This window comes from Heteronotia binoei, chromosome 6 (genome assembly GCF_032191835.1).
Source record: "Heteronotia binoei isolate CCM8104 ecotype False Entrance Well chromosome 6, APGP_CSIRO_Hbin_v1, whole genome shotgun sequence".
Taxonomy (NCBI): Eukaryota; Metazoa; Chordata; class Lepidosauria; order Squamata; family Gekkonidae; genus Heteronotia; species Heteronotia binoei.
In genome coordinates this window covers 42,039,855-43,173,630 of record NC_083228.1, presented here as the reverse complement: position 1 = coordinate 43,173,630, position 1,133,776 = coordinate 42,039,855, and the positions used below count along the sequence as shown (strand labels likewise).

Below are 1,133,776 nucleotides of genomic sequence, written 5' to 3'. Positions count from 1 at the left end.
CCTTGGGAAGGAAAAACCACTCTCGGTGCGCCCAGATGTCTTCGGGCAACGTCACCTGTCGATGGCTTTGAACTCCCCCCCCCCCTTTTCTCTTTCTCTCTCCCCCAAATTGGATATCCTGCTGGAAGTCGGATGGAGGCGGGGAGTGACGCTGGAGAAGCTGCTTCTTCGTCTTTTTTTTTTTTCCTTCAAAATTTTTCCCCTCCCGCGGTAATTTTTTGGCGCTTCTGGGCAGAGTTCCCCTTCCTTCCCGCGAAATTGACTCAGCGCTGGAGTCCCGGACTCGGACCAGATGCACTGATAACCTCGCAGCCACCTGCCAGCCGCGCGCTCTGATTGGGCCACTTCTCGGCCGAGGCCTCCGCCATTGGCCAATCGACTGGCATTCCGGTCTTCCCGCTTTGCATCCACGTCACAACGGGAGGAGGAGGAGGGGCGGAGGAGGGGGGGGTAGAAAGAGCAACACTAAATGAGGGTTCTATTATAAAGTCAAGGTACTTTAAACGGCTGTAAATTTACCCACTGATTTATCTTTCAAAGGACTAAATAAATCCCGTGGAATGGGAGTTTAGTTAGGCTTAAGCTTTTTTTAAGGGAAAAAAAATATAATAGTATATATTTTATGGCATCGGAATCATGCAGATCAGCAAGGAACCTTTTTTTTTTTTGAGAAATCAGCCAAAGCAATTCCATGCCTTGATGTCGCACCAAATTAAAAACATTGAACAAAAGCCGAACTTGAAATACTCCAGACTGAAGGGGATGCATCCTCTCCGCCTTGTTCTGTATTAATTGGCCCCTTAGTGCATTGCTACGTCTCCCCCCCCTCCAGTGTATCTGATCTGCCCCCCCCCCCCGCGCTCGATTGTACGTTCCGGATGCTGGAGAATTGCTTGCTACTCAACGGGTGCCGTTCCAGTCTTTTAGCTCTATTATGTCTGAGATGTCGATGATTATCTCTCTGGCTCTTGGGCGTCTTTATTGCCCGGACTCGCTTCTGATATGTCTCCGTCTTATCTCGCCAAAGACCTTAAAAACAGACCAAGCAGACCTTTGTCCCTATTGATCACCTCGAGGAGGGCTCTTGTCGCCAAGCCGGCCCGCTCTCCCCCCTCCCTCCCTCCCCCCGACTTCACTCCAGAGGGTCGCAAGGTGGTTGGTGGGATGCGATTCGGACCAACAAACAATCGGCTCTCCCTGCCGCCCGGAGTCTTTGGTTTTCCAGCTTTCAACGTCTTCTCTACCTCTTTCTGCCCATTTGTTTTCAGTTTGGGAAGGTAACAGCGGAAATGCTTATAGGAACGGATCTATTCGTGATAGCAGCCATGAATAAGAGGCCCCAAACAAGTTAGAAAGAGAACTTTTCTTGTCTTAAAATTAAAGTATTTGGGGACAGAGAGGGGTGGGGGGGATGCTTCGGTTTGAAACAGAAAAAGAAACAGTTCTTCAACCCCAGGAAGTCCGTTCTTCGTGGACGCTCAGAATTTCCTCCGCACTAACCCTGATAAATTCAGCCCACTGTTTTACAATAGTTAAGAAGTCCCCCTTTTAAGGGGGAGAAAAGTCTGGCCGAAGTGATCGACGCACAAAAGAAAAGAATTTAGGACTGGAGCCTGAAGTGCGAACAATCACGGCTGGACATGGTGTTAGCGAGAACTTTGGGCGAGATTGGTCCGCGGGTCTTCGCGTCCAAATTATGACGGATTCTTGACTTTTTATTCTTACACGTTACAATTCATCCAGGGAACCCAAGTGTTATTTTTAGTGACCAGGTACCCCCACCTCCACACACCCCCACCCCCCAAAAAGAAAGGGGCTGAATGAGGCCACAGTGAAGAATGGGTTGTGGAGAAAGGGGGAAGGCAGGGAAACTTTATTTATTGTCCAGACGACCAAGAAGCGTCTTCAAGGACTTCCCTTCTCGGTATGAATCCCACCCAGGAATCGCTTCGACCGCAGTCCTGCACAAACAGGGTCTGCCCGATCCTAAACAGACTCGCTGGGGAGTGATCCCCGTGGGCCTGAATTCCAGTTCGGGAGATCCCCCAAATCAGAACAATACCAATTTTATATTCGGGCCAACCAAATGCCATACTTTCTCCCAATCTGAGGCAATGGGGGCATGCTCAGTGGCGATTCCTGTTCGGGTTAAACGTCCATCTTCGCGTTTCCTCGTGGGAGAAAAACCACAGCCGACCCTAAAGGCGTGCTTAGGATTTAGATACCTGCAAGTTATTTTCAAACAAGGTGCTCAGGATCGGGGTACATGATCTACTACTACCAGTTAGGAGTTTCGAAATCTAATCCATTTGAGACAGAAGTAAGTTGTGTTTAGGGCTGCCGCTCTCCAGAAACGTTTCTTTTGAAGGGAATAATGCTCGACTTTGCGAGAAAGAGAGAGAGCGCGCCGTTCTCTCTGAGCCTAAAAGTAGTCTGCTAGGCCTCCTTGGGGATTAAGGTTATGAATCCGGGGGGCCTCGTTTGAAGAACCGATTCCCGATTTCCAGAGCAGTTCGCTTGATCCTGGCCCGCATTCCCCGGCCGGCTTTCCAAGGGTCCTTCCTTCCTCCGCTCCGAAGCGCTGCCGCTTTTGCCCCCCTTCCCCTGCTGCTGCCCCGCCGCCTCCTTCGCCGTCGAGCGGACCGGCTCTGAGCTGAACTGGACCTCTCGAACTTCTTCGGAATCGCCTTCCTTGCCTTTCGTTTCCGATGCAGTTTGGGGCCGAGGCGCTCTCTGGTGCGTCGCTCCCTGAAGTCCAAGGATTTGGAGCGCAGCTGCCCGCAGGTTGGCGAAGGATCCCCTTAGGGCTGGGAGCGGGATCCCTTCGATTTCCAAGGCACTTCTTGGGCGATCCCTCGATTCCCAAAGGAAGGGCAGCCCTTCCAAGCGACGGGAAGAATCTCGCTCTCCTTGACGTCAATGCGATGCAGATGATGGATGAAGGAATAATGCCGCCGTCTCGGGAGCCCGTCTGGCATCTGCTTCTCGGGTCTCAGATCCAAACGTGCAGCCGGCTTTAAACTCCCCTTAGTCGGAAGCAAGAAAATTTTCGCGGGGGGGGGGGAGGGGGAGCTGTAGATCAAAAGACTGCTGTTCCAACGGGCGCTGTTTTTTGGTAGGTCCTCTGTGAATCTTCTTCACTTAGGATGGGTGCCACCAATACTCCCCCTAAACTGTGGCGTCTTGTGAGCAAAAATTCTACTTGTGAGCTACTGGCATTCAAGTTGTGAGCTACTGCATAAATTAGTTCGCTTTGGGGCCATTTTTCCTGAGCTAAGACACAAATGTGTGAGCCGGAGGCTAAAAATCTGTGAGTTAGCTCACGCTAATTTCAGTTAGAGGGAACTCTGGGTGCCACAATCCTGAATGCGATCCTAAGGAAGAAGGCACCCTCCTAACTCCAGGATCGAGCAGGCCAAATGCTTAGGGCACTTCGGAAATAATAAGAAGTAAGAAGAATACCCACGAATAATATTTTTTTAAAGAAACTATTTAATGGCTTAGGGGAAATAACGGAGAAGGGAACAAGAAAGAAAAATCTTGAAAACAAACAAGAAAAGCTTAATTTTCAAGCCCCCCGCCCCCTCCCGAGATCCAAAACTTTGGCTTTGCGGGTTCTTGTGGTCCCTCCTCCTTTCCCCACTAAGATGTGTCAAAGGGGGTGTGTGTGTCTTTTTTTAAAATGTGGAACTTGGGGGTCCACTCTCGCAGAGTTTCGCTCCTTGCCTTCGAATTCTCTCCTGTTTCTCCTGATGCCACTCATGTTGAGTCGCCGATGGCCCTCGATGAAATGGGAGGCTTTTCTCTCACTCTCAGTCAAGAGACTGTGTGCGCCAGGGTCTTTCTCACCAGCCGAGGTCTGGAGAGGGAGCCGAATTTCCAGCCCCTGCCTGTCCCACCGGTAGAAACAGTCTCTAAAGAGATGGCCAACTAGGAAGCCCAGCGATCCCTCAGCTGGTGTTTTCAGGCGAAAGAGGCTGGGGAGGACGCCTGGTGATGGGGGGGGTGGGATCCGTTTAGGATCCAACTGTGGAGGTGGTGACTTCCACCAGCGCTTATAGGAAACGGGGGGCTTCGGTGCTCGGACCGCCGGGTTTCTGCAGTGATTAGCAATCCGGGAGGATTCTCCCGCCGTCACTGTAAGGAATGGGGCTCCCTCCCGGTCCGCCTTTCCCTTGACCGGTGCCCCCTTGAGCCCGGCTCTGCCCTCTCGGCTGGGAGAAGGAACGCGGAGCAGAAGCCAGCCTGCCTTTTTTCTTCCAGGGCGGAAAAGGGGGTCGATCAAACCAGGATTCCCGCTCTGGGGCGAAGGAGGGGTGGTCTGGCCGCCCCCCCTCCCCCGGGTGGGAGGTGGGTCCCTGGGAGTAAGGATGAGGAGCTACAGGAGGAGCCAAAGTCTTTTGGGATTACTCAGCCGGGACAGAAGGAAAGCGAATGCCGGGTTTATCCATGAAGTGTAGAGAAGCCCCCCCCCCGGCCTTTCGTCAAGCCCAGCTGGGTGGGTTTTCACCCCTCCCCTCGGATACCCAACTGTTTCGGGTCTCTTCTGGCTCTTCTAGCCGGTACAGCCCAGCCGGGCAAACTTGGCGGCCCTGGGTAGTAGGTAGGTGCCCGCGGCTTGCCCCTCTGGGCCTGTTCTTGCTTCTCCCTCAGCGGGTCCCCCCAGACAGGCAGCTCTCCTTCTGCACAGCCTCCCCTCAGCACGTTTCTTCTGGAAAAGATTTCTTTTCTTCTCCAGCTTGCAAGGAAGGACCATGAAACAAAATCGAAGCATCCCGCATTGCGAGGAGGTTAGCGGTTACGCCGATCGACACGAGGGGCGGAGGAATACTAAAGCACAAAGAATGAAATATAAATGGACATAAACAATGGAGTGATTTTCTGTTCTTTTTCTTTTTGCCTTCTTGGGGGGGGGCGGGGGAATCCTTGCAGTTCCTCTTCAGTCTAAAGATGATCAGGCTAAGGGGGCTGAGTTCTCCCAGCATTTTTCACTCCTCTTGGCCACCAAAAAGGCTCTGCTGGGCTTCATGGGAGGAGGCAGGCGGACCAAAGTCTTGCAGCCTTGGTGCCTGCAGTGGGGAGGCACAGAGGGAGGGGAAAACAGCTGCAGCAACTATTGTTGTGGTGGCCAGAGTGCTGGTATGGGATCTGGGAGACCCAGATTCCAGTCCTCAGGCTGCTATGGAAGCATGCTCTCTGCCTAACCTAACTCAAAAGGTTGTTGTGGGGCTAAAACGGACAGAAGAACAATTTGGAGTCCTCTGCTGAGAAAGACAGAGTAGAAATGAAGTAACTAATAACAAGCAACAATGTGTTTGAACGTCCCAGTTGTTTGTTTATTTGGGATGTTCCTGCCACCACTCCAGAGACCCCTAAAGGCATAGGAAACAGATTTTTATATTTCACAGCTAAGAAGCCAGAGTGTCATTCCCTGGCCCTGAGATAACAGCACATGCTCTTATGACACACAAGAAGCAGCCTAACATGATATCCATCTTTCTAGAAATGGACCATGAATACAGCTTTTATAAAGCAGAATGTTTCAGAGAGATGATGATGATGATGATGATGTTGATTAATAATAATATTTAATTAATATCCCTCCCTCCCCGCCAAAGCAGGCTCAGGGCATCTTACATAACATAATATAAAATGTAAACATTACAATAATACAATAATAAAAGTACACTGGTTACATAATAATAACCGGTATATATTACAGTTCAATTATATGTATTATTACATTAAAACCATCTAATTAAAACCATCAAATTTTAAAAACTAACAAATTAGTTTGGTGCTACAGTCTTGACTCATCTTACAATTTTATGTGACGACAGTACAATAGGTTCCACATTAAGAAAAAGCCAGCTGAAAAAGGTTAATCTTACAGACCCTGCGGAACTGGGTAAGGCTCCGCAAGGACCGCACCTCTTCTGGACTGGTTCCACCAGTGGGGAGCTGTGATCGAAAAGGCCCTTTCTCTTGTAGCTTTCAGTTTGGCCTCCTTCGGCCCAGGGACTGCCGATAGATTTTGCTAACCAGATCTCAGTACCCTCTGGGGAACATATGGGGAGAGACGATCCCTAAGGTAGGCAGGTCCTCGGCCATATAGGGCTTTAAAGGTAATAACCAGCACCTTGTAATGAATCCAGTACACAATTGGCAGCCAATGCAGTTCCCGCAGCCTCAGTTGTATGTGCTCCCACTTAGGGAGTCCCAATAACAGTCTGGCTGCTGCGTTCTGCACTAGCTGCAGTTTCCGGGTTCTGCACAGGGGCAGCCCCATGTAGAGGGCATTACAGTAGTCTAACCTAGAGGTGACCGTTGCATGGATCGTTATTGCCAAGTCGTCGCACTCCAGAAAGGGGGCCAAATGCCTCACCCACCTAAGATGCAAAAAGGCGGATTTAGCAGTGGCTGCTATCTGGGCCTCCATTGACAAGGAAGGCTCCAGTAGCACCCCCAAGTTCTTGACCTTGCACGCCATTTCCAATGATGCACCATCAAAAACTGGTAGGGGGATTTCCCTTCCCAGGCCACCATGGCTCAGGGGAAGGACCTCTGTCTTCACTGGATTCAACTTCAACCTACTCAGCCTGAGCCTTCCTGCCACGGCTTGCAATGCTAGGTCCAGATTTTCTGGGATGCCGCCAGGCCAGCAGTCTATCAGTAGGTAGAGCTGGGCGTCTTCAGCATACTGCTGACAACCCAGCCCATACCTCCGGCCAATCTGGGCAAGGGGGCACATGTAGATGTTAAACAACATCGGGGAGAGGACCGCCCCCTGAGGCACCCCACAATTAAGTGGATGCCTCTGGGACAGTTCTCCCCCAATCACCATCCTCTGTTCCTGACCATCAAGGAAAGAGGAAAGCCATTACAAGGCCAGCCCCTAAATCCCCGCGTCGGTGAGGCAGCGGGTCAGTAACTGATGGTCGACTGTATCGAACGCAGCCAATAGGTCTAACAACATCAGCACCGCCGAACCGCCTCGATCCAGATGCCGCTGGAGATCATCCACCAGGGTGACCAACATTGTCTCCGTCCCAGAAAACTCTGCAACTGTAACGCTACTGCCCTCTCAATAATTTTGCCCCAAAAGGGCAAATTTGAGACTGACTGGGAATATGCCAATTCGGTCAGAACTGATGTAACCTTTTTCAGGAGAAGGCGCTGGAAAAAGTTCCTCCGAGAGGGGACCCTGGTAAACATTTCTCCATCTATCATTCTTTGAACCGAAGGCCTGAGGGATGTCAGGTGAGAATGACACTGAGCCAAAGGGAATAGAAGAGACTAAGGGAGATCAGCCAGATCTGCCAAGGAAATTGTAGCTTCAAGCAGGAGGCAAGAGACAGTCAAATATCACTGCTTGAGAGCTTCATGGTTAGTGTTTCTCAGCTGAGAAGTCAGAGTATAGTTCTCTGGCCACCTTGTGAGATACCAGCAGGCAAACTTGTTATAGGGCTTTTGCTGTAAGAGCAATGGTGCTGTAATGCCAAGCAGCCAAGTGAATGGCGTTCATACACCACTGGAACAATGCTATTAGAATCTCCTTCCCAGTCTCCCAGTGTGTTTCTGAATGCCCCAATGCAATTCACAACTTGAGACAGGGAAGATAAGAGCCCAAGCAACCCATGTGCAAAGCCCCACTAAGGTCTCAGAATGACCATTGGGCCAGTCACTGTCTCCTGGATTTATCTATTTTACAAGGTTAGAGAGCCAGCCTGGGGCTGTGGTTAGACAGACTAGGATCTGAGAGTCCTAGGTTGGATTGGACTCTCAAATTCTAGTCTGTCTAACCACTGCTCCAGGCTGGCTCTCTAGCCTTGTAAAATAGATAAATCCAGTGACTGGCTCAATAGTCATTCTGAGACCTTAGTGGGGCTTTGCCATGGAAGCTCACTGGTTAACCAGAGGCCAGTTGCACATTCTCAGCCTAACTTACCTCACAGCCAGCATGGTATAGTGGTTAAGAGTGATGGACTCTAACCTGAGGAACCAGGTTCGATTCCACACTCCACATGAAGTCAGCTGGGTGACCTTGGGCCAGTCACTGCTGTTTCAAAGCTCTTTCAGCCACCTTCCCCCCATATAAATCTAGCTCACAATCTAGTGGTGCATAATGCTAGAATTCTGATGTTTAGGCTGCCAGACAATCCTAGGATCTCTTAGCTATACTATACACAGTGACATACAATAATGATGATAGTTATTATTACCTCATAGTACTGTTGAGGATAAAATGGAGGCCCCATTGGGGAGAAAGGTGGAGTAGAAATGAAGTAAATAAATAAATGCAAAAAAAAAAAGTTGATGTGAGAACCAGATAGGGTCTATGTGTGAGACCCAGGTACATTGCCCTGGTTTTCTCAGAACAGCCTTCCCTTCCCACATCAATGCACATATCACTTCATTGCCACGTAAGCATCTGTGGAACTATTCCATTATGGGAGCAGGAGGAAGAGAGTTCTGTGTAGAGTTAATGCTAGTAAAGAACTGAGAAAATGGCACTGCCATCCAGGGGGGAAGGTTTTGACACAATAAGAGCCAAGGATGATTCATTCCCACTGAAAAAAGTGGAACTAACATCTGTTTAAGGCCAGGAAACTTCAACTTCATTGAGTTATAAAGGCTGGGGCTTCAGTTCTGCAGAAGAATAACTTTGTCTTTTAACCATTTCTGTAAGACTATGCTCTAATACTGCCCTTTAAAGTCATACCAATTATTATTATTATCTTATTAAAAAGCAGAAGTCATAGTTGTAGTAGGTCTGTCAACCAATTTAAATTTTTCAATAGGTTTTCTTTGAGCTGATTAATCAATTAACCAGTGACATTTAAATTAATTCACACATTGCCCACTTCAGATGAAGGTGCCTTTTGGAGGATCCTGAGAGAAGGTGATGGTATGAGAGAAATTACAGCTTAGTAAACAGAAGCTACAACTCTGAGCTAGAAGGAAGGACAGCTTGCCTCTAAAAGAGTCTCCTCATCATATTTTGGAACATACAATATTCCTGATACATTAAAACCAGAAGAATCCATATGGAATGTTTTTGCTATTTCTCTGTGTGACCCCTTTATGTGTGACCTCTGTAAAGGCACCTCTGTGTACTGTTTCTGAGGTGACATGTGTTATGCTGCCTCCTTGCTTTCCTTATTTTCACTGTCACCAAAGGGTCTTGCCTTCACATTCTTAGCTGGGCCCAAAAGAATGGGATGTCTCAGTTGTACATAGTAGATTGACAGAATGGTCAGCTCATGGGGGTTGTTCTGAGGTTAAAAAAAAAGATCCTTTACTTTAAAACAAACAGTCATTTTCTTTAACATAGAGTTTATTTGTAAATATAACTGTGTAATGGTTTCTGTATGGCTAATAAGCATAATGGTTCCTTAAATAGACCTAGTCACACAGACTCATTTTCTCACTTTCCACTGAGGATAATACATTCCATACAGCTTCACTTCCCAGCTTGTCACACAAACTAATAACTTCCCGACAGAACACAGATTTCTCTCACACTTGACTCTACAAAAACTCACTCAAGCTCCTTCCTCCACACACACGCTGCTCACCACTAACTCTCACAGCAAGCTTCTCTCTGAACAAAACAATTCCATCCTCACTCACCCATCCAGCTCCCCTCTTTTTCACTCTACAGGCCTATATTTTAGACCAGGGTTGTAAAACGTGTTGTCTGCAGGATGGATCAGGTCCCTGGAGGGCTCCTATCAGGTCTACAAGCAACTCTCTGTCATCTGCTTCCTTCTCTCTCTCTTGCTTCCTTTTGTGTCTCAGCTTGATTACCCAGGCTTGCTTAATTGCATAGGAGCTACAGAGCAAAGCCTCTGTTTTCTCCATTGGCTGAGCATGGGCGGCTGCCTAGGGCACCATCTGGCCTGGGGGGCACCACCAGGCGCCCCCTCTCCCCACGCACAGCATGTGTGCTCCTTGTAGCCTGCCTTCCCCAATTGAAAGCAGGCTCCATGAAGCGCAGACACTGCGCAGCTGGATTTGCATTCCTCAGGTCTGTTACAGGCTTGAGAAACGCGAAAGCAGACAGCGCCTGCGCAGTGCACTCCTTGGAGCCTGGCAGGGATCAATTAACCATTTGTAAAAGCTGGAGAAGAGCCAATTACAGTTTCTAAAAATTAACTTCAGTTGAAGTTGTATGCTACCACTCATCCTTCCACCATCCTAAGGTAAGCCATAGCTCAGTGGTGGAACATCTTTCTCACATGCACAAGGTCTTGTAACTGGCACATCCAGCTAAAAGGATCAAGTAGTATTCTCATAATTTTTATTGCTTAACCTGACTTTTTAAAAAAATATATACTAAAATCTGAAATAAAAAACTGTAAATTAAAAAAGTAAAAAGTTTAAAGTTTCTTCATTTCTCCTACAATTCTCTTGGTTTTTTTTTTTTAATTTTTCAGGGGGGGGGAGCGCTAGTGGGCAGCTCACCTAGGGCACTAAAAACCCTAGCACCTCTCTCTTGGGATGGAAGGGAGAGCTTGTTTTGCCAGGCTCTCTCAATCGCACAGCAGAGCTACTGAGCCAAACCTCTCTTTCTTCAACATTAGGAAGAACTTCCTCACCATTACAGCGGTTCCCCAGTGGAACAGGCTTCCTTGGGAGGTGGTGGGCTCTCCTTCCTTGGAGGTTTTTAAACAGAGGCTAGATAGCCATCCGACAGCACTGAAGATCCTGAGAATTTAGGGGGAGGTATTTGTGAGTTTCTGCATTGTGCAGGGGGTTGGACTAGATGACCCTGGAGGTCCTTTCCAACTCTATGATTCTATTATTCTGTTGGCTAAGGCTCCTTCCCCTCTTCATTGTTTGGGGAAAAAGGGAAAGAGCCAGAGTTTCCTTTGCCCAGTTCCTTTGATCCCACGGGAGAGACAGAGGGGCAGGTTCAGGAGATGAGGATGTTGTATGTCACGTTCTCAGGGTGCAGCAGGCAGGAGTCCAAAGCCAGTCCAAGGTCAAAGTCCAGGAAGTCAAGCAGGAGCCAAGTCACCAATTCAGAATCACAAACCGGAATCAGAAGTCAATGTTCAAAAGCCAAAAGGTCAGGGTGCCAAGGAAATCAAGCAGGTCAGGATCAGGAATCAGGAAGGAGCATGCATGCAAGCCAGAGAATAGACTTGTTGCTTCCTCAAGGTTACCAGGTCCTGGGTGGGAGCTATATGGGAGTCTCAATCAGCCTGCTCCCTGGGTGGGAGTGACTCTGCTAGAACTCAGGGCTGAGAGATCTGAAGCATCGGCGTGTCTCATGTCTTCGCTCTGAAAGTTCTTTCTGGAGCCTGCTTTGAACTCTTGAGATGGGAGGAGGAGAGCTTGGAGGAGATTGATCGTCAACAGCTGACACTAGTGCCTGGAGAGTGATTTATGGGTCAGCTGCTGTTTGTTCAGCTGAGGAACTGGCTGGCAACTCTTCCAGGTCTGTTAACCCTTTCAGCTCCTCCTCGTCAGGGCTCATGACATTGTACTTGGCAGGGATGACTGCCCATGCATCCAGCCTCAGATTGTCTTGCCTTACCATAGATGACCTGCTCATAGCTAGAGGACAGGGCATGGGCTAAGCCAGTGGGTGTTGGGGAACCCATACTATGGTGTCCATATTCTACATAACATCTCATGGAAAATACATTGAAATATTGGATTTGGATTTGAATTTTTTTATTTAGAGCAATGGGTTGGGTTGGATCCAGTCTATTCATTCTCCCTCAATTCTCCTTATAGCAGCCCCTGTCTCACATAACTTTTGTCCATGTAGCCCCCACAATCTCCAGCATAGTTTTCTTGAGTGGTCCTCCCTTTTTCACCAGGGGAAACCTGGTTGGATCCCACCCAATTGTGAAACAGCTTTTCTTGTAACTGTAAGTGCCATGGCCCGTAGTCCAATACACCTTCGGTGATGAAGTATTTTAGTGCTGAAGTTACTAGCAGAGTAGATGGCTTCTGTTTGAGCAGGTGGGTGCAAACATACCCTGAATTTCTCAAAAGATGTGCTGGGGCTGAAGCCTGACTGGAAACTGCATTGCTTGACTTGGAAAATGTGGAATAATTAATTGGAATTACAGAGTAGTAGGCAAATGGCTTAAATGCACACTTTTATTATGATGCTTCAGGACTTAGTAATGGCACTGAAAATAAGTGTTGAAGTTCATGATGAAGAGGACCTAAAAGTTGCACTTGGGACTGAAAATAGACATAAACAAGCTAGGAACCCACAAGATTCATGGAAGACAGAAATCCCATCCCTTGTGCTAATCCCCACTGACCCTGTTTGCCATCCCTTCGCCCCACCAGGGCCAGCCCTTTCACTAGGCAAACTAAGTAATTGCCTAAGGTCCCAGCCTTCAGAGGGTGCCAAACTGGGCACCCCTCACATGACTTGGGGACATTATCAGTGCAAGGGGGGGGGGGGTGTCAGAAGTTAGCCTTGCCAGGCAGTCTAGGGGCAGCCCTGCTCCCCTCCTCAGCCTGCTTTCTGCTTTCTCCTGCCATCATTGCTACTTTTTGTCCTCTTTTCCTCCCAGGCTGGTGGCCACTTTTTCTCCCTCCCCGACTCTTCTATAACTGGTTCGTACTCCTCTTCCTTGCTTATTTATTTCTCCCAACTACCCAGCTTCTGTATCGCTGAACATTTGAGCTGCGGAAGCAGGAAGGCAGCCAGGTTTGAAGTAGGGTTAGGTGTTCCAAGTCTCTTGCCACTACCATCAGCCAACTGGTGGTACGTGTGTTTGGAATATGTTTTCCCCTCTATCTTCTTTCCTCATCAGTCAGCTGACAGTAATGTGAAGGAACTTGGAGAAAGCCATGAGGGGAGGAAATCCCAGCACCCTGGGTGCCTGCTGCCTCCTGCTACTTCTTTCTGCCACTCTCACACAGCTTTTCTCTCTCCTTCATGCACCTCCCACTTCCTCCTGTTGTCTTTGCTACCTTGATGACATAGCCTTGCTTTCCCCTCATCACTGCTTCTTCTCTTCTCCTATAAGTTTGGGTTTGGGGGATTTTATGAAGTCCCCTCACCTTTTTATTTTTGTTTTTTTTTACTAACCTAGGGGCTATAAGCAAGGTTTTCTACCTGAGGTGGTAAAAAAGATCCACTTATCTGAACATGGCCCCACTGTGCTGATTTTTTGATCCTTACTTTAAGGCCTAATGCTAGCAATTCAGTTCTATTTTCCTTTCTTTTGAATCCTAATAAATATTTTTGAACTGTCAGTGGTAGTCTCATGAAGCTCAATGAAGCTCATTCCAAACCCACCAGAGATGAATAGATGACTTCTGATGGGGTCACAGACCATCCTGGAGGAGAAGGCTTGAAGCTTGGGAGCACTCCTGGATCTGGTATTCCTTGATACTCAAACCATAGTCATAATCACACCGTGCTACTATGTCAGGGGTGGCCAACGGTAGCTCTCCAGATGTTTTTTGCCTACAACTCTCATCAGCCCCAGCCATCAGCCATGTTGGCTGGGGCAGATGGGAGTTGTAGGCAAAAAACATCTGGAGAGCTACCGTTGGCCACCCCATACTATATAATTGTGACCTTCCCTGGATGACCTTGCCTGTACCATACAACCCACCCTCAATCCTCTATAGAGAAGACTGTTTTCACATGTACTACATGCCTTTGAAGGCAGTCAGGAAACTTCAGCTACTCTAGAATGTAATGTCTGGGTTATTATTCCACTAGTCCCAAAGGAGTTGCAGTGTTTGTCATTTAGCTCCTGCACAGACATTGGGGTTGTCATGAAACCTTCTGTGACCTGGCTCCTGGGTATCAGAAGGAAGGTCATCTCTTATATCTTCCTTTCAAGGCATTAAGATCACTGGCAGAGGTTACCACCTCGTATATGAGGGAAGGGGCTGTGGCTCAGTGGTCAAGCATCTGCCTTGCATGCAGAAGGTCTCATGTTCTCTCCCAGGTGTTCCTGGTTAAAAGGATCAGGTAGTAGCTCATGCAGAAGAGCTCTACCTTAGACTCCGAAGAGTTGCTGCCAGTTGGAGAGGACAATATTGACTTTGAAAGACCAATGGCCTGACTTAGTACAAGGCACCTCCATGTGTTCATGATTGGCAGTGACTTGGATCAGGACTTTTGTGTTCACTATGTATCTCTGGAAGTCCCTGTTCAGAAGCAGTTGCCTTAAATGCCAGACTCTTGGATGATGGTGAAGGCTGTTTTATTCCACGGGACATTTTGTCTTCCCAATATGTCTTGATACAGTGCCAAGTTAAGGCATTACCTTTCTTTCTGTGGTTGAAAAATCCTTTTCCTCCTTCCAGGATACATGCACAGATGTGTATACAGGCAGCAAAGGAGACCCCTGGAAGGAAGAGCAGGTCTTCTGCATGTGTCTCCCAGGTTCCTATCTGTTCTTTCCTCTGCTTGATCAAATTATGAGAGCTCCCAAGGAGACTTTGAGCTCAAAGGAAATATTCTTCACCATGTAGCTATTCCAGTCAGTTAGATAGAGATTTGTATACAGAATCCCTCCCCTTCACCCAAGTCATGGCAGATTTTCTGAGAACGAGACCTCATCTGGTTTGATCCAAAAAGTCCATCCATTGGGAGTGCTACAGACGCTTAGGCTGTTTCTATGTTTTAAATTTCTCAAGGAAGGTGGTATCAAACATAAAAGTAATCAGGGCTTTTTTTTTTAGCAGGAACACAGTTCTGGCTGGCTTGGCATCAGGGCGTGTGAAAAAAAGCCCAGAAAGTAATACAAAATACTTCACCAAAAGGATGGCTGAATCATAATAAAAGAACAGCATCCAGACAGGGCTGGTTCTTCCATGAGGCCAACTGAGATGATCAGCTCAAATGGTAGATTAAGGGGATGGCAGCAACCTCCCATCTTGCCAATCCTATGCCAGCCTCCTATATTCTTTGCCTGTCTTCTTTTCTTCCTTATCCCCTTGGCCCCCCACCTTTCCACCTTGCCCTCCCATGTGCCTCCCCCAACTCTCACGAGATTACTTTCTCTTGTGAGAGTTTGGTAAATTATACTAGTCCGGCCGTTCTGTGGTTGTTTAGGTAAGCAAAATGACGGATAAACTCCGGCGGACTTGGGTATATGTGGCTTGCCATGCCAGTGAAGGGCTGGCTGTGGTGGTTCCTGGGTGTAGGGTGTGGAGGTGGAGGGATGACACAACAATGGAGGCCATAGTGAGCAGCCTCTGTTGGCAACATGCAATGATGGCACTCTGACACACCCGTTTGCATTTTGCTCAAAATAAAACACAATTGCTATTTTGGGAGGTGGTGATGGTGGTTGGGGAACCTTGAATCTGGTACTCATCATGACAATGGATGAGAAACTTCACCAATTATCTCTCCCCTGACCCCAGTCTTGCAACTGGGATAATTTAAAAATAACAGCCTCCCTCTCAACCTAGCCAGTGAAAACTCTAACGGGGCGCCTCTGTCATCAACCACACTTGTTAATCATTAATGGGCCGTTTGTCTTGTTTATTTATGTTTACTTTGTTTACATTATAGTCTCCATTTCTCACAGGGACTCAAGGTGGATTATACATGGCGAGCTTGTACAATCAATAAAATGAGACATTCAACGACCAATGCATTAGGATTTTAGAAGTCTGGAACCACCAGAAAGAACTGAAGTCATGGCAGATTGTCTGAGAATGAGCATAAATATTAACATGAGACATTAAGCAGTACAAAAATGACATAATAAGATATTACTTGCAATAAACTGTATGCAGCAGTGTAGACCACAGCCCGAATCTATACAAGTCTGCAAAACTATTTTATACAATACAACCCTATTATTACCTGAACAGAAAAGCCCTCTTGAATAGTTCAGTTTTGCAGCTTTGCACAGTTTGGAGAACAGAAGCTTTCCTGACCTCCTCGGGCAACTGTTTCACAAAAGCCGGAGATGCAATGGAGAAAGCCCATGCATGGGCAGTTGCTGATTTTGCCTATTTTCTGATTGACCCCTGCAGAAGCCCCTGTTGACATGCTGGGCAACGTTGTCATGGTGGAGCAGGGTGGGGGTAGGGGATGCAGTCACACAACACTAAATAATGCATTTTGCAAGTGGATTTTTGTTAATCTTATACAGTAAAAATCCAGTTGCTAAACACATTATTTAGCGTCATATGAACACACCCAAGGAGAGACTTGCTTGACTTCCTTTCAATTTAACATCCCTGGGGCTTTTTTTGCGTGGGTAAGGGCGGGAGAATCACAGATCTCTTTTCTTTGTGACTCTCCTGGTGTGATCAAAACAACTTGACCAGTTTCCTGCTTTTTTAGTTCTTTTCTCATGAGCTGGAGAAAGGAGAACCAGGCTTCTTGAATAAAAGCTTGCTGACATTTCACGGGAGAATTCAAAAACCTCTTACAGTCCATTCTTATGCACATACACACAGAAATAAGTCTCCACAGGGCTTCTTCGCAAGGCTGTGTGCATATGAGTGCAACCTGAAAGAGTTGCCACAGGGATTATATGGCTATGGATGTATGCTGAGTTGAAACGAGGTCCTGTGGAACTCAGAGGAATTCACTTAAACCAGACTGAAAACAGCACCCAAACTCTCATTTTGTTCTGGCTGTAGCTCAGAAGAGATGGATTGACACAGTCAAGGAAGTCAAAGCACTCAGTTTGCTAGACCTGAGCAAGGCTGTTCATGATAGGACATGTTGGAGGTTATTAATTTGTAGGGTCACCATAAGTTGGAAGCAACTTGACAGCACTCAACACACAAAATTTAGTGGTTATTGGAAGCCCCTCGTATGTATTATTACAGAGAAGGTGGGATAGAAATATTTCAAATACATACATTTCACCTCAGTTCTTCTGTTTGTTACTTCATAGGCTTTGTGGGAACAAGCGAGAGAGACCATGGTGGGGGAAGTCCAGGGGTCATTTTGTAGAAAAAGAGATGCCAGAGCTCATTAGCACAACTCATTTGCATATGCCACACTCCCCTGACATCACTGGAAGGTGTACTAAATTATATCAGCTCAGCATCTACCTTGAAATGCTCCTTGAATTATAATTGTCATAATAAAACTTTACTCCCATCATACTTTTAAAATTACTTTCTCCTATGTGGCCACAGTGGCATGATGATTTCCATCTGTTTGTTTTATCTTTTTTGGTTATTTTCTCATTTTTTTGTGGGGAAAATATTAGAAAGTTTATCAAATCTAAGATTTCAGCAAAATTCTCACGGTGGGGGGGGGGGTTTGAACAATGGAGCCCCAAATCAAGTATTTGGGTGGGGGGGAGAAAGAAAGAGCACAATAAAATTTAGAAGTTCTGGAACTCCTGCCCAAAACGAGGCCTGGGGAAGTCAGTTCATACAGTGACCAATATAGCAATGCTACTCAGGATTCAACATATAAGAGGAAGTTGAGCTAAGCAAATATTCCAGAGATTAATGCTTGTCATGGATGAGCTGTATGACTGATGAGGTCCTGCCATTCAGTGCTGCTTGAGAAACCTACAGAGGAACATTCTGTATTATATGCCTATAATATTGTAGTTTGCCATTTGATTATAGTTTCATATATAAGACATTCTAAAACTGACAAAGACCAATTTTCCACTCAGCTTACCCCGTGGTCACATTCCTCTTCTCTGCATAGCGTCCGCTGGATTTCCCACTATCTGCGCTGGAGTTACAGGACGTGTTGCAGCTTTTGCACAGCAAACAGAAACCGCTAAAAACTAGTTTCCGTTCACTGCATGACACTGGACACTGCGCAGAAAAAGGAACATGACTGTGGAGTAAGCTGAGTCCAAAATCGGTCAGAATTATTGGCTATCTACAGAACTTTTTGGTGTTCTTGAAATACTTCACAGCTGTGCCATAACCCCCTCCATTTGTATCCCAAAGGAATTGTTGGAGGGCATATGATATAGCCGTCATATGAAGCTACACAGGGTCTGTTGTCTAGATAGGCATACCTGATTGCCATAGGGAAACCAGGGAAGTTTCCAGGGGGGCACAGCCTTGGAGGTTCACTGGTAGCCAGGAAGAGCAGAGCCCAACCCTGGCAGCTCTGCCAATGCCCATCTGTTGCCTTCTCTTGGCCCATTGCCACTTGCCCATTACCAGCACTGCTGCGTGGTCTGGACTGAGTGGCCCCAGAGGTACCGTGGGACCATCCGACTTATTTATTTATTTATTTATTTATTCGTGATTTATATCCCGCCCTTCCCACGAGTGGCTCAGGGCGGCTTCCAGAAATTGGTCAAACATAAAAATTAAACAATTTAAGTATATAAACAATTAAATATTTAAAACAGTTAAAACCTTAAAAACCAGTTAACATTTTGATTACATATAAACAGACGTCTGGCCAAGTTACATCGAGTTTTTATCCTAGCTAGGTGTAAGCTAGCCGGAAGAGGGTCGTCTTACAGGCCCTGCGGAACTGAACCAGGTCCCGCAGGGCCCTCACCTCCTCCGGCAGCTGATTCCACCATGTGGGGGCCATAACTGAGAAAGCCCTTTCTCTGGTGGATTTCAAGCGGGCTTCTTTTGGCCCGGGGATAGTGAGGAGATTTTGTGTTCCTGACCTCAGTGCTCTCTGGGGAACATGTGGGGAGAGACGGTCCTTCAGGTAGGCAGGTCCCAGGCCATATAGGGCTTTAAAGGTAATAACCAGCACCTTGTACCGGACTCGGTATATTACTGGAAGCCAGTGCAGAGTCCGAAGACCCGGCCGAATGTGTCCCCACTTTGGGAGACCCAATAACAGCCGGGCCGTGGCATTCTGCACCAGCTGCAATTTCCGAGTCCGGGACAGGGGCAGCCCCATGTAGAGGGCATTGCAGTAGTCCAACCTCGAGGTGACCGTAGCATGGATCACTGTTGCTAGATCGTCGCGCTCCAGAAAGGGGGCCAGCTGCCTTGCCCGCCTAAGATGAAAAAATGCGGACTTGGCAGCGGCTGCTATCTGAGCCTCCATTTTCAAGGAAGGCTCCAACGACTTGGTTTGCCTCTGAACTATCTTCTCTTCCCAATCTGCTCCTGCTGTTTACCCAGGATTTCTAGTGATTATTGTTATTTTTCATGTTATTTTAATCAGGGCTTTTTTTTGTAGCAGGAACTCCTTTGCATTTTAGGCCACACATCCCTGATGTAGCCAATCCTCCTGAAAATTACAGGGCTCTTAGTACAGGGCCTACTGTAAGCTCCAGGAGGATTGGCTACATCAGGGGTGTGTGGTCTAATATGCAAAGGAGTTCCTGCTACAAAAAAGTCCTGATTTTAATAAAATAAAGCTTTAGTCCATTGGCACCTTTAAGACCAACAAAGTTTTATTCAACGTTTTATTTCGTGTGCACACACACTTCTTCAGATTCAGATATAATAATATTGTATCTGAGGAAGTGTGTATGCACACAAAAGCTCATCCCTTCATTGGTCTTAAAGGCACCCACTGGACACAAGCTGTATTCTATTACTTCAGACCAACATGGCTACCCACCTGGATATTATTTTAACATGAGATTTATTTTTTTTTAAAAGTCTGTAAACAGGACTGAGTCTCTGCCCAAATGACCCAAGCATCAACGGGGGGCTGAACTGTCAGAGCTCAGTTTGCTTCCAGAAACAGGTGGAATGGAAGGAACTGAGGGCATGGGAGTGGCTGATGCGCATTTCCTTGACAACCCTTGCCGCCATCCAAAGGGTCTGAGGCAAACTCCTAAGGTGGTGGCAGCAGAACTTTTTTTGTAGCAGGAACTCCTTTGCATATTAGGCCACACACCCCTGATGTAGTCAATCCTTCTGGAGCTTACAGGGCTCTTACTACAGGGCCTTCTGTAAGCACCAGGAGGACTGGCTACATCAGGAGGGTGTGGCCTAATATGCAAAGGAATTCCTGCTACAAAAAAAAGCCCTGGGTGGCATCATTACTGGGGTCAGGCATTTGCCCAGCCAGTGCCCATGTGAGAGAGGGCAATGAGCATGGCTTATGCCCTCCCCGCCTGGAGGCAAAAAAATTAATGGATAGATGATAAAATATATAACATTTCTGAAGATTTATTGACATTCATTTATTTTATATATCTCTACTTCAGGATTAGGATTGCTAGCAGTATTGGAGGAAAATGTCCTGTCCCTTCAACAGAGGTCATTAAGACAGTTGAAACTGTTTATGGCTTGTAGGTAAATAACATAATATCACCTGGTAAATAATATCTCATTAAGCCTCTGTTAAAGGGATAAGGCATTTTTCTCTCTGGACGGTTGGCAACCCTTTTTAGTATTCAGTTTTGCTTTTTTATAGTAAAGATCTTGTTTCTCAGTTGTAAGTTTCAGTCTTTTGAGTTATTCTGATATTTTTGAGATTGTTGCTCATGGACTTCTGGAAATGGAGAACTCATTCCCAGTTACAGCCCTTCAAGCCTTCAAAATATAGCCTCTAGTGAATGTAAGAAGCCTTTAAGAAATTGTTTTTATATTGAAGAAATGGCCATCAATTAAAAAAAAACACAATTTAAAGTAGAAGCTTAGATACTTACATAGCCTTTTTATAGCAAGGTTTCTTTGAAGCCACTGGACTTTGCAAATCTGTGGATTTATTTCCCTCCCCCACTCTTAAAACTGTTGAGTTCCAGCAATTATATGGCCTCTTGAACTTTTAAGAGTAAATATAATATACAATCAATAAAACACAGCAAGCGATGCCCTCTTGTGGATACCTAGATTAACTGCAGAGACATCTTGAACTGGATAAATGTTTTGCTTTTAGCGTGGAATATTTTGCTAAATTGTTTGCTGTGTTTGTGGGGAAGTGCTTATGGTTACCTTGCAGAAAGCACAGCTCAAGGCTTTTAGTCTATGGAGGGATGTTTGGTCCCACTGATATTGCTGCAACTTTTACTGCCTGGTGTATTGCTATCAGAGTTAGGAATGAGGGCAGGGCTCTTAACCACTGAAGGTATCAGTAGTGAAAGCAGTAAATCAACAGGCCATCACACAGACTTATGACAGAAAAATCCCCCCAGGGTATCATGCAGCTGTAAGGCGCATGAACTGCTTTTAGCAAAGATATTTAAATACAATATAGTGGTCCTTGTGACTCTTGGAGGGCATTTTATTTATTTATTTGATTTAGAAATTCATATTCTGCTTTTCTCCTTGATGGGGACCTAAAGCAGCTTTTCCATTTTATCATAACAACAACAACAACCTTGTGAGGTAGGCTAAGCTAAGCAACAGTTACTCATCCAGGGTCCTCCAGCAAGCTCCAGCAGCAGGTGAGGATTCAATTCAGGCTGCCCCACATTGTAGTCTGACAAGCAAACCATGACACCATGTTGGAGGTGGTTCCTATTAAACCAGAGCTGTAATGGGAAGCCATTCTGAATCCTCCCATTGTTCTTTTAAAGGGAAGGGGATAGTTTAGTTTCAGCACATTCACTCTGCACTCCCAGAGAGTAGTGTGAGTAGATGAAGCTTAACCTGATATTAAAGTTGGCCTATTGCTTTCTGGTTAGGAAATAAATACATTTTGTTATTCAGAAACCAGTACTGAGGGGCTTCAGATGCATCAGTTAGCTAATTTCTCTACTTATTTACCATTCAGGACCTGTGCTGCTTGAGTCAATGATGCTTACTAAAATGCAAGTCCCATTGAATTCGAATGAGTTTACTCACAAAAAATGCATAGGATTGTGGATCTAAGTGACTTGTTCCTTGTGCTAGAACGGGTGTGAAGGTGGTATAGCTTGCTTGCTTTTTTCTTGATGTCCCCAAATACACAACTCCTAAACTCGCCTCTCCATCAGTTCATGGTCTGGTTTTTGAATGAGCTTCATTTTTTCAAGGCAGGCTTGGTTTTATGGGCATTCTGTTTGGGGTCTTTCTGGCCCCTCTGTCACTACTTCACTAAAGCCAAGTCTGACACATAAAAAATAACTGCCGAGTACCAAGTTTTGTTATTCCATTGCCAGAGCTTTCAGCCTCCTTGGCTTCTCCTTGTTTCCCCCCTTCAATAAGAATTCACCTTCTCTTCCCTGTTCTCACTTCACTCAAGGTTGAGCCCATGGGATCCTTTGTTCTGACAAAGGCTCCAAATGCAACTGTGAAGAAGAAAGAAAGGATCTTCATTTCCTTTGGGATGGATGAAAGAATATATTGAGTTGTGGGAGCAGCAGTAATTTGAATCACCTCTCTATTCAACAAGGAAGTTACCTTTTAACCAAAATGGTCTAGAGGGTCCAAAACTTAAAAGTGATGTAACTGACAATAAAATACCTAATTCTTGCCTACCTTCTAATAATTTTAAAGTAAGTTTTATATTCTACCATTCTGTTTTAAAATGGCTTTTAAAAAGTGTAGCTCTTCCTGTATGCTTGAGCTGAAAAAGTATCAACTGCTTCTTCCTGAAAGCCATATTCATTTTGCAAGTTCATGGTGCTGCAAAGCTGCTGTGAAATGTGCAATAAGATGCAACATAATGGTTCTCTTAATTTGAGAAAGGGATCTACAAAAAGTCAGCAATGCCAAGCAGATCTATTCAGACTGCTAGTTAAGTCTGTTCAGTATGACTTATTCCCAGGAAAATAGCGTTAGGATGACACCATTACTTTCATAATGCTCCTCCCACATGCATTTTTGGAGGGGAGCCCAGTCATAAAATGTTACAGATTAGGAACAGCGACTGCTGCTTTTAGACAGCAGATAGCCAAGCAAGTTTTTAGAGAATGATAGACATCTATTATTTTGTCCTTTTCATTGCTTGTATAACTTCAGTATTTATGGGATTTTTGCCTGTCAAGTACTTTCTATTTGTGGGGTAGAGCTTCTTCTGAAGGAAAAATGGCCTTCTATTGCTGTGTGTATGAAAAAAGGGCTTCCATACATCAAGAGAGGGTGAATTTATTCTTTTCCTCCATGACATTAGTTCAAACTCAAAAAAGTGCTATTTTCAATTGAGTCTACACACTGAACTGGAATGAAATCTAGCTAATGATTGAGTTCTGAATGATGAGGATTTTCTATATACCATCACCACCCCTGTGTGATGGTAGCTCCTTTTTAGTCCTGGATTCATTAATCTGATCCTGGTTCTCTTTCTGTAAAATGGGAATGACAGTGGACAGGGTTGTTGTTCAGCTGAGGTTGTAACCCATTTTGAGGCATGAGGGAATGATGCATCTTGAGCTTTTAACTTGGAGAATACAGTTAACTGCTGAGAAGTGAGTCAGGTAGGGAGCGCCTTGTTGGCAAAGGCAATGTCTGGTGTACAAAGAAAAAATAGATAAATACAACAAAGGGAGCAGCAAGAAAATAATTAGGTAGCATAGAGAGATCAGCATCTTCTCTCCTTTTAAGTGTCATTCCTTGTCTGTCTCCCAATTGCTAGTCAGGTCAATTTCCTCCTTCTTCTCAGAAGTTCCACACTTAGTTTCTCTCTCTTTCAGCTAGAGATGCAGTTAGAACTGTCTCTCTCTCTCCTCTTTACTATCAAGTATGTTAGTTGCTAAATAAACCTTTATGTACTCTTTAATCAGGTTTGCACTTACTGCATTAATTATCACACCCTTCCAAATAGAAAGTTTTGTATCAGGCATATTGAATCAACATGACTGATAACTATATATGAGGAACTGTGGCTCAGTGGTAGATCATCTGTTTGGCATACAGAAGGTCCCAGGATCAATCCTTAGGATCTCTGGTAGGGATAGGCATGGACCAAAAAAGATGGTTCAGTTTGGTTTGGGGTCTGTGGTGATCCACAGACCGAACCCTGAACTGAACAGGTCTTGCAAGTTAGAGATGTGGCAGAATGAGGGGGGATCTCCCAGGAAGGGGCTTCCCTTCCCCCTTTCTACTGGCCATGGATTGCCACAGCCAGGAGAAAGGGGTGTGTGTGTGTGCCTAGGAAGCTACATCTGGGAGAAAAAAGGGAGATCATCAAGGGAGGGGCTTCATTTAACCCTCTGGTTTTGCTCCAGCCCTTCAAAACAATGGTGAACAAAACCAAAGGTTTTGCTTCCCCCTGCTTTGAAGGGGGGAGGTGGAGCATAATCAGAGGGTTAAATATGGTGGTGAAGTACCTCTGAGAGGACATTTCACTTGCTCCTTTCTCCTGGCCCAGCTGTCTTGGGCTTCCTGGCACAGCCTGTTTAAAGGAATGTTATGAGGGAACCCAAGACAGCTGAAGCCACACAAAGAGACCAAACAGCCCCAAGTGCTGAACCAAATAGGTCGAAGTTTAGTAAATGTTCAGGGAGCATGTCTTCCATGAACATTGCTTCCTGAGCCCCAAGCCAACCCAAGATTAGCTTGAATTCTGGCTTATAAACAGTTCATGCCTATCTCTAATCTCTAGTTAGAGAATCTGGCAGGAGGTGATATGAATGACCTCTGCCTAAGATCCTACAGAGTTGGTGCTAATCTGAGCAGATAATGTTGATTTTGATGGACCAAGGGTTTGATTCAGTATAAGGCAGCTTCATTTGTGTGTGTGTGTTCACAGTATCTATGTGGATCTCTCTGCTTATAACTGATACTCTAAATGGTACTGATGCCTAGCAGGATTAGTGGAAGTTAAAGCCAGAGTAGTTAGTCTTAGAAGCACCCTCCGTCTCCTGTTTAGAACTACCATTGATTGGGGGAAAGTACCTCTTGCACTTAGTATTATAGTCCTTCGGGAAGTGCACATTCTCTTTAAAGGCTACGATCCAAGGCTGGTGCTAAAATGGATCACATAACCTGGTTCCCCTAGCGACAAATCAAGATGGGTAGCCATGGTAGTTTGTTTGCAGCAGTAGAAAGAATTAGCAGTTACTCATGAAAGCTCATACCCAGCCACAAATTTTATTAGTCTTTAAGGTGCTACTGGACTATGAGGCTGGTTTCACACTGTGAAATTGACATGATTGTATCCCGTTCAGAAAAAAATCCGCTAAAGTTTGAACCATTTCTGGGCAATAGACAGCTGCTGCTGAAATGGCAGGATCCCGACAGCGGTCAGTGGTTGCCCATTCACACTGCTAGTTCGGCTCAACCACGGACCCACTGCGGAAAGGGTTGTCTCCTTAAAAAAGGCCCCGTGCGTGCACACAATTGGAGAAGCGGAGAAGTGCGCCTCATAGAGGAAACCCCCCCCCCCAACCTTGTCAGAAATGGCTTGACACAATCCCACAGCTCTTCCGCTTATGAGTCGTCCCAGGGCATTCAGACAGCAGCTGATTATGCGACCTACATCCGATTCAGGGGATGCTACCGGGAAAATCCAGGTAGCTTTTAAATGCAGATAGGAGGCATCTGGAGATGGGGTGAGAATGGGTGCAGCTTGGAGGGCAGATGTGCTCGTATGATCGTACACTTTTAATTCAAATGGGAAGCAGGCCTAGGTCGGGGCAAATCTCCTGTGTGAAACCATCCTCACTTTTTAATACTGGTTCCCTTACTATGTGATGCTCCATTTGGGTTCTAACAGATCACATTTATAATATAGTGGGTCCAATCCACTGAAGAGGCAAGGTGGTAGTGATAACCAGCTCTTTATTAGATACAGCATGGTAGAAAACTTCACTAAAGAAAGGCTGAGGAACAGGGCCAAGGAGGTCAACTATATACATCCCTGGGTTCCCGTGCAAGCACATTATTGGATCATTCAAACCAGCAGGGGGCTCGTGGTTGGAGCAGGGATTCTGCTGCCCATTGTCCCCAAGTCCCCAAGCTCAGTCCTTCTGGCTCCAATGAGCCTGGCAGGAACACTCGTAACAGTCTACACTTTGGTCTGCATACATAACAACATTATTGCTTGTTTGGGTGAAAAAAGGCTAATAGTTTCTAGCCAACCTAGCTGGACTCATCCCATCAACCACCTCTGGTGACCCACCAGGGCCTTGATCATCTTTTTGCTTTCATTGCCCCAGATGGGATTGAAGAATGTTTTTATTGTTTTCTGGTATCTGGAAGACAGCTTAACAGGTCTCATGTTGTGTGGACATCATTTAAGACAAGTGTTCACCTAGGTCAAATCAGGACAAATGAGTATGTGTTCCAAATCTCTCTTGCTCTCTCTCTTCTAATGAGAGAAAGTGACATGACAAAAAAAAAAAAGCAACCCCAAAACAAACCTTTTAAAATGCATCTCAGAGTTCGTTTTGTAATCCAGATGAAGAAATAGTTTGTCCTCATTTTAATTAGACTGATGTGCTTTGCAGCAGGTCATTAGTACTTTAAAGAGGTTTCTTTCTCGCTGATAAACTATAGCAGGGGCTTTGGGAACAAATTGCCAATAAATAGAGAGCTTGCTTATAGGATCTATTGATTCTCACTTGCTGAACCACAGCGAGGTGCTTTGTTAGTCTTCCTGAATGTGCAAGCAAAGTAAAAAGAACCATAATTAATGAGCCTTCTTCCGAAAAGGATACTTGAGGTCGCACGTCTGCCAAGAGTGTGCTCCACTGGGAACTCCTAAACCAAGCTGCATTAACGGTGGTGCGTGAGAAGGTCTGAATGGATTGCATTGCAGTACAGAGCAGAAACCATGTGGAGCACTGAGTACTACCGCTCTATGGTATGCTTCTTAATATTGTACTTCTTACCTCTCACTGTTTTCCATGTTGATCTCACACTAATGTGATAACGGGAAGGTTTCTCCAGCTGATGAGAACTTCTGGTAAATTCAAAAGTAGATCTTTGTGTCATTTAGTTGATCCTAAGTAGAGGTACTACATGCATTTAGTTCTTGTTTGACCTGGAAAGGCAGTGTAGTCTAAAGGTTAGAGGGTCAGAATCTCATGAGACCAAGGCTCAAGTCACTAGATGATTCCAAAGAGTTACCATCCCACCACCCCATGTGCCTGAAAGGATTGTTGTGAAGGTAAAACAGGATCGCCTCATTGTGCTTTATCCTCTGATGGAAAGATTTCGTTGTTCAGTCGCACAGTCGAGTCTGACTCTTTGCGACCCCATGGACAAAGTCATGCCAGGCCCTCCTGTCTTCCACCATCCTCCAAAGTCTGCTCAAATTCATGCTTGTTACATCAGTAACACTGTCCAGCCATCTCATCTTTTGCCGTCCCCTTCTTCTTTTGCCTTCTGTCTTTCCCAGCATCAGGATCTTCTCCAGTGAGTGCTCCCTTCTCATTTGGTGGCCAAAGTATTTGAGCTTCAGCTTCTACATCTGACCTTCCAGGGAACAGTCTGGTTGATTTTCCTTAGGACTGATTTGATCTTCTTGCAGTCCAAGGGACTCTCAAGATTCTTCTCCAGCACCACAGCTCAAAAGATGGAAAGATACATTGATCCTTTTCTTAGTTATCAGTGGTCTGTCATCAAATCTTGAGATAACTTGGCAGTCCTTTAAAAAAAATAGCTGCGTGAAATGGCAGATAATGCTAATAAATGAGAAAAGTGGGAACAGACACAAAGAGATAGAAAAACAGAGTTCTTTGTGAGATTACCTTAGCCAGTGGTTGTAGAAGTCCATGTTTGTACATGATACAACATTTTACATTAATCATTTTGAATTTTCACTTTCTTTTTCTCATGTAATTCTCCAAAAGCTTAATGCCAAGAGCATTCTGCTCCCAGAATCTTGCAAGAATCGCTAGTAGGATCAGATCGACTAGACTCCTGTCAACTACAGTGTCCCATGCCATCCTGACAAGTAAGAATTAGCAAGAATTAGCTTTGCGCCACAAGAGGGCTCCATAGTACAATAGCTGTAGGTCATAGTCAGAACAGGAAAAGAAGCTTATAGTGTGCACAGCTGTTCTCTGATTGACAAAGAGAAGGTCAGATCCTGCTCATCACTACTGTAGTAAGCAGAACCATTTTCTCTAGTGATCCAGGCAAGGGGAAAAGGATTGCTTTCAGAAGCAATGCTAAGAACTCTTATTTATTTATTTTGTGCTTTTGAATGGGACAAATGTACTGTAACTGTCATTTCTAATTCAAATAGCAGTCTCCAGAAATGTGGTTATAATCTATCAGGCATTCCTTTATGACCAGGCCCCTTCTTCTGACACACCACAAGTGTTAGGGCCAAACTAGACATTATTATAGCAGCCACAGGTCTTGCTTCCCATTTTAGGGACAAATTCAGTCATTTAAAATTCCATGAAGTGAAGTTGGGTGCAGCATGAACTGGAGATCTTGTTCCCTTCTGCACCTTTTCAAGTGCCAAAACACCCCCCCCCCGGGCTGTTTTCACACTTAGAAAGGTGTGTGGGGACAAAATTCCCTCTTCTTGCTTCACCATAGGCTCAGTTAGGATCAGATCCTTGCAGCTTTTTTAAATGGCTGAATTTGTATTTATAAAGCACAGGACTAGTGGCCACTGTAAGCTAGGTTGGCTGTTGCTCTAGGAGGAAAAAAAATGGCCATCATCAAACACAACTGTGTACTTCTTTCAAAATCAATAGATCTGGTTTGACTTACAGTTGTGAGATAACCAGAGGGTTGCCTGCTCAGAGCTGGGAAATACCTGGAGATTTTGGGGTTAGAGCCTGAAGACCAGGTTTGGGGAAGGAAAGGATTTCAATGGAGTATAATGCCATAGAGACCACTTTCCAAAGCAACCATTTTCTCCAGACAAACTGATCTGTTGCCTGGAGAGCAGCTGTAATTCCAGGAGATCTCCAGCCACCACCTGGAGGTTGACAACCCTAATTTTTACCCACAACGCAACCCAGCATCCAAGCTTTCCTCCTGAGATTGTGGGCTTGTGTGTGCTCTGATCCAGAGGCCTGCAAGACAGCTGTGCTGTACCCATAGAAACCTCTCCAATCCTATCTCCAATGGGTGATCAGCACTGCTGGCACTGAATCGGTCCAAACCACAGTTCACTTCATGCCCTGCTATTTAGCAGTGCATTTCAATAAAGGAGCAATATCATTTAGTTGGTGTTGACATGGATATCCTCTTCCATAGTCTGCTTTAAAATTTTAATTATTACCCACAACATTATTAAATCAAAAACTTTAACATATCAAGGCAAAAATTTACCAATATACATCAAAGAAAAATTTACATATCATTCATCCAAGAAATCACATTTTTCCAGATCCTCTCTAATGTGCAAACATCTTGAAGCCTTTGAAGAGGTGTAAATTTAAACAACCTTAAACAAACTTTAACTTTCTCTAATCATTCTTCTTTCTTCACAATAACTTTCTTCTTCCAGATCTTTGCAAAAACTAAATCTGGCAGCTGGTATCATGTATAAAACAGTTACTTGTTTGTCATGTGGTACACAGATTACATAAGTAAGGAGGAAAAGCCATGAGGCACATGGACCTGGCTGATCTATACTTGATGATAATATTTTAATTTCCATGTATCTAAATATTTTAGCATAAGGTGTTCCTTTTGCATCTTTGCTGGGAAGTAGGACTGCCCTTGGCTTCTGGTAGAAATGCTTCAAAACAACTTTGCCCTTAGAGCTATTGATATATTACCAAGCATATCAGACATGTATTCTTCTGTACATATATAAAGGGCTTTCTTTTTGGTAGTTGGAACTCCTTTGCATATTAAGCCACATCCCCCTGATGTATTCAATCCTCCTGGAGCTTACAGTAGGCCCTGTACTAAGAACCCTGTAAGCTCCTGGAGGATTGGATACATCAGGGGTGTGTGGCCTAATATGCAAAGGAGTTCCTGGTACAAAAAAAGCTCTGCATGTATAATATATACAAGTGGGGACCCATACAAATCATAAGTGAAACACCACCTACCTTCTATAGCAGCTCCCTACACTTCATGTGAGAGGGACGGTGGATCCTACTCCATCATTGGCCCCCGGCTCCGCTAGCTCAGTGGTGATATGGGACAGCAGGGACTTCTGCTCCTCCTTCCACCTGCCTCCAGCACCACTGCAACCTCAGTGGCTGAGGATGATAGGGGAGTAGGCTGAGCATCCAGCACCTCCTCCTCTGCTTGCCTCCAGTGCCACCACAACTGGGACAGGAGGAGTGGCTTTTGCTCCTCTTCAGCCATCTTCTTCCAGCCTCACATCCTCAGTGGCTGATGGGAACAAGGCAGAGACTTCCACTCCTTCTTGCCTGGTTCCTCCTCCTCACATACTCACTGTCTGCATTACGAGAACAGTTGTCTGTGACTGCAGGATCCATTGTTCTCTGTTTTTTTCCCCCTTTGGTAACCCCCATTTTTAGTTTTAGGGCTTTTTCCAAACATGGATGTCTCTCCCAGGTTTGTAGAAATGTATTTTGTGTCTTGATGGCCCAATTCATGGATTTAAGTATCTGCAGATGGGACCATGTTGATGACCAGATATATTGATATGGAGCAGCCTTACACGGATTCAGTCCAATGGTCTGTGTAGCTCACTATTGTATTCTCTGACCAGCAGGGTCTCAGGCAAAGAAAGGTCCTTCCCAAACCAGCTACTTGAGATCCTTTAACTGAAAATGCCAGAGACCAAATTGGGGATCTTCTGCATGTGTATCTGTCTTTTCAATTATATATAGTCCATTAAAAAATAGGTGTTTGTGGTATTTCACTTAATGACATCAGTATTTTAGAACATGAAATGCTGCCAAGCCTGCATATAACTATTACTTTGAAAACACCTGAATTTAGCCTATGGTGTGTTCACACTACACTAAATAATGTGTTTTACATCTGGATTTTTTACTGTGTAAGAATAGCAAAAATCCAGATGTAAAACATTATTTAGTGAAGTGCGGATGCACCACTAGTGTCTAATCACATGGTACACTCATGACTTACTTTTGTATTATGCAAAACTTGGTTCCAAAGTGCATGTGGGTATTTCAGTGACAAAACAGAGACCAATTTCACACTCAGCTTACCCCACTGTCAAGTTCCTCTTCTCTGAGCATCTTTCGGATTTTCCACTATCTGCTCTGGCACTTAAGGAAACATCCCTGTGGGTTTTGTGCAGCAAAGAAACCACTAAAAACCAGTTTCCATTTGCCCCGCAAAAACTGTGATGTTTCCTGCAGCTCCGGAGCAGATAGTGGGAAATTTGAAGGACGCTGCACGGAGAAGAGGAACGTGACAGCGGGGTACGCTGAGTGTGAAATCGGTCAGAGAGTTTTGGGCACAGATCTGTATACACTCTCCTTGTGCATTAATGCAGATTTCAAAAACATACATGGTGTCCAGGTGTTAAATCTTTATTGGCCAAAGGAAACAAGGCCTTGGCTTAACATTCCACATGTCTGTTTGTGATGCAAGCTCATTTGAATACTGAGAATAAAATTTTGGTACACATATTCAAAACAATATTTCCAATTTCAAGTTGAAACCACAGGTTGACCAATTTTCACGATGGCCAGCCCAAGAAGCATATAAAACATATTGCAATTTGCCTTGAAATCAAAGACACTAGATGAAAGAAAGCAGAATCAAAGGCCGATTCCCCGCATCTGTTGGATTATCTGAAAACCAGATTTTGAAGCTGCAGAGAGAACCTGGGAAAGAGGTGGGACAAGTGACAGCTCTGAGGCAGCGTGTACAAAATTGGGCAGAAACACCACAGGAAAAAGGAGTGCAAAACCAGGGCAAGGCTAGTGGGGAATCAACCAAAGACAGCAGAATCAAAGTAGGTATGCTTATTCAGGATAATAGTAAATGTTTCAAGGCTGAAAACCAGCTTTATTTTATTTTATTGGATTTCTATCCCCCCCCCCTCCGCATTTTCAGGCGGAGCAATAAAAACATGAGAACGTAGTTAGAGGAGGCAGGGAACAGTGAAAGCTTACCATGCAGTCCTTTGCACTGTTAGTGTGTGTGTGTACACACACGTTCTGCCATACATACCAAAGTACTTCTTTGTTTTGCCATCAAGTCACAGCTGATTTATGGCAACCCCATAGAAGTTTCAAGGCAAGAGGCTTTCAGAGGTGTTTGCCATTGCCTGGCTTCGTGTAGCAACCCTGGACCTCCTTGGTGGTCCCTCATCCAAATATGAACCAGGACCAACCCTGCTTAGTTTCTGAGATATGGCAAGATTGGGCAAGCCTGGGCCATCCACATCAGGGCATTCCCAGGTCCTGCTGAGACATTGTCATATCTGTGGTTCAGTACAGCTGTTTGTTCCATCCTTCTGTGAAGCAAAAAACAAAAAGCTCACAAGAGGCGGCTGGGGAATCCTCAAAGCATGCAGGAAGCCAGTCAGATTCATTTTATTTTGAGGGGACGGACAGCCAAACAGCTCTGTGGAAGTCATGAGGAATCTGCAAAGAGACATAGACATGGCCTTTTATATAGATCCAAGAGGGCAGCCATGTTGGTTTGAAGCAATTGAACAAAGCAGGTGTCAAGTTACACCTTTAAGACCAACGAGGGGATCAGGTATTGTGGGTCCCCTCATCTGATGAAGTGTGCTTAGAGAGCACACAAAAGCTTACATTCTGAATAGAACTTGGTTGATCTTAAAGGTACAGCTTGACTCCTGCGTTGTTCAATGACCCTTATATGACAAAGTTATCACAGAAGGGCTGTCAACCAGATCACTAGGCTAAGACCCAACAAGGAGTACCAGATTAAGCATATGTCTCACTTTTCACTTTCATATGGCAATTTATGGCATAGCTCTTTAAAGAAGTGGACCTACACAAGGTTTATTCCTGCTATCATTCATTTAATAACTCAGCAGATTTATCACTGAAATCTGAATCTCCTGTTTGAAATATCCCTCATAAATTTAATGGGAGTGGAAAGCACAGGGAGGCACAAAGCTGCATGTTCCCTGGGTCTGTTTCAAGCAAAAAGAAACCCCACAGAAGAAATGAAGGCTCTGTAGAATGCACCACCAGCATGAAGAATTTGTTCGCCTCTGTAATTAACTGGAATCACAAATTGTCTTAAGAATTTCTAATAAAGCCTCACAAAACAATTTAATTAATATAATTAATCCCAGCCAAATGTTAATCACACTGAACATAAAGCATTAGACTTTTTCTCTGCAGTGACATAAAACATGACTGCTATGTAATACCTAGCTGTAATGTAGAATTCATCAGGAAATCAGTTAAGAAAAATGAAAGCCAGGAACTGTTGTTCTCTGCTTTTGTGAAGTTCTCTAGAAGGGATATTTATATTGTCAACATTCAATGCATGTTCTTTCAAAATTGTATATATATAAAAAGTACACTTATTTTTCTCTTGTTCCTCTTTTTATGAGGGTACTAGTCAGAGTGTGTGGTCAGGGGCGTAGACTTTTCAATTTCCCGGAGGGGGCTGGGGCCCAGCCAGAGACATTTGATCCAGTGACATCATAGGGAGGAGCCTCCATTATCACTACCTATGAATTTATGGAGAGGCTCCCTCTCCATAAATTTAGGGAGCACCCCCCAACAATGCCCATGGACCGGGCCAAACCCAGAAAAAAGTGGGAGTTGGCCAGTGGTTATAGTGGTATCTCAGAGGTTTCTTGCTGTGTCCTGTTTTTGAAATTCACTTTTAGAATAGTCACTTTAAGATCTGCAAATATACATATCATGTGCATAGGACAAACTAATGGTCACAAATTTGACAGTGAAAGGCAATACAGAAAAGCTTTAGGGGAACATTTCCCTTCCCCCTGCTGTTTTCTGATGACCCTGAAGCACAATCTCCTTTACCTTCGCCCCCCCTCTCAACAGACACCCTGTGAGGTAGGTTGGGATAAGAGAGCTCTTACAGCAACTGCCCTTTCAAGGACAACTCCTACAAAAGTGATGATTGACCTAAGGTCATTGCAGCAGCTGCAAGTGGAGGAGTGGGGAATCAAACCTGATTCTCCAAGATAAGAGTCTGCGCACTTTACTGCATCAAACTGGCTGTTACCAACTATATGTTGGGTTCAGTATATGCTAGTTTATAGCTGCTGCTGATACTGGGGCTTGACACCTAAATCATTCAGTTTTCACTTAGAAATCAAACTTTCATTTCATTTCATGTATTCAACATATTCTGCCCTCACCACAAAAATGGGCTCAGGATGGCTCACATCATAAAACCAACAGCAGCAAAACAATAAATATCAATGATTAATAGCAAAAAAAAAGGCTCATGTCAGATAAAATAAGTGTGTGTGCAATCTAAATGAAACAGTGTACATGCACACAAAAGCTGATGCCCGGATTAAAACTTGGTTGGTTCTTAAAGGCGCCACTGGCCTCAAATTTTGTTCTTAAAGGCCTCTAATCTTCATGGCCACACTCAATCTCACTTTCCCCCAAAATGTAAATTGGAACCAAGCAAGTATTTTGAATCCAGCACCAAAGAGAGCCTGCAGCCCTACTGTTGGTGCATTAAAAGTTTAGGGAGAAGGAGTGTCACTATTATCTTGACAATTGCTGCCCTATCCAAGGCTGATTGGTTCATCATCTTTTCCACTTCATGAGTCTTTCAAGGCAAGAGACAAGCAGAAGTGGTTTGCCACTGTCTTCCTCTGCACAGCAGCCTCAGCTAATTTGGGATATGAGGGCTGTGACTTCTTTTTGTATTGAAGGACGTCTGTAGCTGAAGATTGACAGGAAACTCAATGAGCATTTCTAAGGAGCTAAGCTTGGGTTGCAAAGTCATTAAGTCATTCATAAAGTCATTCACTGACTTTGAAACTCAGAGGGAAAATCACACACAGCCTTTGAAGCCCCAAGTCCTGAGTTGATTGCCTGGCGGGGGCTTAGCCCCGGGTGTGAAAATCCCAGGGGGGCTAGAGCCCCCCAGCCCCTGCGGGTTTTATGCCTATGTGTGTGGTTGTCAACTTGCCAGGTCTGTGTTGGAAAATACCTGGAGACTTTGGGGGTGGATCCAGGAGAGGGCAGGGTTTAAAGAGGGAAGAGGCCTCAGGATGGTACAATGCCATAGAACAAAGCAGCCATTTCCTCCAGGGGAGCTGATCTCTGCCAGCTGGAGATCAGATGCAAATGCAGGAGATCTCCAGGCCCCACCTGGAGGCTGGCAGTCCTGTCAGAGTGTGGCGAGTCTGCTGAGAGTATTCAGCAGGATGAAGCTGGGAAGATAATCTCAGCCAGTCTAAACAGCTAATTCAAGTATAGTTTGAAGGAATAATAATTATTTGTTAACTTTTTAAATAACTCAAAACTATATCATCAATACAGGTTATGCAGCCCTTCCACCCTTTTTAAGGAAAGAGATTTGTGCCTTTAGTTTGCATATCTAGTACTGAGGCTTTTTTTGAGCAGGAATGCACAGAAAAACAGTTTCGGCTGGCTTGGCGTCAGGGGATGAGGCCTAATATACAAATGAATTCCTGCTGGGCCTTTTCTATTAAAAAGCCCTATGTGAAACAATGGTGACATCGAGTATGGTCTAATACTTTTTATGGTCTAATACTTTTTTTTTCTACAAAAAAAGCCCTGTCTAGTACATAAACTTGTTTCTTTGTTAATGAGTTCTTGCTGGGCCTTTTCTATTAAAAGCCCTACGCGAAACAATGGTGACATCAAGGAGTGTGGCCTAATCTGCAAATGAGTTCCTGCTGGTCTTTTTCTACAAAAAAAGCCCTGTCTAGTACATAAACTTGTTTCTTTGTTAATTTGTTGTTCAGTTGCACAGTTGAGTCCGACTCTTTGCGACCCCATGGACAAAGTCACGCCAGGCCCTCCTGTCTTCCACCAATCTCCGAAGTCTGCTCAAATTCATGTTACATCAGTAATGCTGTCCAACCATTTCATCTTTTGCCGTCCCCTCCTTCTTTTGCCTTCTGTCTTTCCCAGCATCAGGATCTTCTCCAGTGAGTGCTCCCTTCTCATTTGGTGGCCAAAGTATTTGATCTTCAGCTTCAACATCTGACCTTCCAGGGAACAGTCTGGGTTGATTTCCCTTAGGACTGACTGATTTGATCTTCTTGCAGTCCAAGGTTCCCTGTGCAAGCACCAGTTGTTTCCAACTCTGGGGTGACGTTGCTTTCACAACGTTTTCATGGCAGACTTTTTTTTTATGAGGTGGTTTGCCATTGCCTTCCCCGGTCATCTACACTTCCCCCCCCAGCAAGCTGGGTACTCATTTTACCGACCTCGGAATGATGGAAGGCTGAGTCAACCTCGAGCCGGCTACCTGAAAACCCAGCTTCCACTGGGGATCGAACTCAGGTCGTGAGCAAAGCTAAGGACTGCAGTACTGCAGCTTTAACACTCTGCGCCATGGGGCTCGTCTCTTTGTTAAAAGCAATGATTAATATGTAGGAATAAAACAGGAAGATTTCATTCTTACAAAATAGTCACTTGTCCAGAAATACAATGTTGGGATGAAGCTTCCTTACCATCATTTATAGTGAGAATACAGTCAGAGCGCAGATCTACTCCCCTGAATATTATTGCTAATTGGTGACACATTAAAACAGTTTTCATCCATCTCTCTCCAAGGGATGTGATGAACTGGCAAAGAAGCAATGGCCTTTGCACATCTGCATCATTCTTCTAAAATATCTTCTGATACGAGTGTTGAATCTCCCTCTCAAGTAATAGGAAACAGGTGTTCTGGGTGCCAGATTTCAGAGGGATCCACATTTCTCTGTGTCCCAGTCAACCCCACCCTCTGTCTGTCATTAAATGTTTCTAGTATGAAAATGTCCAAGGCTATCTCCAGATCTTGCTTCCTGAAACCTGGATTCCACTAAACAAAATAGTACTTAATGGGACTTGAAAAGAGTAAGAATAAGTAACTGCACTCAGTTGGAATTTAGATCATTTCTGATTGGACCTAAGAAGATTCAGGGCCAAAGCAAACACTTTGCATCTTGATGGGTTGCCCATGTTGTATCACAGGAAGATTTGGTATCACTTACTCCATGGGTGAACATCTTAATGTGACCAAGGTCCATTTTTTGTAAGGTCAGTTTTCTGAAAGTTACTGTTAAATAAATGGAGTGCTCTGTTTGACTTACACCACTGAGTAAGGCCAGGGTCCAAAAAATGTTTGGTATTGGTTCTTGTATATGGAGACAATACATACTTTAAACCCGTATTTTTGTAAATGGACATTTATTTTTATATTGGGTTTAGGTACTTATATGCTAAACCTGTTGTTTTTAATTATAGAACTGTTGTTTTTAATTATATGTTAGCACTTCTGGATATGTTATTAAATTATATACCAGTCTTTTGTACATTCATACTATGTACATAGTTATATTTTACTTTCTTTTTCTTTGTTCCAATAAAACTGGACAACAAGGAATAAAGTTAAGGTTATCTAAAACAGAAACAGCAGCAGATATTAATTAAAACAGCTCAGCACTATAAAGCAGGCAAGAAACTATGTTAAATCACCTTCCAGCCAGCTCCAGGTAAAAACCATACCTACAAGAATTGCAAGTTATTTTCACTCTAATCTCTCTAACTATGTTGCCAGAAACTGCTGTGTTAAATGTCCTTTCTGGACTATGCCACTTCAGTCTGCAGAGGAGCAATGATATATTTGAACATTCCCCACATGGGGGGGGGGGACTTCCTGTGGAAAACTTCCATCTTAAAAAGGAGTCTTCTTGCCAAAGAGTCAGGTTTTTTATTTCATAGAATCATAGAGTTGGAAGGGTCCTCCAGGGTCATCTAGTCTAACCCCCTAAACAATGTAGGAACTTCACCAATACCTCCCACACAAACATATATTGCCAGTGATCCCTGCTCCATGCCCAGAAGATGGCAAACATCTCCAGGATCCCTTGCCAAACTGGTCTGGAGGAAAATTGCTGACTGACCCCAAAGTGTCTTTCAGCATTTCCCTGGACTTGTAGAAAAGGGCCACGAGAACTAAGTGATGATGCAACCCTTCCTGACATCCTTCTCGTGATGTGCCTAATTCACAGAATCAGCATTGTGGTCAGATGGCCATCTAGCCTCTGTTTAAAAACCTCCAAGGAAGAAGAGCCCACCACCTCCCAAGGAAGCCCGTTCCACCAAGGAACCTCTCCAACTGTCAGGAAGTTCTTCCTAATGTTGAGCCGGAAACTCTTCTGATTTAATTTCAATCTGCTAGTTCTGGTCCAACCTTCTGGGGCAACAGAAAACAATTCTGCGCTGTCCTCTATATATCACAACCCTTCAAGTACTTGAAGGTGGTGATCATATCACCTCTCAGTCATTTCCTCTCCAAGCTAAATATACCCAACTCCTTCAACCTTTCCTCATAGGACTTGGTCACCAGACCCCTCACCATCTTCATTGCCCTCCTCTGGACACATTCCAGCTTGTCTGTATCCTTCTAAAATTATGGTGCCCAAAACTGAACACAATACTCTGGGTGGGGTCCAACCAGAGCAGAGTAAAGGGATACCATCACTTCACATGATCTGGACACTATACTTCTGTTGATACAGCCCAGAATTGCATTTGCCCAGGGCCAGCCTTAGACTATCTGGGGCCCTAGGCAAGGCTAACTTCTGGCACCCCCCCAACCCACATTTTACCAACTTGTCAACAAGAATAGTATGTGGAATGTTATCAAAAGCCTTACTGAAATCCAGTTAAACTATTCAAGGAGTAAAAAGAATATATAGTGAAGCCTACAGACATGTGATCCCTCCCATAACATGAGAAGGGAGAAAGCAGTGATTATCTCCAACCATCCTTTTGTAATCAAGGCCTATTGGCAGCATTATTCAACATGCACCACTGGCTAGCATCCTGATTGATTTGAAGATGGTCAGGATTTTCCTCATTATCTTGTTCCAGCTTTGTGTGTATATATGCATGCCAGGTCTTGCACAAATAATAATCCAATAAAATAAGGCAAGTGGAAAGTGTCCCTTTCACATGATTACCCTGACAAAATAACTCTATAATTAGGATCTTAAGATGCTACCCCAAACAAGAATTGTAAAAGACATAACACCATTAAAGAAAACCCTGGCATTTAAAAAGTGTGTTTGTCTGTACAATTGTAACAACATAGAAGTATATGAGTTACTCTCCTTCCAATATTTGTGTCCTACAATTGGTGTTTTAAGAGCCCCATGGCGCAGAGTGGTAAAACTGCAGTACTGCAGTTGGAGCCCTCTGCTCACGACCTGAGTTCGATCCCAGCAGAAGCTGGTTCAGGTAGCCGGCTGCAGGTTGAATCAGCCTTCCATCCTTCCAAGGTCGGTAAAATGAGTACCCAGCTTGCTGGGGGGAAAGTGAAGATGACTGGGGAAGGCAATGGCAAACCACCCCGTAAAAAGTCTGCTGTGAAAACGTTGCGAAAGCAACATCACCCCAGAATCGAAAACGACTGGTGCTTGCACAGGAGACTACCTTTGCCTTTTTACTATTGGTGTTGGTTCGAGTGGCAGCCAGTGAAGTAGTTCATTAGTTAAAACTGCAAGTCTTGGCAATCACTGGGAGGAGGTGAAGGAATGGTGGGGGGAACCTCAGTCAGTACTACATGACTGCTGATTGGCTAGCCATACTGGTACTAATTAATTAAGTATTGTATGGCATTGTCTGTAGTATAGCCAGGAGATCCTAAGATTATCTGTCAGCCAGAAGTTCTAGCTCTTTAAGCATTATGCACCACTAGGCAGGAGACATTTCAGAGGTGGTTTGCTATTTTCTGCCTCTGTGATCTCAGATATACTCATCGGTTAAAAGACTCATCTGGGCCTGATGTTTCACACCTATAAGTCAATGCTCAAAGTGGCTGTTGCTGAGCAATGAACATGCATGTGTGAACTTCAAGGAGTGGAGTGTGGTTGAGGCTTGTGGATACCTTTTTGCTAATGCATGTACTAGTCTTCTGTCTTGTGGCACATCAAGGATGTTGGAAGTGAAGGGCTTTGCACTGTCTCTTAGCTTCTTAGATCATCAAACCACTGTGCCTTACATGTCTCAACAAAATAGCATGGCAGAGATGAAGAATCAAAGTCTACTGGACATGGTAAGATGCATGTTGGATGATGCAAATCTTCCAGACAAGTTCTGGGGATAGTGCATCATGACAGCCAAATATCTAGCAAACAAGGTACTCACAAATTCTTTGTAATGATATGATATGAACTTTGGTATGGCCACAAGCCTAGCATGCAACATCTTAGAATGTTAAGAAGCAAGATGTCTGCATACATTCCCAAAAAGAAAAGGCCCAGGTTAGATGGCAAACCATAGAGGGCATTATAGTAGGTTACTTGGCAAAAGAAAGGTTGCAGAATTATAAATCTACACACCAACAATGTCAGCACCAGCAGAGTAGTTTACTTTGATGAAAGTGAAAGAGCCTATGCTGAAGTTAACAGCTAGATAATGCATCTTGATGTGAACTGCTTGAAAGAAGAGAAAACAGATCCTGACACAACCCTGATCAATAGAACAACATTCAGTACTTCACCACAGATGCTAACCAAGAGGGAGAAACCACAGGAAGTGAGACAAGGCTATCAACATACTCAAGCCAAAGGCATTCCAGCCAAGAGATTGCCCTGCATTGCAAGAATGGTGGAATTAACAGAACTTTCATCATGGAATGAAATATCCCAACTATCTCCAGAGGAAGCAGAGAAATGGAAACAAGCTGCACAACAGAAACTTGAAGCCAAACACAAGGACTCTTACAGAGCTGCCTCTGCAGAGACAAGCTGGAGGATGCAAATAGGTCTTCAAAATAAAATACAATGCAGAACATGGGAATCCATGCTACAAAGCCATACTAGCAGTCAAAGAATACTCACAGAAGTATGGAGAGGACTTTGATGAGACTTTTGTGCTGGTAGTCAACCATATAACAGTGAGAACTCTCCTAAGAGTTGCAGCAAACAAGGCAAAATACATTGAGCACCTAGATGTCAAAACTTCATTCTTACATGGAGAACTAGAGGAGGAAATTTATATGCAATGACCTTCTGGACTCAGAAACCAAGACAAAGAAGGACTTGTATGCAAACCTTAGAAAAGCAGACTGCTAGAGCTTGAAGCATGAAACTAAATGAGATGCTCATTCAAGCAAACTTCAAGAAATGTGAATCTAATCCTTGTCTATAAACTAAGTTCAAAGAAGGCAAATGGGCTTAATTCTAGCGTACATAAATATTCTGATTCTAGTATATGATAACCCAGATGGCAGCAAAGAAATGCTGCATCATCTGAATCAACAAGTGGAAATAAAACAACTAGGCAACATAATACACTGCCTAGGAATCCAAACACAGAGAGAAGACAGAAGTTTTCTCATCAATTAAGAGCAAAAAATCAAAGAACTGATGAAGTACCTGAATTGGAAGGTGCCTATCCAGGACCAACTCCAGTGGAAATAAGCTATGCAAAGCCACAAGAGGACACCGAGGCACTAGATGTGCACAACAGATACCAAGAAGCACTAGGTAAGCTCCTATACATCAGTATATTAATTGGGCTTGATACTAGTGCAACAGTAGGATTACTGGGTAGAAAGACTTCATCACTGACAAAGACTGGAAAGGAATTAAGAGACCTGTGAGATATCTAAAGGGAACTGTACACTATAAGCATTGCGGCCCCTTCCTGCCTGCGCCGATTACAACAGCATTAGGGTGGGGGCCGTCGTTGCCTCCCCGGACGGAGTCGAGGCAAACATCCCTCACTCCATCCAGGGAACTCAGGGGGCATGGTCTGGGGCTTTTTAAGCCCGGATGCGCCTCCTGTGGTGCAGATTGTCCGGGCTTTCGGCAGAGAAGGAGCGTTTTTTCGGCGCTCCTTGGGGCTTCTGCGTCATTGGCGCTGGGGCCTTCCCTGAGCTCGGCCGTTCTCTGGTCTCTCCTGCTCTCCGTCGCTGTTGCTCGGCTCGTCATGAGGCACTCCTGAGCTACCGGCTGTATTAATTTAGCGCGGTTCGGATATCAGGGGGTTGGCTGGGCCCACTAGGGGTAGTGCGTCGCCCTCCCCTCCCCCCCACCTTCCTCGGTCGGGTGGTGTGAAGCCCATCGGGGGGGGGGCCCGGCTCTGCTGCTTTCAGCGCTGAGTGGCTTGGGTTACTTGTCTCATCAGACCTTGGTGCCGGGCAGGGTCAGCCTTTGTTGGTGCGGGGTGGCCGGCAAGAAAAATCAGAAGCAGGCAACGACGTCCACCTCTGAATATCTCTGTGACTGTTGGGGAGTGCGGGCCTGATTCAGTAAAAGGCAACTTCATATTTTCCTCTTGCTTTCAGCCTTTCTTTCTTGCCCTTAGGGTTTTTCCCACACCTTCCCCCCCCCATTCGTTGGGAGTGGGGGTGCTTGGATTTATTAGTACCTGTCCAGGTGAGGGCTATGGCTCCTATAAAGGGAAAGGGTGGTCCTAAGGGGAAGCAGCCTCTCAAAAAGGGTGTGGGTAAGAAGCGCACACCAACTTCACGCCCTGGTGAAGAAGACAAGGTGCACACGAGGCTTGCCATAATAGAGTATTTGGGGGTGTTGGAGAAACAGTACGGTTTGGACCCTGCTTCATTGGGTTTAACCAAGGGATGCAAGGCGGCTAGGTCCTTTACTAGGGTGTTTAAACAGGAAGTTCTGGCTCGTCTCTCTTCCTTGTAGGATATGGCCAACAGGACCCCTGAGGATAATGATTCTGAGTCAGAAGGGGAGGGCATTGCCCCCGATGGGGCAGGCCCCTCTTTGCCAGGTGGGGTTCCAGCTCCAGTGGTGCTTGCGGTTAACGTCGAGGACTTGGACGGTAAACGTGGCAATCAAGGTAATAGTGGTTTGGTTCACCCGGGCATGTTGGGTCCTTCTTCCTCCACGGCTATGTTAGGTCCGGGGGGCAAGGTCGGATCTCCCAGTTTCCCTGGCGGTCCAGGAGCTTGGGCTCATACCTCCCAGGGTCAGGTTTTTCCATGGGCCTCTGCTCAGGGCTCTGCATTGGCTGCTACGCCTTCTACTTTGCAGGGGGCTGCAGCGCAGCTGGCAATGGGTGGGATCTTTACCGTGGGGTCAGCAGTTGTACAACACCTGGCCTGTTGGTTGGCCAGCTGCTCAATGGGATGGTTGGGGTTTGGCCTTGACGCCTTATGGCTCTTTGCCATTTCACTCCCGCCCTTTTGGTGACACTGCCATGCCACTTGGTGACCATCTGACGGTTGCCACCCATGAAAAAATTTTGCGTGGCGAGTATGTTGACATCTTTAGCCTTCTTTATAGGGAGCTTGAGAAGAAGGATAAGGATGAGTTGGATGAAAAGGACAAGGAAAAACTCAAGCGCAGGAAGGTGGACAGGAATTAAGCCAATTGGTTGCCTGGTGTTTTGATATATGCAGGTGTTATAGCGCGGGCTCAGCCTTCACGGGCCGCCCCGCTGTTTCAATATTGCGACATCATATACAAGGCCTACACGGATTACTCAGGCGCTGCGTGGTTGCAGTATGACGAGGAATTCCGCATGAGAACTGCACTAAATCCAGCAATGCCGTGGGACCAGATTAACCAGCAGCTTTGGAGAGCCAGTTTGGTGTAGGAGAGCCAGTTTGGTGTAGTGGTTAAGTGTGCGGACTCTTATCTGGGAGAACCGGGTTTGATTCCCCACTCCTCCACTTGCACCTGCTAGCATGGCCTTGGTTGTCCCTGAAAGGGCAGCTGCTGTGAGAGCCCTCTCCAGCCCCACCCACCTCACAGGGTGTCTGTTGTGGGGGAGGAAGGTAAAGGAGATTGTGAGCCGCTCTGAGACTCTTCGGAGTGGAGGGCGGGATATAAATCCAATATCTTCTTCTTCTTCTTCTCCGGCTAAGCCCAACAATGAGGACAGGTCTGACAGTGGCCATCTGGTGAGCAAACAGGCAACTGCGAGTGGTTCCCGCCCAGTGGCGGGGCAGCCGGTTCAACCCCGGTTGCTGTGTTGGGAGTACACGTCACAGGGGGTCTGTAACAGAAAAACGTGCAAGTACAAGCACGAGTGCCCGCTGTGTGGAGGGTCCCATGCTTTGTCGGCTTGCAGTAAATCCAAGCCCAAGTCGGGGGGGGGGGGGTAAGCGGCCTGCCGGGGGCGGTGGAACCCACCCGGCTAACAAAGGGACCCACCTCCATCAGACTGAGGGTACCTAACGAGCTTTTGGCTCATTATCCCAAGGTTGCTGATAAAGAGTATCTTGCGGATGGTTTTCGTTGTGGGTTTCATATTCCATTTCAAAGCCCTCGGGTTCCTTTTATGGCTAGGAATTTACGTTCTATTGTTGGAATGGAGCACGTGGTTCAGGACAAGATAGGCAAGGAATGTGCCGAGGGCCGAGTGTTGGGCCCTTTCAACAGGCCATCAGTACCTAATTTACGGGTATCCCCTTTGGGGGTGGTGCTGAAGAAGGTGCCGGGTGAGTTTCGGCTCATTCACCATTTGTCTTTTCCAAAAGGGGGGTCTGTGAACGATGCCATTCCTGACTATCTATGTTCTGTATGCTATACCTCCTTTGACCACGTGGTCAAAGTGGTCCGAAGCTGTGGTGTGGGTGCTGAAATGGCGAAATGCGACATTAAGTCTGCATTTCGTCTTCTTCCAGTACACCCTGATGACTTTGAGCTCCTGGGGTTTATGTTCGAGGTATTATATGTTCGAGTATTATATGGATAGGGCTTTACCCATGGGTTGCTCTATCTCCTGTTCTGCCTTCGAGCGTTTTAGCTCCTTTTTGGAGTGGGCCCTGCGTAAGCGGGCGGGTCCACCAATTCAGTTCATTATCTGGATGATTTTTTGTTTGTGGGCCCCGGAGGGTCTGGGCATTGTGCCCAGATGCTCCATTCCTTTTTGCAGCTGGCGGCGGAACTTGGGGTCCCCCTTGTGCATGAGAAGACCGAGGGTCCTGCACGGGTGTTGACATTTTTGGGGATAGAGTTGGACACCGTGAGGCAAGCTTCACAGCTCCCGTCAGAGAAGGTGCCAAGCGTAAGGTCTCCTTGGTTGAGCTCCAGCAGATTGTGAGGCACCTCAACTTTGCATGCAAGGCTGTGGCACCCAGCAGAGCCTTTCTCCGGTGGCTTTATGACGCCATGGTCGGGTTGCGCCTACCTCATCACAGGATCAGGATTAACAGAGGCATACGCCAAGATTTGGAAGTATGGGACCAGTTTTTATCCTCATTTAACGGTGTTTCTTTTTGGCGCGGGGATATGAGGATTGAGGCGGAGTTGCAGATTATGTCTGACGCCACCAGTTCCATTGGGTTCAGGGTTTACTTTCGCGGACACTGGTGCGCGGAAAGTTGGCCTAGCGAGTGGCTGGATAGCGGACTCTGCCACAATCTGACTTTTTTGGAGTTTTTCCCAATAGTTGTGGCAGTGTGGCTATGGGGACCTGAGTTGGCCAACCAAGTGGTGCATTTTTGGTGCGACAACTTGGCAGTGGTCCACGTCATTAATAGTTTGACTTCTAAATCCATTCATGTAATGGGCCTGGTTAGGGCTTTTACGTGTAGTTGTTTGCGTCTGAACATTTTGTTTCTTGCCAAGCATGTGCCAGGTGTGTGTAATGGAGTGGCAGACGCTCTGTCTCGCCGACAGATGGAGCTATTCAGACAGCTTGCACCGGAAGCCGACCAGCGGCTGGCGCGGATGCCTCCGGAAATGTGGCAGCTTGGCGAGTTGAGGCCGACCGGGCAATGCAGTTAGCCCTGGCACCCAGCACCAGAAAGGCCTATAATCGCTCTATCAAGCAGTTCCAAGTTTTTAGGGAACAGGTAGGGTTGAGTTTGAGATGGCCTATTCCTGTTTCGCATCTCATGCAGTTCTGCATTCATTTAAAAGGTAAGGAGCTTGTGGTCAAATCCATACGAGCAAAGCTGGCCACACTGGCATTCGACAGCAAGATAAAAGGTTTTGCTGATACCACGGGTGATTTTCGGCTTTGCAAGATGATTCCAGGCAACCCGTTTCTCCTTCCATCTTAAGGGGCCTACATAGGGTTTGGATGGCAGTCTGTAATTCTAAGTCCTTTTAGACATAAGTGGAGAATCCCAGTTACCCTCCTCTCACTCTATCTTCTTAAAGCTGATTCCCCCAACTAATTAGGAGATTGCCTATTTGGGTAACATATGAAGATGCTGACTGGGGAGGGGATATGAAAAGAAAGAAATCCACCACTGGACACATATTTTTCTAAGGAGAAGGAAGAATTCCTGCCCAGTACCTGCAGGGTCCTCAAACCTTTCCCATACCAGTTATTGTTTTTCAGGCATAGCGTCACCCATCTGAGGGTCAGTTTTACCCTACGCCTGGAGCACCCTGCTTCCCAGCAGTGTGTATGTCTTGGATCCTCCAAGCAAGAAGCAGGACATAGTTTCATAGTTTCATTATCTACCGCTGAATATGTATCAGTTGCCCAAGACTGTCAAAATATACGGTGGCTATGTCAACTACTAAAAGATCTAGGAACAGATGTGCCACAATGCATACAAATCCAATAAGATAACTACAGCTGCATTCAGCTTTCTCAAACAGAAGATGTGAATGTACATACCAAACATACTGACAAGGTATCACCTGGGGAGAAAGCTGCAGAGACAAGAAGTAGCCAAGCTGACTTATTGCCCTTCAGAAGAAATGACTGCAAATGGTTTCACCAAACCACTCCAGAGCCAGTTTGATGTAGTGGTTAAGTGTGTGGACTCTTTTCTGGGAGAACCGGGTTTGATTCCCCACTCCTCCACTTGCACCTGCTGGAATGGCCTTGGGTTAGCCATAGCTATCTCAGAGGTTGTCCTTGAATGGGCAGCTGCTGTGAGAGCCTCTCAGTCCTACCCATCTCACAGGGTGTCTGTTGTGGGGGGAGAAGATAAAGGAGATTGTAAGCTGCTCTGAGTCTCTGATTCAGAGAGAAGGGCAGGGTATAAATCTGCAATTCTTCTTCTTCTTCCATAGAGTTCAATTTGAAGCTCTACAAAATAAGGTGAATCTCGTGAGCTGAGCCATAAAAAGGAGGTGTTGGAAGTGAAGGACTTTGCTCTGTCCCTTAGCCTCAGGCTCCAGAGAAGGACTATAGAGAATCAGAGTGATGCATCTTTTCCCTTCTACTGCTCTGATGCTATCCCTTTGATGTGTAGATTGCCACTCTTAGGGAATCTTCTTTTCTTTTGGCTACCCCTTACCCTCTCTCTCCATCTTGCAACCATGAGAGCAGGACATGCTTTCCTGCATCTCTATACATCCTAATTTAGCTGGTTCATTCAGAAATCTGTCTCTATCCTGTTTAATGGAAGATTCAGGTGGGTAGCCATGTTGGTCTGAAGCAGCAGAACAATGTTTGAATCCAGTGGCACCTTTAAAATCAAAAAAGTTTTATTCAAAGTTTAATTCTGCACACAAAAGCTTATACCTTGAATGAGCCTTGCTGATCTTAAAGGTGCCACTGGACTCAAACTTTGTTCTGATGTTTAGAAGTTTCTGATAACAAAGGACTCTTATCAGATTGGTAAAGTGCAAAAGATTTTGTTTGAACTTTATTTCCACCAGAAGTAGTTTAATACAAGTTGTGCTGTGCAGATATGCCTCAAGCACTCTACTAATCCTCTTTCAAAGGCAGAGTTGACAAGCAACTGCTTTATGGAGCCATCCCCATATGCAAAACAATAACAATTACAAAATCAGTTCATCTAAGAATTTTCTGATCGACTATTTTAGGACATTAATGGTAATGTCTGAAGCATTTCTGCTTCAGTCAGAGCTTTGTAAGAAAGAGGTTGCAATTGGAGATACTTAGAACTCACCTGCAATTATTCTGTTTGTTACCAAAGAAACACCAGTAGTATAAAATACAAAGGGCAATGTATGAATTGTGATGCTCAGTCACTGTTTTGTCCTATGGTTGTGTATTCCTGCTAAGTTCTTGTCACAGCCAGACCTTCTGTATCTGGGGGAGTTTATATTCCTTTTTCCCTTGAATATAGCCTAACATGCAAGCATTTCATAAAACATGAAATAGCAGGATTCAGAGGAATATTTTTAGTCTTCCCAGGTTCTTCTTTTCTATCTGTATAAGGTCTTTGGAAAGGAGCAATACACTGAGAACATTTTGTTCAAGATTTCTCTTAACTTTCCAAACATTTTCTGCACATCAACATATGTTGCAAAGTTGATTGTATATATGAAAATGAATGCAGTGTCAATAACTAGGCATGCCATTTATATATCAAATTTAGGGCATGCTTCTGGCTTCCAGTGTCTGTTGCCTGATAGCGTGATGTTAGCTGTCTGTGTCAATATAGATAAGGGGGAAAATGACTTTTTAAAACAGAAAAATAATAATAAAAGCTCTAGCAGAGAAATTGCAAAAAAGTAAAGTCCTGGCAAACCAAACATGCCATCAAAGACAGACATCAAATCCTTAAGTCAGTGATCCGATGAAGGCCCTGCAAAGATATGAATGCTACTTCAGAGCATGGAGCTCTGCACAATCAGAGTGCTGATCAGAAAATGAGGAGGCAATTAATAAATGGGGACAAGGTTAGCTTTGTGACAAAGCACCAAAAATGTTTGATACGCAGGAAATTTGTCATCTCTCATAAGTAATTCAATTACACCTAACTAATAGTTTCTCTAACACAAAATCACTAAACTGAGATGAGGGAACAGGCCTTATTCCTGGTTGAGAAATTGTGGGCCTCCTGTTGGATGGCGAGCATGTCCTTCATGCTTCTCTGAACTTGTAAAAGGCCAACTGACAAAAGAGGAACCTACCTTAGACCATTGGGGAAGTGGGAGGGAGGGTTCACTAGTGAAGTTATGTGGGGAAAGAAAAGCTAAAATACCTCTTGCTTCCACAACTTTGGTTAAAACTGGGGCTTTGTATTTCTGAGTCTGGAATACTAATAATGATGATCTCTGCCACATTTAATGTTTTGCAAACTCATCTCCATGCCCAGAACTCTGAGAGTGATCTTGGAATACAGAAAAAAATTATCAGTGAGGCAGCTGAAGGACACAATGTTGAAGTCATCCATTTTTACCTCTGCCCCTCTCATTGATAGGGAAATGAACATTCAGACTGACTAATGGTCAACATTTCTAGACTGGTTCAATGACTGTGCTTGGTCATGAAACTCATAGGAGAAGCATGACCAAACATGAATTCTGCAAAGATATCATATTGAGATTTTGGCACTACAAATTTTAGCATTGTATGCAGTTTATAACATTGTAGGGTTGCCAGCCTCCAGGTGGGGCCTGGAGATCGTCTGCTTTTACAACTGATCTCCAGCTAGCAGAGATCAGCTCTCCTGGAGAAAATGGCTGCTTTGAAGAGTGGACTCTATAGTATTGTACCATCCTCTCTTCCCCACACCCTGCCCTCTCCCAAATCCACCCTCAAAGTCTCCAGGTATTTTCCAACTCAGACCTGGCAACCCTACAACTTATATACAAATCTCTAAATAGTTTTGACCTTGAGCCTAGTCTCATATAAATGTCCCACGGTAAATCATCACAAAAGTTGTATGCCACTAAGTATACCCTGGTTTGTACTCATAGCCATGATTACTTATGCTTAGTGTGTACATACTACCTTTTTCTTCCATAATCTTGACTTTTTCTTCCATAATCTTGACTAGGACTTTAATGAAGTCCTAGTTTCTTGCAGTCTTCAGTCCAAACACCAGCTGTTTCGGAACTGTGCTAAATCCTCATTGAACAGCCCTATGCATCCTGATTCAGATTAGGTTCTTACCTTTCCTTGATTACAGTAACAGAATATTCTATTTTTTAAAAAGCTTAAATTTTGACAAGGCTGGCAGCAACTAATTAGCAGCTTCCAACTTTCTTGTGCCATTTCGCAAGCCATATGTAAAACTGACTAATGCTTTTTTTCCTCCTTAAATCTCATCTTGGAGCTGTTGGACTTTTTAGTGTCTTGCAATTAGCCCTGTACTCTCTCAAGGGACTAATTATTTTAAAGTGCAGTCCTAAGCAGAGTTATACCCTTCTAAATTTATTCACGTCAATTAGCTTAGGAGGGTGTAACTCTGTTTAGGATGGCACTGTTAACGTGCCATTTATTACAAGTTTGATTTTTGTCTGTTTCCCCAATTTTTGTAGCAGTCACCGAAAACTCATGCTGTGGCAGGCATGAAGCATCTTCCACTCTTCTTGAACTAACTAGAAATCTACAGTGCCCTACATTTCATGGAGTGACACCCAAGGCTCTGCCTGAATAGGCCGTTTCAGAAGCCATTATGATGGGGATACATTTTTGCCTCTCCTGTCCTTTTTTCCTTTAGCATTTAATCACAAAATGTTGGAAGTGATGTGTGTTTGTGGCCCTCTTTATGTAAAGAGCAGTGCAAATGAATCTTGAATTAGGCTGATGAAAGGAAGTGTTAATTGACAATATTGGGCCTTTTGAAATGAGCATTAATCGTGTGCTAAACAAACACACAGCACTTACTTATTTCTCAAGGAGCAGCATGATGTCTGTCCTCCAGGTTATGCTTCTGTTGCAAGGAAATTACATCCTCCTCAAAGGAAAATAAATACTTTTGTTTCTGACAAAATAAGCCTTCTCCAACTCCAACAAGTACAATAACTGTGAGTGTTATTGTGGTATGGAGAATGGTTGCAATAGTGTCTATTGGCTAGCTCCTGTGATGTTATTATCTTTCTTTTGGAGGCTGTGCATTCTTTCTGCTTTTCATTGCTGAAATACACATTTACCAGAATATAAAACCAGCAATAATAAACCTGCTTATCCCTTCCTTGCCATGGTGAAGAAAGCAGAACTCTTTCTCTTTGGCAGCAAGGTTACTGCCCCCCATTCCTTCTACTACTGTATACAAATGTCATACAGAGCTATTGGAGCTGGATGAAGCTTGAAGAAGTCAAACATTAGTGGGAAAGGTATTTTAATTCACTAAAACTTCCCAGCACAGAGATGGGAAGTCAGTACAGTAGTCAGAGATTATCAGTCAGTACTGTTCATTCAGATCCCTTTTGTCTGAACAGATCAGCTCTGCAAGTACCTACTGAATACCTGTTAGAAGGTAAGCAAGCAGTTACAGTACCCAGCAGTTTGGCAGAGTGAACCATACATTTATTTTCTCCACACAAGCCATTCCAGCTGTCCTCAGGTAGTAATTTCCCATGGACAAATCAATCCAAGAATGAAGGCTATGGCTATGGTCACCCGGAATTCCTATAATCACAGGAGCTGGAAAGGGTACAGTCACAATCCTGGGAATTGCTGCTGCTGCTGCTGTTGTCTGTAGCCCTCTGTGCTCATGAAAAGGCAGACACAGGAAGGCTCATGTGCAGAACAATAAAGGCCAGCTGTGGAACTGTGGCATTAGGAGCGCACCTAAGCTCATAACCTCACAACTTTTTTTTTAAGGAGGTAAAAAGCTGTTTCCAAAGGGAAGGGGTGGATTACAGAAGGGAAGTGGTGGAGAGGTGTCTCCTCCAAATTGCCTGCTCCAAATTGTCCATTGTCCATTCAACCTGATTCTGCTACCCTCTAGGGGAAGCTACACACACATTTTCAGAGGCCGGCTCTTGTCTGTCTGGAGACAGAGATTAATTCCACTGGGGTAGCCTGTTAGTCTGTTGTAGGAAACTTAAAACAAACTTAAAACTTAAGTGGCATCTTAAAGACTAACATTTATACCAGTATAAGCCTTCATGAGACAGAGATTACTTCCTCAGATGTACAGAGTGTCCATCCAAAGCAACTTAATACTAGAGTTTGAGCAACAGAAAGGGGGAAGATGGTTGAAAGTAGACATCTCCCCACTTCTCTTGTTTGGTCTGACTCTTTGTCAGGGCTAAGAGCCCTGTAAGCTCTTGGAGGATTGGCTACATCAGGGTGTGTGGCCTAATATACAAAGGAGTTCCTCCTACAGAAAGCTTTGTTTTTTGTTAGTCTTTAAAGTGCAACTCCTGCTTAATTCCAGAGCAAAAGAGTTATTCCTATGTAAATTTAAACTTGCTTTATCTTTCAGTTTTTCACTAGTTCTGAATTTTGCTTTTTTTTTTCCCATCACAAAGGCAGTGGTAGCAATTAAAGCTTTTAATTTGTGACCTCTGTTGTTCCCTTGCTGATAAGGTTAATTTGCAAGGAAGCATGAGGACTGAGGACCGGTATGGTGACACATAAAAAGTACCTTATCAGATCATTTGTTTAGAAGATTTGGCTTATTATTGGGGGTGGGAGGAGGACAAATGTCTATGTAAACATTACAAGAACATTTTCTTTTTATAAAGAACTGGTTCTTTTTAACCAGCTGAAATCTATAGTTTGCAGATATGTAACTGTAGCAGCAGTAGTTTATTGGTCATAATGCTGAGCAGATTTTGCATCCTCACACTCCTCCAGCAGAACCTGAGTTTTCCCAGGTGCAGCATTCTAGGAAACCTGAGGTTTAGGACTATAAAGTAGCTGTGCTGGTCTGGATCAGACTGGTGGTTCATCTAGTCCAGCATCCTGTTTCATGCAGTGGCCAACCATGCAAACTGAGCATCTGTGGCTTACAAGCTGGGTTCCAGCCTGCATATGAACTAGTCTTCACCAATGTTCCCTCTAAACTGTGGAGTCTTGTGAGCAAAAATTCTGCTTCATAAGCTACTGGCATTAAAGTTGTGAGCAAGCAATTTGGCTACTGCATAAATTAGTTTGCTTTGGGGCCATCCTTCTTGAGCTAAGACAAAAATGTGTGAGCCAGAGGCTAAAAAACTGTAAGCTAGTTCACATTAACTCAGCTCAGAGGGAACACTGGTCCTCACCCCTACCCTTTTACAACTCTGTCAGCCACCATTTAAGGTCTTTGTAGCCATTGCTTTGGACAGATCCTTCTGTTAGCCAAGAGTGTATTTTTCCAGCAAAATCTCAGTCATTCTCCATAGTGGATCCAGATCAATAGAATTGCCTACCTTGAAGAGGAAGTACTTTTGTTACCCAAAGAGTGATTAGCATGTGGAATTCATTGCCACAGAGGAAATGGCAGCACCTACAAGTACAGACAGCTTCAAGAGGGGATTAGATAAACACATGGAACAGAGAGCCATTAGTGTCTATTAGCTCTAAAGTATAGATGGAATACTATGTCTGTGGCAGTAATGCTCTGTATTCTTGCTTCTTGAGGGGCAACAGTGGGAGGGTTTCTGGAGTCTGGCCCCATTGGTGGACCTCCTTATGGCATCTGGTTTTTGGCCACTGTGTGACACAGAGTTTTGGACTGGATGGGCCATTGGCTTGATCCAACATGACTTCTCTTATGTTCTTATGTTCTAGGTCTACAAACCACTGTATCGTATGATCTTTAAGGAAAAGTGCAAGGTAATTTTAAAAAAGGAAGCTATTTGAAGGTTGAGAGAGATCTATTATGAAGGTAATGTTTCCAATTCTGAATGGCAAAACAAATACCTGTTTCATGAATATTGGTATTGCTATATTAACTTCTCTTTTAGTATTCTATAATATTGTATGTTCACTACTGTGTTACTTAAGCTGCTTTTACTGTGTGCAGTGAAGGGGAATAGATTTTAAAAATAAGTAAACATGTGCCATGCAGACAGAAACATTTCTGGACCATGGCACCTATCAAGGCCTGTAGATCTGTGAGCAAGAACAGACCACCAACCTACATGCTTTAACCAACACAATGTATGGTTAAGATTTTGCCTCATATCTTTCCAAGTCTTAAAAAGAGGAAGGAGGATGTTCTGTCACACCTCCGAACTCCAAAGAAAATTTATGCAAATAATCCTCTTTGAAATAAGAAATTCTGAGGAGCAGGTGATACTTGCTTTCTTTACAGTGATTTACTTTTTTCCAACAAATATTATTTATGTGGATTTAAGTTTTGATACTGAGTTTTAATGCTGGATTTAAATTGTGAATTTTTAACAGTTTTCTCATTTTATTTTATAAGCCACCTTGAGGAGGTTTTTTTCTGGAGAGGCAGCATAGACATTTTCTAAATACATCCATACAGTGGGGTTTCACAGTATTAAATGACCTTGTTTTGTTTACCTGCAACAGAAATTTTGCTCCTTTCCCTACCTCATCATGGGCTAGAGCATCCCTAACACTTTAATGTAGTGTTCAGTATCTAGATTAGATGATGATAGGATATTTTTGTACTAATGATACCTGAATGCCTCTAAGATTCGCAGCTTCTTAAATTTCAGAAGTGCGATATTTTTCCAGCTGTATCAAAATCAGAATATTTGAATATCCATATAATTATTTGAAGGTTTGTAAATATTGTGGAAACCTGGCTACTGGATATTTTCTTTTTTACAGTTATACGTAGGTGTTTTTATAAAGTATTTATGTTCTTATACCTTCAAAGAACATACTTTTTCAGTCTATGGTGAGGAGTATGTTATATGCCATCAAAGGTTAATGGATTTTCTGCTTAATCTCATCACCTTTCTCAAATTTTTCCCACAGGATTTAATTTTAGCCGCTTTAAATGAAATTAATGACATTCTTGCATTACGGCTGCTATAATTTTTAAAAGACCTCATGTGACACGTATTAGCTCTTAATTAAGTACTGTGGTCAGCAGGTTTTTATGCTAATGAGAGGTTTTCATGATTCTCAACCAAAAGTGATGGCATTAGAACTTGGCCTCTGTTCCATTGTCACAATACATCTGAAAATCTATTCCTAAAGAAGGGGGGTGGGTGGGTGGGATGTTTGGGCATTATTCTTCACCAGGCACTAACTGGAATCAGTGAAGGACACAGTGGTGGCCTTTTCCCCTTACCTTACCATCAAGCTATTTCAGTGTAGATTTGAGTCCAGTTTGGAAAGTGAACCAGATTCACACTGACGCATGTCTAAGATACACACATTTCCTGATTACATACAGTTACAATCTGTTTGATTTAATTTATCTTGACTTTATATATCACCAGGCAGACAACAAATAAGACTTGAGAATTTACTTGAGAATACATGTGATCGGATTCAGTGGGAGTCTTGTAAGTTGGTAGAGACCCTGTGCCTTTAAAGCGGTATATGATAAACACAAATTCAACAATGACAAGTTTCTTATTGCATTTCGGTGTCATGAATGCAATACCTGTTGAATATATGTCTGTCATGTAGCTGGAGCATCTGTTAAAAGAAAAAGGTGTGTGTGTGGCAATAAGTAACAACCTGAGTAAATACTGAATAGTAAAATCTAGAGTAGACACTGAGTAGCAACCACTAGAACAAACTGTGACAGATTTTGCACTAGGGCTTGTTCCGGGTAGAAAGCCCTTTTGCCCTCGGGGTTTCTCTCTGTTTTCACACAAGGCGACCTGGAGCTGCAAGTTGGTGCACCGCTTTTCCGCAGCAAGCAGAAACCACTTGTCAGAGGATCTTGATTGCTGCGGAATAGTGGCACGCCAACTCGCAGTTCCAGGGCAACTTGTGCGAAGATGGAGAGAAGCCCTGGGAGCAAAAGGGCTCTCCACCTAGAACAAGCCTAGTGTGAAATCGGTCTGTCTCATGTTTAAAATGGGTCAGTTCCACTTGGAAGTTTTAGTAGTTCCCCTGTTTGCAAAGACTCATTATCGTAGCTGGGGAACCCTGCAGTAAGGAGGAGCATCAGTGCTATTCAGGTTTTTTCAGAGACTTCTTAGTCTGTGCCACTGCATCCCAGCAATCCTCCAGGTCCAATTCAAGAAATATCTGGGGACTTCGGGGGTGGAGCCAGGAGACTTTGAGGGTGGAGCCAGGAGCAAAGTTGTGACAAGCATAATTGAACTCCAAAGGGCGTTCTGGCCATCACATCACCTTCTAAATGCCTTCCCTCCATTGGAAATAATGAAGGATAGGGATGCCTTCTTTTGGGGCTCATAGAATTGGATCCCCTAGTCCAATATTTTTGAAACTTGGAGGGTATTTTGAGGAGAGGCACCAGATGCTTTTTGTGTCTCTGTATCAAAAGACAGTCCACCCAAGAGTCCTAGATATTCACAGATCAATTATCCATTATACCCTATGGGAATCATCAGTCTCCATTGGGAATAATGGAGTGCCCAGCAGACATTTCCCTCCCCTCCCTGCTTTCTGATGACCCTCCAAGTGGGGGGAGAGCCTCCAAACCAGGGAATTACTTGCCCCCACCTGGGGATTAAGTAAAGAACAAAGCAAACCATGTAGCACTATATATGAGGTAATATTAACATATAGAACATACAGAAATTCACAACAATGTTGAAGGAAAAAATCCCGTTCACTGTAAATCAATTAGTACTCAGTTTCCAAATAAGCCTTCCTCTTAAGGTGCCATTACAATTAATAGTCCAAGCAGAAATGATTGGCAAACAAGCCTTCTTCGTAAAATAAGTTGTATGTCCAAAGAAGGAAAAAGTGGGACCGGTTTCAGTTTATCCAACCTTTATCAACCAAAGATTAATAATCTCAGCATCTCATGGCTTCCTGCCCAGCTCTTATACAAAGTAACATATTAATGGAAGCACCAGTCTTATCCTGTTTTGGAACTAACGTTCCCTCATTTTATTGCTAGTACTATGCTTCTCCAAACCTCAGTGTTGTAACCCACCTGGGGATTGGCAACCCTACCTCCCCTGGACCCTTTCCTTTAGCTGTATGGTACATGTCATAAAAACCCACAGCATATTAAGTCTGCAGATGCATAAAAGAAACAAATAATCATTTCTTGTTCTCACAGTAAAAAACAAAATGCTGGACAATTGAGTGGCTTTTGGAATCCGAAGTATTCAGTCTTATTGCAGAGGAAGTTAAGACCATCATTCATCTTGCTGTCAAGTTAAATAAAAATATGTGATCCTCCTCTAAGCTATGCCACTCAGCAAGCAGGTCAGATTGCTAATAAGCTGTGAACACAAGCTAACCACAAACTTGGGGTTTTTTTTTAAAAAAAACAAAACACTGATCAATAAATGACAGCTCAGAAGTGGTGGGTTTTGCCTCTCCATCCACCTCCCCTGACCCAGAAATTTTGACCTCAAAGCCACCAGACAGCATCCAAAACTAAGCTGAGGAAAACAACAGTTTTTTGGGTTTTTTAAAAATACTATATCTATATGAGCTGGGGAAAGGCACTAGTACATTGCCAATCATGTACTCATAAAAATGAAATGGCCCAGTTGGCAGGGGAAAATGCAAGGAAATATTGCAGAAAAGGCACCTAAATGATCCAGGTTTGAATCCCTGCCTTATATTACTTACTGGAGGTGTAGGGGGCATGGCTTGATGTCACTGGCTTCTCCAAAACATGTCAGCCACAGTTTTGTTTTGTTTTTTAAGATCTCAGCTCTTTTCAGACATTCTTCAAGGGTAGCATATGTGTACAATTCAGCCATTTTCTCCAGGGGAACTGATTTTGGTGGTCTAGAGATCAATTGCAACATCCAGGGGCCTCACCTGGATGTTGGCAACCTGAATTATACTCTAAAGCAGCATACATCATCCCCCCTGTCCTCCATTTCATCCTCACTACAACCCTGAGACATAAACTAAATTGAGAGTGTGTTACTTGCCCAAGCTCACCCAGCAAGCTTCCATGGCAGAGCACAGAGAGTTATCCGAGTCTCCCAGATCCTAGACGGCAGTTCCTGAATTTTTCTGGCTATACTGGCAGGGGGAGACTATGGTAGTCCTCTTCTCTACTGCAGCATTTTCTGTATTTTCCTGGAAAGTGGACAGAGTGGCATTAGGCCTCTACAAACCGTGTTCTTCCTACCCCATTTCTGAAAAGAGCTGAAGTCTTCAGAGAATCTGTCCTTCATGCCTTGGAGAACCCAGTGGCATTAGGCCATTCCCCTTCCAATCCGGTAAATGATATAAGTAAGGCAGGCAGGGAAGACCCCATTTGTGACATCATGAAGGTCACAGCAGGGTCACTTAAGGACCTCTTGGTCTCAGGACATCACTAGCACTAACCAGACATTTTCCTTTAGATTTATTGTCTATCAGGCATCAGAGTGCAGTCTCAAATAAATACTCACTGTCTGTGAAAAAATCAGATAGTCTGGAATTTGTTGGTATCTCGAAATTGTAGAAAACATTTGGAATGACTGGGGAAGACCTGGTTCCTCAGAGGCAAAATCTTCCTCAGATAACTTTTTGCCTTCAGAAACTGATGTCAGTGAGATTACTAAAGTATAAAATAACGGCTGTGTTGAAAGAAAAAGAGTGGAATCTGGCCCTCTGAGTGCTCTCTTGATGATAACCATTTGAAGGTAGGAAAGGGGGTAATTTGTTCAAAATAAAATGTTCAAAACCATTTTGCTACAGTGAATTTCTGGAAAGTAATGACCACAAAAATAAATAAATAAACCCACAAAACAGACTGCCACAATCCAATATAGCCCTGTTTTGAACACCCAGGCAGTAGTTATTTCAACAATCTGTGGCTATTTTGTACCTTTCCAGTAACGGTTATGATCCTTGGTGCTGATGCCTCCTTTTATACCTGCCCAGGTGTTCATCGCATTTCTAAAGCTGTCAGGTCAGGTCAGCCCTCTCTCCATCAGAGCTAACAGAAAGGAGCCCCTGCTCTGTTCTGCTTGCAGCACTGAGAAGCACGAGGAAGGCATCTGTCCTGCTTACTTATTCCAAATGAAAGGACAGTTCTTTCTTGCTAATTCTGGAAAGCAGGCAGGGATTCCTGCCTGAGCTTCCTCTCTAGATAGAGCCCAGGGCTGTTTCTACAATGCATCGTTCTGCTGCTGAAGAATCTTCAGAAGAAGCCCTGTTGCTTCCTTTCCTTTTGCTGGTGTGGATATAGTAGGAGCTGCAAAGAGAGAAGAGAAAGGAGACAAGATAGTTTTCCAGATACTCCCCTGCCTGGACTTTCCTACTGTGACTGCCAAATAACTTTCTTCTCAGAACTTTTATTTTGCCTGTTTTATTTCACACACAGGAGTGTGGAGGTGTTTTTTTCCCCCTATAGCTGTGAAATTCTGTTTGAAGGCAGAAAAACACAGCGTTGATGAGATGAGCTAAACCTTTTTTGATACAGGCGGCTTTTCTGTTGTGAGGTTCAGAAATGGATGGACTGATGGCGAGAGAATCTGAAAACGAGTCCTCAATTCTGGGTCCTTCAGCAAGTCCCTTCCCCCTGGACCCATTCCTGCACCCCATGGACTTCATCCAGCCATGGAATTTCCACCTTCTTTCTGCTTTGATGTTCTTGGTGACCACCCTGTCTCTCTCTGAAAATTTTACTGTCATCCTGGTGACTGCGAAATTCAAACAGTTGAGGCAGCCAGTCAACTATGTCATAGTGAACTTGTCTGTGGCTGATTTCCTGGTCTCTCTGATTGGAGGCACCATCAGTTTTTTAACCAATATGAAGGGTTATTTTTATATGGGCCGCTGGGCATGTGTACTGGAAGGATTTGCAGTGACTTTCTTTGGTAAGCTGAATGTTTTTTCTATACATATGCAACTCCTTGTTCAGTGTGAGTGTGTGAAGTGCTATCAAGTTGCAACCAGCCTATGGTGACACTGATGCCATAGAGTTTTCAAGGCAAGAGACAAGCAGAGGTGGCATACCATTGCCTGCTTCTGCCTAGCAACCCTGGACTTCCTTGGTGGTCTCCCATCCAAGCACTAATCAAGGCTGACCCTGCTTAGCTTCTGAGATATGATGAGATCAGCCTTGCCTGGGCCATCCAGCTCAGGGTGCTTGTTCATTAGTAACCCTGAAAATGGCCCCTGCCAATTGCATTCATGTTTTGTACGTTTAAAACTAAGGAGAAAAAGCACTTTTTGGAAGGAGCCATGGCTCAGCATCTGCTTGACATGCAGAAGGTCCCAGGCTCAATCTTTGGCATCTCCAGTTAAAGAACCAGGGCGTAGAGGATGTGAAAGACTGTTCTCAGCCTGAGACTCTGGAGAGCTGCCGCCACTCTGAGTAGGCAATAGTGACATAGATGAAACAAGGGTCTGATTCAGTATAAGGCAACTTCATGTGTTCATGACTTCTCGGTGTACATACTATAACTTGACCACACCACTGGTACACACCCACTGTCACTGACTTTGCCCTGTTAGTTATACACAGTGACACTGGTGAGTAGCATGCTGTATGTGGGGCAACAAATGAAAATGCATGCATCAGCCAGCAGCTGTGATGCAGGTTTGTTTATAGAGATTTATCTCCTTTAAAATACTGGAAGGGTAAACAATGTGTTACAGAATGCATGTTGCTTGGAAAGAACAAGGTATGTTTTGTAGTAAATCTTTTATGTCTTGTAGCCTTATTGTTGAAAACTGAAAAATAACGATGCTGTAACAGGGCTATTGACCAATGCAAGTGTCCCTAGTTCATTAACTGCAGCTCTTTATCCAGGTAATTGGTCAATTACTTTGCATCTAAGTTCACCCCAAAGCAGCTCCTTCTGCAGTCCACTTGATCTCAGTAATCTTCATTTTATCCAAGCACACTTGCGCCTAAATTTTCTAGCTACAAGAACTTATTCCTAAATGAAAAATAGTAGCAAATGGCTCTTCCTCTGTACTATTCATGCAGCTGGAGTGCTATTATGCGACTCCTGGCTATCTATGCTTTGTTCCTGTGCTATTTGTATGCTTGACATGTCTAACATTTTGCCTAGGAAGACTGGGGTTAACCTTTAGGTTGTCCCATGTGAATGATAATTCCTATTTTATTCTCTCGGCATATGAATTTGCCTTCTTTTATATCAGGCAATTGATTTAGCCAGCCAATATTTTCTCAGGCAGAGAAATCTTTCCACTACCTTGGATCCTACCTGGACTGAACCTAGGATTTGGGAGATCAATGAGCTGTAAGGGTAGACAGAAAACAATGAAGGGTCTGTTTATGTTCTGGATCTGCTTTACATTTGGGGAGGGACGGTGGCTCAGTGGTAGAGCATCTGCTTGGGAAGCAGAAGGTCCCAGGTTCAATCCCTGGCATCTCCAAAAAAGGGTCCAGGCAAATAGGTGTGAAAAACCTCAACTTGAGACCCTGGAGAGCCGCTGCCAGTCTGAGAAGACAATACTGACTCTGATGGACCGAGGGTCTGATTCAGTATAAGGCAGCTTCATATGTTCATATGTGAGATAATGGGGAGCTTGTCTCCGTATAACATCAGGGGTGATACACAAAAGTGTTTATTTGGGAATGAGTATGTGTGAAGGGGGGAGGGAAATCAACGTGGTATACCCCACTTTTGTTAGACCTTAAAAGCAGGGTCACTACTTGGATGGGAGATGACCAAGAAAGATTCTGCAGAGGAGGGCAATGACAAACCACCTCTACTTCTCATTGCCTTGAAAGATCTTTCCTGGGGTCACCATAAGTTGGTTCCCAGTTGATGGCACTTACATAAATACATGGGAAGGAAAGAAGTTTTGGCATAACTAAAACTCAATTCATTTGAAACCAAACTGTGGATTAGATAAACTGATAAAATCAGGAAGATCAGGATTTGAAAAATTAACTCTTGTATGAAAAGCGTATTTCAAACTTTTGTACTAAATTAAGTAAATGAATATATTTAGCAAATAATTACCTAATAATCCTCAACATCCACTGGAGTGACTTTGTGACCAACACTGAAGTCCTCAAGCGGGCGGAGGTTACAAGCATCGAGGCACTGCTGTTGAATGCGCAGCTGCGCTGGGCAGGGCATATTTCTAGGATGGAAAACCATCGCCTTCCCAAGATTGCTCTGTATGGCGAACTTTCCACCGGCCATCGAAATAGAGGGGCACCAAAGAAGAGGTACAAGGACTCCTTGAAGAAATCCCTTGGCACCTGTTGCATCAACCATCACCAGTGGTCTGACCTAGCCTCAGATCGCAAAGCATGGAGACACACCATCCACCAGGCTGTCTCTTCCTTTGAGAACGCACGCATAGCTGGTCTTGAGGACAAAAGGAGATTGAGGAAGAATCGCACTGCTACAGCACCAACCCCAAATCAGACTTTTCCCTGCAGCCACTGTGGCCGGATCTGCTTGTCCCGCATTGGTCTTGTCAGCCACCAGCAAGCCTGCAGCAGACGTAGACTACTGCACCCTTCTTAAATCTTCGTTCGCGAAGTCAAGCCGAGAGAGAGACCTAATAATAGCATCATTACAGAACCACTATTAGGCATTTGTTACAAATAGTAAAACAGCCTAAAATACTACATAGCCAGTTAGCACAAATAAAAACATCAGATAGCACACTGATAAATGTTCATAAACTTAAAAGTAAAATAGAGATAAAATCATTCACGATAATTTATCACCAACCCATGGATCCTCATAGTAACTAGGAAATACCTAGCAACTTGATTGATAATGTGTTCCAGTCAGATAAAAGGTATAAAACCAACAACTCATCTGGGAACTCTGACATTTGTGTAACATGGGAATAATTAAGGGATTTCTCAACTCAGTATAAAAGCTACAGTATCATAAGACATGAAGTAAAAATAGAGGGACCATGGCTCTATGCAGACACTATCTCTCCTGATGAGAAATTCTCAAAAATCAACAATAAAGGCTTACTGAAGGCATAATGTTAAACCAAGTGAGCATAAAAGCTCTGCAGACTTTATTTAAGATGGAATACTCAGCTTGCTGGGGGGAAAGTGTAGATGACTGGGGAAGGCAATGGCAAACCACCCTGTAAAAAGTCTGCCATGAAAATGTCGTGATGCGACATCATCCCAGAGTTGGAAACGACTAGTGCTTGCACAGGGGACTACCTTTACCTTTTATTTAAATAGTAAGCAGGAGCCCCACAGACTGGCACTACATGTTTGTAAAAGAGTAAAATGTTCTACTTGCTAGAGAATGCAAAACTTGTCTCTTGATATCCCACAGTCTCTGACCCAGCAATCTAAAGCCTGTTGTTTCTTTAACATAAGGAGCGAGTTGAGTGGAACCCCAACTGAATTAATTTTCTGCAGAAATGTGCACGACCACTTACTTAAGTAGGAATCTGATAACATGAACGAAAAAGAAATCTATCCCAGCAGACATACTGCAATTGGCCAAGTTAAGTTGAGTCAACCAGCTGTTATTATACTAAAAATTTACTCCCAGACATCTGAACTACTTGTTTTTTTCATGGCATTACCCCCTGACTCTCCCACTAAGACAACAACATAAATTAGCATTTCAATGGGCCACAAAAGCAGACAATAAGCACTCGAGGCCCAATTGTTTTATGGAAAATATCACTGCATCACTGGCATAAAGAAGCAGTGGAATACGATAGAGACCGACTTTTGGAATGTGGCCATCAAACAGCCACAGGATGGGTGTCAGATTATTAATAAATAAATTTAAAAGATAGGGAGCCAGAATAGATCACTGTTTAAACCCAGAATAGATCCCCCCCTTTGCAGAGATCTCACTGGCTAATTCATCCTGTAAACCTCAGCTAGTTTAAGAGTATAATTTACAAATAAGAAAAAGTAATCTCTTATCCATCAAGTGCTTATCAAGTTTATCCCACATGTGGGTCCTGGGGATAGAATGAAAAGCCCCCTTCAGGTAAAAATGGCAAAAACAATTTATTCTTACCTGAAGCACTATATTTCTCTGTCAAATGGTCGAGGAAATGCTATGATCTAGCGTAGAATTCACTGAACAGAAGCCAATCTATTCCAAGCCTAGAATTTCTGGGGCATTCATCCAACAAGAAAACTTATTCAATAAGTGCCTCACGTAAAGCTTACCCACAATTGACAAGAGGCTTATTGGTTGATAATCTCCAAATATTTTTAAAGGAACAATTATAACCCTAATCCAGATTTCAGGCACCCCCCACCCCCCAGATGTGATAGTGTCAGGCCTTATATTTTTCATAGTAAAGGTATTTTTTCACTCTTTGCCTGCAGAATTGCTCTGAGTGAAATCCACCCACCATGGGTACAAATAATTAAGGACTGCACTTAAGTGCCAGGTTATATACTTTTTTAAAGCATCAAGGATCTGAAAATCTAATTAGAGATAGGTGGCATGTTGGGTTGAGATACTAAGGCTGTTGCTATGACCTGACCATGTTGTTCTTTTGGCTGGTGCAAGTTCCAGTTACATTGGGTTAGCCATTTCCTTTATCACAATTGCATTGAACCCATTCATCAGGGAGCTCAGGATGAAGTACTTGTATCCTCGTTTTATCCATATAACACTGTGGGGAAATTAGGGTGGAGAGATGAGTAGCCCATGATAACTCAAAGATCTTCACAACTGGATAAGGATTTGAACTTAGATCTTGCTGGTTAAGTTCGACACTCTATGTGCTACACTATATTCTTTCTCTAATATTGCTTGCATTCCTTACAGGGATTGTTGCTCTCTGGTCACTTGCTCTGCTTGCCTTTGAGCGCTACTTTGTGATTTGTCGCCCCTTGGGAAATATGCGCCTCCGAGGGAAGCATGCAGCTCTGGGCATAGCCTTTGTGTGGGTATTCTCCTTTATCTGGACTATCCCCCCTACAATGGGGTGGAGCAGCTATACAACTAGCAAGATCGGAACAACTTGTGAACCCAACTGGTAAGGCAATTCTGGATCATGATCTTTCTTTGGATCAGTTTTAATCAAAGCTTAACATTCTATGTTATTTTTTTTTAAAATAGGTATTCTGGAGACTACAATGACCACACTTTCATTATTACATTCTTCACCACCTGTTTCATGTTACCATTGCTGGTGATTTTGGTCTCCTATGGAAAATTAATGCGGAAGCTTAAGAAGGTAGGTGCCAACCATCGGAAGAATCATGAAATCACAGTGACTCTTCATGCTAAAAAGCCTTTGGCTAAAGAGATATGTTTTAGACATATCATTATGCCAGACTTAGCTCTTGTGATTAGCTAAACAAACCTGCATTTTCTGTTCTTCAGTTCTACAGTTCTGATGATGGGTCACATACAGTGTTCCCTCTAAGCTGAGTTAATGTTAGCTAGCTCACAATTTTTTAGCCTCTGGCTCACACATTTTTGTCTTACTCATAACAATGGCCCCAGAGCAAACTAATGTATGCAGTAGTTCACAACTTTAATGCTAGTAGCTCACAACTTTAATGCTAGTATCTCACAAAGTAGAATTTCTGTTCACAAGACTCCACAGCTTAGAGGGAACATTGGTCACATAGTACATCACTTCTCTTTAAACAAGCACTTTCTGTTGTGAAATGTTTCATCCCCTCCAGAACGTTGACACACATATATACACACGTATATACACTCTCTCTCTCTCGGCTTGGCTTCGCGAACGAAGATTTAAGAAGGGTGCAATAGTCCACGTTTGCTGCAGGCTCGCTGGTGGCTGACAAGACCAATGTGGGACAGGCAGGTCCGGCCACAGCGGCTGCAGGGAAAAGTCTGATTTAGGGTTGGTCACATACACATATACACACATACACACTGTGGCTAATAGCCACTGATGGACCCCTGCTCCATATTTTTATCTAACCCCCTCTTGAAGGTGGCTATGCTTGTGGCCGCCGCCACCTCCTGTGGCAGTGAATTCCACATGTTAATCACCCTTTGGATGAAGAAGTACTTCCTTTAATCTGTTTTAACCTGTCTGCTCAGCAATTTCATCGAATGCCCACGAGGTCTTGTATTGTGAGAAAGGGAGAAAAGTACTTCTTTCTCTACTTTCTCCATCCCATGCATTATCTCGTAAACCTCTATCATGTCACCCCGCAGTCGACGTTTCTCCAAGCTAAAGAGCCCCAAGCGTTTCAACCTTTCTTCATAGGGAAAGTGTTCCAGCCCTTTAATCATTCTAGTTACCTTTTCTGGACTTTCTCCAATGCTATAATATCCTTTTTGAGGTGCGGCGACCAGAACTGCACACAGTACTCCAAATGAGACCGCACCATCAATTTATACAGGTAGGTGGGGCTGAGAGAGCTCCTACAGCAGCTGCCCTTTCAAGGACAACTCCTATGAGAGCTATGGCTGACCCAAGGCCATTCCAGCAGCTGCAAGTGGAGGAGTGTGGAATCAAACCCAAATAAGAGTCAATGCACTTAACCACTACACCTAACTGGCTCTCCAACACCAAGATGGGGATCAACTTCAGGGCAGTTGAGGGAGGCTTCCTCAAGGTCAGTGTAGAGGTAGCAGGTGACAAGAAATCTACAAAGCAAACAGAAATGTGGAGAATATAGTTTTGTGGCTCACATGGTAAGGGACAAAAAGTTTTGCTTTTGGATGACTACCATGATTACAAAGACAGTGAAGTTTACGATCGACAGCTCCTAAAGAACATGATATGGAGATGGAAATGAAGCTGCATCCAGGAAACCAAGCCTTCTGATTGTCAATATTCAGTCACAATCTTGAATTAGCAGTCATTGCCCTTTGTTTGAATCTATTGTTGTTGGTTTATAGTATTATTTGTATACCTGAAGACTGCTTCGTGGGTATGACAGAAGAGTGGCATATAAGTATGTTTAGTAAATAAAAGTCTGCTAGCCTATGAATGCTGGGTATCAGATTGCACATTCCAAGTCTATGCACACACAGTATGAATATGCACAGTCTCTATCTGCACAGAATCAACGGAAGAATGGAGGATTGGAATAGAGCCAGAAGATAAGACCCTCATTTCCTTTTCTCTTTGCATTGCGTCTACATACTTATATAACATTTCAGTAGGGCTTGGCTTCAGGTGAAGAGGACAGCAACGTTCCTATCCAAGACCGTTTCAAAGAAAATGTCTTTGAAATGTCCCAGCAAACATTTTATTCATAATCAATGACTGAGTGTAATATAATTCTGAAAATCCAGAAAGCTCTGTACGAAGGTGAGTTTCTCTAGTTGCTCTGATAGAAGAGAGAGGTGGTGTGACTCATCTCATAGTAGACTCAGTGCAGAAATAGCAATTTCCCGTTTTCTGGTCAATACCACTGAATGACATGTAAATACTTACATTCCATGGCACTCTGATGCAGCAAGAAGCCTTTGGCACTGAGTGAGTGAGTCTGTCTGTCTCTTTCTCTCTCTCACATACAGCTATCGCCTTAAGCAGAAATTAGAATAAGGGGGAAAAAAAGACTACTTAGTATTATTTCCCTGGTATGGAGCACTGACTCAATAGCTAAAACTTCTACTAAAGTTGTAGTTGCTGATGGGTGAAGATCTCAGCAAAGTCATTGGTCTTCAAGGAGTGATTTTGCAGATGGATGCCGAGTAGACATCATCATTACATTGCTTGTGGTCTTGATCAGCAGTCATTTTGTAAAAAAAATAGGTGGTGGAGCTCATCCAGGGATTGTTATGCAGCTGCAATACTATTCAATGGGCAAGGAGGTGGAACTCTCAGAAAGGTTCAGGAGCTGTGCTCCTGTGAGCTCCCACTGACTGAGGTCTGGTCTTGAGATCTTTTTTCTCCCCTCCCTTCTCCAGGTTTCAGACACTCAAGGCAGATTAGGTTCCACAAGAAAGCCAGAAAGACAAGTCACTCGAATGGTTGTCATCATGATCCTTGCATTTCTAATCTGCTGGTCTCCGTATGCAGCTTTCTCCATTCTGGTCACTTCCTGTCCTTCTATTGAGCTGGATGCCCGTCTTGCTGCCATCCCAGCTTTCTTTTCCAAGACAGCTACGGTGTATAATCCAATTATCTATGTCTTTATGAACAATCAGGTAGTGTATAGCATCTTCTTTGGGTATTTAAATTGAATCACTTTTGTTTGGGGATTTCCCATTTTAATTACTTGTTTTTATCTAATAATGGCCCTGTAATTAATTTGCAATGTCTTCAGTTTCATTTGTCGTTTTAATAATAGATTCGGGGTGTAATCCCAAATCGTATTTACTCCCGAGCAGACTGATTAAAGTCAGTTTCAGAGCTTTTGACAAAATGGGCCAGAGACTGCAATCTACATTGGCAGAAACACACACACACACACACAAATGTTATTTAGGCACCATGTAGGAGGTTTAACAGCCGAAAGGGCTTAGCCAATGAGAAGGGTCAGCAGTCTGAAATTTCCATTTACAGGCCAAGGTACATACATTGGCCTCTATGAAGAGGCCACTGAATTGGTTCATTTGTGAAACCACCTTAACATGATGGCTGCATTCCAAAGCTCTGCTTACCATGTGTAACAACATCTCCTTTGCATGAAGAGCCTTTGTGTCTGTAGCAGGAAAATCTCATGGAAATGTTTTTCTGCTGCCTCCTCCTTCCTCCAAAGATGCAATAATAAGTACAGCTCTTTGGCGCAATGATTTTAACCAACAACGTTGCAATGGGCCTATAATGTGAAAAAGGAAGCACTTTCATAACGTTGCCCAATAAAAGCTCTGACCTGTAACCTACTACTCTGCTAAGCAATGTTTGAGCCCTTCCTCCAGTCTAAGGAGTCTTTCTCTAACTTAAATGGTTCTTCATCCAGCAGAACAGACAATCAAGCTACAGAAGAAGGCTCCTCCGGGAAGAAGGCTACAGGCTTTGTTGAGCAGAGTAGTAGAAAACAGGGGTTTGTGTTCTGGACCAAACAAGAAGTTATGACATATCCAAATCTCCATAGGAACTCACAGCCATATTGCAGCTACGAGTTCCCATGAGAACTCTATAAAGATCCGATTCAGATTGGGACACTGGCATGGGGTGAGGAGGGGCTTGTGCCTTCCCCCTGTGTATATTCTGGAATCAGTCTGCTTATTCCTGAACCAATTTGCTTTGTTGTGGGAGAGGGGGGCGAGGAGGACTCCACATGCACTGAATGCTTGGAAAGTCTTAAAGCTGTATGGCTAGCCTAAGCTTTGCAGTATGCAAATAATTTTCCAAGACATCTCAAGTTACAGCAGAAATACTGTACTTGAGAGACAAGATTCAAGAAACACCTAATGGATTATGAACACTACTTTGTTTTGAAAATGTAAAGTTCCCAGCCTGCTAAGGGAAGCAAATACACCCTTTGCTTTGGAACACTCTAACCTCCTGATGTATAGACAAGGGAAGTTCACACACAAACTCCATTTACTTCTTTGAAATGGGGAATATGATCTAGACATACTCAAAGACTCTCTTTTATTCATTCTCATGTTCTAGGGCTGAATAATAGGTTCTGTAGGACTGAAATTACTTTCTTCTAGTTGAACCCTTCATATTATGATATTTGGAAGGAAATTGTATCAAGTCAGTAGTCTTTTTTAGCCAGTCTTCAAAATAACCAGGATATTCTGTCTGGGTTGCAATGCATTTTAATGGAGTGGAGCTCAGTTTCAGTTTCCAGCAGTTGTCTGGCCAGTTAGAAGCTATTCCTTGCTGGTGTTGTGTGACCTTGCAAATAAAGGGTTGATGCTTTGAGCCAGCTTGTCTCTGCTGAATGGATATGAGAACTGGTGCCTAGTGAGTACTCTAACCTGGAAACCCACAACCAAAGGGCGATATTACACTAAAGAGTCATTGCCAATCTGAGTAGACCTGTGGGCAGGGGGAGAAGCTTGCAATGCTCAGTCATTTCATGTTTTCCTAAGCTCAGAGCATTTTATATTTTGGGTTTATATTTTTAGTTTCTGCTGTAATCCTCGTGCTTTTTCTTGATGTTTTATTTTAAGAACTAGGTTGCCAAATCCCACTATTCCCTCATTTTGAATAAAATATTGCAGGAATGTTAAGCATGTTTGTATTTTAAGTTAAAATGATATCTCTACTTGTCTGTATCCTTTATAAAGTTTATATCTCTGCTACCTGGCATTACAGTTTATGACATGTATGGCCTGGCCCCACAAGGTCCCCACCAAGGCCTGGCCCCACAAAGCCATATCTGGCCCTTGTAACAAATGAGTTCAACACCCATGCTAAGGTTTTCAAGGCAAGAGATGTTCAGAGGTGGTTTGCCATTGCCTGCCTCTGCGTAGCAATCCGGGACTTCCTTGGTGGTCTCCCATCCAAATGCCAACCAGAGCTAGCCCTGCTTGGTTTCTGAGAGCTGATGAGACTGGGCTAGCCTGCGCCATCTAGATGAGGGAAACAGTAGTTCCCCCTTTAATATTAAATTATGAATATATTTTTATATGTATAGATATTAGAGTTGCCACAAGTTGCCAAGGCAATAGTGTCAGATATGAGATATTGAACTATTGAAATATACGTTCTTTGGAATTGTATTAATTACATTTACTTTTCCCCTTGTAGTTCCGGAGATGTCTAATCCAGCTGTTCCGATGCAGCGATCAAGACGTTACCCTTTCCAAGGTGAATCCAGCTTCAGATAGGGAGACGCTGACCAACAACAAAAATTGTGGAGAGATGCCCACTTTAGCAGCACAAATTACCGTTTATGACCAGAGAAGTGAAGATGAACACAGCAGCTGCCGTTTTTTTGCACAGCTGGCCATTTCAGAAAACAAAGTCTGTCCAGTGTGAATACAACAAGGCTTCAAGTGATAGAACACCAAAACTTTAAACCATTACAGTGTTAGAATTCATTTGTGCAAAATGGTTGCCAGCAAAAACACCAAGGGCAAAGACAGATAATGTTCTGTCTTTACCCAATTACACCTTTTATCCTTGCTTGCTTAGTGGTTTTGCTCTAGAGTTTTTTAATGAGCATGTGCTGGCATTAATTTTACACAACCTAGCATTTTGAAGTTGCCTGCAGTATAGCACAACTTGAGAAGATACAATGTGTGAGTAGAAAGTCCAAAGTGTTATAACCGCTATTGATTATCACTTTTGGATTCCCTATTTGGCTGAAATTGAGCTAGGAAGAATGATCTGGAAGGCAAGTACTGATACTTTAAAACAAAAGAATGCTGGAAAGCATCTACCATGTTGCCCATTTATTTCAAGGTAGATGGCTTTAGTACAGTCCATGTTATAGCAAGTTATGTTATACCTCAGGAGGGTTCTTTTGACTTTCAGGCAGTTGTTCTACATTCTGTGCATGAGTTTGGGGCAAATAAATAAGTCCTGCTGAGGGTTTTTGATATCATCTGGCTTTGGCTTGCCTGTCCTGTCTTCTGTCATAGGAGAAAACCAAAGGAAGAATGAATTCCAGTTCGGTTGCTGACTTGGCAAAATGAGTCACTTAGAAACTCGCCTCATCTTCTTGTGTGAGGAGAGATAAGAAAAGAAGGCCCGTGTTCGTATCTCACTTGTGACCTGAAAGGACCAGACTTTCCATTCTTCAGTCATACTTTACTGGATGGGAAGGAAGAAGGGACTATTCAGAGATGGGACTGAACTGTTTGTGTTCTGCTTTGCCTCAGAATATTCTGCATCTATTAGAAATCTGAGTGTCTTCATTCAGGTTCCCTGTTATCCATTTTAATAAAGTGATTCTCTCTTCTGCATAAAAGGAACTATCTTTGATTCATGTATACAAAATGAATTAGGCAGGAGGAAAAACATAGAAACATAGAGCTGGAAGATACCTCAAGGGTCATGTAGTCTAACCACTAGAAAATGCAGGAAAGTTACAACTACCTCCCCTCATTCCCTCAGTGACCCCTGTTCTATGCCGAGAGAGAGGCAAAACCACCAGGATCTCTGGCCAATCTGGCCTGGAGGAAAATTCTGTCCTGATCCCAAAGTAGTAATCGGCTTTACCCTGGGCATGGAAGAAAAGGCCATGAGAACTGAGCACGGGCTCATTCCTTCCTGCCCTCCCCTCTCATCATGATATGCCTAAATTCACAGAATGAGCTATCTGTCAGATGGCCTTCTAGTCTCTGCTTAAAAACATCTACAGAAGGAAAGCCCACCACCTCCTGAGGAAGCTTGTGCCACTGAGGAACTCCTGTGTCAGGAAGTTCTTCCTGATATTTAGCTGAATTTCTTTTGATTTAATTCTAATCCATTTGTTCTTTTTGGGGGCAACTGGGTGTCATAGATGGCATATTATGGATGCCTTGTGCAACTTGATGGTTCTACATGGTGGCCATAATGTGTGAGAATCTTTCTCTCCATGGATCTTCCTTCCCATTGAGTACTTCCATTCCTCTTTCATGATAGTGATTTATTTTGGAGTAGAAACTCTTTCCACAATATAGGTAGCTCATTTGTTGAATGGCTCCTAATGTATTATGGCTGCTTTTATGGAGCTGCTTTCATGAATAGTATGTTTCCAGCAACTTCTGTGTGGAAGTTTATGTAAGAATAACAGAAGAGACACAATTAAGATTGGAGCCACACTGCTTTGAATACAAAAGTGTAAGAGTACAGCCAGCTGAACTATATATCCTCAGATTCCAGTTTAGTGCATCATTACAAATATTTTGCAAACATTGCTTCTAAAAGTCCCTTAAAGCAGAATCTGGACTCTGGTGGGATGCTCAGAGAACCTCTTCACCAGCTGTGCATTCAGACCAGGCTGATCTTTAATTATCCAAAGTCACCACTGACTGGATGTAATTCCCCAAAGAGGGGGATCGTCAGTTCATGACTCACAGACAGTGCCTATTGTGCCTTTGGCTTTTCTAGCTCAAGAACAACCAAGGAGTTATTTAACAACTCCAGTTCCTCCTGTAGTGCTGTCATTGCTCATCCTTCGGTAGCATTATTAAACAATTGTTTCTCTGTAATAAAAACAGGACCCCTTAAAAAAACATGGGGGTGTCTAGGCAGCTATTTGCATGTTCCTCTAGCCTTTATTCTGCTTGAAAGTCATAATTTCATCAGATTAGGTGGCACAGCCAGCTGCCCCATAACTCAGCAGGTTGCTGTCAGCAGTTATCAAAAACAAGGACATCGTCTGGCGATTCTGTGGTGTGTACTCTGGTACCATGATGATGTGGTATAAATACAGGGTCTGCAAACAACAGGACAGGAGAGCACATTTCTCTTTCAGTCTTTGACCATATCCCTGTAACAGGTTTCTTTTTCACTCTAGAACAATTTCTTCAACTGTATAAAACTGAACAGTGTGCACAAAGACAAATCTAGCTTAATAAAACCATCTGTCATTTCAGTTGCATGCAGCATTCCAAAAATATTCTTTGTCCTCTTTGAAAGATGGTTTAATTCTCTCTTTTTTTCTTTCTATGAATTCAAGGCTAAATGGAAAGCCAAAAATGTTAATCGTGTTAAGACCAATGTTCCCTCTAAGTTGCAGTCTTGTGAGCAAAAATTCTACTTTGTGAGTTACTGGTATTAAAGTTGTGAGCTACTGGCATTAAAGTTGTGAGCTACTGCATAAATTATTGTGCTCTGGGACCATTTTTTCCTAAGACAAAAATGTGTGAGCTGGAGGTTAAAAATATGTGAGCTAGCTCACGCTAACTCAGCTTAGAGGGAACACTGGTTAAGACTGAACTGGGCAGAGTGGCAAAAGCCACATCACTGACAAAGGTTACAGGCTCCAGAGTTATTTGAGAGTAGATCCAAAGAGGCTCTGAAGAACCTGCTTTCCTACTTTGTTTCTTAGCATTAGGGGGAAAAAAAGGCAGTTAACAGCTACAGATTAGAGATGGGAAAGAAGGGGACAGAGGCTGCTACTCATTAAGGTGAGGATTTGGCCTGGTGTACAAGTTGTACTTCTTGTCAGATGTCCAGACAAATCACAAAAAAAGGAAGGTAATTGAGTCTGTTGGTATGTATGAAACTGTTTTGTAAAACATTTGCATTTTGATGAAAGTATATTTTGCCCCTCAATTTCCACTTCCTCCCCCTGGGATATGCAACATAGAGCTGCCAGTCATTGACTGGCAACCACCAGGAGCACTGAGGGTTAAGGATTGCAGAAATTGGTCTCATACAATTGTATTTCCAAAATCTCCTAGAGTGTCACATGGTGCCATAACATGACTTCCAGGTATGTACCTAGAAATGACATCACAGCAATGCATGATGATTGTCTCCTCTTAACCTCCCTCCCCCACACTGTTTTCCTCCTGTTGCTCCATCAAGCAACCTGCCCCCCATGCCACATTAAATAATAGAACTGCTGCACAATTTTAAATGAATACTTTGCAACTCCTGAAGAGCAAAGGTGGAGGTTATCGACAATATCACTGAAGTTCAGTTGCAACTTCATATGAAACTATAAGATAAAATGAGATTTTCTTATAGTTTGAAATTTAGCAAGAGCAGCAGGAACCAACACAACAAAAAGTTTCAATTCAATCAACAAGAAGGTGTGGGAGCCCTCTTGTGGTTAACTAAACACATAACAGTACAAGGGCTCACTGATGTTACCTACTTTGCCAATTTATGAGGTCAACTATTAGAGAATCCCCACTACTTTTTCTTTCTTTTGGAAAAATAAAATATCCAAACCATTTCACACAATCTGTCAAACAACTTTAAGCTCCTCATATTTTATAGCCCTTAAGATATATGAATTATATTCTCCTTTCTGGCTCAGTTTCCTTTTGTCACTGCAAAACCCAAATTCAGTTCAATAATGAAACACAGAAGCCGGTTTGAATAGCTTGAAATGAAATTCCTGATCAAAATCCTAATACAATAGCATCAGATTTTAATGATTTAATAATCAATTAGTCACAGAAATGCAGCTTGCCCAACTGAGCCACCAAATAAGGGAATGGAAATGTACACATGTGAATTGCAAAAGACATGCTAGTTTTATTGAGAATAACTGACAAAAATATCAACAAACAAAACTGCTAATGAAGTTCTCCAGGACCTTTTCTTAAGCAGTGAGTGAGGAGGAAGAAATCTGGCTAAAAAGCACCCATCTGATGGTCCTAGAACATCAAGTGGAAAATACACCTAATGGAGAAATACAAATGCCTGCTAGCCTAAAACCTATACTGGTGACCTCTGCAGGTGGAGAGGTCAACATCCTGGATCTTCCCCTAGTGACAGCAAGTTAACCTATCAGTTTGGAAAAAGGGGTTAATAGATTCCAGTTAGATTACTTTCTATTACAAGAGCCTCTTCCTCTATCTTGTAGAGACTTCCTGTATTTATCTTTTTCAAGACAACGAATGTTAATTACTATTAACTTCCTATAGAAAACATATTTGCTTAATGTGGAAACACCTTCACTTGTTAACAATGTGCTTCTGGACCTGGTTCAAGGTAAGGTGCTGATCATCACTTTTATAGTCCTAAATGACTTGAGTCTGGTGTACATGAAGAACTGCCTGGTCCTGTATGGGCATCCCATCAATTATGTTCATCATCTAAAGTTACTCTCCCGTTTTGTTAGTGTAGTGACCACATTTTCCTCAGCTCCAATGACTGCTTTGGGACAGTAGAATGGGAAAGAATGGATACCTTCGTTATTGGCCTCAGGGATGTGACATATGGAGAAGAAACAGGAAATCCTCCATGCTGGCTGGACACACCCTCCCCCCAGATTAGAGAGCAGCCAAAGGCTCTCTCAGGGTATTAATAAATTGCTGTGGCAGCATCAGTCCATAATGATACAACGTACTTTGGTTCCTATAAATTAGCATGGGAATTTTTGGACTTTTAAAGGTTAACAGATATTTTACAAATAGCTTTCCATCTGGAAGGGTCTCAATTTCAGTTAGATCAATCTGGTTTATTGACATTTTTAGGAGACAGCTTAAATGCTGGATTCTTTGGGGCTACCTTGCCCCAATAGGGAGAATTGCCTTTGTATGGAAAAATTGACAAGAGTAGCTTAGATGACTGCAAAATTGTACTTACATGTGCAGCAATGGTAGGATACTCTGTAGCCCAGAGGCACTGCCTAATGTGTGGGAGCACTCCGAAATGCTGGGGTCACCAATGTTGACCTGAGCCAGAAATTACAGAAAGATAGGTCAAGGGAGAATCAATTTTTCTTTGCCTGCATCATGAAGCTTGCCAAGGCTTCAAACAAAGGATTTCTGGCTAAGGTTACAGGGGGAATCCTTAAGGGCTATTTCCTGTTGCTTCTCCCCAACATACCATAGAAGGAACAGAGATAAAAGAGTCTTTCAGGTAGAGTATCTGCAGTTCCTACAACTATCTAGCCGCAACTGGTTGATTGCCTCCTGACCTTCTCCTGATTCCTATGTTAATACCCACATCTTTTGAGCATCAATCTATCTGTCCTGTCTCCCTCAGAATGCCAAAATAAGTTATTCTAAACATCAAGCTGTTACAACATTTCCTGACAGCCATCAGGAAAACCTTTCACACCTTTTGGGTAGACCTGGGAACTTATTCAAACAGCACTAGAAGACCCATCCATGGTTGTTATCAGTCATTGCATTCTGAGAGGGGAGACCATCCCCTCAAAATAATAAAAACATTAGATGAAAACCATGTGCACTCTGAAGGCCTCCTACACAAGAGTACACCCTCAGGACACTAGTTATGAGCCTCCTTGATGTGACATGCTGGCCATGCATGTCTCTCTCTTCATCTTCTTCAAAACAGACTTCTGCACACCTGGAAAGGTAATATAATCCCATAAAAATTCTAAAAAATCTCTATTTCTCACTCCTATTTTCCTATAATACTTGAATAAGTGTATTCTGATTGCTTTAGTGTGATTGTAAACCAAAATATTTTCCAGTAAAATCCTTTAAACTCATTTAAGATCTGGAGTCTTCATGCTAAGCCTGGCCTCTGTAAACAGCCTCCGTAGACACCTCCCCGCCCAGCGCCCTTCTAGTCCCTCCCTGGTCTCTAGCTAATATTCCCAACATTGAGATGGGATCATTTTAGGTAACAACTCTGCCTGAGATGGTTTCTATGTCACAATGAGGCTACCTTCAGAAAATGGGTCACTGGGTGTGTGTGGGGGAAGCATTTTGTGAATGTCCTGCCTTGTGCAGGGGGTTGGACCAGATGACCCTGCCTCTGATTGCTATTTTCTGTGCCACAGTCCTAAGATTCAGATAGCTGTGCTACCAGTTTGTATTCATGATAACTATGTTCTAATTTATGTAAGCCAGCCCTGATTTCTACAAAAGAATTTTAAAAGGGAGCTCAGCTTTTTAATGAATGTGCTTAAGTGATTCCTATTCAGATGCAAAACTTGGGGGAGCAAAACATTATGTGTGCCTGTAACCATTTATGCAGAATAGTCTTACCTAAGTAGTATTATATGAGTTACTGAATGAAAACACATAGGGCGTTTTTGCACTGACCTTCTAGTGGCGCGACCACCCTCTTCACACCGGAGGATCTGCCCGGATTTCGCACAAGAAGCGCCGGCGCACCCAAAAGAGCCGGCGACTTCCGTCGCGAAACCCGCTCAAACGGAAACCGCCAAGAAGCAGGAAAACGTTTGAGCGGGTTTCGCGACGGAAGTCGCCGGCTCTTTTGGGTGCGCCGGCGCTTCTTGTGCGAAATCCGGGCAGATCCTCCGGTGTGAAGAGGGTGGTCGCGCCACTAGAAGGTCAGTGCGAAAACGCCCATAGAGTTTTACTTGCTGAAGACTGTGTTATGTGGAAAAAGAGCTCATATTTAGAGATTAGTCTTCATAGTGACAATGGCATCTATCCAGCTATTTGTGGACATTACTGAGCAGGAGTCACCTGCTACTCTCTCCTGGTAGAGCCCCCTGAAATTTTGTTCCTGGGGTTCACCAGGTCCACATAGGGGACAAAGAGAAAATTTGCTATGTGTGTGTTTGTGTGTGTGTGTGGAATTGTCCGAAATTGCCACCCTCTCTTCCACTAAGGGAAATGTCCTTCCATAAGAGGAACTATAATGTGGATAAATACCTGCTGATAGTAGTAATAGTCCCAAACAATGTCTCATTATTAAGTGGTTTCAATGAAAGAGGTTTGCCACGTGGTAGAACTGGTAATCAGAAATCTCATGGATTTGCAAAGAAACATTTTTGACATTATGTACATTTGCTAAATTAGCATCCTAGAACTACAACCTCTTTTTGTTTCTCAGTTGGTTATTTCATTTTAATGATGCAGCCTAGACAAACCAACTGACCTTCTTATAAATCTTCCCTGACATTAGAGGATAATTACTTTGTGTTTTCCTTTAAAGAACATGTCAGTAGTAATCCATCACATTGCATGTTTACAAGGAAAACAGTACTCTTATTTTGTTGGAACCAAGCATAATTGTTATTAGTGCTACACCACACTTCATGTTTGTGCCAGGCTTTTCAGATATTCTGTTTTGGGGGAGTTGTCTGGAACTCAAGCTGGTAATGGAGAAGCATTACTGTCTTATGCTTCCTCTCCGAATGCTTATATGTCTCATCTGAAAAGTCTCTGAAAGTCCTTCCATACATACAATCAAATGGGCCAATATCTAGTTAGTGCCCTTTCCTTCTGGAAAAAATTCATGGTGACATGGGGAAAGTACATCTGCATGAGCCTCATCCATGGCATTTTGGAGAAAATATTTCAAAGTATCTAGAGGTGGAAGAAATGGGGAAGATATCCCTCACTTCTCAGAGGGCTTGATGTTAATCCAAACAAAGTGCTTTATTGTTTTACTTTTATGGAGAAATGGTCAGGTAGGCATCAAGTTTAGAACATGGCAGATGAACAGACAATAGGAATGAGGTAACTTCATATAATTATAAACAATGTATTGTTTGTCACAATATTGTAACTATTTTGTTCCACATATAGGCATTTTTTTATGAGTCCAGATAGATCTTTTACTGAGGAGAGAGATTCTTGACAGTTACTGCTTAAATAAACAGGCACAGGCATTTTTGTCTCAAAATACTAAAGTCTGTGAAGCCAGGAATATTTTTACAGTTTCCAGTTTTCCTTCTTAAACATTTGATAAGGATTACCCACCCACCCACCCTTACTTGGAACTATTTTCCTCATGGAAAGGCTACTGGTCTCACTTGCCTAATTCAGGATCCTCCTCAATCCTCTCAACTCATCTTAACTAAACTTATTGGACTAACTGCCACTCTCAACGGCCACTCTTAACTGCCATTCTCAGCTGTAGGTTCTCAATCAAGGTTCTCAGACAAGGCTAACACATTAACAATTCACTGTCTGTTATAGTCACTATGCATTCATGTTATTGTTTTTAGACTGCAAGTAAAATTTAAAATATGCGGGAAGAAGAGAAGAGATTGGATTTATATCCCACCCTTCACTTGAAGTTGCAGAGTGGTTTACAATTTCCTTTCCTTCCCCTCCGCACAACAGACACCCTGTGAGGTAGGTGGGGCTGAGGAAGTTTTGAGAGAACTGCTCTTGAGAGAACAGCTCTGAGAGAACTGTGACTGACCCAAGGTTACTCAGCAGGTGCATATGGAAGAGTGGAAAAACAAACCCAGTTCTCCCAGATTAGAGTCTGAACACTTAACCACTACACCAAGCTGGCTCTCAAGTGTGTCCTACTCTTCTGTTTAACAGCATTTCTCAGCTGTCAAAAAATAAGGCCTCCTTCAGACTGTGTAATGCCAGGGCTGCTTGTTCTGGTTTGATACTGTTCGGTCTCTCTACAAAATGGACACTGAAGCCTCAAGCTAGTCGCAAAGAGTTAACACCTACAAGATTATTTCAGGGCTCCTTAGTAATTTGGCACATCAGTTTCCTACCAGTTATTATGAAACTGCATCAAGATATTAATGTAGTCATCTCTCTTTAGTCTCAATGAATTGCAATAAAAATGTCAAACAGTTAGATTATATATGCCATTGCAGCCTTATTTGATTGAGTAGAGCTGCAGGCCACATCCCTTGAATCATCCTGATGAATCGGAAAGGCATGTACAACTCCATTGGTAATTTATTTCAGTAGATGATGCCATTTACATTCCCACTGCCAGTAATACTGCTCTATTTAAAAAAAAAAAAGAGGGAGGGAATATATTTTACAGATCTATTCAGCCCACGTAAGAGTTGATGTCCTTCAGTACAAACAAAGCAGATTAACATACAAGGGCAAAATCCTTCCATTTATACCGTATTTGCCGGCGTATAAGACGACTTTTTTGCCCTGAAAAACATGCCTCCAAGTGGGGGGGTGGTCTTATACGCTGGGTGCACTTCAGTTGGGATAGACATAGCTGCCCATAGTGGCCTTCCAATGCTCGCCCGGTGCCCATAGTGGCCTCCCGATGCCCGCCCACCTCATTCTACATACCGTCCAGTATCGCGCGGTATCCAGTGTGGCTGTGGCGGGTCATCAGCGTGGCTGCGGCGAGCATCAGCAGCGAGACAGGGGTGCCAGCCTTTTCGGCGTGACCAGCCCGTTCTGCTCGGTGGGAAGCAGCGGTGCTCCAGCCTGCCCCTTGTATACGCAGAGCTCGCACATGCGCCAGTCACAGGGAGATGCAGGGGCGGGCCGGAGGTGCTGCAGTTGTGCTGCGGCCGTACAATGGTGACAATGACAGGTACTGTAATGGCACTAATACTAATGGCACTCATGTAATACCGGTAACAATAATAGCACACAGGGGTACACTTTTATACATTTTGCAACTCTCTCCTCCCCCCCTCCCCCCTTCTTATGCATACCTTGATAAATACTCCCTATCCAAATCTCTTATCAGGTCATAATATACAGTATGTCACTTGGTATTAATATATGGTACGGTACTATAATACTGGTACTATCCATAATGTTGGGGGGTCGTCTTATACGCCCAGTCGTCTTATACGCCGGCAAATACGGTAGTTTCTATTTACTCAGACCTTAGAACTCAGCTTGTAGGCCAGCTGCAGGGTAGCCCAATCTCACCAGATCTCAGAAGCTAAGCAGGGCCATCTCTAGTTAGCACTTGGATGAGAGATCATCAAGGAAGTCCAGAGTTGCTGTGCAAAGGAAGGCAATGGCAAACCACCTCTGTTCATCTCTTGCTTTGAAAACCCTACAGGGCTGCCATAAGTTGGCTGCAACTTGATGGTATTTTTCACCACCAGTAGGTGCTTCTGGGTAATAACCAAATTATCAAATCATTCCATATAGATCCTCCCACTCTGGCATCTGAAACAGGCTGTGGGAGTGATGCTAGAGAAGGGGTTTTAAACTTTAAACCTGTTCTCTGGGGCCACACCACAGTGGCGGGCTGATCTCTCCATTCTGTCCTGTGGGTTCACTGATGAGAAGTAGGAGGAGTAGGAAAGTCTCACAGATGGAGCAGGGCATGTAGGAGAGAATGGGGAGGATTCAGTAGGCAACTGGATCAAGGCCAATGCCTTAAAAACTCCTGGTGCATTTTTGGGACAAAAAGATTTATATTCTTGTTGCTTATTTTAGCCAATTATTTGAAAATGTAAGCACTATAACAAATAACATTAAAGATGACTGGAGGGGGAAGAATGGTATTCTTGATTTTTTTTAAAGGGAATGTATTTCTGCAGTCGGCCAGTGATCTCATGTCTGGTTTCACCTTGCAGTTCTGTGCCTCTGCTACAACCATGCACTTGGATGAAGCATTATATAGAATACATAGAAAGAATAAATCATTTTAATAATTCAGCAATAAAGAACTTGCTTTTGGAATGTTTTAGTTATTAACTGGCAGCAAGTTGGAAATCTGTCTTAGAGGAGGGGATTGTTCACTTCACAGAAAATCGGGCAAAGTGCTGACTAGAATGACCAATGTGAACCTCCCTGTGTCATTTCTAAGGGAAATCCTCCTCTTGAGGGTGAGGGGAGCAGATGCTGTCAGAAAACTGCAAGTCTGAGGAAGCTGGTTGGTAGTGATCATCTAGATGAACATATGGAATTGCCTTAGACCAGGGGTCCCCAACCCCTGGGCTGTGGACCAGTACCGGTCCATGGCCTGTGAGTTGTATAATTATTTCATTATATATTACAATATAATAATAGAAATAAAGTGCACAATTGTATCATTCCAGAACCATCTCCCCACCGACCCACCAGTCCATGGAAAAACTGTCTTCCACAAAATCGATCCCTGATGCCAAAACGGTTGGGGACCACTGCCTTAAACTGTCTAGCTCCATATTGTCTGCTCTGGCAGGAATGCAGGGGAAAAAGCTATTCCCCAACCCTTGCTAGCTGAAATCCTTTAAAGAGATGCCTGGGACTGAACCTGGGACATTCTGCATGCAAAACCAAGGTCTTACCGTTGAATTATTGCCCTTCCCCAGGTGCATACTGCACTATTTGACTTTACACACATATCAGTCTACAATGGAGAGTGTTCTAAAGATTTATAAGAAGTGGGGTGCAAGCTGCACTTCTTGTCCCTCGCTTGATTTTATAATGCAATTTTTAAAGATTTAGACAAACTGTAGCCCTGCTCCTCTTATGAAGTTAAAAGAAACATTGACTTTGAAGCTTGGAGGTTGTATTTAAAGACTTCCTGTGAAAAACTGCATCCAGAACTCTAAAGTAAACACAGCCAGATTGCCATATTATGAATGCCACAGTGGTGGTATGACACAGTGGATAGAATTTTGGACTAGGATCCTGGGAGACTCAGGTTTGAATTCCTGCTTCTACTATGAATACCCACTGGGTGACCTTGGTCCTGTCATATACTCTCAGCTTGACCTACCTCACAAGGTTGTTGTTGTGATAAAATGATGGAGGAGAATGGCATTCTAAGCAGGGCTTTTTACAACCCAGTTTGCATTGGGATTGGGCAACACTGCCCATGCATGAAGATGCTGTTGATTCAGCAGCCATTACATTTGCTAAGGACTAATTAGATAAACATTGAATGGTAGAATTTTACTCAAATGCAGCACTTATTTATGACTGATTTATATGATTTGTCTATTTAATTGCTTATTTAAACAAATTGCCTGCTGACCAGAGCGAGTTATGCAGGAAAGATAGGAGCAGATTATAACTCATGAGATTATAACTGCATGAGAAGGCGCATGAGCAAAAAAGCCAATTGTGCTCTATTGCATGGCTAGGAAGGAAAATAGTGAAGCAATCTCCTGAATAGCCACTCAGAAGTCGATGAACAGACGGACCAATCATTGGACAACTGGCTTCCTGTTCACCACCAACAAACAAGACATGGACCAATCAGTGTTTGAGCATCCCTAGATCTAAGGGCTGGTTCTTTAAACTCTTTTTTCCCCTCCTCTACAGCATATGTAGAGCATCATGGTTTTCTTGGAAAAGTACCCTTCACACAAAACCTGCTCTTAACCTTTAATATTACTAATAACATTCAATCATATCCCCTTCACTTTTAAAAAAGGTTACATAAGTTTAAATGCAGCAATTTTTCCTTCTTCTGAAATATATTATGAAATGCCATTACTGTTGTAAAAGCTAATTGATAATATGATTTGTTATGTTGCTGAAACATAATTCAGAAAGTTATTTTAACGCCTTTGATATGTGAACAGCACTAACTGTTTCATATTTCTAGTGCGAGCAGACAAAGCATCAGGTAAAAAATGCCGAACTGCATGAATGAAATATTTCTAGAAGCTTTTATTCTTGTTGTTTGGGCTTGTGCCAACAGCAAGTAGAAAGCTCATATTTCTGCTAGATTGCATTCTTTGATATGTAGTAATTTTTAAAGAATAAGGTGCACGTATATTTGAAAATATTAAGATCCAATAGCCAATTACAATATAGTAGTTCATCTTTAGAAACAAGTTTCATATTCTTAAAGTCAAGATTAATTTTCCACATTTCTGAAATATACATTGCAAGCTGCATTTCTGACTAGTTTATAAGTCTTAAACATGCTTAATTTTCTTTCTGTATCTGAGGCATTTTTTCCAAGTAAGATGATTATTGAAAATCTTTGCACACAGCTTTATTCATTGGAAATAACAAGTTAATTATTTCTGTGCCTATATTTTGAAGCACTCTGACTTAGATTTTCATTTTTTGCAGCTTTACGATAATCTGGTGGTTTGAATTAGAAGAGTTATTTGAGGAGTTTCTACACTAACAAACCCTACCCAGTAATGACCACAATGTTAAAAGCGTTTACTAATTAATACATTGTAGCTCAAGGGCATTTAATAAATCAGGAGACTCAGGACTAAACATTAGTGGACTTATCAAATGGGACACAGCAGCAAAAAATTGTTTCAATGGTAAACTCAATTTGTGCTATATATATGAAAAGGAACTTTGACACCTTGGCATAGACACATCAAGTCCAACTAATTTAATCAGTGTCCAGTTATTGCCGGCAAAGATTCATCATACGTGCTTCCTGAGAAACACTAAAATTTGCAGATTTTTCAAGTGTTCATTGTTGGATATGCACAAGACTGCCACCATGTGGAGAAAATACAATGTGAATTAACAGTACATTGCTACAAGGAGAATTTTGAAATGACAACAGCATTTTCTGGCCCAAAGGCTCTTGGACCAAGTGACAAAGACTATGAAAATTAACATGGTGCTTCCTCCATTATGAATGAGCAGCTGCCCTGTCAGAAAAGGGCCGTAAGATTGTCCTTTGGCACACACAGGAAGACAGTAGAAAGGGTTTAGGATAGGGATATTATTGAATTTCATGACAATTGTTTCAGTTTGAATGGTGAGGCTGGCAAACCTATCTCCTTCCCTTTATTTGCCCCTCTGACTTCTGGCTTTCCCTCACCTCCCCCTCCCGGCAGCCTCTACATAAGAAAAGGACAGTCTTTCTCCACAGTGGCAGGGGGGGGGGGATCAAAGACACTTATATCAATCTCCTCTCCCCCCTTTGATTTGAACAACAACCCTGTGAGCTAGGTGAAACTGGCAATGTGTGACTGGTCTGAAATCACCCAGTTAGCTTCCACAGCAGAAACCTGTGACTGGCAGCCCCCTCTCTGAAGCTCTAACTCCTATGCCATCCTCCACCGCAGAATCTCCAGGGATTTCCCACCAACCTGGAATTGGCAGCCTTAGTCAGGATTGGCCCCAATGAGTTCTCCCTCAGAGACCTCTAGTGATACCTTTCAGATTAACACTCACTCTCTGATAACATTGTTAGTCTTAAACACAAGACTTCAATCTGTCTCTCATTTTCCCTTCCTGTCTTTCTGTATCTGGCCTACTGCGACAGGACACCATGCCCCGCCCCCAATCACTGGGTGTTTCCTTCCCAAAGAAGGATAGGGAGGAGTCCTCAGCCAATTGACAGAAAGGCTTCAAGGGAGTCCTCAGCGAATTGAGAGAAAGTCTTCCCTCCTCCTTCTTCTGGCAATCGTTGGAAGGCTTTCTCTATGGCTCTTTTCTCCTCCTTCAGCCAGTTAAGGGAAGGCTTTCTTTTTCTCCCCCACAAAGCAGAGCGACAGGCAGCTTAGCCAATGGGAGAGTAGAGAGAGGCAGCAACTGCCAGAACCAAGGTTGGTTGCCTTTTACTGACAGAATCAGTTTGGTTGGCTAGCAACAGCCACTCAGCTGGGAGAGAGGAGCGGCGTCAACCAATGAGTTCTTCCTCAAAGGCCAAAATAGGACTTGAAATGGCCTCCCCCACAGCTTCTCCTGTGAGAACCAAGCTTGGTTGTTTTTTACTGAGAAAAGCAAGATTAGTTGCCTAGCAACAGCCACTGCCTAGCAATTCCCCCAGAGGACCAATTCTTGTCTGTCCTAGGGCCACAGGTAAGTGGGGGAGACCAGAGTCAGCCAATGCAATATAAGAGCAGTTGATTGGTGGTTGATCAGCCAAAGGTTGATGCACCACAGTCCCATCCAGTCCCAACCAATGAGGGAGCTTGGATTTGCCAAAAGGAGAATTATATATAAAAGATGAATGTGTTTTGTTATTGTTCACCACACTAAGAAGGGCAGTTTAAAAGTCCAATTTATAAAAAATAAAGAGTATAACAACCTACTCTTCTTCCTCTCTATTCCACAAAGTGGATAGTTCATCTCCCAAGACTGACATTATAAAATGTTGTAAAAATGGCATATAATATAAAATGATATCAATGAAACAAGAAGAAAATTGCCCCATAGTTAAAATGAAAAGTCTTCCTGACCACGCACATACACACAAATGTTTAAACCCCGCCCCATCAAAATGTATATTTGTACATCGCCATTTTGATACAAGCCAAGGAGTAACTTTAGTCCGTTCTATGAATTTGGCAAACATTGTGGCACTGTGCATGGCTAGGTATGATTTCAGTCCTTTTTCTAACTTTCATTTTATCATTTTAACCTGTGAATAGTCCAGCCATGGAACACCTGATGTCAGCTGCATTATCTATTAGACAATTTCATTATAATTTACCTGATTTATTAGGTGTACTCTCTACCCTAACAATTCTGGATGAATAGAAATACCATGTATTTCTGAGATTTCTCCCACTTTGTTACCAATAAACCTTTCCAGGATTTTGTACTCAAGAAGTCAAGTACCCAAGGCTGCAGCTTCCTGGATCTGGACATTACTCTTTATCAGTACTTTATGATAAAGTAGGGCTGTCAGACCATAAAGAAATTTTTGGTCTTACTCATCCATCTTTTTGACAGAGGATGCTGACGTAGTCGCTAAGGCCAAAACATCTATTATACAGAGGAACATTTTGGGAAGAAAACACTTTGGAAGATTAAATATTTTGCATTAGTTGCATAAAGAAAATGAACATTTGTAAACAACACATGAGCTCATGCTTCCTTGATATTACTGAGGCAGAGATGGCCAACCATTCTTATTGACTGCAGCACCTATGTTGGAAAAAATATGAACAGCCAATACACGGTTATGAGTGTTCTGTGTCACTTACCACCAAAATTACATATTTTCACCCCAAATATAGTTTTTGCTCAGAACAGAGACTCTCAATCCACGCATTGGTGTGCTGTTAGTAGAGTGCAAACATGAATAGAACAATTAACCATTGTTGTATTTTAAAGGGTTTAAAAGTATTTAAACCAAACCGCCCAGCTAATTTAGCTACCAAGAAATCTACCAGTCTATGCTTTTCAGAGCCAAGAGATTCTGGGAGCAATCCTAAGCATGTCTGCCCAAAAGTGAATCCCATTTTATTAACTGGAGCTTATGCTGTGTTACCCAAGTAAGCAGGGGTAGAGTTCTAGCAGGAGCTCCTTTGCATATTAGGCCACACACCCCTGATGTAACCAATTCTCCAAGAGCTTACAAGGCTCTTTTTTGTAAGCTCTTGGAGGATTGGCTACATCAGGGGTGTGTGGCCTAATATGCAAAGGAGTTCCTGCTAGAATTCTATCCCTGCAAGTAAATCCTTGAACCTGTCACATCAGAACAACCTACACACAGGGCTTTTTTGAGCAGGAACGCAGCTCCAGTTGGCGTGGCATCCGAGATGTGTGGCCTAATATGTAAATGAGTTCCTGCTGGGCTTTCTCTACACAAAAAGGCCTGTATGAAACAATGGTGACATCAGGGGGTGTGGTCTAATAGGCAAATGAGTTCCTGCTGGGTTTTTCCTACAAAAAATGCCCTGCCTACACATGTACAGACTGTGCAAAAGTACTGGGGCCTAATCGGAATACCAATGTATACTGACCCAGTGATAGAAAGTACTGAAAGAAATGTAAAGAAGACAAAGTGGCTCTGGGACAATAAAATGAAAGCTCCCAAACAGAGAAACCTGAAAGGTCCTAATTACAAACTGTTTTTACATTCCAAAGCTTATATCTTATATCTGTAAGAGCACTGGCAAAGCTAGGAATGGTAGCATCTTTTGGAAATAGGTATTTTATCAGATAGAAAGGAAAATTAATTGCAGTGAGTTGTGAATCAGGATTTGTACTCTTGATATTTATATGCAGAAAGCAAATCGTGCAAAGGAATACAAACACAAAGATTGCTCCGGGCTATGGTGCAGGTGATTGGGACACAGGGACAATTATGTAATTAATCAGTTCAAAAGCCAGAATTTAAATAAAGGGATGCAAATGATCAGATGTCCTACTGAAGAGAGGTGTGTGTGCTGTGTCAGTGCAAAGGAGATGCGACCTAGCTTTAACAAGCAACATGGTACAAGTCAACCCACTAGAGCTGATACACAGTGATGTTTGTGAACCAATGAAAGCCAAACCCCTAGTGGGAATAAATATGTGCTAACTTTTATTTATGACTACTCAAGATACACTGTGACCTACCTAATTAAAGACAAAATATACGCCCCAGAGGTCGTTGCGATCGGCTATGCAAAACCTCCTGACCACTCCTGGCACTAAGGACATCCAACTCGCCTCAACCAGGGCCAGGGCCTGCCTGTGAAGATCCGGGCCCTACCTGAACTACTACCATTTTGTAGGGCCTGCAAGACGGAGCTGTTCCGCCGGGTTGAGGCAGAGGGCATCCTATTATCCATCATTTGGCTTCCCTTGTGGGGACATTGTGCCCTTGTGGTGACACTGTAGCTTACCGCAGTGCTATATTATCTTATTTTATTGCTATTGCCATCTTTTAAATGTGGGCCTATAACTGGTTACTTGATATGCTGTGCCCTTTTTGCCGGTGGTGCATTTTATTTATTGCTTTATTGTTTTTACTGTTTAATTTTAATGCGGTGCTTTAACTTTGTTCTGTAGGTTTTTATTGTTGTGATCTGCCTTGAGCCCGGTTACGGGAAAAGGCGGAATATAAGCCTACAAAACAAATAAATAATAAAAGTCTAGTGCTGGAAAATTTTAAAGTATATGTGGCAACAGTCAGTAACAGGTTTCAAAGAAAGCCACTAGCAATCTGTACTGCTAATGGAAGGGAATACATGGGGCCCTCCCCAGCAAAGCCAAAGCTCAGGGCAGTGCGCAATATATCGTATAAAACATCAGTTAAAACAGACTAAATTCAAAAAAGCAGAAATGGAACTAAAAGATGGTGCTATACCATCCAATTGTGCCTGTGTCTTATAAGAGGAAGAAATGGAATGGGGGTGTCAACTGTTGCTGCCCTCAATTAAACACCTGGTGGAACATCTCTGCCTTACAAGCCTTGCAGAACTGTAACACATCCCACAGGTCATGGATGTTATTCAGCAGAGAGTTTCAGCAGGTTGGAGGCAGATGGATATCTTTTGGGCTGGGGACCACCAATAGGTTTTGATCAGCAGAGAACAGTGTTCTCCAGGGGGCATACCAGGAGAGGCAGTTCCAAAGGTACGTAGGTCCCTGACAGTTAAGGTCAACACCAGAACCTTGAAGTGGATCCATTACTCCACCAGAAGCCAATGCAGTTCATACAGCACAGGTTGGATATGTGCTGTGCGCAGTCTCCATAAGACTCACACTGCTGCACTTTGTGCCAATTGGAATTTCCTGGTCAGCCTCAAAAGTAGGTCCATGTAGAGCAAGTTACAGTAATCCAGTCTGAGGTGACTGTTGCATGGATTACAGTGGCTAGGTCAGGGCAAGACATGTAAGGTGACAGTTGCCTGACTTGAGACATGAGAAAAAGAATTATTTGACAGAACGAGGAATAGTGCATCAGCTTACCATCCCATACACTCCAGGGCAGAATGGTGTAGCAGAAAGGAAAAATCACTCTCACTGAAATGTGCAGATGTATGCTTCTTGAGGCAGCAGCTACACTGCTACCTACCTGCAAAACAGATTACCTACTATAGGTGCAAGTAGTACACCATTTGAACTGCGGTACGGGAACAAACCCAGTCTGAAGAAGTCTGAAGTGTTTGTCGTTCTGTTCTGGGGGCTGTCATTCCAGTCCAGAGCAGTGTACATCAGATCAGAGATCTTCAATTAAAATCCATTCTGCATTTTCATTCAGCTTTTGCCTGCTGTAATATTTCAATGGAACAATACAAGGACATTGGCATTCCTGCTCCCATTATATCCAATGGGCATGCCAGCTTCTTCCACTGTTCCCAGTGGGCAATCCTGTCATTCATTTTAGTTCATCCCCTTGTATGTAAGGGAAGGATGGCACAAACTGAGATGCAGAAAACAGCAGCAAATAGTCCTGTGCTTCCTTCCAGGTGTGCAGGATCAAACACTGTGCATAGACAGCAGACTGAAAGGAGAAAGTGAAGGAGAGGGGAAGGTGGGGGCAGGGAGGGTAAGAAGAGGGGAGCTGGGAAGGAGGCAACCCCTTCCCTGCCTGTAGCTATCTACTCTCTCTCTGATTTGCTGAAACTGCCACTGTGAGTGGGTCAGCAGCCAGATTTTACTGGTTGGAGAGTGACCACCAAGGCCTACTGATGACGCCAGCCCTGATCACTCATACCTGAATAGTGTTGTAACAGTCACCTAAGGAAACGACATGAGCCAATGGGGTGCAACAGACTTCATAATAAACATGTAACACATAAAGTGTAGAAAAGTATTAGGATTTGGGGGCACACAGTTCTGAGGTACCACAAAATCCCATTGGTAGAACAGACTTAAATTACTCCCCAAACTGCCTTAAGGGAGTTTAAACATCAGTTTCAGAGTTGTGCAGCAGATTTTTTTTAAAACAGGAAACACTGCAGGCAATCTTATGGATCACAGAGACAAATGTTCTCTGGGGAACCAATTTCATACAGACATTGCTCAAAACTCTACAAATTTAGCAAACCATCAAATTCTTGTAAATTCAATTAACTCAAATATGAAAATGAAATGGAAATAGAGAAGCTTTCAAGCTAAACTATTCGAAGGCGGAAAGCCAGTTTGACATGCTTATCTGATAAGCTGTGCTTGTGAAGAAAAAGAACATTTAGTTATGAACCCGAATGAACCAAAACCCTCAAAAAACTCGACACTATGGATGTCCTGATTTTATAATGTATTGGTATAAAACTTTATATTTCTATCAGCTTCTAATTAACTTTAGCCTAGCAGGGGACCAAGAATAGTGTTTTTCAGTGGCATATTAATGCCTTTAAAAGGAAGACAAATAATTTATCTCAGGGAACAGGCATGTCTGGTTTGTGAGACATCTTTTAAAATTTGGGGTGTGTGCGTGTGCAATAATCATTGGATCTTTCCATTTTTACTGGATATTTCTATTAACTCCAATAAACAGAGGATAAAATGAAATGTAGGATACTACACCTACAGTCAAGTGCATCAGAGATATGTGTTCACGTGAAGTTACATATTGGAAAGGTACATATTTTAGGTAAGGAAATTCTTATAGAAAGTAGTTTGCCTGTTAAGGTAGTTCACCTGTTACCCAAAAGGCAGCAGGGGAGGGGGGGAAGACAGTAAGGGTGGAGGGTGAGTGAATGTCACAGGTGCGGAGAGTAGTGAGTGCCAAGGGTGCAGGGGTAGTTGAGAGTAAGAGGTGGTTTGGGGGTGGATGGGAAGTTGGGAGGTGGATGGGTGGGAAGACACCAAGGATGGAAATAGTGAATGCCTTCACTTGGGTAGGTGGGAAGACAGCAAGACTTGCCCAGAGCCTCTTTTAGGGCCTGTTGTATTTCCCCCCACAACAGGCCTTATTCCTAGTCTTTAATAATTTGGTATTGCCTGTAAACGTGGCCACTTCTCTGCTCAGTCTGAATGCTAGATAATTTATGAATAAAATAAATAGTACTGGTCTCAACACCAATCCCTGTGGAACCCCTTTGTTAACTTCTCTCCATTTCAAGAACTGTCCATTTAGTCCTACTCTCTACCCCCTGCTGTTCTATCAATTTTGCATTCTTAAGGGAACGTGTCCTCTTATTCCATGACTGGGATAAGCAAACTACAGTTTCATAAATCTGGTTTCTTGTGATGTCTGAATGAAGCCATTGCCTTGGCCGCATGGTGGCTAAATAAGTGTACCTGCTTCTCTACTACGCAAAGAAGATTGTCAGCTGGGTGGATAAATTGGCTCCCACACAAACCATTTTCTGAATCTGTTTTTGAAGTATTGTTTCTACAAGGGAAATGTTGAGACCATACAAGGGGATAGCGAAACATGCATTTTAATTTGGTCTTTAATTTTATAAGCACAAGAACCCCCACTCCTTCCTAATAAAATTAGGCAAAATCTAGAGTAAAATCTAGAGTAAAAGAGTAAAAGAAATAGCAAAGCACAGCAAAATCTAGAGTAAAAGAAATAGCAAAGCACAGCAAAAAACAAAACCAACAAAACATGCCCTTTTGAGAGATCTGGCTGAATGGCAGTGTTTAGACTCAAATGAACTATTGACAAAAGATCAAAATTTTGTGAGCTTTTATTTTTAACAACTTCCAACAGAAATATTTCTACACTTCACTCTAACTATTTCTTATTATCTATAAAACAATTTGTGATTACATAAATATCATGTTAGGCAGTCCATATAAAACAGTATTAAACTTTGAATGCTCTATCACCGGACAGCTTAGCCGATCAGGGCTTTTCACTTCAATCTGTTCTTCTTTCTTGTCTTCAGGAGTCTCCTCTACAAAAGCAATGCAGAGCAAATAGTTAAAACATGCCAAGCGCAAGATCTAGTTAAGTTTTAAGTGCTTAGAAGTTGCATTGCAGGCAATATAAATAAAAACAAATCATACCAATGAAACAATAATAATGTGAATAAAACAGCCAATAAAAGCAAGCCAGGGCATTAAAGGACATAAAACTGAGCAGCCTAAAATGATATTGGGTAAAATCCCAAGTTAGTTAACTGATTAAAAGACTAGATAAAGAGAAATGTGTTGGTTTGACATCTAAAGGAAAAGAACGTAGCATCAGGTTAGCCTCAAGGTGGAGAGCATTCCAAAGGTGAGGTGCCACCAAATAAAAAGCCCTGTCTCTGGTTGCCATCTGCCTTACTTCTGAAGGCAAGAGCACAGAGATAAGGATTGAGATAAAGGTCTGATTAGATGAGACATTAAACACAATGTGAAGTTTAGTCCTCAGATCAGGAGATCTCCCACTTGCTCCAGCAGGGATCACTCCTCCTGATTCCTTTTTGGCCACTCCACTTTAGGCCTCCAAAATATTTATACAATTGTCATTCCCATACAATCCACACCCCACACTTGTTATATCCCACAACTTGCCACCTCTGTTATTCTAGATTTCTTCACAGCTCTCCTCTACCTTCTTTTCAGGCCCTTTAAAACTCCCAGCTGCTTGCCCTCCCAGGAGCATCAGAACGCCACTTCCTGTCTGTGTTTCCTTCTGCTCAGGCTGCTCAAGTTCTGTGGGGTCAGGCCTCTGGCTACATACAACTTGGGTGTGGGAGTCTCAACCCAACTAGAGTTTTATTTGTGACCTGTCACTCATCTTAAAAACAGTGTGAGACAGTTGTATCCAGTACCGGCCCTAGGGTGTGTGGCACCCCAGACAGGCTCCCCTGCCTGCTGCCCCCTACTGCTACCACCCACCCTCTGCAGCACTGCAATGCGGTGCCGTGTTCCGTCCCCCTCAGTGCAATCAGAAGAGTGCCGCAACAAGGCTCAGCTCTGCCCACTTTGACAGGGCCTGGGTTTCTTCTAAATTCTTTGAAGAGTGCGCTAGAGGAGGCTTCTCCCCCCTCACTTCTGGAACTGGGCACGAGGGGAGCCCAATTTGTGTCAGTTCCTGAGCACAGGGTGGGGACAGGTGGGGCTTCATCACTTAATTCCTTCCAACCAACATGCTTTTATTAGCAGAGAAGAGCCATGGAGGGTGGGCTGTTTGCCCAGCTGCCAATTGCACTTGTCTGTCCAAGAGACACATGGAACCAGCAGTAAGACATTTCAGGAGGTGAATTTTACTAACAATAATGTCTTTCCTGTACTAATTGTCTCATTGCATTAAATAGATTGCATGAGCTGTTCTCTCTCCCCCCCCCCCCGCCACTTCCTACAACCCCAACCCAACTGCATTATTTTGTCTTCCTAGGAATCTTTGCTGTTAGATTCAAATTCTGCCATATCTTGTAATTTGCTCATGGATGGGTTGATGTCATAAAATTTTGTAATCTGCTTAGTGATTGACTGAACATTTTTATCATACTTGGGTCTCAATGAGAAAGGCAGATCAAGGACAATTTAAACCTTATGTGTGGAAATGTCCTTAGAGTCATCCAGTCATGCCAGCATATGATACAATTTCAGTTTAACAAAAAAAAGCAAATGGTGAGATAAAAACCATGTCAGATTTTGCTCTGTGGACCCTGGTAAAAACACCAATATCACCTTTCAGTGAGTCTTCAGTGGTGGTCTTGCTCCTTTGAAGAACACGAATAGTCTGTCCAGTTGTTTTGCCTATTTTTAACAAATCTAGAAAAAAAATAGTATCATTTATTTTTTTTTAAAAGGAAGCAAAACAGGGACACAACACACAGTTTCTCCAAATTTGTGAGTGGCATCCTGATCTTATCAAGTTAGGCATGCCTAAATCCAAGGAAATCAATGTTCTTAGGCAATGTTCTTTGTGTATGTTACTGTGGACTGTTAAGCTCTTATAGCCTGATCTAATTTAAAAAGTTAATTGGCTTTTAAAGAGATAATGTCTTTATGGGGTCCACAGTTGTCTAGGACAGAGCTTTTCAAAGCTTTTTCTGGGAAACCCTGGGGTTCCTCAGTGATAACACTGGTATTAGTAGACAAGTTTTCCTGAAAGAAAGTAGTTTACCGGTAACAATAGCAACAAGTGCCTTTCCAATGCAGATTTATAAAATCCTTAAAAGAGGGGAGCACCCAAAGCTGGGATATAAAATTCTACGTTTGAGGGAAAATATGAAAGTTAAGGAACGTATATAAGAGATTAACACCCCTCCCCAGAAATCAGTAAGGTATGTGCATGTGCAGACACTGCAACATCCCACCCTCATATGTGAAAATGCAAAAAAGGGGAAGAACCTGTACAAGCATAATTAGACAGAGCAAGTGGTGAGGAAATGTGGGTCAACAGGGAAGGAATGAGAAGCCACCAAATATGCAAGGATCCCGTTTGTCATCCTCTAAAATGCACAACCATGAAAAAGCACTGGGTACACTCAAGGGTCTACTCTCAGTTTGCATAAGGTTGTGGTGAAACCCAACAGGCCTGCCCAGTGTACTGCATAAAAAAAGTACAAGCCCTAGTATACTTTTCAGAATCCTCTACAATGTCAAAGTATTTCCAGACAGAGATCTTCAGCAAACAAAATCAATGGAGGAGAATTCTCTGAAGGGAGAGACTTTGAAAACTACTGCTCTGGGACCTTTATGAGTCTAGAAGTTTCACTTTATCCCATCTAAAAACATAGGTTAATTGTAATATTTAGAAGAAGGCATGAAGCACTAACAGCAGCTGTTTTAGAAAACAATTAGTATTAAGTACATACTCTCATACAGTGTTTCTAGTCTTGCTGCATTCTCTCCCATGGAAGTATACCATTGATTGGCTATGATGGCACGCACTCCAATAAGGCTCAGAATGATGGCTGTCTCAGTTGGCATCTCCAGAGACAGGCGCAAAGAACTATGGAAGGCAATGAGGAAGTCAAAATATAATCAACAAAAAGGACTAGCATGCCCAAATATTCTGAATACAAAGAGAAAATATAGGTTTATTCACATGTTTCCTGTTGGTTTCTCATCAGCGTGTCTTGCATGATGCGAAGAATTTGTAAACTATGAACTTGCACAATGTATTTTAGTTGCCACTTCAGTCTCCCAAAGTTAAGAGTGCAATCCTAAACAGAGTTTCTCTTCGCTAATCCCACTGAAGTCCCTGGATTTAGAAGCACATTCCTGAACTCACCTGAGGCCTCATTTGAAGGACCATGGGTGGGGCAGCAAGGTGAGATCTGCAGCCTCTGAGTTTGGTGGCACGGTCAAAAATGGCTGTGCAGACCTCTGGGTGTTCTCCCTCCCTGGCTTGCCAATCAGCCCTGACTCTGGGTGGCTAGGGAAGGAAGGGGTTAAGGCTGGCAGACAGTAGTGAGGGAATTTTCTCTCAGGTCCACATGCTCAGGATTTTAAAAGCCTGTGATGTGCCACCAAGGTCTCATGGCATCATCCCACCCTTTATCACATTGTTAGAGTATCTGGCTTTGTTCATTCCCCCCCTCTTTTTTTTTCTTGCCACAATTTGTTGGTGGTGTAATCCATTTTGGAGGGAAATTCAGCGTGCATGTCCTTTTCCTCCATCCTTGGGATTTTGGATGAGGACTGACATGCCCAGCTTGGGGGCTGTCAGGTCACCCTCACTATAACTGGCACAGGGAGCCATGCAATGGCCTATAGCCATGTGGTCTCCTGCATACTGCCATCTCATGGTACTTCCCCAGCTGGGAGTAGGTGGTCTGTTTATTGATCGGCAAGCAGGTTGACTGATGCTTGGCTCCATTGCCTCCATGCTGCACCTACGCCCTGTCAGCTGTAACCAATAAAGTTGTGGCCATTTCATTCCAGCAATCTGTCTGTGGTTTGTTGCTTGGTGAGTTGCCTCACTGTCCTCCCACTCCCTTGAACCACAAAGGTGCAGTTGTTCTTTGGATTGCACCATTAACATGTCATCTGTGGTGTTAAAATGTAGCTTATATAACCAGGGTTTTTTTGGCAGGAACTCATTTGCATATTAGGCTACACCCTCCAATGTAGCCAATCCTCCAAGAGCTTATAAGGCTCTTCTTACAGGAACTACTGTAAGATCTTGGAGGATTGGCTACCAGGGGGGTGAAGCCTAATATGCAAAGGAGTTCCTGTTACAAAAAAAGCCTTGTATGTAACTATATAGCTCATTTCATTTCACATTTTCATTCTCAGTGTGAACATATTGCCCAGCTTACAATTTTAGCACACAGCATGATACAATTTTAAAAACATTCTGCATACATATTATTCAAAGAGAGAAGAATTTAACTGTTGAAAAGCCCCAACAGTTACGCAGTCAAATTGTAAAATGCTTTAAAATGATTAGCTTTAGCCCAGGTTTTACTACTGAGAAACTAATACAAAAGGATTTTTTTTTACCTTTTATCTTCATAAAGATTTGATACCCGTGCACTGCTTTCTTTTGTATACACAAGATCTAAAAGTATCATGATCTGACATTCTGGAGAGGGGGGGAAAAACCCAATTTTGATGTTACTTTCAGCAGCACTTATGTCAAGAAACGAAAATGGGCATAAATAGTCCCAATACAGTTTTCCATACAAAGCTATCTATTGATTATTTTATTTATTTATTTTTCAAATTTATATTCCACCTTCCCCACTAGTGTGCTCATGGTGGATCACAACAAATAATGAGTCATTCGGCAACATAATTAATGCATTAGTATAAAGTTAAAACAATTATACTAATCTGTAACTGGTGGCACTGAAACTCCAACATTTGCTTGACCTGGGCCATGCAGCTAGTGATTTCAGGTGGTGATTTCAGCTGGGGAAGCTGTCTTTTTCATTGGATGCCTGCTGCTTCAACCAAAGGCATTTATTGCCAGCTTCATCTTGCAAACATACTGCCACTAAGCCTCACATTATTCAATCCTACATTTCCGTACAAAATGAACATAATTTTTTTAACATTCTGTAAAGGGGACAAGTTTGGTTTCATTAAATCACCTGGGATGTTCATAGCAGTCAGTCTGTCCAAAAATATGTGAGCGAACAATCTTTCCATTCCAGAGAACAGAAACGCACTGCAGTTACTCAATAAGTATTCCCATTCAGCTTGACTGAAAAACAGTTCCAAACTTTATTTTAACAATATGCTTGTGACTATGTATCATTTAAAGTATATTTAACCAAATTGGATTTGCATGTGAATATAAAGCTGTGTTACTTTGAGAAGTACCTGCTCAGTTATAGAAAAATGCATTTATTTATTTAATTCATTTATACCCACATCTCTCTGCAGTGGGGGCCCAAAGCAACTTACATCATGCTCTCCTCCTCCATTTTATTCTCATATCGACCTTATGACTGAGGCAGCTTAGGCTGAAACAGTGTGACTGGCCCAAGGTCGCCTAGTAAGCTTACACGGCAGAGCAGGGATTTGAACCTGGGTCTTCCAGATCCTAGTCTGATGCTCTAATCACCATAACACAATGTCTTTTTAATCATTAACCACCAATTTTTAAATCACCAGTTATGTTTTTTGTTTCTATCCTACCAATGACAGGAATACTTGTAAAATGTATATGGGGGAAGAAGCCAAATTTTAGCATCTTTCATATCAGCAAGGGATGCTTCATCATATACTTATGGAAAACAAAGGGTCTTGAAAGTGTTTTAACTTTGGCTGAAAGGTATCTTTCATCTTAACTCTTCCTTAACAATTTAAACACAAAGTTTTAGACATCTGTTTAGCTCTTAAATTAATTGGACAAATTAATTCAAAATCAACAAACTTGCGTACCTTGGAACATGTGTAATACCAAGAACTCCATCCCAGCGTAATGTAAATTGTTCATATCTGTCTTGGACTGACTTAAACACTTGAATAGGACTTTCTGGATCTGAGATATAATTTTATAAAATTATTATGTGCTTTGTGTTTTCCAGCACTAATGTAAACCCATCAGTTTCATAATTTGAAACAACTGCAGCTTTAAAAATGGATAAACTTTTTATTGATCTTATTATGTGTATCATACACTAACTTGCTAAAACATTCTTTTTTATTCCATAAAGATACACTTTTAAAAGTGACTACATTTCTTTAATTTATGCAAAATTGGCATTTTTAGCCTATGTATTAGCTGTACTACATTTGAAAATGATTTCAGTGGTGTTGCAAAAACAATATCCAGTTAATTTCTCACAGCTAATGGAATGACAAGAGAATAACAAGGTATATTCAAGGACTCGAGTAAACTAAGGCAAAGGGTTACCTGTTTCTTCTGCATCATTATATGGATCAACAATATCTAACATATGCAGTTAAGGGCAGGAACCTAAGAGTTGTCAAACCCTTCCCCAACTTTCTTCAAAGTTCACTGTCCACAATTTGACCTTCCATAAACCTGTCACACATTACAACTCGGCTGGGAACCATCCTTCTTGGCCTAAATATCTCATTTTCCTTTAACCCACAACCACATGCTTCTCCGCGGACTGCAAGTGTTGGCAAACTGCAGACGACACACTCTCCACAGTCCTTGGCATAGGTACTGTTGAAAGGGGGAAAAGTTATGACAAGTTACAATAAATAGATAGGTGAATCCTCTACTCTACTAAAGGGCATAACTTCCCAGCCCTGAAGGTGATTCCATTAATGTGGCGTGTAGCAGGAATGGTTTGGGGCCATACTGGAGCCTCTCAGGCTAAGTTTTTGACAGCCTTAATACAAACAAGAAAACACAGCTCTAGGTGTCTGATATGATGAACAGTAATTTTTGAAAGGATACATTTAACATTATGTATATCCACTGAAATGCAGTTGGGTGGAAGAACACGATTAATTGTAAATTGCTGTTAAGTAAAACACAATTATACCTTAGCATGAAAACAACAACCATACAGCTATAGCTTAACTTAGAATGAAAACCCAGTAAATTCAGTAGGATTTATTATTTCTTTGTAAGCGCGTTTAGGATTGGAGCACCAGTGGAGCCATCTATCTACTACTTAATCTTATGAAAATAAGTATAGAGCTTCCTCCTATGAAAGTGTTCTAAAGTTTGGACCCTAAGTAATCATATATGAGATTTTTTTTTTCAAAATAAACAGAAGAAATGCTACTTGGTTTATTTTTTTTCTGGAGGATTTTGGTTGCTACTCAAGTTTAGGCCTAGTGAACAGGCCACAACTATGATGAACCTTTGCAGAATTACTTCACACTAGGAATAAGGCCTGTTGTGAAGAAAAATACAATGGACTCTAGAAAGATGCTCTGGGTGAGTGCCCCCCCCCCATCCTTGCTGTCTTCCCACCTACCCAAGTGAAGGCATTCACTCCTTCCCACCTCAAGAGGAGCTGATCTCTGCCATCTGGAGAGAGGTTGTAATTCTGAGTGATCTCTAGCCCTCACCTGGAGATTGACAACAATGGTTCCCCAGGAGAAAATGTCTAGTTTGGAGGGTGCAGTGTATGGTATTGTACCTGTCTGAGGTCCCATCCCTCCTCAAACCCCACTGTCTCCAAGCTCCACCTCTTAAATCTCCAGGAATTTCCTAACCTGGAGTTGGCAATCCTTTCTCCTTCCCTTTATCTGCCCCTCTGTCTTCAGCTTTCCATCACCTTCCCTTTCCCTGCAGCCTCTACATAGGAAAAGGACAGTCTTTCTCCACAGTGGTGGGGGAACAAAGAAGCTTACATCAATTTCCTCTCCCCCCTTTGAACTGCACCACAATCCTGCAAGATAGGTGAGGCTGGCAGTGTGTGGCTGGTCTGAAATCACTCAGTCAGCTTCTACAGCAAGAACCTGGGACTGGCAGACCCCACTCTGAAGCCTTAACTCCTATGCCTTCCTTAAACTCCACCACAAAATTTCCAAGGATTTCCCACCAACCTGGAACTGGCAGCCCTTGTCAGGACTGGCCCCAATGAGTTCTCCCACAGAGGCCTTTAGTGATACCTTTCAGACCAACACTCCCTCTCTGATAACATTGTTGGTCTTAAGCACAGGACTTCAACCTGTCTCTGTCTCTTGCTTTCCCATCCCATCTGTCTCAAGCCTACTGTGACAGGACACCATCTCCCCCCCTGAAACTGGATGTTTCCTTCCCAGAGTAGGATAGGGATGAGTCCTCTTTCCCGCCTTCTCTGTCCCTCAGTCAGTCAAGGGAAGGCTTTCTTTCTCTCCTCTGCAAAGCAGTGCAGCAGACAGTTTAGCCGATGGGAGAGTAGGGAGAGGCAGCAGCTGTCAGAGCCTAGGTTGGTTGCCCTTTACTGATAGAATAAGCTTGGCTGGCTAGCAACAGCCACACATCTGGGAGAGAGGAACAGAGTCAACCAATGAGTTCTTCCTCAAAAGCCAACATAGAACTTGAAAGGGCCTCCCCCACAGCTTCTCCTGAGATAACCAAACTTGGTTGCTTTTTACTGAGAAAAACACGATTTGTTGCCTAGCAGCAGCCACTGCCTAGCAGTTTCCCCAGAGGACCAATCCTCATCTGTGCTGGGGCCACCAGTGGGTGGGAGAGAACAGGGTCAGCCAATGCGACACAAGAGCAGTTGATTGATGGTTTGATGGGACAAAGGTTGATGCACCACAGTCCCATCCAGTCCCAACCAATGAGGGCGCTTGGATTTGCCAAAACAAAAGGGGAATTATATAGAAAAGATACACATATAAGCACATCAATTTCCTGTATTTCCATCCACAAGGCCAATTCAAGTTATTGCAATGAACTAGGTGAAAAGTAATTTTGTTTCTCCCTGAGAGCCTGTTGTATGATTGGGGAGCAAGGAGAAGTCACATTGATGACTTTTCCTCAATTACAGACCCATTCATTTATTTGATTTTTATCCCATTCTTTCCCCAAGATGCTCAGGATGTTCTCTCCTCCATTTATCCTCTTAATAATCCTTTAGGGTAATATGTTGCCAAAGGCTGTAAGGTAAGTTAGGCTGACCCAAGGTTTCCTGGGGAACTCTACAGCAGAATAGAAATTTGAACTCTTGTTATCCCAGTCCTCATCCCACACTTTCTCTAACCCCATGCAGTTGAATGGAGCAAGGAGAAGTGGCAACACTCAAATAAACAGTGTACGAGTCCAACCCAGAATCTTAGGACTGTAGGAATAAAGGAAGACCAGTATGTGATAACATTGGCAAAAAGTTCTGCCCCTTTGTGTCAGTCACTGATCTCCTGTATTCCTGTTTGGTGCATGTGCACAGCAGGTAACAGCCAATCAGGGCCTATGGATAGCAACGAAAGAGAAAAACCTGTTATATTGTCAGCTCTTGTCCAATAGGGTCTGAGCCTTCAGAGAATGAGACTGCAGGGATTTTGTCTCAGAGCCTGGTTTAAGAATAAGCAGGCTAAGACATTGAATGTGTTCAGATAGGATTTGTTCCTCCAGAGAAGGCAGCAAAAAGAGATCCTTCCTTAGGAGATTTTGTATGTCTCCAACCCTGGATTCTGATGTAAAGCAGGTGAATTTAAGTAAACACTTCAAAAAGGAGTAGGGTTGCCAGCTCCAAATTGGGAAATACCTGGAGATTTTAGGGGTGGAGCCTGAGGAGGGAGGGGAGGGCTTCAGTGGGGTATAATGCCATAGAGTCCACCTATGGCCATTTTCTCCAGATGAATTCACCGCCTGTCACCTGGAGATCAGTTGTAATCCCAGGAGTTCTCCAGCCATCACCCTTGTTGGCAATCCTGATGAGGAGACTGTGCTGTCTCAGAGTCTGGGTTTCAGATACTGGAGTTTGCATAGGGAGTTTGCATAGGGAGTGCGCATATACAGAGTGAAATTCCTAAGACTGAGGTATGGCAAAAAGCTTGCCTGATAACCAGTGCTTCCTCTAAAGCAATGGAGTCTTGTGAGCAAAAATTCTGCTTTGTGAGCTACCGCCATTAAAGTCGTGAGTGACAGAAAGTAGTTTACTCTGGGGCCATCGTTCCTGAGCTACGACAAAAATGCATGAACCAGAGGTTAAAACCTGCTAGCTAGCTCACACTAACTCAGCTTAGAGGGAACACTACTGATAACTACTCTCTGCACCCCTACCTTGTTAACTGATATGCTATAACTTTGTGAGCCCAGCACAGGTTGTGTGTTATAATCAGGGCTTTTGTGTGTGTGTGTGGTGATACTGGAATCTTTTTTTGGGAGGGGCGGGGGAGGTTCTACCAAATCCTGAGGAGTGAATTCCTAGAAATTAGTGCAACCTTACATATGAATCCAGTCACTTTTATACTTGGATATAGTTTCAGCTAATAAAGTTATGGTCCCCCTACCCTGTTTATTCTTCATCTGGGAATTACTGCTTTCTGAAGTCACTTAGAACCTGTTGGTCAGGTGGAGCTTGGGGAAGACACCATATTGATCAAACAACACAACATGCTACCTCTTTTTAAATGGCATTTAAAACCCCAGCTGTCACATTGTATTCTCCCCTCAAGGGATTCATCATCGACAATTCCTTTTCAAATTTATTTATTAAGTTTATATTCTGCCTCCCCATTAGCATGCAAAAGGCACCCAACAAAATCAGCACTGCATGAAACAGCTACATTAAATCAATAAAAATGACAAGAACACAAATAAGATTAATTTGATGAGATGTCATATGCATTTGATGGACCATTGAAGGTCCCACTGTTTTCTTGTCACATGCAACTTTCAATAGACATTGACTACAACCACATTAGCCATTTTGTCTGCAAATCTGATCTCATTCATATTTGGGACACAGAGAACCTACACAGCATCATTATCAAACTGAGCTGTCACTCCTCCTTTTTGCAAAACCACTTTGTGGTAATATTTTTTATTCTGAACAAACTGCAGTCCTAGCTCTGGTGTGGACTGGCAAAGAACACTTAACTGAAAGCTGTTAGCATTGGCACTATGTTTTGTTATTGTGGTTGTTATTTTCAATTTATATCCTGCTCCCCCTCACTAATGTGGGGCTCAGAGAGCATCCAACATATAATAAATGCCCCACCATTTCTGAGTTCCATTGGTATTGTACAGTATCCTGCAATAGAGTCCTTTCTCTCATTATTTCTAAGGAGCCTGAGGCTGAAAAGAGGGAACAAGATCAGGGAATGTTTGTCTGAAAGACTGATTACACTCTGTGAGATTGTGTATGTGTGAGAGAGCTTGACATTTTTCTTTTTGCTTGCGAGCATGAATATTTTATTGATGTGCAACAGGGAAGTTGCATGAATGACACATCAATGAAAAAAAATAAACAGCAAATGGGATTGCAAAGAAGAAACGAAAATATGAAGTCTTAAAGGGCCAATTACATTAACAATTGAGACAGTAGGAAGCAAAGCTTAAATTGCTTGGGGGATTTCAATTGTGTGATTTTTTAAAAAAATCATTGTATACAACAATGAAATTGCACTACAGAGAGAAACATTTTACAAACACACACCAAATTATGTACCTCATTTACATTATTCTGGAACTCACAGATAAGAAGAAAGATCAGAAAGTATTAAAGAGGCAATTATAATCTAGGTGACAAAGTAAAATGGGGTGTTTATGAAACCCCAGGACTTCATCTTCCTAGGGAGGTGCCACCTTCTTTCCACACAGCCAAAGGCTAGTCAACAACACAAATATAACAATTGCTCTTTAATTGCCCAGCTTCTTTACAAGGCCAATTCCAGTGGTTAACTGCCATCCTGTAGCAGGGCCAGTTCATGTCTCATCACCTCCACCTACTCACACTGAGGTTTTTTTTGTAACAAGAACTCCTGTGCATATTAGGCCACACACCCCTAATGTAGCCAATCCTCCAAGAGCTTACAGGGCTCTTAGTACAGGGCCTACTGTAAGCTCCAGGAGGACTGGCTACATCAGAGGGTATAGCCCAATATGCAAATGAATTCCTGCTACAAAAAAAAGCCCTGATGCCCACTAACTGTTCTCAGCTGACAGCCATCTGCCTCCCTCACTTCCTTAAGATGTGGCCTTTGAGGTCCTCTTCTCTTGGTTTCTGCTTCCATTCTCCTACTTCTGAACAGACCCTTTCTCACAAGTAGGAACTGGTACTTGTTGGCCTTCCTCCTCTCTTCTCTTCCAGCACTCTTATCAGCCCCAAAGGCTTTTTCCTCATATCTGCAACTGAGCTGTTGTCTTTGTTGGGACTATGTCCCAGCTCTACCTCTTCTCTCCCTTGGGTAGGGTGCCCTAGACTGTGACAGCAACATAAGGACGTGAATGGAGGGATTCACAGAAGTAGAGAGAGCTTTGCAAAAGTTCATGAAATTAACCAGAATGTCAGAAGAAGGGCAAAGCTGCTCAAAGGTGAATAGAGTGAAGAGTGGAGCAAATGAGGGGAGCACACAAAGAACCTAGGCTTATTTGGGCTGGGTTTCAGGTGACTAATTTGAGAGATCAGCAATGCAGTGCTCTCCTTTGTCTTTGCTGCGTCAGTGGACACAGCAAGACTATAATGGCAATATGACTGGGGAATGTAGTCAGTAGTGAGTGGAAGTGTAGTGGTGGTTGAAAGAGCAATGCAACAGCACCCTGCATGTGGAAAGAACCACACTGTCACTCCACTCAGTTGTATGAAGTAAGGAGGAAAGGGTTTGAAATGAGGGGTATCAGAAGTAAAGAATCTCAGTTGCCCCCAAGCCTTAGACTCACTTGTCCCAAATGTCTGGAGTAGCAAATTCTATTCTTCCTTAAGGGATTTCCAGATTAACTTCTGGGCAGTGACCCCTAGTATTTTGCTGCTCCACTTTATTGCATGTTGGACTGGGCAGCAAATGAGCTCAGTCCTTTACTTGGCTGTCTCCCCTCCCCTTCCGGAATGCCAAGGGAAACTCATATTTTTCTACATAGTTAGGTTTTCCCTTAGCACCTGTCACATCAACCATCACCAGTGGTCTGACCTAGCCTCAGATCGCAAAGCATGGAGGCACACCATCCACCAGGCTGTCTCTTCCTTTGAGAACACACGCATAGCTGGTCTTGAGGACAAAAGGAGATTGAGGAAGAATCGCACTGCTACAGGACCAACCCTAAATCAGACTTTTCCCTGCAGCCGCTGTGGCCGGACCTGCCTGTCCCACATTGGTCTTGTCAGCCACCAGCGAGCCTGCAGCAAACGTGGACTATTGCACCCTTCTTAAATCTTCGTTCGCGAAGCCAAGCCGAGAGAGAGAGGTTTTCCTGGGATATAAAGAAGCCTCCTTCATTTTAGTAGGTAGGACCAATGTCCTTGCTGTAGTGAATGACATGGGCCACCAATTTCAGTACAAGAAAGAAGAGAGAATTATGATATCTTGGTTAGGGCTTTCAGGTATAGCTCAGTATCACTCTGAAAAATCACAGAAATGCACACTTACCAGCTTGCCCCTCTTAGAATCACCTTTTTGTTTTGGCTCTTTTGCACCCTTTGCATCCTTCTTCGTTTCATTTTCTGTTTTAAAAAAGCACAATCAGCCTAAATGACTGAGCATTTTAAAAGTTAGTACTTGAACCAGAACAAATCTGGAGATTTAAATTTAAATATCCTTTCCTTGGATTTAACAGCCTAAGGCCATGCATCAGTAAAACAAATTCAGTTTGTCAGATGTATGGACATTATATAGCAAAATAGAGCAAAATCCACCATGCAATTTTTTTGTTTGCAGGAAAATATGAATTTCAATTTCTGAATATTGGGAATGCTTGCCAAGTGTCCTATCCAGATAGGAATATATTTATCATAGGAATGTTTAAAATGGCAACAGTATAAAGAAGTATAAAATACGTAATCCAATAGGTAAGAACAAAAAACATACCTGTGGTTTTCTGGAGGAATATTTTAAAATTGTCCCATCATTTCAGCTGAGTTAAAAGCATTATATTGCCCTAACATACATGCTCATCTAAATTGTGCCAAATACTTGCTCCAAGTTGGGGGATTAAACATCCAAGTCTTAAACTCTACGCCACTACCTGGTGCAAGAACTTCCTGGTTTAGTGTATGTTTAGATTCATCTGCAGTGCTATCTTAAGCAAAGTTAACCCTTTGGGCCTATTGACTCAGTTCAGGACGGCATGATAAATATTCTATCAATTTTATAGTAGATACGTAGTATTTGTAAGAGTTTGTGATGTTAATTATGAAATGAGAGGAAAATCCCCTCCTCCCCAATGTGCAGTTTGCATGCGATCATGATAAGTTGTTAATAACACTGAAAATCAATGATAGTCCGCCAAAGAGCCTTACTGGAAGCAAATCCCAGGGCTTACAAAAAGAGGTATTCCTTCACACAGGAAGCAAAAAGTTGTATCACAAAGGATTAGATGAAAGGCCTAGCAGATCAGTCCTTCATGAATATTTACCGTAATGGTTGAGTGGAAACTCTGTGTTTATTCCTGGTGCTTGGAAGTATACTATTTCTTCTGGACATAGAGGCTCCAACCAGGGCCGGCCCTAGACTGTCTGGCACTCTAGGCAAAGCTAACTTCTGGCATCCCCCACCCCGCAGTGATAACAACACCAAGTCACATGGGGAACCCATTTTGGTGCACGCAGAAGGCTGGCACCCTAGGCAATCACCTAGTTTGCCTAGTGGCAGGGCCAACCCTGGTTCCAACTAACTGTCATTTCTAATAGCCTGTATGGATGCATCTAATCCATGTACATGTGTGCATAAAACAGGGAATGGCTATTTCCTTCATGCTTTCCTCATGAGTACAGGTTGGCTACAGCTAGAAATAGAATTCTGGATGTGAAGCTTAATCCTGTGTGCCTTTTATGCAAATGGAACTTCAGAACACTGTGATGGATGGAGTAAGGGCTCTTGCTTTCTCCCTAAGTTGTTTTCCATGCCAAAACAGTGCTGGGGGACAGTTATTTCCCCATTTTTGCTGCTTTACATGACAGAATACTGCTGCCTTATATGCCCCTCAGTGCAGTTTCTGTGCTGGAAAATGGACTTCCTCCCCTCACAACAGTATTCTGAGCCCATCTGCATTCTCCTTTAAAAAAAGAGAAAGGGAAAAAAGAAAGCAATTCCCTGCAGCTGCTGTGTGGCTGTGAGGAACCAACTCTTTAAAAACACTAACACGTAGCTGGTCCCTGAAGAGGAACTCAGAGAGCAAGCCTAAGCAGATCTGCTAATAATCCTACTCTGGTCTACTCAGTAGGACTTCTGCCTACTAAAGTGTTCTGAGGATTGCGTTGTGACTGACATTACCTGAGCTAAACAGGTATTTCAGGATGAACAATCCATCAGTTGCAGTTCATCATTTGGAACATACATTTTGTCCACAATTTGGTCATTGCTTTTTCTTTGGTTATCTCAAAGGGATTGTTCTGCATTCTGTGCCAAGGTAAGTGCTAAAGATGCTATCGTCTTTCTTTTCTGCTTTCTCATGAAAGCAGATATCTGCTATCTCATGCTCCTCTGAAAACTCTTCCTGGCCTAATGAAAATAAAGCCATTTATTCTGAAACATGCTACTATTTGTATTTGGGAGCTCAGTTCTGGCTGATATTAAAGGCACTTCAGAGATTTTAGATTAGTTCCTGCCCAATGAAACAAATCTTTAAATTAGTGATCCCCAATAGGATACCTGAAGGTGCCATGGTGCCATCAGCCCCCTCATATATTTGATCCCTGGTAGCCATATACTTTTGACTCTTAGAGATAAGATCCAAAGACTCTTGAATGGAACAGAAACAGGGGGCTTTGGGTACTTGCTGATCCGGCTGTAAAGTGTTGAACCAATCTGGGTAAGTGTCTTATAGCTGTGCACTCTCATTTTGACCATATAAATAGGCATTCTTACATCCTTGGGCTTAGAAACCTTGCCCTATGGTTGTGCAGGGAGAAAAACTGCCCTTTCCCCTAGAACAGGGTTGCCAATCCCCAGTTGAGGGCAGGGGTTCCCCTGGTTGGAGGCCCTCCCCCCACTTCAGGGTGATCAATGTGTGTGTGGGGGTTCAATGTCTGTTTTGCACTCCATTAAACCCAATAGAGACTGGTTCTCATAGGCTATAATAATCGATCTGTGGGGCTCTGTGGGGGGGAAGGTGTTTGGTTTTTTAGAGGTAGAGGCACCAAATTTTCAGCATAGCATCTGGTGTCTCTCTTCAAACCTCCCCTCACCCAAATTTCAAAAAGATTGGACCAGGGGGTCCAATTCTATGAGCCCCAAAAGAATTATTTCCAAATGGAGGGAGGGTGTTTAAAGGCAGCACGGCCCCTTTAAATGTGATGGCCAGAACTTCCTTCAGAGTACAATCATGCTTGTCACAACCTTGCTCCTGTTTCCACCCCTAAAGTCTTTTTTGGGGCATGACTGGCATAACTGATGTCTACATGAAACAGAAGAGGAATAGAAAATCCTGAACAACTTTGAAGGCAGACTTCCCTCTCTCCTGCCCAATCCCTTCCAGTGATCTAGTGAGTGGTCTAAAACAGCCCTGTGCTGAGGAATTATATATTAGAAAGTTTCTATATGTACAAGGATTTTGCATGAAAAAAAAATTAGGCAAGGCTTTGTTCATCTCTTTGGCTTCATAGTTTATTGCCCATGTTTTCTTGGCATCTGTAGACTTCTAAGGGTGGATTAGCAGACCTAAGTACAAGGACTGGCCACACGGAGTTATCTTGACAGACATTTTACACTATATATCTAAAAACAATTGTGTGTATGTGTGTGAAAAAACATCACCAAATTTGTCCACAACAGTCTCAGCTTAGCTTTGTTACTAATAATGAGGCTGGTCCTCTAAGTAAACTTTAAAATATCCTCTCATAATACAAATTTGGCTGGACAAGAGATGACATAAATGTTCAAGAATGTTCAGAGTCTTCTCGCTATTATAACTTGTTCAACAAAGTCTTCTATTATTTGAAGTCTTCTAAAGTATTTGAAATACTTTACATTTGGAAAAAAAGGAAGTTAGCATTGTTATACCTGATTCTTCTTTATGTATGCGGTTATACAAAAACTGGAGAGAAAAATCTCTGGACACGGAACTTATTGCATCCTCTTGAAAAATACTCAATGATTCTAAAGGTAGCTCCATAAGATACTTGTCTGCCAGTAGTATCACACACTCTCCCATATCTGGAGCACCAGCTGAATACAACAAAGATGAATAGTAAATAAAATTAATTAATAGTTTTTATCCATTCATTTATTTATACCCTGCCTTTCTCTCCAGTGCAAACCCAAAGCAGCATACACCTTTCTCGTCTCATCCATTTTAATCCTCACAACAACTCCATGAGGTAAATTGGATTGAGAGTGTGTGACAGGCCCAAGGTCACCCAGTGAACTTCCATGGCACAATGGTGATTTGAACCTAGATCTCCCAGATCTGACACTTTAGCCATTACACCACACTGGCTATCATGCTCACATCCTCTTCCAGTTTCCTCACACTACTCAAATGCAAACCACTGTTTCAACGTTATCGGATGAAGTATGCATGCACGTAAAAGCCTATACCCAGAATTAAACCGTGTTGGTTTTAAAGGTGCCACCAGACTCAGATTTTGTTTCAATGACATAAGGAATTAGCCATGAATGGACATCTGTTGTTTCCTCTCCGGATATAATTGTTAGCAGTGACTTCAGTCCTACAGAGAGCATGCCTATCAATGGCACGAATAACTTAAGCAAACCTGAGTATACAATCATTTTGTTTTGTGATAAGCTGCTCAGCAAGTAGGTATCTTTTGTGATAATTTCTCAGTGGCAATATACTTTGAAAGTTAAGACACACCTTGAGTTGTAATGTTTTTCTCCTTATTTTTGGTTTTTTGTTTCCCTGACTCATTTCCTTTATTTTTTCCTGAGTCACCTTTTGGACTTTTTCCTTTTTTGGACTTTCCTGAGTCAGCAGTTTTGGATTTTACTGATTCAGTCGGAGAAACTGCTGGACTTGGCTGCCTGAAGAAATAAAAATAAGATCTTAAAAATACCACACAAGATGGGATGATTAAAGGACACTAATGAAATGAGTTACTTGTATAATGCTACCTGTGGTACAAAAAAAAGTATGCAAAGAATTCATGCTTGACTGTACCATGGACAAGGAAACCCAGGAACTCAATAGTTTCATATAAGGCTAATACAGGCTTGCATAGACTGTTGCCTCACTGATTTAGTTTGGTATTAAAGGAGTGCTGGCCTCAAGCATAGACAAAGAGTGCTACCTGAGGCTAAGATGAGCAAGCAAATCTCATAAAGTTATATGTCTCTCCCCATTTGCCCCCACCCTCCCATAAGCACAGTACCACTAGTGGTACTAGAAGCACAGGGCCCAAGGATGGAAATGAAATAATCAGATATGAGTGCTAAGTTAGTGCCAGCGTCCCAGACAATGCAGACTCTCATGGCTGTCTGATCAGCATGTTCTGAGTGTAGCCCTGGTGAGCAGTGGTGGGATTCAAATACATTAACAACAGGTTCTATGTCCTAAGGACCATTTTAACTATACCAAAAGATATACCGAAAGGTAGTTTAATAATTCACGCATTAAATACTGCAATAAGAACAGTAAAAGAGGTAAAGACAACTTGTTCGATGTTTGAATCAAATTCAAAGCTTTCCACAGCTGCAGTAGAGGAAAAAAATTACATTGGGGCATACTCCACATATCTCTCACATTAAATGGATAGATTAAAATGTGTAAGATTGATTAAAATTTCTTTAATTGGGTGACAGCCCTAATTATGTCCTGTGTTAAATGGAAATCAGATTGCTTACTTAAATTACCGGTATACGTACAAAAATGCTTGGGAATGATGGACCTGCTCAATCAAGTGGATATCAAAATTACCACATCAGGCTATTTTCCTACCAGCTGGAAAGCTGGAATTTGATACAGGCTTAATTCAAGATACACCAATGACTAGAAAAGTCTGCAAACTGGAGGCTCCCCTTGAACTGGGAGACATGAAGAGTATCCCCAAAATGGTCAAGGATCTTACACAACCAACTGATGAATAGAGGTGATTTGCCACTGGGTAATCTTGTGCCAAGTCACTATCTCTCAGCCTAATCTACCTCACAAAGTTGTCCTGAGTGTGAAATGGACTAGGGGAGAACCATATGTGGTTACCCTGATCAATCCTTGCATTTATACACTTTAAAATGCCTGTTTTATTTGTTTACTTCATTTATATCCCACTCCCTGCCCTGCCCTGGATAACCCAGGATAGCCCCATCTCGTCAGATTTTGGAAGCTAAGCAGGGCTGGCCTTGGTTAGTATTTGGAAGGGCGACCTCCAAGGAATACCAGGGGCATGACGCAGAGGCAGCAACTGCAAACTGCTTCTGAAATGTCTCTTGCCTTTAAAAAAGTCTAGCTCACTACCTAGTGGTGCATAATGCTACAAGAGCTAGAATTTTGACTGCCAGACAATCTTAGGATCTGGTAATATTACCACACTGCCAGATGATGATGATGCATTGTGTGTAGTATAGCCAGGAAATCCTAAGATTGTCTGGCAGCCAAAAGTTCTAGCTCTTTTAGCATTATGCACCACTAGGTGACAAGATAGACTTGTTTTTTAGTCAAGAGATGTTTCAGAGGCAGTTTGCCACTCCCTCTGCATCAGGACCCTGGCATTCCTTGGAGGTCACCCTTCCAAATACTAGCCAAGGTCAGCCCTACTTAGCTTCTGATTTTGGACTTCAGATCTTTGGTCTGGACCATCTTTCTACTTTTGTCAGCACCTGCTAATTTGCAGCTGAATGTGTAAACAGATTTCAAGTACTGGTGTTGTAAGTAACAGAACTGATATTCCCCTACTCTCCCCTGCAAATTTTAGAGTTGACTCCCCGCCCCACCTTTCAGTGGAATTTACTTCCAAGGAAGCATGCACTTTTAGATCCAGGTGGGCAGCTGTGTTGGTCTGAAGCTGTAGAACAAAGTAGGAGTCAAGTATCACCTTTAAGACCAACAAAGTTATAGTCAGAAATGTAAGCTTACATTCTGAATAAAACTTTGTTGGTCTTAAAGATGCTGCTTGACTCCTACTATGCATTGTTAGGTTATCCTATGCATGTTTTCTGGGAAGCAAATTACAGCAGTGAGGCATGCAAACATTTAATTGGGTAAATGGCGGCTAACGTTTCACAGAACGTTGTACAAGAAAGGCAAAGCTATGTAAAATGGGGGAGGGGCCGGAGTGGAAAAATTCCGACTAAGCTAAAGTGAAGTCCCCTTTGGGCAAGAAACTCCGTGCACGCTTATTTCTCATCCTTTTCCTACTGATAGCATTGCCTGGTTGCATGCGCCAATATACTACACCTTTTCCGGTTAGGGATTGCAAAAATGCAAAACAATTCCAAACCTCAGGTCTTTAATAAAACTTCCAAGACCTCATATGCATGGGGCCAACGCACACAATGCTTTTTAAAAAGCATTTTCTAAACAAGCAACCAAAAAAACTTCCCGCAGTTTTTGGAGGACTCCTTTTGCGTCTTAAGTTTGCAATTAATCTAACAAAAAAGGGGACGTCTAACTACACAATATTCGCCATCTGAAATAACAAGTTACACAAAAGTCCCTTTTGTTTGGGGACCAAATTGCTACAATGCTTGAGCTAGCTGCTATTGATGATGATGACACTAATAAGGAAAGACGAGGGAAATTAATAGAGAATCGAGGAATCGGTGATGCAATGGCTTGCTGATGTGCCCAGGAAAGAAAGAATGAGAAAATTGAAGGACATCGAGGAGGGAAAAAATGACCAAAAGTCCTGAGTGTTGATTTATTGCACAAGCCGCTGGTCATTTCCATATATTGAAATGCGCCCAAGTGTCCAGCCAGGCAATTTCCTTTGAAAAGCGACTGCCGTTGTCCCTGGCCGGGCTGTTCCCACGTGACATCCCCCTCCCCCTCCAGAGTCTTTACACCTCGGCAGGGGAGGGGAGTTGGTGCTCAACGTAATATGTGATTTAAGAAGTAAGACAGGAGTACGATCTTTGCCAGGAGGAGAAGGAGGATTGAGTGGCAGGGACAGGTGGGCTGGGGTGAAAGCAATTTCCAAACTATCATTCCACCTTCCTTTCTTGCCCCCCCCATCCCCGCGCTGCGTGTTTGCTTTTTTGTGTCTTCTATGCGGCTGCAGAATCAGCCAGGGAGGTTTGGGAGCAGTCCGGGCTTACTCGGGAGTAAACATTGCTGAATGCAGAGTTCGGAGCAAACCTCAATGGGATTTCTTAGCAACAGCATAGGATTGTAGCTGTTCAGTGCGCGCTTAGGCTGCAAACCGGTGCGCTTTTACTCCAGTAAGCCCTACGGAACTCACTGGGACCTAGCCCGGCGCGCCTAGCGGCTAGATTGCACAGCTGTGCCGCTAGTCGCGTTTACTTGAAAGTAACTCCCCTTGAATCCCGTGTGGCTTACTTTCGAGTAAGCATGTGGAAGGTCAGACTGCCGTTTGCCGGATCCTCTGGGGGTGTATCTGGGTCCTTCTGAGCCTTAGCTGCTCCTCCGAGATGGGCTCAGAAGGACCAGAGTCGCCACGCTCCTTGGCGCAGTTTCCCCCCCCTTCCCCCGGCCAACAAACGGTTCTGCCGAACCGATACCACATTAGGTATCGGTTCTGCAGAACTGGTGCGAACCGGCTGAATCCCACCACTGCTGGTGAGGGATCTTCAGGTATGACTGTTTAGATGCATTCCCGCATACATACAGGAAATTTTTTCATCAGGGTATGAGGTTTTTTGGTATTCCGCAAAGCCAAACTATATGTGACATAAGAAATCTGTGGTGAAGACCTCCATTTCAAAAAAAAAAAAATGCTAAAAGTAACTATTGTTCATTTTTGTTGATTGATTAATATCTAATGAGAGTATAGGGAAAGATTTTTTACCTTTCCTTCTTAGGACTGACCCCAGTTCTCTTCCCGGGAGTCTTCAGTGTGCATACTTTGCATGTGCACTACAATGACATCACCCAGAAGTTGTCATTGCACCAGGTATGTCATGCAGGGGACACTCTATCATTTGCGGGGAAACCTCTATGGTCAACACAAAAGTTTTTACGCAAATGCTACAGCATCCCTCACGTGATGATGTCATCTCCAGGTAATGTCATTGTGCCAGAGCTCTTTGGGGCAGGGCTCCCCCCACCGGCCAGCTCTGTGGCAGCAGATTGGAGGCTCTGGAAGCAGGGGAAACCCTGCCCACATTGAGGGGGATGGCAATCCTATTCCTCCTGCAACACATTCCTGATTCCATTTTTTTTTTTTACCATATTGCTTCCCTGTTCTGTAGACAAACAGCAGGTCCAGGAGAGAGCTTAAATCAGGAAAATGGGCAGAGAGGGAGTGCTAAAGCCCCTGGCCTCAATCCAGATTCGACTCCCCTTCTTGGGCCAATTCTAGCATTTTTTAAAAATGAGAGGCGCTTAAAATGAACATATGAACATATGAAGCTGCCTTATACTGAATCAGACCCTTGGTCCATCAAAGTCAGTATTGTCTTCTCAGACTGGCAGAGGCTCTCCAGGGTCTCAAGCTGAGGTTTTTCACACCTATTTGCCTGGACCCTTTTTTGGAGATGCCAGGGATTGAACCTGGGACCTTCTGCTTCCCAAGCAGATGCTCTACCACTGAGCCACTGTCCCTAATTAATTAATTTGGGACAATTAATTTGGTCCTCAGAGAAACCTGAGGATGGAAAATCTCTCCTGAGTCACTTTGATTATCCCATCAGAATGGTCACTGAGACTCTGGGTAGCATGCACATCTGAGAGCTATATACGGCATATAATTTTGTACTTAGGAATTTATATTTATTTATTTAATTTATATCCCGCCCTCTCAGCCAAGGCAGGCTCAATTTAATAATACTGGCAAACTGAGGTTACATGGTCAATTTTCTAATTACATTATTGTACAATCAACATGAAATTATTTTGTTACTCTCTTCTGTCCATTAAAGGTCACTTCTAAAAACATCTTATAATACTTTATGTACACACATTCAAAATAGAAGTTGTTTCTTCATTCCAAGCACTCCTGCTTAAATCATAACTAGCACCACCAAAAAAACAGCTGTGAAATGTAACTAACAAAATTCTCAAGTCAATATATAATTGTTATTAGAAATTGTTATCATAAATTGAAGTAACACACAACATCAATATATAATATACCAGAAATGTCCTGTAAATATTCTCAAAAGTTCATAAAGTGCATCAGTTATTCTATTCCAAGGTAAACAGGTCTTCCTATCCACTTCTAAATCCTTCTTAGAAAGTGCTTGTGCAGTCCCTATAATTAAATGAAGATCCTTGTCTCATCAGTTGCATGCATCAATAATTCCAATGATGGTATGGACCCAGAACAAATAAGCCTCCGACGGAATTGTCAGCTTAATATCTGTTTCTCCTTACGGCTTTTTAAAGAGGTATAATCCAAAGTTCATCTCATTCGAAATAGGATGCTTGAGTCCCAAGCACCATGTGTGGAGAAAATTTGATACATGATATACTGATGTATGTTACTTCAATTTATGATAACAATTTATAATAACAATTATATATTTTATTAGAATTTTATTAGTTACATTTCATGGCTGGTTTTTTTTGGCTGTGCTCTACTCCTGTGATTCTCTCTTGGTTGATAAATCATAACTAATTCATCCAATGAAATCTGGCTGAATTGTGAACTGGGCATAATCACTCATGTGACCCATTTCTCCATAGGGGAAACTAGAGCCCATTGGACTCTAATATGTGAGCTGGTAACATGAACTGACCTTGAATATTAAACTTTCAAGAATAAGCATATAATAATTGATACACGTAACAGCTCAATGAGAAGAAAGAAAGAATTACCTCAGATCAGAGAAATTAAACTGTGACAATACAGGGTTAAGATATTCTTCCATATCTTTTAATATAGCCTGGAATTCTGATGTACAAATTTCATTTTCTTCTTCTATAATCTATAAAAAAATGAAAACTTAGTTATACAAAAAGGCCTAAGACTCACAAGGACACAAAAATTATATAATGATCAAATACAACAGGAAAATGCATGCAAAATCAGTTATATATAGGAATAGCCCCAAATATAAAATGAGCTATCATGTTTAATCAATGTTGTGTTCTATGATTATATTAAAAGTTATGTAAAGGAAATATTAGTGCAATAATTATAATTGTAATAATTATAAAATCATTCCCTAGAGAGAGTTTTTTGCTGTCTTAATGCAACTATTCTGGACTATATTTTAACAGATACACACAAGCCATTGTTACAAGCCATTTCAAGCTATCTGATTACATCATTTATAAAAACACCAACATAATTGACTGCCATTTTCTAATAAGTTCTCTTACCATTTCTAATTTGATCTGTGGCTCGTGCCCTTGTTGTAACTCATTTTTGTCTTCCTCAAGCTTTTCTGCTATTTTCTTCCGAAGTTTCTTCATCTTCTGTTTGAAAAGCTTTACCCTCTCCAACAAACTAAAGAATGCTTCAGAATCCACAGGGGACCGGGCAATTTTAGCCTGTACTAATATAAAAAACACAAGCCTACTAAATACATTTTAATTTCAAATATATATTGCCTTCGTTGATTTATATTTCATATATTCATACTGTAATGGATGAGTGTGTAAAGGGTCTAGTTTCAAAAGCAAACAAAGGACTGTAGTTGTGAATTATTCTGTAAACTAGGTGACAGCTTTATAAATAATATGGTATTTACATGCAAAGATAGTTATACTACTCAGTCTTTGAAAAAAGGGAACTGAATATCGTTTTGCTTTGCTGTGAAATGCAAGCCCTGTGGAAACATTCAAACAGGATCAGGTCACTAGTATCCAACAAGTACATCAATGATTGATGTCAATGATTCCCTGACTGGATAGAAACACTTCCTTGCAAGAAAATGCCATTAAAAATGGTAATGAAGTTGTAAAACAAATTGGATGTGAAAAAAGGAGGAGGGGCTTTGGGAGGCATTCTGATCTCTCAAAAGCAGTTTAAAAGGTAAAGGTAGCCCCCTGTGCAAGCACCAGCTGTTTCCGACTCTGGGGTGACGTTGTTTTCACAACGTTTTCACGACAGACTTTTAATGGGGTGGTTTGCCATTGCCTTCCCCAGTCATCTACACTTTCCCCCCAGCAAGCTAGGTACTCATTTTACCGACCTCAGAAGGATGGAAGGCTGAGTCAACCTGAGCCGGCTACCTGAAACCAGCTTCCACCGGGATTGAACTCTGCGCCATGGGACTCTTCAAAAGCAGTTTCTCTGTGCTAAAAATATTGAGTGCAAACATTTGGCACTGCTCTGCTAAGAACAATACAGTTCTACCTGTACTCCTTAGAAACACTTACATGTAGGTTGAGCAGGTTTTCCTTTCTGTTGCCCTCCCTTTTCCTTCTGCTTCCCACTCTTTTCCTTCTGCTGCCCCCCCTTTTCCTTCTGTTCTCGCAGATCCTTCGGATTGGTTGATTTTACTTTCTCAACAACTGCCCCATACAGGAGAGATCTGTAGAAGGACAGAAAAAAATCCTATTTATACAGTTTGAATTGTTAAGTCAATACATGTATTACACACAAGCATCCTAATCTCTTATTGGTCTCTAACATGATCTATTAAAGTATTTCTTGAGAAAGGGTGTAAATAGCCCAAATCACTGTTTGGGAAGGTCTTTTCTATCACATTCTTGAAAATCTTGGCTCTTCTTTTCCCTGCTTTCCTTTTTTGTAGGGGCTGGAGCAGGATGGTGCTTTCTTAGGATAAAGGGCCAGGGAGAAAAAAGAGGGGGACAACAGAATGGACTGGTACTGAGAGGGAGTGCTAAAGTGCTGGGAAGTATGATTAATATTGTATTGTTTCTGCTCTGAATCTAGCCTTGTTAAAGCAGATGACCTATTCAGGATTGTGTCTACACTGGGGTTGGGCCAATGACCTATCAAACAGACACTACAAAAAAAGAGACGCAATGGAAAACTCTATCCATACCTGTCTTCTGAGTGCTGTAGAATGATTACATGAAACTGTGGTGGCAATTCATTCATTATATTAAAGTGCTGTGCAGAAATGCAAAGGTTTCCCCATGCCTACACAAACAAGTCAAATAACAGATTACATTTTCAGAATGTTTTAAAATGAAATTTCAGTATTTTCATGGTGGATAATACTGTTTCCTATACTAAAAAGTTACATACAAAACTGGAAGCAGAACAGACATCACCTGCTATTGTTTTAATTCATTTGTCGGTGGTTCACTTGTTCAATGATATATTTGCACAGCAACAAGCACTTGAGGGATTCAGCAGCAATTATATAAACTTTTTTTGGGAAAAGGCTAGCAGAGTAACCCCCTGCTCTAAACCAATTAAAATCAGTGCACTTAGACTGGAATAATTCTGCAGAAGCTGAACTATGAATTACCATATGCTCCCCCCAGAAAAAGTGTTCTGATCCTACTTGGATTTCCCTCCCTAACTGAACAGGGAATTACAATTTTTAATTGATCCAATTACCTTTGAGACAGCAGCTAACCTCTGCTCCACATTTTTTAGGAGACTGCTTGTTGTATTTCCTCTTTGTTGGAGATAGTGCTGCAGATGCAACATTGCCGACAACTGTGAACTGCTAGTATTCCAGCTAGCTGACATCAGGATATTTTTTATCATCACCGATGCCAAACAGCTCTGTAATATTTTAATATTAGTTTAGTTTGACAAATGTTTTAAAGCAGACAGTTAATAAAAATCCTATCAGTGAACATGAAACAAAGTAGCACATATACTACTATTATTTACTGCCACAGTAAAGTGAAAAGACTCTGAAAATAAAATACGATGAACAGATTTTCCCAACTACCGTTCCTTTCAGGGAATGATCTTGCCATCAATCTTGTTCACTGAAACATTCTTCTGCGCCTAATGAATGAAAACTTACATTTCTTAACCAAGAATGCTATCCTAAGCAGAGTTTCACCACTGCTGGTGGTTGGCTGATCCACCCTGATATTAATCATGGTGGTGGGGGGGGGGGAGAATTGGAGTCTGGGGGTGGGCAGGAATCAGGCAAAGAGAAAAAGGCTGCTGTTACTGACTGAACTGCTTTGAGAGGCTGGACAAAGTGAACAGCTGAGGAAAGACAGGACCTATGGAGGAAATCTAACACGTAAAATGGCAGTGCAGGCATAATACTGTACAACTTTTCATGCTAAGTAGGAACAGGGTGAGGTTTGTGTCATTATGATCATTGGAGAGGAGAAGCAGCTGAGCTCACGGCATGCACCACCTAATCATTGGTAGGATATTGCTGGTGTTACATCCACACCAGACTTTGGGCCAATCTAGACTTCACAGTTTTTAGTGAGTTGGGTCTGGATTCCCCCAACCCAACTCGTTTCCTCGCAGCCACACAGCAGCTGCAGGGAATGTCATTTTTAGGACCAGAGGGTGCATTTTCCAGCTGGAAACTGCAGTGTGGGAGGAAGAGGGACTCCTGTTGGGTCCAGGGGTAGGGAAAGGAGTCCATGATTCCTGTGGATTTTCTCCTTGAGATTTCAGCATCACACTCTGTATTCCATGAAGGCACCCCCCCACACACAAAAAAGAAAACCCTCCCAAGAACAGCTTTTGCATGATGTGGGACTCTTCAGAAAAGAGAGATAAGTAAGTTTCATCCAGAATGTTTTGGGTTCTACTCATGTTATCAGAAACAGACAAAACAATCTTTCATTAAAAATAGGAAGTAAAACTTTGAGGTCAGCTGTCTTTATGAAATACATTCTAGTAACCATCTGTAATCTATCACCATTGTTTTGTCTCAGCAATAGTAATTTTTCCCTTACTAAAAGTGAAAGGTAAAGGCAGTCCCCTGTGCAAGCACCAGTCGTTTTCGACTCTGGGGTGACGTTGCTTTCACGTTTTCACAGCAGACTTTTTTATGGGGTGGTTTAACATTGCCTTCTCCAGTCTTCTACACTCCCCCCCCCCCCCAGCAAGCTGGGTACTCATTTTTCCGACCTCGGAAGGATGGAAGGCTGAGTCAACCTGGAGCCGGCTACTTGAAACAGCTTCTGCTGGGATCGAACTCAGGTCGTGATTCGTGAGCAGAGGGCTCCGACTGCAGTACTGCAGCTTACTGTTGCCCACCAAATGAAACATATTAAAAGTATTATTATGTTGCATTACTATAGTACCAATCAGACAAAACATTTCATTTAATTCATTGGTGGGATGGTGCACATGTATTTTTAAAATATTTAAAACTTCATTTAGTATCCATTTCATTCATGATTTTACTATACAGGTTGTCAAAGCAGATATTGCCATACCTGATAAAGGGCCAAAAACTGAGTTGCTGAAACTGGGTCAAATTTTCCTAAGCACTCCACCATTTCCAAACTAGCAGCAGCCACGACGTTAAGAAGGTTATTATTGATTGCAACATTAATGCACTGTAGCAAAACTTCACTTGACTGACAAAGGTATTTCTGTGTGCAAGCCTGTCTGTTCTATATAATAAAAATAAAAATCATTTGCATGTGATAACTGTTAAAACTGCATTAATATATCACCAACATATGATTATCACCAGGGTTTTTTTTGTAGCAGGAACTCTTTTGCATATTAGGCCCCCCTGCACCTCCCCCCGATGTATCTAGTCCTCCTGGAGCTTACAGTAGGTCCTCTACTAAAAGCTCTGTAAGCTCTCGGAGGATTGGGTACATCATGGGTGTGTGGCCTAATATGCAAGAGTTCCTGCTACAAAAAAAGCCCTGGTTATCACTGTGATGAGGTGAATTCTGTTTTTTTAAAAAGGATACTTCTAAGTGAAGTATTAAATTCATCTTTATCTAGTCTTCATTATGATAGCAACAAATGTTTGGGCCACGTTAGTTACGGATACCCCAATGCAAATGGATTTGTGAAGTGTCAGTTCATGGAACACATTTTCCCACTGGAGTCCAGGTTCAGGATAGACCACTAGGAACCAATTTGTCTATGTCAATATTCCCTAAAGTTCAAATAGCTGAGCAGTTTGTTCCTTAAACTGCTGCATGAGACACAATTTTGGTCCTTCTGACTGGAAGGAAGCAAGACCAGAACAGTGATTCATGCAAAGACGCGATGGGAGGCCTCCTTTGAAGACCAGTTAATTTTGCCAAGACTTTGCTTGGGAAATGATGACTATATGGTTCTACAGAGATGCAACAGAATTATCACTCCTAGCAAAGAAGATAAGGCAAGAACATGAATCATGCGTGCACACACACATTACCATTACCTTCCTCTGCAGTCATCCTTAGAGATTTCCTATCCAAGTACTAACTAGGGCTGACCTTGCTTAGCTTCTGAGATCAGGCTGTACCATGCTACATTCCCTCCCAAGCAGCTGTACTCAGGTCTATTTAAAGGGTTTACTCCCAGGAGAGTATTACACTGTTCTACACCCATTTACTTTAATAGAGGGCTATAACTTTGTTTAGGATCATACTACTAGTCTGGAAGATTCCTTCCTAGAGTTCTCAAGTATTACCTAAACATACCCTTAATTCAATGCCTTTTCTTTTGTACTCATCAAGCTGTTTTTTAGTAAGTGAACAAATACTAGCCACCAGGTTACTATCATCAACTGGCTCTGCTTCTGGATTTGCTTCTGCTGTGGCAGATTTCAGAGAGTTACGTTTAGCTTCTTCCTGTATGTTATTTAAAAACAAAAACAACATGTCAGACAACAAACACACAGATAAGTTCATCCATTGCACAACAGAGCACAATTGTGCAGTAATCAGCCTTTAGGTGGCATTTGAAAATGCATGCCTGAGGGAGGAGTCTACTGGTTTCAGTTAGTTCACCAGGATAGCACCCACAAGACCATTTGGTCATGCTAAGGAACTCTGGTACAATCTTGGTCATTGGTGTTAATAGTCCTCCGCCCCAATCTCGGGGTAAGGCAATGAAGGGCATGAGCATAGTTTGTTGGCATGTTTGTATGTTCCCTCCAACCTCCTTCCTCCACTCCTGCACACTCTTCCTTCTCTAGCACACAGACAAAAGATTCACTGTCAGTTCCTGGACTGCTGTTCTAAGCAACAAGGAGTAAATAGCTATAGAACACGGTTGGCCAAAGTTGCTTGAAGTAAGAGCCACAAAGAATAAAAATCAGATGTCTGAGAGCCACAAGACGAGGGAGGAAAGGAGGCAAATAGATGGGGAGGAGGGAGGGAGAAGTGGAAAGAAAGCAACTTTCACTTTAAGTGCATTCTCCAAGCCCCTGGCTGGTTTGGCTTGGAAAAGTGATTTAAAGAAAGATTTAAAGATGGGATGGTGGGGGCTTCCAGAGCCACACAATATGTGTGAAAGAGTCTGGCCACCCCTGCTATAGAAGATAAAGAAGCAGTGCAAGGAATGCAACTGCTGTTTAAAACAAAGTGATGGGGGAAAGAGGACAAGACACCCAACATCTAAAAAGCCTTTGGCAGCAATACCTTTTAAGGCCAGAGGTGTAGCAAAACATTCCCTTCTTCCTTCACCTTACCAAACTATACTCCACTGCATGAAGCACTTGGTTCTCAGCCCAGTAGGAAAGTACTTGAAGCAGTGAGGTAGAGTGAGGTAAGGCAGGGGATAAGGAAGGGCATAGTTTTCCACCCACCCTTACTTTCTTTCAAAACCAGTTCCTCCTTCTACCCTACTTAATACATGAATGGGGCAGATGCTCCTGTTGCCTCTAATCTGGCACTCATTTCAGTGTCAGGTTACAAGATTTCATACTGTCTCTTCCGCTCAGTTTAAAGCTTAATAACAATCATAACAAATAAGACAAAGAACACTCCTTTTGGTGTTGTCTGAAATAGTCATATTCTGTCCACTAAAAAATGCCCAAGGCAAAGTCTGTTCCAAACCAATTCAATCCAACATCCAAAACAAGCAATGCCATCACTCAAAAATCACGTAATAGGAAATCATAAAGTAACAACAGAGGGGTGGAAACCAGCAATAGAAAGTGGCAAACAGCTTCTTGAAACCATTTATCCTGCAGAGGCTTGATTAGTAAAAGTATGTCCATACCACAGCATTTTCACACCAGAAAATATCTGAAGAGAAGGGATGAGTTCGGTCAGCAAGTAAACGCTGAAACTTCCCACTGAGATGGAGGTATTTAGCTTTGATATCAAGACAGCCCATATACAGACTCTGCAGACTTGTTAGTTGAGCCTGGATATTATGTTTAATGGTATGGCCTAAGGTTAGCCATGCCTGTTAGAGCCAAGAAAAATAAGTTCAAATCAGTGCTTTCAAATATGCTGGACACTTACAACATTGCATGTGAGAAAATACTTTTAGGATTAGAAACTGCAATTGCATTAGAAATCTTTAAATTGTTCTCTTCAGTTTTGCAATATCTGCATTCCGCCCGTAACAGTTGAATGGTGTAGATGAGGGGTGTCAAACATGCCCCCTGACGGCTCCTATCAGGCCCCCGAGTGACTGGCTGTCATCTGCTTCTTTCTCCCTTCCTCTTGCTTCCTTCTGTATCTCAGTTTGCTTTGCCAGGCTTGCTCAATCACACAGGAGCTACAGAGCAAAACCTCACTTTTCTCCATTGCCTGAGGCTTCTCCCCCTCCTGGTCCCGTGGGGAGGGAAAGAACCAGAGCTTCCTTTGCCCAGTTCCCTGGATCCCATGGGAGAAATACAAAGAAAACACTTTCCAGACCAATGAGTGCTAATGTTTTAAGCATGTTTTATTTTAAGTTTAAAAAAAACAAACAAAAAACTTTAGTCATGTTTGTCTGTGTCCTTTAAAAAGTTTATATCTCCGCCACTTAATCTTAAGTAGGAACACACATGGCCCGGCCCAACAAAGTCTCAGATCCGGCCCTCATAACAAATGAGTTCAACTCCTCTGGTGTAGAGGAAAGCTTTGCGGAAAAGTATTTGTCTGCTCTAAGGACTTCCCTCTATCTTTCAGGGTACTTCTGTCAGCCAAATAATCAATGGGCATCACATCTGGGAAGTATCCTTAAGGAAATGAATACAAAGTAAAGGGTATGTTTATGTGTGTGTCTGGGGAAGGGGGGGGGAGAGACTGCAAAAGTTACAACATTTCTCCAGTTTGTATTATTTACAAATGTAATACAGATGTTGAAACAAATAAAAGCCAATGCTTCACCTCAGATTTCTGCAAGATTAATAAAATAAGCATAGAATTATTATTTTTCTTTGGTTCTGGGAAAATTTCCAGTTGAGTAGGGAATAAATGTCAAATAAGTCATAACAGAACACAAAAACATATTGTGCAAGAATATTGCTAACAATAAGCAGCAAATATTAAAAATTAAAAGTACAATTCATCCCTATATGGGAAAGGTTTTCACTAAAACTACTAGAATCCTTTTTCATCTGCATTCTTGACCAGCCCAGGGGCTTTTCCACATTCATGATTTACTTGATTTTTTCTCCTGTTCTGACTGCATGTTATTCTGTTTCCTCTAGTGGACAATTCCATATCACACAGATTAATTTCCAGCATATCTCCCTCTATATTTAAAGTTTTTATTCTGGACCTGTCACGCCCCACCTGGTCTGGGGGCCCCAGCCCTTCGGCAGCTGTTGCTTCGCAGCCCCCTGGGCCCCACCCTGGGGTGGCCGGGAGGTCTCAGAAACAGGTGGCAGGTCAGATTGCTTCACTGGCTGGCTGTCTTGGCTGGGCTCTTTCTTCTCTCTCTCTGGCTTGGTTTGCCGCAGCTCTAGCTCCACCTCACAATCCTCATGGCCCCCTCATTGGCCATTCCTTCCTCCTTTTATTCCCCTCTCTGATTCCTGGCCACCCTCCCACTGGCTGCTGTCCTAAGCCCCTCCCCCTTTTTATTGGAAGACGCCCAGCAGCCCCCACCCCTGGGGCTTGCTGGGCCTGCTGCTGTTGGCTGCTGTCTTCAGGACACCCCGCTCCCAATTCTGCAGCCCGGAATGCTTTCATCTTCTGGTTTCTGCCTCTTGTGGTGGGGCCTGGGTGGTGCTTTGCCCGTGCTTGAGGTCGTGCCCACCTGCCAGCATCTTCACGGGGGCTCGCCTCCTTCCCACTGCTCCCAACAGTCGCCTCTGCAGAAGGTGTCAGCCTCCCTGCCTCCCGGGTAAGCAGGGGTGGCTGGGGCTCACTGTGTCCTGGCTTGGGGGGGGCTGCATGGGTCCGGGAGCCGCATTGGCAGGTCAGAGGGGTCAGGCTGGTCTGGGGGGGGGTGGTTGTTGGCAGCGGCAGTCCTGGCTGGGAGCGGGCGGGACAAGACCTAAATCTGTGTGATATCAAATCATCCACTGGACAGAGAAAAAATCATGCAGAACAGGGTGGAGGGGGGGAATACCCAAAGTAACAGGATACCAGTGAGTAAAATGAGAATGCAGAAAAAACCCTCGTTCTTGCCATTAGACAGATTAATCGTCTTTTTATTTTTTATTTTTAAAAAATGGAAATGTATTTTTATTTTAAAAGAACTTTTAATAACAATAACAGTACCATAACAATAATAACAAATAGCAGTACCATACTTAAAGTTTCTATGACAGAAAAGAGGAAAGTATTACCTGCTCCACAGTACCAGGTTCCGGTGTGAATCTTACAAAGTCCTCAATGATTTGCTCAATTTGTCCTTCTCTTGCTTCTTTCTTTTTCTTCTCAATGTTCATAAGAACTAGAATGTCCAACATGATCTCTAAAAGGCTCAACTTCATAGTAGCAATGCTTCTCATTAATGGAGTATTAATATTTCTAGTCTGAAAATTTAAAACAAAATTAAAATGGAAGACAAATGAAACAAACTAGATTCAAAGTTCCATGATAAACTTTGGATGAGCACAAACTGAACCAGAATGCAAAATTCATTAAAATTTTTGCCATGTTCACTGCTCACAAATTTTTAAACCAGTTTGTAGTGGTTCATGGATGGAGCAGAAAGCAGGGATTTGAGTCCCTTTAAACCCCTGTTTTCTCTTTCCCACAAAAGTCACAAAAACAGCTGAACAGTGGGGAGGGCCTGTCTCAGACTGTTTTGTGCCATTCAGTTGTTTCAGGCTGTCTTTCTGGTTCCTGCCCATTCCTAATGATAACAGTGAAACCAAAGGTTATAACTACCTATGCTTATCCAAAGAAAAAGCTAACAAGAATTTTATGTAGGATATAGCAGCGGTCTTAAGACCAGGTCATGAAACATCTCTTTCATGACCTGGACAATTGGTTGTAACAACCATTTTGCAGCTGGTTCCGCCTCTTGAGGCAAACATTTTGTCACAATCATTTTTTGCCTGCACCCACCACACTGTGTCAAAACTCCAAACATGGCTGCAGGCTCAAAAAAGTTGGGGACACCTTGTCTAAACTATAGGTATAACAATTCCAAGACAGCTGTAATATAATCTACTGACATGCATTGCCCTAGTTTTTTCTATATTGAGGTTTAACTGATTTGTGCATTTCCTGATTGCCCTGAAGCAGGCCCATAGCTACAAGGGGGCCTGTGGGGGCATAGCCCCCCCCAACTTCTGGGTGAGGCCCCCTGACTGGACGCCCCAACCAGTTCCCGGGGCCTCTGCCATAGCTCCAGAGGCTGCCGCTGGCCCCACCAGCAATTTGGCAGGCCGGGGGCAGAAGCAGTCTCAGCCTCCCCCTAGAGTTAAAGGGCCAGCAGATCAGCTCTTTTGCGGACCCTTTAACTCCAGGGGGGAGCTGGGGGTTGCCTCAAGAGGCGGAACCAGCTGCAAAATGGTTGTTACAACCAATTGTCCAGTGACCAATCAGAGGGTTTGCAGGGCAGAAGTCCGACCTGGTCACACCTACTTCCTAAAAGTACTTGGCAGGTGCCAGGAAAGGTGTTGGTATGCACCCTGGAACCCATGGGCACCATGCTGGGGACCCCTGGTTTAGACTGTAGGAGTAGACAGAGTGTTACCAACTCCACACAGTGGGAAAGCTGCAGCTTTGGTTCAGGTTCAGTAACCATTGGCTCAGATCCCACAAACCACCAATGGAAAAGTACTGATGATCTGAGATCATTTCTGCCCTTCCCTCCCCCCCCCCCAGACCATTTCCAATCCTGGGATAGTCTGTTCTGGCGGTACTAATAGCTGTCCCAAGCAGGCAGCTGTAGAAGGAAAGAGGAAGGAAATAAGATCCACTCATGGAAGATAATTAAATAAATAAATAAAACAAAGAAAAAAGCATTTTCACCACCTTCTCCTTCCCTACTGAAGCTCCCCATCCTACATGGTTATTAGTATGCATGTGTCTCTTGACCCCAGGAATAAATTGGAAGGAGGAGTTACAGTAATGAATTCAATCACTCTTGGATATATGTTCACATTCATTTCTCTTCCTGCATTATCAGATATTTACCACCTTGGCAAGGGACTGTCAATGTTTCCTTTTGGTTAGCAATAACCTTCACATTTTGGAAATTTATTAACACTAATTACCCTACTTACCTCATTAACTGGAAATAAGTTACTAATGTACCGAAAAAGCTCTTCCATTTGGGATACTGCTTCCTCAGCTGATCTGTATGCATCTAGGTAATGACTCTGCTTGTCTATAGTGTATGATGCATGTTTACCAAGCACCCTGTAAGAAAGGCAATACAGAAATATTAAATATGATGTGAGGGTCAAGGGAAAAAAACCTGACACTGAACTCCCTCCCCAATTTTCTACTGCTATAAATATTTGTTTAAAAGTTTAAAATATTCTATGAAATAAATTGCTCTTGTAATGGATAGCAAAACAAGGCTAATGTTGAAAATAATGTTACTGCTTTCCTTTCTACCCTTTTTAGCATATACATTCATCTTGGGTAATAAGTAAAACTGACTTTATTGGAAATCATTCCAAATACAGAAATAGGCATGCAAAATAAAGAAACAAGTAGTTGAGAACAAGATTAATTTGTTTTAATTTTGTGCAAAGTTCTTGGCTTTCTCATGTACATGCAGAAAACTGTAGAAGTTCAGAGAACTAAATTCTGCAGCCAGAGTTTAGGTGAGATGCTGGTCTTTTCACCATTGTATTAATTTATAGTACAGTTAGCTCTGTTCATGGTTGCATTAATAATGCTTTGCATTCAAGTGTTCAAGATACTTTGTGTATATTACTTTGTAAGTCATACACTAACCACATAAAGTAAGTTAGTGTTATCTCTGTTTTGAAGGTGTCAAGAGATTGGCTTGCCAAAGACCACCTTGTGAGTTAATAGCAGAAGCAAGATTCCAACTGGGAGCGACTATGCTATGCCAGCTGTCTATATTAGTTATCACTTTTGTTCATATTCTAGTAAAGCATCAATAAGTACACACTGGAATAAATTACTTTGCCTGCTGCTGCCATACATGATTTTTAAAAATCTGACTATTTCTACTGTTTAAAAATATATATTTTCTTTATGAAAGGGGGATGATGGTGGGTTGCCTAAGAAGAAAAAGTTGTTTTTGGTATCTTCGCATTTTCAGAAGTTGGCACTCAGGGTTAATATTATTTCCAGTTGGCATTCAGGGTTAATATTTTCATTTATTTAGTATTTCTCTGTGCTACATATTATAGCAACTTCATATGATGGAGCAATAAGATGAGTGCTGTAGAGCTTCCACAGTGATGGCTATTGGATGTTGTAGAATCTCTGACTACCAAAAGTGGCAGTGAGGAGGCCACATGTAGGGTTGCCAGACAATGGCTGGCACCTGGTGGAAGACTGGTGGGCAGAGAGTTGTTTCAATGATGTTATGATAGAAACAAATTCTATGAGTGTTAAGAATCAAAGGGGAAGTTGATTAGGCTTTCCCCCTGAAACCTGAACCATTTCAGCTCAAGGTTCATTTGTTGAGCCTCAGGGGTTATCTAAAGAGAGAAAAAGACCAGAGACTCAAAGTTCTTGGGAATGATGCTGCAGCTTTTATTGATTAAAAAATAACCCTAACACACACACTTTCAATAGCTGGCCAAATCTGGTGTTGACAATGATGGGCCAGGAGAAATCTGTCAAGGGAGATTTTTGTCTTATCTCTGAGCAACTTTTGATTGTATAAAGGAGAAGTCTACTCATTTAAAATGGCTGGCTAAACCTGTGGTATTGATGCCAACTGGTCAGGAGAGAAAATCTCTGAAGACGTTCTCTGCTCCACCTCAAGTGTCTTGAGATTTTATAATCCGTTATTCCTTCATTCCACCTTTGCCCTCCTGACAGCGGAGTCTTGTCATGTAGGTCCTGTGATTGTGTGGTTGTGGTCTTGACTCACAGCCTGGAGAGCTGTCGGGGGTGATCTTGAATCACAGACCTTCTGGATCCTTTTACTGCTTTATGACTTTTCTCAAGTGAAGTCACTTCTTTATGTTCCTGACAGAAACTGAGGGTGGCACTTTCCAGTTACCATGGCAAAGGTCATATGGTGGCTTTTGAGCTAGTGGTCTTTTTCACTGCTGCCATCCAAGATCATTTTCTAGCTGTCGGGGGTGATCTTGAATCACAGACCTTCTGGATCCTTTTACTGCTTTATGACTTTTCTCAAGTGAAGTCACTTCTTTATGTTCCTGACAGAAACTGAGGGTGGCACTTTCCAGTTACCATGGCAAAGGTCATATGGTGGCTTTTGAGCTAGTGGTCTTTTTCACTGCTACCATCCAAGATCATTTTCTAGCCCTGGTTTTCAGCCCATACTCATACATTTACACATTCTTTCATTGACTTGGCTCTTGCCCACATCTGGACAGGTTGCATAGATATAAGTCTACAGAGAGCCTATAGATTATACTGTCTGCTACATGAGTTCATTCACAAGCTGCCAGCTTCACACTTTTATTGTTGTTAAATGTCATGTATCCTCAAGAGGAAGTAATGCAAATGGCAAATTTTACTGCCTGCTACATGACACAAGATTGCTTTGATGTGCTCTGTGGCTGTTGGCCTGTAAAACACTTCCAAGCTTTAACATTTGTTAGTTGACATAAAATGCCATTGGTCCATGAATTTATATCTGACAGTGATGTCATTTCAGAACCGATGCCCCACTGTCAATGCACCACACTAGAAACTCTCTGGCTCACTCTGGAAATGATGTCACACTGGTAACTAATGGCAATTATAGAGTTCCATTTGGGGGGCTGTCCCTGGGAAGTCTCCCACTACAGCCATCTGGTTTTGTATATCCATCTTTTAAATTCCACTTCCAGAAAAACAGCAAGCCTACCTGTGAATATCTGCACGTGCCATCAAGGTCTTTGCACTGCAGTCTTTATATCCATAATAAAGGAAGTCCTTCTCAATGCATATCAATTTATCATAGGGTTCCAGTAGCATTCCTGTCAACCCAGCAGACTTAGGACTGGTATTGATTAAATCCTGGATAAAATCTATCTGAATATATACTTTCCTGTATAGAAAAGTAGGTTGATAGTAATGGTGGAAAACTCTGAAAAATGCATTACATATTTGGTCAACTATGCAACATTTCTGTCATTTTTCCTCTGCACTGTTTTAATTTTTTTTAAAGAAGAAAGCTCAATGTGTCAAAAGACAGTAAAGAAGATTTGAAATGACTACAGTGAACATTAAAGCAGAAAGCTCCAAAGCAGGATTATAGCTAAACGTCAGGGAGACAAAAGTAATTACTGGGAAATTACACAACTTTAAGCCTGACAATGATGAAGAAATGGAAATTGTTAAAGATTTTTTATTCCTTGGCTCCATCATCAACCAAAAAGTAGACTGTACCCAAGAAATCAGAAGGTGATTGAGACTGGGAAGGATAGCTGTGAAGATTCTGAGGTGTAAGGATTAGGGATGGGCACTAACTGGCTCATGAACTAAAGTGTGTGACTAATTTTGGCCAGTTCATGGTACATGAAGTGACGTTTGTGGCAGATCAAGCAGTATGAACTTTCCAGCTGTTTGTGGAGGTTTGTGCTGGTTCATGAACAGATTAGTTTCCAAGATAGACTGTCTGCTCAATCTAAATGTCTATGCAGCTTCAAAGTAACGGGGGGTGGAACTTGGAGAGCATGTAGAGGAGCATCTGGGGTAGGTTCTCTGCAAATTTGATGTCACTAGCTTGCACAGGATCCATTCTATACACTTCTGAACCTCTTGATGTGGTCATTTTCACAGGCAAAGGTTCAGTAATGTATAGAACGGATCTTGTGCAACTTAGAGGTACCAAACTCTCAGAGGATATCTGGTTGACTCTCCTCTACCAGCTTTCCAAGTTGGTGAGGATTGGATTTACAGGGTCTATGTTATGGTTCCCAAAAGAAAGTACCACTGGAAAGTGCTTTCTGGGGATGTGACAAGAATAATTTCCCCAGAAAATATTTTCCTGTGGGCACCTTCTTTCGGAGGCTGTCACTTGGTCCCCATAAATACAATCCTCACCAAACTTGGAGGACAGATAGACAAGAGTCAGTCAGAGATCCCTGTGAGTATGGTATCTCTAGCTTACACAGGATCTGGAGTCACAAACCTTACAAACTAGTCTGGTTTGTTTAGACCCTAGAATTTCAAGATAGTTTGTGGTTCGTGAACTGAGAAACTCATGAACCACAAACGGAGCTGCATCTTCCCAGTTTGTGCTCATCCCTAGTAAGAATGTGTTGCTGGCAACCAAGATCAAGACAATTCATGCCACAATATTCTCCTTTACTATATATGGGTATGAAAGCTGCACAATGAAGAATGCTGACAGAAAGTTGATTTGAAACGTGCTGTTGGAGGCAAGTTTTATGGACACTGTGGACTGCCAAGAAGACAAATAAGTGGGCTCTAGACTAGGGTGGTGCATTCGGTTCGGCCAAACCGAACAGATCGCTGAATACCCCCTGATTCGGAAATATATGGTGCTGTATACTTCCAAATCCAGCTTGCATACATTATATGGGAGCCGTATACGGCTCCCCGTATACTTCCGAATCAATATTTGGAAGTATCAATATTCGGAAGTATATGGAACTCAATGTAAAAGGCGGGAAAGGAGCTTCTGCAGCCTCAGGGAAGTTGCTTGCCTCCTTTCCCGCCTTTGGAAGCCTTTTCCCGCCTCTCCCATAGCCTCCCTGGGATCAGGGAGGGAGGGGGAGGGAGAGAGGAGCCCCAGCAGCCAATCCAAAGCATGCATTTGCAAAATGCATTGCAAATGCATGCTATGCAGGGCTGTTGTGTAGCTGATGGCTGGGGGATTAGCCCAGCCATCAGCAACATTGTTGTTCTGTTGTTTACTTGGGTGTCCAAGTAAACACTGTTTTCTGTCCAATCATAGAACAGTGGTATTTTTTGAAACTGCTCTGTGTAGGGCCAGAGAACCTTTTTAAGGAGTCTGCCTGGCTGGACTCCATTCCATTGCTGCTGTGTTGGTGTGAGAGATTGTGTTGCGCTGGCCCATGGCCTCAGCTGCTGCTGCTCTCTCTCAGCCTTGCCTGACCTGCCTGCAGAGGACATCTAAGGTAAGACAGTCTTGGAGTTCTTGTTTTCATTTTAGTTAGGATAAAAATAAAAGGACTTTTTAAGATCCAGAGTCCCTTTACTTAACCAGATTTGGGTGAGTGGGTAGCTTATTTTGGGTTAGGGTTAGGGGGTTCTGTTGGGGTGGGGGCCTGGGGTGGGAGGGCTGCCAATTTGCCTATATCTAACTTTAGTGAGAGGACTTTTAAAAGTGCAGTGTCCTTTTACTTTTCCTGATTTGGGCGGCTTGGATTTCTTGGGGTTATGGAGAAGGTTTTTTTGGGGGGAGGGGTTGGTTAAGTTCCTGTATTGTTAAAAGTCAAGTTTTTTACTGTTTTAAAAGGATTCTGTGTTTGATTTGTTGCTGCTGTGTTGTGCTGTTCCTTTTCTCTTCTGGCTCTGGTTCTTGGGGAGGGGGGGGGGGCTGTTTGGCCTAATTTTTATTGTTAAAAAGTTAAGTTTTTTAACAGTTGAGTTTGTTGGCCTTTTCTCAGTTGGATTTGTTTGGATCTGTTGTTGTTGGTTTTGCATCCTGTCCTGTTGTCCCTTTTCCTGATTCTGTTTTTTTTTGGGGGGGGGGGCGGTTTAAAAGTTAAGTTTCTTTCTGTCACATTTTGGGGTTTTTTTAATTATCTCTGGTTGCTGTGAGGGGGTTGGTGTGTGGGCTGTGTGGGGTGGGTCACTTTCATGTTTTTATACAGCTATTTTTGGAGACTGAGGGTGCTTTTGGTTTGCCTAGGGCCACTAAATAGGCTGCCCCACTAATAAGGGTGTTTTTAGAGATTGTGTTTTTTGAAATTTAAAAAAAAAGATTAATCCAGTTTAGGGCTTTATGAACATATGAAGCTGCCTTATACTGAATCAGACCCTCGGTCCATCAAAGTCAGTATTGTCTTCTCAGACTGGCAGCGGCTCTCCAGGGTCTCAAGCTGAGGTTTTTCACACCTATTTGCCTGGACCCTTTTTTGGAGATGCCGGGGATTGAACCTGGGACCTTCTGCTTCCCAAGCAGATGCTCTACCACTGAGCCACCGTCCCTCCCCTTTATCTTCTTTCAAAATTCAACTAGGCCAGATAGGGGCAATTTAAAAAGATTTTAGGTTTCTCATAAAAGGCAGCGTGACTACTAGGTCACATCAGGCTCCCTTTTAAAGAGACTAGGGTTGCAGTGCATCTTGCTTTCAGCCACTGAAAGCCAGTGCATCCTTAGATTTCCATAGGGTAAACCACAGCTTCTCTCTAGTTATAGGGGATACCTGATTTCTAGTTTGCAAAGAAATCTGGTTTGTCCCAGGATCTAGTTAGGAGAAGATTAACTAGGAGGATATAACAAGGATTGCCTTCATCTCAAGGTAGCCTTTTAAAAACTGTAGCCAGGTAGAGGCAGGATCACCTAGTCTCCTAAAGTTTACTAGACTACTACCACAACCCAAAGAAGGACAGGTTAGGGACCAAAAAAACAAACAAGTTTTGGTGGGAGGGTTTTTAAAAACAAATCAGGGCATCTGTTGGTTCAGGGTACAGTGCAGTGAGTTAGGTTTGTAAAAAACCCTACTCTCAGTTCAGGTTGTGTGAGACTGGCCAAGGGTGACACAAGTGACAGGCAGCAGAAGAAGGGTCCTGGGGGCAAGGCCAAGGAGAATACTAGAGGGGTGGAGGGGAGGGGGAGGACCCAGTCCCCCCCCCACACCTGTGCATAGGGCCACTCCACAGCTGCCTTCCAGCACTCCGACCTCTGGCTGGGGTGTGATGAAAAAGGCCCACCTTGGGCCCTTCATCGAGACTGCTGCTGGGGCGCTCCCAGCAGAGGTGCCATTAGATGCTGGCACTGAGCAGGGGTCTGCTGCTTGGGCAGTCTCTCCTCCAGCTGATGTCGCTCAGTCTCAGCAGCCGGAGGAGGAGCAGCAAGAGTAGTTGGGGACAGTTTTCTGTCCAAAACCATCACCCCAAGGAGGGTGCAGAGTGTCATGTAGGAGCTGGAGGAGAAGCTGGTTGAGGAGGATCAGCCTCCTTCTTCGGTTCCTTCAGGCACCAGCAATCCTTTAGGGGATGGCCAGGAGAGAAGGCCACACGGGGTGGAGGGGGAAGAAATGGAGACACACAAGGTGCCTCCATCTCTACCCACTTTCCCCCGGTGGCCAGCCCCTCCTGCCATCCTGAGACATGATGAGTGTGTCCCGAGCACCTCACAGGAGGTGGCTCCGAGCACCCAAGCTGCTGGTCAGCTTGGGCATCCGTACACCTCCAAAGTCTGGAAGCATTTCTGACTTACAGAGGATCCACACTATGTGCAGTGCCAGCTGTGCAGGGCCCAGATCAGTCATGGGTGGGAACCTGCCCACCTGACTCCGAGGGGGATGCGGAACCACCTGCGGAAGCACCACCAAGCGGTGCTTCTTAAGGGTGAGAAGCAGGCTGGTGCTGGGGTGCCCAAGTGGCCAACACCACCCAGCCAGGAGGTCCGTCCCACCGCGACTACCTCCAGAGCTCTCTAGGAGAGTTCTGCGACAGGGCAGGGATGCGGGCATCTCTGCCTAAGATGTTTGGTGGGGGTGGCACCTATGTGCCAAGAGGGGGAATCAGGTATGGCAGGAGGGTGATCGCCTGGAACCTTGCCAGGTCAGTAGCCCATGGGCTTCCATTTCAGTGGTTGAGAATCCTGGGATGCTAGGGTTGCTCGAGTACCTTGCGCCCTGGTACAAAGTTCCTGCTAGAACCATCATTAGCAGGACCATTGCGCCATCTGTTTTCAGGGCAACCAAATCTGTGGTGAAGGAGCATTTGTCCCTTGCTGCTGGAGGGACTGTTGATTTCACCTCAGATATCTGGAGCTCCCAACATGTGTTTAAGGGGTATCTCTCTCTGACTGCGCATTGGTGGCAACCCAGTGAGCTGCAGGGTGGGGGGGGGGGAATTAGCAGCAGGTAGGGTCAGGGCCACTAGGCTGGCTATTGCTGGGCCTTGCTGCACGTCGAAGCAGTCAACACGTGGTGACTGATGGTGGCTCCAACATCAAGGCGGCTGTCCAGCGTCAGGGCCTAAAATGCCTTCCTTGCGTGGCCCACCTTCTCTACCTCATGGTTAAGGATGCATTGGGCCAGATGAAAAGCCAGGATCATCGGTATCTAGCCATGACCCATGAGTACCAACTTCTGCTCCAGAAGTGTCGGCAGATCACAGGTCACTTCTCACGCAGCAATATGGATTCGTATCTGCTGTGTGAGAAACAGACACTGACAGGCATGCCAGGGCACCACCTGATTGGAGATGTCAGCACACGCTGGAACTCCACCTGGCCATGCTGGAGCGCATGGTGGAACAGAGAACAGCCCTGGATGCCTTTGTCTCTGAGAAGAGGGTCTTTCGGGATGAGAACCGTCTCACCCAAGAGGATTGGGTGGTCATTTCTCAAGACCCACACAGAAATGCTCTCGTTTGATACTATGAGCATCGCACTGGTCGTCCCCATGATCCACATGGCCTGTGAGGACCTGGCCTAGTTTCTAGTGCCAGCTCAAGGCCGTGCAGACATTCTTCCAGTGGTGTGCACCCTGGTTGTTAGGCTGCAGAAAGGGCTTGAGGCCCAATTTCAGACTTTCACCCAGGATAAGGTCTACATGATGGCGACCATGTTAGACCCGCACGTTAAGGGCACGATCGCTGAGCGGGCCAACGAGCTCGATCGCTGGCGAGACGAGCTCTCCCAGAAGGTTGAGCGCTGCAGAGTCAGGGCTGGCCCAGTGCCGGTAGCTGAGGAGGAGGGGGGTGGAAGCAGCTCATCTGCCACTTCCACTGCTGTTCATCTCCAACCTCCCTGGCTAGGCAGCGTTTCCCACCAGACTCACGCCAAGAAGAGTGCAGAGATGACACACATCGGGCGGTTCGTTGGCCCCTCTGGGAGTGGTAGGCCCCTGAGAGCGGAGATGGGTGCTGCGATGGTGAGGGACTATCTTTCAGAGCCAAATGAGTCGCAGGAAATGTCTCCTTTGGACTACTGGGTCCCGAAAGAGGCGGTCTGGCCAGCCCTCTCCACCGTGGCCAAGGCGTTCCTCTCATGCCCACCAACGAGAGTGCAGAGCGAGTGCGTCTTTTCGCATATAGGCGACATTGTCTGCCCACATTGCAATCGCCTGCAACCCTGGACAGCTGGTCTTCCTGAAAGTCAACTTGCCTCTGTTCGGCTCCCCGAACGGAGACTTTGAGAGTGAATGAAGTGAGCACCTACTTGTGCCTGCATCCTCTCTTGGTCCGCGCTTGGAAGGTGGTTGTAAAACGCTCTCTCACTAAACACAGACTAGAGTCCAAAGACATCCCAAAAACTCACTCACAAATTGATTGGCAGTGCACCCCCCCACCCCTCATCCATCCCCAAACCAAAAGTGAATGCGGATTTAAAATCTGCAAAGCAATCCAAATTTCCCCAGTCCCCATCCACACATGCCTAATAATACTGAAAGGGCCATTGCAGCCCCCAATTGTAACCGACAGCACCCACAGGCCCAGCCAGGATAACCCAGATTTTTTTTCAGGGGCAGAAGGAAGAAAGAGGGAGGTGCCAGTGATGATGACAGGCAGCCAGCAGCCATACCAATGTAGAGGTCCCTTTAATGGGACAGTGATAGCTGGTGTGTTGCTGCTGAGCTGAGAGAGAAGGAATGGTTCCCTTCCTCTCACACAATCTGAGGCCCTCCCAGTGATCTTCCTCATTTGGGGTGCAACTCTGGCTCGCCTCCTCGTGATGCACCCTGGGTAATGCAAAAGAGCCGGGACCATCCAACCATCCATCACTCAAGGTAAGTCTAAATGCTTCTTGCTTTGTGTCAGATACAGAATTATATGGAGCTAGCTGTGGTCCACCGCTTCCCTTGTTTGAGAGTTGTGTTGTTTGGGGTAGGGCCGAAGAGCTGGCATCTGTAGATTGCGCATTCTGTGGTAGGGAAGCTGGCATCTTGGTGAGAGACCCAGAACCACCATGCCTGTTGTGTTTGGTCAGCTCTCCCCACGTTGTTTGGGGCAGGGCTGGAGAGCTGGCATCTGGGTTTGCTACAGATTGTGTTTTGTGTGGCAGTGACGTTGGCAACTGGGTTTATATTGGTTCCAGGCCAGCAGGGTTCATAGAGTAGATAGATGAATGTAGTGCATTTGGGTCCTATAGAGATTCTCTGGTATGAAGTTAGGTTTGGCTTTAGATGCCCCAGGAATTGGACCCCCTGGTCCAATTTTTTTTTTGGCCTTGTGGGTTTTGTGTGGGACAGTGCCCTGAAGGTGCACAGCAGTTTGGGGGAGCTCTCTTCAAACCCCCCTGCTCCCCAGAGCCACTTTTCCCACCATAATTACAGTGGGGGAAGTGGCTCTAATTGGTTTTTTCTCACCATTGGTAATAGTGTTCCTTTTGGGGTGCCCACAGATGGGTGCAGTCTTCTTGGACCAAGGGGATTGCATGTGGGGATTCCCCTGAAGCTGCCCTGCAGTTTTGGGGCCTCTCCCTCAAACCCCCCTCTGGCCAGAGCCATTTCTTCCACAACAATTATAGTGGAGGAAGTGGCTAATTGGGCTTTCCCCAGCATTGATGGCAATAGGCCTTTTGGGGAGCCCAAAGACAGGGACACCCTGGCCCAATCTCTTTGGGACTTGGGGATTTTGTAGGGGAGAGTCCCCTGTGGGTTCCATGCAGTTTTGGGGGCTCTCCCTCAAACCCCCTGCCCCCCAGTAGCCTCTGATTATGACCTATGTTGCCATTTTCAATGGCCCATAGGGTATAATGGTGGGATAGGTGCACCCTCTTTGGGTGCCCCTGGAATGGGAACCCCTGGCCCACTCTTTTTGGGACTTGGGGGGTTCGTAGGGGAGAGTCTCCTGTAGGTCCCCTGCAAATTTGGGGGCTCTCCCTCAAACCCCCTCCCCTCCAGGCAGCTTCCAATATACCCTATTTTGCCTTTGATTTCAGTGGAAAGCTTTATATCTCTGGTATATACGGCTATTCTGAATACCAGTATTCCGAATATTTTGGCCCCATATAGTGATATGATGTTTTATAGCGTCACCATAAGGAAGCAACTTTGCAGCACTTAACACACACAGTGAGATAGTTCACAGAATTAGTTAACAGATGATATAATTCAGACACATTACAAGTTGCTCATGGCAAAAAGTCCTTTGAGAGATTAAGTGGGTTAGAAATACTTTAAATAAATATGCCTAATTATTCTTGGGAGCAACTTTCACTTTGCACAAGTAGATAGTGAGGAGGAATTTTATTACTTCTGCTGACACAAGCCTGCTGCACATACAGAAGTCTTACATGGAATCCAAAACCATACATGCAAATCCACTATTGAAGATTCCCTGTTTCATTAAGTCTTTGATTTAACTATAGTTTATTGTAATGTCCAAATTTGGGTACTTGAACAAATTGGGGTTTACCCATAAACTGGAATTCTAAGTCAGGATTGAACTTGATTGAAAGTGAGAATAAATGAAGTGTATTCTCACTATTAACATACGGATACAAACACAATAATCATTTTAATACATAATTGATTACCTGGCTTCTAGATGTGCAATTATTATACCTACAATAGATGCTCTGTTAGGTCTCTCCACTAATAATGGTCTCATGACATTTACAGTTTTTTGCAAAAGTTGGCAAGATTGCATCTTTGGAAAAAATATAAAATTAAAAAAAGTGCTTTAATGTCATTTCAGAACAAACAGACATAATGAAAACATGAGATTTCATTAAAGGCTTCCTCAATGTAGAAATGGGTGTGCCTTAATTAAACATAGCTGAAAAAGGAGGATCCTGTGAACCTTAAAAATGCATATCAGAACAATATCAAAAAACAAAATTGTAAGCAATGAATCTTTTTTCCTGATACAACAACAAGCCAGAAAAACTGCACAAGTGTGATGTTGAATAAATCTTATTTTCATAATCTTCTTGAATGAATCAGTTTTCATAATCTAAAAACAGTGTCACTGTTGTTTCCATAAACCCAGTATTCAAAACACTGTTTTAAGCTGGACCTTATCTTATGAAAAAACACTGGACACATTGGATATAGTTTTGTAAATAATATGTGTTGTAGGTGGGAAAACTATACATACTAGCCTAGATGAAAAATATGAATCCCATACTGCTGCAGACTATACAATCTACATATACTTCATCATCTCTATATGCTTCAATGAGGCAAATATAATGAGTACTACTTTACCATTTTCTCTTTTCTTTCCTTATCTTCCCCTAAAATTGCATCCGTGAAACACAAGGTGCTATTGTACCAGAAATGCTCATTTCCTCCTATCATCTGTGCCTTCTCAAGCAGTGCTTTTGATTGCCCATGGTTCTTCTCCAAGTTAGCTAACATAGCTAGAAGATAAAGGCACCGTGATATAGCACATGGGTTATTCATTTCCTAGGTGGGGGAAAGATAATTTAAAACAAAGTCAGAAGCCTAGCTCTTACATTCATGCACTTACTTTTAAATTCAGTCTAGCATTATTGTATGGCTACAGACATCAAAATATTGCATAATGAGACAAATGCCATTAAGGATATATATCAAGAAAATGGTAATATGCATATTGTGGGGTTCAGAAAGGGGTAGAGGGGAAGGTGCTGGAAGGAATTAAACACACACACAATCTGTTTTTTGGAAAATGTGGCCACAGCTTATTTATTAACACAAACAGAGGAGCAATAGTGCAGCACAGAGACAGATCCAAGCATCAGGCAACTCGATTACTGCCTGATGGACCTCTTCCCCCAGCCTGCTTGTTGGGAGATCTCCCATGGAGTGACAGGATACCAGGACACATGTGAGTGCAGGCCTCCATCTGGTCCCCCTGCCACCTGAAGGTGAAAGCTAGCCAGCAGCCCCCACCTGTGCAGACAGTGAGCTGAAAACAAAGAAACTGGAGCCCAGTACAAGCTTTTTCATATAGCTGCCATGGGCCCGTCCCCTGCCCCCATGCTGCAACTCTCAGCCTGGCAAAGTGGGCAGTAGAGAACCACCCCACCCCTGCCCCACTGTCCCGCCCAGCCCGGGCGAGGACTACGCAAGGGGGACCCCCCGGCGCCTGCCAGCCACTCCCGGCCCCCGCTGCCGCCCCGAGAGCCTCCCACACCTTCCCAAGCCCCCGCGGCGGCCCCACCCCTCACCTGGGCTGACGGAGTGCCAACAGCCGCCTGAACAGCGCCTCTCAGCCACCGCGCCCGTCTCCGGGTCCGAGGAGCCTGGCCAGAGCGAGACGTCGGGGAGCAGGAGGGAGAAGCTGAGCCCAGCGCTGGGCAGAGAGGAGGAGAGCCGCCTGACCCGTGGTCGCGAGAGACGCCACACCCCAGCACGCTGCAGAAGTCCGAGACGCCCGAGGCACGCCCAGGCAGCCCAGCCCCTGCTCGCCTCTCCCGGGCGTCTGGGGCTTTGAAGGGGGGGAGGAGCCAGAGAGGGGCAGAACCCAGGAGGGGGGAGGACTGAGACGGGGGGATAAAGGGAGGGAAGGAGGAGGTCGGGGAGGAAGCTGGCCGGTGCTTATTGAGGCTGCCTCGCGAGAGAGAGGGACAGGAGCTGCAGCACAGCCAGGAGGGGAATGGGGGCCTGCGGTGAAGTAACCTGGCTCCCACCCCTGTTTTTGAGACCTCCGGGGAACGCCCCAGAGTGCCCAGGAGGGGCGACGGCAGCGCCGGGAGACCGGGAGAGGTACCCAGAGCGTGACACCCACTCTGCCGGAAGGTACAACATCGCTGGACCTGCCTCCATCCGACCTCCCCCACCTTCTGCACTGCAATCCCGGTGAAGGTAAGCCTTGGCTGAGCCTCTGGCCCATGCTAGCCATCACTCTTGCAATTTACCAAATGAACATCTACAAAATATTTCCTAACCTGGGCAACGTGTACAGCAAATTGAAGAATCTTTAAGGTAATGCACCTATCATTATCACTCAGCACAAAAGATGCTCACCCCTGTATTCTCTCAAAGGAAAGGGCTGATAGTTCTAGTTTTCATACATTGGACAATACAAAACATGGTGTTGGTCTTCACCACACAAGCAAGTTTTTTTAGAGCAGGAAGCATTATTAAAGCATCCCCAATTCACCATAAATACCACAATCCAGCAGCAGAGTGAAGTAAATGCTTGCTTTAAGCCAAGTGAGTTTAGTGTCCACACATAATCTGCTTGTCAGACACGATAACTGATTTTTCACTAGCAGTTGCTCCACCCCCACGCTTCTGCTTTTCCCAGCTCAAGTGATCAATTCCCCATCAGTTGCCAAATGGGCACATTTTGATCTGCAGTTCCCTCCAATTTCCCTCATGGTTTCTTGCTCTTTTTTTTTGAAGAGCAAGAAACCACGAGGGAAGAGATTGGATTTATATTCCATCCTTCAATTGGAATTTCAGCGTCTCAGAGCAGCTTACTGTCCCCTTCCTTTCCTCTCCCCACAACAGACACCCTGTGAGGTAGATTGAGCTGAAAGAGCTCTCAGAGAATTGCTCTTGAGAGGACAGCTCTGAAAAAACTGGGACTGACCCAAGGTCACCCAGCTGGCTGCATGTGAAGGAGCAGTGGGGACTCAAACCCGATTCTCCCAGTTTAGAGTCCGTGTACTTAACGACTACATCAAACTGGCTCAAACAAACTCTTTCCTGAAACATTTGAGTTACCTGGATTGCTTGGTGTGCTTCTGAAAGCAAAAGTCTTGCTGGCTGATATAAACACAGTTGGATTAGGACTTCAGCTTTGTCCATCCACAAGTATGGAAAGGAAAGGCCACTTATGCCTTTGCCAGTCACACTATTTACTTCCAAGATCTGTAAAAGAATTCATCTCAAGAACTACTCTTAGCTTTTTCTTTAAAAAAGAAAGAAATTCAAGCGTTGCACAGGTCATTAATTAGAATTTTAAGGTTATGATTAAATACCAACTATTATAGGTCATCAGTTCAGTACCAAGAAGAAGATGGGAGTCACACATAATTTGCCAAGCATAATTGGCATCATTAACCTTGTTCCTTAAAAGCCATCAAGATTTAGAGACTGAAAATTGTTTAAAATTTTCACTACTGTGGATATGGCAGATAGAAGCAAATTACCTGCTCTTTTGCAGTAACTATTTTTTTACATTGACCCATATCACCTGGCTGTGCGCAGTCAAATAATTTATTTTCTGCCTGCTTAGTCTGCATTTCTTTCTCCTTTTTCAGTGCGATTTCATGCCTGAACCTGAAGTCAGGGGAAAAAAGGAAAAAATGGATCAGCACATTTTATAGAAACTATCATTGAAGGAATGAATGAACATGCTAAACAGCTTTATGCTTGTGTTCTGGTAATGTGCATGAACATCTCTTGGATGCAGTTATGTTAGCAGGCAGTAGAACAAACAGCAGTTATATGGAAATAGGTTCTGCATGTACAATTTTCCTTTCTGATCCAAAAGAGGGCTTTTGTCATGGATTTCTTTCAGAAAGGTTTATCCAATTTTGGTTCCAGTGATGGGTGAGCAGAAAGGGAGATGCAATTAGTGCAGTCTCACTTGTGCAAACAGTAGTACAATGGCTGCATCAGCACACAAGGCTTCAATATAATTTTTCACAAAATAACAATGTGCATATGGAGCAACAGAATGTACAACAAATGATTTGCATGATTTAATTTAATTAGTTTTTGGAACTGTATGACAAGGACTTGCAGAGGACACCTCATTTCCCCGCCCCCATTATTCTTTTCCCTTCCATAAAAGCCACTATAGCCTCTCCCATTTCCCTGCTTCCTTCTCTCCTTTCCAGCCACTGATAAATCTATCATTACCTGCCCTCCTGTCTTCAGGTTTACCTCTTTCCTTCCAACTGAAAGCCTCTACCCAGGAAAGCAACGGCCCAGTTGTGCAGTGAGGAACCTGCAAGGACTTGTGGAGGTGTACATTATTTCCCCAACTATTGCCTCTTTCTCTCCTCTTGGAAACCACTATACTCTCACCTTTCCTTGCTTCCTTCTCTTCTTCCCATCCACCAACCAACCTACTTTTTATTGCCCTTATATTCGGCTATATTGTTTATTTTCTTCAACCGTTTTCGCACACAGCTTACCTCGTAGTCACAATCCTGTTCCCTCCGCAGCGTCTATTGGATTTCCCACCATCTGCACCGGAGTTACAGGAAGTGCCGCGGCTTTTGCATAGCCGCGGCAAAAGCTGCAGCACTTCCTGTAACTTCGGCGCAGATGGTGGGAAATCCAACCAGACGCTGCGGAGGGAACAGGATTGTGGCTGCGAGGTGAGCTGTGTGCGAAAATGGTCTTCATTATACTCCACCTATCTCCATAACAAGTACCCAAAGCAGCTTATATCATTCATCTTTTCTCCATTTTATCCTCACAATAACCCTGTGAGATAAATAAGACTGAGAATGTGTAACTGGCCCAATGACCTTTCATAGCAGAGTAAGGATTTGAACATGGGTCTCTATTGGTTTTGCTGGCTTTCATGAAACAGCTGCTGTTGAACAGTAGCAACCAACTTGGTCTGACTAAGTTATGCCGTTTCTAATATGGGGGCTGGGATCTGAACCTCCTATTTATTTTTCCCAAGATTTCAGGGTTTTGTGCAAACCTGGGGCATTTTTCAAGTTTGTAGAAAGATCTGTGTTGCCTCTTCATGGCTTCATTCTCTGGATTTAGTTATCCACAGATTTAGCCACATGAGAGTAAGATATATTGATGATACCTTAAGGCAAGGGTGGCCAAACTTGCCTAATGCAAGTGCTGCATAGAATAAACATCAGATGCTTGAGAACAGGCAGGCAGGAAGGAAAATAAATGCAGAGGGGGAGGTAGAAAGAAAGTAACTTTGACTTTAAAGGCATTCTCCAAGTCACCAGCTGATTTGGCTTGGAGAAGTGATTTAAAGAGAGAAATGCCTTCTCCAAGCCAGCCAATGGGACAGTGGGGGCTTTTGAGAGCTACACAATATATGTGAAAGGGCCACATGTGGCTCTAGAGTCACAGTCTGGCCACCACTGCCTTATGCTATGCCTTGCACACCATAGAAAATGTTGTGGGGATACAATTGCTTTCACTTTGCATGAAGAGACAGAGAGGAATAATTTTAGTATTTCTGCTTGTGCATGGACTGCTGCACATATAAAAATCTTATATGAGATCCAACCTGTAGACTTTTCTTGCTCCACCTTCCTAGCCAAAAAGCTAACTAGTAAGAGTTTTGGAAAGAGTGTTGCACCTGCAGCCCTTGTGCAGCCTGCTTTGGACACACAATGTGTAAATAGTTTATGGAATAATTATTTTGCTATAAAACAGCATACCTTCCTTGTTCTACTTCACTGATGAATACTTCACCTACTGCCTTCTCATGATAAGTTGATGCTTGACACAATTTTAATTCTGAACATACAATAGCAATTCTGGGGAAAGAAAAGACATAATTCTTCACTGCTGTAGAAAATGCAAGCACTGTCTAAAATTGTTACATGGGAATAATATAAATTTTGGGGTGCTCTTGAGCCCAGGCCTACTGCTTTGGGTTGCCAAGCCCCCATTCTGGGCAGGGGTTTCCCCACTCGAGAGGTTCCCAACTCATCGGCCCACATCGCACTGGCGGGGGGAACCTCCCCCACGTCACCAGTGTGATGTCACTCGGAAGTGACATCATCATGCCAGCGATGCCGCATGCAGCTGCTCTAGGCATTTCCGGGAAAGACGCTCTAGCCATTTGGGAGGGAAACCTATAGAATTTCTCCCTCCCAAATGGCTAGAGCGTCCAGGAAAACCATAGAGTTTACCCGGAAATGCCTAGAGTGGCCGCGCACAACATCGCTGGTGTGATGACATTACTTCTGGGTGAAGTTATCACATTGCACGTGCATGTAAGTCCCCCACTCTGGGATGCAGGGAACTTGGCAACCCTATTACCGCTGGATTAGCTGGTGGCAACTGTAGCCAAAAGTGCCTTTTATCAGCCACAGCTGGTTAGTGAGCTTCAGCCTTCCCTGGGTAGAAAAGATCTGGCTACTAAACTACATACCCTGGTTATGTGTAGATTAGATTACCAAAATATATTCTATGTGGGACTACTCTTAAAAAGTGGTCAGAAACTTAAATTGGTGCAAAATGTTACAGCAAGGATGTTAACCGGAGTGTGTCATCTACACCGGCTCCTAACCTATATCTAGGTACCCTGGTTATGTGTAGATTAGATTACCAAAATATATTCTATGTGGGACTACCCTTAAAAAGTGGTCAGAAACTTAAATTGGTGCAAAATGTTACAGCAAGGATGTTATCCGGAGTGTGTCATCTACACCGGCTCCTAACCTATTTCTAGGCACAATTCAAGGTGCCAGCACTGACTATCAAAATCCTATATGGTTTGGGACCAGAATACCTGAAGGACCATCTACTCCCCTACAAACCTAATGGGCCACTATGGCCACCTTTTGAAACCCTGCTTCTGAGATTAGACAGGAAGAAGCCTGGAAGAGGGCCTTCCTGGTCATGACACTTAACTCTGGAATTCTTTCCCCAGGTGGGGTATAAATTTGGTAAACAAATTAAACAAACAAATATGTAGATCTATTAATGACAAACATATCAGTACAGTTAGAATCAACATAATATCCACACTATATTCATCCATACCTTGTACGTGAACACCTATTTATACATTCTTCTTACGTGTAATTTTTGGCATGGGAAAGAATATAAGTATATTCTGCTGATGTAAAATCTATGGAAGTTGTTTAAACACTAACTAAAGCATATAAGGGTACCAGTTCAAAGATAAGTTTATGGAACGTAAGAAAAGAAAGTAAATAGATGTCTCATAGTAACTCCAAAGCAATGGATACAAACCGAAGATGGTAGAGATCTGATAGACTTTTGCATTCTATGACATCATGAGCAATCACCTCAGCCAGATGGAGAACCGGAAGGGTTAAGTGAATACACAAAATTGTCTGTAGCTCCTTAAATAACAGGTCTAGGTAATATAAGGAACGTGTCTAAAATGTAAAAGAAGAATAGCAGTCAATTTTTCTTTCTCAGTTTGTCAGTTTTCAGCTTTTTGTTAAAAGGACTTTGAAAGTGTTCTCAACAATGCTGAACCAACAAACTTCTTGAATTTTTAATTTAAGGGCCAAGCTACACATTCCATTCAAACACATGTAACAAATTCTCACTAGTTGCTTTGTGTAGGTAATTCAGGAGAAAGTAATTTAACATGGAGAAGTGGAAGGGAGAGGACACAACTTAACCAAATGTCATGCCTGTTACTTCTCAGCTCCAATTTACCATCCACATTGTTTTCTATCCCATGGACAACCAATCATATTTTTGCGAAGCTAAGTATCTGGGGTGGGGGGGGGGGACTATCCAGGGTATGCATGATGTGGAAAAGAGAAATAGTAGAAATGAGAAGGGTTAAGCAGTTATTTCTTCTAACAATTCTAATTTACTCTCTCCTGAAGTTCTTTTAACCTATATCAAGTTCCCACTGGGAATTGTTGTTGTTATTTTCATTGAATTTATGAATTGCCCGATCCCTGCTATTATTGTGTTTCTAATATGTAGTTTGGCTGCAGTGCTCCATATTTTGAATATCTTTGTTGCAACCCAGATACTGGATAAGAAGAGAATTAAATATAATCCTCTATGACAACCTAAAATTCAACAAGACGTGAAGTTTTCAACATGTATATTGGGGGAGGGAGATGACATTATCATAGAGCCTCTACTCCTGTGCAGTTTTTCTTCTTTTTAAAAAGTGATAGTGTTTTTAAATATGCCAATGAACAAACATTAATTGAAGGAACATACTTGCTACATTCCAAAAAAAAGATGAATAGTCCTCACACAGGTTAGATGAAAGGACATGATAGGTACATTTACCGACATATGAATAACTGATTAATGTTTTTTATATTATGAAGATAAGAGGAAACTGGGTTCACTCCAGAATGGAAAACAGTGGTATAAGCCTGTAGTTCCTGTTTCCAGTTATGTTTGTACTCAGTTGTAGTGTCACTCCCCCAAAGGACAAGGAGGTGACTGATATGTGAGCCAACATAATGGTGATCCTCCTGTGACAAGCTTATCAAGAGACATAAAGGATCCATGACTTTCTGCTTCCTCCCACCAGAAATCCCTTGAAATTATATAAACTGATACCCAAATTGCACTTCACAATGTATTCGAGTCTGCCATGAGGACTCACAGCCATATTGCAAGGTGAGTTTTCAATAGAAACTCTATTTAAAAGCATTGTGTAGGCCTGATTCAGATGGGTGCTGCAGCTCAGGGAGAGGAGGGGCTCCACTGTGAACTTGCAGCTGAGGTATGGCTGAGAATCTCTGTTGTGGACTTGCATGCGTTGTAGCATCTAGTTAGCCCTGAGAAGGCTTGATGAAAATGCTAGTTTTAACCTTTAAAAGTATCATTTTGAAAATTTTACCTACAGGAGCTACAATGTTGCAGATGCTCAGAGCAAAGATACTTGAGTCCTGTTTAAAAGAATCCCTGATTTCATCCGGACAGTCATAGCTAGCCCATTCCTCCACACTTGCTGGTAAGGCTTCTATTGGTCCTTTCCGTTTAGGCTTCTCTTTTGCAACTGATTGTGCCTACAAATAAAACAATTTATAATGAATATAAGAACATAAGACGAGCCCTACTAGATCAGACCATATAGTTCAGCATCTTGTTTCACACAGCAAAATAGCTGCCTTGAGGGGCCAATGAACAGGACAGAGAGGCTTTCCCCTGATTATGCCTCCTAGTGCTCTTATTCAGAATACTGTTGTGTTCATATACGAAGACTCCCTTTGGCCACCATAGATGAGTCACTGATAAGTCTATGATCTGTCTAACTCCCTTTTAAATCATCAGTGCTCATGGCCATCTCTATGTCCACCAGCAGTGAATTCCACAATTAATTACTCATTGAGTAAAGATTTCTTTTTGCCTATTCCTTGAGCTTTCCACTACAACCCCAAGCTCTCTTTCAATCTCAATCTCAATCAGTTCAGACCCTGTCAGCATATATTTAAAGTTATGATTTTTTTTGTTCCAGTGTGCATCACCTTACACATGCCAATAATAAACTTCACTTTGCCATGTTGTTGCCCATTCACCCAATTTAGAGAAATCCTCCTGCAGCTCTTTGGCTGCTGCAAACTTGGCTACTACATTGCTTATCTCTAAATTTAAGTCATTTATGAACAAATAAAATAGCACTGGTCTCAACACCAATCCACCTTGGGGAACCTATTTAAGTGGTAAGGTGGCATAGTAATGTTTTAAATAAATTCATAATGTGATCCTGAGACCCTACTGCTCACTTCTTTCCATGTCCATTTACTCCTACTCTCCATTTCCAGTCCTCCTATCAATTTTTAATCCACAAAACTCGTCCTCTTATCCTGTGACTGCTAAACTTATGCTTTGTTGAAGTACCTTGTCGAAAAGCTTTTTGGAAGTTCAAGTATATAATGTCCACTGGCTCCAAAGGAAGTCTGTTGAATTTTTATGAAAAATAACAACTTAAAACACTATATCGGAACCCCCCCCCCCCCCCCACACACAAATGTACCTGTTTGGCATCTTTAGAGAGTTTCTCTTTTCTAGGAGGGCTTGTTGATGAATTCTTTTAGGAAAAAAACCCAAAAAGGTTTATTAAAAAAGAAAAACATTGGTACATTTTTGTCCATTGAAATGTTGCTATAAATACAGTATTTTAACACAGAGATGCCTCTATGTTTGAAATTCCACATCTACTATGTGATTTAACTAAAACTCCAGAGACATATGGCCTTGCTCACTTTGGCCATTTAAAATCTCTCTTCTTCTAAGCCAACAGCTGGTCAGTTGCCAAGGAGGCATCTGGCACAGGGGTCGGTCACATAATGCAGCAAATACTCCCATCCACTTTTCACAAGTTTGAAAATCTCAAAGCCTGCTCTTACCCAGATGTATCTGAATGACATTCTACAGTTTCCAGCAGGGCATTTTCCCAAGTAACTAAGCACACAGGATGACTACCTTCAGCTGTTGCAACTTGCCATCACTTCCCAAAATGGAGATGAAAGAATGCTACTTTATTTTACTGTCCGACAGTTCCTTGTACTTTTACTTCCTCCTTCTCTTGCTACAAATTCCATTCAGTGGGCAAAGCAGACAGGAGCAAATAACACCATAGAAGCCAAGCTGAAAAACTGAGTTGTATTCCTCAACCCCAACCATCCGTTATTATTAGACAAATGTTATCAATGAAACAACTTTCAAGACAGCAGGGGACTGACAGCACTGATGGGAATGGGAACACAGTAGGTGCTTTTGATGGTGCAATCCGAAGGAGAATTACTGTGAGTCTGGGACCCACTTTCCCAACGTCAGCTTTTTGTGCTGCTGATTATCAGTTTCCAAAATACGGAAATCTTTTACAGCATTGGGATACATAATTGTAATAGGGATTAAAAGAGAAGCGTTACAGAGATTAATCAAAGCCTCACACTTTCATATCTCATTACCAGAGTAAACGACCATATGAAACACAGAATTGAAAGAATCTTTACAAGTTCTTATATATGTTTCTGAGCACAATTAAAAGTCATAGTTTTGACCTATCAAAGCCTATGTGGCTTGTTTTTCTGGGTGATCTGAAAGATCATCTACTCCTGTATCTACTTATCTAATCTCATCTTTAAAGCTGCATTTTCTCTAAAAAGTTCAAGGGAGAGCACATGGTTCTCCCCTTGGTCCTTTATTTCTGCAACACAATGAGTTAGGTTACGCTGAGCTGCCCATAATGACTACCCCAAGGTCATTTAACGAGCTTCATGCTGATTAGAAGTTTTAATTTTGAATTTGCCAATTTTAGTCCGACATTTCACAAAACTGCTTCTCATGATTTTCACTTATGTCCAAAGAGCTAGCTACTTAAAACATTGTCTAATCCCATGTAAAGTAACCCAACCTTTAAGATAGTCTTCAGATGCTCTTTTCTGTGTACCCCTGCCTTCCCAAAGAAATCAGGTGGACAGGCACCAAAGAAAGGCCCTTTCTGTGGTGGGACCCAGCTATGGAATACTCTCTTGAGAGAGATTCAGATGGGCTCTTCTCTACTGAGTTTTATTTGCCCAGAGTATTAATTAAGTCTCTCATAACATATGCCCATGGTTGTTCAATTTTCTCCTTGATTTTGCTGTTTCACTTGTTTAATTATAATAGGTTTTGTGATTTTACTTTTTTTAAAAAAAAAAGTTGAAAACCATCTTGAGAAAAAGAATTAAAGGTGGCAAAGAAATGATTTAACTGACGACTAAGAATATCTGGATGCACTGCTCTGGGAGTGAGTGAAGACCAGAGACAGGATCTTTCTGTGGTGATTCTGTAGAGTCTATTACAAGGATGGTTGCTTAAATTGTTCATTAGCTGCCAAAAAAATAATAATAAGCACATGAAGCAGGTAACTGAAGAAGTGTGTGAGCACACAAAAGCTTATACCCTCAATTAAATGTTGTTGGTCTTAATGGTGCTTCTGGTCCCAAACTTTGTTCTGCTGCTTCAGACCAACTTTATTTATTTATTTAAACTTACGGGTTGCCCATTCCCTGCTACTGCAGGGCTCTGGGCGATATAGAGCATTAAAAAAAAATTAAAAAATTAAAATAAAATGCATAAGCAGTACAAAGAAAAGTGAGATATGAAGGGCTTCAATAAACAAAAAAAGTAAGCTTTGGATATTGAGCATCTTACTCGTTTTGTATCCTTTTTTCCTTGTTTTTTGGGAGTCACTGCTTGTGGTGGGGAGGCTTTGCCTGATGCCTTCAAAACAGACCCTGCTGAAGACAATACAACCTAAACAACAACAACAAAATATATTTATAGACCACTCTCCCCTGTGTACAGGGCTCAGGGTGGTGAACAGCATCTCAATAAAGCATTCTGATAAAAGCTACACAATCAGTTTGATAAAACCACAATTATTATCCTATTTCAGATTGCATTTTAAATTGGTTATTATCATACTCCATTGGTGAGGAAAGAAGGACGAGGCCAGGCTATTAGATCCCACAGTGCTCAGATATCATTTGGCAGAGAGTTCCACCAGGCCAGTTCCAGAACCAAAAAGGCCGTGGTTTGGACAGTCAGACATCTTTTGGGCCAGGAATCACCAGAAGATTTTTCTCCCCAGGAGAGGCAGTCCCACAGATATGCTAGTCCCAGACTGATTAGGGCCTTAAAGATTAATACCAAACCTTTAAACCTGATCTGGCACTCAACCTGGAGCCAGTGCAAGTAGCAAAGCACTGGTTGGATAGGCACCATCTGTGGGGTCAGTTAGAGCCTACGGCACTGCATTCTAGACCAGTTGTAATTTCTGGGTCAGTCTCAAGGGTAGCCTTACATAGAGCAAGTTGCAGTAGTCTAACCTGGAAGTGACCGTTGCATGGATTACTGTGGCAAGGTTGGTACAAGACAGGAGAGGGGCCAGTTGCCTGACCTGGCACAGTTGGAGAATGCCAGTCTGAGTTGTGATCTGGGCCTCCATAGATAAGGAAGTATCCAGAAGCACACCCAGGCTCCTGACAGTTGGCACTGGTGTTACAGGAGCATCATTGAGAGCTGGGAGTTGGCTGTCCTGAGTCCCCACCGACCCAGTCATAAAACCTCCATCTTGGATGGTTTCAGTCTCAGCCGATTCTGTTTCATTATTTATTTATTTTAACCAACCACAGTTTCTGGGGCAGTATCCTGCTGGTCATCCATCAACAGATACAGCCGGGTGTCATCTGCATACTGATGACAACTCAGCCTGAAACTCCACAGCAGCTGGGTTAAGGTGTGCATATAGATATTAAGCAACATCGGAGAGAGGATTGCCCCCTCATGGACCCTGCACACCAGGGGGCATGAAAACTGATTGTAGAAACAAAATACACAAAACATACCGTAATCCTTAAATCATATACTTCAGCAGCTCAAGTATCACAGTTAAAATCAGAAAATAAGATAACACTAGTAAAGAGAACCAACCCAAGCTTCAGAGATTTGTAAATGGTAAGATCCATCTGAGTTTAAAAAAACTGAATTTACATTCAAATGGGTGTGTCAATCTGTATCACTTCAAGTAATTGCAATTGTATTCTGAGCCAGGTGAATTCCTTAATTTTTCTCTGCCCTCTCCAACCTGCCCTATTGTCTATTCCCACCTAAGCAGACCAGTTTGTCTGGTTCCCCCCATCCCTTGGTCTATTATCACCTCACCTGCCATATGCGAACCACGAAAGTGTATGCCATCAAACAGTGCTGCTCATGAGAAGGCGAATCATGGCCAGAAATGACAGCCTTTAATGTATGAGCTCTAAGTAAAGCTTCTAACTGTTTTATGTTTTTAAAATCTCCAACTGTAATTTCGTTGCTTGTATCTAGGGAAAAAATGATAATACATGGGGAAGGGAGGTTGTTAAGTATTCGTTCCCCATTTAAAAAGCGACAACAGTGCAATAGCATTCTGACATCTGTCTCAAAAGATTCCATAATTTAATATCAAAATATTTTTTCAAATGAAAATGAGAAGAAAATACCGCTCAGGAGAGGACTAACAAGCAGAAAACCAATTCAAGACAGTAGTGGCACCATGCCAAAAAAGCCGCAGTCACCTTAAATAGACATCTGCATAATTCTTACTGCAAAAGTCATAAAAATAACAGAAGATAATAGATAGAAACCCAACTATGAAATCATTAACTTTTGGGGGGTTATTTCAACACATACCTTCATCATCAAGTGTCTTTGTGACAGGTTTCAGATGCAGCAAAATACTTATTGCCCAATCCACACACTTAATGGCTTCATTAAGAGGAAACTGGTTACAGTACAGCCATTCTGCAAATTCTAGTAAATTATCAACTTTCTTTAATTCAAATTCTTTTTTCTATAAAAATGATAGTGAATGCATTATTAGACAAGTTGCTATTAACCACTTTAGACACTACAGTGAACCATGGTTTGTCTCTACATGAATGAGCATGTGGAATACTTAGTATTGTGCTCTCCTTTCCTTGCACATGGCTTTCAAATGAAAGACTTCCATTTTTGAAGCAAGCCATATTTTGTCACTAAGGCATTAAACCATGAGCCAAAATTCAGCATGAACTTGGACTGATTTGGAAGTGTGTTCAACCAACATTAACTTTAAAATGAGGACAGATACGAACCTGTAAAACTTCAATTGCGTTTTGGTAACAGGACAACTGTTCTGCAAGGTCTGATGATACTAGTGCCAAACGACGCCACATATAGGATAAGTAGTCCTCACTTTCATCCTTGAATTTCTGAATTTCCATTATATAGTTACGTCCAAGTCTGGCCTTCACCAATAACATATGTTTAAAAATTGGACTAGAGGAAAAAAAAAGAGTTATATGACGTTTACAAGTCATTTAACATGAATTCATATAAAGATACGCTGGAAACAGAACTCAATACATCTAAGCTATAGAAACGTTTTGGAATCAGAAGTCATTGTCTCTGTGCTATAGACATGACAGTAATCAAATCTGTATCAAACTTCAAACGTAAATGAGTAAGGCAAATCAATGGGTTGATCCTATGGTAATGAAAAGAGTTGGTGGCGTGGATCTTCTTTGCCATTCTCTTCTTCCAGCATACCACTGGCAACCCAAAAAATCTTCAGCTGAGGAGTGGGGAGTAATTGTAAACAGAACCCACCATAAGAAAATAAGAGAAGCCATGTTGGATAAGGTCAATGGCCCATCCAGTCCAACAGTGGTGCCATCAGGAGGTCCACCAGAGGGGCCAGGACACTATTTATTTATTTATTTCATTAGATTTGTATCCCGCCCTTCCCTTACAGGCTCAGGGCAGCTAACAACATTTTAAAATCAACAATTCAACTTAAAAACAAGACAATATAATAAAACAATAATATATCAATTTACAGAACTATAGGCTAGTCATCCAGGATTCGTTTACCATCACTTCTATTGTTGCATTGGCACTCACATGTTGCTGACATTATTACTGCTATTATGTTGCCACTCAGATGTTGTTATCATAGTGCTGGTCAGGCTCTCAGAGCTATGGTATGGATATTATAATGTAGCGGTTGCCTTCCTCAGGTGTTAAATGCAAGCCGAAAGAGTTCAGTCTTGCAGGCCCTGCAGAACTGTACAAGGTCCTGAAGGGCTCTAATTTCTTCCAGAAGGGCATTCCACCATGTGGGGGCCAACACAAAAAAAGCCCTGGCCCTGGTGGTGACTAACCGTGCTTCTTTTGGCCCAAGGATCGTTAAAAGATTTTGAGAGCCTGAGTGTGGTGCCCGCTGGGGTACATATGGGGAAAGGCGGCCTCGAAGGTAAGCACGCACCAGGCTATATAGGATTTTAAAGGTTAAAACCAGCACCATGAAGTGAATCCGGAATGTCATAGGTATCCATTGCAGTGTTTGCAGCGCAGGTTGAATGTGCACCCAAACAGGCAGCTCCAATAACAACTTGGCCGCTACTTTCTGCACTAGTTGAAGCTTCCAGATTTGAGTCAAGGGCAGCCCCATGTAGAAGGCGTTACAGTCTCATTACCGTTTGCCTCTCATACTGCAATGCATCTTGTCTACAGGGACTCCCTAACTTTGAATGGAGGATTTTCAGAGAGTTGAAGGGGCTCCTTAGAGGAGAACATGGGGAATACCAATTCATTTCATGAGCTCTCTCTTCCCTTCAAGAATCAATGTATTATATAGGTCTTCTGACATTTAAGATGGAGATGGACTCAAACCTGGAGTTGGTTATCCCCAGGCTGATTGTTCTGGGAAGCTTCAACATCCACGTTCAGTCTACCTTGTCTGATCATGCTCAGGACACTCCGGGCTGCACTGGGTTCTATGCGTGAAAAGGGCATGTGTTGAATTTACTGTTCTACACTGAACAGGAGAATGGTGATCTGCTGATAGGTCTGGAATTTGACATTTGTTGCGGACAGATAACTATCTATTGATGACCTGGGTTAGATTGCTTTGTCTCGAGCATCCTGGGATTTATGGCCTCTATGGGATTTTGGGATTCTTAACACCAACTCTATTGAGTCCTTAGTGAAAGCCTGGAATGGCAGGCTGCTGCAGCTATAGGCAGGATTGCTTCCCAGTGCCCTCTTCCCATTCACTGAACAACATCAGCTCTGTGGTAAAAACAGAGTTTGCAGATTTGAAACAGGTTGAGAGACAGCTTGAGTGATGGTAATGAAAGACCTGAAGCAAATTTGAAAAGACATTGCACAGAGCCCATTTCCAGGCCTACAAAATTGAATCCATAAAAGACAGAGTGATGTTGGGAAGGAAAGCAGGTGTACTGGGGAGTGTCAGATTTGCTGATTCTGGGTAGAATTAAGTTGACTTTATCAGGTTGTTTGAAAGATTTTGAAGTGCTAGTGGAGTCTGCTTTGCTCTTTGAACAGCAGATTGATGTGTAGCCAAAGTCACCTTTTATTAATTGCAACTAATTAGAAAACTTGATACCATCCTTGATTCTGCTGGCCACACCAACCCATGCTTTCATAATCTCCAGATTGGAGGTTATGAACACAATTTAACAGGCAATTCAATATCTCAGGGTAAAAAAATAATAATGAAAAGAACCACCAGGGACCTGGATGGCACAATGGGTAAGCCAACAGCCTTGGAATTTGAGAGTGCAGAGTTCAAATCTCTGTTCAGTGTACACTTGCTCTTGGGCAGTTGCCATAGCTCCGTGGTAAATCATGTGCTTGTTTTAAAAAGGTTTAGGTTTAATACCTGTAATACCTGCAATATTCATTTCAATTGTCTCAGGTAATACTGGTTAAGATAACAAAGTTGGAGTCCAGTAGCACCTGTAAGACCAACAACGTTTTATTGAGAATGTAAGATTTCATGTGCATGCACACTTCATCAGACAAAGTGTGCATGCACACAAAAGCTTACATTCTCAACAACACTTTGTTGGTCTTAAAGGTGCTACTGGACTCCAACTTTGTTCTATTGCTTTTGTTCTAACACAGCTGCCCACCTGGATCTATCTACTGGTCAAGATATACAGTGTGATGATTTAAGGCAGTTTCCTATATTTGTAGCTTATCCACAAAGCCAAAAAGATATGGAAAGCTTTTAATTTATCCCTTTAAAATCCCACTACACTCACACTGCAGTTCTTTCCTGTGTAGCTCTAGATTCAAGGTACACTGTGTAGAACACTGGGATTTCTCTCCTTCCAATGGAAACATAACCAATAGAGAAGCAGGTACATAAAACAGTTCTCTCTCTGAAAGGGTGAAGCAGGCCTCTAAATACAGCAATTTTTTTAATCATTCCTGTGGAGTCTAAGGGTACAATACTATGTACACTTAACCAACTGTAAGCACAATTCAGCATCATGAGAATTATTCCTGAATAAACATAGATACAATTGCACTGCATGACAAGCTCAGCCACTGTGTATAAAAAACCAAAAGCAATCCAAACCACTTACAGTCTGTGTTTACTTCGAGGGATAATCTGAACGGCTTCATCTAACACTTTAAGGCCTGCTTCCCAATCATTTTTATCAGCATACACTTGGAATAATAATATATACAAAAATGTTCTCAGTGTCAAATCCTCATCTGCACCTGGAAAATACAATAAAACAATATTTAATGTTATGAAATCAATACAGTCAGTTTGCTAAAAAATTGTCATTATCAAAATGACATACCTGGATAAAAATGCCCATCGGACAAACTGCTGCTTTGAAATTCAGCTGTAGGCCACTGATGTAAATATACCAAACGTTCCCTTCCCTAAATAAAGGGTGGAGATGAAAAAAAGGTTCATGACTTTTAATAGGAAAAAGTGATTAGCTAGAAATGACACCTTTCAGTGAACCCAAACATAGGAGAAGTTCAACCCTACTAATAGAAGACAAGGGAGGTTTGAAGGACTGCAGGCCAAGGAATTGAGATATGGAAGGGCAGAATTGCATTATTTATATTTTAAGGAAAATAAATCCCACCCTAGAAACAAATTCAGACCCTCTTAGCAGATTTCATATATTAATATGATTAACTAGCTAATACCTGGTCTTTAGGTTTCTATTTCAAGTTCAAATGATTGTTTGCATGCTGTAGGAACAAACAAGCCTAGCTATTAGATGTGGTTATTTATTACCTGCTTGTTTTTGGCTTCTGCTGCTTTAATGATGTTTTTGAGAATGATTTCAGTGGGATTTTTAAGCTGTTGTCTGTCTATTGGAGAGCCAATGAAAGGTAAACATGCATTCCAGAAATGTCTACTTGCTATCATTGCAAGAGCAAGATTCCCTACTGCTGCTGCATAACTTGGAAAGAGAAAAAAAAAACCCACAATAAACATATGCTTGTTGCATATAGTAGATGTTTGCTATTATTACAGTGAAACAAATCTACTATTCTCTCTGTGCATCCTCACTAAAATAGGTATCACATTTCCTGGGGGTTTGACCTTTTTTTCTTTAGATAAAAATATATATGTGTTTCTGTTCCATCCATCCATCCATCCATCCATCCATCCATCCATCCATCCATCCATCCATCCATCCATATAGAAAAATGTTGCAATTGGGAAGGGACTCAATGTTATCAAAACCCCTGGGGATTTTTTCTAAAACAATTCCCTATAGTAATAATTACAGATAATATAGTAATAAAGCAATAATTAATATAGTAATAATTAAAGATAATCTGTGCATACATATATGAAATTTCCTTTACTATAATACAGATTGCCGACATACATTAGTAGGTTAATAGTTGTTGCAATATGTTCTATATTAATCCAATAATTAGCAATTGTCACTTTAAATCAAAAATGAAGATGGGAATCTTCAGGTTTTCAGTAAAATTCCCCTAAATAAAAGGCTTTTTAAAAAAAATGTAGAAACATACAATATCTCTGCAACTCTGGACAACATAACAGAAGCCCCCCACCCCTCCTCGCAAGTATATAGTAGTAGTAACCTGGCCAGAAGCACTTCAGAGCAAAAGGTATTTTACGGCCCTTTCTGCTCCTAGCTCCCCCAGTCAGCAGGGAAAAGCAGTTCAGCTGTTGAGGAGGAGCTTGGGGAGGAATGCATGTAAGAGCAGCTTTCTGCTACAGTTGCCAACCTCCAGACAGGCCTGGAGATCTCAGAGAATTACAAAAGCTCTCCAGATGACAGAGACTAGTTCCCCTGAAGAAAATGGCTGATTTGGAGGGTAGACTTTATTGCATCATACCATGGTAATGTGCCTCCCCTCCCCAAACCCTGCCCTCTCCAGACTCCTAAATTTCCAGGAATTTCCTAGCCTAGAGTTGGCAACCCTACTTTCCACTCCAAGCCTCCTTCACCCAACCACTGTCAGCCAGCTGAACAGATGGGGCTGTAGAACCCAAGTGTGCAAGTAAAATATCTGAATTAACTATTTTTGCACTGATTTCTTATACTCTACCATATATTCTCCAAGGTCATGATAGTCTGTCTGTAGCAGTAGAAAAGAGTAAGAGTCCAGTAGCACCTTAAATACTAACAAAATTTTAGTAGAGGATGAGCTTTCGTGAGTCACTGTTCACTTCTTCAGATACAGCTATCATACAGAAATGCTGCTTAGTGAGGGTTATGAAGCAGTATGTGCAGTGTTGCCACTTACATTGATACAGTTCATTTTCAGCAATGAAATGAGTCCTTACTAAGGCACAACCCTTACTAAATTCAACAGTTACTGAGATATTTACATTGTTCCATGGCTGGAATATAATCTCATTATATTCCAATGTTATTATTTGCATCTTCTAAAGGTTCTACTAGTATTTCAAAAGTTTTATAATGAGTTCAAGCCATTTGGGCCTTTTGCTTCTCTTTAATCTGCTAATTACTTTCAATGCCACTTCTTTATTTATAAAGGTTTACCTAGAACATTTTTAAGCATCTTAGTAAATTAAGTCATTTCAATTAAAAATTATTATTTTTTATTTGGTTGCTCAGATCTACACAAAGTGCCAGTATATCTTTCAGTGAACCAATGTTTCAGAATTCTCAAAGGCACATATTCATTCCATGGTCTTATGGGATAAATGAATTATGGTTTTTGTGTGTCTGCCATTTGTAAACTAGCATTTTGGCTTTTTTTTATTAGCTCTGACCAAAATTGTCTTGCTTCACAAAATGTATGTTTTTATAAGCTGAACAGATATCTTTCAAATCTAGCATCTGCTTCAAATTTTCAATTTCCTGTTTCATTTATGTTCCAATGTACTATTTAGTATTCTATTATCTCCTGTCTCTCTCCATCTCCTCTAAAATGCAGGAATAAAAACAATCTGACTCCTTCTGTATTTGCTTTGCTAGCTTCCCAAACTATGGCTTTAAAAACTTCTGATGTGTTCTTGTCTCTAAAGAAGATCCACATGTCTTGTTCACATTTTCATTTAATATAGTAGTATTAAATTGTTTATTCCCTAAAATTTCTGTCTAGTAACTATTATGTTTCTGTTATAAAGATAATCTATGCTCCGCATATGTTATGGGCTTCTTAAATGAACTTTTAATTTTTTTCAGCTATACCAGCGAAAAATAAAACCAATTGAATACATTATTAATATTTTGTGTGGTAAAGAAAACTTTGTATCTCCAGATGTATCATGGATGTTAAGATTCTGGGAATTTTTTTTACTTACTTTCATTAAATCTATTCACGTTTAGAGTTCTTGTTATATAAAGTGTTTATAACTCTGTTGGAGACCCATTAACACTTTAAAGACTTTCTTACAAAAAACCCCACAACTTTGACTGACAGTTGGTGCATACACCATACCAGTTGCAAAAATCCACTGCATCCAATTTTAAAGATACTAGTCAATTTCTTATTGTAATATAGAATAACTCGAATCTTTATCATTATATGCTAAAAATAACTATCATTAAACTCCACATCATTTATAAGAACTGGAAAATTTAAGCGGTAGAATCTGATGCAGAGGAGAGGGGGTATGACTTGAAATTAAATTAACTTGAAATTAAAATCTGTTCATGAAATGAACTAGAACAAGATCTTTGGGGATTGTTTATGCACAACTGCAATATATATTGTGAATTCTCTTAAGCTCACTGGTCCCACACAAGCAACAGCTTCATCTTTTCTTGCCAACTCTCATAGAGCAGATGCTGGTTTCAGTCAGGTAGTTTAACATATGAATGGGGCCCAATATTTAGTTAGTACAGTCTATTAAGCTATCTTGCTCCTTGTTTATTAGTGGCTGATGATAAAGAACACATCAAAACTAAAACGCTAGCCCAAATTCTCTATGGTATCCCTATATGGATCTCAGCAATTACCAGGAAAGTGGAGGGCATTCAAGCCTCATTCTTTAGACAAATTCTTGGTATGCCAAAATGTGTGTCCTCTCTGCTCTGAAGTGGGTCAGTCTTTGATGGAGACAAAAGCCTGGATTGCAGTGTTTAAATTCTGGCTCAAAATTCACTTTAGAACAGATCCTAACAGCCTTCTTGATTGTCTGAAAAGAGACCCATATATCTCATCCTGGTCAGCAGTTCTTATGTCCAGACTTAACCAGTTGGGGATAGAGGTTGATGTTTTTTTTACATCTGATGAGTCATATATCTTCAGATGTATTAAATTGAGATAGTTGGAGGAAACGAAACTACGCCCAACAGACCCTTATATTTGCTCTCCAGCCTCCTTAGGTCTTTATGCTTTCTGTGGCAAAATGCCCTGTTATCTATTAGACTTAACAATTCCAAGTCATCGCAGGGCATTTATGTTGCCTAGACTAAATGTGTTTCCCTCCAAAGTTCTACAAGGGAGATATCATTGAGTCCCTTTAGGCGACAGACTCTGTTCCTGTGGAGCGAATATTCCTGACTCAATTCAGCATATATTGCTTGATTGTTTCATTTATCATAATCTCCGTAAAGATTTATTTTGCAAACTTTCTCCTCAGATTTGTCTATTCTGCCACCCTGTTATTATTTATTGAATGATACTGAGTGGGAGGTTAGCGAGGCTGTGGCAAAATTTTTGGCTGACATCCTTAAATTTAAATCTGATCACGTATGAATGCATCTGTAATCTCGGTTTCGTTTTGATTTTATCTCCATTGTTTAAATTTTATATTCTCCCTAAGAGGCGGAGGACATCTAGGGTGTTTCCCACCGTCCAATCAGGGAGGCAGGAATCTTAAAAAACTTCCCCTTCCTGTGGCTGTGGGAACCACCCTCCTTCCAGTTTATTTCCTGCCTCGACAGGGAGTAGCAGCGTTTAGGCTAGGTTCCTATCCTTTTCATTACTTTCCTATCTCTTTAAAAAAAAAGAAAAGAAAGAAAGATATTTTTCTTCCTCTTCCCTATCCTACCCTTTTGTTTTGCCTTCTAAAACTAACTCCTCCAGCCTCCTTTCTGTCCTTTCCATCCTTCCTTCAGACTCCCTCAGACTCCTCTGCCTTCTTCCCCCCCCCCGCTTTCCACCAACGCTTCAAGGAGCGGCGCGGTTGCGACGCGAAGCTAAACTCAAGCCGTGGCAGCAGAGGAGAGGGAGAATGACGCGTCAGCCAAGAGACGCCTTCATGGACGACGGCCCGGTTCCTGCCGCCTGGCTCCGAACCGAGAGACCTGCCTCCGGAGCTGGCATGACCTCTAGGCTTGCCTCGGCTACCGGCAACGTGCCCTGTAGGGGCAGGACTTTAAAGGACGAACGCAGGCGGCGCCGGTCTTCCCCAGCTACGGAGGAGGCTTCCTCGTCAGGGCTCTTCCCCAGCGCCGGCGGCCATCATGGGGAGCGCAAAAAGGCGCAAAATGGGGACAGACAGCAGCCCTGCAGCTTCCAGATGCAGGAACGTCCCGATGCCAACCTCCAGGCGGGAGACTTCATTGTGGATGATGCCCAGCCTGCACTGGAAGCCACACAGACCTGCCAGCCCCAGACGGGCTTGGGTAACGTACCCTTTATGGGACCCTCTTTTCTTTCTGAATTTTTTGAGTCCATAAGGCAGACGGTGGGGGCAGCAGTCAGGGCATCTGGCCGTAGGAGGCCTGGGTCCCCCAGGTCCAGCTCCTCCTCCAGGTCCCCTTCTCCAAAGAGGCCCAGAGGTAGTTCCAGCCACCTTAGGGCTTCAAAGAAACAACTGATCTGTGACCAGATGGAGAGCGAAAGATCCCTTTCTGAGGCTCACTCTGAGGATTCCTATGGAGGAGATCGGGAGGAGGGCGAGTTCTTATCTGATGAGGAGATAGAGGACGTTACAGTTCCGGAACCCTCATCACGCTTCTTCAAGGCAGAAGAGTTCCAACCTCTCTTGGCCAAAGTGCTGTCTGCCCTAGACCTCCAAGTATCCCCCGAGGAGCAGGAGCCTTCCTACCCACTAGCCAACCCCAAAAACAAACCCAAGGGGAACACGGAGTTCTTTCCCAGATTCAGATCCTCTGACAAGGTTTTCCCCTTTCCGGAGTTCTTCAAGCGCCAGTTAAAGTCTGAATGGGCCGAACCTAGTGCCAACAGGCAGGTGCCCAATTCTATCAAGAAGCTCTATGAGTTACCTTCCTTTGCTAACGATATGCTACAGGTACCGTTGGTGGATGCCCCAATCACGGCCTTGCAGTCACACGGCCTGTTAGCTGAGGACGGCCACGGCTCGGTGCGAGACAACTGGGACAAAAAGATAGACCTGGCTTTGAAGAGGAGCCATGAAGCTACGGCTCTGGCCATCAAGGCAGCTGCGGCCAACTCTATAGTCTCCAGAGCAGCGATCGTCTGGATAAGATGGCTAACTCAGCTATTGCCAGACGCGGATAAAAGGGTCCTGGAAGGTACCAACAGACTCCTTAGGGCTTCCGAATTCTCAGCGGACGCCTCGCTGGATGCCCTTACATTCTCCGCTAGAGCAATGGCATCAAACATTGTAGCGAGGAGGGGTCTATGGCTCCGGGCCTGGCCGGCAGACATTCATTCGAAGTCTATTGTTTCAGCCTACACTTTTCAAGGAGAAAAACTATTTGGAGACTCCCTGGATAAGATCCTGGTGGAGACAAGGGATAAGAAAAAGGCCATGCCCAAGTATCTGAGACGCTCCGACAAAAGAGGCTTCGGGTCTAGTTCCTTTCGTGCCTCCGCCAGCTTCTCCAAACCAAAATAGGACTTTAGAAGATCAACCTGGGGACAGCCCAAACAGAGTTTCCGAAAGGGTTTCTCCAACTCCCGGTTCCAGAGGAATCAGCCCGATAGGTCCGACAAATTCGAGAAGGGACCCAAGCCCAACAAAGCATGACTGGGACTCTATCCCAGTGGGGGGCCGTCTGCTAGACTTCCAGCAGACGTGGGCGGCCTCGAGGGTCAATGCTTGGAATTTGGAAATTGTTTCGTGGGGTTACCCCATAGAGTTCAAAAGAACACCTCGAGATCGTTTCATTGTGTCTCCTCTTCGCTCAAACCCAGAACGAAGAGACATCACCCTCAAAGCAATTCACCACTTACTGGAAATTGCAGCAATAGAGCCAGTCCCTCCATTGCAGAGATGTCAAGGTGTCTATTCCATCTTCTTTACAGTGCCCAAGAAAAACGGGGACTGGAGAGCAATTCTAGACCTGAAATTCCTGAACAGACATATCAAGCTCCGTCACTTCAGGATGGAGTCCATCAAATCAATAACGGAAGCCCTGCACCATCAGGACTACATGTCATCTCTGGACCTAACAGAGGCCTATCTCCACATTCCAATCCTCCCTGCACATCGCAAGTTTCTTCGCTTCTGTGTGAACGGGTCCCACTACCAATTCAGGGCCCTACCATTTGGCCTTGCAACGGCACCACGGGTGTTCACCAAGGTGTTGGTGAACCTGATAGCAATCCTCAGGCAGAGAGGGATACATGTACACCCTTATCTCGACGACCTGCTGATAAGATCTTTGTCAAGGAAGAGTGCGGAGCAGGACATTCTATACACCATATCCTGCCTTCAGCAACACGGGTTCATAATCAACGTACCCAAGAGTCATTTACGCCCATCCCAGAGGCTACAACACCTGGGCATGGTCATCAACACGAACCTGAACTCTGTTTTTCTCCCAGGAGACAAGATACTGAGGACCAAGACGTTGGTGCGTCAGATAGTGCGGGAGCCATTGTCGTCTCTCCAGACCCTGGCAAGACTTATGGGTCTTCTGATTTCAAATCTAGAGGCGCTTCAGTGGGGTCGTTTTCACACCAGACAGCTCCAGATGTTTTTACGTCCTTTTCAGACCCAGATCATGGAGAAGCGCCCCATGTCTCTGACAGTCCCCAAGACGGTCAAGGAGAGTCTCCTGTGGTGGATGAAAGACCACAACCTGCGTCAAGGGAGAACATACTTCGTAGAGAAGGAAATACAGCTGTTCTCGGATGCCAGCCTATCAGGATGGGGGGCGACCCTCAACGAGATCCCTACCCAGGGCCAGTGGACGACCAAGGAGGCGAGCCTTCCGATCAACCTTCTGGAACTCCGGGCCATTCGCTTGGCTCTTCTATATTTTCAGGACCAGGTGACCGGGAAGCATGTCCTGGTTCGAATGGACAATATCGCAGCCAAGGCTTACTTAAACAATCAAGGGGGGTCCAGGTCGAGTTCCCTTCACAAGGAGGCCGGGAAGCTGTTCGAATGGGCAGAGACGCATTTGAAGTCTATAAGAGCAGAACATATCAAAGGGACTTGCAATGTCAAGGCGGACTGGCTCAGCTGAGAGAGCATTCAATCGGGAGAGTGGTCTCTCAACAAGAGGCTTTTCCTAACGATAGTGGAGCGCTTCGGTCCGCCGGTGTTGAATCTCTTTGCGTCCTTTCAGAAGCACCAGCTTCCTCTATTCTACACGAGGTACTACCACTATCAAGCGGAGGCCACGGACGCGTTAACATCTCCCTGGCCGCAAGGTCTTCTATATGCCTTTTCTCCAATCCCGATCATTCCGAGGTTACTCAGAAGGATCAGGCTGCTAAAGGCCAAGGTCATCCTGGTTGCTCCCTGGTGGCCTCGACGTCACTGGTTCTCATCAATCCAACAGATGTCAATAGTGGAGCCACTTCACCTGCCAATCTGCCCGGACATGCTGTTACAGGGTCCGGTGTGGCATCCTCATCCAGACTGGCTGAGACTGACCGTTTGGAGGTTGAGCGGCGCTCTCTATTAGATCTTGGTTATGCAAGTGACGTGACGAATACCATCCTAGCATCCAGAAAGAGCTCCACAACGCGGATCTACGATATGTCTTGGAAAGCCTTCCACAGGTGGTGTCGGAGAAAAACCGTGGATCCGTTACATCCTTCTGTCCCCAAGATTCTTCAGTTTCTTCAGGACGGTCTTCGTTCTGGGTTGAAGCCAGCTACCCTCAAATGTCAGGTGGCGGCCTTGTCCTCGGTACTCCATCAGGTGGACGGCGTGAACCTCTCATCTCACCCTCATATTCGTCGTTTCCTTAGAGGAGCCTCCATGAGTTCTCCACCGCAAGTGCATCGATTCCCTACCTGGAGATTGAACCTGGTACTCTCGGCCTTAACAGGCCCACCATTCGAGCCGTTAATATCTGTGCCTCTAAAGATGATGCGCATGAAGACCATCTTTCTGGTGGCAATAACATCGGCCAGAAGAGTGTCAGAGATTGGGGCCTTGTCAGTTAAACGGGAACTATGTGTGTTCCACAAGGACAAGGTAGTTCTCTATCCGGACCCTACCTTCCAACCGAAGGTTTTGTCTAGATTTCACCAAAGTCAAGAAATCAATCTGCCATCTTTCTGTCCGGATCCCAAGCATCCCAAGGAGCGCACATGGCATACCTTAGACGTGCGAAGAGCAATTAAAGTCTACCTTATCAGAACTGAATCTATTCGCAAGTCAGACTCCATGTTCATTAATATAGCAGTATCCAGACTGGGGCAGAAGATGTCCAAGTCAGCAATTAGCTACGCCATCAAGCAGTGTATATCGGAGGCGTATAAGGCGTTACACCTTCAGGTACCGCCAGGGATCACCGCGCACTCGACCAGGAGTGCGGCTACCAATGCAGCCTTTAGCAGGAACGCCTCCATCGAGGAGGTGTGCAAAGCAGCTACGTGGTCATCTATCTCCACTTTTATCCGCCACTATAAGTTGAACGCATATGCGTCGGCGGATGCAGCCTTTGGCAGGCGAATCCTGCAACATGTGCTGCCTGTGTAGGACGATCCCACCCTGAATAACATACTGCTATGGGAGCACCCAAGATGTCCTCCGCCTCTTAGGGAGAATGACCCTTGGCACTTACCGTGAGGGGTCCTTCTCCTAAGAGGACAGGAGGACATCTTGCCCACCCTTTCTATCGCCCTATCTTGGGCAGCATCTATCTGTATCTGTATCTGTGTCTAGTTTTTTCTCCTGTAGCCTTCGTCTACAGCTGTTTTTACCCTCTGATATAGGCTACCTGTAGTTTACCTGTTCTTGTTTTCTATACGAGTTTATTTTAGTCGGTCTGGGAGGCTGAAGCCAAGTTTTTTCCCGACCACCAGTTAGGTTACTTTTTCATAGCAGCGATAGCTGCAAGAGTTTTTTACTGCTTCTCGAAGTCACCCGAACTGGAAGGAGGGTGGTTCCCACAGCCACAGGAAGGGGAAGTTTTTTAAGATTCCTGCCTCCCTGATTGGACGGTGGGAAACACCCAAGATGTCCTCCTGTCCTCTTAGGAGAAGGACCCCTCACGGTAAGTGCCAAGGGTCGTTCTGTGTATTTTTATTCACAACTGTTATGCCATTAAAGGTATGGTATGGTATGGTACGGTATGGTATGGATAAAGAACACATTGAGCTACCTCTTTCTTCCAGTGATTCTTAAGCTGTATTGTATCAAATAGTAACGTTTCCTATGGCTCCAGGAATAAGAAAGATGCATTTTTTTTGAAAGAAAGAAAGAAAGAAAGGAAGGAAGGAAGGAAGGAAGGAAGGAAGGAAGGAAGGAAGGAAGGAAGAGAGGAAGGAAGAAAGAAAGAAAGAAAGAAAGAAAGAAAGAAAGAAAGAAAGAAAGAAAGAAAGAAAGAAAGCTGCAGCAACATAATATCTGCAGTAGCGTAATATCTAGACTGATTCCCCACTTGCCTTGTTCCTGTCTCGTTGCTCCTTTTCCCGCAGTGCTTCTGCTGGATTTTACACAAGCTGCTCCAGGGCAGCGAGTTGCCTCGCCTCTTTTCAAGTTCCCTCCGCAGCAGGCAGGATCCTCTGAAAACCAGTTTCTGCCTGCCATGGAGGGAACTTGAAAAGAGGCGAGGCAACTTGCCGCCCCAAGGCGGCTTGTGCGAAATCCAGCAGAAGCACCGCAGGAAAAGGAGCAATGAGACCAGAACAAGGTGAGTGGGTAATCGGTCCTGTTGTTAGGACTAACTAATCCCTTTCAAACATTTGTATTCTAAAGGCATTCAGTTACATTTTTACATATCCATGAATATACTTTGTGGTAACTAATTCCTACAGATTCTTGTTAATAACATTCAGTATGCAAACTTTCATATATTATTTGGATGTATGCATTTGCTATTTTATAAGAGTTAAACTTTCTCTAAAATACTTTACATTGTTTCAATTTATACATACCTTGTGCTTTTAACAAAGGATTTTGATGCTACTAAACGTAATTGCTTTTTTCCTGCCAAGTTCTCCATTATACTCTTCCCTTGAGTACAAGCAGCAATACTTAGCATTTCTTGTCTCACTATGTAATCATTCCTGTACAGAAAACCCAAAATCATTTCAAGTTGAACATCTAGTTTTATAAACCCAAACCACAGATTTCAAAGCACAGCATTCCAGATTATTCACATCCTGAGTTGAGTTTTCACCAGTGGGAAGTTGTGAAAATCAGATTATTTGAACCCATCAGTGAAGTCTGAGCATTTAATTTTTAAAAATAATGCCGCACTTAGATAAGAAACTTTAAATAACAACTGACAAAATAAATCACCACATACCTTTCTAAATACATAACGAGCTGACTTTCATTCTACATACTATTTGCCATCATATTTGCAACTTTGCCTTCACATTCAACTTGAGTCTGAAAAGACTAGTTCTGGGTCTTAGTTTGATAAGCAGGAAATTTTATTTCTCATCCAGCAACGAAGTCATTTGAGATCTAAGATGGTACTTATGGCTTGGATTGTTTAGGGTTCTCACTTTTTCCCTCTCACACACATTAGAACCTCCCTCACTCCCTTTGGTCATCATCTAGGGTTAGGGTCCTGCAGGTGCCTGGCCCCAGGATGGCTTGGTTAGCTCTCACTAGGAGAAGGGCCTTCTCAGTTGTGAGCCCCTACACTGAGAAATGCACTCTTGGATGACACCCAGGACACGTCAGATTTGTTTAGTTTCTGCAGGGCATGCAAAGCTGCATTGCTTAGTCCTTTGGAGGGTAACCGCATGTTTGGGCTGTTTTAATAGTTGTATGGTGACAGAGACATATTTTAATAGTTTAATGTTAATATTTTATATATTTTAATGTTGCTTTACCTTATTGGTTTTCATGTTGTAAATTATCCTAAGAGCCTCTGGATTAGCGGGGCCTTAAAAAACCAATAAATAAAGAAATTCTCAAGTATCATGAGAAGAGGGAGGACAATTAGCACACAGGAACACTACCTCTCATGTTATTTCCCCTCAGGCAAGCTGTCTACTGGCAATTGTGTTTTGAAGATGCCCAGGGTGGGGGATAAAGAGAGAAGAAAGTGGGGATGAGAGCAGACATGATCCAGGCTTGAAGAGTGCACCACAGGGCACCCCACCCTAAGATGAGGGAGGAGAGACAAAGAGGAAGGAAGGGAAGCTTTACCCTAAAAAAATCTGGTCTAAGAGTTCCAGTAGTAGTGATGCTGGAACCCTGCTACCTGTTTCCCAGAGAGAGCTAGTTTGGTTAGCTTGGGGGAATCTCCTCCCTTTGGTGTCTTTCAGCTTAAGGTCCCTGGCTATAACCAGGAAGCGCTTTCCTACCAGAGAAGATCTGCTTCCACGAGTACCTTGAATTCACACCTCACAGGTCTAAGTCTCATTTTAAATTAGGGTTTGCCCTCATTTTAAATTAGGATTTGAAGTGGGGTTACAAATCCTAATTACAGAGCAATCCTCTCTAGCATTACCCATTGTTTACTTATTTTATTATTTAAACATACCCTGTTTCTTGCCTCCTTTCCTTGGGGGCAATAATGCATATACAATAGTATACCATTGTTAAATCATGAAAAGGCAAGATAATTCATACTGGAGAGCAGAAGAGAGGAGGATGACCCAGCAGAATGCTCTCTGTTTCCTAACCACCTGCACTGGTCACTACTTCATAAGGACAGAAAGTAGCACACTTCCTCCATGACTGCTCTAATATCCCCTTTTCCCAAAACTGCCATAGTAAAATGTATTTTGAACCTTCACCATGATATTCATGGGGTCTTTGTTCATATTCAGAAGAAACATTGAGGCTATTCAGGACTCACTCTCTTACACATTAAAATACAAGAGGTTATTTTTAATCATTCTGACTGCTAACTTGGCTAATTCTGTTGTGTTTGTGGAGGAATCTGGAGCATCTGAATTCACACTGAAATTTCCTGTCCATTTATATAAATGTCAATGGTAGGTTTTCTGGCTGAAACAACACATGGCCATTCTGGACACCATCTGCAAAAGCCTAAAGTACCAGCCTGAAGTGCCAGCAGATTTATGCTTAGCAGCCTTTCTGTCCTAGCCTGAGTGTTTTCATTTTCAAGATGTACTACACTACAGCTTGGGAGGCTGGCTTTTGTTATAGCCATGAGGGTCAGGTGCCACAGCTTTCATCCATATTTTGCATCATGAGAATCCTTGCATCATGAAGAAAAGACTCGTCTTCAAAATGAATGCCTTCCTTGAAATAATTTTTATGTCTATAGTCCCTCCGGTCTAAGTATTGTTTTGAGTTAATTTTCATTTTTTCATCTCACTGTATAGAGAATGCCAATGGAATCAAGGATAAAAGTATCTTCCTCAACAGGATATCACCCACCATTTGCAAAGAGATCTGAATATGCACCATCTGCCTACAATCTAGAATAGCTGTAGAAGCTGCAATGCAATTACATATCAATAAAATTATATATACTACTATGCCATCATAATTTGAAAATCTCTTTGGCATGCAGTCTGTGCTTTTTCAAAACATTTAAATTTTTACTTCAATCTTTGCCACTTGAATGTGCTCTAAACAGTTTAGCAAACATCGACTATAAACCTATTTGGAATAGTTGCATGCTTCATCTCCTAGTGAAAGGGTTATGTTCTATAAACAGATTTTTTCCCCCAAGTATTGGGATTTTTATAAATATACAGAGAAACGGAGTAGAAAAAGAATACCACTTCCATATAATAATTATCTGGATGGCAAAAGAAAAATCCAGATCAATAACTGCAGCGCTGGTAAATGTGAGTGTTACTCAGGCCACAGTACCCAAGAAGAATCATGGTGTGTTGAAATTGTACAAATGTAAAAAACATAGCAGTGAAAGTATATACCCAGTTAGTTTTAAGGCATATCTACTTCCATCTTGCTCCTTATTAAACTGCTTCCTTGTTTCTCATAAAGTTGCAACTCTTACATTTGGTTCTTGCTTCTCTCTCTTGCTTCTTGTCAGCAATGTAGCTAGAAACCATAACCTTCTCTCTCTATGCTTGCCACATCTACTGCTACAGCATAAGACCTCCTGCTGCAAGATGCTGACTCCCAACACCACTCAGGAGACTGGTGGGAGTAAAGATAACTTTTTTTAAAAAATCACAATTGCAATGACAACAGGATATCATATACAGGTTGAACCTCGAAATGACATCATGCTACTCTAAGATTCAGCAGAAATTATGGTAAAACAACAGAGTTTCCACTGAATCCTAGAGTAGTGTGCATCATGTCGGCATTCAGCACAGAAATGACATCATTATACCACCACAGTGGCACACTCCTATGTCACTGCCTACCAACATCCTAATGGCTGCTAGCCATCAACCATTTGTTGGCATCCAAAATTTAGTAATGTGACTTCCCAAGGGGGGTGGGGAAGGTTCTTATGTTCTCTGCAACTGTGAAACACCTTCGGCACATTTTAATGAACAAAGAAAAACGTCAACTTTGCCAACAGACTGTATACACTACATTAAAATAAACAGAAACCTGAGAGGACTGCCTGTTGAGTTGCACTGCTGCACAGCCCCCATATAAGGAAAAATCTGGCCAATCAGTAAACAAAAATAATACATATACAAATTACCCATATTTGAAAAATGGAGGATTCCATATTAGCAACTCCGTTCCCTCCCCAAAATCATTTTCCTGTAAGATGGAATGATAAGGCAGATGTGTGAAATAAAAAGAAAAATACATCCATTTTTAATCCACCAACAGATTTGCTGAAGGCCAAATTACATGAGATGCACACTTCCCCATTATTCCCCTCCCCCAAAAATTACACATTGGGAGGGGGGATCTAATTGGATAAAGATGAAGCATCTTCTCTCCCTATTAGTCTTCACCATCTAGCAGAACTATATATTTTGATCTTGAGCCTCCTTCTGTGCTTTACTATAATCAATACAACGCAATAATCATCGTGTACTTTAGAGGGCACTAAAGTTCTTTGTTTAGATAGAAATTCTACAAGAATAATTTCCAATTTTTGTAATAGTGAACTTTCAATACAAAGATTCATAATGAACTATAATTATAAATAGCATGAAGAATTCTTGCATTGAAACAGTGAAATCCAAAGCAGAGTGACTAAGGCCAACAGAGTCAACAGAATTAGAAGAGTATAGCTCTGTTTAGAATTACACTTCATCATTAAATTTGACGTTGCAAATCCTGCAGAATATTTCACACACTAAACAATATTCTAGAATGAGAAAGCTTATATACAGATATTTAGTGGGTAAAGAACAATGGGTTCATAGAATCATAGAGTTGGAAAGGACATCTAGGGTCATCTAGTCCAACCCCCTGCACAACGCAGGAAACTCACAAACACCTCCCCCTAAATTCACAGGATCTTCATTGCTGTCAGATGGCCATCTAGCCTCTGTTTAAAAACTTCCAAGGAAGGAGAGCCCACCACCTCCCAAGGAAGCCTGTTTCACTGAGGAATCGCTCTAACAGTCAACTTTCTAAAGTTGAGCCGGAACCTCTTTTGATTTAATTTCAACCCATTGGTTCTGGTCCTACCTTCCGGGGCCATAGAAAATAATTCCACACCATCCTCTATATGACAGCCCTTCAAGTACATGAAGATGGTGATCATATCACCTCTCAGCTGCCTCTTCTCCAGGCTAAACATCCCCAGCTCCTTCAGTCTTTCCTCACAGAACTTGGTCTCCAGACCCCTCACCATCTTCGTCGCCCTCCTCTAGACCCGTTCTAGCTTGTCTATATCATTCTTAAAATGTGGTGCCCAAAACTGAACACAATACTCCAGATGAGGTCTTACCAGAGCAGAGTAAAGTGATACCACCACATCACGTGATCTGGACACTATACTTCTGTTGATACAGCCCAAAATTGCATTTGCCTTTTTAGCCACCGCATCACACTGTTGACTCATGTTCAGCGTAAGATCCACTAAGACCCCTAGATCCTTTTCGCACATCCTACTGCTAAGACAAGTCTCCCCCATCCTATAACCATGCATTGGATTTTTCTTACCTAAATGCAGAACTTTACATTTATCCCCGTTAAAATTCATTTTATTGGTTTTAGTCCAGTTTTCCAGCCTGTCAAGGTCAGCCGGTATCCTGTTTCTGTCGTCTTCTGTGTTTGCAACCCCTCCCAATTTAGTTTCATCTGCAAATTTAAGAAGCATTCCCTCTATTCCTTCATCCAAATCATTGATAAAGATGTTGAACAAAACAGGTCCCAGGACCGATCCTTGAGGCACTCCATTTGTTACTCCTCTCCAAGAAGATGAGGAACCATTCACAAGCACTCTTTGGGTGCAATCTGTCAACCAGTTACAGATCCACCTAATGGTAACAGGATCCAAACAACATTTTATCAACTTGTCAACAAGGATAGTATGTGGAACCTTATCAAAAGCCTTACTGAAATCAAGATAAACGATGTCTACAGCATTCCCCCGATGCAGCAAGATAGTCACTTTCTCAAAAAAAGAGATCAGGTTAGTCTGACATGACTTGTTCTTGACAAAACCATGCTGGCTCTTAGTAATCACATCCATTCTTTCTAAATGTTCCAAGACCGACTGTTTGGTTCTAAAACTTTTCCAGGTATAGATGTCAAGCTGACGGGTCAGTAGTTACCTGGATCCTCTTTTTTCCCCTTCTTGAAAATGGGGACAACATTCGCCCGCTTCCAATCTTCTGGCACCTATCCTGTTCTCCAAGAATTCTCAAAAACAATAGTCAGAGGCTCAGAAATTACATCCACAAGCTCTTTTAGAACCCTTGGATGCAATTCATCTGGCCCTGAGGACTTCGTTTCATTTAAAGAAACTAGGTGTTTACGTACTACCCCTACACTGATCCTAGTTGGAACTTCATACCCTCCTTATATGTTCTGTTTTTTCCATGTTGAGCACTGTTCCCTTCAGAAGAGAAGACTGAGGAAAAGTAGGAATTGAGCCATTCCATCCTCTCTTCATTACCTGTTATTTCACTTTTTTGCCCTCGCAATGGGCCTACTATGTCCTTGCTCTGAACATAAGAAAAGAACCCTTTTTTGTTGTTTTTAGCATCTTTGGCCAGCCTAAGCTCATACTGAGCTTTAGCTTTCCTAACTTTTTCTCTACAAGCACTGGTGATTTGTTTATATTCATCCTTGGTTATAAGGCCCTCCTTCCAATTCCTAAAGAAGTCTTTTTTATTTCTCAAGTCTTTAGAGAGCTGTTTATGGAGCCACTTCGGCTTCTTTAGGCTTTTTCCATTTTTTCTTCTCATAGTAATTGTCTGCGATTGCTCTTTCAGTATTTCGCTTTTAAGGAACTCCCACCCCTCCTGAACCCCCTTCCTTCTAAGTATTTCTGACCATGGGATTTTACCTAGCATAGTTCTAAGTTTATCAAAGTTTTCCTTTCTGAAGTCCAACCTATAAGTCAGATTACGTATAGCTTTTCCCTTTCCTAAGACTGTAAATTCCGAAATCACATGGTTACTACTGCCAAGGGTGCCCACTATCTCCACTTCTTCAACCAATTCTTCCTTGTTGGTGAGAATCAAATCCTAGATAGCAGATTTCCTTGTTTCCGTCTTCACTTTCTGGAAAAGGAAGTTGTCAGCAAGAGAAGTCAGGAATCTATTTGACTTTTCATTTTTAGCAGAGTTGGACTTCCAACAGATGTCTGGGTAATTGAAATCTCCCATGATCACTGTATCCCTTCTCTTGGAGAACTTTGCAATCTGCTGTAAAAGTATCTCATCCAAGTCCTCTGCCTGACTTGGTGGTCTATAGCAGACCCCCACAATAATATCACTGCTGTTTCTTACTCCTTTTATTTTTACCCATAGACGCTCAACTGAGCTGCCGTGCTCCGATTCACATATTTCCTCACAAGTATATACCTCCTTCATATATACTGCTAGAGCCACAGGCCAAGAGCCCTTCGGCTTGTGCCAAAGGCTCGTGCCTCTGGCAAGGATGAGCCTTGCAAATTAAAGGCTCAAGCCCCCACCCACCTCTGACTCAACAGCCAGAGCAACAGCAGAGGGTGGGGCCAGCAATTACCCCCAGCCAAACAAGCTTTCCTCACTCAGCAAGAGCTACACAAAAGACACACAAAAGCAATCAGAAACCCCTCTCCAGCAGGCACCAAGCACACACACAGTTATCTCCCACAGCAACCCTAGGCAATGCTCCCTAGCAGTTTTAGAAAAGCAAATCAAGTCTCACTCACCATACCAGCAGCTCTGTTCTAGATCCAAGCACCTTCTCCTACTGCAGCTGAGACACTTCTGCCTCTGGCAAGGATGAGCCTTGCAAATTAAAGGCTCAAGCCCCCACCCACCTCTGACTCAACAGCCAGAGCAACCGCAGAGGGTGGGGCCAGCAATTACCTCCAGCCAAACAAGCTCTCCTCACTCAGCAACAGCTACACAAAAGATACACAAAAGCAACCAGAAACCCCTCTCCAGCAGGCACCAAGCACACATACAGTTACCTCCCACAGCAACCCTAGGTAATGCTCCCCAGCAGTTTTAGAAAAGCAAATCAAGTCTCTCTCATCTTACCAGCAGCTCTGTTCTAGATCCAAGCACCTTCTTCTACTGCAGCTGAGACACTTCAAAACAAAATAAATTTAGCCAACTACAATTCAATAGCAAATACTACAGGGACTGAAAAGAAAAAGAATGGTTGTCCGTTATTGGTGTGTGTATATTTGCATGTGTATGTGTATGTTTGTTTGTATATGTACATCTGCATATATGTGTTGCATGTGCAAATTCTCCCTCCTATGTTTAGCTGCTGTCAAGAAGAACTAGGTTCTCTTAACAGCAGCTTCCAACCTAGGTCAAGAACCACAGGATCTAGTCACCTTAGTTAATTAATGTCAGTGCCTGCATCTCGCTCAATTGCAGTGAAAATGGAATTGTGGGGGCAAAGAATTTGCTCTCTGGAAGGGCCGCATAACCCTTCTGGTTAATCTTGATCTCTTTATTTTGGTTAAAAGATGATTTGTTAAATCTGGGCCAGCAGATGTTTAATTATGCCTGATTTTTAAAAAATAGTATTTACAAGTTAGCCGTCTACTTACATTCCTTGTTTATTAACTTCTGTGTTGTACAGTGATTCATCACCTAATTCCAAAATCTTCTGAGAACATGTCATCACTAATTCATGGTCATGGACAGTGAGTGCAAAATGTGCAAGTCTGGTCAGCGTCTGAAGTTCCACAAGGGGATCTGGCCAATTGCATTCTAAAGTCATTTTGAACAACTGCAAAAGATAACAGGATAAGACTCTTTACCCGGATCCATATTAACATCAAGCACATACAGTCTTATACAGATGAAGGAATAAGATAAGGTGGACTGTTGTAAAGATCTAAGGAAAAACTAACCTCTCTCTATATCTTTGCTATTTCATCTGAAATTCTAAATGCATCGTACCTTCTCTGTGCCTAGTTTTGAGACCCCATAAAGTCTCAAGAGGGCTCAGAATGTGGACAAGATGAGATATAGCGGAATACAAGAAGGAAATGTGGGGTAGAAAAAGCTGTTTTGCAAGACGTCAGATTTTTAAAATTCCTTTCCAAGGTTCTTTTGGTCACCCAGCAAAAAGAGTGAGAGTTACCATGGATAAAGGACTACAAACACATGTAGCAGGGCCCTGAACAAAACCAGTGGGAGTCTTGGAGCAGCCGCCACAGTTGACCACCCCCACTTCCTCGAATGGAATCATGAGGGGTGGGATGAGCCTCTTCAGACTCAGCATGAGAGATCTAGCCAGTCCAGGGGTGGCTGGCCAGTCAGGTAAAGTAGCAGCCGCCATCTCCTGACCAGTGTGATCCAGAGTGACCTGGCCCTGAGGCAGAGTGGGTTTGCCCTGTTAGAAAGCTTGCTTTGCAAGCTTAATGCAACCCGTGCTTTATGATGCATGTAATGGTGCAGATAAGCTTAAGTGTAAATATAGTCTCAGTGTAACCCATAACTTGTTTAGTATTTCATTCAAGGGCAGGGCCGGCCCTAGACTTTCTGGCACCTTAGGCAAGGCTAACTTCTGGCACTCCCTCTTTCACTGATAAGGTCACCAAGTCACATGGGAGGGATGTCCAATTTGGTGCCCCCAGAAGGCCGGCATCCTAGGCAATCACCTAGTTTGCCTAGTGGCAGGGCCGGCCTTTTGAGGAGTGGCTGGACAAACAAAGATAGGATAGGCATTTTACTGTGCAACTCTACCGAAGTGCCTCTAATATTTTCAGTGTTGCAATTAGGGATATGTGCTCAGATATATCCAGTCCAAAAATATACCCCAAAAGCACATCATAGGTATTTTTCAGATGCATTCCAGATCTGGATACACATTAGAGAATCCCAGTAAATATTGGTACCTTAATCTTGAATATTCCTGGAAATAGACTCGATGTGGATTTTTTGTTTTTGTTTGCTGCTTTTTTGCAAGTTTTTCAGGCAACAGGAGGAAGGGGAGGTAGACAGCTCTCAAAGGCAAATGGAATCTCAGGGGAGCTTGCCAGGTTACTTCTGCTGGGATTCTCTTGTTTAATATTGGTTCTGTTGGGCTTGTACTTCTTTTAAAAGTAGCTTAGGTAAGTGAAGCAAGTTCTCTTGTTTTCCTGTGATTTGAATTCAACTGCTTCTCCACCTGAAATTGCCACTTTGCCCTGGGTTCTCTTTTGCTTTTGTGGTTTGACACTGATTCTATTGGGCTGAACTCCCTTCCCTTGGTTCAGTTTGTTTGTCTTGGATTCTCTGGTTTGACATTAGAGGTTTTATGGTTGCCAACTGATCTGTGGACCTGCTGGGATTCTCTGGTTTGATGTTGGCTCTCAGGCTTGTTTGTTCTGTTTCCATCAGGAAGCATTTTGCCAGTGATTGCTTATTTTCCCCCATAAGAAACAATAGAGCATGGCTGGGGGCACCTTGTTTAGGAAGTCCAATTCACTTTAAACTTGAAGATTCTTTAGTGGCCAGGCGGCATCAGCTGCAGTACAATTTTGGTGTCATTTGGTCAAAAAAACTGCTTCTCCAGCCTCTCAGAAATATTTCCCATAGAGAATAATGGACCCAAATAATTTTGGAATCATGAAAAACTTGAATCCAAATACTGAACCAATATTGGAGACCTGAGTAATATTGATAATTATGCCCTCTGAAATCTGTATTTGGAAAATATCATTTTTTGGTGCACATAACTGCAATTCTGTGGGTTCTATTCTATTCTATTAGACTCCCCCTCACCTGCTTCTTTTCAGTGCTCACCTTATGGGAGGAAAGGTAGGAGCATTAATAGCAGGATCCCATATAATTTATATAGCCTTCTCATCAATCTTCTTTTAAAAGTAGCTTAGGTAAGTGAAGCAAGTTCTCTTGTTTTCCTGTGATTTGAATTCAACTGCTTCTCCACCTGAAATTGCTCCTCTGCTTTTGCTTTATGAGTGCTTGGCAGTGACGTGCCTGAAGACATAAGGCTGCTGCTACTGCATGCAGATCCATCAACAGCTATTGCAAGACATGGCCAGCATGTTTTTAAATTCTACTGAAGTCATCTACTGGCACTACCAGGTTGTTAAATACTTGATTCTTCCTGACATGGCAAATATGTACGGTATAAATGCAAGACAAGAACTCTGATATTCCCTTGAGACACAACATGAAAGGCTCTAAAAAGGAGTTGTTTGAATGTCAGCAAGAGAAGATAAGATGAAATTTATAGATAAATCACCCAAGTGCTTTCTGTTGTTAAGTACTATCTTCAGGGGTTCCAGATTCAGATCAGGGCTGTGGTAAGGGGGCACCATTTTCTCAGACTCAAATGTTCCCTGTAGCTATAATGCAGGAGATGGACTGTCTTTATGTTTCTCTCAGAGGAGTAAATATGGATAGGTAGCATTTGAGATAAGTAAAATAGTTTTGGGGGGCAGATTAGACTTAACTTCCACTTTGTCACAGTACTGGCAATTTACCAAATCCTTAATATAAATAAAGAGGTGCATTAGTCATGTATGAATCATAGAATGTTCAAGAAGTAAACCTATATGCCTTTAATTCATAACTTCATCAATGAAAACTTGCCCTCATTGATTAAAATTGGGCCCCACTGATCAATATAATAATTAATAATAATAATAATAATAATAACATTTTATTTATATCCTGCCCTCCCCACCTAGGCAGGCTCAGGGCGGCTAACAACATTTCATAAACATACATATAATGAATATAAAACTTTAAAATTAACATTATTTAAAAACCAGTCAATATAATTAAAATTTATAACTTAATCTGACAGTGACGATGGCATTTTCGACGCTAGTTTCTGTCAGTTTACATAATTTACATAATGACACAGGTCCTTAGACAGGACCGTATTGGCGAATCCTTTGTTAACAACCGTATTCAGCAGTTCGTATATGCTAGCTTGAAGAGGGTGGTCTTGCAGGCCCTGCGGAACTGATCAAGGTTGACATTTATTTGATTAATAGCCACCCTGAGCCCGCTTTGGTGGGGTAGGGCGGGATATAAATCGAATGAAATAAAATAAAATAAAAAATAATATTTTGCACACATATATGGGTGAAGCCATATTTAGTATTACTGCTGCTGCTCTTGGAAAATATGGCAATATTTTCATAATTATTTTCAAATCAGACCAATGCTATGTCTGTTTTCTTTTGATAATAATTTTAAATTAAATTTAATGACATTACTTGATTAATCAGCTAATCAGCAGTTGAAGAATCAGCTAAAAAAATCTTTAAACAGTTGGCAGCCCTGTTAGTAAATTGGACAAGAAAGTGAACTATCTATATAAACCTGTTTTGAATGGCAGATTCTATTAACAGATTTAATGTATGAATACATTTAAATATATATATATGTATATCTACCTGAGGCAAATTGGGAAGTGTAAACTCCATGAGACCCAAACCACTGCATGAGTACATTTCCAGACCAATAAAAACTTTTGTCATGGAACTTGTCCCTTCATCATTAGTCTGAATGGGAAGAAATATTAAAATTCATGAACTCTTTTTGCATATAATCAACAAAGCAGATTTACAGCTGAAGACAAAGGGCACAGGATGGTGGAGCTTTGCTTAGAAATGGCTTGAAGTGTAAACTGAATGAAGACATATTCAATACACAATTTTAGAATCTACTCTAATTTGGATTAATTATTTGCAGTGCACATTTAAACATCATGAGTTCCAATCAATGGGATAAATACCAATAAGAATTAATTTTGTACCTAGCACCAAATTATAATTATAATAAGTAAATATTCAACTTATTGAACATTCATCTGTGTCCTAATTTGTATAATGTGCTTACGCCATCCACACTGTTTTATCTAATTATTTTTATTGTTTAATTGTTCTACTGTTGGATTTTAATAATTTTACTATGCTGTAATCCGCCCAGAGCCTGCTATGAGAAAGGGTGGACTATAAATTCTCAAATAAAATAAAATAAAAAAATAAAACTGCACGCCAATCAAATATTGTTTTTTCTTTTAAAAAAACACAACAGCCAATTTAGAGTGGTGTAGGATGGCGCAGTGGTAAAGCTGCAGTACTACAGTGCTAAGCTCTGCTCACGACCTGAGTTCGATTCCGGCGGAAGCTGGATTCAGGTAGCCAGCTCGAGGTTGACTCAGTCTTTCATCCTTCCGAGGTCAGTAAAATGAGTACCCAGCTTGCTGGGGGGAAAGTGTAGATGAATGGGGAAGGCAATGGCAAACCACCACATAAAAACGCCGTGAAAATGTTGTGAAAGCAACGTCACCCCAGAGTTGGAAACGAATGGTGCTTGCACATGGGACTACCTTTACCTTTACTAGGATGCCTAATAGTTCTACATAAAGTTTCAAATTACTGGGCTGATTCCAGTCCATCACCTCTTTGCTGTGTATATAGCAACTTTGCAAACCATTCACTTTAAATTAAATTCAGCAGCTAGATACAGAAAAACCAAGTTGCAATTCACTAGTTGCAGTAAAAATCGTCCTGAAGTGTGCAGAACATTCTGAAATAAATTATGAGACTAATCAAGTTGAAAGTTTGTAAGAAAAAGCCCCCTACTTTTCATACACATGGACATCGTGATCACCAGTATGGTTGCCAGGGTGCCTGGAGTTTTGACTCGCACACATCTACTCTAAGAAGTGGACTTTGCCCACGGTTTCTAAAGCTTATGTGGATACTATAAGCCTCAGCTTTGCAGCAGCAGTCTACATCTCTGGATAGGTGTTAGCCAGAACTACAGACGAGCTTCCAGTTGCTCCTTGTGTGCCCAGTCTTGGGCGCTGCAGTGGAAGAAGCCATGCCACCATGAACTGTACAGGCAAACAGTTTCCAGCCTGTTTCCATGAACCAAAGGCTATCACCACCAGAATCCATATTGTTTTCCTGACTCCATATCCAACAGCTGCTTCAACTTCTGCATAAGGCAATTAAGCTTATCTTAGGCGTGGATCCTGCCAGACCGCCTAAGCCTTTGTCTAACGGAACTCAAGACAAAGACTGGTGCCAAGAAGAAGACTGAACAAGAGGAAGACCATCTTCAGCCAGAGCCAAGTTCCTTTGTGTAAACCGAGTGTTACCTTAGGTAGCAGTTTGGCCATCTATTGTCACCTTTTTAGATAAGTTTGGTAAACTCAAGCACATCTCCACCCAGTAATTTCCCCCATTCTTTCCCCCATTTTTGAGCCTCACCCCGGTCCATTGCAACCTGAAAGTCCAACCAGGTACCCCTGGACCAAGCTTGTTCATTGGTCAGTCATGGGCACCCAATTAGGTGCCACCAATTAACTTGCTATTGGCTACTGCATAAGTCCAGCCCTTATGGTCACTGCAGAGCCTCCCCTTTTCTGAGGTCATGTACCAGCTGACCACCTGTCATCCACCCCTGTGCCTCCCATCCCCTAAGGGCTCAAGGTAGTCTATATAACCTGTAACACAGCTCCCCACATGTGTGCATCTAGCAGTACCCTAGTTCCACTGTCTAGATCCACCCCCGATTCCTGATCAGTTTTGGGTCCATTTCCCCCATCCTCTATCGTCGCCATTGGAGCCTTCTTGAAGACTACGATCAGTAATTATCACCCTGTTTGTCTATCCATGTGTTGTCTCTATATCTCTCTCTATATTTCCTAGGATTGTATGAATGATTTTATGAGTACTTTATCTTGTATGCAAGCCTATATTTTTCTGGAATAAATTGTAATTGTTTTACTTAATTAGAGTCCCTAATATTTTTAAGCATTAATTTCTGGACGTGGAATCCTGTATACACAGGTAAAAGATCCTGATTAAGCCAGGTGCCCACCTGACAATTCCCCAACCTCGTTTTGAGGGCATTTTGGCTTACAAGTTATCACAGATATATATAATGCTAAATTATATCATTTTAATACATTTTTTCCTATATGTATGGTTTGCGAAATTCGTGTGCCTTGTAATTGATACACTAAAAGAGGGAGGAAATCACTACTTCTCCTAGGCCTTTTCTTCTGGTTGCTATCAGTAGAAGGATAAACCAAGGAGCATACAGGGGCCTGAATAACAGCCCACAGCTGAACCATCTAATGTGAATGCTAGGAGGACCTTGGTTTAAAGTAAAGTACCTACAGAGTCACAGCATACTTTGCTTGGGAGGAGCACTGAGGGTGTGAAGGAGAAATGGCAGATGATGGGAGGTTAAATTGGAGCTTTATGAAAAGCCACGCTGCACTGAGCACTATTTACTCAGGAGGCAAGACTGCAGTCTCCTTCTACAATGAAACTGGTATTTATAATGAAGAGTCTAATGGTGTTATTGTTCAGACAGATAGGTTCTCCTATACATTAGCCAGAAACAGAATTGATACCTCATCTTCTGCTCCATGCCGACTTCCAATCTGATGGTGAAGTAACTGTTTCACTTTCACCCAGGTAGCAATAACCTGTTGACGTGCAGCAATGGGCACCAGCTCATCATTTCCACTTGGCAAATTCATAGCAAATTCACACACCTAGAGAGGAATATTTTACAAATATTGAACTACTAACGGCAAATCAGAGTTGTTATTACACACTTACCTATTGTATATGGTACGCTTTTCCTAGAAATGCATGGAAGTGCTTATGATATTAATAAATTGTTCTCTGGCCTTTGGCTAGGCAACAATCATACAAATAAACAAATAGCTATAAACTGAACAAAACATTGCAGGGACAAATAAGGTAAAGGGTCTGCCTTTGATATCAAAACGATTTGTTATTAGAGAACAGTGGATTACATGCACCCTGAAGGAATTTTTTTTAAAACCGATGTTCTTCTCTGCCACTATAAATTTTGAAATGATAGCCAAGTGGAAGCCTATGGACAGTATCCTTAAATTGTTTCTTACAGCCTCTAAGATTCCTGGAGGACAGTTCATTGTTGTATTGGGCTCCCTAGCACTGTGCCATTCTCTGTAATTCCCACCACCTTTTGCTTATATGTGAGCCATATGTCAATACTGAAGATGCCATTCTACAGAGGGAACGGGCTCCTTCCATCAGCCTGCCTGGCCAACTGTCACTTCCTTTCTTGGACTACATTAGTGGATGATTACGCTGGAGAAGAATGAAGGACCTGGCACCTTCCTTTGGCCAGAATTTACCCATTTATATTTGTATTCTTAATTGCCTTGAGTTTTTCTTTGAATAAAAAGTATATCTGATAAATAGATGTATACACTGGGATTTCCCAACACAGGCAGCTTACAGTTGACCATCAAGCGGAGACCTGCAGACCTTTCTCCTCATCCATTGGGTCTTGACTGGCCATTGGGAGAGGAGCCCAGTATAGACTATAAGCCGACTGAAACAGAATGTCAGCTCACAAAGCAAGAAAAGGCGGGAAACCTACAGTCCACAGCTTTTTACTAGTTGACTATGCAAAGATGCTGCATCTGGCTAGCAGTGATAAGACTTTCCATTCAGTATGTCCACTACTTTACAAGGAGGCATCTTGTGTTACTTGTTCCTTTCCTACCTCTGCACTCTTGACATAGTTAAACATTTTATCTACTTCCCAGGAAGAGGTGCCAGGAAAAGCAGAAGGATCTCAAAAGGTCTCTTAGATACAGTTTATGGGATTCTGCTGCCCTTTCTCCTCGCATTCCTTTTTTAAAAAAAATCTTGTTCTCCTACTAAGCTCCTGAAGATGGACAAATTATTCTTTTTTAAAAGTTACATATTTATTTTCAATTTTCAGTTTATTAACAATGTCAGCAAAAAATGTAATTTTTATTTTCTCCCAAAACATATGCTGTTAGCTATTATTAGTCTGAAGAATCATTTTTTAACTGCATACTATAACTTTTAATGGGAGTCAAATCATACTGCCTTCAGTAAGCAGTCACCCCTGTTCTATACAATCCAATTCTTCGTTCAGAAGACCTGTATGATGGAAAAGATGTACCTCTAAGGCTGCTTTAAGGTCAGGGAAGCCCGATGAATCCACAGACAAAGATGACGTGGTAAATGATTTTTCATGTACTTTTGACAGTTTTTTACGTTTTGGAGGTCCTTCTTCCGTAACTTTGTTTTCATCGGTTTTGAAAACTGGTTTTGGAATCCAAGGAAGAATTAGGCCTCGAGCCAGAGCATTACATAAGGTCACTAATAGAGTTGTGTTCCTGAACAAAATATCCCCCAACAACGACAACAACAAAGACACAAAAGAAAGAATTCATATGAGTGTAATTACTGGTTACCTGCAACTACTGTTTTTCAGTATTTTAATGGTCACATTCAACTTCAAGTTGCTACTGCTTTTAATGTTTTCAAATGGAGACTTACATTTCCCCCTTTCTTTAACCTAGATGACTAAGATACATACAATTGGACACTGACTCCACCCAGCATCACCTAAGCAGACCAGAGCCCTTGACATCACACCCTCCAATATCTTTTGCTTCTCTGTCCTTTTTGTTTTTGAACATTCAGCCTGATGGCAAATTCTGGAGAACTCAAAAACTTTGCATGGTATCTTGCGGCATCCAACTTAGTTCTAGTAATGAGCATTTGATGGCTTTTCTTTCAGGATTTTTCTTGGGACCAACACAGAAAATGAATTTTCTGTTATATTAACAGTTAAACAACGTGTTAAATATGAAAGACAGACAAAACGTAGAAGGCAGTTTAATCCTAAACAGATGAACTTAGAATCCTTATCCAATGGGGCTTATCCTCAGGAAAGCATTCTTATGATTGCAGTGATAGTCATTTAAATTTTACATATGATTAGAATAAAGTTCAGTGTTAAGCTTGTTTTTCAGCAAGGTATTTACATAAATTATTAAGGTAACAAATGAAAAGAATGTGAATATGCTAAGTAGATAATATTTAAATATGAATTCTATCTTGTCTTTGAAAGAAGCAGTTTAGTGACCAAGCTGAAATAAGCCTCATGCATCCCAAGTCTCTTTATTAAAAGAATTAAAACTGACCTTGATGACTTCTTCTCATTTTATGTGAAACCTGAACAGACTGACTTACCTAACAATTGTGTACTCTACAGTTCATGTCTTAAGCAGGGTAAGGCCCCCATGACTTCAAGTCCAACTGCTTAGGATCATTCTTTCTCACCCTATCTCATGACCTTTCAAAAAATGGGAGGATATAACATTAGCACAGTCCTAGCCAGCCAGCTTGTGACATGGTTATCCTCCACACATAGTAAAAATAGGAAAGGAGATAACCCTATCCCTTGTGGGGGATGTACATTGTAATCCTAGTAAGTGGAAGTATACTGAATCCTAAGAAAATGAGGTCTGGCTTAGCAGCCCCTGATAACTACCTGTGGGGTATGTTGAATAACTTTTGCAACCCGCACCATGGAGGCGCCAATTGTGTATATGTAGATAAGATCTATTCATGTGGCTGCAACAATTTCTGTTACGACTTGAAATTGGAAAATGGCTGCAATGGGCTCACAAACAGGGATGGGCATGAACCATATTTTTGAAGTTCAGTTCATGGTTCTGTAGCTCTCCCGCTACAGAACCACAACTGAACCACAAAACAAAGCAGGAGGTTGGTTCATGAACTGGCCCAGTTTGTATTGGTTCATGAGCCATTTAAAGTTTAAACCCCTGCTTTCTGCTCCCCGCTGCTTTACACAGGGAACAACTGAGTGGCAGGAAGCCATTTAAACCCCTGCTTTCTGCTCCTTATTTTTCACAGGGAGCAGAAAGCAATGGTCTAATGGCTCCCAGTCATTTAAACCGAACAGCTGAGTTTTTTCTGAAGAGCAGAAAGCAGGGGTTTAAACCCTTGCCTTTTGCTCTTCACAAACTATCATGAACCACATCATAATCTGTGAAAGTTCACAGCGGTTCTTCAGTTTGCAAACATTGCTTTGCAAAACAATGAACCAGCCAAAATTCATGGCAAACTTTAGTTCATCAGCCAGTTTGTGCCCTTCCCTGCTCACAAACTGTGATGGTTGTCTGTATAAATCCTCTCTGGAAACTCTTAATACAGCCAGAATTTCCAAGTGATCCCTGCTGGATTTTGATCCCAGAGGCATGTTCTGGCCAGGACAGCTTTCAAAAATTTCAAATAACCCTTTTCTACAAAGAGTTCTACAACGACTTGATGGTGGACCCAAAATTGAAAACTGGAAATGTGGAATTTATGCCAAACGAAATGCAAAAATGTTAATTAATGGAATATTAACAGATGGATTTCAAATTGAAAAGGGAACAAGACAAGGTTGTCTGTTATCACCATTATTACTTATCTTTGCAATGGAAATCTTGGCAGGTAAAATAAGATCTCCAAATTGAAAGATTGAAAGTAGATGGAAAGGAATTTAAATTGAAATGTTATGCTGATGATGCTGTTATGACAATTTCTAATCCACACATGACACTTCGACATGTTATAGAACAAATAATAGAATTTGGCTTCTTCTCTGGATTTAAAATAAACAGGAAAAAAATAAAAAAAATCATTTCTAAATTTTTAATAAAGCAACAAGAAGAAAATACTAAGGAAATTACAAGATGTGATTTAACTACAAATCCAGTTAAATATTTTGGTATAAATATAACTTGACAGAGTGAAACATTATTCATAGATAATTATGACATGGTCTGAAAAAAGAATACAAAAAGATTTGGAAATATGGTCAAAATTAAAATGATCTTGGTTGGGAAGAATTCCTGCAACTAAAATAAATGTACTACCAAAAATAAACTTCCTATTCCAAATGATACCAATCAATACACAGGAGAAATTTTTGAAAGTCTGGCAAAAACAAACAAATAATTCATATGGAAAGGTAAGAAACCAAGAATCAAATTGAAAGTGTTGCAAGATGAAAAAAAAAAAGAGAGGAGGCTTAGTAGTACCCAGCTATACCATCAAGCAGTGTGCCTGGTCTGTGTGCAGACTGGATTATAAATCAAATGATAGACTCATAAAACTAGAAAGTGCAGATGAGACAGAAGAGCTGCACACTCTTCTTTGGGTAAAGAAAATGACACGAATCCAAAAGACATCTCATGCTATTAGAGACAGCTTACTTAAAGTCTGGGATTTTCTGAAAATAAGAATTAGTCCACTGACTTCACTAATTATGTCACTGATAGATGTATTCTATGATAAATATGAGAGAAAAAATAATGATTTTATACCTATCAATACATACTGAATCCACACAAGGAGAGATTAAAACATGGTAAACAGTAAAAGAAGAAGGAAAAAAATACAATGGCTGGTACATCTTCAACTAACTTCAAGACTGAAAAAAGCTGTTCATGCTTATAAAGGACAGATAAGAGATTTAATTGATTTCGAGAAAATGAAAGAATCATCTACTACAGTGAATTTACAAACTTTTACTTAAATATGATACTGAAACTGAACAAGTCAAAACGTGTATGCTGAAAAGGACTCAAAATCTTGGGTGAGAAATAACATTTCAACATAAGAACATAAGAGAAGCCATGTTGGATCAGGCCAATGGCCCATCCAGTCCAACATTCTGCGTTATACAGTGGCCAAAAAATCCAAGTGCCATCAAGAGGTCCACCAATGGGGCTAGAAGCCCTTCCACTGTGCCCCCCCCCAAAGCACAAGAATATAGAGCATCACTGCCCCAGACACTGATGGACCATGAACAATGGGAAAACCTATGGATGAGAGCTGTAAAATTTACTGTGAGTCAAATACTGAGAAAAAATAAGATGTTATTTCAACGGCATATAACTCCTAAATATACTAAAAATATGAACAAGGACTATATTGGGTGTTGCTGGAAGTGTAAAGAGGCAGAAGGCATTTTTTAACCATATGCGGTAGACTTACAAAAAGGCAAGAAAATTTTGGAAAGATATATATCCATAGATTCAGAAAGTTTTAAAAATTAATTTTGAAATGAAACCAGAGACTATGCTACTGGGAATTTTACCAGATAAAACTGAAAGAATACTTCATGAATTGTTCAGATACATACTGAGAGCTGCCAGAATAATATGGGCAACCAAATGGAAAGTTGAGGAGTGTCCAAACAATGAAAACTGAAAAGATAAAATGGCAGAATATGCCATTATGGCCAAACTAACCAACTACATAAATAGAAGACTGGTCAAATAATCTGAAAAAAAAATGGGGAAATTATCACGCTTACTGTAAGGACAAAAGTGAATGATTTGTATTAGCTACTGAAATGCTTTCTATTATTTCAAATTATTAGTATAAAATTAGCACAAGCATTAATATAGCTGTATTAATATAATTTAGGCTTACAGATAATATTACATGGCATAAATTTAGATATTTTCTGAAACAATTTTATACTTTATGAAATAATAATGCATAAGATTGCAAAAAGTTATTGATGTACATATGAACCTACTTTATCGTAATCTTTTTACATTGTTAGACATGCTTTTAAAATATGTTTAGATTTAAATTTGACTATGATAATTGTGATAGTACTAAGATGTGTTAGTATATAAAGATTTCACTTTAACCAAAGAAACCTGTTGCTGCAAGAAATAATGAATGTTAACAATAGTAATAGTAACAATGATAATAAATGTTAGGTTTTAGTAACAAGCATAATATGTAGAAATTACTGTATATTAGGTATTTTAAATTTCTATACTTATTCTGTCCTTATGATGAGCAACTAATTCCACATCTTAATTTATAATAATAAAAAAAATCAGGAAAAAATTTCAAATTACCAATTCAATCAATCAACATTTCAAAAAGAAAATGAAATATGATCACAAATCAGTTAATCTTTCATAATCGCTTATATGGTGGTGAAATATACAGTTGATTTTTATTACTAAACATCAATAGTGAATGATATGCATGATATTAATTTGCACCCAACAAGATCTGACTAAAGCCTGAAACATTCTGTACCTAACAAATGGTGGATCCATAATATAATTTCTTTATCAAATACAACAGAATTTCATGACTAGCTAGCCTACTGTCATTTATAAAAGCTTTGCTTAGTCTTTTTTGAAGCTTATCAGATGTGGATAGATTAAAAGTAAACAGAAGCAGAGAGAAGGTTTATTCTGTCAGCTGAAACACACTCCTAATTAAGACAATAAAATGCTTACAAAGTCCTTTAGTGATACTGAGGAAAAGGACAATAAAAATGGCAGCACTATCAAAAGAACTTAAATTGGCATTTTCTCTTTCAAAAAAAGAAAAATAAGGAAGTACCCATCCAAACCCTTTCAGAACTTACCCACAGTGCCCAGTATTCTTAATTGTGCTAAAAAGAATCTGCAGGGAGTCCACAATTTCTCTTTGTCTTCTTGAAGCAATCAAATGCTCATTGTGATTTAAAACATATACCACAGCATTGTGAACAATCCATGCTTCATTTAATTCTTCTCCAATTTTGGCAGCCCGCAGAAAGTTTTCCATAGTATATTGAGACAAACCATTGATCCAAGTGCTAAGAAATTAACAAGAAATTTGAAATTATCAAGCGGGGGGAGGGACATCCTAAAATATATGTACTAAAAGGTTTGCCTGTTAAGAAGCATCATATGGGTTTCTGAAAGACTATCATTTTCAAACATTCCTCCATAGTCTAATCCTTAGGCCCTTATCTTCGCTTTGCTGTCATTCAAAGTTCAGACCTTTATTGGCATAAGAGCAATAATGATTCACAATCAAAAGTAGGTACAAAGGCCTGAAATATAGTAAGAACAATACATAAACAATCAATTAAAATAGCAGCCAATAATACTACTCAAGAGTAGACACCCAGCAATTAAAATACTGTAGTATGCCTTGATTTAATTAGAAGATGTTAATCCCCATATTACTACATGTGTTGTGAACTTCTTAAAAGAAGCCTATAAAATTAAATCTAGGCATACTACTGTATTTTAATTGCTGGGTGTCTACTCTTGAATATCCTACCGAGTTCGGTACAAGGTGCGGGTTATTACCTTTAAAGCCCTATATGGTCTAGGACCTGCCTACCTAAGGGACCGTCTCTCCCCGCATGTTCCCCAGAGAGCACTGCGATCGGGATCTCAAAATCTTTTGGTCGTCCCCGGGCCAAAGGAGGCCCGCTTGAAGATCACAAGGGACCGGGCCTTCTCTGTAATGGCTCCATTTTGGTGGAACCAGTTGCCGGAGGAGGTAAGGGCCCTGCGGGATCTTACTCAATTCCGCAGGGCCTGTAAGACAACCCTCTTCCGGCTGGCCCACAACTAACCGGCCTTGTATCCTTGTATACCTTGTATACCTGTATACCGACTACTGAATATCGAATATGGAACATGGAAATGTTGAAGACGGTATACCGAATCAGTATTTGAATTTGAATAGAGTGTAGCTTTACGACCGCTGTCTGATTTTAACGACATGTACATTTATAACAAACGTTGGATTTTAATTATTTAATGAAATGTTAATTTTATAGTGTAACTTATTTTTATGTTAGTTTTACATATGTTGTAGGCCGCCCTGAGCCACTTGATGGGAAGGGCGGGATATAAATCCCAGATAAATAAATAAAAAAATAAAATAGTATTACTGGCTGCTATTTTAATTGATTGTTTATGTTTTGTTATTACTATATTTCTATGATATGATATATCTCCCATAAAAGCAGTCTAGAGTCAGAATGCACAAGCCACAAACCTATAACCTGCCTTCCGTACTGCTTGCTATCAAGGTAACACTGAAAACTTCTGCTTTAGTGCTATAATACTACAGTATTACAGATAACAGAACAAGTCAGTGGTAGGGGGACTCCATGCAACAATGCACTTGCACTCCAAATGTATCCCTTGCTTCCAAACTGTCAATAGGAAGACAAAGTTGCTCCACTTTCTTCCAGGTATATATCTGTTATCAACATAATTGATTGAAATTGGATCTGCAGATTCAAGGGCGCATAAATTAATCTTGTAGAATAACACATATTTCAAAAGGAGCTTCCATAAATATGGAATTAAATAAAAGAAAATTCTATATCCCACTCACATCTGTAAAAGGTGCTAATATTACAGCTGTTCACAAATTACTGAGATCACACACACAGTTCATGCAAAGTATACACTGGATTTTTTAATGCGTTCATTGGGTCATTCTCATGTTATGTTCAGCACATGTACACCTCACCATGAGATTTAAACTGCATTTCTCTAAGTACTGGTCCCAAGTTTCATTTGTAAAGTGAATACACATTATCCTTTCTTACAAACAGATGTATACACATAGATTAAGGGTGTAACTGTGTTCACTGTAACATGTGAAATTAAAAACAGATATAAAGATGATTTTTTTTTTTACTATACTCTTTCCATGCAACATTTTGTTAAACTGAACATAGATTTCTAATTATTTTAATGTAGGACTGCAGCTTTTTGGGTTCTGCAGGATTCTGCCTAATTTATCTACAATGACAGGGTCCCTCCAGGACATGAAAGATCAGTGAACCACTCTGCTCTTCCTTGCTAGAAAGATGAAACATTCAGCCACATAGCTCCAAGCAGCATTTCCAATGGCAGAGGTTCATATTGGCATGCCCATGCATCTTATGCCACTGTTATTTAGTAAGGGAATGTCTCCAAACTGGTCTGAAATCTTTGCTTCTTTTTCATTGCAAGCAAGAAATCTATTTCAAGTAACGAGTGGGCAATATTAAAAAAACAATTTATGCTAATTGCTTAATATTATTCAGGCTGCAGTCCTAAGAACAATTTCCTGGGAGTAAGCTGTATTGAATAAAATTGGATTTACTTTGAGTAGACCTGCTTAGGATTGCTTCCTTAGAGAGTATGGTATGTGAGATACAATCAGAGTGAGGAGATTAAGGTCTCGTTCCAAGTGGATTCACATTATTTTTTTCTCTCATTACAAAGTAGATTTTAATGACCTTACAGTGAAATTACAAGGAATGGATTTATGAGAAGAGTTGGTTGTACCAATATGCATTAATTTTGCTAGTAAAGGTTGACAAAGTAATTATAGTTTCTGATCCTAAATCTTACTGAATCCTTTACACACTCGTAATTCCTGGAGACTTTTTTTTAAAAAACTAGAAAAAATATCTCACAAAATCATGAGTCAATTTTATAGTTATATAATAAAGATCAGTTATATAGTCAATAAACATAAGATCAGGGGTGTCAAATGTCCAACCCGTGGGTCAGAATCATACCACCCAAGGTTTTAATCAGGTCCACAGGGCTCTTTTCTCTCTTCTCCCCGTCCTGTCTTCACCCTTTGATGCTCTGAGGCTGCTGAAGTTCCCAGCTCCTTCTTCCTTGTCTTTGCAGGCAGAAGTGGGAAGTAATTCTGCGCTAGCAAAGAAAATGTAGAATGGACTTTCCATTATGGCCTCTGTACCCAGATAGACTACTTTGGGAGTAGTCTATCTGGGCACAGAGACCTTAATGGAAAATCCATTCCGTGTCTTCCTTGCAGCTTTGTCTGTGGTGCAATGTATTTTAATGGAGTGGAGCTCAGTTTCATTTTTCAGCGTTTATATGGTCAGTTAGAAGCTGTTCCTTGCTGGAGTTGTGTCACTTTGTAAATAAAGGGTTGATGCTTTGAGCCAGCATGTCTCTGCTGAATGGACCTTAGAACTGGTGCCTAGTGCCTAACCTGGGAACCACAAAGGGGGATATTACACTGAAGAGCCATTGCCAGTCTGAGTAGACCTAGGGGCAGGAGGAGAAGCTTGCAATGCCCAGCCATTTCATGTTTTCCTAAGCTCAGAATGTTTTATAGTTTTGGTTTATATTTTTAGTTTCTGCTGGGATCCTTGTGCTTTTTCTTGATTTTTTATTTTTAAAATTGTATTGCCAAATGACACTATTCCCCCACCTTTCAATTTTAACAAAATATCACAAGAGTTTTAAGCATGTTTGTATTTTAAGTAAAAAATAATATCTTTAATTGCGTTTCTCTGTATCCTTTATAAAGTTTACACCTCCACTACCTGGCACTACATTTTATGATACATGTGGCCTGGCCCCAAAGTTGTTATTAATTTCAGATCTGACCCTCGTAACAAATGAGTTCGACACCACTGCCTAAAATAATCTGAGAACAAGCCTTCATGATCCAGGGATGTAGCTGGCATGTAGAAAGGAACAACTGAATAAGAGAAAATGCTTTTCTTGTGTTGACTAAATATCCAATTCTCATCGATTACTTGAAGTGTAACCCAGATCCTATTCAGTTTTCTAATTCACAAAAGCAACATAGAAGAGAAAGCTGACAATCAAGACAAGAACTGAATTTGAGTGTTAAAGCTACAGTACTGCAGTCCTAAGCTCTGCTCACGACCTGAGTTCGATCGCCGGCGGAAGCTGGGTTTTCAGGTAGCTGGCTTGTGGTTGACTCAGCCATCCATCCTTCTGATGTTGGTAAAATGAGTACCCAGCTTGCTGGGGGGAAAGTGTAGATGACTGGGGAAGGCAATGGCAAGCCACCTCGTAAAAAGTCTGCTGTGAAAACGTGAAAGCAACGTCTCCTCAGAGTTGGAAACGACTGGTGCTTGCACAGGGGACCTTTCCTTTCCCTTTCCTAATATATACGTGCATAACATTTTGGATTCCTCTGTAAAATATCTGGAGTACTTATAAGTGGAGACCCACAAAAAAACTTGCAGCCCTTCCCTTTGTTTCCTTCTCTCTCCCCCCTTCTTTCTCACCTCTTCCCCTTTTGTCAATTTCCCCCCCACTTCTCTGACAAGCTTTCTCCTTCTCTATTTGTTCCCCTTTCCTTCTTTGACAATTTCCCCTTCCCCCCCTCCCTTTATCTGTCAACCTTCACAGCTCTATTGCTTCCTCCCTTCTCTGTGGATCTATCCCTCTCTTCTGCCAACCTACCCAAATTCTCTTTTGCCCCCACCCCTTCTCTGTCAATCTCATCATCCCCTTTTCTCTCAACCAACCCCCTCTCTGTTTCTCCCTCTCCCCTTCTCTGATAATCTTTCCTCTTTTTCCGCCTCCTCTTGTCAATATTCCTATCCATTTCTCTTTCTTCCCCTCCCTTAATGTCCATAGCAACTGCAGTGTCTGCTCTAGGCCTTGAGAGGTTTCCCTGTCACTGAGCCAATTGTGGTTCCAGGCTTCTGGTAGTGGCCATGGTAATGTTTGGATTCACTCTGGGCCCAGAGCAGCTCCTGGACTCTGACACCATTGCAGCCAGGCTTGGAGCAACTGCTTGCATCTGCTGCTGCCATGGCTGGGCCCAAAGCAGCTCCTGGCATCCGCTGCTGCCACAGCTGGGCCCTGAGCAGCTACCAGCATCTGCCAGTGCAAGCTCCAAAGCAGGTAAGTGTTATTTGGGGAAAATCTATGCCCCCAATGTTTTTGTTTTAACATTTCAGAATTTTCTACAAACCTAGGGGGTCCCCAAGTTTGAAGGAAAATCTGTTTAGCATCAATGCGGCTCCAATCTTCAGATTTATCTATCTCCAGATGGGGGACACACATGAAAAATAGATATATAGACATACTATATTTTTTTAAATACTCAAAAAGTAATTTTGTAAAGCTCCTCTGCATTTTATGGTGGGTTGGAAGCACCAACATGTTGCAATTATACAATTAATAATACCTGATTTCAGGGGCGACCCAACACCCCATGGCGCCCTAGACCAACTCGTTGCCTGGTGCCCCCCCACTCCAGGGCACCCCCTCCCCCTACGCGTCCTCCTCCTCCCTCCCTTCCCCACAGCATGTTAATTTCAAAGCCAAAACAAGCTCTAGTGCCGCGTTCCGGCTATCTAAAGCCCCCTCCCACCTCCTTCTCCTCCCTCCCTTCCCCACTGCATGTTAATGTCAAAGCCCCCCCCCCCAGCAATTGGAAAAACTGCACCACGGGGCTGCGCTCACAGTCTGTCAGGAGCAGTGTCCTGAAAGAGTGGTCACACAGCTGCTGAGCTGACTCCTCTCGATCCAGGAAGTGGAGAGGGGAGGAATCAGCAGCCGTGGGACCGCCTTTTCAGGATGCTGCTCCTGACAGACTGGAAGTGTGGCCCCGCGGCGCGGTTTTTCCCATCTCTGGGGTGGGCTTTGAAATTAACATGCAGTGGGGAAGGGAGGGAGGAGAAGGAGGCAGAAAAAGGCTTTAGGTAGCCGGGACGCGGCACTAGAGCCCATTCTGGCTTTGAAATTAACATGCTGTGGGGAAGGGAGGGAGGAGGAGGCGCGGGGGGGGCAAACTAGGCAGTTGCGGGGGGGAGGCTAATTTTGCTGTCCCTGCCCTGCCAGTGCCCTAGGCATCCGCCTAGTTTGCCTAGCGAGGGAGCTGGCCCTGCCTGATTTAAAAAACTGTTTGAAAGGTGTCTTTACCCAGAAACCTATTGAGTATGTCCAAGATATAAATATGTAATAAGGTATATGTGCTTGGAATATTCTGATTTCTTATTTTGTTGCATGAAACATTAGTTTTACAAACTGGGTGTTAGCTGTGCTTCATGCATCTTGATTCAGTTGTCACCTTCACAAGAAAGTGCTGTGTTAGTTTGTGGGGTGGGAGGTTTGCCCTCTAAAAGTACAAGAATTACAAACACTTTATTCAAAGATAAATTACAGACTGGTGAAATTTTCAGGATTGATTAGGTCATTTTTTTCACATTCCACCTGAATGCCTCTGATCAATTATACATATATTTGGTCTTATAGACTGAACAAGTACAAAAAAATTAAGATGTTGCCTCAACACAGAGAAAGTTGGGATTAGAAATATACATAGTCTCAGACACTTCTTGTTAAAACAAAGTTTTAACAAGAACTCGTGGGCATTCGATGAAATTGCTGAGCAGACAGGTTAAAACGGATAAAAGGAAGTACTTCTTCACCCAAAGGGTGATTAACATGTGGAATTCACTGCCACAGGAGGTGGTGGCGGCCACAAGTATAGCCACCTTCAAGAGGGGTTTAGATAAAAATATGGAGCACAGGTCCATCAGTGGCTATTAGCCACAGTGTGTGTGTATATATAAAATTTTTTGCCACTGTGTGACACAGAGTGTTGGACTGGATGGGCCGTTGGCCTGATCCAACATGGCTTCTCTTATGTTCTTATGTTCTTAAAGTTTCTTCCTCACAGCTCCAGCCATGGACTAAATTATTACAACAGCATGAACCTGAGCACAGAGGCAAGCACAGAGAGTATACAAAGAAATGGTATGAGGGATTTCTACTCCCACCTCAAATTGGGTGAGATGGAATGCGCAAAGTAAAGGCTGTATAGTTAGGAAGTTACAGGAATTTAAATAGGTAGAATCCTGATCATACTATGCCCTTTCCACTTCAACAGGCAGAAAGTAAGTTTTATACTCAAATAGTGCCAGAATGGGAAGATCCACACTCAGCCATGAAATTCACTGAGTGATCTTAGGCCACTCATTCCTTCTCAGCTTAATTTACCTCACAAGACTGTTGTTGTAAGGATAAAACTGAACCTGGAAGAGCCTGCCATATAGGTTGTACTGAGCTCATCAAGGGAAGAGTGGGATAAAACCAGAAACTATAGCTGCAAGTAACGATTGCTGTTACATTTCTTTCTGCTGGTAGCAAGTACTCTGAAAAATGTAAAGAAATCATTGACTAACTGAAATGACATTACACACCACAGCATTCTTAATTATTGAAATTCAGAATTTCTTCATCACGAAAATACTTACAGGAAACTTTCAAATGCAAATATTGACACCCAGGGCTTTTTTTTTTTTAGTAGAAAAAATCCAGCAAAAACTCCTTTGCATATTAGGCCACACCCCCTGATGCCAAGCCAGAACTGTGTTCTTGTGCACTCCTACTCAAAAAAAGCCCTGCTGACACCCCAAATCAAATCCAAAACCATTTTACTTATCTAACTGGCTTTAATTTTAAGGGCTAATTGCCCTGAAAGCATAGTAAACCAAAATGGATATGCAATTTTTTAAAGAAAACCACCTGTAGGTATTCCATTCTGAGTCACGTTCAAGATGCACAGAATGTCCTGTTGATTGCTGACTTGCATCTCCAGGGTGGACAGCACGATTGTTAAGTTGGATGCCTTCCGTTCTTAGCAAATGAACAGTAGCCTGAAAGCACACATGCAGAGAAAAGGTGACAGGAATTGACCCTTTATCTACTAATAAATAAATAACTGATATTATATAACTGTGTTAGAATTACATTATAGCCTTGGTATCAAAGAATCTTCTGAAGCACAGCTAGAATCTCTGGGGCCAGCTGTATTTTTATGCTCCTTGTCCTTCCAAGACAGAGAAACAATCCCATAGAGGACAATGAACAGTAACAGACATGACATGAGTTCTCTCCTTATTACTTACCTCAGCTGCAGTCTCCTGAATATGAGCCAAGACATTAGCATATGGTGGTGAAAAACAAAAATGCCTTTAAAGAGGAGCTTTGCTAACATTTGCTTCTGTTGCTTCTCATACTGTGGGTCAACAAAGACATTTCCTCTGTGTGCACTGGAATGGGCTTGGGCTGAGCAGGGCTTTTTTTGTAGCAGGAACTCCTTTGCATATTAGGCCACACACCCCTGATGTAGCCAGTACTTCAGGAGCATACAGCAGGCCCCTTAAAAAGAGCCCTGTAAGCTCTTGGAGGACTGGCTGCATCAGGGGTATGTGGCCTAATATGCAAAGGAGTTTCTGCTACAAAAAAAAAAGGCCTAGGGTTGAGCATAGTTCAAAACATGGGCCCTGTTGAAAACCAGCTTTCAACAGAGTTCTGAAGTCAAGGAACAACCTTCCTTCCTTGAATAACTGTAACATTTCATCTAAACATCTGTAGGCACAAACACTACAATACACAATGCCTCAACTCCCCAAAATGCCCAACTAGTATTTATAGCACAGTCTTCATCCCTGCAACGTGAAAAAGTAGCTGTTTGAACATAGTCATTTAGACTAGATCTTGGATTATGAAAAATAATTCTGTCCAACAGGTATATATCCTTTAAAAAAACCTGAATATGTTACTGAAAGGTCTCTTGAACGCATAACAAAGCTGTCTTACAGGAATCCTAAACCCAGGATGCCGATGCTTGTGTGCCTAGTTGTGATTCTATGCTCTTTCTGCTTGTGAAACAAATGTCAAAAAAGATCCAGCTCCAAGGAGATGAGAGCACAGGATCTGTACTGTACTGAAGTCCATAACTACCATAGCTACGTTCTCTAATCACAGAGAAACAGGCTGACAATGCCTCCCTATCACTACATATACAGAAGCAGCCAACCAACACACGTCAGTTCTGGCAAACCTCCATGATATCACCTTTAAATAAAGAAAATATGGTCTTCACATATTGTTGGAGTACTTATCTTTAAAGAACTAAAGGTGTCAAAATCCTGGATACTACTTGAGATATAATAATAATAATAGTAATAACAGTAGTAGCAGTAGTAGTAGTAATATACAATCTAATCAACGATAAACCATAACAATAACATTAATGAAGTGTCTATATCAAATTGATATAGTGTTATTTTTTCTTCCTGTACCAAATAATTTAAAAGATAATTGCCATCTGAACTGAATTACTTTGATCAGTGTAATGGAATCCTAAACAGAATTGCGCCATTCTAAGGCTATTAACATCAATGGACTTAGGGTATAACTATGCTAGGGACTGATTGATTATTTAAGTTCATGTCTCTTTCAGCACAAGCCAATGACTTTTGTGCCAAATGGTTCAATTTTTTCCATGGTATATGTAGCTATCTGAGGTAAACTAGTATGCAGATACGATGCCCTTATGAGTGTTACATACTAATGAAGAGATTAAACAGTTTAAAGAGTGGTCCTAAACAGGTCTACTCAGAATTCTACTCAGGCTTCTTCGGTGAGGCGGACTCCCAGGTAAGTGATTTTAGAACTACGTTGCTGAAGTACTGACCTCTGCATTAATGAATCTTATTTCTGCTAGTGTTCTGAGTAAATCTTTTTCCAAAGAGAATACTTTACAGGGTGAGAGTGATTCTGCTTGTACATTCTCTTCTGGCTCATTTTCTACTGCACTTTTCTTCTTGGTTGCTAAAAGAAAAATGAAATTGCAATATTAACAAGGTGTGTATATGCATTTTTAGAATAATGAAGCAATAGCCCCCGGCTTCAACAATGAAATATTTTTATATAATGCTGCAACCCGAAGTTTAAATTCTTGTTGTTGTTTTAAGGGCCAGCTTACATTGTCATTATATTACATCTAGCATCCACATAAAACAAACTATAAATTCAAAATATAATGTCCAGTTTTTGAAGCAAACAATCTTGCATACGAGCAGGATCTGAGAACAGAGCCTCCATCTTCAGTGAAAGAGTCCAGAACAGAGCTGGAAAGGGGGCAGAAACAAAGCCAAGAGGTTCTGTAGTAAATCTAGAATGCCAAGAAATACAGGTCTGCTAATTTGATTACAGAAACGGTGCTCCATCAAGCTCCCATGAACTCCATGGGGATGGCAGCAATTACTGTACTTCCCCTCCCACCCCTATATTTGCATGAATATTTATTTACATGAAGCCTTATTGTCTGTTCATTAAGAAAAAAAATCATGATTGGCTTTTTACACCACATAAATAAAAATATTATAATATGATTACCTCTTTTGCGCTTTGACTCCTTTTTCATTTGGCTGTCATCGTATAAGACACAGAATCTACATGCAGCTCGACACACATCCCATACACTTTGTTTCCGTGCTGTTTTTGCTATTTCTGACCAGAGTCTGATTCTATACCAATACAAAAAGTTCAAGAATTCTTTAACTCCAAGGAGGAAAAAAGATGGAACAAATATTGCACAAACACACATTGTTTTAAAATCATCATCCTGCCCATTGTTGTTGTTAGCTGCATATATAGTTTGTTTTTCTCACAGAGACTTAAAGTGGATTATACAGAGTTAATCGATAGCAGTCCATACAAAGAAACATCTAGTAAGTATAACAATGTAGATTGATACAATCGGTTATTTATTTATTGGACCTTCATCCTGCTTTCCCTGTGCTGCAGGGTTCTGGGTGAGTAACAACAAAAATAAATCAATTAAAGCATCATCCAGTATTAAAACAGTAATTACAAGTACACCAGATGGCAATCCAACACAGTTGGAGAGTGTGCCCCAAATTTTTGCATGCAGATACACTCACAAAGGACCAATTTCTGGGCAGTGGGCAAAGGTCATCAATACACAGATGGAAATGGTGTGGACCATGGAGCAGGACAGAGCAGAGCAGTGGAAGCAGATGTAATTTAGACTCCTGCTGGCTCAACCAAAGGTCTGGTGGAACATCTCAGTTTTACAGATCCTGTGGAATTGAAGCAGATCATATGTGAGAGTGTTCCACCAAGCCAGAGTCAGACCCAAAAAGGAGGAGACACTGAATGAGGAAACACTGACTAAGAGGAGACATTGAATAAACAATGTACTAGCACTAAGCAGGGCTTTTTTTTCTGAGCAGGGATGCACTGGTACGCATCAGCTTGGCATCAGGGAATGTGGCCTAACATGCAAATGAGTCCCTGCTGGGCTTTTTCTAAAAAAAAAAAGCCCTGGCACTAAGATTATTGAAATCTGAGTGAGCACATTATATTAGGCATGATACAGAGAGTGGATAAAAACAGTATTACATCAGTAGAAAATAATGAAATGATGACTGGGTGATATGTACAGGAAACTAATATGTTTTATATATGGCATCATCCATACACATTTTCACTTGATAAAGCACTTTTTTGAACTACTTAGTTATTGTATGGCCCTATTACATATATAGAAATGCTGTTCTGAACAACTCTATTTTACACTGTTTGTGGTGTGACAGGAGTAGGGTAGCCAAGTCCAATTCAAGAAATATCTGGGGACTTTGGGGGTGGAGCCAGGAGACTTTGGGGGTGTGGCCAGGAGACACTGGGGGTGAAGCCATGAGCAAGGTTGAAACAAGTACAATTGAACTCCAAAGGGAGTTCTGGTCATCACATTGAAAGGGACTGCACACCTTTTCAATGCCTTCCCTCCATTAGAAATAATGAAGGATAGGGGCACCTTCTTTGGGGGCTCACAGAATTGCCCCCCTGGTCCAATCCTCTTGAAACTTGGAGGGTGTTTTGAGGAAAGGCATCAGATGCTATGCTGCAAATTTGATGCCTCTAACTCAAAGAACACCCTCTGCAGAGCCCCAGACACCCGTGGGCCAATTCCCCATTATTCCCTATGGGAATCATTCTCCATAGGGAATAATAGAGTGCCCAGTACACATTTCCCTCTGATCCCCCCAGTTTCTAAAGTGGGGGAGGGTTTCCAAACTGGGGAATCCCCTGCCCCCTCCCTCTCTCTCTCTCACACACACACTTACTGTGTCTGGTTCCTCCACAACGACATCTGAAAAGTACAGGGGTTACAAGCTGCTCTCTTTTACACACTTACTTGCTGTGAAAATAAAAAACAAACAAACGGAAAGGCTATGCTCTGACGAAGCTGCTGCTGACCCTTCCCCATGAAGTGCTTCCTGTTTCCTGCTTCCTGCTCAGCTTTAAAGGCACACCAACACAGAAACACACACACACACATTTTAAATTGGGACCTGTTTGCAGGTTTCTAAACTCCAGAAACCTGGAGCTCTAAAGGTACCTGGTGCCTGTGGGGGCGGGGCTTCCTCCTGTCCGCCAGCTGGCTGGGGGCAGAGGGAAGCCTGTAAAACCGGGGGATCCCTCACTGGGACCTGGGGATTGGGAAGCCTAGACAGGAGCATGGGAGCCTCCACAAACAGGCTATTCCACAGGGTAGAGTCACACCAGAAAAAAACACCCATATGAATGGTTGTTGAGCTTGTCTGCTTGCAGAGTGACACCTTCAGAAGGGCCTGAACAGATGATAAAAAGCTGTTGTGGTGGAACATAGCAGGAGAGGTGGTCTTGAAGATATGAGGGTCCAATGCCATGCAGAGCTTTGTATGTGATAGTGCCATGAACTGAACATGATAACTGATGGGCAGCCAATGGAGTGACAGCAGAATGGAAGTAATGTGCATAACCCATCTAGCTCCAGATAATAACCAAGTTGCAGCATTTTATATTAACTGGAATCTCTGGATTGGCTTCAAGAGCAGACCCATGTAGAATACATTGCAGTAGTCTAGTCTTGATATCGCTTTGAGACTCTTCGGAGTGGAGGGCGGGATATAAATCCAATATCATCTTCTTCTTCTTCTTAGAATGGATAAAAAGAGGTACTTCTTCATCCATGGAATTTACTGCCACAGGAGGTGGTAGCAGCTACAGGCATGGACAGCTTCAAGAGGAGATTGGATGGGCATTTGGAGCAGAGGTCCATCAGTGGCTATTAGCCACAAGGTATACATGGAACTGTCTGTAAAGGGAAGTGATGCTCCGTATTCTTGGTGCTAGAAGGACAACTTCCTGATGACACCTGGTTTTTTGGCCACTGTGTGACAAAGTGTTGTACTGGATGGGCCATTCGTCTGATCCAACATGGTTTTCTCTTATGTTCTTAAGTCAGCAAGGATTAGCTGAACTGCATCAAAGGTGGAAAGTATGATGTCATTCAAGGCTTCAAATTTCCCAACCAGCATCACTTCTGTTTATCACTTCTAGATTTGTTCTCTGTTAGCCATTTAACCACAGCGGTCAGGCACAGGTTCAAGAATTCTACTAAAGCACCAAGATATTTGGATAGAGACAGATAGAGCTGGGTTTCATCAGCACACTGATGACATCCAGTTTCAAAGCTATAAATGAGACTGAGAAACCTGTAAGAGAACACTCCAGCCTTCCAGGACATTCAATGAGTGACCTCAAAGTTGCTGTTTCATTACAGTGGAACTTCAGGAACGGACTAAAAAGTGAAATTGCTGAGTTACAAGTTATTACAACATTAACAATGGAACCCCCATGACTGAACAGGGATATTGCTTTCTTATCTCACTACATATGCTAATGTCATTCAATTCTTACATCTGTATTCTCATGAATCCTCCACAAAATAATCCTCTTTATTTTTCCTTTAAAACTTTGATCACCATCAACCCAATATTAATAGTACCATCCTAAACAGTGTTATATCCTTCAGAGCCCACTGACTTTAAAACTTTGATCACCATCAACCCAATATTAACAGTACCACCCTAAACAGAGTTATATCCTTCAGAGCCCATTGACTTTAACAGAATGATTTGACTCTGTTTAGGATGGCATTCTAAGTAGTAGAAAGTCCTACTGACTTCTCAGGGACAGATAGCAAAGTACATCAACAACTGAATCATGAGATCACACATTTCTTTACATGCAAGAGCTCCCAGATGATATGATATGGAACACGATTGTGATCACTCAAATACATTCAGTCAGATCAATTTAAGTTCATTATTCAGTTTTACTGCAGTGTGGCAGGCAAAGTTCAATCATTAGATCTGTGTGCAAGGGGTGTAAGGATGCAGGTAAGTAGGTCCCAAGAAAATAGATCCAGGTGGGCAGCCATGTTGGTCTGAAGCAATAGAACAAAGTAGGAGTCCAGAAGCACCTTTAGGACCAGTAAAGTTTTATTCAGAATGTAAGCTTTTGTGTGCATGCACATTTCTTCAGACGAGGTCCCAAGAAAGGCATTCTGAGAAGGAAAGAGACTCGGGTAGGTGAAAGTAATGTTAATTCATGAGATGAACAGTACTGGGAGACTTATGTTTATGTATGCCACTGACTTCTGGATAAAAAAAAATACACCTTCGCAAGACCTAGATGTTTTACAGTAGCAAGATCCTCTCTTTCACAATAATTCGCCCTTGAAAAGTACCAAAAACGTATATTTTACCAACTGCCTACAATAATTACCTTTCTTTGTCATTCTCATTTTGTATTCGCTTCAGGTGTCCTTCTGCTTTCTGCACACTTCTGCTATGATGATCAGCTTTTGCACAGAGGTAACTGATTTGACCCTTACTTTTACTTGAGGCCACTGAATAAAAAAGATGACACATATATATTTTTACACTTTGGCAATTTCACAGTGAGTGAATAATTGTGGAATAAAAGTTCTACAGATCCTGTGGAAGCACGGTGGCTAATTGGTTAGAGTGTTTGAACAGAAGAGAGGTGACCTGGTTTAAAACCTTCATCCACCCATGAAGTTCACTGGGTCGGTATGGGCCAGTCACTGTTCCTCAATTAACCAACATCACAGTACTGTTGTGAGGTTAAAATGCTGGAGGGGATAACACGATACTACTGTAGCAGGAATAAAAATGCAATAACTAATTCAAAAGCAAGAAATAACTTCAAAGTGGTCAGATCAAGTATTCATATTCTATCTCACTCTGTGTAATGTTTATGAAAATAGCACTAAATTCCAATAGGGATGAGTATGAACAAAATCCTGAACTGTGGTTCGAGCATGAACTGGGCCAGTTCGTGGTTCTCGAACCAGGGGTTTGGGAGAACATGAATCCTATGAACCCTCCCCAAACCTCATGAACCTCCATGGGAGCTTTATGAAGCTTGGGGAAGGCTTGTGCAGGCTCTGAATGCATTTAAATACCTTTGGAGCCCAACTGGAAGTAAGCGCCAAAATTCAAATGCTTTTGGAGTCCACTACCCTCCCTCCCAAGTGAGTTCCAAAGGCATTTAAATGCCTTCAGAGCTCACTAGGGATGGGACAAACCATGAACTGGATGAACCACAAACTGTTTTGTCCAATGGAAGAGTTCATTGGAGGATTGTGGTTTGTGAAAACCCTGATCCTCCAACAAACCTCTATTTTCCTAGTTCATGCCCATCCCTAGCTTCCTGCCATTTTGCTCCAGGTGAAAAACAGGAGCAAGCACATAGATATGGGGTAGGTGCACCCAGTGAACTTCTGCCTGCAGGATCCTGTGTTGGAGCTCATAGCCTAATTTCCTTTAGCAAGCTGAATGGTTATGGGCCAGGCTAAAGAGGTGTGGCCAAGGGAAATGGAGGTGAGACTGCTTCTCTCTGGCCTGTGCTGGTGAATATAAAGGCACTGGTCTGGGGAACATTTTACAGGGCTATGCAGGGGTGGGCTGTCTGTATGGCCCTAAAAAGGAGTTACCTTAAGAAGCTCTGGGGGGTTAGGTATACAGCAGCCACCTTCATAGCTAGCACATCAACCATGCCCCCAAGAGGTTGGTGCACAGGAGCTGCAGCTTCCATTGCTTATCTCCTTAATAAAAGGTAAAAAAGGAAGTCCACTGTGCAAGCACCAGTTGTTTCCGACTCTGGGGTGACGTTGCTTTCACAATGCTTTCATGGCAGTTTTTTTACGGGGTGGTTTGCCATTGCCTTCCCCAGTCATCTACACTTTCCCCCAGCAAGCTGGGTACTCATTTTACTGACCTTGGAAGGATGGAAGGCTAGGTCAACCTGAGCCAGCTACCTGAAACCAGCTTCTGCTGGGATTGAACTCAGGTCATGAGCAGAGAGTTTAGACTGTAGTACTGCAGCTTTACCATTCTGCGCCACGGGGCTATCTCCTTAATACCAGCTCTCTTTCTTTGTTTATCCTGAACAGATGTGTTGAGAAGCTCACTGACATAGTTGGGCTCTCAGCAGCAACCACTGTATCACAACCATGCCTCAATGAACTGCTCCCATGCGAAGACTTGTGGAATCTGTAATCAATAAAGCTGGGACCCAATTTTCCTCATTCTGGCATAGTCCTTTTCTCCCTTGCCTTCTTATTTGTCCCCATTCTGGGCACAACACTGTCCTTCCAAAGATACTAATACTAGAATTTGTTAGCTGTAAAGCTACTGAAAGAGAGAAAGAGGGAGGGAGAAAGGAAGATGTGAGGAAGGAAATGAATTATTTACCAGTCTAATGACATGTGATACAGAAAAGAACTTATACTGACAGAGACAAGATACAACAGGAGACTGAGCTGAGCCCTCAGGTGGAAAATGACTCTTGCAATTCAGACATGTCAAACATGGATTATTTCAGCAGTGTAATGACACCACAGTAATGCTTTCTATAAGAATACTAGATGTGGCTTTCCAACAAATCTGATGAGGCAGGACACTGAATAGCTTTCAGTTATAGTCCTTGACATTATGATGACTGAATAAGTTTTAATTTGATCCTCAAGCAACTTGCCAAGCAATGACAGTACAGAATATAAACAGTTTTAACTTTAAAAATAGATGGAATTTTAGCACGGCATCACGGACCTGTTAGTCAGCTTCTAGAAACTGCTGTATTTTGTGAAATGTGCCCTTCCTGCCTGTGATGCACCTTATTTTGTTTTATTGCTTTGTTTTTTACTGTATTGTTTTAAATTTAAATTGTAGGTTTTTTATTGTTCAATTTATGTTGTGATCTGCCCTGAGCCCATTATGGGAAAGGGAGGAATATAAGCCTACTAAATAAATAAACAAAATAAAATAGTCAGCCAGCTATCTCCTAAACGTATGAGGAATAATAGTTTTATTTGAAAATGCCTGTTGATGGGCAATATTTGGTGGGTACATTGCTCTTCCTGGATAGGTCTACCCAAACATTCCCACAAAAAATTGGAGTTCCAAAGGGTCATTAAAAACTATGTCTTTCAGCTTTCCCCATAATACAGTCTGAAAATATCTATTTATCTTGCAATCAAGGTTTGCCACAGGAGTATACCATTTGGCTTGCACACTCTATCTAGTAAGAAGGACAAGCTGGCTTCTCCAGAATGGAGAGAGGAAGACAGATTAAACACCACACCTCCACAGATCAGTTTGTAGTTGTATGTTAAAATAATTTTCACACTTGATATAACCATCTGCTCCAAGTTGCAAGTAGCAAAATCAAAGAAAATCTCACATGTGAACAGGATTGGACTCAGCAGTTAAGAGTTTCTTTACATGCTTTCCCTCTATCCTCTCACAGGAAAGATAAAGAACATGTGCTGATTTGGGCAATTAATGAATACTACGCAGGCCTGCTTCCTCCACCAACCCAGCGCTGTTCATGTAGTTGCTTGCTCTCTCAATTGTATTTGGCTCGTAGAATATACAGCCCATTTATTATTTCATTTCTTGTTGATTAAACTATGAAACTAAATTTAAGAATTCACAGGGGATTTTCACAAAATACATATCCTTGAATTTTTAATTGACTTTCAAGGGAAATAATTCTTCAGGTGAGCAAAAAATGGTTACAATATGGTCAGTGACCACGGTGTTATCCAAAGGCGTGATCTCAACAGTAATTCATGCTGATCAAACAGGCTTCATCCCTGGCAGGAAGATGGGCCAGAATATAAGATATTTACTTAACATCTTGGAATACTATCGTCAACACCCAGACAAACAGTTTGCAGGCATCATGTTAGATGCCGAAAAAGCCTTTGATAAGGTTAACTGGTCCTTCATATTCAAATCATTAAAGGCCATCGGATGTGGCGGAAAATTCATTAGCGTAAAAATCAATGGACATCTAACAGAAGCGATTGAAATCCAACAAGGTACAAGACAGGGGTGTCCATTATCACCACTTCTCTTTATCCTGACTCTCGAACCATTGATTAACAGCATACGTGATGACGAGGAAATTAAAGGGCTCAAAATTAAGGACAATAGCTATAAGATCCAAGCTTTTGCCGACGATGTTTTATTTGCAGTCGAAGATCCCTTACAGTCCATAGCCCAGCTCAAAAAGAGACTTCAACACTACAGTGTTGTATCTGGTTTTAAGGTAAATGCCACGAAAACGAAATTTATATCCCAAAATATGACAAAGGACCAAATAACCTATTTAGAAAAAGAATCTGGATTCCAGCACGAGAAGAAAGTTAAATATCTCGGCATATACGTTACTAACGATTTGAGATCTTTACAAAACGATAATTACGGCAAAGTTCTAAAAGAAATTCAAGAAGACCTGGCTAGGTGGAAAGACCTACAAATTTACCTATTAGGAAGAGTGGCCTCCATTAAAATGAATGTCTTACCTAGATTACTTTTCTTATTCCAAATGATCCCGATTTCATTACCTTCAAATTTTTTTCAGCAACTTAACAAGATCATCTCTATATTTATTTGGCAAAACAAAAAGCCTAGAATTAGACTTAAAACCTTACAAGATAGTAAGTTGAGAGGTGGCCTAGCCCTACCCGATTGGAGACTGTATTACCGCGCCTGCTGTTTAGTTTGGGTTAAGGAATGGTTCCTGCTTGAAAAGAAAAGACTTCTATCGTTGGAAGGCGATGACCTAACTCGAGGATGGCACTCATATTTGTGGTACCAGGCCCCCACAGGAAGTAATATATTTTTAAGACACGTGATAAGGAAGCCTATCTTTAAAGTATGGAATGAAGTAAAAAAAATATACTATACCAGCATACCTCATTGGGTATCCCCAGTTGAAGCCTCCGTATATCCTAATGTCTACAATTGGGATTTAAACTATAATTATGGAGTACTATTGGACAACACCCACAAACTTAAATTAGAGGATGAGAATCTCAAACTTGACTGGTGGACTAAAATGCAAGTTAATTCCAAATTTCAGGCTGATAAATTAGTGGGGTTTTACAGTAAACCTAATGAGTTAGATATGATCTTATTAGATGAAGGGAAACTTATCTCTAAGGTCTACAGTTGGCTTCTAAAGGAAAAAAATGCAGGACAATGTGGTTAAAGAGTGTTGGATTAATTGGCTTAAGGATTTTGGGTTCAATATCGAATTGAAGGAATGGGAGCAAATCTGGCGGCAAAATATTCAATTAACTAAATCAGCGATCTTCAAAGAAAACCTTTATAAAATGGCTTACCGTTGGTACCTGACTCCAGCTAGATTGGCAAAAATCTATACCAACTGTCCTAAGAAATGCTGGAAATGCAGCAGCACAAAAGGCACTCTCTTTCACATCTGGTGGCAATGCAAGTTTGCGAAAAAATTTTGGGCTCAAATCCATGATTGGTCTCAGAAAATTCTTAATTTAAGATTTGTTCATACACCCGAGCTCTATCTATTAAGTATAGTGAAAGAGAAAATATCAAAATCTTCCAAAAATTATTATTATATGTTATAACGGCGGCTAGGATACTATATGCCAAGTATTGGAAATCCCCCAAAATACCCGATAAGAATGAATTCCTATTTAAACTCTTAGAAGCTGCCGAATTGGATGTATTAACAACAAGACTAAGAGGGGGTGACCTACAGATGTGTAAAAAACCTTGGGATCCACTTTACTCATGGCTTAACGGAACGGGTTTCGATATGAGGAATTTGAAATTTAGTTATGATTAGGCCCCTCCGGCTCAGGGTGGTGGTGGTGTGGGGTTAGTGTTCTGTATATATGTATGTATTTGTACTTATTTTCGATTTTCTTTATCTGATGAGTATAAGATATAATGTTTGTTTTATTGTATGTACGTTCTACTTCGTTTGTTTAATAAATTTTTTGTATACGTGTAAAAAAACCAAAAACAATATGGTCAGTGACGTGTCATTATAATTAATAGACTTTGCCATTTCCCCCAGTTTTTCCTTCTTGGTACATTCTTGAGCACAGCGTGATCCTAGTCAGCCAAAAGACTGAGGTGTTTCTAGGTTTAAAAATGTCAAGAAAAAGAACTTATGGAATAGATTCACTGGCTTCAATTACATTAATTCAGCTAAACAGTTTTAGAATATTGCCATATTGATATGCTATTGATTTGAAACTACTAAGCAGTGATTCTGTACCTTGAAGAGCACACAAACAGAACACATTTTTTAAAAAAGGAATTCAAGCAGGTCAAAATAGATTAGTGACCAAGCCAAACAGTTGGTTCAATATAGTGGTTCATAACTGTGTCATTTAAAAGCAGCTAATTATTTCACAAGGCAATGAGTGTTTTGCTAGGTGAAGTGAAAATTTACATTTAAAGCAACTTTATTTTCAGTTTTAAGAATCCTCATTTTAGTAGCAACTAGTACTCATCTCTAATTCATACACAAAGTCTATTAAACATTAACTGAAAAGCTTTTGATTTCCCAAGTGGTGGTTAATTCAGGGATCAAACTTTGCCCTGGAATGAGCTTAAACTAATTTAAGTGCAAAATTTGAAAACCTTCACGCAACACTTGAGAGTGACAGGTGCCAGTCTTAGGGTATTATCATATCTGAACAGAAAAGCCAAACTGTGTCTTCCCCTTCCCAATTTGAACTAGAACTAGTTGTATTCTAATGACACACAGAGGAGGAAACTGGAAACAAAAACAGAACCCTTTTCTAGAATCTGCCACATTAAGTGGACTGCTTCATGTTGTTTCATAATAAAATAATGAAAAATGTTACGAAGATCACTATACTTGTATCACTGGGGTCTTTCCTCCAAGGGGCTCTGTTCAAAGCACATGGTCCTTTTCCTACTTTATCCTCACAATAAACTTAAGGCTAGGCTAAGAGACAGCTGGGTTAACCCAGAATCACCATGACACAGAAAGACCCTGAGTATTTGTACTCCATGCCTAATATTCTATCCCATACACATATGAACACATGAAGCTGCCTTATAGTGAATCATACCTTTGAACCATCAAAGTCAGTATGGTCTACTCAGACTGACAGTGGTTCTCAGGCTGAGGTCTTGCACATCACCTCCTACCTGATCCTTTTAACTGGAGTAGCTGGAGATTGAACCTGGGACCTTCTGCATGCTTGGCAGATGCTCTGCCACTGAGCCACAGCCCTTCCACACTTACTCATACCAGTGAAGATATTAATTTAGAAAATGTATATGCTACTTCTCAAAAGAACCTGCTCAAGGTGATGAATAATGTTCATATTATTCATGTTTCCATAATGCTTAGATTCTTTATTGCTTTTTTTCTGCTTTTTCTGACTAACTACAAGGATAAAGGAATTATTTAATTCATTCACAGCAGAGGCTGCCATTTTGAACTCACAGCAGTGAGAGTTGTCTAAAAGGTAAAGGTAGCCCCCCTGTGCAAGCACCAATCATTTCTGACTCTAGGGTGACACTGCATCACGACGTTTTCATGGCACTTTTTATGGGTGGTTTGCCATTGCTTTCCCCAGTCATCTATACTTTCTCCCCAGCAAGCTGCGTACTCATTTTACCGACCTTGGAAGGATGAGTCAATCTTGAGCCGGCTACCTGAACCCAGTTTCTGCCGGGATCGAACTCGGGTAATGAGCAGAGATCTCAGATTGCAGTACTGCAGCTTTACCACTCTGTGCCATGGTGCTCTTGAGAGTTGACTAGTAACATGCAACATTATAGCTTCTACTCATGAAGTTATATCCAGTACAAAAGTTCACAATAAAGTTGGCAGAGCAGATCTCTCTCCACCTTCCCCCAGTATTCTGCCTCTTGCCCTCCAAAATCACCCCTCAGTGACAAGGGACCCTTGTAAACAAATGTATGTGGGCTACAGTGAGGAGGATGATCACCTCCTTCCTCCATCTGTTGGCAGCTTGTAGGGATGGGAGAGAAAAGCAATTTTAACCAGTTGCCCTCTCTTCACTGCAGTCCCATATACTGTGGTACATTTGGTTTTATGAGGATCCCCAGAACCCTAGTGGGGACTTGTTTGGGGGGGCAGGGGTGAATGGGAACCAGGAGGCTGCTCAGAGTGGGAATGTGAAGATCTGTCTACCATGACCTTTCCTGAGCTTTTCTGCTGAATCCAACCAATGAAAAGCAAGTTAGATAACCTTTTTGCCACAAACAAGAAGTTGCCATGTGTGCCACAATAAAATACATGCTATGGTGGAGGATTCATAAGTAAGGGCCTCCTGCCATATACAATATTTATTCACATATATTCTACTCTTCCAAGTGCTGTAGCTGACTACTGAAATCAAACATTTTTAGGCTCAGCAAAACAAGTCAAGAAGCTCAGTTTCGCGGCCACTATTACCTTTAGCTTCGTTTTCACTATCCAGGACAATCTGAAATGATTCAGGAGCCAGTGCAAGGCCTGCATTCACTAACAAAGACCTTTTCTTCCTCACACTGTCTTTTGACGTTCCTTTCTTTGCCTATTCAAATGGACAAACAAACAATTATATGGTTGGCAGTTTAAGGGCCATTAGAAACCCTTTCTACAAGATCCTAAAGGTGGATAACAACAAGATTAAAATGTTAAAAATTAACTTTATTGGAAACAATTCAAACAGTTCATATGAGCCAATTGTAATCAAGTTATAGTAGATTTTATATAAAAGACTATTGTTATGTCTAAGAATTCCCTAAAATATGCGGTGGCTTTGGCTCATTTTATTAAACTTGCTATTCTCCAATAACATCTCTGGATGTTACCTGTTCAACCATCAACCATGCTTGGTCTTCTATGCGTTCTGGTGACTTGTACAAAATGGTATTTAAATTAAGTCGATGGAATGCCATTTTAAGGTATTCACTATACTGTCCATTGTTATCAAGATAAATGGCTTTCTGCAAATGTTCCAAGGCAGCCTCAATTATGTCTCCGTTTTCTTCTATGCGAGCAATTTCCATATGAACTTGACAGCGTAACAGAACTAGCGTGCTAGGAAACACAACCATAACCATTTTCAATTTAAATTATTTAAAACTTCTACACCTAGCTTTATATTTATGCAAGTTATAATACAATTATGATTTCTCCATACTAGAATTAGTTGAGTTTAAATACTAGAACTATTTCTCAAAGAGTTTTAGTAGTATGCATTTTACTATGACAAACCACAATTAAACTGAGATTTGCTGCAATGGACAGATTTGTTTGCTTTTCCTCACTTTTCCTGATAAAGGTTTCCTGATTTAAGAAACCTGCAAACAACTTCTAGTTCCTGGTAATATCTCAGCATAGGCATTGAGTCAAACTGGTATGTGTGTGTGTGGGGGGGGGGCAAAACAGCATCACCACACTGGCATGACACCTCTAGGATTCACTGAAACTCTATGGTAAAACCATAAACCATGGTGATGTGACATGATATCACTTCTGGGTATTTGCTGGAAGTGATGTGCCATTGATATGATGCCACTTTTCCAGGATTTCTCCCCACCCCCCATAGCTGCCCCACCAAGTGGCAGTACAAAGAGAATAGGGAGGCAGGGAGGTCTCGCTAAATTGGAATTTGTTTGCTCTCCCAGCCCTGCCTCCCAATTGTAGGAGCTTTCATTTGGATATTATGGTTTGTGGAAAACCAGAATCCTTAACTGCATGAAGGGAAAAGGAGGGAAGGTGAGGAGAGGAAAGGGGTGTGCAGGGGCACAATAAACTGTGTTTGTGCCTGTTGTATAAAATCTTAGTTTATTTACAGCTTGCCATGACACCTGAATGCAGCCATAATTTTCAAAGGATCCATGAAAATAACACAATGCATAATATCCAATTTCAGATGAATCTTTCAAGTCACACAGACAATCTATCAGAGACAGGCTATACTCTAGCAGTAAAGTCATGTTTTGCTTGTACATGGTCCAGGCTAAATTTCCGATATTTCAAGTTCAAAGAATTCCATGTAACCAGACTGACAAAAAAAATCTGCCTAACACACTAAAGGAGCTGTAGCCAATCACAAAATAGGAGTCAATTGCGCCTTTAAGACCAACTTAAAGGTACAATTGACTCCTATTTTGCTCTACTACTTCAGACCAACACGGTTGCCTATTTGGATCTTTATTCACAAGTTTATACACAGGTTACCTGGGCCTGTAAAACAACACATTAGAGTGCATACCTGTCAATCTCTTCTAGGATCTCAGCAATAGCAAGCAATGATTTTCGTACATGTTGTTGCAAGTTGTGTTGCAGCAACGGTAAGCAGAGATTCCACTGGGTAGCACAGACTGCCTGAATAACATTCCCGTTTTTCAGACGAATCGCACGAATTAAAATTAGATCCAGTTTCTGTATTACTTTTAGTTGAGCCTACAAGAATGAACAGGCCACTGTAACAATGCACAGTCAAAAGTATTAGATTCATATCATGCAGGGTAGCCTTTCGATCATCAAAAATCCTACTACATTGAGTTAGAAAAGATAACCATTTGTGCAACATCGAAGAATGTGGCTTAGAATGGGTAGGGTTCAGTATACTATCAGAGAGTTTATCAAGAACAAAATAGTCTCACACCTTGCTGAGTGGAAAGGGGTTCCTTCGACTTCCATTTTGATGCTATTTTGCTGCTGTGGAGATTAACTCTTGTCTTAAGCTAGGTATATTATGGTTGTCCCATAGATTTAAAACAATAATTTGGGGTATTAGAGGAACTCGATACCCTGTTAATAATTCTACATTAGCTAAAACTTCACGCCAAAACTCTTACCAGAGAACATTCTTTTTATGACTAGTGTAAAATATATTTTACAGTAATATGGCTATTAAGATTTTTTTGTAAGTTTTTCTTTAGATCTCTATAGTGTTTATATTATTTTGAATTGTTCAATAAACTTATTATTATTATTTTTGAAGTTCTCTCAACTCAATTCACAAGGTACCACATAACTGGGATAACATGTTCAGATGGACTGTCAAAAGAACCATGACAGCTCACTACAAGGCATAATTCCTGGTCTCTAGAAGCTGCCTTTGGAAACTCCACCCTCCTACCTGCCCCCTGGTAGCTAGACCCCAAATTCCAGCTAGAACATTTTTCTAGTTAGCCTATAGCCATGTTTGATACTTTAGAAAAAGGGATGAAGGAGGCTAACTCCTTTATGAAGCCTTACCAATTAAAGGAATACGAATTAAAGAACAACCATACCTCAACAACACTTTTAGAATAAGTTGCAATTTTATCTCCAAGCTTTTGGACTTCATAGTCACATTCCAAACATTCTAATTCAATTTGTTTTCCTTGGTCCTAATAACAGAAATAGAATCATATTAATCAGTGCAAATGATCACAGTTCAGTTCTGATGCTCTCAAATGTTTTCATTACTGAGTGCTTCATTTGTCATTCTAGGAACAAGGGGGCCACATGCACTCTCACAAGTTTTATTCCACACATCAGCAAAAGTATAAACAATATGAAAAATAGTATAAGCATTATGAAAAATAGCTGGGTAAGCATATGAGGTCAGCATTTCCATATTGCACAAGCACTCTAACCTAAAGCTGCATCACCACAATCTTGATGACCATCTGATGCATGTGAAGATTGCCCATTAACAGCTATTTGGGTAGGAGGCCTGCTGCCTTCACTTCGTAACTCTGCTGTAACTTAATATGTGTTTTAATATCAACACACTAAGGAGGTAGGGCAAGTAGTTCAAAGATGGGTACAGTCACCGTCTGTACCTCTTGCATTCCCACGCCAGCCACCGATCAGCACACCGGGCTTTGTGAAATGACAGGGGTATGTGGAATCATGACTGAATATAATATACCATGTTGTGGAAGAGATGTTATTTTCTTTGAAATAATAAACATTTTTATGGCCTGTTCACTAACCCAGCTCAAGATGCATGTCACAATTAGTTCCTGTGTGCAGTTCTGCACAGCATGAGCACAGCATGACCACAATTTTCCCATCTTTAAAACTATGAATGCCTCATTTAGGATTAAATTTTGATATATTCAAAGATGCATTCCCCTTACTTAGTAGTTGCAAATAATGTTTCTGGGGAGCAGTGCCTCCCATGGTCTCCGATAATAATTAACATGAGATAGCTCTGGTTGGTCAATATATTGTTTTCACTTTGGTACATGTTATTTCATGTACAAAAGGAAGTAAATGTACTACAGTAAGAACAACTTCCTAAAAAATACGGCAGTGAAGAAAGAACTAAAACTCACTTTAATCTTAAATTTCCTTAGGTCAGATAGGCATGAAAATGCAACAGGTACACAGCCTAATCTCAAAGAAAGGCGAGCCAATTCCATCAGCAAAGAAAATCTGCAAAAAGAGAAAGAAAAATAGAAACAATTAGAATAAAATTGCTAATGAATTTTATACACAAAACATATCAGAACTAGTGTGACATAGTGCTTAGAGTGATGGACTATGATCTAGAAAACCCTGGTTCATGTCCCCAGTCTTTCTGGTAACCACTGGTTTATCTCACACTCTGAATTTACCTTACAGGGTGGTTGTACAAAGTGAAATAGTGAATACGAAATAAAATCTGGTATGCGTGTTGTTGGGATTAGTGTTCCTTCTAAACTGAGTATGCCTTCCAAGCTGGAGATTTGGCACAAAGACAACGCATGAAAAACAACAACAGATTCCACATACAGAAATTAATGCTTAAAAATATTAGGGACTCTAATTATGTAAAACAATTAAAATTTATTCCAGAAAAATATAGGCTTCCATACAAGATAAAATACTCATAAAATCATACATACAGTCCTAAGAAAAGTAGAGAGAGAGATAGGGAAACACATGGGTAGACGAACAGGGTGATATTTACCGATCGTAGTCCTCAAGACGGCTCCAATGGTGATGATAGAGGACGGGGGAAATGGGACCCTCAACTGGCCAAGAATCGGGGATGGATCTAGACAGCGGAGATAGGGTACTGCTAGATTCACACCTGAGTGGAGTTGGGTCAGAGGTTAAATAGACTACCTTGGACCCTCAGGGGATGGGAGGTACTGTCACGGCTGGGGCCGGGTCAGGCAAAGTCCAGAGGCAGTCCGAGGTCTGTAGCCAGCAAGCAGGAGTGTCCGAGGTGCCAAATCCAAATCGCTGTGCAAGTATCGCAGGTCCGAGGTCCAGAAGCCGAGGTCAGGGAATCCAGAAGTCAAAAGCCAAAGTCAGGAATTCAGGAACCAAAGTCAAGCCGGAGTGGATGCTAGAACGTCAGGAAGATGACTAGTTGCTTCCACAAAGCCTCCTCCCAAAGCCCACAGCTATATAGCCCTCTGCTGGCTGTTGCCCATTTGGGCTAATTGCTGGCTCTGGGAGGCAGCCAGGATCCTGTTACAACTCAAGCATCCTTGCTCTTAGGAGGGTCAGAATCCTCTCAAAACTCAGGACTCAGGGAGCGTCTTGCTTGTGAGCGTGCCGCCCTCCTCCGATCCCTGAGGTCCTGACGGAGGCGGTCACGCACACGAGCCACCCGAGAGGGCGAGGCAGGGGGGCTGGGATCTTCTTCAGCAGGAGGCAGGGGTACTGGTGCAGGTGGCAGGGGTACAGTTTCCTTGGCAGACTCGTCTTCCTCTGCAGGGTCCCCAGCACCCATGACACTATCCCCCCCCCCAGGGCCCCCCTCCGTCGAGGGACCTGGGAGGTCGGGGTGGTCGTTGTGGAACTGTTGCACCAAGTCCGGGGCATGAAGATTGTCCACGGGCTCCCAAGACCGGTCTTCTGGGCCGTATCCCTCCCAGTCCACAAGGTACTGGAGGCCTCCGCGATGGTACCGGGAGTCCAGGATCTGGCGCACCTCGTATTCTTCCTCGTCATCCACCAACACCGGTGGTGGCGGCGGTGGGCAAGGAGGCCGAGCTGGGTCAGGGGGTGCAGCTGGAACAAGGAGGGAGCGATGGAACACAGGGTGAATGCGGAGGTGAGGTGGCAACTGGAGCCTGAAAGCGACGGGGTTTATTTGGTCCATGACGGGGTAGGGTCCGATGAACCGCGCATCCAGCTTGTGAGACCGACCAGGCCGGCGCAGGTAGCGTGTCGAGAGCCACACCTGATCCCCCGGCTGGACTGGGGGGCCTTCCTGCCTCTTCCGGTCCGCAGCCAGTTTATAGGCTTCCTTGGCCCGCTGTAGCTGCTCTCGGAGCAAGTCTTGGCTGGCGCGGAGTTCTTGCAGGTAGGCCTCGACGGCGGGGACATTCGTGGGTGGCAGGATCGCCGGGAAGAACCGAGGGTGGTAGCCGTAGGTTGCAGCAAACGGGGTCATTTGGGTAGACGAGTGGACCGCGTTGTTGTATGCAAACTCCGCTAGAGGCAACAGAGTGGTCCAGTCGTCCTGCTGGTAGCAGGTGTAGCAGCGGAGATATTGCTCTAGCGTGGCATTGGTGCGCTCTGTCTGACCATCTGTCTGCGGGTGGTAGGCTGAGGACAGGTGCACTCGAGTACCCAGGCTGGAATGGAGGGCTTGCCAGAACCGAGAGGAGAACTGGGGCCCCCGGTCTGAGATCAGGTGGGCTGGGAGTCCGTGCAGACGAAAGATGTGTTGCAGGTAGAGCTGAGCTGTCTCCTGAGCTGTGGGAAGTTTCGGGCACGGAATGAAGTGGGCCATCTTGGTAAATAGGTCGACGACCACCAAGATGCAAGTCTGACCTTTGGATCGTGGGAGTTCCGTGATGAAGTCCATCGAGATGGTATCCCAGGGTCCTGAGGGTGCGGGCAAGGGCTGTAACAACCCCGAGGGTTTGGCCGGGACGTCTTTGGCCCGCCGACAGACGTCACAGGAGCTGACATAACGGGCAACATCGGAGCGAACTCGTGGCCACCAGAATTCTCGCGTCAGCAAGTGGGTGGTCTTATGCTGTCCGAAGTGCCCGGCGGGCAACGAGTCGTGGGTCAGGCGTAGCACTTCTGCCCGTAAGGGCCCGGGTGGCACATAGAGGCGTTCGCGGTGTAGCAAGAGACCGCCTCGAGTCGTGAACTCGCCTGCCGAGTCATCTTGGAGGGCCTGGAGGTGTTGCTGGACCCAGGGATCGTTGGCCTGGCTAGCACGAATGTCCTCCACGAGTGTGGGTGTAGTGGAGGTGGCTGCAAACACTGAGGGCGGCAGGATGGGAGCAGCGGGCGCGGCCTCAGTTGAAGCAGGGGCGTATTCCGGTTTCCGGGAGAGTGCATCTGCTTTCCGGTTCTGGGTATGGGGGATGTAGGAGATCTGGAAGTCAAAGCGAGAGAAGAATAGGGACCACCGGATCTGGCGCTGGTTGAGACGGCGGGTGGTCTGGAGGTGCTCTAAGTTCCGGTGGTCGGTGAGCACTTGAACAGGGTGGCGAGCCCCTTCGAGGTAATGCCTCCAAACCTCAAAAGCCGCCTTGATTGCGAGCAGCTCTCTCTCCCAGATGGTGTAGTTCTTCTCCGCAGCGGTGAGCTGGCGCGAGTAATAGGCGCAGGGCTGGAGTGGCTGAGACGGCTTCTCGCGCTGGGACAGCACTGCTCCCAGGGCCACGTTGGAGGCATCAGCTTCCACCGTAAAGGGAAGCTGGGGGTCAGGGTATCTCAGGAGTGGCCCGGTGGCAAAACGGGTCTTCAGAGTGGAGAAGGCGTTATCGGCCTCTGGGGACCAGTGGAAAGGTTCTTTGGGGCGGAGTAGTTGAGTCAGGGGCGTGGTCAGAGATGCATAGGCCGGGATGAATTGCCGATAATAGTTGGCGAAACCAAGGAACCGCTGCAGGTCTTTGCGATTCTGAGGGGCCTGCCAGGTCAGGACCGCTTCCACTTTTTTCGGGTCCATGAGGATTCCCTGTGGTGACACAATGTGACCAAGGAACTCGACGGAGCGCAGGTCAAAGTCGCACTTCTCCAGCTTGGCGTAGAGGCCATGGGCTCGTAGGCGCTGCAGGACCTGGCGGACGTGCTCGGCGTGCTGGGCAGGATTGCGGGAGTAGATTAGGATGTCATCCAGGTATATGATCGCGAAGCGGTCGAGCAGGTCCCGGAATACATCATTCATGAACCTCTGGAAGACAGCGGGGGCGTTGGTCAATCCGAAGGGCATCACCAGGTGCTCGTACTGCCCGTATCGGGTCCCAAACGCGGTCTTCCATTCGTCTCCGGGCCGTATGCGCACCAAATTGTACGCTCCGCGGAGGTCCAGCTTGGTGTAGATTTGGGCCCCCTTTAAACGATCCAAGAGTTCAGGGATCAGTGGTAGAGGGTACCGGTCGCGGATGGTGATCTTGTTCAGGGCCCGGTAGTCATTGCACAGCCGGAGCTCCCCACTTTTCTTCTTCACGAAGAGGACTGGAGCAGACAGGGGAGAAGTTGAGGGTCGGATGAATCCGCGTTTCAGGTTCTTGTCCAGGTAGTCTCGCAAAGCTGCCAACTCAGGCTCCGACATTGGGTACAGACGCCCCACCGGGAGTGGTGCTCCAGGTACCAAATCAATGGCACAGTCATAGGGTCGGTGAGGGGGAAGCTGATCTGCTCCTGTCTCCTCAAAGACATCGGCGAAATCCGCATACTTCTGAGGGAGCTGAGGACCACCACTCGGGATGCCGGCTGCTAGAGTGGTGGGAGGAGTCAGATGGGGGCATGGGTCTCGGAAGCGTAGTTCCTGCTGGGCCCAGTCCACGAGGGGGTTGTGCAGCTTCAGCCAGGAAAGGCCTAGAATCAGCGGGAAGCGAGGCATGCGGGCGACATCAAACTGTAGCTGTTCTTGGTGCTGCTGGACGTGGAAGGTGATGGGACAGGTCTCCTGGGTGACGGGGCCAGAACGGAGGAGGCGCCCGTCAATAGCCTCCACCAGCGTTGGAGTCTCTTTTGGCTGCACTGGAATCTGGTGCTGCTTTACAAAGGCGGCATCTACGAAACAGTGGGCTGCTCCCGAGTCCAGCATGGCATACACGAACAGCCAGCGTCCATCGGGCAGACGGAGTTTGACTGGTAGCAGGAACGGGCCCGGGGTATCAGCCTGTTGTTCGGAGGACCCAGCTAGTCGCCCCAGGCTGGAGGGTCCACTTACGCCTGGGGCTGGCCTTTTGGCGGCGGTGGCAATGTAGGTCCGGGTATCCGATGTTTAGCAGGGCAGCCAGAGGCATAGTGGCCTGCCGTGCCGCAGTAGAGGCACAGGTTCTGCGTGCGGCGTCTGGCCTTTTCTTCTGGAGTCAGGCGGGGTCGAGCAGCTCCAAGCTGCATAGGCTCACCCTCGTCTCTGGTACTAGCTGGGGATGGGAGAGGAGCCAAGTGGCATGGCGCAGGGAGCTGGCGCCCTCGGGTCTTGGCTTGGCGGCGACTTTCCAGGCGGCCATCGATGCGGAGGCAGAGGGTGATAAGTTCCTGGAGCGTGGGGGGCCGCTCCACCCTGGCCAGTTCGTCCAGGACTTCCTCTGCCAACCCCTCGGTAAACTGGTCCATCTGAGCAGCCTCATTCCACGCCAAGTCTTGGGCCAGGAGCTTGAATTCGGTGGCATACTGAGCCACCGAGGACTGGCCTTGTTTCAGGGCCCTGATTTTCCGGTTGGCTGTGGCTGCTTGGACTGGGTTGGAGAAGGCAGCAGACAGGTGGGCCTCAAACCCCTGGTAATCAGTCAGTAGGGGAGAGGACCCAACCAGTAGGGGTGTGGCCCACTTGGCCGCCTGCCCCTTTAACAGACTAATGATAAAACACACCTTCGTCTTGTCATTGGAGAAGTCCCATGCTCTTAGTTCAAAGTACAGCTGACACTGTGCCAGGAAAGCAGGAAATTCTTCCACGGCACCCCCAAATCTGTCAGGTGGGGGAACTGGGCACTTGGCTGGAGCACTGGCCACAGGTTGTTGCTGCAAGTGCACTACTGCCTGTGTTAGCTGCTGTACCTGGGCTTGGAGCGCAGCCAGTAGTTCAGTGGTTTCACTTGCTTCAGCCTCCATCCTGTGGAGTGGGTGTTTGTCGGGTGGAAGCAATCTGTCACGGCTGGGGCCGGGTCAGGCAAAGTCCAGAGGCAGTCCGAGGTCTGTAGCCAGCAAGCAGGAGTGTCCGAGGTGCCAAATCCAAATCGCTGTGCAAGTATCGCAGGTCCGAGGTCCAGAAGCCGAGGTCAGGGAATCCAGAAGTCAAAAGCCAAAGTCAGGAATTCAGGAACCAAAGTCAAGCCGGAGTGGATGCTAGAACGTCAGGAAGATGACTAGTTGCTTCCACAAAGCCTCCTCCCAAAGCCCACAGCTATATAGCCCTCTGCTGGCTGTTGCCCATTTGGGCTAATTGCTGGCTCTGGGAGGCAGCCAGGATCCTGTTACAACTCAAGCATCCTTGCTCTTAGGAGGGTCAGAATCCTCTCAAAACTCAGGACTCAGGGAGCGTCTTGCTTGTGAGCGTGCCGCCCTCCTCCGATCCCTGAGGTCCTGACGGAGGCGGTCACGCACACGAGCCACCCGAGAGGGCGAGGCAGGGGGGCTGGGATCTTCTTCAGCAGGAGGCAGGGGTACTGGTGCAGGTGGCAGGGGTACAGTTTCCTTGGCAGACTCGTCTTCCTCTGCAGGGTCCCCAGCACCCATGACAGGTACGCGGGAGGAGAAAGGGGAGGCTCTGCAGTGACCATAAGGGCTGGACTTCTGCAGTAGCAAGTTAATTGGTGGCACCTAATTGGGTGCCCATATTTGACCAATGAACAAGCTTCGTCCAGGGGTACCTGGTTGAACTTTCAGGTTGCAATGGACCAGGGTGAGGCTCCAAAATGACAGCTGGGGAGAAGAATGGGAGAGATTACTGGGTGGGGAGATGCTTAAGACTATTTAACTTATCTAAAAGGGTGACAATAGAGAATCAAATCATTGCCTAGGTAACACCCGGTTTACACAAAGGAACTTGGCTCTGGCTGAAGATGGTCTTCCTCTTCTTTAGTCTTCTTCTTGGCACCAGTCTTTGTCCTGGGTTTCGTTGGACAAAGGCTTGGGTGGTCAGGCAGGATCCATGCCTGGATAAGCTTGATGGTTCCGTGAGTGGCTCACATTTGTTGCGTACGTGTGCCTTCCGCTGTCCTGAAATGGAGTCTTGGTACTGCTGGAAAATAGCTGGTGTTAGCCTCCCAAAGTGGATTCTATGGTCAAGGCTGAAAACCGTTTGGTCTGGATAGCTCCTAACGGTGCGCTTTTCTTCCGCTCCAAGATAGAGATGGCGTTAGCTCGAAGCGACTGGAAACCATCCGCTTTCCTTGCTGGCGCTCTTCCAGGAACAAGGGGCGCTGCTTTAGCGTTGTGGCTGTTAGTAGTCATAAGTCCTTTCCATTTTGGTAGGCAAACCCACGTCCTTCTGTCAGATCTGTGAGAGCTCTGTCTCCAGGCACTCTAGCACCCAGACGGCTGACTACAATGTTCTGGAAATTAGGGGCATTACTTACAACTACCAGTAACATGTACAATATATGTACATGGTAATTACAAATATATATATATTTATTTCACAAAAGTTTTAATTGTACCTTTTCCCACTTACGTATTTTTTTTAAAAAAATATTTATTTCTTACAAAAATTAAAAGATAGCCTTATAGTTGTGGGTGGGACCCCTATGTCTCCTGGCAACCAATATTTTTAGACCCAGTCCACCACTGAGCACATGTTAGGAAGTCACTCCACATCAGGACATGCTGCCACTGACCCTAATACAAGACATTTTGAGTTCCTCTCCATTTCTGCAGATCTCTATGAGCATATACTTACAAGGTATTCTGTATGAAGGAACAAAAGTCTCTGTAGTGCTGTATTTTTTTTACTAGATTGAAAAGGTTATATTAGGTAAGAGAATGAAGTACAACAATTTGCAGAAGTTGTTTGGCAGACAATTTGGTTCACTGTGATTGCCAGGCATTTAGAATTTTTGTGGACTGTCCACATTTGGGGATTTCATTCCATAGAATGTAGGACATTTATTTTTCTAAAGGCATAATTATGTGTCTTCACAAATTTCAGCCAGTTCTGCTGTCATTTTCAAAAATATAAATTTAAAAGAAAGGGGCTTCTAGAGCAAAAAAACCCCTCCAAAATGACACTGAAAAAGGTACATTGTTTTGTCTGCTATGCAGACTTTGAGAATTGAAACTGATATGGAAAATAATTTTGTTTAGTTTATTTTAAAAATGTCTATGCTGCCTCTCCAGAGAACCTGCTTGATGCTATAGTAACCATTAGACAGTAGCAGCTTGTTTTATAACTTTATTGAAATAATGCACCTAAGACTACACATGTTACAATACATCCCTTGAAGTCCTAAACCTCTGTCCTCACTGAGCAGCTGGACTCTCCATTATCTGCCAGATTAGATAGATGAAACCCCTACCCAGAGTAGTGAGCCTGAAAGGACACTAGCAGAAAGTTAGCAAAAGCAAAGGGCAAAAACTAAGGCATTAGGCGGATTTAGCTGTAACTCTAACTGTAGCATAAAATAAAATTTGAATTAAAAAACTGACAGATAATCACAGCTAGGGATGGCAGTCTCCAGGTGGGAGCTGAGGAGAGGTCAATACCCTGGCAAAAATGGATGTTTTCGAGAGTGATCTCTATGGCATTGTAACCCACCAAGGCTCCTGTTCCCCCAGACTCCATCCCCAACTCTCCAGGAGTTTTCTAAGCTGAAACTGGAAACTACAACAAGGTTCAATCACAGAGTCCATTAACAAAAGTGATCCCTAAATCACTCTTTCTCATTCCAAAGTAGTGCTGAAAGGAAACTCATAGACCAATTTCACACTAGGCTTGTTCTGGGATGGAGAACCCTTTTGCTACCGGAGCTTCGCTCTATTTTCACACAAGTTGCCCCAGAGCTGTCATCTGGTGCGCCGCTATTCCGCAGCAAGCGGAAACTGCTTCTCAGAGTATTCTGCGTGCTGCAGAATAGAGTTGAGCCAACTTGCAGCTCCAGGGCAACTTGTGAAACAGGAAAACGGAGTGAAGCCCCAGTGGCAAAAAAGCTACCCACCCTGGAACAAGCATAGTGCAAAATCGGTCATACTGTAGGTTGGATCCAGATTAAACAAAGAGTTTCTACTGATTCCTCCTTCCCACTAAAGACACCCCCCAAGTCATTCTTCAGAGTCTCCTATCCTTCATGAGCAGCATTTGGTGGAGATCAGTAGGCCGCAGTGAGAAGAAGGAACGAGGAGAGTTGTATCCACTGATGGAAAATTTAGTCTGAATCCAACCCATTGATTAGAAAATGTATAAGATTTTTTAAAAATAAACATTCACAAATGACATATCCTGTAGTAAAAAATGTTGTTAGCAACACTTCTGTGCAATGCTATTGGGATCAATATTTTTAAAACTGATTTTACTTTAGCTAAAACTAAAGCAGCATAGTAATAATCCTGCTGCATTGATCAAAATGGGCTCAATAAAGCATATATACAGCATTCATTGCTCAGAAACATTGCTTCCTGTCACTTTATCATTAGCCTGCTTTTTTTCACTGAAACTCAAGGTGGATCACGCAGTAGTAAGCAAAACAATCAGGTAACAAAAAACTTCCAATAAACAATGCAACAGGACTAGGATTGTAAAAATAAGGGGGGAATGCAGAAAGAAAAAAGTATCAGATACAATAAATTAAAAATAGTGCAGAAAATGGAATTACAAAAAGAGACAGAATTATAACTTTTCAGTTCAGCCTTCCCTCTTCAATGCAGGATCTGAGTTTAAAGCTTTCTAGGTCCTGGGTTGGCCAGTAGAATGAGTTATGTAGCATGGTGACAGAGAGCCAGTGTGATGTAATGTAGTAGTAACTCTGTTGGACTGGGAGCTGAGAGATCCAGGTTCATATTCCCACCCTGCCATGGAAATTTGCTGGGTGACCTTGGGTCTGTCACACACTCTCAGTCTATCCTACCTCATAGGCGTCTTGTGAGGACAAAATGAAGGACAGGAAAATTATGTAAACTGCTTTGGACCCCATTGGGGAAAAAAGGGTCTAAATGAAGTATATAAGGGAAGATGGGTGGAGAAAGAGGAAGCATGAAAATGCTGAATTCCAGGTACTCACAAAGAAGAAGGAGGAGCCCCTTTTAAGCACCAGGAAGGATTGTGCCCAATAGGCAAATGATAACTGATGGTTTGGTCCTGGCCACAATACATAACAATCATCAATATTGATCTTTTTATGTCCTCCTGACCTTGATAGCCCAGGAAAGCCTGATCTTATCAAATCTCAGAAGTTAAGCAAAGCTGATCTCTGGTAAGTACTTGGATGAGAGCCCTTCTTGGAATACCAGTAGATGAGAGGCAGGGGCAGGCTTCATTCAGTCTCTCTGAATATCCTCCATGCCCCCAGTAGGGATCAGTCATTAGACGTCACCATGAATTACAGGTGCACACGCGTGTACCCACACACACCAGTAGCCCCCCAATATTGATGTTTTTAAAACATGTAAACAGAGCTACCATAACTTTAACACATCACACTTACTTTTCAGTAGCACTTAGTTTCCTTCTATGCTCCTTCATATATTCATATATATGAGTCAACTCTGTACCAGCTGCTTCTGGAATCCCATTTGCATCGAACTCTCTGTAAGTTCATGGTATATGTAGATGATGATAATAATAATAATAATAATATTTTATTTATATCCCACCCTCCCCGCCGAAGCAGGCTCAGGGCGGCTAACAGCATTTCAATAGATGGTTAACAAATTAAGAAAAAAGTATTAACTGTTGAATGTGAATTCTGCACATTTCTCCTCCATTAAGGTGATCTATGAGCAGAATATTATTCATAACAAAAATAATTCAAATAATTATATTTTTCTTCCTCTAGTCAATGGGTCTACAAGCTTACTGAGCCCAAGGACACTTTCAGAATTCTGAGAATAGATAGTGAGCACCACTGTAAAATGGCTGCCACAGATGGCAATCACAAAATGGGTGCCACAGGGTGCTGAGCCAATTACTAATTGTTGGGAGGTTCCAAGTCAAGAATCCTCCTATGATGATGGGGTGCTCCTTCAGACACAGAGGGAATGCCTCCTAAGTTTTTCAGAAGTACCTCCTGCTCCAATGAGATGGAGGAAAGCCAGAAATGTCTTTTTACTTTGGGGAACAGATACTTTGCTGAAGAAGCAAATGGGTGAGAGCAAGTTGTTTATACATCTGGCCTTGCCTTAATGAAGCAATACAACTCAGATAAGAAAAAAAGGCTTTCATAAGTGGTGCCAAGTGAAGCTTAATAATAATAATAATAATACATTTTATTTATATCCCGCCCTCCCCGCTAGGGTTGCCAAGTCCAATTAAAGAAAATCTGGAAACTTTGGGGGTGGAGCCAGGAGACATTGGGGGTGGAGCCAGGAACAAGGGTGTGACAAGCATCATTGAACTCCAAGGGAGTTCTGGCCATCACATTTAAAGGGACAGCACGCCTTTTTAAATGCCTTTCTTCCATAGGAAATAATTAAGGATAGGGGCACCATCTTTTGGGGCTCATAGAATTGGACCCTCTGGTCCAATATTTTTGAAACTTGGGGGGTATTTTGGGGAGAGGCACTAGCTGCTATACTAAAAATCTGGTGCCTCTACCTCAAAAAATAGCCCCCCCAGAGCCCCCAATACCCACGGATCAATTCCCTATTATTCCCTATGGGAATCATTCTCCATAGGGAATAATAGAGTGCCTAGTAGACATTTCCCTCCCCCCCACGCTTTCTAAAGGGGGGGAGCGCCTCCATACCAGGGAATCCCCCCTCCCTGCCCCCTCCCGCTCTCTCTCTCACACACACAAACACTTACCGTACTTGGTCTTCTTCCAGCAGAATGTGCTTGCTGGGAAAACAAAAGCAAGGCTCCACAGGAAAAGAAAGGGAGGGGCCGTTCCTGTTTCCTGTGCAGCCTTAAAGGGCCGTTCCTGTTTCCTGTGCAGCCTTAAAAACGGACCCCAAGCTGTAAAACAACATGATGCCTACAGGTATGTTCTCTCTTCCCCTGCCCCCAGATTTTTTAAGAGCGGGGTAGGACGCTGAAAATTCGGGGGTCCCCCGCCAGGGCGGGAGGGTTGGGAAGCCAACTCCCTGCCGAGGCAGGCTTAGGGCGGCTAACAACATAGTCGATATAACAGATTATACAATGATTTAAACAGTAGCTAATAATTAATTAAAATTCTAAAAACAATAAAACAATAAAATTAACATCTTGGTGCTATTCCAGCAGATAACAAGAATCATTTAAGCAGTCTCTCAATTTTTTAGTCGGTGAAAGCTTCATCAAAGAGAAGATATATAATTCTCACTACAGGTACATCAGTCTGTCTTGTTTAAAGTAAAACTACAGTAAGCCATTACCTATATGTCATTATCAAGACTGCAGTAAGTCATCAGGAAGTGTAGGAATTGCCACCCAAGACAGCAACCGAGTGCAAAACTATCTAAAGTCATGCATGTAACTTCCCAGCCACTACTGCTGGAGAGAAAAATGGCTCAGTGCTGCATGGCAGTTCTTCCCTCTGTCTCTGAGTGTAGCCTGCACTTGTAGTATTTTTTTTTTCTTTCACACTTGGCCCTTCAGATCCCAACCTACAGAGATACTCAAGATATTCAGGTATGATACTTACGCTTTGATTTTCTGGATTTTATAAATGGTTTTCAAATTAACAGAGTCTTCAATATCATCTTCTAGCTCTACAGGGTCTACTAGTCTGTGACGCACCTACAGATAAAGGCAATAGCTGTATCACTGCTTTGAGCATAGGGACATATCAGCTCAGAGCAAGATGACAAAGCTCAAAATCTTTTAAAAATGTTCCCTAGAGTTTTTTTAATATGTGGAGGCTGATGTTGTATGCCATTGCCTGACTTTCTGTAGGTTACGTACAGGTGAACCTTTAAAATAGGAGATTTAAACATTAGGCAAACAAGGCTCAGTAGTTACACCCATATAAATACAGGGGAGTCCAAACACACACAGAACACCATTGCTTTCATAGGTTTTTGAATAAGGACTAGCCCCCTTTAATGTGCCAAACAGGCAAATTACTGCAAACATCAACATTTTGTCAAACAATGTACTATGTTAAACTGCTATATATTCTCTTCCAGAATAGAAATGTAACAATTTAAATATTCAACTTCTTTGTCTATCCCCAAATGAAATTTTAACAGAGACCGATTTCTCACTCACCTTACGCCGCTCTCATGTTTGTCTTCTTAGCACAACTTTCTTCTGATTTCCCACTATCTGCCCCAGAGCTGCAGGAAGGATCGCCATTTTTGCGCAGCAAACAGAAACTGCTAAAAACCAGTTTCCATTTGCTGCGCGAAAATGGCAATCCTTTCTGCAGCCCTGGGGCAGATAGTGGGAAATCGGAAGGATGCTGTGCTGAGAAGACAAACGTGAGAGCGGCGTAAGGTGAGTGCGAAATCAGTCAGAGATATCCCATCATACACGGAATTTCCATTTTACTTATCTATCTCCCAGTTTCATAGTCACATGATCTGCAGGAGTACTGGAGTACTCTATTAAATCTGTAGTTCTTATCTTTTTGGACCCCACTTCTAAGTTTTCAGGACCCACTTGCAAGGTAAAATCATACTACTTTCCCCCTCCCCAACATATAGTGCAGGCCTCTCACATCAGATAGCACTGAACAAGTTTATTAATATATCTAAGTTCTCAACATGGCCCCACCTATGGATACTTACAGGGCTCTTTTTCTAGCAGGAGCTCCTCTGCATATTAGGCCATGCCCCTTGATGTAGCCAATCCTCTTGGAGCTTACAGTAGGCCCTGTACGAAGAGCTCTCTAAGCTCTTGGAGGATTGGCTACATCAGGGGGGCATGGCCTAATATGCAGAGGAGCTCCTGCTAGAAAAAGAACCCTGGATACTTAAATCTGGAGACTAGGCCATGGACAGACAAGACAGAACTTTCTACAAACCTGAGAACAATCTGCAATCGTAGAAAAAGAAAAGAAACCACTGAGGAGTTATACCATGCCCCAATGATAACAGGATCACCTATAGCTTTAAGAAATGAATGTCTTCAGTGGCCATTGCTAGGCAACCACAGCAGTATTGCCAGGTGATTCCAGCCTTGGTTTCTTCCAGTAAAAGGCAGGATAGAGGAACAGGGTCATTTCCAGGTTTGTTTTGGCTTTTAAGAGAGGGCTCACTGGGGCCAAGCCCAGCAGCAACCACCAGGCAACTTGCTACCTTCCAACTTAAAAAACCCACCCAAGCCTGGCTGCTGGCTACTATTTACAAACAGCTATCTCAGAAAGCCAGTGTGGCATAGCAGTTAGGATCTAAGAGAGTCAGGTTGCCATGAAAGCTATTGGGAGACCTTAGGCCAGTCATACACTCTCAGCCTAACCTACCTCATAGGGTGCTTGTGAGGATAAAATGGAGGAGAGGAAAATTATGTGTGTGCCAAAGGCAAGATAGAGATTAAGTAGATAAATAATAAATATAGCTGAAGACAGGTGGCTGGTGGGTGGAAAGGAGAGATGGAAGCGGGAAAATGAGGATATTAGCACTGCCAGCAGAAAGCTGCATGGGAAGGGAAACATTGCCTGGGTACAGAAGGGCAGCTCCATGTGGGGGGAGGAAGAAATGAGATGCCTCCCACAAGAAAACTTGTAAGCCCCCTTTCCTTGTAATTTATATTGAATGTTTAGTATTTATGAATATGTAGCATTAAGGAGCAACAGGACGTATTTCTAAGTACCAATTTGCAACTAACTCTTCTCTCAGCTCACCCCATTCCTCCGTCTGACTCCTGGCCTTGCAACCTATCTGAGAGAATGTCATGACTCGTTTTGGGATCCTAACCCATTGTTTGAAAACCACTGTATTAGGTGATTGTTAATGAAATGATTAGTGGAACATATTAGACACACAGCTCCACAGCAATTTTTAAACTGGTATCATGTGAGGCAGCTTTTCTCAAGGTATTTTTGAGCAGCATGTAATACATGTCCCAGTTTTATTTCCTCTTACAGCTTTATTAATATTACAGCTTGGGAAGCCCAGTGCATTTTTCATTATGTGATGTTATGCAAGATATATTCCCCATTATTCTAGGAAGGGTCATGTGGAGGAAAGCAAAATAAGAAAATGTTATATAATAGGAGAGCTATCATGTAAATGGAAAAGTACAAGAACCTGTAGTACATGTAACCATTTGATATTTCTGCAATACTCTCATTTATGACTGCATTACACAGGGTTTATTTCTGAGAATTAAAATCTGTTTTTCCTAGGGGCTTGAAACAAAGCAGCATTTAGTTGGTTGTACCCATTACCTTCATGTCATAGATGTAATAAGCAATATATGTACAAAACAGACTATAATAGAATTTTACAGTGCGTGCTGGTTTACTTTTATCTGTGTAGTTCTATAAAGCTTTATAGAAAGGCAGATAATCCAAGCTGCTTGGTACAGCCTCTTGAGTTTTAAAATGGTATTTTGGTAAAAGACAAATAGAATTTTGAATTAGTACTGCAGGAGGAAAAATGGCTTAAAATGTTACAATTATTAAATTAATGAGGCTTTTAGGAATTCTGTCTTGTTCATCAAGACAGTTGGCAACAGCTATTTTATTCTAAGAAATGGTGGTCTCTTACCATCTGTCGTCTCCTATCATCTGTGTGTAGAAGGCACAGTTGTCCTATGCCCCTCCCCTAACACCTGCAACTCTCTCTAGCTCTTGGAAAGATCTGTTCAGTATACCCTGGTCAGCACACTTCTGTCTCAGAAAGCATAACATCACCACAGTATTGCTACAACATAGTGCTGGTGGAAACCTCCCAATAAGTGGAGAAAACACAGACTACAAACACATTCCTGGGCAACTCCAAGCCATTCTATCTATTGCTACTGCTAGCTAAACCATCACAGCCCTTCTTGCATTGCAGGATATGAGCCTCCTCAGGCAGTCAAAAATAATAATAATAATAATACAGAGTCCCAAGGCAACAGTGACTGCAGTATGTCCACCAACAGGTGAATCTTTCTTTGTGGGAACCCACAATGGAAGAAATAAACATACAAAAACCAGAACAGTATGTTAGTGGTGCCAGTTTTCTGATCATACACAGAATGCTTCAATTAACTTGTGATTGTTCTTATTACTATTATTTCATTTCATTTAGTTTATATCACGCCCTTCCCACCAAAGCGGCTAAGGGCGGCTCACAACACAGAAGTTCTAACATAGGATTAAGTTTTAAAATACATCAGTTTACAACATTTAAACAATAAACCAGTAAAAACAGTAAAACAAAGCCATTTACCAAAGTACCATACTACAGCCTTCTATTCAAAATTTTCAAGTACGTGTCTCTTTTGGTTCTTTCTAGGCAACCCTCTAACAAAAGTAGAGAATAGGATACATCCCATTCACAGTGTACTGCCAGCTTACAGTATAATCAACAGTGTGCATCTAGCAGCTTTGCTGTGGGCTTCCAGCTCTCACATTTTAGCCTGGCTCAGAGGTGGCCAAACTGTGGCTTGGGAGCCACATGTGGCTCTTTCGCAGATATTGTGTGGCTCTTGAAGCCCCACTGCCCCGTTGGCCAGCTTGGAGAAGGCATTTGTCTCTTTATCACTTGGGAGCTTAGAGAATGCATTTAAAGTTGCTTTCTTTCCATCTTTTTCTCCCTCCTCCCACTCCTCCATTTTCCTTCCTTCCTTCCTTCCTTTATCTGATGTTTGTATATTGTGACTTTCAAACATCTGATGTTCATGTCTTGCAGCTTTCAAACATCTGACATTTCTTCTATATGGCTCTTATGTTAAGCAAATTTGGCCACCCCTACTCCTGCACCATTGCAGGCAGTTATTTGAACAGCATGGCTATATCTATTATCAGCACTGCACTGCAATTATAGGTACAGCTCTGTTTTCTGTCAGGACAACTTCCAAAGGCATAGAAGCCTTGCTAGATCAAGAGTGCTCATAACCCCATTTATCTGACCCATATTCATCTTTCATTCATCTGATCTGTATTCTCCTGCTATTAATGTCTTGTTTCATCTGGAATATCTTCGAAAGTGATTACTGGACCTCCTCACTGGTTCTGATGCTACATGTATATGTGTTGTTATTGAATTATTTTATTTGTAAATGTTCTTGGTTGAAACATTTTAATGTCCTCATGTTTGCAACCTTTGGAGCTGTTATACCTAAATATTCTAAATACTTTTTTAAAAAAAACTAAGAATTCAGCACTCTATTCTTAATGTTGTTAATTAATATTTAAATAGCTTTAGAACTATGTCTGTTTTAATGATAAGAAGATAGCAATGAATCTCTATCCCCTGCTCATTATTAACTTGGACTGTCTTCAGCATGGGACTCACATTGTGATCAAGCTGGAAGTGTTCTCCAACGACTGCACAGTTGTGTTCTAGCAAGGGGAAAGGGTAGGCTCCTCTGGACTCAAAATCCCTGGGTCACTGCTGGTGTAAAGCAACCACAGAGTCGAAATGATGATGAAGGAACATGAAGAACAAGGGTTGTTGCAATGCATAGCCATGGATCACAATCATTAGTCTCATGCAGCAGAGAGATGGCGATATGGGAAAGAGTTAAGCAACATGACTGGAGGCGGGGCCAACCACTATGAGCAGCTCATTCATTTTAGCTAGGCTTGGGACTCCTTCCAACGAGTGCAGCTCCAGTCCAGCAAGAGACAGAAAGGGTGAGCTAATTCCTCTTTCCGTCCCCACTACAGCCATTCATCCAGCACTGCTATTAGTGAACATGAGTTCCTCCATCCAGGCAGTAAATTTCTCATGGTGGGAAAGAACTCCAGAGGGGAGGGGAAGGTGGGGTGGGGAAGATCCTGGACAGTCAGCTCTTTCCACTGGCGTTTCACAGAATCCAACCCATGATATTTCAATGCTCTTTAGCATCACATAACACAATATACTATTCAGATCACCTTGGTATATCTTTGGTTTTATTTCATGTCTTATGGGTGTATTATAATTCTTTTTTTTTTACTTTCCTTGCAGCAGCTTACCATTTTATTGTGAAATATAAATCACCTCTATTGATCAGAAATGGTTTAAGGTGAGATCGGTGCTGCAAACAACACTAGACTACAATAAACATGATTTCCAATCAAGCTCCCTATAAACCAATGGGCTTAGAAGGGAGTCACTCTGCTTAGACTTGCAATATAAAATGTTTTCAGCATCAAGGTGAAGATTTAATTCCTAAATTGTTTTTATATAGTATTCAAAAGTTACCATTAGTGAAAGTATTGTTTTGTATCTCTCTGGAACATTTTGTTTAATGAATTGTTTTGCAGTAGGCAAAAATATCATGGCATCCTCTAATCTGGAAGCATCCAGGAAACATTCAAGCAACTCTCTGTAAGATAAACAAAAACAGCATTTTGCAAGATTGCTCTAGATTACAAATACTATTAAACCATTATATACTCCATTCAAAAACCACACAAACTTATTTTATTAAAATGCTTTTATCAAAGCTGTACACAGAACCAGAGGGTTGGATTTTGTTTGAGTTTTTTGCTTAACTATTAAAAATAGGGTTGCTAGCTGGTGGCTGGAATCCAGCAGGAGATTGGAGAGGTAGAGTCATGGCAGGCAGCATTTAACAACCCTATGAGGTCACTTCTGGGGCAAACCTAGAAGTGACATCATCACATCATGGTGACACTCTAGAATACAGTGGAAACTCTATGGTTTTACTACAGAGTTTCCAAGGAATCCTAGAGTGTCATGGTGATACAATGATGTCACTTTAGGGCTCCCCCAGGAAGTGCCATCACTGCATTGCCAACCACTAATTTTTCACACTGCTCCCCCCCTCACCATCAACATATCAAATGATGGTGGGGGCAAGGGCTGTCAGCAAAGACCTTCTGCTTGGCAGTCTTAGATGTAACCCAATTAAAGAAAGTTCAGGCTGCAATCCTACACAATTTAAACAGAAGCAAATTCCCTTGGTTCTCATTGGATTTGTTGGGAAGTATTTGAGCTGCTAGTAAATGTTTTAAAAAACTGAGCAACAACTGAACAATGGCCAACTTGTATAAACATCCCTATAGGGCAAAGCGTTCTAGCAGGTGGAGGTTTTGCAATTCCAAACTTATTTCAAGGAAACAGATTATCTAGACAATTTCAATTGGCTTTAAATCTGGCTTTCAGAACTCTGGCTGCCCTACTGAATGATGGATGACCTTTGCTGGGACAGAAGCAGAGTAAGTGTGATCCTGTTGACAATAAAAAGAATGGAAGCAAGAAAGGAGCAAAAAGCTCAGGAAGAAATGGTAGAACAGAAAGGATGAGAATGAAGCAAGCAGGAGCATCTTCAGGCCTCATCCTGGCCAATTTTCAAACTATCATCAGTTATATCTCATTCAGAACTGAGTTGATTCTGTTCTTGCAGGATGACAGTATTGTTTCAATTAAGCATACACGAACCAGCTCTATGGATTTTTTCATAGAAGCATGGATTACATATAATTGATGTAATCACATGCCAAGTTTCTGAGAAAATAAAATGAACGCACCAATCTCCTTTCATAGTTTTGTACTCAGATATACATTTCAGATCATTCCAAAACAACAACATCATTGTTGTTGTTGTTGTTGAATGCAGAACTGTCAGGAGGCTGCTGATCAAATGGGCAGGGGGAGTAGCCTTGATGCACTTGCAAATTCACTCATTAATTCACATTGCTCTCTGATGCAGTCTCTTGAAGTTATTTCAGTATAACACAGTGTCAGTAATCAGTAATTTCTGTTTCCCCAATTTTGTTGACAGTGACAGTAGAGATAAGAAAGAGCTGTACAGCTTCTTCTGTTGAAGCCAATAATGTTGGACTATTCCCTACAAAACTCCACCAGGAGTTTTAGTCCTCTGACCCATGCCCTGAGCAATCAAACTCCTGGTGGATGTTGGAGACAGCACTCCCCTCACAAAGGTGAGACGGGAAATAAAAGGCTGTACTTCAGGCATACACCATGGATGAGCAGTAAAGTAAAACAGCCAAGTGGCAATCACTGAAGAAGAGGCAAGGAAACTTTTAGTTCTGCAGTACAAATTCTTCAGTTTAAAAGGGATAATACAGACAATATCAACCAATGTTTTTTCAAAGCAATCTAAGTGTGCTTATATATGAAAATTGATTGGAGAATTACTTGTTCAAGGCTCTTAATTATGTAACAAAATATGGGAAGGTTTTGAATCTGATAATTACATATGGATTCTTCAAACGATTGAGGAGAAAGTAACTTCCTTCTTTAACAACAGGCCACTGAGAGCAAAGGGTCAAACAAATAAGAAAGAAGCAACAAACAACCTCTATAGAAGTGTTAAAAGAATTGGTTGTCAAAGAATTTAAAGATTCTGAGGAAAGACTAACTCAAAAGTTGCTGTACAGGTGAAAGGTGTTTGAAGAAAGATTGAATGAGAGAGATAAAATACAGATTCTGGAGGACTTACACCTTAAATCATTGCAAAATAATATTTAAATTCCTTATAGGGAAAAAAGAGTGAATTAAGAAAATCAAATATATTTGGAATATTCCTTTTAGATAAATATTTAGGTCCAAATTGGGTTATTATAAAAATATTAGTAAAAGCACAAGAATTATTGGGAGGGGGGAATCAGATAAGTAGCAACTTTGTCTGGTACTGGCTAAAGCTAAAAATAGTACTTTGAACTATATCTTATACTGTTAAGGAGCCAAATTCAGAAATATATAGGCAAAAATGTGCACAATTATGAAATAAACAATGAAATATTTTTTCTAAGAAATCCACATTAGGGATTCTGGAAAATTATATTGGTTCTAATGACAGAGAGCTGCAGCAAGAATGCCTATTGCATATCCACAGAAAACAAAAGCTATGATATGAATGGATCAGTACACATGCCTTTAGGATATATATGGGCAGAACAATCCTGTGTTGCACTTGTGCTGTGGTGGCCCTAAGGGGACAGCAGTGCTAGGTGCTCTGTTTGTGTTGTGCCTGTCACCAGGGTACATGTGCACTCGCTCTACATGGCAGGGAGCTATCAGACAGCTTTCCATGCCACATGCCCTACCTCTGGAACTCTGGGGCAGCCTCCTGGAACTATTTGTAGAGCAAGGGTTGGCATGATTGGGTCCTAAGGATGTGTGCAGACACAGCAGGAAAGTGTGCTGGTTGGGTGAGCACTAAGTCAGTATCCTGATTTGCTTGGGGTCCTATAGGCATGGCCATGGCTGTATGTGGGAGAAGGAAATAAATTTACCATGGCTGCCAATAGGCTATGACACTATTTTTGATGGAGCAACTTTGCCGGGGTGGTGGTGGTTCCCACGCTGAAAACACTTTGGAAGCTACCTAACTGCTGCCATGTCTCCTGAAGCATCCACATCTATGCCTGCAGTGGAGTTTGTGCTATTGTTCTGCCAGCATATGGCTGTGGCACTCCTATGCAGGACTCAGTGACACATTGCTGCTATGCCGAGTCAGTGTAAACTGCCCTTACTCCAGCATGACTCCAAGCTTTGCCAGCATAGGGGCCAGTCAGCTCCCTATTCCAATTCCTTCCCTCCCCTGTTAGTCTAGGAAGAGCTACAATCAACATTAGAGAAAAAACCTGACATCATCTTGATTTTTCCATCAACACCATGGCCTCTAGCAGCTTCATTTGAAATAGAGAGTAATCTGACTGGCAACAAAAGAGCAACATGTCTGATCTGTTTAGGTCAATGAAAGAAAAAATATCCAGGGTGAAACTGGCATCTCTACCAGAGCACAGCAGGTGTAGGTCAAAGGGGAAAGAAACAAGGATAAACAAGTTGCTACAGACTACTTAGGAGTACGGGAAAACAGGAAAAGCAGCCAGAAATCAGTTTGCAGTTAAATTATGTACAGTGTATATCTACAATATAGAAAACTCATTTAATTGCCAGTACAATCAGTCAAACTGTCAATGCGATCCACATTTACACCAATTTAATCCCATTTATTTCAATCGTTTTACTGGTGTCATTCTGCATAGCGCTGCATTGATAAAGAAATAAGTAACTGGCATGAGGGAGATAACAGCAGTGCTGTTATTTAGCCTGAGATGAACTGCTTCTGGATTAGTAACTCAAAAGCAAAAATAGCTCCAGCAGTTTGTTGTCCCTTAGCAAAGAATAAGTGCATACGTGATTTAGGAAGCATGCCTAAACAGTTCTATGCAAAACGAAATCCCATTTCATTCAATGAGGCTTATTCCCAGGCAAGCATTTGGGGGGGGGGGGGGGGGAGGGAGAAGAAGAAGAGGAAGAAGAGCACACAGCATTTTGGCAAAGTGCTTTGAATATTCTTGTAAATGTTCTTTCTGAAGAAGAACTGGAGTTCCATCAATCATTACTTCATAATATTCATTACTGAGCTAGTCATTGTATTTGCTACTTAGCTAGGATGATTCTCACTTGTAAATCACTGAAAAATAATCTCCAAGTCCAATTATATCATTTTATGTTTAATTATTTCATGAAAGTGAAAAAAGAATGAATGGAGTTGTCAAAGCAATAGCAACCAAATGATAACTGATTGCCACAGAACAATTGCCACAGAACAATCTGATTGCTACTGGATTTGTTACTTTTCCGTAGGGCCTGTAAATTGGAGCTGTTCCGCCAGGCGTTTGGTGAGGCAGGCGAGCGTCCTTTTCCTTATTGCCTTTACCATCAACTATCCTCTCCTACAGTGATCTGTCATCTGAACTACTATATCTGAGCCACTGATTATATTCCAACCGCACTATGAGCCCGCCCGCCTTTGTTATACAGTACTGTGTCATGTTGCTGTTTTAATTGTATTTTATTGGTTTTATTGTATTTGACTGGTTTTATCTGGATGTAATCTGCCCTGAGCCCATCTGGGAAAGGGCGGAATATAAATTTACCAAAATAAACAAACAAACAATGCTTCCCTAAAATAGCATAAGAACATAAAAGATGCCCTGCTGCATCAGACCAGTGGTCCTTCTAGTCCAGCATCCTGTTTAACAGAGTGGCCAACCAATTGTCTTAGAGAGTCAACAAACAGGGCAACTAAACTTACATCATGAGTTCTGCTGTCCAATCCTTGTCTTGCTCATCAGCATGATGCAATGCAGACACAATTCGAGACAGGCTTGGAATCAGAAAATGCCGGAAACCAGGTTTACAAAATGGCCTGATAATCCTCCAGTAGATAATTGAAGCATTATATATCAAAAAATAGTACCTGCAAAAAAAGCACACATTAAGATATTACCATCTTCTAAAACAGTAGGAGGAAGGGAATGGCCTCAGGACTTTAATATTCAGTCTCTCTCCCTGAACTACACAGCACAGTCCCTCATGCATGGGTGCCATAAGATGCACAGGGAAAGTAATTTATGACTTATTGTGATGGACTGCACTTTTAAAAGCTTTGAATTGCTGTACAAACAGCTGAAGGACTGTGAAGGGTTATTTCTTCACAGAAAAGATCCTTGAATGACAGGCTGCTCCAAACCTGATTGGTTAGCATCGGTTACACAGAGAAAGACTTGAGACCTGCATGCTGAGGAGACAGAGTCAGATTTCTGTCTTGACTGGATTGAGTCTGATTTCAGCCTTAGCTGAGAGCAGTGTAACACAGAGGACTGGGGGGAAGTTGGCAAGGAAGTTTTGGAAGTAAGCAAAGACTCCCATTTGGGCCGAGGAAATGGGATAGATCTTCTAGTGAGAGAATTTCCCTACCCAGTCAAACAGGGAGTTAGCTTTGATCTAGTGGGGTTAGAACTTGCTTGTAGAAGCCTTAAGAGTCAGTTAAAAACTCAACACTAATACTGGTGTTTCAAATGAAGGGGTCTGGGTGTACCAGCCTTCTGGAAACTAAATGAGTCAGTGAAGATTCAAGTGTACTGGACTGTTTGGGAAACACTAGGAAAAAAACCTCTCAGCATAAAGATTTAAGTAACTGAATAGCTTAAGAAATTTTCATTCGCTTGAAACATAAGACGACGACCGCGGATTTATACCCCACCCTTCTCTCTGAATCAAAGTCTCAGAGCGGCTTACAGTTTCTTTTATCTTCTTCCCCCACAACAGAAACCTGTGAGGTAGGTGGGGCTGAGAGAGCTCTCACAGAAGCTGCCCTTTCAAGGACAACTCTTGCAAGAGCTGTGGCTGACCCAAGGTGATTCCAGCAGCTGCAAGTGGAGTAGTGGGAAATCAAACCTGGTTCTCCCAAATAAGAGTCCGTACATTTAACCACTACAACAAACTGGCTCTCTAGTAATAACTAAAGTATGTGCATGTACTGGTTTTACCTCAGAGTTATCTTATTAAGTTACCACAGAAATTGTAATTCCTGACAACCCCTCTATGTTGAATAAAATATTTTGCTATTTGTAAATTTCAAAACATTTCAAGTGCCATTTTCAGTAGTTTAAATTAAAGGGCAATCCTAACCCTTTCCTCAGATTCCTGGGCTCAGCCAACAGCCAAAATATCATACTGTGACAGGGTGGGACAGCCAGAATTCTTCAGTAAAGAAGAAAACACATCACTATGGTGGCTCAGTCAGAAAAGGGAAAGAAACAGAGGAAAAATCTTTCCTCTGAGGGAGGGAAGTGGACTGGCCATCATACTTACCTGGAAAGGAAGAATTTGGCTATGTAAAAAGTCAGGCCTCCTCTCCAGTCAGCACTTCCTACACTGCACCACTGCTTTCCCTCAATAGAAAAGAAGCAAACCCATGCCAATACACAGGGCTACATGTACATTAGAATGGCATTCTCTCCTACTCAGGACTCAACTTGCCAAAATGGCTGGCCATCAGTGGTCTACTAACAATGCCATCCTACGCAGAATTCAGCCTTCTAAGCCCAATTGACTTTAACAGAAAGGTGGAATTCTACTTATGAAGGCACTGTTAGTTTCCCCATCTAGCAGAACTATTCACAGCCTATCTTCAAGTAAAGAATATGGAACATCCCCCCCCCCCCCCCAATATTTTCCCATTCCAGACAAGGGAAACTCTACAACTTACTATTTATTAATTTCCTTTAGGCATGGGCAAGTTTTCATAAATGAAAACACAAATATTCAATTAGCACAAAAACTAACAAATATATTGTGGTCTGAGTTTTGGAGGGTAGACTACACTTAGTCAAATAAGTATTTTTTGTTTTGCTGCAATAGAGTAACACATCTGGTGGTGGTGAAAAGTATCATCAAATTGTAGCTGAGTCATGCAGGCAACATAGGGTTTTCAAGGCAAGAGGTAAACAGAGGTGGTTTGCCATTCCTCTGCACAGAAGAGGACTTCTGTAGTAGTCTCCCATCCAAATACTAACCAGGCCTCATTCTGTTTAGCTTCTGAAATTGGGCTAGCCTGGGCCATCCAGGTCAGGATCTAACACAAGGTTGGCCAAACTTGTTTAGCGTAGGAGCCACATAGAAAAAATGTCAGATGTTTAAGAGTCACAAGACATAGGTCATCAGGTATTTGGAGTCAGAAGAAGGAATGCAGGAAGGAAGGCTTGACTTGGAGAAGTGATTTAAAGAGACAAATGCCTTCTTCAAACCAGCCAACAGGGTGGTGGGGGCTTCTAGAGCCACACAATATGTGTGAAAGAGTCACATGTGGCTCCTGAGTCGCAGTTTGGCCACCCCTGCTGTAACACGTTGACTTAGTATTAAATAAAGCCATACTGACATCAACTTTGGCTGAATACATGGAAATTCTGGCAAAATAACCGTGCATATCCATAATGTTATACATTTTTATTTGTCTAATCAAATTTAAGAAACCGTCCCCACCCCCCCAGAATACTGTGGCATTTGATGTTATTCAAAAGAATGGTCAAAACGGAAATCAATTATCAAAGCCTCACCTTCCATCATCTAATGCAAAGTCTACTGATTTCACCAGGCTCGTAACGAATTTTTTAAATTGTTCCTAAAACAGTATAAAAAAAAAATTCACCTTAGAGTGAGAAAAAGCTTTCTATTACAACCACTCACCCCAGTCAATTAATCTATTACAAATGCTGGAGTTCTTACAAACACATAGAATAGCCGGCCATGAAAAGATTCACTACCCTTTTGAACAGAAGGTGCAGATCTGTCTACACTTTTATATGCACAAATTGTGTGTACACGATACATAGATCAATACATGTGTTTTACAACATTTAAACAAGAATCTTCCAAAATGGGTTTTGTGGGGAGGAGAGACATCAAAAGTTAACATCATTTAAATGGCCTAACCTTTTGGCAAAACTACTTGGTAAACATGTGTTTTGAGGTTATTGGGATGGAGGTACACTTCTGTCGTAGAAAATCATCTGACAAGAACTTATCCTTTGCCCTGCATCCCCTTCACCTCTGGGTTCACCATTTTTCACCCGGCCAAGCTTATTTTCAGCCTCATAATTCATCTGAAATATGATGGGGGAGGGGACTCACAGGAAGCAGTTTGGGGACAGATTTACTAGGTAGGAGGAAGGTTAAACAGTCCCCCTGCCAATTGCATTGCCCTGGCATTAGCATTTTGTAACAAACAAAGGTTTAGGTACCCTATGTTTATCATGTAACAAAGAGCCTTGCTTTTAACTGTATCATTAATTCACAAATACTAAAAGAAACCATTTAAGTTAACAATATCAAAATTCATAGCAGGTGCTTACCACATTATCAGTAGACACAGGGGTATATAATTGGCTCTGACACAAGTATGCTCTACCCAAAAACTGGTTAACTGGAGGTCTTTCTTTAAAATACATTTGTAGACATTCACTGCTCATTTCCAGAAACCCCATCTAGAGTTAAACATATTTCACTGTTTAATTAGAATGAACAAGAATCCAACAAGGAAAATGTTATTCACCAATCTAACAAGCGCACTGTTACCTGAAGTGCTTGTTCTGCACATAAAACATACAAGTCAGAGCAGAAACTCTCTGAGGAATCAAGGGCTGATTTTCCTTCATTAGCAGATTTAATCAGCTTATAAGTATCTTGTAAAGCTTCTGTGTCTTAAAAAGAAGAACATTTAAATTAGGTGAAATAACATTTCACTTCAGTCCATATGAAAACAGACTCATTTTGACTAATGACTACAGTGTAAATGAAACAGGGTTTGAGTCCAGTGGCACCTTTATGACCAACACAGTTTTAATCAAGGTATGAGCTTCCATGTGCATCCACTCTTCCTCAGATACAGTGAAACAAAACTCCTTCAACCATGCACCAGAAGTGATGTCATCATGCAGCAACAAAGATCCCCCCTTCCATTTCACCAGCCTGCTTCCCCCTGCTGACCAGATGAGGGTTGGCAGTCGTCAACAGCAACGATTACCAGGAGTTTGCCACCATTACCAAGCATCTGGTAAGCCAAAGACTAGATGACTTACTACAAGGCATGTTGACAAGGTAAGACTGATTAGGTGTGCCTTTGTGCAAGATATTTATTATTCTCTTGCCAGCAGACTGCTTATTATTAGACTCCATACCACATGTTCATTCAATCCATAACACTTGGTCCCACGTAAAAAAATAAGCATGATTTTTGGTCCTCAGTGCATCCTGAAGAACAGCCAGCACCTTGTAATTTAGAGACCATTCTATGGAGTCAAAACTTGTCCACTGGCCTTCACAAAATATGTGAGATTTCCTGACTCCAGAATAAAGGCACCCAGTGTCAACTGGTTCAGTATATTTCAAACCAGCTTCTTCACACACATGGATACCTCAAAGCTCACAAAGAAATATGTGCTCTATTCAGAACAATGGACTTACATAGGGCTAAACAGTGAGCCTAAAGCGAGGTGTGGATCTAAACAAGCAGCAGTGCCATCCAAAAAAATGGCTTTTCCTTCTAAGCTTCTGTAGTTTGACTTCAATGGACTTAGATGGGAGCACTCTGCTTGGGATGGCACTGTAAGACCTTTAGCTAACTGTGTGTGTGTGTTTCTTATTTAAACAGAAAGAATCCTAATAACATGTGTGGCAGAAATATAAAAAGCCTGGGGCATTTCAGTATGGCAGTATGAATTAGCCTGGGCCTCTATTCTATCAGGTCTTTGGCTTAGCATTCAATAAGGCTCTATAGTCTACCTAAGTGTTGTATTCTTCCGAACAAGAGTGCACTCTGTCCTAAAAATAATGGTTTATATTGCCAGAGTCCAAGGTAACAGTCTAAAAATCTAAGATATGGAGATATGTGTCACCATGACTCCTCCTCAATACACAGAGGGGTTACCCAGAGTAATTCTGAACCACTGATAATATACAAGTTGTCATTTGAAGAGATGCCAGGATAGTCGGGGCTTCTTGTCCTCACAGAAATTGTTTTAACTATAGGCAAAATTACTTACTGTAACTTACTGTAACCCCTTACTGTATGAAAGGGTTGGGTTTTGTCAAATATGTCAGATGCTCATCACAGACCTGACTGACAGTTACATTAGCTCCAATGGATGGGGAAAAAAGATACTTAATATCGGGGTTTATTGTTGTTCCTTGTTGTTCTGGACAACTATCCTCTTATCTAGGTTTTGATGAGAGCATCCAAAAATATCCTTTATAGAATTACTGTGCACAGTATTTAAGGGCAGCTGCTGTGAGAGCCCTCTCCAGCCCCACCCACCTCACAGGGTGTTTGTTGTGGGGGAGGAAGGTAAAGGAGATTGTGAGCCGCTCTGAGACTCTTCGGAGTAGAGGGCGGGATATAAATCCAATATCTTCTATCTTCAATATCTAAGTATTGAAATTTAAATTAATGGTGCATGCTGCATACTAAATTGTTATATATTTGAGAGGTTTTTGCATTATGGTTTTAATTTATAATAAATGGTTTTGACATTGGTACAGCTTTCTCTCTCTCCGGAATTATACGGTCACCACCAATCATCCCTCTCCCCAGGGGTCGTTTTGTAGAAAAATAGGTGGTGGAGCTCCTTAGCATAACTCATTAGCATATGCCACCTCCATCCCCACCAGCCAAAAGCAACCTGACGCAAGAAAGGAGAGCCCTGGGTGAGTGAGGTCTGTTCGGGCTGGCTAAAGATCCAGCCAGCCCAAGCAGGCCTTGCTCACCTGGGGCTCTCCTTGGCTGCCCCCCTCACAGTCAAAATGCCAGCAAGACACCCACCACCCAAAATCACATAAGAAGTGGAAAAAGGGTGGTGTGGGCTTCTCCAAGAGTTAATGAGGGCTGCTGGGGATGTAGCAAAGCTCCTGGTGGCTGGCTGCCTGCGCACTGTCCTAAACCAGGGATTGTTCTGCAGCTGCACCTACTATTCAATAGACAAGGTAGGTGAACATAAGAACATAATAGAAGCCATGTTGGATCAGGCCAATGGCCCATCCAGTCTAACACTCTGTATCACACGGTGGCCAAAAATTTATACATATATATATCTATATATATATCTATATCTATACACACACTGTGGCTAATAGCCACTGATAGACCTCTGCTCCATATTTTTATCTAACCCCCTTTTGAAGCTGGCTATGCTTGTAGCTGCCACCACCTCCTGTGGCAGTGAAATCCACATGTTAATCACCCTTTGGGTGAAGAAGTACCTCCTTTTATCCATTTTAACCCGACTGCTCAGCAATTTCATTGAATGCCCACGAGTTCTTGCATTGTGAGAAAGGGAGAAAAGTACTTCTTTCTCTACCTTCTCCATCCCATGCATTATCTTGTAAACTTCTATCATGTCACCCCGCAGTCGACATTTCTCCAAGCTAAAGAGCCCCAAGCGTTTTAACCTTTCTTCATAGGGAAAGTGTTCCAAACCTGTAATCATTCTAGTTGCCCTTTTCTGCACTTTTTCCAATGCTATAATATCCTTTTTGAGGTGCGGTGACCAGAATTGCACACAGTATTCCAAATGAGACCGCACCATCGATTTATACAGGGTGGGGAAGAGGGGGTGCTGTCAGAAAGGTTCAGGAACTGTGCTCTGGAGAGCTCCTGCTGAATTCAAGGCCTGCCCCTCCCTTACCTAACCTGGTAGGCATGGGAGTCCTAGGTACCCCTAGGTGCCCTGTACTCCTAAATTCCCTAACACATGACAAAAGGCAAATGCAATTTTGGGCTGTATCAACAGAAGTATAGTGTCCAAATCATGTGATGTGATGGTATCACTTTACTCTGCTCTGGTAAGACCTCACCTGGAGTATTGTGTACAGTTTTGGGCACCACATTTTAAGGATATAGACAAGCTGGAACGGGTCCAGAAGCGGGCGACAAAGATGGTGAGGGGTCTGGAGACCAAGTCCTATGAGGAAAGGTTGAAGGAGCTGGGGATGTTTAGCCTGGAGAGGAAGCGGCTGAGAGGTGATATGATCACCATCTTCAAGTACTTGAAGGGCTGTCGTATAGAGGATGGTGTGGAATCATTTTCTGCGGCCCCGGAAGGTAGGACCAGAACCAATGGGTTGAAATTAAATCAAAAGAGTTTCCGGTTCAACATTAGGAAGAACTTCCTGACTGTTAGAGTGATTCCTCAGTGGAACAGGCTTCCTTGGGATGTGGTGGGCTCTTCTTCATTGGAGGTTTTTAAACAGAGGCTAGATGGCCATCTGACAGCAATGACGATCCTGCGAATTTAGGGGGACGTGTTTGTGAGTTTCCTGCATTGAGCAGGGGGTTGGACTAGATGAACCTAGAGGTCCCTTCCAACTCTATGATTCTATGACATTTTATTTCATGTGTGTTAGGGAAAACTAGTATCTAACCCATCTGCATTTACAGAGTAAACATATCAGCTAGCATCATATATAAAGGTAAAGGTAAAGGCAGTCCCCTGTGCAAGCACCAGTTGTTTTCGACTCTGGGGTGACCTTGCTTTCACGTTTTCACGGCAGACTTTTTATGGGGTGGTTTGACATTGCCTTCGCCAGTCATCTACACTTTCCCCCCTGCAATTTTACCGACCTCAGAAGGATGGAAGGCTGAGTCGACCTGAAGCTGGCTACCTGAACCAACTTCCACTGGGATTGAACTCAGGTCGTGAGCAGAGGGCTCCGACTGCAGTACTGCAGCTTTACCACTCTGCGCCATGGGGCTCTTAGTATCATATATACAAACCAATAAATATCTAATAATCTGTAATTATCTACCTTGGTAATTCTCAGCATCAGACAGCTTCTGCCTAATCAGCAACTCCATGTCTTCTTTGCTGAATAATTTTTGCTGAAATCTGTTGACAAGAAGGTTATCAATGCAATTCTCTTATAAGTTATTTTAAAATAAAATGAAATTTATTGAGAAACACTTTGCAAAGCTTTGTATTTTGGTTCCCTGTTTCACAATATTGTGGCACTCAGTCACAACTGTTTTAAAACTCCCCACTCTCTAGACATAATCTAGCCACAAAAGCCATATTAAAAACACCCAAAATTACATCCCTTCCCCCCAAAAACCTCCCCACTCTATATAAACCTATTCATAATCTATCCATAAAAGCCGCATTATGGCCGGGTCCAAGTCCCATTCTACTTGGCTACCGAAGACCACACAAAAATAGATGAGTCTGAGCAAAGACCCACAGATTCTTTGCTGAATGAACATACAGGCAACAATACATACAAACACACACTGCTTGGTTCCTATCTGCTCCACGAGTTTTTAGCAACAGGTCTGAAAACCGAGCAAAAGATTACTTGAAGCACGCTCGAGCTTTCTTCCACTCTATGTAACGGTGCTAACATCTCTCACTCCCATTCCCCCCTGCCCATGCACTTGACTGCCATTCCTGCCCCACTGATTGCCTTGAGTGATCCCGGTGTCAAAGGCAAGGGGGTCCTTCACACCACTTTCCAGAATCCCCGGAACGTGCTGGACCTTCAAGCCCACCGCTCTTCCGCGTCTCTCGGTCTCCTAGCAACGCAGTACTAGCAATGCACTCACACGCGTTGCTCTCCCCGCCCCACTGCAGTATGGGGCCCTGCTCAGGACACAATTCCTTTCCAAGCTTTCTCTCCACTGGCTGGAGCGTTGGCTGCTGCAGGGGTTAGTGCGCGTTCCGCTTCAAGCTTCTCATGCAAATCATACAGCTTGTCGCCTTCCGTCCTCCTCTTCATGCTTCACTAAAGAATCACTTATTTAGAAATCATAAACGGGAAAGTTGCTATTCATTGCCTAATTTGCCTGTTTATGATTAATGTACATGTTTTGCTGCTGCCCAGATGGATGGCATTGAAATACTGGGACGTTTACTAAATAAAGACAGCTCCAACCAACCATCTATGCCCTAGTTTATGTTTGCTCTTTCACATTAGAATAATGAGGCAAATGGGGGCTCTGCTGTCACTGATGATGCGTCTTCTGTCCGTATGCTAGCACTGCAGGAAATAGTGTTTTTACAAATAGCAGAACTATGGTCGCTAATCCTCATGTTTCACTAGCATGTTCAGTATTTTGTGTGAGGTATTTTGTTGACTAAATAATCTGTGCCAGAAAGTTTTGAACGTTTGTTTCATTCAGTGTTCTGACTATTATCTCCTGGGAGGCCTCATTCACTCATCCACCATTCACGTCATCCACCAAAACCTGTCAAGCTGCTTCCCAAACTTCCTGAAAACTGTCATAGTTCTCCCCGCCCCCCCCTTGGCCACTCAGAACCTGGCCCTGTTTGTGTGCACACTACACAGATAAGGCATTTTCACATCAGCTACTACAACACATCCAAATCAGAAACACATAATTAAAATTAGGCTTACTTTCAACATTGTGTAGAATCTCAGCCTGCATGCTGCTAGTAATACTATATAAATTATTTGCTGTTAAAGACAAATGTCTGATTTGGAAGTTGCTTGCTATTAGATAATCTGACTTTCTGACATCCAAAAAAGGTTGCCAGCTCTGGGTTGAGAAATTCCTAGAGATTTGGGGTGTGTATGTGTGTGGGGGGGCAATTCTGAATCACTTTAGTGGGATATAATGCCATGGAATTCACCTGCCAAAGCTACCATTTTCTCCAGAGGAACTGATCCCTGTAGTCTGGAGATCAGTTGTAATTCCAAAAGTTCTCCTGGCCCCACACGAAGGTTGTTAAACCTAACTCATGCTGCAGTCTCAAGCCCCTACTCATTAGAAAAAGAGCATCCTCTCATCCAACCTGGATAGCCCAGGCAAGCCCGTTCTTATCAGATCTTGGAAGTTTAAGCAGGGTCAATTGTGGGTTAGTACTTGGATGGTGGATGTATTTATGTGCCTTTGGCCCTTTCATTTAAAAAAAATGATTTGACATGAAAGCATCACCACCAGTCACTATCACTTTGGGCTGAGATCATTTATAATCACAAAGGGCATCTGGATCATATTTGCTAATAGCCACTGAGCCTGAAAGGTGGGCTTCTGAGCCTGAAAGGTGGGCTTTTGAGACATAAAACTTTGTTGCATCTGGACTCCTTTCATAGGGTATCAACCAAGCATGTTTCATGGAAGCATGGTACTGAACAAAAGTACTGTCAGAGGTGGATTGGATAGCATAAAATTCTTCTGATCCTAATGACATCAATTCAGAAGGGACATTTGGGCCATATTAAAGGCATAACTTGTTAGAGTGTATAATAATGAGTTAACCATGCAAACAATGTCTAAACAAGGTGTGGGGGGTTGAACATATTAATTTTTGAAACAGACATTCAGAGATTATGGGAATTCTGCAAAGGTAGTACAATAAAACAGCATTTGTAGGGGTAGCGTTTGTATTATATAGAAATCAACAAACACTGCATTACAGAATTTCAAAAGAAAAAGAAAAAAGAAAAAAAAGATATTCTACTCCACTTCAGTTTGACTTTTGACAGTGGGGGATGAAGACTGAGGAAACAAGAAGAAAAGGGTAGGCGAGATGGATGTGAGTAAATGCAATTAGTCATAGTTGGTGTTAAAGGTGAAGAGTTAAGCTGAAAGCTTCAGAATAAAGACTAGCATTGAAGAAGGAGCTAAAGAAGAGAGAGACAAGACAAACCTGCTTGGGAAATGAATTACAGACACAAGGGGAAGCAATAGACTGTGGGCCGGAAGACCTTTGGGCAGTTGAGGAAGGTGAAGCTGCGCAAGTGAAGGTTGCAGAATTACTTATTTTTCATTGGTATCCAGATGAATATATTATATTGTATTTATAGGAATGACTTTTATTTATGCATTTATCCCATTGATACTCTACCTTTATTGGGGACTGAAAGCAGTTTACATCCTCCTCTAATTAGGGATGCCATCCTCCAGGTGGGACCTACGAAAAATCCCTTAGGATTATAGTTGATCTCCAGACTACACAGATCTGTTCCCTTGGAGAAAATGGATGCTTTGGCGGGTGCATTCTATGGCGCTGTATCTCACTGAGGTATCTATCCTCCCCAAGACTCCTTCCCCAAATCTCCAGGAGTTTCCCAACTTGTATCTGGCAACCCTACCTCCCCACTAGTGACCAGGAGAACCTAGCAACCCCACTGCTGTTCCATTTTATCCTCACAACAACCCTCACCCTGTGGGTTAGATTAGCCTGAGAGTGTATGTTAGCAGTCAAACACCTCCTCCCACGGAGAGGCAGTTTAACAGAGAGAAAGGCATAAACACCCTTCATACAATATCACTTTAAAAATCATAAATGTACACTGCCTGACACAAAATTGATGCCAGCCAGAGACAAACCTGAGAAAAAATATTTTTGAAAGTGAGTCAGAAGCAGCTAACAACCCTCTCCACAGCCTTAGGAGGTGCATAATTCGGAACAATAGGTTTCCCAAGAAACTATTACTTTGGACTAATCCCATCACATGCCCAGCCTCACTTCCCCCCTGCCCACTTACCCTCATTATGGAACCCTTAACACTATTCACAAAACCTGGTAGTTTTCTTGTCAGGTGCTCAGAGGGTCATCATGAAACATTAGCATCTATATTTCAGCCCCCAGCAATCTCATCAAGCTTCTCCCAAATCATTGTTCATCTCCAAACAAACCATCAAGTTACTGCTTGAGGGGCAGAGCCATCAGCAAAGCCCCAGGGAGCATTTTTGCCCTATATCAAGAGCACCTAGCCACCAGTGTGTGTGTTCCTGGAACCAACAGCATGCATCCCCACTTTGTTGGTTTCTTCTTTTCTCTTCTCCCAGTGAGATGCTAGCCATTTTACTGCTGCTTCTCTGGACCTCTACAAGACCTGATAATTATAGCCCTTTCCCCCTTAGCTATTCCCACTCTTCCCTGTTTTTCTCTTAACTAGCTTGTACGTGTGTGAGTGTTTTTGTGTGTGTTGCCCTTTTATTTCTCTTTTAATAAAAAGCCTTTCTGATTGACTATCTCCCTGGTTTATTTGAGAGTTCTCTTAAGGGAAAAATCTGCATAAACATTTGTGGAGAATCTGAGTTACCTCGGTCACTGTCTCTTTAAAGCTAATTCCCACTATTAGATAGAAGACTGCCTCTTTGGGTAACATGTATGGTGGTCTCCAGGATACCCAGTGAATTGCTATGGCAAAACAGGGATTTGAAGCTGGGTCCCCCAGATTCTAATTCAACACTCTAGCCACTACCCCATATTAGCTCTCTGTTTCCATTTCCCTTTTCAACACAGCAGCAGAGATATAGATCTGAAGTTGGATTCTCTGTTGGATAAATTGTTGTTCTAGTATGTCCTCCATTCTGTTCTTCCAACTGCTATAGCAGGTAGTGGAAGATATCTGACTTCCTGGTTTAGCAAAGCTCCTTGGATTACTTTCTAGACTACCTTTAGGCACCCTGATATGTTTCCTTTCTCCTAAAAGGAAAAATGGTTTGCTGTATGGGTCAAACCCCAGCCTTAATGGAAACAGAAGACAGTGATATTAAATGGTATGCTGTAGAAAAGAAGCATTCATGTTACTGTGTCACATTTTTTCGATAGGCGCTTCTATTTAAATAGAAGATATGCCTAAAGGTTAATACTGCCAGTCACAAACTATCAAGGAATCTAGTAGCTTAGTCATTGTTTGGCTGACCTTTTGCATCACTATAATTTTGCTATGAAGAGAAATAAATGATCCCGGGGGGGCGGGGTTAAAATATAAGCCTGAAGAAGAAACATCAGGCAGTATAATGTCAGATTTGTTAAGATCTGATGGTGGTAGTTGAGAACCACAAATTCATCCCAGGCAGTTTTTTTTAATGGGTGAAATGCAGGCCTTGACATCAACAGGAGCTCACAGGAGCACAGCTCCTGAACATTTTGAGGGTTCCCCCTTCTCCTCTCCACCTACCTTGTCTATTGAATAGTAGGTGCAGCTGCATAACAATCCCTGGATTAGGAGAGCGGGCAGCCAGCCAGCCACCAGGGGCTTTGCCACAGTCCCAGCAGCCCTCATTAACTCCTGGAGAAGCCCATGCAACCCTTTTTCCACTTCTTATGTGATTTTGGGCGGCAGGTAGCTTGCTGGCCTTTTGACTGTGAGGGAGGCAGCAAAGGAGAGCCCCAGGTAGGTCTCATTCACCCAGGGTTCTCCTTTCTTGCGTCGGGTCACTGTTGGCTGGGGAGGGTGGCATATGCTAATGAGTTATGCTAATGAGCTCCACCACCTATTTTTCTACAAAACGACCTGGTGAAATGAAAAAGCTGAGTAGATACTTATGCAAATATAACTGGAATCTGATGGTCTGTAGTGTTGGAAAAGGTAATGTCTGGTGTACAAAGAAGAAGAGAGGAAGACCCTGGAAGGGGGCAGCAAGAAGACAATTAGATGAGGATAGTGAAATCAGCACCTCTCCTGTATGTGTCATGCCTTGTCTTTCTCCAGATTGCTACTCTTAAACTGCAATCACACACACTAAATAATGCACTTTCAGCCCACTTTCAATGCATTTTCCAATTGGATTTTACTTTGTGTTCAGCGAAATCCAGCTGGAAAGTGGATTGAAAGTGGATTGAAAGTACATTATTTAGTGTGTGTGGTCTCAGCCTTGGTGCAACATCCTGCTTCTTCTCAGAAGTTCCACACTTAGTCTTATGGTGCATTCACACTACACTAAATAATGCATTTAGGGAATTTTTGCTATTCTTACATAGCAAAAATCCAGATGTAAAATGCATTGTTCAGCATATACCGTTTTTGCACACAGCTTACCTTGCAGTCACAATCCTGTTCCTTCCGCAGCGTCTGTCGGATTTCCCACCATGTGTGCCGGAGTTACAGGAAGTGCCGTGGCTTTTGCGTAGCAAACGTAAACTGGGTTTTAGCGGTTAACATTTGCTACACAAAAGCTGCGGCACTTCCTGTAACTTCGGCACAGATGGTGAGAAATCCAACCGGACGCTGCGGAGGGAACAGGATTGTGGCTGCGAGGTAAGCTGTGTGCGAAAACGGTCATAGTGTGAGCACACCATTAGTTTTACTTTCTTCCTCTCAGGTAAAGATGTAGTCAGGGCTTTTTTTTAGAAAAATCCCAGCAGGAGCTCATTTGCATATTAAGCCACACCCCATAACATCACCATTGTTCCTCACAGGACTTTTTTGTAGAAAAATCCCAGCAGGAACTCGTTTGCATAGTAGGTCACACCCCCTGACACCAAGCCAGCTGGAACTGCGTTCCTGCTAAAAAAAAACAAAAACAAAACCCTGAATGTAGTTGGGAACCCAACTTTGTCTCTCATCCTTACTATCTAGTATGTTCCTAAATAAACCTTTATCTACAGTTCAATCAGGTTGTGCACCGTTGCTATGTTAATTACTCTGCCAACATGTACTCTATCATTCAACACCACTGTAGAGTGCTTGTGGACAGCACATCTCTATCCTTTTTATTTTATTTTACTATTTTACAAGATTAACACCCTGCCTTTCTGTCCTCATAAGGGCCATCAAGATAACTAACAAATTAAGGCACACATAATTTAATCACTTGTTAAAGACCATTAAAACAATTAACACCAAAATGAAAACATATACAGAAAACATAAAAACAATGATTAAAACTTTGTCTCCACTGGCAACCACTAAAGAAGAGCACTGGTTTCATTTCTAAATCACTAAAATGGCTGCAGTGGAGTTTAATATGTTTTGAACTGCAGTTCTGATGTCTCCCGTTCACAGCGGGAGCTTGTCAGGTCAAAGCGAAGAAAGAAAGAAAAAACACATACTGAGTTGTTTATGTTTATTTGCACATTTTGAATGTTGTATTTCAATACTTGAAATATTATATTTGTAATTTTACAAACTGTTGTTTGCCAGTAATTCATAGTTGTGAGCCTTCGGGTTTCCTCGCATGCAGCAAGGTAAGGCAGGGGCAGATAAGCTTCATGTTCTGCCATTGTCCCCTTGCCTGTGTGCTCCATTTTCAATAACAAGCAGAGGAAGGCTGCCACATATGCCATCCTGAATGGCAGGACATAAAAAATGGTTCCTTACATATGATCCTGTTTTCCCATCTGCTTTTTACATTCTTATCAAAGCAGCTTGGGATACAGCCAAGGAAAACAGCAACCATACTGCTCCCAAAAAGTAAAGATGCCTTTATGGCTGGGATGACTTTGACCCATGGTTGTCACAGCACTTATTTTTACTTCTTTCCCATTAACTATCATTATCTGTCCTCATCTCTCTACTACTAACCAGGGTTCTTTCCTTTTTTCATAAAGCCATTCTGCCCAAAGATGTTATGGACCTGTGCATGCTTAATAAAATGTTTTTATATAAATGTGGCTGGAGGCTTAAGAATACTTTCCTGGGAATAAGCACCAGTGAATATGACCCATTTTATGTTTGAGCAGATCTGCTTTGGATTCTTCTCTATTTGTGGGACGTCAACTAGGGCTTCCTAAGTCAAGACCATCACCAGAATGATGGATGGAAGGGAGCAGGAAGGCAAGGATGATACTGATAGAAAATTCGTTGGAGGTTGAAATCCTGTGTTATTGTGAATAAGCATCAATATTTTCAGCTTGGAAGTTAGAATGAATATTGATAGGTTCATGCTGCATGTTTGGTTAGGTCAAATATAATGCTGCAATTCTAAAAGTGTCATTGCTGAAGATGCTGTAGAAATATGGTGGATCAGGCTAGGAATTGTCTGATGCCTCCAAGCAGTTCTGCTATATTTGCACAGGATTTTCATTCATTTCCCAGAATATTAAAGGTTTAGTTCTTGTTATTTCTTTAACTTCCTTATGTGTTGTCTTTAAAATTATTGCATACAAACTCTGTTTTATGTTCCTTCATTATTAGTTGAAACACTGAATGATTTGCTCCCCCTCCCCTTTCTTCTATTGCCCATGGCTGACTGCACATCAAAAATGGAAATAAGAGATTACAGTGAAGCTGTTTGCTTCATGTGTCTAGAGCAATGACTATCCAGGGAAGCATATTACAATATAGTTTCATATAGTCACAATAGAGTTGAGATACAGACATTAGTTTTATAGCTGCATAGCTATATACATAAATAATCTTTAGGAGTGAAGTCACACTAGAAAACAGACATCAGAAGAAGAATTTAGCATTCATACCCTGAGGTGGGGGAATAGAAAACTAGAATTTTTTTTCTTGGGTTAGATTAATGGGAATTCACATGGTTAAATTTGCAGAGAAGCCGGGGGTGAGAAAGAAGTTTAAACTAGATAGACAGCCACAATATTACTGTGAACATTTGCGTGTAATGATTTTTAAATGGTTTTGAACATAGTTTGATTGTTGTTGACTGCTTTGGGTATTTTAAAGCAGTAAAGGTAATCCACATCACCATTAGCTAGTTCTCATAATTTTATATAAGCCTGTCTCCAAGAAGTTTAGGTGTGTGTACATTCCCCCATACATTCTGTTCTCACTGTGTTCATCTGAGTTAATTTAGGACAGACTGAGAGATTGGCTAGAAGTCACCCAGAAAACTTCATGGCTCAATGGAGATTTGAATTGTGGCTGTTTGCAACAGAAAAACATGGCAAAAGAAATGTGCACTGGGATGCCAAAATGTGAATGGCAAAAATCAATTTTAAATTAATCTAAAGAGTCCCTTCATGTGTTCTCTTGTCTTGTTAAGAAAACAATTTATTATTTAAAAAATAACTCTGCCATATGACAAATGGGATCTGATGGATCAATTAGAATATACAAATGCTACAATTGGGATGCTATTTTGTGCTCTAGATTTTGTACATTGAACAAGTAAAGCTGTTCCTTTAATGGTCATCAATGGCTAAAGCAGGGGCCTCCAATATGGTGCTGTGGGTAACTGCCATGCTGACACCTTTCCTGGTGCCCACTGAATGTTTTAGAAAGTGGGCAGGGCCAGGTGGGGCTTTCACCTATCAGGGCTTCTGACTGTCTGTGCAGATTATTTAAGAAGTTGCCTCAGCGAACAGTGTCACCGCAGCATAAGGATACTCACTATGTTACTGTGTGCAAATTGAATTTTTTTAAAAAACAAAACCCAGAGCTGTTCCCACACCCTGTGTCATAATGCCAAGGGTGCCCACAAGGTTGAAAGATGTGAGGACATCTGGGCTAGAAGATGTTTGTTCAATGGCCACTAGCCATAGATACACCTTATATGCCTGAGTGGGGGCTAGACTCAAGAAAAAGCAGTTTGGCAGCCATGCCAAGGAGAGAGAAGACTGAAAATGGTCTCTTTACACGTTACAGAGAGCGCAGATTGGATCTAGCCCCCTTCCACTGTCCTCTGTAATTACCACTCATATCTTGCAGATTGTCCTCAGTTCCCATGAATGTGGTGCCCAATTTGCATCATGCCTGTGGCACACAAGAAGGGGCTTCATCCTTCCACCGTACACCATTTTACTGCTCTGAAATGATCCTGAGAATGCAATTTGGCTTGGGTTGCCAGGACTGTGTTGGAAAATACCTGAAGACTTCAGAGGTAGATCTGGGAGAGGGAGAGATTTGGGGAGGGGAGGGGCTTCAGCATGGTACAATGCCATAGAGCCCACATTCAAGGCAGCCATTTTCTCCAGGGGAGCTGATCTCTGCCATCTTGAGATCATTTGTAAAAATGGGAGATTTCCAGGCCCCACCTGGAGGCTGGCAACCCTATTTGGGCCATTTGCAAAATCCATGAGTATACACATAGTTTCCCCCTATGATCCAACTAATTTATCCATGCAACCACTTCAGGTTGAGAAAATGGCACTGGTGTGTGTGTGTGAGCTGATGCCTTTTCTCCAATCTTGCCAGTCTCAGAACTCTAAGCATTTGCTTTTTCTGTACTTATTTGTAAATAAGCAAGTACACCCCCATAACTCACTACTACTCTCTGTTCCTAAGGTAGCTGATCCTGTTTTTTTCAAAAAACAAAACTAGGCAGGATCCCATGTAAACTGTGGGGAGCCATGAACCAACTGCTTCCCCAAGATTAAGAACCTCTTGTTTGAAAGTTTTAAGACTCTGTAATTATTTATTGGAAGGAAAGGATGTGCAGTTCAAGCACCGCTACCTCCATATTTCAGAAGTGTTTTGGAAAGACGTTTAAATATTCAGAGCTGTTAATTTGGTCCTGATCTTTGTTTATGCCATAATTGTTCTAGCAATGAAAGAATCTTAATTATATATTTATAGATCTTGGCCATCAGAAGAAGGTTGGCAGAACAAGATTTCAGTAATTTTATCTTGGCAATTCTGCAGTTTTAACTGGCAAGAATTATAGACATAAAATGTTAATTGCTGTTGTTAAATATAAATACAAGACCTTGTGTTCATGAAATGGCTTAGAGAGACAGTGTGTACAAAGACATATATGAATCAACAGCCTTGTCAATCACACTTGTTGACAGTGATTTAAAAGCAAAATGTTACTTTAGGCTTCTTGGGTACTGTTCTACTGTTGGGGGGGGGGTGTTGTATGTGTTTCTTCATCTTTTTAAAGGTGCTGTACATGGGATCAGTTCAAGTCCTTGATGTGGCTTTTTACCATCTTTATGCTGAAGACTTACATCTATACTATTCTGTGCCTGTACTCATGTTTCTTCTGCTTTCTTACATCTAAGCAAAATGCACCCTCTATTCCTACTTACCTTTTCTTCATAGGCTCCTCTTGTAGCAGTTGCGTTCCCAGTTAAACCAACGGCTATCACACCTCTGTTCCCTGGCTGCATCGCTTTCCCTGCATTGATCCTACCACTGAAACACCATCCTAACCCTGGACTCTTTTCATCCATTGCAACATTGAAGTACTTTTTAAAGACACAGAGGTTCACATTTTTCTGACTAAATAGGTTCATATGGGGGGGAAGAGGCAGGAAAAGCCTCCCTCACTGTGGAAGCAGAAGCAACTGCAATAGAAGTGCACAGGGACAAAATCCATAAGTCCCATCCCTGAACTGCTCCCTGCTTCACATTCTTCCTCCTTGTTGTGTCAGCACAGAAGCATCAATTGAATAAGAATATTGCTGGATCTTCCAATAGCCCAGCAATCCCCCCTTCCCTACCAACTAAGCCAAGGCTGAAACTTGTTTTTTTTTATAGCCCTGTTATAAGACTAACAGAGTAGGGAGAAATGATGGAGTGCAGCACCACCATTTTGAAAGTGGTTCAGTGGCTCCACCCCCTTTCTGTAGATTGGCTGCAGACCAAGCTTTCACATGGAAGCTCTGACCACAGCTATTGCTTTGTTTCCCCTTCAAGTGAGAACAGAGGAGGGTTTTCTTTCTCAAGCTTAAAAACTGAAGCTCCATGAGTTCCACCATCATGCTCAGAAACAGCACCATGTTGGTCAAAAACTCTCCAATAGATCAGGGCCATGTCATGTAACAGTAGGGCAAATCCTCACATGGAAGCAGAGCTTGTATGCTTTTTTCCCCTTTCTACACTAAGATTATAAGGCTGGGTTCACTTTTTTGTACAGATTTAGGCAATTTACAAATTATTGTTGCTACTGTGATAACATGATTGCTTGCTATTTGTTTTAATCAGATCCTGAACTCAAAATATTCCCTGCTTGCCATATTTTATTCATGAAAATCCTGACACACGGCTATAAACAATGTATTTAGGCCACATTTTATAATGGATTGTACAATTGTCCTGTTCAGCAGAACAGTAGTTCCACCCAGCTAAAGACACAAATGTGTTTTACCTGAAACTAACAAGAGTCAAGTCAGTTTCATCTCCTGTGTGAGTTTTCTGTTTGCAGACTGGGCTATGGCTGTGACCTGGATTAATATCTACCAGAGCAGACACAAACATTATTCAGTAGTAGCGACCCTTGAAGAACACTCAGAAGTCCTCTTTCTAAATAAGGCTCCACGTCACAATACTTGGGCAGGAGGAATAACTACATCTTTTTCAATGGGCCACTTGCACATTAAGAAGAAACTTCCTGAAGGTGTCAGATGGTAACCATAGCTTAAAACACATCAGCAACACATGTAAAAGCCAATCAGCCTGTGGTTCCAATCGACAGAAGCCAGGACAAACAAGGCATTGCTATGTTGTTAAATAATACCTTGGCTTGAAAAGTCTCCTAGAAAAGGGATTTCCACAGCAATAGTATCTTAATCACAGTTGTTCTTCCAATCTGAACCTGTTATACAGATATACACCCCTGACCGCTTCATATTGAGTATCTAGCAGCACAATCCCAGGCATGTTTAGTTGGAAGTCCTATTGACTTCAGTGGAGCCTGGTCTCAAGTCAATATGCATAGGATAGATGTCTTAGCCTAGTTTGTACAGTCAAGTTCTTTCTCTGTCCATGCTCAGCCCAAATCTAGGATAAGGGGTTGTGTGAAAACTGGATGGTATATATGTTTAGTTATGCAGATGATTGCATGCATTCAGGTACTTAGCTGTATTTTAAGAATGACTTATGGGTCAGGCTATGGAGACAACCACTGATGGTTCTGCAGTCGTGGCTGACCTTTTCTCAGCCAAGCTGATCATTACAAAAAGTGAAGCTCTTTCCATGAGTTACCCTCTTCACACTAGTATGTCTTCCCATGGTTGTCTATTCACATGCATAATTATAAGAAGGAGGGAAATGGTGCACGTGAACTGCTTCACAAACTCAGCCCTTCTGATGATCACAACAGCTGAAAAATTAATCCATACATAGAAACTACCATTTGATGTATCTGTTAGTTCCTATTTCTCAGTACACTCACAGTGTGGTGTAGTGGTTGAGTGGTGGCTCTGATCTGGAGAACTGGATTTGACTCCCTACTCCTCTTCCACATGAAGCCAGATGGGTGAGCTTGGGCCAGTCACAGTTCTCTTAGAATTTCCTCAGCCCCACCTATCAAACACGATGCTTGTTGTGGGGGGAGGAAGGAAAGGCAGTTCCAAGTCTGAGACTTCTTAAGGTAGAGAAAAGCAGGCTATGAAAACCAACTTTTTTTCTATTTCCCAGAACATTCTCAGGCAGACAAGCTGGGTCATAGCTGCCAAGGTGTAGGAGAAAGAGAGTGACTCATAGTGATGAGACATAAGGAAAAAGGACAGAATTTAGCACAAAATCCCTGAATTGTACTTAGAATGTGATAACAGGCCAGTGTAATCACTGGAGAACCCATGTATTGTGCTCCTGGCATCTTTCTGCTTCTATGATAAAGCTTTTCCAAGTGATAAATATTTGCTTGATCAGAAGCCCAAGGCATGGAAACAGACTTCCAATTGCTTTCTTTCTCCTCTATAGTCATATTACTGCTTGTATGCATACTTCAAAATCAGTTAAATAAATGCTTTCTGCTTAGATTAGTTGAATACAATTTCTTGTTCTCCCTTTGAAAGCCATAGCTTTCAACAAATGTAGGAATACACAGTGCTCTCCAAAACCTCATCACTTGCAACCAGTAATCTCAAGGCCAGACTATTGTAATATACTCTACATGGATCTGCCCTTGAAGACAATCTTGAAATTCCAGTTTGTGCAGAACGCCACAGCTCAATTACTCTCAGGAGCTAGGCAAAGTATACATATTATGCCAGTTCTGCAATCACTCCATAGGTTACCATTACCAATTAGGTTTTGAAGTGCTTCAATTCAATTCAGAGGATTGATGATCTCCTACCAAGCCCTGCATGGTCCAGGACCCTCACAGGCTTCAGTGAAATAGCCATGTTCATCTGACTAGGTCTGCTGAAGATGCTACCTTACAAAGTGGTAATATTATCACCATCAGTTATTCAAGACTTCTCTGTTATAGCTCACACTTTGGCCTGAGAAGGTCAGGAAGGCTCCTGCTATCTTTCTGCTGGATATGTAAAACGGAATTGTGTAGGAGAGTTTTTTTAAAAGAATTAAAGAATAGGACTATAGTAATATGGAGTTGTTCAAGAAGATACTTTTATAAAACAACACTATTTGGCATTATCTGGATCTTACTGTGCTGTTTTCTAATTCCTGTAACCCAGTTTTTGCATTGTCCTGATATGTCAGATTTTATTCTGTTTTTATTGCATTCCTTCCAGAATTAGTGATCCAAACTTATTACATGATTTATTGTATCCCTTAATGATCCCTGTTGGATTGTATTTAAATTTTGTAATCACCTTTGCGTATAAAGGGTAATCAAGTCCTTGGAATGTTCTCCCCTTCATCTGCCTTCTTGTTGAGTGACCTGATCCTATGTTGTGTTTTGCCACTATATTAAACGTTGCTTCAGTGAGGCTGATGAGCCTGCTTTGCAATAAATTCAAGGCTGTGAATGAGAAAAAAATATGAGTGCACACACACACACACACACACACACACACGAGGACACATCTTTTAAGATACTATAGCCTAGATAGTTCCTTAAAGACGTAGCTGCTGACTACTGAAATAATGCTTCAAAGGCAACTAATAATGTAGACTGAACCGTATATAAGAGAAACTGGGTATTTCAAATATGAACAATCACATTGGAACATAAATCTCATTAAGTACTAGTGGCTTGTCCATTCCAGTGTAATTTGCCATAATTTGAAAGGAGTGTCTATATCCTTTTCTGCAATACTCTAAAAATTCTATGTCTTTTCAGTGAGGTTTTCTTCCTAAAGTTTATGGGGTGCTACATAGATCTCGTTCCCCACCCCCCATTTTGAAATCTTCATGAATCCATCAGATATAGAAATCTAGGCAAGTTAACACCAATATGCTAATTACATTCAACTCTATTTCTCCTTTTCATTTAATCCTGAGAAGCAGCGCCTGTTTTCGATATTATTTATACTGTACATTTATTTTATTTATATGCTGCCTTTCTCCCTCAATGGGGATTCCAAGAGGTTTACATTGTTATGCTTTCTTCCATTTTATCCACACAACTGCCCTGTGAGGTAGTTTAGTCTGAGAGTATATGATTCATCCAGCAAGTCTCCAAGGCAGAAGAGGGATTGAACCTGAATCTTCAAGTTTCTAGTCTGACAGTCTTACTACTATTCCACACTAGGGTTGCCAAGTCCAATCCAAGAAATATCTGGGGACTTTGAGGGTGGAGCCAGGAGACTTTGGGGGTGGAGCCAGGAGACTTTGGGGGCGGAGCCAGGAGCCAGGCTGTGACAAGCATAATTGAACTCCAAGGGAGTTCTGGCCATCACATTTAAAGGGACAGCACACCTTTTAGAATGCCTTCCTTCCATAGAAAATAATGAAGGATAGGGGCACCTTCTTTTGGGGCTCATAGAATTGGACCCCTTGGTCCAATCCTTTTGAAACTTGGGAGGTATTTTGGGTAGAGGCACTAGATGCTATACAGAAAATTTGGCACCTCTACCTCAAAAAACAGCCCCCCCCCCAGAGCCCCTGACACTCGCGGATCAATTCTCCATCATTCCCTATGGGAATCGTTCCTGGAGGTGCATAATGGCTGTGGGGGTGGAGCTTCCCCCGCTGGCCAGCTGGCTGGGGGAGGGGGGAAGCCTGTAAAACCAGGGGATCCCCCGCTGGGACCTGGGGATTGGGAAGCCTATTCCACACTGGTCCCTGGAGCGGGCCTGTAGCTACAGTGGGGCCCCCAGGGTCCTAGCCCCACCTATTTACCTTCAATTAAAAGTTCCTGCCCCCACCAAACACACTTTCACTTACCATCAATCTGACCTGGGCCTTCTCAGAGGCCTGCCCGACACCCTGGCTTTTGCTGCGCATGGCTGTGCTAGCCACCACAAACATGGCCACTTGTTCCTCTTTCCCAGGGTTGATGAGGAGCCTCATTTGGAGAAGAGCTACCTTAGCTGAGTGCATCTCTTACAGCCCTGAAGTCTGTTTCTTGTGCTCCTCTCCTTGTCCTTTGCACTGGCTTTGTAGTCTCTGGTTGCACTCTCCTCAGGTGGCCTCCTGCTGCCCCACCCCCCAAATAGAAATCCTATGTTCCCCACCAAACTTAAAATCCTTACTATGGCCCTGCCCTTGAGCTAATAATGGGTAGATAGTGATAAAGAGGTGATTACAGAGGCAATATCTATCCTGTTTCTTAAAGACCATGTTCACAAACTGGAAGTGCTGTTAGACCCAGCTTTGCTTAAAGATGCTCACAGTGTAAGTATGATAAAGTGCCTTGTTCGGTTGGCATCCTAGTGGTGTCTCCTTTCCCCTTTTTAATCCTCACAACAATTCTGTAAAGTGAGTTAGGCTGAGATAATGTCAATGGCCTTAGAAGCAGGGGGCGTTTTGTAGAAAAATAGGTGGTGGAGCTCATCCAGGGATTGTTATGCAGCTGCACCTACTATTAAATGGACAAGGTGGGAAGGAGGAGTTGGAACTGTCAGAAAGGTTCAGGAGCTGTGCTCCTGTGAGTTCCCACTGAATCCAAGGCCTGCTTAGAAGGGTGTCAATCTATTCAGGATTGCACTATTCAAAATCATCATTGGGTCCCAGTGTTTCTAGTTACATTACAAAGTGCTGGTCATGACATCTAAATAAGGACCACCTTCACTTATTTCAACCTGCCGGGTTGCCGACATCATAACCTGAGACTTTGTGTGCCCCCTTCTGCTAAAATTAGGCAAGTAGTTACCCAGCAAAGGGCTTTCTCTGTGGCACCATTGAACATGTAACTCCCTCAGGAAGAAGATACCCATAGTACCTTCATTACCATCTCTTCTGTAGCAAAGACTGTCCTGGTCTCCTGGACAGTCCTCCCCTCCCTGGGAAGGGGCAGGACCCTGACGGAGGAAGCAATGAGCAGACAGTGCAGAGCTAATGGTTACAACAAGGGCGGGGGTCATCAAAAGAAGAGCCATGCTGGGTCAGGCCAACAGTCCATCTAGTCCAGCATCCTGTCTCACACAGTGGCCAACTAGTTCTTCTGGACAGCCCACAACAGGAAAATTCCCGATGTTGCCTTCTGGCTCTGGGATTCAGAGAATTAATACCTCTGAAGGTCGAGGTTCCCCTCAGTCACCATGGCTAGTAGCCACTGGCCTATCCCCCATTATTCTATCTAACCCCTTTTAAATCTGTTTCTTCCTGTGACCATCACTACATCCTCTGGCAATAAAATCCACAGTGCCATCACTAGTATTTACTTTCATCTGTCCCGAACCTACTGCCTATCAGCTTCACTGGATGCCCTCAAATTCTGTTTTTGGAGAAGGCGAGAAAGTTCTCTTGGTCAACTCTTTTCGCTCCACTCACAACTTTATAAACCTCTATCACGTGCCCCCTTAGTCGTCTCTTTTCTCAACTGAAAATTCCCATGTTGAAGGACTGCCTTTTCCCATATTGTCTGGCCTGCCAGTTCAGATCTGCCTCACAAGCCCTGCTCTCTGTGTCCGTGCCTTCAGAAGTGAGGCAGGTAGTGACAAGAGGCAGGCTTTTTTCCTTGGTGGCACCTCATTTGTGGAATGCACTTCCTCTTGAGGCTACTTTGGCATTTACAGTTCTTTCTTTTAGGTGCCAAACAGAAAGATTCATGTTCACCCAGGCTTTTAATTAAAGAACTGGTGTTTGAATTGTACTTTAGTATGGCAACTGTCATTTTAAGCAGTCAATGATTTTATTCTGGGCAATTTTTCTAATGCTGGATTTCAATGAACTTTTTAATTTTATCATTTATCATTTTTATTTTGTAAGCTGCCTCAGGCCATTTAATGGAGAGGCAGCATACAGATGTTCCAGATAAATAATGAATGTTTTCAATATTTAATTGGTTGTGCTACCAGTTGTTGCTTTTACACACAAGCATAAAGGTATAGAAAAACATTCAAAGCAGTTAAACTTTTTCTCTGCCTTTACACAAGGGTACACATGGAAAATGATTTTAAACATTTTGAATCTGAATTGCTTTTACTTCTTTTTTCCCTATTTCACCATGCTGTCTGAGTTAGATTTATTTTAACACATATGCAATAGCTTTTCTCTTTGTAAACCACTTTGAAATCATTTTGTATACAAACCCTCTGCATTTTTGTGTAGAAGCATGGTATGGAAGTATTTTAAGCAAGGTTTAAAAATAAAAACAGACACCAAAACTGGTGGTGATGATAATATTTATTTTTAAAAAAAGACAAGACACAGCTTACTTATCCCGATTGTTTCTTATTTTAATAAGAAGTTAATGCATTATATAAGGATAAGTCTATTTTGCTTTGTCTTTTGTTTCTTCCTCTGTGCAATCAAGGTAATAGCCCTTCCCTAACTGCATTTGGAGGGCTCCTACGGTTCCCAGTGCATAGGTATTTTATACTGTGTGTGCTCTTCACATCTGAATGCACCAGGACTGATTAACAGGAGTTCCGAACAGCCTTAATGTACTCAACTGTAAAATCACACTATTCTCACTAGAAAGCACATTGCACATACTAAGCAGACAGCCAAGTCAGAATGGGATGGACAGTGAGCAAAGCAAGCAAATGAGCGAGGTAGCAAATAGGAGAGGCAAGCAGGTAAGCTAGAAACAAGTAAAGAGAGCAAGAAAATGGAGCAAATGAGCAAGGTAAGGAGGAAAGTGAATGGAAGGATACAGTGAGAATAAAGTCAGTAAATGGAGACAGAATATGAAATTTAAGAAGCAACTATGAGTAAACAATTCAGGAAAGTGAGTGAAAGTATGCTTGTGATTAAACAACCTATTTATTTACTTCATTTATATCCTATTCCCCCCTCCCAAGTGACTTACAACATTCTCCTACTCTCCATTTTATCCTCAGTACTGCCCTCTGAGTTTAGCCAGGCTGAGACAGTATGACTTGCCCAAGGTCGCTTTGATGGCAGAACAGGTATGCAAAACTGGTTCTTCCAGATCCTAGCCTGATGGACACTCCAACCACTACCTCACACTTGGACCCTTTCTGCATTCAGGTTTGATCCAGATTTCGCAAGCACTCAGCCTGCCTGCTACAGATCCACATCACCTAAATTGATTCTGCATTTAAAAATTTGCTTCGCACCTTTCCAAATGAAAGTGTTATCTGCAGATTTTTACTTCTGTAGTTGCACTAATGCACTTCTGGGCTATATTTTTCTTTAGAAACTAGCATTTGGTGGTTCTATAAGTTGTGCGCTAGATAGTGGTGCCTCTGCAATATTACCCTTAAGCTCGATACATTTAACACAACTAACTGCCGTAGGTTAAAAGTGACAATTGTTTTCACTCATTGAAAACCTCTACAGATTCTTTTATCATGTTGAAGACAGGGCCATGACATGACTGAACTGCGATCCCCATACAAATTAAAATTAGAAGCTAGATGGCCATGGAACACACACTGAGATGTAAATTAACACATTTTTACATTTAAATGCAAACTATGGAGGCTTGGGGAAACCCAAAGGAAAAGTTCTACAATTAAAATTTAGATCTGAATCTAGAGACAGCTCCAAGTAAAAACAAGTTTTGAGAACTGCGGGTAAATGCAGAGTGAAAGTGCTGTCGGCATACATTTGCACAAAACAAACATAGACGCTGGAAGAAACTGCGAGGCAAGGCAGAACTGAAGGCAGTATGTCATGTAGAAGGTAGCTTTGAAATGTGCACAAAGAAAGGATCAAATGGCTAGTGTAGAAAGGGCCTAGCTCTCTGACCAAGTGCCTCCTCCTCAACTCAATCACCTTTTGCTCATTCCTGACTTCTGCTGTCTTCAGTACACAGCTTATGCCAGGAACGGGGCTGAAGGGCTTGTCTGGGGTGGGGACAGAGTTATGCATTTGTAAGAGAGAGAGGAAGGGTCTCAAGCTTACATGCTTCCCCCACACAACGGTTGGTGTCTGCGAAGTCAACAACTTGCTTGGGAGGGGTCAGGCAGGAATGGCTGAGGTGAAAAGGCTGCTGGAGTGAATGGAAGACGGCATTGGTCACCATGAGCCCCTGGCTGTGTTGGGGAGATGAAGTGGGCAATCAGCTTGAGACCCACCATGGCCATGACCCAAACCTTTACCAACAGGGAGAGCCTGAAAACAGCATAGAACACTGAGCAGTTTAAAATGAACCTCGAAACAATTCTCAGAGCAGAAGCAGAGAATAAAAAATTATAGTCAAAGATCAGCCTCTTAACTGCAAAACCTTAGTTTAAAAATGTTGCCCTAGGCAGCTGGTACTTAAAAGAAAGGAACACAGGTGCCAGGAAAGCCTCAAGAGAGATGGTATTCACCAGCAAGGTGCCAGCGCTGGAAAAAGCCCATCTCTGGTCACTCCCCACCTCACTTCTGAAGTGCGGGAACACAGTAAGGCTTGCGAGGCACATCTTAACTGGCAAGCTGGATAGTCTGCAAGGAGATGGCCCTTAAGGTACCTCAACTCCAAGCCATTTAGGATCTAAAAGGTAAGAACCACCACATAGAATAATGCCTGCAAACAGCCATTGTAGACCTTTCAGCACAGGAAGCGATGTGGATCCACGTGTCCTGACCCTGAAAGTAGCCTAGTTGGTGCATCCTGAACCAACAGAGCATTTCAGACAGGTTTCAAAGGCAGCTCTGTGTAGTCTAACCCAGATGTGATCAGAGCATTAGTCATCATAGCCAGATCACACTTTATGAGGAACAGCTGTAGCAGCTGGCACATCAGCTGAAGCTGATGAAAGGTGCAATAGCCCACAGAAGAGAACTGAGCCTCCAACTGTAAGCCAGGGTGCAGCTGCACCTCTAAGCGATGACCCTCCAGGGGAAGAGCAACTCCTTCCAGAACAGGCTGACTGTTCTGCCCTAGTGTGGTTACCTGAGTGAGCTACAGGTATGAGAATGCTGTGGCTGGAGTGGTCAAGTTCTCTTCCCCATACGTCCACTTGATCAAAGGTAAGTCAGTTGCAGATGAGCATTCAGTCTCACATCTGAGGAGTTCTCTGGATATGTTAACCCCAGGGTTTCCAGTCATGCCATTGTGCTCCTTTTGGGGGTGGGGCTGTGTTTCCTTTGCTTCCTCAAACGATATATTTCATGTATAAGTGGCTGCTTCCTGACATTGGGGGCCATACCCCAATGGGCTGGTGTCAGTTGGCTGCATCACTGTGTGCCACTCATGGGGGAGTCAGCAGCACTCTGTTCTGTGATTGGTGGATGTCAGTAGTATGCTTTGGACTCTGGCGCTTGTATCTGGGGCATCTATATCACTGATTTGCCTCTGCAGAACAGCCATAGGATGCCAGCAAGTGCTGCCACCACCAAGCTGTTGTTGGCTCCCTGCAGTGTTAGGATCTTAGGATGGGGCTACAAGCAAAGGGAGTAATAACAAGACATTGGCTTGGATCCAGTGATGCGCAAGCAAAATCATAAATGCATTATGTACAGTTCTGCATGTGCAAGATCTTTCATCCCTATATATTATAGTGCCCTTTTAGCTGCTCAGATATGGGCTGAGAGGCTGCACTTTGAGACCAATGGCATCTCTATCTTGCATCAGAATTCCTTCACTGGTTCTCGCTCCCAGCTGTCGCAACATAAAAGAACTGGAACGTACAAAGTGGAAGAGGAGCAACATGTTTTACACCTAACCATTTTAAGGGGACCAAAGGAAACCACGGTTCCCAGTGCTCTGTCACAATAATGTTGTTGTTAATGTCAAATTGCCAATCATTAGTTTCTTTTAGTGCTTTGCTTTTGTTTTGTTGTCAGACTTTCGTTAACTTCCAGGAGAAACTATAGGCAAGCAACTTAATCCACAGGTACAAGTGGGTCTGTTCAGGAATGCCCATTGGTATTGGCCTAGGCTCATCAAAAGTCTTATTTGTTCTAGCTTAAGGAAAGTCGTATGGCAAACAGCTTTGCTCTTTCTTTTGCTACCAGCTGTTATGATGAGCCCAATAATAAACAGCCATTTTCCCCAGTGGATGACGGGCCTGTCTTTTTTTTTTTTTGTCTTACTTGACAAAAGACATGGGATGCTAAGAGACAAAATGCCTGAGCTGCAAAAACCAGGATTGACCTCCATTGCCCAGAAACTGTGTAGGGGGCATTGCTCTGTTTATAATTGGATTGAGAGGTGGCAGCTGCTGCATGTATTGAGATTTTACATTACTTTCTTCTGCCCTCAGATGCAGCAATGAAAACTCTAGGCCTGGGGTGGCCAAACTGTGGCTCAGGAGCCACATATTGTTTGAGGTAATTCGAGACCTGACTACTCTGCCCCAGGGCAGACCAAATTCTAGTGAACTGGAAATAGGCTGTGAGGCTTTTGCGAACTACTTTGCGGACAAGATCGCATCACTCCGTCTCGACCTCCCCGTCAACTTTGAGACAGTTAACACAACCGAGGCCCCGAGCATGTCTTCGGATTACACCCTGGACTGTTTCAGCCCCCTCAGCCTGGAGGAAGTCGACAGGATCCTCTCATCTGCCCGCCCAACAACTTGTAAATTGGACCCATGCCCTTCCTGGCTTATTAAATCTTGCCAGGGGGATCTCAGATATCCTATACGGGATATCATAAACAGATCCCTAACGGAAGGGCTTTTTCCAGCGCCACTTAAAGAGGCTGTGGTCCGTCCCCTCCTAAAAAAACCATCCCTAGACCCGGCCCAATTGGCACACTATAGGCCGGTCTCAAACCTGCCCTTTTTGGGCAAACTTATTGAGAGGGCAGTGGCGAGGCAGTTGCAGACTTTCCTGGAGGACGCTTCCATCCTTGACCCACTTCAGTCCGGCTTCCGCCCGGGTCATGGGACGGAGACCGTGTTGGTTGCCCTGGTGGATGACCTTCATAGGCATCTGGATCGGGGTGGCTCGGCGGTACTGATGTTGTTGGACCTATCGGCGGCGTTCGATACGGTCGACCATCGGTTGCTGACTTGCCGCCTCGCCGACGCGGGGATTCAGGGGCTAGCCTTGCAGTGGCTTTCCTCTTTCCTTGAAGGTCGGGGACAAAGGGTCGCGGTTGGGGGGGAGCTGTCCCAGAGGCGCTCACTTAATTGTGGGGTGCCCCAGGGAGCGGTTCTCTCCCCGATGTTATTTAACATCTACATGCGACCACTTGCCCAGATTGCCCGGAGGTATGGGCTGGGGTGCCACCAGTATGCTGATGACACCCAGCTCTATCTACTTATGGACGGCCGACCGGTCTGCGCCCCAGAGAACCTAGATCAGGCATTACAGGCCGTGGCTGAGTGGCTCAGACTGAGTGGACTGACACTGAATCCGGCGAAGACTGAGGTCCTTTGTTTGGGCCGTCGGGGCCCGGAGGGGGAAATCCCCCTGCCAACTTTTGGCGGTGTACCGCTGAGGCCGGCGGACAGGGTCAAAAGTCTGGGGGTGCTATTGGAGCCGTCCTTAAAGATGGAGGCTCAGATAGCGGCCACTGCCAAGTCCGCGTTTTTTCACCTTAGGCGGGCAAGGCAGTTGGCCCCCTTCCTGGACCCCGACGACCTAGCAACAGTGATCCATGCTACGGTCACCTCGAGGTTGGATTACTGCAATGCCCTCTACATGGGGCTGCCCCTGTGCCGGACCCGGAAATTGCAGCTGGTGCAGAATGCCGCGGCCCGGCTGTTATTGGGCCTCCCAAGATGGGGGCACATTCGGCCGGGTCTTCGGGCTCTGCACTGGCTTCCAATAACATACCGGGTCCGGTACAAGGTGCTGGTCATTACCTTTAAAGCCCTATATGGCCTGGGACCTGCCTACCTGAGGGACCGTCTCTCCCCACATGTCCCCCAGAGAGTACTGAGGTCTGGGACCCAAAATCTCCTTAACATCCCCGGGCCCAAGGAAGTGCATCTCAAGACAACTCGAGACAGGGCCTTTTCTACAATGGCCCCTATGTGGTGGAACCAGCTACCGGAGGAGGTGAGGGCCCTGCGGGATCTTACTCAGTTCCGCAGGGCCTGTAAGACGACCCTCTTCCGGTTAGCCTACGCCTGACTGGACAAATGTAGCTCTCTAGATATCTGTGATACTGTATAGTTAATATTAATTTTAGGTTTTTAGGTTTTTAAATGTCGATTTTAAATGTAACTAATTTATTCCGATTTTACTGTTTTATTGTTTGTTGTAAGCCGCCCTGAGCCACCCGTGGGAAGGGCGGGATATAAATCCCGGAATAAATAAATAAATAAATAAATAAATAAACATATGGCTCTTTCACACATATTGTGTGGCTCTTGAAGCCTCCAGCACCTCGTTGGTCAGCTTGGAGACGACATTTGTTTCTTTAAATCATTTTGCCAAGCCAGCCAGTGGCTTGGAGAATGCATTTAAAGTTGTTTTCTTTCCACCTCTCTCCTCCCCATCTATTTACTTCCCTGCCTGCCTACTCGCAAACATCTGATGTTCATGTCTTGTGGCTCTTGCACATCTGGCGTTTATTCTATGTGGCTCTCATGTCAAGTAAGTTTGGCCACCCCTGCTCTAAGCGATAAGAGCAAATACCATGCGAGCAACGATAACTGGAAGCATCACTTGAGCTGTAGGCACGGGAACACAACAGGCATGGTGCAACTCCATGCTGTGACGCCAGGCTCCTGTGGCTCATAAAACACAGAAAAGAAACAACAGCTTTGGCAATGGGTTTAAAAGGGTGCAATTCTGTTTAGCACTGTACTTAGTCTGTGGCAGTAGAAATATAAAGGCATCTTGTAGAACCTTAGACACAATGCATCTGTTTGTTTTCAAGGGCACATGAAGCTGCCATAAAAAAAATGAACGGGGATCAATGCAGTTTACATTACAACATCGTTCTGTTCTTCATCGTCATCTTCCTCAAACCACAACCCTGTGAGGCAGGTGAAGCTGAGATGAGAATGAGTGACTGGCCCAAGGAATCCAGCACTCCGTCAAGGGCCCCGCTTTGCCCTTTAGGTTGTTGAGATGGCAGCGACTGAGTCAGGGGGACCTCTTGCGAGGAAGCGCCAGGTCACATCTTCGGCCACGGCCTCTCCCCAAGGGGCCGCAAGAGTTTTTCCGTTGCTTTCCTGTTCTTGTTGGTTTCTTTGCAGGCACTTCTCTATCAGCGCATGGTTCAAATTAGGCACTTCTGTATCAGCACATGGATCCCTGGGAATCTCGCCTTCTCTGAACTCTCTCCGTCCAGCGCCGTTTCCCGTCGACCCTCCCCTCTGGTTCAGGTCGTTGGCTCCTCCTCTCCTCTCCCCTGCCCAGCAGGCGCTGGAGGGCTCTAGGGCGGCAACGAGGAAGCCGCAGGCGCTCGCCTTCCCATGACCTCCCACGCACCCAGCTTGGCGTGATTCCGCCGGGAACCAGGCCAATGGCGCGACCTTTCCACTCCCCTCACACTTTGGCCCCGAGTTCGTGCTCCGATGTTGCGGTCTGCCCAAGGGCCCGGCCCCCTCTTCTCGGCAGCAACTGCTGGGCTCGACGGAACAAATGGCCGTCGTGCCCGTCGACTCGGACCCCCCTCCCACGCGCCCTTTGCCGCTCGCGTTCCCTACCGCTGGCGCTCCTCCACTAGGCGCTGGCGCAAGCCGCGCTCCCCCGCGCAGAGGTGCGCGCGCTCCGGAGGCATCGAGCGCACTCTTGTTGTTCCGCTACAAGGCGCAGTTGTGGGTGAGATTGGTGCTAGTGGAGTTCCCCTCCGTGGCAGAGAAGAGTCAACTATGTGACACAGCGGGCATTGCAGTTTTAGAGGTGAGTTGGTGTCCGCTCCTTCACCCCACCTGCATGCAATCCTTGCCCCCATCTCTTTTGCAATGGGGCTGAGCGCCGATACCGGAGTTTCTTGTGCTGATGCAAGTTAGAAGTGGTTTTTATTTCTCCTAACGGTGGGAAATAGCCTTACATTTGCAATCCTTTTAATGTTTGGCTTCTCCTTGTGGTGGCGATGGGGAGAAAGACGTTGCTACAGAATAGTGATAGTTTCATATTTATTGCAGTGTGAGAATTTGGAGGATAAATATTTTTAACGGAACAAGTAGGAACCCTAATCTCTGCATTCTTTCTTCCAAATTGCCTGCATAAATGCTTTTTAAAAAATCTCAGCCAGGAATGAACCCTGTTGCAACAACAGTATGGAAGAGTTATAGAACATATATGGAAAGTATAAAATGAGTATTAAGGTAGATGAATTGGCATAAAGAGATGTAGGACATGAATGCCTGAAAGCGGTGAAAAGGCATGTCGATAAATTCTAGATTTAAAGTGTACTTAAAATTATTTCTTATATTGCAGACTTGTCAATGTAAATTCTTGACAAGTTAGTAAACCGGAATTCACAGCAGTAGTAATTTTGCAATTGATTTTGGTTTAACTGTGACTTACGCTGAAATGCTAATATTCACACTGGCATTCTATATCTCCCACCCACTGCAATAAAACTAATCCTGTTTAAAAGACCCAATGTAGCATTTTATATTGCAGGGAAATAACATACTTTCAAGGTAGGTGCTTCAAGTATCACTCTGGTGACATTTTCATATGTAGACATATACAACTTTTACTACTAGAGGTGTTTTTCTGTCTTTACTGGAACTATTTGTGTCAGCCAGGAACGCAGAACTTCCCTTTAATTCAAAAGTTCTCTTATATCATGCTAAAGCAGCATATCTCTTGTATAATAAAAAGTATGTTGAAGAGTGTGCCACACCTCTAGTGTGCATTAACTTTACTAATTAATGCATTAACTGTACTAATAACTATCCACACTTAGTGCCAGTGAGAGACAATGTTGTGAAATAGTTAGAGTACTGGTCTAGAGCTGCAATCACGCTTTCTCAGCCTAATCTTCACAGCAGGGCTGTTTCAGTTTAACATTCTGAGTTCCTTTGGGGGAAAGGTAGGGTCAACATGTAATAGAATTGTACAGATCATAAGTTGGGCAGAACCATTCTGCTGTGTCTTACTGGGCACATAAATCCCCCGCTGCAGAGAAACAAAGGTAGAATTTTGCTCTCCAGTCCAGGCTTCCGAAGAACTCACAAGAAGCCTGCGAGCAATACTGAATATTCTCTGTGCCAATAATAATAAAATAAATCCATCCCATCATAAACTCAAGATTTTTCAGTCCGCTTATATTATGCAGATGATCATTTCATTTTGTAAATAATCACTTAATTTTGTATCATTTATTCTGCTTACATTTATTTGTTGCTGTACTGTGTTTACACCAGCCTCCTCGCTTGCATTTTGCCTTCACAACAATGCTATGAGGTAGATTAGACTGAGATAACGGTGTGTAGCTGGTCCAGGGTCACCATGAAGCTTCCATGACAGAGTAAGGATTCAACCCTGGATCTCACAGATCCTAGTCGGACACTCTAATTATCGGGCCGCACTGGTTTCTACTGGCTATGAGGAAGATCAAACAGTTCTTTAGATGATTCAGTTCTTATCCCCCTCTCCGCAGCTATAGATACCCTACTTGACTCTGTCTTCTTCTCCCACCTTTCACAGCTTTTTGAAATTATGTCAGACATGATTTATAGAATTTTGGTTGATTGCTAACATTCCCATGATGCTGATTCTACTTGTTGATGCAGTTGCATGGTTCTGTGCTTCTGCCCACCACTGGCTATCTCTTATGTCCAAGGTCCTACATCCTTCTTGCATAGTAGAGTTGTTTATTATTTATTTATTTATTTATTACGTTAGATTTATGTCCTGCCAATTCTACAAAGACTCAAGGTGGCTAACAACATAAAATAAACAGAGGCAACATTAATAAACAGTATTAAAACCATAACAATAAAACAATCAAAATCGCAATGGTGCTACTATTACAGGGAAAAGGAAGCAGAGCTCCTGCACCTTTATTCATCATCATGTTTGCATTCTACCTTTCTTCTGCTCAGGATAGCATACCAGAGGTTAACTCATTTTGCCTTCACAACCGTGTTCCAAAGTAGGCTATGATCATCCAAGGCCACACCAAAATCTTCATGGAACGGCAGGGGAATTCAATCCAGGTGCTTCCAAATCTGACACTCTTCGTTTTATACCACACAGGCTTTCTTATTGGGGCACTCCGATTCTTCCTTCCCCTAGCTTTTCTAGTAGATAGACCCAACATTTACATGTAGCTATGATGTGACAGAAGATACATTCAGACTAGCAGTATGTTCTCCTGCACTCAGCACTGCAAGGAATCTTGTTCCAGCATGGTGTAGTGGTTAGCAGCTGCGGACTCTCAGAACTCTCTCAGTCTCACCTTCCTCATAATGTGACTGTTGTAGGGAGAGGGAAGGAAGGAGATTGCAAGCCACTTTGTGACTCCTTAGGCTAGAGAAAAGTGGGGTATAAAAACCAACTCTTCTTCTGTTCTGATATGTTCACCATCTTCAAGTACTTGAAGGGCTGTGATATAGATGGTGTGGAATTGTTTTCTCTGGACCCAGAAGGTTGGATCAGAACCAATGGGTTGAAATTAAATCAGAAGAGTTTCTGGCTCAACATTAGGAAGAACTGCTTGACCGTTAGAGCGATTCCTCAGTGGAACAGGCTTCCTCGGGAGGTGGTGGGCTCTCCTTCCTTGGAAGTTTTTAAACAGAGGCTAGATGGCCACCTGACAGCGATGAAGATCCTGTGAATTTAGGGGGAGGTGTTTATGAGTTTCCTGCATTGTGTAGGGGGTTGGACTAGATGACCCTGGAGGTCCCTTACAACTCTATGATTTTATGTTCCTCTCCGTCTCCCCATCTCTTGTCAAAATGCCTGATCACTTCAAATGTCCCTTGAGGTGCATCTGTCCACCTGTCAATAGGAACCCTCTCCCACTTGGTCAGCAACATGTGCTCAGTTCTATCAGAAGTGCATCAAGTGGAATACTAAAAAAAATGAGCAAACAGATTATTTACCCATGCTCACTCATCTGCATAGTGGAATATCTAGCATCCAGTGGTGGAACAGTATGGCAGACGACACAAGGCCAGTTGATTCTTGCCTGAAGCTTGCAATCTTTAGCCTTGTTGTTTCTTTCAGTTAGCCTCAAAGAATGCAGGTTGGATTCAGGAGTCAGAACCCTGACAAATGTTATCTGGCTCCTTGGAGGAGATTGATTTTCCACTGTGATTTCCAGGAAGTTTGAAAGGTGAATGTATTGAGGCTTGATAGTGGAGGAACTGGAGTGAAGCCTGCCCTAAATGTTCACATTCCCTCATCATACCTCTTGTCTTTCAAGAGAGGAGGCTGCATCACCAAAAGTCAGTATATGATAGGTTTGATGTTTTGTGGATGTCACCACATAAACTATGAGCAATATATTTGATTCAGAAAGACTTTAAGTGGAGTCATACCACAGTACAATCCGCCACAGGAATAGGGTTGCCAGGTCCCTTCATGCTACTGGTGGGGGGATTTAGGAGGTGTTCCAGGAATGGGTGGGGTCATCATGTGATGCACTAATGTCACCCAGAAGTGACGTCAGTGTATCAGCGATGTTGAGGGCATGCTCTATGGTAGAATTGGCCTCAAACCATAGGAATTTGCACAGAAAGCAGTGTTGTCCCCTGATGTTACCGACGTGCTGAGGTTACTTCCAGGTGATGTCAGTGCATTCTGTGTGGCATCATTGTTTTGGGAGGGGAGAAATTTCCTCCCACTGGCCAGCAGGCAGTGTTGGGAGTGAAGGCACTGTCCCCTGTATCAGCCTGCGGACATCGTGGCAACAGAGTAGATAGCTAGATAGTCACATTGACCCTTCCTTCCTACATGTATATTCTTCTTCTTCTATACTCCTTTGAAGTATAGATTGTTTTTGTCAGGGAACTTCCTTACATCTGCCCTCTCTCACACAATGCTTCTGACCTTCTACCTGCACACACAAGGAGAGACAACAAGCCATCTGCTCCTGGAACTATGAGGGAGATGGCCCTCTTGCCATCTGCTTCCTTCCTTAGTAAGTTAGTCATCTGTCTGTCTCTACTGTTTCCTATCCAAAGTGTACTTCTCTAACAGAGATAGGAATATTTTTTTCCTTTTAAACTTGCAACATGGTTCTGTGTAGCTCTGTAAACTGAGTAACTTGGTTAAGTGACACTCCTACGTTTGTAGCTTTATTTAAGCACTCTGCTAACCAGTGGGAACTGGCCTAACGATACCAGTTAATCCCAACAGGCAGGAACCCACAAAAGCGGGGGATCCCCCACTCCCTCCTGGGGAATGGTATCTCTAGGAATGCTAGCCTTTGACCAGGAGGACCTTGGTTCGAATCTGCACCTCACCCATAAAAACATACCTGATGGCCTTTAGCAGCAGAAAAGAGCATGAGTCCAATAGTACAACATTTGTGGCAGGGTATGAGCTTTTGGGAGACCCTGCTTCCATTCTTCAGCAGTGACTCATGAAAGCTCAAACCCTGCCGTAAACTGTGCTAGTCTTTAAGGTGCTCCTGAACTCTTGCTCTTTTGTGCTGCTGTAGACAGACTAACATGGCTACCCATGTTTTTCTATCTGAAAGGCCTTTGGCAAGTCATGTTCTCTAAACAACAGTCCCCTGTTTTCAGCTTCGGGCTCTCCAACATATGTTTCGGAGATATGCTGATTAATGGAGCACTCCTCTGGCTGTCAGCATACATCAGAAGAAGTCAGGGTCTAACCATATATTAAAACTTGCACACAAGGTTTTCTTAAAATTCTTGATTTAGAATGTAAGATTTAATTAATAAATACAAGCTGTTTTCACATGCAAGGCCTTTTCGACAGTTCACTCTCTCCTATTACAGATGCTTCTCTGGTGATTTTAGTTTCCTAAATAATGACCAGAGATTAACATAAAAAGTAGAAAAAGAGATTGAGGGGTAAGAGGCTCAAGAGTGAATAAATCCTTAATACATTTATTGCTGATTCAGGATGCTAAAAGTTTAAACCCTTGAATGCGAATTTTACCCTCAAATATCTGAAGAAGTGTTCATGCACACAAAAGCTTACACCCAGAATTAAACTTTGTTGGTCTTAAAGGTGCCACTGGACACAAACTTTGTTCTGTTGCTTCAGACTAACATGGCTACCCACCTGAATTAACCCTCAAGTGTTATCACAGGGACTTGCCACAGTACTTGTTTGGTTTTCCTGCTCTGTATGGTCTTAATTCTTCCCAAGATGCAAACCCTCTGACATGCCAAAAATAGTAGGCCGAAGGAGTACATTCAAAAACTTGGACCAGGGTTTCTTCCAGCAACTGTAGCAACTTATGACAGATCTGCTGCTGGGAGCAAACCATGCTGATCTGACTTCTGCTAGCATAGATGGTTCACTTGTGGCACCACAATAGAGTTAGTTCAAACCAGCCATTACTACACTACGTCTGTGTTAGAAAGTACCCCACTTAACTGCCCGGGCATTCTGGCCACTACTGTTGATATTCGATTTCAGAATTGCTCTGAGCTTCAGCTGCCATGAATATTTTTGACAGTATGTAGTGTATATACAAAAACTTACTTATTAATTTTTTATAGTTTGGAATACTTTGGCAAGTGGGGAGGACCTGATTTAACTCATGGCCCTCATTTTGTGGCACTGGTAGGGTTGCCAATCCCCAGGTGGGGGCAGGGGATCCCCCGGTTTGGAGGCCCTCCCCCCGCTTCAGGGTTGTCAGAAAGCGGGGGGAGGGGAGGGAAATGTCTTCTGGCAACTCTTTTATTCCCTAGGGAGATTTATTCCCATAGAAGATAATGGAGAATTGATCCGTGGGGTTCTGGGGGGGGCTGTGTTTTGAGGTGGAATCACCAAATTTTCAGTATAGCATCTAGTGCCTCTCCCCAAAATACCCCCCAAGTTTCAAAAAGATTGGACCAGGGGGTCCAATTCTATGAGCCCCGATAGAAGGTGCCCCTATCCATTATTTCCTATGGAAGGAAGGCATTGAAAAGGTGTGCCGTCCCTTTAAATGTGATGGCCAGAATTCCCTTTGGTGTTCAATTATGCTTGTCACAGCCTTGATCTTGGCTCCACCCCTAATGTCTCCTGGCTCCACCCCCAAAGTCCCCAGATATTTCTTAAATTGGACTTGGCAACCCTAGGCACTGGGCAAGGGAGGGGATAGGCAGCACTGAGCAGCCTGCCTCTGAGGAGATGGGGCTGGGCACAGGGGTGTCTGGGACGGGGCTAGGCAGCAAGAACGGCAGGACATTTGGTCTGTCCCCAGGCTAATGGACCTATTGCAGGGTTCGAGTGGGCGACAGGGGAAGATTCTCACAGGGCGAAAGGGTTTGCCTGACTGCCTGGCTGTACTCCTTTGTTTGTCTCCTGAGAATTTTGCCCACCATTTGTTAATAATGTCCAATACATCCAGTGAACTAACACATAATATGCCTACTACCTTTAGCTCTGTCTTCTTTAGGGTTTATGCTTATTTCCTTAGATAATTTCTCCTTTGCCTTTCTGTTTTCAAAAACATTGAGTATACAAGTACACTGTCAAAGAAGTAAATCCAGATAAAACATCAATATATAGAACAGTGAAAAATCACAATATAAGGTAGACTACTGATAATACTAAAAACAAATCAAAAGGAACAAACCCAGTGTAAATTAGTCATATCATATAATAAAATAGACATCATACAACATCAGCCATGGAATCATGTTGAAACAGCAGCAATTAAAAACATTGTAAACAGAGACACACCCTGTCTCAAAGGTTTTTCAGAACGGAAAAGTTATCTTATTTTTCTGGAACTCCCAGAAGCATAATGTCAAAGGAACCTTAGTTGGTAGTATTTTCCCTAATTTGGCAGTGAGAGCTGAGAAAGAACATAAGAGAATCCATGTTGGATCAGGCTAGTGGCCCATCCAGTCCAACACTCTGTGTCACACAGTGGCCAAAAAAAGGGGCTTATTTTGAATGCTCACCAACTTTACTTCAGACAAAGTGTTATGTATGTGGACTCAAGAGACAACTTTGGATATTCCCGCCAGGCTCATTGGAGCCAGGCGGACTGAGCTTGGGGACTTGGGAACAAAGGGCTGCAGGATCCAAATCCCTGCAGCCCTAGACCAATCACAAGCCCCCACCGGTTTGAATGACCCAATGATGTGCTAGGGCGGGAATCCGGAGATGTATATAAGTTGGGCCGGTAGGCCCATTCTCAGTCTTGTAATGTAGCTATCCTATGTCATGTCTATTAAAGAGCTTGTTATCACCTACTCAGAGACTCTGCCATGCATAGAACCCATTATATTATACAAAGTGGCCATATAGAGCAGGGCAGCAGATCTCAAATCTTGTACCATGATGTTTTAGAATTTGACACACAGTTAGGAATGGTATTGTTATTGTTCTTTATAATATTTTTGAGTTAACTTGTTTGTGAAAACATAAATAAAAATTGTAATTAAAAAAAATCCAAGACAGGTTTATATGGAGAAGCTGTGACTAAGTGGTAGAGTATCTATTTGGCATGCAGAAAGTCCCAGGTTCAGTCCTCAGCATTTCCAGTTTCAAAAAGATCAGGTAAGAGGTGATCTGAAAGATCTCTACCTGAGATCCTGGAGAGCTGCTGCCAGTCTGAGTAGACAACACTAGCCTTGATGGACCAGAGGTCTGATTCAATATACAGGAGTTTCATGTGTCCTTGCATTCATGTGATCCCAGCGAGCATGTGCCAATCAAAGGAAACAATACTGACCTTAATAGACCAATGGTCTGTGTCAGACGGCATCATGTGTCCAGATAGATGTAGGTTGTCCATCCAGGTGTGAAATTTAAAGAAGAGACAGTAGGAAAAGAAACTTCGTAATAACCCCCTTTCTCTTCGACTGCTTCTCTTTTCCAAATTATCCTTTAGTCTTTCTTTTCCTTATGCAGGATTTCAGGTGGTTTTTCCTCTCTTGAGGGAGAATCTCCCAGGAGGCAAAGTAGTTGGAGACTGATTTGGAACAGAGAAGTGGTGGGCATGGGAAGGGTTCTTCTATCCCCTTCTCTTGCAAGCCTTTGTTGGTGCAAGTAATGTGAAGCTGTCTCTTTTAGTCCTGAACATTTTTGTTCATTCAAAAGAAGTGCTTGCATTTTTGTTCATTCAAAATAAGATTTTCTATTACTTTTAGTGCATTCCTATGCAGGATTACTTCGATCAGCATGGCATAGTGTCTAGGACTTGGGAGACCTGGGTTTGAATCCCTATTCCACCATAGAAGCCCATTGAGTGACCTTAAGCCATTCATATACTCTCAGCCTAACCTAAGGGTTGTTGGACTTTGGGTACCCACTGGGGAGAAAAGAGGGTATAAATGAAGTAAATAAATAAGCCATAGCTAAAGCTGAGTGAAATCAATAGGTGTAAACTAGACTAACTTTGCATAGGATTGCACTGTTGCTGTCTTGAAACAAAGAAATTGCTACCTAGAACAGGCATTGCATGGGGTCCCAGTCTAAACAGAGCTTGTTCATGTATTTCTCAGCTGTCTGCCTGAGCTGTACTTATAATAGGGAAATGCTGCTCGAAATTAGAAACTGGCTGGCTGGCATGCCAGCAGCTAACTTGTCAGCCAAATGAAGGCATTAAAGCTGCCGCTCATAACAGAGAGCGGACAGGACTTCTGGCCCGCTCTCATCAATTAGAGCTATTCAAAAAGTGAGCCTGGCAGCTGTACCAGGAACTCCTGCAGCACTGCAGTCTGCTGTGTTTCTCTTTCCTCTCCCATCACAATGTTGGTCACCCTATTGACGGAGCCTTCCATTCCTACCAATTTTTTTAATCCCCCCCCCCCCTTTTAGTTTTCTATCTAGCTTGTAAGAGACACTTCCTTAACAGAGGAAAGGGATCCGTTAAGATAGCTGGATTCAAGTCCAGCCCTTGCCTTAGGGACCAACAAGATTTTAATTAGGTATTGTCAGGTCTCTGACGAAGGAAGCTTTGACTCTAAGACCTCATACCCCAAAAGCATTGGTGGTCTCTAAGTTGTTCCTGGTCCCTCATCTAGCTTTTCTACTGAAGACCAACACAGCTAGCCTCTGAAACTAAGATAGTATCAAATGACAGGACTGGATCTACATGATTTTTGAGGGGGGGGGGGACAAAATTTAAAAATGACACCCCCTTATAGACCCATTCTATTTTATGGGCTCATAGAATATGGACTCCATACCCAATTTGGCACCTCCCCCTCTGGTGGCACCTGGGGCAAGTGCCCCCTCTACCCTTTCCTAGATCCAGCCCTGTCAAATGGACATACAAAATTTCCTTTTACTTGAATTGCATCATTGGCTCATCTGGCACAGAGTTGTCTACTCTGACTGGCAGTGGCTCTGCAGGACCTTAGATAGAGAGGGGTTTCCCCTCCCCCCAACACCTGCTACCCAAGATACTTTACCTGGAGATGCCGGAGATTAATCCTGGGACCTTGTACATGAAGAGACTGTGTTCAGCCATAGCCTTTCCCTCAGTGTGCATGCATGTTGGTAGAAGGGCATGCTAACTGTTTAGCAGATCTGTAGTTTGTACTTCTTGAAAGTAAGACAAACAACGATTCCTTCAGGGACTGTATTTTTGCTTATTCCTCACACGTTTCAAACAGAAGTATCTAGAATCATTAAGCTAATATTTTAAAAAGATGCTTTCAGGGGAATAGTTAGCATGTCTTCTGCAAAATGACAGTCCCACTTTCCCAGCCTTGCGAAATTCTTTGTCAGTTAAGGAGTCAGTGGGGTGGAGTGGTTAGAGGATCAAATGGGAGAGATCCAGAGTCAGATCCCAGGTTCAAATTTGTACTTGGCCATGAAAACTCGCTGGATGCCTTTCATTCTAACCAACTTTACCAGGTTGTTGCAAGGATAAAATGAAGGAAAAGAAACTGATGTAAGCTGCCTTGGATTCTCATTGGAGAGAAAAGCAAGATATAAATAACTAACAACTAAAATGTAGATGGGGAGGATTTTGTAGACATGTATATGGATTTTAAACAGCTTTGGTAAAGCTCACAAAAGGTAAGTAAATTTCAGCAGCCATGGAATGAGGGGAGACTCGTCTAAAGGATTGTTGAGTGCTTGTGGACAGGGTTAGCTCTGCTGCTAGGCAAACTAGGTGATTGCCTAGGGCACTGGACTTCTGGGGGTGCTGAATTGGGTGCCTGCCATGTGACTCAGTGGCATTATCAGTGCTCGGGGGGGGGGGGTTGCACCTGAAGTTAGCCTTGCCTAGGGTGCCAGACAGTCTAGGGCTGGCTCTGCTTGCAGAACAGGAATCTGAGCATAGGAATCAAAGAACCATTTTTACAATAGAGGGGAGTAGGATGTGGAGTTATCCAAGAACCTGTAGTAGTTTCATAAATTATCTGGGGTCAGGAATGAGCAGTGTTACTCATGTTCATAGATGACAATACGTTATTCAGGTGGTGAAAATTCAGTTAGGTTATGAAGAATTTCAAAGTGAATTTCTCCAAACTGGCTGAAATAAAATGGTAAATGAGATTCCATATAGGTGAGCATAAAGAAATGCATAATGGATTTTTAAAAAATCCTAATTTCACATAGATGCTGAATGGGGTCTGAACTTTTATACGAGAGATCATGGAGTTGGGGAGGATAGGTCAACTCAGCATGGAACAAATGTGGAAAATTCCATATGGAGGTTATTAGATAAGGAAGCAAAAATAAAATAAGCAGCATGCCTTTATAAAAATCTTTCACGCAGCTGAATTTGGAACTGTATAAAAGCCAAGTCACTCCATCTCAAAAAGAATATCATAGAGACAGGGCTTAGCTGGACAGGGTGTGAGTGATCTGTGATCAGATATCCATATATCTTTTTATTGGGGAAAAGCAGCTAGGGGAAGATCTGACTGAGAATAGAATTATGCTACTGGGGTAGAGGGGGTTAGCTTTATCCTTGTGCCATTACCCAAGACTAGGGAGATCTCTCACTTCCTCTTTTTGTTGCCCACTGACCTACTGACGGGTTGCGGGAAGGAAGTGTTTTTTTAAAAATGTTGCACTGGTGACATGATGTCACTTCCAGCAAATGCCTAGAAATGATATATCACATCACCATCATGACATTGAGGCAACTCTCTGTTGTGGGAAGGGGGAGGTAAAGGAGATTGTGACCACTCTGATACTCTGAGATTCAGAGTATAAGGTTGGGATATAAATCCAATTTCTTCTTCTTAAGTGATGTTTCATCAATTGGCAACCTTACCCTGATAGAAATTCTCCCACAAAATGCTGTTAGCTGTTAGTACCATAAATACGATTTGGGTTAATTCTTATTATTGGTTTTTATAGCATGTTTTTGTATAAAATTGAATTCAGGAATCTTTACATGAAACCATTGCCAGAACTGGTGGCACTGAGGAGTGGCCAGGCACAGGTGGGGTTCACACAAGCACTTTCTGCCATTGCAGAAAGGCCACTGGAGCAAATAGTAAGAGGTTTGGACAGGAGTTCCCTGGCAAAGCCAGAATGAGACAACACTAGCAACTGGCTTGGGATAGTTGGGACAGCAGCATCACCACCACCACCCATCATCATCATCATCATCCATCCCCTTTCCCAAAGGCTCAAGGAGGTGCACAACAGGTTTAAATATAATAAATTAATTTCCATTTACAATAAAATCAGCATCAGCAGTTGATGGCATAAAATTGCACTTCATTCCCTCCCTTCCTTGGGTGGATCAGGGACCAGTCATGAAGGAGGCCAGAGTAAGAGTCACAATGTGGACCGTTGTTATCCTCAAATGTAGGCCTGGCGGAACATCTCTGTGTTACATGCTCTGTGGAATTGAGCTAGGTCTCACAGGGTGCAGATGTCACCAGGTAGAGAGTTCCACCAGGCTGGGGCCAGGGCCAAAAAGGCCCTGGCTCTGATCAAGGAGAGCTGGACATCTTTTGGGTCAGGGACCACCAATAAGTTTTGATCTTCCAAGTGCAAGGCTCTTCAGGGAACATACTGAAAAAGGCAGTCCTGCAGTTATGCTGATCCCAGACCATTAAGGGCCTTAAAGGTCAGCACCAGAACCTTGAAGTGGATGTGGTACTCAACCTGGAGCCAGTGCAGCTGGTGAAACACAGGTTGTATGTGTGTTATCACTGGGGTACCTGTATGTACCAGCACCACTGCATTCTGGACAAGCTGTAGTATCCAGATCAACTTCAGGGATAGCCCTAAGTAAATTAACTACTTACAACTTATGCTGCATGGGTACAAAATGAATGTGGATTGAAACCAAGACAAGGGTTACTCCCTGACTGCTTTCTTGCCATATATTGAGCAAACTGCTATTGCCCTGGCTTTAAGCCATAGTTCTAGCTCACCTCCAGCCCCAAGCCCCTAGAGCAGGGGTAGGGAACAGTGGCTCTCCAGATGTTTTTTGCCTACAACTCCCATCAGCCCCAGCCAGCATGGCCAATGGCTGGGGCTGATGGGCGTTGTAGGCAAAAAACATCTGGAGAGCCACTGTTCCCTACCCCTGCCCTATAGGAAGGCCTAGGGTGGAGCTGATCTCTAAACAGACTCTGGCTCTGCCTTCTCCTTATGTGGCATTATGATGCTGTGCATCTGATGTTACTTCTCCTCCATGGAGGCAAAGGTGGCCCCCACCTGCAGCTGTTGTTCAGCTCCGCAGACAGGGGAGTCGGATTCAGCTATTATTATGACTACATAGGATCGGGTAGTATTCTTGGCATGATTACTTTAAAGCTCCATTTAAGTAAAAGGGAATCCTTTTCAAAAAAAATCTACACGAGATAAAACACAAAGTTGCAAAACTGGATTAGCGTAAAGTGCTTTGGAATAAGCTGTACTGCTTATGAAAATATATTCATGTAACTGGTGTTTTTCTTAGTGGCATATAAGTAAGGCTTTTCTTCATTCACTTTTAGGAAATAATAGGATTTTTGGAGCCATCTTCAGCAATGTGCACCTTGAGCTGGAGTTTCAAAGCCTTCTTTGTAGTGATATTGTACAGGTAAGAGCTGGTATTCTACTGCATTGTTCTTACAGTTATCCAGGCATGCAAAATCTTTTGGGGTTTGATGAAGGATTACTTTCCAGACAACAAAAATAGCAAAACCAATTTCAAGTGCTTTAGAGTACTTTGCTTGAATCAGTGCCATGCCCTTTCCCTCTATGTGTGCACGTGCATGCAAGCTTTGACCATTTGCAGTTGTTTCTTGCAGCCTTGCAGCTGCAAAAACATAATGTGCACCATGAGCATATTTACTCCTCTGTGAATTCAGTCACCATACTTGTTGTGATGTCTCTAGAGCTTTTTTTGTAGCAGGAATTCCTTTGCATATTAGGCCACACTCCGAATGTAGCCAGTCCTCCAAGAACTTACAGTAGGCCCTGTACTAAGAGCCCTGTAAGCTCCAGGAGAATTGGCTGCATCAGGGGTGTGTGGCCTAATATGCAAAGTAGCTCCTGCTACAAAAAAGCCCTGGGTATCTCTTGTTTATAGGGGTGTGGGTGTTTGCATGTGAATTCCCTTGCTTGCTTGTGACAGGATATGTTTGTCACTGAATGTTGCACAGAACGTTTGTGTGCACATATGGGTACTTTATGTTGCCAAGGGTGGTGGATGGTATCTGACAGTCCAGGCATTTTCATATGCAAGACTCAAATTGCCTTTGAGCCTTTTGTCTTGTTTATGGAAACATTTAACAGTTGCTAATGAGGACAAGAAAGTGGAAAAGATGTACTGGACAACATTGGTTTTACATCCTCATTACAGACCAGATTAAAACAAATTAAACAAAAGAACCATTTTTAATTTAAGTGTTTCGCTGCTACTTGGGTAGATGCTTCTGATAATATTGGGTTTGATTTCCCTGTCCTCCACATTCCCCCCCCCTCCCCCGCTTTCTGAAAACCCTGAAGTAGAGGGAGCTCCTCCAAACCAGAGGATCCACTGCCCCCAGCTGGGGATTGGCAACCCTAAAACTATCCCATTGAACTATTCCTCTTCAGGTAGTGGGTTGCACTTGTCCTATAATTCCCCCCTCCCCAGTTTTCTTCTTAAAATAGGAGAGACAGGATGGGGCATCATAAAAAAGGGAGAGAATAAAAATAAGAAAGAAGGGCTGTACTTCAGTCATAGAGCATATGTTGTGTATCTAGAAGTTTCTAATTCATTCCCTGGGATCTCCAGTTAAAGTACTGAAAAAAGTGGAGATCATGGAGAGTTCTATCAGTCAGAGTAGACAGCAGTACTCCCTCTAAGCTATGGAGTCTTGTGAGCAGAAATTCTACTTTGCGAGCTGCTGGCATTAAAGTTGTGAGCTACTGCATAAATTAGTTTGCTCTGGGGCCGTTTTTCCTGAGCTAGGACAAAAAGTATGAGTTGAAGGCTAAAAAACTTACACTAACTCAGCTTGGAGGGAACACTGGTAGACAGTACTGAAACAGATGGAGCAGTGTGGTTTTACTTGGAACCAGGGAGTTTTCTGTGGTGATGGAAAGTATCATCAAGTCACAGTCAACGTTATGGTTACCCTGTAGCATTTTCAAAGCAAGAGATGTTCAGAGGTGGCTTGCCATTGCTTGCCTCTGTGTGGCAAATAGTAACCAGGGCTGACCTGGCTAGCTTCTAAGGCTTGACCAGACCAGGCTAGCTTGGGCCAGGAGTTCACTAGGTAACCATAATTATGAGTGTAATGGAAAGGAAAAAAATATGCAGGCATAAAAAATGAAATCCTTTATCCTAGGATGGGGGTTTAATGCCGAACTTAGGACTGAAAAGATGTTCTCATCTTGATAGCACACTTAAAATACACATGATGCAGTAGGTAAAGAGCACTGTTGTTTATTGCAAAATTTGTTGCAGGACAAGACAGCTAACAATAATCTTGAAATATCACTTTGTATGAGGCCCAAACAATAGAGAGTCCTCTGGCACCTTAGGGGCTGGCAATGCAACCCAAAGCTGAGTTATACATTGTTATTTTCATGTTATTTTAGCAACAGTTTGTATACAAAGGATGAAGCTTCTGTAATTAAACTTCATGGATTCTCCTCTACATTGCTGTTTCTCTGTTTATCTATGTTAAACTTGGTGCTGGGGGAAAATGGATTTGGGGAGATTAATAGAAAAAAAATATTATCCTTCAACAAAGAAACAATGCCGCTGCATTCTCTCCCTTCTAGGACTTTGATAAGCGGATTTCATGGTGTGTAAGAAGAAGCATCATTATATTAGACAAGAAATGTCTACTGTTACACATCTCGCAAAAGCAGTGAGAGAAGAAACTGAACTCCTTTTGATTTTTGTCCAGTTATTGGGGCAGATATAGCAAATTTGGGTAGGAAATAAGACTGATAAATTCTGCTGTAGAAAGACTGATAGTTTTATCATATTTGTCTTTTGAGGAGATATTGCCATTGCCTCAGCTGCAGGCAGTAGGTCCTAGGAAAGCAGCAGTTTTTAGGAACAGCGATAGTACTTTGTTATCAGTTTGCCAATAAACACAATTTTACAGCTAAGGAGCAACTTCCCTTTTCTTCTTTCCTGTCAGATTAATGAAAGTTCCCCCAGCTGAAGGAAAAGGTGAAATTCTTCCTCCTACCATACAGAAAATAATGAAAGGATATAACAAGTATCTGCGCCCATTTTTTGACAGTAAGTAGAAAATGTGATATGGCTGGAATAATCTGTTTGATACCATGCAACATCTGAAGAATCAGAAATGAACTTGTAAGAGCAACCATGCTGGTCCTTTATCTTGGACTGCATTGTATGATTTTGAAAGAACATGATGTTCTTTATTATGGAACTGCCAGGTTTTAATTCTTCTACCGTACTGAGAAATGGTCCTCGCTGTCAAGCAGACTGGCTCATATAATCTAGATTCTCTATTACAGTGGTCCACAAAGTACAGAAACAAACAGTACCTGCTGTAAAATAATACAAGTATCTTAATACAGGTATCTTAAGAAACTTAGGCATGTGCCATGTGATGTCTGTAGTATAGAACGTAATGAAATCATGATTTGTGACTGAAGGGAGAAGGTTGTTCACAAAATGCTTTTTAGGTATTTCTTGAAACCCTGGTAAGCTAATAGAGCAAGGGTGGCCAACGGTAGCTCTCCAGATGTTTTTGCCTACAACTCCCATCAGCCCCAGCCAGCATGGCCAATGGCTGAGGCTGATGGGAGTTGTAGGCAAAAAACATCTGGAGAGCTACCGTTGGCCACCCCTGTAATAGAGAACAATGCTGCAATACCAGCATTGGTTGCTGCTTGACTTTTTCCACCACCTGCTATAAAAACAATCAGTTTTTCAGTTTGACGTTTAAACTTTAGACTGGGAGAAAAAGACTTGCTTCTTCAGCTATGCTAGCAGCTGCAATGGAAATGTAAAAGAAACTCTTGCTGTGGCAGAATTTTCCTCATGGCTGTGTGAGAAATGGTCACATTAAGATGTTGGGAATGATACATTTCTGTATCATCTCCTGACTGAATAAATTAGAGTTAGTGACATGTTCTTATTGATGTACATGATAGAACATCATTTGTAGCTGCTACAAATTGATGGGAGCCTCTGAATCTCACTTTAATTATTCCAAAACTATTTTCTAGAGAGATAAGCTGACTATTATTATTATTTTATTATTTATTAAATTTATGAATCGCCTTATCCCAGCCAATGCCGGGCTCTAGGCAATGTACAACAAGAAATACACATAAAATCAAGAAAACCAGTGATTTAAAACAGTTGCAGTCCAATGAACATACATTGTAATGTGCTGTAATTCTGCTTTCTAGGCATTGGGAGCAGCCTCCCCACCACCTTTAAGTGGAGGGGGTGCCAGCCTGGCAATCATCACTTTCTGCATATTGACACAGAATAGTACAGTCAGGGCCAGCCCATGGGTCCCTGGTGCCCTAGGCAGGCACTCCCCACCACCCCCCTGTGGCGCAGCAACCCCCCGCCTCCTCCCCCCTTCCTTTCCCATTCCCCCCCCCCCCGGCACCCCAGGCAAGCACTTAGTTTGCCTTTCTTTCCCACCCCCCACACTTCGGCCACTGCGGCCATGGCTGCCACCGCAGCCACTATCCCCCTCCAGCCCGCTGCCGCTGCCCCCCACACCCTCCGGCTGGTTGCCGAGCTGTACTCACTCTCCCTCCCTCGCTACTCACCAAGCTAAGGCCTGTTGGCTACTCACAGTCCGTGCCTGCACGTTTTGACTCAACAAAATGCGCAGGCACGGGCTGTGAGTAGCCGACAGGCCTTAGTATGGCAAGTGGCGAGGGAGAGGAGAGCAAGTAGAGCTCGGCGACTGACCGGAGGGTGCGGGGAGGGGGGCGGTAGTGGGCCGGAGGGGTGGCGGCGGGCCAGAGGGGGATAGTGGTTGAGGTGGTGGCCGCAGCGGCGGCAGCGTGGGGGGGAAAGGAAGGCAAACTAAGTCCTTGCCTAGGGTGCTGGGTGGGGGCCCAATTTGCTGCCCCCTGCCTCCCGGCGCCCTAGGCAACTGCCTAGTTTGCCTAGCGGCAGGGCTGGCCCTGAGTACAGTACCATCAACTGCATTTCATAGATGGTGTTCTCACACAGCCCAATGAGACACCTTGTTTCGCTCCCCCAGAGAGAGAGCCACATGCAGCAGACCAGGCAGCGGCAGACCCAGCTTCTCCCAGGACCAGGAGGGGGCACTCATGGGTGGCTCTGTTCACAAGCCCGTTGAAGGCTGGAGGCGACAGAGAGGATGGAGTGCATGGTCTGGGAGCATGTGGCTGCCTAGTGCCTTCCCTCTGCTGACCCTTTTTTGAGCCAGAGCCCTGGCCAAGCTAGCCAAAACTGCATTCATGCTCAAAAAAAGCCCTGGTTCTTCTTGTGGCTCATTAACAGAAGTTGTGTGGCTATCAAATGATAAAATGTGTGAATGACCACACCATGTACTGCAGAAGTGGACTACAAGATTATAATTTTTCAGTTTTCTAGTTATCACCCTTATTTCATTATTCGTGTTTCGTCTTTGCAGATCAGTAATCTGTAATTGTGTTAAAACAGCATTATAGGCATTTGGTTGCAATTGCTGTTTTTGCTGCTCAGCATTCATTTCCTTCTTTTGTTTGCGTGCACCACTTACTGAAATATCTTAATGTGGTTATTTCCACTCTTTAACTAGTAAAATATGTCAATGTTGTAGGCGTCCTGCTACAGATTATAGGCCATGGAGGGGGGTTGCTTGTTTTTTCTGTCAAAAGCTGTTTTCTATTGCTGGACTTGAAGTAAGACAAAATAAAAGTAATAATTCTGTTTATAAGTATCAATCCAGTGTTTGTTGAAAGCATTCAGATCTGGTTAATGATGCTAAATTTTATCAATTATTGGTCTTCCAAAGCAGAAAAATGCAAAAATTGTATATTGCCATCTATTGGAGAGAAGGAACTACATTAAATAAATTCTTAAAAGCCATTGAAAGGCTCCTATGATCATTTTTTTTCCTGAATTCTAAACAGCTTTGTTGCAAGATGGATAAATTATGGAAGGGGTACCCATTTATTTGATATGATAATGTGCAAGAAGACTCATGTAGTGTCAGAGCAAAGGTATTACTTGTCCAGCATTCTCTGTCAGCCAACTAGATGGCTTTGAAAAGCCATCAAATAGGGTACAAACACCAAAGTTTTCACCTGTTGTTGTTCTCCCCATAGTAACTGGTATCTAGAGCTACACTACCTCTGAACATAAGGGTTCCATTTAGTCATTGCTCTTAACAACTGTTAAGAGACATATCCTAAAAGTTCATTAAGTACTACAGTTTTAAGCATCTGTTTATGCAAGACAACAGATAGGCAGAGGAAGTCGTGTAACTGTAAAACTGCAGAATAAAAAAATGAAGGATGAATCGAAGACAATGGCTCAGAGCAGTCATATCCATTAATTGAAAATAAAGTCCATGGGGAGGAACAGATGGTAGTAGCAAGTGGAAAAAAATATTTACTTTGATCACTGATTAGTGTTTCCAGGTCATTATCATCATCATCATCACCACCACCACGCATAGCCAGGAGATCCTAAGATTGTTTGGCAGCCAAAAGACCTAGTTCTTTCAGCGTTATGCACCATTAGGTGGTGTTAGACTTGTTTTTAAGGCAAGACAGTTCTCAGAGATGATTTGCTGTTGCCTGTCTCTGTGTCATGACCCTGTTAGTCCTTGGAGGACTATCCTTCCAAATACTAGCCAAGGTTGACCGTGCTTAGCTTCTAAGATCTGATGATATCAGACTAGCCTGGGCACCTCCCAGCAATTGATGGGGGGTGGACGGGGGACTTCCTGGGAGCAAAGGCCTAGACTGGCATGGTTGGCGATGAGGTGAGTCACTTCTGGCATGCACCAGAAATGGCATCATCCAGGAACACTCTGGTATTTGGGTAGAAACTTTTTTGGCTAGAACTTGGGCAGAAGACTTTTTTTTTTACAATAATTTGCCCAAATACTAGAGTGTCTCTGTATTGCCAGCAACGTGATGTCTCTTCTGGTGTTCTCCAGAAGTGATATCACTGTGTTGCTGGCAATGTAGACCTAGGCCTCCCTTTTCTGCCAGTAAGTCCCCCACCAGCCAGCTGATCAGTACCAGGGGTGTGGGGCCGCAGAGCAGGGGATTCACTGCCCCACCAGGTGCCTGGAAAGTATGGATTTCCCCATACTTGTTTGCTTTTGGAATCTTTAGCATATAGTGCCATCACACTTTCAGAAGTTCCTTTGTGTTTATACCTTGCAATCCCACCTGCCACTTTCTTGTTTAAGAGTATAATGTGATGTTTTCACCTAGAGATTTGAGGTAGGAAGGCAGGAGAGAACTCATACTGAATACAGTAGCTCCTTACTGAACAGTGTTCTGTTTTGTATGAGTCTATTTTTTTCTTGTCCATGTTTTTTCCTCAGTTTTATTCTCAGTAAAACAGTCCAGGAGCTCAACAGCTTGTTGGAGTCCATGTTTTATTATTGTTAGGATTTTCGTGCTGTTGTGAGATTTGTGTAATTTAAAAAAAATGTTTCTTCACTGTAATACCCCCCAAAAACATGGCTTATAAACATTTTAAATTTTTCAAAAAGCTCAGGAACAGCTCTTCAGCTGAGAATAGTTTCCTGCATTGTGCAGGGGGTTGGGCTAGATGATCCTGAAGGTCCCTTCCAACTCTATGATTCTATGAATAGATAAAACATTGCCTAGGACTAAGTGATCTGCTGTGGATTGTAAATTCCTTTGGCATCTTGAGCTCAAATAGCCAGGCTTGTTGGTATGCTTGACTGTTACTGAAATAAACTCTGAAATCCTTTTAAGCTACCTTTCATATCCCTGATTAGATCTGTTCCTGGGGTCCACTCAACCTTTTAGTCCTGAGTAGAGTTGCATCACCTCCACTAGATTCAGAGAGCACTACTTTCCCCCCGTAAATCTTCCTGCGCCTGAGTTTTGCACAGAATTTGTCATTGCCTTCCTATGACACTTTTGTTCTATCACAATTCAGTTGGGAAGACTTAAACATAATCTCTTTTCCTGATTTATGACGGTTGATCAGTGTGATGAATTTTCAGAAGCCTTTAAGTTCTTACAGAGGCAGTGAATTAGGTAGCTCATCAAGCCCATCTGCAGACTGATCACATGACAGACCCTGAAGCCATTACACTGCTGACTGACAGTTGAGGAACCAGGTGTTCCTTCCAGCAGGGAAGCTTTCTTTCCACAGCGTTGCATCTGGGGAAGGCCAAAGGTTGCATCTTTCTGCATTCTTCTTACTTTCAAAACAGAAGACTTGAAGCTTAAAATGGACAGAATCACAAATTGAAGTCTCATTCCACTGAATTAATTAAATCTAAAGTTGGATTGATGAAGGTTTCATAAACATGAAAGGAAAAGATCATCTGTAAATGTGGGCCTTAAGGGAAAAAGTCTCCCTCTAGTTATGTATAACTAGTCACAAATAACAACTGATAATCTTAGAGAGGCCTATCCCATTCCATTCCATCCAGTATCCTATTAAAAACCATGAGGATCAGATAAGGAAGAAGAAGAGTTGGACCCCGCCATTCACTCGGAGTCTCAGAGCGCTTGTAATCTCCATCCCTTCCTCTCCTTACAACAGACACCTTGTGAGGTGGATGGAGTGGAGAGAGCTCTGAGAAAACTGCTCTTGAGAGAACTGCTCTGAGAGGACTGTGACTGACTCAGCTGGCTGCATGTGGAGGAGTGGGGAGGATACTTACAAAAGTAACCTTGCTAGATTGGGGCAAACCTGGCTGCCTGCTGTAATGCCAGGATTTTTACTGCTGATCTTTATTACTGCTATTTGATTTGATTTTTATTATTGCTGCTGGGCTCAACCACATGATGTGATTTTATTTATTGTTATTGCTGCTAGCTTCCTCTATGTATTTATATCCTGTTTTTCTTCCCCATGAGTACCTAAAGTGGTTTACATCATTCTCTTGTTCCCCATGAGGGAGGTTAGGCTGAGAGACAGTGGCTGGTCCCAGGCTGCCCAGTCATCTTTCATAGAGAGCCAGTTTGGTGTAGTAGTTAAGAGTGGCAGATTCTAATCAAGAGAACTGGGTTTGATTTCCTACTCCTCCAGCTGGGTGACTTGGGTCACTCGCAGCTCTCTCAGCCCCATCTACCTTACAGGGTGACTGTTGTGGGGAGAGGAAGAGGAGGAGATTGTAAGCCACTCTGAGTGAAGGGTGGGGTATAAATCCTACTACTATTACTGCTGCTACTATTACTACAACATCATCATCATCATAATTCCCCCCCGCCCCCCGCAGAGTGAGGAGGAATTCAAACCTAGTTCTTCCAGAAGCTAGTCTGGTGTTATGAGCACCACTATAATCCTGGAGCAAGTGGTTATAATCCTATAACCACTATAATCCTGGAGCAAGACAATACAAGTTGTCTTCATATTGTGGTTTTGTTGTTTGTATGTTGATAGCTAGTATTTTAAATTTAAATTTTAAATTTAATTTAAATTTTAAATTTAAATTTTAAATAAAAATAAGTTTTATGTTACCTTAGTGTATTTATGCATAAAGCTGGGCTAGAATTTGTCTAAACAAATGCAGTATTTAAATCTAATGAGACTAAATTAAGGTGTTTTTAAAATATTTATTTATTTTACAAAATTTATATCCAGCCTTTCTGCCCTCACAAGGGCCACCCAGGCAGCTAACAAATTAAAACATACATGGTAAAATCACATTGAAAAAGGTATTGAGTAATTTGCCTAGCTTAATGATCGTTTCTTTCCTTTTTCTTCCATCAAAAACCAACCTGCAAAACAAAGATTTATTAATTGTTTCCTTTTAGAGAAACCCCACCAATGAAATGGCTTAAGAAATGGCTTTAGAAACATCCCAATTGTGCCTTTTGCATTTGATACTTCTGCCACTGATCTCTGTTTGGCTGTGAAATCTCTTCAAAATTATCTTTCTATCCCAGGAAGGACACTGAAAGTCCTGCTGCTGTAGTATTAGGAAGTCCGATGTTTAAAAATGGATTAGGGAAATCCTGGAGCAAGACTGTGAAGGTAGCTAAGCACACAGTTATTGGCTATGGTCAATTGAATCCCAAATTGTTGTTTGGATTAAATTGAGTGTAAGATATTGTGGCCATTGTAGGCTTTTCAGTTGAAAAATACATAGCCATCGCTTTTGCCCATCCCATCAATAAACACCGTAGCTCCATCTTACATTGTGCCTGCAAAGCTGAACTAAACTTGGTATGGTATCTAATAGAATAACTGATGAATATATGAAGATGCCTTATACCAAATCACACCACCGCCCCATCTAGTCCAGAACTGCTCTCTCTGCAGCAGTTCCATCATCAGATGTCATTCTCAGCTTGGCTCTTTGAGAGCCTTTAATTGAAGGTGCAAGGAGGATTAACCTTGGGACTTTGTACCTGCAAACTATATTCTCTGCTATTGAACAGTGGTCCCTCCATGGTTTAGAAGCCTCTGCTAGCACAGTTCTGTGACCATTTCCTAAATTTGTTCTAACTGAAAAAAAAATGTGAAAGAAGGAAGGGGAAATAAGAATGATTATAGAAATTAAGAGAAAGAGACTGACAGGAAGGAGAAGAGGAGAGGAAAATAAGAGGAGAAACAGAAAGAATATTTTTATTGCATAAATGATTGTTGAGGACACACCTCCCCAGCCATTTCATTTAACCAGTAGTTGTGAAGTCATCTGTGGGCTATGTCAGCATATGCTTGCTAGTAAGACTTCAGGCTGGAGTCTATTGCAAGTGATCTATGACAGTTCATGATCTGTGACAGTTCCTGACAGTTTCCCTTAGCAGGTGCATACCGGTTCTGTCCAGAGTACTTGTGCCTATGCAGAATGACTCAGCACTGTGTGCTGATTGGTGCTTCTGTATAACTGTATGTACAGTATGTCACAGAAGTGAGTACACCCCCTCACATTTTGTAAATATTTAAGTATATCTTTTCATGTGACAACACTGAAGAAATGACACTTGGCTAAAATGTAAAGTAGTCTATAGCTTGTATAACAGTGTAAATGTGCTGTCCCCTCTGAATTACGCAGCACACAGCCATTAATGTCTAAACTGCTGGCAACAAAAGTGAGTACATCCCTAAGTGATAATGTCCAAATGGGGCCAAAGTGTCAATATTTTGTGTGGCCACCATTATTTTCCAGCACTGCCTTAACCCTCTTGGGCATAGAGTTCACCAGAGCTTCACAGGTTGCCACTGGAGTCCTCTTCCACTCTTCCATGACATCACGTAGCTGGTGGATGTTAGAGACCTTGCGCACCTTCACCTTCCATTTCAGGATGCCCCACAGATGCTCAATAGGGTTTAGGTCTGGAGACATGCTTGGCCAGTCCATCACCTTTACCCTCAGCTTCTTTAGCAAGGCAGTGGTCGTTTTGGAGGTGTGTTTGGGGTCGTTATCATGTTGGAATGCTGCCCTACGGCCCAGTCTCTGAAGGGAGGGGATCATGCTCTGCTTCAGTATGTCATGGTATATGCTGGCATTCATGGTTCCCTCAATGAACTGTAGCTCCCCAGTGCCGACAGCACTCATGCAGCCCCAGATCATGACATTCCCACCACCATGCTTGACTGTAGGCAAGACACACTTGTCTTTGTACCCCTCACCTGGTTGCCGCCACACACACTTGACACCATCTGAACCAAATAAGTTAATCTTGGTCTCATTGGACCGCAGGACATGGTTCCAGAAATCCAAGTCCTTAGTTTGCTTGTCTGCAGCAAATTATTTGCGGGCTTTCTTGTGCATCATCTTTAGAAGAGGCTTCCTTCTGGGACGACAGCCCTGCAGACCAGTTTGATGCAGCATGTGGTGTATGATCTGAGCACTGACAGGCTGATCCTCCCACCCCTTCAACCTCTGCAGTAAGACTGGCAGCACTCATACGTCTATTTCCCAAAGCCAACCTCTGGATATGACGCTGAGCACGGGCACTCATCTTCTTTGGAAGACCATGGCGAGGCCTGTTCTCAGTGGAACCTGTCCTGTTAAACTGCTGTATGGTCTTGGCCACCTTTCAGGGCCTTGGCAATCTTCTTATAGCCTAGGCCATCTTTATGTAGAGCAACAATTCGTTTTTTTCAGATCCTCAGAGTTCATTGCCATGAAGTGCCTTGTGGAACTTCCAGTGACCAGTATGAGGAAATGAGAGTGATAACCTCCTCCCCCTTCACATCTGATACCTTGTACCACTAACGAGTCACATGACACCAGGGAGGGAAAATGGCTACTTGGACCCCATTTGGACATTATCACTTAGGGGTGTACTCATTTTTGTTGCCAGCAGTTTAGACATTAATAGCTGTGTGTTGCGTAATTTTGAGGGGACAGCACATTTACACTGTTATACAAGCTGTAGACTCACTACTTTACATTGTAGCCAAGTGTCATTTCTTCAGTGTTGTCACATGAAAAGATATACTTAAATATTTACAAAATGTGACTTCTGTGACAAACTGTATATAACTGTGAATAGCTTGTACAGTGTATCTCTGCTCTCAAACGTGTTGTCTGGCAAAGCACTTTGTCAAGTATATACCAGAATAACGAAACTTGTAAATAAATGTACATAGTTAGCACAAGTCAATTGTGCTATCTATTATTAAGCCTCACAAATCCAGAGCATACCAGCGAAGACGCCAACAGCTAATTCATAAAGTATCATGGGTATTATATGTATGATGGGAGTTTTCTGTCTACCAGACACACACAGGCCCAGTTCTGACTGCAGCTGTGGAATGTGGGAAGTGGACTTCAACCCCCCTCCCTGGGACCATCTTCTAATCCTGAAGTGGCCCCAGGGGCACTCCATTTGTTCCTGTAGGAAATTTACATGAATTATAGCCTGGTTGTGTGTGTTTTGTTTTGCCTTCAAGACACAGCTTCATTATGGCAACCCCCTAGAGTTTTCAAGGTAAGAGATGTTCAGAGGTGGTTTGCCATGGCCTTCCTCTGCATAGAAACCTTGGACTTCCTTGATGGTCTTCCATACAAGTACTAACCAGGAGTGACCCTGCTTACCTTCTGAGATCTCTGGTTATATTTAAGTGCTAGAATTTGCTCTCACTCCAACCGGCTTTCAAGTTGAGTCCCAATATATCAATTAATATCCCACTATCAATCCAGTTTTATATGAGGTAAGAGTCAGATTAAAATTATTTATTGCCATTCAGTGAGACCTGAATACTAAGAAGAAGCACATGAAGCAATTTACAGTAGCCCAAGAATTAATTTTGTATGTTTGTAAATTTGTTTCAGACGGCCCTGTCTCGGTAGGAATGAGTATGGATATAGCAAGCATCGATACAATATCAGAAATAAACATGGTATAGTATTTTACATTTTTCTTATTCTTGATTCATTTCAGCAAGGAGCTTTCTGTCTTCATTGCTTTATATCATGTGTAATAACATTTTGTTTTCAGAGTGAAGACCTGGCACTGCATGTGTTTGTTTTAAAAGTGTTCAGGACAATGTGGCCTATTTTCTAGGGCTCAGTTCAAAGTCCGCACATTTTGATTGAATGATATATACTGACTGTTTCTAGTAGTATCTATTTATCTAAATAGCTTGGAAATTTTCCAAATGCTCCTGTAATTACAGTTATTTTAAAAATCTTTATATTCCACTTTTCAATGAGAGAGAACAGAAATCAGTGCTAGCAAACAATCCCATGAAGAATAGTAGTAGTAACACTACATAGGAGACATCTACATGCATAGAGCTTCAGGAGATGGAAACCAAACAAGACAACTCCAACATGATTCAAAAGCCTCTAAGAAACCACATACGTTTACTGCATGTTGAAGGAAAAGTCAATTGATTATCAGAGGATATTCCGTAATTATGACCATGTTTCTCAACATGTTTCGTCTCAGGCAGTGAGGGAATACAGAGGTCTTAAAGATGGATAAATTATACTGCAGATTTATAAGAATAAGTTGGGGTTTTGGAAATACAAGGAACATGATTAATTTCAGTGCCCAATGAGACTTAGCTTATTTTTCTACTGTTATATTAATTTTTTGTACTTTATTTATTCTCTACTTTTCTCCGCAATGGAGACCCAAAGAAGGTTACAATATATTTGTCCTCTCTGCTTTTTCATCACACCAACCAGGGCTTTTTTTCTGGAAAAAGATGTGCTGGAACTCTCGACAGGGAAATGCAGGAGAAACACATGGGATTCTTTGAAACAGTATAATTTTCATGTGCTATGGAGATATCTCTACTTTAAAGCAGTTTCCAAACTTTAGACATGTCAGTTCCTTTTTGGGTCTTGCTTTTGGTGCCTAATGCTGAATGATGACCTTGAAGCAACCCTGTTTTAACATACTTTATTGGATCAAAGACTGTCATCCTCTCTTGGTGCCCCTCGTGAACTTTTAGACATTTTTTGAGAATTTTGTTTCCATTAAGAGGTTCCAGAACTCCATTCTGGAGTGGAAAGAAAAGTGCAGCTAGAGAACACAAATGTGGCAAAAAGGACTGCTGTTTTCTTTCCCATTACAGTCTATTTTGCAAGTTACATTGGACATGAAGATCTTCTGCAGTCAGAGGGATGCATGTTACTTGTGTATTTAGCTCATTGTACAGTCATGTCCAAAGGAGAACCTGTGAAGAGAAGATGCATAGGCTTGAATTGGTTGTATAGCCTGGAAAATGTCATTGTATAGCTTTTCCCTTTCAGCATGATAATTCTGCACCATTGATTAGAAGCAGACGTGACCATTCTTTTTGCTGACCATGTGGCACAATCTGTTCCTTATTGATTAGTAAATTGTTGTTTCCAATGCATCAAATTAATGGATACATTCTTAGTTTCAATATTTTGAAAAATGCTGTACTGTCTTCCTAGGATTACACAGCTACGATATTCCTAAGACAGCGGTGGACTGATGAACGCCTTTGTTTTGAGGGTAACAAAAGTTTAAGCTTAGACGGCCGCCTTGTAGAAATGCTTTGGGTACCAGACACCTTTATAGTGGATTCAAAGAAGTCTTTCCTTCATGATATTACTGTTGAAAACCGTCTAATAAGAATATATCCCAATGGAACAGTCCTTTATGCCATACGGTATGTTCACCACTGATAAGTAATTGTGCTTTACCAAAAGTCTTTCTAGGATTGATTTGTAAGTGTATTGGCCATTGTCAGACACAGTTCACTTCTGCTGTATCAGATATATGGTCACAATTTGTCTTTTGGTTCTAGATTAATACTTCCCCTGACTGAACTATTTTCCAGGTATGGGGCCTGATGTGCATGTGGAAATCCCCATTTTGTAAAGCTTCCCCAATCATTTTGGGGTAGGTGTGAGCATATATATATATATATGTCACAAACTACTTCTGTACTTCACATCTTGGTTGCTATTGGAACACCCTGTCAGTAGAGACCATTATTTTAACACAAGTGCTTCCTCATCTTTATGTTAGCCCATCCATTGGGGATCACATAGTCTGTATGATGTTACTAAAATGATGCCACAAAGCCAATCACATTTCACTATGCAACAATGCCAGAAAGTCTAATCAGAGGGAAGGTTGTGCTTCTGGCCGTCATTCTGAATGGGCAATGTAAGTTAGTTTGTTTTTTTAATTCACCTTCCATGTTAGAAAAAGGAAGAGCTGACTTTGTCAGTGCAATCCTACACAGAGACTCACTGATTTCAGTGACCTGAGTAACTCTGCATGGGATTGCATTATAAGTGAAGCAAAAGTACATGCCTAATCTCATTTCAGCCACCAAATATTAAAATGTAGTGGTTATCGAAATCAAATTAGTTATACAAACATCTAATATTAAATATATATCTCAGTTTGGTGTAGTGGTTAAGTGTGAGAACTCTTATCTGGGAGAACCAGGTTTGATTCCCCACTCCTCCACTTGTGCCTGCTGGAATAGCTTTAAATTAGCTATAGCTCTCACAGAGGTTGTCCTTGAAAGGGCAGCTGCTGTGAGAGCCCTCTCAGCCACCTCACAGGGTGTCTGTTGTGGGGGAGGAAGATAAAGGAGATTGTGTGCTGCTCTGAGATTCGAAGTGGAGAGTGGGATATAAATCCAATTTCTTCTTCTAATATTAAATATATCTAATACTATCTAATGTTAAACATATGTGCTACTTCATGTAAAGAAAGCATAGGGGAACAAAAGTGATCAAGTCTACCCCCTGCCCAAGAATTTCTATCCCTTTGTTGAGGTACCAAACAAGATTCCTGCATATTCTTCCTTTGTGTATGCATTTGAGCCCTCCCACCATAGCTTTCTTTGCCACCCACAGATGTTTTTATCTAGTGCTAAGACAGTATTTAATATACAATCCAAAAGCATCAGAACATCCTGAGTTAGAAGGTGCAAGGACTTCTCTTGGTTACATACAGTCTGGTTCCCAGCTAAAAAAAAAGCCTTGGTATTTATTATTATTAGTAGAATGTGGCAAAGCTCCTTCCAAAGGAGACGGGGCAATCATAATTCTGGGTCTTTTCCAGCTTTCTTTTCATACATCAGCTAATTTTTTTTATCCTTAGCCATATGTTTTGCCTACAAAAAACAGCTCAAATAAGCAGGATAACTTGATTCTATTTTGGGTGCTCTGGGTCACTGCATAGATTGTAACCATCTGCACTTTGCTTTTAAAGGATAACCACAACAGTTGCGTGTAATATGGATTTGACTAAATACCCTATGGACAAACAGACATGCACCTTGCAACTGGAAAGCTGTAAGTCGCTTTATTGTTTGTATAGGAGAGAAAGAAAATTGCTGTATTTGAAAGGATGGATTTGTCATTAGGCAGAGGTTGCTATAGGTTAGGATCCTGCATGTCCACACGGTAGTTAGATTAGCATAATTTATGACTTAGTGTTGGGGTGTGGCAGCTTCAAATAGGTTCTTTGTACTAAGGGCTTCACATTGAAGTAGTAATATATGTACAAGCAACCACATGGGTCGCTTTATTGTTGCCTATGCCAGTACCACACCTACACTGAGGCCACTAGGAAAGTAACCAGGAAGATCTAGGCAACTTTTGTGGATGCCGCTTACATGTGTTCTGTTGCATCATGGAATTCTGATTACCCAGAAGCAGTTTTTCAGCATCAACCATTATTCATTAGTAACATCTTTACTGGGCCTGAGAACACCTCTGTGAGGGATGTGCTAGTTGTTCTCTTGCTGATTTCCTTTACAACTCCACACTGTTCAGATCAAGAGTTGCTGTTTCCTGTTAGTATTACAGCTGTTAACTTTATATAGTGCCTTGAAGTGGCCCTGTGTAAGCAGGGTAGAAAGAAATCCATAGGAAAGCAGTTTTAATACCACTGCTGGCCCATAGCAGAAGCAGGAATGTGAATCTCTAATTGGAGGATTGCAGTGATGGGAACAATGGCCATTGTCCTTGTTGTGGAGAAATTTAAAATATGTCTGCCCACATTTATTAATTGCTATGCTCTTCTTTTGCCCTGAATCATCCAGGTCACTTGCCCAAGCTAGCTTGATCCTGTCGGATCTCAGAAGCTTAGCAGGGTCAGTCCTGGTTAGTATTTGGATGGAAGACCACCAAGGAAGTCCAGGGTTGTGCTTGAAATGGATAACCCAGGCAGACCCAATCTCATCAGATCTCTGAAGCTAAGCAGGGTTAACTCTGACAAGTACTTGGATGAGAGATCTCCATGGAATACCAGAGCTAAGAGGGCAGGGGTAGGCTTTATTCAGCCACCTCTCTGAATATCTACCAGGCCTCCAGTAGGGGACAGTCACCAGAGGTCACCATGACTTCCAAGTGTGCGCATGCGTGCATACACACACTTGCGCCAGTAAGGGACAGTCACCAGAGGACACCATGACTTCCGTGTGTGTGTGCATGCACACACACACATGTACATACACATATAAATACTGCCCCCCCCCCCAAAGGAAGCGCAGGGTTGCAACACAGAGGTAAGCAATGGCAAAACATCTCTGAAGTCTTTTGCCTTGGAAACTGTATGAGGTTGCCATAAGTTGTCTGTCACTTGACAGCACTTTCCACCAAGCTCTTCTTACAGCTACAAATTCCTTAGTAATGGGAAAACAAAATCTACCCAGCTACAGTTACATATGGGTGGGTGTGTGATTGGGTGGATAGATGGATGGATAGATAGATAGTGCAGGGCAGGTATATAAACATTTATTCTAGGTAGGGTCAGTACTCTGTTCTGTTTCCCTTTTCACAGTCAAACTAGTTACTAGTGCAGTTTGGCTCCAATACTGTGCTGTCAGGCAGCATAAATCCTATTAGCAGTCTGAACACTGCACAGAATTATAGTCCTATTCATGACATCAGGTATTTTCTCTCAGTGGCCTTGGTTTAAAACTTCTGAAGAAGAAAAAAGTACATCAGCTCAGGAGCCACCTTCTCTCAAGTGATGTCCCAGTGTTGTATTAACCATTGTTTTCAAAGGTGCAAATGTGTTGAAGATATAGTGGCCGATGCTATCAGAGTGTCGCAGTTTTGCGCATCATTTCTGCCACTGTTCATGCATGTAAAACTTGATTGCACAATTCTTTACATAAACTAAAATGCAAATTCATTTCCAAAAATTAAGCAAACATTTCTTGCCTTTTTCTAAGGGAGCTTGCACTATTATATTCTCTAGAATCTCCTAATAAACATTGGGATGCATACAGCAGAATTCAGCCCATTTCTAGGGAACATGAACATAATGATACCAATCGTAAAGTCTTATAAAATGGCCATCTAGTGGGGATACAAAGAATATACAACATAAAAAACTATCCAGATAAGGTATTTCTGTTAGAAGATGTATTGCAGCTCCCAGATGCTGACTTGCATTGTTTACTATATAACTTGTAAAACCTGTATAATTCTATTCAGTGGTTTAGTGATCTTTTATCAGTTTTATAAATCAAAATGAATACATTTTTCCAGGGATTTTTTTTTTTAGCAAAGAAAGCCATATATGCCTTACTTGGTATGTAACTTGATACCTTGTTTCCTCTGTTGAAATTATTGGGAAAACCCTTGATGGGGTTTAAGTGAATTAAATCTACAAAATATTTTTCCTTTTCAACCAGCATTTGTCCAGTGAGGGTTGCATAGTAACAGAGTTTGGTGGATCGCTCCCATAAAAATTATGAAGTATAATTAATCCTTTGTCTCTTTAAAAGTAACTACACAGATTAGTAAAATAGGCTATGCCCAGTATGTTTTCCAATTACATCAACAGAACCTGGTATTTTAAAATTTTTAAAATTACTGTTACAGGGATTGTATCACTCCTTTGCTGAAAGATCTGCACTGTCATCCGTTTCTAGGTACAATTCAAAGTGCTGGTTCTCACCTCTGAGACCTTAAACAGCTTGGGGCCATGGTACCTAAGGAACTGTGTCCTCCCAGATAATCTAGCCCATCAGTTAAGATCTACCTGCTCTCTGTAGCTCCCCACCTTCAGAGATGAGGCTGGTGGTGACTAGAGACAGCACATTTTCTATGGTAGCATCTTGCTTTTGGAGTGCCCTCCCCCATGAAGATAGATCCAGGTGGTTAGCCATGTTGGTCTGAAGCAATAGAATAAAGTTAGAGTGCAGTATCACCTAAGACCAATAAACCTTTATTCAAGGTATGAGCTTTTGTGTACATGCACACTTCTTTAGAGTTCAGTGAATTCATTCAGAACTTTATTCTCCCCCTTGAGATTTGCTTGTTGCCTACTTTACTTTCTTTAGGTGCTAGGTTAAAACATGCCTCTTTAAAATCCAAGCTTTTAATGAGGGGTTTTATCTTATGTGTTTTTTGCTTGTTATATGGATAGCTTTTAATGATTATGTCTAATGGCCTGTGTTTTTAATTGCTGGTGTTTATATTGTGGTTTTAAATTGTCTAAAGCAGTTGTCTAAAGAAGCAGCATAGAACTTTCTCAATCAGAGATGGTTCCCTCCAGGTCAAGCATCAGAAGGATTTAATTCATGGCGGAGAGAAGGCATATTTCGTATAATTGATAAAGGCAAAATGTATACAAAACAAGTATTAGAACAAAAACTGGGACAAAAATAATGTGTTATAGATACAATTAAAGCATTTGATAGTCACCACAGTTGATACAGACATTGCAAAGATCTCTGACGATATTTGAACAGTTTATAAAATAGTCACATAACAATCTAAAGGGATATTAGCTAAATATATACCATACTAAACCAATTGGTAGAAGAGAAAGTATTGCTGTATCAAAAGCAGTGGAATAGAGATTGCTGTCAAGATTTCGCAAACACTGAATGGGAGGAAATATGGACCACTTCTGGGATAACATCTAGAGATTTTAGTTGGATTCCAATCAGTTAAAACAACGATGTGTTTGAATCTTCCACCAATTACGTTAAACAGAATAAAGATTATATCCCACTTTGTAAGAAGATTTGCAGGAGTAAAGCAGACTTCCTTCATTGCTGGTAGAAATACAGCCCTTTTGGTGTAATGTTAGACAACAGATAAAATATATAAGGATAAACTATAGACCCTTTACCAGACATATTTTTCTTAAATAGAGGAATAGATCCTAAGCTAAATAAGCAAAAAGCTGAATTAATAGCAGTTTTAATATCTAGTGCTAGAATAACTTTAGTTGCCAAATGGATAGACCATTTCCCACCCACCATAAAACAATGGCATGACAAAATTTGGGAACATTTCATTATGTACATATAATATTTCAAATTCATCCATTGATCGATGTGAGAATAAAGTGATAGCAATATGGTATCCACTTTTGAATTATATGGCAGAGCAAGATATAGTTCCAAAAATCCATATTATAAAAATTTAATGTATTTTTAAATACATTATTGTACCTAAATGTATATGTAAAAGTATCAGATTTTTTAATTGTATTATTTTAGTTGTTTCTATAAAAATTTAAAATAAAAAAGCAGCATAGAAATGTTCTAAATAAATAAATGCACTTATTTTGGGAACTCACAATTTGGCCCAAGGAAGTTAAAATTCCCCATTCACCTGCAAACAAAGCATTTAAAAATGACCATCTGTCATTCATAGAGCATATAAGCATTTCTACCATCTAAAATGGTCCATGAGATTTGATACTTAGTTTGCTGAATGGTTCGGGATGGGGAGGCAACCTCTGAGAAATAACTGAACACATTAACTGGTCTGTAATGCTCTACTCTGTTAAAAAAAAAGGAAGAAAAAGATACACTGCCACATTTCCTCCCCTCGTTCAGTTTGCACAGTTGTTGGGTAAACAAGTGCCATCTTCTACAATTATGCTTTGAATATCAATGTGCATCTGTCAAAACATTAATATGAATGAACAGGATTTCTAGAACTAAGGAAACCATTATATGGAAATAATGCGCACATTTGGAGAAAAACAATATTTGCCAAATAACTCCTGGTTAGAAATAGCTTTATAATTAGTTTACAGATGAATATAGTGACCCAAAAGGCCATTACATTCAGTAGGACTTATGACTTTGTAAGCACTTGCTAAATTGCAGCCTTGATTGTTACAGTGCCCCCTGTTATGATGACAGCAGCATCCTACAATGGCAACAACTTCTGGTGACAAATTTATCTGGATGTGTCACACCCCTCATGCCTCATTTGATATTATACTTCAAACAGCTGTGTAAAAGAGCTCATGATTTTATTTTATTTTATTTCAGACTTGGAAGGGACCACTATGGTCATCTAGTCTAGCCCCCTGCCAATGCAGGAACTGCAGCTATACTATCCCCAACAAGTAAGTATCCAATGGATACTTAGAAAACTCTGTGCTACAGAGCTGGCAGGAGATCACTGTTCATATCCCAGCTCCCCTATGAAGCTTCCAGGGTAACCGAGGGCCAGTCAGCTGACCTACCTCACAGGTTGTTGTGGGGATACAATGGAGACAGGAGAATCCTGTATGTTATCCTGAGCTTCTTGGAGGAAGCGTGAGATAAAATGTGCTATATAGATAGGGATTTGCTTTGGCAGTATTTCAGTGGAATTTGCTACCAAGTGTATTGAGAGGGCTACAACTCAAGGATACATTTGATTGGGAAGTTTTAGAATTGGATGCACCTTTTTAAAATCACTGCCATCCCTGACCTTTCTTGACAACCCCTGCATTACAGATGTGGGAAATCACAGCCCCCATGCATGTTTTGTAGCCCGAGACCCTGGAGGCCAGTGTAATTTCTCTCAAGCTAAATTGCAGGAGTTTTCCAGCCAGGCAAACCCTTAAATGACTTCTGATATTCAGGGATTTGCTGATGTAAATTATGTTTTGAGCAATGATTGACTGAGCTGTACAATGACACAGAATGTTCATAAATATTATTGCTGTTCAGGGAACAGAGCTGTCAGAATGTTTTTGGTCAACTTCTATGAAGGAAAGTTGTTGCTCAGTAAGGATTGCAACATCACAGGAAGTCTTGGAGATAGAGGAGTCTTTGGGAGGCAGTCTGAGATTTGGAAGAGGTCCTGGGACAAAGAGACACTAATGGGCAGGGAGCCCCAAAGCAAATGGCTTCCAAAAAGGCTGCAGAGTAAGCAATCGTATAGACAGAGAAACGGCAAAGGTATATATATATATGGATAAGACAGAATGGTACATTAAGCAGTTTAGGTTTTTGCTTGTGCAAACAGCTGGTTAAGTGCTATGGATTATTTTGCTTTAAAATATCTTTATTTACAGGCTTGGGGAGTAGATGGAGGAGAAAGAAAACTGAGGCAATAAGGACTTAGTGGTGGGCAGGAAACTTATAGGCACTTTCAGGGTGCGGTCAGACGTTACACTAAAAGCGGATGCATCATGCTCCAATTTGAACCGCCCAATTTTGAATTGGCACATTTCCGATCAGATGACCACTCCTGAAAGAGAGCGTTCCTGCACTGGTCCCGTATTTGAATGATCAGACATCGCAGACCTGTATCACTTCTTCCTGTGGGCATGTGCTTGCTTGAAATAACAAGTTCCAGCAAAACCTGGAGCGGAGAGAGAAGCAAACATGCGCACACACTTGGAGGGGAGGGGGAATGAAGAGATCCCGATTGCCTTTTTCTTCGCCTCCTCCCAACACACGAACACACATACACACCCCACACACCTCCCGCAGTGGGTTGCAATCTCTTTGTTGATGTGGTCGCTCTAGAACTCAAGACATTTGTAGATGGATGACGAGGGAAAAGGACTTGGGTTCGGACCTCAGGCAGCGAGGAGGCGTTTGCAGGAGGCGTGCTTTCCACGCCTCCTGCAAACCTTCCCCCCCTTCCATTATTAGTGTTATTGTGGATGACAGATCACTTTCCAAGAAAGAAAAGCAGCCCTTTCCAAAACTTTTTTAAAAAGAGAGAGTCGAATCTGGATGATGCTCTTTTATTACAGGGTGAGCTGAAGGATGCAGTTAAACTTTTGGAAGAGAGTGCGTGGGGAAGCCAGAGCATTTTCCTGGAGAATGACAATTTCAGTGCGTGTGTTTGGGAAAAAAAAAAAGCCTGATGTAGCTGCAATGCATTTCATGCAGTAGAAAAACAGCTGTTGTGGGAAGGAATCCTTGAGAGGGGAGGGGGGAGAGAAGCCTAGCCAGACGCATTCAACCTGCCGATCAGCAGAGAACTACTTTCAGGGAGAAGTGGGACTTGACGTTGACACATGGAGATCCCACATAATGGGGATATTATATTCCAGTTCCTCTAAAAAAGAAAGATTCTGCTCCCATGTAGCCCGTATTGACAGGAAAAATGAACTCTGCTAAACGGTTATGTGGTTATGCGCACGCATGAATTTGTCTGTTAATAATGGCGCCAGAGATGGTCGCAGTTTGAGGGAAGTGCAAAGCGGCTGCATCGCGGATGAGCCGTTCGGACAGAAATAACCCGATTGTATGCCGCACCAAGCAGGAAGGACTGGACTTTCTTTGGGGTCAAATTGCAGCGAGATCAATCTGGGGCAAGTCGGGATGACTACGAGTTGCTGCCGAGTAACGGATGTGGAAGTCTGAACGTGCTCAGGAAATCCGAATGAGAAATGTGCCTGTGTCGGAACTAAAGGAGCGTCTCAACGCACCCTCACACGCATAAAATAACATACTTTAAATCCCCTTTCAGTGCACTTGACAACTGGATTTTGCTGTGTGAAATGGTAAATCCACTTGCAAACTCACTGAAGTGGATGAAAACTGCATTATTTAGCATGTGTGAAAGTGACTCCAGAGGGTTAATAGGTCTAAAACCAAGTTCATGTGAGGGCTGCTGTAGCTTTCATATAGGCATTGCCAGTTTGTGGTCTCTGCTGTCACAGCAGCATTATGATCTTTCTCACAAATAAACCTGATGATGAGTAAATGTGCTCTAGACAGTTGGGAACTGGTGAGCATCAATTCAGGGTACAGCTTGAAGGAGTGCCTAAAGGGAGAAACTGGTGCAGGGAAGATGGGTTTTCTGATAATTTCTGTTTTCCACACCCAGATTTCTTTTAGTGTCTCCAGCGTGTCATCTATATATTTAATTCTGAATCTGACTCCAGGGTATGGATCAAAATATCCACACAACGGAGCAAGGAAAAAATGTGGGGAAAGCCCAGGGAAGTCACTTTAAGGAAAAAAAATGCTGACTGAGATCTAATGAAAGACTGTCACAAGATCTGAGCCATTTAGGGAATTTTCAAGAGGGGCTAGAGGAAGAGAGAAAGATTAAAAAAAAAAATACCATGAAATATTGAGGATCTCACATTTACTGTTCAGTGTATTCCTGTTGGCTAATCATTGACTAAAGACTGGATTCTCTTGGCCACTGGTAAACTAAATAAAGTTGATGGGGACTTCATTAAATTATACAAGAGAAAATGCTATGCTTGCCTATTAAATTAATTTCCTTTATTTACTAATTCCTCTCTTTTGTGTTCCCTTCCAAACACAGGGGGTTATAACACTAACGATGTCATGTTTTACTGGACAAGAGGAAATGATTCTGTTAAAGGTTTGGATACGATTCGATTGGCACAGTATACAGTAGAAGATCACTATACCTCTGTATCTGAAGCTGTCTATGAAACAGGTAGATAATTCTTGAAACCAGGGCTCTTTTTCTAGCAGGAGTTCCTCTGCATATTAGGCCACGTCCCCCTGATGTAGCCAATCCTCCAAGAGCTTAGAGGACTCTTAGTACAAGGCCTACTGGAAGCTCCAGGAGGATTGGCTACATCAGGGGGCATGGCCTAATATGCATAGTTGCTCTTGCTAGAAAAAGAGCCCTGCTTGAAACAGACTTGTCAGTAGTCTTCCATGTACATAAAACCATGCCAAGGACTTGCTGAAAATCCCTTCAGTCAGAGTTTCCCAAACAGGAAGAGTGTTGATCACACCCTTAAATTTTGTGTGTGCTTCAGTTTGATTCCAGTTCAGACCAATAAAGGTAGAGTAACCAAAGGTTCTGTTCTGGTTCACATGTGACTGTTTGCTTTTATGGTTGGGCCAAGCAAGCAAATAGGTCTAAAACTGTTACTACTATGCTGTAGATGCTATGACAGATACTAAAGGATAAGTGATTATAACTACTTAATACATTTGAAATACTTATTTTATTTGGTATTGGAGGTCTGTTATGCATTTCTAACAAGACTGGCTTAGATTGTTTGATATTCACTATTACAACTTTCTGAAATTTTTCCCTAGAAAATATCCTACAGAGTACCTCTTTCACATTGGATCTTTGTGGTGATAATGTGAATTTTAAAATCCCTTTCCACAGTCATGTTTATACAGCTGATTGCTACACACCAACTATGGGGAAGAATCTTGAAATAAGAAGGTGGGGAAGATCTATGGCCACCAGTATCTTCTGCTGATGGATAATTGGATCCAAACATATATATATATATATCTTAAAATTTAGGATTTCATTTGATTGTCAGATCTAAAAAGAAAATCACACCCATATTTTGTGTTGGATATTTGTATATAACTGCAGCAAACATGACTGTAGGAGCTTATGTTGCAGTTGAATTGAGTTGTGTGCTGCAAGAGAGTGATTAGAACAGGGAATTCACTGTGAGAGGCTGTAGTGATGGCCACAGGAGTTAATAGCTTTAAAGGGGAGTAGATAGATCCATGGAGGGTAGGTCTTTCAGTGGCTACTAGCCATGGTGACTGAGGGGAATCTCCACATTCAGAGAAACTAAACCTCTGAATCCCAGAGCCAGGAGGCAACAACAGGGAAAGGCCTCAGCCTCTATGTCCTGTTGTTGGCCTTCCAGAGGAACTGACGGACTACTGTGTAAAGCAGGATGCTGGACTAGATGGACCATTGGTCTGATCCAGCAAGGCTCTTCTTCTGTTCTTAAGTTGGATTTGTTGGGTCATTGTATTGACTGCTCATTCAATGTGAAAGTGTCTTCATGCTGCATTGAAAATATATCATTTACTTGCTTTGGTGACTTATTACCGAAGCCTTGATTTTTCACAGAGCAGCATTTTAAAAACTGCCATTTAATTTACAGCAGTGTTCTCTGCATCACTTTTATCTATAATGAGCATGGCAAGGAAGTTTCTTTTAATTTATTTAGGCACTTTCAGCACACTTTTCTCTGCTCATTGCAGACACAAAGTAACTTACAGTACCAGACAAGAACAACAGAAAACGATCAGTTACACAAAAATGTACATGCAAGTTGTTGAACAAAAGTATCTGCAGTCAATAAATTAATCCTTCAGTTGGGATGGGGTTTTATATAATATATAACATAGTTGGTTCAAAGCATTGCAGAGACAAGATCATAGTGAGGACAGCTCTTTATTAAGGGAAGCATTGTGAAGACTGCTTCCAACAAAGACTGACTAAGGGCTTGTGGGCCAAACCTATATACAACTCTAATCTCCCGTGCTAGCTTTCCACTGGTTCATTCAAACAGGCAGGGGCCTGTGATTGGTGCAGGGCGGCAGGTATTTGGATCCCACTACCCATTGTTATACAGTCCCCAAGCTCTGCTTTCCTGGCTCCTATGAGCCAGCAGGAAGTACATACTTTAAGGCACATACATAACATCCCTCCTCCCCGTGGTGTAGAGTGGTAAAGCAGCAGTACTGTGGTCTGAACTCTCTGCTCATGACCTGAGTTCGATTCCGGTGGAAGCTGGATTCAGGTAGCTGGCCCAAGGTTGACTCAGCCTTCCATCCTTCCGAGGTCGGTAAAATGAGTACCCAGCTTGCTGAGGGGAAAGTGTAGATGACTGGGGAAGGCAATGGCAAACCACCCCGTAAAAAAGTCTGCCGTGAAAATGTTGTGAAAGCAACGTCACCCCAGAGTTGGAAACAACTGGTGCTTGCACAGGGGACCTTTCCTTTCCTGGGATGGGGTTAGAGCAGGGGGCAGCAGCAGTCTGCCCTGGATTGCAGCCATGTCTTTTTGACAGGCAGGCAGGCGCTTGAAATGTTAAACTAGAATTTATTTCTAGAAAGTTCACATTGCTGGGCTGAGCATTGATTTATTTACAATTTATAGTAAACATTGATGGCAAAGGAAGGCATGTGATAAAATGTGGTAGAAGACATTATTCCTCCTTTGCCCTTAATAACAATCTCTTAATCTTCTGTTTTGAATAGTTTTGGCTGCTCATGTGTGTGCACTTATGCAAATAATTGCCTGGAAGCAAAGCTTAACACATTTTTAATTTGCTATTTTTAAATTATTGAAAGGGTTTCTTGAAGCAGTACTACTTGTTTTCCATTTTTTAAAATGAGTTGCTGTTTTATTTAGTAGCAGTAAAGCACAGTTCATGTTATTAGGTGTTACCTGTGACTGGGTTATCTGTTCCAATTTTTTTTTGTTTTCTGTCACCTGCTGTATGTGAGTATAAATTTATGGCTTTTTGTTTTGTATTATAGAATACAGACAAATGTTTTAAAAAACAGAACGTGAAAAACAGCTGTATAAAAACACAATACATGGGTAGGAAGAGCCACACTGATCTTGGAAGCATGGTTTTTACAACTGTTAACATTCTTGACCTCAGGAATCACAAATGGAAGGAGAGAAATGTAGCAGCTACTTCTGGGTACCATTGGCCTTCTTTCTATAACAAGCCTTATGTCGTACATTACCTGAAAAGATATCAAAAGGTGACCTCTGTCTTCCTGCAAGACTATTTCTAAATAGAGTTGGCATCCTCCGGGTGGGGCCTGGAGATCTCCCACTTTTACAACTGATCTCCAGCTGGCAGAGATCAGCTTCTAAGGGTGGCATTGTATCGTGCTGAGGCCTCTCCCCTCCCCAAACCCTGTCCTCTCCCAGCTCCACCCCCAGAGTCTCCAGGCATCTTCCAACACAGATCTGGCAACCCCACTTCTAAATAGGGACCTCTCTCTCTCGGCTTGACTTCGCGAACGAAGATTTAAGAAGGGTGCAGTAGTCCACGTCTGCTGCAGGCTCGCTGGTGGCTGACAAGACCAACGCGGGACAGGCAGATCCGGCCACAGTGGCTGCAGGGAAAAGTCTGATTTGGGGTTGGTGCTGTAGCAGTGCGATTCTTCCTCAATCTCCTTTTGTCCTCAAGACCAGCTATGCGTGCATTCTCAAAGGAAGAGACAGCCTGGTGGATGGTATGCCTCCATGCTTTGCGATCTGAGGCTAGGTCAGACCACTGGTGATGGTTGATGCGACAGGTGCCAAGGGATTTTTTCAAGGAGTCCTTGTACCTCTTCTTTGGTGCCCCTCTATTTCGATGGCCGGTGGAAAGTTCGCCATACAGAGCAATCTTGGGAAGGCGGTGGTTTTCCATCCTAGAAATATGCCCTGCCCAGCGCAGCTGCGTCTTCAACAGCAGTGCCTCGATGCTTGTTACCTCCGCCCTCTTGAGGACTTCAGTGTTGGTCACAAAGTCACTCCAGTGGATGTTGAGGATGGTGTGAAGGCAGCGCTGATGAAAGCGCTCAAGGAGTCGCAGGTGATGACGGTATAAAACCCACGATTCGGAGCCGTAGATGAGGGTTGTCATCACAACCGCTTTGTAAACATTGATCTTTGTGCCTTTTTTCAGATGCTTGTTGCTCCACACTCTTTTGTGCAGTCGGCCAAATGCACGGTTTGCCTTTGCCAGCCTGTTGTCAATCTCCTTGTCGATCTTGGCATCAGGGACCTGGAGATAAGTGAAAATATACCAGAACGTAATTGAAGGCTTCCATGTACACCATGCTTGATTACCAAAGTGTACATTGCCAGGGTTTGTTCCTGATTGCTTCCTATATGCACTAGAAGGAACAGTGGAGAAAATAACCTTTCAACTGGAAGTTACCCCCTGGAGTCTCAGCTACACAAGCAAAACTAAAGATCTCAAGGTGCCACAGGGGGCTCTGAAGGGTGGAGGAACTGTCAGCGATGCTTAATGACCTAAGGATTAGTTTGTTAATGTTTTTCTTTGTATACTTTCTCCCATGATCAAAAAATCAGGCAGAACTTCCTTTGCATAGCAATTTCCAGCATATTTGTTTAGTTTATAAATCATAGCTCAAGAATGGACTGGGATCTTTAACTTCACAGAATGTTCAGGGCTTTCTCTCTTTCTATTGAGCATTTTGTTTGAAAAGGAGATTGTTATGACTGAGGTCTTGAAGTAACTAACTCTCATTATTAGGCCTGTAAATGTATATCAAATTGTAGCCCTACTATGGAGAGCAGCAGGCATCTTGCGCCTTATATAAATGGCATCTGCTTGCATTCCTCCTCTCTGCTGCTTCCAGCTAGTAATCAAAGAAGGCTAATAATTCCACAGCGATGTCCGGAGAGAAGTGGAGCCTGTTCAGCATTCTAAAAACAAATACAGGCCTGTTTTTGAATTAATTCCTTCTGTCTCATGACGGAAAAGCAAAATGGAGGCCGCTGTTCACAATTGAATAGAAGGACAGAATTTTCCAGTGATAACTAAAGTATAGCCAGGAGAATAATTTCTTTATGTTTTAATTTTTTTAGTCTTCCTTGTTTTCATGTTGCCCCTTAGCACACAAATAGAAGGCAAATATAAATCCTTCAACTTCTGCCATGTGCAACAGTCCAATTGGCTTTTTAGAAACTACTCCATAGTAGTCTATAGAAAACTGTGTCCATCTCTGGGCATAATAATTCCCAAGACAGCAGCATTTGCGTATTGTATGAAACAAACATGGCTTACATGTGATCCAGAGTAGGGGTGTGCAAAAATAAAATAAAATACGGAATTACACGGATTTGGAAATACACGGGCCGAAAAGATACAGAATACCGTGTATTTCCTATTACCGTACTCGGAATAGCCGCCTATACGATAGATGTGCAGCTATTTCCGAATATATGTCCCCATTATACCCTATGGCTATTGAAATCAATGGCAAAATAGGGTATATTGGAAGACGCCTGGAGGGGAGGGGGTTTGAGGGAGAGCCCCCAAATTTGCAGGAGACCTTCAAGGGACTCTCCCCTACAAACCCCCCATGTCCCAAAAAGATTCGGCCAGGGGGTCCCTATCCCACCATTATACCCTATGGGCCATTGAAATCAATAGCAACATAGGGCATAATTAGAGGCTACTGGGGGCAGGGGGTCTGAGGGAGAGCAGTTTCAAAAAATAGCACTGCTCTGTGATTGGCCAGAGAACACTGTTTACTTGGATTCCCAAGTGAGCAAAAGAACAACAATGTTGCTGATGGCTGAGGGATTAACCCAGCCATCAGCTACACAACAGCCCTGCAAAGCATGCATTTGCAATGCATTTTGCAAATGCATGCTTTGGATTGGCTGCTGGGGCTCCTATCCCCCTCCCCCTCCCTCCCTGATCCCAGGGAGGCTATGGGAGAGGCGGGAAAGGAAGCAAGCAGCTCCCCTGAGGCTGCAGAAGTCCCTTTCCCGCCTTTTCCATTGACTTCCGTATACTTCCGAATATCTATACGGAAGTATACGTGGAGCCATATACGGCTCCCTTTTAATGGCCTGAAAATGGGATTGGTAGTATATGGTGCCGTATACTTCCAAATCAGGGGTGATTCGGTGATCTATGCGGTTCGGCCGAACCAAATGCACACCCCTAATCCAGAGCTGAAATACCTTGGCCCTGGAGCCTATTTTTGATGTTACATTTCAACCATGTAACATATGAATTAGAGTATTTTGAATTACACACAGGCAATGGTATAACTACAGCCTGAGGCTACATATTTGAAATTAGACAGTAGCTAGAGTGGTCTGACAACAGTTCCTTATTCTGTCCTCAGGGGATTCTGGTTCATTTGTTGTGGTTTCCCTTCTGCAGTCTGGTGCTGCTGGGTATTGTGTTCCCAATATCTCCCCTCAGAGACTGCAGATTGAAAGTCACACTGTTCAGAATACATCTGAGAACAGAACGCTGGTATGAATTAAGGCCCGGTGAGACGGAACCAAAATAGCTTCCTTATGAGGATAAACAGTTCTCCTTCCAAATACAGTTCACCATAAACAGCAAGAAAGAGGCTTAGTCCGACTTCTTAATATATGGCTGACAACATCCCCAGAAAAAGGATACAAATCACAAGCAGGTGAACTATTTACTGTGGAATACTTAACTTAGGGCTGACTACAGACACAATAAAATGCGCACCTCCCATCATTCATTCATTCATTCATTCATTCATTCATTCTAAATTCAGTTTTAAACCCACATTCCCCTGGAGAAACTAGGCTCAGGGCAGTGTATAACATAATAGCATATAAAACATCATTTAAAAACAAATTAAAACCAATAAAGCATAATAGCCTACAGTGGTGTTAAAATTTTCCTAATGGTGCTTCTGGTCTCACAGGGAGGCAGGAAGTGAGAGTGCCAAAAAGTTGTTGCCAGAACCATAAAGTACTCTTAAAACCTTCATGTTAAGCCTACAAAGGTGCTTTAGGTGGTGTCTTTTTAAGGACCAAGATGAGCAACAAGTGATGCATACTGGTCCACTTTGTGTGAGAGGAACAACCAGGAATCTTGAAGGGGTTTACCGGTTTATGGCAGCTGAAGATGGGACTCCACCTTTCTGCAAACCTAGTGTATATGTAGAGAGACTAGAGCAAAGCAAAGAAAGCTAGTGGTGACCACAAATAATGGCTGGCAGGCAAGCAAGCCAAGCCAACAGTGATGAAACTTGTTGATGATGCACATCTGAAAATGCCTTAAAAATTTCTGATGCACCCAGTATCCTTGTCACACTTCACATTTATTGCAGGTTGATGTTGTTAGCCGCCCTGAGCCTGCTTTGGCGGGGAGGGCGGGATATAAATAAAATGTTGATTGATTGAGGTTGTGTGATCACATAAAGGATACGCAAATAAGCCATGATGCTATTGAGGCCTGTTGTTAAATATAAATGAGCTTTTATTTTAACATTTATGACTCACAGTACATACAATTAGATATAAGCACACTGAAGAAGGCTATTTAAATAAAGGAAGAATAGCTTGTGTGAGTGTCTATTTATTTACAGAATAGCTGGCATTTCCTCTTTGCAGCCAGAAACAAGTTTCTACTTTGAGGCCGATATGAAAGCAGTCCATAGCTCCCCCTTATCCACATTCCACTAATCTGCCATCCATATAGTACGTGGAAAAATATGCAGATATAGAGCCTTTTTAAAATTTATTTTATAAAAAAAATTCTCTAACCATTCTTGGGAGGGTCACTGTAATTTTAAAAATATACAGCAGCTCAAGAAACTTCTGCAGGATCAGGGTCATTGGATAAGGTCTGTTAATTGGCTGAAACATCCAGGGGTTGTGCTGAGAAGGACTGGGCATCTGTTGTGGTTCTCTGATGTTTTACTGCTCTGGTGTTATTCTTATATTGCTGTTTCTGTGACTTATTTTAGATATTGCTTGACTCACTTTAGTTATTCAACAATAGTTCAATGTTATTCTTTTTGTAAACACCTGATGGGACCCCCACCCCCCACCCCAGGAGAAACCATGCTCAAGCTTAATATGGTATCTTTTGTGCCATACTGTTCACAATCATATCCAGCACTGAATCCCAACCCTTGTGGTTGAAAATTATAAATAGGCATAATGCTGGATGACTGCTGTTCATCATTTTGTGGGTTTCTTAAATGTAAAATGCTGTTAATTAACTGAGGCTTTGCTTTAAAAACTTTTCAGGGGAAAACCATGCAGCACTATCAAAATACTGTCAACTAAATTGCTTGTTACATTTTGCTGTTTCTAACAGGGCACTATCCAAAATTAGTCTTCCATTTTGAACTCAAGAGGAACATTCTGTATTTCATTCTTGAGACTTACGTACCATCCAGCCTACTGGTTGTCCTCTCCTGGGTGTCTTTCTGGATAAGCCAGTCATCGGTTCCAGCCAGAATCTGCATAGGTGAGAAACAAAAGCACATACCCATCTATGAGCACACAAAATGCATTGTCTCACATTACATTGGCAGCATGGGAACTGCAGCTGCACTACCCTTTCCATATCAGTAGAGTAAGAAGAGAAGCCTTGGGCCTTGTGGGAGAAGCCCACATTGCAATTCCTCCCAGTTTGGTGTTGTGATTTGGTGCCAGTTTGGTGTACTGGTTAAGTGCGTGGACTCTAATCTGGGAGAACTGGGTTTGATTCCCCACTCATCCACATGCAGCTACTGGTGTGGCCTTGGGTCAGCCACAAGTTCTCAGCAGAGCTGTTCTCTCAAGAGCAGTTCACTGAGAGCTCTCTCAGCCCCACAGGGTGTCTGTTGTGCGGAGAGGAAGGGAAAGGAGATTGTAAGCCACTCTGAGACTCAAAGTGAAGGGTGGCGTATAAATCCAGTCTCCTTCTCCTCTTCCTCCTTTTGTCCCAGAACTTGCAGGAAGACTTGGTATGTGTTCCCTCCATATAGCTTAGGGCTTTTTTGTATTTTCTGAGGAACATGTGAGTATGTTGCTGAGACAGCAGTCACACATGCTCAATAATGCACTTTCAGTGCACTTTCCAACTGGATTTTACTGTGTGAACTGGCAAAATACTGCTGGAAAGTGCATTGGAAATGGACAGAATGCATTCTTTAGTGGGTGTGATCGCAGCCTGAGTTTCCTATACTATATAAAAAGAGTGGGGAGGGGCTACAGAAAAGTTAAGGGCTGCATATTTATTCCCACACTGAACAGTATTTGTCTTAATTCAGCTGTCCAGTTTAACCATATTTAGATAGAACTTGTGTAAAAATTCAGCCTGAGATGTGCTCCCCTGCATTTGGCCCTCCCTTCCTTGCGTTTTCTTACACAGAGCACAATAAAAGAATGGTGGCTTAAGACTGCCTTTGTTTACCTGTGAAGGGCTTAATCCTTGTTTAGGGTTACTCAGTTAGTGGAGCAAAGATTAGCAATGCCCTAGTATGTGATGAATAGCTTGAGTAAGTCTTAAATGATTGCTCTTGCACTGCACTTTGCACGAAAAGGCAGGGGGAAAGAGAGAGGAACCAGCACAAGCAGGGATTATACACATTTTTAGTTCACCTTGGTGAAGTTGTATGTATAAAAATTTTTGTGTTAAATGCCTACAAGTCACTTCTGAATGATAGCAACCCTATGAATAAGTGCAATTCAAAACATCCTGTTAACAGTCTTGCTCAGGTCTTGCAAACCGAAGGTCTTGGCTTCCTTTATAGAGTCAGTCCATCTCATGTTGGGTCGTCCTCTATTCATGCTGCCTTCAACTTTTCCTAGCATTATCTTTTCTGGTGACTCTTGTCTTCTCATATTGTGATTAAAGAATGATAACCTCAGTGTAGTCATTTTAGTTTCTAGGGTGAGTTCAGGCTTGATTTGATCTAGAACCCACTTATCACAAGTAAAGGTAGATGTGATGGGCTGCACTTTTAAAAAGCTTCAAAGTGCTGTACAGACAGGCAAAAGACCATGAAGGGTTAATTCCTTGAGTGATAGGCTCTTCCAAGAGGTCTGATTGATTAGCATTAGCTGAGCAGGGAAAGCCTTGAGAGCTACATGCTGATGAGAAATTCAGTCTGATTTCAGCTCTAGCTGAGAAGAGTTGAGAACTGAGAGTGTCTGAATTCAGCCCTGAGTGAGAGCAGTTTAACACAGACAGGAGAACTGTGAAAAGTTGGCAAGGACCAGTGGATAGTTTCCATTTGGGCCGAGGAAAGGGAATAGGTCTAGAGAGAAAAGAAAATTCCCTACCCAGCCAAACAGGGAGATAGCTCTGAAGACTGGAGAGATCCCTGGTCTGGTGTGGTTAGAAACTGCCTGTAGAAAACTTAAGAGTCGGTTAAGAACTCAAGATGAGTTCTGGTGTTTCAAGAGAAGGATTTGGGTACTGGAAAGAGTGTACCAGCGTTCTGGAAACAAAAAGAGTCAGAGAATACTGAAAGAAAGTGTACTGGAGTGTTTGGGGGAATGTACTGGAACAAAAGCCTCTTAGCATAAGAAACTCTTATTTGCCTGAAACATAAGAACTTAAGTCTGTGCATGTACTGATTTTACCTCAGAAATTTTACTCCTGATTTTATCTGACCTTTTCCCTCTATGTTGAATAAAACATTTTGTTAATTTTGGAATATAAAAGCTTCTTGAATGCCATTTAAGTCATATAAGTTCCCTCAGGTTCCTGGGCTAGCAGACAGCCAAAATATTGTACTGTGACAGGGTGGGACAGGCAGAATTATTCAAGAAAAAAGAAAACAGACAATTAGGGTGAGTCAATTACAAAAGGGAAAGAAAAATGGAGGGAAAATCATGCCTCTGAGGGAGGGAAGAGGATGGGGACATCACAGTAGCCTGGGTGGGGGGAGGGGAGGGGACAAGGACTTCAGTGTTTATATTCTAACTTTTCCATTTGCCACCTTCATGGAGAATCCATTTGGGCTCTTGGTGTTATATATTATTTAATAGATAACTATCCAGGGGAGCCAGAGAGAGTCTTGGAAGCAGCACAGAATTCTAGAAATTGTCTCAACACAGGAATGCACTACTTGAAACAGAATGATTCAGCTGTGGGCCAAGAGGAATAGCATATATAAATTCCTAAGTCTTACTCATTAATAATAAACAGAGTTCAGTAAGTAAAGTCTGGTTAGTTAGCAATAAAACCAGCCTCCCTAAAATGCTGAAATAAAATAAGGAAACAGATGGAATCAGTGAGTTCAGTTCTGTCTGCTGCGAATGGCAGTGACTCTCCAGGGTCTTCAGCAGATGTATTGCATAGGCCTACTACCCAAGATGACTTAATTAGAGGCACTAGAGGTTGAGTCTGGAACCTTTTACATACAAATTATTTTCCACTGCTGACAGTCTGCAGCAGCTCATGAGGAAAGCAGCCTTCAGGGTTTATGATGGTGAGGATGGCAGGAAAAGTTCATCCTTTGTCAAACTTGGCCTGATAGACCTACCCCATGAAAAACATGTAATGTGTAAAGCTGTGTTTTCTGCAGCATCTCTGGCTATTTAGAACCCCATAGGTCTCCTTCCAACCACTGGAAAGGCTAGAGTGACTTGCCTTTTCCAGCTCTCTGAAAAAGCAGAAAGAGAGTGCCACAAACAGGTCAAAGGGGGAGGAATAATTTATTTCCCTAGAAGGAGAGTCATAATATGGCTTCATTGCTGGCTAGACTTCTTAAATATTCTGCTGTTTATTGGGAGAGAAGAGGATTAGCTCTCAAACTGTAAATCTTTCTCCAGTTATTTTTCAAAAAGCCTTCTTGCTCTGTTGATGCAGAAGTGGGAAGGAGATCTTCAAATGAGCATCAGTTACCACAGTCAGGCTTTGACCTGTGGCCCAGTCTCATATAAACACTCTGCAGAAGGAAAAGCTCAGAAAAGCAAACACAAGCAAACAGAGAGCCCAGTTCATATGCTGTCCTTGTGGTATACCTTGTGGCCACCAGAGAATCAAACTCAGCTACATGTGTTGAAGCAACACTCGCTGGGTATAGGCCAATTCTACCTGTGTGAAGGAAACCTCTGTAGAATGAAAGATTTCCCTGCTGTGGTTCAATATGCATAACAATTAGGATGCATAACAATTAGGAAATGTTCCAGACACACACAATCTCATTGGTCAAATTTGGCTTGGTCTCTTCAAACACTGCACGCTTTCCCTCTACTTAAGAATTCTCAATCAGCTGCCAATTACTAACCTGAAAAGTATGGTGTTGCATTTCTTATGTATAGAAAGCAGAAAGAATGGGTGGTACCACTGAAAAGAGAAAGCTCAAATCAGGAGGCAGCCCAGAAGCATCTGAGGTGGCAAGCAGAACAGGAGAATGGCACTTGGTGTAAGTTGGGATCCCCCAGAGTTACAACTAATCTCCAGACTGCAGAGATCAGTTCCCCTGGAGAAAATGGATGTTTTGGAGGATGAACTCTATGGCATTACACTTCACTGAGGTCCCTGTCCTTTCTAGGCTCCATCTCCAAATCTCTAGGGGTGTTTTCGCACTCACGTTTTACTGGCGCCACGACCCTCCTGACGCCGGCGAATCTGCATGGATTTCGCACCAGAAGCGCCGGCGCACCCAGAAGCGCCGGCTACTTCCATCGCTAAGCCAGCGCAAACGCAAATCGCAAAGATGCAGGAAAACGTTTGCGCTGGCTTAGCGACGGAAGTAGCCGGCGCTTCTGGGTGCGCCGGCGCTTCTGGTGCGAAATCCATGCAGATTCGCCGGCGTCAGGAGGGTCGTGGCGCCAGTAAAACGTGAGTGCGAAAACACCCTAGGAGTTTCCCAACGTGGATCTTGCAACCCTATTCCCCCATCCTCCAGTGACAGTGGGGGTGGGGGCGTGGCATGAAGTGGACCTGACAACTCTAATGTGTGGCTAAAGAAATTAGCGTCTGTACTATTTCAGAATCCTGATAGAAGTTTGCCCATCTTCAGCCTCTGTATCACTGTGAAGGGCCGGAAGTAGAAAGTTTTACAGAAGTCTGTACAGACACACTCTTCAGAAGCCATTGCCTTGTTGAAGGGCATGCTTAAAAATCTGTATGTATTTGCTGTCTTTTAAAAATGGTGCAACTGCAGTGAAAATGAAGCAACTACTGAAATATGAGTGGTTAAAAAATTGGTTCTCTGGTGGCATTTCAGAATATGTCTGACTTTTTCCCCCTGCAGATTTACAATGATGAAATAGATCCTTGGAGATCCTGCTCAAAATGTGATACTGATACTTCAAAAGAACTTTTATATGTGACTTTGCACACATGCAATATCTTATTTAAACTGGGCTCTTTCATATGTAAAGTGGGTACCTGTAGAATATTAGCAAACCAGTACAATACCCTCCTAGACACAAAGACCTGCTGAGAGGCTCAGGAGAATAAGATGGTGGACATGTGCAGAGTCTGACATAAGAACATAAGAGAAGCTATGTTGGATCAGGCCAATGGCCCATCCAGTCCAACACTCTGTGTCACAGTGGCCAAAAACCCAGGTGCCACCAGGAGGTCCACCAGTGGGGACATAGTACATTCAGGTTCCTTTTCTTGTTTTCAGCCATGGAAGAGAACAGTTTCATCCAGATTTTTACTGAAATTGTACTTTATTCTTGTGCACCAACATCTGTGATCTGGAGGAAAATTAGTGAACAACAGTTACACAGTCCTTGAAATCATGATCAGCTGCTATGCAAAATAAGTAGTCTGTGTGATGGCTAACAGCCCCACAAGATTACTACAGATTTCTCATTTTTCATAGGTGTTACAACGGTACTCACCATGACAACCCTTATGATGGGAGCTCGGACATCCCTTCCAAATGCTAATTGCTTCATCAAGGCCATTGATGTCTATTTGGGCATTTGTTTTACCTTCATCTTTGGGGCATTACTGGAGTATGCCGTGGCTCACTTCTGCACCTTTAATCGAACTGGTGTGAAGAAACTCACCAAGGTACCTGTTACATTTCATTTTTTCCCATGTGCCAGTTGCCTTTTCCTTTTTCACAACCCTTCTCTCCATTACTTTCTGGGCCATGTAGGCATAGCCTGATTCCATCTTTGATTAACTTGTTACCATAGCCCTGCTACTTTTTTCCTATTTGTGTGAGCTTTTCCAAAGCATCTGCCAATTCTTGTATAAGAAACCACACTGTGTGGTGCAGGACCTTGTGGATTTTGGTCACACCAACATCTGGTAGCCCCATCCTACTTGGACAGAGGGCGTGTGCCCTGTACACAAGGACACAAGGTGGACAAATGCAAAGCCCATTGACTTCAGTGGACTTAAAAGTGTTTAGGATTGCATTATGAGCCCTAGAATCAGCCAGTGTCATAAAAACAGAGCTGGAAGGTGCCCCAAGGGTCATCCATTCCTGTACTATGCAGGAAATTCACAGCTGTCTGCCCCCCAACTCCCCCATTGGCTCCTTGTCTGTGGCCAAAAGAAAGCAAAAAACATCCAAAATCCCTGGGCCAACCTGGCCTGGAGAAAAATTCCTTCCTGATACCTTCCAGATCATTAATAGTAGGCCAGAAACAGAGAGCAGAGGAAAGTATGCTATTGATGCCTGTTCTAAGTGAAACACAAAAAGCATTGCATGACAAGTGAAGTTCACTTGCAGCTGTTACATATCATGGAGCCATAAACATGTTTTTAACTAGAGTTGCAGTATGAATTGCTAGGCTGTTTAAATATCTTGACAGTCGGTGCATTGGAAATCCTGAAAATACAGAGCATTGATGCTTTTCCAGACAGGTAACATGGTTTCTCCATCTTGAACAAATGTACCCATTAATAGAAACAACAAGCAGCAGCAGATGCCATTTCCAGTCAGTTTCAGCTGTCAGGCAGTTTCTCTTGATGCTGCAACTAATTTTTTAAAATATCCATTCATCATCACTACCTGCTTGCTATCACCCTCAAGAGGAGGGTCTGAAAGATGAGTAAAACATTGCTTTTTAAAATGCACTCAGTGTGGAGATCCCTCTTGCAGTGCAAGGTAGATTTTCATAATGTAAAACACTTTAAATGTTTTTCCTTTCCTCTCAGCCCCTTAGCAGCCCTTTCTGATTTCCTGTGATTCTCCAGATTTGTAAAGCAGATAGGTGTTTATAGTTTTCTTATAGACTCTCTCTCTTCTCTTTGCAAGGGTAATAAGATAAGTAAGCTTGTGCTAAAAACACATCTTGTTAAGCTCCCTTGGAGAAGAGTAGATAATATCATACAAATGAGAAGCTGAGATGTACAATGTCAGACACTGCATTTTTCACGCATGGCTTTAGCTCCCTCTTAGGGAACGTAAAAGGAGCTAAAAACATCCTAATGAAGCATCAGCCACCTGCAAACAACTTGCTGAAACCTTCTGAAGGAAATAATATGTGTATAACATTCTTGCCTGCAGTGCAATCAACCAGCAGCTTGCTAGAAATGTTATAGCTTTCACCTTTAAAAAATGGGCATGTTAACTGGGGAGGGGGAAAACACAGCCAGGTAAAACTGTTTATTTTTTAGAATTTGTTAGGATGATCATTGGCACTTTTTCTTGGTTGGAACTGTGGTTTCTCCTCTATGCTTTCCTGTATTTTATTCACTCCTGAAATGCTAGATCCAAGAACTGTGCCATAACAGAAGATCACAAGTGAAACTGTTCTGGCTTTTCCTTTGTACTGCAAGAACATTCATGAGTAGAGTGCAGAATCAGTGAACTGAGCATAGATGTTCTACTTACAGTGCATTCTAAACCCACTGAAAACTATTGAACATAGAAGGAGTAGATCAAGTGCATAAAGTAAGGCATGCACATACCTACTTCACTGATGTGAGTGTGGAAGCCATTGTCTAAGGAGGAGATTTTCTGCACACAATGAAACTTCAGTACCCATCTTTAAAAAAAAAAAAAAGCACTGGCATGGTACAACCATATGGAATTAAGGCTCATTTATTGTCATGAAATGTTCAGTTACACATAGTGGCCTTTGAATTCATCCTAGCATCCTTATCCAAAGCACACCTACAAGTAATAAATAAGACTGCATTCCAAATGAATGAACTCACAGGGAGGATTTTAAGCCTGGAAGAGCTGAAAGTGTCAGCAGTTAGCTACTACAGGAAATTGATAGAGCCTGTAATGGTTGATGCAATAACATTTTATAACTGAGCAATATATGGGCAAGAATTATGAGAACAGGTCAGCAGGCAGTATTAGGATAGAATCTGATCTGGGATTCTTTTCTGGAATGTTAAAAATAATAGAAATGAAGACCTGCTTCAGATTCTCAGCAGGCTCCACACAAATGCAGACAGGGCACGAAGTCCATAAGGGATTTGTGTGTATCAGCAGTGGTCTGCATAATCAAGATGGTGATCCATCAGGTTCAATTGGAGTTAGCTGGTATAGTATATGGGCTATGAGTGACAAGTCAGGAAGTGCCTGGTTCAAGTCTTGTCTGTGAACCAAACTCACTTTGTAGCCTTGAGTAAGCTATTCTCTCTCATCCTCCACTCAGTCAATAAACTGGAGATAATAATATTGCCCTACTTTATACGGCTGGTGTAAAAGATCATATCTGTGAATCACATGAAACATTCAGAAGTGCTGTATAAATACTAGCTATTAGTGGTTTGTTTTTATAGCAACTAGAAAGATGCCTGTAGAAACTCACAGGCATGGCTTTATTCATCAGAATTTTTCTCTCCACATGGCTCCTGCCTGCCTGCCTAGTTTTCACATAACACCAGTTCATGAGATCTGTGCCTTCACACAAATCCCTTATGCACTTTGTGCCCTGTCTGCATTTATGTGTGGAGCCTGCTGAGAATCTGAAGCAGGTCTTATATCCAGTGGGCTACAGCTTGGAGGTCCTCCCTTGCTGCCTAAGGTGTGCCCATATCATAAAGGGAAAATGTTTTCTAAGTGCTTTAAAGTAGGCTTGCGTCGTAATTTATGATAGCGGCTCTCAGTTCATTTGTGCTTTCCTACCAGGAAGAAGATGAAGAAGCTGAGGAGGAGATCAATGGAGTCCTGTCAGCAATAGCCAACAGTTGCAAGGCTGATAAGATTAGCAAGGTTGATCCAGACAAGCTGGCCCAAAAGCCCCTTGGCAGAAAAGAAGAGAAAACACAACCCAGAAGGTGTCGTTCCCCAACAACAATGATGAAAGGGCTTTCCTGTATATTTAACTGCTTCCATGTTAAAAACCCCTATCACATAGACAATTATGCCCGGATTTCTTTTCCGTTATTGTTTATCATCATAAATGTTTTTTACTGGGTATATTATTTGTGTTTCTAATCTTTTAAAATCTCTTCTGAAAAGGTATGCTGACTATGAGGGGGAAAGTACATTAGGATCATCTTGTTTTGTCATCTAATTGATTGAATTGCTGGTCAAATTACCATCCATCTGTTAAAATGACTGTAGTATAAAATCTGTTGCTGGTCAGCTGTTCGATGCGCGTGTATTTTGACACTGACCTTGGTTTTAGCATGCCGCTTGCTCTGCTTTACCGAACGGCAGAAAACACTTCTTTTTAAAGCAGACTTGTTAAACTTTGTATAATGAGGCTTAATGCTAGTTTTGGGATGTGTTTGGATATGTTAAAAAAAAAATAAAAGCAGAAAATATTATTTTTTCCTCATATTGTTATATGACGAGCCACTTGATGTTGTTAATAATGCATAGACCTTCAAGAGTGTTACTTCACAGAACTGTACCACTACAGATTAAACTGAACTGCAGAAGTCTCTAATTTGAACATCTGATTTACAAATGCAAACCAATGTGACATACTGCTCTTTGTAAGCACCCCAGTAATTAGAAACATTCCATACTTTCTGAAAACTATCCCGGGCATTAAAGGATTACTGTGCAGAAACTATTAGAAGAATAATGTGGAAAATACTTCCACCAAAAATGTGCATTTTTCCCTGGCAAACAAATAACTAGGTATCTGTCTTTTCTCTAATGGAATATTTATTTTAACATCTTGTATTTCCATTTTTCTATATCCCGTTCCCCCTTTCTTTTATAACTAGGTTCAGTTTTTTGATTCAAGGAAAGTTACTGATAACTTATGCCTCTCTATAGTGATGCAATGCTTGAAGTGCTTATATTGTAATAGTCAAATGTAGGACAATCTGCAAATATCTAAATCTGTTAATTGGGCCCACACTGACAGAAAAGAGATAGATCCAGGTGGGCAACCATATCTTCTGAAAAGGTATGCTGACTATGTGGAGGAAAGTACATTAAGATCATCTTGTTTTGTCATTTAATTGATAAGATCTATTGGATTTCTGCTCTGAAGCAGCAGAACAAGGTTTGAATCCAGTGGTATCTTTAAGACTAACACAGTTTTAATCAAGATATAAGCTTTCATGTGCAAGCACACTTCTTCAGATAGAGATAGTTCAACTTGGAGAGGGGCAGGTTTGCAGAAAATCTGGCAGATTAAAAAAAACACATGAGAGGGTTAAATACTGCCCCCCCCCCAATAAAAGTGTTGTCTGCATTGTCTGTTGAAAGTACCATTGTTCTACAGAATTAGCAGCAGAAAGCCACTCTGGGCCCAGCTATGGCAGTAGCAGAGACTGGAGGCCACTTGGGGATTGACTGCAGTGGTAGAGACCAGTATCAGCTATGGTGGCAGCAATGTCTGGGAACTGATCCAAGCCTGGAGCAGCACCCAGACACTGCAGCTGCCATGGCCAAATCTGGAGATGGCTGCAGAGGCCTAACCCATCCTGGACTTGGCAATGGAGGGTGGGGGCAGGGAATGATGGGATTCCCATCTTGTTATTTCTGTTATTTCCCACACTTGCCATGTATAGAACATTAATGCTAAATTACATAGTAATATATTAAAAGGGGGGGGGAGGTATTCTAAGTTAGAACCATGACTATACAGTATCACCATAAATAGTTTTTATGCACATGGCAATATTTCTAGTTGTCCATATTCTTCAGATTTAATCCCCTTCAGTGTTGAAAAATGGCTGTACATTTTGAAGAAATATGTTTTGAGAATGAATTGTCTTGGCCACAGGTTCTGATACATTGTATGCTTCTTCATAAGCATAGCATCATTTTGGCAATCAATTGCCTACAGTAGACAATGATTTCTTGCCCATTTTTGACCCAGTAATAACACAGCTTCTATAATCAAGTTCCTAAAGGGATAAATATGTTCCCTTTTTTCTGCACACATCCAAAGAGGACCAGCACTAGATCATAAGATATCCTGTTCTGCTAATGGAACTTCTATCAATGGAAACTGCATGGCAGGATCCAACCCAACCTTTTTTTTGCAGCCAAGACCTCCCACCAAATATTGAAGCCTCCTGTTTGTTACTCCTGCAGCAGAGACAGTACCTGTGATTTTAAATAATCTGACCAAGGTGACTTTCAGACCTCCTTGAAATGTAATTGCCTGATAGATCTAACAAGTGAAAGAGCAGAGAATTTTGGAATAGTTATGATGTTACCTTTGCTGATCCATTTCATTCTATGCACCATAAATACCACTAATTAACTATGCTCTCTTCCTGATTAGATGTGTGGATGGGTTTAAAGCCTATCTAAGACAACTCTGGAGGAAGGCTATTCATTACCTGACATCTCTCCTAAAGCAATTTGCTATGTTTACGATGATGGATTAATTTGAAAAGTAAACAGTGTTGCAATGTTTATTGATTGCTGAGAACCTGTGGATATTTATCTTTGCGTAGGAAATGCAGATTGCAGCTACTGTGGAATTGTAAGTTCAGTCACTAGCAACTTGTCAACATGATTTCAAAAGATGTAAAAAGAGTATTGAACTGCTATAAGAAACTCACTTCCTTCTGTTGGGTATCCCTGCTTGCATGGACCAAGAAAATGGAGGTTCATCCCAGTTCATGGGTTCACACAAACCTTCATGAGCCTCCGCATTTACCAAACTGATTAGTTTTGTAGTAGAAGTGGAAGATCTGAGATCTTCCCTTCCTCCTTTCTGCTGGTGTCGGCTCCCCAAAGTCAGCAGATTGGAAGGTTGGGGAGGTCTTGCAAAAACCAAGGGAACATTATCTTTAAATTGCTTTTGCAAGCTGCACCACATGTGAGTGAAGTCCAAGCAGTGAGTTCACTAACTTCTGGGTGAAGTCGCTGCTTGGACTTCAACTGTACACAAACCACTTACACGAAACTCTATTAAAAACATGGGAAGTTCTTTGTGGGCACGATTGCATGAACCTTGGCTCACAGACCACAAATTGGGAGATTTTCATCACAAGATTAGGTTTGTGAACTGATTTGTGCCCCTCTCAAACCATGAGGAAAGGTGGGATACAAATGTTTTAATAAACCAGCCAAACCTCAGTTCTTACATTATTCCCCTATTATTTATGTTTGTGTTATATTGATTATATTTTGTCATTTACTTTCAGTGCAATCCTAAACCCACTTGCACCCTTCTATTGAAGCCATGGTTGTAACTTTACCTTTGATTGCACTATGATTGGATCTAAGTCACACACAAAAAAGTGGGATATGAAACCAATAAATAAAATATCAGAAGCTGTAGAGCAGGGGTGGGGAACCTTTTTTCTGCCAAGGGCCATATGGATATTTATAACATCATTTGCGGGCAATAAAAAATTATCAACTTAAAAAACAGTGCTCCGCTGAGGGAGAATGATTCAGGCCAGCAAAATTAATGCAAATAATTGTTTTTCTATTTGAAGTCGTGGGAAAAGCCTAAGCTGGCACATGCATGCGCGTTTGCGCGCATACACACACAGTCCACCGCCCTAGGCAAAAGCATAGGTCCAGGGCTTTTTAGTAGAAAAAGCCCAGCAGGAACTCAGTAGTACATTAGACCACATTCCCTAATATTAGCTTATTAGGTCACACACTCATTAGCATATTAGGCCACACCATCTAGGATAATCAAGTGCAAACTAGGCTTCCCAACCCTCCCGCCCTGGCGGGGGACCCCAAGATTTCCACCCTCTTCCCCCGCTCCCCAAAAAAACAGAAGCGGGGGGAGGGGGGAAATGGCGCCGGGGAGCATGGCGAGCCGCCCGATCCTGGAGCGGGTGAGGCCGCTGCCGCCCCCTTCCCGCCCACCACAGCTGCTCCTCCGAGATGGGCCCAGGCTGAGCCCATCTTGGAGGAGCAGCCAAGAGCAGCACAGGCAAAACCAGAGAAGGGGAGGGCGAGGCAGGCCAGGAGCATGGCGAGCCGTGAATCCGGGCCCTTCTAGGACCCAGACTCGCGGCTTGCCACACCCCCAGCCTGCCTTCACCCCCCCTCCGATTCCACCCCAGAGGCGGAGCGGAGCCGGCAAGGCCGCCGCGCCGCTGCCACCTCTTCTCCGCTCGCCGTGGCGTCGCCCGCTCCGAGATGCCGTTTCCCCCCTCCCCCCTAGCTCCACCCCAGTGTCTCCTGGCTCCACCCCCAAAGTCTCCTGGCTCCACCCTCAAAGTCCCCAGATATTTCTGGGGTTGGACTTGGCAACCCTAGTGCAAACTGAACTGTGGCAGTAACTTTTCCAGGCCCTGCAGCAATTCTGGACGGCCAGCCAGGCCCCAGGGCGACTGCCACACAATACACCTGGCCCTGTTGTCCCTGCCTGTCCCTGGAGAGGCTGCTGCACAGTGCAGCTGGGCCCCACAATCCTCGCTGACCAGCCAGGCCCCAGGGAGGCTGCCACATGGCTCGGTTCCGCCCAGCAATCTCCGAGGGCCACACCAAGTGACCTCGAGGCCCGTATACAGCTCTTGGGACAGAGGTTCCCCATCCCTGCTGTAGAGTGTATGGAATTAGCTTTCTGTTGTCCAGGAAAACAGACAAAGGCAAATGCTGATTATGTTGTACACACATTTTATAGCCAAAAGACACTGGGCCTTTCTAGATGCTGAATTTTTTAAGGTAAACAACAGTTTTCACAGTTCCCCTCCCCCCCCCGCCTGGTCTCACAGCCTGCTTGTATTTGTGTAACAAACTTCTGTTTTCTTCTTACGCAGCCCATTGTCTAATCAAGAGGCTGTGGGGACTTCCTAGTTTCTGAACTGCTAAGGTCATGTTGATCTTTCATAGTTGTTCTTCACCTGCATGCAACAGATCTCTGTGATCCCCACCCCCATTACTTAGCCCTTCTTGTCTTTCAGCCTTTCTATCATCTTCCTGTTTAACTGACAGGATCCTTTTCTTCCTATTATTGCAGTATCCTCTTCTTCCTTGTGTATCATGGGGCATACACAAAATCCCTCCTCTTCTATATAAGCATCTCTGGGGGAAAAGGAGGAAATCACTATCCTTAAGCTTCTTTCTCTCTGTTTTCTACTATTAACCCATATGACAAGGGGGTGGGGATTCAGTTACTTTTGTCTTACCATTTTGAATTTCCTTTGTGCTATAAAAAAGGGGTAAAGCCGCTTTATCCCTTAATACAATCACATTTTATAGGCTGTGTGCAGAAGCCACCTTTGTTCAGCTTCTGCATTTTCAGTAATGGAAACATAACATTGAGGCTTTTCTTGCAGTACTTCAAATACAATGTGACTAAGGAATATATATCACAGAGTTAATTGTTTTTATTAAAAATGTGCCGCATTATAGTCCCTAATAAGTTGATATGAACAAGATCAGCCAAACTCCAGGAGACAATTCAAATCCACAGCCAAACTCCAGGAGACAATTCAAATCTACAGAAGTCTCCCTTGAAGAATTGCGTGCTGAATCCTCAGAAAGCTGTGAACAGCAGGTAATCTGCTGAGATGATTAAGCAGGTTGCCACACAAACTAATTATCACAATGTTGTTGACGAATATTAGAAAAGGCTCTCCTTACTGTGCAAGAGTGGGAACCATCGTTTCCTCCTGAGTTCTTATCTGCAAAGCAATGTAAGAACTGTTGAGACACACCTCTTTCACAGGTGTGATACATTAGTGTACAGAGGAATGTTTCATAAGCAATTTTAAAAATATAGCTATTCATAGTGGTAGGGATTGCACTATATGAGGGAAAAACTGGGCTCCTTTAATTCCATATAGAGGTTGTCACATGTACTTAGCTTCACAATACAGAGAAGAACAGGCACTTATTTGCATGGCTGTTCGCACATTGTTTTAATTGCCCGTGGTGATGCTAACGTTAATCTCTAAGCCAAAAATAAAAAACCAACCAGTGAAACTTTGCTAATTTAATTCAAGGAATTCTTTATCTAAAGGATTCATATTGACTATGCAAAGGAGTTATTTATCTATGGCCAGTTCAAGGTGTTTTGGCACCCCATACGAGGAACACTGATTGCCTCCTGGGTAGCCGGCGCTGACTTGGGTGCAGGAACTGATAGTCATCATCACCTTGGTCACTAATGGCTGGACCAAGCCCCTGTGATATCTTACACCTTGTATTGCCCCAAGTGTCATTTGGGTGGCTTAACTAGACAACCAGTCTTGTGTGTATACCAACTTTGAAGACCCTTAAAACATTTGCTGTAGTCTGCAGATAACAAGATGCATTCTTAACTGTACTTGGATGTTTCTGTGAAGTAATTCTAGGCCTATTTTGCTCATGCCACTTTTCCTACTCTGATGCATGTGTCATACCTAGGTTGTCTGTTCTATGATGGGAAATTCCAAGAGATTTTGTAGGTGAGGTTGGGGAGGGAACTCAGTGGGGTATAATGCCATAGAGACCACCTTCCAAAACAGCCATTTTCTCCAAAGGAAATGACCTCTGTAGCCTGGAGACCAGTTGTGATTCCAGGAGATATCCAGCCATTCCCTGGAGTTTGGCAACCCTAGCCATGCTGTGTGATAAGAGCTCCACAGTGTTCCAGTGCCAGTTTGGTGTAGTGGTTAAGAGTGTGGACTCTAACCTGGGAGAACTGTGTTTGATTCCCCACTCCTCCACCTGCAGCTGTTGGTGTGAGCTTGGATCAGCCACAGTTCTCTCAGAGCTGGTCTCTCAGGAGCAGTTCTCTCAGAGCTCTCTCAGCCCCACCTACTTCACAAAGTGTCTGTTGTGGGGAGAGGGACAGAAAGAGATTGTAAGCCACTCTGAGACTCCAAGGGAAGAGCAGGGTTTAAATCCAATCTCTTCTTCCCTCTTTTAATCAGGAGTAACAATGGCACAGACCCACGCAAAGTGATGTTCTAGCCACATATCCTGATTTGCTAAATATTCAAGTAAACCATAATGTGCCTCAGTAACGAGATGTGGGCAGACTGGGAGAAAGAATGAAGTACCTTCCATTAGCCTGCCTGGCCTTTCTCACTCAAACAATATCCATGGATGGTCACTGCTGAAGAGGACAAGCAGGCATTTAGTGTTTTTAGCCTCCTTGAAATGTCCCTCCATAACAAACAAAGAACCTCTCAAAGAGCCTGTCATGGAAAAGGGTTCTAGAGTAGTAGCATCCGCTATCTCTAGATTCATCTTCTTGGCATAGGGGCTTTGTTTTGGCAGTGTGGTGGAGTGGTTAAGATTGATGGACACTAATATGGACTAAAGAACTGGGTTTGATTCCCCAGTCTTCAACCTAAAGCCCGCTGGATGACCTTGGGCCAGTCACAGTTCTCTCAGAATACTCTCAGCCCATCTACCTCACGAGGTGCCTGTTGTGAAGAGACTTTGAAACTCCTTAAGGCAGAAGAAAGTGGGGCATAATACCAATTCTTCTTCTAAATGACACCTCCCCCTTGCAGTCTGAGGTGATATAGCCCAGACACAGGTTAGAGTCCTAACTGAGAACTCTCATATTTCCAAAACCAATATAACAAAAAAATTATGTCTAATTTTAAATGGCATAATGGATCTTCCATGAAAAAATTAAAAACTGTAGTTTATTACAGAATGATTTTCTGCAAGAAGCTGCAGCTACCTCTATAGAACAGAAGAGGGCAACCTCAGATCAACTGTTCTATTCTACATATTCATTTGGTATAGGGTAGCTTTGAAGAATGTTTCCTTGTGATATATTGAATTTAATAAAATGCTTTCTGTTATTATACTAAACATTTCAAGTCCTTGGCCTACAATGTGTGGGAAAGATTCAATCTCACTTGATTAGATCTCCCATTTTGCAATTGCTACCAGAAAGTCCTTTGAAAAACTCACTATTTTGTATGAACCAATGCTTTCACCCTTTTAAGTACAGGAACAGAGTGTCAGTGTTGAAAGCCAAAGAGATTTTATTTTTCTGGCCTTCTCACAGCAATTAATATGTGTGAAAACATAGCGTTTGTTCATAATAATGCCAGCACAGTCGTATAAGAAAAGGATTAATGTCTTGCATTGTATCAAAAAGCATCATGAATCATTCATAACTGTGAGAAGCTTGTATCTCAAGCATACAAGGTTCATCTGTACTGAGAGCAGTGCTAAACAAATGCAGAAGCTGCTCCAGGTCTGACTTATGAACATTCTTCTTTGTTAGCATTTTGCTTCCTTTTTGATCTATCGGCTTGCAGTGCAGTGTGGTGTTCACTTGTCAGATTGGACAGACCAGAGGATAGGGTTGCCAGTTCTGGGTTGTGAAATACCTGGAGATTTTGGAGGTGGAACCTGAAGAGGGTGGGGTTTGGAGAGGGAGGGACTTCAATGCCATAGAGTCCACCTTCCAAAGCAGCCATTTTCTCCAGGTGAACTGATCTCTGTCACCTGCAGACCAGGACCAGGATCAGAATCAGCCAGTCTCTCTTCTAGCCAACCCACAAAATTTCTGAACTAGTGCAGAGCAGCTGGGCAGGAGTTACTCTGCTCATATAGTTCCACAACAACAAGCAGCAGTATTGAGTCACCAATCATCTTCTGCTCTCCCACCAATCAGTGAGGGGACTGCGGTCTTTGTTGCATTTCATGCTATTTAGTGGCCATTGATGGAATTTTATTTACAGCTTGCCAAAGTTGGAGTTTTATGATTTAATCCTATGTTGCAGACATGGCTTGAGAGTCTGATAAATGGCATTCAATGATTTTGTCCATTAAAGTATACAATTAAATGAGAATCTTCACTGTAGAACCTCATTTAGACTTGGACTTGTCTTTGGGGGACCCCATTGGTTACCAGAATTAGTGTGGACTGATATTCTGTTTTTCAATACAGGAACTGCAAAATAAGGGTGGGTAGGTTTCCTAATTGCATTGCTTTGTATCTGTTTCCACACTCTGGTTGTTTACTCTTGAGGAGATGTTCATTTATATTGTTGAAATTTTAATATAGTAGCATTTATAAATGCAGTGGTTTGAAGCATTTTTTAAGCAAGCACAACATCGTGTTGCTGCTTAGTCTTGGTCATCAGTTGGCTCTTCGAGGCAATGGTTCACCGGGAAATTTCTCAGTAAGTAAAATGGCCAGTTCATCTGTCCTCTGTATGGCAGGTGCCACAACCTCACCACCATATGTTTATCCTTCCTTAATGTTTCTGACTTCTTCCTTCTGCAGATACGTTAATTAAAGCAAGGGTAGCCAAATTCCCAGTCACTACATACTATCCATATCCATTCCTTTGTCTCTCACCCAAGTGAGCCCTGCTGTGCAGTGTTGTTCTTGACCCCAAGGTGGCCTGGTATGTATGTTCTGGCCTGGGAACCCCTTCCACTTATCTCAGACACAGAGACACTTAAGGCTGCAAGATGTTGAATAGTAAAGTACTTTGGATATATTCAGTGTGATTCTTCTTTATTAGGCACAGAATGTTCTGGAAATGAGCACAGGAAGCGCTGACCCAGATCAATTCCTGACATGTCCCATTAAATAATGCCAAGAATAAGAAGACTACTTCTGTTCAGAGCCAGGACAGGGTAGTAGTTTGTGTCAGAAGAGCCGGGTTCTGCTCCCTACTCTGCCCCAAAGCTTGCTGGGTGACTTGTGGGTTACTCATTTGCTCTTAGCATAATCTACCTTGCAGGGTTAGTGTGAAAATAACCAGGCAGCCCTGAGGTCATTGGAGGAAGAGTGGGATGGAAATATATGGGGGTGGGGGAGAGAGATAAACTGCTGCAGATAAACTGTCATGGGCCAGCCAGCTGCCTCCTCCTCTGAGGAGGAGGAAATGGAAGAGTCAGATCCTGCACTGGTGGAATACCTACCTGAACAGCTGGGTCAAGAAGCAGACCCAAGAAGAGAAGCATCAGGAAGTGAGAATTCTTTCCAGCCACAGCCAGGTTGCTCATTCTGGCAGGAGAAGAAATGACACTGAGGTCAGAGCATCAGTCACCACCGGTTTCTCCTGAACCAGTGAGCACAGGAGAGAGTGCTTAACAGCACTAGAGAGACCAAGGAGTATCTATCTGGTCACCCAGCAGTATTCAGTATTAGTTTTTGGAGCAGAGACTTTGCAGGAGCAGGAATGACAAGCTAATAGGGAAGCAAAGGACTTGCACCTGGAGGATGATGAAGAGATACCTGGGCTTCAGGCAATGAGTCAGCTAATGAGAAAGATAAAAGGAATGCAAGCAAGGGTCAGTGTGGAAGCAACTTTGTGTTAGCTGTGAGCTGACTTGCTATAATGGTCCCTCGCACCTCCATGTGAGCTGACCTGCTATCATGATCCCTCACACCTCCCTTCCTCAGAAGTAGATTTTCCAGCCAAAATTTTGTTCCCTTCTGTGACGGAGTCATCCCAAGTTACATGGTTTTATTCTTTGTCTTTAAAAGACTGACTGTCTGTCCCATTCTGTTACATAGTTTGCCTTTTAGCTGAGGGAAAAATAAGGAGCCTTCTTGGACTGAACCCCTTCAAATGGTACTTGAGATGATTTAAAGTCAAACAGAACAAAATATTTTATTTAAACAATAGGGGAAGGTCATATCCAGGTGGGCAGGCATGTTGGTCTGAAACAGTAGAACAAATTTTGATTCCAGTGGTACCTCTAAGTCCAACAAAAGTTTACTCAAGGTATAAGGGTTTATGTGCAAGCACAATTCCTCAGGTGTAATAAGGAGCTGTTAATTTAGAAGCAAAAAGCTGGTTGTAATTCTTTATACTTGTAATTGAGAGTTATTAAAGATTGTTTCTTAGTTATTGAGATCTTCATATTGAGAGGCTTTCCCCCTGTGTTTTCCAAACATTACAATGCTTCTTAATTGAGTTTCCTATTTCTCCTCTTATTTCCTTGAGGCTGGTACCTTCTTTCAGTACCAAACTCCCTTCCTTTTAATCCCTAATTTCTACCTAGCTCTTGAGGGGTCTAAAGCAGTTTCCTTTCACAACTGACCAGGGATCGCCTCCTCCCAGAGATCACCCTCCCTGTTGAACTGGGCAGGGATTCTTCTCATATCCCCTCTCCTTTGGCCTTATTGTGTAGTTTCATCTCACTACCCAACAGCCTTGCTAACTCTCATTCCCAGGTCTTGTGTCTGTGTAAAACTTAGCGCAGGCTAAGACTTGGACTCTTTAAATTCTTCAACTGAATTCTTCCTCAGAGCATTTTTCAACAGTTAAGGTACAGAATGATCAGGAATCTGTCAGAATGCCTATTCTCCCTCAGCACCCAGCTAATAAAAAAATTCTGCCCTTAGCTGGAGCTGGCCAATCAGAGTTCTCAGAGTCACCTGTCATTCAAAGCCCTCAATTCTTGATGAGATTTAACTCTTCACCTCCTGGTACTCTGATAGTGCAGCATTTTGCAGCCTGTTTTAAAGACTGTCCATCACATCTGCTCTGCCCTGACTTGATGCCTTTGTATTCTGTCCTTACTAACCTCTGCATGTTTTCACAGCTAGAAACCCAGACCTTGCACCCTGCTCTGGTTCCAACCCTGGATCCTCTTTTCTTCTGATCCTGGACTTGAACCTTTGGCTCCCTGACTTTGGACTGCCTTGTTGATTGTCATTGTATTTGTGTATCCTGGAAACCCCAGGTAGACTAACAGTACCAGGCTTTGTCCTGAATGCAACACAAACCATGTTGTTCTTTGCAGTATTCTTTGTAGGACCTTGTTAGTATGGATGATAAGAATGTCTGTGACAGATGCTGCAGAGGTTAATGTTTTGGGTTAGTTTTCCTCCAGCAAGTCTTTGCAGCAGCTCTGCCACACTGAGCCTTTCGTCTTTTATATATGTTGCACAGCCCTTCCAATATGTTTTGTCCAAAAGCCTGTGTAAGCAAGTTCATCCAGTTGCTCATGAATTTGGCTCTTAATTTTATTTCATTCTTTTGAAACCCACACACTCTGAAGTCATTCTGGAACAGCCAGTGTTTCTCCTTCCTCTTTACCAGCTGCTCTTTTGCAGCTGCTGTGTACTATAATCACCCTGATCATCTTTTTTTTAGTAAAGTCAAGGTCCTCTCTGGAGATTGTAGACCTTCTGCAATATTCCAGAAGAATGAATTAAGAATGGCTGGGAACAAACAAAAACACTATTCAGAGATGAGCAGTAGACATCACTAGGCTGAGCGTATGGGGCCAAATCAAATCTGCATATGTAATTTGGCCTGATCATCCAATTTGTGAAGTTTTACAGCTCTCCACTTGAGTTGCAAACATTCTGTTTTCAAGAATATATATCATTGGCTACATGGCACAAACTCCCCAAAGATATGGAACAAATAGATAGCGTGTTGTAACAAATGAATTAAAGGTTCCCACGAGCTCTGGAAATGAGGCTGCACACTATGTCTCTGTAAAATTCATTGCTTTGATCATTCTTCTTCCTTTACTCTGCACAGTGCAGAGATGAAGCAAACTTCCCTACCCTCAAAGGACACTTCTTGTTTTGTCTGTGCATGAATCACTGCTCTGGATTTGCTTCCTCCTAATCAGGAAGCACACCACAATGATGTATGTGGGAATGCAGGAGGTGTGCTTCACCCAATGGTGCATGATTTATCTAATTACTGCTTGAACTCAATGTACTTTAGTTTACTGCCTAATTCTTTCATAGGCTGCATGTGGTAGAAAGAACTGTACGACATCAGGTTGCAGGAGTTGTTTTTTAATTTTATCCCCAATTAAACAATCTCTGCAAATAAAGCATAAGCCCATCCAGAGCCAGAGCGTGGGAGTTGGCAGGGTAGGCAGCCATCTCGGTTGCCACCTTGCCTGGGGGGCACTGCTGAGTTCCCCCTCTCTCCCCTGCGTGGAGCCGGGACCCAGGGCCAGCACTTGCATAGGACATACTTTGCAAGGAGCATGGTACGCAAGCGTCGTAGCTCTCCCTGACTCTGATCAGGCTTCCTGCAATGTGGGAAGCCTGAGCGGGGCTGGGGCCAGCACTTGCGCAGCACATTCTTTGCAAGGAGCACAGTATGCAAGGGCAGTTTTAGCAGGGCCCAGTCACTTTTGGGTTGAAAGCAGCTGAGGGCTGCCTTCCCAGTACACTCATCAGTGCAATGGGAAGGCGCCGCTCAGCCACTTTCAACCTGAAAGTGGCCGGGCACTTACAAAGAAGCCTCTGAAGAGCGTACTGCAGGGGAAAGCGGTGGCGTAGCAGCACTGCCCAGCCTGTGCGATGCATGATGATTTTTCCCAAGAGAGTTTGGGGGGCATACAACACAGGGATCTGCCTCAAGTGACAGAACTCCTAGTGCCAGGGCTGAGCCCATCAAGGACAAAGGTACTAGGTCAGCCCACTCTTTGCTTTGCTTTCTTCCTGCTTTGCTTTGCTTTCTTCCTGTAGGGAGATTTAGATTTGTCATTTTAGTTTCCAGTGTTTAGTCTGTAATTACCTGCCTTGAGCCTGTTCTATGAGAAGGGCAGGCTAAAAATCAAATAAAGTAAATACATGCATAGGAATATTCTCCATCTTGAGTCTTAACTGGTACAGTCCAAGGTTCCACCTCATTTCCCTTCCTTCTGTTGCATATTTGGGCTGGACCAAAGTGTGAGAGGAAAGTGTATCTACAGTTTTATCTTGGGAAAATGAGCATGTTGGTTACTTTTTTTAAAAAAATATATAATCTATTTTATCCTAAGGCTGTTAATAACAATGCAAAAACTAATATAAAAATGGGATCAGAAAAAGTAGCAACAGCAAAGATGTAAAATGTGCACTGAGTCATAAAACAGCAGCACAATAAATATTCATCCAATAGATCTTAAACCAGCAAGGAAGTTGTCAAATACACATTGACAGACTAGCACCAGTTCATATGCCACAATTAGTAATGATCAGATCTGGCAGCAGCTCAGACCTTATAACTAGAGAACTGGTGCACCTAGAACCAGTTCTCCAAATCAGTCCATACAATCAGCCTTCCTGTTTCATATGGGATCAGACACCTGGACCTCACAATGGTTTCCTTGTGTGAAGCAATCACCTTTTCTCCCTCACCAGATGGTCAAAGGAGACAGAGGTGAGGCCGATGCTGTCTCATGTATGGCCTTCATTTCCTCCCCCTCCCTCCACATGTCATTTGAGTGTCCCCTCCCCCACCTACTGTTGCAAACCACATCCCTTCCCTATAGCTCTTTGTGTCAAGGGTACAGGAATGGTCTTTTTCTTAAACTAGGATATGAGGGGAAAATATGTGATATTTACTTTACACAGACAAGCTTCAACCAAGTTACAGAGACAGAAAGCACACACCATTAAACTAAACTGGGCCTAGTACACAGATCTTTAGATTTCATTCAGAATCTATCTATCAACTTAAAATGCTGAAATGGTCGAGAACTGAGTTTTGTCAGGATACAGGGAAAAGGTTACTGTTTTGTTGCTGATTGTGCCAATCTAAGTTTTGTTCAAGATTTTTCAGCCAGTTTGTACTTATAATTAGTTCCTTATTAGACACAGTAGTTTGTCATATTGTATCTGTTGTCGCTTACAATACAATGGCGCACACAGGATGCTTTTTGTTATACAAGGCAGCACTGAAATATTTGCACTGCAATCCTTAAGCAAGTCTCTTCAAAATCCTACAGAACTTTACTTAGTGGGGCTTGGGATTTTGAGATTAGTTTCAATCTCCTGTCTGCAGACTGCGGAGTTCCACTCTAGTAATAGGCACAGAAGACACCACAACAAGGGCAGAGAGGGGTGAACTAGTGTGCAAGCTTTTCCTCCTTTTGTGAGATTTTCAGTCGATACATTATGTTGATGGGGTATGAAATAGTGGTAATTGACCCCATTACCATGAAGGGGAAAGATTACCACCACCAGGAAAGGGTCTTGGAGTCGTGATAGATAACTCACTGAAAATGTCAACTCAGTGTGTCTCTTCCAAGATATGCTTGCCACAGACCCTGAATAAATTATTCACTGTTCCTCAGTGTTGCATTGGAAGAAAAAGAGACACCTTTCTGGGAACCATTCCTTTGGGCTGGGCAAGCCGGTTGAGCCAAATGAAGAAACAGACAATGGGCTATTTTGTTTGTGTGTGTGTAATATCCCTTCTATTATGGCTTTATTGTAGTCTAAAACATCCCTTTGATTTAGTTTTATATTTTGAGTTCAACTCATAGCACATGATGAACCAAATGTGAGGAGCCATTTCCCTCCCAATTAGTTCCCAAAGAGAAATAATCCCTTCCCATTGATGGATCTGTCAGTATTGTGAGGGAAATGACTGATAATTATGTTCTCATGCAAAGAGAGCTGGACATATTTGTTTATTTTTAGCTGGGATGCAATGGGCAAAGAGACTATGATCTTTTTCACACGTATTCAGGTATGGCAGCTGGTCAGTTACTGAACAGTAACGGGTTTCTGTTGGCATTTCAGACAGACCCGATTCAGTAACTGGCTGCTACCGGAATACTCTCACCTTTTCACACAGTCCCGCGGCTGTCCCGGTAGTAAAGCATGCCTGAGTCGTTACTAACAAAGAGCAGCTTCTTCCACTTTTCAACCCCTCCTTCCGGGTTGAAATCGCTATGGGGCGCTGTGTGAAATATCCAGTATCTAACCTGGGAGCAGTTTTCGCGCCCTTTTTCGCCCGCCGGTGCGCGATCTCCGGCTTTTTTTTTTTGGAACGTTGGCTAAAATTGCTATAGCGCTATAGCGCTATAGTGACATATCACAACAGCATCACCATAGATCGCCACCGCTGAAACTTGGTAACTTATCTCAATGGAGCCTAGCCATCTCTATGGTGGTGCTGTTGTGATACGACGCTATAGCGATCTTTGCCCGACGTCCCCCCCCCAAAAAAATAAGCCGGAGATCGCGCGCCGGCAGGCGAAAACGGCTGGCGCTGGTGGAAGCGAGATAAAAGCGGAACAGTGTGAAATGGCTTGCTTCAATCACGGAACCCTACCGGGGAAAAAAACATGTGTCTGAAAACTCCCATCCCTGTCTCGGATTACTGCAAGGCGGCACAATACCGACTCCCTTCCGGCTTCCACTGGTAAGTGTGAAAAGGGCCTATGCCTCTGCCTACCATAACTTACCTTCCACTGCTGACCACCTTACTTCCACTTTTATAAAGGACAGAAACCGGCAGAAATGTCCTGTTTTTAGAGAATTTAAAGATGGGGGGGACCCTTGAAGAGCCCTTAAAAACTGGGTTAGATCCTATGATACTCTTCTCTATACCTTCCTTCAACAGAGAAGGAAGTCTTTCAACAGAGAAGGAAGTCTTTCTTTGTTGAAGTATTCTCTGTTGAAAGAAGATTAAGTAGGAGTCTATCTTCTCTTCATGTACACCACCAACAAAAGAAAGGTGTGTGGCTACATACAGCACAAGGGAAACTGATTAGAGTAGCCATGATCCCATTACCATGAAGGGGAAAGATTACCTAATGTAAGGAAACAGAACAACTAGTCTTTCTGGCAAGTCTAACTGTGGACTTGGGATCAACTAGTAATGGGAAAAGCTCATGTATTTCTGTCTACCTGACTACATATCTGTTGAATTTCTAGCTATTATAGGCACACAGCCTTTTTCTGGAAAACTTGTAGCAGCCCTGTCCATGCCACCTCCCAATGATTAAATGAATTCAGCAAAAGGGATGCATGTCGTCTAACCCAGTTATATGTGAAATTATTTTCCCACTCAGTACCATTGGTTGGGAGCCAGGACTGGTGGGTAATCTATCAGAGGATCTGCTCCACAAGGGATTGCATTACCCTGAAGGAATGATCATCTCAGCATGATGCTCTTTGTTGCCTTCTCAAGGCCTAGGAAGTTCTGAAGGTTGTTAAACACCCACAAGAAAGTTCAGAAGACTGAGCAGTGGGAACACATGAAGTTAAACAAAACTGGAGATGGTGCAGAAAGAAAATCAAGTAAAAGCTAAAGAACCAGGGAAAGCACACCAAAATGTCTAGGGTCAAGAACTGTATTTATTTATTTATGTTCCAACTGTTTTATTATGTTTCCCTGGCAGGCTTCCTACAGTTTGGAGAATTTGGGGGAGATGGTTGACAGAATGATGGGGCAGTGGGGACTCCAGTCTTATTGATTTATACCATTGTAGTTGGGTACATTCGTTGGTTAATGGAGCATGCATTTTTAAAATGACATCTTTACAGAAGTGGGTAATATTTTCCCCAGAATTTGAATGGCTGGGTTGGGATCAGAGATGTTTCAACTGTAGAAGAAAAAAGAATATACGACATGTCAAAGTGAGAACAAGGGCAAGTAATGAAAACAACTCATTTTTACTACCTGGCCAGAGTAACCATATCATAGTATTGCCAACAAGGAAACCTTATGCCAAGTGAACTATCTTGCCAAATCCTTGAAATGAGAAGAAGACATTTCTAAGTGACATAAAGCTCCAGGAGAAGCCATATGATCTCTGCTATTCTGTTTACAGAGAAATATTTATGCACATTCAAAACTAGTATAACTACATCATAGGTAATGGCTGTTATATTTCATATTGCTGCAAAATTGGTGTTCAGGTACTTCAGATGGATCTATCAAAGTCAGGGCCTATTACAAAAGAATGCTAATGTATCTCTGGTTTAATGAAGCAGAATGTTTGGCTGATGAGATCTCATTGTCAAAAGATTAAGTAGCACATATTCTATGAGGCCAAGGGCTATTACAATTAAAACTCACAAGAAAAGAAACAAAAAATAAAAAAGATCAACAGTAGATTAAAACAATGTTTAAAATACAACCTTACTAAAATGTACACGGCTAAATAGATAGCTGTTTTATTCAAGATCCTTTCCGAGCTTCCAGAAAGTATTACCATCCCCACACACAAACAAAAGAGAAAGGGGTGTGTGTTTGAACAGCAGTTTGGAACGGACTGAGACAGAGACCGATTTCGCATTAGGCTTGTTCTAGTCTCAAAGCCCTTTCTCCCCCGCCGCTTCTGTATGATTTCACACAAGCTGCCATGGGGCTTTGACTTGCCCCACCTTTTTCCGGCAGCAAACAAAAACCAGTTTTCAGAGGATCTTGCTTACCACAAAGAAAGAGGTGAGGCAAGTTGTAGCCCCGCAGCAGGTGGTGTGAAATTGGACAGAAGCACCAGGGGAAAAAGGGCTCCAAGACTGGAACAAGCCTAGAGAGAAATCAGTCAGAAGCTTATACAGAAAAAACTGCAGTGAATGGCTGAAGCACTTTGGGATGCATAATCTTGCTAGGGATCTGATATGGAGTCATGGATCTGCTGTCGAGCTCCCTGTGTCTTCCCCTCCCTCCCCATGTGCATACAAAAAGGGAGAGAGAGAGAGAGTGAAGACCATTTTCATTCTTCCTTTGGCAGATATCACATCCCTCTCCCCTTTTCAAACTGCATTTTAATATCTTTATGCACAAATGCTGGCACTTATCAATGGCAACCACATATGGGCAGAACGTCCCATAAAATATCTCACCACTTTGAGAACTGAATAATAATGCCAATGGGCTGTTTTGTTTCACTGTTTCTGTATCACCCATTTCCCATAGGAGTACTCAGGGAGGTTTACAGCGTAAAACAGTATGACATCATAAAAAAGGTCTGTCCAATTAAAACATTTTTACCCTGACCCTGCTAGGGGGCTTATGTATATGGCAGCTGGCTTCCTCATATGCACCTCTAACTAGACGAAGAAGGAACAGCAAGCCCCATATATTTATGATGGTTTGTTCTTTAAGTCAGAAAATTAGGGACAGTGCCAGTTAGTGATAAAGCTACCATGGAGTAATAGTTAGAAGTCAGTTAGTAGTCAGACCTGGGAGACCTGGGTTCAGATCTCTACCTTGCCTTGAAGATTTGATGAGTGACCTTCAGCCAGTAACTCAGGGTCAAACAACATTTCTGCATCCACAGGCCCAGCCCATGGAAGCTGATGCTATTTTAGAGTAGAACTTGACCATTGAAAAATGCTGTGATGCAGCAGGCTCAGGCAATCCTGTCCCCCCATGCCTTTTCAAGAGCCAAAACATGGCCATTTCAGAACTTGAAAAGGCATGGGGGGAATAATAAGGTAGCTTGGGGCTGCCACACTGTAGGCACAATCAGGATTGGGCACTCACATAAAGCAGCCAGACCCTTCTGTGTTTCCTGCTGACAGGCCCCATCGATTAGCTGGCCAGCAAAAGGAACTTACCCTGAAAAGGAGGGAAATCCAACTAATGTGCAGTGATATGCTTACATCACTGTCCATGTGACCCAGAAGTGATGTCATTACATCCAAGATGTCTATGTGATGATCTGGTATTTGGGCAAAAACTCTATGGTAGAGCCAAATTTACCACAGATTTTTGCCCAAGTTCCAGAGCATTGCCGTAACATCCTGGATGTTATTGTGTCATTTCTGGGCCACATGGACAGTGACTAGACACATCACTGCATGTCGGATGGGCCTACCTGCAGCTCCCAGCAATCCTCCCAACTGATTACCAGGCAGCAGCTGGCAACCCTACGCTCACAGCATTTTTAAATGTCCAAGTTCCACTCTAAGATGGCATCGGCATCCAGAGGCTGGACCTGTGCATGCTGTATTGTCTAGTTTGGCCCTCACTTTCAGAGAATGTTGCTATAAGCCTCTTTGGATTCCCACTGGGGAGAAAAAAACAATTTAGATATCGAAATAAATAAATTAATAATTGTCCAGGAAGTGTAGGGATGGATTTGATCTCTTCCTGCTGCTCCCTTCTTTACCAGAACAGCTGATAAGCAATATGTGTACATGGCTGGATCTTTCCTTCTTTCCTATGTACCGGTAAGTAACCTTGACATTATATGCCCATGAATTTTGCCCTGAATTTGTGCCCAAGTCTCCATAACTGAAGTCTAATACTTGGTCCACTGTACCTCACTGAGCCTCTGGAGTGTGATCTACGAATGGATTAAGCCCTGGTGAAGACCTGCGTTATTATAGCATGTGAAAATGTGAATCTGATAATGTTCCCTTTCTCAGCTGTAAAGTGATTTGAGACCGCTTCTTTGGGGTAAAGCCAATCTTTGGTAGAAAACAGCCAATATGTCTCCAATAAGTAAACAATGATCTCTGACCTTGAGAATATCAAGATTTTTTTTCAAAATTTACAGATAAAAAGTTGTTCTCACAATAAGATGCAAAAGCAGATAAAAGACGCTTAAGGCCCTTCTGAGTGTGAGACAATACTACATTTTTCTGCCAGGTGCTTGTGTAATATGCATGACTTGAAATTCACTGGGGTTTACACTTGAGATCTTAGGAACATTTACTTTGAAAGGACATAGACACTTACTGCCCATAATGTAGCCCACAATATACCCCAAGTCTATCTTGAATTTTCTTCACTAATGCACCATTTACCATAAAGAATACCCAAGGGGAAATTCCCCAGCCTTCTCTTTTATTGCTTTTTAATTCCTTCTGTGCACAAATGTATAGATCATGATAGTGAAGGAACTGTTCCATACATTCACCAGGCTCCAAAACGCTTCCCTTGTGTCTTTCTTCAACTGGCTTTATTACTAGTGGAAGAGATATTAGTTTTAACTTATAAGCTGAAATTATTTCTCCCTTCCTTCCACTCTGTGTTCAAATGATTTATAGCAGGGGTGGGCAATGGTAGCTCTCCAGATGTTTTTTGCCTACAACTCCCATCAGCCCCAGCCATTGGCTATGCTGGCTGGGGCTGATGGGAGTTGTAGGCAAAAAACATCTGGAGAGCTACCGTTGGCCACCCCTGATTTATAGTATTTTTATCCCATAAGACCCTGTTGCATGTCCTTCTTCTACAATAATAATGTATTTGTCTCTAAATGGTAACCGCTCCTGAGGGAATGCCGGGCATTTCTTTAGCCTTGATGAACACAAAACATACAGCATTCTGGTTAGCTACACATGTATAACTGACATAAAGGCATTTGTTTTCAGCATCTCAGAGAAGCACACGCCTGGCTGTTTGAGCTGGCTATAGCTGAAACCATTCCATCCTTAAATGTGCTCAGACTAGCAGATTTATCATTAAGGCAACACTTCATATTAACTCCTTGGGAACTAGCTTATGGGATTTCCAACTGCTGAGCAATAAAGCAGTGACATTTGAAGCAGAGCTGGGACATCCCAAAGAGCAGACTTTATAAGTTATGAGGGCATGTTTCAAAAACATGGCTCCCAAGGCTCTGTGTCACATAGAGCAAGCCGAGGCTCAACAAATTCTCTGATGTTTCTGAGCTTAAGAGTAAATATTTAATTACAGATTGGGCTTTTTATTATTATATGTAATTCTGCAATTGAGTCTGAACTAGTGTGACAGACCAGCAGTCCAGCTCTTTACACCACAGACTGATCAGTTACTCTGAATGACACATAACCGGAGGGGGAAGGAGATCGATATCATATAATCCATTGTCTCATTAGCTGGCAATGGTCCATAGGTAGGAGAGCAACAGCCGTCATTTTGTAGCAATGCTGTATTGTACAATAATAAAAAGAAATTGCTTTTACAGCCTTTGATGTTCATTAATGGCTAACAGTTTTGAGCAGTTCAGTTCCTCTAGCCAGCGATGTGACACAGCTGAACAAATGACAGACTCAATAGTGGCTGACAGCAGGGCTGACGTATGAGGAGTCAACAGTACATAAAGCTGTAATCGCATTATCCATGGGCTCCTTCCCAAAGGTTGCAGCTCCCACCTATTGGAGCAGGATGTCCATGACACAAGAAAAATCAGCAGATATCAAACAGGTTTCTTAGACACAAAGATTCCTGCTGTGAACAGGGATTCTATGCTTGGAAAAACTGTGTGCCTTATTATTTTATATATTTGGTACATTTTATCCTGGTCTTCCTCTAAGCATCTCAGAGCAGTGTACCTTGCTCTCCCTTCCCCAATTTTATATGCACAACAACCTCCGGAGGAAGGCTGGGATAAGAGCAACTGACATTGCTCAGAACACAGCAGAGTGGGAATTTAAGCCTGGTCATTCAGATCCTAGTAGTCTGATACTTCTACATAACACTAATGGAAGGTAGCTTTTTGAACTAAACTAACATTATATAAACTTTAGTTCTTCTTTCATGGGCACAAATATCTGTATCCGAAGCCATACTGTCACTGGGCAAGTGTTAACATGTAATTGATAACATTCCTTGTGTTACTAAGATTAGTTAGCATAACTAATTCAACATTCTGCCTGTGCCTGGTCTACACAAGCATCAGAATGAGTTGGTAAAGTGGACTGTAGCCCTTCACAGAAGAGATAGACATTGAAGTTTGTAGAATTTCCATGTTTTTTAAAAATATTGTAAGTTGAAAAGGAGATTAACAGGAAGTAGGTTACATTTACCCTGACTTTGCAGTGTTCCCTCTAAACTGAGTTAGCGTGAGCTAGCTCACAGTTTTTTAGCCTCTGGCTCACACATTTTTGTCTTAGCTCAGGAAAATTGGCCCCAGAGCAAAGTAATTTATGCAGTAGCTCACAACTTTAATGCCAGTAGCTCACAAAGTAGATTTTTTTGCTCACAAGACTCCACAACTTAGAGGGAACATTGGCTGCAACCATATACAAGCCTGCTTGAGAGTGAATCCTATTGATTATAGCAAGACTTACTTCTCATTAAACATGCATAGACTTGAATCTTTTTTGGCAAAGTGAAGGCACTCTGCAGATTTTTTTCTACCAGATCTTCCGAAAAACGTTAACTCTGCCTGAAATGAAAGACGTTGGGATTCCTGAGAGGCACTTTGGAAACCAGCAAGATGGAGTCTGGTTTGGGCTGGTTGTATACAATGTATTATCCAGTGATGCATATGATTGCCAATCTTCAGATAGGGACTAGAGATCTCCCAGAATTGCAATTGATTATTTATTTATTTATTCTTTATAAACATAGATTATTTATTTATTCTTTGGGCGTTTTCGCACAGAGCTTACCCCCGGAGCGACGTCCCTCTTCACCGCGCAGCGTCTGCGCGGATTTCGCACCAATTGCTCTGGAGAACCAGGAAGAGCCGCGAAGTGCCGAGCCTTTTGCATCGCAAATGTAAACCGCTAAAAACCAGTTTACGTTAGCGATGCAAAAGCCGCGGCTCTTTGCGGCTCTTCCTGGTTCTGCGGAGCAGTTGGTGCGAAATCCGCACAGACACTGCGTGCTGAAGAGGGACGTCGCTCCGGGGTAAGCTCTGTGCGAAAGCGCCCTTTATTTATTGAAAAATTCACTCTACTTCTTCTGGAGAAAACGGCTGCTTTGGAAGGTGGACTACATCTATTATATCCTAGAGAGGTTCCTCCTCTCCCTAAAGCCTACCATCCCAGGCTTCACCCTCAAATCTCCAGGTATTTCTGAACCCAGAACTGACAACCCTGGAAGACTCCCAGAAGTGGTCGAAGGCCTCCTTGATTTGTGTTACTTTTCAATGTGGAAAAAGAGTGCTTGAATCAGGGTTTTGGAGGAGTTCTGGATCAGATTGAGACCTGCAGAACGCATAACCTCATCTCATAAAGATCACTCCTGATTAGAATGTTCAGTAGGGTTGGAGGAGGGCATGTGGAAGCATTTCTTTCCTGCATTGGTTATTCCTACCGTTTTTGTAAATACAACAGTAAAAAGAAAGCTTGCATGATGCTGGTACCTGTATAGTGTCAAGGAACTGTGCTGCAATGCTTAAATGTTTTTAGTGTCATCGCACCAAAACCGAGGCGGCTCGGCAGTACTGATGTTGTTAGACCTATCGGCAACGTTCGATATGGTCGACCATCGGGTGCTGACTTGCCGTCTTGCCGACGTGGGGATTCAGGGGTTGGCTCTACAATGGCTTACCTCTTTCCTCAAGGGTCGGGGATAAAGAGTGGCGATTGGGGGTGAACTGTCCCAGAGGTACCTGCTGGATTGCGGGGTCCCTCAGGGAGTAGTTCTCTCCCCGATGTTGTTTAACATCTACATGCGCCCTCTTGCCCAGATTGCCCGGAGATATGGGCTGGGTTGCCACCAGTATGCTGATGACACCCAGCTCTATCTACTTATGGATGGCTGGCCGGCCTGTGTCCCAGAAAACCTGGACCTGGCATTGCAGGCCATATCTAGATGGCTCAGGCTGAGTGGGCTGAAGCTAAATCCGTCGAAGACAGAGGTCCTTTGCCTGGGTCGCCGTGCTCCGGGGAGGGAGATTCCCTTACCGGCCCTCGATGGTGTGCCTCTGTCAGCGGCACACAGGGTTAGGAGCCTGGGGGTGCTATTGGAGCCTACTTTAACTATGGAGGCCCAGATAGCAGCCACTGCCAAGTCCACATTTTTTCATCTTAGGCGGGCAAGGCAGTTGGCTCCTTTCCTGGAGGACGACGACCTGGCAACAGTGATCCATGCAACGGTCACCTCGAGGTTGGACTACTGCAATGCCCTCTACATGGGGCTGCCCCTGTGCCGAACCCCGAAGTTGCAGCTAGTGCAGAATGCCGCGGCCCGGCTGTTGTTAGGGCTCCCTAGACGGGAGCACATTCAGCCGGGGCTTCGGGGACTGCACTGGCTTCCGATAACATACCGAGTTCGGTACAAGGTGCTGGTTATGACCTTTAAAGCCCTTTATGGCCTGGGACCTGCCTACCTTAGGGACCGTCTCTCCCCACATGTTCCCCAGAGAGTGCTGAGATCGGGGTCTCAAAACCTTCTTACAATCCCTGGGCCAAAGGAGGCCCGTCTGAAAGTGACCAGAGACAGGGCCTTCTCGATTGCAGCTCCCTGTTGGTGGAATCAGCTCCTGGAGGAGGTGAGGGCCCTGCGGAACCTTGAACAGTTCCGCAGGGCCTGCAAAACAGCCCTCTTCCGGTTGGCATATAATTAATTGTTATCGGAATGCCTGAACATTCAAATCTCGAACATCAGATTATTCAATACTGGAATATTGAAGAATTGATCTAAGGAAGGTAGCATAGTACATACTGAAGCATGCTTTTATGTATTTTATATGTATTTTATTGCATAATTATAATTATTAATGTATTATTAATGTATTTTAAATTGACTTTGTTAGCTTTTTGTGTTGTAAGCCGCCCTGAGCCCACCTCGGTGGGGTAGGGCGGGATATAAATCAAATAAATAAATAAATACATACATAAATAAATAATAAAACGGACATCAGCACACAAAATCAGAGCTAACTGGTTCTGCCTAATGTTGATTGTCCTCTGTCACACTAGGGTTGCCAGATCTCTTGCTACGGTGGGACATTCTCCCACCAGAACCCTCTCTTCCTAGAGAAATATAAATTGGACTAATGGCATGACATAAGGAAAAACTAGAATTTACACCGGTCCTCTCTAGGAATCTATAATTTTACCAAAGCATTTCCAGCAATCACTAGTGAGATGTGCCATCATACCAGGTTTTCCCTGTAAACAATGTCATGCCCTCACAGTGCCACAAGGTTCCCATCCCCATTTCAGACACCAGCTTCAATGAGCACCAGCAGCCACTGCCTTCATCAATAGTTTCTAATTAATCAGCTTAGCCGCAATGCACTTTTAATTTTTTACCCACTTTACAGATGGTACTGTGAGTCTGTATGGCAGCCAGTATTTTTTAAAAAATAATCTCATAAGGCACAAGCACTGCAATTACAAAAAGGAACTGCAGTTTTAGAAACCAGTATACCTACCTGTTAGCTCTTCAGTTTGGCACCTGGTCCTAATATTGACGTTGAAGAGTGGAATTATAAAGACTCCGCCCCCCCAGCCAACATTGAGCACCCCACTGAAGTTCAATATATTGCAAGAATGTTGAGAGTCAAGTTGCAGGTTTAACAACAAGTTTCCAGAGCAAATCATATTTGGGGTTTTAGCTGAGCTGAAGTGTTGGACTGTTTATATAACTAATACTACCTAGTCATCCTTTGATATTGAGCTAGCTGCACAGTTCAGGTCCTCAGGGGTATTACACATTCCAAGGCAGCTGTTTCCATTCTGATTTTATTGCATTTCTACAGGAGTTTCTCAAAAAGTCTTGTTTTATAAATTGATCATTCCAGAGTTATTTGCATTGGATGAATAACAGGCTATCAAAACCAACCAATCTAGACTAGAAAAAGATGCACTGCAGATCCTGCTTAGGTGGTAGAGTGATACAAGCAGACTGAGGATTGTTTGAAATGTGTATATTCAAAGAAAGAAAGCTGGGAGGACATAGCTGCCCTGGGGCACAGAAGGTTTGCCATGAAAAGGGAAGTGAACCCTACCGTTAATGGAAAAGTAGACTTTTCTGCTAAGTTGAATTCCCTTCCGTGCCAACAGTATGCTTTCTCAACAGAAACTGAACACCCAAATCAGTCCATTGCTTGCAATGTGTCTGATCACTAGATGGAGATCTAAGATATGGAACTGTTTGTTACAAGCAACGATTTGGTGTTAAATTTCTATTGGTATTTCTAATGACCCCCATAGCCTTGAAGTACTGCAATTTCCTTAAACAAAAATCAGATGGATTGGATTGTTCTATGTGAATAACTTCACCTCAGTTTGAGATTCATTTCACACCTAGCACTAATTACTATAATTAAAGGTATGGTGCCAGAAACTAATCAAATTCAGAATGAACTACAGTCTTTTTTTGTTTTGTTTTTTACATTAAGAGACATTATGAAATCCTTATGCTCTATCTGTATTTTAATTGCAACAATTATGTGCCGTTTTATTCACATAAGGTGTATGGAAACAGAATGATGTATGACATTATGAGGATGCGTTGGAAGAACAATAATTTTCCTAACAAGTCATGCTTAGCTTTTATATGGTGCATAAAAGATAATTAATGGAAGTTACTGTCTCAAAAAGCCTACAGATTATGGCATCGTGTTCACCTCCATCTTGCTTGAATGCAAAGACCTTCCCCTGGCTCCAGGCTGTCTCAGGTGTGGCATCTGGGATAAACAGATGAGTACAGCCAGGGCTTTTTTTGAGCAGGAACGCACAGGCTTGGCATCAGGGGGTGTGGCCTAATATGCAAATGAGTTTGTGCTGGGCTTTTTCTACAAAAAAGCCCTGAGTACAGCCAATAAGCAGCAGCCTTTGCACATGGCAAGCAGCCCTAGAGTAACAAATCCAAGTGCTTTAAAAAAAGGGCTTAAAAAAAAGCTTTCCCAAGGCAATTGCGTTAATTGGTTCTAGGGATGCCAGTCTCCAGGTGGGACCTGGGGGTCCCCTGGATTTACAGCTCATCTCCAGAATACAGAGGTCAGTTCCCTTGGAGAAAATGGCTACTTTGTAGGGGTGACTCTATGGCATTGTACCCCACTGAGGTCACTGTCCTCCCCAGGCTCCACCACCAAAACTCCTGGAGTTCCCCAGCTTGGATCCGGCAAGCCTCATTGGAACTATTTTTTCTAATGTTTTTAAAAAGCTTAGCATGAGTTTTATGGATGACTTTGAACTGATTTACAAATGTATGCGGATACTGATGACAGCATCTGTGCAGTGCCTTGCGTTCACAGGTTGTTTATTATTAATATTTATTTTAAACCACTAATGTTTGGGATGCTGTCACTGCATGCACTTCTGTGCAGTTGTGTCCCTCAGGGCAGATAAATTGCCTGAGCATGATCACCACTCCCCACAGGCGGAGTGCATTGAGGACTTTATTTTGTGTGAGTCCAACGGAAATGAATGGAAGCTGCCTTTGAATAGCCCCTACCAGCTCGATCCCGTATCTTGTCTAGCAACCTAATTAGAAGCAGATTGTAGGCAGAAAAATTTCAGGGGTGGAAAGCAACTGTTGCACAGCTAGGAACACATGATTTTCCCACAGAGTTCTTCACTGCAGCATTCCAGAGCCAGATTTAATTCTACGGCTTCTTAATACCTCAATTTACAGTTTCTTTAGGGAAAAAAATGAACATATGGAAGAAATTGGGACATGCCCTGAAATAAGCACTTGGATCTTCTGAGGTTTTTTTTTTTAAAAAAAATATAGTAAAACAGGAGTCAACACAATTCTTCTTTTACACAAATTATAATAGTTGTCAGGTTGCCAGCTTTGCAATAGCCATAACACGATGCTGGCAAGAGGGTAGACAGTACAAAAGAGGAAACAGGCAAACAGGAAAAGAAGGAAGAAGCTTCTTTTTTTGGTTGTTATTACAGATGTCTTTCACAGCCATACCCCTTCTCTGTGCCTAACATGAAGTTGTTCTTGAATGTGTAGGTAGTGAAGTGTCAAGATTACAGTTGCCTTTCCATCCCATTCTCCATATCTCATCTGCTGGAGGAATATATACAGTCCCAGAAGATCCAAGTTCTTATTGCAGGGCATGTCCCAAGTTCTTTCAAATGTTTTAAATCCACAAGAGGACTTCTCCTCTTATCCCATGACTGCTGAGTTTACTTAGGAGCCTTTGATGAGGAACTTTATCACTTTCTGGAAGACCTGGGAGGCTGCCAGTACTGCAGTATCTGCTTGGTTTGAATCCAAGTCATGGCAATGCCAATGAGTGTACGCTTGCCCAGGCGGTCATAATACCCATTCTCATAATTGCCACAGCCTGAGTCTGAGCCAAGCAGACTCAGCAATGCTGCCATTATCATAAGGGCCCCTTGGCTCAGCTTGCTCCTGGCTGCCAGCAGCCCATTGGAGCACTGGTCCACCAGGAACTTTCCCAGAAAGTTAAAGGGCTAATCCACTTCGCATTGGTTGAATGTCATTTGCTGCAATCTATGTATCTTCGACCAATTTCCCACTCACCTTACACCGTTCGCACATTCCTCTTTTCAGTGGCGCTTCCTTCCGATTTCACACTATCTGCCCCAGGGCTGCAGCTAGCGTCAGTTTTTTCGCACCGCAAACAGAAACTGGTTTTTAGAGGTTTCTGTTTGTGGTGCCAAAAAGCCAACACTAGCTGCAGCCCCGGGGCAGATAGTGTGAAATAGGAAGGAAGCCTTGCTGAGAAGAGGAACCAGAGAGTGGCATAAGGTGAGTGAGAAATCAGTCTCTGTGTTCCATACTCTCCACATAGTTGTGCAGGAGCTACATCTTATGTAATTATGCTTCTTAATTGTCAGTTTGCTGACGCAGTGCATGAATCCCAATTTGCCTAATAAGCATTGTATAAACATTAGTGTGGCATTTTAAATGAAGGTTTGTTTTCCAAATACTATTATTGCACCAAAAGAAGGGGTGATTCTGATCCAAGCATTGTAAATAGAGTTAACTGTCATCACTGCTTCCCTACTAACTCTGGTATGCCCCTTTCTTTGGAGCTGTTGTACTGACCAACAAAGTGCCATAAATATGTGGTCTGAAATCCTGGTATAATCCAGAGATTCAGAGCTCAGATGGCATGAGAAACTGCATTTCACTTAGCATACAGAGGTTGTCCAGGGGTACACCTATGGAATGTATTTTCTTCTGGATCTGACTATATCAAATGGAAACGAAGGAATCTGCTAGCATCATATGGATATAACTAGCAGGGTCTACCCTAAAGTGTAGGTGTAGCAAAAACTTTAAAGTTAGTAGCCATGCCCTGGTCTCCATCAAATGGGTTCCAGTCTCTAGGCACATTGCAGCATAGCTGACATAGTTGGAGACTCCTAAAATACGGCGTAAAAATGCTGCCTGAATTTGCTCAAGTTGGAAATCAAGGGCGTAAACCCAAATGGGAATCCCATATAACAACTGAGAAACTGTTTTAGCATTAAAAACACGAATAGCAGCTGGGACAAATTGGTTGCCGTTCTTGTAAAAAAAGCTAACCACTGCAGACCAACTACACCTTGCTGAGATGGCTGCTTGCTTGCGTTGTACTGTCCAGTTATGATTATATTGGAAAAAGACCTCCAAGTATTTGAAAGATTTCACCTGTTCAATATTATTTCCCTTGAAGAACCAGCTTTGTGGTTTCCTGGACTTTGAAAATACTAAAATTTTGGATTTTACATAGTTTATGGACAGGAAATATGTCTCACAGTATGAAGTAAAAGTGAGTAACAGGTGCTTGAGGCCCTTCTGCGAACGTGACAGTACAATAAAGGGATAACGGATGGCCCAAGTTTAAGGGAGTGACCATCAATAGCATTTAGAGAGGGGACCAGATCATTCAGGAATAAATTAAGCAAATAGGGGGCTAGAATACAGCCCTGTTTGACTTCCCGATTGGAAATGATCTTTGAAGTTAATGCACCTCGGCCGTTATATCATATTTGACAGCTATTAAGGGAATACATTTTACGAATAAGAAAAAGTAGGCATTTATCCAGAGCCATGATGTTCAATTTGTTCCAGAGAAGATCCCTGGGAATAGAGTCAAATGCCCCTTTTAAATCAAGTAAGGCCGCAAACAGCCTTCTTCCCCCTCTACCACTGTATTTCTCTATCAGATGGTTAAGAATTATACAGTGGTCCATTGAAGACTTGCTGGGACAAAATCCGATCTGTTCCCTACTTGGGAGATTTTGCTCTTTCATCCATGAAGTGAGTTTTCCCAAGAGGTGTCTCGCATATAATTTGCTTGCTATGTCAAGCAGACTAATTGGGCGATAGTTCTCTGGTGCTTGTGGGTCACCCTTCTTATACATTGGGACAACTATGGAATTTGTCCAGGATTCAGGCATGGTCCCTGTTTTATCACTGTGAAGAGAGTCACCAGAGAGGAAGCCTACCAGTCAGAATTGTTTGTAAATAATTCTGGTGGGAGTCCATCTGGGCCTGGGGCCTTCCCTGCCTTCAAATGATTGATTAGATTATTAATCTCATTAAGACTAAAAGGGGACCATTCAGGTAGATCAGGGGGGATTTGTTCTTGCTGATCAGATACAATGGTCAGAGGGTCAAAAAATAAATGATGGAAATGGTCTATCCAGACCTCGGCAGGAATGGAATGTCTAGAACAGTGGCTCTTCACATCAGAAGCACCAGTAACCAGAAGAGCTTACTGTTATAGGCAGTAGAGGCACTAATAAGCAAATCCCAGTTCTTAATAGATAATTGACTTTTCTTATGAGCCACTGTATCTTTAAGCTTATTTTTCAATTCGAAGTAGCTCAAGGGGATATTAGCAGTGAGGCTGTTACGATAAGTGCGATATACTGCAGTTGGCGTTTCAGTTTTTGGCATTCCTTATCATACCATGGGTCTGTCTTCCGAACAAAGGGACTGGATTTAGCAGTCGATTGCTGTTTATAAAAGTTAATTATAGCAGAAGTTATATTGCTATAAATTTGAAGGGCCTCAGAAGGGTCTGCATCTTCTGCCCCTTGCTGATTTAATTCCATTAATTTATTTGTTTGGAGCAACAGGTTAATGCTTTCTTGAACTGTCTCTGTCCATCTGACTTTTGGAGGGGCAGGCATATCCACAGGACCCAGAGATAAATGGCTAACAGCCTCAAGTTTTAGTAAGGTAATCAATGGAAAATGGTCACTGTCCAAGCTCTCACCTACTAAAAAGTCCACAATAAATTTTCTCAGATTGGGAGAAACAATAACATAATCGACAACGCTACTGCCTAATCTGGAACTAAATGTGTACTCCCCCAGCAAGTCATGTTGCATAGACCCATTTAATATAGATCTATTAGAGGGGATACAAAAATTCGCCAGGAATACTCCCGCTGCATTAACATGGGGGTCTTTAGTTCCTTGAAAAAATCAGATATTCGTGGAGGAAACTGCAGGTCAAGACCCAAGAATTTACATAATGTGTAATTATCTTTATCTATTCTAGCGTTAAAATCACCCATAATTATAAATTCGACAGAGGGGTTACGCCGCTCTTTTATGTTAGTAAGACTCAATGTTCTACCCTCAGCTGTATTGTCTGAGAGGTTTGCCAACATCCCTTATCTGGATAGAGTTTGTCCATGTAATGGAAGGCACCTTGAAACGGTCACTCATGTCTTACTTCATTGTGATTTTTATGGGGAAGTGCGGGACTGTATAATAAAACCTATTCTGTCTTTTTATGGATTACCTGAAGCCAAGTTAGGGTTTTTTTCTACTATCTGACCAATGTTCCCATATCACAAGCCTAGTTGCAAAGTGCCTTTTGGCTGCCATAACAAACAGGAAGCAAAAGACTAGCTCCCCTTCTTGATGTTTGACTGTTTTTTATAGCTGAAACTCCATGTGAATTTGCTATGCTGTACTTTTTATTTCTGTGCCAATAAAGGTATTTGGAATTGGCAAGATAAACTGAGTATGTTATGCTGGTTCAAGGCCACTTCTGCTCAGTCCTGTTCTATTCTCACTGGTCTGACCCAAACACAGAGTCATGGTGGAAGTGAATCAGCCATTGCTATGTTGTTTACAGATGAACAGCAACCACATTTCCCCCAAAAAAATCATGGAAAGCAAAACCAAAACAAAGCATTAATTGCAATAAATTAGAAAGATAAAACAAAAATAGCTGGATAGCATATTCTCAGCCAGAGGCAAATACGTACTCAATGAAAAGCAATACAATATTTGCAGATGTGGGAAAATGTACATCAGAGCAGATATACAATATGACCACTGCAGTGGCAATTATCTTTGCATGTAGCTAGGTAAAGATCTTAGTATAATCTGTCAAGAACAGGGGAACATCAAAACTTATCAAAACAACTTTCTCATCTTCCATTTGCTCTAAGCTTCAGCACTTTAGGTAATTTATATCTCATTTTTCTGCTCATTCATACGTGCATTTTTAAATTGTGCTAGACTATCTGTAAGGATTTAGTGCAAATCATACCTCCTGGGAAAGGAAGTTCCATAGTTTCCAGACAATAGCTTAGAAGGTACTCTCATGAATTTCTGGCAATCCTATCTAAATTAGCTAGTGTGGTATGGTGGCTAAGAGTGGAAGATTCTAATCTGTAGGACCAGGTTCTGTTCCCTGCTCCTTCATATGAAGCCTGCTGGGTGGCCTTGAGCCAGCCAGCTCTTGGTCCCACCTACCTCACAAGGTGCTTTTTCTAGGGAGAAGAAGGGAAGGTGATTGTAAACTGCCTTGAGACTACTTAGGATGCAGAAAAGCAGGGGTTAAAAGACCAGCTCTTCTTCTTCTCTTTAATAAATTAGTGTTGGTTCCTGGGACAAGTCTGCACCATCTGACATAAAAAATTAAGAAGATCCACATGGTTAGAATAGTACTTTAAGTACTGTGCACCAAACCACTGGTTGCTTTAAAGGTCAAGACCAGCATTTTGAATTGGTCCAAACAAATTGGAAGCCAGTGCAATTTATAAAGCTCTTGCTTTATCTGTATTGCAGAAAATCCAGGCTACTGCTTAAAGTTTTTAGAATCAGCTGACATTTACTTCCTGAGACAGACATTTATGAAGAGATGTACTTACACACATACATAATTACTTTGGAACCATCATTACCACTTAATTTGATCTTTAGAACACCTTATAGATTATATTCATTATCTAATGACATAAGAACATAAGAGAAGCCATGTTGGATCAGGCCAATGGTCCATCCAGTACAACACTCTGTGTCACACAGTGGCAAAATATACACAAACACACACACACACACACTGTTGCTAATAGCCACTGATGATCCTCTGCTCCATATTTTTATCTAACCCACTCGTGAAGCTGGCTATGCTTGTAGCCGCTGCCACCTCCTGTGGAAATGAATTCCACATGTTAATCACCCTTTGGGTGAAGAAGTACTTCCTTTTATCCGTTTTAACCTGACTGCTCAGCAATTTCATTGAATGCCCACAAGTTCTTGTATTGTGAGAAAGGGAGAAAAGTACTTATTTCTCTACCTTCTCCATCCCATGCATAACCTTGTAAACCTCTATCATGTCACCTCGCAGTCGACGTTTCTCCAAGGTAAAGAACCCCAAGCGTTTTAACCTTTCTTCATAGGGAAAGTGTTCCAAACCTGTAATCATTCTAGTTGCCCTTTTCTGCACTTTTTCCAATGCTATAATATCCTTTTTGAGATGTGGTGACCAGAACTGTATTCCAAATGAGACCACACCATCGATTTATACAGGGGCATTATGATACTGGCTGATTTGTTTTCAATTCTCTTCCTAATAATTCCCAGCATAGCGTTGGCCTTTTTTATTGCAATTGCACACTGTCTTGACATTTTCAGTGAGTTATCTACCATGACCTCAAGATCTCTCTCTTGGTCAGTCTCTGCCAGTTCACACCCCATCAACTTGTATTTGTAGCTGGGATTCTTGGCTCCAATGTGCATTACTTTACACTTGGCCACACTGAATCTCACCTGCCACGTTGATGCCCACTCACCCAGCCTCAACAGATCCCTTTGGAGTGCCTCACAATCCTCTCTGGTTCTCACCACCCTGAACAATTTAGTATCATCTGCAAACTTGGCCACTTCACTGCTTACTCCCAACTCCAAATCATTTATGAACAAGTTAAAGAGCATGAGACCCAGTGCTGAGCCCTGCGGCACCCCACTGCTTACCGTCCTCCATTGCGAAGATTGTCCATTTATACTCACTCTCTGCTTCCTATTAATTAGTTTTTGATCCACAAGAGGACCTGTCCTTTTACTCCATGACTCTCAAGCTTACTAAGGAGCCTTTGATGAGGAACTTTATCAAAAGCTTTCTGGAAGTCAAGGTAAACAACATCTATTGGGTCTCCTTTGTCCACATGTTTGTTCACCCCTCAAAGAAATGTAACAAGTTAGTGAGGCAAGATCTTCCCTTACAGAACCCATGCTGAGTCTTCCTCAATAACTTGTGTTTATCAATGTGCCTACTCATTCTGTCCTTGATAATGGTTTCTACCAACTTTCCCGGTACTGAAGTCAGACTGACTGGCCTGTAATTTCCCAGATCTCCTCTGGAACTCTTTTTAAAGATGGGGGTGACATTTGCTACCTTCCAGTCCTCAGGAACACAGATTTCAATGAAAGATTACATATTTTTGTCAGGAGAGTTCAACTTTGAGTTCAACTTTGAGTTCTTTCAGAACTCCTGAATGTATGCTATCCGGACCTCGTGACTTATTAGATTTTAACTCGTCTATCAGTTGTAGGACCTCCTCCTTTGTCACCTCAATCTGACTCAGGTCTTTCAACACCCCTTCCAAAATTAGAGGTTCTGGAGCGGGCAAACATTTCTCATCTTCCACAGTAAAGATGGAGGCAAAAAATGCATTCAGCTTCTCAGCCATTTCCCTATTCTCCTTCAGTAATCCTTTTACCTCCTGGTCATCCAAGAGCCCTATTGCCTCCCTGGCTGGTTTCCTGCTTCTAATATACTTGAAGAAATTTTCATTGTTGGTCTTTATGTTTTTTGCAATATGCTCCTCATAGTCCCCTTTTGCCTGCCTGATGACAGTCTTGCATTTGATTTGCCACAGCCTGTGTTCCCTTTTATTAATTTAACTTGGACTAGCTTTCCACCGCTTAAAGGAGTCCTTCTTACCTTTTACAGCTTCCATTACTTTGTTTGTTAACCATGCAGGTCTTTTCTTATACCTGTTTGTGCCTTTCCAAACTTGTGATATATATTTTATCTGAGCTTCTAGGATTGTAGTTTTAAATAGCCTCCAAGCTTCCCCAAGGATTTGGACTGTATTTACCTTTTCTTTCAGTTTCCTCTTCATATGCCTCCTTGTCTCAGAGAATTTACCCCTTTTAAAGTTAAACGTGGTTGTGCTGGTCTTTTGGGGCAACTCTCTATTTATACAAATAGTGAAATAAATAACGTTATGGTCACTACTCCCAAGCGGTGCAATCACTTTTACATCTCTCACCAAGTCTTGGGCATTACTTAGGACCAAATTCAGGATCGCCCCACCCCTGGTAGGTTCTAAGACCATCTGCTGCATAGCACAGTCATTGAGAGCATCTAGAAACTCAATCTCTTTTTCTCAACCTGATCACATATTGACCCAATAAATCTGTGGGTAGTTAAAATCACTTATTACGACACAGTTTTTACGTTTAGCCGCTATCTTTAATCTTTCCATCATATTATAATTGTCCTCTATCTTTTGATTTGGTGGGCGATAACAAACTCCCATAGTTAAATTTCCTTTTGAGCCCTCTATTTCAACCCAAAGCATTGCTAGAAGGGAATCTAATTCTCTGACCTCAGTCTTACTGGACTGTATACCCTCTCTGACATACAGAGCCACCCCACCTCCAACCCTTCCCTCCCTATCCTTCCGATATAACTTATATCCAGGAATCACTGTGTCCCACTGATTCTCCTCATTCCACCAAGTTTTTGAAATTCCCACAATGTCTATGTTTCCCCCCAACACTAAACATTGCAACTCACCAATTTTACTCTGAACTCTTCTAGCATTTGTATACAAACATCTATAATTTCCCAGGCAAGCTAGGCCTGCAACCTTCCTCCTGCTTCTTCGATACTTTGGCAGGCAGCCCATACTGTTTGTCACCATCTCAGTGGACAACTCTGATCCATTACCCGGTAGAAAAGTAACAGCTAACCCTTCATCTCTTTGAGATGAGTCCTCACAAACAAGAGACATTTCATCTCCTTTTGGCTTTCCCCCAATATTTAGTTTAAAAACTGCTCGGCCACCTTTTTGATTTCAAGCGCCACCAGCCTGGTTCCATCTGGGGATAAGTGGAGTCTTATGATATAAGTCTTTTGATATATTATAAAATTAGCTAAATGCTGGCCATATAATCATAGAATCATAGAGTTGGAAGGGACCTATAGGGTCATCTAGTCCAACCCCCTGCACAATGCAGGAAACTCACAAACACCTTCCCCTAAATTCACAGGATCTTCATTTCTGTCAGATGGCCATCTAGCCTCTGTTTAAAAACCTCCAAGGAAGGAGAGCCCACCACCTCCCGAGGAAGCATGTTCCACTGAGGAATCGTTCTAACGGTCAGGAAGTTCTTCCTAATGTTGAGCTGGAAACTCTTTTGATTTAACTTCAACCCATTGGTTCTGGTCCTACCTTCCGGGGTCACAGAAAACAATTCCACACCATCCTCTATATGACAGCCCTTCAAGTACTTGAAGATGGTGATGATATCACCTCTCAGCCGCCTCCTCTCCAGGCTAAACATCCCCAGCTCCTTCAATCTTTCCTCATAGAACTTGGTCTCCATCGTCGCCCTCCTCTGGACCCGTTCCAGCTTGTCTATATCCTTCTTATAATGTGGTGCTCTAAACTGAACACAATACTCCATGTGAGGTCTTACCAGAGCAGAGTAAAGCGATACCATCACATCACGTGATCTGGACACTATACTTCTGTTGATACAGCCCAAAATTGCATTTGCCTTTTTAGCCACCACATAACACTGTTGACTCATGTTCAGCATATGATCCACTAAGACCTCTAGATCCTTTTCGCACATACTACTGCTAAGACAAGTCTACCCCATCCTATAACCATGCATTGGATTTTTCCTACCTAAATGCAGAAGTTTACATTTATCCCTGTTAAAATTCATTTTATTGATTTTAGCCCAGTTTTCCAGCCTGTCAAGGTCATCCTGTATCCTGTTTCTGTCTTCTTCTGTGTTTGCAACCTCTCCCAATTTAGTATCATCTGCAAATTTAATAAGCATTCTCTCTGATTTTCCTGCTCCTGATTTTTCCTGGTCCTGATTTTCTTTTTAAAAAAATCTAGAAAAGAGTAGTAAAATTCTTCTCACCACACTTGGTAGGTTACGTTTGATCATTTACCAAGTGGTTACTTGCAAGATGGAGGGAAGGTGGCATGGTATAGCCCAATCTTATCAGGTATTTGGGAACAAAGCAGGATCAGTACACGGATGGGAGACCACCAAGAAGACAGAGGAGGAGGAGGAAGAAGAAGAGGAGGAAGAGGATTTATACCCTGCCCTTCACTACCTGAAGGAGCCTCAGAGAGGCTAAAATCTCCTTTTCTTCCCCCTCCTCACAACAAACATCCTGTGAGGTAGGTGGAGCTTACGGAGCTTTAACAGAAACTGCTCTTGAGAGGAATAGCTCTGTCTCAAGGTCACATCAGCAGGTGCATGTGGAGGAGTGGGGAATCAAACCCTGGTTCTCCCAGGTAAGAGTCCGCACACTTAACCACTACACCAAACTGGCTCTCACCAGCAATGGCAAACCATCTCTTATTCTCACTTTCCTTAAAAACCTGTTGCTGGGGCTGCCGTAAGTCTGTTGTGACTTGATGGCACTTACATACATGCAAGACAGTGCAAGTTACCACCTGTTTAATTCCACATTTCTATTCTATAATTTTCCATTTAGAGTTTTAGGTATAAAACAGCAATCACAGCATTGTATGCTGATGCAATGTGCTATAGAGCTTTGCCATGCCTGCAAATGATTACCCAGGGTTGGCTTAAGACATTGAGCTACCCCAAGCAAATCTGAGTCAGGGAAGCAGTGGGCATCCATCACCTTGACAACACATAGCTTGTGGCTAGGAAGAACAGGATCCTGCAGGAGCTTACCTTCCTCAGGTAGTGCTACAGTTGACTGGCTGGCTGGCAGTCCCCAGGGCAATATGGGATGATGTCAGCAGTTGACATCATTTCCAGTTTCTTTAAAGAAAGATTCAAATGGTGATAGCAAACGTTCTTGCTCCCTTTCAGGCCTTCTATAATTCTCTCACCCTCAGTCTTTCCTTCAGGGTAGCTGTCTGCAGCACTTGGGACTTTAGGCACCTCTGCAGATCTCCAGAGGCTGCAGTTCTGTTTCATGCACCAGAGTAGCTACCTTATTTGCTGCACAGAATATGCCTCAGGGGGGTGCTGAAAAGCACCTAAAATGTATAGTGTGTTTGCCTTCCAATATCTGAAAATGTTCAAGGAAAAAGACAGCTGTCTTTGCCAGGTAACAGATATGTCAAATGAAAGAGAGACAGATCATGAAAGGTAGCTTATTAATATATATTTATGTGTCTGACACTTTCATTAAGTTTTGGCCCAAATCCCTTGGCTGCAGTCCTAATGAAAAATTGCATCGTGCTCTGTGACTTTCACATCTCAGTTGCAGATATGCTACTCCTAAGAAAACTTAACAGAAGTGATTTGTTGAAAGAATAAAATCTGCTTAGCTTTATTAGGAAAGACAAGTGGAGATCCATGCAGATCATGGGGGGAATCTCTCCCGTAAGCTCTCTCCCCCTACAACACTGCTGGGACTGACTTAATTCCATCTTCAGGCCTCTCTCACACACCAATGCTGCCAGGACTGCAGCGACTCTCAGTCAACTCCCCACAGCAACCGTACCAGGGCCACTTCAGCTCCCAGCCTCCCACACATACCAAGAAGGATGCTGCCAGGACCACTGTGATTTCCAGCCTCCTCAGTACCATGGGTGATACTGATGGGACTGCTGCAGCTCCAAGTCTTCCTGTTATGAGTCAGCCAAGGATAGCGATGACTCCTCAGGGGAAGAGAAGCCACATGTAGCCAGCCTTGAGTTAGCAGAAACTGACCAGCAGAAACTGAGCTGCAGGCTTGTCAGGATTCACAACCAACAGCTGGTGCAGAGCCACCTCCAGCCCTGATTCAGCAGGTGAACCTCCATTGACTATTATCAGCCACCAGTATCACCCACACCCTTAGAGTGTCGCAGAGCTACAACTAGACAGCAAAATACACACTTCCTGACATGACGGCAGCTGCTGGGTGATAATTAAGATGAGTAGTTGCATGATTGCTTCTAAGCAGCTTGCTGCAAGCATAATCCTTAGTCATGGGGCTATAAAACCAGCCCAGAGAGGCTGTTAGGCACGGACACAATCAGTGCTCCCTCTAAGCTGTGGAGTCTTGTGAGCAAAAATTCTGCTTTGTGAGGTACTGGCATTAAAGTTGTGAGCAAGCGATTTGGCTACTGCGTAAATAATACATGCACACACACTCTTTATATGTGCATATAAACATTATATGTGCATATAAACATCATGCCATGTGATTGGCTCCTATTGGAACATGAGATCATATTCTTGTAACCAACGTCAGAGGGTTGCTATGTATACATTAGACAATAGCATTTTTTGTTTCCGGAAGGTTGAAGACAGTCTGAAAAAAGGTTCACTGCTTGTGATGAACCTTCTTCTTTTACCTCCCCAGTTTTTGTTTTATTTCAAAAACCTGTCAATGCCATAGGACTACCACTAATTTATGTGCACTCTATAGAAAGGGATGTCGGTCTTGAACCACGTTCAGCTCTCTTAAAAATGACTGCCCTGCTTCAGCCCATGTCAAGTTATTTAAGTGATCTGCCTGTTATCGAGCCATGACAGTTTCCAGTCCCTGCTGGAAGGAATCCCAAGTCTAAAAGAGAAGATTTGCTTTTGGCCTAACTGGAACAGTTCACCCAGCACCTGCTCTCATGACACAATAGCTGGCTGTTGGCAGTGTTAACAATCATCGCATTTCCAGAGCCTGCACATTTGCTGAAAAGCATTATCAACAGCATGAGTGACACTTCTTATTGGCCTGGCAGGAATCTCATGTATGGCAATATTACCAGAAGGAGAAATTCTTTAGGAATCGAAGAAAGCACGCTGGAGATGCAAGTGATAGTAAAAAAATTTCACTTGTACCAACAAGTTGAAAAGGTTTGATTTTTAGTGATTAGAATGGCACCTGCTGTAACATTACCTGAACATATTTCCACTTTGCTCAGGCTAACAGTCTTAAGTGACAATACTTCTACCTGGAGAGTTTCCACTGAAATAAAAAAGGACATACTTGTGTGTCATAACCAGGACTCTGAGGCTAAAGGTGATTTGTGATGGGTACAAACTGTGCTTCTTTGTTGTGGTTGTGCAGTTCTCAGACTCGGAGCATGATTGAAGGTGTTTTGCTTTCAGGAACCCTGATCTAAACTCCAATTTGCTATGACATCAGGCAACTAGCCTAATTGGAGTTTCTTTTCTTCCTTGCAAACTGGGACTAGTTTAGAATCCCAGTTATGCAGAAGAAACAAATTCCAATTAACCCAGGTGCCTAGATTTGTACATTATGGCAAACTGGAACTTGACTCAAGGAAACAAAGAAGCCTTCCACATCACTTAATGGGCAAGGGATGAGGGAGGGGACACACAAACATTGCAACAAGCCAAGTTTGTGTCTGACATGAACAAAGAGTTCTGTTTATGGCCCCTGAAGGAAGTCAGTGCCTCTTCCTAATTTACATTTAATAGAAGAATGATGTGCAGCTTTGTCCTTTTAATTCATGAGATTACTCTGCATACTATACATCTTCTCATTTCTCCCATTCCACGTAATTGCCTCACTCTTCAGGGTTTCCTGTCTGAAATATATGGCGATTGAATAATAGGAAAGGACACCTCATGAATGTACAATGCCAACAGGGCAGAAGCCATCACCATCCACAAAGAAGCACAATTTCTAGTAAAAACCACTCTCAGCAGCAGCAGTTAGAGATACCAGTGAAGCAAAAACGATTATCTTTCCCCATCTCATTATTTTTTAAAATGATCTGCACAGATAGAGGTTGGAGGCTGAGAAAAGCAGCTGTCTCTGGAATCTGGTGCCCAAAGCAGCTGTTTCATCTCCTGCCATGGGAAGGCCATCCCTGACTCTCAGGTTTCTACTAGGCTTTTCAGCACTTCTTGCAATGATAAACATCAGTCATACAGAGTGGGAAGGAGCTGAGTTGTTAAATGCCTGTTGAGTAACTAAACAGTAAAATATGGAAAGGCTGGGCAGACTCTGAGTGATAATGTCACTATCAACCAAGGGTAAAATTCTAGCAGGAGCTCATTTGCATATTAGGCCGCACACCCCTGATGTAGCCAATCCTCCAAGAGTTTACAAAAAAGAGGCGTGTAAGATTTTAGAGGACTGGCTACATCAGGGATGTGTGGCTTAATATGCAAAGGAGCTTCTGCTAGAATTCCACCCCTGCTATCAACACATATCCATATGAAGTACAGAAATGTGAAAACATTGTATTACAGGAAGGGACACTGTGGCCTCATGGTTCATGCCGCGTTACCTTGGCAATGCAGATAGGATTTTGATTAGTTAATTTCTGATTATATATTCCAACACCATGACTGCCACTTTCACTTTTGATAAAAGTTTTCACTGATGCAGCTATATTTCTGTCTGATTCCATGACACTTATGAACCCAGGAAAGGCACATCCTTCTGACTGACCTTTCCAAACATTACCCCAATCTCTAGCTACAGCACACACAGTGCAATCTTAATCATGTCTACTCAGAAATTATTCATTCTACAGGGCCTTTCTTTGAGAGAAGATTTGCTTTTGACCTAACTGGAACAGTTCACCCAGCACCTGCTTTCATGACACAATAGCTGGCTGTTGCCATTCCCATTCATTGCCATTCATTGCCATTCCCATTCATTTCTTTTGAGAGACCATGATGTGAATTAGTCTGTGATCTAGATTACAAGGGAGAAGGGGGAGCAGTACATTGGAATATTCCACTACCATCCTCAGAAAGAACAATTGGGCTCCTGATCTATAGGAACACCATGTAGGATCCACAGCCATGATCACGGTGAACAGAATGTACAGTTAGGATGTATCTTGGCAATAAATGAATGGCTGGCCCACTATTTCAGCTCTTATTATTGAATTCAATATTTTCTTCTCATAACAATGCCGACAGAAATATGTTGTTGGCTTGCAAATGGAATATGAGACAATTTAAATTACAAACAGCCTTGGAATACTCCACTGGTTTCCTGTCAACAATTTATTAGCAGATAACATTAAGAGGACTCATGTTCAAAGTTTCCAAAGAAGGCTCACCAACTTCAGGATGGGAAATTCCTGGAGATTTTTGGGATGTGGTTTAGGGCAGAGAGCAAACTCAGTGAGGTATAATGCCATAGAGTCCACTCTTTAAAGCAGCCATTTTCTCCATGGGAACTGATCTCTGTAGTCTGGAGATCAATTGTAATTCTGAGACCCAGTTAGGTGTAGTGGTTAAGTGCACAGACTCTTATCTGGGAGAACCAGTTTGATTTCCCACTCCTCCACATGCACCTGCTGATGTGACCTTGGATCAGTCACAAGTTCTCACAGAGCTGTTCTGCTCAAGAGCTGTTTCTGTCAGAGCTCTCAGTCCCACCTTCCTCACAGGGTGTCTGTTGTGGGGAGGGGAAGGGAAAGGAGATTGTAAGCTGCTCTGAGACTCTTTTGAGTAATAAAGGATATAAATCCATTCTCTTCTTCTTCTTCTGGGAGAACTGCAGGATTCGCCTGGAGGCTGGCCATTCTACTTGGCAACTAGTTGTTTTAGAGTGAGCAAGCCAGTCAGTCAGCTAGTAATTATAAAGAAACCTTGTGATTAAAAAAAAAGTTTTAGCATTTGGTGTTTCTTTAAATCTATGTATTGTCAAGGTTATTTGATAGCTATTCATTTTTGCACAGCCTAGTGGGAATCATAATCCACACCCCAGTCATTTAATTATCTCCCCTGAGAATCCATGACATTGGGGGATAATCACTTTTGCCTGCTGCACAGATGCAAAAGTAGCTTGCAAGCCAAAATAAATGAAACACCATCATGAAAATTACTGCAGCCGCAACACTGGTCAGCAGCTTCTAGAGTCATACAGTGGTGACGTGTGGAAGTGTGAGTCTCATTCGTGAGGCATCGTGACTGTCAAAATGTTATGCTTGCTTGCTGAAAATGTTTGCTGCAAAGTTTGCGGCATCTCAGCTTTAAACTTTTATTCCTGATCACGGGAACATAGCATAACTATTATGCATCCTATTTCTACTTTAATTGGTTCAACATTGACTTGGCCTTGAGCTATTGGTTTTTCATGGGATCCACACCTCTGGTTCACTGTGATCATTTTACACCAATCATATGAAATTGCTGGATAGGGTTGTCAATGGGATGGAAAATTCCTGGTGATTTGTGGGTGGTGTATGGTGAGGACAGGGTTTGGGAAAAAGAGTGGTGTATAAAGGCATGGAGTCCACCCTCCAAAGTATCCATTTTCATAGAATCATAGAGCTGGAAGTGACCTCTAAGGTCATCTAGTCCAGCCCCTGCACAATGCAGGAAACTCACAAACACTTCCCCCCAAATACACAAGATCTTCATTGCTGTCAGATGGCCATCTAGCCTCTGTTTAAAAACCTCCAAGGAAGGAGAGCCCACCACCTCCCGAAAAAGCCTGTTACACTGAGGAATTGCTCTAACGGTCAGGAAGTTCTTCCTAATGTTGAGCTGGAAACTCTTTTGATTTAATTTCAACCCATTGGTTCTGGTTCTACCTTCTGCGGCCACAGAAAACAATTCCATACCATCCTCTATATGACAGCCCTTCAAGTACTTGAAGATGGTGATCATATCACCTCTCAGCCGCCTCCTCTCCAGGCTAAACATGCCCAGCTCCTTCAACCTTTCCTCATAGGACTTGGTCTCCAGACCCCTTGCCATCTTCATCACTCTCCTCTGGACCCGTTCCAGTTTGTCTATATCCTTCTTAAAATGTGGTGCCCAAAACTGAACACAATATTCCAGGTGAGGTCTTACCAGAGCAGAGTAAAGTGATACCATCACATCATGTGATCTGGACACTATACTTCTGTTGATACAAATTGCATTTGCCTTTTTAGCCACCGCATCACACTGTTGACTCATGTTCAGTGTACGATCCACTAAGACCCCTAGATCCTTTTCACACATACTACTGCTAAGACAAGTTTTTCCCATCCTATAACCATACATTGGATTTTTCCTACCTAAATGCAGAAGTTTACATTTAGCCCTATTAAAATTCATTTTATTGATTTTAGCCCAGTTTTCCAGCCTGTCAAGGTCATCCTGTATCCTGTTTCTGTCTTCTTCTGTGTTGCAACCCCTTCCAATTTAGTATTGTCTGCAAATTTAATAAGCATTCCTTCTATTCCTTCATCCAAATCATTGATAAAGACGTTGAACAAAACAGGTCCCAGAACAGATCCTTGAGGCACTCCACTTGTTACTCCTCTCCAAGAGGATGAGGAACCATTCACAAGCACTCTTTGGGTGCAATCTGTCAACCAGTTACAGATCCACCTAACGGTAACAGGATCCAAACCGCATTTTACCAACTTGTCAACAAGGATAGTATGGGGAACTTTATCAAAAGCCTTACTGAAATCAAGATAAACGATGTCTACAGCATTCCCCTGATCCAGCAAGGTAGTCACTTTCTCAAAAAAAAAGAGATCAGGTTAGTCTGACATGACTTGTTCCTGAGAAAACCATGCTGGCTCTTAGTAATCACATCCATTCTTTCTAAATGTTCCAGGACCGACTGTTTGATGATTTCTTCTAAAACTTTTCCAGGTATGGACGTCAAGCTGATGGGTCGGTAGTTACCTGGATCATCTTTTTTCCCCTTCTTGAAGATGGGGACAACATTCGTCCACCTCCAATCTTCCGGCACCTCTCCTGTTCTCCAAGAATTCTCAAAAATAATAGCCAGAGGCTCAGAAATTACATCCGCAAGCTCTTTTAGAACTCTTGGATGCAATTCATCTGGCCCTGAGGACTTAGTTTCATTTAAAGAAACTAGGTGTTTTACGTACTACCCCCATGCTGATCCTAGGTTGGAGCTTCATACCCTCCTTATATGTTCTAGTTTTGCCATGTTGAGCACCATTTCCCTCAGAAGAGAAGACTGAGGAAAAGTAGGACTTGAGCAGTTCCGCCCTCTCTTCATCACCTGTTACAATTTCACTTTCTTGCCCTCGCAATGGGCCTACTCTTTGCTCTTTTTCTCCTTGCTCTTTTTCTTACTCTGAATATTTTCTTCCAGGGGAACCAATTTCTGTATTCTGGAGATCAGCTGTAATTCTGGGAAGTCTCCAGGTCCCATCTGGAGGTTGGCAATCATCTCCTTGAACTGAAATAGTAATGATTAGTCTGAAATAGTAATGATTAGACTGAGCAGGAATCAATCACAACCCTCATCCAATGAACTCTTCTATTGTCTCAGATTAAGCAGAAGGCAGTCCTGTGTGAACACTCAAACAAAAGTGAATCCCCCCCCCACAACCCACAGAATGTGAATTGAACTGATATTCCTGCACCCATTTCTTATATAGTTAGTCTACAAGAAAAAACCATTGTGTTGGGGGAGGGGGAAAGTAATTAGAGAGAATAGCGAAACAACATCTGCTAAACGGTTCTTATGAAACCCAACATATTGATTTGCTAGCATTTTCAATTCCTTTATGCCTGCGCTGCATGAACAGTTTTAATCACAGAAATATGTATCCAAATTTTTATATACAGTGGCAAATCTATTGGCCTGCAGAATTAACTGCTGTAAATGGGAAACAGAATAAGAACAGTTTATAGCTCACAATATTTATTTTCTCTCTAAGTAGGGGACTTCAGAGTGCCAGCAATTTATGCACTATGTAGGCATATGGCATTAATAACGATAATAGCAACACAATATTCCTACCTGCTGCTAGTTAGTTTCACCTTTGCTGGCATTCAGAAGTCCTAAAACAACTCTACCGGACTCCCTACAGAGCGCCATATTGTTGAATTCAGTCACTGTCAAGGTCAGGAATGCAGCAAGAGGAGCCAGATATCTTTCATTTTACAGAATGTCCCTTTTAGTAAAACGCCCTTTCTTCCACAGTATCAGAAACCACATGGAATATCCTTCTTTAATCCTCCCTAGCTTGAAGTGTAGCAATCAATAGATTCTTAATTTGATGGCCCTCATTCTGAGGTTGTTTAACCTTTGACAATGCCAGTAACTTCCCTGAGATTAAACACTGGTAGTCAGGAACTGGCAGCACACTGTCTTGCACCCAGGAGAGGATTTAGCACAGTTAGTACTCAGGAATCACATCATCTATGACTGCTGCATAGCTACGTGGTGAGGCAGAAAGGGAATGGGGAGTGACTATCTTGGTACAGGGACATAAAGAAGCCCTTAAATGGGACTGATACACATTTCTGCCTATATGTAAAATGATGTCCAATTGCAGCTGACTTATGGCAATCGTAGCAAGGGGCATTCAAGGCAAGTGAGAAGCAGAAGTGGCTTGCCATTGCCTTCCTCTGTATAGTCTCCCCTCATGGTCTCCCTTCCAAGTTTTGACCCACCTTGGCTTCAGAGATCTGAGGAGACTGGGCTATATATAACCACCCTTCCACACACCCTACTGTCTTCAAAAAAGGAACAGAGGGAGTCAATTGGAGGAAATAACTGTTTTGTGAGGATCTTGGAGATGACTCAATGTGTCTGATGGTGGTTACAACAGATATGCAGGACAAAAATGAGTCCAAGAATCCAAGTGTCATATTGTCATATCAGAAAAACCACTATACACTATACCTCAAAAGCTGGAAGCATTAAAAATAAAACTGTGTGGGACCAGAAAATGTAGCATGGTTTGAAACACAAACAGTGATTCACATGCAATTCATAAACATATGTAAATGCTGTTTACATATGTTCCCACCTTGCTTTCCACATAGCATTGAAGCAGTGAGATAAAAAAGGGTTAAAATTAAAATGTGAAAGTACCTTTAGTGTGGTCTCATTACTCGTTCTCAACAGAGTAAACAGTGGCTCCCTGAGGCCTTTTCAGGTTGAGAAAACTGTGATGGAGATGCTGATGTTTCTTCTCCACTCCACAACATGGTGCCAGTGTAAACTGGACCCATGTGTACCTGGGAAGCACAGAACTCCCAGTGCTAGGTTGCCAACTCTGCCCTGGGAAATTCCTGAAGAGTTTGGGGCAATGCCGGTGGAGAACAGAATATTGGGAAAGATTTCACCTAGAATCTATGGTATACCAATGTGTGCCCTCTGAAGGTGCCGTTTTCTCCAGAAGAACTGATCTCTGTAGTCTGGAGATCAATTACAATTCTGAAAGAAGCCTAGGCTTCACCTGAAGGCTGGTAACCCTGCAGTGTTCATGTGATCCAAACAATGAGAACTTTGGAATGCTGAAATTGACCCAGTTAAAGTCTCTGTGACTTTCCAACGGGAGCAGAATAATAATGGCTTCAAAGTCATGGACTAAAACAACTTTTTTCTTCCTCCTTCCCCCTTTTAACATCTTGTCCATCCTAAAAAAGAATTATGAAGAACCTGAAACATTGTTTTGCTTCTTAATACAGAGCATTACATAGATTTTGTTTGGAGATTTTCTTGGAACTTCTGTGGCTACTTGGAACTTCTATGTGATTTTGCTGATGTTGTTTTTACATTATAACACATCAATGCACTTTTCCCAGGATTCCTGATTCTCAGCATTGCAAAGTATGTACCTATAGGACTTACAATTTTTCCTTCTTTTGCCCATGTTCTCTATTGGCATCAGGGATATAGGGAGGTACATTTTCTTGTATTCTGCTCCTTGATGTATTCTGCTCCTTGATGTTCTGTAAAATTCAAGGGAAGGTCATCGAGAAAAACTCATGGATTGAAGCCAGCACAAATCCTAATTAGGATGGAATCTGAGGAATCCTCTCATGCCTAATTTTTAAATTATGGGGTGGGGGCAAGAGACTGGATATATATTCTAGGCCACTGATTTAAGTGTGCTCGAGTATGTTTAATTTTCCCTGAGTTGCATTTAATAATGTTAATTACATGAATAGAACAAAAGCCATATTTCTGCACACCTATATAGTTTTCCTATCAATTGTTTATTTTCTTTTGTTCTTTTCTCCTGTCATAGGAAGCTTTTTGTAATACTCTAAACATTGTACTTTAACAGCCATATGGAAGAAAAAAAACTAAGTTTTTATTTTATTTTCCTTATTAATAAGCCAGCCAGCAATTTGTTACAATGAGAAACAGAATTAGCAACACAGAATATAAATGTGCACTCCTATGGGTATTCATAAAATGTCATCGCATCTTTTAAGAAGAAAGGATGTTCTGTATGTACAGCAGAAAGGCAATTAGAAACATGATTGTTTTTCTGTTTGTTTAGAATGGAGAAATTGCACTACAAATATTATTATTTGTAATTCATGAATAAATGAGATAAAATGGTACATCTGTTTTCAACAAAAGACAGATATGCCGAGTGAATTAAAGAACAAACGCTATAGTTTTGTGGCATAAACTTTCCCGTACTTTATTCTGGAAGGGACCTTGAGCCTTTCTCCAACTTCTGCAATAGTGGATGTTGATTTGACTGTTGATCACAAAATTTGCATCTACTGTCACATTAAGCAATGGAACCAAAAGTGGTACTTAGGGTTGCCAATCTCCAAGTGGTGGTGGGAGATCTCCCAGAATTACAACTGATCTCCAGGGTACTGATATTAATTCCCCTGGAGAACATAGCTGTTTTGGAGTAATAGCTGCTTTGTGTAATCTGGAAACCCCTGATAGAGCAATAACACCAGGCTTAGCCCTGAATGTGACAATGGCATTATACCCTGCTCTTTCCCAAACTCTGTCTTCCCCAGGGTCTAACCAAAAAATCTCCAGTCATATCTCAACCCAGAGCTGGCCACCCTAGTGGTACTAGAAAATATGATAGGACTATATAGCCAAATAAGTGAAGAGCCCTCAATCTGATGTTCTGTACCATGTGAATTTCAGAATGGGGAAGATTAATGTAACATTACTCAGAGGAATTTAGGCTGAAGAAGGGTTTGAGCCCTTGCTGAGGTGGAAGGTCAATTAGAACAGTGCAGCCTCAAGAAAGATAAATGCAAATGTTCCCTGACAGCTTGAGGGATTTTCCATTTGGTATAGCTAGAAGTTATGTTGAAGAAGTGGTGTGCCTTTTGAAGGTCTGATGTGCATGAGAATATCTTCTTCCTCATGCTACATCTTGTCTGCCTCCCTTGTTCTCAGATGAACCGGAGGAAGTGCCAAAGACAAAAAATTATAATACTGGTGGTGGGGGAAAAATCTAGGCTGAGTCCAAGAAGATTCAGGTATAGTCCATTTGAGAGATTATTTTGTGGTTCTGATGGCAACAAAGGCAAAACATTTCTCTGCTACCATTATATCTATACAGTGCCAGGCAGTGATGCTGCTTAAGATTGTAACAGGCATTCAAAACAAATGCTATGAAAGCCAAGATTCAGAAGACCAATGATAACAGCAAATGTTGCCTTGCAAGACAAGGGATGAAACAGTCAACCACATGGTCAGTGCCTGCAGTAAAATTGCTCAGGTTGACTATGAAGAATGCTCTGCTGCACTGGAATTTTTTTTTACAAAAAATAGGACTTACCATGATCAGCCAGAAATTCATGGAAGCACAAACCAAATAAAACCTTGGAAAACGATGAAACAAAGATTACTTGGGACTTCTGACAGCAACCAGATAAACACCTGGAGTATAACACCTCAGATATCACAGTTGTAGAAAAACAATGAGAAATAGGGTTTGGATAATTGACACTGCAATCCCAGGAGACAGCAGAATAGAAAAGAAAATACAGGAGAAGATTGTGAATTATGGAGGCCTATGAATAGTTAACTGCCTCTGGGAGAAAGAAGTTACGATTATGTCTGTTGTCACTGGAGCCTAGGGTTGTCAAGTCCCCTTGTTACTCCAGCAGGGGGATTTGGTGGGCATTCTGGGGGTGCGCAGGGTGGTCGCAAAATGTTATTGCATCAGTGATTCCAGGGGAGATGCTCTGGGAGGGGAGATGCTCTATGGTAAATTTGCCCTCAAACTAGAGTTTTACTTTAAAACCAGAGCATCCTCTAGTAATGTTCCTGACACTTCTGGCTACTATAGTGAAGGGGTCCCGAACCACTGGTCTGTGGACCAGTACCGGTTCTTGGCCAGCTAGCAACAAGGCTGCAGAGCGAGGCAGAGGTGCCACACCTCCCCCACCCACACAAGACCCAGGAAGGCAAAAGAGGCAGCATGGCCTTGCTCCAAAGCAGGGAGGCAGCCTCAGAGCAAGGCAGAGCAGCCCCACTGCCCCTTTCGCCCACCTGGCACCCGATCAGCTTACCAGTTAAATGGGAAAGAGACTCAGATTGGTCTTCTGCCACATGGCCACCTAGTGGGGAGGTGAAAGAAACAACCTCAGTCGCTCCCCCCCCATTTAAAGACTCCCATGGGGGCAGGGATAGGGTGTGGGTGGGGGGCCAGCCTGGGGTGGCAAAACCCCCAGCACTGCCCCCCCCCATGGTCCATGGAAAAATTGTCTTTCATGAAACTGGTCCCTGGTGCCAAAAAGGTTGGGGGTCGCTGCTATAGTGTTGGGGTGTAAAACTGGATCTGACATAAATGAGACCTTGTCAGGCTGGGTCATGTGTATCAAAAAATGCAATGCCAGGTAGCAGAAATATAAACTTTATAAAGGACTCAAACAAAATTAAAGATTCTTTTAAAATTTAAAATATGCTCAAAAGATTAGCACTCTTGCAATACTTTGTTTATTTGTTTCTGATAATACCTCTTGCTCTGAATTATTGCATCAAAATCTGGAGACAATTTCTGTGCTATAGCCAGGGCTTTTTTTTTTTTTTAGCAGGACACACAGGGACTCAGTTCTGGCTGGCTTGACATCAGGGGGTGTGACTTAATATGCAAATGAGTTCCTGCTGGTTTTTTCCTGCAAAAAAGCCCTGTGTGAAACAATAGTGACATCAGAAAGTGTGGCCAAATATGCAAATGATTTCCTGCTGGGCCGTTTCTTCACAAAAAGCCCTGGCTGTAGCGATCTTGAGTATGCTGTTCAGGTGTTGTTCAGGTGTGTGTCTGTAAGTTGCAAACCTACTTTTCATTTATTCATTTCAGAAATCTCATGGTAATTCTTTGAGCCTAAGACCCAGGGGGAAAACATGAAATGGCTGGGCATTGCAAGCTTTTGTACATAAGTTGCTTCATGTGCTGGTCAGCCAATGGAGAAAGTAGACTGAGCAAGTCTGCAGGCCTGGCACATCTGACTAGGCCAGGTAAGTGACCACCTAGGGCAGCACCTGGCATACAGGGACACTGCTGCCCCCTCCTGCCCCCACCCTCTCCTTGCAGGCAGCCCAGCACTAACTGGGGAAGCTCACAGCAATTGGCAAAAGGCCAGCACAGTGGGAAGGAAACCACTCTTGGCTCCTCCCTGCCACCACTCCACCTCTTCCTGGCCACTTTGGCTGCATCAGCAGTTGGAGGAGCCTCTTCTCATCCCCACTGCTGCTGAGGGAGGGAGGTTGGCAGCAAGAGAGGAGCCACATGGCCTCTTCCTGATGGGGTGGCAAGTGCTGCACAATAGCAGGTGGGGGGAGGAAGGGCACATACGTGGCAGGCAGATGGTCAGGGGTGGGGGGATGCCTTGCCTGTGGCAGCAGCTTAGGGCACCAGCATTGCAAGCCTGGCAAAGCAAGCTGTGATGGAGAATGAAGCAAGAGAGCGAGAAGGAAGCAGATGACAGTGAGTTGCTCACAGACCTGATAGGAGCCCTCCAGGGGCCTGATCTGGTGCTCGGGTCACACCTTTGACACCCCTGCTATAGTGCTTTTAGGGGGTGGGGTTCTCCCCATTGGCCAGCTGATCTGCAGTGTGGAGAAGCCCCCAAAACTGGGGGATCCCCTGCTATAAGTAAAGACGAATTAGCTACTGAAATGCTTTCTATTGTTTAAATCATTAGCATAAAATTAGCATAGGTATTAATATAGCTGTATTAATATAAATTAGGTTGTTACAGATAATATTATAATAGCATAAATGTAGACATTTTTGAGACAAGGTTATACTTTATGAAATAATGATACACATAAAATTACAAAAAGTTAAAAAATTAAAAGATTACAAAACATTAACATTGATGTACATATGGACTTAGCTTATCATTGTCTTTCTACATTGATGGGAAATCACTCCCAGATATTTATAAGCACAGAGTTTGAAAAGGCAGCCGTGAAAAATAACAGAATATGTGCTTTTCTGAAATGACATAACTTTTTTAAATTTGTCGCCAAATTGACGAGATTGTGAACCTGAATGATGCTGGATGAATCCCAAATGGACCTGGATGAAGTCTGAGGAGTGGCTCCTTTCAGCAGCTGCTCCCTTCCCTGTCTCCTCAATTACTTAAGGCCCCAGGTCTGTTGCTGAGTCTGTAACTAATACCATTTAGTTGTACAACCATTTTAATTGTGCCTCACTGTACAGTATTAATATTAGCTGCCTGTGGAAAAAAAAACTTGCTGGTTTGATTTTAAAAATTATCACCCAGGGATATGAAGAGACCTTGAGCTTTCTACAACAAAATATAATTTGTGCCATAAATGAGATATGCAAGGTGATAATTGAAAGTGTATTTTTTTATATTCTTCTGGGAATTCATATCTGTGTCATTATTTGAGGTCTTTATTTTACTAGACTCCAGGTGAAAGGGAATAAAAGCATGAAACAAGCTTCATTTATACTATCATTTAGGTACTGCTGATCAAATACAGTCTGCAGCTATTTTGCCAGAGGAAAAACTGGCATATATTCACTTTCGTTGGTTGCAGATTGAACTTCTATTATTTTGTGCCAGAAGATTTCAAGGTTTTGGTAAAAAGAAGTCTATCTCCTAGTCTTGTGAAAAACAACTTGCATTTTTGAAGCTACTGAATTCATTAACAGTGTAATCCTATTCAGAGTTAGTAAAGTCCAAGCCTAATGATTCCAGTGACCTAATACCAGAGTATAGGATTATCCTGTAAAGGATTGGACTCTAAATTATTCTTCCTGTGTTATTCATGTTTTTATTTACATTTTCAGTTGGTTTGCAAAAGTTTGCTATTAGTTTGCATAGCAAGGTAATTATTTCTTTGGTTAATACTATCCACTTGCCACTTCAAGAGGGGGATTTTCCAAAGCTGTTGTTCAGTCTTTATTGGGGGAAAAAATCTTTGACAGAGTTATAGTTCTGTATCAAATTTAGGTAAGGCAATTGAAAGAGTGATGGTTAACAGCTTCAGGATTTTCTATATGACACATCTGCCCTTGATCCATTTCAATTTGGTTTAGGACTAGTTTTTGGGGGGACAGAGATTGCATTAGTAACTGTGATGGACAATCTCCACTTACAGTGAGATAAGGGGAATATGTCTCTGTTGGTCTTGCTTGACTCATCTGCTGACTTTGACATAATAGACCTCTCAGTTCTATTGGGATGCCTTGAGAGCAGAGTGGATCTGAAAGTCACAGAAGTTCCAGTGCTTTTTATCTGGGTAAACCAAGAGAGTTGTTGTGAATAACTCAGAAGTGGTGGTGTGAGATCTATACTGTGGAATTTTAAAGGGGTTAATTTTCTTGCCCATTTTGCTTAATTTATATGTTACTGGGTCTCCAACCATATTGAACCTGAGGGTTTAAGAACAGTTAGCAGAATACTCTATCACAAAATGGCATTTTGATAGCAGGCGCCATAACAAAATGGCTGTCACGTCAATCACATAATGCTGGCAGTTCCAAACCAAGTGTCATCCTATGAAAGAGGCAGCTATTTCTAAATGGGTGCTTCATGAAGACACAAAGGTGATGCTTCCTGAGCTCCTCTGAAGCACCTACTGCTCCAGCGATGTGGAAGAAATCCAGAACTGACTGTTTACTTTGGGAGAATGATGCTTTGGGAAAGAAAGAAGTGGATATAAGGAAACACACTGAAGGGCATCATGGTTCCTGTCATGGATCAGTTTCTATATGGGAGAAACTGAACACATTTTTAGTACTAGTCATTTAGATGTCTGTGAGTGCACTGCTTAGGCACACACCAGGTGCAACTGATTACTGTTGTGGAGGAGATGACATCACCTATGCTTATGCAACATGCTGAGTCAGAGGCTGATGAAATCTCTGGACAGGTTGCATGATTGACATGCGTATAAAGTGAGGACAGCAAGTTGTTCTGCAGTCTGGTTAGGATTGTGAGTTCTGCATAGCATGCTGTCCGTCTGTTTAGTGAAACCATGAATCGACCTAGGAATCTGTATTTGGACCATTCTCTGTAACTACTACTAACTTTGACTGAACTGTATGATTGACCCTGGCATTGCTAAGATTTCAAGTATTGGACACTGTTCTGGTAAATATATTCACTGAAACCAGAGTTTGCCTCTGTCTGCTAACTGTGTGTGCTCTTCTGTTCATACTATATGCTTCCCCAGCAGCAGCTTCCGATAACTATGCTCTGCTAATTCTCTAACAGTCCCAGTGGGCATCATGTAGGAATCATTGTTTTAGAACTATAAATTAGAACATCTAGAGCTCTGGGGTCAAGTGTTGTCGTCAGTTTGCTGATGACATCTAACTCTCTTTTTAAAAAAATAAGAAGACATCAAAAACTGCAGTATTCTGGGCCACTGCATAGTTCTGAGCCAGTGCCTAGTAGCTGTGGTGACATGGCTGAGAAATAACAGGCTGAATCCAGACAAGACAGAGATTATTTTAGTTGGTAAAGCCTTTGCTTTACCTGGAGGGAACTGTTTTTGCCACCCTTGATGAGGTAGTATTTAAACTGACATCCATTAAAAAGCTTTCAAGTTTGGTTATCCGCTGCTTTGTTGTTGGAGTATCGAGTTAATGCAGTTGTGAGACATACATTCTTTTAATGGCATTTACTGCAGGGAATGGCTTCCTATATATACTTTTCCAAACTGACCATGCTAATCTATGCTTCCATAAGCATCAAGAGTGGACTATGGCAATGAGTTTTTCATAGGACTTCCCTTGAAGGCGATTTAGAAGCTTCAGTTGTTAAAGAACCTGGCTGCTTGTAGCTGTCATATCATCCCCAATTTTATACCATCCACATCAGCAGTCTCTTACCAGTAAACTCTACATGGCCTGGAACTACATACCTGAATGACCATTGCTTCTGGTATGAGCCCATGCACCAGCATGGATTCTCCCAAAGATTTCTTTAACAATCTTAGGTCTCTCTCACAGAATCCTCAGAATGTGAGGGAATCTATCTACCTGCCACACTGTTATTACTTCATTCTACAAAGGAGTTCAGGATAATGTACATGCTCTCTTAATTTTATTTTCACAAAACCCTATGAGATAGGTTAAAGAGAGAATGGCTAGCCCAATGTCACCCAGGGTATCTGAATGCCTGGTCTCTTTGGTCCTACTCTAGCATAAAACTGGCTCCAGATCTCCAATATGAACAACTGTAAAATGTGTACATTTGTAATCCATACAGAGCACACAGAAGGTAATTGTCAGGGAATGAAAGAGGACAGCGTTTAAAATAAAGGCAATATCTAGCAGATCTTTCCATTTCAGGTGCCTCATAGATAATAATACTGGTAGTTTAAACATAGCAGAGATTAGATATTTGGAATGCATTGTTTCAGCATCTTCACTGATCAATATTTCTTTTACACAGGGCTTTTTTGTAGAAAAAAACCAGTATGAACTCATTTGCATATTAAGCCACACCCCTGACATCACCATTGTTCCACACAGGGCTTTTTTTGTTAAAAAAAAACCCAGCAGGAACTCATTTGCATATTAGGCAGCACCTTTCATGCCAAGTCAGCCGGAACTGTGTTCCTGCTCAAAAAAAGCCCTGTTTTTACATGAAATAAATGTTTAAATTAATTTGTTCTATAATTTGTCAGTCTTTCCTCTAGGCATGCTTCCTTATGGTTTACAGTTTTTATTTTTTAAAAAGGAGCAGCTTGGTGGCATCCACTCTTAACTTTCCGTTGATTGTTACCACATAAGAGTATTGTAGCCTAGAAAATTACCATGTAGGAGAAGGAGAACGAGACCTTCTGCTATTTATTATGTTTTTTCTATTTATCATATTTTACTAGAAAATCACTACACTATTTTTTAAACCTTTTAAAGTGCATTGTTCCATGCATTATTCAATTCGCCTTACTTTTTTATTCCTGCTTTCTAGAAATGTAACTTGAAAGGTATGCAAGGATCTCTTTCTTTAAATGCCACTGCTGTGTTATTACAGAAGAGAAAGAGGAACTATAAATGAACTGAACAATAGGATGTTAGTGGGCAAAATGACCCCCCCCTAAAAAAAAGTTAGAAGAAAGTCTTCATGACATAAGGCTATTTCAAGGACTGTCAGAGGAGAAGGTTGCAGAATGTGGAATATCGGCTATATCCTACCAGCTCTTCCACCAGTGAATAAATGAAGAGTGAGATCTCTTTTGACATAAAAAAAGCTTCCCTGGGGGGATTGTGGGACCTATGTGGACAAAAAACCACATGAGGTGTTGATTATAAAGAGGAGAAGAATTGGAAGATATTGAGTGAAAAAGCTGACAGAATCCAGTCCTAAATCTGAAATGACAACTGTACTGGGGGTGGGGGATATCTGTAGGGATAGCGTAAATGCATGTGTAATGTATTCAGGTAGTACAGGGGACAGGGTATATGCATGTGTAATGTATTCAGGTAGTACAGCCTCTAAAGCGGGGATGTCAAACATGTGGCCCTGGGGCCAAATCAGGTCCCTGGAGGGCTTCTATCAGCTCCCAAGCTATTGGCTGTCATCTGCTTCCTTCTCCCTCTTTCTTGCTTCCTTTTGCATCACAACTTGCTTTGCCAGGCTTGCTCAATCACACAGGAGCTACAGAAGAAAGCACCTATTTTCTCCATTGGCTGAGGTTCCTCCTTTGGGGAGGAAGGGATCCTCCTAACTTTTTTGGGGTGGGGGGGTGGGGAGAGCTTGCTTTGCCAGGCTTTCTCAATTGCACAGCGGAGCTATTGAGCCAAGCCTCTCTTCCTTCTATTGGCTGAGGCTCTTCCCTGTCCTAGTCCTGCGGGGAAGGAAGGAAAGAGCCAGAGTTTCCTTTGCCCAGTTCCCTGGATATCACAGGAGAGATACAAAGGAAGCACCTTTAAGATCAATGAGTGCTAATGTTTTAAACATGTTTTATTTTAAGTGTTTTTTTAAAACTGTATTTGTCTGTGTCCTTTATAAAGTTTATATCTCTGCTACCCAGCATTACATTTAATGACACGCACAGTCCAACCCAACAAGGTCTCATTTATGTCAGATCTGGCACTCATAACAGATAAGTTTGACACCCCTGCTTTAAAGCATTTAAAAACATGCTAAAATCAAATATATAAACATTTGAAAACATGTTAACACATCATGGCATTTAGATCATTCCCGTGAATAATATGCTTTAGGAAATATGTGTTTTCTCAAATTCAATTAAACAGACACCCAGTAGCATCTTAATGACCAATCAAATTTGATTCAGCACAAGCTTTTGTGAGTCACAGCACATGTGACTCATATAAGGTGAGCTCCAATTCATTCAAGCTTACATTTCATTAGTCTTTAAAGTACCACATGGTAATAAAGATGTCTATCTAATTTACTATAGCAGCAGTACAAGCCCATCCACTTTCTCGGTTGTGGAATTGTCAGCCTCCAGGTGGTGCCTGAAATTTTCCTAGAAATACCACTGATCTCAAGATGTCAGAGATAAGTTCCCCAAGAAGAAATGTCTTTTTTGAGGGTGTCCTCTATGGTATTATAGCAGCCCCGTGGCGCAGAGTGGTAAAGCAGCAGTACTGCAGTACTGTGGTCTGAACTCTCTGCTCACGACCTGAGTTCGATTCTGGTGGAAGCTGGATTCAGGTAGCCAGCCCAAGATTGACTCAGGCTTCCATCCTTCTGAGGTCGGTAAAATGAGTACCCAGCTTGGTAGGGGGAAAGTGTAGATGACTGGGGAAGGCAATGGCAAACCACCCCGTAAAAAGTCTGCCTTGAAAACATCATGAAAGCAACGTCACCCCAGAGTTGGAAATGACTGGTGCTTGCACAGGGGACCTTTCCTTTCCTCTATGGTATTATACCATGCTGAAGTCCTTCCCCTCCCCAAACCCTCCCTTCCCTAAGCTCCATTGTGAAAACTTTGGGTATGAGCCTTTTGAATGTTATTTGCTACTAAATTGCTGGCTGGAAACCAATGGAGTGTCCCAAGGTTGTTTGTATCTTAAATTGTCTAACTCGTTTTCCATTTGTAATGCCGCCTACATATTTCTGTCTGTATTGTTATGAGAAGAAAATATTGAGTCAAGTAATAAGAGTCAAAATGAAAATCTTCATAAGAAAGAAAATACACTGTGCATTATTTATAGAATGTTGTATTTGAAATGCACTATTTATCACATTCAGGAGACTTCTAGAACTATAGCAGTACACTTTTACAATCAACATCAGGAAGGCCTGGACAATTACAGAAAACTTTCAATAGTTTTGGAGTGACATTTTATGCCATTGCAGCCTAGGTGTAATTTACAATCCTGAAAAAGTAAGAAGAGGTGAAACCTGGGATTACTCCTGGACACTCGATTTGCTACTACGGCTGACAAGGAGAGGAAAGACAAGAAAAGTGAAATGAATGGAATTAAGATGCTATTTCTGTTGCTCCTGAAACTGCATTTTGATTTCACAAACAAACTGGAGATAGTTCTCAATGAGTACAAAGCTGGTTTATTCTTGGGCTCACACCTGATGCTCTCCTCTTGCTTTCTGAATGGACAATACTGAGACTGAAGATGACCTGGTTGGGAACAACTAGCATTGAGTCCAATAGCACTTTAGAGACCAAAAATATGCACAAGGTTTAAGCTGTCAAGAGTCAAAACTTCTTTCATTGGCTACAAGATGTCTCTCTTATCTGATGAAGGGAGCATTGACTCTCAAAAGCTTATACCCTGAAATTCTTGGTGGTCTCTAAGGTGCTGCTGGTAGGGATCTCTGAACTCTTGTAATAATTCAGCCACCATTTTTACTGGCCAAACCAAAATGGTGGCTGAACATTTGTAAGAAGAAAGAGTTCAGGAGATCACATAGGGCATGTGCAGCTTACTATGGTTTGTTTAAAGAGATTGGGAGAAGTAAGGGACAACCTTCATGATATACCTGAGATATTCTGGTTCACAGACATACAATAGGGTTGCCAAGTCCAATTCAAGAAATATCTGGGGACTTTGGGGGTGGAGCCAGGAGACTTTGGGGGGTGGAGCCAGGAGACACTGGGGGCGGAGCCAGGAACAAGGGTGTGACAAGCATAATTGAACTCCAAGAGAGTTCTGGCCATCACATTTAAAGGGACAGCACACCTTTTTAAATGTCTTCCTTGCATAGGAAATAATGAAGGATAGGGGCACCTTCTTTTGGGGCTCATAGAATTGGACCCCCTGGTCCAATCGTTTTGAAACTTGGGGGGTACTTTGGGAAGAGGCACTAGATACTATATTGAAAATTTGGTGCCTGTACCTCAAAAAACAGCTCCCCCAGAGCCCCCGAAACCTCCAGAAGAATTCCCCATTATACCCTATGAGAATCGATCACATAGGAAATAATGAAGACGTTTCCCTCCCCCCCCCCCTCTTTCTGGCCAGTCTGAAGCAGCGTATCAGCCTCTCAACTCACCATTTGCTGCCAGCTTCTTCACAGAAACACACACAGACACACCATCCTAAATGGAAGCCTTTCAAGTCAAGCCTCTGGAGGTGCAAAGGCACATGGTCCTTTGCAGGCGGGGCTCCCTCTCTCCCCCCTCTCCCGCCAGCCAGCTGATTGGGACCGGAAGCAGCCTGGGAAAACTGAAGAAAGGCTGCTGCGATCGGGGCTGGGTGGGAAGGGCAGGGCAAGGAAAAGTTGCTGAGATTGGGGCTGGGTGGGAAGGGCCGCCATTCCCCCCCGCTTTCCAAAGTTTTGGCTAGCGGGAGAAGAAGGCTTCAAATCGGGGGTCACCAGGCAAAGCGGGGGATTTGGGAAGCCTAACATACAACAAGGCCCCTAGACAGATGTACAGATGTTGTTGTTGTTTTTTGCCACTGTGTGACACAGAGTATTGGACTGGATGGGTCATTGGCCTGATCCAACATGGCTTCTCTTATGTTCTTATATGAGGGGAACTTGCCTTAAAAAGCACTCATTCACTTAGTTCTGTGAGGGACCAAAGTCAGAGAGTAGAAGGAGCTTCCAGTTTCCCTGCTTTTGCCAGCAGAAAAGGGGGCTTTAGCCAGCAGACACAGGGAGGCTTTCTGCCCCTTTTCTCTGGTGGCATGTGCCCTAAGAAAGACATGGGGAGCCAGAGAAGAGAAAATCCTCCTGCCTCCCCTTCTGCTGGCAAAAGCATGGGAGGGGGGACAGAAGCTCATTCTCCCCCCTTACAGTGCCTAGCACTTTTAGATATAAGTTCCCCTGTTGTATGTCTGACAGCAACTCCAGTTGTTCACACATGACCAGGCACATGTGGGCATATTATGTAGTTATGTCCTAAGAAAGGGAATTAACTGCTTCTGAGTGGGAATGGGAGCAGAAGCAGTGTTTGTGTGTGTGTGTGGGGGAGGGATAGGGTTGTCAGTTCTGAGTTGGGAAATACCTAGAGATCTTGGGGGTGGAGCCTAAGGAGAGTGTGGTTTGGGAGGGGGAGGGACTTCCATGGGTTATAATGCCATACAGTCCACCTTCCAAAGAAGCCATTTTCTCCAGGTGAACTGATCTCTTTACCTGAAGATCAGCCACCATCTGGACTTTGGCAATCCAGGGGGGAGAAGCAGTAGAGAAAGGAGGTGCTTAGAAAGTTGTTGCCCCTCAAATTCTACTGCCTGAGGCTACTACCTTGGTCACATTGTATAACCCTGCTATTACAAATGCATTAATAAGTAGAACAGTTCCTTCTCTCACTTCCTTATTTTAGTTTCTCCCAACCAGAAGAACTAAACATGAATTGTTCTCAAACATGTGTTTCCTAAAGTGGAAAAAAATATGCATGTGAATGTGGCTGTGGGGTCTCAAAAGATGTCTCCAGGCAATTACAATAAGAATTTTGACCTAGACAACATGTTTACAATGATGAGATGATGAAGGTAATCTTGAGTATGAATGTATTAAGATATGAAGTACCATATTCAGCCTCTGCCTGAAAATCCAGGTATTACTGCACCCATCCAACCTTGCAGTCCATCTTCTTAAGTTGTTGCCCTTGTGTTGCCCTTGTGAGAACCCCTAGATATCAAAAATGTGTGCAACATGGCAATCAGATATAAGACTTGGGGGGTTTTGCCATCAAGTCACATCTCATTTATGCTGACCAGTAGGGTTTTCAAAGCAAGAGATGTTCAGAGGTGGTTTGCCATTACCTGCCTCCTTGTTATGACCCTAGTTTTCCTTGGTGGTCACCCATCCAAATACTAACCAGGGCTGACACTGCTTAGCAGCCAAGATCTAACAAGATCAGGCAGGTAAAGGCACATATAAGACTAGTTGGATGCAAATAACAGGCAAGAATAACACACAAGAGTAACTTTGCAGAGTGGATAGGGATTGTATAGCAGAGTTACTCCATTGACCTTCAATTACCAACACTGCAACTAAAAGCACAAACAGCACGGCAGGAAAAAGAATAATTTTCCCTGTTTGGTCACTGACCCATATAAATAAATCAGGTTACAAAGGGTTCATCTCTTTATATATCATGTTCTTTTCCCAGATTGATGGTGAGAGACTATTTGGCTCTCAGGATCACTCATGCATTAGACGTTATATGATATTGCCAAGTAACATTTATGCATTCATGGCCAGATATTTTCCTCAAAAGCTTTTGATTTCTTACCCAGATGCAGCGATGAGATATAGTGTACGCTAAACATATACTATAGCAAGTATAACCTTTGGTTGTGTCTTCCAACTCCACATAATTTCCCATTCTTTCAGCTATTATATACAGCTCCTGATTTTGCTCAGGTGTCTGTGACATCCATTTTAGTAGCAAAAAACAAAACACCTGCACATTGGAAAAGCAACAATACTCTAGCAATGGATTACCTAACAGTGTGTACCTGTGCATTGGGAGAGAGAGAGAGAGGTGGTGACTTACTTATTGTTTTATTATATTCATAGTATCTAGATTCTCTGTACCATATGCCAACCATATCAGTTCTCAGACCCATTAATGACAACAGACAGTATTGCTCTGATAATGATTAAACCCTTTGAAGTATATTGGAGAAGGCCTCCTTCCTGAGTATTGTTTTCTTGCTAGGCTGAGAAGATTTCTGAAGCCAAGAGGAATGACCCTCTTCTTTAAACACATACTGTTTTCGCACACAGCTTACCACGAGGTCAGGTTCCTGTTCTCCCTGCAGTGTCCGTCGAATTTCCCACTATCTGCGCCGAAGTTACAGGAAGTGCCGCGACTTTTGCGTAGCAAATGTAAACCGCTAAAACCCAGTTTATGTTTGCTATGCAAAAGCCACGGCACTTCCTGTAACTCTGGCGCAGATAGTGGGAAATCTGACGGACACTGCGGAGAGAATAGGAACGTGACCACGTGGTAAGCTGTGTGCGAAAACGGTAACACTGTCTTTGGGTACTTTTGGTTCTGCTGATAGTGTTACATGAACCCAGGCTGATGTCCAAGTGTTATGACTTCTGGTTATGCTCTCCCTCAACAGAAGTAGTAGAAAATATTTATCACAAAATGGAGGAGAGGAATGTTGTCCTTTCTCTAGTCCTCTGAGTGTTTTTGTGACTGCCAGTGCTTCTGCTCTGATCTAATAGCATCCACAGCTTCTGCTTCTCAGAACTGTTGGTGTTTGTGGCTGTTGCAGGTGCTGTGAGGACACTGCTGGATAAATTCCTCTTCCCAGCTCTTGTATTGATGTTGCGGGGGGGCGGGCACTGGGGCTCTAGGAGAAAGAGCTCACCACCAGTAGCTTGACAAACTTAGTCCCTTCAACTTCATTTTTTTTTTACTCTGTGGGAATGTGGCTTCCTCATATGGGGTGATGTGAACTAATGTAATTTGTCTCAGCTCTATTTCAGCATCCGCAGAAGCAAAAGTTAAGCACGGTGTGGGAGCAGCTGTACTTCAGAGCAGTCCAAGGGATGTACACACAATCCTCTCCAGAGTTACTCCAATCTACGCCTATTGAAAGCTACCGGCTTAGGCTGGAGTAGCTCTGTGAAGGATTGTACACTCTCATATTCCCTGTTAAAATCAAAGTCCATTCAACTGACATGAAAATCCAGGCTTGTTTTGCTCTTGCCTGTATCATAAGAGGATTTAATTATGAGAACACCTGCGATACTGTTAGCAGTAAGATAATTAAGTGGCTACAAAACAGAAAGAGAGCCTTCAAATTAAAGATTACTGGGTCTGTGAGCTGTTTACAAAACTAAAACGAGGTTAAAATGGGAATGTAGCTGGAATTTGTAGAGATGGTATAAGATGCTCAAAAGATATTGTCTCTTAAAGTACTGTTCTTTACTAGATGGTCTAGCTGTGCAGGTACTGCTCTTAGTTTGAGTTCATAAAAGGCATTCTACATAAATAAAACGCTTCTTTAAAAAAACATTTAATGTACGTTCTGAAGTCTTAGTGAGACTATCTAATGATATCAGTCCTCCTGTTAGTGGATGTTAGCATGTTACTTGTAGATGTTAAAAAAAAAGTAAAGGTAAAGATAGTCCCCCGTGCAAGCACTGGGTTGTTACCGACCCATGGGGTAATGCCACATCAGGACAATTTCTAGGCAGACTTTTACAGGGTGGTTTGCAATTGCCTTCTTCAGTCATCTACACTTGTCAGAGAGAACCCTTGAAGAATGCAGGATTTTTTTTTTTAAAAAAACAAACCCTCATAAATTCTATCACCCTAAAACCCAAAATAAAAAAGCATCTTTGGGCTGCAATGTGCAATTCAAGCATTGTGAGGTGAAGTGCAACAACAGTGAAAGGCACACCCAAGGATAGTAAAGGCAGGGGTTTTTTGCAGGAAAAAGCCCAGCAGGAACTCATTTGCATATTAGGCCATGCCTCTTGATGTCACCATTGTTTCACACAGGGCTCTTTTGTAGAAAAAGCCTGGCAGGAACTCATTTGCATATTAAGCCACACCCCCTGACACCAGGCCTCCTGGAACTGCATTCCTGTGCGTTCCTGCTCAAAAAGTAGAGGGAACATGGCTGGTGGCAGAATGTGAAAAACAGGGTGTTTCTTGATGTTTCCTAAAACATTTGATTTTTTAAATGGGAAAAAATACCAAGAAAATTCAGAGTCTGTATGACTAAATTTTGGATCATTTACACCAAGTAAATGAGGTTCATAGTTTTAAATGTTTAAAGTTCATTTACTTCATTGAAAATTCCTTGCCTTGAAAACCCTACAGTGTTGCCATAAGTCAGCTGCAACTTGATGGCCAAAAGAGAGAGAGAAAAGTTCAGTTTTAAAAAATCTTTTACTTCATTGATATCCTACCTTTCTTTCCAACAGGGACTAAAGTGTCTTACATCTTTCTCCTCTCCTCCATTTTATCCTCATAACAAGCCTGCAAGATATGTGGAGCTGAAAGCATGCGACTGACCCAAAGTCACCCAGTGAGCTTCCATGGCAGAGTGAGGGATTCAAACCTTGATCTCCCAGATCGTAGTCCGACACTCTAACCACTACACCACACTGACATTGGTACTAGTTAAACGGATGGGAAATACATGAGAACAAAATATCCCCCCTCCATGATCTGTATAGGTATTTTTTAAAAACTAGAAATATGCCCAAATTTTGTAAAAATACAATTTATATCATTTTTATGAAACCAGTGCAGGGTCAGGGCCAAACATTTCTCCCTCCCCACACTACTCTGAACAAAAGAGCAGCCTCCTGCAGTGCATTTGTGGGGAGGGGAACTATAAGACGACTTCTCCCCAAAAATCTCCCTCCCAGATTATCAAGAGCTCAGTCATGGATTGCCATCTTAGTTTGGTCCTTAGTTCTTTACTCTTTTTAAAATTAAAAACAGGAAAATATGATTTACAGTTACCAATCAATTCACAGAGTACATGAGTTATCCTAAAACTGAAACAGTGTTGAAGAGAAGAAGTCAACTGTATTGCTTTGGAATTTCTCAAGGGACCCATTTTATTGAAATCTTCAGTAGTGGTTTGGGGGATAAAAGTAGGTATGAAAGAGCACTTTGGTGTGTTTGTTGTTAACACCTAGTTGGTTGCTGTTGTCAATATAGATAACAATCAAGAATTTGCTCAGGATAGATTACGTGATTTTCTGGTCCAAATATACAACATTGTTCACTGGGGTATTGTAAGTGCTCTGAATATCTGTTTAAGACAAGGAGGCTTGGAAATGACAGAGAAGAAAAGAGTTTGGTGAGTTTTAATCCACGTCCATTAAACTTGGACCATACATGTACAGTGTCAGAGTGTCACTTCCACTTTGCAGATCCTCTTGTGGATGATAGTGTGAGGCAGGCTTTGGCATACTTGTACAAGGACTAAAGGCAAATCCTTGCACAAAGTCTCCAAGAAGTAAGCTCTCATGAAAAGAAACCTTGGATGCATGAGGAAAGCTTAGGGGGAAGAGACTGTTCTTGTGAACAGAAAGCAGCTGTGCTCTGATATAACTAGTTCTGGGATGACAGTGAGGTTGCATTGCGCAAAGCTATACTTATTGTCCAGTTCTTCACTCCAGTTTCCAGACAGGTGTGAACATATCATATACATGGCAGTACAACAGCCATATACTGGAGTGGATCCTACCCATATCCTTCCAAAGTTTATATATTTAAATATTTTTACCCTTCCTTTCCTTTTTATTTCTTACAACAGCCCAAGAAGTCTTCTTGAAGCCCAGGGAGTATTCCTCCATTGTGGTTAGTCCATTGGGGGAAAAGCCCCTTAAGTTGTAAGAAGATTTCTTCGGGTGGAGGAAGGCTAGCTGGAGGAGAGTTAGATCCTCCCCATTAAAAAGAACAGGCCAACCATGGGGGAAAACAACCTAAAGTGCATTAGAATAATAATTAAAAAATTCAAATGTAACCCTCAAACCCGCCATATCCTTGCTTGGTTCTGTTTTGTGATTCAAGGTGAGCTGCAAAGACAAGAGGGTTGTCTTCATACTTCTTTCAGTAAGTTGTGTTTAGCCCAGTGGACTACAAGTCTTTCTGGCCTCTGCTCCCCTCCCGGCTCCATTTTAGAGTCACATATTTTAAATTCAGCATCACAAATAATATTTCAGCTTTGCTGATGCAGTTGATCCAACTGTACCTCCTCCATTTATTTTTCTGTGAAGCCCACTGAATTTACCATAGCTACCTAATTTGCTCATCTTCCAGCCTAATGTTTTGCTATTCTTGGATGACTGATAGGACGTCTGGGTGCTGGACTCCACCACATACCAACTGTCTGCCTTTCCTGTTGGCTCTATTCCAGGAGCAGAGGGCAAGAGACAGGTATCCGCCATAAGCATTGAATGAACAGACTGGGAGACTGCTCAGCAGAAGCAATGAAAAGAGCAAATTGGAGTTTTAGTTCAGGGCTTTAGGTTAGTGGCTTCTTGCCATGGTGTCACATTCTTTAATAAGGACAGTTGAACATCAGTGAAATTAAGCCCACATGCATTTTGATGGACAGGGAGGAATCAAAAGAAGCAAGGCCAGGTACACCTTAAAGACAGATCCGTTGTTCTTTTTTTTCTTTTTTTAAATCACACTCCCTCTTTATTTAAAGCAATATTCCCAGACAAATACTTTTTAATAAACAGTGAGAAATCTTTGACATATGTCTGAACACAAATCACAACCTATCTTTTTAGAATGAAAATATTATCTACAACTCTTATTTACGCTTTTAGGATTACATATTTATGATCTTATAGATCAGCAGTTCCAGATTTTACTATTCTTTCCCAAGAATCCTAAAGTTACTTATGCCATCTCCAAAATGAAGGAAAAAGAAACAAAGTGCAGAGGGAATAGAATATTAGTCATATAATCCCTATGCGTTTTGCATACAACTTTGTCAGGGGGAATATTTCAGATTCTTTTCCGTTTCATTCCTATACATACCCTGCAGCAAAGTCAGTGTATGTATGGGAGCAGATCAAAAAAGAGTCTGAAAGATTCCCCCTGATGAAACTGTAGGTGAAATACGTGGGGTTGTATAACTAATATTCCATTCCCTCTGCATTGTTTTGTTTCTTGGTCTTTGTTTTGCCTTGATGTGCCCTCCCCCCTTTCTTCCTTACTCCATCTCCAGACATTTTCCAACTTTCTGAATCTTTGGAGGCCTGGAGGAAGCACCAATGTGTTTGTTTTGCAGTCTTTGGCTCCAACATATCATAACAATAATGTAGAAAAAGAGCTGTCTGTGGCATTGGGTTCACATACTTGTAACAGTTACAATGCAAGTGGAAGAGAACAGTGCCTGAAATGTTGACCTGAAGACTGAGCAAACAAAAAATCCTTCTCAATGCCCCTGCTATTTAGTTGCAGAAACTTTAACCCTATCTTTATAGGGGGGAATCATGACTTCCAATATATAAAAATGGCTGAAAATGGAATTGGACTGGGGGTGAAGCTAGCAGATATAGAACTGAGGCAGACAGAAAGCAGAATGGTACAAGAATCAAGGTTGTCAGTCTGATGAGGCCCAGAAAGCTTTAACAACTGCTGTGAATGATTCTTAAAAGTTATGGAGTTGCCTGAAAACAAGACCTGCAGTCCTCTTCAGCCAATCCTGAATTTCTGGATGTACGTTTTTGAAGGTCTCATTAAAAGCCTTGCCTTAGCCATAACTATTGGCTAGTTCTTAGATGCACCAATTACTCATAAGTTTGGCTGGCATGTTTGAAGTCTAATGCCCATGTCATCTTTTAGTAATAAAACACATGGCATGGTGGCAAATCCCAGTTCCTTCAATGGTTGGATTTGCGGTATCAACTATTGGCTAATGAATCATCTGTCACCATCTCTGGCCTTCCATTGGCTGACTCCTCTGCCCCCACCTACTGCAGGCCCCGGAATGTTGAAGAAACTGCCAAAGCAGTATTACCTTAGAGACACCTTAGAGACACATCTCCAGTGCTTCTCTCTGTCTTTTTTTGTCAACTGGCCTCAGGAAGGGACCTCTAGGGTCCTCTGCTGCCCTATCAACAATGCACAGACAGCCTCTTAGCACATGCAGCCTCTGAAGGCTGCTGAAATAGCCAGAGAGCCTGACACTGCCAGGAGTGTTTCCTCAGAGGGCATGACTATCCCAGCTTTACTGTCTTTTCTGCCTCTTTCCTGTTACTCCCTCTTTCCCTCCTCCCCTCAGCCTCACTCCAGGATGGTTGCCTGAGAAGGAAACAGGGAAGCCTCACAGGATTGCTACTCAGATTGTAAGGAAAAACCCCCTTACAGAACATCACCAACTTGGTTGCCAGAGCACCTGGAGAAGTGACTCGCACGCGTCCGACCAGAGAGTGTGGGTAAACCTATCCAGGGGCGAAAGGGACTTATGCAATACTAGCAGCCATAATGCTACAAAGGTACTCAAGACCAGTACAAGAGTGCCCACCAGGAGAATGGATGGCTTCCCGTCGTTCTGTATAACATCCATCCTGGCCATGAAGCGGAATTCTATAATTGTATAGGCTGATGAAGTGAGGGACATTTATCTCTTATTTAAAAAACCATCTATTACATGGGCTTGTCCATTACGGGATAACATGTCAATATATGCTATTCAAATGGCATAAAGGGCACATATTTTATTGTCTCACTTTCCTCAAGTATACTGAGATAAAACATCATGCATTTCCCCATATAAATGTCATATATGTCAAATGCCCTTCATCATTTGGAGTGTTATCTATCCCATCTAAGGGCCTCTTCTCAAATTAACTTTGTATTATGAGATCTGGAACAGCACAGCTCCTTCTGATGCCACAGAGGTAGCATCAGAAGCCCCAGACGTTGGAGAAGTCCATATTGCAGCTTTTCTTTCCAGGTACAGAGGGAAAATTTGTGGAGCAACTCCTCCCTTAAATTGGGCTGCTGGATGAAGGAAAAATACGGTTTGACATTTGAGGGGAGAGCTGAGAAGGCCTTGCACTAAAGTAAGATTTTTTCCCCATGTCTATAAATCCATGGTAAAACTACATATGTAAGTACCATCAAGCTGCAGTTGAGGTATGGAGAACCCAGGAAGAGGCTTCCAAGCAAGTGAAAGGCAGAAGTTTGCCATTGCCTTCCTCTGCAGAGTCTTCCTTGTTGGTATTGCCTCTACTTAGCTTCCAAGATCCTATTGCATCAGGCTATATCATCATACCTCCTCTCAAAATGGTAAAACTATCTGTTGGTATGTATGGGGGAGGAGGATACTTACTGTAAGGGACAGCAATCACTGCTGCTGCATGATGACATCTCTTCCAGTGCAACCTAGAAGCACTGGCATCATGCCAGCGTTATGCTCTTGTACTTGCCCCAAAACTCTGTAGTAACTGTAGAAAATTTTTTGGGGAGGCGGGATGCTAGTATCATACATCAGTGGTATCCTTCTGCCCTTTGAACAGCTGACTGTGAGAGGGGAGTGGCCAAAATTCCCAGGAGTTTGCCCATCATTAGCAAGCACCTGGCAAGCCTATTCTGGAGCATGCTGGGAAATGTAGTTCTGCATGGTCCACTGGTCTAAGGGCTGAATACATGGATGTTCACTAAGACAGGAGAGAGAAAAAACATTGACAATTATTGTAAATAGATGAAAACCACACTGTATTTTTGTTAATACTTCACTTCATGGCACAAAGGTAACAGAGCCAAGAGCTGCAAGTTGTTGAGTGCCATCATGTGAGCTGGAGTACGTTTCAGTTCATATTCTTTGCTACTCTGTTTCATCCCCTCCCCTTGACTATAAACCCAAAGAATTATTTTTGCTGGCATAAGAATTTGCACTTGTGTCCCTAATTTCACAGTCTTCCAGCAAAGTCAGCACTAAGCCTTTAAAACCTTGGATTAGCATTTCAACATTGGTGGTTAGTTGAAGAGATTTTTTTGAGAAAAAATAAATCTCTGTTTTGCTCTTTTCCTGTTTCCTAGTTACACAGTTGGAATCAGGAAGGACTCTCAGGGTTCTGATCTACAATAATTCAGAGGATATCCTTGTCTCTCTCCCCCTTCCTATAAATAAATTGAAGAATTTCTACTATGTACTGACAAAAGCAATACGTAAACTCCAGAGGCCAACTGTTGTTCTACGCAATTATTGTATAAGCAGTGTGTGCTTATGAGGGTCCCACCCTTTGTTTTCCTACTCATACACATTCATAAAACTGGCAGGGAACCAAAGGTGATTCAATTTTCACTCCAGCTGTAAAGCAGGATATCATATCAGCCCTTTACAGATTATAAAACGGCATTTTGGAGCGAATTGCTATCAATATGATAATGACATGCAACTCTGTTTCCCTTGTTCAGTTGACTCAGGTGAAGTAGAGGAAATCAGGAACAGGTGTCTGTAGGGTAGGTACTGGGCAAGATGAGAGTCAACAAAGTAAAGCCTAACTGAGATAAAACTGGGATGCTGTTGGTTGATAGTATAGCCGGCCAAAGAGATTCAACTTGTCTGGGAGAGAGGGCGTTGTACTGTTAAAGTTATTACAGTTGGAGGTCACAGAAGACCCAAGAAAGGGAGGGAACTTAACCCAAAAAGAATTGAATTAAAAACCAAAAGTTTAAAGAAGTCAGAATATGAGGGCCCAATAGTTCTATATCTTAATTTCAAACACAAATATTATTAAATATACAAAAATACATGTATTTATTACAAATTAGTTAACAACAAATGTAGGCCCAAATACCTCGAATTAGAATACAATCATGAAATTATCTCAAACATAGACTGTTTTTGACCCTGACCAAACATGTTTTGGCCAATTGGCTTTCTTCAGTAGTTTCTTCATTAGTCAATGTTGTCACATACTGACTCCTGACATTACAATAATAATAAAGTTATTTCTTAAACTTAGACCAAGTTGAAATTATTTTATTTATTTTTTATTATTATTCTATTTAGTCTGTTACAACAAATATATATATTTAGTCTGTTACAACAAATATAACAAATGTAGCTATATACATTTCGATCTCTCCCTCCCTCCCTCCCTCCCTTTACTCTTAGTCTTTTCACCCCAACCATGGGCACAAAGTCTTAATCTTCCACTGAATGTCTTTTCTTCCTTCTTTCAATATCCAATCTAGGTAGGTCTTCCATCTGGTCTTAATTTCATTAGATTTCCCTTCCCATGTTGTCTCTTTGTTGATTGACGCCACGATGTCTGACTGTATAAATTAAAACAAATAGTTGTGCCAGATTTCTACTGTCCATTTACTTTTGTCTTTCCAACCCAAAGCTATAACCGCCTTTCCCGCCAGTATCACAGCCCTAACTAAATTTTGAATACTCCTATCCATTATCGGGCCTCCTATTATACTTAACAACATTAGATTAAAATCTATAGTTAGGGTTATATTGCATACTTTTCTAATAATTTCGATAATTTCCTTCCAAAAGGTCTTTACTTCCGAACATTTCCACCACATGTGTGCATACCAACCTTTAGAGAGTTTACAGTGCCAGCATAATGGGCTTAACCCTGGAATCATGTTAGCTAGCTATGCTGGTGTCTTATACCATTTTGTAAGGAATTTATATTCAAGTTCTTTAAATTTGGTTACTTTGATTTCTTCTATTCTTTTCATAATTTTATCCGCCATCCTCTCTGATATCTGACCTTCATGGCTCCATCTCCTTTGTAAGTATTCTGTTATTTTATCCTTATTTATTATCATCTTTCTATATATTTTCCCTACCAAACCCTTTTTCTGCTTTGCCATTTCTTTGTATATTACTTCCATTGGTGCATCTATACAAAGTTCTTCATTTTCGCTAATTGTTTTTACTGCCTTATATAGCCCAACTATTTTTAACCAATATTGTTTACCTATCTCTTCTGTTACTTCCTGTAAGGGTTTAAGATTTCCACTTCTAAACATATCCCCCACTCTGTGATAACCTTTAAGATTTAACATCTCCCACCGATTAATTTCTTGCACTTCCTCGTTAACAGTTTCGAAGGGTGCCCATATAGAAACTTTTCCTAACCAATAGGGTTGCCATTTCTTCCAAACTTCTAATGATGCTCTTCTAGGGCCTATTGTTAATTTTAAGTCTTTATTCGTAACTTTAGAAAAAATGCCTAATCTACCTATATTATTATTAGTTTCATTCTCAAAGTTAACCTACTTCTGGGGCTTTTCCTCACCTATTTCTAATAATGGTTTTATTTGAAAAGCTTCATAATAAATGTTTAGGTCTGGGATTCCCCATCCAAATTCTGATTTATGACTATATATTATTCTCTTATGGAACCTACATTTTTTACTGTTAAATATCCACTCTTTTAATGCTCTGTTCCATTGTTCAATTTTATTTTTCGTTCTTCCCAGAGGCAACGTTTGAAATGGGTATGTTAACTTTGGTGCCCAAAACATTTTACCGCTCCTTATTCTAGATGATATCTCTAACATTTTATTTTTCCATCTTTTCATGTCTCTCTCTATTTTTTTTCCATATTTTATCATAATTATCCTTTATCATTTTATCAAATTTTTTTGCAAAACTATACCTGAATATTTAAATTTCTTAACCCCCAATTCTATGTTTGTACTCCTATTTATCTCTTGCCTTTCTTCTCTATTTACATTAAAATATATGATTTCTGATTTTACCATGTTGACCCCTAGCCCTGAGCACTTTTCGAAGTCTTTTAGGATAATCTTAACCTCTTTAACTCCCTCTTTAGGGTTTGTCATGGTTACTATAATATCATCTGCAAATAGATTGAGCTTCATTTCTTCGTTACCTATCCTGTAGCCCTCTATTCTTCCCGAATTTCTTATCCATTCCGCTAATTGTTCTATTTCTATTATAAATAGGAGTGGAGATAGTGGGCAACCTTGTCTTACTCCTCCTTGTATGGGAAATGCTTGTGAATGCTCATTATTTACTCTTACTTTCACAATTCCTCCTTTATAAATCTCCTGAGTTGCCTGTAAGAACCCTTTCCCTATCCCTATTTTCTTCAATATTTGCCATAAATACTCATGAGAAAGAGTGTCGAAAGCTTTATAAACATCCAATTTTAATAACCTTATTTTCTTCTGCTGACCATGATATAAGACATTGAGAATATTTCTAATGGGGTGTGCTATATTTCTACCGTTAATAAACCCATATCAATCCCCTTTTATGATTGTCAGAATGACTTTCTGTAGTCTATTTGCCAATATTTTTGCAAAGATCTTGTAATCTTGGTTTAAGAGGCTTATAGGTATATATGAATCTACTTCTTCCGGATCCCTCAGAGGTTTTAGGATTAATATTATTTCTGTTTCCCTCCATGTATCTGGGGCACTCTTCCCTTTCAAAACTTCGTTAAAGACTACCTGCATTTCAGGTGCAACAATCTCCATCATTTCTTTATAAAATTCGCCTGTGAAACCATCTAGCCCTGGTGATTTGCCTTTTTAAAATTCTTTTATTACTTCCCTTATTTCCTGAACTGTAATATCGCCTCTATTACTTCTTTCCCTTCTTTCTCCAAAACTAGACTGATTGTCTCCTGAAAAAAAAAGTTGAAATTCTTTTATAATCAATATCTATGACCTAAGGCAGGGATATAATTCAGAGGCCTCATTTTAAATAACTGGTCAGGTACACAGGTGTTGAATCGTCATTCAGTTGTGTACCTTCCTCTTCTGGTCCTCAGGTTTTTTTTAGATGCAGTTTGGAGCCAACAGTAAACTGATCTACATATGTCTACTCTATTGGAATACTGTCAAACTAAGTGAACTCCAAGAGACCTGAGAATAATTAAGGTGCCTGGACTTTTTAGAATGTTAAGGAATTTGTACAAAAATAGTGCTCAATTTTGAACATGATCCTTATCATCTAAACATCTAACCAGGCTGTCACTAAGCTGCAATCAATAATTGATAACAGAATATCTGAGTTACAAGGAGAACAACCTGAAAGGAATTTAGATCAGAAAATGGCATGGCTAGATAAAAAACTACAGGTTTTTAAGGAGGAATATGAGGTGTTTAAATTTTAAAAATTCCAATGGGATAAAATGAATTATGGACACAATTATGAATTATGGACACAATAGATTTTATCCATGTGTGTTTAAAAGACCACATATTCACAGCCTCCAGATGAACAATATAGCTCTAGTGCCACAGAACATAACAATATTATAGGAGATGAGGACAATAATTCCAACAAATCCACCTCCTCAATGCCTGTTTTTGTACAAAGATGCACAACCCAAGGCCTTACAAAATATACTAACAACCAAAAGAAAAAAACCAACACCAAGAGAAGGCACATTAGCAACTGAAGTAGAGACAGAGACATTAGTTTACAATTTGTCTGACTGTACACTTACAGAACAAGAACTACGGGTCCTTAATAAAGGTTTGTCCTATTTTCCAACTTAACGTTATGATCCAGTGACCTCATGGATGGACATTTTCAAACTTGACAGAACCTTGAGATTAAAAGCATTTTTCCAGGAAAGTGTAGGTAACCAAAAGTGTACTCCCTTTCATACTGGTAAATTGAGGTAGTCAGCCATGCTGGTCTGAAGCAAAAGAACAAAGTTGGAGTCCAGTAACACCTTAAAACCAACAAAATTTTATTGCAAATGTAAACTTTCATGTGCATGGACACTTTGTCAGACATGAAATGGGGTACAGTTAGCAGTGCTACATATGGTTTGTGGGTGGTGGTTAAACATGCAAAATAGTACAAAGTTAGAATCCAATGGCAAAATAGTGAAATTAACAAACTGAAAGAAAAACAAGTTTGGTCTAAATAATATCAGTTGCATGAAAAAAGAGCAAAAGCAATAAACATGTCAGAATTGGAGAATGATGATGAGACTCCAGCATCACAAGACAACAAATGTGGAGTCTGTTAATTGCAATTTATTTCTCGTTATATCTAGCTGAGATAGTGCTCACAAACAACTTCTTCATTTTTAATGATATTTGCAAATTAAAGACATTTAATGGCTCTAAAAGTTGCCAATTTATACATTAGCAATTTTGAAGATAAATTTATTTATTCTGTTAATAATCCTTTCCATAGTTGTATCATTAAATGATGGTGATATCTAGATGATGTATTTTTTATTATTATTTATTAGATGATGTATTTTATTATTATTTATTAGATGATGTATTTTTTATTATTATGGACCACAGAAGTTTATTGGAATTTCATGTTTGGCTGGATGTATAGGAGGAAAATATTAAATTTACCTCCAAAATTTACCTTACAAAAAAAATCAACTTTTTAGATTTCATGGTCATAAGGCAACAGGATACAATTTATATAAACCTTTATAAAAACCAACATATAAAAATTTCCTTTTGATATGACAGTCATTACGCTAAACATATAAGAAATAGTTTACCATTCAGCCAATTCTTATGATTTAGAAGAAATTACACAAATATGCTTATGATCAGATTATATGCAGTCTTTCCTCTAATAATATAGGTGATTTTAAAAAAAACCCTATAATTGCTCTGAGGGAACATCTAGTTCATAGTAACACCTGTAAATGTGTTAGAAGAAGAAGAAGAAGATGATGAAGAAAAAGATGGATTAATCTCCCACCCTATATTCTGAATCTCAGTGTCTCAGAGCGGTTACAATCTCCTTTACCTTCCCCCCACGCACACACACACACAACAGACACACTGTGAGGTAGTAGGGCTGAAAGAGCTCTTACAGCAGCTGCCCTTTCAAGGACAACTCCTACGAGAGCTACGTGGCCATTCCAGCAGCTGCAAGTGGAGGAGTGGGGAATCAAACCCAGTTCTCCCAGATAAGAGTCCGTGCATTTAACCACTACACCAAACAGTTCTACTTGGTACTAATTTTCCTCAAGGACATTTTGACTGTGGAAATTGTAATTGTTGAAAGTTAACATGTAATATGAAAAACTTTATCAATCCTTTAGATAAGAAAAAAATACATACTAAAGGATTTCACAACATGTAAATCTACACAGATTATATATTATCATCCAATACCCCTGTAAAAAACACTTTATATTGGTAGAACAATTAGAAACTTAACAACACACATAGCAGAACACAAAAGTGATATAAAATCGAAAAGGAGTGCCCCATTGACTAAACAATTTTTTTAAAATAACCATGGTTCTGCTGGTTTTATTTTTTGGGCTGTGCAGAAAGTAAAAATGAAAAGTTACTACTGAAAACAGAAGCAGACTGAATTGTTAGACTCCAGACACTGGCACTTAAAGGGTTAAGTGCACCTTTAGAATTGCAGCAGTTTTGGTAAAAAAAATAAAATAATGGAGAGATTAAATCAATTGGATGCCAGAATATAGTAAAGTTCTTCCAGTGACAATTACCTACTGATCTTTTACTCTTTTTGAAGAACAGGTTGGTAGGTAACATTCATTTAGAGACAATAAAAATATTTATTTAATTCTGATCCAAAACCTGTTGGGTCTTTCATAGTCTTATCTTACCTCTGTTTTTACAAGGGTTTCTCTCCCTCATGTAATCTGAAAAATAGAATAAACTCTACCGGTTTTGTATGTGACTGATATTTTAGCACCTGGATTTTAACTTTTAATACAATATGTTATTTATATTATTTTAACTATACTTATGTAAACTCAGTGTTGTTCCCCTGATGAAACCTGTTGGCGAAACATGTAGGGAATGTTTGGAAGTTTAATTAAGTAATAAAGTATATTTTTACCTGACTTTGTACCATCAGCCTTGGTGCTATTTTTATCTCCTGTGATTTTATTTTCTTGTTACTAAGTGTACACCCCCACAAATGAATGATAGCTGTATAATGCCAGTCAATGACAACTGGCCTTAGAATCGGGGATGGATCTAGACAGCGGAATTGGGATACTGCTAGAAGCACTCCTGTGGGTAGCTAGTCCACAGGTTATAAGGACTACCTTGAGCCCTTAGGGGTTGGGAGGTACGAGGGAGGAGGAAGGTGATCAGCTGATGCATGACCTCACAAAAAGGGGAGGCTTCGCAGTGACCATAAGGGCTGGACTACTGCGATAGCCAATAGCAAGTTAATTGGTGGCACCTAATTGGGTGCCCATAACTGACCAATGACCAGGCTTGGGTCCTGGTTACCTGAGTGAACTTTCAGGTTGAAATGGACCAGGGTAGGGATGCTTCAGGGTGACACTACAGAGAAGAATGGGGGAAATCACTGGGGTGGAGGTTGATGGGAGTGGTTTGAACTAGGCCGAGGTGATGACAATAGATGGCCAAATTGTTATGTAAGGTAACCCCCAGTCAGTAAAAAGACGCTTGGCTCTGGGTGAAGATGGTCTTCCTCTTCTTCAATCTTATATTGTCACCAGTCTTTTGTCCAAGGTTTCGCTGGACAAAGACAGTGGCGGTTGGACAGTTGTCCACGCCTGGATTGGGTCGATTGCTGCATCAACAGGTGACATCTGGCAAGTACATGAGCCATTTGCTTCGCTGGAATGGAGTCTGACATGGTAGGAAGATAGCTGTGTGTGGTGTTAGCCCTCCACAGTGGATTCCATGGTCAATGCTTCAAAACCGTTCACCTGGATAGCTCCTGGCGGCGCAACCTCCTCTGCTCCATGGCCAAGATGGACATCATACAGAACGATGGGAAGCCATCTGTTCTCCTGTTGGGCACTCTTATACTGATCTCGAGTGCCTTCGTAGTGTTATGGCTGCAAGTACTGCATAAGTCCCTTTCGCCCCTGGATAGGTTTACTCACACTCTCTGGCCAGACGTGTGTGAGCTACTTCTCCAGGTGCTCTGGCAACCAAGTTGGTGACTACAATGTTCTATAAGGGGTTTTTCCTCACACTCTTTCTCAAACTCCACGTTCCCTAGCCACCACCTGCATTTCAAGGCATTTCCCAAGCTGGAGTTGGTAACCCTAGCCAACAGTGGAAGGAAAATAATGTGCTATTTTAAAAAAAATAACAACTACTGGTAATATTTTAAGGTTAAAGTCACATATACAAAAATATTGGTATTCCATTTCTGCCTTTTCAGAAAAGCCTGGGAGAACTAGGCTACAGATATTAGTTCTTTGGGAGAAAATGGCTCCTCTGGAGAGTGGAAACTATTTCCTTGTGCCCTGCTAAGGTTACTGATCTCCCCTCAAACCTGCCCTCACAACACCCCACTCCCAAATGTCCAGGAATTACTTATCCCAAGTTGTCAACCCTAGGCACCACAAGGGTAAAATAAGTACAAAATGCTGAACTTTCATATACTAGATCATAGTTTGGATGGGAGTTTCTTCACAATACAATAGAAACAAACTCATAGTGGGACCTCCTAGGAGCATGTTCATTTATTTGGCTGTTGGGAGTGGGTGCTGCTGTATTACCATTACCTAAATTATTTATCTCGAGTACCTTTTAGCAAATACCACTTTAGTGAACCCAATCCATTTGAAAGGAGTTTCCACATGCCAAGTTCTTGTACAAAAAGCTTCTAAAGGTGCTTCTATTTACACTTGTTTCTATTTACACATTCATAAAAAAATCATGGCCTTTGGGCAAAGGATTTTGTGATTCTTATGTAATGCCTGATACAGACAATTTATTTCCATTATGGAAGGCGAGTCAATAATACAAACACATATCTGTTATAAGAGTACAAAAAGGGCCAGAATAGTGAATGCATAATTAATCTGAAGAGAAATAAATGAGCAATAATGTTTATTTCACCAAATCCAGAGAAGACCCAGCATTTGCTTGAAATGTGAAAACATTTACTTTTATGAGTAATAGGATTGTAAGACATTTTCACAGGGCTCCATCTGCTTTTGTCTTTGAACAGTGCAATTCATCATCATTATTCTGATCATTATCAGACATTTAAGGAGCCAGTTCAGATTTGCAGTGATCTCAGATGAGTTACTCCATTGTAGGGCTGCCAACGGGAAAATTGAGGGAGGTATGTACAGTAAGAATGACATCACTCCAATGGCAAATACAAGAAATTACATCAGATTATCAATGGGATGCTCTAGAATTCAAGGGAAAAACCAGTAAACCAATTTCACACTAGAGCTTTAATCCTGGTTTAACTCTGTCCCCAAACCGACTTTCTACACTAAAACCATAGAATCACGGAGTCATAAAGTTGGTTTCTCTGATTCTAGTGTAGAAAGTCAGTTTGGGGACAGGGTTAAACCAGGATTAAAGCTCTAGTGTGAAATTATAGTGTTTTGCCCAAATCATAGAATACCAAGTTGATGACTTCATTTAAGTTCCTGGCTATTCACTGGAAGTTGATGACTTCTATCAGTTCTCCTTTGTGCTCCACCAAGTAGCAGTGGGCAATGAAGAGGGAGGCTGAGTAGCACGAAGCAACAAACAGCCAAACAAGTGAACATGCTCCTAGGAGATCCTGGTATGGGTTTGCTTCTATTATATCAGATGTGAAGAAATTCTCATTAAAAACTGTGACCTGGTATAAGAAAGTTCAGCATAATGTACTTATTTTACCTTTGTGGTGCCTAGGTTTGCCAACTTGGGATAAGAAATTTCTGGAGAGGATATATTTAATTTAAAGGCTGTGATCCAGGCTGTAGATTCTAAAGGGTGCTGTGCAAATTCCACTCTTAGAGCAGTTCCTGCCACACAACTAGGGACTCTTGCCATCCAACATAAGAAGTGGAGAAGTATACAGTCCAGAGATTCAGAAACTGCATTTATCCAAATAGCCCCAAATAGAATCTGGGGGATTATTTTGGCATTAAAAGCTGTGACGGTCATCGGTACATACTGGCCACCCCTTGAATATAAGAATCTCTGGATTGCATTTGAGTTTGTACTAGCAGTTTCAGACGCTGAACCAATATGGGGTCTTCAAGGTATATAACTTCCAGATACTTAAATTGGGTCACCTGTTCTATTTTCTCACCTTCAACAACCCAAATTTTCCGCCTGAGGTGGGGCTTGTTTGAAAAAACCATATTTTTAAATGTACTATAATTTATTGATAGCTTGTCTTGACTACAATACACAATGAAAGCTTTTAGATTTTTATGGAGTCCTGCTTCTGATCTCAATAGGAGTACCATACCATCTGCATAAAGCAAGATGGGAATTTCAAGGCCAGCCAGTAATGGTACATAATGTTTTTCTAATGTGTGGGATCATGTTGTTTATGTAAAGACTGAAAAGCATAGGTGCAAGAAGACAACCTTGCTTTACACCTTTTAAAAGATGGGTGGTGTTGGTAATCAGACCGCCCAAACCATAGTGGATTTGGGCAGTAGGATTCTCAAACAGTTTAAAAATCAGCCAAAGTAGCCTTTTGTCCATTGTGGTTTTAGTTAATTTAGTCCAAAGCTGGGAATGTGGGACTGAATCAAAAGTAGCTCTCGGATCCATAAAAGCTGCATAAAGGTGGCCCTCTGGGTAGGAAGAAAAATATTCTGACTCAGTATACGACAATGGCTCAGTATAAGCCAGATGGCTCAGTATAAGACAATGGTCCAGGGTTGAGACACCTCTTCTAAATTCTGCTTGTTCAGGGTGTATTATACCTTCTGATGAAGAAAAGTAAAGAGAAGCTTCTAGCTGGTGTACAAGGCAAATATATTTAAGGTTACAGAAACCAAAGAAAATTAAAAAAAATTGAATTCAAAACTCACTTTGACAACTGGAAGGAAAAGCGCATATATGGGCAATATATAAAAGATGCAGAGAATAAAGTTAGTCATGAAACCATCACTTGCAGGATAGGGTGGGGTATAAATTGAAAAATTAAATTAAATTCTCCCTGATTGGGTTCTTTGAGGCAGAAATGCTGGGCTGCAGCTCCTTCTTCTCTACCCCCTCTCTCTTCCACTCTTTGGCCCTGTCTGCTGGCCTTTAACCCCCATATTTCTTTGCGGATCTCACACTTCCATTGCACAAGCTTGGCATTCCAGAGACCAAATGGTGCCTTTTATCTGGGGCTTACATATACAGGCCAACCTGTATTCTCCTGGGCAGGGAGGGAGGGGGGGTCTTGGTAGTTGGTGATTCGATCCTTAGGCAAGTAGACAGCTGGGTGACAAAACTGCATACCAACCGTATGGACATTACGCGTGTTGTAGATAGGCTGCTAGACAGTGCTGGGGAGGAGCCAGTGGTCATGGTGCATGTTGGCACTAACAATGTAGAGAAATGCAGTCGTGAGGTCCTGAAGGAAAAATTTTAAGCTGCTAGGCAGGAGACTTAAGGCCAGAACCTCCAAGGTAGCCTTCTCAGAAGTGCTATCTGTTCCATGAGCAGGGCTGGAGAGACAGGCACAAATGAGAAGTTTCAATGTGTGAATGAGACAATGGTGTAGGGAGGAAGGGTTTAAGTTTCTTAGGCACTGGGATGCTTTCTGGAACAAGCTGTACAAAAGAGACCGTCTCCACTTGTTCCCGGATGGAACCAGGCTGCTGGCGATTAAAATCAAAAAGGTTGCAGAGCAATTTTTAAACTAAATCTTGGGGGAAAGCCGACAGGAGATGAAGTGTCTCTGGTTCGGGAGGACTCATCTCAAACAGATGAAGGGTTAGCTGTTACTTTTCTACCGGGTAATGGATCAGAGTTGTCCACTGAGATGGTGACAAACGGTATGGACTGTCTGCCAAAGTCTCGAGGAAGCAGGAGGAAGGTTGTGCACCCAACTTGCCTGGGAAATTATAGATGTTTGTATACAAATGCTAGAAGTGTTCAAAGTAAAATTGGTGAGTTGGAATGCTTAGTGTTGGGGGATGTCACGACTCGAGCCTCGGGTAGGCAACGGCTGCTGGCGTCCCGGCAGTCAGCCAGAACTCTTGCAGCCGGCTGAGGTTTTCAGGGAGCAGCACAGGCATTATCTTAAACAGTCCAATTAGTCAAAACCATAAATCAGTCCGAGCCGAGGGATGAGACAGAGAGCGTAAACACAGGAATGCCGAGGGTCGGGTACCCAGAGGGAGCAAAGCCGAATGAAGTCAAATTACCAAAGCAAGTCCACAGAGCAGAGTCACAGTCCAGAGTTCCGAGGTCCAAGGTCCAAGCCGGGTCAGAAATATGCGGGCTCTCACAGGAGTCAAGAGGGTACAGAGCGTGGTCACGTCCCAGGAGGATCGTTCGTTGCCAGCACAGTTTGCCAAAGGGCCAGGATTGCAGATATACTGTGCTGGCTTGTTAACCCATTAGTATGCCGGGCTTAGATCTCTTCTCCCCCGCATGCGTGCTTCACTCCTTCTGTTTCTAATCTCCTGCCGTCTCCTTTCACGGAGCCGGCTAACAGGTGGTGGAGATTCAGGAGGGGATGAGCTGGGGCCCGGCGTGGCCTGATCAGTTCCAGGTGGCTCCTGCTGCCGGCTTGCCTCCTCAGGACTTACGTCCAGGGCTGTTAAAGGCGCCTGCTCTGAGCTAGCAGGTGCTGAGTCAGGGGCAGGCATGACAGGGGAAAACATAGACATTGTGGGAATTTCAGAAACTTGGTGGAATGAGGAGAATCAGTGGGACATGGTAATTTCTGGATATAAGTTATATTGGAAGGATAGAGAAGGAAATGTTGGAGGTGGGGTGGCTCTGTATGTCAGAGAGGGTAAACAGTGCAGTAAGACTGAGGTCAGAGAAATGCTTTGGGTCAAAATAGAGGGCCCAAGAAATTTAACTATGGGAGTTTGTTATCGCCCACCAAATCAAAAGATAGAGGATGATTATAATATGATGGAAGGATTAAAGATAGTAGCTAAATGTAAAAACTGTGTCATAATAGGTGATTTTAACTACCCGCAGATTGATTGGGTCAATATGTCGAGAGAAAGAGATTGAGTTTCTAGACGCCCTCAATGACTGTGCTATGCAGCAGATGGTCACAGAACCTACAAGGGGTGGGGCGATCCTGGATTTGGTCCTAAGTAATGCCCAAGACTTGGTGAGAGATGTAAAAGTGATTGCACCGCTTGGGAGCAGTGACCATAACGTTATTGATTTTGCCATTTGTATAAACAGGGAGTTGCCCCAAAAGACCAGCACAACCACGTTCAGCTTTAAAAGAGGTAAATTCTCTGAGATGAGGAGGAATGTGAAGAGGAAACTGAAAGCAAAGGTAAATACAGTCAAAACCCTTGGGGAAGCTTGGAGGCCATTTAAAACTACAATCCTAGACGCTCAGATAAAATATATACCACAAGTTAGGAAAGGCACAAACAGGTATAAGAAAAGGCCTGCATGGTTAACAAACAAAGTAATGGAAGCTGTAAAAGGTACAAAGGTAATAGATTTTTCACAAGAGAAAAGGGGACAGATCATAGAGGGGTTTTTTTGTTTTACCAAAATACTAGACCATCCCCATGCAACATGCCCAGAGTGATTACATCATTTCTGAGTGATGTCATCTAGGAAGTCCCCCTGCCAGCAATCAGATAAGACCTGGCAACCCTAGTACAGTACACCTTCATGTCTCATTCATGTAATGGCAAACCATAGTTTGCAATTATGCCTAGTTATAAGGCATAAGAAAAGGCCTGCATGGTTAACAAACAAAGTAATGGAAGCTGTAAAAGGTAAGAAGGACTCCTTTAAGCGGTGGAAAACCAGTCCAAGTGAGATTAGTAAAAGGGAACACAGGCTGTGGCAAATCAAATGCAAGACTGTGATCAGGCAGGCAAAAAGGGACTATGAGGAGCATATTGCAAAAAACATAAAGACCAACAATAAAAATTTCTTCAAATATATTAGAAGTAGGAAACCAGCCAGGGAGGCAGTGGGGCCCTTGGATGACCATGGGGTAAAAGGATTACTGAAGGAGGATAGAGAAATGGATGAGACGCTGAATGCATTTTTTGCCTCCATCTTCACTGTGGAAGATAAGTGTTTGCCCGCACCAGAACCACTAATTTTGGAAGGGGTGTTGAAAGACCTGAGTCAGATTGAGGTGAGAAGAGAGGAGGTCCTACAACTCATTGATGAGCTAAAAACTAATAAGTCATCAGGTCCGGATGGCATACATCCAAGAGTTCTGAAAGAACTCAAAGTTGAACTTGTGGATCTCCTGACAAAAATATGTAATCTTTCATTGAAATCTGCCTCCATTCCTGAGGACTGGAAGGTAGCAAATGTCACCCCCATCTTTAAAAAGGGTTCCAGAGGAGATCCGGGAAATTACAGGCCAGTCAGTCTGACTTCAGTACTGGGAAAGTTGGTAGAAACCATTATCAAGGACAGAATGAGTAGGCACATTGATGAACACAAGTTATTGAGGAAGACTCAGCATGGGTTCTGTAAGGGAAGATCTTGCCTCACTAACCTGTTACAGTTCTTTGAGGGGGTGAATGAACATGTGGACAAAGGGGACCCAATAGATGTTGTTTACCTTGACTTCCAGAAAGCTTTTTGATAAAGTTCCTCATCAAAGGCTCCTTAGTAAGCTTGAGAGTCATGGAGTAAAAGGACAGGTCCTCTTGTGGATCAAAAACTGGCTAATTAATAGTATAACAGTAAATATAAATGGGCAGTCTTCGCAGTGGAGGATGGTAAGCATTGGGGTGCTGCAGGGCTCAGCACTGGTTCCCATGCTCTTTAACTTGCTCATTAATGATTTGGAGTTGGGAGTAAGCAGTGAAGTGGCCAAGTTTGCAGATGACACTAAATTGTTCAGGGTGATGAGAACCAGAGATTGAGGATTGTGAGGCACTCCAAAGGGATCTGTTGAGGCTGGGTGAGTGGGCGTCAACATGGCAGATGAGGTTCAATGTGGCCAAGTGCAAAGTAATGTACATTGGGGCCAAGAATCCCAGCTACAAATACAAGATGATGGGTTGTGAACTGCAGAGAATGACCAAGAGAGAGATCTTGGGGTCATGATAGATAACTCACTGAAAATGTCAAGACAGTGTGAGATTGCAATAAAAAAGGCCGCCATGCTGGGAATTATTAGGAAGGGAATTGAAAACAAATCAGCGAGCATCATAATGCCGCTGTATAAATCGATGGTGCAGTCTCATTTGGCATACTGTGTACGATTTTGGTCACCACACCTCAAAAAGGATATTATAGCATTGGAAAAAGTGCAGAAAAGCGCAACTATGATTATTAAAGGTTTGGAACACTTTCCTTATGAAGAAAGGTTAAAACGCTTGGAGCTCTTTAGCTTGGAGAAACGCTGACTGTGGAGTGACATGATAGAGGTTTACAAGATTATCCATGGGATAGAGAAAGAAGTACTTTTCTCCCTTTCTCACAATACAAGAACTCATGGGCATTCAATGAAATTGCTGAGCAGTCAGGTTAAAACGGATAAAAGGAAGTCCTTCTTCACCCAAAGGGTGATTAACATGTGGAATTCACTGCCACAGGAGGTGGTGGCAGCTACAAGCATAGCCGGCTTCAAGAGGGGATTGGATAAAAATATGGAGCAGAGGTCCATCAGTGGCTATTAGCCACAGTATGTGTGTGTATATATATTGGCCACTGTGTGACACAGAGTGTTGTACTGGATGGGCCCATTGGCCTGATCCAACATGGCTTCTCTTATGTTCTTATGGTGATGCCTTCTCCACCAAGGCGCTTATTTGTGGGAGAACAGGTATCTCCTCAGGGTTCAGCTGCAGTGAGGAGGCCAGCACTCAACCCAGCCCTCAAATCAGGGGGATGACTTGCCCCAGGAAGGACATATGGCCACACAGCATGTTGGTAGTGTCCTGGAAGGACATGCACCATTTGGGAGGGAGTCAGCCAGGCCTTGAAGCTGATGCTGAATTCCTCTTTCCTGTGCAGGATGGTCATGGAGAATAAGACATCCTGCACTGTGCTCTTCTGCTCAACCAAATGCGCAATCATGGTGTAAATGAAGTTCTAGTGTGTGGGTAAGTCCAGAATGAGCTGTTGTTCAGGCTCCTCCCCTCCCTCTGCCTCTTGTGCAGCAAACAGGCACACTTGCTGTTGCATGAGAAGTGGGTAGATAGGCACCTGCAAGGCCCACATCTCAAAGGTGGTGGCATCCCAAATCCCAAAATATTTGTGCCAGGAACCCTTCCACAAACATCACTTAATGAACCATGAACCAGGCAAAATTTGTGACAGACTTTAGTTCATGAGCCAGTTCATACCCATCCCTAACCATAACACCCCTGAGACTGCAACTATAGAAAAAAAAATGAGAAATGGGGTTTCAGTCATTGATATTGCAATCCCATGAAACAAGAAAAAGCAGGAGATCAAAAAAATGTCAAGACCTATGAACAGAATTAGAGTGCCTCTGGAACAAGAAGGTTACCATCGTGCCAGTTGTCATTGGAGCCTTTGGAGCAGTGCCTAGAAGTCTCAAGAAACACCTGGACATTCTGGGTGTTGAGCAAAATACACCAGCTCAGCTCCAGAAGACAGTGGTGCTTAGAATAGCAAGGATCCTGTGAAGATATCTCTGCAGTTCCCAAGAACTTGGCTAGATCTCAAATTGCAAAACACTATCTACCAGTCAAATACAATATTGTTGTTGTTATTTCAATGTAAAGCCAGTTGAAATATTCAAAATGTTCACCAAGCAATTATTCCTCCTCACCATCCTTGGGAAAGCTTTTTGAGGAATGTAATTGTAGGGACTGACAACTGGAAGCTCTAGGGTCAAATCTAACTCTTTCAGGAGTACAGATTTGTACTGCCTCTTATTACAAATCCAAATATAACAGAAGTGTGTGAAGCAACTTCTAACTTCTCTTCAGAGCAGTCCTTCTATAAAACTAGTTGCATGATGTAACATACAGTTGAGTCAACTGCAAATAAAACAGCTGCTACCCAGAAGTGATTCATGAAAAAAGTGATCCAAAAGTGGCTGCAGAAATTATTGTTATGAAGCTGGATGGCTCAAGCTATATGTAAAGTTCTCAAACAGTCCCAAGGTGCATCACATGGAGATTTTGACTAAATTAGCACAGTAGTGGTATTGGAATGGAGCAGGTAGGAACCTAGTATATACTATATAGTTAGACAGCTATTAAGCAACTTAACTAAAGTTTGTCCTAGCTGCGATCATACACAATGCACTTTCAACCCACTTGCAATGTACTTTCCAACTGGATTTACTCTGTGACTGGCAAAACCCAAATTGGAAAGTGCACTGAAAGTGGATTGAAAGTGCATTATTTAGTGTGTGTTCACAGCCTTATTTGAAAAGGCAATCACATGCAATTCCATCAATTGCTGACACTTGTGTTTTTTGATTTACTAAAAATACAAATTGGGCACAACTGGATTATGGCAGGTTACCTTCACATCATAAAATTCAACATTCTTATGATTAATGATGCATGCATTCAGCTAGCTCAGCCTTATTTGTTTGAATGCTCAAGAACAAAGTATAAATCCCAATTTTCCTTTTAAGTGGTTGCGTGTTCACGCTTTGAGTGTTTCTTTGATACCATAAAACACTCATTAATTTGGTGAACACACTAAACAAGTGGCATTGCTAAACAATTTACAATCTTATTTCACCCACAAGAACTCAACCATAAGAAGTTTAAAGAAAGGGGAAAAGATGAAACTCAAAAGCAAAACAGCCACTGGTAAAAAGGGGATTTGGAGATTAGAAATGCTTCTGAAAGCTGAAGGTAAAATGACATTTAAAGTTTGTTACCTATAACTGTGTTTTGCAAATGCCAGAGCTGTCCTAAAGTTCAAGGAGTCTATTAAGGTTCATGTACAGCCTTTAGATCTCATGGAGTTATAACTGATAGAGAGAACAGTCCCCCTGGAGTAAACAGCTGTTTTGGAGGGTGGATTTTATGGCCTTATACCCTATTGAGGTCTCTCCCCTTCCCAAACCCTGCCTATCTAGACCCCACCCCCAAATCTTCAGGGATTCCCTAACCTGGAGTTGGCAGCTGTATTGTGCAAGAGGAAGAGCCTTTTGAGTCAAAAGAAGTCTCTTCCTGCTGATATTAGTGGAATGGAGTCATAACATAAAAATTATTTAAATATATGGAAGGCTCTATTCTGCATTTTTCCTTCTATATGGACAATGATAGTGGGGAAGGGGTGAAAACCCTTTTTAATGCACACCAGATAGCCCAGGACATGGCACTGGAGCATAATCCAGGAACAAGTAATGCTTCTGCATTTAATAGTCTCTCCTTCCTATTGTAAAAAAAAAAAAAATAAGTTCAGTATGACATACAACTGTGCAGATACTTAGAGAATATTTATTAGTATTAATACAGTTCATAGCATATCCTTCACTCCTCAAAGAAACATCTTAATAGGAAACATTAAAAGATTCACTATGGAAGTGTTAACTCCCACAGACTTTTCTGAATAAAACATGGATTTCAATAATCTAGCACTGACAGGCCATTCTAGCACATTAAAGTGTCTCATAACAATCTTTCTAGTTCTTATTTAATGCAGAAGGTGGTTATACAGTTTGGTATGTGGTTATTTCAAAGACCCACATGTGTAAATTTGGGAGTTAGTGGTTCATTTGTCATCCACTTTTGGGTAATCGCCATCACTCTGCCAACCACATATTGCTTCTTACTTATTTCTTAAGCACTGGAATGCTCAAAGAGCAGTGATCTTGTGCTCCTGCTGTTGGGAATGGCCACATGATTTGCCAGAATCATTCGTACAAAGCTTCTGATCTGACCGCCTACCCCCGTGGTATTTTCTTATCACTGCTGATAATGCATGTGATTAGGCATGCAAGCCTCCAGCATCTGGAACTTAATTATGTAAGCATTTCTAAGATGTGTTAAAAGTATCAGTATCTGATACTTTTCATAACTGCTATGAAAAAAGTTGATATGTGCATTGGACTTCAAAATGGTATTGGAGAAAATGAAAAAGTGTTGTGCAAGAGTGGAAAAAAAGACTTTCAGGATTACACCTGTCAAGTTCCTTGATTCATCTAGGGCATGAACTTGTGCCATGGCAGCAGGATGCTCTTAAGAAAGATTGGAGGAAGTCGTTAACTTCCAGCCTGATTTAAAAGAAGTGGAGGCAGCACACAGTGAGAAATATTGCACAGCTGTTTGTGCAGTTATAATTAAACTGTTGTATTGTCATTTCCAATTTGTCCATATTGTTCTGATAAACTGAGATAAGCAGTACCAATTCAAAATCATTAGCAAAAGAATCTGGTTGTGTATATATGTGTGTGTTTTCCCTCAGCCTGTTCTGACTTCCAAAAGTAACTCCATGCAATTAGATGGAGTTAATCTGCAGAAGCCTTTTGCAAGGAATAACTTTCCAAGCACTTGCAGGGCTGGACTCAAATGCTACTGTCATTCATAGAACTTCCTTGGCCCATGACAGTGCAGCTGTAGGCTGGAATAACCTGGCTGTGGGTTGAAACTGTATGAAGCTGTCAAGGCACTAACAGCATAATGGTTGAGTCAAATGAATTGTTTATGATAGTGATCAAAGTGAAGTGTAAAGCCACCTTGAATTCAGGCTTGTTTTGCAGAGGTGGCCACTCCTAATAGCCTCTCAGGTGATCTGTGGGTTCCATATAGAGTGGATTTTAACTTGCTTAAAATGTACACTGATCACAGGTTAACCTCTGTACTCTATATGTGGGAGATAACACTAGTTTTCAAATCCCACAAAAACTTATTATTAGTGGATGGAGATGGGTAGGCATGTTAATCTGTCCATAGCAGTAGAAAAGAGTCAAAGTCCAGGAGCAATTTAAAGACTAACAAAATTTTGTTCGTCTTTAAGGTGCTACTGGACTCTTTTTATTAAAGCAGTGCAGTACTTTCAAGTATTTGTAGAGTGAAAATAGAAAATGAATACAGGATAACATCATAAATGAAATTGACCATGATAGATAGCCTATAGTCAATTGCATGGGTTTAGAAACTTTGGTAGAAGAATCCAAGCCATACATATCTGGAATTAATAAACAGTCATTGAAGATGCAGAAGAGTATCAGTTTGGTGTAGGAGTTAAGAGCATCAGACTAGGAATGGAGAAACTCATGTTCAAAGAACTGTTCAGCTGCAAAGTCTACTGAGTGACTTTGGGCCAGTAACTCCCTCTCGGTCTAATGGGCCTCACAGATAGTTGTAGAGATAAAACAGAAGAAAAAAGAAGCACCTTAGAGGAATGATGAGAGAGAAAAATGACAGACACATAGGAATTTGGCTCTAGTGTAGTATTGAGCCTGCTGATAGCATTTTGATATAGAGCCTATTACAATCCTGAATAGTTTGGGTAATAACACTTGTTCAATACTAATCATAGGTTATATACTACTCATTCTGGAATGCTTTGTTTCCAAGCATTTGTTTATTAATTTAATTAATTTCCTTACAATTTGCAACTGAATTAGAGTAGTTTAAATGAGGGGATGTAATTTTCACATCCACATGGCGTCTGCAACCATGAAAACAGGTTTGTTGATTGCACAATAAATCAGCCACACAGTGATAATAGAATCTTGGGGGTGGAGACTGTGTTGCTGATTTGCTTGTGTTAAAGGAATGAAAACCTTCTCAGCAAGATCAAAATTAAATCCAAACAAATGGTGACCGTATAAACTAATCTTGTTATTCCTGTTTGGTCCTTGCATTTGTTAAACATCTCATAATGTTGTATGTTAATTTGCTACTCACCCTCTACCTATATGTATAAACTGGTAACTTCCATTTCAAAGTATCTAAGGAAGTGTGAGTGCACATGAAAGCTTATACCTTGGACAAAACTTTATTGGTCTTAAAGGTGCCACTGGACTCAAATTCTGTTCTCTTGTTTCAAACCAACATGGCTGCCTACCTGAATCTATACTTCTCATGTGTCAGAGTTCTATGGCATTGGAAATACACTTCAGGTTTTGAAGCAAAATCCACATCATATTTCTTATCAGCAGTATTTAGTTGTTAGATTTATATCCTACCTTTCCACTATCTTCATGGTGTCTAACAAATCAGATTGCTCAAACTACATTAAATCCACTAAATAAAAACAACTGAGAATGGGTTGGATGGAAGCAGGTGAGTTTCATGGCAGAATGGAGATGTGAATCTGGGTCTTCCAGATCCTAGTCTAACACTCCAACCACTGTGACTGCACCACACTGAGAAGCGTATGTTTCAGCACAGATCCATCAGATACAGTCCACTGATGGGAGATAACTTGCAGTGGGGGGAATCACTGATAAACGAGTCCATCTTCATCAATAGCACAGGGCTGAGATGAGGATAATATAGAATAGAGATCTCATTGTATTACTATTCCACAAGTCTGGAATTCCTGCCATGTTCAAGGCAGCCTGCTCTGCAAATGACTGCTGACAAAAGCATAAAATGCAATACATCCTTCTGTTTTTATCACGTACGCATCAATGCCATTGACAAAATTATGGCATATGATGAACTCATGCAATTGAAATAAACTACCCCAAATACATATGTGTATTATTATAGATAAGCCTACTATTCCCTTAGGATTGCTCATATTATTTCTCACTGTCACTTTGGCATTTTACAAATAATTGTTCAAAATCAAGGGGCTATTATGGAAAACGGTGACACTGTGAGAAACGAAGGTTTAATTTATTATGTTTATTTTGTGACACTTTTGTCTCCTGCCTCTCCCTCAAAATGGACATACTGACTTCAAGATCTCACTGTCATACTGAGATGACAGTGAGATCTTGAAGTGGAACTATCAGACAGAGATGCAGGACTGGAAAGAGAGAGAAACTTCAGGGGGACAGATGGTTACATAAGTGTTAAACACCATTGGATTTGATGAGGTCGCCTAGATGTAATGTGCAAAGGGCGGATGGATGAGGGTTCTGGACTGATCCTGAAGGAACCTAAACAGAGAGAAGAAGCAGAAAAAGAGTTCCCCTTGTGGGAAAATGAATAAATGATTAGATAGGTCAAAAGCCAAGAACAAAGCGGTGGAAACCTGGAACAAGGGCTTATTATGCGCAGGTGTTTTCTCTCGCTTTCACTGTGCATGTGCATTGAGTTTTGTCAGTCTTTATTGATTTTCCTCCCTTCAGCACTCAGTTCACTTTTTGGTTGCTATTTTCCTGGGTTTTCTGAGAGTACTTTTGTTCCAATTTTTCCCTCATTTCACTTCCAAGCCAAAGGTAATTTAAAAGCATACAGATTCCCTCAGATTCCTTCCCTTCTTGCTGCACCTTGAAGGTCATGCCCCCTCCCATATCAATGTCCTTCCACCTATTATGAACCTTCCACCGTCCCCCCCTCCATTGGTGTACAAGCTCCATTTTCCCCTCATTTTTAAATTTTTAATTTTTTGACAAGTGGCATGAGTCTAGCAATATGAGACTATTGCTAGTCTCAAATCACTGAATAAAAAAATGAAAACAATGAGAGGAAAGTTTAAAATAAGCTATGCAAGGTTTAGTTCCTGCTGGTATTGATTTGAAAGGGGGGTTGGAGAGGAGGCAAATGGCAGTATCTACAGCACAAAAAGCGGGGGGGGGGGGGGAGGATTTCAGTGCTGCATGCAAACGAAGTAAAGGGGTGATTGTCAGCATGGAATTAAATTTACATGAGTTGTAAAGAGAGAGAGAGATTGGGATGGGAAGCCTAAAGTCTTGAAAATGTATTTCCCTTTAATGCTTTAGTGAACAAATTTGAAGGGGGGAGGACCATTTTTGCATTCTCTGGAAGTCTAACATTAAAGTGGTGGCTGAGCCACATAGACTTTCTCCAAACCACCGAACTTAAGAAATGCTTGGGATCCATCCATTTGGAGGAAGAGTGCGATCTGCAGAGGACAGGCTCTAAAAACTGACGAGATCATGCCCAGTGTGCAGGATCAAATTAGAGAATCACTAAGAGAAAATCGCACATATTTGCAAGGAAGGACAGGAAATTAGCATTTCTATGCAGCTGCGCTAGAGCATTGGTGAAAATTACCCCCCCCCCCATATTCTTCAATTTAGTGGCACAAAAAAGCTCTCCAGAGCTTCTGCCAGAGGATTCGTCCTCCATACAAGTTGCAGTCCTGTGCAAAGTGTGATAGAGTTGCAGCTGACTTTGCACAGGCATGGCATGCACACACTTGTTGCTAACAATCACAGCTTGCAATGCCAGCGCCAGTGGATTCTACCATGCATTCTATACATGCAACATGTTCCCCCATATTATGAGATCATGTGACTCTCCCATTTTTCACAGTAAGAGTGGCCAGTAACACAGTAGAGAATCCCCTAGTGCTCAGCAATATGAAAAGTGGGGCTTTGCAGCTGCTTGTCAGTTTTTTTTTTTAAAAAAGAGTCTGGTTAGTTTCAGCATAGGTTTCCCCCACTTTGACTGTGCTCCTTTCTGTTCCCTTTCATTCAGTGAACTAATGCTAAAATGCAAGTGTAAAACCTGAAACATGAGGATTTAAAACAGGCATCGCTGGATGTTACTCCACAGCTGCAATAGGGCAATTGTGTACATTTGTGTACAATTGTGTACATTTTTATGCCACCTTATGTCACAAGTAATTTTCCACTCCAAATTAGAAAAGTGTGGTTTTTTAATTGTCGCTGCAGAATAAATACACCAGAGGAAAAAGGATGGTGCATAAGCAGGCACAGAACCAAGAGTCAATATTAAAGACTTACTGCTCTGAAAATCTGGAGTAAAATGTGTGTGTGTAATGGGCCATAAAGGGAATCAAGGAGGAGGTGACCAGTGGTATATGAAACATCAGAAATGTCAAGGAGAATGAGGACACAGATTTGTCCATGAGAAGATCAGCAGTAATTTTGAAGAGGGCAATGAAAGCGGTGTTCAGAAGTCAAATTATAGGGGTCAAAAGTGTTACAAGAAAGAATTTTGGTATAGTAGGGGTAAAGCAATACAGAATAAACTGGCACCCAGTTTTATACCCAAATCATTATACTTTGAGACTGTGTGAGACAAAGTTCTAATGTGCTATAGTGTTGTTATTGTTTGGAAAATCTGAAATCAAAGCATAGTAAGCAGCTTGCTCGCTAAATGCATTATCAGCATAACACAGAAAAATGCAGTAAATACAAGTTGCTGGTAGAATAAAAATTAATGGTTTGTAACAGAGTCTTACGTTTTGGCTTTCATAGGTTCTCACAAGACACTCAGGAAAAATACACAATCCACAGCCCAACACATAACCTGATTTCTGTTAAAAGCACTTAATAGTGCACATGTCTTCTGGACTGTGGTTTGAGTAAGGTGAAATGAAGCAACTCTATGTATATGAGGAAGTAAGTTTGTGTTTCACTTCATAAATCTTCCAAAAAAAGTGTGCACTACTACAAAAATATCAGGGAAATAGCTGCTCCCAAATTGCCCACCTGGCGTTTTTCCAGTTGCCTCCATGCCTGGGTTATGAGCTGAAAAATTAGACAACTGTCTTCCTATTCAGCAGGGTAGGTATCAATGGTGTTGTTTTTCAAAAACCCTAAAACTAAAACTTTTCTTTTAATGGAGCATGAAATATACTTTGTGTTCTCTGTTTGGAGAGTGTGTTACAAATTTTCCTCACCTTGTACGCTTTGCTGTAATACCCATAATATAAAGGTCTGTGATACTTTCCTCAAAAAAACAACAACAAATTAACAAAAGAAGTCTGGACAAACTGAAAGATATGGGGAATCTGTAAGGAAAAGGGGTTGGATCCAACCAGCTTTTCAGCTGGTGAAAAGAGGAAAGTGTACTGCTTGCAGTCTTTGCTGTGCTGCCTGTGCTACTTTAGAAAAGCCCTACCGTTTGCTATATTGTCCAGAAAGGAACAGGAATTTGTTGATAATAATCCATGGAGCTGATTGTTTCCTTACTCATTTGGCCTGATGAAGGAATAGGAAGAGGATGCAGTGTGATCTTTGGGAGGAAAGGCAGCATGGTATTGCCTGATCTTGTCAGATCTTGGAAGCTAAGCAGGGTTGGTACTTGGATGAGAACCCACAAGGAAGACTCTGCAGAGGAAGACAATTGCAAACTACCTTTGCTTCTCATTTGCCTTGAAAGCACCTTTGCTGGGGTCACTACAAGTTGGTTTTGACTTGATGTCACTTATGTACGGAGTGTGATTTTTATGGTAAACATGAAGGTTAAAGGACACTGAGTTAATACAGGCTTCTGGGGGAGGTATGTGGGAAAGGCAAGTGATCCATGACAATCCATGTAGTCCTATGTTATATAGGTCTGTATGACTCCAGCTTGTGGTGGATTTATAGTGCTGTATTGTTTCCTGCCATCTTATATTGTTAATGGCTTTTAGCTGTTTTAAATTTTAATTTAATTGGTCTTAATTGTGTATAGTTCTGATGTTACCTACCCTGAGCCCATTTGAGAAGGACAGGATATAAATATAACTAATAACTAACAAACAAACAAATGTTCTTGTGTAAGTATAGGAGGGACAATTTTATATTCTTGCCTCTGGTGCAAAATTATCTGCTTATGGCTATGCTTCTCTGGATTCCTTCCCTGTTCTCACACTTGCAGCCTATTCTGTGGTCTTAAAAACAGAGAAAAAAAGAATAATGGAATGCCATATATTGTTTACAGTTGAGTCTAAGCTTGTCAGGAATTCACTTTTCAGTGATGAAAGGAGCTGTGTCTCTTCACTGTTGATGCACTGTTGAGAGGCAGCTGAGAGTTTGCTCTGCATGTTTGCATCTGGAGGCATGACAATTCAGAGGGCTGGTGCTGACCTTCAAAGCCCTATCCAGTGTAGGCCCAGCATACTGCAAGGACCATCTCATCCTGTAAGAACCTGCCCATCCACTGAGTTCTTGGAAGATCCTGCTCTGAGCACCCACACCTATAGAGGATACATGGTTCATTTTAAAGGATAAGGCCTAGAATATGGTAGCCTGTATCTGTAGTTTGTTCTTTCATCTGAGTAGGTGGCTGGAAAGAAGTATTCTTTTCTCTGCCTTATTTGTTTGAGTTAGATAGTTGTAAATTGATTTTGCCCTGTGGCCTGATGAATTATTTATTTCTTGGATGCTTCAATTTGCAGCTGATAGTGTTGTCATTCTGATGCTGTTTTAGAATTGTTCTGATTTGCTGCTTTTATTGCACATATTGTTTCTGCCATTTTTAGGTAGAAGCTATCTGGATCCATTAACTTTGGTGGTGGTATCTATTTGAATGGTTATAAGCTGCTTTGAACAAACTGAAATGTGGGGTATAAACATTTTTAATAATATTTAATGCCTTTTGGCAAACATGTTTTGCAGACTTTCCAAGTGGTTCAAAAATATTCGAAACTGGTTTGATTGCAGGCAACTGTGGAACAAAAGAAATGTGCACACTCTCGTATCAATTTTGACCTTTGTTAAAAGCTGTTTTCTGTCTTTGGTGTTTATTCCTCCAACCAGCAGTGCAGCCTTACAGGCCTCTTAATGGGCAGTCTTGTTATATTTAAACAATATGTTATGCTAGGAAAAGTTCATCTGAGTAACAATGAGCAGGGCTACAGCCTTTGAGCATTCTTTGACAGTTTCCTGAAAAATATTCTAGCTGTTTCAGTCATTTTCAAAGTAGTCCCCAATCCTTTTCTGAAAGATATAAATAACCCTCAATGCAAATGCCGTAAATCTTGACAACTGACTAAAAAAATAAATGTGATATGAAGAATTGTCACTAAGGTTACAACCTGAATTTGCTATTTGCAGTGGCAATTTACAATCCATGGGAAGTGTGTATCTACCAAGAATCTTTACTGCTGCCTGTAAAGGGTGTTTTTTTTAAAGTAAAAACTCTTGTGATTACAGATAAAAATTATGAATCCATTAGCTGAGCTCACACTTGTTCTAAAGATCAACATCCACATTGTCACATAAACCTGATGAAATATAAATGTAAACATGAATGACACCATCTAAATAGCGAATCATCCCTGCTTCATTATCAGCAAGGGTGGTTTTGGTTCAGGTTGGTGACCATCATGGTGCTCCAAGCCAGGGCTGTAGGGAAGAAGAAGAAGATGAAGAAGAAGATATTGGATTCATATCCCACCCTCCACTCCAAATATCAGAGTCTCAGAACGGTTCACAATCTCGTTTATCCTCCCCACCACCAACAACAGTCACCCTGTGAGGTGGGTGGGGCTGAGAGGGCTCTCACAGCAGCTGCCCTTTCAAGGACAACTTCTGCCAGAGCTATGGCTGAACCAAGGCCATTCCAGCAGGTGCAAGTGGAGGAGTGGGGAATCAAACCCTATTCTTCCAAATAAGAGTCCGCACACTTAACCACTACACCAAACTGGCTCTCAAGCTCAGAGGAGCTGCTAAGCTCAGACCTAGCCAGTGGCATCAACAGTCAGCTCACTTACTGCCTCTTCCTGCATCCCTGGAAGTTGACTGCAGTGGAGGAAGATGCAGTGGGTGAGATGACACTCATTCTTGGAGCTGCTGGTCAGGTTGAACCTGAATGCCCCCTACCCACAGGCCCAGCATCAACACAGGACTTACTCCATCATTTGCGACCAATGAGATCTGCTAGGGGCCCCACATCTAGCTGCAGCTTCTGCTAATGTGGCTGTGAGTCTCTCTCCTTTGTCTTGCCTTCTTCCCCAGCTTTGCCAATGAAGTTGTGATTAATCTTGCTCCCTTGTCCTGCATCACTTGCCTGCTTCATCAATGAGGCTGTGAGTTTCCTTGCCTCATCCTGCCTCCCTACCCAGCTTTGCTAATGAGACCGAGTCTCTGCTTTCTTGACTTTCCCTTTGCAGTTTGCTTCCTGCACCAAGCAGCTGCTCCTGTGTGCCTCTAGAGAATGTGACAGTCCTTCTTGTGCTTTAGCCCACTAGCTTGTATCAACTAGCTTGTCAGTTCCTCTCATGATGAGCACATAAGGTAGGAGGGTTTGGGGCATAATTTTTGCAGGGGGTGGAGGTTGGAAGTGGGTTCTAAGATGGCTGGAAATAGAGGAGGTGCATGGCAGAAGCAGCCTCTATATTCTACCTTTCACAAGTGGACTCATGGCCATTTTAATGTGTGTGGGTGCCCATGAAGCTGTTTTGGCCCTTGAAATTGCTGGGGCAGAGAAGAGCCCACAGTGGACCTGGGCGCTGGAGTATTTTAAAGCCACTGTAAAATGATGGTGTTGATGATGAATTGGTTCTTGTCACAGTTTTGCCTTTTCTTTTAGCTGGACTCAGTGAGTGGCAGGGGGGAATCACTGTATGTGTGGGGGGAGCCCCACATACACCTATCCCCATCTGTGTGAAGCAAAAAGGACCACCTTTCCCCTGCTGAAAAGGAAGCATGTGTGCTGCAAGGAAAACTGTAGCTGCAAAGGAAGACATGTGTGTGCACATGCTTGTTGGGGTTCCCAACTTCATATTGGGAAATTCCTGGAGATTTGAGGGGTGTAGCCTGGGGAAGGTGGGGGAGGGAATGTTAATTGTGTATAATGACACACAAAGTCATTTCATGTGTTTACAAGAGTCAACTCATCATGTGTAACCATAGAAAAGGGACAGCTGGTTTTAAACAAATAAATGGATTGTCACTTATGCTGTGTGCAATGATTCCTTAGAAAGACTTTGCACTACACCATTTCTTGTACACTGAGCCCGGTATTCCCAAATACAGTTGTGGCTTTGCAACTGTTGCTGGCAATTCCTGTTTCAATTGCATCATCTGAAAGGAGCTTCAGCAAACTGAAATTAACTAAGAACTATCTTAGGGCCCAAGTGTCCCAAGATCAACAGAATGCTTTCGCAGTCTTGTCAAATGAATCACGTGAAGCACAATATGTAGATTTTGATTCTGTGATTCCCCATTTTTCTGTTGGAAAAAAAGGTGGAAAGTTTTTAATTACACTTGAGAGGCAGCATGATGTAGTAGTTAAGAACAGCAGACTCTAATCTGGAGAACCAAATCTGATTCCTCACTCCTCCATGTGATGCCTGCTTGGGTCAGTCACAGTTCTCTCAGAACTCTTTCAGCCCCTCCTATCTCACAAGATACCTGTTGTGGTGAGAAGAAGAGAAGGCAAGTGTAACCTACTTTAAGGCTGTTTTTTACATGCACCTAGAGAAGTAACTATCTAAAAAAATCTCCATGCCTTTTCATCTCTACATGCACCGCTGCCTGGGCACTCAGAGGATTTGTCCTTCAGTTAGTTTTCATTTGCAAACATCATATGCAACTCATATTTAGAGGAATATTGAAATGGAAAAAGGAATTATGTTATACCAATGTTACATCGAAGTTATGTTGTTTTATACAAAATAATAAAAGGCAACCAAGAAAGCAAAATTTTACATGATTTCTTTTTACCAAAGTAAACAAATGGAAATGGAAAAGGGTGTGGCTTAATGAGAAAAGGTGGAGCCAAAGAGGAGGAGCCAATTAGAAGAGTTGTGGCTAGAGGAGAAAGGGACTGTACCAAAGGGAAAAGAGGTCCAGGTTTTCTGCCCAGAGCCCAACAAAAACCTGCAACTGGCCCTGCCTATTGTGCTGACAGAGGTAATGGGGCTTGACTCTGTTTGCTCCTTGCTGGCAATGGTCTCCCAGGGCAGAGGACTGCCAGGAATTGTCCCTGATTATCATTTATTTATTTAATTCAATTTGTATCCTGCCCTCCCTGCTGAAGCAGGCTTAGGATGGCTCACATGGTCATGCATATGCATGAATAAAAAAAAGGTAAAGGTAGTCCCCTGTGCAAGCACCAGTCGTTTTCGACTCTGGGGTGACATTGCTTTCACAACGTTTTCACAGCAGACTTTTTACGGGGTGGTTTGCCATTGCCTTCCCAAATCATCTACACTTCGCCTCCAGCAAGCTGGGTACTCATTTTACCGACTTCGGAAGGATGGGAGACTGAGTCAACCTGAGCCGGCTACCTGAAACCAGCTTCCGCTGGGATCGAACTCAGGTCGTGAGCAGAGGGCTCCGACTGCAGCACTGCAGCTTTACCACTCTGCGCCACAGGGCTCTATATGCATGAATATAAACATACAATAAAACATTAAAACAGTAAAGACAATTTAATACATAGAAACTGACATTTCAGGTTCTGCAAATGTTTTGTTTAATGTTTTGGAAGGGCACAAGTGGATTATTTTTTTCCCTGCCTATATCCGTTAGACCTTTTATATAGACAGTATCACTATTGATTACAGACTCTGTTGTCCAAGATACTTTCTTGAAGAAATATTTCAAAGTACATAACATTTTGGAAGAGCCTACAGCACTTGACATGCCTACACATTACACACAAAGGTCTGTGACCACTGCCTTATGGGCTCTTTGGGAACGATACCAATCTCATTAGATCTCAGAAGCTAATTAGGGTTGGTACTTGGATGGAAGACTACCAAGGAAGACTCTGCAGCGGAAGGCAAACCACCTCTGCTTCTCACTTGGCTTGGAAGAAACTTGCTGGGGTTACCATAAATTGGTTATAAACTTGTTGGCACTTATGTATGTACAGTCCTTTTAAATGGAGAAAAAACAATAAGGAGCCTTACTTGGCAACATAATAGATCCACTTTGAGGCTCCTTGGAGTAGATAAAAGTGGAGTATAAAAACGAACTGTTGTTCTTCTACATGCACCTAGAGAAGATAACAGATTGACTGAGGCATAATCTCTTGTGGGCTAGCAAGATGCCGCCTTTTAGTTTTTACTACAACAAACTTACATGAATATAAATGAATAAAAGTCACTTTCTATGAGAACAAGGAATAAAGAAACATTATTGTAAAAAAACAGCAGTGGAAAAATGGAAATAAAAATATTGCTTGACTTCTAAAAAAGGTCACTCAGAAGAGAGATGTGTACAAATGTTGAAGGGTCTTTAGTGAATTTAATATTTCTCCTGCAAAGGGAAGCAAATTGTAAAAAGTACACAGCCTCCTGCCAGACTGTCCTCCTGTTAATCTGGCCCTGTTGAACCCTGAAGAAGCCTGAGTTTGCCTTATGACAGATTTGGCTATGATCTAAAAGAATCCTGGTAGCAATCAGACTCTACAACCTTGATAGCTCAGACAGCATTATCAAGAGTTGCATTCTGAAGAAGTCGGCTGTTCGGCTAAAAAGGAGATGGAGATGAATCATAATGGAAATAGACAAAAATTCATTTGCTAGGACAAAGGAAAATGCTGAACAGATGTTATCAGGAGTGAAATGACATCTCATACCTGGTTTTTCTTTAGGAAAAAATCTGAATAATAAGTGTTTTGTTTTTGAAAGATACTGATCATGTTGCCCTGGGAAAAATAGTACAATAAAAAAAAATGTTATAGGACCTGAATGACACCCCAATCAAGAAAAAGACAGAGAAGGCTCAGAACAAGTTCTCTCATTTTCTCTCTCTCTCACACACACACAGCAGGACTAAAATCATGCTTCCTTTATTTCTTTATGTTATTTATAGATCACAGTTTGTAATCATTTATACAATTAAGTTGGTGAACCATTTTGTACAGCACAACCCTATTACCCATGCAAATAGGGCCTCTTGATTCATTCAGTTTTGCAGTTTGCATTTTTCTTGCATCTTCTTTCTTGCATCTTGGCTATCAGACTTTTGCTGTGAGTTCCATGGGAGGGGGACTACAGTGGGAGGACCTCTGGTGTCCTGGTCCCATTGGTAGACCTCCTGATGGCATCAGGTTTTTTGGCCACTGTATGACAGAGTGTTGGACTGCATGGGCCTGATCCAACATGGCTTCTCTTGCGTTCTTTGGAGAAAAATACAACAGGCTCTAGAAAGCAGCTCTGGGAGAATGTTCCCCCTTTGCAGTCTTCCCACCCATTCCAGTGAAGGCATTCAGTCCCCCTCCACCTCAAGGGGAACTGATCTCTGCCATCTAGAGAGCAGTTGGAATTCTGAGTGATCTCCAGTGGCTCCCAGGAGGAAATGGTTGATTTGGGAATGGAGTCTATGGCATTGTATGAGGTCCCACCCCTCCTCAAACCCACCCTCCCCAGGCTTCACCTCTCAAATCTCCAGGAATTGGCCAACCTGGAGTTGGCAACTGCAGAGTCATACTGGCTGTCATGGGGGGGCGGGGGCTGCTGCTGAACAGGAGCAAGCAATCAGGTCTAGTTAAGTCATGCCAGTCAGGTGGCAACAAGTCACCCAGAAGGTGCTGCCAGGGCTAGGGTAGCCAGCCTCCAGGTGGAGGTTGAAGATCTCCTGGGATCACAACCGAACTCTGGAGAACAGATTTCTGCCCCATCTTGGGGAAAAGAACTGCTTTGGAGGGTGGACTATATGGCATTATATTCTGACAAGGCCTCACCCCTCCCCAAGCTTCCTTAGACTCCGCAACAAAATCTCCAGGAATTTCTCACCACCCTGGAGCTGGCAGCTGTAGTCAGAGTGGGTCCAAGGAGTTCTGTCTCAAAGGGCAAAAAAGAGCAAACCCCTGGTCCTGTGAAGCTCTCAGTATGCAAAGGTTTTAAGGACATGGCAGGGATCGATCTTGTAAGGTTCTGCATGGCAAGCAGATGCTGTATCACTGAGCCACAGCCCCTGCTGTTGTCATCCCTCTGGACTTCTTTTTGTTTATTTTCAGTTTAAAACAATTTTATTTAGCAATATATGGTAACAATATCTATTTCTTGCATCGTTAATAACTTCTTTTTATCTATCCCATATATTACTTTCTAACCACCCCTCCTCCCGTTACTTGACCCCCGCCGGTGTTATTTACTTAAAATACTAACATTTAAAGGTACCCTTAACTAAGAAAAACAAAGATTAAGATTCTTCTTCCTTCTAAGACTTAATCGTTATCAAAAAATTGTCCAATGTCCTTTTATTTTCCACTCTTTTTCTACATATCTTCTAAACTTTTTCCACTCCATCTTAAAAACTTCTAAGTCATAGTCTCTTAAAATTCTAGTTAATTTGTCCATTTCACTCCATGTCATAACTTTTACAATTCCATTTTTCTGGTATTTTTTCTTGCTTCCACAACTGCGCATACAGTGTCCTAGCAGCTGAAAGCAAGTACCAGATTATAGTTCTATCTTCTTTTGGAAATTTTTCCATTTGTAATCCCAATAGAAAAGTCTCTGCAACTTTCTTAAATTCGTATCCCAAGATCCTAGAAATTTCTTGTTGAATCATCTGCCAATACTTTTTTGCTCTTTCACAAGTCCACCACATATGGTAGAAAGAACCTTCACGTTTTTTACATTTCCAACATCTATCTGGCATCTTATTGTTCATCTCTGCCAACTTTTTAGGAGTCATATACCATCTGTACATCATTTTAAAACAGTTCTCTTTAATACTATGACACGTCGAAAGCTTTATAGAATTCTTCCACAAATATTCCCAAGTTTCCATCTGTATTTCTTTATTTACATTAATTGTCCACTTAATCATTTGAGATTTCACTACTTCATCTTCTGATGACCATTTCAAAAGTAATTTATATAATTTTGAAATTAATTTTTCATTGTCTCCAAGCAGAACTTTTCCCATTTCTGTTTGCTCTCTTCTTATTCCTTTAGTTTTAATATCATTTTCCACCAAGCTCTTTATTTGTTGCATTTGGAACCAATCATATTTACTATTCAACTCTTCAGCAGTTTTGAGTTGATTGTATGACAACCACTTTTCTTCACCCATCTCAGCTGTTATTTTTATTACTTCTGCTGACACTATCCATAACGGTTTTCTCTCATCCCCATACTTCTTATATTTCATCCAAGTATTTAGCAAATTATTTCTTATATAATGGTGAGAGAAAAAAACATCCATCTTTTTTCCCCCATAGTACATATAAGCATGCCAGCCAAATTTATTTCCATGACCTTCCAACGCTAAAAGTTTTTTGTTTAACAGTGTCACCCATTCTTTTATCCACACTAGACAAACTGCTTCATTATATAATTTTAAATCTGGTAATTGGAATCCTCCTCTCTCTTTTGCATCTGTTAAGATTTCATTTTGATCCTTGGTTTCTTCCCAGCCCACACAAACTCTGAAATTTTTCTTTTGCCATTTATTAAATTGTCTACACTCTTTCACAATCGGAATAGTTTGAAACAAATACATTATTCTTGGCAAAATATTCATCTTAATTGCAGCTATTCTGCCAAGCAATGACAAATTAAGTTTATTCCATTTTATCATATCTTCATCCATTTTATGCCATAGCTTCTCATAATTGTTTTTAAACAAGTCAATATTCTTCATTGTTATCTCCACACCCAAATATTTTACCTTAGAGGTAACTTCACATCCAGTTATCTTCTGCAGTTCCTTTTGTTTGCTTACTTGCATATTTTTACATAGAAGTTTTGATTTTTCTTTATTAATACACAGTCCCACCAATTCCCCATATTCTTATATTTTAGCTAACAACAAAGTTATGGGATTTTCATTTATAACATTATATCATCTGCAAATGTTCTATATTTGTAAGTAAATCCTTTTACTTTTAATCCTTCTATTTCTTTATCTTCTTGGATTTGCCTCAGTAAGATTTCAAGAGTCATTATAAACAACAGTGGGGAAAGCGGACAGCCTTGTCTTGTACCTTTGCTAATTATCATGTCTTCTGTAAAATCTGCATTTATACATAACCTTGCATGTTGTTCAGTATATATTGCTTTTATCATCCTTATAGAGTTTTCCCCCAACTCCATTTTCTCCATTACTGCAAACATAAAGTCCCAATTTAAATTATCAAATGCTTTCTCTGCATCCGCAAAGAATAATGCTACTTCCTTTTCTGGATGTCTTTAATAATATTCTACAATATTTACAACAGTTCTAATATTGTCTCTTATTTGCCTTTAGGGGAGAAACCCCGCTTGATCTTCCTTTATAAAATTTATCAAATATTGTTTAAGCCATTCTGCCAAGATTCTTGTATATATTTTATAGTCATTATTTCATAGTGAGATTGGTCTATAATTTTTTACATTCGTGACATCTCTATCTTCCTTTGGAATCAACGAAATAACAGCTTCCTTCCATGTATTTGGTATTTTCCCTTTTATTCTTATTATGTTCATCATTTTCTGAGTTTTGGAATTAACTCCTCTTTGAAGGTTTTAAAAAATTTAGCTGTATATCCATCTGGCCCAGGTGCTTTTCCATTTTTCATTGCATTAATTGCTGCTTCAATTTCTATTTTTTCAATTGGATCATTCAAGACTTTCCCCATATTTTCTGTTAAGGGTGCTATTTTAATCTTTTGTAAATACTCTTCCATCTTTTCTTTCTTTATTTTAACACCCTTAAATAATTTGGCATAATACTTAAAGAATTCTCTTTTTATTCCTTCTCGATCTACCACCTCTCTTCCCTCCACCACAATTTTATTAATAATTTACTTTCTCTCTTTTCCTTCAATTGCCAGGCCAAATATTTTCCGGGTTTATTTGCTCCCTCGAAAGATTTCTGCTGCAACCTTTTCAGATTCCATCCCAATTCTTTATTTAACAAATGTCTCATTTGTGTTTGTAATATTGTAATCTCCCTCATATTTTTCTTTTTCCCTGGCCTTTTTTTTCTCCTTTTTTTCTTTATTTCCCCTTCTTTTTTTCTTTATTTCATTTTGAATGTCCAGCATCTGTTTTTCTTTTGCCCTCTTGTCTTTATTATTCAATGTAATCAATATTTCTCTCATTACTGCTTTATAAGCATCCCACACCGTCTGAAATTCTACATCTTCTTTATCTTTTATTTGGAAGAAAGCTTTAGTTTCATTTTCTAGATGTCACTATTTCTTTATTCTGTAGTAAATCTTCATTTAATCTCCATCTTCTTGACTTTTTAGACAATTTTGTAATCCACATTATTGGGTTATGATCAGCCCCTATTTTAGGTAAAATCTCTATTTTCTTTGTTATAAGGCCTAAATCTTTAGTACCCCACAACATATCAATTCTGGAAAAAGTTTTAGGTCTCACTGAAAAAAAGGTTTAGTCCCGCACTTCAGGATTAAATTTCCTCCATATATCCTCCAAGTTTTCTTGTTTGACCAATTCAAAAAAAGACTTTGGCAATTTTCCTTCCTTATTATTTCCCCCCCCCCCCGACCTATCCAGTGTGTTCTTAATTATTCCATTAAAGTCCCCCATTATCAAAACTTGATCATATGTCACTTCATCAAATTGTTATATAATGTCTTTTTAAAAAGCATCCTTTGCTCCATTTCGTGCATACAGTCCCAGTAACAACGTTTTTTTTGCATTTAATATTATTTCTACCTCTACAAATCTTCCATCTTTATCTTTAAACACTAGTTTCGGATCCAATTCTTGTTTAATATAAAAAATCACTCCCCTTTTCTTCTGTTCAGTCAATGAATTAAATTCTAGTCCCAATTGTTTATTCCATAAAAATTTGTAATCCTTTTGTTTGATATGTACTTCTTGTAAACAAACTATATTACAATTTTGCTTTTTAATCCATTGAAACGTTGCCTTTCTTTTTTGTGGTGAATTTAGTCCATTTACATTCCAAGATAATAATTTGTAATCCATCATGGTGCAAATTCTTTATGTTCTTCATAAAATCCATGCTGTTCCTGTGTGCTTGTAATTGTAATCCTTTTTCCTTGTAGCTCAAAGCTCAAACCTTCAGGTATTATCCATCTATACCTCATTTCATTGTCCCATAATTTTTCTGTCAATTTGTTATATGCTCTTCTGTAATTTATCACTTGTCTTGGCAACTCCTTCATAATTCTTACTCTGCTGCCTCCCATTATCAATGTATTTTCAAAGTTTTTATTCATGATTTTTCCCACCATTTCTTTTGTCATGTATCTTATAACCACATCTCTTGGTAGAATTTTTTTTTTTTTTTGCATATAGTGAGTTCACTCTATACATATAGCCATACATGTTTCTAGTCTGTTCAGGATCTTCTTCCAAAAATTCTGCAATTATTTTTATTATATATTCTTTCAAATCAGTTTCTTCATCCTCAGGTACTCCTCTCAGACGTATCTGGGTCTCCATCAATTTGCAGTCATGAATTACCACTTTTTCTTGTATTTTTAACAAGGTGGAATCATGTACTTTCACTATCCCTTCCACCTCTTGCACGTTTTTTTGATGTCACCACAGTCTCATTTCTGAGATCCTCTATATCTTTTTTTAGCTCTTCGATATCTTTTCTAATTTTTTTTTTGGAAGCAGTTATCATCTCCCTCATCCCTTTCATTATCCTGGCTTCCATTGCATCTAATTGATCCTGCATTTTCTCCAGTGAAGCAGTCCTTGCATGGGTTTGCTTATGGTCTGACATGTAAAAACACCAAAAATTTTGACCTCACCAAATTAAATTTCAACTATCAGATTTAAAAGAGTGAGGCTTGCTCTTTTCAATAAGCCTAATGTCGCTGTCCTCAGAGGCTCCTGGGCTCAGACATTAATTTTTAAAGTTTTTATTTTTTCCAAAATGGCGGTTGCGACTTTCTGCCTCACTTTAATTTTTTCCCCTTTTTCCTCTATAGGCTTCTAAAAGAGTTATTAACAGTAATGTCCAATAGTATTTACCTTATAATCGTCACCTCTGTCGGCTCTGCCAATTTTTAATGTCCCAAACACTTTAAAAATTTTATTCAATTTTTAGCCTCCTAGCAATGGCCACCGATGTTTTTCTATGATATTATAGTCCTAGAGTAGGCTGGCTGCTTCAATGATTTCCCTTTTCCATCTGATACTTCCTGCTTTGCTTGCCACCAAATCCCGTTTTTGCTGGTAGAGAGATCTCACGATGCTTGACGTATTTCCTGTGTTGGCTGTGGGAGCTGCAAGTCTATGACGATGGGGCTTTTTCACCAAAACCGCAAGTAGACAAAACAATAAATTCCTTTCCACTTTTTAACACTGTCCTTTAAATTTACAAAGTCCAAATTTCGCCCCTTCTCCCCTTCTTCTTCCAAGCTTTCTAGATTTCAATTTCCCACCTTCTGATTTTATTTTGTTTAACTTTATTTAGTCCCAGAATGAAAGATAGCCATCTGTACCTTTTCTGTAGTTATCCAGATCAACACCGGTCTTGTATAGCTTTAGATGTTTAGCAGTATCAAAGAAGATTAGGATCCTGTTGAGCTTATGTCAAATAAATGACTCTGGAAACTTCTGCAGATGATGAAAATGCAACTCATCTCCGGAGATCCCTCAAAGCCTCAAAGGAGCCCCCCCCCCCCCCGGGACTCCCTTTTAGCCAAGGTACCTAAATTTCCTCAAAGTTTCCTGTGCATATCTTGGACTGATCTCTGAGAAAAGTAAGCAGTAGGCATTAGATTGCCTTCCACTACCCCAAACAGAAGTTGCAGTCTGCTCCCCTTCTGAGAAGCAGTTCAGCTCGGCCTTTTCCAACCCCGGAAGTCAACCCTCTGGACTTCTTAATAGCCTGCCAGTGTCAATTGCAGAGAATGTGGAGGTATTTTCTCTCTATAGCGAGACAGGAATTGTAAAGAATGAGAGTTACTTGAGCTATTAATGGGATTTTGTGCAGAGGCTGGTGATGTTGTGTGCTTCCCCATGCCCACACAGTATCCTGGCTGTGTAATGCATTATCAAAAAGCCCCCACCCTCCCCCATGGCCTGGCTCTATCCCCAAGCCACAGCCCCTGCCTGTGTTGTGCAAGGTAAAGCATTTCTCAACAGAGGCCAGCTCTCTCCCTCCTCAACACAAAATCCTCACTGGACAATCTAGCCCAGTGGTGAACCCCATCCCACCCCAGCCTGGGCTGACACAGGCATTAGTGGTTCCAGCAGTTGCTGTGTATCTTGGTAGAGGTTGGGCTGGTAAGGAGTTGTTGGGATGCATTGGGAAAGCCCTTTTGGAGATGGTGTGTGCCACTGAGGGATTGGGAGAAGGCTTTTGCGGCAGAAGCTCTGAGGCCATGTTGGAGGTGGATGTACAGGAACTGGGCTGTGAGTGCAGCCTTGGAAGGAGAGAAAAGTGTGATCTGTGTTACCTGAACTTGTTGAGCCTGGTGGGAGCGTAAGTGGGATGGAGCCAGAGAAGGAGCTCACTAAACACAAGGAGAGCAGTCACAATGTCCTTTATCAATCACTGGCAGGAGGATGGAGAAAGGCCTGCTGCCTGCTTAGCCCCCATCTGTTTCCTTGTTTGGTGCTGAAGATCCCAAGAGTGTATGACAAATTGGACCTTTTCCTGGCCATGACTTGCAGTGAGAGTGGCTATGAATCTGCTGCCCTTTAGGATGCTGAGGAGAAGAGCATGGTAGGACCAGCCAGACTGTAGCCAAACCATCCCAATACAAACAATGAATGTGGTTCACCAAGCAAGATAGCTTCTCTCTCACCTGATGTCTTGTGGCAGCTGCTTCCCTTGCATGGTGTCCAGCATCTCTCTGGGCAGACACACCCTTAGTGCAGCTTTCATAGAATCATAGAGTTAGAAGGGATGTCAAGGGTCATCTAGTCCAACCTCCTGCATAATGCAGGAAATAAGCAGCCAAGTCAGGGGCCAAGGAGGACATGCTTAGAGCTTCTTCTGCAGTCTAAAGGAGAGGTCCAGGAAAGAGAAAAGGAGGACCCAAGGTGCTTGCCAGCCCCCCTCTCCTCTCTGTGCTGAGGCCAAGAGGTCCCTAGCAAAAAATCAGCAACATCAAAATAAACCTCTATTAACCAGCAATATGCATTTCCTGTGAGTGCCAGAAAACAAACCTTTTAATTCATCACATTTCTCTTATTTGCTTATTCATATTATATTATGCTTTAATAAACATATGATACGTTTTGATTACTCTACAGACCCTATGTGTTCTCACTAATCAGGCACTACCTATTGGGGTAATACACTTTCACTTTCCATTATGCCTGTTCTACTTGTTACACTAAAGAAAATCTCTCAGCAAATGGCTATATATATAATACATGTTATTATTTATTTATTTATTTCATTTATTTCATTTATATCCCGCCCTCCCCCACCACGGCAGGCTCAGGGCGGCTAACAACATTATTGCTTTTGCCTTTCAGAATGCCTCTTTCTAAAGACCACTGCACAGTTTGTGCAAATGCAAATGGTATCAATATATTACAGAGTTTGGACATGAGTCTTGTATGACATCCATACACCCGCTGTTCAATTATTCTATGTTAAAGAATAATTGCCTTTCTATTGCCTCCTGTCTATCCTATGCAGTCTAGTCTTCTTCTCTATCAATGAGTTACAAATAAATTTACCACATCCAACTATCAGTTAATGGACACATTTAAGCTATAGATTTTGCAAGCTACCCACTGAATATATTGAATGTGATGTCATGAGATGAACTACTGAGAAATGCTTGAATGCTTAAATCTTGAGCCAGAAGTTGGTACTCAAAAGCTGTCAGATAATTTGTATGATAAATTATATATCTTTATTGCTTCAAATAAACAATGTAATCAAAATCATATACTAATTCAAAGCCATTTGTGCCTTCTTCTCATGGACAAATTATGGTTTGGGACTACTTTGATACTATAAACAGTAATTATCAGCAGTAAAAGAGAGCAATGTACCTGTGCATATTCTTCCCCTTGTTTGTGGGATGCTTTTTTCCCATTGTTTGTGGTGTAGCTCTGGTTGTATTTATGAGAGGTGTTCAGAACTTCAGATGCCATCTGCCACCAACAATCACTGAAATTCTCAGCAGAGGTAGCTGGAGGCACATTTGCCTTCTAAAGTCAGGCAGAAAGCACCCCAGTTGTGGAGCTCCATTGTTAGTCAGATTTGCCTGTGCCTGCATTAATATGTTTCACTTGCTAAGTGATATCCAGCTGATTTACCTGTGCATTTGATTAGATATTGTGGGAAATGATTTATTTCTTTTTAGCAGATTTTATTTTTGATTGAATACTTATTATTTTATTTCCTGTTTTCTTTACTTTGATTGTGAATTTCAAGTGTCTCTAACATTTAAAAAGTGGGATAGAAGTAAAAATTCCTATTCATAGTTCTTGAAATCAGTGGGACTTTTTTTATTGTTCAGTAATTTTTTGATTATTAAAAATTAAGATAGGGGTACAGAAAAAAAAACAAGGAAGGCGGGAATAATAAGTATCATATTTATCTGTCATTTGTTCATCATAAGGATCAGAGTAATATATAAGCATTTTAAATATCTGGTATTCAGTAATTTCTACATAATATGCTGGGTCTTACTTTTGAGTAAACATGTATTTCGTTTGTGTCATTGTTGTGGTGGATCCCCAGTACTTTTTTTTTTTTTTTTTGCTTTAATGGACTAACAGGACTGTACCTTTGGAATTCATCTCAAGATATTTTTAAAATGTGCCTGAAACTTTTTGTTGTGCTGTGTTCTCTAGGTGCTATTAGATATCCACTGTTGGTTCCTCCACAGTGTATTCACATTCAGTGTGACTTCATTATTGATGTAAGCATTGGAAGGATTTCATTATTGGAGAAGTGCCTCCTGTGAAAGCCAGGGAGTGTGTGTCACTATTTAAGTACATTTATCATTTATTATTATTTCTGCTGACTATGGAAATACTGGGGTGAAAGAACAACCTCTTAGCATCAGATCTGCTACCTGTGAACCATGTGGTGATGGAAAGTGCTGTCACGTCATAGCCAACTTATGGTGAGTTGGCGACCCCATAGGATTTTCAAGGCAAAAGATGTTCAGAGGTGATTTGCCTTTGCCTGCCAATCCTGGACTTCCTTGGTAGTCTCCTGTTCAAGTACTAACCTGGGACAATACTGCTTAGTTTCTGAGATCTGATGAGCTCAGGCTAGCCTGGAACATTCAGGTTGTAGAGACCATGTACATACAACAATATTGATAGCTTGTGGCTCTTCTACTTTGCTTCCAAGAGTGGCCCCTATTTTGGGGAGGCGGGAATAAAAGAGACTCATTGCAAATATGCTGTTTACTAACAGTGCAATCCTATGCAGAGCTATACCCTTCTAAAACAGATTGAATTGCATGGATATTATTGTATCTACCTGCTTGATATTTCTACTCCTATAGCTGTCAGGCAAAGGGTGAGAAACAAAAAAGATTTCCTCCCACCTCTTTGTAAATAAAGCAACTGATTCAGGGTTACGCAACAAGCTTCATAGAAGAATGGGGATTTGAACTGTAATTCTCCTGGTTCCTAGTCCATAATGCTAAACACTGGCTCTCAATTCTAGATACTTCTTTACATATCCTATGACTGTCAGAAAAGATGCAGAGCTAAGGGGTGGAGTGGAGTGGTGAAGAAGATCGAAATTCCATTCAACATGTCTAAATATGTACAGTAGCCATGACCTAGTTGTGCCACAGCATGAGGGTCAGCGATCACTGTATTCCAAGCAGGACCTTGAGAGGGTTAAGCACTGGTCACTTGTTTTCTTGGACCAGCTGCTAGGAGGAACTGAGCACAGAAGTCTGGGAATCAGGTGATGCAGCAGACAGTGCTTCAGGATTAGCCCTGCTATGAAGCTCACAGATTGGTTGTTTTTCCTCTGTCTGGGCAAATTATTTCCCCCAACCCTTGGACTTGAGTGCCTACACCAGTGCAATGCTCTTGCAGCTGATGTTTATCCCTTGCTATTCCTCTAAATTATATCATTAATGGGCATTTGGAAAGACCATTTTGTCTCCTTGACTGAGTTTTAAAGGCAAACAGCAATGTTAAACCCTACTATTGTAATAGTTCCATAGCAAAATCCAAAACCTCTGTGGTAGCTTTTATTTATAACAACCAGAATAGCACAGTACATTGTGAAAGATTTTGAGTTCTTCAGAAGAAAAGTAGGTTTTTATACCCCACTCTTCTCTAGCTTAGCAGCCCTGTGGCACAGAGTGGTGAAGCAGCAGTACTGCAGTACTGTGGTCTGAACTCTCTGCTCATGACCTGAGTTTGATTCCAGCGGAAGCTGAATTCAGGTAGCCGGCCCAAGGTTGACTCAGCCTTCCACCCTTTCGAGGTTGGTAAAATGAGTACCCAGCTTGCTGGGGGCGGGGGGAGTGCAGATGACTGGGGAAGGCAATGGCAAACCACCCCATAAAAAAGTCTGCCGAGAAAACATTGTGAAAGCAACATCACCCCAGAGTCTGAAACAACTGGTGCTTCCTTTTCTACTTTAAAAAGCCTTGAAGTGGCTTACAAATACAAACATCTTCCCTTCCTCTCCCCACAACAGGCACCTTGTGAGGTAGGCAAGGCTGAGAGAGTTCTGAGAGAAATGAGTGGTCACCCAGCAGGCTTCAGATGGAGGAGTGGGGAATTAAACTCTGTTCTTCAGAGCCCCGTGGCACAGAGTGTTAAAGCTGCAGTACTGCAGTCCTAAGCTCTCCTCACGACCTGAGTTCGATCCCTGGCTGAAGATGGGTTTTCAGGCAGCCGACTCGAGGTTGACTCAGCCTTCCATCCTTCCGAGGTCGGTAAAATGAGTACCCAGCTTGCTGGGGAGAAAGTGTAGATGACTGGGGAAGGCAATGGCAAACCACCCCGTAAAAAGTCTGCCATGAAAACGTTGTGAAAGTAACATCATTCCAGAGTCGGAAATGACTGGTGCTTGCACAGGGGACCTTTCCTTTTCCTTTTCCTCTCCAGATTAGGATCTGCCGCTCTTAACCATTACATCACACTGGCTCAGCATGGATGAGGGGCATATCAACTACAAGGATTTTGGTGCAAGGCTGTGCCTTCCATTTTCTTACCACAAGGAAAAAGATGTTCACTGAATTCATATGAATTTTCTAGACCTTCTGCGGAGGAGTAAGTTATCTTGAGTGATCAGATGCTTTAACCTAGGTCATACATAAATTAATATAGCCTAAATTGGAAGCTGGACGGCTCTCACAGAATTAGGAAGATCTGGGTTCAAATGCTTGCTTGCTGCCCTGAACAAATAACACTTTTGTTTAGCCTAGCCTACCCCATAGGATTGTTGGAGGGGAGCACCCTGTAAGCTGCCCCAGAGGAAGAGAAAAAAGATGTGAGGGAGTGTTGTATATGTGCTTAGAATTGTATCTATAAGCTGGAGTTCTTGCCTGGCTCACTGGGACCTGAAGGACAGAGCTTGGGGACCTCGGGAACAATAGGCAGCAGGATCCAAATCCTGCTACCCTGTCCAGTCAAGAGCCCCCGACTGCTTTGAATGGTCCAGTCACAGGCAGCGCCGGAACTTTGGGTATGTATATATAGTGGGCCCTGCGGCCCTAGTTTTCAGTCTTCGTAGGCAGCGCTATACCATGCTGTGTTCAATAAAAGAGCTATGTTCACTACCACCTCGCCTGATTATTGTATAGAACCCACTGTATTATAGGGAGAAATCCATGAGAGAGTTTCTGAGTGAGGATGCTACTGCCTCAAGAACTCTATTCACTGCCACGTTGTGTGTGAGCATATCTTCCCCAGAGAACAGCAGTTAGTGTGTGAAACTGAAATGACAGCTCCTGTGAACTCACCTAGGGAGACCTTTAACAGACTATAGCCGCGGGGCGTGTGGGAGGGCAACAATTTGCTCCAGAGACGCCCCTTTTCTCTGCCCCCCCCTTCGAGCTGCAGACCCGGTGGGGCAGAGGGCGCGTGTGACGTTTCGCCGCCCCCCCCCCCACCAGTGCCCTCGCCACCTGGTGGAGCTGAGGAGCCGGGGCCTGGGGGGAGACGTGTGTGACACCCGGCCTGGCGGGATATCCCTCAGCCCAACCAAGGGAAGGGGGCGGAAGAAGACGCGGCCAGTCTTTTCTCCCCAGCAAGACTTCTTTCCCTTCTTTTTTTTGGTCAAAGCCAAATATTCTGTCTGGCGGGCAGGGAGGCGTGCTGTCGCAAGCGGGGGGCCACGCTGCGCCCGGTGGGGCCCGCCCAGCGGCGCAGCTGGGAGGAGGGGGCGCCTCGCCGTCCATGCCCCGCCGCAGCCGACAGGAGGAGGAGGAGGAGGAGGAGGAGGCGGAGGCGTGGTGGACCGCGAGCCCCCTTCGCCTGCAGCCGGCTGCTGTGCGCGCCGACCATGCCATGAGCGCCTCAGCAGGAACAGCCGCCGCCACTGCCGCCTCCTGTTCTTCCGCAGCAGCCCAAACGCAGCAGCCGAGGCCAGGCGCCGCCGGAGCCGCCGCCTCCCGCTCGCCATGCCCGGGCTGCGCTGCTGCCTCTGCTTGCTGATGGCCGCTCTGGTGGGGCTCTCGGGGGCCAACAGGAATTGCCCGGACCTCGTCGTTGACAGCTGCCTCTGCACCGCCGAGCGCTCCAAGGGACCCGGCCGGCAAACCGTCCGCATCAAAGTTGTCTGTAGCGGAGGAGAGTTGGTGGAAACTTTGCAGCCTTCCTTACTCCCCAACCGAACCGTGTCCCTGTGAGTAGCTCCCTCCGTTGAAAAAAAAGCCGCGCTCGGTCGTTTCTAAAGGCACAGGCGCTCGAGGCTGGGCTGACTACAGGTCTGGATGGCGGGGGAGCAAAAAAGCACTTTGCACTTGCTCAGAAACCAGCTCCCGTTTGGGGTTTCTTCTTTGGGGTCTCACTTAAAGAATACGTGGAAGAGGCCCTGCCACACGGAGCACGATGAACTTTGGAGTGTCAGTGGAACTGATTTCGAGAGCGCCTGAGTAGTTGTGTTTAAGGCGTAGCGTGTTTTCTTGCTTCGTCAGAGGGACTTGTTGGTTGGGATGGATAGATGTGCTCCGGGTTGGGGGTGGGGGAAGAAATCCAGCTGCCTGGATGAAGGAAAGCGGCATTGACTCGAAGCCCACTGGCAATGGAGCCCACTGGCTCGCTATCTAACAGGGGCTTATCTAGAGCCACAAGAAAGATCTCTGCATAGCATTTTCCAGACAGGATGGATATGCAAAGAAGTTGATGTGTTTTTTGTGGAGGGGGGGGGGTGAACGAGGGAAAGGGGAGGCTGGGGTTGTCCAGAAGATCTCTTATTTTCTAACATCATCTTAAATTCCAGGGCAAGATCCTAATTGATGTTCAGCCCTCCCCCTCCCCAATATGACTGAGAAACAGTATCTAACAAAGCAGTGCTGAGCTAGCAGCTTGTGCACCATACCTGCTCTTAAATGTCCCGTGTTTTCTGACTCCCCAGCAAAGAAGCTTGACAGGATGAGATTCTCTGAGACTGTTTTGGTGTGAAAGAGCAAAGGAATGAGTAATACTTTGGTACATCTTTCATAAATATGAGGTTGAAGTCAAATTGTGGTTTCAGAACTCAGATTCTCCCTTTCCTTTTTTCTTCCTCTGGTATGTGTGTCTGTGTTTTAAAAAGGCTGGAGAAGTTTGATTTTTCTTCCAGTTTCTGGAAACCCTTGGTAGCATTTTGTTTGTTTTTGGGGGAGCAGTGCACACTGTGAAGTAAATTGCACACTGCCTTGCCTGTGGTTTTGCAAATAATACTTCCACAATACTGATTATATCAACTGGGGCATCTTTAAATCTGACAGAGGGTATTTTCAGACCTTAAAGATAACAGACAAAAATGCATAATAAAGGCTGTTTACTGAAATTGAGGGCCTTTCTTTAACTGTGTTTGAGAAGTGAGATATAATGTCCATATTTTTAGAGGCCATTTTTAACTGTTTGAGGTTTGCCACAAGCTTCATTTTTGTGTGTGACCCAGAATATGGTAATTATATTTTTGACATGTTAAAAATACCCCTTTGAGATACAGTTGCCTGTTGCATGCATCAAAATGAAGGTATCATCAACCTGCATTCCCTAGCATGTTTATATGGAAGTATCCCATAGAAATAAATGAAGAGATCGGATACTTCCAATAGTCAACTAACCTGAAATACTTAGATTTAAATTACATCTTACACAATGTAGTCCTATTGGCCTAATTTCTTTTGTACTATGATCCAGCTAAAGCAAAATGCTTGTATGTAAGCTGCTCTGCTCTCACGGAGTTCTGTGGGACATTTCAAACACATTATGTTGAATTAATTGGTTGTAGGACTATGTTATTGTAACTGGTTTATAGAAGTTACTACTTATAGTAATTTTGTTTCCTAAATCATAACATTACCCAACTGATTTTAGGATTATTACACTATCTGTTGACAATTCATGCAGTGAAATTCTTCATTTTTTGCTGACTTTTTAAAGTCAACACTTTTAAAGAGAGACAACTGGAAAAGAGTAATTTACAACATCTGTGGCACTTACTGATCTGCTCTCTGTTGCTCAGCTTTTGAAGAAGCTGTTAAATAACTCTTTCTTATTATTCATGTGGGAATGCCATCCTTATTCATGTACAGATGTGTTAACTGAGTCTTCAGCTACAAAAGTTCAGAAATACTCTCTAAGCAATGCTGTAAAACTTATGTATGTCTTATTGTCACTTGTCTCTTTAATAACTTGCCCATGAGTATGAAACAAACCTTCAATGATCTAATGACTTCTCTCTCCCAGTTTCTGCAACTTCTAAAAATACCACTTGTGTGTGTGTGTGTGTGGGGGGATTCTTTTCTGCTTTTTAAGGTATGGAGGCAGTTTGGGCTTATCTCTTCTATTCTAGCCTTAAACTATTTTTGCTTGGAAATAAATTCCATTCTGCTTTTAACTTATTTCCAAATAAGTGTGCTTATAATAATAATAATAATAATAATAATAATAATAATAATAATAATAATAATATTTTATTTTTATATCCCGCCCTCCCTGCCAGGCGGGCTCAGGGCGGCTAACAGACATGGGGATCCCATGATTAGAAATACAGTTTAACATTTCATAATATAAAAATACTTTTTTTGTTTCAAACTATTGCATACAGCATACTGAGACATTTATTGTGGTTGCAGGAATGTTCATTAGGGATTAACTGGAGCCATGGCTCATTGGTAGACTATCTGCTCTACATGCAGAAGGTCCCTGGTTCAATCATCGGTGTTCTCCAAACTCAGGTAACAGGTTCTCTGAAAGACGTCTGCCTGAGATCCTGGACAGCCCCTGCCAGCCAGAGTAGGTAATACTGATCTTGGTAGCCCAGTGGTCTGATTCAGTGTAAGGCAACAGCATGAGTTTATGTGAGTTGAAGAAAAATCAGCTCTTAAGATGCAAGTGAAGCCTATTGATAGTGATGTGATTTGCTGGCACCCATCTTTTACACAATAATCAAATACAAAAATTACAAAAAAGGTAGGCTTTTTTTACTGTTTTTTTTTCACCCAGCAGGGCTTTTTTTGAGCAGGAACACATGGGTATGCAGTTTTGGTTGGCCTGGCATCAGGGTGTGTGGCCTAATATGCAAATGAGTTCCTTATGGATTTTTTCTCCCCCCCCCCCCCAAGCCATGTTAACCAGGCCAATATCTGATCAGATATGGCTAGCCTGGGCCATTTGGCTCAGGACTTTCGTTTAGCTTAATATTTATACGGACTTTTGGATCTTTTTGAGTTGATGTATTCACATTTTGAAAATCCATCTATCTTTTTGAAGTTACTAACTAATAATTTTTGGAGTGTAAAACAGATGTTAAAATAGGACTCTAAGTAAACATGAGGAAGAAGAAAATATCTTTTTCAGTAGCTGAACATGTGGCTGACAGTTTTGATTGAAAGTGTCAAATACTTTCTTTGCAGAAAGTGTTTACGATGAATTAAGTTACATTGGTGTGACATTTGGCCACCTGCAGAAATTGGTGATAAAAGCTTAAAACGCCAGCATTCATAGATATGTTTTTCTAGCTGCATGGAAGACCTGGAAATGAGCATTTCCATGCAGACTTCAGTGTCTGTTTCCATTCAGTTTTATTGGCCCATAGAGAAGGTGCTGCAGCATATGGAACGTAACTTCTCAGGTTGTTTTAAGAAACTGAGAATAGAGGGGTGAATAAAGAAAATGTGCATTACAGATGCAATTACATCTTTTTAAAAATCATATGTGGTGATAAAATAAAACTGTAGCAAATGAGTATTTCTTTTCTAGTATAATTCCCTTTGAAAAATAGTCTGAATGACTGAATTTCCAGAATTGCTGCATCAGTAACGCAGTTTGATGGTTGACTCAAGAATTCTGCTAGCAGCACTGCAGTGTTATAGACATGCATGTCCCTGGCAAGAGGCTAGAAGATCCATTTTATGTTAGACAGGGACAATTACTATAAAGATGTTTGTCTATGAGAGTGGAAATTGCATTGAACATTGCTAGTCACACACAAACACACAAGCTATACATTGAAGCTTACTAATCAGTGAAGCTGATTAAAGCTGTAATAACTGGTGCATTGGGAAGAGAGGAAGTTGTGCTTTAATTTCTGTTTACACTGGTTGAGTTGAACATACTCATCAGGATTAAGCATAACGACTGCTAGATGATTTGCAAATCTTGGCCCATTATCTTGTGCTTGAGTGTCAAAAAAGAGCTACTTGGTCTGAATGTATATTAACAGGTTTTAGAAATTGTATATCTTATGACTCTCTGCACTGTTGAATGTGTGATCCACATAAATTAAAGAAGTGTACCGGCAGTTGAACCCAGCTGAGAAGATTAGGCAGCTGTTCTGCCTTATAAAGGGAACCTGTTGTAAAATATTCTACATGCATGCCATTCTGACTAATAATTCATGTCCCTAGAAATAGGAGCTCTGCATTCTTAGCAGTATGGATTTTAAAAGAACGTTGATTTTTTTTAAAATAGCATTTTCTGTTAACTCTCTACATCATTATTGGCTGACTGATTGAACACATGTCCCCATCTTTTCCTTCAGCCATGAGACAGAGCAATCGCAATCATAGAAAGATACTGTATTGTGTCCCCAGCTACTTCCAGTACCAGCAATTACTGATATCTAGGTCTGGTGAGTGGAATTTATAAAGTGTATGCCCCTGTCACTCTTCTGGTAGAAATTATTAGTGATCAAGAGCACATCTTAACTGGGATATTTGCATCATATGTTGACACTTCTGGAGAAGACAAACTTGGCGCTTCAGACAGGATTCTCAAGGAACACCCCCCCCCCCATTTTAAACTCAATAGTAGGGAAATGTTCACATATTATGAACACTTAGGGAAGCAATATTCACAATGTGCTCCCATTTATTCATTGAGGGTAGACAACAACCATGAACTTTGTTTCTTTGCATTCTGGAAAGATACTGTTGCATAAAACTGTGGCTGAATGACTGATATTCAGCACATTTGGAATATTACAGTATATGCATCCCAAGGTAGTAATCCTCTTTTATTTTAAAATAATTACTCCTCTGATTGTAACGTGTTCTCTAACACAAACTTTAAAAAAAGCTGCACACTTGATGAAACCCACTGTTGCTTAGACTGTGTGAAGTCTTTTCATCCCTAAAATTATCAGGTCTTCCACAGCTACTGATTCACTGAATATGTTTGTCAGTCTTGTTTCCCTGGCTTTGATTTTTGATCACTCCCCCAGTTCCTCAAGTTCATATCTCTGCCTTAGTTCCTACATATTCCTTTTGCTTCACTACTTTATTCCTCCCCCACCCCCAATAACTGGGTCTGCAGCTGTCCAGATCTCAAGAACTCATTCTTCTGTTTCAGAAATTCCAGTGGGATTGTGATGCACACCTTGAGAAATCTTAAGCTTTTAGTGTTTATGGGCCTCTCAGCCATAACACCTGCAAAACTGTTGGGAGTATTCTCTCCCCCGCCGCCTCATATTAGAGTGTTCTATTCTTAGTGTACAGGTACCCATGGAACCCAAATTATTACTTCATTCTACTTATGGCATCTATTCAGTAAAAATCAAAGTTGTAAATTATATGAAAGGATGCTGTATTCATGAACTGAAGTATTTGGTGACCAAAAGACTGTAGCACCTGGGCAGTTTGGTGTAGTGGTTAAGTGTGCAGACTCTTATCTGGGAGAACCAGGTTTGATTACCCACTCCTCTGCTTACAGCTGCTGGAATGGCCTTGAGTTAACCATAGTTATCGCAAGAGTTGTCATTGAAAGAACATCTGCTGTGAGAGCCCTCTCAGCCCCACCTACCTCACAGGGTGTCTGTTGTGGGGGGAGAAGATATAGGAGACTGTAAGCCGCTCTGAGTCTCTGATTCAGAGAGAAGGGCAGTTGTCGTCATCTTCTGGATGATACAATCAGGGGTTGAATTCAGCAGGAGCTCACAGGAGCACAGCTCCTGAACCTCCAGCCAGGGTCTGCATGCAGTGGGGAGTTCTCTCACCGCTGCACATAGATCCTGGGGCATATGCAAATGAGATATGCTACTGAGCTCCTGCACCTTTTCCCCCTACAAAATGACCCCTGGATACAATTGTAACTTTGAGTCATGTGAAGTTTGTATTGCTTGTATAGAAGCTGAATAGGGAAATATTAGAAACAACAGATGTTCTGTCATGTTTTTACTTTAGTAGCAGTTTATAGACCAATAAGATTTTGAGGGTATAAACTTTTGAGAGTCAAAGCTCCCTTTGATGAAGGGAGTGTTGAATCTCAGAAGCTTATACCCTGGAAATCTTTTTGGTCTTTAAGGTGCTACTGGACTCATATCTACCACAGACTTACTACCCACCTGAAAAGATGATATTTCTGTTCACTTGCAGACTCCTTTTTTGGGGGGGGGGGCATGCATCGCCATCATGCCTGTATTCCTTCTGTGCAATACTATGAAAGCAAAATCTTGGAGCTTTGAAGATACAAATAGATGGACACTCTTTAGCTAAGCTTTTGCTTCCACAGTGTTACCATCTTCAACATTTTTGCTGGTTATCCTAGTCTGAATCTGAAGCTCTGACCCTCTTATGTTCTTTGACCTTGATCAAGCAAGTGACCTTGATCACTTAAGCAAGTGGTCAAAAGCTGCCTTAAGTTTCTGAAATTCAGGCTTGTACCAGCTGGCCCTCTAGAATTTCTGCTACTGTTCTGCATTTCTAGTTTTAGTCTTATTTCCCTACTTAACGCAAGAGTTTTGGACTGATTTTGAAAGCCCTTGTATTATATGTTGCCTTACACTTGGTATAGTATGAAGATAGCATCTGATTCTGTGCTGCATTTTGTTCCATCTGTGAAGCTCAGGTCTGAATTTGAGCAGTACTTGTACTGAAGTAGCCTTGGAATTCCATATTTCTGAGAATTCTGCTTAATTAAATTTATACTAAAATGTGTATGTAATTTTTTAAAAGAAAGAGCAATCATTTCATCTTCTTTGCGTAACATAAGCTTAAATAACTACGTATGTAAGAGACACTTTGCCAGTGAATGATCAAAGTAATGAAAGACATCAAAAACATCTTCATATTTTGATGGCTTAAATTAATATAGTTGCCAGGTCTTACCAAACTTTTCAGTACCTTATTTTTAATGTCACTACTTATTTAATTTAGATAATGTTGCTAACTGCCATGCTTTATCTTTTTACTGTAGTCATTTATGCACAATAATTATTTTGCTGCTGTTAAAAGTTCAGAAATCAAAGAACAGAGAACCAGTGTGGTGTAGTGGTTAGAGTGTTGTTATGAGAACTGAGGAATCCAAGACTTACTTCAAAGGGTTGTGAAATTAAAAGTGGATGAAGCTCTGGAAGAAAAGGAAGATTTAAAAACTCTATATGATTTTGATATGTAGTTTTTTTAAAAGTCCCAAATACATCCTTTTGAGGGTTAGAATAACATTTGTTGTTCTCTTCTCATACAATGTTCAACTAGAATGATTTTAACAATGCGGCATGTAAAACGTTTGTTGAAGAAAAGATATATATCCAGCATCCATGACTTCTCCAGAGGTGTTTAACTCATTTGTTACGAGGACCAGTTCTGAAATAAATGTCACTTTGTCATACCTTGCCATGTGTGCCATAAAATGCAATGCCAGGTGCCGGAGATGTAAACTTTATAATGGGCACAGGCAAACTCAATTAATGATACTATTTTTTACTCAAAAATACAAATATGCTTAAACTTTTAACATAGTATTTCCTTACAATATCTCCCTGATGTCCACCCTTCCACTTCCAGTGCCCATTACATATAATACATTGGGACAGTATACAGGGACATAATGCACAGTCTCTGTGATCTGCTAGTCATCTGTTACTTGTAGGCCAGATAAAAGCCTTGGGCAGGCTGATTCCAGCCTGTGGGCTGTATGAAAGCACATAGTCACCCCTGGTCTGTATTTTTGATTCTGTTTCAGTTTATGTCTTGAATAGTCTGCTGTGCCACTCTGTTCCTTCTAGTCAAGTCTGAATGGTGAAAGCTTCTTTTTCCCCCTTACCTTTTAAAATAAACCAATTGTTTTATTATTTTATTTATTTTAAAGTTTATGTTGTCTTTCCTCCCAGTTATGGTCACAGGATGGTAAATGTAAATACATTAAAACATTTAAAGAATTAAAAGACAGTTGAAAATATAAAATAAAATTAAAAATATATAAACGACACTAGAAGGAGGGCCAAAAACCCATTGTTTGGGATATGCCAGATGAAACAAGCAAAATCTCCCTCAGGACACTGATAAAGGGAGACAAATGAATCGCCCTGAAGAGGGAGTTCCAAAGTTTTCGTGCCATGATGGGGAAGGCCCTTTCTCTGGTCAGCATCCATGTAGCTTCAGATGGTGACGGCAGCCAAAGCAGGGCCTCTGAGGATGCCTGGAGTAGGGTTGCCAGGAGATCTCCTGGGATTGCAATAGGTCTTCAGGGGATCAGTTCACCTGGTAAAAATGGCCTCTTTGGAGGGTGGACTCTATGGCCCCTCCCTAAACCTTGTTCTCATGCTCCCCCCTCCCCCAATTGCCAGCTATTTCCTAACCTGAAGCTGGTAACCCTGGACCAAAGTGAGTAGGTAAGTTCATATGGAAGAAGGTGTACTAGTCCCAGTCTATGACTTTAAAAGTCAATACCCAGCACCCTGAATTGAGCCTAGAAGTAAAATGGAAGCCAGTGTAGCTGGGACAAGACCTGAGTGATATGGCCCATATGACCCATTCCAGTCAGTGCTCTGGCTGTATCATTCTGTACCAACTGTAGCTTCACGACAGTCTTCAAGGGCAGTCCCATGTAAAGCGCATTGTGTTGATCTAATGTAGAGTCATAACCAGGGCTTTAAATGACTTTTTCTTTATCTCTTGTTGCAGGCTACCAGGCTTAGCTTTTTTTTGGAGGGGGGGGCACCACTGAAGTAAATGCTGGGTTTTAGGTTTTAATCTTCAAGGCCTTCAGCAGTCTGGGATCCATTTATCTGCAGGACTGTCATGTCCAGTGCACCCCTGGGGGAACATTATGCTCCTCAGATAGCAATTTGGTGGTTCCCAGCCCCAGAGATATCCAGTGTTCCTTGACCTGAGCCAGGACCTTTTCAGCCATGGCCTGACCTGGTGGAACCTTCTGCAGAATAATATCAGGATCCTGTTGGATCTTATGCAATTCTGCAGGACCTGTGAAGCAGAGATGTTCTGCCAGGCATTTGGTTGAGGGCAGCAACAGTTTACATCATGGCTGGCACACTCCCCACTCTCTGTTCCCTTGACTAATTTAATTCCTCCCCCCTCCCCCATATCCACAAAGTACCCACAGGATGGAAATGGGAGGGAACTGCAAATTTTGCCACTTGATCTTATTATATGTTCGGACATTGGTTTTATGGGTTTTACTGTTTTTATAATTCTGTACATTGATTTAAAAAGGTAAAGGTAGTCAGTCCCCTGTGCAAGCACCAGTTGTTCCTGACTTTGGGATGACATCGTATCACAACGTTTTCACGGCAGACTTTTTATGGGGTGGTTTGCCATTGCCTTCCCCAATCATCTACACTTTACCCCCAGCAAGTTGAATACTCATTTTACCAACCTCAGAAGGATGGAAGGCTGAGTCAACCTTGAGCCAGCTACCTGAATCCAGCTTCCGCCAGGATCGAACTCAGGTCGTGAGCAGAGACCTTGGACTGCAGTACTGCAACTTTACCACTCTGCTCCTTGGAGCTCTTAATACTTTGATCTAGAGCCCCACAATTGCAGGGATAAGGAGATTCAAAAATTCAATAAAATAAATAGTAAACTAGAAAAATAAATTTAAATGTAAAATAACATGCGTTTTTATAGATTTAGTGATGTAATGTGATAAATCAGTATCCAGAATATTTGGAAATATAGGATTACTATTTAACATTTTTATATATCAAATGAATATGAATGGATTTTTTTGCTACATACAAGTGAGAAAATATCATGACAGCTTTTTATCTCCAGCTCAGAACTGTTTCTATTTTTGATTTATGCAATGAGATTTAATCAGTAGAAGAGTGATCAAGATTACAGCCAAAGAGTAGCATGCACAGAATTGTGAGTTAACTGCCACTTGTTGAACTGATCTTTTATGCCTCTCCTTGTTCACTATCTGCACCTCCCAAAAAGCTAGTTCTTGAGAATAGTATAGGATGCAACATGGAGGACTGCAGTGGGAACTTGTAATTGTTGTGCAAGTAGAGGTACTTGAAATAGAAGATGGTAAATTCAATCCTCTGCTAAAAAGATCAGGTTCCACTCATTCCAGTGTTCCAATTTCCAGAAACAACTTCATATACATTGTAAAATGAGGCAGTGTGACCAAAACATTGAATGAGTTCTACTTATTTAAAACCAAATTGTGTGCATTAACTTGGTCTTTAGCTCTAATAAAACAAAAAGTAATAACTAAACTAATAATGTTTCACGGCAGCTTAACACTTCAGGATCTTGAATTCAATTTCACAAAAACTCTGAGTGGTTTCAGTAATGCATAACAACAAGTAAATGCTGAGTGGCAGATAATATACAGCCTGTAATTTATATTAACTTCCAATTCTTCATAAATTGATTGTATAATTTACAGTGTTTTGCTTCATAAATTTAGAATAGCTAGTTAAATAGCAACCTGTGCAAAGGCATTTCTTCAGAATATTTCATGTTTATCAGGTTGTTGTAAACTTTTATTTGATCATTTGCCTTTCTCAAACAGTGCTGGAATAATTTAATTTATGCCTGTTTGGCTTCTGGTTGATTAGGTAGCAGTCCCATAAGGTGTTTGTCATTAACTACTGCATGTTAATGCATTTCGGATTGTTGTTAATTGCTCCAGCAGAAATGGACCTCAGCATAAGCCAAAGTCGTTCTAACTGAACTTTAGCTCCATATGAGAATAACTACTTGGGGCGATTTCCCACACAGCTTACCGGGGAGCGAAGTCCCTCCTCACTGCACAGCGTCTGCTCGGATTTCCCACCAACTGCTCCGCGGATTCAGGAAGTGCTGGACCTTTTGTGTCTCAAATGGAAATCGCTAAAACCCTAGTTTACGTTAGCAACGCAAAAGGTCCGGCATTTCATGAATCTGCGGAGCAGTTGGTGGGAAATCCGAGCAGACGCTGCACAGTGAGGAGGGACTTTGCTCCTCGGTAAGCTGTGTGGGAAATCGCTCCTTGTGTTGCTACTGATGGCTGTAGTTCAGTTGTAGTCAAGAACCCTTCCATATCTAAGCTATTTAATACTACAGAGTCACTGCTTTTCTGCAGTCATGGAAGTGATTTTGTCACTGGGCTAATTCACATGACACATGAAGCATAGTTCTGTGTGTGTTTACCCAGAAGAAAGTCCCACAATATTTAGTGGGGCTTTTTAAAAGGTACATAGGTATGATTGCCAGCTCGGGGGTTGGGAATTACCTAGGGTTGCCAATCCCCTGGGGCAGGGGATCATCTGGTTTGGAGGCACCCTCATCCCACTTCAAGGTTATCAGAAAGCTGGGGGGGGGGGGGTAAGGGAATGTCCACTGGCCATTCCATTATACCCTAAGGAGACTAGTCCTCGTAGGGTATAATGAAGAATTGATCTGGGGCTTGTGGAGGTGCCTGTTTTTTTGAGATAGATGTACCACATTTTCAGCATAGCATTTTCACCACCCCCAAGTTTCAAAAAGATTTGGAATAGGAGGTCCAATTCTATGATTCCCCCAAAGAAGGTGCCCCTATCCTCCATTATTTTCCGAAGGAAGGAAAGAAGGCATTTAAAAGGAAAGTGATGGCCAGAAATCTCTTCTGAGTTCAATCGTGCTTGTCACAACCTTGCTACTGGCTCTACCCCCAAAGTCCCCAAATATTTCCTGAGTCAGACCTGGCAACCGTAGATTACTCAAGAGATATTGGGGGTGGAACTTGGAGAGAGTGGGTTTTGGGGAAGGGAGGGACTTCAACGGGTGTACTGTCATAGAGTCCACCTTCTAAAAAGCAGCCATTTTCTCCAGGTGAACCAATATCTGCCATGGAAATCAATTGTAATAGTGGGAGATCTCCAGCCATCACTTGGAGGTTGGCAGTCCTATAGTTTCACCTTTAATGTAGCACTCTGTGGAAGCTCAGCATGCCTGAAATATCCATTCCCAAGGAAATGAGAGAAGTGAGTAGTGTGTTAGTGCAGTGGCCATAGCAATTTCAAGCCCAAAATAATTGTTTATTTGCTTGTTATTTTTAAGTTTTTCTTTGGGTATTTTTATGCAAAATGGATGGAACATATAAAAAAACATTTCATAACTCTTTTTAACAATTAGTGAAAAACAAAAATGACGAACAAGGTAAATGTTAACAGTTCAAAAGCAAGAGGTGAAGATATTGTTGCTGGATATTTAATGGTGGAGATGTTAGCAGCAAAGTAGACTGATAAACATAAGGGGAAGCTGGGGAGAGGTGTTAATCTAGACTCCTGTTCTATTCCTGAACAGGTAGTCTGAAGAGTGTTAACATTCATGAAAGGGGTTCCATGTATGAGAGCCAGGCATGCAACCAGTAAATAAAGGGCAAACAATGACAAACTGGAGGGCTTCATGAACTGCATCACCTGCTGATCACTCATCTTGCCACTGGTGTCAATAATAACCTTTGCAGTTCCATCTCAGAGCAGTACTTCTGAAAGTCAGAAATATGTCTGCAAAGCTGGAGGTGCATTGGAACACTAGTCTGCAAGGTTGAGGTGGGAGGAAGTCCAGTTGAGAAGAAGTGGGAAGAGATCGTCGAGAAGTTGAGATACCCAATATCTTGTCTAAAGAATATCACTATAGTGTTCAGATACTATATTGTACCTACTAAGTATATACATATATTTGCTACATATAAGGAAAATGGTGAAGACTGAAGAGCCTATAAGTGACAGTGCATGGGGAATGTTGGGCATGAGCAGAGGTGACATCAAATATGGATGATCCACAAGTTTGTGTCCACACCTCCCTGAAACCAGCTCTGGCTACAACTATTCAGCAGGAATCTGGGAAAGTAGGTTTGGAAAATTGCAGAGCGGATCTGGGGAAAACCCACAACCATATATCAATGCTGTATTGAAGTCCAGTATAAAATGCTGCAGTTTGAGGGGAGGGGCAGAGAAAGAGCTTTAAGAAGAAGCAACTCCAGTATTCAAAATCAGTTGCTATCTAAGGCAAATTCCTCATGTATGCAGTGAATGGAGTGTCGTTTAATTTACATCCAGCTGCCAGACCTAAAATTTCTTTAGAAGTTATTCTGAAACCTTTACTAGGATATGCAAGGTTAAAATAGTAAAGTCTGTTTTGAAACTGTTAGCATCCAATGCTTTTAAATGCTTTCATGAAGTCAACATTAAAAATTTGCAAATACTGCAGTAATAGCAGATAGCAAGAAATGGGATCAAATGTAACATAATGGAGAATGCAGGATTTTATTTCAGCAGGAATGCAATTCCGGCTGGCTTGGCATCAGGGGGTACGGCCTAATATGCAAATGAGTTCATGCTGAACTTTTCTACAAAAAAGCCTCTGGGGCAATGGATCATAGGTTGGTTATGACATATACAGCTTATCATTTGGGTGCATATACAGAAGCAATAGCTATCACCCAAGATGACTAGCAAGAAGAAAACTGCATGGCTGACTGATGCAAGCAGTCAGTTTGTAACAAACATTGCTGAAGGAGAGGGTAAGACTTTAAGTGGACACTCAGTGAGGTATATTCAAAAAACCTTTTTTTATACATTCACTTTTATATCTATTTCCAGCTGCTTAGCATTGTGACTGATGAGGCAGCAAACCATGGTTTTATTTATTTGCAGTGTTCTGAATTGCACAGCTGAAGACGTAATTGTACACTTATTTAGAGCACAGGGAACAATATTTTAAATAACTGGTAGATAAAAAGTCAAAATTTGAAACACCTGGCTGACTTCTTTTTGACAATATGCAAACTATTATAAAAGTATTCAAAAGCAAGTTGTTCTGCCAGAATGAAGCAGTAGACTTTTTTCTTTGTGTATTTGGAAATGCAGGCAGTTGGAAGAAGCTGCTGGTTGCTGGCTCTGTTTTTTAGCTACCATACTTACTTCACAAGTAAGGATGGGATTCTGCCCTGATAAATATAAGTTGGCCTTCTTTTCCACTGTTGGATCTTTAAAGCATCCAAGTGTTGCTGCTCACTGTTGACACAGATAATGAAGACTGCATGGGGAACATTTTGAGGATTCACAGAACCAGTTAAGAATAAGGAAGCAATAGTGGTTGGGAAAGTAGTCTTTGGCAAATCAGGGTTATTGTAGAGATCTTGACATTTGCTAAAATGTTTTAAGTATATGAGACAGTAAAAGATGTATTTTTTCAATGTTAACCAGCAATCAATAGATTTCGCTTGTAGGTCCTAGGATCGCCAAGTCTAACTCAGAAAATATCTGGGAACTTTGGGGGTGGAACCAGGAGACTTTCATATTCCCTAACAAATAAAAATACAGCCATGCAGTTCCCCTGAATACAATCTTCATTTCCTCATCCTCCAGCAGCTGCACATCCCCCCCCCCCCTCTCTCGCACACAGACAGACAGACAGATCCCAAAACAGACAGTTTGCAGTCCCACACATTTGTGATCTTATTGGGGCAATTTATTCATAGAACTGTTGAATGAAACAATCTGCTGTATATTTAACCAAGTTCTTCAGACTAACATAGGAAAACCAAAGGTTCTAGTTTATTGTTTATTCTCTATTTTACTGTGTACATGACTTCTGAAAGGAATATAGAACAAACAGAGGAACTGGGATAGTTTCCCTTTCTTACAGCTCCACAGCTCACTGGGTGCAGCCACCCTTGTTCTGCCAGTTTGCCCTACCCCCATTCAGCCTGGCTTCTGCAAATTTAAAGGCACACACACCTTTCAAAAAGCAAGCAGTTTTACGAGATAAAAAGGCACATGGTAGCTGTTGAGGCAGGGTTTCTCCCCCACTGGCCAGCTGACTGGGGGCAGGAATAAGCCTGCAAAACTGAGGGATCCCTGTGAGGACCTAGGGATTGGCAAGTATAGTAGGTCCATTAGAGTGGTTCTGTGTATTTTTTCCAGCGATATGTTTGGGTGTAATATTTTCTGAATAGGGGTTCGTGTTGTTGTTGGTAGTCTTGAACCTGTCGAGACTTACTACTACTGGCATTGATGTCAGAGTAAAATGATGTGTTTAAATGGCTACAATATTATGACTGAAGAGTCAAGAAGCAATATAGCAAAGTACAGTTAGTGTCAGGGATAGGCATAGCTGTGCATTAAGGAAGATGAGCAGTAGAGAGGGGAGGCACATTGCTAGCATGAACTACTGTGCTTCTAAGCCTTCCAGTGATTTATTTATATAAATGTGTGTATTTATATACTGTATTAATAGTCCATCATTCAGCTACAGTGTGTCCCAAGACTGTTTACAATGAAAACAGATTATGAACTCACAACTAAAACAAATCAACTCTGGCAAAGTAAAACAACAAAAATTAATAGGCAAGGAGCTTAACAAAAGCACAGTGAGAGCAAAACAGATTAGGAAGAATGCAAAACAATAAATTAACTTCTTAATCTAATATGTGTAAATTAAGTTTTCCATTCCCTTCAAAAACGAAGGAGATGCCGTATTAATCTCCTGAATGGAGTCTGTGAAGCCCAGTTACCAGACTTCTTTCCACCCTAAAGAAAATGCATCTCCAAATATTCCTTCCTTATTGGTCTGCCACAAATGGTTAGGTACCCAAAACAGTACAACACAATTTAAAATTATTAGTTAATCTTTAAAAAGTCTTCACCTTTTCCAGACCAGGCACCCACCTTTAACCCCAGGCAGCAGCTTGGTGATCCACTGTTCTGTCAACACATGACTGAAAGACAAGGAGCCAAGGTCTCTAAATATGCCTGTGCTGGAGTGATTTTGCCTTGCCATCTTGCTGCTTCTCTCACCTTACATGCAAAGATGGGCAGAAAATATGGTACCCAGATCTTTCAATCTTTCCTCATAGACCACTCACCATCTTCATTGCCCTCCTCTGCCTTTGTTTTCCAGTTTGTCAACTTCCTTCTTAAACTGTGGTGCCTAAAGTTAGGCAATGGTTGGGAGGCCAAATCTAGCCTCCAGTACACCTCTCTACAGGTTCCCAGGGACTCCACACGCTATGATGTGCTTTCAGACATGCTGTTGTGGAGCTCAGCCACTTTCTCCAGTGGTAAGAAATTGGCAAATCGCTTTTTAACCTCCTCTCTCTGAGTAGAAAGAGCTAGAGAGGCTCTGAGAGGTTCTTCCTCTTTGTGCTTCAGTGGCTTGCTGAAACCAAAACACCAGCAAATGAGTATGTGAAGCTGAAGTGCATAAAGAGGGCTGTACCATGTCTCTACTGCTGTTCTCCCTGTTCCTGGGTGGTACCTAGGGCTGCCAGCCCCACCCCTCCCCAGTCACTGGCAGGAGATGAAGAGGGATTGTCTGATCCAGGTTGGCAAACTCCTTGATATTTGGGGATGGAGCCTGGGGTGGACTGGGAGTTTTCCTCTATCCCATATTCAGGTTATAGTTAACTCTTTACTATCCCTTCCACTATTTAATCAGCTTCTGAAAGGAATGCATAACAAATAGAGAACCTGGACTCTTTCTCTTCCTCTCTCATACACATAGCTCTGCCTGCTCACCTTGCCCCACATGAGCTTCAGTCTCACTAAGATTTAAAGGCATACACCAGGGGTGTAGCCAGGATTTAAAGAGAGTGTGTGTGTGTGTGTGGGGCTTTTTAAGTCATGGGCCACACCCTTTCCCATCCACTGTGGCGCTTGCTGCTTCTCAGAAGCTTTCCAGGGTAGGGGCTAAAGCTGGAGGTCTGAAAGTTGCCAAGTCAAGGCAGCAAACTCTAAAACTTTGGAGTCAAGAAGGGACTGCATGTTGTGTGCAAGCGGGGGGGGGGTTCCTTCCCCCTCCCCAGCAGCTTCTTCCGTCTTTGCAGCCAGCAGCTTCTTCTGGTCCCCCCCCCCCCGGCCCATTCCATGTGGCTTTCACTGCCTCCCAATCCTCCACCTCCCTCCTCTCTACCTGCTGCTTTTGCTGCACTTTGCCCTGCTCCACTCTCCCAGCCCGGGCTGCCACTGATGATGGTTTGCCGGCTCAGCCATGGCAAAAGAAAAAAAAAAAAGCTGCACCGCAGACAGTCCCCTGGAAGTCAGGGGGCCTGTCTGGAAGTTGGGGGCACTGCCACCACAGCCCTCACTTGTGGCTATGGGCCTGGCACACACACATCTCTTCCAGTTTGCTAGCTTCTAAACCTGCCTGAGATCTAAAAGCACATGGTGGCTGTTGGGGTGGGGCTTCTCCCTGCCGGCCAGCTGGCTGACTGCAGGGAGGAGCCTGCAAAACTGGGGATCCCCTACCTGGACCTGGGGACTGACAAGTCTACCCTTCTTGTCTGCTGAGCTGGGAACAATTTGTTGCCCCACACTATTTTTCAGGTGAATGTTGGATCACATGTTAAATGCGAGTTGGGCTGGAGTTTCTCCCAGTCCAACTCACATCTAACGGCTTGTAAAAGTTCTAGTTGTTAAGACCTTGACGGTTGAAGTGTTAAATAGAGGAGGTTTTTCCAGGTGACATATCAAATTTTTTCTTTTTATTTGTTTATACTATGACCCTAGGAAACTGCCGGAGAAGCAATTTATCAGTATCTCCAATATTGTCACTGGCAACAAGTCTCTCCCATTAGTCCTGCAGACTGATGCCCATGCTACAGCTGGGTATCTTTCAGCATTGCTTGTATTGAATGCAAATTGAGATCTGGAGCTTACTGAACACTTTTAATTATTTTGGACATTGATGTGTGTGTATGTGTATGTGTTGGGTGGGATAACATGTTTATGCTTTAGAAACTTGGAATAATTTTTGCCATTGTAGGGACATTAGCAGAAATTGTATTGCTGTTTTATGTTGTGTCCAAAGAGACCATCACAATGATATAGATACTAATGATATTTCCTCCCAAGCGCCATGGTACTTAGAAGAATAAGCTATGCAAATGTCAACATGCAGAGCTCATTTCCCTTTCTAATGAAGGGGACTTTGACTGTCGAAAGCTTATTCCCTGAAAATCTTGCTGGTCTCTAAGGTGCTACTGGACTCCAATCTAGCCCTTTCCCTACAGTTTTTAAAATTATGATATAGCTGTTGGGTTCAATAAGTAAAGAACAGCCAGCTGTGTGTGGTCAAAACTGACTGGACAGAATTGTTTTCTGCAGTGTCTATTTCTCTTTGTAGCATAATAATACTTCACTTCTCTTTATCTCTGTTATTGATAACCCATCCCCTCAGTCATTGCAATCAGTTTACTGATTCACTTGAGAGTTGTTCCATTTGTGAGCTGCCTGGCTTTTAACATTCCTGTCATTTACCACAGATTCAGGGCAGCACATTGACTACACATGAAGGCAAAGTGAAAAGAGCATAACCTGGGGCTGCCTAAAGGCATGATATCTTAAGTGGAAGTAAAGCTTGCAACTGAGTAATAGAGTTCCCTTGCTTTTGACACTTCAAGGGAGTCCTAAGGAAGAGAAATTGCTTCCTAACCATTTGGCATTGCAGTCTTCCTGCAAGTGTGAACCATTCATTGGAAAGAAACAGACCTTATTTAATATGAGGTTGGGCTTATTAATGGCAAACTTGATGAATTCCTATTACTTCCACTTTTTATCTTTGCAGGAAAGTGCTGAATTTTAACTTTGTAAAACTTTTTGTTGTTAACATGTGGGCATCTTCATGTTAAAAAAAAAGAGACAGAAAGGGTTTTCAGGTGAAAGCTCTAATTTTCAAAGTTTTTCTCCCCTCCCTTGCTTACTCTGACTGCAGAGGAATCAAATCATCACTAACCTTAATGGCGTTGTCAATAAATATTGAAACGAAGCAGAATGAAATACACACAAAAGAAATGAGAAAAATTGGTCTATCTGCCTATAGTCTTGGGAAAATTAGTAATAGCATCTTAGAACTAGATGCTATGGAAGTTCAAGAAGTAGAGCTTAATATGCACTCTGATGCTACAGATCAATTACCATAACTTCAATAGACCGAAATCTCACAAGACATTATTTCATAACTGAGCAAGACAGACTGGGAAGGGTTATGGAAGCTAACATTTTAAAAGTTGGAGCAGCTCCAGTACTTTGTAGAGAGAATTCTTCAGAACCTGGATTTTTATGATTTAAATCCCAAGAAAAATGAAATGGAAGATAGTTGATAGACAGCAATTCAAAGATGATTTTTCAGTACATTCAATTTCCTTTGCAATATACTTTGGATTTATTTTCTGTATTTTTATTAAGCAATTCCGTGCTGTAAACTAGAAGCTGGAAAAGCAATATGTGAGGCTTCCCAGGAGAACAGTAGCTGAAAGCAGAGGCCTGTTGAATACCTGAAAAGATATTAACCTTGGCAAAAATAAAAGTTCTAGAGTTGGAAGGGATTACACACACAAAGGCCCAGAAGAACTCCAATTAATACTCCCCCTGAATTTTTTGAGGACTATGTTCAAATGTTCTCCAGAAAAATTGGAAAATTTAGGAGAAATATTCCTATGAGGGAAAATACTCCTATGAAATACTTTCTTTCAGAATGAGTAAAATGCTTCCTGAGTCAAAAAAATTCTTACTGAAAATGTATAGCATAAAAAGTATAAGCTCTTTAAAAAATTTCCAGTGGAGAAGTTGGAAAATTTTGGGGACCATTAGTAAAAAAATGTTAACATGTTGGCATCTAAATAATGCTGTTTGTGTAAATGTGAATAATTTGGATAATAATATACTATAGTCTATTTTATTATAATAACATTATTTAACTGTCCAGTATTTTCAATGTTATAAAGTGTAGCTTAATATCTAAACCTGAAGATAGTCTTACCTGTTATATGAGTAGGGTTGCCAGGTCTGACTCAAGAAATATCTGGGAACTTTGTGGATGGAGCCAGGAGACTTTGGGAGTGGGGCCAGGAGCAAGGGTATGACAAGCATGATTGAACTCTGAAGGGAGTACTGGACCGCACACCTTTTAAAATTCCTTTCCTCCATTTGGAAATAATGAAGGTTAGGGGCACCTTCTTTGGGGGCCCATAGACTTGGACTACCTGGTCCAATCTTTTTGAAACTTGGTGGGGGGAGTGTTTTGAGGAGAGGCACCAGATGCTATGCTGAAAATTTGGTGCCTTTACCTCAAAAAACAGCCCCCTCCCAGCCCCAGATACCCATGGATCAATTCTTAATTATACCCTATAGGAATTGGCCTCCTTAGGGTATGGTGCCCAGCAGACATTTACCTCCCCCCTGCTTTCTGATGACCCTGAAGCGTGGGTGGGGGAGGGTATCCAAATTGGGGGATCTGTCTCCAACAGCGGATTGGCAGTCCTGTATATGAGAGAGTTTCTGTTCAAATAATGCACTTTTTTCCTTTAATTTTTTTAAACTACATAATTTATTTTCTATTGTCAACTTTTATTTGTCTTACCTTTGAGAAAGAAAATTAAATACATGTGCTGTGACAGCATAGAGTGCGGCAGTGTACAACTCTCTCTCAAATATGGGGTATACTGGGCCCCCTATTCCCCACTGGTGGCCAGAGGGGTAACTGGCAACCCTATCTATATTTTTAAGTTCTATAAATACATCAAGTAGTACAGTTTTATCTAGTAAAGTTATAAATGATGCATTTGATGATGTTATACCAATAAAAGACAATTAGTTTTGATAGGAAATAAGGTTGTGGATATATTTCAATTTCTCTCACATTGGGTTCCCTGCCCCTTCCCGGGGGAAATGGTTCTTTTCAATGGCTTCAAAATTTCTAGACATTTTACACCTGTAGAAAGGATCCAGTGGATCCTCTTGTTCAGCACTTCTTTTGAAAACCTGAAAGGAAAGTAGGGTTGCAAGGTAGGGATGCCAGTCTCCAGGTGGGACCTAGGGAATCCCCTGGAATTACAGTTTATCTCCAGACTAGAAAGATCAGTTCTCCTAGAGAAAATGGATGCAGTATGATGTGGCATTATACTCTGTGGCATTATACCCCATTGAGGTGCCTGTTCTCCCCAGGCTCCATCCCCAAATCTCCAGGAGTTTCCCAAACTGGATCTGGCAACCCTACTCCCCATCCCCCACCAGTGGCCATGGAGACGAGGCCTAGTAACTGGTGGGAACTTTTGGAGTTGGGGACATGGAGGACCTACTTAGTTGTGTGTGCTACTCTGTCACTTCTGGCAAAAACCCAGAAGTTACATAGGATGACTAAGAATCACTGGGAATTCTATGGTAAAACAATGGAGTTCCTGGCAATTTCTAGAGTTTTCCCTGGGTTTTCCAAAAAAGTGATTTAGCAGCATGTATGATGCCATTTTTTTTTTAAAAAAATCTGTTGCTATACAGAATGGTAGGTACATTGTATTGTTGGTGAAACATTGCACTGTTGTCACAAAATTTGTACTGTAAAGCAGCTTTGAATAACAACCTATGAACATTGGTAAAGAAGTTTTATATGTTATTTTACTTTTTTTCTAACAACGTAGTTATTATTTTTCTACACACAGTGCTTTGTATTTTGGTTATAATAGCTGCTCAGAATGGTGGCAGGCAGTGAGGGCTGTCATTGGTGGTAATGTTGCCAACATCCAGGTGGTGCGTGGGTGTCTGCTGAAATTACAGAGATCAGAGCCACTGGAGAAAATGACTGTTTTGGATTCTGTGACATTATACCTGGCGGAAGTCCCTCCCTTCCGCAAACCCTGACTTTCCCCAGGCTCCACCCTTGAAGTCTCCAAGAACTTCCCAACCTAGAGTTGGCAACCATAGTTGGAGCCTTAAAGGAAAGACACTACCATCTTCTCCAGCCAATTGTTCCATTGCTCATGTAGTTTCAAAGATCTCTAATGTGTAAAATTAAATTTCCCTTTTTAAAAAATGGCTCTTGTAGTTTCCACTACGAACAGGGTAAGCACAAATACGCCCTTTATTTACATGTAATTATTATAGTGTCACTTGCCCGAGGTGCTCAAGTATCTATTTACATTTTTGAGACTGTCAATATAGTCTTCCTTCCATCTTTTTGCCTTTTGCCCCATTAATAATTGTTGGCTGAAAGGGCCAGGTTACTCTACTCATCTAGTGTTGTCTTCCGCTTCTTCAGCTTTGTTCTGAACAGACATCAGTTATCAAGAAAAGAGACAATAAGGCTGTTCCCCTGTCATTCTCCTGTTGAATTTGCTTCATAGAATGACTACAGAGATGAACACAAAATGTTACAGTGTGTGTATATGTGTGTGAGTATACAGTGATGCATGCACCAAATGCACAACCCTGCTGTCTAGAGTAATCCCAGCTGTGGGTAGTCATGGAATTTTGTGTGATGTCATTTATGCCCTACTTTTGAACAGACTGTTATTTAAAGGATGAGATGCTGGGTAGGTTTCCCAAGAGCATTTTAAAAGCTAAATGGGTAGCCTGTCTCTTTTGTTCCCTTTGAGAGGTAATAACAATGCTGTGTGTGTGTGGAGGGGTACTGTAAAGCAGCTTCATAAATTGCTTTACAAAAGTGCATAGGAGGAAAGAGTTAAAATTCCTCTTCTCCCCAAAGTAGCCTCTCCCCAAATTTTCCTCCCTCTGTGGCTTCTATTAGAATATTAAAATGATGAAAGGACCCAAAAATGAATCTCTCCAGCATCTAGTCTCGTTTAACCTTTAATTATTTGTTTAGAAGGGTTTGCGTGAATGTTGTATCCCGTTGCAAAATGCTGTTTTTAAATGACATACTTGTAAATTGGGTTGAAGCTAGAAATATTTAAGTGGCATTTCTTTTAAGAAAAGAGGAATTACAGGAATGTAAAACAACAAAAGATTTATATACTCCTGTTTATTTTTTTAATTTATTATATGGGTGGTGTATTGAAAGAAATGTGCTGTTGTATGCATGAATGAAGTGATTTGAATGGTTTTGACTTACGCCAATGTGTCAGGTCCTCATAGAATTTTCTGAAAGGACTGGAGCACGCCTTCTGGTGCAAGACCAAGAGAAACTCAAGGTCTTTAGGAATGTAATCAGAGGCAATAACTGCTTGGCTGTAACATTCCTTTTACAAGAATAAAATAACTAATTATAGCTTGAAGGCAGTACTTTTCCATCTGATAAAAAGGCCATGGGTTTTGTTAAAAGAACTGGATATCCCAAGAACACTTTATAGCCAAATGTTTAGACAACCAGCTTTTAGAAGAAATAAAAGTAAAAATAGCTATAAACTCACCATGAGAACATTGTTTGCTTTTTTCAGCTTTATTCAACAGGAAGTAAAACATCCTGTTCCATTAAAAAAGTTTATTCTACTGACAGCCATAACTTGAAACAACAGTGTTGGGATATGCTTATTGGATTTAATATTATATATGGATTGCTATTGTGTCAAACTTTCCTTGTAATGGAAGAAGGCTGGATAGTCATTGGAACCAATTCATATTATGATCTTTGCCTATATTAAATTGTACAACAAAGTTTGAGTCCAGTGGCATCTTTAAGACCAACAAATCTATATTAAATTGTTTTTCTTTTTAAAAAAATCTCTCACTTTTTTTTTCTTTTGAGACTTTGGATACTTCATTGTCTTGACCAGTGACATGGCCCAGAACAGCACTGATAACTCAGATCTGAACATAGAATCCATTGAAAGTAAACTGAAGAGAGAGACTCAGATTCAGAACCTGTGTATTTACAGAAGTAGGTAGCTACCCATGAGTGTGATGCCTTGAGAATCTATCTAGGGCTGATACAAACAGTAATGTACACAGGGCTCATTTTGTAGCAGGAGCTCCTTTGCATATTAGATCACACACCCCTGATGTAGCCAATCCACCAAGAGCTTACAGTAGGCCCTGTAAGAAGAGCCCTATAAGCCAGGGGTGTCGATCATGCAGTTCAGGGACTGAATCTGGCCCCCGGAGAGCTCCTGTTGGGCCCCTGAGCAACTGGCTGTCATCTGTTTCCTTCCCCCACTCTTCCTTCTGCATCACAACTTACTTTGCCATACTTGCTCAATTACACAGGAGCTACAGAGCAAAACCTCTATTTTCTCCATTGACTGAGGCTCCTCCCTTGGGGAGGAAGGGGGGAGGAATAGCTTGCTCTGCTAGGCTCTCTCAATTGCACAGCAGAGCTACTGAACCAAACCTCTCTTCCTCCTATTGACTGAGGTTCCCCACCCCCCACCCGTCCCTGGGGAAGGAAGTAAAGAGCCAGAGCTTCCTTTGGCAATTCCCTGAATCCCATGGGAGTAATACAAAGAAAGCACCTTTAAGACCAATGGGTGCTAATGTTTTAAGCATGTTTGAAGTTTTTAAAAATATATATTTGTGTTTGTCTGTGTTCTTTATAAAGTTTATATCTCTGCTACCTAATCTTAAATAGGTTCACACATGGCCCGCCCGACATGGCCCGGCCACTCAAAGTCTCATTTATGTCTGATCCGGCCCTCATAACAAATGAGTTAGACACCCCTGACAGCTCTTGGAGGATTGGCTACATCCGGGGTGTGTCTTAATATGCAAAGGAGCTCCTGCTACAAAATGAGCCCTGAATGTACATCTCTTGATATCTGGCCACTCAGTGATCCCAAGCTAATTGTACAAATGCGTTCCATTTCATGTATTCTGTGATGGTTATTAATATGTGAAGGTTAATGCCTTATACTGCAGCCACTGATTAATGAACATGGTTGTATAAATGTACATAACTATTTTTCTTCTTATTGATTTTTGCATCCATCAAATGGTTTATTTATTAAATGCATTTAACCCACTTTTCTCTCTGCTGGGATCCAAGGCAAATAACATCATTCTCCTCTCCTCCACTTTATCGTCACATCAAACCTGTGAGATAGGTTTGGCTAAGAGAGTGTAATTGGTCAAAGGTCATCCAGTGAGCTTCCATGGCATGAGTGAGGATCTGAACATTGGTCTCCCAGATCCTGCCATGGGAGACAAACTCATCATAATAAATGTAATTAAGGCTATTAACAAAAGTTAGTACAAATTTTACAATAGTATCACACTAGAATATAATAGAAACAATGCCTTAGTAGTCCTGCAGTCAATATAACATACATATAATTCAGTAGTCAAAATCATCCACAGCATCCTTGCCAAACCCTCAGAGGTAGGTAGGTCATAAAAAAACAGATCTTCATAAAATCTGAGAGTTTGGAAAGAACGCTGTGGAAGATTTTTGACTATTGGATTATATATATTATATTGACTGCAGGACTACTAAAGCATGGTTTCTATTATATTCCAGTGTGATATTGTTGTAAACTTTGTACTGACATTAAGTAGCTAGTAGCCTTAATTACATTTATTATGATGAGTTTGCCTCCCACAGTCTCTCTTGTTTTGCTGGTTACACAAGGGTGCCAGTTGTAACCTAGGCTGATTCCACATGGGAAGTTTTCCTTGGCTTTCTTATTGCAGTGTTGTTTTCGAGATCATTCATCAATATTTGCCCACATTTTGATCTTTCCCAAATATGGATTAATACAATCTTTCTGGAAAAATCCTGTCAGTTTAAAATCAGAAGTAGTTCTGCTGCTATCATTAATATACCTAATTCTTAGCATAGCCAGTATTTAGATGCTTACATTTGAAGAACTGAGTCATAAACATATAAAACAGATGAATTATATCCCACCCTTCACTTGGAGTCTCAAAGCGATTTACAATCTCCTTTCCCTTCCTCTCCTCACAACAGACACCCTGTGAGGTGAGCTCTTTCATGAACTGCTCTTGAGAGAGCAGCTCTTTCAAGAACTGTGACTAGGGCCGGATCTACATATTTTTTGAGGGGGGGCAAAACCAAAAAATGGTGCCCCCACTTAAAAAATGAAGGGACCTGTGGACAATCCGACATACATACTCCATTTAAACATCCCATTGGGTATTTGTATGGGAAAGGGAAGCCTCAGCAGGGCTGGCCCTAGAGCGTTTTGAGCCCTAGCCAAAACTAACTTTCTGCGCCCCCCTGCAGCGCTACACCAGAGAAGGGGTTTAAAGTTTAAATTCCCTTCTCTAGAGTTGTGCAGCAGTGGTGAAAGGATAGGAACCTAGAATCATAGAGGGAAGGGACCTCCAGGGTCATCTAGTCCAACTTCCTGCACAATGCAGGAAACTCACAAATATCTCCTCCTAAATTCACAGGATCTTCGCCTGTACAGTAAGAGAAAAAAACAGGTTGGTTTTCCCTTCTCAAAATGGCATGCATTTCTTTCCAGGGATCTGATGGCTGTTTGCATTTCTTTAAGTGCACAAACTGTTTGGGATCTGCAGCAAAGAAGGCCACAGTCCTAAGCATACATACTTGATACTAAATGCTGAGCTATTTGGAACTTACTTCTGAGTAAAGGTTCAGGACTCTCAGCTGCAATTTTAGGACCCCTCTCCTCTAGTCTCATTAAATTCAGTGGGACTTTCTTACAAGCCAGTATAAAATTTAGAGAGCTTCTCACCTTGAAAAAGGAGAACTGGTAATAATATTCTTAGTTTAGTTCCTGTATAGGGTGCTGTATAGACTAACATAAGGCAAGTCTCTGCCCCAACCGAGGAGGTTACAGCTTGCATATTGGCAAAGAGGGAGAATGGGGGAAGAGCTAAGGATTGCAAGGGACAAATAAGCAAAAATGCAAAGTGTTTGCAACTGGATACTCTAAAAACTGGGTCTGGGTAAAAGTCCGGTCGACACAGATCTACATGAATTCATATGGTTTTTACATTGAAATGAAATCAAACCACTATTATTCTGTAGATCCTGTCTTAGACTATAGACAGGACCACAAAAATCATGCCTCCACGGATTTGTGGCACCTCACCAGTGCAAAAACAGGGTTCCAAAGCAGGGATCCTCATGAATTCATATGATTTTTACGGTGAAATGAAATCAAACCACCATCATGCTGTAGATCCTGTCTTAGACTATTTTGGTCCATGGTGCTGCCACAAAGCCATGGATATATAATTTCTATGGTACAACCTTTGCCCATGGACACGATATGTGATTGGATGGTTAACTTGGGGTGGGCCAAAGCAAAAATCATGAGGATCCATGAGGATCCACGGTTCAAAACCAAGTTTTTGGCCCATGGTGCTGCCACGAAGCCATGGACCCATGATTTCTGTGGTGCAAACTCTGCCCTTGGATACGTTAAGTGATTGGATAGTGAGTTTGGGGAGATCAAAAGCAAAGATCATGAGGATCCATGAGGATCTGTGATTCAAAATTAAGTTTTTGGTCCATGGTGCTGCCATGAAGCCATGGACCCATGATTTTTGTGGTGCAAACTCTGCCCATGGACATGATATGTGATTGGATGGTGAGCTTGGGGTGGCCCAAAGCAAAAATCATGAGGATCCGTGGTTCAAAACCAAGTTTTTGGTCCATGTTGCTGCCACGAAGCTGTGGATCTACAATTTCTGGGGTGCAAACTCTTCCCATGGACGTGATATGTGATTGGATGGTGAGCTTGGGGGGGGGGGGGTCTGAAGCAAAAATCATGAGAATCCATGAGGATTCGTGGTTTGGAAACATGTTTTTCCACTGTCGTGGTGCCACAGATTCATGGAGGCATGATTTTTCTGGTACTGCCTATAGTCTAAGGCAGGATCTACAAAATAATAGTGGTTTGATTTCATTTCAATGTAAAAATCATATGAATTCATGAAGATCCGTGTAGATTCAACTTTTACCTTTTTCCCTAAAAACTTACTTCAATGCAAGTCAATCACTGACTTCTTTGAGACTCTCCTACCAGCATGTGCATGATCTTCCCTTTTGGCTCTAAGTCTGGAAAGGGTGGAGGGACAGGGGGTTGGGGGTCTTGGAGAGGGTGAGTGGGTGGTGTTTACGGAAGAATCCCAGAGGTGGAATAGAGAAAGCGACTTTTCTTTTTGTTCTGTTTTGGTAGCAGCAAATGGTCAGCCTGAATTTTTTTCCCACCTGCTTTACTTTGATGAGGTGCAGGAATGATTTGCAATTGTCAAACTGCTGGCAAAGGGCTTTTCCATGCAGAACAGAGGCTGTTTTTTTTGGGGGGGGGGGAGATGAAAGCACTTCTGAAGGGGGGGAAGAGATAGCCCGCGAGATTCTTCCCTCCCACTCCAACACACACAACTGGTTATGCTGTCGGGGAGGTGTGTATGACCAGGCGCCAATGGGAAGGGGCTGGGGTGGCGAGGGGGGGGGGACAGAAGAAAAGCAGCTGGGAGGGAGAGGTTATTGCATTCCTGTATCGCTGCGGTTGAGGCAAGGGAAGGGATTCCAGTGGCCAGGTGGCGGTGCAAAATAAGCTGATCTTTCTCCCCCCTTCCTGGGGGAGGGAGGTGCCCAATTTGGCGCTCCCCCTCTGGCAGCGCCGGGGCAAAACACCCCCTCTGCCCCCCCCCCCCCGATCCAACCCTTACTATGACTGACCCAAGGTCACTCAGCAGGTGCATGTGGAGGAGTGGAGAACCTAGCTCATTTCTCCCAGATTAGAGTCCACACACTTAACCACTACACCAAATTGGCTCTTTGACAAATGTCCTAGGTTTGCATAAAACATGAAAACCTAAAAATAAATTAATAAAACAGGGGATTAACCCTCCAAAGACCTTCAGCCAATCACACAAGCCTAACTTACTCATAGAGTTGTTATGATAAAATGGAGGCGTGGAAATAATGTAAGAAGCTTTGGGTTCCCATTTTGAATAATGGTGGGATATTGAATAATGGTGGGATGATGGCAGTCAGGTAAAAAGTAGGTTGATGGGTGAGAAGAGAAGGAAACATAGGGTTGCCAGCCTCCAGGTGGCGCATGGAGATCAGCTTTTCCAGCTGGCAGAGATTAGCTCCCCTGGAGAAAATGACTGCTTTGAATGGTGGACTGTATGACAGGGGTGTCAAATGTCTGACCTGCAGGCCAGAACCTGCCTCCCCAGGGCCTTAATAAGGCCTGTGGGGCACTTTTCTCACCACCACCCATTCCCCTCTTGTCCTCACTCTTTGAAGCCCTGAGGCTGCCAAAGTTCCTTGCTTTGGTTATAGGAATGCTGAAAAGTGAAACTGATCTCTGCTTCATTGAAACACAGACAAGGTTGCAAGGAAAGTGTGGAATGGATTTTCCATTATGGTCTCTGGGATCTATCTACCTTGGAACAGAGGCCTTAATGGAAAATCCACTCCACATTTTTTTTGAAGGCTTGCTTCCTGCTGCAGCTGGCAAAGACAAAGCAGAAAGCTGAAGCTCATGCTTCCTGGAATTGTGCCGTTGTAAATAAAGGGTTGATGCTTTGAGTTAGCTTGTCTCTGCTCAATGGATCTGAAAACTGGTGCCTAGTGAGTACTTTAACCTGGGAACCCACAGACAAAGGGGGATATTACATCGGAGACCCGTGGCCAGTCTCACTGTGGGGGGAGGCAGAGAAGCTTGCAGTGCCTTTTCATTGTTTTCCCAGGCTCAGAGCATTTTATATTTTTAGTTTCTGCTGTGGTCCTTGTGCTTTTTCTTGATGTTTTACTTTAAAAATTGCATTGTCAAATACTACTATCCCCCCACCTTTCCATTTTAAACAAAATATTGCAAAAGTTTGAAACATGTCTGCATTTTAAGTAAAAAAAATAATATCTTTGTGTTTCTCTATGTCCTTTATACAGTTTATAACTCTACTATCTCACATTACATTTTATGACACACATGGCTCAGTCCCACAAAGTTCCATTTGTGTCAGATTTAGCTATCCTAACAAATGAATTTGACACCCCTGCTCTATGACATTGTCCGATGCTGAGGCCTCTCCCCTCCCCAGACCCTGTCCTTTCCTGGATTCACCCCCAAAGTCTCCAGGTATTTTCCAACACTGACCTGGCAATCCTAAAAAGGAAAGATGAGGATATGGGAAGGAGGGAGAGAGCAGACCTCGGATTCAGTGGGAGCTCACAGGAGCACAGCACCTGAACCTTTCTGAGAGTTCCACCTCCTCCTTCTGAGAGTTCCACCTCTTTGTCCATTGAATAGTATGTGCGGCTGCATAACAATCCCTGGATGGGCTCCACCACCTATTTTTATACAAAATGACTCCTGGGAGAGAAGAAATATGTGGGGCATGGGATACATGAGGGAAATTAAAGTGTATTCTGCAAATATTAGCAAGTTCTCCGCTGTGCAGTTGTACCTGGACTGCTGGCCAGCACTATGCAGCTGGGCCACAGCTTTCCAAGTTGAGACTACAGTGGGAGGGAAGGAGGGAAAGATGAAGATGAGAGGGCAGATAAAGGTAGGCTAGCTGATGTGTCGGGTTGGCAACCTCCAAGTGGGGCATGGAGACCTCCAGGCAACAGAGATCACTAGGAGAAAATGGCTGCTTTACAGGGTTGGGTCTATAGCATTATGGTAGGGTTGCCAAGTCCCTCTGCTGCTGGATGACGTTAGCTGGAAGAGACATCATTGCTCAGGGTGTGTTGTGCCGGGGGCACTCTAGGGTTTGCGGTAAAATTCTGTTACCATAGAATTTTTACCATGAATCCTAGAGCATCCCCGACACAATGTGCCCTGCTCAATGACATTACTTCAGGTGATGTTATTGCACAGGGCATGTGATGTGACAGTTAGGTTCTTTGGGGGGTAGAAATTCCCCAGTGTGTTGGGATCCCTCTGTGCTGGCAGGTTGGGATCCTCTGGATTGGGATTCTCCAGAAGGAACTTGACAGCCCTACATTATGCCATGCTGAGATCCCTCTCCAGGCTTTACCCCCAAATCTCAAGTGATTTCCCAACCAGAGTTAGCAACCTTGAGAGCAGGATGAAATCCGGGAAAAGGGAAGAGGCTATGGAGGCTTTCAGGGAAGGTAAAGAAGAAAAATGAGATCCCTTCCCCCTGCGAATTCTTGAAGGTCCCCTGCTTGTCACACATCTAATTCTGAACCAGGCCATAATGTGTGGATCAAAAAGTTCACACAGCGGAGCCCAGGACAGACTGGGAGAAGGGTGAACCTCCAGGTTTGCAGGAAGTTTTTTAAAAAATATTTCAATATTTATGAGCATGCCAAGCAGATACTCTTCTTCAAAGCCACACCCTCACCAAGTTTTTAAGGGTCCCCCTGCAATAATGTTATATGGTGGCCAGCCTTCAGGTGGGATGTAGAGATCTTTTAGAATTACAACTGGTCTCCAGATGATAGAGATCAATTCCCCTGGAGAAAAGGATAGATTCTGTCAGGATTTTTTTAGAGCAGAAACGCACAGGAACACAGTTGCGGCTGGCTTGGAGTCATGTGGTGTGGCCTAATATGCAAATGAGCTCATCCTGGGCTTTTTCTACAAAAAGCCCTGTGTAAAACAGTGGTGATGTCAGGGGGTGTGGCCTAATATGCAAATGAGTTCCTGCTGGGCTTTTTATACCGAAAAAGCTCTGGATTCTATGGTGGTATACTCCATTGAAATCTCTCCCCAGGCTCCACTCTCAAATTTTCAGGAATGTCCTGACCCAAAGCTGGCAGCTCTATAATGATCTATTGCAACTGTGTACTCACTATGTACTCACTCCAGTTTTCATTTTAAAAAGTATGTTGCTAGTCCTTATGGGTTGTAGGTTTATAAAGAGAAAGGCACTAGTTTAGGGTTGCCAATCCCCATGTGGGGGCAGGGGATCCCCCAGTTTGGAGACCCTCCCCCCGCTTCAGAGTCATCAGAAAGCGGGGGGAGGGGAGGGAAATGGCTGCTGGGAACTCTATTATTCCCTAAGGAGATTTATTCTCATAGAAAATCATGAATTGATCTGCGGGTATCTGGGGCTCTGGGGGGGCTGTTTTTTGGGGTAGAGGCACCAAATTTTCAGTATAGCATCTAGTGCCTCTCCCCCAAATATCCCCCAAGTTTCAAAACGATTGGACCAGGGGGTCCAATTCTATGAGCCCCAAAAGAAGGTGCTCCTATCCTTCATTATTTCCTATGGAAGGAAGAAATTGAAAAGGTGTGCCGTCCCTTTAAATGTGATGGCCAGAACTCCCTTTGGAGTTCAATTATGCTTGTCACAGCCTTGATCTTGGCTCCACCCCCAAAGTCTCCTGGCTCCACCCCAAAGTCCCCAGATATTTCTTGAATTGGACTTGGCAACCCTATACTAGTTATGCATTTCTCTTTATAATATTTCCACTAAAGTTACATGAAGAATTGCCTTGATGGGGAAACAACCCCTGTAATGGCACTAGGACTTTCTGTCCCAGACCTAAGAGCTCTGTCTGTAGTATAATAGATATGCTTCTGGCTTCTTCTAAAAAGTTTCCAGATTTATTCCTTAACAGATGGTGCTATTTTAATATAATCTCTGTTAAGGCAGTGTATAGTATTTGCTTTTGTTTTGTATCATGATTGGGTCGGCTGCACATTTTGTTGTTTTACATTTTCCTTCCATTCACTTCCCCGGACTCAGGAACTGTAGCTTCCTGTAATGAGGTTTTTAGATATTCTCTAAGGAAACCAGATTGCTAAATTCTCAAACTCTATTTTGAGTTCAAGTGATCTTCTTCCTTCATCAAAATGTGATTTATACCTTAAAATATATTAATCAGTCACCAGTCGTTCATAAAAGATTCTGAACACTTGAGAACTTATATAAAAATAAAGGGACATAGTTATAGCTCTTGGAAGTCTGTCCAGATGCTTCATAGTTGGCATAGCCTTTAGCCATTTTAAATATATTTTGTTATTGAAAGGGTACAAAAACACCCTAAGCATATAAAATCCTTTGGCTGGCTTACAGACTTAACATTCCAAAGCATTACAGAAAAGAGTCTCACTTTTATTTAGAGTTTACAAAATTATTAGAAGCTCATGATGGAGTTCCCAAAGGAGTTAAGCTAGTGCTACAAAGTTCTCTTTGGAGACAAACATAATGTTTATTTGCTTGGTGTGTGTATGTATGTGTGTATATATATATATGTATGTATGTATGTGTGTATATATATATATTTCCACAGCACATTGGCTTCAAATATGAAATAGTAATTGAATACTGGCTTAAGTGGTAAATCATTTAGAAACAATATGGTTCTTTCAGGGAGGGTGTGATTAGGTTTTTTATTACTCAGATATTCCTCTCCCACTTTAAAGAATGTGCTACTACTACCTATTGTCTTGCGTTTGCAAAAAATGTATACTTTGGTTTAGTGCAAGTAATAAAATTTAGCTCAAAGCCTCGGGAAATATAACAGCATATGCACTGTACATTCTCTAATAAGCTCAACAGGAACACTTTTAAATCGCACCCCAGGCAACCATCTAACTAAATAAAAAAGACGAGGATCAGTAATTTTGTTTTTACTTTCCAGTATTCAAGTTTGCGAGAGCATTAAAACTGTATTTGTCTCAAAAAAAAAAAATCCTTTCATGGAACAAATTACTTCCCAGCGGGTGGCTTGGATCCCTGGTCAGCAATGAGTCTGGCTGGCTGGTCTCTCTGAGGAGACAGTAGCAGCCCACAAGCCCCCCCACAAGTACTCTGTTAGAAAAATGATTTGGAAATCTGCCTAATAATTCCAGAGAGAATCCTACTGACACTACTCCCTACTCTCTATCCCTTTCTCCTTCCTTTTGTGCCACTGTAGTCAGTTTGGGGACTGAGGTAGATGGGAAAGGGAGTGTCTATAGCAGGGGTGTCAAACATGTGGCCCTGGGGGCTATCAGCCCCCTGAGCAACTGGCTATCATCTGCTTTCTTCTCTCTCTCTTGCTTCCTTCTGCACCTCCAGAGGAAGTGATCTCAATAGTCTGGGGATCAATTGTAAAAGCAGGAAAACTCTAGGCCCCACCTGGAGGTTGGCAACCCTATCTAGCACTTGCTATCTTAATTCTTACATGTTTCCTTAAAAACATAAGAGAAGCCATGTTGGATCAGGCCAATGGCCTATCCAGTCCAACACTCTGTGGCAGTGAATTCCACATAATAAATTTAATAATAATAATAAATTTTTATTTATACCCCCCCTCCCCGCCTAGGCAGGCTCTGGGCGGCTTACAGGACATGGTATAAACCATGTTATAACAATAAAAACAAGATAATACAATTACAATACAATTCATAAATTAAATATTATTAAATTAATAATCTAAAACCAGTATAATTTAATTGTGCCACAATCTCAATATGTACAAAGATGGCTTGATGTTACTACCAGGTTCTATTTTAAAAAGCTAGTTGGAAGAAAGTGGTTTTACAAGCCCTACAGAACTGATTGAGATCCCGCAGGGCCCGTACCTCCTCCGGTAGCTGGTTCCACCATTGGGGTGCCTGTATTGAGAAGGCGTGCTCTCTAGTAGTTTTTAATTTGGCCTCCTTTGGCCCAGGATTTCCAAAAGATTTTGTGAACTTGATCGCAGTGCTCTCTAGGGAACATATGGGGAGAGGCAGTCCCTAAGGTAGGCAGGTCCTTGGCCATATAGGACTTTAAAGGTAATAACAGGCACCTTGTAACGAACTCGGTACACAATTGGCAGCCAGTGCAGTTCCCGCAGCCTAGGCCTTACGTGTTCCCACCAAGGTAGTCCCATTAACAGTCTGGCTGCTGCATTCTGCACTAGCTGCAGTTTCCGAGTTTGGTACAGGGGCAGTCCCATGTAGAGGGCATTACAGTAGTCTGACCTCGAGGTGACCGTTGCATGGATCATTATTGCCAGGTCACTTTGCTCCAGGAAGGGAGCCAACTGCCTCGCCTGCCTAAGATGAAAAAAGGCGGATTTGGCAGTGGCTGCTATGTGGGCCTCCATTGTCAGGGAGGACTCCAGTAGCACTCCCAAGCTCCTGACCCTGAGCACTGGTACCAGTGGCACACTGCCAAAAGCTGGAAAAGAGATCCCTCCCTCTGGACTGCCGTGACCTAGACGAAGGACCTCTGTCTTCACTGGATTCAATTTCATCCCACTCAACTTGATCCAATCTGCCACGGCTTGCAACGCCTGGTCCAGATTTACAGGGACATCACCAGCTCGGCCGTCCATCAATAGATAGAGCTGGGTGTCATCAGCATACTGGTGACAACCCAGCCCATATCTCCGGGTAATCTGGGCAAGGGGGCGCATGTAGATGTTAAATAACATCGGGGAGAGAACTGCCCCCTGAGGCACCCCACAATTAAATAGGTGTCTCTGGGATAGCTCTCCCCCAATCGCCACCCTTTGTCCCCGACCCTCAAGGAAAGAGGAGAACCACTGTAAGGCTAACCCCTGAATCCCTGCATCAGCGAGGCGGCGGGTCAGCAGCCGGTGATCGACTATATCGAACGCAGCCGATAGGTTTGGGTGAAGAAGTTTTAGCCTGACTGCTCAGCAATTTCATCGAATGCCCACAAGTTCTTGTATTGTGAGAAAGGGAGAAAAGTATTTCTTTCTCTACTTTCTCTATCCCATGCATTATCTTGTAAACTTCTATCATGTCACCCCGCAGGCGATGTTTCTCCAAGCTAAAGAGCCCCAAGCGTTACAATCTTTCTTCATAGGGAAAGTGTTCCAACCCTTTAATCATTCTAGTTGCCCTTTTCTGCACTTTCTCCAATGCTATAATATCTTTTATGAGGTGCGGTGACCAGAATTGCACACAATATTCCAAATGAGACCGCACCATCGATTTATACAGGGGCATTATGATACTGGATGATTTGTTTTCAATTCCCTTCCTAATCATTCCCAGCATGGCGTTGGCCTTTTTTATTGCAATCGCACGCTGTCTTGACATTTTCAGTGAGTTATCTACCATGACCCCAAGATCTCTCTCTTGGTCAGTCTCTGCCAGTTCACACCCCATCAACTTGTATTTGTAGTTGGGATTCTTGGCCCCAATGTGCATTACTTTGCACTTGGCCACATTTGCTTCTTTATGTTTAACAATGTTGGGCCAGGATGTCAGGAAATATCTCAGATTCGGTCACTGTGGTATAGGTTTGCTAGGTCCCTCTGAGCAGCTGGCAGGGAATTGGGGTAGGGCTTTCCAAACCCTGCCCTCCTCGGGCTCCACCCCCAAAATCTCCAGGTATTTCCCAGTCTAGACCTGGCAACCCTGAACTCAGGATTGCTTATATGGTCCTCCCTCTTCCATTCTCCCCATCCCATCCTATCAGATAGCTTAGGGCAGGGTGGCCAATGGTAGCTCTCCAGATGTTTTTTGTCTACAATTCCCATCAGCCCCCGTCATCATGGCCAATGGCTGGGGCTGATGGGAGTTGTAGGCAAAAAACATCTGGAGAGCTACTGTTGGCCATCCCTGGTTAAGCTAAGAGAAAATGACTGAAAGGCACGCAGTGCCCTTCATAGATTTGTCAGGATTTGAACCTGTACCCCAGATTGTACTCTGTATCTCAGATCATGGCACTACTTTGGCTCTCACAGTAAATTACCAGATGTGTAGCTTTAGTTCACAATGGAGCAATCAGCTTACTTTATCCTGGCAAATAGTTGCCAGTTGTTAGATTTTTATACAAAATTTTTGATTGTTGTACAGAAAATCAGGTATGTTAGGAGAACTGCAAAACTTATTACATCCCCAGGAATGGGGGAACACTTAAATTAACCAAACTTCATTTTAAGTTTATTACAGCTCCAGGACATTGATTTCCTGTAAAGGCTTTGGAATTCCTTGAGGATACTGCTGCCAGACTTTGTTATTTTAAAAGCAGTTCAGCCAGCCACAGTAACTGTACATGTAAATGTTTCAAAAGGCATAGGGCAGAAATCTAGGTAGTAAGTTAATGCTTGGTAATCTGTGCTGTCATGGAACAAATGAAAGATAACTTAATGGAGTATGCCTTTGGTAATAAAAGAGAAACAATGGCAAAACACGATTAAAACATGCTCAAGATGGGGAAAGGGCATTAGTGGGAAGAACGTGGGATCAAATTTTAGGTGCTTCATTTTTATTATTTAGGTAACACTGCTTCTGAAAGCATGACTTTCAGGTTTCAGATAAGGCTAAAATGAAAAGAACATCAAATATTGAACGAACGCTCAGCTAAAGAAAGACAATTTAAGTACACAAGTTGATATATAGTAACTGGAGCAAGAAACCACATATGTGTTTGATGCAGCAAATAAAAAGACCAGGACCCTGTTGCTCTGTTGCAGCTTTATCAGGAAGGCTAGTTTGAAGACTGACACTTCTTTTCAGTTGTTGACCCCCACATGTCACAGATGAAGCACTTTGGCTTGTGCGAAATGTCCTATCTTCTTTTCATCAACACTAAGGAGTGAGGCATAACTGTCCTAATATGGGTAGATAATTTTATGGGCCTTCATACTGTTGATTAGATGGTATTAAATCTAATTATATGGCACATTGTTGTTTAGGTTTAAAGGAATGGCTTACAGAAAGTGGGAAAACCAAAGGCCAAACTACCAGTTATAGGAAATGCATTGATAAAGTCTGATCAAGAATGGATTGTAAATCTCATTGGCAAGGATTTAGCATTTTGCTCCAGAGAGCCCCTGTCATCATAGAATAGTGTCTAGGACAGGTTATGGCAATGAACAAATTGGTGTTGTTGAATATCCTGCTGTACTATATTTCCTGCTGTACTTCCCAGCTGCCCTGAGCCACTCGCTGGGAAGGGCGGGATATAAATCATAAAATAAATACATAAATAAAATAAATTCTACCAGCCATTCTGCTTTAAAGACCCTTGGGACAGCCTATAATAAAACAATAATTTAGAACAATGGCATCAAACAGTGCATGGTTTTGGAAATGAACTAAGTAAGGAGAGTAAAAGTCAAGATATCCAGCCACCAGACTATCCAAAACACTCAATTCAAGTAAATTTTGTATTCTGATATTATTCTTGACTGGTATATTGTAAAAATGGAAGTGTGCTTGTTTCCAGTGAGGAAATTCATAGTAAGCAGTAATTATGCATTTTCTTATTAATAGAGAATGCATTCATGTTTTATTTCTACAAACCATTTCAAATCTATCAATCATTCAGTGCTTCATCTTTTCTGGATAAAGTATTTATGCTACAGGTAGTACATTTAGGACTGCAGCTATTAAATAAATTTTGGATAAGTCAAGAGAGTAATTTTCTAAAATGAGTCCCAAATTCAGAAGTGTTTTTTTTCCTTTTCTTTAAAGTAAAAGGGCATACCATAGAATGTGTGTAATGTAACATGCATTATTTTCTTAGTAAGTTCTGTCTTTAACTATGATGACTTGATGGTAGAGTAGAGTTGGCATTATTTAGGGTTGCCAAGTCCCCTGCAGCCTCTGGTGGAGGACTTGGCAAAGCATGCCTCAGAGTGCCATGAACTACCTAGAGTAGTGTATGATAAGAGTCAAATGCTAACTTGATCGACTCATTAAAGATGACAGCAGCAGTTGAAGACCTCTTTATTGCCATACAACCACATGCCAGAGCATCTGGGAAAACCATAGAGTTTTCCTGGTAGCTCCTAGAGTGGCCAGCGCGCGCTGGCACGATGACATCACTTGGAAGTGACATCAGTGTGTTGGCGTTGGGAGGGGATTCCCCCACTGGCCAACTGCGGGCCAGTGGGTTGGGAACCTCCAAAGTAGGAGAACCCCCACCCTGCCCGGGAGCTTGGTAGCCCTAGTATTATTACCATTTCAGCAGTAAGTGTTTGAGAGAAGTCCTGTGGTGTAAAGCGCAGAGCTATGGCGCTGGTCTGGTCTGACCATTTCCTGTAGCAAAATAATTGTATCCTAGTAGTACAGCAACCATATCCTGGCTTATGGCAATATTTCTTGATTGTGCTTTACCAGAAATATTGAAAACTGGATTAAATGTAAGCAGGGTCTCAGATGCCCTCCCTAAATTAGAGGCCCATGCAAACCCAGGAAACACACAAAGAATCATAAATTTCTGTAGGTGCCAAGAACAGATGGAATAGGATAAGAATGGAATAAGAAAACCTATCCTATCTTTCCTATCAGCACCATATAATTGAATGATGAAATCTCTTGGTATAATACTACCCTATTCTGTGCTAAATTTTAAGAAGAGTATTTCTTAATGGATAAAAATTTTGACCTTAATCCAGGCTTAGCTGCATGTTAAAAAAAAATGTTGTGACAATGAATGAATGATAATTATACCAGTCCATCTGGTTAATGTGGAGGTCAGTGAGGAGAATATGCATCCAGAAGTGCATTTGCATCTGCCTTGAACATGTTGCAGAGAGAGAATAAAGCAAGTAATTGCAGTTGTTTGACCCACAGGCCAAATAATTGAAAATATCTCAATCCTGTGCTTTGCTACTGCTTGATGCAATGAATCTGGTGTTCTAATGCAAGGAATAACTTTCTTCGTTTTTAGGATTTATTGAAAAAGCTTGAGGTAAAGTTTTCGATCCTTAGTGCTCTCTATGATGAAATTTAGATGACAGAAATATGTGATGCAGGAGTAGGTGAAAAAAAGCTCAGTGTGGTTGCCACAGACTTTTGAGGTGGGGTAGACAGGCATGATACCTGTAATGAGGAGGTGCACAGCAGGCTGGGCTAAGGGCAAGGCTGTATGGCAATAAAGAGGTCTTTAATTGTTGCTGTCATCTTTAATGAGTTGGTCAAGTTAGCATTTGACTCTTACCATACACAGCTCTAGGTAGTTTACGGCAGTTTGAGGCATACTTTGAAACACATTCCTGCTTGGGCTCAGTACCTGGCCACCTCCCAGCTTCTCTGAACCACTGCCCCTCCTCTCGACCCCCCCCCCTCCAGCATCCAAGCTGGTGGTTCCAATTAGCCTTCAGTCCTAACAGGACTCCTTCCACTTCCACAGCTGCATCACACATCAGCCTGCTGTGCCCAGCCATGCACACTCCCAGCTATATTCTGCCTCCAGGGCACCTGCTCACTGTGTCATTGATTTTTTTCCTCGCATCCACATCATCCTGCTGTCTGGGTCTTGACCCTCAGTCTCCTGGTTGCCTCCCATCCTCTTGGATCCTGCAGAACTGCTACTGACCAAACTGTGTCTCTCTCAGTTCATAAGCCTTCCTTTGCCTCTATAGTTTCTTCAGCCTATCACTATGACTATTTCATCAGAAAGAAAATGGATGCCTTCAGAGATGATTGCTTTGAATTGCTGCTTCTGAATTTATTTAGCCAATAATCCAATTTCCTGCTTATGCAAGTTCATAGACAAAAATGGATTGTTCCTTGGAATTATAAAGTTTAGTGTGAAAATATCTTTGTTAGGGCCTCATTGTCTAATCTTAGAGTGGGGTGGTCTATACAAATTTCCCTCAGTTTCCAAACCTACTTCATACTGTGTCATTGAAAGGGATCTGGTTAGCATTAACTATCATTACCACTGATATAATGCTGGCTAAATCAAACCATGAACTTCTGCTGTGTAGTTCTCGTTGCTGCTATGAATGCAGTAACTTTTATAATGGGAACAGAATATCAACACATCTGCTTTCTCTGCAATTTCCTTGCCTCAGCCCCCTATAGCCCCTGTTTCCACATCTCCCAGACAGCTTTTTTAAAAAATTGGCAATTGACAGATTGCTTTATCATTATAACTATTGCTGCAAAATAATAATTCTCAGGGCCTTTTTTGTATAAAAAAACCTAGCAGGAACTCATTTGCATATCAGGCCACACCCCAATGTAGGGTTGCCAAGTCCAATTTAAGAAATATCTGGGGACTTTGGGGGTAGAGCCAGGAGACTTTGGGAGTGGAGCCAGGAGACCTTAGGGGGGGAGCCAAGATCAAGGCTGTGACAAGCATAACTGAACTCCAAAGGGAGTTGTGGCCATCACATTTAAAGGGACGCCACACCTTTTCAATGCCTTCCTTCCATAGGAAATAATGAAGGATAGGGCACCTTCTTTTGGGGCTCATAGAATTGGACCCCCTGGTCCAATCGTTTTGAAACTTGGGGGATATTTTGGGGAGAGGCACTAGATGCTGTAATGAAAATTTGGTGCCTCTACCTCAAAAAACAGCCCCCCCTCAGAGCCCCAGATACGCGCAGATCAATTCTCCATTATTTTCTATGGGAATAAATCTCCATAGGGAATAACAGTTCCCAGCAGACATTTCCCTCCCCTCCCCCCGCTTTCTGACGACCCTGAAGCGGGAGGAGGGCCTCCAAACCGGGGGATCCCCTGCCCCCACCTGGGGATTGGCAACCCTACCCCAATGTCACCATTGTGGGAAAAGCCCAGCAGGAATTCATTTGCATACTAGGCCACACACCCTGAAACCAAGCCAGCGTCCTTGCATTGGCATGCCATGAGATGAGGTGAAGGGCATTGCAGAGCTGGAAAAAGTACAGACGTTGATGATCAAGATGATTAGGGGATTGGAACCTGGGACTTTTCAGGACTCCTCAGCCTTTCCTCATAGGGAAAGTGCTCCAACCCCCTATTCATCTTTATCAGGAATATGGCAGGAGCTTTCAAACTTTCCATTAAGAATGTAAGACGAGCCCTGATGAATCGGACCAGTAGTCACTTAGTCCAGATCCTGTCTCACACTGGGATTCAGAGGTTTAGTGCCTCTGAATCTATCGCCACAAAATCCGTGCCCTGGAGTTTTGGTATTTTGGGAAAGGGAGAAAAAGTTATCTTTGTCACTCTCTCTGCCCTCTGCATAATTTAATAAAACTTATCATGCCTCCCCTCTCTCCCTTTTGCAAAATAATAGAACTCGAGGGCACAGATAGAGTTTTATAAAAGTATGCATACGATGGAGAGAGCTGACAAAGAGAACTTTTCTAAACTGAAAAGTTCTTTTCAAGTAAAAGAACAGGTTGGGATATTTTCTGTTGATAAATGCCACAAAGGAAAAGTTTTTCATTAGCATCCTAGAATGGTTAAAGGGCTGGAACACTTTCCCTATGAAGAAAGGTTGAAACGCTTGGGACTCTTTAGCTTGGAGAAACGTCAACTGAGGGGTGACATGATAGAGGTTTACAAGATAATGCATGGGATGGGGAAAGTAGAGAAAGAAGACCTTTTCTCCCTTTCTCACAATACAAGAACCCATGGGCATTCGATGAAATTGCTGAGCAGACAAGTTAAAACGGATAAAAGGAAGTACTTCTTCACCCAAAGTGTGGTTAACATGTGGAATTCACTGCCACAGGAGGTGGTGGCGGCCACAAGCATAGCCACCTTCAAGAGGAGTTTAGATAAAAATATGGAGCAGAGGTCCATCAGTGGCTATTAGCCAAAGTGTGTGTGTGTGTGTGTGTGTGTATCTCTATCTATCTATCTATCTATCTATCTATCTATCTATCTATCTATCTATCTATCTATCTATCTATCTATCTATCTATCTATCTATCTATCTATCTATCTATCTATCTATCTATCTATCTATCTATCTATCTAAATTCTTTTGCCACTGTGTGACACAGAGTGTTGGACTGGATGGGCCATTGGCCTGATCTAACATGGCTTCTCTTGTGTTCTTATCCTTAATGGCTGTATTTTTTGTTTAAGAACAGGTTTTTATACCCTGCTTTTCATAACCAGAAGGAGTCTTAAAGTGGCTTATAATCTCCTTACCTTCCTTCCCCTAAAAAGATCAAAGGCAAGTGGGGCTGAGAGAGCTCCGACTGTGACTGGCCCAAGGTCACCCAACAGGCTTTATATGGAAGAGTGGGGAATCAAACCTGGTTTTCCACATTAGAGACTGTTGCTTATATCCATTATATCATATGGTTTTTTGTTTAAAATGGAAGGAGAGGATTATACTTGACTGAGCACTGTTGCATGGGAGGAAGAGGGGGAATGTTCAGGCCCGGCGCTAGGGTTTATGCCACCCAAGGCAGAACCCTGCACTGGAGCCCCCCCCCCCGTGTCATGTGTGCGCTGCAGTGACATCACCAGAAATGACATCATTGGGGCGGCGTGCCCCCTGCCCAGCAGCCCTGTCCCGCTTTGTAAAGAGCTGAGCAGGGGCATTGTTTTTTCGCCGATTGCTCTGATCAAAGAAACAACGCTCCCCCCCGCAGCCCCTGCTGAGCTCCCTACAAAGCGGGACAGGGCTGCTGGGCACCTTCTCCTGCCCAGCGTGCTCCGAGTTTGAAGCACACTGGGCAGGGGAAGTCACACTCTTTCTCGGCTCTAAGGGATCGGGGGAGCTTCTTCGACCCCTCAGAGCCAAGAAAGGCTCAGGGATGGCACAAATCAGATGGAGAGGGGGCGCCTGGCCCCGCCCATGCCCCTGTGGGAAACAGCGCCCTAAGCCGTTGCCTAGTTTGCCAACTCCCATGTGCCGGCCCTGGAAATGTTTTTCTATCAGGCGAATATCTGGGCTGAGCTTCTGTTCTTCTGTTTACAAGTGCATCCAGGATGGATCTGACCACAAGTCAGACCTGTTTATTTGTTTCCCTGTGTCAATTTAATTTAAATCAAATTTTATGAGCTGCTTTGGGTCCTCATTAGGGAGAAAAGCAGGGGGAAATGCTCAAAGGTTTAAGTTGGCCCTTTTTGTATGTTTAGAGTTGCAATAAGAATATCAGCTGTATCATTGAAATATAATCACACTTCTGCTTTCAGATATTCCACGTTCTGACTAGGGATTATGTTCTTCTTTTTGCAACTTGTGCACCAGAGAATAGCCTTGACTTCATAGTGGGCTCACCTTTCATGTAAAGGTGAGAGTATTTGATGAACAGAGAGTAAAAGGGTTATAAATATCTGTCCATAGAACCTCCGCTTTGTCTTCCTACATCTCTATCCATACTTTCCATACTAGTAGACAATAAAATATGACTACACTCTCTTTTTAAAAAAAGTTTATATAGGCTTTCAAATACTTTTTGTGGTAAATTAAAACACATTCTTGTACTTTTGTGTATCCAAGGTTATATGCATCCAAGACCATATCCTCTTAAATTTATAGCACCTTTGTTTCTCTCAGAACACTTTTGAAGTATCTGCCTGAAATATCTGATTCCCATGTGAATTACATGTTGTTACATCCATTTTACAAATAGGTAAACCAGAGTGCTGGGAAAGGCACTGGTCTGATCACTGTACTTGCTAGAAATAGAACCTGCTATTCTTGAATGTTATCTTTTGCTAATATAAACCAAGAGGCAGGGAACTTTATTGTTCATAGTGTTAGCAACCTAGCTTTCAAAAAGCATGGTGTAAATTGTTATGTTTCAGTTTTCAAAAAGTCAGACTGATTCCTCACTGGAAGTTGCTCTCCCCCTTTTCGCACATACTACTGCTAAGTTTCTCCCATTCTATAACCATGCATTGGATTTTTCCTATCTAAATGCAGAACTTTATATTTATTCTTGTTAAAATTCATGTTATTGGTTTTAGCCCAGTTTTCCAGCCTGTCAAGGTCATCCTGTATCCTGTTTCTGTCTTCTTCTGTGTTTACACCCCCTCCCAATTTTGTATCATTTGCAAATTTAAAAAGCATTTCCTCTATCCTTCATCCAAATCATTGCTAAAGATGCTGAACAAAACAGGTCCCAGGACAGATCCCTGAGGTACTCCACTTGTCACTCCTCTCCAAGAGGATGAGGAACCATTCACAAGCACTCTTTGGGTGCAATCTGTCAACCAGTTACAGATCCACCTAACCGTAACAGGATCCAAACCATATTTTACCAACTTGTCAATAAGGATAGTATGTGGAACCTTATCACAAGCCTTACTGAAATCAAGGTAAACGATGTCTACAGCATTCCCCTGATCCAGCAAGGTAGTCACTTTCTCAAAAAAAGAGATCAGGTTGGTCTGACATGTCTTGTTCTTGAGAAAACCATGCTGGCTCTTAGTAATCACATCCATTCTTTCTAAATGTTCCAGGACTGACTGTTTGATGATTTGTTTTAAAACTTTTCCAGGTATAGACGTCAAGCTGACGGGTCGATAGTTCCCCGGTAGTTATGGGTCGGTAGTTACTCCAATCTTTCGGCACCTCTCCTGTTCTCCAAGAATTTTCAAAAATAATAGCCAGAGGCTCGGAAATTACATCCACAAGCTCTTTTAGAACCCTTGGATGCAATTCATCTGGCTCTGAGGATTTCGTTTCGTTTAAAGAAACTAGGTGTTCATGTACTACTCCTATGCTGATCCTAGGTTGGAACGTCATACCCTTCTTATATGTTCTGTTTTTTCCATGTTGAGCACTGTTCCCCTCATAAGAGAAGACTGAGGAAAAGTAAGAATGGAGCAGTTCCGCCCTTTCTTCATTACCTGTTACAATTACACTTTCTTGCCCTTGCAAGGGGCCTACCATGTCCTTGCTCTTTTTCTTACTCTGAACATAAGAAAACAACCTTTTTTTTGTTGTTTTTAGCATCTTTGGCCAGCCTATGCCCATATTGAGCTTTAGCTTTTCTAACTTTTTCTCTATAAGTACTGGTGATTTGTTTATATTCATTCTTTGTTATAAGGCCCTCCTTCTAATTCCTAAAGAAATATTTTTTATTTCTCAAGTCTTTAGAGAGCTGTTTATGGAGCCACTTCGACTTCTTTAGACTTTTTCCATTTTTTCTTCTCATAAGAATCGTCTGTGATTGTGCTTTCAGTATTTTGCTTTTAAGAAACTCCCACCCCTCCTGAACCCCCTTCCTCCTAAGTATTTCTGACCATGGGATTTTACCCAGCATAGTTCTAAGTTTATCACAGTTTGCCTTTCTGAAGTCCAACCTATAAGTCTGACTACGTATAGCTTTTCCCTTCCCTAAGACTGTAAACCACATGGTCACTACTGCCCAGTATGCCCACTATTTCCACTTCTTCAACCAATTCTTCCTTGTGGGTGAGAATCAAATCCAAGATGGCAGATACCCTTGCTTCCTTCTTCACTTTCTGGAAAAGGAAGTTGTCAGCAAGACAAGTCAGGAATCAATTTGACTTTTCATTTTTAGCAGAGTTGGACTTCCAACAGATGTCCGGGTAATTGAAATCTCCCATGATCACTGTATCCCTTCTCTTGGAGAACTTTGCAATCTGCTGTAGAAGTATCTCATCCAAGTCCTCTGCCTGACTTGGTGGTCTATAGCAGACCCCCTCAATAATATCACTGTTGTTTCTTACTCCTTTTATTTTTACCCAGTCTCTCTCAACTGAGCTGCCATGCTCAGATTCACATATTTCCTCACATATATACCTCCTTCACATATACTGCTACGCCTCTGCCCTTTCTCATTTGCCTGTTCCTTTTAAATAAGTTGTACCCCTGAATCCTAATATTCCAGTTGTGAGTGTCATCCCACCATGTTTCAGTAAGACCTATTATGTCATAGTCCCTTCCTTTATTAGGACTTTCAGTTCCTCCTGTTTGTTTCTCATACTCTGTGCATTAGTGTAGAGACATCGGAATCCAAGTTTTATGCATCCTGAGGGTTTGGTTTCCGTACAAGCCTGCAAGTTAACATTACCTAGCATATGCACCACTCTCTGCAAATCTTTAATGTTCTTATCCCCAGTTTCTGGCATCATACGAGGCTTTGAATTATTGTCTCGCTCCCCCATACAATTTAGTTTAAAGCCCTCCTTATTAAGTTAGCAAGGCTGTTACCAAACACCCTTTTCCCTATCACCGTAAGGTGCAAACCATCTTCTGATAGAAGACCACCATCTCAAAAGCGTAAGCCTACATGTAGGGAAGAAAAAAACTGTACTGTGGAATTACAATGCAAGAAGTGTAATCTGTGACCCTTCTGTGCTAACGCAATAGTGTATCAGATAAGCAAAATGATCTTTTAAATAATTTGTGTGTGAAAAATTACAAGTCATCCAGAGAAAATATTTAATTTCAACTACTTATAATAGATATAAAAATTAATAGTCCATCTGATTCACCATTTGTCTCCAAATATCAATATTTTTAGAGGCTTTCTTTTTAAATAGGCCATTAGTTTCATCATATAAAACATGCCATTTAATTTCTCTAACCATTCTGACCTTTTAACAACTGCTATAATTAGTGATAACAGAGGCTATCTAATTATCTCCAGCAATTTAACACTGTGGCTAAGAAAGCAGTCATGTCTATTTAAGCCCTGAACAGTACAATTAAAACTACTGATAACGTAATTTTTTGAATTAGAATTTCAGGGCAGTAGCACATTTTGGAGTTTTGATTGCACCAAGAACATGAAGTTTTAAAAAATCAGCAAAAACAAAACCTGCTGGGTGTTGGAGAACCAGTATGATGAAGAAGACTGGGGTAGGATCTAGCCATCATCTAAGGAGCCTAAGAAGACTTCCTTCAGTTTAAGTGGCTTCTAAAGGAAGAGCTGCAAGTTAGAGGAAAGGGTCTGTAGGCTGAAAGAAGACTTCACACGTTGCTTTGTAAAGTATGAGGACAGGGATGGGATAGGATCTGCCTCAGTGTCTGTCATGATCCAGGTTTGGGTATGCATACAGTAATGAAGGTCGCATGATGACATGGAACTAGTCACAAATTTTCAGGCTAAGTTATGTCATTGATCATTGTGAGGGGAGAAAGAGTAAGATTCTGTGGTCCGGGGGTGAAGGGTAGGATACAAATGTAAGAAATAAATGCAAGTGATGATGAAAAACCGTCATGTTAGAAAATGATAATATACAAACCCTAAGAACAGAGGTTGGGATCCCATGACTCTCTTCCACTGTTGGCTGACTAATTCTGCTCCTCTTACCAGCCTTCTTACCACTTAGCTTTCCCCCCATCACTTCCTCTCTTTTCTGAATAGGTGTCCTTTTCCAGGATAGATTAATAGTAGGGTTCTCAAGTCCAATTCAAGAAATATCTGGGGACTTTGGGGGTGGAGCCAGGAGACATTGAGCAAAGGTGTGACAAGCATAATGGAACTCCTAAGGGAGTTCTGGCTATCACATATAAAAGAGACTGCACACCTTTTAAATGCCTTCCTTCCATAGGAGATAATGAAGGATAGGGGCACCTTCTTTTGGGGCTCATAGAATTGGACCCCTTGGTCCAATCTTTTTGAAACTTGGGGGGCATTTTGGAGAGAGGCACTGGATGCTATACTGAAAATTTGGTGCCTCTATCTCAAATATAAACTCTCCCCCCCCCCCGAGCCCCAGATACCTGCGGATCAATTCTCTATTATTTCCTATGGGAATAAGTCTCCATAGGGAATAATAGAGTTCCCAGCAGATATTTCCCTGCCCTCCCCCTGCTTTCTGATGACCCTAAAGCGGGGGAGGGTCTCCAATCTGGGGGATCCCCTGCTTCCACCTGAGGATTGGCAACCCTAATTAATAGGCAAACTGGAAGCAGGGCTGATGTCAGTATACCCTGAAGTGGGGCAGCTGTCTGGGGCTTCTGGTGAGGCCCAGTGTCACCAATGCTCCTTACCTGCCTGTGTGTCCTCCCCTGCTCGTTCATTTGCAATTGCTTCACCAGCTATTCTCCCATCTTTCTAGTGTTGATGGCCATGTTCATGCAAGTGGTACAGAGTGATGGCACTCCTGGTGGCCGCAGCAGCACATCAGCCAGTGCTCTTGGGAATAGGGCATGAAATGTGGTGCAGGTGATTCTTAGTACAGGCAGTGGAAGGGCTATTGAGCAGGGGTAGGATGAACAGCCTGGTGGGATGACAGGTAGTTGGGTGGGTGGAAAGGGAAGCATGAGAAGAGCCTGGTGGGGAGCCCCTGGACACTTTCTGTCCAACCCCCTCCCCAACCTGGAACCAGCAATGACTGGAAGGAATATTTGGGCAATATTGTAATCTTTGCTGGCTAGCAATGATCCAAGGAAGAAGGCATGGTGTTACATTTTATTTGTATTAAATGAAAATAAAATACAAAATACAAATAAAATTCAAGGAGTGCCAGAATGGTGTAGTGGCTAGAGATTTGTACACTGTATCATGTTCCTCTTGCAAAGAAAAGTGAAGTCTAAGAAAAGTCAAAAAGTAGCAGCAGCGGTGTGTGTGTGCGTGGGGGGGGGGGTGGTTTGTTTGTTTAATGATGTTGCCTTTCCCAATCCTTTGGGAGCAGTGAACCAAAAAATTGAATAATAAATGACTGGACTTAATAAGGAATGCAGTGTATTATTTTAAAATGACTGTAATATTATTTAAACCAGTGTAATAAGATTTTGAAGCTTTACTGCTCTCTAGCTCAGCCTACTGTTTATACCATTAGATCTGTTTCCATAGCCATATGCCAAGGCAATAGATTTTCTAGGTGTTGAATTTCATGGATTCAGTTGATTGCTGAGAACTTCAAAACGGCAATGTTTTCCTGTCATGACTGATCTGTAAACCCGACCTTCAGGGCTGAGAATATTTGCACAGCCAAATTCATCTTTGGGAAAACAAACAGAAATGATATGTTTTACTTGAGTTGGATCTGTGGTTCAAAGGTTTACTAGCACTTTAGAAATGTTGTAGAATAGACAATCATATTGCTTTTCTGAAGCAGTTCTTTTGCATTACTTTGATTCTTGTGAGGTTTGGGGGATTCATATTTTGATTCTTGTGAGTTTTGATTCTTGTGAGGTTTGGGGAATTCATATTTTGTCATCCCATAGAATAACATGGATGTGCCCAAGAAAGGGAGTTAGTTCCATATAGCAAGGAAAAAAGAACCTTCTTGTCATAATCAATACACATGCACACACACATATATGTAAAAGTTTGGTACATATATAGCATATATAGCAAATTGGTACTCCTGAAATTATAGGTTTGGGAGGAAGGAGGCAGAGTGTGGTCCCAGAGAGTCTAGTGTCTGATAATGTAGAAAGGAAATGGCTTCTTAAATACTACATAAAGATTGCTCTGCATGCCAAGCTGTCCATGTAAACTAGTCTACCATACCATTCCAAAAACTTTGCACAATGAAGCTTCAGTTCAGCAGGAAGTGCAGGAGGTATTGCCATTTTACAGTGGCTTGGAACATGACAATTTATAGAGTTCTGTAAGCAAAGAGGGGGAGGAAGAGGATATTGGATTTATGCCCTGCCCTTCACTCTGAACCTCAGAGTCTTAGACTGGCCTACAATCTCCATTACCTTCCTCCCCCACAACAGACACTGTGTGAGGTAGGTGGGGCTGACAGAGCTCTCACAGAAGTGGCCCTTTCAAGGATAGCTCTGCAAGAGCTATGAGCTCACCAAGGTTATTCCAGCAGCTGCAAGTGGAGGAGTGGGGAATCAAACCCAGTTCTCTCAGTTAAATATCTGCACACTTAACCACTACACCAAACTGGTTCTCCGGAGAGATCCCTATCCCAAAGGGACCTGACAATCTAAAGGCTACATGGCAAACTACTTCTAACGCATAATATGTGGAGTGCCATGCTACTGTTGAATGTGTGAACTGGGTCTTTGTCTGTTGAATTTTATATTTGTCCTGGTCCATTTAATTTAGAATTTCTGACTTTCTGGAAAATCTCTCTTGGTGGGCAGATGTACAGATGATAGATCTCTGTGGTTTTAACATGTTATGGCTTTAATCTTGCATCTTATATTTTGCACGTTAATTATTCATCGTAAGTGTTTTAATTATGTAGATATGCCTGGAGGTCTTTTAGTTATGGGACATGTTTTTTTTTAAAAAGAATTAGAGCGAATAAATGATACTAAAATGTGTTTAACTCAGTTATGACAGAAATCTTGGTTATATGATACAAAGTGTGGTCCTGCATTGCTTACTTGTTTGATTATGATAGGTTAGACTTCAACTGTTGCCCAACTGTGTTTAATCAGAGTTAATTTAAAAAGCAATCTTTACTACGTAAATTGTGTAGATGCCCTCAGTGCATTCATTTTGGAAGTGATCAGAGCCAGAGAGAAACTAAATTAAACCCAAAATCTTGTTGTTAGTTTGTTTCCACTACCAAACCTAAAACTGTCTTATACGTTGTTTTGTGCCTAGCAATTTATAGTGTAAATACTGCCCCTCTCTCCAGAATTTTAAGCAAGATGTGGGACAAAATCCATTGCAAAAGCATAAGGAGTTTGATAACCTAGTGCCAGGTACAGTTGAAAACAATGTATGGCACATTTTATTACTGCTATCCTTTTTAAAATTTGGAATGAACACATGTTTTCTCTCCCCTGCTCTAAAGTCAGTCAGTCACAGTCAGTCACATTTTATTTGTATCCCGCCCTCCCCGAACAAGCGGTTCAAAGGAAGAATAGTGAGAAAAATGGGAAAATATTGCCAAGGTACTGCTGCCTGCCTTATTCACAGAGCCAAACGTTACAGGTGCAGTGCAGGAATATACATGAAGCTATGAAAGTTAAGCAGTTTTACCTTACTTTGGATATTGCTACCAACTTAAAAACTTTAGATCCTGCAAAGCCTATTCATCCAGTTTCCAGGGGTGACAGAAAGAAAGTAAACCTTAGTGCTTGGTTGGCAAAGCTGCCCAAGGAAGAGGGTTTATACCATTAAACTTAAATCAGAGAATAATCCTGCATTTCAGAATATCCTGAACAGTTATTTGATTAAAATCCTGAAACTAGTTGAGGGTGTTGGTGAGAATTTGGCCCACCAGTTATGTAGACAGTGAAGAGATAAAACAAAGTTAGAGTCCAGTGGCATCTTTAAGACCAACAAAGTTTAATTCAAGGTGTGATCTTTCGTGTGCAAGCACATTTTGTCAGACAAATTGGCAAGCAGTGTCAAACCTACCCTTTTTGGGCAGGGTTACAGAGCGGGCTGTAGCGGTGCAGTTAGAGGTTCCTGGATGACACTTCTGTCTGGGCTATGGGACGGAGACAGTTCTGGTTGCCCTCATAGATGACCTCCTACAGCATCTGGATCGAGGTGGCTCTGTGGTGCTGTTGTTATTAGATCTGTCAGCCGCATTTGATACGGTTGACCATCAGCTACTGAATAGCCGCCTCGCCAATGAGGGATTTGGAGGTCTGCCCTACAATGGCTAGCCTCTTTCCTGCAAGGTCAGGGTCAAAGGGTGGTGATAGGGGAGGAATTGTCCCAGAGACACCCACTTATATGTGGTGTGTCGCAAGGGGTGGTTTTATCCCCGATGTTATTTAACATCTTTATGCACCCCCTTGCCCAGATTGCCCATCAATATGTGGATGGCACCCAGCTCTATCTGTTGATGGGTGGCCAGTCTGGCTCTGCCATGGATAATTTCGACCTGGCATTACAAGCTGTGTCATCCTGGCTCAGGCTGAATTGACTGAAGTTAAAACCAATGAAGACAGAGGTTCTCTATCTGAGTCATGGTGGTCCAGGAGGGGAGATTCCCTTGCCAACTTTTTTTTTTCTTTAATAAAATTTTTATTTTGCAATATATTGAAAACATATTCTACTATCAAAATCTAAATATAGTTCATCAATATATTACACATTTTCCCACCCTTCCCCCCTCCAAATCGTGACCTCAGCCGGTATACAAAACAAAAACCTTTTAAAAAGTAAAAATTCCCATATATAGAATCTTAACTAAAAGTTATCATTCATTTAGCTTTATGTTAACTCCAATAAGACTACTATTCTTATTCCTTTACTTAATACTTTCTCCTTATACATCAATATTACACATTTGATCAGATAGCCATAATCTATTCTCCTTTGCACTTTAAAAATTCAATTATTACTTGTTAAACATTAAACATAGATTTCATAGTCATTAAATCATCACTTAAAATTATATAAATCTTAATCTTGTCTTAACTCACATGGACTTACTATATGAATTCAACTACTTATGTTTCATTCCTAAAACAATACTCAGTAATCACAGTCCTTTTTCTCTTTTAAAGTTCAGTTAATATTATCAAAAACCACTAGATGGCTCTTCACCTTCCATTGTATCTCCACATAGTTTTGGAATTTATTCCAATCTTCTTTAAATTCCTCCCGGTTACAGTCTTTTAAGATTCTAGTAAGTTTGTCCATTTCATTCCAATTAAGAACCTTTAAGATCCAGTCCCATTTTTCTGGTATTTTATCTTGCTTCCACATTTGCGCATACAATGTCCTCACAGCTGAAAGCAAATACCACAGCAATATCCTGTCTTGCTTCGGAAATCTTTCCATTTGTAATCCCACCAGAAAGACATCCGGTGCTCTCTTAATATTATATCCCAAGATTTTCGAAATCTCTTGTTGAATCATTAACCAAAATTGTTTCGCCTTTTCACAAGTCCACCACATATGGTAGAAATAACCTTCATTTTTTTACATTTCCAACACCTATCTGAAGCTTGATTGTTCATTTTTGCTCATATACCACCTATACAGCATTTTAAAACAGTTCTCTTTTATATTATAACACGTTGAAATTTTCATAGTGTTCTTCCATAGGTGTTCCCACGTCTCCATTTGTATTTCTTTACTAAAGTTTATTGCCCATTTAATCATTTGAGGTTTCACAACCTCCTCTTCTGTAGACCATTTCAATAGCAACTTATAAGTCCTTGAAATCAATTTTTCATTTTCACCCAACAGCATTTTTTCCATTTCCGTTTTTTCAAATCTTATACCTGTACTTTTAATATCTTTTTCCACCAAGCATTTAATCTGAAGCAATTGAAACCAATCAAATTTTCCTTGCAGTTCTTCAGCCGATTTCATTTCAACTTTACCTCCCTGAAATTTTAGCAGTTGTTCGTATGATACATATTTCTCTTCTTGTGGACTTTGAGACAATTTAATAACTTCAGTCAGCACTATCCAAAGTGGTTTTCTCTCATCACCATATTTATTATATTTTTTCCATGTATTCAACAAGTTCCTCCTTATATAATGGTGTGAGAAAAAACCATCCATCTTCTCTTTCCCATAGTACATATATGCATGCCAACCAAAAATATTTCCTTGCCCTTCTAAAGCCAATAATTTTTTATTGATCAAAGTCATCCAGTCCTTAATCCATACCAAACATACTGCATCATGATATAACATTAAATCAGGTAATTGGAAGCCACCTCTTTCCTTTGCATCCATCAAGATTTTCATCTTAATTCTTGGTTTCTTGCCCACCCAAATAAATTCTGAAATCTTTCTTTGCCAACAATTAAATTGTTTCTTATCTCTCACAATTGGAATGGTTTGAAAAAGAAACATAATTCTTGGTAAAACATTCATTTTAATAGCAGATATCGTCCGCAACATAGATAAATTCAATTTGTTTCATTTTAGCATGTCTTCTTCAATCTTATGCCAAAGTTTTTCATAATTATTCTTATATAAATCTATGTTTCTCATCGTAATTTCTACATCTAAGTACTTTACTTTTGAAACAACTTCACAACCTGTAACATTTTGTAGCTCTTTCTGTTTGCCTGATGACAAGTTCTTAGTAAGGATTTTCGATTTTTCTTTGTTAATATAAAAGCCTGCTAGCTCACCATACTCATTTATTTTCTTTAACAACAAGGGTGTCACTTGCAATGGATTTTCATTAATAAACATCACATCATCCGCAAAGGCCCTGTATTTATATGAAAAACCTTTCAACTTTAAACCCTCAATCTCATTATCATCATAAATTTGAGATAGCAAGACCTCTAGGGTCATTATAAACAGCAACGGAGATAGAGGGCAGTCTTGTCTTGTGCCTTTGCTAATCTTCATCTGCTCAGTCAAGTCAGCATTCACACAAAGTTCAGATTGTATATTGCCTTGATCATTCTTATAAAATCATCTCCTAATTTTATTGTTTCCATCACAGCAAACATAAAGTCCCAATTAAGATTGTCAAAAGCTTTTTCTGCATCAGCAAAAAATAAAGCCACCTCTTTTTCTGGATGCTTATAATATTCTACAATATCTATTACAGTTCTGATATTATCTCTTATTTGCCTTCTGAGGAGAACACCTGCTTGTTCCTCTTGAATAGAAATGTTCAAATGCTGTTTGAGTCGTTCCGCTAGAATTCTAGCAAAAATTTTATAATCGTTGTTCAATAGTGAAATCGGTCTGTAGTTTTTTACATTCGTGCAATCTCTTTCATCTTTCGGAATCAAAGTAATTACGGCTTCTTTCCATGTGTTTGGCACCTTCCCCTCTTGCCTTATACAGTTCATCAATTTTTGAAGTTTGGGTACTAGTACTTCTCCCAAGACTTTATAAAATTTTGCTGAAAAACCATCAGGGCCCGGCGCTTTTCCTAATTTCATTGAACAAATTGCTGCTTCAATTTCTATTTTCTCAATTGGATCATTTAAAATCTTTTCCATATTCTCACTTAAGGGTTGTACTTTTATTTTTCGCAAGTAGGCATCAATTTTCTCTCTATTTACTTGTTGACCTTTGAATAATTTGGCATAGAATTTGTAAAACTCCCTTTTAATTCCAGCTTGGTCCACAATTTCTTTACCCTCTGAAAAAATCTTATTTATAAACTTTTTCTCCCTTTTTTTTTTCAGTGGCCAAGCCAAGTATTTCCCCGGTTTATTAGCGCCTTCAAATGATTTCTGCTGTAGCCTTTTTAAATTCCACTCCACCTCTTTGATCAATAAATGTCTCAATTGATTCTGTAAAATTGTTATCTCTCTCATTATTCCCCCCCCCGATCTTTTCTTCAAGTCATTTTCTTTTCTGCCTATTTCTGCTTACAAGTCCTTCAGTTGTTTTTCTTTGACTCTTTTGTCTTTATTGTTCAATGTATTTAGTAGTCCTCTCATAACAGCTTTATATGCGTCCCATACAGTCTAAATTTTAACCTCTTGGTCTTCATTAGCCTGGAAGAAAGCTTTGGTCTCTTTTTCAAGAGATTTCACTACTTCAGCTTGTTTTTCTTTGACTCTTTTGTCTTTATTGTTCAATGTAATTAGCAGTCCTCTCATAATGTCATGGGTGCTGGGGACCCTGTAGAGGAAGTTGAGCCTGCAGCAGAAACTGTGCTCCTGCCACCTGCACCAGTGCCCCTGCCTCCTGCTGGAGAAGATCCCAGCCCCCCTGCCTCGCCCTCTCGGGTGGCGCGTGTGCGTGACCGCCTCCGTCAGGACCTCAGGGATCGGAGGAGGGCGGCACGCTCACAAGCAAGACGCTCCCTGAGCCCTGAGTTTTGAGAGGATTCTGGCCCTTCTAAGAGCAAGGATGCTTGAGTTGCAACAGGATCCTTGCTGCCTCTCTGAGCCAGCAATTAGCCCAAATGGGCAACAGCCAGCAGAGGGCTATATAGCTGTAGGCTTTGGGAGGAGGCTTTGTGGAAGCAACTAGTCATCTACCTGACGTCCTAGCATCCACTTCGGCTTTTGACTTTGGACCTCCTGACCTTGGCTTGACTTCTGGACCCCCTGACTACGGCTTCTGAACCTCTGACCTACGATACCTGGACAACGATTTGGCTTTGGCACCTTGGACACTCTTGCTCACCGGTTACAGACCTTGGACTGCCCCTGGACTTCGCCTGGCCTGGCCCCAGCTCGTGACAGATTGCTTCCACCCACACAAACACCCATTCCACAGGATGGATGCTGAAGCAAGTGGAACCGCAGGACTACTGGCTGCCCTCCAAGCCCAGGTACAGCAGCTGACACAGGCAGTAGTGCACTTGCAGCAACAGCCTGCAGCCAGTGCTCCAGCCAAGTGCCCAGTTCCCCCACCTGACAGATTTGGGGGTGCTGTGGAAGAATTTCCTGCGTTCCTGGCACAGTGTCAGCTGTACTTTGAACTAAGAGCACGGGACTTCCCCAATGACAAGACGAAGGTGTGTTTTATCATTAGTCTGTTAAAGGGGCAGGCGGCCAAGTGGGCCACACCCCTACTGGCTGGGTCCTCTCCCCTACTGACTGATTACCAGGGGTTTGAGGCCCACCTGTCTGCTGCCTTCTCCAACCCAGTCCAAGCAGCCACAGCCAACCGGAAAATCAGGGCCCTGAAACAAGGCCAGTCCTCGGTGGCTCAGTATGCCACCGAATTCAAGCTCCTGGCCCAAGACTTGGCGTGGAATGAGGCTGCTCAGATGGACCAGTTTACCGAGGGGTTGGCAGAGGAAGTCCTGGACGAACTGGCCAGGGTGGAGCGGCCCCCCACGCTCCAGGAACTTATCACCCTCTGCCTCCGCATCGATGGCCGCCTGGAAAGTCGCCGCCAAGCCAAGACCCGAGGGCGCCAGCTCCCTGCGCCATGCCACTTGGCTCCTCTCCCATCCCCAGCTAGTACCAGAGACGAGGGTGAGCCTATGCAGCTTGGAGCTGCTCGACCCCGCCTGACTCCAGAAGAAAAGGCCAGACGCCGCACGCAGAACCTGTGCCTCTACTGCGGCACGGCAGGCCACTATGCCTCTGGCTGCCCTGCTAAACATCGAACACCCAGACCTACATTGCCACCGCCGCCAAAAGGCCAGCCCCAGGCGTAAGTGGACCCTCCAGCCTGGGGCGACTAGCTGGGTCCTCCGAACAACAGGCTGATACCCCGGGCCCGTTCCTGCTACCAGTCAAACTCCATCTGCCCGATGGACGCTGGCTGTTCGTGTATGCCATGCTGGACTCGGGAGCGGCCCACTGTTTCGTAGATGCCGCCTTTGTAAAGCAGCACCAGATCCCAGTGCAGCCAAAAGAGATTCCGACGCTGGTGGAGGCTATTGACGGGCGCCTCCTCCGTTCTGGCCCCGTCACCCAGGAGACCTGTCCCATCACCTTCCACGTCCAGCAGCACCAAGAACAGCTGCAGTTTGATGTCGCCCGCATGCCTCGCTTCCCGCTGATTCTAGGCCTTTCCTGGCTGAAGCTGCACAACCCCATCGTGGACTGGGCTCAGCAAGAACTACGCTTCCGAGACACATGCCCCCATCTGACTCCTCCCACCACTCTAGCAGCCGGCATCCCGAGTGGTGGTCCTCAGCTCCCTCAGAAGTATGCAGATTTCGCCGATGTCTTTGAAGAGACAGGAGCAGATCAGCTTCCCCCTCACCGACCCTATGACTGTGCCATTGATTTGGTACCTGGGGCACCACTCCCGGTGGGGCGTCTGTACCCAATGTCGGAGCCTGAGTTGGCAGCTTTGCGAGACTACCTGGACAAGAACCTGAAGCGCGGATTCATCCGACCCTCAACTTCTCCCCTGTCTGCTCCAGTCCTCTTCGTGAAGAAGAAAAGCGGGGAGCTCCGGCTGTGCAATGACTACCGGGCCCTGAACAAGATCACCATCCGCGACCGGTACCCTCTACCACTGATCCCTGAACTCTTGGATCGTTTAAAGGGGGCCCAAATCTACACCAAGCTGGACCTCCGCGGAGCGTACAATTTGGTGCGCATACGGCCCGGAGACGAATGGAAGACCGCGTTTGGGACCCGATACGGGCAGTACGAGCACCTGGTGATGCCCTTCGGATTGACCAACGCCCCCGCTGTCTTCCAGAGGTTCATGAATGATGTATTCCGGGACCTGCTCGACCGCTTCGCGATCATATACCTAGATGACATTCTAATTTACTCCCGCAATCCTGCCCAGCATGCCGAGCACGTCCGCCAGGTCCTACAGCGCCTACGAGCCCATGGCCTCTACGCCAAGCTGGAGAAGTGCGACTTTGACCTGCGCTCTGTCGAGTTCCTTGGTCACATTGTGTCACCACAGGGAATCCTCATGGACCCGAAAAAGGTGGAAGCGGTCCTGACCTGGCAGGCCCCTCAGAATCGCAAAGACCTGCAGCGGTTCCTTGGTTTTGCCAACTACTATCGGCAATTCATCCCAGCCTATGCATCTCTGACAACACCCCTGACTCAACTACTCCGCCCCAAAGAACCTTTCCACTGGTCCCCAGAGGCCGATAACGCTTTCTCCACCCTGAAGACCCGCTTCGCCACCGGGCCACTCCTGAGATACCCCGACCCCCAGCTTCCCTTTACGGTGGAAGCTGATGCCTCCAACGTGGCCCTGGGAGCAGTGCTGTCCCAGCGCGAGGAGCCGTCCCAGCCACTCCAGCCCTGCGCCTATTACTCACGCCAGCTCACTGCGGCAGAGAGGAACTACACCATCTGGGAGAGGGAGTTGCTCGCGATCAAGGTGGCTTTTGAGGTTTGGAGACATTACCTTGAAGGGGCTCACCACTCTGTCCAAGTGCTCACCGACCACCGGAACTTGGAGCATCTCCAGACCACCCGCCGTCTCAACCAGCGCCAGATCCGGTGGTCCCTATTCTTCTCCCGCTTTGACTTCAAGATCACCTACATCCCCCATACCCAGAACCGGAAAGCCGATGCGCTCTCGCGGAAACCGGAATACGCTCCTGCTTCGACTGAGACCGTGCCTGGTGCTCCCATCCTGCCACCCTCAGTGTTTGCAGCCACCTCCACTTCACCAGCACTCGTGGAGGACATTCGTGCTAGCCAGGCCAACGATCCCTGGGTCCAGCAACACCTCCAGGCACTCCAAGATGGCTCAACAGGCGAGTTCACGACTCGAGGCGGCCTCTTGCTACACCACGAACGCCTCTATGTGCCGCCCGGGCCCTTGCGGGCAGAAGTACTACGCATGACCCACGACGCGTTACCCGCTGGGCACTTTGGACAACATAAAACCACCCACTTGCTGACACGGGAATTCTGGTGGCCACGAGTTCGCTCCGATGTTGCCCGTTATGTCAGCTCCTGTGACGTCTGCCGACGGGCCAAAGACGTCCCAGCCAAACCCTCGGGGTTGTTACAGCCCTTGCCCACACCCTCAGGACCCTGGGATACCATCTCGATGGACTTCATCACGGAACTTCCACGATCCAAGGGTCAGACGTGTATCTTGGTGGTCGTCGACCTATTTACCAAGATGGCCCACTTCATTCCGTGCCCGAAACTTCCCACAGCTCAGGAGACAGCCCAGCTCTACCTGCAACACATCTTTCGTCTGCACGGACTCCCAGCCCACCTGATCTCAGACCGGGGGCCCCAGTTCTCCTCTCGGTTCTGGCAAGCCCTCCATTCCAGCCTGGGGACTCGAGTGCACCTGTCCTCAGCTTACCACCCACAGACAGATGGTCAGACAGAGCGCACCAATGCCACGCTAGAGCAATATCTCCGCTGTTACACCTGCTACCAGCAGGACGACTGGACCACTCTGTTGCCTCTAGCGGAATTTGCATACAACAACGCGGTCCATTCCTCCACCCAAATGACCCCGTTTGCTGCAACCTACGGGTACCACCCTCGGTTCTTCCCGGCGATCCTGCCACCCACGAATGTCCCCGCCGTTGAGGCCTACCTGCAAGAACTCCGCGCCAGCCAAGACTTGCTCCGAGAGCAGCTACAGCGGGCCAAGGAAGCCTATAAACTAGCTGCGGACCGGAAGAGGCAGGAAGGCCCCCCAATCCAGCCGGGGGATCAGGTGTGGCTCTCAACTCGCTACCTGCGCCGGCCTGGTCGATCTCACAAGCTGGATGCGCGGTTCATTGGACCCTACCCTGTCTTAGAACAAATAAACCCCGTCGCCTTCAGGCTCCAGTTGCCACCCCACCTCCGCATTCACCCCGTGTTCCATCGCTCCCTCCTTGTTCCAGCTGCACGCCCTGACCCAGCTCGGCCTCCTTCTCCACCGCCACCACCACCAGTGTTAGTGGATGATGAAGAAGAATACGAGGTGCGCCAGATCCTGGACTCCCGGTACCATCGTGGAGGCCTCCAGTACCTTGTGGACTGGGAGGGATACGGCCCAGAAGACCGGTCTTGGGAGCCCGTGGACAATCTTCATGCCCCAGACTTGGTGCAACGGTTCCACAACGACCACCCCGACCTCCCAGGCCCCTCGACGGAGGGGGGCCCTGGGGGGGGGGATAGTGTCATGGGTGCTGGGGACCCTGTAGAGGAAGTTGAGCCTGCAGCAGAAACTGTGCTCCTGCCACCTGCACCAGTGCCCCTGCCTCCTGCTGGAGAAGATCCCAGCCCCCCTGCCTCGCCCTCTCGGGTGGCGCGTGTGCGTGACCGCCTCCGTCAGGACCTCAGGGATCGGAGGAGGGCGGCACGCTCACAAGCAAGACGCTCCCTGAGCCCTGAGTTTTGAGAGGATTCTGGCCCTTCTAAGAGCAAGGATGCTTGAGTTGCAACAGGATCCTCGCTGCCTCTCTGAGCCAGCAATTAGCCCAAATGGGCAACAGCCAGCAGAGGGCTATATAGCTGTAGGCTTTGGGAGGAGGCTTTGTGGAAGCAACTAGTCATCTACCTGACGTCCTAGCATCCACTTCGGCTTTTGACTTTGGACCTCCTGACCTTGGCTTGACTTCTGGACCCCCTGACTACGGCTTCTGAACCTCTGACCTACGATACCTGGACAACGATTTGGCTTTGGCACCTTGGACACTCTTGCTCACCGGTTACAGACCTTGGACTGCCCCTGGACTTCGCCTGGCCTGGCCCCAGCTCGTGACACATAACAGCTTTATATGCGTCCCATACAGTCTAAATATTAACCTCTTGGTCTTCATTAGCCTGGAAGAAAGCTTTGGTCTCCTTTTCAAGAGATTTCACTACTTCAGCTTTTAACAGCAGGTCTTCATTTAGTCTCCATCTTCTTCTCTTTCTCCTTCCCTTTGCTGACCACATTAATGGAGTGTGGTCTGCACCTATTTTTGGAAGAATCTCTATTTTATTAGTAATAAGTCCCAAGTCCTTCGTAGTCCATAACATATAAATTCTTGAGAAGGAATCATGCCTTGCTGAAAAAAAAAGTGTAATCGCTTACATTAGGATTAAACTTTCTCCAGATGTCTTCCAAACTTTCTTGCTTTATTCTTAAAAAAAAAAAGACTTTGGCAGCTTGCCATCTTTTTTCTTTTTGTTTTCCGATCTATCCAGAGAGTTCTTAATTGTTCCATTGAAATCTCCCATTAACATTACCTGTTCATAAGTCATTTGATCAAGTTGTTGTTGAATGTCTTTAAAAAAAGCATCTTTTGCCCTGTTAGAGGCATATAGTCCCAACAATGCCTTTTTTTTCATTCATAAACACCTCCACAGCAATGTACCTGCCTTCATTATCTTTAAAAACCAATTTTGGCTCCAATTCTTTTTTAATATAAAAGACCACTCCCTTTTTTTTTCTTTAGCTAATGAAAAAAATTCTTCCCCCAAAGTCTTATTCCACAAAAATTTGTAATCCATTTGCTTAATATGTACTTCTTGTAGACATGCTATATTACATTTCTGCTTTTTAATCCAATGAAAAATTGCTTTTCTTTTCTGAGGTGAATTAAGTTCATTTACATTCCAAGAAATTAATTTGTAATCCATAATGATTTTTCAGTTATTTTGTATCCTCAAATTCTTTATTGTCCGCCAAAAATTAATTCATGACTTGCATGTCCACTATTGTCTTCCTCAGTCTTTTATATTCAAAGCTAAGACCTTCAGGTAAAATCCATCTGTATCTTATATCCTTGTCTCTTAGTTTGTCTGTTAATTAGTTTGTCTGTTAATTTCTTGAATTGTTTTCTATCAGTGGTGACTTTCCTCGGCAGTTCCTTCATCATCCGCACTCTGCTTTCCTCCACCACCAATGGACTTTCAAACTGCTTACTTAAGATCCTTCCCACCACGTCTCTTGTGGTAAACTTCACTACCACGTCCCTGGGTAGCTTGCGCTTTCTGGCAAATTCTGAATTGACTCTGTAGACATAACCACACAAACGTCCCATCTCCACAGGATCATCTCCCATAAAATCAGACAATGTTGTAGCAATATAGTTCTTTAGATCCTCTTGGTCAGTCTCAGGTACTCCTCTTAGACGTATCATGTTCTCCATCAGCTTGCAATCCTGTAGTATTGCTTTATCCTGCGTCGTTTTAATGGTAGCATCTTGATCTTTTATCTTTTCTTCAATCTCTTCAGTCTTTTTCGCTGTTGCTTGAGACTCTTCTCAGTTCATCAATTTCTTTTTTTATATCCTTCTTTACTTCTTCAGCACTTGAATTTATTTCTTTAATTATTTCCTTAGTGAGTTTCTTTTCACTTCCTGTTATTAAATCCTTCATTGCTTTTAAAAGTCTTGCTTCCATGGCATCCAGTTGATCCTGCCCTTGTTTAGACATTTTTCCTTCTGCCAATGAGGAGGCTCTTGCCCTTGTAGCTCTTAATCCCAGCTTCTGGTCTGACATTACTGGCTGCCCATTGCAAGTAATGGAGTGCAAATTGATCTCACCAATCCACAATCTGATAGATTAATAGATTAGAGCATGCCCTTTCCAGCAAGCCCAAAATCGCCTTCCTTAGAGCTCCCTGGCTCAAGAAATTAATTTGCAAAGTTTTTACATTTCCAAAATGGCAGTTTCCAAGCCTCACTTTTTAAAAAACTTTCCCTTTTCCCCTAGGGCTTATCTTTCATTTCCATCTATATAGTCCAAATTGTTTCTCCTTTTGGGGATGATTTATGTTGATTATGAATATTATTACAGTCCAGTTTCACTGTATTTTATAAAAAAACCTTTGACCTTTCTGTAATGGCCTCCGATGTTTCTCTATGGTTTCTGATTCTTGAAAATACCCAGATGCTAAGAAGTTCCTCTTTCTCTCAGCAATTACTTCCTGATTCTCTGGCAATGAAGTCCCGTACTCACTGGTTGTAAATCTCACGATATTTAAAGCACACGTCACTTCCTACTTTGTAATAAGAGACTGCAGTTGTTTTGTCTGGGGGTCTCAGAAGCCACAGGAAATTTCAACAGCAAGTATTTATCTGCATTTTCTGCTTTCTCTTAATTCCAAAAGTTCCACATGCACCCCCATCCACTCCTCTTTAATTTCATTCTGAAGCCAATAGCTCTGGATCTTAAAACTTTTTTTAAACAGTCTTAAATTAGTGCCGAAGTGAAAGATAAGAATCTTTTACCTTAACAACATTAATTATTAATTATACCGACCAATTCAGTCTTCTGATATTATAGTCCGTAGGAAGCTGGAACCTTAATGAATTTGTCAACTTAATGACTCCAGAGATACTTTGTAGATGCTGGAATGCAGACTCTCATCGGGGAACCTTCAAAGCCGAAAACAGACCCCTCCTGGTATCTCTCGCCAGCCAAAGTAAATCCCCTTGAGTGATTTATGCACGTCCTAGACAGTTTCCTTTGCTGGAAAAAAGTAGACAGCAGGCATTAGAGTGCCTTTTATGTCCAAAACAAAGCTCTCGGTCTGTTCCTCCTAAGAGAAACAGGTCAGCTCATTATGCTCCAACTCCGGAAGTCTCCCCCTTGCCGACCTTTGATGGGGTGCTGCTGATACCGGCCCCTAAGGTCAGGAGCCTGGGAGTGCTCCTGGAGTCCTTGCTGACTATGGAGGCCCAGGTGGCAGCCACTGCCAAATCTGCCTTTTTTCACCTGTGGTGAGTATGGCAGTTGGCCCCTTTCCTGAAGCACTGTGACTTAGCAATGGTGATCCACGCTACAGTCACCTCGAGGATTGACTATTGTAATGCCCTCTTCGTGGGGCTACCTTTGACTCTGACTCGGAGACTGCAGCTAGTGCAGAGCGCTGCAGCACAGTTGTTAATGGGGCTCCCTCGATGGGAGCACATTCAATCGGTGCTGAAAGAGCTGCACTGGCTGCCTATAGTGTACCGAATCCGCTTTAAAGTGTTGGTACTGACCTTTAAAGCCCTATATGTCTATCTAAGGGACCACCTTTCCCCATATATACCCCAGAGAGCACTGCATTGGAAGTCAGCATTAGTTAACCAAGGGAGGCCAGATTATGCTCTACACGGGCAAGGGCCTTCTCTATGTCAGCCCCTAATCTATGGAACACACTCCCAGAGGCCACAAGAGCTCTGCGGAATCTCTCCCAATTCCACAGGGCCTGTAAAACTGACCTTTTCCAGCAGGCCTACAGTAACTGATCTGTGAGGAGCTGCCACCATTATGTCGCTGAATATTACCATCTATCTATAAGACACCTAACAGAGTAAGACAAAGAATCAAGAACCAATATGAAGACACCTAACAGAATAAGATAAAGAATTAAGGACCAAAATGAAGCTGGATCGCCTATGTAAGACATTTTATAGCACCATTTTTAAGCTCTAACTTATAAATTGTTTTATATGTGTTTTAATTTTATAATCATATTATGACTGTGAGCTGCCCAGAGTCCATATATGGAGTGGGTGGCATACAAATTTAAAGTAAACAAATAAATAAAACAACGGATGAAAAGCTGCCACTGGACTCTAACTTTGTTCTGTTGTTTCAGACCAACACTGCTACCTACAGTGAAGGGTGGGGGGGGGGGAGAGAGAGAGAGATTTAAAATTTTAATTTTAAAGGATGTTTGCATCTTTCTAAACATAGTTTTAAAATGTTATATTTTAGTTAATGCATATTTGTTTGGATAGCTTGACATTACCCTTGACATTAATTTATCTTTCAGATGCAATGGTGCTGCTAGGTGAATGAGTCTGGGAGATACTCCAGCTCCCACTCTCCTTCCTTTCTCATCACCTCTGTTTGTGTGCAGCCAAAAAATTAGGCACTTCCACTTTCATTATTTGTCCTGCTGAAATCCTTCCTATCCCCAAACCCCAGGCTTCCCCAGCTCCACCCCCAAAGTCCCCAGAATTTCTCAACCCAGAGTTGGCAACTTGTAGAGGCAGGTCACCTGCCACATGGGAAGATGTATGATGGTCTTTTTTCTACACAGGCTTTACGAAAAGGATCTTTCAACTACTTTAGTAAAGGAGAAAAAATGTACTGCAATGAATAGATTCAGTTTACGTAATTTAAAGTTTTCTTTTTTTGAAAAATTTTGTCTGGTAGCCACATAATCAGCATATGTGGGCATGGCCTCCCTTTCTTTGCATTTATTTACTGTCCTCCATTCCCATTCTCTCACCAATTGACTTGTCATACATATGGGGGAAAAGATTTTATATCACATCACAAATTAATACATCTGCTAGGGCAATCATAAGCAGAGTTCCTGTCTTGTAAACCCCCTGAGGTCAATGAGATTAGAAGGGTGTAACTGTTTAGGAGTGTACAAGAGCGATGTACAAGATTAGTGATGTACAAGAGTCATTATTTGTACAAGAGTACAAGATTGTACAAGAGTGTACAAGATCAGCGATGTACAAGAGCCATTATTCCAGTATGGTTTTTATTCCAATAATCAATGTTATAACTTGGTCATGACTCAAAGGTCAGGCTTCATTAGGACAGATCACCTATACTTTTGAGCAGTGAAAAATTGCTCAGTTCCTTGTTTGCTCAATTCCCTGTTATCTATGTCTGATAAGTCTGTTTGCAGTGATCTGTCAGTGTATGAGAGTGGGTTGCATTCACCTCCACCTGTACTGGTTAGCTGTTCACCCACAGAATTACATGAGTGCTTGGATAGTGAAGTCTGTTTTCTAGGATATAGTTATATTTGTTTCTTGCTTTTTACCCCAGAGCAACCCAAAAAACAATAGCAGCAAAAAAGGTGAAATAAGTTTAGATCCTATTGTTCCCTTAGACTGTGTTGTATCCTATGATGCCTTTTCACCAAACTTCCCTCCAATGGAGAGAGGTTTCTTTCAAAAACATACTTTTCTTTATCATAGGAAGCCTTTCTCTGTCAGAAGAAGTCATCCACTGTTGGAGAAAGTTTTTCTCTCCTGGAGAGAAGGGAAAATCCAACCTAATATAAACAAACAAATAAACAGGTGTTGTTTTGGGATGGTCTAGGATTCCATTGTCGGCTCATTCAAAGGCACTAGCTGCAAACCACAGTTCAAGACCATGCTTGTTCCCAAGAGTCTGTCTTTGGCCATGCCCAGGCTCTCTAGTATCCAGGAACAGGAAGGGGCCAAAAATGCTGTTGAGATGTTGTGGACTTTGTAAAATGTGCTCCCCCACCCCGTCTGCTCCCTGTGCTTTGCTCTGTAGTTTATCATGCTGTAATTTGTGATGTGGAAAAAAAGTTGAAAAACAAGTTGAAACAAGGGGCTGAAATTTATGGCATTCCCCCAAAGGGCTGGAAAAGCTTCTGGAAAGGTTGCTGTCCTTTCTCTGGCCCTGTATTGCAGTGAAATTGCCCTACGGAGCAGCAAATAAAAAAACATGGCTGTGGCAGGTTGATAGTCTCAGCAATGGGGTCAATGGGAAAGTTCCCTGGCCTGTGCCAACTTAAACTGAAAGAAGCAACTTCATTTGCCCTCCATGACATCTTCACTTAGCCAGATTTGATTGGTAGATGATGATGTGATGCCATCATATTCTGCGACTGGCTAGGATCACTCAGTGAAGAAGAAAAACCGTGGAAGAACCCCCCCCCCCCCCTTAGTTAGGACATGGTGCCAAGTAGGGTTGTGAATCTACAGAAGGTGGCTGGAGATCTCCTGGGATTACAGCTGAACTTCAGGCAACAGAGATTAGTTCACCTGGAGAAAATGGCTGCTTTCAAAGTTGGACTCTATGATATTATACTCCATTGAAATCCCCCCCTCCCCAAACCCAACTCTCCTCAGGCTCCACCCCTACAGTCTCCAGGTATTTCCTGACCCAGAGCTGGCAACCCTAGAACCAAAGCTGCACTAGGCAATCAGTAGACATGAGGCTCCAAATTGTCACAAACAGCATTGAGAAAAGATACAGATTGAAGGATGGCTGATTTCACTCTCCTCTCAAGCAGCCCATTCACTTTGAAAATATCAAGAACATAATTTAATACATCTTTAATCAAGATAATTCCCAGATATATTTTACATTATATTTGCAGAGCAAATTGTCTTGCCACATGGAGGAACAACCCTCTTCATTTTTGAGATCAAATCTGTTATCCTATAATAGTTTTGGTTACAGCCCTGTAGTGCTATCCTAAGGAGGTTTATTCAGTGGGACTTACTCTCAGCAAAGTAGTCTCAGGATGCCACTGCTAGTCACCCAGTTATTGTGCATGCAAGGACTGCAAACAAAATAAATCATTTGTTGTATCACTGCTGTCCTCCCCGTGGATAAGGTCAAACTGCACCACATGCTACTGGTGCAAGCTGATAATTAAGTTAGCTTTTTAGAATGCTAACAGATTGTGATTAGGAGTCTAACAGGTGAGTGATTAACAAGCTGGGCAAATGCTGATAATGTTTCATGTAATGCTGATTATGCCAACGAAAGGAAGCTTTTAATCTTTGACTTGGCTGCAAGGTCTTGCTTATGTTGGAAGCCTATCTGTGAATTAATAAAGTCTGCATTATAATTCTTGACGAACTCTTTCACTATATTTTGGTCAAGCAAAGGTTGATAATGATAGGCCAAGAAAGTAGGAGCGAGCCCTGGTATATAACTGTCTCCCTTGACAGCGAAGGAGTGGAGCCATGATGGTGGGCCTCAGAGTCCACCCTTCAGATCTCCAAATCTAGACTATCCCCAGCTCTCCAAGTGATCTCCACGTAGTGTGCAGGTAATTTGTCCAGGTGCCATAATTGACTCCAGTCCAGCTCCCTACCACCAAACTATAGCATGTACGCTAAGTAGAAAAATTGGTTTTGCTTTTGTGTTAACTACACATCAAAGGAGCATCTCCTTGCCAGTCTCAGCACAGAAAGAATGAGGCTTAAACTCTCCACTATTTCCAGAGAAGATATGTTCAGGACACTCTCCTAACAGAAATATATGATGTACACATCCAATATTTGGAATCAATGTGAATAAGTATTACAGTTTTGAATAGGGACCCAGCTGAGTAGACTGAAGAAGAGAGGCTCTTAAGTATTTATAAAATCTAGGTACCCTCTCATGCTCTTGAGAAGTTGGCTTTCTGATACTCTTAAGACAGGGATGGGATCACAGGGCCCAGATGTACTGTGTGGCAGCCTCCCTGGGGCCTGGCTGGCCGGCAAGAATTGCTGCAGGGTCTGGAAAAGTTACTGCCATAGTTCAGTTTGCACTTGATTATCCCAGATGGTGTGGCCTAATATGCTAATGAGTGTGTGACCTAATATGCTAATATTAGGGGATGTGGTCTACTGAGTTCCTGTTCGGCTTTTTCTACACTGCCTACACTGCCTAGGGTGGCGGGCCGTGTGTGTGTGTGTGCACCAGATTAGGCTCTCCTCACATGACTTCAAATAGAATAAAAAGAATTATTTGCATTAATTTTGCTGGCCTGAATCATTCTCCTTCGGCAGAATACTGTTTTTTAAGTTGATCATTTTTTATGGCGCGCAAATGATGTTATAAATATCCAAATGGCCCTTGGCAGAAAAAAGGTTCCCCACCCCTGCTCTAAGAAGCCTCAGGCAATGAAATGGCAAGGAATCGGATTATGAATAAAGCAATGGTGGCAGAAGGCCAAATATGTGCTAAAAATTAATGTAGAGCCTAGTCAATGGTGGTGGCAACGAAAGGTTGCTTTTCTAACTTAATTCCATCATTGCAGTTCATCCACCAGAGCCATTGTGAATGGTTAGGATCTTCTTACATAATGGCCCTCAAAGAGAAGTCGAGGAAACCTTTGGTAGTTTGCTCTAACCAGTTTACTAGGCATTTCATGGGTAAAATAACCTCAAATCTATTCTAATTTGAATGTTATATAATTTAAAAAGTAAGTACTGGCTGGTAGTAGAGGAGATTCTGCTTGTCTTGTTCGTGTTTGAAACCTTTTAGCTTTTTTACCTTAAGGACTAGGTCAAGATCCTAGAGCTATAACCAGGCAGGTCCAAGAGTCTTCAGTGCCCCAGAATGGCCTCTAGCTGGGTGTTCCCCTGCACACACACAGTGGCTTGGGCTCCTCCAAAGTCACTGTGAGCACAGCCAAGTCTTCATGCCCTGAGCTGCTACACCTGAGCTGGGTCCACATAGATTCAGGCAGAAGGAGAGGTACAGCTGCCTGTGGGTGAAGAGCCTGGCAGCCACAGCAGAGCTGGCAGCTAACCACTTCCTTCCTCCTTCATGGTGGCAGGGGGATGGTAGGGAAGCAAGGCTGGGCTCCGTGCATGCTTGAGTCAGGTGTGTCTGGGTCAGGCATGCCCTGGGCTGGGTGCATACAGCCAGGAGAAGAGGTGCCACTGTGCTGTCCATGTCTATATGTGCCTATCTTAAGTTGTAACCTGTCCTGAGCCTGTTCACAGGAAGGGTGGGCTAGAAATCAAATCAGATCACCACACCTGGCAGAGCTTTTTCTCCTTCCTGCTTCTTTCATGGGGGCAGGGGAAGGCAGGCTGGGCTCCCCACTACAGACCTGGAGATCTTCAGGAATCACAATTGATCTCAAGACTAAAGAGACCAGTTCTCCTAGAGCAGGGGTGGCCAAACATGCTTAAGGTAAGAGCCACATAGAATGAATGTTAGATGTTTGAGAGCCACAATACTTGAAGGTGGGCAGGCAGGCAGGCACACAGGAAGGAAGGAAGGAAATAGATGGGGGAGGTGGAGGTGGAAAAAAAGCAACTTTAACTTAAAATGTATTATCCAAGCCACTGACTGGCTTGACTTACAGAAGTGATTTAAAGAGACAAATGCCTTCCCCAAGCTGACTGATGGGGTGGTAGGGGCTTCAAGAGCCACACAGTTTGAGTGAAAGAGCCACATTTGGCTCCCAAGCCACAGTTTGGCCACCCCTGTTCTAGAGGAAGTAGCTACTTTGGAGGGAGGACTGTATGGCATTATAATCTTCTGAGGCCCCTCTCTTCTCAAAGTCCCACCTTCCCCATACTCTACCCAAATCTCTAGAAATTTCTCAACCTGGAGTTAGTAATTCTACACCCCACCCACCTGGGCTCACTTGAAGCTGTCACATTTGAACAGCACACACTTGGGCAGGAGAATGAGGTGCTGCCATCTGTGAGCCTGGGGTGGGGAGCCTGGTGGTGGCAGAGCTGGTATCCTCTCCTTCCTTTGTTCATCCTTCCCTCCTTCATGGAAGTGGGAGGTGGCAGGGAAGGTAGACTGGGCAAGCAGGCCCCCAAGGCAGCACTTTCTGTCTTTGGCTCCCCCTGCTGCTCTTGCACTCTAATAATTGCCTGGTTCAGCTGATGATAAACGCATTTTTCTTCAGAGTTTATTTAGTACTTGTTATCTGTTCCTGGATTTAGATTTTTCCCTTTTCATCTATTTTTTTTCTTTTGATTTATTTGTTTTTAACTAGTTGTCTTGTTTCTTAGTCCATTGAATCTTGAAGCTGTTGTAGTTTATACACCTGAAAGGTGTTTTGAAGTATATTGCAAAAGATGGAAGATAAGTGCTTAAATAGATAAAATAAACGATTGCACACAGCTGTGTTGTAGGGCCTTTTTCTAGCTTGTTATTTTTCCCTTTGTGGGAAAGGGAAGGAAGTTTTAAGAACAACTTGTGCTGTGCACTGTCACCTTTCCTAGATGAGACACCTGGGCTTTTGAGTGGATGGAGTTCTTGTCCAGCGACCAAACAGTTGGTTTATACTCCTCCAACTATGTTCTGAAGCTAAGGCACTCCTGATTTCTACCTCCCCCCTTTCTTTACCTGGATCCCCAATATGGCATCAATCTAGGAAGAGAAGTGGGAATTGTTGAAGTGGCCAGACAATGTTGCAACTCTGCATATATGTGTTACTTGTTCCTATATATATTTCTTCAATCCACATCATTTTTGCAGTACTGTGACCGTTTCCTTCTTATTTACTTAAGCAAGTTTCCCATTTTTGTAGCCTGGGCTGCACATTTTACTGACAAAAGTGCACCTTATGATTTTTTTTGAAAGGAGGTGCAGGTCTGTGGCTGTCATCTTGTGACTTGGTGATTGTTGTTGTTCAGTCGCATGATCGAGTCCGACTCCTTGCGACCCAGTGAACCAAGTCATGCCAGGCCCTTCTGACTTCCACCATCTTCCAAAGTCTGCTCAAATTCATGTTTGTTACATCAGTAAAGCTGTCCAGCCATCTCATCTTTTGCTGTCCCCTTCTTCTTTTGCCTTCTGTCTTTCCCAGCATCAGGGGGTTTTCCAGTGAGTACTCCCTTCTCATTTGATGACCAAAGTATTTGAATTTCAGCTTCAGGATCTGACCTTCCAGGGAACAGTCAGGGTTGATTTCCCTTAGGACTGACTTGGTGATTATACCAGTTCAAACATAGCGATATATTGTTCAAGCAAACAAGTGTGGAGTTCTACATGATGTGAGGAAAACAGAGATTCAGTTGCTGTGGCACCAAATCAGGAATAACCATTTCTGAATAACATCTCTCTGTAGCTGTTTGAGCAATAAGTATCATCTCAGAGTCAGGAGAAGTCAAGCCTACAGATACAACTTGATGTTTTAGCTTAAGGATTGTTAGCAGGTTACAAAAAAGAAATGTAACTCAGAACAGAGTCTAATTGAAGGAGAATTTTGTGATGATTTCCCTTGGGAAAGGCCTCTTAGTTCCTACCAAGCACTGGAAAATCGAACTGAAGGTCTGATATTATGCATGTCTGTTTACTAGTGACCACAGAAGAGAACATTTGTCATAGGGGTGTGTGTGTATGTAAGTGTGTGTGTGTGAGAGAGAGAGAGAGAGGGAGAGGGGGTTAACTATTTAACTGCTGGATGGGCAGTAGTTTCTTAGAGTGCAGAAGGATTATAATACAAAAGCCTATGAGGAATGCTTGTGAGGGAAGGCTGATATTCTAGAGGGACTGAATCTACTTGTCCCAGATGGAGTGAACTTGACTTTTTCAGAGTAGGTTGAGTGCTTGGCAGTGCTCATGGACTCTGCCTTGCTGTCTGAAAAGCAGGTTGGCATGGAGCATCTTCTACCAGCTATATCTGGTTCACCAACTCTCTGGTTTCCTAGACTCAGCTGATCGCCCATGCTGATATATGCTTCTGTGATCTCACAGCTGGATTACTGCAATATACTCTACATTGAGCTTCCCTTGAAGACTATCCAGGAATTACAACAGGCCTAGAATGCAGCAGCCAGACTATTGTCAGGGACTAGCTGCCAGGAATGTATGTTATGCGTATTGAAACAGATACACTAGCTGTAGGTATGTTTCTGAGTTTTATTCAAGGTTTTGATCTTTGAAGCTCTTTGTAACTTGGGACCCACATATTTGAAGGACTGCTTCTTTCCATTATGTCTCTCTGTGCCAACTCCAGTCATCAAGCAGCCATCTGTTGGCTATCCCACTACTTAGAGTGGCCTGTCTGGCGTTAACCAAAGCCTGGGACTTTTCCATTGTAGCTGTGGCTCTGTGGGGGCTTCCTCCCTGGAAATATTCAGGTGCAAGGCCTACCTGTTTGCCAGGCAAGCATCTTTTAAAGAGGAGGGGGGAGAGGTTTTGAATTTGCTATTTTATTTCTGGGTTTCACTGAAAATGTTTTGAACTGTTATTGCAGGTTGCCTTGAACCATGAGGAAAGATGGGATATAAAAATGTTAATTTATTCATTATATATTAGTTAATTTTGTTATTGGGATGGGCAATGACTTGTCATTAAACTGCTGATGACATGCCTTTGGCTTGTGAACACAAGAAAATAAAAAATATTCACAAAGTTTGATATTTTAACATTTATATTGAGTCTTCATCAATGTTGGCTACTTACTTAATAAACAGGAATTTGTTGAAGATGTAATTGTTTTCTACTGTAAGCACTCCTCTTTATCTTATTTGCTGCCTTAGGGGGAAATGCAAATAGAGCAGAGAATTCTGTGATTAGTGTTTTACAGAACCGTCACTTACTGTAATTACATGTTTTTAATCAGCAAAATTGTTACCATGCTATATTGACTAAAATCTTTCTTGACTCTTTTTCAGCATTTTGAGTAATAACAAGATCCTATGGTTAAAGAACAACTCTTTCATTGGGCTGAGATCCTTGGAGAGACTGTGAGTAGTTCTTTAGTTCCCCTTCCCATTTTATTCAAAACTCTCATTGTGGTTTATTTGAAATGCTCAAATATGCAATAGTTGTCCTGAAAAGTGTATAGGAATAAGGATTCTGGACATTCTTTCAGACTAATAAATATAAGGAAAACTGCACAAAAACTGTGGTGTCAGTTTGGAACTAAAATAAATGAAAAGCAAAGAGGCAAATGTGCATTTGCATGTCCTAGTGAAATGAAGGCTGGCAAATGCAAGATAATGTGGTTTAGGTTATACTGTGTAGCTGAACTAACACTTAAATTTCCAAACCATACTTTCATGCTTAATAGTCCTCAGTGTAAATGGACTGGACTGTGTTTTCAGAAGAGTCTGAGGGCTGAACTACAAGTTATGGGAAGTTCAGGACTGCCATTAAAAGCTAGCTAAAAGATCCCTTCTGTTTTCTTTCTGTAAAGAGCAATGAAGCTTACTTAAGGTCTCAACATCATGCGGAGCATTTGCTCACCCTTGCCAGTGGTAAACAGTGATGTGGAATGTGGATAGGAAATCTTCACTTTAAAGATGACAGGACACAAGTTATGTTGCAATATGTACTAGAACTCCAACTCAAGAAGGAGGTAGCTTCTCATCACAAATTACCGTATATAAGACCGTTACTGTCAGTGTACCGTAATCTAAACCAATGTGTTCCAAATACCTGTGGTATTTTCATTCGTGTGTATTTCCATGAACTGCACCTCTAAGAGAATTTGACATAGGACTGCCATTTTGGACAGCAGTCTTGTGTTTCTCAGTGTAGGTAACCCTTGTTGACAGATAGATTGGATGCTCTGTTGGATGCCAGTGGATAAAACCTGGGATGGACTCATGGTGCATTCACACAACACTAAATAATGTGTCTTACATCTGGATTTTTACTGTGGAAGAATAGCAAAAATCTGTATGTAAAACGCATTATTTAGTGTAGTTGAACACACCATCAGTTGGGGTTGTGGCCATAGCATTCATGCCATTTCTACCACCACAATTCAAATTTTTTTATACTAGCCACATCAGGATGGAAAAACATTAAATATGGTAACTTTTTCTTACTGCAGCTAATTTGTCTTAAGAGGGGCTGGAGAAAAATTTCAGTCAAGGAAAAAATATGGATAGAGGGGAAAGGATTAAATTCCCTTCTTGTAGTGTTGCAGCTGGCAGATGCTTTGTAATGCTGAAGGAGCATCAAGAGAGCTGACATGCAGGTCTCCCGCGCAATGTGTGCTTCGGCTCACACCTACTAGTTTTAGTCCATTAACACTATTAGAAAATGAGAATAGGTCAGCGCTTTCAGAATTCTCCTGTTAATCACTGTTACAGTGAAACCTCCTCCCCTCAAAATGATCTTTGTTGAATAAATAATCCCATAAACTGGTTAGATTAATTTTTTATCCTGCGAGGCTGCAAGTTAATTACGTTATATGAATCTAAAAACAGTCCCTCCATCAAGTTTAGGGTTGCCAAGTCCAATTCAAGAAATATCTGGGGACTTTGGGGGTGGAGCCAGGAGACTTTGGGGGTGGAGCCAGGAGACACTGGGTGTGACAAGCATCATTGAACTCCAAGGGAGTTCTGGCCATCACATTTAAAGGGACAGCCCACATTTTAGAATGCCTTCCTTCCATAGAAAATAATGAAGGATAGGGGCACCTTCTTTTGGGGTTCATAGAATTGGACCCCCTGGTCCAATATTTTTGAAACTTGGGAGGTATTTTGGGGAGAGGCACTAGATGCTATACTGAAAATTTGGCGCCTCTACCTCAAAAAACAGGCCCCCCAGAGCCCCTGACACCCGCGGATCAATTCCCCATCATGCCCTATGGGACTCGTTCCTGGAGGTGCATAATGGCTATGGGGGTGGAGCTTCCCCCGCTGGCCAGTTGGCTGGGGGAGGGGGGAAGCCTGTAAAACCAGGGGATCCCCCGCTGGGACCTGGGGATTGGGAAGCCTAATCAAGTTGCAGATATTTTAGAGAGTCCTTCAAAAATTTATCCTCCTAATGGATCTTTTGGCAAAAAAGAAAAAAGCATATGTGTCTAACCTCGGAGGCTTCAGTTTTATAATATATAAACACCATGGTGTGTCCATGCAACTTCTTTGAGGTTTGTTCCAGATAAAATATTTAGCTGCAATCTATTTTTATTACTAATTAAATTTAGATAGTTAACCTCCTCAAATGTGTACCTAGGGAGTAATTTTACATTCACAAAATAACTTCAGCCTAGTTAACTGTTGCTTGCAAATATTGGAGACTTTCAGTACGATCCTATTTTGACTTGCTTCAGTTAAACCCAGTGGGTTTAGGCTGGAGTAACTCTGCATAGGATTGCACTGTTAGCCATTCAGATCAACATGAAGCATTACTTAATTACCTTAAGTTTAGATTTTGCAGTTGGGAGTGTATATCCTGTCTATTACAATATATAAGAATAGCAATGAAAGTATGCATCTTATTTAAATTGAAGTTTGAAGTTATGTGTACTCATGAAACTTAATTATGAAGCAACCACCAGAATAAAGGTGTTAAGTTATTTTCCTGGTCTTATTAAGCACTATGCCCATATGTAGTTGATAGGATAAGCATTGTGTGAAACTGTAAAGATTATATTATTTTGGTGGCAGTTGTAGCACTAGGTAAGAAAACTAAACATTTCCAAACCAGTTTTATTCTGGCTCCATACTCCAGCAAGTTGAAGACCACCTTAACATTGTTCACAGTGGCATTATTGCAAGACATCAGTGAGCATTCTAAACTCCCACTCCGAACAGTTTGGCCAGTGAAAGCAGCCATTTGAGACCCAGGAATATTTAAAGGTATAAACAAACTTGGTTCCAGACTCTGTGCAATCCCTAATCCACCTCTTGTGGTGCTTGGAAGTCTAGTGGAGAGAAGAAAATAAAATGTGGCAATTCAGTGAAGGGAACTATTTCCTGTAAGCAATTTTGTACACCTTGGCAAAGGCCTAGCACTGGAGAAATGGGCCTACCTCCATGGAATTTACTCTGGATTCCAGAAAGGCTGATCTATTAAGTGAGATTTCTGCTGTCCAATATGAGTCCCATATCCCTGTTCAGATTCTGCTGGACCAGACTCAACTGGCTTTCCAGTTATAAATACAGACTAAAATCAAAATGTTAGTGCTGTTTAAAGATTGTGAGGAATATTTTTTGGCTGTTGAGTAAGGAAGATTGTTTTGTATTCCCATATTTCAAGTGATGCTGTGCTAGGCTTCCCAACCCCCTCCCCCCCGCCCTGCCGGGGGACCCCTGGATTAGCAGCCTTTTTCCCCGCTCTCCAAAAACGTGGCAGCGGGGGTGGGGGTGGGGAGGTGGGGAAGCGGCGCGGCCTCCCTTTGTGAGGTGCATGCTGGGACTCGTAGTCCTTGCATCCTCTCCAGCTGCTACAGGCATCTCCTCGGGGAGTCTGGCCGGCAGAGGGGGGGGGGAGCTCCGCCCCCAGAGGACCATGTGCGTTTCTACCTCTGGAGGCTTCAGTCGCTGATTGAAAGGCTTCCTCTTGGGATGGGGTGTCTGTGTTACATTGAAGAAGTTGGCAGCAACTTGTGAGTAGAGAGGCCAGTCCCCCTTCAGTGTTGCCAGAAATGGGGGGGGGGAGTCTGCTGAGTACTTCATTATTCTCTATGTGGAGATCGATTCTCATAGGGTATAATGGGGAATTGATCTGGAGGTTTTGGGGGCTCTGGGGGTGCTGTTTTTATTTATTTATTTATTTGAGATTTATATCCCGCCCTTCCCACGAATGGCTCAGGGCGGCTGAGGGTGCCTTTTGAGGGTGCCTTTTGAGGTAGAGGCACCAAATTTTCAGTATAGTATCTAGTGACTCTCCCCAAAGTACCCCCCAAGTTTCAAAACGATTGGATCATGGGGTCCAATTCTATGAGCCCCAAAAGAAGGTGCCTCTATTCTTCATTATTTCCTATGGAAGGAAGACATTTAAAAGGGTGTGCGGTCCCTTTAAATGTGATGGCCAGAACTCCCTTGGAGTTCAATTATGCTTGTCACACCCTTGTTCCTGGCTCCGCCCTGATGTCTCCTGGCTCCACCCCCAAAGTCTCCTGGCTCCACCCCCAAAGTCCCCAGATATTTCTTGAATTGGACTTGGCAATCCTATGCTGTGCTAAGTAGTTTATATTCAGTGGTGCTTAGAACAGAAACAAATCAGAAAGGAATTAAGTATGTTTGGTGGACAGCACTATTTGAAGACTATAGGTTGCTTTTCTAGGAAAGTGATACAGAAAGGTAAGATACTAACATCAAATATGTCCAATATTTGTTGAGTACATAATGGAGAGAGAAAACAGTAATTTAGTTTTCGAACCAGAAACAATATGATGAACTGGGCTAGAGTGATTCCCCCCTTCATTTAGACCATGAGCAAATGTCATGACTCATCCTAGCAGCCCCCTTTGTTTATTCAATATAAGAGGGTTGCCTCTAAGATATAGGCACTTCCATACTGGGAAGTCATGGAAGAGGTTCTTATCTATTTCCTAGCTCCTCTGCCCTCAACCTTCAACACCCGGCCCAGTCAGAAAGCTAAACAGGGAAACACAGGCTGGTATCACACACAGCCTTTCAGCAGTCTGCCACCACTCCTCTAACGTTAATGCCCAGGAGGGGAAAAGGAGAAGCTCTCACCTGGCTCTACTAGGGATAAAACCAACAGCCCTGCAAGGAAGACCAATTGTAGGCTGCAACCCCACCCAAAAGCTGGTTGGACAGAAATGTAGTCATGGTCTAAGATCACTGAATCCTTAGAGAACTCTAATGCACAGCACACATAAATAGCACTAGCAAAAGGTTAAGGCTTTTTATTAACTAACAAAAAGGAGTCAAGGGTTTAAAAGAAATAATTAAGGTGGTGCAATACAGAAAATAAAAACATTACATAAATGACTAACTAAACATTACTTGGACAGGCAGTACTTTACCATGTGGACTAATAGCCTCAACTCTTCAGCCAACAGCACTTCATCATCCCAGAAGAATGGTCAGAGGGAGTGGCAGGACAGCAGGCCTATCTCTCCGCTCCACACTCAATCCTTCTGCTGGTGCATAATTATAGTATCCCTGGCCTGTATAGGTATTCCAGACTACCAATGGGAGCCAGGGGCTAATTAAGATGACTCAACAGATGTTAGCAACTCAGATTTATTTATTTATTTATTTTTAAAGGGATCCTCCCCAGCTGCTAAGGATTTACACATCCTAGGCCATAGAGCCTGATTTAGGGCTCAGGACTCATGAAAAGGCCGAGGCCAAAAGGCCTTTTCATGACAGCACAAATAACATTGTAGCCCCTCCATTTAATAGAATCAATAGTATAAGCTGTCCAGGTGGTGGCTAGAGATCTCCTGTGATTACAGCTGATCTCCACGTGACAGAAAATAGGATTCACTTTTGGTACCTTTGTGGCCTATTTAACTTGACCCCCACCCCCTTTGACTGCACAGATTATTTTATAACTTGGTCTACATATCAATCTCCTTTAGCTAAACTTGGGTTTGTAAATATTAGCTCTATAAACCTGTCAATTACATGCTGTTTTAGATTCTAATTTGCTATGGAGTGTATTCTACTACAAACAGAATATTAAGTTTAATGACTACTGTTAGGAACAAGCGCAGAAGCTCAGTTTATGCAAGCAGTTTGACAACAGTAAATCAATGAATATTGTTCCTCTTGATGTTTTAAAATATTTCTGAAGATATTTGAAGTGCCAGTAGGCTTCTAATAGACAAAAACCTAGAAAGAGGTTATTACATTGCTTTTTAGATTAAAAATTACTGCTAAAATTACTGCTCACTTATATGATATGACAAATTTTGCTGTGATGTCTAGACTGTGATACAGTGTTTCCTTCCTCGTAGTCTTCCTGTGTACTTCTGAACTGGTAACTTTAAATATTTAGTCATCCTGCCCTCCATATATTACATGTATTGTGCTGTTGTGAGTGAAAAGTAAAGTGATGAAATATTGCACTGGTAGCTAAAATATGCTTACTTAGTAGTTGTCACGAATTAGTCCTCTTTTATGAGCCATGGAAAATAATTTTAATAGGCCATTTTATCAGCTTTATTAGAAGTAAGGGATCAGCAGGAATTTTTTTTGGTAGAAAAAGCCCAGCAGGAACTTATTTACATATTAGGCCACACCCCCTTTATGACAAGCCAGCCATAACTGCATTTAAAAAAAAGCCCTGGGGATCAGGAGGACTATGGCTACAGTAAACTGTTTAGACCTCTGTATGTTGATAGTTGACATAATTTAATAATTGTTGCTTTACCATCTGTTTTAATAGAACTGCTTTATAGGTTGTGTATGAATAAACCCACGTAAACGTTTGACTTTCTGGCCTCTCTGCAGATGGCCTGGAAGCATCCCAGCCACCTGGCAAAGTACCCATTCTGGTTGATGTATGCAAAAATGATAGAGTCTGGTATGGAAGAACTTTGTGGGAAATATTTTGAGCTGCTGACATGGACAAAGCAAAGCAAATAACTACAAGAGGATGTAGCTAGCTGATGATTATGAAAGCTGAAAGGCAAGTACAAAGATAGGGACAGTTGATGTCAACTAGATTTTTATCCAAAATATGAAATCTTCACATTGAGGGGCTGGGTGAAATCCTGTTGGCTCTTGTGTTTCCTGACAATTAGTGCAGCTACTCACTCAGTATCTTCACTTTTGTGGTGGTGACACCATAAACACAGTAGAGCAGGGGCTCCCAGCACCCAGTCCATAGACCAGTCCCAGTCTGTGGCCTGTTAGCAACTGGGCTGCAGAGCGAGGTAGAGGCACTTCACTGCCCCTTTCAGGAATGAGGCAGAGCAGCCCCGCCACCCCTTCCACCCGCCCGGGACCAAGGCAGACAAAAGAGGCAGCACAGCCTTGCTCTGAAGCCTTTTTCTTCCACTCTTTCATCCACTTATGTCCCAGGTGGGCAGAAGGGGGAGCATGGCAGCAACCTTCACCTACCCCTCATTTAAAGACCCCCATGGGGGGGGGAGAGACGAGGCAGGGGGGCAGCCTGGGGCAGCAAAAATCCCAGCACCACCACCGGTCTGTGGAAAAATTGTTTTCCACAAAACCGGTCCCTGGTGCCAAAAAGGTTGGGAGCCACTGCAGTAGAGAGCAGGCCAAGCAGTTTCCTTTTCTGATATGCTGCCACAATGGTGCAGAGTGTGAGGCAGCTAGGCCTGGCTACTTATTCATTTATTCGATTTATATACCACCCTCTCCCCAATTGGGGCTCAGAGTGGTTGCCAACAAATTATAATATATTCTCATAAATACTGTAATAACATACAATTGAAAACAATAAAAATGGCAATCAACTGATTAGATGGCATGGAATACTCCATATCCTACTCTGGGGGAGGAGACGGGGAGGCCATTACTTGATGGTAAACTGTTGTCCTTAGTCTTAGGCCAGGCAGAACATCTCTGTCTTATAGGCCCTGTGGAATTGCATTAAGTCCCATAGGGCCTAGATGTCATCAGGCAGAGAGTTCCAACAGGCTGGTGCCAGGGATGGAAAAGCCCTGGCACTGGTTGAGGACTGCTGGATATCCTTTGGGCTATGGATCTCTAGGAGGTTCTTATCTCCGGAGTTCAGTGCTCTTTGGTGGGTATATAGAGAGAGGCAGACCTGAAGATATGCTGGTCCCAGACCATTTAGGGCTTAAAGTCAGCACCAGAATCTTGAACCTGACCTGATCCTCAATTTGGAGCAACTGGTGAAGCACTGGTTGGATATGTGCTGTTAATGGAGTCCCCGTAAGGACCCATGGTGCTGCATTTTGGACAAACTGTAATTTCTGGATCAGTCAATCAATCAATCAATTGTTTTATTTATATCCCTCCCTCCCTGCCGAAGCAGGCTCAGGGTGGCTAACAACATCAAATCAATACAGTAAGTTATACAATAATATTTAAAAGCAATAGCTAATTTAACAGTTTAATTAAAATTCTAAAATTAATAAAATTAACATCCTGGTGCTATTTCAACAGATGGTAAAAATCACTTAAGCAGTCTCTTTATCTTTTAATCGGTGAAGGCCATCCCGAAGAGGACGGTCTTGCAGGCCCTGCGGAACTGTTCAAAGTCCCGCAGGGCCCGCACTTCTTCCAGGAGCTGGTTCCATAGGTGTGAAGCTACAACGGAGAAAGCCCGCATGCGAGTACTCTGTAGTTTTGCTTCCTTCAGCCCAGGGATGGTCAGCAGGTTCTTCCCTGCTGACCTCAGTGCTCTCTGGGGTTCATATGGGGAAAGACGGTCCCTCAGGTAGGCAGGTCCTCGGCCATATAGGGCTTTAAAGGTAATAACCAGCACTTTGTAACGAATCCGGTATGTAACTGGCAACCAGTGCAGTCCGCGCAGCCCTGGCTGTATGTGGTCTCATTTTGGGAGCCCCAATAACAGCCTAGCCGCCGCCGCGTTCTGCACCAGCTGCAGCTTCCGGGTTTGGCACAGAGGCAGCCCCGACCCACACAAAGGACTTCTGTCTTCGCTGGATTCAGCTTCAACCCACTCAGCCTTAGCCAAGTTGCCACGGCCTGCAGTGCCAGGTCCAAATTCCCTGGGATGCAGCCAGGCTGGCCATCCATTAGCAGATAGAGCTGGGTGTCATCTGCATATTGGTGACACCCAAGCCCATGCCTCTGGGCAAGGGGGCGCATATAGATGTTAAATAGCATCGGTGAGAGAACTGCTCCCTGAGGCACTCTGCAATCTAGTGTGCACCTCTGAGACAGCTCACCCCCGCTTAGTCTCAGGGGCAGCCCTGCATAGAATGTGTTACAGTAGTCTAGCCTGGAGGTGACCTTTGCATGGATTGCTGTAGGTAGGTCAGAGCAGGACAGGTAAAGGACTGGTTAGACCTGGCACAGCTGGAGAAATTCCAGTCTGGCAATGTTTCTCACCTGGGTAGGATTGCCAATTCCCAGGTGGGGGAGGGGATCCCCTGGATTGGAGGTCCTCCCCCCCACTTCAGCGTCATCAGAAAGTGGGGGGGGAGGGAAATATCTGCTGGACACTGCATTATTCCCTATAGAGACCAATTCCCATAGGGTATAATGGAGAATTGATCCATGGTTATCTGGGGCTCTGGGGGAGCTGTCTTTTGAGATAGAGGCACCAAATTGTCAGCATAGAATCCAGTGCCTCTCCTCAAACACCCTCCAAGTTTCAAAAGGATTGGGCTGGGGGTCTAGTTCTATGAGCCCCCAAAGACGGTGCCCCTATCCTTCATTATTTTCAATGGAGGGAAGGCATTTAAAAGGTGTGCAAATCCTTTAAATGTGAAGACCAGAACTCCCTTTGGAGTTCAATTATGTTTGTCACAACCTTGGTCCTGGCTCCACCCCCAAAGTCCCCAGATATTTCTTGAACTGGACTTGGCAACCCTACACCTGGGTCTTCACAGATAAGAAGGCATCTGGGTACACACCCAGGCTCTTGGCTGTTGGCACCAAGGTTAGAGGTAAACCATCAAGAATCAGGAGTTAGCATCCTAATTCTGCATTCACTCTGCTGGTCACAGAACCTCTATATTTGAGGGATCAGTTTCAACTGGCTCTGCTTCAACCATCCAGCCCTTTGGCCAAAATAGATGGGGCTGTATCCAGTCAGCTGTACATGAACAGATATAGCTGGATGTCATCGGCATATTTGGCACTGTTGCCAAATATGGTTTGGGAAATTCCTGGAGGCAGGGCATGGGGAGCAGAGGGACCTTAGTGGGATATAATGCCATAGACTAGGGGTGTCAAACGTGTGGCCTGAGGGATGGATCAGGCCCCAGAGGGTTCGTATCAGGCCCATGAGCAACTCACTGTCATCTGCTTCCTTCTCTCTCTCTTAATTCCTTCTGCATCACAGCTTGCTTTGCCAGGCTTGCTCAGTCGCACAGGAGCAGCAGAGCAAAGCCTCTATTTTATCCATTGGCTGACCAGCACATGAAGCAGCTTATGTACAAAATATCACAATACCCAGCCATTTAATGTTTTCTCTGGGTCTTAGGGTCAAAGCATTGACCATGAGATTTCTATAAAGAATGTCAATAAATCAGAAATAGATAGATCCAAGTGGGCAGTCGTGTTGGTCTGAAGCAGTAGAACAAAGCAGGAATCAAGGGGCACCTTTAAGACCAACCAATTTTTAGTCAGAACGTAAGCTTTCATGCGCTCTCTTAAGCACACTTCATCAGATGAGGGGATCAGGTATTGTGAGCTGAAATACAAGCAGTCTGGCAAACTAACTGGTCACATGGTCACATAAAACAGTGTGGCTAGGCCATTTGGTCTGGATAGCCATAAAAGGTAATAAAATTCTCTGCCAAATGGTGTTTCTGCAAATCTAGGTGAATCACTAAAGGACATGTATATCCAACTTGTAGGTTTGCAACTTACAGATACACACCTGAACAACACCTAAACAGCATACTCAAGATTACTACAGTACAGACACTGTCTCCAGATTTTGATACAATGTTTCAGAGCAAGAGATGTCAATTATCAGAAACTGTTAAATAAACAAAATATTGCAAGAGTGCTAATTTTTTAAGCATATTTTATTTTAAGTTTTTTAAAAAAATGTTAATTGTGTTTGTCTTTGCTCTTTATAAAGTTTTTATGCCTGCTTCCTGGCATTGCATTTTATGACACACGTAGCCTGGACCGACAAGGTCTCATTAATGTCAGATCTGGCCCTCATAACAAATTAGTTGGACACCCCTGCATAAACTCCACTCTCGAAAGCAACCATTTTCTCCAGGAGATCTTTGTTTCTAGGAGATCTCTAGGCTTCACCTGAAGGTTGGCAATCTTAGACCCAGGTATTGGGAGGCTGGCATTCAACCTAACTGGTTTAAAAATACTGTAGCAGCAGAATAACAATGGTCTCAGAGAAAAAATATATCTGCTCTTCAAAAAGAAATCTACTATCACTTCTCTTGGTGTTAGCTTGACTCGTGCCTTGTCTTATCAGGGTCACCACAAGTTAACTGTGGAATATAACTTCACTGTATTTTAGAGGTGAAGTTCAAGTAAGATTAATTGCTCTGTACTGTCATGCTAGACATTATTGAAGAGACCATTTTGGAACTTTATGTTAAAAAGATAATGTTGGGAAGGATAATGAACACACAGTTGTCTAATTGAAATCTAAACATAAAAAGAATTGATAGCAACAAGCAAGTATAAAAAGGGCAGTCATAACTCATGTGGTAATACTTAGGGTCATAATTTGAATCTGTTCTGATTTTATTAATTGAAACATTCCAAAACTATGGGGCAGAACTGGCCGCTGGAGCACTGATTTTCTAGCTTTAGTTAAGTGTTGAATGAAAAAGGGGGGGGGGGGCAAGTGCAGCATTCAAACCCAGGAATTTTTTTTCTTTCCTCACTGAGATTATCTAAGGTGCTAAAGAAGAGTTTTATCAAATAAGGCTGGCTTGAGCTCAAGAGAAGATACTTGAACAGTCTCAACAGAATGTGTGAGTCTTCATCCATAGAATCTAATTGATTGCCAGGAAGGAATTTCTCTCTGTGGCTACTTTTCCCTTTCTTTGTACCAAGTGAGAATGCTGGCTTGTGTGAATCACCTGAGTTTCATTTACTAAACTTCAGGGGATTCAGAAGAATTCATCTTTTGAATGCTGTGCATCTTCGCAGTAATGTGAGAAGGGTTTGTAGCCTTGTGAACGTACATAAAGGATTTTCCACAACTAATTGGCCTTCTACATACCACTCTGTGTTTATTTTGGAGCTGCTTAGGGCCCTAGACAATAACAGTCAAGATGTTTTATTTTCAGTAGTGATGTTCATGTGGATGTTTAAGAGCAAGCCTTTCAAAAGTACATGATTCATTGGGTTATTAAAGTTAGATAGTCTCTATCTTATCAGGCAATCATTTGAATTTCAAATAGAATTATTTTCCCACTATTAGAGACTGTGCCAAGTTATACAAAAGAAAGCATGTTGCCTGAAAGTTGCTGATGAATAAAAGACACAGTTTTTGTTCCTCTTGCTATATTTGTTCTCATTCAGTGCAAGTACAGCAGTATACTGCCACTGAGTAATGAACAAGGGATGGTCTTTCTCATGGTGGCAACTCCTATTTTCCCCCCAGTGGTAGAAGTATAGGTTGTACAGAGCTGCTGTAGAATACCAGGAGTGTGTGCACATAGTTTTTTAAAGTTAACAAAATGGTGCAAGGATTTGGAGGGAGTGGGACAACATCTGTCACTAATAGCAGTTCTTACATTTGCCAATATTTGGTATACGAAGAAAGATATAATATCTGGTATATAAAGAAAGATATGTATATTGTGGTATTGATTCTTTTAATGAAGTTTGATTGTTTTTTTAAAAAGTGTTTTTTAAAGCCATCTTTCCTGTTGCTACCCCCCACACTTAATTTTCCTGTTTTGCAATGTGAGGTTTAAAGGCTTGTTTTTAATTTTTGTTAGTAAACTTAATCTCCATGATCATCACTACCCTTTTTTAAACAATGCATTTTGTGGTGTTAAATATCAAATTCTACTGCCTTAATAATAATTGTATCAGACTGTAGATAATGTACAACTTCATTTCAGGGGATCTGCATTTTCTACTTAAGCAAATCTTAACCACTCTGTTTCTCATCTTCACACTCCATTTCTTAATGAGAAATAAGCTGTAAATAAGTTCAGAACTCATCATTTATAGTTCTAATTAGGAAATATAAGCGTGTCAGTGTTTTTAGGAAGCAGTGTTGGAAAATTGTATGTTCAGCATAGTGTTGGGAAGGAGTGAAACAGAGGGTTTTTAAAAAACAAAACAAAAAACCAAACATCTTCCAAACTAGTGAGATAACCGATGTCTTCTCATAGATTGATGGAAGAAACCCTGCAATATTATATTTGGAAATAGGAAATTGTATATTTTATCAAATTTATATATGATAATCAGAAGCATAAAACTATACATCAAAGGAAAGACTATAGCCCATTAGCTTCTATTTTGTTATGGCCTACAATCAAGACATTAAATAGACTGATCATTATGCTTTGTCAGGTTCCCAGTTGTTGGAACTCAGGCTTTTCTTTGTGTTATAAGACTTTCCTTCATAGCTTCTCTTTCAAACTATCATTATGTCTCTGAGACTGTCCGTCTTTGCTCTGAGGCAGTCAGTCTTGTCCAACATACACCTGTTCCTGCCAATCCCATCCCTTTGTTTATCTTGCTTGCCTGTCAGCCAGCATCCTTCCAGATGATTCACACTTCTGTTGGAGACATTTACTGTCATTATTAATATTCTACTGGAATTAGGTTCCCTGGTACAGTCATGACAGTTACTATTTCATGTAATGCAACAAGTAACTGTCAGTCACTGGGACATCAGATGTCTTAATTGTACAGTTTTGGCATTTGTTATTTTTTTTCTCTATATGAACTTCTCAGATGAATGTCTGTGCAAGGCTCATTGTTAAAGCTTCTAACCAGTTGTGAAGACGTTGTGGTGTTTTACTGCAGTCTCTGGTGTCTCCCAAAAGAAGGTATCATAATTATATGTGGAGTGGCAGATTGATGATTGAATTTATAACTTTATATCTTCCTCATAGCGAACACTGTTGTCATCACACATATTTAAGGGTTGTCACTAGTGGTACACTTACAGATATAATAATAATAATAATAATAATAATAATAATAATAATAATAATAATAATAATAATAATAATAATATAATGATGATGATGATGATGATGATGATAATGATAATAATAATACCACCACCACCTTTCAGTTATTCCGCTACCCTCAATGCTTGATGTTTTAATCCTATTTCAGCAAGATGAACTGAACCCTTAGCTCCTACTGTTCTATCTTCAAAACCTGGTTTTTCTTTGATGCCACATTTCTTTCATTTGTACAGTATAGGTGTGTTTCAGGCATGGGGCTGCCAGATCTTCTGCTTGCCAGCAACCCTCACTGCCTATCACCACTCTGTTGGGAGAAAAATTGTCTTCAGCCTGGTGGCATTATGGCACTTCCTGTGGCTTTACTGTTGAGTTTTTGGCAATTCCTAGCAAAACATGACGTATCTTCTTGGTTTTCTCTAGAACTGACTTAATGTCATCATGCTGACGCTGCCTCTACCCCAGTCTCCAGCTGCTGTCTGGCAACCCTGTTCAGGCATAATGCCAAACTATTATTTATTGCTATAGGAATAATACTGGAAGGAATATTGGGCTCATTTGTACGGTCCCCACAATGTGCTCATGCTAATTACTTAATTCTTAGTTTGCCACAAACCAAAGTCTGCTGCCACATGTGAACCGACAAACTATTGCTTGTGCTTGCCCTGCAAGCCGTGTTTTGTTACTGGTTTGCCAAGCAGCGGACTGTTGTTTGTGGCAAACTAGGAAGTAATTAGCTTCTGTCACATGAGGAAAGGAAAGAGGGGGAGGGGAGGGACCAAGAGACCTTGAAGCTCCTTCCAGGCTAGTTCATGCAGTACCCAGCCACAATTTGTCATTATGTCTGAACCAAGCTATAAAGACAGTTGTCGTAATAATCCTGAAAGCTCTGTGTACCACTGCTTCCTGTTACAGATATTGCTTAATGTAAAAAAGTCTTCATTACTATCTGCGTCCTCTGACAGAGAAAGACTTCCTTCAACAAACACAGTGAGATCCATTTATTGCTGCAGAAGGCACTTATTTATTTATTTTTAATTCCAGGGCTAAAAGGACTTTATGTCACTTCCAGGTTTTTCCAAGAAGTAACTGATGGTAGCTGTGAGAATTGCCAAAAATTCTAAAGAAGTAATGTACACATTGTCACAACCACCCACCCCCAATGTCTCCACTCCTAAACAGCCTGGCAACTCTTTATGTAGCTTACACTAGTTTTTCTAATACTGAGTTGGGAAATTCCTGGACGTTTGGGCATGGAACCTGCAAAAGGTGGAGTTTGGAGAGGGGAAGGACCTTGGTGGGTATAATAGCTTAGTGTCCACCCTCCAAAGCATCCATTTTTTCCAGAGGTAATGACCTGTATAACCTGAAGATCAATCGTAAGTATAATAGAATATTTTCAAGTCCCACTTGAAGCAACACAGGAATTTTCAGCATCCTTTTCTTAATAAGTTTCCATTGTCCTACTTTTTCTCACTGGACTATTGGAGTGCTTTTTTGGTTTATTTTATCATCAGTAATTGTTAAAGCACTATAACAATTTTTAAAAAAGTCCTCTAGCAGTACCAGCAGCAAAGGCCTGACAGAAAGAAAATGATGCCAATGAAAACATGTTCCTTCCTATCCAGGTAGCATGCTTATACACTTGGGCTGTGCTCTTCCCAAAATGACCAGAGAAAAGCGCATACGAAGGATGGGGACGGCTGGAGCACAATTAGACCATGTTGTAGTGTGAATGCTCGGGGGAGGGGATGTATTCCAATTTGGTAGCCAAAGTAAAGATAAACCTTGGTATGGAAGCAGCCAAATGTAAAAGAGAGTCTTTAGACCTAACCCCATGTTTATAATTATTCATCCAGAGGGGGTTGCATTTAGGGAATTCATTTATCCAGAGGGGGTTGCATTTAGGGAATTTAGGGAATTGCATTTAGGTTGCATTCCTTAATGCTATATGGGAATGGGGAAAACTGAGCAACCAGCCCAATTGTACTTAATGGTACATTTATTTGCTCTCTTACATGAATGGGTATTTGAGATGATTAAATTCACTGAGTGGGGACTTGAACTTTAAAAAATATACCATGTAAGCTGTTCTAATGGAAGGAATTTCTTAAAGCATGACAGATACACCCCCCCCCCAAAAAAAAACTTGCATAATTCAGAAGTGGCCAAATGAAACTATGTAACCAGGTATGTCACTATAAGCGTGTATGAGAAATGAAAAGGCAGAGGTCAGAAATTTAAAAGTAACAAAAAAATAAGGGCCTATAAGATGCTTACATTCTCAAGCTTGACTGTCCGGTCAAAGCTGTCAACTGAAGGGGGGGGGGAGCCTTGCTAGCAGCTGTAGCCTCTGTAGACACAAGCTTCAGCAATTGCTTTCAGTGAGTATTCGTTTTATAATGCTTCATATTCACTCTTGTTTCCCTAGGCAAAGCAAGTTAATAATGAAATAAAAACAGTGTTTGGAAAGATCTTGTCGGATACGAAATATAAATTTAAATTCTTCACATCCCAAATATAATATTTTCTGTGCTTGGTTTGCAGTTAATACAAGAGTTCAGTACTTTGTGTTTTATTAACCATTGTTAGGCCACAATATTATTACAGTACTAGAAATCAGCATATGTTTTTTTAAAAAATGTTTAGAACATGCCATCAACAAATCTTTGTTGTAAGAACTCCAAATTTCACAGTGAAACCATTGGTGAAAAACCTGAAGCATGCATCTCTTTTAGGATACTCTGAAGGTAGATCTACCCAGCCCCATTGCCAGGATGTTTGGGGGACGGGGGCACTGGGGGGAGCATGGGGCATAGCTATTTAAATTCTATTAAATAAGCAGTGCTCCCCATCCCAATCTCCCCCCATCTTAAGTTCTTCCACCCCTCCAGGTACAGAGGGGAGGGAGAAGAGAAGTAGCTGCTTACCTCATCTCTTCCTGCTTGGTGGGCCAGGCCAGTGTTATTGAAGCCACACTGCTGCTGTACTGGCCCGATTTCATGAACCCTCCTTCCTTCCTTGTTCTGAAATAAGAGCTGCAGGAAGGAAGGAGGGTTAGAGAAATTGCTTTAGGCTGGTGGCCCTACAGCTTAAGCAATACTGACTTGGCCCGCCAGTACTGGCCTGCCTAGCAGAAAGAGCCATGCCTTCCCCCACCCCAGTGCCTCCACCCCAATCTTAAACCACAGTCCTAGCTATGTGCTGTGCCAAATGAGGGTTAGAGAGTCACTTTGGGCCTCCTTCCAGTGCAGTGTGTGGCTTAAGATTGGGGTGGGGGACTGTGACGATCTGATAGGGGGCTCAGCCCCTGAAGCTCCACTGCTGGCTACGACCCTGGGTCTACCTGGATAATAGCATGTGAAAACTAAATGTTATTCTGTCCTCTTCTGTTTAGTTTTTAAAGATATAGTAGTTCATACTGAGTTTACAGAATATGTGAAATAAGGTTTTACGTTTGGCTGCTAGTCAATAAAATTGATCCTACCACAAGGTCAGTGCACCCTCAGTGCAATGTTATGGTTTTCTCTGAAAATGTCTTGAGCTCCGAGGTTGAAGTAGGTATTTAAAGCTTCTCCAGCATCCATATAGCTTTGTCCCAGTATGCTTGAAAAGAGATCTTTTGGTGATAATGTCTTCTCTTTACCAGTACACATGTAGGAATGATCATAGGTTCTTTGTTTTTTCAGCTGTTTAGTAATCTGAACGTCTTTTATTTGTATATGCGTCTGTGACCTCTCTCTCTTTTGCAGGCAGTCTGTCCCCTTTATGCTATGACAAATTTATTTATGCTTCAGTAGAATCTAATAACATTCAACACTATCAACAGGGACAAAAAGCCCTTCAGCTTATCCATGCCTATTGACCACTTGGCCTATCACATGTCAGCTGCTCCAGAGTTGGTCACTTTTCTTATTATGCCAAACAGAATGCATGCATCCTATAGTATGTATGGAAGAAGTTTCTATGATGTCTTTTCTGGTAGATCTCTGTTTCTCCTAGAAGTGGTTCTAAATATAATGCATTATTATCTGAAGGTGTGTCAAAATACAAAACTTGTATACAGGGTTGACTTGTTAATTGTAGTTTTAAGAGTGGAAATATTAAGGATGCGAGGGTGATTGAAATATTAAGACATATCAAACTATTCTAGTTTTCATTATCAGTTCCAAAAGAGGTAACTTCTAATACACTACAAGATGTTGTTAAGGCTTTGTGCAAGGAGATATGACAATTGAAAGTTTCTTCTAATAGGTACAGAATGTATTTTTAGAAATGATGTGTTACATGTAGGGAAATTTGTAAGTTTCCAGTTTTAGGAAGGTTACTAATGTCATAATGTGAGTGCTTGCTTATTAGCAAAACAGTTAAGGTGCTGTGCTAACACATGCTCAAAGCCTGCTTGTATCATTTTATTTACAATGCTGACTTTTCCTAAGTCTGCCCTGTCTTTCTCTTAGATTAGGGCCACCATGCTCCAGGAGGGGGATTTTACTGCTTTGTTTTTGAAGGACTGGGGAGATAAACTCATTTTCCCCATCCTTTTTCTTTCTTTCTAAGGGCATCCTTCACACTCCAGAGGTTAGTGTTCTCACCTGAAGTTGTAAAGTCTATAGAATTTTCATTAAGGTAACTCACAGAGTAGGCAGATTAATAGTGTCAAATGGAAACACAAAAGGCCATTTGGAGCTTTAAAAAATTGATTTAATGACATCAGATAAAAAGAAATCTCCTTAAAGAAAATGAAATGGGATTCTTGAAAGCCTGTAGGGAATGGTGCTTATGTGGTCGACATTTTAATTCAAGAGATGTTAGAGGGAAGTAGTACAAGGCTAAAACAAGAATGGAAGGTCATTTAGGCTTCTGTACCAAGATTAAATATATACAGAAATTGTGTTGAATGTAGGCTTGTTTATGGCACATGATTGATCTACGGTAAGATATATTCCTAGAGATTTCAGGGCTGAAGGAAGGCAGAGTTTGAGAAGAGGAAGAACCTAAGTGAGACACTGTGCCATAGAATTCAACTTCCACACCAGCCGCCATTTTCTCCAGAAGAAGTGGTCTCTGTAGTCTGAAGATCAGCTACAATTCCAGGAGACTGTCAGTCCCCACCTGGAGGATGGTGGCCCGAATCTGAGAAGGAAAGGGCAGATTTAGGAAAAGTCAGCATTGTAAATAAAATGACACTGTCTAACGTAATACAGGATACTAAAGCTTTCGGAGACTTATCCATTCAGTATGCGGATAATAATAGTAGTGATCTACTTTAAAAATAATCAGCAATTGATGAGACACTGATGATCTCCACTATCCAAACAGGTGCCATCTAGGTGGGTTGTAAGTATTTAGCATCTCAAACAGAAGACATTTATGATACTGATTGAGCTGTGTCCAAATTTGTAACTGTATGATCATCTGTAGATGAGGATAAAGACTAGGCTATGCAGGGTTATTTATGTGACTGTGCTGTTCAGATTATTGTCCTTAACATACACATGGCCACACAATTACGTGAAATTTACAAATGATCAAAAATGTCTTTAGATGGTCCAGAATAACAGATATCAAGAAAAGTATTCTTTTTCAAGCAGCAGTCTATGATTTATGAAAGAGGGGTGTAAGCATTGTGCGCATGTGTATAATGTTTGCGAACTAAAGGGATATAGCCATGTTGCAATCTCCAGGAGCTAATACAATTGTAAATATTTTATGGTTCTTAAAATGATTCTATACATTTTAGTTATGGAATCTCAAGATAACTTCTGCTACATCCCTGAATAACCATATTCCAAAAGGAATGAGATTTCTGTCCCTTGAAGAGCTATGAAGAAACCAAGCACAGCATCACAGTAATACAGCAACAGAGGAAACTGCATGAACGTAGCACTGTTTCCAAAGTCTTAAAGGATTTTTAAATAATATAATCTTAGATTTGTTACTTGGTAGCCTCCAGTTATTCTTATATCCTTTTTTCTGCAGACTACTAACATGCTACTAAAAGAGATTAAGACACCCCCCCCCCCACCATGCATTGTAGCCTCCTATACAAGATGAGCATCTCTTATCTTCAGACTAAACTCTGTTTAGCGTGGTATAATTCAACAGATTAGTGCAGTGTTGACATATTGTGGGAAGTCATACTGATGACTTACACTCATTTCAAATTCCTGGTTGGCAATAAAAGTAAGTATAAATTCATGAGCATAGGCTTAAAAAAATCATTGATGCTTTGCCAACCTGCTAGCAGCCCTAAGGGAGGCCATTAGTCACTCACAACGTTTGACGTATAGAGAATCATTCAATTATCTGGCAAACCAGTCAAATCCCAAAATATTACTAGGAGAATGAATTTTATTCTCTGATAGCAGTTTTCCTTTAGGATGCTAATTATTTCACTTATTTTATATCTATCTGCTGCTTCTGTCAAGAATTTGCTCACCAGCTTTGGTCTTTGGTCTAGGATTGTCAGGTCCCCCCTCCCATCTGATGTGGGGGATGTCACAAGAGGTCCCAATGCAATGACATCATTTGGAAGTGACATCATCATGTTGGAGATGCTCTGGTTTTTGGGTGAACTGACTCTCTCATTAAATTGGGTTTAAACCATAGAGTTTGCCCAAAAGACAGAGCATCCCCCATGTGATGCGATAATGTCACTTCCATGTGACATCTTAGTGTTGGGGATATTGTGTCATGATGTCCCTGTTTAGGGGAGGGGTTTCCCCTGCTGATCAGCTGGTCTGCAGTGAAGTCCCTACAACACTTGGGTATCCCCTGCTGGGATCTGGGGGCTGGCAACCCTACTTGGATCCTAATGAAAGATTCCCAAAGTACAAATTATGCTTTCTCTAACAAAGGAGTTATATTTTCAATCATGGCCAATTTAACCTGGTATAGGTGATACTGGTTGGCTAGAAACAGCCAACTGCTGAATGAGGGCTGGAGGATGTTGGTGGCTCTCCACTAGCTGATGGCTGTGAATCCTGACAGCTCTGCAGCTCAGTTTCCTGCTGGTCAGCTTCTGTTGACTCAAGGTTAATTACATGGGGCTCCTCTTCTCCCGAGGAGTCCTTGCTATTGCTGAGCCCTGGCTGACTCATGACATATCCCCCCCCCTCAGGGCCTCCCTTCTGAGGTGTGGTTGGGCCAGGCTTCTGGGGATGTGTTTTGTGAATGCAGTCCACTGGCTCTCAGGTGTCCATAACCCTTCCAGTCCACCAGATACAAGAGCTGCTTGCATCACCTCCTGAAGTCCAAGATGTGAGCTATTTCATATTTTTTTTCTGCTCCTCTACCAGGATGGCCTAGTGCAGCCCACTTTCAATTAACTATTAGTATAATTTAATTGAAGATATAGATAAGCTGTTTAAAAATAAACTTGTTAAACCCATGCTTTGGTCTCGTGTCTTCATTTGGTGAACTGAGGCAATTACTATCGTGTTCTCAGGCCTGAGCTTTCCCTTCAGAGAGCCTTTTTGCTGTGGTACTGGAATTACCAGTTTAATATACTGTAGCCAATGCTTTTCTGTGCATATACTTTAAAGAATATATTATTTATATCTCCGTTAAAAGGGACTTAATGTTCCTTTCTCTGATGAATGATGCGATCTGCCATTTTGTCCTGCTATTCTGAATGTCATTCTGTAATGCACGACTGCACAGCGTTGAAAAAAAATAAATGGGAAAGAATACCATAAAATATTTTTAAATACATATTTTTCAATGGTAGAACTTTGTAAACATGATAGATTTCAGTAAAGCTGGCACAAAGGTAGCTGCTTTGCTTCTTTCCCCCTGACAACTATATTGGCGAAAGATTAATAAAGAGTTGCTGTGCTATTATTCTTTGTCTAAACATTTAGAACTTTTCTAAGTTGGTTTCAATCCCCAATCTGTTCTCAGGTTCGCACTGTGTGCTTAAGTGGAAAGTTCTGCCATCTGTTATACCATACCTTGCATGATAATTGTGGGTTTTTTGTTTGTTTGCTTAATTACTTGGTATCAGTAACTTTAAGAGGTTATTTTTTTAGTGGGCCAGATTCTGAAACATTGCTGGGAGGAGAGCATGCTTTTGTGTAATTCTCATAATTACACAATTAAGTTTAATGTCTTCATGAAGTAACACATATCTACTTCTTAAGCCCAGCTAAAATGCAGGGCCAAACTAGATGTTCAGATTTCTAATAAAATGGATTGAGGTTCCTGGATTCAACATGGGTTCCCTGCAGCCACACAGGATTGTCAATCTCCAGGTTGGGGCAAGGGAACCCATGGTTTGGAGGTCCTCCCCGTGCTTCAGGGTCATCAGAAAGCGAGGGGCGGGGGAATGTCTGCTGGGCACTTCATTATTCCGTATGGAGGCCGATTCCCATAGTAGGTATAATGGTGAATTTATCTATGGGTATCTGGGACTCTGGGGGTGTTTTTGAGGCAGAGGCACCAAATTTGCAGCACAACATTTGGTGACTCTCTTCAAAACACCCTCCAAGTTTCAAAAAAATTGGACAGGGTGTTCAATTCTGGGGTCCCTATCCTTCATTATTTCCAATGGAGGGAAGGCATTTAAAAGGTGTGCAGTCCTTTTAAATATGATGGCCAGGACTCTCTTTGTAGATCAGTTATGTTTGTCATAACCTTGTTCCTGGCTCCACCCCCAAAGTCCCCAGATATTTCTTGAATTGGACTTGGCAACCCTACGCACAGTAGGTGCAGGAAATTGCTTTAAAATATCAAGGTGAACCCAAGTAGAATTGGAATATCACCATAAAGATAGGAAGGGCTCCTGCTTCCGCCCCCCACCCCCCAGCTATTTACCTGTGCTGAAACTGTGTGCATGTGGGGAAGGAATACTCTGTGACAAAAACGGGGAAATAAGTGTTACGAAATAATGGGGGAAAGCAGCAGCGCTTCCTTCTCCTGCAGCAGAGTTTTCCTTGATTGTTTTAAAGCAATTTCCCACACCTGTTGCATAGTTGCAGGGCACCCAGACATAACTCTTTAAAAACCTGAACATTTAGCTTAGGCCATAGTAGCTCATTGGATGGGGTGACAGGCAGTGGTTCCTCTAAGCTGCACAGAGTCCTATGAGCAAAAATTCTACTTTGTGAGCTACTGGCATTAAAATTATGAGCTACTGGCATTAAAGTTGTGAACTACTGCATAAATGATTGTGCTCTGGTGTCATCCTTCCTGAGCCTAAGACAAAAAGATGTGAGCTGGAGGTTAAAAATCTGTGAGCTAGCTCATACTAAGTTAGCTTAGAGGGAACACTGGTGACAGGTACTGGCATGCAACTGTAATCCCAGTTTTCCCTTCAACTCCCCCCCCCCCACCCATACATAAGTAAAGGTATTCAGGTCTGGTCTTAAAAGTTTTAAGATGGCAAGCTGTGCAGATTTGGAACCTTTTACTAGACTTGATTTTGCATTTCAGCCATGTTTGTGTTAACAGATCGTAAAATCAAGAAATCCATGTGTCAATGAGACCAATAAAAGTATAAGAATGTCAGGGTAAGCCATCAGAAATATTATAAATAATAGCAATTGTCTTTATTCCCAATGCTTCAGTTCAAAAATTCTAATTCAGTCTGCGGCAGTGGCTCTCTCACTAGGTGCACTTGCAGCCACTCTCTTAAAGGTTCCAAACAGTAAAAGGTTTCCTCAAACAAAAAATCCCACATAGTATACATTATCCATAACCTTTGTACATATTTTCTAAGAATACGGAAGAAAAACTTTCAAAAAATCCAAATGAATTCACAGTAAGACGGCTCATGCTGTCTGGTGTACGTTTTGGTATCTTTGTCAAGACTGTCAGGTTTTAAATGGAGTCCATATATCCTGTCAGTTACACAAAAAGCAATAGTATAATGTTGGTATCAATAATGGTAGTAATGTAGTGTTGTGAGCCGCCCTGAGTCCGCTTGCGGAGAGGGTGGGATATAAGCTTAATGTAATAATGTAATAAATAAATAAATAAATAAGGGATAAAACATAATATTGTTAAATAAACAAATAAAATGCAACAATGAGAGTTTTGTATGCCAGCCCAAAATAGAGCTTTTCCAACCTTTTTAAATATTAGTGCACTAGTGCATCAATGCAATGATGAACCAGCGTGGGGTAGTGGTTAAGAGTGCAGAGCCAGTGTGGTGTAGTGATTAAGAGTGGTGAACAATAATTTGGAGAAACACTCCTCCACATGAAGCTTGCTGGGTGACCTTGGGCCAGTCATAGTTCTCTCAGAATTATCTCAGCCACCATCTACCTCACAAAGTGCCTGCTATGGACAGAGGAAGGGAAGGTGACTGTAAGCTACTTTGAGACTCCTTAGGGTAGAGATTCAAGGAAAGGAAAGGAAAGGTCCCCTGTGCAAGCACCAGTCATTTCTGACTCTGGGGTGACGTTGCTTTCACAACATTTTCACGGCAGACTTTTTATGGGGTGGTTTGTCATTGCCTTCCACAGTCATCTACACTCCCCCCCCCCCCCGCAAGCTGGGTACTCATTTTACCGACCTCGGAAGAATGGAAGGCTGAGTCAACCTCGAGCTGGCTACCTGAAAACCCAGCTTCCACTGGGAATCAAACTCAGGTCATGAGCAGAGCTTAGGACTGCAGTACTGCAGCTTTAACACTGCACCACGGGGCTCTTAGAGATTCAAAGCGGGGTATAAAAACCCACCCTTCTTTTTCTAAATTAGAAGAGTTCAGTAGTTATTCCCGTAGAAAACAATATTAGAATTTGGTAACCTTTTTTTTTTAAATCTAAATTTGGTTAAATCCAATTTGGACTCTCTACTTTTTGTCTCAAACTTCTTTTAACCTACATGGCTAATATCTCTCTTCCATTTTATACTCTCTCTCTCTCTGTGAGATTTACTGGCCTCCACTCTTTCCATTTTATCTTCAAGTCTGTCTTATGATGTTGTCAAAATGTCTTCTATGCTTTTACCTCTTAAACTGCTGAAATGATTTTAATCTCTACTAAGAAATACATATTCTTTAATGTTTTATTGCTGTTTTTTGCACCCACTTTAGTGTAATTATAGATTGCCAAAATTATATCATTAATTTACCTTTCTGAATGGGGGGGGGATCTGCCCTTCCCTTTTCCAAAAGAAAAGGTTTCTTCCATGCTATTCCCCCCCCCCATTTGTTGTAGGTATTCTTTCCTGTAATATTGGTTGTTTTTGTGGTTTTTGTGCTTCAGCTCTAAGCCTTTACCTTGGAGCTGTGCAACAGCTTAATGTAAAGTTGATTAGAGCGTTATCAAAGGCCAGGACATTTATCTGTTTGAAAGCCATGCTTACTTAAGCGTATCTTCTTCAGTGGTCATTGAAGTGAAGGTTAATGTTGCAATTGAGACATAAAAATGTCATTAAGTAAAGACCCTGCTTTTAAGGAAGTTGTAGATAGTGTGATATACAATCAGCGACTGGAAAAAAAATAGTACCAAAAAATGAACTCAAAGAATAAGATATGAAAGCACAAATATCTGCTAGTGCTAAACAAGAAAACAGAAGGATTTAAAGTAGATAATAGAGGTTATTACAGTCATTGTCATAACAGGGATGAAGCCAAATCTATTTAATTTATGTTGTTTTTTGTGAACTGACCAGTCTGGCAAATTTATTACCTTGTTCAATTTCTATTAATCCTTTTGAAGGTGAGGTACTAAAGAATTCTTTGTAAATGCTACCACTAGTTTCGGCAATGAAAATGACCTATTCAGTTGTGAAAACTCCAGGAGCTTTATTAATGCAGGTATTTGCCTATTTGGCCATGGCAGGGCAGGGCAGCACCAAAAGAGGCTCAAGTCTCATCTGGGGGCAGATGAGCCATGGCAAGTGGCAGCCCCAGGCAGCACCACTAGTCTAGGGTTAGACTAGTGACCTTGCACCAGCAGAGGTTGGGAGATGGCGCAGGGTGTTGTTGCTGCATCCCAGATATTGCACAGTGATGTTCTGGTTTTTGGGCAAACCATATAGTAAAATTTGACTCAAACCATAGAGTTTTGTTTGATGTCATCACATCATGGATATCATGCAAGGTCATGGCTGTTGGTGGTAGGGCCCCAGTGCCTCCACCTGAGTGTTCCACATTGTAAAGTACTGGAGTTGGCGCAGTAAGAGACCAGAGTCGGAGAGTGATTTCAGCAAGCTTTACTTTAGGAACACACACACAGACTGAGCTCTATTCAAACCTCCCGCTCCTTTATACAATTCTTGCCCCCTTCTGATTGGACCTTAACTATGTACATGGATTGGCTATTTACAGAGGCCTAAGGGCCTATCAGGGTACAGTATGAGCCTAGATGTTGATTGGCTACTTATGTTTCAATCCTTCCCCTGATTGGGCACGCTTAGGCCTTCTCTGGAACCCTGGTGTGGAGTACAAGCTTGGCCTGTTCAGCTTCCCTCCAAAAGTAACAGTTCCCTCCAAAAGTAACAGTTCTCCATTTGAACCTAGGACACAACACCCCTCCCCCCATAGTTCCAGCTATCAGGTGACATAGTCCTGGAGATATGCCGGAGGGCGGCGATCTCGTGTTGAGCGTTGGAGCTCCGAGGGGACTGGGCGTTCCGACTCAGTTGGTGGTTCCGCGGCTGCAGAGCTGGAGACATCTGGGATGGCAGACCCGGGAGACCTGGGTTCAGCTGCGCGGTCGGGGGTCTCCTCCTGCTGGGCTGAAGCGGGCTCTACGGAACCCTGTTCTGTGTCAGGCTCACGGGGACTTACGTTGTCCGGATCTGGAGCCTCTGACCTTGGCTCCCCGGCAGGCAGGCGACCACGGAGTTGGTCGATGTGTCGTCTCAGGAGATGTCCACCCTCCAAGGTCACTGCATAGGAGACCGGTCCGGTGACGTGGTCCACCTTTCCAGGGAGCCAGGCGGGGCCAGTGGTGGCATAGTTCCGTGCCCACACTGTCTCACCTGGGTAGAACCCTCTGGGGGCTTTAAGGTGTTCCGGCGCCGGTCGCCTGTCTGGGGCTCGGTCAGGGTGCAGCTTGTCCAGCAGGGTGGTGATGCGTCGGCCCATGAGGAGTTCGGCTGGACTGCGACCTGTGGAGGCGGTGAATGTGGTCCGGTAGGCCATTAGGAAACACGCCAAGTCTTTTGGCCAGTCTGAGGGGCCCAGACGGTTCAAGGCCTCCTTTGCCGTGCGCACCATCCGCTCTGCCTGGCCGTTGGTGGCTGGATGAAACAGAGCAGAGCGAATGTGCCTGATGAGGTTCCTGGCTAAGAAGTCCTGAAACACTGCGGACGTGAATGCTGTGCCGTTGTCGGTGACGATGGTCTCCGGCAACCCGTGGGTTGCAAAGATGGCCCTCAGAGCCGTGATGGTCGCCTGCGATGATGGCGAGGGCACCTGGACCACCTCCAACCACTTGGAGTATGAATCCACTACTATGAGTAGAGTCCGCCCATGGAAGGGGCCAGCAAAGTCCATATGCAGTCTTGACCAGGGGGTTTTGGTGGATTCCTATGGTTGCACTGGGCCACGTGGGGGGTCAGGCCTTGACACCTGGCATGTCGGGCACCTTTTAACCCAAGCCTCAATTTCTGCATCGAGGCCGGGCCACCAGACATAGCTCCGTGCGAGAGCCTTCATGCGGACTATGCCCGGGTGTGCCTCGTGCAGGGCTCTAAGCACTTGGTCTTGCAAGGATTTGGGGATGACGACTCTGTTGCCCCATAGTAGGCAGCCTTTGTGGGTGGATAGTTCGTCTTTCCGGGCTGCAAACGGAGTAAATTCCGGCCCAGTCGAGCCCTTGGGCCACCCCCTCCCCACCCAGTCCAAGACACGGGAGAGGACTGGATCACGAGTGGAGCGGGCAGCAACGTTGCGGGCGAGCAATGGCCTGTCCGGAAGCATGTCCATCAGTAGGATCTGATGAGCCGGGGCTGGATCGGGATCCACATCAGGCAAGGGCAAGCGGCTCAGGGCGTCAGCATGGCCCATTGCCTTGCCCGGGTGATGCACTAGGGTGTAAGTGTAGCCGGCTAGAAAAATGGACCAACGGAGGACCCGTGGGGACAACACCTGAGGGGTCTGCCGGTCTGATGCAAAGAGGCCCAAGAGGGGTTTGTGGTCCGTATAGAGGGTAAAGGGCCGGCCGTAGATGTAATCATGAAATTTTTTGACGCCGGCCACAACTGCCAACCCTTCTTTGTCGATTTGGGCGTAGTTCCGCTCCGCTGACGAGAGGGTCCGCGAGTAGTACGCGATAGGGACTTCGGTCCCATCAGGGAGTCGGTGGCCCAGAACTGCCCCCACGCCATAAGGGGATGCGTCGCATGCAAGGACCAAGGGCAGGGTCTCGTTGAAATGGGCAAGGACGGAGTTGGACATCAGGAGGCCCTTGATATCCTGGAAGGCTTTAGCGTGTTGGCGGCCCCACGCCCAGGGTCGGTTCTTGTCTAGAAGCCGGTGCAGGGGTTCGGCCACCGCTGCCTTGTGGGGGAGAAAAGCATGATAAAAGTTTAGGAGGCCGAGGAAGGCCTGGAGTTCTTGCTTGTTGGTGGGCGCTGGAGCATCTCTGATGGCACGCAGCTTGGCGTCGGAGGGGTGGACCCCCTGGGCATCAATGGAGAACCCCAGGAATTCCACCCGATCCACGCCCAGGAGGCACTTCTCCCGTTTGACCTTGAGGCCGGCTGTTTCAAAACGTTGTAGGACTCCTCTAAGGCGGGCGGCGAATTCTTCAGGCGAGGCTGCCGCGATCAGCACATCATCGAAGAATGGAGTGACTCCGGGAAGTCCTTTTAAAAGAGAGTCCATGAGTTCCTGGAACAACCCCGGAGCCACACTCACGCCAAATTGCAACCGCTTTACTCTAAAGGCCCCCCGGTGGGTCACAATTGTTTGGGCGTTGGCCGTGGCCTCATCCACCGGCAGCTGTTGGTAAGCTTGGGCCAAGTCCAACTTGCCAAAAAATTTTGCGCTGGCTAGGGTGGCTAAAACGTGGCTGACGATGGGCACAGGGTATGCGTGGGCCTGAAAAGCCTTGTTGAGGGTGCACTTATAGTCTGCACAAATCCGCACCTCCCCACTGGGCTTGACTGGAGTCACGATGGGAGTTTCCCAGGTTGCGTGGGTGACAGGCTCTAGTATTCCCTGTGCGATCAGTTTATCTAGTTCCTCCTCAATTTTAGGCTTGAGCGCAAATGGAACTCGCCGCGCTTTAAGCCTAATAGGCCGCACTGTGGGGTCGAGGTGTAGTGTAACCGGGGGACCCGTGTAGCAGCCCAAGGTGCCATCGAAAACGGCCGGGAACTCTTCGCAAACCTTCTTAAAGTCCACTCCGACAGTCTTATTGACCCCCCTGATCTCTATTCCCAGGGGCTTGAACCAGTCGAGACCCAAAAGGTTTGTAAGGTGGTTCTTGACCACTAGCACTTGTAGCTGGCCCTTGAACCCCTTGTATTGGACTGGGACCGGGCCCACTCCCAAGATAGGCACCTTATTCTTCTGGAAGTCCACTAAGGTAAACCCTGGGTCCCTGAGACGAGGCCTCAGCCTGGTGGGAATTTTAAAAAATGTCTCTGCCGCTATAATAGATGATGCTGACCCAGAGTCCACCTCCATTTGGCAGGGCACCCCCCCGATCCCTACATTGACCCGGATTTTGGAGGGCCTGACTGGCGAGGGTAGGTACTGTACCGGGTATGGGTGGGCGTGGAGAGCGTCGGTCTCGAAGTCTGGCTGGCCTTCGGAGTGCGCAGATCTTTGCGGGACGCGTGCTCGGGATTTGGATCTGCAGGCGCAGGCGATGTGGCCTTCCTTGTTGCAGAGTCGACAGGTGGCATTCCGGAATCAACAGGTCTTCCGCTCGTGCTGGCCCTCGCAACTTGCACATGCAGGTAGTGTCTTGTGTCTCATGCCCTGTGGGACGTGGGTGGTCTTCCTTCCTGCTGAACGATAGCCGGTTTGTAGAGCTTTGTCCTCGTCTGAGTCCTCTGTAGATGGTTCAGGCTTGATCTGGTGTGCCGCAGCCTGTCTTGTCAGCTGTGGCTCTGCTGATCTGCCCTTCTCCCAGCTGGTGGCCACATCGATTGCCTTTGTTAGGTCGCACTCGGAGAGGGACAGGAGTTTCTGTACTAGTTTTTCGTCCCTCAAGCCCCATACAAACTGGTTGAGAAGGGCTTCGTTGAGGTTTGCGAAACTGCATCGGCTTGCCACCCGGCGCAGGCTTGTCAAGAACGCCATCGTGGTTTCGCCTGCCTTCTGTGTCCTTTGTCGGAAGTCCCAGTGCCGGGTGAGCTTGGTTGGCTGGGGCTGGAAATACTTCTCCAGAGCGCTGATGATGTCGTCCACCGGCGTCTCTGAGAGCTTCCTGGGTTGGAGAAGAGCCCTGGCTAAGTCCACAGTCTCCGTGCCACACATACTGATAAGCAGAGCTCTCTGCATGGTAGTCTCTGTAATCTTCTGGAAGGTCAGGTATGACTGGAAGCCTTCGACCCACGAGTCCCACAGCTTGGGGCGATCGATGCTAAAGGGCTGTAGGAGGTTGGCTGGAGCCTCCATTCTTGGCAGCGTGTCTGGGCGGCTTGCGAGCTGGGGTATGCGCAGAGCGGAGGTGCGGACCCAGATGGCTTGGATTTAGCCACCTTTCCGTGTTCCTGGTTCTGTTGCTGGTTCTTACTGGCATCCCATCCTCGTCGCCAGTGTAAAGTACTGGGGTCGGCGCAGTAAGAGACCAGAGTCGGAGAGTGATTTCAGCAAGCTTTACTTTAGGAACACACACACAGACTGAGCTCTATTCAAACCTCTCGCTCCTTTATACAATTCTTGCCCCCTTCTGATTGGACCTTAACTATGTACATGGATTGGCTATTTACAGAGGCCTAAGGGCCTATCAGGGTACAGTATGAACCTAGATGTTGATTGGCTACTTATGTTTCAATCCTTCCCCTGATTGGGCACGCTTAGGCCTTCTCTGGAACCCTGGTGTGGAGTACAAGCTTGGCCTGTTCAGCTTCCCTCCAAAAGTAACAGTTCCCTCCAAAAGTAACAGTTCTCCATTTGAACCTAGGACACAACACACATGATTAACAACACCAGAGGCCAAGGCATGCTCTCATGGCCTGCCTTCTTCTTACCCTGACCCTGTCTCCTAACAGAGGGAGGATGGAAAGAAGAGAAGGCAACTGCCATCTTCATACTGCCCAGGTAGTGGTAGCAGCAGTGGCTTCTTCTGGCTTTGGGCATGCCCAGGTCATGGCTACTCCACATGTGCCAAAGTCATGGGCTACCTAGGGGACCAAAATCCTTTGGTTCAGACATGCCTGAATCCACAACCAGAAAGCTGACATTTTGTCCTTGAAACAGGTTAGAAAAATAAATATTTTTCAGAATAACAGGATGGAAAGTGTAGATGGACTCCAAAGATGCATAAGTAGACTTCTGCTCATGGATAAATCCTTCCTGCTGCCAAAAGATTATTCTGATGGACCAAGTTTCCATGGAGGAAGTGGTATGGAATTGGGCATAGGGGGACTTCAGTTTGAGGGGGAATGTGTGTAAACAACAAAGTCCCAGCTGTTCAAGCAGAAGTGCCTTCAGCTTATGAAAGGGCAAAAGTGTACTGAATTATAGTTGATTTTCCCAAAGTTTTCATTAGGGTTGCCAGGTCTGACTCAGGAAATATCTGGGGACTTTGGGGGTGGAGCCAGGGATAAGGTTGTGATAAACACTCCAAAGGGAGTTTTGGCCATCACATTTAAAGGTACCATGCTCCTTTAAAATGCCTTCCCTCACTGGAAATAATGGAGGATATGGGCACCTTCTTTTGGGGCTCATGGGATTGGAGTCCTTGGTCCAATCTTTTTGAAACTTGCAGGCTTATTTGAGGAGAGGCAGTAGATGCTACCTCAAAAAACAGCCTCCTAGAGCCCCAGATAGCCATGGGTCAATTCTCCATTATATCCTATGGGATTGGTCTCCATTGGGTATAATGGAGTGCCCAGCAGGCATTTCAACCCCTCTCCCATGCTTTCTGCGAACCCTGAAGCAGGGGGAGGGTCTCCAAACCAGGGGATCCCCTGCCCCCAATTGAGAATTAGCAACCTTAGATAAATACTGAAAAGCCTTGGGGACAACACAACCTTATGACACCCTGCTGCAAGTTCATGTCCTCAACCACGCCTCTCTGAACAGGTGGCTTTCAAAGGTTTAAAACACAAAGCACACTACTACTGTTCGTCTTATAACCTTAAATTCTGTAACAGTCTGACAAAAGATCTAGCACTGGTGATACGGAAGGATTGTCATTATCTACAGTTAAATTGAGATTATCTTCTGTGGCAACCAGTGCATCTATACCATAGACAGGTCTAAAGAAAAACTGAAAAGAGTGAAGACCAAAGAATTCCAGAGTTTTTGAACCTGCTCCGGAAACTCCAGTGGGCGCAGAATGCGGCAGCACGGTTGTTGACTTCAACATCTGCAGAGCCACCCAGTGCACTGGCTACCTCTTGAGTACCAAATCCACTTCAAAGAGTTGGTCCTTACCTTTAAGGCCTTATATGGCCTGAGGCCAGCATATCTTCAGGACCGCCACTCCCCATATGAGCCCCCGCAAGGTTTGAGATCTGCTGCTCAACATCTTCTTGTGGTCCCTGGTCCTAAGGACGTCTGGTTAGCTTCAATGAAATCCAGGGCCTTCTTGGTCCGGGCCTCTACCTGGTGGAATGAGCTCCTGTTAGAGATCTGGGCCCTATGGGACTTATCAAAGTTTTGCAGGGCCTGCAAGACAGAGCTCTTCTGCCAGGCTTTTAACTGATCTGGTGGGCATCCTCTTGTTACCAGCTAACCTCTCAAATATTCTTACCAGCACTGTGACTGTGCTATGTTGCCAGATGTTGGCTTATATGCCGCTGTCTGGCCATGCCTTCCTAAGCCTGTTGCTGATATGTTGTTTTACTCTCAGATTTTTAAGCTGTATATTGTTATGATGTTTTATATTTATTTGTAACTCTGTTAAATTCTGTTGTAAACCACCCTGAGCCCACTTTCCCTGTGGAAAAGGATGGGATATAAATCTAATAATTAAATTAAAAAATTAAATTAATTTTTTAAAATAAATTAAAAATTACTCTTTTAGTCATTTTCCCCCAAGGCAACTTCAATATGTGTTTCTAGTTAGCATCATACCTTATTATCAAAAGAATTCCCTCCCCCCATAAGCGGGAGAATAAGCATTTATTTCAGTATCTTAGTGGGGGAGGGGGACCCAAAGAGAGTGAGCTATTGATGACATCCACAAGCAACACCCTTTATTTATCCTGGCATGATTTCACCAACCTGGAATTAGCAGGGATCAAGCTGAAAAGTGGTTGCTCTTGCAGTGCCCAGAGGCTTGTCAACATCACCTAGGAAGCTAAAATTAGTAATTCAGAGTGTTCATTTGAATAATTGTTTTTCTTAAAAGGTTAAGTGTGTTCCTTAAGGCAACTGGAAAATGGAAGTCCCTGTTGAAATGTTTTGAGGATTTTCTGTATACATGCTAGCAAAGTTTCTGGCTGCACTTTATATGCTGAGTTACATTGGCTGTTTATGCTCTCTTCTCACTGATCACTGAGAGTGTAGAAAATCTGACAGATGTTGCTGAAAAGTTCCATGTCAACATAAAACCTCTCTATTAGACTATGAAGTACAGATGGTTTTCTTAATAAGATTATGTGCACAGCGTCTTATTTGAATAGCCTTTTAAAGTAAAAAGGACTGGTACCCATCTTATGCCTGCCTGTTTTCTGAGTATAACAGCACAGGGACTACTGGTGTTGATTTAAAGAACCATACAGAGATGAAAGAGTTAAACCATTGCCCTACAAGAGATGTGGATTATGTTAAACAGGCAGTCTTTGTGCAAAAATGCCTGTTTTGAGTCTAAGTGAGTTGAAAATTGTGGAAAGTACTAACTCTTTATAGTACAATCAGGGCTTTTTAAAAGCAGGAACACACAGGAATGCAGTTCTGGCTGGCTTGGCATGGGGGCGGGGGTAGCCTAATATGCAGATGAGTTTCTGCTGGGTTTTTTCTACAAAAAAGCCCTGTGTGAAACGATGGTGACATCAGGGGATGTGGCCTGATATGTTAATAGATTCATGCTGGGCTTTTTCTACAAAAAACACCCTGAGTACAATCAAATGCGTGTGCATGTGTGTATTAAGTGCTGTCAAGTCACTTCCAACACATGGCAATCCTATGAATTAATGACATCCAAAATATCCTATCGTGAACAGCATTGCTCAGGTCTTGCAAACTGAGGGCCGTGGCTTCCTTGGTTGAGTCAATCCATCTCATGTTGACCCTTAGCTAGAAAAAAAAATTATTGAGGGGGGCAAATGAGTACAGTGGTGGTCAGCCCATCATTACTTTATTTGTTTATACTTTATTATTTACCAATTTTCTACATGAGACTCATGGTGGATTACATGGTATAATACAATGCAATCAAATAGCACATGAGATCTAATAAGCAATGCAATAGGAATAGGATCACAAAAATTAGAAAAGTGCAAAAAAGTCTCAGATATACTATGTCAAGCAATGCAGAAAGTGAAAATACTGTAAAAGAATCAGAACATAACAACAAATTGACAAAATTAGGGTTTGTAAAATCTTTCGCGCTCAAGTGCCGTGTTCTACTGGAGAAAGTTTTCCTTCCTTTCTCCAGTAGAACACGGCACTTGAGCCCGAAAGATTCTACAAACCCTAATGATGTTACCAGCCGTGAAAACCTGAAATCTTTGATAAAATTGACAAAACATAACATACAGTGTGGCACAAGCTACCATCCTGCTCTGTATTAGTTTTAAAAATGTCCTTCAAAGCAATTGTTTTACATAGTCTGTGGCTTTTTGTACCTAGGTTTGGAGGACAAATTGGTTCACTTCTCTGTTGCAGTTCTGTGCTTGAAATTTAGCAATTATTGGGCTCTAGTTATTGAGCTGTCCATTTTCTTGTCAGATTAAGTTTTTTAACTGATGCTGAATGAGATTTCCAATATGCAAACCACTGTTATAAAATAATTTACAAATGTAATATAGAACTATATCACTAGCTCAAGCAGCTGGCTATACAAATGAATTTTCTGTTGTGGCTTCCATTTTGTGGAATGGCCTTTCTGAAGAAGTCAGGAAAGCTCCCACAGTTGTGTCATTCTGCAAATTATGTTAAACAAGATGGTTTAAGATAAAGGTAATAGGACTCTAGTTTAATGGAATGGTTCAGGAAGGAGCTTTTATAAAAGAAACAGGACTATGGACTGTATTGCTGTATGTTGCGTATTATCGGTTTGCCGAATGTATTAACCTACTCTTACTGCACTGCTTTCTACCTTTGTACCTTTCTACCATTTTCTGCATTGTTTGACTTACTATGTAATGATTTCTGCTCTATATGCTGTCAAAGACTTTCATGGCTGGAGTTCATTAGTTGTAGATTTTCCACGGCCATACAGCCCAGAAAATCTACAACAACGAATGATTTCTGCTCTTTCAAATTGCCGTAATCTGGTTTTATAGCATTGTTTGTTAGCTGTCTCATTTGATTGGTTATATTGACCTACATTGTGGACTATAAATAAATAAAAATGGATAGGATCAGACTGTGCATAGGATCAAACAACAGAGACATGATCCCTGAGCTGCCAACAGATAAAGGACTTTTCCTTAGCAGTGTCCCATCTTCAGAGCAAACACCACAATATCTCCTGTAAGTAAGATTCCTGTGGGGTAGCATATATCAGCAGAAGAAGATTTATGCTCACTTACCTCTGGACCTCAATCCTGTATTATTTGTCTCCTCTTCTGTCAAAAATAATTCCCCCTGCAATAAGACCTGTACAGGACTATTGTTGTACATTGTGCATTATTGATTTGCTGAATGTATTAACCTGCTCTTACTGCACTGCTTTCTACCTTTGTACCTTTCTACCATTTTCTACTTACTATGTCCTTTTTCTGTGCTTTCTTCTGAGTCTGCTACTGCACCAGTTTGCTACTGCACCCTGCGTTCCTTAGTTTCTTTCCCTCTCTCTGCTATACTCCAACATGATTTTACTCTACCTCCCCCTGCCCCACAGGACTTTGAAATAATGACTAGGGATGTGCATTTGGTATAAACAGAGCCAAATAAATACCTGAGAAATATGTTATCAGTATTCAGTGAAATACATATTCAGCGAATGAAATTTATTCAGCAAAATACATATTAGAGAATCTGATTCAGCTGCCGATATAGTTGAACCTGAATAAAAGCAAAAGGGGGGGGGGGGCGATTTCCAACTAGCATTGCTCTTCCCCCAGGCTTCTGTTTTCCTTGTAGCAAGCAAGTGATAGATTTCCCACCAGTTGCTCCGCAGGTGCAGTCTGACCCGCAGCAACCTCCAATTCTCTGTGCGGCAATGCAATCCTGAAAAAACACATCTAAAAACGGTGCAGGGAACTGGAGGTTGCTGCGGCTCAAAATGCACCCTGGGAGCAATTGATGGGAAATTGATCACTTGAATTGGGGCAAAACAGAAGCCTCGGGGTGGAGCAATGCTAGTGGGAAATTGGTTTGGCTTTTTATTCATGCTCAGCTAATGGCTGATCCTCTCAGGTATGGTGCAGCAAAAGACCTCCTTGCCACATGCAGATCCTGGGGACAGCTTCTCCTGTGGTGAACTTGCTGCTTTGGAGCTGATTCACACAGTGTGCAAGTCTACTCCAATGCATGAATTCACCCAACTTCCTGGTGAAGTTGCTGCTTAGGAGTTGATTCACATATGGCGCAGCTTGCATTGCAAAGTCCATTTAAGGGTAACGTTCCCTTCAAATGGCCTTTGAAATGCAAGCTATGTGCAAGTCAACTGTGAAGCAGCATGTTCACTTAGAAGGTGGGTGAACTCGCTGCTTCAGAGTTGACTTACACAGCACAGCTTGCAAAAGCCATTTAAAGGGATAACATGTTCCTTTCAAATGGCTTTACCCCCTCCATTGGAAATAATGGAGGATGGGGGCACCTTCTTCACAAATATTTACTGAATCCCAATACCATACTGATATTGGGATTTGGGAATATCAGGAAATACCAATTGACCCAAATATGGAAAAAATGATTTTTTTTCTTACACACCCCTAATGACTCTTCAGACTCTTCTTTGTTGGTCTTAATGGTGCTTCCTTTGTCTCTCTCCCATGTGATTGAGGGCACTGGGCAAAGTAAGCTCTTGCTCTTTCCCTCTCTCCCCAGGGGATGAGGAGGGGGAGGAGCCTCAGCCAATGGAGGACAGAGTGGCTTGGCTCAATAGCTCTGCTGTGTGATTGAGAGAACCTGGCAAAGCAAGTTCTCTTGCTCCATAGCTCTTGGGTGATTGAGAGAGCCTGGCAAAGCAAGCTGTGATGCAGAAGAAAGCAAGAAAGGCGGAGAAGGCAGCAGACAACAAAGAATTGTTCATGGATTGCATACAAGCCCTGGGGAGGATGGATACAGCCTGCAGGCCATATGTTTGACATCCATGTTCTAGACTAGTCTAAATTAGAATATTGCCCTGAACCCTACCACTGTACAACTACTGAAGACATATAAATATTTTTTAAAAAGAGAGATGTATTTTTCTTAAATGCTGCTCCATTTTAATAATTCATTGAATGGCTTGTATGACTTCCAATTTAGCCATTTTGATGTGTCCTTTTCAAGAATACAAGTTAAGGAAGAAACCCTTGTAAATAATAGAACTGTCCTGGTACTACCTTAGGTGCACCCTGCCATCTGCTAAATGAAATCTGCCAAATGAAAAGTTTTGTGCTTTTTGTCAAGAAAAAAAATCACCTTTTGTCATAGATAATATAATAGAATGATGTTTTAATTCAGACACTTCTCAGGATGACTAATGATCCACAGTGCCTAGAGTTGCCAGCTCTGGGTTAGGAAATTCCTGGAGATTTTGGTGAGTGGAGCCTGGAGAGGATGGTGTTTGGGGCGGGGAGAGATCTCTGCAGGGTATAATGCCATAGTGTCTACCTTCCAAAGCAGCCATTTTCTCGAGGGGAACTGATCTTGGCTTTCTGGAGATCAATTGCAATAAAGAGAGATCTCCAGGTGCCACCTGGAGGTTTGGCAACCAGAATGAGAAACATGGAAGAAGACAGGGGGAAAGAGGCAAGCTGCCATGCAAAATGTCCAACAGATTTCAAAAATGAATCAAAAGCTGAATCACTAAGTATCAAAAGCAGAAATTTCTTACAAAATATCCACATATACAGTATATTCATGCATAAACAGAACAAAGAAGAGCAGGATAAACCCTCTGATGCACTTAATTCTCTTAAACTGTAAGCCGCGGGACTGACTCTTTAAGAGAATTAAGTGCGTCGGAGGGTTTATCCTGCTCTTGTTTGTTCTGTTTTTGCATGAATATAGTGTGTATGTGAATATTTTGTAAGAGATTTCTGCTTTTGATACTTAGTGATTCAGCTTTTGATTCATTTTTGAAATTTGTTGGGACATTTTGCATGGTGGATTGGCTCTTTCCCCCTGCCACCTGGAGGTTGGCAACCCTCATTATACCTCACTTATCACTGAGAATGTAAAACTATATTGTTAGTAGTTACAAATAAATAGTAGTAATATGTTACTTTCAACCTGTGACTGCAATATTATCTTGTTTGCCATATTTTCCCATCATATCTTGAAGGCCCATGCTATACCCTAGGTTTGAAGTCTGATTTTTTTTAAAAAATGTAAAATAGAAAGAGAACAAAGTAATAGTTTTCTACTATACCTTCCTATTTCTTTGAGATCAGGCTAATGAATACCACTCAAACAGAACTGTACTGCTTTCAGTGGATGCTGAGGTGTGGATCTGATGATGAAGAAAGTTCTGTTGCTTTAGCATTGTTTTTTTCACATGCCTATGATGTTTCAATATTGTAGTTTTGTTAAGTGGAGATCTTGAGTCAAAAATGAGATAGAAGGAAGAGGGTTGCTCCCACAGCATGTCAGTTCAAAGGCTGTTTATGGGTCAAAACCAGATCTTTGAACTGTGCTTGGGAGGCGGCACCCCCCTCCCCCCCAAGGTTACCAGTTAATGCATCAGATAGAGTATCCTGTAGCTCAGGGCTTTTTTTGAGCAGGAATGCACAGGAATGCAGTTCTGGCTGGCTTGGCATTGGAGGTGTGGCCTGATATGGAAATGAATTCCTGCTGGGCTTTTTCGATTTAAAAAGCCCTGCTGTATGTCATGAAAACTACTACCATGATAAATGTGTCCACAAGACTCTCTGCTGTTTGTGCTGCAGTTGATTAACATGATCTGGGAGATGTGATCCTTCTCAGTGGAAAAAGAGTGATGACCGTGGAGTCTGGTGGAATCATTCCATGTTTATTTCCCTCTTTGTTATGCTTCTGGTGACCATGGGAAGTGTCAGCTGGTTTCTCCAGCTGCCCCCCCCCCTTCAGTGTCTGTGGAACTTAATTTGAGCTTTGTATGTACCAGAGAAAAGGATTCCATGCTTGTCATGTTCCTTCTGCCTGTGTGCAGCTGCATTCATGCTGAGCAGCTTGATGCCCTAAGTATAGATCATGCTGGTATTATGTGCTTTTAGTGGCCAAACCTTGTTAAGAGACAAGCCATTACATTTTGCATGAGCTCCAGCCTCCAAACACTCCTGCATAAATTACATTACTGTCAGCAGCTCATTTCAGGCTCTTACTGACAATGAATTCATAGGAAAGAACTTATTACTGTCTTACATTATTGGTTATTATTCAAGGAAGCATTATTCACTTCAAGTTAGGATTTGTACAACCACCAACCTGGGGTTTTTGTTAATTTCTCCCAGGAGCCCATAGCAATCCAGCAATCCAGATGTTGCAACAGTAGCATATAACCACATCTGGATCACTTTTTGTTGGTGGTGCCTTGTGGGGAAGTGCATAATAGAAAATGGTTTGTATTTTGGAAATTGGTGGTACATTTGGGCAGTGCACTTAAATTGTGTCATGCTTTGGCTAGGTTTAGAATGACTCAATCATATACTAGTCAGTGCTTTAAAAAACTGCACACATTGTGTATTTTTTAAAAAATAAATGGTGCTCAGCATGCGTAATATTGACTATGGAAAAACAGCATGACACCACAGAGTCATATATTATGCCAGCTGCAACTGCTGGCAGACAACTTAATTCAGCCTTCAAATTATAACTGAGGTCAATAGTGGCAACACTGCCAGACCATGCAGCTGCTGCTGTCCATGAATATTTGTTGGATGTCAGTAGGCTGCCTTTTAAATCTCTCAAAATGCCAAAAAGCATGGTGGTTTGACAACCTCTTTGGGGAATCCTTTGGGCCAGGTTATGTTCAAGGTATACGAGACAGCTGCTATTTAGTCTTGCCTCTGGAGCCAGGTATTCCTGCACCCTGTAACAAACCCTTGTATAAGGAAGGAAGTCTCATAGAACAATTGTGTTAATTGGCTACAACCATGTTTCAGTAAAGGCATTTGTTTTTATAGCAGCTTCCTAGTTCAGGAATAGTAGGTCTCTAAATTCTAGTTGCAGGAGTCAGCAGTGATACTTAAAGGATTCTTCGAGGTATCTGGTTGGTTATTGTTGGAAACAGAATGCTGGACAAGGTAGACCTTTTGGTCTGAACCAAAGAGCAATTTGCAGGTTCTTATTACCATTCATACCACAGGGCAATTTTCATGTTCTTTATTGCTGTTCAGAGAGTTTCACAAGTGGATGCCGCCATTTCTTTATCTTTTGTCTACTGTTAAATTTGTTGGTTAGCCTAAAAGTGCAATCCTACGCAGTTACTTCAGTGCCAACCCATTGCTCTTGGTAGGTTTAGACTGGGTTGCCCTATAAATGTATTTAACACATCACTGAGTTATTTGAAATTTGATTTTTTTTAGCATCTGAATTAAAAATGTATTGACCAGGTGTCAATATATATACTGCTACAAAGCTCATCTCTTTCCTGCTCCCCCTTCCTTTTTAACATGCATGTGTGTGATCAGGACTCAAAGTAAACAGCAGAGCTGGACAATCTTAATGTAAATTGTACTTGTTAGAAGAATCACCCTCTCTTGCTCTCTCTCTCTCTGAACTGTGCATGTACACAAAAGCTTATACCTGGAATAAAACTTTTTTGCTCTTAAAGGTGCCCTGGGACTCCATCTCTTTCTCATGAGCACTCTCTCTTCCCTCCCTCACCATCAAAGAAGGAGGAGTAGGAGGAGATCTCAGCCAATGAAGATAAGCTTGGAGACACATTAGCAGCCCCAACAGATGAAGCAGGAGAAGAGTAATTGAGGAAGCTTTTCTCTGGTGCATGCACACACACTATCTCTTTCTTTCCCCCTCCCTTCCTCTCCAAAGGAGGAAAAAATATCTCAGTCACAGCAGCCACCCCAGAGGATGATGCAAAAGAGAGTGAGGAAGCTTTTCTCTGGTGCATGCACAAACTCTGGCTGATTCCACACTCACCTTGGTCTGGGGCAGGCTTCCATGCAGAGCAAGCTGGCGATTTCACACCAGTTGCTCCACGCTGCCATTTTGAGCGGGGCAAACCTGCAATTTGCCCCGCCATGGTGTAAACCTGAAAAAACAGGTTTACAATGTGGCGTGGCAAATCGTGGGTTTGCCCCGTGCAAAATGGTGGCGTGGAGCAACTGGTGTGAAATCGTCAGCTTGCTCAGCACGGAAACAGAAGCCTGCCCCGGACCAAGGTGAGTGAGGAATCAGCCTCTTTCCTTCCCCCTCCCTTCTTCCAGAGAAGAGGAAGAGACGATTTTAGCCACTGGAGGAAAGAGAGCAACAACAACCCAAAAGGATGAAGCAGGAGAAAGCCAGTTGCTTGCAGATGGATACCAGCCTTGCAGGAGCTGCTTCTGTCCTGCAGGCCACATGTTTGACACCCCTGGGTTGAACCCCTTGTTTCCTCCTCTCTGGCCCAAGACTGAACATGACTGTAACTCAGCTTTAAAAGGCTAACAGTGATCTGTGATCTGTTACATCTAGTTTGACCTTCATTAAAGCCTTTATGTAAACTACTATATGTAGGGTTGCCAATCCTGGGTGGGAATATACCTGGAGATGTTCAGGGTAAAGCCTGGGGAGGGAAGGATTTGGAACCTCAGCTGGTACAATGCAATAGAGTCCACCCTCCAAAGCAACCATTTCCTCCCAGAGAACTGATCTCTGTTGTCTCGAGATCAGTTGTGATACCAGGAGATCTCCAGGCACCAGCTGGATGTTGGCAACCCTACTATATGAATTATAAATTGATTGCCTGCTCTCGCAGTTTTTTTTTATAATGCAGGCAAAATAGGAAGTACACAAGTATATGATTTTAAATCTTAGTTCAAGTTATATGTTCATTAATTTTGAAGACTATATGATATGAAATCTCCAGTAGCTGAACATGCTTCAAAGAAGTTTCACATTTGCAACTATTAGGATAGAATTTCTGTCTATTTTGGGATGACTAAATCTGTATTTTCAAGCAGTGTCTAACAATGAATCCAGTGCTCATGAAAGTGAAGAAAGCGTGCATCTCTTTCCACCGTTTTCTCACAAAAGCTAGCTTTCCATATTTGTTCTAGTGAACATTATTTATTGAAATGGGTGGCAGGCTGGCAGCCACTGGGAAAGGCTTGCTTCTGGCAAGCTTCTAAGCAGACACAGAAACAAAAAGTCAGATAAGTTCCACTTGAATGGATGCTGAAACCCTGAAGCAACCTTATGAGTCATACCTGGATCCCAGGGGCAACCAGTCATGCCCAAAGCAAATAAGGAAAGTGGTCTGGAAAAGTCAACCTTTTCACTTTTAAATGATACAGGGCATGTTGCAAAAGCTCCCTTTGGTGTGTGAGATTCACTTCATTCATACAATCCAAATAGAGATCCTTCCATAGCCAGGTTGCATTATCTTGTAACCACAGAAAATGTCCCAGATGGTCCTCACCATAAAGGATCTAGAGCCGGAACTTGGTCAGTAGAATACTTTAAAGTACCAGAACAGACACTGAAGACAACTGTTGCATTCATGCACTGTTTATGGACTTCCAAGAGGCATCTGCCTGGCTTCTTCTGGAAAATGCTGGGCTAGATAGATTTTTTTTTGATGGATGTGTGAATCTAGGACTGATTCCGCAGTTGCCTTTGCCCTGGCATCATGGCTCCATTTTCCCCGGGGCTACTGACGGATTCTGCACTATTTGATCTGGCGCAGCAGTTTGACCCACTTCTCCTGCTTTTTTGCACCATGCCAACATGATCCTCATTTTCCCAGAAGTTTATGGTTGCCGTGTGCTTGGGGTTCTAGATTCTTGTGTGGAACTCTTGCAAATGTGCAGGCAAGCTTTTGCAGCATTAGAACACACCCACATCATTCCACACCCACCATTCTGCCCTGTTATGGTGCCATTCACTTGTGCATAACTTTTGCCCCTTTCCCTTTGAAATCACTTGGAGTCAAATGTTGACCCGGATGATTTTTAAGTTGAGGTTCCCTTGACACCAGAGCTTGCCATCAAGATCAGCCTGACTTGGCATCTGAAGACACCTGAAAAGATAGACTTTTCAGTCTCCAGAGCCATTGGAAGACAAAGTCTTTGAAGTGCTGCTGACAGCACCATTGATGTCCCTGCAAAGAAGGCAGGTTGATCAGCAATTGCCATCTCAGCAGAATTTCTACAAACTGTGTTCCCATTCATGATGCCACCTCAGTGGGGGCACCTTCACAGGGCCCATACACCTGGCAACTTCCAAAGTCCACAACATCCAAAGGAGACCTCTGGAGTCAATACTACACTGAGGAAGGGGCCTCCCATCATGAATCACATTCCGATTTTGTCAGATGTCAGAAACAGTTCTGAGAGCACATCAGTGCCATCTCTCGATGACAGTTGGTGAACCATTGGCTCCATTGCCCATGGAGGACCTGAAGATGTATTCTTGGCTCCATTGCCCATGGAGGACCCGAAGATGTATTCTTGGCTCCATTGCCCATGGAGGACCTCAAGATATATTCTTAGCAGCTACTCTGATTGGAAAAAACCCTGGGGTTAGAGTTCTGAACCTCAACTGTCCAACCCTATAATGGTGTTATACAATCCTGACTTAGGACCCATGGCTTTCCCCATGCTATAGGGGATTCATGGCCAATTCAGTAACATCCACAGCCTCATCAGAGAAGCTAGAGAATCTACAGGATCAGAGAAGAGGGCTGTGACTACTTGTTCCAACCCCTCTCCTCCCAAGCCAATTCACTGGTTTTAGAAGTCCTCCCTGCTAAAGAAAGGGCAGGCAACCATTCATCCCCTTGGGACATGGAGAGCAGGATACTGGACTTGTTGGGAAGAAAGACCTACGTGTCTGGCACAGTGGGAATGAGGGTGGTTAATTTCACAGTGTTAATTTCACAATGTTAGTATGGGGAAAAGATGACACAGTTTGTAGAAATGTTACCTGACAATAAACAAACCATAGCAAAGACCCTCATTTTAGAAGGCCAAAAGTTAGGAAAGCAGAAGCTGGATGTTGCTAGACATGGAGTAAATATTGTCATAGCAATTCAAAGCCTCTAGCATTATCATAAGGAGACACTGCTGGCTCCACTCTTCAGTTCTCCCACAGGATACAAGGGTGCAAATAGAAGACCTCTTTAGTGACCAAACCAATACAGTCATGACACAATTAGAAAGAACAGGTTGATGGCGAAGTCTCTGGGCATAACTCACAACCCAATGATGCCATTTAAGCAAAAGTATTTCCTGAGGCATGGTCCTGTTGTACCCCAGATTGTAGATACCAGGCTCCTCCACCCCTCCAGCAGAGCCATAAGCCTCCTTACATCCAGCAACTCGAGTCCAAGAGGTAGGATAGATAAGGGGGAAGGAACCCCTCCCAGTCCCGAAGGGACCAACACTCTAGAAGTGCCCCATCAGCCTGACTGAATTCAGTAAAGTTCTTTTCAGAAAGGTTATCAAAGTTATTGTTCTTTTCTGACCAATCTGAAGAAATAGTGGATCGTGTACTGTGTACACAGCTATTACTCCTTTGCTTCTTTTGTGTTTCTTTATTGTTAATAATAGCTGCTTTTAATATCCCTAAAGCCCATTTTCTCCATTGATGCTCTAGGGAATTAAATGTGCATATCGTATTAAATTTAATTGGCACTCGGAAGGAAATATTGGCTTGGTTTTAAGCTGATCTATCTAATGGGAAATGAACTGCTGAAGAATACAAATGTGAAAAGGGGAGAGAGACTGAACAGATGTACACTCCACACTGATTCCAGTACTGCTACTTTCCCATTCCAATTATCAACAAGTTTTCTATTTAAACTACTGAGACCAATTCCACATGTGTAGACATGTTAAAGTACAGAGCCCTGTGGCTAGTTTCACAGCAAGTAAAGGAGAAACAGAACACAGTGCATATTCCATGACACCAGGGGTCCTCCCCAATCTCTTTGAGCCTGTGTGCACCATTGGAATTTTGACACAAAGTGATGGGCTCAATTACAAAATGGCTGCCATAGGCAGCAGGACCAACCACCAAATGTCAGGGAGTGAGGTTATGCACAACTCTAGTAGTAACTCTAAGAGTAACACTTCAGCATTTCAGGCAGCAGCTCTGTTTAACAGGATGCCTATTACTTACACACAGATTTCTTTCAGTTGTTTCTTCCAGTCATTAAAGATTTGAAGCAATGCTTTTAAGAATCTGCACAGCCAAACAGATTGCCAATGGCCAGTGAGAAAGTCCTGCCCACTTCCTGAAAATACTTGGTGGGTGCCATGAATAGTGTCTGTGGACATCATGGCACCAGTGGGCATTATGAAGGGGTCCCACACTACACAATGAGAGTTGATATCTGTCTGGAACCTAAGATCCCAGATAGATGCCAGTGGATTCTAGGTACATATGGCTTGGACTCAGCACAGAGTTTTCATGCGTACAAGGACTTCCGCCTTTGCAGCATGAATTTTTAGGCTCCCCTTTCCCATGACAGCCTGAAATGCCACCTGAAGGTCTGTTCCTTGGGGAGAGAGGGCCCCAAGGAATAAGATTGGGTGGGCATTATGGGCTGTCAAAGAAAGGATGAGCTGAAAAAGTTATGATTCATGGGCAGAAGCTCTTGCACCTGTGGAAATGCTGTACTGGATCCTAGCCTAAATTAGGTATGCCAGTTTACCAATTTTGCAGGTCTCTTCATGATCTTATAGCATATAGCCTATGAATGTTCATGATGCTATATTTCAAACACCTTTATGGTATTGCACTAGTTATTATCATTGTCTTTGCAAAGTAAATGAGCATGGAATAAGACAGGGAGAATCATGAAATGGCAAGGCTTTTTTGTATGTGAGTTGGTTTTGACATCACATTTGCTGCATTCAGAGTACCTTTGTGTTGCTTGATATGTGATCTGGTGCAAAGCATACTCTCTGTTCAGATTTATTCCTCTGGCTTTTTTTTTGTATATAAGTATTAGCAAAATTAAAGTCTTGTTGACTTTGAACAAACAAACCTAGCACTAATTGGTGAATAGAAACTTCCTTATGCTTATCCCAGTAGATAGATTAAGCTCTCTTGATTATACAAAGCTCTTACCAGAGGAAAAAGGAAGGGATGGGGAAAATACCTTATTATTAAATTTTGTTTCCTCTTTCTGTGAAATAATCTTTCTTTTCGAATAAAAACTATTTTTGTGTTGATAATATGCTTCTATTTCCTCAAAAAAATTTGCTACTTAGCAAAAATAAAGTTAACATACTGAAAATGATTAATGCAATGCAAAAATTCAAACTTAAACAATATGCTCTAAGACTTGCTCTAAGGTATGGATTTACAATACTATAATGGTCTAGACGAGGGTTAGAACTAAACTTTTTTGAATATAGATTCCAGAGGGGTAGCCCATGTTAGTTTCTTGCAGCACAAATGAATGAGCAAACTTTATTTCACTTTACACTTTTTTTTTTTTAAGATGTAGGTTCTAGTCCATGAAAGGTTATTCTGGTATAAAATGTTAGCTTTTAAGGTGAGACTCCTGTTTAGAATGAATAGAAATTAACAATGATTCTAAACCCCTCCCCCGCCACCTCCAAGGATGCCAGTCTCCAAGTGGGGATAGGAAACCCATGGATTTCAGAGTCCAGCCTGCTGCCAGCCAGCTGGTTGGTGGGGGAGCCCCATCCCCAAGCACAACCAGCAGGTGGCCACCTTTCTCCCTCCCCTTCTGTAAAATTTAAAGGGCCCACCAGTTGATCTATTGGAGCACGTGGCCCATGGATCAGGTGAAGGGCCCTTTAAATTTTGCAGGAGAGAGGCAGCCATTGGCTGCATGCTTGAACTCCAAGTGGTGAATTTGCCACTGGCATTCAGGTGCTCTTGGCCCTCATTTCTTGGGAGCAGCATTTAAAAAGACTCACTAAATGCTGCTTGCAATAAATATGCCCCCTCCCCCCCCCCCCCGAAATCCAAGTGGCAGACTTGCAGCTGGAGTTCAGGTGCATACAGTCACCACATCTTGTGAACAGCATTTAAAGGGACCCACTAAATGCTGTTTGCAATGAGTGTGTGTGTGGGGAGGGGGGGGGGGGAGAGACCTGAACTCTGAGTGGTGAATTCAGTGGAAAGTATCATATTTTCTACTTAATATGTGACTAAAGCAAGATATGGCAGTTCAGCTTTCTGATCAGGGTATGAAGAGATCAGAATTAATGTCATAGTATATAATATGGTTTCTGGTGCTGAAAACAGGTCATAAATGAAACAAACATAATTTTTTAGCATTGTGAAACTGATTTTCTGTGGCAGAACTTTCTAATTTGTATTGAACAGCCAAAATACCATTGGTTAAATTGATTAATTTAACCATTGCCTGCGGTGTGAAAAAGGTCTTTGTAATGAAAAATTCTGCTTCATTTTATGTGCCATTTAATTTCCAGGGTATTTTTTATGTTAACCTAAAACACTTGCCTTTAGTTCTCAAATTATCCACTCTGACATTCAGCTGGTTTCAGAGATGTGAGATTGATTAAGGCTATGGATTGTGAGGACAGGACTATTATTAGATTTCCCTGTATTCAGCATATGTCAATGGATTTACCTTCATTAGGCTGAAAACATTTCCAGCTCACCAAGATGAAGATCTGTGTATCAGTAAGATTATTCTGACCATTTAATTATAGCATCCAGAGCATCTGTAATTGTACAGAGATGCCAGGATTCCAGATTGCAGTGCACCTGACCTGAGGGGTGTCAGCTGGGTTCCATCCTTTGCCCCCCAGATCGGAATAAAGACTCAGATGCAAGGTATTGGGTATAACTAAGGGCCACTTTATTAAAGTATAAGTAACAAATGGCAAGGGCTGACCGAAACTGCAGCCTGGTTAGGGCCAGGGGTCTCAACAGACGAGGAACCTGGCCTCCAGCCGGAGCTATGTGGCACAGCTCCTGCCAGGTCAGCTCAGCAAGAAGGCAAGCCCTGGGTCATCAAACCCCAAGGTTGATCCTGCCAGACCCCTAACCCCCCAAGAGGGGAGGCTTTCTGGTGCTCCCCTAGCTGCATAGTACCATAAGCACAGTAAAACATGCCAAAACTAAAATGACCAACCTATTTAACAGCGCCTCCCTATAGCCAAATCCGCAATCCACTGATCTGCTATGTAAGGTAGGCGAAAAAACACCCGCAGCAAACTGCCAATCAGCTGGAGAGCAAAATATTCTTACCCGACCCCCCCCCCCAATCCTTTGAGGCGACCACCGCTTGCCTACATAACAAACAGGGCAGGAGGGAGGGCCGATCGTCTGTCGAAGACTGAGGTAGGGGGCGGATGGTGCTGCCATTACAGCAGCAAGCTCCGCCCCCTCAGAATTGCGCCCAAACAGGCAGCAGAAGTCCTCCCTTTTCCTTCCAGGGAGGCAAAGACATCCCTGCAGCCAAGCAGCAATGCTGCTGGTTGTTAGAGATGAATTGTAACTTCATCGCGTTCTGGTCAAAGGAGAGACTGCAGTCAGAAGAGACTGGGAATCCTCCTCACATTAAAAGGCCAGATCCATGTTAGTTCCTAATCCCTAAGAAAGTTTCTGGGCCAGGCTTGATTGATCTGAGCAACTCTACAAGGTTATCAAAGTCGGGTTCAATATAGATGTCACAAACCAACTAGATTTGTGAGGTCATTGACCTGTTCAATTGTCACTACTGCATCCCTCCTCTTCTTCCTCTCCTAACCAAAAAAACTGAACTTAGAGATAGAAGATGGAAAGCTTCAGACAAATTTCTTGTGGCCACTGGATAGAAAGCCATCCATAAGGTCATCAGTGTCTCTTCCTCAAATCTCTTCAAACAATTCAGCCATAAAAATATTAAACTGTATAAATTGATCATCACCATGACAGTGCCTCAAGGTGGTCACAACTGTGTCCTTTGATTGCTCTCCCATCTGGACCACACAAAATTTGCAAGTTGTGAGCTTTAATTCATTGTGAGATTTGTTGTTGTTCAGTTGCACAGTTGAGTCCGACTCTTTGTGACCCCATGGACAAAGTCATGCCAGGCCTTCCATCATCCTCCGAAGTCTGCCCAAATTCATGTTTGTTACATCAGTATCACTGTCCAGTCATCTTATCTTTTGCCATCCCCTTCTTGTTTTGCCTTCTGTCTTTCCTAGCATCAGGATCTTCTCCAGGGAGTGCTCCCTTCTCATTTGGTGGCCAAAGTATTTGAGCTTCAGCTTCAGCATCTGACCTTCCAGTGAACAGTCTGGGTTGATTTCCCTTAGGACTGACTGATTTGATCTTCTATAGGAATACTGAAAAATGAAATTGATCTCTACTCCCTTGAAATACATTGCAGCACAATGTTGCAAGGAAAATGTGGAATGGATTTTCCATTAAGGTCTCTGGGCCATATCTATCTGGGCACAGAGACCTCAATGGAAAATCCGTTCCACATTTTCCTTGCAGCTTTGCTTCCTGCCTTAGCAGCAAAGACAAGGCAGAAAGAGCAGGGAACTTCGGCAGCCTTGGAGCTTCAAAGGTTGAAGAAAGTAGGAGGAAGAAAAGAGCCCTTCAGGCCTGATTAAAGCCACAGGACAGACATTTGACACCTCTGCTCTAAGTTATGTAATGCAAGACTATGGTTTGTCATTACCTTCGTACTGAACCAGTGTTCAAATAGAACTTAGTGATGCTTATTCATGCAAATTTTTTTCCAAAAACAAAAAATAAAATAAAAATCTGGTAAGACCTACTTATAGCACAAAAGTTCATCTGTTTTGCCAGTTTTTAAGTAATAGGAATGTGTTGTGCTGCTGTGTAATGGTTCTTCAACAAGTGTTTTAATAATTAGCTTATCATGCAAAAATATACTTAAGCATATTTTGAATTATCTATGTGTCTCACAACATTTAGTACAAAACTAAATATGCAGAAAAGCCCACACCAGATGTACTATAGATCCAATAATGAGATATGTTACACTAAAATAGTTTTCTGGCAAGCATCTTATTTCAGTGGGGTACAATGTAACAAGAAGGTAATTTAGCATCATGTGCGTAATGTATTGAATTACTGTTTTTTTCTTTTGTAGAGGAGTTCCGCTTTTCTTAATTCTGTACTTTTTTTTGGGGGGGGGAGCGTTATAGCTTTTCATTTGCTGCCTAGCATAACACTAACAAGATGTTAAAATGGTTTTTCCTAGGGTACCTCTTTGCCAAATAAAGGGCTAGGCTGGCCTAGGTTAAATAGAAACAAGTGAAAACATCTGTGTAGTTTGCAGTGGTCTGCAGGGTGTGCACTTGATTTCATCCAAAGACCTACAAGATTCACAAAATACTATGTGCATTTTGGCTGCCCTTCTGCTACTCTTATCATAAAAACACACCCGCGGTTGCATATCTAGCTCACCAATAGTGACTTTATTATAACTCAAGAAGAACCAACTTAATTTGAAATTAAAATCAGATAAGATGTAAAGAATATGGAGCATTTATTTTAAAAGCAAACCAGTTTGCCTCTCTTGCTGATTTTAAATGCTTGCTATGTATATTTTTCTAGAGTCTTTACGATTACCATTGCTCCAATACACTTCTAGATTATGGGTGATTCTAGCAAAGAAATGCAAGCATTATGCTTCACTTTGAAGAACTGACTCACCAGTATTGGAATAGGAATGAAGTCCCATGGTGGCTTTATTTATTAGTGGTGAACAAGCTACCTTTTGCAATACGACTTGCTTGTCAGATCTGTGTGAAATTAGGAGGCTATATGCATGTTAAGTTATTGTGCAAGAGACCTGAATGTTCCTGTAGTCTCACATAGAAGAATTAGCCATTTATTTTGTCCATTTTACTCCCTTAAGTCCATGGAATGCATGCACAAATGGTAACAAGACTCTAGTCAAGTTTTGCACACAGCTGCCCCAAGGGCTTTCTTTGTAGAAAAAGCCCAGCAGGAACTCATTTGCATGTTAGGCAACATCCCCTGACACCAAGCCAGCTGGAACTGTGTTCCTGTGCGTTCCTGCTCAAAAAAAGCCCTGGCTGCCCCCATCCTGGTTTCCCACAAAGTCACTACTAGATGTAAGGCTTCATTGCTGAAAAGTGTGAGAAACTGTCTAGCCCCTTGTCTGCCATAGGGCTGTATCATCATTTTAAGACTAGGGTTATCTTCTGTCAAAAACACCATGGGGGCTTGATCCTGAAAGCCAACTGAACAGAGACCCAGGTGGGTGTCCCTCAGAGGAAATGTAAAAATGGTAGTGGGGATGGATGCAAGAGACAGGAGCCCCAGCAGCAGTGGGAGTGAGGGATGGTACTTGTCTGGTGAGAAGGGAGCAGCTGGGGCAGATATGGAGACATCCCCATGACCTGGCAAAAACTGCCTCTCTCCTGTGCTGCTGTCTGGGCCCCTGTCTCCCTTCACTCTGCACCATTTCCAAGGCTCCTTGGCCAAGGAAGCCTGCCTAGGTCTCCAGCCAGCTGAGAATTGGGGTTACCACAGTGTTTTTGAAAGAACAAAATCACAGTCTTAAAATGGTAGTGTTCCTCTGTGGTGGATATCATAACATTTAGTGAAGCATGTGAGGATTGACTGTTCCAACTGGGGTATTTAATGGCTTGCCATTACATATAGTGGAAGGGAAGGGCCAGGGGCTGTGCTGCAGTGTACTGAATTAAAAACAAAACAAAACAATTTGCAGTCTTATCTCTGATAATTATTTAGCTTTCCCCCCTTAATATTGAGGTGATGATTATGCAGCAGTTCAGCTTGCATTGGAATGAGTGATCCTGTAGAAGATACATTGGTGACATCCCAGAAGACCATTAATTAATCCAGAAGTTTATTAATTACTCTGTTCATACATAATTGATTAGAAGGAGCTAGTGCAGTGTTCTCTTTTGTTTGCGGTTTTGTTTTAATGTCAGGTGCTTAATCGATGGGAAAGTAGATTCAGTTAATGGCAACAACAACACAGGCATGTTGTTCACATTGAGGAGTCAATACATGGACATCTGGAACAGCAACATCTCATTCAGAGTATATACTAATTTCTGTAAAAGAGGGTAGTCATTCATTGATTGTTTTGTGCCATGCTGTAATAGTTCTCTTTATATCAGAAGGACAGAGCCATTGTAGCACCACAAGTAGCCATTTGTCAGTTTTGGTTGCTGTTTTTATAACAACTAAAACTGACAAATGGCTGCCTGTGGTGCTACAGCTGTTTTTATAACAGTGAGGTAGAAGGTTCAGGTGGTTTGGTCTCTGCCATTACCCCTGCACCTGCCTTGTCTTATTTCATCAATTTGCTGTCCAACTATGGAACCAGAGCTATTAACACTTCTTTCCTACTTGCCCTTCAGACGTCTTCAAATATCATGAAATAATCTGCATGTGCCCCAAAACCTGCACATGTCCAAACTGTGGTAAGATATCTCTTGTGAGAGTTGGGGAAATCTAATTGAAGATGTACAGATTGCCATGTTTATTTAGAGAATTATTTAGTGGATTAGATTACCACAGTGCCTTCTGTGTGGGGCCGCCCTTGAAAAGTATTGGAAACTTCAGTTGGTCCAGAACAATGCAGCTAGGATGCTAAGAGGAGTGAGTTGCAGGGACTATAATACTCCAGCCTTGTTCCAGCCTCAGTTCAGGTTGCTGATGCTGAGCTTTAAAGCCATATCTAGTTTGAAGCCAGCATACTTTACAGGCTGTGTACTTCTACATGAACCCACTTGACCACAGTCCTCTTCTGCGATGATGCCTTGGGCTCTCCCACAGAGTTTAGGTGGGTGGCAACTCAAAGAGGGGCTGTCTCAATCATGGCACCAAAATGTGGGACTCCCTCTCCAGATCTGTCCCCTGCTATCATACATTTCTGCTGTCAGGTGTATGACTTTTCTGTTTCCCTCAATTACCTCTCCTTTCTGCCCTGTGTTTTAATGGCTTGTTTGTAAATATGTTTTTTGTTTTAAATGATTTTATGATGCAGATTATAATGTTGTGGTTTTGTAAATTATTTGGTGTCCTGTTGGATTTGGGCTGAAGCAGTGGGGGTGAGAAGTGGTGACAACGGCAGCTGCTGCTGTGGGGGGCAGACAGCTTCATTGTGGCAGACAGCTTGTTGAGTCATCACTGCTGCCCAAAGTTATTAGGGGAACCAGCTAGGGGAACTTACCAACAGCAGGGAGGCTTAAGCTGATGTTACAGTCATCAGCAATGTAGCATTGTCATTCTTGGGGGTGTTGCTGGCCACATGGATATGCTCTGGTATTTAGGCAAAAATTCTATATTAGAAATGTTTCTACCCTAACGCTTTTGCCAAATACTGAGAGCCAGTTTGGTGTAGTGGCTAAGTGTGCGGACTCTTATTTGGCAGAACCAGGTTTGATTCCCCACACATCCACATACAACCTGCAACAGCTGTTCTCTCATGAGCAGTTTCTGTCAGGACTCTCTTAGCCCTACCTATCTCACAGGGTGTCTGTTGTGGGGGGAGAGGAAGGGAAAGGAGATTGTAAACTACTCTGAGACTTCAAGTGAAGGGTGGGGTATAAATCCAATCTCCTCCTCCTCTTCCTCCTCCTTCAGCATCCTGCATCTCTGGTGACTTGATGACATAATTTATGATACAGACTGGAAGTGACATCACCAGCAACATTGCTGCAACACCTTCATTGGCCTCCTACTACGGGCAGTCAGTCCCTCTCCTAAACAGCTGATCAGTGGTCTGGCCTGGAGTCAGGGCATCCCGGACCCTCAGTGGGGCTTGGGAGCCCTAGAAGTTTACTTTAGTATACAGTGTCATTCTTCAATATAGCATTATTATATTTAAGCATTTGGTTTCAGCCTATAGTCCTGAAGTCTAAAAATGTACTTCCTTGAAAGGAGGGCTAGAACAAAAGTTGAAAATAATGTGGTAGCTTTTAAAATAAGACGTTTACCTTTTTTTAATTTTTACAAATATTGTCCCAATGAAAACAACATCAAAGAAAAAAAGAGGGCAATATTTCTCTATATATTTGATCATATTTAGTTTACAAGATACTGAATTGTTTTCCGATAGTATATATTTACTACAAGCTGTTATTTTTCTGTGTGCTGATAGTCAAATATTCATACTTTGTATGGAAATTATTTTTATTTTATGTACATATTGCTTTCATATACAAAAACAATTCTAGCAAGTGGGTAGAAGTGAATGACAGCACCCTCAGAGTTTGTAAACCCCCGCCTTTAGATACCTGAGAGAATTTTTCTTCAGGCACAGCCAAATGGCAAAATAGGGATGCCAGCCTCCTGGTGGGGCCTGGGGACTTCCTAGAATTCCAGCTCATCTCCAGACTTCACAGATCAGTTCCCCTGGATAAAATGGCTTTTTTGAAGGGTGGACTCTATGGCATTGTACCCCACTTAAGTCCCTGTCCTCCTCAGGCTCCACCACTATATCTCTAGGAGTTTTTCAACCTGGAGCTGGGCTGGCAATCTGACACTCCCATCCTCCTCTGTTAGCCAGGGGGGACAAGTGACTTTAAATGGTGGACTTGATTTAGTCCAGTAGGACACTAGCTGTGGCATGGAGGCACAGAAGCTCACTCCTTGCTGCTTTCAATAGAGAAGGAGTACAATCTTATAAGAGTAGAAACTGAGTTGAATAGCAGTATGAGTCATGATTGTGTAGTTCAAGCACAATGGTCTTGCAGTAAGTAAGGCAAAACTCTTACTGGCTTATCTCTACTTTTCAAGAAAGTTCTGTGAAAATGTGTGAGAAGCTCCACTGACTTGCATTAAAATTCACAACCAGCAGATTTCTGTAAATATGCTGTTAATAGTTCAAATATTGTGCAAATGTTTTCACTGAAAAGGAATGAAAATAAATTGCATTAAATTGTTGTTCTCTGAACATTCATTTATTTTGAGATGTTTGAATCTTAGAAACAGAAATATAAACAGAAGTTCTATTTGAACATTATATCACCTTAGAAAAGACCCATTTGGATTCTATGTTTCTTTTTTCTAAAACCTGGTAGGGTGTGTGTGTGTGTGTGTGTGTGTCTGTGTAAACTTGGGTTGCCAATTACCAGGTGGGGCCTTGAGATCTCCTGCAATTATAACCAATCTCCAGGCAACAGACATCAGTTCCTTTGGGAGAAAATGGCTGCTTTGGAGGGTGGAGCATGGCACCCCACTGACATCCAAAACCTTCCCTCCTCAGGCTCTGCTCCCCAAATCTCCATGTATTTCCCAACCCAGAGTAGGGTTGGCATGTCCTGCTTCCTCCCCAGTGGGAGACTTTGGAAGGTGTTCCTGGAAGGGGCAGGGTTGTCCCCAACACAATGGCATCACACAGAAGTGACATCATTGCATTGGGAACTGGTACCCCACATGCCTGTACAACACAACAAGTGGCAAATTTGTCACTGGAATTCAGGCATCCCCCTCTTGCAAACAGCATTTAAAGTGTCTCTGTAAATGCTGTTTGTAAGAAGCAGGGACCATGCATGCCTGAACTCCAGCAGTAAATTCACTGCTTGAAGTTTAGCTGTATGGCCAGTGGCCACCTCTCTTCCTCTCCTGCAAGAATCTCTCAGGAGGGTAGGGAGAGGGGTGGGCACCCAGTAGTGGCACTTGGGGGCAGAGCCTCCCCCTTTCAGCCAGCTGGCCAGTGGTGGACTTGAGCCCCCCAAATTGGGGGATCCCCAGCTCCCACCTGGGGACTGGCATCCCAAACCCAGAGCTGGCGGCCCTCATCTAACCAGCCCTGTACAATATTGTTCATTTTGATTAGCTTTTTTTAGCAGCAACATTCAAGGCATTCAACTGTGAATCATACTGTAAAAAGACAATTGATAGCTTGTGACTGGTGGCCCAGTTCAGAGGAAGTCCATGAATCATTCATATAGGGTTTTGTGTACACTTGGAGATAATTCATAATTCATTCTTCTGAAGGAAGGCATTCACTTGTGTATGTACAATATGTTCATTAAATCCTTTCCCTTGTTTATGCAAGTGATCATGTCTCTATTGTTTACCAAGTAGAACACAGCACAAAATAGGGAGATATTGCATTTGGTGATTGGGGGGGGGGGTGTGATTTTCTTCTGATTTCAAGAAGAGTAATTTCACTCACTTGAGCAATGATTAATGTCTCTGTGTTTGATTTTTGCATTGCAAAGAACAGTTCATTCACTGAAGTAGGTACCAGTTAAAGATTTAGTGTTTTGCCCACTTTTCCATAACATGTGACGCAACTAATTTTTTTTTCTTGCTGCATTTACACCAAAAGGTTCATCATGCTCTAACTTCCAGTCTGTGTGTATTATTTCTTATAAAGGAGACATGGTTAAGATGTGTAGCTGCCTTATACATTATGCACACGAAGAAGGAGTGAGCTAAATTTCTAGATTACCAAATTCTGTGTTCTCTGATGGTGGCTCATGTATATTGTCAAAACCTAAAACTTTATAAATTTTCTACTCTAACTTGAGAACAGCATTCCCTTTTTCTCCTACTCCCTCTTGCCAGGCTTTTTACAATTTTAATGCAGCAAATAAGTAACCATTTGCTGTAATAGCAACACCACAATATTTTCCAATTGGCATTGCTAATTGCAGTGTTTTTGTACTTGGGAAAATGTAATCCCTCCCTAGATACTGCATTTATTGTGATAGGTGTGGGAATGCAGATATATTAATTAGACAGATACTATTCGTTATAATATGAATTTTTTAAAATTATAAGCAACTTTATTGCCTCAGGAGCATTCAAAGGTGTTTCCAATGCATAAAAGCAAATAAGTATAAAACAGAATAAGCCATGTTAACAATAAAAACAGCATCATTAAATAGCAACCAACAAAATCCTTAGCCACCGAAGGCATGGATTAATAGGCACAGCCGTAGGAAACCCTGTCTACAGTAGACATCTGTCTACCGGCAAAAAGACCTATAGAAGGGCAACCAATAAACATCTCAGGTAGAAGTCAGGTTCACACAGGAAAAAGTGTTCCTTCAAATATCTTGTTTGGGTTTTGAAGCAATTATCACAACACCTGTTGCCATACAGGTGTTTTTTAAAAAAAATGTGTTGTAAGAAAGCATTTTAACAACAAAATTACCCCTTGCTATTATCAGTCCAGAGCTGAGACTGTATGGGTTTTAAAGAAGGAAACAATAGCCCATTCTCTCGCTATTATGTTTTATTGTTCGAAAGTCATTTGACCTGTTTCTAGTATCAAAGCACTCATCTACCCTGATTTTTTTTCTTTTGGAGAAAAAAAAGTAATTCAAAATTCACCTATATCAGATGGTCCCTTCTAGGCTTGCTAGCCTCCAAGTGGGGCCAGAAGATCTCCCAGAATTCCAGCTGTCATCTGCAGTCAATACAGATCAGTTCTCTGTGGCATTGTACCCCACTGAGGCCCCTTCCCTCTGTAAACCCTGCTACATCCCAAAATCTCCAGGAATTTCCCAATTCAGAGTTGGCTCCCCTTGTTCCTTCCTCTTGTCTTAAGTGAAGACTGTCATACAGTATTGTCTTTACCACACAAGAGCTAAAATGTGGTTGGGGTATATATTTATCAGTCAACAGGATAAGCCATGCATACCTCTTTTGTTAACAATTTATTTTATGCTATATGCTCCCCCAAAAGTCTGGAAGATGTTTTAAAAACTTGTGGTTTAATGAAAACTATCTGTGAAATATTATCCCTATATATTCAGAATCTGTAAAAAAAAAAGGGTTTTTTTTGGTCGAACCATTATAGCAGCCACTGGAAGAGTTCATGAACAAATCATTTGGCAGGCCATATGGAACTTTTCTAACAATTATTTATATGACTCTAGTGTGTTTATTTTCACAATAAACCTGACTTATTGCTGAATATGTTGGTTTCATAGTGGAATAAATACTGAAGATTACAAACATAACTTTTTAATAAACTTTTCTGAAGGCCCAAGGCTTAATTTAATAAATAGAATATTCCATATATTGTTTAAAAATACATGCTGGCTCTGGAGTCAGAGAATAAAAGAGGACTGGATTTAAGTCAAAAGTTCCATTTTTGTGTGTCAGGGTGTGTATGTTCCACAGCTCTTTTTGAGCAGGAATGCACAGGAATGCAGTTTCAGCTGGCTTCGTGTCAGGTGGTGTGGTTTAATTTGCAAATGAGTCCCTACTGGCTTTTTCTACAAAAAAAGCCCTGTGTGAAACAATAGTCAAGGGGCATGGTCTAATATGTAAATGAGTTCCTGCTGGGCTTTTTCTACCAAAAAAACCCTGGAATGTTCTGATTAGATTTATGGCCTATGGAGTAAACCTTTGCTAAAACCTCTTTAGCCAGACATGTTAGTCTCAAATGGCTGTGAGAAAAGAGGTGTGTGAGTGTGTGTGTGTGTGTATATATATATATATATATATATATATATACGCACACACACACAATACTGTGTCTTGGAAGAACCATATTATTATAATTTCCTACTAGGGTTCTAGTATCATTGCTATTATATTAGCATAAAATATATTTTTAATGGGAGATCCTCCTGTGATTATTGTTCTTCTCATGATTATGCCCCCTTAATTTACCTGTTAATGTTCTTTATAATATGAATTTCTAGTATTAACTCCCAGACATTGACATAACTTGCAACATTAAACAGCTTTTTAATATCACTGTCTTTTTGTGAAGGAGAAATTTATACTGTTATCGAAGTTATCACTTATACTTGCTTTTTGATCAGCATTATTGAATGCTTATTATCTGGCATTCAAATCATTCTTGCACTTTTTTCTTTGCACCATTACATGTCTTTCAAACTGTAGGTTTCATATTTTATTTTACTGCTTAAGGGAGGCGGCTCTCTATTTCTCTTTGCCTTCTAAACAAGCTACATAGATCTTTTTTACAAAAATATCATAAAGAAACTCCTGCTCAGTGTTTTTCCCCTGACTGCCTAACAGCCCAATTGTATGTATGCTTATTCAGTGGTTGGATTGAACTGACTTTCATTTCCACTTATGCCCAAGGAAGTGTATGTATGACTGCAGTTTTAATCTTTTGCTTCAGTCATTGCTTTTCAAGCTAGGGTTGCCAAGTCCAATTAAAGAAAAATCTGGGAACTTTGGGGGCGGAGCCAGGAGACTTTGGGGGTGGAGCCAGGAATAAGGATGTGACAAGCATAATTGAACTCCAAGGGAGTTCTGGCCATCACATTTAAAGGGACAGCACGCCTTTTTAAATGCCTTTCTTCCATAGGAAATAATTAAGGATAGGGGCACCATCTTTTGGGGCTCATAGAATTGGACCCTCTGGTCCAATATTTTTGAAACTTGGGGGGTATTTTGGGGAGAGGCACTAGCTGCTATACTAAAAATCTGGTGCCTCTACCTCAAAAAATAGCCCCCCCCAGAGTCCCCAATACCCATGGATCAATTCCCTATTATTCTCTATGGGAATCGTTCTCCATAGGGAATAATAGAGTGCCTAGTAGACATTTCCCTCCCTCCCCATGCTTTCTAAAGGGGGGGAGGGCCTCCATACCAGGGAATCCCCGCTCCCTGCCCCCTCCCTCTCACACACACACACAAATACTTACCGTACTTGGTCTCCTTCCAGCAGAATTTGCTTGCTGTGAAAACGAAAGCAAGGCTGCACAGGAAAAGAAAGGGAGGGGCCGTTCCTGTTTCCTGTGCAGCCTTAAAGGGACATATTTTAAAAACGGATCCCGCCCCCAGATTTTTTAAGAGTGGGGGAGGAGGCTGAAAATTCGGGGGTCCCCCGCCAGGGCGGGAGGGTTGGGAAGCCTATTTCAAGCAGGTATTTTTTGATGGTTTGGATGTTTGAACTTGGAAACCTTTTGTAATCATAGATAGATTATTACCGATTTCGCACTCAGCTTACCCCGCGGTCACGTTCCTCTTCTCTGCGCAGCGTCCGTCGGATTTCCCACTATCTGTGCCGGAGTTACAGGAAGTGCTGCGGCTTTTGCGTAGCAAAAGTAAACTGGGTTTTAGCAGTTTACGTTTGCTATGTGAAAGCAGCGACACTTCCTGTAACTCTGCCGCAGATAGTGGGAAATCCGATGGACGCTGTGTAGAGAAGAGGAACATGACCGCTGTGTGTGAAATCAGTATATGACTCTCAGTTAAATTAATCAAGTCTACTTTTGTATTAGTTAGATACCCTTGGCAGCCAGCAGAGAGAGAACTAACTGGGAACAAAGAAAGGATTAGGCCGGCATGGGTGGTGACGTGATGACATCACTTTCTGGCATGCATCAGAAGTGATGTCATCATGTCGCTGGCAATGCTGTGGCACTCTGGTATTTGGGCAAAAGTAATTTGTACTGTAGAGTTTTTACCCGAATACCAGAGTATACCCGTATCGCTGGTGATGGATGAGGTAACTTCTGGTGTATCCAGAAGTGATGTTGCCGCATTGCTAGTGATGCAGGTTTAGGCTCCCTTTTACTGCCAGTAAGTCCCCAACTGAGTCCCAAATTGAAGGATCCCCTAGTGGGGGTCTTGCAACCTAGTATTAGTAAGTATTTAACAATCAGCTGACTCTGAGCCAGAAGGAGAACAAGAGTTCAGATTACTTGCTAATCAGGAGTCACAGCCTACAACTGAAACTCAGTCAATGCCTTGTAGCTCTGAAGCAGTAAAAAAAGTCTTCAGAAGCCACTCTCAGCCCATGTAGATCACCAAACCCTTACAGTGCCGATGCTGTTAGAGACACTTAGAGTTGCAAGGGAGGAGAAGAAGTGCTAAACTTATGGCCCCTCATTAGCTGTCAGATGAAGAGATGAATGAGTAGTTTCAGGATGACTGCCAAGAATTGACTGGGAGTTTAAATCATGTAGACTTGGCTATAAATTCAGCTGGGAGAAGCAGCAGGTTGTGGATGCAACAAATACACCTTGCTACTGAGCCACCAACCTTGCTACTACTGGACTCAAGGCCTCCCCTAAATCAGCCACACAGTAAACATTTCTTCTTCTGCTCTCACTACAACTAATTCTTCATGCTACAAAGCGAAAGCAGCTGAGTCATGGAGTGGTATTATACTGGTATATAATCTGCTCCCATCTAGCAGAATGGGAACTCTAATAATTAAGCTATGGACAACTGCTTTGGATGTTTCTAGGGCTCTCCACGAGTTGAACCCCGTCATTGCTAGGAATTGAATGAAATGTTGCCAGGCTGTCTGGAGAACAAACCGCAAAAACGAACCACCCAAACCTCCATGGTAAAAATGTGGTTTGTTTTTGGGTTTAGAAATGACACGACCAAACAAACTGGTTCAAAATAAACCACGAACTGGCCTGGTTCTTGTTTGAACCATGGTTCGTTTTTTTGTTTATGTCCATCTCCACTCTTGACTCTTGGTACATCCTCCTCTGCCATCCTCCCGTCCTAATTTAAATGCTGGGCAGCAATCTGTGCATGCTCAGTAGGGTTCTCAAGATTCTCTCATATTGCCATAGTTCATGTGCCATTTGGTGACTTTACCAACCTCACTGGGCAGCAAGCACAAAAACTGAAAAAAGCCCAAATGGGTTCAGCACAGCTTTGCTGTAGTGCAGGACTCCCCCCTCCCCTATTATCTGTGCATTATAATAAATGTCTGAATTTAGCCTTTTGCTTTGGTTTTTTGAATTTGCAGTCCAGAAAATTTCTTCATTTACCTGACTGTGTTCCTGCATTACCTGGTTTCATGGGTGTAAATATGGAAACTGAACAGCAGCATTTCCAGCAGAAATCTCTCATTGGGGTTCCAAAATGTCCCAGGGAATTTCTGTTGCTGGTAGACCTCAACAGAGAGGTCTGTTACTTCTCCCTAGCACTGGTGTTAGGACAAGAAAACGGACCTTCCTTGCTGAGACCATGGGGCAGCATGCAAAGCACTGCCTTACTGTCTAATGAGTTTCCTAAGGTGACCAAAATGGTAATTGAATTCTCAAAAGTCAAGGGAATCTTGAAAGAGTCTGGAGCATTGTAATGAACATTCAGAGTGTGTTGTCTATGGTTTAAAGGGGAGCAGCCAAGGAGGATGTATTTAACATTTTTCTTGGAAGAATGAGAGCGGAAAATAAGAGTAGATAGCATTGTCCAAGCAGGTTTATGACTATGGGAAACCAGAGGACATTTCTTGGGAGCCAGTTTGATGTAGTGGTTAAGTGTGTGGACTCTTATCTGGGAAAACTGAGTTTGATTCCCTACTCTGCCACATGTACCCACTGAAGTGACCTTGGGTCAGCAACAAGTTCTCTAAGAGCTATTCTGCTCAAGAGCAGTTATGGGAGAGCTCTCTCAGCCCCACCTACCCCACAGGGTGTCTGTTGTGGGGAGGGGAAGAGAAAGGAGATTGTAAACTGCTCTGAGACTTCTTTGGGTAGCGTTGTCTTTGTCTTCTCCCTTGCTAGAGATTATTCTGTTGACATGGTTTTATATTGGGTGTGGGTGGGTGGGTGGGGGGACTAGTGATTGGTAGTAATTTATTTCCAAGGATGACTTTGAAAATCAAATTGTTTTCTGGTAAAATATACTGATTGAATTTATATATACCATTATGATATATATTTCAATAATTTATTAATTTTGCAAGCCATTTTTGAAATATCAGGGAGAGCCAAAGGTCTCATGATATGCAAAGAGGTTATGTGCTTTCTGAGGTACACTTTAATAAATGTTGTAATCTGCTATTATTGGTATCTTTTTTTCTAGACAGTCTTGCTTGTGGAAAGAAACACTCCAGCTCTGTCAGGTTCTAATGCATTCTTTGGTAATTAGTGATTTTTATGAGCAAAAAAAATCTTTTAAGCCACATTTGATTAGATCATCAACCCTCCCAGCTTATAACAATAAACACAGCATCGCATTCCACCTTTGTCTTGAAATAACAAAGGGTTTATTGGCAAGAGTTTATTCATTGGTGGTAGCCTTTAAATCTTGCAGGAATGAATGCATGTTTCATAAAGCTAACTTTAAAGAAAGAGAATGCAAATAACATTTGAAAAAGAGATCCTGTTGTGAGGGCCCTGCCTTCTGCCAAAATAATTAGCAGTTCATAAGATGGCCTGAATCTTCCAAAAACAACAAACTAACACCACACTCAAAAATATTTGCCCAATGTTAGAGAATTTACAGGGTCTCTGTGCTTTTATCTTATGAGTTTAATTCTAAGACCAGCAGCTGAGATAGAATGAAGACCAGTCCACCAAGACAGTCAATGAATGTATTGAAAAGAAGCATCCAGTACTGAGCAGAATCACATCTGTAACTATCTATGAGTTTAGTGTTAGGGGCTCCGAGAATGAAGGGTGAAGTAGACAGCAAAGAAGGTATTTTCCTTTGCTATATGATCTTAGCAAAGTTGGCAGAGGAGATAAATGCAAATAGGGAATCCTTTGATTATTATTATAATTTGTAATATATACATTATTCATGACTAATGTCCTGCTGTACAACCTCCTGGAGTTGCATTTGAGCTCAGGTGGCTACAAGGCTATCAAAATGCCATAAAGCCATTGTCTTGCATTGCAGGTAAGGTTAAATATTAACATCAAGGTCAACATAATAGGTGTCCTATGTCACATAGCTCCATTTTGAAACTATATTGACTTTCACAAGTAGTGTGTCACATGTAATGCCTGGATGTGACCCTTTGATCCTATTCCTTCCCAAGTCCTGGTTACCATGTCCCATATTATAATATTTTATCATTCAACTGATCTGTTTCATCTGGCTTTTCACTTCTGTGTTGAAACATGGTGCCTCATTATTTTGTAAAAGTCCCTAACTTATGTCTTACTGGCTTATGTCTTTTCTTGGCTTACAGATTTCTGGAGCACATTGTTCATTACTGCTGTCCTGACATTTTCCATTCCAACTCCATTCTTGATCTCTTACAGTCTGGTTCATGTATTGGCTATGCCCTGGAAACTGCCCTTGCTAAATTCGCTGATGCTTTTCTTGCTGCCAATACGATGTCTCAACTATGTCCTCTCTCTCTGCTATGTTTTGGTATAAGTCCTTTTTAATACTTGGTGAGCGATGAGAGTATGCACTAGGAGCAGTCCTCCTGATACAAATGGTCATTGTTTTGTACACTTATTTCAATGTACATACAGTTTTGATAAGCCTGGTTCCATCCGGGGACAAGTGGAGACCATCTCTTTTGTACAGCTCCCGCTTGTTCCAGAAAGCATCCCAGTGCCTAACAAACTTAAACCCTTCCTCTTTACACCATCGTCTCATCCACAGATTGAGACTTCTAATTTGTGCCTGTCTCTCCTGCCCTGCACATGGAATGGGTAGGACTTCCGAGAAGGCTACTTTGAAGGTCCTGGCCTTAAGTCTCCCGCCTAGCATCCTAAATTTTTCCTCCAGGACCTCACGACTGCATTTCCCCACATCGTTGGTGCCAACATGCACCACGACCACAGGCTCCTCCCCAGCACTGTCTATCAGCCTATCTACTACATGCGTAATGTCCGCTACCTTCGCACCAGGCAGGCAAGTCACCATATGGTCAGTACGCGATTTCGCCACCCAGCTGTCTACTTGCCTAAGGATCGAATCACCAACTACCAACCTCCCCCCCCCCCGCCCAGGGATGGTTCCTTGGCGCGAAAGGATTCCCGCTCACCAACCGAAGAAGAGGTCCCTTCTGAGGGCGCATTCCCCTTATCCTCAGCATGGTGCCCTGTTCCCTCTCGACCCTCACGCTCTCTGGCAGCAACGGGGCTCATCTAATATGCCCCCGAGAGTCTTCCCCAAGTGCTTAACTGACTGTCTCTGCTTCCCCAGGGCAGTCACCTCAGCCTCAAGAGTACGAACTCGTTCCCTGAGGACCAGGAGCTCCTTGCATCGAGCACACACCCAAGACTTCTGTCCTTTGGGCAGATAGTCGTACATGTGACACTCAGTGCAAAACACTGGAAAGCCCCCACCCCCCTGCTGGCATTCTGTCTTCATTATATATATTTTATTATATATTATTATTATTATATATAGTATATATAGTATATATTAAAATATACAGTCCTCTTTAAATGCTGTTTAAGTGGCTCCCCTTCTAGAGGGTCAACTTACCTTATTGGGAGAACAAGGAAAGGATCTGGGTTCCTGGTCGTTAGAGAGCCCCTAGCCGAAGAGCCACAGGCCAAGAGCCCTTTAGCTCTCGCCAAAGGCTTGTGCCTTTGGCAAGGCACAGCTTAAAATGCAAAGAGGGTGGAGCAGAGGCACTCCTAAGCAATCAGCAGCAATCACTATCAATCTCTTTCACCTTTAGCCCACTCAACCAAACAAAGAGCAGTTCCCCAGCTATCACAACTCAGAATTTTAGGCAGTCCCACAAACCTCAGAATGAAGTCTTTCAAAACTCAAATTCTCAGCAACTTCTCCAGCTGTCTCAGCTATGAGAGCTGCTGTGCTCTGTTCCGCTCCTCTCAGACCTCTGTGAGATGTGCTCAGTCTTTGGCAAGGCACAGCTTAAAATGCTTTGGCAAGGCGCAGCTTAAAATCCTTCTCCCTCTCCATTCCCCTCTTCTACCTCAAAGTAATCTATTTGCCCTGTTTATTGGAAGTCATGCAATGGTACCACAAGGCAGTTGTGGTACCCAGACAATTGGAACTGGTTTTTAGACCGTTGTTTTAAATCACCTTATATTGTATACTGTATATTGTATGATTTTATTGAACTGTTGTTAGCCGCCCTGAGCCTGCCTAGGCGGGGAGGGCAGGATATAAATAAAATTTATTATTATTATTATTAAGGCATCCAAGAGGAGAGAAAATTCTTACAATGTCATGCTCCATTTTATTTTAATCCTTCCACTTCCTCCTACCCAGTCTATTCTAAGAATTGTAGTTCCCAGAACATCTGTCAATAATTACAATTTCCACAGAATGCTTGATTTGTTAATGCTGGGTATTCAGAAACTACAATAACCAGAATACACTAGGGGAAAGGAATTGTAGGAATAAAGAGTGATGGCATCAAGCTGTCAGCAGTTCACATGTCTTTAGCTACAATCTGAATTTGAGGGACATCCTTTTAAGCTAGGGTAGTTATGACCATGGGCTCTCACCTTGGATCTGATCTTGGAAGTTTTGTATGCTTGTTTAAAACGTTTATATGCTGCCTCTTCAGAGTCCTGCTTGAGACAGCTATCAAATTAACAGCATTAAAAATAGCCAATAAAACTTGGCAAGCTTAAAAAGAACATAACAATACCACTGCCAATTATTTATATTTATTTAATTTATTCATCTATAGTGTGCTTTTCTTTATCAGACTCAAGGCGTATTACACAATTTTAAACAATGCAGTAACAACGATAGAAAATACAAAAATAAATAAATAAATGGATACATGAATAAAATTGGGTTACAAAATCATGTATGGAATATGTTCCTTAAAAATGTACTTGGTGTACCTCTTTGTCTCCTCTTTCCTCCCATCCATCAAATTGTTCTTCCAAATATGCCTTTTTTTTAAGGCCTGTGGCTTAATCTCTTAATCATCCTTCCCAAATGTATCTAAGGTTTAGATATAAGCAGCTGCCTTTTCCTCATTTTCATCCTGTGCTACTCTATTCTTTCCCTCCCCATCCCTGGTTATTTCCCTCACTCTCTGTTTTTGGATTGTGAGGTGGAGGTCTCTCTTCTTTTGCCTGTAAATATTTTGTAAAGTTTCATGTACACTGTTAATGCTGTACTATTATTATTAAGAATGGTTTTTAGAAAAAAAAACCCTATTAGTATGTACAAAACATCCTCCGCTAATGTAATTACATTTAACTTCATTCATTCCGACTTAATTGCTCATACTAACTTTTTGATGAATAAACAGTGTCCTTTCTTTAATATAGCAAAATATTAAACTAGAAAAGCAAAGGAAAGCCTAAAGCTATTTTTTTTGGGGGGGGGAGTTATTTTGGGTTGCCAGGTCTGTGTTGGAAAATTCCTGCAGACTTTGGGGGTGGTTCTGGGAGAGGCTGGGGTGAGGGGAGGGGCCCCAGCATTGTACAATGCCATAGAGCCCACCCGTCAAAGCAGCCATTTTCTCCAGGGGAGCTGATCTCTGCCAGCTGGAGATCAGTTGTAAAAGCAGGAGAACCCAGGCCCCACCTGGAGGCTGGCAACCATAAATCAACATGCAGTATAATTCATGGCAACATTGTTCTGAACTTACAGCAATAAGAAATTGGAAGCAAGGAATAAATTCTTATAATTTAGAGAACTTCAAGTATCACTATTTTGATCATTATTTTGATTTGAAGAACTGAGCAATGACTCACAAAAGCTCATACCCTCCCACAAATTTTGTTAGTTTTTAAAGTGCTATTGAACTCTTGGTCTTTTCTATTGATCACCCAAAGTAGGTTCTACACATAATTGCACAAGACTTCTCTATAGGTTAGTTGTCTCTGCCCAAATTTTGCAAGGTATTTTTTCAGCTGTTAATATTATCAACTCAGTACCTGCCTTCAAAGCTTTCTGATGACTAAAGCTATTTTGTGATCTTGAAATTTGACTGCTGGGGTGGAAGGCTTTCTACTCAAGTAACTTACTGCAGTCCTGTACAAATGGTGGCCCCCTCCCCTTTAGAAGTGAATATCATCAGGCTCACATTAGATGTTTTATTTTTTACACTGCAATTAACAGTGAACAAGAGCAATTTTGTGTCAAGTCAGTCAAGGATGTCATATGGAATCTAGAGAAAAAGAATTATCTCACTTGGTTTAGAACTCTTGGAAAAAGGAGTCATAAACTATATCCTTGTCTTGGAAAACCAGCTGGGCAGATTATTGCCAGGGTTCAAGCCCCAGAGTGGCACTGGTCATGCAGTATACTGGACTCATTCAAAAAACCAGTGGAGAATACTTCCAAAGAGTCTATGTTCACTTTCCTCTCATCATTAATCTGAATATTATTTCTGGATTTTGAATGGAAATCTATACTCGCTCACCTTCCTATCTTGGCCCTTACAAAAGCATGCACTTAGATTAAAAATATAATCGTTTTTACATTTCATTTGTTTTAGCTACTAATTCTTATAATTAGGGAACAGTGGAGCAGAAAGAGGTAGCAAGCATTTATTCTGTGATAGGAAAAATATTACACGTTGATGGATGGGCATGTAATCTGTGTGAAAAATGTTTTGTTAAATCATCAACACTAGGTTGTTTGTCTCTTGGATCAATGACCCCTTCATGGCAGCAAAGATTTGGCTGTGATCATTTTTAATATTCCTCTTTTTTCCCCATTAGCACAAGCAGAAACAGTTTTAAAGCAGCCACTGTTCCATTTCAATATGAATAGATAAATTGTCGAAGGTTTCCAGCAACATAGCTTCTGCATTAGAGGACTGTGTTATAAGCAACACTGCATACAGTGTTTTAGCTGGTAAACACAAACTGTGCACATTTAGTGGCACATCTGAGCTCTCATCCTTCAGTTGAATTTAATGAGCTGTAACAGTGTGATGAGATTGGGGAGAATGGGCTTAGTGTGTATTGAGTGGAAGCCAGATATGGAAGGTCATTGTGCGAGAACTGCCCTTTCCCACCACTTATTAGCCAAAGAGGAGGGGCTGAGTGTGGAAACAGCATACAATGCTTGTAGTACAAATGGGAAACAGACTCCAGAAACTTAACCACTTTGACAGCAGTTAAAGATATGAGAATAGGAATTGCAATCAGTTTGAATTTTTTTAATGGCTTAGCTATATACTCCGAGTTGTAACTAATAGTGGTTCAGTGTGGAACAAATTGCCCAGGCCTAGAGCAAACAATGGAATTTCATACCTTAGAACTTTTCAAAGAAAACCTACGGTAGATAGCCATCTGTCAGAAATCTTTAAAAACAATGCAGGACTGACAAATGTAGGTCTGATACTGTTTTCCATTGTTGTTCAACACGGAAAGGGCTGCATCCTCACCATTCCACCACTGTAAGGAATTTTACGCAAATTGTACAGAGCCAAGTCAATTAAGGCTTGTGGTTGTTGGGTAGAACTTCTCAATTACCAAGGCAAATAGAGTTTCTTGGGGTATGTTTCTATTTTAGGTACTAAGATGGTTTTTGGTGTTCCATTGTTGCTTTTAACTCATGTCTGATTTAGATCTTTGTTTCTAAACAGTTTATATTTCCTAGTTCTGAGCATCAGCTGAAATGAAAAGAACCAAGAAAGAAGTCTCTGAGGAAAGCATAGCATCAATTATTGAGATCTCTGGCAACAGTAGTAAATTTTGTTGCAATGAGTTATTTTCAGAGCTGCTTGCGCTGTATCATCCCCAAGAGAAACAATGTAGACTCTTGAGAACAACTTTAGAAAAGAACCAAAGTAAGTTGTTTGCCTTAAATCAGGTTCACACAAGATTATATGTTGTAAAGTGCCAAACTGGCTTATCTGAAAAAAGCCAAATTCAGTTTTTAAAATACTCTTAATAATTGCAATAACAGATACCATGAACTGCCGAAAAGACAAATAAATGGGTTCTAGATCAAATCAAGCTTGAACATTCCCTAGAAGCTAAAATGACTAAATGCGGCTATCATAGTTTGGTCATATTATGAGAAAATGTCACTGGAAATGACAATAATGCTATGGAAAGTTTATGGAAGACTCAATAAAGCAAGCCACAATCCTCAGATTGCAAGACCTGGGCAGGGCTGTTAATGAAAGGATGTTTTGGAGGACACTAATTAATAGGGTCGCTGTAAGACGGAAATAACTTGATGATACTTGACACATGCACAAATGGAAGCTCCATGTTAAAAGCCAGTGTACCTCTGCATGCCAGTTGAGGGTGAGGAGGGGGAATGGGAGGTAATGGCTGCAACCTTCACACCCTCCTTGTAGACTACCTGAAGGCATCTATATGCCCTCTGCAGGAAACAGGTTGTTTTACTGGGTAGGCCTGTGGTCTGAATTTGCAGAGTTCTTCTTATGTAATTATAGTAGTAAGGTGTTCTTTAGCTTCCTTTTTGGATGGCCATTGTGCTGACTAGTAGATTATTATTTATAGTTTTGTAAAAAGCCATACTTGCTAGGCATGCAAATGCATGCTATAGTTTGTTTCTAGTACTGTAATAATATTTGATACTCTCTGGGCTGGAACTTAAATTGTCATATAGTTTACATATTAGTAATCCTTAAACTGCTATTACCTGTGTCATACTTTTGGGAAAGGGCAGGGATAGTGAGGCCAGGTCTCTTGCTTCATTGGGAGAGGTCCCTTCCCAACCATTTCAGCTAGGGTTGCCAAGTCCCCCACGGCCTCCGGCAGGAAATTTTTTTGCGCTCACAGCACAATTATGTCACCCGGAAGTGATGTCATCGCGCCAGCCATGCCACATGGCAGCTGCTCTAGGTGCTTCCAGGAAAACTCTATGGTTTTCCCTGGATGCTGTAGCAATTTGGGGGAAAAAAACACTATGGTACCTATTGTACCATAGAGTTTTCCCTCCGAAATTGCTAGAGCGTCCAGAAAAACCATAGTTTTCCTGGAAATACCTAGAGTGGCTAGCTCACAGCATTACCAGTACAATGACATCACTTCTGGGTGATGTCATTGTGCTGGTGATGTTGGGGGAGGTTCTCCCCACCAGCCCAATGTGAGCCGGTGGGTTGGGAACCTCCAGGGAAGGAGAACCTCCGCCCAGCCTGGGGGCTTGGAGCCCAAAATTCAGCCCGTAAGGTTGACATCATCCAGGTGGGGCCTGGAGTGCTCCTGGAATTCCAACTGATGTTCAGACTACAGAGATGAATTCTCCTGGAGAAAATAGCAGCATCAGAGGGTGGAGTCTGTGGCATCATATCTGTGCTGAGCTCCTTGCCTTCTCCAAATTCTGCCCTTCCCAGGAACAGCCCCCCAGTCTTCAGGAATCTCCTAGGCCAGAGCTGGCAACCCTGTCTATCTGCCACCGTGCAGGTGTACTGTGGGTGGGGAGGATAATGAGGGAAATGACAGGGAGTTGAATAAAGGAATAAAGTACTATTACTCTGAGCTGTTTGTTTTATGTTCATGGTACTACCAACTCATATTTAGGGCAAGTCTACAAATCTGTGTCCTTCAAGCCTAGTTTGCTTTATCTGTATGTGGTGGACCAACAGGGGTTAATGTACTCCATGTCTTTTGTACCTGCTTGAAGATGCAAAAACTGCTGCCAAAAAATCACAAATGTAGCTTATTTTTCAAGGCCTGTAGCACATGTGTCTACTGTGTAAAGCTACTTGGTATGTTTTTTGAATCACAATTTGAGCAAAAGCAGTGAGGTACATTGGCATGGAAATAAGGAGCTCAGTCACAGTAAGTTGAACCAGCCATCACGTTTGCATATAAGTTCTCAGAATTTCTAATTGCACTTTATTGGACTATTCCTCCTAAGAAATATATAAACTATAATGAAATAATCTATTTCCAGGCAACCTGTCTTTCAATCTACAAGCAGATAACAATGACACTGTTTGTTCTGAATTACCTCATTGCATTTATTTACCTTTTGGTTGGGGGTGGGTGTTTAATTAAAATTGTGGTGCAGAGCTACAAGCAATTTGAACAGTAAGCTGCTAGAAACCTAACTTTCCACTAACGTTCCTCGCATTATTTTTGCAGCTGTGCAATCTTGATTATAAACAGTGCAATTGTTACAGTGTGGCCTGACTTAACATAGCTTCATATAGCTGGGTTATAATAGTAATTTGGTTTTGATTTATTTTCAGGTCATGCAGCCAGATGTGCACGCCCACACCGCAAATAACACATCATTGGTACTCAGCTTAAAATTCTCTGCCAAAATGATACTAAACCATAAGTGTTACTTGTTCTTTTTTTAAAATGGACCATACTGGATAAATTGTTTCTGTAAAATAGTTTGAAATGCTTTTTCTCTCTCGCTTGCTATGCTTGACCACAGCTAGTGCTATGTGTGTGGCCCAGACACTCTTTCTTTTTGTTGCAATTAGTAGCAAACATTTTTTTTTGTCAAACTCAGCAATTGCTGTGGAGTGGGCAACATGTAAATATGTAACTAAAATTTCTTTAGTTGCCTTATATAACTTAGTTAAAAAATTGATACAAACAAAAACAAAGCTTTAAAATAAACATACAAAATGGTATAGAACATTTTCAGATGAGCCACAAAATAGTATCCCAGTTTGCTGTGCAGATGTCTTTTCTTTTAAATGCAAGAAACTGAAAGATAAAGCATGTGACTTTGCTATAGAAATGGGAAACAGTTTACTAGTGCCATGTTTCTTTCTGCAAAAGAATTTAGACAGAAAAAGCTTGTTGAGCTAATGTATGCAGCACCACTGTGCGATGGTGATCATAAGTGCCAAATCTGTGGGCAGTATATAATCTGCAATTTTCTGGGAACAGTGTTCCGTCAAATGTCCTATGAGATTCAAAGTAATTCCAAAATCAAGAAGCCAGATGTTGTATTTTGGCCTTGATGAGGCATGATGGACAATTTTTCCAGATGCATTTTGGCTTTGAGTAACTGCTTTTCTGTTGCTGAATATAATAGTTTAAAATCAATCTAGTTTTTGCCTGCATAGCTATTATAATTTATAAATGACCTTTTGTAGTCATAAATCTGCTCATTGCAAAATTTGCCAAGGTTAGTTTCCTTGACTGTTAGAAAGCATATTTTGTAGTAGTAAAAGTGTGTGCATAACCACTTATGTTGAGATTTGGCATTAACCTCTGGTGCTATTATACATGATGTTAAAATGGTGAGTTCCAGACAGCCAAATTCTACTGCTTGTACAGTTTTATTCATGCTGATGAACCACAGTCATCTCTGTAGTGCAAAGGTTAAACAGATGATATGCATGAGAAGTGGAACTGTCCTGCTTCTACTTATGTCCCCCCCCCCCACTCTACCCTGGGAATGTTTCCTGCATGGACTGCCCTTGAATACATAAATAAAACCCCAAAATCAAAGTCCTTCCAGAGACTTTGGCACCAAGATACTTTCCCATTTGCAGGATTCTTGGAGTAGATACAGGAGACAAGAGGAGGACTGCAGCTAGGCTCCTGTGTTGTCAAATGCCTGCCAAAAGGGGATTTCTCCTCTTCATTGCCTTTCTTTTCCTAGGGGCAAAGAACAGAATGGGGAAGGTATTTGATCTTCCATCTGTCTTGGGACTCTTTCTTGTCCTGTAGTAGGATTATTAGCATAGTTACAGAGAATTTGTTCTTCATTCTTAACAGATTGATGACTTGCCGTGTGTGTAATACTGATGTCTGTCTACTTTACTCAAAAGGCAAATGACTGTAAATAAGGTGAAGTAAGATAGTGGCATGGTTACCTGGAGTGAGGCCTGGAGTTCTCCTGGAATTAGTTTATCTCCAGATTGCAGAGATCTGTTCTTCTGGATGAAATGGCAGGTTTGGGGTATAGTCTATATGACTTCTCATCTCTGCTGAGCTCTCTCCACTTCCAAACTCTAGCCTCATCCTGGGGATCCATTCCCCAGGTGTCCAAGAATTTCCCAGCCCAGAGTTAGCAACCCTAAATAGTACAGTGGCTGATTTCTGCTATGGGAAATAGGGCTTTGGGCATCCATAATACTCCTTGATGCCTTCCATTTTCTTTTCTCCTTTTTGCAGACATTTAACTGTTCTGATTAACTGCTGCTTCTGCAGCAGCATCCCTCCCCCCAGTACTGGTCTTGCTGGCTGCATGTTTTCTGCCAATAATCACACAACTAACATGATCTTGTCACAAGTAAGGATGTCCCAGATTTCTCAGTGAACCAGTTCAGCAATCAAACTTACTTCAACACTCAAGATCAGACTGAGTCAATCAGGTATGTTCGAATTGCACTGAGCAACTCAGACACCTTCCAAATGCTAAATTTACAGCTGCTTGCTCACTCATAGCTGACTGGAGAATCTGCTGAGAGTTTGGTGCTTATCTAGGGTTGCCAGATTTGGGGGTGAAGCCTGGGGGAGGGTGGGTTTGGAGAGGGGAGGGACTTCAGTAGGATGTAATGCCATGGACATGGAGTCCGTTCTCCAAGACAGCCATTTTCTCCAAGAAAACTGATCTCTGTCATCTGGAGCTCAGCTGGGAGATTGGTTGGCAATCTTATGCTTATTCACCATACCTCCGCAACAAAATAGCTACACAGTGAAATTGCAAAAAAGAGTTCCAGAGTAGTTGGGTTCAGAAGCAGTGCTGTTGATCTCTGTAGTACAAAAGAGAGAGGAAGAGCTCGTTTCTCTTTCTTCCCTACCAAGATGGGTGGGGCAATGGTTTTAAGCTCTGCATTGCAAAAGGGAGAGGAGAAGGAGCACCTTTCTATCTTTTTTGTTCTAAAGCCCAAGCCAACAGCTTGGGATAGGGAAAAGAAAAAGGAAACCAGTGAGGCTTATTAGTATCCTACTCATTAAACTTTCTTCATCTCTACAAGTCTGAGGTCAGTAAAATTTCCAGATTGTGAGATCAGAAAAAAACCCAGTTTCCAGGTATCAGTTGTAAGTTGGCTCCGGATTCCACAGAAACACACTCTGCTGGGTATAGAGGGAAGTTTCCCATCTGGAGATCAGATGAAGCATCAGCTGGGAATCAGCTTCTGATGGCTGCAGGTATTCTAGTCCTATGAATATATACAAACAGGATGCAAATTGACTGCCTGATCACCACTTGCAAATAGGAGGTGAGCTGAATTGGCAGGAGCATCCCCAGCTATAATTACAGATAACCAACCAGATTTGACAGCATGGCATCACCCCTGTTCACAAGGATATTTTTGAAAGTGAACAGTTTTGTGAGGATCAAAGTGTTGAAGCCCAGCTGTAGAACACAAGCAAGAATTAATGTATGAGATGGAGTAAAGTGAGTTTCATGGCTGTCTTGAGTGGAAAAACTGTTTTGGGGGCCTTAACTTTTTAACAACAGTTAATATATGCACTAACACAATGTAGACTCTAGGGTTGCCAACCTCTAGGAGGTAGGAAATCCAAGCAGGAGCTACTGTGAAGTATGAACCTTTACACCAATAAACAGAATAACAGTCTTTTATAATCAATTCCAGTGTATTATTTTAAAGAATTGTTTAGTCCATGCAAAATGTGTAAAGGTGCAACCTCAAACGGATATACACACAGTCCATAAAACTGGAAGACATAATCCTTTCAATTTTGCATAAGAAACCACTCCATCTTTCACAAATGGATTTCTTCTGCTCCAAATATGTGGCACCAAATAGTTCCACTTGTCTCCAAAATTTAGCAATGAGCAGACCCGTAAAAAATGTCTTGTTTTGCTCTTGCTTTTTCCAGCTTCTCTAAGATCAGAAATTCAGTTCAAAAATGGGAACACTTCTCAAACTGTCTGCTTCCACAAGGCTGCAATTTTCATTGTATCTGGAAGGTGAACCCTATGGCATTACACCCCACTGAAGTCCCTCCCTATCCCATATCCTGGTCTCCTTAGGCTCCACCCCCAAATCTCCAGGTGTTTTCCAGGCCAGAGCTGGCAACCCTAGTAGACTATCCATGATAGCTGTCATGGGTACTGGGGACCCTGCAGAAGAAGCTGAGCCTGCAGAAGAAACTGTGCCCCTGCCACCTGCACCAGTGCCCCTGCCTCCTGCTGGAGAAGATCCAAGCCCCCCTGCCTCGCCCTCTCGGGTGGTTCGTGTGCGTGACCGCCTTCGTCAGGACCTCAGGGATCGGAGGAGGGCGGCACGCTCACGAGCAAGACGCTCCCTGAGCCCTGAGTTTTGAAAGGATTCTGGCCCTTCTAGGAGTGAGGATGCTTGAGTCTCAGCAGGATCCTGGCTGCCTCTCTGAGCCAGCAATTAGCCCAAATGGGCAACAGACAGCAGAGGGCTATATAGCTGTGGGCTTTGGGAGGAGGCTTTGTGGAAGCAACTAGTCAGTTAGCTGACGTTCTAGCATCCACTCCGGCTTTTACTTTGGCTTCTGGACCCCCTGACTTTGGCTTCTGAACCTCTGACCTGCGATACTTGGACTGTGATTTGATTTTGGCGCCTTGGACCCTCGTTGCTCACCGGCTACAGACCTTGGACTGCCCCTGGACTTTGCCTGACCCGGCCCCAGCCCGTGACAATAGCATAACATGTTTCTGACAGCTGATGCTTCAGAAGTTGGCTTTGACATCAAACTGAAGTGCAGAAAGTTTACATGGGCCGTGGTGACACTCACCATTAAATCCATCCCTAACCCGTCGCTATTATACCCTGCAGCTTTTTTACAACGTATTTTCTGATCAGACATCCCTCCATCCTTCAGTTCTAAGCAGCATTGGTCCTGTCGCTGGTTGATCAGAGGTCTCAACCAGACCTCATTTTTTGAGCTGGCATTCCACACTCGCGCAAGCGCAGTACGTGGGATATTGTGCTTGGCTTTTTCTTTTTTTTTTAAAGGTGCCAGAAAAGGTGGGCGATATGCCCCCCTCCCCTTTAAACACCCAGAAAGGAAGGGGAAGCCCAGGAGCTATCTTTGCTGTCTCTCCGCCTGGCGGGGAGACAGCAAAGGTAGGTGATCTTCCTCCCCCCCCCATTTAAACACCCCGCCATGGTGTTTAAAGGGGGGGGGAGCACAGCAACTCTCTTTGCTGTCTCTCCGCCTGGCGGGGAGATGGCAAAGGTGGGTCATCTTCCTCCCCTGGCAGGGAGACAGCAAATGTGGGCTATCTGCCTCCCCCCCATTTAGGAAAGGTCCCCTGTGCAAGGACCAGTCGTTTTCAACTCTGGGGTGACACTGCTTTCATAAATTTTTCATGGCAGACCTTTTACGGGGTGGCTTGCCATTGCCTTCCCCAGTCATCTATACTCCCCCCCCCCCGCAAGTTGGGTACATATTTTACCAACCTCAGAAGGTTGGAAGGCTGAGTCAACAATTGCTGGCACAATGATATCATTTGGAGTGGGCTCTCACAGGGAAGCGGATGTGCGCTTGTGACAAGTTGGCTACAATGGAGCATTCAAACATAGAAAGTATGCCTGGGAGTTGTCGGAAGCATTCTTATTCCGGATTTAATGTACTATCAAAAAAGTCCGCGGCCCAGTCGTGGCAGTTTGGGACACAAACGAGCCAACGACCATTGCCGGATGCTGATGTTTGGACAACCTCATAAAATCCGACATGCATCTGGCTTTCATCCATGCCCATCTCGTCAGTTTATGTGCGTCTGACCTCGGCCATGCAAAATTTTCATTTTCTTACAGCTTGAAGTGTTTGGGATCATTCTCATTAATGTGAGCTAAACTTCCACTGTGTTTTGATTAAAATTTGGTCAGCAGAGGTCAGATAAGAGTAAAGCCATTTCAGGGAGAATTTCTCTACCTTTATTTAATTGACAAAAAAGTCTTGTGGTATTGTAAAGCCTAACAGATTTTAATGTAGCACAATCTTCCATGCACTTGAGTCACTTTGATGCGGTGAAGGAACAGGCACTGAAGGCTGACCAGCCTTCTCTCTGTGATAGACAGTTGTCCCCATTAATGAAAGTACTTTCAGCCTGAGCACTTGGAAGATTAATTGAGTCAGACGGCAAAAGTTCCTTCAGTGAACAGCTGGGGATTTTCCATAAAGCCTGGATGAACATACGATACTCTTACAGCAACAGTATTAAAGATGGAGCTAAAGCAGGTCATACAGATGAATATTTTTGAAGCATCTGAGAACTGAGCTAGAGTTGATGTTTACATGGAGGAAATAACATGGGACTGCCAAAAGAAAATAAACTTATACTGGTTAATGTTGGAGCATAGATTCTTGGAAGGATAAGACAGCAATCGCAAAGTCCACAAATGTGCTACAGTATTTTTTTCTAGTGTTCTACAAGCTTGAATAATTTTGCATTACACAAGAAAATATTAGTTTTCTGAAAGTATGACTATTGATGTGGGGGTGTGCACATTCCAGGCTAGAGCATTTTTTGTACTTGATCTTGCTAAAGACTTCAGGCAAAGTGCTCTGGTTACCTTGTTAGAAAACAATAAGAGAATATGACATAGCTTCAATGTATTGATTTTAGCCATCCCTTGTGGGTTTTGGCTTCAGCTGGGCTTTAAAATGGTTTTCATAGTTTTTGTTTCTCCAAGGAGAGGCAAGTCTGAAATGGCCATGAAATGGCCATGGAACTATGACTTTGATTGGCATCCTAGCATACTTAACAAGAACCAATCTGTACTCATGTGTGGCTTGCATGAAAATCTGTTACAGGGACGCATGGTTTCTCTCAGAAAACCTGTTACTTTCCTCTGCTGGATGGTACAGTCAATTGTTTGGTAGTTGTAGAAGTTGTGTGATAGTCAGACCAGACCAGGTGGTCAGCAGATTTCACTGGTTATTTGGAGTGGTGGTGATTCAGAATTTGTCAGAATAGTCTGAATGTAATAGAGCTGCAGGTCTAATGCTATTGATTACTTCCTTTATTGAGGCATTGTGCTGATGAACCAGATCTCCCCTTTTAAAAGACTGAGTGGTGTCTGGGGGGTGTATGCTGGGTTCTGCCCGGTTCTGTTGCTCCACTTCAGTATGATCACAGTTTTATTAAATGCTGCGGCAAAAACCTTTGTTTATGCCGCTGCGGGGAAAACGTTCACACTGATTTAGTAAGCTCTGGGTATATGTTTAAATAATTCTTGGCTTTCTTTTAAAGTTTTTGCTTTTGTAGGCAAGTATTTAATTACAGGGATTACTGCTAAGTAAACAAAGGCCACTTGTTCTACCTGCTTTTCATTTTAAAGAGGTTCTTAAATGGTTCTGGCATTTTTTTGTTTTTGCTCAGCTTTAAAAAATGCTGTTCTCATCACTTTGTCACCCCGTAGAAATTATCGTGATTATTTCATGAAATAACGTGGCATCACATATTTTTTTCTTGGAATAGTTACCCATGCTGAGCAAGGCACAAAAGCTAATTTTTAAAATAACAAGAATCCTGAAGCAGTGAGCTTGAATCAAGGAGGTGGCACACTATATTTGACATAGTGTAACGTAAATGGATATTGTGACCAGTGCTTACGTTTTCAGAAATACATTATACTATTAACACTTTTTTAAAGTCTGCTTTGTGCAGCTGCCACTACGAACCCCTAGAACAAGACTTTGTCTCTCCCCTTCACCACTATCATATGCAAGCAAATCACATATCTTGTCTGACTCTATAGATACCAGTGGTGACCTAGTATCCAGCCCCCCACATCCCCTCAGTTATCCTGCTTTTCTGTCAGGAGATTCAAGCTCAAATTAAATATGGTGTGCAGAAGAGGACTTGAATCAATCAGTGCTGTATATATCAAGAGTCTCCCTTAAATGAAATTGCCTCACTGGCACTGTTAGCACACCAAGGAGCCATAACATGGGTGGGATGTTGTGCTGGTATGCTAACACAGCTGCTGAGGACCCAGTTTAAATGAGATGTCAGATGTGTGCTATGTCACTCAGGTGAGATGTCTTTGTTTGCCCTAAAGGTAAAGGTAGTTCCCTGTGCAAGCACCAGTCATTTTCGACTCTGGGGTGACATTGCTTTCACAATGTTTTCATGGCAGACTTTTTACGGGGCGGTTTGCCATTGCCTTCCCCAGTCATTTACACTTTCCCCTCAGCAAGCTGCGTACTCATTTTACTGACCTCAGAAGGATGGAAGGCTGAGTCAACCTGGAGCCGGCTACCTGAACCAACTTCCACTGGGATTGAACTCAGGTCGTGAGCAGAGGACTCCGACTGCAGTACTGCAGCTTTACCAGTCTGTGCCACGAGGCTCATCTTGTTTGCCCTGCATTATGTTTAAACTGGGTCTCTGTTTGCTTCGATTTCAGCCTTTTTTTTGAAAAAAAAATTGTCACGGGAAAAAACTGAAGTCTTCTAAAAGAGTTTTCTGAAATATTTAATATGTAATATGTCATGGTGCACTTGGGAGATTGTGTAAGTCAACCTAGATCATGAGTACTAGTAAGCATAATAGGTAGGATTGCCAGCCTTGGGTTGGGAAATATCTGGAGATTTTGGGTGTGGAGCTTGAGGAGGGTAGAGCTTTGGGGAAAAGAAGAAGAGATTGGTTTTATACCCCACCCTTCACTTGAAGTCTCAAAGTGGTTTACAATCTCATTTTTCTTTCTCTCCTCACAACAGACACCCTGTGGGGTTGAGAGAGCTCTTTCAAGAACTGTTCTTGAGAGAGCAGCTCTTTTAAGAACTGTGATTGATGCCAGGTCACTCAGCAGGTGCATGTGGAGGAGTGGGGAATCAAACCCGGTTCTCCCAAATTTAAGTCCATGCACTTAACCACTACACTGAACTGGGAGGGAGGGACTTCAATAGAGTATAATGCTCTGAAGCAGCTATTTTCTCCAAGTAAACCAATATCTGTTGCCTGGAGATCAGTTATAATCTCCAGCTACCACCTGGAGGTTGGCAAACCTAATAATAGGAAGGACATACTGTATTAGTGGATCTCTAAAAGGTTTGTGACAACCGTAGATCTTCAGTAGTATAGGGGTTCATGGGTTGTCTTTAGAGTGACTTACCTCCTCTCTCCAGGGTCAGGGACAGAGGGTGGTGCTAGGATAGAGGGTTGAATCCCGATACCTCCTGATTTGTGGGGTCCTTCACTGACAACACATATCTAATCTGTGTTTTGCTGGCTGCACTGGCTCCAGATTGAGTACCAGACCAGATTCAAGGTTTTGATACTAATGGTCAAAGCCCTAAATGGTCTGGGACCAATGTATCTACGGGACCACCTCTCCCTGTATATCCTTCAAGAGTATTATGCTCTGGAGAGAAGAACCCCCTGGTTGTCCCTGGCCCAAAGATATCTGGCTGTTTTCAACCAGAGCCAGGGCCTTTTCTGCCTTGGTGCTGGGCTGGTGGAACTCTCTGCCTAATGAAAGCTACAACCTGTGGGACATAAAACAGTCCTGCAGAGCCTCAGGCCTATGACTGAGGACAGTAGCAGTCTGTCGTCAAGCTTGCCCCCCCCCATCATTCCTCTCTCCCTCATGGGGTAAGGATAGAAGCTGGTTTTTAAACATCATCTGAATATCTCTTGAGTTACACTCTGTTTCTAACTGCTTTAACAGTTTTATTTGACTGTGTAGTATTTATTAAATGTTTTATTGGAATGTTGTTCACCTCCTTGAGTCCTATGCATAGGAGAGGGCAGTCTATAAATTAAATAAATGTGTGCCTCAAAAGCTATACAGAAAAGTACTCAGTATTCGTGCATATTTATGGTAAAAAAAACCTTTCCAGTCTACAGCTATATTGGCAAAATTCAGCCATCACAAATAACATTAATTCTACACTTCAGTTATAACTCACCTTCACCAGGCCATGAGCACAGTTAATTTTTTTCTTCTAGGAAAATGGAAGTGTTTCTTCTCTTTACTGTCGTATGTATCCCTCTTGGCTCCTTATTGGATCATCAGCTGCCGGAACCCCATGGGTTCCAAAGTCAACAAAGAAATTAAAGAGTGGTAAAGTGATGAAGGTAGCAGCTGATGATTTATTTGTTCCTGCCATATTGTCCCTGCCCAACAAGCAAACATACAGTGTTTGACAGCTGCGGTCACTCATGATCCTTGAGCCTTGGCTGTCCTCACTCTGCCAGTGTCAAAAGTGAACAGCTTTGTGGCTGCACAGTAGTTCCCATAGAATTTCATTTCCTTGACTTGCAAGTGCTTCTTCTTTTCTTTTTTTTACTTTTGTGTGGTAGGTGAAATTGATTCTTCCCTCAGGGTCACTGTGGTTGGTCAAGTCAGGTAATTAAAGGATGTAGGGGAGGGGGAGTAATACCTCCCATAAACATGTGCAAAAATGCACATATAGAAAATAAACTTGGGAATGCAGGCTTAAATGAATAACATGAAGAAGTGTGTGTGCACATAAAAGCTTGTATAACTTGAATAAAATGTTGTTGGTCTTAAAGGTGCCACGGGACTCAAACTTTGTTCTAATGATAAGGGTAGTTTGGGGTTTTTTTGTTTCATAAACATAGTATTTAATTCATAATCACCGGCTGACTGATTTGTTCGTTATTTACTTGCACAAATTTTCTACTGAGCACTTCGTAGTGACAACAGGCTTGTGGGGGAGGGGAAGACTAGAATTCTCATTGAGCCATGTGAGAACAGACATGTATGAAACCTTACTGATCTTGCCGGAGTGTACTGTTTGAACATGTGAAAAGTAACGTGATGAGCAGGCTCCAGCTCATGAACAGTTAGACTGGTTTCTGCTTGTAACTGGAACATGAACTGAACTAATGGGAGTTCAAGCATCCCTACACACAACTTTATTTTAAAATTTTGCCGTATGCCAGACTTTGGGAAATTCAGACAGGAAATGAAAAGGAGATCTATACATCCAATGCGTAAGTATTGGATATTTCTTAATTGCAGTAACTTTTTAAATGAATCAGAGTGTTCTCACTGTAATTATTTAGGTACTTGCCTTAGATCTGTGGTTACTAACCTTTTTGAGTAGAACTTCTTTTCAACTCAGCAATTTTCCTGGACCCACAACACGATAAGTAGGTCTATTATAGGTATCTATAGACTGAAAAAATACATAGTGACAAAAAGTAAAAAATGAATGTGCTTAGTGCACATACAGATCCCTAGATGACATAAATGGATCCACAGCCTCCAGTTGGGAACCACTGCCTTAGATCTTGAGAAATTTGATTCAGCTATGAGTAAAGACATAGACTTAGAACCAATTCACCCAATTTATGCAGCATGACCATCTGGAGATCAGCTCTGTATAGCCTTTGACATCTCCAAGATAAGTTAAGGAATTTAATTCAAAGAATGATTAGAGACATTTTTTTTGTTTTTTACGAGAGCAATCTGCATAACTTCAGAAATATATCTGTGGTGAGAGAGGCCTCTCTACCACATGTTTCTGTACCATGGGGAGGTAGGAAGTTACTCGCCCAATTGTGATTCACAGCTGCTAGACACCCACATGGTACCTCTTCCTTTGTATCCCACTTTTCTCAAGATATACCACCACCACCACCAGCATATCAGTTCTCAAAGCTTTGTCCAGCCAAAGAATCTTAATGTGGGATCCTCTAGAGCTTAGTTTCTTAAAATACCAGTACGTATTTTGAGTCTTTGCATGTCTCCAAATTTCTACAGAAAGTACCAGTCTCTCTTATATGAGCTCTCTAGGTGAATAAGACTTAAGCTTTCCTTCATGCTCCTGGCTGTGAACTTGACTAGACTTAATGTGATTTACAGAGATCAGATTGACCGTATTTAAAATTAAAGGCATTTCAATAAATAAAGTCACAGTACACAGATTAACAGAATTGAACTATCCCTTAAGGTGGAAATAAGAGAGAGGCTATACAGATCTTTAAATTGCATCCATTTTTTGCTCATCCATTACCTTTGTTTCAGTGTTTGGGGATCATCCATTAATTCATCAGTACCATGTGCCCATGTATGCTCTCCTGAGCTGTGATGGCACCTTCCTCCTCCTCCTGAAAATATATGTAAAAATTGCAAAACTTGTTTTTCACTGTATCAAACCCAGCCTCTTCTCTTCCTGTTGGTAGGAAGGTCCTCTTTCACTCTCACCTTTACTGTTTGAGGCACTCTGGCTTACCTGTGACTCAGAGATGCCCATTGTCTTCTTTGGTCTGGACCATCTGCATTTCTGTTTTCCTGAATGACTTTGCATAAGGCAGGTGACATATGATAATTGGTTTCTCCAGGCCTTTTTTTGTAGAAAAAGTCCACAGGAACTCATTTGCACATTAGGCCACATTCCCTGATGTCACCATTGTTTCATACAGTGCTTTTTACAGAAAAAAACCAGCAGGAACTAATTTGAATATTAGGTCACATCCTCTGACATCAAGCCAGCCAGAACTGAGTTCCTGTGAGTTCCTGCTCAAAAAAAGCCCTGGGTTTCTCAATTTTCCTCTTGCTAATCAGCAAAGAATACTGTATATCTCTGTGCCTGAGCACAGTGCAAACCCAACGATTAATCTGCACTAGGCTTCTGGTGTGGAAGGAATTTCATCACAAAATCTGTGTATGCATCTGCTGCTTTCAATGTCTTTAAGGGGGGAGAGTACAACTTATCTATGGTAGTGCTGATTCTTTGGAGCAACCTTTGGGAAGAGGTCCATAGGGCACTCCTCCTCTCTATGTTTTGGAGGGTATGCGTGGATGATCTGTTTTAGAGGGCGTTTGCAACTTAAGATGAATTGAATTGTCTAAGCTGAAATCAAGATGTTTCTGTTCTAGCTGCTGATTATCTGATTCTGTGATTTTGAACTGATGTTTTCATTGTGCGAGTCACCTAGAAACCTATTCTCCAGCAGCATATAGATTTGTTATACAAACTGAACAATTTAAGCATTCCTATTTTTTCTTATAACACAAACATCCAGAACAAATATTTTCCTTTGAATCTTTGTCCCCAGAACAGTTCCAAACTCATGCGAGCTCTCCTATTGCAGAGTAAAAGAAAACAGTGTACACTTTCTGGGCTTCTAAGAGAACTAAAACAGTATATAACAAAACAAAACTAAAGTAGAAAAATATTTCTGAATCCTTCCCTTGCTTATTTACTGACCCAAGCCAAACTGCTCAGGGCCTAATTATCCACCAAAGGAAATATCTTCTGTTGCAGTTCCTCACTGATGTGTTCCCAAACATGTCTGAGCTTCATAGTTTGCACTATTTTTCACAGTGTTGGTTCGTACCCTCTGCCTCTTCCCCTATGCTCTGCCACATCAGCTTCACTCATTGAAGCAGGGTCTTCTGCAGGTGCTAATCTGCAAAATCAATAACTGCCCTTACATGTGCCTTCTTTGTTGTGGCCCCCACTTTGTGGAATGGCCAGCCTGAAGAAGTCAGGAAGGCTCCCACTCTCACAGCTTTCCACAAACTATTCAAAACTGAATTTTGGGGGGTATATTTCTGTATTTTTTAAATGTGCGTATCTGTGCCTGGAAGTCATAGGGCGTTTTCGCACTGACCTTCAAGTGGCGCGACCACCCTCTTCACACCGGAGGATCTGCGCGGATTTCGCACAAGAAGCGCCGGAGCACCCAAAAGAGCCGGCAACTTCCGTCGCGAAACCCGCTCAAACGGAAACCGCCAAGAAGCAGGAAAACGTTTGAGCGGCTTTTGCGACGGAAGTCGCCGGCTCTTTTGGGTGCTCCGGCGCTTCTTGTGCGAAATCCGCGCAGATCCTCAGGTGTGAAGAGGGTGGTCGCGCCACTTGAAGGTCAGTGCGAAAACTCCCATAGTGACTTCTTGTGACTGACCCCTTCTGGGGGCATAGAGGATATTCAGAGAGGTGACTGAATAAAGTGTGTCCCTGTCCTCTTGAGTCGCAACTCCTGGTATTGCGAGGGGCTCCCCCATCAAGTACTTGCTTAGCTTCCAGGACTAGATTTGCCTGGACTATCCAGGTCAGGGCCAAAACTTTCAACCAATGGGGGAGGGGAAACTTACCAGTTGAATGAAGGTGGAGGCCATGTTGCTGGCATCTTATAAGAATTGACATCACACCAGTGACTTCTGGGTGATACTCTAGTATTTAGGCAAAAACTGTGTGGAAAAACCAGCTTCTACCATCAGGTTTTTGCCCAAATACTGGAGTGTCACCCAGAAGTTGCTGATGTGATGACATCACTTCCTGTGCATGCTAAGCAACATGGCTTAGGCCTTCTTTCTACTGTTAGCCAGTTGATTGGCAGCTGGGGGGCAGGGCCTGGCAGCAGGGGATCCCCTGGTTCCACTGGAGGGGGAGGTCTGGCAGCCCTAATTATTCAACAGGGCTTTTCTATGCAGAGAGTAGAGTTGCACTGTGCTAAAGAGAGCCAGTTTGGTCTGGTGGTTAACTCTGCAGATTCTTTTCTGGGAGAATCAAGTTTTATTCCCTACTCCTCCACAAGCAACTGCTGGAGAGACCTTGGGTCAGTCATAACTCTGTCAGAGCTGTTCTCTCAAGAGCAGTTTCTGTCAGAGTTCTCTCAGCCTCACCAACTCACAGGGTGTCTGTTGTGGGGAGGGTAAGGAAAAGGAAATTGTAAGCTACTCTAAGACTCCTTCAGGTAGTGAAGGACAGGGTATAAAGCCAATCTTTTCTTCTTAAATGTTACACAAAATTACTTCGAGAAATTATTAGGGACTGTAATCTAACAACTGTAGGTTTAGCTTGCTGAAACTAGGATCCTACTATGGAATTGTACGTCATTTAATTGTGTTGTGTTACTGCTTATGCTTTGCTTCAGTTCTGTTTTTAGACTTCTGGTTGGTTCTACAACCCTATTCCTATTGCATTGTTTATTGAATGTCCCATCTGTCGATTGCATTAAGTCACTCAGTGTAATACAATGTGAGCCCAAGTGAGAAAGATGGGCAATAAATAAATAAATAAATAAATGTAATGTGAATCAGCCTGAATGTCTGTTACCTGGCCAGATGCTGTTTTTCAGTCCCAGTTTCCTAATTTTCAAAATGGAAAATATTGGTGCATCTGTATTAGGACAAATATCATGTTAGGAGCCCTGTGGCACAGAGTGGTAAGCTGCAGTGCTTCAGTCCAAGCTCTGCTCATGACCTGAGTTTGATCCCAGAGGAAGCCAGGTGTTCAGGTAGTTGGCTCAGGGTGTACTCAGCCTTCTATCCTTCTGAGGTCTGTAAAATTAATACTTTTTATTTTTATTTTTTTTATTTATTGGATTTATATGACTTGCAGTACTGTTGTGCAATTTGTATTTATAAACATATATTTATAGTGTGTGTGTGTGTGTGTGTGTGTATATATATATATATAAAGAATGAGTGGTGTTAATACTGTGAAACACCGTTGTAGGAAGTAATGTAATCTTGCAGCTGGCAAAGGATATCAGACATAAAATTGCAGGGTTTTAAAAACATCAAACAGAAAGTGCATTTCCCTAATGGTAACAAACAAGTGTAATTGTGTGTTTAGTTAGTAATAATGAAAAACAATAGGTCATCAACAATCTCTGTATTCAAAAACAGTCTGAGAAGACTGTAATATAATTTCAGCATTACCCACCAAGGCCTGGATCCTAAGGTGCTGTATTGTTGGCTCAATAGCAGTTCCTATGACAGAAAAGCATTTCTGTTTGTGGAGGGTGGAATGGCTGCCCTTTTGCTGGTTTCTCACTTTGGCTCCCACTTTACTTTCAACATTGTTTATCTGGGTCCACTGATCCACAAGAGAATAACTTTTGGGAGCAGGTAAGTGGGAGAGGCAGTCATGGAAGTTGTTTTCCTCTCTGCTGGCAGTGCTTAGGACAGAGGCCAGATGTTCACATATATCAACTGGTCACAGTTAATGATGCATTCAGATCTCTTTCTGTAGGCACTAGATAAGCTGACAGGTGATCTCTTTTTGTCTTCTGTGTTACCTTAAGGTACTGGGCTCTAAGAGATGCTCTATAATATAAATATGTGGTACTCGTTTACATTTCAGAAGCTAACTGTGCTTTTTCTCTGGGAGCCAGCTGGAAGACCACATGCTCTTTTGTGTGTAAGTGGGTGTAGCAAGGGTTGGACTTCAGGCCACCTTTGAATGTAAAGGACCTCTCTGTATGCCAGGAAGATTTTTAAGCTTTTCCCTAATGTATTTGCTTCCCATTTTCAGGTTGATTTGTTTTATATGGGGGGAAGCATTCAAACATGCCACCCACTATCCAACAAAAGTCATTGGTACAGTACTAGCAAAAATCAGTGGTTTTTTGTTTGGTTGGCATTGCCATATTAATGGTTCTTGGCCCTTCTCTCTAGTTTTACTATAGGGTTTCCACGTAACCCTGGCATCAGGGGAAGCCTACACCAATGTCTTAGCATCATTCCTGGCAACACCATTTTTACCAAAAGGTTTTTGCCTAAATATCTGAGTGTCCCTGCATTGCCAGCAACATGAAAGAATCACTTCCGTCATTGCATTGCTGGCAACAACACTGAACTCTGGTGTAGGTCTTCCTGCTCCCTTGGCCATTTAATTGGTGCCAAAGGTGGGGTGGAGCAGGGAATCCCCCATCCCAGTGGGAGAGATGGTAACCCTAGGTTCTAGGTTTTAAAAATTTGATTTATTTTTTTTTATAATTCTGTGTTATTTTAAATTGTTTTAATGTTTTGTGTGTGCTGCCTTTGGGACCATGATCAGTTGGAAAGGAGGAATGAAATGTTTTAAATAAATAAAAGCTATATGTAGCATTCTCCTGAATGCTTTTATTTGTCTTATTTGCATGGCATTTGCACATGTCTTAATATCACCACTGCAAACTCCAGGCAGTAATGTCAGTGAAGTATTCTTCGATCTGTATGGTTCCTGTTCCCCATGGTTACTATCAAGCACAAAATTAAAATTACTTTTTCTGCAGAAATCTTTGGGTTTGTGTGCCATTGTGAGTCTTTTGACAAAAATGTACACTGGTAGCTATGCATGCCATAGCAGTAAGTAGAACATTAACTTGTTCTGCATGAGTAGTAACCAAATAACTACATTGTCTTTCTGTCCTTATTATTTCAGTCCATTAAAATATTCCATTAAATTTTCCCTGCGGCTGGTAAAGCTGACAGTTTTAATTGGGACTTCTAACTTAAGTGGGAGGAAGCAAAACCTAAACTTGTTTCTCCCTCCCTCCTTTCCTTCCATTTATTTTAGCAGTTGAAGGCAAAGACAGTGATTTTCTTGAACTAAAAAGAGAGTTTCTCCTTACAAATATTGAAGTTTTGTCCTGTATTTGATAACTCCTCCCTTTTAGCTACCAAAACATGTAAAGGCATTTCCAAACCTTTAGCTCATCTTTTTCTTTCTTTCTATGTTTGAGACTAAAAGCTGTATGCAAACTGATCATTAATTGCTCTTGCTATTGTGTCTCCAGAGATCTGAAGAATAACTTGATTAGTACTATTGAGCCTGGGGCTTTCTATGGACTTTCGGAACTGAAGCGTCTGTAAGTATTAATTCCATCTGAATTGCATTCGAAATGGCACTTGTATTGACATTTCTGTCCTTAGGGGATTTGGAATATGTCACCAAGCAATTATAACATAGAAAGACATAACAACCATGCATTATTGTTTGTTCCATTCTGAATTTTTTTTCCAATGCATGACTTGTTTATTTATGATTTGTTATTTATTATATGACTTCTTTTCTGTTTCTTCTAAACTTTAGGATCTTTCAAAGTTGGCTACTAACCTCTTAGGAAACTAAAGTGAACAGTTTGTAATTGATAGTAACCAGGTAGTCCAAGTATAAAAATTAAAATGGGAAGCTCTTTCTTTCACATTAATATGTTTAGTATTCAATTTTTTCATTATAATAGCTAAAGTTCTAGAACCACAAAGATTTCCTGTAACATCCCCTATGTTTATTATTTTATTATCCATGAGCAAAACCTATTCCTTGTCTAAATTTTAACACAGTGTATTTATTTTGATAACATACAATGAGCAGTAGACTTCTAATGAAATGTGTGCATTTTAAATGCTCTGTTAGCAAAGTATTTTTAAGTTACCGCGCTTGCTGTGGAGCACAAATTGTGGGTACACTGTTCTTGTCATTCCTTGCCCAAATGATTTGGATTTTAATATTTTACACATTTTCAAATGGATCTGCCTGTGAATCTGAATGTGTTTTGAGTTAGCTTATATACAGGAAATGTAAAAGGGCTGTGATGACAAGTATGTCTTATTGCTGTGGAGATGATATATTCCAATAACACAACCCTGACCTCTTGTGGGGAGAATCGGTAAACTATTAAAAAAAAAAACTGTGATGCAAAATGGCTCAGTTGCCAGTATGTGGATGGGAAAGGCAGAGGTCACACAACAGACGGAAGCTCTGAGCAAAGAGGCTGTAGCAAGCCCTCTAAAGACAGAAATAAAGTAATCTCTTGTATTGCGCTGTCATTATACATGCATCTGCTATTTAGTAATCCCAGTAATTTTTCGTTACCTGCACTATTATTGTTGAATGTTTTATTGTGAACCGTTCCAAGACTGTACAGGAGAAGATGCAGTATAGAAATGTAATAAATAAAATCAGTATTGTATGGAGCAACTAATATGTAACGAACAGTGTGATTATAATACTATCCAAAGTTTGTTTCTAAATAGAGCTGCCAGCCTCCAGGTGGGGTTTGGAGCTCTCCCATTTTTACAACGGATTTCCAGCTGGCAGAGATCAGCTCTCCTGGAGAAAATGACTGCTTTGAAGGGTGGACCATGCTGAGGCTCGTCCCCTCCCCAAACCCTGCCCTCTCCTGGATCCACTCCCGAAGTGTCTAGGTATTTTCCAACACAGACCTGGCAACCCTATTTCTAAATCATTGCGGACTGTTTCTGAAATGAAAATTTGACTGATTCCTAATTGACAGTTGCTCCATCCCTGGGCTTCTGCTTGAGCCTGCTCAAGAGATCAATTCCTCACAAGTTGCTGTGCGGGTGCCTTTTGATCTGCATCTACCTCTCATTTCCCTCGCAGCAACCAGATCTCAGAAAACCAGATCTGGTCACCAATGTTCCCTCTAAGCTGTGGAGTTTTGCGAGCAAAAATTCTAAGTTGTGAGTTACTGGCATTCAAGTTGTGAGCTACTGACAAAAAGTGCCTGAGCTAAGACAAAAAAGACCTGGAGGCTAAAAAACTGTAAGCTAGCTCACCTTAACTCAGCTTAGAAGGAACATTGCTGGTTACTGTGAGGGGATGGGAGGTAGCCACAGATCAAAAGGCACCTGTTCAGCAACTGGTGTGGAATCAATCACTTGAGCTAGCTCAAGCAAGAGCCTGGGGGCAGAGCAACTGCTGGTGTGGAATCAATCTTTGTTTAATTGCCTGCTGGAAAATGTTTAGAACACAATCAACCACATAATACCTTCTGTTAGGACCTATCAAATGGCCTACAACAGCCTGCAAACTTTTGAGTTCTCTGAAGCTCTTCTTCAGGCTGGATGTTACATTTTTTTTTAATGTAAAGGAGGGGTTTTATGCCCAGAGAAACCCTATTAAAGTTTGCTACCTGCCTCAGAGCGAGGTAGAACTCATTCAAATTGTGCTGGTTTCATTGTTTTCTTGGTGAAAGGGGCAATAAATCTATTACACTCTTAGCTACAAGAAAGTCTGTGAAATGTTTCTAATAAGTCTAAACCAGCAAGACTCAAAATCCCTTTTTCAGAAGAGAGCACAGATCACTAGGCAGTCATTGTATTAACTTGGGCAGTGTTTGGGCAATGGAAGATTACTTCACAAGGTTAATAAATGTCTTTTGAAGAAGTTGCATTTAGTGTTAGAGAGATATTTAACTGCTCTAAGGCTGTACTTGAAATCTGTTTCCTATTCATTCGTATGTCTCCCACAGAGAATATAGTAAGCAGCTGAAAGCTAATGCAACACAGACATCTGTACGTAACGTGGGGCTTTGTGTGTCAGTTGGAAAAACCGCAGGCTGCCAAATCTACATAAAATTAACAATTTCATTTGGAACCCTTCTCAATGTGTCTGGACTGTGCGGAGTTAATTTCATATCAGTAATAACAGAGTTAAAGATCGTATGGATTAACACAAAATGATGTCTACAAGGGAAAATAAACCAGAATACAGGCCACGTGTCTGGTTGTTTTACAGGATCAATTTCATGAGTCAAATTTTCTGGCATAAATATTTATGGCAAAAAAATGAATACCAGATTTGTGTGACATGAGGTGAATTTGGTCTGAAATAATAAGGAACAGTTGAAAGGCATATAAAAAGCAAGCTGATAAAAACTGTTATTTCTGTTTCCAAATGTTTCATTATAAGAAAGCAATTGCTTAAAAATCTGTGCAGCATATTGGTTGGGGAAACAACACTTACTGTTGGAAATCTGTGCCAGTTCTTTGATGACAAAACTCTTACATTCAGAGTGGAATAAATCTCCATGTCTTTGTTTAACCATTATTACCAATCAGTAAGAGCCCTGTTTAAGGACAATTGGACTATTTAAGGATACAGTCCAATTGCCAAATATTTTTTTCTTTCCTTATAATAATTTTAAAGAACACTTTACTACAGCTCTTCTTAATATTTGACTCAGGTATTACACCCCAGAAAGTGTGTGGGATAAAATTGTCCCCTCTTCCCTCCCCTCATTTCCACTTCTTGATCTTAAGACTTTCTCATCCCTATCCTGCTTGGTGAGAGTATGTATTTATTATAGTAGCAAACCTTTATTAATATTATGAACAGAAAGCACTGTGTTTGCTGGGCACTGTACATTGCACTAGTTCTGCTGGGCTTCTACCCCCCCCCCCTCCTTGTTTGGAACTGTGATTTTGTGCTTGACAGCCATGATGGCTTTACTGGGTGGGCACTGTACATTTCATTGGTTCTGCTTGGCTTGCCAAAATGCCCCCCTTCAGTTTCAACTGCAGAGATTCTCTGGTTTGACTTTAGTCCTTTGAAAACAATGCAGTGTGGGGACATCTTTTTTGGGGTGTAGTGTTAACACTCACTCTGCTTGCAATCACTATTTTGTGATGCTTTGGCCAGTGTTAGTTAGTAGAAGTTTGTAAAAAGGCAGACTCCTAACTCTCAAATATGCCTTGTAGAAGATTGGGATGGTTAGCTCTTGGGCTTCAAAATAGAGTACCTGTTCAGAACATGAGTAGTGTGATGGATTTTTGTTTCTATCAAGTCACAGCTGATTTCTGGTGACCTTGTAGGGTTTTCAAGGCAAGAGATGTTCAGAGGTGGTTTGCCTGTCTCAACGTTGGTCCTGCTTAGATTCTGAGATCTAATGAGATCAGGTTATCCTGAGGCAATCCAGGTCAGGGCTAGGCTGAGTAATGTGATTGGCCCAAGGTTACCCAGCAAACTTGCCAGGATTTCCCAGATCCCACTGTGACAGTCCTCCAGGAGTTTACAGGGCTCTTCTTACAGGGCCTACTATAAGCTCTTGAAGGACTGGCTACATCAGGGGAGTGTGACCTAATATGCAAAGCAGTTCCTGCTACAAAAAAAGCCCTGCCTGAAGCTATTTTGTGGCTATTATTATTATTCACTTTATTTCATGGTTATTCTGAAAATAATTATGTTGTATGGAGAATAACCCCAGCCTGGTCTGATCTTGTCAGATCTCAGAAGCTAAGCAGGGCTGATGTGGAGGCAGGCAATAGCAAACCACCTCTTGCTTTGTAATAGCAATAGCAAACCACCGTCTCTTGCTTTGAGAACCATATAAGGCCACCAAAAGCCAGCTGTGATTAATGGCAACAAATCAGAACAGAGGAGGGGAGTGAAAAAAATCCACCATGCCTGCCAAATAGACAAGGAACACCACTGAATAAGGCTGTCGGTCTGTCAAGGTCACAATTGTCTCTGACTGACACATTGTTAGTGTCATTCTATTTAGTGACATTCATATATTTTCAGTTTCTTTCTGACTTCCTACATAAATAAGTCTTTTATATTTATTCGTGGGGCTGTTTTTAAAAAAACCTTTCCTGATTTTTTTAAACTTCTTTCTCAGTGAAGAGAAGGGCATTAAAAAGAAATGAAGAAAAGCCTGAAGAGTTGATGGATCCATAAACCAAATAAGCAAAGCCCAGATGTTTACAATGTTCCTGTCCCTCCAGTTGCTGCACCTGCAGAAAACTTTTTCATTTCAGCAAGGGCAACCAATAAGAAGCCCTGTTTTACAATGGCCCTGCCTACTTTCTGAAAAAGTGTGGTGCCCTTGGGCACTACATTGGGAAACACTGTTGTAGATCAAGCTTGTGTTCTGGTAAATAAACCTTTAAAACCTTCATCTTCCACGTAGCTGTTTTCAGCATTGGTTTTTCAGCCTATTTGCTCGTCATGCCCAGCAACAACTCAGCCGAGTCTTCCTCACATGCACCCACACATCCAATGTACTTCTTCAGTTCATATATGCTTTACAATGGCCTCCCTGAATAGATTAATGATAGTGAAAATTAGAGCAGAGTCAAAAGCATGGTGCTTTTTGTGAAAATATTCATCAGTAGTGAAAAGCAACCTCCATTTGGTGATCCCCATCCCACCCTGGAAAACTGAAAGATGGTGCAATGTACTGAGTGATGAGATGTGTTGAAGGCAGCATGCTTTATTAGTGAGTACATCATAAAAGAGGGAACGCAGGCCGGGTCCCCAGTTATATACACAACCCGGAACAACCCTCTGCCTGGCCAGGTCCAATCCTGGCCAGTTAACTTCCCTCCAAAGATTTTGATTGGCGGAGCGTATTTGCAAGAGTGGACTCCCACTGGTCACCTCTGTAGCATTCGCAGTTGTTGTGTCTTGCAATTCAGTCCCAAAATTACAACACAGCGGACACTACGGAGGTGACCAGTGGAAGTCCATTGGTCCCCAGATGTAGCTCCGCAAATACGCTCCGCCAATCAAGATCTGTGGCAGGAAGTTTAACTTGCCAGGATTGGACCTGGCCAGACTTAGGGTTGTCCTGGGTATGTATATAATCGGGACCCGGCCTGCGTTGTCTCGCCTTGTGATGTACTCGCTAATAAAGCATGTTGCCTTCAACACGTCTCGTCACTCAGTACATTACAGTGGCGACGAGGATGGGATTTTAGCCAGGTAACTCCCCAAGTGGGACTTCGCTGACCTGGCCAGAGACGAGGAAGCCATGGAAGCACCCGCCGCCGCCATGGCTTACCCAAGTGGGATGATGGGCCACCTTGCAGAGTTCGACCCCGCCAACCCCGATAGGTGGGAGACCTACATGGAGCGGGTCGACTGCTACCTACAACGAACATGATTACAGACGACAGCTGTAAGAGAGACGTGCTTCTGAGTGTCTGTGGGGAGGCTACATTCGAGATCGCAAAGGGTCTCTCGGCCCCTGTGAAGATCATGGAGAAAACGTACAAGGAGATAGTCAGACACCTGACCGGGCACTTCTTGCCCCAGCCTTCCATCATTGCCCGCCGATTCCTCTTCCACAAGAGGGATCAAGGGGTGGGAGAGACAGTCGCCATCTACCTGGCCGCCCTCTGCCAAATCACGGGGAACTGCAGCTCTGAAAAGCTGGATGAAGCCCTGAGGGATTGCTTCGTCTTGGGACTCCGAGACGAAAGACTGCAGTAAAAGCTCTTCGCAAAGGAAGAGCTCACCCTCCAACTCGCCTTCAATGAAGCCACCGTGTTCAAAAGAGCAACCAAAGCTTATAACAACCCGCGAGCAGAAGCCGTCCACCAGGAGGAGATGGCACCGGGCAACCCAGAGGAGGAGGCAAACCAGCTATGTCGCCAACCAGAAATGGGGCCAAGAGCGCCCACGCGGCCATGAGCAACAGAGAGACCAGCCAACACCAAGTGTGCCAGCTGTGGGGATCCACACGAGTGCCGGACTGCCCCTACCACAACGTGGACTGCAGGAACTGCGGAAGAGTGGGCCACATAGCACGGGCTTGCCGGGCCAAGGCCACCCGCAGATGCCAGTCCACCAACCACGACTCAACTGATGCCTACTCGACCGCATCGACTACCTGCAGGTAATAAACTTGCCCCTCAGCATCCCAGATAAGGTCAGGGTGTCGGTCCTAATCAAGGGCGCTCCATGCCTAATGGAGCTGGACTCGGGCTCCTCCATCTCCATAATTTCAGAGGAGTCTCTAAGAAAACTTTGTCCCCATGGCCGGCCCTGGCTGTGATCGGCAGACTTCATACTGCGGGACTTCCAAAAAAACCCTGTACAGATTTTGGGTTGGGCCACTGTAAGGATAGAGTTTAAGAACTATAAGGGCAAGCTAGACATTCTCGTGGTGAAACGCCAGCTCACCACGTTACTGGTTTCGACCGCTGGGTATTCAAATAGTGGGGGTGCAGCAGATGCGAATGCAACATTTCGAGCACGTGTGCTGGGAATTCCCATAAGTGTTTGATGGGTCCCTGGGGTGCTACAAGGGGCCTCCCATCACCTTACCCCTCGATCCCCACGTGAGACCGATGAGGCTGAAGGCCAGGCGAGTTCCGTTTGCTCTTAAACCAAAAATTGAAGCGGAGGGAGTGCTCGAACCGGTATCCTATGCTGCATGGGAAACACCCATAGTCACTCCAGTGAAGCCGAATGGAGATGTGCGCATATGCGCTGATTACAAGTGCACAATAAATAAGGCACTTCAGGACAACCCATACCCCGTTACGGTGGTCAGCCACGTACTGGCAGCCCTAGCAGGCTCTAAAATTTTTGGGAAACTGGAGGGGCCTCTCTGGTAGAGTCTCTATAAGCATCACATGGTGGGCGGGGGCGGGATCCAGGTCCATAGAGTACAGCAGCAGGCGGCTGAGGGCATCCGCGTGTCCCACGCTGCCGAGGTAGCTAGGGCCACGGGTAGAGACCGCATCCTCGCATGCGTTTTAGGCTGGGTGGGAAGGGGGTGGCCCACGGGCAAACTGGACGCAGAATTCAGGGCAATCGCATCACACAAAGAACTGTCCATGCACAACGGGTGCCTTCTCTGGGGTAGCAAGCTGGTGGTCCGCCCCCCCCCCCCATTGCGGAAGCAAGTGCTGGAAGCCCTACACAAAACACACCCGCGGATAGTGTGCATGAAGGCCCTGGCACGTAACTATGTATGGTGGCCGAGGATGGATGAGGAGATAGAAGGGTGGTTCGAAGGTGCCAACCCTGCCAAGAGTCCCGACCTGATCCACCCAGTGCCCCTGTCCACCGCTGGGAGTCCAACAGGAGGCCATGGTCCCGGTTACACTTAGACTTTGCGGGGCCATACCAGGGCCAAATATTCTTTATCTTAGTCAATGCATACATCAAATGGTTGGAAGTGATTCCCGTAGCTTCAACCTCCACTGCAGCGGCGGTCAGAGCCTTGCAAAGGGTCTTTTGCACTCATGGGATTCCCGAGACCCTCGTAACAGACAATGGGACCGCTTCCACCTCCCGGGAATTCCAGGAGTTCTTGAATCAGCACATTCAGTCCACGCTTTTCCATCCAGCCACCAACGGCCAAGCAGAGTGCATGGTGCACACCACTAAAGAGGCCCTGGGTCACATTGTACAGGGAGATGGGGATCACCGCCTGGCAGCCTTCCTGTTTGATAACAGAATCACCCCCAACCCCATCACTGGGTTAAGCCCTGCCGAGTTACTAATGGGGAGGAAGTTGATCACGAGGCTAAATAGGTTGCATCCTGACCGGGCTACGGACCTCCGCAGTTCCCCCCAAACCAGGGAAGCTGCTAGGGGATTTTTTCCAGGGGATCTGGTATACGCAAAGAACTTTGCAAGCAGGCCAGAGTGGTTAGCCGCCCGAGTGCTGCAGGTCACAGGGTCCCGCTCCTACGAGGTCTCGTCAGAGGGGGGCCAGATCCTAAGGAGGCATATTGACCAGCTGCGTCATCGCACATTGCCGGAAGAACCGACAGCGATCAGGGGAGTGGGAAGCGGGGGGAGTACTAACAGCAATACCCCCGAAAGCTGCCCAGCCTATGCCGGCTGCACCGACTATGCGGGCGGAAGAGCACCACAGCGGAGGGAGCATCCCCCCCAGAGAGGAGATTCTGAAACAGCAACAGGTGACGGACAGCCCTTTTCCGGCATCACCCCACCATGAGGAACCAGCCACCCCGCCAGCCACGGCAGCCGCTCCAACTTCCCAAATAATCCCGGGGAGGTCGACCCGGGAACGCAGGGTGTCAGCCTACTTGAAAGACTTCATTTCTTGAACTAGGGGGAGAGGAGTGTTGTGTCTTGCAATTCAGTCCTGAAATTACAACACAGCGGACCGCAACGGAGGTGTTCCTCTGCACAGTCTTCCTTGGTAGTTTCCCAACCAAAGACTGACCCTGCTTAGCTTCTGAGATAGGTCCCCGGATGTAGCTCCGCAAATACGCTCCGCCAATCAAGATCTGTGATGGGAAGTTTAACTGGCCAGGATTGGACCTGGCCAGACTTAGGGTTGTTCCAGGGTATGTATATAATCGGGACCCGGCCCGCGTTGTCTCGCCTTGTGATGTACTTGCTAATAAAGCATGTTGCCTTCAACACGTCTCGTCACTCAGTACCTTACAGCAGTGTTGTAATTTCAGGACTGAAATGCAAGACACAACAGATGGCAAAAACCTTTACCCTTTCAGAATGAGGGCAAGGCTGATGCAGGAGTTTTATGTTGCCTTTATGTAACTAAATCTGATTGCTTACACAGTGTTAAAATGTGATTGTGGACATTATGTAATTTCTGATTGGCTGGGATTAATGTTTGAATAAGAAGACACTGCTTGGAAGACTGAGTCAGCAGCAGTCATGGATCTCTATGTGTGGAAAGCACTGTTAACTCACAGCTGACTTATGGCAACTCTGTAGGGTGTTCCAAGGCAGGTGTCTTAAACAGAGGTTATTTGTCATTGCCTTCCTCTGCACAGTCTTCCTTGGTAGTTTCCCATCCAAAGACTGACCCTGCTTAGCTTCCGAGATCTGACAAGTTTGGGCTTTGCTTTATCATTCCACATCCAGTCAGGGATCTAACAGTAAAAGAATGTGAGAAAGTGTGGGTGGGATTGTTGAACACGCTGCCTCAAAAGCTCTGGTTAATGCCTGAAATGGAAATAACTGATCATTTAGAACAGGTAACAGCCCTGAGAAAATGTGAGAGATTAGTGTTGAGAAATAACAGTAAGTTGCAAATCATGTCATGGCTTGACACACTTACCTGTCTAAAATGGAGTGCAAATCTTGAGGCTGTATGCTGAGGAATTTGAATCTCTTTTGTCTATCTTCCCTGAAACTTTGTGGACCCCACATCCAAATGAGGTTGGTACCATAAGGGAAGCAGAGCCTGTTTCAGTAGCTCTGAAACCTGGATGTAAATTGCCTAGAATTCCTCAGTATAGGTTAACAAGAGAACAAGTGGAAGGAATACATCCAGTAATACAATCATTATTGGAACAAGGTGTTTTGTGTGTACTTTCCCCTTTTATTCTGTTTTATTCTGGTCTAGGATTGCCAGCTCTGGACTGGTAAATTTCTGGATATTTGGGAGTGGAGTCTGGTGATGGCAGGATTTAGGGCAGGGGTGGGGGACCTCGAGGTCACTTGGTGTGGCTCTTGAGGTCACTTGGTGTGGCCCTCGGGTATTGCTGGACCAAACCGAGCCATGTGGCAGACTCCTTGGGGCCTGACTGGCCAGCGAGCATCATGGTGCCCAGCTGCTCTGTGCAGCGGCCTCCCCAGGGCCAGGCAGGGATCACAGGGCTCAGATGTACTGTGCAGCAGCCTCCCTGGGGTTTGGCTATCCAGCCAGAATTGTTGCAGGGCCTGGAAAAGTTACTGTCACAATTCAGTTTGCATTTGATTATCCCAGATGGTGTGACCTAATATGCTAATATTAGGGGATGTGGTCTAATATGCTACTTAGTTTCTGTTGGGCTTTTTTACAAAAAAGCTTTGGACCTATGCATTTGCCTAGGGTGGCGGGCCATGTGTGTGTGTGCGCATGTGTGCGTGTGCACAACAGATTAGGCTCTCCCCACATGACTTCAACTAGAAAAACAATTATTTGCATTAATCTTGCTGGCCTGAATCATTCTCCCTTGGCGGAGCACTGTTTTTTAAGGTGATAATTTTTATGGCCCACGAATGATGTTATAAATATCTATGTGGCCCTTGGCAGAAAAAAGGTTCCCCATCCCTGGTTTAGGGAGAGGAGGCACCTCTGTGGAGGTAATGCCATACACTCCACTCTCCAAGGTAGCCATTTTTTCCAGGGAAACTGATCTCTGTAATTCTTGGAGGTCTCCAGGCCCCACCTGGAGGTTAGCAATCCTAGCCTGGTACTTATTATTACTAGCACTCTTTGCTGACCAAACTAAAATCAAAATATGTGTCTTAATTGCAAGATAAGAAGAGCTGACTCTTTTAGCATCAAAATATGGCCATGCAGGGAGGTGATGGTCTCCATTGTTTGATCCAGCAGTGTCTATTAAGTGCATTATGTGTATAAATTACCTTAAAATTATTGAACAACTCCAGAAGTGATTTTTGTTTTTTTAAAAAAAACTATTATCAAAATCAGGATCTATGTTACATATAACAGATCTGTATGAATAGTTTGTGTTTTATATACTTTTTGGCACCTCTATGTATATTATTAATTTATAAAGCTGTTTATTTAAATATAATATTTTTCCATAAAAGATTCCTCAATGCTGGATATTTGTCTAAGCTTTAAAAAAAGTTCCTACTTTTTTTAAAGCAATTTTCATAAGCAATTCTAAAGAATTTTCTACAGGTAAAACTTGTCATTTTATGACTATGCAATTTACTTTCCAGTGTAACTGATGCAGTTTCTCCCCATCCCTTTTCTTCTTTCAGAGATCTTTCTAATAATAGAATTGGTTGCTTAACATCTGACATATTTGTAGGCCTTAAAAATCTTCACAAATTGTGAGTATGGCTTTTATTAAAAGCACACCTACTGGTTTCAGTTAGGGAAACCCAAACATTTGTTCTGGTTTACAGTAACCATAAATTTTACAGTATCATGCAAAAGACAAACATGTGCAGTTCATAACACAAAATCTTCTCTCTGTTTTGACAGCACACATCAACTACCCCTCCCCCCATGTGAAGTTGATTAGAATTTGGGGCTGAGATTATTTGTGTTCTTGTGTGTTTCATGTTGAAAAGCAGCTTCCATTTTCAATCATTATTGACATATCTTGTTCTTTGTCATCTTTTAAAAATCAAAGTAACTACTGTTTCATTGTACCATTTCTCCTCTTCATCATGGTCTTCAGCTTTACTCCATGAGTCTGGGAATTATTAGGAAGGGAACTGAAAACAAATCAGCCAGTATCATAATGCCCTTTTATAAATTGGCCTCATTTGCGGCCTCATTTGGAATACTATGTACAATTCTGGTCACCGCACCTCAAAAAAGATATTATAGCATTGTAAAAAGTGCAGAAAAGGGCAACTAGAATGATTAAAGGGTTGGAACACTTTCCCTATAAAGAAAGGTTAAAAAGCTTGGGGCTCTTTAGCTTGGAGAAACATCAACTGAGAGGTGACATGATAGAGGTTTACAAGATTATGCATGGGATAGAGAAGGTAGAGAAAGAAGTATTTTTCTCCCTTTCTCACAATACGAGAACTCATGGACATTCAGTGAAATTGCAGAGAGGTAAGGTTAGAACTGATTAAAGAAAGTACTTTCTCACCCAAAGGGTGATTAACACATGGATTTCACTGCCACAGAAGGTGGCGACGGCTACAAGCATAGCCAGCTTCAAGAGGGAATTGGATAAACATATGGAGCAGAGATCCATCAGTGGCTATTAGCCACAGTATATTGTGGAACTCTCTGTCTGGGGCAGTGATGTGCTGTATTCTTGGTGCTTGGGGGAGGCACAGTGGGAGGGCTTCTGGTGTCCTGGCCCTACTGATGGACCTCCTGATAGTACCTGGGTTTTTTGGCCACTGTGTGACACAGATTGTTGGACTGGATGGGCTATTATTATTATTATTATTATTAGCCTGATCCAACATGGCTTCTCTTATGTTCCTATGTTCTTATGTTTGTTTTATCAGGGCCATTTAATCTGACAAAGATTTATAAGTAATGATGAACCAAAAGATACCTGGGAGGCAAAACCATGTGAGTTGCTATAGCCAATCATATTATATATAGCTGTGAGGTTCAAACCAGACTGCCCAACAGAGCCTGCAATGAAGCCGATCCTGTGGGAAGAACTCTTCCTGTAGGGTCACCTGGGGCTCTGCTGGATGGTCTGGTACAAACCGAACTGCCCAACAGACCCTGCAAGTCATTTCAGTGATCCCTTGGAAGTGGGGTGGTAGTGGTGGTGGAGGGAAAGGGATAGCTGAAATGGCTTGCATCTATTTTAAAAGGTTAATATACAATTTAAGGGTCAAAATATAAAAGCAAAATAATTTTTGGTCCTTAAATGGTGAATTAACCTTTTAGGTTCTTGATTCCAGATTTTGGGATAAGTTTCTTTCCCCTCTTTGTTTTTTCCTTTGCATCTATTTTAGCCTAACAGCTGATGGGCACTTGAGCCCAACTGTTAGGTGGAAATAGATGCAAGCCATTTCAGCAATCCCTCTCACTCTCCCACCATGAGCCCCATGAACCCCTAAAAAACTACATAGAAAGCTGTGGGAGGGTCATGGATAGTGATAGTCATGAACCTTGGTTTGCAAACCATAACCTGGCAATTTTTGTGGTGAATTTAGTGTTGTGGGAAGGTTTATGCCCATCCCTAATCACTATTAACTAGTCAGCTGAGCATCAACTGTGATTAAACTTTTGATTCTATTGTCCAGAACTTTTAAGGAAAATAAAACTTGTTCATTATATTGCCAAAGATTAATTTCCAACTCCATGAGTCTGCTCATTTATTCAAAATAGTTAATCTTTCAGTCCGCAAGCTATAGCTGGGCATCATGCACCTTAAACATTTAACTCCTGTTTTGCTTAGAGGTTAATATGTGTCATTTATATACTTCAAAGAATGCTTTCCTTATAGATAGCTGCTATAAGCATTCGCCAGCAGCAGATAATGTGCAAATTTCTATCTTTAACTTTTTAGAAAAGGGTGTATGAAAGATTCAAAATTATAGTGGAAGTAAAAACAGTTTCTGATATTAATGGACAATTTGGAGACAAATTAGCTGATCAGAAAAACCAATAATCTTCTCACTAGGTTGCTTTCATAGGTACTAACACAGTCTGATCAATTTTAATGAAGTAGTCATTGTGTTGTTTGGCACTAATTTAAGCTGATTAATTGTTTGCTTTGTACACATGCAGCCCTCAGTCCTGTCGGCTCTTAGTTTTGTTTCTGTTACATTAGTTAAAAAAAGAAGTACAAAACATATCCTTGTTACTAAAAAGAAAAACCTTGAAAAGAAAGCCTGGAGGAGACTTAGATTAGTAGTTCCCCTGCAGTTAGTACAGCATTCAGAAAGCACGGGTCTTTGGAAGCTGTGATGTTCCTGTCCTATTTCAAAGGCAAGGCTGTTGCCAACATATTTTCATTTTAGTTTTTCTTTCTTCCTTTGCCCCAGTTTGATGCTAGACCAGATGGGGCTAAGAAGTATGTTTTCTAGCTATTTTCATGACAAAAGGCAATGTGAATAGGACCTCACCTAACTAACTGGTATCTGCAGTAGAACCATATGACTTGAGCTCAAAGAGACCTGCTTCATTAGCTTCTGCAAAAGAAAAGACTGTTGAACAAAATAAATAAATAAATAAATAAATAAAGTGAAAGTACAAGTGGCCAACCACAACCCCCTGAAAAGCTAACAAGCAGAACACAGAGACTCATCATCCCTCTTTTTGATTGGCCACTGTTCTTAGTTTTTGTACATTTTTCTAAACTGAAAAGCCCAAAATTATTTAGCTTCAAAATAAATAAATAATCAAACAAAATAAATAAAGTGAAAGGCTAGGTAGTGGTGGTAAAATCTCAGACAGCCATTTAGGAAAGTTGCAGGGGTGTCAAACATGCAGTCTGGGGGCCGAATCAGACCCCCAGAGGACTCCTATCAGGATTCCGAGCAACTGGCTGTCATCTGCTTTCCTCTCCCTCTCTCCTGCTGCATCATAGTTTGCTTTGCCAGGCTTGCTCAATTGCACAGGACCTACAGAGCAAAACCTCTGTTTTCTCCTCCATTGGCTGAGGCTTCTCCTTTGGGGAGGAAGGTGTGGGGAGGGAGAGCTTGTTTTGCCAGGTTCTCTCAATCACACAGCAGAGCTACTGAGCAAGCCTCTCTTCCTTGGCTGAGGAAGAGAGGCTGAGAAGCCTATTGGCTGAGGCTTCTCCTTCTTCTGGACCCCTGGAGAAGGAAGGAAAGAGCCAGAGCTCCTGGATCCCATGGGAGAGATACAAAGAAAGCACCTTTAAGACCCATGAGTACTTATGTTTTACGCATGTTTTGGTTTAATTATTTTTTAAAAAACCTCTTTAGTTGTGTTTGTATGTGTCCTTTATAAAGTTTATATCTCTGCCACCTGGCACTACGTTTTATGGCACACATGACCCGGCCTGACAAAGTCTCATTTATATGAAATATGGCCCTCATAAGAAATGAGTTCGACGCCCCTGACATGCTATCAATATGACGGTAGAATGGGAATTTTCCTTCTTAGCTTTTACTTTTTTTGCAACTGAAGGATATGTCCTGGATGGAATTCCTTATTAAGGAAAATATTAAATTGGTGACAGGAAATTAAACAATAGCAGGATACAAACCAAAGAAATAAAGTTTTTAAATCACCAATTTGATAACCAAACCATGACACACAAATATAAAAATAGCATTATTAACATAAAACAAATATAATGAGTAGGAAGCAATATCTGACAAAGAAAAGAAAGACAAATGTTATGAATTGGAAGACATATGTCTAGGATAAGTTCCAGTGGTTGCCATTAACTCAAAAAATCTACTTACAACTGCAGTGCAGCATTGGTTAAGACTTAATGAAGGGATGTCATTTCATTTTGAACCATGGAAGAAGAGGGGAATCAAGTAAAATGAGGTGAATCACATGGTATATACACAAAGATTGAATGGTTTTATTTTTTTGATAGAGAAATGATGGAGTGATGGGAAAAGACAGAGTGGAGGTTAAGAACAAAATAAGAGACTTACTATATTAGAACAATGGTCAGTGTAGTCCAGCAGTCTGTTTTCCACAATAGCCAACCACATCCCCCTGAAAAGCTAACTAGCAGAACACAGAGGCTAATCATCCCTCTTTTTGGTTGGCCACTATTCATAGTTTTGTTCATTTTTCTAAACTGAAAAGTCCAAAATTATTTAGCTTCATAGCAACTATTATTCTTCATCATTTGAAATGCCTTCTCCTACAACTTTTCAAATTCCATGACTCTTAAGTTGTACTTTTTAAAAAAATGGACAAATAGAATGGTGTGGAGTTGTCCAAAAGTGTCTGCAAAAGTTTCAGTAGTCAAGTAGGGAGAAGATAACCAATTCATGAGCCGGAGTCTTAGCTGAAAGATGGAGAGGAAAGGGCAGATTTTGCAAGGATTTAAAGGGGGAATAGCAAGATAACAACATACAATTCAATCTATGGAGAATAGGAGAAAGTGAAATCAAAGGAAAAGCCAAGTGTGCATGCCTAGTTGAAGGTGATATGGTTGATAGATATGATAAGTGATCAAAGAAGGTAAGGTGTGGAAGGAAAGATAATTTGGACATGTTGCATTTGTAAGAGTGAAGAACTATCCAAACAGATATATCAGACAGGCAGATGGGGTTGTAGATTGGAGGTCAGACAGAGAGGAATAGAATGGAAGTCAGCAGCATATGAATTTTATCTCAAACCCTAGGATTTAATGAGGTCACTGTAGAGATAAAAATATTTGGGGACTGGCTATAGTTAATTATGTTCAGATGGCTGAAATATTTTGCACAGGCTTGGAGTCTTTCTGATTACTTCACACCTTCAAGAGTTTGGGCTCAATCATCCTTGACAGATGTACATAGTTTTGCTTTATTGTCTTCTTTTCAGTTGGGTAAGATTTTTCATTGTGAGAGTCTTCATGTCTCATAATTTTTTTTTTATAATTGGGACCTGGGTTTTAAAATTATCACATACAGTTATGTATGATTGATTTTATTTATGAATGTATTTTTCCTGGTTTCAATTTAATACTTGCATATGATTATTACTACAGTGGAAGATTACTGGAATGATTCACATCATATGACAGATGTGGCTGACAGTAGCTGATAGCTAAAAATATGCCTGACTAATATACTGGACTGACTTTTTCTTACTTATTTATCCCTTGGCCATATTTATGTCTGGTGAACTGCTCATGTTCTGCGTGTGATTACAAATGACACATTTTAAAGCAGCAAATTTTCCTTATCTTTCTAAAAATTTCTCAGTGGGCCATGCTTCTTGTTCTAAGGATGAGCTACACAGATTGATTTTCAAGAGTGTAAAGGGGCTTTCAGTAATTCATGCACCTCTTAGGAATACTGTGTTCAAAATACCAGGTAGTACTGGAGATGTGGTTTAATAATATAAATAGATCCACTTCGATAGATCTGAAGAAATGAACAGCTCATTTTTCTTTATAAATGTTCTGATCCATATTAAGTGGTGCATTAGCATCTTAAACTTTAGACAGTTGTTTGATTAAAGGACTGAATAATCATCAGCAGTTAGCTGTACAGTATCATAGAACCACTTCTGTGTAAATGTCACTGGGGCAGCTAATTGCTCTCTTCATTGCCAGTAACAAGCAAGATACAGGAAAACAGAATAAATCCACTAGAGTAGAAATTGAAAATATGTGTTCTAAAATGTGTACATTTAAAAAGATCACTGTAATCACAAGTCCTGTATCGTCCACGCAATAGAGAATTACATCTTGAGTCTACAATGGACTAATAGGGGCCTAACCATGCTTTACTTGACCCCATGGATTTTACCTCAGTTTTCTCTTGGGAACAGACCACCCTAAGAATATCCACAAAATTCTATTAGGATAGGTTTTTCAATTGCATTTCTGCCCTCTTCTCTCCCTCTCCCCTGACTGTACTTTGGTTTAAACTTGTTCTATGGGAAGTACATTTTCCAGTACTCAACATAATGTTCCCCCATCCCCCACCCCCTCAGTATGTGAAAAGATGGTTTCTGAAAGCCTTGAGAGTCTGTGATACCAGGGAAAAAAACAACAAAAAATATCTGTGTATGGTTATAGAAACTGCAAGGCAACATTTTTTTAAAAAACAGACTTTGCTTAAATTTTTGTTGTTCTTGCTTTTCAGCATGCAGTCAGCAAGTTTGCGGGAGGGTTCTATTTCTTTTTCTTTCTTTTTTGTAAAGCCTAGCAGGAACTTATTTGCATATTAGGCCACACCCCCTGATGTCACCATTGTTTCACACAAGGCTTTTTTGTAGAAAAGGCCCGGCAGGAACTCATTTGCATATTATGCCACACCCCTGACAGCAAGCCAGCAAAACCCTGCAAAACTAGACCTTTGTATGCTGGAAAACTATTTTTAAACTTTTTTAGCATACAGAATTTTGAAGGGGTTTCTGTTGCCCTTCCATCTCTTCGGAAAAAAGGAGGGAATTACATCTTTATTTCTTGGTTTTCTGCTCTTTTGTGTGCTGCTAAAATTTATCAGAAGACGCAGAAACCCTGATAGAACTGAAGGAATCTACATCCTTATTTCACATATTCCCTCATTAACTTGCCTAACAGTGGGAAGAATCTTATGAATGCCTTACGAGAGCTTTTGTTTGAGTACCCAATTTCCCACACTTTGCTAGATGGACTCCATTTTTAAGTGATTTTCTGTTTCACATGGGAAGTCTTTATGCTCTTCCTGGACATCTCTGAAGACAAGGAGGCTGTCATGGAAACTACACAATCTGGAAAATGATGTGTGGTGCTAAGTTTACCCACTACTATGTGGGGTTCTGGCTATGGAGAACCTGCGTCCCCCCCAAAAAAGTGACATGGCGATCAACTGACTGTCACCTTAATCAAAAGAATCCTATGGAAGTCAAAGTCCACTGCATAAAGAGAAAATGGTTTTGCTACATGGGCTTATCCATATGTTTTTTGTAGCGGTTTCAACATTATCAGGATTACATTCCAAACCATATCAACAGACAAGAGAGAAACATATTAAGCACTGGTGGAGGTAAAAGTGGACAAATGGAGTTTTTTTCTTTCTGTACATAAGAACATAAGAGAAGCCATGTTGGATCAGGCCAGTGGCCCATGCAGTCCAACACTGTGTCACACAGTGGCCAAAAACCCCAAGTGCCTTCAAGAGGTCCACCAGTGGGGTTAGAAGCCCTTCTACTGTGCCCCTCCAAGCACAAGAATACAGAGCATCACTGCCCCAGACAGAGAGTTCCAACAATAAGCTGTGGCTAATAGCCACTGATGGACCTCTGCTCCATATGTTTATCCAATTCCCTTCTTGAAGCTGTCTATGCTTGTAGCTGCTACCACCTCCTGTGGCAGTGAATTCCGTATAATACTATAAATTTAAAGATGCACCCGATGAAGTTGATGGGAAACAGATACAGGACAGACAAATGGATATACTTCTTACACAATGAGTAATTAAATTGCTGAATTCCCTGTCATTAGTGATGTCCATGAACATAGATGGCTTTAAATGCGGGTTGATCATATTCCTAGTGGATAGTTCCATAGCTACTAGCTATGAGTAGAGGGAATCTTCACATTTAGAAGCAGTAAACCTATGAAACCCAGTGCTAGTTTGCAATATTAGGGGAAGGCCTTAATTTCTGTACTCTGAGCAACTGTCCAAATGCTGTTCCTATGTAGGTGCAGTCCTTTGATTATGTCTGTGTGTGACCCTGACTCCCCATTATATTTGAATGTGTAGTGGTTTCCTACAGTTGTCTTCTAAAGGCATGCATTACATGTATAATGCTCCACTTTACATCAGAGCCCATGGACTGTGTTAATGTTAATTCCCCCCAGTAGTCCTGTTATCTTTTTGACAATATGACACTACTGACTAATATTTCCACATACTGGAGCCAAGATGAAAACAGATATTTTACCATGTTGTGTGTATGCGTCCATTATTTTTGGCTGTAGCAACAAAGAAAAAAATGAGCAATGCATGTTTGTATTTTACTTTTTTCTACCATTGTAAAATGTAACACAAAAACATATTTCACTGTTTTTTTAAATAATCACTTTTTATTCCCCTTAGGAATTTATCAGGGAACATTTTTTCAAGTCTCATGAATGGACTTTTTTCTGAGCTCTTAGCTTTGAAAGCCTTGTAAGTATAGCTTCATTATGTAAATGCCCTCTTTTGGTACCATTTCCACATATAAACTCAGTACTATTTATCCATCATTATCTAGAGTTTGGGTATTACATGTTCCTACTATAATTAATAAGGGCTGAAAACAATATTACTTCCATGGTTAGATTTTTATAAAATGTATGCTAATTACTTTCTGTAACTTGGACTAATTTCAGATCTCTGGAATATTAAGCAATTGTGCTGGATTCATGATGGTAAAAGCTGCAGTAATAGCTTTATAAAGAGGGGTTTTTCCTCCAATTTGAAGTTGACTTTAAAAACACTGAAGCTTTATGGTTAATTTCCCTTACATTTTATGAAGGGATGAATGGAAGCAGAGGACAAACAAATTAATTCTTTACAACATTTACATAAAACCTCTTAGATGTTCTTTACAGCCATACTTAAGATTAAATGCAAATATTAGATTTAAAACATTTAAATGTTTCTCTTGTTGGCAAATAACAGAGTTTTTATTAAACAATAAAAAGACAGATGAAAAATTAACTAGAGTGTAGAGGACAGACTGGGATGCCAAATTTATATACATACGGAAGTTAAATTCTGTGGGGTCTATACTTTTATTGACTTCATTGAATTAGGAACTGAATATGGTCCCTGTTCAGTAAAATGATGGAAATGTGTAACAAAACATTCTTTTTAAAGAAAGTGCTCAGAGATCACACTAATTTTTTTTCAACTAACATCCCAGCTCAGAATATGCACCAACTATAACTCAGTGATTCTGAAAATTATATTTTATTTGATAAGCATTAGACATGAGTGCTCTATAGGTCTAAATATAATTAAATATAAATTTATACATCTTCTTGATCATTGTACCAGTCTTGGGAGAAATGGTGCTGGGCAGTCCTTGAGGTGTGAAAGTGTATAATCTTTCTGAATTGAAGTAAGATCTGGTCTGATCAGCAAGGATAGGAAACCATCTGGTAAACCCTAGCTATATAGTTTTCAATGTAATGGAAGAAAACTGAGATAAAAATGTAAGGAAATAAGTAAATGTACTATTCTTGGTTGATTCTGTTAGTAGAAACCATGTATCAAACGATAAGTAAAATAGTTTAATTAACCTGGGCTTCAACTACTGTATAATAGTAGAATTGTAGCTTAGAAGCAGATGGCTAGATTGACCTTCAGACATCCATAAGTGGCAAAACGTGTTATTCACAGTTATTGAGCTTATGGCATTTGGAGAAAAATACTTTCCTTGCTTTAGATATCAGCTTCAGGTTGACTGCACACACATAAAACAGGAAGTATATCCATATATCTGTAGAAAACAGGATGATGCATGCTAAACACTGAAACAAGGTACACACTATATGTGAACTGTCTAAGGAGATGGTGTACATGTATTTCATCAATGTCTGAAGCCACTTAGAATAAAGTTAGACCAGGCACCTAGGTAGCTGGAAATTGGTGTGCTACAAACATAGTGTTCTAAACAGTAATTTTAAAAGGAAAAATATGTGCCTGCCATATTTATTTGTTTGGGGTTTGACTTTTAGACATTTCTATACTGATTCGCTGATATGTGATTGTAATCTCAAATGGGTCTTACACTGGGCTAAAAATGCGTCCGTTCGGATCTCTGAAGAAACGGTTTGTGCATATCCCAAGAGTTTACAAGGAGCTGTATTTCGGAACCTGAAGGAAAATCAACTAATATGTGGTGAGTTGTACACTTTTTAAAAAGCATTTATATATATATATATATATATTAGTCTTCAGGGGAAAAATATATTGAAGGATAAAGTGGCAACTTTTGTGAATGATATTGTTGAATTTTGAAACTACCCATTTTTGGAACACAAATTTGCTGAGCTTGTAATGCTTGGCTGAATAATAAATCAAGTGTCATTTCCGCAAGGAGTACTACTCCATCTCAGAGTGAAAAGTGAAAAGTGAAATTGACAAGCACCTATAAAACAGTTCAGGCACAGAAGAATGGTGTTTGTTCTTTTTGTTTGTAATTTTGGGGGAAGGCCACCTCAGAGAGATGTGCAATAGTCCCTCAAGTATGATTTTTGCAATGTTCCAGGGAACAGTGGGAAGCTCCCAAAGCCTTACGAGAACACAAAATATGCAAAAGAGGGTCAGACAACTTCAGAGATTGCACAGAACCCTTTCTCCCAAGACTGGAACTTCCCCTGGGCTTGCCAGCAGATTCATGGAACATTAAAAATCACCCTTTTGCACAGCTGAGCTGTAATTAGTGTCCATTTCTCGTATGGCAAACAGTTGAAATTTTGAGTGATGTTTTAGGGTTGCCAGCCATGGGCTGGGAAATCCCTGGAGGTTTTTGGGGTGGAGTCTCAGGAGGATGAGATTTGGGAGAGGAGAGACTTCAGTGGGCCATAATGACATAGAGTCCACCTTGCAAAGCGGTAATTTTCTCAAGGTGAACTGATCTTTGTCTGCTAGAGATCAGTTGTAATAGGAGGAGATCACCAGCCATTACCTGGAGGTTAACAGTAAGCCTAAGGGACCACAGTGACCAGTATATTGTAGAAAAAACACAGTGTATATATCCAGTGTATATATTCAGATTATTGAAACCAATAGTACAATCATCTATTGAAAATTTCTACGAAGTGTGGTCAAGTCCCAAACTAAGTCAATCTAGTTAGAAGATCCCTTGTTGCAGATATTCAAAGATATCAAAAAGATTCCAAGTGGTCAGAGGTATCAAGAAGATTTCAGGAGGTCAGCACCCTATCCCAGAGTGTCGCAGGTTTCCACAGGTTTCATCAGAATGCACAAATAATGGAACCAAAGCCTTCAGCAGTTAAGCATAGCAGAACAGAGTAACTTCTTCCTGAGTGAAAACACTGTCCAGTCAATTTCAAATTAGCTATAAGGTTGCATGGCAACTTGATAAGATACAGCCCGCATTGCAAGCTGATGGTGTCTTTTAAAAGGGGTTTTCTGAGAGATTTGTCAATAAAGTCCTTATGAGATGGAACCGGCTTATCTGTAGAACTTCCTCTGCTATGTATATGAACCTACAGAGAGAAACAGTGGCAGCACAGTACAGAACACTAAGCCAAACAACTGTTTGTATATAGTAATTAGTGCACAGTTGTTTGGGTTAGTATGTATATGAACCAGGCATCAGTTATGCTCTGCATAGCCACCATGGTGTGCATATCTGCTGTCAGTTTCCATGCATTTTCTATCATTCCCTCGTGTACTGGATTGGGCTCTCAGAAGGAGAGTATAAAGTGGCATTTATGTCACTCTTTCCAAAGGTCAGCAAGGAATAGCTGTCTTAGCAGGCTTTGTAAAAAAAGAAAGCCTTTAGCATTCACTTGTTAAACTGAGCTGTTTTTTAAAAAAGACTTAGCTTTTAATTGCTCTTGTTGTTGTGGTGCTTGATTGCTGATATATTATGGTCCTTAAGCTTTTATTTTGTTTGAATGTAATTGAGATTCTGAGCAGAGGGGAGCTTGCCTGTAACTAGCTGGTGTTATGTAGCTATGGACCCTGGTATACAGAGTAGTGCTAAGGTTTAAGAAAGTGCAAGTTTTTTTTTTAAAAAAAAACGTGAAATAAGAAGAAAATGTCTTTTATATAAAGAATGTAGAATTGTGACTGCCCTCCCCTACCTTTGGGATAATCTCATACATTTGTATGCAATATACCAGGGGTGGTTCTTATTGCATTATTTCTTCAGGTAAACATTTTATTTTCATTAGGTTATATTATTGATGGCATGAAATAAATGTCAAGTTGTATTCTTCTATTTGCCACCTTTCCAGCCATTATAGCTTTTGCTTTACCTGTACTTTCAGGTGAAGGTAATCTTTAAACTCAAAGCTTGCAAAAAGGCAGAGATGTAAACAAACACAAAGAAGAGTGGGTTTCTTACTCTTATTTGCAATAATGGAAATAGATATTCTTAATCTGGCTCCCATACAGATCAAAAAACCCAGAGAAAGAGGCCAGGTACAGACAGGGGACATTTTATACACCTAACGTACACCCAGGTTTGCAGTGGGGAAACATTTAAAGATCTTAAATTTTTGTGAAAAGACTGAGATGTCACAATGCTGCGTTGTGAGAACCTGGCTGCCATTTTGAAGGAGGTGCTTGGGGCTGAAAGAGCAAAAGCCATCACTGCATGAGTCAGGCAGGAGAAGGTGGTAAAACTACAGGTAGATGGGAGGAGAGGCAGGAACCACAGCCATTTCCTTGCCATATGTCAAGCAGGTGAAGGTGGAGGAGCCATGGCTGCCCCTGCCATCCTGCTACCATGTGAACCAAGCTGGTAGAGTCAGTGGTGCTACTTGTGGGAGGGGAAGGATGGCAAAGGAGGAACAGGAACTGCTGTCCTATTATTGTGTATGCCAAATGAGCAGAGGTAGCAGTGCTGTTAGCAGGCAGGCGGAGGAGAGGAGAAGTGGGATCCACTGCTGCCAGGGGTGGGTAGGGATGAGGTTCCTTTTACAAGTCTCTGTTTATATCTCTATAATCTCCAACCCAGCCCTGTATATTGGATTATATTCTAAACAGGGCTTTTTCAATAGAAAAAACCAGCAGGAACTCATTTGCATATAATGCCACACCCCTGACATCACCATTGTTTCCCGCAGATATTTTTTTATAAAAAAGCCCAGCAGGAACTCATTTGCATATTAGGCCACATCCCCTGTCACGTCACCAGCTGGAACTGCGTTCCTGAGCATTCCTGCTCAAAAATGCAGTGATTCTAAAGCAGTTAAAGGTTAGTTTGCTGATGGGTAGGAAGAAAAGGAATAAGCAGGATATGAGGACTTTCCAAACAGGGAAAGACTGAATAGAGAGGAAGGGGAAAATGAGCTGCCCCCTGCAAGTCCTTGTGGGTTTCTGCTTATAAATGCGTATTTTTCACAAGTTGGTCTAACTTACAAAGAACCTTTTCCTTCAGACATGAACATGTAGTAAAATTTAGATTCCCACTTAAACTCAAGCAGGAAATGATTTTCAGCAAGAACAAAATAAATGGACTCATAGTAAATTATATTTACTTCTTGTAATCCCATAGATTTGAGTTTTGGTGGATCAGTGTTTCATAACTGTAAAATAGCCCTGGGAGACAGGTACTTGATGCCTTCACCAGTTAATCCTATTTGTGTGGGACATAGGGAAAGAAATGGTATCTAATGCATGTAGAGCCTGAGGTGCTTAAAATTGCAGTGGTCAAAAACAGCAGTTTGGTCAATGCACTAAAAGCAGTGACTATGCTCCTGTAGTGTCATGACTTAGCTAGCTCACTTTTTAGCTGAAACAAATCAATGCATGTGCATGCCAGTTTTTGAGACAGCTTTGTTGGTGACATATTTATTTCCAGGATCAATTCAAAGTGCTTTAAAACTCTTCATGAAATGGGACCCAGACATGTTAGGAACCATCCTGATCTTTTGCCTGTGGTGCTGCCCTTCCAGATGGTTTGAACAGCATCAGTCTGCTGTTTGTATTTTACAGTTTGTTGTTGTTGTTCAGTTGCACAGTCGAGTCTGACTCTTTGCGATCCCATGGACAAAGTCACGTCAAGCCCTCCTGTCTTCCACCATCCTCCGAAGTCTGCTCAAATTCGTGACAGTTACATCAGTAATGCTGTCCAGCCATCTCACCTTTTGCCATCCCCTTCTTCTTTTGCCTTCTGTCTTTCCCAGCATCAGGGTCTTCTCCAGTGAGTTCTCCCTTCTCATTTGGTGGCCAAAGTATTTGAGCTTCAGCATCTGACCATCCAGGGAACAGTCAGGGTTGATTTCCCTTAGGACTGACTGATTTGATCTTCTTGCAGTCTCAAGATTCTTTGAGCACCACAGCTCAAAAGCATCTATTCTTCTGCGCTCGGCCTTCCTTATGGTCTGACTCTCACAGCCATACATTACTACTGGGAATACCATCACTTTGACTATACGGACTTTTGTTGCCAGGGTGATGTCTCTACTTTTTATTATACTGCCCAGGTTCGCCATGGCTGTTCTCCCAAGGAGCAAACACCTTTTAATTTCATGGCTACAGTCCCCATCTGCAGTGATCTTGGATCCCAGAAATGTGAAGTCTGTCACTACTTCCATGTCTTCCTCTTCTATTTGCCAAGGTGTAATGGGACCGGATGCCATGATCTTAGTTTTTTTTTTTTTTTATGTTGAGTTTCAAGCCTATTTTACAGTACTGGACTCAAACATATGTCCTATGAATAGAAGTCATGAGTTTGGCCATTGCAAGACCTTTTTACGGTGATCTTTTCTTAACTGATCATTGCTGTTTCATATTGAGAACTATTGGTGGCTTATGTTTTAAACTGTTTACTCATTTGCTTTACTATTATTTGCTTCATTGCTAATTTTGTTGTGAGCTGCCTTGGTTGTCTTTTGTGGAGGAGATAGATTAGGACCCTGCATAGACTTATCAGCAGCAAAAAGGAGGCCCATGCTGGCATTGCCAACAATGCAGTGACATCACTTCTGGCGTGCATTGCCAGTAATGCAGGGATGCTCTTGTATTTTGGCAAGAACTCAATAGTAAAAATGAATTTTCGCATAGAGTTTTTGCCCATATACCAGAGCATCCCTGTGTTATAATAAATTAATGTCACTTCTGGCGCATGCTGGAAGTGGTGTTGCCAGCAATGCTAGTCTAGGCCTCTTTTTCCTCCCAGTAAGCCACCCCCCACACCCAACAGTTAACAGGTTCTACCTGGCAGCCCTGGGATAGATTGTAAATTGTCAAATAAATAATAGGATCTGGTAAGAAAGAGAAATTGTATTTGTAATGGAACTCAACAAAATGGAAAAGGAGACCCTAGGAGCTGAGTGGAAGAGCATAGACTTGCCAGACAAAAGTAGACATCTGAATTTTTGCAAATGGAAGCATGATATGATCATCACCAATGTTATCATTTAGTGTTTTCACTTAGTAAAAACAGAAAAAACTGGTAATAGACTGGTAGTGGGAAATCTAGGCATACTGATTTAACAGTTGATGTAGTTTGTTTCATTTCAGCAGCTTCATCTTAAAGATTTATTGGAGTTTTAAAATTATTGCTGAATTATTGTTCCCCATGGTATATTTTGTTCACAGTATAAAAGTGAAGTCTGTGCTGAGTGTTTTTCCAGTATTATAAAAAATATATTATCTGTCCCTTTTATTTTAGCAGTTTCCCCCTTATATTTCTTTCAGACTTCATAGGTACTTAGAGGGCAGGAATTATGTCCTAAAAGTTACATTTTCAGAAATACCAAAAAGTTGATTGGCATGAAGAGGGCAAATCTACATACATGAGCCCATTAGGGGAGGGCGAGATATAAAATAAATAAATAAATGTCTGTGCTCTGCTGTAGATGCAATTTGTATGAACCAAATGCAACAGGTAAGAGATAATCTAGTTGTAGAATATATAAAGAAAAACTTGATCCTCTTCCCCAAAGTCCAGTCTTCTGCTGGAGACTGCAGTCTGGGCAAATGTGAAAAAGAAAGTATAAGAGCGAATCTATATATGATTAATATTACGTTTAGATTGACCCTGAGTAATAAAGGTTGAAATAAGAGTCTCTGGCTGCGGTCACACTCACCATTAGATCCATCCCTAACCCGTCACTATTATACCCCGCAGCTTTTTTACAACGAATTTCCTGATCAGACATCCCTCCATCCTTAGGTTCTAAGCAGCGTTGGTCCCGTCGTTGGTTGATCAGAGGTCTCAACCGGACCTCATTTTTTGAGATGGCATTCCACACTCGCGCAAGTGCAGTACTGTGGGATATTGTGCTTGGCTTTTTTTTTTTTTTTTTAAAGGTGCCAGAAAAGGTGGGCGATCTGACCCCCCCCCTCCCAAATTTAAACACCTGGCCAGGGAGGGGAAGCCCAGGAGTTCTCTTTGCTGTCTCTCTGCCTGGCAGGGAGACGGCAAAGGTGGGTCATCTTCCTCCCCCCCCCCATTTAAATAGGACAGGGTAAAAGCCGGAATGGGCCAGAACAGGCCAGAATGGGCATCAAACAACGTAGACTGTCACAAAAAATGAACACCCCGCCAGGGTGTTTAAATGGGGGGGGGGGGGAGCACGGGAACTCTCTTTGCTGTCTTTCCGCCTGGTGGGGAGAAGGCAAAGGTGGCCGATCTGACTTTTCCTCACATTTGAACACCCCACCTGAGTGTTTAAAGGGGGAGTGGGAAGCCCGGGAACTGCCTTTGCCATCTCCCTGCCTGGCAGGGAGACAGCAAAGGTGGGCGATCTGCCCCCCCCCCTTTAGGAAAGGTCCCCTGTGCAAGCACCAGTCGTTTTTGACTCTGGCATGACGCTGCTTTCACGAAGTTATCATGGCAGACCTTTTACGGGGTGGTTTGCCATTGCCTTCCCCGGTCATTACACTTTCCCCCCCCCAGCAAGCTGGGTACATATTTTACCGACCTCAGAAGGTTGGAAGGCTGAGTCAACAATTGCTGGCAGAATGATATCATTTGGAGTGGGCTCTTGCAGGGAAGCGGATGTGCGCTTGCGATGAGTCAGCTACAATGGAGCGTTCAAACATAGAAAGTACGTGTGGGAGTCATTGGAAGCATTCTTATTCCGGATTTAATGTACTATCAAAAAAGTCCGCGTCTTAGTCATGGCAGTTTGGGACATGAATGAGCCAATGACCATTGCCAGATGCTGATGTTTGGACAACCGCATAAAATCCGACATGCATCTGGCTTTCATCCATGCCCATCTTGTCAGTTTATGTGCATCTGACCTCGGCCACAGTACAGTAGAAGTGAATAGAGTTGCCAGATCCTGCTCAGGAAATATCTGGGGATTTTGGGGATGAAGTCAGGAACAAGGGTGTGACAAGCACGATTGAACTCTGAAGGGAGTTCTGGACATCACAGTTAAAAAGACTGCACTCCTTTTAAATTCCTTTCCTTCACTGGAAATAATGAAGGATTCTTTTCGGGCTCAAAGAATTGGACACCCTTATCCAATATATTTAAAACTTGGGGGTCTTTTTGAGGAGAGGCATCAGATGCTATGATGAAAATTTATGCCTCTACCTCAAAAAACAACCCCCCCAAAGCCCTAGATACCTACAGATTGATCCTCCATTATATCCTATGGGAATTAGTTTCTATAGAGTATAATGGAGTGCCCTGCGGACATTTAACCCCCCCCACTTTCCGCTAACCCTGAAGCAGGGGGAGGTCCTCCAAACCAGAAGATCCCCCATCTCCAACTGGGGAATGGCAACCATAGATATGAAATAATAGAGAGGAGCCACAAGGAAAGAAGGGCTATATGGTACAGAACTCTTGAATGCAATTTCATGTTTAAACCAGGCCTAAGCTTTTAAAAGAAACTTCCTGGTTGTTTCTTTTAGACGTGAGAATGATGTGGTTAAAGGGGAAAAACACAACTCAGAAAGGCCTGCCAAAGGCCACTGTGCAACTTAGCCAGAGTTTACCCTGAGAGAGGCAACAGGGGTGAGGGTAGGAGGGAAAGCTGAAGAGGGGGGAGGATAGAAGAAGACAGGTGTATTGGTAGGTGGGTGGAAGAAGGAAAAGTTGATGGAAACGAGGAAAGACTATAGGGCTTGCAGAAAGAAGAAAAAGGGAGGGAGGGGAATACAGGGGGAATGAGATGCACAGGTGAATATTAGATTGCTAAAGTACTCTGCATCATAGCCTATTACTAAAGCCAATGATTTGCTGTTAATAGTCATTTTTTAGAAATGAGTCTGTTGTAAGTAAAATATAAAAGCAATGCCTTCAGACAGAATTTTCTTGCCATGAATATTGGGTTTGTTCTTGTTTTTGTTTAGAGTCATTAAAACATGAACATAAAGACAGAAGGCACTGACTTATTCTGCCTGGCACACAGCTGATTCCAGACAATTTTTCCCATGTGTAGGCATGCTAATTTATTCAAATTGTGGTTCTTCATATTTCTGGTTGTTTGAAGTTAGTTGCTTGCTGTGTGGCTGTCCTGTTTGTCTTCACAGTATCCAAAGACTAAGTCAAATTATTTGTGTGTGTTTATTATGATGATAACAAACATTTCCTTTAACAGCAGGTATGACATATATCTGTCCTGAACTTATTGCATAATTATAGTAACAATAAGATACGTGTTCCCATCTTTAGAAATTGTCATTTTCAGATTCTCACATGAATCCCCAGGGATAAACAAACAATAGAAGGGGCCCCCTAAATACATTCTGACAACTGTTGTTATACCTTGTAGGATGAATTGTAATTATTCCAGTATTTAATATATGATCTCTCTGTTTGCACACATTTTTGTACTGACCATAGTTTACATATCTGCATATACTTACAAGTGATTCTGTTATGGTTGCCAGATCCCTTCCGGCATCTGGTGGAGGATGAGTAGGAGGGCTTACCAGAAGTGGGAGGGAGGCCCAGGCTATGTAAGTAAAATATTGGAAAAGTGATAAGAGAAAGAGCACCTTTTCTTTATTGCATTTCCAGCATAAATCTGATACTCCTGAAATCTTAGCTAACCTGATTGGGGTCAGGTGCCATCTGCAATACATTTTAAACATCTATAACACATGCCATCTATAGTACATTTCCCCCCTAATTCCTGTATTTAGAGAAATCTTTGTAATGCTTTAAAAACTTTCCCTCATTTTTTAAAACGGGGAACTATACCCTTAAGTCTCTTTCCCATCTCCTTTTATAATCCCACTTTATTTTGTCTTTTTCTTTCAGGCATGAGTATACCTTAGCCAACAGTCCTTTAGCTATTCATATTCCTATGTCCTTGAGTAGTAAATATCTTTCCTATCTTATTTAAAAGTCTAAATACATTACTTGTCGTAGTATATGTTAAATACCATGTCTAAGCTGAAAGTATTGAAACAATGGGATCCTGTCTGTGACAGGCTAAATTCCCTCTATCATGAATATCAGTAAATCTCACCAAACCTACCTTAAACCGAAGGCTGCTTGTTAAAATTTACTGCAATTCCAATGAATGAGTCCATGCTTTCAGTGGGGAATAAGTAAACCTCAGATTGCTAAAATGTCTATCCCAGTTTCTAATTAAGGCAGCATTAATACAGTTACTCTCATATGTTGTCAACTTGGATACCATTTTGATTCACTTCCAAAGCTACTTCTAGATCAGTGTCACACAAAACCTGCACTTCCTGGTATTCAGCTGAAAACCACGGTTTTGGCTATCATTGTCTATGGACAACAGATTGGAATCTCTATACTGAAATAATTTTCTTTAGAAATTAAAGTACTTCAATTTTATATCAGAGGTAATGATAATGGCTGCATTAGGGCTGAATCTCCATGGTGTCATTCAGCTAATTAGAGTCATTTTGACTGAGCTATTGTTTCTCAGCAACCAATCGCCACATTTTCTGGCACATATTCTGAGGAGATCTGTAAACTATGTGGCTGTAGGTGGTGGCAGCTGTTCTAGGTCCTGCCCTTCAGAAGAGGAAGAACCTGATTCTGTCCTCTTTCCCTGAGTCCTCTTTCCCTGCCATCATTCCTAGAAAACAGAGAAGGTTCTTTTCACATTACAGGTTACATTACATTTCATATTATCCATAATTGGTGTTTCTGGCTAGGTCTGATCCGAGCAGTCTTTGCAAATACTGGCAGAACTATTAGGGCTTGTTTCTATTTGCTTCTGGCTCTGTGGCAAGAGCCTGCTAGGAGCTTTTCCTGTGAGTTAAATAGCCAATCCTACTTGAGCATGAAAGATTTGCACCTATATGAGCAAAAGATACTCCTTTAGTTTTTCTCCCTTTCTAGGAACTTCTGTTACCCAAATTGGTATACACATCAGCGCTGTATTGCATAGAGGTGTCTCCCTGCCCACACAGAACAAATGTGTGCATTTTGAGTACTTAAACACTTGAAATCATATTGCCTGTGTATATGGAGATGAAGATTCAGATTACTTACCACTTGGAAAAATGAGGGGGGGGAGACTCTTAAACAAAAAGCAGCTTTATTTTAAGAAGAAATCAGATAACTTATGTAGTATCATAGAGTGGTAATGAAAAATACAGAATAGCAGTGAAACAGCAATAAAACACAAAATGTTTCCCTAGAACAACTGCCTACTTACAAAGAAATATGCTTTTTAAGAGAAAACAAGAAACAGAGCTTGTCAATGGTGGCAAAGAAGTTGTGTTGATAGATGAAACTGAGTAGGCAAAGGCAGAAAGCACAGTGGAGCAGGTATTTGGGATACAAGGGAGACAAGGGACTAATTGTGAGGGCTGGGGTAACAGAATGATTTAAACTGGATACAAAAATTGGGACTTTTGATACCTTTTAGCCTGGGACCGATTTCACATTACACTTGTTCTGGGTGCAGAGCCCTTTTGCTACCAAGGCTTCTCTCCATTTATGCACAAGTTGCTCCGGAGCTGCGAGTTGGTGTGCCACTGTTCTGCAGCAAGTGGAACCCGCTTGTCAGAGGATCTCGCTTGCTGCAGAATAGCAGCGTGCCAACTTGCAGGGCAACTTGTGCAAAAATGGAGAGAAGTCCCAATAGCAAAAGGGCTCTCCATCCAAAACAAGCATAGTGTGCAAAACAAGCATAGTGTGAAATTAGTCTGGGATTCTGAGAAGGGGTCTTTGGTACTGGAATGCAAAAATAATAAAAATGCAATCTTTGAGGTGTGTGAAATCTTTGTCTCTATTGTGCAGGAGCGTTTCCTTTTTTTTTTTTTTTGCATTTGGAGTGCCAAAATATACCCTTGGGAAGATCTGGAAGTCAGATATGCTTTCATAGTACTGGCCATTTTCTACGATTGGGGAAGGGTTGAAATCTTCTTGTTCAGTCACTGAGAAAAGAAAGAAATTGCTGGGGTCAGCCCAATGCTCATTCTTTTGGAAAGCTGGATCTTTGGTTGGGATCACATCATCTAGCAGAAAGCTTTGGGGACCTTGGAGGAAACAACTTTTGACTAAATCCTTTTTAGAGTGGATTTACACATATGATTGATAGAGGAGCAGCCCTGCATTCATTTCCTCCTTTGGCATGACTCAATGCCTTTTGACTTATTTTTAATTCAGGCTTCTTCTTTTGTTTCTGGACCCACATTCGGGCATACATGTGTAGAGAAGAGAAATTATACCATAAAGAAAATGGAGGTCCCTGGGAGTGAGGGTTTCATGGGCATCATATCTCTGTATTCCAGACATTCCTCTGCCCTTCATCTTGAAGCAAGACTCACCTGTTGTGCTCATCATGGAACAACAAAATCTGTTTTCCTTACAAGGATGTATTATGCAAATATTCTATTACTTGTGCTGTTTAAGTAAAACAAAATTCATCTAACTTTAATGAGAGGTTTCTACATTAATAACCTTCCATAGGCTTTAGCTGCTTGAGACAAGGCAATCTAATGTTTCATTTTTATTGATATATTTATTTTATATCACATCTCCTCATGATTTACAGCATTGCAATTAGGAAGTAAAGCGACATGATGTTGTGGAATAGAATTTTCATAATGCAGTCTTGGATGTTGAGGCGATGCTGTTAAACATATTTCTGTGCACCAGATGTGGAGACAATAAATGTTTTTAATTATTTTTTCTTTACAGACTTGTTACAATGTAATCTTTGCCTAATGTTGATTCATACTCTTTCTCTGTTTGCCGCCCACTTAATAAGGAAAGAATTGTTGAACTCAACATGCACATATAAAATACTTATTAACATAAATATACAACAAAACACAAATGACACATGGCTATTTGTAAGCTCTCTGTCAGATTTAGGCTTTCTGGCAATAATTTTCATTTCATTCCACAAGGGATGGTTTATATGGATCTTATTCTGAAGGGGAAGGCAAAAGAAGGGATATGATAAAAGGATTTACTCAAGAGATTTACTTTAATTTAGCATTTTGCTAAAAGAAATGTAGAGTTCAGGTTTTAAAATAAGCAGCAATGACTTGAATCCAGTGGAATGCAGAGGCAACATTGGGATATGCCATTCCTTTCCCAGGATTTGAAGCCATTTGAGTATGTTCTTGAGGAATTTTTATTTATTAACCATAACCAAATTTCTCTGAAATGCAATGATTTTTAGTTAGTTCATTTTAATCCCATCCTCTCTCCATAAGCTCAGGACAACATACAATGCTGTCTTCCTCCCATCAATTTTATCCTCACTACAAACCTGAGAGGTAGCTTAGGTTGAAGAGTGACTGGCTCATGGTCACTCAGTGACATTGTAGCCTCCAATTTCTATAATTTCCCAATTCCCTCTTAAAAACCTGAAACAGTAACTAAAACAGCTGGTGAAGCTTTGAATGTGAAACCATTGATCTGTCTATCTCCTCTAAATGATGGCAACTCTCAGGAGTCTGAGGCAAAAAAGATCTTTTCCAAATTTCCTAATATTCTTTAACATGAGATGCCAGGGATTGAATTAAAGGGTCCTGATATAAAGCATATGCTCTACATGTGACACAAAGCAGTTATCTTCAACTAGATCAACTTGTCTGATGCTAATTTTTTTTTTAACGGCTGTGTTCTGTTCTTACCAGAATTTATTATTGGAAGTGAAAAAGAGTAGCTCTAGGACTCACCAGAAACATTTTGGTTTTACCATACAATTTTCAGCAGATCCTAGAACCATCCATTGTCATTTCCTCTTTTGTCTAGAAGTGACTTGGTGCAACATGCGATGCTGTGTCTACCCTGTGGCCCCACCCACACAACTCCCAATCTGCAAGCTGTTCCAGACTTCTAACCCTGGGTGAACAGCATGGAGCCAGTTGAGATGCACACATATGGCAGGAAATCATGAGACTGGAAGAAGAAAAGCTAGAGAGTCTAAAGTTGCCTGTACTAAAAAGGTATCATCTCCACTGCTGAATGGCCTTACACTTCCGCACTGGATCCATTCCAGTCCGGCTTTCGACCAGGTCACGGGATGGAGATGGTTCTGGTCACTCTCATAGATGACCTCATGCGACATCTGGATCGGGGTGGCTCAGCGATGCTGTTATTATTAGATCTGTCAGCTGCATTTGATACGGTTGACCATCAGCTACTGACTAGCCGCCTTGCTGACGTGGGGATTCAGGGGTCTGCCTTACAGTGGTTGGCCTCTTTCCTTCAAGATCAGGGACAAAGGGTGGTGATAGGGGAAGAATCATCCCGAAGGCATCCACTTATATGTGGTGTGCCACAGGGTGCGGTTCTGTCCCCGATGTTATTTAACATCTATATGCGCCCCCTTGCCCAGATTGTCAGGAGGTATGGGCCGGGATGTCACCAATATGCAGATGACACCCATCTATTGATGGGTGGTCAGTCCGACTGTATCCGGGAAAATCTAGACCTGGCTCTTCCAGCCGTAGCATCTTGGCTCAGGCTGAGTCGGTTGAAGTTGAATCCGACGAAGACGGAGGTTCTCTATCTGTGCTGGAGTGGTCCAGGAGGGGAGATCCCTCTGCCGGCTCTTGATGGGGTGTCACTAATCCCGCCCCCCAAGGTCAAGAGCTTGGGTGTGCTCCTGGAGTCCTCTCTTACAATGGAGGCCCAGGTAGCAGCCACTACTAGATCCACCTTTTTTCATCTTTGGCGGGTGTGGCAGTTGGCCCCCTTCCTGGAGCACAACACCTTAGCACTGGTGATCCATGCTATGGTCACCTCAAGAATAGATCACTGTAATGCTTTCTACATGGGGCTACCCTTGGTGCTGACCCGGAAACTACAGCTAGTGCAGAACGCTGCAGCGCGGCTGCTAATGGGGCTCCCCTGGTGGGAGCACAATCGGCCAGTGCTGAGAGAGCTGCACTGGCTACCTATTGTGTTTCGAGTCCGTTTCAAGGTGTTGGTATTGACCTTTAAAGCCCTTTATGGTCAGGGGCCTGTCTACCTGCGGGACCGCCTTTCCCCACACGTTCCCCAGAGAGCACTGTGTTCAGGGACAAAAAAATCTGTTGTCCATCCCTGGACCAAGGGAGGCTAGGTTGCGGCAGACACGAGCTAGGGCCTTCTCGGTGGCAGTGCCAGAATTGTGGAATACTCTCCCAGAGGCCATAAGGGCCCTGCGGGATCTTTCTACTTTCCGCAGGGCCTGTAAGACCGAACTGTTTCGACAGGCCTTTGAGACCTAACCTAATTTGGGAGAGAGCTGCCACTCTACACCGTTACAGAGTACCATGATCACCATTTACATTTATATCTACGTTAAATTATATTATAGTGATACAGCACCAAAAATGCAATGGAATGTTTTAAATGTTTAAGTGTTTTAAATAATTTTAAATTGTAGTTTTTATTGGTTAAATTATAAAAATGTATGTTATTAGCCGCCCTGAGTCCGCTTGTGGAGAGGGCGGGATAGAAATTTAAAGTAATAAATAAATTACCATTCTGCTACTTCAGTTAGCAAGTGTATAAAGAGAGGCAGGAGGTATAGAGCTCCTGCACTGTCTATCTAGTCACCTTGGGTATTATTTTGAACGGAAAAACAGATTATCAATAAAAAATAAAATACACATGAACTATCGGTCTTTCAAAAAAAAAAAAGCTCCATGAGAGCTCAGGAGCTTGTGACCCCAAGGATGTTTTTTTTGGTGTGTGTGTGAACTACCTGACAGTTCCAGTCTGTTGATTTAGGGCCATTGGTCTAAAGAGGACTCCATTTCTGAAGTGTGACTAAGGGGAGGGACAGGAACTGGTTTTAATTTCCTGTTCCAAATGGTTTCCTACCTCATCTGAAGTTAATCTTGTATTACTTTCTGCATAGGTTTTTGCACAGCTGTGCATGATGTTGTTTGTTATGTCTAAAATAATATTTCAGTCCTAAACACAATTGCTTGAAAGTAGTTCATCCTTAATCTGCCTTCAAAGTGCAAGTGCACCTGACTTTCTGGTGTGAATAGGGGATCACATAAAGCTGCTACACAACACAACACCACATACCATAGATCAGGGTGTCGAACTCATTTGTTATGAGGACTCGATCTGACCTTTTTGGCCTGGGCCATGTCTGGTTGGGCTGAGCCATGTCAGGCCAGGCCAAGATTAGGTAGCAGAGATATAAACTTTATAAAGAACACAGACAAACACAAATAAATATATTTTTTAAAACTTACAACATTAGCACTCATTGGTCTTAAAGGTGCTTTCTTTGTATTTCTCCCATGGGATCCATGGAACTGGGCAAAGGAAGCTCTGGCTCTTTCCTTCCTTCCCCAAGGACTTGTTGTGTGTGTGTGTGGGGGGGAGCCTCAGTCAATAGAAGGAAGAGAGGCTTGGCTCAGTAGTTCTGCTGTGCCTGGCAAAGCAAGCTATTCCTTCCCAAGGGAGAAGCCTTAGCCAATGGAGAAAACAGAGGTTTTGTTCTGTAGCTCCTGTGCAATTGAGCAAGCCTTGCAAAGCAAGCTGTTATGCAGAAGGAAGCAAGGATATTGGAAGAGGGAAGCAGATGACAGCCAGTTGCTTGAGGACCTGATAGGAGCCCTCCGGGGGCCTGATTCGGCCCCCGAACTACATGTTTGAAACCCCTTCATAGATCATACACACTTAGCATGCAAAATATGTGCTGTATACCCTTTCCCTAAGAAATTTCTTCTCAAATCTACATAGGGGTTTGGCATAGGGATTAGCAGATGTTATTTTGTTTGTTTTCAGTTTTATATGTTTGCAACAGAAGTAAAACAGGCCCATGTGGTTGTGGAAGAGGTATGAACTCCAAAACCAGCAAGTGTGGCCTAGTTCTGGGTTGCAAGCCCAGGGTTCCCCATTGAAAGAGTCTGGCCAGCATGTGTTCAATCAGGCAGGAGTGGATCTTGGTGTCAGTGGCCATTAGTGTCATTGGCCCTCTAGGCATGAGGGGACCAAGTGGTCTGGAAAGCCACTGGGACTGAGGCTCTGAGGGAGGTGCCAACTGCTGGGGTGGTCCTTAAAAGCTGTGATCACAAAGTCAGTAATAGATTGACTTGTTGCTTACACACCTAACAGCCTCCCTTAGCTGTTTTTTATAGGCATATGCTTAAGAGTCAAATTTACAGCCAGCTGCTTGGAGTAATTCTTCAGCCACTCAAGCAGCTGGCGTAAGGCCAGGAGGCAAGCACTCTGCTGTCTCTTTTGTAGTTCTGCAAGTCCTATGAAGAAAGGTAGAAGGAGCTGGGCATGCTTAGCTTGGAGAGGAGGCAACTGAGAGGTGATATGATCACCATCTTCAGGTACTTGAAGGGCTGTCATATAGAAGATAGTGTGGAATTGTTTTTTGTGGCCCCAAAAGGTAGGACCAGAACCAGTGGGTTGAAATTAAATCAAGAGTTGACAGCTCAACATTAGGAAGAACTTCCTGTCTATTAGAGCGATTCCTCAGTGGAACAGGCTTCCTCGGGAGGTGGGGGGCTCTCCTTCCTTGGAGGTTTTTAGATGGCCATCTGATAGCAATGAAGATCCTGTGAATTTAGAGGGGAGGTATTTGTGAGTTTCCTGCATTGTGCAGGGGGTTGGACTAGATGCCCCTGGAGGTCCCTTTCAACTCTATGATTCATAGCCTCTGTCTGTGGCACTCACAGGGTGTGGTGATGCTGGAGGGCTGGAAACAATTGGCTTAGTTTCACCTGTAGACTCAGGGCTGGAGATCTTTGCACCAGCTGTTGGCTGTGATTCCTGACCACCCTGCAGTTTTTCCTCCTGCTTGCTGGCATCTTCTGTCTCAAAACTGGCTACATGTGGCTCCTCTTCTCCTGAGGAGTCCTCACTGAGCCCTGGCTGACCCATGGAATTGTTTGGAAGGGATGATCATGTGTGTGAAAGAACAACAACAACAAAAGCATCCAGCACCCTGGTGAATGTATAGCTGTAGCTACTATTGGGTAGCAAGGAAGAAATGTGTGCAAGCCTAAGTATTGAACTTGTTAAGAATTTACTGCAACAAGTCACAGCCATTAGCTGCTTTGCAGCCACAGAGTTGGGACACAGGCTAGGAAGAAGGGTCTGGGCTCTGCCATTGCAGTTCTGGGGCATCCTGTGTGGGGTGCAGCAGCTTTCCTGGTGGCAAGCCAATCACTGGCTACCTAGGAATGCTTCGTGCTGGGTGAAGGGTAGACTGGAAGAGGAAGGGCTTTGTCTGGTTTGCTCCTCCCCATTTAAAGCTCTGCTGCCAGTGCCTGGCCACTTGGTGGTTTCAGGCGTTGGGCCAGATCCATTTGGGTGGAGGCTGTGCCTGCATACCTGCCTCCCCAGGTGGGGACCCCTTAAGGGTTCTTGGGGGTCAAGCCCTGTAGCAGCATGCCTGGCTTGGGGGAAGTTGTCTGACTCCACTACCAGGTAGCAAGAGTTCCACAGAGAGGCCTGTGCTCATGTTGGACCACTGGCTTGTGATTCCAGGTTTTGCAGATGGGTTGGATCTGCTGATGAGAAGGTTGACCGATACCTGGATCTGTGCCTTATACCATGCCAGTGCTCCATCTGCTGTAATCAATGAAGCTGTGGCCTGTTTCACTCCTATTGGGGTCACTATGTACTTTGCTGTTACTCTCCCCTACTCTTTCCCCCTTCTTGGTCACCCCTCCCTTTCCTTAGGATTGCAACACAAATATTATTTTTTCTTTGTGACTATTCTGCCAAGCATCAGACTTGGTCATCTGAATTCTCTTCTAGTGCTGCCTTCCTATGTATGTATGATGTTTAGAGAGTTATACACAGTGGGTTTTTTTTTTCAAACAGAGACTTTGATATGCTTTTCCTTCTGCATTTCCACATCATAATGGTTCTTAACTTTAAAATTCAGAGTCCACTTTCTTGGAATCAAAAAGACAAAATTGCCAGTCAGGATTAGCAGAGAGGCATTACTTTCCATTTACATAGCTTTTAGGCTCTTGGATTTCTCATTTTGTATTTTCTTAATTGCTGCTGGATAAAATCTCCCTCCCCCTGAAAGTTCTTCTGTGGAGTAATTATCTTTTTTGATGGAGTACACTGATACCGCTGATCTTCAGTAAGCTTATGTCTTACCTGAATTTCCCAGTCATTATTATTATCAACTATCTGTGTGGTGAATGAGTTTTGTAGCTTGCTAATATGCAGGATCAAAGTGAAAATTATATGTGCAGAATTTATGTTTCTTATAAACTGTTCCAAACTTTATGGAAAAGCCCATCGAATGCCTTGGTTTCCATCTGACAGAACAGAGAAGGAAAACAAAACAACAAAAATACCCCTTGAGGTTTGAGGCAAAAGCAAACATCCTTCAGACACAGTTAGGAAACATCCAGAGCAGAACAATGAAGAAGGAAGGCAATCCTGGAGAAAACTGTCTTCTGAGATGCAATTGCCAGAAATTGTTGAGAAGAATCAGGATTTGGGGATGTGAGAGCAACCTGTAAGTGACTGGAGCCAAACACCCCAGATAAACTGTTTTCTTTCAGTGGTAAAACAGCAATGCTTACTCAGCTAAAAATAAATCCTGAAGCCCATTGCAAATTAAGCTGTCTTCATTAAGATAAACGTAAATCAAATTGTCTGAAAGATATTTAAAATAATGTTATAAAATACCGTAATTCATCTTGGTAATGTGAAAATGTGATTTTCAAAGTGTTTATCAAATAATAACATGGAGTGGGGCATGTGCTATGAACAGGAGAAGAAAATGACATTTCCCTCTCCTGCTTGAGGAACTGGTAAGAGAGATCTCCAATGGCACTTGGACAGGAGAGACAGCTAAGTGGTATTTGCTGAAGCTTGAAGAGGTTCTGTGTCACACTTAAGGGTAGCTTTTTTAATAGAGACATATGAAGCAATTTTGCTTTCACCATATAGTTGGTTGCACTGTGATTTTTTTTTTACCTTCTTCTTGAGGTAAAAAAGCTTTTCTCAGCACAATTTATGTACATGGTCTGATTTTTTGTTGTAGTTGCAGCAAACATGCTGTAATTGAACAATGACTATCTAGCATCCTTTAATGTACCATGCCCTGTTTGGCTGACAACTGGGGCTCTGAGCTGTAACCATTTTATTCAGGTAGGCTCTGAAATGGGCAGCAACTGGGAAGAGTGTTTGAATTGCCTTACTTGCTTTGCTAGCAACGGGGAGACATCTTCTGAACCCTGATTTCGAAATGTTGCCTGTACTCAGGCTTTCTTGGTAGCATCCCCAGTGAATCTGTGAGGAAAGCACAAACCCTCACAGCCTTCAAGAAATTCTGTGAGGCAGACCTGTTCAGGGGGTCATTAATGGTAAGTGAGTAGACTATTTTTATGTTTGCCTTTCATTCAGCTCTCTATATTTTGTTATATAGATTGTGTGACTTTTTTAGAACTTAGATTTGGTCTCTTAATTCTTTGTTGAGCTGATTTGAGTTCTTTTCTCAGGAGAAACATGGGTTAAATGTTTTGAATCAGGCAATTAATTTACTGAATCACAGCTTTCTGACTGGGAATTTTCTTATTCATTCATTCTCCACTGTTGGCAGTAACCCAGATTAAAAAGAAACTTGCATTGACTTTGTGTAGCTAAGACCATTTCTGCAGTAGTGAAATTTCCCACATTGAAGCATTTTAAAACGCTTCACACCCTAGGTCCCTCAAACTTATTGGACTGCACCTCCCAATATTCTGTGTGTCACTTGTGCTTCTCAGCTGAACTCCTCCTTAGAGAGTCCTCCCTTAAGTAGGGTTGCCAACCTCCAGGGGGTGGCTGGAGATCTCCTGCTATTACAACTGATTGCCAGGTGACAAAGATCCATTCACCTGGAGAAAATGGCTGCTTTGGAAGGTAGAATCTATGGCACTGTACCCCATTGAAATCCTTCCCCTCTCAAAACCACGCCCTCCTCAGGCTCTACTCCCAAAATCTCTGGGTATTTCCTAACACAGAGCTGCCAACCATACCCTTAAGTAAGTCCATCTGTCAACATCCAGAATTGGGGCACTTTTGGTTGTGGGACTGATACATTGGTTTGCAAAAACAAATGAGAAGGGCTCCTTTGCTCCTTTCCTTTTTGAAAGCATGTCAAACGTATTTTGTTTCAGAGAGCTTTTATGTAGAGGATAAGAATAACCAGGGCTTTTTTTGAGCAGGAACACACGGCTGGCTTGGTGTCAATGGGTGTGGCTTAGTATGTAAATGAGTTCCTGATGGGCTTTTTCTACAAAAAGCCCTGTGAAACAATGGTGAAATCAGGGGTGTAGCCTAATATGCAAATGAGTTCCTGCTGGGCTTTTTCTACCAAAAAAGCCCTGAGAATAACTGAGATGTGGTGTTTGGGAAGGTTTGGCTATGGTTTGGTCTATGTATGTTGTGTTAATGCAGCCAAGTTGTGTTATAAGTTTTCTTGCAATGTTTTGCCTCGGTGAACTGCCTTGAGTTTTAAGAAAGAAGTGGGATAGAAATGCTTTAAGTAAATAAATGCAAATTATAAATGGCATAGGGAAAATTTATCCTTCCTTTATCCATTGTGATAGTCTCAGTCCATGTAAACTTCGGTGCATATTGAGTCCAGTTGTGGCTCTCTGGCATCTCATGTAATTTGACTGAAGTCTGGAAGAATCCCAGACACTTGAAAATCTATCACTAGCTCCTGTACATTTTATTCTGGAGTCTGGACATAACAGTTTTTGCAAACATCTGTCCATATATACTAAGGCTACCAATTTCCAGGTGGGGCTTAGAGATCTCCCAGATATACAACTGATTTCCAGACTGTGGAGATCAATTCCCTTGGAGAATATGGAGAAATTATTCTGTAGCATTATAACTACCTGAGTTCCTTCCCCTCCCCAGACTTACCCTCTCCAAGCCCAGCCCCAAATCTCCAGGAATTTCTCAGCCTGGAGCTGGCAACTCTAATATATACATATACTTGTACTTAACATACTTTAACTCCCTCAGAAAAACCAATGAGCAACTAATGTAACCATTTTTTTCTGATTTGGATAAAAATATACTTACTTAGGAAATTATAAAGAGCAATTTATCACAAACTATCTAGTAATATTTGGAATACATTATTTGTGGCTTACAGCTCTGTGGAATATTCTGTAATATGTGGGACATAAACAGTTGTATTTTGGCAATATGAATTTTAAAAGCCATGTAATTTAAGGCTGAAAAGAAAGGAGAGGGGAAAATGGTGCTTTGGGTAACTGAGACTCACGTAACAACTGCCAGTATTTGAATGAATTTCCAGTCCATCAATTTGGAAAGCTACCTCAATTTTAACAGTCAAGTCATGAGTGAAATTAGCACATAGACACATAAAGAATATTATCTGGAATAGATTTTTCTTTAATTCAGAAGAACTCCATTGTAATATGCCTGTGTCAGAAATTTCAACACACCAACTTAGTCATAGCATATTCTTCTTTTTGAATTAGTTCATTTAAAATGTTACTCAGTGTTTAAATGAAAACATGGTATAGTTATTCTTGGGAGAGCACAGTTTTGAATGATTGCTGCTCTTCTTTGCTGCTGCAGTCACGTAATTCTCAGAAAGGTTTTAATCCAAAAGAAGTACACCATGAGAAAAGCAGGCTTTGAGTGTATTCTTTTCCTGATTGTTGAAGTTCCCTCCAAATAATAAGACTAGGTTTTCACAATTTTATACCTTCCCAGAATTCTTAATCATTTCAGGAGTTCTGAGACCATAGTTCTTAAGTGTTAAAATTTACACCTGAATCTGCCTTCTAAGCCTTTGCACATCTGCTGGACTCAACATCTGGTGTGTGGCACAAGGTTATGGTAGTATTGTTAAAGAGATCCACAGTGTTTGTATTCTGGTTACTCTTCAGTTCTTGCATATGAGTTTATTGCTCAGATGCCATGGAGTGTATTGGAGGGTATATTTTTAACTGGGGTTCTTTGTTTTAATTTATTATTATTTTTAGTGGCCATAGGGATTTTCTAAATCTAAAGGGGTGTTAAAGAAAGCCTGAAGCTATTCTGCAACTACAGTAATGGTAAGTTCAAGACGGGGCAATAGTTTGAGAGGACCATAGGGATCAGTGATGGCTTCTTGAAGAGTGGATGCACCACTGTCTCCTTTAAACTAGCTGGGAAGGTCCCTGGTAACAGGGATAAGTTGATGTCTCCAAGAGGGGTCCAAATGCTCTAACCAGCAGGGATGGGCATAGATCAAGGGGGCAAATGGTGGGCTTCACAGCTACCAGAGTCTTGTCAACTTCTTCCTAGGAAGGCCAATTGAAGTGGTCCAAAACTGGACCAAAAGATGGACAAGGGGCTTCCAGTTCCATTTTTGTATTAATTGTGGCTGGGAGATCTTGGCAGAGTGACAAAACTTTATCTGCAAAAAAGCTCACAAATACCTCACAGCCAATAGCCAATTTCTTATCATTTGAACAAAGTTAGGTTCCAATGAAACCTTTAAGACCAACAAAGTTTTATTCAGGATGAGCTTTCGTGTCAAGCACACTTTGTCAGACAATTAAATGGAATGCAATGAACAGTACTACATATAGGGAGTATACAGTGAAGTAGCCTGCAAAATAGTGAAAATGTTTTTAACAGATTAAAAGAATAATGAGGCAATGAAGTCAAAGATCAAATTGTTCTAAATAATTGGGGCAGGTGAGAGCTTTTATAAATGTCTTCATAGACTTTTATAAATGTCCTCCTATAAGATGTTCTTGAAGTTTCATCATGAGTACACCACACTTACTCTAGCCATCTCAGCTCTGGGTTATACTACAGAGCCAGTTTGGCATGAGGACTGAGAGGGTGCCAGGGAGCGATTTTATCAATGGCTCTGGTGAGATGGCTATGCCAAACGTCTTCAAGCCCATCTAACAAATCATCAGGGGGCATCGAATCCTGGAGACCTTCCTGAAACCTAATTGGGTCCCTTTGACTGCGGATGAGCATAAATCTGCTCACTGCCTAAACAGGAAGGATTTAGGCTACTCAGATGGGCTTTCAGGGTGAGGTGGTCTGACCATGGTGCTGCTTAACAGATTCCAGATCCATCCTCACTTCAAAAATAGGGTCCAGCGTGTGGCCTACTTGCTGTGTGGGAGTCAGTACAAACTAGGAGAGTCCCAGTGCTGCCATGGATGAGTCTAGCCAGCATAAAAGCTTGGCGTTGATGTGGGTTTATTAGATTTGAGAAGTACTGAGCAGTGCAAATTTGGGAAGTGGGAAGGTCCAAGAAGCGGGGAAAGCATGTACCCCTTGCTCCAGCAATTATTAATTGGGAGTCAATATCCAGTATTTTCCTGCGGATCAAGTGAAATATTTAAGTTTCTCTGGAGTTTGTCAATGAATCTAAATCGATACCAATTGATTTAATTTTCCCGAGTACTGAACAGAAGCATTTAGGGGTGAAAGGGTCTGCAAGTAAAAGAGAAATCAGACTGTTGAGGCATGGATATTAAAGTTCCCCAGGACTAGAATCCTTGGGTACCTGAGCGCCCAGTCTGGCACAGCCTCCAGTATCTGATGTTTTATTAGGTTATCAGTACACCAGTCAGATAGCTAAACTCTTGTCAGCTTCCCACACTTACTTGGTAGGGTCTCCTTAGACTTCCATGCATTGCAATCTTTGCGATCTTTCTGGTTCCATTTTTTTCCTGGCAGGCAGGGTGGATCTTTGCCGTTGTGTCCTGTGTTTCCTACTAGTTATCAAAACAATGCTAGCCATTGTTTCCTTTTGCTGTTAAGAAGCTGATCCACATCATAACAGTATTTCTTAGAACAAGGATGCGTAACTTCTTCCCATAACAATTGTGCTAGTATTGGTTCTGTACTGATGGCACTGGCACATCCATTACAATTTTTATATATATAAAAAAGTTGTGCATCTTTCTTACTGAGCTAAGAAAGCATTTCCTCTCTTGACAAGAAAGCATTTTTACTTGTGCATTGGTTGAAGAGTTGATGAATGACTCCTATGTTCTAGATATGTTAGCACTTTCCTTTCATTTGACATGCAGCATGTGCTTGCTCCTTCATGCTTGACAAAGCAAGACAGTTTTGGGCCACAGTTTAATTGGAAGCCAGCATATGCTGTGAGGAGACCTGCATATGAATTGGCAGAAGTGTGATTGATAAGGGAAAGGTTACCTTTTTGAAAGCCTGGTTGCACCAATGGTGCAATGCTGAAATTAATGAAAATTAATTTTACATATCAAGGTTTAAATTTTGGGTGCTTTACTTATCATTGATTGTGTGTGTGTTATGTACCGTGTTTTGAAATATTCACAATTCATGGAGTTATTGAACTGAAACATTACAATTTTTTCCAAGGTATAGAACCTTAGCACAGGATGCACACTCACCTCTTTTTTAAAAAAAAAGATTTGAATTTTGCCCAATGTTTAAGTTCCTAAGGAGATAAAATATTTTACTTAATATTTGCCATAATAATTAACATAATTAAGCTCTACTTTGTTCACAAACATGCTGTCTGCACATCAAGAGCTTGCTTAAAGTAGAAAAATTAATGGGAAGAAACTTTCTTCTGCTATAAATGAGCTGCTTGGTTTTCAAACTTTGAAGAGCCAAGAATCCCCATTTTAATTTTTTTTTTTAAAAAAAATTGTGAACACCCATGCCATTCCTTTTTTCCTCACTGACACATCATAAAAGGATAATCTTTTTTCAAAGTGTTTACAGCAAACCCCAAGGAGCCTTTCCATTCTTTCGCATCTTCAAAACAATCCAGTGAGACCCTTGCCAGCTACACTTGAAAAGCTTTTATTCTCTTGAAAAGTTTTTATTCTCTGTACATGGCTTGTTTCGGTTTATGGCCCATTACACACACACATCTTACTGCAGATTTTCAGAACAGTAAGGCTTTAATCTTGATTTCAGATTCTGTGCCCACTTTATGCACCATTCTTTTTCCTCTGGTGTATTTATTCTGTTGCTACAATTTTAAAAAAATGCACTTTTCTAAATCGGGATGAAATCACCTGTGACATGTGGGGGGTGGCATCCAAAGGTTTTTTTTTTTTAAAAAATAGGCAATTGCCCTATTGCAGCTTCTTGTAGTTCAGGTTTTGCATATGCATTTTATTGTTAGTTCATTGAATAAAAGGGAACAGAAGGGAAGGCAGGCAAAAGGTAGGAAACCCACTGTTGAAACTGACCAGACTTTTTCTGAAATTGACAAGCAGCCACAAGGTGATTTTCCAGCATTAGAGGTTTCTCTGCTGTGTTATTGGTCACTGAAAAATGGGAAAGAGTCTCTTAATATGAAGAAGCAGATTGTATGGTAGAACCCACAGACAGCGGCATTGCAAGCTATGATCATTGGGTGTGTGTGTGTGTGTAACATGCCAGTGCAAAGTTGGCTGCAACTCTGTGATGTTCTATAATGCACAGGGCTGCAATTTGTATGGGGGAGGAGTCATCTGGCAGAAGCTCTGAAGAGCTTTTTTAGTCATGTGCCACCAAATTGAAAAAAAGGGATATTTTCACTGATACTGTTATTACTGTTATTGTTATTATATAGATTTTTAACCACCAACTCAATAGTTGGGCTCAGGGAGGTTTACATGAAATACACAGAAAACAGATTAAAGCCAGCATAAAAAAGTAAAACATCCGATTCCCTAAAAAGCAAACATTGTAAAAAAAACAAACTAATAATACCAATTTTAACTCCCAGTGATGTCACTGTCTTGTGTGGAGGTGGAATTGGGAGTACTAAGTTGAGCCATTGCTGCCCTCAACCAAATGACTGGCAGAACATCTCTGCCTTATGGGCCCTGCAGAAAGATAGTAATCCTGCAAGACTTGGGTGGAATTGGATAGAGAATACCACCAGGTTGGATCCAGGACCGAGAAAGCCCTGGCTCTTGTTGAGGATAGCTAGATATTTCTCAGGCTGGGGACCTAGCACAGCTGCAGAGTAACACTAATTTCCTCTCCTTACATGCAAAATTTGCATGGATTTCTCATTTAATTCTGTAATTTGATCCTGCACACTGGGCATGATATGGGCAGTTTTTAAAAGCTTGTTCTGTGCAGATTGCACTCTTCTTCCAAATGGATTGATCCCAAGGGGATGAACAAGCATGTGGACAAGAGTGACCCAATAGATGTTATTTACCTAGACATCCAAAAGCTTTTGATAAAGTTTGAGAGCCAGTTTGAGACCCAGTTTGGTGTAGTGGTTAAGTGTGCAGACTCTTAACCGGGTTTGATTACCCACTCCTCCACTTGCACCTGCTAGCATGGCCTTGGGTCAACCATAGCTCTGGCAGAGCTTGTCCTTGAAAGGGCAGCTGCTGTGAGAGTCCTCTCCAGCCCCACCCACCTCACAGGGTGTCTGTTGAGGGGGAGGAAGGTAAAGGAGATTGTGAGCCGCTCTGAGATTCTTCAGAGTGGAGGGCGGGATATAAATCCAATATCTTCTTCATCTTCTAAGTAAATTTAGTAGTCATGGGATAAAGGGACAAGTCCTCTTGTGGATTAAAAACTGGTTCATTAACAGAAAACAGAGAGTGAGTATAAATGTCAACCCAGTGTGCAATGGCAATAAAAAAAAGGCAGATGCTATGCTGGGGATTATTAGGAAGGGAACTGAAAATAAATTAGCCAGTATCATCATATCCCTGCATAAATCGATGGTGCAATCTCATTTGGGATGCTGTGTACCATCCTGGTCACTGCACCTCAAAGAAAGATATAGCACTGGAAAAAGTGCAGAAAAGCGCAACTATAATGAATAAGGGGTGAAACACACCTGCTATGAAGAAAATTTAAAGAGATTACAGCTCTTTAGCTTGGAGAAATGATGACTGAGGGGTGACATGATAGAAGTTTACAAAATTATGCATGGGATATAGAAGGTAGAGATAGAGGTACTTTTCTCCCTTTCTCATAATACAAGAATGCATGGGACTCAATGAAATTAATAAACAGTAGGTTTAGAACAAATAAAAAATACTTCACCCAAAAAGTAATTAACATGTGGAATACACTGCTACAGGGAGTGGTGGTGGCTACAAGCATAGACGGTAAAATAATGCAAGTGTGCTAAAAATAGCATTTAAAAACAAGAATCCTATGGTTAAGCATGTAAGTACCAAATTCCAATATAAAGATAAATGTCTATTCACATATATACAGGTTAAAAAATATGTAATGGCTTCATATGGTAGATACATGCTTATGCATAGGATTCTTGTTTTTAAATTATATTTTAGAATTCATGATTGGGTTATTAAATTATATATTATATTTTATACATATGCACTACTGTGCAGGTTATATTTTATTTTTTCTTGACTGAAGAGAAATTGGTAAAGGACCTAGCAGGTTAAATATCCATTTAAAAATTTTTATGAACTTGTCATTCTGAATACATATTTCTAATCTGGCCTTGGATTCACTGCCATTCAGCACTGGAGTTACATCTAAATAAGATAAGTATCCTGATATTTGTGGTATGGTATCTGTACAGGTTATGTTTTATTTTTTCTTAACTGAGGAGAAATTGGTAAAGGACCTAGCAAGAGGTTAGGTTAAATACCCATTTGAAAAGTCTTATGAACGTCATTCTGAATATATATTTCTAATATGGCCTTCTATTCACTGCTATTCAGCACTGGAGTTACATCTAAATAAGATAAATATACTGATATTTGTGGTATGGGTATCTGTACACCTAAATACCACCTTTAAACTCAAAGCTGTGTCTTTTATTGCCATCTAAAATATAATTGCACAGCTTCACAGATTTCAGAAACAGGCTGTTGCAGACTTAGAAACAATGTTGCATGAATGAGAGGAGTGAGATGGCATGATTGACAACTAATGGAACTCACTCTGATTGGGGAAAATTCTGCTAGCTGTCAAAAGGAGAGGGACAGGCAATTGGAGAGAGAATTGAAATAGTTGAAGAGTGGCTGGAGAAGAGAGTGCTGTTGAGAGCACTCTAGTGCAGGGGTGTCAAACATGCGGCCTGGGAGCCGAATCAGGCCCCCAGAGGGCTTCTAGCAGGCCCCCGAGCAACTGGCTGTCATCTGCTTCGTTCTCTCTCTCTCTTGCTTCCTTTTGCATAACAGCTTGCTTTGCAAGACTTGCTCAATCACACATGAACTACAGAGCAAAACCTATTTTCTCCATTGGCTGAGGCTCCTCATTTGAGGAGGAAGAGGGATAGCTTGCTTTGCCACGCTCTCTCAATCGCACAGCAGCTACTAAGCCAAGCCTCTCATCATTCTATTGGCTGAGGCTCCTTCCCCTCCTTATCAGCTGGGGAAGATAGGAAAGAGCCATAGCTTTCTTTGCCCAGTTACCTAGATCCCACAGGAGAACTACAAAGAAAGCACCTTTAAGACCAATGAGTGCTAATGTTTTAAGCATGTTTTAACTTAAAAAAAATCTTTAATTGTGTTTTTCTGTGTCCTTTATAAAGTTTATGTCTCTGCTACCTAATCTTAAATAGGTACACACATGGCCCAGTCTGACATGGCCCAGCCCAGCTCAGCCCAATATGGCCCAGCCTGACAAGGTCTTATTTACGTCAGATTCAGTGTTAGTGAATATTCATGAAGCTATTAAGCATGCCCAGTGTCCACCTGTATACCACATCCCATAACCTTTGTCACACTTTCATTTCTCACTGCCAAGATGGCCTTAAGATGTATCAAAACCCTGTAACACAGAAACTTCACTAAAATCTCTAAATTTCACTCCTGCTTCTCTGTTGGCTGAAGTTAACCCTTATACCTCCGGTTTCACTTCAGCTCAAACACCAAATTCATTTTCCTCACTTTGGAAAAAGGATAGACTCAGGAGGAGACTGTTCCATAACTGTTAAAACAGTTTCTCTGTGTGAAAAACAAAGAATCACATCTTGAGAAGGAACATAGTTCTCCTGTATTAAGCTTAGTGTCCAGGGTACAAAGACTGGCAGCCTGGAAGATCAGGATTTGGCAAAGGATTTGAGGTGGCATTGAAAGGCCTTCAAAGTGCCAAAGGCCCAGGTTATTTATCTTAAAGGGAAAGTAATAATGATCTTGCCAGAGGAAAGGGGTCTAGTGGAGAAACCTTAGTCTTAACTAAAGGGACAAAGTTGAATACTTTCAAAGGTGTGTGATTATAGCATGTGAAGTTTAACAGGAAAGCCAGAATAAGCAACCTCTAAAAACAAGCCTCAGAATATCTGTAGTACAATTTTAACATTCTGTCCACCTATTCCAAATCCCTATTGATCCCCTTCCCTGCCAGTGTGTTTAAATAAAACAAAATTTGGTTAAGTCTTTACCTGTGCCTATCATGCCAGTTTCTGGAGGGAAAATTTTGATAACTGAAGCAACAACAAAGTGATCGTTTTAGAAGGGAGATTATTAAGGCAGTCGCTTTGTCGCACTGGCAGTCAAGGACAGTAGCTAGTTTATGCTCAAGGCATCCCACATTAGAGCAACAAGGAGAAATACTGTGCAATGATAATGGGGCACGCCCTTATTCCACAAGGACTGCCAAGTGCTGTTTCTCTAATGCGTGTGACACAAATGCGTTTGACAGTTATTTCGCACATTCCTAGAGATCAGCTAAATCCTCAGGCATCCACAGGTAGTTGCTATAGGTTGTTTCCTCCCTCCCCCCTGGTTTCTATGAAACCTGTGTCCTGGTTTCTAATGAAACTTGTAATCTGACTGCCTGTTCTGCTTACCAAATATAAAAGTAAGATTCCCACCCTAGCAATTTGAAGATATGTCAACAAAGACATACACTGCTACTAAGAGATGAAAGTGTTTTGTTTATCATACTTATTAATATATTTTACTCCCTTTCCTTCCCAAATAGGGGAAAACAATTTATATCAACACTTAGTAAAACAAAAACACAATAAAATATTGTCAATCGTTACAAATTTCTTTGAAAATATATATTTCTTCAGTTGGCATCTAATCAACTTAAAATCCCCATTAAGTTGTCTTGCTTTCCTTTTTAAAATCACAGAGCCTACACATACCAGTAATTTTCATAAGCAGCTATCCATAATGTTGGGGCCACCATCTTGAATGACTGGGGTGGAGTTTAAAGCATTTACCTGATGGCAAATGGAAGTAGAAGTAGGTGTTGACCTCAGTAGCATAACTAGCACATGGGTTTATACCAGGAGAGATGGTCCCTAAGGGCCAAACTAGATGTGGTGTCTTGTGTCCATCATGGGGATACTACCACCATAAATGGGTGATTTTAAAAGGCTGTGAAGGCTGGATCTTAACTGGCCTGCAGCATGGCAGACAAGGTGCTCTTGTTTCCCCTGAGTCTTCTGAAGTGCTGAAAAGGCTTGTGGAGTAGGGAGGAGTGAGCACCTAATCCCACCACACTGCTTTAAAATGGTCATGGCATCTCTGTGGCAGACAGGAGAATACCGTCACAGTCTGGTCCTAAGATATGTGAGTCTGGCCTTAAGATATGTGACTTTGAAGGACTGTAAAGTAAAAACAAGCACCTTGTATTGAGTCCTGAAGCAAACACACAACTAATAGAGATGTCTCAAGATCAATGCTACAAGTTTCTGAACTGTCTTCCAGGACACCTCCACCAGTACTACAGTTCTGTACCATTATGACTGCTCTGATAGACTTTGCTGAGTACTTTACCACATAGCACAGTCTACCGCTGCAACCTGATTTCAGCAACCATCTAAACCATAATCCATATGCAATTCCCAGATTGTTCAAACAGCTAGCTTTACTCTTGGGCAAGGAAGAGATCTTCATGTTTGAAAGTGGACAGAACAGTGTGTTCTATGATCATTTGGATATTTATTTATTTTTCAGATGGCAGCCTCTGAAGCTGCAGTTTCTGATGTGTGTGTGTGTGTGTGGAGCGGCTTTTCCAACTGTTTTCATGTCACTTTCCTACTAAAAATAGCTTCCAAGCTACATTTACCTTACTGGAAAACATGCCAATTACCCATAAAATTGGAAGCAGCAATTCTCTTTGGGAAAACTGTCTTGGGATGCGGGGGTTTACAATGCTCCTGTATCACTGCTGGAAATCCAAGGCTCAGTCACATTGTATATCAAGTCTATCAAACCTTTTCAAAAATAAATCAGGACTGTGAATTTAGATTCCTCACTTTTCTTTATAGGATATGGGCTTGTGGCAAAGCAAGAGGAGGGGAAGATTATGTGAGGTGATAACATTAAGTGAAGATGCTTTTGAGTACTTTTACATGGTGCAAAAATGAAAATTTCTCTTGCTCTCTTTTAGTATTTGAACTCCAGTGTTAACATCAGTTATGTTAGAGCATATGACGACTAAAATGATTGCATTTCTATGTACATGCAGAACAAATCGTTGTAAGGCATTTCTGTATAGTAATTTTTCATACTAAAACCAAACATAAAACGGTGTCACTTAATCCACAATATATGGTGCTATACTTACCTACTACAGAATTTATAGTAAGATGAAAGTAGCTATTAAAATGACTTCAAATCAACAGCCTCTTTGCAATTGGTCTTTTAGAATTGGCAAAAAATGAGACATCATTATTTTAATGGAAGCAAAACATATGGATATGTGCTTAGGTGTTCATGCAGCAGTAAAACAAATTGATTTATGTTGATGCATTTGATACCTCACAGGTGCAGTGTCATAAATAGTCTAGAAGAGGTGTTAACACTAAGGTTTTATTAATGCTGGAATTTAGCATCACATTTCTGTTCAGCTGAATGCCTCTTATAAACTGTGGCATTCCTTCCAGCCTCTACACAGAAACCCATGCAGGGTTCTGCAGAATATAAGTTGGCAGTGTTTTCCTGGCACCTTCCCAAGCTTGGCAAAACCTGCATTCAGAATGACCTGGATTTTCTCTTTTTTCCTGTGCTGCATGTCATCAGTATCACCATATATAATTCATTTGGTCAGTGGATTTCTTTGTTTAAAAACAGAAGTTCTCAGCTTTTTCCAGTCCTTTCCTCCTTGTGTTTCATTTGTTATTGGACTGGCTCTTTACTTCTGTCTTCCAGGTTCTTCCAGCTGAATTTTGCTATGCATATTTTCCTCCCACTGAGATTGTATGCATATATTAAAGCTCTAACTCACAGGTTTTTCAGTGGTATATGCCACACTCTGTAGGTGTAGCTGGTTCAAATAGAATACAAAGTCCCATTGGCAGTACAACAGATCAAGCTGTTAACCTGAAATAATTCTAATTTTCATTCTAATTTTCTCCCTTTGCAGAAGCTCTTGGTATTATAAAATAATCACTCTTATTCAGAAAGTGCTATGGCTAAATATGAATATATAAACATAAGGGTGATTTTTTTTTTTGGACAGTTACAGAAATAACATGGGTCTTGCAAAGTATATAGTGTGCAAACTTCATGCCTTCCTTTTCTAAAACAATTTCTGCTCCCTCTGGCATTGATAGTTTTGTGTACCAGTGCAAACACAAAACAGGTTTCCTGGCAAATTGAAGATTGAAACTATATGGTATTTTCAAGCATAGGTGTATCCAATAAACTAAATGTTAAAATAAACCAAAAGAGAGAGATCAATCATAAACTCAAGAATAAAGGATTTCCGCTATTTAGTTGCATATGAAGTTTACAACAGTGTAATGTTAGAGCTGCAGCAGGCTCATCTCTAGGATATGCTAGTAGTATTTTATAAACCATGACAGCATGGATGTCAAAAATGATTTACTGTTTATTTGCTGGTTAGTCCCTTAATGCTAATAAAACAATATGCCATTCAAAATCATTTCCATTTGGCTGACCAGTAAGTTATGTACAACATCATGATAAACAGCTTGAGTAAACCTCACACATTCTCCTCAGTTGTAATTCTCCCTAAAATAAATGCACATGGTTTTTGTTTATCAGCAGCTTCCCAGAGAGTATACCATGTCAAGTGAGTTTATTTGTAATGGACCAGTTCCACATTGGAAAGATTAGCCATTTTCCAGAGACATTCCTTGTGGCCAAACAATTTCACTCATGCACTGGCAACACTCAGCTTGTCACACATACAATTACATAGTTGGAGAAATATCTAAAGGATTTTTTTTTTAGAAATAAACTTCTAGAAACTGATCTCTGCAAGTTCATTTCATAGCCACTTACTAAGCTGTTTTATACCAAGTGAGATCACAGGTACGCCAACTTTGGTACTGACTGGCAACAACTCTCCAGGGTTTCCAGTAAGGATATGTCGCTCTCAAACACCTGCTATCTGTCATTCTTTGAACTGGATATAGAAGGGACTGAATACTGGATGCTCTGCATGTAAAACCTACCACTGGCTGTTGGTTGGTTTGGGCTTTATCTGCACACAGTCTGGCTCACACAGGATTCACTACACAATCCGATTTGTTGGAAAATTCCTCTTGAAAAATTAATTGGCCAATCCATTCCATACCATATCATAGACCTTTATTGGCATTAATACAAGAATACAGTATACTTTAAAACCAACAGTGACACTATAGAATATAATAAAATCTTAAAAAACCAGCAAAAGTTAAATGACATAAAATAGCAGTAGGCTATGCATAAGTAAAAGCCTCTCTGATTTGGATCACAACCTGTAAAAAGCAAGCAACGTGAGTAGTGACAAAGTTGTGTTTCCCGTGGAGTAAAAAGCGAACCTTGGCATTGTCAGAAAGGCCTTGATGGTCAGAAAGCAGTGCATCTAGATATCTTGCACGTGGACTGCTATAAAAAGGGCAGTCCAAAAGAACATGAGGGACCGTTTCGATGATACCTTGACTACAAGGGCATCGTCTAAGATTGCGGGGGATTCTGTGGTATCTTCCGAAAAGGATGGCCGATGGTAATGCATTAAATCTAGCCAGCATGAATGCTCTTCTTTGGTGAGGATCAGTTAAAAAGAGGAAATAGGGAGCTAAAAGCCCAGGAATCTGGGATAAACCCAGATAGCTTGGGGAGCAAGTTTTCCGAGCTGCCTCAGTTAGACGTTGCAACTGGATATCTAGTAGTCTACGTTTGATGGATTGAAATACTGCAGAAGCACAGGATAGATAAAATGCATCCAAGGAAATTCCTATGGATGTGATTTTCTTTTGGATCAGGGTCAACCATTTGGATGCATGATGGTCCATCAGCATCAAAAAGGTGAAAGAATTCTGATCAGAATTAAATAAAAGGCACAGCCAAAAGCCAGCCGCGAGTTTCCAGCAGCAACAGTCCAGTTTCCATGCAAATTGCAGCATAAGGAACACAGTTGGGTAGTCCCAGAATTTTCCTCAAAAAGAAGGATTCTAGGCCTTCAGTGGTGTGATCGAAGGCACTGATCCATATGGGGGCACCATATAAAAGTTGGGGGCTAGATTTCGCATTAAAAGCTCTTAGGACCAAAGGGACATATCGGTTCCCTTTCAGATAAAAGAAACGGGTATTAGCCGTTGATGGGGTGTGAACTGGCAGAGACTGACCAAGAGAGAGATCTTGGGGTCGTGGTAGATAACTCACTGAAAATGTCAAGACAGTGTGCGTTTGCAATAAAAAAGGCCAACGCCATGCTGGGAATTATTAGGAAGGGAATTGAAAACAAATCAGCCAGTATCATAATGCCGCTGTATAAATCGATGGTGCGGTCTCATTTGGAGTACTGTGTGCAGTTCTGGTCGCCACACCTCAAAAAGGATATTATAGCATTGGAGAAAGTCCAGAGAAGGGCAACTAGAATGATTAAAGGGCTGGAGCACTTTCCCTATGAAGAAAGGTTGAAACGCTTGGGACTCTTTAGCTTGGAGAAACGTCGACTGCGGGGTGACATGATAGAGGTTTACAAGATAATGCATGGGATGGAGAAAGTAGAGAGAGAAGTACTTTTCTCCCTTTCTCACAATACAAGAACTCGTGGGCATTCAATGAAATTGCTGAGCAGACAGGTTAAAACGGATAAAAGGAAGTACTTCTTCACCCAAAGGGTGATTAACATGTGGAATTCACTGCCACAGGAGGTGGTGGCGGCCACAAGTATAGCCACCTTCAAGAAGGGTTTAGATAAAAATATGGAGCACAGGTCCATCAGTGGCTATTAGCCACAGTGTATGTGTGTATATAAAATTTTTTGCCACTGTGTGACACAGAGTGTTGGACTTGATGGGCCGTTGGCCTGATCCAACATGGCTTCTCTTATGTTCTTAGCCAAGGCACTAGTTCTTGCCACTGTTAGAGCGCACTTGAATTGGCCAATCAATGCACATGAGTAAACTATCCTCTGTACTGTGATTAAAATGTATGTGTTGCCACTGTTTCAATAGGCACGCTTTACAACATCAGGCTGCACCTGTGGCTATGAAAAGTGCTGGTAGAGGAGTTATAAAATGCATGTGTGCTAAGGAGCTATACAAGCACAGTTCTTTAGAATCCCCCGCTTTGCACCCAAGCATGCAAGGATGACAGTGCAAAAAGAAGTAAACGTGTCCCCAAAAGGCAGGCAAGCAGCTAAACTGTCAGTGGCACCCTTTGTTCCCCACTCATCCAGTGCCAAGATCGGAGGAATCAAGAAAGCTGTGGCCTCATTTACCTCACTCTGATGAGTTTGTGTAGTCCTTCTCTCCCTCTCCTTCTGGTGCAACTTATTGCCTTGTGTCACTGAACTATTCATGTACACAATGACAAAACTGTGTCACAAAGGCAACAAGCTACTAGAGCATGAAATATAACATTAATTTTTTATACACTTAGATAAACATCTTGTTTGACACACATGGTTTCATTATTACTATATAGCATAATCCTTTAAATTCATTATGCCATTCACAGTTGGACTTAGCTTCACTACCTGGTGGCCTGCCAATAGCATTGGGAACTGATTCAAGGTAAGAGGTGAGATAAAACACAAATTGCTCTTTCAAGATTTCCAAGATTAAGGATTGCAAACAAACTACATTTCTGTTCACTGATCACATCAAATAAGGAGTAAAAAATCATTCTCAGCCTCCCAGCAGCCAGTCAAAACAGGAGCAACAATAGTCAAGGCTGGAGGCTGGAGATGCTACTGGGTTCCTATTAATTTCCAGCTTTGCAGTCTTTTGAATTTGAATCAGCATTTTTGCCTTTTGTTTATTTTGTTTTGATGAACAGCATACATGCTCATTTCTTAAAACTTCCAATCTCTTATTAATTTAGACAGCATAGAAAATATCTTTAGCTTCTTTAGAACATTTTTTTTAATTCTAGTTAGTGGCATTCACCCTGCCTCTGATTTAATTGAGGACGAAAGTTCCCCAACTACTTTTTATTGAACTACTTTTAAGAACACAGGACTGGATCCAAAGAACTTCTAGCACAGTGAAGCTGGGGAAGCAGGATGTCCCCTCCTCTACCTTATCACTGCAGACCACTGAGGCCTCCCCCCCTCACAAAAAATTCCTTGGGCATCAAGTCACTTTCAGAGACAAACAACCCTCTTTTTGCTTGCCATTCCACTGGTGGCACTGGACTCAATCATAAATTCTACAAAATTACATGCATTTTCCATTACTTAATTTAACAAAATAACAATGCTATATAGCTATATATATATATATATATATATATGGCTTTTTTAAAAATCAGGAACGCAGTTCCGGCTGGCTTGGCATCGGGGGCATGGCTTAATATACAAATGAGTTCCTGCTGTGCTTTTTCTACAAAAAAGCCCTGCATGAAACAATGGTGATGTCAGGGGGTATGGCCTAATATGTAAATAAGTTCCTGCTGGGCTTTTTTCTTCAAAAAAGCCCTGTATATCTGTCAATTTTTATTTTTTTATATATATCTCTTCTGAGAGATAGATCTCAGCAGAATTTTATATAATTAATTAAATTCATTCACTCATTCATTTGTACCCCATCTTTTTATTCAGTGGGGATCCAGAGTAGCTTACAGTGTTCTCTTATCCCCCATTTTGTCCTCACAACAACTCTGTAAAGTAGGTTAGGCTGAAAGGGTGTGATTGGCTCAAGGTCACCCAGCCAGTTTCCATGGCATAAGCGGGGATTCAAACCCAGGTCTCCCAGATACTAGTCCAACACTCTTAGCTACTATACCACCTTATGATTTATGATTTATTGCATTTATTTCCATCTAAGATGTTTTCAATTTTATAGAAAGGCTAGTCAGGGCATAATTTTATGCGTTTTGTGTTTGTACAAAAACACTATTCAGAAAGATAACTGAAAATACACTTTTCAAAGTGTCATTAAATTCATTTTGCCACATTATCTTCTGCTTTCCTGAATTTTACCTCACTTCTAATAAAATCAATTTTTTTAATTTAAAAAATGGCAACCTTGTATCTAAACATTAAAGCTACAGGTGTTAGACAGTTGTGCTGCCATGTGAATTATCAGGCAGTTGTGCTGTCGTGTGAATATATTGTTTTAAACTGAACTCATTTTCTTTACAGTGAATAAGCACTAAGATTCCCTATGATCCCAAAGAGAAGGCAAAACCAGGATTCTTCTGTGAACAGTTCAATCCAGAGCTACTGAAGCTCTTCTTCTTAAAATTATCTTCACTACTCCTGAGTGACAAGTACTATGCAGTGTCAGAAAAATCACTGATTATGAGCATGGATCATATGAGCATATATGAACATATGAAGCTGCCTTATACTGAATCAGACCCCCCCCCCGGGTCCATCAAAGTCAGTATTGTCTACTCAGAGTGGCAGCAGCTCTTCAGCTGAGGTTTTTCACGCCCATTTGCCTGGACCCATTTTAGTTGGGGATGCTGGGGATTGAACCTGGGACCTTCTGCTTACCAAGCAGATGCTCTACCACTGAGCCACCGACCCTCAGGAATTGTGCATGAAGTGTGCATGCACACGAGAGCTTACATTCTGAATAAATTTTTGTTGGTCTTAAAGGTTCTACTGGACTCGAATTTTGTTCTGTTTCTTCAGACCAACATGACTGCCCACCTGGAACTGTCACTGCAACAATTAAACCTGTTATCCTTGCTATCTTACTCTGTAGTTCTTTTCTGTTGACTGAAAGCAATACTATTTACATCAAGTTGCTTCAAAAATGCTAATTTTATGCAATTAAAATGAGTAAGATGGAAAAGATAACATCAGGTCATGTACATGGATCCATGCCATCATTTGTAAAGCTCATGCTAAAGCAGGCCAATATTTTCAAGATTATTTGTAAGTCTAAAATGTAATAAGCATGCAGAATATCAACACAATATATAGAGCCAAGCAATAGCAAGAAGCTATAAGATACATTAAAAACATACTAGTTATCAAGTACTAATATATTGAAAAGGCTAAGCCTCACGACTCACAAGAGAGCAGCTAGGTTCTCAACTTAAAAAAAACTTCAAGCCCTGATGTATCAATGGGCTGGAGAGATCAAGAGATCCTGTCTGTACGTATGGAAGGATATACAGTTACATGCTAATGATGTCATCCAGACTACAGCCATTATCTCAGCATTAATTATGATTTAAACTCTGTCCTATATAGGACTATAGTGAGCATTAATGCATTTTTAATGTGGAACATTTTCCTTGTTAATGAGTGATAAGGAAAATAATCTCAGCAGCTGCCCAATAAAATAACGATTTTAAGCATTTTAATTTCTAATGTGAGCACTGTTTGTCATTAGTTAATGAGACATATTTATCCCATGTATTAAGGGAAAACAAAGGATAAGTGGGGTGTTCTAGGTTCAAGTAAAAGGAAGTACATTGGAGTGGCCTAAGAGACCAATCTTAACTTGAAATTCTGTGATCATATTAGAGGCCAAAGAGCCATTTTTTTCTCACACATGGCCAGGAGAAAAGGCCTGTGCAGTCATTATCCTGGTATCTCTGCAAACCTTGTTTTTCAATCATGAGCTATTCTTCCTGATGCATACTCCTTTCCTAACCCTATTCTTTCAGGGACAACCACTGTGTCTCCTCATCCTAATTTAAACCATAGTTTCTCATTATATGATAATATATGACAAACCTTGATTAATACATACTAGCATCCCTTAACCATGGTTTTAAATTTACTCATCAACCTTTCCCTTCATAGTTATCTACATGTCTGGATCATAACACTGATGTGCTTCTATTAAATGAAATACACCCATAGTTTTATGTGATCCATATATTGATGTAGGGTCAGCACCAGAATACTCTGAAAGGTATAAATGCTAGGGCCCAAGTTTTCTGGTGGGCCTACTGCTGCTGACCCTCACCTACAAACCTCCCCTGCCACTTGTTTCTGCTCATGCTTCCAACTGCCCAGAGTCATTGATGAAGGGCATGGGGGTTCTCCCAGTGAGAATGCCATCAGTACTCCTAACTACATACAGTGGCCAGCACTGTGAGGGAAAGGGTGTGCAGGTGGTGCAAGCATCTGAGCTTGGGGGGTGGGAGAGCTTGCAAGCAGGAGATGGATGCATGAGCAGGTTGAGGGCATGCAGGTTTTCCTGTTCCCAGTTCAAATAAATGCTTTGGGGGGATTTTTTTTTTCATTTTGAGAACAAAACCCAAGTCTGTGATAGAGTTCAAGTTATGTAATTCTGTGGCATCTGAAATACTGAATAACATTTCTGACTCCCAGCATTATCTCTCATTTTCAAATTAGGAAGCTCTATTATAGATCCATTCTTTTACTATCATACAGAACTTTACACTTGCTGCCAACTTCAGTTTCTGTAATAGCATAGCCTTTTGACCATCTCATCAGATTGCATTCATGAGGAACTAAGAAATGCAGGTTTTGTTATAATAAAACTGGAATTTATTCTTCAGCAGTGGCTTTAATTGCAGTCATGCTGTATAGCTATGCCACGTTCTGCATGCTTAGGTGCCTGGCCCTGTATACTAAATAAATCCCTCTCTTCTCCAGTCTAACCCTGATTAAAGTGTGTGAATAGACTACAGAACCTTTTCCATGTGCAGCTGTGGTTTGTGCACTGCTAGCTTGCCAATTTGTATTGAGTTATATAATTCAGTTCTTGATGTGGAGGTATTCAAGGTGATCAGTGTGCGTTGGGTTACGCTTTCATCAAATCCCACCATTCTACTTTCGTTAAAGTACCTGGACTGTTTTGGGTACAATTCACATTTTTTTATGTTTGAGGGAGAAGTTTACAAATAAATTATTTTCAGAATTTTCTAATAATAATCATAATTTGAACTCCATCTGTACCAAACTTCACCTTTCTAGGTCATATGGAAGTAGCCTACGCTTTCTTTCACATGTATCCTTAGACACATGTGGACACTCTAACTTGGTTTTGAGACACTAATTTAGAACTATGACCAGTTTGTGGAAATTAAGCTCAGTATTGGCAGAAACCTCTTCCTGCTTCCACTGCTTGGCTAGCTTGGAAAACTGATACACTTGCCAATTTGGGGGGGTATAGGGTTGCCAAGTCTAATTCAAGAAATATCTGGGGATTTTGGGGGTGGAGTCAGGAGACATTAGGGGCGGAGCCAGGAGCAAAGGTGTGACAATCATATATGAACTCCAAGGGAGTTCTGGCCATCACATTTAAAGGGACGGCACACCTTTTCAATTCCTTCCTTCTATAGGAAATAATGGATAGGGGCACCTTCTTTTGGGGCTCATAGAATTGGACCCCCTGGTCCAATCTTTTTGAAACTTGGGGGGTATTTTGGGGAGAGGCACAAGATGCTATACTGAAAATTTGGTGCTTCTAGCTCAAAAAAACAGCCCTCCCAGAGCCCCAGATACCTGCAGATGAATTCTCCATGATTTTCTATGGGAATAAATCTCCATAGGGAATAATAGAGTTCCCAGCAGACATTTCCCTCCTCTCTCCCCCGCTTTCTGACGACCCTGAAGCGGGGGCAGGGTCTCCAAACTGGGGGATCCCCTGCTCCCACCTGGGGATTGGCAACCCTAGGGGGGTAGGTGGTAGGGTAGAATATGTGGTTTAAGAATCTTTACCTGGATAGCACGCAAGCAAGCTTAAAATGCCTCTAATAACCCAGACCATTTCCAAAACAAGGTTTAGAATTTATTGATGGAAACATAAGGATACAGGAATTGAAAATGTACTCAAGCAGAAGAACAGTGAAGCAGTTGTATTCAGAAGGACATGTCTATGAAGAGTCGCATGAAAGGAGAACAAGAGGAAGTCAAAGAAAACCAAGCCTCTGGATGAGTGAGAATTCTGTTCTGGGGAATGACCACAAGGGGCAGTGGGGGAGAGGGATTTAAAGAAAAAAAAGGAACAAGGAAAGGATTTACCTATCTTCAGTCCACTGAGCTGATTGAATACATTGCCCATTTCAGTGATAACATTCTGTATATAGAACAAAAACATCTCTGTTGGTGTTGCATCTAAATAAATTAAGAGAGATACTCATGACAGTGTCTGTTGAATCTAGTACTGCTAATTCTCTTTTTTATAGCAGCAAAATATTTTTTCTAAAATTGATTGCCAAAAAAATTAATGCATTTTTTCCTTTAACTCCCTTCTTTAGCTGGGCCTTTGGAGCTGCCTCTTTTTGAACTGATCCCGTCACAAAGACAAGTGGTTTTCCATGGTGATCGCTTGCCATTTCAGTGTACATCTACATTCCTTGATAATATGACACAAGTTAATTGGTATCATGATGGCCACCTTGTTGAAACTGATGAGGAGAGAGGCATCTTTGTGGAAGACAGCATAACACATGACTGCTGTTTAATTACACGGTAATGTATTTTTATTTATTAAACTATCCAGATCCCTCTTTTTGGATTTAAGGCCCTTTAAGAAGCACCTGCATTAATGGTTTAGATATAGCGTGGCAACATGGAAAACTCACAACTGAACATAACAGGAATTTTAAGCAGTACTAAACTGAATCAACATTCAGGAATCTCAAGCAGTACTAAACTGAATCACCATTCAGGGCTGCATTCTCTGATGGGGAAGTGTGGGAGAGTGGAAAGGCGCTTCTGCTCATTCCAGTGGGGATGATTTTTGGAAATTCCCTCTTCCACTACAGCTGTCCCGTGGCATATGGTATGCTGTCCCTGAGGGTACTGATGAGTGGGAGAAAGAAGGAGGAAAATACCAATATTATGTGGGTGAAACTGGCTTGCTGTTATTTACATCCAGCCTGCTGATTTCTACTTCTTAGGCTACTGAATTGTAAGCAGGAACTGTGGTCCATTATGCTCTGCACAACTTGTGACCCTGAAGCCAGGCACAGCCTCCGCATGATGGCCCACCATGAATTTCAGAAGCCTTTTTTTTTGTAGCCTGCTTAGAACTGGGAAAACAAGGAGACCACACTAGATTCTGTAAGTCTGCTATTATCAGTTGATAGGTTGATAAAGATTTCAGAAATCATCTTTCTGAGATACTAACTACAGCCTGAATCCTTCCTGAACTAATACTTGTTTTTCTCATTCACTCGGTGAAATTGGTCACCAGGGATGTCTGCAATGCAATATTCGAGAAGTCTGACTTATTGAAAAGGTGTACTTGAAGATAATACAAAGCTGTTCATTCTCAAAGAGCCAAAGTGGAAAAGGGAGTTGAATGTCTCCCTTCTGGAACACTCAATACATTTGTAATGAATTTCTGTTCTACTTCCTTATGCTGAAGTTAGCTGCTGAATCTTTTTTTCCCTTTTTAAACTTTTATATATATAGGAACCACAGGGCCAAAGATTTTCCTGGAACATTCACTCATTTTTGGCAGCATACCTCAGGGTTTAAATTAAGTGATTATAAATTTTAGTGATTCTACCTACCAGTAAAAAGTTGCCTATTGATTATATGTTACACACTGCTTTATATATATATGTTATTCCACATGTTATTCACTGTCTCTATTTGATGTGCATTACAGTATAATTTTGTGCTACTTTCAGTATATATACTTTCAGTTTTATTTTTTGTTGTTGCTGCAACTTACTTTAAATTCTAGTTCTGGAACAAAATTGGCAAATGTTGATTATTTTTTATACCCTGCCACACACACACATATACTAGTAAAAATTGCCTATTGATAATATGCTAAAGTGCGTGGGTGGGTGTGTATACCCACACATGTATATTATATAATATACCTATTATCAATAGGCAACTTTTTACTGGTATATGTGTGTGTGTGTGTGGCAGGGTGATGTAGTGGGATGTAGTGATAACCATAAGAATAAACAGCTTTGAAAGAAGATTAGATAGATTAATTGATAGGTCTATCAATGCCCATGGTGACTGAGGAGAACTTCCACATTTTGAGAGACTAAACCTCTGAATTCCAGAGCTTGGAGGCAACGTATGGGGAAGGTCTCAGCCTCTATGCCCTGTTGTTGGCCGTCCAGAGGAACTGGTTGGCCACCGAATGAGATAGAATGCTGAACTCGATGGACCATTGGTCTGATCTAGTAGGGCACTTCTTATGTTCTTAGAAAAATAATCACTGGTCACAGCTGCCAGAAATAAGAATTAAAATGTTTTCATCATCTTTCTAAGAGATCACAAGATTTAACTTGGTAGATTTGTCTAGTAAATACACCTTGCATTTAGCAGGCCTGAATGCTTGATTTCGGCTGTTATGGGTTTTGGTTAAATTCAGACATTGTTTGATATTGTGCTATTATCATAATTCACTTTGTGGGTTTTTCTGGCTAGATCCTGTACAAATATAATCCAAAGCACATTCTTCCATTACAGCAGACTCTAAAGCATATTCTTAGATTGTACAGGATCTGTTCTGTGTAAAAAAAAGAAAAGAAAAAGGGCATGCACAAAAAAATGGAATCAACCCTATTAGTGAACTTTACGTAAGAATTCTTTTCCTCCACCTCTGTAGTTTACAGCAAAACCCTAAACAGACTTCCATCTTTCTAAGTCCACTGAAATCAGTGGACTCAAAAAGATGTAATTCTGTTTAGTATTTGCACTACTATTGAAACTGATGAAATGCTTCCCTGTTGCCTCAAACAGTTTTCAGTGGCTGCCTTGCCACTTTCTGTTAATGACTGGAAGAATCAATCCCTCATGTTTGCTTAGTATACCTTGTGTGTAGTCAAACACAAAGGAAAACGAGCCATACTAGTTAAATCACATATTTCCACCTCAACCAGCTTCGTTCACTAAAATGCTACCAATTTTGAGAAATAAATTATTTGTGCATCAATTAGAGGGATTTTTAATCCCACCCCTCTTTTCAAATATATTTTCCTTGCTGATTTTTAGCCAGTTGACAATCCTTGATGAAAAGGTATGGGAGGGGGGAGCCTTGTTCCAACTGGTAGTATTGCTTAGGCATGCCAGTTCTCAAAGCCACATGCATTGGCACAGATTCTGATGGATAGTCAGTGTGAGCATGCTGAGAAACCAGATAATAATGTTTTATGAATTTAATACCCAAGGGTACTTAGAGTAATAACTAAGAACTGCCAAATCACTTTAATTTGTGTTTTCAAAAACTTGAATATCAAAGGATAGTGGTTGCCTCATTTGTCTTTATAATGACATCAGATGTGCCATTGAATTTTAGCTTTTATTTGCAACAGTTGTATTTTACACTACACAGAATTGCCTTAGTGCTTCTTTTTTAATGAAATGTAAGACCTGGGGAAAGCGCATTTAATAATGCCATATTTCTGCTGAACCACAAAATAAAAATCATCAACACCATTCTGATAGAACTAACTAAATTACAGAATACCTACTGCTTAAATCACTGGGTAGATATGGCTTTCCCTTCCCCTCCTTTTTGAAGTTGAAGACATCATATATTGTTTGCAACTCATCATAAAACTAACTACCTGAGAGATAATCAAAATTGCCATAGCTTTATAATAAATTTGAAGGTTTATTGCAGATTTATTGTTGTTGTTGTTGCTGCTGTCCTTTGTGTACTTCATGCTATTGAAGAATAATATCCACATATTATGTGTCACCATGCTGCAGTCTAGGATTGCTTTTGAATGCTGTGCTGATTATGTTTTCAAAAGGCAAAAGTATTTGGCGTTGTTAAAACTCGTGAATTATTGCTGTTTGCATGCAAGCCCTACAAATATAATATTCATCAGTTTTTATAACCCAATTTCATTTTATCTACTATTGTAACTGAAGCTATAAATAAGAAATTAATGGAGATTTTGGTTTAGTGCCCACAATTTAGGGACATCTGCTGGCTCTCTGGAGGTTTGTCAAGTCATTGTCATTTAGCATCTTCTGTTGGTTAATTTGTTTTACAGTGAGTAGAAAAATTTATGAATAGTATGTAGATAACAATCGTAAAAGACATTTTGTCCACCATGAGCAGTATCCTGCAATGGAGAGCTATGGTGGATATTTGATCTATTCTATGTGTGCTTGCCTAAACTGGGAATGTATCCTAGCAAACACTTCTGAATTTGTTGAAATACACAATGATTCCATGGCAGAGCTGCAAGTGTGTTAAGTGCCATCAAATTGCTTCTAACATAGTGACTATGAATTAATGACTTCCAAAACATCCTATCATTAATAGCCTTGCTCAGGTCTTGCAAACTGAGGGGTGTAGCTTGCTTGATTGAGTCAATCCCACTCAGGTTGGGTCTCTGTTCCTGGTACTTTCATCTTTTCCTAACATTATTAACTTTTCCAATGACAGTTGTCTTCTCATCGTGTGATGACCAAAGTACAATAGCCTCAGTTACTCATTTCAGCTTTTAGCTCTTGATCTAGAACCCACTTATTTGTCTTTGTGGCAGTCCATGGTATCCATAAAACTTTCCTTCAATACCACTTTTCAACTGAATCAAATTTCTTCCTGTCAGCTTTCTTTATTGTCTGACTTTCACACCCATACATAGTAAGGAGAATTCTGTGATGTGAATTATCTTGATTGCTGATGACAAATCCTTACACTCAAAGTCTCTCCTAGCTCCTTCATGAGTGCCCTTCCAAGTCTCAGTCTCCTTCTGATTTCTTAGTGTCGGTCTTTTGGTTGATGATGGAGCCAAGGAATAGAAAATCTTGAACCATTTCAAAATAGATTACCTTTATGAAGTTGTTATGTGAATATTGGCATTGGGTATGCAATAAGAAATTGGTAGTTTGAGTATTTATTTTTAAAGGATTCTATACATTTTAAATTATTCTGATTCTTCCAGATTAGTGGAATGCAAACTGAAATTGTGAGGTGTTTGTTGAATACTGTGGACAACTAAGCAACTATATAAAATCGATGTCGATGATACTTACTGTTTTATCGGTTTACTTTACTTATATAGATTCATTTATGGCCTATAAGTTAATTGACATGTTCAAATACACAGTTTCCGTCTCTCCTGATTGGGCAAATACAGGTTTAAAAAAACAGGACAGTGAGTCTGTAGGTTTGTAAACAGGCTGAATAAACTTTAGTCTCAGGTAGCAAATTGAGAGCAGGGCAAGGCATGGTGATCTGGTGATGTGGCATAATTGTATACAATTAAGAAATTTCCAATTTATTTAGCTCTAGGCATGACAGTAGGAGATAGAGTGTGTGATCAATGTCTCTAGTGCAATGATGTTGTCATGCCAGGGGCAACACTCTAGCATTCGTCCATGCTTTAACCATAGAGTTTAGGGAGAATGGTAGAATGCCACCCAGTATGATGATATCATATGTGAATCATGCCATAAGTGACATCAGCGTGCCTGGATGCTAATAGTGCCCCCCGTTTCACTGTGGATTTCATCCTGCTCCCTTGCTAAATAGCAACAGGCAACGGGAATTGAGGGAAAGGAGAACCCCCAGCGGGAAGATGGCGAGCCTGCTCAGCCCACTCTGGCAGAAGTACTGCAATCCCTGTCACTATCAATTAGGAAAGAAACAAGTGCTAATGTTTCTCATGGTAGCAGAATAGCAGCTGTCTGCAATGTTATTAGTCAAGCATTTTGGCATAAAAGAGGAACTTCTTGAAACCCTTTCCTCCCCATGTTTGTTGTTTACTGCTTCTCTCTGCAGTTTCTTCTGAACCCTTTTTTAAACAGTTATTATCGTTCTTTTATATGTGTAAAGTGCCGTCAAGTCACTGACAACCCCAGCAAGGGGCTTTCAAGTCAACTGCCATTGCCTTCCTACACAGAGTCTTCTTTTGATGTCTCCTTTTCAAGTACTGACTCTGCTGAGCTCAGGCTGTACATGCCACCTTTCCTCCCATTATCTCCCTTAGTTGGCTGGAATTATATTCCCAGACAGCTATAAATCACACAACTGCTGCACTATATTAGAGGGAGCTATCCTGCTGCACTATATTAGAGGGAGGCAAATGCTTTCTGCTTCAGCACTGAGTTGACTTTGTAACATCAAGGCCAGTTGAATTCACCACATGATGAAGTCATGTTAACAATTAACAATCAGGGTAGGTAGCCTCCCTCTGAACGGCATCAAAGAGAGAGAGAGAGAGAGAGAGAATATATGTAAGTGGGGGCATTAAAGACTTGGTAAAAGCTGGTGGGCAAACACTTTGTCCCTTTCCCCAGAATTTCCTCAAAGAATCATTGAAAGTGGGACCCCATTTCAGAGCACTGTGGAATCAGATGGTCTTCCAGCCTTAACTGTAGCTCAGTCCAACCCAATTCCATATCAATATAAGGAATCCAGTATGCACACTATGTTAGTATAATTTCTGCTCTTGTGGGATCTATGGGGCTGATTCAGGAACACAACTTGCAAAGCAATTTCAGTTAAATAAAATTTTGTTAATGTAAAACTTTCAACATTCAGAACAATATAAAAAGATTTATATAGCTTAAAATATAAGTGTAATAGTGAACAGCAACTGGCAACAGATAATCTCTATGAGTGCAGTTAAGGAACTGGTTCTTGCTTGCAACAACTCTGTGATGAGCCAAATCCAACTTTTCCAGTCCACCAATGTCATGGTTTCTACCAGTGCAGTCTTATTGCAACTGGAAACAATCTAGACATCACAGAAGCCAAAACTACAGTCTTCAACTGGAAAATGTAGCTCAGAAATAAGTTTATTACAATAATAATACTAGTCATATTAAATTCCTCCCTTTCCAATTAATATAATGTGTGTGTATTTTAAAAAAAAGTTATGTATATGTGTGTGTGTATGGAGACTGAAACTAGATAGATGATAGATGTGTGTGTGTGTGAGAGAGAGAGAATGTATGTCTAAATATATATATATATATATATATATATATATATATATATATATATATATATATATATATATATATATATATATATATATATATATCACTCTCTCTCTCTCTCTCTGTGTATAGTTTTAGCCTCCACTTACTGACTCCATCCCTACTGTGCTGAATAAATATGGGGGATACCATAACAGAGAAACTAGAAAAATAATACAAACATCAATGCTTAATATTATGTAGTGATATTTTGAAGTGGTTGTTTAGCTCTCAGGCAGACATCTTTCCAAAATATTAAACTTTTTTTTTGGGCTTGTGGTACATATATTCTCATTGTTCTGGGCCTGCATTTTAAAGTTTGATACAAGTATTATGAGTAAATATTTCAATTATATTAATGTTGTGTAAAAAGCATATTACTAAATGCTCTTGTAACTCAGTGAAAGATTGACTATGCTAATGAAATTAATTTTACAGCCATGTTCCGCCCATGATATTTTTCTTGGCAACAGTTGGCGCCATATGGGAGACTCCAAAAGATGTTTTCAACTTGCTCATAGTTCTCATTATTACATCAATAACATTGAATTATGTTGAACATGATTCTGGCTCACAGCTTTTATAGTCACATGAAAATATATAAGTAACCATCAATATATCTTTTTATCAACATGGCTCTTTCTGGGGGATACTTAAATCCAGAGTTTGGAGCCAGGAACAGAGAAGTCAGATCTTTCTACAAACCTGACAAAAACCCCAGGTTTTCAAAATAATTTGAAATCTTTTTTTTTAAAGAGGAGTTTAAATGCCCCACAATAGCACTTGTAGCTTTAAGAAGTGATTCCCTCAGTGGATATTATGGCTGATGCCAGGCAAATTTGGTTCTGTCAGTAAAAGGCAGTGCCTCCTCTTAACCCACTCCTGGTCCCCTTCCTTTTGCCCTGTAGGGATGTCTCATTAGGGCCAGGCATGCCAGCAACCACCAAGTGACTCACTACTGTATCACCTAGGCCAGATGGCGACCACCAGCTGACTCTCTATAATTGACAGCATCTACCACATGAAAGCCAGCCTGATGTATTGGGAAGAGTGTCAGATTAAAATCTGCAACACCCAGACTTGTACCCTTATTCTGTCATGAATGGGTGATCTTGAACCAGTAATTCACTCTCTGCACTGTCCACCTCACAGGGTTGGTGTGAGGATAAAATGGTGAGGAGAAGGATATAAATTGCTTTAGGTTTTCATATATATTCAATATAATTGAAGATGGGAGGCGGATGAAATGTTGGTTGGTGATGGGTGAGAAAGCAGGGGAAAGTGATAATATGGGAATTGCTAGGATGAGGGAAAGAGGAAATAGCTTGGGAGGGAGAGGCACAGGGGAAAGTGAGGTGGCCCTGCAAGTTCTTGTGGTTTCCCTACTGTGCCTGGTGGCCTACACTACACAGCTGGGCCTGATCTGGTAGCTGGTACTGCACAGCTAAGCCCAGGAGCTGGCACTGCATAACTGAGCCATAGTTTTCCCAGGCAGAGGCTACCATGGAGAGAGAAGCAGGGAAAGCTGAAGATAGGGCCCCAATAAAGGTTGGTTAGCTGGTGGGTGGAAAGGAGGGACGAAAGCAAGGAAAGGGGAGGTGATATGGGGGTTGCCAGGAGAGAAAGATGAAATAGTATGGAAATGGAGGATACAGGGAAAGTGTGGTGCCCCTTGTAAGACCTTGCAGTTTCCACACCATGCAGTTAGGCCCAACCCAGCAGGCAGTATGCAATTGGGCCAGGATTTGTCTGGTGAGAGACTACTAGGGGAGAAGATAAAGTTAGACTGGCTGGTTGGTATGACAAGAGAACAAAGCAGGGAAAGGTGGGATAAGCTTTGGGGGCTTTCAGGAGAGGGAAAGAGGAAATTGTAGGGAACTGGAAAATGTAGTGTTTTTGGTCCAACTCAGGAAATATCTGGAGATTTCAGAGGTGGAGTCAGCAGACTTGTCTATTCCATATAAATTAAAAAACAAACAAACAGCAGTGCAGTTCCCCTGAATACAGTTATTTTGTTTTCCTTTTTTGTTCCCCAGCAGCTGCTAAATGAACACACACTCACAAAGTAGCCAAAATAAACAGTTTGCATGCCCACAATTTTGTGATCTTCCTGGGGCAATGGTGTAGATAGCTTTACTCACTGGAGTTGCTGAATGTAACTCTGCTGTATTTCAACCACCTTATACAGAGAAGTCTAAGGGGTGGAGTTTTCATCTATCCCATAATCAGGTTCTAGTCAACTCTTTACTTTTTTTTCTTACTGTTTCTTTATTATCCCAAACAGCTTCTGAAAAGAATGCAAAAGGAACAGAGGAACTGGGCTCTCTTGCTTCCTCTCTCAACCATGTTGCTCTGCCTCCTTGTCCCCTCCCACCTCAACAGCTTCAGTCTCACAGAGATTTAAAGGCACATACACTCCTTTCCAAAACAAAAGCAGTTTGGAAGCTTCCAACCCTGGCTGAGAGACACATTGTGGCTGTTGGGGCAGGACTTTCCCCCTTCCCTGGCCAACTGGCTGGTGGTGAGGAGGAGTTTGCAAAACTGGCTGATCTCCAGCCAGGACCTAGGAAAATGAGATACCCCCTGCAAATTCTTACAATTTGCTATGCTATATGCTATCACAATATACAATGAACATGTTCCCAGGAGCTGCAGTTAGCTGAATATTGGGCACCTGGTTACCATGTTTTTGCATACAGGAATGCCCTAGGGAAAGTATTTGACATGCCCATTCTGGAAATACAAGATCCCATCTTTCCTGAAATGCTGCTTTCTCATTGACATTTCTCTAACATGAAATTATATCCTACAACATGAACAGTGGTAGGCATACAAATAGTGTGTAAGAAAACACCTGGGGTTTTGGTCCATTTCCAATACTAAAGCTGCAACTTGTTTTTATTATGGTGAATTTGATGAAAAATGGAAGAGTTGTCATCAATTGTATAGAAAGTATAATGTTATAATTATGAGAACAACTGGAAGCAGTTATTATGACAGAAAGAGGAAATGGGTAAAACTAAATAAAGTGTATAGCAACAAAATATGGTAAGCAGCTCAGGAATTCAAAAGGAGCACAGGAGGAAAAACTGATGCTGGTAAGAGTGAGAGCTGGTCAACTTCTGTATTTTCCAGATTCCAGGTACCAGGTGTGCATTTGGTCCCCTCACAGAATACCTCACAAGTGCTCAGGAGATATATTAAAGTTTATGACACTTAACATTGACATTCTCAGCAGAATTATGCCCTTCTAAGTCTATGAACTTCAGCTGGCTAAGGAAGTATGTAACTGCTTAGGATGATTTTGTTGGCAATAAGAGTTTTAATTATAGAACACATGAATTCAACCATTTAATACAAAAATGTGACTTTATATATTATATACAGAAGCTTTTAAAAAAGAGGTGCAACATTAAGTTGCAACATTGAATGGGAAATCTTTACATTTTTCTTTATAAGATGTCATGACCCAGATGGGGTGCCACATGACACTTACACTGCTCTGGAATTAGGGTCCCTTGAGAAGGCCCAGAGTCCCCTCCCAAGCCCTTCAGATCTTTTGCTTTGGCCAAGAAAAATCATAGAATCATAGTATCATAGAGCTGGAAGGGACCTCCAGGGTCAATCTAGTCCAACCCCCTGCACAATGCAGGAAACTGAAATAATGGTCGTGTAGAACAGGCAGAGTAACAAAGAATGACAGAAAGGTTTATTTTAAACAGGAAAATCAATAAAGGGGAAGTGAACAGATAAGGTGCTTTAAAACTATAGTAACGTGGGTGAAGGAAAATAAACATGAAATCCCTAAGGCGACTAAACTTAACTGTTCTAGTCTGTTAGGCCACAGGCCTCAGCCTGCTCACTCTCTCCCTCAGAGTGAGGGTCTTCCTCCTAACAGCAGTCATCCTTCCTGCTTGACCTCTCAGGAGAAAAGAACAGCATTTGTCTCCTGAGAGAGCTTGTAAACAATTCCCCTCAGAACCTACTTGGATGCTGATTGGCTGAAACCAGCGCCAAAGATTCTGGGATTGTAGGATGTTTTCTCCTACTGCGACACAGGCTTCACAGTTTTTAAAGCATATCTTTATTGCAGTTTCATTAACATAAAGGAGTTGCTTGCGGCCAAACGAAGTTAGCCCAGGAGCCGCAACACCAGTGACTACCTTAAATGGTTGCTTTCGGTTCCATAGATTAATTTAATTTCCATAGATTCCATAGGTTCCATAGATTAATTTAATTTCAATGAAGGCACAGAGAGAACATGCACTTTAGCAGGGTAGACTGAGAAAGATGAGCAGGAATCGGTGAGAGTTTTAGTTTGGTCTATCATGAATCTTATTTTTTAAGTAAATCTTCTGAGTTAATCTCACTGTGTGTTTGAACTGGAAGAAAGCATGTATGTCAAGTACACAAGAGAAAGAGAAGCCGCTGCTCTTGAAGAATGACAGACTTATTTATTATAGCTAAGTGCTGCAAGGCTGACATGGTGTCCGATGTATCTATATGAATAAATGATGCAGGCTTTCCAGTGATATGAAGTTATGATAAGAGTTGTGATCAGAGTTCTCTTCATCACAGATGATAAGCACTCAACAAAGCCATGTTGTTGCAAATGGCTGAATGGTATGTGTCCATACCAATAGGTATTTAAGTTTGCTAGATACAATGATGAATAGGAGAAAAACAGCCCATTCTGGCAACTGTAACTTTACACCATTATTTCAGTTTTTTTAAAAGCGGTTTGTCACCTTGTATTTTGAAAAACAGTTTTTGAATCAAGAAACATGGAATATAATATTAAAGGCAAGCCAGGTTTGAGGTAAACTCCTTCACGGGATATTCGAAACATCACACTATCAAACTGTCAACAAAACTGACAACCATGTTGCAGAGATGACAGTCCTTTTGTGGGGATTTCAAACAATGATGTGCTTCTGAAACAGCATAAAAGATGTTGCACATTCTGTCTTCACTTTGTTTTGAAGGTCTGCTGGCCCGACAAAAATGTCAAACCTTACAATCCAATAAAGAATTAAAACAACCAGCATTTCTAGGACTGGTGATCAAAGTTCAGCCAAGAGGGACATGCCTAGTGGAATTGGATTCTCTGTCATGAGCTCAAACTTGGAAAATGAATGAAAAGTGGCTGGTTGAAATGGTTCAGGTGACCCATAAACTGGAACATATGTTGTATGAAAAAAATGATTCATGACCAATGACAACCCAGAATGTAGAATGCCTGTCAATAAACATGGGAATGGTTGTAAATACTTTGAGAAAGACTGCTGAGAAGCTAACTCAGTAAAAATTTCAGTTGTCATGTTCAGCCAGAAAGTACTGATACAGAATCTGTTTACCACTATCAGGTCAAAACAAAGATGGATACCTAATTGAAAGATATATGAGAATACAAATGTATTAAAATCTTTTTTTTTAAATGTGGCCATTAAGAAACAGCATAAGTCAACAGTCATACTTTGCAGAAAAAGAGAAGGTAAAGATAGTGGCCCTAATACTGCAAACTACCTCTTTTAGAATGTATTCATGAAGAACATTTTATTATTCCCATTCTGTTATTTAGGCAGCAATGTACTTCTTGATTTGGGATGTCCTTTCCCATTGGATGTCAAGCTGGCACTGTTTTTCTGACACCACCAGAAGACGATATTGCATTTATATCCTGCCCTATACTCTGAATTTCAGAGTCTCAGAGCAGTCACAATCTCCTTTACCTTCCTCCCCCCCACAACAGACATCCTGTGAGGTAGGTGCTGAGAGAGCTCTTACAGCAGTTGCCCTTTCAAGACAACTCCTACGAGAGCTATGGCTGACCCAAGGCCAATCCAGCAGCTGCAAGTGGAGGAGTGGGGAATCAAACCCAGTTCTCCCAGATAAGAGTCCGCACGCTTAACCACTACACCGAGATGTTACCTTCTGAAGATGTGCATGAGCTAACTGAATTTCAAAGCAGAAAGGCTTTGTTTTTATATAAGTAATGCCTCCTGTTGGTCTGCTTTTGTTTTCTCCATTTCTGTGCCGGTTAAACACAAGAGCAAATATTTTGGTTGTGCATGCTGATATACAGGTAGGCTGAACTTGAGACGAAAGGGGGAGAGAAAGAAGGGAATGCTACATTTGCCGTCTTCTGATGCCCACCAGTGTCATACTATTTTCCCTCAGTTATGTATACATTGAAATCAGTCACTCACAGAAAAACAGAAATAAGGCAAAAGCAGACAATCTCTGACAGATAAGTGATGCAAGATCTCTTAACATTTTAAAATTTCCTTCATGGCAATCATGGGGGGCCCAGCATGGGTCCAGGCTGCTATGGTGGGAAAGAGGTTGTTTTTGTTACTAGAAATAGCATAAAAATTCAACAAGCTTTTCTTTATTTTCTCTGACTCTGCCCATGTCACATTCTGAAGAACAGAATTTGCACTGAAATTTCTCGTGCACTTTCCTCATAAGATACTTAATGAACAAACTGCTTTCCCCCCCAACATTATCTAACATAAACTGCTATATGCAGGGCTTTTTCAGTGGTGGCCCTTTCCTATGGAACGACTTTTCCCTTGAGAGTCACCTGATCCTTACCTCATTCTCTTTTATGTGCCAGGCCAAAATGTTTTATTTTACCCAGGTTTTTAATTAAGGAACTGATATTTTAACATAATTTGTGTGATCTGTTTTTAGGCAGAGAGCTGTTTTAGATTTTAAAGCTTCTCTTTTATGCCATGGGTAGGTTTTTAATAGCTGACAATTTCCATTTTTTTTAAATATATGTTTTAATTTGTAATCCACTTCCAGCAGGTGCCCAGGGGACATAGCATAGACATTGTTAAACTAAATAAAAAACCCTGTCATGACAGATGTTTAAAGATATCTGCAGCTCACCAGTAGGAGAAAGTTTAACAGGGAAAAAAGGACCAGTTGCTTGGTCAGTGTGTAATATTTGGCTGATTGGGCTGTCAACCCTTGCTGGTTGCCATGATCAAGTGATCCAACTTAATGTAAGACAGCTTCATATGCAGCTGTTCAGAATAATTAGTAGACTCCAAGAGGGCTCTGCTTCAATATTTTAGTATAAATCTCTTTCCCCACCATTTAAGGAGAAAAGAAAGAAGACTAGTTGGCCAAACACAGATCTTGGGGTTCCTGGTTGTGGTTCCTTTGGCCTTTTTATCTTAGGAGGAATTGGAGATGGAGATGGATGATTTTGGTACCCAGACTGAGGGGGAGCCCCAATCTTTTTACCCCTCTAATACTAGTGGGAGATCGCCAGACCTCATCTGGAGGCTGGCAACTCTATTTAATTCTTGGTTTTTCTTTCCTGAGTATGCACTGGCCTACTAGTGGAAGAAAGGGGATAGATCATTGAACCTACTAACAAGGTCATCTAGAATCCTGGCTGGAATTATAAAATGAAGTCATCATAGGCTGAATTCAGATGGCCAATTTGGGCCAAAACAGAAATGGCCCATGTCTGGATTTAAATGGCACATTCAAACACACACATCTGGGTCTTGTTTGACTCCCACCTTCACCTCATCTTCCGCTGTCGCTCTGCTGCTTCAAAGAGCTATCAGATAGTAAGTGGTAGCAAATCGCTGATGCTCTTCTGGGGTACCTATCCCGGCCTCCTGAACCACTGCCAGGGAGCTGTCATTCAAGTGTTTGAGTACTGAGATCATTCTTCCGGGGCGCACACAGCCCGTCCCTGTTGTGGCAGTGGGCCACGTGCTGTCTGACCACCCCCAGGGTGCTTTCCACTAAACTTGCTTTCTTTTGAGATGGGAGGCTGCTGCCCCAAGCTGCCTGTCTGTACCCAGCCATAGACTTGGGAAAAATGAGTGGCTTGTGGAGTATTATTGCTCAGGTGATTGAGTATACAGTGTGTACATACCAAAGCTAAGTGGGAGGAAGTTGCTTGTATTGGGCCATGTAAGACAAATAAAAGGTATGGGTACTTCGCAATAGTCATTGGTTGGCATTATACATCCTGGTGGTTATGATTGTTTTACTCTATTTGTCAGAGATGTTAACCTTGTCTTCCACTACCATAATTCTGGAATAGAATTGTTTGTCCATTAGTGGATGCAACATAATACAGCAGCTGCACCCTGGGCAAGATAGAGCTTCAGGTTCAGCTTCAGGTTACCAAATGAAAGACTGCTTTAGAATCATGAAACAAAGAATAACTTTGAAATTAATTAGAGTGGCAAACTCTGTTGGCTGTCTTTTTCTTGCTGTTCCCAAAGCCTTGTAATCAAATAATCAAGGATTATCATAACGAGATTAGCACGTTTTAGTCATCAATTTGGAAATATTTTACTTACAAAGCTTTTGAGCGGAGTTTTGTTGGGTTTTTAAAAAATGTATTAGACTGGTTGTTATTACCTGATACCTGTTGTGGGCTGGGCTCATAAACCCAGGGATAGCTGGGTTACATCAGAGCAACCATCACTGTGAGACTGTAAAAAGGGCTGTGGTTCAGTGGAAGAGCTGTTGCTTGGCATGCAGAAGGTTCAATCACTGGCTTTTCTAGCTGGAAGGATCAGGTAGGAGGTGATATGCAAGATTTTTGTCTAAGCTCCTGGACAGTTGCTGTTGGTCTGAGTTAAAAAAAAGCACCCTTGATGGGCTGAGGATCTTATTCAGCATAAGGCAACTTAATGTGTGAAATAAATAAAAGCAGCAATGCAAACAAGTTTGTCTTCTGACAGGTCTTGTGGCTACTGTTTCTGTGCTCTATAAACACACATTTAGAGCTGTGCTGTCTGCACAAATAGTGTTTTAGAGGCATGAATGAAAATATATGTGCTCTGAGTTATGCACCAGTATTCTTTGTGCTATTGCAATGGGTCGTCTTGCCAAAATGCCTCTATTTTGGTTTTGTTTGGTTTTTTTTTTCCCTTCATCATCCAACACAGGACACTCTTCTTTTCCTCCTGTCTTTGCAAGACCAATAAACAAGTTTTTGACCATCAGCACCGTGAAGTTAGGAAAGCCAGCAGAGCAATCAGAACCTTGGTCAATCATATTTCACTTAACAAGGAAAATAGCCAGAGAAGATGAGCCTTGCCAGTTTCTGACTCTAGTATCTATTTAGTATCTATCAAGAACACCAATAATTAATATTTATTTGCAAAAGGGTTCTGTTCTAAATATGACCCATACTCATATTTACTATCTCTGCAAATAATTTTGACAGTCTCAATTCTGTAGTTAAGATTTCAGGGGACTTGCCTAATAAATACCACCTGTTGTCAAGCATACAAGTTATTCTCACTGTAAAGCTGTATTATTTAGACTGTTACTTTGCTGGTGCATATCAAAGCTCTGTAACCCATTCCTTAGTTCTCACCTCTTGTAAAAAATGCAGGAATGCCTGCTTTGAAGATAGTGCCTCCTGGGACAGTTCCCAAGCTCAAGCCTGGGACCCAGAATGTTGCTAACCGCAAAAGATAGCCAAATGCATAGCTTTGGTAATTCACACGCCTGTGTTAGAATTCCTAGTTATCTCTAATGTTCACTTTGATGTATTCCTTAAAGCCAGCTGCTATACACTAAAATGTATCACTTTCAAGCTGTTCCATCCATGAGCACAATGACTTTGACTTTGTACTTGGTTCGCTTGGTTCTTTTGAAACTTCCATGCTTGACATTTTGAAAGTGATCCATGTTAAAGTTCAGCTGACCTGGCAACTTTCGGACCGAATGGCTGAAGGCGCTCCAGATAACAGCGAACCTATTAATTCATTGGAGAGAGGGCTGGAAGACAGAATAGAAGTGCGGACCCCCCCCCCTGTGGCACATTTTGGACACGAGGAGAGTCGCGGTGCGCGGGTCCCCTCTGCACATACAACAACTTTTCATCACCCCATGGAAGTGGGAACCGCGAACTTCAACCACCCTGATGGAAGAAGCCCCAGCCCGGCAAGAGGCCATCCTAACGAGACACGCCCGTGGAGGAAACGGTGGTAGAGCCCCGGGAGGAGAGCAGGAGTGCAACCCAACTGGGGAAGATGACGAACGGAGGGAGCCCTGACCTGACGATGGTGGCAGGGGGCCGGGAGGCTCCGACTCTGAGGAGGAAGATGGAAGCAAAGGACCGGGTGAGCCAGACATCCTTGAGATGATGAGGGGTGAGATGGCTAACATGGCAAGGGGCTTAAGGGACGAAATCCAGGCTAACGCCACCTTTATGGCCCAGGTGATGCGAAGGCAAATCACTGAGACCGGGGGACTCGAGAGGGATACTGGGGATCCCAAGGAGAAGGCCACCCTTAGCCCCGCAGCTCCCAGCACCGCCAGTGATTCCACCCCCCCCCCCGATACTGGCCTCACAGCTTAAAGCTCTACCAGCAGTCCCGGCTCCACCGCCAGTGATTCCAGCCCCCCACGACTATGGAAGGGGGAGAGAACTTGATGCAACCTTTGATGGGGATCCCGAAGAAGTGGAATACTTTTCCATCCAGGCCAATACTTGCATGCACTATTGGGGGAATACATTTCCAGACGAATTCAGCAGGGTAAACTACCTTGGTTCAAAGCTCAAAGGGGCTGCCAAGAGATGGTACGTAAGCCTGTACGAAACCAGAAGCCTGGAGCTAGACATGGTAGCAGCATTCCTGCAAGCCCTGCTCATCCAATACGAAGACCCGCTGCAAGAGACCCGAGTGTTAATCGCCTTGTGGGACATGCAACAGGTATCAAAGTCGGTGCGTGAGTATGTGGCCAAATTTAGAGCCAACAACATATAAATCTAATGAAATAAATAAATAAAATAAACTGATGAAAAGAGAACCGTTCCAAAGAGGCCTGAACGCAAGTGTGCTGGATCTGGCCCTGCAGCAGGCGTGCCCCACTACACTGGTGGGGTGGGTGCAGCTAGTGGAAGAGGTAGAAACCAACATGAAGAGGGTGGCCCTGCAGTGTCAACAGCAGCAAGGGGGAAAGGGGGGGAACATGAGTCTCGGTCAGGAGCAAAAACCGAAGGGAAGAAGGCCCCACAGACGGGAGGGACAGCTAAACTCCTGCTGGCCCACAAGTACTTTTGAGGTGGGGACCCAAATCACTTAGCCGTAAACTGCCCGGAGAGACCTCGAGGCCCCCCCCGACTCCAAAGCCCATCGTGTCAGCACCCAAGAAGGCCCAAGTGCGCGCAAGAGAGTCGGTGAAAGGGAGTACCATCACCCCAAACATCACTGAGGAAGAAACCATCATCCTGGATGAGCTGAGCGAGATGTTGTGAAAGAGCTGGCGGAAAACGAGGACGGCCTGCACTGAAGGGTGCCGAGCAGCAGGTCGTGGATCTAATGGCACCACTGAGTGTGAGAATAACTGGATCTTTGTTTTTTGTCCCATTGACTTTATTGAACCCAAAGCTAAAAAGATTTGTGCACGTGAGAGCTCTAATTGACTCTGGGTGTACGAGGGAAATAATCACCCCTAAGCTGGTGGAGGCACTCGGCCTCTCATGAACCCCCTTGCCCCACCCCATCCAATTTGAACAGATGGATGGCTCAGTAATGAAGGGGGAGCCATGTGTAGAACAAACCCAGGCAGTACCCCTGGGCATAGAGGATCATTGGGACATAGAACTGTTTGTAATCGCCCCCTCCGCATCCTTTGATGTGGTTCTAGGAGTCGGCTGGCTAGCCAAGCATGAACCGGACATTAGATGGGGGGACCAAAGTATAGACTTTACGGACAGTAAATGCAAATGCCACCAGTGGGACAAGGCGTGGGGATTGGATCCCCCCCCCCAGGAATGAGAAATTGAGGAGGAGATCTGGTCTATCCCTAAAGAGTACTGGGACCTGAAAAGGGTGTTCAGTGAGGAGGAAGCGAATGAACTCCCTCCCCACAGAAGCACAGATTGTGCAATTGAACTCATCCCCGGTCAGGAGCTACCCAAGGCGAAATTCTACTCCATGGGGTGGGCCGAGAAATCAGAGCTGAGGAAATTTTTAGACAAAAATCTCAATAAGGGCTTTATTAGACCAGTGACTGCCCCGCACGCCACCCCTGTACCCTTCAGGAAGAAGAAGGACTGTACTCTTCAGGAAGAAGAAGAAGCCTCAGGCTCTGCACAGATTTTAGAGGGATCAATGGGATTTCAACCTCCAACGCTTATCCCATCTCGCCAATCAGAGATCTACTGAGCACCGTCTCAGAAGGGAAAATTTTCACTAAACTGGACTTGAGAGATGCTTACTTTAGAGTGCGAATAAAGGAGGGCAATGATTGGAAAACCGCCTTCAACACACCGATGGGCCAGTTTGAATATTTAGTCATGCCATTTGGATTACAAGGGGCCCCCAGGGTCTTCATGAACTTCATCAATGAAGTTCTAAGGGAGCTCCTGTACCGGAAAGTGGTGGTGTATCTGGATGGCATAATTATTTATTCAAAGGACATGGACTCACATGTAAAATTGGTGAGAAAGGTACTGACCACCTTGTATGAACACAAACTGTATGCCAAATTATAAAAATGCGAATTCCACAAACCGGAATTGGATTACTTGGGATTTAGGGTGTCCGGGAAGGGGCTGGTCATGGACCCAGCCAAAATCCAGGCGGTGTTAGACTGGGAACCTCCGAGGACACGTAGACAGCTCCAATCATTCATCAGATTCACAAATTTTTACCGTAATTTCATTCAAGGGTTTGCCCAGACAATGTTACCCCTAACTGATCTTTTAAAGACTAAAGGGAAGGGTCCCGAAGTGAAGAAATCAGGGGCGAAGTTAAAATGGATGCCTGAGTGCCAACAGGCATTCAACAAATTAAAGAGACTGTTTACCAGTGAGCCCATTCTGAGCCCATATTCACTGAATATGGATATAACAACAGCTTGGATATAACAACAGTCCACAGTTTGACCAAAACCTCCCCTTTCAAAATAGTGAATGGCTACGAGGGGAAGCCTTTCCCGTTACTACCAGGGGATGACCCCACAGCGACCCCCTCTTCATTCGAGCAATGGTGGGGGTCCCTGGGGGAAGGATGGAAAGTAATACAAGAAAATTTGGAAATGGCCAAGGAGGCTTACAAAAAAACACTATGACAAGAAACAATCAATCAATCCATTTTTATTTGTATCCCGCCCTCCCCGCCGAAGCAGGCTCAGGGCGGCTAACAACATAATCAATACATTAGTTTTACAGGTATTTAAACATAACTAATTAACACATTAATTAAAATCTTACTAAAACTCTAAAATCAATAAAATCATTAAAATTAATATACTGGTGCTATTGTATAGGTTTCACTAGCAGTTTCCCTTAGTCGGTGAAGGCCAATCGAAACAGGGTGGTCTTGCAGGCCCTGCGGAACTGTTCAAATTCCCGCAGGGCCCGCAGATTCTCTGGAAGCTGGTTCCATAGGCGTGGGGCCATAACAGAGAAAGCCCGATCACACACCCCTGTGTGGGATTTTAAAGTGGGGGAGACAGTGTTTTTGTCTACAAAGAACTTACCCTTGCCACAAACACCGAAGAAATTAGCTTACAAATACCTGGGACCATTTAAAATAAAAAAGCTTATAAATAAAGTAACTGTGGAACTAGAGTTACCAAAGTTGTTTAGTAAAATCCACCCTGTCTTTCATTGCAGCCTTTTGCGCCGGGACATGGGGGCTACGAATTGGCACCCTCGTCCACCGGTGCCACAACTGATTCAAGTGGAGGGACAGAGTCACCATGAGGTGCAGGAGATACTGGATGCAAGGTTGAAAAGGGGAATGCTCTACTTTTTAATAAGGTGGAACCATTTTCCCCCAAGTCACGATGAGTGGGTAGAAGCATCCAATATGAGGGTGCCCAGGTTATTGAAGAAGTTTTACCTAATGCACCCAGAAAAACCCCGGAGTAAGGCTTAGGGGGGGCAGTATGGCAAGCATACAAGTTATTCTCATTGTAAAGCTGTGTTGTTTAGAATGTTACTTTGCTGGTGCATATCAAAGCTCTGTAACCCATTCCTTAGTTCTCACCTCTTGTAACAAATGCAGGAATGCCTGCTTTAAAGATAGTGCCTCCCGGGATGGTTCCCAAGTTCAAGCCTGGGACCCAGGATGTTGCTAACCACAAAAGATAGCCAAATGCATAGCTTTGGTGATTCACACGCCTGTGTTAGAATTCCTAGTTATCTCTAATGTTCTCTTTGATGTATTCCTTAAAGCCAGCTGCTATACACTGAAATGTATCACTTTCAAGCTGTTCCATGAGCACAATGGATTATCAATAAACTAAGACTTGGTATCCAAAGCATTGCTTGGTTCTTTTGAAGCTTCCATGCTTGACACCTGTAAGCCAAAATGCCCTCAAAACGAGGTTGGGGAATTAACAGGTGGGCACCTGGCTAAACAGGATCTTTTAACCTATGTATACAGGATACACGTCCAGAAATTATTCCTTAAAATTACCAGGAACACTAATTAAGTAAAAACAATTAAAATTTATTCCAGAAACATATAGGCATACATACAAGACAAATAACTCATAAAATACACATACAGTCCTAAGAAAAATAGAGAGAGATTCAGAGACAACACAAGGATGGACAAACAGGGTGATAATTACCGATCGTATTCTTCAAGGAAGGCTCCAATGGCGACAAGCAAGGACTAGGGGGAGGGGACCCTCAACTGATCAGGAATTGGTGATGTATTTAGATAGCGAGACTGGGGTACTGCTAGATGTACTCCTCTGAGGAGCTGGGTCACAGGTTATAAGGTCTACCTTGAGCCCTCAGGTACAGGGGTGGATGACAGTGGTCAGCTGGTACATGACCTCAGAAAAAGGGGAGGCCCTGCAGTGACCATAAGGACTGGACTTTTGCAGTAGCCAATAGACAGTTAATTGGTGTTCCCTGATTGGATGCTCATAGCTAGCCAATGAGCAGACTTGGCCTTAGTTACCTGATTGGACTTCCAGGTAACAATGGGCCATGGGGGAGGCTCCAGGATAACCATTAAGGGAAAGAATGGGGAAAATTGTTAAGGTGGGGGGTACTTAAGTCTATCAAAGTTATCTAAAAAGGTGACAATACATGACCAAATTGCTACCTAAGTAACACCCAGTCTATACAATGGAACTTGGCTCTGGGTGAAGATGTTCTTCTTCCTCTTCAATCTTCTATTGGCACCAGTCTTTGTCTTGAGTTCCGTTGGACAAAGGCTTAGGCGGTCTGACAGGGTCCATGCCTAAGATTAGCTTGATGGCTCTTATGCATAGGTGACATCTGTTGAGTACGTGGGCCTCCCGCTTCGCTGTAATGGAGTCTGCACTGCAGGAAGATAGCTGCTGGTGGTGTTAGCCTCCCAAGATGGATTCTCTGGTCAAGGCTGAAAACTGCTTGCATGGACAGTTCCTGGTGGCGCAGCTTCTTCCGCTCCACGGCCAAGATGGGTATTGCACGGAGTGACTAGAAACCATCGGTTCTCCTGGATAGCACTCCTCCAGAGGCATGGAATGCTGATGCAATGGTGTGGCTGTTAGTACTCATAAGTCCCTTCCAGTTTGGTAGACAAAACCCACATTCTCCTGGCAGATGTCTGTGAGTTGAGCCTCCAGGCACCCTGGCAACCCAGCGGGTGACTACGATGTTCTGGAAATAGGGGTATTTTCCTCACACACCTGTCACCAGTTGGGCTTGGATTGCCCTTGAAGAGATCTTGCAGAGTATCTCTTTTTCCTTATGTTGGAAATTTCTGCTGCTTCCCATTCCATGCTTTTACTCAGTTGAAGGACATCCATGGCTCTCTTTCCTTACCTTTTCTGTCTTTCCAACCCTAGAAATATTTTTTCTTTTCACATTTCTTGACCTGTGCCCAGAATCTGTCCTCAAAATGCACTTCCAAATTACCCGTTTGCCAGAATGTCAGCCGCCAAGTGGGGGCTGTAGCTCTCTGGGAATTGCAAGTCATCTCTGGACTACAAAGACTGGTTCCCTGGAGAAAATGGAAGCTTTGGAGGGCAGACTCTGTGGCATTTTATCCCACTGTATTCCCTCGCCAAACTCCTCCATCCTCGAAACTTCAGGAATTTCTCAACCTGGAGTTGGCAACCCTACCTGCTTGTGCAGCTGTGGGTATGTCAGTTCTGGACATACATGATGAGTCCCTAGTATTCTTCCCCTTCAAATTGCATTTTAGATTACTGGCCATCTAGACTTCGGGACTCTGCTTTAGAAACTGGACCTGTATGTATAGGTAACTGTGGCAGCTGCTTTACTTCTCTTGCTCTATGTCTTTGGTGTTGTTTCTTCCCTTTTGAGTGAAGTATATTGAGCACTGTCATTGATTCCAAAAAAACCAAGGCCAAAGTCATCAGGGGGAAATTGGAGAGAACCCCCGAGTAAAAATGTGGCCACGGAGTGACTAAAGGGGAATCAGTGGCTTGCTCCCAGGAAAGCAGAAGCCCGAGGGCGGAGCGAGTGCTAGTGAGCAAATGGTATGTGTTTGGGTGCTTGGAATATTTGAGTCCTTTTTGTGGGGTTTCTAGCATTGAAAATTATTTCTTGAAAGTGTTATATTATTTTGACTGCTTAACAATGTGGTGCAAAGCGGAGTTACGTTCTTATAAATCCAATGGAGTCAATGTGCTAAGAAGGATGTAATTATTTTTAGGATTGCCCTGAAAATTTGCTGATCCCCCTGCCTAGATCATTGCGTTATTCTCCTCAATAAATTTTATTTCTATTTTCACTCTGCCTGGATTTTCACTTGCCTTTCCACTTTGTCAATGGATTCCTTAATACTGCTGTGTGGGTCACTGCCCAAATTGGCAGCATTCCTTAAGCTTGGCAGAAACCCTAAGCCAGCAGCAGCTCTCAGGAGTGAGAGATTTGTAGTGCCTTGGGGGGTGGGGGAATCCAATCTGTGTGGTGAGCACTCTACACACAAGGCTTGCCACATGGAATCGTTTAAAGCATCTTTCGTGAGACTGCTGAAGTATGCAAACCAACTCTGAGAACTGCATTATTTTAAATTAGTGAATAGCAGTGGCCATAACGATGACATGGCTTTTACTAATTGTACATTGAACTGGAAGATGAATGCTATATGCTTCCTTGCTTGTGATGCAAGGACAGTAGTGTGTGGGAGGGGAAGAGAAGCATGTGATGTATTTGCATTTAACCTAGCTCTCAGTGCAAACAGCTGGTGAACATTTGTACGTCCAAGAATCTGCATAAGCCTGAAATAAACTTTAATTTATGCTCACATTGCTCTTTCTTGTTTATAAGTATTCATTTAAAATCTGTTCCTGCTATAACAAGGTTTAGTCCATGGATCAATACATAATTGTGTATGGCAGGAAAAGGGATCTTCTAAAGCTACTCTATGTGAGAAATGTTTCTCTGCACATCACTCTGATGCTCATGGGTGGACTTAACATGGGAGTGTTTTCCTCATGGAACTGGTACCCTACTTGGAAGGAAGTTCAGTTGTCTGGGAAGCACCCATGTGATTGATCAAAGTTCACATACTGTAGTTATTTAAACATTACCACGGACACATGTGGGCCACTTAGAGAGCAAAAGCTCTTACTAGTCTAGGGTAATGTTTAAAAAAGCTCTCTTTTTGTCAGGCAATTGAAAGCAGAAAGTTTGTGTGTTTAGATCTGTACATTCTCTCTTGATTTTCAGTGTTTTAACCTTTTGAACTTCATTTTGTGCATCAACATCACACACTGGGGACACTGTTCACTTCTGAAATTCTTTGTCTGCATTAATAATTGATAGTATCTTGGAATAGATGTAGGCAGCATGAACTTTTTGCTTAAACTCTGGAAAGGAAACCTGTTTATCTGTTTTTCTTTCTGCAGGAGAGAGAGTGTATGAATGGTCATCCTAGCCCAGTAGTTTGTTTTCTCTACCAGAAATGAGATTGAATCTTCATGATTCATGCAAGAGAGCAGGTTGAATTTTGAGAACCTTTTACAGGAAATTAGAACCTAAATGTACTGCTGTGACCTCTTTGTTTTTTATTATTTTTATTTCTAACATTTAAATGTCCATGAGCATGCAACACAATTGCTGCAGTACAATGGAAAGAAGAACTTTACATAACTAGGCCTGGCACTGATCTGTTTAATTAGTAATGCAGAGCTGTAATGGTAAAAATGCATGCTCAAAAGGAACATACATTGCCCTAGATTAGCTGTTCAAACAGATTTCAGGGAACCAATGTTTGCCATCTAATGTTTACTTATCTGATTTAAACTGATGTATTTTTAGGGTTTTTTTAGAGACAATTCATTATATTATGTATCTTATTGTATGATTTTATGTTGTAATATGCCTGAGCCTGCTTCGGCAGAAAGGGTGGGATAGAAATCACATAAATAAATAAGAAACAACATTTTCGTGGAGTAAAATGGCCACAAGTTTTACTGGTTACAGCTGACGAAACCTTGGCGCAGCATAGGGGTAACAGATAATGAACATTGGCTGACTCACTTGCCAGCCAGTGAACAGACCACCACCCCTAGTTTGTCAGCTGGGGGTTCTGTAGAATGGCAGGATGTGGGCACAAGCCACTGCAAGTGAGGGTGCCCTGGCAGCCCCAGACTGAGCATATCTCCTGGAAGCCCTTACCCCCTCCCCCCAAAAAAATATTCCCTTAAGGGGATCCTCAAAGATGGGGGAGATGGTTATGCAGGCCATGTTTCTGCTATGTTGATACTACCACAAGATGCAAGTAAGTTTTTTTTTGGGGGGGGGGAGGCAGAAAAGGAATGAATTTTGTGCAGATTGTGAACTCTGAAAATATTTTCTCCTCAGCCTTGGTACACTGGATTGAATCCAGAACAAAATTTTTGCTTTGCTAGCGATCTTTGTTCTAGCAGAAACTCAAGAAAAAGATCTTGGTCGCCACTGACACTAAGATCTATTGTATCACAACTCATAATTCTATTTTTTCATGATATTGTACAATCAATTTCTGGGCACTCTAGTGTATATCTGGAGAAGAGCAGTACATATTGCGCAATATCTTATGCAGCCAGAACTGCAATAAATTCTTTTATGTTTCCATTTGTGCTGGATCCATGATAATAATTGGTTTTGTTTTTTTAGAAAAATATTAACCTTTTAGGACCACCATTTTCCCAGGACAGATGCTTTACGATGTTGGAAAACTGGCTGAAGGTAGCAAACTTGGGTTATAATTCTCCAAGTGATAGAGGGAAAAGAATTCCTGGTCTTCACAAGCAGCAGAATGAGATGATAGAATTTTGATGCACTCCTGCAGCCAAAGATTTTTGGGATGGGGCACCAGGGATGCCAATTAATTAAATCAGCTCCATTAAGGCCTTCCTCCAAGTAGCTGGCTGCAAGCGAGGGCAGCACTGCATGCCCAAGACAGACAGACAGGATAGAATTGGGAGGGGATGTCACCTCAAGCCCCCCCCCCCCGGGCTAGAGTGGTGGCTGCACCTATTTTGTTTTCAGTTAAGAGATGGTACTTTTGAATGCTTGTGTGTGTGTGTGTGTGTGTGTAAACCCTCTTTGCAACTTGGTGTAACAGGTATAAAAGTTCTTCTAGGCCAGACTGGTCTCCAATTAGCTAATCAGTAGCAAACTTATTACCCATGCTTTTTTTTCTGTGGAGTGGTGCTCCACCTGGGCTGGCCAGGGCTTTGGATGGCTCAACCTGTCATGTGGTGACAATGTGCTCTCAGGCCAGGTGGTGTGGCCTAATATGCTAATAAGCTCCTGTTGGACTTTTTCTACAAAAAAGCATTGCTAATTACAAAAATCTTTAATGTCAGTACTAAGCCCAAACTCACATCAGCAAAAGCAAGCTTCTCAACATTTTACAGAACTTTTGTTTCTTAGTTGCTATAGTGTTTCTATGGAGAGTAAGATCTATTAATCACTTGCTGTATCCAGATGGTGAGTAGTTTAACCAAGATATCTACTCTTCATGCAATATTTTGAAGAGTATAAATTAATTCATGATTTGCCAGATGGTTCTTACCTCATTCACTGTGCAGAGTCTCTTGAACTATGTTATGACTATTTCATACTATGTTTACATATACACAATGGTCATTCAAGGCTTCTTGAAGACATAGTAAGGAATGTCAGCTTTGAACGCTGGAGATTTCCTTAATGTTATCCTTTGAATTACAATATTGGTATAAAAATGCAATGCATGCTTAACACTGTCCTTTCTAAGTTTGAAGAAAGGGTCATTTGTAAGGGTCATTCACAGTGGTCTTATACCCTGGGAATAATTACGCTATGGTATACAGGCTAAACACAGGATAACAGTAACAATCCCACAAAGCATCAGTAATATCATCATTTGCTTAGCTAATGAAAGCAAACGGATAATTGATTCAGGATTTTTTAAGGTCATGCATTACAAGTTGAAGCTATTTTGCCCTAAAGAAATTCATTGCAATGTTGAAGTATATTGGATTTATCACTTCATTTGTCCATGAAAGGTTCTTATATTTAATTTTTAAAATTTTCTTGCTTTACATAAGGTCAGGTCAAACTAAGTAATATTGTGTTAATGGTGTAGCCCACAAAATGGGACAATAAATAAGCTAATGTTCAACTTAGAAGGCTTAATTTAATTAAAATCTGTGCTATATTTAAAGTTACAGCAGATGGATAGTAATGAATCCTTATAAAATATACTCACATTGTGGAAATCATTAATTAAATAAGTACATCTTTATCAACCTTTTATATAAGAAAATTGGATTACTGGCAGTTTTAGGTTCAGATAGAGTTGCCAGCAGTGTTCCCTCTAAGCTGAGTTAGCATGAGCTAGCTAACAAATTTTTAGCCTCCAGCTCACACATTTTTGTCTTGGCTCAGGAAGGATGACCCCAGAACACAATAATTTATGCAGTAGCTCACAACTTTAATGCCAGTAGCTCACAAAGTAGAATTGTTGCTCACAGTTGAATTGTTGCTCAAAGTAGCTGCCCTGAGCCTGCCTCGGCGGGGAGGGTGGGATATAAATAGTATAAAATAAATAAATAAATAAGACTCTGCAGCTTAGAGGAAACATTGGTTGCCAGGTCTGTGTTGGAAAATACCTGGGGTGCAGCCAGATGTACCACTAGTGGCGATACAGCTTCATCTCGCTGACGGATTAAATGTGTTTGTTCAGACATCCACATCTGGCAATCGAGCGTATTCCAGTGTCATCCCAGCTTGCTATGCATCTATGGCGCATTAATTTGACAGCGCATAAAGTCCGGTCCTTTTTCAAAAAAGCTGCACAAGATCGGCTTTTTCCTGTTTGGACAGCTCACGCGCGATACTGCCTCTCACCTTTAAAAAAAAAAAAAAAAAAGCCCCAGCAGACATGAGCATTGCCAGATCATCCGGGAATCTGAGGTGACGCTTCTGCTTCTCCAATCAACACAGGATCAGAGGGGGGGGGGGGGGCGGAAACGTTATCCCACTATTTAGAACAGGAAAAAGTCTCTTTTTTCAATGTGGAGGATTTCTGGAAACTCGCCCCCCCCTCTGAAGTAATGTTTGATTTCCCACCTCCAAACAGTTGGGCACATGTTTAATGGACCCCCCCTCCCAGAAATCACCACCTGATCACGCATGCTCCAAGAAAAGAGTGTGATAGTATTGGATGTCTGAATGCTCAACAACAAAATGAGTCGCATTCTTGGATGCTCGTCTGAATGGCCCTGCATCGAATCAATATTCAACTGTTCAAATTTGAGCACTACACACACGCTTTTAATGTGAGGTGTGACCGCACCCCTGGAGACTTTGGGGATGGATCTGGGAGAGGGTGGGGATTCAGGAACCAAGGGTGCTCAGCATGGTACAATGCCAGAGTTCACCCTTCAAAGCAGTCATTTTCTCCAGGGGAGTTGATCTCTGCCAGCTGGAGAACAGTTGTAAAAGTGGGAGATCTCCAGGCCCCACCTGGAAGCTGGCAGCCCTAGCAGAATTAGGGAGCCTTAAAGGATCATATCCCACAAAAAAAACTCACAGGAGAAGATGGTAGAATTGGGTTTCCCACCCCCACCCCCACCTAACCTCCAACACCCCATTACTTGGCTTGAACAAGACATACCACCATACAGCATACAGGAAGGAGGACTACAGAGAGAAGAAGAAGGGAGGAGAAAGAATTGAGAGAAATCTTTACCCTTTTTTCTGCTGGCAATTTCTGTTGCATTTTATTCACAGGGGTTCCATGGCCCTCAGCAAGCTTCTAAGAATAGGCAGGAAAAATCTGCTCTGCCAAGTACCTCCATGAGCTTGTTCCTGAGATCAGACACTAAAATCTACTAATTTTCCTCCCCAAAAAATCAGAGGAACCAATAAGTCTTACAAAACTGTTTCGATTTCTTTGTTTGATGGCCATAGTCTAACACAGAGATAAGTGTAATAATGGTAATAATGACTGCTTATGTTGCAGGCCCAAACATGCCTTGCTTTCGTTGAGTAATGGGCAGTAGCTTTACCAGTGACCATTCTTAATTTTGGAGAAATTTAATTTTTAAATAATATTTTTTTGATATGCCACTGAAATCTCAAAGTAGAATTGGGTGGCAAACTTGGGTTTCTGCTCACTTCACAACTTTGCATAACAAGACTTTGTGCCCAAATTACTACAGTTAAGAGGATCCTGAAATGTATCTCTGACATTGTGAGCTGCACTGTGCATGCCCAGAAACCTCTACAAAAATCTTTATTTATATACTTTGGGGTATGTAGATCAGGCACTTAATTGAATACAAACAAATGAAAAGACCATGCAAGTATGGTGCCTCCTGGAGGGTTATAGAACTCTCTCCAATGTAGGTTCTGGCAATAATTTGTCTACTTTTGATCTTCTTGCAGTGAACTTATCTTGTCTAGCATTGATACTGATGCAACAGGAATGTGGGAATGTATGGTCAACAATTCCTATGGAAGTGTCTCCAAGCAAGTAGAAATTGTAGTGCTGGAAATAGCTGCACCCTACTGCCCTGCTGAACGGATAATTAACAATAAAGGAGATTTCAGGTAGGACTTGCTTCTTTGTAAGATTTACAGATGACCAATGAGAGCTCATCTTTGAGGAGTGTTGGAATCTGGCCTGCAGGTGGGTGTGCCATACACCTGCTGAGTTGCCCACTGGCATGCCAGTGGCCAGTGGGAGAAAAAAATGTTGCTGATATTGTGATGTCACTTCCAGGGAAAAACAGGAAGTGACATCACATCTCTCTAGGACTCACTGGAAACTCTATAGAGAAAATCATAGAGAGTTTAGTGATTCCTAGAGAAGACTGAAGAAGAGTGACTGGCCAAGGCCACCCAGTGAGCTTCATAGCAAAGGGATTAGAATCAGGGTCTCACTACTCTTCCTGGTCTTATACTCCAGTCATAATGCCAGACTGATTCTGGTATCATTGCTGGGGTGTTAGCAGTAACACAATGTCTATGAAAATGATTTCATAAACAAAATATTAATAATAATAATAATAATAATAATAATAATAATAATAATAATAATAATAATAATAATAATAATAATAATAAATTTTTTATTTATACCCCACCCTCCCCGCCAAGGCAGGCTCAGGGTGGCTTACAAGACATGGTACATATGCCATGATATAACAATAAAATCAGAATAATAACAATTAAATACAATTCATAAATTTAAGTTAATTTAAATTAAATAATTATCTAAAAACCAGTATAATTTAATGATGCTACAGTCTCAGTATATATAAAACGGCTTAATATTATTCCCAAGTTTCCACCTTAAAAAGCAAGTTGAAAGAGGGCGGTTTTACAAGCCCTACAGAACTGATTAAGATCCCGTAGGGCCCGCACCTCCTCTGGCAGCTGGTTCCACCATTTGGGTACCATTATCTAGAAGGCTTGCTCCCTTGTTGTTTTTAACTTGGCCTCCTTTGGCCCAGGGATTTTCAGAAGGTTTTGTGAACTAGATCTCAGTGCTCTCTGGGGAACATATAGAGAGAGACGGTCCCTAAGGTAGGCAGGTCCTCGGCCATATAGGGCTTTAAAGGTAATAACCAGCACCTTGTAGCGAACTCGGTAAACAATTGGCAGCCAGTGCAGCTCCCGCAGCCTAGGCCACACATGTTCCCACCGGGGTAGTCCCACTAACAGTCTGGCTGCTGCATTCTGCATTAGCTGCAGTTTCCGAGTTCGGTACAGGGGCAGCCCCATGTAGAGGGCATTACAGTAGTCTAACCTTGAGGTGACCATTGCATGGATCACTGTTGCCAGGTCGCCGCGCTCCAGGAAGGGGGCCAACTGCCTCGCCCTCCTGAGATGAAAAAAGGCGGATTTAGCAGTGGCTGCTATCTCGCCCTCCATTGTCAGGGAAGGCTCCAGTAGCACTCCCAGGCTCCTGACCTTGCGCACTGGTACCAGTGACGCACCCTCAAAAGCTGGTAGGGAGATCCCCTCCCCCAGCCCGCCGCAGCCTAAGCAAAGGACCTCTGTCTTCGCTGTATTCAATTTCAGCCCGCTCAACTTAAGCCAACCTGCCATGGCTTGCAACGCCTGGTCCAGATTTACAGGAACATCGTCAGCCTGGCCATCCATCAATAGATAGAGCTGGGTGTCATCAGCGTACTGGTGACAACCCAGCCCATATCTCCGGGCAATCTGGGCAAGGGGGCGCATGTAGATTAAAATGCCCTGCATTAACAAAAAATATTTCTCTATAGAAAGATTATAGATTGGATCCTGCATATTGTTTCCTTCATGGCAGCACTATTCTTGGGCACCAAGAAGCCTCCTGCTAGCACAAGAGGACCTTTTGTTTCAGCAGAGCTCCTTGCAACACAGGAAAGGACCATTATTAGCTAAACAGATCTGCAGGATTCAGCTCTCTTTTTAAATTAAGGAACTCCACCTAAACCCCAACATTTCTTAGATTAATTTACATTTAAAAAGATTTGGTGTGATCCTAAAGTCAGTTTATGAATTTAAATAGCCAGCTTTTGATTAAAAGTACAATTGATTTTAAATGACAGTCTGCCACTTCCGGTAATGTATTAAGTTTCATAAATGAACTGTGGGAAGATGCCTGTGTGGAGCATTATCCTCTCCTGGTTCTACAGTCTTTACTTTCTATCATGTGGCTGTCCATTGTGTGTAGAATTGCTTGTTGCCTGTAGAGGGTATTTGATCCCTGAAATAGGGGTCATGTGGGCAGGTCTTGAATTTCTGTATATCTTCTTTGGTCAACAGCTCTAATGACATAGTACAAGTGCTCTTAATGTGCAATGTTAAAGGAAGCAAAAGGGCTGCATGCTACTAGGTACATTCTATTACTGATTCAATCCACATGCACCCTTAGGAGGCAGAAGGGAATAATGCACAATGCATCTGAAGCCCCCCTTCCTTTCTCATATAGTTCATGACAAAAGTAAAAAGGAGCGCCCTGGCACATCCAGTCCAGCAGTCCCATTTCCAGCAGTGTTAGCCAGATGCTAGTTGGGTGTTAACAAATTGCACTGGAAGTGAAATTCTTTCCTCCCCTTTATTTTATCCTTTAACAGTGTAATTAGCATTGAGTTTAGGAGTTCTTGCCAGCTTTGAAAAATGTACACTGTTTTCACCACGCTTAGCAGGCTATCCGTATAAGATTCATGGAACAGAAGGAATCTTCCAGGGGAGGAAGTAAAAACTCTTGTTTTTTCTTTGAAAAGTGGAAGAAGCAATTGTCTGTGTTTCTACTCAGCACAAAAAGGTTGAACTTGAGGTGCTCTTTAATGAGTCACTTTTAAAATATATTAGATAAACTTGTACTGACTGCTACATAATGCAGCTTTCATTAAGAAACCCTTCACTCCCTTGCCAGTAAATGTCATTTTCTTCTTTATAAATAAAAGATATATAAATGCTCAGCTAACGCCAAAGGCATTGTGCCGTTTCATTTTCTATCAATCAAAAAAAAAAAAGAAAGAAAGAAAGAAGAAGAAGCAGGAACTCACATCTCTGTCCTATTGATCATCTTTCAGAAAGTCCGCACAAATTTATTTTAGAAACTTACATCAAAAGCATACCGCGTCCATAGATTTCCTTTGGCATTTCAAAGTAATGAATTCAGAATTATAGAGAACATCTTTGCAACTCAAGTTAACATTCACACCTGAAGCTTTCTTGAAAGGTTTCTCCTCTCGGATGCATCTTACATGCCAATAATTTATCCTGAAAAGGTCTTTTGTGGGTTTTGATATTATGGCAAAAGTAGGAAGCAAGATATAACTGCCACAAAAAGCAAAACTAAAAAAAGAACAGTCCGTTTTAGAAGAAGGAGAAGCATTAAATGTAATGGAAAGGTTGAGCCTTTTGAGCTGATGGGCCCAGGTGGTATTTGTAATTGAAAACTTGCTGTAATTCAAGCCTCGGTGAACAAAACCTATTATGAAGTGATGGCTGTTATTTTTTAAAGGTGTGTTTGGGTTCTTTTTCCATTCATTATGTAAGAGATTTTTAATTTTTTTGCTTAAAGCTGAGTTCCAGTGTTTCCAGGTATTCAGTGACAATATTCTAGTACTATAAGGAGTAGGTTCTTTCCAGGGGAGTCCAACTGATTTTATCTTTGAAACCAATTGCCATACATTTGAAGTTACTACAGAGGATCCCAAGCATGGCTAGCCCTTCAGTAAATAAGCTACAGTACAATAGTTCATCAGTGACCTGGATAGCTTAGGCTAGCCCAATCTCGTCAGATCTTGGAAGCTAAGTAGGGCTGGCCCTCTCTCGTATTGGATGGGAAACTACCAAAGAATGCCTGGGTCATAACTTAGAGGCAAGCAATGGTGAACCACCTCTGAATGTCTCTTGCCTTTGGGTTGTCGTAAGTCAACTGAGACTTGATGGCACCTTTCACTACCACCACGTTAGTTCACTTCAAATGAGGCTTAGCCCAGAAGCATCAAGAGCTCCATAGTTTCTTCTGCATTATGTTAAAAAATTCTTCCCATGGTTCAGATGGCATCCAGAAATTTTTTCAGCTCCATGATGAATCATTTCCGAGGCCAGCCATGAGCAGGAAATGAAGACTTCTCATGGTAGAGTTTTGTTTGGAATTGAAAATGCATGACTGGCTTGGAATCTGTCAGTACATACCAAAACTTCATTTTTAAAAAAAGTTTTAAAAATAACATAATAAAACAATGTTTTCTGCCTTAATGCTACATCATTTTTTTCTGTGTTTGTTAATACTATATAGTATACCACTTCACAGCCTACTTTTTTTCTAAAGTCCTACAACAATGGAAGATTGAAAACAATTTTTAAAAAACCCTAGAAATCTTTATTGCCACTATGGCTTTGTTACAGACCGAGGTGATTAAACCTGGGTCTGAGGGCGAAAAAAAGTGTGTCATCATTCTTGTGGAACCATGGAGATGCCACTTCCATTTTAAAGACATTTTAAAATGTTGCAAGGACCTAGTCCTGATTGAGCCCCTCTGTGTCTTTTTTTGGCACTTGAAAATGAAGCGGGGGGGGGGGGAGAGTACAGCACTGTCTTAATCATATTTTCAAATGTCTTTAAAATGGTGGTGGCATCCTCATGGCAGCCATAAGAACACCAAAACATTTTTTGTCGGAAGAACTCCTTTGAATATTAGGTCGTACACCCCGATGTAGTCAGTCCTCCTGGAGCTTACAATAGGCCCTGTACTAAGAACCCTGTAAGCTCTTGGAGAATTGGCTACATCTGGGGTGTGTGGCCTAATATGCAAAGGAGTTCCTGCTACAAAAAAAGCCCTGAGAACACCATCACATTTAGTTTGTCCCTGAACTGTGCCACTTTAGTTTTCTGGTGGGACCTTACATCAGTAGACACTCCTTCATGAAAAATATTCTGGGTGGGAAAGTATACATCAGGGAGAAGCCTAGCCTCTTGTCTAAAATGGTGGCTTATATGCAGGAGCAAGATTTTCAGTAGTACATCCTGGACCTAGTCTTGGCCAAGACCCAAGAGCTGTCAAATATAAATAATTCCATGTAAACATGTTAGTTTATTATCGAAGCCAAGGTTTTCTTTGAGATGGTATTCAAGATATTCACTGAGGAATTGGTAGAAATTAACATGAACTCATATATGAGTACTGGTACTTTTTGAATACAATTTTTTTTAAAAAGCTGACCAAAACCATGGTAGAAACATGTTTCTGAGACATTAAAAGGAAGTGTGATATAGGATCCCAGGCATCATCCCTCACGCACCAAGGTCCAATTTGGCTGAAGTGCCTTCCCTTGGTCTCAGACAGAGGGGAGCAGTGGCTGAACACCTTCTTATTCCTTGCCTTCTGACCAGGGAGCTGTAGCTGGTCTGCTCACACTGGCTTCTTCCCTTAGATCTTTTAAAAGCCCTAGCCAGGCCTGAGGAACATATCCAGTGGCTCCTCTTTACTCAGAAGACATGTAGAAGTATAGCCAAGTCTGTAAAGGACCAACAGTGTCTTCTGAACAATTTCTGCCCTACCACTTCCTTTCCCCATCTCCAGGATGGAGCTTCCCATAAGCTGGTTATCAGAAGCTAGCCATCAGTGTCTGACTGAATTTTAAGGGGCCAGCTGCCATTGATCAACTGGTTGGTATGAGGAACTTTACAACTTGAATTTTGGGACCCTTTGAACCTCACTTGACCATATGAGGGGCCAAGAATGAGGGGAGGGGGTGCTGATGCTGTCTCCATCTCTCCACATGTAGAAATCTACAGTTTAAAATATAAATGCAATACATCATTAAAAGAAAATGCTATTCATATCATTTCATTTAAAAATTGAAGCCCAAAGAGACCTGCAATAAACATTACCATGAACTCTCAACTCTATAAATAATAATGTCTGGCATACGTTAACATGAATGCCTGCAGATTAAGTAATTAGCTGTGCCATCCTAAACAGATTTATTATGAATCCTGCTCAAGGCTATCTAATGGGGTTTACTCTCAGGAAAGTGTTCTTATGACTGCACTGTAGTCCATTTTATACAATGGGGCTAACTTCTGAATAAGCATGTTTAGGACTGCAGTGTAAATTTTGTTTATTAATCTGCCAGTCAAACCATTTAAGATATATAGGCATTTGTGTAAGCATTTCTAGTTCAGGGTCTACAGATTTGTATTAAACCTCTGTTAGCAAATAGTCTGTCAATTTGATCCATTTTCATTAGGAGTGTGCATTACCACATTGTTTATTACTTCACTGCCTACAAGAGCAGATTCAGCTTTAAAACTGTCACTCTGTTGAGAGCTCTGTGGCACTTGCTAGTATAGAGCAAGCTCAGAGTATCACTGTAGGATTCTAAATCAAGGCAAATAATTTGATGTGCAGTGTGGGCTAAGGGGCATGCACTTCCGAAATTATGATTTTAATTCCTTATAAGAAAGTTGGGAAGTACATGATTTCATACAAAACAATAATCATGTTCATTTAAAACAATATATTTTGAAGCCTTCACTCCCCCTAGAGGCAGCAGGAGCTGGGAAGGAGAAGTGCCCCTGGCCCCTGTTAGTCTGTGGTGCTTCTGCCCTTTAGCTTTCAATGAGCAATTATTTTCTTTGCATGGTAGACCTGGTCTCCAGAATCCAGTAAACAGGTTTTCACATAGGAAATAGTGGCCCTTTAAAGTTTAAAGGGCAGAAACAACATGAACCAACTTGGACACACTCCCTTCAATATGGCCAATCCAATCTGACATTGGGAATATCAAGCATTTTACTGGGTTAGCAGTATCACACTGCACATCTCGAGTGTGGGTTAATTTGGAAGCAAGTTCATCAAGTTCCATGGATTTTAAAGTGCAGCTTCTGTGATATGTGTGTGTGTGTGCACAATCTGAACTGGGGCTATGCGAGAAGGGAGAGGGGATTTAATATTTGGAGACTCACTTGATTCCACAAATTGAAACCAGTCTCCATCCATACTGTCATTGGCAGTTTTAAAGGGGGAAAAAGATATATCTATCTTAAAGGGGGGGGGGAGATATATCTATAAAAGATACCTCTTAAAAATGGCTATTACAATATGAGGTTAGTGAAACTTAATAGATAACTCTCCTTTTCCCTTCCCACAGGGCCCCAATCCACATTGAGGCTATGAGCATGCACAGTTTACGTTGTTGACTGTGACTTCTGCCATCTGTTTTAGCATCCAATGGGCATATGATTGCAATATTTAAAAAGTATATTTTAATGCATATTCTGCACAATGTTTAAGTTGTTTATTATTATTTGTTGCTTGTAGGTGGCCCAAGACTCTGGCAGGAATCATTGCTTACCACTCTTGTCTTCAGTATTCACTCAGTTCAGTTTCCCGTCCGAATGGAGCAGAAGAGCCAAAAGCATGGCGTAAGTGTAATCGCACTGGTCGGTGGGCTGAAGAAAGCTATTCTGAATGTCCTTATTCTCAAGAAGCAACTCAAGTCCTTCATGGCTTTAGTCAGGTAAAATGACATGGCTGTTATGCTTAGAGCATACTGGAGATGTTGTATATCTCTTGTCAGTAAAGTGCACAGAAACCAAAGTTTGTTTCTCTGTTGCCTAAGGTACACATTATTGAAAGGATGTGATCTGAAATATCCTGGAGTACACAACCTCTGCAAGTATTCTAGGCTTGAGCAAGAAACTGCTTATAATATAGATAGGAATGTGAGATTTGTGCTATTCTTTCTTATCTTTCTTATGGTAGTATGGTTACCTGGCTGCTGAAGATGGATGGAAGGTTACTGTTGTAGCAGTGAAGGGAAAAAATTCTCCACAAAATATTGGCATAACATTATTTGCTTGTGCAGTATATCGAAAAGGACTGAAATTCACTTAATGGGACTGAATTTATTGCAAGATCAAGATGGGTAGCTATGTAGCGGTAGAAAAGAGCAAGAGTCCAGTAGCACCTTAAAAACGAACAAAAATTTGTGGCAGGGTATGAGCTTTTGTGAACCACTGTATCTGAAGAAGTGAGTGGTGGCTCGTGAAAGCTCATCCTGACACAAATTTTGCTAGTCTTTTAAAGTGCTACCTGTCTCTTGATCTTTTCTACTGAATTAATTGCAGTTTTGGTTAAACTTTTAGCCGCATTTTATATGCAATTGTTCTTTTTCTTTATTTTTAGATGCATCTTAATGCTACCAATGCACTTGAATTTTCACACCAGCTTGCAGCCTATACCAGAAATGCTGCCAAGTTTGCAGATAAGATGGATGTTATCTATTTGGCTTATATGCTGGAAAAGCTAGCAACATATGTGGATGAAATCCAAGATGTAAGATATAGTCTGATTAATGCATAAGCAATCTTCTAATGTTAAAACACAAATGTGTACTTCTACGGTCTGGAAGGCCGTCGCCGTCAGAATAGCACCAATTTAATAGTCTGTTTTTCTGTTTTAACTGTTTCAATCATTGTTATTTATTACCAAATTGTATTTTTAATACTTATTAATTTTATTGTTTCTGGAATTTTATGCTGTGAGCAGCCCTGAGCCTGCTTCGGCGGGGAGGGCGGGGTATAAATCAAATAAATAAATAAACATACAGCAGAATGAGATGATAGAACTCCAATATGACAACAGAGGCTGTACCACTGCAGGCTGTAGGTGGAGGAGGTGCCACGTTTTTTAATGTTTATTCCAATGTAAAAAAATTTACAGTAAATAAAGAATTAGCCCATTAGAAAGAGACACTCTAATGTATACTGAGATCCCTGCCCTCCCCAGGGTCCACCCTCAAATCTCCAGGAGTGTCCCAACCTGGATCCGACAACCCTTCCCTCCCATTTCCCGCTGGAGGCCAGGAGGAACCAGGCAACCCTAGCATTTGCTCAGCTTTTTTGTTGTTAATACATTCAAGCGATGAGTCCAAATACTGTAAAAAAGAGAGTCCTGGATCTAGACTCAGTGAATCCTGGAATATGTTTAGCAGAGGTGTTAATTGTGCCAAGAGCACTCTGAATATATCTGTGATGGAGTGCACTGCAATGAGAAAAGAGAATGTGGTCCTGGATGAAAAATTGCACTGGGCATTCACAGATCTGCACTCCCAGCCACTTTGCAGACACATTGCAGACAATGTTCGACTAAGTTAAATCCTTAAAATTGTGGTGTTTCTTTCTGTGGTGGTGTGTTTGCAGTGGGGTTTCACTATAATGTCGTCCTGGTAGAAAATAAAAGCCTTGTTTTAAGAAACAAAAAACCCCCACAGCATTTAATCTTTACAGCATACTTGCTTGAGTTCATATAACTCTGAAACAGTTTTGATTTCATAATCACTGATTTGGGAAGAGGCATATCCATAAGCAATCAATTTACACTTATGACTATAATACCCACATGTAAGCTGATGCTTTAAGAACTGCAGATACCTGAAATGCTCAATAGACTAGTTAAAAGCAGCCGCTTTCAGATGTACTCTTATGCTATCTTTGTACAGTAGTAAAATACTTTGTGCTGTCTTTTTTTTTCCTCCCCTCTCTGTCAGCTTTCTGATGCTATTGTTGAAATTGCCAGCAATATAATGCTGGTAAGTGACCATGCGTTATGGATGGCACAAAAGGATGATAAAGCTTGCACTAGGATCGTACAGTGTGTGGAGCGCCTTACAAATCAAACACTGACTGGTAATACACAAGCTATATCAAAGGTATTTCTTCAGATTTATTGCTGTCTTTTTAACTTGGGAAATGTTGGGGCCTGAGAATGCAGTGAAGAGTCAAGGGGAAAAATAGTTTTTATTGTATGCACTGCTCTATGTCATACTGGATTTTATAATATGTAATGCTTGTGAGTGATGCTAGGTGCCAGGTCTGATGCCTGGTATCAGATTTTAGAAATGACTAATAATTGATCAAGAAGCTCTCCAGTGGTTAAAAGCTGTGGAAGCGTTACTGGTTTACTATCTTACTTGGATGGCCCAGGCTAACCTGATCTCATCAGAATTCAGAAGCTGAACAAGGTTGGCCCTGCTTAGTATTTGGATGAGACCCCACCAAAGGAATACCAGTGTTGTGATATGGAGACAGGTAATAGCAAACTATCTCTGAATGTCTCTTGCCTTGAAAACCTCACATGGTTGCTGTGATTTGACAACACCTTGCACCATCACACTACCCTGCCCTCCAGTTTTCTGTTTAAACAAAACACACCTTTTAAACCTCAGGTACTAACGTGTTTTGAATTATTCATTTAAATCAGAGCAATAGAGGTCTGAGAATACCAGGCTTGCTTTTGGACTGGGAATTAATTATTCCTGTAGAGGGAGTCATGTTTTTAACACTTGAGTTTTAAGTTATTGATCATACAAGCCCAAATGATTACAACTCTCCTTTTGTCTTCTTGAAAGGTAATAACATAATTATTAGGCATCTGCACCTGCTAGAATTCAGTTTCTGTTTATAGGAAGCATTTTCCAATTTGCAATACTCATGTTAGTTAAGCACTCACAGACAGTAGTTCAGGGGAAAGTCATACAATATGTAAGTGATTGTGAATCCACAGTCCATTCAGGTTTAATTAGTTTCCAAGTTTCTCTTCTTTAACTATCCTGTTTTCAGTGTAGCTTGTCACAACATAAGATACTTGGTGGTGTGAAGCCTTGTCCTGATTATCTGATGTTATCATTTACTCTACTCCTCAGCTAGTGGAGGGCAACTACTTCTTGCAACTTCTGAAGCAGAATGTTGCTAGAGGGCATGCTAGAGGGAACTGGCCATCTGGCATAGCTTTTTGGCATAGTCCTCTGGCAGAGCTCAAGGAAACCAGCTAGCTTGCTTGCTGCCTGGCTTATTTATTGAAATATTTGTATCTGGCTTTTTTCCTCAGAGGAAATAAAATGGTTCCCAACAGGAAAAATACAGTATAGATAATCCAAAACAAAACAACCAAAGATGTCTTGGTCCAGGGTTCCATAGCTGGCTTATCCAAAGATGACAGATGTGAGCTACAGGCTAAGAACCCTTTGGTTCTTATTTATGGTTACCAACCTCCAGGTGGGGCCTGGTACTCTCCCAGAATTGCAGCTGATCTTCAAACCTCACAGATCATTTCCCATAAAGAAAATAGCTGCTTTGGGGAATGGACTCTATTATGTACCACTGAGTCTTGCTTCTGGCCGCCCAAGCGTAATATGTACATGCAAACAGGAAGGAGAGAAGAGCACATCTGAGATGTTTGCAAATGAGACCCCACCTGGGGCATAAAAAAATAACGAAACAGAATTCAGCTGCCTATAGTGATATCCAAAACCAGTTCTCAGTCTAGAAGCAGATAATAAAAAGAGATAAAAAGAAAATGCAAACAAAAATAGATGAAGACCTTCAGTTAAAAGCCTGGGTAAAGAGGTTTAAATATGGGCTCAACAGTGCTGAAATATTTAAATGATGAAAAACTGAGATATGATAAACCTTTGAGATAGATAGATAAATAAATAATAATTGGGTATAATTTGGAAGAAGAAAAAAGATGTGGAAACAAGTCATCTGGAGTGAATAGTCTATATTTAGTACATTTACTTACATTTGGTAGAACCTTTTAAGCTGAAAGCAGATTCTCAGTTGAGTTTGCTCTTTGATGTCTGATGCACCTGCTGTGGCTAGTCTTGTGATAACAATAGTCATCTGTTGTCATTCTACAATGTTTGTTTTTCTTAAAATACCTGAAGTGTTTCAGTTATAAACTCATTTGGAAGACCCCAAAGTTAGGAAAGTCTCCCCATCCGAGCATTAATTAATGTATTATGTTGTGTGTGGTATAGCCAGGCAACTGTAAAATTGTCTGGCAGCCGTAAATTCTAGCTCTTTTAGCATTATACACCACTAGGTGATAAGCTAGACTTGTTTCAGAAGTGGTTTGCCACTGCCTGCCTCTGCATCATGCCCCTAGTATTCCTTGGAGGTCACCCATCCAAATACTAACCAGGGCTGACCCTGCATACCTTTCAAGATCTGATGGGACTGGGCTAGCCTGGGCTATCCAGTTTGCAATACATGCAGCTGGGAACCTCAACCAGAATTGACCTTTCGTGTTCCTTATCTTTCTGATTCTTTTCTTGATTTTAAAGGTAATGATCTAGAACCATTGGCCATGTACATCTATTACCAAGCTAGTGTGGTATAGTGGTTAGTGTGTTGGACTTAGGATCTGGGAGAATGAGCTTCTAGTTCCCACTGTGCTGAGTGACCTGAGGCCGGTTGCACAATCTCTGCCAGTCGAGCCTACCTCACAGGGGTTTTGTGAAGAGAAAATGGAGGACAGGACAATTATTCTTTTGGTCTCCATTGGGGAGGAAAAAAGGTAAAGGTAAAGGTTGTCCCCTATGCAAGCACCAGTCATTTCCGACTCTGGCATGATGACACATCACAGGGTATAAATAAAATAAACAGTGTAGAAAGCTTGATTTTAAGTGAAATAATAGCTGCATTTCAGTAACAGTTCAGGTGTTGATATGCAATGGAATGCCTATGCAACAGAGATTGTGTATATGTGCATTCACCTTGTGCATTCATCTTGAGAGAATTATCAAGTTCCACAGGTCACTTTTTCTAGTTGTAGGTTAGAGAGGATATTGATCTTCTTTTTGGAATAATTCTTTGTGCAGGCTGTAGAGTAGCCTTCTTTTGCTACTTAGCCATTTTTATAGTCCTTTTCCCCCCTGCTTTTTTTGTAGACAAATTAGTGTACAGTCAACTGCAAGTGGTAAATAAAGCTGTAGACTTCCCTGTGTAGCCTCATGCAAACCCAAACAACTGCTGTTCCTTTTGGAGACTGGCCAGCATGCAATTAGCAAACTGAATTGCTGAGGTTGTACTAGTCTGTTTTAAAATGAAAAGACAATGTACTGTTCATCATTCCAGAACAACAACAACAACAAAAACACTGAAAACTGTTGGACCAGTGCCGTCCCTATACACACATTCCATCATTTGAGACCATAAAGGAATATTTGCTGGTTCCAGGATGCAACCTTTTGAATATAAAGCAACTTTCTGATCTCTTTCATGACCAAATTTTTCTTCTCCTAAACTGGTTCTGCTTTGAGTGTTAATTCTGGCTTTGTGTCTAAATTAAAGGGGGGGAGTTGTTGGGAGGGGGATCCACACAACATCCCCTAATTGTCTACTTTCTGTGGCTTACCCTGATTTTTCCCAAGCTTAGTTTGGCAAAAAGTTTGGGAAAACATCATGGTCAAAGTGCCTTGTATGCTGTGCAGAAGGGAAGGCATGTATTTTTGCCAGCGTATCCACATCAGTGCCGTTTTTGTTGCTTCAGTTCCTGCAGCCTTCTCCTTTTAAAAAAGGTAATTAACTTATAGCAGCCCAAGCTCTGCTCATGACCTGAGTCAATCCTGGCGGAAGCTGGGTTCAGGCAGTTGGCTCAAGGTTGACTCAGCCTTCCATCCTTCTGAGGTTGGTAAAACGAGTACCTAGCTTGCTGGGGGGGAAATGTAGATGACTGGAGAAGGCAATGGCAAACTACCCCGTTAAAAAGTCTGCTGTGAAAATGTCGTGATGCGACATCACCCAGAGTCAGAATTGACTGGTGCTTGCACACCTTTCCCTTTATGCTTGTGAAAAGTGCTGTAAGTCACAGCTGACATGGTGACCCCATAGGGTTTTCAAGGCAAGAGATGTTCAGAGGTGGCTTGCCATTGCCTGCCCCTGCACCATGACCCTGGTATTTCTTGAAGGTCACCCATCCAAATACTAGCCAGGGCCAACATCGGGATAGCCTGGGCTTTCCAGGTCAGGGCTGGATAGCTATAGTATTAAACATTGTGTTGTGTCAATTACCTATTTTTAAAACTAAAAACCTAAAAAAACCCCTGGAAATGATGGCTACAGGGGGCTGGGGCAAGGACAGTGTGGGTAAAAATACCACATGGATGCTCTGTTGTGTCTACAAATACTTGCACATTTGCAGTGGAAGGGACATGAAAAACCATTGTGTGGCTGCAGCCATGTTTATGTTTATTTATGATTTATATCCCGCCCTTCCCACCAAGGTGGCTCAGGGCGGCTCACAACACCTGAAGTCTAACATAACAATATTAAGTTTTAGGCATTTTACACAGTTAAAAACATTTAAAACATTAAAAGCATTAAAACATCAGAAGTCTATTAGAACTACACTTAATTTTCTATGCTGGTTAGTTGTAGGCCAGCCGGAAGAGGGTTGTCTTACAGGCCCTGCAGAATTGAACAAGGTCCCGCAGGGCCCTCACCTCCTCCGGCAGCTGGTTCTACCAGGAAGGTGCCATTACAGAGAAAGCCCTATCCCTGGTAGATTTCAGGTGGGCTTCCTTTGGCCCAGGGATAACAAGAAGATTTTGGGTTCCTGATCTCAGCACTCTCTGGGGAACATGTGGGGAGCCCATGATAGCCCAATCCCCCTTCCCCACTGTGATTTGGGTAGAAGAGGAACTTTGTCCACCTACCCGACTCTACAGTCCTTATCCTTTTCAAAGGCAGGTGTGCTCCCTCATTTACCTGTAGAAATATTGTTAAAACAAACTAATTTGATTGTTCAAAATAAAATTATTACAATTGAGCTTATGGTTGTTCTCTATAGGGAATTAGGCCCTTATTAAAAATGAAGTTGCAGGCAACATCACTATTCTCAAAATGATATGATTATATCGATATATATATAAATGCTGTATGCTGAAAAATGTTCTGAGTATACCTTTATCATGTGGATTTTTGTACATCTCTAAAAATATGCAAACCGTGTTACCAGTCCCTCCTATTTCTTTTGACAGGTTTCTCTTAATATTGCTTTAGAGGCATTTGTTATCAAACCATCTAGCTTTGTGGGGATAACTTGTACTGCCTTCCAGAAAATATCTGCAAATTTAGACAGGTCAATGACCCGTGACACAGGGAGCTGGGACCCGGAGCAACATTTGAATTTTAAGTGCAATGCTGGCAGTCATAGTGGCTCGGTGGTGAATTTCTCTACAATGGTAAGTAGGACAACTAGTGAATAACTTGAAATGTATGTTATGAAGAACGACTTACCCTTTGCAGTGTTCAGAGCCATCACTGTAAGACTAAGTTATCTGAAATTAAGATTCAGCTGGCTTCATGTTTTTGTATATTGATTAGTAAAGAAATAATTCTAATTTTGCTGTAGGACAGAGTATATAAATAAAAGGGTACAGTGCTGATTTTATCAAATGTTGTTGGATGCTGAAATGTAATAGTTATACATGGATCAATATACAAACATATCAATCCACTTGAATTTAAGTGATTTTTTTTTATCTCACTGAAATCAACTTGGAAATCAATGTAAAAACTGGTCTAAAACCTAGTGCCATGTAACCTGATTCAAAAAATGTCTCTTTCCTTCCATGTGATTGTCTACCCATTCCAAGTGCTCTGATCTTTGTCATAATCTTCCTATATGGATATGATGTTCCTAAGAAGAAATATTTATGTGAACTGTGAGCATCAGGCAGAATGTAGGAATCATAAGTACAATTATATATGACAATAAAAGATGGTGGATGTTGAGAAATGTCACTAATTGCACCAATTTGCATCTGCTTAGTTAATGATGATTAAAAATGGTTTTATGGTGCTGTTTATGTGATGGTACTTTACTAATCATATGCTTACCAGTGAATATAAGGCAGCTTAAATTCTAGAAAGGAGATGTGTGTGTGTGTGTGCATGAGAGTGTGTGCGTGTGAGTGCATGAACACACACAAAAGGTTTTCAGTGGGCCCATTATGTGTTTAGACAAATGAACATTCTAAATGAAAATATTATGAAATAATAATAGCTATTAGGAAAACCTAGGTAATTTTGTTTTAGTAATGTTATGACTATCATTTGGAATTTTGTTACTTTAAAAACATCTTCATATGATGCCAAAAAAACTCTAAGGAAACAAATAGAAGTAGGATCCTTGGTGGAATGTATTATTTATATCACATAATGAAGCGGAACAATTAAATTCTGATCCAGCACAAAATGGAATTTTGCATTTGGTTGAGCATGTTATTAAATTTGAAGTGTTCCAAGTCGAAGTTCTTGTTATCCTTGAACAGAATCTTATTTTAATAAGCTTAGTTCTTGAAGTATTCTGGGTACTACAGAAATGATGTTTCCTGAGAAATATTGCAAAGCTGCTTCAGGAACACTTTGAAATCTTTAAATGCATTTTCCCTTCCTGCAGTCTCTTTTGTTGTGTGTTTTGCTGATTTTAAACCTCAGAGAAATATGGCATGGGTTGATGGGAGAGGTTACTACTTAAAAGCCTTTGAAAAGCAACATCCTTGCACTGGAGAGTATGTAAGATTAGAGGAAATCTTACAAATTGCAAACTGTTCTTTGTAATCATTTTGTAATTCTCTAAAATAGCTGTCACCCGCCCGGGGGGGGGGGAGGAATTGTTCAGTGCTATTACTTGTACATAACTGATATAAGAATATTTCTGAATTAATTTTTTTGTTTAAAGTATAGTTCATATAAATGTATTTATTTTATATTTAGGAAATGAATTTATATAGAGAAGGTATACAGTTTTAGTTTTGTGAATCTTATTAGGAGTTCTGCCATATGGACATTAATCATAGTGGAATTTTATCACTTCTAGGGTTGCGAGCGCTTGGTTGGGAAATATCTGGAGATATGGGGGAGTTGATCCTGAGGGTGGTAGGGTTTGAGGTAGGGAGTGACTTCTGCATGGTGTAATGCCATAGAATCTATCCTCCAAGGTAGGCATTTTCTCGAGGGGAACTGATCTATGTAGTCTGAAGAACAGTTCTAATTCTGGGAAATTTCCAGACCCCACCTGTAGGCAACCCTAATCACTATGCTTCGATACCTTGAAGCATAGTATTATAGGAATATATGGGATGTAGTTTAGGATGTTCTTTCAATCTTTGTGGAGGTATGGCTCAACCCAACTGAGTGCTCATCCTAGAACCATCTTTAGAAACCTCTGCAACATGTTGGGATTTTATGGCAGATGAACCAATGTTGAATGTGTTTCTTGTTGAAACTCCTTTACTTCTGATTTGGGGGATGTCGCTATGCTATGTCAGAACTGACCCTTTAAAATTAAGACAGAGGATGCTAGAGTTCAGAACAGATGAAGCTGCTTCCCATTTAACTAGAGTCCTTCAACTTGTGCTTACACAAGAACATCCATGTTCTGAAGGTCTGTGATCTGCTAAATGTTTTCATCCATGCATGTGGCTGCAAATCGGGAGAAAAAAGGGCAAATCACACTTTATTGGATTCTCTTGCCAGCCAGTTAAAGGATTTTGTTCTTCCATTTAGAAACTATATTGTGTGTTGTAATTTGACTGACATGTTGTCTGTATTTCTCAGGTACAAAAAAAAATAACATTTGTTGCAATATATATGTCTGCCAAAGTACTGTTGCCTCTTTTTTTTGTTGTTATTACAAAATATTCCTTCCTAAAAATGAAAAACAAGGTGTTATATTCCTTTTCCTTGCCCCAAGAACATGCCAGACATCTAGAATTTATTTCAAGCTACTGCAGAACATTTTATTTGGAAATGTATATAATCTTGGCAGTACATCACTGTATACAGAGCTTTAGTGTGGCTTAATCTCTTATGCATTTTGCCATGTTTATAGAAAGCATCCAAGTCAGATTTCTGGCCAAACTTTGATTGTCATGTCTCATTTCAGTGAACAGATTTTTTTTTAAAACCGCAGGTGCAGTTCTTCATAATGATAACCGAATGTAAGGCTGCATTCAGAAAGTGTCATTAAATTGGAATCTAAGTTTAAGTCTGGCCATTGTGGCCGTTAAGTCTGGCCGTTAAGTCCAGCAGGTTGTGTTAAAGTAAGATTCTGCTCTCATAATTTCACAATTCATTGATATTCTAACTTTTCTCACTTGAAAAAGAAACCATTTCCTGTACCCATTTGTCCTCCAACCACCGCATATGATAAAATTAGCTTTCACTAAAGTACTGGCTTACTAGAACTTTGTTACTTCTTAGTGGGGGGTTGGGGGGAGGGAGAGAAACCTGAAGATGTAGAGCAAGAACATAAAAGTATCAAATGGCAAAAGATGATTGGTCAATTTCAGCAGCTTTCAAAGAGCTGACCAAATTCATGGGTTTGTTGTTCTATGAAATGCCAGTTTTTCTCTATGTTCCCCCAGCCTCCCCATAAGACCCATGAAAAAGCTACACTAATTGATTTTATATCACTTACCAATGATGAATACACTTCATTTTGTTATTGTGTTAAACTGATCTTCCTCTTGTTCAGGAGTTTATTAAAGTTCATTGCTAATGCATTTAGAAATTATTCCAATGTTTGTTAATTGTTGACAGTTTTGTTAGCTGTTTATATTATGTTATGCAATTTATTAAAAACAGAAAAATTAGAAAATTGAAAAGAAAAGAAAAGAAAAGAAAAGAAAAGAAAAGAAAAAGCCACACTGAAGGTTGATGGAGCCTTGAAGACAAAATGCCATGAGGTTGCTGTAGCGAGTAAGGGAAATTGAACATATTTGCCACTACTTCCTTCCACTGATGGAGGAGCACAGTAATAGGGTTGCCAGGTCCAACTCAGGAAATATCTGGTGAATTGGGGGGTGGAGCCAGGAGACCTTGGGGGTGGAGCCAGGAGCAAGGTTGTGACAACACAACTGAACTCTGAAGGGAGTTCTCGTCATCACATTTAAAGGGACTGCACTCCTTTTAAATGCCTTCCCTTAATTGAAATCATGGAGAATGGGGGCACCTTCTTTGGAAGCTTATAGAACTGGAAGCCCTGATCCAATCTTTTTTAAAACTTGGGGTTTTATTTGAGGAGAGGCACAAGATACTGTGCTGAAAATTTGGTGCCTCTACCTCAAAAAACAGTTCTCCAGAGACCCAGATACACATGGATTGATTCTCCATTATACCCTATAGGAACCGGTCTCCATAGGTTATAATGGAGACATTCCACACTCTCTCCCCCACCCCCGCTTTCTGATAACCCTGAAGTGAGGGGAGGGCCTTCAAACCAGGGGGTCCCCTGCCCCCAACTGGGAATTGGCAACCCTACAAGCAAAATTTTACAAAAATTTCCCTTTTTCACTGCAGCTCTCTGTTCCTCATGGTATTTTGTTGATGAGATTTTCCTGACCCCCACTATTGCCTTTTCAGGAGGGTCTTATGGGACTGCTGGCAAAAGCCATGTATCTGCTGCTGTGATAATCTTTCACTAGTGGTTCATAGGATCCAATGAAGCCTGAGGGAAAATGTCCTGTCCCATTAATAACATAGGATCAATGTGTGGAAATAGACAGATGAAGTTTTTCACAGTATAAGAGTAAAAGAGTTGGTCTCAAAGCAGTTTTACAATCACCCTCCCTTCTTGCTCCCACAACAGGCACTTTGACTGCTATCATGCACACTAAATAATGCACTTTCAATCCACTTTCAGTGCACTTTCCAACTGGATTTTGCCAGTTCACACAGTATTGAAAGTGCATTATTTAGTGTGTGTGATCGCAGCCCTTGTTAGGCAGGTGGGGCTGATAGAGTTCTGAGAGAACCGCCAAGAAGCAGGAAAACGCTTGAGCTGGCTCCGCGACGGAAGTTGCCGGCTCTTTTGGCTGCGCCGGCGCTTCTGGTGCGAAATCCCTGCAGATCCGCCGGCGTGAGGAGGGTGGTCGCGCCAGTAAAAGGTAAGTGCGAAAACGCCCAGTGACTGACCCATGGTTACCCAGCAGACTTCATGTGGAGGAGTAGGGAATCAAACCAGGTTTTCCAGATTAGAGACTGGCACTCTTAACAACTATACCATGCTAGCTCTTCAATCCTAAATCCAACCCTACCTTTTGTCATGTGATTTAAGTAATTAATTGTGCCTATGTTGTTTTAATTCATGATAATTATCCATTTTCACACTGACACAATTCTGACATTACTATGTGTTTCATGAATACTTACCATTTGTGTTTGGTAAATCACAATAAATTTCCACATACTTGAAGAACAGAATGTATTGTATCAAAACTTGGCAATTAGATGGCAATAGGTAAAGCAAAATCTGGGCATATTATTAGAACAGAAGGCAGTGCTTGTAAAAAGCAACATATGCAGCATTTCCATCAGGCACACATGTTACATTTTGGGACTGAATCAATTTTCCATGAGTTCCCAAAGAACATATTTCAGTAGAATGAATTAGCTTCAATATTGCATGCACTCAGGTATCATTATAGTTGAATAAGAAACCTAAAAGGTTAATATGCAATTAAAGGGCCGAACATTAAAAACAAAGTGTAAAAAAATCATAAATCAACATACATGTATTTATTGTTGAAAGCTAAAACCATTTAAGAACCCATCCTACGTAAAATCATAAAACCTTGACCTGACGCGTTTCGACCTGAATTGGTCTTCTTCAGAGGTCAGAAAGGTAAGCACACATATTGGCTCATAATACAGAACAGAATAAAAAAATCAAGAGCACACAACTCTTGGCACATAGGCTCTGACTTTACTTGATCAATTCTGGACCACATGGCATACAAAAAACACTGGATGCTATAAGGCTATAGAACAAGAGGCCTCAAGAATGTCTCTAAGCCTTTATCACTTTACTAAATTTCCTTGTGGTCCAGCATTGTTCTGTTGTTTTATTCTGTTCTGTATTATGAGCCAATATGTGTGCTTACCTTTCTGACCTCTGAAGAAGACCAATTTAGGTCAAAACGCGTCAGGTCAAGTTGAGTGGGTTCCCATTGAGGTTTTATGATTTTACAAAGGATAGAGGCTTATGATGGGCCCTTAAATGGTTTTAGCTTTCAACAATAAATACATGTATGTTGATTTATGATTTTTTTACACTTTGTTTTTAATGTTTGGACCTTTAACGTCATATTAACCTTTTAGGTTTCTTACTCCAGTTTTTGGGTTAAGTTTCTTTCCCTTCCTTGTTTTTCTTTGATCATAATAGTTGACACAGGAATAAAAATCAATGGAAATGAAATTACTGAAATGCATTGTATAATCTAGCACTAACTTTTCATTAAAGGCCTCTGGACAAAAATATAACCTCATTCCTCTCTATCCTTTTCCTTGCTTAGCAGTATTAGGACAGCCAATTGATACCTCTCTGTATGGGACTGCAAGGTCCCAAACTTTGACCCTGAGACTCTGGTTTTAGAACTCAAATCTCAGGGACTCAAGGTAAAATTTCAGAGCTCTCTTCACAGTCTTGATAGTTTCTTCGAAGACATCTACATATACTTGCCCTTGGTAATTACTGCAAATGTGAATTGGAAGATGGGAGACAATAATCTGAAACTAACCAGTCAACTGCATATTGCATTTAGTGTGTAGCTAGTCTCTGTGCTAGGATTGTGATTACACAAATTGACAGGTACTATATGATACACTTCTTAATTAGAAGGCAGGTTCTTGGGGAAAGATCTCTGCCAAGTATGAGAAATCTGGGCTGAGAGTGTCAGTTTCCTTCCCTGTTCCAGGTATTTAAAATTCAGCATTGCCAGAGGCTCTTCTATAAAAGGAAGAAAATCTCAGGAACATTTCTGTTAGTGTTAGAACTCTGGGCTAAGTTTCCATTTTCCCAGCTGGCCAGTAGGGGAAGCCCCACCCCAACAACCACGATGTGCCTTTAGATCTCAGGAAGGTTCAGCAGCTTACAACTGCTTCTGTTTCGGAAGGTGTGTGTGCCTTTAACTCTCTGTGAGACTGAAGTTGGGGGGCAAGCAGGAAGAGCTATGTGTGTGTGTGTGTGTGAGAGAGAGAGAGCCCAATCCCTCTGTTTGTTTTGCATTCCTTTCAGAAGCTGTTTGCTTAGTAAAAGGGATAGTAAAAAGTTAACTAGAACATGAGTATGCAGAGTAGAGGAAAACTTCACCCCCTACACCTTTCTCTCCTTGAATTGGTTGAAATACAGCAGATTGTTACATTCAGCAACTCCAGTGAGTAAAGCTATCTATACCATTGCCCTGGGGAGATCACAAAAGTGTGGGCATGCAAACTGTTTATTTTGGCTGCTTTGTGTGTGTGTGAGTTCACTTTCATATTAGTGGGAGTGTAACTGCTGCAAAACCATTTGAATGCAAAAAAGAGGAGACTGTATTCAGGGGAACTGCACTGCTGTATTTTTACTATTTGTTTTTAGGGAATGGGAAAGTCTCCTGGCACCACCCCCAAAGTCCGCAGATATTTCCTGAGGTAGACTTGGCAACCCTACCATGAATGTCAAGGTTTTGGATGTTGGGCATATGACAAAACTATATCTACGTTCTGTCCTATAGTACGGAGCCATTAAGATAAAGTTATTGGTCCCAATACAGGAAAATACAAATTACAAAATGCAGACACTGGATCCTAGATCCAGTGAATACAACTGAGATCCAGTATTTTCCTTGGCATGATACTTGCCTGTATTTAGGGAAAAGAAATCTCTGGTGCCTTCTTTTTACCCCTCATAAAAAGTTTTTTTAAGAGTGAGTGATTGAGAGAGGCAGGCATTTCTGTGAATCTAACTACTAGTCAGAATGCCAGCATATCTAGAGTGTATTTTTTCTAAACTTTATAAAAGTATATTGGCTTTATAGAGTTCTTAATTAAAATACAATACTACAATGTTCCAGAGGATGAGCTGTCTTAGATGAATCATACAGTTTTTTTGCCTTTTGTCATATCCATTCCAATAGAAAAAATAAGATTTCAAAATGCTTAAATTACATTTAAAAATGCATTAATGTCAGTGTTCTTTAGTATTCCCCTTTGTATCTCTTCTTAGGTGCTATGTTTCAAGTTGTAAAGCCAGTTCAGCTTGAAACATTCCACCATAAAGACATCTCCTGTAATGCAATTTGACAAATCAAAAGGCCATTTTCACTGAGAAAAATATTAATAGTAATAGAGCCAAAAAGCAAAAAAAGAGAAAAGAATATATGCTGTGGTTGGCTTAAAGTTTACCTTATGAAAGATACATGTTGGAGAAGAAGAGACATTGCTTTGCTTTTGGAGAATTAATCTTATGATTCACCTTTGTTTGATGTATCCTACCAAAAGAATGCAACACTTCTCTCTCCCTACATACAGTGACTTACTCTCTGAAAGGACATCACTATTTTTAATTTTTATTTTATATTTGCTGGTGTATATAAAGGTACCAATGCTAAATCCCAGTGTGCTGTATAAGCCCAATATAGATACTTGACTTCCTGCTAACAGTGTAACATGTGCAAACAGGATTAAGTATGTTTGGAAATAGGTCACTCTAGTGCAGGGGTATCAAATGTTTGACCTGGGGCTGAATCGGGCCCCCGGAGGCCTCCTATCAGGCCCCTGAGCAACTGGGTCTTGGCTGTTTCCTTTTCACTCTCTCTTGCTTACTTCGGCATCACAGCTTGCTTTGCCAGGCTTGCTCAATTGCACAGAAGCTACAGAGCAAAGCCTCTATTTTCTCCATTGGCTGAGGCTCCTCCCTTGGAGAGGAAGGAGGGGAAAGCAGAGCTTGCTTTGCCAGGCTCTCTGGATCAAACAGCAGAGCTACTGAGCCAAGCCTCTCTTCCTTCTATTGGCTGAGGCTCCTCCCCCTCCTGGTTTCCTGGGGAAAGAAGGAAAGAGCCAGAGCTTCCTTTGCCCAGTTCCCTGGATCCCATGGGAGAAATAAAAAGAAAGCACCTTTAAGACCAACAAGTGCTAATGTTTTAAGCATGTTTTACTTTAAGTTTGTAAAAAAACTTTAGTCATGTTTGTCTGTGCCCCTTAAAAAGTTTATATCTCTGCTACTTAATCTTAAATAGGTACACACATGACCCAGCTGGACATAGCCCGGCCTGGCAAGGTCTCATTTATGTCAGTTCTGGCCCTCATAACAAATGAGTTCAACACCTCTGCTCTGGTGGTCAAGTCTTTTATCCAGAACCACCTGGAACAGCATCCCACTTCTTTAAAAACTGGTTGTTTGTGCAGTATAACTTTCACCAACTGTGATTATACTTTCAGATGGGTAGCTGTGTTGGTCTGAAGTATAGGAGCAAGGTTCAAGTTCAGTAGCACCTTAAAGACCAACAAAGATTTTGCAGAGTGTAAGCTTTCGAGAGCATCTGAAAAAAGGGGCATTGGCTCTTGAAAGCTTAGACCCTGGCACCACCCCCAAAGTCCCCAGATATTTCCTGAGTCGTGGCAGCCAAAAAAGACAACGACATGTCTAATCTGGCCCAGTGGTAAATTAGATTGAGAGATAGAGAAAGTGGCTCAAGGCCACCGAGTGAGCTTCATGGCTGAGTAAAGACTGAAACTTGTGTATATCTTCCCCTCAGAGAAGATCTGTTCATAGAAATACACGGGATTTAGCAGTATCAACACTATCAAAGCCAGATTATTTTGTATTCTTAGCCTGATCTATTTCCTGTAAGCTTGTAGCCATGCTTTGTTAGTATTGAGCTGACCTAAGCAAATTATATTACTATTGATTTTATCTCCCTCTAGTAATTGGGCTTATGATAATAACAGCAAAGAATTTTGTGGAGACATAAGCACATTGCCTGGTTGCTTGGTGTTTGTCTCTACCACTTACATGTTTGTGGTATTTATTAGAAGAAGGCCTGATTGCTTTGGCTGCATTACATTATAGAAAGCCATCTAGAGATGCTGAGGCAGCTCGGCCACTATTTGTATCAGTGACAAAATTCTAATTAATTTTAAGGATGTGGTAGTAAACTATTAGTCATCAGTAAGTTAGGCTGGCTTTTTTTCAGTTGCAGGGGAAAATAGCACTGCTCTTGAATAATAACAGTGTAAATTTAATCATGTGTTGGAATTTTAAAGGTGCCAATAAGCAAAAATTGCAAGCTTCACTTGTACTTGGCTGGACCTAGACTATTTGACACCCTAGGCAAGGCTAGCTACTTGTGCCCCCTCCATACACTGATAACCAATTTTCAAAAACAGATGTATTGTGGGGAAAATGAAAAGCACAAAACTTGAAATTGCTCCCTGACCTGGATAGCCAAGGCAAGCCTTATCTTGTCAGATCTTGGAAGCTGAACAGGGCCAACTCTGGCAAGAATTTGGAAGGGAGACCTCCTTGAAATAACAAAGTTGGGAGGGCAGGCTCTATTCTGCCACCTCTCCGAATATCCTCCAAGCCCCCGGTAGAGTTCAGTCACCAGAGGTTGACATGACTTCCACATGCACGTGTGCACACAACACACATACACAGGCCCATAGCATAGATGGACTCCATTCTATCTTATGGGCCCATACGATAGAATGGAGAGATCGAACCACCACTGTGGTATGACACCAGAAAAGGGGTTTAAAGTTTAAAACCCCTTCTCTAACATCGCATCCGCAGCTCAGTCTCTCCATTCTATCCTATGGGCCCATAGGATAGAATGGAGAGATTGGGTCGCTGCTCTAGCTTGACCCCAGAGAAGGGGATGCCCCACCAACCCCCACCTCTTGGAGAATCTGAGAGGCATTGTGAGGGGGGGGGAGATCTTTTTCCTGCGTTTACACCCCAGACTGCAAAAGCAGGATGAAAGCCCCACCTCTCAGAGTATCCAAGAGGAGCAGGGGCTGGGAAGCTATCTTTTTCCTGCTTTGGCACTGGAGTGCAAAAGAAGGAGAAAAGCCCTGCTGGCCACACATCTCAGAGATTCCAAGAGGCATGGGGGGAGGGGGCCCACAATCCAATTCTGGGTCCCTGGACATTTGGCGCCATAGGCAATCACCTAATTTGCCTAATGGATGGTCCAGCCCTGCCTGCATCCTTAGTAACCTATTTCTCTAGCATGAAATTATTGTCACCTTTGGTTTTACAAACTTTGCACAACATGTAGTCAAACACAATAGGTTGCTTTCTTCGTCTCCTTGGCTCTTTTTAATTACTGTGCCAATTACATAAGAACATAAGAGAAGCCATGTTGGATCAGGCCAATGGCCCATCCAGTCCAACGCTCTGTGTTACACAGTGGCCAATATATGTGTGTGTGTGTGTGTATATATATATATATATACACACTGTGGCTAATAGCCACTGATGGACCTCTGCTCCATATTTTTATCCAATCCCCTCTTAAAGCTGGCTGTGCTTGTAGCCGCCACCACCTCCTGCGGCAGTGAATTCCACATGTTAATCACCCTTTGGGTGAAGAAGTACTTCCTTTTATCCGTTTTAACCTGACTGCTCAACAATTTCATTGAATGCCCACGAGTTCTTGTATTGTGAGAAAGGGAGAAAAGTACTTCTTTCTCTACTTTCTCCATCCCATGCATAATCTTGTAAACTTCTATCATGTCACCCCGCAGTCGATGTTTCTCCAAGCTAAAGAGTCCCAAGCGTTTTAACCTTTCTTCATAGGGAAAGTGTTCCAACCCTTTAATCATTCTAGTTGCCCTTTTCTGGACTTTTTCCAATGCTATAATATCCTTTTTGAGGTGCAGTGACCAGAATTGTACACAGTATTCCTAATGAGACCTCACCATCGATTTATACAGGGGCATTATGATACTGGCTGATTTGTTTTCAATTCCCTTCCTAATAATTCCCAGCATGGCATTGGCCTTTTTTATTGCAATCGCACACTGTCTTGACATTTTCAGTGAGTTATCTACTTCGACCCCAAGATCTCTCTCTTGATCAGTCTCTGCCAGTTCACACCCCATCAACTTGTATTTGTAGCTGGGATTCTTGGCCCCAATGTGCATTACTTTGCACTTGGCCATATTGAACCTCATCTGCCCCAAAATATGAACTAGAAAAGACTGGTCTTTTCCAGCTCAATATAGTCAGCAAAACCCCATAATTCATGCAAGCTAACTTCAATAGTCTTTTTTTTTTTTTGCATTGATGGAAAAAACCATGCTGAACTAACAAGTGTCAGGGAAATGTCAACAGATGGGAGCCATCTCACTCTTCAAAATTAAAGACTTTTGCAAGAGAGGAAGTCATATTCCAATTCTAACACACAGTGCATTTTTTTCCAGTCAAGTAATGAGCCTGTGAAAATATGGGGGAAACTGCCACTTTGTCATAGTCGTACTTGGTCATAATGTGAAGCTGTCTTATTTATAAATTCATACGCAGTTGCTCACTAGGATAGGCAATGATCCGCTTAATGAAGTTACTTCACTGAAGAGATGTAATGCACTCCAAAATTACTTTGCATTCTAAATAAGTTTGGTGCTTTTAAAATCAATTTTCATTTTATTCCTTTGTATTGTATTCAGTGTTGCAGCAGAATTTGTGACTGGAGATTGATTTTTGAGGTATCTATATGATGCAGAATGTGTTTCTCTAAAGCAGCATATACAGTTCCTCTGGATAATTATTATAGGCAACTATGCCATTTCCGCAAATCACAGCATTGTCACTAACTTCAAAACAAAACAAATAATGTTTTCAGACAGGTTCTGAAGGGCAAAGCATCTGATTGAAAGAACAGAGATGTTCCAATAGGCTTCTCCAGGGAACTTTCATAACATGGGTGGCACCAAGAAGGCTTTTGTCAGCATCAATCAAATGAAAAAGACATCTTAGAAAGATTCATTTTATTCCTTTGTATTGTATTCAGTATTGCAGCAAAATTCATGTTGTAGCATACTCCCATAATAACCTACATCTAGGCAGGGTATAAGATACTTTTTCTTTGGCTCAAAGATGGGTAGGTATGCCCTCACACGGATAGTCCAGGCAAACCCAAAAAGTACAGAGAGTTCCAACAGCACACTGTGGCTAATAGCCACTGATGGACCTCTGCTCCATATGTTTATCCAATCCCCTCTTGAAGTTGGCTATGCTCGTAGCCACCACCAACTCCTGTGGCAGTGTATTCCATGTGTTAATCACCCTTTGGGTGAAGAAGTACGTCCTTTTATCCATTCTAACCTGACTGCTCAGAAATTTAATTGAGTGCCTGTGAGTTCTTGTATTGTGAGAAAGGGAGAAAAGTGCTTCTTTCTCTATCTTCTCTATAGCAGCCCCGTGGTGCAGAGTGGTAAAGCTGCAGTACTGCAGTCCGAACTCTCTGCTCATGACCTGAGTTTGATTCCGGTGGAAGCTGGGTTCAGGTAGCTGGTTCAAGGTTGACTCAGCCTTCCATCCTTCCGAGGCTGGTAAAATGAGTACCCAGCTTGCTGGGGGAAAGTATAGATGACTGGGGAAAGCAATGGCAAAGCACCCCATAAAAAGCCGTGAAAACATTGTGATGCGACATCACCTCAGAGTCGGAAATGACTGGTGCTTGCACAGGGAACTACCTTTACCTTTTTACCTTCTCTATCCCATGCATAATCTTGTAAATCTCTATCATGTCACCCCTCAATCAACATTTCTCCAAGCTAAAGAGCCCCAAGCATTTTAACCTTTCTTCATAGAGAAAGTGTTCCAACCCTTTAATCATTCTAGTTGCCCTTTTCTGCACTTTTTCCAATGCTATAATATCTTTTTTGAGGTGTGGTGACCCAAATTGTACACAATACTTCAAATGAGGCCACACCATCGATTTATACAGGGGCATTATGATACTGGCTGATTTGTTTTCAGTTCCCTTCCTAATAATTCCTAGCATAGTGTTGGCCGTTTTTATTGCTGTCGCACACTGTCTCGACATTTAAAATAAAACATGCTTAAACATTAGCACTCGTTGGTCTTAAAAGTGCTTTCTTTGTATATCTCTCATGCAATCTGGGGAACTGTATGAAGGAAGCTCTGGCTTTTTCCTTTCTTCCCCAGGGGACCAGGAGGGGGAGGAGCCTCAGCAAATAGAAGGAAGAGAGGCTTGACTCAATAGCTCAATAGAGATTGAGAGCACCTGGCAAAGCAAGCTATTCCTCCCCAAGGGAGGAGTCTCAATGAATGGAGAAAAGTTTTGCTCTGTAGCTCCTGTGCAATTGAACAAGCCTGGCAAAGCAAGCTGTGATGCAAAAGGAAGCAAGAGAGAGGGAGAAGGAAGTAAATGACAGCCGGTTGCTTGGGGCCCTGATAGGAGCACTTCAGGGGTCTGATTCAGCCACTGGGTCGCATGTTTGACATCCCTGGGCTATAATGTCACACAAGTTGGAACACTCAGCGACACCCATTGTTCTCCACCCTTGTCACTCTAGGACATGAGGAACCTTCCCCATGATAATGTATCCTTGCTGCTCTTCTCTCCATCCCTTTTTGGACTATGCTTCGGGCACAATTGGTTGAAGTTCTTTTCATGCAAAGTTGGTTGGATCTTGTGATCTATCAGCAGAAAGTACGAATGGCTGCAGTTATTTCCCATATTTACCTCCCCCCATCACTCCTTTCCAGCCCTGGGAAAGTTTATTCCTGGATCTATGGAGCCTGTGTGGACTAATATATTTATGTGCTGGGAGACAGCAGCAATGAATGAGAAGTCTCTTCTGTCAGCAGGGCTTTGTTGATATGCTTTGTTTCCATTGTAGCCTCCTGACCTATATAGCTATTACTCCATGCAGGTCGTGCGTGCAGTCTTGGGAATAAATTTCCCCAGAGTTGGAAATGGCTATAGGGGGAGGGAGAGGAGGAAAACATAGGGGAAATCCAGTTTTTGCATCCCTGGATCTCTGGAACCAACTCATTGAATTTATATGGCTTGTTAGAATATTGGTCTTACTGTATTTCATAATTCAAAGTAATGTGTATGACTTTTTACTTTTGCCCTGATGGAAACTCCATTCTTAATATTTTCCCAAATATACCAACAGGTAATTTATATATTATGAGGAAAGAAAGCTAAATTATTGAACTCCTTCATGTGCAATGTGATGGCAAATAATAGCCCTTGTTCTAATTAAGAAAAATCTGCTAATAAAAACACTGACATTGTAACAGTTAATAACACAGTACATTAGCTTCTGGAACATGCATTTCAAGTGAAATTAATGGTATCAATTGAAATACTGCAGAAACAGGATCAATAGTTTGTATATGCCTTTGAAGAAATTAGTCAAAATCTTGCCAGTTCAAGGGTTTGTGTTCTAAAATGGCTGTGTAGGGTTTCTGTCAAAATGTGCCATCCTAAATAACACAAATCTTGCAAGCGTTTTGTTATCACTTTATGCGTTATGCATTCAGGATGCAGGTTAGATTTCTTCTGCCACTAAAATGCAGTTTTGAGATTAGATAAAACCATATGTTATTGTGGCACTAACTGTGTAGAGAATGAATGACTGAGGAACAGGAGCCTGACTATCACCTCTGCTTGGGGGTCCCCAATGCTCTTCCTAGTACCTGAGCATCCATGGTATTGAACCAGATATCTGGCACACAATATTTACTGCATGCCAATCTGTATAATACATGCTGAGTAGTGAGTTTTCCCCAAATAAAGCCTATTAGTATTGCATGCAGATAAAGCTCTATTCCAACAGACTATGCACAGTCATGGCAATATAGGGCAGTAATAGTAGTAGTAGTAGTAGTAGTAGTAGTAGTAGATTTTATTTGTATCCCGCCCTCCTTGCCTAGGCGGCTCAGGGCGGCTAACAACATTCCATACATTAACATAAATAGGTAAAACTTTAAATTTAACAATTAAAAATTTAAACATATAAAAACCAGTTAATTGAGTTAAAATACGTAATTTACGGTAAGTTACATTAAATGTATCTGGCAGCAATAAAACTGTTCTGGCACTGGTTCTGCCAGTTTAGATAGTTCCATGGTAATATTATAGATGGCGGTTCTTTTATTCCTAGCAACTCAGCAGTCGATATCAGTATAGGCTTGTCTGAAAAGGGCGGTCTTGCAGGCCCTGCGGAACTGGTCGAGGTTCCGCAGGGCCCGCACTTCCTCCGGAAGCTGGTTCCACAGTGCAGGAGCCGCAGCTGAAAAGGCCCGTGCTCTGGTGTTTTGGAGTTTGACCTCTCTCGGCCCAGGGATGGTCATTTTATTTTTACCCACTGACCTCAGTGCCCTCTGGGGTTCATATGGGGAGAGACGGTCCCTTAGGTAGGCTGGTCCTCGGCCATATAGGGCTTTAAAGGTAATAACCAACACTTTGTACTGGACTCGGTAGGTGATTGGCAGCCAGTGCAGTCCACGCAGCCCCGGCCGTATGTGCTCCCATTTCGGGAGCCCCAATAGTAGCCTGGCCGACGCGTTCTGCACCAGCTGCAGCTTCCGGGTCCGGCACAGAGGTAGCCCCAAGTAGAGGGCATTACAGTAGTCCAATCTTGAGGTGACCATTGCATGGATCACTGTTGCGAGGTCGCAACGTTCCAGGAAGGGGGCCAACTGCCTTGCCTGCTTCAGGTGGAAGGATGCTGACTTGGCAATGGCTGCTATTAGTATTGCATGCAGATAAAGCTCTATTCCAACAGACTATGCACAGTCATGGCAATATAGGGCAGTAGTGTATAAATTTGGAACTTTCCCAGAATTACTTAAATTAACAAGTCTATATCTAATGCTGTATAGCAAAATGAATTTGTGGTACAGTTTAAACCTGTGGCACAGAGTGCTAAAGCTGCAGTACTGCAGTCCTAAGCTCTGCTCACGACCTGAGTTCGATCCCAGAGGAAGCTGGGTTTTCAGATAGCCGGCTCAAGGTTGACTCAGCCTTCCATCCTTCTGAGGTCGGTAAAATGAGTACCCAGCTTGCTGGGGGGGAAAGTGTAGATGACTGGGGAAGGCAATGGCAAACCACCCCGTAAAAAGTCTGCCGTGAAAACATCATGAAAGCAACGTCACCCCAGAGTCGGAAACGACTGGTGCTTGCACAGGGGACCTTTCCTTTCCTTAAACACTGTCCAGTACATTGTCAAAACAGGTTAATCCATAGTACCCATTTAATATAGACAGCTGATTAGGCCTAATCTGTTATGACCATGACCATAGCAAGGGGTCTGTCTGCTCTTCCACTTTTCATTTGCAGCAGTGAAAAGAAGTGGCCGCTACATTTATGCATTTGATATTTCACTAAGCCAACAGAATTGCATCATTGAAGTTCAGGTTTCTAATGAGTGAGAAATATAAACTATAACATACTGTATTTGTTGGCATCTATGGACTTCAGAATGCATTCTGTAGTCCATGGGTCACAAATGGGGGTGGGACTGTTGCTCATTTTCTTAAATCAAAGCACTGAAGTATATGTACATTCTAAATTTGCTCAATGAGTAGCAGTAAAACTGAGATAAATAATAAATCAGCCTCTTCTCCTCCTCTACCCAGTTTTATTGGGCTAAAACCATAATGGCAGCAGTTCTAGCAAGACACATAGAAATCTATCACGTACTATCTGTCTTGAAAATAGTTTATTTTATTTCATTTTATTTACTTCGAATTTCTATCCCACCCTCTTCGTAAGCGGACTCAAGGGTGGCTATAGTATAGTACAGGGGTGGACAAACTTGCTTAACATAAGAACCACATAGAAAAAACATCAGATGTTTGAGAGCCTCAAGACATGAATGTCAGATGTTTGAGAGCAACAAGACATAAATGTCAAATGTTGGCGGAAGGGAGGGAGGGGTGGAAAGAAAGCAACTTTACTTTTAAATGTATTCTTCAAGCCACCAGCTGGCTTGGCTTGGAAAAGTGATTTAAAGAGAGAAATACAGGGCTTTTTTGGTAGAAAAAGCCCAGCAGGAACTCATTGGCATATTAGGCCACACCCCCTGACAGCAAGCCAGCCAGAACTGCGTTCCTGCTCAAAAAAATCCCTGGAGAAATGCCTTTTCCAAGCTGGCCAAATGGGGTGGTGGGGGCTTCGAGAGTGTGGAAGAGCCAAATGTGGCTCCCGAGCCACAGTTTGGCCACCCCTGGTACGGTAATAACATTGGGATGAATCCTCAGTGGAACCTTTCTCTAGCTCCTCCTCTAATGGAAGAGCCACTTAAGTTGGAGGAAGACCTGAGTTTGAGGAAGACTTCAAACTGTGCTTAGTGGAATGGTAGGACAAGGAGAGGATCCACCCTACTAAGTATAGTATTAAAAAAAACTACAATCATGGGAACTGCTAATCAATGTATTTGGTACTGTGGCAGTTGTCCCTTTAAAAAAGGTTGGCCACTGCAAAAAAAAAAAATTGCTGGAAATTTTATTTTATTTGTTTGAAATGTTTATATGCTGCTTTTCTACCCAAATAGGGTCCCCAACACAGAGAACATCAAGGCAGTTAAAACATTAAAACAGCATTTAAAATGAATGTATAAATATTTAACAATACAAACTTGTACACATGCAGCCATGGAGGGCCAATAGGAGTTTACTGGAGATATGATGCCAAATGAAACAAAAAAAACCCTTCACCTGCTGACAGAAGGGAAGGAGTTCCAAAGTTTTGAAACAAACCAATAAGACATTTTTCCAGGTTGCCACCCATCTGCCCTCAGATGTGATGGCTACCTGAAGCAAGGCTTTCAGAGGTGATGAAGTGGACAGGTAAGTTCATATGAGAAAAGGCTTGATGGCATACACCCAAGAGATCTTAAGGAACTCAGAAACATCTGCTAAACCTGAACCTATCACTAAATTCAGCCACTGTGCCAGAATACTGAAGAGTAGCAAATGTTTCACCGATTTTTAAAAAGGGATCCAGAGGGGACCCAGGAAATTACAGATGGCCTTGGAGCCTAACATCTGTCCCAGGCAAATTAGTAGAATTGTTAGGCACATAGGGACATGGCCTGCTGAGGGAAAATCTGTATGGCTTCTGCAAAGGGAAGTCTTGCATCACCAACCTTTTGGAGTTCTTTGAGAAAGTAAACAAACATGTAGACAAAGGTGACCCAGTAGACATTATATACCTGGACTTTCAAAAGGCTTTTGACAAGGTACCTCTCCAAATATTTCTGAGTAAACTTAGCAGTCATGGAGTAAGAGGCTGGGTTCTCTTATTAAAAACCGGTTAAATGACAGGAAGCAAGTAATAGGAATCGATGGACAGTTCTCTCATGGATTGCTGCCTAGAAACAAAAGGCTAAAAGATATGGCACTGGAAGATGAGCCCATCAGGTCAGAAGGTGCCCATTATGCTACTGGGGAAGAGCGTTCAAGTAACCACAGAAAGAGTGAAGCAGCTGGGCCAAAGCCAAAAGGACACTCAGCTGTGGATGTGTCTGATGGTGAAAGAACAGTCCGATGCTGCAAAGAACAATACTGTATTGGAACGTGGAATGTAAGATCTATGAATCAAGGTAAGCTAGATGTGGTCAAACAAGAGATGGCAAGACTGAACATCGACATCTTGGGAATCAGTGAACTAAAATGGATGGGAATGGGTTAATTTAACTCAGAGGTTCATTACATTAATTATTGTGGACAAGAGTCCCGTAGAAGAAATGGTGTGGCCTTTATAGTTAACAAGAGAGTGAGAAAGGCAGAAATGGGATACAATCTAAAAAATGACAGAATGATTGCAGTCCGTATCCAAGGCAAACCATTCAATATCACAGTAATCCAAGTCTATGCCCCAACCACTGATGCAGAAAAGGTTGAAGTGGACCAATTCTATGAAGATCTATATAGCAGTGCCCGCCTCACGGCCTCACTGGACCTCTTTATTTCAGTCTCTTCGGGGTATTTTACTTGTTTATTTGATGGGACCCCAGCAGCTTTGTTTGTTCTTCCCACAAAATATAGGCTCTTGAGAACTTTAACTTAAACCACAGATTTATTGTAACACAAAGTCTTAACTTGGGGATATGGGAGATATTTACACAGGCTAATACGTTGTTCAGTTGTTTCAGGCTTTACATTCACTTTATCTTTTCTTGAGTCTCTCACAGTTACACAGTTCACAGTTTCCCTTTTACTCACTCTCCACCTCTAGCCAAGGTCTGGCCTCTTGGGATTGATGTGTCTAGTCTTCACCCCTCGACTGGAGTCTCTCCTCTCAGCCCTCTTGGTGTCTCAGACCCACATCCACTCCCTCAACCACCTCACTAGATCTTCAGAGTTGTCTCTAGGTGTTTGTGACTGTTCAAGTCTTAACTGACTCACACACACACAGCCCTCTTGGCTGGTTTTGTCGAGCTTGCAGTCTCTGGAAGACTTCCCCGTCTCCACCTCAAGCTCCTTCACAGGATCAGCTGTCCTCTCAGCCTCTCTGGCAGGCTCGAACTGACCCTCTCAGTCTCTGTCAGGTCCCCACTGACAGACTTCTCTGACAGGCCTCCACTCTGTCAGACACCAACTGACTGAATGACTGCCTCAGCAGTTTCTGTCACTCAACCACTTTCCCTCCCTGAGAGCTCCAAGCACTTTGCCCCCACCCTCAGGTCACCTGACGCAGGCCCTGTGCGTCTTCAGTTTCTGGTTAACCCCTAGCTTTCCGTCACAATCTACAACACCTTCTAGAATTAACACACAAAAAAATGTCCTCCTCATCATAGGGGACTGGAATGCCAAGTAGGAAGTCAAAAGGTGACCGGAACAACTGACAAGTTTGGCCTTGGAGAATAAAATGAAGCCAGGCAAAGGCTAATAGAGTTTTGTCAAGAGAACAAACTGGTCATAGCGAACACCCTCTTCCAACAACCTAAAAGGCAACTATACACATGGACATCACCTGATGGGCAACACAGAAATCAGATTAATTATATACTCTGCAGTCAAAGATGGAGAAGCTCCTTACAGTCAGCAAAAACAAGACCTGGAGCTGACTGCGACTCAGATCATGAGCTACTCGTTGCAAAATTCAGGCTTAAACTGAAGAAAACTGGGGAAACCATTAGGCCATTAAAATTTGAACCTGATCACATCCCTTATGAATATACAGTGGAGGTGAAGAATAGGTTTAAGGAACTAGAGTTGATAGACAGAGTGCCTTAAGAACTATGGATGGAGGTTCATGACATTGTACAGAAGGCAGCAATCAGCACCATCCCAAAGAAAAAGAAATGCAAGAAAGCAAAGTGGCTGTCTGATGAGGCTTTACAAATACCTGAGGAAAGAAGGAAAGTGAAAGGCAAAGGTGAAAAGGAAAGATTCACCCAACTGAATCCAGATTTCCAGAGAACAAGGAGAGATAAGGAGGTCTTCCTGAAGGAACAATGCAAAGCAATAGAGTAAAATAATAGAATGGGAAGGACAAGAGATCTCTTCAAGAAAATTGGAGAAATCAAGGGAACGTTTCGCGCAAAGATGGCCATGATAAAGGACAAAAATGGTAGGAACCTAATAGAAGCAGAAGAGATCAGGAAGAGGTGGCAAGAATACACAGAAGAATTATACAAGAATGATTTCAATGTCTCAGGCAACCATGACAGTGAAATCAATGACCTTGAGCCAGACATCCTGCTAAAACCTTTGATTGTGTGGATCACAACAAACTGTGGCAAGTCCTTAAAGTACCAGAGTACCAGACCACCTCACATGTCTCCTGAGAAACCTGTATAAGGGTCAAGAAGCAACTGTCAGAACGGGATATGGAACAACTGATTGGTTTAGAATAGGAAAAGGAGTTCGACAAGGATATATATTGTCACCCTGCTTATTTAATTTATATGCAGAGTACATCATGAGGAATACTGGCCTGGATGAAGCACAAGCCGGAATTAAGATTGCCGGGAAAAACATCAACAATCTCAGATATGCAGATGACATTACTCTAATGGTAGAAAGTGAGGAGGACCTAAAGAACCTCTTGTTGAGGGTGAAAGAGGAGAGCACAAAAGTAGCCTTGAAACTCAACATCAAAAAAACTAAGATCATGGCATCTGCCCCCATCACACCTTGGAAATAGAAGGGGAAGACATGGAAGTAGTGACAGACTTCACATTTCTGGGATCCAAGATAACTGCAGATGGTGACTGTAGCCATGAAATTAAAAGATATTTGCTCCTTGGGAGGACAGCTATGGTGAACCTGGGCAGTATAATAAAAAGAAGAGACATCACCTGGCCAAAGTCCGTATTGTCAAAGCAATGGTATTCCCAGTAGTAATGTATGGCTGTGAGAGCTGGATCATAAGGAAGGTCGAGCGCAGAAGAATAGATGCTTTTGAGATATGGTGCTGGAGAAGACTCTTGAGAGTCCCTTGGACTGCAAGAAGATCAAATCAGTCAGTCCTAAGGGAAATCAACCCAGACTGTTCACTGGAAGGTCAGATGCTGAAGCTGAAGCTTAAATACTCTGGCCACCAAATGAGAAGGGAGCACTCCCTGGAGAAGATCCTGATGCTAGAAAAGACAGAAAGCAAAAGAAGGGGACGGCAAAAGATGAGATGGCTGGACAGTGTTTCTAATGTAACAAACACGAATTTGAGCAGACTTCGGAGGATGGTGGAAGACAGGAGGGCCTGGTGTGACTTTGTCCATGGGGTTGCAAAGAGTCGGACTCGACTGTGTGACTAAACAACAAAGCAGTGGGGAATCCCACAAGGATTATTATTGGGGATGGTACCATTTTATTTATTCATGAATGGTCTAGAACTAAGGGTGAGTAGTGAGTGGCCAAGTCTGCAGATGACACAACATTATTCAGGATGGTGTAAACCAAGGCTGACTGGGAAGAACTCTAAGAGGATCTCCACAAATGGGGTGACATGGTAAATTAAGTTTAATGTTGGTAACTATAAGGATGCACACTGGGACAAAAAAATCCCAACTTCAAATACAGGCTAATGTGATCTGAACTTGCTGAGACAGAGAGGGGAAAAGATCTTGTGGTGGTAGTGAATAGCTCAGTGAAGGTGTCAACTCAGTGTGCTGCAGTGCTAAAAAGGGCAAACGCTGTAGAAATTATTTAAAAAGGGACTGAGAATAAAATTTCCAATATTATAATGCCCCTGTATAGATCTATGGTATAGCCTCATTTAGAATACCGTGTACTGTTCTGGTCACCATAACTCAAAAAGGAGGATGCAGAGCTGGAAAAAGTACAGAGGAGAGCAACCAAGATGGTGGGGAAGTTGGAGCACCTTCCCTATGAGGGAAGAGTCTGGAACTTTTCAGTTTAAAAAAGAGGTGACTAAGAGGGGACATGATAGAGGTTTATAAAACTATGCATGGGATGAAGAGATTTAACAAAAAAACTGTTTCTCCCTCTCAAAATTCTAGAATTTGAGGGAATTCAGTGAAGCTGATGGGCAGTGGTTCAGAATAAACAAAAGGAAATTCTACTTTGAACAGTGAGGGGTTAAAATGTGGAATTCACTGTCAGAGGGTGTAGTAATGGCCACAGGAATAAACAGCTTTAAAGGGGGATTAGATAAATTCATGGAGGTAAAGTCTATCAATGGGTGCTAGCTATAGTAACTGAGGTGAACCACCATATTTAGAGGCAGTCAACCTCTGAATCCCTGTGCCAGGAGGTGACACCAGGAGAAGGCCTTTGCCTCTATGCCCTGTTGGCCATCCAGAGCCACTGCATGAGACAGGATGTTGAACTAGATGGGCTATTGGTCTGATCCAACAGGACTCTTCTTATGCTCCTTAAAGTATTCTAGCCCAAGCCATATAGAACTTTAAAGATCAGTAAAAAGGTAAAGGTAGTCCCCTGTGCAAGCACCAGTCATTTCCAACTCTGGGGTGACATTGCTTTCACAACGTTTTCATGGCAGACTTTTTACAGGGTGGTTTGCCATTGCCTTCCCCAGTCATCTACACTTTCCCTCCAGCAAGCTGGGTACTCATTTTACCAACCTCAGAAGGATGGAAGGCTGAGTCAACCTGGAGCCGGCCACCGGGATTGAGCTCAGGTCATGAGTAGGGAGCTCAGACTGCAGTACTGCAGCTTTACCACTTTGCACCACGGGGTTACTATAAAGATCAGTACCAGTCCCTTAAATTGGACCTTGAAGCAAATTGGGAGTCAGTGTAGATAGAACAAGACTAGACTGATATTGTCCCAATGACCCACTCCAGTTGCAGCATTCTATACCAATCACAGCTTCTGGACAGTCTTCAAGGGCAGCCACACATAGAGTGCTTTGCAGTAATCTAATCTAGATGTTACCAGGGCATGCACTACAGTGGCAAGATCATTCTCACCAAGGAAGGCCCAGTGCTGGCTCATGAGGCGAAGACAGTGAAAGGCACCGTGGCCACTGCCACCACCCATTTATCCATATGAACATAAGAACAGCCTTGCTGGATCAGACCAATGATCCATCCTGTTCATCATCCTGTCTCACATAGTGACCAACCATTTCCTCTAGATGGCTAACAAGATATAGAGGCTGAGGGTTTCTCCTGATGTTGCCTCCTGGCCAGGGATGGAATTCTAGCAGGAGATCCTTTGCATATTAGGCCACACACCCCTGATGTAGCCAATCCTCCAAGAGCTTACAGCGTATCTTGGAATAAGGGCCCTATAAGCTCTTGGAGGATTGGCTACATCAGGGGTGTGTGGCCTAATATGTAAAGGACCTCCTGCTAGAATTCCACCCCTGTTCCTGGCACTGGGATTTAGAGGTTTAGTGCCTCTAAATGTGGAGGTTTGTCTCAGTCATCATGGCTAGTAGCCAGTGGCTTTACATAGATGCTGAAAAGCATGAGGGACAAGATAGAATCTCCCAGTATAACCCCCCTTGCCTCCTTATATCATCATCACAGGATCTTCTACAGATGTGTTGCCCATTAACTGCCCCCTTGCCAACAGATGCCAACAGATTAACCCATTAACTGCCCCCTTGCCAACAGATGTGTTGCCCATTAACTGCCCCCTTGTGTTGCCCATTAACTGCCCCCTTGTTGTGTTTTATTTGTATTTCTTGTATTTTTAAAAGCTGTATTTTTCAATGTTGGAAGCTGCCCCAAGACCCTTGTGGGGAGAAGGCATGAGGTATAAATTAATTAAATAAATGATTTTTTAAAAAACTATGGTATCGCAGAGGCCAGGGGGCAGCTTTTCTCATGGATAGGTCTTTACTGCATTACTTAGAAGACATAGGGTAATGCTTCAGGGGCTCTCTCAGCCATTAATTTGCACAGTAGTCTTCTAGTCAATATTCTTCCTTCAAAACTTTATCTAGTAATTTTGTTGGCTTGCTAATGTCATATTAATAATTTTATATTTGAATAGTTCAGTTAGTCTCTGGTGCAAAGGTTAAGTAATAAAACAATACCCTTTTGAGATACAGGTTGACCTAAGGATGTTGTAATCATCCCTAACTAACTCATCAATGGTGAGGAACAATCCTAAACTGCATTACTCCCTTCTAAGTCCTTTGACGTATCATATCTCAAGACTGATAGCTGAAGACTATTTGCCTGAGTGGACTGGTGAAATAAATTCCTTTCCTTAGCTAGTCCTAGTGAGCCAGTTTGGTGTGGTAGTTAAGTGTACAGACTCTTATCTGGGAGAACCAGGTTTGATTCCCCATTCCTCCACATACACCTGCTGATGTGACCTTGGTTCAGATACAAGTTCTCTCAAAGCTGTTATGCTCAAGAGCAGTTCAGCTCCACCTAGCTCACAAGGTGTCTGTTGTTGGGAGGGGAAGGGAAAGGAGATTATAAGCCATTCTGAGACTTCTTCAGGTAGTGAAGGGCAGGGTATAAATCCAATCTCTTATTCTCTTCTCCTTTGACATGCACAGAGGACTTGTGGGAGATAGGAGGTGCTAGTCTGCAACACATTCAGAAATGATGAGAGAAATGACTGAACAACCCTGAACTTCTCTTGAGAGCTTTTCATCAGCTTTTCATCTAGCACTATAGAAGCTGTGAGGGAGACTCTTCCCACTTCTCAGACCACTACAGATTCATAAGTTAATTCATGCCTTTTTTGCTGGGTTTAGATGGACAGTATTGTCAACTCATCTGGGCTGAAAGATTCTTGTCACTTCTGAATGTATCCCAACTCACTGCAAAGTGATTGAGTGACCATGTCTCTTCCCTGAGGGAGCGGATCAGACTGTCATGGCCAGCCTGGCATTGATGGGACATTGACTGTCTTTAAAAATGATTTAGGAGGTGACTCTGCCCCTTTTGAAATTATTTCATAAAATGTCTTTTTATAGAGATTCATGGATTTATGCTTGGCTAGAAATAATCAGATTCTTATCACCCAAGCCTGTGTCCCCTGATATGACCTATATTTTCTGAAAGATGGTGGGATATTTTCACATGAGGAAAAAAACATTTCAAGAAACCCATATTTTTGAAGTTGGAAAAATATCAGGGTTGACAAAGCTAAGTACCCTTATTAGAACTAAGAAAGTTAACATAAATAGACTTGGAAATGAAATATAAATTACTTTGTTGTATATATCATAAATTTAAAATGATAATTTGCTTGGGCTTTTATATAATGCTATATCTGTGGAGCTTCCTTTTAAAATGTTGGCAATGAAGGAGCCTTGGTTGTTGATAAATGCAGACCCCCTTAGTGAGCACATAACTGCAAAAAACTATATCTTTACCGGTGCTTAATTAATTGAACTTGCTATCAAAGAAAATATTCTTAAATGTTTGCTACCATTAATCCATATAATGGATTTTTAAAGTACCTCCTTGTGTAGCGAGAACATGAGTAGAGGATGCATTCACCACTTGCTCTAAATCTAAAGCAGACTCGCAAGCTATGAATTATGGATAGACAGGATAGCACTAGGGTGACCATAATGTCTGAAGGCCAGCCAGGGACACCTTGGGGGGGGAAGGTAGGGGTGCGCGCGCGCCGCCGGAAACAGGAAGTGACGTCACTTCCGGTGACGTCATGCCACCGCCGTCTTTGTTATAGAGTGTTTCGAGCCCGTCCCTGTGGCATCGGTCCCATCGTTGTGGGGCCCAGGGGGCCGGCGCAGCGGCACGCTGAAGCAGCCTGTCGGTCACTTCCGGGTTCCTGTCCTGCATCTCGACCTGTGTTATTAGTGACAGGCTGCTTCGGCGTGCCACTGCGCCGGCCCCCTGGGCCCCACAATGATGGGACCGATGCCACAGGGACGGGCTCGAAACACTCTATAACACCTCAAAAGAACAGCAGTCTAGCTCGCTTCCCCTGAGCCCTGCCGCCATAAGCCTCAAGGGGGCTCATTTTGCGGCATCTCCCGGCGGGAGGGTGGCATCCGCACGGGACACATATCAAATGAAAGAGGGGGCGCAGGGCTATCAGAAACAGCCGGCGGAGGGAGTCGCGAGACCACCCCACTGGGGGATCCACACCCCGAAAGTGATGAAGGTGGCGCAGATAGAGCCAACAGAGCAAACAGGACAAAATAAATAGGCTGCATTATGCAGCACAGTTGAGAAAGTGCCTTATCCCATATACTGATGAAGTAAATACAGGATCTGAGAACAAAATTGCACCAGAAGACACAAACACAAAGCTCCCTTACACTGAATCAGTGCTTGGGTCCACCAAAGTCAGTATTGTCCACTCCAGTCACAAACACAAAGCTCCCTTACACTGAATCAGTGCTTGGGTCCACCAAAGTCAGTATTGTCCACTCCAGTCACAAACACAAAGCTCCCTTACACTGAATCAGTGTTTGGGTCCACCAAAGTCAGTATTGTCCACTCCAGTCACAAACACAAAGCTCCCTTACACTGAATCAGTGCTTGGGTCCACCAAAGTCAGTATTGTCACATAAGAACATAAGAGAAGCCCTGTTGGATCAGGCCAGTGACCCATCCAGTCCAACACTCTGCGTCACATAAGAACATAAGAGAAGCCCTGTTGGATCAGGCCAGTGGCCCATCCAGTCCAACACTCTGTGTCACATAAGAGAAGCCCTGTTGGATCAGGCCAATGGCCCCTCCAGCCCAACACTCTGCGTCACATAAGAGAAGCCATGTTGGATCAGGCCAATGGCCCATCCAGTCCAACACTCTGTGTCACATAAGAACATAAGAGAAGCCCTGTTGGATCAGGCCAATGGCCCATCCAGTCCAACACTCTGTGTCACATAAGAACATAAGAGAAGCCCTGTTGGATCAGGCCAGTGGCCCATCCAGTCCAACACTCTGTGTCACATAAGAACATAAGAGAAGCCCTGTTGGATCAGGCCAGTGGCCCATTCAGTCAGGAAGGGAGGAGGGAGGGAAGGAAGGAAGGAAAGAAGGAAGGAAGGAAGGAAGGAGGGAGGGAAGGAAGGAAGAAAGGAAGGGAGGGAGGGAGGGGAAGGGAGGAAGGAAGGAAGGAAGGAAGGAAGGAAGGAAGGAAGGAAGGAAGGAAGGAAGGAAGGAAGGAAGGAAGGAAGGGAGGGGGGATGGAGGGAGGGAGGAGGGAGGGAAGGAAGAAAGGAAGGGAAGGAAGGGAGGGAGGGAGGAGGGAAGCGAGGGAAGGGAGGGAGGGGAAGGGAGGAAGGAAGGAGGGAGGGAAGGAGGGAAGGAAGGGAGGGAAGGAAGGAAGGAAGGAGGGAGGAAGGGTAGACAAAGAAACAAAGAAAGCAAAGATAGTGGACGGAAGAAATGGAGAGAAAGGACAGGAATATTATGAGAGAGAGAGAGTGAGAGAGGGTGGGTGGGTGACATGGAAACAAAGCAAAAAGACAGGAGGATGGAGGGATGAACATCCACCCCTCTCCTCCCCATGACTCCCACTTACCCACCATGAAGTTTCCAATGATGTGCTTGCAGCTGTCCATCCCCAAGGACAAGGCGAAGCAGGCTGGGGCCTGGGCGGAGAAGTGAAGCAGGCCCACGCAGGCCGCCTCTCTGCCCCTGCAGGGAGTGGTGGGGCGGGGCCTGCTCCTGCTCCTCCAGCGTTGCTGCTCAGGGTCCTAGAAGGACCCAGATTCGGGGCTTCTCTGCTCGCTGTGCTGCTTCTCCGAGATGGGCTCAGGCTGAGCCCATCTCGGAAAAGCAGCCACGGCGAGTGGAGCAGAGGCCGCCGCGCCGCACGGAGGGAGGTAAGGAAGGAAGGAAGGAAGGAGGGAGGGAAGGAAGGAAGGAGGGAGGGGAGGGAGGGAAGGAAGGAAGGAGGGAAGGAAGGAAGGAAGGAGGGAGGGAGGGAAGGAGGGAAGGAAGGAAGGAGGGAGGGAAGGAAGAAAGGAAGGAAGGGAGGAGGGAGGGAAGGAAGAAAGGAAGGAGGGAGGAAGGAAGGAGGGAGGGAAGGAAAGAAGGAAGGCCAGCCGCCCCCCCTCCGCCAGCCCCCCCCCGCTTTCGGCTTACCTTGATCCAGGGCGGTGGGGGCCTCTCCTCTGGGCTGCTGGCGGGGCTGGCGGCGGCTGCGGAGGCCGGGAAGGCGGCGGAGAGGCCGGCGCTGGTCTCTGGAGGGCCTCCAGGGACCAGCGCCGGCCTCTCCACGCTGCCTCCGCTGGTCTCTGGAGGCCTCCAGGGACCAGCGCAGGCCTCTCCATGAAGCCTCCGCTGGCCTCTGGAGGCCTCCAGGGACCAGCGGAGGCCTCTCCACGAAGCCTCCGCTGGCCTCTGGAGGCCTCCAGGGACCAGCGGAGGCCTCTCCACGCTGCCGGCGCTGGCCTCTGGAGGCCTCCAGGGACCAGCGCCGGCCTCTCCGGACCCCGCGCGCGGGCGGGGAAGGCGGGGAGTGAGGCAGCCAGCGTCCCTGCGCGTGCGCACACCGCTGTGCGCACGCGCAGGGACGCTGGCTGCCTCTCTCCCCGCCTTCCCCGCCCGCCCGCGCGGCCCGCCGGCTCCCCGCTGGCTATACCGGGACTTTGTAATGGTCCCGGTATAGGCAGCCCGGGAGCCGGGATTGGGTGGCCAGAACCGGGAAAGTCCCGGGAGACCGGGACGGTCTGGCCACCCTAGATAGCACTGAATTGTGTTCCCTTTCAATAAATAGATTGCAGTCCTTAGACCTAAAAGGTTGATGAACCAGAACTCTGTGAGAGGGAGGGGACCACAGTAGCTAAACTCAGTTTGTGCAGGTCATCTGTTTGGGGTACCAGCTGCCTAAAATATGCTTCAGTGACAAAGGCCACACAAGTTGACTATACCCAGCCTCCTAAAATAGAGAATGGACAGCTTTAGGATTCATCCTCCAGTGAGATATTGGTTGAATGAAAAAGGCTTGTGTGGTCAGCTGTCAAGAAGAGTGGTGGCCACACCAATGAGCAGAGAAGACAAGAGACAGCAAGGCACAGAATATTTAGCTCTTGTGGATTTCAATGTGTTTCACAATAAGCTTTGTCATGGAATCTTATTCAGTTTTCCAGTTCCCCTCCTTGAACAGTAAACTGAGTAAGGCAGAGCTGGCTGTATTTTATGTGATCAGCTGCCCATGTCTGGGTGAAAGATTCACGTAATCCACTTTACTGTAGCTGGGTTGTGACTCAGTGGTAGAGCATCTGCTTTCCAGACAGTTCCAGGCTGACTCTCTGGTTATCTCCTTTTAAAAGACCTCTGCTGGAGAGCCTCTGTCAGAGTAGACCAAGCGTCCCCAACATGGTGCCCTCTGACACTGTTATTCATGTCTGCCAAGTGTTTGTAAAAGTGGGTGAAGCCAGCCAGGACTTCAGCCCTGCAGAACTTCTAACTGGCAACTGGAAATCTGATAGGCTGTGCAGATTTTTTTTTAAAGTTGCTGTGACCTTTTCTGTTTTGGGGGTGGTGTCCTGGAGTCATAGGACAAGGAAGACGTGTCCCATGACTTCTTTGTCATTTCATAGTGAATAATCCATTACTCTATTTTTATTTCCTTGAAAGCTAAATAAAGTTCCTTGGCCTAGTTAAGATGGTATACCGATGTGTCCTCGGGATTCTGCATTATAGTGTTTTAATGCAACAAATACATTTTTTTTCAAGAAGTGTTAGCCTACAAAATTATTAGGATGCTGTGGTAGGGATTAGTCCTGCAACATAGTTGCAACTGTTTTTACCTTGAGAGTTTTTTTTGGGGGGGCAGTGTTTTTGTTTTACCTTTTAGAAATTAGTCCCCTCGTGGTCATTAGGATGAACTTTAAACTTTGGGAATCTGTGGCAGAAGCTTTTTTCCTTTGTCACCAAGTCACAGCTGACCTACAGTGAGCCCATTAGGTATTCAAGGCAAGAGACATTCAGGTTTGCCGCTGCCTGCCTCTGTGCAGTGACCCTGTACAGCTAAAGCTCTCTTTATCTGACTGTCTGTCATCCATCCATCCATCTATATGGGGTTATGATCATACAAAATCTGATAGACTCCTGAGAAATTTAATTTTTCTTTGAAATATAAACAACCTTTACAGCAGTGGTGATTATTAAAGTATATTAGGTGGGACCTAGTTCAGAATAATTAGGTTTTGAAATTTCTTTTCCTTAGTGTAGTTCCTGGTGGTAAAATCACAATGTGCTCTTAAAATCACTTAGAAATCTTCCCTCATTTCAATTTAATACTGAGAATCACCATTTGCAAGTAATCTTTATTGCTTTGAATTTATTTGTTAAAATAATTTGAATCCTGCTTTTTTCAAAGAATTGCAAAGGAAGTAGAAAAATTAAGATCCATAAAATACAAATAAAACATCATCAATCTGAACAGTAGCAAACTGAACTAGATCAATTCCTCCTAGATCAGGAATCAAAACAAGAGTAAATGAGCAAGAGACCTCTTTCTAGATCCTCTGATAACTCTTTAGTGATCAATTATACTTCAAATATGTCTATAATCAGATATTTTAGGGTGGATTTCTTTCTTAATCTCATTTCCCCCTTTTTTAAGGTTGATATTGTTTGCTGTTTCTATTGCTAAGTAATGTTGACTTTTGGGGTTAGTATTTTGATTATATAGTTCATTATTGTTTTACTGTGTTGTAAACTGCCTTGGTTACAAGTTTGTAATGCCATGAGTTATAAATATTTGAAATAAATAAAACATATATTTCAGTTCCTGTGACTAAAGATAATGATGAAATTAATGGCAGTTGTAGTCCTACTACATGTTTATATTTTTCCCCCTTTAGTCTGATCCAATAACTCATTGGGTACAAAGAACTGATATTCTCTCAAGATGAAGGAAGAGTTGTGCAATTACTGTTTTGTTTAGATCCATCTATTAAAGACTTCATCTTGTTTTTGTAATTCATTTTAATTACATTTTTTATTTCACAGTAGTTATTCATTCTCTTTCTGTAATTGGTTTTCATTTCCCATGGATTTACATGGAGGCCCAGCCAGTCTTGTTCCTGCAACTCTGGCATTTTGCATCTAAAAAGCAGAATATTTTCAGGCTTTATAGAAGAAGAAGAAGATATTGGATTTATATCCCGCCCTCCACTCCGAAGAGTCTCAGAGCGGCTCACAATCTCCTTTACCTTCCTCCCCCCACAACAGACACCCTGTGAGGTGGGTGGGGCTGGAGAGGGCTCTCACAGCAGCTGCCCTTTCAAGGACAACCCCTGCCAGAGCTATGGCTGACCCAAGGCCATGCTAGCAGGTGCAAGTGTAGGAGTGGGGAATCAGACCCGGTTCTCCCAGATAAGAGTCCGCACACTTAACCACTACACCAAACTGGCTCTCCAGTTGTTGTAATGGCAGTTGTTGTAGTCCTACTACATGTTTATATTTTCCCCCTTCAGTCTGATCCAAAACTCATTGGGTACAAAGAACTGATATTCTCTCAAGATGAAGGAAGAGTTGTGCAATGACTGTTTTCTTTAGATCCATCTATTAAAGACTTCATCTTGTTATAGCTACATCTTATAGCTACTTCCTGGTGCTATCAGATTTGCCAGATTTCAAGGAGCTCATTTTAGAAATCACTGTTAAAGTGTACATCCTATAGGCTTCCCATTCATTTCAACCAGACAGCCTACAAGTCTTCTCCTGTTTGCTGTAAATTGGAACTTTGAAGTCTGTCAGTTACACTGTACTCAGAAAAATGAAATTATTACCATCCTTCACTAGATTCTCATTTACTTTTTTCTTTTAGTTTATTCCTGGAGTAAGACTGCTGCTGTCAGAGGCACTATTCTGCCCTCCTCCCCAACCCATGGATTAGTTTGTTGATGGCAGATAAATTTCTTGTTAAGCAACCTGGGCAAAAATATTGGATAGTTTCAACTGTTGTTTTTTAACATTGAGAAACACTTGGAATCCACAGTGCATGTTGAAAAGCAGGGTGAAAGGGTCCCAAAATAAATGAACATTCCATTGTAAAAGCTAATTAAATGAATGGGCTTTACTTATTCCAATTTCCATTTGTTTTTAAAACAAATACTTACCTCTAGTACGATGTATTTTATCACCAAGTCAAATTATACCAATTAAATGCATTGACTTGCTGCAGCAAGAACTGAGGGTAAACTTAATGCTGCTGCCATGGAAATTTACAGTAACAGAATCTTAATCAATCCTGAAATTCTGTGAGTTCCATATATTACTGTAAAAATTCAGCCCTATCGAAATCAGCAGAAGATGTCAAATCTCAGAAAACATTCCGTTTGTTCAGTAATGATCACGTTGTATTCTTGTGAAAACTGTAATCTCACAGTATTTTAAAATGTCCATACATATGTGCAACCCTAATTTAGTTTATCACTGAATGAAAATGGCTATTGGAGAACTAGGATAAGGGGATACTTGTGTATACCATGCAATGTCTTCATGCTGGATTCAATCCACTGTATGCAATAGTTAATCTAACCCATTTTGTCACAACTGTAAAAACTATGGAGCAAATCTGTTGCCTGGTTTTGAATTTGTAGAATTAATTAATTTAACTATAATGATTAAGACAGTATTAATTAAATGTCTAATGCTAGATTACTGAAGGTAACGTCTCTAACAGATAAAGACCAGGACTCAATTTTCTTTTGAAGAACCATAGTACTCAGAATGCACAATTACAGTTATTGATAGAATAATCTGGTTGTATTGTATCAGAAAATCTGTTTTGTATACAGGAAAGACAGAACAAAGCAGCAAACTTGAGTTAGAGGCTCTGCTTTAAGTTTAGAGAGTGAAAGTCACTGTTCCATTTTTCTGATGTCAAAACCAGACAAGAGTATTATATTTTGTATTGATTTTTAGGAGCACTGCTATTATGTCAAAATGTGATGCCTAACCAATGCCCCTTACTGACAGTTTATTGGAGAAAATGGAAGGCCAAATTTATAGCTTTCTTATGTCTAACAAATTCTAGCAAAACCCATTTCCCATGAACTGTAAAACAGAATTTTGTTACTCCTTTGGAAACAGAACTCTTTTCAAGGTACAGACACTAAAAGTGTTTCAACAAACCACTCGCCCTGTCCTTGGTGACCACTTCATATAATGTCTCTTATCTCCAGAAGAACCAGGGTTCAGTTTAAGGAAATAAACTTTCTCTTGCATTCTAGTTATCCATAAACTTCTTTGTTTTTAATGACCGAAAGAGTCTTTTTAAAAATATTGTGTTTATGGGAAATATTTAGAAACTTCAATTCTATTGTTGTTGTTATCTAAAGATAGCATGAGGAAGTACAAAGAAAGGCTTAGATTTAATGGAAGACTCTTATGTCAGCATAGCAAATTCTGCTCTCCTTTCCCTTCTGCTCCAGCCCCCTGAAATGCCACTCTTGAAAGAGAAGGGACTTCCAGGAGCACCATGAGTCATAGGTCTGTAGCTGGATGGGGGAACTGGCAAAAATTACCACCCCCTTCCATACATAGAAACCTTCTGTGGGACCCAACTCTAGATTTAAAAAAAACCCCTTGAATCTTAATTAGGTTATACTGTGTCTGTCAGAGTGCGTTATTGGTGATCTGGATCTATTCATCTATCATCATGTTGAAAATATGCTATATGTGTCTCTGAATGTGACTAACAAACAGAATGCTGGAAAATGTACTCCTACTCTCAGCTAATACCTTACTTTGTAGTGGAAGATGTGTTTCTGTATGCTTGACTGCAACCCGACAGCATGCTTGGGATGTAAATAATAAAGAGTAGCACTGGAGAGGGGAAGAGAGTAAGAATAACAAGTGGTTGTGAAGCCAGAGAAATGAACTGAGATAGAGCCATGCCTTCAGCCCAGATGACCATGAAATGTAACAGGTCTGTCATGCTCATGTGTACATCAGTTCACATACATACGCTGGCGGAATTGCATTCTGTGCTTCAAATATTTTATGCTGTGATCAAGAAATTAGAAGCCAGAATGGAGCTTTGGAGATGGAAACAAGCTTGATTCTTAATTGGCTAGAGTTACAAGATGATGGGCAGTGCTCTAGTTCTCTCCAATAATGTTCCCATGGTAGCATACCCCTCTAGTAAGTGGTAATTTACCATGTTGCAAATTACTCCTTTTGGTGCACTATTTGCCCATTCTGCGAAGGCAGAAGAACTTTATAAATATAAAATGCAACCTTGTGATACCCTGAGGACATAAAGGCAGCAAGGGCCCCATATCCACATTATGAACATCAGATTATGCATACTAAATTATACCTGTAATACCTCATAGGAGCAACTAGTTAGATCAAGGAATGTTTTTAAAAATAAAACTTTATGGTCTGAATCTTACCAAAATCATAGTTTTCTGCTAGTTAATTAATGAATTTCCTCAGCAGAATAGAAAGCACTCTAAACACTTTACTTTGGATTTTGATTAGATTTTGCCTTCTTGAAAGGTAGTTCCCAGATGGTTAGTAAAGGATCAAGTGAAGTTTGAGGATCATATCCACAGATTGTAACAGTCAATTATATTGATGAGGTCAATAATCACAAGTGAAGTCTCATGTGATTTTAAATTAGTGCTCATTTAATGTGTGCCTCAGCTAATATATGAGAGCATGGTAACTTCAGCTTTAGTGCTTGAATTAATCCCTTAATTTAAATTCAGCTTTTAGATAGGCACCGAATCATTCACCCCCACTGAAGGTACAGATGCAATAAAATTATACATTATGTTTCAGTAAAATTATTCCAAGTAATGCTAGAAATAAGTTTATTATATTTTTTTCAGATGAGTGCAAGCGAGTGCTCCCTGCCCCTTGCTTAAGTTACATTACCATGAAATATGCAATGGTATAATGAAATGTTACCAAGTAGACTGGAAGTTTTCCCATATTCCTCTCTTGAGTACTCTGTGTTCCATGCACTGAGCAGTAGGATACACTTCACTGAGATTTTATACTTGAGGCTTTAATATGCTTCTCCCACCCCAATACCCATATTTAAAAACTCACTTCAATTAAAAATATTTTGAACAAATGGACAAGTGGGTATTCAATCTGTTTATTCCTTTTGTATGCTTTTCCACCAAGGCCATCAAGACAATATACAGTTTTAAAGTTACAAAGGATGAAAGTGCACCCACAGATTTTTCTCAGGCCATTAATAGTCAATGTCAAGAAATAACTCACCGCCAAATGGCCAAGAGATAGGCCCCCTTGCAAAAAGACTGAACTATTGAGATGAAACTTACTATATTTATTTGCCCCCCCAGTCGAAATAAAGAGGCTGACACAAAATATTGGGAAACGGCCCACTTTATTAAAACAACCAGCACGGCAAGGGCAACCTGCAGTTTGACAAGCCCTGGGGTCTTCCTCCGACCCCGCCAAGTCCAACAAAGGGGCGAGTCACCCTGCCCCCAGCACGAGCCATAAGACTATGGCTAATGCTGGGCCAGCCAGGCCAAAACTACCTTCCCCCAGAACTCCGCCCCAATACTCAGAAGGAGGCGAATCCAGGGGGAGGCACCACTATGAAACGCATTATACAGCATTGAGCCGTAAAGCCCATCTGCCGCTCATGCGCATCGACTGCACTAACAGGTGCAGATGCCTTGGTGCTCACCTATAAACCCCTTGTTCCTTCTGCCAAGTGATCAAAATAAAAACCTCCCTACCTAACTTCCACACCACTGCAAGCAATACATGGTAGGCGAAAAACACCTCACCACAGGCCAGTCAGGTGAGATGAAAAAATTCCTACCGGGCCTCTAATAAAACGACCGGACAAACCTGTACTACCACCGGGTGGGTGGGTGGGCTGAGAGCCGAAATCAAGCTGCATTGGCAGGGCGGGGCCGGGGCTATAAATAGCCCCGACGCTCCGCCCACCCGCAGCACCCAGATGGGTGGGAAGCTCTCCAGCCTCCCATCCTTCCAGGGCGGCAAAGAGCGCCCCCACAGCGAGCAGTTGCTTTGTGGCGCAGCCGGAGCAGGGCCAAATTCTGCCTTAAAAAATTTATGTAGTAGGAGCTCTACCTTACACTTGTTTTTATTTGTTGGGTGAAGAAAGAGAAGCAATATACACAATTAAGGTTTTCAGGTCCCCTCTGCACATTAACATTGTGGGGCAGCACAATGTATTTGGAAAAATATTTAACATGGTTTTCCCCTAATATTGTGCAGTGATTTAGCACACTTTGAACCTTTGTTTATAAGCAAAGTGTAAAATAGAGCGGATACGAAAAGAAAAGAAGGATTATAAAACAAATTATATATATATCAAGATTATTATGGGGAAAGTAAATATTTCTTCCCAACATCCCCTTCATTATAGTTTTTAAGACATTTTTAAAAATAAAATGGCCCTTCCTCCAACATTTGAATTTCAAATTTCATAACTAATCTATTGTGCTACCATGTTATTAATTTCCTCATTATTGCATATTTAAAATTATATATTTCATCATTTCTACACACTAGCTATAACTTTTAATATGCCAAAGCTTAAAGGAAAGTGTATTATATATCTCACATATAAGACAAAAAACCCCCATATTTTTGTTCAACATCTACTTCCTCATGCATTATTTATATTCAAAGTTTATTCCATTTCAGCATTGTAATACATTTATATATGCATAGCAATACTTATATACAACTTTAAAACTGTTGCTCATTCTAAATTTGTCTCCTGTTTGCAAAATAAACACTCCATCTCTCCTCAAATTTTGAAATTGATCTATTTTTCAAATAGATTTTTAATTTTACCATTACTGCATAACTGGCAAGTTTATTTTCCCATTATTCTAAACTTGGACAGATGTCAGATTTCTATTTTGCTGCATAGATTATTCTAGCCACAGTCACTATATATCTCTTCCAAAACCCTGTTGTCTGCATAACTTTTTATTTTAAATTCTATTATCATCCACTTTTATAACTTTGATCCTTGTATCTTGTCTGATCTTTATAGCCAAGACCTCTATTGCTAAAACAAATAATAGAGGTGATGGACAGTCCTGGTATGTTCCTTTTTCAATCAAATTGCTTCTGTTCATTTTTATTTATTAAAATCTTTGCTTATTTTTTCAAACAGGGCTTTTTTTTTTAACAGGAACGCACAGAAACGCAGTACTGGCTGGCTTGATGTCAGGGGATGTGGCCTAATGTGCAAATAAGGTCCTCTTGGGCTTTTTCTAAAAAAAAGCCCCTTGCAAAACAATGGTGACATCAGGGGGTTGGTCTAATATGTATATGAGTTCCTGCTGGGCTTTTTCTACAATAAAACCCCTAGTTTCAAACATATACCTTGCATCCAGTTCCAGAATTCTGAGCTGCTGTCCATATTTTGAAGTATGTTTAGTAGAACAGGCCATGTTTTGTTATCAAATGCTTTCTCTGCATCCAGAAATAAAAATGCTGTTTACTTTTTCCCCTTATTCATGAATTCAATTGCATCTATTATAAATTGTATATTATATTCTATGTATCTCTTTGGTACAAAGCCTGTTTGATCAGTGTGTATTAAATCTGGTATACATTTTCTTAATCTTTCTGCCATTATTGCAGCAAAGATTTTATAGTCTTATGGTCAATAAGGAAATAGGTCTTTATGACTGTGGTAGCATTGCATCACTGCAATTAATATTGTATATTAATATTATATGTCTCTCTTGCCACATTGGAGTTTTGTCTTTCCTTCTTTTTTTCTCATAACCTTTTGTAATGGTATCATTAACATTTCATCAAAGTGTTCATAAAATATTGCTGTCAGACCATCCAGACCTGGTGTTTCTGTGTTTTGGCATATACTTTGTAATCAGAGTATCTTTTATATATTCTCGTATTCCTTTTTCTGGAAAAAAAACCCCTTTTTATATCATCCTCAAAGCACATTAATACATTCTTCTTGTATGTCTTTTCTGCATAGGTGATGTGATCTTTTCTCTATATCCGTTATTACTCTTTTTTCTTTCTCCTTGACAGTATGACAAATATCTGCCAGGTTTATTTGCAAGTTCAAAATGTCTTTGTTTTAGAAATTTTATTTTTTTTTCTTCTGTACCTCTTCCATTTCTACGCTATCTAATTGGGTTTTTTTTTTAATTTTCTGATTTCTGTTAGTGTATCTTTATTGAAATTTTTCTTGTGTACTTGCTCTAATCTTTGAATTTTTTCTACTAAAGTCTCCTTTCTTCTTGGCAGCAGCTGCTAGTAAGATTTCTCTAATGAATTCTTTGCTTGCTTCCCAAATTGTAGCTGAGGATATTCCTTCTGTATTAATTTTAAAGAATTCTTCTAGACCTTTTTTACACTTGTTTATTACATCATCTTTCAAAAGATGAGCATAGTTTCATCTCCATCTTCCTCTATTTCGTATTGCATTGTTAAACTTCATCTATAGGATTATGATCTGCAAATATCTTTGGTTGAATCTCTGCTTTATCTAGATTCTTTGTTAAACATTTTATATTCAAAACATGTCTATTATTGAGCTTGTTTGGTGTCTATCAGAGAAGAATGTAAATATCTCTTGGATGCTTAATCCTCCATGTCTTCTAATTTCAGCATTTTCAAATTTTGGAATACATTTTTCAGTAATTTCCCACTTGTAATGTTTCTGGAGCTATCCTTCATGTCTCCAAAAACCATGATATCTTCACCATGGGAATCTAGCTTTGTCTGGGAGAAAAAAAAATCTCCAAAAAACCCCAAAACCCTTTAGCATTGTTTGGTGCATATATTGCCAATAACATGCGTATCTGGCCTTCCAGGAGTCTCATTTTTAAAATTAAGTACCTTCTTTCTGGATTTCTTAATTTTTCTATTATTTCTAATTGTGGGGTGAGGGTTTTCATATTGTTTCTTAATTTAGTATTCATCTAATAAAGTTAGAGTCCAGTGGCACCTTTAAGACCAACAAAGTTTTATTCCACTCACACACACTTCTTCAGATATAATTAAGTGGAGGGAAGCCATTCAAATTTATAGACAGTGCTGAAAAGCAAACAGCATATAACATGATGTAGACATTTTGAGACAAACCAAGAACAAGCCAAGTATACAAATTCAACAATTGTATGGATCCAATTAAAGGGGAATGTTTCAAGCAATAAATATGTTAAAATAGGAGATAAGTGTGTAATAGAATCTTTTCTGATTTGGTATTCATCTATCATGCACAGCAAAAGTGCACGGAGGTGGGGTTTTTTCTAATTCTGAATGGTAATGGAAAACTCTGCAAAGAAAAGAATACTAGAAGTCTGAGCGATATACTTAAGCCCTTGTGAATGCCTAAAGTAACTCACTGGATCATGATCTAATCTTGTCAAGTGCTATAATTTTCATGGAAGGCACAACCCGTTACAATTTCTGTTTATCCTCTACTTGGTTTCCTTGGCAGAAACAATCACACTGTCATTTTAGAGGTATAGCAATGTTATTCTTAACTTTCTAAAAAAAAAACCATACAAATTGTAGGTATTTGTGCTGTTCCATTAGAAAAAAAAATAAAAAATGGTACTTGTAATACTTTTGAAGTTTGTATTCTAGCATTTTGTTTCATTGGCACTCACACATCCTTCCAGTTCAATCACCATTCCACAACCATGGGGCACTCTTGCATCAATGTAAGAGCATCTTAGCTCAGCAGAAGTGTTCTTCCACCAGAAAAAAAACCCACTGATGCTGACAGAGCAAAATAGAATCCAACACTTTAGTTGGATCACAAATCAGTAGCACATTTTCTAGTTTTTCTTCATTAGATTGCATGTTAAGCAAAATGTTTTTTAAAGGGCATTATTTTGTTGGCCATAACAACAAAGGTCCTCTGCTTTTCAGATGACACAAAGAAAGTATGTAGTGGACTTAATTAAGACAAACCATTGTAAGTGCCACCCCCCCCCCAACCCATTTCCCAGGTTGTACCAGGTTACCGGAACATAGATTCACTGGCAACTCTTTCTTTGGATATATAACAGCAATAGGCAGGGGGCCCTCTAGGACTTGCTGTCCTGCTCTGACTCTTTTACCACTGCACTACACTGTCTTTCACGTTGCGGCTGCTATTGAAGAGTAGCAAGCAGCCAGTCCTGGATAAATCATGCAAGTTGCTAGGTAGCAAGCTGCCCAGTGATTGCTACCACTCTTGGATCTGATTCCTCCCATAAAGGCCAAAACAGCCCTGGAAAGGACCCTGCCCCCTCCCCCTGCCTTTAGTGACAGAAACTGATGAGGCCGTTTTCCCACTGACCTTACTCCGGAGCGACGTCCCTCTTCACCGCGCAGCGTCTGCACGGATTTCCCACCAACTGCTGCGCACAACCAGGAAGAGCCGCGGCTTTTGCGTCGCAGATGTAAACTGGTTTTTAGCGGTTTACCTCTGCGACACAAAAGCAATGGCACTTCCTGGTTGTGCGCAGCAGTTGGTGGGAAATCCGCGCAGACGCTGCGCGGTGAAGAGGGACATCGCTCCAGAGTAAGGTCAGTGGGAAAACGGCCTGAGGCTTCAAAGATGGCAATACCGTTGTGGTTGCCAAGCAACAGCCTCTGAGGGCATTCATTTCTTAACATTATAGGCACTGATATTATTTTTCTGAATTTTAAATAGTCCCTCCTCCATTTGTCTCTTATTATTATTATTATTCACTTTATTTTGCAACTTTGGGATATTTTTCAGGTTTATAGAAAGGTCTGTTCATCACTCATTTCTGGATATAAATATCCACAGATTTGGCAATGTTGAGAATTAATTTACTATAGCTACCCCAAGGTTAATCATCACATAAAGACCCCTTGTAGTACAAACCCAGAAGTAAAGAAAATACCTATATATAGTGCTTAAGATAGATTAATTTTAGGAGGTATACATTGAATTGGAAAATTGGGTAGTGTTACCTAGTGTTGAAACATTATGAACCTCCATAAGCAAAGCTAAATTGTTAGGCAGCAGAAAGCAATATTTTCCCTATTAGAGACATCTCCTCTTTGATTGCTAAATTTCAATTTTTCCCAAACAGATCAAAACTGTGATTGTCCATTTGAAAATTTCAAAACAATTATATGTGGATCACCCAGCCATGCCTCCTACTCAACTATCCAGGGTTGCAGGTGATTGTGATGTGGGCAGACAATGTCGCCCATATGCAAAAAGACGTGCTCGCTCTGCTTGCTCGTTGGTGGGCATGAGAGGAATGCCTTGGCCATCGAGGAGAGGGCTGGCCAGAACCCCTTCTTCGTGACCCAGTAGTCCGAAGGAGACATTTCCTGTGACTTGATGGGCTCCGAAAGATAGTCCCTCACCATCGCAGCACCCATCTTCGCTCTCAGGGGCCTACCGTCGCTCCTAGAGGGGCCAACAAACCGCCCAATCAGTGTCATCTCAGGACTCTTCATGGCGTGAGTCTGATGGGAAACACTGCCTAGCCGGGGAGGTTGGGGATGAACAGCAGTGGAAGTGCTCATAGCGTGGATCATCCATAAGTCGGAAATACTTCCAGACTTTGGAGGTGTACAGATGCCCAAGCTGACTGGCAGCTTTGGTGTCTGGAGCCACCTCCTGTGAGGTGCTCGGGGCAGACACATCATGTCTCGGGGTGGCAGAAGGGGCTGACCGCCAGGGGGAAGTGGGCGGATATGGAGGCACCTCGTGTGTCTCCATCTCTTCCCCCTCCACCCCATGCGGCCTCCCCTCCTGGCCATCCCCTGAAGGACTGCTGGTGCCCAAAGGAACCGAAGAAGGGGGCTGGTCCTCCTCAACCAGCTTCTCCTCCAGCTCCTGCACGACACTCGGCACCCTCCTTGGGGTGATCATTTTGGACAGAAAACTGTCCCCAAAGCTCATCTCCAAGGAGGGCTGCTCTTGCTGCCCCTCCTCTGGCTGCTGAGGCCGAGCAACATCAGCTGGAGGAGAGACTGTCCGAGCAGCAGACCCCTGCTCAGTGCCAGCACCTAATTTCACCTCCGCTGGGGGCGCCCCTTGATGAAAGGCCCAAGGCGGGCCTTCTTCTTCATCACACTCTGGCCAGAGGTTGGAGTGCCGGTAGGCAGCTGTGGAGTGGCCCTACGCACAGGTGGGGGGAGACTTGGGTCCTTCCCCTCCCCTCCACCCCGCTAGTCTTCTCCTTGGCCTTGCCCCCAGGGCCCCTCTTCTGCTGCCTGTCACTCATGTCACCCTTGGCCAGTCTCACACAACCTGAACTGAGAGTGGGGTTTTTTTACAAACCTAACTCACTGCACTGTACCCTGAACCAACAGGTGCCCTGACTTCTTTTTAAAAACCCTCCCACCAAAACTTGTTTGTTTGTTTTTTTTGGTCCCTAACCTGTCCTTCTTTGGGTTGGGGTAGTAGTAGTCTGGTAAAGTTTAGGAGACTAGGTGATCCTGCCTCTACCTGGCTACAGTTTTTAAAAGGCTACCTTGAGATGAAGGCAATCCTTGTTATATCCTCCTAGTGAAATTTCTCCTAACTAGATCCTGTTACAAACTGGATTTCCTTGCAAACTAGAAATCAGGTGTCCCCTAACTTGAGAGAAGCTGTGGTTTACCCTATGGAAATCTAAGGATGCACCAGCTTTCAGTTGCTGAAAGCAAGATGCACTGCAACCCTAGTATCTTTAAAAGGGAGCCTGATGTGGCCTAATAATCACGCTGCCTTTTATGAGAAGCTTAAAATCTTTTAAATCACCCCATCTGGACTAGTTGAATTTTGAAAGAAGATAAAGCCTTAAACTGGATTAATTTTTTTTAAAATTTCAAAAAACACAATTCCTAAAAACACCCTTATTAGTGGAGCAGCCTATTTAGTGACCCTCGGCAAACTAAAAGCAGCCTCAGACTCCAAAAACAACTCTATAAAAACCCCACCCCACACAGCCCACACACCAACCCTCTCACACCAACCAGAGGTAACTTAAAAAAACCAAAACGTGACAGAAAGAAACTTAACTTTGAACCCCCCTTTTCACCAATAAGAAACCTCAGGCCAAATCAGTCAACAACACCCCCCACAAACCCAGAACCAGGAAAAAGGACAACAGGAGAAGGCCAAGAAACTCAACGGTTAAAAAGTGGCCTTTTCACCAATAAGAAACCTCAGGCCAAATCAGTCAACAACACACACACACACCCCAAAACCCAGAACCAGGAAAAGGGACAACAGGAGAAGGCCAAGAAACTCAACTGTTAAAAAAGTGGCCTTTTCACCAATCAGAAACCTCAGGCCAAATCAATCAACAACACCCCCCCTCCAAAACCAGAACAGGAGGATGCAAAACCTGCAACAATAGATCCAAACAGAAGGCCAAGAAACTCAACTGTTAAAAAAGTGGCCTTTTAAACAATGAAAATGAGGCCAAACAGCCCCCTCCTCCAAGAACCAGAAACAGGAGAGAAAAGGAACAACAGCAACACAACACAGACAGCAGCAACAAATCAAACACAGAAGCCTTTTATAACAGTAAAAAACTTAACTTTTAACAATACAGGAACTTTACCAACCCCTCCCCCCAAAAAAACCTTCACCCTAACCCCAAGAAATCCAAGCCACCCAAATCAAGAAAAGTAAAAGGACACTGCACTTTTAAAAGTCCTCTCACTAAAGTAAGATACGGGCAAATTGGCAAGCCCCCCAGCCCACCCCAGGCCCCCACCCCCAGCAGAACCCCCTAACCCCAAATAAGCTACCCAGTACTCACCCACCCAAATCTGGATAAGTAAAGGGTACCTGAGTCTTAAAAAGTCCTTTTATTAACTTTACCTTTAGACGTCTTCTCTTCTCCAGGCACTGTCTGGCAGGTCAGGCAAGGCTGAGAGAGAGCAGCAGCAGCTGAAGCCAAGGACCAGCGCAGCACAATCTCTCTCACACCAACACAACAGCAATGGAGGAGTCCAGCCAGGCAGACTCCTTAAAAGGGTTCTCTGACCCACAGAGCAGTTTCAAAAAATAGCACTGCTCTGTGATTGGCCAGAGAACACTGTTTACTTGGATACCCAAGTAAACAAAAGAACAACAATGTTGCTGATGGCTGAGGGATTAGCCCAGCCATCAGCCACCCAACAGCTCTGCAAAGCATGCATTTGCAATGCATTTTGCAAATGCATGCTTTGGATTGGCTGCTGGGGCTCCTATCTCCCTTCCCCTGTTTTCCTGATCCCAGGGAGGTTATAGGAGAGACGGGAAAAGGCTTCCAAAGGTGGGAAAGGAAGCAAGCAGCTCCCCTAAGGCTGCAGAAGCCCCTTTCCCGCCTTTTCCATTGACTTCCGTATACTTCCGAATATCTATATGGAAATATACGGGGAGCCATATACGGCTCCCGTTTAATGGTCTGAAAATGGGATCGGTAGTATACAGTGCCGTATACTACCGAATTGGGTGATTCGGTGCTTTATGCGGTTCGGCCGAACCAAATGCATACTCCTAGCAGCCACCTCTCTTCCTTGATCCTTTTGCATTTAACATCTAGCCCAATGAAGATCTCTCTGGGGAAGTGGAAAGCTTAGTTGAGAAATGTCTATTATCCTCAGGACTTTGTGTGTGTGTGTGTGTGTGTGTAGCAGGAACTCCTTTGTATATTAGGCCACACACTCCTGATGTAGCCAATCCTTCATAAGTCTACAGAAGGTCCTGTAATAAGAGCCCTGTAAACTCTTGGAGAATTGGCCGCATCAGGGGTGTGTGGCCTAATAAGCAACGGAGTTCCTGCTATTAAAAAAACCCTGATTAGCCCCATAAAAAATGACTGCACTATCAAGGAACAGTGTGTTTTCTACAAATTATATGGACATTAAGAAAGGAACTTGATAAAGCAATAATTTAAAGTTTCATAGAATTCAAAGATTCTTACTTTTGCTTTGCAATTATATATTCTCAATTCAGCAGGAATCATGACAACTTCAGAAATAAAAAATCGGGCATTCCTTGAGCATTAAGATATTGAAATGAAAATGGCATGGACATGGACGTTTTAAAGTATAATTTTGTGTCTGAGATTCAAACACCAGGTCAACGGCATCTCCATCTTTTAAAGCAAAAGAATAGTAATATGTAGTATATAGTTTGAAGTCACATGTAATGAAGTAGTTTGTGATGTGAATGAGCCTCTGAGGCTCTTGAGCTTGCATGCTGTCTTTTTCCATCCTCCCCTTGTACGTACCTTTGTTATTGAAGGATTGGAATCCTGGTTTTTATGCAAGAGAACAAACTGCAGATTCATCTGATGCGCACATTCAGAGAAACTGCAGATTTCCAGGAACTTTAAACCTCTAGTCTGTGAGCTGAATGAGGAGAAGTAATACATAAGCAATGGCTCATCCTCCAGCTCTGAACATCTGACATATCTCAAGCAAGGCTGCTGGATTTCATCATATACTATTTTAGAGGAGGATATTGTTGAATGCTCCACTAATACAAGGAAAGCTCCACTAACACCAAGGAAATTACAAGTCACAAGTCTTCCTTAAAACTGCAGCATGGTTAGTGCCCAAATGCACAGTTACTGTGCCACATACTCAATTTTGTAAGAACATCTCATTTTGGTAATATTCCAGAATTCTTCTTATCAAGCAGGCCTTTCAGCTTTGTTTCATTAAACTGCTTTGATGTACCTTGTGGGCATCAATGAAATCATGGGCATTCAATGAAATTGCTGAGCAGTCAGGTTAAAATGAATAAAAGGAAGTACTTCTTCACCTAAAGGGTGATTAACATGTGGAATTCACTGCCACAGGAGGTGGTGGCGGCTACAAGCATAGCCAGCTTCAAGAGGAGCAGAGGTCCATCGGTGGCTATTAGCCACAGTGTTTGTGTGTTTGTGTGTGTGTGTGTGTATATATATATATATATATATATATATATATATATATATATATATATATATATATATATATATATATATATATATATTGGCCACTGTGTGACACAGAGTGTTAGACTGGATGGGCCATTGGCCTGATCCAACATGGCTTCTCTTATGTTCTTATGTTCTTACCTCTGCTTTCTTGTCAATGGCATAAATAAAAATTCTTGCTGTGCAGCTGCTGTGCAACATAGAAAAGGGCTGACTTTGTAAGTTTTAGTTTTGGTGAAGATATGAGAGTTATTGTCTTTTGGCAAGAGGACAATACCTGAAATATTGTGATGGGTACTTGTAACTGCAGCATGTTGTGACAAACAAAAGAGGAGGAAATTCCTAGTAAACTTAGCACCATACCAGTGAAATGGTCATTACAACTCTGGTCATGGGCATGGGAAATTATCAAGTGATACACAAACAGATCCGCACCCCCTCCGCCATATCACTTCCACCTGATCTCAGAGGTCTTGCTACTTTTGATAGGGTAACAAACTGACACCCTAATCTTTGGCACTGCAAAAACTAGATGTATTATTTAAAAACAGAATAGAGATTTTAAAGAGAGATTATAAATTAGCTTTTCATTTGTATAGATAACAGTATGTCAAGTGCTAATAAACATATAGCTTTTAGCCCACACAAATTGAAAAGCCAAGGTGTAATTTTGACAGTAAAAACAAATCAATTTAGCTGTCACTGAAGCTTCAGCTTTAAATAGTATCTTGTTAGCAGCCAAAAATGACATTTTAGATGAGGAAAGCACTAGATAAGGGTTCATGCATTACCTATTTTTTAATATAGGCAGGGCTTTTGAGCAGGGATGCACAGGAATAAAGTTCTGGCTGGCTTTGCATCAGGTGGTGTGGCCCAATATGCAAATGAGTTCCTTCTGGGCTTTTTCTACAAAAAGCCATTGTGAAACAATCGTCATGTCAGGGGGTGTAGCCTAATATGCAAATTATTTCCATCTGGGCTTTTCCTACAAAAAAAGAGAGCCCTGAATATAGGTCAGAAAAATGTCTATTGGCCTGTGTGATTTTTTTTAAAAAAGAGTAATATGCATGTTGTGAATTTTGTGGTGAACTTGCCTTGCTTAAACTCCCTCAGTTGCATGCAAAGCAAGTTTTTGATGAGATTGTCTCAATGTTTTGTGGAAAGTTCATCTCAAGCATAGTGTTATACCAAGCAATTTTATACCTGCATGGTAACTACTTAGTTATTCCCTTTGAACAGTCCAAGAACTAAATTTTCATTTAGTGGAGAAGAGGCAGTATTGCTCAAAGGCATGGTCATTTGGAGAGCAATCCTAAACAAATCTACTCTGAATTCTATTCAGGTCTATTCAATTGACACTCCCAGGAAAGTGTTTTTAGGATTGCATTGTTGGTTTCTTAAAGCATGGAATCATCTGACATTCATACCCTCTTTGCAGATATATATTTTAAGTGACCACCCTCAGATAAATTGCAATTCTTTTTGCACATGCAGTTAGCAATATCTAATTGAGAAGTGATTGCAAGATTAAGTAGGTTCACAGGAAGGCACCCAAAAAACACAGAGACATCTAAGTAGAAAACCTCAACAATAATTTTAAATTTGAAGGTAATAGTATCATACAATTAGGGCTGAAGTGTTGCTTTTTTGAGAAATTTAATTGTATGAGAAAGCAGTATAAGCACCCTGCTTCGACCAGCAAGCAGAATATGTGTTGAACTGGTGAGCATTCGAGCACTATTCATGTTATACTCATAGTGAAACTGAACAATTATAAACCCAGTTGTCTAGTATATCAAAACTGTAAGTGTTTAAAGAATCCTCAACATGAAGATGGCACAAAGTTTTTCAGCTGGTTTGATTACAAGATTACAAAATAATGATTGCTTTTAAATTTCATTTGGGGCTTAAAATTAAAGTAATATAAGGATCTTGTAATCTTCATATGTAGGGATGTGCATTCGGTTCGGCCGAACTGTATTTACAGCCGAATCAGCACTGATTCGGCTCCATACGGAATAGGCTGAAGTCGATTCCCATAGGCGCCCATTAAACGGGAGCCGAATAAGGCTTGCCGCATACTTACGAATAGCTATTCGTAAGTATGCGGCTGTCAATTCTAAAGGTGGCAAATTAGCTTCTGCAGCTTCAAAGGAGCTGCTTGCCTAATTTCGTGCCTTTAGTGGCCTCTTCCCGCCTCTCCCTGGGATCAGGGAGGGGGGGGAGGGGGAAGAGGAGCCCCAGCAGCCAATCCAAAGCATGCATTTGCAAAATGCATTGCAAATGCATGCTTTGAAGGGCTTTTTAAGGAGTCTTCCTTCCTGGCTTCTGCTGCCTGCAGCTCTCTCACTCAGCCTTACCCCTGGACTAGAGAAGACAAGGTAAGACACTCTTGGGGTTCTTGTTTTTATTTATTGTTGGTAAAAGGACTTTTTTAAGACTTAGAGTCCCTTTACTTATCCAGATTTGGGTGGTGGTGGGGTAGCTTATTTGGGGGTTTCTGCTTGGGGAGGGGGCCTGGGGTGGGGGTTTTTTTGCCAATTTGCCCATATCTTAATTTAGTGAGAGGACTTTTAAAAGTGCAGTGTCCTTTTACTTCTCCTGATTTGGGTGGCTTGGATCTCTTGGGGTTAGGGTGAAGTGTTTCTTTGGGGAGGGGTTTGCAAAGTTCCTGTATTGTTAAAAGTTAATTTTTTACTGTTTTAAAAGTATTCAGTGTTTGATTTGTTGCTGCTGTTACTCTTTTCTTTGGGTTCTTGGGGGGGTGCTGTTTGGCCTAATTTCCATTGTTTAAAAGGCCACTTTTGTCCCCCTTTTCCTGGTCTGTTTTTAAGGGGGGGGGGTGTTGTTGACTTATTTGGCCTGAGCTTTCTTGTTGGTGAAAAGGCCACTTTTTTAACACTTGGCCTTTTGTGATTCTGCTGGTTTTGTTTTGTTTTTTTTAAATTGCCTCTGGTTGGTGTGGGGGTTGGTGAGGGTGTGTGTGGGCTGGGTCACTTTCTTGTTTTTATAGAGTAGATTGTGTGTTCTGTATCTGTAGCTGGCATCTGTAGATTGTGTGTTCTGTGGCAGGGAAGCTGGCACCTGGGTGAGAGACCCAGAACAAGCAGGTTTGTTGTGGTTGGCCAGGTCTCCCCGTGTTGTTTGGGCAGGGCTGGAGAGCTGGCATCTGTAGATTGTGTGTTCTGTGGCAGGGAAGCTGGCACCTGGGTGAGAGACCCAGAACCAGCAGGTTTGTTGTGGTTGGCCAGGTCTCCCTCTGTTGTTTGGGGCAGGGCTGGAGAGCTGGCATCTGGGTTTGCTGCAGCCAGGTCTGCAGAGCAGACCTTGAGCAGATTGTGTTTTGTGTGGCAGTGACGTTGCAACTGGGTTTTATATTGCTTCCAGGCCTGCCCTGCAGGGTTCATAGAGTAGATAGAGGGATGTAGTGCATTTGGGTCCTATAGAGATTCTCTGATGTGGTTAGGTTTGGCTTTGGGTGCCCCAGGAATTGGACCCCCTGGTCCAATTTTTTTTGGCCTTGTGGGTTTTGTGTGGGACAGTGCCCTGAAGCTGCACAGCAGTTTGGGGGGCTCCCCTCAAAACCCCCTGCTCCCCCAGAGCCACTTTTCCCACGACAATTACAGTGAGGAAGTGGCTAATTGGGCTTTCCCCATCATTGTTAGCAATGGGCCTTTTGGGGAGCCCAAAGACAGGGACCCCCTGGCCCAATCATTTTGGGACTTGGGGGGGTTGGAGGGGAGAGTCCCCTGCAGGTCCACTGCAAATTTGGGGGCTCTCCCTCAAACCCCCTGCCCCCCAGTAGCCTCTAATTATGCCCTATGTTGCCATTGATTTCAATGGCCCATAGGGTATAATGATGGAATAGGGGCACCCTCTTTGGGTGCCCCTGGAATGGGATCCCCTGGCCCAATCTTTTTGGGACTTGGGGGGCTTGGAAAGGAGAGTCCCCTGCAGGTCCCCTGCAAATTTGGGGGCTCTATCTCAAACCCCCTCCCCTCCATGCGGCTTCAAATATACCCTATTTGCCATTGATTTCAATGGCCCATAGGGTATAATAGGGCCGTATATTCGGTAATAGCCGTGCATCTACCGTATATGCGGCTATTCCGAATGCGGTATTCAGGAGTATACGGGGATTCCGAATTTTTCTCCCCCGTATACTTCCGAATCCGTGTTAATCCGAATTTTTTTTTTTTTTGCACATCCCTATTCGTATGTTTATTGCTAGTGTGGCACCGTAATAATCAGTTCCATTTGAATCTCTGTGACTGCAGATGTTGTATATTGATGTGTGTGTGTGTAAAGTGCTGTCAAGTTGCAGGCAACTTACAGCAACCCTTTAGGGTTTTCAAGGCAAGAGACATTCAGAGGTGGTTTGCCTGCTTCTGTGTAGTGACCTTGGACTTCCTCAATGTTCTCCTATCCAAGTACTAACCAGGGCCAATCCTTCTTAGCTTCTGAGATCTGACAAGATCCAGCCAGCCTGGGCCAGTCAGTTCAAGGTGTGTATTGATATACAACATAAAAATGATTGCTTTGTATTACATGCTCTGTTCTTTCACAGTAACTCAGCTCATGACAGTTACATGCCCAGCCTTATGCAGGGTTCATAAAAGTGGAGCTTCTGTATTATCCTGGTGAGGCCCTGAATGAACTGGCAGAGCATACTCCTGGATGCAATTTTGTCAGTGTTGCAAGCTTGTATTTATCTTTACACCAAAGGTGTAGATTTTTTTCCAAGTTGAGAGGCAGGAGCAAACAATTATGTATGCAAAACATAAAAGATAACAGCACAGAAAGATTGACAGTGTGAGTTTCTCAGCTGCTTCAGTAGCATATTTCAACCATGACCTAGAATTAACTCTCTTAAATTGGGGTGAAATATTTACTCTTCTGGTCCATAGCTTGGAAATATGGTTGCTAAGATAGGAGTTCTATTAAAATTTGCACATCAAGGATGTGTACACTTGCTTCAGTAATTATAAGATTTAAGGTATCCAGTTTGCTTTGCAAGGCAACCCTTGTTTGATCACATATTCCTTTTTGAGGGGGCGTGGAATGGTTTGAGGTGTCCTAGTATACCTCTGTCCTGAAATATTAGAGCCCTGCATTGAGAGATGGTAAATATACAAGTCAGCAGTAAGATGAAGTGCTCCTGATATGAGCCTGCAGACATCTCTAATATCCTGCTACGTTCACAGGATTTATTGAAGACCGGGAAAGAGAAGTAGTCTGATAAAATGCCCAAACTATTACAAACAGCATTAGGTAGGTAATACTGTTAAAAAAAAAAAAAACCTTAGTAAACCCAACAAAATAAAAAATCACCTGATAAAAGAATCACTTGCCTGTCTGTGCTGAACATGCAGCCAGCCTAAACATGGGAGTCATTTTAATTTTTTTGATGCAAAATTGAAGCGGAGCTGCTGCACACCTCTGTTTGTCCTTGCTGTATGAATTTGGCATCCAGGAAGGATAGTCAAGAATTTATTTCGAAATGTGTTCCAATTTTTCCTCTGTGGATGGAGCTTTTGGGCAATCAGGCATTTGCCCACCTGACTTTGTGGGGCAGTATTAGTTAGGCTGGGCTGCTCTTTATTTGTTTACTTGATCATGTTTGTGTATTGCTTTCCTCCCCAAAGGATCCCAAGTGCTTCCTTGGGACAGTTCCAAAGTGCCAAAAAAAATACAATGAAACAAAATAAACAATGAAAAACAAATTCCAGGCTCATCCTGGAAGTCAGAAATGCACCCCCCCCCCCCCCGGCTGCAAACCACAGGCCAAGAGCTCTTTGACTCTTGCCATTTGGATCGCACTCAAGGGCTTGCGCCTCTAAAGACATGAAGTGGCCTTTTATTGAACAGACCTTTGGTCCACTGTCTACTCAAGACAGGCAGTGCCTCTTCAGGGTCTCAGACACAGGTCTTTCATATCATCTACCATGTGATCCTTTGAACTGGAGATATCTAGGAATTGAACCAAGGACCTTCTGCATGCTGAACAGATGCTCTGCCACTGAGCCACCACCCTCCCTTCTGAGGCCTCTCAGGGGAAGGAGAGGAAGGCAGACTAAGTCCAGATGTAGCTCTTCTGCTAGCTTCTTCTGGGTTCCAAGTTATGTGGTGTTACCCCTTAAACAAAACATTTATTTGATGCCCCATTACTGTTGATTTAATTGTTTCATACTCTGTGGTCTGCTTTGAGTCTCAGTGAAAAAGGCAGACTGTAAATGACATAAATAAAATAAAATAAATTCATATACCTATTGTATGTTTCATTGGTAAGCTTTGGCTTGTGAAGACATTTCTTCCAGGTCTCGTCAATGTATCCTCTGAGGGCGATAGAATTGTTAATCATATCCAAGGCTATGTCACAAATGGGTGACTTTTCAAATTTATTGTGTGAAAAGGCTGGAAACAAATTTTCTACAGACATTGGCAGGTTATTGTGGGAGAAACTGTGTAACAGAATGAAGAGAAAAAAATAATCATGTACCTTGAAAGCAGGAGAACAGTCAGAGAGCAAGAATTTATGTGAAGATGGTAGGCCATACATTCTTTCTATAGTTGGCCCACATCACAGATTTTTTCTTTCTTTCACAGAGATCAGTCAGGCGAATCTTACATTACAAAGAAGCTCAGTGATTAGTCTCATAGCGCAAGACTGCATCCATCTTTACCAGTCTAGAATTCAGTCTTAAGATGTTTCCATGTTATTACCACATTCTCTAATCTGAAACACTGTGAGGTGACCATATAGATTGCAAGAAACCTTTTTCAGTAAAGATAAAAGCAATAAAAATGAGATTATCAAGTTGAAAATCCTGGTTTGTGAGACAATAACACACTGAAGGCAAACTTAAAAGGTTCTGACCTAGTAACTTTTTAGTGGATGCCTAATTCTGTGTCTGTCTAGCAGAACTTCTCTCATCTCATTTCATGCAATGTACCAATGAGGTTCACTCTTCTACCATTAGAACCAAGGCAAGTAATAGATTGGTTCTTGCTCATGAGTCATGACTTGTAATGTGCTCTAGCTGTGACAAAGCCTTACATATAACAAATCATCAAGAAGACCCAACCCACCCAGCATACTGATGGGTTTGATCACCCCGATGGGTTATTCTTCATTTAATATTTTTATTAACTAGTGTGTTGAAATATTTATGAAAATAAAATATAATTGTTTTATGCTTTTCTAATTTTCCTTTGTCATATAAGGGGGAAGGGATAACAAATTCCATGGAGATTTCAAAAACCCAATGTGTGTGTGTTTGCTTATCTTTGTCAGAGCTACAATTAATGTTTGAGATTCAGATAAAAAGAGCATTACCTGTACAGAGCAAAACCTCACTTTACATTGTGAGCTAATTTAAAACTTTTTTGAAAAATTATGTTTGACTCATAATACATGAGAGCATTACAAGCTCTGATCCAGGTAACTGTGAATTTTTGTCAGCATCATTAATCTTAAGTATCATGATGAAATGTATGACTGCTGGATGAAAAGTGGGACAGAAGATACCAGTAATAAGTTTCTTAGCTCGGATGCCTATTTCTATTTTGCATTTTTCAGAAAATCAAAATCCATTTTATCACCCTCTGTATCAATACGTTTTGCCAAGTCACATTAGCATATAACAGCCTTCTCTCTCTTTCACTCACACATGAAATTTCGCCTTCAGGAGGTCATACACAATCATATTACTTATTTACAAGTAATTATCCTGCCTCCTTTCTTTATGTGTAACTACGGATGGGCATGAACTTGGCCCAGTTCAGAGCGCCAATGTTTGGGGGAAGGTGCCTTCACTGAACATTTACAAGACTTTTGTCCAGTTTAAACCTAGCAGCCATTTAAACCTAACAGCTGAGCGGCCATTTAATGACAGACAGCCATTTAAACCTAACAGCAAGGCAGGTCCACCCATCAACTGTTAGGTTTAAATGGCTACAAGCCATTATAACTTTCAATTTTGCACCCCACCCTACTTCAAAGTGAAATGGACAGGTTAAACAGCTGCCGGCCATTTAACCATTCTCAGGTGATCTGCCCCCATCTCCCAGCTGCGGCTTGCCATGGCTGGGAGAAAGAGGGGCCTGAACTGGCCAGTTCAGTTCAGGGCATTTTTGGTTCATTTCAGGGATCAGTTTGGAAACTTCCTCAAACCAATATTTTTAGGTTCATGCCCATCCCCAATCTGTAGTTTTTGTGAAAAGCATCCAGGTATCCCTGGCACCTTTGTAACCATGCATTCTTATATCATCCCTTCTGCATTTGCATGGCACAAATATCTGCTTCTTATGAGGCCATTGACTCTACCCTCTTCTGACTCCCCACTGCAGCATATCCAGCTTCCTCACTTGATCTCCATCCCATGACTCAGAATGATAATGAAATAATCCTACCAATAGCCTAGGGGCTGGAAAGGTTAAAAAAAATGATATTACAAGATATACATGTCTCAGAAAAGATTATTACTCTATCAATATATCTAATTCTCAATGTAAATCCATCTGTGGGTACTTAAATCCAGAGAATGTAGCCATGGAGAGAAAAGACAAAGTCTTTCTACAAACTTGAAAAATACTCCAAGTTTGCAGATAATTTTGTTAAACTTCAGGGCTAGCACCCCCTCAATAATAGAACCAACACCTGTAGCTTTAGAAAATGATTTCCCTTAGTGGCTGTATCTAGGCAACCACAACAATATTGCCAGCCTTCAAGCCTTGGTCCTCTCAGTAAAGGGGAGGGAGAGACTTCTCAGAACTGAACATATGAAGCTTCCTTATACTGAATCACACCCTCGGTCCATCAAAGTCAGTATTGTCTACTCAGACTGGCAGCGGCTCTCCAGAGTCTCAAGCTGAGGTTTTTCACACCTACTTGCCTGGACCCTTTTTAGTTGGAGATGCCGGTGATTGAATCTGAGATCTTCTGTTTACCAAGCAGATGCTCTACCATTGAGCCACTGGCCCTCCCTTCTCCTGCTCAACAGCAGCCATCCAATGAAAATCCACTTGGTCTAGTGGTTTGAGTTTCAGACTAGAATATGGGAAAGCCAGGTTCTGATCTTCACCTAGCCAGCTTTATCTTGTAGGTTTGCTTTGATTGTAAAATGGAGGACACAGAAAAATGTTGGTTGCTTTGGTTCTCATTGTGGATAAAGAGCGGCGTATGAATGAAGTAAATACTGCTGAAGATGGAGTGTGGATAAAAGATAGGTTGGTGGGTAGGTAGGTGGGAAGGAAAGAAAAAGGGAAAGCTGAGGGAGGATCTGTTGGTTACCAGGAGAAGGAAAAGAGGAAATATTATGGAGAAGGGCATAGACTGCAAAATGAGGTGCCCTTTACCATGCAAATGGACCTAGCAACAGGTACTGCACAACTGGGCCATGATTTTCCCAGGTAAAAGCTGCCAGGGGAGAGAGAGAGAGTGGGAAAGTGAAGATGGAGAGGCAGGTAAAGGTTGGTTGGCTGGTGGATGGGAAGAAGAGAAGGAAACAGGAAAAGAGGAGAGGTTGTGGGAGCTTTCAAATATGGGAAAGGACAAATAGCTGAGCAGGGAAAAATGAGATCCTCCCCCCTGCCCAACAAATTCCTTTGTATGGACCTGATTTTAGAGGCATAATATCAAATCAATATAGTTTTATTGTTTAGAAACAGCAGCAATTTTTAAGAAAATGTATTTCTAAATAACATTTGCAGCTTATTAAGCACTCATTTCCTCAATTCGAGCTGTATAAAAAGCCCTCTATATGACCTTATCAGAAACACCTGTTATCTCTGTTGTGCCTGTCTAGGCATAATTAATGATACTCTGTTAGTTACATGGGTGGAATGCTAATTTATCATCTAATGCTTGATGGAAAGTTTGGTGCTCCTTTTATTTTAAACAAAATGTGATAATGGAGCTACACTTATGCTCAAAAGGTATAATTATTCATCCATCTTAAACATATGTTAACACTACACTAAACCAGCTGTATCAGACTATTAAGGGATAAAGCTATAGGCAATAATGCAGAATAGAACTATTAAATAATAATAAGAAAGCATTTCATGTGTTTAAATCCTTTATAAGTCCACAGACAGTAGCGATAGTGGCTTAGATGTATTGGAGCAGTTCTACAGACAGAAGGATTTCCACTCATGAAGTGCAAGTTCCCCCTGGACCCAGGAACAATATGTGGGGAGCGACTGGGGGCTGCAACAGGACATGTGAGGAAGATGTGCCCTGCTGGTAGAATTCCTTCTGTCTGCAGAAATACTCTAGCGGATACAAGTCAGTTTTTCCATTAATGACTTTTGATATACCTTAGAAATGTTTCTTGTAGGTATGCTGAATCAAAAACAAAAAGAGTTTTGTACTGGATTAAAGACTAATAGATGGAATATATTCTAGAAGCTTATGCTACTATAAATATATTGGTTTTCATAGTGCCATAAGGTTTGTGGGGTTTTTACATTCATTACAGAGACAGGCAAAGCATCATTTATACCAGGGGTCCCCAACCCCTGATCTGCGGACTGTTGGCAACTGGGCTATATGAGAGCTGATCTTCCTCTCCACCCCCTCTGTTTGCAAAAGAAAGTTGGAGCTGCCCGGGTGGGGTTGGGGGAGCGCTACAACTCTTGCATGGTGTGCGATGCTTGCGTAGCATGCTCCTTGCAAGGAGCACACTGCACAAGCTCTGGTCCCACTCAGCTTCCTGCATCGCGGGAATCTCGAGAGGGTTCAGGGGTGCTACAATGCTTGTGTAGCACACTCCTTGCAAAGAGCACTGGCCCTGGCCCCGCTCAGTTTTTCCAGGTCACAGGAAGCCTGAGTGGGATCAGGAGAGCGCTATGATGCTTGCATAGTGTGCTCCTTGTGAGAAGCACGCTGCACAAGCACTGGCGCTGCTCAGGCTTCCCACATTGCGGAAAGCTTGAGAGTTAAGATCTGTTTTACTTTCTCCGCCCCTCTCACGTCTCAGTTTGCAAAGGTAAGCTGGAGCCCAATGGCCCTTAAGATCTGTATAACTTCCTCTCCCATCCTCCCCATCTCTGTTTGCAAAGGAAAGTTGGAGCCCTTTATCTCTCTCTCCCCCCCCCACCCTCTGTTTGTGTGAGAGTTCACCCAGCACATTTTGTTTTATAGCCTGGGGATTTTGAATTTAAGCCTCCCAAATTATAGGTTCATACTGACCACTATACCTGGCTGTCTCTCTATTATTGTACTGCCTCTTAGGAGTTGTAGCTCTTTTTCTGAAAACTATAGTTTTATAGACAAACATTCCAGTTTAGTTTTGTAGACTCCCCCACTCCAGGCAGCACTGGGGCATTAGCAACAAAGTATTGCAAGTCTTAATATTTTAAGTATGTTTGTATTAAAAGTAAAACATTTTGTGTGGGGAGGGGAGTATTTGTGATTTTTCTAGAAATAAAGTACATTATTGTATCATCCTGAAACCATTGCCCCGCCCCCCGTCCGTGGAAAAATCATCTTCCATAAAACTCATCCCTGGTGCCAAAAAGGTTGAGGACACTTTAGAGAGTTCAGAATCCTTACATATATTATTTAATTGTAAATTTTGCACCAACTTTGTAGGATCTTATTGCTCTAGATGTGGGGTGAACCTGAAAAGAGGCTTGATTATTGTTATGGGAAATGCTTTGAGTCTTCTTTTAGAATGGGGAAATTAGCTGGAGACTAGGTAGAGCGAATGAGGAACAAAGGATCTTTTCTTCAATGATACGGAGGTTTGTTTTCAGACAAGAATACTCCAGGCAAATACATTTTTATAATGTTTACTTAAAATATGTAAAAGGGTACATTCACACGCACAAATACACAATACAGGCAATCAAGAAGCTAGGAAGGATAGAGATTATCAATAGAGGAATTGAGGGGTTGTTGAAGATGGTGATATTCACCTGTTCCAGATGTGGTGTGGTCCAGCTACAGGTTGAAGATGCAGACATGCACTACCATATGCCATATCTGAGGGCCCCCATTACTTAGTGTGTGTGGGGGGGAACAATCTGATTACATGTTGCTCAGGCAGAGAGAGAGAGAGAGCATGGCTTTCTCTCATGTATATAATCTTTGGAGGGGGTGAGGCCCTCCTAGAAAATGGGGTGGCTTGCAGTGGGCAGTGATGCTTCTTTCCTGGGTACCTGATTGGTTGCTCACCTTAAGCCAATGAGTAGAGCAGATTCTGGTCCCCTGACTGGATCTCCAGATAACAATAGATAGTGCTGGTTTAGTAATGTCTGCCCTTAGATTACAATGTGTCAGGATATAATCGATGGTTTGGGCGGTTTAGCAAAGATACTCCTGGGGAGAGGCAAGCATAGAAAACAAAGAATTTGCCTAGCTATCAGACATTACCATAGCATTAGACAAAAGAAGCTGAGTTGCTGCAAAGAGCCAGGGAGGTGGCTGATTAATCAGTAGCTGAGGATTAGGGCATGTGAGTGATACTTACCATCAGTCCCCATTGTTATTATGCACTCTGTTTGGGCGGGGAAGAGGGCCATGTCCAGAGGGTGCCTATAGGGTGGCCAGACCGTCCCGGTCTCCCGGGACATTCCCGGATCTGGCCACCCAATCCCGGATCCCGGGCTCCCTATACCGGGACCATTAAAGGTCCCGGTTTAGGCAGCCCAGGAGCCGGTGGGCCGCGGGCGCGGGCGGGGAAGGCGGGGAGTGAGGGAGGGAGCGTCCCTGCGCCTGCGCAGGGCCCCTGCGCACGCGCAGGGACGCTCCCTCCCTCACTCCCCGCCTTCCCCGCCCGCGCGCGGGGCCGGCAGCGGTGGGGGAGGCCTCTCCGCGGCCTCCGCTGGTCGCTGGGGGCCTTCCAGAGTGTCTGGAAGGCCCCCAGCGACCAGCGGAGGCCGCGGGGAGGCCGCGGAGCACCCGGCGCTGGTCCGGGAAGGCCTTCCAGAGCCTCTGGAAGGCCTTCCCGGACCAGCGCCGGCCAGCGAAGGCCTCCCCGCGGCCTCCGCTGGTCGCTGGGGGCCTTCCAGAGTGTCTGGAAGGCCCCCAGCGACCAGCGGAGGCCGCGGGGAGGCCGCGGAGCACCCGGCGCTGGTCCGGGAAGGCCTTCCAGAGCCTCTGGAAGGCCTTCCCGGGCCAGCGCCGGCCAGCGAAGGCCTCCCCGCGGCCTCCGCTGGTCGCTGGGGGCCTTCCAGAGTGTCTGGAAGGCCCCCAGCGACCAGCGGAGGCCGCGGGGAGGCCGCGGAGCACCCGGCGCTGGTCCGGGAAGGCCTTCCAGAGCCTCTGGAAGGCCTTCCCGGGCCAGCGCCGGCCAGCGAAGGCCTCCCCGCGGCCTCCGCTGGTCGCTGGGGGCCTTCCAGAGTGTCTGGAAGGCCCCCAGCGACCAGCGGAGGCCGCGGGGAGGCCGCGGAGCACCCGGCGCTGGTCCGGGAAGGCCTTCCAGAGCCTCTGGAAGGCCTTCCCGGGCCAGCGCCGGCCAGCGAAGGCCTCCCCGCGGCCTCCGCTGGTCGCTGGGGGCCTTCCAGAGTGTCTGGAAGGCCCCCAGCGACCAGCGGAGGCCGCGGGGAGGCCGCGGAGCACCCGGCGCTGGTCCGGGAAGGCCTTCCAGAGCCTCTGGAAGGCCTTCCCGGACCAGCGCCGGCCAGCGAAGGCCTCCCCGCGGCCTCCGCTGGTCGCTGGGGGCCTTCCAGAGTGTCTGGAAGGCCCCCAGCGACCAGCGGAGGCCGCGGGGAGGCCGCGGAGCACCCGGCGCTGGTCCGGGAAGGCCTTCCAGAGCCTCTGGAAGGCCTTCCCGGGCCAGCGCCGGCCAGCGAAGGCCTCCCCGCGGCCTCCGCTGGTCGCTGGGGGCCTTCCAGAGTGTCTGGAAGGCCCCCAGCGACCAGCGGAGGCCGCGGGGAGGCCGCGGAGCACCCGGCGCTGGTCCGGGAAGGCCTTCCAGAGCCTCTGGAAGGCCTTCCCGGGCCAGTGCCGGCCAGCGAAGGCCTCCCCGCGGCCTCCGCTGGTCGCTGGGGGCCTTCCAGAGTGTCTGGAAGGCCCCCAGCGACCAGCGGAGGCCGCGGGGAGGCCGCGGAGCACCCGGCGCTGGTCCGGGAAGGCCTTCCAGAGCCTCTGGAAGGCCTTCCCGGGCCAGCGCCGGCCAGCGAAGGCCTCCCCGCGGCCTCCGCTGGTCGCTGGGGGCCTTCCAGAGTGTCTGGAAGGCCCCCAGCGACCAGCGGAGGCCGCGGGGAGGCCGCGGAGCACCCGGCGCTGGTCCGGGAAGGCCTTCCAGAGCCTCTGGAAGGCCTTCCCGGGCCAGCGCCGGCCAGCGAAGGCCTCCCCGCGGCCTCCGCTGGTCGCTGGGGGCCTTCCAGAGTGTCTGGAAGGCCCCCAGCGACCAGCGGAGGCCGCGGGGAGGCCGCGGAGCACCCGGCGCTGGTCCGGGAAGGCCTTCCAGAGGCTCTGGAAGGCCTTCCCGGGCCAGCGCCGGCCAAGGAAGGCCTCTCCGACGCCTCCCTGGCCTCGCCGCTGCCCCCGCCGCTGGACTCGCCGCCGCCGGACCCGCCGCCGCCGCCCGACCCGCCGCCCGACTCGCCGCCGACCGCCACCGCAGGTAAGGGGGCCGAAAGCGGGGGGGGGCGGCCTTCCTTTCTTCCCTCCCTCTTCCCTTCTTTCCTTTCTTCCTCCCTTCCTTCCCTCCCTTCCTTCCCTCCCTCCCTTCCTTCCTTCCCTCCCTCCCTCCTCCCTTCCTTCCTTTCTTTCTTCCTTCCCTCCCTCCCTTCCTTCCTTCCTTCCTTCCTTCCTTCCTTCCTTCCTCCCTTCCCTTCCCTTCCCTCCTCCCTTCCCTCCTCCCTTCCCTCCTCCCTTCCCTCCTCCCTTCCTTCCCTCCCTCCTCCCCTCCCTCCTCCCTCCCTTCCTTTCTTTCTTTCTTCCTTCCCTCCCTTCCCTTCCTTCCTTCCTTCCTTCCTTCCTTCCTTCCTTCCTTCCTTCCTTCCTTCCTTCCTTCCTTCCTTCCTCCCTTCCCTTCCCTTCCCTTCCCTTCCCTTCCCTTCCCTTCCCTTCCCTTCCCTTCCCTTCCCTTCCCTTCCCTTCCCTTCCCTTCCCTTCCCTTCCCTCCTCCCTTCCCTCCTCCCTTCCTTCCCTCCTTATGTTCTTATGTGGCGCAGAGTGTTGGACTGGAGGGGCCACTGGCCTGATGCAACAGGGCTTCTCTTATGTGACACAGAGTGTTGGACTGGATGGGCCACTGGCCTGATCCAACAGGGCTTCTGTTATGTTCTTATGTGACGCAGAGTGTTGGACTGGATGGGCGCAGAGTGTTGGACTGGCCTGATCCAACAGGTCTTCTGTTATGTTCTTATGTGACGCAGAGTGTTGGACTGGATGGGCCACTGGCCTGATCCAACAGGGCTTCTGTTATGTTCTTATGTGACGCAGAGTGTTGGACTGGATGGGCCACTGGCCTGATCCAACAGGGCTTCTGTTATGTTCTTATGTGACGCAGAGTGTTGGACTGGATGGGCCACTGGCCTGATCCAACAGGGCTTCTGTTATGTTCTTATGTGACGCAGAGTGTTGGACTGGATGGGCCACTGGCCTGATCCAACAGGGCTTCTCTTATGTTCTTATGTGACAATACTGACTTTGGTGGACCCAAGCACTGATTCAGTGTAAGGGAGCTTTGTGTTTGTGACTGGAGTGGACAATACTGACTTTGGTGGACCCAAGCACTGATTCAGTGTAAGGGAGCTTTGTGTTTGTGTCTTCTGGTGCAATTTTGTTCTCAGATCCTGTATTTACTTCATCAGTATATGGGATAAGGCACTTTCTCAACTGTGCTGCATAATGCAGCCTATTTATTTTGTCCTGTTGGCTCTGTTGGCTCTATCTGCGCCACCTTCATCACTTTCGGGGTGTGGATCCCCCAGTGGGGTGGGCTCCCGACTCCCTCTGCCGGCTGTTTCTGATAGCCCTGCGCCCCCTCTTTCATTTGATATGTGTCCCGTGCGGGTGCCACCCTCCTGCCGGGAGATGCCGCAAAATGAGCCCCCTTGAGGCTTATGGCGGCAGGGCTCGGGGGAAGCAAGCTAGACTGCTGTTCTTTTGAGGGGTTATAGAGTGTTTCGAGCCCCTCCCTGTGGCATCGGTCCCATCGTTGTGGGACCCAGGGGGCCGGCGCAGCGGCCCGCTGAAGCAGCCTGTCAGTCACTTCCGCATCTCGACCTGTGTTATTAGTGACAGGCTGCTTCGGCAGGCTGCTGCGCCGGCCCCCTGGGTCCCACGACGATGGGACCAATGCCACAGGGAGGGGCTCGAAACACTCTATAACCCCTCAAAAGAACAGCAGTCTAGCTTGCTTCCCCCGAGCCCTGCCGCCATAAGCCTCAAGGGGGCTCATTTTGCGGCATCTCCCGGCAGGAGGGTGGCACCCGCACGGGACACATATCAAATGAAAGAGGGGGCGCAGGGCTATCAGAAACAGCCGGCGGAGGGAGTCGGGAGCCCACCCCACTGGGGGATCCACACCCCGAAAGTGATGAAGGTGGCGCAGATAGAGCCAACAGAGCCAACAGGACAAAATAAATAGGCTGCATTATGCAGCACAGTTGAGAAAGTGCCTTATCCCATATACTGATGAAGTATATACAGGATTTGAGAACAAAATTGTTTCCGGCGGTGATATTTGGGGGATTTTTGGGGACGTCACAGGAAGTGCTGTGAAGTCACTTCCTGTTTCCGGCAGTGGCATTTGGGGGAAATGATGCCATTTGGGGGAAATGATGTCACAGGAAGTGATGTCACTTCCTGCTTCCGGCAGGTGGCGCGGGGGAAATGATGTCACAGGAAGTGATGTCACTTCCCGTTTCCGGCAGGTGGCGCGGGGGAAATGATGTCACAGGAAGTGATGTCACTTCCTGTTTCCGGCGGTGGTATGACGTCGCCGGAAGTGACGTCGCCGGAAGTGACGTCACTTCCTGTTTCCGGCGGCGGGCGCGCTTCGCGCGCGCGCACTCCTGCCTTCCCCCCCCCCAAGGTGTCCCTGGCTGGCCTTCAGACATTATGGCCACCCTAGGTGCCTTTTAGGTGGGGATCAGAACAAGCTCTCTACTGGGTCTACTCCATTTTGAATGGGGTATTTTCTTGGCCTGTTTCTGATAAGACTCCATTTTGTTTCCAGAAATAGGAGCCCCACTCTCTCTCTCTAGGTATTGGGGTGCTCCATATTAACAGGCAGCGCCTCTCAGTTACACTATGGATACCTAACTAGTTTATGGCAGAGGAGAGATTTCCATCAGGAAGTATTTATTTATAATTCAGTTACTTAGCCTCTGTGTTTTAACGTCTCTCAAAAATTAATAATGTATTAAGTACATGTTTTAAACTGTTTCTGAAGGCTAGGCCATATCCTGCTGATTTTATGGTTTCAAATAAAACTGAATATTTTGACTGATCTCATACAGAAATTAAAATTCTAAAATATTATTTCCCACATGTTGAATTGCTCATCCACACCCTTATAACATTCAGAGAAAATATAATTTCTGCTCTGATAGATCTACCAGTTTAAAGCTATTTTGCCATCCATGTTGACATGGTATACAATATAATAACCTTCATTTCTTTGTCACATTTCTTTTTATTTGTGATTATAGTCAATTGCATGTAACTACATGAACTTTTACTGCCCTTTATTCTGAGCCATCCTTTCTGTTTGCTTTCCCAAGGGTGATTAATATAGATCTATCAAAATGTGTTCATGGCTTTCTGTGTAGCTAAGGAATTGCCTACTGTATTCTGAGATCAGACCAGAGTTAATGCCCAGATAGCTATTGCCACTGTAATAAAATAATGTGTATGCTATAAATAGCAGTGGAAGGAGGACCAAATGACTGTGCTTGTCTACTAGGCTAACAGTGGCTTAAAATAAAATATGATTTTATTTCAGTGGTTTTGTTTGACAAGAAAATGTCAATATTGTGTAATAACTACTTCAATTATATGAATGTAAAAAAATGTTATTACAGTGGAAACTGGCAGCGTTAACTTGATTCTCCCATGCTAAGCCTTATTAAATATCCATTTCGATAGGGCAAACCAAATTAGCTGGAATTATAGTTACACCACCTTCACTGATGGGTGTAATAGATGTGAGCTGAAGGGAGTCTAATAAGCTTGACCTTGATTCTATTGAATGAATACTTAGGATCACCTAGTTGTGAGACCAAAAGAATGAATGGAAAAAGTTAAATGTGAATAAAATATAACTAAGGTTTTTATGAGGTAGTAAGATACTACCTAATAAATCTGTTTAGGAGCCATATTTAAGCACATACATGTTGATGTATTAATATACCTAGGAAAACTTCACACCTGAGGATCTGTGTAAAAATACAAGGTTTTAAGAAAAATGTTTAATATGGACTCTATCCATGTACAGAGGTGTCACACAACAGGGGACCAGGAAGGGCCTTCTACTGGCTGCCACCACTCTGGTAAGGGTCTGTCTGGGAGGGCCCAGAGCACTCACCCAACTCCTGTATCTCCCCTATTAGCAAATACCTTTTAAACATGACCGAAAAGATGTGAGGACCTTGGGAGTTTAACAAGAAGTTTAATATAAGTGCTCTAGAACTAGGAAAACATTAGTGCAGCAGTGAAATAATTTCATAAAGGTTGGTGCAAATAAATAAACAGCCCTAATATGACTGATTTAGACATTTCTTGGTACTAATATCAAAAACTCCCCACCCTCTTTGGGTGAGGGACCTCTTCCTCCAGTTACAGCCTCCTTTGCAGACTGCAACCCCTCCAAAGAGAACAAACTTCCCTTTCCAGCCTAGCCTATTTGTGCTTTCCTCTCAGGTCCCATCCCCTCTGGGCTTGTTTTCCCTGCAAAACTCTGCTACCTAATCAGAGCGTCAGAAGAAATCCTGGGAGATGTAGGCCTCTGTATCTACTCCTAGGCAGGCTTCTCCCTGCCCTCTAGGCTGAACTTGTCTTTTGATCACAAGAGAATAAGCTAAAATTACCATTTTTCTAATATACAAAAATACTGCAGAATCAAATGTTTTTCAGTCTAGGCTAGGAGGATGCCGATGTTCTTAATGTGGGATAGGCAACAGAACAGCAACATTTTCCTGTTACATCAGTATCTCCACGTAAGTCTGAAAAAAACCTTCTGGGGACTAAAAGTTTTCATAAGGTAAAGCAGAATTGGGTTTGATTCCCCACGCCTCCACTTGCAGCCGCTGGAATGGCCTTGGGTCAGCCATAGCTCTCTCAAGAGTTGTCCTTGAAAGGGCAGCTGCTGTAAGAGCTCTCTCAGCCCTACCTACTTCAACAGGATGTCTGTTGTGTGGGAGAAAGATAAAGGAGATTGTGAACTGCTCTGAGACTCTGAAATTCAGAATGGAGGGTGGGATATAAATCCAATATCATCATCTTCTTAAATTACACCTAGTAGTAAGTGTATAAACTTTGGAATTGAGGTCTACAGTTTAGATCTCACCGTGTGCCTTTGGTATCTGCTTGTGGGCTAGTTAATCTTGAAATTTGTTTTTACAATCAGAGCCAGTTTGGTGTAGTGGTTAAGTGCACAGATTCTTATCTGGGAGAACCAGTTTTGATTCCCCACTCCTCCACTTGCAGTTGCTGGAGTGGTCTTGGGTCAGCCATAGCTCTCGTAGGAGTTGTCCTTGAAAGGGCAGCTGCTGTAAGAGCTGTCTCAGCCCCACCTACCTCACAGGGTGTCTGTTGTGGGGGGCGGGGAAGGTAAAGGAGATTGTGACGTCTGAGATTCTGTATAGGGTGGGATATAAATCCAATATCATCATCTTCTTTTATGAATGGATACTGCTGACTGCACAGGTGTAAAAAGCAATGTCTTCAATGCATCTCTGAAAGCAGGAGGCTTGTGAGAAGGATGTTAGCTGGTGGGTGAGACAGTATGATACCAAGTCTTTGTTTTATTGATGGTTTTGCTGCAGATAAATCAAGCCCTCTACTGCAGATAAACCAAGCTACTAAACTTAATATATGGCTTTACCATGGGCTGACTTTCACTTCTTTGTAGGCCAAGGTTAAAAAACTTGAGCTTAAGCCAAACAGGATTTTCAGCCAAAAATTAATAGCCTTGTGGGCAGAGGGCAATATTGGCCAACTAGCTATAACTGCTGGTGTAGAATTGGGGATTGCTGATAGCCTATGAGTAAATTTATTCTGGATTATTTCCAGTGATCGTAAATTTTGAGATTGCCAAATTGGGGCTCCGTATAGCATCTGTGGCAATACTTTGGTCTTATAAATTTCTAACATTGGGGGTACCAGACAGCTTCCTCTTGCTCTTTAAAATATAAGAATGTCAAACTTTTCAAAATTCTTCTTTACATATTTGCTACGTGCTGACCAAGAACCAGAACTATGGACAACTAACCTGAAATAACATGAGATACAGAGAATAGTTCCCGCCAGAAAATGAACTTCCCAGATTTTATCTCCCCCCCCCCCCACAAAAAAAAATCTTCAGCAGTTTCTCAGACCAAAATTGAGGGTCTCCTAATTTTTTGGGGGGTGGGTGGGTGGGTGGGAGGGATATTACCTCTAAGAAGGCCTAGGCTTGTGAGAGGCAGTAACAAGGTTTCTTTACACAAATTGTCTGCCAGGATTGTTCCTTAGAGGACTCTCAGAATTAACCAGACTATAACCAAGGGAGGTTTTTTATTAATATGAAAAAATAAAATAATTCACACATACAGAGAATAAATGCACACAGAAAACCAAGCACACCTAAGTTGCAGAAATATAGGGTTTTTAGGAGAGATTTTTCAAAGGGATAATAGTTACCTACATAGATGAGGTCAAAGAGTCCATGGAGCAGAGGTTGTGAATATGGAAGGTGGCCCAAACTGAGTTTGTGGGTGCAAGACTCTAGCAAGATGAGACACACTGAGCATGTTCAGAGTGTCTCCTTAAATAGGCAAAAACATCTCTTCGGGGCATAGGTAGTCAGGATGTTCCTTGGAACAATGTGAGATTGGATTATGAAGTTGTGAGACAATGTGTGTAAGGGTAAATTGATGGGTTTTGCTGAGACAGATAAAGGGTCTCAGAAAGCCAAGATGATGGGTTTGGGGTGTAAGCAAGAACTGTTGATGTTTCTGTAGGAACGTGGCTAGGAATGTGACAGTTTAACAATTCATTAATGGTCCTTGATTGCTGAAGAGAAAAGTCTACCCAGTTGTGGGAATGGCCCATTAGTTAAGGTGACAGGATTAGGAAGGGAGGAACCAAGGTGTTGGTGTTTGTGATAAGAAGTGATTTCTCCTTTCCTGTGGGCTCCACAGTAGATAGAAATGCCTCTTTGTTTTGGATGGTGGGGGAGCATGTTGCCTGGAGATGCCCTAGAACCACTTCCCAAAAATAACAAGCACAGATTTGTCCTTTTGCTTCCAGAACCTTTTTGTTTGGGCCTACTCCATCTTGGTTGTAATGTACACTTCCGGACCTCACTCTGGCCCTCTCCTAAGTCAAACAAGGCTGGAAATTGTACTGTGAAAGAATTGGGGGTGAAGGGTTAGGAGGGATGTCTTTTTCCCATTGTGCCCTTTGCAGAGATACATAGGAGGCCTTACAGTCTTCTGGTCCCAATAAAGTTGATGATCTCTCTTATACTTCTTTGTATATTCTGGAAATGTCCTCCACAGCAATTCCCTAAAGTTTGGTCCAGGCAGAATAAAACTCAGCAAACTGCTTTGTGATTTAAGAATTTTAGAAATTTGGGATATAATAAGCTAAGAGCAGTTCGCCCATTCTGATTTTCCTCTCATAATTTCTATATCTCTTCTGTTGATTTCTGTTTATTTGTTTTATGTTTTTTTTTACTTGCCTCATCAGTGTTTTATTTTCTTGCACATTAACAGAATGTAGCATGAACACAAACAGATCTTCTTTATAGTCCCAAATTGTTTTGTATGCTTTGCCAATTTTCTGGAATTGCTGAATTGGACAAAAACACTGTAAGTGATGTTTACTGTCCCTCTCCCCATTTCTGTGAGTGTATGTTGGATTATCAAATAGTCAGTTGAACAACAATGGCATTAGGTACAGTCCCAAAGGATGTCTTAAAACTTCAGATATTATTTGTACTAAGAATGATAAATTGACTTTTTTGTGCTGGGTTTCCAACTGCTTCATCTGGTATTTTCCATTTAGTATAAATACAACAAAAGAATAGTTATATAATTCCTAGTTGAATGCCAAAGTAATGCATTTAGGGTTCAGTGGGGAGGGCAGGATATAAATCCAATAAAATAAATAAATAAAATAAACTCTGGGTCAGGAAATTGCTGGAGATCTTGGGGTGCACCTGGAAGGGTGGGCTTTGGGGAGAGGAATGTCCTTAGCAGAGTACAGAGTCCATCCTCCAAGGCAGCCATTTACTCCAGGCAAAGTGTAGTCTTGAGATAAGTTGTAAATCTGAGAGATCTGCATGCCCCACCTGGAAGCTGGCAACCTTAACTACATTTCACTTTCAACTTTACTGTCTAAAATCAACATTATAAGCAGAGAGGTCCATCAGTGGCTGTTAACCATAGCATATTGAGGGAACTCTCTGTCTGGGGCAGTGGTGCTGTGTATTCTTGGTACTTTGGCGGGGGGGGGGACAACAGTGGGAGGGCTTCTAGTGTCCTAGCCCCACTAATGGACCTCCTTATGGCATCTGGGTTTTGGCCACTGTGTGACACAGAGTGTTTGACTGGATAGGCCATTGGCCTGATCCAGCATGGCTTCTTTTGTGTTCTTATGTACACATTTGAGTATGTTGCCTCTGCTATCAACTTTGTAATTATTTCAGGGAAAAGAAGCTACACATTCTGAGGAAATGGAAAATAAATATAAAAAGAAGCAAATACAGTCTTTGTCTGAAATGCATTTTATAAAAGTGATGGTGATCTAAGAGACAAAAAAAAATTGAAACGATAGTTTTCCGTCTTTTCATGGTTTTCAAAAACGTACTATTTGGAAATGAAATATATAAGAGAGTACAAATTCAGCTTAGAATGAGGAACATCATCTTACCTCAGAAATGGACCAACCACATTTTGTACCTTGAAGTATGTATTATGAGTCACTACAGAATACTGCACTCTACCCTGATAAGACCATAAATATTTTATGGTGAGCTACAGCACGTTAGAGAGAGCTGCCTCAGTCACAAAGAGTAACTGTCCAGGCTCACAATATATAAAACTTTTGCTCTGTAAGGAAAAACTCTAAAACTGGAGAATCTGTATCAGTATCTTTTGTCTTTTGAATCTTAAATCTTCTCTGGAACAGTACAGAAAGAGGAGGATATATTACATGATGATTCAGTAGAATACCAGGAATCACTCAGCTGAAATGCCAAGACTAATATTGGAAAACCATCATAATTTATATTGCTCTCCTAAAATGTATTGACGATCTCCTTCACCTTAAGTATTATGTAAAATATAAGCTTGCATTTCAGTCATGTATCCTGAGGAGGCCACATTGGTTTCAATGGCATTTATAATAGTTTAACTTTTGCCCTGGGTCATTTAAAAACTATCAATATTCTCAGTGACATAAAATGAAAAATGACCCATGTTAAAGAGAAGATCTTCAGTGTCTGTAGTCTTCTTTTCCTCTTATATATCACAGAATACTTTTTCTTATTTAAATATATGCAGAACATATGAAGCTAACTTTTTTACCTGAAAATTCAAGGATTTTATCACTTCACAGCATGTACCATGCCAGTGAAAGGTGGGCTATTCCCATTTTTTTGTGTAAGCATGGGAACAGGAGGGAAAACAGAGACACTGCTATATTTAAAAATGATTTTAAAGCCTTATTTATGGAATATTTATATATCTATATAGCTGTGGAAAGTAAGTAGCCTCAAAATGTGCTATATAAGTATTCAGACAATGAGAGCACATTGTACAGCTCATTTATATGTACAACTTTTACACAATCTAAAAAAAATTATGAATTACAGTGTTGTGTGCCCATTCTGATCTATACTCATATAATAAGGTGACTGATTTATTAATCACTTCTAAACTTATCTCTAAACTGATCACCCTTACATTACATCAGTTGTCAAATATTTCCATTCAGAAATGGCACTCCAGGCACACTTAAACAGTGCTTAGATTTATCTGAACAAATTGGCAAGGAAGGGAATTGATACTTACATAGTGTTCAGGATTTGGAATTTGTAGACAGAAAGTTAAAGATTATTACATCTTATGGTACTGAATACACAAGATAAGTTTTCAAAAGGCTGTTTTGTTTTCACTGAATGGGCTACAGGTTACAGTACTTTTACTTAGATGTACTTGTTCTTGATTTCATGGTTCCTTTTTAATTTTTGAAGTCAGTCCCACAGACTTGAGAATATCAGCTTTATCCCTTTGTGTTTAAGATTAGGGTTTTCCTACTAGATCCTTTTCTCTGGCAAGATCATTATAATCTTCTCTTTAAGATCAATACCCTGTGCTTTAGGCATGTTAGGGGCTTTCAGTGCCACTTCAAACCATTTGCCATATTCTTATGTTCCAGATTTATGGTCTCTTCACATTGGATATTAAGCTTATAAATGGAGAACTAATCCCCTTTTCAAGTTGGTTTCTTGGTTTTACAGAGACTGATTAAACTACTGAAACAGTCTATCCTATTTCCAAAGCCACACCACACTGGCTCTGAAACAGACTCCACTTTTTAGACACTTCTCACACTAGAGTGTCTCCCAAGCTACCGCTTTCTTCTCCAACCCACTCTCCAACTGCCTGTCACACTCCCCTCTACAGTTAGCCGCAGTGCTCCAATCAGAGCAAATTCTTTGAGCTGTCAGTAAGTTCAGCTAGCTCACTATCTCCTAAGCAGCACTGCCTCTAAGCATGCATCTGCCTGATGTCCATCACAACACAGTACTCAAGTAGCCATCCCTTGATTTAATAATTAGTCCGTCCAATAGTGCACTGACATAAAACAACTTGTAGTTCATTGATGGTAATGAAATCTTTGTGCTCAATAAAGTAACTCATGTGCTGATGTGAGGCAAATAGAATTTTCCAAGGTGGTTAGGTTTGATTTTATTAATCATATATATAAATATACAAAAGTTGATCTGAGTGGTACTTCCTATAGAGAAACATAACGCATGCATCATCTTAAACTATTCTTTATTCATGAGGCAGTTTTCTGAACATCTCTATCCATTTCTATTCTTATCCTGTCAAGCTCTGTATTTCTTTCATGACAAAATATTGTTAACTTAATGTCACAAAGAGGTGTTCTTTCTATGCATTAAAAATCAAAGCCATTCCTTAAAATAATGCTTTCCCATTTATTTGTTACATGAAGAGAATAGCCCTCTTCTTCATTGTTTTTCTCTGAACAGAACTAGTCTAGAGGAATGAGCATAAACTGCAAAAATGCAGTTCAATTCATGGCCAAGCTGCAAACTAAATTGGTTCACTCTCTGATAAACCGGTTTGGTTCATGGGTCCAGAAAACTTCATTTAAAGGGACAGCAGTCTCTTTAAATTAGGTTTTCAAAAAGCCGCAAAAATAGCTAAGCAGTGAGAACACTGTTTCTGTTGTTTTTGTGCAGTATCTTTAAAAGGACAGCACAAGAAAGATGGAAAATGGGGAGCAGCCTGCCCAGGTTTGCGGCTCTGTATTGCTTCAACAGGGGAAGCCCCCATCTGTCGCCTGGCCACTCTCCTGCCCTCCCCCATCACCTGAAGATGCCCATGACATCCAGACCTCCCAGTGGGAATTCACCAAGGATGCAGGTGGAGGAGAAGAGGCTAGTGAATGAGGAGGAGAGGCTGGCAGTGAACGACAGCCAGCTGAGGTGGTCATCGACAAAGTATAGAAGCAGCCATCAGTATAAGGGCTGCAGTGGAAGTACAGTGGCCAGGCCCAGCCCAGGAGCCCAGGGCAGAGGTGAGGGAGGTGGCACCAGCAGGGAAGGAGGCCACTGAAGCCTGGTAGACTTTGGGTGAGTGCCCAGACTCTCCTGCATCACCAGATGATGGATGGGGCTTCCATTTTTGAAGTGGCACCCCATCCTAGACCCTTGCCAGTGACGCTTGCCAGTGACGCTTCCATCCTAGACCCTTGCCAGTCCGGTGTGGCGGTGCTGATGCTGTTAGATCTGTCGGCCGCGTTCGACACGGTCGACCATCGGCTACTGACCCGCCGCCTCGCCGATATAGGGGTGAGGGGGTCTGCCTTACAATGGCTCTCCTCCTTCCTCGAGGATCGGGGACAAAGGGTGGCAATTGGTGGCGAGCGGTCCCGGAGGCGCACACTGGATTGTGGAGTGCCTCAAGGGGCAGTCCTCTCACCAATGTTATTCAATATCTATATGCGCCCTCTTGCCCAGATTGTCGGGAGATATGGACTTGGGTGCCACCAATATGCAGATGACACCCAACTCTATCTGCTGATGGACGGCCGGCCTGGCCGCGTCCCTGAAAATTTAGACCGGGCCTTGCAGGATATGGCAATGTGGTTGAGGGGGAGCGGGCTGAAATTGAATCCAGCGAAGACAGAAGTCCTTTGTCTGGGTCGGGGCGCCCGGGAAGGGGAAATACCTCTCCCGGTCTTCGACGGGGCGCCGCTGAAAGCGGCGCACCGGGTTAGGAGTCTGGGAGTCTTACTGGAGCCTTCTTTATCAATGGAGGCCCAGATTGCAGCCACTTCCAAGTCAGCCTTTTTTCACCTGAGGCGGGCAAGGCAGTTGGCTCCCTTCCTAGAGCGCCAAGACCTGGCAACGGTACTTCACGCAACGGTCACCTCGAGACTGGACTACTGTAATGCCCTCTACATGGGGCTGCCTCTGTACCGAACCCGGAAGCTGCAGCTGGTGCAGAACGCAGCGGCCAGACTGTTGTTGGGGCTCCCTAAATGGGAGCACATACAGCCTGGGCTGCGCGAGCTGCTCTGGCTGCCAGTTACATACCGGATTCATTACAAAGTGCTGGTCATCACCTTTAAAGCCCTATATGGTCGAGGACCTGTCTACCTTAGGGACCGTCTCTCCCCATACGAACCCCAGAGAGCACTGAGGTCAGCTGGAAAAAACTTGTTGACCACCCCCGGACCGAAAGAGGTGAAGCTGCAATGCACCCGTAACCGGGCCTTCTCCTCTGTAGCCCCGAACCTATGGAACCAACTTCCAGAGGAAATGCGGGCCCTGCGGGACCTTGAACAATTCCGCAGGGCCTGCAAAACCTTCCTCTTCCGACTGGCTTTTGCTGACGAAGAAAGAAATTGCTAATGATTACCGCCATTATAAAAGCACAATTAGCATTAGCACTTTTATCAATTTAATTAAGTGATTTTAAACTTATCAGAATTTTTTAATGTTTAATGTTAATGTAACCTTGTCTTTTGTATAAGGGAAATTGAATGATGTTGTTAGCCGCCCTGAGCCTGCTCCGGCGGGGAGGGCGGGATATAAATAAAATTATCTATCTATCTATCTATCTATCTATCTATCTATCTATCTATCTATCTATCTATCTATCTATCTATCTATCTATCTATCTATCTATCTATCTATCTATCTATCTATCTATCCTTGACTACAAATCGGCTAGTCTCCATTTTATAGCTTTCTTGTGCAATCTCCTTAAGAACATAAGAGAAGCCATGTTGGATCAGGCCAACGGCCCATCCAGTCCAACACTCTGTATCACACAGTGGCCAATATATATATACACACACACTGTGGCTAATAGCCACTGATGGACCTCTGCTCCATGTTTTTACCCAATCCCCTCTTGAAGCTGGCTATACTTGTAGCCGCCACCACCTCCTGTGGCAGTGAATTCCACATGTTGGGTGAAGAAGTACTTCCTTTTATCCGTTTTAACCTGACTGCTCAGCAATTTCATTGAATGCCCACGAGTTCTTCTATTGTGAGAAAGAGAGAAAAGGACTTCTTTCTCTACTTTTTCCATCCCATGAATAATCTTGTAAACCTCTATCATGTCACCCCCGCAGTCGACGTTTCTCCAAGCTAAAGAGCCCCAAGCGTTTTAACATTTCTTCATAGGGAAAGTGTTCCAAACCTTTAATCATTCTAGTTGCCCTTTTCTGGACTTTTTCCAATGCTATAATATCCTTTTTGAGGTGCAGTGACCAGAATTGCACACAGTACTCCAAATGAGACCGCACCATCGATTTATACAGGGGCATTATGATACTGGCTGATTTGTTTTCAGTTCCCTTTCTAATAATTCCAAGCATGGCGTTGGCCTTTTTTATTGCAATCGCACATTGTATTTACCTTTCCTTTCAGTTTCCTCTTCAAATGCCTCCTCATCTCAGAGAATTAACCCCTTTTAAAGTTAAACGTGGTTGTGCTGGTCTTTGGGGGCAACTCCCTATTTATACAAATGGTGAAATCAATAACGTTATGGTCACTGCTCCCAAGCGGTGCGATCACTTTTATATCTCTCACCAAGTATTTGGCATTACTTAGGACCAAATCCAGGATCATCCCACCCCTGGTAGGTTCTGTGACCATCTGCTCCATAGCACAGTCATTGAGAGCATCTAGAAACTCAGTCTCTTTCTCTCGAGCTGAACACATATTGACCTAATCAGTCTGCGGGTAGTTAAAATCACCTATTATGACACAATTTTTACATTTAGCCGCTATCTTTAATCCTTCCATCATATCGTCCTCTATCTTTTGATTTGGTGGGCGATAAAACACTCCCATAGTTAAATTTCCTTTTGGGCCCTCTATTTCAACCCAAAACATTTCTAGAAGGGAATTCTTTGACCTCAGTCTTACTGGACTGTATACCCTCTCTGACATACAGAGCCACCCCACCTCCGACCCTTCCCTCCCTATCCTTCCGATATAACGTATATCCAGGAATCACTGTGTCCCACTGATTCTCCTCATTCCACCAAGTTTCTGAAATTCCCACGATGTCTATGTTTTCCCCCAACACTAAACATTCCAACTCACCAATTTTACTTCGAACACTTCTAGCATTTGTATACAAACATCTATAATTTCCCAGGCAAGTTAGGCCCACAACCTTCTTCCTGCTGCCTCGAGACTTTGGCAGACACTCCATACTGTTTGTCACCATCTCAGTAGACAACTCTGATCCATTACCCGGTAGAAAAGTAACAGCTAAACTTAAACTTTAAAGGGATTGCATAAGAAAGACTGAAATAGCTGAGCAGTGGGAGCTGTTCCCAGCTGCTCAGCTGTTTTTGTAGCTTTCTGCTGGAGCAAAAAGTGGGGATTTAAGGGGACTCAGACTCAGAGTAACTTTAAATCCCCTGCTTTCTGCTCTGGCCATGAACTGGCACAAACCACAAATTTTATCATGATTTTTGCTCTGTGATTTGATTCATGCCCATCCCTACTAATACATATAGTTCTGAATAAGGGTGAATTTAAAAATACATTGATTAACTGACTGATATGCTTTCTGTTCTCTAACCTGGATAGTTATGATTGCTTCAGAATTTGGAAACTAAGCAGGATCAGCCCTGCTTAGTATTGAATGCGAGACCTCCAAGGAAATCCAAGTTCTCTGCAGGTGACAGCAAATCACCTCTGAACAGGCATCTATTGCCTTGTAAAGCCTATGTGGTTGCCACAAGTCAGCTGTGGCTTGACAGCACTTTCCACTACTGCCCAGCTTTTTGTGTTAAGATTTGTTAGGAACGGGAATACTTTACATGTTAGAGTACACATGTGTTTAATATTTTTCTTGGACTACACTACAAGAGCTGTTATTGCTGTTGCCACTCAGAATAATGGACAGACTTAATTATTGCAATGGTGAGATACCCCAGTTAATTCTGCCTCCTGAAATGTTTCCTTTCACCTGGACTAAGGGCTAAGGAAGGGGGCGTGCCTTGGGGGCAGTGGTGATGCTTCTGGGATTCCCCTGCATCTGTAAAGGTAGCACAGGTTGCCTCAGGGAATCACCTTGTGTTTTGTTCCTTTTTCTAGGATGACATCACTGCCCATCTTTTGGCAGAGAGAAATTTGTCGTGCTTAGGGTCTTCCTGACTCTGAGATCCATATAATGGATGTTTGGTAATGTGGTAACTTACAGTAATGTCAGTGGACATCAATGGAGGATTGTATTTTAAATTTTCCAAAACATAGCCTCCGGTGCCCATAAGCAGTGGTGCACAAATACAACTCATTCTATGTATTTTATATTAAGAGTCCACATTGTTTGGTCGTAATGTTTTCACCCCCACACCCAGTTTCTTCAGAAACTTTTGTCATGCGGAGTTTTTGCCCTCTTTAGAAGCTATATGTTAGAATACCCCCCCCCCCAAAAAAAAAGAAAAGATTGGAAGCATTTTTAAGTGCTTTGGGGAAACATCCTAGCTATTATCTCTTTTTGGGCCTTTCAAGCAATAGAAATCCTGCTAAGTATCTGTCAGAGCCTTTGTGTCTTGAATATACTGAATGTTTCATTCTTTTTATTAGATCTCAGGTCTAATTTCAAGTTAAAAGAAGATAAAACTGCAATCCTTTAACAATGGTACAGTTACGTATAGCTTCCACTGGAAGAGGGTGCAAGGTGCTGGGTTGATCTCTGGTACCAATACCTGATGAGGGTTCTTTAAAGTTTCAGTCTGACTCATGCCCTTACTCACTATTTCTGAGGGTTGTTTTGGCAAAGACCCACAAAGAAGCTGTAGTCTCTTGAAGCACTACATAATATTTGATTGTAAAGATGAGTAGCTCTTCTTTTCCAGCATCTTTAATGTGAAGCTACTGATTATTCAGGCTAACTACTATGATCTGCTTACCTTTTCTCATTAAAAAAAAATCTTTTATCATGACTAGTGTTACCAAGATCACTTTTTTCAGTTCAATGGTAAATGTATTGTTCTGGCTTGAAGTTTCTGTACAGATCTTTAGATGCTGAAAAGGTATTTTTAAATTATCTACCTCAGAAGTGTCGAACTTATTTGTTACGAGGGCCAAAACTGACATAAATGTCACTTTGTTGGGCCAGACCATGCATGCCATAAAATGTAACACAAGGTACCAGAGATATAAAGATATATAAAAGGTGATTTCAGATGTTGAAAGGCAATAGCAGGTGAATGACAATAGTAGGCTTGATTGGATTGTGTGTGATGCAGAATTAGTAGGTATTAAGATACCAGGCTGGGTAATGAGACCTAGGTCTCAGTTCCATCCAGGAGGATGCAAAGAATAAATGGATATGTCTGACATTAGAAACCAGATTCAGATTCAGTTTTATTATAGTCCGCAACCAGCTTCAACTGACAAAACAAAACATTATCAAGTATACTAGTATACAAGTTAGGAGTTCCAGTTAAAATGCAATAATAAAATGTATCAAAAACTAGATGACATTACATCATTGAGAGAAAGATAATATATGAAATACATAAATGATAGAACAGATAACCATTTTAAAATTTGAACATAGAAATCTAAAAAACAAAATGGCACAAGACAACACATGATCAGTAGCCATGTTGTAGTGGTCTTTTTTAAAAAACAAGTAACATGTTGGATGATCAATCTCAATTTAGCACTGCTGCACAGTATTGCTAGTGCACCTGCACAAATGTTTTTTTTAAAGGAGAAGGCAAACTGATGGCAGAGATGATGACATCACTGACATCTGCCACCCCCTAATTTTAAAACTGGATTGTGAGTGACCCATATGTGATAGAAAAAGCAGGAAATGGTACAGAAAAAAGGAGGAGGAGCAGAGTGCTTGATTCCAAGCTGATACCAAAACTTGGAGATCGACCACACTGAAGATCAGGAGTAAGGTTAGTATGCAGAACAGGTTTCTGATTTAAAAGAAGAAGTTAAGGGTGGCTACTGGTGGAGCATCCATGTGGATACTGTGCCCTCAGCCAATCAGGGTGGGGGAGGCACTATGAAACTCTACATCCACTCTTTGCATAGACCTTTAGCTGCCCCCTCATTCCTAGCTCAGCCTTGGCCATAGCCACAGTGGGGCATCCCATCTCCATGCCCCCAACATTCCATTCATACTCTACAAGTGGGTGCCAGTGAGCTGGCTCTCCTAGAGCTCTTTGAGGCCTCCTGGAGAGCTCTCAGAGATCTGACTCACTGGCTGGTAAGGATACAGTGAGGCATGAGGGCAGGCCATTTGAGAATTTTGCTCATTCCTGCCACCTGACTGTCTACTCTTCGGCTCTCTGAGAGTTCTCTGAGAGGTCTCAGAGAACCAACTAGCTGGCTGCTCATGATGCCCCCCCCCCCAAAAAAAATCCTCAACCACCTGAAGCCACATTTTCTGGCTACAGAGCTGAACTGAGCTGTGGTGTCTTTTAAGCACAGTTTAATTCTGAAGGGAAAGGTGAGAGGGACTGGTGAGCTGTGGGAGTGAAACCAGGAAGAGTAGCAAACAGTATGTGGATGGGGTGTGCAACTGTCACACACCCCCCTCACACACACACACTTGTAGCTGCTTTCTTTTTCCATTCCTCTTGTGGAAGCTGCCAAAGTTGGGATCCTCTGGTAAGATGTAGGGGGGAAATTGTCAAAAAATAATAACTTTAACAGTTATTATTCAATGTACACGTTTGATACTAAAAGTTCCTAAATATTTAAATGCACAGACACTTAAGCTTTTAAGGAGAGTTGTAGAACTTCTTGTTCATTTTTAAGAATTCATTAATTTTGTATTCATTTCTTTTAAACCTTACCTGGGAATGTGGAAGTTCCACCTAGTGAAGAAGACTGGTAATGGTCCTGATGTCATCAGTATTTTAAAAATGTATCTGAAAGGCTGTATCTGTTAGCAAAGCAGATTATCAAACATAAGACCATTATTACCATTGATCAAGAGAATTGTGGAGTAAGTGACCCAATAGGTTAATAATCCAGTAACTATACTGTGATCTTTCTTAATTCTTTTGACAATGAGGAAAAGATAACTGAGAGTAAAGACTGTCATTATCTCTCCCCCCCCCCCCCCCCCTTTCTAGGGCTAATAGAATACATACACATCTGAGCTACAATCTAGAAAATGATGCTGGGGAGAAAAGATTTAAAAACCCTACTTGGCATCATGGTTGTGAGCGCGCACGCACACACACACTTTAGAGACTAATTCACTGCAAAATAGCCAATAACTTCTCTATCAGCTCATCCAATGCAAATTTAATGTTGACTCACTGTAAAGCAGACTTTCAGAATTGGGAACCAGCTTAATAAACATGTATTTCCATCCTTTGTTCCTAGATCTGTTGTCCCATTTCAGTGATTTTTTGCAATACTCGTGTAGATTAGATTATTGCAATGAGCTCTATGTGTGGCTGCCCATGAAAAGTATTCAGAAACTTCAGTTCGTGCAGAATGCTGTAGAATGTTAACTGGAATGAATCATAGGGACCATATCATTCTAGTTTGGGCCTGTCTCCACCAGCCGCAGTCCTTTCTGTGTGGATGCATAGCATTGTGGATTCATATTGAGTTCATCATGTTGTTCTGTAGAAGTCCCCCCCCCAAGGTAATTATATCAGGACAGGGTCCAATTCTGCATTCATATGACAACTGCAGGAATTTGGAAAAATCACTAGTCATATCATGTACACATTCAGGACCATTTGGAAACAAATAAAGCAGAAGATAATTGCTCCATATTATCACTCCTTTACTTCCTTTTGTGTTTTGAATAGCTAATAATCTGGATAGGAGCTGTGGCTCTGTGGTAGAGCATCTGCTTTGCATGCAGAGAAGGTCTTGGGTACAATCTCTGGCATCTCCAGATAAAAGTTCACAGGAAGCTGCTTTATACTGAATCAGACTGTTGGTCCATCAGTATTGTCTCAGGAAGCAGCCTTTCCCATCACCTACTGTATAGTCCTTTAACTTGAGATGCCAGGGATTGAACTTGGGACCTTCTGCATGCCAAGCGGATGCTCTGCCACTGAGCCACAGCCACTTTTTTAAAGGATAGGGTAGCGAGTGATGTAAAAAAAATCTGAGCCTCTGGAGAGCCACAGCTAGTCAGCATAGACAGCTCTGACCCTGATATACCAATGATCTGATTCAGTATAAGGTAGCTTCCCTTGCATCTGATGCTGATTCCCATAGTCGCTGAAGAGCTCTTGCTGAATGACAAGATAGTCATTATTTCCTGTAACGTGGAATCTTAGGTCTTGTCTGCAATCCTTTGATATGGAAATTGACAGTTCTGTGAAGCAGAATAATTTTCTGCCAACATGTCCTGCAGACTTCAGCAGAGCAGTTGCTTTAGTGAATGCTTGTCTGCCACTTGGTTCCACAGATGATAACTGTCCCCATAACACAGATTACCCTGGTCTGTTGGCATGCTGGTGACATGGAATCAAGTTTCAGGTCTGTGCTAGTAAGTCTAGGCATGTTTCTTGGTTCTACCAAGTGAGGAGCTTTGTAGTTCCAAACAACGGCTGAGTATGTTCTCTTACTTTTCCTGTTTTGCTGTCATTGTGCAACGAAGCTTGCCTCTTCAGCAGCCTATATGAATTGAATAAAATCATTTTTGTATCAAGTTGTATCCCTGGCAAACATTTGGCTAGCACTGTATCAAAAGCAGCTGACTTGTTAGAAGGTCACACCACAACTGGATATCTTTAGAACTACACTTACCCTATGAGCAGCTTTGTAGTCATCTAGGAATCACAGGGTTGGCAATGAATGTTTTACTGAGAACTGTCCCTGGCATGTGAATTGCAGAGCAATCATAAATAAAGTTATAGCTTTATAACCTTATTTATTTCAATGAATTCATGAGGGTTTAATTCTTTTTATAATTGCACAGTTAGTATAGTAGTCTTCAAGCCTTCTCATTCAAGTAACATTTTCATATTATGCTGAAAAGCTCTTGAACATCTGCTGTGGACCTCCTATATATTTTAGAGGAATCTGGAAAATTTTCTGCAGTGCACAGTTCAAGCAAAGCACCAGTCAGAACTGATGGGCTTCATCATTATTTGAGAAATGAGAGTCGTTGTAGAGCACATCCAACTCACCCCAGTCGCATTGCACTGCAGGAGATGATCAATAGCATTAAGCTACCTGTTTTTCTGGAAAGCTCTTGCAACATTGCCAATTTTGAACAAACCAAGGAATCCCGAGGTTCCAGGAAACCATTTTTTAATTGCTTCAGTACTGATAGTGAATGATTTCTGGAGCAAGTAGCCTTCATGAAAATAATTTAAGACGCATGGAGAATTTGCCAGATAGGGATATTGAAAAGATTGCAAAGAGAACGTTCTAAGTACAACCCATGATTAGGATTTCTACTGCATTACTTTTTATCTGATAATTAGGATATTTAATTTTCAAAATGCATTTTCTCCAATGTTGCTGCCAAATAAAAATTGTAAGTCATCATGGTCTTCTCTATTATAGCAACCAGCGAATCATTAATTTCCTCCCTGCTTTTATCTCAAGGACAGTTTCTATAGGTGATCTCAGCATCCTCATAAGGATAGTTAGATTATCTCTGCTCTTTTTTATTTGAGGGTTATATTTCTTCTCTTTCTAATCTAATAAAGTATTTAAAGGACCCACAAGAATTCTTTAGATGTCACATCATAAAAGAATCAAAGTACAGATGTTGTCATGCATCCAACCATGCATTTCTGAAGACCTGTTAGCATTTAATTCTTAAAAAGGGGGAGGGGCAGCTGTTTCTGCTGATTTCCCCTTCCGCTGCAGACACAGACTTTGTTCTTTTTGCTGTTCCTGATGGTCTGCTACTCCCAAAGAACAAAATTTCATCTGAAATGACTTTCCTTCCATCATATTCACATTGCATAGTGTAGTATTAAAGTGTTGGATGGACTAGATTAAAATTAAATTTCTTCCAGGGAAGCTTGCTGGGTGACTTTGGACTGGTCACCCTCTTTCTCATACAGCTTATCTAATATGGTTGTTATAGGGATATATTGGAGGATAAAACTTGAATCTAATAATGTTGATACAAGTAATGAATCTTCTGTTTTAACAAGTTTTATTGAAGTTTTAGGGGAAGGGGAAAAGGACAGAGGGAAACAGAAAAAAATAAAAATAAAATAAAATAATGTTGCAAATAATAAGTCAGCTAAGAAATACAAACAGATTAATCAAGTCCATACAACGAAATAAAGAAATTTCTTCTTTGTGTTACATTATGTTAACATAATCTACTAAACCAATCCAATTCATACAAACTATGAGTTCCATTTTTAAATTTACAAGTTATATTTCATACTCATGTATTAAACCATCTATAGAAAGATATCTTTAATATTTTGGATATCTCCATCATTTAAGGTTATCGAGAGAATGTCCATCTCAGCTGTATCATAAATCTTTTCAATGAGTTCTGTTTTCAAGGGCACTACCGATCTTTTCCATACCTTTGCCAATAAAATTCTAGCAGCCATTATCACAAGGATGAATAAGTGTTTAACATTTTTATCTAAACCATTTGAAATTATATTCAACATAAACAACTCTGGTTTAAATGGTATAACTCTTCCAAGCATTTTTTGTAAACATTCATGAACCATCTGCCAATACTTTTTAATAACATCACAAGTCCACCAAGCATGATAAAATGTATGTGTTTTACATTTCCAACACTTATTTGACATGTTAGGATACATTCTGGCTAATTTTTCAGGAGTCAAATGCCATCTATAAATACAAGTAATGAATTTTATGTGAAAAGGTCATACCTGAAACATACCCCTTACCTGAAACAAAAAATAATCAATAATTGTTTTACCATAATTTCACCAGCACTGGTTATCGATCTCGTCACATGGTTGTCTATTAAGCAGCTCAGGCGTCCAAAAAAAAATAATAATGAGGAAATATTAGTTCATAGTGGTGGTGCCACATTTAAAAACATCGTTAATTGTGACTTAATTCGTAGTTACTGTTGTTCTCTCTCCAGAAGGAGCAAAGAAGACAACAGCAGCAAAAGAAGAGAAGTCACTAAAGGTACTGAAAGCAGTATAAGCCAGTAGTTGTTCTCCAATTACTTTCTTCACCTATATCAAAACCTGCAACCTGTTGACCTGAGAAACGGTCCTTAGGTAGAATAGGGAGGTCATTTGGTCCTAGCCTTAAGTCAGACAGATCAGTGAAAGAGGTGTGGCAGAAAGATGTTCTCCTTACTGCATTAAATAGGAAGCATATGCATAATCTGCCTCATGGTCTTATGTTCTATATAAAATTTGAGTTTTTCGGAAGAGAAATCAGGTCAGAATTCATTTCTTGTTAAGACAGATTGGAACACACTTGGAACATCCGGGTCATGAGCAATTTATGAATGGAGTGCAGGTTACTTCAAATATTCCGTTAGGTCATTGCTTCTCCTGATCTACAGTGCTCATGATTGGGTGATATGAGGTAAATGCTAAGGCCACCAGCTTTTGAATTTCTGATCTGAATGAATTCAGAAGTTTGTATCTGATTGCCAAGTAACATTTATAGAAGCAAAAAATGTGTTTGGTCAAACGTTGAAAGTTGATGGCTTCCCAAAACACTTGTTCAGTTCAATGTGTATTTCAGATTCTTGTCATTTCTCAGGATTTCTTTTCCAGCCAGTATGAAATACAGTTTAAAGTGTTGAATTTGGATGTGGGAGACATGGGTTCAAATCCCCGTGCTATCATTAAGTTTGCGGATTGACTCTGCCACCCCTCAATGTAACTTGCTGTACAGGATTGTTGTGAGGTTATAATGGAGGAAAGGGGAATTGTGGCCTTGAGTTCCTTGGAGGAATAAAATGCATGTTGTTCTATCATAAATAAGAAGAGCTTTTGGTGAGTATCTTAAAGCAAAATTCTCAGTTTGAAAATTATGTTAATTCTGGTCTCTGTGTTTTTCTGTTCAACATGAGATTGCTTAGCGATGTTCTGTATTTTACCTTTAAATTATTTTTTAAATGCACAATACAGCAAATTCATATTTATATCATATTAAAAGCAACATTTTATCTGAAGGGGAATTACTACCTTTGCATTTAGCACTGCTGTGGAAGTAATAGGAAATAATATCCAACATGTCATTCAGCATATCAGTGAATAAGCCAGCCATAGTGGCCTAGCAACTCAACAATGCAGCATTTTGTTGTTCAGGAGGATATAATTCTTCCCAGAATAAAGAGAGACAGACAAAAAAACCCAGATAAAATTCATCATAGTTTATTAACACTACTATTACCCCTGTGGTGCCATTGAATAATAAACAAAATATGCTTACAAGTGAGTTATATGAAGCTGTTCCACTTTCAGTAAAAACTCCTTTATTTTAAGTACCATGAATTTCCTGGAGAAAATTTTTGCAGATGGTGGCACAATTGAATTTTGTCCTTTTGATTTAAAATGTATCCCACTTCCCCCCCTTACAGTTCCAAAACTGATAATGGCATGGAGTTTATCTATTCTGCTGTGCATCGAGGAAAGCATTAACCCAGCATAATTTACAATGACAGATTGGGACGCTTGGAAATTTCCTATCCTATTACACACTATTAATTTGGGCACATTTCCAGTTCAAACTATTAAATGGTAGAAATAATTTCTTATGACAGCATTGAAAACTTACTTGTATATCTGACTTACGAACAGCTGTAGTTTTAGATTTGAGAATTTGTTCAGACAGCTGAAAAACAAAACTGCAGTACTTGTGGCTCCTCTAATCCTAGGACTCATACCCAGTTTTAACTTACTACATTGAAAACAGATTTTGTTTCCATGCTCCAATTCCTATTTTTAAATAATAATAAATTGTCACAAGGTGTCTCAAATCATTTTGTTGTGAATTATTTGCAAATTGATAGCAATTGCTTCTGACTTGAATGCTGCACAAAGGATAGCAAATATTGTCCTGTAATCTCATTACCTTGACCAATACCATTTTAAAAATGATTAGACCTAGGAATTTTGCCCCAAAACATTTTTACTTTGAAATTACAAGCTTTCTAAACTAGTGAAATCCATCTTTCACATTTAAACAGGCTGTATGTTTCCACTTTTGTAGCCAAAGAACTCTTGAAATGAAGGTCTTCTTTTTCATTTCCTTGATTAGCTATTAGAAGAAACTGAATGGATGAAATTTTTGTGTTTAGAAAATCCCACTACTTTTTAAGTTTTCCACAGAATGAAAAGGTATAGTGTGAAAAAAGTATGAAATCCCCAACAAGCTTTTTGTTATCTAAACCATGGGTGTATTATAGGGTTACCAGCTGAGTGCTGACAACCAGCAGGAGTATTTAGGAGGCAGGACCTTGGAAAGCAACGTCACATGACATCACAATGTCCAGTTGAGTACTCCAAAGGAATGATGCTCTGAAAACTCCCTGATCTCTATGGAAAAACCATAGAGATTTGGGGAATTCCTAGAGCACTGTGACATCACTTCCAGGAACAACCAAGCCCCAGTGGAACTTGGAGCTTGAGGCTGGGAGATGGGCCGTTATCCCTGGGTAAAAGGCGTCCTTAATACAGAGGAGGGCACGAAGGGGTGTTTGACTCCTTTCCTTCAGGAATTCTAAATGTACTGTGGTAAGTCATTTCCAACATTTTGACATTACAGGATACCATTCTGGTGAGTCTTTGTCACCCCAGTATCCTGGGGGTTGTCAATGATGGCTGCTAACCCTAAGAAGAAGATAAGCATAAGTAATGTTCATTATTACAATCATAGGAATCTCCAGGATTATCTAGTCCAACTCCATGCACAGTGCAGGAACTTCACAAATACCACCCCACACATACACATCCCCACTGACCCCTGCTCAGATGATGGCAAAAACCCTCAGGATCCCTTGCAAAAGTGGCCTGGAGAAAAATTGCTGACCACCCCCAAAGTAGCAATCAGCATTTCCCTGGGTGTGTAAGAAAGGGTCATGAGAACTAAGCACTAATACAACCTTTCTTGCCCTCCTCATGATCTTCCTAATTCACAGAAACAGCATATTGTGTTCAGACTGAGTAGGTTTCTGCAGGAGTACTAAGAGTTAGGACAGAGTAGTGTAAGCCAAAATGCCCTCAAAACGAGGTTGGGGAATTGTCAGGTGGGCACCTGGCTTAGTCAGGATCTTTTTACCTGTGTATACAGGATTCCACATCCAGAAATTAATGCTTAAAATATTAGGGACTCTAATTAAGTAAAAACAATTAAAATTTATTGAGAAAAATATAGGCTTCCATACAAGATACAATACTCATAAATCATTCATACAGTCCTAGGAAATAGAGAGAGAGAGATAGGGGAACACATGGGTAGACAAACAGGGTGATATTTACCGATCGTAGTCTTCAAGGAAGGCTCCAATGGTGACAAGCGAGGAAGTGGGAGAGGGGACCCGAAACTAATCAGGAATCAGGGATGGATCTATGCAGCGGAAATTGGGATACTGCTAGAAGCACACCTGTGGGTAACTAGTCCACAGGTTATAAGGACTCTCCATAGGTTATAAGGACTCTCTTGAGCCCTTAGGGGATGGGAGGTACGAGGGAGGAGGAAGGTGGTCAGCTGATGCATGACCTCCCAAAAAGGGGAGGTTTCGCAGTGACCATAAGGGCTGGACTACTGCAACAGCCAATAGAAAGTTCATTGGTGGCACCTAATTGGGTGCCTACTTCTAACCAATCGACTGGCTTGGATCCTGGATACCTGAGTGAACTTTCAGGTTGAAATGGACCAGGGGGAAGCTCCAAACTGATATTTGGGGAGAAGAATAGAAGAGATTACTGGGTGGGGAGATACTTAAGACTATTAAACTTATCTAAAAGGGTGACAATAGAGAGTCAAATCATAGCCTAGGTAACACCCGGTTTACACAAAGGAACTTGGCTCTGGCTGAAGATGATCTTCCTCTTCTTCTGTCTTTTCCTTGGCACCAGTCTTTGACTTGAGTTCCTTTAAACAAAGGAAGTGGAGGTTGGACGATTAGCCACTCCTGGGGTGGGTAGATTGCTTAGGTGACATCTGGTGTGTACGTGAGCCGTCCACTTCGCTGGAATGGAGTCAGGCCTGGTAGGAAGATGGCTGCGTGTGGTGTTAGCCCTCCACTGTGGATTCCATGGTCAGTGCTTCAAAACCTTCGCCTGGATAGCTCTTGGCAGCGCAGTTTCCTCCGTTCCATGGCTGGGATTGACGTCATATGGAACGACGGGAAGCCATCCGTTCTCCTGGTGGGCACTCTTGTACCGGTCTTGAGTGCCTTTGTAGCGTTATGGCTGCTAGTACTGCATAAGTCCCTTTTGCCCCTGGATAGGTTTGCTCACACTCTCTGGCCAGACGTGTGCGAGTCACTTCTCCAGGTGCTCTGGCAACCAAGCTGGTGATTACGATGTTCTGTAAGGGGTTTTTTCCTCACAGTAGTGTTAGTTTTAAGCCAGCAGAGGTGAGTCATTCAGTTGCTATATTGTATGTAGAAAGGAGAGATGGGAAGGATGGGGAAAAACAACACATGAGCCAGTTTGTTCTAAGAAGTATGGCAAAGTTAATTAAACAGTGACTCAAAAAGAAGAAGAGGGACTTAAAGAGAAGAAGAGGGGAAGTTCCTGCACTGTGCAAGGAGTTGTTAGATCTTAAACTGGATTTAATGAAAAATTAATTTTTTAAGTATCCAAAGTATTAATATTTCCCCTTACATGCCAAACATACATATGTTTATTGCCCTTGCTTCTCATGGAAATAAACTGTTGTGCCTGGTAACTTTCATCCCTTTCTTTTACATAATTCTAGGTCTTTAGCTGTCTCTAAGCAGAAGGAGTGTTATACGTTTTTTTGTGTGTGAGAGAGAGACTTAGTTATAGTCAGCACTCCTATACTCAGAGTATAACCAAAGCTATTCATTAAATAAGCATTGTATTAATGAGAAATTAAAATAATTACTGTAGGGTGTTGCTGGGTTATTTTTGTAAACATCAAATGATCTAAAATATTATAAGCTGTCCCTTTTTAGGTAGTTAAAATGTTCTATGTGAATTAATACAATTAACAGACCTTGCACCCCACCACAAGGATTTATTCTGGAAATTCCCTTGAACTGACCTAATTTTTCTCTGATGATAGAAACAGAACAAAGCTGTTTCTAATTGTAAAAGATGGTCTAGAATAGCAGCAGCTACCTCTGTCTCTTTCAGCAAACTTATATTGTGGAGGCATAGTGTATATTCGTTCTCTAGCCCAACTTCTAAAAATGGTGGTTTCTATGTAGTGGGATGATTCTTTCCCTCTGGTTCACAGAACGCTACTACTCTTCTTTTTGTAAAGGAGTTTATACCTACTCTTAGGAAGCATAAATTTGGAAGATAATAAAAGCATCTTCCACTCAAACCCACATGGAACCAAAGCAGTCATTTTGTGTAATTAGTGGACATGAGCTCAAATTAAGTATTTTCAGTTCTCCAATGTAATTATAATTATAATGATCTCAAATTAAGTATTTTCAGATCTCCAATGTAAAGATTGAGCAGAATTCCCAGGAAAATCAGGTGGTAGAGTACTTCTGGGACTTTACCAACTCAGACTATAAGTGAATCCTATGCAATGGGTCCAGTCTGAGACCACTGCACTGTACGTTTTTTTGGAATGTCCAGTCACAGAATGCTAGCACAAACCAGAGTTGGCTATGCTAGAAGTATGCTTCTGTTTCTGTTGGTTTTTTTACATTTGGGAAAAATTAATAAATGAGATTTCTCACCAGCACTCTGAAGTACTAAAGAGTAGCAAGTTCTACAACCATCTGATTTTGCTGTTTGACAAAAAAAAATAAAAAAAATAAAACTGTGTATGCAACATGACTGAACCGGAACATCTGCTGTTTAAGTGGCCCCAGCCCTTGCAGATGTTAAAACCTGTGTACTGTAGGCGGGTAGAGGAAAGTGTGATTGCAGCTATTTCCCCAGTTCCTGGCCTTCAGTCAAATGTTGTAGCGATTAATGTAGACATCAAGGTCATGGCCAGCAATCATGATCCTTCCCGCCCCTGAATGCATATGATGCGTGAGTTTGTATTTATTTCTGCATAGGTTTACTTCTATTATGTACCCACAAATTAACATGATGAGTTAATATAGGAATCATACATACGTTGTGTCTTCTACCCTTGAATGTGAAAATTTTGAATTTATGTTAGGACAACAAACATGTCCTATTTTATGCTTTATTTAGGCTCCTACTGATACTACTAAAACAACTGATTAATATGTAATTAATCATTATTTCATATAGAAATATTAGGTGATGGAACTCAAATTACTGTTTGTGTCCTTTAAGAGAGATTTTAAAAATTCAGCTACCCATTTAATTATAGCGCTGGCTGAAGTTGATTAACATGAGGATGATTTTATTTTAATTTGCCAACAGAACTTGCAGATCATGATTACTCCTTGTAAACTGTCCCTCACTGGGAGCCAATTGCAAAAGCTAACAGAGTAACCATGTAATCTACCCATCCCAAGTGGACTGTTTGTTTCAACATTGCCTGAGTAGTGTCGGATGCAACTACATAAAAGCAGTCATCACATCACTGAGATAATTTAAGAACTGGCCCCTTCATAAAGACTCTCCTGAGTGTTTCTCCCTCAGGTGGTTGCTTAGCAACTAGAGGGAAGGAATGGAACCTTCTCAAAAAGGGAGAAGTGGCAACTTGTTTCATTACTGGCCTGTATTTCTCATATAGTTTCCCCATTGTGGCTAATTAAGATCTTGTAGACAATATGCATAGTCTTCTGAAAATGATGGTGCAACTCTGTACTTAACATCAACTTATGCCCACATTATTTTCAGACTAAAGTCTGAATTAAACTACTTCATCCTTTATGAATTAGCATAATTTAGTAGTTACAAGCTATGCAACAGAAAAAATATTTAGTCCTTTATGAAGTTTTCTGTTTGATTTTTTTTATTTTTGAAACCGTTTTATTCCAGTGTCTACTGATTTTCCTTTGTAGGTCAAAATTTCATACTACTTTGTTATCTGCTGTTCCTGGACATTATATGAATAAGAATCACTTGCATATAAAGTAGCAAATAAATTCTTCCTTAACAGCAGCTGGAAGAGCATCTTATTTGCCAACAGGTGAATATGCAGTTATGTGCACATTGCTAACAGTGGGGGGAAATGGCAACCAAGGAGCAGAAGTCTCAAACCTTCCAAACTGCTTCAGCATACCTACGGAGAGATCAGATGTTGGAAGTGTGCGGTGAGACTGGCTCAGTTGGAAAACACTGAATTTTATCTGGTGTTGGGAAAGTTGGGGGTGAGGATGGAGGCTGATAAGCGGGGTACAGGAGACAGATGTGACTGTCAGGGCAAGCACTTTAAATCCATTGAGAAGAAGCAATGACAACAGATCAAAGTGCTCATCTGATTGCAATCTCAGACCCAAGTTCAAGTCCCCACTTGACCATAGAAACTTACTTGGTGATCTTGGACCAGTTATATGTTGTCAGCCTAACTTACCTCAGAGGGTTGTTGTGAGAATAAAATGGAGGAGTAAAGACCAATGTAAGCCACCTTGGGTCCCCATAGGGGAGAAGTAAATAAAGAAGTGAAGGGAGACAAATAGAATTGTCTATTCCTTGAAAACATGGTCATCTTAAATCTCTCTAGATAACATTGTTTTGCACTGTTTTCAAGTAATTCACTGAGTCTGTATTTCAAAGGACACTTTACTAGGGGTAGACCTGATGAAATAATATGGGGCTTTTAAGATGGCCTGCTTAGGATTACTTCCTTTGTTGTTTGTAGCCATATTTTTAATGATTTTAAACAACACTAAATTTAGAAGTGTTGATTTGTATCTTCAAGAAATACACCAAGACATAGTTCAATGAATTATCCTGTTTTGATCAATTCCATCATATTCTGAAGCCTCAGAAAGGCTATCAGCAGATAAGGTTTATTTTGTATTGAAACATCATGGCTACGTCTTCTGTATCTGTTGTCATGTAAATAGTAGCATTACAATCTATATACTATTAGGCACTTGTGGCCCCCATCTGTAGACAGCTAAATCTCTGGATCAGGGCCATGTGGAAGCCGAACAGATTTTGAACAACTTTGGGAAACTCCCCAGGTTTGCAGAAAAATCTGAAAATTAAAAAAAATACATGAGGGGTTTAAATGCACCAAAAAGTAAAATAGTGTTCTCTGCACAAGTATGGACAACATACCTCTGGTGGTGAATGGCGACTGTATTGCCTGGTGCTCTATGCTGGGTACAGCAGCAGCCTTGCGGCCCAGGAGCCATAGTGAAAATATCAAAAATATTGTGCAAGACACACACTCTTGAATAGTTTATACAAAATTAAGTAAATTGTATTGTGCCATATAATGAACAGCCTACAAAAGTAGGCATACATTCATACAATCAGAAATTAAAGCCAAACAAGAGTCTCAAATACAGTATTTCAGGGAGGACCCCTCATAGTCTCTTAATTTTCCAAATAGAGTACTAAGACTCAATAATAAAGTTCCACAGGAGTCCCTCCATTACTTGTTGGCTTCTTGCGTGAAGGCAAGAATTTTTCCTTCAGAAGCCAACAAGTAATGGAGGGACTCCTGTGGAACTTTATTATTGAGTCTTAGTACTCTATTTGGAAAATTAAGAGACTGTGAGGAGTCCTCCCTGAAATACTGTATTTGAGACTCTTGTTTGGCTTTAATTTCTGATTGTATGAATGTATGCCTACTTTTGTAGGCTGTTCATTATATGACACAATACAATTTACTTAATTTTGTATAAACTATTCAAGAGTGTGTGTCTTGCACAATATTTTTGATATTTTTGTATTCTATATATTGTGCTGCCATTGTTCTTTTGCATTCTTTTGCAGGAGCCATAGTGGGCATGCTGGTGCAGTCTGGAAGCTACACTACACATGCTGCCACCAGTGCAGCCCAGGAGCCATGCTGAGCATGCCACTGCCAAAGCCTGGGAGCTTTGCTGGACCCAGTACTGGCAGAGCAGCCCAAAGTGAGCCTGGGGGCTGGACCATGCTGAGCAGCAGCTGCTGGAGAGCCCAAGGTATGCCAGGCCCAATAGCAGCAATCTGGCATCCTGGAACTCCACACTGGGCCCAGGAGTTGCACTGGGCATGGAGACAGCACAGCCCAAAAAAGCCAAATAACCCAGGGCTCCATGCTGGACCCAGCAGCAGCTGTTGGAGAGCCTGAGGGGCTACACTGGGTTCAGTGAGAAAGTGGAGGGAGATGGGATCCCTAACGTAAGTCTTGCTGGCCCCCATTTGTAAGATCTAATTTTCACTGAACTGGTAAACCTGTGACATGGATTGCTTTTATAGCAAAGATTTGCCATGTTTCTGCCACCCAGCTGGTGTGTTTTTTCATGTTTCCATGTGACATCATGCTCTACTTGATTGATTGATTGATTGATTGATTGATTGATTGATTTGACTTAATGAATCGCCCCATCCTGTCTGGTGCCAGGCTCTAGGCAATGGACAGCAATGGACAAAACTACATACATTTGTGCCAATAAAACCAGTTAAACTAAAAAAAAGATTACAAACCTCAATGTCTCATTAAGTGCTACTAGTTCAGATTTCCAGACATTGCATCAAGAATGGAGGACCCCTAAAGGAGCGGAGGCGGGAGGTGCCGGCTTGGCAACCATCGCAGTCCTTGAGCAAAAGCCTGGCAAAATGACTCTGTAAAACTCTGTGGAACTGTAAAAGATCTTGCAGGGCCCTGATGTCTTCCGGCAGAGCCAGGTTGTTGAGGACCGGCAGACCTCTCCTTATGCTTTGTTTCAGATTTCTATCATCCTAGTCCTGTTACATTTCCTATAAAATGTCTCACCCTATTAATCGGGTCAATATACTAGTACATAGTCCATTAACAACCCATTCCTTGCACACAGACACAAAAATCCGTTTTATTTTAACCTGCTAAAAACAGTGTTTCCTGGGCAGCATGCTGCTAGCACATGCAGTCTCTTGTCTCTGAAGTGGAAATAAGGCCTTTTGCGTGATAAAGACAGAAGCGTCTCCCTTCTGTGATGGCTATGTTATGATGAAATTGTTCAGAAAGGTACTTTTATAAAGGGAACAGAATTGTGGATTATTCTATTGCATATCCATATGAATTTGATTTTTGCTCTGCATATTACCTTATTTCTAATGCATTGTTTTCTACCTATGTAATACCATTTTCTGCCATTGTTTAACATACTTTCTTTAAAATTTATGCTTTGTTTCAGATTTCTGTCATCTTAGTCCTGTTACATTTCATATAAAATGTTGTTCTCTATTAATAGGGTCAATTACACTGCCTTGAGTCTGACTAAGAAAGGCAGACTATAAATTAAGTAAATAAAGAAACAGTATCACAGTAGGAGGAACAGTCTTTAACTCTTTTCATTTGTTGATGACCACAAGGGGCCAGTCTCTTGCAGAAATCAGAAAAACAGAAGACAATTACCTGCCTTTTAAATGTGAGTGGAGGGGTAAGGAGGTGGTGTCCTATTTAGACCCATGGAATATTTTTTGAAAAGTTTTTAAAAGGTATTCCATTATTCCTATGAAGAGTTAGGCATCCTTGTGGAGATTTCCCACATTTTTTCCACATGCTCATTTTGCTCGTTGTTAAGTTTCTGCTTCTTTGGGGTTTTTTTCCTGTTCTGCTTGTATTTTGCTCCTTCTAGTGGTCAATTCAATACCAAACTGACCACTAAAGGGAGCAAAATACATGTGAAACAGGGAACCCCCCCCCCCCAAAGAAAAGGAACTTAACAGCGAGCAAAATGAGAATGCAGAAAAGCCTTTTGGACATGAGATTTTCCCTCAAAATATAAACCAGGAAGGGTGGAGAATCCTGATGGTCATGTAAGAATATAGCAGGGGAAGGGCCTTCAGTGCATATCCAGCTTGAAAGCGAAACCACAGCTAATAATGGAAATAAATGGATTCGCCTCCGCCATGTAGAATCTCCATTGCAAGGAGAATTTAACATGCCATTGCATTTGCAACACAGCCACTATAGAAAAGCACTCTGGTGTGGAGCCTTGCATTTCCCAGTGTTCATACAAATAAAATCCCTACAATGTAAAAAAATATCAGGGGAGATTTATATCTTAGCCATTTATCTGATGTCTAGTTTTCTTTGTGCAGATGGTTATTTAGAGGCATGAGGAGAAGCATTCATGTGAGTCTTTACCTGCAGTCTGAAGTGATACAAACTCTGTTCACAAATTATAGTGGATGCATGTACAGCCCATGTACATTAGACATTTGGTAAATTCTTCATTTGTGCATTGTGTAATTCTGACCTTACATTCAGCCCATATGCACCTGAATGTGTGATTGAAACCCCACAATTATCCAAGTATCGGTCCCTGGCTTTATTTGTAAAGTGAATATCCATTGGTTCTTTTTTACAAACAGATGTACGTCCGCATTGTATGTGCATTCACTGTAATGTGAACAGGGCTGCAGCCACAAATTTACCACCTCAGTGACAACTAAGCCTTCATGTTAGATGAGACCCCTCTTTAAATTTGTTCCCCATCAGCAGCAATAACAGAAGGTCTATCAGGCCATAACTGGTCCATCTTTGAACATTGTAACTGTGTGCCTTTGTTGTGTGATGATTCATTCACAGGTTGGTTATTTGGAGTTGGAAGCAAAGGGGGGGGGACCTCTCTAGAGAAAAGAATTTGCTTCTCTCAATATTCTACCTTTATGCCGTATCACAGAAAACTGGCATTTGTTGGTTCATTGCCAGGCAGAAGGGAATGGAGGATAATTGTAATAGAACACTAATAGCACAATCCTAAGTGGAGTTAAGGTGGTGACACAGCTCTGAAGTGATTACAAACAGAGCCTTGCATTACGAATGCACCCTTAGGGGGTTGTGGACAATGCAACAACAACAAAAAAGTCATTGGCATATAGAGGTTTTCTTGACTTCAGCAGGGAATGCTGCTGTAAATATTAAGGAATGGTAGTGTTAGAGCAGAGGCCTGTGGGGATCCACTGTAACTAATCAAAATCTACTATGTGATGAAAGAGATACATAGGAACATTTGGCTAGAAAGCATAGTCCTTGTTAAGGACAAAAGAGCAAATGCTTCTTGACAGCTTTAAAAATAGGTGGTGAAGAGAAGTCCATGGATGCTGCTGTGATGTTTAGCCCTCATTGCTACTCTGCTCTCAGTATGAGCTGAAGGTACTTGGACTACAGGCGCTTCATCTCTGTCTAATCTACACGGTTGTTTTAAAATGTGGAGAGGGGGAAAGTGCTGCTGTCAATCTTGGGGAATGAACCTGTCTTTCCGGTGATGACTTTGATTTTATAAACACCATCTAAAGAACGAATGGCTTTATAAGTTTCATTTTTATATCATTTTCATCATTCTCAAAGAAGTATAGCTTCCAGTGGAGAGAGAAGTGCATTTTAGAGCTGGAATAACTTCTACCCATAAAGCAATTTTGTCAGATGGTCACATTTTTCAGGGGGGGAAATCCTTTCACACTAAGCAAATTGTGATGGTAGTATATCCACACCAATGACAGATATATACTGCAAGTTGGATGTGTTGGATCTGATCACTATCAATTTTTATTCAGTCTGCTAATCACCACTCAGCTAAATACTTCTGAACATCTAATAATGCCATGCTGCTGAGCAGAGAAGAGCACCATTATTATAATCCCCTGCTGATGGAATGCATGATGGATGTGAAGGCATATCTGAGTTGCAACTTTCCAAATTCTTGGATGGATGCTGTAGTGCATAGCTAGCTGTCATGCACTACAGGTAAATTGGGGTATTAAATAAATTGCATACTTCATTTCCATGCTAGTATCATGAACTTATAGAAAGGGATGATGCTGGTTTAGGAACTAGCCCTGTAATTTACCTAGCCAATGTGATTTCTCATTACAGTTGTTATCTGAGGATTGATCACACAGTGCTAGAAACTGCATTGCATAGGTAATATCTAAATTGGGATTGAATGCTTTCAAATCAGGTAGATATATCCACCATAAGCTGTGAAGAGGCATTGTTGCCTATTATTACAGTATTTTGTAAGGCTCATCAGGAAGTTCTGTTATGACATATTTCATAACTGAACCTTGTTTTTCTGCCCTGGGACTGGTCTTTGGGAGATCTCATGAGCAGTCTGAGGAATTTGCAGTTCTGATGTTTCACCTGTTTGTTTTCCCCAAGTACCCCTGGAAACGACAGATGTGTGGGTCTTGTTCTTTAGTTCCATGGGTGTGCAGTTCTAGAGGATCCCATGAAAATTGGATATATGTGTTCAAAGCCCATTTTAAAAACCCTTTCAAAATTAGCTATTTGCATTCTGAAATGCATGTTTTTACTAATTTTAATTGTTCTGCAAATAAGGGTCTAATTTTGAAGGTTGTCTGGTGGCACAGAGTGGTACGACAAGGCATTGAGAAGCAAGTTGCCAGAGCCCAGTACCCAAGGCAGTGATCATGCCAACACAACCCAGGTCCACAGGCTAGCATCAGTTGGCATAATGAAAGGCCCTCAGCCCAGCTGACCAAGATCAGTTGGGTCAATTACCTGCCATGCAAAGTGAATGACCTACTCCATCCCAGCTAGGCAGCCATCTGACAGGGGCAGGGGGCAGGCCAGATGGAAGTGCAATCTTGCAGGTGATTGGACCCATTGTTCACCAAGAGAGTTTTCAGATGGGCAGAGGGCCATAAAGGTGGGAGGGCAAAGATGGGAAAGGAAGGATGTGGTGTCTGATGAGAAGGTGAGCGCTCGACCTAGATGCAGAGCAGTCAGTGGACACAAAGAGTGAGGAGGAATGAGCAACTACTCCCCTCTCCACTCTGACAGATATCACCTGGCAAGAGAGGGGCATACAAAGAGCCTCACAAAGGTGTTTCTGTTATTCTGTTCTTGTTTTTATGTTGCAACATGTGTTCTCTAGATTTCTGATTCTTGGGACTGCAGAACTACATATCCATGGGCCTCTAACACAGGGGTGTCGAATGCATTTGTTATGAGGGACGGATCTGACATAATTGAGACCTTGTTGGGCCAGATCATGTCGGATTGGGCTGAGCCATGTCAGGCCAGGCCACGTGTGTACCTATTTAAGATCAGATAGCAGAGATATAACTTTTATAAAGAACACAGATGAACACAAATATAGTTTTTAAAAAACTTAAAACATACTTAAAATGTTAGCACTCATTGGTCTTAAAGATGCTTTCTTTGTATTTCTCCCATTTGATCTAGGGAACTGGGCAAAGGAAGCTATGACTCTTTCCTTTCTTCCCCAGGAGACTTGTGGAGGGGGAGGAGCCTTAGCCAATAGAAGGAAGAGAGGCTTGGCTCAGGAGCTCTGCTGTTCAATTGAGAGAGCCTGGCAAAGAAAGCTATTCCTCTCCCCTTCCTCCCCAAGGGAGGAGTCTCAATCAATGGAGAAAATAGAGATGTTTTGCTCTGTAACTCCTATGCCATTGAGCAAGCCTTGCAAAGCAAGCTGTTATGCAGAAGGAAGCAATATATAGGGAGAAAGAAGCAGATGACAGCCAGTTGCTCGGGGGCCTGGTAGGAGCCCTCCAGGGACCTGATTTGGCCCCCGAACTGCAAGTCTGACACCTTTGCTATAACACTTCCCACCCATGGAGGAATAGACAGGAGCATTATCTTGTTAATCCTGTTCCTCACCATTCCATGAAATACAATGGAAAGTCATTGGGGCAAAAACATTTTATTCCTGATGGTACGGATCTTAATCCTGAGCTGCTAATCACTGCTCAGGTCTAAGATCTTGGCTGACTATGATTTGAAACCAAGAGTTCAAGTAGGGAGTAACACTGGAATGCAATTATTTTCCTAGGCGTGTGCATAGATTGTCAGGACCAGTGGTTATTAGCCTCCCATATGATAGAACAAGACACATGTTTGGTTAAGCTGTGGGAATTTCGGGCTATTTGTAAAACCTTGGTTGGCTGTCATAATACAGGAGTGGCATTTTTCTCTGTATCTTTTTCTCTTTCTATCAATTGGATATAGCAAAGCATTAACAGTCTATTCAGTTTAGCATTTGTATGTTTTGTTTAAAGTGGTTGTTCAACAACGGCGTGCTTTCTCGTTAACGAGATGCAATGTATTACCATCTGCTATTTTATTTGGCAGATTTAACAGGATTGATTACTCTGCCAGCCATTGTCTTTGTAATCCCAAATGTATCGAAACTATCTCCCATGTATTATTGAATTGTCCCCTTTTATGATGATATTCATCGTACATATTTGAAAGATATTTTAGCAGATATGTTGAGCTGTGCTGATTCAGGCAAAGTCTACAGACTTTTAAATGACACCTGCTCTGAGTTAACTTTAACAGTTGCCGAATTTCTTCAACAGGCCATGGAAATCCGACAGAGACTGGCTCTGGAATGACCATATCTTATTTGTTTTATTCATTTAATTTTGTTATACTTGAAATTACATATATTTTACTCATTTTATGTACATTAGCTCCCCTGCGTACTCTATTATCCAGGATTTTATATTACTTATATTGTTATTTGTACTGCTAAATCTGTTTTATGCCAATAAAGGCTTGTTATTGTTGTTGTTGTAAACCAATGTCTTTATACATCTATGTAATAATGTCAACATATTCATAGGGAGCTTTTAAGACTGAATTAACACAGCCCACTTAACGTGCCTCTCCTGCTGCTGGTGCAGGAGGAAAAAGAATAAAGCTGTTTTAAATATACTTGTATTCAGAGATTCAAATGCAAGCGATTCAGGAAGGCTGATTTACAGTCATAGTCCAGTCTTCTTGTAGTTTACTATGCATATATGATTTCAACCTAACTGTTTTTTGTGGCTATGAAAGAAACTGGTGTCCTTCATAAAATAAGCTGCTAGAGCTATCTGCATTGGAAGTGCAGGCCTGATTTGGTATGTGCATTCAGGTACAACCAAGCTGAAAATAGTCACTTGAATTTGGGTATTTAAAGGGCAGGCACCAGCAACTCCCCTGCAATTTTGGTGCCAGTACCTTTAAAAACATCCCCCAGCCTCTCTGAAGGATTTCCCATAGGGAATAATAGAGCTGACAAAATCAGAAAAGTGAAAGAAAACCAGATCTGAATACCATGCCAGTATTTGGAGATTCAAGATGGGTTACACATTGAAAGTCAATGTAATCAATTGGATATGTCTGTGTAATCCATTGGATATGTCTAATAAGCAATGCAATAGGACTAGGAACTATATAAATTTGAAATGGCACTGTGGGTGTGGACTATGCTGGATGGTCCATTGGGGCAGGGGTTCCCTGTATGTGGCCTGAGCTGATTGAGCCAATCAGAAAGAGACTATAAATGGGGCTGTTGCCATGCCTCCAGCCTCTGTACCCTGAATCTAGCACCCACACAGAATGGTGTTGTCTCTCTTTATCCCATGTCTGTCTGTGATAACGGAGTCCTTTGGGCTCCATGAATCTTATAGGCTTTGATTCAAGCTTTTTTTTTTTTTTTTACCGCCCATTTAAAGAACACTGGTTAGAGTTTTAGTTTTAAAGTTAGAGTTAGAGTTTTAGTTTTAAAGTTAGAGTTAGAGTTTTAGTTTAGGATATGTCTGGTTAGAGTTTTAGTTTTAGTTTAGGATATGTCTATGTAATCAATTGGATATGTATAATAAGCAATGCAATAGGACTAGGAACTGTATAAATTTGAAATGCCCCTGTGGGTGTAGTCTATGCTGGATGGTCCATTGAGACAGGGATTCCCTGTATGTTACCTGAGCTGATTGAGCCAATCAGGAGGAGACTATAAATGGGGCTGTTGCCATTCCTCCAGCCTCTGTACCCTGAATCTAGCAACTACACAGAATGAGTCCTTTGGGCTCCATGAATCTTATTTGGTTTTAATTCAAGCTTTTTTTTTTTTTACCACCCATTTAAAGAACACTGGTTAGAGTTTTAGTTAGATTGGAGATGCTGGGTAGAACTATAAATCCTTGGTTACTTACAACCGCTGCTTTAGCAACAGTTATCCTAAAAGTGGCAAGTTTGTGCCTTTATGGCTGTGGGGCTGTCACAGTTCTTGACCCAAAGACCTCATAGCTAGGGAGAGGGGATCTTGCATGCTCCTCTCAAACTACTATTGGTGTTTTACGGGGAGCAGGCGGAATAGTTCTTTAGGCTACTTGCATATATGTTAATGAGTGCTTATAGAAGAGACCCCACTCCACTGCATCCTGCTTAGTTATCACCCACTATACTAGACTTGTGTGATTATTCTGCATGTTGCTGACCCTTTGTGTTTTATTGAATATTTTATTAAATCAGGGGCTGTTTAATATCTAAAGATTGGTGTTGTCTCTCTTCATCCCATGTCTGTCTGTGATAACGGATTTCCTTTCCTTTTGCCTTTTACCCCTTAGAAAGAGCTGCTTAATGAGAATTATCTTTTTATTTGCTAGTTTAAGGTTCAAAATATGTGAGTCTTTTCCTGAAAAAGCTTCATTTTTTAAAAAAGTTGACAAGTTAAACATATACTGACATACCATATTTTATCTCAGTTTTAATTGCCTCTATATTAGGACTGCCATATTGTGCCAGTGGGGGGAACCTCCCCCAATGTTGCCGGCGCAATGATGTCACTCAGAAGTGACGTCATCACACTGGCGATGTCATTCAGGGTCCATTCTAGACACTTCCGGGAAAATTCTGTGTTTTTTCTGGATGCTCTAGCCATTTGGGAGAGAAAACTCTATTTCCTAATTCAAACGGTGCTATTAGAGAATCTGGTCCCCTGTGCAAGCACCAGTCATTTCCGACTTGGGTGATGTCGCATCGCATCACAACGTTTTCACGGCAGACTTTTTATGGGGTGGTTTGCCATTGCCTTCCCGAGTCATCTACACTTTCCGCCCAGCAAGCTGGGTACTCATTTTACCAACCTCGAAAGAATGGAAGGCTGAGTCAACCTTGAGCAAGCTACCTGAATCCAGCTTCCGCCGGAATCGAACTCAGGTCGTGAGCAGAGGGTTCAGACCACAGTACTGCAGCTTTACCACTCTGCACCACAGGTCTGCTATAGAGAATTTGACTCTCATTTAAAATTCATCCAAAACCTGACTTTTTTTCTGTGTGCACAGTTCAGCTATTTAACTGTAGCATGAGAACAGAACAGGACATATCAGGAATCCCTGCTCTCATAAACAAGTATAAGGGTTTTGTTTCACCAGAGTAACCTTGCATTTCTAATCTGCAGCCATCTGGGGTATGTCTGAATGTCCGGCATACCTTTGAAGAACTAAAGGCAAACTTTGTTGAATTTGAGATGGTTCTTCAGATACATTTGCTTCTTACCTAATGTTATAATGGCATAACGCAAAATTCCTGAGCTGAGCAAAGCAGCAGAATACAGTGCTAATGCCAAGGACACTTTCCTGGGAGTCCCATTGAATAAATGAGTAGGTTTCTGAATAAACCTACTTAAAATTGCTGTCTAAACCTCCTCTTCCTGGTGTTTGGCATGCCTAGACCTAATTGGTAGGTCAGAGTTAACTACTGCTGCTGTGCTCACCATGTTCATTATACAGTCTTTAATGCATGTTGTAAAATAAGTTCAACAGGAGCAAAGATTATGTTGAAACAGTTACCCTGAACAGAATTTTTGCAGGGTATATTTATGGAAACAGTAGTATTCACAATGATGAAGAAAATTACTAGTTTCCCAGCGCTGATATTTAAGAGTAAAACATGTAGGATGTTTGAGTAGCAGACAGTTATATTTTCTTATTAATCACTGCAGACTTTAGTCAAACTGCGATCAGTTTAATTAATGATTCCTGACATTTAAGAGACTGCTTGATACTTTGTGCGTATTATTGTTTTTGTTAATTCTGGCTGTGGTTAAGGAATTCCAGCTGCAATTGGCTCATGATCCATTATTCTCTGCAGAACTCTTAGGGCCAAACCAGACATTATGATGGCCATGGGTTCAACCTATGATAGGTGTTGCCATTTTAGGGAAGAATTTGGTGGAGGAGGAGGAGATTGGATTTACACCCCACCATTCACTTGGAGTCTCAGAGTGACTTAGGCCCTGTTCACACAGCGTGTTGAGTCCGTGTTAAACTAACCTGGTTCTGTTCTGAATATCTTTGTTCCAGATATTATCAATTAGACTGCGATACTGCAATTTGAATCATTCCGCAGTGAAACCATATTCTGCTGTCCACACGACGGCACTGTCAAGAGTCACTCCATCTTGGTCCCTCTTGCCATATGTATTCAATTAGCTAACAATCATGCAGTGCTAATGCTGTGCTTGCTATGCTGGCTATTGCTTTGAAGTATCCCCACTGCTTATCTAGAGGGAGGGTGGCATGTCTGGGAATTCGTATGTTACTATGCAACCAAGGTCAAGGGAGCTGGTGGAGAAGTAGCCGAAGGGGTAGATAACAGACACCTGGGGTGATGATAGAGTAGGAGGAAACCCATGCATAAAACCCCGCTATAGCTTGGCGTGCTTTGCTTGAATTGCAGCGGTCAGGGCAAAGGGTTATAAGACCTGGAACTGGTGGGAGAGCCAGTTCCGACAATGCCTGTATCTGCCTATGATGCTGGAATAAAGATCTTGAACTCTACTTCTCTTTTCCTTGCCTCTGGGTCTGACAGGCACCATATAGTTCTTTTTTTGTTTCCTGCACTATTATGCGCATAAGAGCATAATGCATACGTGCACATTTTGTACATGTGCATAGGTAAAAACATTATGTGGTTATGCGGTTATATGCATATTGCTAAGTAGTAAAAAAAAAAATGGTGACCATAAACCGGATGTCTGAGGCTCCTTTTGCTCTGGGGCAGCCTTCAGACATTCAGAAGTTGGTTAATATCGCAGCAGAACTATCCAGATGGAGAAAACTACGAGGTGAAACCGGACAACTCAAAAAACACCACAAAGGAGCAGGTAACAAAATAATCCGATTCCAAGAAGGATTGGGGGGGGGGGGCTACCATAAGTTAATACCGGGAGGCAGATGTTGCTGTCTGATCAGCCACTTTAGATCCGGAAGGAAACAGCAGCGACATCTGATTATACTGTATGTCTGAACAGGGCCTTACAATCTCATTCCCTTTCTCTCCCTGCAACGGACACCCTGTGAGGTAGGTGGGGCTGAGAGAGCTCTCAGAGAACTTGTGATTGACCCAAGGTCACCCAGCAGCTGCATACGGAGCAGCATTCAAAGAATGCCATTAGGCACTGATTCTGATTGCAGGGAAACTGTTTCAGTACTTGAAAAGATGAAGGGTGGGGGAAAAGATTCCAGGTCTCCTCATGCCACAGACTCAATCAAGATTTAGTCCTTGTGGTATTCTTTAAATTGTCAAACTGCTCCTTAAAATGACAGCAGCAGCCATCAGCTGAACCCTTATGGAAAACAGTGAAAAGAAGAATCAAACATTTATTTTAACAAACAAATGATTAAGAAAATGGCTACAGAGTGTACAGTTCAAGAGGGGATGGTAGAGGGATAGTTAGGGGGAGGGGGCATGGCTCAATAGTACAGTATCTGCTTTGTATGAAAAAGGTCCCAAGCTCAGCATCTCCAGTTAAAAGGATCATGTAGTAGTTGATGCAGAAGATTTCTGCTTCAGCCCTTGGAGAGCCACTACCAGTCAGAATAGACCTTCATGGGACCAGTGATCTGATTTAGTATAAGGCAAGCTTCATGTGTTCCAGCAAGTTCTGCAATGGGACTGGAAGAACTAATAACTGGATTTTTCATTACCAAAAAACCTCAGAAATACAGAAGATAAATATCCTGGGCACAGCATTAGTTCAATGCATTTTCTATATATGGATGTAAATATAGTAAGTGAAAGTTACACTTTCTTGGTTCTTTAAATTGCTTTTCAATAGAGTCCCCTTTTGGTGGGAAAATTAATTTGTGCCTTATTGCAGACTACTTTATTCTTTATGATATTGGGTTGGATCGAAAGGTGCATTAACAGAACACCTTGACAGAAGCAGTATTTCACTGGCATCTCTCTTGCCCATCTCTCTTGCTCTCTTTCACTCCTACAATATGACACTACTGGGAGGTCAGGCAGCCCTACAGAATAGGATGCTGTGTACCAGGGTGAGCTTCAGTGAAACTCAGTGAAAAGCAGTCCTTTTTCCATTTTACACAAGCAGTGTAATGTTGTGTAATTGGAGGCTGCATTTGTAATTAGGGTGGTGTTGGAGGTTGCTGAGGAGGAGAAAACTGAAGAAAAATCACTTTAATCCAAGTTTTTATAGCTTTAAATTGGGAGGATCCATAATTCTCCTTATAGAAAAATCCAAGCCCACTATATCTGATGCCCTCATCTGATGAAGTGTGCTTAGAGAGCACATGAAAGCTTACGTTCTGACTTGGTTGGTCTTAAAGGTGCAACTTGACTACTGCTTTGTTAGTCTCCTTATAGAAGGTTCTTAAAGGGATAACTGCTTTAAGAGAACCAGTTTGGTGTTGTGGTTAAGTGTGTGGACTCTTATCTGGGAGAACCGGGTTTGATTCCCCACGCCTCCACTTGCAGCTGCTGGATGACCTTGGGTCAATCACAAGTTCTCTGAGAGCCCTCTCAGCCCCACCCACCTCACAGGGTGTCTGTTGTGGGAGGAGAAATTTGTTTTCTTTTAATAATGTTTCTTACTGAGTTCAGCAGACTCTGTCCTCTAACAAGAAAGAAAACTTGCTTGCATATATAAAAATGATTTCACTATAGCTGTATCTGCTGCCAAGGAATTTGTACAGGGGGGAATCTATGAGTTTCTACTCCAAGATTTAATTTTACTGCCCAGTACCCTCCACTGTAGATAATTAAAACTTCTCTTAGGAACAGGATTGTTCATTATGAACTAATTTGCTTATCGGAAACACAAAGCTTGGACTGGCATAATTGGTTCAGTCAGCCAAGTCTTCTAAATCTCTCATTTGATTATCTACAGAACCGAAAATGTTATTTCCTCTCTGTGAGTAGAAGTCACAAATAACTCATCCAATATCCCTTTTGTATATCTCTAAGAAGAGGTTAAATTGGTCAGAACTAAATAAGCACTTGCTCCTTTCATTCATTTGATCCCAATAGCAATTCAGCCATTAAAACTCCTTTCAGTTTTGGCATTTTGCACAATTCACATGCTGTATTGGCATTACGTTTCCTGGAATGAAATAAAGAGTCCAGTTATTTTTGTACATCGTTTTCATTAAATTAAGAACAAACTAAATGTCTTTAGTTGTCCATGTATGAACCTGAGTGCCGGCACAGCTCATCTTGTCAACTTCTCTGTTCTCTTTCGTAGAAAGGTTTAGATCATGGAGAGACCAGTTCCAGGGCTTTTTAAATTGTTGCTGCCATGCTCTGAAACTACAGTATTTCCTCCTTACCTGTCCTCTGAAGATAAGATGGTTTCTGTTCAGAAGCACTGTCTTACCTAAGTTTTTCAGCTACCCTGCCTATGAAAGATTTTTCTGGTTTTAAGCTGCCAGATCATTGCTATCTGCTGCCAAGGAATTTGTATGGGGGGGAATCTATGAGTTTCTACTCCTATGTTTTGTTTTATTGATGTAGTTTGTGTACTGTCAGCTGCCTTGAGGCTTCATCTGTGGGGGGAGGCTATCAAGGAGTGTATTAAAGTATAATTTTGAAAATGAGGTACGTTTGAAAACATTTAATGTACTAATCTTGTCTAGTTTAGAGGATTTGACCACAGCTATTCATGCTCTAATCACATCAGAGTAAATTGTTGCAATGTGCTCTATATGGAGCCATCTTGGAGTCATGTTTTAGAACTCATGGAGAATGCAGCTGCACTACTGCTGAATGGCACACTGCTATGGGAAATGAAACTGACCAGCTCCATATACCTTCATCTTAGAGGCAGTTTAGTTTATAGAGAATGCAAAGCTGGACCAACAATAAATCCCCTTTCAATCTTCTTTTGTTGTAGAAGATTGGGGCTTTGTAGAACTGTTCAAATCACTGTGGCCTTGACTGAAGAGCCTCCCAGATAGAGATGCAAGCCTCCAAGTGGGAGCTGGGGATCCCCTGGAATTTCAGCTCATCTCCAGAGTGACCAGTGCTCCCTCTAAGCTGTGGAGTCTTGTGAACAAAAATTCTACTACGTTTGCTACTGACATTAAAGTTGTGAGTGAACGATTTGGCTGCTGTATAAATTAGTTTGTTCTGGGGCTATCCTTCCTGAGCGAAGGAAAAAAATGTGTGAACTGGAGGCTAAAAAACTGTGAGCTAGCTCACACTAACTCAGCTTAGAGGAGACGCTGCTCCAGACTACGGAGATCTGAAGAAAACTGATGTTTTATGATGAGCTCATTGCACTGTACCTCACTGAGGCCCCTGTGCTCCCCAAGCACCATGCCCAAATCTCCAGGAGTTTCCCAATCTGGATCTGGCAACCCTACCCTTCTATACTCTGACAGTGGGCAGGGGACCTGACAACCCTACTCCCAGCCTCTTCTTGCTACCTGTGGAATCCATCAAGGCAATAATTGATTGACTTTGTTATAAATTTTATTGTGCTTTGTGTTACATTCTGTTATTCTAAATTACCATTGTTTGGTTCAGCACAGTATGATTGCTAGTTAACAATTATGAAGAGAGTTTCAGGTGAGTAGCTGTGTCGGTCTATCTCAAAAGAGCAAGATTCAAGGCCAGTAGCACTTTAGAGACTAATGAGATTTCTAGGGTGAAAGCTTTTGAGAGTCCATTATGAATGAAACTTTGATTTTTAACAGCTGATACTCTGGAATGAAGCCTTGTTGGTCTTTAAAGTACTACTGGACTTGAATTTTGCACAATTATGAACATGCCTGAAAAATATGTGGGAAAGCTACATAAAATCTCAGAACTGAAAATAAGAGATTTTTATTCTGAGGAAGAGAAAAGAATGTTGGATCCAGCAGAAAATGTCCTTTGATGGAAGAGGGAATTGCTGATTTCTCCAGATCCCCTCACTTTCTGTTCCTGGGGTCCTCTGTCATCCAGGAGCAACATTAGGGGCATTTGAGGTTGCAGTGAAGTGGCAGAAAAGAAATTCCACTGTGCTGCTAGAAATGTTTTCTATCTGAAGAGACTGTACAGAATTCCTCTCCATTCATGTTACCTCAAGGTACATAGTGGCAGTCACCACAGAGTGCACAGTGTTTCCCAGTTGGTTCCCACATTAGTCATGAGCATTGTTCTCTCTGAGTTAGTGAGCTAGCTCACAGATTTTTGTTTTAGCTGAGGAAGGATGACCCCAGAGCACACTAATTTATGCAGTAGCTCACAACTTCAATCCCAGTAGCTCACAAAGTAGAATTTTTGCTCACAAGACTCTACAGCTTAGAGGGAACATTGATCATGAGACTGTTTGCATTCTTGCAAGCCTATTTCAGTTGATGTTGTTGTTGTTTTTTTTTTGGGGGGGTGATTATTTCACATGACTGCTTGCTCTCTCAGCATTGGCATAGAGTCATATTTAAAGCAGTCACAATGTACGTTGAGACCTTCACAGACTCCTTAATCCAAATGTTACAGATAACAACCCAACCATTTTAATAAGAAGAAATCTGAGTAAATCACAATGCAGTCCTAACCAGACGTACACTCTCACATGTCCATTGAAGTCAATAGGCTTAGAAAGGTATAACTCGGCTTAGTATGGCACTGTCAGCCAGGTGTTTACCTAGTGTTACTAGGTATATATATAGATGTATGTGGGGGACACCAGCAAGATCTGCATAGCCAAAGTTAAATAATAATACTTCTATAAGTATAGTGTATGATCATGTTAAAGCAACCATACTTAAAGACAGCACCTATATAACCATTGGGTTTAAAAAGATGTTTGATTCCTTAAAAAATCCACTGAATGCTTTTCCCTTTTGTTCCTCTTTCAAACATAGATGAGACAATGTGTTAGAAATTGCAGATCATCAGAAAGACATATCCACTGGTGCTTCTGCATGGTTTTTTTTTTTCTCCCTGGATTTCTTTCAAGAGACTAATAATCTTTTGGCACTTGTGGGATATAATGCACTTCAGATTAAAACTGCCACCATATGCTTCTGCTGACACTCTCTGTCTTTCTCCCAGCCTTGAATTCCACCATGTTTTTAAAATTAAGTACTGTGCAGTCTCATTTTATGAGATCAAAGCACTATATAACAATTCATTCCTCTTCCTCCCTTGCATGTAGTGTTCTTGTCAGTTCAGTTTAATGTAACCTTAAAGATGGGTTTGATTTCAGTTTATGCTTCATTTCACATTACCTGTCACTAATAACAAATGTGTCCTGAGTGGTCGGGGACTAAATGGTTTTCTCTTGCTGTTTCCTTACTGGTTCATGCTAGATTTTGTTTATGTTTTTTCAACTTTTGTCCTCTGGCAAGTGCTCTAAGTAAATAAAAAATAATTTGAAACTGCAACTAGAATATGCCATACTCAGAATCTTTACTCGGAATCCAATTTAGATTCTACTGAAGGGTACGAATTTTATGGCCTTCAGACACAGATAAGAATGGATCAAAAACAAAGTTTCTTAATATCTTCTGTGTTTACAGTACTATTTTTTAGCAATAAATGACAGCATTCTGGAGCTTTTCCTTCCTCCATATAATTTTAAGCTCTTTGATGCAATGGATTGGATTGTAAACTAAGCCAAACATACTCTTGAATCAAATGTTAACTCTATCTTCAAAACTGTTCAATATGAGCAAAGCTGGACAGTTTTAGGGAGCTTCCATTGATCCCCCAGGTCGGAATGAAGAGATGGACACAAGGCATTGGTATAACTAGGGGCCACTTTATTAAGCATAATAATCACAACGGCAAGAGCACCCAAAAGTGTGGCCTGGTCAGGGCTAGGGGTCTCAACAGACCGCTCCCCTGCATTCACGGGCGAGAGACCCAGTCCCCAGCTGGAGCTGTGAGACACAGCTCACATCAGGCCAGCCCAGCAAGGAGGCACACCCAAGAGGGCCCAACCACCATATGCACATCTCAATGGAAGGCACCCTCTAGTCGACCCTCCAGGATAGTCTGCATTCTCCCCACCTTGGGTCATCAAACCCAAGGTTGATTATGCCAGACCCCAAACGGGGGATGCTTCATGGTCCTCCCCTAGCCACATAGAACTCTAACCCAGTAAAACCTGCCACCACTGAAGCCAAGTCTCTACTTCGGGCTTAGCACCCACCAGGAGGCCCAAAGCCATCCGCAACTCTTGCCGTAGATCTCTCAAGAAAAGCATATTATCCTTTTCTGAGAGATGTACCCCATCCCCTCTGTAGAGGTCAGGAAATTCCGTAGAAATGTCCGGATGGGGCAGATAGTGGCCCAACCCTCCTTCTAATGCCTTCCTAATTTCCTTATTAGCTTTGTAGCAGGCCCTCTCAATAGCTTCAGGGTCCCAAGCATTGCGCCAAACAAGGCGGGGAATCATGGCTGACCAAATTATAGTGGTCCCAGGCCATCATTCCCTAATGTACTGAAAATCCTCACGGGCCTGCAAGACTAACGCCTTGCCTTTAATTAGCCTGAGATCATTCTCTCCCAGGTGAATAATTAAAACCTGAGGAGGAAGGCCTATACTCCCTTGGAATAACAAAGGCAGCAGGCCCAGCCACTGAAGGCCCTGGCGCCCCTGCCACTCAATACAACTTCTTGCAACTTCTGTTTTCTTAGAGGAAATGGATTGTATGGATCCTTTAAATCTAACTTTTGAAATTTATTTAGTTTTAGATTTGTGTGTGTTAACTGTGTATTTTATTATGTTTCTATGCTTCTGTTTCTTTTTTTTGGGGGGGGGGGGGGTCTTTTACCTGTAAAAGTGTTCTATCAATTATACTAATAAATAATCCATATACAGGATGGTACAGCTGAAATCCATGAAAATAAATGTCTTTTGTATACACTGGGGCTCTGTCCATTTTCATATTGAGAAAATCTCCACCAGCACAACCAAGATGCGTACGGAAAACATATTGAACTAGAGCTCAATCAGGATTTGAATTATGCATCTTTATTAAATGATACTTTGTCATTTTATGCTCAGATTCTGTCTCAGAAGAGAACATCTTATCTTTATATATAGGCTGAAACCCTTGTAGATGATAATCTTTTCAGAAAAAGAAGATATTGAAGAATACACTTTTATAAACATATGTTTGTAGGTTCAAAGTAAATTAGTAAATAATTATTATTTAAATGTTTTAATCACTAAATCAGTCAAAAAGAAATTGAAAAGTAGTGAAAAGTTGCTTCTAAAATAGTAGTTTGTTAGAGCTGTTTACAGAAATATCCTTCATTTTCTTAACCATGTCTTAATTTGCTTCCAACCCTTGGGAAGAAACTACTTTTTAATCTGCTATCTTTCAATAATGAACAGATGATGAGAATTACCCCTGTGGGATTGAAGAATGGTAATCACAGCAGAATTTGTATTCACTATTCTTACTTCCCTTGAAAACAAGATACTTATGTGGCTATAATGATTCTAAATTTGAATACTTGCCCATTTGTCTTTTATGTTGAGAAATTTGGTATGTTGTTAGGGCAAGCCATGCACAATATGGATTTTCTCTTGGTTCATATCCTCCCCATTTTGGCTTTTGGCTTAAACCAACAATCCTGCAACTAGACAGAAATGTTCAGCGTTCTAGTAACTATTATCTTGATATTGTTGTTTTCTAATGATATAGACTGGGTGCAAGCCATTACTAAATTTCTTGCACACGTTTTTTAAATAGCTGTAATATTTAATGATTTATTGACCTATTGTAGGCCAACCCACCCACCCCCAAATGGAAAAGTGATTATTGGGCAGGCCAGAAGGGGATCCACAGGTAGCAATTATGGAACAGTGTAGGCAAGGCAGAAGGACCCCCAAAAGTGGTAAAGAAGGCATTAGAGATTCACAAGAAGGGAGAAAGCCCCAAAGCCAGGAACTGTGGAACAATTCAGGCAGCAACCCTAGGAGAAATGGAGGTGTACTGGAGGAGAACAGAAGGGGATACCCAGGCAGCAAGTCTGGAACAGTGTAGGCAGCAGGATCGCAAAAAGTGGTGGGGTGATTGTTACGGTTGCAGAAGGAGGCAAAGCCGAGACTGTACAACAATTTTGGCAGAAAACTCAGGGAAAAAGCAGGGCTTGAGATAGATAAGAGTGGGGGAACCCAAAGCAGTCACTCTGAAGCAATTCAGACATGGACAACCCAAGGAAACCCTGTATGGCAGGGTGAAATGAAACACACCCTTTGCAGCAGAGAAACAAAGGGGGAAGGGAGAATTGCAGCATGGAAACCCAAGGAAGGCAATTTTGCAGGGCCCCTAACAGAGTAATATTGATGCAAAATCTCATGTGGCACTGTGTAACATAGCCAGGAGATCCAGCAATCCACCCCCCCCCCCCGCAACAGCCCACCATTAATGCTTTTTCAGAAACGCAAGGACACCCAGAATTCCCAAAGACTCAAAGTGAACAAAAACAATGTTCACAGCACCATTGCATACACACACACCCTGCCCATCATGAACAGTGGAGATGGACCTATCTGATTAGCAAGCAGTATTGCCTTTCAAGCTTGGTAAGGTCCGTATTGGTGTTTCCAGGGCTGCAGCAGATCACTCCCATGAGCTTTTGTGTGAAAGTTTCTGGGTAGGTTTTCTTCTCTGAACACTTCTGAGCCTCAGCAAAAAGCTTGGCTAGGTCCATGCAAACATGTGATTCCTGAACCGTGGCTCAGGAATCTTAAACTGGACAAAATTTGACTCGGATTTCTGAGTCCAGGCCCAGCGTGTGGGGTTCTGGCACCTGAGGTGACGTCAGAGGTGACGTCATCACGTCAGTCACTGAAGCGCTGTTGTTTCTGTGCGCTGAGGGGCAAGGGAGTTCCTTTGACCCTTCAGTGCCCAGAAACAACAAACGGCACTTTCAGGCTTTGCCATTCTCGGAGAATGCTGAAGCATGAAAGCGCTGCTGTTTCTGGGCGTTGAGGGGCCGGGGAATTCCTCTGACCCTTCAGCGCACAGAAACAATGAGCGATGCTTTCAGGCTTTGGTGTTCTCCTTGGAGAATGCCGAAGCCTGGAAGCGCCACTGTTTCTGGGCACTGAGGGGCGGGGGGGAATTCCTCTGACCCCTCAGCATCCAGTTGGAGGGTCAGGGATGGTGTGAGTGGGGAGGGGGCGCCCACCCTGCGCTTACTCCCATGCGCTGCCCCTGCCCCCATTCTCTCCCCATCACCCTACTGAGCTATAATGGGAACTAGAGCTGCTAGGGGAAGGTATCTGTATAATGCTTTGCACACACATCTGAATTGGTCATGATTTGTATATTGCAATGTACAAATATATGCAATATAGATTATTTTGTTTTCTCAGTCTTGTGGTTTTCATTATCTTTCTTGGTTGAGTATTCTTTCTTTTTTTGTGGTGTCATGTAAAAGCAAACATCTTCAGAGAAAGGGATTTACAAAAGATTTAATTTATGCTGGTAGGGACTAGTATTTCTAGGGGAAGGTTTTGAGTGAGTTGCTGTGAGGCTCCACCCTGAATTTCGTAGTCTTGAACATATTTATCAATGATTTGGGTAATGGGGAGAGAGAATCTATACCAGATTTGCAGATTACACAGAACAAGGATAAGATTAGCAACAGCCCATACAAATGTGTTGTCTGTCATGGTAGCCACCTTGTTGAACAACTTGTCTGGGTAGATCAGGAATGAGCCCCCATTACTGTCATTTTACAGAAGGTGTAAAACATAAATCTTCAGCAAGGCACTTTTTAAAAAAGGGATTAGAAGTACTGTGTAATGTATCTCAAGAGGATGCTTTTATAAGGGAATACAGTTGTAGTCTATTCCAACATTTATTGTATGTTGTATTGTATGTATCACTTTGCTTTTGCTGCATTATCATCTGCATTATGGCCTTAAGCAGTTTTCCTCCCACATTGCTTTAGCTATGCCATTCTCGTGCTATTGTCTAGTTTATTGGAGGTCTTATGCTGTCTGATTGAATTGTTTTCTATATTGTGTAACCCACCTTGAGTCTCATTAAGAAAGGCAGGCTATAAACAAAGTTAAATAAATAAATAGAAGAAGGTTTAAGGGGAGATAGGACCATGCTCTTCAAATAGATGAAAAATTTTCACATGGAAAAGACATGCAGCTTCAGAGGACAAAACTAGTGGTAGATTTAATGGGCTTAAATTCTGTAAAGTCAAAGCATCCACCTGTTGGAAATATAGCAGCTCTCAGCATTGATCAGCAGTGGGGTTACAGGGTGTAATGGGCCCCTCATAAGGCTGCCAGGTCTCCCACTCTGGCAGCAGACCTTCCCATAGCAGCCCCAGTTCCCATCATAGCTCAGTAGGGCAGTGGGGAGAGAATGGGGAAGACATCAGCATCACTCTGATGCTACCTTGTCACTTCTGGTGTAAACACAGCAGATGATTTTAACTACCCGCAGATTGATTGGGTCAATATGTGTTCTGGTCGAGAGAAAGAGATTTTGTTTCTTGATGCTCTCAATGACTGTGCTATGGAGCAGATGGTCTCAGAACCTACCAGGGGTGGTGCGATCCTGGATTTGGTCCTAAGTAATGCCCAAGACTTGATGAGAGATGTAAAAGTGATTGCGCCACTTGGGAACAGTGACCATAATGTTATTGATTTCACCATTTGTATAAATAGGCAGTTGCCCAAAAAGACTGCCACAACCACGTTTAACTTTAAAAGGGGTAAATTCTCTGAGATGAGGAGGCATGTGAGGAGGAAACTGAAAGGAAAGGTAAATACAATCAAAACCCTTGGGGAAGCTTGGTGACTATTTAAAACTATAATCCTAGAAGCTCAGATAAAATACATACCACAAGTTAGGAAAGGCACAAACAGGCATAAGAAAAGGCCTGCATGGTTAACAAAAAAATAATGGAAGCTGTAAAAGGTAAGAAGGACTCCTTTAAGCGGTGGAAAACCAGTCCAAGTGAGATTAATAAAAGGGAACACAGGCTGTGGCAAATCAAATGCAAGACTGTGATCAGGCAGGCAAAAAGGGACTATGAGGAGCATATTGCAAAAAACATAAAGACCAACAATAAAAAGTTCTTCAAATATATTAGAAGTAGGAAACCAGCCAGGGAGGCAGTGGGGCCCTTGGAAGACCATGGGGTAAAAGGATTACTGAAGGAGGATAGGGAAATGGCTGAGAAGCTGAATGCATTTTTTGCCTCTATCTTCACTGTGGAAGATGAGAACTTTTTGCCCACCCCAGAACCTCTAATTTTGGAAGGGGTGTTGAAAGTCCTGAGTCAGATTGAGGTGACAAAAGAAGAGGTCCTATAACTGATAGACGAATTAAAAACTAATAAGTCACGGGTCCAGATGACATACATCCGAGAGTTCTGAAAGAACTCAAAGTTGAACTTGTGGATCTTCCAACAAAAATCTGTAATCTTTCATTGAAATCTGCCTCTGTTCCTGAGGACTGGAAGGTAGCAAATGTCACCCCCATCTTTAAAAAGGGTTCCAGAGGAGATCCGGGAAATTACAGGCCAGTCAGTCTGACTTCAATACCAGGAAAGTTGGTAGAAAGCATTATCAAGGACAGAATGAGGAGGCACATTGATGAACACGGGTTATTGAGGAAGCCTCAGCATGGGTTCTGTAAGGGAAGATCTTGCCTCACTAACCTGTTACATTTCTTTGAGAGGGTGAACAAACATGTGGACAAAGGAGACCCGATAGATGTTGTTTACCTTGACTTCCAGAAAGCTTTTGATAAAGTTCCTCATCAAAGGCTCCTTAGAAAGCTTGAGAGTCATGGAGTAAAAGGACAGGTCCTCTTGTGGATCAAAAACTGGCTAATTAATAGGAAGCAGAGAGTGAGTATAAATGGGCAGTCTTCGCAGTGGAGGACGGTAAGCAGTGGGGTGCCACAGGGCTCGGTACTGGGTCCCATGCTCTTTAACTTGTTCATAAATGATTTAGAGTTGGGAGTGAGCAGTGAAGTGGCCAAGTTTGCGGATGGCACTAAATTGTTCAGGGTGGTGAGAACCAGAGAGGATTGTGAGGAACTCCAAAGGGATCTGTTGAGGCTGGGTGAGTGGGCATCAACGTGGCAGATGAGGTTCAATGTGGCCAAGTGCAAAGTAATGCACATTGGGGCCAAGAATCCCAGCTACAAATACAAGTTGATGGGGTGTGAACTGGCAGAGACTGACCAAGAGAGAGATCTTGGGGTCGTGGTAGATAACTCACTGAAAATGTCAAGACAGTGTGCATTTGCAATTTAAAAAGGCCAACGCCATGCTGGGAATTATTAGGAAGGGAACTGAAAACAAATCAGCCAGTATCATAATGCCCCTGTATAAATCGATGGTGCGGTCTCATTTGGAGTACTGTGTGCAGTTCTGGTCGCCACACCTCAAAAAGGATATTATAGCATTGGAGAAAGTCCAGAGAAGGGCAACTAGAATGATTAAAGGGCTGGAACACTTTCCCTATGAAGAAAGGTTGAAACGCTTGGGGCTCTTTAGCTTGGAGAAACGTCGACTGCGGGGTGACATGATAGAGGTTTACAAGATAATGCATGGGATGGAGAAAGCAGAGAAAGAAGTACTTTTCTCCCTTTCTCACAATACAAGAACTCGTGGGCATTCGATGAAATTGCTGAGCAGACAGGTTAAAACGGATAAGAGGGGGTTAGATAAAAATATGGAGTAGAGGTCCATCAGTGGCTATTAGCCACAGTGTGTATGTGTGTGTGTGTGTGTGTGTGTGTGTATGTATGTGTGTATATATATATATATATATATATATATATATATATATATATATATATATATATATATATATATATATATAATTTTTTTTTTTGCCACTGTGTGACAGAGTGTTGGACTAGATAGGCCATTGGCCTGATCTAACATGGCTTCTCTTATGTTCTTATGTTGTTATGTCATTGCATTGAGATGATGATCTAGGAAACTATATAGTTTTTAGTGGTTAAGAGCGGCAGGCTCTAATCTGGAGAACCAGGTTTGATTCCTCTTTCCTCCACATAAAGCCAGCTGGGTGTCCTTGGGTCAGTCATATTTCTCTCAGAACTCTCTTAGCCCCACCTACCTCACAAGGTGTCTGTTGTGGGGAGGGGAAGGAATTGTAAGCTGCTGTGAGACTCCTTCGGGTAGTGAAGGACAGGTTACAAAACCAACTCTTCTTCTTTCAGTGGAATCCTAGAGCATTGCCATAATGAGATGATGTCACTTCCAGGTTCAAGCCAGAACTTCCATCATGGCATGAACATGACTGTTCCTCAGCAAAAGCCCCTGTTGGGGTCCATCACAGGGTGTCACCCCTGTACCCCATGACATTTTCTCATTACGAACAACATTAATTGCCTGAATCATTTGAATTTTTTTTCTGGTTTAAAAATTTACCCAGATCTTTCCAAATGATCAAGCATATGTGTAAAAATATGACAAACTTAGTAGAAATGATTATGAGTAATCTGAAACATATCTTCTAAGATAATTATTAAATCATGTTAAGAGTTTTATTATGAATGAAAAAATGTATCATAAAATAGGCTCAGGTACTGCATACAGTATATTACAGTAATGGGAATATTTCTATAAAATTGGCCATACCTTTTATTGTGCATGTCAGAGAAAATGGCTAAAAATGTTATTGAGGAGATGTTGTCTCCTTAAGTAAGATTTATAATTTGAGTCAGGGCTTGAATTCAGCAGGATGTCACAGGAGCACAGCTCCTGAACCTCCAGCCAGGATCTGCATGCAGTGGGGAGTTCTCTCCCCACTGCACACAGATCCTGTGGCATATAGCAAAAAAAGTTTTTTGCTAATGGGTACTTTAAGTTACAAGAATCACCTGCCTCATTTGGAAACTTCCAAACAATTCAAATCAGGGGTTGTTTTGTAGAGGAAAGGGTCCTGCACCGTTTCCCCTACAAAACAACCCCCAATTTGAATTGTTTGGAAGTTTGGTGAAGTGGTTAAGTGTGCGGACTCTTATCTGGGAGAACCGGGTTTGATTCCCCACTCCTCCACATGCACCTGCTAGGATGGCCTTGGGTTTGCCATAGCTCTGGCAGAGGTTGTCCTTGAAAGGGCAGCTGCTGTGAGAGCCCTCTCCAGCCCCACCCACTTCACAGGGTGTCCATTGTGGGGGAGGAAGGTAAAGGAGATTGTGAGCTGCTCTGAGACTCTTCAGAGTGGAGGGCGGGATATAAATCCAATATCTTCTTTTTCATCATCTTCTTCTTATAACTTAAAGTACCCATTAGCAAAAAACTTTTTTTCATGGGGGGGAGGGGATAATCTAGAATGTAGGATTGAATCCAAGCTTCTGTGCATGGGAGGACTTCGCAGAAGCAGAACTTTCTTGCTTTCCTCTTCTTCCATTACCTGTTTATGTCCCTATATAAGGAGAGGTCAGATACAGTTGAGAGTAATATGCTCTGTGGCAGGATGGGGTTCTGCAAGAAGGCAGAATTGTACAAAATCTCACAGACTTGGCAACTCTACCCGACAGTAATACATGGCATAGTGTTCTCAGTAGTCTCACTCTTAGCTGGAATTGAGAATAATATGCTCTGTGGCAGGATGGTGTTCTGCAAGAAGGGTTCAAGGGGCTTCTGGGAGAAAGACAAGATGGGAAAGAATGATCCACTTCTGCAAGTTTGCCCCTTCATAAGAATTTAATACTCTGGAAGCAAAGCTGTCATTTTATCTCTTTGTGGATCCAGTCTGTTAGCAATCAGATCCACTGTTATGGTCTTCTAACATATATTGATCGATCTTTAATTGATCTTTAAAAAGACAATTTTAAAGCTACAAGAATTATATACACTAAGTTCTAAAGACAAAGCTTCAGTTTTTTGAGGAGTAGTTAAATAGAATGTGGAAATATGTTTTTAGGGTAAAATTATATGTATCAAAGGAAAAAAAGACATTTGAGTGACTGTTCAAAGAAACTGCATGAATTTTATTATCCAGCAATGATACTGTGATATTGAAACAGTCCACATTTATACATCTGTGTAATGGATCCACTGGTATGATATTGTAGGAATGGAAGACATGAGATGAGTCTTTAAAGAACAATATATTTTTTTAATAAATTGCTATATGCAAATGAAAAAGACTAGTTTTCTTTTTCTTCATCTTTTGTGCCTTAGACCTGAACTTCCAGGGTACATGCTAGATCCATGTACATTTTGAATATGATAGGCAAAATTTTCAGGCACAGGTAAATACACATCACAAAGAAAGAACATAGTTGACCTAGATTGTCATTATTAAGTAGCCAACCAGCTGTTAATTGGAAGAGTACCAGAGTAATACTAGCACAGTGGAGTCCAGCACTGTGTGGTGCCATAGCCTAGGAAAAATAATGTGGCTTTTCTATATATGATGTAGATGAGAGCTGCTAAAGAGCTGTTGGGCTCAGTCTGTTTAGGAGTGCATTCTGGTCCCATATGGGCAATTGGAGTCCACAAAGAGATATAAATGAAAGCTTTGCTTCCAGAGTATTGAATTCCTTCAATTACCCTTTCTACTTTTGTTGAGAAAGGGGTTAATTCATCTCTTTATACCTGTGGTGCCTTCCTCTGCTAAGTCTGTCAAGAATCATCTTGATTAAGCTGCTAAAAGGCAAGGTCATATGTGTTTCTTATTACTTAAAAGTGTACAATTAATTATGGAAAATAGCACACAAGAATCATTGCTTAGGAGATATAATAGCAACCCTGAGAAACAGAGTTTGATCACAGTAAGGCTAAATAAACAACTTCTTAACTTTGCATCACCTTTCCCTCCCCTCTTCTCCCTATCACATAAATCACAGATATGTGGTGCAATGTCAAGTTTTAGTCAGAACAACATAGATCTTTGTTATTGCTGTACTGCCTGGGCCTTCCTCAGTATCTGTAACATAGCATCAGTGGTGAAATTTATTTTACTCAGTATACTCTTTGTGAAATGTTTTTGTGAACTCTGAAATTGCACATCGCCTCTTTTCTTCTGTTCTAAAGAAGCTTAAAGACTGTAGGACATGTAACATTTTAAGGTGTGTGTGTGTGTTTGGTACTGCTTTTACTTGAGACAGGGCTCTCATAGCTGCTGTGGATCTACACCATTGGAGGATTTTTTTTATTTCCCTCCCACCCCAAAATGATAATAGACGTATTGTTCCAGTTGCCAATGGAAGAGATGGTGGCTGCAGGGGAACTGGGTAAGAAAAAATGGTGCCGATGTGAGTGGGCCTGGAAAAAAATCTACACTTTCCCATGGCATATACCTTGTTTTGACTGATATTTCTAAAAAAAAATTAAAGGGACCCCGGTGGAAATAATAACAATGTGGAAAATACCCACACTGTGACAATATATCCAGTTTTTACCAGAATCACAATTCTTGACAATATAACAAAGTCAACAAGCATTCATAAATCTAAACGTCCATGCACTTCTCATTAGAAGGACTACCTCATGATCCACTCCAGCAGTAGGCAACAGAGAATGAATCTGAATACAACTTGGTAGGTGTAGTAAATATCAAATTGCAGCAAGACGTAGTAAACCAGCATTAGTGCAGTACTCAGTTTCAATTGCAACACTGCTTCCATATATTCAGCAACAATGCCAAATGTACACACCAGCAACATGCAACAGAGATCTAGATAGACTGTTTATAAACTCTGTGTGGGGGTCTAACATGCACTCTGCATGATGTGCCCGTTCACTTATGAATTAGGCAAATAAACCTACATGCAATGACTCCACCCCTCCATTGTACATTGAGCATTCCTGCATTGTTGAACGGGTAACCCTGCTTAAATGAAGCAGTGTATGAACATCAAAGATCCGTAGATCATTGGGTAGAGCATGTAGCTGACCAGAAAGTTCTTTTCATGGAACAATGTTCATCAAAAAAAGAGTAGCCACTTCTGCCAATTCCTGCTTCCACTGCACATCCCAACTTTGCTGCCTGTCCCCGCCCCCCCTCCCCCCCTCCAAACAGTGGGTTGTAGCAGAAGGCAGTAGGGTTGCCAAGTCCAATTAAAGAAAAATCTGGGGACTTTGGGGATGGAGCCAGGAGACTTTGGGGGTGGAGCCAGGAGACATTGGGGGTGGAGCCAGGAACAAGGATGTGACAAGCATAACTGAACGACAAGGGAGTTCTGGCCGTCACATTTAAAGGGACAGCACACCTTTTTAAATGCCTTTCTTCCATAGGAAATAATGAAGGATAGGGGCACCATCTTTTGGGGCTCATAGAATTGGACACTCTGATCCAATCATTTTGAAACTTGGGGGGTATTTTGGGGAGAGGCACTAGATGCTATACTAAAAATCTGGTGCCTCTACCTAAAAAAATAGCCCCCCCAGAGCCCCCAATACCCACGGATCAATTCCCTATTATTTCCGATTCCTATGGGAATCGTTCTCCATAGGGAATAATAGAGTGCCTAGTAGACATTTCCCTCCCCCCCACGCTTTCTAAAGGGGGGGAGGGCCTCCATACCAGGGAATCCCCTCTCCCTGCCCCCTCCCTCTCTCACACACACAAATACTTACTTGGTCTTCTTCCAGCAGAACTTTGTTGGCTGTGAAAACGAAAGCAAGGCTGCACAGGAAAAGAAAATGAGGGGCTGTTCTCCATGGAAACTGTTACTCACCCTTTCCCATGAAGCCCTTCCTGTTTCCTGTGCAGCCTTAAAGGGACACATTTTAAAAACGGATCAGAAGCTCTACAATAACATGATGCCTACAGGTATGTTCTCTCTCTCCCCCACCCCGGCCCCAGATTTTTTGAGAGCGGGGGAGGAGGCCGCAAATTCGGGGGTCCCGCGCCAGGGCGGGAGGGTTGGGAAGCCTAGAAGGCAAAGGTAGGAAAGTGCACTCCATTTAGGGAACATTTTTAAGCAGGCTTGCTAAGAAGAAAGTCCCATGCTATTCAATGAGCTTGCTCCTGAGAAAGTGCCTTTAGAATTGCACTGGGAGTCTGTGGCTAGCTGGGTACTTGCCATTAGTCTCTTAACTGTATTTTGTCTCTCTGTCAGCCTTTTTCTCTCTTTGGAAGGAAAGAAATAGCATGAGCCTTTTCCCCCAGTGGGTAATAATGTTGTCTTTGTAGAAGAAAATCCATGCAGTGGTTTAGAACATAATTAGATAGTGATAAATATTAGCTTATAATATATTGGACTATTGGGGACAGTGCTGTCTTTTCTAACCAGCTTGCCCTAAATTATTTATTTAGTTATGCAAGCTTTACTCTTCAGTTCAGTGGCTAATGTGCAGAATTGTTAAAGCAAAAGGGATCAGCAACCTCTTACTTTGTAATTATAATATTTTATGATTTGCAGAGACTTAAAATAAAGCTGTAAATGTTGGTATTGCGCACATATTTTCATGTATTATGTCTAACTTCTAAAATAATGTGCTCAGTATATGTAGGCGTCAAGAGATGAGGGAGGAAAGAATTACCCTTCTCTGGAATATAAAATGGATTTTCATCATTCAGTAGTGATTAAAAGACGGGTACCATTGATCCCTAGTTATTGTTTGAATGGGCATGTCTTGTCCACCCTACTGATAACTTCCTGACCAAAGTCACTGTAAAGAGATGAAGAGTAAAGGCATAAGAATGATTTAGCAAAGGTAAATATGTGAAGCTGAAATATGTTCACTTCCATAATTGTATTTGTTTGTTCTTAAACCAGGTTTTACCTCAGGGCAAGACTGAATTTGTTCACTTAAATCTTTGTTAGAAATGGCCTGCACAAATCCAAACTGATGCTGTATGTAGGAGACAGCTGGTTGTCATGGTAACGGTAGTGCAGTTTTTAATTCCACTTGGTGAGTAATGCTGACACAATGTGGCTGAATAGACCATGCTTTAGCCTTTACAAATATATAGCATTATCCATGTCAAGGTTACGTTAGAAAATAATGCAGTTTCTGGCCATATCGGGTTGGCTTATTGATAGCAAACGTTTCTATTAAATGGCAGACAATCCACTTCCATCAAAGGCAGTCAGAGAAATGGAGGTTGAATAAGGCTCCTCATAGAGGAATAAATTAGATTATGAAAGATTCAAATTAGTCGTAACTTTGTAATTGTGTTACCCTTCTGTTCTTCTAAATATGTTTGGCAACATATTTGCTCTGTGAAATGGGAGTAACAAGCATTGCATCGTGAAAATTGAATTGGAGAAGCATCACATTTTTGTACAGCAGAAAACCATAAAGATCTTCTGCTGTTTTTATTTGCTGCTTTTGGACATGAAGGAAAAGAAAGCATCATCTTAAACTGTTCCATTTCAGTAACATAAAACAGTTTTGATGCAAACTTCCAAAGAAGGAATTGTCGCTATTTGCTTGCCAGACACTGTCTCTCTTATGAGGAAAGTGTGCTTATACTTCTTTTTGTAGAAATATTGTTTTATCTCAAAAACTACTTTGCTAAAACAGAGAGGTCTTTTCCAGATTAATTTAAGCTACATTAAATCATTTTTGCTTCATATTAGTAAATAATGTTTACCTTAGATAATATTTTCTGAAGCATTTGCACTACAAAAGAGCATGGTTCATTGAAGGGAGGCAGATGAGAGGTTTCCTGACACCTGATGTAAATGGTTTAGGACACAGCTAAATGTTTTTCTAAAGTAGTGTCTTCTTCCAGATAATAATTTTAGCTATTCATTTTGACATACCCAGTTCGCCTTTCAGTTGGTCTCAAGGGGTGTAGTTGTTGGGGTTTTTTTTTCATTATTGATTTTCCTCACCCCATTCTCTCTCTGAAGAGTCTCTCCTAGCTCTTGACTCTTGAATAATTGATTTTTCCACTCAGGTGCACAGAGCAAAGTCTTGAAATCATGAGATTGCAAGAATGCATGCAATTTACTCACTACTTCACTTTCTTCTCTTTGGTAAGAGGTTTCAAAATGGATGACTAGCATAAAGGGTTAATAATGAGCACTGAAGCATCAGTTTGGAAAATGCATTTTGCTTTTTATTTGAAGTTTTGATGGGAGATTTAATGTGATCCACTAAACCTGCAATCTGATGCTGACACTGTTCTTCAACAAAGTCCCATTAAATTCAGAGAAGTTTACTTCTGAGTAATCATGTCTAAGCTCAGGCTATGAGTCTAGTCAGAAGAAAGTCTCATTTTATTCAATGGGGCTTACTCCCAGGGAAGCATTTTTAGGATTGCAGCTAAAATATTAGTTTAAAATTTGGTGAGTCAATAGAAAATCTGGATTAAAATTACACACGGTATTAGTAGGTGTTCTTTATAAGCTCTCACTTATTTTGTGAATACTTTTAATACTTTCTTTACCCAAAAGTAATTAAAGAATTGTTAAAGTGTATTACCCAAAGATATTCCAGTTTAAGTGATATTTGAATATACATTTTTAAAAGTTTAGTTTTTACTGCATTTGGCCAGTGTTTTCTACAATAAATTATTTTCTATGAATGTTTAAAAGACTGAGGTGAATATTCAGTCAGACTAAGATGTTGCAGACAGCTGTGCATTTGAAAGATAGAACATTTTGTGGAAAATTAAGACTCTTGCCAATTTATTTACTATACCATTTTAATGTTTTCCCCATATTTGCATCTAGGTTTATGCATTCAATATGGCTTTCTGGTTCTGCTGATGACTCTAACCCATATTTTTAATTGTGAGAATAAGAACAGACTGAATAACTAGTAGAGTTGCCAATTCCCAGTTGGGGGCAGGAGATCCCCTGGTTTGGGGGCCCTCCCCCCACTTCAGGGTTATTAGAAAGCAGCTAGGGGGGATATCTGCTGAGCACTCCGTTATATCCTATGGAGCCTGGTCCCATAGGGTATAATGGAGAATTGATCTGTGGATATCTGGAGCTCTGAGGGGCTGTTTTTGGCAGTAGATGCACCAAATTTTCAGCATAGTATCTGGTGCCTCTCCTCAACCCACTTCCCAAGTTTCAAAAAAAATGGACCAAGAGGTCTAATTCTTTGAGCCCAAAAGAAGGTGCCCCCATCCTCCATTATTTCCAATGGAATGAAGGCATTTAAAAGGAACACAGTCCCTTTAAATGTGATAGTCAGAATTCCCTTTGGCGTGCAATCATGCTTGCCACAACCTTGCTCCTGGCTTCACCTCAAAATCTTCAGGTTCCACCTCCAAAGCTCCCAGATATTTCCTGAGTCAGACCTGGCAACCCTAATAACTAATCATGAATCTGGAATGATTAACTAATAGAATGATACAAATTCTGTGCTGAACCTTTCCTTCATAATGAGTGACTGTACAGTAACCACACACTTTTGAGTTATGCCATGTGGAATTCCAGTCTTGTGGATACAATTAATTTAAACTTAAGTTTAAACAAACCATAGTTTGCTGCTACATAAATATGAGCCTATGGGATAGAAGGAGAAGCCTGAGGGCTTTTTGGACTGCTTCTTCTATTTTGGACCACTTCTTCTATCTTCATTCACCCGTTCTTACACAACTAGCTAATTAGATATTTATTGTTTGATGTAGTTTGTGGTATGATTTCCCTGAAAACCAGAACTCCAAGTAGTGGTTTGTTCTCATTTTGGAAATCTGAATTACCATGAATTCAGTGGGGAAAGGGGAAGGGTGAAGGGAGAGTGTATATTCCAATATTGCTCATTCACATAGCAGCATATCATAATTTCTTGAACTAATGCATCCTCTTAAAAAAGTTTGGGGTTTTTTTAGCATAACTTCACAATAAAAGGGATGACTGTCAGAATCTACTCTTAATACCTTTACTCTCTGGCTCTCTACCTTTTAATTAATCATTTTGAATAAGATTGACGTACTTTAAGATTTTCATATGTAACCCAATAATAAAAGGATTTTTATTCTGAAAACAATATCAGGAGTTACAGTTCCACAAGGCCACTTTCATAATGTTTTGCTTCATCTTCTCCAGCCACTCGGGAGTTCAGAGCAGCTCTTACAGAACCAATGTCCTTTGAAGGAGACATCACTATAGACTCATGCTGTCTTTGTAAGCAAGACCTACTGAAGCATTTCACTAATGTGAACAGGGCAATAAAGAGAGGAACGGAGGCACCTCAGTCAGTACTGAACAAGTGTGCAAATGCTGAGTAGCTGGCTGACCTTGGGCAGTTAAAGGAGAGCCAGTTTGGTGTAGTGGTTAAGTGTGTGGACTCTTATCTGGAAGAACCGGGTTTGATTCCCCACTCCTCCACTTGCACCTGCTGGAATGGCCTTGGGTCAGCCATAGTTCTGGCAGAGGTTGTCCTTGAAAGGACAGCTGCTCCTCTCAGCCCCACCCACATCACAGGGTGTCTGTTGTGGGGGAGGAAGATAAAGGAGATTGTGAGCCTCTCTGAGACATGCGGCTTGCGGGCTGTATCTGGCCCCACAGGGCTCAAATATGTCCCCCATACAACCTCCTCCCTTTCCAAGGTCGCTGGTGCAACCACACCATACCTTGCTTTCCCCCCAACTTCCTCAGTGGCTCTTGGCTTCCTGCTTCCTGCCTCTCTCCCCCCTCCCTCGCTCTCTCTCTCACGCACAAGCACATAGCTGCTTCATGAGGGAGAGATACAAAGACAAGCCTGCCCCCTCCCCCATCTCTCTCTGACACACCTGCCCCCCTTCTTGTTTCTCTGGGGCTGCTTCTCTTCTTTTGGGGGTGAAGGGGGAGGAAAGAGAGAGAACAATGTTGGACTTTCTTAATTGCAAATGGATGTGAATTCTTTTCTGCTGCCTATTCCTTCCTGGTTCATTTCATTATTACAAATTTCTGCTATAATAGTGTACAAATATAATGCAATTATTTGAGATAGTTAGAAGAAGAAGAAGAAGAAGAAGAAGAAGAAGAAGAAGAAGAAGAAGAAGAAGAAGAAGATGATGATGATGATGATGATGATGGTGATGATATTGGATTTATATCCCACCCTGCACTCCAAATCTCAGTCTCAGAGTGGCTCACAATCTTCTTTGTCTTCCTCCGCCATAACAAACACTCTGTGAGGTAGGTGGGGCTGAGAGAGCTCTCACAGAAGCTGTTTTTTCAAGGCCATTCCAGCAGCTGCAAGTGGAGGAGTAGGGAATCAAACCCAGTTATCTGAGATAAGAGTCCACACACTTAACCACGACACCAAACTGGAAAGGCCCATTCAGAAGGTTTCTTTTAGGTACAGAGATTGACATTTGTCATTCTAGAGGTCTCATATTAACCAAGCTAAAACTAACTGTAAGTTGATTGAAGCAGGACTCATCAGTTCATGAGGATCTTGAGAGAAGGATGTTGTATACTTTTGCCTTATTAATCAGGAACATCTTGGTGATCTCTGTTGGTGAGCTGTATTGCTGTTTCTAATCTGCTTCATAGATTGATGTTATCTGATGGAGCCCTGCTGGGCAATCCTTTGAAGGAGTTCCATATAGGCAATCCTTTGAAGAAGTTCCGTATAGGCAAAGGGCAAGCCTTTTGGAGTTCTACATAGGCACACTGCAAAATTTAATATAAAAACAGTCATCAGACAAACATATCTTGTTCAACTCCCTCTATGAAATGGGAGGTGAACTCCTGATTATGTCACCTCCATAGTAATGGTTAAAGCTCTGCCTTAAGCAGCTTTATGCTTGTTTAGCAGCCACTTGTTCTACAGGGCCCAAGTTGTAGCTCACTACTAATTTTCTCTAGTTGTAGATATAGGTTGTCTCAATTGACAATTAAAGCATGTTTTCCCCTGAATCATGGTTGAGTCCTTAAACTGACATATATGTGTAGTGTAAAGCAGGGAAATACTTGCAGTTTCACCCTGCTTTCCACCTGCACAATTGGATGCATCCTTTAAAAAATGAATCTTGGCTAGTTTGTATTTTATGCTTTTTGCCCCTGTGCAGTCAGTGGCATGTATTCAGTAAGTAATTGCAAGAAATGACTGCAAGATTAACTGAGTTCAAGGGAAACCACTGAGGACACACAGAGACACTAATATTAAGTCTCAGTTCAAAAAATGTGATTCCCTCCCCTCCCCTTTAACTATGTGGCTCTTAAAATTGAAGGCAGTGGCAGATGAGTAGTGGGGAGCAGTTACTTTGAAAAAGTAATATAATCATGTGAGAAAGTGGTGCAATCATGCAAATAGACTCATCTGTATTCATTTGGACACATGTGAATAGCTTGCCAAATAATAATCTCCCTGTTTGCAACGAGATGTGAGCTGAAATAGTTGGTGTTCGAAGATACCTAGTTCTAGATTGTGAGAACCTAGAATCCACCAAGAGTTTTTCTGGCCTGCTTAGTTCCAAAGTATGTTTGCTTTTCCTATGGGAGGTGGTGGGTTCTCCTTCCTTGGAGGTTTTTAAACAGAGGCTAGATGGCCATCTGACAGCAATGAAGATCCTGTGAATTTAGGGGGAAGTATTTGTGAGTTTCCTGCATTGTGCAATGGGTTGGACTAGATGACCCTGGAGGTCCCTTCCAACTCTGATTCTATGAGTCTATGAGTCTATGGTTATTTACCTGACTATTGTGATAATATTAATTATAATTCTACTTGCTGTGAGAACAGCTTGTAAAAACACAAAAGTATGGGCTTAGTTTGATAAATATTTGTTCAAAGCACATTTGCTGAAATAAAATCACCAGAATAGGTGAATATCCTGCAAGGTATCCTGTTGCTTTTTCCCCCTATGATTCTTAATAAAAGCACAGATCCATAAGTGGAAGGCATTTAATGGTATAGGAAGTTGGAGCTGAGTTCACATACATGAATTCCTTTCCTACGCTTATCTACAAGATGAGGATTCTCTGTTTCTCCATCACCTCTACCACAAATACAGAGGCATCTACACTGGCAACAGACCGTACACAAATAAATTCTCTGGGCATTTTCCTCCAATAGCTGCAGTTTTCATTCTGTGTGTTGTGTCCGGGGTTTTGTATATATGTCAATGTAGCAGCTCTGTTAGAGCTGGCTCAGATTGTTCTCCAGGAGCCCTAGTGGAGCTTGGAATTCCTGAACAATTGACCACTAGGATCCTGAGTCTGCCTGTTGATTGGATTTGCAGTTTTTGATTACCAATAGGGAGCCCAGGAAAAAGTTTAAACCCTCCCATTGTTTGGGAAGTGACTGGAGTTTGGTTGTGTTTAACCAGGCTGAGGCCTGAGTGTTTTATGCATGTGTTTGCTGAATTCACTAACAAAATGAGGTGATCACTAAGTTGAGCTGATCACTAACAAAACGAGCTGATCACTAAGTCTGTGTAATGAACCTAGTACATAATACTGTGTCACCAGAGGGCTTTTTTCAGCCTTTTAAAGATTCACTGATTGCTATTGCCTATGCTATTGCTGTTTTCCTTTCAGCTTATAACTCCACAAAGAAAATGATTAGAGAATCGCTTTAAAAAGAGAGAATTCTGAGAAACTAGTAGATCACAGCATTAGATTGTTACATTATTTCACCTGAGCACAATATCAATTACTGATATATATAACGTAGTGGAGGAATGGTGGCCACAGGGACTGGGGCAAGAAAAATGGTGTAGATGTAGACCAGACCTTCTATAATATGGACTTTCACAACCAGATGGCTTGTAAACATACTTGGAATTTCTGGAAAGATCGCACCAAACAAAGTGTGAGAAAGTCTGTACAAAGGAAAGCTTGTCAAGTGGACAATTACAGAATAGTTTTGTGTAGAAAGGAAAAGGAAAAGCTGCTGTTTGAAACCAAAGTAGACGAAATCATCCAAGTGGATTTAGTCAGGAATCAAGAACCACATATCTTTGTTGTGGAGCGGTATAATGGTTTTAGTCAGTGGACTGCTTTCTGAATTAGGGTTGCCAATTCCAATTCCAGAAATATCTAGGGACTTTGGGGGTGGAGCCAGGAGACTTTGGGGGTGGAGCCAGGAGATACTGGGGTGGAGCTAGGAGCAAGGGTGTGACAAGCACAATTGAACTCCAAAGGGAGTTCTGTCCATCACAATTAAAGGGACCTCACAACTTTTAAAATGCCTTCCTTCCTTCCCTCCTCCCTCTCCTTCTCTGATTTCACCTCAGAGGCGGAGCGGAGCGGACAACGCCGCTGTGCTGCTGCCGCCTCTTCTCTGCTTCACCGTAGCCGCTCCTCCGAGATGGGCTCAGGCTGAGCCCATCTCGGAGGAGCAGCTACAGTGAAGTGGAGAAAAGGCGGCAGCGCAGCGGCGTCGCCCGCTCCGCTCTGTCTCTGAGGTGAAATCAGAGAAGGGGAGGGTGGAGGCAGGCCAGGAGCGTGGTGAGCCACGAGTCCGGGTCCTAGAAGGACATAAGGCCAGCTCGGCACACGCAGCAGAACATAAGAGAAGCCATGTTGGATCAGACCAATGGCCCATCCAGTCCAACACTCTGTGTCACACAGTGGCCAAAAAACCCAGGTGCCATCAGGTGCCATCAGGAGGTCCACCAGTGGGGGAAGGACACTAGAAGCCCTCCCACTGTGCCCCCCAAACACCAAGAATACAGAGCATCACTTGCCCCAGACAGAGAGTTCCAACAATACGCTGTGGCTAATAGCCACTGATGGACCTCTGCTCCGTTTGTTTATTCAATCCCCTCTTGAAGCTGGCTATGCTTGTAGATGCTGCCGCTTCCTGTGGCAGTGAATTCCATGTGTTAATCACCCTTTGGGTGAAGAAGTACTTCCTTTTATCCGTTCTAACTTGACTGCTCAGCAATTTCATAAAATGTCCACGAGTTCTCGTATTGTGAGAAAGGGAGAAAAGTACTTCTTTCTCTACCTTTTCTATCCCATGCATAATCTTGTAAACCATCATGTCACCCCTCAGTCAACATTTCTCCAAGCTAAAAAACCCCAAGCATTTTAACCTTTTTTACAGAGAAAGTGTTCCAACTCTTTAATCATTCTTGTTGCCCTTTTCTGCACTTTCCAATGCTATATCTTTTTTGAGGTGTGGTGACCAGAATTGTACACAGTAGTCCAATGAGATGATATTGTTTCTGAATGCTCCTCCTTGCACAGAAAAAGGGACTTTCTGCAAACACAGTTTGGCCACCCCTGCAATGGGTCAACCCAAGGAAGGCCGCTCACCAGCTGCTTAAGGTCCTCCTCCGAGAGGCCGGCGAAGTGGTACCGCTGCTGCTCGAACTCATAGCGGGTGGTCTTGGCCACCTCCACTACCCGAGAGGGGCGGAACCCCCCGCCGGCGGCTTTCGAGGGGAGCTCAGAGGAAGTATCCGCGCTGAGGTGCCGTGGCGAGGGCAACGACTGCACTGAGAAAGGTGCGGGGAGCCCGGCGGAGGCGAGGAGGGGAAGCTTAGAAGTTAAGGTGAAACGCCATTGATGGTGATGATGATGCTGGCACCGCCGCGAGGATTTGAACAGGGAGCGGAGAGTGGCGCAGGGAGAGCCGCTGCTGAGGAAGCCAGGGAGGCAGGTCATAGCCCCGGGGGCTCCAGAATGTCCTGCGGGCACCGCCGCAGACCGAGGCCAGACAGCCGCGAGCCGGCCCGCCCGCCTTCCCTCAGCCTGAGCCTCAACAGCACGGCGCGTGCTCTTGAACAGAGGCACTGCGCATGCGACAGAAACCTGCACGTGCCGCTTGACACACGCACGCACACCTCTTCCTCAGAACCGCCTTCTGCAGCTTCAGATTTGCGGCTCGCCACGGACCCACGCTGTTTGGCGCCGTTTCCCCCCTCCCCCCGCTTCCATTTTTTTGGGGGAGCGGGGGAAGAGGCTGGAAATCCTGGGGTTCCCCGCCAGGGCGGGAGGGTTGGGAAGCCTACTCTGAATGTAGCCATGAAAAACTAAAGAAATTATCTGTTTGTGAATTCCCATTTCTGGCTTTCAGCTGGGTAGCCCAAAACAACGTATTGTAAATGAACCCACAGAACAGATGTCCTTTTAAAAACTGGTTATTGTGGAGTGATCGCCTATGTCAATATTTCATTTAGTTTCTTATGGGAAACTTCCACATTAATGAAATGTGAATCTGTTCAAACAAGGCTAAAAACACAATCAGTTCACTTCAGGGTAGTGCAAATGACTTCCATGGGGCTTTTATAGAATAAATGACTTGAGGATGATAGCCTTAATTAAGCTACCCTTTCAGCAACTAGAGGATAGTTTTGCATTAATTATTCTTTCATGGCTGTTGACTCAGATGACAGACAGGAGGCTGTTACAGAGAGAAGGCTGCCATTTGTTCAGGGATGGCGTGGAAAAGAGAGGATTTGTGTCTTGCCGCACACTGCGTTGTCTGGATTGTGGAAGTTGATCGATAGTGTGCAGATGCTCCTGCTGGGCTTTTAGTTTCTTTCCAACACTGATGATCAGAAGGAGGGGCTCCCCACTGTAGTAGTGGTAAGATGTCACAGAAGCTGGCAAGTCATGTGTATGCATGTTTCTGAAGTGGCATCAGCAACTTTGTGTTTTCTTCTCTTGTCCAGGGTATGAATTACATACATAAATGAGTGCATGCAATCTCAGAGGAATACTGTGCCCTGACCAAGATAGTCCAGGTTATCCTGATCTTGTCAAATCTTGGAAGCTAATCATGATTGGCCTTGGCTAGTATTTGGATGGGAAGCCTCTAAGGAACACCAGGGTCATGATGCACATGCAAGCAATAGCAAACTATCTCTGAATGTCTCTTGCGTTGAAAACACCACAGGATCGCAATGAGTGAACTGTGACCATAGGCACTTCAACCAGCAGAATGGAGCTTTTCTGCCTTCCTACTCCTACTTCACCCCACTGAGATCCCCAAAATTACATACATAAATGAGTGCATGGAATCTCAGAGGACATGTGTTGTTACTGTGCCCTGACCAGGATAGCCCAGATGAGCCCGATCTTGTCAAATCATGGAAGCTAATCAGGGTTGGATATCAAATCTTGGGAGCTAATCAAGGATGTTGAAAAGCAGTTGTTTTGCACTAAAGGCACAGAGCAGAGGCACACATGTAGCAGACAGGGAACCTTCAAGTTGGAGCAGAAGAAGAAGACGACAACATTGGATTTATATTCCGCCCTCCACTCTGAAGAGTCTCAGAGCGGCTCACAATCTCCTTTATCTTCCTCCCCCACAACAAACACCCTGTGAGGTGGGTGGGGCTGGAGAGGGCTCTCACAGCAGCTGCCCTTTCAAGGACAACCTCTGCCAGAGCTATGGCTGACCCAAGGCCATTTCAGCAGGTGCAAGTGGAAAAGTAGGGAATCAAACCCAGTTCTCCCAGATAAGAGTAAACACACTTAACCACTACACCAAACTGGAGGTCAAGAGGGAGTTTGTAGCAGGAGGAAAGCCAAAACTTCTCTCTTAAAATGCATAGAAAATGACCTTTGAATTCAGCTCATGATTTTAGTATTCATTTAGAATATAAAAGCCAAAGACCAGCTGCTCAGATCAGACCACTGGTCCATCTAATCCAGCATCTTGTTTCACGCAATGGCCAATCAGATGTCTCAGAAGCCTTAGAAGTCAGGGCATGGAGGTAAAAGCCTCCTTCCTTTGTTGCCATGCCCCCAAGTAACTGATATGTGGAGGTATACTGTATCTAAACATGGAGGGCCCATTCAGCCATCATGGCTAATAACTTTTAATGAACCTGTTCTCTATCAATAGAATTCACCTTTAAATAATTTAAACTAGTTGTTATCTCCATCACATCCTTTGGCAGTAAGTTCTAAACATTAATTATGTTGTGTGAAGTTCTAAACATTAATTATGCTGTGTGAAGTAGTACCATTTTTCATCAGTCCTGAACCCACTGCCCATTGAGTGCCCATGAGTTCTAGTATGATATGTTCCCCCTTTTCTCAAAATTAAAACAACTCTTTAACTTTTCCAAACTCTTCAACTTTGCCACATAGGGAAGGTGTGGCAACACCTTGATCATTCTGGTGACCCTAGCCTTCCCAACCCTCCCGCTCTGGCGGGAGACTCCAGGTTTTCCAGTCTCTTCCCCCGCTCCCCCCCAAAACGGCAGCGGGGGGAGGGGAGGGAAACGGCGCCTTCTGCAGATTCAGAAACGAATCTGACTCTGCAGAAGGAAGTTCTGAGGAAGAGGTGTGCGTGCGTGTGTGAAGCGGCACGCGCAGGTTTCTGTCGCATGCGCAGTGGCTGAGGCTCCGTTCAAGAGCGCACGCCATGCCGTTGAGGCGCAGGCTGAGGGAAGGCGGGTCGGCCGGCTCGCGGCTGCCTGGCCTCAGTCTGTGGCGGCGCCGGCGCCCACAGGACGTTCCAGAGCCCCCGGGGCTATGACCTGCCTCCCTGGCTTCCTCAGCGGTGGCTCTCCCTGCGCCGCCCTCCGCTCCCTAAGTTTCCCCTCCTCCACCGGGCTCCCCGCGCCTTCCTTGGCGCAGTCGTCGCCCTCGCCACGGCACCTCAGCGCGGAATCAGTCGTCACAGGCTGGACTTGTGAGTCAGTGAACTGAAGGAAGAGGCAGAGTTCCAGAGCCTTCATTCTGCCCAGAGAGGATTTTTTTGGCGGGTACACTGAGCTGATAACAGCTGCAGTTCTGGGGGAAGCAAGCTCTTACTTCTTCCAAGTGACTACTTATGTGCCCAGGAAATGAGTCCTTAAAAAAAAACCCCTTCATTGCTTGCACCTCAGCAACTGGTGTACAAGGGGTTGCTCCTGTATCAGAACATAGAAGATTTTTTTGACATTGCAGCAAATGCTGGTGCCATTTATCTTGTAGGATTTGCCTACTACCTTTTTCAAGAGGGCTTAGCTTCAGTGCAGTGCCTTCCAGAAATAGGGTTGCCAGCTCCAGGTTGCAAAATACTTGGGGCGTTTTCGCATTGACCTTCAAGTGGTGCGACCACCCTCCTCACGCCGGCGGATCTGCAGGGATTTCGCACCAGAAGCGCCGGCGCACCCAAAAGAGCCGGCGACTTCCGTCGCGAAACCAGCTCAAACGTTTTCCTGCTTCTTGGCGGTTTCCGTTTGAGCTGGTTTCGCGACGGAAGTCGCCGGCTCTTTTGGGTGCGCCGGCGCTTCTGGTGCGAAATCCCTGCAGATCCGCCGGCGTGAGGAGGGTGGTCGCACCACTTGAAGGTCAGTGCGAAAACGCCCTTGGAGATTTTGGGGGTGGAACTTCCCAAAGTGGCCATTTGCTCCAGGTGAACTGATCTGTGTTGCCTGGAGATCAATTGTAAACTCAGAAGATCCCCAGTTGGAGGTGAGAGAGAGAAAAAAACCCTAGGTTTCCGTGACCAACCAGTCTCAAAAATCTCACAAAGTACATTGTGGGGGTGATTTTCTGATTGTCCTTCCCTACCCAGATTTTTTTGTTGATACTTAATTTGATTGTGTGACTATTTTTATAGGTTTTAGAGTTAAAATTTACCTCATATCCCAGAATTTTTTTTAAAAAAATGCTTTTGTATAGAGTGATATGTATATGAATTTGCTCTGGCCCCTTCCTCTCCCTCCCTTAGTTTGTAAACCTGGAGCTATTTCCCCTTTGTTGGTAGATTTCATGGATCTGGGAACAAGGGGGTAGTAGACGTTTTTCCTTCTGTGGTCTGGGATAGATTCCAAAACATTCTGTAGGGGGAATTTTTTGGATCAAACTTGAGATGTATTTTTTTTTTTTTTACAAATGTTGACCTTACCTACCTTGATTTTTTGCTGATATTGCCCTCGACTGTACAAGCTTCTGTTTTTATGATTTTTAAAATTAATTTTACTATTAAAAATTTACTCCACATCGCAGAATAATTTGACCTTTCCCTCTCCCCACCCTTCGTTGTGGAGTGATATGTATGTGGTATGTTCTAAATAAATGTTATACATTAAAAAACTTACAAATAATGTAAATACATGAAGATATATTCAGTCTTCAAAATATAATCACTTGTGAATGGAATTCCATAGAAAAGGTATCCTAACTCATATACAAAGGTACCCCTCAATATAAAAAAAATGGAGTCCAAAATGGTATTCAAACAATCCAGAAGGGAGTCCATGGTTCATATCAACTTGAATAAACAGTTTTCAATCTTCAATGGGTGCCTCTGTATTAGGGTTGCCAATCCCCAGGTGGGGGCAGGGGATCCCCCGGTTTGGAGACCCTCCCCCCCGCTTCAGGGTTGTCAAAAAGCGGGGGGAGGGGAGGGAAATATCTGCTGGGAACTCTATTATTCCCTATGGAGATTTATTCCCATAGAAAATCATGGAGAATTGATCTGCGGGTATCTGGGGCTCTGGGGGGGGGGGCTGTTTTTTGGGGTAAAGGCACCAAATTTTCAGTATAGCATCTAATGCCTCTCTCCAAAATACCCTCCAAGTTTCAAAAAGATTGGACCAGGGGGTCCAATTCTATGAGCTCGAAAGGAAGGTGCCCCTATCCTTCATGATTTCCTATGGAAGGAAGGAATTGAAAAGGTGTGCCGTCCCTTTAAATGTGATGGCCAGAACTCCCTTTGGAGTTCAATGATGCTTGTCACAGCCTTGATCTTGGCTCCACCCCTAATGTCTCCTGGCTCCACCCCCAAAGTCTCCTGGCTCCACCCCCAAAGTCCCCAGATATTTCTTGAATTGGACTTGGCAACCCTAGGTGACCCTTTTCTGCTCCTCTCCCAGTGGTGCAATTGTGTCGTTCAAGGCATTTTGCCACCACAGACACCTCCTCACATGCCAGTCCACTGGGTGCAAACAGGCTGCAAAAGGCTAGATAGTCTGGTATCCAAGCCAGCAGCAGTAGCATGGGTGGGGCAGACATGCCTCCTCCCGTGCCATCCTGCCATGTTTAAGGATGTTGAAAAGCAGTTGTTTTGCACTAAAGGCCAGAGCAAGCACAGAGGTTTGGCTAAGCCTACTCCTGGTCCACTTCTCATTTGGAACCCCAAGCAGCTGCTTGCTCCATTTCGGCATTGAACTGGCCCTGGCTGTATCCTGTTCTAAATTTATACTTTATTTATGTTATTTATAGTCTGCTTTTCTCACTGGGTCTCAGGGAGAATTTATACAGAGTGAGTCAATGCAATCGACAAGATTTGGGGCATTCGTTAAATAACGGAATAGGATTGGGGTTGTAGAACCAACCAGAAGTCTAAAAAACAGAACTGAAGCAAAGCAAAAGTATTAACATGACACATTGAATGATGCATAATCACATAACAGGATCCAACCCACAGCAAGCTGTACACAGTAGCACAGGTCACAGTCCCCATTAATTTATCCACGTTAACTTTGAGAAGCTTTTCTTTACAATGCTCCCCAACTGCCTGCGTAGAAAAAGCCTACTTGAATAATTCAGTTTTACGTAGTTTGAGAAAGCCAGCAGAGTGGGAGCATTCCTCATTAGAACTATGCACAGTATTATACATGTGGTCACACCACAGATCTATTGCAGAGGCGTTCCAAATAGTAAAGCCAACTCTTGTACTATAAGGGAGACCTCCTAGCCTGGACCCCCTGTTCCCTGCCACTGCTCAACATAGTGCTGAGGGGAAAATTCAGGGGTGGGATGATCGGCATCCTACTTTCATGAAATGGGAAGTGACATCATTACATCAGTATTAGTGTTTATTCCAAACACTATAACACAATGCTCAAGTAGCATTGTCCTTACCCCGCCCCCAAATTCTCCTGCTGAGGAGGCAGTTTGGGCTGGCAACCCTAATTACGATTCAGGCTGTTTTGTCATCTGTCCCACTCATAATAATTCCTGACCAAACTATGCCGTTTTCACCTCTGCCCCACACTGACTCAAGGTTTGCACCAAGCTATTTACCATGACCTTAACATCTCCTTTCTGATTGGTTGCTGCCAGTTCAGATTTTTATCAGCATGCATATAAAGATAGGACTCCTCGCCTGCTCCTTCCAACATGAATTGCTTTAGAGTGCTTTTTGATATTTTATTCGTGTGTGTGTGTTTTAATAATTGCAAACTGCCTTGAAGGTTTTTATTTTTATGTAGAAAGGTAGAGTATGGATATTTTAAATAAATAAAAAGAAGCTCTGCACTCTGTAGATTCTAAAAAGCTAGACTTTGGTTTCTGGGAATTGTTTAACCGTTCTATAATCACTCATTTGCAAAATATGAGATAATCAGTCTCTTATTGTAATGAGAAGAGAAGGAAATGGTGCTAAAAATCAGGCCATAAAATTGGACTGTGGTGGAGTAATTTTACATAAATCAAATAAATAAATAATGTATTTAGATTGTCATGAAATCCTAGGCTAATGGCTGCAGTCCTCATTTGATTCTGGAATAATCCTGCGGGAGACAAAGGGCTTGGGGTATAAATAGGTTTTGAATTGTTTACATCTCTTAAACAGAGGCATGTGTTGCTCACGGTACACTGCTCTCAGAATGCAGCCTCAGAACTGATGTATCACTAAAAACCCACATAAGGATTTCAGTACATTTGGTGGCAAAATACAACTCCTATACAGAAGCCTTTTATATATCAATGGACTTTTGCACTGGGTGACTATTAGGTAAATTATTCCCCATCTTCCAACTTCCTAATAGTGTTGCTAGGTTCCCCCTGGCCACCAGCAGGAAAAGGGGTGGTAGGGTTGCCAGATCCAGGTTGAGAAACTCCTGGGATTTGGGGATGGAGCCTGGGGTGGACAGGGACCTCAGTGAAGCACAATACTTAGAGTCTGGGGACTGGCAACCCTACATAGACAGCACAAGTCCTGTTTTTCAGTAACTTACTTGTAGTCTTTTAGCATGATTTGTAATGATGAATAGGCTTTGTGTGACCATGTAATTCATGTGCCATGTCCATACCCTGCTTGAAGCCTTCTCTGAGAGGCACCTGTTACTTCCTTAAAGAAACAATGCTCAGTGACACCCCCTGCCCCCACTTCTCAAAAAGTAGCCTTTTCTTTTTCCATTATGCCTATGGAAGCTGCTCTCTGCTAATGACGAAGAGGGAGTGTGACTAATCAACCTGCACTGATCCAGGCCACAACCCTGCCTACATTGAAGAGGTTTGCAATGATGTGCAGAGCCACCGTCTGCTTGTAGGTGGGTGCAGCGTCTGTTTTCATGACGAAAAGCAGCCACCACAAACAGAGTGGGTTGTGTTCATCTGTCCCTAATTGTTGGCATGCGAATGCAGTGGAAGGTGTGCTTTATATTTTCTTTTCTGGATAAATTCTGCAAAGATGCAGTCTTAACTAATTTGAGTTGATTGAAGATGGGGTGGGGGGACCATGAGAGACACAGAAAGAATGTGCATGGCCTGGTGTGAATGAGGAAATACGCATGTCAAAATACATGTATTTTTAACGGTGTCCACTGCCCAGTATTGTGAGAAATATAAAGAAATAAGCTATGCCCCACCCAACCACCAACCTTCAGAAGTTTCTCTACCTTCTTCCTTGAAAGCCACAAAAATGCTGCACCTGGATGGGAATGGGTAACAGGAATTGCTAATGCCTCTGAAAAAAGCCCTTTTTATCACTGTTGCAGCGGAGTACCTGTATATTTCACTATATTGCCTTTATTTTCTTTCTGTATTCCTTGGGGAAGCTGCTGATAGGGAATCTGTGAAAAAAGAGCATGGTGCCATGCTGGAGGGCAGCCAAAATCTGGAAAGGCAGACTGGAAGCAGATAAAGCACAGAAGCCAAGTTCTGGGCAAGAAAGGAGAGTATGAGACTGCCAAAACTGATAACTCTTTGGTTCGGAATTAGAATTTTCCTAGTTCACAATGCTCAAGTGTATTACAATCAAACATCCATTGCCTGAAAAAGTTTTTTTTTCTATTTCTTGGAATCAATGGTGTACCAAGGGCATGGCAGGAGTGCAGTCCACCCCGGGCAAAACCTGCGTCTTGCTGCATCCAGTTTAACACCTTTCCTTTTATTTTTAAAAATGCAGTTCTGGTTGCAGCCACTAGGGGACCAGGGAAGTCTGAGCATAGCAAAAAGCACTCAAAGATAGGCTACACTTTCCTTGCTCCAAGACGGAAGCAAACTTCCTTATCAGCAACTGAGCCAGGACACTGATAGCTGCTAAGGTAATTGCCAGTCTTCAGCTTGTTTTCTCCAGTAGTCTAGCCTTTCTCTCTTCCTTTCCTTGCACCCAGCTCAACCAAATCTTGCAAAGCAGTAGATAGGGTGCTTTCAGCAAGCTAAAGCAACCTTTCCCTTTCTTGATTTCTCTCCCTCTTTTCCACATGTTTCTCATTCATTTCTGTCTCCCTTCACCTATTCTTTCTGTGTCCCTCCCCCCTTTTTTTATTCCTTTGTCTCAAGACCTTCTCATCTCTATCCTGCTTGGTGAGAGTATGTATTAAAGAGTAGTTTAGTAGCAAACCTTTGTTAATATTATGAACAGAAGGCACTGGATTTGCTGAGCACTGTATATTGTACTGGTTCTGCTGAGCTTTCCAAACCTCCATCCCCCATCCTTGAACTGCGATTCTGTGCTTGACATCAAGCTGGCAATGCCACAATGGCACTGAGTTCTACCAGACACTCTGTGATTGCACAGGTACTGCTGAGTACTCTGTACTTTGCACTGGTTCTGCTGGGCTTGCAAAATAGCCCCCCTTCAGTTTCTACTGCAGAGAGGCTTTTGTTTTATTTGAGTCTTTGGAAACAATGGAGGATGGGGGCATCTTCTTTAGGGGGGAACTATGTTTCTTAATATCCAGTATGGTGAAGCTTGCAATCACTGTTCTGTAATGCTTTGGCTAGTGTTAGTAGAAATCAGTACAAAGGCAGACACATAGCTCTCAAAAATGCCTTGTAGGTGTTTGGGATGGTCAGCTCTTGGGCTTCCAAATGGAGAACAGAAGCCCTTTCAAGTGCCTGCTCAGAACATGAGTAGTGTGATGGATTTTTTTTTTGTCTGTCAAGTGACAGCTGATTTATGGTGACCTTGTAGGGTTTTTCAGGAGGTTCAGAGGTGATTTACCATTGCCTGCCTCCACATTGGCCCAGCTTAGCTTCTGAGATCAGATGAGGTCAGGCTACCCTGGGTCTATACAAGTAAGGGCTAGGCTAAGAGTACTGTGACTGGCCCGAGGTCACCCAGATCCTGGTCCAACACTTTAAGTTCCACATTGGCTCTCTATGATGGAACAGCGTATTGGAATTTGGCATGATTATATATACAAAGTTAAATAAAAGCAAATTTTTCACTGTCTGTGTTTCTTTTCTGGCCATTGAAACAATTGGGTCCAGCAGTTGGCCCCCTTTTTGGAGCGCGACGACCTAGCAACAGTGATCCATGCCACGGTCACCTCGAGGTTAGACTACTGTAATGCCCTCTACATGGGGCTGCCCCTGTCCCGAACTCGGAAATTGCAGCTGGTGCAGAATGCCGCGGCCCGGCTGTTATTGGGTCTCCCAAAGTGGGAACACATTCAGCCGGGTCTTCGGACCCTGCACTGGCTTCCAGTAATATACCGAGTCCGGTACAAGGTGCTGGTTATCACCTTTAAAGCCCTATATGGCTTGGGACCTGTCTACCTGAAGGACCGTCTTTCCCCGCACGTTCCCCAGAGAGTACTGAGGTCGGGAACACAAAATCTCCTTACTATCCCTGGGCCGAAGGAAGCCCGTTTGAAATCCACCAGAGAAAGGGCTTTCTCTGTTATGGCCCCTACATGGTGGAATCAGCTGCCGGAAGAGGTGAGGGCCCTGCGGGACCTGGTACAGTTCCGCAGGGCCTGTAAGACGACCCTCTTCCGGCTAGCCTATACCTAGCTTGAGAATTTTAATGTAACTTGCCGGACTTCTTTTATATATAGCTGAAATATTTATTAATATTTATTGATAACCATGGTTTTATCTGTTTTTATCTGTTTTAAATGCTGATCCCTTTATATGTTTAAATACTGTAATTTTGTTGGATCTATCACTGGAAGCCGCCCTGAGCCACTTGTGGGAAGGGCGGGATATAAATCCCAAATAAATAAATAAATAAATAAATAAATAAAGCAGCACCTTTAAGACCAAACCTTGTTCTGCTGCTCCAGACCAACACAGCTACTCTTCCGAAGCTATTTTGTGGCTATTATTATTATTTATTTTATTTCCTAGTATGGAGGAAGGGCTCTGACCTGGCTAGCCTCAGCCTAACCTGATCTCAGAAGCTAAGCAGGGCTGACCCAGAGGCAGGCAGTAGCAAAACACCTCCAAACGTTTCCTGCCTTGAAAACCATATGGGGTCACCTAAGTCAACTGTGACTTGACAGCAGAAAAAATAGAGAAGGGGGAGTGTTAAAAAATTATCTGCCCTGGATGCCAAGCAGGCTAGGAATGTGTCTGCTTGGAATTTAAAACAAGGTTCTGCATGTTCAGAGATGAGCTTTCAGTAAGGGTGGTACCATGCCAGCCATTTAGTCTGGAATGACTATTATTTATTCCTTTATCTTCTATAGACAATTTAAACAACATTGATAACCTTTTCCATTTATGTTTTCCATAGAAGATTTCCCCCATCATTTTTCATAGAGGGGACCAACATACCTGCGGAACCGCCTCTCCCCATACGTCCCCCGAAGGGCATTAAGATCAGCTGGTAGTCCCCAGTCCAAAAGATGTCCGTTTAGCTGTTACTAGGACCAGGGCCTTTTTGGCTCTGGCACCTACCTGATGGAATGAGCTTCCCATGGAGATCAGGGCCCTGTGGGATCTTTTGCAGTTCCACAGGGCCTGCAAGACAGATCTCTTCCACCAGGCTTTCTGGTGAAGCTCGTCATTGAGGGTTCAAATGCCAGCTGGGTCTGGTTTGGCCCTCCTGGTGAATGGTAGCCCAGACTGTTTCAACATATTCACAATGCTAAACACCTGTACATTTAGTTGCTATTAATAGGCTTAAGCAGACTTAAAAGACACAGCCATCTGATGTTATTGTGATTAGATTGTAAATTGTAGGTTGTTTTATTATTGAATTTTTATGATTTCAATGAAACTAATGTATATGTGTTGTTGTTACCTGCCCTGAGCATGCCTTGGTGGGATGAGTGGAATATAAATCCTAATATTAAATTAAAATTATTAAATTAAAGACAGCTGTCATGCCAAGCTGCCTTGTGAAGACAGTCAAAGCAGTAGTGAATATTTTACATTGCTTTTGTATTAATTTGCGCTATTATGAGCTTACATATAAAATGTGAAAACAATGAGAGGTGATTATAGCAGGTTACAAAATGAAAAGCAGTATTAACACACACACCCTTTCCCAAATGAAAAAGAAATTAGATTAGCTGTTAATTTTCAAATGCCTTAGAGAACCAACCAGCCATTATAAAATGGGAAGGAACTAATTAGACTGAAAGCAAAGGAACCAAAGCAATGTGGCAGGGAAAAGGGGCAACTTGCTGAATGTGACTGACTTCCAGGTAGCCATACAATAGGATCTTGCTTTCGGGGAAAAATTTTCGAGGAATATATAGCAACATTAACACTACTTCAATTCCACTTGCAACTAAATGCAGAAAAGTGATTCTTCAAAAGCATACACAAAAAAAGATGAAACCATTATAATCTGGGTTGGGTTTTTTTTTTCAAATTATGGCAACTAATGAAAGTTTAATCTGTAAGGTCATAGTTTAGCAAAGAATTTTTATTGTTTCTTCTGCAGTCTCCCGTTTAAAATCTTTTAAAATTATGCTGAGGAGTGAAAAAAAAAATCCCTTTTCCAAGCCTTGATTGTGGTGTGTTCCATAGCTTCTGTCCCCAGTCTCTCCACACACTGATTACATTCTCATCATCTGAACTTCTCAGCTGAAAGCATTTGAAAACTTCTATGATGGCTTTAGCACCTTCAGAGCCAGTTTGGTGTAGTGGTTAAGTGTGTGGCCTTTTATCTGGGATAACCAGGTTTGATTTCCGACTGCTCCACTTGCAGCTGCTGGAGTACCCTTGGGTCAGCCATAGCTATCACAGAGCTGTCCTTGAAAGGGCAGCTACTGTGAGAGCTCTCTCAGCCCAACCCACCTCACAGGGTGTCTGTTGTGGGGGAGGAAGGTAAAGGAGATTGTAGGCTGCTCTGAGATTCAGAGTGAAGGGCAGGGTATAAATCCAATATCATCTCTTCTATCCCACTATCAGCCTCAACCCAGATTAGCGTTATCACGTGTAGTCAAGAACACGTGTTCTTTTTGTTAAAGCGATCCTATACTTGAACAGAGCCCACTTTCAAAATACTTACGAATCCTGCATAAAGAGATGACACAGGCTCTCGCTCTGTTCTACTCAGATTTTAACACTGGCTCAAGGGAAATGTTCCAGGGAGCAGTATTCTTCAGGGCGTCTGAAGATCTGTTGATGGTGTAAACACCAACTCAAAGCAATGGCCCCCATGCCAGTAATACAATCATTGACTGAGTGATGAAGCACTTGCGCAGAACTGAACAGAGTAAACGCATGGACCAAAAACCTAAAGAGGATAGAAATTAGAGCAAAGATTTATTGGGAATATAATGTATTTTATTAAGGCAGGAAATCGACGGGAATATAAAAGATAGTACTGAGCACTGAGAAGGCAAGAAAGAATGAGACATAAGAAGGGGGAAGAGAAAGCAGAAGAGAGAGAGAAACATAGATAGCTTCAAGTGGCAGGCCCAGACTGGAGGCAACGTGAAGGGAAAGAGAGCTACCAATCCAGAGTTCTAGCAAAAAATCCATTGCCACAGACAAGATCAATCCAAGAAGAAGAAGAAGAAAGAAGAAGAAGAAAGAAGAAGAAGAAAGAAGAAGAAGAAGAAGAAGAAGAAGAAGAAGAAGAAGAAGAAGAAGAAGAAGAAGATGATGATGATGATGATGATGATGATGATGATGATGATGATGATGATATTGGATTTATATCCCGCCCTGCACTCCGAAGAGTCTCAGAGCGGCTCACAATCTCCTTTACCTTCCTCCCCCACAACAGACACCCTGTGAGGTGGGTGGGGCTGGAGAGGGCTCTCACAGCAGCTGCCATTTCAAGGACAACCTCTGCCAGAGCTATGGCTGACCCAAGGCCATGCTAGCAGGTGCAAGTGGAGGAGTAGGGAATCAAACCCGGTTCTCCCAGATAAGAGTCCGCACACTTAACCACTACACCAAACTGGCTTAACCAAACTGGCACACTTAACCACTACACCAAATTATTTTATTTTAGCGCATGGAAACTAAAAGAGAGATAGGACTTGGACTCAAAACTGAGGGCTCCTACCTTTTCCCTGCACCTTTTAAAAGTACTCAGACTCCCACTGTAAATAGTAAGCAGGCAGGAGAGAGCAGGTACCCTTCCCCTATGCCATAGTCCAGATCAGTATCAGTCATCTGTTGCATTTGTAAACAGAGGGAAATTTCATTCCAAAAATGACAGTTGTGTACCCATGGTGGATTCAAACATGCCGACATGTCTAGTTAAGCCCTAAATTTAAACTGTGCTGCAGGAAGAAGGATTCCTTGGCCAAAATAATTAAAAAATGAACAAAAGGGCCATGGGTATAACAAAAGATGAGATGGCTGGACAGCATTGCTGATGAACTAACACAAATTTGAGCAGACTTCGGAGGATGCTGGAAGACAGTAGGGCCTGGCATGACTTGGTCCATGGGGTCTCAAAGAGTCGGACCTGACTGCGACTGAATAACCACAACAAAAGCGTTGGGTAATGGTTAGGTATAATAAGTCCTCAAGCTGGTTGGTGTTTCTGCTCAAGGACATGAGACATGCTAATAACTACAGAGAAGGATCTGTGAACTACATTAATGTAATTCCTGGATGTCCATCTCTGTGAGTGAGTCATCACCAAATTATCTTTATTAAAAGGAAGCTCTTCAACAGAAGCTTCTCAATTGTCTCTTTTAGGAAAATGGCCTTGAACCAGATATATTAACAGTTAGCCAGGCAAGTTCTTTGACAGCTCTTTATCAATCTGATGGGAGAAAGAAAGGTCTGTAGGTGATCTTCACAGCCCCAAGAACCCTGTCCACTTCAGGCAGTGTGAGCAATCTGAAATGATCCTTGGCCCATAAGACCTTTCCTTAGTTTGGGGTATGATTCATATTAATGTACTGAGATTATTGGAGGTTTTACAACAAGACAACAGACTTAGTTTAGTTTACATTCTAAAACCAGCAACCCTAGATTGCAGTATTTTTTACAGAACAGCATATGTTGGTGGTAAAGGTTAGTGTATATACTGTACTTAGCAGGAATGCTTCCCTGAAATAGTTTTAATTAGATATTGGTCACTGTTATATAAAAACCTGCTTCCAATGCAAGATTTTTAATTTCAGCTAGAAACAATTCTGAGAAATGTAAATTCTATCATAGCATGGTAACATATTTCACATGACCCATGTGTTCATCCGAATCAATGTATTCTTTTCCATATACTATATTTCTCACTGGACCATTCAAAGCTAATTACTTACCTGGTATTTCCAGTTAACAGATATATTTCTGGTAGACATTAGCAATTCAATCAATCAATCAATATCTTTATTGCATTAGCAAAAATATTGCCATAGCAACCAACCAAATATTAGCAATTCATAACCCCCTACCCATATCATTCAACAATCACTGCATTTGTCCTGTCCATGGGAATATTTTATCTGTTATACTGACTGGTCTTTGGTAATGATGATACCATTTAGCATTTGTTTGGTGTTTTAGAGCACTCAAAGTGGATAGTGATCATCTCACTTAACACTTCTAACAACCCTATAAATTCAATTGTTATTTGCATATTGTAATTTTGGGAAATGTTCAGGTAGAAGGATACGTGACTTGAACAGGGCCATCTAGCACGGTCGTTGCTGAAGTGGAATATTAATCAGGAAGGCTCATTGTTCAGTTTATTGACTAAGTCTGTTGAAGCAGTGGGCTTAGAATAATTCTGTGTAGGATGGTACAATCAGCTCCTGAATTCCAAGATCAATGGGATTCTTCTGTACTCAAATGCAGGGTCACAGCCAAAGTGTTGTTCCCCAGCTTATGGTGTAAGTATTTTGAGTAAGGGATCCTTAATATTTCGACAGTATGACTGTTCTGAAGATGACTAGGGGATTATCATTCTATGGGTCAAGATGACTATTTTTTACTTATGAGGGCTGTGGTTCAAGTTGCCACCTTAGGCAAAAGTTATTGGATTCTTTTCATATTCTTCACTTTTCAGTAGCTTCTCACAGCAATAGAGGGTTGGGCTTTCTGGATATCATGTCCATCAGAAATTTGGCCCTTCACAGTGCACTATAGCTTCTTTAAACCTTTAATTTCCATTTCAAGTGCTGGGCAGGTAAACAGGAGCTGAAGTGTGACTATTAAATATTGATTTAAAAGATTCTCCTTTTCTTAAATGATATGGCTTTTTTTGGCTACAGTTAAGTTAAGCCATAAAAATTGGGGGAGGGAGAGGAATAGTCTCCATGTGTTGAGAGGTACTTTTGTTCACACAAACAAGTTGCAATAGAGCTTGCATTAAATGACTAAAAACAGCTACTGGGCTCTGACTTCGTCCTTTTTGAACTAAGAAGAGGAAGGGAGAACATATATACACACAGAAATATGCACTAATTAATTTGAACATACAAAGCAGCCTTCTATCGAGTAATTGGTTCATCCAGCTCAGCCATTCTGACAGGGCCAATCTCCAGGGCCTTTCCCGGTTTGTGATACCCTTTAACTGGGGGTGCTGGAGGCTGAACTGAAGTGTTCTTCATACAAAGCACATGCTGAACATATGCCACAGCCTCTCCTTGTTCAGGCTTTTCACATACCCATGACCCCTTGGGCCCTGATCCTGAATCATGCTCCTAGAGTAACACACCTAGCTGCAGTCATGAATTTCATCAGTAATTAAATCCAGGACTTCTTGCACTGAAAATGCAAATCATAAAGCCAACATGGTGTAGTAGTTAGGATGTCTGGCTAGGATCTGGGAGACCCAGGTTCAAATCCATGCTCTGCCATGGAATCTCTCTTGGTGACCTTGGGCCAGTCACACGCTGTCAGCCTAAGCTACTTCACAGGGTTGTTGTGAGGATAAAATGGCGGAGAGGAGAATGATATAAGCTGCTTGGGGTTCCTATTGAGGACAAAAGCAGACTGTAGATGAGATAAAGAAAGAAAAAGATCACAGCTCTAAACTAATAAGCTGGACTACAGGCCAGGATTTTTAAATGTACAGTCAGAAGCATCCTTTCAAGTAGAGGCTGTGGCAAGATTCAAACTGTCAGCTACAGAGCTGTAAAGCATGAAATAACTGCTGAAGTGTCATCTACTGCCTTTTAAAATGCAAACTCTTTCCTATCACTGCATTTTATTAAAGTTCAAAATCTAGAAATGGACTTCAGCATGCGCCTAAAAAGAAAAACCATTTGTGAAATCTCATGCTACCAACTTAACACTGTTAAGCAGAAGCGAGGATTTCATGTTGGAAGACCATTTCAATAACAAAGGAGCCTTTTCACCTGCTTTGAAACTGGGAAGCTAGCTTTACAGGAGGCCTGCCACATGCTGATACTTGACTGGGCCATTTTGGCATTGTGGACTTCGAGAAAAAAATGAAACCTTGTGCAGTTATGGTAAAGAAAAGCATTCTAGCCCTGTTACAGGTTACAGTGAACACATAAACCATCCATGTTCAGTGTACACTTGATGGTTCGTTGTATGTGCTTTCAGTAATTCTCATGTTACAGTCAACATGTGTACAGTTGAACATGTGATACAAACCCCACATTTATCCAGGTGCTGGTGGCTGGGTTAATTTGTAATGTGAGAATGTGTTGACTCTTTCTTACAACAAAAAGTACACTTGTAAAGGAGGGATGTATGTGAGCAGTCTTCTGAAGAGTGATGAAAGTGATTTAAAGACACAGATACTGCTTTCCAAAGTTTTCAGGGCAGAAAGTGTACTTTCAAACTACTTCTGACACATTTTAGCTTCTCCATCTTCACCATACTACCACCAAATTCTCTTTAGAGTCTTTTCTAAACCTCCACATAGCTGTGCCCTAAATCCTCATACCAATATAGGGAAATGGCAACTTACATTAGTGTGTGCATGACCTTGATGATTTAGTTGAGCATCTGTAATATCTCACCAAGGAGTGTGGATGATTTCACTGCTGATTTGCTTTCTCAACTTTCTTGTCAGAAATGGTGAAATCCTGCTTGCCACAAGATGAGATGATTTGTATTCTGTGGTGATTTACCATTTGATTAACAGACTGTTATATTACCTATGAATAGGTAAAATGGATGTAACTATGTACAGGAGAGTTGAGAGACTGTCCATTGCCTGAGGCAAAAAAGCCATCTGTCATATATAGCAGTAACATACAGCAATAATATGTGGAATGTGTAGCAAACTAAAAATCTGACAAATTGCCACTCTTTGTTAGGATCCAATAATGATGAACAATCTCATGCTGCTTAATTGCAGAGCTATAGTGCAATACTAGGCAGAGTTACACCTAAGTCCATTTAAGTTATTGGTTTTAGAATAGTGTAACTGTTTAGGATTCTATTGCTAGTTGTGGAAGAGCCAGTGCTTATCTGCAGGGTAGATCCGTGATGCCTCATATGCTATTGGCCCACTGGCTGCAAAGGGAATACTTAGTGTAAATGGCCTCTGAATTACCTCCTCAAGTTTTCTAGTAATTCCAACCATAACTCAAGCTTTGTTCCATTTACTCATCATCATCTTTATGATAAGTTATATGCCTTTTTAGCATGCAGTTTTGTCTGTGGGTCTGTTTCTTTGTCACATATCATCACAGTTCATATAAATATTATAACTTTGCATATGTTTGTATGATTGCAAAAGTTATTTTTTTTCCTTGTTTCTAAAAAAGACTGTCTATTTACAAAACTGTGGAATAATGTGTGTTAATGATGTGCCATTGAAGCAGAATCTTGCCTTTGGCAGAAATGAAAACTGCTCATGCTTGGATCCTAAGCTCCCTTTCTGCTGGCAGAAGAGGGGGAAGGTGATTTTTTCTGACTCCCTCTCCTCACTACAGCCCTCCCTTAACCCCCCATAATGTTTTTGGGGGCCCACTGACCCTCAAGAGCACAGTTTTAAAGGCAGAGATAACTGCAGCAGAAAGGGGAGGCAGGGAAGTCAGGGTATATGGAGTACAGCCCCACTAGCACTGCAAAGGATCCAAGTCTTCATTTTTAAAGGGGGAAAAAAAGAATTTGTGAATCTCAGAATAGCTTCTTCCTTTGTCTCTGGTCTTCTTTTGATTCTGCGTTAGGTTGCCCCCCCCCCCTCCCCTTCATTCATGCTTTTGGATTTAATAATGACAAGGTCACCATTGTGCAAGGAAAGGAGGAGTTAACTGATAGAAAATGAACTTAATCTTTATTTAGTTGTTTGCTTGGGAAACTGCTTGGTGTCCATATCTTCAAATACCCCACCACAACTCTGATCCAGTCTTATGGTCTGACAGTCTTGATGTACTCCCTTACTTGGTTCTAGCGTGTTTGTGTTAATACATAGAATTCTACAATTCCTACCACTGTGGGATGCAGGATTTTCTTTAAGGATGAAATGATGCTTTTATAAGGAAGAAGATACTGCCTGCGTTGCATACTACAGTATCGAGAGCCATTCTCTGATGCAATTCTTTGTATTAAGAAAACACATTTCAGTCCTCTTTAATTACCCTTCCAGAGAGATATGTTTTAATGTAAGTTGTCTGATTCTGTTTTAAGTGAAGGAGAAAACCTGGTAGAGGTTGTCTCTTTAAATCAGATCTGCAGTGTTGATGGACCCTCTAGCAGGCATGGTAAGAACCATTCTCACCTCTGCAGCAGGGAGCTTGACCATACAGACTCGCACATTCAATCAAAACGTTTTCTGTTTTAATATGCACTGTACCAATCCTATTCCCATGGTTACAGCTCCTGCTTCTTTGGTTGCTTCTAGTATGTTGGGAAAGAGAAGCAGCCTACATTTCTCGTACAGGAGTTTAAAAGATAATGAAAGCAACCCTGTTGTGATTTGCATTTTAAATTTTCTTCCCCCCCCCCCCTCTCTCGTTGCATAGAATGCTGTGGCAGTAGCTTCAGTTCATTTGCCACGGTCTGCCTTCTCTCCGTCTTCATCCTTGCAATCTGTTGATAACTCCTCTTGCAAGCTACAGTGTATTGCCTTTCGGAATGGAAAACTCTTTCCTAGCACTGGCAACTCATCTCATCCTGCAGATTATGGGACGTATAGGACAATTGGAACACCAGTCCTCTTCATTAAAATAGGTAAGTGTTGTGCTACTGTTTCCTTAATCTGAAAGCTAGGCTATACATTAGAGTATATAAAAGAATGGTGCAGTGGAGTACGCAGGTATGCCGTTGTGAGTCTTGCTTCTGCTTTCACACAGATATGTGGGTTAATTCATCCCTCTGTGGTGTTTTTTTTTTAATTCAGATAAACTTGCATGTAACCAAAGCTCTGTTGCTGTACAGGATTAATCTTCCTCAGCAGCATTCTGTAATTTGCTTATTAAAGTTCACAAGTATAGTCAAAGTGGCACGGAGAGGGAGAAGAATATTGGTTTCTAAATCTTGACCATGATTACAGAAATGTCAAATCCTGGAGATTTGCAATTCAAGATGTTTGGGGAGGGGGTGCTTAGAGTCCTGTTGCATGTATATTTGCAGTCATCAATAAACCTCTTGGTATTATCAGTCAGGTGCTTTTAAAGGTGAAAGTAACAGGCTAAAGATGATAATGTTTAATTAAACATTTATCCTATATAATTTTAACCATTTAATTTCATCCTTGTATGTGTTCACATTTATGTGTCTATTTTAGGTTTTTATGTGTGTTTCAGATTAAGAAATTGCCTTCACCGTTAATCATGTCAAAGACATTGATGGTTCCCCACCCCCGCAAGCAATAATCTACCATCATTTCAGTTTAGGAGCTGTGAATACTAAATCCAGTTTCATGAATGACCACCAGATCATTTGAAGACTAACTTATTAAGATGCCTGTCATGATTAATATTAACTGTTCCAAAGTTTTGATGATAAGCCATAGCCTATTTTCATGCTGATAGAACAGGAGAGGAATCTGGGCTGGTTTATTTTGGAGTAGTTTGTGTGCATATATAAATAATTTTAAGAAGCTTTGCATAAAGCATATAGCAACAGAACCTTCACCACTTCACTGCTCTAATTCTGTTTGGTCCTTTTGCAGATGGGTGCAGTATCGGAAACCTCACCAGCCCTCTTACTATAGCACTGAAGCACTTTACACAGGGTATAAACCCCATTGCAGTCTTCTGGGATTTTGACCTTCTAGATGGACATGGAGGCTGGTGGGGAGAAGGGTGCCACATAATTAACTCGGCAGACAATATTACCACCCTTCATAGTACTCACTTCGGTAACTTTGCTGTGCTAATGGTGAGTATGCCATTTCATGTGTGTATGTGCATGTCTGTATGCGTCCTCCTTATGGTCCGTACTTGTCAGCATCTAGTCATTTATCTTGCAACTCTGTGTGTTTGTGTGTGAGAGAGAGTATGTTTGTGTGGGTGTATGAGAGCAAGAGAGAAAGAGAAAGAGAAAGAGAGAGAGAGATTGCTTTGAAGAAAGTAACTTAACAACTAATGTCTGGGAATAAAAGAAGCAAATCTGTTCAACCAGTCTGATCTCATTACAGGACTTGCTATAAATCACTTTTAATGCAATAGCGGAAAGACAAAGTTTCATCAAGGCATTATTAAAGTATGAGAGGGGGGAAAGTATGGGAGGGGGAAAATAAATTCCATGGCCAGATGTATGAAATGTACATTCGCTAGTGCTTTTATATCTGAAGGGGGGGTGTCTATTCTTGTTCATACCTAGTACTATGTTGATCATACTAATTAGTTGCTGGCATACTGCAATGTTGAATCATTTAATAAATGGGAGAGAATAAGATAGCTTGCGTCTCTCTCTCTCTCTAAACAAGAATACCCTGATTCTTGCCGGCTGCTCTTGGAATCTGAGTCCGTGTGCTGACGACAGCATCCCTTTTACTAAATGGCTGTTTGTAAAGGGAAAAAAATGTATCTGTGCAATGCTACCAAAACCAGGCTTCTGAGGTCTGTTTCTCGGTCCCTATTGCAGTTCAGAATGCAGTTATTTAAGAGTCATGCTAACTGGAAAGTTACTGGGACAAATCGGAAAGACACGCTAAAATGAATACCATATCAAATGGAGAAATAAACATAAATAGTGAATGAAGCATCTGGCAGAAAACCATGTCAGGGAGTATCTTCTGCAGCATTCCAAAGGGTTGTTTAGAACCACTTGCTATTTATTTATTTATTTTAAAGCAGTCGGTGCTCACATACCTGCAGCTCCCTGATGAATTGTGCATTAATTCTGGTGCATGGATGGTTCCTTGGAAGGTGCTGCTTGCGAACATATCGGGAAGGTTTATAAGTTGAGTAAATAATGCCTTGTGTGTAATGTGTAAAGGACAGCAAAGACAGACGACAGGAATTGAGTGGACGTGTGCAGAGAATACCAATCTGCTGCTGTCAGATGGAGCCCAGATGATAGCCAATCATTACACAAGGCTGTGACAATGAGTAGTTAAATACAGATATGATAATCTATTTTATAAAACTGAATTCCATTCATGTTATGTGATTTATTATTTTCTCTTTTTTTAAAACTCATAACAAGACTTGTTTAGAACCTCCAGAAAGGATTATGGAACTGATGCTGTCAAATCTATCATATCACCTTTTTAACAGCTCCCCTGAGTGCAGTTGTACTTCAAACCCTGAGCATTTTGAATCATGTGTTAGAGAATGTAGCTTTACCTGTGCCTGAGTCGTTGGATTCTTTCTCCATAACCTGTTGATGCTGCAGAAACCACACCCATTATGGCTGACTCATTCCTTGAACTGACTAAGGGCTTCAGTGATGCACTGAAAACTTGTGTGTGGGTTGAGGCTAGAGAAATTCCATTTTCACCCCTCTCCCTTTCCTTTCCTTTTCTTTTTAAATATCATGGATAGATTTTGAAGAATAGGTTGTTTGTTGTTAACATGCATTTCAATTGTACTGTTTTGACATTATGTGTACTATTGACTTTTATGGGACTTTGCTTTCTGACAAGTGAGCAAGCTCTGAGACTTCACTGTGTCGTATATCCTTAAAAATAATTTTTGTAAGCTAAAAGCAGCACATGATGTTCATTTAGTGTCTATGCAACTAGAAAAAAACCAACATCGTTTCTCTCTACCTTTAGAGGTAAGTCACTTGCCGTGGTCATTAAGGGTGGTTTCTTAACTCTTCTGAAACCATGAACAGAAAACTTTTAACTAGCATTGTTAGTTCAGGTCTTGTAAAATGGTTCCCTCCCATTCCAGCAGACCATGTTTGGTATGGAAATTGGAGGTCTACTGGTATGCATTTGGTTGATGAGTAAGATGTGTCTTTTTATCATCAATCATTGTGATACATGTTGTGGGTCTTTTTTCACATTAGACCAGACAGTTGTCATTCCTTGTGCATTCTGTACAAGGAACAAAAGGACAATATATATATATATATATATATATATATATACACACACACATGTCATCTAATGTAAAATAATGTTGTGGATAGTGTATTTGAATTAGATTAGGAAGCTTTGAAATCTAATCCTATTCCCCACATACAGCCTTTGGCGCCCTTATAGTGTTGCTTTGTGGATAAAAGGAGCCCTCAAATACTCTATATTGAGCTCTTTGGAGCTAAAGCTGGATATTATGCAAGTGTGATAAAGTAGTATGCTCTTAAGAAAGGTTTCTTGTCCTAGTTGTTCTGAAATGACTTCAGCCTTGTGAAAAACGCTGCTCATTGCAGTATGCAAATAGATTTTATTTATTTATTTATTTTGTGGACTTATATTCTGCCCTATCCCGTAGACAGGCTCAAGGTGGATCACAACATATAAAATAACAATAAAAAGCCTACAGATCAAAATTAAAACACCACATTAGAATTAAACAGTAAAAGTAATAAATAAACCGCACCACCGGCGGACAGGGCACAGCATATCAAGTAATCAGTTTTAGGCCCACATTAAACAATGGTAATAGCAATAGGATAGCACAACGTCACCACAAGAGCACCACAAGGGAGGCCAAATGATGGAATAATGGGACACCTGCTGCCTCAACCATAGGCCCGACAGAACAGCTCCGTCTTGCAGGCACTACGAAATGGCAGTAATTCAGGTACGGCCTGGATCTCCACAGGGAGCTAATTCCACCAGGCAGTGGTCTTGGCTGAATTGCTATGTCTGGATTCCAGACAGGGGGAAAATCACTACAGATTTTTAATATGTTAGGGGCGTTTTGGTTTTTTGTTCCTGAAAAGTAAATGTTTAGCCCTTTCTGTAGCATGGTACTGATTTTGAGCAAGCAGTTGATCTTCAGGCAATCGAGATAAGTTCCCCTGGAAAAAATGGCCACTTAGAAAGGTAGACTCTATGCATTATACTCCCATTGAAAATCCATCCCACCCCCCAACCTTACCATCCTCAGGCTCCACCCCCCAAATCTCCCAGCATTTCCCAACCTGGACCTGGCAACCCTAGATCTGCAGTTCATAATTTACCTAGTTTGGAAACTCAGGTGACATTAGAGTATCAGTGAGTTCTATGAAAATTCATCTTTGAGATCTCCTGACATACCATGGTTTGGTAAACTTGTTACTGAGGGAGACCACTTGGACCTCTTTCTATGTCATCTGTTTGTGGGTCTTTGGTTTGGCATTGTTAGGATACTTTCCCACATAGGCCTAAGCACCTGACTGGAATTCTTGTATTATGCAGGCATAAACTTGGCACAGTTATGCAGCAGTGATTGTAAGAAGCTGTCCCCAATTGGTAGGCAGTCAGGACTCTCATAGTAGATGATAACGATCAGTGTGGCAGAAGGTGAGACAACTGCCCAGTTAGGTGTAGAACCAACAGAGTGGGGCTGCCAGACACATTGGGCAACCCACCCAGGATGAATGGGGGATGAAGACAGGCACGCCAGCACACATCATTTCTGGTGAAAAAGCAGATTTCCACAAAACTCTGTCCTAGGGTATAATGACATCATTTCTGGGTTGTTGTTGTTATTGCTGAAAATGGTGTAGCATGCTGGCTCACTCATTTTCCACTCTTTCTACTTCACTGTTTTTGGAAGTGCTGTCCAAGTACACAGATAATCAGTAGGAGTGGGTTTCAGAGGACAGCCATGTTGGTCTGCAGTAGAACAGTTAGATTTGACTCAAATCCAACTGTTCAGTGGGAGGAGGAGACCTGGCCTGCTGCAACTGAAAGATTCTTAACAAAGATTAACTGAGTTCCCAACTAATATGTTTGGGAACAACTGGATCATATGATATGTGGCATCATCCCCAGCTCTATGTTGTGCTAATCATTTCTTCAAAAGTTGTTTGTGGTCCATCTTTCTCCAAGGCTTCAAGGCATGTGGGAGCAGTTATATAAGTAAAGTACTAAGTTCATCATGTCTCAAAACATTTAGGTATAATAAAAGACAGGTGCTTATTTAAATCAGTGACATTCAGATTGAGGTAGACAGCAGGAAATTGGTAAAATATGAAATAAAAACTATTCAAATGTACAGATACAAACACACTGTTTAATTAAGATTCCAGAGAGAAAAAAGGAAGCAGGAACTAATACAATAATTTGCAGACAGAATTGTGATAGAACAGCACAAAGAAAGACAAGTTTCTGTTAGTAAGAACGAGGAAATAAATGTTTGTGAGAGCCGCAGAATGATAAAGAACATAACTAGACACATGTGTATTCACCAAGGGAAAGAGAATGAGGAGTAGGAAGTTCTTTTCTTACTGGGACTTGTGAAGTCACAGCATTCTTTAGGAAGGCTAGATGCTTAGAAGAGCTACAAGAGAATTTAAATTCTCGCCTATACCTCTAGGTGTTTCAGAAGGGTAGCCAACCTAGAGGTGATAGCTGGAGATCTTCTGAGATTACAGCTGATCTTCAAGAAGAAGAACAAGATATTGGATTTATATCCCGCCCTCCACTCCGAAGAGTCTCAGAGCGGCTCACAATCTCCTTTACCTTCCTCCCCCACAACAAACACCCTGTGAGGTGGGTGGGGCTGGAGAGGGCTCTCCCAGCAGCTGCCCTTTCAAGGACAACTTCTGCCAGAGCTATGGCTGACCCAAGGCTATTCCAGCAGGTGCAAGTGGAGGAGTGGGGAATCAAACCCGGTTCTCCCAGATAAGAGTCCACACACTTAACCACTACACCAAACTGGCTCTCCTTCAGGTGACAGAGGTTAGTTCACGTGAAGAAAATGGCCACTTTGGAAGGTGCACTCTGTGGCATTATATTTCATTGAAGTCCCACTCCTCCCCAAACCCCTTCTCTCCTCAGGCTTCATCCCTCTCCCAAATAAGGTTGCCAGTCCCCAGGTCCAGGCAGGGGTTCCCTCATTTTTGTGGATTCCTTCCTGCCACTGGCCACTTGGGCGATGGGGGGAAACCTACCCACAAGTGCTCTGAAATAAAGTGCAATGACATCACCAACACTGTACAAAGGCACTCTAGCTTTGGGACAAAACACTATGATAAAACTGGACTTGAACCAGAGGGTTTTGCCCAAAAACTAGAACATTGCCATGTGTGATCAGTGATGTGATGATGTCACTCTCAGGTGACATCATAATTGCGTAGGCGAAAAAAGCTCCCAGAAAGGCCCATTGATCGCCCTACCCCCAGATTGCCAGGTATTTTCCTATATGGAGCTGGGAACTGTATGTTTCCATCCACAGGCCCATATCTAAAGTCGTTTTCTATTGACCAAAAATAGCAGCTTAGACACTGGCATCCTTGAAGACCTTTCTCTCTTGCTATCTTTGAACTGAAGGATCAACTGTTAACATTTTCCTTCCCAGTTGACAGCTGTCCTTTATTTTCTTCAGCTTGGAAGGCTAATCACAGATTTGGTTGGTGAAATGCTTTACTTCAAAAGGTCGCTCCCTGGAAAGAGTAGTTTTGCAGCAGCATTGGCTGAACCTTACCAACCTATAGAACTTTTCACACCACAGTGTATGTTGAGCAGGGTTGGATAATTTCTGGAGATTCTGGGGGTAGAGAATTGGGGTTGGGGCTCTGCAGTTATAATGCAAGAGTGAACAATAAAGTTCACCCTCCAAAGCCACCATTTCCTCCAGGGGAACTGATCTCTATAGTTTGGAGATCAGTTGTAATTGCACATCTCCAGGCCCCACCTGGAGGCTGGAAGCCCTAATGCTGAATGATGTGCAATGTTAATAATGTATGCATATTCATCACATTCTAGATGCAATGGATGAGAGGAAAAACCTGTACACTGTTCTGGGCTCTTTGAAGAAAGGGCAGGATAATAGTGACCAAGAAATAAAACCCAGAGTGAACCTAAGTAGTTGGGAGCATGCTTGAGAATGTCAGGGGCAGGCAGCGGGTCTAGCTCCTTCTATGACAATAGTGTCTTTGAGGGACCTCTTTTCCTTTCTAGTATCAAAGTGAATCACTGTCATTGGCTGCTGCAGGGAAAAGAACACTTCGGACAATGTTGTGGGAAGAGCAAAACATGTAGTTTACCCTTGACACTGTGTAGTCTATACTCACTGATAAGGATTTCATAGGAAAGCACAGTGTGAGTCTATGCTATACATAGGGGAGACTGACCATTATGAGCACCAAAACCTTTTCCAGTGGGCCAGTGGCCTGCTTAGCCAGTCCAGTGGCAAGAAGGGTGGGACCTGGGCGGGCCACATTCATTGAGGGAATGGCCAGGTCAAGGTACTGTGAATCTGGCTTGGAAAGCAAGTAGGCTTTCTCCTTCCCCCTTTGGATGGGTGTGGCGAGGCCAGATGAGGGGCAGACCCTTTTGCAGGGCTCCCCCCCCCCTCACAATCCACGCTTCAACATTCAGAATTACTATTCCCTGCAGGGTTCTGTAGTATGGAGGTCCTCCTTCTGTACCTATCCCATCCAACATAATGATGAGTATTTGGGAACTAGTTGGGAGTCTCTTGAATAATGAATGTATAAATAGTTAAAACGCACATGCACACGTGATGCAGACATGAGAAAGATGGGTGCTGAAGAGGCTTTTAACAGTTTCTTCTCCCTGCCTTGATTACCCATGTGCTCTGTATCCTTTAGAATATCCTTCAGGATGAAAACCATTTCTTCCCACCTCTCCCCCATTGATGTTTCAAATTGCATGAAATTATTCCTCAGGAGTACCTGTTCCATCTACACACTACACATTAAACAGACCTTCATGTTAAGTTTGCATGCTAAAGGCAGAATCATCTTTACTCAGAAAAGGTATTGCCTTGGACTGATATTACTGTAGTATGGATGCAATATAAAAATAGCCCCTTCAAAATACACCTTTTGCGCAGTTTAATCTTGAATACATCCAAAAAGTGGTCCTTAAACCTTGCTGAGAATCTTGACTGCTTCACTTCCTGAAATGTATATGGGTACCCCTGTATTAGAGTTGCCAACTCCAGTCTGAGAAATTCCTGGAGATGCAGTGCCTTTGGAGGACAGAATGTATGGTATACCTAGAATGTATGGAATGCCATACAGTTTGCCTTCTGAAGCTGCCATTTCCTTTTGTAGTCTGGAGATCAGTTGTAATTCTGGGAGAACAGGTACCACATGGAAGCTGGCACTTCTATCCTGTATGGAAAAGTTGCCACATTCCAGCCATTGCTTTAATACAAGCAGAGTCCTAAGCACTAGATGTCTGTTTATTAGGTACAGTTATAGCTCCCCTGTGCTTGATAACATTAACCCCATGCCTGTAATCATTACACTGCAGATTAGGTACTGTAGGTCTGTAAATCTTGTGTCTAGAGAGATCTAACTTAATATAGATCAAGTATGACTCCAGAGCTCGGGCTTCTTTCTACCTAAGGGAAGCAGGCCTCACAGGATGATAATAATGGTGACTCAGACAAGGCAGCCTCTTTTGAACTTGTTGAGAGAAGCAGATATGTATGACGGCATATCTACTGAAAGTCGTACATGTTGCTGGAATTATTCAGTGAACAGTTTGATCACTTGGGACTGATGAAGATTAATTATCTCACAGTGGTATCGAGTACGCAGTGGTTAAGACCCATGGTTAACCATTACTTTTCTAAAATTTCTCCTTCACATTCATATTAAAAATCTGAATGTGAACGACACTTGCAAATCTACCCCCACCCACATCACCAAGGTTTTTCATGGTGGTGGTTTTTAATTGACAACTGAATATCATTCTGTCCAGGACTTTCTTTGTAGCGGGAGCTCCTTTGCATATTAGGCCACACACCCCCAATGTAGCCAATCCTCCTGGAGCTTTACAGTAGGCCCTGTAAGAAGAGCCCTTGGAGGATTGGCTACATCAGGGGTGTATGGCCTAATATGCAAAGGAGTGCCTGCTCCAAAAAAAGCTCTGATTCAGTCAAAGCTTTATCATTGGAGACCTGTTATTATTAGTGTGGGACCTATCCAGTGTGGTTCTACAGGGCGCAGTCCTATTCCCCATGCTTTCGATCTCTATGTAAAGCCCTCAGAACCAATCAGTCATAATTTGGGGGTCAGCAGTCATCAATATGCTGATGATACCAAACTCTATATACTTTTATCCAGATCTCCTGGTGATGTGGTAGAGGTCCTGAATTGCTGCCTAGCAGCTATGGTTAACTGTCTAAAAGCGAACAAATTAAAACTAATCCCTAGAAAGACAGAGGTAATGCTGTTTAGGAAGACAGGGATCTCAATGGATGTTGTGCTCCTAATGTTAATGGGGTTCAACTGATCCTTGCTGACTCAATTAAGAAGAGTCTTGAGGATTCTTAGTGTAGCCCTAGTTCTGATTTACACTAACATGTAATTGCAATAGAAGTAAATATTGCATTTTACTGGATTCGATATTACTGTTGGAGAAGTTAGTTAATATGGATGCAAAAAAGATTTTCTTCTAATTCATTCTAGCCTGGAAGTAGGAATGCCAGCTCAGGGTTGGGAAATATCTGGAGATTTCAGGGGTAGAACCTGAGAAGGGTGGAGTTTGGGGAGGGGAAGTATTTTGCTGGGGTAAAATGCCATAGATTACACTTTCCAAAGTTACCATTCTCTACAGGTGAATTGATCTCCATCACCTGGTAATCAGTTCTAATCCCAGGAGATCTCCAACCACCACCTGGAGTTTGTGAAGTTTTAAATATAAACCAGTCTTATATCAATTTCTTTTGACACTCTTTGCAAGTGTGGCCCTAGTCCCGATTTACATTGACATATAATTGCATTAGATGTAAATATTTTTACAAAAACATCCACAAGGACAAACTGGAAATACACAATGTAAAGGCATAAACACTCTATGGTGCTACTATTTAAAGAGACCATTTTACACTGTCAATACTAAACAGGTTTCTAACAAAAATTCACAATGTTTACAAAACAAAACTAACCTTGAGAATGTGGTAAGACAAAAGCAACCAACTTAGAATAATGATTGTTGAGCAGTCTCTAATGATGTTTTTGCAAAAGCGTCCCCAAGTACATGTTGGAACCATACACCATAGATGTGTGCATGTTCTTAGGTGCTATTATGTAAAGAGACCTTTTCACACAATCTGTAGTGAACAATCACTTAACAAAAACATCTAATGTCAAATCAGGACTAGGGCCACATTTATAAGGGTGTTAAAAGAAATTGATATAAGGGTGGTTTATATTAAAAGCTTCATTTACTCTGGGGTTGTCTATGTTATACTGATTTCCACACTGAAATTCCCCCTTATCTTTCTTGCAACCACCTGGAGTTTGGCAACCCTGCCTGGAATATGGCCCCATATTTTGCACAGCCAATCTGGCCACCTAGATCCATGCCACTGTAATATCAAAAATGGAATACTGTAATGCATTCCACATAGGTCTCTCTTTGAAGTCAGCTTGGAAACTCCAGTTGGTGCAGAACTCTGAAGCTTAGCTATTGTCGGGAGCTAGATGGAATATGTGTTTTACTCCCATTCTGCAGTCAGTCTATTGCTTGCCCATCAGTTACTGAGCTCATTTCAGGGTTTTGACTATAACATACAGTGTCTTCCATTGCCTTGGTCTCTCATACCTGTGGCATCACCTCTCCCTCACATACTTGGTTGTGACAGCTTTGCTTATCTGAGCAGGTCCTTCCTCAAGTGCCACTCAGTAAATGGGGGAAATTAACAACTGCCCATATACATGCATTCTGTGTTATGTTCCCTGCTTTATGGAATGGCCTGCCTGATGAGGTCAGGAAGTCTCCCACTGTCCTAGCTTTCCTCAAACTATGCAAAACTGAATTATTCAAGAGGGCTTTTCTCAAAGGTAATAAGACATCACTATAATGAAGTGATTCAGAAAGATGGTTGGGTAAGGAGTTAGAGACTATGGACCACTCTACTATGTACAGTTCATACTGCTATAAATAGGATCCTGCTATGTAATTTGTTTAAGTGTTTAACACAGCAAGTTTATAATTAAGTTTTGCTTCAAGTTTAGATTTCTAGTTGGTACCAGACTTCTACAATCCAAATCCCATTGCCCTGTTTATTGAATGGCCTATCCTGTTGATTACCCTATATACTCGAGTATAAGCCTAGTTTTTCTGCCCAAATTTTGGGCAGAAAAAACCCCTCCTCGGCTTATACTCGAGTCACTATTCCGCCCGCATCCCCGGAATTCCAAGGACAGCTAAAGCTGCCCCCTGCTCTCCTCTCCTCAGTGAAGGGGGAGGGGTCGTGCTGGGACTGGTGTTTTCAGTCTGACCAGAAATGACTTCTGCCTTGGTATTGTTGATTTGTGTTCTGCACCACCATTCTCCTCATCTTTCATTGCAAGCAGAATTGTGGCCTTACCTGCCACAGGAATAGTAACTGCTGCGTTTCCCACCCTCGGCTTATACTCGAGTCAATAAGTTTTCCCAGATTTTTGGGGTAAAATTAGAAGCCTCGGCTTATATTCGGGTCGACTTATACTCGAGTATATACGGTACATTGATTTACTGTGAGAAAACTGACTTAAATCTCAGTGAGAAAAGTGGAATCCAAATAACATAATTAATAAATAAATAACCTTGTAATAATATGTGTAACAGGTTCCCTGAATTCCCAGCTTTCGTTTTTTGTTTTTGAAGTAAATCTCTATCCCTTTTTTTGTTGTGGAGAAATGCCTCTCTCCCTGTACCTCTAGGTGCTGCAAACTTAATTTTTAAAAAATGAAATATGAGAACTTAAAGAACCAGTTACATTGTTATAGTGTTATATCAATACAATGATATTCAGTTGTCAATCTAAGAAAAACTGAAAGATTGCAAGTGATGGGGGAAGGAGATGGGTGGTGTGGGAAAATGACTGCCAAATGAATCTGATCTTTACAACTCAGATGGCAACTATCCAGGCTTTGCTTAATTTTTCCCAAAACTTTGCAGCAATATAGGTTTGGAAAATTCAGAGGAAGGCCATGGAAATTCCAAGAGCTGGGGACATTGCATGATGCCCCATATGCAATGATATCACCTGGAAGTGATGTCATCGCATCAGGGATGTTGCATGGGGCGGCCTGGTTTTTGATCAAACTCTATGGTTAAATTTTATTTTTTATTTAATTTAATTTATACTCTGCCCTCCCCACCAAAGGCAGGCTCAGGGTAGCTCACAGGTTGGGGTCAAACAATGACCAACAAGATAAAACAGCAATAAAACAAAAAACATAAAAACAATTATTAAAACAACAGTATCAATAGGTCCTAGTGCAATAGTTCATACAAACATTTAAAATTTCGATGGAAGCACTGTAATTGGATGGTTGGTATTAGATGTTCCAACGAGGGCCCCAGGTCGCCATAGCATGGTAAGATAAATCCAGAGTAATGTTTAGATTTATGGGCCTAATCCGTTGCTATAGAAGTTACCATTATGGGAAAGCATGGTGGAAGAGTGCCATTTTACAGGCCCTGTGGAACTGTGCAAGTTCTCTCAGGGCCCTAACCTCCTCCGGCAACTCATTCCACCAGCTAGGTGCAGCAACAGAAAAGGCCCTGGCTCTAATTGACTGAAGCCTAACTTCCCTGACGCTGGGGACTGTCAACAGGTTTTGAGACCTGTACCGAAGTGCTCGCTGGGGCATATATGGGGAAAGGTGGTCCCTAAGGTATGCAGGAGCCTGGCCATATAGGGCTTTAACCAATTTAACCAAATTGGGCTTAAACCATCATATCGGGGACATCGCACAGCCACATCCCTGTTTAGGGGATCAGTTGCTCCTGCCACCCAGCTGGTCCATAGCAGGGAGAAGCCCCTGAAACTGGGGGATCCCCCACTGGGACCTGGGGGCTGGGAACCCTACCAGCAGCAGACTTAGGCCTACGCCTCTTCTGCCAGCAATGGATCAGTGTAACTTTTGTTGCACACTAGAAGTGACATTGTTCTGATATTCGGGCAAAAATTCTGTGGTATAAGAATGACAACAGAGGCCTAAGCCTCAGTTTGCCGCTACTAAGTTCTCCCCCACCCCCGGCCAGTTTTTAGGGGATACATGGAAACACTCTGTTGCATGGATTAGATTCTGTTTTATCAGATACAGGATCTGTACTCAGAAGCAAATCGGCATGGTATTTTCTGTTCAAATTACCATATATTCAAATGAGAAAAAAACCATCTCCTCATTTAGCGTTTCCAGACCCTCTCCTTGGTGGAGGAGATCCCCTGCTGCCAGACCCTACAACCAATCAGCTGGCCAGTGGGGGGGCAGGACTTACCCTAAAAAAGAGGGAGAGCTATCCAACATGCAGCAACATGTCTACATCACTGCCCACATAACCTGGAAATGACATCATCATGTCCAGGTCATCGGGACGGCACTCTGGTATTTCGGCAAAAACTTCATGGTTGAAGCCAAATCTACCATAGAGTTTTTGCTCAATTACCAGAGTGTCACCTTGACATCCCAAAAGTGATGATATAACTTCCAGGTCATATGGTCAGTGATGTAGACATGCCACTGCACATCAGATGGGCCTCCCTGTTTCTCCCAGTAAGTCCCCCCATCTCCTGCCAGTTGCCAGGAAGGACCTGGCAATCCTATCTTCATTATTCATGATATTTACTTTGAAGGTATCCTTCAAAGCTGTCTCTTTCTATGACTTAAACATTTATATAGAATTTCCATGTATTATGGATTTTTCTGAGATTTTTTTTCTATTGTCCTTCAGTTATTTTAAGCTGTTTGATAAGTACTGGCTCAGAAGTGAAAAGGCATATGTAATAATTGTTTTTCTGTTCCTTATCACTAAGGGCTCCCTCCTCTTTTTCTTTGTCCATTTGCGGCCATACTAAATATTTATTTTCCAGGTTTTTCATTTAAAAAACACCTCCCTTGCTTGTTATATATTACCAACTTTCGTGTCTTCTATGTTCGCCTCTAGGAAATAAAATCAGAAAACTGCCTTGTTCAGATATGATGTACAATTATACTAGTTTGCATTCTGTTTGAGAAAATTATCTTTATCTTTGGCTTGCTTTTTCTCTCAGGGGATCACTCGGGGAGGCTGACTGATCAATAAGATTTAATTATCATTAAAAGGCAGATGAGATTAATTTATCATGTATCTATAATAAAATCAGTTTCCTGCGTACAGAACTCGAATAAAGAGTATTTGCAGTGTCATTAATACGTTGTAGTACTTGAGCTAAAAGTTTTGTCACATGACAGGTTTTCTGTACGGGATCAAAACTGAAAGCAAAGATAAAATTAGGACAGGTTTGAAATGAAAAGGGCTTTTAATGGCTTGATTGTTCACAACTTCCTTCGGTTAGCAAAAATGGCTCTGCTCAGCAAGATATATGGCATTTGCTTTCATGGAGCCACTTAAGCATAATAGGTTGAGATGAATACTGGGCCATGCACATTTACACACAGCTCCTGAATATGGTCAGTGGGACTGTGTACATGACCTGCTTTTGAGCTTGCTATTATCCCAATACTGTTTTGTTTGTACCTTCTGTTAATGTATTTAGAGAGCAGCCATTTAGTTATCACTTTATGGGTAAGAGGTGTTCCTTTTCCAAGAAGAGATACAGCAATATCATGAAAGCACTTACCTTGTTACTTGCTGCAAATCAGTTAATGGTTTCTATAATGTAATATGCATTCTAACGTGTGAGTGTGCTGAGAACAGAATTGCAACTCAACTTCCAGACTCCATAGCCCAAAACAATCTTTACACTAGTGGAAGTTTTAAAAGCTCCTCTAGGGTTTTTTTGTTTTGTTTGTTTGTTTAGCTAGTTTTTTGCTAGTTCACAGGCAGTGGAGCCACTACTGAACACTTGGGTTGCACTTCTCTGCTGAGAGTCGCATTCTTACATTTCTGGAGGTATAAAGAGATGCAAAATAGCAGCCTAAATATGCAACAGCAGAAGTTCAACACCTTCAAATGCAGCACTTGCAATTAGCATACGGCCATCCAGAGGTTTCCAGATGCCTAGAGCAAAACTGACTTGGAAGCCTTTTAAATTAAATACAGCATTAGACAGATACAGCATCATTAGGGTTGCCAGGTCCCTTCATCTTACTGTGGGGCATTCCATGAGTGGGTAGGGATGTCACCTAGAAGTGACGGATGTCACCTAGAAGTGACATCATCACATGGGGGGTGGGGCCATGGGGATCCACCACACTCTAGCCCCTGCAGAGCAACCAGCCCCTCCCAACCACCAGGACCCCAATGGGGAGTCAACAGCATCAAACTTATCTTTCTTCTTCCTGCCAAGCCAGCCTGTGAGGGAAGTCCCAGAGGTAAGCGGAGCAGAGCCAGGCCCCAGCCCTGGGAATATAAAGCAGTGGGCAGAGTCACTAGTGGTCATAGCTCTCCATCTGAGTGAGCAAAAAGTATTATCAAACAAAGAATCTGCGATATAGGGAGACAAAGGGATCTAGAACAGGCCCCCTCTTTTTTAGCATCTACTGAGACCAAATATGTTATGAGGACGGCCAAGTACTTTTTTTATTTGGAGGTACCAGCCCACAGAAGAGCCTTTACGTTGGCTCGATGTGCAGCCATGCCCTCAAAGGTGCTAGAAGGGAAATATAGAAAAGTCCCGTATGAAGACCGACGCTGTCCTTGTGCTATGGGAGAGGTGGAGTCGATGACCCATATGTTTTTTCGATGCCCTTTCCACCAGGTACAGAGGGATAGGTTTGTTTCCCCGTTTGTAGTTAAACCAATGGCAGACGCGGATGAGGCATGTTTGGAGAAACTTTTGGTGGATGCAAGTCCAACTATCTCTAGACAGATAGCCAAATTTTGCCACTATCTTGTGAAGTTCCATACTAAGAAACAAGAAACTGCATGTCTTGTATGACCTCTTGGAATTTTAGTTTATAAATGTTTTTATATACTCTGATTTAAAGGATTTATATAAATTGGAACTGACTTGAATTTTAAAATCGGTTAAATTATATTTTAGTTATCTTGGATTGTATAGGTGGGGAATGTTCAAGTATTTTATGTTTTTTAGGAGGGTATTTTATACTATCTTAGGTATTTTAAGAGGGTTTTATATGATGTGTCGTAGTTTTTATATTGGTCTATGACTGTAATAAAGTTCATTCGATTCGAGTGAGCTAGAGGGGAGAGCCCCCACTAGGGTGAGATGGGCCCAAAGTAAATCAGCACATCAAGCCAGCCCCGCCCTACTTCAAAGCAGGGTGGTGTGGCCTGACAGACACACAGGTCAGCTTCAGAGCAGTTGGCCAACACCTGTCTGTCCTGACCCACAGCATCAGGACTTAAATAAGAGGTAGAGCCAGCCTCTCTTGGCCTATCTGAGACCTTGGGCAGTCTCCAGGGATGGGAAAAGATCTGCCCCAGCAATGGCGACTGGTGGGAGCCCACCAAAATAGAGATGAGACATGATTCCACCCAATCATGCTGGGGTAGGGCAGGAGCAGCCCTGACAGATGTGATAATGTTACTTGCATGTGACATCAGTGCGTGGGGGCAGGTAGAAGCCCCCCAAAAACGGAGGGGGGTATCCCTGCCTGGACATGGGGAATGGCAACTCTACTGTCTTGGAAATAGAATTGCCAGGTCCTTCAGTCAAGCAGGCGGGTGATGAGGGGTGTACTTACCAAGGGGGAAGGCAGAAAAGCAGGAAATATATGCAATCTGCCAGGTAGGAAAAACTAAAATTAACCTTGTGTCATCTTATGCTAACAAATGTATTGTGCCATAAAACTTTGCCACTTAATTAGATGCATGGTGTGTCCTTGTTTGGCTGATATACATAAACAAACATAAGTGGAAAATTTGAATATGGTAAGGCCAAAAGGCCATAAAGTGAAAGAAATTTATTTGAAAAGCTCAAATGATGAACAAAATGACAAGGCCAAAAAGAAGAAAAAGATCCTCAAAAGACAAGACAACAGAGGCAAAATCTAGGCCTAGTAGGTATGGAATAATAACAAAACATACCTGAAAGATTACACTACACTATGGAATAATAAAGATAAGTTACCCAGAAGTAAAATTACTGTGATATATTTGCAAATGTAAGGTATACTATCCACTAATATGAACAATGCAAAATAACAGGTGGTACAGACAATGATCTTTCTACAATTGAGCATGTACAAATTATAAATTATGAGAAACAGAGCACTGACAAGATCCTGGGTACAGAACAATATCTTCAGGTTATATAAAGAACATGTATTCCTAAATCCAAAAATTCTGCATCCTGATGGTAATACATGAAGGCAGAGATAACAGCAAAAGTCATAGAAGTGCTGGGTAGGAAAGGACCATATCTTTATAACTGTCTGAAATACCAGTCAAAAACATCTAGTGTGTTGTAATAATAGCCAGCTATAAAGACATTAATTTCCTTTACCTTGAACTATAATAGACAGAAGTTAACTAAGATAAGGAAATGTCATCTCAGGTAACTTCCTCCAGCAGTGGGGCTCCAGAAGTGCCATCGCTGATGGTGCCCTCCAGGGGTGGAATTCTAGCAGGAGCTCCTTTGCATATTAGGCACACAACCCTGATATAGCCAATCCTCCAAGAGCTTTACAAGGCTCTTTTTTGTAAGCTCATGGAAGATTGGCTACATCAGGGGTTTGTGGCCTGATATGCAAAGGAGCTCCTGCTAGAATTCCACCCCTGGTGCCCTCAAGTCTCCCCTAGTCCTCCCAATGGCCATTGGCCACCCTAGCTTTATCAGCCATGCCTGCTGTGGTACTGCAGGCAGCAAAGGCCCAGTGCAGGCTGAGATCACATCGTGGGCCTTCTGGCAATGGCTGAAGGGTTGGCAGCTCTGGGATGGGAAACACCTGAAGATTTGGTGGATGGAACCTCAGAAGGATGGGGTTTAGAGAGAGAGAGATCTCAGCATGGTATAGTGCCATAGAGTCCATACTCCAAAGCAGCCATTTTCTCTGTTGTCTGGAGATCAATTGTAGTAGTGGGAGATCTCTGGGTGCCACTTGCAAGTTGGCAACTCTTAAGAGCCAGTTCTGTTGCGAAGCATCTTGTTAATTGGGTTTCCAATCCCCAGGTGGGGGCAGGGGACCCCTTGGTTTGGAGGCCCTCTCCCCACTTCAGGGTCACCAGAAAGGAGGGGGCAGGGAATGTCTGCTGGGCACTCCATTATTCCCTGTGAAGACTGATTCCCTGGGGCAGGGGTGGCCAATGGTAGCTCTCCAGATTTTTTTGCTTACAACTCCCATCAGCCCCAGCCAGCATGGCCTATGGCTGGGGCTGATAGGAGTTGTAGGCAAAAAAAATCTGTAGAGCTACCGTTGGCCACCCCTGCCCTAGGGTATAATAGAGAATTGATCTGTGAGTATCTGGGGCTCTGGGGGGCTGTTTTTTGAGGTAGAGACACCAAAGTTTCAGCATAGCATCCAGTGCCTCTCCCCAAAATACCCTCCAAGTTTCAAAACGATTGGACCAGGGGGTCCAATTCTATGAGCTCCAAAAGAAGGTGCCCCTATCCATCATTATTTCCAGTGGAAGGAAGGCATTTAAAAGGTGTGCAGTCCCTTTAAATGTAATGACCAGAACTCCATTTGGAGTTCAATTATGCTTGTCACAACCTTGCTCCTGACTCCACCCCCAATGACTCCTTGCTCCACCCCCAAAAACTCCTGGGTCCATCCCCAAAGTCCCCAGATATTTATCGAACTGGACTTGGCAACCCTATTCGTTAAGGAGGCTTACCAAACCAGTTCACTCCTGGCTTTAAGAAGAATAGTAAGACAGAAGGGCCTTCCCCATCTTTTAATGGAGGCCAATGGTAGACTTATATAGTACTTGTGCTGTCATTTGTGTTTAACAGACTCGTTTGTTTTAATTGGTATTATAAAACTGGGATCCCCATGACTGTGGAGCCTGCAGGCTGTTTTGAAGTTTTGAGAAAGGAGTTTTAGCATAAAGTGGTTGCCAGGAAGGAAGACCAGTCATGACATTATTGGGAGGCTCTGGGCCAAGTTTTGTCCCCTGAGGAATCAGCAGCTTCTGAATGGATGTTCCCTGCAGGCTTGTCTATTCATTTATTGTGATTTGTTTTTGTCAGTAAATAGTTATATTTTTAAAGCTAGATCTGAAGCAAAGTCCAATTTAATGTCAATAAAAACACACAAATAACAAATTTTTTTTTTCTTAGTGGCAGTAGCGGTCACAGTAGCAGCAAGGAAAATGGCACACACAGTGCAGTTGATCACATACTATAGCATGTCTGTCTCTGGCTCCTTGCGCCGTCTTTTGGCTCTGCTTCATTGCTTCTCAGCTGTTGTTTTAAAATGGGCACTTATGAGGAATTTCAAGAATCCACTTGGAGAATCCATTTACAGATACGTTGTCAGACTTTCCTATGGAAATAATGTGGTGGTGAAGAAATGAAAGTCTTAAAAGGACTTGCCTCTGTTCAGCTGAAAATGACAAGCCGTTCATCAGGCATAAGGATATCATCCTGCATATGAAAGAAGCTGTAGTGGCCCATGCAGATTAGGACTTTTGTATGCTGCCTTTTACAGTTAATAGTCCAAGAGCAGACGACTTGAATTCACTTCAGATTGTTATGCTCATTTACATGTTCAAGAAATAAACAGACATCAAATATAGCTGAGAGAAGGGGCGTGTTACGTGATTGCTGTCCTTTTCTCCCAAATAACTGAATATGTAAAGAAATAAAATTGTTTAGTCCAGCCGCGTGTAGAGCTAGATGAAGCACAGGATTCACCTTCAGACACACAAATATGGATGCCAGCCTCCAGGTGGGACCTGGGGATCCCTATCTTCAGACTACAGAGATCAGTTCCCCTGAAGAAAATGGATGCTTTGGAGGGTGGACTGTATGGTATTGTACCTCACTGAGGTCCCTGTCCTCCCCAGGCTTCATCCTCAAATCTCCAGGAATTTCCTAACCTAGATCTGGCAACCCTGCCCTTCATCCCTCACTGGTAACCTGTGGGGACCTGGCAATCCTAGTGCTAGTGGTGGCCAAGGCAATGCGGCTGAAACACATTGGCCTTCCTTTCCAGTATGAAGACTGATGACCAAAGACCACAACCGTTATTAAACCATAATTGAAAAGCTCCACTATAATTCTGGTCTAGAAAGAAGACAGAGAGGCTAGGAGTCTGGCTTGCTCTCATTTTTAGAAGATGAATCCATGTTGTTTTTCTCCCTTGGCAGGATCTGAAGACAGTGTTGACCCTTCCCCAGTACCCTGGGGAGTTCCTGCACCCTGTGGTCTATGCATGTACTGCTGTCATGCTGTTGTGCCTGTTTGCTTCAATTATCACCTACATTGTGCATCACAGGTAAGAAGAATTATGCCAGTTGCTAAGAATTACTGGAGCCAGAATGTATTTTCTTTGCTGCGTAAAAAATGAACTAAACGCAATCTCCCCCCATCTAGCATATGCACACAGACACACTTGTCCTGGGCAGTGGTGAAAATTGTGGTCTATCTTCTGGTGCCAAGAATCTGCCTAGATGGTTTTGACCATCAAACAATATTGACCTGGTTCAATTGGCTTATCTTGTGTCTATTCATACTGACAACAGGGCTTCATGGGTACCAAGCAATAGCATGTATTTCTCAGCACATTACCTAATTTCCTTTAACTGGATGTGCCAGGATTTGAATCTGAATGAAGTGGTTTGTACTGTAGTGGTTAGAGCATTACAATAGCACAGGAGGACCTGGGAGCCTGGCAGAGAGTCTCCAGACTTCCTGCTGACATCAGCAGCTCCCCTAGAAGTAGGTCACCAAAAAGCAGAATGGATATCAGTGCACAGAAAATGTGATAATGTTAGGACTGTGAGACTAGAAGTCCTCCCTGGCCCCAAGGGGGCCAACCCACCATTTAGAGGTGAGTGTTGGTTTTGGAACTGAAGTGCTGGGGAAAGCTGTCTTCCTGAAGCAAAATGGCCAGGGGGGGCGGTACATTTTAGCCCATTGGCAGCTGTTTATATAGCCCATCAATATACATGTAGCTACCAAAAGGACAAACACTGTCTATTTCCCACCCAACCCAGTCTGTTATGGGTGGGGAAGATGTCACAAGAGGATGACAAGAGTCTTTTCTCCCCTCTTGCTGTGGTCTTGATTTGGATCAGGATCCTGCGCGCATGAATTCCCATGCAAAACCATCTAACTTTCTATGGTGATAATGTGTCAAAAGTAATGTGTAGTTTGACCCTAACAGATTTGAGGATAACCCTCATTTTATATTACTTTTTGTTTCGTCATGAGAATGCTAATGCCAGCTCTGACGCTAATAAACTGAATAGGCCAGCTCTGAAGCTAATAAACTGAGCTTGCCTGGCTTGAACTCCTTAGAGGAAAAGTGTGGGATACAAAGACAACAACAAATAAATTAATATTTACCTCATTGTTAATTGAGCTTAATGTAAAAACTGCATTTGTTGTTCTGGAGGTAGTATATCTTTCTGAGGGCTTGTTTGCATAACAGCCTCTTAAAAGTTGCTTCCGGCTCTGTTTTGTTTGCACGTTCAAATGGCTAATTGAATGCTAAAGCACAAAGAGAGAGAGAGAGCCACTGATTAAACGCATGCTTTCCTTGCCTTTGAGTCATCTCAGGATAGGAGATTATGCGATACCTCGTTTATGACCACAGATTCAAAGAGCAATGATGTTCGGAATTCAATATGGCTGTAATGCAGTGATTTGAGATATGGTGCCAAAGTTACTAGGGTTGCCAGGTCTGTGTTGGAAAATACCTGGAGACTTTGGGGCTGGAGCTGGGAGAGAGTGGGATTTGGGGATGGGAGGGGCCTCAGCATTATACAATAGGGTTGCCGTCCAATTCAAGAAATATATGGGGACTTTGGGGGTGGAGCCAGGAGACATTGGGGCGGAGCAAAGAGCAAGGGTGTGACAAGCATAATTGAACTTAAAGGGAGTTCTGGCCATCACATTTAAAGGGACTGCACATCTTTTTAAGTGCCTTCCTTCCATAGGAAATAATGAAGGATAGGGGCACCTTCTTTGGGGGCTCATAGAATTGGACCCCCTGGTCCAATCTTTTTGAAACTTGGGAGGTATTTTGAGGAGAGGCACTAGATGCTATACTGAAAATATAGTGCCTCTATCTCAAAAAACAGCCCCCCCAGAGCCCCCGATACCCGCAGATCAATTCCTCATCATTCCCTATGGCAATTGTTCATGGAGGTGCATGATGTCTGTGGGGGTGGGGCTTCCCCCGCCGACCAGCTGGCTGGGGGAGGGAGGAAGGTCTGTAAAACCGGGGGATCCCCCTCTGGGACCTGGGGATTGGGAAGCCTATTATACAATGAGAGTCCACCCTTTCAAGCAGCCATTTTCTCCAGGGGAGCTGATCTCTGCCAGCTGATCACTTGTTAAAGCGGGGGATCTCCAGGCCTCACCTGGAGGCTGGCAGACCCAAAATGTACCAGTTTGAGGCCAGCCATGCCTGCTATTCTAGAATGTTCTGTCCATGAAAGCAAGGTTTATTGAAGCTAGATGGCAATTTTGGCACTGCCTCAGACATCTCTGATTGTCTATAGAAGTTCCCCCAAGTTTGAAGCTCTGGCAGTGTATTTAAAAATTATTGTTGGAATTTCTATAAAAACAGCTATATGACTTTGCTTTTATGTTAACTTTGCACAGCACCATTCGAATCAGCAGAAAAGGCTGGCACATGCTTCTCAACTTCTGTTTCCATACTGCTCTCACTTTTGCTGTTTTCGCTGGTGGAATAAATCGTGTAAAATATCCCATTGTCTGTCAAGCGGTGAGTGTATGCCTTACAATTGGCTTTTGTTTTATAATGGGGAGAGCTTTGCATTTTACATGCTAATTACATTAGTACTTTTTATGCCAATAGATGAAGGATGGATAGATAAATACATTCTGGAGTTGCCAGTCCTCAAGTAAGGGGATCTGTCCCTTCAGTGTCTGTTTTCAGGCATCACTTCAATGGCAGGAGGAAAATAAAATTACAAAAAGGCCATTGAGCCTATGGTGTAACACCACTTCCAGGAGAAATCCAGAAGTGATGTCACACCTCTCCAGGAATTGCCAGAAACTCTGCGGTAAAACTGGAGAAACCATGGTAAAACCACAGAGCTTCTGATTATTTCTAGAGAGGACTGATGTTACTACTGAGAATTCTCTGGAAGTGACATTGACATCAGTTCTCTATAGGAATCACTGAAAGCTCCGGCTTTATCACAGAGTTTCTGGTAATTCTTAGAGAGGTGATACATTACTCTCTGGGATAGCCCTGGCAACCCTCATATATTTTCAGTCCTATTTGGGACACAAAGGTTGACCTGAATCTTAAAGCACAAGAATGCAGACAGGGAATGTGATTTGGTTTACTAGGCCCGGAAAATTCTCCTAACCATATTTATTGAGAAGGAAGTCCTACTGATCTAATGGAGCTAACTTGGAAATATATATGCATAGGATTGTAAGTTTATTAACTTCATTCTTTCTTGTGTTGTACAACCAGCACTGCAAAGCTATTTCCCTCCTTCCGTTTAGAAGAATGTTTATTATTTGTAATTCTCCTTCCGATCTTGTATCGAGAGCGTTCTTGTTAAGTACTTCTAAGCCTTTTAAATTATATCATCAGCTCTTAACATGTCATTACTAAGTACACTTTTGAGTATCTTGTTTTAAAAATAGAACTGTTCCTTGAATGAAATAAAAAAGTGGAAGGGCTGGAGCTTTGTTGTGTTTCGTTTCAGAGAGAATTTGCAATGAGATTACATTTTAGATCAGTGTTTCTTTAAAGCAAGTTTCATGACTGCCTGTTACTTCCCTAGGCTAGAATAGTACTGAATATGCAATGCTCAGTAAACCTTACAAAAGTACTTTATGGAAAGTCCATGCTCTTATCCCCACACTGTAGTTGGGATGAGGACTGAGAATGAGACTTGGTGGATATGAGATTCAAACCAGTGATTTTTCTGGTCCAAATTCCAATGCTACATTCAAATGTCACAGTAAACCCTGGTTTGGTTGAACTTCAGTCTGATGGCAGACTGTTGAACAAACAGTGGTGTGGAGATATATGGTTTCATGAGATATTTCATAAGCCCTGAGTAAGGTTGGGAAATACCTGGAGATTTGGGGGGGTGGAGTAGAGGTTGAGGTGGGTGGAGTTTGGTGAAGGGATGGACCTCAGCAGGGTATAATGCCATACAATCTACCCTCCAAAGCAGCCATTTGCTTCAGGAGAACTGATTTCTGTAGTCTAAGGATCAATTGTGATACTGGGAGATCTCCAGGTGCCACCTGGAGGATGGCAACCATTGCTGAGAGATCCTTCAGAAATGTGTTGGAGAGTGTGGCAGGCCTTAGAAAGATCTTGGGTCTGTCGTTTCAGGATTCTAAGAGGCCTGAATTTAGAGCAAAGCATCATAGCAATTCTCAGAGGTAAAACATGGATTTCCAGATTGGAACGTTTGGAGAATTGGTGTCTGTATGGTATTACATAAAAAGGTTTGCCTCATCAGATGACTGGGGGGAAGGAGTGTTTAAGTGACCCATTTCTCAATGATGATATGTCTAGACCAACCACTTTATGATGTAGCCTTTGACTATTTTTTTTCGTACATTTTCTGCCCTTGTCTCAGAATCTCCTTCAAATATCAATAAATCCAATGATTAAATTTTACTTAACAGATGCAGAATTGACACTTCTGGTTTTTGAAATATATATCCATTTGTTAAAACTCTTCAGATATAGCTAGGGTTGCCAGCCTTCAGGTGGGGCCTGGAGATCTCCCGCTTTTACAACTGATCTCCAGCTGGCAGAGATCAGCTTTGAAAAGTGGACTCAGTGGCATTGTACCATGCTGAGGCCCCTCCCCTCCCCAAACCCCTCCCTTTCCCAGCTCCACCCCCAAAGTCTTCAGGTACAGCTTTCATTCAGAAGATGCCTTATAGCCTGTTGTTTATCACCCCAAGGTGGCATAAGTCCTCTGCATCCAGATATTGTCAGGCAGATCTTGTTTGGTGTAGTATCAATTCCTGTGATGGCCCTTTATTGTTTATTTGATTTCCAGCTGTATGTATTCCCTTTTCCAGTCTAGAATTCCCAGCATAAGAGGGAAGTCCATTGCAACTCATTTTCTTATCTCTCTCCTTATTTAACCCTTGAACCATCTGATTTAGTTCCAGAAAGTGAGCTTTTAAACCCTTTAAAGAGTCAAGGATCAGCAGTGACATTTTTGGCAGTCTCCAGATATTTTCCAACCCATACTTGGCAATCCTAGATATAACTGATTGATAATGATCGTATGGGTGATCTCTCATTTGTTTCCCTTTAATCTGAGAAAGCTGTAAGTCTGTGTAGTCTGTAACACCACACAAAGTTATGCCTTCATCCTGTTGTTAGTTTGGAAGAGAATCACATTTTGCTTTTAGCTTATGAAAATATGTAGTAATATCCCCTGTAATAAATCTTCACTGACAATAGTAATCTGCTTTTCCTTTTCAAAATTAATTTGGAAATTATTCTTTTGGTTTTGGACAAAATCGGCTGTTTTAAATTACTTTTTTTGTCAATCATATATATTTAATCTCGTTGCAGCAGTTCTCTCTGGATGACCTAAAAAGTTATATTTTTTCAACACTCCACTTAGATTTTCTCATAGGATGTTATGAACATGCAGAACAATGCATATACACGAGCCCCATAGCGCCGAGTGGTAAAGCTGCAGTACTGCAGTCAGAGCCTTCTGGTCATGACCTGAGTTCGATTCCAGTGGAAGCTCGGTTCAGGTAGCCGGCTCCAGGTTGACTCAGCCTTCTATCCTTCCGAGGTCGGTAAAATGAGTACCCAGCTTGCTGGGGGGGAAGTGTAGATGACTGGGGAAGGCAATGGCAAACCACTCCGTAAAAAGTCTGCTGTGAAAAAGTTGTCAAAGCAATGTCATCCCAGAGTCAAAAACAACTGGTGCTTGCACAGGGGACTACTTTTACCTTTTTATATATATGTGTGTGTGTATATGTGTGTGTGTGTTTGTATGTATGTATGTATAGAATCATAGAATCATAGAGTTGGAAGGGATCTCCAGGGTCATCTAGTCCAACCCCCTACCTTTACCTTTTAATGTATCTATAGGTTGGTCCAGATGGGACAATAAGCCATGGTTCTATATTATGTTAACAAACCCACACTACCACTCTGTCCCCTCTGCTCCTGCCTCCTCTTGCATGTTCCAACTCAGTGACTTATGATTCAACGTGAACCCTGGTTGGGTATTACGTTAAAACTGATCTTTGTGCTTCCCCTCCAAACCAAGATTGTAAACTATAGTTTGGAGCTGATTTACAATCCTGTTTTGGAGAGGAGGGTTATTTTACCATAGAGGTTTTCCTTTGCATATCCTGTTCCCTTCCCCCCCCCCAAACCCTATAAGACTATATTTGAATGTTCTGCATATATGGTTGTCTGGCACCGCTGCAGTTTCCCCAAATTTGCTTTGTTATATTTCTTGAAAATTTGTCTCAAAAACGTGATTGGGAAGAGTGTGGACAGGAAGGTACAGACTTCTCTACCTCCTTGACTGTGTCTTACATTTTTTTTTCTCCTCATGCTTGCCAAGCCGTTACCCCCAAAACCCCCCCACCACTTTTTTCTGATTCAGAGATACTAAGGGTGATAACTTCATGTGAATGTTCCGTTGTAGGTGTGAATATCTGTGCATTTACAGCAGTAATGAGAGCAGTAGATGATGGAAACATTTCATCTTGTGCTTAATATAAGGAAAAGGAAAAAGGAAAGGTCCCCTGTGCAAGCACCAGTTGTTTCTGACTCTGGGGTGACGTTGCTTTCACAACGTTTTCACGGCAGACTTTTTACGGGGTGGTTTGCCATTGCCTTCCCCAGTCATCTACACTTTCCCCTCAGCAAGCTGGGTACTCATTTTACCGACCTTGGAAGGATGGAAGGCTGAGTCAACCTCAAGCCGGCTACCTGAAAACACAGCTTGCGCCGGGGATCGAACTCAGGTCGTGAGCAGAGCTTAGAACTGCAATACTGCAGCTTTAACACTCTGCGCCACGGGGCTCCTGTGCTTAATATAAGGTACTTCTAAATATTCACCAAGGAACTAGTCACCTTGCTTGGTGAAATCGAACACGTCAAACAGTAATCCTCAGTGAGATACAGAACAGGAGGTGTTGGCTTTATCTCCTCCCCACCCACTAGTTTAATTTTGTAAAGATGGGATATACTTATAGTCATCCCTACTTTAGGCATGTGCAGGTAGTCCTTCCATCCAGGGATGCTTTTAGATGAGAAGAAATCTTCAGTCATGACCTCTCTCATATACAAAGATCTGATCTTTCATTATGGAGCTCCCACCTCTTGCTCAGTGCTGAAGTTCAGAAGGAGCTGTATGCTTTGAGATGAAGTAAGACAACCATGTGAGGGAGGCCCTAACCAAAAAAACCAGGAGGCTGAAGCAAATGGAACTACATAGACAGTAATCCTATGGGTGAACAGGATAGTGGAGAGATGCAGTGACAAAAAGGAAGCTCCAACAAGAAAGCAGAGCTGGCACAACACTTCACATATGATCTAGACAGGGATAGCTAAGTCTCTATCCAGTACGGCTTGGGGGGCTGTGAGCCAGTAAACAGTGTAGGTCTACACCAGGGGTGGCCAGACTTGCTTAACGTAAGAGCCACATGGAATATACATCAGAGGAAGGAAGGAGATTAGATAGGAGAGGGTGGAGGGAAGGAGAGACTGAAAGAAAGCAACTTTAACTTTAAACTCATTCTCCAAGCTCCACCATTCTCCAGCTGGCTTGGCTTAGAGAAGTGACTTAAAGAGACAAATGCCTTCTCCAAGCCATCCAATGGACTGGTGGGGACTTCAAGAGCCATACAATATGTGTGACAGAGCCACGTGTGGCTCCCAAGCTGCAGTTTAGTCACCCCTGGTCTAGACACTGACGGGGCTGCTGTAAGCCAAAATGCCCTCAAAACGAGGTTGCGGAATTGTCAGGTGGGCACCTGGCTTAATCAGGATCTTTTATCTATGTATACAGGATCCACGTCCAGAAATTAATGCTTAAATTTATCAAGCTATATAATGCTATAAATTTATCTAATTAAGTTAAAACAATTAAAATTTATTCCAGAAAAATATAGGCATACATACAAGGCAATATACTCATGAAACATACATACAGTCCTAGGAAAAATAGAGAGAGAGATAGAGACAACACATGGATAGACAAACAGAGTGATAATTACCGATCGTAGTCTTCAAGGAAGGCTCCAATGGCGACAAAAGAGGACGGGGAAAATAGGACCCAAGAATCGGGGATGAATCTAGACAGCAGAACTGGGGTACTGCTAGATGCACATGTGTGGGGAGCTGGGTCACAGGTTATATAGACTACCTTGGACCCTCAGGGGATGGAAAGTACAGGGGTGGAAAAAGGGGAGGCTCTGCAGTGACCATAAGGGCTGGACTTCTGCAGTAGCCAATAGCAAGTTAATTGGTGGCACCTAATTGGGTGTCGCTAACTGACCAATGAACAAGCTTGGACCTGGGTTACCTGGTTGGACCTCCAGGTAACAATGGGCCAGGGTGGGGATGCTCCAAGATGACCGTTGGGGAGAAGAATGGGGGAAAGCACTGGGTGGAGGGGTGCTTAAGACTATTAATCTTATCTTAAAAGGTGGCCAAATTGTTACCTAAGGTAACACCCGGTTTACACAAAGGAACATGGCTCTGGCTGAAGATGGTCTTCCTCTTCCTCAGTGTTCTTCTTGACACCAGTCTTTGTCCTTAGTTCCGTTGGACAAAGGCTTAGGCGGTCCGGCAGGGTCCACGCCTAGATAAGCTTGATGGCCTCATGGCTGGGTGACATCTGTTGAGTACGTGAGCCTCCCGCTTTGCTAAAATGGCGTCTTGGTACTGCTGGAAGATAGCTGGTGTTAGCCTCCCAAAGTGGATTCTATGGTCAAGGCTGAAAACCGCATGGCCTGGATAGCTCCTAGCAGCGCACCTTCTTCCGCTCCAACGATAGAGATGGTGTTCGCATGAAGTGACTGGAAACCATCCGTTCTTCTTGCTAGCACTCCTCCAGAAACACGGAGTGCTGCTGTAGCGTTGTGGCTGTTAGTACTCATAAGTGCTTTCCAGTCTGGCAGCCAAACCTACATTCTCCTAGCAGATGTGTGTGAGTTCAGTCTCCAGGCACCCTGGCAACCAGGCGGGTGACTACGATGTTCTAAATATTAGGGGTATTTTCTTACACTGCTGTATCTTTAAAATCTGCATAGATTTTTTTAAATCCAGTTATAAACTGACAACCTAAACCAGCATGGAAGATCAAGAACTACTGAGGGAAAGGGCGGATATCTCTGTATTGATTGATACAAACTAACCTGTCTGTTCTTTGGAAGAGAACCTCTTAATACTTTTTGTGTTTGTGCACGTAAATTTCTGTAGATAGTCAGTACTTTCCTCCATTTTTCTTGTTGTTCTCACTAGATTTTTTTAAACAGTACATTTGTAGAAAATGTCCTGTCTGGAGCTTATTAGGTTTAGGTAAGGCTGAATTGTTTTTCAGTACTCTGCGGATAAGAGAAGGAGACAGGCTGCTGGAAAACTCATTTGCTGTTGCTTTGCAAGATGTGCCTGAGCTGAGGCAATATTGCCTAACCACCAGTTTTCTTTTTAAAAAAAAGATTTAGAATGGAAAGCTGACCATGGCATGTAAAGCAGCAGTCCCCAACCTTTTTGGCACGAGGGACCAGTTTTATGGAAAACAATTTTTCCACGGATCGGGGGTGGTGGATGGTTTCAGGATGATACAGTTGTGCACCCAGAGGAATTGCCTTGTTTTGGAACAGCGAAGAGGCTAGAGGAATACTTCCTTGTTTTGGAACAATGGGGAAAGAGTTGTTGTTGTTGTTCAGTCGCACAGTTGAGTCCAACTCTTTGCAAACTCATGAACAAAGTCACGCCAGGTCCTCCTGTCTTCCACCATCCTCCAAAGTCTGCTCAAATTAGTATTTGTTACATCAGTAATGATGTCCAGCTATCCACTTTTGCTGTCCCCTTCTCCTTTTGCCTTCTGTCTTTCCCAGCATCAGGATCTTCTCCAGTGAGTGCTCCCTTCTCATTTGGTGGCCGAAGTATTTGAGCTTCAGCTTCAGCATCTGATCTTCCAGGGAACAGTCTGGGTTGATTTCCCTTAGGACTGACTGATTGGATCTTCTTGCAGTCCAAGGGACTCTCAAGATTCCTCTCCAACACCCCATCTCAAAAACATCTATTCTTCTGCGCTTGCCTTCCTTATGATCCAGCTCTCACAGCCATATATTACTACTGGGAATACCATTGCTTTGACTATATGGACTTTTGTTGGCAGGGTGATCCATCTGCAAAAAGGAACTGATCTGATTTGCCATTCTTTGCTCTAGATCAGTGATCTTCAAACGTGGAACCTGTGAGTGAGCACAATGGAACCCACTGGAGGTTTCCTGACCTGAACAGTCCATGCTAGCCCTATCTTAGAAGCTAAGCAGGGTCGGCCCTGGCTATTATTTTGAGGGAGACCTCCAAGGAATATCACAGGCATGACTCAGAGGCAGGTAATGGCAAACCACATCTGAGTCTCTTCCTCCGAAGACCCCATGGGGTTGTTATACGTCAGCTGTGACTTGACAGCAAAAAATTGCTACAAAGCAAAGAGCCATCCTGGTTCATCCCCCACCAATGGACAAGGTGGATCTAGCAACCATATGGTTTTCCTCCACCTCACTGGAGCAGGAAAACCAGATACATAGTAGGAGCATGCTTGGCTTGCAACTTCCCAACATTTTATGATCAGACCCAGTACCCCGTGGCAGCCATTTTCTGGCTCTTACACTCCATGGGTCTCCATTTTTTGTTCCCAATATTATAAAAGTGTGCAAGGACTCAACAAGATTGGAGGCCTCTTTTCTAGATTTAGCCTTGTTTCTAGACGTAGCCAGCACTCATTCCTTGTCAGCAACATCATGTAACCAAACTCCAAACCCTAATGAGATGAAACAATTAGATGACACTAAATTGTTCAGCGTGGTGAGAACCAGAGGATTGTGAGGAACTTCAAAGGGATCTATTGAGGCTGGGTGAGTGGGCGTCAACGTGGCAGATGAGGTTCAATGTGAACATATGAACATATGAAGCTGCCTTATACTGAATCAGACCCTTGGTCCATCAAAGTCAGTATTGTCTACTCAGACTGGCAGCGGCTCTCCGGGTTCTCAAGCTGAGGTTTTTCACACCTACTTGCCTGGACCCTTTTTTAGTTGGAGATGCCGGGGATTGAACCTGGGACCTTCTGCTTCCCAAGCAGATGCTCTACCACTGAGCCACCATTCCTCCCCTAATGTGGCCAAGTGCAAAGTAATGCACATTGGGGCCAAGAATCCCAGCTACAAATACAAGTTGATGGGGTGTGAACTGACAGAGACTGACCAAGAGAGAGATCTTGGGGTCGTGGTAGATAACTCACTGAAAATGTCAAGACAGTGTGCGATTGCAATAAAAAAGGCCAATGCCATGCTGGAAATTATTAGGAAGGGAATTGAAAACAAATCAGCCAGTATCATAATGTCCCTGTATAAATCGATGGTGTGGTCTCATTTGGAATACTGTGTGCAATCTTGGTCACCGCACTTCAAAAAGGATATTATAGCATTGGAAAAACTGCGGAAAAGGGCAACTAGAATGATTAAAGGTTTGGAACACTTTCCCTATGAATAAAGGTTAAAATGCTTGGGGCTCTTTAGCTTGGAGAAACGTCGCCTACGGGGTGACATGATAGAGGTTTACAAGATTATGCATGGGATGGAGAAGGTAGAGAAAAAAGTACTTTTCTCCCTTTCTCGCAATACAAGAACTCATGGGCATTCAATGAAATTGCTGAGCAGTCAGGTTAGAACGGATAAAAGGAGGTACTTCTTCACCCAAAGGGTGATTAACATGTGGAATTCGCTGCTGCAGGAGGTGGTGGTGGCTACAAGCATAGCCAGCTTCAAGAGGGGGTTAGATAAAAATATGGAGCAGAGGTCCATCAGTGGCTATTAGCCACAGATTGTATATATATGTTTGTGTGTGTATATATATATATATATATATAAGTTTTTTGGCCACTGTGTGACACAGAGTGTTGGACTGGATGGGCCATTGGCCTGATCCAACATGGCTTATCTTAGGTTCTTATGAACATAAGAGGGATGGTGGCTCAGTGGTAGAGCATCTGCTTGGTAAGTAGAATGTCCCAGGTTCAATCCCCGGCATCTCCAACTAAAAAGGGTCCAGGCAAATAGGCGTGAAAAACCTCAGCTTGAGACCCTGGAGAGCTGCTGCCAGTCTGAGTAAACAATTCTGACTTTGATGGACCGAGGGTCTGATTCAGTATAAGGCAGCTTCATATGTTCATATGAAAGTCTACCTACAATTATATTGAATAGTATGTGACAAGGCCAGTTCCAGGTTTCAGTGGGCCCTGGACAGAGTTCCCAGGGGCCCTCCCCTCCTCTGCTTGCCATTATGCCCCCATCCAGGGCCAGCACTAAGGGTTCTGCCACTAGAGGCAGACCCCCGCGTCCCCCCTCCAGCTCCCTTTTTTTTTGTGCGCATCACGATGACGTCACTAAAAGTGACATCATCGTAAGGGGGACTAGAAAACAGTGGGCAGCGCACAAGAGTGCTGCTGTGCCGCCGCTTTCCCCCTGCACTACACTTTTTGGAGGCATCCTTGGAAGCCTCCAAAGAGCATGGTTTTTAAAAGATGATCGACCGCTTTTGGGTTAAAAGTGGCCGAGCGGCACCTTCTTGGAAAAGTGCTGCTTGGCCACTTTCAACCCAAAGGCGGCTGCCTTTAAAACACTGCGCTCTTTGGAAAGTGCGGTGTATTAAAGGTGGCTGTCCGCTTTCGGGTTGAAAGTGGCTGAGGGATGCCTTTCCATGAAGGCACCACTCAGCTGCTTTCAACCCGAAAGCACACAGCCACCTTTAAAACACCGCGCTCCACCTATTCCCGCATGCCGGCCCTGCCCCCGTCATGCCTTCCTGTCTACCTGCTTGCATTCACCTCCCCCACTACCTAAACATCTATCCCATCTGCTCATTTTCTAGTCCTCCCAGTGCTCACCCACTCTTCCCTGACTGTGGAGCAGTATGTGCATCTAGGAATGTAGGTGGTGAGAGGGCTTACAAGCAGATGGGCAACAGGGGAGCTGAGCAGGTGGAAGGTGGCAGCAACGGGCCCCACCAGAAGACCTGGATCTTGGCAGCTGCTCCATTTCAGAGCATGGTGATGCTGGCTAGGGTTGTCAAGTCCGACTCAATAAGTGCCTGGGGACTCTGGGGATAGATCCAGGAGACTTTGGGAGTGGAACAAGTATGACTAAACTCCAAAGGGAGTTCTGGCCATCACATTTAAAGGAACCACATTCCTCTTAAATACCTTCCCTCCATTTGGAAATAATAACAGATAGGGGCACCTTCTTTTGAGGCTAATAGAATTGGATCCCCTAGTCCAGGGGTCCAAACCCCTGGTCTACGGATCGGGACCGGTCCGTGGCCTGTCTGGAACTGGTCCGCGAAGCCTGGCCACCCCTCTCCCACGGTGCTGTGCAGCCTTGCCGCCCCCATATCTCCTTGTGCACCTCCACCACCACTCTCCGTTTTAAGGCAGAAGAAAGGGTGGTGAAGCGCCACCTTCCCCGGCTCCTTAAGGGCTGACCCCCCCCTCCCCGCACCAATCTTGGTGGAAAAAACCCTTGTAGCAGCAGTCAGCAACCTGCTGAAGAAGCAGCCCTGCCCTTGCGTCCTCTCCACTTCCTTCCTGGGCGTCAGAAAAAAAGTGGGGTGGAGACAAGAGTGGCACCGCTTCTTCAGCGGGTTGCCATCCGCTGCTACAAAAGTTTTTCCCACCAAGAGGGGAGGGGGTGGTCAGCCCTTAAGGTGCTGGGGAAGGTGGCGCTTCACCGCCCTGTCTTCTGCCTTAAAACGGTAGAAATGGAGGGTGGTGGAGGAGGTGCCATGACAAGAGATGAGGCAGGAAGGCTGCATGGCCATGGAGGGGGTGGCAAGGAGGCTGCACAGCCACGGGGGGTGACGGGGAGGCTGCACGGCCACGCGGGGCATGGCGGGTAGGCTGCACAGCCATGGGCGGTGGCGGGGATGCTGCACAGTGCCACCGGGGGGCTGGGCCAAATTTGGTACCCCCACCCTGTCAGCCCTAGGGCCATGGTGGGTGGGCTGGCCCTGGTGCTAGTCCTCAACACCACAAAGGTTGGGGACCACTGCCCTAGTCCAATGTTTTCGAAACTTGGGGGATGTTTGGAGCAGAAGCACCAGATGCTTTGCCAAAAATTTGCTGTCTCTACCTCAAAAAACAGCCCCCCAGAGCCCCTAATATCCACAAATTGATTCTGCATTATACCTTATGGAAACCCATCTCTATAGAGTATAATGGAGTGCCCAGCAGACATTTCCCCCCCCCGCACACTTTCTGATGACCCTGAAGTGGGAAGAAGGCCTCCAAACCATGGGATCCCCTGCCCCCAACTGAGGATTGGCAACCCTAACATTGCTGGCCTTGGCTAGGGTTGCGAATCCTCAGGTGGGGGCAGGGGATCCCCCAATTTGGAAGCCCTTCCTCCACTTCAGGGTCATCAGAAAGCGGGGGAGGGAGAAGGAAATGTCTGCTGGGCACTGTGTTATACTTTATTCCCATAGGGTATAATGGAGAATTGATCTGTGGGTATCTGGGGCTTTGGGGAGTCTTTTATTTGAGGTAGAGGCACCAAATTTTCAGCATAGCATCCAGTGCCTCTCCTAACCCCACCCCCCCAAGTTTCAAAAAGGTTGCACCAGAGTGTCCAATGCTATGAGCCTCAAGAGAAGATGCCGCTATCCTTCATTATTTCCAAATGGAGGGAATGCTTTCAAAAGGTGTGTGCTCCCTTTAAATGTGATTGCCAGCACTCCTTTCAGAGTTCAATCATGCTTGTCATGCCCTTGCTCTTGGCTCCACCCCCAAAATCTCCAGATATTTCTTGAGTCAGATTTGGCAACCCTAGCCCTGGCATCCGGACTTGAATTCTGCCCCCCCCCTTTTTTTTTTTGCTGAATGGAATTCTGTGTAAGTAGGCAGAAGACAGACAGATGGAAGTACTGCATTGTTCTTGTCCTTTTTATTAGCTGCTGGCCACTGAATCCTGTAAACAAAGGAAGAATGTACAATACTGCAGAAACTTCTCTCTAAGTGTCACTTAAATCTTCTGGAACATTTCACCAATTTCAGACAGATCTTATTTTACTTTGATCTCATCTTGGGCACACTTGGGCACACTGCTTTCTCTAGCAGTGCAATTAGTGCAGTTATTTTAGAAGAAATCCTTGGCTTTAGACTGAAGTAACTCTACATAGATTGCACTATGAGAATCTTCTTTGGCCTCAAGGATGCATTGATTAGTCTCAAGATTCAACCCATGTTAACTCATGGTGACCACCAGTATTCAACAGACCATTGTCTTCATTCCTGCCTCATGTTGATGTGTATTTTCATTGTATGGTTTTCTTAACCTGAGGTGGAAGCTGACTTTCTACTTTTTATTACTTTAAGCAGTTTATATGGCAGCTGCCTGTCTTTGTAAAATAGCATTTTTAAATATCACAGCCTGCTAATTGAAAAAAAACTGCAGTCTGAGATTGGCATAGCCTTGGATTTCATCATGAATTGTGTTTAGTTTTATTATTCTGAGATAATATCTGTTAATGTGGGGTGTTAATTTAGGGGCACAGCTAATCAGCATTTTCTTCATCTGTATTTTGCAAGTAGGGACAGTAGGTTAGTTCATCAGAGCAACTTCAGTTAGGTAATTACATGGATACAAACGGCTATTTATTGCAATCAGAGTCTGGTTGGTTACCTTGCAGACTGCAAGGTTAACAGTATTAACATGGTAATGAAAAATTGATTTTCTTGAATGAGTTATTCATACAATTCCCATGGGCAATTATACACTGTTTTTCCCCTCCATGAAATGAATTGTCTGCAGTAGTTTTGTATTCTCGGGTTACCAGGTTCAAGAAGAATCTCTCTGCAGAATGATCAGACTGTACTCCTTAGTGAGCTCATATCAGTCCACGGTAGCACAGGGAAGGACTGTGGCTCAGTGGTAAAACATCTACGTGAGGCAGTTGGTCCACTTTCTCGAACACAATGACTTGGCAACTGTGATCCATGCTACGGTCACCTCGAGGCTGGATTACTGTAATGCCCTCTACATGGGGCTGCCCTTGTCCCAAATCCAGAGTCTCCAGCTAATGGAGAACGCTGCCGCCAGGCTGTTAATGGGATTTCCTTTAAAGGAACACATTCAGCCTGTGCTGAAAGCGCTGCACTGGCTACCAATAATGTGCCGGATTTGCTTCAAGATGCTGGTTTTAACCTTTAAAGCTCTATATGGCCGAGGTCCTGCATACCTTAGGGACTCCCCATATATGCCTCAGTGAGTGGTCCGGATCGCAAAATTTGCTGGTAGTCCCCAGTGTCAAGGACGTGAAGCTTCAGTCAATTAGAGCCAGGGCCTTTTCTGTGGGTGCACCTAGCTGGTGGAATGAGTTGCCGGAGGACGTTAGGGCCCTGCGAGAGCTCTCACAGTTCCGCAGGGCCTGTAAAACGGCACTCTTCCACCTTGCTTTTCCATAAGGATAACTTGCAGCAACGGACTAGGCCCATAAATCGGAATTTAACATCATTCTGAACTTCCCACCACACTATGGCAATTTGGGGTCCTATGGAACATCTAACACTGACCACTGAAACTTAATTGCACAATAAATCATAGTACTAGCATCATTTTTTATATTGTTTTATGCTTTGTCTTATGCTTCATGTATTATCAATGTTTTTATCTTGTTGGTCATTTCCATCCTAACCTGTGAGCCGCCCTGAGCCTGCCTTGGGTGCAGAGGGCGGGATATAAATAAAATAAATAAATAAATAAATAAATAATACTTGGCATGCAGAAGGTCCCAGGTTCAATTTCTGGCATCTCCAGTTGAAAGGACCAGGCAGTAAGACCTCTGCTGGAGAGAGACCCAAACTTTCTATTTGGATGATCCTACAATGTATATGCCAGTTTTGTGTAGATCATATGGAGCTTGCACAGTTTTAACATTAGAATGGATTAGTTATAGCTAGAGAAACCCTCAGTTGTGGAAAGGCAGGGAGGAGGATGGAGACAAATTGACTAAAGGAAAGAAGTGCAACTTAAGGCTCCCCAAGGGCGTATTACATGCCAGCATGCTATGTAGGTTTACACAACTTTTTATTCAGTAATCAATAACAAAACTAGTCATTACCATAGCAACTGCCACATCACATACTCTTTAAGCTGTCTCTAACAAAAGTGAACAGATTTTAAAAGCAAACAGAAATACTTCTCATAATGCATGGTGGAATCTGAAGCTGTTAAAATTGAGTTGTTGGGTGTTCGGTGTTTTTTTTTAAACTTTGAAAGGATGTAGATTGAACTATACTTTCCCAGTTCTCAGTGGTATGATGGTATGAATCATATGTTCAGAAGATTGTTTTACACTATAAAATTCTTACCCTATAGTGTAACCCTGAACAGAGTTATACCCTTCTAAGCCCACTGAGGTCGATTGGTTAAAGATTCTAACTCATTACAGTTAGTGGAGTCATGTGTGTTTAGACAATCACATTTATCCAGACCAAACATTATTTCAGTTTGTTAATTTCACTCTTTTGCCATTGGATTCTAACTTTGTACTACTTTGCGTGCTTAATCACTGCCCACCAGCTATATGTAGCACTGCTCACTGTACTGCACTTTATTGTCTGACGAAGTGTGCATGCACACGAAAACTTATTCTGACTAAAACTTTGTTGATCTTAAAGGTGCTACTGGACTCCAACATTAACCATCATAATCAAACCATAGTTTTGTGTAGTGTCTGAACTGCACCAATCATTTACTGATGGTCTTCATACTGTGTAAGTTCTGGAACTGAATTGTGTAGTTCAACTGAAAGCAATAATTTCCTTCCAGAGTCGAACCCTGATTCAGATTAATCCCTGAACTACCCAGCATCACTCACACAAGACAAAGTGTTGTGTAAAGAACTCGACAGGGAAGTCATCTTTCTTGAAGGAATATTTCAATACATGGCACCCCATTGCATCAACATGAAGGAAAAGCTATACTGCTAGATTCTACAGATTGTATGAACTGGCCATGTGACAGTGAACGTAAATTAGGCAGAATGGCTCCCACCTGGATAATGAAAGGTGCATTCTCATCCTCAGGCTTGTGTATCTGCACCTTAATTCAGTGCACACCCAGAGAGTGTTAATTTGCAGGTTGTGTTCTGCATTTCTGTTTGATCATCTGCTCTTTTAAACTCCTCTGGCCTATGTCAACACAGCAGTGAGTCACTTCATGTGGACGGACAAACCATTGACAATTTTGTTTGTGTTTTTGGTTTCTCAGCCAACCTTGCAGAAAATAATCTTCTTTTAAAAAAAGACCAGCCTTGTTATTTAGTCCCATGGGAACCTGAGAAATTGCATAAAACTGTGGACGCTACAGAGTGGTGTAGAAAAGTTATCACATGCAACCCATTGTGCAGCAGGTGAAAAATAGACTTGCTAGGTATGCAGTCTCTTTTGAATCCAAGCAAAATGGTAAAATACAGCAAAGCTAACTCATCTAGCACACTTCCCTGTGGTTGCTGACAGAACCAAACGATGTATACTATACAATTTTCTCAGGCACATCCCTGAGTCAGGTTGACAAGTGTGGTCTGGGGATTTCATGCTTTCCAAGAATGCGTGAGTCCAGTTTTAATCAGGACCATGCCATTTGGAGAAAATGGGCTTCAGCTTTCCCATCCACACTGTTTTCCTGACAAAATAGCCCCCCGGGACCAACAATTTGCCTCACTGGGGAAACTTAGACTGATTTCGCACTCACCTTACAACGCTCTCACGTTCATCTTTTCAGCGCAGCTTTCTTCCAATTTCCCACTATCTGCCCCAGGGCTGCAGCAAGGATCGGTGTTTTCATACAGCAACCAAAAACTGGTTTTTAGCAGTTTCTCTTTGCTGCGTGAAAAAGACGATCCTTGCTGCAGCCCTGGGGCAGATAGTGGGAAATCGGAAGAAAGTCACGCTAGGGTTGCCAAGTCCAATTGGGGGTGGAGCCAGGAGACATTGGGGGTGGAGCCAGGAACAAGGATGTGACAAGCATAATTGAACTCCAAGGGAGTTCTGGCCATCACATTTAAAGGGGCAGCACGCCTTTTTAAATGCCTTTCTTCCATAGGAAATAATTAAGGATAGGGGCACCATCTTTTGGGGCTCATAGAATTGGACCCTCTGGTCCAATATTTTTGAAACTTGGGGGGTATTTTGGAGAGAGGCACTAGCTGCTATACTAAAAATCTGGTGCCTCTACCTCAAAAAATAGCCCCCTCAGAGCCCCCAATACCCATGGATCAATTCCCTATTATTCTTTATGGGAATCATTCTCCATGGGGAATAATAGAGTGCCTAGTAGACATTTACCTCCCCCGCACGCTTTCTAAAGGGGGGGGAGGGCCTCCATACCAGGGAATCCCCCCTCCCTGCCCCCTCCCTCTCTCACACACAAACACTTACCGTACTTGGTCTTCTTCCAGCAGAATGTGCTTGCTGGGAAAATGAAAGCAAGGCTCCACAGGAAAAGAAAGGGAGGGGCCATTCCTGTTTCCTGTGCAGCCTTAAAGGGCCGTTCCTGTTTCCTGCGCAGCCTTAAAAACGGATCCCAAGCTGTAAAATAACATGATGCCTACAGGTATGTTCTCTCTCCCCCCGCCCCCAGATTTTTTAAGAGCGGGGGAGGAGGCTGAAAATTCGGGGGTCCCCCGCCAGGGCGGGAGGGTTGGGAAGCCTAAGTCACGCTGAGAAGACGAATGTGAGAGTGGTGTAAGGTGAGTGTGAAATCGGTCTTAATGCGTGCTGCTGGGCTGCATGTTAAGTGTCTCTGCCAGGGGAAATAGTGACTCCCTGCGGCTCTTTCAGGGTAGGCAAATGGAACAGGCTTAAGTTCACTCTTTCTAAAGGCCACAGTTCCAATCTGAATCCAGGCATCTGGAAAGCATGGATATTCCAGACCACATCTGTCATAACTCAGAGAGGTACCTCAGAAAAATGTATCCCCTTATTAAACCCTGAGTGAGGCATCTATCACCACACATTTTGGGGCCTGGTTAACTTTAGTTCATCTTGAAAGTGGTAGAATACTCATTAAATCTGCATACCAGTAAAATTCCACGTGCTGCCTATTCTGTGAGTTTTATTTCACAACGTGCTTGCTATGTTATGGTAGTAAATTATTTTGTTAATGCTATTCTTTAATCAGAAGCTTAACAGGCTGTATGCTAAATTGGCTTCTGAAAGATCTGGTTTGGATTATTAAAGTGTATTTCATGGGTTTTATTTTTAGATTGCTATTTTAATTGCCTGTATTTATAAGATTCCTTCTGAACGTGAAACATTTGCATGACATGCGTGCCTTTTGAAGTATCGGGGCTGAAGAGCAGAATCCATGTTTAAAAGAAAATGCAGACACTATCAACACATTTACATACTTGAAAATCTGAGGGGGGACCATCAACTGTTCTTGATCTCCATCACCACATGTCATCCTCTCTGAGTTAAGGGCATATCCAAAAGATGCACATCACATAAAAGCGATGGCTAGGATCCTGTATCTATGAGCTCCTCTTTTGCTATCATGGGGAGTACAGTAACGCTCTTGGTCCCAGATTTTATACCCACATAGGCAGTCTTCTACTGTACAGCATGTGTTTCTCTGTGTTAAGCACTTTTCCCTGTGCAAATCCAGTGCTTTTCAATCAGTCTGATATGAGAACAAACTCCACAGTGGAGGACTACCTCTGTGGCAGACAATGATAAGTGCAATCAGAAAGAAGATATAGGATCCAAGCCCATATGCTGAGTGGAAGTCATGTGCTGTATCCTGGAAATTTGTTCTGTTGTGACGTATATTAATGTTTAGTTTTTAATCAGTACCCTGTATGTTATCCAGTAGCATGTCTCTGCCCTGACCAATGGTAGCCCTAAATTCAATGATTTAATGTTAGGTCCATTGTAAAAAATTCACCCAGAGTTTCATTGAAGGTTATCATTGACTGGGTCTCTAAGAGAATTTTAAGATCCCACATTGTTGAGCACAGTTCAATATTCCTTTGATTTGACAAGCTATTTGTAGCTTCAGACAGCATGAGTTGTAGAACTAGCAACATCTTCCAGCATGATGGTACTGAGTTGCTCTCAGCTGCTTGTTTCTTTTTCTTGAAGGCCAGACTAGAAGTGATAGTGTCCTCATGGCCACCACGACAATGCCACCACTGCCATTTGAAAGTTCTTTTAACCACAACACAGCTGCTGGAGGTGCTCTTGTTTCCCTCCACTGTGCCTTATCAGGTGCCAAAATGGCCACACCTCATAACTTTCAAATGATGGTAGCATCCTTGTGACAGCTATGAGAATGCCATCATGTGTATTTTCGCCCTTACCTCTGGCAACAACCTCAGTTGAAACTGAATCTTCTCTTAAGCATTCTCGTATTTAAAAAGCTCAAGGGGCAAGGGAGGAAACAAAGCCTTCTTTTTCTTATGGATAATCTAAGTCTAGATATGAATTTTGTCTTACATCACTAAACACTATAATAATAATAACAATTTTTAATTTATATCCTGCCCTCCCCACCGAAGCAGGCTCAGGGCGGCTCTTACAGGCCCGACGGAACTGGTTTAGGTCCCGCAAGGCCCGTACCTCTTCTGGTAGCTGGTTCCACCAGCGGGGTGCTGTAACTGAGAAGGCCCTCTCTCCTGTTGTTTTCAATTTGACCTCCTTCGGCCCAGGGATTGTCAGCAGGTTTTGCGAGCTAGATCGAAGCACTCTCTGGGGAACGTATGGGGAGAGACGGTCCCTAAGGAAGACAGGTCCTCGGCCATATAGGGCTTTAAAGGTAGTAACCAGCACCTTGTAATGAATCTGGTACACAATTGGCAGCCAGTGCAGTTCCCGCAGCCCAGGCTGTATGTGCTCCCACTTAGGGAGTCCCATTAACAGTCTGGTCGCTGCGTTCTGCACTAGCTGCAGTTTCCAGGTTCAGCACAGGGGCAGCCCCATGTAGAGGGCATTACAGTAGTCTAATCTCGAGGTGACCGTTGCATGGAACGCTGTTGCCAGATCATCGCGCTCCAGGAAGGGAGCCAACTACCATATACCTGCTTTGTTTCAGGTTTCTCTTCCAAACTTGGAAGGAAATTAAATAATAATCCAGCAAAGCACATATGGTAGATCTCCATTCATTTTGCTTCTGTGATCTACTGCTTTATTACAATAAGGAGTCCGTTGCTATAATTATATGGGGGTTTACATAAAACAAACTTATTTTATAGAGTTCTTTGATAATAGAGTGTAACACTGCAAATTGGAGAGTGTAATGGAATTTTAGTCATAGAAATGAACAAGATAGGAACTTGTGAGGAGTATCTGGGCCGGGGAAATCCCATTTGCCCTCTCCATCACTGGACCTGGCTCCCCTCCTCCTTGGTCATTGCCAGTGTTGGTTCCAGCTGGCTTTCCCTACTCTGCTGGTTCTTCTCTTGCTGCCCATGCTACTACTGCTTCCTCCTCTACCTCTTTCTGGCCACTGTCAGTGTTTGTACATTCCACATTGGGTTGCTGTACCCATTAATGGGGGTGGGGAGTGAGTTTTATTTTTAAAGTAAGATTTAGAAGGTTCCCTTAGGATTGCAGTCATGTTTGGTTGCATTGTGCAGATCTGGCTAGCCATATGAAGATTAGGCTTTGGCTTTTAGATATAGCTATGCAGTCATCATTCAGTTACTAGTTTCTTGACATGCTTGCCTATCACTTTGCTTTTACAATTTATGCTTTGGCGGTAAAGGAGGTGATACAGAAATAATAATTCTAATGCAGCCTTTTTTTTAAGAAAAAGCCCAGCAGAAACTCATTTACATATTAGGCCACAGCCCCTGACATCACCAGAAGTGATGTCACCCATTCAGTAGGTTACTTTCTGCATATTTACACAGAGCAGTACACTGCCATCAGCTGCGTTTCATGAATGTGTGTTCTCTCACAACCCAGTGAGAGACCTTTCCCCCCCCCAACATGGTCAGAGAAAGCCACATGCGGTGGAGTGGACAGCAGCAGGCCCAGTTTCTCCTGGGAGAGGGTGTTTGTGAGCAGCTTTGTGTCTCTCGCTCTCTTCACAAGCCCGTTGGAGGCAGAAGGCGGCAGAGAGAATGGAGTGCGCAGTCTGGGAGCACGTGGCTGCCTAATGCCTTCCCTCTTCCAGAGACCTTTCTTCAAGCTGGAGCCCTGGCCAAGCCAGCCAGAACTGCATTCCTGTACATTCTTGCTTTTAAAAAGCCCTGAATTCCAGAAATATAAGCATAACATACCCTTCAGAATGTAACTAAGTTTTATGATTGACAAGTTGCAATTTTCTGCCCACTTACATAGGAGAACAGGAGAATCTACTTTTGAATGAACATTAGTGGCTCATTCTGCATGGATAATGGAGCATGGTAATAAACCACACGAACTCAACTGGGTACTGCTAGCATGCTGGAGCTGAATGGTTAAAATTGAAAGGTTTAAGCTAAAGTAGCAGATGAATCTTCCAGAAAATCTCTGGAGCTTCTGGAGGCATGTGTATGTTCAAAGGATGATGCAAAAGATGTTCCAAGGATGACACAAATCCAGAAGCTTACAAGCCATATGCCTATGCAGGAGGAAGTTCATTAATCTACCAAGCCTTTTCCTTGAAACCAATCAAGCTGAAAAAAAATAGATTTCCTAAGCAGTGTTTTACTTTGGATAGCTTTGTTACACTTGTCTTTGGATAGCTTTGGATAGCTATCTGTTATTACATCCATTTCTAGGGAAGCATATAACAACAACTTAAACCAAAATTTCCCCCATATTTTAGGATTCCATATTACCAAAAATATTTACAGGAGAGAAGTTCATAATTTCAGAATCTAGGGTCCTTGGTAAATGTATGCCTAGAATGCATACACACGCCCCCCCCAAAGAAACAAACTAATACATTGTGTGCTGACAAACTGTTATAATTTTTTAAAAATATTTTCATTATTCCTTTTGTTGTTGCAGAAGATCATAATAGCACACTTCTTCAGCATAAAAACAACAAAACCCTTTTTTTCCAAAATGAGATACACAAAGGGTTAGCTTTGAAGGCTTTATTAGAAGTGTTTTGCAATGTTGCAGGAAAGCACCATAACACTTCTTCTTGGTATAGTGTTCTGTTACCAGACCCACTTACTGGTTTCATTGAACCCTCTACTATTGACTGTTCCTACTAGACTGAATATACAGTAGAGCAATCTGTTTCACCACAGTACTGCCAACAGAGTACAACATTCAAAGGGACCATATTGCCTAATGGATCTGGGCCAGGTAGCTTGGAAGGTAGATTCCCAGTCTACTAAAACATCTTCTGCAGGTTCTTCTGAATTGGGGGAGAGGTGTAAGGAGGGGCCCAGAGAGAATCTGTGGGAGCCTGTGGTGAAAGATCTGACTTACAATAGAGGTAAAAGATCCCAAAGATCCTTCAGATCTGCAGTCATCACCATGAGATGAAATAACCAGTGTTAGAGATCTGTCGTATTTGGACAATAATTCCAGTGTTTGTTGTTATATCACACAACAGAATCTCTTCTTTATTTTGCTTAACTTTTTCAATCAGTCATGTGGTTCAGGATATCTTAATCACAGCCCAATGGTAGTTAAATTCTTTTCCAATATGATGAGACAGATTTATACTGATTCAATGTTTCTTTAATGCTTGTTGAGTCCATACAAGTAAACTATGATGAACCTCACATCCTGTTACATTTAATACTAAAGAAAACCATTGCATGGCTTCAACACTTGTGTTGCATATCTATATAGATATAATATTTTGTCTGCCAGTAAATCTATATAGATAAAATATTTTGTCTGCAAGTTAGGTGGATTTGTAACTGGTTGACAGATTGCACCCAAATAATGCTTGTGAATGGTTCCTCATCCTCTTGGAAAGGAGTGACAAGTGGAGTGCCTCAAGGATCTGTCCTGGGACCTGTTTTGTTCATCATCTTTATAAATGATTTGGATGAAGGAATAGAAGGAATGCTTATTAAATTTGTCGATGATACTAATTTGGGAGGGGTTGCAAATACAGTAGAAGACAGAAACAGGATTACCTTGACAGGCTGGAAAACTGGGCTAAAACCAATAAAATGAATTTTAACAGGTATAAAAGTAAAGTTCTGCAATTTGGTAGGAAAAATCCCATGCATAGTTATAGGATGGGAGAGACTTGTCTTAGCAGTAGTATGTGTGAAAAGGATCTAGGGGTCTTAGTAGATCATATGCTGAACATGAGTCAACAGTGTGATGCAGTGGATAAAAAGGCAAATGCAATTTTAGGCTGTATCAACAGAAGTATAGTGTCCAGATCACGTGATGTGATGGTATCACTTTACTCTGCTCTGGTAAGACCTCACCTGGAGTATTGTGTTCAGTTTTGGGCACCACATTTTAAGTAGAATATAGACAAGCTGGAACGGGTCCAGAGGAGGGCGATGAAGATAGTGAGGGGTCTGGAGACCAAGTCCTATGAGGAAGGGTTGAAGGAGCTAGGGATGCAGCCTGGAGAGGAGGCAGCTGAGAGGTGATATGATCACCATCTTCAAGTAGTTGAAGGGCTGTCATCTAGAGGCTGGTGTGGAATTGTTTTCTGTGACCCCGGAAGGTAGGACCAGAACCAGTGGGTTGAAATTAAATCAAAAGAGTTTCCAGCTCAACATTAGGAAGAACTTCCTGACTGTTAGAGCGATTCCTCAGTGGAACAGGCTTCCTTGTGAGGTGGTGGACTCTCCTTCCTTGGAGGTTTTTAAACAGAGGCTATATGGCCATCTGACAGCAATGAAGATCCTGTGAATTTGGGGTAGGTATTTGTGGGTTTCCTGTATTGTGCATGGGGTTGGACTAGATGACCCTGGAGGTCCCTTCCAACTCTATGATTCTAAATAAATCCACTCCCTACTTACACAATAGCAGGTTAATTAATTTGCATTTCCAAATTCAAACTGTTACCACCCTGTCTCAACAGCTACAGCACTCATATGTCTATTTATAATGCTTTCATTCATTAATAACTGAGCCCGTTGATAAAATGATATCTTACAGGCCTTCTCGTATGATACATCATCTTATAAAGTGCCCTGCGTTTTTTGCAGAAATAAATTCTTCTCTTAGGTATCCTATCATTTCTTCAACTTTTGCCTCTATATCATCTCTGTTTCACAACCTTTTGACTTGTTCATGACCTGTCCCAAATTTTATTTATTTCTTCTTAGAACCCCTCCCCCAAAAAATCTACCTTAGTTATGGCATCTGTGCCTGCCCAGAAATCCTTGGATATGCCAAGCTTTTGCCATAAAAAAGGTTATTAGAAACCTGGAAGAAGCACTCTCTTCCTTTTAAGATGGTTTGCTTGATCTCCTATCCAAGATGCTATTTCTTTCCTGTGGAAAGCTTTTAAATAGACAGTGTTCTACTGTTAGTTCTTTAAATACTTCACTTTGCCCTTATTTATAAAAAAAAAAAACAGCATGAGAACTCTGATTGCAGTTTTCCAGTGCTTTCTTGCTAAATTTATTTTTTTTTAAGTCTGCTCCTTAGCATCTTTGATACAACCTGCCATTTTCTCCCCCTCACACACACACTCTTTCTCTCTCTTTTTTTGCATTCAGAATAACACTTTTCTGTGTCCCAGACAGAAGAAGGGCTTTTATGACACTGGGAATCAATCGCTAGAGGCTCCAAGCATTTTTGTTCACTTGCCTTTTGAAGAGCAGCTATTTTAATTCTGTTTTCACTCTTTCTCTGGTGCTGTTCTCTTGACCCATAATGTTGCCGTTTGCCCACCTGGAGCAAGCTTCTATGCATTGTGCAACAGGGAAAATAGCAACTTTGCAAAGCCATCCACAGGTCAGGACAATTATGCAGGGGAAAGGTTTTAAATCTTTCCTCCTCTTGCTCTGCTGTGCCTGACCACACCAGGTCCCCATGTGGCAGTGCAATATTCAAGTGTTCAACTAGGATCAGAAGCAAGAAAAGACTCTTAAATTCCCACTGTACCATAGAAGCTTAATAGGGCATCTTAGGCCAGTCACTCTCTGCTAATGTAACCTACCTCACACAATGGTTGATAAAACGGTAGATAGTGGTTGATAAAATGTTGTAATCCATGTTGTTTCTCCACTAGGGGAAAAAGGTATAAATAGCTAAATAAGTGAATAATAAATACTCTCGTGTTATTATGATAATATATCATGCCACACCATGTACTTGCTAAACCACTTTTCTCACATTTTTGTATACTGAATAAGAAACATTCAGTATTTGTGTTAGTGAAATTGCCCATACATTGTGTATGTGGGTGATCATAATAAAACTTATTTAATATATGTTTCTTCCCTTTGCCCACTCCCCATTTTTCCCTAATGTACCCCCACTGAAAATTGAAAATTTAAATGACAAAATAAATAATAAATCAAATGTGGCCTCTGTTTAAAACTTTTGTCCAAGTTAGGAAATTGAACTTCCAGACCACCTTGGACGGACTCATGAGAGAATCTCCTAGAACCATAGATGACAGGTTTTCCCACATTATACTCACCTTATTGGTGAACAATTATGTTTTTGTCTCTTGAGAATATTGAACAGATGTTCCCTGGAGCTCTTGTCCAAATACTCCTGGTGTGGGTGTGTCTGTGTATGTACACAATAAAGAATAAATGTAGGGTAGCCAACTTCTTGGTGGGAGCTGAAGTGCTCCCAGAATTACAACTAATCTCCAGGCTACAGAGATCAGTCCCCCTGGAACAAATTACTGCTTTGGAAGGTGAACTGTGTTACCTCCTAATGCCCCTCCTCTCCCAAAACGCTGCTTTTCCCAGGCTCCATACCCAAATCTCCAGGAATTTTCCAACTTAAAAGATAGCAACCCTAGATAATGACATCCTCATTTCTCAAAATCCTCTCTGCATATAAATGTAGCCCTCTTCTTTTGCTTTCTGCCTGTGTTTCTTTATAAAGTATGCAAATATAAAGCATGCGGCATTAGGGCTTTGGCAGTTGATCTAGCTGCTTAGAAAATGGATCCCCCTACTGCCAGGAAGAATTTTATTGTTTGTAGCAGTGCTTGGTAGCTGTTCTATATAGTCTATGACATGGCTAAAGAAGGTTTTCTGGTATTTTAGCTTCATTTTTTTATTTCACTGTTCCCAGGTTATTGCAGCTGTAGCTCAGTGATGGAGCATCTGTTTGCATGCAAAAGATTCCTTGCATCTCCAGTTAAAATGCTCAGATGGTAGTGTGAAAACCTCTGTCTGAGTCCCAGGAAAGTTGCTTCTAGTCAGAATAAACAATACAGACCAAGGATTTCATCATGTGCAGTGGGTTTGCCTGCTCATTCCTGATGCCATTCTTTGCCAATACTGGTAACCGAGTCAACATGACATTCCATATCCATTCTGAGTCTGGGTTAATGGCTGTCTTGTCTAAAGGGCAGTTTGAGATAGCTATGATTACTCACCTTCCATTCACTGTGCAGTGCCCTTGCCTGACATCTTTTGCACCATTCATCAGTGTGGCTGCAAATCTGGATACTTTTTGATAGTATCCAAAAACATCTGCAAACTAATTCCTAGTATGCTCTGGCCCTTTACTGATTAGGAATTCTTCCACTAGGGAGCCATTCTGAACTAATGAGTTCCTCTTAAATGCTGGTTCCTTACATGAACGCAAGCTGGGATCCCTCCACTAGCAAGCTATTTAGACATCTCCCACAATTCCATTTAAATTCATGTCCTAATTTTTTGCCCAGCCAAATATTGCAGTTGCAGTTATCCCATTCTTTGCATTTAAAGCATCCATCTGCTGTTGGCATTCTTCTTGCCCTCCCACATTTTGAGTGATCTCCATTCTTTGTTTCAAAATAGCCCGCACCGCTGCATTGCTTTCCTCATTTACAGCTTTAAACTGTTTAATTTGAGATTCGAAAACGGCAGATCCCAGCTGAGCACATGCTTTGTGTAATGTGCAAAACAATCCTTGAAGAAGCAGAATGGCCCTGTATTTTGAATGCCTTAGGAATATCCCCTTTCACCGGGGATAACTTAACCTGTTCCTCGGTCATTCTCTAGGGGTAGCAATTAAGTGTGTGTCGGGGGGAGTACCCAATGAGGACCTCTCCTCTTCAAAAGAGGGAGATATTTTTTTTCGTGAACAAGCAAAGTCTTCTCAAGATACATTTATCCTCCCCTGTTTTTTTCTATAAAGCTTTACCACAAAGACCAAATCTAATAGGAGACAGTCTCACACCAGAGGCAGAATTTGACCTCCTGAACCTCATGGAATCAAATTCTCACAGGGCAGCTTTTGACTTCTTCAACATTGTGGAACCAAAGTCTCCCTCAAAGCAAAGCCTTAACTCCTAACAGGAAAACCATCTCACTTAAGAGTGATGTTTGACTTTCTGAACATAACTAAATCAAATTGTCATAGGATGGCATTTGACCTTGAAGACTGTGGACTTAAAAGGTCAAACTGTGCATTTTGTATTCCTTTTGCATTTTAGTGTGTGATTTCATTTGCAAATGCAGCTGCTGCACTGACTTTTTTGAGTAGGAAAATGGCTTGGAGGAAGAAGGGTTCTTTGACCTTATCTTCCCATCCTGTTTTCTCACTGAAAGAAAAAGCCACCTCCCCCAGGCAGCTTTCCCTCCTCCTTTCAAAGATTTTCTTTGCTGGTCAAATGAAGGGAGCATCTGCAGATACTTGTTGACTCCTGTGGGTGTCTTCAAAGGACAATGCAAATGCATCAGCTCACCAGTGAGGTGGGAAGGAGAGGTTTCACAAATTGTCTTCTAATGCTAATATGTTCTCAATAATGTGGTCATGTTTTCCTTCCACCTCCATCTATTATGCTTTCTTTGTCTGTTACTAAAACCATTTTACTTTTTCATGGAGGGCTTGACTCTAAGAAGGTCAATTTCTATTTTATAAGGAACTTTCCTTTTTCCATTATGACTCAGGCCCAGGCCAGCTCCCACAGGCAGACTGACTAATGTTGCCAACCTCCAGGTAGGGCAGGAGGAGAGAGCCACACAGGCATTCACGTAAAAATCAACCTCAAATCCTTAGAAATTCAATTATTTATATAACAAATCATTCGTAGAAAATACAGTGTATCACAAAGTGCAAAGATAAGCTACTCCCAAAGCAACCAGTCCTATATTGATGTCCGACTGTTTGTTCCTTGATAATAGAGTCGGGAAGTAGTGTGCAATGCCGTGACAACAGAGTCCAATGCTCCAATTCTTCTCTGTTAGCCAATATCTGGATGGAATGCAGCAAGGCAGTGAGACGCAACAGGAATGCGCTAAATGCCCTGTTTCATGTGAGGCTTCAACGAGCTTTGGCAATGACTAAAACCATTCATATTGGAGACCAACGCTCCTACATTTGACAGACAATTGATGGCCTCATTCGACAATTGTCTGTCGAATGTAGGAGCATTGGTCTCCAATGGGGGTAGGTGATATTTACCTATCTAGAAGACAAAGTCCGCAGAAGAGTAAGGATCAAATTACTTGAATTTCCAGGAGAACCCACACTCAGCAATGTGTTTTGGGAATGGTGGGGGCTCTTTGTCTGCAATGGAAGTTACAGTAGATTAATTTAAATCAAGATTACTTGAATCATTGATTTAAATTAACAAGAAAGGGGATAAATTTAAATTTCTGATTTAAATCAAGTTTTCCACTTATTTTTGGAAAAGCATGCATATTGAGAGGTTTCAGTTGTCATAAACTACCACTTTGTTTGCAACTAAATAGATACTTTCCTTTACCTTGTACCTTTAGAAGCTCATTGATTCACAAATCTTGAGCAACAGAAGATACTTATTCCTTACGTTTCTGATGGCTAAAAAGACTGAGTCAAATATTGTGATTGCTAGAGTGATCTTAAGAACCTTATCACTGAGTAAAAGAGCTTGGCTTTCCAGAGAATTGGAGGGGGGTAGTTGGTTGAATAGAGGCTTAATATAGTATTCCCTCATAATCTAAAAAAATCTGCATTCTAGCACAGCATGAAAGGATGTATTGATCCTGTTATGGCCACAAGGGCAGCTACTATCAGTGTAGGGTCTATTCAAAAATATTCTTTGCAAAACCATTGTAGGTATAATGTTCAGTCTCGCAAACAAAAAAAACTGCAATAACATGGAATAGTAAGATAGTACATATGGGGGGAGGTAATTTTTTGAGTAAAAATAGGAGTGAGCATACTCTGCAGGCTCTCAAGTTCAAAATGGTTTATTTCGAGGACTTTCTTTTTGATGAGCATATATCAATTTCAGGTAATTTTGGTGTATTGCAACAATCATCAAGAATTGATGCTTTCGTTTAAGTATATATTAAACAAAATAGGTGCCAACAAACACCCCTGACAACCCCTCTTTTCCAAATTAAATTAATTTGTAAATTCCCATCATACCCACATGGTACTTGGGCAATCAAACCCAAGTATAAGCATTGAATAAGCCCTAGGAGCCTTTTGTCCATGGGAGTTTAAGTTTGTTCCACAAACTAGGGCAATTTATGGAATTGAAGGCCCCCTTGAGGTCAATAGAAGCCACATTTAATCTCCCCCCCCCCTCCTCAAAAAAAATAAATATTTCTCAGCCAAGTGATAGAGAGCTAGATAATGGCCATATGTTGAGGATCCCTGCCTAAATCAAATCTGTTCATGCCCCAGTATGGTTTCTGATTCCATCCAATCCAGGAGCTTCTTTAGTAAGCAGCTTTCCCAGAGTAGAGAGAAGACTGATTAGTCAATAACAAGATGGGTCACTTCTAAATCCCTTTTTTAATATTGGGACAATAACAGAATGTTTCCATGAATCATGCATTTGTCCACTTATGTTAATAAGAGTGAAAACTGGGGCCAGGACTGTGGCCCACCATAATAGATCAGCTTTGAATAGCTTGTTAGGGATTAGATCAGAGCCTGGAGCTTTTCCTAATTTTGATAAAGCAAATGACCTCCTTAATTGATACCTCAGGCAATAGATGCTTTGAATAGATCAAGGAGCATAATCCAAAATATCTAGGCATGCCTCTTTTATTACAGAGTATATCAGCTGAGTAGGACAGAAATTGTGAAAAATTAAGAGTTCTGTTTGACTCTCTTATATACTTACTTAATGACTATATGCAGTTAGCTTGATGGGGAAGAAGAGGCCATGTCTCTATAGTACAACATCTGCTTGGTTCAGTCTCTGGAATCTCCAGTTAAACATATATGTAGTAGGTAAAGGGAAAGACCTCTTCCTGAGACCCTGGAGAATCAGTGCCAGTTAATGTATGCAATACTGACATGAATAGACCAGTGGTCTGATTGAGTTTCATGTGTCCATACAACTAAATGCCAAGGTTGCCAGCCTCCAGGTGGAGCCTGGAGATATCCACTTTTACAACTGATCTCCAGTTGGCAGAGATCAGTTCCACTGGAGAAAATGGCTGCTTTGAAGGGTGAACTCTATGGCATTTTTCCATGCTGAGGCCCCTCTACTCCCCAAACCCTACCTCCTCCTGGCTGCACCCCAAGTCTCCAGGTATTTTCCAACACAGATCTGGGAACCCTACACAGATCTGGGAACTTTGCAGAAACAAGGGCTACAGGTCACTGGACGAAGTGATGTCCTAGACAGTAAGCATCCGTGATGTTTTATTGACATAGGGATATTTATTTATATTTATAACATGTACAATATCAAATACAATTCATGACCCGCATTCACATATTTGTGAGGCATAGTCTCAAAAGTCACTCTATTATTTCCCATGAAAAAAAGCTTTAACTTGGTGTGTTTGATGGATCATTAATTCTATTTGAAGAAGCGGTGAATTTGTATAACATCTCTATCATTCTCGGCATTTTAAATCCATTTTCATTGTTGCTTTTGTAAATGTTATCTTTGTGTTTTATATATTCTCGATTTTTTTCTAAAGAGTGTAATGGCCTTTGGCCATATGCAATGCATTCTACTTGTAGTGTGTTTGGATAACCCAACAAGGTTATTTTATAAGAGAGATAGTGCAACTGAAAATTGTAAAGGAAAATAAATCAAATTTAAATCAAAATATTTTATACAAATGTTTAAAAAAATGGGGGGGGGTTTAACATTGTAATCTACCTTGGTAGTAGTGGGGAAGAAGAAAGGAGGCAATGTAATGAATTTTGTCTCTCTTCCAAGCCAAAACTATCAGTCAACAGTTCACTAGTGTATGGACCTGGGAAAGATTCAGAATGTGACACTCCAATCACTACTCAACGCTAAATTGAATGTTAATAGTATAATGCTACCAAGGGAGGTTGCCTTTTCATTGACCCTATACATTTAATTTGCATTACATGCAGCATAATTAGCAAAACAGTAGCAGGTCTATTATCCGCCTGCTAGCAAAGCTTGGCGAATCAATTCAACTTTAATTCCAGAAGCTTAAATTCAAACCTGAATTGTAGCCACAAAGGAAGCAGTTTTCATAGTGATGGACTGGAACTGTTATAAAGACTGTTATCTACCACAAATGGGTAGCTTTCTGAGGGGGATATCTTTTGGGTTACCAGGGAGCACTATCTCCTGTGTTTACCAAACCACTCATTTCCCTTCTTTGTGGTAGAACATAACTAAAACCAAGAAGAGAAGAGGAAGTTACATTGGAGAAAGGAATAAAGGTTTTCTAGAAAAGAATTTGGATTCATTAGCATGGACTGCATGTGACCCCCCCTCCCCCCAGAAAGGGGGTTTGTTTATTCAACTTGAAAACTTCCAATAAGCATTTAAAAAAAGAGAGAGAGAGCTCACTTCACTGGTAAAGGTACACAGTCTGTGGCTCTAGTACCACATATTCTCCATGTGTGTTATTCTCTGATTTGGTATGAAGCACATTTCCAGTGGGAGGAGAATATCCATTTCCTGTGTATCTATTCAAGATTAAGATGCAAAACAACAGCTACAACAAAAAGTTCAGTATATTTGAAGACAATTTGTTATGCCTACTTTCGTATACCCATAATAACCAGTTATTGCTCTGGAAGTAGGGGTGGAAACTACAGTTTGAATAATTCCTAAAGATTAGGGAGCTGGGTGTAGGGAGGACAGAGTTTGGAGAGGGGAAGGAGTTCAGTGGGGATTTGACACCACATAGTGCACCCCCCAAATTGTCATTTCCTCTAGGGGAACTACTCTTTATATTCTGGAGATCATTTGTAATTCTGAGAGAACTCCAAGTCTCACCTTGCGATTGGTAACCCTGTCTGGAGGAATTCTCACATATGATCTAAAATATGGTATGGAGGAAATGATTCAGTGTGGTGTAATGTTTAAAGTGTCTAAGACTGAAAAGACCCTGGAATCCCCAGTCAGCAAATGGAGCATGCTATATGATTGATTTTTCTCATTAGATACCTTACAGGGTTGTGGTGAAAGTTAAAATGGTGTCTTGAGCTCAATGGATGAAGAAGGATGGGATGAATGAAGTAAATTAATCTTCCTAAATGGTACACAATAGAAGAAGAGGAAGATACTGTGCAAATTTGCTGTGGCTTTTTTTATCTGTATGATCTGAGCTGTTAATTAAACCTAAAATTCTTTTAACTCACTTACCTTTGCTTTAAGTAGGATAAGAGGATCATGATAACAATCCGTCTTAGTCTGAGAAACTCACGAATTTTGCATGCTGTGTTTTATAAAAAATCCTACTTGTTTTGCCAGGTATTAGAAAATATCAGCATGGGTTTAAGCCTGAGATGCTCCCTGCAGCCACACATTCTTTTATTTTATTTTTTAAAAAACCCTACAGTTGACATATAAATATATACAGCAGACAAATCATTATAATGTCTCGTTTTTGTACCCATCTGTTGATCCTTATAACTATCACCGTTTTATTCTAGGTTGGCATAGTGTTACATTATTCGACACTCTCTACTATGCTGTGGATTGGAGTGACTGCAAGGAATATATATAAGCAAGTCACAAAAAAGCCTCAGACTACCCCAAACAGTGACCAGCCTTCTTACCCCAAACAGCCATTGCTCAGGTATGGATAACTATTGGTATTATTTCTGTGGGATTTATTCTACAGTTAAAAGCTGCTGTAGAATAGTTAAAACGTAAATATTTGTTTTCCAGCCTGATAAGGTTTCTTTCAGAACCTGCATCAAAATATATAGCAGTTGAGTAGGTCAGAATTGGAAAGCTTTCTACATAGCCCATGGGATGGTTTCAGATGTGCCTTTACCACATCTTAAAAACCATACTGTTAAAATGTGGGTGCTCTGCTATGCATACGAATGCATGTCCAAAATAATTTTGCTGGAAATGACCCAGCATTTGAAGTTAAGGTATGCATCTATAAGGAGCACCACATGTTTTGTTAGAAAAAACAAAACCCAACAATCCAAAGCTGGTTTTGATGTTGCTTAAGTATACACTTGAAATTATGTGTGGTCAAGCCCATTGTGAATCAGGTTTGTAACTGGCAACCCTATTATTCAGTGGTGGGAAGACTAACCAGTGAATAATTAAAGCTAGATAGCCTGTGTAGATATCTGAAATTTCCTTATGTATGTTCAGATTAATGCACAGACTAACTCATCATAAAAAGAAGAGAGGCAGGAACACAGTGTTTCACTAGCTTTTCAGTGTATGAATTATTCTCTGACTATTTATTTCTCGTTACAAAAATGTTGTGTGCCTTTACTGATAATGGATTTTAGTGCTTGAGAATAGGGTGAAAGAATGGCATATTCCGATAGCTTAATTGCAATTAATCATTTGTGGACATTAAATATGGCATCCATATGAAAAATGGTTGCTGGAGAAGCCTTAGATGCAGCATTTTGCAGGGCATTTTGCAGGGCAAAGCTAAAGCCAGCAAACTTGCCTCCAGCCAAAGAACTATTATTTCTTTGATTTTTTAATTTTGACAGCTTGACAGTTCTGCACTAAATGTAAGATTTCGGGCCACTGGATCATAAATATCCAGTACTCAAGTGAATTGCATATCCTGCATACTCTGTTGATTTTGTGTTAGTATTCTTGTTAGCAGTGTCCCCCCCCCCCCCACCACCACATAATAATCTCCTTTTTCTTTCTGGGACACAGATTTCCCTTATGCTGTTTTTTTGCAGAATACAAATTTCAGATCACCATTTGGTAACACAGTGCTTTCTTGGGCTAACTGGGATTCATTTAAAAGGCTAAACAGAATCCAGTTAAATCCAGCATCTGCTTCAAAGTATGGAGCACGATGACTGTCTGTGGCTATTATACTAGGATAGTGGGAGATCTTTCAGCATAGCTGAAGGGAGAGAGCTCTTGCTTTAGAAGCTGGACAGAGAGTCATGTGGCACAGATTGTTTGGCAATTGCCCAGAGGCCATAAATGCAGGCAAATTCAGTCCAGCGTGCCCAGCTCTTCATGAAAAAATGTCAGTTTACCTTGAGAAATTGAAATCTGCTCTATGATTGCATAGTGTATATTTAAAAGGTAAAGAAACAGACTGCATTTCTGTGTTCAGAAAAGCCCATCAATGTCTATATTTATTTATCTCAATGGATTTCTGTTGTTTAAAAATGTGGTCTAGTCAGAGGTGGCTGATTATAAGCTCTTTTTAAAATCTACCCAGTGGAAGCTCTGAGTGCTGCATAAAAATGAGAAGCAGAGGGGTTTTTTTAATCAAGCTCTCCAGTTTGTGATTCATTCTAATGTTTTTCACTCCATAGTTCATAGTAAAATGAATAGTAGCCCATTTTCATAGGCTGCAATAAGCTTATTAATGTAAAATGTTTTAGGCATTCTAGGTGTTTCTGAAGGCTGATTCCCCAGCTGATAACCTCAATTAGTCCTCTGTCAATTCAACAATGTTATAATAGTATATCTTGGAACCACATAGTAGAAACCACAAGACTACCTTTGAAGCAGTAGAGTGCAGAAGTATTTAATAGCTGTCTAAAATTATTTTATGGTGTACTCATTAAAGGCATCATAAACCCCAGAGACACATACTCGGAAATACCTAAAGAATCCGGTAATTCTTGCCAACCTAAGTAATAATGAAGAATGGCGTTTTGTTGCAGCCTTGTCTGTTTTAGTATATGTGTAAGAATCGACTAGTTTCCCAGGTTCCAGATAGACATTTTTATAGAATACTGTTGCTGTAGGGGACATGTGGATATTTGCTGTGATTCAATAAAGAATACTGTTGCACACGATTAAGTAATCAAGATGCCTTTCAAGATATATTTTCAAATGACATTTTAAAGGAAACACTATCATTTCTTGAAGCAGGTAGAACTGCAGAAATAGCTGAATGTACCATTAGCCGTTTCAAAGGCATGTCAGGTGTTTTCTGTACAAAATGGCAAGATGGAATGTGCATGGAAGCCAACAGGAAGGGCTTAGATTTTTGTGTCTGCATACTTGTCCTTATACTTTTGTTTGCACGCATAACAACCATAATCCCTGTGAGAAAATAGGGGTGAATTGCTCTCAGATCTCTCTGTCATTAAAACATTGATCCATGCAAAGAAATTGTTCACGGAAAATGTCCGAAGACATGAAAAGATCTGCATGTACTTAGCTTTGTCAAGATATGCTCCTTGTCACTACTGGTAGATATTTGTCTTTTCTAAGCCAGTCGCTACAGTACAATTTTATTGTTTTTTGCTTGCTGATTATTACATGGCCTGGTAATGTCTGACTTCATCTATTCCTTGTTAAACTGCGATAATCAAAAAGGCTTCTGCTTCATAATGCAATGCTTTACAATGCTATAAAAATACATAATGTAACATTTTTTGATTAGAGTTTTAAAATATATTTTCCTGTGCACATTGATGAATTTGCTAGTAGTTCATGATGAAATGTTTCTGTTCGTTTCTTCTGTTGTTTCACCACAATTCACAATGACAGGCTTCAAAACACCATAGAACTTCCTTACAAACTGAATTGCTTAAAGGTGAGATTTGATATGATTAATGGGCAACTGAATTGGCTGCAAAATACCTGGTCAGTGCTTGGACACTCGGAATACTTTTGAAAGGCACTCACAGATTGCAAGGGGAATTGTGAGCTTTATTATGACTGGGAAGTTGCTAATAGTGCCACAGAGAAAGCCAAACTGCCCCAGAGTGCTGATGAAGAAAATCTGATTGTCTGCAGCATTCTGTCATGTGACAAAGAGGATTTTATCACAATCAATGTGAATATGTAGTTTATGTGGGATCTGATACAGGATGAGAAAAGAAATTTGGCTGCTACAGTTCAAAGCTCACTGAGATTTAGGAAAGATTGTGTCCAAGCTGTGGAGTCTTGTAAGCAAAAATTCTGCTTTGTGAGCCACTAGCATTAAAGTTGTGAGCTACTGCATAAATTAGTTTGCTCTGGGGCCATTTTTTCTAAGCTAAGACAAAAAGTGTGAAAAAAACATTTAGCTCACACTCTCAACTTAGAGGGAACACTGGTTGTGTCTGACTGAAAAAAATTACATTCTAGATCTCCATTGCTCTCTATACTTCCAATCAGTTAAACAGTTTAAAAGGATAGAGAAACTGGGGAGCTGGCTTTTTTGGCTTCTTAGGGCAAAATTACAATTGATCATTCAAAATTACCAGTTAAATATCAAATAGGTTTTAGGGTTGCTAACCCCCTGCTGTAAGTGAGGGATGCCTTGCCCCACCTTTCACAGAAAGGTACCAGTAGGATTATTTTTTTAAAAAAAATAGCCATTGGGCTGATGATGTGTCTGGTTTCAGGGAAAACCCAGAAGTATTTGTCAGTTCTCTCTAGGAATTGCTGGAATGTCTTTGATTTTACCATAAATGTTCCAGTGTTTCTTAGAGAGATGCGATATCACTTCCTGGTTTAGGATGACACTATTAGCCACTTCCCAGTCATAATAAAGCTTGCAATTCACCTTGCATGCCATTGCTGATGGCCCCCCACCATGTCTTTGCCCCCAAACTGTTGCTGGTTGCCATGCAACCCTAGTCTTGATTGATATATGATAAAAATATGCCAACATCTGAAACTGTGACCTTATGTGTGCAGAGTAGGTTCTTTAATACTGAACTGTAGGATTCCCATCACTGCCATAGCAAATGCTTGGAGTTTGGGACTCAGCACATGAGGAGGATGGAATTTCTGAAGGATATGATATCACTTCCAGATGATGTTCTACGCTGCCTCACCTAGTCTCTCTGGTCCTTAGGCAATGGGGTAGGAAAATCCTTGTGGGTGGAAAATTGGGACAATGGGCTGGTAGTTCCACATCCCAGACAGATAGATAGAAACTGGATTATGAACTAAGGGATACATGATAAACACCATGGGACAAGAATTCAGTGTATGGCCACTGTAATACCAAAGCTGGACCTGTTTCTGGTTACTGTAATATAATTTGATCTACATTCATGTGCTTTTTTACTTTTTAGAGTTTAAGATGGTATATAGAACATGGTCTCATTGGAAAGTCCAATAGTAGTGGAGTTTATAGAGGCTGTTCAGGAACATTCTGCTCTGCATAAATCTTTTCCTGCTTGGAGGGTGAATAGTTTGGACCCTGAGTTGCAGAGCAGTACTAATCCATGGATGGATGATTAATGCAGTAATATAGGGTTTGTGCATAGCTGTACCCAACCATCATTGCAAAAGAAAGCAGGAAATATAACTTATGTCTCTGATGCCAGTTCAGATGCTTCTAATCTAAGCAATGGACCACTTTAAATAAGCGTCTCTTTTGTCCAAGTAATTGTAATGTATATTTTTGGATCACTAGAATTGTGCTGTAATTAGCTTAATTCATTAGTGAACAATGAAAATTTTTAGCAATTCTCATGCATTTGAAGGCTTGCAGGCATCTTGAATAGCAGAAGTCGATCAAAGGACACAGGGCATGATAGCTACTTCCAGACATAGTTCTCTCTTTTTCAGCAGCCCTTATAGCATTTGGATTGAGGTTTAAAATACTTGCCAAGAAATTTAAGCCAGTATGCAGAAGAACAGTGTAGCCTTTTGAAGTTTTCCAACAATTGAAGCAGAACTAGTCAATTAAAATTTCATCATGTAGTATTTCACAAACAGCCGTTTCACCAGCCTTGGGCAGAATTGGTGGAAATGCCAATTACTATTATACCAAAGTTTAAGTATAAAATTAAACCCCCCCAAAAAAACCCCTGTGGAAATGCAGTATAATGAAGTTAGAAGGATTGGAAGAATCAACTTTACACATGTATGACAGTAGCACATGTGATTGTTTTAAATTGTTTTTATGTTTTATGTTTTTATTGTTGTTTATTGTATTGGTCACACTAATGTGTTTGTATCGACCCTTGGTTTGTGAGCCGCCCTGAGCCTGCCTTTGGTGGGGAGGGCAGGATATAAATTAAATAAATAAAGAAATATATAAATAACGTAAGGCACAGGAAGGATAAAGTGCTGTTGCAAATCATCAGCCTTCCTGCATGGCTATCAGTTGATTTAGAAGCACAGTACAAATGCTTGTGAAATGCCTTTTCTGTTTTTCACATATGTGCATCAAAGGTGAGAGAAAGGCTGAAAAGGTTTTTAAGTTGCTCATGTGTATTTGGACCTTTTTTTGGTCTTATTGTCAAGCTGCTAACAGAAATCACAGATCTGCATTCATTTAAAAGCTCAGTTATAACTCCAACCAGGGCTTTTTTTGTAGAAAAAGCTCAGCAGGAATTCATTTGCATATTAGGCCATACTGCCTGATGTCAAGCCAGCCAGAAGTGTATTCCTGTGCATTCTTGCTCAAAAAAAGCCCTGATTCCAACTCAAGTTGGGACCATACTAGGAGAAGAAGAGGGGAGTTTAACTTTCCCCCCCCCATACTATTATTAGACCTTTAAAGGGAAAAAAGGGCAGGCAAAGGAAAAGAGCACACTGGATAGTAGTTTCAAGTAGTGAAACTGTACATGGGTGGAAACATTAAACTCCTCCCACTTTGTCATGTGGCCTTCTGTGAACTTGAATTGGAGTCCCTTTCAGCTAATTAAGCTTTTGAAGAGGAACGATTTCAGAAAGCAGCCATGTTGATCTTTAATCGAACAGTTAGATTCTAATCCAATAGCACCTTAGAGACCAAGAAGATGTTTATGGTAGGCATACCGACAGTAGACATATGGTACCAAAGGGTATGGGAAACTTTTATTGTAATAAAAATCGCATATAGCTTCTATTATATAACCTATGAACAATACGAAAAGCACATGGTATCCATTTGGTACCCTTTGGTTTCTTATTTTTATGAGAAAGATATCCTTCCTAGAAAGCACTATTATAAAAAACTAATTTATTTTTAAAGAGTCTGACAAACAGAACAAAATTGGAGATATTTTTTGGTTGTTATATTTTTATGTATGGTTTGATTTATGGATTATACTCTACTGTTATTATTATAACTTCTATTTACACCATTTATATATATTGGATGCTAGGCAACTATGAATAAAGACAATTTATAACTAAAAAAAAAAGATGTTTATGGTAGAGGAACAGAAGAGCAGAAATCTATGATATCTGTCTTATCAGGTTTGACCTTATGTGGAAAAAACTCTTGTTTTAGGCAGAGATCTTTCCCAAAGCTGCCACCATAGTTCTTTTAGCTAAAGATTATCACCTTTGTTGGTTATGCAGAAGGAAGTTTTCAAAATTACCTCTAAAATGTATGTACAATAGTGCCATCAAGTCGTGAACAATTTATGGCAATCCCAGCAAGAGGTTTTCAAGGGAAGTGAGAAGCAGAGGTTGCTTGCCACTGCCTTCTTCTGCAGAGTCCTCCTTGGTAGTCTCCATCTAAGTACCGGCCCTGCTTAGCTTCTGAGATTTGATGGGATTGGGCTCTACCATTCCACTTTCCCTTCAATTGCCTCTAATATCTCTACATGATGGCTTCGATTCTATGGGATTTGTGAATGACACAGAACTTGTGAAGCAGGATTTGTCCACCTTCTTCTGACAACAGCCCACTGAGACTTGCACCTGCCCCCCTTCCCAGTTCTGTTCCTGGTGGTCAAGATACCACCATGAACAATATAGGGGACAAAGTAGAGGTCTGTGGTGGGAAGGGGGATTGATAGAAATCTCCCTCATCTTCAAATGATGGAAATACCTTTCCATTATCAGAAACAGATCATAGGATCCAAGCCACTGAGTTATCAGTTTGGATGTTCAAATCCCTAAATTACCTGCTTGAGGTCTAAATTACTTTTAAGAGGCAGTGATTTCAAATTGGGTGCATAGTAATTTTAACAAGAAAATGTTAGTCTTTAAGGTGCTCCAAGACTCTTGTTCAGTTTTCCTGCAGTAGACTAAGAGCCACTTCACACATTATAAAGTCCTCATGTTTGTTGGTAGACAGCACAAGGACTTTGCATCACATATTCAATAGGAGGTTTCAGATTCAATAAGAGTTTTGTGCCTCCAAGTCTTTTGCACCTCCCAGATTTTTATCGCTTTGCAACTGGGGCACACAGGCAGCTTCAGCCTTCCCACTGTGCCTTGTTCCCTCAAACTGCCCCACTGAACTGCTGTTGGGTGGTTTGCAAGCAGAATCCTGGTTTCACATTGTATCTGAACCAACACATAGTGTCTGTCTTAAAGAAATAATAGGAGTATAACTTCTTTGCTATGTGCTGAAGCATTTATGAGTGAGTTTACATCTTGTATTATGTCAGAAGTTCACATCTAAATCTTACTGGTTAATTGGATTTCTTGTGATTGGATTCATTGTTTCCACAAAGAAATGCATAAATTGTTACCAAAAGCTGAGATAAAGGGTAAAGCAGGCTAGATAAAATTAGAATGCTACTTTGCTGCTCTTAACAAAATGTAGAACCATGATTAGAAAACCTTTCAGATAAAACATTCATGTTCCCACAGGAAGGTAGGAGTTGTTTAAAAAAAACAAAAAACTCTGATATAGCAAATCTGTTTTTTTTTTTTTCAAATAAATCGTCTGCCACACAGATGATGATGGTCGAATGCTTTATACATACATTCCAGAATTAATACACTGGAGCATAGATAGAAGTGTATTATAGGAGCTAGGAATATATATGTGCATTACTGTATTCTAGCTTTAAAGAGAAAGCTACCAGTCTTGGCATTTACTGATATTTTGGCATAACTGAATAGGAAAATTCAGTAATAAATCTGCTTAGCCCATATGAATAGCACAAAATTCATAGCAAAGTACTACTTACAAAAAATGGATCAGTGAATAAAGGATACAAGTAGTTACTTTCAGCAGCGGACTAAATTGAAAGAATAAGAATATAAGAACCACTTTGCATGGTTCATCTAGTCCAGTATCCTATTCTAAATGATTAGCCAAGGTATTCAGGTGTTCAAAAATACTGCATGGAGATCCTTTTTAGTCATCATGGGCACAGTTAATAACCACTGGGATGGCTCATGTGATCCATGAGCAGGTCCTTCCTTTGTTCCCTCCCCCCAGCAGTACCATCTGACTTGGAGAAAATTGAAGAATTTTGTCTAGCTCAATAGTGGCAGTTTACCTGTGTTGCACAGCTTTTTGTCCACATCCATCCCCCAGTTCCCAGCATCTTCTTTACAGCACACAGGAATTTTGTTGGAGGAAGCAGAAGGCAACCCATATTATCTTCTAGGTTATCCTAATTTTCATGCTTGTTGAGGCAAACACAGTATTCTAGAATTTTGAGACAGGATTTCCTTTATATAGAATCCATGCTGATTCTTTCTCAGCAAAATTTATTTTTCTATATGTGCAATTTCAATAATGTATTTCAGCAGTTTACCTAAGAGCAGGGGTCATTTTGTAGAAAAATAGGTGGTGGAGTTCATCCAGGGATTGTTATGCAGCTGCACATACTATTCAATGGACTAGGAGGTGGAACTCTCAGAAGGAGGAGGTGGAACTCTCAGAAAGGTTCAGTGTGCTCCTGTGAACTCCCACTGAATCTGAGGCCTGCCTAAGAGAGATGTTTTGTCAATAATGCAGGAGCTGCAAACCCTCCAATGACCCAGGTTTTCCCAGCCACAGGACTTCAGTCTTAGTTTGATTTAACTTCAACCAGCTCTGCCTCAACTACCCAGCCACTGGGTCAGGCCTGAGAGAGTGACCAGCAAAAGGAAGAGCTGGATGTCATCAGCATACTAGTGGTAACCAACCCTGCTCCTCCTGATGAGCTCCACTAAAGGGTGCATATAGATACAAAATAACATTGGCAGCATGATAGAACCCTGGAGTCCAGAGGTTGCCTGGTCAATCTTTTGCCTCCAATAGCTACACACTGACTGGATCCCTGGAGGAATAAGACAAATCAAGATAAAGCAGTGTCACACACCCCAGTGGGGCTAGGCAGCTGACAAGAGTAGAACGATCAACTGCATTAGATGTGTTATTTAGATAGCAGAGACAGATAGGTGGTATATAAATGGCCCAAATAAAATATACCAATGGGTTATCTTATTTATGTATTCAGTGCTCTATTAGAAGACAATAGTAATATAATCTGCCATGTGGAGCCTAGAGATGAAATGTTTTTAAGAACAAGATAAAGAAACTAGAGAAAAGCAAAAATGGGGGAGGGACTTTAGAATTCGCCAAATGAAAAAAAAATAATGAAAGTCGCTAAAGAGTAGTCCCCACAAAATCATTTTTAAAACACTGTTTTTATTTGCATTCCTATAGAGTTGGTGGGAAATGAGGATTATTGTATTTTCTTGCACTGCATTTGGGGCACCATGGTTCAAAACTCAGTTCTGTCACAGCTGAATTGTATGGCTTTTGGCAAATCAATATATTTTAAGCCTCAGTTTTCTAAACAATAACCTGCCTAGAGGAGGTTATAACGGTGATGGATGAAATAAGGCACTTGGCTTGCTTAAAATGTGTTAGAAAAAATATTTGCTTAGTGTAAACATGATAATTCGTGACATTTTCACATTCAAATACAGGGTTTACTGTGGCTTTCCTATTGCAAGGATGACGTCTCATATTACACAACCGGTGTTTGACAAATCTAACGTGTGCTAAATCTGCCTATGGTCTTTTGGAAATACTGTGAGCCTAGTGAAAACTGGCAGCTGGTCCTCCAGGTATTCTTATTCAGCTAGGTCACTGCCATAAAGTTAGAAGCACAGAGCAAATGTTCTTTGGAGATTTAGCAAGCAATCCAAAGTGGGTCTACTTTGAAGTAAGCCCCACTTTATTCATAAGAGCCTGCTCCTAGGACAGTCGCCTTGGGACCATTGCCTTTCACATGCTCATCTACAATCCCCCCTTAGTTTTACTCCTTTGAACTCTGTCGTTCCATAGCAATGAAAAAATAAAACTGAGTCCTACTTTTTGTATTCCTATGTACCATTTCCAGCAAATTAAAATAACCCTTTATAACTTCTTTTGATAACACAAAAAAACCTCACTTTAAAATAATTGAAATTAACGAGGCATCTACAAATCCCAGTTATCATATACCACAGCAGTGCTGGCTAACTATCTGCCAGAGCCATCCTAAATGTGGTTGTTTGACAGTGAATCTCATTTATTTCATATGCGCTTGTAATAATATAATAATAATAACAATAACAATAAGCTTTTATTTATATCCCGCCCTCCCTGCCGAGTATTTTGTCAAATGATAGTAGTATCTCCTCACTTATACCAGACAGCAGAAATTAAGCCCTTTTTATTCAAAACTCAGGCAACTTTAAAAGCTTCTAAAAAGATCATTCTTATATTCTTCAGATGTGTGAGCTCCCTGAATCCCACATGATGCCTCATAGAAACATGGGGAAGGAAGTACCGCATGTATCTCATTACTATATTCAGAAACTTCACATATTATTTTTGGTTTTTAAAAAAATTCAGTATATTAATTTAATATAACACCTCAGAGGTGAAAGCCACAGTTTCCATAGTATCTGTTCTCAGTTTATGTGCTGAAAAATACTTATCTTGCTCCTTTGTTATCATTATTAACTTTGCTGTCTAGAGAAATGCTGACCATAGTTCAGGGTGGGAGGGGAGGATGAAAACTCAGATAATGCAGGGAGTCTTCCTACTTGATGTCTTCAGATATATTCACATGTACTGCCTGTGAGAACTGATGCTTGGCTGCCATCTTGTTCCAGTAATGTGTAGGCGTCTTCTGACACTTTAAACTTGACTTAGACTGATTTTTCATTAGACTTGTTCTGGTCTTGGGGCTCTTTTTTCCTTAGCACTTCTGTCCAATTTTGCACAAGCTGCCACAGGGCTGCAACTTGCCCTACCTCTTTCCCATGGCAATCAAGATCCTCTGAAAACCAGTTTCTGCTTGCCGCGTGAAAGAGGCGGGGCAAGTCACAGCCCCATGGCAGCTTGTGTGAAATCAGACAAAAGTGCTGGGGTGGGGGGAAGACTCTGAGACCAGAACAAGCCTAGTTAGAAATCAGTCTTACTGTCTGCACAGGCAGTTTTAAAGGGAACCAAAGCTTCCCAATCTGGAAAGTTCCTGACATATTTAGAAACAGAATTCAAGCAACTGGTTTGGAAAAGAAGGGGGAAGACAGGGCACTAAACCGTTCATCCTACTCCCTCATCGTCCTCTGATTATAGAGTTGCAAAGTAACATGGGAAGGTGCATTCCTAATATTTGATGCTGGAGTTGATGCTCTGCTCTGCCCTGAATATACATCCTTCCTCCTCATTGTCCTTGGCTATGTGGGAGGCATTGCCCTGACCTGGATGGCTTGGGCTAGCCCAATCTTGTCAGATCTCAGGAGCTAAGCAGAGTTGGTCCTAGTTAGATGGGAGATGATCAAGGCAGTCCAGGGTTGCTACACAGAGGCAGGCAATGGCAAACCACCTCTGTTTGTTTTTTGCCTTAAAAAGCTTTTGGGGTTTCCATACGTTGGCTGTGACTTGATGGTTCTTTCCAGCATGTGGCAAACAGTTGAAGAGCTTCTTACCTGAATTTCTAACACAATAGTCCTGTTTAAGAAGAAGAAGACTGCAGATTTATACACCACCATTCTCTCTGAATCAGAGACTCAGAGCGGCTTACAATCTCCTATATGTTCTCCCCTGCACAACAAACACCCTGTGAGGTGGGTGGGGCTGAGAGGGCTCTCACAGCAGCTGCCCTTTCAAGGACAGCTCCTGCGAGAGCTATGGCTAACTCAAGGCCATTCCAGCAGCTGCAAGTGGAGGAGTGGGGAATCAAACCTGGTTCTCCTAGATAAGAGTCTGCACACTTAACCACTAAACCAAACTGACTTTCTATATAGAAGCCTTGAACATAAGAACATAAGAGAAGCCATGCTGGATCAGGCCAATGGCCTTTCAGTCCAACACTCTGTGTCACACAGTGGCAAAAAAAAAAAGTGCCATCAGGAGGTTCACAAGTGGGTCTAGAAGCCCTTCCACTTTGCCCCCCCCCCCCAAGCACCAAGAATATAGAGCATCACTGCCCCAGACAGTTCCAATAATATGCTGTGGCTAATAGCCCCTGATGGACCTTTGCTCCATATTTTTATCCAGTCCCCTCTTGAAGTTGGCTATGCTTGTAGCTGCCACCACCTCCTGTGGCAGTGAATTCCATGTGTTAATCATCCTTTGGGTGAAGAAGTACTTCCTTTTATCTGTTCTAACCCGACTGCTCAGCAATTTCATTGAATGCCCACGAGTTCTTGCATTGTGAGAAAGGGAGAAAAGTACTTCTTTCTCTACTTTCTCCATACCATGTGAAATCAACACACCAAGAGGAGGAGCAGTAAACTGTCACCCCACCTTGTCAGTAGTCCTCCTACCTAGTCATTAGTGTAAAACATACAGCCTGGAGGCCAGAACCAGCCCATCCAGGGCTCTTATTTGTCCTGTAAGCAACTGGGGGGGAAATAAGTCTGACTGTGGACTGGAAGGGCCTATATTAGGTATTATACCCCCTGCTGAGGCCCCTCCTTTCCCCAAATGCGAGCGCTTTCCAGGGTCTTCCCCAGCTCTCTAGGAATTGCCCAACCCAGAGCTGGCAACTATAAGGGGCAAGGAGGGCTGGTTTGGCCCTGAGCTCTATGCAGGCAGTTGAATTGGGTCCTGCCTGCCACCTTTCGCTGAGACACACTGCCTGCAACTGTTGCCACCTCAGACCAGAGTATGATGGGCTCCTATCTCTGCCACCTCAGCTGCTGGAAAGATGTCTGGTTGTTCATGTGTGTCAGGCAGAATTTCTTTGGCCCTACCTCTCTGAATTCAGCCAAGGGGCTTCCTATTTGTAGGCAGCATGGGGAAGGCAGCTACCAGCATCTGCAGAAAGTCACTGGGTGTCTCGCCAACTGTACCTACTTATGTAAATGCGTGAATGGAGCAACTGGCCAAGCTGAGCATGCTGTGCAAAGCAGCCTGGGTGAGAGAGAAGCCCAGTGCTTATGTAAGGTGTGCAACGCATGCAGAATGCCAAAGGTTGGGAAGAGAGGAGGCCTGCTGAGTTGGGTGAGTCAGACCCTGCTAATCCACTGACCCAAATGTGCACAGCTCTTCTTCAGCCTCCCTGCCGTGACAATTCAGGAAAGATTAAATAAGAGGCAAAGTCAAAATGCATGCACACTCTGTGGACTCCCTGCATGCAAGCACTGTCATATGTAACAGTCTGAAAGGAAGCAGGTAGTGGAAAGTGAGGTGAAAGTCAGGGATAGGAGCAGGCATTCAGAAAAGTGCACTGGGTTAGCACATGGCAGAGGCAGGCACTAGATGAGCATCTGTGCATTTGCACACAGGGAGTAATATTTTGGGTGGTTAGATAATGGCAAGCTGGCAAGAAGTTAAAGTCTGCAAAAAGACAATTAAAGTAGAGCTGGCATCTTTGGGGATTGGCAAGTCTTTAAGATTGCTTGTGGTTCTGGGGAGAATCACAGTTCCCCTTGTGGTTCAAACTTGTGGCTGAATGTGGGACTTTGGCAGAGGGAGGTATGGGATTGTGCAGTTGCCTCACCCCCCACCCTCCCCAAAGCCTGTTGATGGCAGGACCAGCCCTAGACCAGTGGCCCCCAACCTTTTTGGCCCCAGGGCTGGCCCCAGGGCCAGCAGGTTGGGGGCACCCAATTCGGCCACCCCCCCTGCCCTCCATGGCACCTCCTCCTCCAGTTTTCTTCATCCCTCCTCTGCCCTCTCCAGCACAGCCTCGCTGCCCCCCCATGGCACCTCTTCCTCCCACCATTTTCCTCCTCCCTCCTCTACCCCATCACACACAGCCTTGCCACCACACCCCGCACACACACACACAGCCTCGCCACCCAGGAAGGAAGTGGGGAAGAGGCAAGGGCAGCACCGCTCTTTCAGCCTGTTGCTGCTGCCATGGTTTTCTCTGCTGATCAGCTTATCGATGGGGGGAGGGTCGGCCTGGGAGGTGCTTCACAGCCCCTTCCCCGACCTTAAAATGATGAAAATGGGGGATGCCGAGGCTGTGCAGGGGTTGAGGGTGAGGCTGTGCGGGGGGGCAGAGGAGAGAGGAGGAAAACAGGGGAGAGGAGGAGGCGCTGTGGGGGAGGGGGCAATGAGGCTGCGTGGGCGACAAGGCTGCAGCCTGGTTGGAAACAGGCTGCAGACCGGTACCAGTCCAGAGCCCAGGGGTTGGGGACCCCTGCTATAGACTGTCTGGCTCCCTAGGCAAGGCTAACTTCTGACACCCCCCCCTTGCACTGATAACATCCCTGAGTCACACATGGGGGGCACTCAGTTTGGCACCCCCAGAAGGCTGGTGCCCTAGGCAATTGCCTAGCTTGCCTAGTGGCAGGGCCAGCACTGGTTGATGGTAGCAGTTTCTTTAAGACAGGTTTTTTTTTAATAATAATAATATTTAATTTGTATCCCGCCCTCCCCGCCAAAGCAGACTCAGGGCGGCTCACGTAGCATAACATAAAATACAAACATGGGTTCCCCAGTTGATGTCACTTGGCCACAGCTGTCTTTGGCTGCTGCACCTGCAGCAACAGAATGCAGCACTTCAAGCTCTAGCTCATCAAAAGCTTCAGAAATGTGTTTGTCTTTAAAGAGCCATAAGAGTCTCTGATTGTTGTACCTTTATTGTCAGGCAATAGCTCTCTGTGCTTTTCAAAACTTCTTGTGCATATCGAGCAAAGGTTGGTTAGGTGCTGAGGAAAAGTGTGGGTCATGGTCAGTGGTAAAATATCTTTGGTACCTGGCATTACATGTTATGGCACATGTGACCTGGCCCAGTGAACTGACGTTTATGTCACATTTGACCCTCATAACAAATTAGACCATCAGCATGCTGTATAAATGTGTGTACAAAAGTGAGCTCTTTCCCTTTGATTATCTCCATCTGTTGATCACGTGTATTCAGGAATTAGGGCCAACACACTTGTTGTCATTCCCACTCTGTGCACACTTGGCTTTTTTTGAGCAGGAACACACAGGAATGCAGTTCCAACTGGCTTGGTGTCAGGGGTGTGTGGCCTAATATGCAAATGAGTTCCTGCTGTACACACTGATTTCAAACAATGTAGAAGAAGATATTGGAGTTATATCCTGCCCTCCACTCCGAATCTCAGAGTGGCTCACAATCGCCTTTATCTTCCTCCCCCAGAACAGACACCCTGTGAGGTGGGTGGGGCTGAGAGGACTCTCACAGCAGCTGCCCTTTCAAGGACAACCTCTGCCAGAACTATGACTGACCCAAGGCCATTCCAGCAGGTGAAAGTGGAGGAGTGGGGAATCAAACCCGGTTCTCCCAGATAAGAGTCCACACACTTAACCACAACACCAAACTGGCTGAAGAGAGCTACTATGGTCATTGTTTCAGAATGGCTGGATTGTTTTTTGGGTGATTTCCACAACAATGCACAGGAGTATATTAAAATTGAACCATCATCTTTGAGGCCAGTGAATTGTAGAATGCTAAGTAAAATGAGCACCCAGCTTGCTGAGGGTAAAGTGTAACTGACTGAGGAAGGCAATGGCAAAGCACCCCATAAAAAGTCTTTCATGAAAACGTGAAAGCAACGTCACCTCAGAGTTAGAAATGACTTTACCTTTAAGCAGAGGCAAACGAAAAGACGTGATGTTTGGCTTATGGGAGAGGGGAGCTGGAGCCCCTTCCTCCAAGCACCCCATCATCCTGGCCTTAGGAAGAGACTTTCAGCATCCAACTTATATTTATCATTAGGCATTTGATATCTGAGGTTTGCTATTGAATGTCTTCCAGAACTACATGTGCTCTGTTGTAGAACTGCATTGCCAAAAGAGGGAGCAGTGGCTTCATTCATTGCAAAAAAAAAATAATAATAAAAATTAGAGCTTATTTTTCTTAAAGCCGACTGAAGAGTTGTCGCTTTGCATGCATTCCTCCCAGCGTGGTTCAGCTTCCATTGAAGAACAATGCTCATCTGTACTCCTGATTCATGTGGAGTTTGGACTATTTCTAGCTGTATAGGGCCTGAATGAAGCCGGGAGGATTACTTGTATGAGTCACAGTATGTGCTCATCAGTCTGACCAATGGCACCAAATGGAGATTTTAAAAGATTTCTGCAAAAAATAAGCGACTGGAGAGAATGGCCTTTAATACTCAGCAGCAATTTGGTTCTCGGCTTTGTTCGCAAGCCGATGGAATTAATGGAAAGTCTTACGGTTGGAGTGAACTCTTTGCTGTTCTGCAACCAGCTGTACCTAAGGGTTTTTTCACAGATGACGCTTACTCTACTGCCTCCCACTATCAATGTCTTTTCAAAGTTTTTATTCATGATCTTTCCCATCATTTCTTTTGTCATATATCTTATAACCACATCTCTTGGTAGATTATTTTTTTTTGGCATGAAGTGAGTTCACTCTATACATATAGTCATACATACTTCTAGTCCCTTCAGGATCTTCCTCCAGAAATTCTGCAATTATTTTTATTATATATTCTTTCAAGTCAGTTTCTTCATCTTCAGGTACTCCTCTCAGACGTATCTGGGTCTCCATCAATTTACAGTCATGAATTGCCACTTTTTCTTGTATTTTTAACAAGGTGGAATCATGTACTTTCACTCTCCCTTCCACCTCCTGCACTTTCTTTGACGTTACCACAGTCTCATTCCTGAGATCCTCTATATCTTTTTTTAGCTCTTCAATATCTTTTCTAATTTCTTTTTGGGAAACAGTTATCATCTCCTTCATCCCTTTCATTATCCTGGCTTCCATTGCCTCTAATTGGTCCTGCATTTTTTCCAATGAAGCAGTCCTTGCACGGGTTTGCTTGTGGTCTGACATGTAAAAACACTGAAAATTTTGACCTCACCAAATTAAATTTCAACTATCAGGTTTAAAAGAATGAAGCTTGCTTTCTTCAATGAGCCTAATTTCGCCATCCTCAGAGCCTCCTGGGCTCAGATATTAATTTTTAATGTTTTTATTTTTCCCAACATGGCGGTCGCGACTTTCTGCCTCACTTTAATTTTTTTTTCCTTTTTTCCTCTAAGGACTTCTGAAATAGTTATTAACAATAATGTCAAATAGCATTTACCTTATAATCTTCACCTCTGTGGGCTCCACCAATTTTTAATGTCCCGAACACTTTAAAAGTTTTATTTCAACTTTAGCCTCCCAGCAATGGCCACTGATGTTTTTCTATGATATTATAGTCCTAGAGTAGGCTGGCTGCTTCAATGATTTCCCTTTTTCATCCAATACTTCCTGCTTTACTTGCCACCAAATCCCTTTTTCGCTGGTAGAGAGATCTCACGATATTTGACGTATTTCCTGTGTTGACTGTGAGAGCTTCAATTCTATGATGATGGGGCTTTTCTCAAAAACCTCAAGTAGACCAAACAATAAATTCCTTTCCACTTTTTAGCACTGTCCTTTAAATTTACAAAGTCCAAATTTCGCCCCTTCTTCTTCCAAGCTTTCAATATTTCAATTTCCCACCTTCTGATTTTATTTTGTTTAACTTTAATTAGTCCCGGAATGAAAGACAGCAATCAGTACCTTTTCTGTAGTTATCCAGATCAACACCGGTCTTGTGTAACTTTAGATGTTTAATAGTATCAAAGAAGGTTAGGATCCTGTCGAGCTTATGTCAAATAAATGACTCTGGAAACTTCTGCAGATGATGAAAATGCAACTCGTCTCCGGAGACCCCTCAAAGCCTCAAAGGAGCCCCCCCCGGGACTCCCTTTTAGCCAAGGTAAATCTCCTTAAAGTTTCCTGTGCATATCTTGGACTAATCTCTGTCTGAGAAAAGTAGGCAGTAGGCATTAAATTACCTTCCACTACCCCGAACAGAAGTTCCAGCCTGCTCCCCTTCTGAGAAGCAGTTCAGCTCAGCATTTTCCAACCCTGGAAGTCCCATTCACAGATGACGCTAAGCCTGATTTTCAGTCTGAAATGCAGGCCCTTTTGAATTGCACCTTGTTCATTTTACTCTTTTGCCTCTTACATCTCTTGGAAAAAATTTTTTTAACACTGCTCTTATCTTTCAGTTCTCACCTCCACACCTACTTCAATAGAATAGCCTCTCTTAAAGGTATCTTTCTTACCCTCACTCTTCTCTGGCTGATAGCTGTCTTAGCAGTGGTTTATAGGAGTTTAAAGAAAGATGATCTTGAGGTGTCAGACATCTGTGTTGTCAAATGGTATTGGTTATATATCTGTCAAGTTTCAGTATCTCTTCTTTCATATTCCAGCTTCACAGCCGAGTGTTGTAATTTAATTAAACACTTCAGACTATACAGACAAGGCCTGTGGTATTCAAGCAAGGCCTCTCTTTCCCTCCTCCAGAATTTTCTCCTTAGTATCTCTGTTCACTTTTGCAGCTTACTGAAGCTTATGGAATGATATTTTAAGAGACAGCCCTTCAAACATGAATGATAGTTTAGGAGACAGCCCTTCTTTGACACTTATAATAAACCTAGATGCCAGCTTCCAAGTAACACTTGGAGATCTTCCAGAATTACAACTGATCAACAAACTACAGAAACGAGTTCATTTGGAGAAAATGGCTTCTTTGGAAGGATGAACCCTGTGGCTGTGCTTTCTCCTTTCCCCACACTTGACCCTTCTCAGGGTCCACCCCCAAATCTCCAGGAATTTCTCAATATGGAGCTCACAGCTATGAAAACATTCTCATTCAAGCAATGTTACTATGTAAATTAGTGTACAGAAGTGTTGGGGAGCAGGCTGCGTCTCACCTTTTCATAGAATCATAGAGTTTGCCATCTAGAAATATAAGCCGCCTAGCCCAATGCCCAGTTCAGTACAAGAAATCCAAGGCTAGATAATTTCCAACAGAGGGTTGTCCAACTGCAGCTTGAAGGCCTCCAGATAGGGAGGGCTGATCCACCCCAGATAATTAACTCATTCTCAAATAACATGTTTAGTTAGAAAATTTATCCTAATTCAACCAACTGCCTTGGATCAATTTTGTCCTCTAGGCTAGCAGAAAACAACATTTCTGAGAACATTCCCTTCAGGTATGTGGCTTATAAGAGTTTAAAGAAAGATGATCTTGAGGTGTCAGCCATCTGTGTTGTCAAATGGTATTGATTATATATATGTCAAGTTTCAGTATCTCAGAGTGCAACCACATATCTCCAGCATCTTCTCAAGGTTAAACGTACCCAATTCCTTGTTCAAGCTTTGCTAAAGGCTACTAATTCTCAAATGGCCTTTTGAGATGGTTACTTTTGTAGGGTTGTTACAATAGTTGTTACAATAATAACCAACTCAAAAAGGCAATTTGAAATTTTTTAAAAACTTTATAGTATGTACAGTATACTTCAATAAAACCATTTGCTCTTTAATGACCTGGAGACTGGGGTGGGTTTCTTTAGCAGTAATGCACAGGAATGCAGTTCCGGCTGGTTTGGCATCATGGGGTGTGGCCTAATATGCAAATGAGTTCCTGCTGGGCTTTTTCTACAAAAAAAGCCCAGCCTGAAGGTATGCAGAGTTTTAAACTCAGATGGAAGCAAGGCCTTTTTTTGTAGCAGGAACTCCTTTGCATATTTGGCCACACATCCTGATATAGCAAATCCTCCAAGAGCTTACAGGGCTCTTATTACAAGGCCTACTGTTAACTCTTGGAGGATTGGCTCCATCAGGGGTATGTGGCTTAATATGTTGAGGAGTTCCTGCTACAAAAAAAGCCCTGGATGGAAGCAATAGCAGTAATGAAATCCATTTCCCTATGTTTGAGTGCTTTGCAGGCAGAATGCAATGGCACTGTAAAACAATCAAAACTTTATATAAAATGGCAAAATGTATCCATGGATACAAAAATTTAAAGCCATCAGTTTTAAGCAGGAACAGCAAAAACAATAATAAAGTATAATGCAAAGGCCTTCTAAGATTTTTAAAAACCAAATCCCTTCAGTCTACTTCAAAACACAAGAAGAAACAATGGGTGTTTTCGCACTCACGTTTTACTGGCGCCACGACCCTCCTCACGCCGGCGGATCTGCAGTGATTTCGCACTAGAAGCGCCGGCGCAGCCCATTGTGCCGGCTACTTCCGTCGCTAAGCCAGCGCAAACGGAAACCGCCAAGAAGCAGGAAAACGTTTGCGCTGGCTTAGCGACGGAAGTAGCCGGTGCAATGGGCTGCGCCGGCGCTTCTAGTGCGAAATCACTGCAGATCCGCCGGCGTGAGGAGGGTCGTGGCGCCAGTAAAACGTGAGTGCGAAAACACCCAATGCCTTTCTTACCTTCTGGATGAAGGAACTTCATAGACTGGGAATGATGGCTGAGAAAAGCTCACTTGTGTGCTCTTGATCCCGCAGATTCCTGCAAGATGTTAAGGTTGATCTTAAGGTTCTGGTGGGTTGGTTTGGGTGGAGTGGGTATTATGAACTGAAGCAGCTATTTAGGGGATTTAAGGGTCAGAATGAGGATTAGCCCAGGAAATGGACTAGAATCCAGTACAGGTGACATAGCATTTAAATACATATGTGGTTTCTACCAGCTAAAGTTTCTATACCATTTCTTAGGCGGGCCCACACAAAACATGTTACAGTAGTCTAGTCAGATGTTACAAAGACATACGAGGGAGGGTTCAACTTCAGAACAGTTTCTTTCAGCAATGGCCACAGCTTGCAAAGGAGCCTGAGCTGGTAAAAGCTCTTTCTCCTGGAACCTCTATCGTTTGCTCATCAAAAGACAGTGGGGGAGCTGTCCAAATGATGACCCTGATCTCTTTATGGTTTTTTGTTTTTGTTTTGTATAAGGGGAGTATAACACCACCCAGATCAGGTTGTACAACTGCTGAGAATATGAATGCAAAATTCAACCTAATGTGTAGTTTGAGCCTCAGTAGAGGCTGTTACTCTCTGCAGGCAGTTTGCCAGATTTTTCCAAGTTGCAAAACATATCATTTTCAGTTTAAAACTCACAACATAATAAAGACTAATGTAGGAAAAAATGTGCATCTGTGGAATCAAACAGATCAGCAATGTTTTATATTATGGCCAAAAAGGTATAATTTGAACCTCTTTGTGACAGGTTACTTTGCCTAACAGTTACTATTTTTGATTGAGCCAGCTGGTACATTTAAAGAAATGAACCAGTATTACATATACATTATGTGTTAGACTATAATTTTTCTTTCATTTAGAATAGCGTATTTTTTTATAATGCAAATGGCAAATTTCATGGAGACGCATTAAATTTCCAAGGCATATAAATTTAATGTCAATATCAATCATACATGCCTTTGTGTAATGCTAAAATGATTCTGCATTTGAAGAGAGGATTGTTTTTTAAAAATCTCTAGTGATTTCTTTTGTTTAGAGCTATATTTCCATGACTGTTCTCGTTCCTACTTTTTCAAAAAGGTAGGGACAAAAAACCTTCTGTTGCCAGGTGTTGTGAAAAATTTCATTTTAGGTTTTAATATATCTATGCCCCCCCCCAAAAAAAGATGTTTAAAAAATGTTGTTAGGCATACCATAAAATAAAATCCTAATAGTCCAAAATAGGAATGCATTGATTATGGAAGAGTGGGGGTTAGGGGTTGGAGTCTGACTATTGTTTGCCTATAAAAGAGAAGAGTAGACCTTGTGTGCACTGTGACTGTTCAAGGGGAAATCCTTCCCATATGTGATGTCTGCAGCCCTGCTTCTAGCACTTCATGCTTCAGAGCTTTCACTCCCTTTTGCACAAACCTCAGCACATAGAAAAATACCTTTGCTTGCCTGCAGCAGTGGCAGCAAAATGGGGATAACAAAGAAAGATGTCAAGAATATCCGAGTTGCTTTCTTTAGCTGTATCTGCGTGCACAGTGCCATCTTGGGAACTTGGTATGTCCTGAATGTGTCCATTTGCAGCACACTGGGTTTTTAGGGACTTCTGGTATTCTTCTTTAGAGGAACTATGAGACAGGGACAGAAAAGTCTGCTTGGCATTCTGTCCTTCAAATCTGCTGATGCCAGAATACAAATCCTGCTGTACATAAAATACAGCTATAACATTCAATCAGCAATTGTATATATCATAGCAATGTTCATGTTTTTTCTTGACAGTGGTATTGTATTACACTAAACATTCTGCATTAGCCAAATAAAGCAATCATATAGAAGCCTCCTGAAGCCCGCTGCATCATAGCATGGCTGAAGGGGAAGTTTTGCCCCCCCTTGGAGGGAGAGCAGAATCTTCGGCGCGCTTTTGAGCGTGTCCTGAGTGGGCGGGGCTTCAGCGCTGTTGCTGAAGCCCCACTCGACGCCGCGGCAGTCTTCCCGGGAGTTAGGGGTCTGTCAGGATCAACCTTGGGTGTGGCTCGAGGTTTGTGAATGCAGACTGTCCTGGAGACTCGATTGGATGGGTGCCTTTCGCTGAGACTCGCGTCTGGTGTTTGGGCCTCCGGTGCGAGCCTCCCTGCTGGGCCTGCCTAACGGGAGCTGTGGCTCACAGCTCCGGCTGGGGGGCCGGGTCTCTCGCCCGCTGAAAAAGGCAGGGGAGCGGTCTGAGGAGACCCCTGGCCCTGACCTGGCCGCAGTTCGGTTGCCCTTGCCGTTGCTAGTTATTTTAATAAAAGTGGCCCATATTTTCACCAATTTAATTGTGTCCGTCTCTTTATTCCGACTTGGGGGGCAAAGAAGCCTCCTGAAGAGCCAGTTTGGTGTAGTGGTTAAGTGTGTGGACTCTTATCTGGGAGAACCGGGTTTGATTCCCCACTCCTCCACTTGCACCTGCTGAAATGGCCTTGGGTCAGCCATAGCTCTGGCAGAGGTTGTCCTTGAAAGGGCCGCTGCTGTGAGAACCCTCTCCAGCCCCACCCACCTCACAGGGTGTCTGTTGTGGGGGAGGAAGGTAAAGGAGATTGTGAGCCGCTCTGAGACTCTTCGGAGTGGAGGGCGGGATATAAATCCAATATCTTCTTCTTCTTCTTCTTCTGAAGCCCGCTGCATCGCAGCGTGGCTGAAGGGGAAGTTTTGCCCCCCCTTGGAGGGAGAGCGGAATCTTCGGCGCGCTTTTGAGCGCATCCTGAGTGGGCGGGGCTTCAGCGCTGTTGCTGAAGCCCCGCTCGACGCCGCGGCAGTCTTCCCGGCGTTTTCGGCCCACCCGCCCGCCCTGTTTGTTATGCAGGCAATTGCTGGTTGCTTCCGTTTGGAGGGGCCGGGTAGAAATTTTTTCACTCCCCGGCGATTTGGCATGTGACTGGGGGGTGTTCTTTTGCCTACCTTGCATAGCATTTCAGTGGATTGAGGAATTGGCTTAGGGTTGGTGCCTTGGTAGAGTTTGGTCACTTTTTAGGGCAGGTTCTACGGGGTTTATGGCACCATGCGGCCTGGGGAGGACCGGTTAGCCTTCCCCTTTGGGGGAGTTAGGGGTCTGGCAGGATCAACCTTGGGTGTGGCTCGAGGTTTGTGAATGCAGACTGTCCTGGAGACTCGATTGGATGGGTGCCTTTCGCTGAGACTCGCGCCTGGTGTTTGGGCCCTCCGGTGCGAGCCTCCCTGCTGGGCCTGCCTAACGGGAGCTGTGGCTCACAGCTCCGGCTGGGGGGCCGGGTCTCTCACCCGCTGAAAAAGGCAGGGGAGCGGTCTGAGGAGACCCCTGGCCCTGACCTGGCCGCAGTTCGGTTGCCCTTGCCGTTGCTAGTTATTTTAATAAAAGTGGCCCATATTTTCACCAATTTAATTGTGTCCGTCTCTTTATTCCAACTTGGGGGGCAAACTTCTCAGGAACAAGTAGGGGAAAGGGGGCTTGGAGTGAGCATGCATGTTGTGCACTCATGGTCCTGAGAATCCCTCACATCGCCTGCCTCCACAGCTCAACTTTGGTATTACTTGGAGGTTACCCATCCAAATAATTGCCAGGGTCAACTCTACTTAGGTTCTGAGGTTTGATGAGGTCAGATTAGCCTAGGCTATCCCAGTCAGGGTGTTTTCTCCATAAAGAAATATATTTTCAAAAAGAAATGAGAGCATAGCGATTGCATTGGAGTTCCTCACCCACCAATCATAGAACAGCAGACAAACGATGCCCCCATATTAGCCATATATGGAAATAGCCACAGAATGCATGCCAATGCTGTTATTTCTCTTTCCCACACAAGCATTCAAGTTCCGGAGAGAAAAATGTCCTGAGGAGCAGCATTTTGCAAAGAAGGGTGACTCAGACATTAGGATAGCAACAAGAGAGCGCACAAGAAAAGAGGAGCATGAATCTCACCATGAGTGTGGGGCTGGGAATAAGGTAAACCTCCCCTTTAGACCTGCAACAGACTGATCATCAGCAGAATATGGGAGGAGGGCAGAAATAGAATCCACACGGCACACAATGCAAAGGAATCTCTGATCTCACACTCATCTGGTCAGAGACAAAAAAAGACACTTCATGGAGCATTTAGAATCCCCAGTTGGCCCTGGTGTCAAGATTGCTAGAAGGCTTAAGTGTGCTGCAGGTCCCTAGTTGAAGTCCTGCATGGCGCTAGACAGGCCTGGAGTTCTGAAAGCAAGTCTGAAACATGGGATTGCCAACTCTCTTGTTCTAGCAACACCTCTATACATTGAAAGCTTCATCATATGTAAAGCTGTCCCTATGGCTGTCTGCCTGCAAGAGGTATGAGTGTGCTGGCTAAATAAATGTCTGTTAGGCAGCTTGCAATGGTACAGGATCCAGACTACAACATTAGTCACCATGGCTGCTGATCATGTAGTGGCTGGCTCAGAAGGCAGTTGGCACTGCTCTGTGAATAGGGCCCATCATGAGCAGTAACAGGACTGCTTGAGAAGAACTGGAAGGGATACATAATCAACAGTAGCACCAAACAACATGGGAGGGACAGGCACTGTCCACTTAATGCTCTTCCAGTTTCTGTATCTCTCCTTCCATCTTGGAGGTTCCTCCCCAATGAGGTTTACCCGCTGGGAGAAATATTGTCATCCTTAGACAATACTGATCCATTTCTTATAAGGAGCTGCACTGGAACTCTATTTGCAGTTTGTGTTTGGGCTGCTCCATGGGACTCAGATCCTGCAAGAGAAAAGGCATCATGAGTGTTTGGCCAGCAGTTGCAATGGATGGAGGGGCTGATGGTAACACAGAGATGTGGCTGTGCTCCCTGTTCCCCCCCCCCCCACCTCCACATGGAGTTACACCAGCATGATGTCATACCATCATACTGGTGTTTTGCCAGTATATCTTTGTGCCCTGTATATAGTTATTTATTCTGTGCCCTCTGTGTGGGAGAAACTCCTAGCAGCAGTAAGGGAGGAGAGACTGTTGATTGAATACATAGTAGATACATTTGTGTGTGTGTGTGTGTGTAGAGAGTGAGATTTACAGCAGTCCAAATTAAAGGCACAGGATCCCCCTCCCTTGCTTAACTTTGTGGGGTGTATTGTCCTCTTGCATCTCCAACTGAATGAATAGATGTTATGGGTCAGCATTTATGTCTTGGAGTAGAGTCTGTAAGGGCTCTGAGAAGACTAGTGTTAGCAGTATGCTGTGGCAATATTTGTTCTTCTCCTCAGCTATTTGTGCAGAGTGTTCTCTCTTTATGCAAAGTACCCCTTCTCTACAGTCCCTCCTCCATATGTTTGTTTTAAACTTGCTTCACATGAGGCTAGAGAGATGTAGTCCATGCTGTGTGCACTATCATCTGAGATGTGGGTTTCCATGGTGCTTAGGAGAGCTGTGATTAAATTAGGATCAGGCTAGACAATGGGGTAGAGCAGGGCTTTTTTTATAAAGCCCTGCAGGAACTCATTTGCATATTAGGCCACACATCCTGATGCCAAGCCAACCAGAACTGCGTTCCTGCTCAAAAAAAAACCTGGGGTAGATCCTACCCTTAGCCTACCACTCCACTGAAAAAAATGTGTACTTGTGTATCTATTAACTAAAACATTTATACTCCACTTCCCCATTTGGCTCAAGTTTGAAGCCTTCATCCAAATTAAGTGACTCTTCCATTGGAGATAGATCAAAATGGGTAGGCATGTTAGTCTGTATGTAGCAGCAGAAAAGAGCAAGAGTCCAGTAGCGCTTTAAAGACTAACAAAAGTTGTCATTGGATATGAGCTTTTATGAGTCACTGCTCACTTATTCAGACACTTCCATTGGATAAAAAGCTATTTCAATTGAAGGAACTTTCCTTAGTCTGTAGGAGGGTTCCTTAGAAGATAGTTAGATCCAGCTCACATTCTCTGCTGACCCAAGGCAGCTGCGGGAGACTAAGTACCCAACTACTATATGTGCCTGCTTCAGTCTGGGACTGTATCACAAGGGATGAGGGACTTCATTCTCCTCTTTCCAATACCATTTTCCTAATCTGCACATATACCATAATCCCAATCCAACTCATGGGGGAAAAGTATTGGGGTGGATCTTACCCTGATCCTACCACTTCACTGACCAATATGTATTCATATATTTATTCATTTCTTAAAATATCTATCCTTCACTTTTCATTTTGGCTCTAGTTGTGAAGTTTTCCTCCAGTCTAAGGAATCTTCTACTAATATAAGGGGTTCTTGTGTTGCAGGAAGTGCTATTTAAATGGGAGGAAGGCTACTTAGAGGATGGTTGGATGTACTCCATTGTCTAGTTTGGCCCTTATTCCTAAATGAACTGTGTAGTTGTAGTGGCAGGGCAGTTGATGGGAGTCAGGCAGGCAGTTGATGGGAGTTCAGTGGGACTTCTTTATGCCAGGAAAATTCTTATTATGATGATGCAGCTGTCTGAGCACCACATTTCCAAAGGCAGGGGCGTTCCATGCCAGTGTACATCTGAGTTATGCCAATTCGGCTCTTAAGAACATAAGAACATAAGAGAAGCCATGTTAGATCAGGCCAATGGCCCATCCAGTCCAACATTCTGTGTCACACAGCGGCCAAATATATATATATATATATATATATATATATATATATACACACACACACACACACACACACACTGTGGCTAATAGCCACTGATGGACCTCTGCTCCATATTTTTATCTAACCCCCTCTTGAAGGTGGCCATGCTTGTGGCCGCCACCACCTCCTGTGGCAGTGAATTCCACATGTTAATCACCCTTTGGGTGAAGAAGTACTTCCTTTTATCCGTTTAGTCGCTAATCTATTCAGTTTACAAACTGGTTTTAGGATTGTGTTTTAATTCTCTTAGTGACCACAAAAGATTAATGCACTTGATACAATGTGAACAGTGGCTTAATGATTTTGGAGTTTAAAGATATTGAAGCTATTATTATTTTGCATGCTTTACTTTCCATTCTGCTTTAGAAGAGCTGAAATGGCATTGTAATAAATAGGCAGTTATTGGAATTTCTTGCCTTGATGAAGGTTGATAGGTTAATGGTTCTTTTCTCCTCACTGAAACTAGAAGGAGATCATGATGGTTATTGACTTTCTGAAGGTGTATTAATGCCTGCTGATGCAGTAGCATTTGAATCTCCAGGCTAGAATTGGAATTGAATTTTTAGATAGTGACTCTGTACTGATATAGTTATATAGCTGGCAGAAAGAAGTACCAATCTGCCTCTGTTAAGATCCTCTACAACTTTACTGTTAGAAATTAACATTTTAAACAGAACTGAAAATCCTGAGGTGGAAGAGGACAGCTGTGAAACTGTTTTGTGTAAGAAATTCTGTAAAATGGTTTTTTTTATTTAGTACATGCAAGTACAGGATACCAGGGCTTGAATCACATGCCTTGTTTCTAGCACAGTTTCCACTACCCCTTCTAACTCCATCAGGGAACTTTGACCCAACCTTATTACTTTATATAAACTCTCAGTCAAGTCAGTTGATTATACACAACAGGGATCCAGTACTTTGTTTATTTGCTTCTTTAAAAATATATACCAGCTTTGTGATATCCAAAGGACTTTAAAAAAACCATCTTTAAACCATTAAGTGACCCGTACCAGATACCTTACTGTATAGTGGAAGGAATGTGCAGGAGGAGTCCTTTCCAGGCAGAAGAGGAATATTTTCCAAAAAGGAGAAAACAACACTTAACTAAGCAGAGCAGAGGAGATAAATTCCATTTGTACAATTTAGTTTCTGTATGCTGCAAAAGATTAATAAAATCCAGATAGCAAAAATAAATCAAAAAGGAACAGGAGTGAGTCGCAAAAGCACTACTAGCCTGGCGCCATCGTGAGTTGGCACCCACCAAATAGACTACAGGAAATGAAAACTGCACGATCATAACAATAGCATCGAATTTAGAATTAATTCCCATATTATTTAAATAGTTCCAGCCCACTTTTGTCTCCCATGGGGACCCAAAGTGATTTCCAATATTGTTCTCCTCTCCTCCATTTTATCATGACAACAATGGGAAGTAGATTAGGCCGAGAGAGTGACTGACTTCGGTAAGCTTCTGTGGCAGAGTGGAGATTCAAACCTGGACATCCCAGGGCCAAATTAGACAATACTCGTCCCCCATAAATTAGACTCCAAGTCCACCACCGGGACATGATCCCATTTCATGTCCTAGATATTGGTTTATGAAAATAACATGGAATGGGGGAAAAAGGAGCCCCTCATTCCCCGCACCAGAGTTCCCAATAGGATTGGGGCCCTGTGGTATTTGGCCTCCCTGCAGAAAGCCACCCAAATACACCTGCCCATGTGGAGTGCTGACATCATTTCACTGCTGTGACTCCAGTTGACTACCTATCCAGCTGCTAGGATTATTGAGTAAATATCTTGCCATCTTTTAAATTTTTATTGTTTTTAATTACTGTAAAGGTTAACTGTGATGTTTTAAAACAATATACAGCATCTATAAATATTTCAAAACATCTATGAGATTTTTAAAATCATGTCTTAAACAATTCTGCTTATAGTAAAGTTTTGTATATAGACTTTCTAGTATTTCAATCTGTAATTCAGAAAGGGAGATTTACCCTGTGGCCATTTTCCCACTTACCTTACCCCAGAGCGACATCCCTCTTCACCGCGCTGCGTCTGCGCGGATTTCGCACAAACTGCTGCGCAGCACCAGGAAGAGCCGCGTAGTCCCGGGGCTTTTGCGTCGCAAATGTAAACCACCAAAAAGCAGATTTACATTTGCGACGCAAAAGCCCCGGGACTACGCGGCTCTTCCTGGTGCTGCGCAGCAGTTTGTGCGAAATCCGCGCAGACGCAGCGCGGTGAAGAGGGACGTCGCTCCGGGGTAAGGTAAGTGGGAAAACGGCCTGTGTCTACAGGATGAGCTGGCTAATCTTTTTATGCTGAGCTTCTACGTGAATGGACAAGGTAGGTAGGTGGGGAGGAGGGGGGGACTGTCAGAAAGGTTCAGGAGCTGTGCTCCTGTGAGCTCCTGCTGAACTCCTGCTGAACTCAAGGCCTGGTCTCAGGGCAGGAGACTGAAAGGAAACTAGCTAACCTCAGGAAGTTGTCTAACATTGGGTTGTCTGTGTATTTTCTAAAATACAGCTTTCATTGAAAGCTGATGTTTACTCCATTTTTAAATATAATCAACAGTGCTTCAGCACAGTAAATCTTAAAAGCGTTTATGACTTATAACTAAGAGCATGTTGTTTTTCTTTTAAGGATTCAGAAACTCTGCAACTTTTTATTGGATTAATTTCTATCATATTATTCTGTAACTGCTATATTGCTTCTGTAACTTTTTTTCAGCCCAGGGGTAGCCAAACTTGCTTAATGTAAGAGCCACATAGAATAAACATCAGATGTTTGAGGGAGGGAGGGAGGTAGCGAAGGAAGGAAGGAGTTGGTTGAAGCACCTGGATTTCTCTTTCTCAGGGAATCTGATTTAGTAGTAGATGTGCTCCCTTGTGGAAGTGTCTTTGTGCTTCCACTTGTTGCTACAGTTTGTAAAATAAAGCAAATTCAAGAACAGGGGTGGCCAAACTTGCTTAACACTTAAGAGTCACCTACGATAAACATCTGATGTTTGAGAGCCACAAGACATGAACATCAGATATTTGAGAATCGCAAGACAGGAAAGAAGGAAGGAAGGAAGGCAGGCAGGAAATTAGATGGGGGAGGGAGGGAAAAGTTGAAAGAAAGCAAATTTAACTTTAAATCCACGGGCTGGCTTGGCTTAGAGAAGTGATTTAAAGAGAGAAATACCTTCTCCTAGCCAGCCAATGAGGTGGCAGGGACTTCAAGAGCCACACAATATGTGTGAAAGAGCCACATGTGGCCCCTGAGCCACAGTTTAGCCCCTGCTATACCCTAATATGAATATGTGTTCAGAACATTCTAAAAATAAGTGCTTAATCTTTAGGCTGTAAATTAAAATATATACTAATTCTGAATTATTTCCCTTGATATCTGTTTGCATTTCAAAGGAAAGTGTGGGCACCAAATAAGGAAGGAGGCAGAATATAAGAAGAAAAATACTACCACTTTATTGATTACAGCATTCAGAGCATTTTGGTGCCACATCGGCTGCAGCAAAGCATCGAGCAACCCTACTGTTATATAGTAATAATAATAATAATAAATTTTTATTTGTATCCTGCCCTCCCCGCCGAGGCGGCTCAGGGCGGCTAACAGCATCTATACATGTACAGCAATAGGTAATAGATAAGACTTAGTTAACAGTAAAAACATCTAAACATTATAAAAACCCGTTAATAATTAAAAAATTTTAAAATTCACAGTTTGAGTTAAATTAATCTGGCAGCATAATAATATTCTGTCGCTGGTGCCTGCCAGTTTAAGTATCTATACTGACGAGAATCTTGAGACACGGTTACTCTAGGTCCTAATTCAGCAGCCGGCATACGCTTGTTTAAAGAGGACCGTTTTGCAGGCCCTGCGGAATTGGTCGAGATTCCGCAGGGCCCGCACCTCCTCTAGGAGCTGATTCCATAGGACCGGGGCCGCAGCTGAAAAGGCCCGCACTCTGGTGTTTTGCAGTTTGACTTCTCTCGGTCCAGGGATAATCATTTTGTTTTTCCCAACTGATCTCAGTGCCCTCTGGGGTTCATATGGGGAGAGACGGTCCCTCAGGTAGGCTGGTCCTCGGCCATATAAGGCTTTAAAGGTAATAACCAACACTTTGTACTGGACTCGGTATACAATTGGTAACCAGTGCAGTTCGCGCAGCCCTGGCCGTATGTGCTCCCATTTCGGGAGCCCTAACAGTAGCCTGGCTGCCGCGTTCTGCACCAGCTGCAGTTTCCGGGTCCGGCACAAAAGCAGCCCCAAGTAGAGGGCATTACAGTAGTCCAATCTTGAGGTGACCATTGCGTGGATCACTGTTGCGAGGTCGCGACGCTCCAGGTAGGGGGCCAACTGCCTTGCCCGCCTCAGATGGAAGAAGGCTGACTTGGCAGTGGCTGCTATCTGGGCCTCCATTGATAATGAAGGCTCCAGCAAAACACCCAGACTCTTTACCTGGCGCGCTGGTTTCAATGGCGTGCCATCGAGAGCTGGGAGAGCTATTTCCCCTCCTAGAGCACCGCGGCCCACACAAAGGACCTCTGTCTTCACTGGGTTTAGCTTCAGCCCACTCAACTTGAGCCACGTCGCAACCGCCTGTAGAGCCCGATCCAGGTTCCTTAGGGCGGAGTCGGGCCGGCCGTCCATTAGCAGATAGAGCTGGGTGTCATCTGCGTATTGATGGCAACCCAGCCCGAACCTCCAGGCAATCTGGGCAAGGGGGCGCATGTAGATGTTGAATAACATTGGGGAAAGAACTGCCCCCTGAGGCACACCACAATCTAGTGTGTGTCTCCGGGACCGCTCGCCCCCAATGGCCACCCTTTGTCCCTGGCCTGAGAGGAAGGAGGAGGGCCATTGCAAGGCTAACCCCCTAATCCCAATGTCGGAGAGGCGACGTCTTAGCAACTGATGGTCGACTGTATCAAATGCCGCCGACAGGTCTAATAACATCAGTACCGCAACGCCGCCGCGATCCAGTTGCCGCTGGAGGTCATCTGCCAATGCGACCAGCACTGTCTCCGTCCCATGGCCCGGCCGGAAACCAGACTGACATGGGTCAAGGATGGAAGTGTCATCTAGGAACCTCTGTAGCTGCAACGCCACTGCCCTCTCAATGATTTTACCTAAAAATGGTAAATTAGACACCGGTCGGTAATTCGCCAATTGGCCAATGAACCCCATTTCCAGCCCACATGCTGGCGAAAGCCAGGAGCCATATGTGGCTCTTTCGCACATATTTTGTAGCCAATCCTCCAAGAGCTTCTAGGGCCTACTGTAAGCTCCAGAAAGATTGACTATATCAGGGGTGTATGGCCTAATATGCAAAGGAGTTCCTGCCACAAAAAGCCCCAATTTGCACCTTGATATCCGAGACCTGTCTTCTTTTGGCTACAGCAAATATGGAAATACATATAAAACTCTGATTTCCCAGTTTCCATAAATAAACTTTTCATTTGAAATAATTCTCATGAAAAACAGTTTCTGCTATTCTTGTTTGGCTGTACTTTAAAAAGAATAAATGGGATCCTCATATCACATTTTATCCTCTAAGACAGAACATGCATCTGCTACATACAGCCATAGCCAGTGATCCCAAGTAAGCCTGAAAATAGTAAGGGGGCGGGGAAAGAGAGAGAGAGATGTGGTCACATGCACATTTTATGCACACATGTCCCCTTCCCAAAGATATGGGAAACCTGACTGTGGGGTATACTTGTTTCCAATCAAGTAAGGGGCGGGGGTTGTATGTCTCACAGAATGCTCACCTATTGTTGATATAACTGTAGAGTTTAACTTAGGATACAGTATTTTATACTACATTGTTACAGTAATTTGTATTTTCTTTATTCATCATATTTTTAAGCAAATCTTTCCTAGGGCATAGAATTTCACTCAGCTTTACTTCTATCCTGTCATCATACAGGCTGAGTATCAGGCATTTTTAAACTGGTACTTGACCTTTCAAAAGTCTTCCATCATATCCTTCTCATTGTATTTAACCTGTAATTTACCACAGTTATAATAAATCAGCAAGTTCGCATAAAATTGCCAATTGATGCCAAGTCACCTGCACAGAAGAAACAGAGCATCAAAAATCAAAATCATACTTGAGTAGCTCTCAGCTATAAAATCTGGCTAGGCTTCCTTGAGTCAACATGCTTAGCAGATGGTGACTCTACATTGAATGATTCTGTGGGCACCAAGATCAGTGCTGTAAATAAGGACAGTGGTGATGGCTAAGTGGTGACCCTGTGACACAGAAACACTAACCTAACAGGTAAAGAAAAGGTGACATACTTTAAAAAGGACTGACAAGCAATAGAAAGCAATCCTGATTGCTATCCTGGAATGTTTAGGGAAGGACCAGAAGAATAGACCACTTTTCTCTCCTTTACTCTCTTGTCTTCTTCCTTTTGATTAAACATGAGGACAATCACACAGCATGCAAAAGGTAGAATATATAACTTTAAGATGCACACTTCTCCACTGCCAGTGAAGGAAAAATGTGACCTTGGATTCTTGAATAACAAATTAGCTTCAGAAAGGGGGGGGAGTGTATAATGTACTCACCTTATGTATAATGTACAGAAGTATAATATAGTGGGTTCAATGCAAGGAAGAGACGCAGTTGCAGTGATCATAGCTCTCTTTATTAGTTACAGCATGGTAACGGTTGAACTAGAAGACTGCTCAACTGGGCCAACGAGGCCAACTATATACAGTTCAAGGTTCCCGCACTAGGACGCCATTGGATCATTCAAACCAGCAGGGGGCCTGTGATTGGAGCAGGGCAGCAGGATTTGGATCCCACTGCCCATTGTTCCTGAGTCCCCAAGCTCAGTCCTAAAGGCTCCAATGAGCCAGGCAGGAACACTAGTAATACACAACATTAGTCCACATTCACAACAAGAAGGAAGTTATTAAAGTGGTATCTGAATCCATCAAATCTGAAACCCCATTTATAATCCACAAAAGACAGGAGCACTATGTTAAAAGCAATTTTTAAAACCACAAACAAACTATTGCAGATATAAAGGTGTGGGGGTGTATTCGTGGTGGGAATAATTAGACAAAAGCCTGGGGATTTTTTTCAAAAATGTTTTGTCTGGTGCTTCGAAAACTCTAAATTCCATGTCAGTCAAGCCTTGTGGGGAGAGAATTCCAGAATCTGTTGTTGGCATCACGACCTTCATGGTACCATTTAAATAAAGGCTGCCCTGAGGAGTGGAGCCACCATGGCAGTTGCCTCCTCAAGTCTGTTACATAGGCAGCTTGCCATGATGCATATGGTATGTGTTGGAAAACCAGATATTTTTCTCATAGATACAGTGTTATCACCATTTAGATTGGAATCCAATAGCACCTTAGAGATCAACAAGATTGGGGGGATATAAGTTTTCTAGAGTCAAAGCTCCCTTCATCAACTATAAATAGGAATGGAGATCTCTGAGTCTTTATATCCCAGTCAGAAGATGGGAGGGGTGTTATAAAGAAGGAACTTGGGATACAGAGGTGATTAGAGCAGAGGGGAAGTGCTTGGGGGCAGAAAATCAGCTTCTCAGGTGAGATAAGAATCCAATATCTCCATTCAGCCCTGGAGGGTCCATTGTTCTGAATTTGTGAATGAACTCAGGTTCAGCAATCATTCACAAGTTCAGAACAATGGACACCTTCCCCCCGCAAAGGGCTGAATGGGAACACAGGGTTCTTATCTCACTAATTTTATTTAATTATTTATTTTTCGTATTTATATCCCGCCCTCCCCGCCGAAGGTTTTAGTGTTTAATGAAACACTAAAACCATAGAGCAATAAAAACAATTACAATAATATCAGTTAAAAATAAACAATTTACAATTTTAAATTATTCATACAATTTTAAAACAACAGTTTTGGTGCTAAGTTCTATGCCATGATGTTGGGCAACTTTGTACTTTGGCTGAAGGCCATTCGGAATAATGCTGTTTTGCAGGCCTTGCGGAATTGGGCAAGATCCCGCAAGGCTCTAACATTTTCTGCTCTAAAGCATTTCCCCTCTGCTCTAATCAAGCTGATTACAATATGCATTGTACCTTTGCAACCTGAGTTTCTTCTTTTACAACAATTCTGCCATCTTCACACTGGGATATAAAGACTCAGAGTGCTCCATTCCTGCTCTTAAGGGAGCTTTGACTCACCAAAGCTCATACCCTGAAAATCCTGTTGATTTCTAAGGTGCTCCTGGGCTTGAACCTGGCTGTTCTATTGCAGACCAACATGACTACCCTCTGAAACTGTTATCACCACCGTGTCTTTTTATGTTGTGATGATTATGCTTTGAAATGTTTTGCTGGGTGCAGTGTTACTTTGAATTAGAAAAGAAAAAAAAGTTAATAGTCCAAAAAAGTATGCAAAATCATTCCCTTTGTGTAATAAAATCTTGGAGCTGCACTGAACCAGGGAGGTAATCTGATCTTGCTCCTTGCCCTAAGGCAGGATATTGCACACTTGAAACATTCCTAGTAGGTATGTGTTAGCCATAACAGTGCCCCACTTAGCTTTTCTGTTGAATCTTCCAAGAGTCCATAGTCTCCTTGGGCAGGTGGGCCATTAGTAAACAATGCATACAGTCAGAAGGGTTTTTTTTTTTCTTGTGACATTGTTGTAAGGACATTTTACATTTTAAATGTAATTAGGACTTTACCCTGAATGTTGTGTATTTCACTTCATGTTTCTCACTCCAACCCCTGCAAGGATATAACAGGCTTGATAGACACACATACTCACCATGTTTTTTTCCTGTACATCATACATGGTAAGAATGCGCCCACTGGCTTTTCATGATTGGACCAAAGTAATTGAAAACCTGCTGGAACAGCTGCAATTCTGATGGAACATAAGATCAGTAGTAAATTTTTGACCCCAGAGGGAAACTTTCCAAGTAAACATTTCTGTTCAGGCTCCATTTGTTTGGCTTGAGGAAATTCATACTATATGACATTCCCTGGCAGGCTGACTAAAACATTCATACAAGTTTATTAAGGTTGTCAGAATTAATTCTTCTTGTTTCCCTCTGAGCACTGTCAACAAGGGGGGAAAAATCTTTGGGTAGATATAAAAGGGTCCTAGCCCTTATTTTAGTTCCTCCAAATTTATGCGTTCCAAGGGATTTTAAGAATATAAGAAAAGCCCTACTGGATCAGACCAGAGGTCCATCTAGTCCATCAGCCTGTCTCACACAGTGGCCAACCAATTCCTCTGGAGGGCCAACAACAAAGCACAGAGGCTGAGCCCTTCCCCTGATGTTGCCTTCTGGCTCTGGGGTTTAGTGTCTCTGAATGTGGGGGTTCCCTTTGGTCACCATTGCTAGTAGCCACTGATAGAACTATCTTCCATGAATCTATCTAATCCATTTTAAATCTGTTTATGCCTGTGGCCATCATTACAGCAATTTCCACATTTTAAGCACTAGCTATGTAAAGAAATATTTCCTTTTGTCCATCTTGAATCTACTGCCCATCAGCTTCATTGAATGCCCTCAAGTTCTAGTATTTTGTGAGAGGGACAAAAAGTTCTCTTTGTCACTCTCTCCACCCTGTGAGTAATTTTATAAACATCTATCATGCCCCCCCCCCTTAATCATCTCATTTTTATGCTGAAACGTCCCAGGCTCTTCAGCCTTTCATCAATAGGGAAGGTATTCCAACTACCTTGTTTGCCTATCCTCTTGGTTGTCTTCCTTTGTACTTTTTCTAGTTCTCTGATGTCCTTTTTAAGTTACAGTGACCAGAACTACACACGGTATTCCAAAAGAGGCTGTGCCATAGATCTATACATGGGCATTATCAGCTATTTTATGTTCAATTCCTTTCCTAATAATCCCTAATTTATGTTTGCCTTTTTCTTTGCTGCAACACACTGGGATGACACTTTTATTGAGCTATGTACTATGACCCCAAGATCTTTTCCCCCCTCTAAATCATCGAGGCTTGCCCCAAAACCAGAGTATTCCTGCATGACATCCCTGTTTAGTGGTAGGGTTCCCCCCCTAGCTAGTTGGTCCACGGTGGGGAGAAGTCCCCAAAACCCAAGGAAACCTGCTGTGACCTATGGTCCGGCAACCCTAGGTCAGTGGGTGGGGGAAAGGGAGATGTTGAAATTCCTGGTAACATGAAGGAAGGGCTCTTTGGGTGCTGATTCCATCAAAGCAGACAGAACTCTGGAGGAGGTGACTATTCCCGTGTACTGGCCTGCACACCTGAATGAGGCTTGAAGGTAATGGCATGTGGTTACTTGCTTGAAGGTAATGGCAAGTGGTTACTTCCTCAGCAGTACACAAGGCAGTAAGCTGTCCCCATGGTAACCAGGTGCTGGATATCAGGAGAAACAGAGGCAAGGCCTCAGAATTTGGAAGAAAAGCTGGGAGTCCTGATCCTCCCAGTGGACAATTGCTATGAAGGTCAGGTGGTGGTAGTTGAATAGAGAGAGAAAAAAGCCACTCCAGGTGGTGGGAAAACCCAGGAGAGCTGATGGAACAGGGACTGCAGGCCAGAGCAAGACCATTCCCCCACAGTGTCATCTGCAAACTTTTCTACCATACTACTCATCCCTAGTTTCAGATTATTTACAAATAAATAGTACTGGCCCCAATACTGATCCTTGTGGGACCCCGCTGCTTACTTCCCTCCGTTGTGAGAACTATCCATTTACTTCCTATTTATCCAGGAGAGCCAGCTTGGTGTAGTGGTTAAGTGTGCGGACTCTTATCTGGGAGAACCAGGTTTGATTCCCCACTCCTCCACTTGCACCTGCTAGCATGGCCTTGGGTCAGCCATAGCTCTGGCAGAGGTTGTCCTTGAAAGGGCAGCTGCTGTGAGAGCCCTCTCCAGCCCCACCCACCTCACAGGGTGCCTGTTGTGGGGGAGGAAGGTAAAGGAGATTGTGAGCCGCTCTGAGACTCTTTGGAGTGGAGGGTGGGATATAAATCCAATATCTTCTTCTTCTTCAATTTTTAATCCATAAGAGAATCTGTTGTCTTATCCCATAACTGCTAAATTTGCTGTATAATAAGGTACCTCATCAGAAGCCTATTGAAAGTCCAAGTATATATTGTCTACTAGCTCACCATTATTTATCTGCTTGTTCAGTTTCTCAGAGATCTCCAGAATGAAAGTGAAGTAGGACTTCTCTTTGCAGAAGCCATTCTGATTTTTCCTCAGCAGGTTTTGTTCCTTGGTGTGCCAAATAATTCTGTGTTTGATTATAGTTTCTATTAATTTGCCTGGGACAGATCTTAAATTTACTGGTTTGTAATTTCCTGGTTCCTCTCTGGACCTGTTTTGAAAAATTAGTGTAAGATTTGTTATTCTCCAGCCTTCTGGTACAGCAGCTGAATTTAGTGATAGGTTACATATATGAGTTAGTTGATCAACACTCTCACAATTGACTTCCCTAAGAACTCTTGGGTGTGTTCCCTCATGACCTGGGGATTCATTGGTTTTTAATTTCCCCAATAGGTCTTAGAACTTCATCTCTCATCACCTCAATTTGACTCAGTTCTTCAGACCCTTTTCCTGAAAATAGTGGCTGTGGCATGCCCCACGCTTTCCACACTAAGCATGGAAACAAAAAATTTGCTACAATCTCACCATCTTCCTTAGCAATCCCTTTATTCCTTGGTCATCCAAAAGCCCAACTGCTTCTCTGGCTGGTTTCCTGTTCCAGATATATTTAAATAATTTTTTATTGTTGGTCTCGATGCTTTTAGGAAGGATTTTCTAAGGAGGGAAATCAGGGACTTCTGAATTTGTTGTACTGTAAGAAACTCACTGGAATTGGAATGTTTAAGAATTGGAATATTCAGAACTGGAATATTTAAGATTATTTTTTATGAGACACATACCCAGCAAATCTATTGAGCATCTGAAACTTGATGCACTGCATTTCAGATATCTGGGAAATGAGGACAGGAGGAGCCCAAGTGGCTTACATCTCTCTCCTTTCCTCCATTTTATCTTTATGAGTATGCAGTGTGACAGAAGGTTTTAAGTTCTCCCTCTCGCAACCTCAGCCAGTCATTTTCAGATGGTATATTGGAATGTTGTAAAGAAGGGGGGGGGAAGGAGTTTGGCAGTTTAACTGCTGGCCAGCTGACAGAGGTTGTTGGATTTTGGTGGGAGAAGGTTTAGGAGGTCAGCTGGTTAGGCAGGGAGGCCAGTGGACCAAAGTAATTGGAAACCTGCTAAAGTAAATGCGATTCTGATGGAACATGAGAGCAGCAGCATTTTTTACTCCAGAGGGAAACTTTCCAAGTAAACATTTCTGTGATATATAATTTTGTGGTAGTAGGGCACCTGGTAGCTATTTGATTTCATGGAATGTTCTCAAATTTGTAACTGCTGAGTACATGGAACGGCCAACCTGCTGTTGAAGAAAAGGTACAAAGCACGCACACACCCTGAGAAAAGTAAGGCTGAGGCCAAACCTCGCATAGGGGCAAGGTGTAGGAAAGTGGCAGAAATGGAACCGGTGGAAGCCTTGAAAATGCTGAGACCCTGAGGTAGAAAACTAAGGCATTATACAGCTGATAGGGTTAGACTCCTTGGGAGCCAGTATCAGATCCAGTATCAGGTCCAGAATGGGAATAAGGAGTTTCAGATCTCCACTCATTCATAAACTAACTAGAGGGCTTTTTTTGAGCAGGAACACACAGATGTGCAATTCCAGCTGGCTTGATGCTGGGGATGTGGCCTGATACGCAAATGAGTGTGAAACAATGGTGCCATCAGTGGGTGTGGCCTAATATGTAAATGAGTTCCTGATGGGCTTTTTCTACCAGAAAAAGGCCCTGACTAACTGCATTACTTTGGGCCAGGCATATGTTTTCTCTTGTCCTCAGCACATTTTACTACCTCACAAAGTTGTTGTGAGGGTAAAATGGAAGAGGAGAAAACCGTGTGCAGCCGCAGCTTCTTGGAGAGATGGCAGGCTAAAAATGTAAATGATACAGAATTTTTGTTCTATGATATACACAGAACTGGGCAAAACATTGACTTCGGAGTCTGAATGTTTCGTATTGATTTACCCTAACCAGCCAGTTCTTTGACTTCAGGCATCTAGTATCTCATAATATCTCACTACAGAATATCTTTCATTGTTCTTTGCCCTTGGAATAACTGTATGTAAATGTAAGAATGTTATAATATGTGCATCATTCTAGCTCTTTGAAAGGGCCTATTTTCATATTTGAATGTGACATTTGGGCTAAGTTTCCTCCAGCTTCCATCTCCTATAGGACAAACAAAATCCTTGTGAGTTCTGAGAGTGCTGCAGGGGATGTGGTGTTAAAAGTCTTGCTGTCTCCATTTAAAACAATGAAGCAGCACCTGAGGCTTGGCGGAAACACATGGTTCCAGCTCAAGATTCTAAGGATTATCACTGAGCCCTGCTAACCCAGAGGCAATCCATCTCAAATGTCACACATGAACCAAAGTGTCTGGTTTTGCAAAAATTATTGCTGCTCTCATTTTATTTTTCATTTCACTGGCAGTTTTTAAGATACACATCGCTGTGTAGGATTTAATGGTACATATTTAACTAAAATATGTCTCAAAAGGAAGAGAACAGAGACCTGACACTTTTTAAAAAAAAATTGTGCAAGGTTGGGTTTATAGACTTGTGGAAGAGATCTGTTTTTTGAAAAGACATTGGTAAGGCACAAGAGCTAGGAGGCTTGGGTCAGGTATTTCAGAGCCCAAGTCAATAAGGCAAGGAGAGAAGCGTTTTAAATACAATTAAATTTAAATAAATAATTTATGAGACTGCAATCATGAATGCCCAAGGCGTGAAGGATATTCTATCATTTCAGTAGTGATGGTGCTGTCTTTGAAAGAATACTGCCCATTAGACATGATGAATATAACAGTAGTAACAAAGGCTGGATTCAAATGAAGAAAGGCAGTCAGTTGTGGAGAGATGGTGGCACATAAGCAGTATGTAGATTCTGGATTCCTGGAATCTCCTGTCAGAAGCGTTTCAGATGGCAGTCTCTGCCTAAGACCTTGGACAGTTGGTGTCAGTCTAAGGTAGATGGACCTATGGTCTGATGAAGCTGCCTACTCCCAGGTGTGGCTTGAATATCTCCTAGAAATACAACTGATCTCCAGGCTGAGGAGAGCAGTTCCCATAGAGAAAATGGCAGCTTAAGAAGGGTAGGTTCACACGGAACTCCCTCCCTCCTCAAACTCTGTCTTCCATGGGTAACATATCCCAAACTCCAGGAATTTCCCAGTATGAAGTTGGCAACCCTAAAGTTAACTCATTCTGAAGTGAGCCCATGGATGGGGGTGGGGTGGGCAAGATTGTGGCAGCAATGCAAATATACAGTAATTTGCAAGAATGAAACCTACGCGTATTTAAAAAATGAATGAATATAGGATGAAATTCTGAATCCTGCGAAACACTTGGAAATACTCTTTAATATTATCTTATGAAGCTTCCATTCATTTCAGTTTAGGGGACCTTCCTCTTGTACAATAAATACTTTCTTAGGCCTGGACATTTGTCTGTCATTCACAGGTCATGATCACTTTCTGTTATGAAACACAAATGGTTTCTCTTTTTCTTTATCCTTATTATGATGTGCTACAAAGTGCCATCGAGTTGCAGCCAACTTATGGAAACCTCCATTGGGTTTTCAGGCAAGAAACAATCAAAGGTGGTTTGCTGTTGTCTGCCTCTGCATACTGACTTTCTTGTTTCGCTGCCAATCCCCAGTTGGGGGCAGGGGATCCCCCAGTTTGGGGGACTTCAGAACTATCAAAAATCGGGCCGGGGATGGCCACTGGGTGCTCCACTGTACCCTATGGAGACCAGTTCCCTTAGGGATAATGGAGAATTGATCTGTGGGTATCTGGGGCTCAGGGGGGGCTGTTATTTTAGGTAGAGGCACCACATTTCCAGCATAGCTGCTGGTGCATCTCCTCGACCCCTTCCCCCAAAGTTTCAAAAAGACTGGACCAGGGGGTCCAATTCTATGAGCCCCCAAAGATGATGCCCCCATCCTCCATTATTTCCAATGTATGGAACATGGTCTCTTTGGTGTAGTGGTTAAATGCATGGACTCTTATCTGGAGAACCGGGTTTGATTCCCCACTCCTCCACTTGCACCTGCTGGAATGGCCTTGGGTTAGCCATAGCTCTGCCAGAAATGGACAGCTGCTGTGAGAGCCCTCTCAGCCTCACCCACCTCACAGGATGTCTGTTGTGGGGGGAGAAGATATAGGAGATTGTAAACCGCTCTGAGTCTCTGATTCAGGGAGAAGTGCGGGGTATAAATCTGCAATTCTTCTTTAAATTCGATGGCCAGAACTCACTGGAGCTCAATTGCTCTTCTTCCCTCCCCTCTCCTGGAGCTTCCTGGTAAGTCCCCCTCTTGCTTGTTGACCTCACCAGGCAGCCCTACTTCTTTGGTAGTCTCCCATCCAAGTAGTAATCAGAGCCAACCCTGCTTAGCTTCTGAGAAGTAATGAGATTGAGCTATAGTGGGTTGAATTTACATATAGATTGTTTTGGATTTTTTAAATAAAGAATTACTATGTTAAGAAATTTAAAAATCCATTTGTTATTTTAAAATGCATTATTTACTAAAATATTCTAAGCTGCCTTTTGGAATTCCATGCCCCCCACCCCAACAGCTTACAACTTTCTAAAAACTTTATATTACAATGGGTTGTATTCAACCAACTCCTTGTGGAAGATGCTGGTGGATTCTGCTTTTCCTTGCATTCTTCTTCTTCCAGAATTTCTCCCACATCTTTTTGACTGCTTTTATTTTAATTTAAAAATTAATTTAATTTTAAAAGCTTAAAATTCACATACATATTGGGGGGGGGGAGAGAGAGAGAAATTTTGGATTTTTGATACCATTATCCTCGTATCCCTTCTCATCCCAAGTGTTTACTCAGGTTTTCTTTAGAGCTTTCTGTTGCTGCATCCGTTCCCTTTTTATTTCAAGTCAAGTGAAGCGTGTTTGTCATACGTGGCCAAAGTCCATCACAGTTGAGCAGAAAATACATACAAGTAAAACAACGAACAGCAAACCACAAAACTATAATGTTAGAAACACATAACTAGGGTTGCCAATCCCCAGGTGGGGGCAGGGGATCTCCCGGTTTGGAGACCCTCCCCCCGCTTCAGGGTTATCAGAAAGCGGGGGGAGGGGAAAGAAGGGAAATGTCTGCTGGGAACTCTGTTATTCCCTACAGAGATTTATTCCCCTAGAAAATCATGGAGAATTGATCCGCAGGTATTTGGGGCTCCAGGGGGGCTGTTTTTTGAGGTAGAGGCACCAAAGTTTAAGTACAGCATCTAGTGCCTCTCCCCAAAATACCCCTCAAGTTTCAAAACGATTGGACTAGGGGGTCCAATTCTATGAGCCCCCAAAGAAGGTGCCCCTATCCTTCATTATTTCCTATGGAAGGAAGGCATTGAAAAGGTATGCTGTCCCTTTAAATGTGATGGCCGGAACTCCCTTTGGAGTTCAGTTATGCTTGTCACAGCCTTGATCTTGGCTCCACCCCAATGTCTCCTGGCTCCACCCCCAAAGTCTCCTGGCTCCACCCCCAAAGTCCCCATATATTTCTTGAATTGGACTTGGCAACCGTACACATAACAGTTCATTAAAACAGATTAGCACCTTCTTGGTTGTTAGCCACCCTGAGCCCTCAAGGGGAGGGCGGGATATAAATAAAATCAAATTGATAGTAAATAAATAAAATTGGTCTACTGGTGAAGGAGTCTCAACCATTAAGCACAGCTCGAGCCTGAAATTTCTTAGCTGCCAGGGCAAATTGTGCTACTCTATAAGAGATATATAAGTCGACATTAGGCCTTTTAAAATTTCTCCAATGGATTTGTTTCTGGGCTCTGTATACAAAGAGCAGAACAGAATGTAGTGTAGAAGGTCTTTAGGGACTAAGGCTCCATGTATACAAAAATGGGCAGCAGTCAGTATTTGTGAACAGCAGCCATCTAGACCTTTTCTATTTCAATTTCAATTTCTGCATTTCAGGTTTATCTCCATAGACATTACACTGCATTTGCCAGTTTAAATCTATTTGTTGTTCTTCATCCTTTCAGTCTAATCACTCTATAGTCTTGATTTTGAGGACGGGGGAGGGGGAGGTTGGCCATTTTTTCCTGCTGAAACTGAAGCACTTGATATATTCTGATTTCACAGTTGCCAATGTAAATCAGTTAATTCAAAGAACTGGAACACAATAGGGATGATACAGGATTTAGTTCCTTTGTTTTATAAAATGCCTTTCCCCTACCTGTTATATCCTCCCATGGATAATCCATTTCCTTACTATTCTGTTGTTTTTTCCTCATTTTCTTTCTGTTTGATTTTATTTTTCTGTAACACAGGGGGTTGTTTTTTCAGCATAGTGGCTTAAAGTCGGCTTTCCCCCTCCTCTGTCCCTAAAGAGGCCTGATATTATAGTGAAGAATCATTTGTACAGCCTGTCATTTCCAGACAGTATTTTAATTTTCTCTTGGCAATGAGACAGGGCATTCAGTGTGCTGGGCTAGATATCGATGCTGTGTACCTCAGGTACATGAAAAGCATTTGACTTTGCACTGTGTCATTTCTACGATGTGTTTTCTCATGTGTAGCAACAGGGCAGCAGAGCTGGGACCAGGGCAAGAGATGACTGTTCTTCTCTAGAGCTCTTTTTTGCTCGGGCTTCCCAAAGTGCCTGGGAAGTGCTAACATTCATTGCATCCAGGGGTTTTTTTGAACAGGAACACAGTTCCAGATGGCTTGGTGTTGGGGGTGTGGCCTAATATGCAAATGAGTTTCTACTGGGGGTTTTCTGCAATTGTGAAACCATGTTGACATCAGGGGGTGTGGCCCAATATGCAAATGAGTTCCTACTGAGCTTTTTCTACCAAAAAAGCCCTGGTCACATCATCTGACTCCCCTCACCCAACACACAAATGAGTTTATGGGATGGTTACTGGTGGCCTATTCAAAACCTACCATTGGAAAATATTTTCAGACTTTATTATTCATCTGTTTGGCTGGTTGATTTCCTTTCCACCCCCTTAAAGGCTTGGAACAAGTAACACAATAAGAAGCATCAATGTGCGCATGATAAAAAGAAAACATTCTTATCAAAATTATCCCACATTTGCCTAATCCTATCATTTAAGCCCCAGAAAGGAAACCCTTCTAGAAAATACCCAGATTCAGACTTTGATTTCTTGGAGAAGAATATTCTATATTTCAGATTGCCACAGAGAATGCTTAGGACTTGTGTATCAAGAACAGCAGCAGTTCAGAGTTGCTGGCATAGGAAGCAATTCCTTGGGAAGGAAGGAAGGAAGGAAGGAAGGAAGGAAGGAAGGAAGGAAGGAAGGAAGGAAGGAAGGAAGGAAGGAAGGAAGGAAGGAAGGAAGGAAGGAAGGAAGGAAGGAAGGAAGGAAGGAAGGAAGGAAGTCTGCACAAATAGCCGAATGTGCACCATCTGGGTGAGCAGGAGTTCCACCAAGAGGCTGTTACCGTGAATCTTCTATAATAATAAATAAAAGGATTTAGGGTGCTGATTGTGCAGTCCTCAAAAGAGTTCTTCTCGCTTCTAAGTCCATTTGAGTGACTGGACCTCCCCCCTCATCACCCAGTCCTACACTGGTGTAGTGATGCCAGCACAGAGGTTATACCACTGTGGTATTGCAAATGTCCAAGATACACCAAAGAAGCTTCCCCCCAAGGTGCTGCAAAACAGTTTTAGGACTGGGCCTTTAACTATACACAATCTCAAGATTCAAAGATAATTGTGTGTGTGTGTGAAGTGCAGTTAAGTCACATCTGACTTACGGCAGCCTCATAAGCAAGTAAGTAAGCAGAGGTGGCTTGCTTTTGCCTTCTGCAATGTCTTCCTGGTTGGGCTGCCATCCAAGCACTGACCCTGCTTAGATTCTAAGATTTGATAAGATTGGGCTGTACTATACCATTTGACATCCCAACAATATAATATACTGGTGCTTTTATCCAATTCTGATCATAATACACACTACCATGTTTTATGTCAGATGGTGTCTCCGATATGGTAGCCCCACAGAGAACACATTGCAATAGAGGCATTGATAACTATTGCTAAGTCTGAATAAGAATGAAAATATTACAGCTTTCTCACCAGATGAAGCTGATCGAAACTGCTGCTGGTATACACTGGGCTATTAAAGCAATGAATGCAGGAAATTTCACATCAGAAATTGGTGTTGTAATGGCAGCAGCAGCCGTGGTGTAAAGCATTTCTATGCCACCTTTCTACCTAAATGGACTCTCCAATGCAGTGAAAATTAAAATGTTTAAGACATTAAAACAGCATTTAAATAAAGTATATATAAAATGTTTAAATAATTCAATAAAAACATATAAACACACAACACACATAACACATAACACAACCAGGGATAAGGGCCGTGCTTGAGAGGAGATGTATAGAGTGTAACAACAGGGTCTCAGTTCATTACTCTTTGCATTCCATGATTAAGGATACATTCACACATTAGTCTCCTATTTTGACATAATTATTTGCTTCACTCATTTCCCCTGTAATTAAATCCAAATGGTGACTATATAGACTTAGCTTGTTATTCCTGTTCAGTCTTTGCATCTTTTAAAACATCTTCATTATGTGATATGCTAATTTGCTGTTCATCCTCTGCCTATATATATATGGACTATTAACATCTGTTTGAGTGTAGCTGAGGAAATGTGTGTGCCCATGAAAGCTCATACCTTGAATAAAATTTTGTGGGCCTTAAAGTGAGCCACTGAACTCAAACTTTGTTCTAAGGGCCAATAATAGTTTTTTGAGGGAATGCCAAACAAAACAAAAAAGCCTTCAGTCACAGGCAGATGATAAAGGAAGACAGACAAACCTCTGTGGGCAGAAAGTTCCAGTGTTTTGGCACACAATCCAGAAGGCCTTTCCTTGGGTTGCCATTGTCTATACTCAGCTGGCAGGTCATCCAAAGCAGAGCCTCCAAAGATGACCTGAAGTTGATATGGGAGAAGACAGTCCTTCAGGTTTGCTGGCCCCAAGCCATATAGGACTTTAAAGGTCAATACCAGTACCTTGAGTTCATCCCAGAAGTGAATTGGGAGCCAATACAGATGGAGTTATATGGTCCCTAGGACCCACTCCAATCCATATTCTGGTCCTGGCATTCTGTACCAAATGTAGCTTTTCGACAATCTTCAGTGGCAGCTTTGGAGTGAAGCTTTGCATTGATTTGAAAAATACTTAGGTTACACTGTCATGGATTTGGGGAATCTGTCATTAGACTGGCTGTTTATGATAAAAGCATTCCCTAGGAAACCGCATTAGTTTAATGATAGAGCGTAATAATGATAAGCTACAACAACTGTTATTAACAAACATTACATATGCTTGGATGAATTTGGTTCCAAGAATTAAGAAAGTGATATTTAAGCAGTTAAGTGTATGACATTGTATAGTTTAGTTTTCAATTCCACACAAGTTCCAAATAAATATTTATAGAGTTTTCCAAAACTGTTGCCACCAAGCCTCTATTTTTTATTTATAAGGACAAAAATTAGTCTTTATTTTAAAAATTCAATAAACCAAGAACAACAATAATAACAATCCACAATGATGACAAGCCTCCATTCTTTGTTGGTCTTTGTGTTCCCCCTTGATCTTGATGACCAAATCTTTTAAGTGCTACCTGCCGATCTTCTAAACACTGTTCCACAATGTGGCACCCACCTTATATTCCAGGAAAGTGGTCAAGCCCATTGCCTGATGGGGCTTGTAGCTGGATGATGGCTCCCCCCTTGAAAATCTGGAGGACAGGTAAACAACAAACCTCCTTGAGCTGCAGGCCTTGTTCCAGGGATGGAAGTAAAGTACCTATCCTCTCCAAGAATCCCTCAATATCCTCTGCAACTTATGCACACTCATCCCACACCCATGTGGCTGTGGGGAGGAGAGTGAGTTAGAAACCGAGAAGAGAAAGTAAAATTACTTTCGTGGCAACCACTCAGGTAAAGAGCAAGGTAGAGACACAGTGGAGGAGGGTGATTTTATTTTTCAACAGCTATCTGGCTATCAGGCCACTTTGACAGTCTCTCTCTTGCCTTAGCTACTGTTCCTCATGCTGAGGAGAGATCAGGAAGACAGAGAGGGAAGCCTTTCCTCTTGTTCTAGATACAAAGGCTCTGGTTAATGATCATCCGAGGTGGGAAGAGATAAACCTACATGCTCAGAGATACTCTGTAAATAAAATGCTTATTAATAATAATTGTATCTTACATTATAGTCTCTGTGTGTTTGCTGAGGTAGCACAAAGCTTGCAATAGTCAAGTGATTCTTTGGTTGATAGTAAATGTGAGCATCCACTGCTTTAATGCAAAAAATTTACCTACCTTCCTTTCCACACCAGTCTCAAAAAGAATTAAAACCCACATTATTGTTCACTTTGACAGCTGGGTCTCTTAGGATAAATCTCATCTCAATGAGGCCTGCCTCCAAATATACATTCTTCCCACCCAACTACTTCCCCTCCTTTATTTCTTTTTTCTCCTGTTTTGGACATTTTCTCAGGACCTGAAGCCTTTCTCCTCCTCATCTTTGACCAGCCTGATAGTATACCTTCTTAGAAGCCTGTGACCCATCGCATCTAGACTCAGCTCTTGTGCTTCATTTCTGTTGGGGTCAATCTGGGTTGAATTGGTCAAAGTAATGAATGCCTCAGTGTGCAGGGATGTAGTTCTGACTACTCTGAAAGAGAAAGTGATAGGACCTCTCCTGAAGAACGCATCCCTAGAAGCAAACAACCTCTATAACTATCTTCTACATATGTTTTAGAACAAAATACGTGATTAGGTGATGGCTATACAGTTTCAAGCAGATTTAGAGGTGATGGATTATTATCTAGTCCATTTCAGTCAGATTCAGATCTGTGTTTGGGACAGAAATGACCATGGTTGCCCTACTTGATTATCTTTACCAGGTTAGTGTCAAGGAGAGTGCATCCCTGTTGATTCTCCTGGATCTCTCAGCAGTTTTCAATACCACCATCATCATACATTTTGGGAGAAGCTTGGCATGTTGAGAATGGGGGCACTGTGCCTTCATGGTTCTACTCTTACTTCATTGGCCAAATCCAGAAGATGCAGTGGGGAACTATTTTTCAGCTTCATGGTCTCATAGTCGTTTATTTTGTCCTACATAAGAACATAAGAGAAGCCATGTTGGATCAGGCCAATGGCCCATCCAGTCCAACACTCTGTGTCACACAGTGGCCAAAAAAAACCCCCAAGTGCCATCAGGAGGTTCACAAGTGGGTCTAGAAGCCCTTCCACTTTGCCCCCGCCAGCACCAAGAATACAGAGCATCACTGCCCCAGACAGTTCCAGTAATATACTGTGGCTAATAGCCACTAATGGACCTCAGCTCCATATTTTTATCCAATTCCCTCTTGAAGCTGGCTATGCTTGTAGCTGCCACCACCTCCTGTGGCAGTGAATTCTACGTTAATCATCCTTTTGGTGAAGAAGTACTTCCTTTTATCTGTTTTGACCCGACTGCTCAGCAATTTCATTGAATGCCCATGAGTTCTTGTATTGTGAGAAAGGGAGAAAAGTACTTCTTTCTCTGCTTTCTCCATCCTATGCATAATCTTGTAAACTTCTATCATGTCACCCTGCAGTCGACGTTTCTTCAAGCTAAAGAGCCCCAAGCGTTTTAACCTTTCTTCTTAGGGAAAGTGTTCCAAACCTTTAATCATTCTAGTTGCCCTTTTCTGCACTTTTTCCAATGCTATAATGTCCTTTTTGAGGTGCGGTGACCAAAATTGTACACAGTATTCCAATGAGACCGCACCATCAGTTTATACAGGGGCATTATGATACTGGCTGATTTGTTTTCAGTTCCCTTCCTAATAATTCCCAGCATGGTGTTGGCCTTTTTTATTGCAACCGCATACTGTCTTGACATTTTCAGTGAGTTATCTACCACGACCCCAAGATCTCTCTCTGCCAGTTCACACCCCATCAACTTGTATTTGTAACTGGGATTTTTGGCCCCAATGTGCATTACTTTGCACTTGGCCACATTGAATCTCATCTGCCACGTTGACACCCACTCACCCAGCCTCAACAGATCCCTTTGGAGTGCCTCACAATCCTCTCTGGTTCTCGCCACCCTGAACAATTTAGTGTCATCTGCAGACTTGGCCACTTCACTGCTTACTCCCAACTCCAAATCATTAATGAACAAGTTAAAGAGCAAGAGTCCCAGTGCTGAGTCCTGCAGCACCCCACTGCTTACCATCCTCCACTGCGAAGACTGCCCATTTATACTCACTCTCTGCTTCCTATTAATTAGCCAGTTTTTGATCCACAGTAGGACTTGTCCTTTTTCTCCATGACTCTCGAGCTTACTAAGGAGCCTTTGATGAGGAACTTTATCAAAAGCTTTCTGGGAGTCAAGGTAAGCAACATCTGTTGGGTCCCCTTGTTTACCCCCTCAAAGAAATGTAACAGGTTAGTGAGGCAAGATCTTCTCTTACAGAACCTATGCTGAGTCTTCCTCAATAACTTGTGTTCATCAATATGCCTACTCATTCTGTCCTTGATAATGGTTTCTACCAACTTTCCTGGTATTGAAGTCAGACTGACTGGCCTGTAGTTTCCCGGATCTCCTCTGGAACCCTTTTTAAAGATGGGGGTGACATTTGCTACCTTCCAGTCCTCAGGAACAGAGGCAGATTTCAATGAAAGATTACATATTTTTGTTATCTACCTATACAAAACCATATATACAGAACCATCTATCCATCTATACAAAACTGCTGGAAGAAATCATACAGGGATTTTGAGTGAGGTGCTGCCAATGTGTGAATGACATCCAGCTCTGTTCTTCTTGATAGCTGAACCAGGAGGGTCTGTGGAAGTCCTGAACAATTGCCTGGAGAAGGTAATGAGATAGATGAGGGCCAGTATTTTGAAGCTCAGACCAGGCAACACTGAAGAGTTATTGATCAGTGATAAAGCTGCTGCTACTGAAGCAGCAAGTTCATAGTTTGGGTTATGCTGCTGGATACGGCCCTGTGATGGAGGGTCAGGCCTCCACTGTGGTATGTAGCACCTTTTAACAGGTTTGCCTCTGCCCTGGTTATATTGAACAGTCTTGCTGAGGCTGTTTGAAAGGTATCCATTTGTGATTACCTTCAAGAGGTTTTGTAAGAAAATTTGTAAGGAGGTCATTAGGAAAAGGCTCTTTTCAGGTTTTTACAGAAATTATGCCTCTTTTGCCCTGACCTGGATAGCCCAGGCTACTCTGATATCATTGGATCTCAGAAACTAAGCAGTGTCAGCCCTGGTAAGTATTTGAATGCGAGACCTCCAAGGAATACCAGAGCTGTGACATGGAGGCAAGCAATGGCAAACCACCTCTGAATGTCTCTTGCCTTGAAAACCCTACTGGGGTTGTGATAAGTCAGCTGTGACTTGATGGCACTTTCTACCATGCATGCCTCTTTTGTATTCTCTGTTACACATACTGTTTTTGCTGCCGCTTGGCTTAATTGTCTGTTGGTGCTTGAGAATATCTAGAGCTTGCTAGGTATTCTCTGTTTATAACCCAACTAGGAGGGGAAAGTTGGGATAAAATTATAAATTAAATAAATTCCTTGCTCAATGGAGACACAGCATCAGTATCCTTCCTAGGATTTGGCTTCACTTCATAACATATTATGCCATTGTGTGGCAGGACAAAGAAAGAGTTCAACATAAACAAATTTTATTTAACAGACTTTTCCAGTCACTTTAAATGTATTGATGCCCACAATAAAAACCCAGGGCTGTTAATGACCAGCTACAAAAGGGGTTCAAGTGTCCTCAGCCCAGGTTGTAGCATGTATAATAGCAATACCATGTAAGAATCAAGTAAGAGAGCAACCAAGAATTTGGCCTGCTCCCTTATGGGAACTTTTTCCCACTTGAAATGCTAGAAATCCCTAAATTAAGCAGGAATGTCCACAGGGCATCATATGCACGGTGCACACAACTCATGGTTATTACTGAATGAAAAACAGGCATGTTTTTACCCATTTCATCAGGAATTTTCATTGTGACTAGAGTGGAGCAATGTGTGTTGTTCTCACAGCAGGCAGGAGTGGAGCTAAGCTCCTGTTTCAACATGGGATGAGGTTGCTTACTCTGCATGCCGTCCCCTCCCCCTTTGGCTATTTAAAATTTTTTAAACAGTCCTAGATATGATAAGCAATGAAGTGAGGGAAAAGGGAGTGGGCTCCAGACCACTAAGGTCCTTGTGAAATAGCTGTTTACTTTTGCATAGATACAGTGGAGGGTGGTAGGCAATGACAGCATCAAGTGGCATGGGGATGGGGTGTGTTACAGAGTGAAAATGTTGGAGAATTTTTTTAAAAAAACAAATGCAGCCTCATGTACTTACTGGATGTTCTTACCAGAAGTGACAAAGGTTAGCTCTAGGAATCACCAAGAAACTCTATCGTAAAACTATAGAATTTTCAGCAACTCATAGAGCTACCCATTGTCTCTTCCAGTAAGAACAGCTGAGGGCTTGGAAGCCCTAGATGTGTGTATGGATGTTATTCCCACTTGTTCCCAAGCTCTTTGCTATTGTTTCTGCTGTGCTGAGGATATATTTTAATGTCTCCATGTAGAGGCAGCCTTGGTCATGACCTCAATGGCAAACATGTTCATGGCTTAGCTGAGAGATTGGGAGATAGAATCTAGCTCCGTTTCATATATTTTAAGACATCAAGTCAAGGGCTTGTTGATTTTCTGCCCAGTTGTAGTTATCAATTTGGGTGCTAGTGGAAGTCTTTTCTATAGCTGAACAGAAGGAGGTCTAAAGAATGGTATTTCTGAACAGGATAATTTACAGGTGGTGAGGAAGAGGAGAAGGGAGGGAGGGAGATGGTGATGATGAGGAGATGGATGGATGGATGTTTTGGTGCAGTGACTTTTCTAGGTGACGTTTTGCCCCAGGGTTCTCATTCTTTACTTTAAGAGTTCTCATTCTGTACTATAGTGTTTGGTACAATACTTATAAACATAAAAGTAGCATAATAAAAAGATGAAGGTTGCTTCTAGGGTTTTGGTTTGGCCCAATGAAAATTATTTTACACTTTTTTAAAAAAATAATTGCATTTCTGTTTATTTGTTGCATTTACATGTCCTAGTTCTGCCAACACATAAAAAATGGGTTGCATACAAAATAATGTTTTACACTGAAGTAGACATGGCACAAAAGGAAAAAGGTTCATGACCGTAAGAGAAAAAGAATAAACTTCAGGGGCCAACTCCTGTATTGTTAGACAGATTCAGTAACTCTGAAAGGACTACTTCATCACATACACACAAAAATTAGTTATACATCACATTAGATTATGTTCATCAGCAGTATTCAACTTTAACAGTTATTTTTTTTGCCACTGTGTGACACAGAATGTTGGGCTGGATGGGCCATTGGCTTGATCCAACATGGCTTCTCTTATGTTCTTATGTAATGGGTTGAACAAGTAATTAAAAAAAAAAAAAACCTGGTTGCAAATGACTGGGAAGGGCAAAGTGCGGTCTTGGATTACAGGGCAGGATGCAACACAGGCTTGCTTCTAAGTGACTCATTTGTATAGTGTTATATTGTCTGTTAAAGCTATTTGTGCCAATTACCAGTTTCCCCAATAAATGCTGCCTCTACTTAATTGCAATGCAATGAGTATCTAGAGAAAGCTGACAGCAACGGCAGTGACACACACATATTGGCTTGGCTTAGTAGCCAACCTTGTGTTGTGCTCATCAGCTATCCCTTTTCCAGGTCCTCTGGCATGCCTGGTATTTGTTGACAGTGATGATTTGTTCACAGATACCTTACACACACATGCGCGCGTGCGCTCTTTTAATGGAATAATTATGCTTATTGAATAGCCCAGGATTTGTGTGATTGTCCCCGGGGGAAGGGAATCCTGTTCAGTGGCTTATTGACCTTATTTTACTTACAATACTTCTATTACATTCCTTAGCTAAAATTCACTTACAGGTGTTGCTTTGCATGTTCCGATGTTCTTTTATTCTGATTTTACTGGTTATTTAAAGTTAATGATCTAAGCTTCATTCTGCTTTCATAGATAAAGCATTACAAATTATTTTCATGAAAAATACTGTTGACCCGAATCTAAACAAATTCAGCAATCAGTCATTATCTGTTAACAGGTTTTATCTGATTAGTGGAGGCGTTCCATTTATTATTTGTGGAATTACAGCAGCAACCAATATCAATAATTATGGAATAGAAGGCAAAGCAGATGCCCAATAGTAAGTATAATCCAATATGTTTTCAAACCGTTAGTTGCCATATTGATTTGTATTGTCTTCCTAATGAGCCATGGAACATAGCTTTGTATCAAGCATTGTGTGAACTGCCTAGATTAAAAACTGCCTTGATATTGCCCATTGTGTCTTTCTTCAAAAGATTTATGATCTACTCTTCTCTGGAGGACCTCAGATTAGCACTTTAGTTACAAATTAACCAGTTTTTAGATGCCTGGAGTTGTTCAACCACAGATTCAATGACCTTCAAATAGCAGATGATATCTGCTAGGCTTCTTAGAAAAAAAAGAATTAAGGTAAAAGGCAGTTAAAAGTTCACTTACTAATGCAAACACACAAACACATTCACTGTGCTCCTTATCCAGAGACTTATGGGTGCTCCAGAGCACACAAGAGGCTTCCTGTATGTGTGTGGTCTGCTCCTGCATGTGTGTATCAGGGAATGTATTTAGGATCATCACAAGGTAGTGTTGTAGTAGACTGGTGATCCATCTTATCCAGCATTCTGCTTCTCACCATGCCTGACAGGTGGTCTCAAAAGCTTACAGAAGAGGCACAGAGGCCAAAAGCCTCCACTGTTACTGTTCCACGATAACTGGAGATCCCATTTGACCATAATTAGGGATTGGCATAAACCACCTCCCAAATGAAAGTTCATGATAAAATTTGGCTGATTTGTGGTTCACAAACTGAAGTTTGCAAACTGAAGAGCTGCCAGGAAATTCCATGAATGTTAAGGATGTTTGTGGTGGTTCATGAACTGATGCATATCAGTTTGTGACCCCTGCTTTCTGCTTCTTGCAAAAAGTGGCAGGAAACAGAAGGCAGGGGTCACAAACCAATACAAACTGGTTCAGTTCATGAATCAGCCTCCTGGTTCCTGTCGATTCATGGTTCAGTTTATGGTTTGGCCCACCTCTAACCATGATGGAATTAGCTACCAATGGATCGTAAAGCTGCCTAAGCTAGTGGCTATTTCCATGTCCTTTGGTAGTGAGTTCCAAAAGTTAATTTTTTATTATGTGAAGAAGCACTTCCTTTTATCCATGCTCAATTTATTGCCCATGAACTTCATTGGGTGCCTGCAAGCTCTAGCATTATGAGATATCCTTCTCACCTTGAACATGTTTCCTGCCCTTTCCTACAACTTTCCCAGGCTTTACAAATATTTTTAAGGGTGGGGCAACCAGAACTGTACACAGTATTCCAAGTATGGCTGCACCATAGGTCTAAACAACTACTGTGATTCTGTCAAAATGTGTGTTTTTTGTCAAATTTACTGCTGTTTTCATCAATCCCTTGGCTTAGATTAATGCTAATGCAGGTATCTGATTCAGTCTGAGCTAGCTCCTTTAATAGGGTTCCCAATCTTCAGGTGGCACCTGGAGATCCCACACTACTAAAATGGATCTCCTTATGACAGAAGTCAGTTCCTCTGGAGAAAATGGCTGTTTTGGAGGGCAGATTCTATGGCATTATTCCCTAGGGATGAGTACAAACTGGGATGAACCTCCCCCACTTCATGACCAATTTGGATTTGTGAGATTCATAGATCTTGGAGAAGCAGCTCCCCAAGGCCAGCAGAATGGAAGGGGGGAAGATCTTCCAAAAGCTGTGTTGGGAGTAGAGTAAGCAGTGAATTCACCACTTCTGAACTCCACTCCTGCATGGCACCCATTTGCAAAAGCCATTTAAAGGGAATGTTCCCTTTTGCAAGCCATCTCAGTGATCCCTTTCACTTCCCAACTGCTTCCAAGCAGGAGAGAGAGAAAGGAATTGCTAAAATGCTGGAATTTAAAGCAAACCTTTAAATGCCTTCTCTGTTGATTTGTTGAGTCATACCACATTTAAACGCCTTTTCAGATCTCTTATGAGTTGCTCTACAGCAGCAGCATGGCTTGTAAAAAATATTTAAAAGGATCTCTTTAAATGGTTTTTGCAAGTGGTTGTGTGGCTAGGAGAAGGCATTTAAAGAGACCGCTGTCTCTTTGAATGCCTTCTCCAAGTCCTGCCACACGTCCCACTGTGTCTGTCAACACAAACCACACAAACCTACCTGGGAGGTTCGTGGGGCACCTGAAGGCAGGATGGAATGAATCAAGGTTCATGAACCATGAACTGGGTGTGTTATGATTAATTTTGGTTGCAATTCGGTTTGTGCCCGTCCCTATTATACCCTGCTGAGGTTTCTCCCCTTTCCAAACCCCACATTCCCCAGGCTACACCCCTTAAATTTCCAGATATTCCCTATCCAGAGCTGGCAAACCAGCAAATATTTTACTTTATGAAAATACTTTTTTTCTGGAAAATGTTAGTTTAGAAATGGACATTAAATGTGTAGTGTTCTAACACTACTTTTCCTAAACCAGAGGTCTCTAGCCCCATGAGACAGGACCCTCAGGTGGGCCATGCTGAATTAGATATACCACACACATACCACACACATAGATATACCACAGTACTTTTACAGGATATGATGCTAATGCAAATCTGTAAAGAGCAATGACACAACACTTCCGGTCTCTATTTGTGTGCACACTAAGAGAAATGGCAAAATGGGAAGATGAGTCACTCAGTGGTAGAGAGGATTGCTTTTTAGAAAAGGCTCTTAGCGAAGGTAATGGAATATCATGCTACTTGCTGTCACATACTTAGTTCATTTGATCCCATGCCATTACTGGTGTGGGTGGGCATCTGTGCGTGAAAAGTTGGTCATAGATCTGGAGAGGTTGAAGGCCACGGCTCTGAACAGAATAGAGCCTATTTTGAAGATTCTGTCATTTAAAAGGCACATTTATTCCAATATGTGTGATTAGACAATCACTTATAATCAACAGGGTATTAAAAGGTCTGATTATTTATGTTCATAAATTTGTGAGACACTTTCCCTTTGGCACTGTTGTAGAGATTTTACTACTTTAGTTTAATCACTTTAATCACAGGCAATCAATACCAGATATCACAATGTGAGCAAAAAAAAAACCTGGGAAGCAGGTGGAGTGATAAAATTGCTTAGGAGAGAGTACTACAAATTGAACAACGGCACAGTGGGTGATGCGCTTTATTCATTTTTAATAATGTTACTTCATAAAAATGTAGATGCACCAACTTCATCGTGTTCTTTATGGAACTGATTTTTGAAGTGCCCCATGATGAGGTTCCTCTTGGAAATAACAGCATCCTAAGAGAGATGGGTCCCCCTGGGGATTGCTCCACTTTCACTGGCAGAAACGGTGCAGTCTTTCCATTTTTAAACGCATGCACACGGATCTGTGGGTCGCTCTTAAGAGAGGGAAAATGTTGCCCTGTTTACACGTTCGGGAGTGTCAGTAAAACCGCATGGATAGTTTACATTCCTGATAAGCCTGCATATTCTTTTCACAGGCAGACAAAGACATTGTATTACTCCAAGTTGCTGTTCTAAAACAATGACATATCCAAAGTCTATGACATTGCTAGGGCCTACTTCTCTCAGATGGACTCTGAAAGTAATTCCAGGTAGCTTCTGCAATTAGACCATCCATGATTCTTTTGATAAGAGTTTATCACAGGGACAAATCAACGTGATGAGACTATACTGTATTTTTAAAAAAAGATTAAGGGACAGTCTGGCTTGGGGGAAAGAGGTGCTTAGATCAATGATATCCACTCAAGGAGTCAGCTCTTCCTCAAGCTGTGATTTCACTGCTCCCCTCCCCACATATGCATTGGCTTAGAAGGGTCTGGGCCCAGAGGCATAAGAATCCTTCCAACATTAAATGAGAGGACATCCCAGAGTTTTCAGTAACTAGACCATCCTCTCATTTAGCACTGAGAGGGATGCCAGGCAGCTAGGAAGGAAGCCAGAAAACAGTGCTGCCTTATGCCTAGCCAGTGCCATTCTTCACGTCCTCCCAGATCAGCTTTGTGAGATACTCAGATCATTGTATCTGTTATTCTTCACTCTATTATTGTACCATCTTTAGCATATTGCTTGAGTTGTAATGAAGGTTTAGCTTTACAGTTATACACTGTGTGAAAAACAAAAGCTGTGTTAATAAAAACAGTTATTACCATATCCTGCTTCAGACTCCTCACCCCCAAATGACTTCACTAGTGATAGGGAGTGTGTTTGGTTTAAACTGGCAAAATCTGGAGTTAAAAGTGCCATAATTCAGCTGCATGGTTAAGGTTGAATGGTCTGGTTGGTTGGATCAAAAAGCTTTCCCATATCCTCTGCACATTTTTCTTCTTTGCAGTTGTTGGATGTCCTGGGAGCCAAGTCTTGGTGCATTTTATGGACCTGTCGCATTCATCGTCCTGGTTACCTGCATTTATTTCTTGTGCACATATGTGCAGTTGAGGCGCCACCCAGAACGCAAGTATGAATTGAAGGAAAGGACAGAGGATCAGCAGAGGCTTGCAAGTCCTGAGGTTGGCCATAGTCACATTACGGATGCTGGGTCGGTCTCCCAGGCTACATGCTCAATGATTTCTTCTTCCTTACTGGAAAATGAGCATTCATTTAAGGCTCAACTTCGAGCAGCAGCATTCACTTTGTTCCTGTTTACCGCCACTTGGACCTTTGGCGCACTTGCTGTTTCCCAAGGACATTTCTTGGATATGATCTTTAGCTGTCTATATGGAGCATTTTGTGTGACCTTAGGGCTCTTTATCCTGATTCATCACTGTGCAAAGCGAGATGATGTTTGGCATTGCTGGTGGTCCTGTTGCCCATCTAGAAGAAACACATATTCGGTGCAAGTTAACGTCCGTCCAAAAGTTAACGTCAATGGGGAAAACCAGGTTCATGCACCGTGCCTGCAGGAGTCACCTTGCCCTACTAAGTCAGCTGTTTTTAATCACCCAGCTGCAAGTCACTGCAAACTTACTAATTTACAGGCTGTGCAAAACCACGTCAACTGCCTTTCGCCAGTTACACCGTGCTGTGCAAAAATGCACTGTGATCAACTCCTGGAAGATGATGCTCATATTCACGTACACAATGAGGGGACTTTCAGACCCAACATGCACATTCACAGATGTCTGAAAAGCAGAACTAAGCCACGCTATTTCAGCCGGCACCGAGCTGCAGGTGACAGAGAGTATGCTTACCACATTCCTTCCAGTATTGATGGTAGCATCCACAGCTCACACACAGACAGTCCACACAGCACACATGACAGCCAGTCAGGGCACAGGCGGCCATGTTGTGCAAAAAATGATCCATATCCTACCCTCAGCCAGCCTGAAAGCAGCGATGTGAGTACTGTGATTTACAGCTGTGCTAAAGTGCCCGAAAGTGACCCAATGCACCATACAGCTCATTTTGAGATGCACCCACGGACACAGTCCTTGCCCTTTAGCACAACCAGCCACAATGGGATTCTAAAGGGAACCATGCATGAAGCCATGATCTACGGTTCCGACAGTACAGGAAATATCAAAACTGGCCCTTGGAAGAATGAAACTACTGTGTAGTTTTCCTCTTAACAGCTCACACCATCTTAATCTTTGTTTTCCTTCTAAAATGAGTGAGATACATGTTTGTGTAGCACATGAGTCAATTGTACATGCTTTCAACTTTGTTTTCTTAATAAGAAGAGGCTTTTAAAAAGCAGTAGCAGTTTTGTAAAAAGAATGGTGGAACATGGTTCTGGGGCGATACAAAACGAAACCCTGAAAGGTGATTTGAGGCAATATGTGAATGTGAGGCAATATCCTTTTGTTGTGACACATTATATTTCTTTTTTTTTCCTTTTGCTTTGTTTAAAGTTCTGTATTAATGTCTGACACTTTTATACACATATCAACATCACAGCCTTTCCTGGGTTATTTTTTTAATAGTAAAATTATTAGAGTTGTTGTTCCCTTTATCCTGGAAGTTACAGTAATAGAAAGATTAGGATAATTTTCTAAATGGACTAATACAGCTTTTTCAGACACACAAAAGTGATACTGCCTCTAAAGACCTCCTGTAGTGTAGCTTATGGCTTGTAAAATCTCTTAGTGTACAGTCACTGTTATGTCTCTCTTCAAGCCGATAGAAGTGCTAGGTAGCGTCCCTGTTAACATCGCTGGTGCTGTATTGGTTGTACTTTTTTTTTTGCATGACACACCTCAAGGTAATACCGTTTGCTGTTTTCTAGTGTTAAAATCTGTAAAATGAGAAAAAAAATGTAAAAGGCTGTGATAATTCCTGTTGGTATTAACCTAGGATATTTTGAATCTACAAAAAAAAAAGATTTTAAAAATCTACTGCACTATTGACAGTGGCACAATCCCTTGTATAAGGTTATATGATAGCTTTGATAAGGGTCCACTCTAATGTCTCCTCTGGGCATGCACTATTCATTGTCTGTGGCACTGTGCAGTGTAATAGCTGTTTCCACCACTTTCACCCCTCTGTAAGTATGCTTTTTGGAACCCAATGGCAAGCTGTCTGGCAATCTTTTTTAAAATTATTTTTGATAACAAAAAGTGTGTTATCATTAACTCTTTGAGGACTACTGTCATTTAACTGAACAAATCAGCTAGGGCACAATCCAGGTCCAGATCAGCCCTTTTAAGAACCTCTGTTGTTGGTTTGTTGATTTGTTTTCTTAATGGGAAAGCAGCCTGCTTCATTTTCCCCTGATATACACTGAGCTTAGCAGGGTCCACAATTGCCAGACTTGGGCCAGGCCGTATCCTTGGTCTAGTTTGGTGCCAGTTTGGTGTAGTGGTTAAGTGTGCGGACTCTTATCTGGGAGAACCGGGTTTGATTCCCCACTCCTCCACTTGCACCTGCTGGAATGGCCTTGGGTCAGCCATAGCTCTGGCAGAGGTTGTCCTTGAAAGGGCAGTTGCTGTGAGAGCCCTCTCCAGCCCCACCCACCTCACAGGAGATTGTGAGCCGCTCTGAGACTCTTCGGAGTGGAGGGCGGGATATAAATCCAATATCTTCTTCTTCTAGTTTTGGGAAGGGAGACATTTACATGCAGGTATTACTTTACATAGTGCTGATAATAGCAAAGTAGTCTACAGTCCTCAGAAAAGGGAAGGCTACATCACTTTAAAGAAGCATACTTTAAAATATACTTTAAAGAAGCATACTTTAAAATATATATCTATATATTTATGAACACTCTAATTTTAGGTGAAATCCCCTTTTCTCCCATGTCCTGGAATCCTCTGCCAAAGCACATTTAGGATTATCTTTATTCTTTAATGCAAATTTGACCTTCAGAAGCAGCACTTTTCTGTTGATTTATTCTGCTCAGCTCCAGGACATTAGGGTCAGCAATGTCCTCTATTCATGATGCTTTGGGCAAGCAATTTTTTTTTAGAGATACCCATGAACATCTGGACACAAAGCATCAAGTCACAAGGAAAATGTAGAATTATAATTACCATTATTTTTACTTTTTTAGCTAAAAGAGTCTGGTTATAAATTGCTGGGATAATAGGAATGGGATCATAAAGCTAGATGAGGGGGAAATGTCTGCAGTGAAAGAGAACAGTATTTCCACATTTTAAAAGAACAAGCACAATGTTATATGGTTACTAATGGAAATGTATAGACATATACAAGTTTAAGTAACGATGATGTTACTTGTAATCTAGACAATTCCTTAGGATGGAAAATTCACTTCTAATGGATTTATTTTGTCATGATCTTTACAGAGTTCAACCAATCATGTGTTTCTTTATCAGCATGTTTGAATTCTTCCATTTATGATATGTACGAATCTCTTTCCTAACAAGTGTACATAACAGATTATTATCCTTGTTGGAATGTTATAAAAAATATATATATACATGTCAGATGAATGTTTTCTGCAGCGTTTGCAGGTGGGAATTAGTACTCAAAGGGTTAATGCTCAGTATCTGAGTGCAAGGAATTTTTGTGTTTTTTTCTGTAATTTTATAAAGTTCAAATATATATATATATATATATTGTAAATTACAGCAAATAATGTATCCATTGTGTGTATGTGTGTGTGTGTGTTATGTGTGTCTTTCCAAGGTGAACAAAGCAGAAAATGCACTAGATGGGTGTTTTGAGTTTTGAACCGTGTTCCGCCTTTACATGATGGCTTCTTTTAGATGATGCAAAAAAGGAAAAAAAATGCCCTAAGCTTTATTCTGTATATGCTGTATATGCTTGAACTGTCTCAGAACTAAAATATAGTATTTTGCATTGTGTGCATAATATATTTTCTTTTTCATCATTCTTTTCCATGTATATGTTACAGTCATTCCACAACATCAGTGCAACTATGTAGGCATAGGTATAATGTTAAATGCCAGATCTCTGTATCTCAGCGATATTTATACTACCTTGTAATAGATAAGTCTTAGAAGGTCTCTAGAATTATGCAAATTAGTTTACACACACTGAGGTCCAAGTTAAATAGTCACTTTTCAGGAACAGAGTCATTGAAGTTCTCCAGCTTATGGTTTCTCTTGCCACTGTTGTTCCGTCTGACACACATAAAGAGAGATACTTAAATGGGTGCTGCTTTCCACAGAAGATCTTCTGTCATACACTTCTCCTGAAGACTAACGTTCAATATTGAAACACCTTTCATTTATTGTGTCTGAATATTAAGTCAGCAAATATTTCTGGGCTAATTTGGGGAGGGGGGAAAGATGTTATGCAATAATCTGTTTGCAAATTATTTTTTTTAGAAAATATACAGTATAATTGCAGAGTAGAAGAATATGATGTTAAATAAATTTAAAATGTTTTGTAACATCAGATGTGACCCCAATTTATTTGTGCTTTTGCCTTTTTGAAGATAGAACAGATAATTTTATGTACTCTGTAGATAAAGTGTGGTCTGGTTTATATATTCACCTGTCAGCACTAGGTTTTGGATACAGTGTTCCAGTAAAACATCATTGCATGTATAATTCTGGGAGCAATACTAAGAAGGTCTACTCAGAGATAAGGCCTATTTTACTTAATGGGGCTTACTTTCTGAGAGTGTTCTTAGGACTGCAGCCTTTTTGTACATATTCCTAAATGAATGAGGAGTCCCATGCACAGAACAGTTCAGGAGTTGGGGGAGGTTCTCTCTCTCTCACACACACACACACACAAACACACACACACACAGCAAGTCTAGGATTCTGCTGATCAGTGGTGAATCCCAGAAAAGTGGAAGTGGCAAAATCCAGTCCTTCCATTCTCTGCTCTGCTTCACTGACGCAATATCTTATATCAAACTGCACTTGCATGGTTCTGGGAAATGGATCATCTGCTGGGTCAAGGCATTTATGTAGCATTCTTAGGAAAGTTTGTATGTTTACTTACATATGAATAATATAGAAATTGCAGAGCATTTTTTTACATTTACTACCAGTTTGAGGCAGTAAACAAACCTGAGCCTCAAAAGGTAATTTTCTGTTAAAAGAGGAAACATTTGGGTAGGGTTTAGCTACAATATTGTACTGCAGGGGTGGCCAACGGTAACTCTCCAGATGTTTTTTGCCTACAACTCCATCAGCCCCAGCCAGCAACAAACATCTGGAGAGCTACCGTTGGCCACCCCTGTTGTACTGATGTATTGTGTGGAATACAAGGGGGAAATTATATATATATATATATATATATATATATATATGTGTGTGTGTTTGAAGGCCTGTTTTTGATAATTCAAAATGAAGGCAAGATTGGCTGAGTCCTATATAGTGCACTATTCTTGCATCAAATGTTTTGTTCAATATGTTACCATTGTTGTATTCAGTTCACTGTAGGTCTTTGTATACATATCCTGTTATTGCTAGAAGCCAAGAATCACCTTGCTGAATCAGACCTAGCTCCATCAAGTGCAGCTTTCTTTTTCAAGCCTCAGCCATGCCAGATGCTTCTTGAAAGCTCATAAACGGAGCACAAATCACCTATCCCTTTACAAGAGACAGGTATGCCAAGCAAGGGATGCAATTTCTCCTAACTCTTCCTTAAATGAATTCTGAAACCTCCCTAGCCTATGTCAGTTTTATTTCACTGAAATATATATGTATATGGTTACCTTGCTTTTAAAAAATCAAATTAATTCTGGACAAATTAATGAAATGCACTAAAAGATTTGTGATCTTTGGTATATGAAGATTACAGCTGATAAAGGAAACATATGCTTATGGCTTCTTTGTCAACAGCTAAAGACATCCCTTACCAGGGCTTTTATTTTTGTAGCAGGAACTCCTTTGTCTATTAGGCCGCATACCCCTGTTGTAGCCAATTCCCCAAGAGCGTACAGGGCTCTTAGTACAGGGCCTACTGTAAGCTCCAGGAGGTTTGGCTACATCAGGGGTGTGCGGCCTAATATGCAAAGGAGTTCCTGCTACAAAAAAAAGCCCTGAACAAGAGAAGAAAATTTAAAGGGCAGGGACTGGAAGGTTCTAACAAGGAGCACGGGATAATTCATCACATCTTTCCAGCTTTACCCAAGTTGACAACGTTTAAACTTTAGCAAATAGGCTTTACCAAGTTGACAATTTTTAAACTTTAACAAATGCCCTTGTGCCCATGTTTCTTCTGCAAATTTAGCAAAGCAAAGCATATTTTCCCAAAATCTGGGATAGATAAATTTGCCACGCTATTCCTCAAAGTTCCAGCAAACCCTAGATCTCTGCTCCCATGCTGACCCAGGACAGTAAGTTCTCGATCTATACCTGTTATACCATAAACTCAGCCATGAATTCTTACAGCTGTACCTTCTTTGTGTGGCATTTTCCATCAATCTCAATAGGCTGATGCTCACTGAATTTTTTCTGTTGAAGGCACCTCTATCACATTGGCTTGGCATCTGTCACCCTTACTAAGATTGTTGGAGGCAGGTTTATGGTTGTCCTCCTTATGCTACTGTATTTTCCCACATTCTTGTGGTGTTTTTATAATTGCTATGTATGGGCCAAAGATGGAACCAGTAAAAACCCAGTTCACTTGCACGTTTGTTTATTTTTTATTCCTGAGAGAAGTGATGTTGACATTCAGAATGTCATGTATCACAAATGTTTTTGAAGCTCAGCTCAGATATTTGGGCCAAGGCTTGATTCATGGGTTTGTTCATAGAAGTGGAGCTCTCTCATAAGTAAAAAAGGCAATCCCAAAGTAACATGTAAAACCTCCCTTGGAATAAACAGGATCCAGGTTGTCTGGCCTTCATTGGCATCCCTACCCCACCAAACAACCAACAGCTATCAATCATTGTTTGAAGAAAGCCAAGTTAAAAAAAAAATACAGTGGATGAAGAAGACAATTATAGACCAGGATAGGATAAACCAGGGTTCCAGGTTGGTTTCCAAATGTAAAATGTATTTTGTTATAAATGTTTGTAAATACTAGCATCATACAGTTCTCTCTGAAAATGTACAAGTGTTCAAAGGGAAAAGAAGAAAGGCAATGCTTCACATTGTTCCAAATGAACCATTTGTGTTTGATTATCCTTAGCAGTATATGTGTTTTCTCCAATTCTGAAACCAGCATGAGACATGCACCTCTGAGATTTCATTGCTGACAATGAAAAATGGCAGCTTTGGCAAGCCTATGCTTCGGTGTGGAAAGAAAATGTTTCTTAATAACATACAAATACTTTGTGCCCTCTACTCTTGCAGCACCAAGTTCAGACTCTGTAACCTAGTTCTGGGCACAAACTTCCCCATTTTTTGCTCAAGGTGAAGAGCCCTGAGTTTCTCTTGTACTGAATCAATGCCATCCATGCACACGCCTGTCAACTTGCATAACAGGTCTTTTAGCTAGAAAGCCCCTGGAGCTGAAATCCTACTTGGTGAAAGATTGCCCCCCCCAACCCAATTTCAGCCTGGCTACATAACCCTATATATAGTTATGCTAAAGTAAGCTATTAGAGTCATACTTGTTAGTAAGTAAATTTAGGATTAAAGCTTCATTTCTTTAAAAAAAAAATTCAAAGGTAAGATGTGTCTTTTTATTCAAACCAATAGCCCATCAGGCCCTCCAGTTTTGAAAACTGGAGAATGATGGTGGGGGGGAGGGGTAGTCTACAAACCTACAGCTTGGGAAATGAAGAGGAGCAGAGAGCAAAAGCAAATGATTTGTGATGGAACTCCAGTTGCTAAACTGACAGTACAATCCTAAACATGTTTGCACCATTCTAAATCCATTGACATCAATAGACTTACAAGGTTGTAACTCCATTTAGGATTGCACTGCAGGGGTGTGGCCAGACCTACCCCTTAAAGCGAGATGGAAGAGCCTTTTTCTGGACCGGGGCAGAAAAATCCGACATGGCAGCGTTCACATGAACAGTGGTATAAAGGGTTGGTCCCGTTAGTGAAAAGCAGTTGATCGATCACATGGTGATGGTGATTTCTGGGAGGGGGGGTCCATTGAACATGCGCCCAACTGTTTGGAGCTGGGAAATCAAACCTTGCTTCAGCAGCAGGGGGGAAGGGGGAAAGTTTCCGGAATTAACGTTGCCGATCCAAACCACAGAACTGCCAGGAATTATTTTCCTAGAAATTGGCAGTGACAATGATATCTTGAAATCCTCCACATTGAAAAAAAAAGAATTTTTTCCTGTTCTGAATAGTGGGATAACGTCCCCCCCCCCCTCCGATCCTGTGTTGATTGGAGAAGCAGAAGCGTCACCTCAGATTCCCGGATGATCTGGCAATGCGCATGTCTGTGAGGTGAGAGGCAGTATTGCGCGTGAGCTGTCCAAACAACAAAAAGTCGATCCTGTGCCGCTGTTTTGAAAAAGGACTGGACTTTTTCTACAGTCAAATTAACCCGATATACATGTGGGGCAAGTCGGGATGATAACGACTCCGCATCGTTTGACAGATGTGAATGTCTGGACGTTCGCTTTAACTCCGCATGGGGGGCGTGGGTGAGTCGTGGTTAATGTTCCGTCTGACCGCACCCCAGGTTTAATACTATCCATTCATATTCCCTTAGTTGTATTACATCACATCAAGCTATATAATTAACCCTTGTGCATTTAGAAAGTCTGTTTCTTTACCTGATGACATGGGTCCAAGTAAGAATCACTTGAACAAACTGTATTTTCAGTGAGGAAAATAATGAATGAGGTGTACAGCGAATCATAATGCTGTTTTAAGAACTGTGGCCAAATAGTAAAAATCAAGGGAATTCAATTCTGAGATTGTCTATTCTTTTTTTGTATGCAGCCTTCATCATGTGGACAAATATGACATAATTAATGTATCTCTGACTACCTACCAGTCACCACACCGTTTGTGATCTAGGGGGCTATAATTGTTGTCATTCATAAACCTAGCAAAGTGAGTCATTTATTTCACAAATGTGATCAACAACCATTTGTGTCCCTACATCTTAGCTTTAGAGGTAATGTTCTGTTTTTTCCCCCCAGCAGTTAACTTTCAAATGAGATTAAATTCTGGTGAAGGGAGCTGTAATAGTTGTCTGCCCAATGTATTAGCTGCATGTGAACAGAAAATTCTTTATTTACTAGATCTTTCACAGCTGCAAATGCTCACCCCGGCCTTCCAACATGCCATTCTCATTAGCTACAGATCAAAATGATGGTGTCTTTTTACTTCAAGAGCTGGTCCTTTCCCAACAAACATTTTTTTTCTGCAACAACATGACACAAGAGGTACCCTAATAATCCATCAAACTCATTCATAATGTTTGTGGCACTAACAGAAACAGTGATTTGATTGCTGTTAATCTGACTCTCCTTCCAAATGAATCTCATTTTAGTTTCCTTTTGTACTGAAATAGAGTATTATGTGTAATACCAACTGCAAGGGCCCTGCAGGCAGGCAATGGGAAAATTGGTTTTCTGATGATGACCTATTTTTTTGCAGGGAGACAATAAGATTACTAAATTGAGGTACAGCTGATATGATTGCCCAAGGCCACCCCTAAGCTCCTTTTGCAGCCTGTGATGAAGGGTCACCTTGTTTCAGCTTTCGGTAAACTGTGAAATAAGCTCTCACAAATTCAACGCTGTGTCTGAGGCCTAAGAGAAATACCTGACACTTAAGTTGACATGAGACAATTATTATAGGTAAATATCAGCCATCCTGGTTTACCAGAACCAAAGAGGAGCCCTGCTGGATCAGATAATTACCCATTTCCAAAAACAGTCAACCAGATACTGGCAAAGCACCTAGTCAAAATGATGCAGCTCTTTTACAGACTTCCATCTGGAGATGATGAATAAGGACTGCATCCTCTTCATGTAAATTTGGTGAAAGCACAGAAAGATCTACTATAGGCTTGTGCTAATTGTGACCCACCATGCTTAATTCAGCCCAGCAGTCATTTTAGCCATCCAGGAACCTGACCCTTGTCCTCTCCTGGTTTCTGTTTGCAAAATAAAACTCTCTAGGAAAAGGAAAGGTCCCCTTTGCAAGCACCAGTTGTTTCCATCTCCGGGGTTATGTTGCTTTCACAAGGTTTTCACGGCAGACTTTTTACGGGGTGGTTCGCCATTCCCTTCCCCAGTCATCTACACTTCCCCCCCAGCAAGCTGGGTACTCATTTTACCAACCTTGGAAGGTTGGAAGGCTGAGTCAACCTCGAGCCGGCTACCTGAAAACCCACCTACGCCAGGGATCAAACTCAGGTCGTGAGCAGAGTACTGCAGCTTTAACACTCTGTGCCATGGGGCTCCTATAGACAGGCTAAAGTAAAAAATGCTTTTTGAATTCAAGATTAATTCACACACTCTTGACAGTTTTGAAATTGTTTGGAAAATAAATAAGGTGGCATGTTCTTCAGAGTTTGTCCTGTTATATGTTTACCAAAGGCTGCAGCTCACTAATTGGGCAGGACTAACAAAAGATCCAATTCCCCAAGGCTTCATTTTCTGTAGAATGATTTCTCAGAAAAGGCAGGCTACCAAGCATTCCTACAGCCAGGACAGAAGTCAAACTGGCTTGCTCTTCCATCTTTTGCATTGGCTTGCTGGCCCATCTAGAAAAACCTTTGCTTACAACAGTATGATGCAGCCATGATGAAGCCTCTTGTGAATATCTTTGTTCACTCATGAACACTTTGAGTTCCTCTTCCAGCACCCCATCTTCAGCAGATGCTTGCAAGTCTGCATCGTTTTGTCCTTAGATTTTAGATCCTTGACATTTGCCCTGACCAGCACAGTGTCTCTCCACTATAAGTTGGATATTTTAGTCCTTGATTGAATTTTTATTACCCTTCCTCCATAGAACTCTGAAAACAAAATTGCTACACAAGTGGCAGTTTTCTGAGCAGTGAGTCCCTGGGGAACTTGGGTTGGTTCCCTGTGAAAGAGTGCTAGAGACTTACACCATTTTTTTTCTAGAACAGGGTGACCAAACTGTGGTTGGGGAGCCACATGTGGCTCTTTTACACATTGTGTGGCGCCTAAAGCCCCCCACTCCACCCTGCCAGCTGGCTTGGAGAAGGTATTTCTCCGTTTAAATCACTTCTCCAAGCCAAGCCAGCCAGCAGCTTGGAAAATGCCTTTAAAGTTAAAGTTGCTTTCTTTTCTCCTCCTATTTTCCTTCCTTCCTTCCTTCCTTCCTTCCTTCCTTCCTTCCTTCCTTCCTTCCTTCCTTCCTTCCTGTCTTGCAGCTCTCAAACATCTGACGATCATGTCTTGTGGCTCTCAAACATCAGACATTTATCCTAGGTGGCTCTTAAGTGTTAAGCAAGTTTGGCCACCCCTGTTCTTGAATTTGCTTTATTTTACAAACTGTAGCAGCAAGTGGAAGCACAAAAACACTCCCACAAGCGAGCATATCTAAGTACTATATCAGATCCTCTGAGAAAGTGAAATCCAGGTGCTTCAACCAACTCTCAGAAATGGCTGCTTCTCTCGCTATTGCTTTTCCAGATAGATACATATCTGCTCCATCCCTCCATAGGCAGAAAACTCACCTCTTCCAGCCCCATAGGCTCTTGAACAAAACCATTTTCTGATGCTCAAGGGCTGTAACTGGAGACAGCTATAACAGTTGAGACATATTACCATTCCCTTTGTCATGTCAGATAGTCATATACCACAGTGATCCTAGGCCAAGTATAGGGGCCACAAGCATTTGCAAATTCCAAGCTCATTAGTATCTGTAGAACTTGCCCCATTTTACTCTTGCAGCAGCTTTACAAGGTAGGAAAGGATGATCCTCATGGGTGATGATTTGGATCTGAGTTTTTAATATCCAAACACCAGTGTTTGGCATAGTGACTGGAATGCTAGCATAGGATCTGGGAAATCCAGGCTGAAATCCTCACTCTGCCATTGATGCTTGCTGGGTGACTCAATCTCAGTGTAACCTACCTCACAGGGTTGTTGTAGTAAAGATAAAAAGGAAGAGGGGAAAATAATGTAAGCCACTTCTGGTTTCCCTGGGAGAGAGCATTGCATAAATAAATAAAATAATGTTTTAGCTATGGAACCGGTGAGCTAATTCCAAAAAGCCAAATTCTGCTCATGTTTTCCATGGGAAAAAAAAATATGAAACATATGAACAGAAGATGAATATCCCTATCTGTGGTAGGCTACAGCTCCCTGCCTCATATCCATGATGTGTGGTGTAGTGAGTAAGAGAGCTGGACTAATATCTGGCTGATGTGGGTTTGAATCCCTGTTCCTGCCATGGAAGCTTGCTGGGTGACCTTGGGCCAGTCACACACTCTCGACCTAACCTACCTCACAGGGTTGCTGTGAGGATAAAATGGAGGAGAGGAGAATGTTGTAAGCTGTTCTGGGTCCCCCGCTGGAGAGAAAGGTGAGGTACAAATGAATTAAATAAATTGAATAAGTGTTTAGAGAGGCACATCTTCCCCTTCCTTCATCCTGTGCAGAAAACTGGTGGAGACTGGTTGCTGTACTGTATTACAAAGATCACTCTGGCTCTTGGATGGCAGTTTTATCCAGGCAGGCAATAGGGGAACTGGGCTGGGGGAGGGTGGGGTTGTGGCCTTTCCTTTCAAGCTCTCCTTCTGTTAGTTTGCATCCCTGTTTGCTTTGATTGGCCCTGGATGAGTCAGCGTGTCATCGCTGCTGCTTTGATGGAGGCAGGATCCCTCCAGCCCCATCCTCATCATGACTTGGAAGCGAAAGCCTTTTATCTGAGCTGTGCGAGAGCGCATTCAGCTCAAGCCTCCGATTGAGGCTTTGAGGCAATCAAGCAAGAACAGCTCAGCCGAGGCTCTGGGGAAAAGAAAAATAAATGTTGCGCTGAAGTCGAGTGAAATATAAATAACGAAAAAAAACCCCTACACATTCATGTTGCATAAACATCACACACCAACATATGCCGAATGGCATGTGAAAAGAGAGGGGGAAATGCACCCTCTCAAACCTAGAGTTAACATTTCCCTTAGGCAAAGCCACTTAGGATATTTAAGACCTTGCTTGTCCTTCATAAACCTGAAATAGCTGGAGAAGATGTCGTTGCTGGCAAATGCGCTGGCACTTGCAGGAGAGCAATTGGGCAGCTTTCAGTTTGGCTGATTCCGGACCAGCCTCCAATCAGTAAATGGTTCACCAGGGACTAGTGGGATGTAAATATCAAAAGAGATTAGACATTTGCTTAAAAAGATTTATGTTCACAATTAACCCGGGTTTTGAATGGTTGAAATTTATGTTTGCATGAGGAATTTTTTTCCCCCACAGGGAGAAAAGGATGCTGGCATGGAAAAGCAAAACAGTATCTCCAGAAGGGTTACTAACTGATTCAGAAGCACTGGCAATAGAGTCAGACGTCTGATAAACATGACAGCTGGGCAGCAAATTTGAACAGGTAATAACTGTTGACCTCTTTCCTTGCACTGTTTTTCATACAAGCATTTTGTTCTGTACCAAAGGGGCCATGGTTTGAATCCTTACTTACCGTTGGAAAATACTGAGCTTTGCCTACATCCTCGAAGGGCCAGTTTTCAAGCTAAACTTTTATGTGTGTGTTTTTCAAAATATTTACTGGCTATTCTCTCAGTGTGTGGAATGTTCAATGCATTTTTTAAAAAAGATGTACATTTGGTTGTGTGCATCCAGGGCTGGCCCTAGAGTGTCTTAACACCCTAGGCGAGGCTAACTTCTAGGGTGGGCCCCTATACTGAAAGCATCACTGAGTCACATGGGGGGCACCCAATTTGGTGCCCCCAGAAGGCCAGCACACTAGTCAATCACCTAGTTTGCCTAGTGGCAGGGCCAGCCTTTGTGCATCCATTTCCACATTTCTTATTTGATCCTTGCTGTTCAACAGTATTAATGTGTATGTGACAAAATGGCTGCCAAGCAACAGAATTTAGCAAGAGTGGTGTCAGCATACTGAGGTGAGGTAGCTGCTAAGACCCAGGGCTTCTTGTGGGGCTCTCTCAAACTGACCCCCCATCTTTCCCCCTTCCCTGACACCTGTTCATGTGCCTTTCTCTGCCTATTAGCTTGCAAGCACTCTGCTGCCTAGATTTTCGGTTCCTCAGCATCGTTGGAGAAGTACATACAGTTGGTCCACAGAGGCAGCACTCCTGGTCGCCACAGCAGCTGCACAGACAAACAGTGCTGTTGAGAAAAGGGTGTGAATGTTGTACAGGAGGCTGTGAGTGCAAGTGGTGGGAGGGTGCATAAGGGAAGGGAAGGATAGGTGGGAAACAGGTGGATAGTTGGAAAGGGGGGTCTAGTGGCTGGCAGAAGTGGGCCCCTGAACACTGTCTGCCTAAGGCCTCCCCAAATCTGGAACTGGCACTAGCATTTAGTATATGACAGTATTTGATGACATGCAATGCTATTTAGTATCCGAGAGCCAATCGCTGGTGGGATATCAGCTATTGTGCTAATTTCTTGTAAGAATAAAGAGATTCCACAAAGGTTGAAGGGTTCAGGTGCCAAAGTAAAATTTCACATCCAAAATTAAAATTGGAAATGTTGAATCTTTACAATTATTATCAAAGATTTCAGGTTTTCACGGCTGGTAACATCATTAGGGTTTGTAGAATCTTTCGGGATCAAGTGCCGTGTTCTACTGGAGAAAGTTTTCCTTCCAGACGTTTCGTTCTCAGCTGTGGAGAACATCCTCAGTGGCGTTGCAGCCGGAGCAGGCGCTCAGACCTTCTTGGCTGCTGTGCATTGAGTGGGGCCAGGGCTGCTGGAGAGCTGCTATTTGTAGGCTGGAGGGGGTGTGATGAAAGGGCAATTGGTTTGTGGATGTGCCCATTGTTTGGTGGGGCTTCCTGGAAGGGTAGTGATAAGGAAACTGGCTGTTGAATGTGACCATTGTTCTGTGTTAATTGCTGGGAAGGTTGGAAGGGGTTTGAAGATAAGGAAGATGGTTGTTGACTGTGCTGATTGTTCTGCAAAACTCCCTACAGACTATGAATTGCAGAAAGTCTCAGAACAACCAGCAAATTCCACAGAACAATCAGCACAGTCAACAACCATCTTTAGCATCACAGGCTAAAATCACGGGAAGGGATTCGTCAAAATGGTGGAGTACCTCATTTGAAACCAAGATGTCCTTGACCGCCTGGAAGGATGCAGCTTCCTCCCCCCCCCCCGATCCATGCGGCGCCCTTGTCTAGGAGTTTGTGTAGGGGTTCGGCCAGGGCTGCTTTGTGGGGCAAGAAAAAAAAAAACTTTGAAGCTCCACCTTGCAAGTGGGGGACGGGGTCTGGACTATCGCCCTGGTCTTGTCAGCCGTTGGGTGAATTCCTGCGGCATCCACCGCAAATCCCAGGAACTCCACCCTTGGCACTCCCAGCAAGCACTTCTCCCGCTTCACCTTGAGACCCGCATTCTGGAAACGGCGGAGCACCTCTCGAAGGCGGCAGCAGAACTCGTCGGTGTCAGGTGCCGCTATCAAAACATAATTGAAAAATGGTTGTACTCTGGGAATCCCTTTAAGGAGAGAGTCCATTAAGCTTTGGAAAATTCCCAGAGCCACGCTGACCCCAAATTGTAGCCTCCACAGCTTGAAAGCACTCCGGTGCGTAACGATGGTCTGAGCCTCCGCCATTTGCACATCCACCAGAAGTTGTTGGTATGCTTGGGCCAAATCCAAATTCCCGAAAATCTTAGAGCCAGCCAGGGAGGCGAGGACATGGCTGAACACCGGGACGGGGCATGGGTGGTCCTGTAGTGCTTTATTAATTGTGCATTTGTAGTCTGCACAGATGCACACGTCCCCTTTCGACTTGACTGGGGTAACTATGGGGGTGTCCCAAGTGGTGTGGGAGATGGGCTCTAGCACCCCCTGGGCCATGAGGCGGTCCAGTTCGGCTTCAATTTTTGGCTTAAGTGCAAACGGAACCCGCCGAACCTTCAACCTTAAGGGTCTAATTGTGGGGTCCAGTTGCAGCACGATAGGTGGCCCCTTGTAGGTTCACAGAACCCCATTGAATACTTCTGGGAACTCCCAGCACACTTGGTCGAAATTGTGGGCCTGTATGTGGTCCGCCCCAACAATTTTGATGCCCAATGGCTTAAACCAAGCCAATTCCAAAAGAGTGGTGAGCCAGCTCTTCACCACAAGTATGTCCAGGGCCCCTTTTAAATTTTTGAACGCCACCCTAACTCTGGCCCACCCCATGATCTGCTCCGGATTCTTTTGAAAGTCCCGCAATATGAACTCCACAGGCCGGGGGGCCGGCCAGTTGTGGGGGCAGAGTTTACTAAGGGTCTCCTCTGAAATTGGAGGATCCCTTGTCCAATTCCATCAGTCAGGGACCCCCTTCAATCAAGACCTGCACTTTGACCTTGTCGGGGATGTCCAGGGGCAAGTTCATTACCTGGATGCTGTTTGAGGCTGTCGTGTGTGCGTCTATTGAGTCCTGGTGTGCGGACTGGGGTCTCCTGTTGGTTCTGGCCCTGCAAGCTCGGGCGATGTGGCCCACTTTTCCGCAGCTTCTGCAATTCGCGTTGCGGTAGGGGCAGTCTCAGCGCTTGTGTGGGTCCTCACAGCTGGCTCACTTGGTGCTTGGCTTCTCCGCTGCCCGTGGTTGGGTTGGTGTTTTCAGCCCGCTGCACGGCTGGCGGTGAAGCTGGTGTGCCCCTTCCTCGTCGGAGCCATCCGAGATCAAGGCAGTGGCGGCCTAGTTCATGGAAGGGCTGGAGTGCAACTGTTTGAAGGCGGTTGCCTGTCGAAACGCTTTTGCGAGGTTGTCTTTGTCCTCGTATGCTAGCAGCTTTCAGCGCATTTTTCTTCTCCCGGACGCCAACTGCAAAGCGGTCCAGCAGGATCTCTTCCAGGTCCCCCGTGAAATCGCATCTCAGGGCTAATCCATGGAGTTCTGCAAGATACTCGGCAGCGGACTCCGCGTGTCTCTGCTGTCTCATGTAGAACACGTGCCTGCGTGTGAGACGGGATGGCTGGGGTGCCATGTGGTTCGTCATCAGCTTGACCAGCTGGTCGTAGGTGGCCCTTGCGAAGGTGGTCAGAGCAATGAGTCTCTTCATCAGCTGGATGGTTTCCACCCCACACGAACTCAGGAGAAGCGCCTTCTTCTCGGCCGCAGCTCTATGTAGTAGTTGATCTGGTCCACTCATGATTCCCATAAGTTGGGCTGGGTGACATTGAATGCCGGTAGGGTTTGTCTGGGATCAGTAGCCATGACCTCGGCCATGGAAGCGCTAGAGCTCAGAGCGCTGTAGGCTGCTCTCTGCTCACCAGTATCTCATTCTCGTCGCCAGTGTAATGTACTGAGGTCAGAGACGTTCAGATGGCAACATGCTTTATTAGCGAGTACATCACAAAAGACAACATGGCAGGGCTGGGTCCCCTGTTATATACATTTTCCGGAACAACCTTCTTCCTGGTCAGGTCCAATCCTGGCCAGTTAAACTTCTTGCCACTGATCATCATAGGTGGGCTGTGCTCATCCCTTCCAGGCACCGCCCACAGGCACATTGTGCCGTACCTTCCAGGAGGAACGCTAGACACAACACTTTCCTTGCAGAAGAGATGGTTGTATGTCCCTGAAGAGAAATGCTCTCATCCCAACATGCTGATAGCCTCCAACTGTTGGGCAAGACCATCTCCTTTGAGTGGGTCAGTAACCTTTGTAAATGTGCTTAGCATTCATAGGGAATATTTTACAACGAGGCAAAACTGGAGATACAATTTATCAGAAAACTGTCAGGAAGCCAAAAATTCAGTCTACCCTCTTTCAGCAGTGTTTTAAATGCTGTTTTCTGGATTCTTCCCAAATTGGATTCTTCTTGGGGGGCCTTGGGGCGTCTGTCCCTGACAAACAATGCGGCAGCAGTGCTGCGTTGCTCTGGCATGCCACATGAAAAAATAGCAATTCTTTTGGAATCTGGAGCCCAAAGCCATTGAGTACAGATGCATTAGTGAGGGAGCTCCAGTTCAGAGGGTGCCATGTGCCAACAGTTCCAAGAACAGTGCTTTTGTTAAGTTGCCCCCTTTGAATAGGGAATGGTAATTTAATATGCAGGCGCATCTGTTTCACTAAAATTACCGGGCTGTGCTTGTGTGGAGGCACTGTATGCTTTCAGGGACTCTGAGATTATGTGATTTTGACTGCAAGATGGTATAATAGAGTGATTCAAGACAATCCCTTGTTCCTTCACACTTTCCTTCTAAATCAGTCTAGCTATTAACAGAGACCTTCTCTGATGCCTATATGAGAAGACATTTTAAAAACTGAACTTGGCATGGAGGGTGGAGGTCACCCCATTTTTGTGTTTAATTTAAACCACAGAGACCAGAAAGGAAATATGTTCCTAATTTGTCTGACTCACTAACTTGGAGAAAAGGGAGCTTTATGTCCCAGGCTCAACCTTCTGACCCAGGGCAAAGTTATAAAGGCCAAGAAGGTTGCAGCTATTCACAAGCAACAGCAGTTACTGTAATGAAGAATCAGAGGAGGAGATTAGATGGCATCAGGAAAAATGGGTTTGCAGCACTGTGCCCCTTTACTCCACTCTTTCTTATCTGGGTTGTCTACAATTTCCAGTAGAAACAGCTCAGTGGATCATTGCCTTGGTCACAAAAGGAAAAAAAAAAGATACAGTTCTTTTGTTGCTTGTTATCTTTAACTAAACTGAACCTGCAGGGATGCAATCCTATGATGGATTTTGTTCACAGCAGATAAATGTGACATCTGCAGGAACACCTTCACCCTCAGCATCTGGAAAGAGAGAGAGAGACAGGCATAGTATTCTGTCATGAGGATGGGAAGAGCTGCTGACAGGGTGGGCTATGTTGAAAAATATTCATTGTAGAAGGACTTGTTCCAGCATAGGAAAGACTTAACTTGTGGCCACACAAACAAACAAAAAATGTTTAATAAGTGTTAAACCACACACACACTATTGGGATGGGTGGAAAATTCTAACTGGTTCAGGAAAAAGCATTTGTGATAATCATCATCAGTATGTTCCAGCCACAACTCATAGATGCTGGTGGGAGAAGCACAACCACCTTTCCCACTGGAGGAGCTGCAGTGGTGCTACTTGCTGGGTCTTGGAATGAATGTTTTCCACATGCTGGTATTAACAGTGAATTCCCTGGAAGGAGGTGATGATATCCCACTGGTTCTGCCCTGGTCTTCTTGTTCCAACAGTCCCATCTGGAAGAGCCCATGTAGTTGTTCATTTGCATCTGTTCATCTTTCTGTCTTGTCTGCCTTTGTGCTTGCTGGCTCAGTAGCAAAGAAATCAAGGGGAGCTGGATTCCCTTCATCAGCAAGACACCCTTTGTCTTCAGGTAGGGAGTACGTGACTTACAGATTCTCAGAGTTTGCATCATATTGAATGGGACTGTTGTTAACCATTTCTAACAAGCTGGAAGGTCACATTGTTGACAGCAATGACTCAAGTCAAGAAAATCAGACAGAAATTAGAACAAAGGCAGCTTTCTGGAAACTTTCTGAAAGGACCACATTGTGGAAGTCAATGGACCTGGAGATTTCAAATATCAAGTGCATTTTAAATACCACTAGGACATACACATCTAAGATGGGTTTTGATAAAGATCAAAAGCTATATTTTGATAAAAGTTTGATTTTTCAAGCTGTTACAGATACTGTGAACATTTTTTAAAAAAACATTTTTTTAAAAAAACAAAACTTTTGATCAGTTGAGTTAGAAGAAACTTTGAGAAATCAAATTGAATGAAATTTGTAAAGGGTGTTGGTTATGGGTAGTTGCAGACTAAACAATGCTACTTGTTGAACATCATGGAGCTTTAGAGTTCAATGTTACAAAATCTCAGCTTATTGAAACAGGGATAGACTGTTTCTTGGGATATTTTTCTCAACCCCCTCACAAGTCCCTAACCTACTATATCCCTAACATAGGATACATAGGTAACATAGGATACTTGCTCTGTTCCTGGCTCTTTATCACCCCATGAGCCCTATTTAGGGCTTCTTTCCCATAGGGTATTTTCTTTCACTGAGTGGAGCCTAACTACATAATCATTTTGCTGATAGTTTTTCCAATTCCACTGATGCTTCCCCAAGCCCTAACTGAGCTGCCTGTGACAGACTTTCTCTCCACTTAACTCTCCCCTCCCTTGCCTGAGGATCTACCAGCTCACATTGAATGATGCCACTTAGTATCTGCCTACTCCCCTGTAGGCAGGGATTTGCTTGGATGCCTAGAGGTCACACCTCAGTCCAGAGATATGTCAGACCACTTTGGGCACATCCACATAATTGCCAGCATAATAGGAGGAAAGCAACCAAGCTGGGATTATGTGGAGATGCCAGTTTCCTGAACTGGCACCTCCATGCTTGTGCCTGGAGTTGAAATGTGCCCACTGCAGTTTGTACAACTGCAACAGTATCAGGGCAGCCACACATCCAGTCTTCACATGAAGGCATTGGTTTATACAACTGGTGCCACCACATAACCCCATGGGAGTCAAAAGCCCACACATACCCATTGGTGTTTATGCAGGAGGCAAGAAGAGGCCTTAATGGAATCTTGTTGTTGTTCAGTCACACAGTTGAGTCTGACTCTTTGTGACCCCATGGACAAAGTCACACCAGGCCTTCCTGTCTTCCACCATCCTCCGAAGTCTGCTCAATTCGTGTTAGTTACGTCAGTAACGCTATCCAGCCATCGCATCTTTTGTCATCCCCTTCTTCTTTTGCCTTCTGTCTTTCCCAGCATCAAGATCTTCTCCAGTGAGTTCTCCCTTCTCATTTGGTGGCCAAATGAATCTTACATCATGTTAAAATCAAACTAGCTACAGTTAAGTTTCTAAGGACACAGAGGCATAATGGTCTCTGCCATTGACATTATTACTAACCAAAGAGTACTGCTAACTAGAGCTTGCAAAGCAGGAGTCAAGTAGCACTTTTAAGACCAACAAACGTTTATTCAGAATATAAAGTAATTTTTTTATTTATATTTTATATAAGCTTTTATGTGCATGCACACTTCTTCAGATGAGGAATGCAAAGTGGTACAAAGTTAAAATCTAATAGCAGAATAGTAAAATTATTCTGCTATTAGATTTTTGGCCTCCCCCAGTGATGCCTTTTGGGGTTATAAAAAGAGGCTTCTGGGGGAAAGGAAAAGCAAAGAGAGATCTGTTCTGCCAGTGAAACAGCTGTTGGGTACAACCAATGGATATATCACAAACAGCATCTTTTCCTATGAAAATACGTTTACTGCCTTTCAAAAGAAACAAGTTTGCCTTTTTCTATGCCAATCTTTGTTGCTGGTATTTTGCCATTAATGCTAAGACAACCGATAACATTTGGAGAGGAAAGGTCACTGTGTTATCACCATGTGTTGATTGTGCTTTAATAATTTCTTTTCTACTGCATAGGTAAGCTGCAGCTTTGATTCAGATGTGATTCTCTATGTCAGATAGAATTTAATCCTGGAACTATTTTGTCAGCATAGTTTCATATTAATAGTAATCAAGAATTTTTAAAAAAAATGCTGAGCCTATCTAATCTTTGGAAAATAAACCCATTTAAATTTGATTTCCGACAGTGGCCGTACATTTTGGAGGAGGCAAACTTTGGTCTTGAAATTAAGTGTCTCAGTCCATTAGTTGTGCACTTCAATTTGACCCAGCCTCAGTTGGACTGAAAATTGCACTAATGAGATGGATGTGAAAATGGCCTTCTGTAGAAGGAACATTGGGATGATCTCTGCTCATTTACTATAGCACAATGGCCACATTAGGAAAATTTATCTCTTTGGACATGGCAGATGCTATGTATTAATAAAAACAGAGGGCGGGAAAGGTTTTTATTCTGTACGGAGAGCTATCAACCCAGTCAATTGATAGAGCATGTTCAGGGAGTCCTTTGTAAGCCCTGTGTTCATCCCATACATTGATTTCACATAATTACCTATGTGTGTTCCAGAGAGGTATGTCTGCCAATGTTTTAACAACAGCCTATTGCTTATTGCAGTATAGCCTGCTGATTAGATTTCCAGAGCTTTGAACTTTGGGAAATGTTTAGATGCATTGCCATATCTTTCAGTCATTCCCATCCTCCAATATTCTTGCTTCTCAGTGTGCCACAGAAATAATTTCTGTGCAGCAGATGTTTCCTTTCCCTCAGTAATAGATCAAGAGCTTACAAAAGAGCACATTGATTTACACATTGATGGTTGAGTCAGGTCTTGCTGAATGAAACTTCACCTACTGCCAATGAGCCAGTGCTAGCACAGGGGGGGAAAGAATATGAAAAATAGACCTCTGCGACCCATCAAGCCATTGATTCTATTTCTGTGTTCTTTGTGAGAACGTTTCTCCAAATCTGACCATAGCTACAGACAGTGGGGTTGTCTTGAACCATAGAGAATTTAGACTCAGAAGCTATAACAAATGTTATTCTGTTGTGCTAAGCAATGAGACCATTTGGTCATTCTAGATTCTCTCTCAGACAGTTAGCTGAATTGTGAACCATGGGTTTTTCTTTAATAACTTCCACTGGCTCCTTGCATTACTGTTCAGCTTAAAGCCATTGTTGGGTACTTCCCAGGTAGGGGCTGACAGATACAGCTTGCACCCTGTGCTAAAAAACTATTCTGGATGGCAAGAAGCAGCTCAGAACAAGCTGCTATTACGCTACTGCTGTTGTGGGTTGTGTCACCAGCCTGTGTTAATGTCCATTCCTAGGTGATGGGTAACTGCTTTATGAGTCTGTACACTCACACGCACAACTCTGGGTACATGTGACCCATGATTTTCATAGCTGACCATTGATCTTCTTCTCTGAGTGGAATGACTTGACATCTTTATTAATGCCTTTTTTATATACCTGTACTTGCCTTGAGCACTATTTGATGTTGACATGAAAATTGGTCCTTGTGGCACATTGGTATGCTTTAGTGGTTGTACTTCAGTTTTGACAATTTGTTACTTCCTTTATTTTTGAGATTCATTTGACAGCTCTCTCCAGTGTGGGGTGGTGACTAGCTTTCATCAGCACAAGGACAGTCTCAGGTAGTGGCTATCTTTCTTGGGCTATGTTAGGGTTGTGTTACTGTGATTTTGGATTATATGAAGACTACAGGTCCAGTGCAGTTTGAAACTGTGTTTACATTTTACTCCCAATCAGGAGTCACAAAGTGGCAAACAGAATTTTTTTAAAATATTTAAACAATTAAAATACAGTTAAAATATAAAATACAATTACAGGCACATAAGCAAACAACACTAGAAGGAGAGCCAAACACCATTATTGGGAATACGCCAGATGAAATTTTTTAAAAGTCTTCACTTATTGGTGAAACACACTGATAGAGGGAGACAGATGAATCACCCTGGGGAGGAAGTTCCAATGGAGAAGGCCACAATGGAGAAGGCCCTGGCAAGTAGAGATCCTTCCATTACAAGGGGACTGTCTTCAATCCCCCCAGCTTCAGATCACCTTCCTGCCCAGCACAAAACATTCAGACCCACACCTTATCTTTTTATTGATCAATTGATTTAGAAAGAATATTCACAGACAGCCTTTTGACCATATCTAGTCCCAATGATAGGTTACAATACATTTTAAAGCAAATGATATTAAATTAACAAAAATTAAAGTACTAAATAAGAAAAGCCCTTCCCGTCCCTCCTCACACATCACTGACACCATCTTGTATAGATCACCATAGCAACCCCTCAGTATAAATTATAGTCCTTAAAGCAGGTATATGCTTAAAATAGGCTGGAAGGCTCTCAGGTTGCTCTCCAGCCCTGGAAGACGGCATTCCATATACAGGGGCAAAGTAGCAGAAGGCAATTTTACCTTCAAGACTCAGCCAACTGGACTGGGATTAAGGCTGTTTCCCTAAGGAAGCCTCCTCATACAGACCTCTTGAGCCATTGTCATTTCAGTGGCAATTAAAGCACACAGTAGCTGTGATCACACACACTATAATGCACTTTCAATCTTCTTTCAATGCGCTTTACAACTGTATTTACCGTGTGAACTGGCAAAATCCAGTTGGAAAATGCATTGAAATTGAATCGAAAGTCCATTATTTAGTGTGTATGATCTCAGCCAATAAATCCTTCTCACATGAAGCTGACTTACAGAGACTCAATCCATTGGTCAATCAAGGCCAATTGCCTTCTCTGGTTGACAGCGGCTCTCTCGAGTTCTCGTACAAAATTCTACCAGTGAGCCAAATCCCAACCCCAAGCATCTGCTTGCTTAAAGTGGGAATATGATCTTTAGTGGGATTTATGGTGTTGTACAGATTCTTCATTAGTTGCATATTGCAGTGGTATTGGAATTAATTGCAGTGGTATTGCACTGCTTCATTGCAGTGGTATTGGAATTATTGCTATTTTATCAAGGAAAGGTTTAATTGCTATAGACTGGTAATGGTTATTCTGAAGATAGGTAGGTGCTGATAACCTTTGGTTTGGTGCAAAGCCCTGATATGATGAGAAATACTTAATAAGAAATAGGCAACTGTGGTGTTCTGTGCCCTGGTCCCTCAAGGATCTTAATGAACCCAAGGCTATATCAAGTTTGACAACAATAATCAAGATGCTCCCAGTTTTCAACCAGAGCAGGAACACACAGGAATGCAGTTCCAGCTGGCTTAGCATCAGGGGGTATGGCCTAATGTGTAAATGAGTTCCTGCTAGGCTTTTTCTTTTTTAAAAAAGTTTGGTGTAGTGATTAAGTGTGCGGACTCTTATCTGGGAGAATTGGGTTTGATTCCCCACTCCTCCACTTGCACCTGCTAGCATGGCCTTGGGTCAGCCATAGCTCTGGCAGAGGTTGTCCTTGAAAGGGCAGCTGCTGTGAGAGCCCTCTCCAGCCCCACCTACCTCACAGGTTGTCTGTTGTGGGGGAGGAAGGTAAAGGAGATTGTGAGCTGCTCTGAGACTCTTCAGAGTGGAGGGTGGGATATAAATCCAATGCCATCTTCTTCCCTGTGTGAAACAATGGTGATGTCAGGATGTGTGTCCTAATATGCAAATGAGTTCCTTCTGGGCTGTTTCTACAAAAAATGTCCTGCTGCAGCCTAACTGTGTGTGTCAACTCCAATTATATCCAATTGTACCCAAGGAAAAAGGGAGCACAGCTAAAGAGATTCGAGAAAGGCTGTGATCCTTTTTTTAAAATGAGTTCCATTTGTATCTATGAACTGTAAATTACTTCCATGTAAATGGGATTGCCCTGACCTGAATGGCCCAGGCTAGACCAATCTTCTCAGATCTTAGAAGCAAAGTAGGGTTGGTCCTGGTTAGTATTTGGATAGGAGACCACCAAAGAAGTCCAGGGTTGCTATGCTGAGGCAAACAATGCCAGACTACATTTAAATGTCTCTTGCTTTGGAAAACTGTAGGGTGGGTCACCATAAATTGGCTTTGACTTGACAGCACTTTACATATACACAAATGGGATTAGGTAGAAATGTTTCTTGGTTTACTTAAGAAACTAGAAACTGCCATCTGTTGACAAACCAGACTGTCATCAGTATTTCCACACTGGTATTAAAATAAAAAGAAAACATGTTGTTATAGGTCTATTTGTTATTAATAATTAATAGTAACCAGTAATAACTATTAATAACTAGTTATTAATAACTATCCACTTAGCCTATCCAGTTCTCTTTTACAACAAGAGGGCAGCTTTTGTCTCCTTCCCTTTAGATGCTAACCAGCCCTTTGTTCCTTAGAGGTTGTGTTGTTGCAAAGCTCCACAGGGTTAAACCATTTAGATTCTGAAATTGTGTGTCATGCCGGTAACCAATCTGGATATTTACGGTGAATGTAAATCTATATAGGTGCCCCTGAAATGTCAGGCAGGACTAGAATTTATTCATAAGAAAACCAGTAAAGCACTGTTGGGACAGGAGCGGTTGCACTTAATCTTCTGCCTCTGATATACAGTACAGAGTTTGGTAGCCTTGTATAAACACATTTGAAAAACAAGAAATGCATTTTGTATGGTGAAGATTAAGTGAGACAGGAGAAGAGCTGCTGGGTGATATGAACAGACAGAGCAAAAGGGCTACATGACAATGGAAGGTGCGAGAATGCAAACCTTGCCAGATGACATGGAAAGGTGGGACAGCCATGGAACCTTGGACTCTGTTGAATTCCATTGACACTATGCCCAAGAGAAGCTTAGGAGAATGGACAACTCAGGAGCAAGCGACATGTGACATGCAAATATGTGCAATGAAGCCCTTAGTTAAAAACAAAAAGCAGCAGCAGCAGCAGCCTCCACAGTCTGTGATGCTAAATAACTGTGGGCTGCATGTAGCCTTAGTGGTCATTTCCCCACTCCTAATTGCCCCCCTTTGCAGCATTCCAGATATGTTTGTAGGATAAGCAGGGCTTTTTTCAGGAAAAAGAGGAAAATGAAGGAGACACACACAGGTGCCATAAATTTTTAAACCTCTTTTGAGTATTTTGTTTCCGCAAAGAGGTTCCAAAACTCCATTCCACCATGTTCCTGAGGATAAGCACACATACAGAAGAAAAAGCTGTTGGGGGAATGAGTCTGAGTACGAAACAGGGTTGCCAGGGCTATGGAATTGGAAGGGATGGTTCCTTCTGTTTGTTACTGCTGATGTTCTGTGCTTAATCTATAGCTAACAAGATAATTGCTTATATAAATGCCTAAAGTGTGTATGAGTTTGATATAGATTTTTTGGTATAATCTTCTTCCTACACGGAGGTTTCGCCTGGTTTTTCCCCACCTGGAGGCTGGCAGCTCTAGCAGAAAAATAGTTGACTTGGAATGGATTGAATCCCCATACCTGCCACTCCTCTACTCAAATTGCAGCCTCCCAGGGCTGCTTTCATTTGTCACAAATGGGTGTTTTGTTACCTGCATGAGAGGCTGTATTGTCTCACTTGCACCTCAGTTTCAGCATCCTGTACTGACTGTGAAGAAATTGACTTAGCTCTATTACGAAATACCTTTGTTGTAATATATGATGTGTGTGTGTGCGCATGTGCAGTTAAAAGAGCAATATGAAAAATATAATTTTAAAAATGCATATTGCTCCTTTCTGTCACATTTCCCCCTAGAAGATAAGATTATAAATTCACTGGAAGGGATTATACGTACAGGAGCTGTGCTTTTGCTTTTGACCTGGCTTGTTTTGCAAAGGTTTCTCTTTTCTGCTGGTAAACAAGTCATGATGGAATATATTAACTGCAAATGGCCAAACTGTTGCAGTCCCTCCTGCATCTGGGAAATGTGTGCAATTATGGAGTTCCATTAATGAATGATAACAATGCCCGTTTGGTGATTGACCATATTTACTAGGCTAACTCTGTGACGGCAGATATTCGCCAGATGCAGAGAGGATTGTTCACATCCCCTTCTGCCTACGCCGTTAGCTTTGTAACGTCTGCATGTATCCATGCTAACCCTTCTTTATCTGCAGTGCAGCAGCTGGTAAGTATGATATTTCTCCTGTGCTTCCGGGACAGGGCAGCCAAATAGCCCAGAACAAGAAGAGAAAGAAGGAACAGGCAAGTATTTAAGCTGCAGCACTTTCCTCTAGGCATTTCTTATTTTGTTGTTGTTCTTACTATAATGAATATTAATAGTTGTAGCTTATTGTTTGCAGCATCCAGTGGTGGTTAGTACTTAGACTAATTGAAGATCTTACAGTAGGCTAACACTCATGCCCATTGTTTATTTTCTTTTATTTTGAGGCACTAAGAGAAACAAGGAGAGTTTTGCTTAATGTGTCACAGCAATTAACAAAGACAGGCAGAATAGTTTTGCTCCTTATAAGAGGCCACTTTATGACTTCTAATGGGCAGTCGCAATTCCTAAATGGAGGACACTTTATGGCTCTAAAGTGTAGGAGGCCATAAGCTAAGCCACTTTATGACTCTGTGTTGTGAGGGTCTGGTCTTAGGAGAGTCACTTTTCTTTGAATCTTACAAATCCTTGGTTTTTCCTGTTGAGAAAAAGACTAGCGCTTTGCCCAGGCAGATATGACCTTGCTGTGTCCTGGTTATTGAAAATACTTCAAAGCTTTGCCTTTTTGTTGGAGCATGAATCCTTGGACACCATTTATTTCTCCCCCTACCCCTTTGTATGTGTGCAAAACTAAATATAGCACGGTTCATGACCTGTGGTGGGTGCAAGCACTTCTGAGAGATACAACATGTGGCCCTCTCAGCAAATTATGGTGCTGTAACGTACTCGATGCGGAGACGAGAGTAGGGCAACATAGTTTATTAGGAGCACGTTGCAAGAGAGAGAACACGCGGGCCGGGTCCCACTTATATACAATTCCCGGTACAGCCTACTGGGCCGGTCAGGCCAATCCTGGCCGGTTAAACTTCCCGCCACAGCTGTTGATTGGCAGGGGATTCCGCGCCCGGCGCTGGGGCGTCTGGGACAGCCCAGTTGCCCCCACGCCTGGTCGCATGTTGTTACTGATACACTACACCCCTCCCCCCCTGGTTAATGAACATAGTCTTGCAGATACGCGGGAGGACGGCGCTCCCGGGTGGACCGTCTAGGGAGGTCCTGTGGGGGAGGCGCGGCTACCGTGGCTGGTGCTTCGGTGGGCCCTGGTGCGGACGGAGGCGGCGGGACTGGTTCTGCGGATCCTTCGGGCTCTTTCGGTTCCGGTGCTTCCTGCGCCAGAGTTATGGGTGTTGGGGCCGTGTCCTCAGGTCGGCCCCTGGTTGGCTCCTCCCCGGATCTTGCCTCTTCTGTGTCCGCCGGCTCCTCCGGTAGCGTGCGGCGCCGCAACTGGTCTATGTGCCGTCGTAGTACCTGGCCCCCCTCGGTTGATATATCGTAGTGGCGGGACCCGGTCACCCGTAGCACTCGGCCCACCACCCAATCGGGCCCCTTTGCGTAGTTCCGGGCGTAAACCGGGTCGCCCGCAAAGAAACCCCTGACTGCGTCCCGGACCTCGGGGCTCTCGCGGGTGTCTGAAGCCCGGTCGGGATGTAGTCTGTCCAGTCGGGTTATGAGCTTGCGCCCCATGAGGAGCTCTGCCGGACTAACCCCTGTGACCGGGTTGGGTGTGATCCGATTATCGAAGAGGAACGCGGCCAACCTGTGGTCCCAGTCGCCCTGTACGATTCGGCTCAGGGCTTCCTTTGTTGTGCGGACCATCCGCTCTGCCTGGCCGTTGGTGGCCGGGTGGAAGGGGGCCGACCTTATGTGCCTAATCAGATATCGCTGGAGGAACGCCTGGAAGTCGGCTGAGGTGAACGCGGTCCCGTTATCGGAGACTATGGTGTCCGGGATACCGTGTGTGCATAAGACCCTGCGCAGCGCCTTGATTGCGGCGGCTGACGAGGTGGACCCTACGGGAATGACCTCCAGCCATTTGGTGTAGGCGTCCACGATTATCATGAAGATCTGCCCCTGGAATGGCCCCGCGAAGTCGAGGTGGAGCCTCGACCATGGCTTCCTGGTAGACTCCCACCGTGTCGCGGGGGCGCTGGGAGGCTCGGGCCGCGTTTCCTGGCATGTCTGGCACCTCCAAACCCAGGTCTCAATCTCCCCGTCCATCCTCGGCCACCAGACGTAGCTCCTGGCTAACGCCTTCATTCGGACTATGCCGGGATGGGTCTCGTGTAGGGATTCCAGGACCCGCTTCTGCAGCAGGGGCGGGACCACCACCCTGCTTCCCCATAATAGGCACCCTTTGTGGGCTGCTAGTTCCTCCCGCCTGGTCTTATATGGCTTGAATTCTTCCCCCATGTTCCCTTCTGGCCAGCCCCTCACCACCCAGTCGAGCACCCGTGCCAGTGTCTTGTGTTTCTGTGTGGCCTTGGCTACCTCCGCTGCGTGGAGGGGCTGCTCTGGGAGGCTCTCCATCAGCATGACCTGGTGTGCGGGGGCGGGGTCTGGACCCGTTTCAGGAAGCAGCAAGCGGCTGAGCGCATCCGCATGAACCATAGCCTTGCCGGCCCGGTGAACCAGTGTGTACATGTATGAGTTGAGGAATTGGTTCCACCTCAACACGCGCTGTGAGAGTATTTGGGGGGTTTGTCGGTCTGGGGCCAGTAGACCTAAGAGGGGCTTGTGGTCCGTGGCAATGGTGAACCTTCTCCCGTATAGATACTCATGGAACATGCGGACCCCCGCCACGATTGCCAGGGCCTCCTTATCTATCTGCGCGTAGTTGCGCTCGGCTGGGGTGAGTGTGCGGGAGTAGTAAGCGACCGGTACCTCCCTCCTGTCCAGAAGCTGGTGCCCCAGGACTGCTCCCACCCCATAAGGCGACGCATCGCAGGCCAGGATGACGGGGAGGGCCTCGTCAAAATGGTGGAGCACCGCATTGGGCACCAGGACGTCCTTGACCGCCTGAAACGCAGCGGCCTGTCGTTTGCCCCAAACCCAAGGTGCTTTTTTGTCCAGCAGCCGGTGAAGGGGCTCCGCCAGGGCTGCCTTGTGGGGGAGGAATGAATGGTAAAAGCTGAGCACCCCCAAGAAGCTTTGTAGCTCCGCTTTACACGTGGGGGCCGGGGCTTGCACGATGGCTCGGGTCTTTTCTTCCGTTGGGTGGATTCCTGCTGCGTCTACGGCGAACCCCAGGAACTCCACCCGTGGGACCCCCAGCAAGCATTTCTCCCTCTTAACCTTGAGCCCCGCTGCCTGGAACCGGCGGAGCACCTCTCGAAGGCGGTTGCCGAATTCTTCGGGGTCCGGGGCGGCGACCAAAACGTCATCGAAGAACGGCTGGATTCCTGGGATCCCTTTAAGGAGGGTGTCCATTATGCTCTGGAAAATCCCCGGAGCGACGCTAACCCCAAACTGTAGCCTCTTCACCCGGAAGGCCCCCCTGTGCGTCACGATCGTTTGGGCCTCCGCCGTCTTGTTGTCTACTGGGAGCTGCTGGTAGGCCTGTGCCAGGTCTAGCTACCCAAATATCTTAGCTCCCGCTAGGGCGGCCAGGACGTGGCTCACCACCGGCACTGGATAGGGGTTGTCCTGTAGTGCCTTATTGATGGTGCATTTATAATCGGCACAGATCCGCACCTCCCCGTTTGGCTTGATGGGGGTTACGATGGGGGTTTCCCAGGTGGCGTAGTCCACCGGCTCGAGGACACCTTGGGCCGTTAGGCGGTCTAGCTCTGCCTCTATTTTAGGCTTCAAGGCGAACGGGACCCTCCTCGCCTTGAGCCTGATCGGCCTGACTGTGGGGTCTAGTGGTAGGGAAATGGCTGGCCCTTTGTAGCTCCCTAGGGACCCATCGAACACGTCCGGGAACTCTCGGCATATTTCCCCGAACCCTCTGGGCGTTAGGGTTTGCCCTACCCCCTCCAAGCGGATCCCCAAGGGTTTGAACCACGCCAGTCCTAGCAGGGTGGTGAGCTGGCGCTTTACCACCAGGATGTCCAGCGGGCCGTAGAAGGGCCCCCGCTCAGCTTGCACCCGCGCCCACCCCACGATTTGCACCGGGTTCTTCTGGAAGTCCCGGAGTATGAAGTCCGCCGGCCTTAGTTGCAGCCGTTGGCGGGGGCACAGTTTCCTCAGGGTTTCCTCCGCTATGATGGAGATGGAGGAACCCGAGTCCACCTCCATTTGGCAGGGGTTCCCTTCTATGAGGACCGCCATTTTAATTTTGTCGGGGGTGGCGAGGGGCAAGTTCAGTACCTGAAGGGACGTGGAGTCTGTGGAGTGGAACTCCGCCGACTCGTGATGCGTGGCCGGCTTCCGCCGGTTGGGCTTGGCCCGGCAGGCCCGAGCGATGTGGCCGGTCTTCCCGCAGCTCCGGCAGTCCCAGGTCCGGTACTGGCAGTCCCTCCTGTCGTGGGGGTCGCCGCAGCTGGCGCACTTGGTGGCAGGGACTCTCTCCGTCGCTGGGGGTCGTTCGGGCGCTCGGGGGCGTTGGGCTGCTCGACTGTGTGGCCCGGCTGGGCGGCGCAGCTGGTAGGCTTCTTCCTCCTCTGGGCGGTCGTGGTCCAGCTCCTCGCGGTGGACGGCGTCTGCCCGAGCCTTGGGGAAGGTCCTCGCGGTCCTCTCGAACGCCACTGCTTCGTTGAAGGCGCTCTGGAGGGTGAGTTCTTCTTTGGCGAAGAGCTTCTGTTGGAGCCTCTCGTCGCGGAGGCCCCACGTGAAGCGATCGGCCAGGGTGTCTTCCAGCTGGGGGAAGTTGCAGTTCCCGGCGATCCTGCGGAGGGCCGCCAAGTAGTCGGCGGCCGATTCTCCGGCCGCCTGGTCCCTTCTGTGGAACAGGAACCGGCGGGCCACCCATGAAGGCTGAGGTAAGAAGTGGCCGGTGAGGAGTCTGCTGACCTCGGCAAAGGACTTCTCCGTGAGGCGGTCGGGGGCCGAGAGACCCTTGGCGATCTCGAACGTGGTCGCCCCGCAGACGCTCAGGAGAACGTCCCTCTTCATGCTGTCCTCCGTGACCTTGTTGGCCCTCAGGTAGCATTCGACCCGTTCCAGGTAGGATTCCCAGGCCTCTGGATTCGCGGGGTCGAACGGCTCGACGTGACCGGTGTTTCCACCCTGGCTGGCCATGGTGGCTGCGGCGGCGGTCGTGGCCGGGTGGTGCCCTTGGTCTCCTTCGTAGCCGATGAGGCTAGAATCCCACCTTCGTCGCCAGTGTAACATACTCGATGCGGAGACGAGAGTAGGGCAACATAGTTTATTAGGAGCACGTTGCAAGAGAGAGAACACGCGGGCCGGGTCCCACTTATATACAATTCCCGGTACAGCCTACTGGGCCGGTCAGGCCAATCCTGGCCGGTTAAACTTCCCGCCACAGCTGTTAATTGGCAGGGGATTCCGCGCCCGGCGCTGGGGCGTCTGGGACAGCCCAGTTGCCCCCGCGCCTGGTCGCATGTTGTTACTGATACACTACAGGTGCAGAGCTTGGTATGGGGGACTTGGGTTGGCCTTGCTTTACTGAGTGCAGGATGTTGATATTTTGGTGCTCAAAGAAACCAATGTGACATAAAGAGGAGGTGTGACTCCCCATATAAGGTCCTCCACATCTGGCCACACACAGCTTTACAGCAGTGGGTTGATTGCACACAGTTAACTCTGTGCTTCAGGTGTGTTGCTGTATCTGAAGAGCTGGTCAGACCCAGTGGTATGACCTCTTGGAATTTTAGTTTATAAATGTTTTTATATACTCTGATTTAAAGGATTTATATAAATTGGAATTGACTTGAATTTTAAAATCGGTTAAATTATATTTTAGTTATCTTGGATTGTATAGGTGGGGAAATGTTCAAGTATTTTATGTTTTTTTAGGAGGGTATTTTATACTATCTTAGGTATTTTAAGAGGGTTTTATATGATGTGTCGTAGTTTTTATATTGGTCTATGACTGTAATAAAGTTCATTCATTCATTCAGACCCAGTGGTTTCAGAAGCCCAGGTGGAATCTTGTTGGCCCCTTATGTCACTTGATCTCTGGAGACCTGCTGACTTCAGTACTATTCTCTGGCTATCCTCAGTGGTTGTGCTGAAGAACAACTGAGCATTTAATTCCTTTGGCAGAGGAGCACAGAGAGTAAAGGACCCTACAGCCCCCAAGTCAAGGCATTTGGCATCTCTGGCAGTACAAAATACACAGCCTGAGTTAGCCTGAGCAGCAAATGATAAGTACACAACAGTTGAACATATCTGAACTTGGCAAACTCAAGCACTTGGCGGGGTGAAATATGAAGATATTTCAGTAGGTCTGCTGATGCCTGTGGAACACTTAAGCTTGATCTAGACAAACTACCCATCACATTGTAAAAGTATGCTTGGACCAGGAATGTCAAACATGCAACTGGAAGGCTCCTATCAGGCCAGCAAGCAACTTACTGTCAATCAACATTTTTATTTATATCCCACCCTCCCCGCCCTCCCCTTCTCTCTCTCTTGCTTCCTTCTGCATCACAGCTTGCTTTGACAGGCTTGCTCAATCGCACAGGAGCTTCAGAGCAAAGCCTCTATTTTCTCCATTGGCTGACCAGCACATGAAACAATTTATGTACAAAAGCTCATAATGCCCAACCATTTCATGGTTTCTCAAAAGTAGGTCTTCAACTTACAGACACACACCTGAACAACACCTGAACAGCATACTCAGGATTGCTACAGCACAGACATTGTCTCCAGATTTTGATGCAATAATTCAGAGCAAGAGATGTTAAACAAACTGTTAAATCAACAAAATATTTCAAGAGTGTTAATGTTTTAAACATGTGTTATTTTAATAAAAATATATTTAATTGTGTTTGTGCCCTTTATAAAGTTTATATCTCTGCTACTTGCCATTACATTTTATGACACACATTGTCTGACCTGACAAGCCTCATTTATGTCAGATTTATCCCTCATAACAAATGAGTTTGACCCCCCTGGCTTAGACTGTACCAATGCAGATAGGGTTGCCAATCCCCAGGTGGGTGCAGGAGATCCCACGGTTTTGAGGTCCTCCACCACTTCAGGGTCATCAGAAAGCAGGGAGTGGGAGGAAAACATCCTATGGGCACTCCATTATACCCTATGTTGATAGTTTCCTATAGGGTATAACAGAGAATTGATCCATTGGTATCTGGGGCTTCAGAGGAGCTGTTGTTGGTTTTTTTAGATAGAGGCAACAAAATGTCAGCATTGCATCCAGTGCCTATCCTCAAAACACCCACCAAGTTTCAAAAATATTGGACTGGGGGATCCAATTCTATGAGCCCCAAAAGAAGGGGCCCCTATCCTCCGCTATTTCCTTTGGAAGGAAGGCATTTAAAGGGAGCACAGTCCCTTTAAACGTGATTGCCAGAAGTCCTTTTGGACTTCAGTTGTGCTTGTCACATCCTTGCTCCACCTCCAAAGTCTCCTGGCTCTACCCCCAAAGTCTCCAGATATTTCTTGAGTCGGACTTGGCAACCCTAAATGCTGATGAAGGAATCACATGATATGACAAAAAAATCCCCTATCTGGCTAATGCTAGCTTCTGGCCCGGCTTTCTTACTGGCATGCTGGTTTTCAATGCAAAGGGCCTTTCTCAGTAATAGAGAGCATTTAGACCTGCAATCTTCCTCTTGCAGTCCAAGAGGTCTAACTAGGCAAGACCAGGTCTTTAATTTCTCCATCTTAAGTGTCTCTTTGTGTTGGGACTGCTATTGTGTCTCTTTGCTTAGCAGTTTTTCAGTTGCCTATTCGCTTTTCGTGTTCATTTGCAGGCTACCCCCATAGCTGAGATTGATTCTCAGCTTTCTCCCTTTTCTTGAAATTAAGCTAGGTTCAAGCAGCACATGTCTATCCAGGATAGAAGTTTATTTCAAAACAGAATTCTCTGAAACATCACTTGAGTCATGGATTCCAGGAATCCTGCTAAACTTCTGGCTATACCTGCTTATAAATAGAAAACTGTTTTGAGAGTTGATTCAAGGCATATGCTTTTTGAATGTGGCTGGTACATTGCTTTAAATGGAAATAATTGAATGTATTATTCTCTAGCACTTGTATTTTTTTTTTACAAAAAATAAGTTACAAAAGGAAGCTTTTACTTCCTGTTTGTGATCTGAAACACCCATTGGAAAAACAACTTTCCTGCTAACAATCATCTGGTTATACAAACAGGGCAGCCTCATTTGTCTCAGTCCCCAACCAGCAACATTGCCTGCGCAGAGTTGGGGAATTCTTAGAGATTTGGGGAGAGGGAGTTCAGTGGGGTATAACACTGTAGAGTCTACCTTCCAAAGAAGCCATTTTCTCCAAGGGGATTCATAGGCCCCACATGGAGGGTGGACCTCCTAGTGTTATGCTTGACAGCTGTAATTGCCCATGATTTGAGCTTTCTCTCCACCACCCTGTGGTCAGCCTTGAGCAGCTACTGAACAATGAATTGTGATGGTGGACAATGTTCCCTCTACGCTGTTGAGTCTTGTGAGCAAAAATTCTACTTTGTGAGCTACTAGCATTAAAATTATGAGCTACTGGCATTACATTTGTGAGCTGCTGCATAAATTAGTTTGCTCTAGGGCAGGGGTGGCCAACGGTAGCTCTCCAAATGTTTTTTGCCTACAACTCCCATCAGCCCCAGCCATCAGCCATGCTAGGGGTATGTCATCATGCATGTAACCTGCACAATTTTATCTGGAAATCTTTCTGCCAACAATGGACTTTTGCAAGTAGTAGAGCAGATAGGAAAAGATACAGCTATCTTGACTGGTAAAAACAATAATAAGCTTATATTTCTAATTCATGCCAAGGAAGTTACAACGACAAAAGGTCAGTCTTAGAAAGTTTCAACTTTACAAGCACTCATATATTATACTTTTCATCCTTACAAAAACAGAAGCCCTCATTTCTTAGAGGTCAACAACAAAGGAGATACTTCCCAGTCTCTCCAGGCTATATAGCAAGTACTAATTTTACTTTCATGCCATCTCTCTTGTCAGTATTGTATTTGAACCTGTGTAGAATGTAACAATGTAAGGTTCAAGTAATAATTTGGAAAACCACACTACAAATGCCTTGGAATGTACAACTGATCACTAGTCTGAGATATGTAGTAACAGTGGGTGAACATGCCCCCAGTTTAATTTTTGATGTTTAGCTTACCCTCCCCCTCCCCTTTATGCTTATGACATGTTTTATCAATCTATGGCTTGCAACTGAGGCTGCTTCCACAGGGTAGCCGCCCTGAGCCTGCTCCGGCGGGAAGGGCAGGATATAAATAAAAGTTTATTATTATTATTATTATTATTATTATTATTATTATTAGGGTGAATTCACTGTGTCTTGGCTATTGAAGAGGGCTGGGTCTTTCTGGAACATCTGCACAATGGCTTTCTCTACCAGTCGCCCTTCCATAGTTTTTCCTGGTTTGCTCTGATTTCTGGAACCTGCTTTGCTAACATTGCCAGTGGGCAGTGTTCCCTCTAAGCTGAGTTAGCGTGAGCTAGCTCAAAGATTTTTAGCCTCCAGCTCACACATTTTTGTCTTAGCCTAGGAAGGATGACCCCAGAGCGCAATAATGTATGCAATAGCTCACAACTTTAATGCTAGTAGCTCACAAAGTAGAATTTTTGCTCACAAGACTCTGCAGCTTAAAGGGAATATTGCCAGTGGGTGCCCTGTGCCCAACCCATTGTCCACACCAGGCTGTTTCATGGGCCACAGCATCTTATCAGGCTACAGCAATCAGATGAAGCCCTCAAAACAGTTTCTTGGCCAAAATTGCCAACCTGTAATGCCTAGGGTTTCCAGGTCCAACTCAGGAAGTATCTGAGGACATTGAGGGTGGTGCCAGGAGCAAAGTTGTGAAAAACACAGCTGAACTCCAAAGGGAGTTCTGGACATCACATTTAAAAGAGCCATGTTCCTTTTAAATGCCTTCCTTCCACTGGAAATAATGGAGGATGGGGCACCTTCTTTTGGGGCTCATAGAATTGGACCCCCTAGCTCAATCTTTTTGAAACTTGTGTTTTTTTAAAGAAAATGTTCCAGATGCTGTGCTGGAAATTTGATGCCTCTACCTCAAAAAACAGCCCCCAGAGCCCCAGATACCCATGGATGGATGGATTCTCCATTATACCCTATGAAAACTGGTCTCCATAAAGTATAACGGAGTGCCCAGTGGACATTTCCTTCTCCACTGTTCTCTGATAACCCTGAAGTGGGGGAAAGTCCTTCAAATCAAGGAATTCTGTGCCCCCAACTGGAGACTGGTAAGCCTAATAATGCCTTCATACCTCCTATGGCCAATGCAGTGGATAGGTAAGCACTGCAAAGGGGCCCAGATGTAAGGCTTCACAACATGAGCATGGAACCCACAAGCCATAATCCACTTAAGTATGGTTAAGGCACTTGAGTTGGATAGATTTTTAGTGCATGCTGCATTCTGTGTTTAATTATGGCCAGGGCTGTGTTTAATTATGGCCAGTGGGAACTAATTTGCATATTAGGCCATGCACTCTGATATCACCATTGTTTCACACAGGGCTTTTTTGCAGAAAAAGCTCAGCAGGAACTAATTTGCATATTAAGCCATGCCCCCGATACCAAGCCAGCCAGGTTGCTGTTCAGAAAAAGCCCTGATTATGGTCATTGTCTGTAGGCAATGCCTGTATGTACTGTCAGCACAGTGGGAATTGTGGCTGACACCTGGTGAACAGTAAATGTGCATTTAGTATTGCACAATAAATTGATTGCGTAGAAAGACTCTCCACACAATTTATTGTTCAATAAATGCACATTTGTTGCTCCCAGAGTGTTCAATAAATGCACATTTGTTGCTCCCAGAGTGTGATCTACAACTTCCATTGTGTTGATATCACACATGCACAAAGACCTGTGTCTGCTAGAGAAAGCATTGCCACTTTATAACCAAGCTATAGATTTGCATGCCATGGCATCCTTTTAATGTAACCCAGCCTTGAACATGTTGAAGATATTCTCACAAAGAACCAAATGAGAAAGGAGAGGACAAGCTATTAGAGGATGACACAAATAAAAGGTGATGCCTAGCACAGTCCTGCCAATTCAGCTGCAGAGTTGCGATGTGGGAAAGACTGACATTTTTCACTCTTCCCAATTGACCTCCTTATTTAGCTGTTAGCTCTTTGTATTAAAGTACAAAAAGAATTTGATGAGATTCATGGAACGGACCAAATGCTTTATTTCATATTCCACATCAGTGAATAAAGTTATTGATAGATAACAACATGTAATCTTTTGGGGATATACCAAGGAAACTTTTGCACTTGTAAACCTCATTCAATGAGGAAATTTATTTGCTTTTATTTTTCTTTCTTGGAGGCTAAATCAAAATAGAATTGCTAGAGCAGGAGCTGCTATCCTCAGGCAAAAAAAATGTTTCTGTTTTCCAGCTTTTGAGTATCCATGATTGATATAATTATGTGAGAACTGATAGAAAAATGTGGTATGATACCATTGTGAAATAACTGAGCATATGGATTGATTCAAAACTACCTCTCTAAAATAGAAACATGATAAATAATGTGTCGAAAACAATAACCGTAGAATACCTTAGAGGTTGCTGAAATCCATTTGCAAATAAAAGAACAACTCATCCATCTTACCTTTTTCACAAGATGAAATAGAATGTACAGTATTCTCTTAGAAAAAAAGTTTTTAAAGGGGGAAAAACCTTTAAAGAATACTACTATATTTCAAGTAATATAAAAAAACTCCAGTATTTTGAGGACTGACTATATACCAGGGGTATCTAAATCATTTGTTATGAGGGCTGGATCTGACATAAATGAAACCTTGTCAGGCCGGGTCATGTGTGTCATAAAATGTAATGCCAGGTAGAGGAGATATAAATTTTATAAAGGGCACAGACAAACACAAAGACTTTTTTAAAACTTTAAAACATGCTTAAAACATTAGGATCCGTTAGTCTTAAATGCCTTCTTTTTATCTCTCCCATGCAATCCAGGGAACTGGGCAGAGGAAGTTCTGGTTCTTTTCCTCCTTCCCCAGGGGATCAGGAAGGGGAGGAGCCTCAGCCAATAGAAGGAAGAGAGGCTTGACTCAGTACCTCTGCTATGCAATTCAGAGAGCCTGGCAAAGCAAGCTATTTTTCCTCCTCGAGGGAGGAGCCTCAACCAATGGAGAAAATAGAGGCTTTGCTCTGTAGCTCCTGTGCGATTGGCTAAGCAAGCTGTGATGCAGAAGGAAGCAAGAGAAAGGGAGAAGGAAGCAGATGACAGCACCTGGTTGCATGTTTAACACCCCTGGGCTATACTGTGACACACCTTGGAACTGGTGTAACATAGCAATTTTAAACAGGTGAACTCAAATGGTGAATGTTCACCCAAAAAGGTTTTCTTAGAATGGCAGCCTGACCTCTGCATCAAAAAGTCTCCAGTTTGAGTCATGTCTTTCTCATAAACTCCTCCCATCTTTACTGTAGGATTAATGAGATGGACTTACAGAGAGTCATTGTAAGCATGTACAATATAAGTTACAAGAAATTATTTGAACATTCTAAACTTGGATTTGCTTTGGCTCAGTTTGGAATTGTGCTCAATAAACTGAGCAATCCCTCCACAACTGACAGTAGTTTCTTCTCCCCTAGCACAGTTCTGGAAGAGTCCTGTACTCTCAGGCACCCTTTAAAAAACTGTATCTCATAAACTTCCTGGCACTTGATATGCTGCAGTTCCAGAAACATGTTAAAGCAATACACACAAGGTTTTAAAACTAGGGTTGCCAAGTCTAACTCAGAAAATACCTGGGGACTTTGAGGGTGGAGCCAGGAGATTTTTCCATTCCCTAAAATAAATAAATAAAAATACAGCAGTGCAGTTCCCCTGAATACAGTCTTCATTTCCTTGTCCCCCAGCAACTGGCTGCACTTCCTCTCTCTCTCTCTCTCTCTCTCTCACACACACACACACACACACACACACACACACACAGAGCAGCCAAAATAAACACAGTTCGGAAGCACTTTGTGGTCTCACTGAGGCAATTTACTCACGATGGGAATTGCTGAATGCTGTATATACTCAACCAAGTTCGCCAGACTAACACAGGGAAAACTGAGGTTTACTATTTGCTCTCTATTTTTCTGTGCAAATGACTCCTGGAGGGACTGTAAAACAAATGAAGGAAAAGGGCTGTTTCTCTTTCCTTTTTCACAATGGCCCCATTGTTTTGCAAGCTCACTCCATCCCCATTCAGCCTGGCTATGGAGATTTAAAGGCACACACACCTTTCTAAAAGCAAGCTGTTCCCAAGAGTCTTCTTAAGCCTTCTGAGGTGGAAAGGCATATGGTGGCTGTTGGGGTGGGGCTTCCCCCCGCTGGCCAGCTGCCTGGGTGCAGGAAGGAGCCTGCAAAACCAGGAGATCCCCTGCTGGGACCTGGGGGTTGGCAACAGAAGTTAAACAACTACTGTGATGGTAAATGAAGAATATAATAACCAATTAAAAAGACTCTCATATATTTTAATGCTCAACATTTTAAAATTTACAAACTTCATATCATAATAAATATTCATTCATATATTTCATATTATAAATTAGGCATACTTCATATTCCAATAGAGGTCCAATATTAACATTTCCATATTGCAAAAAAGTCATGTTTCATATTGTAAATTAGGCATGCTTCATGTTGTTAAAGAAGTCCAATATTAACATATCCATATTGCAAAAAAGGTCAATGAGCACCCGGATATAGGCCCATTTCATCAATAGACTTCCTCAGGAGTAATGTCTTTCTATGTTTTTTCAGGAGTAACAGCCATTAGTACTGACCCATGTTCATGATTCTTCTTATTACATCTTTACTCTCAATCTGGAATAAACCAAAATAATGACAGAACAAGATAGCACACAGCTGAATGGAACCAAAAATTTAAAAGTAAATATTTCAGTGAATAACTTACCACTACAAAGTACTTAAGTGTGTACATTTTTCATATAGGAGCCACAGCCAGTTCAAACTGATACCTTCAACCAGATGCTACGAGCCTTCTGGAGTTTGCTGGCCTAAAGCTTCCTTGAATATAATAGGCACGCTGTTCTTTAGATGGTCATATGTTCTTATTTTCTTAATGATTAATATATATTTTTTAAAAAAATAAAGTTGAGTAGACCCTTCTTTTTGCAGCAATTTGCTCAACACAAAGTAGAAATTCAAAGAATTTAGTGGCAGTTGCCCTAAGCATAGGACTGAAATTTAAAAGCCAACGCTCATAATACCATGCAGCTGTGTGCTACATGTAACATTCTTAAAGGTATAACATTCACTTAATAGTCTAATAAATTAACAACAATTTCATCTAGGCTGGAACCTGGGGGTTGGCAAGCCCAGTTGTAGCCCAAAATTACTAAGGAGTCTTACAAATACAAAATTCAAAGTTCAAAATTCACATATGTCAATCGTTATTATATCAAAACTCTACAATCAGCAGTAATGTTTATCAAAAATGTCAGTAGTACTGTCCATCTTCACAGAAGTCCATAAACATTCTCATGAATGCTGAAAAATGGAGCAAAGTATCATCTTATTTCAAAATTCATTCCAAGGTGTTCTTAAAATAGTCCATGAATTATTCAACCCTCATAGGAAAATATCCCAAGTCCCTGTGAAATCTGGCAAGTGGAAGACAGGACATTCGCGAAGCAATCCTTAGCAGGTCTACTCAAAAGTAAGTTCCATGTTATTCAGTGGGGCTTACTTCAGGAAAATAAATGGTGTTTTTACATTCAGTTTGATCCAGAGTTTTAGAGTCTTCAAATCGCCTGCCACCATTCTGCTTTAATTATTTTCCTTTTACATTTGTGGATTTGCTTCGCTCATTTTGGATAGCCAAACTTCTACATTGCTGCTGAAAGCATTTCAGTTTGGGGGGGGGGGGGCGGTCTTTGATCAGAGGGCAGCCAGAATACCAGTGCTTAGTTAAATGTATACGATTGCTTGAAAATCGTGTCAGCACTGCAAAAACAGTACAAATTTAAATTACAAGATGAGGCAAGCAATGATATGTAAAAATTTCAAGTGCTGTCAGTTCTCATGCAAATTACTGCACCTTGTGGCTTTTGGAGGAGTCTTTTAAGATATATGAAAACTTCTACAAGTTTGAAACTCCTATAGAGAAATGACCGAATCAAAACTAGTTTCCAGAAAAGTGTTGCAGCAGCAGTGCCGGTACCCATCTCACCAAAACAAATGTAGATGCTTCAGGCAGCAACAATGCAAAACAGTTGTGAGAATGTTAGGTAATGTAAAAGGTGAGTTTCCAATGTGGTGATGGAGTCACAAACTGTCAGTGTAAAAACACCCGAATTTAGAACTGAAGCCTCAGGTATCGCTCTTTCTCTGCATCTTCCAATGGAGCCAGCACTTGAAGGCCTAAGGACAGAGAAATGGGGTACAGGCTGTTGAGTTCACTTCTATTTCTTATTATCATCTGAGCCAAAGAGATGGCTTTTACTCTGAAATATGAGGAAATTTGTATTCTGAACCATCCCCACCCCATTCACATTTTGGCAACATTACTTCTCTGCCACTCTTTATAAATGCTATTATCACAAGTTAATTGCTTGACAAATGTGGCAGAAGGGTGGAGAGGCTCCAGATCTTAAAACCTCTGTTGCTGTGTTTTCCTCTCTTTATTGTTAACTCTTTCTCCTATCCAGGCCTTATTCTGGGCAGGAGCTCAGAGGAGTGGAGCTCTATAACCTCTAAAATTTACTGTGCTCTTTCTTTCTTAACCCCCTCCCCAAATAATTGCTTCTGGGCTCCACTGTTCAACCCCCCTGTGAAAATTTTGCTGAACTCTAAGATTTGACAAACTTTCTAATATTTTCCCCACAAAAAAAATGGCCACATAGGAAAAAGTAATTTTAAAAGTATGGTGGGAGTAAGATTTTATTATGACAATTATAATTCAAGAAGCGTTTTAAGGTAGAAGCTGAGCTGATATGATCTGGTACATCTTCTGGGGATGTCAGGTGTGTGGCATGTGCAAATGAGTTATGCAAATGTGTTTATGAGCTCTGGCACCTCTTTTTCTACAAAATGACCCCTGCTCCTCTCTCCCCCTACCCCAGCTTGCCTCCTCAAGTGGAATGCCAGGACACAATGAGCTCAGAACTCCCCTCTCCAGGCATGGGAAGTGTGTCTCTCACTGGTTCTGGCCAGACTCTGCACTGGACATAATATAGTTGGGGAAGGAGTTCATGGGCTGTAAAGCTGTTACCACTGGCTCTGCAACTGCTGGGTTTGAATGTCTTGCATCCATTTTTGCACTCAGCTTTGAATGATCTTCTGGTTCTTGTTTTCAACTGCCTAATTCCATATGTATGCGCCTTTCCCATCTAGTAGGTCATTGTTGCATCTGTTTGCATCCTTGAGTACAAAAACTAGCAAGAGTCATTCCTGGGTTGAAAAAATAAACAGCTTCTTTGCTATGGTTGAACATTCTGTTTCCATTGAAGAGAGAGACCACATGTTACACAAAATCATGCTACTTGGTTGTATGTGTGGTTTTGCTCACCTCTGCTTAGGGAGGAAGAAACAAGGACTTAACACATGAGGGTGCACACTTCCTCAGATACACTGAGACAGACTTTCTTGAGCATTACATATAAGCAGGGGAGGGGGTGGAGTTAGTTGCCAGGAAGGGCTAAATAGAGTCAAGATGCCTAAGTACAGTTAAGGCTAGAATAACACAGTTGGCAAGATCTGTGAATAGCAGCAAATAACATACAGATAATAAAAGCGTTAACAACAGATGTGAGATTTGGGGTTGCACCATTGCTGGGTCTTTCTTTACTGTCTGCAGGATATTTGGGGTGAGAGTGGTATCAAGGGTGTAAGCCAAAATGCCCTCAAAACAAGGACGGGGAATTGTCAGGTGGGCACCTGGCTTAGTCAGGATCTTTTACCTGTGTATACAGGATTCCACGTAAAAGAAATTAATGCTTAAAATATTAGGGACTCTAATTAAATAAAACAGTTAAAATTTATTCTAGAAAATATAGGCTTACATACAAGGTAAAATACTCATAAAATCATACATACAGTCCTAAGAAAAATAGAGATATAGAGACAACACATGGGTAGACAAACAGGGTGATAGTCTTCAAGGAAGGCTCCAATGACGACGAAAGAGGACGGGGGAAATGGGACCCTCAACTGGCCAAGAATCGGGGATGGATCTAGACAGTGGAGGTAGGGTACTGCTAGATTCACACATGAGTGGAGTTGGGTCAGAGGTTAAATAGACTACCTAGGACCTTCAGGGGATGGGAGGTACAGGGGAGGAGAAAGGGGAGGCTCTGCAGTGACCATAAGGGCTGGACTTCTGCAGTAGCCAATAGCAAGTTGATTGGTGGCACCTAATTGGGTACCCATAACTGACCAATGAACAAGCTTGGGCCCGGGTTACCTGATTGGCTGTACAGGTAACCATGGGCCAAGGGGGAGGCTCCAAAATGACAGTTGGGGAGAAGAATGGCAGAAATTACTGGGTGGAGGGGTGCTTAAACTTACCTAAAAGGGTGACAATAGATGGCCAAATTATTGCCTAGGTAACACCCGGTTTACACAAAGGAACTTGGCTCTGGCTGAAGATGGTCTTCCTCCTCTTCTCCTCTCCTCTTCTGCGTTCTTCTTGCTACCAGTCTTTGTCCTGGGTTCCGTTAGACAAAGGCTTAGGCGGTCCAGCAGGATCCACGCCTGAATAAGCTTGATGGTTCCATGGGTGGGTAACATCTGTTGCATACGTGTGTTTCCCACTGTGCTGAAATGGAGTCTTGGCACTGCTGGAAGATAGCTGGTATTAGCCTCCCAAAGTGGATTCTATGGTCAAGGCTGAAAACCGCATGGCCTGGATAGCTCCTAATGGCGCGCTTTCTTCTGCTCCAGGATAGAGATGGCATTCGCCCGGACGCGACTGGAAACCACCCGTTCTCCTTGCTGGTGCTCTCCCAGGAACATGGAGCGCTACTTTAGCGTTGTGGCTGTTGGTACTCATAAGTCCTTTCCAGTCTGGTAGACAAACCCACATCCTTCTGGCAGATGTGTGAGAGCTCTGTCTCCAGGCACTCTGGCAACCAGACGGGTGACTATGATGTTCTGGAAATTTGGGGCATTTCCTTACAAGGGGCAGGGGCCAGATTGGCAGGCAGTGATTGGCGGCACCTCAGTATGCCACTCACAGGTTGTCATTGGCTACCATAGCTTGTTTGGTGGGCATTGTTGGGGGTTCCAATGGACTTTGGCATGCTTGCTATGCTATCTGCGCCTTGCTGAGGGATGCAGGTTGTTATTTTCCCCCATAGGGAATGGACCATGGCACTGCTTTTGCATTATCAACTGCTGCAACTGCCACAGCAGCCCTTAGGACTGTGCTGTTACTGAGCAATAGAGAGCTGGCAAAATGTAACAACCAAGTGGACAAATAGATCAAAATCAAAGATTAGGAGACGCTGGAGAATGGAAACACTGAAATGTAGATAACAACATTTTAACCTGAATTATAAAAAGCGAAGGTAACCAGCGTGAAATAATTAAAAGCAGACGCATACAATCATATTTTAATACAGAAAAAATATATAAAACAAGCAGTAGAATGCAATACAGAAATGAGACACTTACAATGCCATCCTAAGAAGAGATAAATCCTACTACTTCCATGGAAGGCAATGGGGACTGTTAAAGGGAGAATAAGGAATGCTGACCAGCTGAGCATTGCAATAAGCTATGAAAGACACAATAAGAAAATGAACCAAAGTGTGAGAAGGGGGGAAAAAACCCACATTTTAGCAATATTGAACAAATGAAAGCAACAAAATTTAGCTGTTAGTAAGAGATGAAAGGAAGGACATATAAAAAAGATTTCAAGCTGAGAAAAAGAAGAAGGAATGACATCCACAATAGAATAGAGAAACAGAATGAAGAAAATAATAATAATAATAAGAGGAAAAACAAGGCAAATAGGTGTGAAGAACCTCAGCTTGAGACCCTGGAGAGCCGCTGCCAGTCTGAGTAGACAATACTGACTTTGATGGACCAAGGGTCTGATTCAGTATAAGGCAGCTTCGTATGTTCATATGTTCATATTTCCTTACAAAGCATACAAAATCTGGGTTGAAGGAGGAGGTGGGAAGCCTTGATTCCCGCCCCCCCCTGAATTATCAATATAGAGTGAGAGTAATCCAACAGATATTCATAGCAGTGGGGGGAGGCTTTCTCCACAAGCTGGCTTCAGACACTTCTTCAGCTTTTGATCTACATTATGGCAAAGCCATATTATGACTATATGAATGGTCCTTCAGTTTGCCCCCTTGTGTACAGGGACCCACTGTCTGAACCGGGAGATTTTCTTGGGGCAAATCAGATTCTCGAATGCTGCCTGCCACACAGTATAACTTATCCATTTGTTTCTCTTCTCTTCTAGTCATTTATACTCACACCCTTTCTTTCCTGAACTCCCATACCTTATGATGATGCCATATTCAGCTTGGAACAGTAACTCTGTATCCTGAACACTTGTTCTTTGGGCTGGTGCAGCTCCCTTGCCCATTGAAGCTTTGTTTCGTGCTAAATCTGGCAATGCTACAATGGAATATATTGTGGTTCCCAGTACATATAGTAATAGGTTGTCGTTTCAAGACCACTTTCTATAAACATAGTTCAGATCTACTATGGGTGGCAGAATTCCCCATGGTGCAGATCCAGTTCAGATCTAGTAGGGGTGGCAGTATTCCCCACGGTTAACGTCTTTTTTTACAGAATCTCTAGATAGGAGCTCTTCCTCCAAAAATGCAGTTAGTCAAAAGCCATTCCTGCTCAAAGGGAAGTTCAAGAACATCTCAGTCATTCACATACAAAGAAAATGTTCTCCATATCTATTAAACAGGTACAGTGGATAAGTTTGAACCTCACTGTCCTACTTCAGAGCTTGCTCTGAGCTGAATACAATTTCTCCTTGGCAAAACAAACAAACAAACAAACAAACAAAAAACACCGGTGCCACTGAGCAGATGGATAAGTAGGAGTTATTGCTCTGGGCTTTTTACTAGCCTAAATCTATAAATGCCTGTGTCATCTGTAAACAGACTTCTCCTTCACTGCTTCTTCTTCTCCTTCTCCTCCTCCTCCGAATCATAGAGTTGGAAGGGACCTCCAGGGTCATCTTGTCCAACCCCTGCACAATACAGGAAACTCACAAATACCTTGCCTCCCCACCCCCAGTGAAACCTGCTCCATGCCCAGAAGATGGCAAAAAGCAACAACAACAAAAAACCTTCCATGATCCACAGACAAACTGGCTTGGCGAAAAATTGCTGCCTGACTCCAGAGTGGTGAACAGCATTTCCTGGTTGTGTAAGAAAGGGCCATGAAAATTAAGCACTGATGCAACCCATCCTAACCTCCTTCTCATGATTTGCCTAAGTTCACAGAATCAGTACTGCTGTCAGATGGCCATCTAGCTGTTTAAAAACCTCCAAAGGAGAGCTCACCACCACCTCCCAAGGAAGCCTCTAATTGTCAGGAAGTTCTTCCTAATGTTTAATTGAAAACTCTTCTGATTTAGTTTCAACCTGTTGGCTCTGGTCCAATCTTCTGAAACCATAGAAAACAACTCCATACCATCCTCCATATGACAGCCCTTCCAGTACTTGAAGATGTGATCATATCACTTATCAGTCATCTCCTCTCCAGGCTAAACATGCCCAGCTCCTTCAATCTTTCCTCATAGGACTTGGTCTCCAGACCCACACCATCTTTGTTGCATTCCTCTGGACATGTTCCAGCTTGTCCGTATCCTTATTAAATTGTGGTGCCCCAAAATTTTGGCCAGTAAAAACAATGCTCTAGGCAAGGTCTAACCAGAGCAGAATTAAGCAATACTGTCACTTTGTGTGAACTGGACACAATACACATTTGCCTTTTTAGCTACCGCATCACACTGCTGACTCCTCCTCCTCCTCTTCTTCGAAATGGCCAGTAACAAGTCTTTGTAACTCTTTATTGGGGGAGGAGGGAATCAGCTACAAGGAGAATTCCTTTAGAAGGGTACAACAGCAATGACTGCAATCTCAAAAGCCTTTCTATGTTTGTTAGGTATTCAGAATATAAAATAATCTCTCATAATGTGCAGAGGTTTATATGCCATGGGTAATGGGGATCCATTTAAAACTGCAGCATCTTTGCACCTGCATTTTGTGCATTCATATCTACTTAATAGCAGGAAATTAACAGTGCAACAACACATTTGCTCCTCCCTCCCCATGACTGCTTTCCTACTGCTGCCTCACACAGAGCTGCAGTCAGCCATTGCCAGAATGAGTTTTCCTCTGCTTAAATAATGTTGCAATTGCTGTGGGGGGAAGAAGAAATGAAAAAAAGTAAGGAAGGAACAACAGTTCACATAGGCAGGGACAGCATTAATGAAACTGTTATTGAAGAGAAACCATCACAATAACAGCCCAACAGGTGTAACTGGATGGACCAACCATATTCAAGGAATGATTATTCATATTGCACCCCTCTGGTTCTTGTGGTTTCACCCAAACTAAATTAAAATGAAAACCTTTAGGCAAGCTGCCAGTAAACAAAGCTCTTAAAAATAGAGTATGCTTCTAATTATAGTATAACAAATGGGTACTCTTTCATCCACAGTAGTGGTGTTCCTAAAATGTAGTAGAATCATTTATGGTTAGGCAATCCATAAAGAAGAACAGCCTAATTCTTATAATCAAAAGGAAGGGGAAACCCTAGTAATTTAAATTAAAAGCATACTCTTGAGAAAATGTGCCATGGCACTAAAGATTCTACCATTCAGTTTTCCCTTTGTATCTATAGTTTATTGCGCTTGTACTGAAGATTCTGATAGCAGTTGTCTGAGCTAGTGTCATGGAATGTTCACGGCCATTGCAGCTTCTGAGAGAACCTTGTTGAAGTGCTAGCCAGTGGTTTTTTGTTTTTGTTTGTTTGTAGAAAAGAATAGTTGATATTTTTTAACTGTCATTAAAGTATCAAACAGACTTAAGGGGCTGGTGTAGCACTATGAGGCAAGCATAGAGCTTGGGACAGGACCAGTGAAAGCTAATGGGCAGAGAACCAGAAATAAGGTGCCTATAAAAATTAAGGCAATGGGAAGAAAAAAGAACAAAGAAGAAGTTGGTTTTTATACCCCACTCTTCTCTGCCCAAAGCAGTCTCAAAGTGGCTCACAATCACCTTCCCTTCCTCTCCCCAAAACTATCACCTTGTGAGGTAGGTGGGGCTGAGAAAGTTCTGAGAGAACTGTGACTGGCCCATAGCTACACAGCAGGCTTCATGTGGAGGAGTGGGGAATCAAATTTGGTTCTCCAGATTAGGGTCTACCTCTCTTAACCACTACACCATGCCATGTAGATGGAGAAGCAAGCTTTAGTGGTTGCAGTTCTTGTGATTCTTCTAAGGCATGTGTGGTCAATTTGATTTGCCAGTTTGGTGTAGTGGTTAAGTGTGCAGACTCTTAACTGGGAGAACTGGCTTTGATTTCCCATTCCTCCACTTGCAGCTGTTGGAATGGCCTTGGGTCACCCATTGCTCTTATGGGAGTTATCCTTGAAAGGACAGCTGCTTTAAGAGCTCTCTCAGCCCCACCTACCTCACAGGGTGCCTGTTGTGTGTGGGGGGGGGGAGGTGGAAGGTAAAGGAGATTGTGACCACTCTGAGATTCTAGATTCAGAGTATAGGGCAGAATATAAATCCAATATCTTCTATCTTCTTAATAACAAATATTTCAGTTTAGGAGCTACTAATTGCTTCAGCTTTTCCAATTCCTGGTCAAATTTGCATTCTATGAAAGCAGCCTTCTTTTTAACAAAGCCATATGTTGATTGTATGAGCTGGTATAATTAGTTTGAATTACTCAGTTCATTTAAGCAGTATAAAGTTAGAGTCCAGTGGCACCTTTAAGACCAACAAAGTTTTATTCAAGGTATGAGCTTTTTTGCACACACTCACTTCTTCAGATACTATGAAACAGAAGAAAACCATTCAAATTTATAGACAGGATGGAAAAGCAAATCGGCATATAACATGATGTAGACATTTTGAGACAAACCAGGAACAGCAAGCCAAGTCAAAGCTGGGAAAAATGGTTGAAGTAATAAGTATGTCAAAATAGGAGATAAGTATGTAAGAGAATATTTTCTAATTGTCCATTTATGAATTGTCCTTTACTAATTATCCTTTATTAATCTCAGTTAACTTTCCCACAATTAGAAAAAGATCCCTTAAAATAGTATGTGACAGTACCGCAGAGTGGCAGAGAGAGGCCAAATAAATAAAGAGAGCAAAGCAAAGCTACCTGTTTGTGCAGGTCTGAACAAATGTCTGATTATTAAGACAAGGTTCAGGCAGCAAATAATGCAAAAGTAATCTAAAGAAGCTGATACAGAGAAACCACCACTAACTTGGCTGAGCGTGCTTGAGGGAGGCGGCATGCTGCGGCCTCCCCTTTTTCTCCTTTCCTCCCTGCTCCCCTCCCCAAATGATGACCTGACCAGGCTCGACCTCCTAAATCTCCAGGTTTTTCAACCAAAGATGTCAACCCTAATGATGATTTTCTATTTTGTTATGTTTTTTCCATTCTTGATTCAATTCACCCCTCCTGGGTGGTTTATTTTTAACCCAATAAAAAATACTAGGAGATCTAATCAGGCAACATTTTTCCTGCTCCCACCTTTGTATGTTATATGGTGTTTGTGCTGTCACCTTCTCTGTGGTGGTGCTACAACTATGCAACCCCCTCCATTGGAAGGTGTTTTTGGTCCACCATTAGGTTATCCATCTGAAACATGATGAAGACCTTATTATGTTTTAAAATGGTGCTAAAGTTTTTTAATAGTAGTGTTTTGACTGTTCTATTGATGTTCCTTTTCTTCCATGAATCTCTGTGTTAAGAAGGGAAAGGAAAGGAAAGGAAAGGAAAGGAAAGGAAAGGAAAGGAAAGGAAAGGAAAGGAAAGGAAAGGAAAGGAAAGGAAAGGAAAGGAAAGGAAAGGAAAGGAAAGGAAAGGAAAGGAAAGGAAAGGAAAGGAAAGGAAAGATCCCCTGTGCAAGCACCAGTCGTTTCCGACTCTGGGGTTACGTTGCTTTCACAACATTTTCACGGCAGACTTTTTACGGGATGGTTTGCCATTGCCTTCCCCAGTCATTCTACGCTTTCCCGCCAGCAAGCTGGGTACTCATTTTACCGACCTCGGAAAGATGGAAGGCTGAGTCAACCTCGAGCCGGCTACCTGAAAACCCAGCTTCCACCGGGGATCGAACTCAGGTCGTGAGCAGAGCTTAGGACTGCAGTACTGCAGCTTTAACACTCTGTGCCACGGGGCTCTTAACTGTGTTAAGAAGCATTACTACTATTACCTTTATGACCTGGCTTTCATTGTTTTTGTGTGATTTGTAAAATGCCCAAGAACAAATCTAATTTATAGTTTGCTGCACAATGGAACTTTGTTTTCCAGCTTATCTTTCCCTCTGATCTCCTCTTATTGGAAAAATATTACAATAAACATAGAAGTATTAATGGAAGTTTCCAGTTATCCAGATTTTATTGTTACAGTAAGGCAAGTGGTAAGATAAAATGGGTAAGTATGTAACGTGCCAAATTAATGATACTGTTAAATGTCAATCGTTATTAGAAGCTATCATTACTATAAATCTATGAACTTCAACACATACTATCATTTCTATAGTATTAATTAGTCAGTAAAAGGGCTCTGTGGTAGGCTCTGCCTCTGAGTTTGCCCTTGTATTTGCTGGGGACAGTATGGGATGAAGTGTCCCACTGCCACCCAGGTCCAAGGTGGGTTGCAGAGATGCGGCTGGGCATCTAGACTTTCCTGCCCACTCTGCAGCTCTGACCTTTGTCTCATTTCCTCCCTGTACCGCCCTACAAGAGTATTTAGTAAGGAAGTAAGTGAGCCCCTCTTTTCAACAGATGTTGTAAGCTGATGCCCACCTCCAACCCCATGGGAGAGGGCATAGTAGGACGATGCTTGCATTGACCCAATCAAAAGCTTCTACTGAAAATGTCTTAAGAAGTGCACCAAGACTCCTTTGCAATTTTGTATGGAGAAAAACAACCCTTGGGAAATACCAACCAAAGTATTATCAGGTGAACAGGGTTTTGAGTTCCCTAAAACACTGACACATTTGATGTTCTGTACAAAAAAGGGAAGAGGAAGGAATTAATTAATTAATTTCTGTTTCAGGGCATGATGAAAGAGACAGGATCTGCAAAGCTGGAGAGCTTCAATCATGACATGAAGGTTCTCCCATCCCTTTTCATTTTTTAAAAGAAACATCCAGCCTCAATGAAACCCCACCCCCTTTCATTGAATCTGTGGTGGTTTTAAATTTTCCCTCCTGTGGATCCAGGGAGCTAAATACAGTCTTTTATAGAAAAGCACAAAATAGTTTCTTTGAAAGTAGCATACTTGATGGAGCTGCTTATTTGCTTTCCTTCTGCGTGGAACAAAATTCTTCCTCTGTCGCTGAAACTTGTCCTCCTACGCTAAGGGGGAATTTCTTCCCTGTTTAGAACAGCAGAGCCGACCAGGGCCGGAGGAAAGAGGCGGAGCTCCTCTGTTATCTCTTTGCCGCGGTGGAGTGGGTGGCTCCGCGTTATAGAAGCCGAAGCGTCAAGCGTCTGTTGCTATGGTGGGAGCCACTTCCTTAACAAACGCAGGCAGTGCAGGGAGGACAGGGGGAGAAGGAGGGAAGCGCCCGAGTTGCAAACCGAGGAGTCAGAGTGAAAAGGAAATGGGGGCAAGCTAGACCAGACACATTTGCCAAAGCAGCACCCGCAGTTCCCAGCAAAGGCTGCTGTTGTCAGGGTGGAATGTCCCGCGTTGGGAGTGCCAAGGTGGTACGGGGCGTTTAGGCTGTTCAAGCGAAGAGCTGTCTCCACTTCTTCGGGAGGAAAGGAGAAGCAGGAGCGATGGACAGCTTTGCAGAGGAGCAGGTGATGGAGGAAGAGTGCGGTGACTTTGAGCCTCTGCCTACGCTTTTGGAGGATGAGGTGAGGGGGGAGGGGAAACACAACTCGGCTTTTCCCGCCAACTACACAACTTGGCACTTTCGGCGGTTTTCTTGGCTAATCTTGGTTACCTCGTTCCCAAACTTTTCCTTTCACTTGACTGCTGCTGGTTCGTGTTGCACTGGCTGCTCTGTGAGACCGAAGTTCAAACGGGCGACTTAGCAAGTCCTAAGTGAATGCCCCGTCTTCCTGTCCCTGGAGAAACAGGTCTGCTCGCAGCCGAGCAGTGTTATGGAATGCAGCCTAGAAACGAGCTTTCTTCGAAGCTTGCCAACGTTTGCGGATTAGCCGCATGAAAAATGACTAACAGCTGATTGTCAGTGCCAGGCGTTGATCTCAGTTAATTTCCTCTGAGCTTATATCCTGGTTGCCTTGTAACTTTAAAAAAAAAGAAGAGCTGCCCTTCTCATAATGAGACCGGAAGATGAACGATCCTGTGCATCCGTAACTACAAGGCAGGTAGAGAGAGGCTGCATTGCTAACTGTGCATACTCAGGGATCTACTTGAGAGTAAGTCCTATTTTATTCAATGGAGCTGACTCCCAGGAATGAGTGCTTGGATTGTAGCCACAGTGAGAGTGATCTGGTCCCAGAGTTAAGCGCTGCAACTTCCCTTGCTTTTTGCACCAGTGAGTCCTTCCCTGAAGCCAATGGGATTTTAGAGTGCTGTTAGTTTGGCTAGATTATGTCTGAAGTTGAGAGCTGGCCAAGAAAAAAGAATGTCCTGTCCTTTAACTAAAGGCAATGGGCAGAGGAAGTTTTTTTATGGTATAAAGTTAAATAACATCACTTGGTATTTTCTAGCAAAGCCAACTGATATTAAAGTGACAGCTAGAGGGGAGCAATTTAAAACACTGATAACATGTTCAAATGTCCATGTTTAGGACTGGGTTATAATGCTAGTAGCCATCAAAATTACAGACATTTAACATATTTCAAAGTGCACTTAGTTTCCTCCATGTGTTTGCAATTGATACTGGGATTGTAATATAGAAAAGAAACTGCAGTTCTGAAAACTTAACTGTAATACAACTATTCCGCCCCCCCCCCCCATGTAAGGCCTTCTAGTAGAACAGAAGTAACTCATCAGGCTGAGAGCTTGTACTCTTCCCCCCCTCCCTGGAATCTTGAACTCATGAAGCTGCCTTATACAGAATCAGACCTCTAGGTCCACCAAAGTCAGTATTGTCTACGCAGACTGGCAGTGGCTGTCCAAGATGTCAAACACCGTTTTTTGATATCACTTCCTACCTGATCCTTTTAGCTGAAGATGCTGGTTATTGAACCTGGGACCTTCTGCACGCAAAGCAGATGCTCTGGCACTGAGCCACAGCATCTTCTTGTTTTCCAGTTGTTTTATAGCTATGTGCATCTTCATTCCAATCAAAGCCTTATCCTTGCTGTCAATATAAAATTTGGCTGTAAAAGGACAAGCTCTTTATAAAAGTGATGAGGAATAAGCTTAGCATGTTAGATATCGTCCTAAAACTTTACTCAAGTAAACTAGAAAGAACAATCTTTTAAAATGTGTTTCCATTCGTCTAGAAGCAAAACCCTCTTTTTGCTTGCTCCCAATGGGCAAACTGGCCATCTCCACCCATTCTGCCTTCCTGCTGTGCTTCAGACTCCCTGTCTCTCATTCTTTGGGGTCCCTACTAGTTCCCAAGAGCAGCATTTCTTTCCTGTTGATGGAGAATGTAGCCAGGGGCCAACCCAGTGAGCTATCTCCTGTTTGTTAAATCATATAGATATTAAGGGGAATGTAGTGAAAAAATTATGTGGGTTGTAACAGTACTATTTATTTAGATATTTATAACCGGTTTTCTCCCCAATTGAAACTCAGAGTGGTTTACAACAGCATTCTTCCCTCCTCCATGTTATCATCACAACAACCTGTGAGGTAAGAACACAACTACATAGGAGAAGCCGTGTTGGATCAGGCCAGTGGCCCATCCAGTCCAATGCTCTGTCACATAGTGGCTAAAACCCAGGTAGATCAGGCTGCGAGTATGTGACTGGCTCAAGGTTACCCAGTGAACTTTGCATGGCAGAGTGGTGTTTACCCTGGAGTCCCCCAGAAACTAGTGCAAATGCTACACTATCTCCACTTTATATAGATCGTTTTGACTTTGTTGACTGCTAATTAGGGAATACATGCTGGCCACAGAAACTCTGTCACAAGTCGCATTTCTGTGATGCCACTGAAAAAGCTGCAGGTAGAGAGCCCCGTAGCGCAGAGCGGTAAAGCTGCAGTACTGCAGCCCGAGTTCTCTGCTCACGACCTGAGTTTGATCCCAGCAGAAGCTGGGTTCAGGTAGCCGGCTAAAGGTTGACTCTTCAGATGTTATTGGTGAATTTTGTGGTTAGTGCTAAGAATATGTTGAGCCTGAGTTACTTTAGCCATATTGTCATGGCATTTATATTAGTAAAGAATGAGTCCTAGTAGTGAATATTTCTGTAAATTGTTTTTTATGGCAATGTCCCATTTTTTGTTATGTTTCCTGTACATTTAATATGTAGTCCTCCTGGGATCAAGTGATAATGTTTCATGTGATCCTTTCACCCCCCCAAAAAAAATTATATTTGCTGTTAGTAACTAGAACTGTGATGCTAGGGAGAAAGAGGTGGGGCTATACCACTTTCCTTTGTTGTTTCCTTTGTGCCATCGAAATTATGTGTTGTGTGCTATTTTGTTGACAGTCTTCCTTAGCAACCATTCTAGATAGAAGTGCCATTGGAAGTTTGGAAACTAAGGGTCCACTATACCCGGAACATGAGTCAGCACTGCGATGTGGTAACTAAAAAGGCAATTTTGGGCTGTATCAACAGAAGTATAGTGGCTGGATCACGTGAAGTGATGGTTTCGCTTTACTCTGCACTGGTTAGACCTCACCTAGAGTATTGTGTTCAGCCTTGGGAATCACAATTTAAGAAGGATATAGACATGCTGGAATGTGTTCAGAGAAGGGCAGTAAAGATGGTGAGGGGTCTGGAGACCAAGTCATATGAAGAAAGATTGAAGGAGCTCAGTATATTTAGCCTGGAGAGGAGACAACTGAGAGGTGATATTTTCACCATCAAGTACTTGAAGGGCTGTCATGTAGAGGATGGTGCAGAGTTGCTTTCTGTTGCCTCAGAAGGTTGGAACAGAATCAATTAGTTGAAATTAAATCAAAAGAGTTTTTGGCTAAACATTAGGAAGAATTTCCAGACAGAACAGTTTCTCAGTGGAACAGGCTTTCTTGAGAGGTGGTGGGCTCTCCTTCTTTGGAGGTTTTTAAACAGAGGCTAGATGACCATCTGATAGCAATGCTGATTCTGTGAACATAGGCAGATCATAATAGGGAGAGCAGGAAGGGTACCATCAGTGCTTAGTTCTCATGGCCCTTTCTTACATGCCCAGGGATATGCTGATTGCCACTTTGGAGTCAGGCAGCAATTTTTTGCCAAGCCAGTTTGGCCAGGGATCCTGGAGGTTTTTCTTTTTTCTTTCTTTCTTTTTTTGTGATAATCTTCTGGACATAGAGCAGGGGTCACTGAGGATGGTGAATTTCCTGCATTTGTGAATGTATTGGTGAATTTTCTGCATTGTGCAGGGGGTTGGACTAGATGACCCTGGAGGTCCTTTTTAACTCTATGATTCTATAATTCTATAGACTAGAAAATACTGAAAAGAGAAAGACCACCACAGACCATAGTCACAAAAGAAAAAGGTTGAGATGAGGTAAGAATAGGATAAGTGATGACTACCATAAAGATTCTGCATATGACAATCAATTACCTGAAGAGGAAATTAGCTGTGACAATACCCATGGTAGGAACATCAGTTATCTGAGGGCCAAACTTGCTGTGAAAGCATCGATTGCTCTGACCATTTTAAAGCTATTTTAAAATGCTGTGAGGGCCTCATCTTGATCACAATATGGCAGCCTGAGGTACTCTTGTTCCCCCCCCCAGACCTTTTCAGGTGCCAAAATAGCTGGGGGTTGCCATTCCAGCACCTGAAAAGGTGTTGGGGGAGGGGGCAAGAGCACCTCAGCCAGCTGTGCTGTGGGCCTGATCATGATTGGATCACAACATTTTAAAATTGCTTTTAAAAATGGTGGCAGCATCCATGGGTCAGAATTGTGGGTACTGTCATGTCTAGTTTGGCCTTTAGAAAGCCTTGATGTTACCGGAGATATGATGGATTTATGTTTTATAGATTATAATTGACACAGTTGGCTATAAATAATGTCATGGAATGTGGAGTAATTTATGAATTCGTGTTTTGGCAGGAGAATGTCTCTCTTGCTGATGTTTTGTCACTGCAGGATGGCTGTCTTACCGAGCCAGATATGTGGGCAATTTGCCTGGAGTGTTGCCAGTCTGTGAAGAACGTTGCCCATTCTGCAATCTTCCAAACACTTTGCATTACTCCTGACACTTTGGCTTTTAACACCAATGGCAATGTATGCTTCATGGAACAGATCAGTGGTAAGTATCTATGCTTCTAGGCAATTTGTTGAAACGTACAAAAACTCATGCTGAGAGGATGTAGTGAAACATTATATTCTCTCCATCAGGCTTGTACATGGATTTTAATTAGATTGGAAACCATAATTTCTTGATGCAAGGATGAATGTTGTCCTATGCAAAACTGAATTAGGTTAGATCTACTAACACTGTATGTTCATTTAGTTGTTACAATATTGAACAAAGATTTCTAGCTCAAATTTAATAAGTTTTTGGATTCAATTCTGTGGTCTAGCCAACATATTCCAGAGGATATGCTCTGTGAAAGCTGTCATACACTTGTCTGAATGTGCCTTAAATATAAAGAGATTTGACAGCTATGAAAGGATGTAATAGATTTATATAAAGCTGCTGGATATTTTAAAAAAATCTTGAATCTTCTTCCAGAAGTGACCCCTCTGAGTCAGCAGAGATTATCTCACAAGTAGGTATGGGGAAGATGGAGAGCTTTTAAAAAGATTTGAATGATATTTGAGGACATTGATAGCTAACTTATAAGTACCTCTGGGGTTTGGTTTGTCTGGGGTCTGGTATTTATGAGCTACTTCAGGGGCCTCAACCTTTTTGAGCCTCTCTGTAATTATCATATACAGCATTGTGGGCATAACCACAGAATGGCTGCCTCAGGAGGCAGAGCCAACCACAAAGTGGCAACCACTAGAGGTGCAGCCAGCAGGGTTTTTTTTTTTTTATCAGGGGCTCCTTTGCATATTAGGCCACACCCCCTGATGTAGCCAGTCCTCCTGGAGCTTACAGTAGGCCCTGTACTAAGCGCTCTGTAAGCTCTTGGAGGATCGGCTGCACCAGAGTGTGTACAAAGATAACCAAGAACAACTTCACCCCCTTCTCACCTTCCGAGGCCTTAGGCAGCAGGCTGATACAGTTGTATGAGCCCTAAGGGGGAAGAGGTGAGATACATTTATTTCTGTCTTACACAACTATATTAGCCTTGCAAATATTAACTATTTGCCTTGTGTAATGAATGTTTCTTTTAAAAGCAGCATGTTCAGTTCCCCAATGGGAAACAAGATAAACAGGGTAGTTAACTGTTTTTTTTTTCCCTTATGATCTAGTAAATTTTTCATACACAGCTGTCAAGTTGTATCACATTAGAGTTAGTGACATCCATGTGTTTTAAAATTGTAGGTTAGTAAATATCTGTAAGTTCCAACCACTAGCTTACAAGATGAGAGTTGGAGGCTATAATATGGATTCATTGTCCCCTGAGCATCATCTCAAAACCTCTGCAGTAGATGTAGTCCGTGCTATCAATCAGCTTGACTTCACACATAGTCAAAGTCCTGTGATGGCTCGGTATTTTCTCATTTCTGAGTTAGCTTGTTAGATGTTATGTGGGAGTGGGGGTTGCGCATTTAAAGAGAGCTAGCTTTTTTTTTTTTTCCTTTTAAAAACTACTCGGTGATCCCTACATATTTTCTCAGCTTCTGAATATTTCATTGGTAGTTGAAAGAGCTGAGAGCATTTTCCTGTAGCAGATGCATAATTTTACTGCCAGTTGCAAGATGATCATTAGGCTGTAAGCTTTAATTGATTAACCAGTAAAGCCAATTGATTCAAGTGTTAACTCGCTATTAAAATAATCCGAGGTGTTCTTTAAATATTCCAGGATTTAGAACAATTGATACAACAGAGGCTCTATAGGAAAATGATCCATCCCCCTCCCGTGTGCCATTTGAGGTGCTTCTCCATGTTGTAGTGGTGTGATGCCCTCTTAGTCATCATGACCATTAATCAGCAAAAATGTCTCTTTTAGTTTAGGATGATAGTAATGAAGGCGGTAGGGGATCTGGACTTTCAGCCTTTTATTCTCTCCAAACATTTAGCCACTTTGAAGGCCTGCATGGTTCATGAGCAAGACAGAAGGGTTTTTTTTACATAATCTGGTTTTGTGTAGACAGGACTGATATGAAAAACACAGTCTGGCTTTGTCCCATTTGGAAAGACCTTTTTTCAGATTATTTTTTAAAATTATTTTTTAATCACAGCAGTTTTCTTATTTTTTCAGGTGTGGCATTCTTGATAATTCTTGATCTGCTGTCTAGATACTTAATTCCTGCTTCTCTTCCTGCTGCTTTGCATGGGGACTCTTTCAAATTGCTGTACCTGGCTTAGGGTTGCCAAGTCCAATTCAAGAAATATCTGGGGGCTTTGGGGGTGGGGCCAGGAGACTTTTGGGGGTGGAGTCATGAGCAAGGTTGGAACAAGTACAATTGAACTCTTAAGGAAGTTCTGGCCATCACATTGAAAGGGACTGCACACCTTTTTAATGCCTTCCCTCCATTAGAAATAATGAAGGATGGGGGCACCTTTTTTGGGAGCTCATAGAATTGCCCCCCCTGGTCCAGTCCTTTTGAAATTTGGAGGGTGTTTTGAAGAAAGGCATCAGATGCTATGCTGCAGATTCGATGCCTCTACCTCAAAGAACATCCCCCTCCAGAGCCCCAGATACCCACGGATCAATTCCCCATTATTCCCTATGGGAATTGTTCTCCATAGTGAATAATAAAGTGGCCAGTAGACATTTTCCGCCCTCCCTTTCTAAAACTTACTAAAGCAGGGGGAGGGCCTCCAAACCGGGGAATCCCCTGCCCCCTCCCTCTCTCTCTCACACACACACTTACTGGGTCTGGTTCCTCCACAACTTTACTTGCTCTGAAAACGAAAGCAAAAGAAACGGAGGGTTTGTGCTCTAATGAAACTGCTGCTGACCCTTCCCCATGAAGCACTTCCTGTTTCCTGCTCAACTTTAAAGGCACACATTTTAAAAATGGACCTGTTTGCAGGTTTCTAAACCTGCTGGAGATCTAGAGGCACATGGTGACAGTGGGGGTGGGACTTCTCCCCGCTGGCCAGCTGGCTGGAGGTGGGGGGGGAAGCCTGTAAAACTGGTGGATCCCCCTCTGGGACCTGAGGATTGGGAAACCTAACCTGGCTGGTCAGAACTCAGGAATGACTAAGAGTTAATGCATGGCCTATAAAATAAGCCTAAAGTTCCCTAGGTTCATTCTCTTGGAGTTTGTCATTGCCAAATGAGTTGGAGGGGCATAGTTTTCAATACCTTCAGTCCTGTTAGTGGCACCTTATTGATATTCAATACCAAAACTTTGAAGAGGCCTTACACATAACTAGAGTTCCTCCTTTTTAAAAAATAAAAAGGATTCTGCTTGTCTTGTTTCCCTCACAACTTGAAGCATGTTGGCCTTATTTATAACCAGGCCTGACTGCTGTTTTCATATATAACTTGTCTGTTATAAGTAGGCTTGCCAATCCCCAGGTCCCAGTGGGGGTTCTCCTGCTTTCCCAGGCTCCTTCCCGCCCCCAGTCAGCTGGCTGACAGGGGGAAGCCCCGCCCCCACAGCCACCATGTGACTCTGGAGGCTTCAGTCTCCTATTGAAAGACTTCCTCTTAGGATGGTGTGTCTGTGTTACTTTGAAGAAGTTGGCAGCAATTCGTGAGTAGAGATGTCAATCCCTCGCTTCAGAGTCATCAGAAATGGGAGGGGGGGAGGGAAATGTCTGCTGGGCACTTCATTATTCTCTATGTGGAGATCACTTCTCAAAGGGTATGCTGTAGCCTTCCCAAGCCTCCCGCCCTGGCGGGAGAATACTGGATTTTCAGCCTCTTTTCCCGCTTTCCATAACTCTGGAAGCGGGGGGAGGAGGGGGGAATGGCGCCAAGGAGCATTTGCGTCGTCCGGGGAGGAGGTGCTGAGCCTGGCAAGGGAAATCTTGAGAAGGGAGGCTGGCTCGCCAGCGAGCGGGTGGAGGTGGCTGCCGAACGCAGGCGGGTCTTGACGGACTCCAATGCCCGATGCTTCTCCTCCTCCCTTCCCTTCCCACCCAGCCCCGTTGCAGCAGCCGTTCTTCCTTTTCGCAAGCTGCTTCCCGCGCCCAGTCAGCTGGCTGGGGGGGGGGGGGAGGAGAGAAGCCCCGCCTGCAAAGGACCATGTGCCTTTGCACCTCCGGAGGCTTGATTGCAAGGCTCCACTTTGGGATGGTGTGACTGCTGCTGTAAAGAAGCTGGCAGCAACTCGTGAGTAGAAAGGCCAGTCCCTCGCTTCAGTTGCCAGAAAGGGGGGGGGGAGGGAGGAGGAGAGGGAAACGTCTTCATTATTCCCTATGTGGAGATCAATTCTCATAGGGTATAATGGGGAATTAATCTGGAGGTTTTGGGGGCTCTGGGGGAGCTGTTTTTTGAGGTAGAGGCACCAAATTTTCAATATAGTATCTAGTGCCTCTCCCCAAAGTACCCTCCAAGTTTCAAAACGATTGGACCAGGGGGTCCAATTCTATGAGCCCCAAAAGAAGGTGCCCCTATTCTTTGTTATTTCCTATAGAAGGAAGACATTTTAAAAAGTGTGCTGTCCCTTTAAATGTGATGGCCAGAACTCTCTTGGAGTTCAATTATGCTTGTCACACCCTTGTTCTTGGCTCCGCCCCAATGTCTCCTGGCTCCACCCCCAAAGTCTCCTGGCTCCTCCCCCAAAGTCCCCAGATATTTCTTGAATTGGACTTGGCAACCCTAGTATGCTGAGGAATTGATCTGGAGTATTGGGGGCTCTAGGGGAGCTGTTTTTTTAGGTAGAGGCACCAAAGTTTCAGTATAGCATCTAGTGCCTCTCCCCAAAATACCCCCCAAGTTTCAAAACGATTGGACCAGGGGGTCCAATTCTATGAGCCCCAAAAGAAGGTGCACCTATCCATTATTTCTTATGGAAGGAAGGCATTTAAAAAGGTGTGCTGTCCCTTTAAATGTGATGGCCAGAACTCCCTTGGAGTTCAATTATGCTTGTCACACCCTTGCTTCTGGCTCCGCCCCAATGTCTCCTGGCTCCACCCCCAAAGTCCCCAGATATTTCTTGAATTGGACTTGGCAACCCTAGTTATAAGTTTCTATCTTGTTTATAGCTGTTGTTCTTTTTTCCATGCCTTAAAGAAGTTAGGGAAAAGACTGGCAATTTTATGTTGCTCTTGATAAGTGGTGTGGAATGTTAACCATACCAAAACTTAAACTGCCCTTCAACATGATTGTGCTAGGAGGATAAGTTGTTTCATGGGAGAAGGCTGTCTTGCTGTATGGGACAGAGAGAGATTGACTAGAATTTGATCTCAGTCAGCAAGAAAGATGCTAAACAAATTGAACTAATAATTCTAGTGCTGCAGCCTTTGAGTTCTCTAGCAACCTTTATAATGTTTATTTTCTTCATGTTTTGTTTAAAGAAATCTAACCCTAATATGTTTAACAATAATACCAGAATTACAAAATGGACAGTTCTTCTCAAATTCATTGACTGTGTCCTTTTGTGTTGATTCTATGATTTAACTCTGATGTAATTGCTGAAATGACAAGAGGAAAGTATTTGAATAGCAGTGTTGTGAATTGCATTGTGCTGCTGTTCTCTAACCAAAATATCAGTGTCCTTATTTGTGATGTATGAACTGGAGTTGCCAGCTCTGGGCTGGGAAATACCTGGAGATTTTGGGGGTGGAGTCTAAGGAGGACAGGGTTTGGGGAGGGACGTCAGTGGTGTAATGCCATAGAGCCCATCTTCCAAAGCTACCCTTTTCTGCAGGTGAACTGATCTCTTTGGCCTGGAGATTTGTTGTAATAGTGGGAGGTTTCCAGCCACCACCTGGAGGCTGGCAACCCTAGCTGTGCCTCTTTGAAAAGTATTATAAAGATGTCTTCATTGCATGTTCTATGGATGGAAGACGTGTGTTTCTTAGGGTATTAATTACAGTTGCAAAAATGGTGTGTTTCATAATCACTATGAAAACAAAACAAATTTCCCAGATGAATAGACTGTGTTTGGAGAGGGGGGACATACTTTTCTTTTGTTTTGTCCTGGTTTCTTTTGTTATTGCTGTGTTTGCCTCTATTGGTTTCACTTTCTGATTTTCTAATAAAGGCATAGAGATAGCACAGTGTCCCTTAGGGGGAGGAAGAGGAGAAGATCTGGGCCTCCTTGATGAACTGCAAGCTGTAGCCACTAGCATGACGTACACACAGGAGATATTCTTTTCCTGAAGGATATGGGGTGGGACTTTGCCTTCCTCTCTCCTCCAAACACCACTTTTCTCTTCAAGTATGCATTCTCCTGCTTTCCTAATGCTCTCCAAGTTTTATCACCAAGCCAAGCAAATGTACTTCAAATAGGATTGCCAACCTCCAGGTGATAGCTGGAAATCTCCCACTATTACAATTGATCTCCAAGCAACAGATATCAGTTTACGTGGAGAAAATGGCTGTTTTGGAAGGTGGACTCTATGGCATTATACCCCATTGACTTCCCTCCCCAAGCCCCACCCTCCTCAGGCTCCATTCCAAATATCTCCAGAGCTGACACCCCAAACCTTGAGGTCCTGCTGCTGCCTGCCCAGATGCCTAACCCTCCTTGTGCCTCCAAATGTCCTTGCTTTGTCAGTCTGCTGCTTCATTGTGCTACTGCTCTTCAGGCTTAGTAGCTGCAGTGATGTCTCTGTTACTGTTTGGAGTCTTTCCTGTCGGTTCTCCCATAGACTTTAATGTAAAACATAGGTGCTTTTCATTGAACATAGTGAAAGAAACAATAATAGAATAAAACCATATGACACTATATGAGCTTTTCTCTTCTTAGTCACAGTAGTTCAGCCAAGAGAGAGTCATATCATTATGCTAGATACAGAAAACTTGCTTAGAATAAGGGAGTACCTTATGGTCTGATTCCATTGGTCAAGAGCATAGAGGGCAAGCTAAGCCTATTCAGTTGGCTAACATTTTAGTACCAGTTTTCACTACTAAAACAGCATTAAAACAACATTAAGCAAGCTAAAATGATACCCATACGCAGCTCAGCAAGACTCTAGAACACCTTAAAGAAGCTGGAGCCTTTCAGTTAAAAGAGAAATGGTTTGGCCTGGCTACCAGAAGACAGTAAAACAGTTGCCTAGTAAATCTCAAAGAATGAAGTCCACCACTGAAGAAGTCTTCTCTCTGGTTGCCACCTCTCTAACCTCTGCAGGCAGGTGCATAAAAAGCAAAGTCTTGATAAGAAGCTCTTAACTGGTCTGGTGGGCTGCAGAGTACTGGAGAAGATGGTCCTTGAAGTACCCTGACCCCAACCCATTTAGGGCCTTAAAACTAAGAACAGCATTTTGATTAATTCCGTCAATTTTCCCTCAATTGGCTCAAGTTTTCTTTTAGAATATGGTTGGCAGGCCAGATATCAGTAGTCAGTCAAGCATTTATTTGTCCATATAGGATCAGATATGGTCATTATTTTATCTCTAGAACTTCCCTTCTGGAAATCACGTGGAGGCCTTGATGTTCTTCCTCTTAAGTTCCTTCCTGCCATCCCTTATTGTAGAAATAAATGAATGGTGGCTGTGCAAGAGAGAATCTTCCAAGTGGAATCAGACTTGGCATCTGAAGATTTGGATAGGAATTTGTGAGGTGGTATTTTTGTCACCTTCTTCCCTTATCCTTGAAACAGATTGATAGCTTTCAGCATTCAACAAGGCTGAGGATGACAAGGATTAAGTAGGCTGTGTCTTGCTTTGTCTCATGATAACTTTATGTCCTTTTATTGAGGTAACAGTAATTCCCTAAATAGAATTTTTGGTGAGCTTCTACAGAATGCACTGACAGCATATATTGAGAGGAAATATTGTGTTGTTTATGGTCCAGACTTATACAGTAATTTCTTTTACCCCCAAAATATCTATTTTACCCTGTCCTTCTTCCAAAGAGCTTAGGATGGTGTACATTTCTTCCATTTTATCTCCACAGCAATTCTGGGAGGTAGGCTAGGCTGAGAGAGAGAGAGAGAGAGAGCAGTCCAGGCTCTGATTGCCATCTTCCCACTGGGTGGGGGTATGATCAACATCCATGGTGCATTGATGTCACTTCTGGCATGACCTAGAAGTAACAGCATCATGCTGGATGTCACTCGACCATTCACCCAAAATGCTATGGCTGAAACATAGTGTATTAAGCAAATGCTAAAGTGACATCCCTGGCACAGTGACATCACTTCACTGGGGATATCAGCCCTGCCATCTCCTGCTGGTTGCCAAGTTGTCCTTGGCAGCTTTAACCCAAGCTCACCCAGAGTGCTTCATGGATGAGGAGAGATATTAATGTGGTTCTTCCTGGTTCTAGTCTGACACACTGCCCACTGGGGAGGGACGGTGGCTCAGTGGTAGAGCATCTGCTTGGGATGCAGAAGGTCCCAGGTTCAATCCCTGGCATCTCCAAAAAAAAGGGTCCAGGCAAATAGGTGTGAAAATCCTCAGCTTGAGACCCTGGAGATCTGCTGCCAGTCTGAGAAGACAATACTGACTTTGATGGACCAAAGGTCTGATTCAGTGTAAGGCAGCTTCATATGTTCATATGTACATACACTGGTTCTCATCAAAGATACTAGAAACTAAACTAACCATTTGAAAATGTTAAGGGTTTTAAATTAGTTGTTAAAATAGAACCTATTCCAGAGTATATTATTTAAATTAAAATAACACTGCTTGATCTCTTTCAAGATGATCCGGAAGGAGCCTTTGTACCTCCAGAGATTGATGTAACTGGTAACACTTTTGAGGTAAGGAATGACGTTATCTATAACAACTCAGATCCTATGTAATTAATATATATATAATTTTCCAGTGGATTTTGGCTATTGTTCTTCATACTAAGAAAATTGCAAGTAAAATAACAATGGCCATCCAGAAGGCAGGAAAGGGAACCACTGTTTGGTTTGTGCTACCCACTGGCTAGCTGAAATTATGTATTTTTCCCCATTGGGTCAGCTTGTTTGTTCAGTGGCTAACTGTGGGCTTTATAGCAAAATATAAAATTTGTTTGCTGTCGGCTATAAAAATAATTCAGGGTAGGATAGTCTGCAATTTAATCTTCTAGTTTAATGAACAAACCAATGGATCTCTATAGTCTAGTGATTCACAAATGTTCTTCATTGTTGAATTAAATTACGGGCTTAATTGTTTACACTAATTCATTAGCCTCCCTGATCAGACATATCATTGCCCTCTTGCAGTGCTTTCTTGTGCTAATTTCTATTGAAAATCCTAGACAGAGTAGGAATGTTTTCTTTCTTCTGTTATAAATTAACCCCAAGTAGCCTAATTAGCAGTATGAAATTATGAACATCTATTTTCATATATAGGCCTGTATGAAGTCTCTAAACTGAAAACTTTCATAATTTTTCCAACTTTCCCTCAAATTTGATAATGAAGCTTAGGGACTGAGTATTTTAGGTCAGCAGGCCGTGAATCTTTATCATAGTTCTTTTTAGCTTTGAAGATTTTGAAACCTACAAGCCAATTACCTCAGTCTCTATTTAATCTCTCATGCAGCTTTATTGGTGGCAGAAGCGAGTTAGTCAGCTATATTTCCAGGTTTGGCAATTGTCATTTGTTCTTATCTAGCTCATTTTGTAGAAGAGGAGGATATGGTACTCAATTCATTTGTAAGACTTTTCCCCAAAGAGCTTTTTTTTAAAATGGGAGAAGACTGTGAATCTTACTAAAATGAAAGATTTGTCTATGAAACCTCTGACTTTTTAATGGGGCTACTATTTCTCAGGTCCACAGAACTTGCCATTCTTTCATATTCTAAAATTCTTTGCCACTGATGCAAGTAAGGTACATTAACGTATACTACCAGTTGGGTTTTACCTGATGCTGGCAAATAGCTTAAAAAGCTGAGGAAGGAGGCATAGATAGGCCATCCAGATTTATGCCAGATTTTGCATATTATACAAATTATTTTCTGCTTGTACAGAGAACATTTTTATGTATGTTGTGCTGAATGGTTCTTTTTTCCTTTTTGAATAAACACAGCAATACCATGTAAAGTTGAGAAAGCAATGGAAAAGTCTTATCCCATTCTCTCCTGCCAGGTTCCTTCCTGGTTTCTCCATTCTACTTGTTTGTCCTTGAAAACACAGCAGTGCAGGTTTGGGCTAGGATGTTGACAGGTTGACAGATCTTCCCTTTTCCTAGTCTGAGAACACACAACACTTTACAAACGTTTCTAAATGTAATGAGTATAGAAGTTAGATGTTCTGTGTTTGTGGAATGTTGGTAGGCCCCTCCACCTTGCCAGAACATTGGTACTCTAAGCAAACATCTGTACTTCATATAGCTTTGCCTCAGTTAGAGGCATGGCATGGAGCTGTATCCATGTCGAAAGACTTAGATACAGCTCCAGTAGTATGTATTGCTACTTGAACAGGTCCACTTTAGGTAGATAGAATAACAAAACCAACTATGGGAAGAACTTACTTGGTCGTATGGGACTAATTTTATCTAGGTGTTGCAGTAAAATTTATAGTAAAATAGAAGCACTATCCATTGAGATAAATGTTGATATAGTAGACTGAATCCACTATCCTCCTGCTGAAAGGTCATAAATCGTCCCTGTTTTCTCCTTCTCCCAGCTTTCCTTTCCACTCTGGGAAAGTCGATTTCTGGGGCTGTGGGACCCACATGGAGAGCCATGAGCATCTGTGGGCTACCATGAGAAGAGGAATAGGGCAAGATCTCAGGCATGGTGGGGAGAGGTCTGTTTAAAACAGAACCAAAATACTGGAAAAAGTGAAGCACCCCCCCCCCTCCATCATTTCTCCACTTTGTGCCATCCAATCCCAAAGTTGCTTCCTTATGCTGGGATGGTTCCATATGGGAGTGTGTTCCATGTATTCAGGGTAATTAACCATCCATTAAATCCTAAATAGTAAAACTGGTGTTTTGCCTTCAGCATAATGTGTGATGTGGATGACAGACACATGTGTAATCACGTAGGCCAGATTTAAGCAATCCTTTCCCTTTTTAAAGAATGGTTTGCGTACATCTGCAGCAGACTATGGAAGCAATGCAATGCCTTCATCTGCTCTTTGTCTCATCAAGCACAGAAGAAACTGCTTTTTGAATGAGTTTGTGAAACGACCCTTAATTAGACTTGTTCCCAGTGGTTCCATCCTTAAAACATGCATTCATTATTAGTATGCTGAGGATCTGGCGCAAGTGTTCCTTCAGTTGCACAGTGCACCAGTTGGCACCATTATGCTAGCAGCTGGACTTAACTTTTGAGTCGTTACTGACGCAGCAGCAGCAGCCATTGGCACCACTGTGTGGGGAAGAGATTTCTCCCAGTCGTGGTGGCAGTGTCACAGTGGCAGAGGATCAACAGAGCTGCTTCTGATAGCCCCACTGTGAGCAACGATGGCTGCTGCAGCTACGCACTGATCTAGCACTGCTCCCTTCACCAGCCTCATTAAACAGAACAGTCAAGCAGCAAAGGACAAAATGAGCTTAATGGTACCTCAACTGAAGTGCAGTCTGTGATGCTGATACTGATTAAAACAATTGCTGCTTTTATGAATGTGAATGAGGCAGTTGGCAGGAGGATGAGCGATGGTAGAGAAATTCGTAGCGGTCTGAGTCTGAAGGCAACTGTGAAGGAATTGGGTTTTGTTTTATTCTAAGAAATGTGCATTGGAAGTGTGTGTGGAATCATTACTGTGAACATAACTTATCCTCGCATAATCAAAATATCTTAGAGAATCTTTTAAAAATAATTGATGTTACACATTTGCTATGTTGATGAATGCCTCAGCAGAGAGCTAGTTAAGAGAACTCCACAGTCTTCCAATACTTATGCCAGAACTGAGGAAATGTGCTCTTTTCTGAGCCTTTAATATAAACACAAAGTGCATTGTGTTGTTTGACTCTTAAACAGTAGCCTTCACTACCATTTCAAAACTGTCAGTACAGACATCTACAGAAGCCCTTCCCTCCCGCTTACTTGTCAGTAAGTTTGCTTTGCACTGACATTAAAACCTACGTAATTCTGTCTCACTTCAGTGAATGCTCAATGAAATATATGATCGTATAGTTTGATTATTTTTGTTTTGTTTACTCAGCAGGGATCATCTGCTCTTTTGGTGACATTTAATCTGATTGTCATTTATATATCTAAAGAAAGAAATAAAAGCTCGTCTTTAAACTGATTAACTGCATATCCTGTGTAGTGTTTATCTTAGTTAGAAGACTGTTATCATATATATGGGCCATCTCGTGGGCAAATAAAAACCACACAATCTGGCCTTTTTATTGGTGTCCTTAGTCAACCCTGGTATCTTGCCAGTTCATCAGCATAGAGTCTGCACACTTAACCACTACACCAAACTGCTTCTGTTCAGCTATAGCTGCACAATGTCACAATGTTTGTTCAGATGGGACATAAACCTATCTTGTTGCAATGGTCCTTTTCCTTCCCCTATATGCCAAATGTGACTGAAAGCTTCCTGATGGTTTTGGAAGTCTTAAATCAAAACTCTAGTTTGCCATGATATATGCATGTGGGCAGCCAATCAAATTTATTTCCTCCCCACAAACCAGGATTCTAAACCTCTATTTACAGCAAACTGAACTTGTGAAACAAAAAGGGTTTCTCATGGTGTCTGAATACAGCCTGGAGGAAGGGAGGTGGCATAATATATCCTGATGTTGTCAGATGTCTAGGGTTGCCAATCCCCAGTTGGGGGCAGAAGATAACCCAGTTTGGAGGCCCCTCCCCCCCTGCTTCAGAGTCATCAGAAAGCAAGGGGGGAGGGAAATGTCTGCTGGGCAGTCCATCATACCGTATGGAGACTGATTCCCATAGGGTATAGTGGAGAATTAATCTGTGGGTATCTGGGGCTACGAGGGGCTGTTTTTTGAGGTAGTGGCACCAAATTTTCAGCAAAGTATCCAATTCTTCTCCTCAAAACATCACCCAAGTTTCAAAAAGATTGGACCAAGGGGTCCAATCCTGTGAGTCCCCAAAGACAGTGCCCCTATCCTTCATTATTTCCAGTGGAGGGAAGGCATTTTAAAGGAATGTGATGGCCAGCACTCCCTTTGGAATTCAATCGTGCTTGTCACACCTTTGCTTTTGGCTCCACCCCAATGCCTCTTGGCTCCACCCCCAAAGTCCCCAGATATTTCTTGAGTTGGACCTGGCAACCCTACAGGTCAGAAGCTAAGCAGGACCAGTATTTGAATGGGAGACCACCAAGGAAGACTCTGGAGAGGAAGGCAACGGCAAACGACATTTGCTTCTCACTTGTCTTGAAACCCACCTGCTGTATTCACCATGTTGGTTGTGACTTGATGGCACTTACGTATGTGATGGAGGAATGCACTTAAACCAATCTTACCCCTTCCAGCATAAATCTCAACCCCTTATGGGATTTCTGTTCCTATAAAACCTTCCACTTTCCCACTTCTAGCAGCTATAGATTTTCCTACCATGATTCTCTAAGTCATTCTCTTTCAAAATCCACCCTTCCCAGCTAATCTTCTAGTTCAAATAAGCAAAGAATGAGCAAGGGATAGGAATCAAATAATGTCACCTATAGAAATATGGTGTGTAGGAGCTCACTGTGCCTGGTAAATTGGGACAACAGAAGCTATAAAAAAGGATGCCCACCTACCCTTGTGTTGAGGTGTGGCTGTAGAAGCTATAAGTGGAAGCATGAGGAAGAAAGCTGCACCAAAGCACACAGGTTGTTCTTTTTAAATTTTAGGGTTTGTGCATCATGGTATGTGTTCTTTGTTGTGGGGTTGTATTAGTAGATACTAGTGACCAGACAGTCTGTATGCAATATATTTGTTTACTGAGGATAGCTGCTCTCCCCAAAAGCAGCCACATCCCCACAACAAATTAGCAAACAATGTAAGCAAAAAGCTTCCCTTGCAAGGGAGCTATCACTTTCCAAAGATGTGTCCCTACTCTCATCCTCATCTGTTCCTTCAGCAGGTTCAGAGAGGTGGGAAGCACTAGTTCCTAGGACCTTTCTTCACACAGATTTTTCTCCACTCTGGCTTCCAAACTGGAATGTGGTGGCGGTGGTGGTGGGAGGGGCGGGTTCCATACAACCTGCTGTAATCATCCTGTTTCCAGATTTTTCTCATCCTCAGAATATTCTTACCTAGCCTGCTTTGCTCTGATGATTCTGGAAAGAGCCTAGTCTAGGTATGCCAGCACATTGTCTGAAAGAAACTGCAGTTCTTGTCCTGCAAAAGTCCCACTCAGATAGGTGACATTTTCCTGCCATCAGGTAATGTTTTCCTGCCATCAAGGTGCCATTTTTTCCAGCATCCCCCCCCCCCCCATGCTGTACCACCAACAGGGTTCTAAATTAGAAATAGATAAGTGTCATAGCACTATGATGACCTGTTGTCATTCAGTGATTTTTAATTGTCATGGAACCGTGTTAGCACTACAGAGCGTACATGAAGAAAGGAACAAAAGAAAAAGGGGCAGAGAGTTGCCACATGTGGTAGTAATAATGACCCCTTCTCCAAGAACCAATGTGGAGTTGCTGTGGAAGGGAAGAGTCATAAAGAAGAAAATGCACAGAAAACTTCCACATCTGGAATCTCCATTGTCAAAGCATATGCCCCTCTCTCTTTTTGCAGTGATAATTAAAGCAGTGCAAAACAAAAAAAAGCCTTGCTGTGGAAACAGCCAAAGCTTCTTCATATACATTATCCCAGTAAAGTAACTTTTCCATCTCAGCTCTGTTGTGTACATTTTGGAGAAACTGCTGAAAGTTAATCATGTTATCAATCCTAAGACTTAGTAGCTACTTCTTCTTCTTTTTTTAATTGATTACACATTGTGGTCTGCCAAGAAAAACTATGTTCCTTTTATACCATCTACTAAATTACCTCAGGAAATTAAAATTTTAAGATTTCATTCAGCTGGATTGCCTTTTCATCTCAAGTACCTAGAGCCAGATCCAATGATGTATTGGTTAAATGACCCTCCAGATTGTATTCATTATTGGGAAGAAATCCCTGTGAAATCCCTGTTTTGAATTATTTCTCAGCATCTTAATTTTTTTTTTTTACCATTTTGTATTCTAAACCACTCCCTACCAGATAATTTTACTATACTGTCATTGGTTCTTCAATGTGTACCAGTTTGCATTCTGAGCCACTGACTACCAGCTTCCTGTGGCTTTGCTCACTGTACCAGATTCCTCATCTGATGAAGTGTGCTTAGAGAGTACACGAAAGCGTACGTTCTGAATAAAACTAAGTTGGTCTTAAAGGTGCACTTGACTCCTATTTTGTTCTACTACTTCAGACCAACATGGCTGACTACTTGGATCTGTCTTTATGGGCGTTTTCGCACTGACCTTAATCAGCAGCGACGCCCCTCTTCACCGTGCAGGATCGGCGCGGATTTCACACTAATTGCCGCAGAGCACCCGGAAGAGCCGGAAAGTCCCGCGGCTTTTGCGGCGCAAACGGAAACCACCAAAAACCAGTTTCCGTTTGTGCTGCAAAAGCCGCGGGACTTTCCGGCTCTTCCGGGTGCTCCGCGGCAATTAGTGCGAAATCCGCGCCGATCCTGCGCGGTGAAGAGGGGCGTCGCTGCTGATTAAGGTCAGTGCGAAAACGCCCTATGAGTGCTATGTTATACAAAACTCATTTTCTAACAAAGAGAGCCTAAACATAGTTAAAAAGTAAAAGAATCCCCTGTGCAAGCACCAGCCGTTTTTGACTCTGGGGTGACGTTGCATCACAATGTTTTCACAGCAGATTTTTACAGGGTGGTTTGCCATTGCTTTCCCCAGTTATCTACACTTTCCCCCCAGCAAGCTGGGTACTCATTTTACAAACCTTGGAAGGATGGAAGGCTGAGTCAATCTCGAGCCGGCTACCTGAACCAGCTTCCACTAGGATCGAACTCAGGTTGTGAGCAGAGGGCTCCGACTGCAGTACTGCAGCTTTACCATAGTTACAGCCTTCTAAATCCATTTACATATTTAAGGGGCTTAGAAATATTTAACTCTGTTTAGGATTGCTGCAGTTCATGGATGCAGTCACATACACACTTACTGGAGTAAACCCTATTGAACTCAGTGGAACTTCTAAGTAAACATGCATTTGGATTATAAATATTGGTGGAAGAATCACCTCAGGATGTGACATCACTTGGCCCAGAAGTAACATTTCAGGCTGTGGCATCATAATCATTGCACTTCTAAGCTTCCAGACAGGGAGTGGCTAAACTGCGGCTTGGGAGCCACATGTTGCTTTTTCACACACTGTGTGGCTCTCAAAGCCCCCGCTGTCCCAGAGGCTGGTTTGGAGAAGGCATTTCTCTCTTTAAATCACTTCCCCAAGCCAAGCCAACCAGCAGCTTGGATAATGCATTTAAAGTTGCTTTCTTTCCAGTCCTTCCTGCCTGCCTGCTCTCAAACACCGAATGTTCATGTCTAGTGGCTCTCAAACATCTGCCATTTATTCTGTGTGACTCTTACATTAAGCAAGTTTGACCACCCCTGTTTCAGACCCATTCTTGTTCCACCCTCCCCAAATACCCAGGATTTTCCTGAGTTACAGTTAACAACCCTTATGTTTTCTGAATACTATTCAGATTTTATTTAAATAAAATAAATAAGTACAGATTTAACCATTGTACAATATATTTAGAGATAATATACGGAGCATTTTAGAAACAACAATTTATTTAAAGATTGGGAATTGAATTTGGAAGCCTTTGTTAGGCTGTATGTTTCATTATTTCTGATTGATTTCTTTTCCTTTGAGCTTTTGAAAATGTTGCCCTTTTCCATAGTGGGAGAGAGCATAATCTTGCTCAGCACAGTGACAGAGAAAATACAGAATAAAACTAATATTGAATATTTTAGAGAGCTGTTTGGCTGTTTAACAAACTTTCATCTTTAGTACCAGATGCACAACCTTTCATTTTCCCAGTTGGATTCCATCTTCTTGTATTGCAGTAGTTTGCAAAGTGATGATAGTGAATTTTAAATAAGATTTGCAACAAATTCCCATTTGAGAATACTTTAATAGATTCATTTTACTCACTGGCACAACACAGGAAGCTTGTAGAGGGGCTAACAAGTGTTGCTAGTGTCAGCTTGGCCTCAAATGGCCATTTGTCTGTATTACAAAGCTGTCATTCAACTTAGTATTGCAGATTACAGATACACATTCCCTTGTTTCCAGTATATGAAGTGTTCTATGTAAAGAGCCTATATGAAGCTTTAATTTTTTTTCTGCAGTGTCACATGTTTAATTGCCTTTTAAGAGAGTTGCACTTCCTTTGGCCTCTTTCTGACTCAATGGGGCATATAGAATAAGAGTCACTACATTCAGTGGGAGGGTGTGGCTCAACAACAAAGAATCAGTTTTGCATGCAGAATGCCCCAGGTTCAAAGGCTCAGGTAGCAGATGGTGTAGAAGACCTTTACCTGAGGCCCTGGAGAGTCATTGCCAGTCAGAGTAGACAGGACTTATCTTGATAGAACAATGGTCTTGATTCACTGTAATATAGCTTCATGGGTGCACATGCACATCATCATCATCGTGACTTCATTTATCATCCCTTTTACCTGGTTGTTTGCTGCAGCTATCCACTTGCCCAGCTCAGTAGGGATGACTCTGGCCAAATGATACCAGGGCAAGGTTGGCATGGTATGCTCAGCTGAAGGGTCTGGTGAATGTATTGTGTGAGGGGGGACGGATGGGGGCTGCCTAGCTATCTTGAGCACAGTATTGAAGAGTAGGAACAGCTGTTGCTTTTTTTGTTCCCCTAATGATTTCATGCTTTGCTTCCACCCCTATTGTTATTCCGCAAATATTTTGGAATCAGAGTTTTCCCAAGAAGGGTTGGGGTTGGATGAGTGGTACAAGAAGGAGGAAACGAGATGACAAGCTCCATAGAGAAAGAAATTTCTCAGCTGTAAGTTGATTTCTTAGTAACAGCAATTACCATGGATCACGCCAAGTCCCATGACATGTCATGCTTCTTATATTGCTTCAGAAGAAAGCTACTCAGGAACAAGTGATGTGGAAAGTGCTGTCCTGTATGTATGTAAATCTGAAGCTAATGTATTAGCTTTCAAGTGGGCATTTCTTTGACAGATTATGGCTTCACGCTGGGCCAGTTAGAGTTAGGCTGCTTGCTGGCAGTGGGTCCCCTGGATATACAAGTCGGTGGCAAATGTTGAAAGAGTGCACGAATGGAAACCAGTATATATGCTAAAAGTTGCAACAAGTAAACAGGACCAGATCTACATGTTTTTTGAGGGGGGGGGAATTAAAAAATGATGCCGCCTTATGGGCCTATAGAATAGAATGGACTCCATACTCAATTTGGTGCCCCCCCATTTGTTGGTGCCCTGGGAAAGCACCCACCTCTGTCCCCCTCCTACATCTGGCCCTGGAAGTAAATGGGGGCTGGTCCATACAAGTGAAGGCGTAATTGACAATGCAGGGCAGAGAGAGAACCATGAATCAAACAGCTGGGACCATTGAACCATACTGCAGGAAAGTTGAGCAGAAACAACCAAGGATAGAATCTCTGCACAGTTTTGAAATATTGATTGGAACACTTGTGCTCACAAATTAGCTGGATATGTTTCATTCTATATTCTGTAATGGAGTCAATTTAATGTCTGCCTTTTTGTCCATGTGCAAAGGGATTCAAGTTGAGTTATTTGATGGAACAATAATATCTATTTGGAATGTTCAGCTTTGGTTCTGATTGCCAGCATTTTGTGGTTGACATACTTTAAATCCTTTGATTTGTCTAAACTAGGGAGATTATAATTTGTCAATATAATGTGTCAATATATATTCAAGATATTTTCTTGGAGTGTCTGTGTGCATGCACATTTTTATAATTTAAAGGATTTAAATAAAAACCTCACTGTGTTTTACTGAGTACATTTGAAATAGGCAATTAATCAGTATCAGTTGCCGTTCTGTTCAGAAACACCTTTGTGACTCTGGATTTTGTTGAAGCGTTTTCGTGAAATGGATTATGATAAATCAGGGGGTTATTAAAACTTAGTAGAAACCACAGTTCTTACATATGTTTGCTGAATCTTATTAAGACACAAATACTCTCTGCTTATTACTGCCTTTTCAAGACTTCTATTCCTGCTGTGCTCATAAGGAAATCTGTTGTTTATCACAGAAACAGAACTGAAAGAGAGAACCTCCAACACAGGATGTTAATTGTGGGGTTCATTAGTCTTAAATAATATAGAGAGGCTGAGTCCAATACATTGGTTTGGAGAGCCAAACTTATAACAGTATTTACTAAATCACACTTCCTAAGCATCCGATCCTGAAGCCTGTTGATGTTGAATTTGTAGTTGATGCCTGAAGCAATGACCATCTGGTATCTCCAAGATTTATTTACACCATAAACCTTAAATAAACAGGAGTCTTGTGGTGCTTCGAAGATTAACCTGTTTTAGCATAACCTTTCACGGAGCAAAATCCACTTTATCTAATGCATGTTTTGGGTCCTCACTTAGCAGACATATTTACAAGTATGTATAGTTATAAATAGAGTCAAAGGTCCATGAAATGCAAGAAGTACAGAGTGTTTCATAATTATGTTAAATTCAGTTGTAATCAAGTAAAATAATCCTAACAGCAATAATAATTGGTCAAACTGCAGTTTCTTTAGTTTTTGTTAAACTGGTTAACACCTGTCATGTCAGATTTGTGTCCATTTATTCTCTTGCACAAAGACTATCTTCTTGGTACTGTGTTGTATGCAGGAGGCAAGTGTTAACACACTGTAGGCTAAATGGATAATAAATACAACTTGAATGGCTGATGTTATGAGGTCCTGTAATAGTATTCCTTGAGTGGACATGGGCACAGAATTGGCATCTGGGTTTGTTGTGGGGTCTGGTCCCTGGGTTTGTTTTTCTATAGGTGATCCATTACTGTGTGGGAAGCTGTTTTAGATGGAGGCAGTGCAAGGAAAAAAGCAAGAAGTATCATTGTTCATTAGGCGCCATAGATCACTGATTATTCATAGGCCTGTATCAAGCTGGGAGCTGTAGGTGAAAACAACCAGTGGTGCTTTCTAATAGGCTGGTTTTGAGTGCCAGTCTGACTTTTTCACTCTGTTTCTTCATTTTGGTGGCTTTGTATTATAATCTTTAGGATGCCTGATGTAACTCCTTCAGGTCAACTAGATGGAGCAAATGTGATTGTAACATAGGGCTTGGCTGTAGTCATTGACTCACATGATATAGTAAGGCTTGTAGCTAGAAACACATGTAGTAGTCAGTGGGCTTTCACTATAAGGTGGTACTTACGTGTGCATTGTGTAGTTGTTCAGTGGTGTCCAGACGATGTGTCTATTGTATGGAGTCATCCAAGCTTAGGTTTATGGTCTCAATGGCTGTCTTACTGCGAAATGTGCTTCAGTGTGACTCAACAGCCCCCATGTCCACAAACATGATGCCCAACTCAACACAACAATAACAACTATCAGCAGATGTATTAAACGCATTAAACGCACTCCAACCTATTGGCTACCCACGTTGTGCGACATTGCTCTCCTGCATCTCCAAAGATAAGATGCTCTTTTTTGTGAATATAGAAAGACCACTGAAAACAGAGAGTTTCCCATTCACAAAGATATGGCTGGTAGCTAAGATCCTGATACCCAGCAATAAGATCTGCACGAATCCTGCAATCTCAAAATTTCCATCTATGTAATGAATGGTTGAGACCATGGATGCAGTCATTTCCACTCAATATCCATAACTTGATAAACACCGAAGAGAAGTTCTCAGGATTTGACTTGCCACGTAAAGTATGGAAGATAGCTAATAGAATATGAACAGCTTTTGGCACAATGGGACAGAATACCAGGACCTGAATACAATTGTGGTGCAGCTTGTCAAAGTATCTTCCATATGTCACAGAAATGTGAGCATCGTACTTTCTATGTAGATGTGGTGGAGCTCATTGAACTCTCTCCAGCTGTGATTTAGTGGATTGCAAATCTAGATATTTGTATTTAAGGGGATTGCCCAGTCAGTCAGCATACCCATTGTATCAACTTGGTTATGTTTTATATTATTATATATTTCTTGCATGTAACTCTACCATACAATAAATAATAATTACTTCCTTACTTAAATAGAAATTTGTTTGGAGACTTTTCTGTGAATGTTCTGCTCTAGCAAGTATTTACTTATCTATTTTTATTCACCTAGACTAGATGTTCGCAAGTCTGCTATAAATTGCATAACCACACTCACTGTTTCAAAAAGCATTTAACATCTAACATTGGCCATCTACAGGTGACCAACTGCAGTTTGTGAGCCAGATGTGGCTCTTTCACACATAGTGTGTGGGTCTCAAAGCCCCCACTACCCCATTGGTCAGTTTGGAGAAGGCATTTCTCTCTTTAAATCGCTTCTCCAAGCCAAGCCAGCTGGCAGCTTGGAGAATGCATTTAAAGTTAAAGGTGCTTTCTTTCCACATCCCTCTCCCCCCACAATCTATCTTCCTCCCTCCCTCCCTCCGATATCTGATGTTTACTCTGTGGCATTTACATTAAGTAAGTTTGGCCACCCCTGATCTAGGTGTTTATGTTTAGTTCACCTCATTCACTGGATCACTCATTTGTGCAGAGATTTTTAGTTTTCCATCAATTATTATGTGATTGCAAAAGCTAAAGCAAAGGTACTAGACTCGTGTGTGTTTTTTTAAAGAAAATGGTTACATGTCGATTATTAGAAGTTCCTGAGTGTTTTATTTCTGCTCAGATATCTTCAGGACTAAGGGTTTCCCCAAGCAATCAAAAATGTGTGCCAACTGCATGTATACATATGTTGCCAATTCACATTGAGATGTGCCTGAAGTTCAGTTATTGTATTAAATACTGGGCAGATCCAGCATGCAAAACCTGCAAAGGAAAGATCTGCTGCAAAAGGGGATGCATGCTGCTGCTTCTCCTCCCTTTAACAGTGGAAAGTGCAAAGTAGAAAATAGCAGCCTTGCTGTTCAAATGAGATGCTGTAACTTTTTCTGTTAAGGGATTTGTCCTGGGTGGTTTCCTATGTTCTGATCTGATTTCAGAACAAATATGTCCTAGCCTCTCTACCTTTGGCAATATGGTACGGAGTTCTTCAGTTTTTTCACATAGCTATTTCAAAGCACTGGTATCACACCCAGGTGGAAATGCAGCATGCCTTAGTTATGAGTGTTTCTCTCATCTTTTCTGATTTGCTGAATAGCTCTAGAAAGCATTGGTTATTGTCAGAGGCTGGCTGAAAAATTCATATTATACCACTGCTATAAAAACTGTTCTGGCTACTGGTTGGTCCTTTGGCAGAATTCCAAGTGTTCTTGCAGAAATAGATCTCTGCAATGATTGCATTCTAATAAACCTGAGATAACCTTCTCATAGACTAGCACTGGCAGAGGGCCTACTCAGTGATGGTACCTATACTTAAAACCTCATGTGTTGGTTTGGCAAGCTAACTCTCCCTAACTTTTAAATGACTGGTGAAAATGTTTTTACATAGGAGGAATTCTAGCAGGAGCTCCTTTGCGTATTAGGCCACACACCCCTGATATAGCCAATCCTCCAAGAGTTTACAAGACTCTTTTTTGTAAGCCCTTGGAGGATTGGCTACATAAGGGGAACTAGTTCCATGCAAAAATGCAGAGTATAGTATTACATAATATCCCAAGGACATCTTTCAGTAATTTCTACTAAAATATAATTTTTATCTTATCATGCATGCTTTATAAAGAAATTGAATATTTTTTAAAGATTTCTTGCAATGATGAAGTGACTGAACTTCCAAGACCTGGTAGTTTTTGAGATCCTTAAAACTGATCCCCTGTGTGACATACAGGCTAAGTTCCACCTCTGCCTAAAACAACCAATGAGTGCTTATGGAATGTTGGGGAGAGAATTGCTGCTTAAAGCAGGCTGAGTCAATTTGTAGCCAGGGATCCCAGATGTGGAAACAGTTCAGTGGAAGGGAAACATTTTAATTTCTACCTTACTTTATTCAATATTGTGTTAATACCATAAATAAAAATTGGCTTCTTGTTTTATTTAACCCTATGGGCTGCATGTCTCTGGGAAAGAAACAAGGATGCACACATATTAATATCTCTCTATATATATTATAGGATATGAATAAATGGTGGCAGCGTGTGAACGGAACAGTGTTTGTCCTAATCCCAATAACTCTGTGTAATGGCCTGTTTTTAAAGGGGGCTGGGCTACCCTGTCTGCTGATGTCTCTGTAAGTGAGAGGGAGGTGTGAAATTGTCGTGTGTGTCTCTTCTTTCAAAAAGAAACAAGACGGGTGATGAATATGGTGTACTGACCTATTTGTAATGCTGAACCTGAGAGAGAGGGAGGTGTAGATGGTGGCAAGCACTCTGTGAATAGAGACGGAGTGCCAAAACCTAAGTACATAAGAGAAGCCATGTTGGATCAGGCCAGTAGCCCATCTAGTCCAACATTTTGTATCACACTGTGGCCAAAACCTAGGTGCCATCGAGAGGGTCCACTGGCAGGGCCAAAACCCCAAAAGTCCTTGTACTGTTACCCCCCAAGAATACAGAACATCACTGACCCAGACAGAGTGTCCCATCTATACCTTGTGACTAATAGCAACTGATGGACCTCTGCTCCATATGTTTATCCAATCCCCTCTTAAAGCTGTCTATGCTTGTAGTTGACACCACTTCTAGGGATAGTGAATTCCATATGTTAACTACTCGTTGGGTGAAGAAGTATGTCCTTTTATCTCTTCTAAGGCTACTGCTCATTGATTTCATTGAGTGCCCATGAGTTCTTGTATTGTAAGAAAGGGAGAAAAGTACTTCTTTCTCTACCTTCTCTATCCCATACATACTTCTGTAAACCTCTATCATGTAACCCCTCAATTGTTGTTTCTCCAAGCTAAAGAGCCCTAACCTCTTTAACCTGTCTTCATTGGGAGGATGTTCCATTCCCTTAATCTCCAGTTGCCAGTTTAATTTTTTTCCCAGTCTCTCTTAGTAAACCTTTTTCTGGTAAATGATAGTATGCTCTATATAGAGCATAGAATGAAGATAAAGAAAATAACCCTGTGCAAGCACTGAGTTATTACTGACCCATGGGGTGATCACATCATGACATTTCCTTGGAAGACTTTTTGTTTTGGGGTGATTTGCCATTGCCTTCCTCAGTCATCTACACTTTACCCCCAGCAAGCTGGGTACTCATTTTATTGACCTTGGAAGACTGAATCAACATTGAGCTGGCTATCTGAACATGCCAGGATTGAACTCAAGTCATGAGCAGAGTCTAGAATACTCTAGTACAATTCATCGTTTGGATATATACCTTCTATATCATGCTTTTCACTGGTAAGTAATCTTGAAACCAGTACATCAATCATACCCTGTTAACCACTATGTACTGAATACTCACCAGATTCCAGGCTATTCCTTTAAGGATTTTGGAGCAATAATATCCCAAGTACATCTTTCAGTAATTGCTTTGTATCTTAAATGCTGGCTGGCAGATAGTCCTTTAAAGCATTCCTTCTGGAAAGTCAGTCTGTCTTAGGGCATTCTTTGGTAATTTTTCACTGTAACATGGAATAAATTCACATCTAATCCAATCATTTTGTCATTGATTTTCTTTGACCTCTTCTTCCTCATTTTTTGAGTGACAGTCAGGATTTGTACCATTTTGGCTCCTGATCCCTCACAGTTGTGTTGCTTTTTGCAAATTTCCAATGCATTTGCATCATTGTTATGGGATTCAAAAACATCTATGAAGTTCATGCCTCCTACAAATAGCTGAGAACACTCACATCTAAAAAAGGTAAAAAGGTAGTCCCCTGTGCAAGCACCAGTTGTTTTCAACTCTGGGGGGATGTCGCATCATGATGTTTTCACGGCAGACTTTTTACAGGGTGGTTTACCATTGCCTTCCCCAGTCATCTACACTTTTTCCCCAGCAAGCTGGGTACTCATTTTACCGACCTCGGAAAGATGGAAGGCTGAGTTAACCTGGAGCCAGCTACTTGAATTGAGCTTCTGCCGGGATTGAACTCATGTCATGAGCAGAGAGTTCGGACTGCAGTCCTGCAGCTTTACCTCTCTGCGCCATAGGGCTCTGTGCCACAGGGCTTAATAGTCTTATACCTGTTGTTATAAGATGAGGCAAAATACCAAAAAAGGTATGTGTGTTTATGTCTTTGTGAGGCTTTGATTGTTCAGCATACAAAAATTTCTGAAAGGATCTAACAAATGGTTGGATGCAAAATCTGCCCAAAAGGCCAGAAGGATCTGGTGGTGTAAGATGGCAGATAACAACACAATTTCCCAGGTGGAGGAACATTTTAAAACAGTTGTTTCCCATGGAGTACCATGGGAAGTTAGCATCTGTTTCATAAAAGAGTAACTTCTTTAAAAAAAAAAAGATAATGAGAAGCTAATCAGAATAGATGTTTTCTTTTTTCCCCAATAGTCTGTCTTAATAGGGTCTGGGAAACGATGTCCATGTGTGATTTGAGACTAATGGCATCTTAAAGACCTACCAGAATTTCAGGTTGTAAGCTCTGAGAGCGAAAGTTCCCTTTTTCTGTGCCTGACAGAGTCAGGTCTGTATATTAGCTGGATGGTTTCTGATTTGAGACTAATGGCATCTTAAAGACCTACCAGAATTTCAGGTTGTAAGCTCTGAGAGCGAAAGTTCCCTTTTTCTGTGCCTGACAGAGTCAGGTCTGTATATTAGCTGGATGGTTTCTGACAGGGTCTGCTTAAGACCTTGGGAAACTGCTGCCTGTCTGAGAAGTCAATACTGACCTTGATTCAGTATAAGGCAGCTTCATATCTGTTCTTATGTGTGTATCATGTCTCTGAGTTTTATTCTACCACTGTCCTCAGCTATGAATGTTGGGTCCAAGAAGTGGAGAAGCATCTTGTGTCAGAATGGTCCATGCCTTGTACTTAGAGAATGAATCACCCTTAGCTGAGCAGAGTGGTCAGCGCAACTCTTGCAGTTCTGATGGCACCCAAAGATGTTTATATGTCATTCTTGTAAATGGGCAGAGTTCTTTAATGGGGATGTACTCATTTGTTGTGGGTTGTGCAACATAGACACCACTTGGTTTTGGCCAAGCAGATAAATGGTGTGTTATTTAAACATTGTGCATTGGTAGCTGTGGACTGCTTTTTAAATTCTAAGGGTGGTTTTGAATGTGTCCCCCCCCCCCCGCAACATGTAAGAATGCATGAATGCTGTGTTAAAATGAATGCTGAAAATTGTATGCAATTTTTTTCTAAATTGGACCACTGATCCATCTGTAGCATGTAGCTCCAACTAACCTTCAAGGATCATCACCAGAGGTCTTTCCCAGCCCTGTCATTTAAGACTTTTAAATGCAGATATCTAGACTTTCTGCATACAGAAAATGTGCCCTTTTATGTAAGGTTCTCTTAACTGTATCCAAGACTTTGTGTCATCACTTATGCTTTTGATGATGTACCAAATCACACAATGAAGTATCTGCATCATGCATATAATGTGATGAAATACAAACATATCTATACATACATTTATTATACTGAAGTGTTTCCAGTACAGGAAATTTCATCTTGTATGAAATTAACTAGTGTATTGATGGATTTTTATTTCTGTCTTCTTGGTGGGTTTTTTTTCTCCTTCACTGAAAGGTTCTTAACAGTAATATATTCTAAAGGTGACGTCTGTATATATTTGACAAATACTCTACCAATGTTAAAATTGTAAGAATGGTTTTAATGTACTTGGTGAAAGCTCCACCTAGTGGAAGGCTGCCAAAATACTTTCTATTGGTTTTGCCTGAAATAAGAAGAAATGTTAGTCATTATTATAATAGGCACTGCTTAGAGCTGATTAGATAATGTTTAACAATTGTGGTTGCTATTTGTAGCCTCTTCCCTGTGCAGGCAATCCACAGGATAAGGAGTAACTTTTCTACATTCATCTAACTTGTATTGGCCTCCTGAATGTTGAACCTCTTCTGATTGTTCTGCTACGCGAGCACCCAGTTCCACCAAAAATATATATTTTAAAATAGAAAATAAATTCCAATTTAGTCTGTATTGAGTTATGGTGGATAATGTGGGATTAAGACACTGCTGCTATTATTCATAAATTGTTTGCACTGTTTGTGACTCATTAATTTTAATGGAGTTAATCTGGATTTAACTGATAGAGTGGTAGTTTCTCAAATGTTTTGTTTTTTACTATATGCAGGCACATATTTTTTCTTTGGGAGCAACACTAAAAACAGTGATTGAATATACAATAGAGGTTGATGTACATTCAGAATTTAGCCAAGATCTACAAATTCTGCTTGAACAAATGCAAGAGGAAAATCCCCAAGAGAGGCCAGATATTGAGGTAAAAAAAAAACTGTTGGAACTAGTAGAATATTTATTGACTAATACTTCTGATGTTCCAGCGTAGGATCTTCTTCGGTCATCTTTTAAAAAAAAAAACACTTTTAGAGTTAACTGCCTGGTGTCAGGTATGATAACTGCAAATTTAACAATGGTAAAAAATAAAACCTTACTTTTCTAAGGTTTGCCCTTGCACTGAAATCTTTAGCTACCATGCCTGATATGGTGAAGTCTGCATGGGCAATCTAGATCTGTGTTCTACAGATATGGATCTTCATAGTGCTAGATAGTAGAACAACTGATTTCCTACCATTAGGGTTGCACTGTATCCTGTTGCAGCAGGACACTTCCTGCTGCCAACCTGTGCTCCCCACCACTGATCCTTTGGGCAGCATGAGTTTTTTTTCAATTGCCACTGGCATGACAACTTGATGTCACTTCAGGAAAAACCTGGAAGCAACATCATGCCACTCTAGGGATTGCCAGAAACTCTATGGCTTTACTATAGAGCATTGGGCAATTCCTGAGCAATGTGATGTTGTGTTACATATGATGTCAGTGACTTCCCATGTCCCTTCCCATCTTCCTCCATTCGCTGGCAACTCTAGCTACCATGTTAGAAGCCGCACTATCATAGGCTAGCCACTTTGGAGCAATGCCTTTCCCTTTGTTTTTCCCTTCGTTGCATTCATACTATGCAAAGGAAACAGAGCTTTTAAATTCAGTTGAATTTCCAGTAAGATGCAGCTTTGCTTCAGATTTAAACGAACTGGGGTTTTAACTCTTTGCTACATGCTATGTCTTTATAGGCCATCAATTATTTATTATAGATATTAATCCCCTGTTTTCCTCCCCAAGGACCATCCATAGCTGTTTTCACGATCATTCTTCTCTCCTCCATTTTATCCTCTAAACAGCTCTGTGAGGTAGGTTACACCAGGCCAATGAGTGGCTAAAGGTCACCCAGTGAGCTTCTGCGTCAGCATGGAGATTTGAACACAAGTCTCTCAGATCCTAGTATGACACTCTAACCACTATACCATGCTAATATTTAAGCATGCAGAAGGAAGATCAAGAGCATGCTATAGTTTGAGTTTGTTATAAGCAAGGATGTCTTAATGAGTTAAAAAGTACAAGAGAGGCAGGCTGGTGTGTGGTGCCCTTGATCCTTATAGCTGTTGCCCTTCAGGCAAACCCAGCATGTTCCAAATGCTTCGTTCCTTAGTAACGCAAAGGGAATACTTGGCTTAATGCATATTATGAGCATGCCCCAATCTTCTAAAAATCATTAAACGGGTTTGGACTCTGCTCATTCTCAGAACTAATAAGAATTAAAAAATGAGAAATCTTGCCTATTGGCAAACCCTTTCTGTTATCAAATATGCTCATAAGGGCCTTTTTCTAAATGGATTTCCTCTGGCAATGTAGCTGCATTAAATTCTTGGAATATTACCAATGTTTTCTAACTTGTACCAGAATAAAAATGTTTAAATGACTAAATATATCATACAGATTATTCCTAGTAATTCTTAGTCTATGGGGCAAAATTGAAGTAACGTTGCTCTGAGTTGTCTTTGGGGCAGGGGGTCTTCCCATTTCCATTGGTCAATATGAACAAGGTTAATGCTATAAAAATTTCTTTAGTTTGAAAGCCAAATGCTAGCCAGATTTTCTTTACCCAGATTTCACTATACTATATAGTATTTTAACAGTGTCACTGCTCCTGCCCTGACCAGGATGGCTTAAGATAGCCCAATTTCATCAGATCTTGGAAGCTGTTCCTGGTTGGTACTTGGATGGGAGACCACCAAGGAAGTCCAGAGGTAGACAATGGCAAACCACCCCTTTTATTCTTGCCTTGAAAATTCCAATGAAACACCATAAATTGTCTGCACTACCCACCTTGGGTCAACCTATGACCTATTTCTGAGTCTGACTTGCCAGTTGATTACCAGTGTGTGATACCATGGAAATGTTGTTCATAAAAACATACATTCAGAGATGGGTTCTTCCAGATATACTGGAGGCATCTACGGCATTTCATTGCTTTGGAGGAGGCTACCCAAGTATTGGGAGGCAGTTATTACCTGTGATCCAGAAAGCCATATTGTAACAACAACGACACCTCCACCCCCTCCTCTTCCTCCTTCTCCTCCTTCTTCTTCTCCTCTTCCTTCTCCTCCTCCTCCTCTTCAGCATCATCTGACAGTGTGTGTAGTGTAGCCAGGAGATCATAAGATTGTCTGGCATTCAGAAGTTAGGTGGCAAGCTAGACTTGTACTTAAGGCTAGAGACATTTCAGAGGTGGTTTGCTATTGTCTGCCGCTGCATCACACCCCTGATATTCCTTGAAGGTCACCCATCCAAATAACAGCCAGGACCAACCCTGTTTAGCTTCTGCAATCTGACTGTAACTGTAGACAGCTCGATACAGCCCAGAAAGGAATTTAGGAAACTGGCTCTATGCAGTGCAGTGAAACAAAATAAACGTGTTTTAGGCATTGCTATGTTGCTGCCACCACTGGGATGATTATTAATTGAAAATGCAACTTAATTGACTGTTCTCATTGGATCAAGTATTATGGGACTGCTCATAATGAAAGATTATGCAATCAAGATTAAAGGATAAATTTTAGGAGCGCAAATCTACAAACACTTGGTTTGATCTTGTTCTTATTTTCATGACCTGGAAATTGTCATGTAGTAAGAAGGCTACATTGGTTGCTAAGAGATTGGATGTTCCCCTTATTGTGAGCATGTATAAAGTATTTTAAAACACTGCATTTCAAGCTGATTCCTAATTCTCTAGAAATATAAGGGTCAGGAGAAGTTATGGCATATTAGAGATCCTTAATTGCTTGCTTCACAGATGCAAAACGTTGCAAGTTTCCTAGAGAGTAGTAATTTCTCCTGTCATTGGAATCATGCCATCAATGATAGTGAGATAATTACTAAATGCTTTGCTGTGCAATTGTCATTGTAGACTGTCATATCATTGTGTAAAGAGAAACTGAAGTATTCTTCCTCAAGCGATGCTTGCCAATGCCTCTCTGCTATTGGAAGAAGAGTGCTTTCAATTGAATCTTGTGACACCTTTCAAGGTATACCTTATGTTCTTTAGATATGGTAGAAATCAAGAACCAGGTTTATAGTCTTCTGGGCAAACTCTCTATTCCTCATATTAAGTAAAAATTATGCCAAAAAACTATTTTCCCCCTTTTCCATATGAATTTCCCTTCTAATCATTCCCTTTTTTAGATATTTGTATTAGGGCCCCATCCGATGAACTGCTGAGCTGACAAGTGTTGAGAAATAGAGCACAGCTACCACATAACTGTAGTGCTGGAATCTGTGTCATTGTGTTGGTATTGTACGTTCAGTTTATAAGGCCAGTATGTAAATGAATGGATCTACTCTGCAGGCAATAGCTATGTAGCCAGATGTTACGTGGCACAGAGTTGTTCATAATCAAATAAGGAACCTCCCAAAGGGAAATGCATTCCAACCATTAAAACTTATTATTTCATCCTCACCACTTCATATTTGGTAGGAGTCCCTTTTATAAGTGGTAATGCAATGTCAAGGCATTGTAGAACACTCATGTAACATCAGTGAAAGCTTTTTGTGCTTTGTGAATGATGAGAACAGTGAGAAAATGGATTGGCAACTTTTACAATAGAATGTCTTATTTCCCCCCCACCCCCATCCAGACAATTGTGAAAACTTGCAGAAAGGAAAAGTGTATGAGTGTATTTCACCCTATGAAGAGTGTTCTATTAAAAATAACTACAAGCAAGAAAATTTTTCTCTGCAAGTGGAAGACCTGAAAAGTCTTGGTGGTGATGACTTTTCTGGCATATGTTCTGTGAATGACAGAAAACATGATATAAAAGAAATTCAAATCAACACAGTGAGTGAAAAGCTGTACTGTCAATGTATTTCAAGTCAACTTACAAAATACAGTGAGGAGAACAACAACATAAAACACAAGTGTGTGAATCCTGCGTTCACAAAACCACAACCAAGTGACTTGGAGAGAGATGTATTCACAAAGAATAGCATGAGGAAAATAAAAACATTTCCAAAGCTAACATCTGAATCTGAAACAGACCCAAGTATTTTCTTCCCTTCTGTAACACACAGTGGGCCACTAATGAGGAAACATCCATTAAAACCCAAGTTGTTCTCTGTAATCACTAATAATGAGCATACTGCTTTAGAGGGAAAATTAAGTCTGCATGACACTAATAATCAACTAGAACTAAAAGCAGGATATTTTGAGGAGTCGAATAGTAATAAAGAGGAATCTTCTTTTCATCAACTGTACATGCCAGTCTGTGTTGGCAAAAACACAGACTGTTTTACATACAGCCCTGCAGTTTCTCAAAGTACAGACAACAGCAGCATGTTAAATAGACTAGACAAGCCAACTATAGCCCCCCAAGTGCTAACATGGGAGTACTGTGCTGAAACTTCTCCATGGACAAGTCAACTCAGTTTGCTACATATTAACAGACCAACTACAGCATTAGCAACCAGTGTAAACAGATGTGGATCGAGCGTCTTAAATTATCCAGAATACAACTGCACTGAGATGAAAGACTGCTATATTGAAGATGAACAAAATGGAGGCGGGGAGACAGAAAAGAAAGGCAATGAACAGGTAGTAAAAACACCTTTAACTGAAAATATTGTCCTAATTTGTATGGTATATAATTATGGGTTAGGGCAGGGGTCCCCAACCCCCGGGCCGGGAACTGGTACCGGGCCATGGCGTGTTTGAGATGGGCCGTGCAGCCTCGCCGCCCCCTCCCCCCGCCCATGCAGCCTCACCGCCCCCCCCCCCCCCCGCGGCGCCTTCCCCCCGTTTTCACCATTTTAAGGCTGGGGAAGGAAAGGAGGCAAGGGCAGTGTCACTTCTGCTGCAGTGGTTTTCTCACCCATTAGCTGATTGGCGGGGGGGTGTAGACCTGGGAGGTGCTTCACGGCCCCTTCCCCAGCCTTAAAATGGTGAAAACAAGGGGAGGAGGAGGCAGCGAGGCTGTGCAGACGGCGGCAGTGAAGGAGGAAGGAGGAAAACGGGGGGAGAGGAGGAGGCAAGGCTGTGCGGACAGCGGCAGTAAAGGAGAAAACGGGGGAGGAAAATGGGGGGAGGAGGTTGTGAGGCTGTGTAGGGGGCAAAGGAGGGAGGAGGAAATGCTGTGGGGTGGGGAGGCCAAATTGGGTGCCCCCACCCTGCTGGCCCTGGGGCCATGGTCAGGGACAAAAAGGTTGGAGACCACTGCGTTAGGGCATGGGTTACTTTCCAAGATTTGTTTGTGACTTAAGTCAAAGTGGCATGCTACAATGAGTACCAAGAATTAGCTGATTTCTCTTAATTCCCAAAGGTTTTAGTTGTCAGGGTGAGGAAGGTGCATGGTTAACTATGATATATGACAGTAATGTAGAATAAAACCACTGTGACAGAATAAATGACAGGTAATAGGCTGTAGGCAGAATTGAAGTCACTTATTTACCATCAGTTTTCCAGGAACTACTGTCCTGGGCGGGCTTGTTTGTACCTATAACTAAGGTGATGTCATGTTGCATGGCTCCTTGTACAAAGTGCCTTATTATGCACCTCGCTCCATGCTAATGTAAATGCCTAAATAGATTTATGAGAGAAATGCCCTGACAATAGTGAATAACTCCATGTGAATGCCCTGGTTTATGATAAGAGCTGCCATGTGGAAGAATTTTAAAGCATCTTACTGATATAATCCAGTCCTTAAGTAATGTGCAAGCTATAAATATACTTCTCGTCTCTCCTTTATCATCTATGTAGAGGGCTCAAATAGTTTCATCAATGCAGGGCAAAGTAAGGATTCTGTATCCTTTCCCCCACTATACCATTTCCCTTTTTAAAATCACTCCCGGATGCCTAGAGTCATGGTAGACAAAATAGACATATATCGAAACTTCCCTATGGGTCTGGCAGCACCGGAGGGCACTGGCATAGTAAATCAGGGAAAGTGTACAGTGGTCTCTGCAAAGCATAATTCTAACATCTTGAATGGCAGAATTATCTGACAAAGGATACTGAGTTTTATTAAGCCAGTGTTTCTTCATGGGATTTTCTTTTAGTTACATATAATAGTTTCAGTTGACAAATGTTTGCCATACAAATATTTCAAGGAAGAACATCAGAAAAGGCAAAGGAATGATGGAGCCAACTTTGTCACAAGCATTAGTACTATTGCTTTAAGTGAAAATTCATTGTAATCCATGCCCATTTATCCAGAATCGTTATCAATACTGCTTTAAGACTTCTATTTTTTGCTGCATTCAAACTAAAATCTTTTTATTAATGACATACTAATGCAACTGATTAAAAGTTTGTACATCCCTTTGGCATAAATTGTATTGTTATTTCTGTCAACTTGTTCAAATGGATCTAAACTTTTAAGGGGTGGCTTCAGTGTGTCTGCACATTCCCATGAGAATAGAAGCTCTTCAGTCTCTTCATTGTAACGGATGGTTTTGTCTGTGCAATGCTGATGGCATTATACCTTTCATGGCAATGCAGAGAAATGCTGCAGGCCATGTTTGTTTAGAGTACAATGTGATTCCCCCACTGCACCCTCCATACTTGTCTGCATTAATGCCATAATCTTGCTTCATTGATCCTCTGTGCTTTGCTTCTTATTTGCATTGGCTTCAAAACTGTTTTTTAAACTTTAAAATATATATTTTCTTTATAGTTCACAAATAAACACTTTGTCAGTTTAAGTGAAACAGGTTCCTTTTTCTCTAATGTACTTTCATTCTAGTCTTGGTGTTTCATCTCTTTCCATGCAATTGCTGTGTCTTTTATAATGGGAACTACAGTCCTCAATGTATCACTGTGTGTGATCATGTAGACCAGAGGTGTCAAACATGTGGCCCAGGGGCCGAATCAGGCCTCTGGAGGGCTCCTATCAGACCCCTCGAGCAACTGGCTGTCGTCTGCTTTCTTCTCCCTCTCTCTTGCTCCCTTCTGCATAACAGCTTGCTTTGCCAGGCTTGCTCAATCGCACAGGAGCTACAGAGCAAAGCCTCTGTTTTCTCCATTAGTTGAGGCTCCTTCCTTGGGTAGGAAGGGGGGAGGCAGACCTTGCTTTGCTGGGCTCTCTCAATTGCACAGTACAGCTACTGAGCCAAGCCTCTCTTCCTTCTATTGGATGAAGCTCCTCTCCCTCCCCCTGGACCCCTGGGGATGGAAAGAAAGAGCCAGAGCTTCCTTTGCCCAGTTCCCTGGATCTTGTGGGAGAGATACAAAGAAAGCACCTTTAAGACCAACCAATGCATGTTTTAAGTTTTTTTTTAAAAAAATCTTTAATGGTGTTTGTCTGTGTCCTTTTTAAAGTTTATATCTCTGCTACCCTATCTTAAATAGGTACGTGGCCTGGCCCAACCTGACATGGCCTGGCCCAACAAGGTCTCATTTATGTCAGATCTGGACCTCATAATAAATGAGTTTGACACCCCTGAGTAGACCTTTATACTGTGACTGAAATGAAAAACTAAGTCATATAATGGATTTATAATAGGGGGGAGAGACCATTTTCAGATGGTAACAATCATCTTGGCCCCTGAATGATGCTTATTAGGAAATGGATTCAAATTTTGTAGGAGACTATTTGAACAATATTTCCCATTCTCAAAAATAACTATTAAGAAATGGGTGTCCTTGTAGTCTGGGGAACGTTAAATATTAATGAATACGTTCAGTGTGCAAGAAATACATTTTTCACTAGTATGGGTGGTGTAGTACCTTTGGGATACTTGCCATTTGGATTGGACTACAAATTGGATTACAAATTCTTGAACAGGAGAATTCTGCAATTTGTACAATAAGATTTCTATTCGCACTCTCAGTTCCTTCTTTCCTGGAGCACATACTTTATATATATTGGTTTACTTGATAGACTGCTCAAGTATCAGGCCTGTTTAAACATTTTACCTATTTGAAATCTCTCCATCCTTGGTAGTTTTCACATTACTGACTTCAAAGCCAGTAAATGCTGTTCTGGCTTTCAAGTGTCTTTGGCAAGAGGCTTTTGGAACATCTCAGAGGTACTTCAGGACTGACTCTTTAAAGTAGAATTGCAAAGACAGAAATAACAACAGTTATTTGAGAGCTTCATGGTCACTTAAGGGAGGATTCTGGGTTTTCAGTTATGTTTTGTATTGTTATTGAAACCATGACATGTCCATCTATGTGTAGGAGTGGCCTGTTATTACAGTCCACTGGTCCCTGTAGCATAATATGGCTTATTTTGAACATGTGAGCTCTGTAGTATCAGACGGGATATATCACTAGTTTTCTTCCTACATGCAAACACATTTTCCCTGTCCAGGACCCTCCTCTCCTGGATCTTCTTGTGCCTGATTATTCAAATTTATGTGTTCTCGGTGCTTTTTATTTCACATATGTACATGGAAGAATATCTGAAAATAGCAACATCTTAGCTCCTGAGTAATCTCCAAATAAAGCTATGTTTACTGATTTTAGAAAAGCAAAAACTAAGGCATTCAAGAAAAGCTGCAATTATATTTCCTTATCTGAAAACTAAAGTATTGGTTTGGCCTTTATGCAGGCGAAGAGTAAAGGGATTGAGAAACACGAGAGAGGTCATACAGGAATATTTAAAAATACACAACCCTCAGGTTATAGTGACCACAATTACGAAGTATATAATGTACTTCAAAATTAATAACAGGTAAGGTCAACACTATTACAAAGATACATTCACAAATACTGATGATAATAAAGTCCAAATAATTAGTAGAGTCCCAAAATACAGGAAGTCGATTGGGTATTCCTGCTTCAAAAGTTCTTCTAGCAAAGTACTCCACTTTTTCTCCCAATAAAGACAGCTTCAATAAATGAAGTCAGTTTCACAGTCTTCTTCCTTCATACACAAATAGTTACAATAATTCTCAAGTATATCAATAGAGGACACGAAGTCTCAATACAAGAAGTCTTAAGACAGGCAGTAGCTCCAAATTGAGCTACTGTCTGTCTTTTTTTTTTTTTTTGCAATATTGTTGTCCTTACCTGTTGTTAATTTTGAAGTACATTATATACTTAGTAATTGTGGTCACTATAACCTGGGGGTTGTGTATTTTAAAAAAAGAGTAAAGGGATGCCTGAATATTGTTAGGTCAGAAGTACTTAAACCTGTTTCAGGATTACAAAGATGCACAGAATGAAGTAGTATAACCATTTCTAGTGAAAAGATTTCTTTCAGTTCCATGCCACAATGTCAGTTTGCAACAATTACGCATGGCAAATTTTTTTTAAAGTGACAAAAAGCAGAAAAATTGCTATTGTATGAAAGTGATATATTTGTTCACACAGTGCTATGAACTCTTTAAAAACATGCAACTAAATGAGTAGTCTCGTAACATTTTATTTATTCAAAATATTTATATACTGCCTTTCGACTAAAGCCCCTGAGGCAGCATACAAGTAAGATAAAAAAATCCATTGACAACTGAGTATTCTGCAGAAGGAGAGTGAGGGAAAACAAGGCTGATGGATCAATTGGCCACTTTCTTTTTCTCCTGTGAACAGCAGGGTGCCCCCACTGTTTTCAGGAGCTTTGACATAACATTGTGCTTTCAAGGTTTTCTGTTCTAAGGAAACCTTATTTGAAGCTTTATAGCCTGTATGGCCACTTCCGACACTGTGATTCTGTGATCTGGTTCAAAGGAGGAAGTGTGGGGTGGCTGTGGATGGAGCATCCATATGGATATCTGGGGAGGGGTTGGAGTGAAGATCCACATTTCTTTCTCTTCTTTAGTCCTTTAACATGTCTTTTTTCCCTTCACCTTTGCACTACAATTCAGCTGGAATGGCTGAAAGGGGGTCTCCTGGTACAATTGTCATTGTGTCATCATTTCTGTGCTGATGGGGGGAGTGGTGGGGGGGGCATGACAATGGTTGCACCCAGGACAGAATGTGCAGACATTTTCCTGCCTGCTCTCATGCTGTTCACTGCCACTGCCATTCCAGAGGTGCTTTCCCTGCCCCTTTATATATTTTTCTTTTTTGGGGGGAGGGTTATTTTTTTTTATTTCTTCTTTTTTTGCATGTGTGCGTGACTTCTGGCGACCCCTATTGGAACATGGAGGACGTTCAGAGAATGGCTTAATACAGCCTGCCTCTGGCTCCTGCTCCTGGTATTTCAAGGAGGTCTCCCATTCATGTATTTGGCAGGGCTAGCCCTAGATTAGATTAGATTAGATAATTTTATTTATATCCCGCCCTCCCCGCCGGGGCAGGCTCAGGGCGGCTAACAGTAACAGTAACATTCCATTGTATAAAAACAAGGTTACATTCAACATTAAAATTCTAATAGATTTAAAATTAATTACAGTTATAAAAGTGCTAATGCTATTGCTATTTGTTCTTTATTATGATGGCGGTATCATTAGTACTTAATTTTCTACATCATCGAAAGCCAGTCGGAAGAGGAAAGTCTTGCAGGCCCTGCGGAATTGTTCAAGATCCCGCAGGGCCCGCATTTCCTCTGGAAGTTGGTTCCATAAGCTCGGGGCCACAGAGGAGAAGGCCCGATTGCGGGTGCATTGCAACTTCACCTCTCTTGGTCCGGGGATAGTCAGCAAGTTTTTTCCAGCTGACCTCAGTGCTCTCTGGGGTTCATATAGGGAGAGACGGTCCCTGAGGTAGACAGGTCCTCGACCATATAGGGCTTTAAAGGTAATGACCAGCACTTTGTAACGAACCCGGTATATAACTGGCAGCCAGTGCAGCTCGCGCAGCCCAGGCTGTATGTGCTCCCATTTAGGGAGCCCCAACAGTAGCCTGGCCGCTGCGTTCTGCACCAGCTGCAGCTTCCGGGTTCGGTACAGAGGCAGCCCCCTGTAGAGACTCCAAGATATGATGAGATTAGGCTTGCCTGAACTGTCCAGGTCAGGGTGCTTTTCCTGACCCTGGATGTAGAGTTTGGGTGATAGGAGAGGGATAAACAGATAGCAAGGCCTTTAGATCTGGTTTCATTAATAGCTGCCTTGCATTTTTTAAAAAGAAGGGCATAATATTAGTGTAATAAATATGACAGAAATAAAATCTGCAAACACACAATGATCAGCCAAGCAAACGACTGCTGGCAGAAGGGATTTCTGCTAGCCAAATGGGACTTCCCCCCTCCCTTCTTCCAATGCAGCACAAAATGATCCCTGAAATGTTTCTCCTGAGGGACAGGGGAACTCCAGAAACAGTATGCTGTGCATGGAAGGCCTGCAGCAGGAGGGAGGAAGTGGAGAAAATTCCCCTCCTTTCCATTGGAGGAAATTCTCCACAGGATCTGAGCCACGACATCAGGCAACAAGAGAACTTGAGATCTTGCTAACCATCAGTAATGTTCTGTATGTTCTTAAATAATAGGTTTTCCTACAAAATAATAATCTCTTCATATCATTTCTTGCTTGAAGAGCTTTAAGTGATGATGAAGACTTTAAAGGAAGATGCACGAAGCACAACTGCCAAGATAGATCATGTTTTAGAGTTGGCAGCTTGGAGATGAGAGATAGATGAAGAGACAGTGGTGCGTTATGAAAAAGATACCTGGGGTTTGATTCAGGGCGCAACCAAAAACCCTACATTCCACTTACGTTAGCATTACAAGGATTATATGAATTGCAGAAGCTTAAGCTGCTATATTGGAAGTATTTGACGATTGATATACTTGCTAATTGCTTGACTATATCTACCACTGATGTGCAAGTGATGACCAGGTATCTTTCACTAGTTTCCCAGGATGCTCTAACAGAGGCCCCTCAATGCAATCAGCAGTATATTATTTGTTAACAGAGCTGCAATTGATATTATCTATCTATAGTACTATAACTCATAGACAGTTATAAATAGTGTATCTCACAGAATGGTCAAGAGGCAGAGGTATTCAGTAAGTAATCCCTTTCTTTCAGCGTTTTTTAGGTTAACATATTTTTAAAATCTAAATCAAATTTAAGGTTCAAATAATTAAATATGGAATTCTGCAGTTTCCTGTTGTGTTGCAATTCTCAGTTACGTCTAGTGAGAAGTATCCATGTGTACACTATATAGACAAAGAATAAACGCTTCATTTTATATCTAATGCTTTGTATCCATATCAAACCTTTAAGCATTTCATAACATTTCAAGGAAAACAGGAAGAACATTAGAGGATCCAAAGAACTATAAGTAGAGAAGGAATATAGCTGCTAGTGCTGTTCTACAAATACTTGCCCAAGAGTTTGTGCAGTGGTGTAATAGATAGACTATACAATAGCTTCCAGCTGTGGAACCAGAGAACATCTTTGGATTTAGTTTCTCAGTTCTTGTATGAGTGTGAGGTTTAAAACAGTCCTTCGGTGAGCAGATGTGCCTTATGTATCTTCCAGCAGCACAGAATTTCTATGTAGGGAGATCCTGGGTTACTGTCAAGGATGGAGAAAGCCAGTGTGCAATGGACTATGAGTATGTACACAAGATGGACATGTATTCTTTGAAATGAGTATAATTTGATGCTTTTTGTACCTTAACTGTCCTTAACACTTTATTTTCAGTGGGTTTTTCTGAAACATCTCTTAACACAGTATGGTAAACCACTGAAAGACTATGAGCTATGGGCTTTATGTTATGAATGTTTGCTTACTCTGGAAGCTTATACAGATTATCCAGGTAAGACCATTATTAATTTCTTTTGAAATTATATATTTACTTAAACTTGACATTAATGTCATCCTTCTCCAAATAAAGCTGGCTAGGACCTTTAGGAGGAGAGGGTGAATTGGTATACTCGGCAGGGGGGAGGTATACACTGGTCTTTCATTGTAAATTGTGTCCAGCCTGAGGGGCAGTTCGGGAAGCGAAAGGAGTGAAGACTGTCTCATAGAATCTCATGCTGATTCCCATCTGCAGATGCAGTCAGAAGATACCCTCAGTATTCTGTAAACCAAACACATTTGAACTTTGGGTTTTACCTGTGTCTGCTGCCATTCAGGCTGAGAAGGAAACTATAGGACTTTCTGTTGCCTAATTTTAGGGGAGGGAAACACCCTTTTTTACTTTTTTGTCTATTTCCTGCAGATGATTTTAGGCAAGAATTTTAGGCATGTTGTGGATTGTGTAATGGCATAGAAGCAAATCAATATGGAATGGTTATAAACAAACTGTAAAGTCAGTACTTCAGCACATATTCTTTTTATGATGCCAATAAAGTCACTTTCCATATGCTGTCACATTTTTTGCAAAGAAAGATGGTTTGTCATGGTTTTGGGTGCTTTTACACAGCTGCTTAATGTTGGGTTTAATGTGGGGAAAATGTTTCGTGAATAGAAAATATACCATAGGCTTTAATTTAGTATGACAGTATTTTGATGTGAGAGGGGTTTTTTTGGGGGGTGGTGGTGGTATTGTTAGGTTTGTAGGGATGACCCTGGTGCTTTCTGGAGACTTGATCATCCAGTACTTAATGCACACTTGGATGGATGCTCTTGTCGTCAGCTGGCATGAGTTTTCTACGGCTAGCTTCTTGATGCTGTGGCAGCTCAGCCACTGTATCTGAGCACTGGCAGTTCATGCCCTAACCTTGATCTCCCAAGCCTTCAAGGTAAATAACTATTGATTACTTCCTTGTGTGGATGTTCCTGCCTTCATTTTAACTTTGTTTTTGGCACTTGTCGGGCTGAACTCACTGTACCATTGATGAAATTGTGTGAGAGGACTGAAGAGAGACAGGATGCATTGAAGTCCAAGTAATATGACATGGTTATTTGATTCAATGATGGAATATAAAGGGTCTGGCCATTTCCCCCTTCATTATAAAAGCACTGATCTCTTCGTGTTTCCTAGCTGACGTGGATCCCTATTTATATGGCAACCCGGATGTCTGTGGAAGCCTTATGAGTCTCTACTTAGATTTGGGTGCTGAAGAAAAAAAGCAAAACAAGGATCAACTAGGAAAGATTAAGAGGTTAATGTTTTGGTGGTATTCACATTTATGTGTGTTTGGGGGTGGGAGAATTGATGTTCCCTTTCCATCGTTTATTCCATTTTTCAGTCAAATTACCATATTATGGTATTTTTTCTGTAGGCTAAGGCCATTCATTCCTTTCTGCCTTCATACTGCAGTGCCTGCAGTGTTCAAGCACTTTTTAACTGCTTTTATCTTGTCTTTTGCTGATTATATTACACTCATTTCAATTCAGCCCTTTTAAAAACTATTTAGCTTTATTCAGATGACATGATAAATTGTGGTTTGTGTTGCATGCTGTCTACCATATGTAAACAACAACTCCCAGTTTGTGTAGAACCCCTCTCTCCTGACTCTCAGCAGGAAGACATATATATAGTGCTATCTTTGTGATCAGGTGGCTTTAAGAGGTTGCAAACTCTGATTTGAAATCCTAGTATAAACTATCTTTATTGCAATAATACAACTAACTAGGGTAACTAATCTCAAGGTGGGGACTGGAGTTCCATCGTTACAATTGATCTCCAGACTCCAGAGATCCATTCCCCTGGAGGAAATGGCAGCTCCAGAGGGTGAACGGCATGGCATTGTATCTTTGCTGAGCTCCTTCCCTCTCCTCCCCAGGCACCATACTCAAATCTCCAGGAATTTCCCAAGCTAGACTAACCAGGTTCAATCAAGCCATGATTTATCATAATGCCTGAATGCAGACTTTAATTTTCCCCCGCCCAGACATTACATAGAATATGCATGATTCCAGTTTCAAACAAAATGTCAGCTGCACATATTGGGAAGATGGTGAGTAGTGCTTTCTCACAGCATACATGGTTGAATGCACCCAAAAGTAACATCTGTAGGGGAAGAGCCTCTCAAGGTACTGAGCAGGTAAAATGTTACTTACTTCAGATATATGTGAATGGGATTTTCAGTCTATTGTGTGAGGATAGACATCCTTACAACTCCACATTTTAAACTCCAGCCACATTTTAAACTTCTGTAAGAGTCTGAGTTCTGTCATTTATATTTCCTGTTTTTCAGCATATTTGTGTTTAGACTCAGTGTTGATTAATAGTGATGGAAGCGTTCAGTTTGCTCCACCTGAAAGTGAAGGTAAATGCATGTTACTGATTTCATTACACTACATTTATATTTTTGCAATATTAAAATAAGTGCATACAGTTTTAGTGATTTTTCTTGTGTCATTAGGATCGTATGATATGTTTTACTTGGCTCCTGAGACAGCAGAAGAGGATTTTGTTACTGAAAAGGTACCATATGATGTTAATAAGATCTAATGTACCTGGAAGTACATCTTTAAAGAAAAGAGCAATTACATTTCAGGTTTACAAAGACAGTCATGTTTACAAGCATATTTGTACTCCAGTGTTAAAAGCAAACCCTAAAAAGCTAAAGTTTTGTTTGATGCCACTATCTGAGTTGTTATATATTTGTGTTCAAGTAAAATGCAATGGATGGATTTTTTCGTTTACTAAGCCTTTGGCATAAATAGAACAGCATTGTTTCTGACATTCAACTTAGACACATAGACACATGAAGCTGCTGTATACGGAATCAGATCAGCAGTCCATTAGAAGATATTGAAGAAGAAGATAATGGATTTATATCCTGCCCTCCACTCCGAAGAGTCTCAGAGCGGCTCACAATCTCCTTTACCTTCCTCCCCCGCAACAGACACCCTGTGAGGTGGGTGGGGCTGGAGAGGGCTCTCACAGCAGCTGCCCTTTCAAGGACAACCTCTGCCAGAGCTATGGCTGACCCAAGACCATGCTAGCAGGTGCAAGTGGAGGAGTGGGGAATCAAACCCGGTTCTCCCAGATAAGAATCCGCACACTTAACCACTACACCAAACTGGCTCTCCACACCAAACCAAAAGGTCAATATTGTCTACTCAGACTGCAAGCAGCTCTTTAGGGACTCGGGTTGAGGTCTTTCACATCACCTACCGCCTGGTCCTTTCAGCTAAAGATGTCAGGGATTGAACCTGGGATCTTCTGCATGCCAAGCAGATGCTCTGCCATGCAGCATCTCAAGGTGTTGTTTCTGTTGTGAGGAATGTTGCAAAGGATACCTCTGTTTCCCTTTGGAAGTTGTATGCTTCCTTTTGTGCAGCAGCATATAGCTAGCTTTCTCCCTCTTTATCTTTTGCACTCAAACTGACTGCTGTGCTATGGTCCTGGAAAGTCAAAAAAGAAACCACTGGAGAGTAAAGCCGTCAAATACCAATGCAATTATTCAAAACATGCACCAAGCATTCACCACCCATCACACCTTTAAGACTGAAGATGCTGTTTATTATAACTTTGAACATTTGGGGTTCCAATTATAAGGAGTGATCGATAAAGGAAACGAAATGCACTGAGAATCTAGACATACATCTCTATGACTTTTTCCAGGAGTATCTTACAATTGGAAGACTCATGGTCTGACCATAAGGATTCTTTACATCTTTTGTGCCTCTTTTGACTCCTTTCTGGGGGCATTTGACAACTGGAAGACCTACAGCCTGACCATAGGATTTCTAGACAGTTTGGCACCCTTGGATATACCTAGAATGTTGTTTTATGAACTGCTCAGTGGAAGTTCTGCAGCCGGTGATTCTTGGATGGATGGATGGATGGATGGATGGATGGATGGATGGATGGATGGACGAACGGACGAACGGACAGACATAGACATACACTGTGTCTTTAAATATGCCATTGCACTTTTGTAAAATGTTGTGCCTGGTTCTTGCAGCAAGCCCTGAGAAAAAATATACAGGACTTATGCATGTGAATGCTTGGTGCATGTTTTGAATAATTGCATTGATATTTGACGGCTTTAATCTCCGATGCTTTCTTTTCAACTTGTACGTACTGGGAAAATCCTTTAATTGGATGGTCCTGAAAAGTCAGTTATGAGAATGTTCCAACCATAGCCAATATGTTCTTGTGGCATACATACAGCAATCGTATAGAAAAGCCTGTAATTGTGCTCTGCCGTTTCGTGATCAGGAGTTTGCCTGAGGCCTGCCAGGGCTCAGCGGCTGGTGCTGATACTGGCAGAAGTGTCAGCACAACTGTTTGTGGACTGTGCTTCTAGTAAATGTCTGGCCTTATGTCAGAACTGATGTGCAAGTATATGTATTTCTCTTGTGTGGGTGTTGTCTGGTGACATCTTTGTGCTTTTCCGCTATGCCATCTTCAACAGGTTTGTATTTACTGTATTGCTGCAATTTTGTGGAGAACAGCAAAATATAATTTTCCACCTGATCACAAACTTGTGTTGCCAAGGAAACTGAAGAATTTTCTTCTGAATATGGCAAGAAGAAAATCGGAAGACAGGCTTTCCCTGGCAGAAGCAATTAAGGTGATTTACTAAAAAGGGTTTCGTTCCTACATACTATTCTAGTAGCAAAGATGAACCTTGAATATTTTTTTAACAACCTCAAATTAAGTGGTTGGTAATTATACTTTCTTTTTTGTCTCACTAGCTTCCTTGAGAACAAATATGGGAGTATGTGTGTGTGTGTGTGTGTATATATATATTTAGAGAGAGCGAGAGAGAATTATTAATTTCAAAATAATTCTAATGAAGTTAAGGAATTTTCATAAATTTAAAATATTTTAAAGAACTTTTTACTATCTTGAGCAAATGTGTATATAGTAACAGTTCAGCATGGTGTTTCATATTTCTAGACATGTGATAGCTCTCTGCTGGAACAGGGAATAAACAGCAAGAAAGTTCTGGCAATTTTGAACAAGGCAGCCTTCCAGGTATGAGGGTTTGGGTGGGGGAGGGGAGAGAGAAATGTTGACATGTCTGTGGAGTTTGTTCAAGCAATATTTTTAAATAGCAGATGTAATTCTTGGGGGGGAAGGTTCTGCTGAGTTAAGTAGTATTAAAAGTCTTTATTTTAAGATATAACAGAAGGAATAAATGCCATTGGGACTATTCATTATTTTTAAATTTGCTTTGCAGGGAGGGCGGGATATAAATTGAATAAAATAAATAAATAAATAGGTATGAACTTAATTTTCAGAAATGTTTTTCTCTTGCTGTCATTTCCAAATCCTACATCCTGTCAACTGTACCAAAGACTCTGGATTCGTGTGCTCTTTAAATATCCCAAATATGTGTTACCACCAGTTACAGTTGCTGTGAATGATCATTGGGTTTATTGTGTACTTTTCTGTTTTGTGCAGAAATCTCACAGGCTAGGCCTTTTTACACATTGTTCCATTTTTCTTCTCACTGTTTTTTTTTTTTTTAAGAAAGATCCTTCTTACTGAGGATTCACTTCACTGCATCTGATGATGGAATAGACTTATTTAGCTCTAAGCTTTTTCTGAATGTTTTTGCTTTTTTCATCTTCTTGAAATCTTTTAGTGTTGTGGAAGTATTATATGCATTGAGCCTTTGTTACAAGATGGGGATTACAATGCAGTCCTAAACAAGATTACAGTGAGTGCAGTCCACTGAAGACAACGGGCTTAGATGGGAGTAACTCTGTTTAGGTTTACACTTTTTTAAAAAAAATTGCCTTGATAGCAGATGTTATTTCTAATGCAGTTTGTTTATTCTTTTGTTTTAGGGTTTCAAAGAAGTAAAAGCTTCTTTTTGTGATAACTTGGCTATTGATTTTCCAAGTGAGAGGAAGCCAATGGATGATAATGTAGGTGAGTACTTCTGCAGAAAGACAACTATTCTTGCTTGTGTGTAATATGAGAACATGGTAGGATTGCCAGTTCTCCTGCTGTGGTGTTCATAGTGGGAGGGGGGGAGAGAGAAATAAATAAAAAATATCACTGTGGGCAATACTCCCTCTAAGCTGGAGTCTTGTGAGCAAAAATTCTACCTTGTGACGTGAGCTACTGGCATTAAAGTTGTGAGCTACTGCATAAATTAATTTGTTCTGGGGCCATTTTCCTGAGCTAAGAGGAAAATGTGTGAGCTGGATACTAAAAAACTGTGAGCTAGCTCACACTAACTCAGCTTAGAGAGATCATTGCTGTTGGGCCAATTCTGTAATGTCAGTTTGAGGGGGGACCTTTAAGTTATGTCAGTCTTCTTTAGGCATCTCCAGAAACAATATGGTTTTACCACAGAGTTTCTAGGAATTGCTAGAGAGCTCTCCACCAGACTTCCACCAGTTGCCAGGTGGCTTGTACAATGAAGCTAATGGACAAAAGAGAGTACTTTTTTACACAGAGAGTAATCAAAATGTGGAATTTGCTACCAGAAGATGTAGTGATGACCATAGGAATAAACAGCTTTAATGGGGAAATTAAATAGATTTGTAGAGGATAGGTCTATCAATAGCTAACCATGGTGACTGTGTGGAACCTCCACATTCAGAGGCACAAAACCTCTGAATCCCAGAATCAGGAGTCTCGGCCTGTTGGCCCTCCAGAGGAACTGGTTGGCACAGTGTAACACAGGATTTTGGACTAGATGGACCACTGGTCTGATTCAGCAAGGTTCTTCTTAAGTAGTTACTTATGCTGGATATATGTTTGTGTTTATTCATGAGTGTTTTTCTTCCTCATAGGTGAAATTAATACTTTTGTCCTTCCCTCCCCCCCCACCCCCGCTTTGTGTTTCTCCTGTTTGGATATTAAGGATTTTTACCTATTCGCAATGAAAACAAGTTGATAGCAGTGAAAGGACCACTTCCTTGCCCGACTTCTTTAAACAGTGTTAGCGCCATATTGCCAACTGCTTTCACCTCTTCAGCAACACACTTTAAGCCCATTGTTCTGCATCAGAATACAGGCAAGGAAAAGTAAGCAAATCCTTCTAATGTGAGGACTGTAGTACGCTAACATTTTATATGCTGTATTTTAGGTAGCTTTGGCTTATTTTTAATCCTTGCTTTCCACTGCAGTGAAGCCATTTGAGATACTTTATGTACCACTAAGGGCTGCATACTTGTAAGCAACTCTGGCTGTCAGCCAATCTGCTGATTGCTTTGTCCCCTTGTTCCTAGGTCTGTTTAAAAATACTTCCTGAAGTCAGCATTCTATGCAAGTTCCAACTGAGCAAATGTAAATTTCTTTTTTCTTTTTATATTCTAGACCTTTCAGATGTTCTGTTTCAGAGTTCCAACTCTGTGTACTGAGTGTGTGTACTACATATAATCCTCTTTGTTGCCTTTTTGCAAGAATGGAGTGCCACATATACTTTCCATGCACATACAGTTTTGGTACACGTGAATGAAATCCTAGATTTTTGAGGGAAGACTGGTGCCTGCAAAGTGGAGCAGGTGCTGTCATTTGCACACCTCCCACCTCACTTGAATGATCATAAGCGTGGGGGTCCCAATATGGGCCAGGTGTGGGAATGCTGGCCTATCAGGAGCTGGCTTATCAGCCAGGTAAGATAGCACTGGCAGCCACCTCCGTTGTCTGTCCAGCCAGCAGTGTTTGCGCATACTTTATCTGTGTGCAACAAAAACCGGTGGGAGCCATGGAGCAGCCACCAAAGCTGACCACCCCCCACTTCCTCAAATGAAACCACGAGGGGTGGGGTGAGCCTATTTAGGCTCAGGGTGGGAGATCTAGCCAATCCAGGGGTGACTGGCTGGTCAGGTAAGGCAGCAGATGTCATCCCCTGATCAGCCTTTTCTGGTGTGAGCTGGGGTGGATTTGCCCTGTTAGGAAACTTGCTTTGCAAGCTCAACGGAACCCATGCTTTATGATGTATGTAATGGTGCAGATCAGCTTTTTTTGTAAATAATATCCCAGTTTAACCCATAACTTGTGTAGTGTTTCATTTGAGAGGTGGGTGGGTAAATGGTGATAATGTTGGCAGAGTTGAGGAAATAATCCACACATTTACTTTCAATGAATTTACTGCAACAGGATTTTGCAAAAAGACAATAACATATTAGGCCACACACCCCTGATGTAGCCAATCCTCCAAGAGCTTACAGGGCTCTTAGTACAAGGTCTACTGTAAGCTCCAGGAGGATTGACTACATCAGGGGTGTGTGGCCTAATACGCATAGGAGTTCCTGCTGAAAATAAAAAGCCCTGCAGAGGTGCCTTCAGAGCACATGCACTTAACTCATACTAACACACAGCAGAGAGAGAGAGACACAACAAAAGTTAGGCTGAACTGCCAGAGAAAACATTCCATAAAACTTAAATATAAGAGAATACACCACAGCTCCACTAAGGGTACAAGTGAACTAAACTATTCTTTCTGCTGTATTTACATAAACTTGACTCTTAGCAGGCTGTTACTTCTCCAACAGATAGATGGTATCAAGATTATGTGTGGTTGTACTCCCATTATGTGTGGTTGTACTGTGAAAAGTGAATATTTGAAAAGGGCTCATAAGAACATAGCAAATGAATTTTTGGGTTGTATCAGGGGCTTGGTGTATTCTCGGTGCTTGGGAGGGAAAACAGGGTGAGGGCTTCTGGTGGCCTGGCTCCACTGATGGACCTTCTGATGGCACTTGGGTTTTTTGACCACTGTGTGACACAGAGTGTTGGACTGGATGGGCCATTAGCCTGATCCAATATGGCTTCTCTTATGTTCTTAATGTGTTAGACTATTTGATTGATATTCCAAAATGAAAAAGTGTTTTCAGTTTTTGTCTTTTACAATTGAGTACAATTTATTACTTTTGCCATAGATCCATAGTCCCATACCCTTTCTGTTTGTTCCTTAAAGCTAGAATTTTGGGGTAATGTCAGTATCTTGTGTATGCTATTTTAGCAGCTTTTACCACACAGGACCCCAGTTTATCTCAGTGGTACAAACTATATATTTAATGTGCCAGTAGACATAATAGAGAGTCTAACTATATAAATTATATTCAGGGATCCTTTACAGTACAGTATAGTCCTAATGACCCACTCTAATCAGCATTCTAACTGCAGCATTATGTACTAATTGTAGTTTCTGGACACTCTTCAAGGGCAGCAGAAGTGCTCTTGTTTATCTGTCCTAAATTCTACTTTAAATTAATTTCACTGGGTGAATCAGAACTGTTATATTGTTAGAGAGCAATCCCCCTTATGCATTAATAACTGTACAAACATCTGTCATTTCTGTTTTTGATTTGCAGTTCCAGTTCTTTGTGGGGGTGGGGGAAGAGGTCAGGCCAGCATGTTTCCCCTTCCAGCATCAAATAAAACAGCCATACACAAGGTTTGGACAAATGTGGAATAAAGTGACCACAACTTTATTGGTTACAGCTAGTGTTCCCTCTAAGCTGAGTTAGTGTGAGCTAGCTCACAGTTTTTTTGCATCTGCTTACACATTTTTGTCCTAGCTCATAACTGGTGGCCCCAGAGCAAACTATTTATGCAGTAGCTCACAACTTTATTTTTTAATCAAATTTATATCCCACCCTCCCCTAATGGGCTCAGGGCGACTAGTAGCTAGTAGGGTGGCTAATGCTAGTAGCTCACAAAGTAGAATTCCCACTTACAAGACTCGACGGCTTAGAGGGAACATTGGTTACAGCTGCAAGAAACATGGCACAGCATGGGTACCCCTGGATCCACTGCATCAGCTGACCCAGCACCAGTCAATGTACCCATCCCAGCTAGCTAGCTTGGGTGGGACAACCATAGGATGGCAAGTTGCTGGAGTCCGTGTGGACGATTGCCCCTAAGTGTTGGCGTTTAGTGCGTGGTCTCTTGAGACTTGAAGGGATACAGTCTGCACACATACAGTCTGCACACTGCTGTTAGGCAAACTATGTACACTATTTATTTACAGATATTTACACAGACTAACAAAGTGCTCCGCATATACAACCACCATCCATCCGCCACACGTGGTCTCCTCTGCCATCTGAGCATGAAGGCAATGCTGGTAGTCATATTCTGAAGAATATTCAGTATTGCAAAGAAGTGTGCATGCTTATATCCAGAATTAAACTCCATTGGTCTTAAAAGTGCAACTGGACTCAAACTTTGTTTTGTATTCAGAGTTTATTTCAGTCTTTGTGGCTGGTAGTCAATGACGAAGCAATAAGAATTTATGAAATTTGCTTTTATAGAATGACACAATATAAAATATTTGAATGTATTTTTGTATTGATGAGTTATTAAAATTATCTCATCTTAATCAAATACTTCACTTTTTCAGAGATGCCATTCCATCCATATCCATGCCATGTGAAACAAATATGGAGGGAGAAATGCTCCCATTCAGCAAAAACATAGTAAGAGTAAAGGATGAAACTGAAAAACAGATAGATGAGAACTCTAATTTAGTAACAGTATGCATGTCATCTGATGTTCAAGAGCATGATGAAGACAAATCAAAAATGTCACTTCAGACTGTTCCAGAAGACCATTATCCAAGCAAAATGGAAGCATCCATGGATAAATTGCCATTATTCTCTGACTTTCCATGTAACTCTCAGGAGATGTGTACTTCACAAACATGTTCTTCAAGTGCTTCAAACTATACCATGCCATCAAGTGCAGCTTTTCTAAATAACTTTCTTCTAAAGCAGGACCCAGAGACAAGAGTGCTAACTCTTGTACCAATTCAAATTGCTGTTTCGGAGCAAATACCAAATAAACCCCTCCATTCAAAAACAGTATACAGTTGCTGTCCTAGTTTACATGTTCTCCTTTCAGATGCTGTAAGAAGCTATAGTGTTGACAAAAGCCTACAGAAAAATCCATCTCTGAATAATGCGAGAAACTGCAGGTTCAGTATCATGCAAAGTGAATGTGCAGAAATGAAGAGCAGAATTACTAGTTTATCCCCAGCTACAAACAACACTCAAACAAAGTGTTCTGAAAGGAGCCCATTTCTTCCACATTATAAGGAATTCAGCAATGATGCAGGCAGTAATGTTTCTTTTCTAGATCACACGTTGAGTACATCTGTAGACCAAACCCCTACTTGTTCACTCAACCTAGATGCTTTCCACCAGAACAATGGGATAAATGAAGTGTATGTGAAGAAAGTGGTACATTTTATCCAAGAAGAGTTTGCACTTGGTAGTTATTGGGAGAATACAGATGAAGCTCTGGCTATGGGTACGCATTAATATTTTGATATTTGACTATATACACAAAAAATATGAACAGCATAATAGTGAAATATTTAGTGACGGGATGATGGTCATTCTTATATAATTGACAGGCCCACAGTCTGATAAGTCTCCCATATGTTGAAGAAATATTCAGAAGGTTAAGTTCTGCAATGTGTGGCTTCTGTTACTGTGGCTCTGTGATTGTTATAATTCTCAGCTTGATTCTGTTCTTATTTCATTTATTAAATTACTTCTGCATCCCACCTGCTCTCCAAGGAGTTCAGGATAACTTTATCTTCATAATAACCTCCATAAAGTAGGGTAGATGGGGCTATGCTGACTGGCCTGGGGTCTCCATGGCTGAGGCCATCTGAACCCAGTTAAAACCATTCCAAAACACCAGGTTGGGGTATGAGATGCAGAGGCTGATATCCCACAATGGAGACGGGTTTTTGTGTGTGGTGTGTTTTGCAGGCTATGGCTTAATTTGCAGTTTTCTTTCTCAAACCAGGTAAATATATATTCACCTTAAAGGATCTTAAATATAACACCTTCTGTAATGCAATCTCTGAGAAATTTGGTGACCTTTCCTGGGAAGAAAAGCTACTAGCAAGTCTTTACGATGCAGCAAATGGGAAAACTGCTCCACCTGAAAGGTACGTGATTTTTCTCTTCCCTCCTACTCAGGCTTCATTTAATTTTGCTTCTGATTCCAAATAATAGCTGCTCTTTATCAGCTATAAATAGAAGTAAGTAAGGCTGCATTACCACTCTCTATTCACTACAAGTCAATTAAAAAAAACCCAACTGAGACTCATTACAAAAAAAATCCTGCTTCCAAATATTTTGAGTGCTCATCAATATTATTGTCACACATTCATCCGTTGCCTACTCCTAAAAACTCAGGGTGATATATGTGGTATACCCATTTTATCCTCTCAACAGTTCTGAGAGGTAGCTTGGGCTGAGACAGTTTGATTGACTGGCTCAAAGGTCGTCTGGACAGCCCAGTTCTTAAGTGAGGATCTGAGCCCACAACCCCCCAAGCCAAGTTTGGCAAACCATCTACTAAAGTACAAAAATAGGGTTCTTCAGGGAATGTTCTATTAACCCTGTTCCTCCATCCTCTGAGCAAAGCTTTGTGGCTATTGTTTTTATAATATCCCACCTTATATACGGTACCTTTGTATTGTCTAATAACTTTTGAGCTGTATAGATGCACTTGTTAATAAATGGAAATGAAGCTGCTAGTATTACTTAACATGCCGTGTAATCCTTACTGTATATCTAGTGTCTTCTAATTTAAAAATATTACATGTGCCCGGTATGTTTTAAAGACCCATATAGGTCAGGATCCGATAGATTTATGTCTCAAATTGAAACTACCATGCTTGTAACTTAAAAATTCTTGTAAACAGTTCCCATAATTTGAATTTGAGACCTATACCTGTTGGTAGTAGCTGAAGATCTGTGCACTCATCTAAGCAAAAGTTTCTTCTCAACTATGTGCTTGTACTAGAAATCCTTCTGAAAACAGCACATCTGGACAAAAAAGTTCAAAAGTAATGCCTAGGATAATAAACAAAATCTCTTTGGTTATACATGATGGACAGTATCCAGAAAGAAGTGGCTTGCTTTTTTAATTTTAAAACTGTTTATTTAATTTCAAATTCTTTACAGAGTCCATTAGTAATTACAAAGTTTGGTAGCAGTGAAACATTACCGTACATACTACCTACTGCAAAACATGCCTGCTACATAATGTTACGAGTTACACATAGTTTCCTCCGCTTTTTACAAAGCATTAACCAATAATTAATATATGACCATATGTACCTTTATTAATTAATGGTATAATAATAAAATCTGTTTTTTTCAGTTTGTGGATAGTTCATTTGAATCTTCCATATATGCATCTAACCAGACTGCCCATTTATTCATATTTTTAGAGTTATTTTTTAGTTTGTCTTGTTGGGCTTGCTTTTGATTCCTACCTCCTTTATACACAAGTTGCTTCTACTTTCCTTCAGTTTACTTAAAAGGCCTTCTTCCTCTATTTTTTTGTTTTTGTTTTAAGCTCTGTATCTTAGGCTCTTTTGCCTCCTGAAATCCATCTGCTTTTGTTAAGGGCTAAAAAAGAGGGGAGAAGAGTAGTTTTGCTCCTTCCTTTCTTCACAGCCATCTGGTCCTTCCTCTGGGTACCTTGGCAATCTCTGTCTCTGACCTGATCTGCTGTGCCTTATGATGAGGATGAGATGAGGAGGAAGGACACCCTCACTCCAGATGCACAAGGGATGGCTAAGGTTCAACAGTGGCAGGGATAGACAAACCTTGCATGCACAGGGGTACTCTAGTAATTTAAGAATTAATACTGGATAACCCAGGCTAGCCTGACCTTATCAGATCTTGGAAGTTAAGCAGGATCGGCTTGGGTAGTATTTGGATGGAAAATCTCCAAGAAATACTGACGTGGACTCAACAATGGCAAACCACCTCTGAACATCTTTTGCCATGAATAACCTATTGCAGGGGTGGCCAGCGGTAGCTCTCCAGATGTTTTTTGCCTACAACTCCCATCAGCCCCAGCCAGCATGGCTGGGGCTGATGGGAGTTGTAGGCAAAAAACATATGGATAGCTACTGTTGGCCTCCCCTGACCTATTGTGTGACTAGACATGTTTGCCCCCACCAGTTGCATACAATATTTAACAGTTACATTTTATATTATTGTATGTGTGTGTTGGGTGGGGCAGTGCAAAGGGCATACAGTAGTCATGTGGCTCGTCTGATTGCTGGTAATTGTGACTGTAGTCCTCCATGAGCTGCAAAGTGAGTACCACTGGGTTATATAGTAATGAATTTATTTCTTGAACAATGGACTTCTTTATAATGTTTTGGAACAATAAGCATAAGGGGGAGTATCCAACCCTATGTTTTCTTCAAGTTATTGTAAATATATTTCCTTTTTATCTATGACACTCTCTACTTTCTGCAAGACCTTTGAATACAATAGATATTATCTGGAGAAAATGATGTACAGTCCTTCAAACAAAAGATTGAGGTATTCCAGTGCGAGGGGCTTGACTCACATGCACATGAAGTGACAGCAACTTTGAATGAAGATCATATTCATGTCAAAGCCTGCAGCATCCTTGATCTATATGGGCCACATCAACATGAAAAGACAGTGAGAGGCTATAAGCACTCTACGGTGGTGACAGCAAGCTGCCGTGCAATTAAAATGGGGTGGCGGGAGGGAGAAGATTATTCACAATGTGCAGTTCACTCTCTGGAGGCTAGTTAAGATGCAAATATATTAACTTCAAAACTTCATTAAGTTCAGAATAAAATTATTTGTCTTATTTCATATGAGCATTAAGTGCCAGTCTCAGAACATATGGCTGGCATTTCAGTGCAGTTCCCATCATGAGCGCCTCTGCTTTGACTTAATGTTTCTCATGACTAACTTGGTAGACAAGAGGCTGTAATGGAGTGAAAGAAATTTTGATGTTTATTCCCTGTTGCAATATATCTCAGGGTATGGTTTTTCCTCTAGAAGACATAACTCTGCTTGCATGGTGAAGTTTTGGAAAATAGTACATGAACATTTTTATTAGGTACTGCATTTGGGACGACTCTATAGACCTAACAAACATGATGGGATTGGTGGGGAAAGCTGGGCAGGGCTCTCGAAACATATTGCAAGACAATGCTTATAAAAGAAACAATAAAAGTTACATCCTGAGGAACCAGTTCATGTTTCTTTGCAAATTTCAGGACTGAGTTTTACACTTAATAGCTTCAGGAACGTTTTCTATGTTGACTTGTCTGCTGTAAAATCTTGTATATTGCAGATGATTCTGTGGCATGCTCTAAGAGGTACAAGGCAGTTCAAGGAGTCCTGGTCAGACTTAGGGGCCTCATAGTCTCTTGTGAAGTGAACGTAAACCCAAGAATACACCTAACCTTTTCCTGTTGCTGAGGGTTGCAAGGGAACATTAGTGGTGGCCAACTTTCAAGGAAATTGACATATTTTTTCACTGAGGAAAGTTTCTAAGACAGAGGTGTCAAACATGCAGCCTGGGGGGTGGAATCAGGCCCCCAGAGGGCTCCTATCAGGTTCACGAGCAACTCACTGTTGTCTGCTTCCTTCTCCCTCTCTTGCTTCCTTCTGCATCACAACTTGCTTTGCCAGGCTTGCTCAATCGTACAGGAGCTACAGCAAAGCTCCTCCCTTGGAGAGGAAGTGGGGGAAGGAGAGCTAGCTTTGCCAGGCTCTCTCAATTGCACAGCTGAGCTACTGAGCCAAGCCTCTCTTCCTTCTGTTGGCTGAGGCTCAACAAGCCAGTGAGGTGGATTAGGCTGAATGTGTGTGTTTGTGTCCTTTATAAAGTTTATATCTCCCCTATCTGGCATTACATTTTATGACACACATGGCCCGGCCTGACAAAGTCAAGATCCAGCCCTCATAGCAAATTAGTTTGACACCTAAGGAATGGCAGGATTTCTCAGAACGCAGTTTGGAAACTGGAAGAGGACATACTGGAGCAAAACACACAGGATAATCTTTCCTTCTTTGGTTTTGTTATATTCAAGTTTTGTTTTTTGTTTCTTTGGTCATTTATGCCAACTAAGGTTGCCAGGTGAGGCCAACAAGCAGGCAGGGACTTACCAGGATGCTCTGGGAGAAGAGAGGGAGGCTTCGGGAGAGGGAACTCCGAAGTGAGTTCCAGGGGAGCTGCCATCACATTTGAAGGGACTGTGTTCCTTTTAAATGCTTTTCCTCCATTGGGACTGATGGAAGATGGAGGCACCTTCTTCTGGGGTTCATAGAATTAGATTCCCTGGTTCAATCTTTTTGAAAATGGGGGGAGGATTTTAGAAAAAGCACCAGCAGCTGAAAATTTGATGCCTCTGCCTCCAAGAACAACCCCCCAGAGCCCCCAGATACCCATGGATTGATTCTCCATTATACCCTATGGGGATCAGTCTCCACAGGGTATAATGGAGTGTCCAGCAGCTATTCCACCTGCCACTTACTCATAGCCCTGAAGCGGGGGGAGGGGCTCCAAACCAGGGGATCTCCTGCCCTCAACTGGAGATTCACAACCCTAGTGCCTACCCACATGACAACTTCACTTTGAGCAAAAGCATCTTTTAAATGCCTAGGAACAGTATCAAGGTGTTGCTGAGTGAGGGTGCTGCAGGAAGAAGTGGGCACCATTTATAGGATGAGCTGGCTGCTGTTTGTCCTGTGTCTTGTCCATACAGTTTGGAACTGCCCTATATATAATCTAGTATTCATTCACATATTGTTGTGCCCTGCACAACATCCTGTTTCAGTGTCCTTCATCAGTGCTCCAGAGGAACTACTTCATCTTTCACTTGATGGTTGTTCTTCTGTAGAAGGTTAAGAAGGAAGGCTTATATGCAGGAAACAGATCCAAGCAGAAGTATTGGTGATTGACTTGGAGTGCTCATTTGAGCAGAGAAGGAAAAGTTACATAGAAAGAAAAGTTCCTTGATTTACTCCCTGCTTTCAAATCAGAGCCAAGAGGAAGATAAGAAATAAATATTTCAAAGTCTGGATGAATAAAAACTCAAACTCTTTCTAAAACTGCCCCTGTCATGCTGCAGCCTGGGGAGAACATGACAGGTGGCTGAGTCAGCCACACATGCTGAAGTTTTATAAATCACAGCTTGGGTGCTGCCCTCTCTGTTTAATGTTTCAGCCGGGGTCTTTGCTAGCCACTGTGTGTGAGTCATTGCACTGTGCCATTGAACTCCTGTAAAATCTCTGAATCTTTTTCTACCTGGACAGTTTGACTATGCTTTTTATCTTGTTAATAGATTTTTATGTTGAGTTTTTAAAGGGATTCAGAATAGAAAAAAGGGGAAAGGGGAGAAACACCAAAAAAAGTAGTTACCAAAGACACAATATAAGGGTCAATTTTACAAATGTTAAGGAGATTCCTTAGTCGAAACATGCAACTTCTTATGGTTTTTATCTTGACTATGCTTTTTATGATTTTCTTTTTCTGTTGGGAGGGGACAGCTTTTTCATTAACACAGCTTTTACTTATAAATTGTTTTCTGCTTCCTCACTGATATTTCCAGGGTAAAAGAAAATGAATGTGATGATAAATATCAGTGTCTGAACGAGCCTAAGAACCTACTGAATGCCAATGATGAAACAAATGGTAAGAAAAATCAACATGATTAGACCAGAGTATGCCAGTCTGAAGTTATCTGAGTTAGCAATCCTACATTTCAAGTATTGCAGGAAATATGGAGAGGCAGAGGAACACAAAGAAGTGACCAGAAGGGCATTTGTAGAAAACTGGTTCATATCGTATCAGAAGGTGATCCCTTGCTGTGTAATACAATCATCCATCCAGAGGATATAGTCAGTTTGAGGCAATAGCCTTCCCTCAGTTTGCACATACACAAATATTGTCTCTTAGAATCAGGAAGACAGGGCCATCTTGCCCTATTGTTAAGTGGCTTCTTCAACCTAGACATTTCAGGTTTAATTCTCCACAGAGCTTGAGTTGTAGGCTCAAAATAATTGACTTTTAACTTTTTTTGTATTTTTAATTTTTTTTTCTTTATTTATTTACTTTATAAGTTGTCTTTCTAAGATTCAAGGTGAGAGAGGGGGAATACAATATATAATGCAATTAAACAGCATGAGATCTCCAATAAATAATGCAATAGGACAAGGATTACAAAAGCTAGAAAACAATGCAAACCTCCCACCCCAAGGTATCAAATACGATAGAATTTGGTACTGACATTTAAAGCCTTACGTGGCCTGGGACCGACATACCTGAGAGACCGCCTTTCCCCATATACGCCCTGGAGATCATTGCGATCTGCTACATAACACCTCCTGACTACCCCTTATCCGAAGGACGTACGTCTTGCCTTGACTAGGGCCAGGGCTTTCTCAGCTCTGGCCACTGCCTGGTGGAATCAGCTCCCTATGGAGATCCAGGCCCTACCTGAGCTGCTACCATTTCATAGGGCCTGTAAGACAGAGCTATTCTGCCAGGCCTTTGGTTGAGGCAGCAGGCGTCCTATTCCAGCTACTATTCCACCAGTTGGCCTCCCTTGCTGTGACATCATGCTTTACTATGGTACTATCTTATTTATTATTACCATCATTTTCTTCTTGGGCCGATAATTGCTTTGTTCTGTAAAATGTGCCCTTCCTGCCTGTGATGCACCTTATTTTGTTCTATTGTTCTTTAGTTTGCTAATTTTATTGCATTGTTTTTCATTTTAAATTGTAGGTTTTTATTGTTGTTCAGCTTATGTTGCGATCTGCCCTGAGCCCATTACAGGAAAGGGCGGAATATACACCTACTAAATAAATAAATAAACAATGCAGAAAATGGATTTACAGAAGTAGGAGACAAGGCAGTAAGATCAGGATAAAAACATATAACCACTGGAATAGACTGCAATCCCTTTTCTTTTATAAAGAAACATCTTCCTGAACCATCCCATTATACTACAGCCATGTTTCCATTATATAAAATGCTTTCGTGGGCAGAGCCGAATTATGACTCTTGTGGGCCCTAAGCATTTGTGCCTTTGTGGAGCCCCCTCCCGCCAGAATAATATCAGTATTTTTTATTTAACTTTTTCTGTTTTAGGCAAAATTTAATAGATTTTTGTGGGCCATAAACATTTCAGTTTTTTCTTTGACCCTAAAAGTTCATTTTTTACCTTCTGACTTAAAAGAAATTAAAACATTCAGGGCCCCTAAAAGTATCAGGGCCCTAAGGCACTGTGTCTGCTGCGCATAATGAATAAGTTGGCTCTGCTCTTGGGCAATTCTGTTTGACACCATCTGCAGAATGATAGCAGCAATCCCACAAGGTGGGCGCCACAACAGACAACTCATATGTTACACCAGCTGTCAATTTACATGGTGATGCCTTCAGAAGGTTTTGCTCAGATTAGGAAAGCTGTCACAGTGGGGCATTGGAGGAGGTCCTTCAGGCATGAAGAGCTTTGTAGTTGATAACCAGCATCTTGAATTGAACCTAGGAACTGATAGGAATGGAATAACTGCAGAATGGGTGTCATATGCATATCTCACCAAGCTCCTGATAGTAACCAGATGCAGCATTCTGCATCAATTGGAATTTATGAATGGACTTCAAGAGCAGACCTATGTGTAGGGCATTCTAGTTGTCTAGTCTCAATGTCACTATGGCTGCCCTGAGAGATGTCTTAGAAGCTTCAATCAGTATGAAATGCATCAGCAAGACTCCTGTTTGGGGCCCGCTGCTTAGAACTGCAGTGCTTTATCAACTGCACTGTCGGTGGTTGTTCAGTTGCACAGTCAAGTCCGACTCTTTGTGACCTCATGCCAGGCCCTCCTGTCTTCCACCATCCTCCAAAGTCTGCTCAAGTTCATGTCAGTGACATTAGTAACGCTGTCCAGCCATCGCATCTTTTTGCCATCCCCTTCTTCTTTTACCTTCTGTCTTTCCCAGCATCAGGATCTTCTCCTGCTGCCTTCTCATTTGGTGGCCAAAGTCTTTGAGCTTCAGCTTCAGCCAGGGCCGGTGCGTGAGAGTCAGTGAAGTAGGTGGCCGCCTCAGGTGCCACTTTGCCGCAGGAGCAGGGGACGGGCAGGCGCCCCATCCCCAGTGACCTGATCAGAGCTCCGCCAACCTGCCCAGAGGCGCCCCCCCATCTCCACCGACCCAACCAGAGGTGCTCTCCGTCCCCGCTGACCCGACCAGAGGTGCCTTCTCCCCATCCCTGCTGACCACGTGCACTTCCCACAAGTGCTCAGCCCAGCCCTCTCCTGCTTTAAAGGGAGCTGGCAAGAGACCATGGTCTCTTGCCATCTCTCTTTAAAGCAGGGAAAGGCCGTGCTGAGCTCTTGTGCTAAGTGCGTGTGGCCCGATAATGTCATGGTGAGGTCATTGGAACGTGTACGCTTTGCGCACACAAGAAAACACCAAAAGGGGCAGGGAATCAGGGCTCGGCCTAGGGGCACCAGAACCCCTAGTGCCGGGCCTGGCTTCAGCATCTGACCTTCCAGAGAACAGTCAGGGTTGATTTCCCTTAGAACTTACTGATTTGATCTTCTTGCAGTCCGAGGGACTCTCGTCTTCTCCAGCACCACAACTCGAAAGCATCTATTCTTCTGTGCTCTGCCTTTCTTATCGCCCAACTCTCACAGCCATGCATTACTACTGGGAATACCATCGCTTTGACTATATGGACTTTTGTTGGCAAGGTGATGTCTCTACTTTTTATTATACTGCCTAGGTTTGCCGTAGCTGTCCTCCCAAAGAGCAAACGTCTTTCAGTTTCATGGCTACAGTCACCATCTGCAGTGATCTTGGATCCCCGGAATGTGAAGTCTGTCACTACTTCCATGTCTTCCCCTTCTATTTGCCAAAGAGTGATGGGGCTGGATGCCATGGTCTTAGTTTTTTTGATGTCGAATTTCAAACCTACTTTTGTGCTCTCCTCTTTCACCCTCAACAAGAGGTTTTTTAGGTCCTCCTCACTTTCTGCCGTTAGAGTGGTGTCATCTGCATATCTGAGGTTGTTGATATTTTCCCCAGCAATCTTAATTCCGGCTTCTGCTTCATCCAGGCCAGCTTCCCATATGATGTACTCTGCATATAAATTAAATAAGCAGGGTGACAATATACATCCTTGTCGAACCCCCTTTCCTATTCTAAACCAATCAGTTGTTCCATATCTTGACGGTTGCTTCTTGACCCTTATTCAGGTTTCTTAGGAGACATGTGAGGTGGTCTGGTACTCCCATCTCTTTAAGGACTTGACACAGTTTCTTGTGATCCACACAATCAAAGGCTTTAGTGTAGTCAGTGAAGCAGAGATAGACGTTTTTCTGGTACTCCCATGCTTTCTCCATAATCCAGCGAATGTTGGCAATTTGATCTCTAGTTCCTCTATGTCTGAAACCCAGCTTGAACTTCTGGTAGTTTCCAATCTACATACTGCTGAAGTCTAGCTTGTAGGATCTTTAACATGACCTTGCTGGCATGTAAAATGAGTGCAATGGTGCGATACTTTGAACATTCCTTGGCATTACCCTTCTTTGGGATTAGAATATAAACTGACCTTTTCCAATCCTGTGGCCACTGTTGCATTTTCCAAATTTGTTGACATAATGTGTGCATCACTTTAACAGCATTGTCTTTTAGGACTTTGAATAGCTCAACTGGAATATCGTCATCTCCACTCCCTTTGTTGTTAGTAATGCTTTCTAAGGCCCATTTGACTTCACACTCCAGGATGTCTGCCTCAAGATCAGTGATTTCACTGTCATGACATTGAGATCCTTTTTGTATAATTCCTATGTGTTCTCTTCTGCTACTGCACTGGTTACTTATCTGCTTCTGCTCCCCCCCCCCCTTCCCATCCTCGGCTGGTGGCTGGGTGGTGGCGGTGGACCTGGCAATCCTATTCTGGACCCAAATCAAAGTGTTGGTTTTTACCTTTAAAACCCTTCACAGTTTAGGGGTCTCATATTTATCTAACCACATTTCCCAGAATAATTACTTCTGCCAGCTGCATTTTCAGACAGCCTCCTCCATGTAGTGTTTTTCTTTAGGACTGTCCATCCGGCGATATTCAAGTGATAGGTTTTTTTCTGTGATAGGACAATTCCTTTAGAATATTTACCAGAATGAGATTTGTAATGTGTTGCTAATATGTCAGCTACCTTAGCTCTAAGCAGATGAATCAGGGTATTAAATAAATAAATATATGGAAGTCTGTGCTGCTGAGTGGAATGAACTAGGTTTGCATGGGAGAAAAGAAAAGATTACGTGCCTGATGTTATGAAGAGTTAAGGGTGCTGCACTACAGTAAAGAGGAACATGAAGAAGATAGTTGTCTTGATAGCAATTGCCATTCATAGAAACTTTACATAATTCAATCATTTTTTCTCTTTTTAAGTAAATTTTACCAAAATGCCATATTTGTTTTAGCTCTGTTTCCTAGTGTGGAAGTAAAAGACCTTTCACAAGATAACATTGACTATGAAGTTAGACCACAGATGGTTGGAACAGAAATAGAAGAATGTTTGCTGACCAATAAACGCAACCTCAGTGTGGGTTTTCCAGAAGAAAGCCAGTTGCAAGAAGAGGTTCCAGTAAAGGCAGAGGAAACTAATTCTACTGACTTTCCTTGCCCATCTGATCTGCTTGACTGTCATCTTGGTTGGAACATTGCATTCTATGGGTCTGAATGTTTTAGTATGGAAGTTCACAACTACATAAGAAAACTTGGAAAGCAAAAAGCGAGTGGAACTCAGAAGACTCATGCCAAAAGAATGGTACATATATTGGTTTTCATGTGTGAAAAAATTCCTTTGCACTTTTAAATAGATGTGGTATGTAATATGGGGCAAAAAGATATCTTTTAAAAAATTATCCAAAATTCATATCTGTTCTACCTGTTTCCCCAGCTCTTGCAAAATAGACTCCAGACCTGTTTTGCTGCAATGCAGATGCCAGTGTAGACTTATAATCTGCACAAATAGGAACAATATAGGTACAAGAAATTCATTTATGCTTCATATTTAGTCCTGGAATAATGAACTAAGATCAGGAAGAGTATTTACTGTGAAGCAAAGCCCTAAGTTATTCTGTCTGAATATACTAGGAAAGTTTGTTTTTTTGGGAGGGAGAAATTAAGACATTTTGATATTTCAGCAGCTTAGATCCAAGGACTCCTTCTCCTTTAAGACTGCTGATACCAAGCTGAGTTTTGTATAGGCTTAAAATGAGCCTCACAATTTGAACACTCTTGAGTTTACAAATCTAGCATACTCTTTATTTTCAGTTCTCTGCCTGGAGAGGTCAAGTTCTTGCCAAAGGCATCACTGGAGTCATGCCTTGAATTAAATATCTTTTCCTTTTGACTCACCTACTAAAATGCAAAGCCTAGTCTTGAGAACAACAGAATTAATGCACTTATGACTTAATGGTGTTATCAAAGAACAGAACAAAAGTAACCTTCAAGCATCTCTATTTTCAGGGAGAGTATAGCTTGTCATGCAAGAAGAGGTGACCCTTTCTTTAATAGATCAAAAGCTTATGTTAAATTTAAGATGTTGTTTTCAGAGATAGCATCTAGGTTATTGTTTATCTTGGGACATTCACACAGTCCTAGTGTGACATACTTCACAGGATTGTTGTGAGGACAAAATGGAAGAAGGAAGAATATTTTAAACAACCTTTAGCATTCACTGGAAGACAGTAGGGCCTGACGTGACTTTGTCCATGGGGTCGCAAAGAGTCGGACTCGACTGTGTGACTGAACAACAGCAACAAGCATTCACTGAGGCAAAAATTGTGGGATAAATGAATTAAATAAATTTGAAATGGGCATGCAACCCATGAGAAATTTTGCATAAAATGTTTTCTAATTTGTGCACATATACCGATATACAGGATGATGTGTAGCTTATATATTGGCTGCAATCAGATGCCATGATAAACTGGGGTTTGTTTAAACCCAAGTTGGCTGTACAAATCTTGCTTAGTCTACCAAACATATATACCAAATTACAGTTTGTTTGTAAATCTCGGTCTGTTGCATACTGTCTGTAGCACCTGTCTGCATTACTGCTTCCAAACAAAATCCACAGATGGTATCCTGAATTCTCTTATGTTGCCAAGCTTCTGGCAAAGTTTTAGTTCATGTGCAGCACACTTTCTGTTAGTTGGCTGTAATAAGTGGGAAGGAACTGAAGGAGGAAACGTTTGGGGCAGAGGTGTTGAAGTCATTTGTTATGAGGGCTGGATCTGACATAAGTGTCACTTTGTTGGGCCATGTCATGTGTGCCACAAAATATAATACAAGATGCCAGAGGTACAAACTTTATAAAGGTGATTTCAGATGTCAAAGGGCAATAGCAAGCTTGATTGAATTAGGAGTGATATGCTGAGGGATAGTAGACATGGAAATACCAGCATTGGTAATGATACAGAAAACCTAGATCTCAGTTCCATCCAGGAGGATTCAGTCCAGGAAGATGCAAAGAATAAAAGGACATGTCTGACACTGGAAACCACAGCATTCAATTGCTGACCTAAGCGTAACACTGCTCTGACAAAGGAATTTCAAAAGGGAGATTAGAAGAGACTGCTAAATTGCAATTGATAATGAAGCTTGAGATAATGCATCCTTTTGGACTGGACTGAGAGTTAGTTTTCCTGTCTCATTACTAATGTGTGCTATTATCATTAATGATAATAATAGCACATCTGAAATCACTCCACTCTCCAAGATACAAGGACCAATCCAAGGGTTCTAATTCCTAATCAGTCTTTTTTTTAAAAAATAAATCCAGATAGGAACAGAGAAATCCAATTTAAAAAAAAAAACTTTTCAGAATAAGCCAAAATAATTTCCTCAGTGCACATTGTTCTTGTCAGAAGAATCCATCCATTCACAAACCTCCCTTCCCGAAAGAAGTGTGCTTGCACAAAAAGCTTGTATCTGGAATAAAATGTTGTTGATCTTAAAATTGCTATCTTTGGACTCCAACTTTGTTTTTTCCTCTCTCTTTCCTTCCCTTCTCTCCAAAAGAGGAGGAGCAGTCCTGGAAAAGGAAGTGTGTGTGTGAGAGAGAGACAGAGAGACAGAAAGCAAGGGAGGAGGGTGGGAGGCAACAGGCAGGAAGCAAAGAGCCACTAAGGCAGCTGGGAAAAAGCAAGCTACAGTGCAGCTGCAGCAGCATCTTTGGAAAGGAAGCAGGAAAAAGAAGTTGCTTGGGGGGCAGATCTGGGCTCTGGGTGGGCCAGATGCTACCCATGGGGCACATGCTTGACACCCCTGGTTTAGGGCAAACAAAGCCTCCTCCTCACTCCTTTTTTATCACTGTATCATTTGGGCAGCCTAGTGATAGTAATTCTGAGCCCTTGGTGAAAGTCCAGAATGGGGACCCAGAAACACTGCTACCACCTCCTCAGTAGACCAGGCCTGTAACCACAGTGGGAGCATTTGGGGGCAATGCCCCCCATGGATGAGTGCCACCTCCCACAGAAGAAAAAAATCAAAGAGAATTTAAAAATTATTTTAAAATTATTTTAAAAATCAGGCAGGTAGGTAGGTTTTTAACAATGCAAAATAAAATTGCAACATCCAAAAAAGAGTCAGAGATCCTTGCTTCCCAACTTATGTAGATGAGGAAGCCAGTAGAGTTATGAGGACTGCAGGCTAGGGAGCTGTTCTGTCAGCAGCTTCCAACTTTCTTATTTCTCTCTTTCTCTTTCCCCCGACTCTCCTGCCCCACAGGATTTCCCAGTGCCTCACCATCCAAAATTTCCTGGCTATACCCCTGCACTGGCCCCACCAGGGCCAAGTAAGGGCATCACTGTTGCCAGAAGCCAACTGCTTCAGCCCAGATAAGGCAAGTGCAAGCATCTGCAAAAACCTGTTCTTTCCCCCCTCCTTTGAGGAGATGGGACTGTGGGCAGCTGCTCCCCCACAAGGGTCTGGGGCAACTGCCCCTGTTGCGCATTGGCTAAGACTGCCTGTTGTGCCATGGCATTCTTTAAACTGTGCTTTGAAACCAAATAGACCTTTTACGGTTCTCATTCTCCCTCCTTTGCCATTTTGCTACATTCCCTAATGTATTCTCTCAGAAAGAAACTCCATTTGAGATGGGAAGAAATATGATCATGGTCACTCATCCTTTTCTGGAATATAAAGGAAGGTTGAAGTGGGAAAATTCCTTTAAAGACCTATTGGTTTATGGTTCTAGTATTGGTGATGAGTGGAGGAGATATCTGATCTGAGTTGACAGAGGAGATTATAGGGGTGCTTTCTTTTATATTTTGTTATATTATAAATATTGTCTGTTTTAAATTTTATATGCCCCCCTGAGAATGCTGGATGGGAGGGATATAATTATTTTGAATAGATATTACATTATACAGAAAAGCCATAAAGATTGTTTTTGTATTATAATTTGTGCAAAGAAACTGTCACTGGATAATCCATCCCCAAAAGTGAGGAAAAGAAGATTACCCGTCTGGCAAGAAGTCTAATCAGAAGTTATTGGCATAGCAGAAGGGCAATTGGGAGAACAAGCATTTGTTCTTACACTGCAGAAAGACAAAAATAGGAATATTTATGATGAAAACACACACAGAAGAATGTTCACACATGATTGAATTCTTCAGCTACGACCATGGTTTTTGCATGTGACAATATATTAAAAAGTTAGTATAATCTGTGTAGCACACCAATATTTATAATAAAAATTCTATATTTCACCTATTTATGTATCAAACAATTACATCATATCATACATCACAATAAATAATATTTCTATACATGGACATACATGTCCTGTGCTCTGTGCAGTCAATCAAATGGAAAACAACTGGTGAAGTCCTATGGGCTTAGCTAATAATTTATTCAAAGATGCCCAGAGTTCTGCAAAAGACGAGATGTTCCTTAACATTATGGATGCTGTCTGTTTGAGGAGTGTTCAAGGACACCATCCACTCAAAAACTGTCCAGACATTGCTTGTCAGATCTGGACAATGTTTCAATCGCTCCTCATCAGATACTAATCAAGGACACCAACTTTACTGAAGATACTAATCAAGGAAACCAACTTTGAATAAATATTCAAAGCACCAGTAAAAAAAAAAAGGATGTCAACAACTTTTCATAACATTCACTAGCTGGTATACAGTTTATATTGACTTTTTTGATATATTGTATTTTTACTGTGGATTCTTTATTTGTGTATTTTGCATGTGACAGACATATGGAATCAGGCTTGGCTTGTGCCTGTTTTCATTGCAGTTTTAGGCAAAAATGCAAATTACAAATGTAGTGAGTATACGGGATAAAACTGTAGTAACATCAAACCAATCACTGTTGTTCAGTCAAAGCCCTGCACTAGGAAAAGCTGTTTCTATGAGGTGCTTTCACTTACACTTCTCATTAAAAAGATCTGGAAGGACCTAAGTGATTTTTTTAGCTCCGTTTCTCCCACCACCACTCAAAACAATATCCATTGTACTACACCATTCATTAAATTGTAAACTATTTCAGAACAGTGCTATGATAAAATATGCAGAATGAATGCTGGAACACAACTGAGCTTTTACACCTTAGACACGCACCTTTTAAAATCAGGTTGGTCTGAAGCAAGAAAAAAGTTTGAGTCCAGTGGCACTGTTAAGACCAACGAAGTTTTATTCAAAGTATTGTTGGTCTTAAAGGTGCAACTGAACTCAGACTTTGTTCTTATACCTTTTAAGTCATTGGGTTTAAAATGATGCAACTCTGCTTAGGGTAGGGTAGCACTGTTAAATGGCTCTTTGTGATTTTTGAAAAAATTATTTCTCCTGGATCTTTGGTAAGGAAGTGTATATCTGCAAATGTGAAGATGATAAATAGTAATGTAATGTGCAGAGGAATGTATTTTGAACCCCTTTGTTAATGTATGTTAATATATGCTAATTAATTATGAATAATTTTATTGAAGAACTGAGCTATACAACAAAAAACTGATTTTAAGCACTGCAGTTTCTTCAAATGACATCTGAGGGACTTCCCACACATTTAACAACATTTTGTGGGTTTTGTACATGCAGACTGATTTGATGCCTTTATTGTAGTCAGTTTCAGTTTAAGAAAACAGACTCTCTGGGAACAATTTGTGGATTTAACCGTATTCCTAAAAAATAACTTAATGGCCTATTTATGATTACAACTACAACAGATTTCTTTATCAAGCATTTAAGGGATGTTCAACTGTATTAATTATACTTTTATCCTGCCCTTACTCCAAGGGTTTATGTGAGTAATTCTATGTGATTTTGACTTATTTGGCTTAAGTGCCTGTTCTGATTACTTTACTGACTGTTAGAAGTACAACTTTCAATTCTACCTTTTATATTGTGTTTTAAAACAACATTTCAAAATGGGTTCTTCCCTTCCCTTGTAAAACCAGAAGATGAGCTAATGTCTTGTCTTTGGACAAGACAAGGCCTCTTCGCCTCAAGAGAAGGATATGAGATTGGTTTCCTCCCTCTTGATGTGCTGGATTCTTTGTCTGATGAAGTGTGCTTAGAGAACACACGAAAGCTTACGTTCTGAATAAAACTAAGTTGGTCTTAAAGGTGCAACTTGACTCCTATTTTGTTCTACTACTTCAGACCAACATGGCTGACTACTTGGATCTATCCCTCTTGATGTGTGAGAGTTCATAAGGATGCTGCCATCTTGCTTCTAGATTACTTCAGGTCATTTGCCAAAAATGTGCTGATTGGTAACTGGAAACTATCAGCTCAGTCTTAGGAGCTCTGATGCTTTGAGTAGTACCAAGGAGATAAAATTCTAATGCAGTCATCATACTTCCAAAATAAAATTGAATTACTGTTCATTTTATTTGCCAGTGCAAATTATTTCACACAGGGAGGGCAGGTTATACATGGGGCATAAACAATTTGCAGCATGTGCTTGGAAATGGGAATATCTGGCATATGCTTTGTGCCAGTGAGGAAGGAGAGAAGGATTTTGAGATCCTTGAAAATTCCTAAACTCTCCCTCACTGGCTTATAAACACATATCAGATTGGGGGGGGGGGGTGTCCCTTGACCAAAACAGAGCAACTTTTAAAAAAGAGATAAAAGTAAGGCTAAGCAATAGTTGGCATCCTGATAAATTTCTAGTTGCTATTAGATCTTTATAGATTAGATCCACACTTTCTGCTAACACCGTTTTCACACACAGCTTACCACACGGTCATGTTCTTGTTCTCTCCGCAGTGTCTGTCGGATTTCCCACTATCTGCGCCGGAGTTACAGCAAGTGCCGCGGCTTTTGCGTAGCAAACGTAAATTGGGTTTTAGCTTTTTACATTTGCTACGCAAAAGCCGTAGCACTTCCAGTAACTCCGGCGCAGATAGTGGGAAATCTGACGGACGCTGTGGAGAGAACAGGAACGTGACTGCGTGGTAAGCTGTGTGCGAAAATGGTCAGAGATTCTTAACAATAACATGAGATGTGGTGCAGGAGGCTACTACAAAAAGGGAAGATGGGGGAAATCAAAAATCCTCTGGCATTATTCTAGCTGTGATTCTGAAAATCATTGTATCATTATAAGATTGTTTTCACTCCTTCTCCACTTTTCCCACCAGGAGCTTGAACAGCTGATAATGATTGAAATGAGAAATTATAGAAAGAGTGTAAAATTCTACCAGAGGTTGTTGCATAGAGAGAGAAGAAGCAAAGGTATACATATAAGTGTGTAAACTAAGAGCTGTGTTACAGCAATTATGCACCTGTCCTGATGCTGACAAAATAGTTCTCAATGTACTTTTTGAATCTTCAGGTTGTGAAGCAAAAACTATGTTGCCCAAACTGAGGGGACAGCTAGAAGAAATGAAAGCAAAGGTACTATTTCTTGAACTAGTAAAGAAGTATTTACAGGTAATTTTTTTATTATTTTCCCTCACTATTTGGAATTTTATATCTACTGTTTCTTCATCAGTGCATATGGAAAAAGGATCTCTGCAAAAGGCGCTATACTGTTGGAAGAGTAAAGTAAAGAAGTCAGTGGAAACCACTTAGAATTAAGCTGCTGGATATCTGCATAGCTCATGCAGTAATTTCTTGGTTGTACTGTAGTGTAATGGAATGCTATGAATGGGCAAATTCTATATATTGACAAGTGGGGTGTATCCAGAGAATCCATGTTGCAGAATGTCTCTGTATGATGCAATGTGTCTCTCCGTATACTCTGTACAGAGACAAATTGTGCATCCTTCAGGATCTCTTGTCAGTAAGGACTGGGGTGAAGGACAGTATTTTGGCTTAGTGAAGGTCATTTCCTCAAAGGGACATCCCTAAGCCATCATGTTACCCATAATGACTCCTTTCATTTAGAATCAAGGCTGTTCCTGTCTCCATTTAGCCTCAAGTAGGCAGCCGTTTTGGTCTGAAGCAGTAGAATAGAGTATGAGTCAAGTAGCACCTTTAAGACCAACAAAGTTTTATTCAGAATGTAAGTTTTCATATGCATTAACACTTCTTCAGACGACGTACCCAATCCCCTTGTCTGAAGAAGTATGCGTGCATATGAAAGCTTACATTCTGAATAAAACTTCGTTGATCTTAAAGGTGCTACCTGACTCCTACTCTGTTCCATTTAGCCTCATCCTGGATTTTATATGTTGGACACATTCAGGAACATCTAGTTAACAGGATGCAGACATGTTGGTTTAATGCTACATATACCATATTTTGTTCTTAATGGCTGGAGAAAGAGGTGAAAGGTTTTTAACTGCACTTTATTTTTATAGATATAACTTTGATGTGCAATCTCTAGCGCTGATCCAGAAGTTCTGATAGATAGGAGTGTGTGAATTTTAAAAAAAAGTTTAAATTTTGTTTTGTTATTTCAGAAAAGGCATGATTATCATTTTCCCAAACCTGTTTTGGGAAATTTGGGGGAGTATTGGTTAACTTTGCCTCCAGACTCCAGATCTACTTCCACTGTTTTCAATAGGCAGTAGACCCAGCCTCTACATTCAGGCACCTGGTCTACTGCTCACTGAAAACAGTAGAAATAGACCTGGCATCAGGAGTTGGATACTAGGTACCACTGAAAACATCTGAAATAACCCATCAAAATTTTGAAATTTTTTGAAATGAATTTCCAGAATCCCAAAGTTTTGGGAGTGTCTTACTTAATTTGAGGTATTTCTCATCTAAAATGAAAAAGGGAAATTCAGGCACTCTTTCAGATAAAAAATGTACATCCCATTAGCACACACAGGAAGATTCCAATGTGTACATGAAGTTCCATTTTAGAAGAGACTGCTTCTTGAATTTTATTATTGAGAAAACCTCTAAAGTTTGTTAATGCTATACGTACCTATTTTAGATATCTCAGTTTTTGTTCTTTGCACCATTCTAACTGCCGTGCCTCTTTTTGGTGTAGATAATGTATATAGAGAAGTGGGGAGTTGAACCAAGTGACCTTTGTACAGTTGTTAACATGGCAAGAAGTGAAACCCTGGGCATAAGCTCCTTGGACAACTTACTGCTTTTCTATAATGTAAATAAAACCCAGCTCAACGACCATCAAACTCATCCAAGGAATCTGCAAGCTGGGACACCACTTGGGCTAATGGCATATCTTTACTCCAGGTACAACTTGATCTACAGCGCCATCTTCCAAAAAAGAGAATATGTTTCTCAACTGTCATGTGGAAACAGTTATCCTAATTTCAAAGCTATTTCATGGATTCTGAGCTGCTGGAGAAATTCATGGCATTTCAAATACCACATGCAAGGGAATCTTTCCACAACAATTCCATTGCATGACCTTCCCCCAAAAAAAATTATATGAGGGAAGATGAATTCCCAGTCAGGAGGAGGGAATCCTATAACAGTGGCATATTCTCCTCCAGTAGTATGCTCCTAGATTAATATTGATAATTTATATTGGTTTTTTCAGGCCTACATATTTCTAGAAAGGAGAAGGGTAGTTCTGACAAATTAAACTACACTTCCGATGCTACTACTTACAAAAGGAAGAGAACAGAATATCAGACTAGCACACTGCCTTACGTACTTTCATCAAATCTTCTTTTCTCTCAGTTTAGACATGGAGGTCAAGATGCTTCTTTTCTCCTGTTGGCAGTTGGAGCCTAAGGGAGTTGTCTGGAATCCATTGAACTTGTTCATTTTTGAAGAAGGCCAGTAAAGCCACATTTGCTGAAAATGGTCATTTGAAGAACATCTCCTCTGAGTACTCCAGGCACCAGGCATTCTGTTTTTATTTTTCTTCCTACATTTAGGCTCACCACGTTTTTTTTGAAGACACACTGAGGCTTGCTGCTGCTGCCTCCCAGTGCAAACAGTACTTTACTTTAGAAGGAGCTGAGCGCCCAGCCCAAGCTCAAAGCAGCTGCTTTGTGCTTTGGGTGCCTCAGCACTGCCTCCTTCAAGCTCAAACAGCATACATTGCTGTTTGGGCTTGGTTAGATTGCAAGTTGACCCAGACGTTGCAAAATTTGCCTCAGTCCTTTTAACCCACGCATCAAAAGAATAAAAAATTAAGTGTCTTCTGCTACTCAAGAGCTTTTTAGGGGTACAAAAGGAAAGAAAAGTTGACCCAAACAATCCAGTGTTTTCACTGACTGCTCAGGGGAAAAAAGGGTGTGTGTGGAATCAGACATTTAAATGTCTGGGGGTTTTCCCCAGCTTCCCCCCCCCCTAGATGGCCAGTGAAAATACTAGATTGTCTGGGTCAATACCAGATACCTACATTTTATAGGAGAAATTTCTATATTTACATTGAATACACCTATTTAAGATACAAAGCATAATATATAAGATAGTATAGCTGAATCAATTCCTTTGCCTTTCAGGGGGGATTGGGGGGATTTTGCTTTTATTTCCTTTTTTTTGTTTCCTGGTTGTTTCAAAAAAAGAATATTTGAACTTGCAAAATTCAGTTTTTTCTTGTATTCTACAGAAATGCATTTTTAGAAGGCTATGTGCAGCAATTCCTGTTCACATTCCACTATTTCTGCACGCAAGAAGAATTTCTGCAATTTCTTCTTGATAGAATCAGGCTTACCTTATCCAGGTAAGTATCAAAATTTATTTGATCTATATTTTGCCCTATCCCACAAACAGGCTAAGGGCAGCTCTCAACACATAATAAAACAATAAAAATTTCATAAAAACATCAACCATTTTATCCAATAAATATTTCAGTACTTAAACTCAGGGCTTTTATTTAAGCAGGAACACAGTTCTGGCAGACTTGGCATCGGGGTGTGGCCTAATATGCAAATGAGTTCCTGCTGGACTTTTTCTACAGATAAGTGTAGAAACAGATAAGATAAGTATAGAAAAAGCCCTGCTTAAACTAAGTTAATACCTGATGGCAGCTATTAATGGCTGACTACAGTGGATGCTACAGCAATGTCAGGGGGCATATTTCTCTCAACTAACCAAGATCAGTTAATACTAGTGCCAAGTTGGTACAGGCAATACAATTGAGGCAGATTGAGCAGATTAAGCAGAGAAGGCCAATGGACATCCACCGACTCATCGGAAAGCCTGACAGAACAGCTCCATTTTGCAGGCCCTGCAGAATTGTAATAATGCAAATACATTTCTGTTGTCTAGCAGAAGCATTAACAGAATTGGTGCCATTTCTCTGTCCCTAGCATTTGTGTATGACTGTTTTATTTTTAACTAAGAAACATTCAGTTACATTCAGCGTAGGTAGGATTTATAAAGTTGCTTACGAAATACAGTTGAATCTTAAAGAAAATAAGAGACTTTCTTTCACCTTGGCTGATCTTTCCCTTTCCACTAACAAAGTACTTTCTGACTTCAGGAGCTTTTCTTTCCTATTAAGCTTTAACAAAGAAACGTATGTTTACGGTTTGAGTTCTTCAAGTGACAAGTTTATGACAGATACTCCTTTCAAATATTTCAGCATAATTATATAATGTGGTAAAAGTAAATGCCACTTTACTCACCTGTTTTCTATTCTTTTTAGTTCAAACCTGGAATCTTCACTTCTCAGCAAAATATACCACCGCAGTTTCTCCATCTTGCAGACTTGGATTGAAGATTGTTATGGGGTAGACTTTGAGACAGACCCTGACTTGATGGGTATACTAAAAACCTTTATCAATTCAAAGGTAACTCATTGTTTGATATAAAGTTTAAGATAAGTGACCTCTGAATCAAAATATGTTATGATGTGTGTGGGCAACGACAGCCTTACAATTCTGTTTCATTTAAAATATAATAAAATAAGGAGGAAAGTATCCACATGCCATAGAGTTGCATTCATTTTGTTTGCTAAAGGACTAATAAATCAAGTGTCTAAAGCAAATTGTATTCTAGAGAAACCAGCAGGGAAATGCATTCACATTCTGAAGCATAAATCCATAAAATAAAGAAATCATGTGCTGTTTGCAGATGGTTCCACTTAATGGCTATGGAACATGGTTGCTGTCATTGCTTCAAGACATGGCTAGCAAAAAATGGAATAATGTTTCTCAGCACCACAGTTTGGAAGTATGGGAGGAAAAGGAGGATTTAAAATCTTTACCGTCCTTAAGCAAAAAAGTCTCAAAAGAGGTTTCACAAAAGGTATGTGACTTCATAACCATGTTTTGTGTACAGTAGTACATTCTCCTGCTCTATGTCAATAGGTTGCACCGTTATCTTGAGACAGTGCTTTGCCAAAGCCACCAAGTGAGTCTTATGCTTTCATCCAGTTTTATATCTTCATCCAGAAGATTCTATACCGCTATAGGATTCAATGGCATACCTGAATGAGATTTCAGTGACTTTGACCACCAGTTTGGTATAGTGGTTAAGTGTGCTGACTCTAATCTGGGAGAACCAGGTTTGATTCTCCACTTGCAGCTGCTGGAATGGCCTTGGATCAGCCATAGCTCTCGTAGGAGTTGTCCTTGAAAGGGGCAGCTTCTGGGAGAGCTCTCTCAGCCCCACCTACCTCAGGGTGCTTGTTGTGGGGGAGGAAGGTGAAGGAGATTGTAAGCCACTCTGAGACTCAGAGTGAAGGGCGGCGTATAAATCCAACATCTTCTTATGGCTGCACTTATGTTTATTCCATAGACTAAAAAAAAATGCTGAGAACCATTCCAAACCAACAGCTGGCCTTATTTGTTCTTTGGTACAAAGACATTTCTGAATAGTGCAGGTTTCTAATCTCCACCAACACTATACTGACAACTCATCTCAGGCAGCAGGTGACCAGACTGGAGATTATATCTTGTGGCTCTATATAAAGTGGCCTGTATCCAGCCAGGCAACTCTGAAGATTTAAGGACACTTACATTTTCTTAAGAAATTTTGTTCCTTGAGTATGATAAGGAGACCCTTAGGTAATATAGAAGCAAAGTGGAGATCTATGGAAGGTGGGTGGATATGCAAAAATTGCCACTTCATTTCAGTCTTTAGACTGTATATTTGGATACAGACTACTTTCTTAAATTCCTGGACTGACAAAGGGAGTAAAAACAACAACTGCTAATTTCTTTACTAGACTTATTTTGTGTTCCCAATGCATTTTTATACTGATGGCTAACACTGGGAAGCAAAAGGTTTGCCATTGGTTTTACTTGTGTATTTCTGTCATGCATATGTAAGAGTTATACATTATTAAATTAATATCTAGTTTTGCCCAAGTACCTAACAAAAATATTTTAAACAAATAAATATTACTATAAAAGTTTGACTAATAAAAGCTGAATGAAAGCACTCCAAATACAATTTAGCTCAATAAAATATGATGAACCTAAACTCAGTAATAAATACAGCTACACATTTTGGTAGTAATGTTTGCTCAGAATATTCTATTGACAAATTTTAATTTTTTTTTGATGGACCCATTAGGTTAATTCCCATGAATCTGTTTCACCATTATTGGAATCCTCTTCCGAAACCTTCCACCAATTAAGAGGCATGTTCCATATACTGGAAGAAGGTTACTCCACTTGTGGAATGGATTCATAAGGTCCTACTTGGTGACCGATTTCGCACTGGGGCTTGTTCCGGGTGGAGAGCCCTTTTGCCCCCAGCGCTTCTCTCAGTTTTTGCACAAGCTGCCCTGGAGCTGCGAGTTGGCCCGCTGCTTTTCCGCAGCAAGCAGAAACCACTTGTAAGAGGATCTCACTTGCTGCAGAAAAGCGGCATACCAATTCACAGCTCCAGGGCAGCTTGTGCGAAAACTGAGAGAAGTGCTGGGAGCAAAAGGGCTCTCCACCAGAACAAGCCTAGTGCAAAATCGGTCAGTATAAACATCACTCCATCCAATCCACATTTTTCCAGTGTTTATTGAACATTATATTATCAGATTTCATTGTGTGATATAGGTACAATGATATAGTAATTAGAATGAACTATTATAAAGGGACAGAGTAACAACAGATATCTCAAATTCTACCAAGGCTTTGCTTTGAAGAGAAATGGTCTACAGTCACACAGAAAGACAGCATTTCTAGTATGAATTGTTTATTTGATATCTAAGTCGACTGAACAAACTAGTCAAGAATTACATTTTTCTCTAGCATTCTTCTAGTTAACATTGCTGGCCTTTTAAAAGGAAAAACACTTTGTGATCTACTCTTTATTAGATTATTTTAAATTCTGCTGAAATCATAACACAGAAAGAAAATGAAAAAGCTGCCTAGTGTTCACTGTGTTTGAAAGTGGTTTCTGATTAAGTGTAAGAGCAGACAGAATAAAGGAAGCCACTGAGAAAAGAAATGAAATAGTTCTCTGGTATTGCTGAAGAAGATGACTAATGTAGAAATGATGAACATGAAAGGAGAGAACCCCTTAAAACATTCTAACTGGCAACAATACCAGTGTGAGCTCTCTAAGAGGGTGTCTACTATTGCAATCTGGGAAGGAGAATGTTGACACTGAAAGTGTAGATGAACCCAGCCAAGGCAGAGGTGGCTGGGTAAAGGGGATTCAGGGTTAGGGTGTCAGCTTGTGGGTCTTGATGGTATGCCTTTAGCACCAGTGCTGACTGTCAAGAGCTTAGATGTGTTCCTGAATACCTCCTTATCAGTGGAGACTCAGATCACATGTGTCCCTAGACTGATGTTGTTCCAGAGATGCCAGATTAGACAGCTGGTTCCTTCCTGTCTCATCCCAACCTAGCCACAGTGGTCCATGCAGTAGCCACCTCCAGGTCACACTACTGTAACTTGATGTATGCAAGGCTACCCTTTAGACTAATCCAGAAAGTACAACTGATCAAGAATGTAGCAGCACAGGTTCTAACAGGAACTCTGTTGGCATCTAACAGGAACTTCAATCCACATCAGGTTCAAGTATTGACCTTCAAAGTACTATATGGTCTGGGACCAGTGTATCTGTGGGACTGCCTCTCCTGATATATCCCCCAAAGAGCACTTTGTTCAGGACAGAACTTGCTGGTGGTCCCTGGCCTAAAAACTATCCAGCTGTCCTCAACCAGAGCCAGGGACTTCTCAGCCCTGGTACCTACCTGGTAGAACTCAGTGCTGAATGACATCAGGGCCCTATGGGACATAATGCAGTTCTGCAGGGCAGAAAATGCTTCACTAAGCTTATGGTTGAGGACAGCAGTGGGTTCCACCTAGCCTGGCTCCTCCATCCTCTCGCCACCACTGGGTAAGAACACTAAGCTGTAAATTTATGTGCCATCTATAAATTCTTTGCTGAATAGTTTAGGTTGTTTTTTAACTGTTTTAACTTGATATTTGAATTTGTATATTGGAAACATCGTCCCCTGCCCTGAGCCCTGTTGCCCAGGGGAGGGTGGGTTATAAATTACATACATATTTATTTATTTATTTATTTATATTGGGATTTATACCCCGCCCTTCGCACCGAAGTGTCTCAGGGCGGCTTACAACATGATAATACAAATACTACAATTTAAAACACTTACAAGTAAAATTAAAACCATAAATTAATAAAAGCAAGATAGATAAAAACCGGCGGTCTACAGATGCATTTTGTTCCATCCAAAAGATTTCCTTGTCAGTCAGTATTATAGGCCTGCCGGAAGAGGGCTGTCTTACAGGCCCTGCGGAACTGCCCTAGGTCCCGCAGGGCCCGCACCTCCTCCGGCAGCTGGTTCCACCATATTAGTGTGAGATGTTGCCCATTATGAGAGGTCAATATTCTTCCTTTTATATTCTTTTTATCCTGGTGACAGTAGATTTTTTTTATTAAGTTCATTACCGAGGCAAGAAAATCCTTTTAGTGTTCTGGCTCTGAGATTTTATTAAGTTCAGTATTTGGGGGGTTTTGTAACTTTTGGCAACTCAGTTGATTTTGCTGCATAATTAGTGTTGTGCAGTTAATTCTGTTGTGACTCTAGCTGTTGTGACTCTAGCTTCACTTCTGTGGAGCCTGTTCATCTTCCTCTGTTCATTCACTTTTAAGTTCAGTCCAAAATAAAACCTCTGCCATTCAAAGACCAAGGAGGAAAAGGCTGACCTGATATGTATTACAGAGATGTGGCTCAATGAGGCAGAGAGACGATCTGGACCCAGTTATTTCCAGGCAGATAACAAGAGCGATATAAATTCAGTGGCTGAGAAGATGAGGCTACTGTAGCCTGTAGGATTCTATCCCTGATATTAAGTGTCTGTTCTAAAGCACAGTCCATTCTGAATGTGTGCCTCTGACACTGGGCAATGGGGATAGAAAAGGGATTCTCCTGGTGTATTAACTGCCTACTCCTCTCCCTTACTGAGCTGCCATAAGAGGTCTCTGATATGGTGCTGAGGACCTCCAAACTTTATAGTCCTGATGCAGTGGTCCCCCAAATGACATCAGGACCCTATGGGGTTGTGGACTGGTACTGGTCTGTGGCCTGCAAGCAACAAGTCCATGGACTGAGACAGAGCACTGCCTCAGCCCTGCCCACCCTGAACCTAGGAGGACAAAACAGGTAGTGCAGCCTCACTCCGAAGCTGCATTCCCTTGTAGGGAAGGCAGCTGTGAAGGATCAGGGCAGATGCTTACTCAGGAGGGTGACCACTTTGAAATTCTCCTCGGTCACCTTCCCTCAGTCCCTCAGTCACACTCACAGAAATCCTGTCAGACCTCTCAAAAATTGGCACCAGACGGTTTTAAAGTCAAAAACCACAAAACTGTTTATTAGATAACAAAAGGCAAGGGAGAGGGATAAAATGATAATGATTATAACTGTTCAATACTCAAAAAGGCAAATCAGTTGGCAGATGGTTGGCAGAATAAATCAATTACAGAGAGTAGAGAATTTATCAGGCTGAGGTAAAATATAACAACTTTGGCAGATCTTTAAAATAACAATAAACAGGCAGGCTTCAGAATTCTACTGAATTCTTCAGGCAGGCTGTGCCTTCTGGGCACTCACAATGCTGCTACTTCAGTTGTTTAGCCCTAGCTCCGGCAATGCCAAATCATAATAACTGTAAGAGAACCTGCTCCTAATACTTGCAATGCTAATAAGAAGATTGATGAGGCAATAAATACTCGGGAGACGTCTGAGAGAGAAGTTCCAAGTGCACTGGAGATTTGCGTGGGGAAAGTAACTCCTCCTTCGCACCTCAGCAGCGCTTTTATTAGTTCTATTACATCACAACATTCCACAACATCAGCCTATAAATCATCATGTCTACTCTGCCTGGTGACAGCAGGCACATGCGTAGATGAAACAAACATAGCAGGTTTCTTTGAGACCATAAATCAAGCTAGGCTGCAAACATCCCGTCCAAGTTCTTATCTCTCTCTGTTCTCAAGCTTGCATTCCAACACATCTTCTCTGTACTTAAACTGAATCCCACAAATAACAAACTACAATCATTCTTCCACACAGAGAGAACTCCTGACTGGTGTCAGTATATTCTCCTTCACAGACCCTCTCACACTAGCTATCTTCCAGGACTCGCACCCCTCAATACTGATGCATCTCAGCCCCACAGCTAGTCTACTGGTCTGAGTCTTGGGTAACCCTGCTGACCACCAGAATCCAGTTTTCCCCTCAGTGTGTATTTGTGTGATCTAGTTTTTACATGGAGATTGCCTGATGTGCTGGCAAAATCTCCCTCAGAGAGTTTCAAACTGCCTTAAAACACTCTCTTCCAGACAGCGTCCACACAGCTCTGTCTCCCACAAGGAGCCCAGCCTCACTGGCTGCTCTTAGCCCCTTGTCCAGTTGTTTTTACAACAGACCAGCCTAAGCCCACTGCCTTCACTTCAGACTCCTCCTCTGAAGACTTCTCTCGAAGACTCAAAACCCTAAGGTGTTCCACTACTAAGCAAACCTCATAATGGATACTTTTTCATTGCTCGGGCAACGTTCCAGCCAATCGCTGCAAGCCTGTTCCCCAGCTCTCAGACTAAGTTCTGAGTCCGTCACAGCAGCCACATAGCCTCTTTCGTCCACCTGGGTTCCGGACCAGCAGAAGGGGCAGCACTGCTACAACCCTAACCTACCCCTCATTTATAGACCCCCACCAATCAGCTGATTGACAGAAATCTTTAAATGGAAGGGGGGAACAGATTGGCCTTCTGCCGCCTTGTCACCTAGTGGGAAGGTGGCAGAAATGGCCCCCATCTCCTCCCCCCATTTAAAGACTCCCATGGGAGGCAGGGGCCAGGCAAGGTCTGGGGGGGCAGCCTGGGGCAGCAAAAAACCCAGCCGTGGCAATGGCAATGGTGGCCGTGGCAATGAGCACAAGAAACAAAATTTTAAAATTGGGAGTCAGATGTGGTAAGTAGTGGGGCCGGGACCCTGGCCTTGGTGTTGAAGTAGTGGAGCAAGGGTCCTGGGGGCCTCATTGCAGCTATAGGCCTGCAGCATTCTATCAGATCTCTGTGTGTCTGCAATATCCAAGGAACTATTCTTTTAGCTTAGGTCAATAACCTATTTTCTGGAAACTAGAGACTAGTATATGGGTTAGATCCAGCAGTGGGATGGATCCAATCAGCAGAAGATGTTGACAACTGCATCATTTTTTTTTCATATTCTCCTCACCTCAACAGTCCTCTACAACTCCAGGAAAGTTGACTCCTGATATCTTAGGACCATTGTGAGCTAATAGCCACATGAGTCAGGAGGCTGCAGTGGGGAGGGGAAAAGAGATGAAATTGTTCTTTCTGCCTATCCAGAAAGTACAAGTCTGCTGTGGGAAGAGGAGAAAGAGGGCAATTTCACCCCCTTGTGCATCCTCCTGACCCACGTGGTTGTTAGCTAACGTAGGTCCCATATCCCAAGAATAAACTTTACTATATGTAAAAAAAGACTCCCCCCCAAGATGTTCTGAGAATTCTGAGTTGGATATTTTAGCTTAAATGTGCCTATTGCTTTTAATTACATACTGTGTGCTACTTTGAAAGCCTTTTTGGAACAGCATTGGCCTCTAAATTTACTTCTAAATAGATAACAAGACATCTAAGCTTAGAAAAGGGAGCACCAATATAGGACACTAGTGTCTGGAAAGGGAGCAGCACAAAAAAATGACGTGTTTTTATCCAAACAGGAGCCTTGTGGATATGAGTTGTGTTCATTCTGCCAAAATACCTTGCTATCCAAAAACATTTTCATATAAGCAAAATATTAAGAAGCAGCAGCAGCAGCAGAAGAAGAAGAAGGTGGTGGTGGTGGTGATGGTGGGGATGATGATGATGATATTGGATTTATATCCTGCCCTCCACTCTGAATCTCAGAGTCTCAGAGCGGCTCACAATCTCCTTTATCTTCCTTCCCCACAACAGAAACCCTGTGAGGTGGGTGGGGCTGAGAGGGCTCTCACAGCAGCTGATCTTTCAAGGACAACCGCTGCGAGATCTATGGCTGACCCAAGGCCATTCCAGCAGCTGTTGAAATGAAGTGTCTTACAATGTATCACTTCAGTTTAATTTGGGACAAAGTTTTAAACAAAGAGTTCAGTCTTGTTCAATCACATTTATAGACTGTTTCACATTACACATCAGCACACATAATTGCCTTATACAGAGTCAGCCTAGTGGTCTATCAGGGTCAGTATTTTCTACTCTGACTGGCAGCTGCTCTCCAGACAGAGTTCTTCCACATCACCTATTACATGATCCTTCCTTCTAAACTGGAGATGCCAGGCATTGAATCTGGCACCTTTGCATGCAAAGGAGATGAGACATGGTTCTTCCTCTGTGATTTTAAATGAACTAGTTACATTAGATTATTTTACAACACTGTGAATAAATTGAGCCTATTGGATGAAGCCCATATCAGTTTTAATAGATTAAAGTTACAGATAGCTTTTTCCCCCCCTACAGGCCTTTAACTGGAAACTCTCTCAAGGAAATGAGACTGTTGCACCTTATCAGGGGACCAGACAACATAACATTGTTTCAGGTTTACCAAAGCCATATTGTGCAAATTTAACTGAAAAATTCTCAGGCTTCTATACTAGAACTGATAGAGACCTGCATTTCTTAACAAAATACACTGCACAACAACTTTGCTGCCAGCTGACTCTGTTAGAACAGGTAAAAATTGGTTCCTCTTTATTAATGGAAAACAATTTATTTAAAACTACTTATCGGTATTGCTGTATTCTTAGCACAGTATAACCCAAATATTGCCATGCTCTCAAGCCCTAGTCCAGATCAACTCTGTATCTACCTTTTCCCACATGACCCTTTCATTGATTCACAAGTCCTTCTTTAAACCCTGTCCCGTAAAATGGGATATAATATGTGTTCACATGGAGGTACAGGTTGCTGGGCTAAGAGATTCAAAAGACTTGAGAAGAAAAAATACAATTCTATGCAAACTTCCCTGGGAGTAAGAACCATTGAACATAGGGGGCTTCCTTCTGAGTAGATGACATGATTATCTAAAAGTATAGCAAGTTCTAAAAGATGCCATTATGCTTCCACTGTGTCTTCACCATCCACACATCCTAACCTGCTTGAAAGTGGATAGATTTTGTCCCAGATAAATTTTTAATCATTTTATATTTTAACGTTTATTTATTGTATGTTTTGTACTGTTTTATTGGATGGTTTTTACATGTTGTTAGCCACCTCAAGTCCCATTCAAGAGTGAGAGAGAGGATATAAATCTGATAAATAAAGAAGTCAATAAATATTGGTATATACAATTTTTTGTCTATTTTAGGAAATGTTCCATAAATGTCATCCAGTGCATTTTCTAAATTCAAGACTGCTTGGAGTCAAAGACAAAAATATACCTCAACAAAAGTAAGTTGGCTGCTCTGCCTAGCCTCATGATATGCTGATACAGTACAAATTCTGGCTGTGCAATGAATGAAAGATGTGTAGAAAAATGGACTTTGTATTAAAAATGACATTGAGGAAAGTATAGCAGCTGAACTAAAAATAAACACACAAGTAATATTTTTAATTGAACATTCCCAAAATATTTTTCCTGTAAAGATTTTTTGAAGAATGTTGAAAACTGTAGCACCACTTTTCTGTAATACAAAATATTTTATTGATCAAATGTTATTTAGATGCTTACGTTAGTAGAGCTGGGGATGAAAAATTCTGATCCATCAACTTATCATTTTGATTGGGGCAAGTGGTGAGTTTCTGAGACTGAAAGAGAAACATATCTGCTGTCATCTTCTATTGGTGTTTGAATATGATTCCATAATTTCCTTTCAATGAGATGGACCTCTGTTTGCATGTTTTTAAATTAACATTTAAATTTTGTAGATGCTTGTCTTTTACAGAGCTGTGGCCTCTGAGACATTTCCTAATCAGACCTATAACCTTTTTGCGAAAAACTGTGTCCAGGATGATTACCTTTTGAAGCTCTTAAAGTATGCAGACAATGTCAGTACGTGGGTTGCTGCTGAAATTGTAACCAGTTACAATTCTAAGGTTTGCCATCTTCTTTCTTTGCTATGGCTGGTTCTTTTAAAATATTTATTTCTATTATTCAATTAATTTCTTAACCATTATGTTTTGAAAGCCCAAATAAGCTAGACTCTCTACCCATATAAGCTAGACTCCACAGTTCCCCCCCCCTCTAACATCTCTGGAATGGGTATTATCTGTATGTCTCTCTAGTAACAGCGACAGCAAGCCTTTATTGGCATAAAACAGATTTAGCAGTAAAATAAGTCTCTCTAGTACTTTAGAGATTTATTCATTTGCTTCTGTTTACATACTTTCTTTGGAACATGACTAGTTTTGTTCTAGATCAGGGGTGGCCAAACTTGCTTAATGTAAGAGCCACATAGAGTAAACATCAGATGTTTGAGAGCTGCATTCAAGGAAGGAACATAGATGGGGGAGGGAGGGGAGGTGGAAAGAAAGCAAGTTTAACTTTAATTGCATTGCCCAAGCTGTTGGTTGGCTTGGCTTGGAGAAGTGATTTAAAAAGACAAATGCCTACTCTAAGCAGCCAAGGGGGGGGGGGGGGTTCAAGAGTCACACAATATATGTGAAAGAGCCACATGGGGTTCCCAAGCTGCAGTTTTGGCCACCTCTGTTCTAGATTAAGGATTAGAAATTCCTAGAGATTTGGGAGTAGATCCTGTCATAACATAATGTGTGCATATAAAGCATTCCTCTTCTTCATGCTGCCAAGTTAAAAATCCAGCCTCCCACATTAGCTGTGATTGACCTCAGGAGCACTAGTAAAGGCTGCCTCTGAGCAAGCACAAAGAACAGAGTTTTCCAGTTATAAAAGGAACAGTGCAGTAACACATGTCCAACTGTTCCAATCACATGCAGTTGGGGAAAAAACAGAAACAATGGGAACATACATAAAACTTCCTTGCAGTGGAGTTGAGGGTAGAAGTAATTTATCTTCCGTTTCATGGAGATCATCTACCCCAGGGGTGGCCAGTGGTAGCTCTCCAGATGTTTTTTGCCTACAACTCCCATCAGCCCCAGCCATTGGCCATGCTGGCTGGGGCTGATGGGAGTTGTAGGCAAAAAACATCTGGAGAGCTACTGTTGGCCACCCCTGATCTACCCCATCTGTAGTACTTGTACAGGTGTTTGCATGTGGGAGGGTTTTTTAAGCCAAGCAAAACACAAATTGTTGTCAATAAGCCAGATTTGTAAATGTATTCTTGCAACTTTCTGAACTAGGTATTAGAATTCACATTTAATCTTCCTTTGTATGTATGTTCTTGCCAGCAAAGACCTTTTCCCCATCTTGAGATGAAAAGAGCCATATCCAATGAATGTTAAGGTTTGCAGAATGTTATTTCACACTTATTTGGTCCAGTCTGCTGTATCCAAGATAGCCACCATTACATGGTTGCATGATTCCATCTCAGTCTCATGATTTATTCAGGGCATGATTCTATCTTCCATTAAATATTCCTCGTTGTGATATCATATTTTGCAAGTGCTGGCAAAGTATGAAGTTGGCATAGCTTTCTAGCCATGATAGAAGGAATATCTAGGAGCAAATTAATAGAGCGATGTCCTGTGAGCTGCTTGTATGTAGCCATCCATTTTTGGTTTATTGGGAGACTGCAGTGTAGCATGATAGTGTCTTGCACCTTTTGCCTGTTTCTATTATATTTTCTGGCAATGGGACCCACCCTGGACTTGCAGGTTCAGCTCATCTTGGCTCAGGAAAGCCATATGCTATTAAACCAAACAGATCATTATGTGCCTGAAACAGGCAGAGGAGGGCTACAGACTCTGAGTAAAGTTGCCTGATGGAGGCTGTCACATTGTCAAGCCCTGAGCAAAGACAGCTGAGACAGTGCTCCATGATGCTTCCTAGTTGGGTGAAAGGATGGAGAGGAGGAGCCAGCCCTGGGAGGGGTTTGGAAGAGTGGCCTATTTAAAGAGGATCTCCATCAGGCCATGGAGGATGGAGCATTCTCACTCAGGCAATGTGTGAGAGTGGAGGATATGGAAAAGAGGACAAATCAGATGATGCAAAAAAAAAAAAAAAACCACCTGCCCCTTTCCAGGTTAAGGCTTTGTAGGGAAGGTCATGGCATAACAGGGGCAACATGGTCTTGATGTGGGGGAGCATCCCACATCTACAACTTTATTTTAGTAATCTCTCATTGGGAAATTAGGGTTTGTCATAGTTTGGAGAAATATCTTTGATACATTGGGAATATAAAATTGCAATGGGAGAGGAATGTTTCTCCCTGTCCATTGACAATATTTGCAAAAGTTTATCACTGAAGATGTGAGGGAGATGCAGAAGAACCAAAATAAAAGTACTCTCAAGATATTATTTGGAGCTAATATTCTGAGGCATACAACACACAGCAAGGGCATGTGTCCAAGAAGGAACAAACACAAATATCTACCTCAATCCAGCCCCAGGATTCTGTTGTTCATCTTGACTCAGTTTTTGTGGCCATAAGCTAACAGTGTGAGTTGTCAAGATGTGATCCTAAGCAAGTCAGCATGGCCTCTTCCTTTGCATTGTTAGTTTATCATTTATTTAGGGAAGTTTTATGCCACCTCTCCTAGGCAACCTGCCTGAGGCAACTTACAAAATAACATAATAAAACATAACATTAAAAGTTATAAATTAAAACCTAGCATTAAAAAAACACCAACCAGAGAATAAAAACAAATCACTGAACAACTAAAAAATGGATGTAACAGTTTGCAGTTTGTTTCTAAAGGGATTGTGTTTTATCACTTTAATTACATCTGTTCCACTTCACTGGGAACCAATTTCTGAAGTAGAGGTCTAGGATTCAAGTGCTTACAATAAATTATTGTTGCCATACTGATTTCTGAGCTCTTCTTTGAGCCACCCAGCCAACCTCCATCACTGTGCACCTTCCAGTAAATCAAAATTGGCTTGATTGACTGTCAGCTACAAGAGCCTGGCAGTGCTTTTTTCCTATGAGCTCCACACAAAGGGCCTTTCTTGTTATTTACCTTTATCATTTATTATGTTGTTTACCTTTATCATTTCTCTGCACCATTAATGGCCCAAATGAGCATCTTGGGGTGATGTATCTTTAGAATAAGGGTATTAACACCACACTTCCTCTTATATCTGCAAGACTTACCTGACTCTCTTCTCTTCTGTGAAGTTCACTGAGTAATCTATGAGTCAGTCACCTGCACATGGCCAAATCTAACCCTCTAACCCTCATAGGGTTGTTATGACGATAAAATAGAAGAGAAAAATACCATGTATGCCCTTGGAGAAATGGCAAGATAAAAGTGTGATTGACATAGAGGTACATCCTGCTAATGTTTCTTTAGAATCATACCATGCTTTACTATTTAGTTTCATCTTTTATGTGAAAAGCAGTTCTGAGATTATTATTTTTGAAGCAGTCAGGTAACATGGCAATCAGATCTGTGTATATCATCAGTTCATGGCATTTTGCTGTACTTGACAGGAATGTGCCTCTGTTGATGCAGGTGGGCTCATCCAAATATAAATGATCAGCATATTTTAAATGGGAAATATTAAGTTTGTTTTCCCATGTTGCCTTCCACATTTTTTGGCACATATTGGTGTGTGCGTTAGCAGCCCCTTTTCCAGAATGCTGATCATTCCTTTGAGAATAACAAATTCCTCCTGTTGGTATTATAGAGTTGTTCTTTGATATATCTTCTGACCATTCTTTTGAGAAGGGCAGCCATCGAGAAGGGCAATTTGCTTTCCTTTCATGTCTATGTTAGTGAGTAGGGAATGGCCATGAATAAACATGAATAGGTCATGTGCTTGGATGTGGTGTTTTTGTTTCATTGGTTGGTTGGGTGTGTGGTGGGTGTTTGCATATCTTTGATGTCCATGGTACTGAATGAAAGTAACACAAAAAAAATGAATAAAAGCAAATATTATATTATGCAGCACACATTTTGTCTGACCCAGTGCAGCAAGTGCATCTCAGGAGGGCTGGCCCTGATGCAGTGTAAGCAGTCTTCAGTCTGCCCATTCAAGAGACCCAAATCCTTCATATCCCCAATTGCTAAACAGATTATCAGCTCAAGGGTGCTGGGGTTGGGCTGCCTTAACTGTCCACAGGGCTTTTTTTGTAGCAGGAACTCCTTTGCACATTAGGCCACACACCCCTGATGTAGCCAATTCTCCAAGAATTTACAGGGATCTTGGCACAGGGCCTACTGTAAGCTCCAGGAGGATTGGCTACATCAGGGTTGTGTGTGGCCTAATGTGCAAAGGAGTCCCTGCTACAAAAAAAACTCCTGACTGTCCATTATATGATCTTCCCAGAGACTCAGTCTTGGCATGCCCTGTCTTTCTACCTCATGGATTGCTTCAGAGAATTTGAGGTAGAGAGAATACTGTAGCATTATGATAACATCATCAACTTCATCAACTTCAACAAGAGAACAAGTCTGATTGTTTTGTGGCTCAGATTGCTTTGTTGCTCAGTTTGCAAAGCAGGAAGATAGTTACTTGTTCCTTTAATAGCTTTCCTGTTTACCAGAAATGCACATAATTGTTAATTGGCAACTAGCAAACAAGCAATTAGAAAGCAGCAATTTTTGCTGCTGTTGAGCACCAAGTTTGATGAAGATGGAGAGTTTCACAGGATAACGATACCATAAAAATGTGTTTCCTGTTTTGACTCATAAAGCAAGACTGTTAATTGTAGTAAATTGGCAGATCTAGTCTGACACTGAAAAAAATCTACTTTTAAATTTGGTCACTGTTCAATAATATGTTTCAACTCATTTAAATGGCCAGGCTGTTTCTAACTGTTCTATTATATCAGAATCCTCAAGCACATAAATATTTACTAGGAGCATACTAGGAGTTGAACTCAATAAAAAGACATGTTGGCACTGAGCAATGACACCTTGGTTAAACATTTATTATAATTTGTTTCTCAGGTGCAGGTGAGCTTGCTATCAAAATTTCTCTTTATTGCAAAATGTTGCTATGAGCAAAGAAATTTTGCTACGGCAATACAAATCCTAAGAGGCCTGGAAAATCTCATTGTGCGACAATTGCCAGTGAGTAACTAATTCCTTACTTTGCTGTTCACCTAGGAAATGTGGTTGTAAAATTTTGAACAGGCAAAATCATGTATTCCAGCTCGAATACTAATCTTCAGAGGGTAAAACTTGTCTTATTTTATTTCCTTTTAAGGCTTGGAAATTTTTACCATCTAAAATATTGGAAATAATGGAAGAACTCAAGGCAGTTGAGGTATTGTAAAAAATTCTAATGTAAATTGTGGTTAGGTACAGCAACCACCTTCAGCTTGATAATTTTGTGGACTGTCTCAGTGCACCTACTGTCAGAGTTGGCACTAGAGGATGGTAATGTCAAGAATAGCAAAGAATTTCCTGCCTCTAGAATGCTGCCATTTTGCTGTTCACAGAGCATTACAAAGGCTCAGATAACATGACAGAATTCTCATTTTGCATGATTTTCTTCTTCCAAGTTAAGGGAAGGCTTGTCAGATGAGCCCCAAAATCCTGGAGGTAGCTTCCTAAACCCAAAAAATGAGTGAGAGGATGCACTGATGGTCACAGAGATAGTCAACTTTAAAGGGGAATTAGACAAATTCATGGAGAATAGGCCTATCAGTGACTACCAGCCATGACAACTAAAGGGAACCTCACAGGAGGAAGGCCTCCGTTTCCATGCTCTGGTTTTGGTCCTTCAGAGGGACTTGTTGGCCACTATGTGAGACAGGATGCTGAACTAGATGGACCACATGTCTGATCCAGTGTAACACTTGGCAATTTGTCTGTTGCTCTTTAACAGTAATTTCTTCCCTCAAAGTTTCATCCTTGTTTGCATTTCTTTCCTCTCATGTGTTAAGCAATGTATCTTAGTTTAGGCAACGTTGTTTACATCTTTGCACATAATTATGTACTGCTGGCTTCAACAGCATTTAAAACTGATTCACATGAGTCTGTGGTAGTAGAAGCAGCACACTTAATTTGGGATGGTGACAGACCTTTCAAATGTGACAAGTTGTATCAATCATAATTCCATATGTTCAGAGCAAATTCTGGAAGAGGACTCACACAGTGTAGTAGTCTCCAATCTTGAAGTGAAGGTGGGTTCCCAGAGAAATCACCATAGCCCACAATGAAGGATCTTGATAGTTTTGCATCAAAATGGTTGTGTGTTTTAGTTTTTCACCTAAGTTCTTTACTGCACACTAGTATGGATTCTGTCACCACATGACTATAGTCATTAGTTTCTTCTCTAAATAGATTCTTTCTCTTTCAAATGAAAGTATTCTTGAGTATGTTATTTACAGTGTTCTAAAGCAAAGTATTTTCTAGCATCAGACAGATCTCTTGTTCAACATTATAATATTTTTGCATGTGCTTCTATGCTAACTTTGCCAGGTATTTTTAAAGAGTGACAGCCTGTGTTTAATGGAAGGAGAAAGATTTAAGACATCACCAACAATGCCATCAGCTCATATTCTGGCCATGCATGTCCAGCAACTTGAAACTGGAGGATTTACTATGAGAAATGGCTCTTACAAGTGGACGAAACTTAGGTAAGGAGAACTGTTTTGATTTTATGGTACACATTTCTAAGCAATGTTCATTAATATAAATATATACTATATAAACTATTTTTGTTCTTTTATATATCAACTCTTAAGCTAATCTCTCTCTTTTATCTCTTTTCTCTTCAAAGAAATATTTCAAAAGTTGTGAGCCAGGTTCATGCATTTCAAGAAAATCCTTACACTCTCCCCCCAGACCACCAACTGCAGGCTTGCTTAAGACAAAGGATAGCTTCTTTTAATGATGTCGACATTTCTGTCTTAGCAGCTGACAATTGTGCCAACTTTCACCAAACACCACCTGAAAAGCAGTCCCGAAAAATTAGAGACACATTATACAGGATGAAGGCAATGTTTCAGTAGTTGTTTATGCTTATTTTTTGTAACCTTTTTTAAATTAAAAGAGCTTCAGTTCCTGGGCCAGTTATTAGATCGGCATATGTGAAATTTTCTATAAAAATTATCACCGTTTTGACAATCGCATTAATTGAGATTTATATGACTTGGGTTTAAAAAAAATAAAGCTCTAAGCAAAAGGGGAAAGATCTTAATGTGAAGTGCCTTATACAGTAGCAAGTTGCCCTTGGATGAACTTGTTGGAGTTATAAATAAATGTAATCTTACAAATCTTTCTGCATGTTTGTTTTGTCTTGGAGGGGATAGGTTACAAGAGACTATGAACTGTATTTTTATATCGTCTGAATATTGCTCTCATCTCATCATTAAACATATAGCTTTTTGTTGAGATTTCCTTTTCTCTTTTGAGTTTATATGTATGGACTCCTTTTTTGAGTGCATTTGGCACTGTTTCCGTCATTGATGCAGAATGATATTTCTAACTAATGATGAGTAAATTCCCCATGGCTCAAATAATAATTGAGTCACCAATTATGAGCAGCATCTGCAAAAGCTGGGTTTTTTTATTAAAAAGATACTTTTTATCAAGACTTGTAAATTGTCTGGTCTATTCCCCCACCCCCATATGTACATTCTCACACAGCTGCTTGGGAACTGTATTGTAGATAGAGGCAATCAATTATAGTGCATTGCCTAGGCAACCACGCCATGTTCTCTTTGCTTCCATGTACTCTCTGTGTCACCATGGTGCCTCATTCCATCCATGGATCTCTTCATGATGCAGCAGAGGTGGCAGCTGCAGAAGCGTTCACAATTTAATTTACAAAAAGATGAAGTCAATTTCAGCCATCCATTTTATGGAAACCATACAAAGGATTAAAGTAACTAATTTCTGTGCATGCGCCAACACCAGCTACCACCCTTGGCTGCCTAATCTGACAAGTATTGACCGCACAAACAGCGTATCAGTTTGAAATAGATCTTGCTTTTATGGATACAGTAACCATTTCACAGCAAGGGGACTGAAGTTTTCTTGGTTTCAGCTATTCAATTTGTTTCATGGTTTTTTACTCAGCCATATCCTTAACCAAACACTTATGTATTCCTTAAATCCTCCAATAAAACTTGAAAGCGCAGCAGTTCCCACAGGCACTATATGCAGGTGTTTGAAATACCAAATCTAACAGCCATGTTGCATATATCAACAATTGAATTGAATTATTTATTATGGTCAAAGACCAACACCAATGAAAATACATTACCAGAAATGTTACATTAAAATTATTATATAAATTGTATTAAAATAAACAAATCTAATCCATTAAATCAATACAAAGCCACAATATACACTAGCAACTGCAAAAAACTGGCCACTTTGTCTGTGATTCATGGTGATTCATTCTTATCTGATTCGTGGCCCAAGAGAAGAAAGGAATCATCTGATTCCTCTGATTTACATGGAATTTTTTTTTAGAATACAGAAATTGAAATCATGTCTAAGATTGCAATAAGAAAGGGCGATGCGGTAACACTTGCACACCAGTTTCAGTGGCCTGACCTGGATGGCTCAGACTAACCCAATCTCATCAGATCTCAGAAGCTAAGTAAGGACATCCCTGGTTATTACTCTGATGGGAGACCACCAGGGAACTGAAGGGTTGCTATGCAGAGGAAGGTCATTGTCTGAATAAACCACCCCTGAAATCTCTTGCCTAGAAAACTCAAAGGGTCATCATAAGTTAGCTGCAACATTTCCAACATCAACAGTTTCAGCTTCCCCACTTGCACAAGGGCATATATGTTCTTGGTATGCTGAAGTATTGTGAGCAAAGGGAATTAAAAAATAAGCCCATTTCTGCTTTAACTTTGTGGCATCACTAGAACTAAATTTGAGGGGCTATACACCATCAATACATTTCCATAAGGACTGCAATCCTCTGAGCCAATCTGTTTTTCTATGAGAAAAAGAATTCACAATTTTTCTATTACTATGAATTAGCTCCATTCTGCTTTCAAAGACTTTTGAGGAGAGTAAATTTGTGCAGCATTTCACCTGTAATTAGGTTTCTGTTGCTTTTTGCCAAAGCCTTTTCACACTGCAATTTTTTCCCCACAAAGATTCTTCAACAGCATTCCCCTACTGTGTGGCATGGCCCTCCCTCCAAATGGGAATTGTAAGGAACAAATGCATCACCGTTGTTGGGGCTACCATCACAGTGCAACAAAACAGGGAAGATTGACCTGGTTGCTCAGGTAACAAGTTCATGTGCCCTTCCCAACCATGCTTTAAAGTGAAGGCAATATGTGTGCATTCATTTGTCCCCCTTGTCATCACCATGTAGCCATATCTGGCACTGCGGCACAGTGCAAACATCACATTCACGACACAGTCTCTGATTTATGTAGGAAAGAAAGAACCCCTAAAACATGGCAACAAAACAACAATCAACCAAGATTACCAAAAAGACATTGAAAGTTTGAACTAACATACACAAGGAAGGAAGAGTTCAGGAAACATTTATGGCTCCACTTCAAAAGGTTTCCCTATCATGAAAGCTGTAAAAAAAAGTTGTTGGTTCTTAGATTTTCTTTTCTTTGCCTCTTCCACTACTCAAATTTCCTTCTCTATAAGTGAACCATAGAATAGCACTTTTACTCTGATGATATCATGAGCTATGGTAAGTGGCAGCTCCTTTTCCGTATCCTCAAACACAGAGAAAACCTGATAGTCCAGCTTTCTATCCACCAGCCTTGGTGTAGAATGTCTGTGCAGCTATTTGTGCAGACGTGGACTTGGACCATAATCTGCTGTCACTTAGCATTACACAATGTTATCATGATTAAAAACTGGGGCCTGCTTAGTTTCTGACACCAGACAAGATTGGGCTAGCCTGGGCTATCCAGGTCAGAACCAGAAATGGTATTACATAAGTGGAAATATAATGCAGTGAAAGCAAGGTATACAGCAACAGATAATACGTATTAGTAGTATAGTCCACAGTCCAGTTTTGTCTGTTGAAATGCCTTCCTGAATTACTCTTGTAATACACCCCTATTTCTTTATTTAAAGCAGGGGTGGGGAACCTTTTTTCTGCCAAGAGCCATATGGATATTTATAATATCTTTCGTGGGCCACAAAAATTATCAGCTTAAAAAACAGTGCTCCGCCAAGGTAGAATGATTTAGGTCAGCAAAATTAATGCAAATAATGGGTTTTCTATTTGAAGTCATGTGAGGAGAGCTTAATCTGACACACACACACACACACCTGGCCTGCCGCCATAGCAAATGCATAGGTCCAGGGCTTTTTTGTAGAAAAAGCCCAGCAGGAACTCAGTAACATATTAGGCCACATCCCCTAATATTAGCATATTAGGTCGCACACTCATTAGCATATTAGGCCACACCATCTGGGATAATCAAGTGCAAACTGAACTGTGACAGTAACTTTTCCAGGCCCCAAGGAGGCTGCTGCACAGTACATCTAGGCCCTGTAATCCCTGCCGGGCCCTGGGGACGCTGCTGCACAATGCAGCTGAGCCCCACAATCCTTGCTGGCCAGCCATGCTTTAGGGAGGCTGCCACATAGCTCGGTTTGGTCCAGCAATCCCCGAGGGCCACACCAAGTGACCTCAAGGGCCGTATACAGTCCTCAGGACAGAGGTTCCTCACTCCAGACTTAAAGCTATGTTTTACATAGTTTGTGGAAAGCCAACAGTATGGAAGTCTTCTTGACCTCACGCAGTCTATTCCAGAGAGTGAGGGCAACTACAGAGTATGTCCATGTTCTGGCAGTTGTTGATCTTGCCCATTTGCAGGTTGGTGCCCTTAGAAGGCCTTGTTCAAATGAGCAAAGGTTGTGGTGGTGGAACATAGGATGAGACATAGGACATTTATGATAGTTTATGTGAGAGAGCGCATCCCTCGCCCCCACCTTTTGGAATCCTTTTGAAGTATGCCTTAAAAGTATTGTATCAATGTATCTTTAGCATCACTCTCAAGAATCTGTTACACTGAAAGTATCGGTCTATCAATAAATGTAGTGTTGTATCAAACTTGACTCGTCATTGAAACCGCATGCTTGACATTTTGAGAGTGATCCTATAAGAAGTTTAACCGCCCTGGCAACTTTATAACCGAATGGCTGAAAAGATTCCAGTGAGCAGTGAACTTCCAGAACCTGAGGAAGGGGCGAGAGCACCAACACCGCTGTGGCACGTGCTGGACGCCTGGAGAGTTGCTGGGAAGGGCTCCCCTCTCCATATTCAACAACTCTTGGACACCCTGCGCCAGTGGCAACTGCGTACCTCCACCACCACGATGGATGAGGCACCGGCGTGCAGACATGCCATCCTAACCAGGCACATGCGTCAGGTGATGGCCAACGGAGAGGGCGAGGCGGCCGAGCCTGGAGAGGAGGGGGAGCACGGCAGCAACCTGCACGGAAATCGACCCACCTTTGGCAGAGGTGGAACTGGCTGGGACCCATGAAATAACAGGCCCGAGGGAGGAGGAAGACGAGATTGCTCGAGAATTCGAATCGATGGTAAGTCTAAGACGTCGCCAAGGGGTTGCGGGATGAGATGAAAGCGATGACCACCATGATGGCCGGAGAATTCAACAGGCAAGTCGACCG

The 1,133,776-nt window shown here is 42.2% G+C and overlaps 5 protein-coding genes across 6 annotated transcripts; 4 read left to right on the top strand and 1 right to left on the bottom strand.

The window, feature by feature from the left end:
• Positions 1–58,836: 58,836 nt before the first annotated feature.
• Positions 58,837–70,288, top strand: LOC132573320 (opsin-VA-like). The gene is made up of 5 exons (XM_060240827.1): positions 58,837–59,206; positions 64,103–64,313; positions 64,397–64,514; positions 67,181–67,420; positions 69,924–70,288. The coding sequence occupies exons 1-5, from the start codon at positions 58,837–58,839 to the stop codon at positions 70,152–70,154; spliced, it is 1,170 nt and encodes a 389-aa protein (XP_060096810.1). The 3' UTR covers positions 70,155–70,288.
• A 21,341-nt stretch (positions 70,289–91,629) lies between these two features.
• On the bottom strand, positions 91,630–247,365 carry CFAP46 (cilia and flagella associated protein 46). Its single transcript, XM_060241376.1, has 60 exons — positions 247,257–247,365; positions 243,033–243,157; positions 242,810–242,941; positions 242,015–242,079; positions 239,209–239,373; positions 234,375–234,498; positions 228,734–228,828; positions 226,598–226,699; positions 216,383–216,482; positions 215,348–215,446; positions 214,321–214,511; positions 212,912–213,140; positions 212,511–212,631; positions 204,474–204,597; positions 200,232–200,362; positions 199,528–199,664; positions 197,571–197,701; positions 189,875–190,087; positions 184,571–184,787; positions 182,991–183,134; positions 180,010–180,117; positions 176,197–176,378; positions 168,023–168,154; positions 157,581–157,749; positions 157,129–157,213; positions 156,904–157,042; positions 153,601–153,784; positions 153,158–153,317; positions 152,648–152,808; positions 151,136–151,237; positions 148,971–149,024; positions 147,838–148,002; positions 146,237–146,385; positions 144,691–144,789; positions 142,468–142,597; positions 142,040–142,186; positions 139,589–139,789; positions 138,916–139,028; positions 130,132–130,314; positions 127,385–127,520; positions 125,492–125,680; positions 122,980–123,168; positions 121,455–121,604; positions 120,240–120,419; positions 118,429–118,599; positions 117,905–118,002; positions 117,273–117,427; positions 116,271–116,446; positions 115,764–115,873; positions 109,689–109,855; positions 108,875–109,039; positions 105,305–105,378; positions 98,730–98,793; positions 98,214–98,249; positions 97,739–97,838; positions 96,943–97,055; positions 96,350–96,431; positions 94,717–94,853; positions 93,584–93,667; positions 91,630–91,857 (listed from the first exon to the last, which is right to left on the bottom strand). The coding sequence occupies exons 1-60, from the start codon at positions 247,303–247,305 to the stop codon at positions 91,727–91,729; spliced, it is 8,064 nt and encodes a 2,687-aa protein (XP_060097359.1). The 5' UTR covers positions 247,306–247,365; the 3' UTR covers positions 91,630–91,726.
• Positions 247,366–272,587: 25,222 nt separating this feature from the next.
• On the top strand, positions 272,588–328,349 carry LOC132573707 (gamma-aminobutyric acid receptor subunit pi-like). The gene is made up of 10 exons (XM_060241375.1): positions 272,588–273,050; positions 286,172–286,257; positions 288,803–288,906; positions 299,069–299,136; positions 300,668–300,885; positions 302,451–302,533; positions 310,733–310,870; positions 319,017–319,169; positions 324,481–324,674; positions 327,706–328,349. The coding sequence occupies exons 1-10, from the start codon at positions 272,790–272,792 to the stop codon at positions 328,012–328,014; spliced, it is 1,614 nt and encodes a 537-aa protein (XP_060097358.1). The 5' UTR covers positions 272,588–272,789; the 3' UTR covers positions 328,015–328,349.
• A 115,363-nt stretch (positions 328,350–443,712) lies between these two features.
• On the top strand, positions 443,713–982,359 carry ADGRA1 (adhesion G protein-coupled receptor A1). 2 transcript variants are annotated; one of them, XM_060241372.1, is made up of 19 exons: positions 443,713–443,973; positions 517,449–517,520; positions 606,672–606,743; positions 618,134–618,205; positions 626,540–626,611; positions 628,168–628,331; positions 670,019–670,232; positions 699,532–699,696; positions 706,923–707,121; positions 707,790–707,939; positions 709,153–709,314; positions 714,427–714,630; positions 865,519–865,726; positions 866,670–866,878; positions 886,239–886,366; positions 888,703–888,826; positions 921,255–921,400; positions 975,998–976,099; positions 980,353–982,359. In XM_060241372.1, the coding sequence occupies exons 1-19, from the start codon at positions 443,750–443,752 to the stop codon at positions 981,572–981,574; spliced, it is 3,909 nt and encodes a 1,302-aa protein (XP_060097355.1). In that variant the 5' UTR covers positions 443,713–443,749; the 3' UTR covers positions 981,575–982,359. The 2 variants fall into 2 exon arrangements, with proteins under 2 accessions (XP_060097355.1, XP_060097357.1); XM_060241374.1 differs by lacking the exons at positions 443,713–443,973; positions 517,449–517,520; positions 606,672–606,743; ... (2 more) ...; positions 628,168–628,331; positions 670,019–670,232 and having other exon boundaries at positions 699,560–699,696; positions 706,923–707,026.
• Positions 982,360–1,033,577: 51,218 nt separating this feature from the next.
• KNDC1 (kinase non-catalytic C-lobe domain containing 1) lies at positions 1,033,578–1,129,414 on the top strand. Its single transcript, XM_060241371.1, has 30 exons — positions 1,033,578–1,033,944; positions 1,038,240–1,038,438; positions 1,047,016–1,047,074; positions 1,065,605–1,065,751; positions 1,068,734–1,068,851; positions 1,069,461–1,070,413; positions 1,078,348–1,078,462; positions 1,080,795–1,080,866; positions 1,080,963–1,081,024; positions 1,082,967–1,083,125; positions 1,083,455–1,083,532; positions 1,084,351–1,084,435; positions 1,085,379–1,085,541; positions 1,088,868–1,089,775; positions 1,090,283–1,090,427; positions 1,095,888–1,095,970; positions 1,100,768–1,101,114; positions 1,107,952–1,108,045; positions 1,108,146–1,108,243; positions 1,109,757–1,109,965; positions 1,111,299–1,111,412; positions 1,112,340–1,112,484; positions 1,112,768–1,112,941; positions 1,120,625–1,120,837; positions 1,121,472–1,121,554; positions 1,122,049–1,122,199; positions 1,127,135–1,127,257; positions 1,127,394–1,127,453; positions 1,128,614–1,128,771; positions 1,128,915–1,129,414. The coding sequence occupies exons 1-30, from the start codon at positions 1,033,864–1,033,866 to the stop codon at positions 1,129,144–1,129,146; spliced, it is 5,628 nt and encodes a 1,875-aa protein (XP_060097354.1). The 5' UTR covers positions 1,033,578–1,033,863; the 3' UTR covers positions 1,129,147–1,129,414.
• Positions 1,129,415–1,133,776: the final 4,362 nt, after the last annotated feature.

Coding starts and splice junctions, on each gene's coding strand:
- LOC132573320 (XM_060240827.1), top strand. CDS start 58,837: ATGGATGGACTGATGGCGAGAGAATCTGAAAACGAGTCCTCAATTCTG. Junction 64,515..67,180: donor TAATGCGGAAGCTTAAGAAG/GTAGGTGCCAAC, acceptor TCCCTTCTCCAG/GTTTCAGACACTCAAGGCAG. Junction 67,421..69,923: donor ATGTCTTTATGAACAATCAG/GTAGTGTATAGC, acceptor TTCCCCTTGTAG/TTCCGGAGATGTCTAATCCA.
- CFAP46 (XM_060241376.1), bottom strand. CDS start 247,305: ATGGAGTTGCTGATTAGGCAGAAGCTGTCTGATGCTGAGAATTACCAA. Junction 157,214..157,580: donor CAGAAGCCAAAAACAAGCAG/GTAATAAATAAC, acceptor CCCTTTATTTAG/GGAAGGGAACGTTTGGTATA. Junction 130,315..138,915: donor ATTGCACATCTAGAAGCCAG/GTAATCAATTAT, acceptor TTTTCTATACAG/GAAAGTATATATTCAGATAG.
- LOC132573707 (XM_060241375.1), top strand. CDS start 272,790: ATGGCCGTCGTGCCCGTCGACTCGGACCCCCCTCCCACGCGCCCTTTG. Junction 288,907..299,068: donor TCTGCGCCCATTTTTTGACA/GTAAGTAGAAAA, acceptor AATTTGTTTCAG/ACGGCCCTGTCTCGGTAGGA. Junction 300,886..302,450: donor ACAGTCCTTTATGCCATACG/GTATGTTCACCA, acceptor TTGCTTTTAAAG/GATAACCACAACAGTTGCGT.
- ADGRA1 (XM_060241372.1), top strand. CDS start 443,750: ATGCCCGGGCTGCGCTGCTGCCTCTGCTTGCTGATGGCCGCTCTGGTG. Junction 517,521..606,671: donor CTGAGATCCTTGGAGAGACT/GTGAGTAGTTCT, acceptor TTGTGTCTCCAG/AGATCTGAAGAATAACTTGA. Junction 888,827..921,254: donor ATCCCATTGTCTGTCAAGCG/GTGAGTGTATGC, acceptor GTTTTATTCTAG/GTTGGCATAGTGTTACATTA.
- KNDC1 (XM_060241371.1), top strand. CDS start 1,033,864: ATGGACAGCTTTGCAGAGGAGCAGGTGATGGAGGAAGAGTGCGGTGAC. Junction 1,108,244..1,109,756: donor TAGTAAAGAAGTATTTACAG/GTAATTTTTTTA, acceptor TTTTTGGTGTAG/ATAATGTATATAGAGAAGTG. Junction 1,127,258..1,127,393: donor TCATTGTGCGACAATTGCCA/GTGAGTAACTAA, acceptor TTTCCTTTTAAG/GCTTGGAAATTTTTACCATC.